At 38.6% G+C, this 1091086-nt stretch overlaps 13 protein-coding genes and 1 long non-coding RNA gene across 43 annotated transcripts; 6 read left to right on the top strand and 8 right to left on the bottom strand.

Annotated features, from left to right (window-relative positions):
- The first annotated feature begins 12883 nt into the window (after window positions 1-12883).
- Window positions 12884-37335, top strand: LOC132072814 (ADP-ribosyl cyclase/cyclic ADP-ribose hydrolase 1-like). Its single transcript, XM_059471327.1, has 8 exons — window positions 12884-13207; window positions 26784-26913; window positions 28205-28340; window positions 29034-29116; window positions 30775-30851; window positions 31476-31568; window positions 33746-33832; window positions 35641-37335. The coding sequence occupies exons 1-8, from the start codon at window positions 12969-12971 to the stop codon at window positions 35720-35722; spliced, it is 927 nt and encodes a 308-aa protein (XP_059327310.1). The 5' UTR covers window positions 12884-12968; the 3' UTR covers window positions 35723-37335.
- A 16741-nt stretch (window positions 37336-54076) lies between these two features.
- On the bottom strand, window positions 54077-62404 carry FGFBP1 (fibroblast growth factor binding protein 1). Of its 2 annotated transcripts, XM_059470597.1 has the most exons (3): window positions 62264-62404; window positions 59828-59908; window positions 54077-55198 (listed from the first exon to the last, which is right to left on the bottom strand). In XM_059470597.1, exon 3 carries the CDS (start codon window positions 55171-55173, stop codon window positions 54457-54459), a length of 717 nt encoding a protein of 238 aa, XP_059326580.1. In that variant the 5' UTR covers window positions 55174-55198; window positions 59828-59908; window positions 62264-62404; the 3' UTR covers window positions 54077-54456. The 2 variants fall into 2 exon arrangements, with proteins under 2 accessions (XP_059326580.1, XP_059326579.1); XM_059470596.1 differs by lacking the exons at window positions 59828-59908; window positions 62264-62404 and adding an exon at window positions 56761-56820.
- Window positions 62405-72420: 10016 nt separating this feature from the next.
- Window positions 72421-74114, bottom strand: FGFBP2 (fibroblast growth factor binding protein 2). Its single transcript, XM_059471156.1, has 2 exons — window positions 73511-74114; window positions 72421-72688 (listed from the first exon to the last, which is right to left on the bottom strand). Exon 1 carries the CDS (start codon window positions 74112-74114, stop codon window positions 73524-73526), a length of 591 nt encoding a protein of 196 aa, XP_059327139.1. The 3' UTR covers window positions 72421-72688; window positions 73511-73523.
- Window positions 74115-76547: 2433 nt separating this feature from the next.
- Window positions 76548-137636, bottom strand: PROM1 (prominin 1). 9 transcript variants are annotated; one of them, XM_059470976.1, is made up of 28 exons: window positions 137538-137636; window positions 130592-131004; window positions 114560-114618; window positions 111685-111711; window positions 109962-110167; window positions 104279-104399; window positions 101535-101598; window positions 99166-99255; window positions 97613-97830; window positions 97101-97175; window positions 95857-95920; window positions 93954-94113; window positions 91826-91978; window positions 90902-91025; window positions 90376-90479; window positions 89858-89942; window positions 88882-89028; window positions 88543-88614; window positions 86191-86283; window positions 85451-85468; window positions 85065-85118; window positions 83563-83643; window positions 83406-83474; window positions 82769-82861; window positions 81484-81599; window positions 80329-80397; window positions 78243-78283; window positions 76548-78022 (listed from the first exon to the last, which is right to left on the bottom strand). In XM_059470976.1, the coding sequence occupies exons 2-27, from the start codon at window positions 130809-130811 to the stop codon at window positions 78265-78267; spliced, it is 2601 nt and encodes an 866-aa protein (XP_059326959.1). In that variant the 5' UTR covers window positions 130812-131004; window positions 137538-137636; the 3' UTR covers window positions 76548-78022; window positions 78243-78264. The 9 variants fall into 9 exon arrangements, with proteins under 9 accessions (XP_059326959.1, XP_059326965.1, XP_059326960.1 ...); XM_059470982.1 differs by lacking the exon at window positions 80329-80397; XM_059470977.1 differs by lacking the exon at window positions 85451-85468.
- Window positions 137637-167497: 29861 nt separating this feature from the next.
- TAPT1 (transmembrane anterior posterior transformation 1) lies at window positions 167498-216672 on the bottom strand. Of its 2 annotated transcripts, XM_059470493.1 has the most exons (15): window positions 216456-216672; window positions 211980-212110; window positions 207775-207893; window positions 202742-202765; window positions 193881-194043; window positions 190009-190144; window positions 189116-189213; window positions 188872-188941; window positions 181066-181146; window positions 180121-180230; window positions 178457-178516; window positions 176923-176991; window positions 175871-175947; window positions 172266-172426; window positions 167498-169610 (listed from the first exon to the last, which is right to left on the bottom strand). In XM_059470493.1, the coding sequence occupies exons 1-15, from the start codon at window positions 216670-216672 to the stop codon at window positions 169381-169383; spliced, it is 1746 nt and encodes a 581-aa protein (XP_059326476.1). In that variant the 3' UTR covers window positions 167498-169380. The 2 variants fall into 2 exon arrangements, with proteins under 2 accessions (XP_059326476.1, XP_059326477.1); XM_059470494.1 differs by lacking the exon at window positions 202742-202765.
- A 63677-nt stretch (window positions 216673-280349) lies between these two features.
- On the bottom strand, window positions 280350-493263 carry LDB2 (LIM domain binding 2). 10 transcript variants are annotated; one of them, XM_059469735.1, is made up of 9 exons: window positions 493103-493187; window positions 492919-492994; window positions 421371-421473; window positions 333530-333702; window positions 328294-328416; window positions 326655-326738; window positions 292289-292412; window positions 291048-291199; window positions 280350-281641 (listed from the first exon to the last, which is right to left on the bottom strand). In XM_059469735.1, exons 2-9 carry the CDS (start codon window positions 492976-492978, stop codon window positions 281411-281413), a joined length of 1050 nt encoding a protein of 349 aa, XP_059325718.1. In that variant the 5' UTR covers window positions 492979-492994; window positions 493103-493187; the 3' UTR covers window positions 280350-281410. The 10 variants fall into 10 exon arrangements, with proteins under 10 accessions (XP_059325718.1, XP_059325714.1, XP_059325716.1 ...); XM_059469736.1 differs by adding an exon at window positions 284710-284852 and having other exon boundaries at window positions 281410-281641; window positions 492919-493263; XM_059469738.1 differs by adding an exon at window positions 284710-284852 and having other exon boundaries at window positions 281410-281641; window positions 291054-291199; window positions 492919-493263.
- On the bottom strand, window positions 300370-684226 carry QDPR (quinoid dihydropteridine reductase). Of its 2 annotated transcripts, XR_009418259.1 has the most exons (9): window positions 684074-684226; window positions 683857-683949; window positions 682238-682334; window positions 681336-681476; window positions 678884-678992; window positions 676972-677055; window positions 674322-675169; window positions 579448-579519; window positions 300370-300616 (listed from the first exon to the last, which is right to left on the bottom strand). XR_009418259.1 is itself a non-coding variant. In XM_059469742.1 (7 exons), exons 1-7 carry the CDS (start codon window positions 684155-684157, stop codon window positions 675061-675063), a joined length of 717 nt encoding a protein of 238 aa, XP_059325725.1. In that variant the 5' UTR covers window positions 684158-684226; the 3' UTR covers window positions 674319-675060. The 2 variants fall into 2 exon arrangements, 1 of the variants encoding a protein (XP_059325725.1); XM_059469742.1 differs by lacking the exons at window positions 300370-300616; window positions 579448-579519 and having other exon boundaries at window positions 674319-675169.
- A 340-nt stretch (window positions 684227-684566) lies between these two features.
- CLRN2 (clarin 2) lies at window positions 684567-691047 on the top strand. Its single transcript, XM_059471149.1, has 3 exons — window positions 684567-685404; window positions 689124-689303; window positions 689716-691047. Exons 1-3 carry the CDS (start codon window positions 685152-685154, stop codon window positions 689979-689981), a joined length of 699 nt encoding a protein of 232 aa, XP_059327132.1. The 5' UTR covers window positions 684567-685151; the 3' UTR covers window positions 689982-691047.
- A 3973-nt stretch (window positions 691048-695020) lies between these two features.
- LAP3 (leucine aminopeptidase 3) lies at window positions 695021-709609 on the top strand. Its single transcript, XM_059470401.1, has 13 exons — window positions 695021-695210; window positions 695644-695759; window positions 696086-696140; window positions 697867-697972; window positions 699119-699278; window positions 701722-701883; window positions 702860-703018; window positions 703752-703876; window positions 705219-705307; window positions 706423-706525; window positions 708112-708191; window positions 708836-708948; window positions 709057-709609. Exons 1-13 carry the CDS (start codon window positions 695088-695090, stop codon window positions 709253-709255), a joined length of 1590 nt encoding a protein of 529 aa, XP_059326384.1. The 5' UTR covers window positions 695021-695087; the 3' UTR covers window positions 709256-709609.
- A 1035-nt stretch (window positions 709610-710644) lies between these two features.
- Window positions 710645-712672, top strand: MED28 (mediator complex subunit 28). Its single transcript, XM_059469743.1, has 4 exons — window positions 710645-710810; window positions 710897-710963; window positions 711782-711894; window positions 712338-712672. The coding sequence occupies exons 1-4, from the start codon at window positions 710661-710663 to the stop codon at window positions 712533-712535; spliced, it is 528 nt and encodes a 175-aa protein (XP_059325726.1). The 5' UTR covers window positions 710645-710660; the 3' UTR covers window positions 712536-712672.
- Window positions 712673-714787: 2115 nt separating this feature from the next.
- FAM184B (family with sequence similarity 184 member B) lies at window positions 714788-751073 on the bottom strand. 3 transcript variants are annotated; one of them, XM_059470777.1, is made up of 12 exons: window positions 750882-751073; window positions 737494-738237; window positions 730295-730405; window positions 725555-725767; window positions 724182-724335; window positions 722941-723053; window positions 722354-722538; window positions 719482-719628; window positions 718008-718125; window positions 717719-717823; window positions 716865-717067; window positions 714788-715512 (listed from the first exon to the last, which is right to left on the bottom strand). In XM_059470777.1, the coding sequence occupies exons 1-12, from the start codon at window positions 751014-751016 to the stop codon at window positions 715407-715409; spliced, it is 2334 nt and encodes a 777-aa protein (XP_059326760.1). In that variant the 5' UTR covers window positions 751017-751073; the 3' UTR covers window positions 714788-715406. The 3 variants fall into 3 exon arrangements, with proteins under 3 accessions (XP_059326760.1, XP_059326761.1, XP_059326763.1); XM_059470778.1 differs by having other exon boundaries at window positions 716865-717064; XM_059470780.1 differs by lacking the exon at window positions 719482-719628.
- Window positions 751074-758201: 7128 nt separating this feature from the next.
- On the top strand, window positions 758202-782857 carry NCAPG (non-SMC condensin I complex subunit G). The gene is made up of 21 exons (XM_059470483.1): window positions 758202-758400; window positions 759019-759228; window positions 760080-760308; window positions 761519-761664; window positions 762575-762659; window positions 765901-766093; window positions 767597-767746; window positions 769885-770025; window positions 771012-771135; window positions 771798-771887; window positions 772039-772218; window positions 772669-772779; window positions 773322-773441; window positions 774958-775191; window positions 775520-775701; window positions 778289-778463; window positions 778904-779065; window positions 779887-780058; window positions 781094-781180; window positions 781590-781665; window positions 782510-782857. Exons 1-21 carry the CDS (start codon window positions 758290-758292, stop codon window positions 782631-782633), a joined length of 3102 nt encoding a protein of 1033 aa, XP_059326466.1. The 5' UTR covers window positions 758202-758289; the 3' UTR covers window positions 782634-782857.
- A 3446-nt stretch (window positions 782858-786303) lies between these two features.
- LCORL (ligand dependent nuclear receptor corepressor like) lies at window positions 786304-866431 on the bottom strand. 8 transcript variants are annotated; one of them, XM_059469770.1, is made up of 8 exons: window positions 866222-866431; window positions 842282-842347; window positions 835569-835648; window positions 835228-835357; window positions 825977-826231; window positions 817055-817145; window positions 803019-807901; window positions 786304-787401 (listed from the first exon to the last, which is right to left on the bottom strand). In XM_059469770.1, the coding sequence occupies exons 1-8, from the start codon at window positions 866367-866369 to the stop codon at window positions 787388-787390; spliced, it is 5667 nt and encodes a 1888-aa protein (XP_059325753.1). In that variant the 5' UTR covers window positions 866370-866431; the 3' UTR covers window positions 786304-787387. The 8 variants fall into 8 exon arrangements, with proteins under 8 accessions (XP_059325753.1, XP_059325751.1, XP_059325756.1 ...); XM_059469768.1 differs by having other exon boundaries at window positions 786304-786838; XM_059469773.1 differs by lacking the exon at window positions 803019-807901 and having other exon boundaries at window positions 786304-786838; window positions 787262-787401.
- Window positions 866432-968788: 102357 nt separating this feature from the next.
- LOC132072842 (uncharacterized) lies at window positions 968789-980391 on the top strand. The gene is made up of 3 exons (XR_009418410.1): window positions 968789-968861; window positions 971464-971580; window positions 979825-980391. It is a non-coding gene; the product is annotated as an uncharacterized LOC132072842 (long non-coding RNA).
- The last annotated feature ends 110695 nt before the right edge of the window (window positions 980392-1091086 follow it).

The following is a 1091086-nucleotide window of genomic DNA, read 5'->3' as shown; positions in this document are numbered from 1 at the left end:
GTTTTGCTTCAACAATAGTGTGAAGTGGAAGAAGAGTGCTTTTAGCAGAGCCAAGAAGTTTGGTTTAAAATAGCTCAGTAAGGGGAGGCACAGTATCTTAATTTAGCCAAATGTCAGGGTGGCTCAAACACTTCACAAGTTCTTTTTGATTTTCAGGTTTTTCCTAATTCCAGCTTCTCCCCGGCCAAAATTTGCATGCAATTTTATGTAAGAGGCAAAGAATATAATCTGTCAGATTTTGTTTACAATCTGCAGGCATCTGATTTCCTAGCTTCCTGAGAATCATGAAGGCAAGCTCAGAGATCCTCACTCCCTGACAGCAGCAGCATTCCCAGTGCAGGCTGGCAGGGAGGCTGGTGCAGGAAATTGGAGCCTGGGAGGGTGGCACCAATGTCCCCTCACCCTGTGCCAGAGGGCCCGTGCTGCTGGCAGCCCCTTCCTCCTACCTTCTCCCTGTCTCTGCAGCTAGGGTGAACCTGATCTCCATTCAGATGAGCTACTTTGTATTTTTAGCAGAATATGTGAGCAGAAAGTGATGCTGTTCCTGTATGAGGAAAACAAAGCTGGAAATTATAGTGTACATTTCCTCCCAGCGGCAGGCAGTGCTGTGGAAGTGATGTAAGTGGTCTCTCACTTGTGCCATTTGACTAGGAATACCTGTGGGCTGTGGGGGCAGTAAATGTGGTAAATTCCATAAGTGCAGACAGAGATGATCGTCCAGAATTCCTCCAGTATGCCTGGAGTATCTTATGCCCTTAGTTACGATACTTAATAAATAATTAACAAAGAATCTAAGTATCATAGGCAGAAATCAGAATTATAAGTCAAGACTGTGGGGAATTCTGAGTTACCAAACTGCAGGAAGATTTTTTATTTTTTCCCTATTTGTGCTGGTAAAGAGTGCTAAAGAAATTACAGGTGTTCTATCTGCTACTCTGTGTCAAGGTACAGATGTGGAAAAGATCCTAGGTTACTTTGTGCCATTCTAAAGAGCAGCAAGCAAAGAAGAAAATTAATAGAAATAAATATCCCATGGAAATTTTAATCTTCTGATACCAAGTTCCAACTGTAGGAAGTGCTGGCCTGTGTTGAGTTCATTTTTACTTATCCCTTTGCTTTGATGAAAGGTACCAGAAGATCCAAAGCTGGTATTTCCACAGCTCAGAATGTATGCTCTGGGCTTTCACCCAGAACTTTCTGTCACTACTGCACATTAGCAGGGGGTTAGATGACATATATCACTTGACATATATCACTTCAAAAGCAGTTAAGGACACTAAGCATAACCAATAGTCTTGTAAAATGCAGCATGAAATCCCAGACAAATATTTCTACACATGTATACAAATACATATTTTAGATAGCTGCTAACTAGACAAGATCTTTGTCAAGTTTTTTGGGTTTTGACCTTTGAGCCATCACATAAAGGCTTTACAAGTGGCCTGCCTACCATGTGTAATTCTTTTAGGAGTAATTGTGCTATTTATGCACTCCTGGAGTTGAAGAGCCTAATTCTGTATCAACTGTGTTTCCTTGGCTGCCTCAGTGAGATGGGAGCCTTATGGGTATTTCTCTTCAGAATGTGTGAGCAGCATAACAATTAGTCCTGGCTAGAAAACAGGCACTCAGTTTCATGAAAGTTGGTAGGATTACTGCATGTGCTTTTCCCCTGCACTAAATTAAACCTTGAAAATGCTTTGCCCAAGAAAAGTACAGCAACCTCACCAGAATCATCAGAGATTCCTCACTGATAGGATGTAGCTTTGGTAAAGCTCTCACTTACTTGCAAACTCAACTATCAGAGCTCTTTAAAATTTTTTATAAATTAAATATGTCTTGAGTAAAAAACACTTTCTTCATATTCTGATTCAAGTAGAATTAATGAGTCATTAAACATGGCCCTCCCACTCTTCAGAGATGGGCTTTAAACAATATAGTTTGGAATGTGTTTTTCTAGTTTGCCGAGGGCATAATTTTCTGAAAGGCATAACAAATAGTGGTGAAGGTGATGCAAAAGAATGAAGCAACCTGTTTCCCCAAACTGTTCTGGAGCTACTCCACATCCCTCCCCATTGGAGCAGTGTGTTGGTGTGTAAGTAATCTCTTGGCATGTTGCCTCATTCCTTGACAAAATCAATGTGCAAACCTCAGCTATGACTTTGTTTTGTTACAAACCCAGCACTTTGGCTAAAGAAAAAAGGAATTGGGAATTGCAAAATACAAGAAGCAGCACTGGTGGCAGCAGGAAATTCTTCAGGAACAGCAAAGCTCAGGATGCACCTGTAGAATTTCCAGGCTCTCCCAGGGAAGGGGAAGGAGCAGATGGGGTGACACTGAAGAGAGCCAGCAGGGGAAACAAGCACAGAAAGGGGAGGAAGACACTTGGTCCAAAGAGGGAGAATTTTTTGGATCCTTTGGGATCTTTGTTTACCATGAAAAAAGAAAGAAATCAGTAATTGGTGTGTGTTGCCCTGTCTGACAGAGAGCAGCACCGTCAGTGCTGTCAGGGCTCCAGCTGGCAGCAAGAGAGCTCACACAGCCAGCACACAGAGAGGCTGAGCTGCTCAGACACACAGGGACAGGAACCAGGCTGTGCTATCTGCATGCAGAATGGTCAAGGACTGGCTGTTTCCAAACAGCCCTGCCTGGACATGAGCTTTGAACGCACATCCAGTCATGTTGTATTAGTTTGTAGGGCAGTCAAAGCTGCAGTGCAATTTGAAACATCAGAGCTGAAGGACAGATGTCACCACTTCTGAGACTGCTCAGGGTATGTCTCTGTTCATGTCAGGGCATCTCACCAGTTGCTTGATTCTGCTGAAATAATATGACTGTTCATATATCACATCCTAGAAAGAAACCATTTAAAAGGTGTCATTCCAGTGCCATTTCAGCAGAGCACAACACCAATGGAAAAAGCAGACAATCAATTCAGGAATCTTAAGCTCTGTTATTGGCCTTGAAAAGCTTTTATTTCTTATGCTGTCTCCATAGCCTAGTGTGAAACAATGTCATATAAAAAATTTGAGTTTATATAAAAAATAAAAAATTTCTACCAGACATACCATGGTTTTCTATGGTATGTCTGGTAGAACTTTCCTGATTGGGAAGATTTTTAGAGAAATTAATATATATAAACACAAAATTTAAAAAGCTTTTCAAAACATCCCATAACCATTAATTGAAGGAGAACTTCACAGGAAAACAGGCAGTAACCATCCATACAAAGACAAACATACCTTACCAGGCAATCAGAAAGATTTTGTAAGTTAATTTACTGATCTCGAAAAGTTACTGCACTTACTGATAAAAGATTTCTTCTCAATGCCATAACACAGTGTTTGAAGAGGGGAAAAGATAGTTTTCTTCCTATCTTCTTTTAGTGATCTCCCATGTGAAAGTAAGCACATTTGGAAAGACACAAATTAGGGGACATGGAAATTGTATTTTAGGACTCAAGGACTCAGAGTCCACAACTTCTGCTTTATGAATTCCCTAATGGAAATAATTTTTTTGGGGAAAAACCCCTAATCTCTGCTGACACAGCCATGCTGAAACTCTTTACCCCAGCTTCCCCTAATCTCATCAATTTCTTCCAAAAATACTGATCTAAGAGGAAGCATTTCTTTAAAATCTTTACAAAGTCATGTGGATGGGAGTCAGAACCCTGTGAAAGGCTGAACACCACAGCTCTCCATGAGACACTTCTGTATGCTACAGCAACGAATCTTCCAAAAGAATATCAGAAAGTTCTCCACAAAGGATAATTTCTTCTGCTATCTAGAGAGCATTGTCCAGATGAAGCTATACTCTTTTTCAGGGGTACACAGTGAAAAGACAAAGGACAAACTGTGCAGCAATGAAATTCTGATTAAATATGAGAGAGGCTTCCCAAAGAAATTCTTGATTCTTCATCCACAGAGATGGAAGAAAAAACTGAAGAACTGAAGAACACCCTGAGTACCCAAATTTAACCTTATAGTTAGCCATGATTTGAGGAATTGCTGGGGCCAGATAATCTGCAGACATCCCTATATCATTCAGTGATATTTTAAGTTTTCTAAGAATGGAAATGATTAAATGTCTTCTTTCTGGAAGAGCCTGTCAAACATAGTATTGTCTCTTTTCTATTTAATGACACTACTGCCTAACTGGAAAGACAGCTTTATTTTTATGGCATCCTTAGCCATACATAGAATTTTAGCAGTCATAATGGATGACTGCTATTTTTATTTTTATTTATTTTAAAACCTGATGCCTAACATGTTTTATCAAGAACACTTAAAATTCTAATTTTGGCAGCACAAGTAATATTCCACAGTATGTTGCATTCACAGTCAACCTTAAGCTACCTGGATGTTTCTCTTACATGTAACTGGCTTCAGCTCTTTTCTTCAAGGAAACATTGGCTAGTTTTCCATCTGTCTTCAATTCCCTAAATCCCAGTATCTTTGGGGATCTGTCTGATAAAGTTCTTTAGTTCCACTAGTTAGTCATTAGAAAAAATTCTGCAAATTATTTTCAGGAAATGATGGTTCCAGAGAGTCACAGCCTGAGGCTCCTCTGAAGGACAAGAGCGGCTTTGCAGTGACATAAGCCCACTTATCCTTATGGCCCTCAGATGTGTCTCCTCTGGGACTTGGATTCAACACGTGTGCTTAAATCAGTCTTTGCTATGGGGGTGTCATTTTCTGCCCCAAACTCCTGTGTGAGTGTTGTAGGCACAAAGAGCCCATGAGACATGAGAACAGACCTTGCCAGTGAAGAGAATGTGAAGTTTGTCAGTCACCTCTGCTTTATCAGTGTTCTTTGAGACTGGGTCACCTACCCTGTTCAGCTGTGGCTCCATCTTTTTCTTCGTGTTTTTTCAGCTTTGTTTGTGGGAGCCATTCCTGGTACCCTTCTACACCTCACCAATTTTAGCTTTGCTTTAAGTTTGGCCTTCTTAATTTCTTCCCTGCTTGTCTGTCACACACACAGGACCAGCTAGGACTCCCCTGGTCCCATAGCTCCTGACTTTAGAGACACCCAGGTGTTGCTTCATCCAGAATGGACCCTTAGAGACACATTCACCCCCTTCTCCCAAGTCATGCCACCTGCTCACCAGCTCACACCATCACTCCCACACCCACATTGACTGCAGGCACCAGCACCAGGGACACAGACCCACTGCTGTACTCACACCCCAGTACATACCTGGGCACACAGACTGGAAAAAACCACCCAGGGAAGGGCTGGGAAGGAGCTGGAGAAGGCAGGACAGACTGGCCCAAGCAGACACAGAGCACTGCCAAGTGAACTGACCAGCCAGTTATTCATATACAGTTGCCCTTTTAAGTCCCTTACCTGTCTATTTTACCACTCTTGCTCCTCACAATCTACCCAAATCCCTCTTGTCCCACCTTTGCTTCCCCTCCTAAATGTCTTAGTACAAGTCTTGTGTGATCATGAACTGCTTTTCTCCTGCACCCCACAATATATCTCAGGAAGAATATTACTTGGTTTCCCCACTCTGCCATTGTTTCTCCAAGGTCCCTTGTGGGTGTGCAGATAAGCTTTGCTACATAATTTAACAGTCTGGGAAATGCTTCTACATTCCTCCCAGACAGTCCATCCCTGCTTCTGCTCTCTCCTTATTCTTTTTTCCAACATTTGAGCTTGGTCAGGAATTCCTGATTTGGCCAAGCTGGACTCCTGCCACAGCTTTGACTTCCTGCCCTTTGGAATAGACTACTCTCATGCTTTGAGATTGTCCTTGAATCAGCTTGTTCTCTTGGCCTCCTTTGATGTTCAGTGGCTCCTAACATCACATCCTGGGTCACACCCACCAGGTCTCTGGAGAAACCACAGTCATTCAGTCACAAATGTTTCTATCACACCAAACTTAGTACATTTACAGTTCTGTATCTGCTCTCCTTCATAAAACCACTTTTCAACATTCCCTAAGCAGTAATTTTTGACTGATAGTCTGTTCTGATCACCAAATTTCCCGTCCTGCTGATTGACATCTAGAAATGGGTCACTGACTCCATCAGTTTTGAGAAAACTACTTCTAGATCATTTCATCCCCCATACAGCACAACTTCCCTAGTGTACCAGATCACTGAAAGACAACCCAGACACAGCTGGTGCCCAGCACCAGAGCACTGACCTGCCCTGAGAGGTTGGCTTTGCACAAACTGCAGGAGTGGGGCTGAGGCAGAGGGCTGCAGAAGATGGCAAAAGAAGCTGCAAGCATGGAGGGGGGACCTTCATGAGCAGCCCAAGCAGGTCCACTGGGCCCCGTGTAAGCTTCTTCCCATTTGCAGATCCGACAGGTGATTGACAGATGGACCAGCTCATCCAGTGACTGACACAAGAATAAAATGGCTTTGTGCTGGTGGCCCTGTGTCACCCCTCACCATGCCCCTCAGCAGTGCACAGGTATTGTATTTGAGAAAGAGGAGGGAAAAGGCATGGGGGAAGGAGACTGATGTGAGCCTGTGCAAATACAGGAGGGTTTGGTTTTGTCTTGAATCAAGAGTTCTCGTTTTAGATGCTGCTTTGTCACGTGCTCTTGTGCTGGCTCTTTCTGGTTCTCCAATTCAAAATGGGTGCATCAGCCTTGGGGTGCAGTCCAGCATTAAGCTCTTTGTGCATGTACTTTTCCACATTAGTAAAACAGAAAGCAGAAGCACTATCATATTTGTTAGATTTGGTTTGTTAGATTGCTACTTCTTTCTTTCCTTATACCCTCAACTTCCTGCCCAAGTTTCAATAAGCAACTACATCCTGTTTAGCTAGGCTTGCATGCGGGATAGTAAAAAGGTCACCAACAAAAGCTACGAGGCACAGTGGTGACATTTGGTCCTCCCACACTGTCCCTGTGTGAGAAGGCATAGGAAAAAGCAGCTGGTTCCAGCTGAGACAGCAGAGTGCATTATTGAGAGGACAGCAGAGTGCATTATTGAGAGGACACAGGCATTGTGCTCATCAGCACAGGCTGATCCAGCACTCTCATTTCCCCACCCAAACACCTCTGAACAAAATGAAACAAATCAACTTCCACATGGAAAACAGGCTGCTTACAAGGGATACTGGTAAAAGACATGGAAAGTCCCTGCAGCCTGTAGTGGGAAAACTACAAATAATGACTCACCAGTTTCCAGAATGAATTTCTGTGCCCTGGGTCCAGTCCAGGTCCTGTTGCTCTGTGGTCATAGAATCACAGAGTCACTTGGGCTGGAAAGGCTTCTAAGATCATTGGGTCCAACCATTAACCCAAGAGGTCAGGTGGGTCTGCTCTTGCTGCAGCACTCCTTGGAGAACTTGTGCATGAAGCAGCCTGGATGAATTCCCAGTTCCAAACCCAGGAACATACCCTCAGTCCCAGCCCCAAAACGTACCCTCAGCATGGAGCAATGTGTGTGCATCCACAACTAGTGCACCAGTAACAGAGATGAGAGCTGGTGCTCTCCTGCCCAAGTGGTGGTGTACAGCTGCAGGTGAAGGCAATGATCTGCCCAAACCTCTCCTTCTTCCTAAGGAAGGGCAATACTCATCATGAAGACCTTACTTGCAGCAAAGATAAGAATAAAGTGGCCATATTGAGAACACTCAGAGAGTGCATGGTCACATTTGTGACTAATATACATATGAGGACTTGGGAAAGTAGTTACATACAATTTTCTATCCAACAATTCTTAAATACAATGATGCTTAAAATCTAATAGTGTTTCTGTTTGCACTGAAAAGTCCTGGGTGCTTAAGCACAAGTGCTTTAGCAAGTGCACAAGTGTCTACTCAGAGGCAGATAGCAATTAAGAAATTACTAATTTTCCCAACAAATTAGTTCAGGAGCACCTCCTCACAAAAATTTAGTAGCAGTGAGATGATGCCCTCACACACACAGAAAGCATTTCTAATTTTTAGGACTGGTACACAACTCATTTCTTTACAATTTTTCAGGATACTTAGAAGAAGAGTTCAGGACTGAAATCTTAGAGATTTGAAAAGCTGCTAGTGTCTTTAAAAAAAAAAAAACAGTGAAAATACAGTTATGTGTCTTTAAACTTAATGGTCAATTTTACGTGTACATTACTGATTGCTCCAGTGAGCTACTTAGACACAGGTCAGGTACAAATTAAATCTCCATTTGAAGGAAATGGATTCAATGTAATAGTCCAAAGTTATAAGGTAAATGCAGCAAGCCCTTAGCTTTAGTTGCTTGGAGGAAGCTGAGTCTATCTCTACACTTACTACAAAGTGTATTAAGTATACAAAATTTGATACTACAGAATTCGATGCAGGGCAGTTGCTGTATGCTAGCAGAGCCCTGGACTTTGTATACAAACCACACAGGAAACACAAAAAGGTTTATGAACTTTCAAACAGCTTCTTCATGCAGCAAGGCACGGACATAAAAGGAGGCAATATCCTTTCAAAGAACTGAGAAAATGCTGAAGAGGTTAAAAAACTTTTCAATATACTATGGAACATTGTAGCATTGGATTAGCTGGCAAAGGTCTGACAGCCAGTTACCTCATCCATCAGGCAGATTTTATATTGCACCTGCAGCAGGTGGTGTCACTTATTTAGCACAGCACAGAACTTTGTGTCACTGCTGTTTGCAGCCTTGCAAGTGGGAAGAGAATTTCCCTTGAGCCTGGTTTACAAAAGAAAGGAGTCCTACACAATCACTTGGTTTGCTTCTCTGTTCCTCTCTGTCAGCCTCTTTCCTCACAAATTCTCGTGCACTAATTAGCCAATTTCAACCAGAATCTTATGTAATGGGCTGTAGAAGCCTTCTTTTTGTTATTTCTGTGAATGGAAGCCACAGTATCCTGTTCTGAAATGAGTAACCCCCCCGATATCTGATACTTAGGGCTGAACATATAATGTCATCAGAAGTATTCTTAAAGAATTTACAGAGAAGCAAGTGTAAATAAAGTCAAAATCTGTGTGGAGTAGCATAAAGTGATCAATATGACAATACTGAAGAAGAAAACTATCTAACATCAACCAGGTGAACAAAAAGGATTTGGGGTTGGAAAGGGAGTGCTGATGCTCCGACCAACCCCAGGCAGCTCATCTGGTGAACAGGAGTATAACATGTCCTGTGTTCCCAGCAGCAGATGAGGCTTTGCAGAGGACACAAATGGAGTGTTTTCCATGTGCTTTAGATGGCCACCAGCACAGGTACAGAGAGAGGGCACCATTGGCTCTCTGCCAGTGGGGGCTGCCACCAGGAAAATAGAGAGCAACTTACAGGTTAAATAATTCCCATATGCTGCAGGTCATGCACTGGGCCCACAGCACAGCTCACCAGGAAAATTTACATTTTAGCAGCATCTGCAGAGGAGGAAAAAGAAAGAAGAGTAAACTGGATGCCCATACACCGAGTTACAAAAGCTTTTTTTGCAGGAGATGATGTTTGTGATTAGATGGCACATATTTCTTCACAGCTGTCTCCTTCTGCTAGCTGGTTTTCTTGTCCCGACCCTGTTATCACTTAATTTTCAGTGTTTCTCTCAAATATTTTCTAAATGTTATGACAGCACTGTGAAATTGGGAAACACTGAGATTACAGTCACTGCTATTCCAACAAAATCCAGGAAAGATATTGCTTTAATTGTTATAACAGCTTCTGCTCTTTTCAGATCATGCTCTCTCATTTGTAAGTTCTGCTGAGGAGTGACAGCCAGAAATTACAGGTGTCCACAGTACTGAGAGTGTTTAGTGGCACTGTGGATATTGTGGTTGTTTGGAAAGACTCAGTCACACCTGCTGCACACCTTTTATCAGCAATTTCCACCATGAAGGATTCTTTCTCTCCTCAGCCATGCTTTGGGTGCCTGAACTATCTACATTTGACATTGATATCTAAAAAAAGAAAAGGACAATCAAAAGCTTGATTGATCAGGCCTTAGGAATAGCTGGAGGGTGGTCTTTTATCCCTAGCTGCCTCAAAAATATCATCCCCAGAAGTCTCGGGTAGCAGTGGGAACCTGCTACTTTTGTCTCACAATGCTCCTATGTTGGATAAACTGGACTTAACACAGAATCATTTTTATCAAGTTCCCTGCTGCAGTACATGGTGTCAAGGCAGAGGCTGGCAATTAGTTTCCTGAAGTATTTCTGTATGCTGGTATTTTACAAACACTTTCTAGTCATCCTGCCTGAAGATTTAGTGTAAAGGCTTTCAAAAAAATGCATACACCTTGAAAAGATTTGTTTAGATTTGATATCTTGGAAATTCACACAGCTCAGAGGACTCCAGAAGTTGGCTATCAGTTAATGAGATACAGTGCTTTCAAAAACTGTGATTTTCCTTATAGAATGGAAAAATAAGCACTAGGAAAACAGTTCAAGAGGAATAGAGATCCATGAGCCCTTAACTGCAATCATGGGGGAAATCCTAAGTTTGGATTTCAGTAGGGTCCTGTTTACAGAACTGAATTCCAGTGGAATAAAATCATTCAGCTTGAGGTCATTGGCATTGGGAAAACTTCTCAGTGAGGAAGTGAAATCCAGCTCACTCCACAGAGCTAAGGGAATGCCAGGCCCTTGCACTGCTTTTCCCCTCCCTTCATCCCTCCTCATTTCACTTTATCTTCTGTTCTTCCTTCCCATCCCACTCAGGGGATACTGTTTCATCTCTTCTTTGCTGAGGCACTTTTATTATCTTAATCACACCTCTCATGGAAATACTAAAGGGCCAGAAAGTTTGCAAGGAGTGATTTCATGCTTGCAATCATGCTGGGAAAGAATCTGCCACCTTCTGAAACACTGGGAGTATGAGCTTTTACTGGTTTTTAGTGCTGCCTGCTCAACTCTGCTTGTCCTATTTATTCACCCTGATGAGGCTGCCTAGGCTTGCTGAAAGGAGGCTTGACATTTACTTGTCTTTGACACTCCTTATGTAGTTTGAGGTGTTACAAAATCAGCAGCAAGGACACCTTCCAGAGCCTCTGAGTCTGCACTCATCTTATTTACTTACTCATTCTTGGTGAATTGTTGTCTTATCTGAAAAGAAAAATTTACACAAATCAGACTACTGAAAAATAGCAATTTTTTTAAGTTTTAAGCCTTTAAATTAATTATTCCATCATTCCACTCTTAAAGTGACTCTTACATTACTGAAGCTATATATTTTCAATACCCAGAACAAGCAGATATTGCAATGTTACTGCATAAACTGCTTAAGATAACTAGCTGGTTTTCCCAACATATTTTCTTAGTTAATGAAACTAAAATCAAAAGTAGAAAACACAGGAAAAAGAAAAAACAATACAGCAAAAATATTAAATTCAAGAACTTCTCTTGTATTTGTATATAATAAAATAGTTCACAGTTCAGCTGTGAATACTTAGCATTCACATTTACAGGATGGTGAAAATAAAGAACAATCAATGGAGCCTGCCAAGGAAAACACACATGCTTATTGAAAGGGATATGGGGAAGAACTTATTTTATGAATTAATTCTTACTGAATGTCTCCTCCAGACCTTCCTGCACTTTGTGCACTCTCAGCAGTGGGGACCACAAGCAGTGCCATAGAGAGAACGCCCTTATGAGGAGATGATATTGTTGTGACTGCCTGACCACTTCAGGTCTGGAGGCCTGATATGTCACTTTAAAAGTGAGGTTTCACTTCTGCAAAGTTCCCATGATTTCTGGGAAAATATAATCAGAAAAATATGCTTAGCAATACCACTTGCCAGTGCAGGCTTTGGTCAGAGCACAGCTTTTCTCAAGTCTTTCAGAACTGCTTAGGACTGGCTGAGATTTGTCACAAATTTCCTTTTTCAAATTTAATCTGTTAAAGACAGATGCTTGGTAAGCAATTATTAAAAATCTATGAACAATTTATAGTTTACATTCTGAATTGCATTGCTTCTTTTGTTAAGATTTAGAGATTTGAGTCTTATTTGGTTTTGACTTTTTGACCAAGGAAGTAGAATTGCCCTGTTTGGAGATTACAGTAAGGAACTAACCCTCTTGCACAGAACACTTAATACTTCCTTAGATGATTTCACACAGCCTCAAACATCCATAATTACACACTTGTCTTAGAAATTCATGTGACAACTAATCCAAGCCTATGGGCAAGGGAGAGAAGTAAAATAACCCATTGTGTGATGATAAACTATGTTTGTATGGCCACTGCAAAGTCTATTCTGCAAAGTTGCCTTAGGTGAAGTCAGATTCAACACCTGTCCTGCCCAAAACGATTAATTTAGAGCAAACAGACACGTGGTGGTTTGAACTCATCTTTTACTGGCACATTAGATGGAGCATGTAGCTGCAATTATATGAACGAGAATTACAAGAACTTTACAAGTTATTTCCTGGGGTTCCCTTGAGTGCTTTACCGCCGATAACTTCCCCGAGATTAACTCGGGGAGGTCACGGCAAAGTGAGGCACAGAGCACAGACAGCACCCAGGCTCTCCCTTCCCGCCCCAGCCCGAAAAGCTCTCGCTGGGCTCCAGAACCGGCGGAGCGGACGGGACCGGCGGAGCGGCACCGGGTCCGGACCTGCCCCTCCGGAGCCCCGGAGAATCTGCCCCTCCGGACCTGCCCCTCCTGGGTCAGCCCGGGATCCAGGGACAGCCCGAGGATCCCGACACAGCCCAGAGATCCCGGCACATCCCGGGGATCCCCGGAGGGCGCAGCGCTGCCCGTTCAGCCCCGCTCTGCGGGCGGCCGCTGACCCGGGGCGGGCGGGGGTCAGCCCGGCCTCCCGAGCATCCGCCGGGGCGGGGGCGGCGCGGCTGCTGCAGGAGCCGCTGTCCCTCTGTCCCGCTGTCCCCGCTGTCCCCGCTGTCCCCGCTGTCCCCGCTGTCCCTCTGTCCCCGCTGTCCCGCTGTCCCTGCTGTCCCTCTGTCCCGCTGTCCCTCTGTCCCGCTGTCCCTCCGTCCCGCTGTCCCTGCTGTCCCTCTGTCCCTCCGTCCCGCTGTCCCGCAGCTGCCGCCGCCGCTCAGCGCGATGCCGCTGCAGCAGGGCTCGGCCCGGGCCCGGCAGCGCACCGTGCTCCTGGTGGGCATCGCCGTGCTGCTGGCCGCCCTGGTCCTCGCCGTGGTGCTGGCCTCTCTGCTGACCCACGGCAGGCACGAGGTCAGTCCCCAAATGCTGAAGTGGAAGGACAGGGGGACCACGAAGAACTTGCAAGAAGTTATTGTGGGAAGATGCTACAACTACATCACGGCGCAGCACCCGGAGCTGGGGTGAGTACAGGTCTGGGTCAGGTGTCGGGTGAACAGAAACTGTCTCGGCTCCACCTGGCTGGGTTGGCAGGGGCAGGGAGAAATCAGAACCCTGTTTTGTAGGAAAATGTACAGACAAACTCGGTGCCCCAGTGGCAGCTTTTGAAAGAAACTACCTGCAGGGGCAATAAAAGTAACACTAATCAAAACATAATTATAAATGGATTTTACAACTTCCCTAAAGCCAGCTGAAATAAAAGCTGGATTCTAGCAGGTTTGAGTACATGGAGGTGAAGCAATTTGCTGTAAAGCTGATCTGCCGAAGTCTGTAATGTGACACTACAGCCCTGTAACCGAGACTACACAGGAGAAAGGACAAGGTTCAACACAGACTTATAGGGCAGGCAAAAATGTTAGGAAAACATGCAGAAGTACCTTGGTGTTATCAAAAGCTGTTTTTAGCATGTGGATATGACTTCTTGATGAGCTCAGAGAGCTTGCATGGAGAAATAGAGGTGGATCACAATACCAGCTCATCAGTCCCTGGAAACCCCTTCCCCCAGAGGTGTCCTTGCTCAGCTCATCACAGCAGGTAGTGCAACACCCCTGGCATCCCGCCCCTCCTCTCCTGCAGAAGAAATTCCATGGGCCCAGGTCTGCCACAGTGTATTAGAGCTGAGAACTGATTTTCTGATCCCCTTTGTTGCAGAGAAAAGCAAAGTATGAAATAAGGAGTGCCCTGGACCCCCAGCAGGTGCTGGGGACACCCAGGATGGTTCCAGAGCAGCCAGGGTCTCTCAGCAGGGACCCATCCATCCCTTCTGTGGCACCACAAAGCTGCCCTGCCCAGTGAGCCTCTGGCAGAATTTTCCATCACCCTGGACTGAGTGCTGTGGGGCTGCCCCATGCCTTGGCCAGGTGACAGAACCATCCTGGTCTTTGTCCTGAAAAAGGCACCCTCTTGTTTTCATGAAATTGAGCTGATGAGAACAAAGCTGTGTATAGTTTGCTTGCATTTGGGTTTCTTTTGGCTTTGGATATCCTGCACTGTATGAAAAAGCTGATCTGCAGTATTTGAAGGGTCATGTGGAAAACCATGGCCTGAGCACACAGAGACTTGTTCACTCTTTATGTCAAATATTTGAGTGGCTTCAGTGAGGGAAAGGAGGATTCTTTTGCAAATAAAATTTAAAAGTTCCTGAAACTTGCAAAATCATATACATGTTTCTAAAAGCATAAATTAATTTATTAATTTAAGATTTATTACACTCAATATTTAAATCTGAAATTGTTTTCAGGCCTAACAGCCTTTGTTACATGGGCTTGTTTCATTCAAATTGAGGTGCTGAAGATGTGAAAACCACTTTTGTGTGAATGTGCTTTCAGCCACGGCCACGTGTGTTGTCACTGACAACACAGTCTGAATCTGGACCACAAATATCTCTAGGAATTATTTGTTTAGGCAATTAAATCAAGGACAGTTTTAAAAAATCACAAATCCATGATCACAAGTTTTCTAAAAAGTTTGTTAGTACAAAGTGCAGTATTTTGGCCTATTTATAATCCAACAGTGCTTAATACCTCTGTGGCTGTGAGCTCACTTTCTTTCAGATTAAATTACTTCTGTATAGTAGGACCCTTTTTTGTTTTATTTTATTGAAGTGACAGATTTTTCTGAAGCATATAGAACAGAAGAAGGAAAACATGATTGTCTGTGTACATCTGAAATGTTCAGAGGTTTCCTGAATGGAGAATTAAATGCAGATGCTTTTCTGGAAATCAAAGCCAAGATTGCTCATTTCTGAGCTCTGTGCAGTTTGTGTAACCAGCCTCTCTGTCACTGGCACTTTCTGATAATGACCTGAGTGCCTTTAGGACACATCAGAGAGTGGGACCTTTCATCATTAATGTAGGCCTTGGATCCTCTGTGGTATGGGGTCTGTGGTGCAGTTAATCAAAGAGAAGAGTAGGGACAGGGAACTGCAGAAACATGGGCAGAGCTGTGGGCTGGGCAAGCTGTGCCCTGCACTCTGCCAGGACTGCTGCTGCCACTGCTTCCCACCATGGCAACTTCGTTATCTTGGTAGGAAATCTTTTCATTTTCTCATAAATTTGTCCATATTTTGTTCTTTCCCTTTTAATCTTACACTGATGTATATGTTTTTTAAAAGATCTGCCTTGGGTAAACTTGTGGACACTTCCATGTATTTTTAATTTTTTTTATATCAGAGTCACTAAGTTCCACCTTTGAGGACATTTTCTGAACATTAAATCTATTCACTGTGGTAGTTAGTGACATTTACTACACTTTGGAGTGTCATATTTCAGATTGGAATAGGTGGCAGGTTTTGAAGAAAAGGGGGATGGTTGACATGACAATGGATATTGTACTGGCTACCACAGGTGGCTTTAACAGAGTTCTACAGCCTCTATTTAGCTCTGCTTTTGCATCTGTGTGCTGTAAATCATTTCAGAAGGCTTCTGACATGGTAGTGTACACCTTCACTACCACAACTCTAACTCTAGAGGATACCTCTTTGCATTCTCCCTCATCTTGCTGGAGCCTTTCACCATGCCCAGTCAGCTCACTCTGGTTGTGCTCTTCTCTTTTCCAATACAATCTTTGGGCTGAACCCAAGCCCACAGAGGCCACTGGAAGGCTCTTGCTGTCTGCAGCAGAGCTTTGTAAACACCTCATGCAATTAGATTTTATCCTGTTGATTTGTTTATTCTTAAAATTCATCAAAAACTCTGCATTGAACTTGCTCACAAAAGGACATTTCTCTGGTGCTGTGTTACAGCATCTGCTAGTAATAATTTTGTTCAACTGCTTGCATGCCATACAATCCTCAGATTTATTTCTGCTGCTGACTGACTCTCAATATTTGTACACATGCAATTTCCTCAGTCTTCCTGCATAAACTTTGTCATGGCAAAGTTCACGAGGAAGAGGAAGAGAAAGAGAGTGCCAAACATTTCAATAAATAAATAAAGCATTTTCAGTATTAGTCCTGTTTTTTAGGAAGAAATGTGAATGGTATAGCAGCAGGCTTTAGGGGGTTTGTTCCCTGCACACAGAGTCACACACCTAAATCATACTGACAGTAAGGAATAATATTTCTCTTTTGACTTCTCTGGAAAATACTGGCTCCAAAGCAAGTTTGTCACAGCTTGGTAGTCTTACCTTTTTTTCATTAACAGAAGCTGGAAGTTCTGATTTCACTAGTCTTGTAAAAATCCCTTGTGGCCCTCAGTATGCATGGTAGTTTGGGCTGAACAAAGCCAAAAGCAGTTTAGTCTGAAGCAACAATTTGACCTCCAATGACTTCCTCCTCTCCTTCCCAGCAATAGGGACTCCCTCTTGTGGCTGCAAACCTCTCGCAAGTCTCACCTCCAGTCTCACACCGCCAAATTTCCAATAGTCTATCCCTGGCACAGCCAGAGCAGGGGGGGCAGCCGGGGCTCAGCGCTTTGGGCTCCCCTGCACAGCTCAGGGAGTTCAGCAGATCCCTGCTGAGACCTGCTGTGGTGACACCATAACTCACCCATCACTCCAAGATGCTGCTTCTGGTGCTGCTTGGGCACCTCTGTACCTGTTGGGGCAGAAAAAGGGGCAGCAGCAGCAGCCTAAGTTAGCTGGGTTAGGTTTCCTCTTCACCACATTTGAATTGGCAGCCTGAGGTCAGGAACCAGCAGCACTTTGTGACCTGGGGAAGGAGTGGAGAAGCCATGCTATCTAAAAGGTCATAGTCACTAATGCCCAAAGCATAAAAGATGCTTTTTTTGCATCTAGAAATAACTGATTTTACATTTGCAGCTCAAGAGGATTTTCATTCTCAGCTAGTGACTGCTCCCCCCTCACAGCTGCAGTCACTCCTTGGTCTTAATTCACAGAACCACAGAATCCCAGAATGGGTCAGGTTTGAAGGGATACAGAGGTCAGCTGGTCCAACCTCCCTGCCCAAGCAGGAACATCCTAGAGCACATTACACAGGGCTGTGTCCAGAGAAGCTGGCAAGGACCTACTATTTATAAATTTAACTATTTAAAAATTGTTTGAAGTCAAACCAGCTTATTTTTTGTCTAACTTCTGACAGGAAGAGGGCACCAAGGACACAGACAGGGAGCAGTTTCAAAAACACATGTAACTGCCAGGCCAAACAATGCCACCGTGCCTGACTAAGCAACACAAAAACCTGATGATGAAGCTGAAAGTGTAAAACTTCAGTACAGCTTTCATGCAATCTTGTATGGACACAGAATATGTTTCCCCCTTAAATATAATTAGATCAACCAATATTGTTTTTATTGTTAGTGGCAAGTTCTGTTGTAACAAATTTTAAGTCTGTAATTCCATTAAATTTAGTAAGAGTTGGTGCATGTCCAGGAGAGCTCTGTCTCCTGACTGCACAATCATGAATGCATTTTGCCTTCCCATTCCTTTGCAGCCTATGGAGATACATTTTGTCAGAAAGAACATATGGATCATGATTTTGTGTGAGATACGATTGCATTCACAGCATAATTCCCTCCTGAAAGAAATCTGGGGTTTGTTGTATGCTTACTTTTGCATTTTGCCTTCATGCTTTACTAGGCATTTTTAATCTAATTTCTTTGTGTTTGTTCACTGATTGTTATTGCTTTCACATCAAGCATGGCACTAAATAACCATGATTTTTGATTCAGTGTCACAAAAATCCTAGCTTTATTTTACAGCCATGAGATTATACTGAAACTTACCTAAGGTTTGTTTTTTCATTGAGAAAATGTGCCTTGCATGAGAGAAACCATTACTGAACCAGTCTTCTGAAAAGCACAAATTACTACCCAGTTGCAATGCATTCAACCCTCTTAGAACGCTCAGCAGATTTCTAGAGCTCCCTAGTTGGATATCCATCAAAAGACTCAGTGTTTGTTTGTAAGACTATGCTTTCTAAAAAAAAATCTGTTGTCATTGCTGTGCCATCTTTTTTGGTCCCAGAGCAAACAAAAGGCTTTATTTGCACTGTCTGTGGAACAGGACACGGGGGCCTGGTGACAAGCTGATGTGAGCCATCAGTGTGCCCTGGTGACAAGGGCCAGCAGTGCCTTGGGTGCCTGAGAAGGAGCATGGGCAGAGGGGGACACAGGGCACCTTTCCCTCTGCTCAGCCCTGGGGAGATGTGGCTGCAGTGCTGGGGCCAGTTCTGGTCCTGTCACTGCAAGGGAGGCAGGCACACACCTGGAGCACATCCAGAGAGGGACCATGATGGTGACTGAAGTGTCTGAGACACAGAGAGGGGTTCAGAGCCTGGGACTGCCCAGCCTGGGGAAGGCTCAAGGTGGTAAATACCAGCTGAGGGGAGTAAAGAAAAGAGAGTCAAGCTTTACTCAGTGGTATTCAGTTGCAGGACAAGAGGCAATGGGCATTAATTACAGTACAGCAAATTCTATATAAACGTAGGGAAAAACCAGGTTTTTTACTATGAGGGAGATCAAAGACTGGAACTTGACTGGAGACTTTGTAGAGGCTCCATCCTTGGAAACATTCAAAACAAGACAGATCCTGGTCCTGAGAAACGTTCTCTGAGACAGAGGTTGGGCTGGATGATCACCAGAAGTGCCTTCCTTCTTCATGCTGCTTCATTTCTTAGGAATTGCCTTTAGACTTGTAAGAAGTCCACTGGGAAACCAGGACAAACAGCAATGAAGAAATGTTTTGGCTCATCTCTAATGAAAATTGTTTTGATATTTTGTTCCTACATCTGGTTTGTCTCTCAGCATTAAGATGGGCACTGTATCATCACCATAGCACACTGCTTATTAAAATACCCAAGTCCTAACATTTGTGTTTGCCTTTAAAGTTCCCCTCCCCTATTTCATGTGCTTGTGTGCTGATTTTAATACCTTCTCTGTGTTTACCTTTATTACATGAAACCTACATTTCTCTGCTTTTTATTTATTCTATCCCTCAATGTTTATAACAAGGTTTTCTTTTACAACTGTTTTTCCCTAAGTTGTATACAAGTGACTTTGACTGTTCTTGTAGTTTATTGGTAGCAAAGATTTCACTGTAAATATTAACAGCTGTTTGAGCCCTACTTAAAATACACTTCTATTGAAATATGCTGTACTGAGCTTTAATGGGGAACTGGAATATAATGTTCAGTGAGCACAAAAAGACAGTGATGAGTACTTGAGGATATAGAGGTGGGGCTACTGGCTCTGGGGTTTGTCCCTCTAAAGAGTCCTCATGCTGCTTAAAGCTAGTTCCATACTGCTCTGGGCTGTGAGGTAGGAGTCCATTTGGGTATTGTTGTCATCTCTTTCTAAAGGAAGCTCATTAGAAAGAATTAACTTTCTTTTAGCAAGAGACAAGTTCATAGGGCAGTGGGTAGCTATCATCTATTTGTTCTTGAGATCATTAATCACCAGCATATTTATTTCTGTTCTTCTGGAGTATAAATGCCACTGCTGGGCTGTGGAAAGCCATCCAGTCCTGTGCAAAGCTCAGGCTCAGTTCTGTGCTGAAAATCTTCCCTGCCAGGCTGTAACTCCACAGAAAACCCAAGGTCTGAGCATCCAGCAAGGGTAACAGGGAGATGTCAAAAGTTACTTTGTCCTTTGTCCCTGGCCAACATCAGTGTACTGCTAAGGGGCAGAAATGTTGTTGAGATCTGAATTTATCTCTCACTTGACAGCCAAATGTCAACTCACCTATCTGTTTTCTATACTGAGTTTTTATCATATAAAATTGTTATTAAATTACTCTATATTTCTCATCTACACAAACTTTTTTACATTAATTTTATAGTTTATAGATGTTTAATGGTTCTTACTGCAAGATTCCATAGGATTTCAAATAATTTTTCACGTTTAGCTTAGTTTACACATATTGTGTCACTATTAAAATATCCTTTGCAATCAAATTCCCCCAGAAACTAGAGAGAATATTATTCTGTCTGTGCTGATCTTCTACATGCTAATCAGAAGTATTTGCTGATGAAAAACTTTTCAGCTTAGTTTTCCACTGTACATCTTTGCAGCTATTTAGTCATGCACAGTCAGTTAGCTGCCTGCTCTTTACATTTTCTCTTGTTTATTGATTTTATAGAATTGACTCTACAGGGCAATGCCTGGTGGCTGCCTAAATTATAGCATCACCCTAGGATTGAAATTATTAAATTTTTTTATGAGCTGATTGCTGTAAAAGGGAATACTGGTCTATCCCACTTTTCCCTGCTTCTGTTCTTCTATAATATCTGTGGAGATGTCAGTGAGAAAACCCCACACTCAGAGGTGATGTAATTCAGCTGTCATTGCTAAGGTATGGTTAAAACTCAATTAACACCTCAGAGAACCATGAAGAAATGTATCTCTGGTTATCCATAAGGATAGGAGGAATAGATTCTTTTTCCCTCTAGGGTCGGATGAAAGTCTGTCTCAAGTGTTCAAGGGAAAAAAAAGCTAAAGATACATTCTGTCTTCCCAGGGATGACCTCAGAATAAGGAATTATCAAGAAGATCACTCACAGATGTACTAAAGCTCCAAGCTGTTCCCTTGTCTGTGTCTTGCTGATAGAGCCCACCCTGGAAGCAGGAACTTCTCCCAAATTACTGAATTTATGCCACATTCCAGCAGCTTTAGTGCTATTAAAAACAAACAAACAAGCAAAACAAAACACAAGAATGTAGTGCAAGTTCCTGTAATGGTTGGGAAAAAGTGAAAGTGCAGTAAGCCATTGAATATTTCCCTGTACATACCTTAATTTAGGTCAGTGTTACAGAATTGTTCTTAGAAGTTTAATATTAACATTGAATCTCTGCTACAAATACCCTTTCTGATCAAAGGGTAACATGCCAGCTAAAATTTATTCCCTCTATATCTGTTGATGACATGGCCCTCACTTGGAAGATTGAACTAAATAGAGCAACTATGATCCTCTGTCAACATGTAGTCCAGGTGAGATTTCTGCCCTTCTGGGGGCTCTGTTCCACTCACAGAGCACCTCTGCACACACCACCTGCTTTAGCAGCTTGTTTTTCACCCAGGAAGGCTGGAATCCAGGCAGCAGAACAGTCTGCTCATGTGGATGAGCCCTTCACTGGTTGCAGCTGCCTCCTCTTGGCTCAGCCCTTCCCAGAAGGGGACAAGGCTCAGTGTTGTCCTGCAGCAGCAATTCCCCACTCACATAAAACACTCCAGGAGCCATAAACCAAAGCCACAAATACTCCTGCCCTTAAAACCTTCTTGTTGCTGCCAAAGGTGAAGGGCTGGTGTGCTGAGGAGCTGGCACTGGCTCCAGGCCCTTCACTGTCCAGGAACACACAAAGCCCTGGGGTGCCTCCAGCAGCAATCTCACTTAGGGCTCCTTTTCCCAGACCTCCAGGCTCCCCCTCTTTGCCCTGCTGAATTTACTTGCTCTGCCTACAGGCAGCCTTTCCAGAAGTGATCTGCCTGTGAGGCAGGGCTCTGGATCTCCCTCTCCAGAGCCCAGTTAGTTCTTCCAATGCTTTGGTTACTGACTTTTGAACTATGTAATCAGCAGAAAGCAATACTTACCAAATCAGGCTGCCAAAAAAATCAAGCATGTCATTTTCATGTTGACAGAAAATCTGTTACCATAAGTGTTCTGGTGGCAGACAATTTGCAGTAATTAAACTGAATGGGAAACGAGAGGCTTGTGCTTATTGGAGACACTGAGCTTGACAGATCTGATTTTCTTATTTCATCGCTTTCCTTGCTAATTTTCTCCCTTTCCATTATCCTAATGCTGAAACCAGCAGGTTAGTGTCATCAAACCCTCAGCAACAACAGTGACTGACCTCTCTTAATTCATATCTGTCTGATTTGTAGGACAAAGATGCCCGATGGGAGGTTTGGGCGCTGCAATGACAAGAAGGGAGCCCATCCATTGTGTGCTCAGCCCCATTTCCAGCTCCGTGCCCTGCAGATGGGTCGGGTTGGAAGAGCCCCACGTCTTTGGAGTTGCTGCTCCCCAGGAGCTCCTCTCCCACCTGATGGCACTGTTCTCCTCGCTTTTAGCTCCCAGCCCAGCTTCACTCCAGGGAGCCTCGGCTGCCTGGGCAGCAGCTCCAAAAAAACTGCTCCAAAGCAGCAGCGAGACACGGCAAGGCTGGAATTAGAGAGGGGAAAGCTGAAGAAATAAAACCCCAGGAATATTTAGGGCAGAAAAGGTAGCTAAAGGATTCTGAGTTACAGAGGGCTTCCTCTCAACACAGGCATAAACATATAATTGTATACCAACTGTATAATTGGTCCTTGTAAAATTTCTGACATAAAGACATAGCTACACATAAGCTCACATTAAAAAAGAGGTTGACTACAGATGTGTAAATTTTACTGCTGTCCACAGCCATCACAGTTTATCAAAATGCAGCAGATAAATTGGCACAGGCAAAGGTAGGGTCTGTTAGATGCAGAAATATTGCTACATCATTTAGTTCATTTGACACACATTCCCCTTCTGAGATATCTGGGTTTTTACACCTGAAACCCGTGCCTTAGATGCCCCGAAGAGTGAAAACTGGCCTTATGTCTTTAAGGATCTATGTTACAACCACAAACATCTTGCTGACTTTTTAAAGAGTCAGATTTCTGAGTGCTTAGGTTCATCACAGCTCTGGCTGGTGATGGTAGCAAATGAGAAGGATTTTCTTACACAAATTGCAGAGATTTGATCACTGCACAGGTTAGGGACATGGGCTCAGGGGAATGTTCCCAGCTGTAACTTTGGAGCTTCACCACAGGGCCACAATTAAAAACTCAGGGTGGCCCAAAGACACTGCAATGTTTTAGAAATGAAATTCTGGACCTTGGAAAATCTGATCTTGATTGCAGGGGAGAACAGGTGTCACCAGCAAAGTGTCTCTGCCTGGCAGGCTGATTTAAAAACATGGACAGAGTTGGTTGAGTTCTCCAGAACAAAGTCTGGAAGTAATTCTTTTCTTATAAATTTGAAATGGGTCCCATACTTTAGGCATCACTCTCAAATTCTTGAGTAGAAAACTGGAGACAACGCTGCCCTTCTTCAGATGTTTTCAGCATTCAGTGTCCATCCAGTGCTGAACTGAAAGCAGACTTTGTTCATGGTGTAACTGAAATCAGAAGGGATGAAACTTATCCTTGGTATTATACTAATTAAATCAGCTTCAATTGGGGATGAATTTGCTCTGTCATGTCCAGTTAAAGAAAAAAAAATTATAAGGCAAAATAAAATCTATAGTGACAGTTATTTATCAGATAATTCAGTGCTATCCCATTCCTTTCAGTCTAAGGATATTCTTTCAAGGTTAGCCAGACCAGTGTATGGATATGCAAGAAATAATGATGCAGAAGCTGTCCATTTTTCTAATATGCACATTAAAATTTGGCTGCTGGGATAGATGCTAATGGAAATATTCTTGGCCCCAGCGTTTGCTTGATAGATTAACGTGATATTCATATACAAGGCAAATGGATAGAAATGCTCAAATTTATTGGAAAATGGGACTTCTACCCCAATGTAAGGACAAATGGAGGATATGCTTTGCAGTATGCATAACATTTGAATTTAATAAGGAAAAGTTTATTTGTATCCCAACCCTTATTGTGTCCTATACTGAGTTCAGGGTAGAATCTCTGGCTCAAAAAGATCCTAAGACAAGTTCTTCAGTCCTTGTTTTCCAGGGGAATGTTGCAGTTTTCAAGTTCACTGAAGATTTCATGTGTTCTTTCTGTTAGCTATTACTTCACATTTACCAGTATTGCCCAAATTCTATTCATAAAAAGAAAACTTGAAAAAATTAAACAGAAACAGAATTTTTTCAAGTTTAATTGAAAAAATTAAACATTAAATATGTTAAATGTAACATATTTATGTTACATACCACTGAATTTGGATTCAATACTTTAAGAGTCTATAGTAGAATAAAATGTTTTAGATATTTCAGCACAAACAAAGGTAGCCTCAAAGGAAGAAGTCCATTATGCCTGAAGAGATAATATGGTATTTGCAGATAGGATGCAGAATTAGTTTGTATGCAACCCAAAATACACAAACAAATGCCAGAGAAAGAGAGAGCCCAAGGCCCACAGCAGTGTGGCACATAAGAGTATTCCCCATGCACTCTGTATTTATCTAATTCAGATAATTCTGATTAACTGGTAGAGTGAGGATCTCTTTTGTGGCCTTTCTTTCTTCTGTAAATCCAGAAGGAACACTAAATCAACACATTCTATGACTTAGGAGCAACTTTAAGGGAAAAGTTTCTTTCTCAGGCATTTGTTTTTTGGGTTCTTTTGGCAAGGCACATGTTCTTGTTTCAACCTGAAGCTGTTCTTGCTGGAATTTTTAGCATACCACATGCCAGCCAACTTCTCATATTGTGTCAGAAGGCCCAGAGCTACAGAAAGTCTCTGTCCTCTCCTCTGCTCAGTGTGAGTTAAATGCTGCACACCAGACAAGTATTTATTTCTGTGCTGGAAAAAGGTCAGGTGAAAATTTATTAACAGAATCTACCTCAACAGTGAGACTGGAAAGAACGGCACATCTTCCTGCAGCTGGGTTTGCAGGTCCTCAAGCCTTCTCACTGCTTATCATCTGTAAGCCAAAATCACAGTTCTATGTGCCTGGTAATCTCTTCAGGGTGTGAGACAAAATTTGTGCTCCATATCCAAGAAATAGCTTTCCAGTGGCAAGCCAATGATTATTATTCATTTGTAAAAAAACCAACAAAACAGGTAAGTGAGGACAGCAAAAAGAAGAGGTTATTTAGCTTTTTATGTATTTTTTTACATTGATGATTTGTATTTTTATTTCTAAAACAATGCTTGAAACTGCCTAGCTTCCACAAAAGCCCATCTTCATGACTGACATTCCTCCCTGTGATGCACCTGGCAGTTCCACAGTGATCAGCAGCTGTAGAAGAGCCTCCCCCACTTGCAGGCTAAGACCTACCCGCTTTATGACATTAAAGATGCAATTTTGCTCAGCTCTGCCAGGACTGTACATACAGACTCTTCTCTCGGGTACTGAGATGTTGACACACATCATGCACTGCTAAGGATGGAACACTGATTCCTTGGGTTACTGACTCAGCAATCTCTCTTGGCATGATCATGAATCACCTGGCTGGTTTCTTTGTGCCTCTCATGGCCATGGCTTGAGTCTAGCAGCAGAAATGTTTTATATTGTGTCTATCTCCTACCTCTCTGCTTTGGAAATAAAAAAACGTGGATTTTTTTAATAGGTTCTTGAAAAATATTTTGTCTTCTGAAATCAAGCATAAAAACTTTGCCATACGAAAGGATATATCACCAGGTACCCTGTTGTCTTATTTATCAAGAGTTCTAACACCATTATAGTGCAAGGATTCTATATCACCAGAGTTTCACACCTTCTGAGTGTTTCTCATAGTCATCTCCTCTAAGCACTGACTCTTCCCAGTCTTTGTAGCAGTCTTCTGACTCCAGAGCCCACCAACCCACTCTTTTATAACACTCTGCTTATTAGCTACAGTTGTGGCCTGTTAAGATCAGCCCTGCTCCTAATCTTTAGTAATTGGTCCAGCTGCAATTCTTTAGGGGATAAGATTACATTCTATACCACCTTCATTTACCCATACTGTATCCCCCTACAGTACCCAGCTGTCACCTGGGGCTGTTAATGCTCTTACATAAAGCAGATCTCAGGAGTAGCTTAAAAAAAGAGAAATAAATAAAGGTCTGCCTGGAGTCATTTGACAAATTAGAAAGTGTGAGCCATATAAATGTTTATGAGATGTGCCTGTGCTTACAGCCAAGCTGTACAAATTGTCTTTATGATAACATTGACTGTGCAGAGCAAAGGGGACAGCTGCCTGTTCTCTAATGTCATCTCTCCATCAGCTGGAGCCTCTCTTTGGGATGATTCAGTGTGTCCATGTTGTAATCCTTAGTGGCAGTGAGAGGTATTTACAACTTCCTAACCTCTAAATAAAGTACCAAAGTTTGGAGTATGGTCTCTGTGGGTTATTTATGCTTTGCAGACAGAGACATGTCCTCCAGGAGAAAATTTAATACACCCAAGTCAACAGCTGAAAATTAGTGCATAAATAAAAATAATCTCAGGTCCCAAAAAGCTAAATCTCTGCTTTTGTTTTAGATAAAATTACAGGGTTTTTTTTCTAAGATCAAACTCTCTGCAGGGACAAGCCATATTTTTGGCTTGCTGTATCTGAGGGGACAGTATTCTTTGACCATACTTTTAAAATGTACAACCTATAGTCTGAGAAGCTATTTGCTTCTTATAATTTGGTGTGAATAATCAAGAAATTTGATCTTTTGGTTATGTAAAATCATCACTGGTTTTTTTTAAGGGGTAAAGATTTAAGGGGTAAAGATTTTTTTTAAGATATTGCAGCGAACTAATTTGAAATGCAGGAAAGAGAGATATTTTGAACTGTTCTTTCCTCAGTATATACTTAATCTGCTGAAGATACTCTGCTTTGGTAATGGATCATGAATTTGGTGCCTGGGCATAGTTGGAATTCTTCTAGTGTTTGACCACCACAGAGAACCTTTCACAGGCACAAATACTCATAAATATTTACTAACTATGTTTTAATCTTTTGGCAGAGATAAGGATTGTCTAAAAATATGGGAATCATTAAAAGATGCCTTCATTTACAAGAACCCCTGTAATATCACACCAGAAGATTACCAGCCTCTGATGGAGCTGGCAAGTCACCCTATACCCTGCAACAAGGTAACACCAGTGCAGGGTGGGCTGCGGTGGGATGCCAGGTCTGGGCAGGGGGATCTCACCATCTCACATTTTACTTTTGCACTTACTGCAAAGACTGGGCCTTCACAGCATTAAGTTGCTGTGCTGTAACACAGCAATGCTTAGGATGAGCGCGAATAGGCCTCCAGCAGATAATAAGCAGAAATTTTACAGTAGAGCTATGAAACGCAAGTAGTACACGGTAAGAAAATGAAAGTTTCTTTCTGAGTCAACAGAGAGGGGAAATTGCTGGGATTCATAAAATTAGAGGGTTTTTAGAAAAGTGGTTGAAAAGGGCAGGCCTCTGAAAGCAGATTTGTGAATATTGCTAATACAGCGAAAAGTTTTCTAAGCAGTAGAGCAGATGTGAGAAATAGCACAACAGACTTCTGTAAACTGACCTTATAGATTGCAACAAGGTTATTTAATGTATATCTTTACAAGGTTAGTATGAATGGATCTTTGTGCTTTGTCTCTCATGAACAAGTCTGTGTTTTAACTACCATTACGTGTGTTTCATATGATTGGATAGAATTCTTGTCAATATGTTTTGCTCTATGTGTGATTGGCTGAAATCTAGGCCAAAATGGTTTTATGCTATGCTGTAATGTCACACCTCCTTGGCATTCCCTGTGGATCAGAGAGCTGTTAACATCCTGTCTCCATTTTCCTAGCAATGTACTGAGACTGATGTGTTGAATGAATAGCTCACGACACTGGTCCGGATCTGCCCCATCTCGTTTGTGAATGTATATAATGGCCAGTGGCACTGCAACAGTCCTGCAGCTGCACCTTTGGGCCCAGTAACCCTGCCCATGTATCACTGGGAATCATCCCAGTGTAAGGCTTGCCTCAAGCCAGGGTCATCCCAGGGAGGTGACAGGGATGTCCCCATTCCCTGAGCATGTGGCTCTCTGTAAGGAGCACGCCACCATGCTGTTAGAGGGACTCTGCTTCCAGAGAGCTGTTCTTCCATGTGCAGCTCAAAAGCAAGCAACAAATTTGGGAACTATCCTATGAAAACTAGCCAAACCTTTCTTTCAAAATCCCTTAAACCATGTTCCTTTACACCCAAAAAAAAAAAAAAAAAAACCAAAACACCCAAAATATTCTGCAAACAACAGTGTTCAAATAAGAACTGACCCACTGAGGTGAACTTGCTGCATTTCAAAACTCCTTCATTGTCATTAACTTTTTGGTTTTCTCCAGAGCAGTTTTCTGGCCAGCTGTGGTATAGCTTATCACTCACCAGACATTGTACCTTATTTCACAGTCACTGTTTTGGAGCAAGACAAACGACCTCGTTCATCGCTATACAAAATCCAATCAGAATTTCCTCACCTTGGAGGACACCTTGCTGGGTTATATGGCTGACAGAGTTTCATGGTGTGGAGACCCCTCTGCCCCAGGTAACCTACACCTAAACACAATCCTTTTCACATCATTTTCTAGTGATTTAATTTAAAATTTTAACTGTCCAATATTTTGGAATTCTGAAAATAACACCTATTTCTCAGGTTAAATTAAAAACCACAGCTTTGGATGTTATTCTAACACCAAGTTGCTGTTTTACCTAATGGCCACATCTAGCCCCCTGTGCTTTGCTTGCTTCTACCCTGTGGTTCCTATGGGACAGACTGCAAAGCAGGAATGTTATTCAGGAAGGACCTGGCCACATCAGAGTGCTGGGGCAGTGTGCAGGTGCCTTGGGGCTATCACTGCTCACCTGACTCCTGGCTTGGGGCTTAATGCTAGGAACCTTTAGACTGGGCTGCGATTACTGAAAATGTTGGGCAAAGTTTAATTTTTCAATGCAATCAGACCATACTTGTCAATAGCCAGCCCGTTTCTCACATTTGGGATTGTGTGTTTTCCCTTCTCTGTTTTCTGAGAATTATTTGTGATATGGTATCTGCAACTGCATCCCTGAAAAGAGTGTGAGCAAACAGGATGGCCTTTGAGCAGATGCAAATTCCTTCTCCTTTCAGAGCCCTCTCCCCATTCAGCCTTCTTGCTTTGACAGAGGGCAAATCTTTTTGCCCACAAAGCCACATAAGCCTTGCAAAAATATTCCCTCTAACTGTAAATGTATTTTTTCTCAGGAATCAACTATGAATCTTGTCCAAAACGAAATGAATGTGAGAGCAACCCTGGCTCTGTGTTCTGGAAAATGGCCTCCAAGATGGTAAGATCTGGACTGCATCTCCCTGAATCTAAAAGTGAGGAAAGGCACTAAGTTCCTGACAATGCCAAGAAATATGATTTTGCAGATCTTGACTTTAAAGATGGAATAGTAGAAGTTGACAAAAGCTTTAGTTCCAGGTGTTAGAAATCATGGTGTAGGATTCCAAGGTCCCATATTTTATGTACAACATTTGATGCCCTTGTAGTTCAGGCGTTCTTTTTGTGGACAGAGGCTGAGTGTCAGTGTCTGGAATAACCCTTGGCAGAGACCTAGAGCTCTGCAAGTGATACAGTTATAGCAATCACCCTAATTAAATCACAGAACGTCAATTGCTGCAGTAAAATCTATTTTAGCCTGCCAATGTGGAAAACAGCACCCAGATTGGCACAGACATTTTCCAAGAGGCTGAGAATCCCCTTGCACTTCCCAGCATAAAGCTGAAGAGCACATCCTCCCACATCAGGGCCTGCCAAGGCTCCTGTGATGTCCCCACCCATGACACATCCAACTCCCATCCCAGGAATGAGATCCTGCTGGTCCCAGCTAAGCATTTAGCCTGCCTTTGTTGAGTCAGCACTGTACAGGAACAAACTGCCAGAGAAACACCTGATGTCCTGGGTTACTTTGATTTTACCTGTCTCTCAAGATTTCACCCTTGGTATGACTATCAGTAGATGACTACCCAGGTGGAAAACCAGCATTCCTGTATGCTCCAGTTCTCTTGTGTGCAAGAAAAAGTCTACTCATCATATAAAAAAAAGGTGTTTTGTGAGTAAACTAGGAGGGAAAATGGTTGAGTTCCAGTATCTGTGAGAGATAGAACCACATACAGACCCAGGTTTGCTCAGCTGCAGGCTTCCTTGCCATGTAAATTCAAGATCTACTAAAACTCATGCTAAATACATTTGAAAGTTACACATAATGAAACTTCCTGAAACTTTGCAGCTCTCAAGATTTGAATTTGAGCCACATTGTTTATGAGGACATGAAAGATTTGATAAGTACAGTCACCTGCATTAAGCTTCTTAAAAATTCTTTGCCTTACCAATGGTGTATGTATTTAGCATAGGTACTTTATAGACCTTAGAAGTCTTTAAATATGGGCATGGGTTTGAAAGACTAAAAAAGCAGCGATTACATGATTTAGTATATTAAAAATCAAGTTAAAAATCCTCAGTGATAATTTTACTAAAACATCAGGAGAGAAAAATCCCAAGCCACAAAAGAACACAGAGCATGAGTCACAAGGAAACAAGTATGTAGTGGTCTGTGTGTCCTTAAACTGGGGATACCTCTGCTCTGGATGGTCCTTGCTTTCTGAGCTAAAGCAGTCTGAGGATTGCTGTGAGTTCCTACAGACAGCTGCAGCTGTAGGGGCTCTGGAAAGCCCTGTAAAAACTGAAACCAGACAAGCTGCTCTACCAGCCCCATGCACCCTGAGACTGCCCGCTCATAGCTGTCTAATGGGGCTTTGTCACAGTTTTGCCATAGCCTTCAGAGACTTTTTTTTTTTTGGCACTGAAATGTTCTGCAAAAATATTGCCCAGATCCTGTTCTTGTGTTAGGCAGTTCTGAGGACATCAGTGAATTCTACCAGCCCCAAGCCTGCCATGCACTGCCTGTAGTGTCAGAGTGTAATGTCCCTTGGTCTGGTTCAGTTTGCAGAAGCAGCTTGTGGTGTGGTTCAAGTGATGCTCAATGGATCAGTGGAAGCTGGAGCTTTCAGGAGCAGCAGGTACTCACCCAACACAAAACCATTCATGTCCCTGTGGGGCTGCATGTGCCTGCCTGCCTGCCTGGGAGTCCCAGTGCAGAAGGGTTTTGGTGAACTCACCCCTGGGTGCTGTAAAGCTGATTCTTTTCACTCCTTCTGTTCAGAGACTGTGACTGAAATCCTCCAGAGGATGTGGGGGTATGCAGGGTGCTCTTACTTCTTATTTAATTATTACAGTTTCTTTGATTTTACTTCACTAGACTTGGCTACCTGGCTGGAAGTGCAGTCATGAATAATTTCAAAAGATGAAGAATATTCTTTCTGGGGGGACAGCCATGGTCACTTCCCTAGCACCAAACCAATAGCCAGGAAATTGAACGGGAGAAGAGGCACTAAAGATGCCAAAACTTCAGCTTGTATCTGTCTGCAGGCAGTTTCAAAAGTTCCCCTGAAAGTGAAATAAGAATGGGGAGGCAACATTTGACCATAAGGCAATTAAATAGTCTGTGACAATCCATTGGCAAGATAATGTTCTCTCACAGGGTGTAACAGCAGCACTAATAAGCACTGGTGTTTGGGGAGCATACTCTCTACACCTTTCTGAGAAAACGAAGAGTTTTGATGTTCTATGTTCCATTCTTACAGCATCTTTGGAAGTATCGAGATCTTTAACCTGGATCCAGATAAAGTCACTGAAGTGCACATTTGGCTCATGCAGAACATTGGTGGCCCTCAAAGGTAAGGCACAGTGATGAGCACTGTGGGGAAGGCACAGGGCACAGCTCAGGTCTGGCAGCAACACTGTCTTAAACTCATGAAATCTGCTTTACACTCACCTTCTAGGTGCTGACTTTGCAGGAAAAATAACATTTGTACTGTTGTTTCCTCTAGTATTTTTGTAGGTACTGCTGAACAGTTACAGGTAAAACACAATGACATTTTCCTTGCTTTCAAGAGGTCCCAAGGCCTTTAAGTTCCTTTCAGCTCCACTGAGGTCCGCAGACCTTTGCTATGGGTGCAGCACTGAAGTCAGAGACCAGGCTATGTCTGCAAGGATAAACATGTCCAGGTATCCATCCAAACATGGATATGTTTGTCCACAGCAGCAGTATAATTATGCTCAGCCATTTTTGAATGACAGATCAGGTTGTGGAGTCTCCATCTATAGACATACTCAAAACCTAACTGGGACCTGAGCAACCTTTTCCAGCTCATATTGGTTTGATCTCAAGCTGTTTCTTCTTGCCTAAATGATTCTGTGATTTTTAATAACAAATCTATAGTAGAAATGCTTACCATGGAATTACTGATACCAGAACAGCAACCTCAAAGCACATCTGAGCCTTTCTGAGTGATGTTTTTCATCCCATTCAGATTCATTTGCAGATCTAACACATTTGAAACACTAAGCATGATGCTCTGTGCCTTTGACCCCTCCTTTCAGAGCCAGTTCTGTGGCCATAATGTCCTGCCACAGTTTAATGATGTCCACGACAGAAAGCGCAGCTGTGGTGCCATGGATCAGGAGGGAGGCTGTGATGGTGCAGTGCAGCTCAGGAAGGAGTGAGGCCCCTGCTCAGCCTGCCTCACTCTCTGACTCAGCTCCAGCTCGTGTTGCAGCCCCTCCCTCAGCCCAGACACCCAGAGGTGTCCCCTGTGCACCTGAGCTGACACCCCTGCCATGGTTCATGGTGTGCCTCTGTGCTGGGGTCTTGTGCTTGTGCTCCTTTGCATAAAGGTTTGCTGGAGAAAAGGAAATTGAGTAATCTTTACATCAGTGTCCCCTCACATGGCACTGGATCCTTTATCCCATGATTTCTTAGCATCAGATATTTTTGTTGTGCTCCCCCTCAGCAGCTCACACAAGGCAGAGCCCTGCCAGACCCCTTGCTGGACACATCCCCCTCCTCCTGTGACAAGTTCATAGCAATTTCCTTTTAATGTTCTACTTGCTGCTAAGGAGAGAGTGGGGGTTAGCCCCAATAGTGTGCATTCCTTGTATCTTCTGATTTGTATTCCATGTTGAATCACTGATAACTTGTCAAGTCTAGTGAACAAAGAAGAGCTGGCAGTGCTCTCTGCTAATGTCATATGTTAGGAACTGGATTTGTCTCCAGTAGTAGAAGTGAGTCCTATACTCTGGATGAGGAGATGATTTTTACCTTGAGGTAACAAGGCTTTTGCTGTGTCTCTGTCTGTGCCTATGACATTTGTGAAACCTCTCACTACATCTTTGGGGCCCTTGGGCTATTTAATTAAATTGAACATAGAGATACAGCTCTTGAAGATATGAGAATGCTACCTGCTTCTTGAAACCTTTATCTGTATGGGAAAGCAATACACAAGTTAGGGCTCCTACCAATGCAAAAGTGGTTGAAACATCCCCTTTCCAAAACAGAGCAGCTGCAGCAGCTGTAAACTGAGTCAGACATACAGGAGGTGCTCAGAGCCTGCTTCATCCCCTGCTTTCTTATCAGTTTCCTCCTATCTCACTTCCTACCTGGGACTTCACTGCTGGCTTTCATGGCCTTTTCTCACCACACAGAGGACTTGACCCTTCTGCCCTTGGACAGATTTAGCAAGCCTAGCATTGTGCTGCTGTGGAAGCACCAGCAGCAATGGAGCAGTTCTGGAGCACCCTGAACTGGGAATGGGACTGAGTGATGTCCCACAGATGTCCCCCTGCACAAAGCTCTCATGGAGATGCACAGCTGGACACCACATGGACATCACAGAGCCTCTACCAGCAAGGGCCAATGGCAGCCAAAGCTCCACAACCCCCATGGCTTCCCAGCACATTGGCAAACAAGCTTCTAAAGCACCTTACCTATAATAAAGCTGTGCCATAGTGTGGAATTTAGGTGAGCATTTTGTACACACAAGGAACACAGGTAACTGAAGTCTTGTCTCCACAGTGAATCCTGCTCAGGTCATTCCATTCAGAGGTTAATAAACATTCTAGAAGAACGAAACTTTAAGATCATCTGTGAAGACAATTACAGGTAATTATCCACTCTTACTGGTGATGACTTTGCTAACATAAAGCTAATATTGCAGGTTTACAGCAGGCTAGAGCAGACCTCCCCCTCACTGCCATGACATCCCTCCAGTGGGGCTGGGTCCTTCTCAGGGGCTCCAGCCCTGGGGCTGGGGCTTGCTCTCCTCCCATTGAGCAGGTTCAGTTGTTTTCAGGAAGGGACCAATCCAGCAATCCAGCCACCAGATTTTCTTCTGACTGGGCTTTTACCTAAAACACTGAACCAAACAGGCAGCTTTCCTCTTTCTGCATACAGATAGCACAGGGTGCCAAGGGTGGTCCTTACATCCTTCACCATGGTTCGAGCATGCTTCCTGTCCTGCTGCTTTGTCAGAGAGTGAGGCATGAGACATGATAAGCATTGCTAATTACTGTAATTTGCCATTGTCAGGAGCAAAAAAAGAGAAGTCTGTGAAACAGCAGCCCAAGTCCTGACTTGCCTGAAATCTCCATCTTCCTGCTGAGGAAATACAAAAGCCACAGACCCTTTATCCCTAGGTGTGGGTTCAGAGACCTTCACATTGAGCAAATTTTTTCTTTAGAGACATTAGAAAAGTGGCAAACATTCAATATTGCTCATATCTTATCTGTCAGGAAGAGCTTTTCAGTGTCAAGGACTCATACTTGGATAAGAACATTTCCAAAGTAAACAAAGATTTCTATGAACTTCTGGGTTTGTGACAATAGTTGAAGTATGGAAAAATTGGTCTGCAAAGGGGGACAAATTATAGGTCTTTAAATCTGAAGGCAGAGCAATATATTTCTGTCTGGGTACTGCTGAACCTGATTAATGGGTGCTCTGATCTTTGTGAAAAAATTAGCTCTGGTGTGGAGCATAAATCTGCCAAATCGTGTGCTAACTTTCTCTTTGGGTAAATGGAACCTTAACCAATACTCCCAGGACCTGTAAATAGGTACAGATTATTTCAGCCTGGGATGAATTAAGCTATGGGGCAAGGCAGGGAGGGGAGATCTATCACAGCTTAGACCCCTTGTGGCCTAGCCCAGGGAGGAACCTGACACTCATTGCTGTGTCTCACAGCTGAAGGTAAGGTGACAAGTAGGGCTGTTTGTCAAAGTTCAACTAACACATATATAAACAACTGGGTTGAGCAACACAGACAATCAATTTTGCTATTTTATATGCAGAATAACAATAAAATAAGAGATGTACAAGTAAAGCCAAAGTTCAGGATAGACTGTGTAAGTGTATTGCAAACAGAACCGTGTGGGTCTGTATCAGCTGAGCATCTGCCTTTTCATGCCATGTAGCAGCTGCTGTTGGTCATTTTATCTGGCTTTTGTCCATCTCAACAGTATCTTCCAGAAGTGACTCTTAAACTGGATTCACTGGATGCATTAGAAAAAAATCTCATCATATCTGACATTCACAGCAACATCTTCCTGTTGTAGCAGTGGGGTTTACCAGTGAGTAACACAGATGGTGAACTTCCAGCATGGTAGGAATTCCACAATTCCACAATCTGTGCAAGAGATCTTTCTTCGTTTTCGTAATTATTTTTTATTTTGCAGAATAGCTGTGAGGTCAGTTCCTACTTTTGTTTGTACTGATTTGCCCTTGTCCCTAAAACCACCAAAGTTACCTTTCTGCAGCAAGATTAAAAAGAATTACCCTAAGAAAATCCATCTGCTTAATAAGCATGGATGTGACATGCGCTTTGACTTTCACATTGCATTCAGTAACTGTGAAGTAATTCTGTTGTACTTGCAAATTGATTATTAAATATTTCTTTGTTTTGTGTCTTATTTCAGGCCTGTTCAGCTCCTTCAGTGTGTGCACAACCCAGACCACACAGACTGCAGGCTTTGCACCAACAGCTCAGCAATTCCCTGAAGCAGAGTTCTCTGTGCCACTGAAGACTTCCCTGACTTGTGTGCAAAGCTGGAGAGGATGTGGCTGCAGAGCTGAGAGTGATAACAGTAGCATGGTGTGTGCTGAGTGCATAACCAGAAATCCTTGCTGTGATACTAACAGCCAGATAGCAGGAGATGGTACCTGAGCTGTGATGCTGTACACACACACACACACACACACACACACACACACAAACACTGTTTCCGATGGCCAGCAGTTGAGGGCAGATGCTTTGCCCTGGTTTGCTCCCCTCTGTACAGCTTGCCACTGGCACAGAGCAGGGATTCCCTGGGACATGCACAGAGAAGAAAGAGACTTTCCAGGATAGGCAGAACTTGCCTAGATCAGTGCTGGAACTTTGCCTGGATCATCTTCCTTCCTGCTGAAAGGTTAGGCAGGAAATGACCAGGGCATGCTACATTTTCCCTGCATCCCAGTGCAAATTTCCCCAGAGGGGAATGTTGCCCATTGGCACATGGTATAAATCATGGCTTTCCCAGGTACTGTGACACTTCTGACCAGGTAAAGCAAGCAATGGAATAGGCACAGCAGTTCTTGCCTTTTAATGGGTATCACAGTAAGCAGCTGGAAGGAAGACAGCTGAGCTGAGCTAAGAAAAAAACAGAACCTGCTCAGAGGGTTGCCTGCACCTGTAAAAGCTGCTTAGTATGCAGCTGGGAGAGAAAATAGTGAGGCTGACTCAGATAGCTCCATTAAAATCCTACTGGATACACCATTGCTGGTCAGATTACATTTTGTTCTTAATATAGCAGTAAACAGCAGCCTTCCAACTTTCATAAAAGGTCCCTCAGGCCACAACTTGGCCATGCACTGGAATAGAAACAAACATCAAACGGTTGCCACAATAAGGAGTCTCTCTTGACCTCAGTTTCTGCAGTGAAAGGTGATGCCTTGGGGTGTAGAATTCACAAGCACTGACGTGCTGTGGTGCACTGAAACAGCAGCTTTCAGTGATGTCCTTTGATTTCCATTTTACCAGTCTCAAGTGCAGTGTTTATAGCAAAACAAGTGTCTGAGGCCAGCTGTGGCCACGGCTGCAGCGCCATTGACAGCAAGAGAGCAGAGCAGGCTTTGCTGCAGACACACTCCCTGGTGCTGAGGTGATAGATGTACTCCTAGTGCTGAGGTGACAGTGTGAGCAGCAGCTGCCAAACCTGCAGGCACACTGGGGTTTCCATGGTCCCACAGGGAGAAGGTTGTATGCCACAAGTTTTAGTGACTGCCCAGAGTGCAAAGCATCGTTATGGACCTGCACAAGCTGGTGTGATTCTGAGCATCTCTACATAAGCCTCATCTCTTCAATAGCAATAGAAGCCTGCACTGAGCCTGGCTGGACCAACCCAAGACCTCACTTATAATGTTTACATTAAGTGAAATTAAGTGAATAAGTATTTTTATTTGCAAGATGTTATGTAACTTCTTAGACGAATCAACATAGACACAAACCAATACTTTCAAATAGGATATTTCTGACTATCACTTACAAGTTTGTCTTCATGCTCACTTTTGTACTTCTGTTGCAATATATTGACTGTAAAATTAAGATCTCTAATAAAATTGCTGATGAGAAATGTTCTTAATTCAGTTTGACATTATACAGAACCTGAGAAAGTTAAGAAAGAAAGATTCTCAGAAGACCAAAATAGGGCACCTCCTAAAAACAACTCAGAAATCTGTTCAAGGTATGAAACACAACATGCAACCACCCAGGGGAGCAGAGAAACAGAGCACATCCTCCCCAGCCTGTGTTCTCCATCTGATACAGAGAAGTCATTGCCTTTGTAGGTGGCTGGAAGTGAAGCATCCTGAATCCTTATCTTGAGCATAGATTGTTCTTGGCCATAACAGTGGAGAAAGATGATTGTTCTTGTCAGTGGTGATGTCGTAAGACGGTAAGAAGCCAACTGTGCTTTTGGAAGCTGAGGTGCACAATTAATATGGGCAACTGTGCTGGGGTAAGTGATGGCTTTGAAATGCAGGTGGCTGGCAAGTCTGGGCTGCCTGGATTACATACATGGCAGAACATGAGCCAGCTCATTTCCAACAAACACTTTTATTATGCATGATCACACATCTGAAATGCTGTGCAGACATGCCCTACCAGAAAAGTACACTTGCAAATCCTATTGCTTTGCTAAAGACTTATCAAGCAAAACACCCTTCTAAACAAATACAAAGTGTTCCAAATCCACAGAAAATAAATAAAAGGAAAAATAACCATGCATTTTCCCCACTCTTTGGAATAAATGTTTTGTAATATGGTTTGGAAAAGGTTGGGTTTTGAAAATATGTTTTTAGTCTGAAAAAGCTAACTCTCATAATTTGCTCAAGGTAAATAGGCTGGCTTGTACCTCACCCCACATCAAACACTGCTACAGTGCAGCCCAGGAACACAAGAGGAATCTGAGTTACTGTGTGATAAGGTGATATCAATGTTATCACTCCCAGAACCACACAGAGCTGCAAAAGCCACTCTCTGACCCTGTCACAACAGCACTGCTGCTCCCCTGGTCTTTGATCAACTTCACTTAGCCAGAGCAAGCAATAAACTTATTAGGAAACAAATTAAATACAGAAAGATCTGTTCTCTTTGCAGCCAGCACCTGGCCTCATGTTTGATTTCATGTAATATGGAATTGTTTAGGTTGGGAGGGGCCCTAAAGTTCACATAGTTCCACCCCATGTCATGGGCAGGAACACCTTCCACCAGACCAGCTTGCTGAAAGCCCCATTCATCCTGGCCTGAGCACTGTAATATGGGGGAAAAATCTTTGAGAGGGGTTTTGATTTGTTTATCTGTGTATTGGCAGCACATTGTGTGGTGGGTCTGGGTCCCCCTGGGCTCTGGCAACAGGGGAGTGGTTTTGGATGGAACCTGATGTCCTGGCAGCACTGCAGTGTCCATCAGTATGAAGCAGAAGTTTCCCCTAAATTTTTTTGGGCTACCCTTCATGCAGGTACCTGGGAAGACTCCCTGATACTCAAAGCAGTGACCCTCAGACATTGTCTTGCATAAAAGAGCTCAGTAGAAAGAAGAGAAAAATGAGATCAGCAAGTGTTCAGGTAGGAAACCTGGTGAACAGGCTGAATCTCAGAAACTTTCTCTTAACAACAATGTCATTTACAGGCTTAAAATGACACTTGAATGGAATAAGTGATCCTTCCTAATAAATAACTGATCCTTCCTATTAAATAACTTGAAAGGAGCAATAGCGGATTCAAATAAAATTTTTGCCTGTAAAATATGGAGGCTGGTGAAAAGAACAAAAACAAGTAGTATGTCTGAGTAGTTATCCCTCTGCTTTGCCAGCAGAAATTTCATTAAATTCCTGATGAACCAAGAAAGGCAAACAGTCTGGGATAACACATTTTTCCTTGCTTAGAAAAAAGATCTTCTATCTATTGGGAAAAAAGTTGTTTAGTTTGAAGAGCATGTTCATTTTGAGCACTGCACTGGGGAGCAGTGGAGGGCAGCTGCCTGCTTGCTGTTCCTCCTCTCCTGTGGGGCAGTGATTGCCCAAATCAGAATAGCCAGGAAGCAAATAGAGCAGCATGTGCTCCACACTAGCATATTCCACAGCAATACAGCTGCTTTACCCCCAGTTCACTTAATTATGAGATTTGGGCATGCATGGAGGGAGAATAGAGCAGAGAGGGTTAAAATCCATGCTAAATATTTTAGATAGGATTTCTATCACTTAAGGTCAGTCACCTGATTGCACAGACTCCCTGTATAAACAAAAGGACAAACCAGGCACCTCCTGAGAGCACTCATCGTGCTCTGCAGCAGGGAGGGCAGCACAGAGGGGATGATGTGCTCTCCAACACAGGATCCTCGTCTCTCTCCACTCCCTGTGAAAGTTGCCTAGATTATCAGCTCAAATTCATAAAATTACCTTCTGGGTGCTTAAAGTTGCATAAAATTAGCCTCAAATATATTTCCCTGTGAGAAACATTATAAATCTGGAAAGGACATCTAAGGATCCTCTCAAACGCAGCAGATAAAAGGCTTTTGCAAAATATTTAAAAATTATAATTTCACAATCCATTTTCTGAGTATCTAAAGCCACAGTCCTAAAATTTGCTGATGATTTCAGGAACTGACTGTGTGATAATGAAGTCTTTTGAGCATATCATATGCAGCCAATTAGAAAATCTGCCTTCTGCTAGAGAAAAATAATTTGTTAATCATCTGTTCACTCTAGGTCATATCTTGTTTTCTGTTTGTTTCTGTTGCCTGAATTTCCAAGACTGAGATCACATTTGCTTGCTTTATGGCTTTCTTTTTCTGCATATGCCATACTTCCTTAGATTTTTGGCCTTTTTCCCCCCCATTTTAGTTACAGGAGCACAGCCAAAATTGCCTGATGGAAATGCCATGGAAAAAATCATACCATTTTTTCCTATGGCCTAGTGGAGTAAAAATGCAACAGCTGTAAATTATATTTACACCTTCAATATCTTAAAGGGTAGCTTAAAAATGGGGGGTGGGGGATGTTTCTTGATGAATCTATAAATTAGTCAACACAAGAGAGTGACAATAATGGTTTGCAGAGGACTGGGAAACTCTGGGGGGAAACATTTTTCCATTCTTAGTCTTTTAGGAATACTAATCAAATCCATAGCTCTCCATTGCAATTAGACCTGGGACGTCTGCAGCTGAGTTCTGAACCCTGAGGGAATGGACAAAAAGGCCTCCTGTGTGAAGGCATCAGCAAAGTTGTGATCCCTGTGGGTCAGACACAGAGGGGTGTGTGACTCACCGAACAGGAGCCACACTGGGATGGGTGATGGACTCCCTGATGGTGAGACCCTACACAGAGCACAGCTCTGTGCTCCAATAGCCTACATCCAGCCCCAGGTGACCAGAAGGAGCCAGCTTTTCCTCCCTGCAGCTGCCTTTCAACAACACCAGTTTGTGGTTACGTGCTTGGGTTACAGCAGGGAAACATTAAGTGGTCTAGACAGAGGTAAATTACAGAAAGAAACACAGTTGTAATTCAGATTACTCATTCCCTGTGTTAAAATGCTACTAAAAATAGGAAGCAGGAAGACAGTTACAGTCTCCATATTTTTTTATGTTCCAAATTTTCTTGAGTGATATCAAACACTGTTAATAGGTGATACATGGGGCTGCTTCATGAGAAGAAGTAAAATAATAATACATGTCTTGAGAAGCTTCAGCAGGTCCTGGTGTGTTTAAATATTTTTTCATTAATCAACTACATTTTTGTGCGAGCTGTAGCTGTACTGAATGTACTGTGTAGCCAGGGATTAATTTCTATGGCTACTATTATGGGACACTGGGCAAACAATCTTCAAATTTGAGATTTCCTGCCTGAATGGATGGCATGATAAGCTGATATTTTGCAATATTTTAAGATCCTAATGGTTATCATAATGTCTAAAGTGTTGTTATGGATATTACAGCTATTTAGTTTCATCCTGCGTCATGCCTCTATTTCATCCTCAAATTGTGCTCCAGCTAACACAAGTTGTGCACAGCAGCTCTGCTCTCATGCTCTCTGATAACATGAGGTAGTGAAGCACTTTTCACCACAGGCTGTTCCACCTTTACTGAAATTAATTTCTAGTTTGCTGTATTGGCCTGGTTGGGCAGGGCTCTGGGCTAGTGAAAGGTGTCCCTGTCCTGGCATGGCAGCTGGAATTAGATGATCATTGAGGTCACTTCCAGTTCAGGCCATTCCATGATTCATTCCGTGATTACACTCAGGTGTTAACAACTTCCTCTTGTATCCTGTGTTAAAGATAATTTCTTCTGTGGGGAAGGGCAGCTTTTTCCTCCTGACAGGAATTCTTAATCCAGGCACTTCTCCTGCTCTTTTCCTGGTGAAATAGAGAGATCAACCTTTGTAAACATTTCAGGATGATACATTTGCTAGAATCTGTCTTTTTTCTTTACCCTCTCCCATTCTTTAATATTCTTTTAGTGCAAAGATTTATCTTGTATTTCCTGTGGCCTGTTGACTGACACAGCTGAACTGAAATGCACACCCTACTTTTACTGTGCTTTATGAGTTATAATAAAATGATTACAGAAAGTGTTCACAAGTTTGCTGGGGCAAAGTTGAGAGGCCATGTGAAACCAGCCCAGTTTAAGTGGTTCTCTGCCGTGTAAAACCAACCCAGTTATTGCCACAATAACCAGCAGGAGTGGGTGGACATTGAAGTTAAAATACTTGGTTTCAGGGATGTTTCAGGGAACCTCTCTTCCAAGTATGTCTTTCATTTGATCTGTTTCACACATTATCATTCATAATGTAACATCATGGCATCAATTAACACATTATAGGAGGCAGGATTTCTTTTTTTCCAACTTACCCCAGAGTACCCTCTTATCATTTGACCATGGTTAATTGATTGCAAAATAACCTTTCTCTTTAATTATTAGCCCAAACATTCTAGTTTAAGAGAACTATAACAAATTGATATTTTTCCTAATCCAGAGCTTTTGTCGCTCCATCTTCCTTGAGAGAATGAATTCTACACAGAAATATACCTGCAAGTACAAATTATATGTATCAAGCTTTACTTCTTAGCTTTCCTTAGAGCCTAAAAGATTTCACTAGCATCAGCATTTCTCTGTCTCAATTTACCAGGAGAAAAACAGTAATGCAGGGAAATTAAAGACCACTTTACCAATGTCTGAGTTAGTTCCTAGTTTGAATACTGAGTTGAAACACAGAAAACCATGGAGACATAGCTGTAGACCTGACGATGCTCTGCAGTCACCTTTAACTTCCCAACCCTGCTCAAGGGCCACACTTGTGTCCTGTAAGTGTTCCCTTTGGCCATAACTCTACACCTTTTTCCCGTTTATGCCATTTTCACTCAGTTCTCCAGTACAACAGAGATGTCCATGAGTAAGCACAGACTGTGGAATATGATTGAACTTTGAAGACAAAAAGAGATGATCTACATTTCAAAGAAAAGGAGCAAAATCGCTTAATATTTGATGTCCTTTTGATTTGGACTGTTTGTGTTCACTGTCTCTCAATATCGTCTCAAAGGAGCTGAGATAATTTATTGGGAGATGATTGGGATGATCTCGGGATGTGCAGCATGACAAATCATACCAGTTTAAATGTAACTGCTTTTTAATTACAATGTCAAAAATGATACAGTCCCACTGCAGAAACATACCAGTGTGCCTCTCTAAAATTGCCTTTCACTCTTTTCCCTGACATAATCTTCAATTAGTTCAGGGAAGGTTACTGTGGTCACGACTTGACATGATGAAGCCTGATGTAGTAAATTAAAAATGAATAGGAAATTATTCACATATCACTGCCTGTGTGGTTTTCAGCAGAGGGTGAGTTGTACTGAATATCAAAGCCTGGGCTGTCCCCTGAGCTCACAGGCACCTGCAGGTCAATGAACCCTGTTCATTGTTGCAAAACATCCCTACCCAGAGATAAGAGTGTTGTGGTTACCTGCGTTCAGTTACAGCCTGGTTAGCACTGACAGGGATATTCCAGTTAATCATTACTGAGCCAGAGCCCAGCCCTTTGAGCTGCTTTGTCCCCAGTTCTGATTCCAGGCAGGAAAGAGCCCAGCCCATGCATGTGAGCCGTGAACACCCTGACTGTCCTACAGTCGCAATCCATGGCATGCCAGGATTGCTGAGGAACACCCCTGCAAAGGGCAGTGCTGACAGTGGGAGACTCCCCAGAGAAGGAGGACATCAGCCATTCCCTGGGCCTGCACAGCAGCCCAAACCTGGGGAAGAGGAAACAAGAACCACTGCAGGGAAAAGCTCCCAGAGGCTGGATAGGAGACCCTGATACTGGAGACCCAGCATTTCCCAGAAAAAAGAGCAGTAGGACAAGGGAAGAAATATGATGCATCATTGGCAGTGGTGAATTTTCATTCCCTGTGTGATTGCCAGGATTCTTGATTGCCCAGAAAAGTCAGCACTTGGTAAAAATATTGTAATGTCTGAGAGGTTTCACCCTGCACCCTGCAGCTGAAGGTGCAGCCAGAGGAGAGGGGGATTGGCCAGCTTCTCTGACCACTTCCACACTTAGCAGCCAGCAAAGCCCTCCAAACACCCACATGTTTTGGGATGCTGAGAAAATGCAGCGAATTTAAATCAAAATCATTGCTTGAATGAAATAATACATATTTATTGGTAATTTACACACATTACTAATAATGATGATGGACTAGCATAGCAAAGAACCTTTAATTTTGTAATTATGTATTTCCCTGTCATGGATATAGTATCTTAACACAGATCTTAACAAAACCACAGCTTTTGTTACCTACTGAAACAGAACAAACTGTTCCGTGTAGAAATATTGTTTCATGTGATGTTCTTGCCTATAAAATACACAAGATAGCCTCAGGTAAAGACTCTTTTCATGGCTATAGAATTAAGCAAGCAAAAGCTGATTAACATTGGATTTTGACATGTCAGCTTCAGTTTTAATTTTTTAAATTTCCTGCAATCAGCAGGTTCTGTGGAAAGTATGCTGCTTGCAAGCCATAGGGTTACTTAGGGTAAGTCTTTCAATGAAATAACACAGCAGTAACAGAAACTCAATCTGTGACCTATAGGACCTTGGACAATGGCACACATCAAAGGTACATGTATAAACTGCAAGAAGCACAGATAAGATTAGCACTGGTGTCACACACTCCTAGAGCTGCTGCAGTTTGTCTCTGCTCTCTCCGTTTCCTCTAAGTAACAACTGTGGTTGCAGGCAGCATGTGAAGTGACACAAGTCTGTCCAAAATACATTCATATACTTGGCATTGCAGTGTCCCTCAGCTATGTTTAAGCTACAAGGTGTCCAGAATCCTGGGTGAATGCTGCAGCCCTTGGAGAAATCCAGGACTACATTTCTTGATGGAAAAACAGGTGAAGTTCAGGCCAGGCCACGCACATTGGTCTTATGGTTTATTTCCCCAAAGGAAAATCATGCTGCAACACGTTTCTCTTTCCCCCATCTTTATAGTTTTTATTGTAACAGGTCCCTGCTGTTACTACCAAAAGAAGTATTCAACATCCTCAGATGGGATGGGAGTGCCTGTGCAGGGCTGCTGGTGAGCTGAGCCCGTGCAACCTGTCCATTGCCTTCTGCAACACTGCTCAGCATAACCATTGCCATTGCTCTGCTGCTGCTCATTATTTCCCATCTCATTCCTCTCCCAGCTCTTGCTCCTGCTGATCCAGAGCACCAACACCTTGCCCTGTTAGAGTACTCTGTACTGCTGCTGGTAACTGAGCACAGCAAATATTTGGTTACACGCAGTCAAACACGTCCCTCATGTCCTGAGGAACTTTCTTCATTAACAGATGACAGAGAATGAAAGAGAAGTGAATAACTGCAGGCTTTTGACTAAACTGAACTCTTAGGTGTGACTGTTTGAATATTTCATTACACATTTGAGCCACCTCTTCCTATGAATGGCCATTAAATGCAATGTCTAGCACCAGGTACCACTGCTCGAGTCTATTGTTTTATTATTACTGCTCTTTGAATTTTCCAAAAATTTGGGTGAAAGCCAATATTTTATATGTACAGCTTTGTGAAAACTGTGGTGTACTACAACAGCATTTAACTTGAATTCTTGTCTTCTGTGCAGTGGAAGCACAGGAAAAGTTCAGCTGTAAGTTGTATGAAAGGGATCAACCTCCATCTCTGGGACCTTCCTTGGAATGTGGGGTTTTGCCTTCAAGGCAGGATGGATACTGCAGAGCTGTTGGTGTAGTCTAGAAATCCAAAGAAACAGTGAGGTCAAGAATGTTATTTCTTGCAAGATACAGATTTCAGTAATTTAAATGTGAATGTAGAAGATATGAAACTTTTTTAATTGTGCAGACAATTGTAGTTTTTGGACAAGCATTTTAAAAGTCGGCACACAGTGGTGACTGGGATCATTGGCTTATTTCATTTGTTGCATCCATTGATCATGGATTTTGAGATGCTGACCACAAAAGAGGCACATGAATTTCCCAAATTTTTCCAAACTGAACTTTACCTACTAGTAATGCTATCTTCATCAGACTTCACTTCCTATTAGCCTCACAGTGAGACATCTCCTTAAATCTCAGCGAAGCAAACTGGATTCTGGAAAGAGCAAAGAAAGCATTGCTCTTGTTGCCAGATAGATGCATATCTAATGTGCAATAAATCAACTGGGCACAAAAGGAGAATTGGTAATGGTTTTTCTACAATGATTTTCAAAAGAAGTTTCTTTTATAACTCCAGTCTGGAGCCCCTGAAGCTCCTGAGTGGTCTGCCCTGTGGTGCACTGCCCAGATTGTGCCTGTTGTTTGTTGTTTGCTGTGCACCAGCAGTATGTCTGTCTGGTGACTTAGTACCATATGACTAAACAGAAAGTGAACTTAACAGCCTCCATCAGAGCTCTGGAACATAATACAGCTCCCTCCAGCTCATCATCTGATGGGTCAAACCCAGAGACTCCCAGATTCCATCAAAATATCTTTTCTTATGGCATTAAGAGTTCAGAGGTCAAGTTTTAGGGCATGTTGATAGACTTCTGAGATCCAGAGGCATTTGTGAAACACCACCACTCCAAATAAAGGAGAGAAAAATAGGACCATGAAATTGGCTAGCCTCAAAGATGCTTCTTACAAACATCAGACATGTTGTGGTCTCTTGCACACCTGTGATTGGTGGATGAAATCTGAGGTGACTCTGATGAGCAGCAGCTTGTCATAGTTGGTTGCAGTAACAAGAACATTTAAACTAGTGAGAACACGCCTAAAGAAAGCCAACATTTCAAGTGTTGCTGCAAACAGTGAAGTTTGTTTCCTCCTGTATTTAAATTAGGAGGAATACTGTGATAGCAGCCACTGGATTAAACTAGCTCACTGCCAATGATTAATTGAAATTTGGGCTGCAGGTGAGTAACACCCTTAAGAACATCCTGTGGCTGCAGCTCTCCTCACAGAGAGCAGCAGGCACAACTTCCCCAGGATTTTTCCTGTTGAAAGCAGTGAGAAAGCTCAGAGAAGAAGAAAAACTATTCTTATCTTCACTCCCTGCATCTGTTGTTTGGCACATTCAGAATCTGTTATGAAAATTGTTTACCAAAAGTAGTTTCTTAATTAGGCACGGGTGACAGATATTTTAGATTGATTGACCAATTAAGTCAAAATTGTGTTGTGACTGTCTGAAAAGGTCACAGGTTTTTCTTTAGTTTTAGTTTTAGTATTAGTATTAGTATTAGTATGGTATAGTATAGTAATGTATTATAACATAGTATAGCTTAATAAAACTTTTGTTCAGCCTTCTGAAACCATAGAGTCAAAGCCCTTTATTCCCCAGCTGGGGTTCACCCAGCATCAATCGTGTCCCATCATCAGGAAACATTGTGAGCCCCCAGCCTAAGAGTGGGAACAACACTCCATTGTAACTGGGTGTCCCAGACACAAAACCAGCCAGAATGAACGCATTTGGATACTTTTGGGCACACAATGGTTCCCTGGGCAGGTACAGTACCTCTAGTGGGGTCATATGGGCTGGAGTGTGGGCTGAACTCCTGCAGCAGCTGTGCCTTGTATTCATGAAAAAGCCTAAAAGACATGGCCTAAAATCCATGACATATGAGAGTGTGAAAAGAGAGCTGTTGAGGGATAGACACTGATTGTGCCTCTGCTATTTTCTCCTTTGATCCTGTTTTCAATTTTTCAATTAATTCTATTTGCAAGCCCCTAATTATTTGGCCTCCTCTGACTTACTCATCCATAGTAAATTACAGTAGCTATTTCAAAAGATAAAATTAATCCTAAATTATACCCAAAGTTACTTCTGAGCTGTGCTTATGCAAGTCCAGAGGATCTTCCTCAGCACTGAATAGACAAATAAATGTCCTTGAAAACAGTGCTCTGGTAAATGGGTGGAGCTCAGCAGGAGAACACAAGGCCACTCAAGGAATAGAAATGCAAAGAGAAGTCAAACTCAGCATTCAGGAGATAGGAAGGGTGATATGCAGACCAGTGCTATAAGGAAAGTAAGAGAGTTTTAATCTCCAGATAACCTTTCTATGCTTCCTGAGGGTGAAGCCAACACACAATGGAAATGTCAGCTGTATTCCAGACCTGTTACAAGAGCAAGTATGGGGTGAATTCAGATGAACCATGCAGCTGGGATCACAAGCTCCTCCATTAGTAATCTCTGCTTTCTGTGAATTACACTTTTATTCCACTAAGAATCACCCCCCCCAGAATCTCATGTGATCATTTCTGAACATTTCTTTTGCAGGTACATTTTTGCTCCTCTATTTTGAAAAGGTCAACTTTACAAATGTCTACTAATTCTGTAATTTCTACTAGTACTGCTGACATTTGATTGCCTGGTATCTCTCTCCTCACAGTGTAAAGCACTCAGAAATTGTGGGTCACCATTATGAAATAAGGTTAGAAAGCAATTTTTAAGGTAATAATAAGTAGGAGGCTCTTTGTATTTGGAGTTTGGCTTTTGAACTGCTAGGGCAGACTCAATTTATGTTTTTAAGCCTTACTCACACTGTGAGGGTAAAGATATTCACATTTTCATAGGATTCTGTGGATTGTAGTATAAATTAAACATTTATATGAAAGAATGTTCAAGATTAAACTACTGGATAAAAAAACTGCGTTTCTAATTGTTAAAATTTATCTGCCTCTCTGAAAACATAAATTTTTCTGCTCTTGTTTTTAAACCATCATTTTTAATTTTTTTTTTTTAAATATCGTCTCTGTAAATAACTGTTGAAAATTGCCTTAATTACTGATTCTCCTTCAGACCTGGGGGACTTATAAATATTCTTCCAGTCCCCTGCCTACGTGAGATGAGCCACACCAGAGCATTGACAGTCAGAGCACAAAGCAGTTTAGGGCAGGGAAGGAAGCTGCATCCGATGGAAATTCCGAGAAGAGCTTGGGCAGCAGAGTGCAATTCCTCTCTGGGCCTTGGCCAGGCCGTCACCAGGCAGAGCCCTCCCTGGCAGGGAGATGGCCTGGGAGCTCTGGAGACCCTCACAGGCAGCAGCTGATCCCTGACCCAGCTGGGGCTGTGCACCCCAAGGCCCCACCTGCACCAGCGCATACAGCCCAAGTGTCCCCGTTCCTTTGGAGACAATATTTCCTCTGGAATTGCACATTGTCCAGCATCCCTAGTGATCCAGCTGCTCTGAGCTTACTCCTTAGCTCTCTTCTGTGCCATTGGCACGTGTAAGTGAGGAATATTCTGCATTTCTGAGTTTAACACCTACCTGGAGGCCTCCCTGCCATCCCTGAGGACTGCAGGCTTTGAGCAAGCAGTGGGAACAGAGCTGCCATGGCATGTGCATCTGTAGGAATTCAGCTGCTGTGGAATAGCCCAAAAGAAGTACAAGATCTTTCAGGGAACCACACCACCTCTAGGGTGACTCTAGAGACCACAGCACCTTCAGGCAAAAGATGTAAAGGTAACTTAAATTATTTAAATGATATTCTATTATTTAAGCACACCTATTACATATAATTAGTGCGCATATTATGGATGTACAGAACACATTCCTGTTACAGATAATAGGGTAATTCCTTCATTTAAAACTAATTTTAACATCAAAGGCTCTGGCTGGCTGGAGCAACTCTCTTCCTTGGCATACACAAAACACCACAGAGTAGTTGTATGTGCACACTGGTGGATGGTTTGAACATGTCACAGGCTCCCATTATACAACAAAGTGCCTTTGATGTGTCTGTTTGTTGCCTGGAAATCAGAGTGAGACCTACATGTTCCACTGGGAGCTTTGGGTTAATTAAGTTTATCATTTCCACGTGGGGCCTGGTATGATCTGGGGCCAAGGCAGGCAGTAACTTTGGCTTGATGGGAACATTTCACTGTTCTTCCACTTACTCAGTATCACTTCTTTAAAAAACCAGGTATTTCCAGGGGGGTTGATGAGCAAATTTGGAAGAAACTGGTGGCTAAATAAAACACATACTTTACGTGGATAACAGTATGTTTCCAAAGAAATCCCTTGTGTGTGAATCCTTGTTTAAGAGATAAGCTAGGCCCTAATGCATCCTTTCGTGTTACAAAGCTCTGCACACAGGTAAAAGCTGTATGACATGGCCAGTGCCCTCTCTTTATCTGTGACCGTATATTGTGTGTCTGTAGTCACAGCAGTGGAAGGAGCAGGAGGGACACACAGGTGCAGTCTGAGCCCTCCGGGTGCCCAGTGCCTGATAACCCTAACCCTCCTAGGAGCCTTGCATGCTGCCTTCTCCTCTCTGGCTCTTTGAAGAGAGGTGATGACTGCAGCCAGGGTTCAGAGTTCCCCTGCTCAGCCAAGGAGGGAGCAGAAAGAAGTTCCAGGATGTTAGGACACAGAAATGCCCTAGGATTTGCAGCATTTATGTGATAACAGGCAGAAGACATGCATGCTCCTGTCAGGAGCATCATCCAAGTGACAAGACCTGCAGGCTGGAACCTGCTGAATTTCCCATCCTTGAAGCTGGATTTTCCCTTTTGATCAATTCCTGTTGTGGCATCATTGTTGGAATAGCCTGGAGGAACAACCTGTATAATATATTGAATTGGAATGCAAACACAGCAAAGGCACGAGCGAGGTGCAGCAGCAACCAGCAAGTGTTGAGCTGCCTTGCTCCAGGCAGCATCAGAAAAAAACAAGGCAAAAGTGGGAAAGGGAGGGGAATTTATCCTCCAGGTTCAGCTCTGTGTGCACAGGGAGCATGGCAGTGTGGAATGTGTCCTGTCTGAGCACAGTCCCCACCAGGGTTGGCCAGCTCCAGGTGAGGTGAGATCAGGTGGAAATACCCATTGGGGGCCTGGGGGAAGAGGAGGGTGGGAACTCCTGGGAGCAGCAAGGCTGAGTCACTCAGTTCCGTTCTCCTTCAAGCAGTCAGGCAGCTTTGGAGATCAGATACACAATCTGACCTGTTCCACAGTGACAAATGAATAAAAGACCTTGCAAAAGGATTGGAAACTCATTCAAATGAAATAGTGCATGAAAGTGGGCATAAAATACGCTGCAGTAAATAGTAATGAATAAAACTTTGAAGGAGCTGCAATTTTACAGATTCTTAAGTAGTGCTGCACTTCCAGAGCTATTTGCCTGACATTAACAATGTCTTCCCATTTCCTAGTGAATACAAAGAAATATGTAACTTTTTCCAGATAAAACCATCATATAGGTTGGTAACTATAGGAGATAACTGTTGGAAAAATTCCAAATTTGCCTCTTCTCTTTTTAAAATAAAATTGATCTTTTGACTCTCCTAATTTTGAGGAGAGTTTAAGAATTTGCAGGAGTATGTGGGGGTTGAGTCTTTCTAAAAAGAACATGCATCATCTAGAAGAGAAACTCCCTGAAGCTTCATCTCTGAAGATAAAATGAGTTTCCTCTCTTCAAAAGCTCTTTCTTCCCAAGTAAATATTCAAATTATAACACCCAGGGTTGTCTGGAAAACAAACTATATTGCAGAGAAAGTAATCTAATTTTTCACCAAGATACTTCTAATTACTTTAAAATATCTAGAAGTTAGCTGGATAGCTTCAAGAGCAAATCCATGCAGTTCTTGTGCAGAATGGTCTAATTATGAAGATGGGAGAAAGGAACCACAGGAACTCCAGACCTCTGTCTGGTAGCTGATCAGCCTCTGATATTCTTCCCATGATTGTCAAGGTCATCCAGCCTTCCTGTACTTTATTTCCTCAGGTGTGAAATAGGGATGATTTTTCCATAAGTCACATTAACACTAAGAATGCTGAGACTGTAGGTTTTCAATATGAGGACTTGGACCATGCACTCAGAATTCAAACCCATTCATTGTTCTCCTTCCCTGCAGTCCTGCCTGCCCTGCTAGAAAACGTGTTAGAAAAGTCACCACCATCAAGTCCTTCAAACATGAAGTTCTGACACAAGGACAGCTGGTGCACCTGGGACAAAGAGTCAGGGAATTGATCTCAGCTGTGAACTTCTGCATAACGAGCAGAGGTTCTAAGGTGAACAATACCAGGAGATGTTTTATGGATGTTAACTAGCTTGACTCCACAATCATCAAAGTCATACTGACTTCAGTCACTCTCTAAACGCCCCAAGAAAAGACTCATATGTGATTGCAGTCAAGTGATTGCTTTGTGGATGTTGCCTGAAAAAACACAGGGCTTGGTAGCTGCAATGAGACCTTAGACCCTCTTAGCCACAGAGTTGTGGTCAGTACAATTATAGAACAGGCTGTGATGAAGTTAGACCCCAGATATATTTGCTTCAGACCCTGAAATGTACCCTTCTGAAAAACATTCAAAACTACACCCTCCTGGAGGTAAAAAATTCCAAATTCCATACTTTGGCTGGGACAGTTTTGAGATGTTCACTCTCACCATAGCCCACCTTCTGAGGAAAAAGGCTGCACAGAGATCTCCTTTTTCTGCTGGTGCTCCACACTGTCCTTGCACAACTGCTTGCATTGAAGGTGAAATGCACCCATTAGCTGCTGAGAATGAGCATGTTTTCCTCCTGCAAAGGGCCACACGTGGAGATAAAAGCTGGCCCTGAATGGAAACGAGAAGATGAGGCAGAAGAAATGTAAAGCATCCCTGGAGAGGAACGTGCAGCTCCAGCATGTGGGTCCAGGTGCTGACAGCCCTGCACATGGAGATGGAGCTCACAGCTCTGGAATCCTGGCTGGAATTTGCTCTGGGATGTGTCAGTGGCCCAGTGTGCCTGGCTGGCTGGCAGCCACGGGGAGAGCAGTGCCTTCTGTGAGCAGAGTGATGTGCTTCAGGCAACAAAGTCCTCACTCAGTGCTGCCCAGAGTAGCAGCAGCTGAGGGGAGGTAGGATTGGGCATTTTCCAAAATATCTGGAGCAAGTAAGCCTCTTAAGTCAGGCCTTCCCAGTGCTCTGGTTATAATCTGGAGCTAATAGAAAGGTGTCTGGATACCAGAGCAGACATTAATAATTAATTATTGTGGTGTGTGATTGCTTGGGCCAAATAAAGCTTCTGATACTTCCTCTGCATTTTTGACTTTCTTATCTCAATCATCTCCTAATGTGAAGGCACAAAGTGTCTAGCAGTGGCAATTTGCCAGCCCTTTCAGCATTTATGTATCTCCTTTAATAATAAAGAGCTGGTAGCTGTTTTCCCACCCTTCTTGGCACCAAAATGGCTTTGTCTTGAGCCTCCCAGGTGTTAGTGTTAATGCCCCTTTTTACTGGAATTTTGCTTTTGGTGGGCACCAGTCCAACCAAATTTATCCTGCATGGCCTGGTAACAGGCAGTGTTTCCACTGGGCATGCAGAGACAACAAGTTTGGTAAGAAGAATCTCTTTTTTTTGTCATTTTTACTTGGTGAAATACATCTGAATCCTTCTCAAATGCAGTTTGTCTGACTAATAGCAGCATCCCACATTCAACTCATTGCTACCCGTCTTAAAACTATGCTAGCAATGACATATTAACAGAAGGAAATTTTCTCAAGAGACAGAAATCCCAGTTTAATTTGCTAGAAATTATCAGGGAAATTGTTTTTCATAAAAATTTCAAGTTTCCTCAAGTGGATCACTAGCAAAGATCATACTTTTGTGCTCAGATCCACAAGAAAAGTGTAAGCTGTATTTAAGAAAAGCATAAGTATCTTACAGTTCTTCCAGCTGAATTTTCAAAAATTAGCAAAGATCAGTTGTCATTATTTAGCTTTACATTTTTTAAAATCTTTGTTCTTGGAATTTTGTGGCGGGTTTTTATGTTGTGGGTTTTTGTTTGTTTGCTTGTTTGGGTTTTTTCATTAGACTTCATCTTCAACACAGATGAAGTTTAATGAACAGATAAATATTAGTGTCCTCCATACAGAAAAAATAAAATAATATATAATTTCAAAAAACCCTGCAGGCAGTGTTGAATATGAGCTCTTTATTTGCTGAGTAAGGGATCCAGTCCTGGGCCTGTGTACAACCTGTATAACTCATTCTAGCCCCGTGCCTCTGTTTACCTACCAGAAAGTTGGTACAATGTGCTTCAGACTATAGGAGAAAAGAGGGAATTGGTGTTGTCAAAGTGTTTTGACATCCTTTGGTGAGATTAAAAACTGAAGATTTGCACACTTATTGACAAGTCAGAAAATTTTGTTGCCCTTCATTACTACAATGATGAAAATCTAACGATAATGTAGCTCGCTATCAAAAGCTGAAGTCTGCAAAGTTGCAGAAGTGTTTTTAAAACTACTTTTAAACAACACTTCACATAGATATTCTGGAAACTCATTCTTTGACTTAGATATATTTCACTTATAGAGAAATCTAGTAAAACACAGAGAGAGGGAGGAAATACTTTTAATGTATTTCGAAGTTTATTTTTCTTAATAATTTTTAGGTCGAAAGCATGGTACATTACCAAGAAGTGCATGGCACTGAATTCATCCCTTTGGCTAGCACAGCTCAAAGAGGGCCAAGGAGATGACTGATAGATACACTTCTGCACAGAGCATGTAACATCCACTGGTAACACATCCATTGGGAAGCAATCTGTGGGCACATAGCATCTATAACATCTTCAAATGTGGTAGTCTGTTGTGTATATACAAAATCAGAAAAATATATTCCTTCTTGCTTATATACACTATAAAACATAAGAATAAAATCTGCAATGGTTTTCAGTAACTTAAAAGAGACCAGACTTTCCTGATTTAGAGCTTTAGAAACACCTCCTCAGCATCGCTTGTCTTGGACCATTGTGATAAAAAAGTTGCAGAAGGAAAGCAAACCTTCTGGACAGTATTCCTCAGCCACCTTTTTCTGGTCAATGTAATCTACATCTTCCACGCAGTCTTGAGGACTCTGTTCAAGCCTTTTTTCAGTCACAGAGGCATCTGCTGGAGCCTGAACAACTTCTTTGGTGTGATGCGTTGTGTTCTCTCTGGCAGGACCCTCTGCTGTTAGCAGGCTTGAGTGAGTCAGCCTGAGGTGAGCACTTCGTGGGCCTTTCCTGCATAATTTGGATTTTAGTACACTTTTGGGGTCTTGACAAATCTGCTTCTGCTTCTTGAGGGATCGGGAGACTTGTCTCCAGTAGGATTTCTGGTTTGCTGCATACTGTGCACAGCCAGAAGGGTCTCCAGAGAACTCACACCAGAACTCACTGTCCCCCTGCCTGCACCGCACCTGCACAGTAACAGCGTTTGTGTCCAGCACTGACCACGTGCACTCAGCATTTTCCTTGGTTTCAAACTTGCCTTTAAGAGATGATTTTCCTCCTTTTGATTTCTGCCCCTTTTCATTTCCTTGTTTAGATTCCTTTTGTTTTTTTCCACCATGTTCTATGCCTTGTCTTCCCTTTTTTCTTTCCTTCTGCCTTTCACAGTTGGCCAGGAGCATCTCGGAGACCAGCATCAACACACAAAGGAGTCCAAAGCTTTTGATCCTCATGGTCTCTGTCCTGCCTGGTATCTTCCTTCAAAAAGAAACAAAACAATAAAAAACCTTTTCACTTAATGCTATATTACATTTGACAGTGGAAGTTTTTCAGACATGGCATTGCACTGCACTTTGGTACCTATTAAAGTGATGTTATCAGCAAAATGATCTGTCCTTTGTGTAAACAATACCTGGTTTAAATACCATTATGAATTACCCTTGTGAGAGGCTGTGGAGTAACTTTCAGTTACTTTATCTATGCAATGGGGAACAGAAGAGTCACTGCCAGGGCATGCTACAGCCCAGTGACTGAAGTACCTTAATTAAAATCTTTTCTGCAGTCAGAGAAGAAATTTGGACTTTGGATTTGTCAATCTCAGATCGATATCTTAAATTATAACAATAAAGCAGTTGTTCCCACAATCTCCCATGTTGTGAAATGACTCATAAGCATTTTTGACTCCAACCTCTGGCTATTCTTCAAAAATATCCCAGACAGAAAGGAAACTGTTGGGTTCAAGTTGAAGCAAACTATTTTGTAGGCATCCTGAAAATCCTTGTAATTCACTGGTTATGTCAGTATTTAAATTTGCTCTGAAAAAAATTGGTTGTCTTCGTTGGTTATGGTTGTCTTTCCAGACAGCAAAAAGTAACTCTTGATGCATTCTTTTCCACCTTGACTGCTAGACAAAGAGAATTACCTTTTTGCTGTTGAAGATAACCTGCAGAGTACTGGGCTGTGCTTAAAGCCACAAAATTGCAGGCATAAATGTGCAACTTCAGTTCTGAAATTTAGCTAGTTAGCAAATTATTGTCAAGGTGATCCCTGCATCTGCACAGAGCATGCTTATTTCTGTAGGTGTTTGCCTTTATAAAACAGCTTTCAGGATGAAAGAAGGGCTTAAACCTGGTATTTTGATGATCAAAATCCTAAATGTATTTTTAAGATGTTTCCATCATAGTTATCTCTGTAGCCAAGATTTTGTGTTAGAAAGCAGAAATGAATGTGCAGCCAGGCTAACAAAGTATCTATTTCAGCATTCAGTTAATGGCAAATATTGAAATAATCTAAATATCTAAATAATCCAAATATCTAAATAATCTAAATTAATGTAAATGAATTTAGAAAGCAGAACACACAGGTAGCAGCTTCTATGAGCAGGCTGTACTTAGTTTTCACTAGACTTGCTTCATGCCCTGTGCCATACCCAAATCTTCCTTCCATGGACCCCTCCTTTGGGGACCTCATGTGGCACTCACGGTTCTGTTGCAAGCACAGCAAACACAGCATTCAGTTATCTGCAAATATTGAAATAATCTAAATACATAAATAATCTAAATTAATGTAAATTAATTTAGAAAGCAGAATGGACAGGTAGCAGCATCTATGAGCAGGCTGTACTTAGTTCTCACTCGATTTGCTTCATGCCCTGTGCCATACCCAAATCTTCCTTCCATGAACCCCTCTTTGGGAACCTCATGTGGCACTCACAGTTCCATTGCAAGCACAGCAAACACAGCATTAAATGGATGAGGAATTCCCAGTGCCCTCCTGCTGCAGGTGGGGCAGTGCACAGGGAAGGTGAGTGCAGTGCATACCTTGCAGGGGGCTGGGACACCCAGGCGCAGCTCCCGGTGCGATTCCCTCCTCCAGAAGAGCCGGAGCTGCTGCAGGAGCAGCGGGTGTTTTTAAAGGCAGGGACACGCCTTCGGGGCTCCAGAGGGATTGTTACAGCACAATAGGACTGTGCAGGGCCATGCTCACCCACCTCTGACACACCTCCCTGGAAAAGTGCCAGTCCTCATTCCCAGCACAGAAAAAGCACCTGGCTATGGGGGCGGCAAGGTGAGCTTGCGTAATTTGGGTGTTCCTTTGGCCAAGTCCTTCCCTGCTCTTGAACAATGATAAGAACTTTATCAGATCATGAGCTTCTCTAAAGTCTCTTTTACCAGCTATTGAGGGATGCGTCCTGCAATGCCCTCAACACGTTGCACTGTCATTGTGCTTAGCAGAATTTGATAATGATAATGAAAACAATTCCACAAAGCATTTCTAAGTTACCTTTTGAACTTTTTGTTACCCCGTGTCACAAAAACTGGCACTGAAGAACTTCAAACACCCAAAATAAGGAACTATTGAGTAGTAAGGAATACCAGTCCAGAGGAGGGCCACTAAGTTTATCAGAGAGCCGCTCTCCTGAGAGCACAGGCTGGGGCAGGAGAGTCAGCTGGAGAAGAGAAGGCTCCAGTGAGATTTTCCAGCAGCCCTTCAGTGTCTAGAGAGGATCTACAAGAGAGCCAGGGAGGCACTTTGTACAGAGCATGTAATAACAGGACAAGGGGTGATGGCTTTAAACTGAAAGAGATTTGGATTAGATAAAATAGGAGGAAGGAAGTTTTTTATAAGGGTGATAAGACACTGGATAGATTAACCTGAGAGGTTGTGGACTTCCCATCCCTGGGAATTTTCAAGGCCAGGCTGGATGGGCTCTGAGCAAACTGGTCCAGGGGAGGTTCCCTGTCCATGGCAGGGGGCTGGAGCTAGATGGTATTTAAAGGTCCCTTCCAATCCAAACCATTCTAGGATTCTCTGATTGTATGACTGCATTTAGGAAAGTGTCCATAAGCATGAAACTCAGAAACAAATTCAAACTCCTGCAGAATTAGTGACAGACAGGTCTAAGGTTCAGCTGCACAGCAATGGTCTATGTTCCCCCCTCTCTGCCAACTTTTGTGTGTGAAAGGTGTGTGTTACATCATTATGGGACCAGATTGAAAGAAAAAGCATTAGATAAATCTAAAAACACATTCAGAGCTGGGGAGAGGAGTCCCTCTTTGTAGCTTCATTGCTTCAGGTTTATTGAAGAAATGTAAGGCATTTGTTGTACATGCTTGGGAAATATCAGAATAAAACAAGAATGCAAGAGAGAAAAGCAGAAACTGGTGTAAGGTATAGACAGGCATTCCTCTTTGGTTCTTTCCCATCCAATGTAAGTGGAATTATATGAAGGGACAGAGCTGTAGGCAAGGTATTGTCTAGACTGGTTTGGCAATGAGGAGACTGTTAACTTTCTTTAAAAAATCACAAACAAAAATTAGGAAGAGAGAGTGCAATTCTGCCACTCATGCAGGACAGAAATGCAGAGAATGGGATGCATTTACTTGAAAACCAAAGAGTTTGATCTGTATATCAGAGCTATCTCCCAAGACATGTCTGCTTTTTGATTGAGTTCAGCTATCAGATGTGCCCCGTGCACTTTTGATAGGCATGAGTACGTATGAAACTATTTGCAAGAGTCCACTAAATGTGAAAGATTTGTAGTTAACACTGGCAAGGGATGATGAATTAGGGGCAGGGATGACTCAGGGATCAGAAAATAAATAATAATGTGTGGTGGAATGGAATCAGAGAAGTAGGACAATGCAAGAGGTAAGTAAGGCAGACATTGTCATGCCCAGGAATCCTAAACCAATACCCCAGAGTAGGCACAGCACCATCTGAAGCATTTAGTATATTGTGGGATCCTCAAAACTGTGCAGCTGCATTAGTGTGGCTGTGTGCTGTAGTTAATGAGCCTCTCATCAGGGCTAGTTACCCTGGGGACAGCATAAAAACAAAGGGCCATGCTAACCTCATGTTCTGGTACTAATTTAGGTGCAGTTTTAACATGCCCGATTACTTGGGCAAACACAAATAAACATATAAATTAAAATATTGGCAGATGAGGGTATAGGTTCAGCTATGAGAGCTTTGAGCAAGCTGCTCTTTTGGCAAGGGACTGCCAAAGCCAAAACCCTCACCAAACTGCCAAAGCCAAAACCCTCAGCAAGCCAAAAACCTCACCAAACCACCTTCCTACTGCAGCTGAACTATGTGTCCAGACAGGTAAGAGAGGGAGGTTACAAGTATTGAAGAACCATGGGAAATGTGACCAAGCACTGATTTACAGGAAGGAGCTATTTGTTCCTGTTCCAGCTCTGTCACACACTTTCTCAGAGATATTCACTAGGAGATGCCAGATGTTCTTCACCTGGAAAGGGAATGTTCTTGCAGGTGATGTTGCAACAATTTTTTTGTCTGCATTTACAAAATGCCATTTATTGGTGAGACTAACCACAAGGTATTGAAAATATTTAAGCATTCCACCATTCATCACTTTCAAAATTCCCTGTTTTGATGGCTTTGACAAGCAAAATAAGTTTCAATGTCAGTGTTAGTTCAGCTGCTCCATGTCAATGGGACATATGAGCCTACTTCACAAAAATGGGGGAGGACAGGCAGAGAAAAGGCTGCAAAAGTGAAAATCTGCTTTCTCTTCCTTTGGTGCTCCCTCCCTGAGGTTGTGGCAAGCTGGACATGTCAGCTCTTCCCATCTGTGGTGTGCAGGAGCTTCTGTAGAGTTCTGCAGTCAGGTGTTTGTTGACATGGGCACCATCATCTTTGAGATAATCTGTCTGAGCCAGCTGGAGCTCTTGCCTGACCTGCTTAGATGATTTAAAAATCTCAGGAAACCAAGATTTACATATTTAGGTGCATAAAAAGCAGCCTCAGCCTATGGAGGTTGGTCTGGACATCAGGGAGTTTTATTGCTATGCCCTCAGAATATCTCTTTTGTTTGGTTGTTATTAGATAATAACAGATGCTTTGTGGATGTCTCCTACCTACCTGGCATGTAGTACACATTCATCCTGTAGCTCAGAAATCCTTCTGGGAGCTGTGCTATCAGGTGATCAGAACAGCCACTTCCTTCAATTTTCATTTTTAAAAGAAAGTACACAAAATTAAATTATGAGCTCAATTTCTTAGATGCTTAATTAGTACCTAATTGCCAACAAAAAAGTTGATGCAAAAACCTGTTTATAATATAATTTCCAAAAAAGCATTTTTTCCTTTCTGTCATGCACATCTTAAAATACCCCTTAATTGTGCCCTTTGCTGGGCTGAAATGCTGTTTGCTTGTAAACTGCATGCACAGATTTGCCCCAGAACAAACAGTGCAGACAATTCATCAAAAGACAATTTGATCCATGCAACAAATGGCAAACCTGAACAGCCAATTTGGCAAGGTAAAACTTATGGAGAGCTGTTTAGTTATTAAAATAAAAAGGCATAGGAAAAAATTGGCAACACTGGCAAATAAATGTAGTCATTGAGAATTACAAACATAGATACTCAAATCCCAGTGTAAATTCTGTATGGAAAATCTCAGACCAGAGATACTCCTGTGCCTTTTGTCTCAAATTTCAGACAGGTAATTAGCATCTTTAGTTTTTCATCAGAACTGTTATAATTAAATCAATAATTAAATTCTGCTGTTTAAGCAAAGAGAAGAAGAGGTTTCATGCTTATTATTATGTTACGATTCATTGGTGTGGAAGAAGCACAGTATTTTCTCAGTTAGTTCTTGTTGCTGCTTAAATATTATCCACATATATGTATTTTTTATATAGGAAATTATTATCATTTATACTATTAGTTGCAGTGGTGCATTATTTGCAAACTGCAGTTTCATGTGGTGTCTTCTCTGTGACATCAAGAGGCTCCTGTTCATTCATAGCTTTTTCCTCACAGAATAAAAACTAAATTTTATAAACAAACAGTAAAACTTTTGTATAAAAAATTTATATTTTTATATTATATATATTATATTATATTATATTATATTATATTATATTATATTATATTATATTATATTATATTATATTATATTATATTATATTATATTATATTATATTATATTATTTATATGTTATTTATAAAATTTATATTTATAATATTTATTTGTGAATAGTAAATGGTTGATTGGACTCCTTTGACCATCTAAAAATAAGGTTCCATAGAATGTCAGCCATTTGTCAGTCATCAGTGTGGCAACAAGATGTTTTTCTCTGTGCAAATGCTCAGGCAGAATGAATTAAAACAAACCCAGGATCAGTGATGTGAAGAGCTGCTTACATTTCAAATTAAGGTCCATCAGTACTGTCAATTCAATTCAATACAAGCACTCAAACAATTTGTGGTGTCTAGGCACACACATCATCAATATGGGATTCTGGCTGTGATTAAAACCAAGCAGCCAGTTCTGGTGCTGTTCACTAACCAAACACAGCAGGCCCAGGCTGTAGGTGCCATCACTTCTGTCGGAACTCCTGCTGAAGGACCAAGTGTGTCCATGGGCAGAAGTGGCGGCCCCAGCTCTGCCCCCGGAGCAGTCACTGTGTGCGGCACTGAGGGCTGCGCTCGGGCACTCCCGTCCCTGCGTGAGCAAGCTTCGGGCAAGGAGCTGAAACTCCATTTCCTGCTCGACTCTGTGAGCTGAGGAGTAACAAAAGGCAGTGAGCTATCAGCCCTGAGCGCTGCAGCCCTTCCACACAGCAATAAAGTGCTTGTCTCACAGGCAGAGACCCCTTCACCAGCTCTCCTGCAGCTCCCTGCCTGTGCCCAACACGTCAGGAAATGATTCCATGGCCTACTGGCCTTCCTCTGGAAGGGGCTGTTTAATTTAAAATGTAGTGATGGTTTCAGTCCACTGAGGTCTGCTAATTAATGATTCTACATGGAGGCACACTTATTTGAAAGAAGTGGAAGCAAACTTATCAGTTAACAATTTTCAGTTACTTCTGACCTGGGATTAAATTCATATTAGTTAAATAAAGATTTTTAAAAGGCATCATTGAGATGCCTCTTTTCATTGAGACTAGCACCATCCAATTATTTCACAAGCTGGCCAAAACTGACAACTGAATTTGGCAGAACAGCACCCACATGAAAATTAATATCATGAAACCCAAATAAAAATAAACAAACACTATTTAATTCAAATAAGTATTAACTGTAAGTTAATCAGAGAACAACAGAAATCAAATGACTGCTTTATATTTTAAGCTAATTAAAAAAGAGCAATTTACAAGATTAAATAGTAAGGTTATTTTATAGCAAACTCCAGTTTATGCAGAGGTTCACATTTAAATTTAAGAACTAAATTCCTCAGACATTAGTAAATTGAGTGAAAGCTGCTGCTTCATATAGTGGTTATCTCTAAGTGAAACTAACAGCTTAATAATTTTATCCATCATTTTTAAGCCCAGTATTACTGTTTACCTTCTTCATCTATGAAGTCAGTAGTTTTTACGTGTGGTGCTTCTTTATTTACGTGATGCATTATCCTGGCAGCATTCTGATTTAGAGATCCTGACATTCGTTGCCACCAAGGTTCTGCTCCCAGCTCCTTGTGCAGTCAGCAGTGGCTGATGTGTCACTGAGCTGCTCTCTGACCGTGCTGGAGCAGGCAGAGCTCACTCCCAGACCTGCAGAGCGCTGCTCTGTCTCTGCAGGCAAGGACAGCGGGGTTTCCGCAAAAACACAGCTGGGTTTGACTCATTCAAGCAGATCCAAGCCCGTGATGGTCATTAGGAATGTTTCTGAAATAGTGAGGAAATTCCTCTTGTTTAATGAGATAATACAGAGAAAAAAAACCTGCACAATAAAGAGAACACCCAAAATTTTGATGCTAAATGGAGCTTACAAAGGGTTTTGCCTTGGCAGGAGGCGGCCTTCTGAATTCAAACAAGGGAAATTTGAGATGTCTCCTCTCCCTTAATTTTATCGTGGAAGTATGTCAGACTGACCTTAAAAAAGTTTGCTTGACATTGAAACAATTCAAAGAAGTATAAATATTTGCCATTAAATAAACATGATTATCCTCTTCTATACAGGACCTTAAATGCTGATGCCATGATAAGAATGATTGTTGCTATACAAGACACAAGAGTTGGTGGTAAACATATTCAAATCTAAGCAGAGCCTAAGATTTTGATTGTTTCTGATAATGTTGCAGGATCACCAAATAAGAGATGGTATTTGATAGGTAAAAAACCCAGAACTGTTTTTTCTTCTTCTGAGGATTTATCTTTCACAGAATACAGGGGATACATTTTATATAGAAAGAAAAAAAATCTCATAATAAAAATAACATGAAATAAAAGGCTATTAGACTGAAATGTGTTTCATAGTGATCTTTCCAATATCTGGAAGGACTCACCTGAAAACCTGAATTTGTATATTTTCATTTACTTTTGGCTCTAATACAAGTTAATCACATCTCTACCTTAAGCACAGCTAAACATTCTCCAAGAACAGTCATTTCAAAGTCCTGTGGTTTTATTTGAGCAGGTTGGCTGCTAGATATATTAACTCAGATTCATGATATTCAGGACAGGCTCAAGTTGGTTTGGCAGCCAGGGGAAAACACTGATTGCTGTCTTGCTCTGCTAAGAGTTCCACAGCTTAGAGCAATGCAAGAGCCTCTGTCTGATCAGAAATACAATCAGACAAAGGATGGAACTCTTACAGAGAGATGAGATGAAGTGAGTAAAATGACAACAAGATGCCACAGTAAATTATCGACTGACTTTAGTCGGCTCAGGGTAATTGCAAGTCATGCACTTATGAGAAGGCAGAAATGGAAACATTGCATGAAATCATCAGACAGCATCAGTAGAACACAAGGCATTGTCCTGCTCCCCCCAAGCCCTGAGCCTGGTGCTGCTGCAGCCTCTTCCAGCTGTGATGAGAGCCTGAGCTCTCTGTAAAGCAGTGAAAAGGTGCCCATATGCTTCCAGCTGAAAAGCAGAAAAACATTTTTGTATTAGGGCAATAATTGTAGAGTTACTTCAGGAGGATGAAGGTAAGAAATGAGATTCAGCCCTCTTCTAGTTATAATCCAGCTTCTCATAAAGGTAAGATTTATTTTTCTTAGCGGGAAATTTAAATTACTTAGGTATTTGTTTTGGGATTTTTTCTGATGTATGCACTGGTCAGTACTGAATTACTTTGTGTAGACACAGCAGGAATACTAATTGATCCTGCCTAGGTGAAGGGAACCAAGATCAGCAAAGGAAGTATGGAACATTTCAAATACTGACTAGATCAGTGGTGAAATTCTTCCACACTGTGAAGTTGTTGCAAAGTGACACAAGGATCAACATTAGTGGAGTTGAAGACAGAGTGTGTACAGGCCAAGATGCGGTAAAACAGAGAGACATTCTTCCATAGCTGCTGACAACTTCTTCTGAGGTTGTGTCTGATCTGTAAACCATATGTGATCTGAACCTTTTACTTTCAGAAATCAAAGGCACTTGGATTTCCTTTCTAGTTTTTCTCTAATGCAGTCCTGGTCACAATACATGGACTTTCAAAAGTCTGGTAATTATATCAGTGATAACTCTGGTCTTCATCTACTCTCATGACCCTTTCCATATAGCTTAAGTCTGTAAATAAATTAAGCTGTATCAATAAATATATATGTGCACATATATAATTAATATAATGTAATGTAATGTAAAGTATAATATGATATGATATAATATAATATAATATAATATAATATAATATAATATAATATAATATAATATAATATAATATAATATAACATAATATAACATAATATAACATAATATAACATAATATAACATAATATAACATAATATAACATAATATAACATAATATAACATAATATAACATAATATAATATCTATAATGTAATAGGCATTGAAAAGAGCAAATTCTATCTTTCTTTTATGGTCATCAATATTAGTGCTTTTATTTGTGAATTTGTTGAAAAGACTGTTGCATATTCTGTGTGGAGAGAGAAGAATGGATGGTTCCACCTTGACTAAGAAACCATACTGCATAAACTCTCTTGAGTTTATCACTGCCTTATAATTTTAGGACTGGTTCCAAGCACAGCAAGATGCTTCTAGCACTTGCTATGGAATAAACATGCATTCCATGCACACTTTTTAAGTACAGTAGGAAAATGGAAACAGGAACCAAGAAATTGTTCCAGGAAAAGGAAACCAGGAAAGAGGAGAGGAAAACCAGGGCCTTGGTGGTGTAGGAGACTGTGCTGGGTCTGGCTGGGATGGATGCAGCTTTTTATAGCAGCCCATATGGTGCTGTGTTTCAGTGAGTGACTAGAGCAGTGCCAGCAGCATGCCCGTGTTTTTGCTGTCACTGAGCAGCACAAGGGCCTTCTCTGTGTCCCACTGTGCCCCCTTTCTCAAGGGGGGTGCCAGGGCCAGGGCAGGAGCAGGGCAGGAGAGCTGACCCCAGGGATGTCCCATGCTGCAGGTCACTGCCCACAGCAGTCAAACTGGGGCTTGTCCCTCCAGAGTAACCCAGCTTGAGACTCAGTGGGCACCAGCCTGCTTGGGGGAGGTGTAAATAAAATGTCTTTGCATCACTTGCTGTTGTTTCTCCCCTTTCCCTTCACTTATTATAATGTATTTACCTCTGCCCACATTCCTCCCTCTCTATTTCTCTCCCAGTTCTCTCCCCCATCCCACTGGAGAAGGAGAGTGAGTGGCTGTGGGAGGCTTCACTGATGCCTGGGCTCACCCATCACAGAGACATAAATCCTGCAAATAAATAACAGGAATTTTTATTTCAGTGGATTCCAGGCGAAAAGGAACCAACACAGGATTCGCTCCCAGAGCTTTTCTGTCACTAAAAAATGCTGATGCCCAAGCTGCATTGACACTGCCTTGGCTCCTAAACCCCAGCATTATCCCAGCAAAGACAACAGGAAGGTGCAGTCACAGTTGTAACAACTATTTGACTGAGTTAGATTATTCCTTCTTCTTTTGAAGAAGCTATTTCAGCTCCATAGAAAATGTGGCCTTGGGCTAACACAAGCTATCCCTCCACAAGGCAGGTCAGTTCCAAAATGTGACCTGACCACTGGCAGGATTAGCCATGAAGTTCATCCTCCATGATCCTTGGGTCATCCCTGAAACCCAGTATAAGCTGCAAGGCTCCAGAGCTCACATCTGGAAGGGGCTCTGAAAACTCCTGCTGGAAGCTCAGCAAGGCAGAATAAAGACCACAGAGTCTGCATTTCCCAGCTGCTGTGTGGGCTGGCAGCTCCCAGCACTTCCACATCTGACACAGCCTCTGAGAGCACAAAGAAAGGACAAGGAAATGGAAAAATCTTATTTGCCATTCTCATTTTAGTGATCTCAGCAGGTTCAGGTATGTGGTGAACAGAAGCCAAAGAAAAAAAGTAAATAAATTTCCTCATCCATCTTTCTGAGTTTTAGCACAACTTGTCAGGGTCAGCAAAAGCTGAAAGGATGCACATACCTTAACATTTATGATAAATTTGGGGGTTGCTCAGTTAGCTTAGAGAAGACATGATGTCTCTGAAGTGTTTTTTCTTGGATCATTTCTAACTCTACAGCTCCTCCATGTGGAGACCATCAACAGACAAGAAATTAATAATCCTAAACATTGGGTATTAATACATTTTTAATGTTTTTGCAGAGAACTAGCAATATTCTAAATATTTAAGACTTTTTTTAGAATAATTCCGTTCTTTTCAGCCACATTTTTTTTGAAAATGGGTGAAAAGCAGTGCATCAGAATATCACTGCTTAAGGTGCAGCATTGCAATTCCAATTCCAATTCCAATGACCACTTTCCCCTCTGATATAACATGAATGCACCAAGTAACCTTTTACTCATTTTTAATTCTATTTGTTCTTCTGTGTAGAGGAATCTCACATCGATGTCCTGCTTCATGCCATCAGGAAATTCAGGGACTTTTCTCCTGCAGTTGGTAAAGAGGACCTGAGTTAACAAACCTGCTGGTTGGGAACAGGGCTGAGGGCTGTACCTGTTAAAGAACAGCATTCCCATAACCACTTCCCACTTTGCCCATCCACAGCCTTCAGAATCTGAGTAATAAACTGTTTAAAACAATCTTTAATTACTAGATAGTGAGTATTATATGTGTATTAGTGATGACACAGGCCAAATGACTGCAGGTTCTGCAGAGGGATCTGGACAGGCTGGATCAGGGGGCTGAGCTCAGTTTTATGAGGTTCAACAGGGCCAGGTGCCAGGTCCTGTCCTTGGTCACAACAACCCCAGGCTGTGCCACAGGCTGGGGCAGAGTGGCCGGAAAGCTGCCTGGTGGAAAAGGACCGGGGGGAGCTGGTGACAGTGACTGAACACGAGCCAGCTGTGCCCAGGTGGCCAAGATGGCCAGTGACACCTGGTTTGTTTCAGAAAATCTGGCCAACAGGACCAGGGCAGTGATTGTCCCCTGTCCTGGGCACTGGTGAGGCCACACCTCAAATCCTGTGCTCAGTTTTGGGCTCCTCACTGCCAGGAAGATGCTGAGGGGTTGGAGCATGTCCAGAGATGAGCAGTGGAGCTGGGGAAGGGTCTGGAGCAGAAGTTCCATGAGGAGCAGCTGAGGAAGGTGGGGGTGTTTAGTGTGGAGGAAAGGAGGCTCAGGGGAGTCCTTATCACTCTTTAGAACTCCCTGAAAGGAGGTGGTAGCCAGGTGAGGGTGGCTTCTGCTTCCAGGTATCAAGTGACAGAACAGGAGGTCATAGCCACAAGTTCTGCCAGAGGTTTAGATTGGATATTAGGAAAAATTTCTTCACTGAAAGGTTGGTCAGGTACAGGTACAGACAGTACAGGTACAGACTGCCCAGGGAAGTGGTGGGATCACCACCCCTGAAAGTGTTCAAAAGCCATGTGGATGTGGCACTTGGGGATGTGGTTTACTGGTGAACAGTGGTGCTAGGTCAGGATTTCACCTCAGATCTGAAAATAAATGGAGCTACCCAATTCCTTTTGACAATGGTATTTTACAGTGTAGTTGAGCTCAGCAAAGTACCCTTAGACCTGCCTCATTTCAGCACCACTAAAAGTCTAAAACTGCTCCAAAGTAGGTCAAGCTGCTGACTGAAGTGTTCTGTATGGTCTACACCTGAACAGGGCTCAATGGCTGACCCACTGCTGTGGTGAGATGGGGTACACCAGACAGGGTCAAGAATAAAAACTGCAACATTTGGACAGCTTCTGAAAAGACAAAAAGAGATTTTTGAAGGTCAACAAAACTAATGAAATTATCTCACAAAATAATTTAAACCATAATTTATTTAAGTATTACATAAAGGGTAAAAGCCACTTTATTCATTGCTGTCTTCTTGCCATATAGACACTTGTAAATTTTAGTTTTGGAATAATCAGTGAAACCTTGGCGTCATCAAAGGCCCTTTCCTGTTAACCCATCATTGTGTTCTCTGTTGAGCCAGCTACTCCAGACTAGCTGCTTAGTATTTGTACAAAGCTTTTTTAAAATATAAAACTACTAGGTTTTAAATATTATTTTTGTTCCTCTACTTATCAGCTTTTTGTTCCTTCTCCAAATCATTATATTCAAGGTAATGAACAGAAAGAAGTGAAGAGTAATGGTTTTAATTAAGTATAAGCTTAACTAAACCAGAGAAACACTGCTGCATTCAGATGGGAGATTTGTACTAAAGCCATTGTAAATTTCTGGAGTGTAAGAAACAGGGGGTCTTCTCAGTGTCTCTCTGAGAGCACCCACGTTGGAGTGGGGTGAGGGGGGGGATGGGGGCAACACTCCTGCCCTCCTGCTGGGCTGTTTGGCAGAGGAAATGGAGAGGTCAGAGCTTGAATTTTTCTCACCATTTCCTTCCTTGTGGAGCTCCTAGCCTAGTCCCTAGGCACATTCCTCACTTCATTACGGCTGCATTTGTTGGAGTGCCCTCATGTTACACCAGTAAGACAAATAAAGGGGCGACCAATGTCAGCACCAGCACATTAATTTTTAGGGGTCACAGCAGCAGTGACAGAGCAATGCAGGGTTTTTACATCTGCAGCCAGCAGAATCTCAAAGGACACCTCTGTTTCCCTGCCTGACTACGGCCATTGTGAGCCCTGGGGCAGCAGGAGCCCCCATGGGAGGGGGCTGTGGTGAGCAGGGGTTACACAAACAGTTCCACAACCTGCTGAGGAGGGCAGGGAGGGGAGCACCAACTTCCTCTCCACATCACACATCTGCCTAATTTATTCTTGCTCTGTACATACAGCAGCATAGCTGCTCTGGAAATCCAGACCTGGCCTCCTGCCTGCCATTCAAGCAGTTTAATTTGTATTCAAGATGGGAAAGCAAACAACATGTCTGTGAGATAATATCAATGTCCTGTCATCTACTGACTGCACCTACTCCACTCTGAGTTCTTACTCCTGTTCTTGTATATACCACTTCTATGTATGCACTACATAACTTTTTGCCACTGTAAAATGATCTGTGAAGTCTGATTAGAACAATTCTCATTTGCAAGAAGAAAAGCAGAGAATTCAAAAAAAATCTGTGGTGTGCCTGGCTTCCAAGAAGAAAGCAGAGACCAGGAAAAGCAACAGCAAGAGAAACAGAAAAGAAGAGACAAACACAAAGCTTCTACAGAAGCAGGAACAGCAGTGGGAAACTTTGGGGAAATTTTAGTTTTTCCCTTGTCCTTTTGTGAGAGGTATCTGTGCCTTAAATCCATGTCATATCAACTATGACATCTACTGAGAAGTCAAAAATGCAAAACCTAATGCTGCATACAATGCAAAAATGACCAGAGAACACACCTAAACAATTCTCTCAGAAAACACCAGAGTGCACTACTGCATAGCTGACATCAACTCAGAGTATGCTGCTTTAAACTTTGTCCAGTTGGTCTTGAAAAGCTCCACAGATGGAGATTTCAGAGCAGCTCTGAGGAATCTGCATTTATCCTCCTTCTGTTGTCCCTTTCACTTAATCAGAACCTCACCTCTATGAATTTTTGACCAGCATCTCTCCTCCTATCACACACATCAGTGAAGAGCCTGGCTCTGTATTCTCTGTAGCTTTCTCACATGGATTGAGGGTTGGCTATTAAGTTCCTCCCCAAGTCTTCAGGCTGAACAAACCCATTCCTTTGGCCTTTTCTCACAGGAGGGTGCTCCAGTCCTGACCATCTTGACAGCTCTCCATTAGACTCACTCCAGTCTTTTTTGGATCTTAACTTAGTGTGTCAAACACACATCCTTGCATACACGGGTTCTCCAAATGCTTGATTTTGCTTTTTTATTTGGAGGCTTCCATTATCAAAGTAGCAAGTACTTGGGATGCTTCCCTGGAAACCTGAACATGAGAACTCTGAGGCAGGTGGATACCTTATATTGCACTGAATTAACAGCAGAAATAGCAGGCCTGGGTATCAATGGTCTCCCTGCCTGCAGGAATCCAGACAAACTTTTTTGCCTCTGCTCCTCTGTCAGGAAAATAAAGACAATTCCACCTCCACTTGGATGGATTTCCTGAGGTACTTACATATACAGGACTAACTAGTTCACATAAAAGGAATGAAACAGCAAGTTTCATGAATTCTTTCATGAGGCACCCAAAGATTGCACTAAACTCACCACAAACACTTCTCAATTAATCCTTTCATTAATGAATAGAACTTTCATACTCAGAAGGAAACTGAAATGTCATGATTATACATTTCTGGTGCTAACACAATTACATGGCAATGTAGACAATACAGTCACAGTGCTGTTACACTGAAGTGGGGTATTTCAGTTAACATCCAATTTTTAAACATTTTGAAACAAGATCATTATATTTAAGTGATTTGCTGAGGCTTGCATAGCATTGTCAATGAAATGCAATCCATGGCATGCATCACCTTCACCTCTTTCTAAAAGGTGGTGCTTAACCATGATCCTGAGTATGTTACAAAAAGCATTTTGTTAAAGGGAAGCTTTTGGTGCAAGACTTGAATTTCTGCTTTCAACAATGAAATTTCAGGTGGTCATTCCAGGCAGCAGAGTACAGGAGCCCTTTGCAGCAGAGCCCTGCTCTACTGAAATGACACACAAGCTCCCTGGGAAACAGTGTGCTGGGGTGTGACATTGTCCTCTGCTGAGCACAATTAGTGATGGCCACAAATTTTAGATTATATCAACAGTTCTACAAAGTGACAGACAACTCTGCTGCCTCCTGAGCTCACTGTGTACACAAAGAGAAGATGGCATGAAGGGGAAAATGTTCTTTTGGTGAACAGATGAAACCTTTTCTTTTCTCCCACTAACAGTATGGTGGGTGACCAGTTGTCCCAAATTTCTCCCAATGCAAGTCACTGTCTCATTTTTGAAGTCATTCCTGCTGTGGATAGTACTGCAAAATACTCACTCTGCAGAGTGGATTTCACATCATAAGTAACAGGAGTTTAAAAATATTTAAAAGCACACCTCAAGAAAACCCTCTCCTCCCCTCAACATTGCAAACAGTTCCCTAGTGTCACTTTGATGCATTGTGCGTGTTTGCAAATCAGACAATTATATTAATTTCTATGACAGAATTAGGTGAGTAGGTGTACTACTACATTTTTTACTCACAGCAAAAGAGCCTGGCAATGGTAACTGAGATCATGAAAGAAAATTAACCACATTGCATTAATGGCAGAGAAAAACACAGCTTACACATTTTAACTGCATTCAAATTATATTTCTGCCTTGTACATACAACCTCCTGCTCTGATCCTGTGTTCATGACTTGCTATTCTTTTCCATATTTGTCAAGAGGTTAGGTGAAAGACATTGATTTCAAGTTTTTGGTACAAGGCATAAAGTTTAATGATTGGACAATCATGATCTGGAATTGTGTAGTGAAAATTACAAATCTGAGTAAAGCTGCAGAAGTACTTCAGTCAACAATACCTTGCAGAAACACTGAAGGCAAACACAGAGCACTGTTAAATTCTACAGTATGAAGAATTTCCAGGCACATCCCTGCTGTCAAACTCACTTGGGAACAAAAGGAATCATTGTTAAATAATAATCTGAACATGACTGCGTTGTAATATGACAAAAGGCCATTAGATCCCATTTTGTTTTTATAGGAGATTTAGGCAAGTGCCCAAGCTGCCAGGTAAGTTACTTTTCAGAATATCTACTGAAACCAAACATTAATAGTACCACTAACAGGTCCTGGTAACACTGAACTCTGCAGATGCATCACTGGTGAACACTTTTCATCTGCTATGTTCAAAAATATATTCTTACATTATTCTCTGATTTCAACAGGTCTTTTTTCCTGCTGGCCACAAATCATTATTGCAATATAAACCTCATAACATTGAAAGTATTAATATTCATGTAAACTTGTTCACAGTGGGAAAGCAGTGACTCAGACCCCTTATTTCTCTTACACATTCTACCAACAATCTCTTAAGAAACAAGTGTGAAATACTGTGACTTTATACAAAAAGCACCTGTTAAAATTTCAAGAAAGCACACCAAGTAACTTTTCAAAAAATCTCATTTTTATTGTTTGCACTAAGTGTATCATCATTAACAGCTTTCATCTCTAACAAACTGAAGCAAGTCAATACACACAAAAACATACACAAGGTCAAGCAGATCCTAGGTTACATAAATGCAGCACACCCAGGTGTGTAACAAACTAAAGGGCAGTTAGTTCATCCTTACGCTTTAAGCACAGTCACTCCAGTTTTGTGAATTTTTCAGAGCTGTTAAAAAGTCTCATTTTTTCTCTAAAAAGGAAACAGCTAGGAGATTTATAGAAATCACTGATTTTTAACCAAAATTCTTATGTCTAAATTATTACAATGCAGCAAGGACCCTTCTTCAGCTGTAATACCACTGCTCTGCAAAACAAAACAAAAAAAAGAAAATTAGTCACTTTTCTGTATTAGGCATAAATTATCATTAGCAGCCTAAACACTTGCCAGCTCACACTGCACATATTCCCATTTCTCACAAGTTTGCCAAGTCCACTTATCAGCTCCTGGCTTTCTCTCTGAGCTGGAACAGAAGTGGATATAAAACCAATCACTTCTGCAATAAAGGGCTTTGCCTTTTTAAATGCTGGCTGAAAACCTGAGACTTCCCAAACAAGAGCCTGCATGTGATCCCCTATTGCTCTACAGTAACAGACTCACAAACTAAGACAGTCCACCTGGGTTTTCTGCAAGGGATTTATGAACTAATATTTTTAGATTAAAATATCTCATTATTAACCAGCAGTTTTGATGAGTAAGCTTTATTCCCTAAGCCTCTGAATGCAGTTTGTTCTAACTGATGCAGTTGGCTGGATATGATGCATTTATTAGTTATTGTACTTCCCTGGTGTAAATCCAGAAGGCAGCACAAGAGGAAAGGAGTAACAGAAGGCAAAAATCAGCACAATTCAAACAGTTAGAACTGAAATACCATTGATTAATAACAGATAGGGCAAATACGTCAGTACATACTGAAGACCTCACAGGAGGTTTTACAGGAATCCTGAACCAATATGGACCACTGGAAATTTAAGCTGTCCAGCCCCCAAAAGCCTTGTAATGCTAGATTTTAGCAAGTGAGCTTACCACCTCGCTGTCCACATCCTGGAGACCCCCAAAATAAATAAAAAAATTATAGAACAGAATTACTCTCAGGGATATTCTGCTGTGCTTCCAGATTAGTTTTACCTGAAGTAAACCCTTAGCCCCTAAGGATGCCAATGATGTAGGAGCAGACACCATGCAGAGATTCCCAGCAGTGTTCCCGTGCCAGCTTCATTGCTTCTGTTTCAATTTCAGACCCTTGACCACGCTGGGCTGGGTCAGAGTTTTGCCCTGCTTCTCTCATAGGAATGGAGGCTTTCTGGACTGATTTTTCCTGGTCTGCTATCTCTTCTGGCTCCATACCAGCAGCTATTTGCCTCATGAGAGCCTCTGGGGGAGCCTTTTGGCACATGGTGGTCTTCAACACTTCCATGGGTTCGCAAGCGTGCGGGACCTTTCTGAGCTCTGCTGCGATCTGATTCCAGTAAATCTTTGGGTTATTTCTGAAAGCACGACAGACTGATGGCTTGCCGCTGAATTCACACCAGTAGGACAAGCCTTGGCTTTTGCATTCAATTCTAAGTTTCATCTCCTCGTCATCGCCACTCGTGGTTATTGTGCAAACATCTTTGGTTTTAGTCCGAAATTTGATTTCTTCACCATTGCTTCTTTTCTTTGGCTTCAGCTTCTGTCCCAGTCCCCCCATGCCACAGATCACAACTAGGAAAAGGAGAGCAAAACTCCTCATGGTGAGAGGAGGGAACCGAGATCCTTGAACAGCACGATCCAAAGAAGTAAAAGCAGTGAGTAAATGGCTGCTCACAATTTAAAGTCTTGGGGCACAAAGAAGCCTCTTTCCAGCTAAACACGGGATGTAAGGGTTGGGCGTTTTTTATGGAAATAATAAATCACACTTCAGTAGGCAAATGCCCATAATTTATAGCCTGAAGGAGTGTGAAATAACCTTGGGAGTGTGAAGTCCCAAGAAGGTAACAAGACAAGTCTTGTAAATGCAGTTAAAACACAGAACAGTTGTATAACTGAGAAGCACATTCCTATGCAGGATGAACATGTCATATTTGATTTTTAACAAGTATTTTCCATTCTCCAGCTGCTTTATAGCCCTCTTCATGCTAGAGCTTGTAAGATGATATCAAAGTAAAAAAAAGATGTAAGTATCAAAGCAATCTCTGCATCTGGATGATTATAAATGTCCTGGTAGTGTAAGTGTCCTGGTAAAATGCTGATTTGTGGGATGGGCTTTCTGCAGATTGTCACAGTAAGGACGCAACTTTAGCTCTTCCTTTTGTCCACACATGACATGCACTGGGGATGCATGGAAGCATCAGCTGCACATTCTTTGAGCCACGTATGTACACACAGAAAAGAAATAAAGCTTAAACAAAATAAGGTATTACCAGTCTAAAAAAATACCAAACATCTGGAAGTTTTATGATCATTTTCACATCACCAGTCGCTTTTAGCCAACATAGCAAGTCAGCAGAATAACTTATCACAGTTCTCAGCAGCAGGGAACAGACTACAGAGCATGTCAGACAGGTATTTGCACTTCATCACTTTCTTTTTTTAAATAGATATTTTCCTGTTTGTAACAAGTGAGCTGTAAAAATGCTGTAAAACAAAGGCAGGACGACAGAAATACTGTAGAGTGTAGAATCCTGTCCTAGCAGTTTCTGCTGCACTAACTAAAAACAGAGCTAAGGAAAAAAAAAATCACTGTAACTCCCTTAGCATTTAGAAGGCCATGAGGAAAAATCCCTCTCCTGCTGTGGCAATCCACAGTACTTTTCTGGGTAGTGAGACCCCCACTAGGCACTTCTTCCAAAGACATCTCTGCTACAGCCAGCCTGACCTGACAGCTCCTGGAAAGGGCTATTGGATTGCTCAGGAATGCTGCAGTAACTGTGGGGTGCTGCAAACCCGAGGTTTGAGACTGGCCATACGTAATGGAACAGAACAGCAGTTTGTGTATTTAGTCACTCACTAGGTAGTGCTAAACAAAATACTGAGGCAAAACCATTCCTTTTAACACAGATGGCAAAGCAGAACATCATCAACAACAACAAAAGCTTCATTAATAGAAGAGGGACAAGAGTGGCAGCCCGGATAACCCGAAAGCTGCCTGCTCGAAGCAGCCACCTGAACAGCCATTCTGGGTATCGTAACCTTGCTCTTCCAGTCAGTGTGCCATCAGCTTCCCATGACTAAATACCATTTGACAGAGAGAATAACCTTGATTTATTTTCATTTCCTCTCTACAGCTATTTTAGTAACATTTTTTAGCAGAAACCTCATCTCTAGCTTCTTTCCATTAGTTCTCCTCTCTCCTTCCAGGCACAGTGGTGTGGCTCCAGCCAAGTCTTAGGACAACAATGGCATTTACCACTCACTCTTCCATTGTTTTCTGGGGAGTCTTCTCACCCTACTGCCAGCCAGCCAGAGGAATTTTGTTACCCACCTCAAATCCCTACTGCATGCACTTGAATGCCTCCTAATATTTGACAAAAAAATGTATTGTTTACACTTTGTTATGCACAACAGCACTGAGAATTTTTAGATTTGCTGAAGAGTCCAAAGCAATTAAAAAGTTAATTTATACCAGTTTCAGATCTCTTGTTCTCAAAGTTTTTCAAGTCTAATCATGAGAACAAATAAACCACAAGGATAAGGAGAAATATCAAAGCTTGGACTCAAATATATTTATGTGCTACAGCTGCTATGTTCCCACCAAGTGTTTGGCTCATTCTAATCTGACAATTCAGTCCTGTCTGCTTGTGCTTCAGATTGAACAGTTTGTGATCTCTCATATCATATCAGTAGAAAACAACTGAGCTTTAACAAGGTAAGTTAGGATGCCAGCAGTGAACTGTGAGAGCTGAAGAACTAGCAAATGTTTAATTCTGCTGCCAGTGCCATACAGAAACAGGTATCCTGCACAGCTCATAGCTTGAATGCTACCACCTTTGCATAATTCACATTCTTGGTGGAAGCTGGAAGCTCCCTCACCCAGAGTCAAAGTTCTTCCAGTCCTTCCTGCTGTAAAAGTCAAATGTAGCAAAGATTTTTAATCAGGGTAAAGAAATTCACTCTCATAAGATTTTTAACTCTGTGCAGCTCTTCTGAGAGATGGCTCTGCAACAAAACAAGGGAGAACCAAGCATAAGGTAGTTAAGCAAGATCTGTTTTATTTAAATGAACTGGGAATATTTTCTCAAATTAAAAATAGAAACTTTTAAAAATCTGCAATTCTGAACATTACATATACACATATGCTACATACTGTCAATTAGAAATGTTTCCATTTATGACATAAAAATGAAAAATTTAAGGTTATTCCAGATTAGAGACTGGTATCATTTTTAAGCATTTCTTTAAAATAATAATAATGATGTACAGGATTATCTCTACTTCAAGACAATGAACCCTGTTTGAAACAAAGTTAACAATACTGATAGATGAAGAGATACTATTTTAGATCAGTATATTGACCACTTCACCTGCCAGAAGGTTTTACACTGGTAACAGTTTTGGCCTTGTTGATAAAGTCTACTGTTAACTAATTCAGCAATTCAACCATTTGCCTAAATTCGGTGAAATAACTCTAACAGTACAAATGTTAACTCCAATTGCTAAAAGACTTGAATTTCAATATTGTAAATCACAGTATAGTATTATTTAGCAAAAATACTACCACTGCCTCCAAAAGAGTCACAGTGATACTATTAAGGACATTACAGAAGTGGGTGTGAAAGAAGAAAAGGAAGTTAGAGAATGTAAAGCATTCCAAAAACTGCCAACATAGGACATCCCTCATGCTCTTTTTGAGTACTACTGAACTCTAGAAAGCTTAGCTTTTTCACTATATTATGCATCCCACACACCCCCAACCCTCCCACCCAAAGTTTGTTTTTAAACTTCTCCAAAAAGTCCCTTTCAGGTCTATACAGCAAAACCCACTAAATATTAAATAATTAGGAAAAGAAAAAAAAATAAAAGAATAGAGGGAGAAAACAAAACTGACAAAACTGCAACTGAGCTTCTCAGACGCACAAAGAGACACTGTGGACCCCATTACAATCCAAATTTAGTCCAATGTAGTCATTCAAGAGCACCAAATAGCAACACTGATCATGCTGGTAAATTCATTTGTGAAGAATATTATACAATATTAAAATCTTAACTAAACACTTAGAAGTTTTAAGAAAAATGTATATACAAAAGTCTCTGGTATACAAAATGTATTTTTATGTAAACGTGTATGTACTGTATTTAACACAAATCAACAATTTAAGATAAGAACTTGAACAATTTAAAGAGAATTACTAGGCAAAGGCTGTTAATCTAATTAATTTACATACTGTGATGTAAGGTAGAAAGCCCAGTGTAAAAAAGTAAAAAACCAAAAAAACATTTTAATCCAAGCCTTGAACAGTGGTATTTGAGAGGCAGTGCTCTGATCACAAAATATTCTGTACAGTAGTTTATGGCATAACATTCAATAGTACATTTGGGATTTACAGTACAGCTGACATAAAGCAAGTGGCTCAGGATCTGTCAGATGAATGGAAATGCCAACACCCTTGGAAGAACAATGATGTACTCCCATGGAAGAGTCTTGAGCCTCATTTATATAGCCTGGAAATAAGAACAAAAAACAATTCAGGAAAAAATTTATAAAGACTGAATTTCTATCTAATTTAAACACAATGAAGGGATATATTTGAATACAAACATCAATATGACTGAATAACTTTTCTTGGGTTTAGACCTTACAGCATACTCCTGTTACAGCAATCAGAGCAGCCTTCCTAAAACAGTAAAGTAGTAATAGGTCTAGAATTGATTTATTACTTACCCCTCAACATTTCCAGTATGTGCTACCACTGTTCCACAGAGCTACACGAGAAAAAGAAGAAAAAACACATTAAATAAACCCATTATTTTCTTTTGTCCACAAATGGAACAGAAATACTGTGTCTAACTTGGGTGAGACAAGCTCAGTTGGCCTAAGATAGTCTCAATGCTTTACTCATTTAATCAAGTATTTTTCAATCAAGAGGAAATAGATTCATGGTTTTCTCCACCAGCCTCTCAGGTTATTTTTCTTTCATTGTAGAAATAAATACTTGGATTGCCCATTCAACACCCCTCTTTTGTAAATTTAATCCAGCCTCACGTTTTGCTCTCACAAAAACGGTGGCTGCATTTGAGGTCATTTGTGTCTTTGACATGTGTCTAAAAATACCTGTGTGAGACATATATACCTCATGTAGCTCTTACTTGTACTTAGATATCTTACTGTTATAAAAATATTTGCATCTCTTTTCAGCAAAATTATCCAGCGGATTTTGAAGGATAAAAAAACCCCAAGCCCAACCCTATGGCACTCCTTAAACCTGCAAAAGTAGAGGTGTACAGAGATCTAATCAAAGTAATGTCTTTCAAAGTATATCCAAAAATAATTTGCAGGAAATGAGAAAAATCAAGGATACCGTAAAAGCAAAGAGTATGCTGAAATTTGATTTTATTCATATGGGAATGCCACACTGAGAAATTCAAAGCATGTATGCCATAATTAGCAGTTTTTCAAATTACCTCAAATTAGCACATCAGAAGACAGCACTGCATCAAACTGAATCTTTAAATTTTATCATTTTATCAAAATAAGTCAGGATTGAACTAGTGGATCTTTGTGTAAAAGATCATTTTATGCTAGTAATTTTGAGGTTGTTCAGCAATGCTGAATTAAACTATTTATCAATGACTGAAATATTTTAAGAAAACATGCTATGAACCTCAAGAATATTAGAAGTCATATTAAAGATGCAAAGATCTTAAAAGGAATTCTAAGGCCTGGGAAATTATTAATTTTCTCTTATGTAAAACATGGAAAGTCCTTAGATATGCCAATGGAGATTTTTTTGGACTTAAACTCCTCATCAGTTAATGTGGGGAGTAGGCTTAAGCTGCAGAGCAGACCATAACAATTGTGATAATAAATATCACTAAAAATGTTCTTATATAAAGACTTCCTTCAGAAGGAGATAGGGAATGCAGATTTGGTCAGTAAATAATGTAAAATACAGTCCCAAATAATAGTAATAGCCATCCTCATTATCATAATCATCATCAGATGTAACCATGAATTCTTCAAGACCCAAACTTTGAGCTCCCTCTATTCACCTGTTATTTAAAGCATAGTGCTATCTTCTCTACAAACACTCAGCCTATACCTTCAGTAATGAAATTGCAAAGGCAGGCACAGTGAGCTACAGATTTTAATAATAAATTTAAACTGTTCTTAAGCAACTTGCAAATTTTGCAAAACTAAATAAGGAAGTTGTGGGATATAGAGTATTATCCTCCTGGAAACTGAGTCTTACAGCTAGCTCATGTTTTACAGCACAGAAGCTGCAGAGGCAGAAATTAACTCCAACATCCTCCTTTTTTTGAACATAACCTGAGCTTCTCCTACATTCTAGTCCTACCCATGCACAAACACCCATTTTCTATGCTCATGCTTCCTGCATACCTGGAACACTTGCCTTTTACACAGGAGATCTCTTCTCACCATTTACAAAATAAAACTACTCAGGATGCATTTCCATCCTATCACTTTCATCTGCTATCAGAGCATTTTAATAGGTTTGTCAATTTAGGACCAACCACTGTGCTGACTAAATACCTGATTACATGGATTTAAAGATCAAATTTACCAATTACTTTGTTAAATTGCAGGAAAGTACTTCTATGCCTGGTGTTAAGTAAAGAATATATGAGAAATATACATTATACTGCATTTGCTATAGTGAATAATCATGCAAAAAAACCCCCAGAGAATTAAGAGAGTCACTTTAAAGCATGGAGAAAATTGGAAATGTGATTAAAAGAGAAGCTGAAGTAAGGACACATGAAGGCATGCAGTTTCAGACTTGGTTTACCTTGTAAAAACAGGATTGTGTATACCATATAAATGCTCTTTATGATAACCATTATTACCATTTTCCATACTGTAATAAAATAAATACACCAAGAAAAACCATGTTAACTATAAGATGCACTATGTACAATATGGCTTCTAAGACATGTACATGGATGATGGTATTAGATGCAAAGATAAACTGTGTCTTTACAATAGAATATAACTTTTTCTTTGTAACATTCAATAGTTATGATATAATTATAATTTTATAGTTTATAGTATTTTCATATTCTCCAAAAATCAATTAAATATTTTTCTATTCTTATTGAGTTGGAGACTCTAATATAACCTATCAAGTCTGGAGAAACAGAACATGTTACCTCTTTTGAAGTAACAAGTTACATTAAAAATATAAACCCTCCCATATTATTAAAATAATTTCAATAAATATCAGCAAAAGTCTTACATTTTCATGGGTATATTTTTGAAACTAAAAAACACAGAAAAGGAGGAGTAATTAACTAGACTCTAATAAGTGAGTAATTTCAGCTGTACATGCCTGTTTTCTGCTCTACTGACTTGTGAATGTGCAATGAAAAACAACCACTGTGAAATGGGAGAAATGCAGTACACAGGCTAACTGAACAATGAGCAAAACAAGGAGTAGAAAAGAAAACAGTAAAAAACTGACAGGAAAATACATAAGAATAGTTATCATAAAGTAAAATGCCAAGTCCCTGAGACAGAGGAACTGCAATTGAAAAAGGAAAGACTGGTTAGGAATAACTAAGACAGCAAGAAAGCAAATAATTAATTAAAGGAGACTACAAATCAGGCACAATTCACTTTAACAGGTTACTTAGCAAAGCTAATAACTTGCACATTTGGAGCTTATTTATATAAATGCTGCTCAGAAAGCTCTAAAGACCTCATTCTGGCATAAGACTCTCAAAGTCAGAGCCAGCACTATCTGCATTCATGGCAAGTCAAGGCTACCAAAGGCCCCCTGCAGGAAGCACTTGGCAGGCACTGACCCAAACCTGCAGCATTACATATGAACATGCAGTTCTAATCTGGGAGCACAGGTTTAACAATTACACAGCCTTCACATGAAACACGAGAAAAAACATTTTAATCCATTTGCCATTTAGTTTGTTTTGGAATATATACTTACTCATCATAAACATCCTCCGTATCCATCCTACGATAGTATTTAGAGAGTTTTACAGCAAAAATTATGGCAGGAATTAGAAACATTGAAGAGCCTCCCAAACCAAACCAGAAGGTATTCTGAAATAAAAGCAATAGAAAAATCAAGGAAAAAAGGTCATGGAGAAAACTAATCTGTAAAGTACCAAACTCCTGCTTGATATTCTAACCATTGTTACCAAAAGAACACAGTAGAAATTAGTTCTTGCAGTTTTTGTCAGGAGTTTCCAGCACTTTTTAAGGTGCTTCATAACTTGCAAACTGCGGCCCTGTTTGTGTAACTAATTTCATTATTATACAGTTGAACTGAGTTATCACCTGGTGTTAAAATGATGATTTTTCAAATTTGATTTGTATTGGCTGGAGGCATTTTTTGACTTCCAAGTGACTCAGCTAAGTTCTATCATCAGGGGAATCATGGTCCATCTCTCACCAGAGGGGTAATGGTTCCACAAAGGAGAACAGAAGCTCTGTAATGTCTGAACTAATCAATGAGTATAACACACACTGGGAGGTTTTCATGGTTAAGCATTGCCAAAACTAAACATTTCATAAGTTAAGCATTATCAAGGCCAGAGTGTTTTGGCTTTGGCTGATTACATATATTGTTGTTAGTGGGATTAGGATCTGATTAAAGTGCCATAAAGCTAAGTAATAGTTTAGGAGGCATTTTAGGTACCTTCCAGGCACGTGGGTCTTACTTTACTTTTAATACATGCTGTCTTCTTTCCAAGTCCTTTTGGCAAGATAAAAAAGGCAGTATTTCCCTTCTATCCTGCTACAAGTCATGCTCAATGTCCCCAACATACAGAAATTAATCAACATCTGTCTGCTACAAGTCTAGTAATAAAAACTTATTCAGGTTTTCTAGATTTCAGGAAAGATACCTGAAAAAGTTTTTCCTTGGTATTTTCTACTTACTTCCTGCCCACACCTCACCTTTGTAAGTTAGCAACATTTCCAAATGAAGCTTCATGTCTTTATGCTTTTCCATTTTCCATTTCAATGTGTTTCAGAGTCAGTTAATTTTACAGAATTCCTGCTAATAGAAGCTTAAGTTTACTGAAAATCCAGAAAGTCCAGCCTTGTGGACTTTGGACTTGATCCAGATCAGAACATTGTCCTTGCATAACTTTTTGTGTGATAATTTATTATCTTCAGAATAGTCGAGCCAGAATAATTAAACACAGATGTATGTTGACAGAGGTTTCCCTTGATGCCCAAATTCTGAGTAAAAAAATGTTTCTTACCACAGAATCAGCTATATAGCTGCATAAAAAAATATCTACTGCTGTATCTATCACATTGGCAATAGGCTTGCATGCTGCTACTTCCATTGAGATCTGAAAAAAATTAAATTACAGTTTTAAGTACCTAACAGAATAAAATAATAATCTCTAAACTTCCTTAAGTTACAGTTTACTAAATTATTATGTCTTACTCTATCCAAATTCAAAATAAATAACAGTAGGATATGCTATCAACTGAAAGTCTTTTAAACATCAGCTTACTTTCTCAAAGGCTGCAGCTGAAGAGAGAAAAACAAAACAAGATGCTAACGACATCAGTTTGAACTATGCAGGGTCAGGTTGAGTGAAGTACTGGCAAAAATGGTAGATTTCAGGCTAGCCCTGAAAATGATACTGTTAAATTTGCACTTCATTCCAACCAACATAACTCATCATTTAATTCTGTAAATGCAACAAAAGTATAGGAGACTGATTTTCCCACTCACAGTAAGGACAAATGTATTAAAACCTGAAACAATAAAACACACTATCAAAATAACATTATTATAATTATAATTATTATTGATTTTATTACTAATACTATTTAGCTTTCTTATTTTTAAACACAGCTTCTCTCAATAAAGTAAACGCGCCTTACCGACTCCTTGACCCACTCAGTGTACTGCTCAAAGTAGCCAATTATGGTATCCATGTACTTTTTTGTCTCCTAGGACAAGATCAAAAAGAACAAAAGCAAATTAACCTCTAGCTCTGTGACATCATAAATTAATGTACTTTGATCAAATAGAGCTTACCTGGACAATAACTTGAGAAGCATTGTTATTTATGAGATCCTGGGCAGCATTAACAGCACTAATGACATTTTTCACCTTAACCTGGACAGGAAGAGATGGTGTTTAATATAAACAAACAAATCCCCTTCAGGCTGTTGCAATGGCTCTATGGCCACTGCCAGGAACCTACTCTCTTGATAAACCAGTGTCACTCTCTTGTCAAAACCTGACAAAATTGCAATTACAGACAGAACATGAGCCTGCCTAAGGACTCATGATCATCTCAATATTGTCTCATTGTGAAAAAGGATGAGTCAGTGGTTATGATGTGGCATCTTTTCCTGGAACCTACATAACTAATTTATATATTAGGATAGGTTTTATCTTCCACTCTCTTTCCTTAAATCAATGTCTGTATATATATATACAGTACAGACACACAAAGTGCACAGGAAGAAAACAGTGGCCCATGTACCATCACAACAACTCTTAATGACTGAACTGGATTTTGCACAGCCAGAATATGCCTCTAACTACCTGAAGGACTGAGATATTTTTTCACACCCCCATAAATTCTCTCACAGAACACACACAAAGGACAGTGTACACAAAGCCTGAACACATAGAGATGTTTCTTAAATATACTTTAGAGTCAAACATCATCCTTTCTTTTCAACACCTTACATCATGGCTTCTTCCCTCCTGACCCAGTTTCAAGTAACAGATTCTAACAGATACCTAGCTGCTCTGCTGCTGTGGATGGCTGAAAACTGTAATGAGAAGCACTAGGGTAGGTATGGCCCATAAAGCTGCTGAGACTGTGACTGTGCTACAGGGGGGCTGTATTCTTGCTACCAGAGCCAAGGCAGGCTGGTGGCTGAAAGGTTTCCTTCCAGGAAAGCAATCATCCTGCTGCTCACTCTCTGGCAGAGTGAAGCCAGCTGGTCTCACTGTGGTGCAGGCATTGCTGAGAGGGGAAATGTGAGCTGCCCTGGAAAAGCCTCTCTACAGATCCAGCACCCCAGAGCAAGGCTGATGGTGCAGAAGCAGGAACACAACGAGTAAAACCTAAAGAAACAGATCCCAGTGGGAGCTGGGCATGGAAGAAAAGCTGGTTAAGGATGTGAATCACACAGCTCTCTTATGTCAGTTGTACTTTTGCATTGTGTTTTGTGGTTGTTCCCTGCAGGTTTTGCTTTCAAGGATTCTAGAAAAGAAATCCCTACATTCTGAGGAAAGTTAATAACACACTATACAGACTGGCACTGAAGCCTATTTTATCACCTGACAGTTCAGGTTACAATTCATAGTCCCAAAACAATCTCAAATTTCCTTTTTTTTTATACTCCTTTACACAGGAGAGAGATCTAAATCCTTATTACTTCCTCAGTGCATTACAATCTCTTGCAATAATGGAACACCTAGAAATAGAAGAAAAACTCTGCTGAAAATATATGCCCTGTATATGTGGCAGAATGATTTAAAACACAAAAATGTTCCTGTTGCCAGAAAGAAAAGCTTACCATAAGTTCAGATGATGTCCTCTTGAGTAACCTAATGCTCTGATTTAAAGTGCTCTATTGGAAAGGAGGGGAGAAAAAAAGCTTCAAGTACTTATTATAGGTAAGAGCCCACCTGTTTTAAGTTTATATTCATGCTTTGATCTTCTACAAATTATTTTGTTATTAGTATTACATATCACAGTGTATACAACAGTAACAACAGCTGCATCAAAATTAATACATTGTGAGTTTAATCATTGAATCAGTACTTCACCAACAGCAGTGATTTAACTAAAGTTAGATGCTATAATAAATTAGGTAAGACTGAAGATGGAACAGTTAAAACTCAGACCCAAACGTTCAGAGAATTCTATACTGTGCAATTTCTGAAGGGAAAAAGCACTTACCCTAGCTTTAACATATTTCTTGACAGTCAGTTTTGTAAAAGAAAAAAGAGATGAGAATAATTAGGAGTTAATTAGGAAAGAACAGCATAGAATCAGAGTGGACCAGAAGACCTAGTATTTTTCTGCAAGTGATACAGACACACAATATCTGATGCTAGGATAAACTAAAAGTCTTCATGATGTGTGCAGGAAAAAGCAACACCTAACATACAGGAGAGTCACAGCTTGTCACTACACAAGGCTGTGTCAAAATCAGGCAGATGCAGCTCTTTTGCATCTTTCACAGCATCAATAAAAAAACTTTGGCTCTACATTCTACTCCCAGCAGTCTCCAATTCCAATACTGTTAGGTGATTGCTAACTCCAAGAAATAGTGTCAAAGTGATAATAGCTTTTATTACTGAAGACCACTGACAAGCAAAAAAAGAAAAAGAGTGGCTATGGGGGCTTTAGGGTTAAGAGTTTTGTAAGGTTCTCCCCTGCTTCTTCTTCTATTCATATATAATCACAAATAGCTATAGAAAAAATAGGAAAAAGGCCATTATTTTCGGCAGCATTATAAAACAGCAGCATTTTAAGTAAAAAAATTTCCTAACTTATTAAACATATACTTCAGACAGACAGATTACTTTTCATTGACACAACCTGTGCTTATAGAAGTCCAGCTTCCTAACCTCTTTAAGATATTTAGAGATTTGCATTTTCTACAAATATGTTTCAGTATTGCTTTAATGTTTTACCATAGCTTGCTCCAGTGGAACAACTTGCTGGTTATGAATCATTCGAATGTTGTTTGCGTGTCCTTTTAAGGCGTTTTCCAGGGCTCCTTTTGGCTGCAAAAATGCAATTATGCACTATTGTTCAATAACCTCAAAGCTTTCCAACAAAGCAAAAAACAATAGAAGTTACACATCCACTCCAGAACAGCTCATGCTAAAAATGGGGTATGACAAACTGAATTCCTCAACACAAGAAGGGGTGGGAAAAAAAAAATCACTGTATTAATAATTCAAACCTCAGCAACCAAACCAAGTATACTACCCTGCTTATCTGGCTATAACATTATCAGGACAGATTTAACTGAAGAGAATTTTCACATGATGCACTAAGTAATTTTAAATACAGAAGAGTGAGCACATCTCCCTTGAACTCACCAGAAACTTGACTGCAAGAACCCTGCAGCACTGCACCCCAGCTGGGACAAGCACCTCCCAGTCATGGCTACTTGCTTTTGTTTTGGAAATGTGGACATCACCCTGAGGCACCCTCTGCTTTGTGAGGGCACAGAACTCTAAGTATTGTCAGCCAATCACTTGGAAAGGCACCTGTGAAGGGTATTTCCTATTTTTGTGGCTCCCACCTTTCAGCCAGAAGATGTGAGTTTCTGCTCTGATTTTCAAGTCCAAATGCTTGTCTGGAGCTCATGCCCATTGCAAAATACGATAAAATTTGGTTTTACTCTTAGATAAAAATTTATTTTCCATTTCCTTTTCGTGGCAAAACCATTTGGTTCCCTGCATACACAGTGAATACACACTGCTAACTCCATTTTGAATGGGGAACAATGGCAGACCTCAGTGCTCAGAGATGTGTTTGCTTCCTGTGAAGTGCTCATGTGAGCACTCAGCTGGGTCACTGAGCAGTTTCACGATGCTTCATCTCCTGTACTGAGTGAATTCCTTTACCTAACACCACATGTTGTTGTATTGCTTCCTCCTCCATACTCTGACCCCTTGGCTTGATCCAGGTTTTATTCAATTTGCTACCTTCAGTCTAAAATGCTACATTCAGTTTTGTGTCAGGTGCCAAAAGATGCAAACTAGACACTCAAAATTAATTAATTCCATAAGTTTTTAGGTTTTTTTTTTATTGGTTCTAAGAGCTATCACTAGTAAAAAACTGAGATCATAAAATATCATTGGACATCAGTACCATTTTTTAAAGTAATCTAACATTGTATTATTGGGGTTTTGGCCTCTTTTTAAAAGACATCTCACAGATTACACAAGATAGCAGCTAAAGGAAGAAATAAAAACATCCACTGTAACAGTGAACACATTTACTTATTTACACAATTCTTTCTTTTATATGAAGAAATTACTCTGTCTGATCTATTCTTAAGTCTGATTCTTCCTTAAGAGTCTTCGACAAAAAACAGTGAAAGCAACCTATCAGCACAATGCACTTTCCTTTATGGAACTATGTTTGAAGAACCCCAGCTCTCACTCAAACCCAGAGCTGTCTAACCTTGACATGAGTGCATGAGTGGCAGGAAAACCCTTCACCCAACAAAAAAACCAGCAACAAGCACGACTGAATGATGCAAGACATAGAGCAAACACAGCAGGAGCCTCCTCCTTGAGGAGGGATGGATATCTGATATATTCCCAACAAGGTGGTCTCACTCTGATCATCCCTCAGTGATCCAAGCAATTGCACATGTGCAACATAAACTCTTCCTCCTGCACTGCAGTGCAGGAAATCTGTCTTGGGCTCACCCAAACCATGACCCTCATTCTGGAAAGTGAGCATGACCTGACCTGGAAGTGCACAACAAACAGATCAACTGAACAGTCACTGCCAACACAGATCTGGGCCACCTGCAGATTCATTGGTGGGCAATGTTGTAGCAATAGCCTCTGACCACTGTCCTGCATTCAAAAAGCCTTTCAGATAAGAGTTTCCTTTGTGCATTTTCCTTCCACAATGGAGCTCCAGTTCTCATTACAGTCCTTAAAAGCTGCCATAGTATTAATTTTGCATCTAACCAATTTTTTTTCCAACTGGGACCCTAAAATGTAATGGGAAATACTGAAATGAAGCATTCCTCTCACTGCCCAAGCAAAGAGTGGAATTTAAGAAAATACATTTTCAAAGCATGAAAGAATACACAAAAATCAATAATTAGCAACATTTAAAATACAGCTCCTGCTGTTCTTCAATATTTTTCCTTACATGACATTGCAGCACGTGAGTAAATGTTTGAAGTACAAAAATTCTCCCACATAAAGTCTACCTTGCTATGTATTTATACTCATAAGTTATATAAATTATATATTTTATGTATTATTATATTGTTGAATTGGACTTACCAGCTGATCTGCTCTTGCTTCTAAATCATTAGCAAATGAGAGAAGATCAACCTTGGTAACACTTTTATTGATCTGAAACAAGATGTGAGCAGTAAGAAAAGGATTATGGTGTTATTTTACTTACAGACAGTTTGCACTTAATGATATCACCTACTCTTGTCTACTCTCTAATTTTTTATTTATTAACTTGAACTTCTTAAGTGCTTTTTTCCCCAGCTTGTATGAACCCTCAAAACAGTGTTTCACACATAAGCAGATTTTTCTGTTTTGTCCATTGGTAAACAAACATTTTATTATATGTTTTGTCCCAGTCATGTCTGTAGTTGAATATAGTCTCACCTCTGTCAAATATGCTGAAAAGTCTATCCCATCTATTCCTGAAGAGCTGAAATTCAGAAGATTCTCCTTCCCAATTTCATCCAGCAGAATGATTTTGCTGAGGTTTATCTGAATATGTTCAATTTTAAGTGCTACATCTTCTGTATACTGAGAAAGAAACAAAAGAAAGTACAAAAGTAGTTTGCAACCAGAACACATTTTCTACAGCCCCTGCCCAAAGCATCCTGTCCTTTTGCTGACTCCTCATTACCATGAAGAAGCACACATTGATTTTTTTGCTCACATCAGTTTAATTCAATGAATTTGAAAAGAATCCACCAGGCCAAGTTCTAACCTGCCTTTGTCTCTTCCATATCAACAGATTACTTGCCTTCTATTCTGCTTAACTAACATCCCTCCAGGAAATGTTATCCTTTAAGAATGTCAAGTTGTACCCCTGGCCCTCAGTAAGGAAACCTAGAGAAGTCAGTATCTCAGCTGTGGCCAGGACAGACACAGGACTGGATGAGACTTCTCTAAATACTATTTTACCCCAACTACTTCCAACCAAACCAGAGTAATTCTTAGAACCAAGGTACACAATATCCTGGATCAACATAAACCTAACTGGAATCAGAGGATAACACACCCACACAGGTGTTTTTTATATAAAAAGAAAACTGTCACTGAGCACCATAAGCAGTCTTTGGAAGATAGCATCCAACCTTCCACACAAGTTTCAAAGTTAAAACAAATGTTATTATCAGCACATTAAAAAGCACATCAGAAAATCTTCCCTGACCCACTGAGACTGGTAAAAAATATCTTATTTGTAAATCAACTTCTTTCCTTCAGATTAGCTTGGGCAGCTCTTCCCTCCCTGTAGGATGTTTTGTATGTAAAACCCAAAATCCCATAAAAAACCCAGACATGCTATTTGGTGTTTCAAGAGCCAACATCCTTCAGAATCATGCACTCATTCAGTTTCTTTACTTACCATACTAATATTTAAAAGCTCATTGACATTAAACAGATATTCTAGGTGAAGGGAAGTATAAATTCCTTTGTTCTCCTTGCAATCACTGAAAGAATACAAATACACAGATCAGCCTAAAAACCACCTTGAAGACCAAGTATTAACAGAACGATTAACAATGTTTTCTTATTCTAAGAAAATCAATCCCTTAGAAAACAAAATACTGACTATATTTTTTGAAGCTCAGTCAACATGAGAAGTGATTAACAATTTCTGAAAGATGCAAAGTATTTTATCAATTAGCTTGACTAATATTGTCATACAGTAGTATGCTGACTATCTCTAGTAACTCATACATAGGAACAAATTGGTTTTGCTTGAGAATCACTAGAATCAGAATGTTTCTGGAACATGTGCAATATTTTGATGTGCTCGAAATACAAAGCACAGAAGATACCACAAAACCAGTATGCATAAATTGAATGAAATAAAAAATAGGTAAATATAACTGAATTAAATCTTAATCATAACTCTAATACCTGTACACTTTTTCAAAAGTCAAGTTAACATTCGGATTTTTAAAGATGATGCCAGCAAGATAGTTTTTCCAGTGCTTATTTAGTAAGTAAGGTGTATCCAAAACCTAGAAGACAAAATTCAGTAATGTTACTATAATTCCAAGTTTCTTTATGTATTTATTCATATGTGGTCTTTTAACACACCTAAGCTTATCACCCACTAAGGAAAATACAAGCAAAACCAGTGAATTCAAACTCTCTGGAGCATAAAATGAGTATTAAAGCTCCCCATCACCAAGGAACAACTGAATCAGAAAAATCTGTCTCCAAAGGAAGACATGCATGCAGTATTAACACTGCAAAGCAAATTTTAATTAAATTAAAATTAAACCAAGAAAGGATGAATGTCTCTATTTGGTTTGTAAGGAAGAAGTAAAACCAGATCCAAATTCACTTCAAGTGAATGATATGCCATACAGAACAAAGGACAAGACCTTTGGGACTCATGGGGATTCTATAAATTGTTTAATAACATGATTAACCTCACCTTGAATAAATTTTTATCTTCAAAGGGCTCACAGACCAATTTTTCTACATTTCCACCTGTGACAAAAGTGAGCACCACTACAATCATCAGCACCCAGGAGAAAAGAAAACTGAATCCAACACCACTGAAAAAAAAGTTGAGTAAGTTTTTGCTTTATAAGAACACATTGTGTACACACACATATATATATACACACATACTTGGAGCAACAGTGAAGCTAACAGCAGCTATACAGAAATATGAAAACTGATGGTTAAAATAGTTCTGTTTTCCAAATATGTTCTTGCCCTCTGAAACATCTTAAATGTTTCAGCCCTGTGAAGTCTTCAGCTAAAATGCATTTGAAACCTCACATTAGCATTGGGCATGCAAACTGTTTTAAGAATTATATTTAAGGGACAAAATACCATACAATTTTCTTTTTTAAATTCAACTCTCTTGTGCTCTCAAAAAAGTTTTAGACTTTCAGATGCAATCTTCTCCTGCACCCAGCAGAAATGACATTAAACCCCTCCTAGGCACTTTTCAACCTAAAACATCCAGAATACTCTCAGAAGGTGAAGTGTTCCCTGTCTCCTAGCATGACTTTTTTTGAAACTGAACAAATGTTCCAAGTCTACTAGAAAGTTATGAATTCTCTCATTTTTTCATTTTCCAAAGGGACTTGCACAGAAATTCACTGGCCACAGAACTTGCCTTATAACGGTCAATTCAGAGGTTTTATCCTTCAGCTGTGATCCTCAATGAAAGACAAACTCCAAATCCCCAAGTCCCCCAATCTGAGTGAGTGAGATCAATATTTATTTCTATTCTCAACACATACACTTAGGTCACAAACCAAATTTTCATATCTACGTCCTTCAAAAACTCAACCAAACCAACTTTCTACCTTTATTTTCTCTTTCCCTGGTAAGTGGAACTTACGCCATAAGAAAGTTTCCTCCAGTGTTGGAGATACAGCCTCTGGTTGTTGGAGAAGCATGTTTATCATACCCACAGGTGCCACACAGCAATCCAAGGTAATAAAAGACCAGAATCAGGACCAACATGCAGCAAAGAATGAGACAACCCAGCCATCTAAGGAATAGAAGATAAATTCTTGGTTATTTTCACATGAAGAACACACTGAGACCTTCAGGAGACATCATGCAATACTATATTCCCCAATGCCCCATTTGTGGCTCTGTCTGAGCAACCAGTGCCAGCAAAGATACACATATCTGCTACACTAGCACATATTTTGGGCCAGCACACAGGCACTGGATTGCACTCAGCTGCTACTGAAGGACTGGGGAACACAGAACAAGGTGTTCCCCAGGTAATGCTGGTGAACTGGACTAAAGTGTCAAAGTGCTCCAAGTGGAGCAAACAATTACTCAAAGCAGATGTTCATCAGCAATTTATTCATTAGTAAATGGAGAAATTTGTGAATGTGGACTAGCCATTGGTCATGAAGTACAAAGTTGCTCTTACTGTGAGACTTATTAACAATTTTGCACATTGTGCTAGGCTTGTAGTAAATAAATATATTTAAGGCTGTAAAAACCTAAGCTTTATGTGTCTGGGCTGGACTGCTTTCAATGTATGGAACAGCTAATGAAACTTGATCAGGAGAAAAATCTTGGATAGGCAATGAACTTTCATTTTTATCAATTACATCATGTAACAGTTTTATCTGTCCAGGTATTTGGAGCATAGCCATTTATTAAACATTACACATCTATCCTTTCTTACTCTCCCAATGCCCTCTGCACTAATTTTTCCCTTCTGTCGTCACTTCTTCAGCTTTTATTTTTAAAGTTCCCTTTTCTCTTCCCTGTACTTTTGTAGAGAAAAATCTGTAAAAGAATTATTGCAATGAACATGTACGGACAATAAAAAGAAAAATATAAATGCTGACAGGCATATTTATAAAAGGATACCTATTAAGAACTACAAATAATGCACCTGTAATTAAGAAAGGAATAGATAGAAAGTAATTTGGGCAACTACAGGCTTTATTGGTGTCATTTGTACTTGAGGAACTGTTAGGTTAGGTTTGACAAACCAGGTTTTTAAATGTCATACAGATGAGATATATTCTCCTGTAGCAGAATAAAACAATATATTTGATTAAATGCAATATGAGCTTCAATGAAAATATCTATAAATTTGTCAAATTAGGACTCACCACAAAAACAGTCAGATAAGAAATGGGCTAAAGGTAAGATTCTAAGCAAGGTTCTAGAAGTTCAGTTTTCTGTTCACTTTTATTTATCACTGCATTAAAGCCAGCAACACACATTCTGTAGTAGTGAAATCAATTATGACACAAACACAGAAACAAATATTGATTATAAAGTCAACCAAAGTATCAAATAAACTGTAGGGAGAATTTAATGAGCTTGTGGACAGAGATGAGTAAATCTGGACAAAGACAGATCGTATGAAATGAAAAGTTTTACAAGTCAAAATATGAGGTTACTCAACTGTAAGAAACAAAAAGTCTCAAGAAGGATGTTTTTCTCAAGGTACATTCAATCACAAAGGCCAGTAGGGAGAAGCACAGGTGCACGAGGATTTACAAGGTGTGAAGCAGAATCCCTCCCACTCCTGCTCTGCAGTACAAAAGGTGCAGTAACAATGGATTGGCTCCAAGGCCTTTCTGATCCTCTGCCCTCACAATTCACCAGAGACTCAATGGGAACAAGATTTAGATAAAAGGTCACCCTGGCATTATGAAATAATCAGTTCATTTGGGTGCTGTGTCTTTGACATCCACCTGTATCTATCCTTCCTGGAAAAGACCTGAAGGGCTGCAGAGCAGAAACCACATCTTGATCTGTGGTGAAACAAGAGGTGGTTTGTGATCCACTAACTGATTATACAATCCAGTTATTGATTAGCTGTGCTTCTTGCTTTTATCAAAATGCCAGTTACAAACAACTGCTTTATACATCTTTCTTTCACTGTGTTCATCGTTACCCATTTACTTTCCTTTACAGAACATTAAAATGATACAAAGTATTAACAACAGGTAGCACTTCAGTCCTGCCTTACTTCTTGTACATACCTGTAGAAATCATACTGCTCCACTAGTGGAAAATAATCTTGAACATATGCCTCACTCTGTGTAAGATGCACCATCAAATCTGCCAAAATCTTCTGAACAGGGAGTGCTCTTGTGAAGGTAGTAATGTTTGAACCAATGGATTCCAGCACACTTTTGATGTCTAAAAGAACAAACATATTTCACTGTTACAGATTCTTAGAGGAAATTCACATTCCATTTATGCATTATAAAATGTTATTAAGCCATTTGCCACATGAAACAAGCAAGCCATGAAGACAAGTGTGAGGAAAACACAAGCAGGCAACAAAAGCATCAAGCTTTGAAGTAGCACAACAGCATTTCAAAATGCACACTGTGTTTTAGCATTCAGTTTAATGATTCAAGATGCAGACATTGAGCCAGAGATCTTCCTCCTTCCTCTCATTATAATGAAAGTGTCACTTTTTATCTAGCCAACCTAAATCTTGCTTTTCATGCAATATTGCAAATTAAACATTAAACACTCAAATTAAACACTGAGCAAGACAATTAACCACCAAGTTTACAAAAGAGAAGAACAGAATCTATTTAAACTCCATATCTTGGGAATACAACACTGTGACAGAAATTGGACTGTCTATATTGAGAATCTATACTAGTTATTTTCAATCTTATTAAAAGAGATTACTTAAATGAACTCATTCCAATTAGTCAGCAACACTCCTGAGGTAACAATCCATTAAGCTATTTTCCCCTCAGATTATGACCTAAAATGCTGCCTTCTACTTACAGTTTAGATAGACATTATTTAGATATACAAAGACATGATTAATTCACTTATTATTCATATTGTCTCTGTGTAAAATGCAGTTCCTCTATGCTCTTCCCTTCCTTCAACTGGAAACATACTTGAAAAAAGCAGGATGTGTAACTACAGGTTCAAATTTTGTGGTAGGCAATACTTTCTTCTTTCTCAAAACACAACTGGACAAGCCTTTGTCTGTTTGATGATTACTCCTCAAATTCAACCATGTAATAAATCACAGCTGTTTTAGAAGTTTACAGATAAATGCAAATTTTAACTCAAATTCAGTTTTTATACAAACAAAGCCCCAACAATTTATAAATAGATAAATTATGATGTTTTGTCTGTGTTTACACATCTCAGATATGGAAAATGAGTAAGGCTGCCCTAGCTTTCCTAATGAAAAGTATAATATCAGTTTTAGAAAACTGGCTCATTACAGGCAAGTTCACACAGTACACTATGCTTGTAGGTACACTGTGCTACATTTTGCCCAGGAGGGGAAGAAAAAAAACCAAACCAGAACAACTTACAAGGAACAGCTGTTTACATATAATGCAGAACAGGTCCACAATGCAAGAATAAAAATTAGAACAGATTAGTAAACATATGCTATACTACCATACAGGTACAGGCAAAGAGCAAAAAGTGTAAAGCCTAAGTAACAAAACAACTGAGACACCATTTCAGTTATCCTAAAGGCGTATTTGACTTTCACTTCACCATCTACCACATCTTAAATCAGCAGCAGGAGGGGGTCAGCTTTCCTAACATCACACTCCTAAGTATGTCACAAACACACTGGTCAAAGAAAATTAGTTTTTCAACCAAATAAAGCATCAGTGTGAAGTGAGGATCACAAGATTTCTCATTACTTGAGCAGTAAAAAGCCTAACAGATGAAACTCCTCAATAAAATACCACATGGTCTATTTTTAGATTTAATTTAGAGTTGTCATCATGACAAAAGTGCTTTCTATGTTTTTTTCCTCTGGCACCAAATTTTAAAAAATTGTAAAATTTCACATTTTCATTTTTCATTATATTTAGCAAAAAAATTATATTACCAATAAAAGAAAATAAAAACATTAAGCAAAGCGAAAAGATAGTTTGTTCTCACCTGATAAAATGTTCCTGGTTTGATTCACTACCAAGTCTGGAGTATCATTAAATGCTGCATAACCCTAAGAAAAACACATTAAAAATTATGGCATATTTCTCCTTGTCAAATTGTTGGCAGGTTTTTTTCCTTTTATTTAAGGATCAAAAGATCAAAAGTACACACATACTAAAATGTACATGGTAATACTAAGAAAAACATGGTTTTATCACTGCATATTAGAAAAGGTAAAAGCAAAACTCTAAATATATTTCAGCTATAGTTTGGTCTCCAGAATATTCCCTGGAGAAAAAAAAAATTCTATATTTAAATACACATGAATCAGTCACAGATCTCATACTTTGCTGCCTGTCAGGTCTTATAGCTCATCTAAAAGCCAAAAACACACATATGAAGATTCACAAAGTGAAAGGAGTTACTCTGCACCAGCCTAACACCTCCTGTTTCCAAGTCCATGCCTTCCAAACACAAAATCCATATTACAAACAATGAAATACAACTGCCTCTAATGAGATTGCAATGCCTTCTTCAGTGAGAAGGGGAAAGAAGGGGCCCACACTATGGGGACCAAGGTCAGCAGCTCACTTGTCAGGAAGGACAAACCATGGCAGTGGGCACAGGAAGCCTTACTCCCTGTAAGCCTGATCATGCAAAGCAGGAAGGGGCCTCAACCCCTACACACAGCCTTTGGTTTCAGAAAGTGCCTTCTACTCCTAGCACATGTTTTCAGATTCCTAGATTTTTCAACCTCTCAAACTAAGCCATTCTTTTCCTAGGTGAAAATCATGGGTTTTTTGTGTAAAGTTTTGCAAAATTACTAATAGCCATTACACTTGGTCCATTGCACCAGATGTATGCACATAAAGAATTTGAAATAAATATTTCAAGATAGCCAGAATACAATAAGACTAATTCAGAGACCATGGATTTTTTTATTTCTTTAGTTTGAACCAAAAAGTAGAGAGCATGCTACTGGATCCACATTTCTGTCTTTTCATTATCAAGGACTGTTCTTTCAAGCAGACAACTTGTGAAAGATTTTAGATTTGTATTATCCTGGAGATTCAAAGCACTGCATTCATACTTTCACATGTTAAATCCTGGCCAAACAATGAGAGATATTCAACCATGAAGCAGGTTGAGGTGGCAACAAAAGAATTCTGATTGAGAAACCAAGGGGAGTCAAGTGATACACATATCCCAGTTTATTCATTAAGAGTTTAAAAATCTGTCAAGAAACATACCTTCTGAACCAGACTAGAAAGGTCTATTTTAAGGACATCATTGATCTTTGCAAGCTGTGAGCTCACACCTGGCAACTGGGAAGGAAAAACATGCCTGAGTCACATAGAAGTAGCAGTTTTGCAAATTCAGTAAATATTTCAAAGTTAGGAGAGAGGGTAAAGAAACTAAAGTGATCTTTAGGAGAATCTTCCTAAACACTTGTGAAACCTTTGCTGTACAAAAGCAAAGCTTAACCCCCAGCATTTCTGGGAGGGCAGATTACTTCACAGCCCAGAGCAGCAATTTAACACAGCTGCTTGACACACATTTTATCCTTTTCTACACAGAAGATTAAAAGAGTGACTGGAATTACCTAGAAACACAGAAAAATGGAAGGTCACTTATCTCACAAGTGACAGCACACACCAAGCCACTGAATGGCAGACATACTACTGGGCTTATTCAATGTCAGACCCACTACTGGGCTTATTCTCACTTTGAGAGTCTGAAAAATATTATTAAAAGATCTTACCCCACTAAAATTGGCATTGATGTTCAGCTGAGCTAATGAATTCCTGATGATGTTGCAGGTTGAGGCAGCCTGAGCCGCATTGCACGCAGAGTCATTGAGGGTGTTGCTCAGGTGCATTTTAACATCTGTCAGGTTTGCATGAAGTCTCTCTGTTCCCTCCTGCAAAACCTCTACAGAGACACTCACATTTTCTAGTGCTTCCTTTGTTTCTCTGATGGCTGCAAGGATGTGAATTTAGAAAAAAAAAAACAACTTTTGTTAGAAAGCAGCCTATAGGTACAGACATGAAGAGAAAGTGTACATGCATAAATCATAGGATCATCTTAAAAATACTGATTTAATTACTGCCTCCTTCCCAGAAAACATCCTAGCACAGAAAATTCTAGCACAGAACATGTACTTCTTGCAAATAAAAATATATCACTTATGCTTTTCTACACAGAGCAAGTAATGTGCTCAGGTTACTTTTATTGGTATTTCATCCACTTCCCTCTTTTCTACTGTTTCCCTACCTCTCCCTTCTCAGTGGATTCAGTAAAGAACTTTAACACTTGGTCACTAGAAACTAAAAGCTCATATCAATCAAATTGTATTCTCAGTATTTTCCTTACAATCCAACTCACAAATCATATGGCTGCAAGCTGAAAGGTAAGGAGATCATGTTGCATCAGCCAAGCATTAGTGAGTGTTCCACGCTGCCTGGCTTTAGAATCCATCCCAATCACACCAACCAAAAGAAAATCAAAATAATCCCAAACACTGAGCAGGTGTTTGGTAAACAAAGAACCACACAGACACAACTAAGAATACACAAAGTTACAAAAACAAAGTGTACTTCACACCACATAAGGTTTTGTTGTGCTTTTTACCTTTGATAGCCCTTTCCACTTTGACTTCAAGAAAAATGAGAAATAAAGCAAAAGAAAAGGAGAATGATGACAAGTGAATGAGAGAGAATTCATGGGTTAAAAAAAAACCAACCAAAACCAAAGTGACTCAAGTCCATAGATGCCTTCCCTTTGCTTTGTAAGCTGTATCTGATTCATGAAAAAAGAAGCCTTAAATGGAAAAATAATAAAGGAATATTTTCTCTAAAAAGAGAAAGAACTAATAATGAGCAATGCCAAACTCAAAGATATAATGAAGAAATGCTGGCTAACACTCTCATAATAATCTTGGCAGTGTACAGGAAAAAATCCCTGACTAATCTGAAAATACTTATGGCTATAATAATAATGCAACTCTAAAAGGACAGTTTTCCTAGTTTCCCTTATATTCAGCAGAAAGGGACAGCAACTTGGAGCAGGAAATTCAGATTTCATCCCTATTCAATGACTGCCAAAACTAAGTATCAACAATAGCACATAAATTTTGATTTAAATTTTAAATGTATTTATCAATCTTAAGATGTGTAAAATCCTCTGTTTAAAAGAAATATCCAGGCATGTAGAAGAATGGTAAGTTGACTCATGGTACTGCACAAAGCTATCCATGCTGTGTCTGTTTTACCATGGCAACAGAATATTATTATACAACAACATGTACATCTTTACCTCCTGCCATTGTCAGAGCTGCATCAAGTGCAGGACGCACTTCTTTTCCCAGCTGTTCTTGAACTCTGCTTCCAAGCACAGGTCCAACATCTGTAATACGGAGAGATAAAGATAACCAACACATCATACACTAGCTCAATTTCAACTGTCTCTTAAACTACCTGCTATCAGACTCTTTACTTAACAAATACATGTATTATGTATATATATATATATATATGTATGCTTATATATAAGTACAATTTCATTCATATATACATATACATCTAAATAAATATACACAAATTTTTGAAATTTTTCTAAGGCCTAACAGTCAGAACTTAAGTGACAGAAGGTAATGCAGAGACACAATTCTGCTTTAGCTAGCTATAGTTCATAAATGAAAGAAGTAAATGAAAATATGGTGGAAAATATTCATGAACACTTGACCACATGGGTAAAGGCACATAAGTTTCAACAAATTCCACAATGTGTATTTCACTGCATTTACTACTTTTTTGGGAAGGATTTTTTCCACGATTTATCTTCAAGTGGTCCAGCATCTGGACAGGAATTTTGTGGCACAGTCTTTCACTACACTCTATGATGTCATATTGCAAGAGAAACTAGGAAGTGGGTTCTTTTCCTTTCCCCTGTTCCTCACGTGTCCAGCAGCATCAAGGTCACCCCCAAGCCAGCCCTGCTGCAATCCCTTAAGCTCATTAAGCCCCTGTACCTCATGCAGAACATCCAGCACGGACACCACAGCCCCAGCTCCTCCAGTGTCCCTGCCCACAAACAAATGAACCTTGCTGCAGCAAAGCAACAGAGAAACACTGAGCAGAGCTGGGTGAAACACTCTGATGTGACACATCCTTTAGGTAATCACCAGGACCTCTCCATTATCAGATCACAGTAAACTGATTTTTCAGTTGTTTTCCTTTTGATGAGATGGGAACACTGGTACAGAAGCATCCCTTCCTGTCAGCACTATCACGTCTGGCTTGGGTTGAGAACTTCTACCAAATATTAAACATTTTTCCACATTTCCTTAAGGTAGGCAAACTGAACTCATCTGCAGTTCTCTGGAGATTCCTACTACTGTTGATTCCCTTAGGAAAAAATCCTTCTGTAGCCAGGCATCACACACTTAATTCTGATATTTCAAGAAAATAAAAGTTATCTTTATTTCATGATTCTCTCATCACAGACCCTGTAGGATCTGTTAACTAACATTATAAATTTGTCTTGAGAACAAATAAACATTTAATTTGAAATTTCAGTTAGGAGTGGCTGGGATGCTTCAAGCTAATACTTGAAATACAAACATCAATTTTTTTATTATTACTGTTATTATTATCATAGACTTAAAGTTTACATCTATTTTTTAGACCAGAGTGCTCCTGCTGAGAATTAAGTAGGAAGACTACTTACCTACTGCTACCACTACTTTTACAGGCATATTCAATGTGCAATAAAGCCTCACATAGACAAGACATATTAACCTTAGGGTATGCAAAGCTGGCTGAATTGAAAACTACTTTTAATATACATTTTAAACCTACACAGAAGCAGAGATTCTGGACATGAGAATCAATTTATTATAAGTGGCACAATGCCACAGCTGCACAGTTTGATCCCAGCAACAATCCCTCAATCCAACAATGAAACCTGTATGCATTTATAAACACCTGGCAAACAATGCACCTTGAATCATTGTGTGTACTGATTATGGTCAGCTCCTTCTAATAGGAATTTTGGAAAGTGAATCTTAAATTACAAAAAAAATCCCAGTCAGTTTTCTGGTTGTTTTTATTTACTGAGAGCTTGAAATATGATGCCTAATATTGTAACTGTGCTGAAGGGGAAAGTGCAGCAGCTCTAATTCAAATTTATCTCCTGCTCTTCAACTGCTTGTTCTGAAATGGCAAATACATTAAGCAGCTTTAGAAAGAAGATAAGCTTATAACTCAACTCCTAGCTGAACAGAGGACAAAGGTAGAACAAGAAAAATAAACAGAGATCTCTCTCACTGGAACTATCACAACTGCTAGTAGCTCTGTTCCTTGATATTTGGCTCCAATTTTAAGACCTGAGGACAAATATTCCAAAATATTACAAAACTGAAAAGGAAAATAAAATATTAGCCTGACTTATTGGATAATAATTTAATAAAATACTTTTATTTTGGGAAATACTATGCATTATACCAGCTCTGAGACATATTATGTGAAAAGGATTTTAGTCTCATTTACCACTGAGAACAGCACTTCTATTTGAAAACTATATTCTCATAAATGAAATTTCACTTTGCACTATGAGCTAATTACATTATCCTATTGAAGCTTTTAAATATACATTGCTAATCCCCTTTAAATAAAAATACTTACTATTTAGGTCAGACAATGCTTTATCCTTAGTTGTGTTGTACTGGTTCACCAAGTAATCAATTTGCTGAGAAGAAAATTATTAAAAAACTATTAAAATAACTGAAAAAAGTAACACTTTTGAATGTGTCAAATAGTCACTCTGAAACAATCAAAGTGTGCAAACCCCTCCAAACACTGGCCTTCTACTGTTTTCAACTAACCAAGTACTTTACTTGCCTAACAGAACTGCACATAAAGGAGGTGTTTGACTGGGATATCTACTTAACTGGAACAGCTCTGTGCTCAACGATTCAGCTCAAAAATATCAACTAGCAGCCACAGTGGCCTTAGGGAGGCTTCAAGTCAGTCAGGCCAATAAGGTTTTCCATGTCTTCAACTCTGTTACTTGATCTTCTCTGGCATGAGTTCCTCCTTCATGGAAAGGCATGGCATTGATGTGGTGGCAATTTTGAAACAATTCACCAAGAGAATGGATTTGTGTTTGGGCAGCCTCTCAGAGCTTCTCTTGTGGAAAGGAGTCAGCTGCTCTGTCTGAACACAAGTAGTTTTCCTCACCTCCAGGTGGATTTGGCCCAGTCTCGACCTGAGCTCTACCAAAACACCATAACAATGTAGAACAGCACCTCAATTACCACCAAGTCCTGGGTTTGGAGAAAAAGCTAGTAAAGAACCATCCCAAGTGGAAAAATGACACTAACTTTGAAAAGAAATTATTGATTTCTGCATGCTTAAAATAATGAATTCTACCCCAATCAAGCTAAAGTGGTGTAATGGTTAAAACACTTGAAAAATGGATTTCCAATTTTAAGCATGATTCAAATGTGTACAAAGTATATCTGGCTTGCAGTCTCAAACTTTCTGTGAAATAAAAAAAGACAAAAAAATCCACCCTCGAAACACTGATCCTATTGATCAGTAAATCTAATTAAATGACAAAGTGAGGAGTGGATCTCCTTCTTCTAACAGGAGAAAAAAATTGAGTTTCTTACTGAGAAGGCTGTAGGTATATTTTTGCTTATTTATTATTTTGGTCTACCTAGGTTAACCAAAGAAATAAAATTTAGCAAGGATGCAGGTCTCAAAGGTTTTGCATTGTCTCCAGCAATGTCCCAGACAAAGGTGATTCTGTATGACTAATGGTGTTATTGCTCAATACTCACAGTCTGCAAATCTCCTGTGACATGAACTCTTAACCCAGGACTTCTTTTTCAAATCCTCTTATGTGCTGTACACACCTCATACTGATGATTCAAGGACATCATTTCAAATTTCAGAGCTTTACAGACAATTAAACTTTAGAACTTTTTTCTAAAAATTGTAGCTCTTCCCCTTTCCTCAAGAAATTCTTACAAATGTGTGTGCATACATGATACTCATGCACCTTGTCTGACAAAATAACTCATGAGATACAGCTGATGACTGCAGTAACACCAAGTCTAAAAAAGAAAAGGTAATAATACCACTCTGAAACTAAAAAACTACTAAGTGAGACTTTGACTAACCTCAGGCAGAAGTGTTCAAGTCCTGACACTTTTAAATTTAATAATTAAGTGTTTTTATTAACATTTTAGCTAGTGTCTATTTTCTTTTCCTCTATTCAAGTAATTACTTCTACATAACAGATTTTCTCCCCTGAAGTTCCTGAGTGTCAGAACACTGTCAAGGGGACCATGGTGGTTTCTGATGTGACTGCACTGATCCTTCTGTGCCCAGCATCAGCTCCAGACTGACCAAAAGCACTCTGTTTCAAGAGGGATTGTTGATTGGCATGATCTCCACTTCTCGCCATATACCTACAGCATCCACTTGTCACAACACCACACACAAAAAAATGTGGGGAAAAACTTCAGGTAGGAAAACATTTGAGGCCTCTCCCAAGATGTCTCCTGTTCTCACACAGCCCTGGTGAGCAGAAAAGCACCCCAGAATTACCGTGACTGGGATGCTACCACACTTGTGGATTCCACATAACTGCATGAATTCCACCTATTTCTAATGTATCAGTCACATGGAAGTAAAACAGATTAATAAAATTGAATTCAAATTATTAAAACTAATGAAAGTAATAGAAATGTCAGACGTTTTGTGCCCCCTGTAAATTCACTAAGAATTGAAATTGCACATTGTCTACAATTCTTCCTATCTAGCTTTTTTTTCCAACACAAAACAAGATATGCAGAGGACTGCTTATGGAACTCTAAGGAAAATTTGAAAGAAAAGACTCTTTCCTGTTCAGTATGATACAGTGTGACTTTGGTTTACAGAAGAAACAGTCCAAAATATTCCTGGAAAAGAAGTTATTGTGGCTCTGTCCCAAAGCCCACAAAACTATGCCCAAAATACAAGGAAACAAGAAAGAGCAACAAGGAATCAAAGTTTTCATGTCATACATTTTTAATGCTTTTCTTTTAAAACCTTTTTTTTTTCCAAATTATTTATCCTCTGCTTGTGATCTACACTAGTTCAGTAGGAGGAAAAGGGCCTACAAGCATCACAGCAGCTAACTCCCAAAATGCAGCTCAGGAGTTGTTCAAGCAATGCTGATCCACCAGGGTAACTCCCAAGCACTGACTGCTGTGTGAAAACATCTTACCTTGCACTATTTATTCTACTTAGTGAGACTGACATACAAAAATAAAGAAAATACTGCTGGTATACAGAAAGAGAGAATTATTTTCTTCCGTATTTCTCATTTACACCTCTTCCCTCCCAGCCTCATTCCCCATAAAGAAAAAGTTCTTTACCGCTGGAGTGTCGTTAAGGAAAATTTTCAGATCTTTAAAATTACTGTTAACCAGTTTCTTTGCTCCTCGGACTTGGTTAGTTAAATGCTGGTTGGCAGCATATGCACAGAGCACTCCAACACTACAAAAAATAGAGATAACAGATATTTGTTTGTGTAAGTGCATATTCTAACATAAGACAGAATCAAAAAATTACAGCAAAAACAAGTCAGTATTATCAAAGGAAAGAAAGGTCTCCCTAAACTATTACAGGTTCTCACATACACCATGAAGCAGACTGTAACACTAAGCCAAAAGGGCCAATATTGCATTACTAATTAATGAAAAAGAAAGGAAAAGTGATGTTACCCACAAAATCTTCTGAAGTTATTAATGTACAACTATTAATCCATTTGCATGGGTGCTGTCAGAAAATGTGTATATAGCCTAAGTAAGTTGTATGAGACTCAGAAACATTGGGTCTTTTACAAGTAGCATTAACCTTGACACAGCTGTAAACAAATGCTTGCCAGTTAACTGTGAAAAGCAGTATTTTTCATTTGATAACTTCAGCAAGGTTTATTCATAATAACACAATTTATTTACATAATTGCATGGATCTTTCAAAAGCACACAAATATTCCATATTAATGCTAAAATAATGCATTTCCTGATACTGAAACAAAAGGTGGAAAATGAGCTAGACTTCTTGTCAGCACTGATGATTATTTTATATTTGATCGCTGTTCATTGTTCATCACTCTGATTTATGATGCTCATCTCCTTCTTCAGTGAATCAATACCAAACCTTCATCTTTATGTTGCTTTTCCAAACAATGTAAAGGCTTGTTCTCCTGATAAAACTGGTCACATATGCAAGGATTTGTTGCTCTGAAAAATACTTTCTGAGGGAAAATTCTAATTTCAATTAGAAAATTCTAATTTCAATTTCAAAGCAGCTCACAGGGAGAAATGGAAGGACTATATGCTACAGGTCAGATGTATTAGGATTCCTGTATTACCATTTCTTTCCATATCCAAAAATATTCATGACAGGACAACAGAGACTGACATAAAGTGGTAGCTTCTCTACTCAAAATTTCACAGTTTTGTCTTCAAAACTGGCTGTTAATTAACCTCCCAGAAGTCACTAAGGAACAAAGGGACACATTTATCCTCCTACTTAACCTACAGCAAATTGCCACTATGACCAACACTCAAGCAGACACTATTACCACCATTCTCAAGGACTGAGAACTCAGAATGCCTAAATACCAAGGAACTGAGTAACTTTCAATTGAAACCATTCTATAATTCTATGACAAGCATAGTAAACAGTTTAATTTTGAATACAGGCAATATATTATTTCTTTTCACTCTGTGATGGCAATTGCTATCAAAATATTTTTAGATTTTCTTTGTTAATCAGAAGACAAACAATCTCAAGGTATTAGGAAAAGCAAACATGTATATTGCTCTGAGGCTCAGAGTTTATGACCACATCCTCATTCTTTAGACAGACAGCATTTTTATCCTTTGGATTCTATGCTCAGAGATCAGAAAGGTCAATTGGAGCTAACAAAACAGTACTTTGTAAGATCTCAGCACATCTTTCTCTTCAGCTTCCTAAATGGGAAGAGTGGGAGGAAACAAGATAGATACTTCAAGCAGCCAAGGTACTCTGACTATACTCTGACTGTAACTAAACAAACACACAACATGAGAGGAAAAATCTATTTATTATGTAACTGAGCCTTCAGTCAACATTCAATAAGCAGCTATGAGGAGAAAGTCATAAAGCAGGAATAAAAAGGACATGCCACTTCTGTAACAGGTTAAGAAAATTGTTTTAACAATTCTTCAGGAGTCCAATATTCCACTCTCAAGTTTCTTGCCAGGTTTCACAGATGCATACAAATGTTACTAAACCAAGTTGCAAGCTTTTCCTTTAGCTGAGCTTGCAAAAAATTTCAAGTCACAAAATAGAAACCTTGAGCTCATTCACACATTGGAAGAATAGCCCCCTTCCTCACTACCAGATAAAGAATTTTAAAAAATAACTGACAGAGACTTCTGTATCAACTTTTCCACCAATTCTTTCAGATTTTATTGACTGAACAATTCAGACACTATAGTACTGAACAATGTGTATTACCAACCCTACAAAGCCAAGAGGACAAATGTGAAGCTGGATGAGGAACCTGCCAAGATGCCAAACACCACTTCCTTCCTCCAGACTTGGCTTTCCTGAACATCCATTACTTCAAAAAAAGAGGTTATAACACAAGCCCTCTTGGAGGCACACAAAACTGACTATGTGTTTTTCTATGCAATAACCAGGAGATTTTCTATCACCAGCAAATTTGGTATCACAATTTATGCTTCCTTAAAAATCAAACATTCCTCCCTTGCCTTTATAATGTACAAAAATGTACTGAAATTATATTTCTTTCCCAGAGAAAGCATCCTTGCCTAAGCTTGCAGATGACTAGTGAGTAAAATCTAATAGCAGGTCTCTGTCCCTAAACTTTCAGTTAACATTTGAAGAAAATAATGTAATTGTTTACGTAAGTCTGGAATACCAAATCTACTTAGCTAGGTACTTGATAGATTATTTCTACATCCTCTGCTCTTTAGCAATAGAATCCTACTTTGTAGGGAAACAGTCATGTATAAAAGCTGTGAACTACCAAAAAAACTGCATGTATTTTTAACTAAATCTATACAGAAATATTTCAAACAGAAAGTGTATGTTCTGGAAAATGACACCCTAAAGGCTTATCAAGATAAACATCTGCATATATAATCACAGGTTTTCTGACTTCTTTCTTATATTCCTCCTTGAGGAAAGTGTACTTCTCACTTAAGCCCCACCTGCAGAAAGCAGATCCAGTTGAAGCCTTTTTTTTAAATTGAAAGAAAAATCCTCAAACTTACACTTCCTGTACACACCACTCCAGTAAGCTTAGTCTAAAATCTCATTCTAATTACCAGAGCACTACATCAGTGGAAAAGTGAGAAGAAATGTTCATCGTGATTAAAATCTACTGGCTGAGATATTCTAAAATCTGCATTAAGAGCACATGTATGTCAGTGTGAACTTGCATCCTGACACACAAGGAAACCCATCCCCACACTCCTGGAGTTTTCTAGAGCTGTTGCCTAGATACACAGTCCATTGCAAGCTCCACAGTCAGCGTCTTTCCCCTACCAATACTCTCCCCACTGGGCATTTAACCTGCCTCTCCCACCCAAGGAAAGACAGTTTGAAACCATTTTTCCTTATCAAGGACAGGAAAAAAAAAAAAAAAGAAGAAAAAGAAAAAGAATGGCTCAATGAGAGAATCCCAGAATATTTGGTGCACTGGGAGAGAGGGAGAAGTTGGAGAACATACACTGAGATGGTAATCCTGAAGAAATCCACCCCCTAGAAATTCTGTCTGTGGGATGCCAGCCTTGCCAAGTGCATCTTCTGAAGCAGCACAGCTCAGGGTAAAGGAGTCTGTAGCATTCCAGTCTCTTGGCAGGGGTTTGGGACACCTATTCCCAAAGAAGGTCTCCCATGCTTCATGAACTTAAATTATACCCAAACTATAACAGGGTCTGCCTTAGTAATTTCATTGCACATCTCGATGTAACCCTGTATTGATAGAGATCATTCAAGTTTTCATTCCTTTGCCTCTGTCTGCAAGTATCCATAAGCATTTTACTCACACAGGACTAAACTCTTCTGGTTATTGTTATTATTACACTATTATCTGGTTGTTATTATTATTACATATTCAGCTCTGGCACAGTCCTTGAGAAGTGTGATTTTGGGAAGAATTACAGGTAAACCTTCCACCTAAGCTGAAATTGCATAGGAACTTTGAAGAAAAGCAGGTAATAAAATTTCCCCAAAAATTCACAAGGATACTTTCTGAGTACAGTACAAGACATGTAGCACCAGTTTTAAGTAAACCTCAGGCTTCCTCCAGTATTTTTTGCTGGGGCAATGGCTAGCAGTAAGACTGTCCTTTTGTGTTACAGCACAGCAGTAAGCAACCTGACAGGGGCTTAAACAGACACAGACACAGCACCTCCTTGTCACTTGTTAAAGAAGATCCAGGAAGGGCAGGAGAACCTCTCTTTGGCACACTGGAGACTTGAGCCCTCAGTCAGTCTGGGATCAGTAATATTAGCCTTATAAAGTTCTATCTTGCCTTGCACATCACTCACAGCATTAGAGACTTAACCAGGGAGTCCTCATATGAGATTATCTCTACTCAACCTTCAGAATGATTTCAGGCAACAACGCCCACTTTGGATAAGCATCTGATATACCATGATGTCTCATAAAGAAAGGGAGGGGGGAAGGAGACACTAAAGAGGCAATTTCCTTGGTTCTGGAGAGCATATAACTAGGGATCACTGATCTGCCAGTGCTGACCTGGGAAGAATCACTTGGGTGTGCTGGCTGTGCTTAATCCCACAAGGATAGCTGGCAGCAAAGGCACAGGTTAGAGAGACCAACAAGGGGCTCAATCTTAGTTTTTCTACTAACAGGCAACATTCCCCAGTCATAATAGCCAGAAAGCAGCATGCTGCAACACAGCATCTGCAATGTGGTGGAAAGACAGCTGGCAAGCTCTGTGACCAACCTCCAGTTTCAACATGTTGAGGGGTAATTTAATAACTTACTGTCTTCAAGGCACACTTGAACCATAAAGGATTTTTGTCCTGTCATCATGGCAGGGATGCACTTATCACCCTACACCATTCAGTTTTTGAGTTTTCAAATTCCTAAGGGTCATGCTTGTTAGTGATGTTGGGGAGAAAAGAGCATGTTCCCATATCTGATATCAGCCCATCCCCTGTTGAAGCATAAGCAAGGTCACCATTTGTCATGATACACAGTAACAGAAAAAAAAACCATTTAGATTACAGCAAAGTGACAAAGTACATCCCATATGACTGAACAGTCACACTGTATAGATCAAAACACCTTTTTTCTTCTTTAATATAATCACAAAATAAGGATAGTAGGCAGGTGAAAACATGAAGAAGTTAAAGGAAAACAGAAAGCCTGAAAACAAACAATGTATTCTGAAAGTAGGAAGAAATCCTGATTGTAGTTCCTCACCACCCATTACATACCCAGCAGAGGAGTATAGTCCTAACACCAACAGTGCAAAAATGTCTCCAAACTCCAGGATTTACAGGGAGTGCTTGCATGGTTTAAACAACACAGGACCCAGAAGAAAACCCATTGTTTTGAACTAGTATCAATATCTGGAGTTTAGCAACTACTGGAGGAAATCACTTACTTGCTTTTTTCACCACCCCAGCACTACCAATAACACAGCAGCATGTGATATCTCAGGTTCTCTATGGGATGGGGGCTGAACACAGGGTACAGTCTCTCATGTTCAAAAGTGTAATGCAACATTCTACAACTACTGTTTTGAGACTGGCAAAAGTGTCATTTGTCCAATACATACATAATTTTTTGTTTGTTTCACACCTATGTTCTGCTCAATTAAGTACCTGTGGATAGCAACAGTGGCAGCATTTTTATAATGCAATTAGATTTTCTTTAATCAGTTAATTTTCTTAAATCAATAATTTCTGCACCTGTAGGCTAACACAGTAATATCATTTGTCATATGACACTGCAAAATAAGTGCTATACCAAGGTTCATATTGTTCTCTTTATCACACTTGCCTTATTATTAAAGAAGCAACAAAAAGAAATGTTGCAAAACAGCTCCTCTGACAGTCAGCATTTTTCTTCTGTCTTTGATGCATTTCCCCACCACAGTTGTCACAGCAACGACACATACAGAAGCAAAGTCCCACAAGAGGCAGTAACAAAATAAATAGCAATCCCAAGGCTGCGGAGACTATAAAACCGATTTCATAGTAGATGGCCTGTAATTCAGACAAAAATATTGGTAACAGCAGGTATCACACAGTAACTGCAATCAACACAGAGCAAAGAATTCAAAATCAAACTACAGACTAAACCATCTACTGAGTTACTGAGGTTATGGAATTGGTATGTTTTGTCAATAAGTGACAACTTTTCTAACAAAAAGATACATATTGTTGTAGATACTGATAGCTAATAATTATTTTCCTAGAGTATTAGCTAGGCAAACTACAAGAGTGAGTGCTAAGAGAGAAGTAGGCTCACAAAAAATAAATATGAATCAGTGCAATGGAAACAGGTTAAAAATGAACACATCTGAATTCCCAGACCATGAATATACTGTTTATCACATCTGTTTCCAAAAAGGCTCCACAAATGTCAGCAAGGCTACCTAGAGCAACACCTTATCGGGGGAAAAGGAGGCTTCATTTTTTCTCCATTTTATTCATCTAAGAGTAGAAAAATTCATCTGAACCCCGAAGGGAAGTATTTCACTGGATGATCGATTACAATGGCAGGGGTTACTCCAAAGGGCTGAATTGAAACCTGCTTAGGGACTGGAAAACATGCAGAAGCAGACAGATTTTAAGATCTCTCAGGTAAAGGCATTTATTCTGCTGCCAAACAGCAAGGCAGCCGCAGCTAAAAGGATGCTTTCCAAAGCTGGCAGGAGTGAAAGGGAACAATGCAAGGCAATACCCTGACTTGCTTTCACATGCAGAGCCCTGGGACCAAGAGGCTGGGCCAGGCAGCCCTGGCAGGGCCCTGCACGAGGCACTGTGGCCCCCAGGGGACACTCTGTGAGCTGGCCTTGCTGTTCCCTCTGCTGGAAACACAACCCAGCCAAAAGCAGGCCAGGGAGGTGAATGTGCACAGAGACAGCACAGCGTGGGCATGCCCCAGGAGTCCTTCTCCCCTGCTAAATCTGTCTTCTCTTTTCCTTTCTCAATCTAAGGAGAACTAATTCTCACACTAGTACTTTGAGTCCTTTGCTGTTTTACAGATCCACCAGCACAAGGGCAACTCGGCAGCAAAAGGATGAAATTGAGGCTGCACAACTGTCCTGTAAAACAAGTTACAATTTCTCACAAAATATCAATCATGCTCTAGTTCCAGCTCTGCTGATGCCCTTCCTCACAATCCCTAATTACCAACTGAGCCAAACACAGCAATTACCACCATAAGCAGAGTTGCAAATTTCTGCCCTAATTAACAATTGTAGGATGGAAACTACTCTTTTAATTATTATTATTAACTGCTTGTTAAAACCTGTGCTTCCTTCTGAAAACTATGAAGTGCAAGTTTAAAAGAAGAATTTGGCTGGATTTTGCAAAAGAATCACTGTTTTCTATGTGTCTGAACACTTCAAAAATTAAATGACAGCATGTTATTTTAAGATAGTTTAGATGGAAAAACAGTATTTAAAGTGACATTAAAATTGGCTATCGGTGTTTAAACAGCAGTGCAGACAAGGTTAGTTTCTTTTCAAAGGGGTACATCTACCATAAGACATTACCTGAAGAGTCAGGACAACATTTTCTGGCTGTGGAAGTCAAAACAAATGGAGAATGTGTATAACACACAGGCAGCATGCACAAAAAACAAATCCCATGAATAATGAATAAATAACCATGACTAGATCATAACAGTTAACAACACAGAAACAATAACAAACAAGCCACTAAAGTAAAATAATGCACAGAAGCACCATTAAATAATTATGGAAAAAATATTTGCAATAAAATACATAGCAGCTATTTTCTGGTTTCCTTGGTGAATGAAAGGAATCTAGGATTTGCCCAACAAATACCTTCATCTTAAAACAATGACAGACCAGATACTTCCACACTGAGCATCTATTCCATATAATTCCCAATATATCTCACAGATGGCCAGAGATGGCATTATTTTTGCTTTGGTGATTTCTTCATGAATTCCACCTGTCATAACTGATATGATATTCTTGACTAACTTTTTCTTCTCAGTGCTTATTTTATTTTAGTAACTCCAGGAGCAAATTGGGATCTTAGCACAGTACACACAAAATTAATTCTCCCTTTCAATTAACCATGTAGATGTTCAATTTAAATTATTCAAAAGAAAAAAAGACATTCAAGAATGACTGAAGAAATCTATTTAACAGTGCTTACCTATTTTCTAATCTGTAGAATAGAAAAACACTGAAAACTAAAAAGTCAATGACAGGATTTCAGAAGAACTCAATTTCCCCTTTGTCTCCCACAATGGAAAATTAATTTCTTTTATTTTCCCCTTCATCTCTGCCTGCCAAATTCACAGCTGACAGTGCTTTCCCCATTCTCCTAACTGGAAGAAAAGCAGACAAGCTGGAGATGGCAAGACCCCCTCAGGCCAAAGTCTGATGTGTGAGAATCAGAAATGTTCAAGTTTGAGCTATTCTTTAATCAGCATCACACACATCCTTCTGAAACCTCTACTGTACAGTACTACTTAAAATGTTCAAAATCATATTTTGAACAGATTACCACATTTTCCCCTGTATCAATGGGAGGATGACTAGTGCTTCCCCTCCCCTACTGATCTGGTACCAAGCATGATTTTGAACATGTCGGGCGTGCAGCTCCCAGCAGAAGCAGAGCAGTGGCAGCAGCAGTGAGCTGGCTCCCCTGAGCAGGCACGGCTCAGCTGCTGGCTGGCCGGGCACACTGCTGCCCCTGGCAGGCCATGGGGAGTGCTCACGGTTAGAGTCCAGCTGGGAGCACTGGGACACACAGCACAGCAGTGGGAAGGGTCTCCTGGGTCACTGACACATTCTATAAATAGGTTCAAAAATTATACAAAGGAACAACAGCAGAAATGTAACAGGATAAGCAGGGGAAGCAGATTTCCTGTTCCTGCTACTGAAGGGCTGTTCTCAGTTCTTGGCTGTTCTGAGTTCTCCTCACACATCCATTTCGGCCCTCATGCTACAGTGCTAGCCCTGTATTTTGCCCAAGAAGCAGAACCTTCTTCCTTGTGCTTCCTCTCCATATATATTTCAACAGAGTAAACACATCCCTTTTCAACTCTTTTCCTAAGCTAAGCAAACTCTTCCTGTTTCACTTGAAGATCCACAAGTTTCCAGATCACCCTAACAGACACTTCCTGAAGTCATCCTAGTCTGAATTCATTCTTCCTGAATTTGAGTGATCAGAACCACAGGAAAACATTTCTAACTACTTATTCACACCCTTCAGCAACATTCACACTTCCCTGTCTCCATTGGAAATTCTTCCAGGGACATATCTACAGGCATGCTGCCTGCTTCTCAGCTGATTCTCACTGATGCTTCTGTCTTCTGAAGCACACTCTTACTTGTCCTGATGTATTTTCATTTTCCTAATTTGTTTCAAGTTTTTGCTGTATATTCAGATCAGAATTTGGACTGATGAATGTCCTGTATCTGTTCTGCTTCTTAAGCACTCTTCTATTTTAACTACCACTCCTTAATCACATCCCCTACACAGGCCTAGTCTCCGGTTTCTCATGACTTATGTACTAGTTACTAAATACTCTGCTTGTGGTCAGGGATACCACCTACAGTGTAATGCTCTTGTTCCCAGACTCTCCCTCCAAGCCCTACCCTTACATTCTTCCCTGGGGATGCAGGAACAATCTGTGCTGCCCCACCAAGCAAGCAGGTGGGATCAGAAAGAGTCACTTGATGCAGCATAACAACAGAACCCACAGACCAGGATCTCATGCAGAGCTTATCAAGCTACTGGAGAAACAGGCATGAGCTGCTGGGAAGACCCAGAAGCACCAGTAAGGCCATCCTGGTCCCAGCAACAGCTCAGTGTCTGAGCTGATGGGCACACCACACTGTGGGCACCAGCAGCAAGTCACTCATATGAATGAACTTGTCCATTGCCTGGGCACATCAATTCCCACTGCAGAAACTCAACTTCTGATTCAGAAGTGGAACACTGCTCCAGAACAGCCCAAACTCAGATGCACATTCCATTCCTTCCTGCTAATATATAAATAGTATATTCAGAATACAAATTCAGCTTTTTGAAAACAATAGGTGAAATTTGCATGAGAGCTAAGCAGCAATGTTTCTCCCTAAGGTTTTTGAAATACAAACTGATTTTTCAATACAAAGAGCCATCAGTCTTTGTGCAACAATCCCATTACAGCTGGAATTTTTAAGTCATCTTTAACTACGAGTAGTCTCTTTACAGTGGCTTGTGGAATTTTCTTTATAACTGGTCTCACATTTTTCAGGAAAACATCCTACTTATTATTAAAAAACATCCATATTTGTATTCTGCTCATATACTTTTAAAGCACTAACTCCTGGTTTAGGAAAAAACCTGAATTTCAAAGTCATAATTTTCATTATTTTATGCAGATACACACAGACAATTTACCTTTTGATAATCGCCCTGTGTATTTCCAAACTGCTGCTGTGCTAGTTTTCTGATGAGATCTGAAAATAAGCAAGAATATTCCACAGTTTTAAACAACATATTTTATAAAAGCGGAGGAAAGAGAATAATATTAATTTTACTGGTAGGTTGGCAAGATGAAATTAGGAACAGCAATCAATAGCATAGGCAAGCATGTAAGTGTCCCCATATATCTGTATAGTAACAACTTTTCTAATCAACTGTGTGTTTTATGAGCTCAGTTGCTACTAAAATACAGTGAAGGTTTGTCTGAGGTCTTCCTCTGTACAATAAAATCATTTAAAGTTTATCACATATGTATCAATTACCTGGACAATGTTTTGGGTATCAGTCTTGCTTCATGTTTATGCCAAGTACATACATGCATAAATACACGTATGATATACACAGCATTAGATACATAATGTGCAAAACAAGCATGCCAATAATGACTTCTTGACTCAAGGGTGCAAAGAAGATCCTTATCTTGCTGACATTATCCCAATCCTTTCCCCACTTTTTATTTCTGTATTTTATTTTTTGATCTCTGGATCAACAGGAAGTATGTAACACCACCAAAACAAATCAGAAAGCCTAACGTGTGCATTTACCATGCATTGATCCAACACTCACTCTAACTTACTCACAATACATAAAATACAGCAATCACAAAAAAAGGCAGGAATTTAACACAACTAGTGCCACCTCCAGTAAACCCTGGCAGCTGCAACAAATGGATGCCCTTTTTGGGACACCACCAGCCTACTGTTACCAAGGTTTTGACAACCCTATGGAAGGTAAGTTGGGAACTGTGGCTCCCAGCCACTTGTGTGTCACCCTGCACTCGAAGGAGAGGGGCAGCACAGCCCTGCAGACCCTCTGCCTCCGAGAAGCACCAGTGGCCCTGGGCATGCTCCATGCCAGGCAGTGTAAAACAACAGTGTTTGCATGTTCAGGAGAAATAACCGACCAAACTTCTGGTCTCTGATGAGGAGGAAGCACGTCAGGAAGGCAAACACTACGCCTCAAACAGCTCAAGGAAGAACTCTACACCCTATGCTCATACAGAGCTGGACTTCATCCTATTACTGTCTTGTTTTTAGTCTCCCCATGTGCAAATTAACAGAGTTAATAAACAACCTCCAGCTGGAGGATAAAAACCTCCAGTAATTACCTAACTGGGGATCCATAAAGGACCTGAAGGTGTAAAACTGACTACCTCCCAAAAGTACAAGGACTCTCAGAATTTATTGTAGCACTCATAAAGTATGTTCAGGGAGTTCACAGGGGTTGTGATCTCACTCCTCTCACCCCACACATGGCTCAGGAAAACAAATCCCTAAGCAAGCAGTGTCCATAGCTCTCCCTCCTCAACACCCCACAGTGGGAACTTGGACTTGACTGATTGAAGAGATCCTGAAGACCTCCTCACAGAAAATTGTCCAAGGAAAGAAAACACACAACAGCAAAGCACCAACTCCTGCTCTAAGGCAGGTAGTCCCAGCAAGGGAGCTGCAGCCAGCAAGACTGCCAATTAAAAAACAAAAATCTGTTAATACATCAGTGAAGTGCCAAGCCACAAATCACTCCTTGCATAGGGAGTAGATTCCAAAACACTCAGAGTGCTGGTGGTATGTGAGCAAGGACTCTATTCTGAGGCAACCTCAGTTTGGAAAGCCCATACATAAAGTACAAGATAAGGCTGAACCCCACAGTAAGATAAATGGAACTAAAACATCCATGGAATAAGCACCTGGGAAGCACAAAAGAGTTATGATCCCTGCAATTCCTTTCACACTCTGCATCTTGGGAGTCATGAGACTGCTGAAAGAAAAGGCACACACCACTGCATGGGCAACACACAACTGATCACTGCTGCAGCTCTGGAACGTCTCTCACACTGGGACCAGCAGAGTCCCCCCTGCATGGCAACCATCCCATGCAGCATCTGTGCTCCTCTGAAAGTTTCAGTAACAAGGAGATGCAAATCTAAGTGAGGCAAAACTTCATAAACCCCAAAGATGTAATTCACACTGGTTGTTAGACAAATTTTTCTTCTTCAGCAGAGGTAACATTTCTTTCTTCCTGCTGACTTCTATGCCACGTAAATAAATTTAAGAAATATGGCTGCATGAAATAATAAACACAATTTTTTTTTTTTTGCAGCTAGATGGCTTTCAGCATACAGGAAAAGGGGTAAAACAACAACTCTTGTTAACATATTGATTCAACTTTAGCATTGTTTGACAGCCACTGATGAGAAACTGTCCAGCTCCAATCAGAATGTGATAGGAAGGAATAAAAAGGAAAAGCTTTTGTGATTCTCCATGAATGAAGCAGCACAGCCTGTGTGCAGGATCAGACGCAGGAGCCAAGTGCCCAAGACTCTGTGGCATCACTCTCCTTGATGCTGCTCTCAAGGCAACCAGAAGAGCCCCCAGCAACCTGCTCTCATTTCCAGGCTACTCCTAACTCTGAGGTTCATCTTGCTTTGTAAAACATTGAACTTGATTATGTCTGAAGGTCCCCTCCAGTGTGAATTATTCCAAAGTTATCCTGCAATCATAATGGCTTTCCATTATAAATTACTTAGTGCAGTAGTGAAAATACTGCCAGGAAGCATGAAAAAAGCAAGATTTTATTATTGACAAAAATGTACTTTGATACATTTCCTACTATTGAGAATTGGTACAAGAAAATATTAAAAATACTAGCTTTTCCTGTTAAATAAAAATTGAAGGCATTTACCCATTCTCCTAGTTGAGTGTCTGTCTCCATAATAAGTCAAACATTAAAAAACCCAAACCCTCAAACATGTTACATGAAGTTTTACATACTTGTATAAACACCCAGCCACACCCACACAGATTTATGGACCTTTGCTGGTACACATGATGCACATGAAAGTAACTACTCCAGAGAAACAGAGCAGCTGAGAACAGAAGGGGGGAGCCCTCAGATCATCCAGTCCAACCTCCCAGCTCAGGACAGAGTGACCCCCACAGGTCACCCAGGGCCATGCCCAGTCAGGTTTGCAAGCAAAAGAGACAATACTTAAAAAATCAACCCAAAACAACCCAAAACGTGCTCTGATTTCTTGTGGTATGCCTAAATTGCTCAGAGTGTTCCTGATTCACAGTTTTATTTATACTGTTTCTGTATTTTATAGCCTGTGAGCAAAAAAATTACACAAGTCTACCTGAATACACTATAACAAACTCATGCAGAAAATAGCACTTCATACCTTTTTTGGAATTTAGAGACTCTCATCACAAAGTAAAACATCTTTAGGTTAATAAACAAGAAAGCCTGAAAATTGTTACAAAAGGTTCCCACATGGTTTGAGTAAATTTAATAGTAGGAACAGCACAGGTTTCATGCACTACTCAAGGGCTGCTACAGACCATTTTTTCCCCTTAATTTTACAGAATGTGAGACTGCCCTGCTGAATAAAGATTCACTACTTAGATTACTTTGCAGTGATTTTTCAGAAGTAACATGATGCTCCAGGGTGTTTTTCTAACCAGGCAGCACACAGTGATTGACCAGTCTTTACCATGAATTTATTATTTCAATAGCTTCCTATATCAACACTGTTAGACATATCCTCATTTGATTCATTTCAAATGAAAAGTGGAAGTTGTATTCCCATAAAAATATTTTGGGCTAGAACTGAATGTGAGATTACCTGCAGCTACTCACATACCTGCAGGCACAAACAGGCCTTGGTGAATTCACAGCACAAAATCCTCCCTGCTCAGATGATCTTTAAAGGTCCCTTGCAACCCAACCATTGTGATTCTGCAGGTTTTATTGCACACTGATGATAATCACAGTTACTACTGCAGAGCTTAAGGGTGAAATGGGGAACATCCTGTGCCGGGTACTGTGTAAACAGGAGCTACATATGGCTACAGTGGTCATGGCAGCACAGTGAAAAGACAGCTCAACTCACATTTTATTCAGCCTGGGATTTTGGTCTGCTTTTATGAAGCATCTTTCCTCCCTAGCTAGAACATCTCATCTCCAGCATTCAAATAAGCTTTTATTTACAACTGAATTCAGGTAACTCCACACAACTCTCTCTCGTGTTATGGCCAAGTGCCATCCTGAGGCCTGTTTCTGTTTCAAACAGAAAATGTTAGGAAGGTGTGATAACAAGCAGTGTCCTGTATTTCCAAATTAACTGGATTACTCCTGAAACCTTGGCTTGACTAGCTGTACACATTGTTTCACAGGACCGGTAATCCACAGCTTTAGCACAAAACACATTTTATCATTGGGGTTAAAGAGATTTACCTTGTGAGGCTCATTTACACAGCTAATTACATTATTGCTTTGCTGAATCCTTCCTGCTCTCATCACACATGCAAAATGCCATCTGCCCTAGTAAATCTAACTAGCCAGATGAACTCTTAATTTACCAATGCAATTTGTGAAGAACCTCTGAGGATCTCCAGTTAAGAAAACATAATCACTAACTCCTGCACTGCGAGAGTGCTGTGTCTATAGACCAAATACCTCATTACTCTGGCAGGAAAATGAGGTTATCACTAAGTGTGCTTTTTAGAACTGCTCTACAGAAAGGGATAGCAAAAATAATAGAGATTTAAAAATAATCTGTCTGGCAATTAAGTACCAACATAAATTAATTACAAATTCTTCTGCCAAGGAAGCTTTTCATATCTAGTGACAGGAAAGTAGCTGGAGTAAAACCTTTGGGAATGCTATGCTTTCACTTCACTCAAAAAATTCCACTGAGCCAGTTCAGATGTAGTGCAACTCCAGCATTAATCAAATTATGCCAGAAATTAATGTCTTTTTGCGCACAAATATAATATATTAGAGAATTATACATTATATAATATATTAGGTTTCTATTCAGAAAGGTCTTCAAACAAGCCAATAAGAAGTATGACTGAAGCATTCATATTGCACTACAATAAGATTTTTTTTCCAAACAACAGGGAGAATTATGTAGATAATACAAACGATCAATTAGTAACTACCTTATTCCTATCTCATTCTATGCATAAAACAGTATTTCAGTCTGTTCCTGTCTATCTGTAACAGATAGAGTCAATGGACTACATACACATTGAACAGTTCAGAACCTCTCTGAATATAGGTCAATTAGTCTGACATTAATGAATTAAATTACTTCAGACTTGTGGTTTTTTCTTAATTATGAGTCACACTAATGAACATCTCCTGCAAAGCCAAGAAAACCAGGAAAGCCTTTCAGACTTATCAGAGACAAAAACCTTCTAGGTATCTTAAAGCAAGTTTTACAGCAAGTTCAGTTTACTGACATTTTAAAATACTTTCTTTGACTTGAATGGGGCTTTGGTTGTTTCCCCAAAGGCTCAAGCCATAGCCTCTACCATGGCCAGATTTGGCTCCCACTGAAGAGGTCTCCTTTTTAGTGTAATCCAAGGTTAGCTGTGGTCCCCTTTACTGTCCCTGCCTCCATGAGGGCTCTGCTCACTCCTGCTGGCCCTAATCCCACAGCATCACTCCCCTCTGGTCCCACTGCAGGGCAAGGTGAGAGCTCAGCAATGCTGATGGCAGTGCAGGATCCATCATGCAAGGCTGGTGACTGCAGAGAGGGAGGTGCTGACACACTCACTCTGCTCACCCCATGTGCTCTGTCCCCTCTGTGCACAGCAGGAAGGAAACTCACTCTGTAGGACAGGTGGGAAGTCTCACAGACAAGGAGATCTTCCCAATTCCCGCACAGTAAGAGATGACTGTGGTGCACAGATAAGGAATCTAATCCAGGCATCCACTCATATAGTCCAGACTATTCCTTTCCAACTTCAGATTGAAAAGCTTCACTCCCCTTTTCACAGTATTTTCCTTAGACAGCCCTGGAACATAGCTCCTGTCCTTAGAAGAGAACTAAGAAAAAAAACCCAACCTCCTTAGACAACTTCTCCCCCTCTTTTTAGGTAAAGTCTCTCTATATACAATTCACTTTTTTTTCTTTCCATTGAGTTACTGGGAACATCAGGTTGGTTCAGCTTCCACCCTCTTGATCCTTTCAAGAGGCAATTCTGACCCTCTTCCTTTTGAGCACAACTCCTGAGCAACACACTGATCTCCCCTTGCTTCAGTAGCCCACACACAACATCACCCATTTCCATCACAGAGGTGGTGAAAGGAGATTCTCTGTTCAACCATCTATTCATGTGCATTAAAGAAATAATGAGCAAAAAATCACCATGTCTTCGGGACAAAAGAAAAAGACAATTAAGAAGGGAACTTCACTGCTGTACTTCATCACTAACGTGCAAAACAAAGCCCTATTACCTGTTATTACACCATGCCCAGAAAAATTTGTTTGAATGGACCTCAAAATCCAACAAGTGCATACTAAATTGCTTAAGTATTTTAACCTGTCATCTGCTATGGCAATCTGCCTTGTCACCCTCCTCATGCCTTCAGCATGCAGTTTCCTCTCATCAACATGACCACTGTCTATTCCCATTCTCTGACTCTGCATTCTTTAATTACATATTGTTGTCCTACAGCACTCTGGCTGTCACAAAATTCAACAACACACAATATGACACAAGCAAAAACACAAAAAATACATTTTTAACGTCTAAGCAGATTTGTAAAGCGCATTCTGCTTTATTCAAAACTGCAAAGACAAGCTACCAGACCTAGAAGTGCACCTTAGATTGCACTGCATGCAGTGCAGGGATATGAGAGACAGCAGAAATGCAATATGAAGGAGGTAATGAGCAGATGAAAAGCTATGAGCAGGGTTGAAGCCTTAGAAATGGCCTAACAGGGAGAGCTTTAGCCAGAGCACAGGTAGGACCAAGCATGGTGGAACTGCTGAAGACAAGGAACTGCATGGCAGCAAAGCTTCCAAGGTAACTGGAATGTGAAATTAAGGAGACTCTCTTTACACCCTTCCTAACAGAAAACAACACTAGTCTATTGAAGAAATAAATTATACAGCAGTGGATCAGATAAAAGTTACAGTTAATGAACTTAGTGCACACACAAGAAAAAGGTCCCCAATTCCCAAAAATGGAAGGTAGGAAGACCAAACTCCACAGGAAACCCTCACACCACACAGCTGCCCCAAACTTGAGGTTACTCTTCAGCACAGTCTCTCACATTTTCTCCTTAGGCACATTCTGCTTTCCATTGACACTCCCAGACAAGGTTAAAGAGCCTGGCCAAGGAAAAGGTTTGAAGAAAAAGGAACAGCCACAGTATCGACCGTTACAGGATGCATGGAATGAAAGATTTCTCCTTTGAAAACAACCTTTGCAGAGGCTTTCCAGTTGTTCCTTGCGACAAAGGAAGTTCTGTTCTTGCTGAAGTTTTGGAAGAAGAAAAAAGAAACAGAAGCCTTTAGAAAAATCCTTCCTTAGGAGGCTGCAATGAATTTGCATGCATCACGCAGACACAAAATGAAGTTGAAAGCTTTGAAGAAGTCTTCCACACAGAAAGTACATTCTCTCTTTTTCTGAAGGCAACAAAACTTCTGTAGCACACTGTTTGTGCCATGACAGCTATTTTCTGCCACTTGCTTTGCTTGCAGTAGCTACCTCAAGTTCTCCCTAGGCACCATCTGCTAAGGATTTACAGCAGATTACAGGCAGAGATTTACTTGGTGCACCGTGTGTCTGTCTGCTTTAGCACACTGCACAGGCTCAGCAACTTCTGCATAGGTTGGGATTGTGCACATAATGGATTTGGTGATCAAAATTGTAAATATTTGGACTGTATGAACAACATTTTTTTCTCTTCCTTTATCTCCTCAGGAGTTGCTGTAAACTGAGGAAAGCACAGAAAATCCTCTCTTGCATAACTTGGATTGTCAGAAATATGAACACAGATAATTAATTGAGAATGACATGCTGGAGACCTGCTGACCAGTTTACTTCAGTGACTGGCATTCTGGCACCTTCCCTGAGACTCCTCAGAATTCCCTTTCTCCACTTCCCCATTTCTGCAAGAGCCACAAATTTCCACATATGTCTGATAACTGGGGCATACATATTGCTTCAAAGCACTACAGAGACCATCACTGCACTCAAAAATCAAAGCAAAAACAAAGATTGCTACTCTGAAGAGAGCTCATTAGGCCTGATGCTCGGATTTATTTGGTACAGGTATCTCTCAGCTGAGTTAAACTGCCAAAGCAATATTTGATAGTAGTAGCAATATTCACATTCACAACTCTAATCACATTTTGAAGTTCACCAAAATAAAATAATTTTGTATATTTTCTGTCAAAAGAAAGATCCTGACTCTGTTATGATGCAATACAAGTCATAACTTAATCACACAAGTGTTTTTAGGTAAGAAATTTATGTGCTTATCGAAAAAAAAGGTAAAAGTAGGTTTGTGGGGCTTTCTTATAACTGGCAGGCTTACACTAAAATGTGTATACTGATAGTTTATTCAGCTTAAACTACACTGACTGACATTTGTGGCACCTGGTTTCTCTTCTAACATAACTCACTTTTGGAAAAAGGAAGAAAAGCATATGTGGAAAATTTCAATACTGTTAAAAGTATAATTCACATTTACACATTTATTTTGCTCCAGCAACTTTTGAATGTTGCATATTCACTTGGAAAAGGCACCACTTTGGTTACAATCTGAAAGTTACACAGACCATCTTGAGAAGCAAAAACAATAATGAGAAAAAGGGAGAGGAAAAAATACTGATTGTCATTTTCAATGCAATGAAAAATGACCAGCAGGACTGTGGAAAGATTCCTTGCACAGATCCATCAAGCTGTCCTTACTTCAGCTGACATCATTCAAGAAAAAGGCATCACTGAACAAGACTTAGGGGTTTATTTTTCTGTGAACAACCACCTAAGCAAATCACCAGAGGAATATAATAGTGCTAGGCTGTGCTATCTTATTATGATGGTCTGTAACAAAGAAAAGAGAGCTCAAATGACTGTCTTTCCAATAGCAGGCAGTCTCTGTACAGTATTTCATATGATTAACTCCAAATGCTTCATAGCAGCCAAGATGATGAAAGAACTGAGAAGTCCCTTGGAAGCTTGTGCAAACATAATTCCAATAAATTCAGTGATGTTCCCCCCTCCCCTTCTCTCCCCATCAGTTCCAGAGCTGTAAGTTAGAAATGAGAATGAGGTTCAGCACTATGTGGATAGCTAAGCCTGTAAAAATTAAATGGAGAGGCAGGATGAACAGCACAGCAGTGGCCACTGCTGAGCTGGGAAAACCATGGTGCCTCGGCAGAGCTGCCTGAAAACCCAGAAGATGTCTGCAGCTGCTGGTGATTTTCCAAGAGGTCCATCCACGGTGCCAGACAATGCGGCTGATCCAAAACCTGTTCTGTCCCACTTCTCACCACAGGAGGTGCTGCAGGTATGCTCTGCAAGTCTCACACAAGCTATCATGCTTTTAGTGGTACTAAAAGTACAACAGTGCTAATTACATAAATAAATGAATTTCCAGAACATAGTACCTCAGCTTAAAAAAAAAAAAATGCAAACCCCACCAATGAAGACTCTACTTAGTATGACAAACAAACAAGGCCATGTCCATTCACAATACCATGCTGTACTCACACCCCTCCCTTCCTTGTAGTCAGCACCCCTGGATTTAGTTGCATCCAGAACATATCCCCTGATATATATATATATATATATATATATACATGTATGTGTATATACATATATGTGTGTGTGTGTGTGTGTGTGTATATGTATGCTGAAGCAGGCAATGCTGATCAGCACTGTGGCTATACCTTGTGTCTCCCAGTAACATCCACAAACAGAACAGGGTCAGAACAGCTTTAAGGATTGTCCATGCTGTAACTATCAGCAGGTTTCCTGAGTTCCTCAGTACTCCATAAAGAACATGCCCAACCCACTGGCCAGAGATGTTCCCACAGACAGAACGCATGTGGCTGCCTCATATGGAATGGGGAGAAGGCAGTTTAGATTGGGGAAGCAGGAGCTGAAGAGCACACAACAAGCCTCTTTAATTTTGATTATTATTGAACTCCACGAGGCATGGCTATTTGAGGTACCCTGCAGGAATTACCACAGCCATCTGTGCTAATGCCACTTTCAAGTACCCTTCCCATGGAAAGTAACCCAATGCCCTCAAGCTCTACCTGAGGTTTGTTTTTTCTAGTTTCTCCCTTCTGTCCTAAGTGTTGAAATTGTAAAGTTGAACTGATGTTTTCCAATTGCTGTCAAAGCATGTTTTTCCTCCTAGGCAGAGCTGGCAGGCAGAATTACACCAGATCAGGGCAAGCAGTGAGGATACTGTAGAGAAAGAATTCCAGCTGGACATAAAGAACAAGAATGTCAAATTATCAACTATGCTATACTGATTAACAAATTACTTCCGTATTTTCCCTAAAATGCCTCTCTGCAAAAGAGATTCCTTGCTTACATAATCCAGAAGAAGTGGGCAGGAAGGCATCACAGAAGCCTTAACCTTTGCAATTTTAGTTTTCTGTGGTAACCTCCAGCAGATCATCTATATAAGCCTCTGCTCCCTAAAAGCCCTGTCTCCTCCCTGCCCACAGAAAGTCCTTTTGACAAGCAATCTGTTACTCTGCCATTCTGAATAAATCAGGGGGGAAAGAATTACTCTTCTGATGCCTAAGAAAATTAAAAAGCCAGCCTTAAATCTGCTTCAGAAATGTTCTCAGACTGCTCCTCACTTACATGGGCATGTCACCAAGCAGAGCAGCTCTTAACTTCCCAACACAAAATGAGCAGTGATTTTTTTTTAAACACTATTTCCTTAAATGCATATGAGTGGGCAGAGAAGAGGCTGAATTATCTCATATCTTCCTGCTGCTCCATCTTCCCCAGTATTTCCAACATTGCATACAAGAAATTTCTTTCAATGTATACCTGTATTTCCAATTGAAGGAACACTGTTATCCCAAATCCCCACCACTGTCACACCTGTCACTGCATTTTGCAGTGCACCTGTCACACCTGCATTTTTCATATTCACATTTAAGGCATTATTCTAAATTCACACCACAGCCCTACTCACAGCTGTGGAAAAACACCAGAGGGATGGAGGGAAGGCACTGACTGTCACTTGACAACAGAACTGAGCCAATCCAACAGCTAACTTACTAATGGGCAGATTGCTCTTCGCAGTTCCTGCACCAGTTCCACCTGTGCTCCCAACCCAGATTCAGGATGTAAGCTTTGAGAAAACTAACCCACCTGCATAAGGGAGTTGCTATCAAACACTAGCTCAAAAAAAGGAGTTTATCACATCCAAACTAAAACTGAGTCTTCACACTACTGGAAAAAAGGATATCCTAAACTATGTTTTTATGAAATGTTATAATGGCTGTAGGTACCTGTGCAAAATCTTGTGGTGCTGGAATGTAGCACCTGCAGAGCCAGAGCCAGACCACAATCCTCTCAAATTCCTCTCACCTTGTGCAGACATGCTCAACATTCCTGGGAAAAATCTTAAGTTTAAAAGGGCACTACCATGTACAAATAACTGGGCTTAGCTCCAACATCCAGACATACACATTTGCTCTTGTAGGGGAGCTGTGGAAGACTTATTATTAACAGGAAACTAAATAAAAATGAGCACTGAAGAATTAGTTCCAGAAGGCAGAGAAGACTGACACAAGCACATACAAAGTAATTCTGCCTTACTAAGTTTAAGTGAGGGGGTGATAAAGTGTTTTGATTACTTGCTTTAGAGCCTCAACACAGCCAATAGATTTACAAATTAGTATTCTAGGAGCTCATCAAACCTACTCAAAACAGAAGGGTTTTGCATATGCATTTTCTGCAACAGCTATACTAGCTACAGATACAGTTTATTTTCACATCAAGTTACAGGTTTCTTCTTTAAAATATCTAGAAATAATTTAATTACTGAATACATTCATATGATTAATTACTGAGATAACACAAGACCAACCTGCTGAACTTCACAATCTGCAGCTGCTTTAAAGGCTGAATAGATGAGGAGGAAAAGACCAAACAGGGTCAGACACAGAACCTGACAAGTTCTGATCATCAGTCCGATAAAACTGTTCAGCAAGCAAGATTCTGCAGTCAGAAGGAACTGAGAGGTTTAGTCCAGGTCTAAAAATCATCTTGGTTATGTTCCCCACAGCAAACAGTACATTTAACTCTTCACACTATCTTTTGCCCAGAATGTACCTGCATTCAACAGTTGACTTTTACATCAAAGCTGAACTCCTGCTTCAGCAGAAATGCTTATCCAGAGGAAAAGTCAGAAGCTGGAGAAAAGCAGTTGTAAGGTAACTGGTAACATTTTTCTGCGGTATGTTCAGCCACGGTAGGGTAAGGTAAACAGGCTTGTAAGTTTCTGTCATATTTCTCCTAAAAATAGGAGCAGGAGCTTTATTCCTGGCTTCTTTCCTTTGTGAAGGCTTCATATTTTTATTACAAGACACAAGTTGAGAAGCCAAAGATTTGCTGGGCACACTCTGCTGGGAACTGGAAGCTGAGATTAACATTCTCTTATTACAACTAACAACTGTTTGCATGGGAACAAAGACAAAACTATAATAATTCACAGCAGCCACAGCATCATACTGACCATGCCCTGTCCATCCCAAGTTCATATCTGATGGTTTCCAGCACAACAGATGACATGAACCATCTCACAACCATGCAGTGACAACTTTATCAACAGATCAATGCTACAGTTTGAGAATTTTTATGTAAGAAAAACAGATTTTCCGTTTTGTTAGACGTCCTCCTTCTTAGCTAAGTGATAGAAGGAGCTTGTAATTTTCCTATTATCATCTCTTTGAGTGGTGTTATTAACAAGAAGGAAAATGATGCCTCTATCCTAAACAGCCCTAAACAAAAGGAGTAGCAGCACAATCATTACCATGGAGGAACAAAGGCACACTGAGATTAAAGTCACCCACTGAGCCTCAGGTAGCAAACCAGTGACCAGTCCTTTCCACTCTAGTGTATCATTAACCAAAGGGGAGGCTGCTTCCCTGAATAAGAGCTAACTCATTCCCATTTACAGCACTGCATCATCTGGTAATGAGTACAAAAATATTTGACTGGTGGAATTGAAAGCAGAATCCATTTAGACTCACTGAAGCACTGCAATCAGATATCCTAATTCACCTCTTCTGAGTTAGGTCCTTGCCATATCCAAAGAGCACAGTGCTGGTCTTAAAGATTCAGCAATTTAAAAAATCCTAAAGGCTTTACAGTTCCTTGCCCTGGTTCTGTTACTGTATTTTACATGAGAACTATAATTAATCTGATTCATAACTTACTTATTAATTCTAAACCTAGATTAAAGTTATATTTCCACAAACTTGATGGCATGAACAAATTTAGAAGGGAATAAATAATTACTTATCTAGACGTAACTAGAAAAAAAACTCACAAAATATTTCTTGACTGATTTTTTCCTTTAAGTGATTCCTTTCAACTGTTGAGTCTTAGCAGCATGCCATTAAGAATAACACTTCCCAAAGACTCTCATCTACTTAAAATCTTTTTTTATCATAGCATAATAATAAAGCATAAAGGCATATAGTATATATATAAATATATACTATATATATTTATACAGCATATATATATAAATATATAGTATATATTTATATAATATAAAGCATAAAAGCATGAAGTATAAAGGCATACTTTGGACTGAAGGACTGTGGCTGTTACCCATCACAGCACTATCAGAAGATGACTTACAAAGGCAGGAGTATCTACATGCAATTAGACAATCCTATCACTTCTCCTCCCAGGTAAGAGTACTAACACATTGGAAAATTGAACATTGAGTACTCCCAAATATTAGGAAAAAATCTAAGACTACCAAGATCAAAGGTCTAAGTGATTGCTGCCAAGGCTTACACACAAATGACACTTCTCTATGTTGTGGTTATATGCAATAGATTGGGACATCAACCTGGAGCTAACTGTTCTGAAGCACCAGTCCCACCAGAACCATGAAGTCTGAAATAGAAACATCAAAAGGCTTGATTTCTGTGCCCATTTGTCATCATGTTTATTTTCACCTCTGAATCAGAATTAACTCTATTTCAATTTTAAAAAACCAAAACAAAACACCCATTTTAAATATGTAACTGCACCATTAATACAGTGAACGTGAAAATAGAACAGCATATGGCAAAAGAGATTATGGGGATTAGCCAATTAAATGGTATGACTCAAACTGATATGATCTGCCAAATCTGTGTTTTGCAGTGCAGCATGTGGGGCCATGGGAACATGACTTCACTTAATGCAAATAGCAAAGGCAAAGTTCTGAAAACACCTGATTTGGCAAAAAGTATCTTCAAGCAAGTAGGGAGAAGTATGAGATGTTGAAAACTTACAAGCTAAGAACAAATTCTTTACTTCTTTAATGCTGGAGGTCACAATACCAACTTGATGTAGAACTTACTACGAGCAGTCCCACCAGAAAATAACCTTGACCATAAAGTCTATACTCACTAATTATTCACATGCTTAGGACATCAGATATTAATTCTGACATACAAGACTACAGACAAATTCTTGGTAATATAAAGGGACAGTAAATGTCTCAGTGAAATCAAGTTTCCACAAGCGTAAGCAGAGCTTCAGGCAGAGTAGAGGCTTGCCTCCAGGAGCTGAATGCAGATGGCAATCCTCACCATCAGGTCTCACAGAGACACAAACAGCTCACCTGATCATTTAACAGAAGGAAAGAGGCAAAAGAAGCAGAGGTATCTGGAAACAGTGCCCCCTAAAAGTGAGATTACTGTCACCTTCATGCAACTGCTCTCATTACACCTTGTGCAAGATCTGCTCAAAACACACATCCTGCAGGAAAACAGGCCATTTTTCTGGCCTGTTTTCACAAAGGCCATTTTTTCTGGCCCATTGCAGAATAATATTCTGTTGGTTAACCTCTCAGATTCTGAGCTTTTGCCTAAATAGAATTCATTCATTCAAGTTCAGCTGAGCTCATTCTTCTACAGTTATGCCAGAGATGCACGAAGAAATGTCAAAAATCCAAGCAAACAGCAGTTCACAGATATCATATAGATATGTGACCCATTAGACTAATTAAAGTTTAAATTTCTAAATTGAAAGCTGTATTACAAAATAATAGAAACACCTTTTATACACAGTTGCAGCTAAATCACCAAAAGGAATCAGTTTCAAACCAAAGCCATTCTTATATCTAATTAAAGGTTCACCTTGATACAATTTTAAATGCCAGTATTATACAGAAGCATTAGCATGTTTAAGAGCTAAGTGAAACAAAAAGCATGTTGAAAAGTTGATAAAACTACCATTTCCAAAAGCACCTTTTAATCAATGCAACCTCAATAAAGTTGCACACACTTCTCCAACATCTTAAGTTTTCCTTTAGAAGGGACAGCTTAGTAAGAAACAAAGGGAAAAAAAAAGTCTTATTAAAACAAGTGCAGTTTCAAGTTTTAACCTGACAGCTTTCAAAGGAACAAGAAACTACACACAGCTGTGTAACGGACCTGCTCTTACATAAAACTTGACCATGGATGCAAATATATGGAAACAAATGAAATTTATTTCAAATTTCCTGGGCTAAATCTTATGATATTATAACCATGTGCCTGTTTATCACAGTGTGAAAAATTCAGCTGTCTCTAATGGATTTAATGGTAAATACAAAGCAGCTTATCCTATACTTCTATCTCATGCTGCTTCAGTTAAGAAAACAAGCCTCAAACCCATCAGTGACAGCTCTGAGATATGTAACCAAAGTTCTGTGAAAGGTCACCAACACTTCATTTTCATTAACAACCTCCTCCCCATTATACTTAGCAGAAAAATATTCTCTTATACACAACTGTACAGATTTCCAAGCTGCAGCACATGCTACATAAAAAGCCCTTCATCTATTTTACCTCCTGATTATAGCCTTGATATCTATGATAGGAGTTATCAATATAACAAATCAATATAACAACATCAATAACAAATCTGTATTTTAAACAGAGGTAGTTTATCCACTTACCTTGAGGAAAAGTATTTGGCTGCACCAAGTACAGGAATGCATGTACTATTTTAAACAAAATTCCTATTGCCCCTGGTTCATGGTATGCACCTGTATCGTAGGTCTTGGCTGGTACAAATCCAAAATCCAAAGTTCCAGGAGGTGGTTTGTATATAGGCTGTACCTCTGAAATTGTACTTCCACAAAGCAGCAGTAGCAGCAAACAGAGTTCCACAGCCATAGCGAGCAGTATTCATAAAACTGGAGGTAGAGGTATTTGTCCAACCAAGTCTAGAAATCTTCAATACATTCACTTGAGGAGTGGCTGTCTAGCCAGGACAGTGCTGGTGCACTCTCACACCTGCAATTCTTCAATGTATTTTTACTTCAGAGTGGAACAGCAGCCTCTCGTGAAAATGACTCGGCGCACATCTCTGGCAAAAAGAAGAAACAGCTCATTAACACGTGTGCAAGCAAATAGCAAAGGGCAAGACAAGCTGCAACCTCCTGTGGAAACTGAACCTATCAACAGCTGCAAAAGTGAGCCTGACAGGACAGGGAAGAAAAGCATTTTGAGGCTTGTGAATAATTTTATACTACATACATTGTACTTGAAAGAGGTGGAAAAAGAATTATGCACAGTTCCAGGTCAGTGAGTTCCCACAAACAAAGAGAACGTTGATACAGCTCCAAGGGAAACAAAACTAAAGGAGCATTGCATGAATTGTGCTTCTGACTAAGTACAATATGTCATGTCACAACAATTACACAATGCATTTAATTACCACCTGATGGTTCTGTAGTTGATGACACTTATTACAAGTCATACCCCGTATTTCTTGAATTTACACCTTTCAGCAAAACCTTCAGTACTAGACACTCTTAACTGTTTTCCAAGAATAAGGAAAAAAATTATACAGCACGGAAAAGTTACCAAAACAGAACTAAAATTTAAAACCAACTAGACATCACCCTCTTGACAGATGACAATGGGCATCAGCAATTACTTTCTATTAATTCAAGCTATCTCAAAGCTCTCCTTAGGAACTGGAGAAGTGAACAATTTTTATTTACAGCTTGCTAAAGCTGAGTGTCATTAAGATGACTTTGGATGGTAAAAAATGTTTAAGAATATTCTGAATCTATGAAATCACATCAGCTTAATCTACCACTACTTAAGAAACATAACAGAAACACTCCTGGCTTCCCAACAAATGAAGTGACCATGTCTTCATCTACAAGAAGCCAGGGAAGACTCCTTGATTTCACTGCAACAGCAGTGTCTGAGGGAACAGACCAAAACCAACCAAATAAAAGGCAACAGAGAGGCTGCTGCCACTCTCTGGTCCTGGAGGCTGCACACACCTGATGGGCGTGCCAGTGAGCACAGCACTGACCTCCCCACCCTCAGCCTGCCTTGTCTTGGGGGCGCCTGGGCCGGGCCCTGTGGAGCTCGCTGCCCCTGGCAGGACATCACTCCCACCCAGAGAGCACCAGCTGCACAGCCTGCTGCCCCTTTCAGCAGCACTGCCCAAGAGAAAAGCTTTCCATCCCCACCTTGGTGTTCAGACCATTCACCAGTGAGAATGACAGCAAAATACACAAACTCTTCATGGCTCCAGTCAGCCCAATGCTGCACCAACACCTTGGCTTCCCAGGTACTTCCAGGTCAAAGAGATGCTGAAGACACTTCAAACCTGTAGTAAGGTGAGACTTAAATCTCTCCCTGCTTTACAGTCTCTGGTTAAATACCAGTTACCTTTCTGAAAACTAGTACTTTGCAAGAGGTCAAAAACACATTTGCAAGCTTGTTTAGTAGTCAGTGCTGCACTCAGAGGATAGGTCAAGAAAAACACGGAACAAAGAAATACAGGATCAGATTAAAGACTAGAGGCAGTTTTGTTTCTCCGCTGTTCAAATGAGTTAGGAGGGAACACTCAAACCTATCTTTCTTCCTCATGGCTTATGAAAACCAAGAAGAATGAATAGTAATAATGCTATGATTAGCACAATTATCCAACCCTTATTGAGAAAGGTTGTGTTAGCAACCCTTCTGAAATATGCTCAACACAAGCACACACTAATTTAGAACACCTATTACCATGGAAAATAATGTTCTCTTAAAGATTAAGGAAAGAAAAAAAAAGCTCAAATCCAAAATATTCATTTTCCTCCTTTAATTTTTTACTGAGACTAGTTTTCTTCAGCCTAGAAGATAGTTTTTAGTGAAGTTTTGCACATCTTGCTATAAGGCTGAACACAGAAATGGTCGAAAAGTGAAAACTGCTTAGGCTGCAGTTTATTATCGAACCTCAAGAGACCTACAGGACAAAATATCACAAGACCACAACTAGGTGAAAAAAATTCATTTTGCTTTATGGCAGAGCAGTGAAAATTGTGCAAGTTTGACACACTACTGTTCTGATGCCAAAATCACCTTTGTTTTTACATGTATTCCTCATACACTTTCATAGCTCTGTGGACTGTTATTGTATAGCTGTATAGTTTCCCAGCTAACTCCAGTGCTTTTCCTATACACAAATTCCTGAAGGCCTGTTCTGATCTTGCTTCTTCTGGCAATCAAGGCTGAGCCACCCTCTCAAGACAATTCCTCATGTTTTAGATACAAAACAAGGTACAGCTAGTAGCAAGGAAGGGAGGGGCTTCAGAAGGGGTCAAACCAAGAGGGGAATTACTTCATTAACTGTATTTCTATTTGGGGCTTCTTGTCAATTATGCTAACTTGCTAAACTTGTAAAAGTGTAAAAGCTCTACGGCACATAAAAGCCCTATATCACATGTACATTTTCAATGTAATTTCAGCATGCATGTCAGTGTGTTGTGCACCTGGAGAGGCCTTCATTAAATGGTAACCACTTTTTATCACCTTAACCTTGTTTGGCTCTTGATTTTAGGGACTCAAAGGCAACAGTTCTTTTTTTTTCCCCTTAAGAAGAGATTTCAACAATTTTTCTAAGTCAGGTTGAGTTTTCTGGAGATTTCTGAAGTACTGAAGTTGCAGCACTTCAGTGAGTCAGGAGAAAAAGCTCACACATGGTGGCTGAACCTCGATTCCAAAAGTTTAGGAAACAGATGCAAAAGCATCCATTTCAGTGAAATGTTAGGTGTGGTTGAGAAAGATGAAAGTGATAAGATGATGACTTCTCTAACTGGTGTCTTAAAGCAAAGCTCTCTGTAGTGTCCTGTTGTATTAGAAAGCGAGGGCAGAAGAAGATAAAGTACACACACAACTGGTTTTTTTGCAAGATTTTAGATTAAAGACAATTTAAAGTCTACCTAATTACACAAACAGGCAAATAAAGTATTTAAAATGTTCTCCCAACACAGGAAAACAATCACTACACCTTCTAGAAGTAAGTAGTCATGCATTAACCAAGTGGGCATTTTTAAGACAAGGACACTATTGAAATGGTAAAGACACTTCCTATACTGTGAAACTAACAATGTTCAGTGGAAAAACCCAAGTTTCCAATTCTACAAGTTTTCAGTCAGGCTTTAATAAAATTCAAGTGAGTTTCCTGCAAATCAATAAATCTGCAGACTTATGACCATGTTCTCTTCCTCTCCCTCTGCTGGCAAATATATCACAGTAAACATGGCGTATACAATCTATACTGGGCAATTCCTCCAGACTGACACCAGTTCTCCTCTATACTACATAAAACACTCATGTTTTCAAGGTTACATTAATAATAATAACCAGGAACTTGCAGAAACACTATTAAACCTGTAACTTAAGATGCCTCTGAGCATCTAATATGTATTCAACCTACCTAAAAATAACTCAGATGTAAAAAGCTCCCAGCATTTCTCCTTTTCTTGATATTGAACAGAAACTTAGCTGGGAGCTCATTAGTAGTTAAATATGCTAGACAAACAGCATTAAAGAGGTAAAATCTATCCCTGAAATCTGTAATTCTGAGAACTTCAGAGAACTTCTGAGAACACAGGAGTGACACAAATACAGAGAAGTGAACAGCAGTTTATGCTAATCTTCATTGCAGCATGTGGGCATCTCATTTCCTCACACACAGTGTGGCATCACTGCAGCCAATGAGTTACAGGAACTGCCAGTACAACCCTCCTCAAGTTAAGTAAACAGTGAATGAAGAGAAGCTGTGTGAAACCTGCAAATGCTTACAGTAATTATCAAACAAGCTACCAATTTCATTACTACACACCCTGTGAAGTACTTAACAAGTTAAAATAAATTAAAATATTTTCATTATTGTGTGTGGTTTGCAAATGTCCATTTGGAAGAGACTCAAGCTTTTGCATTTTATTCTGTGGCTGACACTAATATTCTATATGTGCAAATCACTAAGCATAACTCCTGGGCTTTTAAACACTACCTGTGGAAAAGTCATCACTCAAATATACAGTAGCATTATCATCTCAGATATGAGATGACAATGCTATCCTGTTACTAAAAGTATTTTCCAAAACCAACCTCTGCTTTAAGTTTAACACGAGAAGATGAGAGAGAGCTAGATGCTTTAGTTCAGCAACTGCCCTGATACACCAGCTGTGAGTAACAGAGCTCAGAGGCAGCATGATGTGCAGCTCTTTGTTCCAATGGCACTGGCCTCCTGTTTAGCACCACAATCCATGCAAATCCAGCACTGCAGTGCAGCGATGCAACCATGACTAACCCTGTGAACTGAAATTCAATCAGCCAGGGCTGCACTGCTGAAGCTCAATGGGGGAACCTGCTGGCAGTGAACCAGGCTGGGCTGCGATGGTGGTAGGTGCAGTTGGCCATAGGAAGCCCGCACAAAGGTTCTGAGTACATTTGTTACATTTTTTCAATTACACATTTGAAAATCCAAGTCCATAATCCCTGTCCACCATGCCAGCAACCACCAGAAGTGAAATTAAAACAGCCACAAAACAGAGTTACAGGCAGACTGAAATTCCTAAGTATGGAAAAAGAACCCCAAAAAACAACCAAACCCACACCACCACCTTCCCACTCAAGAGACTCAACACAGCAAGCCAAGTTAGATACTGGCAGGTTAAAAAGGTATAGTTTTCTGTTACAAAATCTGCCTAGGCCTACCAACAATCGCAACCTGTTGCCATAGGAGGACTGAGAAGCAGATAAACATAATAAACACCAGGGACTGCAGAACAGAGCTTGGCAGCACTGAGAGAAACTAAATAAATAGCATCTTCCACACAAGGAAGCCTTGGTACCCATCTGACTTGCCTGCTATATGTTCAAATCAACTAAGTAAATATTGGATTGGGTCAGGAAAATTTGAATATTCAGAATCCAGTTTGCTTTGAACAGCTTCTTACTAATTTCAAAATAATAAACTAAAAAAGCAACATCAAAAAATTCTTCTGTTTTACAAGTCACAGCCACCTGCAAGCCGAAGTAAAAATTCCAGGTGAGATACCTTTCCCCAATTATAAGCAGGTCTGATTTTCAGCTGACTGCATAAATATTTAAAGTACATTTTCACTAACCAAATAATTTATTTAACTTGATTCTAAGTGGTGCATTTACCCCAGAATCCATAGATCATTCTTTGTTAAATTACTTTCCAGCATCACATAGAAAACTGTAAAACACAGTAAGTCCAGCCCATAACAGGTAGTTTTTGGGACGTGTGAACTGATAAGCGCTGTGTACGTGTCCCCACACCAAGGTACCGCAACACGACGCACGTTTCCCACTAGCAGCGGAGACCAAACCTTTCCTTCACGTTCTTTCCAATTACTCAGAGACCTCTTCCTCTAACAGGCTGTCCTTATCTGCAAACTGCAGAGGAGCGCGGGCACCGCAGCTCTGCCTCTGCTGGAATACCGACCGACGTGGTAGTTTCTTCACCGGCGCATCTGCATCTCCGTGCAGAAGACACAGCCCGTGTTTACCACCACACTGCCCCTTCTCTCCAGCTCTCGGACGAGGCCCCCGGCTCACTGCAGAGCTCACCTCGGCCGAGGAGACGCTTGGCCAGCCGGGGTGTGCAGGCGCGATCTGCCCAGATGCACAGCGGGCAGCGGCGGCAGCAGCGCCTCAGGGAGCTGCTCCGAGGCGGGCGGCACCGCCGCAGCGCTGCCGTGCGGAGCGCGGAGCCCGCAGGAGCGCACGGGCCCTCTCCCCGCTCGCATCCACCGCAGAGCCCAGGCGGGGGTCGCCTCCCTGCTCCCCCAGCCCCCGCCCCTGATGAGCCGATTTCGAGGGCAGCACAGCCCTGTCCGCCTCCCCGAGGCGGCTCACATGACCCCACCGCCCGCCTCGCCCCGGGCAGGTGCCCTCCGCCTCCTTTCCGTGGAGCGGCTTCCCCTCCCTCCGGAGATCTCTGGGGCTCTGCCCGCCCAGCTCCCGCCGCTCCTCTCCGTTCATCTGCCGGTAGCTCACAGCTGTCCCCGACCTCTCCCCAGCCGCCGCCGCCTCACACGACCCCCGGGAGCGAATGCGCACCCCGTGCCCGCCGCCCCGCTCGGCGAGCGGACCCGCCCTGGCTCCCCGCGGACCGGCCGCATCCGCCGCCGTGCCGCAGCCCCCTCCTCGCGGCCAAACCCGTCTCTCCCGCCATCCGCTCCCCAGCCCCCCCGCAGCACTGACCTGCCCGCCGGCCGCTCCTCTGTCCCCGCCTCACCCCGCGCTCTCAGGGCGCCTCCATCCCGCGGCTCCCACAGGTCGCTTTCCCAGCCTCTGCTGAGCCCCCTGGGAGCCCTTCCCGCCGGCAGCCCCATTCCCTCGGGCACCCGCCTCCCTCGACGGCCACCCGCCTCCCCCCGTCGCTCGGCTTCACGGAGCTCCCCCGCCCGCCACCGCTCTCCCGCGAAGGAAGGAGCCGCGCTCTGCCGGCCACAACCTCCCGCCCGCAGCGGGAGAAGGCGGAGGAGCCTCATCCCCGCCTGCTGCCCCCCACGGCCCCGCCGGAGCTGCCCGGGACCCCTCCTCACGTACGCGCCCGCCCGCAGCACTCACCGGTCGAAAGGGGCCAGCGAGCCGGAGACGGCGGGGCACGGCCAGCACAACGCAGCCCGCTCCGCCTCAGAGCGCCGCGGCAGCCGTGGTGGCGGTGCCGCCCGCGCATGGATTACGGAGGGCGGGCTCTGCCCCGGGCCGGGGCTGCAGGACCACCCCGACAGGCCGGGATGGATGGTGGGGGGGAGGAAGAGGAGGAGCGTGAGGGGTTTAACCCCGGCGGGATGTGCTGGGCGAGCGGAGTGCAGATTGGGATAGGCTGTGTGCCGGTGCGGCGGAGCCGAGCGGGGCAGGCTGAGCCCGCAGCCTGCGGTCGGGGACCTGTTGCATCCCGGGCCGGCTCCCGCCCTGTTCCGGCCCGCAAGGTGCTGCGCCACTCCCGGACCCCCGGCCGGCTCCGCCGAGGCTCGTCCCGCCTCACCGCCCCGGGCATGGCCGGGCCATCTCCCCTTGGCCAGTGCCTCTGGGGTTCCTTCGAGATCAGACGGGTTTGCTTTCCGCATCAAGATGACTTACTCCGTTAGCTTCTGAAAAAAATAAATCTTGTTTTACTCTTCTCAAGATTTCCTGATGTGTTTAGCATTTCCTTTAGGGCTGTTATCTATGTTCCTAAGTGTTCTCTGTTCCCGAAGGCCAGTGATTTACTGGTAAAATGAGAAGTGTTTTTCTTACAGGTTGCAATACAGTAATATACACTTTCAAAGGCTGTTGTGCTTTCCTTCTGCCTTGTGCAGATTTGTTTGTGCTTTTGATTTTTATTTGCAACTTTGGCGTATTAATGTGGTTCCTCTATTGCAGCAGTAAAACATGAACATGATTCTTGCCTCTGTTACTACAACCTCTGTTATTCAGCATCACAAATACATTGCAAGACAAAGCAAGAATTTTTGCTGGACATCCAAGGTTATGCTGGTTCCTTGGAAATCAGTAAAAAAAACTGATGGAGAAGGCAGTCTCCTTTTTGCAGGCAGAAACAAATCAAGGCTACAGCTATGGCACCACTCTGCCTTGCTAATTGAAACCTGGCTAAACATCGAACATTTTTCCCACAGGCAGTATTCCGTGTTGCTGAATTCTACCTGTATTTCAGCTTAGGGCATTTGCCAGCAATGCACATCAAAGAACAAGTTGCTACACTGGCTGCACACAGAACAGTTATCCCGAACAGAGCTAATCTTAGCTTGTTCAGCAGGAGGATATGTAAAGGCACAGCCCAAAATGGAGTGGTACAGAGCTCAGAGAAAGGCTCTTTTCCAAGTTCTTGTTGTAGTTGTCATAGGCACCCTAAGCCAGATGTCAAAGAGGAACAACAAGGGTCTTGGGGAAAACAGAACACCTTGACTGATGGACAAATGTATTAAATTAGTGAGTCTGACAAAGAGAATTTCAGTGCCTGTCTTAAGGTTTGAATGAATCTTTCTCAAAATAGAAGAAAGTATTCCCTCCAGATAATGGGCTGTGAGTGCCCAACACTGTTAATGAGACAATATGGTGAGTTTGATTCCCTTGCTTCCATTCAGAGTTAAACCAGAAAGGCCAAGTCCCGCTGACCTCAGTGACTCACTGACTGATTTTAAAATGCAGAGTGAAGGCATATGGCTGTAGTGATAGATATCTGCAAGGATGGAATAGTCTGTAGGAGCTCAAAGAGAATGTGGGAATGCAGAGGAGAAGAGCGTGGAATGAAGCTGTAAAAAAATCTTCATTTGCTGGAGCCAAAGATATTTAGATTTTCTCTTGGGTTACTAATTTATACAAGTGATGTGAAACAAGTGATAAAAGTAATTTCTACCATTTATGGTAGGCTACCACAGTACTTCTGGATGAGAAATGTCTGTAGTGTGCATAAACAAGGACATGAAACTAGAGTAACAGGAAAAAGATACTGGCTTTCAGACAAAAATTGAACCTGAATCAAGACCAACACTACTAATGGAGGCATTTCTTCAGCAAACTAGAGCTAAACCAACACCTATTTTATGATTAGTATGATCCATGTATGACTGATCTCCTGTTTATTTTCATGGATGTTGCTATCAATATAAGAAAGCTTTCCAGTCATTTCTGAGTTTCTCGGTGCTATTGGGATCTAGCCTGAAATAAAGGACTTGCCTAAGGTGCCTGGAAGTGATTGAGTTAAGGTAATTTATATCTGAAAGTGTGTTGTCTGAGTAGCACCTAGTTAGGATGTCAGAGCTTGTCACTGTGAGCTGGCAAATGGGAGCATGACCTCCCGCTGCGTTGCTGGCAGCCCCAAGCATGTGTCTGACCTGAAACTGCTCTGAGCAGCTGCTGACCTTTCCTTGATGTTTCTTCTCTGCTAACTGCACGTCAGGTAGAGACAGACAGCTGTAAAGAGGGAAATACTGCACCAGTGTGCAGCCCTTTCCCTGCTGTGTCCCTGCCATCCAAATGCCAGCTGTGCCTGGGCTGGCTCAGCCCACGCTCCTGTGGGCACGGTGAGGGATGTGCTGCCTGCATGTGGAGCAGTCGCATTCAGGAGGCACCATGTGTGAAAACACGATGGAATATTAGCAAGCTCAGAGACATCGAGAAAACTTGTCCTTGAGGGAATGCATCATCTTCTATCTGTGGTCCTTTGTGCCTTTTTAGGGCGATTGGGCTAAATTTAATCAGAATGCCTTCTAGCTCTGTTCTTTGTGGCCAAAACTTTTAAATTATGTCAGCACTCAGAGCTGAGGTCAGGCTCCCGAGGCAGCTGAACCCTAATTGCTCACATAAATAGGAAGCACTCTTTCAAACCACAGCACAGTAGATGATAAGGCCTCTGAAAACCTGCTGGATAAGCATCCAAAACAGTAACAGCTGGAAGAAAAAAACCTGACCCATACGCTGTGGTGAGCGTTTGAAAATCTGGCTGCATATCAATCATCTCTGTTATCTCAGAGGAAAATCCTCAGATAACAGGAAGACACATGAGATTTAGAGCTTAACTATAATGGTTGTATCATGTAATTGATTTTTAAGTAGAGCTTGTGATTAAAGGTCTATTAGATAAATAGCCTTTTTCATTAGTTGGAGTCCAGCTAGGTATAGTATTCCCTGAAGAGACTTGAATCATAACTGCAAACTTTCCACCTCCCAAAAAAGAAAAAGTACAAAGTACAAGGTATAAGGACCTCTTATATTGTGTTGAGTTTCATCTGGATGTTTGTTTAGGGAGAGAAGGGTGCATGGAAGTGTGGGAGAGGAGCAGCATGCCTTCTCTGCACCAGGGCTGTGGAGAAATGTGATTTACATACACCCTTTGCCAAGAACTTGTCAGAGTGACAGCAGCCAGCATTCTGCCAGCATCCCAAAATTGAACCAGCTCTACCCTTTAGCCCAGTGCCTGCCCACTTTGCTCTGCTTTCCGTGGGTCACCACCCCTGAGTCCTTCCCTGTGCTCTGTGTGCCCTGCCTAGCTCTGCCCTTCCTCCTGCCCCTCAATACCACGCTTCCCCTCTGGCCTGGCTCAGCCCTTTGGATTCTGCCAGCCCTGCCAGTTGGCAGACGCTGGCCAGCAGCACTGCCCAGCTACCTGCATGGCCCATGGCCTCCTTCTGCTCAGCTCCCCACACTCACCCTTTCTCTCCTCTCTGACATCCACAGCTGCAGCCTTCCTCATCCTTAATTCTTCTGTGGGATGCAAGGCTTAAAGGATTACAGGCTGGATGAGTTCACAACCCGAACTCCAAGCTATGAGCTCTTCAAGGCTGCAGCCAGCCTCACCCAGGCTCTGCAGGCTCTGAGAGAGAAGAAAAATTGAGTTAGAGCAAGCAGGAGGAACATCTTGCTGTATTAGACACAAAGCATGCAAAATTTGAAAGAATTATTGGAATCCATAAAAATGGTGGGAAACTACAATTGCTGTGTGCTATACTCTGCCATGTACTTGCTTAATTTCTTACTCCCAAGGAAAAATAAAAACATGAAAAGGACAATGTTACTCACATTAATTCTCAAGCTTAGAAAACAGTGTGATATTTCATTGTACACCTTTGATTCATGCCATTTTAGGGTATGATTTCTGTAAGGATTGCCTTCATTTGAATGGAAGATTTATATCACTTTAGGATCCCTTCAGAGAGTTGATGTTTTGTCAGCTACATGTCTTGCCATTACTCTCTGTTGTGCCCCTTTCTTGTGACTGTGATAAATCTGCATGTCAACTCGTCAGGGAACTTAAAAATTATATTTGTTGTTTTTCATCTGAGGAAACAAACCAGTAGTAGTTGCTATAACAGATTTCACAGCTAAAGAAAAATACAAAATGACAGGGATTATATGATGCGTGTACTTGGAGCTTCTATCTTCTTCTATGAGCTCCTCCACACCCCCATACAGACTCACTCTGTTTTTCCATCATTCCATGTTTCATTTCTGCTTGCAAGCTTTGCCTCTTGGCATCCTGGTAAACTACAAAGTCAGGAATGCTTGAAACAAAAATGGAAAAGGCACATGTCTTTTTGACACTAGAACAAAATTAGTAATCCAAAAGAAAACCAAAATGTCTTTGGCTCCAGCAAGTGAAGATTTTCTGCCGTTTCATTCCATGCTCTTCTTGTCTGCATTGTCACATTCTTTTCAAGTTCCTGACTTGGTTCTGATGCTGTTTGGTAACAGGTTGGGCTGAAATGGCCAACTACCACTCCGGGTTTTGGTTCCAGCTCCAGCACCTTACACTTCTCAGGTGACACAAAGGTCCTGGTCAGCATCTCCAAGGTTCTTGCTGTGGGAGCTGGATGTAATGAGTTGTCTGATAGAGGACAACATGGCCATATCAGCAATGGCATTTCAGTTTGCTAGAAAGCAACTTATGGTTTTGGATGAATGCTTTCAGATGAAGTCCTGCAAACCTCCTGCACATGTGTAATTTCACCTGATAAAGAGATTTTAAGTGAGGATGCTCCTGTTTACCAAATATGAACACACAAATTTGGTTCCCTCCCCTTCAGAAGGCGGGGTACTGCCACGGGACATAGGACTGCTCTCAATGCTGGTATTTCCTTGCTTGTTAAGCATTGCTACCAGTACAGCTCTTTCTGTGATATACTGAAATCTTGTGGGGGATATACAGGCTTCAGCTGGGCTGGGTCCCACAGACACAGTCACCAAGCTCAGTCCTGGCTAACAAGTTCATCAGATGGTGCAAGTGGCCAGCAGCTGTATGTGGGACAGCACGAGCCTAGCCACTGACCTCACCTCAGGCTACGGGCATGGGCACCTGGAGATTAGAACTGACAGATTCTTCTCTCTTGTGGCTTACTTATTTTGGGTTTTTTTAATGAATGCATTTATAAATTTCTTCTGAAAGCCAGGATTTGAGATGGACTGCTTGGGCAGGAGCCAGAAAGGCTGTTTACACAAACTATGAATCCAATAAAGGTATCTGTATATCAGTAGGAACAGAACAGTACAAAAATATTTAATCAGCTAAACCAAGTACATACGTGAATGCTATCACAGAAGCAAAGTCATTGATCTGGATAGTCACTTTTCAGGAAAAAGAAGATTGGTTTTCCTCTCCATTTGTGACTCTCTGACAAGCAGGAGCCCCCTCAGCACAGGGTGACTATCCCATGCTTTCCACAATATGTAATCCTACCTCAGGAGCTTAGCTGCTGCAGTGACCTTCTTTTGTCTGCTTGCTCTGTAGTAAATGCTGTCTGACGTGAGTAAAGAAGATTGGAAGAAGGTTATTTTTAATATCAGTATTAAATAATCTGTAGCACAACAAAACACAAGAAAGGAAGGCATTCATTTATTGTTTTCAGGGAGAATGACACCACCACCTACAACATGTTGTAGGAAGCTCATAAACAACACACTTCATAGGATTAACCTGACAGGGCCCCTTCACTCCAGTTTCTATTATTAACTTTACACCTACTGCAAGTCTCCTCAAATGAACTATATGAGGTGTAACGATTTATCTGATACAGACTATATCTCCACTGTAAATTTATTACCAGGATACTAAAGGCTGGGGTTTTAAAAGTCCTTCACAGAGTTGTGCTGAGCACCTGATCCCTAAGGTTTTTCCATTGTGAGTAGAGAGCAATTTTTATCATTGCCCAGGTTTTATGGTCTAGGTGGTGAACTTTTCCCTCCCTCTCCTCGTGTTCAGCTCCACTCTTAAAAATTCCCCCAACATTTCTGTCCCCATCCCAAGATCCCAGTTCCCACTAAACCTCTGGGTTAGCAGCCTACTATCCACAATCTGTTATCACACAAAACAGGAGTGCAGCCTCTCCCCTTTGCCACCTCACAGCTCCATCTCCCTCTTTGGTCTTCTCAAGTTTGATACAAAACCATTCATTATGGCTGAGAAAAGACTCCTGCCTTGATGATAACATGACTCAAGCAAAATGACATTTTTTCCTATATAATAATGAATTTTTTTTTCCTTTCCTAGGAAGATATTTTTAGAATTTTGTGAAGATTGGCTCTTTCTTTCCCTAATGTTCACATTAATTTATTTCCTGTATTTTACCTTCCTGCTGCTAAGCTGTAGACCAAGAAATTGTCGAGAAATAAGCCAAGAAATAAGCTATAGACCAAGAAATTGTCAAGTATTTCAAATGTTGAAGCATGTAAGATATAAAAGAGAAAAGTTGTCCTTTATTCCTGTTTCTTTGTCTTTTTGCATATCAGAACATCAAATGATTTTCATTTTGTAAGTATTTCATGGCAACATTAAACCTTTGAGAACAGAGAACATGTATGTTGGAGGACACCTGAGGTTTTTTGCTTTAAAGTTAATCTGTAATCTTAAAATGTGGCCTGAGTTGAGGTAGCACACAGCTGTATTTGTGCAGGCAGCAGAGCAGGAATCAGCCTCATGCTCCCAGAGCCTCCTGGCTGTGCCCTGCTGCAGCCTCCCTCCCTGCATTGCTCACAGTGGGGCTGGCGGGTGCACCAGGGTGACCCACTCTGTTATCTTGTTTGAGCTGTGCTCAGGTGTCTGGTCTCTGCCTCCGTGGTTCCACGTGAGTCTCCAGACTGGTACAGTTCAAGGAACAGTGCAGTCTGGGGGTGCAGGGCGTTCACCTGAGCACACCCTGCAGGCTGCACCCTGTGGCCTGGGAATGGAGGCCCCCACATACACAGAAAACAGACATTGCACACATAATCCATAACCTGAGCAAAACAGAGCCTGACTTTGATCGAGTTTTCTCATCACCTGCTTTCATAAAAGGGACTGCAGGAAGTCTGGCACTCTTTGGTCTGTGCTGCATCTTGTAAAGAAAGGAATGGTCAGGTGTTTTTTCATAGGCTCCTTAATGCCTATTTTTTTTTCCTTTGAGCCTGATAGGACTGTTCTGATTACCTTGCATGTGATTCATATGTACAACATACACAAATGCATGAAGATTTATACTAGTTTCAATACTAAGCTAGCAGGTGTGGCAGACTCCTGGGAAGAGGTACCTGGGTGTCAGATGAGAGTAGACTTTGGTGTACTGTGAAATGTCTGAACAGACATCTTCTCTCATCATTAAAGACTAAAATTTTAGCCTTCACCTCAGTAGTCTAATTTAATTTTCCTGTTTCTTTTTCACTCTTTTGAACAGCCTCACAATAGTGATGACCAGTGTGTGGGTCCACAGTACCAGGCAATACCAAAGAATTAGGTGTGGTACCACTCAGTGGTGATAGTCAGTCTTCAAGTCTGACCTCTACATCTTGGCCCAACACTTTGTGGTGCCATTTGACCTTTATGAGGTTATTTTAGTCCTGTCTTTTGACAAACTGAAGATATTATGGTAGTGTAGCACCATTCTTGAATCTTGCCAGGTAGAATTTCTATGTTTTTCTCTTTTTTTTTTTTTCTTAATAATGTATTAGGAAAAAACATGTTAAATAATGAAACAAATTTTTAAAAAGAGGGTCTGTTCTTGGAACTCTCAGTGGTCCAAAGTGGACATGACAGATAAAAGATTAGGATTTTGGTGCCAATTCCAACTAGAAAGCAGCAGTATTCCCTTCAGCATATGAAGTCTGCAAATCCTCCACAGCTGCAAAATGCCTTTTGACAAATCTGGAAGCCATTATTTATTATTCTAATGCTTTATCTATAAATCTGACCCTCAATGATACTGGGGCAGTCCTTCTGCTCTTTAATTCCCTGTACATTGAATTACAGATACTTGGGTCTAATAGCTTAGAGCTTAGGTTCCAGACTCCTGTTCCTATTTCTCTCTCTACATGGACACTTCATTAAATTCCTCTGCATTTATTTCTGCCCATTTGATGAGGCAACCACAGAAAGACCTTACAAGGGAATTAGAGTCCAAATAGTAGTAATTTTCACCATGTTTTGTTTAAGCTTCCTCTGTTTATGTTGCACCTTGCTCCTCCTAGCATTTGCCATTTACAGGCTTGAATGTTTGCTTTTTCAGATTTGTAGCTGTTACCCTCTGCTATTTGTAGTACGGAAATAAACAAATTCCCAATTTGTGCTGTAGTTGTAGAAGCAATCATCCTATAAAAAGTAATCCACAATTCACTGCAGTAAAATGTATTAGTTTATATATTGTGTATGAGTTGAGAGTTGGTACAGTAAAGGCATGTAATTAAAAAGTGCACATGAGATGTATTTTGAGCTTTCCTTAGCAGCTGTTTCATATTATGAAACATGCACAGTGCAGTGGTTTTGTAATTGGATTTAAGTAGTTTGCAGAATATCTCAATACACAGAGCAAAATCCAGCAAAATGTTATAAAAAAGTGTGCATAGTAATTCTGCCCAAGAGTTGGCAAAGAAAGAGCAGAGAGATCACATCAAAAATAATTCCTGCCTATGTGAATTTATGAAAATTCCAAGAAATACTAGGAAACATTCCCTTGGATGGGAATGAATACAGTTTACTCTGAACTCAACAAGAAGAGATAAATGTGTGTTCAGCTGTTGGCCAAATTTGAATTCTGGTATACATCAAATGTAATTAGTTTGTACTTAATGACACAGAATACCACATACACTAAAAAGATTCTTCCAGTTGAATTTCCAGCCTAAGTTAGTTTATATTATAGCCATTTTGATATTTATTTTCTGTAAGTACCTTGTATTTTGATTTTTTTTCTGAGAAGTTTAATTTCTTTTTTAACATTGAGGTTCTTCTGTGATGAAGGAGGGGAGATAGTATTTCATAACTGGAAGCCTAAATCACAGAATCCTAGAATACCAGATTGGAAGGAACCTCAAGGATCATCTGGTCTAAAGTTCTTGGCAGAGACACTTAAAGATTTAAAGTATATTATTTCCTCTCTTTCTTTAAGAGGGGAAAAAAATCTAAGATATTTTTGGTGCTGAAGCAGGATTTGCAATACTACCAGGGACTGCTGTTCTATTTGTGAGCTAAGATTATTCTCAGTGAAATGGCTCAGCTCCCTGAGGTTCTCGAAATTCCTCTTATGCCTTTGCCAGATTTACAATAGTCTCACATGTGTTATTTCACTAAAAAGAAAAAAAAAAAAAAAAAGAGAAAGGAAAATTATGAGTTTGACTGAAATAAAAAGGAGAAATGTGCATGGCTGAAAAGCTTCAAAAGCAACTCCATAGAGCACCTGTGTGCTGAAGAGCACTGAGGATCATTTACTGCTTAACCAGGAGCTGTCCACCCCAGGGTGTGGAACAGACATTGAGAATCTGAAACCCCTCATAGGAATGTCAGTCCCACTCATTCTCACCTCGAGGAAACAATTCACTTTACTGCCTGGCAAAATGGTTAAAATAAAATTTGCTTTTTCCACAGCTTTTTGCTAACATATATTTCAGCAGTGCTTCTGGAGCCCTGTTTGAAGGGCAGTGCACGGTGCAGTACGGTGTCTTGGGAAATCAGACAGATAAATGCCATGTTTAGAAATGAATTTTCTGTTAAATGAGATCATAATTGGTTAAATTGGGGGGTAGTCAAGGAATTCTTGCTCTTCTTGTAAGATAAACAGACTTTATTGCAAACAATTCTTGTCTTTCTAAATCAGTTCCAGGAAACCCTATAATGTCAGTCACTATTAGCATTTGGAATAGCATTAAGAGCTTTATACAAGCTCATATTAATCTGTCTAGGTTAACCTTTGTATCCAGGCTGCCTCGGTTGCTGTATTTCAAATCTGCAAAATGTCAGTTCTTTTTGGTGGGCAGGAAGAGGTTTAGCACAGATTTAGCAGTGCTTTGATCATAGTATGAAGTAATTTTGAACTTATTTGTGACCAAAATAATTTGTCTGGAGCACTTTTATTCAGCTTATTAACTGAGTTGTTTAATCAGTTGGAGCAAACTTGTAGCCTCTCCTGCTCCAGAAGCTGCTGTGAAGACCAGGTGACTATTAGGACAGATAGTGGTGTCAAGAATATTACATTTCTTTGGGTCAGTGGATCTCACAACAGGAGAAATGCCACATGGGTAGAGAAACAAAGTGGGAAGGGTCCGCAGTCCCCCCTCCCAGCTGCAAACTCTTCCCAGAACATCCTGAGGCACTTGTCCAACTTGCACTCTAGCACCTCCATTGAAGGCAGTGCCTCACACCACGTCCCTCAGGCAGTCTGGTCCAACACTTCATTATGCTCATAATAAGAAAATTTTCCTAATATTTAACCTAAATATTCTTTGCTGAAAATTAGGTTCATTTCTGCTCATCCTTCCCTCAGTGGACATGGCGAATAATTTATTGTCCTTTTTCTAACAGTATTTGGAATACTGAAACATGCAGTGGAACATGTTAGCATGTCCTTTCTCTGGTCTTCTGGTTTCTGGATCAAAGCCCAGTTCTTCAAAGCTATCCTAAGAGTCATGTTGTCATTTCTGTCTTGTGACCTCTAATTTGCATGCGTCCTTTAAAACATATAGCTCCCCTGTGTAAACATGCTACTCCAGCTGAGAGGAAAGCATCCTAACAACATCCCACATCATAAAGAGCCTTTTCTTCATGCACTGGTGAATCTGCCTTCTTGGTAGGCACATACTCAGTGTGTGTTGGTTCCTGCAATATCCAGAATCTCTTATGCAATACTGCTGGTAAGGCGTGTATTTTCAGGGTTGGGGGGTTTTTTGGGTGTGTGTTTGATTTTTTCCTCCTTTTCACTTTGCCTTATTTGATTTTATATATTTAATTTAGAACTTTCCCAGTTTCTAAGGACTAATTTGAATAATTCTGTCTCCAAAATGCTTGCTGTCGTCTCTCAAATTGGCATCAGTTGCATATTTAATAAGGACACCCCCCACTCCTTTATCTGTATCATTAAGGAAAGTTTTGGAAGGTACAGAATTGGGCCTCCAAAAAATCTACTTGAAACCACCTCAAATATTGTCACTAAGCCATTGATACTAAATGTCCTGTTGTGCACAATGAAAAGAATACTGCACCATCAGTGTTCTTGGCTGCAAGTGGAGCAGGGTTAAACACAGCTTTGTGGGAATAGCACAAAACTAGGAGTCATAGAGGTTTGATTTTGTTGGTTCCCCAGCTGTTAATACATACATGGCAGAAAGTTATTGTAATCTCTTTTTCACCGATTTCCTTGTCTGAAAAGGGAAGCAAAGATGCTTGTGCAGTGCATGGCTCCTCGGGGGGAGATGCTATTGCAGTGCAGGATGTCCTGGCTGTGCTCTGGCCCTGTCATCACACATGCAGCTGAAACAAACCAGGCTGGGCCCAGGGAAGCTGTGGGACATCCAGTGCTGGTGTCAGAGCCCAGGTCTGTGCCATGCCCTGGTCTGCCCAGAACCCTCTGCTTCCATTTCTCCCTCTAGCAGTGGAATGCATGTTTGTGCTGGGCTGGCACTGGTGCAGTGTGAAACGTGTCTGGAAGCAAATTCTAATTGCAATTCCTTGCATGCACCTGGCACAAACCTCAGCACTGCTGAAATGTACCAGTCACCAGTGAAATAGGGGGTGGGATCAGATTGTCTTCACGGTTGTTGCTGTGATTTTGTAATTCATATTAAAACAGTTCTCCTCTTTCCCTTCTGCTTTTAAGCTCCCTGATAGTGATGCAAACCAGGTTTTTAATGCTTATTTGCAGAAAAAGGTTGTGATAATACAACAGCTTGAAGCCAGAGTGAGATTTGGAACCATGGGGGTAAACAAAACTTGTTCTGAATAGAAATGTGCTGGAATGCTTGCTTGGTGCCCCACAGAGCAGCAGGAACTGAGCAAGGGGCTGAGCACAGAGCAGTGGGGAACTGAGCAAGGGGCTGAGCACAGCCCCAGCCCCACAGAGCAGCAGGAACTGAGCAAGGGGCTGAGCACAGCTCCAGCCCTGCAGAGCCCTAGGGAACTGAGCAAGGGGCTGAGCACAGAGCAGTGGGGAACTGAGCAAGGGGCTGAGCACAGCCCCAGCCCCACAGAGCAGCAGGAACTGAGAAAAGGACTGAGCACAGCTCCAGCCCCACAGAGCAGCAGGAATTGTGCAAGGGGCTGAGCACAGCTCCAGCCCTGCAGCCCCACTCAGGGACTGCTCTGCTGTGCCAGGGACCCGGGGCTCAGCCCCAAGGGGGTCCCAGGCTCTGCTCCCACCCCTCTGGCACAGCCCTCAGACCCTGCCTGCCTTCTCCCTGCTCTGTGGCACTGGGCTGGCTGTGATGCTGAGCCTTTGAGGGGCAAAGAAGGAATGTAGATGATCCTGGAGGAATGATAAAAAAAATGTTGATGTTTATGACTGGCTGCCTGCTTGCTCTTTAAACATGCAGGGAGACATTTGATAAATATTTAAGCAGCACCAATTTATCTAGTGCTGTACATGTTTAAAAAGATGAATACTAAAGAGGATAAATAGATTAAGATTTCCAAAATGATTATGCCAAATGTGTCTTTTTACTTTGGGCCTCTGTGTAGCAAGGATGTTTGCACCAGTGTAACTATCTCTTAACATATTAATAAACCATGTGCTTTGAAACCCCAACAAGCATATCCTGCTCCAAGGTAGCAATGCTGAACTAAGCAGTATTTTGTGCCACTGCAATACTTCCATGGTGTATCAACAAAACATCTTCAGGTCAGACCAGGCTGGGGATTCTGTGCCTCTGCTCTGGCTGACCTTGAACATCTTTATTCTTACCTTGAAATGCTTTGCTTTGAAATGAAGATGGTTTTAATGTTTAATATTTCCCTTGCACACATGCACACTTGTCTCAGCAAACTCACATGTAAATATGTGTGTATGTACATGAAATGTGTGACCTCTGTGGGTTTTTCTCTCAGTCACGTGTGGTGAGGAGTAAGTTTGAGTGTGGAAGATTAGCTTGAGTGCTTTGTATGACACATAAAGCCTCTGTGAATCTCTCTTGATTAGCTCTCCTGTCCTGACCCTAATACAGAGGTAAAAATATTTAATGGCCTGTACTAAATTAAGTAACACAAGACTGTGACTCAAGTATGCATGACTAAATCTAGTTTAGTGATTCTTATGCTGGAAGTGTGTCATCAAGCTATCCCCAGCAGAGAATGGCTTAGGTAAATACACGATGGGATCAGCTTGCAAAGGAAGAATCACATCTGAATATTTGTTTATATTACTGAAAACCATTCAAGAGCTCTCTGGCAGTGCTGGGCTTTCGCTTCAGATAGTAGGAAAGCCATGAGAAATGAAATTACAGTGTTGACATTGAGAATTGTTCCCTTTTGTTGTGTTTTGATTGAGAAGAAGCTGCCTTCAGCATGGCACCTGTGCAGCTATCATGGCCACTGACATCAGGGCAGAAGATAACAAATATATTTTGTTCCCTTTTCCATGCTTTTATTTGCTTCCCCCTCCAGATCAGAGAAGCTCAGCTGAGATCAGAGTGTCGTGTTAGAGCACAGCCTCATCCTCCACAGAGGTTCAGTGTTACATGGTCAGGACAGGACAGGACTGGAGCAAGTTTTCCTGGCAGGGCAGAAAGAGCTGAACTTCATTTCCTCGCAGTGGGAGCTGAACCCTCCTGAAGAGCCCCCCTGGAGGATGGGCAGAGCTGCCTCTGCCCCACCAGAGCAGCCCTGCCCACACTGCCAAGCCCCCGGCCCTCACCACAGCAGCAATTCCTCTTCTTGCAGGCAAAGCAGGCAGGGGCTGCCTCATGGGGGGTTTGCTGACCCTGTCAGGCCTCTGCCTTCAGCAGCTGCTTCTTCTGCCCACGTATTAAACTTCCCAAAGGAAGGGGAGAGTTTCCATATGGTCTGGTGAGTTGTCTCTTAAGCAGAACTGGAGCTATAAAATCCTTAAAAACACTTTAGAATATACATCACCATGTATCAGAAATATAGCCTATCTGTCCATATATAAACAAGGATTTCATATTAAATGCATTTATCCTCATTCTGTCACCCATGGAAAGTTATTTTCACCATTAAAATTATGCATGACAACTTGTTTATCCATTCTGAATGCGCTGGACAGGAGTTAGCTTTCCATATTCAGAGACAAAGATACATCACCTTCAAGCACAAATATCACAAATATTTAAGGTGTCTCCTGAAAGATTTAATTCCTTTATCGATTTTTTTTAGACAGCATGTCAGACAGGGGCAAAGCTCTGGGTTCTGTGGAAAAATCTTCCTTTGAGCTTATTAACAAACAGAGAGAGGCTGTTGGGGCTCCCCAAGCAAGGAAGGGACAATTCACAGTGGGGCAATAAAAAGCCCAATGGGAAGCTACCAAAGCCACAGCATGATTTTATTCTGGAGTGACTTGCCAGGACAGCAGGAGTCCTGGTGCCTCAGAGGCTGAAATAAAGACCAAAACAGTGCTGCCAACTGGAGAAACACCCAGGCCTTCAACTTGGTCCCCTCCAGTTAATTTGTGGAAACCAAAGAGAAGGTAAAGGGGGTTTCTTGTCCTCTGTAATTGAAAAAATATGTAGAGGATTTATTTCCTCCAGATTTTAAAAGTTCTGGTTACTTTTAGCATGTAGGACTCCCCAGCATGTGGCCCCTCTTGGAGACAACACAACTTTTCATGTTCCAGCTGGGCAGAGTTACCTGGGGTCCCTGCACTGCCAGCACCAAGGCAGTTACCAGAGCAGAGAGGCAGTAGATAAAATGTCAGGATGTAGAAAACACTAGTTTCTTACTGGCTTCTGTCTTTACAATTGTTTTGCTCCAGATACAAACACTGTGGTCTATTGCAAAGAGCCACTTAGGGATGTGGAAGCAGAGGAAGAGCGCAGGGTAACTTTGTGCTGCTTTTGAATGAAGTTTCAATAGCACACAAACACTGGCAGTGCTCAGCCTCTTGCTGTGAATATCTTTTTCCCTAGTCCTGGGGTGAATTTCAGTATGAGATACAGCCTTTAGAAAAATATTAATTAATATTTCAATCCTCAGCATCTAGCTTGAGCCAGCTGTTCTTTTAGATTCATCTACAGCAGCACATGCCCATTTCTGAAATTTTATAAATAAATTAGACTGTGCATATGCTTGTTTTCAGTTGCACATAGAGAGGACACACATTTTAGGTGAATTTTCCCTCCAGCAACTGAAAAGTTCACTATTTGAACATCCTGCAAAGGAAGCCCTCATCCATGGAATTGCAAGAAGCCCCTTGTGATGAGTGAGGGCAGGAGAGGTGAAGGAATCATCAAAATACATCCCCAAATTGTCATTCTGCCTCTGTAATGGCTGCTGGGAGCTGTGGATGTTCCTGCAGAGACTGATTTTGAGCATTATTGTCAGGCTCTTCCCGGCACATTCTCCTCTGTTTCATCAGTAACAGGTCAGAGTCACTCAGGGATTGTGCATTATTTACACATCAGTGCTGTGCAATTTCCATCATCCACCTACAGAAACTATCCACATTCAGCAGCACACTTACATATTCATTATGCATAACTTCCCAAGTCTCAGATACACACTTCAGGCCATGCTTTCCCACATCATTCTTTTTCCTATTTACTAATTTACAGCTCCTTTGCCCTACAAATATATGTAATTCATTCTGAATATTTTATGCAAAATGTAATACTAATGGGATTTGAGTCTTGCTGATAAAGACTCAGGTTCTCTAACTGATGTTCAGACATAACTTAGTCTCTAGGTTTCAAAAGAGATGTGATCCACAGTGCAAAGCTGCTTAAAGACACAGAAATAACAATGCTTAAAAGAGAGAAAAGAAAAAAAAAATAATAAGTGTCACTCGTGCAATTCCTCAGGATTTCTTCCTGAGCAGGAAGGACTACTTCTTCCCCAAGAAAATGTCAATGCTGAAGCCTCTCCCATTACCTGTTTGGAGAAAGATTTAAAAAAAGGAAAAGTCCATCCTCAAGCTGACAACTGGTTCATGCTGCAATAGTCTTGTTTTTCAGTGTTCGTTGTGCTCACCATCACTTAAAGGCAGAAGATGACACCCTCCCTCCTCTGTGTTGGAGTAACAGGAACACTGAAGCCATTAAACAAAACAAAACAAAACAAAACAAAACAAAACAAAACAAAACAAAAAGCAAACAAACCCTACCAAACAGTTATTTCAATTTCCAGTTGCAAAGAAACATTTTTTTTTTTTTCAGCCTGGAATCTTTTCCCAGTTTTTTCTGGATGAACCCAGTTGTACTTATGCCATGACAAAAAAAAACACCAAAAATTAGCTATTTGGTGTTTCATCTCCTATGGCCACTACTTTCTTACTACCTCAGTTTGGCTGACTGGAGAAATCTGAGTTTTATTTGCACTCATGTGATATTTCTACTCAATGTCATAGTCCATATCATGCTGCCCTCATCACTCAGCATCCCTCTATTCCCCCTGCTGGGTGAATATTGATCCCTTGGGGCATTCATTGATCAGGGAGATCTCCTCCATGCTCTCAGAATCAAACCAACCATTTCTATTTACACAATTGTGTTCTACCTAAAGGTATTTTTTCATACAGTGGGACAAGAACTCCAAGCCTCTGATGCCAATAGCCAAAGCAAAAGTATGGACACCTCTAAAAAAGATTGAAGCAGGGGCTTCCCTTTATTTGCCAGTGGGCATCAAAAAGAAGTTCCACAGGAAGAAGGGATGTCTGATATCCAAAAATTGCAAGCCAAATGCTCCACCTGTGCCTTTGTCAAGCATTTAAGACAGGCAGAGCTGGTGCTGCCTTCACTTGTGCAGGACTGCAGTCCCTGTTACAGAAGGAATCCAAGACTTTAATTCAGGCACTGTGGCTGTGCAGTTACACTGAAATCACCTGTACAGGAATTCTCCTGTACTGTAGCTTGGAAACAGACCAGTTACCAGCCAGGAAATTATACATCCCAGATGCAAAGACTATTTTTTTCTGGACAGAATACTTGCATAAACATTGGGAATTGACTGGGCTTCTTGTCAAAATAATACACAAGAAGTTTAATTTGTGTTCTGAGTAACTTGCCTTATTTTATTTTTTTTTTTTTTTAATAGAGACATCAGAGGAAATGGTGATCCTGCTAGAAGCATTTTTCAGATATTCATCAAAAGAATTTCTGGTGACAATGGTGTTTTTTATTTCTGAGTTGGACATCAAACAACTGCTGGACAGAGCAGCACATAAACCTGGAAAATTTCTCACTGGAGTCTTTTACAGATATCAAATTCCAGCTCAGTCTCTCAATTGTTGACCATCTGTGGGGATTATAGGAACTTGCTTGTGTTTGTGCAAGTGTTCTCCCCGACCACTGGAGCTCTCAGGAATATTACTGAATCTGGGAAAGAGGCAGCAGCAAGTGCAGCAGGACGGGTCCAGAGGAGCCTCCCCTGGCAGAGCTCCAGCGGCTGCACTCTCACTCTGCAGCAGATTGTGCTGCACTGAGCCTGCCTTCAGAGCTCTCATTTCCAACATACGGCGGCCATAAATGGGGACAAACAACTTGCATTAATTGTGCAAGAGATAGCAGTAAAACAGTAAAAAATATTGGAAAATCAAAGATGGAGAACTGATTAGTATCAATACCAGATGTTCTGGAAAAAGCGGTCCTGTCTGGAAATGAGAAATTGTTGACAGCCCGGTCTGCACAGTAATTCACGTTGCCTTTATCTCCTTTATCCCCTTCCCTGGTGCCAGTGAAACAGGGTGTTCTTTGGGAAAGCAGCTGCTCCTTGGAGTGCCAGGGCTCTGTCCTTGTCTCTGATGGCCTCACTCTTCCATGTGGGTCCTTGTGTTAACCCACAGGTTAAACAGGACCCCGTTAGGTTAAATGAGGTTATTCAGGTGTTAGAAAGGTCTTGTAGCAGGAAATAAACAAACTGAGAGGAGGGGCTGGATGTTAAAAAGAGGGTCACAGGCTGGCGAGGAGAATGTGTGTGAAGCCCCGCAGCAAGCGCTGGCAGTCCGGCTCAAACTCCTTGTTTCCATCAGCTGCCGGCACTGAAACCTTGCCCAGCAAGGGAGGAGGACTGCTGTAGTAAAGTGACTACAGTAAAGTGGATGTGTGCCCCCGTTTCGGCCAGGGAAGGGTTAATTTTTTACGGTGGCCGATTCGGTACCATCTCACATCACTGATAGGTACAGGAGTAAGGGATGCCTCACTCTTTCAGGGCAGGGAAAAATGGTGCGGTGGGAAGAGCTGGCTGATACTTCGTCGTGGTTCTTTCTGTGTAAATAGTCTCTTTGTCTTGTAGCTTTTATTATTAATATGGTTGCTGTTATGTGAAAACAGCCAATCACTTGTTTTTAAAATTATAAAAGTTTAATAGTAATAAAATGGTTATAAAAATAGTAACACAATTAGAGTGATAACAATTTGGACAAATTGAATTAAGACAATATGAGACAATAGAAACAAAGAGTTACGGACGTCCGGGTACCTTTTCTGGGCAGCAGGAGCCCGAAAGAGGACACCTGCTAAGGATTAACCCTTAAAAACAATAGCCTCTTGCATATTCATACACTTCATACATGATGCATAAATTCCATTCAAATACAGGATTCTGTCTGGTCATTGTCAACTTCTTCGTTCTAATCCTTACAGTGCCTCCAAGGCAGGAAGAAGTTCGTTTCTTCTGATAAGAAGGCAATAAATTCCCTTTCTCTGAAAGATTTAGGTGTCCTGTGGCTGCTATCTCGCTGCAAGCCCTTTCTCTTAAACAAAGCATCTTACATAGCATAGTTTCTATTTTAACAATTTTTATAACCTAAAACTATATTTAACACAGTACTTAAGAAAATTAATACAGCATTATTTTCTAACACAACACATATAATATTAATTTTAATATTTGACAATCATAAAATACATGCATTTTCCACGTGTTACTTTCGTTTTCTTATCTCGCTGTCCTTTGCAGTAGATTGCTCTCATCTCGCCCTGTAATCTCTGCCCCGAGTCTCGCATCGGATGGGGGGGAAGGGGGCACCGTCTGCCCTGGAGACCCCCAGGAGGCTCAGCGAGCCGCACACCCGGGGCCACTGAGGCTCCCAGCGCACGGCACCGAGTCTGCAGGAGGGCTTTCGATCCTGTTTGCTGCCAGGCTTAGCCACAAAGCTCGCTCGGGTGCTGCTCAGGCAGGCGCAGGTAAGAGCACAAGAGAAAAAAGGAGAACTCAGAGGGGCCGGTGGGGACCGACTGCCGTGGGTACAGCTGCGAAAGCACACGCATAGCAGGGCCCTGAAAGAAAGCCTTTAAAGGCAGGACTGGGGCTGATGAGATGTTAGGAAGGACACCATCCCCTTTGGTCTTTTTCAGGCTCTGCTGAACAATGCCAGTCGTTGCCAGCATCCCATTAAAGATGTTCAGCTCCCTCCTGCAATTAAAACAGCCTGAGACACCTTTCTGATCTCTCACTGTCTTGGTTCACTAGTGCAGCAATCCAGAGTGAGACCTATGAAGATGTTAAGAAATTCCCTGAGGTACAAATTAAATCTGCACAACAATCTTCATGGCTTTAGGGCTTGTCCGTGTGTTACCATGAACAAGAAAATAAAGATGAGCATTATATTTCTTTCTGACTCTTGTAAAAAAGCCTCCTAATAAAGCTCTCTGAAATTAAGGGAATCTTTAGTGTTTGCATTGAGGAATGTGTGAAAAACAGCATTTTTTTCATACAGTGTTAGTACATCTTTGATCAATTCTATAAGCTAGAGATGTATTATGTTTGGATTTTGAGACAGAAGCATTTGATTTGCATTTTGTGATTTTCTTGAAAACAAATAAATTTGAACTACAACTTACTTAAGAGTTTATGGAAGAGATTTGGTTTATTAAAACACGTGGACAGACAAAAACTGCCCTCTTTAACACAAGAGAATTGCTGTGCTGTTATTTTTTTCATGCTCCCATTCAACTTCTGCAGGTGAATATTGCTAGAAGCAAATGGTGCTTGCCCAAACCAAGTTTTCAGATCATCAGTTATGTCCTCAAGTGTTCCCTGAAACTGTAGCATAGTGTTGGCCTCTACTCAGTACAGTTGTAGTCACCAGATGAGAAATGCCCCTGCTAGAGAGGGAAATGCCTTCAGTGCTCATCCCCGAGCATGTGACCAGAGCTGAATTCATTAATGGTAAAGAACCATGCCTAGGATGGCACACACATACACATTGATGTGTTTTGGAGAATGTTGCTCAAATGAAATGAAAATAAAGTAAAAGATGCTTTTTCAGTAGCTACCCAACCTGAATTTTACTCTTTGCTTTCTACCACAGACAATGACACCTGCCAGATGGACAGAGGAGCTGCAGTGGAGCACAGCTGCCAGCCAGAATTTCACTGCTAGGTATGAATAATGTGTACTTTACCTCACCAAAGTGGCACAATCATTTTAATATTGCTATACTAAATTTGGTCTAATTGTACATCAGATCTGGAGCAGAGCTGCCTTCTCACTTCTAATTGTACCATTCAAAGACACAGAGAAACCATAAGGTCAGGACAGAGGAAGATTATTCTTTAAACTTAGATTTCTGAATCCTCAGATATGCATTAAAGAAGGAAAGAGAAAAAGTGTTCTCTGTGTTATCAGATTATTACTAGCTCTAGAGAATTGCATGTGACTGTAAACTCAACAACTTGTGACAACAGTTCAGTCAAAGTAAATTGTTCTGCAAGCCACATGTCAGCTAACCCTGCTCCCAGTTGGGTCTGCTCTAATTGCTGCCTCGAAAGAAAGCTGTGCACAGCCCAGGCAGCTCTGTAACCTGCTCATTACAGACTTGGGAATTAGGAGGTATTCAGTTCTTACCATGATTGCTCTTAATAAGCCCATATAATTATATGATAATATGATGCAAAATTTCTTCTGTGGGTTCTCTGCACTAAAGGAGCATTTCACCCTGGGAGAAAATGTTTAGTTAAGGTGGCAAGGGTTGTTTTTGCACTGCAGTCTCTCAACACTTGTGCTTGCTGTACTTCCTAAGGCTGGAACTCCTGGGGTCATCTGATTGTACAGCAATCTGCAATTTATGTATTTATTTTAGAGAAAAAAATCTCCATTTCTTAGGATTACAGACAAAAGCCTCCAAGTAATTACCACTAATAAAAAAGATGTCCTGGAGGTCCAAGAAAAGAAAGTGGCATTCAAAACTTTTTGTTTTTCAAACCTCACAGTGTGCATCAATCACGGTGCCTCAGCCAGGGGTGAACCTGCCCTGAAGTTTATCCCCAGAGAATGGGTAATCCTGAGACCTGCTCTGAAATGGCCCTGCACATTCCCTTGGTGAAGCCTAACACAATGAGTAAACCCAAAGTAAATAAAGAGTTTCTTTGCCTCAGGCAAGTGCTGTTCTGTAGGATGGACCAGCACTATAAGTCCTTCTGGCCTTGTTCCTTTCTCTGAGTCAGATTTTGGGTCGGTGAGCTGGATTCTCTGTTCTTCAGTCCATGGAGTCCTTAAGCAGAAATGTCTCCCATGTCCCACTGTGGGAGAACGTGCTGCTGTGAGGTTCAATTGAGATTTGTTGGGTTTGAGATTATTGACTGAAATGTGAAAGCATGATATTACATTTGCACAGGGATTTATTGCACATTTCACAAAGCAGAAAGGACTGTGGCTTAGGTGAAAGCTGTTATGGAATTTCAGGTGTAGGTTTTCATAAGTGCATCACTTTCAAGCAGACACAAACTTTTAAGCAGCGACAGTTGTTTGCTAGAGGAGTGTCCCAGGATGATCTGTAGTGTATTTCCTAAATAATTACTTCAGAGTAAAGGGATATTTAAATGTTACTGCACTGAAGGGAAAGCTAAAATGGTGCTTTCAACTTGCAACCTAGAAATTACTAATTGAATTTGTTTTAATTAGGAAAAGTCAGCTACAATTGAGGAGCTGCCCCACATAATTTGGAAGATTTTTGTAAATTGCAATGCCCTTGAAATTAATATCATTTGCCTAGTGTGGGATGGGTTTTGTGGAGTTTTTTGTTTGTTTTGGCTCTTGCTGTTTATGGGGTTTTGTTTGCTTTTTTGTTATCATTTTCTTTTTTTTTTTTTTTTTTGTTTGTGTGGAATTTGTTTCTTATTTTTTTTAACAAGTATTTGCCTTTAGGTTTTTTCATTACGTTTTTTTTTTAATTTTCTTTTTTCCATTTTATTTTATTCACAAGATTGGAGTCTTTACACTAAATTAGCACTGTATAAAAATACATTAAATGCACAGAAAACCTGTCAGGGTGAAGTATGTCTCTGATTCTTTGTGGTCTGCTGGTATTTCACTGAGAATTCAGGCTCAAGGACTTAACTTCATGCCTGAAGTATTTTATTTCAATTCTCATCCAAAAATATAACATCCAGATCTTTGAAACCTCGCTGGAAGTGTAAATGTAAAGATTGTTGAAGTGCAAAGGAAATTGGGCAAAGCTTGCAGCTTTCCTCTCCCCTTCACAGGATCAAGGATTTCATGTCAAGACAGTGGCGTTGTAAGTGGAGCTGATATTGCACCTCAGCTGCCTGCTTCAGGTCTTGGAATAAAGTGATGTTTGATTATCTGTAATCAAGGTGTCAGGGTCCCAAAGCCAAACCATTAATCCATATTTATGGCTATTACACCTTAATAATAAGAAGTGCCAATCTCAACAGAATATACAGGAGATCAGTTTCATGAAACTATTCAGGTGTTTAAATAAAATTAATTACCATCTAAATCTTTTTAAAGTCCAGCTCAGACTTGGTTCAATTTGGCCACGCTGCTACATGAGAAACATCCAAACTTTATGCTGACAGAGACAACTTGATGACAGATTTGCTTTATCAACTATAAGGTATTTCAATAGGAGCAAAACATGGAAAGGAAGAATCCCACTGTTGGTTTTGTTCCAACAGAAGGGTTTTGTGAAGCCTTGGCAGGAGGATGGCTTCCAGTTTTGGGACCAATGCAGATAAATTAGGAAGAGTCTAGAGGAAAGAACTTTAAGCTATTTAGCCTAGGAAAAGAGGTGATGAAGAAGAGTTATTATTACAGTTCTCCACTGAAAATGTAATTTGGAAGAAAGTGATTTGTTGCTCACTCTACCTGCTAGGGTAAAGAGAAAGGAAATTAATGCATCACAGGCTTCCTCTGCTTCCGCTCCTAGCAGGTTTCACCACAAAAAAGATGGTTTGTTGTGCTGCTCTAGTATCCTGCCAGCAAGTAAGAATTCATTCTTTGTTGTAGAAAAGAACAAATGGCTTGCCAAAAAAACAAATTACAGTCACTACTGCAATGCAAAAGCAGCAGGGGCTGGTGAAAGGTTCAGATGGGTGTGATGGAAGGGCTCCTGCCCAGGAGATGTGTTCTCTGCACCCAAGCAGCACAAGGACAGCCAAGTGACACAGGAAGGGATGCTGGCCAACAGAGGGCAGGGGAGAAAACAGTAGGGATGCTGCTCTGGACTTGGGAATCCTGAGCCTTCTGCTCTAGGGTCAGGTGAAGCCAAAAGCTTCCTGCAGGGAAGCACACAGGTGATTTTCCAAGGTGGCTTTGTCACCCTCAGCCAAGGGGTGGCATTGCATGAGCTGTTGAGGAAGATGAGAACCCCCTTGACAAGGGAAGCTTTGTCTGTCGGCTTTCCAGGATGGGGAGGCTTTTAGTCAGATTTGGGAGGAAAAGAATATCAGGAGCCCCTTGGTAAGCAGTAACTGTTCAATCCCAGCTAAAGCCTAAGGATCAGAAAAAATTAGGTAGTTCCTGTAAATCCAAGGCAAGGACAGGTAGGAATGTGCCTCCACTGAACATTTCAGGTGCTTGTGGATACTGCCTGAGCTGCACACCACTCCATCTCCCTGAGACAGCAAAGCACCAGGACAGAGGGAGAGCCACAGCCCTTACCCTGTGTTTGAGGGTCATGGTAGCTGACTTTGACTTGGCTTTCTTGTTTCTCATCACTGGGCACTTAGGACATCACAAAATGCTTCAGAGATTTATCTCATACCTCCTCTACTGCTGGAGGGCCTTTGGAAAACATCAGTTCTGGTGGCACTGTTCTCCTTTTACCCCTAGAGGTAATCAAAGGCACATTAGCAGGGCTTTGCACACCATGAGAGCTTCTTACCTTATTCATATCACCCTTCTTTGTAGAAAGCCCACACTAAGACAGAACACAGCAGTTCAAACCCACCATTCTCCCTACCAAATATACCACCAGCAATCTCATGGGAACTTATGGGGATCTTGACACATCAGTATGGAGGGATGTGAGATTTTTCACTCAGCTTAGGTCTTATCTTTGGCACCAAAACAGAAAACTCTGAAAAGTGGCTAACAAAGTTGGTAGCAGAATTCTTGTGATTTAAAAGAGCAATCTTTGGAAAAGGGAAAAAGGAAATGATAGATCAAACCAACTGCAGTCTTCCACAGTTTTTCTGGGCACATAATCAGATTTGGGTTTTGTTCTTTTCAGCATTTGAAGAGTAATGTGATGATGAATGAAAGCCAGCATAAATTTGTGAGATCATTTCAAACCAGTGCATTTCCCTTCAACACAGCACACCATAAGGTGAGAAGCAGCAGATAATCACATATGTTGACTTTTATGAGGCTTTTGATACTCTTTCATGTGATCTTTCCAAACTAAGGAAACATAGTAGAGATTAAAATTGCTTGGAGCAGCTGATAAAGCTTCTTGTGAAATCCTGCTTGGGGAATATTTATCACCATTTCATCCTCACACAGCAGTAAGCTTTTGCAGGGGTCTCTTCATGCTCCATTGCCACTCAGTGTTTTTAATCAGTAATATTGGGCAGGTGCCAGAGAAAGGTGAAGTGGAGGCTGTAGATACACTACCTGACAGGAGTTCAAAACAAACCTGACTGACCGCAGAAACAGATGGTAAAAAAATTGAACTGAAGCAGCTCTAATACAGGATTTTACATTTTGGCAGCAGTATATACAGCACGAGTGCAGGCTTGGGAATAATCAGGCAGTTCCATTGGAAGCATCTAGTTCCTGCAGCACATTCAAACTCTCCTGGGTCAGAAGTGGCATCCTGTTTTTAAGAGGGAATTTCCATACCAGGATATGGCAGCTAAAAGCTGACTGATGTAATGCTCAGGTTCAGCTCGGCTGTTATGGAAGGTATCAGCTGGATTTCTGTGCTCAGAGTGAGCATGGGACACACTCTCCACACAAACAGAAGCTGAACTCATTGTGGGGGTTCAGCAGGAGCCTGAAGGGAAACACAAAGCAGTCTCAGCTGCCAAGGATGTAAGAAGAAAAGAGAGGGAGAAGCAAAATCTATTCTCCATGCCACAGATGGACAAAAAGTAGGGAGGGTTAAATTTCAGTAAGGAAAACATAAAGCAGATAGTGGGAAGGTAATAACAGCATTTGCAATGTACATATTTACTGTTCAAGAATATTGTAATTTGAGATAGAGAAAGATGTTAATATCAGGATTGGACACTGCATTGGACAGGACCTGAGCTAGAATCAGTAGCTCTATCCAGCTTCTGATACTGTGAAACAGGCTTGATTAACAAGATTAAAAAATTAGGGAAAACGAGTGAGCAGTGAGCCCTGGAACAAAACAAGCAGACACAGCTGAGCAGGGCACAGGACAAACCTCAGCTCTGGCACCAAGCTGCAGGGAACCCAGCCACTGGTGCAGGACTATGTGACAAGCACCAACACACAGCAACAAGGGGGAACAGCAGCAGAATAGAACCACAAAGATCAAAATTTTGACATTGGCTTTCCAGGGCACTCCAGCTGCTCTGGCCTAGTGCACTGGACTCTCTTCCCTGATTCTTTACAAAGCCCAGGCTTTGAAAGGCCCAGCAGTGGAAAGGGTTGGAGCTGATGTTGGGTGACTTCAATGCCTCCTTTGCCTTCTGATGCCATTAACAGAGCATCCATGCAAAGAATCACTACTGGGGCTTTGGTCCTTGCTTTTGAGAAATGAGGGTCTGGCACAAAAACTGGCTGGAGAATTTATTTGTTCCCACATGGAAGCCAAATAGCTCGTGGTCAGTCAGTGAATGGCTGAACATGCAGCACAAAGCATCACCTCAAATGCAGCAGAATTCACTTTACTCCAGTGTTAAAGTAATTTAAAGTGACTAAAGACACTCAGATTTTTTCATCAGCCCAACAGGTGTATCCTCTGCTACTGCATTAGGGACATTGTCTCCCATCAGAGGTTCAACACAAGGTTCATTTTCATTGCAGCTACACCTCAAGAGACTCCAAAGGGCAGAAAGCATCAACCTGAAAAGTGTCCCAGAGCTTCCAGGTTAGATACACATGGTACTTCAGGAATTGTTCCCAGAAGGAACTCACCTATCACAGCTCCTGCTGCCTTGGCTACAGAAAGGTGGCTGGTGGCTGAATTGCTGCTTTTAACAGGAGTGCCAAGCTCAAATCAAACCTACAGGAAAATTTTGGTCTGACATTCAGAGCTGTACCAGGATTGTACTTGGTAGCATCAACTCACACACTTTCCTGTGTTGATTTAGTGTATCAGTCCTAAGAATATGCTGTCCAGTGCTGCATTTTAAGTTTCCTTTCACACTTCTCAATATATCAAATGCATCACTTCCTAAGAATCTGCAATTCCACTTATTTTAAACTGTCAGTATCAAACAAGTAATTCCTGAGCTACCTTGATAATGTATTTTCTGGGACAGCAGACAGGGAGCCTACAAGATGGAGAAACTTTTACAAGGGCATGTAGTGACAGCACAAGGGGGAATGGCTTCAAACTTGGAGTAGGTTTAGATTAGAGATTAGGAGTAGGTTTAGATTAGACATTAGGAAGAAATTATTTACTGTGAGACTGGTGAGACACCGGCACAGGTTGCCCAGAGAAGCTGGAGATGCTCATCCCCAGATGTGTTCAAGGCCGGGTTGGATGGGGCTCTGAGCAACCTGGTCTAGAGAAAAGGTGTCCCTGCCCATGGCACTGGGGTTGGAATTAGATTATATTTAAGGTCTCTTCCAACCCAAACCATTCAGTGACTCTGTGACCTAAGCACCTGTCAGGACTGGGCATCATAGGAACAGGATGCCCAGTCCTGACAGGAGCTTAGATCACAGAGGTACTGAAAACTGTCAATAAAGTTATTGCTCTTGTCCAGCAAACTGAGCATGGATGGAAAGAACAACCAACATAACCTGAGACTTCTTGAACACCAAAAATTGCTCTATTAAAAATATACTGCCTTGTAGCTCTCATACCACCACTCCAAGATTAGTAATTTCTGATATAAAAGTGTGGAAGCAGCAAACACAACATATAATGTATGCAACGTGTTTGCCTTTACAATACGGGGTTTATCTAGCAAAGCTTGTCATAGAACTGCTCAGGTCAACCCAAAAAAACGAGAACCCAAGGCAGTGCTGCTGAACCCAATTCTTCCCACCCACAAAAACTGATTCCTCTGTCTCACTCTCCCCACAATGCTCAATATTTCCTTGCAGTTCATCTGTCAGACAGAACTGCCTCCAGCTGGGAATGAACCTCAGCTTTGCTTGACAGCATCACTCTCGCAGGCAGTGATGAATGGGAGCAATGACAGCCTACACAGCCTAAAGCTGCAGCTGTGAGGCACAGGTGGGCAGCAGAGTTACAACACGGGCATGTTTTAAAAGTTGAGTTTATATCATCACAAGTATGATAAGTGTTTTGGTAAAAATTGAGAAATTTCTTAAAACCTATTGCAACTTTGGATTTTTTTTGTTATTACAACTGTGAATTGAATATTACAACTTATGAATAAATGTTCTTTAGTGTTATATATTTATGATCTTTTACAACTCTGCTGGCAGTGTTTTACTAAATCAGGGTATACTGAAGTTCTAAAAAAAGCCTAACTAGACTCAGGCTTGGTAGGTATGGTTGATGAAAGTTACTACAAAAAAGACTTACAGAAATGATACATAATTTTCTAGCAGCCTTCACAGTCTGAACATTTTATATAATTATATACCATTTCTTTGAGATAAAGGTGGTCCCAACTGCAGCTTGCCCTGACAGCTGCTCAGTATTTACACAAAGCTATTTGCTTCCCTGCATCAGCAAAATTAAGCCAGTCCAAATTTCTAAGAAAGAGCACTTACTATGAAGAAGTTTTAAGAGCAAATTTTGTTAAACATTTGTGAAGAGCATTCTGAAGCTATGACTCCCCAAGACTGAGTTGAACAACACCTAGTTTACTCACAATGAAAGAGCCCAGTTTATAAGACAAAATGTTTCAGAAGCTTCAGAGTCTGATTATATTTATGCTATAATTAAGTTGCATCCATCCTTGCTCACCACCACCACCAAAAAGATTCACATCTCCAGCCCAACAGCTGAACTGGCACAGCAGCCACAGCTGGGCAAACACTGCCTTTAACAACAGTGACCCCATCAATTATGCTGAGTCACAGAAACAGACTTTGGAACAAATTAGTGGACTAAAATTTTGCACCACAAGAAATAAAGACAAAGTTGAAAAGTTTTCACAAACTCACTGTAAATTAAGAGGAGAGTAAATTAACAGCATGGGTATTTGTAAAAACTACTATGCTTGAGGGGAAATTCTGCTTGGCTGATGAGCATCTGAAAGGCTTGAAAAGATTAATTAAATAATCCTGTCAAAACCAGTTGTTTGTTAATGCTCCCATAATGAATACTACCAATTATGAATATACATTGTACTCGATGTGTGCTTTTGGAATTAATTTGGCAACTGTGACTTTCGCTGAAATGTTTCCTAGATTTTGTTTTTGGAGGGATTTATCAATTGAAGAACTTAATTTATTCACTACTTAATTTGTGATGCTCTTATCTGTATCACTGTTAAGACAGGAGCTTTTCAAGAAAACTTAAATAATTTCTTTAGATGAGAAATTTGGTGTTGCTCTTTTTTCTTGTTTGGTGGTTTGTTCCCCCTCAGCCACCTCTACAGTTCTGAGAGGACCACCCAGGGTCAGAAAGCAGCTGTGATTTTTCATCAAAGATACTCTGCTAGAGATCCAAGGAATCCCTATAAATCATGCACACAAAATGAGAACAGTGAGAGAGCTTGCAGCACAGGCAGGAATGCCCAGCAGGGCCCTCACCAGAGCTGGGGAGCTCAGGGGAAGTGCTGTGTTTGCTGTGCCCCCTGCAGAGTGCCTCCAGTCCACCTGGGTGTCACGGGGATGCCAGGGCAAGGAAGCCTCACCTGCAGGGCAGGCAGGGCTGTACCAGCCATAGCCAAAGCCCAGCTGGGCTGCTTCAGAGCAGCAACCACAATTCAAGTGCCAGACCAAGCCCCAGGAGGATTCAGGCCCCAGTGCTCAGCAAGGGCTCTGCCTGTGCTGCTCCTGCACTCACACTTGGCTTTGTGTAAATCCAATTGTAGTAACTGACTACAGAAAGTACAACTCCCTGAGACACGGGATTTTTTCATTCACGTGGTGTGTGCCCTTAAAAACCAAATTAATAATAGGTTGGCATCAATATCTTCTATCTCCAAGTGGCAACAACCAACTGCTACAGAAACACATCTGAAGCCATGATAACCCAGTTCTTACACTCATTCGTGTCCCACATTTGCAAGAATCCTACTTTATGGAAATTGGAAATTAGCACATTAAATACTTGGCAAGATCACCAACTCTGAATTTTAAAAAAGAAATGTTGACGCTGTACTTTTCCTTTTTTAAACAAATATTACAAAATTGAATTTTATTGAGTTTCACACAAGATGCACTTATAAAATTGATACAGAATGTCATTCAACAGAAAAAAAATTAAAGCAATTTCAAGCTTTCTTTAGCAACTGCTAAATAATTATAAAATAAGATACACCAAATTGACAGATAATCTTAATTTCAATGTGTGAACATCTCCAATTAGTATAAAATACATCAAAAATTAAAGATTTTCAAATTTTTCCACAGCACAAGTCCTCTTCTTTTTACTTCATCCCTAAACATAACCACAGATTTTGGCCATTACTCCCACTACTCTTATGGGAGAGGAGAGGCTGCAGCAGGGAGTTCCCACCAGAGCAGCCAACCCCAAACTGTACAGCAGTTCTCTCATTATCAGTCTGCTCAGACACACAACTCTGTCCAACTGCCTCCATCTGCTATATTACTGTAGTCCTGCAAGTCTCAGGGATTAGCAGATACATTAAACTTTCACATGTTCCTACAGCAAAGAAACTTCGGCTTTCCCATTCTGACAAATTATGAAAATTAGCAAAGAGCAAATTGTCTTTATTTGTTCAGTACTGAAGTACTTTTATGATACCTTCCCATTGGTGTTTACTTGAATGTCTGAAAGGCATTTTGGAAGCTAATGCTGTGTTTTAACAACATATGAAGAATTTATCATTAACTAAGGGGTCTCTTCTGATAAAACTCTCCAGCCTATGTTTTGAGCTCAAATTTAATCCACTCTTGGTCTGAGGATTCCAAAACTTCTTTTGTCAACCCTCCCAACTCTGCATCTCACACAGAAATTAAGATGCATTGTAATGCTTAAATGCTCTTTATAGATCTAGTCCATCTACTTAAGTTTGACTACAACCAATCAATTACATTGAATGGATAATTATGGTTTGATTGTCAGTGTGAGCTTTTATAGGCATGTTCTCAGGCAAGTTAATACACAGATGTCATTCTCCTAAGAGTTATATGCAAAATGCAGTGCAATGTTCTTTACTGCTGTGTTAATGCCACACCTACAGTTCCAACACAACACTTGCTTGCTGCAATTAACACTCCTGTTCTTTAACATTAGAAGTGCCCCTTAATATTTTTTCCTACAGCAACAAAAAATCCTCAGCTTTTTAAAAAAAACTCTAAATAATTTGCCTTGCAGGACACACAACACATGAAATGAATATGCTTCATATTTGCCCAGTTAAGCAGAACCTTCATTACTGTGATCTTTCCTTGGTGTTTAGTATTCAGATAAAATACTAAGCAGTAAGTCTTTCACTTAAAGGCAAAATTTTATTCTGATTACAAGATTTTCAAGATACATCTTGAAAATATTTTTGTTGACAAGAATAACTGTCTTGACTTACTGTTTTATGTACCAATGCTTTATGTGTTTGTTGATATAAGCATGAGTTTGGAATTCTGCTTGCAGATGTTTAATAAAACACGGTAACTGGATAGGCAAGCTTCCGGTCAAGTCACCAAACATTTCCAGGAATATCCTTACACTGGAGGAACCTTCATGACAAATAGTGTTCTGGAAGCATGGTTGCATAATGCAGAACAGGGTTATGCTTTTTTCCAGTCTGTGTTCCAGAAAAGTGATACTGCAGCTCTTGCCACCAGGCTAGAGACTCACGATCCACCACATTTTCCAAGAGGCAAGTTAAAGATCACTTACTTGACCTGACCAGATACCAAGCCAAGTTACTTGTAGAAAGAAATTAATAATTTTTTTGCCATTAATAATTTAAGTTTTTAAATAAATATTTATTTGCCTTTTGGCAACTGTCCATTCTGGTAGCATCTGCTGTCCCAACAGCTCAGTATCCTTAGCACATAGATTTAAAAAAAAATAAATTCTTAGTCAATTCTGTTTCCACAAATAGTAAACCTGTCTATCTCCAACAAGTCTTTCTTTGCAGACCTGTGTTTTAATTCTGAGCTGTCTTGGCTTATATCTTTTTCTTCTCCATCAGGAGTTGTCAGAAATTGATCAGAATTGCTTGTTACAAGTAAAGATGGCATATTCTCCTTCTGATGCACTGGTTGATTGGTAACTGATGTAGAACCGTTTTCATCTGTGGAAATTCCTGTGGGAACAGAAGGTAGTTACAAAGATAATAATGAATTTAACACAGACATATCGATACAATGTGCAACTTCCAGATTTGTCCAAAGCTATCCTGAAAAAGTGTGCTGCAGCAAGTCAGCAGAACAGCAGAAAAATGCTTTCTGGAAGCCACTACCTCTTTTTAGCTTTATGGTAAGACATTTCCTTTTTTAATTTAGAAAACATATAGAAAATAAATAGACAGAAAAAACAAATTTTACAGAAGTTTAAATAATCAGCCAGAGAATAAGCAGCAGAAGTTAGGACATACATGCTTATTTTTGTTGGCTTAAGCAAAAAGATTTCTGACAGTCCTTGTGTGAATCACACAAATGTTTGCTACTGAAATGAACAAAAGGAATCTCTGTAGCAGGAAGTAGATGTGCCTAATCCTCTTGATAAGTACAATAAACCTGCCTTCTCCAGGGGTAGCTAATAAATGACTCATGCACTGCTATGCACTGGCTTTTAAAGCAGTGCTATTAAAGATGTCTATTTTTATTCCTGTCTCTTACTTCAGTGGAAATGAACAATGGCTTCATTAACCTAGGATATTGGTCAGTTATATCCATGTATTTTTTTCAAATTTTGTTAAAACACTTAAAGAATTAAAATGCACAAGCAAATCACAAGGAAAGAAGAAAAAAGATAAGAAAAAAAAATATCTCCTCCTCAGTAAAGACTGAGCTATTGTTTCTAAAGGAGTCTGAAAAAATCTGACTGATGTGGAGAGTACTGCAGACCAGCCCAAGGAAATGTTACCTGTCAGAATGGCAGCATTATCCAAATTACTACCAAATTATCTCTGCAGAGCATCTATGCACAGTATGCCATCTACTACTTGGAGGTACATGAGTTACCCTCCACAATCTTACAGAAATTAAAGGTACTAAACTTGCATTGAAAAAGGAGACAAGTAATTTTAATTCTAGAACTTGGTTACAAGCATAAATATTTTCTACCTCAGCAGCTTCCAGATGTAGCTGGTCAGCCTATAAATGATTACCAGTAATTAGAGCTTTCATCCTTCAAGAGCAAGTTTAGAATTTTATTATTCAAAAATTCAACTGGTTTTGTGGACAAAGTGGAAACTCTTTAGGAAATTAACTGACTTAAACTATAATCTGGCAGAAAGGAGACCAGATTAATTAATTCCCTTACCCTCATTCTAAGAAGAGATGGGTTGAGAGACTGTATTGTAAAACCCTGGTAAGTAGGGCACAGAGACTAACACTGCAGAGTCCATCCAGCAGTAATAAGGCAAAAGCTGGGAAAGGTAAAATCATTCTTTTGTGTAATCAAGAATTCTAGTAAAAAAGAGGTGTTAAAAAACATAAAATCCCCAAAAAACTGTAAAATTGAGCTTTTCCCATCACCAGTGGAAGCCAGGAATACTCTCAATAAAATCCATAAAAGCTTTTTGGTTGCTACTTTTTGCTCAAAAGCTTTCTGCTGGAGAAAATAAGCATCCCTGCTACTTCAGCTCAAAAGAGTCTTCAGGATTTATATACTATAAGTTAAAAGCTCAATGTAAGTAAGAACAACTTACAAATGCAGTAATAGAATGTTTAATTAAAACATTATCATCATTATAGTACTCTAATGAAATGCAAAATTGAATGCAAATATTAATTCAGAACAATTCAGATCACATTCTTTCATCATGAATGCAAAGCAGTTGTATGAACCTAAAAGTAAACATTTGCACCAAGTTTGTGCCTGATGTGATCTGACACATATGAGATACAGAGGTTTAAGCCGAACACTGACAGATTCTTAACTCTCCCCTTGCTGGCCAGACACTCTGACGACTAACGAGCACCTTGCATTTCAAGCTGCTCGAGTTGTTGGCAAGCCATGGAGTGAACACAATAAAAGCCCCACTGTTAGGTTCTCTAAGGCTCTCATTGAGCTTTTCCCACAGGAAGATGCAATCCAATTCAGTTGACAGGAACAATGAAGGTTTCTGTTTCCTTCTATAATGTGTCACACAAACACAATACTGCCATATTCCCATTATAAATTAACTGCTGATGCTGAGGACCTGTAAGAGGAAATTGTGCTGCACAGACTGGAAATAGGGTAGAGACCCACTGAAATTCCTATCTGGATTTCATAAAGCTTTCCATTATGTGTTCATGACAACTACAATTAACTACACCTATGCATAAATCTACCATGTTTTACTTTGATTTCCATGAGAAATACAGATTGCTTCCCTACTGAACTTAAGCACTGCCACAGATGATGTGTAAATATTCACTTGCACAGTGACATAGCAAAGGGGGTTGGACTAGGTGGTCTTTAAAGGTTCCTTCCAACCCAAACCAAACCATACCATTCTATGGTTATGATTTTAAAACAAAAGCATGCTTCTATTCCATTGTTTCTATCACCTCCACATATCACAGTGACATCTTATCAGAGATATGAGAATTTATTACCTAAAGAAGATGCATGAACTAAAAGCAAAAAATTCTACTACATTTGCAGACTTGTATTCATAGCTGTGCTATGGCACAATTAGGGTCCAGCAACAGGGTTTGTGCAGCAAATACTGTCATGCATCTGGTTTAATATCAAATTTAGTCTGAAAAATTTTCACTGAAAAACAAATCAAGGCAGCTGGCCTTACCTTGGGTAGATTTAAATGTGCCTTGCTGTTTGCCAGCTGGCTTCCCTGGGGTGGCAGTCAGGATAGGATTGAATAATTTCTCCTCCATTTTTGCTTCCTTTACATATTGACATGATTTCCCCAGCAGTACAATGCTGTTAAGGACCTTGAGAGATATTAACCTGGAAAAAAATAGTTTACATATTTGCATTAGCACATTACAATAATTGCATATTATTCATACTGCAATTATTCATATGAAAATAATTGCATATGGTAAGTGCTGTCTTAGAAGGATTAGCTAACAAGTTAAATCCTTTCAATATCAAGATCAAAAGGTTTCCTAACAATTTGTTTCAGATTCAATGCTTAATTTTCTTTTTCTTCCAGAAAGCATCTAGAAAAAACATCAAGTTTTATTATTTAACTAAAGGACTACAAGGACAATTAAGCAGCCATTTAAGACATTAAATATTTAAACACAAAATTAAAAAGTGCCCTCAACACTGCAAGTCCAAAATAAATGTACCCAAATTAAGTGTGCCCAGCCAAGGATCTCTAGTAGACTAGGAACCACAACACAGCAAACACAGAACCATGGAATCATAAAGGTTGGAAAAGATTTCCAAGCTCATTGAGTCCAGTCATTAACCCAGCACTGCCAAGTCCTATATCTAGCTTTTATAAACTACAGGCTAATCATGAAAAGTCCTTTTTCACATCACAGGAGACAGTCCATAAAACTCAACAAATCCAAAGAGGTAGCACTGCATTACCATCATAGCACAGTCCAAGTGATGGCAGATTCTTTTTCTACTATGACTAAAATGCAGCACAAACATCACTGACTCTCCTTCCCACCTGTCTCCTAGTTTGAAGAAAAGGAAAGCCTCATCTACCATCAAGTGCTTTTTTACCATTCAACTAAGTTTTGCAAAATCTGATTTTCATTACTAGCAACACTTGACTCATAGAGCAATGTCCACTCCAGGGAGTGAAGGCTCATTGCAGAACAACAAGGAGAGAGTGATCTGTTCTCTGCAAGATGAATGAAATATTCTCTATGCAAATGAGTGAACCAAATGCAGACTCTAAATTCATTCTCTACTCTCTGAAGTCTGTTTATCATGTACATCATTAAAAGACTAAAAAGACAGCTTGAAATGAACATTTACAGACCCATGGAGCAGGTCTAACTGTTTCATCATAAAGTGACTCAGGCACACTCCAGCAGCAGCTCCCCTATCTCTCTGTGTAAATGTAATCAGAACTTGTCAAACAAAAAAACAAACTACTCTACACTTTTAAGGGAAAAAGTAAGTTTATTCTATTTCAAAAGAGAAATGGAAGAATGTGCAGAGCACACCACTTTCAGTACTCAGAAGAAAGTGACATTTTAGTATCCAAGCAACCACAAAGAAGACATCATTTTATATCATTTGAAAGCTGTGCTTCTCTTCAATTTATTATATTATTGGGACAGATTTTATTTCAGACAGTTGAGAAGGCTTCCTTCATTTTTAATGTTTTAACGTGTTTTTCTTATGCTTCTTATGTAACATGTTTTTTGTTCTGAGAGAACAGGTTTCCACAGTTTGACTCTAATTTAATGAGATCAGAAGTTGAAAAGGCCATAAATCACCACTTCCCTGTATCAGTTTCAGCTTCTCACGGAAAATTATGCAAGCATTTCTAGCAATTCTCCTTTATTCTTTTCTGCCAGCCTATCTCAGGCTCAAATTTCTAACAATGGAAGTTTGAAGTTGTTCAAAATTCTAGCAAAAGAAAACTCATGGGTTTTTGGCAAGACTCTTTAACTATGATTAAAGTTTAACTAGAGTTTTTAATAGACAATACAAAATTAATCCATCCATAGTATAGGCTCAATTCTTTGCCCAGCTAACTGCTTCAGATTTTATCATGCCATTTCTCACATATCTATGCTATTATGTTTGTATTCTATATATATTCTAACATCTGATGAAAAGCTGAAATTTATGTTCAGAATAAAAATTATTTGAAAGATACAGGAGGTGAGCTAGCTCCAAGTCTGAGATCACAGCAAGAGTAAAATTTCTTCTCACTTTTCAATGAGGACAAAATAGACCAAAATGTATTTATTTTTGTGACCTATGTCTTTAAATAGCAGCATTTAACACTTAATGTTAATCACATTACTTCCTTCTGCCCTCCATTCCCTAAGCCACAGAGAGTGAAAAATCCTAGGTTGCAGCAGTGGAATGGTAGAGGTAGGAAAATATTTACACATACTGGGAAAAAGGAAAAACCACTGAGCAGGATGAAAGTGCTGACCTTGATGTACCACAGCTTGAATGTGATGATCAGGGCAGAGTGCTTTGAATACAAAGCTAGCTTTAGGGAGAACATGGGCACAGCATGTAGTATGCTGGGGAAAAAGTCAAAGTATGGTACAGAGGAATGTGGCTAAAATTTTACTATTTGGCCTATATGCAGTATCTCAAAGTCTTAGTTATGTGACACTGAACAGATGTGTCCCTACACTGATGTAGACAAAACACTCCTGATTGAGCTCCATTTTTTGCAGATTAGTGTCAGATTAGAGATAAGAGTCTACCTATTAATTAAAAATGTAATAGTAATCCTGTAGTAGTAATCCTGTTCTTTTCACAAGGTATTGTAGAACAGTAGCCTCTTCCCTTCCAGCATGGTCTCCTCTCTTCCTGCTGAACCACTGCCTCAGCCTTAGCAGTCTTATGCTTCTCAAGCCTTGCTGCCTTCACTTAAAACACAACTTGGCAGGACACTGGAAGAATCACTCCCACAATACTGCAGGCAGGTTCTTCTGTCAACAACTTGAAACACTTCATTGCTTGTCATCAATTTTGAGAGACAACAAACAATGACAGTGCAGTATACAGCTTTCCTAGAAATTACAGACAGTACACAGCAAGTGTCTCAAGACAGGCAGACTAAACTGGATGTAAAGTACACTTATGCAGTCTAGAAATACCTACCAACTGGTGAGAAGTTAAAGGTAAGGTAAGTATAAACTGACTTGGCAGAGAAGGGATGCGGAAGGAATAATCACACACCTTTGGTATGGGAAATGAACTGCCATTGAACATTGTATTCCTTAACTAAGATTACTTAATGACCCACCCTTCCCAGGAAATGTGAGCCTTGCATTTATTTTTTTTAACAGTAGTTTCCTACACCAAAGTAAACCTTGCATTTAACTACCTGAGAGAAGAATTCATTATCTGCTCAGAGCACTTGAACTGCTTGCTTTTGTTCACTTATTGAATCTTTTGGTCTTTTTACAGAAAACTTCATTCCTTGGAATTCAATTTCCCTTTATACACAGAAGTATGGTGCTTGTCTCTCAGATTGTCTCAGTCTTTTTGCAATGAGTTATTTCCATTACTGAAGTTACTTATTGAGGGCTATAAACTCCCAATGTAGTCACAGTACTCAGGGACAAATCTGCACTGTCAATTTCAGATTATGAGCATAAGGGTTTTACATTTTTGTTCTACTGAATATAAATTCTGTTTATCCTTACATCCAGACATATCAACAGAAACTTCTTGCACATACGTAATGAAATAATAGTGAATACTTTTCAATTGTGTGGATTTACTTACCCACAGTAGAACAGCACAACACAAACATAAGCTAAGACTCCTTGTACTTTTATTGAGCTTGTTACGACTCTGATGAGCTGTTTTAAGGATAAAAGTTAAAATTTAGCACACAATTATTAACAGAACGTTGTAACAGACATTTCTTATTTGGCGAATAAGAAAATTCAAGAAAAATTAGAAACATTTACATTAACAGAAATTTAGTCTAATGCTCCCCTTGGCAGTACTAACTACTCCAGATCTTGATTTGAATGAGTATTATACCAGCACTTAGTTGCAACTTTCCAAAGCCAGAGTTTGACAATGTTTCCTTAACACTGACTTTCAAGTAAAGTAAGAAGTGGAAAAAAACATATTTGCTGACAAAGCATGAACAGATCCCCAGCATTATAACTACTGCTTGTCTGTATGCGTGTATCTTATGTGTGTAGGGGGAAAGTTGGGACAGCTACTTAGAGACAACATCTGCAATAGTTAATTCAGGACAGCACATGGACAGAGTTTCATTAATTAAGTCATTCATTTTATAGCAATGTGCATATGTAACAAAGTCAACTATTTCAGAGTGATATACTCAACAGGAGCTCAGTGCCCCACGTAAAAGAATATTGAGTCATGAAGCATCATTATAGGACCAGTCACAAGGACTGCTATGAAAAACCTCAATAAACTGCTGTACTACTGCTAACCTTCTGGCAACCAGCTGCTTTGACTATTCCAAATGAATGAATAGGATAACTGCCAAAAGGAATACATGTTTAGTAAATGCAGATGTAGTTTAATTCCACTGGTACAATTCAAGTTCCTACAAATTCTACAAAATTAATATATATTTGATTTTCTAAGAAAGGCTGGGAAACACTAATGCATTTGTGAAGCCATGAGTAGTATGTGATACAGGTTATACTGAGTGTTAACTCAACTTTCAGCATAACTTCAGTTACTTCAGATGATAATTTCATCCTCAAAACATCCAGCCAGCTATCTCAGAGGGACACATTCTCAAAGTGAGATTTTATTGACAGAAAACTGATAGGAATGATACTACTTACTAAAACAGCCAGTGGAAGAGGAATGAAACCCATTCTTCTGGAAACTGAATCACTATAATCTGTATATGCCTAGGAAAAGAAGAGGAAGAATAATGAACTATTTATGCAAAGGAATGAGCTTATTTTAGCTTGGTACACCCTCCAGACAAGAATAAAGCTCTGTTAACAAACACTATACTGGTATAAAGTGTACCTATTCACATTTTGGAATTCAAATGGAGATAGCTGCACTCTCAGACAAAAATGTAATAAATACTACCATGACCAGTGAGATTAGCTTCAATGCCCTAAATCAAGAGCAACTGGAGTATAATACAAATGTCTAAACTGAGAGCAACTAGGACACTGAATCCAAAGCCACTATGATATTTTATCTGTACATTATTACCAGCTTAGAGACATTTTGTATTAATTTGACTGATCCTCAAATTCTCTACAGAAAAACCTGTTACAGGGATAAAAGAACAATTATCCACTGCACTAGCAATTTTAAATCATTCTACAAACATCTATAATTAGCCTTAAGATAACTGCGTTAAAATTATTCTGAAAATGTTTTTACATTTGTACTCAAAACACAAGTACTTCACATGACAGTTTGCCTGCAGTATTGAACATCACACCAAAGTCAGTGTCTAAATGATGCTATTTTATTTCTCACAGATGATCCTTAGGAAAAGTAATGGAGTTTTCAAAACTTATGAACTGAGGTTTTTATTACTAAGAAATAATAACAACAACGATAATAATAATAATAATAATAATAATAATAATAATAATAATTATTATTATTATTATTATTATTATTATTATTAGTAGCTGTTGGTGTCTAGCTTCTTTATAAGGTTTAAGTACTGTATTCCTCACAACAGCCCAGGAAACAAGCCCAAGAAAACTACAGAAATCATAGTAAGGAAGTCCATTTATAGTTACAGCACACTTCTAAAGCACCGATGAGTGAAATGCTAACAAGTCAAACCTAGTCCTCATCCATGAAAGGTGTGCAGTAAACAGCTTTCCAAAAAATGGTACTAACTAAAAACAAGTGGTCTGTGTGTTCTATAAATACCCATGCCACGACAGTAATATGCACAGTACAAACATCTCTAAACATCTGTGCACTCACTCTATCTTGTAAAGAAACATAAATTCCTAATGAATACTGTGCTTTAACCCAACACAGTTAAAATACCATGAAAAGAACAGTAATATGAAATTACCCTGTTAAGTTTACTTACTTCCACGTATGTCAAAAATGTGAAGTTGTTACAACTGTCCCCTTACTATAAGTATATTTGGAAGAGACTACTCAGCAGTATATTAAATGAAGCTCAAACTGACCTGAACAACTGGATATAATATAAATCATAAAGAAACATTCCTGTTATCTCTTATTAAAGAAAGCAGAGCAGAGTTTCAGCGCTGCAGGAGTGTAACAGTACTGTATGTATTTCTTTAAGTGTTTGTTCCAACATCCCCCTTGTAACAATTGTCTTAGTTAATACAGGAAAGAGCATTTTATTTTCAGGCTTACATTTTTCTGTCGACTGCTAACAAGGTCAAATGCAAGACTGGCTCTGTATTCACTGTAGACCTGGAAAAAATCCAGCACATCAGATGTGTGATTAATTTGTTATCCCACGTTATAAAAGCAACACAGATATTAATAAAGTATTTCCATAAAGTATTATGAACTTATGCATTTGCTGAAAGACTCAAAGCCAGTTTTTCTGAGGGCTAATGGCACTCTTCAAGAGATGAATCTCTATTTCTGCAGTAAAGTAATTTGCATATATATATATATAGACAACAAACAACACTATGCTATGCTTTAGGAATTGAATGAGACTTCATAAAGTCACTGAATTTTAGGATGATGAGAAACATGAAATAAAAGAAATCACATTAATCACATTTAGTTTTTCCCCCCCACAGTTCACAACTGCTTTTAAGCTACAGGAAAGCTAGCCCTGGTATCAAATCAAACAAATGAGAGAGCTTTCTTATACACTAAGCAAATGATCGCATGCAAAAATCAAACTGCATCTGAAGATGAATTAATTTTTTCCTTCTCTTTAAAACAGTTCAGCATATTAAGAAAGAAAAGCATCTATCTTAAAGATAAGTGGCAGGACAACTTGCACTGCAGGTGTTAAAAATTCTGGAAAAAGTCTGATGTAGCAACCATAAATCTTTAGAGCTTCATACACAAACCCCACAAAGTTTATTTAATAAACCTTGCAAAATTGCCAATGACTACCCCCATCCTCCAGCTGTTTCAGCACTCTGAAGCATGCCACATTTTTGGCTACCATGGCTTCATTACTGCTCTTTTCCATGCTCTCTATACAAAAGTAGGGCATGCATAAATGCCTCTGGCATAAGGGAGCTTATTAAGTGCATCTATTACACTTGTTTCTACACCTCACAGTTACTTTAGAGATGCTGAAAAAGAAAGCACCTCACAAGTCCTGATCTCATTTTCTGAGAAGTGGTTTTAATAGTGAAAAGACACTAGCTCATATCTTCACAAATTTATTGAGTGTGTTTGAATTCACAGTGTGGAACACAAATGGCCCATGTGTAATGCTGCAACACACAAGAAGCAACCTCATCCACTGCTTTAAAAGAAGGACTGGATAATATATGCGGCCTAAGAAATTTCAGGAGTGGGAAACTAACATAACCTACTTCCTATTAGTGCTCTAGGGACAGTGGGGAAAAAAAGATCTCTGATTTCAGATTCCACTTTTAACATACATGCAATAATAGAGGTAAAGCAGCCTAATAAAATGTATTTTTCCAAAAGCCTGAATTTTAACCTACAGTCCACTTTGTTAGGGAAGGCTACAAGCTCTGTCTAGACTATAGAACAAGTAACTTTCTTTCAGTTTAAATCACTTCACAAAATGATCTGCCAGTAATGTGAATTGTAGCTATTATGTGAGTTGTTATACAAAACTTGCAATAATTTATGGATCTGGAGCTACTAATTTAGTAGAGATGTTAGTTACACATTAAAAAGGTCCTCAAAAGTATATTGTATCAGGAAACTAGCAAGCTTTCCCAATTGATATCAAACATATAAAAATAACAATTTTTACATTTTCTTCACTGGAAAAAAATTAATATTAAAAAAAAAAAGCAAAATTATATACAATTTAAAATAGCACCCAGCATTCCAAACAGGATACCTACATCTGCCGTGATGTCATTGAATTTTGTTATAAAGGCATGTTTCACAATATCCACTGCAATTTCTGAAGCAACCACCATGCAAACATCCGGGAATAACACCCAGAAGTGATCTGAAGGTTGTGAAGAAACAAGTTAGGCCATTTAATTTAATGTCAGCATACAAAAAGAATTATAACAATTCTATTCAACAATGAAAAATCCTCATGAGTCTGAAGAATATGTAAGTTGACATATCACTGAGCATGCAGTGTGCAAATTCTTGCTTATTCCATTGCTGTCCTAAAAACTTATCAGTGCTGCACTATCACACCACAGTTAGGATCAGGCTCTAAACTTTTCACTTTGTAAACCTCTACCTCTAGTAGGAAGATAACCTTTGTAAGTACTAGATACAATGTGTTCAGTATGTCTAAGACATAGACAAAGCATCTGCAGTTTTAGATACTTAAGGTAAAATTCAGGTAGACTGGTAAGATTCAGGCAAAATATACTACACAGAGCAGAGGTCAAAATTATTAAAACAATGAAATTGTTATTTTACACAATATTTATTTAATATGTCATTAAAATCTTCAGTATAATCAATGTTAGATTAAGAATTGTATTTTAACAATCTTTATCACATTTCAATCTCACTAGCTACTTTCTGGAGATCCTTCATTCACAGCATACTCAAAGGAAAGGAAAGGGCTGGGAAGAAATTGCTCCAGACACTGCTTGAAAGATAACTACACATGTTTATAGCATAACAATAGATATTTCTAGCAGAAGGAACACTGTCATTCTTGGAAGAATACCAATAATAGAAAAATGAGAATCTAAGGTATTTGATAAAATTAGGATTTGTTAATTAAATGTATTGATTACTCTTCTCTTTCAGATTGGAGGAAGAAGTAAGAAATACAGCTCTTGATAGCACAGAATTTTTTCTTCTAGTTTACTCACCTGGATTCCATGAGAACTGTTCCATATTTCTTAGACATACAATTAGTAGCAGCACGTAATTAGTGAACCTCTCCTTTATATCTGGATTAAAAAAACCACAAAATCTGTCAGCTCCAAAGGAACATTTATTTGCATACAAAGATATCTACTCATTCTGAAGTTCCATCATCTATTAATTCTTGGATTAGATAACATTTTCCACAAATTATTTAATTGGATTTAAGGGGTAGGGGAAATGCTGGGAACCACACCATGGACAGCATTTCCCCAGTAGGTTGTGAACTGGTCTGTCCAATGCTGCCTCACCTCTGAGTTCCCAGCAGCAGAAGGGAATTGTGACTTACTATCACCTCTTCTAATACATTAATAAAATCATCATTCTTCTTGATAAAGTCTGTGCATTCCTTCTGTGATTCAAAAAGAACCAGCACTTCCTGTTACTAAAATGAAGAGAATGTACCAATCTGTCCTTTCAAGCTATTAGCAAGGTACATTTCATTTTCTACAGATCACAGATATCCAAATTGCTGTATATTGGGTTCAGTGAAAGGAAGAAAAAATGTTTGAAGACAACTGTTACATCTTTCACAGTCTTTCACACTGCCCTCTTAAAAGGGAACAGCAGGATATATCAGCAGAATTATCAAAATTGTAAGCACCATAGCACCAGAGCAATCTAATTTGGGACAAAGTCCTATGCCTTGTCCCCCAGACAAGGCAGTTTTTTACTCTACCTTGGTATTCTGTTTCCAGAGATGACACACACAGAGCTTGCTTCAGGAAGCATCACAATTTTTAGCTTACTAAAAAACACCCTCCTGAAACTATATTACTAAAAAGCAGGGTAAAACCTAAAATATAATGTCATCACAATTTAGGAAGTCCAAAAAAGTCTTTTTAGAAGATAGAGCCACTGAGAAAATCTGTGAAGACACTCTTATTGCTTGCCACACCTGCCAATAACCAGAAAAGTAATTTCTTTGTGGGCCCAAGGGTTCATTTTCTTAAGCACCTCCAATATTCTGTGGGGTTCTACCTACTGATTTTGGGAAACAAGAAATAGAAATGTTCAGAAGAACACACAAGGATTAAGCTGGACAAAAAAAAAATTTGACTTTTGTGTCAACAGTTTCCATCATCTATGACTGACTACAGGTCACCAGCAGTGCTTGTGGCTGCAGTTACTAGAGTATAATAATATCCCTCACTTTAGAATAGAAGTTTGGAAATACTGGCAGCTCTGAAAAATTGAGCAAAAATAATAGAAGAAATCCTCCAGGAGAAGGAAAGAAAAAGCACACAGAATTCAAGAAGAATGAGATTTCATGCACAGTATCATAAATTCATTTGTCAGTATGTCCCTTCCTCTCCCTGGGGAAGGGACAGAGGAAGCACAAGCTTTTAAAATAGAATGAATGGCATATATATGGGGAGGGGGGGAGAAAAAGGAAATATTTTAGTACAATAAACTTAGAGCAGACAAAAGTACTTAAGTAAAACCTAATGATAATTTCCTCATTTCCTGCCAATAACACTCCAACAAGTGAAGTGCATTCTTCTATGCTTCTGAATTCACAAAATACTGCCCAAATGACCAGAACAGAGTACTGTCTGAAAAACCTAGTGACAAGGCACCACTTGACACTGTCACAAATGGATGAAAATGCAGTCAAGCACTCATTGATCTACATGCTTTATCATGCCCATTAGTGACTTGGAAATAACCACTGAATTTTCAGACTTTTGCACTGAATTTCAAAATAGTTTTATCTTCTATTTCCCACACTGCCATGACACACCACTGGCCAGCAATGAAGAACAAACACAGATCTCATCTTCATTTTTTCCAGTCCCATGGAGGCCTGTACAGAGAGATATTCTCAAGTGGGAAGCAAGGACATTAATTCAGGCCTAGCATTAAAGCATGTCTCAAGCTAATCCTCCAGACATTTATTATCTGCTTGGTATATGTTAGCTCACCAGTCAACAGAATTAAATTGAGAAAGGACATTTTGGACTTTAAATTTCTTCTTATAATGCTGTAATAATACCAATTTTTCTTCCACTAATTTCTGAGACTGGGTGACAGGCTGATACCTATTTTCCCCCTCTGCTTATTTCCCATGTTCTCAGTGGCCTCCCTTCTAATCTGTTATCTCCTCTGCCACAGCTGTTCAAGGCTGTTAGGAGGGAGAGGAATAACTGTGGCTGCTGCTCTTCATTCTCATCCCTCTCATCAACTGTCAGAGTTGCAAGCAAGGCAGACAGGGCACTTTACAGCAGCTTCAACAGCAAACTCAAACAAATCATAAATTCATTTCATTTCTCACCCTCATGGACAAGGACAAAAAAGGCTTCAGGATATCCAAAACAACCACTGGTAATCAGTCCTAAATATTAATTAAAATTCCAGAATACAAAATATGTACAGTAATGTTTCATCATTTATTATGAACTAATTTGATGTTGTATATGTTCATAATTTTTTTTAAATTGGTGAGGGGATTCTCCTCTACCATGTATTGCCACTTCTTGGATGACGTGGTGAACTACAGAACAAGTGAAGCTACATCCCTGGCTCCACACTTGCTCACGCTCTTAAGAACAACAAAGGTAAAGTATATCAATGCAATTGTTAATTTGGCAAAACAGTGACAAACCACCAGTGTTAGTGATTAGTTACAGATAGCACAGGTACTAGCAGGAGGCAATCATTCTATTCTGCTTCAGCAGAACAAAGAGTAAAGTGGAAACAAAAGTGATCTCTTCATTCTCCATGGTGACAATGCTTAGTAACATTGATATAAGCCATTTCAACTCACTTTTGCATGTATTCCACTAAATATATATGATAAGCATAGCACATAACTGTTTTTCTGTCAGGATACAGTATAGCTTCAATAATCCTTGCCATTATAAGTCAGGGTTAAATGAGAGTCAAAATGTCAGGCCAAAGACATTTTAAATGGTCTTCAGCTACCTCCAGAAGGACATGATTAAGAAGCTTGCTTTCTCAGTGTTTATGAGTCGAAGTGTTAAAAACCTGACATGTAGCACTAATTCAGATGTATCTATTCCCTTGACCAGTCTCTTGTCAGCACATGCCATGCACAGTGCTGATGACATATTGTGCATGAAATCTGGATGGATATCAGTGACAGGTGCTGCTCCTCAAGGGTCCATATTGGGACCAGGGTTATTTAGTATCTTCATTAACAACACATATGAAGGAATTGAGTGCACCCTCAGCAAAACTGCAGATGACTGAGTGCTGAGGTTGCCACACCAGAAGGGTAGGATGTCATCCAGAAGGACCTGGACAAGCTCAAGAACTGGACCCATGGGAGTCTCAAGAGGTGTGATGAGACCAAGTGCAAGGTGCTGCATCTGGGCTGGGGCAGCCCCAGGTACCAACACAGGCTGGGGATGAACAGATCAAACCAGCCCTGTTGAGAAGGACTTGGGGGTTCTGGTGGATGAAAGGCTGGGCAGAAGCTGGCAACGCTGCTCACAGCCCAGAGAGCCAAATGTGTCCTGGGCTGCATCACAGTGAGAGCCCAGGAACACAGATCCTGAAGTAGGGTAAATAGTCTTCAGAACACACAGCTATTTCCTTCCAGATTTCCTGACACATTATGCAGGATTTCCAAACCAGAAAGAAAAAAAAAAAATATCATGCTAATCCCACTGTTTATATGTTTAGATCAAAAGCTAGTTATAAATTGTAGCATGTTAGAAGTGAAAGAAGATCTCTTGGTTTACATCTCAGCAACTCCTAAACAGCCGTAGTGCCAACTACCTCTTAACAAGTGACCAGAGCACAAGAAAGGATCAATCACTGAACAAGGAACCATCAAGGACACACCAATCTCAAACACAGTCCTGCCCCCAAATCCCTCATCCTTAAAATAAACAACTTGATTAGAATAATGGTATTAAAGAAACCCAAAGCCACACAAGAAAGCAGTTCAAATTTCAAAGACCAAAGGTAAAAATAAAGGCTATTCAGTATTGAGATCAAAGTCAGAGACTGATAAATTTGGAACAAAGAAGAAGAGAGAAGAAAAAGTACAGAATTATAAAGAAGAAAACTGAAGTTCCTAAAACTTTAGAATAAATATGTTAAATTTTTGAGACAGGAGATTTAAAAAACAAGGAAGAGTCAGGCCTAATAACGAACTGAAGGAAATAACCTAATGCACTACATCTAATGCACTTCTTTGTATGAGGTACAATTGACTTTTGTGAAAAAATTCAATTTAGAGCACAGCTTGAAATTAAAATAAGACATTTAAAAGCATAAAGGAAGGCAGCACACTGGGCTTTCAACAATGATGAAAGAACTTCTCTTTATAATTTGGTCTCCTTGTTCTCTAATACTGACCCTACAAAATTAGTTTACAGATAACTATTTCAAAAAGAGAATATACTATTTAAATTTAGGGAAATATTTCTTTCTGATACAACAAATAAAAGGCTTTCTGTATAGAAGTGCTTTCCAATGGCTGCAGTGTTTAGATTGCCTGGGTGTACATAAGTTTCCTTGTAAAAGTTAGGGTGACAATGCAAAAGTAGTTTTGCTGCAGCTGACAAATCAAAGCTCTGGGAATAGCATGGTTGAAGTCCCAGATTCTGCAGCTGCAGTGTAAAGCAGCTATAGAAGCCCCAAGGTCTTTGTTGATCTGCCCCTAAAAGATAACAGGTTTAGTTTTATTAGATAACAATTAACTTATGTGTATTTCATGTCCTGTTCAATTTATTTTTATGTAGATGATTCAGAGTTATTTTAATCCTGAAGTTTTAGTGGATTAGCAGTTACAGTAGAATTTCAAATAGCCATACAAAGGTGAGAAGGATCACTGACTCCATTAAGTCCAGAAATGTAAATACTGATAAAAATAATACAGCTACACATCAGCTTGCTATCCACCAACTGGTGCTGAGCACAATGCCAAGTGAAAATGATTTCACAATTTCCAGTAGCTTGGTGGCCCTTCCTATCCTGATGTCATACTATGTAGAAGCTTGAGCCAGGCAGGGCTCTTCAAGGTATTTCAATGTGTGATACAGGGCATTTCTTAGAACGTACAGCTTGCACAGTTCATTTCTGTTCTCACACTTCTATTCACAAGAAAACTTGCTTTTGAGTTTTAGTTGTAGTAACTTCTGTTGAACACAACATCTACTCTTGTGGTCATTGCTTATCTTTTCTGCTATGTCATATTTTTCTTTTGATTAACATGCTAAATAAGAAGAAAGTTTCACCTACTTATGAGAAATTCCTCAGATGCCTCTGTGAGACTCCTGTTATTCCCCTCAAATTATTTACCTACTGTGTATTAATCAGTACATTTACACTGAGTTGAAAACATTTAAATACTGTTCAATAACAGTAATACTTTGAGCTGAGCCCAGAAAAGGTGAATCCATTCAGTGTGTCCAAGCTTCATCAGCTACTGCTGCCACCATTACCCTACAGATGACTGCAGACCTCAGAAAATTACTGAAAGAAGCAGAGAAAGGTGGGGAATATATGGGAGTGCCTAGATTTAGTGTTTCCTTTCAGAAGTTTAGTTCAGCCCAGGCATGCAGTTTGAGCACAGTGTGTCTAGGACACACAAGACACTCCAAAGGCTAACTGGAAGCTCAGCTGACAGGAGCAGACTAGCCTCAGTTCCAGGATAGGATGAAGTACTGGCATACCATGCCACCACCATCATAAAGATACACCATCAAAAGATGCACCACCATTTCAGCTGCATGAAATAAAACATTTAAGGGACACTAAAGTGATCAGAATACATGAATTGAAACAAAACTCTTCCATCCTTACTGAGGCTGTGATGCAGTAAATCTGTTCAAGTTCAAAAGAGGTGAAAAGCTCTACTAAAAATCTGTCAGTTATTTATCTCTGAGAAGAAAACCACTGCTATTTATAACCATACTGAAAGGTGTTCCAGGAAAAGTGATCTGTTTGAAAGGAATAAATTAGCTTGTTTTGTGCACTCTTCTATGTATGAACTCACTGCTTCCATCCCCACACTAATGAATGGCAATACTTCTTCCATCAACTGATAAAGCACGACCTGGTTCTGCTATTATGGGTCTTCAATAATAATGTCCAGCAATAAAATATTGATACCCTTTTCTTTTTATGGAGGAAATTGCTAGCAATTTCTAATATCAGTCCCTAGCTTACTTCAACATGAAAGAGGCCACACCTTTAGGCAGGAGAGCTAGATGCATAGTTGTAACTATTTTCTGCACTAATAATAAACCTTATCTAGGTTTTCTGTCAATAGTTAAGTAAATTTCATTTTTAGCATTCTCACTGTAAAATTAAACATGTCTGATTTTAAAAATATAAGTAACTAGATCTTGGAACTGAAAATAATACTATTATCACAGAATAAACATTATCAACCTATCTGGGAAGATCTTTTTGGGGAGGTTTAAGATTAAAATTAAGTGTTAATTTTCTGTTATATAATTCTCTGTGATATATTTAAGGTTTTACATAAGTAGTCTTTCATCCACAGAATTACAGAACATTTGCACATAATATTGAAGTTTGCAGATGAACTAGACAGAGGTCATATCAATAGTCAGAACTCAAAACCTGATGTAAGCCTATTGAAAATTTAACTTATGATACAAAAATATGAATAATCTGTTTTTAAATAAGTAGCTATTTTTTAACCTATTGCATATTTGAGTTATCTGGTTTAAAAACTTCAGGCTGTAATGAAAAGAATATGTTCTATTTTCTGTGCTCATCTGTATAAATGAAAGTGGGGAAATTACAATCAGATATACTGAAGGAATTCTTCACTGTGAGGGTGCTGAGGCACTGGCACAGGTTGCCCAAAGCAGCTGTGGATGTCCCCCCTCTGGAGGAGGGGACCAGGGTGGATGGGGCTCTGAGCAACCTGGTCTAGTGGAAGGTGACCCTGCCCATGGCTGGGGTTGGAATGAGACAATCTTTGAGATCCCTTCCAGTCCAGGGCATTCTGAGATTCTACAAAACCAGTACAAGCAAAGAAGCTCTAGCACAGCCTTAAAGTGCAACCATTCCTACTGGCTTTAAAATCAAGAATTCAATAAATATTTCAAATGGCTGACATCAGTATTAGGAAGAATCTCCATCAAAGGGTACCTGAACAGCTTTTACTCATGAGACACACTGAGTACAAGTGCCCAAAATTCATCCTAAGCAGCAACAGAGTTAAGAAGTGCCAGAAGCATGCTTCTTAAGTACCTTCTACCTATTATCTTGGGAACACATCACAAATTAGAGTAATCTCTGGTATGCCCCTCATATATCAGCTACTTTGTTGCACTGGTTTTTTGTTGATTTGATGTTTTATTTGTTTGGGATTTTTTTTTGTTTGTTTTAGGGTTGAGGGGAGGTATTTCAAGATCCATCCTCACAGCCACCTAACAATATGCATTCTGAGATCTCTGTGTCAATACAGCACACTATAAAGTCAATTTTTTGAAAACAGAAGGCTTGATCCCTTGGAAGCACGGGCATTTCAGCAAAAAGCCAGTAGGCTGTTTTAGCACCTCAAATAAAAACTTGCCATAAAAGGACTAAGTGTTCCTTGAAGTGGATCTCAGTTTCATCCTACTGAACCAATCAGTAAAATGGATGATGAGGAATGCAAGTCAGAACACGCAAATTCACCAAGGTAAAATGTTTAGAGTAAGAATAATATTAAATACATTGATTATATTAAATACATTAATGAATTAAATAAACAGACTCTGTCCACATTTTGTCCTGATCAGCACTGCTATACATACCACTATTTGACATTTGAAAAAGATTGTTCTTCTCAAACTTCTTGAAAACGCTTCCTTTTATTTCAACGAACTGCAATTTTTAGAAACAGTTAGTTAGTTTTTACTCATCAAAAACTGACATTAAACAAATAATATTATCAAAAAGATGCAATTTTAAAATATTAATATTTAAGACATATGATACACAAAGACATAGGATTCTGAAACAAATGAGGGTAGCTATATGATAAAGCTAGATACTTACATTATTGGACATCATGATGGTAAGCAGTGATTTATTGTGGGAGTTGAAAGCCACATTAAGGGTTGTTGCTTGAACCATTATGAGAATAGCATGCAGGACTGCACAGCAGGGTTAAGGAACAATATCTGAAATAGGTTTTCTGCACAACAGTACTGAAGAGCAGTGAACTACAGATCTCCTATTTTGCTTTCAAAGTTTAACAGGAAAGTTTCCACATTCCTGTAAACCAGACCTACAGCAAGACAATACTTACATGTATGCAATAAATGTACAGTGCTTTGTAGCATGTAATAATGATGCTAATTTTTCTTGCTCTAAAAGAATCCAATGACATTAGTTGTAGAAACATCAATACAATCTGAAGAAAAAAATTCAGGTAAAGATGCAGAATTAGCCTAAAGATTTCACACAAAATAGGGAAAAATTTTAAGAATTTTAAATTCATTACCAAAACTACCGGACTACAGTATCTCTTTAGATTCATAAATTCATTTTAAGATTATTTCACACTGAGAACATTTGCATCCTGAATATGCATTAATTTATCCTTCCACTTCAAGAAAATATATTCATGCTAGATGTATTTAACATACCATTAAATAACAAAACCCCTCTATCTTTAAGGCCCTGTGAGCCAAAATACTCCAAACCAAATAGAAATAAAATTTTCCATGAACTATCCAACTATGGCTTTTCATTTTACTACAGGTACACCATCATGAAGGGATTATTTCTTTTAAAGCAGGTGGTATTGGCAATCTTACTTTTCAAGTAAAGGAAGACTGATTTAGGAATACTATCAATTTTTCAAATGTATTAAAATAAAATAATTCAGAGCAATTACTCTGTAATTTAACTTAGAAAATGTTGTAATTTATCCAAGAAAAGGATACAGACATAGAACACTGCCATGAAGAAGTGAGGAATCACACCTATGTGAGCTCTTTTTCTTTCCTTAGGCTCTGTAGCTGTCCAGTAAAGAGCATCCAAAATATCTTGTCCAAATGAAGAAATCAGACGATCAGCCACCTAAACAAGAACAACTTTACTGCTTTTTTCTCTCCAACACTTGAGTAAGCCCAAGTCAAGAACACTTCAAACTAAAAGTATAGCCCAATCTAAAAAAGGTTTCACGTATATATCACTTTTGATCTCTTACTTATTCCATTTTCTCTCTGGATTTCACAGCAACACCGTTCCTTTTGTTTAAGCAGTTTACTTTCCCTTTCAAATTTATTATCCCCTTTGCAACAGTATTTGGAATAAAAAATAATATATTGTTATCTTAGATGCTTTCTTGAAAGATACTCAAGTAAAACTTAAACCTCAGCCTTTTTTAAAGTAGCATGTATGTTGTATCAAACCATTTAAAATGTTTTCCCCATCCCTCTGGGTTTAATAGAAAAAAACTCAACAATAAAAAAGTGAATTCCAGATGACAGGGAACATTAACTTACAGGTGCAAAAAGCCTGAAATTAGACTTGTCTTTACTGCTTTCTATACACTGAAGTATATACTTAATGCAAATGTCTACATAAAGTAGAATTCAAAATTAAAATACTATAACACAAAAACAAGTGATTAAGAGGGACTTGAAAGTCTGCCAAAAAGGGAAAATATGTTGAAAAAAAACCAAACACCTGGAGTATAGTCCAAAGAATATACACACAGATAGAAAAAAAACCCCTCCAGCAGCAATTCTAAAGATAGAAAACGTATGGACAGCATTTTGAACTTGTAATTTAATACCACAGCAAGAAAGGTCATAGGGAGTTCCACCAGTTCCCAACATTTCATCAGCAACAAACATATAAAACTGAAAATCATCACACAGAACAACATTTTTTTCTGTCTATACACTGCTGTTCAATAATTTTAAGACCAAGCTGCACAGGGCAGCAAAACCAGAACTTCAAAAATTAAACTTGGCATGTCTGGCTAAAAAAAGAGCTATCTCTCATTGCTTACTAATTCAACCAAATGGAAACAGGTAAAGATGATTATCTCTACTTAAGAAAGACAAGGAATATTTTCTCTTAGTGCCTTTCTGTAAAACAACAATTTTGAACATGTTAAATCAACATGCAGCAGTACAGAACCAGGTGCACAATGTCCCTGCAAATACTGATCCTACTAGACAGAAAATAAGTTCTTGGGATAACAGAAACCTAGACTTCAGATAATCTCCCAACTTTTTATACTACATAATTGTCAAGGTAAAGATATTGAAGTGAGGAAAGTCATACTTATTTCTGACACTATTACTGAATGAAGTTTCCTAAAATATGAACATTGAATTAAAACAAAATTTTACAGGATGCCTCAAGCAAATGTACAATGTGCTGTGCTCTAAGAATCACCTATGAAATAAAATAAACAAAGCCATGGGCTGATGAATTATTATAAATCTGAAGTTCCCAACCCCATCAGTTTGAGAGATATTTACAGTGGCATTGTTTTCGGCTTTTAGATTTTGTAAATTGAGATTGTCTGCATTATTTGGTTCCTGCTCATTGTGATGACCCATTGAGTAATTACACCTGGTGTAGTAACACCAGCTACAGAAACTTAAGAGTTTGGTAAGTTTTTGTTCACAATATTGTGAGGGTTTTAATAGATAAAATGGTGGCTTTGCTTTCCTTTCTATTTAAGCAGTCCTTGGTTCTTTGCTGAAAGGATGGAAAATATTAAAACCCAGCACACAATATTGTTGCTTGCTTTTCCAAATGTGACTTACCTAAACCCTACATGCCGGCTCCAGGCTCCAGCAGAATTCCATGGTGAGTGCTGTCACCAGCGTAACGCACACTGGGGCTTCACAAGGAGCAGGAGCCGGTGGGGCTGAATCTACAAAAGAAAAGTGTCATTTAAGCCAAATGTGCTGAATGCTCCCCTTAGCCTGTCACTTGGGAGCATTCAGCACATAATTTGAAGATTTTGCATTCCTCATATCTGTCCAGGACAATACTCCCTGGACTTGCCAACAGCCGAAAACATTAGGACATTGTAAACATCTCTGCTGCTCAGTGATTTACTAGACTGAAAAGATCTTCTTTATTTTGAAAACTTGGGAAAATATGTAAAGCATATTGCTTAAAAAAGAGCATATTAAGAATTCCTTAAAAAAATTGCTTGCATCAGTAGCAAAGACTTTTAATAAAAATCACCAAAGCAGTCTAAGCAAGCCAATATTCAAACTGTTGAAAGCTGACTATCCAAGGCTTTCAGTGGGATACATTTTCTGCCAATACTGCTGCAACCTGTCACGGGAAAAAAGTCCCCTAGAAACACACACTCTGCTTGGCATGCTGGGTTTCATGAGACACCATGGAAATGAAATACTGTTCCCAAATTCAATGTCTAACATAATTTTTCTAATAACCACGAGTAGTAACAAACTTCCCCCTTTCCTAAAAGAAACAATGCAGCACTTTTCTTAGTTAAACACACAATTTGGTTCTGCCAAACATAGCAAAGTAATTCAATTCCTCATTCCAAACAGAATGTCACATGGCTTCCAATTCACAGCAACACTGCAGTATTGCTTCAAATTATGTGGTAAGCACATAAAGCTGAGAAAAGTACAGCACTAAGTGATTTGTAGTCTTGAAATAAAGAGAAAATACTATTTTAAGCACATGGATTTATTTAGTAAGTGATAATCTCTCATCAATTATGAAACTATATATGGATGAGTATTTCTCCACACAACTAAAATCTAGATAGCAACTCAGTGCCAATTTAATATTTGTACATATTTTCCAGCAAACATAAAATCAAAAGCAACAAAAACCCATGAGCAAACAACTGGGGTGGCTTGTATGATATTTATTTCACTTACTATAACAAAGTGTATTCTTTATGCAATATTTTCATATTTTATTAGGAAAGAACAAATTCCTTCAGACAAAATATTCAGATTTTGCAGAATGTCACCCTGTTTCAGCAGTCTTCAAACAAGGGTACAACAGATGTTCAAATAAGGATTAATATATCATTCAGGAATCCCAGATACCTAGCAGAATAACTTTTGTGTACAAAGCTCTGATTGAGTCCGTTTAAGAAGTTGTATTCCTACATGTCCTGTATTTGCAGGATGGAGATAAGATTGTGCCCATGAAAACATTATTTACTTTGTGAACCATTGATCATAGAAGCACATTTAAAAATCATATGCTTTACATTAATAGAAAAACAGAAACTGTTTTTCTTGACAGAATTTCTCTTTATTCTCTATATCTACCTCCCAAAACAGAATTTCATTTTCTACATTCATTCATTCATTCACCTTAAAGGCTTGTGTCTGCTAGCCAGGACTGAGGTAAAGCTGTAACATGTGTCCTTGCATACAATGAAAGCTATATTTCCATAATGATGAATTAAAACCCAAATTCCATGTATTCTATTATCTTCCTTCTCTCCTCTTTCTCAGGATCTTATCATTATTTCAAATCAACAGCTTCTACTTTTCTTGGTGAGTTCAAAACCTCATTCATTAGCTGGCATTTCATAAGACATTTCTTTCATTTCTATTCCTCAAGTTTCTTGCTATGAAATTGATTAATAAGCTCCATAAATTAGGCATTATGAAACAGTATCTAAACCCTGATTTTTCACAAACCTGTTTCACTGCATCTGTGCTTATTATCTATGTGAAGATTTGTGAGAATACCAGATAAGCCACATTCTAAGTCAATACTGGAACACAAAACATTTAATAGTCTGACAAAAGCATGCTTCATATTCTGATGTCAACATCCTTACCTCAAGCATGTTATAGATGATGTAGAGCTTTATGACAGACTGTCCCCTTATCAGATGATACATCATAGAGTAGTCAACATAGTGCATCATGAAGTAGCAGATGACCAGTATCACTCCTTTGAGCATGTCACATACCTGAGCAGGTTGTAGCAAACGTCTGTCACTGAAATACAAAGGGCAGAAAGTTCCACTAAATGTCATATACCCACAAAATACAGATGCTACTAACACATTATGAATTTAGACAGCTGTTATTCATGGATATATTTTAATGTAATTTATTATGCCTCCTCCCCTGCCCCTCACTCCACCACCACATTTATAGATCACACTTACAAACAGGATCACAGTCTCTTACTAGCTACATCCCTGTAATTAAAACATTATATTTGTTTAGAGCTTCCACTTTTCAATAACCTGTATGCATGCCCTTGGTTTCTAATTTAACTTCCCACTTCCACACAATTCTATAATTTTGACTTCCTCAGGCACAGAAATTGTATTCACTATGATCAAAAAGATATGAAACAGTCATCTTCTATTTCAGTATAATGAAGCAGGTGCTGAGGAACGGGTTGTAAATTCTGTATCTTCATTTAGCTCTAAGCTCTCCAGCAGTAAATGCAAATAATTTGACATCAGAGGTGGAAGTTGATTTTGAAACAAATGCAGAAGTTTTCCATGAGTAACCCAGGAGGCTAAAGGAATCATTACACAATTCCTACCTAGCAAAACTACAGGAAGAAAATGGCTTTATCTCAATTGCTACAACAGTATACATAAGCATAGTGAAATAACAAGGCCATATTCACGTGTCTATTTATTTAGTTTAATATTAATAGGATGCAAAGCAGTTAAAAAGCCTATGAATTACATCAAAAGGTTGATAATTAAATATAAAAAAGGAGGAAATAATTTCTATTAAATATATATATTTTTTAAATACACTGAAATGCTTTTAAAGAAGCTAATGTTTCAAAGAAGTTGCAAGCAATTAGCAGAATTCAAGCCATGAATTTTCAGTTTCTGTATTCTTAAATCAGTAAGTCATCCAGACATTAGACAATGTTCCCATGAACTGATAACACATTTAGAAAAAAAATTAAGAGTTATCTTGTAAAGATGTATGCCATTTGTAAAAAACATCCAAACAGCTACTTATGACCTCTGGAGTAATTCTACAGACCCTGCAGAGAAGTCTAAAATCCCTGCTACCTCACTCATTCAATTTAATCACACCTGGAGTGTTATACTTTGGATTTCTTTGTTGTTTTCTATCCAAAAGAAATCACCCTGAAAACAACACTCACACATTATATCACTCCAGGAACCACACAATGACATTCCACAATGGGCAAAGAGGTCCTTGCTCTTGCTGGGAGTACGAGCAAGAAAGCTTCCAGAACTCTCAGATTTACAGTATAGCACTTTGAACAGAGAGCAACTGCTCCTTTTATCATATAATTTTTACTGCATAAACTTTATTAAAAACAATTACATTCTAAATAAATGAATTCAACCTGGTCCAGCATACCAGAACTGCTTGCATAGGCTTTCTCTCCCTAAGAGATATTTTCTTGCCTTCACAAGTGCTCCAGTAACAAACAATATTCACACCATATCTTATTTCAGCCTAAGTCCTTGACAAAACGCCTCAGTGAATTTTCTTCCTTTCTTCAGCCCCCAAACTGAGTTTTAACTGCAAACACCAATTGAAAAAATCAAAGAAAACTGAATGCATACCTTTTGCCCACTGCTTAAAAAGGCTATGATTGTCTTTGCATGACACACAAAAAAATGCACCCTCCTCAACCTGTAGAATCACACTTCGAAAATTTACTGCCTTATTTAATGACATCTGACTTAAATGATTATAGTTATTAAAATAGTATATATTGAAATATTTACAAGACTTAAACAAGTCCATGATTATGATTACTGTTCATAGGCTGAGTAACAGCATATTCCTTTTCCTCCAATCTACTTCCATTTTGGAAGTGCATTCAGTCATTTCTGTGCAAGCTTCTCAGCCAACACTCAAACCCTGAAATACAGATTGGGACACAGTCATAAAGGTTCTATGCCATAACAGTAATGCCAGGCCTTAGCACACGAAAAAGAGAATCAGAATTTATTACTCAGAACATCAGCATCTTCATTCTTCCAGTCAACAACTACCTCATCATTAGAGAAGTAGTGAATACCTGGTAGAGAAAACCTGATGAACAAAAGAGACACCCACCTGAAAATCTCACTCAGAGTCTTTTAAAAGTTTTTTAAGGTACCAGTTTTAACAATAGGATGGTCTCACTGAAATGCACTAGTGAGTAGAATCTGTTTATTATAAAGCTTCTGAAGGAGTCCAGAAAGATTGTCAAAGGAAAATGCTTTGATGACCACAAGTCAATACAGACTGAGAATATCACATCAAAGATTTTCTGGCTTACAAGTTACATCAAGGATGCTCAACCACCAGTCACAAGCTGCAGATGTTCTGTACTGATAACTCTAGCACTCTTCTGTGTTGATGCTCACCTGACTACACTCAAGTAAAACCAACTCAGGAGAAGCCAATGTAAATGCACACAGCAACCATGACAAGGCACTACAAATTCTGACTACATAAAACCAGGAGCACAACTGCTCTTCTAAAGGTGGTCTCAACTCTGAAAACTGTCACAAGAGACTAACTCTTTATCAAGTTGCATACCAACTTGCACACAGCATCCTATAAAAGATTTGGAGAATGTGCTGTGTACAGAACAAACTTGATTATCATTGAAATTCAAAAGCTGCCCTAAAGAGTCAGATGAACTACTCTTGATTGCTGTGCTTTACAGGAATTAAACTTTTGTAGAACAGATCCCATTCAAATATATTTAGAGAATTTCAGAATCATTTAGCTTGGAAAAGACATTTTAGATAATCGAGATAACTGATCACTGCCAAGTCCATCACTAAACAGCAGTCTATTCGTCTTTTAAGTACTTCCAAGGATGGTGATTCTACCATTCCCCCGAGCAGCAGCATGCTCCACTGCTTTACAATCATTTTGGTGAAGAAATTTTTCCTAATATCTGAGCTAAACCTCCCCTGGCAAAACTTGAAGTCCTCTTGTCCCCTTGTCTTAACTTAGATTTAGTTTCTCACTAGTCTGTCTGTGTGACTAGGAAAAAAACCTGCAATAAACAATACTTTTTTTGATATTTTAACTAAAAATACAATCTGTCAATGTTCTATTCGAAGTTCTAAATAACTTCTTGCACTTCTCATTCACACAGGAAGCCGAACCAACACTAATGCTGTGACAACTTCAGAACAAGTGTCCTGGTTTGGGCTGGGACACAGTGCCTGTTATTTTAGTAGCTGGTTTTTGGATTTGGTGTAAGGATGCTGACAACACACTGAATGTTTTGGTTGTCACTAAGAAGTGCTTACCCTGGGTCAAGGATTTTTCAGTGTCATTTGCTCCATTAGTGAGGAGGTGCACAGAAGGCTGGCACAGAGTGTAGCCAGGACAGGATGTCCCAAACTGGCCAAAGGGAAGTTCCACACCACAGAGCATCACATGCAGTATATAAACTGGGACAGTTACCCAGAATGGGGTCTATCACTGTTCAGGGACTGGCTGGTACCAGGCAGTTGGTGGACAACTCTGTCACTTGTTTCTCTTAGGGTTTTGCTAGATTCTCTCTTTCTCCTTTCCATTACTATTATTATTATCATATTTAGTATTATTATTAGCATATTTTGTTTCAATCATTAAATTGTTCTTATCTCAACCCACGAGCTTTACCAAAACTTTCCAATTCCCTTCCCCATGGGTGGAAGACAGAAGGAGTGAGTGGTTGTGTGGTACTTAGTTGCCAGCTGGGACTAAACCACAACATCTTAGTCACAAAAATATCCTCACAGTTTCCTCAGTTTGATGACAGAAGAGCTGCCAGCATCCCTCTACTCAGTACAAGGGATTACTGCAAAGATTAACAACAGATGACTGCTTTCTACAAAGTAAGAAGAGTAAGACAATCCTAGCATTTAAAATATATTCCAGTTTTCTTTCACTGTACACTAGAAAAGACCCTTTCATACTGCCTAAACAAGTAACCTACAGTGTATCACTAACATGTTTCCAATTGAGAGAGATTAACATGTCTCCTCCATAAATCCATAGAAGCATTTTTATTGTAGCAGAATCATCTTCCACTTTGGTTAATAACATTTAAAAAAGGATTTTGAGGTGTGTTTCTGCATATAATAAAGGGATAATTATTTCCTACAAAGACAAGGAAATCAAGTAAATGGATTAAGTCTCATGATGTGTCACCTTTTGGTGAATACACAGAACTGACTGCAAAGCCTGCAGCAATGAAATGATGCAGTCAGTGTTCAGTGAGAGCTGACCACTGCAGTTTTATTGCACCATCAGGCACACAGTTCAATCTGTATTTGTCACAAATCATTCCTCTCCTTTGCATTAAGCTATTTAACACACAGAAACAAACACAGGCTGATGCGATTTCATGCCTGTCAGAGCGTCCCAGCATTCTGCATTCATTTTCCTTAATATGTGTTTTTACTTATTGTCTCCAGTAACTACTCACTGCCAACACTGAAAAGTACTTTCAGGACATCTTAAGCACTAATTAATCAGACCTCATGATTAATATCACACACAAACTCATACTGCTGCAGTCATGCACACCATGAGTACCACAGAATCTCAAATAAACAAAATTAAAAGCTCACATTTGCCAAGCTATGACAATTACAAAAAAGCCAAAAAGCAAACAAGAAAAACATAGCATAGTGCTGGTAATTTCAATACCTCACTAGAAAGTAGGGACCCAAGTTTTAAGAATTAGACATTACTGAGCTGATGAGATAACTCAGAGTGTGATATTGTACAACTTTAGAAACCATTGAATGGAGATATGAGAAGCTGAAGCAGCTTAGCTCACTTCCAACACTTCACATTTTTACAGCTGTGCATGAAGTACGACAGAATACCAACAGGAAGATTTCAGATGAAAATTACATGTGGGTCTTTTTTCTCATGAGTGACAAAATGAGAACAATAATTAAAGAGCACTACAACAATGCAACTTCAATCATTCTGGCAGCAAGGTAACAAAGCAGTGGGCAGTACAATTTTTCTGCAGAAAGCAGTTAGTCTTTTCCTTCAAAGCTATCCCAGGCACACAGTGATGCTGCACAACTGAGTTAAATATTAACACTTGCCTGGCTTTAGTGAACTCTGCTCTTGAAAGACGGTATCATGAGAGCCTGTGTCCAAGATGTAGTTCCTCTAATGTCCTACCAGATTCCAGAAATAATGTTACATGGTTTCAAAATTTAGCTGGATATAATTTACCTCACAACTTTCACACCTCAAACTAGTAAATAAAATGATCCAGAGCATCTGGACTGTCCTTCATAAGCACCTTGTTACGATACATGACTTATATCTTCTCATCTAATTATTTTCTGGATTATTTGAGCAACTTGGTTTAGTGGAAGGTGTCCTTGCCCATGGCAGGGGGGTTGGAACTGGTGATCTTCAAGGTCCCTTCCAACACAAAACATTGAATGATTCTATGATTATTCCATTACTACTTTAAATTTTTTTTTGCTTTAGGTCATGCTCTCTAAGATGCTCTTTACAGAATTTTACAAGTGGTTTCATTATGGTAAGTCTTAAGTTCCCACATTAGCTGTATAGGCTAAACTATCAAAGAATCAAATTTTAAAGCTTCTTCAAACAGCCAAGTATCTTAATAGTAAAGAGTAAGACTTATCCATTCTATTATCCACTATGTTAAATCTTATATTGCTTTACTATTACTAACACTGAATACACCAAAATGTTTAAACATGAGATGATCCTTCAATCTGCATGAATTCAGTGAAAATCCAAGCATTCCTTTAGAGATAAACTCTCTTGCACTGTAATTTAACCAACAAATTATGACAATACAGAAAAAAACTCACACAGAGACTTCACCATTCTACAGCATCTACTTAACAAGATGTTTAAACTCCTCAGCCTCTGGGTATATTTATCTTTACATCTACTAATTGACAGAAAACCTCCACTGAAACAAAGCCTTACTTCTAAAAACACCACAAACAAAGAAATCCATACTTTAGGGGATATACAAGCTTATTATTCATTTGACGTAGTGATACTATGCAAGCCACACTACTATACCTCTCTATTCAGCATGCTTCTGTTTCAGCCCAGTCAGTTGTTAAAAAGCAGAAGCATGCCACACTCAATGCTTACCCCGCAGTATTTACAGCAGCTCACAGTCAGACTATGACAAAATTTCCACAATGCACTGACTGGCAGCAACCAGGAACTGAGCAAATCAGCGTTACAGAACAACCCCACTTTTTACAACACAATAAAAACCAAGGGTTAATACTCATGCTTCAAACTTTCCAATTTATGGTTTGTCAACCATGAGAGAAATTTAGAAAGTGTAAATCCAAGTCTTTCCTCTGTTTAGAAAACCACTGGATCCGTGTATGTCCCCTCCCTTTGGAAAGCTAAAAGCAAGCAAATTGCCTTACAAATATGTAGAATTACTTCTAGAATACTGGTATACTCTATAAAATTAATTTAAAATACTATCTAATTAGAATGTTACCCAATATACTGGCTACCCACAAACTTGGATAAGCTTTAGGAAAAACAGTAATTTTTTTTTCAAGATGACTTGTGACTCTTGTAAAAAATCCCCTCTGTTACAAAATCAAGTCAAACTTATATCACAATTTATGTAAAACACCTACCCAATGAAGAAAATTCTAGTGTGAAAACCAGTGCTCATCATAAGCAAACTCAATTGAAAGTTTAAGGAATTAGTTGAACTAGTTATCCGTCTGTAATTTTCAAGGTATTTCTATTTAACATCATACTCAAAATGCCATGATCCACATCTTATACAGCAGTAAGTCTTCTGTCTCCATCTAGTGGTGGAAAAGCATTAGGTTCCATCAACCACAGGGGCTGTGACTACACAGATGGTCACACTACTGATCCTTTATGTTTGCTAGTTTCTCTTTCATAAATTAAAGAAGCAAAGCAGCTCAAGGTTTTCAAAGCATTGGTATCTATCCCTCCAAACTTGTTTTTGCTCCAAAAGTTGTACAACTGAATTTACTCAGCATCACGCAGTGTTATTAAAGATAAATCACAGTTTACCAATATTTATCTTTAATATGTTCAAAATCACAAGTAGCTAATGAACAAGAATCCTTAAGCAAGTGATTTCCAAGAAAACCAAGATTGTGTGTCGGGTATTTTAATAAGATTTGCTTATTGAATTTAAAGTAGTTAAACCATTTGGAATATGAAATGCAACCTGGACAAAAATAAATTTGTTCTTGCTGTATGCTGTATAAAAAAGCTTAAAAGAAGTGTCATTACAGTTGCTTCTCGTATGTTTTTCAGCAACTAACATTACAAAATGAACAATGCTTTCACTACATTGTGTAATCTGCAGACAAGTACACTTGTCTGAGTACTTAGTTACTTTGGCATCCAACCCATATGCACTCTGAATACATTATTTTAAACTTAACTGCACAGACTGTCACATGATGTCATATGATTCCTTTATTTTTATCTTACAGGCCTCCTGAGGCTCCTCAATTCTTCACTAGCCTGATTACATATGGTTTTCCAATCATCTTTTAGAGTAATTTGGGTTTTGATTGTTTTGTTAAGTTTTTTTTAAATCAACAGGCAGTCAATGTATTTTCTTGTTTATTGATACCATTCACTTCATTTTAATGGATTTCTTTAGTTTAGACTATTTAATCTCATCCAAATAACTCATATTACTCGAAACAATTACTCCTATGAAGTCAACACATACAAAATTTCCAATACTGATGTCATATATACAGTAATTTAAAGATATGAATACAGTGTCACTGCAAAAATGTTTTAGATGGATATTTTCATCTTAATAACATACACAAATACATATTTTAAAGATTTTGTAAGAATAATAATGTTGACATTTTAAAAGTCCTTTTTATTTGGGTTTATTGTTCTGCTAATACACTGAAGAAGACTTTTAGCATTTTACCAGTTTAAGAATGTATTTTACAGCAAACCTCTTCTAACTGTATTATTTATTCAATGCTAACATTTTCAAACAGGCAACCATTGAGGAGTATATATATAATATATTTCAGTTATTGATATTGTGGTCTAGTTAAAATTTTGCTTAGGTATCTTTTCTCTCTCCATTTTACATTGAAGATACTTGGACGGAAACTGAACAATGGGGTTTGTTTTATGTGTAGTTTTTACCAGACTCTCTATTCTTCAAGATATCCTTCATAAAAGAATTGTGGTGTCATAAATTTCTAATTTTACATGAAGCACTAACTAAAATTGTTACATTAACACATAAGGGTATATTTTCCTGTTAGCATAATTAAAGATGTAATGGAAAATAAAATCCAAGTGAGGTTGTCTGAAGTGTATACTTGCCCACATAAATACACACTAAAATTCTTTTAAATTGACTATGCAATCTATTGGAAATGTTTTCCTACAATTATGATCAAGTTTGGCTTCAGGAAAAGAGGCTATTTTGAGAAAATCTAATTTCCAGTTTGAGATTTTAAGAAGCGGTACACCATACACTATGCAGGACTTCACTCATGTACAATTGGGATTCTACAGAATTATATGAAAAATACATCCCAAATGTGGACTTCTAAGAAATTGAGAGCCAAGCTTGCCAAGATTAGGTGGCATTGCATTTCTCAAACAATAAAAAGCTGCTACATGCACACAATACAGCACGAGACCATGCTAAGAAGGAAACAAAACCAACCTTGCTGTTAGGCCCCGATGAGAGCTGCCTCAAAAAAAAAAAAACAAAAAAACAACAAAACGAGGTTTCAAATAAGTGACAGCTAGAATAAGCTTTCATTAGGCTTTTATTTTTTAAATAACAGAATCCAATACAACTGAAGATAGTTAACAAACATATACGAAACTGCTGTATTTTATTACGCATAGAATTATCTATGAGTCTAATACCAAGACACCTGGCAATGAACTTTCTGAACTCCCTAAGATTGAGGTCAAGCATTACAAAAAAACCTGCTTTAAGTACAAACAAAAATATAGCTATGAACCTGACTGACGCAGTACTTAGAAGAAACCTCAAAAAGGTTAAGGCACTATAAACTCAAGTACAGCAGGGGCTATAGTTTTTCCAAGACAGCCTTTTCTATACTGGGCCAACTTGGTCCACAGGCACTCTACTTTAAAACTAAGATTACATCATTGTGGAAATAATTTAAGTTACACAAAAATACACCTACCACAAATTGCACTGAATCAATCTCATGTGTTTGTTATGAAAATTAAGTGTTGGTTCCTCCTTTGAGGTATGTTGGTTAATTTAGCTGTACTACTCATTTGTAACCAGGCTTTTTATTGATTACCTGTAGATGTGCGAATTTGGCTGACCTGACAGCACAGAAATAAAAAGAAAATCAGGATTTACTCACCAAGGAGGAATCCTGTGACACCACATTCCATCCTATAAAGGAAGTGAAAGTGCTCTTCCCTTCGGTCTGATTTACAAGAAAGAAAGAAAGAGAAGGTTGTAATGTTGCTACACTATGCACTGTTATGGAAAGGAGAAAGGAGCACTTGATCTGAGAGTATACTACAGAAAAAAATTGAATGTATCTTCCTTTTTTGGTTGGTAGAAAGCTGAACATTTCTGTGGGCAGATGCACAACTTCCTAAATGAACTTCAGGTGACAAAAGGAAGTTTATGGATTTCATAGTTAAGTTCCTCAAAGAGAAAAAAAGGCTTGGGACTAAGTGTATAACAGAGGTTCAAAATTTTTTAGTAGCTTGATAATATGAACAAATAATGTCCATAAGAAGAATGCCACTGTATTTGTTTGTTTTATTGTTCCAGATATGCCTTATTTCTACAGTTTCTTTCTTAGAATAATGCTGTTCTATTTATTTCTTACGGAAAAACATGAATCTGTAAATTCACAGGAGGCAAATGAGAATTTTAAGATGTACATGCAATATAGCTGAAGTTATTAATGTTATTGCTGACAGGACCTTAAGTCACTTATTTTAGAGAGCAGAGTAAAAGAAAAATACTGAACAGGTATTTATAATCTACCTATATCTACTTCCACATGGAAAAATTCACAGAATATTCTGAGTTGGAAGGGACCCACAAGGATCATTAAGTCCAACTCTTAAATGACTGGCCTGCACAGGGACTGAACTCACAACTGTGGTGTCACTGGCACCAGGCTCCAGTTCCTGGTGGGATTCAGCTCTGGAGGTGCTGAGGCATGTGAGGGGTGGGTGGGTGCTGCTCACACAAAGCAGGGTCTTGTTGGGCTTCCACTATCAAGGTGCTGCCCTCATCCCTGGACCCACTCCTGCCAGTGGGGGGGTGGGGAACCCCTGCAGATGAGGTGTGTGTGGGAGGTCTCTTGTAAAGGTTTTGTCAATCTATCCTTACATGTCAGAAAATATATAATCTCCTACTGTATTTTTTTGAGAAAACTACAATTTGGAGAAAAACCCCTCACTTTCCCTCCCAAATCCTTTCTTGCTTTGTGGAGATGATGGAAAATGCCTTCAAACATAATTAAATTGGGAGTCTTATCAGAGTTTCACTCACGTGTAATTTTAGCTTTCATATCATGGTGCCTCACAAATAATACAGAAGAGATTTTCCACATTCCCATATTGCCCTTTATTGGCATGCAACATATTTTCAGGAAAAATTATAAGTTAGCTCTATGAAAGAGCTTCAAAAGAGGAAGTGATATGAATCTACCCAGAATCTCTGGGTCTGAGGTATTGATAAAAAAATTGTCTGAATTGTAAAATGAAACTTTCAACCTTGGGTAGAGTCAGTTTTAGGAACCTGTCACCAAGGACTCTAATTCAAACAGAACTCCACCAGGTCCACTGCTCTGTCTACCTTGGCACATACTTGGCTGGAACAATGAATCTTTTATGCTGTCAAAGAATGTTTTCATAAGGTGAGAATAGTCTAAAAGATTCAAAGGGAATAATTTAGGAATACATTATAATACAAATACAGTAGAGCTGTTTTTTTCTAATTTCAAAAGATGTTATCTAATTTGGTAAAGTGCTTGTTAATTTTTTTAAAAGCACCCTGTCACTTATAGAGCACAGACTAATGCAATTGCACCTGCCAAAACTACCAAAACCATGCAATGATTCAGCCTTTGCCAGTTTGATCTCAGTAATTAAACAAAGCATTTAGTTCACTCAAAGATAGAATCTTGGATTCTTCTGACTAAAGTTCTTGAAGTTTTTAAAAACATTGCTTTGTCAGCGCCAATATAGCTCTGACAAAAACAGAGAACTAAATTTGCTCAAAAGGAAAGATCAAGTGATGAGGAAGGATGACAGAAGTCAAACAGTGCTTACACTGTCTAGGCAGAAAAAGTAAACTATTTTCTTTGAGATACATTACTCTTTGTTTCCTTTCAGAACTCCGTAGAATGAAATATTCCAACATGTGGAAGAGGCTATAAACCACTTCCCCAATATTTAAGCACTTTGCATAATACACCATAGACAGGAATTAGCCCATTTATATAGAATGTGGTTTCATTGTTAAAAAAAAAGGGTAATATAATCTTTCTCTACACTGAAAAGAGAAGGTAGAATTATGAGGAAATAAATAAGCTGAAGAGTAAACTGGAAGAGAAACAGAACAGTCACTGCTCAATTACTCCACTGAGATGTTGAGAGAAAAGTCAGGATGAAGGGAGGAGCACTTTTATTTACTGCACAGAATGGAATATGATGTGGCAGGTTCAAGTAACAACTAGTCAACATTTATTTGATATTTGCAAGGAAGAACAAGCCAGAAGATAAACAGCCACCTGCTTTGTAAGTACCTTTTATAATTACAAATGTGCTTTACTTATTCAACTCTATTTTGTTACAAATACATAAAACTGTATTTCTTGAGCTGGAAGAAAATCACAAATATTTTTTGCCATAACAAATAAAATCAGCATAACTACAAAAACCCACAAAACCCCCCAAAATTCAAAGTGCAGGCTCTGAATACTTGGAATTAAGAATTATTACTTCTGAAGACGTTCCATTACATGAGTCCTAAAATTTTCAGTAAAAAGCCACAAACTTTAGAACATGAATGAATTAAACAAAGCCTCTACTGAACAAGTAGAGATTCTAGTGAACTAGATTCCAACACATTGGAAGAAATTGCTTCAGGAGTTGTTACAAAAACAAAGACTTCTTCACTCAATCTCAGTTTCACAGCATCTTACTTGATAACACTTTAACACAGTCAAGTTCAACAGATTAAACCACCTTCTATTGTCCCTGACACACAAAATACTGTCAAGCAAGCAGACTAAATATTAGCATTGCAGGTGCATGAATGCATATATACACATAGCACATGCATGTGAGGGCATATGGTGCTTCAAATGTCACTTTTGTCAGCATACTGAGCAACAACTAAAACAGTAATTGGTCTTTGAAATCTTTAATTGTAATTTCAGAAGAGCAGAAAATTTCTTTGCCAAAAGCAAAGCTGAGTTTATAAACAAGGAAGGAAGAACACTTCTAAAACAGAAAAAAGTAAGATTCAAATGATAAACTGAACTCTGTTACATTTACCTGAATTTAGTAATAGCATCTATACAGATATCTACAAATAGGCACAGAATTTGCCTTGTCATCAGGCTAAAACCAAATAACTGTCATTTCTACACAGCTAAGAAAACTCTCTTGACCTACTAACTCTGAAGTTCAGTTCAAAATTAACAGCACAATAAAACACTAGAGACTGCCATCTAGTGCCTATGTTTAACATCACAAACACAAACATTCAGCTTTAGACTGTATTTTACAATATTATATTTTTGCAACTAACTAGCATTTGCTTGTAATCAGAACATACATTTCTAAACTATGCATCTAAAAGATCTTCACATATAAAAGACAATATTGATAATGCAAATACAAACAACATAATTTTAAAAAATTCAGTAACCATAAATCAACTTCAAGTTTTGGCAAATTCAGAATAAAGATCCTGAAGTCTTTATTCATTCTAGAGAAAAAATTACTTCAATACAACTGCTCCTTTCATTTTAGACTACACTTAAGGCTTACACAACCAACTTTACTGTGAAGTAGCAGGTTTTATGAAGGAGATTAATTCTATCCAATCTTTGATGCCTATGCCAGAAAAACTAAAAACTTTATGTATTAGCAACTTCTTAGTATTGACATGAACAGAAAATCAAGGCACGAAGATCTAATATTTCTTAATATTCTGCTTGGTTTTCCTCTCCACATTTCACTCCCTAGGATTCTTCAGATGAAAGAAAAGAACACTTTTTATTGAGGAATCTTTTCAGCAAAGTTTTCCATAAAAATAAGGAAAGCCTTAACTGTTAAAAAATAAACAACTTCTGTTTTGATATCAAAGAGCCTATCAAAACACATGAGCCAAGCCTAAGAAATTTTTTAAAAATGTTCACATAGATGTCAGGTAAAAGAACAAAACTATAAGGGAAGGTTACATCTCTCTCCTTTACTAACTTGGATATGCCTAAGTGGTGCTGTTATCAAACTGTTGTGTCTGAGGGAAGCAATGGTGACAGTGACTGCTGGTAAAGCTTAAAGGTCACACACACACCTTTACTTTGGCTAGCTTAGACTGAGACTTCTATTTTTCAGTGGAAGAAGTCATTAGTAGTTCAAACAGCACTGAAAGGCCATGAAATGAAGCATACACATAAATGGTGAAATATCATTTAAGGGTATCAACACCTTTCTCTTGAATCAACTTACCGTAAGCCATAGCAAGGCAAAGTGATGAACCGGAACATTGCCAGAAAAACTCTCAAAGGAAGCAGGGTGAACACATACAGAAAAGCATCCAGGCACAAAAAGATTCCAAAAAACATCAACTAGATTACAAAAATAAACAGAAGTACGTTAGTAGTTTATAAAATTCACAAGAAGTTTATAAAGAATTATGCTATGAAATATACATTCACATAAGACTAATTAACCAAATAAGCACAATATGCTCACTTGTTCAATCAGCTGAACCATAAAAAAAAATTAACATGTTATGCATTTGAAGACTGTTCAGCAATTCTGCACCACAAGGTCCAAGTAATGAAGGCTTTTGCAGACTTTCACAGCTCACTGAACTTAGTCTTTATTTAATATATAAACTGCAGTTGAATATACCTGCAGCTCATTTTCCAATGGTGACTTTCCTGTAAGGTTAACAAAGTTCATGTTTTAACCTTAGGGGAAAACCAATAGAGTTGTGTGTAAATGTGCACAGCCATTTTCTTCCTATCTCCTTTTTCAACATTATTTCCTCACCCCAAAAAGTTTTCTATTACCTTGTAAATTACAGCTGTGGTGGAATTCCTTCAAAGAATAACTACCTTTTTCATACAAAGAACACACAAAATTCAAATGTCTTATCCTTAATTTACACAAACATTAAAGCCATTCATTGTGGCTACAAGCCAAGCAACTATATGATAATTAAACTAGACATAAACTCCACAATTCCAAAGCTCCCATAGATCAGACTCTGCCCACATGACATTCCTTCTTTAGCTACTCTTTAGATAATTCTGTGTTCTATCAAAATGGAAATCTAGAAATATGGTTTTATGCTTTGGTCAGACTTGAGGCAGTATTTTTTCCTGCAAGGATAATCCCATAGAAGCCAGTTTAACTGGCTACACAATTAAGACTAGCAACATCTAAGCAGACCCACATAACCATGTCAGATATGCATTTACATGTGAAAGTTGTATGTACTGCTGATGGGAAAGGAAGATACTTGGGGTGAGGGTGTAAATCAAAGTACAAGTAAATTACTTATAGTTCTCACAGTCCCTTTGCCTTTCAAAGTACCTTCTTTGTTAGTTGTGCAATGGCCAGTCCCATGTGAGCACTCTTACACCCCATACACTGTAACTCCAAAAGCAATCCTACAGACTGCACCCCAGAACAACTATCTACAGGCCATGTAAAACAACTGACTTAGGCACAACAGCACTGCCATCATTCCTCAATTTTTATTTTCCTTTATAATATTATTTCAACCAATTCTACAGTGGTAGAATACTTCAATACAATCATGATGTTAAGGTCTCTTTCCTGATACTTACTCATTCATCTCTAGTAGTATTTTCTAAAATGTCATCATTTTTAGTTATTATTCAAAGTTATCAGGAGCAGTGGTTACATGAACTGTGGATAAATTTATGCACTGCCTTAATATGTCATTAAGCTATCTACTTATTTTAAAATAACTTTTAAACTAGGTTTTGAATATTCAAGCACTAAAGATGACCAGAAATGAACACTTAGTATTTTTAAACTCCTTTACTCCGACAAAACAGAAAGACAGCCTGTCATTTTGCTTGTGTTCTTTGAGGACATCTTTATAATCTCAAAAACAACACTACTTTTTCTTTTAGATTAAACAGACTTCTTCTCCCCCTGAGTGCAATGACTGTTTTTCACGTTCTATAAGCTTGCATTAATATTTGCAATTATTGCTGAATGTCCTCATTTTCCCAATGTTTTTACTACACACACCCAATGAAATATAATCAGTGCTGAACCTTCTACTCCTTTCTGTAAACATTATTTCTGCTGCTCCATTAGGGAACTAACAGAAAAGCTTACAGAGCTTTTCCATTATCATAAAATATAATTTAACACAGGAGCACAAAGTTTAACTTTGAGATCAAGTAAAAACTGTTCCCTTAAGATGGCAGGAACAGAGACTACCAGATCACCTTATTTAGTATAAGTAACCTACTAAATGAAAAGTTCCCACTGAAACTACACAAAATGCCTGAGTGGAAGTATCACTTACATGGTGAATTATCAAGCTTCTCTAAACAAAGAAAGGGTGCTCAGAACAACAACAAAAATACCACCCTTTGAACATTACTCTCCTGTCTAAAACTATGGATGTTAAATAAGTGCCTATTAAGTAATATCTCCCAAGATTAGGCTTTGATAAATTTACTCCAATTTATTCTGACTCTACCTGATTACAGTTTTCAATCTTATTCTGTAATTACACTATTAGGCAGTAAACAAAACAAACCATCAAGAAAATTCTTCTCTTCCTTTACTAGTGCCACACATGCTTTATTTCAAGTAAGTGGATTTTTGTATCACATTGGTAAGCAGTTTCTGCAACAGGTGATGATCTGTGCACTATTTAGTTGGTTTCTAGGTGCTCAATTTGATAAAGTTAGTATGCATACTAACATGGACTAAGCCAAGGAAAAGAACTAAAAAATTATTTCATCATCTCAGCGTAAAAAGATAACTATCATTTTAAAAATATCTTTATTATTCAGTTTCATAATATTTCATATTCAAAGCACAGACTGAAGTTTGATTTACCATGCAAAACCCATCAGTTGTACCACTTACAGCATTAATCTTATTTATAAAAAGACTACTGGATATTACATGTTCTTACACACAAAAATTTTATTGAAAAGCTATGATGACAATCCTTCAGAATAATTTCTGTGCTTTGGAGACAGCATGTAATAATCTATATAATTAAAAATGGAGATGATGTAAAAACGCTGTGTCATTGAACTGAGTCTCTACCATAAGTGGAATATTCTATCATGAACTGGAATGGGTAAATACTGAGGATGTGAAGACACCATCCCTGGAGATGTCCAAAGCCTTCAATCCTGAACAACCTGTTGTAGGTCACATAGCCTTAGGCAAGGGCATGAACTACTCCATGGGTCCATTCAAATCTCATTCATTCTGTGATTTTCTGCAGTAACTGACTGGGAATTTAATTTGGTAAAGCCAGGCATCACCATGGCCGAAGGATGAATTTAATGATACTGAAGGGGGAACATGAACACACTACTGACCAAGGGAATCCTGCCCACCCTTCCTTCTTCCTCCACTGCTCTTTCATCCTTAGTTATGAAGCTCCCCTTCTGTCCTTGTGCAGACTCTGGATTCTCAAGAATATTGGCTGAGCAAATCAGGGCAGTATTCTAGCAGAGAGCAAACAGAGCAAGGAAAGTATAACATTCTCTGCCAAACTATGAGCGGATTTAACTCCTGAAATGGTCCAACAAGAACCACAGCTCATGCAAAACAGGCAGCATGCATAAAGTAGGAGACTGAAGTGGGAGAAGAACAGTTCAGTTCTTCTTCTTCTCCTTCAGTTTAAATTAAAATGATTTAGCCCTATGTAACTTCATCCCTTCCCTAGAGATTTTGGGAATTTCAGCAGTATTAATTTTAATGTTATCATTACACTGCAGCCTAGCCAACCTTATTACCAATGGTGCCTTACTCATCAATCCTGAGCACACTGCTGCTGCTGCTGCTCCCAAATCAACATGGCTAAGCCAGAACAAAACCTTGGCTCACTGCAGAGCCAGAATATTATCTAAGCTGACATAGAGGAGGTGGCAAGAATCCCTCAGGAAGGGCCATAACACAGGGACAGAGAGGGGAGATGTGGCAAATAGTGGCAAGAAACAAAAGAAAAGAAAAACTACAAAAATTAAGTTAAAAACCGTAGAAAAACTCATCCGTCACCATTATTTTTATAAGACTGAAACCTTCCCATCCTCAGAAAACTTTACATTGGAAAAAAATCTTTGAAAAAAAGATTTTTTTTAATGTAAAACTACATTTTGCTGTAAAAAGTTTTCTTTTTCTTGATTATTCCTTTAAGGATCAGTGACATCTATATATTTGAATTAATTTGTCATCATCTGCACTTGTTTGTCTTTTGTCTCTGCTAATACCATGAGTTGCCAGCAGCAACAAGAAAACAGGCAAAAAAAAAGCTGAAACAAAAATGTTTAAGTTAGTAACATTTAAAAATATCATTATAGAGCTTTACATCTTGTTTTTGTAGCAAAAGTGTTTTAAAAATAAGCAGTTCTTTAAATAATTTAATTCAACATATTTCATCTGTAAATGGAATCAAAAGTTAGAGCATACTTCACCTTTTCCAGCTCTTTAGGTATCCGCATGCACGTGTACACTCGCTCCCGCCGCTCTGTGTATTTCGCCTCATTGTGCTCAAGGAAATAACCTCTCGTCAGCTCGGCACTGATGAACCTCAGCAAGGAAAGATCTATTCACAAACACACACAGACACAAGTCACTTCAGGCACGGCCTCCAAAGGGTGAGAAGCTGCTAACATTTGTTACTTATTACTTGTTACATGTTGCATTTGCATAGCCTCTAACCCAGAAGGTTTTGCTGATGGTTAAATAACTTCGCACGGAAGGAGTTACAGGAGATGCAATCCAATGCTCTCCACTCCATTTCCCCGCTGCCTCCCGACAAACAAGCCACTTTTCCCAGGCAATCAGACATTCACTTCTACAAAACATTACTCAAAGCTGCTACACAAAATGCAACATGCTGGGTGAATCTAATCCTTAATGTATTATCAGACCTCCTAAATTTACTAAACTCTATTTTTGACTTCTTAAAAGCTATTTTCTCACTCAGCAACATTAGCAACTTGTTCTTTATTTTAAAGAATAGCTTTCCACAACAGCAAAGCGTTGACAGACGTGCGATCCCAAGCGGTTCAGTGCACAAACAGCACAAACACACAAAACTCTGGGATCAGGTCTTTCACCACCAAAAAGCCATCAGGCACATACAGATCTCCTCTGCTTTACTGGCTGTAGCTAAATAACCTGAAGGCTGACTGGCCTGTGTTTAAGCAGCTCATATGGCTTCTATAAAAGACTTTGCACAGAAGAGTCTTACAAAATTTATAACATATGAAATTATAATTATGAAATTCAGGCTGTTAGCAAAGAAGGTTGAACTAAAGTTTCAACACTCACAGCCAAGGTCTGACATTACCACCTCCTTGTAACACTTCAGAAGTGACAGAACACTACAATGAAGTTCAACATCTCTGATTACTGGCATTTAAAACTAGAAACTCTGGTTCACACAATACCCAGAAGATGAAAATCACTCATCTAGACAAACAAATGAAAAGCTAGATACACCTACTATGATACACACACATGTTCACAAATGGTAATTTCAAATTTCAGCCAGTCTTAGGGACGAGAGGAGGGAGAAGTAACCTTGCATGGTAGAATGCTCTGCATTTTTCAGGGCAGGAAGAAGTTGTATATACACCCTTAGCAAAACAACTCAGGTAACAGCTGTTAAGAGTGGAATGCAAGTATTGACACTCTGCATGAAGAATTCACCCAAAACTGTCTGAGGCAATGCCTTCTCAATATTCATCACATGGAAGATGAAGCCTTTCACAGTAGCCAGAAGTTTACAAAGAGTTTTAAAGCAAAGAAGGAATCAGCTCAAGCAGGAATATAAAAGAAGCAAAAGAGGGTGTGCTTACAGCCTGCATTACCTTGGGTGGGAGGTGTGATTACAACCTGGAGGCACCTTGTAGTTTGTGGTGCTGCATTAATATTCTCCATATATCTGCTACTGTGGTTTAGCATATTGCTGGTACTGGCTGTAAAACTCACTAACTAGCTGTTGATTATGTATTGTTAATAAATCATGATTTTCTTTAAACTATGAGAACTGACCCATTTTCCAGTGTATGAGCTTGTCACTGGATAGTGATTTTGATGATCCACTTCCACTAAGTAGGCCAAAACCACTCAAAGCCTTAAAGGCATTTAAAAACAAACAAAACAACATGTTGCTTAATGGGTAATAATAAACTAATATTTACATGTGAAGTCTCAAACAAAGTTCAATCTGTGAAATCACTGCTCAGACCTCTTGTAAACTTGTTTTCTGGAGTCTCCCTTTCTAACACTATCACTTTAAACTTTTTTGGTTATGCCAATTCTTCAACATTTAAAAACTTGAAAGTAAAACCAGGCATGTATAAGCACACCAAATAATAACTCTGTTAAATGCCCAGGTGTTTTTTCTTCCACCTTAAATAACCAACCTTCTCTAACTTAAAGATAGACCAATGTCAAACAACTGAAGTTTCCTGCACAGTAAATATATGTATTTGGGTGAGTACCATGGGGTAATTTATGAGTCCCTGCCAACTTCAGATATTCTAAGAATTTAGCTAATGAGCTATTTGTTCCCACCCCTTCTTACCTAACACAAAGTATTTTAGAGGTCTATCACTGAAAACCAAATTATTTTAAGTTTCCAACCCCTTAGACTTTCATGCCCTAGATATTGAGGGATAATCAATCCTCCTGACTGAGCCTGATCAATACACAAGCTCCAGAGTGTGACTGCAAAGTCCCCTCTGCAGTGCCAGGGATGCACTGGAGCACACAGTCAGTCACAGCCACCTCCCTCCCTCCTGCCACCCAGCAGCAGCCTCAGCTCTGTGCCAGCTGTGAAACAGATCAGGGCTGACCCTGTAGGAAAAACACAGTAACCAAAAGAACAGCGTGAGACACCACGGCACAACAAAGTAATAAATCATTCCAAAACCAGCTTAATTCTGCTACCAAAGCATCAAACAACATTTTCTTTTAAAAGTAAACTCTACCTCCCACTTCAAATTCCTTCCCTACTTCAAATGCCCCTCTTTTGCAGTCAAAGTTTTAGACTATGGTCCAAGTTTCATCTGTTCAGACAGATTCATACTCTTAATGCTTACAGTATGCTCATTTACCTCCACACCTCAGGACAGGAGAGCATAACCATCTTCAAAAAACACAAAAGACACAAATTCCTTCAAGGTAAGAAGACAGTGATTTAGCTAAGTTATACTTCAATGCATAGCTGCACAAAGGACAACCATTAACCAGAAAGGAGAGGAAAAGTTGAGGAAATGTGAAATGTACTGCACTTCAGTAAGTTTCTACTCTATAATCATTAATTTAATCCTAACTACAGCAGTTCCAGGCTCACTTCACTCCTGTCAATCCTAAATACACACTTCTTCCATAATTATGCCAATTAATCAAGAAAATATATATTTTAAAAAGTTTTCTTCTCCTCTAGTCAACTTCTCTTTACAGTACTAACGTATTGCTACCCTTAGACGGGTTGGGATTTTTAGTTGCTCAATCAAGAAGCCTGTTCTTATGTTTTCTTGCCATGAAACATCAAAGAGCACTGAAGGTTTTTAACTATTTTAAAATTTCAAATCAATTGCATGGACATAGTAAAGTATTCTCCAGCACCTCCAGTAACAATCCTCTTTTTATAAAGTTATTTGTTCAGTTGTTTTTCAGGCACATGGGTATGTATCTTGATCATTCTTTTTTTTTCACCTCAAAGCAATTCATACTACTGCAATCAAGCTAATTCCTTTACAACCATGAAAATTACATCACCTTTACTTTCTGTAGCGTTCATCAGCACCACAGAACTGCAGTCAATGATGCTGCACGTCTGATGATCTAACACATCAGAAACAGACACTGCACCCATCAAACTCGAAGGAAAGCATTCAATTATTGACACATTGTTAAAGTTAAATCCTAATTCCCATTATTTTATTTTCTTTTTTTTTTTTATAAGATCTGTGTTATCACATTCAAGCCAAGACTGAAAAAGCCTTGAAAGTTTTACACTTCAAGCACTTTCCAGATTTTAAGCAAGGCAATCATTCAAGAATACAGTAGCAATATAGTTATTTATAACCTTACAACATTAAATTAATCCTGACACGGTGACTGACGTTTTTTACAAAAACGGCAGGGGTATTTTAAAAAGTTACTTAGTAGGTACCTGAAATAACCGGTTGAAGTCTGAATGTAAATATAGCTTCATACTGATAACAAAGGCCATGACATTTCCCCTTATTTTTCCTTATAAATCCCCAGCTGGCAAATTTAATTTACTTTAAATAACTTTTAATAATCTGGGTACAACTTCAAAGTTCTAACAGCATCGTCAACGCCAGTAGCACAGGCAAAGACCACTGTAGTCGCAGCTGTGAGCGTGTAACAAGACCTGGTAAGACGACCAAACATTTCTAACACTTCAGCAAGAAACTCGAGCGAGCCCGCAGCCTCCCGGCCCGCGGGGAGCGCTCCGAGCGGCCCCGCTCGCTCCAGGCAGGTACCGAGCCCGACAGCCGGAGTCCCACCTTGGGGCACAGCACCCCTCCAGGGACGGTGCCCGTGGGGCTCGCACCCCTCCCGAGCAGCAGCGGCTGACAAACCGCGTGACAGGGCACGGGGACCCGTCCGCCCGCGCTCCGCACCCCAACACCCGTACGGGGACCGGGGCACGGCCGGCCAGGCGCACCCCGCCTCACGGAGCGACCCCACGGCAGGGCTGAGGGAGAGCTCCCCGGGCCGCCCGCCGCTCCCGGCGCACTTTTCAAGTCGCTCGCCCAAGTTCGCACGGGCGAACCAAGAGCCGCCCGCCCCGGGCAACGCCGCCACGGCCACCCCGGTACCCGGTGCGGGCCACCCTGTCCCGGGGCCCCCTCTGCCGCGAGGAGGAGCCCGCTGGCCCCGCCGCCGCCGCCGCCCCTCACCCGAGAGGCTCCGCTTCTTCTTCCTGCCCCGGTCGCTCTCGTAGAAGCCCAACGTCTCCGTTCGCTGCTGCGGGGACGGCTGCCCCGGGCCGGCGGGAGGCGGTCGCGGCTCGCTGCTCCCCCAGAGAGTTTTCGGCTCCCCGCGGCCGCTGTCCTGCCGCCCTTCCCCGCCGCTGCCCGGCGCGGCGGCGGCGGCGGCGTCGGCAACGCCGGCCATGTTCGCCGCCCGCTGCGCGCCCGCCGCCCCCGCGCCGCGCGCCTGCCGGTGACTCATCACCGCGCGACAGCCGCGGGCCCGGCCGCGCGCCACTGCCCCGCGCGCGGGGTGCGGAGAGGGGCGGGCCGGCGCGCCGCCATCTTGCCGCCGTTAACCCCTCAGGGAACGGGCCCTGGCCCGGCACCTCCCGCTGCCCCGCCCCGAGGCTCCCGCGGCTCTGAGTGTGCTGCGATGGAAGGCAGCAGGTTTGTGTCGGGGGCCGGACTCAGTGGGGCCTCCGCCGTTTTTCGTAAAACGCGTATGACAGTCACGGTTTCACGCCCCCCTCCCCTCCCCGCGGGCCGTGGGACAGCAACTCAAAGCGGTGGCTAACAAGGTGATTAAACCTTGAACCACGCAAATAAAGACCTTGTTCAAAAATGGAAAGCGAGTGGTGAATTATTAACTTTAAAGCCAACAGGGCTTCGGTGAACTGCAGAGCACGAGCTGGCCCGGGCCGGGCGCCGGAGGTCACAGCCCCGCGCTGCCCCCACCCTGGCGGAGCCGCGGCTGCCGGGCCTGCCCTGCCCTGCCCTGCCCCGCCCCGCCCCGCCCCGCCCGGCTCGCCCGGAGCTCAGCGGGCCCCTCAGCGCTCGGACAGCCCGCGAAGCTCAGCGAGCCCCAACAGCCCGAAAAAAGGGCCTGAAATGGCGTGGTTCGAAAGTGCTGGAAATGCCATTCGGTCCTGGCAGCGTGGTACTGGCGGTGATGAGGCTCGCTAGACACCGTCCTAATGAAAAATAATTGTTCCTGCCACAGGCTGTTTGTAATTTACACACAAAGGTGAGTATGAGAAGCAGGCAGCTCAAGGTAACAGTGAAGCACTTGTTTGCAAGGGAATTCACGTGGGCACGAGGACAAAGTACCTGGTCTGAATTTCAAGTACAAGATCTCCTTCACATTCAGTTCTGTTGTTCTTATCACATATTCACAGGCCAGATTCGGTCAGCTTAATATTTAGCCATTCACCCTGGGAAAACAAAGAATGCTTTATTCTTTCTTTGGAAGGCCATAGTAGTCTTCATCTATAACTCTAACTTAATTGTACTGTTGTGTCAAAGAGCATTTTGGTCTTTGGATAGACTGGATATGCCCATTCCCATTACCATTAGTAGTTGTAAATGCCCCAAATCTGGCATTTCAAGCCAAATATTGTATTTTCAATCAAAATTTTGTATCCAAGCCAATTTTGTATTCAATCCAATTTTTGTATCCAAATCCAAATCTTGTGTTTTCAGACAGGGGAGTGCTTCTTGCAGACAGTGATACTGTGTAATAAGAGCATCAGAGAGAGAGCTATCAGTAGTAGCTACTATACTACACATTTTCAGTCTGGAGTTTCTCTTTAGATGTAAAAAGCAGTTGGAAAAATAGGATGCAGAACAAAAGTTTCAAAAAAACCTGAAAAATTCTCTCACCTGAAGGGCTGGTGCAGTCTATGCAAAGTTACATGATGCCCTGAGAGGTGTTCTGCTTCTCTCCTTCCAACTGTATAAACTTTTATCCAACCATAAGATGCATTGCATGATATTTAAGGACAACAAATTGTCAGAACCTTGTGTCAGTCTTTCCAAAAAGAAGGTGCTTGCAGCATCCAGCATCATCTAACATCTTATTCAGGCCCACTGAGAAGCTATCTAATGAGTTGCTGGCACCAGTTGTGACAGCACATACATTTTTGTCTTCAGGGCTTGACCCAAGACAATCTTGCTTCATTTACAAGATCTTCAGTTTTGTGCTTGAAGTAATTCAGCTGAAGGCACGATGATATTATGACTGCAGTATGGTTCAGCTAAGAATTCACTCTACTTTTGACACTTCAAAAGCACTTTGAGCACATATCCTTGAGTTTCTACCCAGTGAGTCTTTCTGCTTTTTCTTTTCTGTTTTTACATACAGTTTATAAACATAATTTGCTAGATGATTAGTATGTTTTTTTCCACTTGCAAATACGTGTATTCCAAATATTACATGTGATATTTTGGCACAGCAGCCATTTCTGGAAGGTCAACCCAACTGCAGCAAAATCCAGTGTTTAGGTATTTGAGGCCTTGAACTAGTCAAGGCAGAGGAGAAAAGTTGCTTGGTGAGAAATGTTAGCAATGCTCATATAGGAAATAGTGGTTAATTATGATATCTGCTGTTGGGAATTATCTGGAACCATCTGCTGTTTGGGCAGGAAAAGCTGATTTTTTTTTGCCTTCCAAAGCTTATCTGCTTTGAGACACCCTATGGAGTGACTCTGCAGCACTGTTCATGAATCTTTTTCCTGAAACGATTTTCTTAGAACAAGACACAGCCCTGTCAATGTTCCTACAGCTGCAGTTCCACCTTTTTCCCCAAGAGATAATTAGCAGGTGGGGAGGAGAGGGAGGATTGTTTCAAAACAATGACTGTCTCCCAGGAGAAAAACCCAGTTTCATTCATAGAACAGCAAAAAACACTAGGATAGTGAATACAGACTGAGAAGTAAGGGCTACTTAAATTTTAGAAGGAATGCCAGCTCTTTTGATCTTTGGGGCTTGCTTTGCACAAACTACTTAAATTTTGCCCTAAATTTTCCATACATACAGTAGACTAATGCTTAAACAACACAAAAAGTATCTTATACATAATCAAAGAGGGATTTTTACCAATTTGATATCAGAAAAGTTTTTCTGGCACTGTTAAGTATTAAAACTTTTATAGTGTATTTAAGTATTAAAACTTTTATCCAGCTCAGCTGTGCTTTAGTCCCTCAGTACTCATTACTCTCTCTGACTGAGGAGAGTTCTTTTACTCTGAAGAACATTTTACATGGTTTAAAACTCCTCCTTTTTTGTAGTGGATTTTCCCCACAAAAGCCACAACAAAAGGTCACTAAGAAGACTTGGAAAATGCATAATAATTTTTTTTGTAAGTGCTTTTTGCTGGCAGAACTTTGTTGTCTTTTCAGACCTTGTCTTGTCAGATCTATGTCATTCACGCCCACCAACTCAGCCCTCTTAAGAAAGATGATATATCAGTGATGTGTGTTCAAAAGAAGTAAACTAAAATCTTCTTTTTAGGTAGTAATAGAAACATGAAAAAAAGATCTATCACCAAAGTTATATTTCATATGAGAGGTAAATTGTGGACATAGGTTAGGAAATGTGAATGAAGTCTAGAGAAACTCAGTGTACTGCCCCAAGCAGAGTTAAGTGAAAAAAAGAATACATTAAGTAACAATAAAGAAGAGGCAGGTGTTGAAATGATGATAATAGCAGTGCAATATGAAACAGTTACAAGTAACTGCAATACTCATAACTATGTCAAAACATCTTTTTTCTTTCCATTGTAAGCTTTTTGCTAGTGGGGCTCAAACTTCTTTAGACTTTGCAATAGCATTCAAAACAGACCAGATAGTAAAAATGTATGGTTTAATTATTTAGTTTCTTGAGTCTCCTGCAAGAATTATCTTGAATTGTGACCTTGAATGTGATTATGAATAATTTTTCATTTTTAAAAGTGTCATTGGTGTGTACACTTTCTCTGAGGAGGTTAGTTAACAAAATTAATGTTGAATTCTAAGTGCAATAATGCTGACTTATTTCCACAATAAAACATTTTAGCCCCTTTTGTAATATAAAATTTATTTTGTGTTGAGTTTGTGACTTTTGGTTCATCTATCTATTTATTATGTGAGTGTGTATTCATTTTTCTACTAAAGGCAGTGCATCTCTTAGCAACAACTGATATTAACTAACTTAGTTCTAAATCTTTCAGAGTTGCAGCTGTCATATATTTGCAAGGTACAAAAGTATTGGTTGGAAATATAATCTAATTCTGTCTCAGTCAGTTGTGTTTGGTAGTTGAAGTTAAAAATATCTGTTTACGCCCACAGGGGAAAAATCCCGTAAAGACTCTTTCTTCCATTTTATCTTCAACATCTAAGCAGCACATTAATTTTGCATGGGATAATCCTCACATATGAAAAATAGTCTGTATAAGCAATTTTCATATGCTGTATCACTTTTAAAAAAAATCTCAATAGAAAATTACAATGCTAAGGTTTACCATATTTGTTACTATGTTGTAGGCAAAAGATTAAGTTGACTCCTAGGTAAGCTAAAGGCATTACTCAACATCAGCATGCCCTTGAATAATGAAAGTACAAATCATGTTATGCAATACTACAGTACCTGAAAGTCGAGTTTGACTTCTCAGTGGTACATTTCCATTGTTTGTTTGCTCTGGATACCTCATTATATACTGCAGTAGCACGGGGGCTACTGCACAGTTAAAAATCAATGGTGCTTTCCAGTGGCATCATGATTGTCCACACCTGCCATCTTTGAAATTTTTGGGGAAATAGATGCTTTTATATGACATTTCATTCTGTGGGACCATTGTTCAAGCAGGACTGAAGGGAAGAGTTGCAGAAAGTTAGTTCAGTATTACAGGTCTTTAAATGCATGCTCACTTATCTTAAGAATAAAATTGATATAATTATTTGATTTTTAAGACTTCTAAGAGTTTCCCAGTGTAATATTTTTATATTTATTTTTCTTTCAAATTTCATGATTCTTTTTTATTAGGGCAATACTTTTTTGGTGATCATCAGAGACAGTGCTTTCCTGCCCATGACCTGATCTCCATTTCTCAGTGCCAAGATTTCTTCAGGTTTTATATCTTGTTTTAGATGCCACAACTAATTCTTAAACTGCTGCCTCTGCTGGAGTGCAAACATCTGAACCACTGACAGTTTTTATGTAAGAAGAGCAACAAAGTGTCTTTTCAACATCAGCATTACTGAACTCTATGATGAGGCATTTCTCCACGAAGTTCAAAGTAAAGTAAAATTTGAAAGTAGAGTAGCACAAAGATTCTTCAATTCCAAGTTACTTTTATCACAACCTTCACCCTGAGATGTTGGAAAAAAGGTTTTGTAATCTCTTCTTTTCTCTTTTTCTCACATTATGCGCCTGTAGCTTCATAACATTCAAAGATGGCTCTATACATGACAAGAGAGTTTAAAGTGTTATAAAATATAAGTGCAGCTGCCTTTGACTCCATCCCCAGCTGCTTCCTCAGGAAAGCTAAGCCAGACATGAAGTGTGAGAGGACTAGGTGGGAGGAAATCGGTGGAGAAAATGCTGATGGAAAAATGGTTATAAAGAGCTCCAAAAGCCAAGGATTGAGGAGAGCACCTGGCAAATAGGGTCTCAGCACCTAAACATGAGTTTCCTGAATGAAACTTCCAGTATCCCACAGAAATTGGCTGGTGTTTTGTTTAGGTGTCAGAAAAAATGTTGCCTCTAAAAATGGGTTTTCTAATGTATAAGTTTCAGTCTACCATTTCTTCATATTTTTCAGGTCCAGGGAGCAGAGATTAAATCCCAAATTTAGAGTGTCCAGAATTTTATGATTGAATTTACAATGAGTTTTCAGTCACGCCAAACCCGAGTGGAGATGGAAATCCCTGTTATAAGAATCATTAGCAATCAGGTTTGCTGTAAATGGTCCTATTGATTTTAACAAGTTGAAGATCTCAATTCAGCAAGAGCATTTCTATTATGATAGTATAAGAAGACATATAGGTATAGAAATGCAGATATGTATAAATATACGCATGTACAAGCTTTGTGCCTAAAATTAAGTTGTGAGATCTCTAGATCTTAAGTCTCTCACTTCTGGGAAACATCTCTGCTCAGAAGAGAATTCAAATGTGTTTTTGATTTGAACATAAAGGTGTTTTCTGACTTTGGGCAGTAAAAACCACAGAATCACAGAATAGGTAAGACGGGGAGGGACCACAGTGGGTCATCTGGTCCAGCCTCCCTTCTCAAGGAGGGCCGTGCCAGAGAATGTGGCACAGGGCTGCATCCAGACACTTCTTCAATATCTCCAGTGTGGGAGACTCCAGAACCTCTCTGGACAACCTGCTCCATGCAGTCACCTGCACAGTGCAGAAATTCCTCCTCATGTTCAGCTGTAAGTACATGGGCCTCAGTTTCTGCCCACTGCTGCTTTTCCTATTGCTTGGCAGCACTGAGCAGAGCCTGGCTCCATCCTCCTGCCACCCTCCCTTCACACACTGACAGACATGGATGAGCTCCCCTCCCAGTTTTCTCTTCTCAAGTCTGAACAGGCCCAGCTCCCTCAGCCTTTTCTCATGAGACAGATGCTCATGTCCCTTCATCATCTTCATTGCCCACTGCTGGGTGTGCTCCACGAGCTCCATGTCTCTCCTGTGCTGAGGAGCCCAGAACTGGCCACAGCACTGCAGATGTGGCTTCAATAGGGCTGGGTAGAGGGGCAGGATCCCATCCCTCCCTGCTGGCAATGCTCTCCATGATGCACCCCAGGGCACCATTGGCCCTCTTGGCCCCCAGGGCACACTCCTGGCTCAGGGACAGCTTGCTGTCCAGCAGGACCCCCAGGTCCTTCTCTGCAGAGCTGGGGTCTCCAGCAGGTCAGCCCCCAGCCGGTGCTGGTGCCCAGGTTCATTCTTTTCCAGTTAAGGACCCTGAATTTGCCTTTGTTGAATTCCAGATGGTTCCTTTCTGCCCATCTCTCCACCCTGCCCAGGGCCTTCTGAAGGGCTGCACAGCACTCAGGGGACCAGCCCAAAGCTCCTTCCAGCTTTGTGTTGTCAGTGAAGCTGCTGAGGAGGCAGCTGGACCTTCATTCCAGTCACTGATGAAGAAGTTAAACAATCCTAAGACCAGTGTTGAACCCTGGGGCACACCCCTTGTGACAGGCCTCCAACTAGATCCTGTGCCCCTGACTACAAACCTGTGGGATCTGCTGTTCAGCCAGGTCCCAATTCACCTCACTGTCCACTCATCCAGTCCACAATTCCTGACCCTATGAGGAGGTTGTGGGAGACAGTGTTGAAAGCCTTGCTGAAGTCAGAGTGGACAATATCTGCTGCTCTCCCCTTATTCCTCCAGGTTTCCCCATAAAAGGCAATCTGGTTGGCTAAGCATGATTTATTTTCAATGAATCCAGGCTGACTATTGCTGATCACCTTCCTGTCATCCACGAGAAGAGATGGCCTCCAGAATGAGACACTCCATTACCTTTCCAGGGACAGAGGTCATGCTGACTGGACAGTAGTTCCTTGGGTCCTCCTTCTTGTCCTTTTTGAAGACCAGGGTGACATTTGCTTTCTTGCAGTCCTCAGCCACCTCTCCTGATCTCCATGACCTTTCAAAGATGATCATGAATGGTGTCACTTCAGTGTCTGCCACTTCTCTTACCACTCATTGATGCATCCCACCAAGGCCCGTGTGTTCTTCACAAACATTGTGCCTCCTGTAGGACTAACTGAATCAATGAAGAGGTTCTGGGACACTAAGCTTAGATTTCTATGTGTGAAAAATTATCATTCATTTTGTAATTATACTTGCATGTGAAAACCATGAACTGTAGCATGCCCAGTAAAGGAAATGTATTGCTTATAAATATAGGATGAATGTCTTTTAGACTAAATATTCAGTCATTGTAAGTCAAAATAAAGTCATGACCTTTACTGTACTCATGCAGTGTTCATGAGGTCAGAACTGGTTTTGAAATATTCAAAGTTTGAAAGAATAAATGTTTTATTGTTTAATTGTTATTTGTTATTTAAACAATGCTAGCATAGGTACACTTAATCCACTTAATCCATATAAGAAGGGTGAGAAACTTTCTACAGAACTGTTCTTCATGAACACACATTGTTTTTTACATATATAGACACAGAAATATTTCTTTACATATATATGATAATGAAATACTGAGATCAAGGTCAGCTTTAGGAGCTGGAGTCAAGGTCAATTTTAAGTATTTTTTTAACATAAAGATCAGCTATTCTCTTTCAGGAAGCGCTTCAGTGTTGTGTTTTTTTTAATAATAATAATCCCTTTAGATAAGCTTTTGCTTTATTTATTGGTTTTGTTATTAACACTTACAGTTCAGTTGCCAAATGTGAGAACAGAATTTGGATCAAATTCAACTCTAAATTAATTTCAGAAACACCAATATAGTCTGTATGATCTTTTTTTTTTTTTAAATGTTAGCATGCAGGTGTAGAGTTTTGATACATTTACAAAGTATATCCATCAATGTATCAAATTGTGTCTATCAACAGCATGGTGAGAGCATCAAGGGAATGATTTCATATGTGCCAAAGACCCTCTGTAGTAGCCTGATGGGATAAGAACACATCATCAACTGAACTCAAAATTTCCTGTCCTTTTTTTGCTCAAGTTGTATATTTTAAACAGGCAATTTTAATTTGGCAGGCTCCTTACAAGTCCAATTATCATTTGGAACTGCAGGAGTTGGAATTGCTCTACCTTGATGAGTAACAAGATCCAGTGGAATGTATTGGGATTGTTGTTTCAGCACTGACAGATCATAAAGAAAGGCACTTGACACTGAAAGTGCTTAATATTCCTTCAGAGTAACCCTACCTGCCCTGTATTTCAATCAACTAGCACAACTATAACTAAACATATTTTTTCCTGTCCATTTTCAAATTATTTTTGTTGTGAGATTCTGTAATTCTCAACAATTTATATGCCCCAGAGTCACATTTTGAGTTAGCAGAACTCCTGGAGAGCCATCAAGTGTAAAACTTGAGATTCTATTTGTCATTTGCTGAGTTCACATTGGAAAACCAGAACATATGTCTTGGGGAAACCATTTGTCCTGGTTTAGGGCAAATCTGGGAGGAAACTTCCAAAGTGGTCCCTCTAGAAAGCAGATTCAAGAGGCCCCTCACCCCACTGGTTCAGGAAAAGGTTAAAAAAATCTAGCAATTTAATTGAAGCAAAATGAAATATATTCATTTTTGGAAAATGAGATCACATTTTCAAACACAGGCAGATGACTAAGTAAAAGTAATGTAAATTATGTATCTAAACACTATTACATTTAAAGTTCTGACAATATTTGAGTTAGCAGGATTTACTTCTATCTCAGGTTTATGAATATATGCTTCTTTACATTCTAATGGCTTGTTCTGGCCTAAAAAACTTGCAGCAATATACATTGATGTTAATGTTTATTTAGAGCACCTGCACACAGAGATGTGTGTTCCCCTGACCAAGTACCAAACATCCCATGGAGGTGTTGGTGAAAACAAGCCTAGACGTGCAATTATCCAACCAGCCTGCACAAAGATAACTCCCATGGATATGGATATTTTTGTGGGCATTAGTCAGTTGCTTGGTTGTGGTAACTTGATCCAAAGTCTGACTCTGGAGTTATTTTAGTGACCAGGGTGCACTATTTTAGTTCTGTATTATAAATCCTATCATTTAATTGCTGACAGAACCTTTATTGCAGCATTGCTAACGGGTCATTTAGGATCGTTATGGTCTGCTAGAAGATCATTTATTCATTCAACCCAGGAATAAAATGCTTGATACATAAATTTTAATAATTGTAGCCCTGCCCAGTCAGGATGACCCTTTCTGAATGACTGGAAGTTATATGACTCATTCCCTCGTTTTTATATTCCCAACTGGTACATTCAGTTCCCTCCCAGTACTCCTATATTTCACAATCCATAACAATCATTCTCCCATTTCCTTAAGTGAGATTGTTTGAAATGAAATCAGGAGATTTATAAATTGAAATAAGAACAGTTGAATGCTTGAGTGCTGCCCCTTGGATGAATGCAAAGCTATCATCTTAATTGAAAGCAGCACACTTTATGGTAATATATAAAGTACACCTTCTGATTATCCACAGAGCAGTAGTGTACATTTAAATTGGAGTCCCTGATATGGACTAAGAGATACCTGAGAATTGGCAGAAAAAAAGTTAATGATGTTCACAGAACTACTGTGCCTTCTTATTTACTCTTTCCTAACTACAGCATGCTCTTGATTTCTGAGGCTGTGACTTCAGATTACTCATGATGTCAAATCACCCTTTTTTTTTTTTCCTACAGTGCCGCCAGGACACTTCTTGTTGTTTTCAACACGTTTTTCTCAGGCCTTCAGCAGCCAAACTTTACTTTGCCTGAACAGCACTGTGGACTTTTCAGACCTCTAGCCCAACTTGAGTGAGCACATTTAATGCCTGGCTGAATCAGCCACATGATGAGCACCCCAGTGGCCAGCAGGCACAGCCAGGAGCTGCGTGTTTCACTCTGGAAAATAACTGGTGTCCTGGGAGAGAGGAGCACCCTCCCATTTGTTTGCAATGGCTGCTCAAACACTGTTGTGCTAGAAGCCTTCTGTTCTGCAGAGCTAAGGAATACCCTGATCCTGGGCCAGCTCTTGCTGTGCAGCAAAGCCCAGTTTCAATGGGCTTTCAGGGATCATTGAGCAGATAACTCAGTGCTGAGAATGTGAGACCGCTGTGTCCTGCTGGGTTAGAGGCAGTTGGGGGTGGCAAGCAGTTTTCCAAGGGAGCCATTTGTATTTCAAATTTTAGATCTGTGTTGTAGAAGATCATTTTAGATACCCAGGTTTAAAAGTTGGAACTTAAATTTAGGTGTGGGTTAATAACTGGACTTTGTCTCTTGTGGGAAATGAATTTCCAGGTTGGGAACTACTCGAACAAGGCAGTTTTCCCATTTGTTAAAGATAGCTATTAATTTTAATTTGCATAAAGAATATGGATATATGAGTCCCCAATTACTTTAAAAGCAATGAGATGATGAAGTAATTAGTTCCATGAGGAAATGATATTACATAGTGGAAAGCTTAGTTTGCCAAGGATCAATTTGTTGACATTTGAGTCCAACTAGAAATGAAATGTGTGGAACAAAAAGTAGAGTATTTTAGTAAAAAGCCATCTCATCAATTTGGATACAAATTAAAAGCATCTCTGCTTCCCAGCCAGAGGGGCTAATAACAGATTTCTCTACAGTAGAAGACTCACAATGACCATTTAAAATAGAAGAAAAATACAACAGTGTATCATTAAGGCATAAGGAATGAACATGTTTCTTTCTCTATTCCAGATGTGGAATCATTACAGCACTTTCCCCCTATGTATAAATGAGGATACTACTACATGTGCCACCTTTTACTAGAGCTGTGGTGCTTGATCCTGGAACACAGAATCATAGAACAATTTGGGTTGGAAGGGATCTTAAAGATCATCTAGTTCCAACCCTGCTGCCATGGGGTGGGGTGTGTGTGTTTGTGTGTGATGTGCATAATGAGTGTTGTATCTGTGAAACCTCTGAAATCCTCAAATAGGAAATAAAAAAGGAAGGGAAATAGCATAGCTTTGGTTTACATCTGGATTTCCTTTGCATGATGGCTATAGTTGTGTATGTAGTCATATAAATTCACTGCATCATCTCCACAACTAAAGCACAACAAAATTTTGTTCCAAGAATTTTCCTGTCTGAACAGGAGATTATAATAAATAGAAATCAAGTGATAACAATGAAAAAGGAGTAAACTACGAGGAAATGAAAAATACAGCTGTGAGAGGTAAAAAAGTAGTTGCCATGATAACACATTTTGCTAGTTTGTTCAAGAAACAGAAGGGAAGGACAAGGTGCTTTTTACAGGCCAGAGGGTTTTCTTTCTGAGTACAAGATAGATGTGAAGCTTGCAGATATAACAGGAAAATGAAGGGTTACATGAATTATCCAAAGTACAATGACTTTTAGTTATTCTTGAAAATAATAGCAGTTTTAAAATCTTTTAATTAACTTAAGCTTGGATTTAAAGTATATAGGCCCCACAAAATTTTACTTTTGCATTATTCATAGAGTTATATAGCTACAATAAATTTACAAAAGGTAATATATAAGATCATTCATGTCAGTGTTGGATAAACACTCAGCAAAAGGATAGCAAGGGTTCACTTTGTCATCTAGTGATTGTGTAATCATGCCTGTCAGAAATAAATGCATATATATATATATATATATATATATATACACACACATATATAAACCCCCACCCTGCGAAAAGCATCCAGAATATCTCCCCAAATGAAATTGGATCAAAATGGGGATAAAGAAAAGCTCTTTTAATAGCATATAGGTATGCTGCTCAACATCTTCAAATAGGAAATGAAGTCATAATATCCAGAATTGAATTGGCAAAAATCCAGTTCTCTCGTAAGAATTAATTTTCACTTTTTTGGACATGAATCAAATTTAACTGATGAGAGTTAGAAAAATCTGCCTATACAACCACTTTTTATTCCAGACTCATATGCTTCAGGATTTCTTGCTCTTTCCTCAGAAGAAAACAATTGAGATTGAAGATAGGCTGCTGGAGACTGGATAGTGCCTCATGGTAAGGAGAAATCCCACCAGCTGTGGCTGGGCTTATCTATTTATCCAAAACACGCACAGATTTTGTGCATTCCAGTGTGACAGGTCTTTTTAGAACTAAACAATGAGCAATTACCAGTAGCAGAAAAGAATTCACCACTTAAAACCAGAAGAGGCCCCCAGGTGGCTGGGTGCTGCCTTTCTGTGGTTGCACTCCTGTGGATGAGCTGGGTCAGGTAGTGGAGTAGCTCTGGCACATCCCATGATTCTGCTGTATTCTGCTCCCACTCCCTTTTGCAGCTTTGGCAGAATTGGCTCAGCAGTGTTTCAGGCTGGCTGGGATCATTCCTGTCTCGTTGGTTGGTGATGCTGACTGGTCTGTGCCTCACACTGCTGCTGTAACCTGGATCTCACTGGAGGCAGGACCAGGGCATCAGAAAGGAAAGATTGCTGCTGGGTCACTCACACGTTCCTCGTTTGTCAGTTGTGAGCTTAAGCCATTTTGGAGGTGAAAAATGTGCAGGGACTGATCATGTGTGTGATGAAGAAATTCCATTGAGTCTGAGTCTGCGTGGATTATATGGGTATTTGGGAAACATTAGTGACATAGTGACTATTGAATCTGCATACCTCTAATAATGGTACAAAGCCCACAGTCTCTGCTGGCATTAAGTGATTAACATTTTTAGTAATAATACAAAGCATTGTGATCTGAGGAAACAATCAGCAATTAATTATATTTTGTATTCTAGAGACTTGCCACAGCTAGGTTAACAAAGAATGACTGCATGGCCAAACCAAGAGGCTCCAGAACACAGCTGTGTGCAGCTGGTGGCACTGACACACCCCTGGCAGAGCCGCTGTGAGATGGGTCTGTTAAAGCCACCTCGGGGGAAAATGTGAAGCAGGAGAAAAATATGCCCTGGCTAGTCTGTCATTCCACCTGGCTTGGCTCTTTATGGGGGGAAAATAAGCAGACAGCACAAATTATGGGAGACATTTAGATTAGGCAAGTGTACTCCTGGGGCTGCTCTCTGTTGATCTTAGAGGCCTTCAACTCAGAACTTTGTTCACTATTCTGTCTTAATGATGTGTAAGTTATTTATGAGTAACTCCTTGAGTTTTAAAAATGCATCTTTCATTGCACTGTAGTTTTTTTCCAGTGTGGACTTAGATCTACATAGCTGCTAGTAAAGAGTTCTTGCCAGGAGTTGAATTATCACTAATTCTCTAATTCTGACATGGATATAAATTTTGTGTGCTTTTCTGCTTATAAGAACAATTTCTCTTTGAGAAAATCACAAAGTAAGCAGATTTTTAAAGAGAGGCCTGAAATTCTTTAGGAAAATGTAAACTAAATATTTAACTAGGCTTCTATAAAATATTTATTAAATTTAGCGCCAAAGAGAAAATTGTTTGGGCACTGCTAAAATATCTCACTGTTTATAGTGTAAATCAACATTAACCAAATCGTATAACTCCAAAAACAAGGTATCAGACATCTTTAATTCTCTGCTGCCATCTTGTGACTGTTCCTGTGACCTGCTGGGGTGTAACAAAATCCGAGATATTTTTTCCCAGGGAAGTGCGCCTGTAGTGAGGTGGAGGAACATCTCTTGGAAGAATTTGTAGCTCCAGTTTGGAAGATTGCATAGGGAAGGGTGGGAAGTTCAGTTAAGAAATCACCATGGTATTGAATTGCTTTCAGTGTTTTCTACTTTCTTTGTTCTCTTTCAGTTTTGATCAAATAGTACATGAATGAATTAACAAATGGTGAATGTACATGGTGAATTAACAAATAATATTTTTGTTGAAAGTATGTGGAGCTGATTTTTTAGCACATGCAGCAAGTCTGGTATGTTGCACTCTGTGTGCAGGATGAAGTACATGTTTTATGTACACAGATGATGCATGTATTACCCATATTTAATCTCACACATTTGCTACACTTCTGTGAATGCAGTGCTGCATTTCATGATGTATCTGAGCTGACATTCTGAGCACATTGTGTGGATGGGCAGAGTGGTAGTTCTTTTCCTGTTGGAAGGTATTTTCAGACAGATGAATAAGGCAGTGGCAGCTAGTTGAGTGGCAGAGATGGAGACTGCATTGAAGATTGACTGTTGAGGAAAGTTGCACAGGGAGCCAGATGTTGCTGTAACAGATATTTTGAAATTATTGAGTTATACCACAGCAATCTTTTGAATATTCCACTGGGTGTAGCAAAGTAAAAGTAAATACACTGTCATTTACGGGTGCTCAGAAAGCACAGCAGGCTGGAGATTGATGAGGGGGGTTAGACAAATTAAGTTCTTGAACCTGTATGTGCCATGATGTTCCTGCTTTCTCACAGTTTGCTTTGACAAATGATAACAGCATAACCTGCTTTTTTTGAAGTGCAATGAGCTAGTGGTGATGCACACGGCTGATATACCAACTACAAAGAGCTACATCCTTTTCTGAACCTACTTTGTGGTCAGAAGGCAAAGCCATGTGGGAAGAAAACTGGGTTGGGTGCTATTTATTAAATCCTCATGGCCATAAACCTTTTGTTCACCCTGTACCATTCCCCAAGGAGCTCTGCACACTTCCTGCATTCTGTACCTTAGGGATACCTCAATAACCCAGCTGAAAGGTGACATGCAAGTTGCAGCCATCTCCAGAACCCAAACTTCTCTGCATGTGCCCCTGCAGATCCCTGCATGTTTGTCTGAACAAGGCTGTGCTGTGTCTGCATGTGCTGCACTTTGGAAGAACTGGGGAGCTTCTACCTTTGCTGCTTCCCTAGCAGCTTGGACTCACAGTAGGAAAGCTGGCCTGTGTTTGACTTATTCAGTGGCACTGCTGGTTTTAGAAAAATAACTAAAATCATATATGGATGATATTTGGCTGTGGGCCTTCCTGACTAATTCAATCACCACAACAGGGCACCCTTGGTTAAAATAATGACTTGTTAAAGTAATATATCTTTTATCAATCAAAAGGTTTCAAATAAATTGAGGGTTTTCTAATGTATTTTGATCTATTGTTTTGCATTGAATGGTTAAATTTATTTCAGTTGTTAAGGATCACAGACAATAGTGATACTGCCTAAGAGCTGACTAGATACTCATAGTTAAGTTTGACAACACTCAGGAAAAAGACCTGATTTGTTTGAGGTCATGCAGTTATTTCAGTATCACTGTTCCCATTCTTTTGACTTTGCAAAATAAATGTCTTTTTTTTTTAAATAACTTTTTCTCTCAAGTTTTCTAAAAGTTTTCAATACTTGCAATACTGACCGGTGACTCATTTAACAGAGGAGGTTGCTGTGCTTTTACCGCTCTCTCAAGTTAAAAACTTGTCAAGATTTGTCTCCCATTTCTGCTTGTGTTTGCCTTTCCATGAAAATTACTTCCATAACCTGAAGTTTTCCTAAAGTCTTCTATTGCTGCTTACTCCAGCTGTCTCCTTCATGTTCAGTATAGGCAGTCTATGTACTTTTTCCCTTTCTAAAGTAATTTTCTAAAGTCAGTTGCCACTTTCCTTTCTCTTTTGCTGCTTTACTCCTGCTTCATTTATGTTCTCCTTATATCAGTTTGCAAGAGGCAAACGCTGTTGTTTTTTTCTACTCCATACAATCCATCAAACACTATCTCCTCTGCTCAGATTCAGAGGGGTCAGCAAATAAATACTTTTTGGTGAGATTTCCATCTTCTGCTCAATGCTATTTTAAATGAAAGAGGTGATGGCCTCAACATTAGGGTTAGGAAGAAGAATATGTGAATATGCATGAAATCCAGGAACTTTTCTCCCATGAGAAAATCACCAAATACAAATGCTCATGTAGTAAACATGTAGATACAGCAATGCTCTATGAACGTGTTCTTCCCTGGTTTAGAGGGAGCATAGGTGGATCATAGGTAATGCAGCAATGTTTCCATAAATCACTTCCAAGCAGTATTCACTATCCTGCACGTGTATAAGAAAAAAGACAAGGTGAGATTTCAGGCACATGATGATTTTTGGAGTGTCCTACATAGGGCCAGGAGTTGGACTCAATGATCCTGATGGCTCCCTTTCAATTCAGCGTATTCTATGATTCCATAACAGCAGAAACCAGGCAGCATGTATGAAAACTAAGCTTTTTTTGTAGGACCTTGAACATGCCATACCTCAAGACTATGCCCCACATTTCTCATCCCTTTGATGGAGCCGGTTTTTTAAACCTGCTTTCAATATGCTCAGTTGCTGTACAGCTGTTCCTCGCAGCCAGCCAAGATCAGGGTGAGCATTCACTCAGCTCTGCCCATTGGAAATACTCTCTCTGCTCCAGATGTGTGGCTACTTGCTTATGCTAGAGGCTAATGACCTCAGGAGGAGTCCTGTCAGCATTTGCTGCGCAACTGGGTTCATCTAAACAGCTGATGACACTGGTTTGCACAAGCAGGGCCAAGGTTGCCAGAAGCAATTTAGCAAATCTAACCAAGAGCCCTTCCAGGAGCAGAGCCTCCAGGATAGTGCTGGATGTGCAAGCAGCTGGGGTGGAATGGTTGAACAGGCATGTGGGACCTTGCAGACAATGTCTGTCCTAACCTGAGACACTGCAAAAACAAAAGCTAGTCACAAGAGCAATGCCAAATAAGGATAGAGGCCAAATCAAGGCTTTGTCTCTCATTTGATTGCCATGGATAGAGTTTTCAACTAGAATTCACTGCTGATGTCCAAATGTCCTCCAACATCACGAGGAGACTTGTCCCTTGTGAAAAATTCTTTAATGCCCCTAAGATTACCTAGAGTACCTGAGTGTCTGACATTTTAACTCAAGTATCCTCTTCTGCTTCATCGTTTCAGAAGACAAAATAAAATGAGAAAAAACAAATAAAATCAATATATATTTAGTAAAAAATCTTCTCTATTGAAGCTCACAAGTACAGCTGTTAGGTTTCAGGCATTATTTCAAGTAGCAATGCCTGTCTCTTACCCTTTCCTCTCAGTAGGGAAATGAAAAACTAAAACCCAACCATTCCTCTTACTTCCCTCCACCCTCATTACTTTAGTCAAGTATGTAATTAAATTCTTGCCACATTTTCATATATTCATCCATATTTTCAGAATTGTGGTATTCCAACCTTCTCTGGGCTGCCTTTTGCCCTTTTCCCCCCCAAATATATTACCTCCTGTGTATTGTGTTGTCTTCTTTTCCACCATATTCCTGGAATGTTGTATGCCTCATGTGCCAGATGTGGACATTATCTGATTCCATAATTATAAATAACTGTTAAGAGATTTAGATCAATGCCAGATTTCATATAATGCTACCTCTACAGCTATGTTTTAAGTGTATAAACACTTGAATGAGAATGGCCTCATCTGGGCTGGTTTTGACTGCCATGGTGCTTTATCCTTCAGAGTGTAAGGGTCCTGTAGCCTGCATCTGAATACAGGATCAAAGACAAAGCATCAAAGACAGAAAAATATAATCAATGAAGCAATAGAAATCAGAAAACTTCACCATGAATCCCTCCACCCCCTTGTTTACACACTTCCTGATAGCCAGGAAAATCCTGCTAGATAAGATATTTTTATGTTATCTCAAATTTGTATTGCATTAGACAGCAAAGTAACATGGTCTGATGTGTTTTTACATGGTCTGATGTGCTTTGCTAGGGATATGTTCACTGCTTATTAACTGGATAAAACCTGATATTAGCTTGGCCTTGTTTAATTTCTAATGTTATTTACTCTGTGATAACTGACTAACCTCAGTTAACATTGTGAATTGTTTGCCCTGTAATGACCAGATATTCCATTACATTATGTAAATTATTTGCATAGTGATCAGGATTTAATGTTATTGGTAATTAGAATTATTTGCTGCTGGTAATGCTGTATAAATGATCTGTCATTAATCACAGGGCACACCTTACCAAGAGCTCTAATGAGGAAAACTGCAGTTTAATGTCATTAAACTATTGGTCTCCTCTGGGCCATTGTTTTACATCACAGGGAAGTGGATTTTTTGTATTTATTGATCAGTTATTGATCATTAACAAAAAGACCTGGGGGTTTGTAAATGTCTTTATTCCTTGATGTAAGATATCACCAGACTTTGAGTCACAATAATTAAAGCATGTAGCTGATAAAACTTGATAGGTTTTCACACTTGCAGTTTTAAACCACATTAGAAGTTCCTCATCTTGAGAAGAAAGGTGTTCCATAATCCACACCTCTCCCACTGATACTGATAGAGCCAAGGACCCATTTTTACCAAAGGAAAATTAAAAAGACAAAGGCTGATGAGGCAGAGCATAATTTATTCAGGAAAAGACACTGCCAAAGGGAAGGGCAAAAAGCCAAATGAGAAATGTTATTGCTCACTTTTATTAGGAACCACTTTGATTTACTGTATATTCTTCTTGCAACAAACTCCTAGTAAACTAGTTTGGGTAAAGAACAATAACAACAGACTCCTTCCTACCCCTGTTTAGACTTTGCCATGCCTGGCAGAGAATCCCATGCTCTTGGAAAGCTGAGTGTCCATTTAAAGCTGGGTGCCAGATGGACAGAGCTCTGAGCCCTGCAGTGATGAACCAGTGTGCAAAAGCAGTGTCCACACTGCAGGGGTGTAGTGACCATTTCTGTGTATAGAAAACAGAATCATTAACTGCCAGGATCTCCAAGGCAGGAATTAGAGCTTAGGGCCCCAAAATCAGGATTTAAGGTACATTTCTATATCCTGGAGCTCCATGCACCTCGGCAGATCATGAACAGGTATGTTGAAGTCATATGAGAAGTCTGAGGAAGACTTTTGTGTACCCACAGTAAGAGTAAGGCCTGAATGTTTTATCTTCTCAGGCTCTGAAGTTACTTAAAATCACACCTATCTGATTAACTACTGTTAGATGATAGAGTAATTCCTAAATGAGACCTTCTAAAATGAGATTCATGCCTAAGAAAGAGCCTTTCCTATGACTTAACTGCAAAGTATTTAGTCTAAATACTTTTCCTGAGTATATGAAAGAGCTGGAACTGTATATGAAAATGCAAATAGTTGTCACACTTCCTGTAATTTTTGTGGAATAAAGAACTATTTACCTATATAGTGATTCATTCAAATTTCAATGCCTGTTTATCATGATAAAGGATTTGAATAGTCTGAAAGAAATATTTGTACGGAAAAGCTTTATTAAGAATCAAAAGGAAAATAGCTGAAACCTACTGAACCAGCAAATGTATGCTAAGAAAGATCAATGTGAATAAGATATGTTTTTTAATGTTTTACCAAGGGAAAAAACAGCATCAATAATGTTATTTTTAATTTTGACCCTCTCTAATGGTCTTGACTTACCTGGTAAAGTTAAACTAAAAACGTAATCAATTGTACAAGGGAGAAATGGATAATAGAGGAGTATGAAGAAGTATGAAGAAGAAATTAGTATATATAAATGGCTAATTGAGGATTGATTGATGCAAATACAGAATATGAATGACTTTGATGAGCTTTTCTCATGAAACCTGTGTGCTTCATAAAAGCTGAACTATTAAAGTCGGTAAAAGATTTGGAAGACAAGTGTTCTTGCCTTTTTAATAAATAAAGGCAAAAAGAAAGGGGTGAATAAATTTCAAAGTATTTGGAATCATTTGCAGCAGTCTGTACCCTTTTCAAGATACCTACTGACAGAATTAAGCAGGCAAACAGTGAGATGTGCACACAGCAATATATTAGAAACATGGCATGTATTCAAAATACAGCAGCTACCTTTCTTGTGAAGCAAAAAAAAAAAAAAAAGCGAACAGTTTGTCCACTAACATTGTGCTTTTATCACATAAGAACATGATGTTTCTCCAAGGTTTTTGATAGACATGGACCAAGGCCTACAATAACAAGAAACTGAGGAAATATGTTCTATGAGTTCTGTGGGCATTTTGCTAAAATAGCTGCAAATGACTTTTTCTATAAATGTAGGGATGGATATGTTTTACATTTTAGTTAATTTCAGTTCACTTACTTTTCATCAACAAATGAAACCACAGAAGAGTACATTTTTAAATTTAGAATTAGATTTTTTTCCTTACCATGATTCACACAAATGTATTTCAATTTAGGTTAGAATACTGCCATCTATCAGACGGTGCCTTCAGCTAAAAACACTGGAATCCCACAGTCATGGGCACAAGGCAGATGCATGGGTAGCAAAAGATCTGCTACATTTTAAAATGTGGAAATCCAGACTCAGATATTACTTTTATCAGTGTCTGTGACTTTTTTCCCCCCAACTCGGTCAGTTAATGAGATTGGGAAATGCCATTGTGGAATCCTCTGAGTCTTTGCACATAGGCAGAGAAAAATAGGAGGAGGCATTTAAAGGGCATTGGAGAGGAGGGGCTCTTACAGATCTTATAGTTTCTTGAGGTTTTTCAAAATGTATTTAATGTGGGAAAACTGTCGTGCTACACCCCTGTATTATTCCCTTCCATGGGCTAGGCTAGTCAGAGTTTACTCGCAGGAGTTTGTAGACAAAAAGCATATGAGAGGAAAGAGCCTTATGGTCTGGAGGGCAGGGAGGATGCAGGACAGCTGTGTGTGCTGTATCCACCACGTCCCAGACCCCTCCTGATCCTCCTGGCAGAGGAAGATCAGTCTCTGTGCAAACTGGGGCACGATGATCCTTCCTTCTGAAAGCCTTCAGACTCTTTTTGCTCATTCTCCCTAAAGAATCTAGAGGATTTCTAGCCATTCCTTTCTTCTCCAGGCTGAAAAGACCAGATGATTTGTAGCTACTAGATTGATGCAACATTGCAGAGACTGAAGAACTGCCTCAGCAAAGGGAATGGAATTAGATATACATATATGCTAAAACACAGCCTGTACAGAAACTTACATAACACAAATAGGGAAATAAGTGCAAGAAAATACTGACAAATTTACTGCATCATCATTCTTGAATTTACTAAAATAAGAAAAAATTATGAAACTATGTGCATGTACAGGCATGTGTGTATGTTATAAAACATATAGCACTCCCCTAACAGTTTAATTCTAAGCAATATTGACCAAACTTTGCTTGGCCTTCAACTGAGAAGTAAAAAAAAAAAGGCAACATCTCAGTATTATTTGTAATACTACCTCAGTGCTTCCCTAATCCACAACAGAAGCATTAATCATCTTGTCTTTGTCATGGCAGTAGGGCAGTCTGCAGTCTTTCTGTGTACTTGATTTATGAACAGCTGATGGCCATTGAACTGCAGAATCCACCTAACAGTACTTCCTCCTGCTTTAGTATAAATGTTACAGAGCACCAACATTTTCTTCTGTCTAGTATATACAAGGTTAAATTTGTAAGCTCCTTAATTTTTGCCTTTCCTCTGGTTTTCATGTCTTGTTTTTTCCTCCTCCATCACAAAAAGCATTGTTGATCTCAGACCTGCAGCTCACCACCTTGCTTCAAAGTCTGTGCTTTGCTGTGCTCAAGAGCAGGATCAGCACTCAGACCTTCCCCTGCTGTCTAGGTGAGCTCCTGCCTCAGCTGAGAAAGAAATGGCATGGTCCTCCAGCCTATTGTCCTTCACCTCTCTGTATGTTTCCACTTGTCCCATACGAAATTTGGAGTTTTGAGATCTGGTGCAGATCCTTTTGGGCATAAGTGCCCAGTATGGCCAAACTACATAATTGCTTTGGAAGGAAAAAGGAAGGAGGCCAGATTTGCATTTTGTTCTTTTGCAGATCCCTAAGAGCTGGGACACCCAGCTAGAGCTAATTTAGAAACACCTGGATGTTCAGAGGGAGACCCCTGCTCAGCCCCAGTAGCAAAGTGTGTGTCCTGAGTCCAAAAACATCTGGCTCCATTCTCAGCAGTGGGTGGGGGAGTGGCTCCTTACCTGTGCTCTTACCTCTGGTGGCACAACAGCTGTGGAAACCACACACTTCATTAATGTGCTTACTCTGGATGTCATTTCTGCTGTGGTCTGCCCTTCAGGAGACTTTGTCCATTTTTGATGAAATATCTGTGTCCTCCCTTTTTTGATATTGTCTCATTCCTTAGGCCTCCTCTGAGCTCTGGTCTGCAGTTTTTAAAAGCCAAGGCTGTGTCCAAATTTCTATTAATTCCAAGACTGACAGAGCAGAGGTTGCTGCATTTGGTAGTGCTTAGGAGGGTATTGCTTTGTAAACTCTGCATTTCTATTCACCATTGCCTGTAACAAAGCACTTTTTGTTGGTTAATAACGACTAGAAAATAATGGTTAAATTTAAAGCCTCTCCAATTCTGTAGAGTGCATTAACAAAAAGAAAAGAAAAAGGCAATCACTAGAAAAGCTTAGGTTTTTAATGCTTTATCTCATGTCTCTTGGTAAGAGAATGAGGAATGTATTCACAAATATTTGAAGAGTGGCTCAAAGAGATAGTGCTGCCCTACAGGAACTCCTGGCATCAAAGGGTATCTATCAAGTCATAATGGGATGAAATTAGGCAATAAAGCTAACCAGATAAGTAGTCTTTCATCCTGGAAGTACATTCCAGATGTTGCATAAATGAAATAGCAATTGCAAACATTTTTGGGGGAGGATTCTTTCCAGCGGAGATCTGCCCGGTGTGGGTGGGGATGGAAGAAGGCAGGGGAGGCTGAGCAGCGCCCTTGTCCTGGCCAGCACAGCTGCCCTGTGCCAATCCTCTGCCACCCCAGAGCGGGTGGAGCTGTGCTCCATGGGGCTCATTCCCCAGTGAGCCCTTCTGGAAGCCCTGCTGTGGCAGGCACCGTGGGCAGCGCTCGGTGGTGCTCACCCCGGGGACACGGGGCACCACAGCACTTCATCTGGGCTGAACCACAGTGCATTCATCTGGGCTGGACCACAGTGCATTCATCTGGGCTGGAACTACAGTGCATTCATCTGGGCTGAACCACAGTGCATTCATCTGGGCTGGAACCACAGCACTTCATCTGGGCTGGAACCACAGCACTTCATCTGGGCTGAACCATAGTGCATTCATCTGGGCTGGAACCACAGCACTTCATCTGGGCTGGAACCACAGTGCATGCATTTGGGCTGGAACCACAGGGCATGCATTTGGGCTGGAACCACAGTGCATTCATTTGGGCTGAACCACAGTGCATTCATCTGGGCTGGAACCACAGTGCATTCATTTGGGCTGGAACCACTAGTGATGGGAACAAATTACTGGTCTGTTTCTAACAAGTGAGTTTGGAAGGAAAGGTGGGATGCAGCAGAGGCATGTCAGGTCATAAGGCTGCACTAGTTTGCTTTACCTCCTTTGATTTGCTGTTATTTTTCAATAGAAAGCTTGTATTATCATAATGATTTATTCAAAATGCCTGAAAATGTAAAGAATAATAGTACTGCGGTAAGCAGAAAACCACTGCATCTCCACCACCCCCACAAGATGGAGCTCGCAGCTCAGGAGCGGGGATGATGTTCTTTGTGTCACCGAAAAATTAAACACGGGGTTTTACTCTCACCCTTTTCTAATTTTTATCTTTTGCTAATATAATGCAGATTGGTTTTATACATTATTTATGGAGCCTAGAACTAGTATAGGGAATGCTGTCACTCATTTTAATGATTTAGATATGTTTTTTATTATTATTATAGTGTATACGCTTTGGAAAACCTTCATTTGGATCCCATTTAGAACACAGGAAGTTGCCCAAAGCTTAATTTACTGAAATCCTTGTAAGGCTGAGAATATTTACTGCTGGCATTTATTGCTCCTGTGAGAGTTAGAGCGAGAGAGAGTTGGGGGGAGAGAAGGAGGAAAGCAAAGACAACAGTAACTTCAGCCAAAAAAGCAAAGAACATATGTTGGAGTTGTGCTCAGCTGTGTGTGTGCAGAGCAGGGTTATCTGCCTCTGAGCTGCTCTGCTGGGACAGGAGGTGCCTTACTGCCTCACAGATTCAGGAGAGCCTCACCAGGGCTTGTCCTTTGAGGAGCTGAATCTGCTTTTTCTGAAGCTTCTCTTTATGAAGTCAGGTTCACAGGCAATTTGGGCACTCAATTTGGTGTACCCCATAAGGGACTGGGTCCTTTTTGTGCTGCAGCAGGAGTCCCTTTGGACTTCCCACTGTGCTCTGCAGATAAAACCCAAAGGGATTTTAGCTGTGCAGAGTTGCAGAGGTTCCAGAGGTGCCCAAGGGAAATATGATGCACAACCCTGGGCAACCTTGGCTGGAGACAGGGGAGAGTTGCAAACTCACCACTGTCTTGCAGGGGGTGGATGGAGAATGTGACCCAGAAACCAGCAGTAATGGAGGAAGGAAAAGATATCTTCATTTTCTTCCTCTTTCCAGTGTGCCTGCATGATAATAAATAAGCCTATTGAAGCTTGGTTGTTACAACTTACAGGGAAAAAAAAATCCTAGGATGGGTCAGTCTTTGTTCAGGTTATGAGTGCAAGAGATTTCATCAGACTCCAGCTTTTCAGAAAATCAGAGTTCTGCACTTCAGGAGAAAGAACAGGTGCCTCAGTAAATCCCACAGCATTTTTTACTTTAAAGAAAAGCAGAACAAAATATTTAACTTTTTTTAAAGGTATTTGCTTTATGCTCCCCTATTCCTCCAGCCCTTTTTCATTCAGCTGCTTAACCTGCCTTTCAACTGATCTCTCTGGTGGCTTGTTTGTCCTGCACCACGACAGCTAAAGCAGCTAATAAAGTAGCTGGCAGGAGGGTGAATGAAGGGACCATGCCAGTTACTGCCCCTATTGTGGAAAAAAACTCAACAATAAAAATTTTATATGTCTACCTTGAAATTTCCTCAAAGACCTGTATGTTACAGAGAGTTCTTAAATGAAAACATTGTTTTGTGAATCTCTAAAGAAATGCAATATATTTTCTGAAGAGCAGCTTAATTTAAAAGATTGCCCATTTACATGAAATACCCACAACTGTTTGTTATTATTACCGAAACAGCTTTTGATGATATACTGTCATTATTTTGAATTTAGTAATGCTTTGTTAGTATTCATTACTGGCACTGCGAAAGGATCCAGGTACTGCTCAACAAGGCATACCAGTGTGTGGTGAGGAGACAGCTTTCCTCCAGGAGCTCACAGCCAGAGTTTAGTCCTGCAAGGAGGCAGGATGGGCTGAGCAGCTGGGATTTGGCAAAAGCAAAGTCAGTCTGTGGAAAGCTGTGCCCCTCTTAAAGGCTCTGTACTGCATGAAACACCTGGGTGGGGCCCAGAGACACGAGATCATTGCCAAGGTCTCAAATAATGGTTCAGGCAGAGAACATGATTCAAAGAGCAAGTACATAAAATTGGGAGATCTGTGTTCATGATACACTATCTAGATTCCTACTGTATCAATTTAATCTTAGCACCAGATTTCTCCTGCATAAACATCTAACATCTCCCTGGCAAAGGCTTCCTGAAGAACCTTGAGGGACATGCAGGTAGTTAAGATATGCAATGCCTGCTCACAGAATTAGGAAAAGGGAAATGAAGAGAAGGAATTTGCAATTGCTTGTAGAGCTGGAAGGTTAGGGGTCATTCTTTATCTCTTGTGTGAGTGAGAGGGCACCCATCATGAACAAACTGCTAGGCACAGTTGTTCATTTTTACATTAAGATGTCATTTCACATTAATTTAAAGGACTCCAGTGCAAGATGTGGTGGCATGGTTTAATTCTCAATAATCTCATAAGAATTGCAATTTTGAGAAGATATTTAAGTGTTGGAATAGATAAGGAAATTATTAAAATTAAATCATTAGAACTCTTTAGAACAAGTTGCACAAATATCTGCCAGGAATGACATAGGTATGGTTGATTCTTCCTTGAGGCAGAGAAATTGACAGGCTGACCTATTTATTCTGTTTTCAAGGACTTGTGTGCAACTAGCTGCAGGTGCTTAAGAGCAGAAAACATTCTGTGTCAAGGAAAAAGACCGACTGCATTGAAATAAAGTTCAATTTCAGCTCAAGCTAAACAAGAGGTTTGTAGAAATCATGTAATTATGCAAAATCCAACATATACAGTATCTAAAATTTCAAAGGAAATTGACCTTTTAAGGAAGTATATGGAAGATAGCATGAGAAATGCTCAGAAACAGCATCCAAGAAAGCTCTGCTGTCTAACATTATCAAATAAAACAAATCATTCTAGTGAGGGGAATTTTGTGTTTTTAGTTCCAGATTCAAATGTTTCTCTAAAAATAGAAATTATCTTTTTTTTTTTTCTTTTCTCTTTGTGTCATCATAGTGTTGTCATTAAGAATATAGCCAGCAGCTACTTTCATTAAGAGAAGCCTGTGATCTCAGCTGCAGGAAGAACAATGGAATCATGCTGTTCTTCTCAAAATGCCTCTGTGGATTTAAGCTTCTTCTGCTCTGCTTTTTCATCATAAGCTCTCTGCACACCAGCGCTGCAAGCCTCAAGGAGGGCAGGGAGGAGCAGGGTCAGGCTGGAAGCCTCTGTCCCTTGCCATGGGCCGGGGCTGTGCTGGTGGTGCCTGCAGGCTGAGCTGCAGCGTGACCAGGCTGCTGCTCTGCATGGCTGGTGCCATGCTGGTGCCATGGGCTGGCCAGCAGCCTGCAGACTGGAATTCTTGGCATCTTTCCTAGGAAGGCACTCCGCCTGTACCTCATGCCATATGCTACAGAGGTAGCTGGGACTGATGGGCAGCCTGAGTGTTTCATTTTTGGGCGCTGGGAGCTCAGCTATAACCAATCCCATAGCCATAAATGTGCCCTCAGGGAGCCAGGGCAGGGAGTCTGGTGGGCTCTATTCTCACTCTGGTTATTTAAGCAGAGTATAGATGCAGCTTCATACCACAAAGTCACTTCCATTAAGGAAAAAGCAACCAATTTGAATGAGAGGTTTTTCACACTGTCCATGAAATTTTCTGCAGAAAAAAATTCTAAAAACCATGTTTAAGGGGGGGAAATAGTTGTTCATCCTACAACACTATGATAGAGGATAGGGCACAGCTTTAAGTACTTCAAGAGTATAAAGAATCTTCTATTATACTGAGATCAGAGGAACAGAGCATTACTTTTATTCAAGACAACCTTTTAAATGAAAATTAACTCCCAAACTGACTGCCCTGGTATATTTATATAACCTTAAAAATGTATAGCTATTTTGTGCTTTCCTTGCTAACAAGGTGGGTTCATTTGGTAAGGCTGTGACCTTCTACTACAATTTTTTTGAGGTCTTCATTGACGGCTTGATGGACCTTTGAGTTGACACTGTTTTACTTCAGGATATCAACTGCTAGAATGACATTGTCTTGTTGGCTTCATTTGATGAATTCTTGCAGGTGGGATTCAATTGAATGTGTAGCAAGCAGTGTACAGTGACCTGATTATTTATCTTGTCAAATGGAGTCCCTGGACATAACTATCAAGCTGCCATTGACACTGGAATATGACCAGCTCTGTATTAAACTGTCCAGCTGTGATGTGAAGAGTGCACCAATTATTTACTTAAGAAGCAAACACAGAGTGCTGAGGTTGTTTGAGAGGCTTGAGAGCCTGTATAGCAATAACTGCTGCCTCAGTAGCCTTTTTGAGGATATCAAATTTTCACAACACTGCTCTAGAAGGTCATGATTATATCATATTTAGCACAAATTCATGGAACGTGCCCACAGTTGGTGGGTTTTTATTTTCAATGGTTTCATCAGTTATTCATTCAATGTAGCAGGGTATGATTAACTAAAGAATCTCTAGATCTTGCCCAGCAACAGCATTCATCAGGGCTCTTTAGCACAGTCATGGTACCACTGCAGCTTGAAGGGAACTGCTATTGGTGCAGCATGTTTGACCTGCCAGGCAGCTGAACCCCACACAGCTGCTTTCTCACCCTCCTCCAGTGAGATCTGGGAAAGAACTGGAAAAAGGGTACGACTCATGGGCTGAGATAATGACAGTTTAATAGGACAGAAAGGCAAGGGAAAATAGCAATAATGATAAAGGGATATACAAAACAAGCTCTGCACAACGCAATTGTGCACCCACTGACCAATACCCACCCAGTCCCCAAGCAGTAGCCACTGCCCCACAGCCAACTTCTCCTCTGGTTTTTGCTCACTGTGATGCCATATGATATTGTATATGAACTTTTGGGTTCATGGGGTCAGCTGTCCTGCCTGTGTCCCCTCCAGCTCCAGGCACCTTCACCCTCCTCACTGACAGGTGGTCTGAATTGAGTTGAGAAGCCACTGAATTAGTGCAGGCACTGGTCATTAACAACTAAAACATCAGTGTGAGGTCAATATTATTGTCATCCTAAGTCCAAAACACTGCACAATACCAGCTAAGAGACCTTTCAGTCATTAATTAATTAACACAGCACAATGCCAGCTAAGAGACCTTTCAGTCATTTAACCAGTAAGACTGGTGCAAGAAGATATACTGGTACTGGAGACTTGGCATGACCTCCCAGAGCTGGATCCCTGTCATATCTAGCAGACTTGTTTGGTGAAGAGCAGCTGTAGAGGAGGATGGTGACCAGCTGCATCACTGAAGTAGCTCCACTTAAGAGTTAACTGTTGACCCGACCCTCCTTGCATCCTGCATATTAAAAACAATTAGATAAAACAATAATTAGCAACATATCTTAACTGCAATCTATTTTTATACAGTACAGCTTGTGCACAAGTTTTTGATTAATTCTAACTCATGGGGAGTTGAGAGAGTCTGTAGTTTTGAGATTATTCAGGTCAAAGAACAGATGTTAAATTTCTTTAAATAACCAGTATAATTTTAGCCCAAATTAACAGATTTGTTTATTAGTGCTCAGAACACTCAACCTGTTTTTAAAGGATGAGAATTGTAAGATTGGAGAGGTGAGCTCATTTTTTGTCCATAATAAAAACGGTAACTCTGTGCTCTGGAAGCAAGAGAGAAGTCTCCCTAAACCATAGGGTTGTGCCCAAGGTCTTAAGACCAGAACTGAGGACCTGTTAACTTTGTGAGCAGTTGGGACAAGTGAGCCTTTTTCAAGGAGATTCTTGAAGTTGAGACATTTTACAAAGGATTTGCTGTGAATTGGGCTCAATGCAGGGAGTCCCTGCAGTTGTGCATTGTCTCTTCTCCATCCTCCTTCATGTGACAGGCAGCCCCAGAGCCAGGGGATTGCACATCCCTCCAGTGCCACACTTCATCCCTGTGGATGAAACCTCCACAGATTGTTTTCTGCTCATCCTTTAAGTACTCTGGTCATCATAAACTGGTGTGTGACCCCAAGCTATGAAACCACGCTTCATTTTAGACACAAGAACCAGCTTTGAGAGGTCCCCTATGTTTGCAGAAAATCTAAGCATCAAAAAATGCTGTATATAAAAACCTATCAAAGTCTGTGGTTCCTGGTATTCATGGGAATTAATTGGCTGTGTGAAATATGAGAATTATACAGGTTCACTGCTAGAAGTAAGTCACAATTAGTGCCAAGTGCTTTTACCAACTAAAAAAGCCCCATGGATTAGGCCTTTCAGAAGAAAGAAAACCTGCTTCTGAACTTTTTGCTGCAGTTGGATACTCAGTCATAGAATAGTCTCCATACTGCCAGTGCATTTACAATGTAAACGCTTTCTTTTCAAGGTCAGGGTTTTAAAGCACTAGACTGCTATTGAAACTGCAGGGGCAGAGCCTGAACAATTCTACTGGTTTTCTAAAAATAAGGAGCTTTATAGCTAAACTGCAGGATGTATTTTAAAAGAGTCTCAACATTTTTCTTTTTACTGCTGCTTGTATCCCATCTCTACCAATTTTTACTGCTTTACACAAAGGCACATTTATCGCAAGGCATGGCATAAAATCAACACTCTTCCATTCTAGCAGTTAAGCCCCATCTTATAATGTTTGTGATGTGCCACAATATTCAAATGCATTAAAACAAAACCTGACCCACCAGAGAGACTATGGATTTATAAATAAAATGACAGAAAAAGAGAATGCCTACTTCATCAGTTCACACTTCTTAGCTGCAACTACTGTGTTGAATTTTGCATTTAAAAATGTCATATTTTCATTTAAAATCTGCATCCCTCAAATACCTCATGAAGTACTGCAGGACTCTGAGGTGTGAATGAAGCAATCAGTTCTTTCATTATAAATGCTTAATTCTAATCTATCAGAGCTTAGTATTCCAAACCTTTGGAGCTCTCTTGTTTAGCTTTATCAGAGCTTGAAAATATTTATTGACCCAAGGATAAAATACTATTTCTTGTTATTGGAAAAGATTTGCTGTTAAAATTTTAGGACTAATCCTGTTAAAATATTGAGGACTAATTTCTGGTCAGTTTGCAGCTAGGTGTACCAGCAGAAAAGCAGTGAGGTCTTGGCACCCACATAAGGTTACCCAAAGATTGTCCAGGGTTGTAAGTAAAAGATGATGTACCTGCTCATATCCATACTTTCCTGGAGGCTGTGACAAATGGTCATGTGCTTTCAAGTGTAGAGGACAGCTCAGTGTGCACTTGGCTGTCCTTGCTTCAGATTTCAGGGTGAGCTGTTGTGCCTGCAGCCCAGCTGACTGATTGCCTGGCCCAGATGCTGAGCACTGTCCCAGTGTAAAGGCCAACTAGTGAATTTAAGTGCCACCAGTCTTTCTTTCCTGGTTGTCACTGGACCAGGAAAAGCAGATACTGATGAAAACCCACCCACATGGATAACAAAGACTCATCTCTCATTTTCTTTTTCAAGACTTTCCCTTTGGCTTTTAGTACTACATTTAAAGCTGAAATACCTAACCTCTGCTTTATAGACATCTGAAGACCTTGTTCTTCAATTCCAAGTAAATCCAATACTGATGCTGTGTTATTTGTCTTTAGCAAATGTGGTAAAAGGATAAGTTTAACACACAAGCTCTTTTTTTTCCTCTATTCTTGTCATTATAAAAAAATTAGAGATACGTATGGAGATACTGTACAAAAATTTTTTGAAGTCAGACAAATGGTGGCAATTTAATTGTCCCAGTCCAAGTATGTTTGAGCTGAATTTGGGTACTGGAATGTAAAACTTCATTTTCATTTTCTAAACATTTTCAGTTGCATCTGTATCTTTCAACCCTCTTTTTTCTCTTTAATTGCTTCTGTTAAAATATGCAAAAATTATAATGAGAAAACTCTACCAATTATTTTAAAAATATCAGAATTGTAGTTGACAAAATTGATACAACGATTAGGACAAGACTCAAGTATGAAATATTTCCATTCTTTAGCATATAGAAACTTACATATGGTTTGCTATCACTGCTGCCCAGCACCAAAGCCAACATCTCAGTCTGTGCAAAGAAACAGGAGGAGAGTCAGTGGGTGGGCTTGAAGCATGAAACAGAAGGAGGGAGAGGGAGTGAGAGGGGGAGAGACTGTGTGCATATGTCCCGAGGAGTTGGGTAGTGAGAGCATCCCTTAGGGAGATGAAGAACCAGGATTCATACTCTTCTTCTCTATGATCCACAGAATGTGCTTAAATTCAGCTCTCCTAGATCCCCCATGGGCAAGTTATTTGATTATTCTATACTTTCCAAATGTGGCTTCTTAGAGATATTTTATTATGAATAAATAAAGGATATCCCTGGGAGCAGGAGCACTCTGTTTATGTTAATGAACAGAATCCTATGTGTTCTCCCTCTCTTTGTTCCTGTGCTAACTATAGCAAGTGAACAGCAGCAGTGGGACAGCTGGGAAGTTCCATCCCAAACTGACCAGGGGATGGATAATGTTGGCTGAGGTTTGGGCTGTGAGCAGGAGCAGAGCGTGGTTGGAGGATGTGTCTCCCTCCTTGGGATCCTGCTGCAGGAGCTCTCCTGATCTGAGCCAGGTGCCCAGATCCAGGTGCCTCAGCCTCTGGACCTCCTGGGGCTGGTCTCCTCCTCTGAACTGCAATTGTGCTGGCAAAGCTGCTCTCTCTTCTCCCACAAGTGCTCTCTGCTGGTTCCTAAATCAGGAAAGGAGGTGGTATTAGATGGCAACCATCTATGAGCAAGATATTTCAGTGGCTAAGTTACTTTGAGGATTTATTCATTGCTTTTACTGAAATCAGGGGGAAATGCTCATCTAGATTCCTCTGCAAGTCAGTCCTTAGGATTTTCAATGGGAAAGGAATGTCTGGGCATCATCTGTGTTATAAAATTTTATTTTTGATGCCTCCATAGATTTTATAGTTTTGCAAAAACACGTAGCAAACATGGAATTTATTGCTTATAGTTCATCCAGGAAATGTGTCATAGTACAAGATGGACTGAACATAAAAGATGGTTAACAAGTATACAGCAAGGGTCTGTAAAACTGTTTAATAGATCAATAAATAATTCCAGTGATAGCATATTGAATTTCAATAGTCAGTGAAAACCCACAGTTTCAAAATGCTGAATTTTGCTTTTCTAATGACTAAGTCTGTGTCACTTTACCATAAATACATGTCAGCAATTATCATCAAGGCCCTATTTAACAAGTTTCTAATTTTAACAAATGTGATTTACTGCAGTGAATTGTTGATATGATACCTATTCTTTATTCCTTGATGAGTTTAACCCATACGTTGATTATATAAGTAAAAAATGTCTGCAGGGACTTTTTTTCAGTGAGTCTAAGGAATAGGATGGGGGAGTAAAGCAGTGTGTTTTATACTCAGGGGATACAGAGCTGAAGGTTCCCTGATGTTTGAGTTAGCTGACATCCAGAAAGCTGGCAGCATCCAGTCTGTAGGGACAAGCTCAGCTCTCCTGGCTTGCCTGGGCAGAAGGATTTGTTCCAGGACCTTTGCTGTGGCTAGGCAGTGTTTGCATGGGGACACCTCCAACACCGTAATGGTGAGAGCTGTAGCAGCACCCTTGCCACGCTCCCATCTCAGAGCTCTGACACACCAGGTGATGAATGGGAGGAGTCAGACACTGGAGAAATGTTCCCAAAGGGGCAGAAGACTTCCATACCTGACTGGAAATCACAGGCAGCTTTCCAGGAAAGAGTCCAAAAAAGTAAAGCATTTCAAAGCACTCATTTTAGAAGAAGTTAACTGGAAATATTAAAACCAGATCTCTGTGAATCTGTGTAACAAAAATACTGAATAAAATATGTAAAAAGCAGCATAATTTTATAAATGTAATAGAAAGAAGCCTAACACCAAAATTCTTTATAAAGAACATAAAATCCAGTAATAGCCAGCTAGTCAGTTTGGCCAAACTCTTGTCCAAGACTGTTAAGGTATGAGGAAGTGAGGACCTCTTTTCCCTGAAGGTGAGGACCTTCAGCTGCACAGGACTGCTGCAGTAAGGCATGTAGATCTTTATTCTCTAGTCAATAGCACTTTATTATACAAACATTAATACAGGCTGCCTTGTTACAAATAAGGCGAATGGATGTATTTCCAGGCAGACTAGATCTACATGCATTGGTGTGTATTCTGGGATTAGCTAAACCAGCCTGATTTCAAACTGTGGTCAGTGCTACCTGCACTATTCCTTTTTTTCACCTTGAGTTTTCTTTTTGTTTTGGCCAGCTCTTCTGACCTAATTTTGGCAAATAGACTTACTTTTTAAAACACTCTATAAGAAAGTCTTATAAAATGTGCAAGCATCTATTAGCATTGCTGCATCTCCTCAGGCATACTCATTCTGCCTAATTCCTTATGCCAGGATCAATCTCCCTTTTTTTTTTTTTTTTTTTTTTTGCTGATGTTTATATAGCACCAAGTCTAATAGGGTTTTGATTTCTCAAGTGCAGCTGCATGGAGCAGGAACTGACCAGGATATATGAAGTAGACACGCATAATTTAAGGCCCTGGCCAATGAAAAATGGAAAGAGAAGCTGAGCACAAGCTGGGGTAGTCAGAATTAGCTATTAGACCAGGCACCAGGCAGGTGGCCAACAGGGACTGTACCCATCAGATATGTTCATATTAGGTGTGAAATATATCCTGACAGTGCCAAGCAGCTTAGAGCTTGGTACCTAAACAGGCACCAGGTTCAGCTTCTGTTAGAAAGGGAGTGCTCACTGTGAGCTCAATGGACTTCCCACACTGGGAAAATATTTATAGGAACAAGTTTATAGTGAAAAAAAAATTTCATTATAGTTTGTTAATCTGAACACAATGCTCAGCACAGCTCCTCTGTTCCATGAGTCTGTTCTTAGGCTAGAAATGAAAGGGTACAATTATAGCCACCCAAAAAGTCCCCCAAAACCAGATATGTCATGCTTTCTTGTCTTCAACACACTCAATAACTTCCACAGGTAACCAGGCTGGCACATGGCCTAACATCTACACTCTCCTATTTGGATTAATTGTCCAATGACAACCGTTTAGAGCTTCCTCTTCTTTCAAAAATTGAATTGATTTGCCATGCAAGTCCTCTTCATACCATGCTGTGTTATTCCTCATTTCTTTGTAATATTTTCTTCTCTGGATAAATAACATACACTAAGGCTATATGGTCTCTGAAATTTGAGGATTTTTCTAGGTTGACTTGGTTGTTCTCGCTCTGGTTCTTCCCATTCCCCACCACCCTTCCCAACCCCCCAGACCTTCTTGAGTTTAAGCCATTAAATAACACTTTAATGGTTTTGTGACCTGCTCAGCATGAACATTGTGGAATGTGTATGGAAGCTGTATTTCACTACCTATATTTTAATCCAAATGCAGTAATTTAATACAACTATCAGGTTCACCTTCTAGATACATAAAGTATTTTGATGTTGTCAATGAATTACTAAAATCACTTCAATCCATAGGGAATTAATTATGTACGGGAAAAGTAGAAAATTCTGGAGGAACCATTTATATGTTGAGAAAAAATATACCAGCCCAATGGCTATTGCAACAACTTTTTCATTATAACAGCAATAAATTTTCTGCATGCATGAGATATGCTGATAAGGCAGAAAGTTTAGTAACTTATACTGCTGAAAGTTGCATGATCACCTGTAATCCCAGTGCTTCCAGTAAGTGCACTAAATACCGACTAGCTCTGAATAAAAGGCCTATGTGGAAAATTACACTGTTATTTTTGTTTGCCTTGCACATTATTTAAACAAGAGTTTTCACATTTATGGCAGCAATTTCTGTCTCTGAAAGCAGTATATGATTATATATGTATGACCTATATATGTTAGGTCTCTAACAATAATAGGAGAAATAGAATTTTTTTTGGTACTTTTAAATAAATGTTTCCACATTATGAAGTATTAATACCTAATTACATGTTTCAGCAAATAATCAAGTTTTGTTTCACAGTACAAATATTTATACTATTTTATTTGTCTACTTAGTTCATCCTCATTTTTGTGTAGATGTACATATATCCTATGGTAGTCAGCACCAAGCAACTTAAATTGGCCTGAAAATATTACCTCATATGTATATTAAACTGATTTATTAGAAGGAATCAGTAAAATAACTCCAAGTAGACTATTTATCACTGAAAGAGATCATAGTATCTGACATTTTATTTACTTCATTTATATATCCTGAGCTGGAGCTTTAACTGAAACTACCTTTTCTTGCTGTCAGCAGAGCTGATCTAGCAGGGACAAATAACGAACCAGATCTTTGGTCTTGATTCTTATTTTGGTGCTAACTGAAACCAGGAGCTGCTTTGTCAGTTGTTCAGCTCCATGCTGAAGCCAGGGCAGACCTTTAGGAAAGTGTGTGGAGGGACAGAATGTAAGGAAATAAAGATAGTACAGAAGGCAGTCTCACACCTGAGGAGTTGCAGCTGTGCTAATCACCAAAGATTAGGAACAGCCCTGCCCTTAACAGGCCACAGCTGTGTACAGTAAACAGAAGAGTGCTACAAAAGAGTGGGTTGGCTGTGTTGGGAGAGAGTTGGAGTTTGTTGGTTGGGCTGTGAAGAGGGATGGAGTCTGTTGGCTGTGCCGTGAGGAGCTGCCCATGCGAAATCACTGAGGAGGTATGGAACTTTTGAAGTATGATGACAACAAATGTGGACTTTGCCCTGGAGAATAAAGTTTTCAGCTCTACTCTGGGCCAGTGGTAGAAACTTAACAAAGGTCTTACAGCTTACTAATGTCATAATTCATGTAAATATATTTATTATTGTAGCTCTTAAAGAGGTCAAGGGCTTCTGTGGTTGGTTTTTTTTTTGTTGTTGTTGTTTTTGCTTGTTTGGGAGTTTGTTTCTTTGGAAGTTTTTTACTTTGTTTTTCTCTGTACTTCTGCTACTGGAAGATCTCATCTTTTTAGGGAATCTAGATTAGAAGATACTAATTCAGAACATGTTGAACTTTTCCTGTGCTACTCAAAAGTATTGATAGCTGTATGAGACCATGCTGTGTTCTGCCACCATACAGAAATTTCTGAACTTGTGAGGGGACATTGATGTGTTTATGGCATGTTCTTCTCACTTCTGATCCTTGGTCTGACACTGATTTGTGCATGGTTTGCACTGGAATTTGCTAAACTCCACAGAAATACTTGTAGCTTGGGATGATCCAAGCCTGGATATAGGCCCAGTCTGATCCCTCCAAGAGTGAAAGTTTTTCCCATGGACCAAACCCTTAGTTTGGGATTGTCTTCTTCATGTTGCAGCCTGGGTGCTGACCCTTTGATGACCATCTATGCAAGAGGACTCTGCACCCCAACGGTCATCTTCACCCAAATCAAATCCTCTCAGCTATACTTCCTGGCCTAGCTCCTATGCTAAAACATCCTCAGAGGCTGTTCTGCCTTTTCTGTGCTTCTCTTTTAGGCATCTGGCTCATCAAATGGAGTCTTTTGGGTCTGTCTTTGCAGGGAAGATTGATGCAAAAAACACAAAGTCATGGACTGAGATTTGAGGGGTTTTGTCACCTGAACTTCCTGTGTTCCCTCTCTGTGAACCTGGCTCTGGCAATTTACTCCAGAGGCACATCCCAAAGGGAAGGCTGTGAATCAAGGGGCAAATCTCAAAGGGAAGGCTGTGAGTCTGTCACACTTGTCCAGTTTGATGTAAGAGAAAAGCAGTGCAGTGTTGCAGGCCCAGGCATTGCCAGATGCAGTGTGGACCTCAGTGGAGTTGGTTCCAATACCTGAATCCAACCTGCACCCCATCTGCAGTGGATTTGCACTCCACCTGGGTGTGTGCTTTGTTTAAGCCATCTTTTGCTCTTTTGTTTGCTTGTCTTCATGTGAGTGTGTGAGGAGGGCTTAGGTAAGGAAAGGAGCAAGTGCCTAGTCCAATCCTGGATGCTGTTTGGATGTGTCTCTGGAAGTGACACTGCTCGTTCCCGTAGGATGCCCCAGATAAGTCAGCAGTGCTCTGCTGTCAGTGGCATTAAAAATCTACGCTGCTGCAGCAGGGGCTCCTGCCCTCCCTCACAGATGAGACAGGCAGTGCAAAAGGCTCAATTCACCATTTTCATCATTAAAGGGTTGCAAACTTTGCCTTCTGTTTTATGTTTTTTTAGAGTTTGTAGGGCATTGCTCACATACACTGATGCTCTCTTCTGCCTTGGGAGCTTCAAGCAGCTTTAAATTCTACCAGCAGATAAATTTTAACTGGGTCCCTTCTGCTCCACACAAACTCTACTGCCCCACTTTGGCCAAGCTGCTGGTTTTATCTACTTTTAGGCACATTTTCACAGTTTGTAATACACTGTAAAAACCCTAAATATCAAATTACACAATCTTCACATTTCCTTTAACTTCTTAAAAATAAAATGCTCTGCATCTTATAGCCCAAACTACCTTTGTGCATGACCTCTGTATTTGCTGTTTATTTAGGAGCAAGCTTGGGGAATATTAGACCATTTCAAATGTTGGTTTTGAAACATACTCTTGGTATAATTTTTGGATTATTCCTTTTTATCACATCTTAACTTTGAATATCAGAAATTCTTCTCCTGTGGATAAGGGTAGTTATTGCCAACCTAATTTCAAATGGACTTTAAAAATCCAATTTTTTTAGCTCTTTAGGTTTGATTGTGCATGGCTTGTGGGATTATAGCTTCTTAGTTTTAATGTCTATTTTTGAATGCTGGTTTGGGGTCAATGGCTAGAAACTCAGTATCATTTTTAGTTCTGAAATATCCTTTTGATTTACATGTCTGAAGCAACAAAACCTCTTATTGTTATCATTTTTGAAAAATTGCCAAGATACAGCCAAATCTTTCACTGCTTGCTGCAGAGAACTGGTTCTTGCCTTCGTGTACTGCAGAATTCATTATTGTAATGCCTTGTTTACTTACATTTCTTTCTGGTGATAATAGGCTTTTCAGCCTTCAGCGTTCAAGGCCTTTGTCCGCAGAGGAAAAGAAAAATCAGGCAAAACATCAGGCTCTTTCATCAAGCTTTTCAAATCTCATTTCAAAAGTTTGCTGTTAACCATTTCAGCATCACAACAGAGGAACAAAAACCTTCATAATAAAAGATCGAGAATCAGAAATAAGTCTGCAGGGAAACAGCTTTTGTTCCTAAAGCTGTTTTGATGCAAAGCATACATTCCAGGATGCCTATTCCCCTTTCAGAAGTAAGGGCTGCCTACCTTCACACACCTTCTCCAGTGTATTGCTTTGGATAGAGTCAGAAAATAATGCAGTAGCATCCTTCCCTTCCTATTGGCATTCTGTTCATGGTAATAAGTCCTGCAAAGTACCAGGTTTAACTACTGGTCTGTACTACCCTAAATGCATGAGTTTTCTTGTTCCTTTAGGAATGGCAGCCAAGACTAATGGTTTCAAGGAGCTGTTGAAGAATTTTCAGCCAATTGTATTTGTTTTTAAACTCAATATATTATAAAAAACAATTATCGACATTATCAATCATGTTTTATGAAAAATGTTTTTTACACTTTTTAAAATAGCAAGTGTTCACAAAATGTTATCTTTTAGCTGTAAACATATTTTTTGTAACTGTTAAAGAAGTAAACTGGGCTTTCCTTAGCATCAACAAACCTGTAAATCTGACAGTGCATGTAAACTTAATAAGTAGGCTTTTGTTTTTCAGGTAATTGTGAGAAATTTTGGTTGGTTGGTTTTCTTTAATACTAACTTCACTGCTGCTACACTTCCACAGGCTTTCTGTTGTACCTTTACCTATTTTTTACCTTCCTCATGATGCCTTTAAGTTTGTGGTACCTTGCTGGTTTGATATCATTGAATGCTTGGCTCAGAAGAATGTTTTAGAAACTTTTTTCATTTCCATGAACAGAAATAAGTGGTTTCAAAGAAGTATGCAAAGTGCAAACTTGTCTTTCTCATACTGAACTCCATTCTCCAGAAAAGATCTGCTCAACAATTGAGCCTTGCTCGTTCTGGGCACTGGAGATGGTGGTGGTTCAATGGGAGGGAGCAAGAGAAATGGGTTATCAAGTGTTTGAAGGTGACATGGGGCAAATTAAAGTTTGGTTTTCTGGCTGCTCAGTGCTTGGCTTGGCACCTGTGAGCTCTCCAGGCCTCTCTCTGTCCTCATCAGTGATTTGCTTGGCCCCTCCTATTGTGAGTTCTTATGGTTTTGTCAAGTCTACAGCAGCTGCTCTGAAGTGTTCTGTGCCATGTGATACTTTTTGGAGAGCTTGGGAATCAGTATTCAGGTGGCTTTTGCAGAATTAGGACAGATTTCCAGCTTTTCCAGAGGTAGAACTCCCTTTCTAGAGTTGAAACACTACTTTTTAAGAAAGTCTCTAACATGCTCATAATTATTGCAGAGTTTGAAATCTGGCCAAGGGTGTTGGTTTGGTGTTAGTGGCACTCCTTTTTTTCAAGCTCATGAAAATTCATGTGTTTGCTTCTTGCCCTGTTGTGACACATCAGAGTTTTGACCAGTTGTCAGTAGATTTCACCTACATCGTGCAGACTCCGTGTTCTTGAAGCTCCTGTTTGCCAGTTTAGACTGTCCTGTGCCTGAACCATCCCCCAGCCTGACCAAAATATGGGCTATGGGCTGCTCAGACTTCCCAGCAAGGCTGCAGCTCTGTGGAAAGCATTTGCCAAGTGATCATTCTGGCACTGTCCATACCAGCAAGGGGCTGCCTCTCAAAGACCCTTTTACAGCAATTGTGCATCTTCCTGTAGACGGATGAGGACTGTCAACTCTGAATCTCTTGAATTTATGGTTACTTTGGGGTTTGTTTACCTGCTGCTTCAGCTCTGGCCAGACACTTTTGAGATACCCAAGCTCTTCATATTAATGCCTGCCCTTCTCCAAACAACACAGTTCATCTGGAAAGATGTCACAGGCCCCATAAACATAGTGGAGGGTATTTTTCCTTTTTCCATCACTTATGTAGTATTTAGTGATGGCTAAACACCATTAGTTGAATGTCAATCTTGTAGAAGCAGAAGCATATTTAAATATGGAATTTGAGCATTTTAATAAATTGCACACATCTGAAAATAAGACATATTCCTATTTTACTGTAAAAAATAAAAAAAGGCTTTGAGTTAAGGTGAGAATTCATGAAAACAAACTGTGCTTTGTAAGCATCTTATCAAAGAATAATAAACTCTTTTATTTCAGGAGTCTTGTAAGAATATAAAGAGTTAAATCTGTTTGGAAATGTATTCTTTAATAAGTGCATGCTGCAAACACATCCATCTGTAAAGCTGAACTTTAGCATTCAGGTAGTAACTGTGCTGTCAGTTTGGCATCTATCTTATGGTCAATACCTTGGCAGTAAAATAATTAAGAAATATTAAGTGTCTTAAGATCCTCCATTTGAAATACTACATTAGAAACAGTTTTCCTAAATTTTTTTCAGTGTTGGCAGTTTCTTTTCCTTTAAGGCTCCTGGAGTTTGGTGAAGTCCCTAAATTCTGTGCATTCCTGTGGGTTTTGAATTCCATTTAATGGGTGAACATATGAATACGCAAAAATGCTTTACCCCCTGCCATAAATTATTCATACCAATAGGCCACTCCTGCTGCTTCTGCACAGCCTGTGGAAGTTGGACACATGGACAGACAGATATTTCTAAGAGCTTTAGCATTTTTCATGTTGGAGAGGTGTTAAGACAGCCAGCAATTCCCTAAAGATGGAGTGTATGTGCTTTCTTCTTGGAGCATGTGCTCATAAGAAACTGTTGACTTATTCCCCAAGTAGAATGCATTAAAAAAAAATCCTTCTGTGTACATTAAGTAAAACACTTCAGCCTTCATTACCAGGTCTAAAAGACAGCAAGAGCATTAAAGATAATACTCACAAACAAGTTGGATATGATCCTGAGCCTGCAACAAGCAGCTTTCAGGAGACATTAAAGCAGGATAGAGAATACAGCCTGTGAAACACCAAATTCATCTGACAAAGAGGGAGAGGGTAAATGAAAATGTGGAGCAAAGGCAGGAAGGTTCATTGGTGGGAGGATACTGCATGCCCATAGTCCAGAGCAGCTAAAGCAGGCTGGCTGGGACAGTATCCTGGAAAATGCAAGCAGAGGTCTACATGCACAGCTGATAGGTTTCTGGTTATATAGGAAAGCCTTGACTATAGGATTTTTTCCACATTTAATTTGTGATGTCAGCAGATCCCTATTTAGCAGAGAGCAATCCTCTCTGGGTGGGATTTGTACATAGACACAAGTACTTTTCTGAATTAGGGCCAATGGCACTGATGATATCAGAATGTGAAACCAGAGAGTAGAAGTGTAATTGAGTCATGAACCAAAACTCAGAAATCTGGTATTAAAAACTGCACAATTATTTAGCATTTTGTCTTGGCCCCCACAAGCAGTGAAAGGCAGATATGAGATTTTAAGCAAGGACTCAAAAGAGGTTTTTAATTGCTTTATTTTTTTAAACTTTTATATTTTGTGTTTGATTCTTTTCTACTAATGTTTTATACTAATAATCGTGTTATTTAAAATAATTTTCACTTACACCAGAAGATATGAAATACTATGACATAAACCCAAAATAATTATTTCTCCCATTAGGAATTATTCCTTGATGAAAAAACACAATATGTTAAAAGAAAAAAGATAGAGTTCTTCAAATCTTCAGTCAGAATCAGAGGAAAAAGCCTCAGAAGTGAATATCCATTACACAGACAAAGTATAACTCATTGTACTTGTGCAGAATTTAAGGATTACTGTAGGATTCAGGATGTTTCATGATTGCTCATCTTAAAATAAAACAGGTTATAATTGATTGAATTTCTTTACATTTATGTAATTAATATATCCTCATTAGAAATCACTTAGCTCTGATAATTCCCGTTGGTGCCATGGCTGATAAACTAAATGCCAATCAGTGTAATAAAAACAGTGAGATATAATTTCTTGTTGTTCCAAGCAATGATCAACTAATCAGCAGTAAATTTAATCAGAACACATTAACATCAATCAGTCATATTAGTGCTTGCACACTGTTATAACCAGCTATGTCTGACAAGTTATGGAAGTTTTTCTATGAACAATTGTAGGCCATGTGCACATTTAAGTATCTGGGATTTTATATATATATGTGCAAGCAGTTTAAATATATAAGAATATAAAACTTCCATGAATTAAGTACTTGGCTCTGTTGTAAATGCCTGTTACTTGAACAGCCTACAGTTTTAAAATCTATACTGAACTTTACTGTTAATGGATCCAAGACACTCTTATAATCAATGCCAGTGTTTCTGCATGTTCTGTAACTGTGTCCATACTGCTTGTTCAGACAGAGAAGCTTTAGTCTGTCCCCCCTTGCTGGTGGGCAGTAGGCAGGGAGAAAAATGGACCTAACTGATGCATTTCCCTGGACTTCCTTTCCTTAATTAAACAGTGAGGAGGACATAAAGTGTGGATCCCCAGCTTTATGGGACCTGCCCATCAGTGGGGACTCAAGCTACAACTGAAATGGCTTTTAGGGCCTTCCTACATTTTTATTGGGTTGTTTCCATCCCAGCCACCAAAATTCAATACATTTAATGAAGAACTTGATGTCAGGCATGTAGGATATGTGGGATATATTAATTTCTACATTGTAAATATAGACACCACCATTCACATCCTGACCATCAAGCTGCACATATTTGCAGTGTTTGATTCTGCACCACACATGGTCATGGTAATGACTGAAGATCTGAAGAAGCATTTTGAAGGGGATTTATTTGATATTAAGAGAAGCATTTTGATTTGTGTTTAAATAGACCACAAGTGTACATCAAAGGAGTGTGCATCTGTTTGGGGTTAGTTTCCATGGTTGAATGATTATTTTGTAGTAAATAACCTAATTAATTGTTTTAACCTTTCTCTGTTTGCATATGTTCTGAAGATGATTTATAATTTTCTTAAATTAGTGGAAATTACTATTTCAATAGGTTCTCTTAATATCACCTGTAGATTGTTTATGTTTGAAAGATTTACTATTCAAAATTTGAAACGCAAGATAATTTTGAACTGCACTTGCTGCACATCATTATTTCTATTTGCAAATTAGGAGAGATTTCTGATGATACTGCTCTGAACTACAAGTTTAAATTCACTTGGTGAATAGTGTCATTATTCTCAAATATTCTTCAACACTCCTGCCTGGGAACTCATCTGCAGGAATAGTCACAGAAAGTAAATGGAAAGAAGACAAACAGCCAAGACACATTCACTGTTTTCCTTGAGTGAACGTTCTTAGAAAATATTTAGAAATATTGGCTCTGTTATTAGTTATATAAATATTCATACAAATCTGTCTATCAGATTGCCTCCCTGAAATTACTCAGGCCTTTTTAGGAACTTGGAGAGAAAAGTCGCTTAAAAATATATTTCTGCACATTTTCCAGACATATAATGGACTGGATATGGCCTTATAAATTACAAGCTTTCCCATACTCATCCAGTCATGGGGCCAAATCTCAAAGTTAACTTTAATGGGATTTTGGCTTAGCAAGGTTGGAGGAAGGGCAGGAAAATTTAGCCTATGATTTATACTGCTTTCAAAAATTGCTCAGTGAAAAAAAAATACAGCAGTGGTACTTAGGTAGTACAGTTGCATGTAATTTATTTTCAACATAACCCACATGAAATTTAATAAGATATAAAAAAGTCACATTTTTGACTGAAGTCTTAAAAATTCTAGCTTCAGTGAAAATAGCTGGCTTCTCAAATGAGTTGATCAAGTAAGGCAAAAAGTGAAAAACATCTATTAATTCAAAAGTGTTTTATTTGATTATTTTTATTAAAAAAAAAAGAACTGCACTTCACAAAATACAGTAACATATGATAGAAATTAGGAAATGTGCTGTAGCTGTGTTCTCAGCAGGGATGAAAAATGAGAATGCTCTGGCAGTGTAGGGAGATAGGGTTCAAACTCCAGGGCCAGGAGCTTTATTAGCCTCTGGGATAAAAAGACTGATTTTCATTAAAGACAGTGGTACCCACTGCCTTAAAAAATAAAATAATAATAATAATAAAAAGTTTTGTATATGTAGGAGCTTCCTTTGTAGACTATCATGGATTGGAAAAATTACCATTAAGAAACTTCAATAAGCTGTCATCTTTGGTAACTTTTCCATGGGTTTTTTTATTCACCTGGGTGTGTCTGATGACCAGATACCAAGATAAGATGGCAGTGATCCTTCATGTAGTCAATTTAAACAGATTTGTGGCAAATAAATGAATTCGGTGAATAATATTGTTTATTGACTTCCAGAGGGAGACCTTAAAGGAAAGGAAACAAGAAAGCAAAGCAGAGAGCTGCCTGCAGCCAGTGGGGATTGCAGCCAGCCTGGCACCCAAAGAGCAGCTGCAGCCACAGAGGCTTTGCTGTGCACCTAAGCAACCGAGCATCCTCTGCAGAAGAAAATGGTACAAAATGTGCCATTATTTATATACTTAGACACAGTGTTAATACTTTTTATGGAACAGAAATATTGATTACAGACCCAGGGACTATAAAAGAGGCCAAATCACACCCAACACAAAAATGCCCCAGATTTTAATTGCTAGCAGTTCAGTAAAACTTGTGCCCTGCAGTCACAGGGCTGATATGTGCCTGTTGTTCTCTGCATCTGAGAGACACTGGGCTTACCTTTGGAGCAAGGAGGACTCAGATTAGACACTGAAACAGGTTTCTGGGGCATCTTCAGTGCAGGAGATCTCTAAGTAGTAATTAGATTAATACTTGTCAGAAAGGTGATGGATATGGCTAATCCTGCCTTGGTGCAGGGGGCTGCCCCTATTGGCTTCCCAGACTTTGGATTTAAAAGACAATGTTATGTATATAAAGCTGCACTTTAGGTGAAAGCTATATATTTAATAAACAATAATTAGAATGTGCTTATTGTTATATTCTTTTGACACGTAAAATTAGTCTTAAATTTGACCTAAAAATTTATTTCTCTAGAGGTAAATACAAGAATAATCACAGATCCTTTTGTTGTTGTTGTAACAGGAATGCTGTTGCTTTATGCTCAAAGGTCTACACTAAACATTTAGAATTCCACTAAGGGCAAAATCTCTCCCTCTCATGCAGTGTTCTCAGGAATGAGGTCAGGCATTTCTCAATCCCTGGCAAGAAAACTTTCTGACTCATTATTCTACCACAATGCATCCATAATTTCCCCTTGGGTCCCAGTCAAATTGTTCAAATGCTTTGGAAAAATTTATCTTTGACATCCCAAGAAAGGGAATATAGAAAAGATGTCCTCCTAGCATGAAAGGATTAGAGTCCTCTTAGATTTGAGGCAGAATTTCTTGCAGTTTCCAAGATATTATTATTTATTAATTCATGCAATGGGCTTCACAAGCACTGAGGTACTTTACAGAATTAGAAATTCTGTTGCAAACACACAGATGCGAAAGTCCTGTTGTTACAGACACTGCTGAACCATGACCAGATCTCTTGTAGGACCCACACATCATCAGAAATCCCCAATAATTTGGCAATGAAATAGCTGAGCTTCTCAGTCTGCTGCTGAGGAATTCCAAATTCCCCAGAGCTGCTTGCCCTGAGTTTAAGACATCAGGTGCTCACTCCAAGCACTTTGAAGGCCTCCTGTATTTCCCTTAAAGATTGAGCCTCTGTGCTTATGTCCTGAAACTAAAGCAGCTCATCCAAGCCTACCCAGCAGTACACAGATTTCTGGGAGGTCTGGGATCCATTTTGAGTCATGAAGCATCACATTCCTTTTCTTATGACTGTCCAAGATCTGAACTGGGCACATCCATTGCAAAAACCTGTTCATGTATTTCCACTCCATCCCTCCATGCACACCCAGACTCCAGCAGCTTTGAAGGGAGCTCTGAAGGTCTTCTGGTCCAGTTCCTGCTCAGGGTAGATCCAACTGTAACTCCTGTCTTCTGTTTTTCCAGGGAGCCTGGCTTCAATACTAGCTTGGTTCCTTTTGCCTATTTCCATTTTTTGTTACCAATAAATTGTTTGCATAAAACTCCTGAAAGAATTCTTGTGGGCAGAAATGGACTTGTGTCTGCCATGGTCACAACCATGCAAATAGCTCAGGTACCTGGCACTGCTACCCAGCTTTGTCTTCAGAGAGCCTAAATACCCTGAGAATGGTTGCACAGGAGGTGTCACTGTGAGCGCTCAGGGTTTCCAGGGAGGAAACACAAAGGACAACACTGAGCTGATCAGGAATTCATATTCCTACATGTATCCCTTTTAAGGAGAGGGGGAAAATGGAGTAAACAAGAGACACTCTCACTGTGTTGGATTTGAGAAAAATTAAAAACCCACCTCTCAATAAAATGGCAATACTGAAAAACATTGGTAAACGTGCAACGTTGCAGTTTGTGAGAAAGCAGGTGAGATGTCCTGCCCTGTTAGGGGCTACAAAGCAGCTGCAAGTCAATAGCAAGAAGCAGCTTTCCTGGGAAGGGAAGGCCTTGTATGTGCTCGGGGCAGACTACCACTTCTCTTCTTCTGTCTCTTCTGAACTGCTCCTATAAACTGTAACACTGCCTTTGGTACTGGAAGAACAAGGATAAAATGTTTGTAGGATGCCCAGGTGGTCCCAGACACCCCACAAGCCTCTTCAAACACATTTGTACACCTACATGGTGGAGGTTTCTGTTTAAGCTTGAAGTAAGCAAACATATATAAAAAATGAGTTAGAATCAGATCAGTTTGTGCTGTCAGAAATGCAGAATTATCCTTCCACCATTAGCTGTTTCTCAATTTAACAAGGCATAAAGCAGAAGAAAGCAGCACTGCTTCACTGCTTGCATAGGACTTGTCCTGGGGCTGGAACCTGAGGGCTGGAGGGCTTCAGGCTGCCTTAACACCATTTCATAGCCTGTCCTCATCCACTGCAAAGGCCAAGTGTCACACGTGGACCCCACTGCTGCCACTTCCAGTAGCCACACCGTGCAGTCCTGTCTGGGAATTCCTCTCTGACAAAACAATAGCTTTTCCACCCCATTGAGTTCTCACTGGAAAGCAGTAACAGAAAATCACTCATTTAGCACATGATTTTGCACCAAGGGCAAGTGGCAACACACAGCTTTAGAGAGGGTGAAGTGTCATGCTAACATTTTATATTCTAATATTAATAATTTGATTTAATATTTAATATGGCTTTTTGGTGTTTAAATAAGAATTCAGCAAGTTTTCTCAGCCATCTCCCACAGTCCAGTTTCTGGAATACTGGATGCCCTGTCCCTCAAGCACTTATTCACACATTAGGAAAATTCTGCCATGGTGTTGTTATCCTATTTGTGCAAAGGTCTCGTCTGCTGCTGGTGCTTTGTTCCTTCAGTCAGCCATGAGAGCACCCATGTGTCACACAATCTCTGTCAGACATTTGCAAACTCAGTCCAGTTGCTCTTCAGCATGCACAGATCCCATTGACTAAAGTGGGACTTTTATATGTGTAAGGGCAGTAGGATTGGAGCAGCTCCAGCAAATGATCCCTGCCTGCATTCACGAGGACAAAAATGAAAACTCTTGACTTTCAAACGTTATCACTGGGGCTCCCTACACCACATTTTTCATCCATTTTGGTTTTATGTAGCCAATAATTATCCCCATCAAGAAGGGCTCAACTTTTTTTCACTCAAGGTGTCACAAAACTTTTTTTTTTCCCTTCAGTCTACTACAGAGGGATTCCTGGGGATTCAGCTCCCCCAAGGTTTCCAGGATGAAGCCCCAGTTGATATTATTTCAGGAACCCTCAAGAGAAGAAAAACTGGCTTTCTACCAGAAAAAATTGTATGCATAGATTTTTTGCTTATACCAAAAGATTAGGCCTACTGTCCAGAGCTTCCTGGTTAGTTAAGGATGTGCCTCTTCAAGGCACTTTTATCCCAAGGTTGCATTAATATTTCCCCCCTTTTTTACTGCTCTGGTTTTGTCATTAAAAAACCTGGCACGTATTTGCTTTCTCTTTCTGAAAGAGCTTTTTTCCTTGTTTAAAAAGTTTAAAAGTGTGTCCATTATCCCTCCCTGACAGAGCTGCAGCCCAGCAGTGTAACCCAGCCAGGAGCTCCTCACAGACAGGCTGGACAAAGCTCTCCCTGTGAGCTGCACTGCTGATGCTTCCAGGAGCCAGGCTTGTGGGGAAAGCCACAAAACCAGCAGCACTGAGCTCTTACACATCCCAGCTGCTTCCCTGCTCTTGCAAAAGTGATTGTTGTAATCCTGGACACTGCAGAGGACACTAGTGATAGTTTGCTGGGCTCACAGCGGTTTTATAGCTATTGAGACTTTTCAGAAATTTGTATGAAAATGAAATTTCACTAATTACTATTCTGGTTTTGCTGCCTCATGATAAATTCATGAGCCATATCACAAGACAGGCATGTTACATGTTGTGTTAAAATGGCAGGGCTATTCCTCCCACCTTAGGCAATAAAGTCAGGTGCTGAAGTTAAAAGCCTCATTTTGTATTTCTTACCTGAGCAATGGATTCAGGGAGATAGATGTCTCTGGGGCACTCAATGGATTTTTGGGTGGGCTGAATCAGCTAATAGAAAAACTTATTTTCCCTATCAAAGACATTATCACCTCCTAACTTATTTCTGATGAAAGACTGAATACTAAAAGCTCTTTCCTCATATCCAGACTGAGTTCAGAAGTTTTGAAAGACTGAAGAAAACTAAGGGAAAAAACAGGGCAGATAACAATGCAGGAGTGGCAAATAACAGCCTTGTGTATACCATTCTGAACGAGGATTTTCTGGAGGCTGTATTTTGTTTTTATGGAGGGTGTGTGTGTGCAATTTAGACTTGGTTTAGCTTTTAAACTGACAGCGAAAGAACAAAACAGGGAGCAACTTAGACACATTAACTTGGGCTCATCTTTCCTGCAGCACTCTTTTGGTGCTGTGTTGCCACATTTTAAGAAGAAAAACTACCATAAGGGCATAAAGCTTTGATGTGGAATTGAAATTTCTCAAAGTGTTCTTCCAAGCCGGTCAAATGTAGACATCAGTTCTCCTCACATCCTGGCATAGCCAGGGATCTGGGTTTGCATTTAACCCTGTACACATCTCTTCAGCTTCTCTCTTCTCTCCTGGGGATGCAAGGAATGGAAGGGTCGAGGGGGAGAGGAGCTTATTTCATTAACAACCAGAGAGATTTCATTACATCTTTCTGAAGCGTCACAAAATTAGGAAATGAATGGAAGGAGCAGCCGCTCTGACATCTTGTCATTCCAGCTCTGCCCTCTCTGCAGCTCCCACAGGCTGCCCGGAGCCTGCTGCTATCTGCAGATCTGTAGGGGATGAATCATCTCACACATCGGAGGTGAAACCTGGCAACTCTTTAACAGCACCGCTGCAACGCTGTGGAACATTTCAAGGCAGGAAATTAAGAATACCTGAGCCAACTAAAACCACAGGGGGAAGTTTAGATGGACAGAATTTAATTACACGTTTTGGAATTTGGCCAGGACACCTAAACTCACACTCCAACCCTCCTGTAAAATGCCATCGGATCTTTCATACTAACAACTGTTCAAAACATCAGCTTTAGATCTGCTCCAAATGAGAACAGCACTAGAAGCCATCCCAGACCTGTTAAGGTGTTCATTTACTGCTGACTGACAGGAAGGCTCCAACATACTGATGCACACAAACAAGCTAAAGTAGAGCACAGCAAGCAAAATATCTCTCATCCAGCACTGGAGGCTTAATGCTTTTAGGAGAATTTTCAGTGTATTTTCAGAAATGCATCCAGTAAAAAAACAAACATATTTTATTATCTCAGCAGTCAAAACATCTTGTGCCCCTCTTGCACAAGCCCCAGATACACCTCAGTGCTCAGCCTCTTGTTTGTTGCCATTTGTAGCATGGAAAAAGGACTCACTGTAGTGAATAACAGCAGTGTCAACTTTAAAGGGAAGATTAAAGCCTGAAAGTCCATACATTTTCACTTCTCACATTGTTTTTCTAAAGCAAGCTGTATACTATTTAATGTTTATTTGTGGCAAAGATGAAAAATCGTCTATGTGGTTTATCTTTTCAAGACGAGTAGGATTTCTACAAATCATGGTTCTTGAAATTCCTTAGGCTGAGGAATTATGTCAGCCCTGAAAAGCATGGGTTCATTATTCACATCGTGTTACTCTGTTGACATAATTCCCTAACAGACTGGGACATGAGGTGTCCCATTTTGATACTTCAACCTACAGCCACTGCTTTTGCCTCCTCTAAATAATAAACACTTCTGTCACTGAGTTCCTGTTTTAAAAATTCTTTTGAGCAGCATATCTATATAAAAAAAGAAAATCTGGGTTAGGTGTGGTGGTCCACCAGCAATTTATCAAGCAGTATTAGTTATGTCTGTGGGATATTTTTCATTATCTGAGGATTATTAATAGAGACACTATATACATAGTGATTATTCCTGGACTAATAATTGAGATAATATCAATATGAAGCCTAGTTTCATTAACACCTTAGTAAAGAGACTATGATGTGAGGTTGGTTTTTTTTTTCTTTGCTTTTTGGGTTTTTTTATTCCCCCCAATTTGTAATCAAAAGTTATTTAATAGTAGAATCAGTCTTTACTTATAAGTGAGGTTGTGGACTTTGGGAGTTGGCAGAGCCAGCTACTGGGCTGCTGGGAGCCAGACTCTTTTTGATCTTCATATTGAATGGTTTCCTTTGATCACCTAGACAATAGATCATAAAAGAACAGAGCTTTTACCCATATCTCCCTAAATTTGCAGGTAAATAATGAGATGGTCTGAACTCAGGCTGGAGTGTAAGATTTTTAACAAACAATTCTCCCCTTTGAAGTAGACTTAGCAAAATTAGCATATAAATGAGCAATGCTGCTACATAAGGACGTGTGGCTGGAGAAGAGGGATAATTGGGCTGAGGGGGCAGTTTCTAAATGAGGTGGTTCGCTGAATGGCCGGCAGTCAGGCTGCAGATGTGCTGGTTTGTGAGTCGGGGGTGAGGGCCGAACGTGGGCTTTGCTCGAGGTGGGCGCCGTGGCTGGTGTTGGAGAGGGCTGGAGCTGTGCAGCTGGGCTGGAGTGCCAGCTGAGGTGGGAGGCAGGGCAGAGACAGAGCTGCCTGTGCAGGAGAGGCATTCTGCTCAGTGCTGTGGAGTTCTGGCTGTGGTCCATCACACTGACATTCACCTCTGTCATCTTCAGCTCTCTGTGATGGCATCCTCCATAAATCCCCTCAGCTTTGCTGTGCCCATGAAGAAGGAACATTGTGCTGAAGTAGCTGCACCAGTTGTGGCTGACAAGAGCTGCATGAGCTGAATTCACCGACCTCAAAAAGCCAGAATAAGAATTTAGTGTGGTGGTAGCAGGTTAACATCAGGAGTTTGAGCTTCAGAGCTTTTTATTTCACCAAAATCAGTGGAAGTGCCTGCCCCAGTGGGAAACTGCCACCTTGTTACATGGTACCTTGGACTCCCTCCTCTGCATGAACAAGGCACCTCCCCTGGGACCAAAACACCCTTGTCCTTCCATGGCAGGGACACATGGCTGGAGATCTCTCAGTAGCAGTACTTTGTAATGTGCTAAATGAAAAAAAAGGTAAATTCAGTATGGATGTTTTGAATCAGCTTTCAACAAAAATTTCTCGGTGTGCTTGAAAGAATCATGCTCACTTCCCTTGGTCCTTTATGTTATGAGTAGAAAAGTTGTCCATTTTTTTAAAGGTTGCAGAGTTCACAAGTTAAACCAATTGCTGCCAAGTTGGAGTTCTAACTATTTGTTATAAATATTTTCATGTTGAAATCCCCTGTTGTTAATAGTTTTCCTTTAATTACCTGTTCTTGATGGTTGGAAATCCCCCTTTCTTGAGCATCACCCTGCTGCTTCCTGGAAGATGGCACCCAGGACTGTGAGGAGGAGGTGACATCGGGGTTGGCATGCAAATGAGGAAGCCCCTCACCAAATCTAGCAGGAAAAACCCCTAAAACAATGCGCCACCATGAAATTTAGAGATTGAAGTGATGTCTAGAGGTGAGGAACAGAACCCAGTATCTGCTAAGACCCATTTTAACTCTCACCCTAACCAAAGATGTCAGCTAGAAAGAAGACCTCAAATGTCAAACTGAAAAACTGGGAATCTCCTGATTCTCTTGTGAGGGTGGAAGCCCCTGCTCTGCCCACAGACCAGTGGACAAAGCTGCACTTTTCTTCCTCCTCCTCCATGCCAGTCCTGGGAGCAGCGGCGGCGTGAGCGCAACCCATCGGTTCTCCCCACCCAAGCGGATTTTTAATAAAGGCATTAAAAAAGAGAAAGATCTCCTGCCCTATTTATTTAACTTTATGCAATTTAAGAAAAATGAAACTTGAGATTTATACATGACAATAAGGTCATGATCACAGTGGCACCTGAATAGCAAACAGGATAGTGTTTTCTGTGAGGTACAAAAGCCAAGCTCACATTCCCTAGAACTTGCTTTGGGGATAGATACAGATACAGACTGAGTTTCTGCAGAAAGCATTGGCACATTCTGGAGGCACTCACTGTCCTCTGGCCCAGATACCACTGAGATCCCCTTCACCCTTCCGCAGGAGATGAGATTGGCCCCTCTTCAGTGTAACCCTCAGGTAACATGGGAGGCTGAATCCAGCTCTTCTACATCTTAAGGGAGTGTTAAGGGCAATATTTTTAAATATATAGGTGACATTTCACTCTGTTGTGAACATATCCTGAAAAAAGAATTTCTGTACATCTGATATTCCCTCATCACAATTCTCTTTTCCAATACTCCTGGGAGACCTGTTAGGATTGGACTTTGTGTTGCTAGTGAGCACAGCACCCCTCTGGAATCCTTGGCTTGCTGCTGGAGCTCTGGCTGAGGCTTTTTCAGGAGGCAAGGGGGGCACAGGGAGCTGCAGCAGCCAGTGGTGCTGGGGAGAGCCAAGTGCCTGCTCTGACACTGAGGAGTGAACCAGGAAGGGGCTTTGGGGAGGGTTTCTGGAGGTGCTTCAATGTGGGGAACTCTTGGTGGGTTTGGACAAGGGGAATTTAATGCAGAGCTTTGGAAATATATGGGGATGGATGGCAGGGGCTGGGGGCTCTCCAGCTGGCACCGGGGCATGTCCATGGAAAGGACCAAGGGATGTGGAAGGTTGAAATGGATAGGTTCAGAAACAGGAGATTTGTCACTGGAGAGGGGGAGACCTGGGGCAAGGGTTGGGGAGGGAGGGTGATGGGCGCCAAAGGAAATGGATTCGTTAAACACCCCTGACTTAGATGTTGTGTCTGGGGCAATCTCCTGCCCTGTTTTCCTTCTCCTCCCTCCCGGCTTTTGTTTTGTTTTGTTTTTTGGTGGTTTTTTTTTGTGTTTTGTTTTGGTTTTGTTTGTTTGTTTGGTTTTTTCCGGCTGGCAACAGGAGTAGCCTAGCCCAACTAAACAGAGCTGATTGGTTCCAGCAAAATTGATATGAGCTTTTCTTGCACTTCTGAAATCTTTCTGTTCTCATCTCTGATATTTATTAGCTCCAAGTTATTCACCAAAAGTTGACCTGAATTTTCAAACTAGTTTTCTTCTGGCAAATAAACTCTTCACTAAAAACATATGTGCCCGTCACTCCCCTAAATGCAGGCAGTCTATTTACTTGCTGTTTGGCTGATAGCTGGCCCCTTCCCAGCAGCACAGAGGAGATGGAAGGCATTAAGAAAAGCTCTGAATATTGCTGGCTGAATAGTCTGCAAAAAAAGGATAAGGATGACAGGAATGAAATCCTAGCACTGTTAAGAGGCACTTGAAAGATTTTGCTGCAGTTTCTATTAAAAAAAATAAGTTAAAAAATCAATGGAAATTACACAAATAAAAACCATGCACAGCGCTTTGAAACCACACCAGTGTGACACCATAAATGCATGGGAATTAAACAAAAATAATATAAAAGGACCTTAGTTGTAGGCAATGCACTTTAATGGCTCTGCTCAGTATGGAATAACCTCAAAAACACATTCCAGAGCTGGTTCCTCCATCACTTGGAAGAAAGGGGCATGTGGAACTGCAGATAGAGAGGCACAGCATCTGCTAAGACTTCACTGCCTGGCCACTGCTCTAGCACTTGCCATCCCTGCTGAGCATTTTCATGGTGGGGCAGAGTCCAGCCTTGGGCTGATGGGTTGCTCTGGAAGCTACAGGCAGAAAAGCTGGGAAATTTGGTCACCTTTGTGAAAGCAGGGGCTGGCAGAGAAGCTGAATGTGGAGCTGGTGTTCAGCAGCCCTGTTGGTACAAGATGCCCTCAGTGATGTTACTGTGTCAGTCAAAATATTTTCAATAGTAAACAAGGGATGAAGAGAGAGAGCTACAACAGCCTCTAACAGGAACTGAACCATTGTCCTGGTTTTGCTGGGACAGAGTTAATTTTTTTCATATGGTACAGTGCTGTGGTTTGGATTCAGTGTGGGAATCATGTTGGTAACATGCTGATGTTCTGGCTTCTGCTCAGTGGTGCTTACTCTAAATCCAGGATGTTTCAGTGTCCTGTGCTCTGCCAGCCAGCAGGTGCACAGGAATCCAGGGGGGACCATGGCCAGGAGAGCTGACCCAGCTGACCAAAGGGCTGGGCTGCTCCTTTCCACAGGACAGGCTGATTATATAAACTGGGGGAGTGGCTGGGGGGCACCAATTGCTGCTCAGGAATGGACAGGGTATGGGGCAGTGAGTGCTGAGCAATTGTAGTGGGCATCACTTGCTTATCTTGGATTTTATTCCTTTCCCCCTCTCATTTCCATTACAATTGTTATCATTGTTATTATTATCATCAGTAATATGAATAAATTTTACTTTTAATTATTAAACCATTCTTATCTCAGTCCAGGAGTTTTATATTTCTTTTCCTTGATTCCCCTCCCCATCTCGCCAGAGAGGAAGGGTGTGTGGAAGGGTAGGTGAGGTGTGAGCAGGGAGATTGGTGGGACTCAGCTTCCAGCTGGGGTTAAGCCACAACAACTGTGCTGTGCCAACAGCTGGATTTGGAGACACCAGCAAGAATTGTGTAAAGGTCTCCTTGTCCTTAGGGCAATGGAGTAGCATTTAAAAAAAGGTGTATATCCTCTAAATAGATTTCCCAGGAGAGAGACCACACTCAGGCAGGTGACACAGAAGAGGGAGTTTCCATTCAGGAGGACATGAGGCTGCTGACACCTGCTCTTTGGGCCTCCACAGGCCCAAAGTTTTTGAATTTGAAAATTGAAAACACATCTTGAGTGTTGATGAAGAGTGGAACAGAAAAAGAGCTTTTTTTTCCCATACAGGGGGATCCATTTGGTGGCATTGGGAGGGAAATACTTCACTAGGAAATAGGAATAGTCATCAAGGAAACATATAGGAAACAGAAAAATCACAGGATGAAGTAGGCTTAGTAGCAAAAGAACTAGGGGGGTTGACAAATTACCAGAAAAGTGATACTCTCAAAAGTACAAGCAATAGCACAGGCTCCACTGAAAATAAGGTTAGTTTTGGAAATTAACATCACATCTGTCTAGTTCCAATAATCCTTGTCCATTTTAAAATAGAGCTCATGACACAAGATATCTACTATAAATAATCAAATCCATTATAACCTGCACATATCCTCTACATCAAATAATCCTGCTATAAAAACTGAGAATAAAGGAATTTGCTGGATGACTAGCACTCAAGAAATTGTTCCCTGGTGGGTTATTTGCAGCCTTTTCTCTACTTCAGTAGTTTATGTTGAATAACTCACAGCTGTGGAAATACCTGCACAATGGAATTTAATACTGCTAATAAAGGGATCCAAACTGGCCCAGCTCCACTCAAGACTCACAAATGTTAAGACACACAAATATCTTGGGTTGTGTAAAAGGCTGAGTGGCCTCAGTGCAGGACTGTGGATGCTCAGGCAGAGGGACTGTGCCTGCTGCCAGGGCTGGGATGGGGTTGGGAATGAACTGGGCACTGTGCTCCTCATCAGGGACCAAGGATGTGCCACAGGGCCAGGTAAGCTCTGAAGCCTTTTGTTTTTGTACAGAAAGTGCAGATTTTTTGTGGTAATTATAGGAAATTGTGTTTTTTAGGAGCTGCTTGCTGTGCTGTATGCACAGAAAGGGCCCCAAAGCCACACGTGTACACAGTGACCACAGTCCAGTCAGGGTTGTCCAGTTCTGGTCATGTAAAGCACCAGCTGACACAACAGCATCCTGAGACCAGCCCTTGTAACTGGAAAGCCAGAGCTGACAAGTCTTTACCAATTTTTAAATTTTTTTTTTAATTGCAAGTCTTCTGGATTAGTCTATTTTCAAATACTGAAGGGGATTGGGGAAGGAAGAGGAGCAGAAAGATGGAATAACTGATACTCTGGGTGATCTCCGTCATTCTATATCATTCATATGTCCTTCAAGCTATCTCTCTGCGATGTTTACAAGCATATTTCTGCAGAGAGCTGGGCAGGACACAATCTGTCACTTAACATTGTTAAATGTTGTGGCTTAGTCAGGAGCCTTGAGAAGGGAACCTTATCAGCCCACCCCTGGCTAGTTCAGAGCTATTTGTATTTGATACTTTACTTCCAGCTCCAGAAAATTTTAACTGTTTGTTTTAAACTGAAAACAAGTTTTTGGTGCTTGTAATTTCATGACAATGACATCTGGAGAGAAAATTATCGAAGTACAACTTAAAATTTCAATACCCAGAAGGAACCAAAAGGAAAAACACATTCCAAACAAATGAAAAGGTTTTGATTGAACAAAAACCCAACCAACCAAGCAAACAAACAAAAAAACCCAAAACAACAAAACAAAATATTAAAGAATCATGATTTTGAGAAATCATTATTTCTGTTCATCTACTCTGAATGTTTCACTACAGCCTGCAGCAATTTAGGCAGACATTTTTAAGTGATAGCCAAATTGCCACAAACCTTCTCCGAAGTAAGGCACTGGTGTGGAGGAGATTGTAGGGTACTTGGCTGGAGGGTGAGGTGCAGGTAGATGAGTATAACAGTCCCAGAAAAGCTGTGTCTGCAGCCAGGCTTTTAGTGTGACACAATGATCCCACTGGTTTTAAGGTAGACTGTCCCTGTGTTTGCTTTCTTCTACCCCAAAGGATATTTCAAATCAATCTGCCTGGTAATCAGTTAAAGGAGGTTGTTGTAGCTAAGAAATCAGAAGTTTTGGCACTGAACAGCATGGTCACAGATTATTAAAAAATAAAACAAATGAATAAAATTAGAAACATATTAAATAAGATCAATTTTCCATTTTCCCCTTTGAGTCCTGACCTTGCAGCTGTGTGCCCATCCTGGTACGTGGCAGTGCCTGCATGAGGCCCACTGCTGGAAGGTTTCCTTCCTTACTGATTGCAGTTTTCTCCCCCTGCATATGGCCTTTCCTTGGAAACTGCTGTCTGGTAGATTGCCACTTTCAGAAGCCTCAGACTGTTTGAAGGCAATTATTATCCAGACCACTCCTTCCTCCCCCAGCAGTTCCCTTCCCCACTTGAGGACTGGCCATGCTGTGGGCCTCACAGAGAAATCATAGGACTCGACAACTCTCTTTCCATTTTAAAAGCCCATATCCTACTATTACGTGGTCTTGAGCTCAAAAATGTTGCCTCCCCGTGGAGTGCCAATGTTCAGCCCCTCATTATAACCTGGCCATTAGTATTTTTTCCTCCCTCTCAGGAATGCAACCGGCATCTACAGTAAAGCCAAATCCTGCTGCTTGAAATTTGAGTTAGGCCCTTCACAAGGAAGTCCTGACTTCTTTGATAAAAGGGTTATATTTAAAAATAATACATGTTCTGGAAGAAAGAAGGCTGATACAGGTTATATTTTTTTAGCTTTTAGGCTGAAATAGCAGCAAAACAAAGCCAACTTGAAGCTCCCCATCCCTGTTGAACAAAGGGCAGCAGAGGAGATTTCTGTGATATGCAAAAATGAAATTGCATTGCTGCTGCAGAGCTCAGGAACCACAATAAAGGTTCCTGATTGCTGTCCAGGGACACCTTAGCAATAAGCCCAGCTCCTGCAGCACTTCCCACCTGATTCACGTTGGAGGAGCTGGTGGTCTAAGCACAGACACAGACGCAGAGCTGCTGACAAACTCACATGAAAAGAAAGCTGTCTCAGTAGCTCACCCTTTGTTATCACCCTTTGGAACATGAGTTCAACCTGGAGGGGAGATTTCAAAGAAAACTGCTGAAAATTCCCTTTCAGAATGGAGTTTGCAGTCAAAGACAGACACAAGCCCCAGTATCGATCACAGTTCCTAAATTTCACACCTTCTGTCTGCTGAATTTGATCTCTCTTGGCAAGGCAGGAGCAACCCACCTTGGTTTTGATGGGTTTGTCTGTGTGGAGCACATGCGAGTCCTCAGTTCTGTTTTGCACATGGCCAGAAGAAGATGGAAAGTTAAAAAACTTTGTGCAAAATGACAAACAAATATTCATAAGCTATCAAAGAGAGATGGAAAAAAATAGAATGGAAAAAAAAAAATCCCCAGCATCTGAAAGCACCAAACACCAGCTCTTAAAAGCTTTTTCAGTACTTAGACCCCCCAGGAGATTACTCAGGGAGGATGAAACTTCATGTGATGAAATGAGAGTCGCAGTTGAATGAGATAAGGAAGTGTTAAATGCCTGCTTTATATCAAGCATTTGCTAAAATGTCTCCTAATGCATTACAAAGGAGATGCTAACCTTATACATTACAGCTGTTCAATAGAAAATTATGCATAGCAACTTAGATGAATTCAGAGTTGTTGAGACAGAGCTATTAATTAAACTGGGGTGATACACAACTTGAGGATCTCCAGAGATCATACAGAGTTTCTTTTAACATAATATAAAATACTGCTACACACACACTAACAAGTGCTGTGCTTGTCACCTTCCAACTGATATGGTCTTGGACATCGGAGAAGTATTTACAGGGCACTGAACAGATAAAAGAAAAAAAAAAGGCCCCAAATATTCCCAAATTAAAAATGCTACGCTCATAAAATCCCCACAACCATACACAGAAAAAAAAAAAAAAAGAACCTGAAGAAATTTGGGCTCCAGTCATGAGCACTGACCTAAAGGATCCTAAATTTGGTTGTCCAACCAAATTGGACATTGCATAGAGGTACACTTGGCATTTATCTGGTTTGGCAGAAGCACATTCCCTTGCTAATGTGCAGTAACCTGTAATATTAATTATCAGGGATGGATTCAGTATTTTATTCAAACTAAAGCTGATCAATCTCATCTTGGTCCCTGTAAAATTGATGGAAGCAGAATTGGGAATTTCTTGGGCAGCTGGAGTGTTTGTGTTCTGTTGTAGATGGATGCTTTTTATAAAGTTTTTGATTCTGTATGCATAAGTGAATTATTTCCTGATATCATCTTTAGTGCATAATGGTGTTTTAAAATGTGCTTATGAATTAAGACTGCCCACAGACCCATTAAAAATTATTTCTTGATGTGAAGGATAAAGTTCTTTTATTTCAGAAGTGATTCCCAGGGTCATGGAAGAAATGCTTTTACAGTTAGATTGCTCCATCACCGTTCCTAATAAAACCTCTCCCCTTTAAAGAATTGATACTAGTTGCTGTCAAAATAACATGGTAAATTAGAAAAGATTTTAATACAGAGAGCATTCAGTGGAAATACATATTTTCTCAAGAAATGTATGAGTATGGTCCATAAATTTAGAGACTTGCATAAGTGACTCTCTATCTAAAGGTGCCATCTGCCATTCTGCAGTGGGGCACCACCAGGCTTCCTAATAGAGCATAATGACATGCTGGAGTAACATCAGTTCTATGGGATGTTAAATATTCAGTAACTCCTCTTACATAGTAGAAGATTCAGGCCTTAGCCTTGTATAAAAATATGCTGTCAAAAAGCTAGAAAAAACATACAAATCACCCAGTCCTGCACAGTAAAACCAGATGCTGGGGTTCTGTGTGCCCCAGGGCAGCTTTAATTTGGACATGCAATATATCACCATAGGGCTACTTGATCAGAGTTGCAGTCTCAGGAAATATTTTCAGGACTATTCAATTTCCATTAGCAGTTTCTCCAGGATATATTAGACACAAACTGGGTTTCCTTCAATATCAATCATTCATGTTTTCTCTTTCATCCTGTCTTTGCTAAAATGGGATTTTCATGGAGGCTGTGAAATTGCAAAATTTAGTCTGTTCTATCATTTAGACTCCTTTAATGGTGTTTTGCAGCCATGGCTGGGTAGGGAGCCTCTCTCCACCCTAGTGTTAGAGAACAACCAGTGGTGTTCAGTATTTTGCCTTTTCCTTTGGAAGTTTCCTCCCCCTCTAACCCCTCTGTCTTCCTGCACACTCTGACTGACCACCCTTGGCTCTCTGGCATGGGGTGCTATTGCTCTGTTCCCCAAGGACACAAGTTGGTTACTTCCCAAATCTCTGAGAGCAGTAACCCCTCCAGGACCAAGGCTAAAAATTAGTCATGATTTTCACAGTGCTGTGATGCTGAGAGAAGGCAAATGTTAGTTATACCCTATAACAAGTTATAGTTATACCCTATAACAAGTTATACCCTATATACAAGGTTCCTTCCAAATTCAATTATCCTACCACATCATTAGACCCATACATATCAATGCAATGATGATGAAACCTGAGAAAGGCTGCTTTCTGAAGAGATTGCAAATTTGCAAATACTGCTTATTTTTGCTTGTTGTGGAAAGAGAGAAAGAAGGAGCTTTAGGAACTGAAATGTTCTCACAAGGGGCAGCTGGTGAGACCAGCTGGTGATTCACAGGAGTTGAAAGTACTCTAAAAAATGGGCTTTGCTCAACAAAGACCCCCCCAAAACTAAAACAATTCCCAAACAAAGCAATTCAAAGAACCATCAAAACCCACCAGTGCTTGTGACTCTTCCATGATTTAAGTTCTTTATAACAGCAACCAGCTTTGTTATTAGTGTTCGTATTTGGTCACTTTACTAATTATGTGATTCAGCTTTTCCAAGTAAACTTCTGGAATTTCCTCCCTCTGATTTGTGCAGGCACTTCTCAGGGCCAGTATTTCCCTCCATTTAGCTAAAACAAACAAGAGCTTTCTTTTTGAAAGTAGTTCAACATCATGAGATAAGTTTCCTTCCTCCTTTTAATAGCTTCAGAGTTCCCCAGGGGGAAGTACCAAAAACATTATTTCCTTCCAAATTCTGAGAGATACAATGTTCTGGTAGGTGGTGAGATTAGATTACAGTAAAATTAACTATTGGTTTCCAGCTTTCATTCTTCAGGCTGCAACCTCAGCCCTTACAAGTCTGTTGCTTCAACTCACCTGTGGCATTTATTCACCTTTCCCACTGCTCTGTGCCAGGCAGTCATGGAGCACATGGAATCCCCAGTGTCATTTATTGACAACCCACAAACAAAAGCCATAAAACCCATAAGTTCATGTGGTCACTGCTCTTTAATCCTCAGCCTGTGGGGAGCATTCCTGAGGACAGGGCATAAGCTCATAGGACCAGAAATGGGATCACAGGCTCTACCATGTCATTTCAAACATGAAATGAAAAGCCCATGCAGCAGCCCAGGCACAGGGCTGGAGGAGGTAGCAGTGAGGAGACTGAGTCCAGCTGCTGCCCATCTCAACCACTTCCTCCAGCTGGTCTGTTTTGGACATTTCTTTTATGAATAAATAAGTGAATAAATAAAATCAGCTAGCTGTATCTGTTGCTCACCCTAACCACAATAGGGTGGATTGATAGCTTGTAGATGAGGGTTTTGAGGAGATATGGAGAAAGTGTCCTTGGAGATTAATTCAAGGACAGCACTCTAAGGACTCTGTTGCCCATTTTTCAAGTGTTCCTGTGTTTATTTACTGAAACAACAGGAGTAATATGACATCATAAATCTTTTAAAAATGGAAATACTAGTGCCAGTCTTGAAAGATTAATAATAAGGAATGCCTTTTAGAGTGTGCTCATGGAGATGTAATATGAATGATTAGTGTTCTTGAACATTAGAATTACAGTGTATAATTGTAATGTTATAGTGGTTATATAGAAGCCAGAGATCCCCTAACGGAACACATTGTGAATTTAATTATTTACATGGAGAAATCAGGGCTGATGTAAACACTGAATGATAAAACTACAGTTTCCTACAATCTGAAAGTGTTATGAAGGAGCAGCATGGCTATCCATGTTTGTTATTTAGCTAGTTTTAAATTCTATAGTTGATATGCTTTGTGCTCTAGCGTTGGAATGTCTTTTAGGCTATCTTCCTGCAAGGAGCACCATAGGTACCAAAATTCATTGAACAAGGATTTTGCTTGCAGGAGCGTGACCCCACATCAGGGGCCAAGGCTGGCTCCTGGGGCAGGGAGGGAGCTGTGTCTCACCAAGAACCAAGTGGCCACACAGGGTGCTTTGCTTTGCACTCCTTCTGCAGCGGTGGCTTCAAACCTGTTTGGTGGAATCACATCCAGCAAAAGCATGAATAAAAAAATATGTATATATGCTAAGGAGACACGTTTCCCTAGGCTGGCTGCTGGGTATACATACAGCCACTCTGAAAAACCCAGGAGTTCTTCAGCTGCTCTTACAATGTCAGCAATATTGAAAGTAGAGTTTCAGGGAAGAACAAACACCACTCCCCTGCACAAAAGGCAGGATTGTGTGGATTCAGCATCTCTGTGCTGACAGTTCTTTCTGTGTTTGCCACTCTCAGGGCACCTTGCAGGGTGCCTGGCTATGTGTGTCTCAGTCCTCCAGCTCAGCCCAGGGCTTTGCAGGCTGGGCTGTGCTCGGGGCACCTGCACAACTCCAGGGGTTTCACTGGTGCCTGTGAACAATTGATATGATAGCAAAGCAAAGAAAGGAGGATTTTTAAAATCCTCTCATCATAAAACTATCAGACAGTATTCAGCAGAGTGGAAATCCCTGCTCTGATAAGCCCTGGCCCTGGAAGGCAAGGGATGCAAAGTTGAGGATGGAGCTTCTCTGGCTGGATGCCCTGCAGTCCCTCACACTTGGCTCTCAGTGCTGTAACTCACCTGTGGTGCTGCACATCCTTGTTAGGAAAAGAGCATCAAACCAAATTGAGCTGCAAGTGATTCACATCTATCCATAGGCTTTCCCTTTAGCTGGAAAAAGACTGCAATTCAGTGAAACACTAATTCCAGAAACCCCTGGTGCATGATCCTGAACACGAGTGTGTTGTTGTGCATACAAGGAACAGTAAATGCTGTATAAGAGCACATTTGTTAACACAGTTTATTGGCACACTTATTGGCAAAGCATACATAAAATACAGTTGTATTATATAACACACTGACTCACTGTGTCTTTACATGATGAGTTGAACATATTAATATGTAAATGAAAAAAAAATTAGTTTCTTTTATAAAGTTTCACATAAATACACCAGAATAAAAAACAAAACAAAATGAAAAAGTAAAACAAAAAAATGAGGGCTTTACAAAAATATTATACAAGAAATATACTATGAAAAGAAATAACAACAAAGCCAACTCAGATACAATAATAAAAACACAAAAGTTTTAGATTTATTAAGCTGCCCACAAAGTTAATGGATTACATGGCTTTAAAATATCTGGATCGACAGCAATTTTACAAAGCATAAACTCTCATAGGACTGGGTGTCTTTTTCCACATAAAAATATTTCTCATGTCTTTGATGAAAAAAAGACATTTCTTGTTTCAGTATTTTTTATTAAATGATGGATAGAATATCTACTGGCATCAGCTAAATGTAAATTAAAAATGCTGGATCCTTTAAATGATTAACTGATGAAAGAAAATTTAAAGAATGAACAAAAGTTACTTTACTTTTCCTTAAAAGCTGATCTTTTTCTGAAACAAGAAATTTCAGGTGCAAGTTGAAAAGCAGAAAATATATTACAATTGTAAAAAGTTTTACATAGTTATGTTAATGAGATCCTGAGCACTGATGACTTGTTAAAATATGGCCATTGTTTGATGAGGAAAAAAACAACCCCTTCCAATAAAATGCACTGTCAGAAATTTGCCATGAGATGCTGTTTAATTTTCAATTATTTTAATTGAGGTCAGTGCCAGTATCTAGTTGTATGACAATACTTCCAAGGAATGTATATGGAAGCTTATACAAGAGTTTTCCCTAACGAAAAAAAGTTGGATAGCTTTAGTTTAGAAATAGATACTGTATCATTTGAAAGGTGTTTCTTTTAAATTTTATTTTGAAGAATGCTGTGAAACAGTAATTAATAACCCACTGAGGTACATTGCAGTGGGCACTGCTGCAGAATGACCTATTGGGAAGCTTGTGGTGTGGGGTTTTCAGATTTAGTCTCCTGGTTAGCAGCAGGTTTGCTGTTCCATGGGCTGTTATTTCCCAGTGCAGGTGAATTGTTGAAATCTTCTTCATCATCCATGCCATTTGCTGCATCATACTGTGTATTCTCTAATCTAGTGATAAGCCTTTCGTCTTCATCCCCGAATTCGCCTCCCATCAGAGTTGGTTCTCCTACCACCATCACATCCTGTGAACAGCACCCAATATTTGTTATATGGAAACCTTGAGAGAGAAAAAATCAACTTAAAAAAATTATGTTAGAGAATTCGCATATTTTTTATTTTGTGACATTTGAACAACAGAGTTAAAAGTTCCCATTTAGTAGGAACAAGGAGAGAGGCTTACATTTTATTTCTAATTTAATTAAAAATTATAACACATCTCTATAGCCGCATGCTCATGGCTCTGGATCTCAGATACCCCAGAACTGAAAAGCAGGTAGGCTGAAAAGTATGCCTGATTTTAGCAAACAAACAGGCTGTGAAACTGCCTTTAAACTTCTCCTTAAAATATTTAGCCTTTATCCAGTAAATCCTTCCTGAGCCATTTTCTTTGGAAAGGCACCAGGGTGTATCTCAGTAGGAACTTGGTGATATGCGTATTTTAAAAGTAGTTTAAAAGAAACCACATTTCTTATCCTCAGACTTCTCAAACGTGGAGCACAGCACTCTACTAAAGATGGTAACTCTCTTATCCATAGCCAGCCAAGCCCTTTTACGCATCCAATATACTTGACATTCTGCTACTTAATTATGGTAATTAATTTAGGTAAAGTTTTCGATAAAAACAATGTTCACACTGATTTGACAATTTGCATAGCTAATTAAGTCATTAGCAAAAACCTGCTGATTGCCAACAAGCCCTGAATTTACCATCTGTTATTTCATGGTGCCTGTCACCTAACTCCATGTAGGCAACCCTGCCGCCAATCTGTGCAGTAAGAGGACCAATCTGTCCAGCTGGTACCGTAAAAGCAAGATGAAGAGTGCTAATTATAATTACACTGATGAAGCTAATACTCATCAGAAACTAAAGCATGCAAGAAAGAAAGAATTCATCTAATCACTGCTTTAAGTACAAATTGTCCTTCCATGAAAACAAGTAAACCGCCTACTGTACTCCAGTGCATCACAGATTTGTTGCAAAAAAACCTAAGCAGCATGGGATAGAAAGGTGCAAACTTGAGATTGGAAAGCAAAGGTGCAAAGCCAGAGAGCTCTCTTGTTCTCTGTGTTTAAGGGAGGATCAGGCTGCTGTGCTAACAGCTAAAGAAATATGTGGGATGCATCTTTTCATGCAGCTCAGGTGTCAGGGCATCAGGTAGTGCTTGGTAGAAGTGCAGTACTTCCAGATGTATAGCTTTGTTCCTGCTGATTTAACAAGCCCTTCCAAGAATTCTGGTGAACAATGGATTCACTTTTTAAAGGATCTGTTCCTCCTTATGAATGTTAATAGCAAACAGAAGACAAATGTTTGCATTTAATAAGGTTTCTTTTTAATCAGATATCTACTTCCTTCACCACAAAACAATACAAATTATTGCCTGCAAGTATTTACACTATTTCTAGATATCCCTCAGCAAAGGCTGGCATGTTACAAAAGAATGTTTGTATCACATTTTCAGCCTGTGCTATGTAAAAAAAAATGTGAATATATGAAAATTGTTACATTATTTCCTGTCCACTTTGTCTGTTTTGTTACTCCATATATCCGTAAAACATTTGGTTAAAAATACCTCACCCACAGCTTTGTGACATAGAAGTTTAAAAGACAAAGGCGTTCATAAGCAAAAGTTTATTCTAATTCATCCCATCCCTCTAAACAACAGGCAATGTGCAGTGTGCCCTGCTGGGCCAGACCTAATGCGTGGCGAGAGCATTAATGACCAAGGAGCCCTGGCAGAGGACAGCGAGCTGGGTGTGAGTGTGCAGGGTTACAGGGCAGGCAAAAAGGACCACAGGGGCTGAAACACAGGGTCACACACCGAGGTGGCAACAGCTCCTTTGACTTTGGCATTCTCAAGGACAGGTGTAGCCATAATATTTTCTGAAAAATCCTTTCCTTGGGATTTTTTCTCCTGAGAAGCTGAGATGCCTCAGGAACAAAATGTGAACAAGGGTTATCTGCTGCTGTGGAATGCAACAGGTGCATCTGTGATTGGTCTCATGTGGTTGTTTCTAATTAATGGCCAATCACAGTCAGCTGGCTCAGACTCTCTGTCTGAGACACAAGCTTTTATTATCATTCTTTCTTTTCTATTCTTAGCTAGCCTTCTGATGAAATCCTTTTTTCTATTCTTTTAGTATAGTTTTAATATAATATATATCACAAAATAATAAATCAAGACTTCTGAAACATGGAGTCAGATCCTCATCTCTTCCCTCATCCTCAGACCCCTGTGAACACGGTCACAGACAGGCCTGAAGCTCTCTCTGTTGCCAGACCAGCAAGAGGTCAGCACCTGGGATGGGACTCAGACAAGCACGTCCAGAGTCACTGTGGGGCTGCAGCAGCTGGCTGGGGAGGCAGTGAGAGAGTAAAATGTGTGTTACATCCACCAAATGATGGCAGGGGGAAATGTGCTCAACAGCTGCGAGTGCTGAAAGGAAGACAATCACTCTAGGCCAATCTGAGGAGATGTAGACTAGGGTACTAAGATGGCGTTAAGTAAACAAAAGTGTAATCCCCACTCCTAAGACAATATTCCTGTTCCTGATAATGGCAGGCTGAGGATTCACCATCCCACAGGAACAGCGCTAGTTTTACTGCTCAGGTCCCCTAGCACTAGGCTGGGAAAAAATCTCAGTCTGTGGAAGGTAACATTTGTGCATCAGTGGGGAGATGTTCAATGACCTTGTGATATTTCCACCTCTGATTTCTCAGGTTCATTTCAAATATTATTCCTTTCATATAATGACTCCCACTGAGAGAACAGTTTGCACTTGTATTTCCCTCTATGCTATTGAGTCCCTCTCTCTCTCTCTGGGAATTGAACTACAATTATATTGAGGTTAGTGGGGTTTTCCCTCACTCTATTTAAAAGATAGATATCACAGCATTCATTACAGGACATCTGGAAAAAAATTCTTGACAATCTTGCCACTTACAGTTACATCAGGCAAAAATAGTGTCTCAGGAAGCGCACATGCTCTTTCCTCCCCAGAGGATTCTGCTCCTCAGACTGAAAGCTGAAGACCCCACCAAGTGCACCCCATTGAACCTCCACTCACTAGATCCCGTGCAATGACCACCAACCTCTGAGGAGGACTGGAAGTGACTCCTTTTAGAGCCCCTCAATGCTTCTCCTTAAATTGGCCAGTGGGGGTCACTGCTGTTGAATGACACAAGGCTCCATCCCTCCCAGGGTTGAGGCTGCAGCTCTGGAGTGCTCCTAGCTCCTGCTCATGGAGTGAGAAGCAGAATCCAAGAATTAAACCCTAGTCTCTTGCATGGCAGCACACACTGCTATGGCCTAGTTATGGTAGCACATATTTGACTAAATTAGTTTAAAAAGATTTAGACTGAAGTCACTCAATCTTAATGATTTACTCTGTGATTAGAAACAACATTTTTGGTCAAGAATGTCTCATGATAGTAAAATATGGCTGTAGTGAAGCACTGTAAATAAAGCAGTGGTTGTTTTACATTATGTGATAGAAATGTAGTATTTTATAATATAACCACAAAAGCAGCTTTCATGTATATCATACCTTTCATCCTGTAATAACCCTAGTTGCCATCCAAGCTTAAATTGATGCATATAAGCTATATAAACAGAGATCACTTCACACAACACTCAAATGCAAGCACTTCTATTTAACAGACTGGTCGTTTCTAGGTTTTATCTTTTTTTCTTTTTTTTTATACCAAGCCTCAAAATTTTACAAAATTTTAGCTCTGCCCTGCCCAGTTAAGTGACTAAACTTTTTAACTTGGGGTCATCCTATGTCTAAACAATGTCCTGGTGAAGTTTGGAGGTAAAAATATCTATTGTAAATGTAAAATTCCCCATGTAAAATTCCCCATCCCCTTGCCTTCCATCTTTGCTGCTGTTAATACATAGCCTCACTCAGTGTGTTACAGGGATCAGTTTGTAGTTCTGTTACAGGGATCAGTTTGTAGCTCTGTTACAGTGGTCAGTTTGTAGCTCTGCTGTCACAGCCCCCAGAAGAAGACAAACAGTGCTTCACAAGCCCAAGGTAATTAAAAATGCCTGGCACTCTAAAGTGTATCATTCAAGCACATCTCATCCTCCAAGGACTGAAAGTTGCACTAGTTTTAGCAGCTGGAGCACCTCTAAGTGCTAAGTCAAAGGAAGAAGGGTTCCTCCTCCTGCTTTCCTTCTTATGGAATTGTGTTAGTGGTAATTATTTTAATAATTGACTTTTTAGCTTCCTGGCACAAAAATTATTAATGACTGAGAGCCCCACTGCTGCCCACAGCCTAATGGTCACTGCTTCCATGAGAAAAACATCAGACTGACTGGTATTGAAATGATCTTTAGAAACAGAACTGACTTTTTAATTAGGTTTCAGAGTAAACACTTTCTAGAGAAAAATCTTTCACATCTCATCATAATTCTCACTGTTAACTTGACATTCTGTTCTTGTTTGGAATGTTTTTCCTAAAGCACAAAAACTGAAAACAAAGTTATTCTCTCTCATCTCTTTACTACTAAATCTTAGACTGATTTGCATGGTTTTGAGACATGAGATAATTTCTGACACTAATCTCTGGCCCTGGCACTGTAGCTCTGGTTCTACAACATCCATTACAAACCTCCTAAACCTACCCTGTTTCTCAAACACATAAGAGACTGCATTGCTCCCTTCCACATTAGCAGGTTTATTTATGGATTTGGTTTCTGAGCTTACAGAGAGCTACAAAGAGAAAGAGAGTTTATTGAAGTATGTAACTTGCTTAAAGAGTGCAAGGAGGTTCTACTTTGGACTCTGGATGTAACAAAGAATGTTTCATTTACTCAGTGGCATGTAGTGATGCTTTATTCTTTCCAACACATGATATTTCACTGGGTTTATGGTTACAGCACTGCACTCAATGGGATCTTCATTAGTAAATGAAAGCAAAATCCACCTATTAATTTCTGTGGTCATGACTAGGAGCAGCATAGAGCAATGGTTCTTAGAGTTTGTGAGAGTTGTGGATTGCTATCAAGTTTCAAATATATGAAAATGGATCAATGTGCCCTTTTAAAATTAAACTTAACAGAGAGTGATATTTAAGTGAAAATAGCTGGATGGACCCTTCTGATGACCTTGCTCATAACTGTAATCCACAGATCACAGTATACAAATCACTGCTCTACAATACAAGGGTTTGGGCTTTCAGGAAAGTTGTATTTGAAACAGAAGAATATGAAAAATTCTAAGTAATACAATTTTAGTCAGTGAGAAGGCTTGAAAACTGAGCAAAGATTTGGGAAAATATTGCAGCCAGCTTCAAATACTAGAGGAAATTATTAGTACTGTGTAAATGGTAAGGCAATGACATACCCAAATTAGGTAACTATTTTCTTTAAAATGATAGGAAGGCCAACATCAGAAAGACAGGTTTTCTGTGAACCTTGCAGAATCTTGCCCATCTTTGCTCTTTGTCTAGAGGAAATTGGTAACTCCATTTTCTGCCCAATGAGCCTTCCAAAGATCAGATATGACTGAGAATATGAACAGATCCAAGTTTAAGTTACTGGCATCTGCTGAGACTAAGGCAGCTTAGCAGACTACAGATTCTGGGTCCCTGTCCTGTCTGTCCCCTTTATGCACTAAAAGCAGCAAATGCACCTGTGGGGAGCACTGGCAGTATTGGGCCTGCATCCAGGAGAGCCTGAGAACAGGAAGCTTCTGGTGAGAAAAATGTTTTTGTATTTGCGCTGACTTTAGCAGCACTCAGCTCTACTTCCACCACACTACACTGTGTTTCCTCAGCACCTACAGGATTTGGGTCAAAAGCATCACTGGACAAGCAGTGGGCCAAGCTAAGAATGAGTTGTGTGGTGCAATCATGTGGCACACTGGCTAACTGCATTTGAGAATGTAGGAAATATGTAGTACATAGGAAAGGTACTAAACAATGGACTTGGGCCAGAAGAGTCATGTTGACAAGAGATCCTGAAGGGATCCTGAAGGTCTGCAATCAGTAGCCTGAGAATGAACAGAATCACAGAAACCACTCTTCATCCCACCATCATAAGAGAAAATGGGTACAACAGAGTGCAAGTGACTGTCAAAAGGACAAAAATTTGTATTTTATTTACCACAGTTGAGAAAGTATAAACATAGTTAGAAATAAGAGGATGGACTGAGAGTGAACATTTTCAAATTCCTGATGAAAGGGAAGATGCCCACCCACTAGCAGACACCCTTCAGATGCTACTATGGATTGTCATTGGAGATGTACCAGAATGTGTCAGCACTGTGGAAATGCTAATAAATTTAGGGCAATGCAAGAAGCACAAATGATACTGATTGATTAGGCTTCAATAACTTCAGGATGCAGTGCCAACCTGACCCATGCATGGAAACCCAATCACATCATTTCACTTTCTGAGCTTGGCTCTGTATTGTCTGCACTGTCCTTGCCTGGACAACTGATCAGAAAATAATGCAGGTGGAGGAAATGGCACAACCTTCTCCATCTACTAGTAGAAGAACGTCTATCTGGCAAGTAACATTCCCTCATTAATCAAGGTTTTCCCAATGTATTTATCTGAAAGCTGGAAGGGGCTGTGGGGAAAATGATAAAACTCTGGAGCTTCAAGATTTTCCATAGTTGATGGTGCTTCTGTTATCTGGACACTATCCTGAACATGGGACATTTGCCTCTCTAGGCATGAAGACCTCATTAAAGAAACAGAAGTTAATGGTGTGAGTGAGAAATGGGGATGAGGTGTGTGGTAAGTTCACATCTTTGCCAGACTGCATGCAGCGTTAATGTAGGAGAAAAATGGAATAATTACTAATGTCCTAAACCAAGAACATCACATAGAATAGAGGCCAAGAAAACACTCTTTAATTAGATTAATTTAATATCAAAGTTAAAACAACACAGAAGCATAAAAGAGACAGGAAATTAGATGTGATTATGATGGAGAGACTGACTTTGCTGGCAGGAAAGAAATCATTGGAGAAAAAGAGAAATTTGGAATACAGGACTTCATATTAATCCAGGGTTGATATAGATTTGAGCTCATTGTGGGGCTCTCCAGAGAGGAGGATGAGAAAAATGGAACTGAAACTAGCTCTGGTTATTTGAGTCATCTGGATAGAAGATGCAGTGATTTCATTCCTCTTCTCTAATAAAGAGAGGGGAAATGCTTTTTACACAGCAAGTGAATGATTTCAGTAGGGTGGGTTTTTTTTCTACTGAGCAGGAAAGTCCCATTCACAGAAAGCTGTACAGCCAAATGAATATTTCAGTGAATTGAAAACTGCCAAATTGTGTTCAAGGATCTCTTTTCTTCTATTGCATGTAAGGGAAACCAAATGATACACTTTAAGGTACAGTTATGGGGAAGAAACAGAAAGCAAGTTGCTGCTACCTGCAGCTATCTTCAGAAAGCAATGGCAACAAGGTCCACTTCAAAGAATGCATAATATTGAAGAAGCGTGGGATAACATCTCTTTATTAAACTGAAAAGCGTTGAATAGTTTTACACCAAAATATCCTCCTGCTAAAATTATTTTGAGTTGTCTACTCTACAGGGTGGCCAAACCATCAATTCCATCTGGTTTGCTATCTTTGCTGTGGGGAAGATGGGAAGAGCTGTTAGTATGTCAAATTGAACAGCTAAGCATTTTCCCCTTTGCAGATGGAAAGGAAAAGTGTCCTAAAAATGGAACCTGATCCTCCATACAAAAGAGTTTGGACCATTTTGTTACTCTGGTACAGAAAGCAAAGAATATTGAAAACTATTGAGTATGCAACATCCTGAAAGCAAAAGAAGGGTAAAAATCCGTTCCTCATACCATAATAAACTTCACCAATAGTTCTCAGATGCTCAACTATCATCTCCATCACAAGAGCAGCCTTGACTGCTTCATGTGTCAGGAGCAGCCTTCAGCACCTGAATTCACTTTCACTATCAGTGGGAGTGACAGGTAAAACTATCAGAGGGATCAACCACATTCAAACAGTCAAGTACACACAGCTACCACTGAATGCCACAAAATCCTCTCTCCAGGGAGGAGCAGGCTGAAGAGAGCCAGGGGGTCAGATTCTGGTCCTGCTGAACTCTGAGCAGGGTGTAGCTGACAGAAAATGACTACTGTCTTTAAAGTTGGAGACAGCAGGGAACTAGCTGGTTGCTTGGTTTTGCACTTCCTTGCAGTTTTTCCTTAAATATGGTTGAATATTGATCCAAAGGTTTTCCTGGCAGATACCATCAGCGGGGCAGAGTGGTGCCTGCCACCAGGAGATCAGGTACTCAGCCTTCTGACTGCTCTGTGCTGCCAGAAAAACACAGAGATGCCTATATTAGGGAAAGAATCTGACTCTGGGGATGCGAGCCAATTTTAATATGACAAGAAGGAAATATGAGTTTAATGTACTGAAGCCCAAAGCTGTAAACTAGTGGGTTGCTAAATCAGTTGCTAAACAAAAATCTTCATTTCATTTCACTGGTGTTAGTCTACTCCTCTTTTTTAAATCTGGATATTCAAGCTTCCTAGGAAGTGTCTGCTTTGTGCTAGCAAAATGCCTATATTCTTTGTCAAGTTTCAGAGGAGACATACCCCTTCCTATCTGGTGATCAAAAATCCAGTAAAAAATACCTGCATGTTATTTCCAGGATATGACTTTATGGTTCCTATAATATCAAATTAATTTCCCAAGCCTTTAAATGCATAAGCTATCTCCTTATTGACTAAGGCACACTTTGTCACAATTTGGGGTCTGAATACCCCTGTACTGTGACTAACACAGTAAATGTGACATTATTGAAGAGCTGATACAGGTGTTACTCTGGAAATGACTTGGTGTGTCCCTATACAATTAGGATGTCAAGAGTTACAGCTAGTAGGGTGGATAAGCTGAGTACCACATTCCAGGGTATCTACTCTGCAAGTGGAGTGATTGGACAAAGAGATAAAATTTGCAGAGAAGTTAAATCATATCCTGTTCCTGTTCAGCATCTGAACCTGGCACCAATTAGAGGTAAGGTACTAACACAGACAGACCAGCAGCTTCCTCAGGTGCAGCTCTCCTGCACCACTGGGACACATCCTTGCTTGGCACCTGGCAGGTGAAGTCTGCAAAGTTCATGCTATGTCTAAAAACACCAGCCCTAATCTGAGTCCCACCACTACTGAAGGGACTCCCCCTGACAAAAAGGGGAACTGGCCCAGGGCTTTAAAAAATCACATCTGATCCTCAGGACACTTCTGTTTGAGTGCATTAAAGCTGCACTGCAGAACAGCTTCTTCCCACCTCTCCACTAATTTCCACTTCCACAGCACTCTGTGCAAGATTGCCTTTTGCATATGATAGTTTGGCTCAAGAATGCACCTTCTTTAAAATGTATGGAAAGAATTAAAGCACCATAAGTGATTCAGGCCTAAAAGGAAAGTGAGACTTACAGGTACCTGACTTGATAGACTCAGGTTTGCAGCAGCTGACTTTTTCTTGCTGTTGGTACTGTTTGCGTTGTTCCCAGCACTGCTGTTGGAAGTGCTGCTGGTAGAGTTTTTCCTTTTCCTCCGTTTGGTTGTTGGTTGTCTTGTGGGTTCTGCTGCAATAAAATGATAAGAAGGAAAGCAAATAGCAGATACTGTTAAGCAAGAACTAAAATGATCCATAGGAAGTGGTGCTGAAATACTTTTTCAATTAGTTTTGAATTGCTAAGTTTAATAGCAGCAGTTGTGTTAGATTTAACATAAAAACCATAGAATGATATTTGTACTCAAACCAATGGAATCTGCTTTCAATTTTTTCTGATGGATTAACAAAGTTTATTTTCCCTGCATTGTCAATACAGGTATTCAAAAGCCTTTTACTGATGGGAGTATCATGACAATGATCATGATGGTCAGAGTTACTGTGGGACTTGCTGAAGGTCACACAGCAAGAAACTGCTAAATGAAAAGGCAGGTCCTGCTGTGATGGAGGGTACAGCCTCAAGCTCTACCCTACTGCTGCCATCCATGCAGCAAGCAACAAGCAACCACCCACCCTCTGAGCTCCTTCTACATCTGTGTGGGCTTCACATTAAAACTGCTGCTCCCAGGAGAACCCATGAATGTGCCAAATGGCACTGCCCTGCAAGCCTGAAAACCTCAGACTGAATCAGGACAATCACACAGCTTTGCTTAAACTGGCAAAGCACAGAGGGACAATTGTTCTTCTCAAAATTTGGCCTGGGCACCCATGTGAACACTCTAAGATATAAAAATCTTTATAATCTGAAAAAAGAGAGAATTATTATTTTGAAGTGTAAGAGGAATGAGATTAGGTCTAGGCCTGTAAATAACTTAATATTAGTCTCAAAAATAATTAATTATGAATTGTAGCTGTAATTTCAGAGTCACAGCAGGAAGCAGGATTACACAAACAATGAATTCTAATGGAGCCAGTAGGCATTTTGCATTCCATCTACACATATTTTTGTACTAAATTATATCCTAGTCATAGTGAAGCCATCTCAGTGTGCACATCTATAAATCAGTTGTGCCAGACTGAAATCATAAAATATCAGAATAATTTTCAGGCTTGCTTTGGGAACATTGCTAATTTTTACTACTTTCCTTTATAAGTAAGCTTTCCCATTTCTTCTCTATTAATTTTACTATAAAATAAGTAGAATTTTGGAAGTGAAACATACCTGGTGGGGCCACCATTCTCTGCCATTTTTGAAATAAGCAAGTCTTCAAGCAGTCTCGAGGACTTAGATTGTAAGTTTTATGTCTTGACATCAGTTCCTGCATTGGCTCCAGTATAACACACAACTAGAAGAAAAAAACAGAATAGAACAATTTCATCCAAGCAAAGCCTCCACTGATCAGTATTTACATAGCTGGAAATTATATTTTTGGATTTTTTTTACTCTTGCTAATGGAGCATGCCTTATACAGTTCAGTTTAATCTGCACTTGGATTGCAAAATAAAAACTCTGAATTGGAAAAACTTCTTGCTATTTATTATCCTAGGTAATTTATGGATATATCAGATAAACTTCAACTCTAGTCTTCCAGGCTACAGAGATTTCAGAAGAGTAGAAAATGTTCATGCTTCATTGCCAAAGCTGCAAAGATTGATAAATAATAAAATGCCCATCATTGCTTAGCATTCACATACAGCAAAACATGTTCTTCTGACCTACTGCACACCACAATGAGAACTTATAAATGGTCATTTATTTTGATGTTTCATGCAAAATAATCCAGGTAATTTTGGGATTTTTTTGTTATGTTGAGGACTATACACTCTCTTCTTATCATATGCATGACCCATATGAGAAAAAAAGAGAAGCACTTTATTTTTCTTGTCTGCTTGAATGCTGAATATATAGGATACAGATTTCTGAAAGTATGGAATTTCAAACCTCTTTTTTAAAACAGAGTCATATATTTTCTACCTCTTCACTTAATAATTAAATATTGTCCACTGCTTTCTACTCCTGTTAGCACAGCAGATCCAGCAGAAAGAGCACCACGCTGCTTTCTAGTCTCTCCTGTTTATACCCACAGAATCATTTCCAGTCATTTAAACCTCACTCAAAGCCATAGAAGGCTACAAAATTGCACACCTGTGACTGAGGGCTTACTCTTGTTTGCCAGAGCCTTGGTTTTTAGACATCCTAAACGAGGAGAAAAACTCCAGGCTGACCTACCGGTGCTGCCTGAAATTTGCAGGGCTGACACATAGGAGGAAATGGTTCCTTACTTGCAAATGCTTCCTTACTGAGCACATATGATAAGGAAGTAGCTGGCACAGAACAAGCATGGAGCCTGCATACCATTTTTAGTCACTTTTCAAAGCAGAACAATTTAGAAGCAGGGGCAGGTTTGGCTTTTTTTTCCAACAGAAGTAGGGCAACAAGTTGATCAAATTATTGGAAGTTGGAATGGCAACTGAAGAAAGGTGTAACTTAAACCAAATCTTGTTTTGAATTATTTACTTAATTTTAGAAAGTTTTGCTGAAGGTGTGTCCTGGATTTCTTCAGCAGGAGATGTTTTCCCTTTGTTCTTTGACAAATATATAAGACAGGAGACAAATTCCTCTCTCTGGGCTGCAGAGCTGAATAACGCTTGCTCCATTCTCCCTAAGTGCACCCTTTTCTCATTCCTATCAATGGAGATCCAAAGTATGCAGGGAAAATAGTTGAAAGGGTGAGGACTGCCATGAGGACTGAGTCTAATTCAGCATTTAAATATTACTATGTATTGGCACTGCTGTTTGATGAGCCTTCCATTAACAGCAGTTAAAACAGAGATAACATAAAGCAGCAGGGAGAATGAAGAGCTTGACTATGGGAAATTATTTTTTTCCAACTGCAGAAATCGAATCTGCAGTTGCCTCATTGATATTTTTCTTACATAGTTTTTACATATTTTTGTAAATAAATATTTGCAAGAAAATCTAATAGACAGAAAGCTACTATCACATAGTGCACTCTGGGTTTGAATTTTCATCTAGTTCAGTATTCAACAAAAATTAAGATCATCAGGTCCTAAAGTATATGCAGGATCCAGTTTATGCTGTGAAAAAGGTGTTGTACTTTGAGTTGATATTCAATTTATTCTGAAACCTGCAGGTGCTTGCTCAGGTTTTGTGTGTGTGTCTGAGTGAGAAAGAGATTTGTGATCATAATGGACACCATTGTTCTAAATCTGGGTTTCTGGCATGGCTGGCTAAATTTTTCTCATTATGAACTGACAGCAGCAAGCAAGAAAAAATACTTGTGATATATCTGGGCAAACTAGTTACCCTGAGCAGAGCACTAGACTCACACAGCTCTACTGCTGCTGGGACTAAAAATACAGAAATATATATGTAGGTTCTTCCAACATTTCCTTAAGGACACTTTATTCATTATATACTTACTCTTCCCTAGATATTTATTATTGGCAACAAAGAGAATGTTTCTTCTTTATCATCTTGGCAAAGATGTTTGCTATTGTGCTCTAACCGTAACGTGCACTGAGAACTATGCTGTCCTTGCTGCCTGTGGATATCTTGACTGCTAATCCTGTGTATAACCTCTTTCACTTCACACACAAGATTAAAATGGAATACAGACCCAATGTGTAGAAATGCTTGACTGATCTCACTTGCATAGAGAAAAATATATGGGCATTGAGGGCCCTACTCCAGGGCATGGGAAAATCTCATCTTCTGAATACTTGGGAGCTGTACCCACTCACATGAATTCTTCTTCTGGTTTTTGGGGAATTCACAACCATTTATTTCCTCTAAAATGGTAAGGTCAGTTTTGGATACTTGAGTAATAGTGGGGCATTGAACTCTATAGTTTTGGCATAAGTGTTAAATGAACTGGATTATAAATGATTGATGTCAAATCTCACAGTCTTTTTTGGTGACCTTTGAGACCTACTTGAAATCTAAAGTAACTCAAAATCAAATCCTTGAAAGAGGAAATGATTGTGCTCCAATTATCTTAAGTCCAAAGAACTTGTCATTGACAATCAGTAACTTGTTTTTTTTTTTTTTTTTCCAAAAGAGCCAGTTTAAAAATGTGGGGACAAGATGCATTTAAAAGCTTGATTGGCCAAAACCACCTGCTGTCTTTAAACAATGGTGAGCAGGTAACCTGGCAGGCTGGGTTGACAGAGTGAGTTCTTAAAACAAAGCTAATGGAATGTTTTATTCTCCTTCATTCATTGGCTTGTAGAAGCCTGAGGCCTAAACTGTCTATTCCCCACAGATCATCTAGTCTCCCTCTGTGAGATTTTTTCACAACATCCATTTTAACATTTTTTCAAGCACCGGATAATACCAAAATGTACAAGTTTTTACTACAGTACTATATTAATAATATTTGGGATGCCAACAAAACCAATCTCTTCTACAAGCAGTTTCTTCACAGCTTGAAATCAGTCACCCAAGAAAATAGCCTAAAGACTTCAAGAATTTACTGCAGTGACGATGTATGATTGCAGAAATAATTTCTACATTCCTAGGAATACAGAACCTTTAATGGCAATGCTTGACAAGAGAGATATTTCTGAGTTCCACACTTAGGCAGCACGAGAGGTGGGATCCATATGCCTGTGCACAGGTGTCTAGTGCCAGCTGAAATGCCCCAGATGATGCTGGATCTGATCCACCAGATCGCCTTGCTGTCCCAGAAGGACACAAAGCTCCTTGTGGATGTCACAGGCACTAGAATGTCTTAATTGTGTGTGCAGTTGAACAAAGCCTAAAGTTCAAAGAAAAAAACTATGTTTGTTTTAGCTTTTAAAATGTATTTGGAAAAATGTGTATCATAATAGATTATGTACTTTCCCTCTGCAGTACTAAAACCCACTGAAAGAACTCCACATCATGCCTAGTAACCTAATATAATTAAAATTAGTTTCTAGCTATCTTGAGCTTGTTGTGTTGATGTCTGACCATTGCTCAGAGCCATTGCTGTTTCACTGTCAGAGCTGTGAGGTGGAGGCAGCTCTGGGGATGAGCACAGTGCTTCACTCTGAGGGATCACTGGCATGAGCAGCCTGCATTTGTGGGTGTCCAGTGCACACCCATGCACATGGTTTGGTACTATATACACTGTCAGGGACTTTCCTGGACTTCCATATGGATCCTATGGATAATTCATCAGCTAGAGGGCTTGGGTCCAACTTGACAAAGTGGTAATGCTATACCCTTGGGGCTGAGGGAAATGAAAATAGGGAACATAATAATGTTTGCTTTTGAGTTGGTTTTTTTTTTTGTTTGTTTTTGGGGGGTTTTTTGTGTTAGTAAAACACATCTGAAAGATTTGGATTTATTTTTAATGAATTTTTTTGGAGGAGAAAACTAGCATTTACAGGTTTCAAACCCCAGTGTTTTTCAAGAAGGGAGTTATATGAGGAGATAGTGGTGGCACTGCAGACAGAGTTAAAGGGTTCTGAGAATATGGATCCACACATAATTTCCTGTAATACCTCAGATATCAGCAGAGCCCAAACTGGCCTTCATCAGTAAGGGGTCATATTCAGCTCTGAGATCAGTCCAGTCACACCAAGAATAGTTTTAGCCTTATGATCCTTATGATTTTTGTTCTAATGCTGGGTTTTTATACTATTCGGAGAACAGATGCTCTTTCTGGAAGCAGCGAATATAGCAAGAAGCACCGATGTGAAAGCTCTCTTTTACCTTTCGCATACCATGAGCTCAGGCATTACATTCCCAATGCCAGTAGCGGTTCCCTGCTCCTGCAGCCCTTGCTCGGGAGCGTTTTCGGTCGGGGCTGCGGCGCTGCCGGCGCTGAGCTGCAGGTGGCAGAGCCGCCCCAGCCAACGCGCTCCGCCGCGCAAAGGAGCGGCAGCCCTTCGCTTCTCAGCGCTTTTTGCATTTTAAAGAGAAATCGGTGAGCCTCCAGCCTTGCCGTATTTAGTTGGTGACACTACATAATCGCCCAGGCAGCTTCTTTAAATCAGGAAACATATCTGGTCAGTAAGGCGGGTGGCCAACAAGTCCCACGGTCTACCAAAACAAGCAAGTTTTAACTCTCTTCCTATGGCTGCCTATTTTGTCTGGATTACATAAAAGTTTCACTAACTACAATTTAAAAAATGGAAATAGCTAAAATTTTTCATGTAGATGACATTTAAGAATGTAAATGTATAATGTAACATTAGTTTTTCTGAATGAGCCAGCAAGGAACCAGGCAGCAATGAGAGTGTTCCCTGAAGTTCTACTGAAATGTAGTTTTAACTCTTTGATGCTTGAAACTTCTCCTGGTCAAATGCCTGTATTAATCACTTGAAAATTATAGAAACTGTTGCATATTCAGAGCTCATGTTGATTTACAGCCCTTCCTAAAAGTGAGAAAACCCCCATTTGAATGGGAGTATTAATCATTGGCTAATATTCAGGTAGGATGTTGACAGTGAAGGTATACCTGGAATACAATGTGCAGCCTTGAAGAGGTTCAGTGTTCTTTTAGAGCTCATTTTTTATCCTCCACAAAGGCTCTGAGTTATCAACCAACAAATCTAAACAAAACAACATTTTATTTGTACACTGAAATGCAGTCTTCCCTCTGGACACCCTCTATGTGCTCTAGAGAAAACAACTCCCGTTCATGCTGCTAGAGAAATTCTGGCCCCAGGGCATTTCCCTGGGAAAAGTCCCATTTCTTCAGAGGGGCAGGATTTCTGAAAAGAACTGAAATGTCTCTGCACATCCACATCCACTGTTTTATGTCCATCCACAGGTACACATGTCCACAATATGTTACTGACACACCTGCAGTGAGGAAGGGGACACACTAGGGATGTTTTTTCTTGTAAAAGAGCTATACCTGGAAGTTTGTCTTCCTTGAATGGTTTCAAACCCCTCTATGAGTTCCCTGTACCCCTAGCAGCATGGCACTGAAACAGGAAAGCATTGCTGCAGTCCTCAATACAGTTCATTTCTGGAGTTAGAAACAGAGAAAGCTGATGGCTGATTTTAAATTTCTCTGCTCATGCTTGTTTTTCAGAATTAATGTAAGTTTCATTCCCCTGCAGAACAGAGGGAGGAATGAAAATTTCCTAGGAACATATTGCTGCTTCTTTCACTGGCCGGCTTGCAATTCACTGCTCAAAATAGCATGTGTTTTTTAAGGATCACATGTGAATACAGAACATTTTCATCTTAAAAACCATCTTTGTTTTCCACTAAAAACATGAAGATATAAATGAGAAATGTTTTGGGGTTTTTATGAACTGAAAGAAATTAGGTGGTTTTTTACATACTTGTTTTGTAAGGGGGGGGAATGCTTTGGCTTTGTTTTAAGCTCTTGCCCAAGTCAAATACAGGTCTCTCCCATCAATGCATTTCAGTGGATCAGCTATATCCATGGTCCTTCCCTGAAAGGCAAACTTTAAGCCAAAAGAAGAGGTTTTGAGATTGCCATCACTCAACCTTACTATTCTTGCTGCCTGCTTTCCCTTTTTGAAGAGCCACTGTGCACTCCTGCTGAGATGTGGAACTAATAAATGTTCATTGTACACCCCATGTAATGACATACATGGAATAAATAAATGTTCAATTTTTACAGTAGTTAGTGTAGCAAGCAGCAAATACAGTAAATGCTTCAACTTAAATTATAAACCCAGTCATTTTAACCTGTATATTCAAAATCCAGTCTGCACGGGGTCATTTATTTTAGTGAAACCTTAGATGATCTTTGGGACAGAATGAAAAGCCAGCTCTTAACCTCAATAGCTTAAGTAGTCCAATACCACAGAGTAATCCCTAGCTTGTTTACTGTGACTACTGTTCTCTCTATATTTCCAATTCCTTCTGTGCCAAAGATTTTTTAAATTGGCTGTGTATAAACAGACTGAAGTCCTTGGGTTTGCTACATAGGTAGGAAACAATAGGAATTTTGAAATCTACAAGGAGGTGGGAAACTGCTTGGAATTATGGTATAGGCATGTTTACTGTATTTACTCCTAAATTAAAGACATTTTATTTAAACAGATAGTAATGAAAATGTTTCAAAGCTGTTACTAAAAATACTTTCTTTAGGCTTTGACTTAAAATCTCATAGACATGAATGGGATCACACCTCTGAAAGAAATTGCTTTAGATTAGCTCAGGGCTCAGCAAGACAGCACTGCATCAGGTTGAACTTGGCTCATATTTTAAGTACAGCTCCAAAACCATATGGAATGGATATTTTATGTTAGCTTTAAAAAATACAGGATGAATTTCTGCAGCACAATACCATTGCAAAAGCAGATTCTGGGACGAATTCCATAACCTGAGATTTACAGGGTCTAGGATATACTTAATAACCCCCACTCAGCATGGGAGAAGGTTCCATGTTTTGTGACACCATGCTGAGTCAAGAAACATTTGTACTTGCAATCACCTAAGAACTAGGGATTAGAATTCCTAGCTCACAATATTAGTGATCATTTGCATCTACAGCTTATTATTTGTACAATGACAGATATATATATATATATATTTTACAAAATACCGAGCACCTTGTTCTAAAGAGATTCCTATCTTAACTAGATAGGAGGTAAAATACTATGCCAGGAATAATTTGGCAATATACAGGTATGCACATAAAAATAACAGTTTCATGCACCTATCTACAAGTCCCTTGAGGACTACTGATATATATTTAAATGGTTCTCACACACTGACACTTGAAAATATGGCTGTTTTGCCTGCTGCACATGATATAAAATGTTTCATTAATTTCATTGATAACTTGGTTTTTTAGGAAACAATCCTGCCACAAGGGTCCTGGCATTCACTGTTCCTTTTGTGTGTGTTGCCAGCCCTGGAGGAAGCAGTGGGATGACACACACAACTGCTGAAGCTCCATGCTGGATTCACTAGCAAATACTCAGCACTCAGCAATGTTTATTCATCCTATGCTATGCCCTGAATGCCAGTCTAGGACTCTCCAGTTTCTCACTAACACCCAGAGGTAGCGAATGATTTCTCAATAATGCAGTATTCAGCTGCTCAATTGCTCCCAAGCTACATAGCTCATCATGTTTTTACACTGTTCTGTATCTGCAGCCATTTCAATTCCCAGCAACAGTGATAATGGAAAGAAGCAGCATTCATTTCAGGTAAGACTAAGCTTGAAAAACATGTTTTTTTTCAGGCAAATAACTATGAGTGGATATGAAACAGATCTTAACACAGCACAGCCATCACCAGCACTGCAGCTAATTCCAGTTAGAGTGTTGCACCCCAATTTAATCTCTTCCTCCCCTCCATTTTCTTTCTTTTCTTTTCTTTTCTTTTCTTTTTTTTTTCTTTTTTCTTTTCTTTTTTTTCTTTTTTTTTCTTTTCTTTTCTTTTCTTTTCTTTTTTCTTTTCTTTTCTTTTCTTTTCTTTTCTTTTCTTTTCTTTTCTTTTCTTTTCTTTTCTTTTCTTTTCTTTTCTTTTCTTTTCTTTTCTTTTCTTTTCTTTTCTTTTCTTTTCTTTTCTTTTCTTTTCTTTTCTTTTCTTTTCTTTTCTTTTCTTTTCTTTTCTTTTCTTTTCTTTTCTTTTCTTTTCCTCTCCTCTCCTCTCCTCTCCTCTCCTCTCCTCTCCTCTCCTCTCCTCTCCTCTCCTCTCCTCTCCTCTCCTCTCCTCTCCTCTCCTCTCCTCTCCTCTCCTCTCCTCTCCTCTCCTCTCCTCTCCTCTCCTCTCCTCTCCTCTCCTCTCCTCTCCTCTCCTCTCCTCTCCTCTCCTCTCCTCTCCTCTCCTCTCCTCTCCTCTCCTCTCCTCTCCTCTCCTCTCCTCTCCTCTCCTCTCCTCTCCTCTCCTCTCCTCTCCTCTCCTCTCCTCTCCTCTCTCTCCTTTGCATATCAGCTAGATAACAACTTCCACCACTGTCCTCTCCTCCATGCACTCTGGAGCAATTCAGGCGGCGATGGAAACTTTGTTAGATCTTGTGGCTATTAATTCTGCCTTTCCTTGTGGTGGCACCATCAAAACTGTGCACCTGGTCAGCAGGGAACCCAACCTCCTTTACAGCAGAGAAAGTTCCTGCCTCCCTCCTTGCACCCCCGCAAGGACTGCAGGTTCCTCACTCCCTGCAGCGTGCCCAGGCTGGCAGAAGGGCTCTGCCTTCAGCAGTCCCAGAACCATTGCTGTCCATGTCCCTGCTCCTGCAGAGCTGCTGCTGAACTGCAGGTAGCTGAGCCCATTCTTCCCTGAAAAGAACCAAATTTGAGGGCCTACTTAGCATCACATCATACTGAACGAAGCATTTCTTACAGTGGAGATGATCAGTTTTAGTGACATCTTCAGTTTCTAAGTAATGAGTGGTGTGAATCACCTTCAAGATGCCACATAATGAATGTTGAACTGGACAGATGTGCTCTCCTTTCCTTGTCCAAGGGGAAGCTGAGTGCATTTATGGAGATGACTTTGACATACCCCTGATTTAGTTATCACTTTAGTCAGTATGCTTATCATTACAGCATGTGCTGGAAGGAATTCTGCTTCAGAATACTCTTAAGCATTAAAAAAATTATTTTAGGGCTCTCAGTCATTGCTGCAACTATTTGATAACCCTTTTCTCTCAAACTCTGAAAGGTTTTTCCTTGTGATTTTGCTTAATCTTTTTATTTAAGATCCATTGTTTAGAAAGGGCTTAGAAAGGAGGTCCACTGTTTGTAGTTTTGCTTCTCTTTGAAGTTTTTAAAAATTATTTCTATTATTTCTATTTTTTTTTGATTCTGTGCAAGAACTTTGCAACTTTAAACTCTTCCTGTCATTACCCAGACATTAAAAGAATGTCCTCTCAGCAAATGCTCTTTTTCCTATTCACCTCCTGTACAATGGGGAGATGTTTTGAAAATCCCTTCCTTCAACAGCATCACACAAGGCTTATGGACTTTTAATTTTGTTTCCACCAGCTGAGCTCACAGTTCTTCCTACACCAAAGTGAATAGTGAAGGTTATCTGCCTCCTTTCCCTTCCCTTGATGACAAATGAAAGTAAGGGCACTTGGTTTTAATAACATAAGTAGATATTCCTGGAATCCCAGTGGCAGGGGCAAACTGCATCCAGTTGCTGTAGGTATTTTCAGCTAATGAAAATTAGGATGAGTCTCATCTTCCTCCTAATGGGCTTAGTTCTGAGGGCTGTGAAAATCTACAATCTGAATCTTCCAAATCTAGTTTAACATTGTCTAAATCTTCTTTATTATGCAATTTGGCCTCATCCAAACTGTACAGATCAGTGTTTTCTTCAATGAGGACAACCTGCTTGAGCCTTTTCCTTCAGCAGAGGTCCTAGTTGCAATAAAGGACTAACACATCAAATAACAAGTCTGTATCATAAAGAAAAGCCTTGGACAACCCATCATATTTTGTGATTATTCTCTCACAATTATCTGTATAGTCAGTGATCAATAGGAAAGATTTGTGCCTTACACATCTCAGATAAGAATTAAGCTCTTAAATGATTTTAAGAGAGACCATAAAATTTATCTTTGTAATTTAATTTAACATTAGTGTTAAATTACATTGCAAAGTGCATCATGTTGACTGCATGATATGATCTTTTATACTGCACTCTATTGCAGTGAGTATCAATTTCAGAGAGCTTGTCAGGACAAAATTAAATTTTAATGTAAATTGGAGCAGATTCAATAATTTCAGTCTATACTAGATTTGGATGGAGTTCCACTGTTAGGTAAGGTTTAAGGCTGGTCTGTAGTAATTAAGAGGAGGAACTAAGCACTTTGCACCAAATTTTTTTACTTAAGCTTTGTCCTGTGAACTAATACGTCCTTTTTTAAGTCCAATTATAGGTTATGAATTGACAGAGAAACACAGTAGCTATTGCTTTATCTCACTATGTTTCAGTGGCCTGGTGAAAAGCACATGGCATTTGAAAACTTTCTTAATTTCATTTTCTCTAGATAGTTCAAAAATCACACAGCTTACAATTTGTTCTCATTTCAATATTATTGCCTCTGCTTCTAACAGGATCACCAATTTTATTTCTTACACAGAACCAAGAAAAGAACAAAACAAGGGTGACTTTGGAGACTGTCATGCACTTAAGAGAGGTTTATTGCTCTCTTATTCTTTGCCAAGCACAGATATTTAATAATCAGAATTCCTTAATGATGCACCATCCCAGCCAGCCCAAGCAGTATCTGTCGGAAGCAGCATGGGAAAGGTCTATTTCCTTGTTTGCCATCTCCCACCACTACCACGTGTCAGGTTGCTGCATGACATTTCCTTCCTTTCTATTTCTCCAAAGGCAAACAAGCTCCTATTCAGCAGTTCTCAGTCAAATCCTAACACCTGATATTTCTGATATGCAAACTGTTAGCTTTTTCTGTTTGTGCAACAATGAGACCTTATCAGTTTTGCCACTTTTCATTTTGACTATGAAATACATCCACTATCACTCTTCACCTGTGTCCCTGGCAGCTGCCTTAGGTTCAGATGGAATCTGGGATGTTGTTTGTCTTGTTCAAACTACTGTTGATTCAAAACAAATCACAGCATTATAAAAAAGATCAAGAGTGTAAGGACTGCATTTGAATGCTGACAATTTTTAGTGTGCAGCTGTATTACAGCTTGGAAATAAGTTTGGAAATGTTTTTGTGGTGGTCTGTAGACAGCAAATGCTGACTAAAAGTTACTGAAAGCAGAACAATAGGAGAAGCTATGCCTGGCCAAAATGCAAGTCCAAACATTTAGTGGCGAGGTTGAAGTTTTTCATTTGCATATAATTTTTTTGGCTACTTCAAAACACGTGCCACAGACGAAGACAGTCTCTATACTGAAAAACAAAACATCACATTCACCTTTGATTTTGCAAATTCTCTTCCATACATTTCTCTATTTTCAGGTTTCCGTGTACAAGAAATCATCTCCCTTTCATACAAAAGATACACATAAAGATTCATACAGACTGAGGCAATACAACAACTGTGATTCATCCCTCAGACTAACGTGTACATAGCAACTCTAATTTTATTTACAACCATGAAAAAAGAAAGCTTTTTCCAGAATATAACCAGCTAGCTCTTCTGTGTCATGAATCTCTTCCCCCATCCATATAAAATCCTCTTGTTTCTATACTGCAGCTCAAGCACAAATGCAGTGTTTTTCACATAACCAGTTCTATTTTTAGCATGAATTGTAGGAAGTCTGCAGCATTAATAAATGGAAGAGAAGTACAGAAGTACACTGCATGGTAATGTGCCAGTGCAAAAGCTACCTTGGCCTTTAGCCAGTGAACTGTGGTTAGATGTTAGGGCAATGAAAGTAAAAACACCACTTGTAATGGAATGTTTAATAAGCTGACAAACTTCTGTGCATTTATTTCATACTTTTTGAATGCCAACCTTATTAATACCAACATATTTTCTTTTTATTAGTGATATCTCTCAGTCTGAAGCATAGAGAAGATAGATATATCTCTATATGTATCTATAGATAGATAGATATAGATATATAGATATAGATATAGATATAGATATAGATATACATACATATGTGCATTTTTATACATGCAGTTGAAGTTTGCTTAATTCTGTGTTCAACTGGAAAGGAGGACACTTTGCAGTGCAAACCTTGACATAGAAAAGAAAAAGGAATAAGGAAGGAGCTTTTTTATAAAGTAATATTGCAACTCCAGTAGGCATAAACCCATTGTTTCATGATTTTCTCTGCTATTGAGTCTGCAGTTCCTTGTTTGGCACCAAAATTCTGAAAGCAAAAATGATCCAAAGCTGTTACACAGAGGACAAAAGTTCACAGTTCTTACAGGGACACAGAGTCTTCTGTAATCTCTTCACTTCTCACCCAATCCACAAAACTTGTCCCAGCACTGCTATGCTGTGGACAGATGGATGTTTATATAAAAGACCTTGTGCCTAAATAAAATTCCATTTTGGGGTTATATAAAAACAGCAATTACTGGGAAATGGAACTTTTTAATTAAATGTATTCGAAGAAAGTAGGGATTAATGACTTTAAAGTAGGGAGTATTTAATGCTTGCAGTCATAGATCATCCACTAGTGAAGCTGTATTATCATCATCAGGCAATGATGCTTTTAAGTATTGATGGTGTGTGCATTAATAAGGCTTCAAATGTTTTCATGACAATATAATTAGCAACACAACTAATGTATACTATACCTACTATTAAAATAATGCCTTAATAACCTTGATTCACAGCAACATCTTCAAAACAAATAAGGATACACTTCAGATCAGGCTAGTTGTCCTTTGACTCAGTGAAGTGCAAATAAACTACACATTTTAACTTTTAGGCAATGCTGGTGTGGAAGGGTATGGTTCTTCATAATTACACCAGAAAAATGTAATAGCTGTCTATCTGATTCGCTGATTTGTCGGTGGGAAGGAAATTATTGCTTTGCACTTCAGTTAAATACAGGCAATAAAACATAGACAAAATTATTTACTGGCTCTGAAATTGTGCCTGCACAGATCAGAGCCTGGGTCGTGCACATCTTAAAAATCAGGGTCTGACTGTGCACCTTGCATGGATCAAATGCTATATGGTGAGAACAGAAACCCACGCACAGAAGTCAAAAGAGAGGAACACTGAAACACCAACATTAGCTTTGTTTTTCTGTTAAGAATTTTATTCAGGTACAGCAAAATCAATACTTGTCCTCTGACTGTACACAGTGTACTTGAGCTGTTCTGTCAGGATCTATATAGAAAACAGAGATGGAATTTTAGGTGGGTGGATATGATGATCAGGTGGAGGTAAAACACAATAGCACGTGTGGCCTCTGCTTGCCAGAACGGCTGCTTCTTGCAGTGCTGTGGGGACATTGTGGGGGACATTGTGGGGGATATTGTGGGGGACATTGTGTGGGGACGCTGGCACTGCCTTACACCACCTGCTCAGGGTGCTCGTGGTCTGAGTGTCTGTGCTGGGAAAATCAGCCCCAGGGAAACACATCCCCAGGGAAAGTGCCAGGACATGGCAACTGCATCTGAATGGGGAGAGTCCAGCCTCTTCCCACCCACCCCACCCTGCAGCACAGCATAAACAGAAAGATAAAGTACTAACAGTAGCAACAAACTGAGTTCCTACACACATAGAAAAATCAGGATGTCCAATCTGCTGGTCACTTAATAAATTAGATACCAGATCCTTCTGCTGTGTTATAATACATGATGCTGTACCTCAATCTGACCTCCCTGCACTAATCTTCCCAGACATGAAATAACTAAAATCTGTGCTCCCTCTTTGTCCGTGTCCAGAGAGATTTATGCCAAGAACTGAGCTAATAAGCAAATAGGAAAAAACAACATTCTTAACCCTTTCCCTGTTTCTGGTTTTCCCTCCCTGGTTTGTGAACCCATTTATGGGCTCTGTAGTGGCTACCAGAACCATCACACACTACTTGGGGTGGCTGCTGGCTGGTCCTGGCGTGTGCCTGAAATATCTGTGTTGAAATTCTGGGTTAGTTGTACAGGTGAGATGGAAAAAGGAGAGAGCAAATAACACACAATTGTTTCACAAAAGAAATGTGTCAAATTACTTAATCCACAGACTACTTAGATGAATAACTGAGCTGCCAGCTGAAAAGGAAATGTATTTTCTGGGAAGTCTTTCAAATGCATCCATTCATTTAAAGTTCTCAGTAACAGCAATATTGAGAAAGGTCTTCTGTGTGTGTATCAGTGCTACCAATTGCACTGCAGCACTGCTCTCAAAGCTGTTAAAGTGTGTGACTAAGGTTGTGCTTCAGCAGCACAGCAGCCCTGGTGTTAAACTCCTGGGTATCAGTAATGCAGAGGGATGTGCTGGCAGAAATTAATTTGACCAGTTCAATATTTTTCAAGAAATTTTGACAATTACTTTTGTATCAGCATGTTTCACAGCATACAAGGGATCATCTGCCAGCTCCATTCCAGCATCAGATCAGGTATTGCCCAACATAGACAACAAAGTCAGCCCCAGTTCCACAATGGATGCTTTGTTAATATAACAGAAATATAATTTTGCTCTACTCTGAGCCGTTCTAAATTTATATGGCTTGATGATCCAATGCACAAGGATACATTGCTAATGGGTATGGAACCACTTATGGATACATTACAAAGTGCAATATTCCCAAATGGAGCAGGTGAGGCCCATTCTCCAGCCCCAGGGAGGGTGCCAGTGCAGCACTTGTGTGCACACAGCTCAGCCCTGACTCTCCCAGCTGAGGGTGGCCCCAGTCACACTTACCAAAAACCACCCTCACCAGGTTGCTCTGCCAAAGGCACCAAGACAGTTTGGGAGACAGTGAGGTGGGATGGGATGAATTGGGAATATGTGCCAACTGCTCATATATGGGCAGACACTTACATGCCAGCTCTCAGTGCCATAGATCAATCTCATTTGTCAGTGGAAATGCAGGGAGGGCACATCATCTACCCAGTGACAGCCACAGCTCTGGTGACTGGAATGTCCTGCTTGTTTTCCATAATGAAGAGGAACTGGACTAATTGGACAGACTGGATGAGGAAGCCAATATCTGTGGTCTCTTGCAAATAGCACTGTCCGTGTATTACTGATGCATGTAGAGAGTGTGCAGTGGTCTCACTGCTGCTGGGGTCAGTGCAACTCATTTCAGAGTGGTCACATTGTCTTCAGAATCTCACAAGACATGGTGCCTGTCACTGGAAACTCTGACCACAAAAACAACTACAATTTGGCTTTTTAAACTTTATTTATATGAAAAAATACAATTTACACTTTCTTATGTGAGCAAGGCAATGTGAATTTCAATTCTGGCACTAGGTTTGGGTAATTTTGCCTGTGCTAACACATCTATTTTCTTCAGGCAGTTCAGTACTTTTAGAGACCAAGGAGAGATTTTTGAACATTTTTTGCTAGTGTGATCACAGTAATGTATCCTCTGTCTTCAAAACAGCTTTTTAATGTGTTCCAGCCAGGAACAAAAATATCTCACAAGTCACAGAACAATCGTCAAATTCTCATTATCACCCTTAGCGTCAGGAGAAGTCAGTTTTATGGAGAAGGAGTTAGTGAGACCTCAAGATTCCTGTGGTGTTTTGGTTTTTTTTTTCCATGAGAAAATAGCCTCTTGGTAGAGCATATAGCATCCAGAAAGACCTTTCAATGGTTCCCCAAACTACTCTGTGTCCCATCTATATAATAAGGAAACTAATAATTCCATAATTTGAAATGGGTACTCTGAGGATACTTTCTGCTCTTGCCAAACACCAGTTATGTCTCAGTGAAATTGAAGCCACTAGGCTCAATTTGGCCGTAATTCAGTGAGGTATAACAGCCTGTGATATACATAAAATCAGACTAAACTCTATTCTGATGCCTTATGTCCTTTAACACCATCTCTATGAATCAATGATGCTTTCATGAGTATTTTTGGAGCGTTCTGACACTATAAGAGCTGAAATTTAAAATAAACAATTACTTTTTACTGCATTTTAAAGGAACCTTTCTAATTTTTACAATCATCTTCCAGAATACTGTCCTATTCAACACCAAAAGAAGAGACACAGAATTTTTTTTTTTTTCTGGCAGTTAAACTAGAATTTTCCAAGTCTTTAAAGATGGGACTGTATTTGCAGCTCTTATGTGCCATCGCACAAAAGGAAGCCATTCATCACCAAGTTAAAGTTCTGTGCAAATGCCTTTTGACTTTTACAGCCATTACCTTTTGCAGCACAGATTGTTAAGTGTAATTATTATCAATTAAATAAGTAACAATTAATTTACATTTCTTGTAGCAATTTATATTACAAGGCAAAAACTGTAACTTCCAATATTTAAGCAGTCTTGATGAAGAGAAATAAACACATATTTTCAGGGTTTGAAATGGGTTGGTTTATGCTAATACACCATATGACACTTCAGAGAGATCCACCAGCACTTCCCAGACTTCTGGAATATTGGGATCTTTTTCCCTATTTTAGTGTTCCTGTGTTTGGCAATGCAGAAATCCAATATCATCTTTTGACTAATACACATATTTTACAACAGTAACTGAACAAAGTAATTTCTCAGCTTTTGATCACATTTTCTAGGACAGCATTCTCAGTAATATTATTGATCTGAGGATCAGCTGAAAGGTTCCAAATGTCTCTCACATGCTCTGGTGAACACAGAAGATTCTTAGCAAGGGGCTGCAATGTCCAAACCATCTAAACACAGTCTGGGGCTGTATCCTGGGGGCTCTGTCCAAGCCCCAGCTTTGCACATTCTCACTCACAGCACCCATGCACATTGGAAAAAGTTGTGCTTCATGTTCTCTGCATAATAGGAATCATGCTTGTGATTCCTACAGTTCCTACAGTTAAATAGCAATTCCTGTCTGAACTGGGCTCCAGAGTAGATTATATCAAGCTCCACAACCTTCCCCACTTCTAAAAAATGGTAAGCAACAAAATGCAAATCTCTGAGGTCTGCAAAGTGACATCATTCTTTCTTCCCTATCCTGGCTGCAGATTTGTAAGCGCCCAGGTTTTTGTTTTCATAGCTTTCTGAAACAATTTTCTTTTTCCAAATCTATTTCAACCACAGCCCCATGTGTCTATTATCCTTTCACCTTCTGATATGTGGTTCAGCAGATGGTGCAAATGAACTGGCATATAGAGTATTTGGTTAATCCTATGCTCCTCTGAATTGCTGCTTTGAGACTAATGCAGATACTTTGTTATTGTGAATTGTCTGCATTATGTCCTTGCCTATATTGCTTGATTTGTCTTGCTCTTCCTAAGCGAGTTCGCTCTGGGAGGTGCTGCTGAAGAATCATACAACTTGAAGTGCCCCTTAGTTAGCTCCAATGAAAGGTGGAAACTCTTGCTAAGAAATTTCCTGAAATCTATAAAATGGCACAGGGTATAAAGCACAGCCAGAGACAGAGATTTCCAATCATTAAAAACATTCTGAGTTTGAATGGGAAAAGGATGAGATCATTATGGTATGAGTGAATTGATCAAGAAGTGAGGAAAAATTACTCTGCAGATATCACTGACCAGTAAAGGTTTAGCAGGAATATGCTCTTTCAGACCACTTGTTTTTAAGCTTTTAATTGGTTTTGCAGACTGCAAAAGAACCCTAGTCTGGGTATTCTGGAAAGCAATATGGATTGTGCACCATGAAGTGAACATTTATGGTGTGGAGAACATAAAAAATTATGGCAATATTTTTATGTTCTCTAAGTATGCCCCAGTGTCCCCAGCCCTTCATTAATCTGGGGCTTAGTGGAGAAATGAGTTAAACTTTTATTCTAAAAAGAGTGCAAGTACTTGCATCCAGCCTGTGATTGAATGGTCCATCACATGTTGAATAAACTGCTACGTAGAAAAAACCTTAATTCAGAGATGTTAGTACTCATAGACTGTTTTCTCCTCCTTCTCTCTGTCTCCTGGAAAGCAAGGCCAGAAGATATCCCGTGGAAGGTTTGGGAAGGGACAGGATCCAAAGCACACTGCACTAAGGCTGGTGTTTCTTAGGTGGCAATGCCAGCTAAAGCAGCACCATGCTGTCCCACTGCTGTGCAAACACTGCTATTTGTGTGGCTGTACAGCAAGACAGGTGGGGCAAGAGATCTGTCCAAGAAATAACTAAGGAAATAGGCAGCATGTGGGCAGAAATGTGTGGCTGAAACCGGGACCAATGCTGCTTGAGAAACGGTACAGACGGACAGTCCGTATGTGGTTTCTGAGAGCAACTGGAGACAGTTTTCTGCTTGCTGATAGACAAAGGCATCTTCAGGATTGTGTTCTGAGCCAGATTCTTGCTGGCTTCTCTAAGGAAAGCTATCTTGTTTTAGCTGTTATTACTGCTGATTGTCACAGCTCCCCAGAAAGGGTCATCCTGGCACAGAGGATGATGTTGCTGTGGAGGCTTGTGGCTCTCAGGTCCAGGCTTGGATGAGCTCTTGGGGATCACCCTTACACATCCATGAGCAAGATGACATAACAGCTGGGTACCACATCTCTTTGGCCACTAGTCAAGAGAGATGACAATAGAAAGAACTACATTTAGTTCTATATTACATTTAAATTACTTTTGATCTGTGTATGACTCTTCTGGTTTTCCCAGCAGTCAAGTATGGTGAAGAGAAGAAAGTGTTTTTTGGAAGAACCCTTTTCCTGATGGAAATACAAAGAATGGTCATTTAACTGCCAGGCTGAGCCAAAGCAGTTTTTCTGCCTACTGTTATAGAAGCTGTCCTCTGATCCTGGCAGAGTAGCAACACTGGGTATTCACCATCTAGGGTTTGGTACTAGAGTACCATGTAAAGTATGGGGGACATGCAAAAATGCCATGGTTGTTCAGCCATTTAGGATTCAAGAGAGTCTATCAGACTATTCCCTGAGCTTTGATACTCTACAAGCTCATATTTTGTATTCAGAATTTAACACATCACTGGGTTCATGCTAGGCTAGAAAGAGGCTGCACCTGGGCACAGATGAGGTTAAATACTTACCTTTCATGGCTTTACTTTTTGTGCTGAAAGTTTTTAACCTCAGGTTTCACCCGCACTTCTTTAGTACCAAGAAGGCAAATTAAAACAGGCTGGCCATGTGTGCAGCATGGGCATATCTGAGGACACACAGGCTTCTCTCCCAGTCACTGGATTTTACTGCGAGCACAACTCTGCATCCAGTGCAGAGAGGATCAATCCCTGTGCCAATACCACTGACCAGTGGAGTAACAGGTTTGCACAGTCCCTTATGTCTGGTAAAGTCCATCTCCTGGGAATGACCATGCCCAAAGGTCCCTGGGGGAATTCCTGGAACCCTTCCTAAGGAAAAAAGGTCAGGTTGTGTCCCAGGCAGCAACATGCAGTTGATTTCCAGTCCTACTGAGCATTGGGTCAGCAGGCAGGGCCACAGTGCTGCCTCTCTCCTCTGCACAGCAGGGCCCTTAAACTGGAAGGCCACTGTGTGCTTGTTACAAGATGTGTAAGAGGTCTAATTCAAACATTCAGAGAAGAACCTAAATTACAAATTTTATTTGGGAAGATCAAGAACACTCTCTGCTGCTCACAAAAGAAAAAAAATTATATAGAAACATTGCACAGTCTCTAGGCAAGAGTTTGAGCCATCTAACAGCCTAGCTGTAAAGAGAAGCCCTATTTTTCCCCCTCTTATTGACTACAAAATAGCCCAAGGTCACCAATAAGCAAAATGAAGGCTCAAAATACCAACTCCATGTGCAGGTTTGCAACAAAAGTTAAAATTATACCAAATCAACAATTACTCATTCTCATGGTGTTCCACCTGCCCTCATTAGGTTATAAAGAACAAATGTCAGAGATAACATTCAGGAAAAAGGTGTTCTTCTGATAAGGAAAATAGCTTTGTAGCAGTTCCTCTGGGGGGAAATAAATAGTCTTCCTTCCCTCCTTTTAAAAACAGACTAGCTGATCTGTTACCAGATTTGTACAAAGTTTCACACAACAGTGTCCTTACACTGCTGTGTCTTGGTAAAGGAAACATCATAAGGTCCCAAGATTATTAACTCAGTGATTTCCAGATAAGACTTGCAGTTTACATGTACAAATATCTTTTTCCTAATTGCTAGTACTGCAAGCTCTTGCTTGGAGTTTGAAAGTCAAGCTGTGTTCCTTCTGTTTCATGCATCAACCCTGCACTTGGCCCTTACCTGTTCTGCTGTAAAATGTGACTCAGAAAGGGAGAGCCCCTCTAATCTGTGCGAGCTGCCTGACTTTGCAGCATGAACTGAAGACATCAAAAGGTAAATTCTTACTTCGCTCAGACAGAAATGCAAAGACCAGAGGTATTCAAGAAAGAGCTGCTAATCTTTTTTCTTTCAATTTTTAGCCCTATTTTGTGTACCAGATACACATTTCCAAGGGTTATAGGTTCTCCATGGCATTCAGGACTTGTTCTCATATCCTGGACTGTGTTCTGTTGAACACATTCTCACCAGCTGGCCACTCTGCTTGGCTGCTACATGCCTGCCTTGAGTCCAGGCAGCAGGCCTCTTCCAGTGAGACAAGTTTCTTTCACTTCTAGAAGTGTATATGGGAATGGAGTAAAAAGAGAATGCCATTTCTCCTGCTAGCTGACAGGGAAAATTGTTATTACCTACTGTGATCTCACTACACAGGAGAACAATAGTAGCATTTTCCAGTGGCAGAAATAAAAGATACACACAGGCATGTGTTTCTGTTAATACAGAAGAAATAGCTGAATGAAATGGTGATGAAGATATCTGAAAAAAAATTAGGAGAGCTGATCTTAAAACTCATTCTTGGTCTGTGACCTCAGTTGTAGCACTAAATCAAATATCAGAAAAAAGGGATCCCAAAGTACCTACATTTAAGCATTTGACTCCAAGAGTATGAGCCACAAAAGTCCTGTGTTTCACCTACTTTGGTGGAGGTGAGCCTGGTACATACTCAAACAATTCAGAATTCAAAAACCATCATGTTTAAGACTGTTAAGACATAGCAACTCTAGTAAATGAAATGTGCCAGCACTGTTCTCTGGCAGTGAGGCCAACTGGCAGAGACTGTCCTACCTTCACAAGACAGGAGCCTACATACAAATTCCCCTCCAGCAGGGGACTGACTGTCATGCCAACTCCTGAACTCTGCCCAGGAATTCTTTGGGAGTGAGCAAAGTAGGCAGCTCTAAAAGAGTATAGATAGTGCATTCAGGTACTCAAGAACACCACTAGATGCTGTTTAATATACAAAGATGGACAAAACCTGAGGGTCTTGAAAAGTCAAATGAGCTTTAAGTCTGACAGACGTGGCAGGCCTAAGCACACAGAAGTACAAGTTGTGTACATGTAGAGAAGAGCAACCACTAGCACATTCACTCCTACCTGCTGTTCAATTTCAATTGTACCTTTCAATTTAAAAAAAAAATGAATCTTCAGAGCAGACTGGAGAAGATAACTCCTTATTTTTAGTCAGCTATACTCTCCAGCAGCTGAATCAGCCTGGCTCCTTTTTTGACCCATGGAGTCCTGCCCTCCTGGTTGCATCATGGCCCTGCTTTAATAAGTTGCTCACAGCACCCAATATATTTTTTTAGCCTGTTCCTGGTGTGTATGCACACGAGGCTTTTGTCTCCCTCAGGTTAAGCAAAATGCTGACCCATATGTCAAGACTTTGGGGCAAGGGCTCTGGAATACCAGAAAATGCCAGGCATCTCCTCCCACCATTCATGTTTTGCTGTAAAAATAAACACAGTGAATGGCTGAAACTAGGGTGGCACAGATGTCTGTGGTGTCCCAAGCAATGAAATCCAAAAAGATAAGCCTCTAGCTGGAGGCTGCAGTGAAGCCACTATGTCAGAGTGTGGCTTTATGTCCTTTTAAGCATCCTCAGCTCCTCAGCTGTGCAATGGATATAATAGCTTTTACAACAATATTGATAAAATAAAAATGCAAACCCATGAGATACTATGATGATGGGAGTCCAGGTAGATCTAGATTTTCAGAGTCCACAGAAAATGAGAAGGCATAACAAAATTCATTATATGAAATGGCTTTACTATGCTAGAACTTTCAGGCACATTTTAAATGATGACACGGACATATGCTTTAGTAAATGTACACGGCTGAACTTTTTCCCCCTCTCCATAATTATTTCTATTTTATAATAGTTGCAAGAGGCTGCAGGCGATGCATTTTCTTGTATTTTTGGATGGCTGAAGTCATCTGGTTTTCCTGATGCTATGCTATTTATTCAAGGTGTTTAAGACTGATAACCAAGGAGAGATGCACTCTCTAGACTTTCCCATTGCTGCAGTAACACACTGCCTAAAATGGCCAAAAAATATAGGGGCGGCTTTTTTCAACTAAATTGAGGGAAACACAATATTTAATATTCATATAAAAATATCTATGTGATAAGCAAAAACCCAAAAATGTCATGACAGATTAACCCCTTCGGGGTTTTGTTTAAGTTTTTGAGCGCTCCCAAGTGGGAAGTTGAATTGTTCATCACCAAAAGTGTTTTCTGCATAATCACAATTCCTATGTTATTCTAGATTCATAACACCCTATTTATTAAAGTGCAGAAAGTTGAATGTCATTAAATGGATGATTCTAACAGCCCTTGCAGATAGGAATAAAGTGGCTAATGACATCTGTCCATATTGCCTTATTCCTAAGGCACAGACCATCTTTATGCTAGATGCAATGCAAAATGGTTGTTTCCACCTTTCTATACCTCACCTTCCATGATCACACATATAGATGAATAAATCACCTTTTGGACTGCATCTATAACTAACCTCAGACACTGTTTCAAGAACTGGATTCCAGCCTTACCAGTATGAAGCTGAGCAAAGATGAACTGTACTAATTGTTTGGAAAAGCATCCATTTATGAACCTAAAAGAAATGAGGGTGAGCAAAATGCAAGCAGATCACCTTTCAAAAGCTTTGTCAAAGCAAGCTTGAAGAATATTAAATGCATATACTTCTATAAGTTTTTTCCCTGTTTTGACCTGATTTTTTTATAACCTGGTATAATTCCACTGAAATCAACAAGCCTCTTGCAGCTGATATCCTTTGAAGTTCTTTCTAATCTAATTTTTGTTCAGAAAGAAACTACGAAAAAAAGGAATAAAACTTTGAACAATGAAATCAAACACTGGAAGTTAAAAATGTAAGCTCCCTTTAGGTTTGCTTGAGAATATAAATTAGGAATAAAAGCAGTATGATACATCCATTTTGAGAAGTACTAAACAATCATAACTTCTACTTACACAAAGACATTATCAATGGCCAGTAACAGCCTTCATAGCAGGTATCAAAAAAGCTGTTTTCCTCTTTAATTTCACTTAAAGGAAAAGGCAAGAAAAAAGCCTAAATATCTTCCCAAACCACTCAGCATTTAAGAAGTATGCTTTATATTATGACCCTTTCAATGATTTCTCTGGTATCCTTTGCTCTTTAAGGAAGTGGTCTTCAGCAGAATTTGATGCAAGAAATGATGGAGGACAGTGAAAGCAGAAAGTGAGAGCACCTCTATAGACAACATCCTTCTCAGTTCCCCTGGGGGGCTACAGAGCTTTGGTTTATGTGGGTAGATTTTGTTTCTGCTGTTTCCCCTTGCTTCATATATTTCTAATCTCTGCTCTAGCAGTCAATGAAAAAGACAGTTCTTGAAGCCTCTGGGGTGGGTTTTTTGGTCTATATGGAAGGCAGCCTTTTCCCTTTAAACAGGGTTTGTACTCAGAAGAGCCTTGAGAAATGCTCAACTGGGCCCTGTGTCCTCAGCAGAAGTGGGCTGATAGCAAAGACTTTGGAGCAAGCCTTGGAGGTCAGACCATGACAGTGTCCATGTGTCCTTCACTGCTGTGATTAATCTGATGGTCTTCATACCTTGTATTTCTACAGGTAATTAAACATGTAACTATGACACGAGATGCTTTGCACCCACTGATGTCACGCTGGAGAAAGGTCACTGCTTTCCAAGATGTTGTTCTAGTTTGTATATGTGTGTGATTAAAAGTAGAAGCTTTCCTTATCATTTATTACAGTAACAGTAAGGTTACTTAGGCAGTAATGTGGCCCATAGTAGGAATCTAAATATTAGAATAAGACTATAGGAATCAACCTATCCTTATACTAAACTAGAAAAAACTCAAAGAAACTGAGAAAGAAAGATACCAGATTAGCCTTCAAAATACAATTAGACTCTAAGAAGGTGTGTAAAAGAAACAAAAAGTATCATGAATATGGTATTTGGTGATAATATTGAAAGACTTCAAGAATATAAGTTTTGTTCTGAATAATTTGTCATTCTTACACAGTTAACTATCATAAAGAGCAAGCTATATTTCATGTTCTGGTTTTTACTGCAATAATTTTACTAAAATTAACTAATTTTTTAAGTTACATTGTTCAAGAGCGCTTAGCAATAGAATATATGATATACTGTCCTTTGTATGGCTGAAAATCTCATCTCACACACTGCTAAAGAAAATCAGTAAGGTACCCAAGATACGCTAGAATACCACCATGATGTTGGGATAGTTATAAAATACAGACTTGCTATTAAATAGACCAAAATATTTCAAATGACACCATAGCTCTAATATACCACATCAAAAGTTAATCAGTGAAAAGGTCTGGTGTAGTGTTTAGAAGATGGAAATTTACTTCCTTCCTTTGCATATCACTATTAAAAAATTATTTCCTTTTCTATTTCCTTACTTGGATTGGAAAGTCTCTAGAAAGAAACCTCTGCCATCTTGTAGATATGGGACCTATATTCCATTGTGGAACGCAGCAGTATTACTGAACAGCTGGACTAGCAAAGTAGCAGAATGAGACAAGGTCTGCTCCAGAGTACTGTGATCTCTGCCTAATCACCTTTTGTTTAGACAAAATGGTGCTGCTTGTGTTTTCTTTGAAGGTTTTGATCCAGCATGACTGAGTCCAATTCTGCTTTATAAAAGAAATGCTATGAAATCTTAGCTAGGGAATACAGCTGTGGAGTTTTTTTTTCATGTGACTCATACTCACTTTATGGAAAACCATCTTATCATGGATAGAAATGGTGCCCAGGCCTTTAATTAAATCAGCTCTAAGTTTTGCCTGAATGATTAATAAAATGAGAAGATTCTCTGTCTTGCTATGAAAGCTCTATTTTTCTGTATTCCTCCATTCTTTTCTATGCTTAAAATCTTTCTTCAAATCAGATCCCCAAGCTGATATTTGTTCCTTTGGGCTCACCTCAGAACTATAATCTGTGGTTAATAAAGCTAATTTTTTTTTGTCACAAAATTTGAAAAGAAAAGAAAAACAAAAAAGCAATACAAATAACCATTTGTTGTGGCTGTTCACAAAGCGTGACATTTTCATGGCTAAAACTGCCTAAAGGAATAGAGAAATTAATTTCAATAAATTGGATTTTATGTGCATAAAATACCTCCAAACAAATGAAAAACCATGAGATGACATTTGGATCAAAGGAGATATACCCATTGACTCTAATGGATGTTGAACTGGATCCTTGATTAACAAACTTCCTTATGAGAAATCGTGAGGCAGCAACACCAAGCAGAAAAGGTAACAAGGCACAAGGCTGGGGAAGCAACTCAGAGTAGGAGGAATATTTACCACAGCACAGCTTTCTGGCCATGCAGAACACAGCACTAGGAATGACACAGCTCTTGTGTCAAGTCTCAATGTCCTCTGGCCCCTGTGCTCACAAGCCTTATGTGGGCATCAGTACAGGTGGGGTTCAGCACTTTTTCTCATTAGTGCTGCCTGTAAATCCTCCATATTACGTCCCATGGGTCTGCCTGAAGCAGGGTAAACACAAAATCATGGACTTCCATTTATGAATTTGATACACCTGTTGATATTTCCTTTAATATCAAGAAAAGGTGTGCTTAGAGATCAAAAGGAATGCACAGATCTACACATTCATGGTGGACACTAATATTCATGCATGTGTGCATACAGGAAGGAAAAATTTAACTGAAGGTTTCCAGTAGGAGAATAGTGACAATTAATTGCAAAGATAGTGAACAGTATGGTTCACAGCATAACTACAGAAATGGGTGTTCCATTTATATAGATACATGTGTGTATACAGATAGAATTTTGCTTTTCATTCAGAAGTAGTGCAAAAAAATCAACCTTTTCTCTTTATGCTTATTTTGTTTTCAATTCAAGTTTTGTAAATTATGGTAATCTGTTTTGAGCAAGTGCCTGCTCTAAAATCTATGGCTGAAAGTCAGTGGTCACTCTAATGAAATGAACATATTTAAAACAGTTATACATGAGACACCAGCAGTATAATGTTCCAGATCCAGAAGAATAAAAGAGAAATTTACACCTCTATGGAATCCTTCTTAATCTGTAGGATTCCCTGGCTCTTTCTTGTAATCTTCTATCAGCGTTGGCACATTTGGAGATGAGGTCCAGCTTTGTCAGGAGCCAGCTGATATGAATCCATCCTGCTTCTCTCTTCTCTGCCCAGCCCAAGTAGCACTTGGGGAGCTATTAAGGGTGGTCATAATTTAGGTGAAAAGGATTAGATTAGCTCTTTCATCAGATCAGTCACCTGACCTGACTCCAACAGTGCTTGCACCAGCACAAGGGTGCACAAGACAAATTTACCTTTCTGTGTGCCAGCATCTAACCCAGACTAATAGTCTCTAAAGTACTTAACTGCTTAGAGTCAGATTTTGGTATTTAGGGGTTCTGTTGTGAATATAAAATGGAGAGATTACAGAGAGAGATTTAAATAGACAGATTATAAAATGGAAGTATACAGACAGAATCAAGTGACAAAGTGGGTAGGTATCCTCCATAAGCACAAGGATCAGGACATCACACAAGAAAGGGCTTTTCAGAAATTTCCTAGAAGTAGGATCAAACTCAATAGGCCAAGGAAAACCTTCTATTGAACAGTCAAATTTTAGCTCGAGCTGCATGAAAGATCTCTCCAGCAGAGATGAATAAACAGTAATGCTGTTTTTCCCATCCAAAGAGTGGCAGGGGAAGGGAAGGGGCTAAGCAGCCTAACCAGTAACTATGTATAGAAAACTACTTTACAAGGTTATATGAGCTAGTTGCTTGTCATATCACAATGGACAGACAAGAAATTATCTTCATGAAGATAAAACATGACTGGGTAGGCTACAGGATTCCCTTTCCAGATGAATATCAGACCTTAGGGTGGCCATAAGCTTTCCATAATAAATATTTTAAGTTCTAAAACAACTCCTTCCAAGAACAAAGGTTTGAACCACCAGCTTTGCATTAAAGCCCATTTCTTGACCGCTTTGGAGCATTCACTCCTCCCTGCATACTAATTCATACCAAATACTGATGGATATTCAATATTAAACAACTAATTAAAATTTTTTGCTGTTTTCATTGCTTTGAACAAGAAGCTGGTTTGGGCATTTTCAGGTCTTCATACAAATTGTACCTCTGCAGGTCTCATTCCTAAACTTAATTAATAGTTATTATTATTTATGACTGTACTGCATACTAGTCCAAATTGGTCTTCTAAAAAGAGAGCCTGTGGCTGTGTTCTTGGATTTTTTTTCATCATTTTTCTTTTGTGAAATAACATTATTAGTTCAAATCTTGTAGCTTGTTTTTATATCACTAGTGCTTTGTCTTTCTTTTTCTCCCTTTTACCCTTCTGACATTTTTAATTTTAAACTGCTCCAACCTAACTTCATTCTGATTTCTTACTCATGGATGCTTCAAGGACTCACATTGCTGATTATCATCCTTCCATTAGCCCAGACCTTAATTTTATTTCAAAGGTTATATGGTCTGTATGTCCAGGGAGCACAGTAACTGGCTTGTGCTCATACACACACATCTTTCTCCTTAACTGATACTCATGAGCCTGTTAGTGCTCTTTGTGTGAAAACTTGCCATTACCATCTCCAGAACACTGATAAGATCTGCCATCTCTGCTGAAATACCAATTTGTATTCTGCTGTCTGTTGTCTCTTGTTCTTTGTTCCCATTGCCCACTTTTCACTGAATTCTGAAATTTCTGATACTCAGACACTAAAATCTGTTTCTAAGTCATAAGGAGCAGAAGAGGACACTACTACACCAGCTCACTGTACTCTCCAGTCTGGTTTAAAACTGTCATCTGACTTTTTTAAATGCTATTGGGCTTGCTCCATAATTTTTTGTTTCTCATATGCTGCAATTTTCCCATTTGTTTTAGCAAAATACTTAGAAATCAAGGGATGAAAAGCACACCAGTATTATTTCTAACAATATGAATATTATCTTTCCAATCCATGTCCTATCCAGTGATTGCTTCAGATTCCATTTTTGCTTTATAAAATTCTAAGTTGGTGCAGCCCCATCTTCTGCAACTATCCCATCCCTGTTCTCTCTGATATTCCATGCTTATGATGAATTAACTCCTGATATACAGATTCTGTGGTGTTCTGTCTTTATTAAAAGTGAAAAGCTAACATTTGACTGTATGAGCAAATACATTTCTTCTCAATTATTATTCTGAAAGTAACATATAACACTATCCCTAAAGCATTAGATGCATGAAAGAGAGGAACAGAAACCACTGTGATCATTACTAAAATAAATGCTAAGAAATTACATTACCAGAAAACCTTGGCAGAATCAGCTAATTATAGTTGGCACAGATAGATTATGGATAGCCAGCTACAGTAATCTGAATCCTTCTGTGAGAATCCTCTGGGTTTGCCTGTATTTTACTGTGGAGAGCTACCCCAAGATCAATTGGTTTAGATTGAAAAATTCCATTTTTTACATGAATTAAGACTACAAAATATTGTAGTCTGCTTTCACCATCTACAGCACATATGATTCTTTAAAATTTTGGCAGCTTTCATATGAAAGTCACCAAGAGGATTAAATGATCTAAAACTCCTCCTTTGGGTGCTTGAGAGCCCTTAATAGAAGTTGTCATTCACATTCAGTAGGGTACAGCACCTGAACCCATCCTCTGTTTCCCTAGCACACCCCATTCAGTGCACAGCACAAACAAATGAAGTTCCTTTGTGTAGGGCTTCACTTGTAGCTTCACTTGTATTTCCATGAAGACATGGAAATATGGCAGAAGCAGGGACTGCAGAACAAGAAAGGGTAGGCTTTAGAGTAGCCCAGAGCTTCTTTAACAAACTGCCCTTGTTCCCAAGTTTCACTGTGATACTCAGTTATGGGAAAAGAATTTACACTAGTGTGTTTCCAGAAATGCCATCTACTTTTTCAAATACATAGCCAGCCTTAGACAATAGACTGCATCCAACAGCAATAGTTTTATTGTTAGTATATGGGGCAAGATGAAATCCCAAGTGTTGTGCAAAATCAAGCCCTTGCTTTCTCAGAAAGGGCACTTCCCTTCAGTTGTCCCCTCAGACTGCCCCAGTGCCCATCCATGTGCCCCAATGCCACATGTGCACACTGGAGTGCAGACCATGCCTGCTTAGCTGGTAGAAGCCATGCAGCCATTAAGGTTTGCAGCTCAGATGAAATCAGAGAGTTGTTTAGGTTAGGAAACACTTCTAAGACCATTGAGTCCAGCCACTAACCCAGCACTGCAAGGCCACCACTAAGCCATGTCCCTAAGTGCCACCTCCACAGGTCTTTTAAATACCTCCAGGAATTGTGACTCCACACTTCCCTGGGCAGCAGAATGATACTGGGGAAGACCCTACAAGAAAATGAGTAGCACTAGAGCACTTGCTGTTGAGTGAGGGCTGGTTAGCCCATGCACTGCCTGCACTGCCTGATGCCATTTGATGATGACACAACATAACTCACAAAGGGAAATGAGTTCATACTGCACATATGACTATACTTACAGCATTTATTCTCCCCCAAGCACCTGACTTTGCATCCTGAACATATATGCATGTAAACTTTCTTTTTCTTCATGAAGATACACCAAGAGCCATAAAATATTGGCCAGATAGCTGCCACAAACTGTTATGGATTAGGAGCAAAACAGCTCCAAAATGATTTCAGCTCTTATCTTTCCCGTGCTTGAAACCATATTTAGAAAATCAAATTTCACTGCCCATTAAAGGAAAGTGTTGCATGTGTGTCTGTTTTGCATGTGGAAAAGAAAATTTTGTGTGCACACTGGGTATACATACAAATGGCTTTTGATTACAGTGTAAGTAGTGCCTTTAGAAAATTGCGTCCCATTAAAGAATTTACATTATCCTCCCAGCAGCAGAAATCCAAAAATGTCTAGTGAGGAACTAAATTACTGAAAGAGAGGACTTAGAAAATATTGTCCTCTGTGTAGCAATAGTAACACCTCGTTATTGTCTTTTATGGAGAACAAACAAATTGGATAATTTGTAGCTCAGATAAGCAAGCCCTGGTGAATGGAGCCGTACAGGATGTGAGGGGCAATGGGAGTGTGCATTCCCCTGCCCGGGCTCCTCTCCTGACGCAGAGCGGGAGCGCTCTGCCGCGCTGACTCTGGCTTTGCAAGGGGCACGTGCAGATTTAGCTCCACCAACATCAATAAACTGGCCACCAGAGCAGGCCACAGTGTGGGCAGGATGCAACATCCACATCTGGGGAAGAGCTCTAAGAAATCACTCCAGCCAGCCAGTGCAAGAAAGCAGAGGCAAATTTTGAAAACCAGCTGGGCAAGGCACAATTATCTTTCAAGGCTCAGGCCAGGTAGTCCTGCTTAATTGACAGTAGGGAATGACTTTTTAATAATGTCAGAAATTTAAGAGAATGAATCATTTTATAGATGGCAACAAGATATAGCCGAGTTCCAAATTTTCAATAATGCTGCTAGTATAGAGCTATTGTTTTTAGAGTACATTCAAATCCATTATGCATTGAAGATATAGATAAAATAGCTCAGCAACTAAAAAATTAGGAAAAAAAATAAGGTACTGTGGGGACTAAATTATTGTAGCTTGGTGGAAACTGTTCTTCTGAATGTTATCTTCACCTCCAAATTCTGTACAGGATTCCTGTTTGTTCCTGGAGTCATACTGACTGAGACTAGGTCTTGGCCTTATTATCTGGTAGTTCCTAATATCTACTTCTTGATGACTTGATAAGAAATTACATTTTAAAAAGCTTGATATTAATTTAAAACCCACAAGGTTTTGCTTATTATTTCTGAGACAGCCCATTCAACTTCTAGTCAGCAGCTACAGCAAAGTACGCTGACCCTATTGATGAGGTAATCAATTATGCTGGAACAAAACAAACTCGTAACTAGAGAGAAAGTAACCCTATGGTTTTATACAGAGTCAGAGAAAACAGAGAGAAAACCCATTTGGCAATTGACATAGGACAAAACATTTCATTTCCAGGTTCCAAGAAGATACATTTTAAATTTGTATTATATATGATTTAAAAAAATCAATGTTATTCTATGCTTCATTCTACTTGCAGTGAATGAAGACAAACCAGGGCACACATCCAAAGCTGTGGCTCTACAAGCATGTGGCACTCAGGAATGGAGGTTTACATGCCAGCAACTGCAATTATCCCAACTAGCAATGATTTAGCATTCTGTGATATCTAGAGCCCAAAAACCACAGGCTATGCCTTTATATCACAACCATCTGAAATCCAGGTTTAAATTCTGCCTTTAAAGAAACTGCAGCACAGCTTGCTGCTGTGTGCACGCTGGAGAATAAAAATGATTAATTCCGCCCATCACTGAAGTTTTTGCTTATGAGTATCACAAGCCTTTGCTGTGTGCAGCAGAAAAAAAAAAAGAAAATAATTTTTTTGCTTAGTTTCTGATCCTTATTCAAAATCATGCAACAGTGCTAATTACTAAACACTGGGAAGACAATAAAATATCATAAAATGCTGACTTTAAAACAGACAAAAGAGAACACCTTAAATCTAAGTACATTTACCACATTATTTTAGTACATGATTTCTAGTGCATGAGCTCAGAAAACATTTTCAAGTTAAAATTAACAGAGGAAAGTAACTGGACAAGAAGCAAATCAAAATGGAAATACACCATGTAATACACGCTGCCATGATGAGCCAAACATCTGGAAAAAAGAGCAGAATGATCAATCCCTCACAACAAGAAAAAGAGACATGTAAAGATTGGCTTGAGGAAAAAAGATTTCCTCTTGGAATCACCACAGCAGGAGCCAGAGGAAGCTTTGCACCCAGAGACCTAATGTCGTCTGTTAAGCTAACAAAACTAGTCTGGAAGAAGAAAAAAAGTAAGACTTTATCTTTTCATCCCCTCCCACTTCACTGCTCATCTCCCTAGTGCTTATCTTGATCCCATTTTTCTTTTTCTGAGTTTTTTTTCCCTCCCTCTCCCTCTTCCTTTCTCACTTTTTTTTTTATGCTAACAGAGGGAGCAGCATGGGTACCTGATGGCAGCTGCCTCCTAACCAGAGCCCTGCCTTTGTCATTGGCACTGTCACATCGAGCAGTCACACAGAGGAACAGAAGGGGTCCGTGACAGAGGCGATGCTGGAGGCTGCTGGGGCCAGCCCAGGCGTGTGACACCACATCCCATCACTCCCAGGGGAGCAAACACCCCAGATGTGGCCAATGCCTGGTGCCACTGCACAGTTTGCAAAGAAACCACGGAAATTCCTGTGAAAAGTCAGCCACTTTCTGCCCAGTTTGCCACAAGCATGTAATGCAAAACTTGCCATGACTGAGGAGGAATCCCCAGTGGGATTTCCTCGAGGACATGCTCTAGGATGCCCCACCACAAAGCACTGACAGCATGGCTGCAGGGTTGCCAGAGCCCAAGAGCTTCTCTCTGTACCAAATCACAAACTAAAGTAACCATGAGAGTACAACGTGCATTACATGGACATGTTAATCTTACATTTACACATGGAAAAATCCCAATGCAGTGCATTATTCCTCTGAGGTTTTACGCCGTATTCTTCTTTCATTTACAAACAACCAGACCTGCCCTGCACAACTCAGGCTGTAATTTGAACAGTATTCTTTACATTAACACCACATAAGCAACAATCAGCAATGGCTTATGCTGTTGGGAAGGTAAGTAAAACTACAGGCTATCAATAACCTGTAAGGACACAGTGAGAGAGATCACAACAGCATTTTGGTTCTGCACACTTTCCCTGGAGTTCAAAACACTCTGGGGACAGGACTCCATCTATCCATAGGGAAGGCATTACAAGGTTCATAGAACTGAATGAAGTACATCTAAATTGCACACTTAGGTACAGCTCTACATTAGTCTGAAAATAGCTGCATTTTCTAGTGTTTATGTTATCTTAAAAAAAGTACCTTGAATAATTACTCATAAAATTAAAAAGAATAAAACCAGATAGTCCTGGCCAAGTTAGCTTGATGTATCATTGTGAAATTTGCCTCATTTTATCCACTAATGGCACATCTAGAAATAGGAAAAATCTGAATTTTAAGCTTGAAATGCAAACTCTACAAATCTGTATTTCTGTGTATGTACTGTAAGCCCACACCAGGGAACACTTTCAAAAATAAAAATAAACATCTAAACTTTGAATGCACTTTGAGGGTCAAAAAGCAATGGGAACAAATGCATTATTTAATCGCAAAAACCACACTCGATTCAGGGCAAGGCTAAGGAGGAAGCTCAGGCTCCCAGAGGCATGTGAAGTGAGGACTGCTTTGAGGGGCTGCTGCAAACAGAGCTGGAGCTGAACCTTCCCTCAGCCCTGCCTCTGCCCGGGAGAGGTGGCAAGGTTGAAAATCTGGAGGAGATAGGCAGCTTTTAATAAGAATTAGCTGCCATTTTCTCAGGCACAGTGAAACAGAGAGGAAAAATACTGGGAATTCCTTGCTTACAATAAAATAAAGGCATTGCTCAAAACTAAAAAGAAAGACTGTTAAAAAGAGGGGCTACTCACACGAGGCTTGGAGTGAATTATAAAATTCCTGGCTTTTTTAGCAGCCCATTGTTATCAGCTACATCTCCACTGCAGTGTCTTTGTTTTTCCTCCACCCTCATTAAGGGTTAGGTCAATTTCTTACCTGATCAACACAGGCTCTGCTGTCATTATCTTGACTCAAAGGCAGCGGTACCTTTTAAAAAATGCTCACAAAAATGCAGCTATGGCATGCTTACCCTGAGGTAGTTGAGGGTGAAGTTTGTCAGACCCATTCGAGTGATGTTTTTGGACAGCTGCTCCAGCACCTGAGGGTCTTGTGCCTAAACAACAAAGGAAAAAAGAATTTTCACTTTGCTTTTCACTGGGGTATTTTTTCTATGTGCTTTGTGAAATGCAGGGAGGGTTCCCTGAAAAGCAGTGCCACTGCTATGGAGAAATTACACATTGATGCTAAATTTATGTAATAAGCTGGAGTTCCATATGCAAGGGAAAATGTAAAGCATGATGATATTGGAGCAGACTAAAGACTGTTTTCCAATATGTTCCTTTGATCCCTGACCACTCATTCAAAAGATAGACCTAAGAGAGCAAGTGACCAAAAAGCTTCCTGAGGGACTGCAGAACAGTTTCAGCTTCTATTTGTTGGCCGTGAGTCCCAGGGGACTAGACAGAAAAAGGCAGGAATAAAGAACATATCACTTTCTTTTTGTGGGAAAGAAACTACAGCAGAAAGACCTCATCAAATATGTGACATTAAGCACAGTCTGGAGAACCCTTCTGATCCAAGTTATTTTCCCAGAACGGAGAAAAATGCAAGTATAGCCCTTCCCTGACCCTAGCCAGGAGCTTTACCTGTGAGACCAGCCTTCTCTTTAAAATGAGATCAATCTCATTACTAAATTAATACCTGCTGGTTGCTGTCTAACCTGCTTCCACTCTGAATTTAGCAGCCCCCTCCCTAAATGCATAATGTCAATCATGGCCATCCTCATTGTCCCTTAATGGGATACTGTTGAAGAGCTCAGTTGATCAGTTCCCTAAAAGAGCAGATAATCCTGGGACAGAAATGGTGGGGTGGGTTTTCAAAGGTGTTTTCTTCAGGCTTGTAATAACACTTTGGAAAAGGTCCAGTTTAAGCTATATAAAATTCCTCACTATTAATATATTTTTATCTGAGGATGTCTAACTAACTTGATGTCAAAATATAGGAAAATCTATGTGTCTGTGTTCTTACCCTTTATAAAACCACAGTCCTGCAATTGATTTTGTATATCAGGGCTCTACTAGCAGGAGGGGGTCTATGGTGAAGAAATGAAAGTGTCAATAAAAGTATGTTCTTTGTTTCTCTACAATTTACCTTATTATATTTTGACTTTAACTTGCAGAATATTTAATACTTTAATGTTTCATTGTGTGTATTTTCATTAAATAACAAAAGAAAGTTGTGAAATGTGAAACAAAAAGAAGGTCTGCATTGAAATTCTAAAGGTTTCTAAGTAAATATATGGCAATTTCTTCTGTCTATGCAAGGGTAGCATCAGTTTGCTTCATTTCAGACTTATAATTGGTACAACAACGAAAATTCACAGACTTTGGTGTAGTTCAGGTCAATAAGAAGAGATTTTGGACTCAAATCATACAGAGCACCAAGTGGGATTAAAAAGAAAATTACGTGCTAAAATACAATGAAAACATAGCAACAGTGGCAATAATAGAGCCCTGAAAAACAAGGGAGAAAGAACTTGTGAATAGATGTAGTTGCAGGCAAACCAAAATATTTACAGTTAATTGCCTTGGGTGTGAAATTTGCCAGAGTTCTTCATAAACCTAATCTCATCTCTTTGCATTAGGTCAAATGAATAAAGGATTACTTACATGCATGGCTAGAATGCTGCGTGGGACTAATTCTCTGTATTGTCTAATAGTAAAGTGCCATGTTTTTATTCTCATAAGGTCATCAAAAGTAAACTCCAAGATAAGACGTCCTTCTGTGCATACCTAGAATACATAAAATGCATGAAATAAATTCCCAGGAATTTTGTTTTCATTGGTATTGTATCATCGATTAAACAACATTCAAAAATATCAGAGCAGTATTCTATTGTTCATCTCTGCTAGATTAATTGTTTTTCATCCTCTTGGGGAGAGAAAAAACGAATGTGGGAAAATTACTTCATAGGCCTTACCTCAGAGACAGTAACTTATAATGCTATAGATTTTATAGCATTTTACAAACATAGAATATTGTGTCCTAAATCTTATTTATTGCATCAATTCTCTTTTCCTCATGGTTTGCTACTGCTAATTAATGACTGAACCTCGCAGTGGAGGTGACTGTGGTGCAAATGAGTGCACTTGATGGCAAGTTGCTGAACCAGTCATTCCCAACCTGTTTTAGACTTACTACAGCTTGGCATATAAACCTTTCTCTCACGTCCATTTGGAGTAGGCAGTGCCCTGAATGCCTGTGGCCAACCCCGGGTTTTTTTCATAATTTTTCATAACTTTTAAAATATTTTTTTTTATTTTCCAAGCATTTTCTTCTGTTTGGTTTGCTTTTTATGGTGAGGGTTTTTGTTGTTGTTGTTGTTTTTTTTTTGGTTTTTTTGTTGTTTTGTTTTTGTGGGTTTTTATTGTGGTTTTTTTGTGTTTTTTTTTTCCTCTTATCTAATTTTATTAACCCCCTTTTGCAAGGAAAACTAGGTGGGTGCCTGCCATGGGGGCCTATGAGCTGCATTTCTCACAGGTTTGAGAGTGAGGGGAGCAGAGGAGAGCCAGGCAATGGAGCTACTTCCACAGAAAGTGGCTCACACAGCTTTGTGAGAAATCTTGTCTAAGAAAGGACAGAAAATATAGGAGGAATAAATGCAGCAAGTGAAAAGTGCCCAGTAATTTAAATAAATAAATTACTGGGCACTTTTAAACAACTCTCCACAATTTTTTGTGGAAAAGTAACATGATTGTGGTCTTCTTTAAGGTGAAAAATACAAGCCCAACATGGTATCTTGATTGAGAATACTGTGGAGTATCGAAAATTATGTCTGATTTGAAAATTAACTACCACTGTTGATTTTTTTTTAAATGGTAGATTTAGACTTACAATCCCTGTTCCTAGCAAACTTGCAAGTGCAGGGTACAGAGATATTGTGGAAACAGGGTGTAATGGCTTTCAAAAGAGAGGGCTTCTGCAACCTTAATTTTAATACAGTATTCGATTGAAAAATAACCATCCCAGATTCAGCTGAGTCTGTTGAGCCTTTTTAAAAGCTCCAACTCAGACTTGGCCAGCTCTCACTTGGTCAGTGTGTGGCTTTTCTGGTTAACAGTCTACTTAATGTCCTTACAATTTTTCCTCTTTATTATTTCTGCTAAAACACACAGGTAATTTTAACAGGCATAGTATATGGACAAATTCCTGTAGATCTGGGAAGGAGAACCTTGCAACAGGTTCTCATCTGCCCTTTTCAGCACACCTTAGTGATGCCTTCAGATATTTAATGTGCCTTATGTTTCACCTCTGATTTTCACATCACCTGCACTATGATGAGAAATTACACAATACACATGCACACACATAAGGAGTCATAGTAGGAAAATATTTTGTATTAATGGTGCTGTGTTGAGGCCAAAGATCCTGGTTACTGATCGGTTAACGTGAAAATATTTCAGGTTTAAAGCAATTTTTTTCATAATAATACCAGTGGCTTCTCAAATGTTTCTTTTGTTAAGCTCACACCACCAAAGCTCTTAGCAGATTTTTAGGCACTGGCATTAACAAATCTTAATAGAAAAACACATTCTTCATATTACAGTGGTAAAAATTTATGCATCTTATAAAGAAATTTAATTTCCTCATGTAAAGTAGAATTTTACACATTGTTTTTAATCAATAAAACTGGCACAGTTCTTATTTTAAAAGGGCTATTTTTTCTCCTGAAAGCTGCCTTTTACATAGAATCCAAAAAATCAAAAGGGTCTCCAATTAAGAAAACATTTTCTGTTGTGCTGAATTCATGTTACCGTACTGTGAGCTCTGACATTTTGTTTCTGTGGTAACCAAAATCAGCTGATTAGTTGGCATGGCAACAGAAAAGATGTAATCCCAGCAGACACACTCTAATCAATGCCCCCAGCACAGATGGTCTCCGGAGGATCAACAAGAAAGAGGCTGGCAGGCATTCAGTGCATCACGTGGTTGCTCTAGACTAGGCCAGGAAAAAACTAAAAAAGAACATTTCTCAAACTAACCAATAGCTTTTTAACCCCTTAACTGCACTTATTAATTGTAGGAATTTCAACTGCTTGTGCCTATGAAAACCAACTTTGGTCCTGCGCCTCCTTGCTCACAGTCTCATTCTCCTAACACCTGGCAGATTTAAAAGTGTTCCCCCTTTATTAACTACCGCTTCTCAAACATGAGTTGTTCCTTTAAAAGAAACCTAAAGCTATTACAAATCTGGGCAATGCCTGATATTATTAGTAGGGATTAGATTCACTGCTTTTAAGGGCTTCACCAATAAAATCCAGCTGATGGCTGCACTCCTGGGAGATGGAAGTGAGTAGTGAGCACATGGGGCACTCACTGCCTTAGTGGTGAGGGCAATGCCCACCCCTGCCACTCCACTGGGACACATAATCATTGATCACTGTAGAAAAACAATTTGCCTACACATAAAGTGGGAGTGCCGGAGCTGGAGTAAACACAGTGAAAACAGGGACTTAGGCGGACTCCTAAAACTTTCTTCTGCCTGAAGAAAACAGTGGAGCATCTCCCAGGTAAAAAAACATAGTGGTCTTGGCTCCAGTATTTCACAACATTTTATTTATGCCACTGAACTCTTATAAATTCTTTATACTATTTATTTACATCTTGATAAAACAATTTTTAAGTGTGTGGCATTTTACAAGGACCTTTTAGCCTCAAAAGACAATCTGGGCTATTCATATTCTTACTGCTAGGCATGTTCTGGCCATTTTTGTTTCAAAAGAACTGGAAATGCCATTTTATATATTCATCCAATACTGCTGTATGCAGTGAGTTGCTCTAACTAGCAAAATGTTCAAATGAATAAAATGCATTTGATTCTTGATTCTGTGGATTCTTGATTCAATACACAATGAAAAGTGGTTTAGTCTGTTGTATTAGAAGTTAGTGAATTTGTAGCATGGAATTTGCTTGTGAAATTGAAACAGCTTGTATTTTTGCATTAACTCCTCCCCTCCAGAATAGTTCCAGAGGGTCAAATTCAGATATGATCCAAGGAGCTACACAGCCCATTGCAGTGGTGCTCATTATGGGATGTATGCTTTGTTCCATCACTGATGCTGTGAGAGTAGGAATTTACCTTTGGGTACAAGATCTGTGCCCTTGGTATCTCTGCTAGAAGTTAAATAAGCACAGCTGAGACAACATTCAGCTCTAACTTATTTCTGAGAGAGTATTATTTCTTCTCCCCTATTCCATCAACTACTGTGCTTTATTTCAGATTTGCTCTTACTAAAAAGTTGTATTTTCAACACGCAGGCATTAAACTTCCTAATTTTTCTCCCAGAATCCAAATTAATTCCCATCCTGAATCTTCCTAGCAGTTCACAGGTTTCTATTGGAATCTGCCAGAAAAATGTGAAGGCTGAGGCAAACTGTGTGCTGCAGACAGGGACTCACTGCACACAACAGGACAGGGCCATGGGAGGCAATCGTGGCCCCCTCACACAAGGGGGCACCCGGCCCAGCCCATACTGCTAACCTCCTGTCCAAAATAACAACACTGTCATGTCCTGCCATGATAAGTAAAATAATCTAATTGAATTGAGAAAAGCATTATGTATTTAATGGTTAAAAAACCCCACACCAATTCCCTTTCATTTGCTATTGCATTAAAGCCAACACAAAGGGGAAGGACACAGAAATCGCTGTGCGGAGCTCAGCAATGAAGCAGCCACTGTGGAACTTTGGCACATCTCCTGCACCTGGCCAGGACTCACAGCTCCCCGTGAGCAGTGAGGTAGCAAAGAGGCGCCAATCTGGTCTCTGTCTGCCTGTGTCTGTGTGGGCCTCAGGGGCTGGATGGGCTCTCTTGTCCTGGCTCCCCAGTGCACCACACACCAGCAGCTTCTCCTCCCTCTGAGCCCCACCCAGGGCAGATGGCAGAGCAGGACCTGCAGAGGGATGGGACTCCCACACATGCCAAAACAGCAAAAGCCGTGTAAGCCTGGTCATGATGCTGTCAATAGCCAGGGACTTAAAATTAAAACCTCCGTGGTCCTGCAATTCAAGGGCAACACAGATTAGCTACCTTCTCCTGTTGCCCCTTCTCCCTTTGTTCTTTTCTTTTTGAAAAAGTTAAAGATGAACAAGTACAAGATGGAAAATCAGCATTTCCTGTTATCATTATTTACTGTTAATGTATTAAAATGTAACCACTTTAAAACAAGTTTACTGATTTTTTTTTTTTAATAGAAGAAAAATTTTGTTTTAATTTTTATTTTTCACCCTTTTGGTACTGCTTTTTTATACATATATGTGGCACCCGTTTTAATTACAGGACAGGATGTGCCCAATGCATGAAGATAATTCACTATCAATTACAAATATTGAATATTCACTAACTGTTTTATCCAGAGTGTGTTTCAATTGATTCCTTCCATTGACTTCATAGACCTTTGGACTGGCATCCTACTGTATTAAATCAGTATTTTTCTAGAGATTTATAGTACTTGTACTAGGTAAGTATCAAATGTAATGCATACCATCCCAAATGGTAGGTACCAGCAATGTGAAATCTCATTGTTGCTTTAAAATCAAACCCAGAGAAAAGGAAATGGTCAGACTGAATTTAATTCACATAGAACTGATAGTTCTGGCAACCTGGCATTATGTGCTTCTCTTGCAATCTTTCTGGGAGAATTACAGGAGATACCCACAGAATCTTCCAGTCACATAATGAATATAGAAAACAGTAATTAAATGGCTCCAAGGGTTTTCAGTATTAGAAATAATCTCAGTCTACCAGAAAAATTCAACAGCCAATATTCTTCACCCTTATACACACTGTAAAGGAAAAAGAAAACCAAAAACCAACAACATGCTTTATTGAGTCTTCCCTGTTACCTTGGTAAACATGGGTTTTCCATGCTGAGTGACCATGGTGCATTGATCACAGTCCACTGTGATGGATGAGTTGTGGTATGACTCTTTTGAGTGCTTGAGAATGTAATACAGGTCTGTTACACCTCCTTCAAAGACAGTGCTAAAATAACGAGGAATGAGGGTTCTTCCAATTGCTGTGAGGAAAATACAAAGCAGAATTCAGCAAATGCTCTAGGTTATAAAATTTCAAACCATTTGCTAACAGCACATGAATAATTTTAAGTGCAATGAAATCAAACTTTCATTTTGAATACAATACCTGTTCTCTCCCTTTTGTATAGACAAAGTTGTGCCTGGTCCCACTAAAATCCATGAAAATGGCTGACTCCATTCAGAGGGAGTGGGCTCATCCTATATAATCTTTTTACACTGATGGCAAGTTAGAGTCACTCTTGAAACCATCTGCAAGGGTTTTTTGTCCCAAAGTAATTAGTACACAGAAACCCACATGATATCAATTACTACTGAAAGCTGAATATTACCCATAAGTGTATAAATACAAGTGGTGAGTATTGACAGAAATATACTTCTACACCCAAAAAAGCAAAGCACTTTTATATAAGGGGGTTGTGTACACATATATGGTTTTTGTGTGTGGGCATGTATATATTTATATATACCCACCCATACATGTGCACACACACACATGCACATGCACTCTGGATTCAACAGGAGGGCTGCTACTCAGAAATCAGAGTACTGGGGGTTGAAGGAGGACTGAGAATGGAAAACCAGAATGTTATACAATATAGGACTACTCACAGATCTCTCTGAGATCTCTCTTTAGACCAATAATAGGCTCGAAAGTCTGAGCAGACACCGGGACTCCCTTACAGGCACCACTTAAGCCCCTAACTATGGACTGAAGGTACCCAATTCAGAATTATTTAGTCAGGCAAAACTCACTTCAGTAGTAGTTTTAGGTAAGTTTTCCAAGGTCTAATTACAAAAACATAGTAGTGAGAGTGAGCTTCTGAGTGTGCACAAACCAGCAGCAGCACTGACATCAAAGGCAATTATCTCATATGCAACTGATGCTTTCCATCTCCTTCTTTACAGATAAATTTGAATGTAACCACAAGCCTGGTATAAGAGAACATTTCAGTTTATAATAGATAGATACTTCCATACCAAATGACTCATTGTTTTGCAAGCATTAATCAATCCACAGTAATTTTGAGTGTGGATACATAAAAATTGCGTTCATTTTACAGGGAAAAACCAAGCAATCTAAATGGTCTCTTGGAAGAATGAGGTACAAAAGTCACCATCCACAGGCAAGATTAGAGTTTATTAGTTCCTAATTCTAATTTTTCTATTAGGACTATGTGGTGACTCATGCCTCCCTCATTTGCTGTATACTTTTGAGAGTGATTTCTAAAAAAACTATTTTCATAGAAATTTTGCCAGCATATGAACAAAGGCTCCTGAACCTAAAAATGCATTTGCAAATGGTTGTTGCAAATTAAAAAATAGGGAATTTTCACAGTAGTTCTGTGAATACTGTTTTTGTTCTGTGCATTGCAATGTGAAATATTGAATAGGCAGTCATAATGCATATTGTGTAATGAAAATATGCAAATAGAGAAAATTAGGACTTGTAAAAGCTTTTTCTGTAATATCACATATCAATGTAGTTTAATGTACAAAATATACCACACTCTCTGGAAGTACCTGACAATTCAGTGGATATATTTAAAGTTGTACAACTAGATCCTAAAAAACCCCACCCAGTAACCATGCATAGAATAATTTTTACAGTCTTTTAATTTAATTTAGAAAAACTGAAGTCCAGTGTATTAGCATAGGATTTAATTCATGGTTCAACTCAAATTTCTTCATGTTGGTGTGGTATACAGTAAAAAGTGAAATTTACCCATCAAGTTAATTTCTTGCTCCCCTAAGGCTAATTAGTGCAAATTAAATTTCCTGCTAATCATCTTAAGCAGCAAATGGGTGATGTGAAAATCCAGCATTCCTACTGATTGTGATAAACCTCTATTCCTGTGACTTATGCACTGCATAAATATCTTGAAACTATTAAACTGCAGTTTATAGACTGTTCCCAAAGTAGCATGGTCATGTGGTGCTGTTTTTTGCCCTGTATTTACAGCTACAACACATTTAAAAAGGCTAGAAATACATTAAATAATTTATTTTTATTAATAGTAAGCATTTTTAATAAAGTTATTTCCTGGTAAGTGTTATCTATGCTTGCCACAGGGATATGCTGCTGTTGAGAACAAAGTGGGAGACCAAAGGGATGAAGATGAATGGAGGTGCACACAAGGATGTGCTCCATGGAACCTCATTTTCCATGACAGATGCACATGCAAACCCTGTCAGTCTGCAGAACTGAAAATAACTGATGCAAATATCCAGTGTAAATGTTTATAGATAAATATTCAGCTCCAGGAAAAAGAGTAATGGAAACCTGTGTTAATGAGCAGGTTTTAATGAGCAGCTGAGGTATCTCCTCAGCTTTGCCACCAAGGACTGAAGCATGTTCAAGGTTTTGGTTCTCTTCCCGAAGCACTCAGTGGCTTAAAATGATCATTTCATTTCTAGGATAAACATGAAACTCTACAGCAGTAACAAGGCGTTTTGTGCAGGAAATGGAATTTCCAAGAACAACAAAGGACTGTGGGATAACTCTTATGAGGCCTAGAGATCATCCCAATCCTTGGGCACTTTTTAGTGCAAAGGACTATTCCTCGAATTTTTCTCTTCCAAGACATAATTGTGTAGATGAACATGCAAGCACATATGTGTGTGCACTCCCTGCTCTGCTTCATGCATACATACAATCCTTTCCTGAGAAAAAGAATAGGAACATGGCAATGGTGCTCTCCTCTCCCTGCTTGCAGTAGATGGATGCACTCACATGTGGACGCACACACTCCACTTGTGCCTGCAACTGTACATGTCAACAAGATTTCAGCAGCACCACATATCTTCTGCTGGAGACAGCAGAATTCTTTCTAGGAGGACCCCAAACAATGTGAAGGCAGAACTATGGAACAACTGGATGATTGTGGCCATTTCAGGATGTGGTCCAGCCATCCTTATGCCACTGAAATGAACTCACCCCTTGCAGAGCACGGAGCAAGCCTGGCCTTGGGTTTGCAATTCCCCAGTGCCACTCACAGCAATAATGGAAAGTATAGTCTCTAGCACGTCCAATTGCTGAATGAAGCTTTATGGGCTTTATTGGCATTCTTTCATATTTTAGAGGTTGGCTTTTACTCCACAGAATCCATGTTGAAGAATGCGCGTCTGTGCATGGTTTTGTAGGGCTCCTCCCTACCACACTCTTCCTTAAAGGAGCATGACATGGAGCCTTCAGAGCTAGCATATAGATCTTAGCCACAGGAGCTCTAAACTGAGCATTTGCAGAGCAGTTTGAATAGGGAGAAGTTATTTTAATTTCCTTTCTTAATAGCAAGGCTTTATTCTTTCTCCAGTCTTTGTCCCCACCCACCCCCATGGTCCAGTCCTCTGTTTTCTCAGCTTATGGTTGGTTGCTTATCTTCCAAGCTCACTGCTCAACTCCCAGTACCTCCTTGTCTTCTTCCTCTCCTCAAATGATGCCTCTTCGTCTCAAGGAAACTCAATAACCTACCCTAAATCTACATGATTTTTTCCATTCTTCTTAACTAAGAAGGCCCAGTTATTTAGTCTCAGTTTCCTCATTTTCCTCACCACTGCCCAAAATACCAGCTTCACACACACTTTTTCAGTGCCCTTCCTACCCAGCCAGGCTTCCACAGCTGCTTTTCCCAGCCTCCCTGCCTTGGCAGCCTAAGCTCTCCTTCTGGATCTGGATTTTATGAGTTACCCCCGCCACATTCTCTCTGCACGTTTTCCCACTCTGTCTCCTTGTAACAGCAGATTATTTCTCCAAATTAATCCCATCTTCCCTTGCTTCCTTCAGCTTCTCATCAGCCAGAGACCCGTCAAGAGGACCTCTTTCCTCTGTGTACCCTCACCCAGCCAAACATATCCCCATTCCCTGTATTTCTCTCATTGATTTCAAACTCTCCCTTACTCAATCATCCTCCATCTTCTCCTTTCATCTCCCAGTTACTACTTCTCTCTCCTCTATCATATCAATGGCATCTGCTCCTGATTTTTACCCTCCTTTTTCACCCCCTCCTCTTCCCTTTCCCTTCCTCTACATTCAGGCCAAGTTCCTTCTTCCTTAAGGCCACCTGGATCCCAGGCACATCTGCCAGCAGTGTAGGAGAAAGTGTTTCCTGCTCTTGCATGCACCTGGCTGAGCCTGCAAAACCTGTGGGTTTTGTAATGGAAATGACCATGATTCCACATAGCCCTGACCTGCAAAATATCAAGTAACTCTGTGTAGTTGGCATGTGGATGCCCCACTGAGCTATGTTCCTGGGCAGGGAGACCTTGGAAATTGTAGCTGCCAAATTTTAGTAAAGCTTGCACTGAATACCTGAGAATGGGTACCTTTCTTTTCCCAAAAAAATATTTAGAAATCTGTTAAATTCAGTCAGATTTCCACAAAGAGGACAAAGGGATACCCCTACCACAAAGGTGAGCAACCCTACTCCAAAGCATACAGATTTTTAGACATTTTAAAACAAACTTGCAATACTTTCATAACATGGAAAAAACACCTTCATCTATACAAATAATAACAGGCTTTTATGTCCCATTACTCAGAAAAGACCATTTAATGGTGTGAAATGCGACACCCCACGTTGCAAGGTACTGTATATACCAGAAGGAAAAATCACCTGCTCCTCAGCATTCAGGCATTAAGTCCAGATCACTGGAATGCTGCTTTAAATCATCATTTTGTCCTGGGCAGCATCCTTCCCTGGCTGAAGGAGGATTTCTTATGAGATGTGGGCACTGCCACTTAATCTTTGCTTGATTTTGCTAGCAGTTGCCCAGATAGCAAAGCAAAGTGACAAAGATCAGCTGGATTTAGCAACAAGAAATATTTTTTTACATGAAAATGTCTCTAAGAAAGGCATATCAGAAATGAATATTTTGCACAAATAAAGAATTATGTCATCCAATGGCATTATGTAACATTAGCCTATGTTGCAGTGTGACAGCTTGGCTAAATGTGATTCCATGTAATTTTCCATGAATAAGAGACCAAAAAGCAATTTTAGAATTGAAGTAAAACAGATTTTTGACCTTCCCCCCCCCCCCCAAATATGAATGGTCCAGATATCAATTAATTCAATCTATGAACATAGGTGAAAAGCTTTATAGGTCAGTAACAGTTATATTCTATATAATTCCTCAAGTATCACCCATGGGGAATTCCAAAGAATAGAATGAAACCGTCTGATACATAAACAGGCCAAGGCCTGCCTCTCAAGGAGGGATGACTGAGTTCACACTCCTGCTTTTTGGCCTGGCCACGCAACAATGATGATTAGGATGTCCCTCTCTCACCCTGTTCCTTTAGTTTATTTTCCCTTCTAGATACGTTTGCCTGAGCATAAAACACATAGTTCTGTTAGGAACATGTTTAACTCTAGAATTATTATTCCATCCCAAACTGAGCCAAAAAGTCCAATGATTTCCAGATGGGATTATCCATAACTTGTGAAGTTCAGGGTTTTTCCAAGCCTCAGATGAGCTATGGGTAGAAAGCCAGCTGAAAAAATAGTTTACAATATAATTTTGGTACCACCACAGAGTGTGGTGGTGATGGTACTGTTGAATGGTTGGGGTTTTTTTCCCCCAAGGAAGATTTGAGTAAATTAGAAAGTAAACATGTTTTTCTAGTTCACAGGAAACTGGTATTATTTGTGGGATAGGAATAGTAGAACATTTCCTCCCTTTGTGTGCCAAATATAGGCTGTCAAAATCTCAGTGCCCCCTCTACAGAAGGAAGGGTCATGGCCTCTTTGCAGAAGCAGGGCCTGATAGCAAACCCCTCCCTGCTCACAGAACTACTCATGTGTTGCATTTACAGTAGAAGCTCTCAGGATCAGACATTTGGATTTAGCATATATACCATGTAAAATAACTGCCAAGTTGGTGTAGCAAAGAACAATGGAAGTGTTAATCAGTGAAACAAAAATATTGGTTTTATTGCTTTCAGGCTGGTGTTTTGCAGCTTGAATCCTGTCAAGTCGTCTGTCTTTAATTAAAGCTGGGTTATAAAATAAGTAATAAAACAAATAAACCCCAAAAATATAAAAGATAAAAAGCCCTTAAAAGTTCCACAGAATCAGCAACAGAATGAAAAAAACCCCTCTGCCTATAGCTCAAAGGAGCTCTGGCGCAGCCTGCAGCTGATTATCTCATCAACACACTATAGATGGGCTTGAGGAACTCTGCTGGTTGGGGCTGTGGGGTTTTTTTTTGGCTCCCAACACAAAATGTTGAGCTGTCCCATAAAGCTCTAGGCAGACTATGAGAGTCTCTTGCTTGAGAGATTATCACAGTTGGATCTCAGTAATTAAATGGAGATGTAACTAACTCTCCTCAGCCAGATGCAGGGACTAGGGAAGCCAGGAGACAACAGACCACTGATGGCAAATGAACCTTTCTGGGCACTGCAAAAGAGAGCATGAGCTTTCTGTTAATTGTTAATTGACATCTGTGGGCACAGCCAATTAACATCTGCGTGGGCCAGGGCTTGGCATGTTCATTTACACATGTTTCTGAACATATGTAACTGAAGTAAACACACCAGTACACACAGAGCAAAACTCCATGGAGTTACATAGTGGTGTCACTGTTGGTGCTCTGCCTACACTTCTGTTTGCCCAAAATTGTCCCAGTGAAAGAGCCCATCAGCTGTGTTCTCTTCCAGACACAGTCCATCTGGCTGGGATGTGCAGGGAGGAATCCCTCTCTGAAGCTGGACAACAGCAAATCTGCAGCTCTGGAGGAGCTGCAAGGCAGGATGCTCATGGGACTGCTCCTCCACCTCTGTAACACCTTATCTGCTGAGTGAATTCAGACCCAAACAGCACAAATCTGTGAATTCCTAGGAAAAGCTACAGTCAGATTTGATAGTGTGGCACAGAAGGCAGTGAAAAGGCAGTCTAATAAGTCCAAATTCTGTCTCAGAGACATGTGGGCCATGTTGATTAAACCACCCACATGTATCCAAGGCAGAATCTGGCACACACAGACCTGTCCTTTTTAAATCCCTATCTAGAGTGTGAGATTGGCCTTCTATCATGTAGATTACTTTTAGAATAAAATTAGAAGGTACGAATAATTTCCACTAATAGAAATTTCAGGTTATTTACACTAATTAAATATTAAGTGAAAGTATGATGTAAAATCTATACAATAGTAATAAGGATAATACTATATTAGAGTACACTAGTGTGCTTTTAAAAGTATTATACTAGTAATATGCTACATTGTATTTGCACATTCCAAAAACATCTGCATAATCTACACACATTTCAATTTTAAACACCATGAAATTTGGAAGAGAGTAGAAATAATACCTCCATATTGCAGAAGCACATCTATTGAGGAGTAAAATTAGCATATTACATATATATTTTCCCATGTACTTAAAATTACATTTTTATTTTTAATTATCTACACAGCACTTTCTGGATATTGTGGAAATCCAATGTTTCTAACCAATTTGCCTTTGTTCTCAATTTTGTGTCAAAATTACAAAGTGGGAAGTGTAACATGGATTCAGTATTGTTACTGAGTGAATTGAATCCTTCCCACAGCCAGAACCCAAAATGGTTTTGTTTAGATCCATTTCATTTTCATGGGATCTGTCTGCAGTATCTTATTTATTTTATACCAACAACATTGCCTACAGTTAAAGGCTATAAACTAAAATATTAAAGCTTATAAAGTTGCAAATGTATAGATTTTTGCTTTCCAATTCCTTCTAGCCTGTGTAATTCAATCATTATGTTAGATCTGACTGTGCCTCTTCTGCAGTATTTTCTAACAACATTTTACCCTGGTGAGGATTTGTGTGTAAATTTTGATTCACTTGACAATGTATTTCCTTTTCTCGAAAGAGTGTAACCAGCACTTCAATCCTCTAAAACACACTTGAGTCAAGAGCAAGTAAGAGAAACTATGACAATGAGACCTCAGCTTTACTCCCTGCACCTTATGACCCTTATTCTCAATAGACACATAATCTGCAACTCAGTATTAAATCCTTCATTCCTCTGGAGAAAATATTTCACTATAATTCATTTTGGTAAAAACATTGAGAAAAGAACTATAAAATCCCCTATATGTCTCAGCACAAAGCTAAACTGCATGAAAGTAATTTTTAATTAAGGTTTGTTGTAGGCCACCCTACAATAAAATCTCCTCCCAACCTTTTTCTTATTACACTGGTAGCTGACCACCAGTCTTTAAAGACCTGCTCAGTACAAAATTCATTTAGCACATCTCAAGTATTTCAGCCTCAGGCTAAGAGAATCTAGACCAGGGAATGTAGAGAGCAAGCAGCAGAGTCCAAGATCCCTTTCACAGGACAGCACCTGGACTAGGAGAGCACCTCTGGAAATCATCCCACCCTCCACTCAGAGAAGGAGCATCTGCAGTGGCTTGTCTAGGGCTGTGTCCAGTTGGGTTTTGAGTGCCTCCAAAGATGAAGCCTTCACAACTTCTCTGGGTAACTTCTGCAAGTGTTTGACCACCTTTGAAAGAAAACAGTTTTTGTTGTGTTTAAATGGAATTTTCTGCGTTGCACTTTGTGCTCACTGCCTCTTGCACTACACTCCACAACACTGAAAAGTCTGATTCTATATTGCTTACTCTGTCCCCATCACATATTTACACACATTATGAGCTTCTCCAGGCTGCAGAGTCTCAACTCTCTCAGCCACTTCTCACATTGCAAATCCTCCAAGCCCTTACTCATATTCACATCTCGTTTCTGGACTCACTCCAGTATATCCATGTCTTGCTTCTAAATGGTGAGTCCAAACTGACTATCCTACACCAGACCTGTCTCTCCAGTGCTGAGGGAAAGATCACCTCCACCACCTCCCTCCAACTCTGCCTATGCAGCCCAGGAGGCTGTTGATTTCTCTGCTGCAGTGGCACATTGCTGGCTCACAGTCATCTTCAACTCTCGGCTCCTTTCCTGCAGGTCTCATAACCAGTGTCTCAAGCTGAAGCACAAATAGCAGAGCACCAGCCCTGCACAGTCCTGTACCAGCTTCAAGCTTTAATTATTTTTCTCTGTATCCATTGACGACAGTAATAACTGAGGGAGCCTGCTACTCGATCCTAAAATGAAAACTCAGAGCCCACACAATTTATTGCTTAAACAACTGAATTAGATTTCTAATAGTACAGAGCAGGCCAGACCCTTATACATCATTTAAAAATTCAGAATTTGTCATGGTAGGCAGCTTTATCAGGAAGCATACAGTCTAAGTTGAATTTTTTAGGCTGGAAGTGAGAAATGGGTGGGTTTCCCATATTCTTGTTCCACAGACAAAAAGATATACCTTAGATGAGGAAACTCCAGTTTTAATTCTAAAACTTTCATGTCTTATAAATCAAAACCATCACTCCCATGATGAAAATTTAGAAAAGAGAGTATTTGTGTTTGCATAAAAATGCTACACTCTGAATGCAAATAAAGCCAGAACAAATGGTTTGCCTGCTTGCAGTACACAGCCACTCATACTTCTGTCTGTGCTAATCATTCAGCTTGAAGAAAGAGTAGTTCAGTTAACTTTGTTCAGCAACTGCAAAGAAGAAAGTTTTAAAAGCAAACCAAAGAGGTTATTCACACCTGTATGACAAACCACTGTCAAAACATAACAAACCACAACCAAACTCAAGCAGAAAATGACAAAATGCAAGACTGTAAAAATGATGTAAATTGTGCAGGACAGGCATTTTAGATGAACAAATGCAATCTGTACCAGCATAAAGGACCAACACAGCAGAGAAAATGATACCCAGAAAAGTTGTCTCAAAAAATAAAGACAAAACCATAAAATTCAAATGACAGGACACCAAAAGGAAGGGACAAAAACCAGGGAAACCATCCAGTTGTATTAAATCAAGCATATCCCTGACCCCTGACTTCATCTGACCTAGCAGAATGCTAAACATGGCATGAGAAAAAAAAAAAAAAAGAATTATGTAAAAACTTTAGCAAAATGATGTTAAGATAAAGTGATATTGGCCATACCCTCACAATCTGCCACCAATCCTTTTAGGCAGGCACCTAAGCTGTTCTGAACCTAGACAGAAACCTCAAAACCAAAGATTGGGTGCTGCAGAACAAAGGTGTCTGCCTTTCTGTGGTGTGTGGTGCTGGTGGTGAGTTAAGTGACCAACCCACATATTTCACAGCCATTGACTTGATTCATCTTTTATTGGTCTAAACCAAACAGTTCAATGAAAATTAGGCAATTCACTAGAGCCACACCAATTACCACTTGCTAAGAACTTGGTTGTTATGCTGGGGATCTCCCTTCCATTTCCCCTTCCTACCCCCAAGTTGTATAAATATTCCAATTATTGCTACGAAAGCACATGGGAAGATCTGTTGTGCTATATTTTCTGGAGTGAAATTTTCCAGGAAACAGATGTCTACAAATATAATTCTACCGGTTTCTCATGTCCAGTGTCTCCTCTGAGCCACATTGAGATGGGAAGCTGAGGCAGGAAAAAAAGCCTTACATGTATTTAAGAAATACTGTTAAACATGTCCAGTCTATATAAGGGAAGACTGAACAACTGAGAAAGTACTGATCTGAAAAATGCACTTTCACCCTTAGAAATGTTGGAAGAGAAGCTGTGAGTGACTGAGACAGAGTACCATGTGTACCATGTGTAGTGGAGGACTTTTCCACTTCTAAAGTTCTTGATTTTCATCCAGGCAAAATCAGCAACATCAGGCACCTTCAATTAGCTGCAACTATGATAAATTATATTTTTGGTTTCAGTCCAGTTTGTATCTGCCAGAATAGCACCTCATGTCATCACCACCATGCCCGATGAAAAGCCTGGGGACACCGCTCATGATGTGAAGTCTGAGGACAAGCGCAGGCTGCTGGGACCTCAGAGGGTTTAGCTCAAACACAATTTACTTTTCTTCTTGGATGCTTTCTGCAGCTCTCCACAAGCTCCCTTCTACTGAGGGATAGCAATACCAGTACTTTTGGCAGCTAGACTAAGCACTCAAAGCTGTTCCTTCACTGTGGTTGGTGCAGTGCAAACATAGCCATGGATATTTCTGTAAGTATATTGTAGGCAGACACCAACACAGAGTAACCCCAAAGCTACATGTTTGTATAGCTCAGCATCATGTCTGAGGAAGCCATTCCCATGCAGAAGGAGCTCTGAGACATGGAAATGACCACACAGCATCTGGTCAGCTTGGTGTGTGGGGGAAAACAGGCTCATACAGGCATTTGCCCCACAGGTGCAGCTGACCTCCTCAACACTGTAAGAATTATTTCCCTGGCAAGACTGAAACCCACAGGCTGGCCATATGAAGGAAAAAGATATCCTTTCCCCTAACACAGGACTTAGTGCTCAACCACTGTCAGTCAAGCATCACAGCATGGTCCACATTCAGGTGAAAAATATCAGAGGTGAAATGGGTTGATATGTGCATCAAAGAGGAGATAACATGGTGGGGAGTGTGTCTGGAGAACTGGTGGGAGGTGAGGGGTTACAGTAACACGATAAAAGATATACATGGCATTCTCAAAATCCTCAAACTGCATTGAGCACATGTGGATTGATAACCAGCATGATTTTTCTGGTAATGTTATGCTGTAGATGTATGAACAATATCTCACCAGTGGATAATATCAGCTGTCGGTTATATACATGTTTTATAACAACCAGAACACTCTTTTTCAAAAAGCTGTTGGAGGTTGGCTTTGATTTTTTTTTCAGCAGCAAAGCTTGCTTTCTCACTCTCTTTCTCTTTCAAGCTCATGGAAGCTAACTGCAGAGAAAGTAAAAATGGGATTGAACACAGTGGACAAGATAATTAGAAAAATAGTCTACTATTTTAAAATGTTTTGTTGGTTTTAAAAGTGTGTCTTGTTTATTACCCTTAAAATGAAGGTAAGTGCCCTATGTTCACTTATACAAATCAGATGTCAGACAAAATAACATGAAATAATAAAGCAGCAGTTTCAGAGAAGGACAAGCAATGTAGCAGGTTTATAAGCTTCAGTCAGAACACACATTATATGTAGTTTTTAATAAAATTTTATGCAAGCAATGCAAAATCCTCTTAACTTGAAAAAGGTAACATCAGTAATAAGTACTATAAAAAATCTGTGCTGAAGTTGAAACAACCACCTTTTAGCTGTATGATACATTTTTTCACATTTCTTAGAAAGTCATTATATTATCTTCTTGGAACAGTTTTTCTGCAATGACTCACTGTGCTTTCTGGAACTACCATAGGTAAGATACAGTTCCCATGACAGTCTTGAACTGCCACTGTTCAGACAATTTCAGGGACTGCCTGACCACAACCACTGCACAGGATGAACCCAAATGTCCACCCAGAACATCATCATTGCTTAACAGCAGACAAATTAGAAACCTAAGAAAAAAAATGTTAAAAAAAAAATAGTTGTGGCACAACCCTTGTCCTGGTCCCTCACACCTACTTCCAGAAATAAATAACTGGAAAGTCACAGAAGTGATGGCTGCCTACAGTTAGACATGGAAGTCAGAGCTACTAAGAGCTACTGACATCCAAGCACGGTGACAGAGCAGGGAACCCCACTCTCCAGGTGCCACCCTAAAACCTCTTAATTTACTTATGGGAAAATATATACAGACTTTATTATCCTAGGCTGAAAGCATAAAAAAATTCTCTTGGAACATGTTGTCCTGCAGAATTCTGAGAGAAATTCAAAGTGGGAAGCTCTTTTCTAAAGGTTTAGCAACAACTTTTATCTATCAGCAGTACTTGACAGGGTTACAGTAGAAGTTTCCCAATAAGAATCCCTGTTGAAATCCAAGAGAATGATCCCAGATAAATAACTTTATGTTCTGATATCCTAATATGTACATGACCATGCAATTCAAAGTGCTTCTTTGAAAAATTAAATGTATTTTTCAAAATCTACCAAATTTTAAAAATGTTCAGAAACACCTAATGTGAGAAAACTAATTTAATTTGGTACACTTCAGACTCATTAAGTCAAAGACTCTGCATAAAAAAATAAGATACCTCACCTTGCAGTGTGAACATGCAAACATACTACTGTATTCATATGTATTTGAAATATCTCCCTGACTTTTAAATAATTTGTACATATCTCACAACCAAGAATATATTTTTTTTTAACTTCAGCATTGCAAACTCAACTCAGGATCTGGAAACAGAGTTGTGTGCCAGTTACTGCAGTGAATAGAGAGCTGACTTATTTGTTTACAAAACCTAACACCATGTTAGACTAAGCTTGGTGGAAACCAATTCATACTTTTATTATATGACAAATATAAAAGGTGCTGGAATAAAATGCAGAAAACACCAGTCCAAAATTGTTCTGTTGTGATCATCCATTACAGAGAAGAGTAATAGAAAAGAACAATCCTACAAAGTTGGTTATTCACAAACATTGGCCTCTCATGGATCTCCACTTAAAGAGCAGAAATTTTGTTTGCATAATGATGAGGAGAATTAAAGAAAAGAATTTTCATTTATGTGAAGTTAGTCAGCTAAGAGGTGAGGGCAGAGGAGCAGTGCTGTACTCTGATGCAGGCCAGGTGGCTGCACTGTTTCTGCTCCCCATGCTTCTGGATTATGCCAATAAAGCACGCTGAGCACAACCTGAAAACATGGGCTCTACTCTGCAGCTTTCTTTCTAATACAAAGTGAAGATTGCATATTTTTTTTCAGCAAAATTGTGGATTAATTCAAAACTAAAATGTCATTTTGCTATAGAAAAAAGAAAAAAAAAAGAGAGAAATGGAGAAAAATTTGCCCACAGTGAAGCATAAAGCAATTTAGATAAATAGGAGTTGTTCCCAGACCTCTGCACAAGCCTTGGACTGAACATGACATTTAAAATTTTTTTGGATCAGCAGTCTTGTATTTCATACAGTACTTTAACCACATCACTCCTATCCTCCTGCTCCTAGAATCAGCACAACTACAATTATAAATTAAAAGGCTGTTCTTGCATACCTCACGTCTGGTTAGAGTTAGGAAGTGCAAAAAATCATGTGAGGAAGTTTATTCTTTCAGGCTGTTGAGCCTGAAATTCTTGTTGTTTCCTGCTTTTGCAAGAACCTCAGAGGCAAGAGGGCCTTAAAAAGGGATGGCAATTTTCCTTGCCACTGCAAGAGACTGAAATTACTTTGATGGGCTGAGCTGTGGCTTTGAACTTAGAAATAACCCATTAAATATTTGAATGCATGCAAGATAACATAGAAAACAATTCACAGCAACTGGTGTGATATAAAACATCTCCTGCCCAGGCTTTGTACCCAGAAGGTGCCCACCCTGCACAATGCTCCACAGAGCACGTCACACAGCTGCAGACAAGACTCAGGGGTGGTTTGGTTTTGCCACACCACACAGCTGAGTCTGCCCTGGCACTGCCCTGACACTGGCACAGGGCATAGGGCCCCACATTTCTGAAAGAAGAAAATACCAACCCTCTCTTACAGCAGTGCTTTGTGTCCACAATGTGTCCACTTCAGGAGCACTACACATTTAGCAAAGTAATGTGAATTTCTCCAGGAAAATCATCTATGCCTACACACTCATGCAGTATCCTGCTGGGGTGGAGCAGGAGCTCCCAACCACACACGCATTTTGTCAGCGAAGCAGCAGGAGTCTGATTTCCCAGAGCTATTCCCATGAGGTGGTGTGCAGCATAGTCCCAAACAGTGGCTCTGAATGACTTTTGTCACCTTTAATGTCTCCTAAAAATCCACCACTTCCAAGGCAGATGGCAGGCTACACCCCCAAAGAGCAACTTCACAGGAAGCCTTTGCTCTGCGTGGGGATGCTGCCTAGGGAAGCTGAACTTTTGCTCCTCCTCTTCTATTTCCACCTGCTTTTTTCCCCTTGAGTTTCATCACTTGAATGTCATCCCATTCACATTTTACTGTCCCATGTTGTAAGCTGTCTGCTCCATTCAATGTCCTTCAAAGGGGTACTCACGTGGAAGTCACTCACAGGACCACCCAAAGCATTTCATTGAAGAATTTGTGTTTGCTGCTTGTTTGTTATTGCGCTCTCTGTGTTCTGAGTAGTGATAAATGCACCCAAACCTTCAGAATCATAAGAAAGGTGATGAGAATGATTGAATTTCAAAACACAGGTTTTCATGCAAGTGTGAGAAGATTTAAGAGCAAATGGTAGTTTTAACAAAACAACATTTTTGTTTACTGCATCAGTTACAAGTTACACTTGAGGAATGACACTCTTAACAGTGTCAAGAAGAAGTGGCGTTTACTTTATAAGGAGTAAATTTTAACCCAAATAGGATCAGAAACCAGGAAAAATTCTTACTTTTTTCTTTTTCTTCAGAGAAATATCTATGTTTACGCTCCAGTGTCATTGAAAAAATTTATAGTATCTATGCTGTAGGTGTCTTTGTCTCCCCAGTGATTCTGGATATTAAGAATATTTTGATATATTGTACAGTAATCTATTTTAAATAAAAACTTCTTTATATAACCAGCCAACTGCTGTTGAATAATCATCTCCTTTCTGTTCACCATGCTGTCTGTACTGACTGTGGTACATTGGGGTGACACATCCTAGGCCAAATGCAGCATTCCCCCTGCTGCATTTGCAAACTAGTTCCAAGACTGTGGCTACCAATAGATGTTCCTTAAAGGGCACAGTGAGATGATAATTATAGGGGATTCTTCCAACTACCTGCCCATCTATGAATAATTTCTTAGATTTACCAGGAATTTCTACTTTGCCTTTATTAAATGTAATTCTAAGCTGAAGTCTCACTGAAATATGAAATAAAAACTGTACTGCCAGTGACATTAGATATGCCAAAGGGAAGAGCCATTGGCCACTTGTCCGCTAACCACAGGAAAACACTACTGCAAGATGGATGAGACATATTATTGATATCACAATGGTGTCACTGTGATGGAAAATTGTACAGGTTTTCTTTTTGTCTTTTTCACTATTTTTTCAGAATGCATCACTGACAGTAGTAATATGAAACTGCCTTTATTTGAAATGTAGTGGCCTAGAAAATACATAAACTGATGCCAGTGTGTCTGCTACAGAGCAGAAGAATCCCAGGGGACTCCTGTTACAAGATTATTCCAATACAGGTCAACTGTTGCAATATTCAGCAACCCAAATATCATTAAAGTAGTTATTTCCTACTATGTCATTTCCTATCTAACACCTTTTTGAGCAAAAACTTTGATGTCTCCTCCAATAGATGTTTTTCAATATGCTGATCTGTCTTGTTCTTGCAAAACACATGGGTGATCTGCAGAAATGAATCTCGTGTTTTCAGTGCTACAAAGTGGTGGGTTCATGTGGTTCACTCTGCACCACAGCTCTGCTTCCTGACTCCTCTGCATGGGTACAAGAGGTAGCTAGTTCATGTATTATCTAACTGGTAAAATTAGGATCTTCTTTCCCCCCAAAAGTTCTAGAAATGTAGGCTCACTTTAAGAGCAGTTTTCTATTTGATCTGGCACAAAGTTTACTGACAGCAGGGAATAATTCCCTTCCAAAGTTGCAAGATGTGTTTTAAAACCAGGAGATCAACCATTGTGTTTATTCATTTACACTTTTGAAGTGTGCAGTACAGAGCCCTCCCCATCCTCAGCACCACTGGGGACAATCAGTGGTAGCTCAGTCTTTCCTGAGCCTTTGAGCAAACTTTCCTGTAACTCTTACAACTCAGGCTGACTACATGCAATAGCACTTGCTGCTGCAATGACTGTCAATTAACATATGCAAATGACAAATTAAAATATGCAAACCATATGTAGATTACACTTATTTTTAAAAGGCTCACCTAAAGAGGGGGATGTAGCTGTCACTTTTAACAATAGCAAACACCTAATAGCAAACGCCTACATGTAAAACTGCTCAAAAGGCACATCCGTGGTGCAGCACTGGAGCACATCTGAACTTACATCCTTTTTCACGACACAAAATAAGTTTTTATGTGATTTTTTTGGCATTTGTTCATGAAGTATTGCATACATATGGCTACCAGCACATGCTTTAAAACAGGATATCTAGAAATATTACAACAGATAAGCCTGCACAGAACAACCTTTCCACCCAATATGTAAGTGAGCATATAATGCTCTGTGAGACACACAGCAAGTACTAAAACCCCTTGTACCATGAATAGAAAGGAATTACTTGGCTTGGATTATTAAGTCACTGCTTTTCTCTGGAATGGAATCACAAAATCATGAGGAGGTCCAAATTCTTAATTTATCATCATTTTCCCTTGGAAACCTTGAGAGCAAATTTCAAAGCCTCTCTCATGTCCTCTGTAATGTCCTATGGCACACAGTAAACTGGGGGGCAATTATTTAATCAAGAAGCAATTAATTATTTTCACTCATTTCATGAAGATGGGTACTGAACGTGGGGAATTGAAACAGAAAGCCTCAAATATTTTCCCTGAAAATACTGCTCTTACAGCCTAGTTCCTAAGCTAGGCACAATTGGACAGAAGTGCAATTGCAGGACAATAAATATTACTGTAGTACTTAGAACGTTCCAGGAGCAGTCACAGTGGCACTGGGCAAACACATATTATTGGGTAATCCCTCTTTGCAAGCAGGCATGGAAGATGACATTACAAATGTCTAATCCTGAAAGGGGTTAAGGACAAATTCTTCACGTGAGCAATCCCCAGGCTCACAGGCAAACCCCCTGGAGGCAGAGTGGGAGCAGGGCAGGAGGTGACCAGCCCTGGCTGATTGCTGTCACCATGCTGGGAGCTACAAACCCAGCAGGAGACACCACAGGGGCTTGGGAAGGCTCCTGCCCATACCAGGGACTGGTGGTGGCCAAAGCTGCCTGAGCAGGCAGGGCATGATAGAAGCCCCTTCTGATGTCTGTGACCTCCAGAGGAAGAGCAGTAAAAAACAGCAGGGATGGTCATTTCTAAAATAACTACAGCTGTTTCCATGTGTGACTGTGCTCTAACAGTGTGGTTTGCAACCATTATTTAATTGTAATTTCAGCTAACCATTTTGCAGTAATTGATGGCTGAATAAGAAATCCAACAACTGCCTATATGTCTGAACAAATTATACTCTGCTTATAGTACCTTCTTAATTCAGCCACCCACTATGGCTGAAATATTTGATTGCTAAATTGATTTTTCATTAATTAAATCTTCAAGGATGATTATTATTCTGAAGCTGGACCACACACAATAAAAATAGGCATTTTATTAGTCATATAGTCACAGGGCAGATAGGGAAAAAGGCATGAGCCCTGGCTGATGTATAATTTGTTGTTCCGATGCCAACTTGCAGAACACCATTACCTCATCACAGTTGGTCTGATAGAAGGAAAAAGAAATTTGGGTCCCATAAGTCCTTTTAAAAATTCTTGACCTTGAAAATATGAAAGGACTTGGAAGAGATTATTAAATAGCTGTAATAATGAAAATTAATCTCAACACTGAAATTTTAAATTAAGGAAAGCTCTTTTTCATTTTGGAAGAGATTTGTTATCAGGAAGACACTGTGTCCTGAAAGTACTCAGTAACAGTTTCACAGTAAATAAATGTTTTTAAAACCATGGAATGTCACCACCATAAAATACATCCTTGCAAAAATTGTAAGCAATTATCAAAGGTCTTTAATGCACTCTACAAATACATGTCACTGAAATTACTCACACAAATGTTTCTGGGAGAGCAAGACGGAGACTGTAACTCTTTACCCATGAAAACTTGCTAGGAAGAAGCTACCCCTACTCCAGTGAATAAAAGATATGGCAAACAACATAAAGTAGGGGTCAGTGCAAACCATCTCAAAATTCCTACTTGCTAATGTTTTCTAATTACCTCTTTATTTCTGGCAGTCAACATTTTGTAGATCTTAACTATTCCAGCAGAACACTGCTGACCTCCTCATGGTCTAGAGAGGCCAGTTTTATTTCTAAGGTTAATATTCTCCCTTTTGGCAAGATTTTCACTTTATTTCTGGAAGTATCCCAGACCCAAAAGGCTTCACTACAGGATGCCCATCAGCTAATGAATTAATCATCCACCAAAAATGCCTAAAGCCTTGAACTGACCTGAAACTAGTAATGTCTCAACCAGATTAGACCACCAAGGACTTCTTTTTAATACAGGATCTTTATAAAAGGGAAATAGAGAAGAAATGAGGAAAAACTAGCTTCTATGTAATTTCTCTCCATATTATGGGAACATAAGAACCATAACAGCTTGTGTGATGAAGGTGTGAGGAAGGGAAGTGTACTAATACAAAAGATATGGATGGTTCTTGACATATGCTGCTTAGCAACATGTCAGTGTAATGCATTCTTTTTCTGTTTCAACTTTCTGCAAAGAGGATGTTTATACTGGAGGAATTGATTCTTTGCAGAACATATGCACAATCTCCTGCAGACTCTGCAATGGTAAAGCAGGGGATACTGTACTCTGCAAAGAGCCCAGAGGGCTCTGTAATTGAAATACTAAAATATTTTTCAAACAAGACAAGTACTCTGCAGCAGTGTGAGCCAGGCAAATCCAAGATGCTCATGTCCCTAAGAATTTTCTTCTCCTTCCTCTTAATAGCAACTCTTGTCATTTAAAGTGCTCTATTAAGACATACTGTTTCCCCTCCCCACCCTCAATCCATGACTATAAAGGAGTAAAGTGAAGAAACACTTCATGGTTGAAATTAGGTAACCTTTGCTTGACAGAGCCCCTGTCTTTTCTTGTATATATTTTAAAAATTATTTTTATTTCCTAAGGTTGGAATAGCCAACTACAAGTACTTTTAATGGGAGTATTTTCCTAATTTTTTAATTGTTACTGAAAAGACTGTTGATCTGAGGATCAACATTTTTATCTAACCAGAATATTTGCATCCTGATAGAAATTATTATCCTGATAGAATTTCTACTCATGGAATTCACATTACAAGGATCTTAACATCCAAGAGGTTCCTTTCATATTCTATGCCAAATTTAATCTCTTACTTCAGTAAAACTTACTACTACACTTTTCCAGTGAAGTAGCTGAAGAATGTATGCAATAGGGAGAACAGACACTACTGGCTTTTGGGTTTTTTTTAAGATTTGCATTTGTGTCAGAAAAGAAGTAAGTAATATCACTAATTTTTACTGATATTAAAGGTGTTTTACTTTCTCTTAGAAGCCCAGAACTTTTGTTTGCACCCACATTCTGTTTCCTTTGCCAAAATTATGAAATGTGGGTTTCAGATAAATAATTACATATTTTTTTAGACTGTAATGTGGCCTTTTTAAAGTCTATAGTAAGTATAAAGAAATAACTATTCTGAGTACTTTTGAGCACTGCTGCAGTTATGAATGAGTACTTTTGAGTAATGTAGTTATGAATAAGGAGCCTCTTTCCATACCTCTCATAGAGAATTTGTCTTGCTGTTGAATATCAATTTGAGGATGAGTAAGTTGACACAGTCTAAGCAAGCTGCATGCATCACATATGATGCACACACAGGTGATTAAGCAATGAAGAATGCAAGACTTCATAAATCTACAGATTTAGTTCCCAACTGACTCAGCAAATCACATCTAATGAAATCACATCATACCATATAAACCTTTCCACGAGTTTACTGAGCTCTGGCTTAAAACCAGTCCATTCCCCTCTTCACTGCTGCTGCTGATTCTGACCCTATTGATCTGATCACTAGAAATGTTCTTTTAATTTCCAGCCTGTATTCATTTATGTCCACTTGTTTTTAGTCTCAAGTGCCACTTTTCTCCAACCCTGCTGTTTCCCCCCCAAAGACCACGTGCACAGCAATCTAGTCTCCTCTCACCCACATATTACTACCCTAAACAAGCCACAGACTGTTATTTTGTTTGCTTCTGTATCATTCTAATCATCCCTATAACCCTTCCTATCACTTGCATCACTTGGCTTTAACCTTCCTTAAAAGCAGGTGTATACAGTTTTCAAAAAGCAAGCTCCCCAGTGCTGCTGCAACATTAAGATTTCCCCATCTCCACAGGAAATATCTCATTTGATATTTTCTAGAATCACATTGCTTTCCTCACAGCTGTATCATATTGGTGACTCATAGCTGTTCTATGACTGGTTGTTACACACAGGTCTTTTGCCTCCTCTCTTTTCAACTGATAAGTCTCTAGTAGAAATTCTTTCCAGCAGCTCTTAAGTGCCATCAGTATTCTTAAATTTAATCTTAGTTCTATTACTTTAGTCCTCAAGGTCAGAAAATTTCTTCTGCATAATATTCTGGCCATCTTTTAATCCTTTACATCAATGATGCCTCACAATATATTTGCCACACCAAATTCCATTCCTCCAGTTCTACATTTTGTGCCAAAACCATTAATTAAAATGCTAAGTAAGTCAAGTAGTCTAGTTTGTTTCTTGAAAAATTCTACTGAAATGCTCCTTCTAGTGTGACAGCTCTCCATTTAACATAACCTGTTGTGATGGCTTTTTTACTCATTCTACAATGCTGCTACTTACATTCACCTTGTTCAGCTGGACTAATAATTTCCCATGTGTGATCCTGTATCAGATGTTGAACTTTGACTATATCAGGCATACCACATTTTCTGAATATCTAGTTCCTCAATGTAGACTGGGATAATAACTTTGATAAATCTATGTTGCATTTGCTTGAATGTTCTAATACTGTGGTTGTATAAAACTAATTTAAAGGTCAGACAAAATGAGACTGTAGTAAATCACCTCTTAGGAAAATTGTCATTAAAGAAATTTTATTTCACAGCAACCTATGAAATAAAGACAACTTATATGCAAAAAATAACTAAAGCACTTTAAAATTGGCTATTAACCAGCAGTGATCTAAAACAATTGTAAGAAAAAGTATAATTTATGCTGCAGATTTTATAGACAGCCTTACAATACAATGTGTGGCAAGAAATAAACATTCTTTTACGAACCTTTGTTTAAAACATAACTGTCCTCCTATAGCTATTAACAAACTAAGCATTCAGCATATTCACATTACAGGAAAGGAATTGGAAAGCACAGATTTGTGACGATCTATCCAGCATCTTTCTAATTGACTATGGAGCATAGCAAGCTAGGCAGAAAAATTAAAAATTACAAATACATGAATTTTTGCTCTTCAAACAATACATTTCCCAGGCTGGTTAGAGACTTCAGTAGCGACTGATTAGCATTGGGCTCTAGCAAGGGTTTTGAGTTTGCTATTGCTAGAAAGTGAACATAGCTGTTAGCCTAAATTCAGTAGTTATTATGGGGCTGTGAAAAGAGTTTTTGGAAAATGTGCGCCACTAGACCCATTTTTTCCTGGAGCTTTTCAGATCTTTACTGGGGAGCTGTACTTGCCCAGAAGGCAACCACTAAGCACTGATAACAAGGATGTTTCTGAGAGCATGTAACTAAATTGACACGCCTATCCACAGCTGAAAGGAAGGTCTGACCGGGCTCTAACACTGCAGCTCGCCTGAGCTTTAAACACCACATTGACAGGTGCCACAAATAGTGAATATGGCAGTATTCTATCTCATTTGAAAGGATATTCTGAATGAAAGACTGCTCAGGCCCAGACCAGAGGCCAGCTGTTCCTCCTGGGATTGCCTCAGTGCCTTCTCCTGCTTTCTGGAATTCCACAATGTCCCATCTGGGACATGCTGGGGGTGCTCCTGCCCTTCCTGATGTGATGGAGGCTGCTGAAATGACCCAGCATCACCCAGGAGGTGAATATGACAGCTGTGTGGCTGCCATGTGGCTCAGTCCTGATTTACCTGGATCACAGGACAATCCCCTCTGTAGTCAGACAATGAAATGGGGGTTACCAAACACTTCCCAAAGGAAAGCCTGTAGGTACTTCAGCCATAAATTTGGAAATACTGCCAAGAATATGTCAAATCACCAGTTCCCTCCAGAATATTACATTAAGATCAGTTCTGCAGCCTTAAATCCAAGTGACCTAAAGTCTGGGTGTGGGATGTTTAAAATCCTGTTTAAAGCTCAGGAGTGATGACCCTTTTCCTCTGGTGCAGTGTCTGTCATCTGAATAAAGTTAGTTTCTGTAAGAGCCTTCTTCTCTCACTTACATGCTTTGAAGAACAGGTTTTGAATTTATTTTCTTCACCCTGGAATTCATGAATATAAACCTGTAATGTAAAACGTTTCTTCAATTTAAATATGGTCTATCCATGATAGTGAATGGGTTCCTGTCATCATTGCACCAAATTTAATCCTGTTTCCCAAAATTGTTACAGAACACTAAGAAATGCTGCTGCCAGCCACCTTGGAGATTGTTTGGTTATTGAAATGAGTAAGACCTTTTGGTACATGCTGTAGCATACATGAAGGCAAAGTTAGAGCTAAGAGGAGGAATGATGGGAAGAAGCAATCTAGCCACACATTCTTCCAAGAAGGAAAAATAAAAAAATTGATTGCACACAGAAAGAGAAGTATGACAAAAAAAGTGGTCTGAAGGCTGAATCGATGATGTTAATGAAAAGATGAAACTTATTGTTTCCTGAATGAAGTTATTAGTGAGGAGTATCAGCCAGAATCCATTTTCCTCTACACTTTCAATACCAGAAATGAAAGTTTAAAGGTATAGTACCAAGTACATTGGTAAGGAACAGCTGAAAAAACTGAGGAAGATTAGCCATTTCCTATATTACCACAGTACTTTCTCTACTTTATGTTAAAATGTTATATATGTATTACCACAGATACAGCTGAATATAATAATAACTTATGTTTTTCTATGTGATGAGCTGGCCTGTGCATCATTTTCTAGAGCAGCAACTTCCATGATGTGGTATTGAATTTCTCCACCAGCATGGAGAAGTGGAACTACAGCAGTCTGAGCAGGAAAGTCAGCAAGGATGGGCCCCAATATTTCACATTATGGAAAGCAGCAACAAAACATATTAAAAAAACAGAGTTCACTACTGCGTGAGCTGCTTCTATTACTACAAGAACTGCAGGTGCCACAATAGTTTCTCATCTGCTGTACACATATCACTGGAACTTGCACCATCTCTAATGACAAAGCTGTCTTTGTAACCCATCATGTGAGCACACATATTTTACTGATCTGTCTCATGGACAGTAGTGCATGTTTGCTCACTCCTATTTAAAATTCCTTTCCTAAAAGAAAACTCAAGCAAACAGAGGGAGTTTATTTGCCTGAGTTTTCTTTAGGAAAGAAAACTCAAGCAAACCTGCTCTAGCATCTTAAGAAAGGCTCCAAACAAAAAAAGGAATCTGTTCTGTAAAACGTTGCCTTCATTTCTGTGACTTCATGAATGAGAGAGTCTTTCCCCTGGCCGCTCCTCAGTGACTGCAGGGTTTCTGTTCCCAGCACTGCACATCCCCACACCAGAGCAAGGCAAGGTGGCACAAGGTACTGCTGACCTGGGTCCTCATGAAGCACCTCAGCTGGCCTCAACTTACGCATCTCACATCTGCCAGAGCAGATTCTCTATCTCTACCAACAAACAAGGGGTGCCCTTGGTGGTATGGGGTCTCCTGTATAGCTTCTAAAGGCTGCCTTGGTATGTTCAAGCATGCACAGATGCAACACAATATACTGGAAAAAATCCTGTGTTTAGATTAGTTGAAAGCCATAACAACTGCTTGCTTGCAGGTATAGGGTAGGAAAAGGTCTGCATGAAATTCCTCCACGCTTCTGCGCAGTGGAGAGGATATTAAGTAAATAAAATTTAACTCATCAGAGTGAGCTTCTGGTTAACTACTACTTTAACTTTTAATTGTTTTAATTATTTTAGTAAAACAGGCTTAGTTTTCTTTGGAAGAAGAATAATTCATGGTTTATTCATACAGATATAATGATGTCAAAGAGCATAATGAATCTGTAACCAAAGTTTAAGCTTAAATAACTCACTATTGTACGAATGGTTACCTCACTATTTTATACTTATGTCTAAGGGTATATGTCTGTGCACATCTACACAAACATATTCCAAATATAATAACAAATCTTGATTACAAAATAAAGGGAAAGCTTAAAAAAATCTAACAAGTATTATCATGTAAATTTTAGAAAAATTACATAAAACAGGCCAACATACCAAATAGCTGTCTTAACAGTTTATATTTGGCACTCAGATGAGTTCTTTGTACTTAATAGTCAAAGATGTCACCTAAACAGAATGCTCTTCAGACATTTCAAACTCTTGTAAAACTTGACATGCCTTTCTAATTTAGAGCTTATTTCCAAGCTATGTGACAAATGTCTACACACTTTAAATAAAATAAATCTCTGCATCTAATTTGCTGACTCACCATACACAAAGCTCTTATGAAAATTCTTACACACTGCTTTTGCCTAGATACCTAATATGTGAACATACATATTGCAACTGCCACCAAAAATATTTCTACAGGATTTCTATCCCTCCCAAAGGACTTTTCAAATTCAGGATCAGAGTTTTACATCCTCACTTTGAAAAATCTAAAGTTCCTTGCTATTTATGAGCTTATAATTTAAATAATCAAGAAATACATTAGTCAATAATCATATGTGGAAGAATAGCAACATGAACCTAGACATGACCTACAGGACAAATTAAAGTAAAAGCTGAAGTATAATCAACACTCTGCACATTTTGGTAAGTCAGTGTTAGATTTCTCTCTCTGAGAGAAGAGGTTCCTACAGGGATGTTATTTAATATGGTAGAACAGATTCTAACCAGCTGCTCCTTTTATATCCAGGGAAACAGAAAAAACAGACTGGAGATGTCTTACTATTACTTTTGCAAGCTGTTACTTTGAACAAGCTACTTACAATACAGAAAACAGCTATTGATTCCTTAATGAGTGGAGTACATAGCACAGTATTTGATCTTGCACACAAGGCATTTCTTCTAATGGAAAGTTATTCGACAAGAGAGTACAAAATTAATAAACTATTAACAGGAAAAATCAACAGTACACAGATGCAAAGGTAAATACCAAAAGATAAATAAAGGGATAATACCATTGCTGGTATATTTGTGAAGAACCTTACCTGTGTTATTACATTAACTGCATTAGTAATGTAAATCATAGCTAGGTGAAAGAACAACTTTGGATTTTTTTATAGAGTGATAGTCTTTGTATTAAACCATCTAAAATTCAAACTCCTTTAAATGGAACAGTAAACAACATGCTGATCCATAACAGCAAAACTTGATTTCCAAGGCTAATAAAGTTTCAATTGTAAATATTCAAAATGTACTTGGATATCATAATTTTCCAAGCATCAAAGATTATTAATTTTATTATTACATTACCTCTTACAACCTTACATTCTCAATTTTATCAACCCAATACAGAATTTGACTCTGAGAGTTAGAAGCTGAATATTGACATAAGTATCCAGTGTCTCTGCTGACCACTCACTTGGCAGTTGACCAAAAAGTTTCCAAGGAAACCCAAACCCTTCCAGTTTTAATTAGCAGACTGTATTTAGCATTCTTCCTGACCAAGGGTGTGAAGAATCATGTTAAATAGCTACAGCAATCAGATAAAAAAATGGATGCATTGACACTGTTTTCTCTCTTAAAATATCTCTGTTAACAGCAAAACGGTCTCACCTGGAGAAGAGCTAGAAAACCATCTGATAGAGCAGTAATTCCCAATACTTTTATGCACTTACAAGATATCAAATGGTATTAAAAATGGCCAACTACTACACTAATGTACCTCCTCCTGGAAAGACTAAGGCATTTATTTCCACTTTTCTATCACAGTGGATCTCATGGAGAGTGCTACATGCTTCAGTGCTGGATACACATTAGCCCTGTGGCAATTTTCCTGCAACTGGATGTTTGAGAGACTCATATAGCCTAGAGACAGACTTGTGATTAACTGATATTTCTTATAAAATCCTAGGCTGGACTGCTTAAATGTTGACAGCAAACAGATTTCTACCTAATGCAATGGAGGAGATATTATTTAAATATTTAAACTGTAGTTTGCACTGTGCTTTTCATCTGCAAAACATTTAGTAATTTAGGTTTCCTTTAGGAGATTATGAGATGTTCATTGGCATATCAGGTACAAACCAGAAAGGCCAAATTGCTGAATGACATATTTGTCTTGTTTCTCAGGGACAGCTCTTACTGTCAGAGGGTTTTGTGCAAAAAGCTAAGTTTAGCATGTTTTTGGGGCACATTGCTCCAGTTCAGTGTGTGCAAATATACCATCTCCCTTCTTCTCTGGTTTCACAGAAAAGTGACATGAGGTTAGTGTGTGTTTACAGATGTTATCACAGTAAAAGTTGTTTGGAAGAAAATATTCAGCTTTTCAAGAAGGTTACATGTAAGTGTGTACTACCTGGTATTAAGTACAAACCCCAACAATAGCAGCACACAATTCCTGTTCAATTATGAGGTATCAGATATCATTCAAAGGACAAGATCCAGGGTAGAACATGACAAGTTGAATGTGTTGGGATATTCTAGTGAAAAGCTGGGTATATCAATTTGATTTCAGCTCAGGGATGATGAAGGTACTTTCTAATGCTTTTGTGCAGGGGTGAAAAATGAGTTAGTAAATGATGGCAAGAAACCCTTCTCCAAGCACAAAAACATGGTGTTAGGTACTAAGGATCTTGTTCTCTTAGTAATAAGATTTTATGACCACTTCAGTGGTTTGTGACTGCTTTACCTTTCATGAGACTTTAAAATTAAATGTAATTTCAAAAAGTTAAATACTCTACTGTGAGTTTCCATTCTGTGTACATCCAAAACAGCTGTCCTGTACATTCCCTCATTAAGCACCTAGGGAATGCTAATATTAAATACAAAACAGACACGTTTTCTTTCTCTTTCAACAGTGAGAAGTTCAAAAGAATAAACATTTTCTATTATTAAACAATATATACAGATATTATTCAGAACCATTTTCAAAACACATTGGCTAACTAGAGAACTGCATAGCTGAGTCACACACATCAAGACAGAAGTCAGTAAAAATTACAGCTGTCCCTTGCAGCTGTGGTATCCATTATGCTGGGATTTAACAAAAAATAGAAATCCCACTGGAGGCCAGAAAGCTAGAGAGGAGACTGGACTATAAATGAAGCAAATACATCACTGTTGCACTTTTAAATTACATTCATCCATTTGAGATACCTAAGTAATGGATAGGAAAATTATCAATATTATCACAAAATTCTTAAAACACACCACTGAAAGTCATTGCTGTTTTTAAGGATATGGTTAACAAGAATATCACATTCATGTGACTTTTTGTGCATGTCTAATTTTAACACAGAGATGCTGGGCTGGATTTTCATTCTGATACTTATCATGTTTGAGATGCACAGTGCCAATAGGTGTCTTAACAAGGGCTGGAACTGTGTCTTGTTACATGAAACTGAAGAGGCTGGTGGGTGTATATGGCCCATGTGTCACCCATCAGGCAGAGAAGGGTGGAACAAGAATATGTCCCTTAAGGATATAGTAAGAGAAGGTTTTTCAGTTTTGTTGGATGGGATATGCATGTTCCCAGGGATAAACCTACAAATAGAAGCACCCCTAAAAGAAAGGTGATGCATAGATGAAAAGTTTTATGCCTGCAGTTTAACTGAATCTTAGTTGGCTATTTTTGTGAATCGGTATATGCTAAAACTAAAAACATCTAATGTATTGGCAGAAATTTTCCCAGTAGGAAATTAGGGTGTAACCTAAGTGCTGTCTTCAGTTTTAAGCTCCCTAAGAGACAGAAGTTCACTTGACCCAGCCAGAGAGGTACTTCTAATTTTAGGGGCCTAATCAGACCCTTTTGATCCCCATAATCTGTTGGAGATTCTTCGATTCCCAGTTCACCAACAAAACTGACCTTTAAGTTAAAAAAAAAGCCACAAGTCTCCCAAAATTCTCCTTCAACCATTACAAAATACAACTTGAAGACTGGAGGAATTCAGAAAGAGCACTGGGTTTCCTGTGTTGTCGCAGTCTTTGGGCTCTGGCTGAACTCCCAGTGAGACCCACTGGATTAGCAAGCCCTGGCTGTCAGCTGTACATCACACACCTTCACAACTGGGACTTCACAACAGCTCCTCTGTGGGCTGATCAGCACAGGGAGTGCAGACACCAGGAAAAAGAAAACTACAAATGGCTAACAGTTGAATGGAAGTCAGTTTTCCCTACCAAATCTCTGGGTCTGTGTCAGGTCCTTAAGGTTACATTCATGTATATGGCTGATTCCACAAGCTCTCAGCCTGTCCTCTGACTAATCCCAGCTGGACTGTGCCTGAAACATCCAGTGATGACTCCAGCAGTGTGGACTGGCCAAACAAGCCACAACTTTCCTTTCAGCTGCCAGCTGCCTGGGCAAGGGCTCAGCCCTGAAGGACTATGCCATAGGGGAAACTGGATCCCCAAACAAACAGTCCTTAGTTTAGTGAGGTGGTATTTCTTGGGATTTACTTCAAGTGCATCTTCCAGCACCAGCTCTGGTGATTAATTCTGCCTGCAGGCTGCAATTTCTCCTCAGCAGATTCTGTTATTTACCTCCTAAGGCCCTAGCCAAAGGTTGTTTTGTGTTATTTTATTGTGGGTAGTGGCTCTGCTTCACATGACTCAACACAGCCACATGAGACAGGACATGCTAGGATGCTTTCCCACCTTTCTAAGAGTGGCCTAGTCAGTGTAATCGATTCAATTACTCATCAGAGTCAGCTAGCAACTGCCTGGCTGAGTGAGAGATCATAACTACTTTCTATTTAAAAAAAAATAAAAATATAAAATACCTCGAGTTATTCTAGTTGTTTTTTGTTGTCAAAATATCTAGGAAATACCTAAATGTTAAGAAAACTACTTCCATTGAGGAACAGATGTATAAATATTTCCATCTCAAAAAAAACTTCACAGCTTAAAGACCTGCAGTTTGTCCCTATTTTTATGTAATTTCTCATTTCTCTTTTCAAAAACCATAATATGATTTCAGCATAACTGCAAAACCTCAAAAATTGTATTTTTGTTTCCATGGAACAAAAACTTTTCCCAGTACTCACCTTTTTCAATTTATCTGAAAATGCATTGTACAGAGAATTCAGAGTCACTACGAACTGCAGCATAATACAGCTCTTCTGTATTATAATACAGTTTCTTTTGAAAAGGACCTGAAACTTGTAACTTTCTGAAAATAAGTTTCCTGTTGTATTCTGTACAATTTCAGCACCAAATCCCAGTCCAGGTGGCGCATCCATGCCCAGAGTTGAGTTTTTTCTTTAACTTAAAAGCTGAGAGAGTTCAAACAGACCAGAATCTTGGTCACAAAATAGATTCTCAGAGCATCTGCTCATGGAAGGCTCTTTATGCAAGTAGAGCTAGGTCAACACATGCCCCAAACGAGCCTCTTCAACATCTGCACCTCATCACAGCAGCAACTGGGACTTCCCCCCACCCTTGCCAGTAGAGAACCCAATGCACCCAAATACTCCCTAAACAAGCAAAATGTTCAATCTGTGTTTGCATGTATATTCCCTTCCCCTTCCAGGGAAAGAAAAAATAATGACAAAAAAACCTATAAACCACAATAAATTTACAAGAAAAAAACCAATCCAGGAGTTACATGTTGTCTTCTTTTTTCAATATATGCAACTGTTTTACACACCAAAAAACCATGAAAATGTAGAATGCTAGGACTTCTAATTTTATTGTCAGTGTGTGTGCAGCCGTATTTTTAAAAAGTCTGGATTTTCAGGCAGGCAAATTCATAATGTGAATACCACATTAATATTGTAGGATATGATTCTGCAAAAGAGTTATGCATGTATTAAACTTTACATATACAATAAGCTCCATTGAATTCAGGAGCTGGTTTGAAAGAGTACTGCAAATGATACAGTTCCAAAAATAATGAACTGCATTATTCATTACATGTATAAGAAAATAGCACAGTATATACATATGTATGCTTGCGTACATTTTTATTATAGACAAGAGCTCTGGCTAAGTTTGCCTAATATTTTTTATTATAATACATTGGTTTCAGTTGCTTACGTCTTTGCCAAGCTGTAATTTTTTCATTGAAATGTTCCAGGCTAGATGTTTGCCTCAGATGAAATTTTATCTTTTAACTTTCAACAAAAGCAGCTTCTGTCTCTCCAAAAGAAGAAAATATGTTAGAAAAACATGTTGTTTGCTTGTGTTAAAAAAAAAAAATTTAAAAAGTCATACTCTTTTTCTTTACTGGGAAGCTTACATATCTTGATCTGCGAAGCAAGAATGGGAAGTACGGAAGGATAAAGAGAAAGGGTGAAATACACAAGTTTCCCTAATATCTACAATATGATTGTATTGTGATTGAAAAAATCACTTCTCAAAATTCTAATTACTAAAGTAATTCACAGATATGCTATGCCTGTCCTTTTTTATCTCTGTCTATATTTCTCTCTGTGCCTGTATATTACAAACACATGGTCCCTTCCTCTGCTTTGCACCAACTCTACTTCATGTGCAGTCAGGTGGTGAGTTTAGGGAGCTGCTATGGCAGGACAATAACCAGCATTTAAAGTAATTAAGCTTTTATGGATGTGAACTTTGAAAGATGTGATGCAAATGAAGCTGGAAGAGGAAATGTGGGAGAAGCAAAAGAGCTACTTAATGTAAAAGAGAACGTTGGTATGACCAAAAAGAATACCTGTAAGCAATCATGAAGAAATGTAAGCTAGAAATTATAAAAAGAGTTTTTAAACATTACCACCTTGTATTCTAAAATAATTTTCTGACAGCCACACAGAGAAAACAATTCTAAATAATTGAGCTTGACCGATTTAATAAAGTGATTATATGGCCTGTGGTACCACACTACTGGACTTACTGCACTTCTCTGTTATAACCCTTTAGTAAAGGCATTCAGAACCAAACTCCCTGGTCACCATAGCAGAGGCCCTTGATGAGCACCAGTGTGATCTGTGGATGCCCTCTAGAGCACAGGAGAGCCTGTGTGGGCTCAGCACAACGTGCACCTGAGTCTGCTGCCAGCTGCCCTGGGAGCCGGTGACTGCAGACACTGTCACCCACCACACGAGGCTCTCCTGCTGAAAAAGTCACAGGTTACTGAGCAGGTGATACTTCTGCCCTTCTTGCACTTACCACTCAAGTGCCTGCAATTGCTGCTAGTGATGCAGGAGGACTGTCTCAGCATCACATCAGAAACTTAAAAGTTAGAAAACAACTGTGTTACTGTTGGTTTTTCAACTCTAAATTGGGATCTTGTCCTTGTGTGCAACTTTTAATTGCAAGAGCTCTGGTTATTTTTGCCACTGGCATGGGAAAGGGTCATTTAAAAACCTTCTGCTAATATACTAAATATGTCCTGACTTACATGTGAAAGTGGTTACAACCTATGAAATTCATTTCAACACACTTCTTAGGCCGCCACCAAGGTAACTCTCTACTTCAGTTCCTCATTTTACTGCATGCTATAGTTCATGCATTCCCTTAGGACACAATTTTTATTTTTAGAGAAGCCTCTATTTGCTGACTGTTGTGAAAGGAACACTCAGGAGATGCGATTAGCAGTCACTTGTTTCAGTAAACATTGAATGTAACATATGCCTCTCAAGTAATGTGTATCCAAACATACAATTTACAAATAATTAACATCATGTTAATTAGTCACATTAATTTATGCCACTTTGTGGAATTATTTCCTCAGAGTCTTTAGGAATGCTGCCAGCAGTTTGAGCCAAAGAGTGTGAAAATTTGCTTGAAGTAACTGTTGTGACTGGCTGTGACACACAGCTTGAACAACAAGCGACGAGGGGCCACAAAGCCTGACTGAAGAGCGGGGAGGCGCCGAGGTGGATTGGTGCTGACAGCGCCGGGCAGCGCTCCCCGGGCAGGGCTGGTGCTTCCCCGCCTCCTGCCCCACGCCCTTCTCCAAAAATACACACAGGAGTGTGTGCTGAACAACATCCTGACTGATTCTTGTAATTACTGAGGGTTATTTCAAACGATGCATCATAGAAAAAAAAAAAAGGCTGTTGAAACCGAACATAACTTCATAAGTGATAAATGCCAAAATTCAGCTTTAACTTCTCTAAAACAAAAGAGAAGCCATTTGGAATACTGGCACAATCTCAAAAAAATCAGGCATGGCTATTCTTAAATGTGTGAGAATGAAGCTACTAAACACAGCTGTACATTTCAGTAATACAATATGAAATGTGCCTTTCATAGAAGAAGGAAAAGAGTTGCTGTCTGAGAATTGAGATGGTGAGGCCAAACACAGTAAGAAACAAAAGAAGCTATCTGCCATCACTTATGTTTTGTAATCAATAGTTCTGCTTGCATAAGTAATGATACATTAAAACCATCTAACATTTGTATTAAGATTGCAACTGTTCAATTTTTAGGAAAAACAAAATGACTCCAGATCAGTAATTGACTGGGCAAAGAATAGCATCACCAGTTTCTCCTAATGCACCTGAATTCCAGATTATGGGGATATTAGAAACATCCCAGCTCGCACTATGAATTCATTACTTTTCTACAAGAAAAAGAGCAGACTGAAAAAACACCTCCAATGATAAATATGTGCAGCATTCTAGGAAGGCCATGCTATGACTGATAATTAGACACCCAGAGAGTCAGGGAGACATGGGCCCTGAGAAATGTATTAAGAATCTTTTTTTATTAATCCTTCTTCCTGTGCCAAGGACCATGAGCTATGATGGTAATACAAACTGACTTATGCAGAGTTTAAAAAAAACTACAGTGTTGTCCCAGTCTTGGGGTTTCAGTGCAGGCAAAATCCCCAATGGTGCCTATCTTGCCTTACTGCAGCACAAGCACTTTTGTTCTTCCTCAGACAGACACAATACTTCAGTGAAAGACTTTAACTAGTTGCTGAGAAATAAAGATTTTCTGCTGCTGCTGTTTGCACACCTCTTCAGAAGCAGCTGCTGGGACTTTAAACAGAAATTATGATGAATGGTATGGGCCTGATCTGTTGCCCACTGAAATCACTGGACAAAATCCTCTTTTCAAATGATCCACATTTCAGTTTGCACTGTGTACTCCTGCACAGTACTTGTATATATGAGCATATTAGCAAACCACTGCTTCTGCTTCTTAACAAGCTGTATGGAGAGCGACAGATAAGAGCACCATATACAGTGCACATTAAATGCCAGCTGAGATGACACATTAAGTTTTGAAGCTTTCTATCATCTTTTACACACTTGTCCCACATTCAGCTATAGACAAAAGTATCCATATACATACCATTGCATGTATTACAAGTAAAGAATTAGTTTCCCCAGTCCATCATGTGTACTTTCCCAGAAATACAGGAATCATTTTAAGTTATCTAGCACAACCAATTCTGCTAGCTACAGAAATAAACAAATAAGTAAATAAATACTATATAATACACATTATAAATAATTCTATATGTATGTATATATGCATGAAACCCACTATGTTCCAAGTGCTACAAGTTGTTTTGAGGGATGTTTATCTGGCTTATTTTTTCTTTTGTTTCTTTATACTTTAAAGATAATTAACCAGACTCTTACAGAACAGTATCTGAACAAGTGAAATATACCTGTAAAGCACAGAGTTTAAAAGCAGGGTATCTTTCACAGTTTACCAGGTTCACTCTGCCCTTCCAAGTGATCAGGAAGAAAGCAGTACAACACTTCTTAATCTAAAAGTTCACTCAGTACATGCATTCTTACTGCAGCTCCATTTATTTTAAATGCTAGGAGACGCATACTGTCTTTTATTTGAGCCAATGATAAAACATTCTTCACTGCTCAGATACTTTTGGAAGAAGATGTCACAGAACAGAAGTATATGTTTCAAAGATTTCAAGGAATAACTTTAATGACTCAACTCAGCTTCTCTAAGGATGCCAACATCCTCTAAAACAAGGATATTGCAAATATTTATATAGGCCTAGATTCAGTGCAGCTGCTCTCTGTATTTGCAGGGTTGTGGTACCTTCCACTGTTGATTTAGCTTTTTTTGACAATTCATCAAAATTTCCCCCTAGTCATTTTTAATGCTAATTGTGAGTCTTTTGCTAGAGCAGCCGGTCTTGCTGAAAAGCCCCAAGAACACATTCATGCATGCCTGACCATATGGCACCTTCTTGTACTTAATAGAAACCCTTCAGTTCCACCAAGTATTGTACCACCCCTCAGCCCCCTTCAATGGGACTATTTTGCCCACCTGTTGTCTCCAATGCTTTCTTTTGAGAATAAGTTCTTTTACAGTCCTTTTTTATATATAATTCATTATATGTGCATATACATCAGCCCCACAAAAGGAACCTAAGTACAAGATGGCCACTAAACAGACCACATTAGAAACTTGTGCCATTAATTAATAAAAAAATCAATGGAAGTTATGCTGGAGACATTATAAGAGAGAAGTGTCTAATGCAGGAGACAGTAAATTAGTTTCTAGTTTGGGTTGAAACATAATTTTTTTAATTAGTTTCAGTTTAATTTATAATTTATATATGCTGTGAATGAAAAGAACTGCACTAATAATGTAGTCTGACCTGGTTTATACACAGAATAGAATTTTCCTGAGATACAACTCTTCTAAGAGTTATCTCATTTCATTTTAGTCTCCAAGCGATGAGACTGCCACCTTCCTTGGTGAACTGTTCCCATGCTAAATTACCTTAATACATGGAAAAATCTATCTCCTTTGAGGCCAAATTTGTTCAAGTCCAATGTTTACTCAGCGGACCCTCATGTGCTTTTGTTTGTGATATCTAAGCTTCCAACAAGCCTGTCTTACACAGGTAATTATCCATGTCCAGTCCTAGAGTTATGTCTCAATCACACACTGACTCAGCTCTTTCTGCTCTTTGGATAATTCCTCTAAGATTTTAATTGCACTTCTCTGTGCCTCTTGATTCTATGGCATTTAATTATAACAGATACTGTTTCACATTTGCTTTCACTGCAGATGGTAAACTTCTCATTTCATCCACCATTTCATCTCTTACTTCTCTTCAAACATTGAACAGAATTATTAACTGAATGTTTCTGTATTTTTTAATTTTTTGTATTATTTGATTTCATATCCTTTATCTTGGATAAAGGTGATTTTTATTCCTCCTTTCTTACTATCTTTAATTCTATTTCTATTTATATCTCATTGATTTCTTTAGCTCCTCTTCTTTGCTCCCTGCATTTTAAACCTGTAATTTAAATTCAATGCTTCTACTTCCACTTTTCCCCATTATTTCTATATTTATTTGTATTGCTTTTTAAAGATGATTCTATATATCATCTGTGAGGGATTTTTCAGAATGCTTTTCATGTTTGTAAAGCCATGGCTTTTGGATCCCCCAGAATTATCTCTTTCAACAATATCAAAGACTTACAATTCCAAATTTAATATAATATTGCCATCATTTATTCCAGGGGACACTTCAGCTGTGGTTGATATATGGGGTTTTTTAAGTATGAAGTGTAGACATTACTGTCCAGTGCAACAATTTTTATTCATATATATAATTATCATGAGTTGCATATGCAACAAATGCTTTTCAGATATTCGGTGTTAACTCCTGGTCCATCTCTAGAAATCCCTTTCCTGAGCAGTATTTCCTGTGCTAATGAACAAGGACCTTTGCTTCAGGAATTCAAAGGCACCTCTGATTCTGCTCACATCGAAATCCTCCATCATGCTGCAACTTGGGAATCCTTATGTTCACTAGGATTTATGTGCCTGATGGGGAAGGCCTTTTCTTAAGAGTGGATCAGGTTTAACAATGAGTGCCTTAGTTGGAGAGAAAAAGAGAATCTGGGATTTCATTTCTGCTATCTATATACACTGAAAAATGATGAGCCATGTGCCTCTTCAGAGACCTGGAGAGCTTTTGGCTCATATTAAGATGAATAACTGAGATAAGAATGAAGGTATTATTTGGTCATTTCCTGAAACCATGTAAAATCATTCCCTGAGGTACACTTCTCTGCCTTTTCTCAACTTCTTATTTACCTAAATTTTAATCCAGCTCAACTGTTTTATTTAACCATTCCACAGTGGAGAGCACTGTTGGGCCCATATGACATTTTCCCATTGCATTCAGCCTAAACCTGCTCTTTCTCATTTATCTCCCTTTCAAACAAATGGACTTGAGCTTTCTTTTCAAGCAATGCTGGTCAGTCCATAGCCACTCAATCACAATGCTCTTGAAAAGTCTCCCAGAAGCAGATTCCTTCTTTGTTAAGCAGCTTTATGGTTATGCTGCGGCAAAGAGGAGTTGGGGTAATGAATATCGGGGCAAAGACACAATGTTTCTAAATACTTTGATAATCTAACATCTAATGATCTGAACAGCTAAGAGCAAAAAATATGCTCTTGGAGAGAAAAGCATGCTTCCTTTGTGGTGTGTAGAGCTAAATGTGTTTCTCAATGTTTACATACAGATGCAGAAAAGGTAGCCTTTAAATTCTTATGTAAGCAGAAACATAAATAAAGCCAGGCACATGCAAGGAATTCTTAAGAGAAAGGATTCAAAACAGAGATGTGAAATTTCTCATGGGTGTGGGTTTTCATTGTTGATGTGGTAATCTTTCCATCTGATTATCACAGAAACAGGCAGATGCATGCACAATCACAGTTACAAAATAAATTTAATTTACACAGTCAATCCTCAGAGCTGTATGTTTGCAAGTGCAACATGCACTATTTGCCTGGTAGTCAATCACAACTAAACCACCTGTAAGTCCCTATTAAATATATTAAAAATACAATATCTAAAAGCTTCTTCAGTGCCTTGGTGCAGATGCTCTATAGTCTATGCTGATGAGTTACTAACTATATTAAAGTCCATACTGAATTGAGAGCACAAATTTGTTGTAGACATCATATATTTATTCGTTTTCAAGAAAAATTATAGTCTAAAAACAAAATATATTTTTGTGTTCCTAGAATCCTTATGTGTATCCTCATGCAAGTTTTTATGAAATTTTTGTTTTGTTCCATTTCAGAGAGTTGTTATAAAAATGAAAATTGGATCCAGTTTATTTTAAACACTAACAGACTCAAAAAATCTATATAGCAGGGTGAGACTGGATTCCATGCAGGGGGGTACTAACCAAAAGGATTCATTGATTTAACAAGGGACTGTGTGTCTCTGTGGACAACATCCATCTAGAATTTGAAACAGCCTAAACTTACTTTAGATCTTAGGGTATCAAGCTATCTTTGTACCAACTTACAGTCAAGCATAAATTGTAGAAAATAATTTATAAGAAAGCCACAGGCAGTGGCTGAAAGCATAACCAAAGTGGGCAAGGGTGATCAGCAGTGAACAAAGCAAGCAAAAACATACAGCCAGATTCTGCCCTACTGATGTGGAACCATACAACTTGGAATCCAAGGTTACTTTTTAAAAAATGCCAATATGCAATTAAAGAGGTACTTTAAAAGGCATTTATGCTGTATTTTCATATCTTCATACTGTTTTATCTGTACATGAAAAATATATAGTCAATGGTGTAAAGACAAGGGTCTAAAGGAAACTTGGGTTTTTTCAGCTTTTTCATCTGCTTTGAAATCCTCCTTAGACATATGTTTTTCCTTAAAACAAACAGAGGTGAATAAATCAGTTGATCAGCATTCCCCCAGAGCTGCCTGCATTAACTTTCTTGGCATGAGTTCATCACTTTAGTCAATATGACTTAAGAGTTTCTCTAACAGTTTATTTGCCTCTAATTCTATACTGTTCCTGAATCTAAATTTCAGTCTACTAAATAGAAAAAAATGGATAGGCCAGAGATTTACTATCACAAGAAGCAGAAGTTTCCCTTGCAGACCTGAAATAGGGAGTTGCTTTTTAGTCAGACACAGAAAGTTCTCCATATGGTCAACTTTGTGTTTAGGAGTAAATCAGAAGTATTCCAGAAGGAATGTAATCTTTGTACCTGCACCTCAGTATTCCATATTGCTAAATCAAATACATCCATCTTCCTTCTCTCCAGACTTCACTACATATCATTTGGCTGAAAAAGCCAGACAGTCTATTTGAAAAACTGTATTGTGGGTAAATGCCACGTGGACTTGTTTGGAGACACTGGCTCTTTTTCTCACCACTTGTGAACACATTCAGGGAACAAGGAGATGCAAATCACCAATTTGTTCACTCAGATGTTTACTTATTGACTTATTTTCCTAAGCGACTACATACTTACAGCCAATAATGAGGCCTCCTTTTTCACCTAACAAAGGCGCATTTGGAAAAGAACAGATGTAGGATGCAATTTGGCAGCCACTGCCTTGTCCTCAGTAGCGAGTTTTACAAGCAGGCAGAGAGAAAAGAAGAAGAAATGCGCTCCTACTTTAATCCTTGCATTGCCCAAGTGGGGGGCTGGGGGCACCCACACGAGTGGATCAGCTTTTGTGGAGACACAGCAGTGCCGTGCCTGTAAAGCGGTGGGGTCGCGCTGTGCAGCGCTGCCAAGGGTGGGCATTGTGGTGGTGCCAGCAGCAGGGCCGGCAGCCAGGGCCGTGCTGAGCCCCAGCACAGCCCCACGGATGGAGGCTGTGCGCCCCGGGCAATGCTGAACCCCAGCACAGCCCCACGGATGGAGGCTGTGTGCCCCGGGCAATGCTGAACCCCAGCACAGCCCCACGGACGGAGGCCGTGTCCCCCAGGCCATGCCTGCAGCCAGCAGACCCCACAGACAGAGGCCGTGTCCCCCAGGCCATGCCCGCGGCCAGCAGACCCCACAGACAGAGGCCGTGTCCCCCAGGCCATGCCCACGGCCAGCAGACCCCACAGACAGAGGCCGTGTCCCCCGGGCCATGCCCGCGGCCAGCAGACCCCACGGACAAAGGCCGTGTCCCCCGGGCCATGCCCGCAGGCAGGCACGCTGCACCGGGAGTCACAGCCGGGCGACATGGGGACACGCAGCAGGCTCCTGGTGGTGCCCCAGCTGCCGCAGAAGGAGCCTACAGCCACTCTGGGAAACAAAACTGAACGAGCCGGGGGCACTTCGCACAAGAAAAGACTTTCTGCATCAGTGAACAGATTCTTTTTCCCCAGAACACTCCTGGCAAAGGCTAAGCTTTCTCCCAGGCCTCCCTCAGCCTGCTGCTAACTAAGCATGAGCAGGTAGCAGCACAGCCTGGCGTGCAGTCTCCAAGGGGCCCTTCCTTCCCACAAAAACTGGCCATCAGCGAAACAGACAGCAACAAATATTTTTGCTCTAAATCAGAAGTGTTTGATGAGATGCCTGGTGAAAAGCATTTGCACCGAAGTGGCGCAGCAGTGGGAGCTCACCGGGGCCCCTCAGCCCCAGCAGCAGCACATGGTCCTGCACCCACCTCCCCTCCCGGGAGCCCCAGCAAGCTCAGCCAGCAGGGATGGCATTCACACATCTGAAAAGTACCTGAAGCCATAGTAAAACACATTTTAGCATTCATTCAAAGAAGCTAATAGCTTGATTCTCTCCCTTTGATCAACACTGAATTTTATAAACCAGCAACATTTCCGATCTACACACAGAAATTTAGCTTTCTAGGCACACACCATTATCCTCTTCTCATATAAATAGAAGTACTTCTAATTTTTTTTTATCTTGGGTTCTGGGTTTTGTTGTTTTGTTTGGGTTTTTTTTGCTGTTTGACTTACTTTCCTCCTGTTCTCTTCTAATTCACATGTGTTACTCCTGAACACTCCAGTTTTCTTACAAGAAATAAATCTAAGGTCCTGACCACTGGAGACATTGGAAATCTTATAAAAAAAATTGAGGGTAAAGTGTTAGTTTTGCCCAGTTTGCCAAAATCTAATTTGGGTTGTCACATTATGTCTTTGTAACCTTTCCTTGTAATTTCAGCTGGATAGAGCTGCTCACTATTACCATCCTTTGTGTAAAAGCTGCCTTCTGTGCCAGCATTTCTGGTGCAAGCAATTTCAGCCTTTTATAGATTGTGTCAGACCTTCAAATTTCCTTTTTGTTCTAGTGAATTCTTTCTGAGACAGAATATCCACTGACATCAACAACAGTGTTATCAAAATAGTGAACAAAATCTGAAAAGAACAGTACACACTTGAGCAAAGTAAGCATGCACAGGCTTAAATTTAAGCATCTCTGTGTTGAATTGCTGTACTGAGCAGAACTGATAAAATGTGAATATACAGAAAAGTATTATTGTCTTAGTTTGTCTCATCAACTTCTAACTCATATATAAGAAATAAACCTATTAAGACATAAACAATAGTAAGAAAATGTATCAGACTACTAGCTAAACAAAATAGAAGCACAGTCTCTTGATATTCTATCTAGCACAAAAAGCAACCTGTCTAGAGCAGAGTATTTGATCTCTTGGGGAAGAATTAAGAACAGCTTTGAATTTTGTACAAGCATTTGTAAAGAAGGATTACATATAGTTGATTATTTTAACTTTAATATTTCTGAGCAAATTCCCCATTTTCCACCAAGAAAAAGAAAAAAAGCCCACAGCATTTATCTACTTCAGTGGTTCTTTACTCCAGATTTAACAGAACCAAGATACATATTCCAGACCAATACTCCTTTTGATATTTAGTCTACTTAGCTACAAATACAGGAGTGTTTGGTGAAAGACTGCTACCAGTTGTTCTCTGGTGCATTTTTTGGGGAAAGAGCTGCACTTTGGAGGAGCCTTTCATGAGCTACCTGCCGTAATTAAGCTTTAATCTACAAATCCCATTATGTAGATCAGTATGTATAGCTACAGTTGCATTTAAAATTATTCTTCACTCTGTATTGGAATAAGTATAGGACAGGAAAATATATTTTCAGATTGGTTTGCAAAGTTTTAAGACTTGCATTTTCCAGACTAAATTGCACAAGAGTCACATAGTTACAGTTGTTACCACACGGAGATTTACCAACACTCTGCTTAGAATCAAGTTGATCTCACATCTTTCAGTAGAAATTTTTTACATTTTTTTTAATCACTACTTTGTTAATAGACTTCATATAGCCAGCAAGACACATTCTTTCAATTTTAAGTGGTTAGAATACATTGCATCTGAAACATTATTTTTTTTAGGTCAGAAGAGACTGCAGGAGTGGATGGGTCAGCAATGAATCAGTACAACAGGAAAACAAAAATAAAAATGGACACTGCTTCCCAACAGCTTGTTTGACTAAATCTATTGCCGAAACAGAAACCACACAGTTCCTCTGCCCATCTTCTAAATATTTCCAAACACTTCACAGTAACAGTTTACAGTGTGTATATTATACAATTCTTGCAAACTGTTGAAAGCACTGATGAAAACTACCTCCATTTAATATTGTACAGTGGTAATTGCACAGGAATGCAGGCCCAGGACAGAAGCATGAATTGCATGAGGTGTCAGCACACTTCCTCTTGATTGGTATGGAATTAGTAGCCAAGCAGTAGAAGTCATTGGAACCACTTTTCACCTACATGTGCTTTCAGTCTATACAAAAAGAGATTTATAGTCAGATGAGTGACTGAAATACATTTGTGCTGGAGAGAGTGGTGCTGTAACTTCACCTGTAACAGAGGCATGGGAGATAACACTTTGCATCATGGAAGTCAGGCAAAAGAGCTGCACTTTTTACAGCAGTTTCCTCTATCTGCCTTCTTCTAGTTGAGCCAATCCAGACCACTTCTTCAATCACACTCAAAGGTATAATGAGTGACAAAAACAATGATAGCTCCTATAGGTGTCAGATACACCTATATGGACTTCTCATACAGTATATCCTCAGTTTATTTTCCTATAAATCACATTTAAACATCACAGGCAGCACCAGCATCTGGGCAGGAAACCTGCAAGGGAGCCTAAAGTTGGCAGGAGAGAGACTGCAAATTCAGCAGAGGCCACTTCTCCCCAGGAACCTGGACTGCAAGCCTGTTTTCCTCCTGCAGTGCTTTGGGACATCAAGCTGTTGGACAGACTTTTTCAGGAAATGCAGAAGTCACAACTTCTTGAAAAGCCACTCCAGAGAGATCAGGACCCCTTACACACAGATTTTTTTCCATGGGATTCTAATGCTACTGCTTTTACTGAATCACTCCAAAAGTTTCTGTGTAAAGAGGGACCTTCCCCAGATGTGCTGGATCCTGCATTGTGCTGCTTTTCCAAGCACATTTTAACAGCTGTTGTAGCTCATTCATGAGCTGGCCACTATGATTCAGTTTTTATTCTACAAAAACAAAGAATTCTACCTATTCTCCAATAACAGCCCAGATCACTTCGGTAGCACTAACGCAATCTGTAGCGTTTCAGACCATTACTCTGAAAACAGCAATTGTGTTCTGTTTTATAAGTGCCATCTATGTAACAATTTAAGTTTTTAAATCACCTCTGAATCCTTTGTGATGGAAGGCGCTATATAAACTCAAGCTATTATCATTCCTACATTTCACTGCTCCATAAATGAGATGCTACAGCTCCTTCCAGCAATATGTCTGTGATCACATAACCCTCCATCCCCAATATTTCATTTTTACTGGAATTAGTGATTAACATGAACATCACACCCTTTCCTATATCCCACTTCTCTTTGGCGTTTTGATGTTATGCCTGGCAACAGTGCACTGTCTTTCTGCAAGTGGTTTCATTGGAATCAGAGAAGAGCAATTAAATTGGCTATTAGGATGCAAAGTGTGCAGGTCGGTGCAGCTTCTGGCAGGCAAACACACCTTAAAAACACAGCCCTTAGATTCCCACCTGTTTCTGAAAGATTCAGGAGACTATGGCAAAGCACTTCCTGAACAAATTGCAGAAAATAGCTCCTTTTAACATGATAGGATTATTTCCATTATAATTGCTTTAAATGGCCAAAATTTAAGGAAAACAACTGGTGATTTCTATAAAAAATTTAAAATAGAAGGCAGTCACTGTCCTGGTCTTCATCCTCCTCTGCTTTCCCCATGAGGTTTGTTTTTTGTTTTTTTTTTTTTTTTTTTGTTTCTACAGGTTTTCTCTCACCAGGCCCCTGCTGAACAGACCCCATTTGAACAGAACAGTTTGTTATTTCTCCTCCTCCTTTTTGACGTGCCACATCAACCTGAGGGAGCCAATACTCAAAAGAGATAACAAGCTATGACAAGTAATGCAATAAAAAATGGCAAGTAAAAGTCATTTGACAGCATCCAATTGATATTTCTCGGCAGTGAGGGAGAATGAGGTGCACCAGACACACTGCCAAAATCTCTGTCACCAGTGTAAATTAAGCAATGTGGCAAAAGCAATCAGAGAGTTAAAAGAATCTTCTCTTTGCCCTTGTTTGCCTCATTTCTTGTTTTTCTCTTAAACTGCACCACTGGGATGAACCACAAGACTTCCCCTCTCCTTATTAAAAAGGCAAAAACTGCTTATGCAGCAACTGCAGCAGGGCTCTGTTGTTAGCAGATAGAAGGGATGCATGGAGATGAGCTACAAACAGTATCCATATCAGCCAAGACACTTATGGGGAAAAATTGTTCTGTGAACATTACAAATTCTGGCTCTAATTAAACATTCATCTCTCACTCTTCTGGGGGTGGAGAAGGAAATCATTGTCCTTTTATACTGCAGTTAAAAGTGGAAAACATTGCATCCAGAAATACAAAGAAGAAATATTTTTCTATTCTGTGACAGCAATGAACGCTGAGGGTTATGCTGACTGAAGGTAATTACTACAGCTCTTTGCTTGTTCTTTAAAAAAGTAGAAAGAACTGTTCATGCCTTAAAATACTGCTTTTTAGAAAAATCTGAATATCATTCTGTGATATAATTTCTTTAAACAGTTGCTACAAGTGCAGACATGATTCTCCCTTTGTTGAGCTTCCTGGCCTTAAAAAATACATTTCAAGATACTTCATATATATGAAGTTGAAAAAAAAGAAAAACAGATAGAGAAGGAGAGGTATTTCCAGCTGAGATCAGGTTCACTGAGGGAATTAGACACTCCTCCTTCCCAGATCTCTGATGAGGTAAATGAAATTTATTACAAGTTTCTTAAGTGTGGAAAGAAAAATAATCCAAACATTAGATAGGGAATGACCAAGGAATCAAAAATTACCAGTTTCACTTGAGACTCCTTCTTGCTTTCTCTCACAAAAACATTGGATGAAGAGTGCCAAAACAGAGAGCTAAGCTGCTTTATGAGAATAACTTAGCGACATTTTGGAAAGGCTTATACACTGATTTGGGAACTTCTCCAGTTTTTTTTTTTTTTTTTTTTGTTGTTGTTTTTTTTTTTTTTTTTCCTCTTGCCTGTTTAAATTATTTTTCTATTATCTGTGCTTTCTTCCTTTTTTCAGATGGTGAATCCTCTAGGGATGCACTGAAGCCTGAAGTTCTTTCTTGTGGAGGAAAGAGGGATGAGGGGGAGTGGATTTGTATCTATCTATAGTAATAAAACATTCCACATGATTGATATCAAGGTTTCTGTTTTTTCACATGCACTTGGGAAAGGCCTCAACTGCCCAAGCCCGTTGTCCACGTTATGCTCCCATTTGGCTTCAAGACACAGGGAAGGGGAAGCCTTGCTCCAGTGTTTTCGAAGATCTGATGTCAATGCACTGCAGATCACTTCTACAGAAACATGTGGCACCATCCAAAGCAGAAGAGAAGGAGGAGAAGCAGTCAGTGCAGAAGCAAAGAATCATAGAAGATCCTGAGTTGGCAGGAACTCACAAGGATCATAGAAGTCCAGCTCCTGACTCTGAACAGGGCAGGCCCAAGAACACCATGTACCTGAGAGTGTTGCCAAACACTTCTTGAACTATGTCAGGTTGGTGCTGGCACCACTGCCATGGGCTCCTGTTGTCGGGGAGTGCATTCAGTGCAGTAGCTCAGTGTGCTGCTGCAGTCTGACTCTGGGGTTGGAGTCCTGGGCAAGAAGCCATGAACTGCCAACCCTCTGCGTGACAAAGGGCACAGGGGTCTGTGGAACAGACACTCAGAGACACAGCAGGAGCTGACTACCCAAGTTTTTCACCTGATTGAACTCCAAGAGTATAAAAGCACTAATTTTTTAAAGGCCCCTCCTTGGAGGCACTCAGCTTGAACTATTTTCTTTTTGCATCCAACTGTTGTAAGGATCAAGACGTCTGAGACTCTGCTGTGGGAAACCTGGGGTTGAGCTGGTAACAAAACTTGTGGGAGTGTGGGGTGTGTAGCAAAGGGGCTTCACTCCTGGCTCAGGTGGGGTGAGAGACTGCCAGAGTGGCTTTTGGATTGTTAGACAGAGAAGTTTCCTGAACACTGTTTCAGTGCCCAACCACACTCTAGGTGAAGAATCTTTTTCTGGTATCCAACTTAAACCTCCCCTGACTCTGTTTCATCCCATTCCTTCAGGTCCTGTCACTGGTCACCAGAGAGAAGAGATCAGTTGCTGCCGCCCCTCTTGCCCTCATGGGAATGTTGAAGACCACAATGAGGTCTCCCCTCTGTCTCCTCCAGTCTGAACAAGCCAAGTGACGGCCCCTGGTATGGCTTCCCCTCAAGGCCCCTTCACCATCTTTGTTGCCCTCCTTTGGATGATCACTAACAGCTTCATGTTTTTGTATATTGTGGCACCCAAAACTGCCCCCAGCACTCGAGGTGAGGCTGTCCCAGCCCAGAGCAGAGCAGGACAATCCCTTCCCTTGCCCAGCTGGCCATGCTGTGCCTGATGGCCCTCCTGGCTGCCAGGGCACTGCTGACTTAACCTGCCATCAACCAGGACCCCAAGGTCCCTTTCCACAGCACTGCTTTCCAGCATCTCATTGCCCAGCCTGAACCTACATCCAGAATTAACCCATCCAAGGTGCAGAATCTGGCATTTGTCTGTGTTAAATTTCATATGGTTGGTATGAAGTGTGCAGTAAGGAAAACTGGTGTCCAGGTCCCTGAGAACCAAAATTTCTGTGGTTTCAAATCAGCGGCATGGACTCTATCTCCCTTGGTATTTTTGGATGGCTCTGCAAAAGTTAATCAATATAAAACAGTACAAAATGACCATTGAGTCCAAAAGATAGGAGTAACTGCTTTCACAGCTTCTCACATCTACAGTGACACTGAGGAGAAACACAGAAATCCAGGTCTGAGAAATCAAAGTCTGAGAAATACGTCTACTGAATTGTATAATTTCAGATGAAAGACTGAGAAAAAACTTTACTGCAAAACATTGGTGTTCATTGCAGATGATTTGTTCATTGTGCCAAATCACTACATTCCATTTGATTTCTTTTTCAGATGTTTTGTCCAGTCAAAAACTTGGTCATCTTGTTTCTTACGTGCACTCTAAATTTCTGACCATGGAATTGTAATGCCCAACAACTCATATAGCTTCTGTATGGACTAAGACCTAGATGGAAAAATCACCAATTTTCTGCTGTTACAGTTACTAGATGGTATTGAAGCCATCTAGTTTGGAGGAACTAGAAGGAAACAGAAACCTACATTTTATTTCTAGCTATGTGAGAATTATGTATTTTAGTGCATATGGGGAGGACAGCTGAACAGAAAGAACGCGGGTTTTCCAAACAAGTGGATAAAAGTTGGGTGTCTCGTCTCGATTCATATCTCTGACTGCTCTGACTGGAGGAATCTCCTGCAGCCTTTCAGATTATTTATCTATAAAATGAAAAGGAACAGTTTGTTTTCGTTCTAGTTCTTTTAGCATTTGTAACAAGCTGAAGTGTTAATCATACCACTAGTCTAGCAAATTATGCATAAAAAATGATGGGATTTCACTGAGCTAAAACTGCTGTAATCCAGATTGTGTTATAAAATACAGAAATCTGTGCTTTAAAGACCCACTATTTAATTTCTGGAAGAACTGCAGTTATTTTCCTTTTTAAAGGAAAATGAAAGTAAAAACATTAAAAAATAATATTAATAATGAATAGGTTATTTTGTCACTGAGCAGATCCTAGATATGCATCTTTCAGAATACCTTTGAACTTTTTGCCCTGCTTTGAGAAAAAGCACTGAGCAGATGGCCTTCAAACACCTCCAGCAACCTAAATATTTCTGTGATTCACTTGACTGACTAATTTTGGTTTGAAAGGGTAGAAAGCCTATGCCATTTTTCCTTACCTAAAGATGACAATCCTCAGAGTTTGTAAACTGAGCTATTAATTGAAGCACGGGAATTATAAACTCATCATTCTTAAAGTTCATACCATAATAGGAGGTTAAATTAGCTCCCCAAAATTGACAAAAGTGAATTTTGTATGTTAATGAATCAGAAAAATGCTCAAAAAATATTTCTATAAATAACCAAATTCCATCTAAACATGAAATCAAAGATGAAAAAAATCTGGTTTTAGTTTAAGGTACAGGATAAAATGATATGAGCTCAAACATTTATTGGTATTACTAAATTGTAAAGAAACTGCATGTGAGGTGGTGGAGTTCACCATAAGCAAATAAAAAACAAATTTCATTTGTTTTTACCTAAGAAAAATAAAAGAGAGTAAGATTTACTAAATAAAATGTCGTTCCGTAACACAGAATTCTGTGTGGCTCTTTACCACATTACTAATTTTTCCTGTTAGATAACCAACATCACTTGAGTATGAAACACCAAGAGACAGCTATAATCTTCTTCACTTTCTAACTCAGGTCAAATGTTTGTGGAAGGAACGCGTCTTCAAATTATAAAAATACATTTGCATTATAGTTTTCTGTCAGTTTGACAGTAGAATGAAGAAAATGCTAACCTGATCACTAAAATTATGCTTTTATTCAAAATGTTACCAGAAAAGTTAATTTATCTATCTGTATCTTCTGACATGATAAGCAATTAAGTAAAAAAAATATAACTTATAATTTGAATTATTATTTAATTTCAGGGCTAAATATTCAGATAAAGCTTTTCATTATGTAACTTCTACTACTATTTCAATTGTTTTGATGGAGAGGAATTTGCAAATACAACCCTAACTTTGTGAAAATCTTCAAGGAGAACTACCGCCATGAATAAAGATGTAAATGTGGAGACTCTCATAGAATAAGACTAGGAATTTTTGAAAAACCTAAAAATTAATCATGACAGAAAAAGATTCTCCAGGTATTATCTTTAATAATAGTCTCAAAGTTACAAAAGCTTAAATCTAGGTCTTAGCTCAAATCTAAAATTCAGTTACAATAAAGTAAGAGTTTAGTTCCTGATCAATGTTTTAATTTGTAAATTACTCCACCTAACTTTGATATGTATGCAGTAAGTACAGTGTTGCTCAGATTTCTAGTAAAATTCATCCTCTGCATGACTGCATCTGGAAAAGAAAGTTCATTAAATTGATTTTTTTTGGAGCTCAAAACCCCAGTGTTTTGTATTCTTTATATATTGGCTGAGATCTGTGGTATTGCTTTCACTCTCAAAAATAATCCCACTCTGACAGATTGTCTTAATTTCAAAAAACAATGCAATAATAAGATCACTGTTGGTATAACATTCACATATATTCCCTTCCACCTTTTTTCATCAATAATGCCCAAATTCTTAGATCTTGGGGTTTCATGTTTCATAATTTTGTTGTTGCTGCTATTTGGGGGTTTTGTTTGTTCCTTTGTTTTAGTCTTTCACCAGTAATCTGACAGGTCTGCATCAACAGCCCTCAGAACCTCGTTACAGCTTTCTTGTTTCACTGGCAAAAATGTCAGATGGACACTGACCATGCTGCTGCTTTCTGTGTGGAGCAGCTCAGGCAAAGATATGAAAATACAGACATTGCTACTTGTAGGCTACACAAATACTTTTAAGGCAACCAAGAGCCATGTACTAGGGTGACCCCTTCTCCCTGCAAGGCATTGCACCAGTAATTACTTGCCAACAGTTTAGTTGTGCCTAAGCCCTGTCACCTGCCTGAGCTACATCAGGAACTAAAATTTTTTTAGCCAGAGGACCAACACAGAAATATCAGAAGAGTTCTAATTAAGCTGTGATATAAACAAAGCACATAACCATACAGGCAATACCATTTGCCCTAAACATGACAAAATGATTGATGAAATGTGGCATTGAGATCTGTTCCACAAGAAACCTGAATTGGAATGTCTGCTCTTTCTGAGGTGACTTTGCAATAGTCTCACTGACTTCTATCCAAGAACAATGCATGTATACTGACCAGAGAGGGTTGCCACAGTCTGCATGTCAAGCAGCAACCCAGAGATGTGAAAATCAAATTGAAGTTTGGTTGAACAACTTAATAATTTTTCAACACTCCTTGCTGTCCCAAATTTATCATGTAGGAGGAATATACTTCTCACACGTGGACTGTATTGTATGCGTGAGCAGTCCATTTCTATTAATGCCTTTCTGTAGTCCCTTATTCTCTAAGAGTCCTTTATGAGACAAACATAATTGTCATTATTATATATACTGTACTGTTTCATTGAACATACTGTTATTGCTATATTATTGTTATATTGACAAAATGATTGATAAACCACATTAGAGCAGTATTTATGGCTTAGCATTCTAACCATTTCTTTCTCCTGAAATCTGCTGGAAAAAATAATGGCAGGGAAGCTCCATTGAAGACTCAAATCCCTTTCAGACCATCAGGATCTTTACTGGAGGACTGAAAATAAGATTACTGTCATAAGTATATTTAGCACCTGTGAATTTCTCATCAGATAGTGGTCAGAGGGAAAATCAGCTTTGAAGCAAGTCAATAGTTTAAAGAGACAGACATGTTGGAGAATGTTTAAGAAATGCCACATAAATGAAATACAAAGCTTAATATATTTTCATATTGCTGGCCTGCCTGTGATACAATTATTAAAGATGTATAAGTTTATCCATAATGGTAGACTTTTCTCAAATATCACTGATTTCTTCTGCAGGAGAGAGAGAGAAGTCAGTTTAAGACTCAAAATATGTAATTCTCAATACAAAAATGATTCACTCCTGAAACACTAATGCACAAAAGAATAATTACATTAGGGATGTCCCGTCTGTGTTAATATCTGACAATCTAATTAATATGTTTATTTATTTCAGTAGGGTAACATTTCTCAAAGTTATGGGAACATCAACCAGCCCAAAGACAGCTAAAGATTATGAAGAAAATGAAACAACATCATTATTACTGGCTATAAGCAGCTTGCAAAATGAAGACTGGAGGCAGGCACAAAGGTGCTAGTGTGGCTGAGGTATTATGCTGAAAAGGAAAAACAGAGTTTGATCCAATGAGTAAACTGACTGGAGTAAATGAAGAAGCAGAAGTGAAGCAGCTTTTAAAAATTATTCAGAGTATCACAGAAAAAAAAATACAAGAAATTGAATGGTACTCTTTTTGACTTTGGCTTAAGGTGGAAGTTCTTCTTTATCATTGTCATCTGGACAGTATAGGTTAAATTACAGACAGATTTTATGTAGGAAGATGTTGCAAATGGAATAATTAAGGACATAGAGAGCCTGTCTGTTGCTTATACAAGACCCAGCAGAAAGCTACAAGTGTGCTTCACCCACAGAGGAAGGATATCTGGGATTATCTCATCCCCTGCAAGAGCAGTACTTAGCTAAAGTGAAGGTCATGACCGAGTGAATTCCAGGCAACCTCCAAGCCTGAGTGCCAGTGCCCTGCACAGCGCGTCTCTTGGCCGGATCAGCGGGAGACTCTGCTTTCCTGCACCTCCATTCCTGCTTGTGTGGATCCTTCAGACTGAGGACATCTCAGCCAAGAAATCTGGCTGCTCCGATTTCCTTCCATTTTATATTACTCTTCCCAAAAGACCCGTCAGAAGTTCTTCTTAAATGTGTCAGTGAAACAAGACAGCATATTTGTCGCTGTTTTTGAGAAATTTGGTAAAAGTTCACCATCTTCTAAATCCTGAATTCTGCTGCTGCTGGATGTATTTAATATAAAACCAACATTTATGTTGACTAATCTCTAATATTCAGTAAAACTGAAAGAATTAAAAAACATGAGAGAATCTGGAATGAAGATATTGGATTCCATTTCTTTCTTCATCTCTGGCTTGTCAGGGAAATTTGGACAAGTCATTACTTCTCTCAATGCCCTACAGTCCACTTCTACAAAAGAGATGTGCAAACAACATATATACAAATACCACAAACCTTTAGGATAGGATACTTTCTCCTTAACAGTGTAACATTTGCCTAAGAATGAATCCTTTCCTCCCAACAGCCAGTATCTATAAAAGGGTTAATTCCAAAACACCCTCAGAAACCAGAGAACTACAGGTACTCTTGATACCCTGAACATGTAATATTTATAACAGTCATACAACTTTAATTTTACTTCTTTGCCTTAGAAAAAAAAAAAGAGTGCAATTTTTCTGAGCACAGCACTGCAGAAAAAAAAAATGAAGCGCTCGTTAGTTTGGAATTTTCCATTCCTTTTTGCTTCTGCCTGAAAGGCAGAGGACTGTGGGGGTTTCATAGTGGAAAGAATTTAGGCCTGTCTCCCTTTGACTTGCAAATTTTAGAAACAGTGCTCTATCCATCTAACTGGTTTGCAAGGATTTAATATCCCTAAAGCCAGTCATGAAGTATTGTCCTCCCTCCCTCACCCTTCAACTTGTGTATAAAAGCTCAATGCATGCAGAATTTACACTCATAACAGTGGTGGTCATTAGTATCACTATGAAGTGATACTAATCAGGGTAACAGCAGTTAGAGGTCTGGCAGTGATATTGCCATAAACTCTGCATTCCCTTGGGCAAAATGATGTCTCACCTGTTAAAACTCACACTGGTTGAAAATATGGTGCTTATGCATAAATACCACAATTAAAAAATTATATTTTCACAATATGAACTACCAAGTGGTAAGATATTTTCCCATCACATACTCAGCACTGTATCAGTATGCATTTATATGTCCTTTTTTTATATTTTAGTTTAGAGTAGGTAGTAAAATAAGAGACCTAAAATACTAAATAAAAATATGATCAAAAGTGTACTATCATTGAATTCACTTAAAAAGCTCTTTAGAAAAAAAAAATCAGAAGCAATTCCATCTGTTGTCCTCAAACCATACAGGAGTTCTTCTATTGTGCTCATCACAGCAATTATATATAAAAAAACCACTTGTCCAGTTTATGCTTGTGGAGTTTTTTTGCTCTTTTGACTGACTTGTGTCTTGAAAAGCAGACTTTTCTGGTGAAGGATCTAATTAAAGAGACAAGCATGTCTAAGCTAAATTGTGTACATTTTTAAAATAGCTTGATTAGTCAGAGGAACAGGTAGGACTGAAGGTAAACCTGCATATTTATTGTGTCACAACCCCTCTGTACTTTCAGGGGCAAAAGGTAGTGTGTACCTAAAATCCCATTTGTACATGTTGCTCTCTCAACTGGACATGACCTCTGAATGTAAAAAGGCAGGTTAGTGCAGACATTCTCTCCCACAGGGGGAAACGTGGGCTGCTTATCATCCCATCAACCTCAAAGCCCAAGTCACATTTGACATCAAACCAATGTCTCTGAAATGAATGACATTCACCTACTAGATGGTACTCAGAACCAGATAAACTGGGAAACTAAGGAAGGAAGATGGAGCCATAGAGGAAATATTGACACTTTGTTTAATGGCTACTGTGCTCACTTCAGTCCATGTAACTGAAGGAAAATAATATTAATACTGCAAAATTAATGCATCATTTCATCAAAATCCATATAAAGGCAATAGGATAGTTAAAGACTTGGTCTTTTTCTATTTCATCACTTGTATTTATGCACTGCTAGGGTTTTGTATACACCCAGTTGTTCCAAAATAAAACAAGATTTTTAGCACACTGATTAGAAGACCATCTGAAATGCACAGCATGTTTTGTGCAAAAACACACTGTGGCTTCATATTAAGTGTCACAAGTTCTCTCTTACAAAGTATCAGATATGCTGCTTTCAGTTTTTTTCAGAGGATGAAATAAAAGTCCTTTAGCAGAATCAAACCACCCTCACAGTCCCATTTTGCAGCCATGTTAATGGACAAGGTATAGCAAATCAGCAACAAATGGATCAGCAGAGCAACCTTATCAGTAAATGACTTGCTACACTCTAAACAGTTGCCTTTCAAAATGTTGCTTGCATTACTTGAAGAGCTATATTGATTTTATATCTATCCCTGAACTTGTCTGTGTTTAAGTTTAGCGTCTGGAAATAACAGTTAGCTTTTAATAAAGTGCTATTTATACAATCATACTGCAAACAAGGCTGAATTTCACACATACACAAGCGATAACCTGCCTTCCTCCCTTCCAAAGCAAGGAGAGTACTGACAGCTATGAAAAGATATGTATTTTTTGTTTTCCATTTTGGTGATATTGCCTATGTTTTTATTTCCTGCTATGGATCAAAGAAGGAACACCTCATGGCTTTGTTTCTTCTCTTCTATTAGCAGAAAAGAGTAATCTTTACATAACAATTAATTTATTTACTAACATTTTCAAGCTCTGGGGCTAAAATGAGGTGGGCAATTTAATTATGCTTTATTTCTTTGCAGCACATTTCTGGAGATGTTTTGCTTTTGGAAATTTTTCCAGTTTTCTTTTCTCTTTCTATTTTTTTTTTTATGCTTGCAGTGGCATCCTGTCCTTTTACTAGAACAGGACTCAAGGCAATGGTAAGATAGCCAGTTAAGCATAAAAAAGTGAAGAGATAGCAGAACTACTTACACTCAGTCCTAAAGTGTCTGTGATTTGATTCTAGAGAATGCTGTATATTCAAATAACATTAGCAACACTTTACAACATTTCACTGTATATCATCTTCCAACATTTGACTCTGAAAACATCTCATTGTCATAATCTGTGCATCTCCATTGCCCAGCTCCATCCGTTCTTGCCAACAAACACATATTAAACATTTTTTCCATACATTCTGCCCTAGGTTAATCAATTAACAACATAATTAATTTAGTAGTGAATAAAATGGCTTTGATATTGTGTTGCTCTGTACTGGGGAAGCCTGCTAGCTAGCTGAAGGCCTAAGGAAAAAATGTATCCCTTCTCTGAAATCTCCAGGGATCAAGTCCTGTGGGGTCAGGAGCGTTACTGCTCTGACAGAGCGGGACACGCCAACAGGCAGCAACAGCCTGAGCAAGCGTGAATGATGTGTCTATTTGGCAGCTATTCTGGAGAAAAGAGCTTTGTAATAAAGACAGTGGAAATATGAAAATCACTGCATCCTTCTACAACAGGTAGATCTTTGATGGATTTGCCCTTGCTCTATCTCTCTGGTCTCCACCAACATCCTTTGGTGAGGAAGCTCTGGTGAAGGAAGGTTCTTCAGGGAGGTTTTGTACACCTCTTTGCACACCAGAGAGAAGTTGCCTTGCTCCCCAAGCACTGACCTGATTTCAGAACCCAGGCCTGTGGGCAGGGAGTCAAGCCAGAGCTGCTGGAGGGAAGTTTTAGGGAGACTGGATCTGACCCTGTTGGAAGGGATGTGTCTATCACTGTCTGTCAGAGGAGTTACATTGGGTAGGGCTTTAGACAGTAAAATTGCACAGTGTGAAGTGCTTGGACCTGCCACAGAGCTGGCCTTTTAAGTACATCTTGGGTTCAACAAGATATGGATTCATGGATGACGGGATTGAAGATCTACTTCTGAAGTGACAGCCAGGCGACACAGCTGCACATGAAAGGAAGCCCAGGGCCCAGTCAGGGAGAAAGGCAGGAGGTGCTCAGGAGCTGGAGCCACGGTAGAACCTTTCACAGCTCAGCAGACCTGCTTTCTGTCCAAGAAATAAAAGCTGTTCTTGAAGGAACATGCCACAGATTCCTTCTGTCCTATGTCATCTTATCCTGAGGACCAGTTTGAACATTATAGAAGAGAAGAATGTAGAGACCCTATTGGAAAGCTAGCTAAATTAATAAAAAAATAAACTTAAGCTTTGGTAAAGAACTGGGTGTACTATATCAACCTTGGAAAGATGGCTGGGAAAAACCCTACTATTCTTTAATGTGAGGAAAATTAAAAATATGGAAGATACCCAAAGATGGATTTCAAATACTTAAATGGAGGATTGATGTTATCTAGAAGTGAAGAAACAGAGGCAGAAGATGTGGCAAATGGTAGATTGCATACAGACCCTGCTACCTGGGTCATGGTGTATACGGCAGGATAGATCTGCTGGATTTTCTGTAGTGAACCATAATGTCATTTTAATTCCAAAGGAGTCTAAAAAAACTTCTTTGAAGTCTCTTCCTTCTTTTGCTTTTCTGGGACAGAGTAATATGACTGTGTGTAGGAGAGCCTTGTTGCTTGTGCTAGGAGCATCAGTAAGATCTCTGAGAGCAGAGGAGCAGTAGGTGCCTTTGCCTTAGCTCCTGTAAATTGAAAGTTCTTTCAACATGTCCCTTGTACCTTATAAAGTTCCAGCCTCAGGTGCCTCCTCCCATTTTCAGAAGCATGTTGCACTATACTCTGCCCTTTCACTACATTAACCATATGCACAGTCTTTCCTCCACTTACATCCTGTAAGCTCAGAGAATAAAATTTTGTTCTCTTTCCCAAAGGCTTACAGCTCAGTCAAATCAAAAGCAATTTTCTCTAGAAACACTAATAGCATTCTCCTTCATGAGAGCTATTTCCATGCCAATTTCAAGTTTTTACCTACAGCTGAACAAGCTGTCAGAGTCTACAAATATTCTCTGTAAAAGTAGAAAAGTATGTTTTTTCTTGGCCCATACCAGGAAATGGTTCAGCCCATGCTCAGGCGCAGGGGATTCCCAGGTAGGTGTGCAGCAGGAGTATTTTTAGCCTCCAAGTGAACACTTTGGCAAGTTTTAATTGACTGAAACCAAGTTCATATGAAAACTACTATGTCAGTTCAACATGCAGTGCAATCCATAAGAGCATCTGAAAATTTGGTAGTGTTTCTTGCTTCAAATAAAGCAAACAAAAGGCATTTGAGAAAATGAGCTTTGTTTTCATGTTTGTTTTGCATGCACAGCAGAAGTTGCAAATCCTCAGTTTTACTCTGCCCTGTGCACAGGCATTCACTTGCTCAGCTCCTATTTGTTCAGGCATTGCAGGCAGTAACCAGGAGGAAAGATCACTTTAAAGGTTCAGGACAAAACAATTTAAAGCCACAAAATGCAGCAGTAAAATGGGTGAATTTTAAAAATCCTGCAGTACTCGTGGGCCTTGGATTGCCATTGCTTGCTCTGCAGTATTGAAATCAGGCCACCTACTTATGTCCTAAAGAGAATTAAAACCTAATTGAGGCATCTTCTTTGCAAAATCTTTGCCATCACCTTTAAGCCTATGATTCTACACCTTAAAAAGTGAATCAAATCAACAAAAATGCCTAACCTAGTACATCTTGCCTTTTCAGAGACTGCTTGCACTGAAGTCCTGTCTGACATTTATCTCATGTGATGTGGTCTAAGGTGAAGAAAGGAACTTTATTCCCTCCCTCACAATTTCAATTTTTCATTTTGTGTGGAAAAAAAAGTTATAACTACATTTCTGTTTCCATCGAGTGTTATACAAGGCTTTGAGTGAGAAACCAAAGGAGTTAATTTACATCTAAAACCAAATCATCAAACACAGGAACTAAAGCATGTGAGAAGTCCTAAGATACTTGTTTGTTTATGATAATAATTTTATTTATTTACGTAGTCTGTATGCTTCCTCTGGTAGACAGAGCCAAGACACCATTTATAAATGATGCACCATGATAGAGTCCATCTATCCTTCTCTGATAAAACACTAGTAAAGCTACATACAACCTTTTCTGCTTTCATTTTCATTATTTCTGAGGATACTGAAAGCCTAAACTAATATTACCTTCTGTATTATGTACAGTTATTCCTAATATGGTATATTATGCAACCTTATAAAAACCTCTGAGAACTATAAGCCAAAAATAATTTAAAAACAATGTAAAATAACCTGAGCATTGTTCTGGATTAAGCTGTTTTCTTATATTCAAATATTTAAAATTCTAATATCTAACAGGAATATGCACAACTTTAAGAAAATGCATGTGTACATATGTGTATATATAATTAAAAAATTAAATTTACATTTCTAAAATTTATAAATCAATCTTATTAGTGGCAGTTTACAGAATTTGCTGGACTTGTTCCTTTCAATGGCAAAGCTGAACACACTTTCAGAGTGATAATTTCTAGGGTTAATTGTCATAGTTTCCTTGACGCAATCTTCTCCACCAGCTTTATTTTATCTGCCAGAGTACCAATATGCTGTGATTAGCATAAATTAAACTAAATAAATTCAGTGGGTTACTATATTATTTTATGCTAATCCATTTATTTATTTATTTATTTTTAAACATTTCAAGGTTAGGGATGGGTGAGCACTGCGATGGTGAATTCCTAAGCCAGCTTGTTCAAATTCAGCTCAGAAGTGCTTAAAAACTGCATGATTTTTTTTCAGAAATGTTAAGGAGAAAAAATTCAGTGTGAAAAATGTCGCCAAGTACAAACTGCTCTATCATTATATACTGACCTTTTAGGGCTGCACTGATGGCACACTACTGGGAGGCAAGGAACTCAATACATGCAACTCAACAGCACCGAGCAAAGGAAAAAGAAATTCCGAGTAAATTTGCTTGCATTACTCAAATGAGAGGCTTTCCTGCTGGTAATAGGTATATCCTGACCTCCTCTTACCCCAGGTAATGGTCTTTCAGATTTTGGAAAGGCGTTCACGCTGGCTCACACCAGCTGCCCGCAGCGTTACTCACAAAGGTGCTCCTTGTGAATCTGCTGACAGCAGGCAAACTGCAGACCGCTGGGGAATGGGCCAGTGGGGCACATGATCAATCAGCTGAACATTCATTCAGCTGCCTTGGTGCCTCTGGGGTCGGACAGGAAATTCTCTCAGAACACGTCTGAAGAGCCCATGTAGCATGTTTATCACAGAGTGACTCTCTTCAGGGGAAGATATAACTCAAAACCACAGCCAACCAATGTTTGAAAAGACCAGTTGTTCAAGGTCAGTATACAATATTCCATTCTATCTGCCAGCACAACTTGTGCAAACACACTGTAGAACCACATCATGTAGAAATGAAACCAGCAGTGAGATTCACAAAACACTTCTTGGATGTGACAGCACAGTAAAGACGTACCCTATTCTGGTTTGTCAAGTGTGCCTCAATGTAAGAGGTGATGGGTACAGAAGCAGACCTTAAAGGAAATGGAAAGACAGGATGAGATTTTCACCAGAGAGTTTTAATGAGGTTGGTGGGTAGAATAGCCGAAGTAGAAAAAATATGGTGAAATTGTAATTGCTCCAATTGCTCTTGCACAAGCAATTCAGCTTGTCATTTATTGAAGATGTTAAAATTATCTTTGTTCTCTATTTTCAAATTTAAAAGTATCTTCTTGTTTGTCCAGTTATATGTAAGACAAATTTTGACTCTTACTTCTGTTCCAAAGAAAATGAAGAAAGGGTATGACAGGACAGATAAAGAAGAGACACACTCCCTGTGTAAGCAGGGACAGAATTAAATACAGGGGTTCATCCACTGCAGAAAAAATGAAGGTCATGTCCAGAATGCACATTTAAGATAGGAAAATGCAAATTTTAAGTTCATGGGATAGAGAATGGACAAATTGATCACTTAAAGTATGTCTTTATAGTCTCTGCCAAATTAACTGACAGCCATAGGCATCTTTGCTTAAATTAAGTGCCAAAGTGGCAAATGATCTGTATGTGCTCTGAGCATTTCACAGTAACAGAAAACAGACAAAGAAAACATCAAATCAGAACCACGTTCCACTAATAACTTAAAATTTCTACTAACCATTAAAAAACCAGGGTTGCAAACTAACTAGTCCTGCTGGTGGACTGGCTAATCTTACCATATGTTTCCTTTTTATATATCACAAGAGCTTATGTTTATAGGGCAGGAAAAATACAGCACCTTCTGCCATCCAGAAGTGTATGCCAGCAAGAATGCGAACTGAAAGCCTTCAGTTTGGAAGTCAGAATGGACAGCAAGGAAGGGTTCGAGCCTTTACTGGAACCTTCTTCATTTTTAGGGCTCACATGCTGTGGATGCCAATTCTCAGACAGGTCTCTTGTTTTGCTGTCCACGAGGCTGCTCCTTCCCCAAATCCAGCAGCCAGGTCTGAGCCCTCCTACTGCCAAGGCAGTGGGCAAATGAGATGAAAGCTCTGGATAAAGCTGAGGGAACCCTTGTGAGACCAGCACCACAGCAGTCAACACCTTGTAGGACCCAGACCTCCATGAATTATAGGAAAACTCTTGTCAGTAGTAACTGTTGACTACAGAAAGCAATTTAGAAATATGTATGAGTTTAAAGCACTTGAAAAAAGGGCAGCTAAAAAAAAAAAAGCACGAAAGCAGATACTGGATGCATTGTATCACATAAATCATAGTAGCTTTCCTTCACAATGATTTTCAAGATGATATCTGAAAGGATCAAAACCTATAAGCATTAAGAAGGGTGTTAGATGCTGAAAGCCATCAGAATCCCTTGTTCTATCACTCTGAATACATTATTGCATCTCCCTTTCTAATGCTGAAAATGGTTAGATTTTCAGATAAAAATTAGGAGAAGCTCAATTGAACTCCCTGTCTGGATTCTTGTAACGTATGAATTTTCATAATGTTTTGTGTAAAGCATTCGGAAAAAAAATTGCATATATTTATGGTCAAATTACTGGCAGCTTAGCTTTGCAAATGCTGTAATTTAACTGTTTAACAGTAAATTAAATTTACAGTTTGTAATGTAAATAAATTCTTTTTAATTCAAATAATAGTAAACAATATGTGTATAATAGAAATTCTGTTTAACAATGACAGACTATTTTCTCAACAGATAAAATTTACTTATTTCAGCTTGTATTTATTACTAAACAGTCTCACGATAACAGAGATTGTTTCCAACTATAAGTGTGTATTAAAAAATTTAAGTTTAATAGCGGAATCTTGTCATATTTATGCACAGTAATAGAATGTCATAAATCCTATTCCAAATTGCAAACTCAAGCATAAAAATTAACTTTATATACTAAGGAAGACAGGTTGAAATTACTGCTATGTGGTCAGAAAGTAACGTACTGGTTAAAATTTTGATTCTGCTTAATATATTTTAAAAAAGAAAACCTAAATTTTTTTTGATATTTCTAGAAGAATCAGAAAGAATTTAGGCTTCAGTTCTGCCAGGATGATCTCTGCTAACAAATGTTGCTGCTCTATCAAGCTGTTCTGACTTTAGTCCTCTAGGGTGTGCAGATGCAGACAAGCTTGTAAGATAGGGGCCCTTATGTTAAAAATTCATTGGAAAGGTCATGTTTCTACCATTTCTGAAGTGCTGAGCAGATCAATGGAATGCACAAAACAAGACAGGAAGACACAGAAATTGTTTCCTGCAGACTGGCACTCCTGGAAGAAGCACTTGGGAAACACAGAGGGTTAAGTATTGCCACCACTACTCAATTTTGAGGCATTCTTTGCTTCCAGCTTGCTGACGATTTGGAAGTGACATCTGGAGACAGAGAGTCCCTGTTCCACTTGCAGAAGAAGCACATGGATACCTTCAAAGGCCCCTATTGAAGTCAACATGCCCAACTGAGATAACCCACTTCTTAAAAAACAGGACACAGTTTTGTGGGAGCCTTCTAGTGAGCAAGCAAGGGTAAATCTCTGGTAATTAATTCCCTCTGGTGCTGGCCAAAAGCCTTTATGCCACAGGGAGGGCATGCCCAGAGCAAGGGGCTCCTCACCAGGCATGGTGGGCACAGTTCAAAAGCCCTTGGTGGCCAACACAAAAGAAAACACTGGGCTGTGCAACACTGCTCTGCTTCAGGTCCCATGGCATGAATGTGGCCATAGTAACCCTGCTTAGTCTTGGGCTGCAGCCAGTCCCACTGGAAGCTTTTCCCTTTGGATTAAGTCCTCAGTGCATACCTTTTTGTATCCAGCACAACCTGACCCTGAAATCCAACAGCCAGCAGTAAGAAAGTCACTGCAACACAGGGTTTATCTCACACAATCACAATTACTCTTTTGATAATCTTCTTTCATTTATACAGGAGACTCTTAGCTTGCTTTCTATTTCATCTGCTTCCCAGAGACCAAATTTACCTCCCTTAGCAATGTTTTGCCCCATAAATGAACACTTCATGATAGATGCACTGCTATACCTTACACGTGACATTTCCTGTAGAGCAAAAAAGGCTCTTAAAGGGACTTTGTGACTTTACCCTACTGAAGCTGAAGAGGCCCAGATATAATTAAGGATGGCAGTTGGCTGGCAGTCCCTCAACAGCAGCCGCACCACGTCAGTCCTTTTAAAATCAGCAAAATAAAAAGAAGGTCACTCAGAGCTCTGTTTTGGGGCCAGGCACTTGCAAGAGAACTGAAAATGATCTAAACTATCAGCCTGGTACCATGCAGAAGTACACTACAAAATAAAGCATGCGTATTGATGATTTGGAAGTAGAGGTCACAATAGTTGTATTTCTGAAAGCTCTGAATATTATTTTCTGAGATTCTCCTCTTCCCATATAGGCAATGGTTTTATAAAGGCATTTTGTTTAAACCATATCTATTATATACCCATATGTATTCTTTGGAGGATTATGTGATCTACCTTAACTCATGTTGAATAATACTGCATTCAACACACATCCCCACTGAAGCTGATACAGGCTTAGGTACTAGCTAACATGAGGACTAGAACCCAAAATGCTTTACAGACCGAATATGCAGCAATTGATCACTCAGGCTGAGGTGTCCTCAGGAATCTCTCATCAATTGTACATGAGGTGTGCTAAGAGTACATCTAAGATGACACATTTTCAAACATAAGCTGACAATATGTAGAAGTCTTCTAAAACGAGGGACAGTCTAGCTATTAAGAGCAAAATCAGCTCTCATCTTTTAGCTGTTTAAAGCCACTGACAGCTGGTTCAGTCTTCCCACAAGTAGCTCTAGCTTATTTAAGACTGCTTCATTTTTCCTGTACCACCACTTTCCATTTGCTATTTCCTGCTTTTAAAAGAAAAAGAAAAAAAGGTAGCTCATTGAAAATGTAAATTATATAAATCATATATCTGAAAAAATTAAAACATGAAAGTCAAAAGCATTGCTTTACTTGTTTTACAAATTACAGGAGTTGAGACCTCTGTCTCCACATGCTGCCCCAGAGGTGTGCCAGAGCTCTGCCCACTATATCACAATGCCAGCAAGAATGCTGCCAAGTTACTCCTTGGAGTTTTCTCTGCAATGGAAATATTCCTTGCAGATTCTCTTTCGTTTAGTCAATTTTTAGTCAATTGAATTTCCAAGTGGTCATGTTCTGGTGGATGAAAAAGCTGTTTTCCAAGTGCTGCAGGGAAACATGATTTTATTTCTATATTTGTTTCCCTTGGAATTTAAAAATAAATGTGACCAGCATCTCTATCACAGGTTCTGAAAGAAGCTAAATTTTAGACCAAGCTAAAAATGAATTTTAAAAACATCCATTTCTTCCAACAGTGAAAACAACAACTTTGACAAAATAAGAAAGTGAGCAGTACCACTAAAGTGATGTGTTGTCCTGCCACTCCGCCTTGCGCTTGCCTGGCTTTCTTCTATGCATTTAAAAATAACACAGATGCTTTCACACAGAGCATCTCTGTGATGCTTTTCATTTATCTGCTCCTTTGCACTTGCAGCTAACATCTAATGCAGGAGGCCCCAGCTCTGTTGTGAAGGCATCTGGTTCAGCTTCACAAGAGAGCAAGCTGTGAACTGCAGTTTGTGCAGGAGCCACACTGCTGGACTTTAACAGCAATTTTCACTTAGCTCTCAGCCTCCAGAAGCCACTTTGCATTCAAGTGATCCTAACTTAAGCAAAAGGTATACATTGCACAAAAGAAATAAAATGAAAAAAAGGAAATGCTATTTTCCCCCAGACAAAATGTAAACTTTGCCTGTTGTTCACATTTTTTAGACATAGTGCTCCCATAAACAAAGGGGAAAAAAGGAAAAAAGGGAAAAAAAAGGAAATTCTGCCTGGACTGAAAAATCTGTTGGCAGGGTTGTGCCTTCCAGTCCTGTACAAGAGACAATGTATTATGATTTTCATTAAGCTTTCTAACTGTGTCACAGCAAAACTGGAGCCATGCCACTGACTTATATTCCCCTTCCAGTAAAGACGGCAGCTTACTCCACATCTTGTTTGACTTCAAAGATTTTATCCAGAACAGTGGCAATTTTGAGAACTGTGAGAACTGTGCCTGCTAATGTCATTGTGGTCTAAGTTCAAGCCCTGTTTATGACAAAAGCGAGAGTGTCTAATTATGACACATTCCTAAATACAGTGAATCAGCCACAATCAAGGAGCAGGATTTGATAAAGTTCTGACACAAACTCTGCTTCAAAACTCCACGTTTTCATTTGGAGTGGACACATGAAAATCAGGCTCTGTGAGGGAAAAATTAGCAAATCTTTGAAAAAAACCAAAGCTGCATAATCTGTGGTATTTCAGTTGGTCTTTATCCGCAAAATCCCAGATCTTTGTTTAAGCTACAAACAGACTATAAAAATCAGCTTGCTGGCCTCTCTCCCTATTATCCACATCCCTGCACAAATCAAATGAAGCTTTTGCTGTAAAGCTGATAAAAAACACCACACACATGAGCAAGCTGATGTATTTAAAAAGTGGTTATCATTTCTAATCCTTTCCTCTCTCTCCAGGGAATATCATATTTCCAAGGAACACACAAAACTCCACCACTGAGCACACATCAGCACTTATACTTGTTTTGATTAGGGATTTTCTAAAATAACAATGAATGAAGTAGTCTGGCATTATCGTTGATTTTTAGCACCTAGGGAAGCAGTATGACAGTCATCCAGTTGTTTAAAATCAGTGAATAGCCAGGACCAGTTCTGACAAATATTTGTACTCACATAATCTATTTCAAAACCTCACAAAATGAACTACAGTGCCTGGTTTGATATCAGGCTGATGCCTTTGCCATTTCTTTGTAGATAACCTTTGTAGAACCCCACATGTAACCCAGAACAAGAGAAGTGGTCACAGATGCTAAACTTATGCCTGTACTCTCCTAGAAGGCACTGGGATTTTTTGAGATTCAGGTTATTGACTGAGATGCTCTACAGTTCCACTTCCTTGCCAAACAGAGCAAATTTTATTATCCAATGCAGACATATCCAAATGATATATCTAGATCCACTCTAGACAAAGAAGTCTAGATTCATGAAAGGTCTAATGCTCATTTCACACAGATGTAAGTCTTGCAACTTGCTGCAAGCCAAGGAGTGACAACACTGGGAAACCAAGGTGGTGTAAGATTGAGGTGCCACCTCCTAGAATTCAGTTTTTCAAACTGATTTGTTACAGACTTGAGCCAAGTCTGACTTACAACTTGTGCAGAGAGGTTTAAATGTCTCTCTTCATGTTGTGCACTGTAGAACTTCGTCCGCACAAAGACTGTCTTGCAAATAAAACTGTAGCCATGAGTTATGACTTTTAGACTCTTGAAAATATACAAAAACACACACACATACACACACACACAAAGAATATAGAACAGAAACAAGCACTTAATTTGACACATTTCTGATGGCTTCAGAACAGAGAAGGAGTTTCTTCAATGTGGGCTTGACAGTGAGTCTTACATTCACGACAGAGGTTTCTGTGTCAAACACCATTAACATTTCATGTTGTATGTGATTTTTAACTTGTGTAACACACTGCATGCATTATGCTACTTAGATTCTATCAATTTAGCCATGTCCTAAGAGCCTCACCTTTTACATGAAGGCAGTAGGCCATTTACATTTACAAGCATCATAGGGAGCAGGGTGAGGTAACAGCCTGCTCCCTACCAGGCAGTGGGTGACCTTGAAAACAGCAAAGGACAAGGAAATGGAGATGAATCTACTAATGTAATAAATCTCTGCTCTTAAATTTTTAAGTGTTGGTAAACAGCAGGAACGGCACTTCAGAAGTAGCCAGAGAAATTTGGGAATTATAAAATATCAAAATAAAATTTACTTACTGGATTTAAGCCAGTAACATCTGTAGAATTTTCTCCTGTAAATAAGGTCCTTCTGTTTCCATTTTCTCTGATACTTCCTGTCTTTTTTTTTACATTAAAATATATAAAACAAAACCTCAAGTCTAATTTGCTTCAGAAGAAGCACAGACAAATAGCTGTTTGAGAAACCTAAATTTAATTGAACATGGATATGTAATTTAAAGAAATGGAAACAAAACTGACATTAGAGAAGGAGTAAGCATGTATTCCAGCAAATTCTCTTCTCTTTAGCTAAAGGAAGTTGTCAGGGTTGTTTTGTTGGTTTTTTTTTTTTTTTTTAATTTGGCAATTTCTGTTAAACGAATAATCAGATAAAACAAATAAAAACAGAAGTAACACCTGTTTAGTCTGACATGAGCACAGACTTAAATCGGATTCAACTTTTAAAAGCCGCCCTCAGGTGCCTGTGGAATCATAGCAAGGTAATTCAAACACTGTTAGGCCAGTTTTCAATGGACTTCTGTCAGCTGAACAGCTGATAAAAGCCATCTGGACAATCAAGTACTGCATAGTTCAAGATACAGAAAGTGGTGAATATATGTAAGCCCAATCAGTCTGAATGACAGATCTGCCTCCTCACTGCCTTGTTTTTTGTTACTGTTTTTGACAGCTATATATATTCCATTTTCAAGAGAGTTCAGAAGTCCAGGCCCTATCTATATGGCATTTTTAATTCACATCTACACAAATGTCATGGTATTTCTCTAGGGGGGAAAAAGTGTAGAAGCTGATTTTTGTGTCAGCTAATAAAATTATTGTATAGTTCATTCAATTATATTTTTTTAGCCGTGTATCTATAGGAATACCTAACAGTTACAAGACCAATGACAAAGATAAGATGATGCAGTCTACACAAGCTGTCACTGCTGCCTGAAAAGATATAACTGAAGAAGTGGCATAAGAGAGGCTTGGTCTTTCCCAAGGACATAGCAGGTTACTTCTCCTACCCCAAATGAGAAAGCTATGAATCACTAACAGTTTAGCCACACAAATCCAATGTACAGCTGCCTTGTGATTTCAATAAGTATTGCCCTTTTCTATCAGATATTTAATAACAGAGAGAGAACAGAATTTATCTTCTGCCTCTAAGATGCTTTCTCACCTATGAGAAACTTGGAATTACAGACTGACAAAAAACTTCAGAGATGAAAATGCTGGCTATTTGCAGGACCAGCTTTTTCCATGGCGCAGATTTGCTCTTTAAATGTGCTTTGATATGCAGGTCTGCATTTTCAACTGCACTAGTAATATCAGCCACCTAATCTTACAGCGGCTTGCCACACACAGGAGGCATTTATGTCCTCTGCATGCCTTGACCATCCTCCTCTCAACCATGCGAGTAACTTCCACTGATTTTGTGGAAAATTAGATGTGTTGGAATTTTAAAATTGAGGCAAATTTTTATAGCCTTAGACACATGTTTTAGAACATATTCAGGAGCCTGTTGTGGACATAAATTGTCCATGTTCACCATCCTCACAATTGTCAAATGCTGTCTTGGTAATAAGGAATGGAGGTACAAGGACACATCTACGTAGAACTGGTGTGTGTTGCAAGCAAAGACAAACACTTTATTGCAAGCGTCATGTCCAAAATTCACACCATCTAATTCCATCTAAGACTTCTGGACTTCTATTTGCAAGAAGGTCAACTGGAAAGTCTTTGCAGTTATTTGTGCAGAAGGTAACCCTGATGAGCCTGGAGGCTCCCAGAACCTGTGCATGTGGATAGTTTGAGCTGCCTGATGTCCATCTCCCATGTGTAGAAGTGTTTAGGATAGGCAATCAAAAAAGCATCTCGACTTTTCCAACAAAAAAAATCTTTCCTGAATTAACTGTCACAATCTGAATAGACAAGATTTTGACCTTGTTAGCTGCATGGCTTAGACCTACGCTTGTTGAGGGGTAACTTCAGTCACAAATCACAGCAGAAGGCAGCAGCTTTATTTAGCACATACAATATATGTGCTAATACATTGTTTGCACAGTGTTGTCTACAGGTTTTGGTTCTGAATTAAAGAAGAAAAAAGTTTGCAAAAGCACAAATTTTCAGGACAGCTACTGGACAGGAATCACAGTGTATAGAATTTTTTAACCTCCAGGACAATAAAAATGTCAGAGACAAAATAAATGAAAGCATGGTAATTTTCCTCATAAAAAATAGAAGTTATATTAAAAAAAAAAAATAAAGCAGAAAAAGACTGTGCTCAAATGAAAACTGTCTCTTCTCCATGGATAATATGATGCAGCCAGACATACCACAGATTAGAGGTAACCTGCAAGGCTTTATTACCTTTGATTTTTAGCTCTATGCTACATAAAATTAATTTGTATTTTGCTCTAGAAAATGCATGGCATAGGATTAATGATGGCAGTGTGGAAGAGAGAATTTTTGTTCCTCCTGTGGAAGATCTGTGAATTCTTCTCAGACCTCAAACAGTACTTACAGCAAGAGAAAAATATTTGCTTTTCAATTTATGGTGCTATACAACTCACAAGAGGCCCACTTTAGATCATGTATGCTTTTAAACTTCTGGTTACATAGCTAGAACTCACTGAGCCTGATTTCAGAACCAGATTTGATCTCTTGCAATAATAAACAACTTAGCACAGGATTTGGCAATTTTCCAGATCCTGAGAAAACAGCAGTTCCCATGCTATTTCAGCACCTTCTATCTAAAATGAGGCCAAATGTGCCAAAGGTGACAATACCAGAAAAATAAGAGCAATAAGTAATAGTAAAAGAAGAGGTTAACTAAAGAAATAATTTTCTAACTACACAGCATCTTGTTTAAAACTTCAAAAAGGGTGATCTAAAGAAAAAGTCTGATTTTTTAGTGAAATTTCAGGAATTACAACTCAGAGGATTTGTGTTCTCTTCCTATCATCTATATGTAACTAGAGTAAGACAATTCATATTGCACTCATTATTTCCAGAACTTTTAGAATACTACTTATCCTGGTCATGTGTTGTCTTCCAGAAGAGATCAAACCTCAGAACACTGAAAAATGAGAGGGAAAAAATACCCCAAAAACAAACGCATCTTGATCTCTGCTTTAAACAATGTTAAACAACACTATGTTGTTCAGGTGCTGGGTTTCCCTGCATGGCTTTTACCTGCTGTAAGCCAAATTCTGACCCTCAATTACATTTTAGCAATAAACTCACTGAAAAGAGTATTTGTGGTCTTTTTCCTACCTCTGTCTGCTGGCTTTACCACCCCAGCAGCTACAATAAACTTTTACAAACCCTCATTTTCCCCTGTTCCAGACACCCATCAAGGTCCAGGTCCCATCTCAGCTGTGACCTTCTGTCTCCAGCTAGAAGACTTTGGTCCTGTGGCAGGGCCCCTGCTGTCTCTTTTCATGCACTGAAGAGGAGGGGACGAAGGAAGTGGCAGGTAATAGCAGCTTGGAGCAGCTCCCATGTCCAAATTCTACAGAAATAAGAATAATAAAACTGTTCCCAACTGTGTTAAATTTGTACACTGTGACACTTTCTGAGATTCTGAAGTGTGGTACTCTTTTAATTCCAAAAGACACTTGTCTGGCCACAGAGATGTAGTACTAATGAACACTTGTGTCCCAATAAACTTAATAGAAATAGCAGAATCTGATCAAACTTCAGATGAAAGGTAGGTGGTATTCAGTAGAATTCTGCATGGCAGTGTATTGCTGCGTGAACAGGAAAAGGGCCGGACTGAATCTTGCAGTTTCTTACTTTAACAAAAATTTAAAAAAGAAGAATCCTAAAACTCTAAACCAGACAAATCCAGATATCTTCTAACAGATGGCTCAGTGAGGTGGGATGAATCACTCAAGTCCTAGTTTCAAAGCATTTCAAGGAACATAGAATCATATAACAGCTACAGTTAGAAGGGACCTTAAAGATCATCTAGGGATCCTCGCAGCTATGAGCCTGAGTGCCTGGTGAGGGAAAGTAGGCTCAACACCTGGAATGTGAACATTCCCAAAGAGGATAAACAGATGGTTCTTTCTACTAAGAGGCAGGGAGCAGCTCCTGGAGCCAATTCAGCTTCCAAGCACGTGGGAATTGGGGTCACTCTGGAGGCTGCAGGGAGGCGCTCCTGGGTGTCACACAGCGCAGTGCTGTGCCCTGGCAGCTCAGGGGCTGGCCAGGGGAACGAGTCCTTCTCAGAGGGCATCCGACCAGCCAGAGCCCCCTCCTGCCCTCTCCCACTTTTATGTTCTCAGATTATGCAGGTCAGGGTGTGAAAGTCTGTGGGGGAACTGGGCACTCAACTGCTATCCAGAAAGAACTGTCAAAAAAGAACTGACTACTTAAGACGTCATGTTAACTAAAAGCAAAGGAGGACTTTGAAACATCACTACCTGTCCTCCCTTACCTTTTTATTTTTATTAGACAGAAAATTGGACTATTCTACTCTACAGCATGCCTAGAGCACTGGCTGGAGGACTCTGATATATATATATATATATATATATATATATATATATATATATATATATATATATATATATATATGACCTTTCCACCATCCTGAACTAATTTTCATTGCACTTTTAGCAATGGATAAAATTGGTTTAATTTCAAATAAAAGGATCTTCTCATGTGGTCTATAGGAAAACAAATAAGATCTTGAGTCACTTGTGACACACCCTGAGGAATTCAAGGCATCAGATTTAATTGTCTTTATGAAATATATTATCTCTGAAATAACTTCTTGCAGTTTTGAAACACCTGAGAAAATACTGTGGATTGGAAACTTGAGGAGGATCATCTTTAGTGCCACTGCAATTGTAAATAGCAATGACAGCAGACAGATGAAAGATTATCTGCTGTTTTGAAAGATAAATACATTCCAGAAATCATAAAAGCATCTTTAGTGACAGCAAAGGAATCTTTACAAAAGCTCTGTAAGAATAAACAGGATATTAGCTGAGATTCATTAGTGCCACCTTTGTAGATGTCTGTATTTAAGACAGTTCAGCAACAGGAAAAACCTGATTGCTGCTATTCTCAGTGAGCACAAGGCATCTGAGATGTGAAACAGGAAGTTAGATTTCTTTTGGAAAAAAAAAAAAAAGAAGAAAATGTAACTTTTAAGAAAGGTTTCCACTGATCTAAGTCTGTTAATGGTTCTCAGCAATCACACTTAAGAAGTCTGAACTACATTTGAAACAGGAAAAAACCCGAAAATTCCCTTTGAGGATTTGTAGACATTTTCACATCATCCAAGGAAACATTTGCATGTTTTGTTAAATGATTTTTGTGTTATCTGTCATCCCTGTAACATGATCCTTGTCTATCATTAGTCTGAAAAATAAGCAATGAGTTAAAAAGTTGGTACATGTTTTCCCATTTTTAAAATTGTACCAACCAGAGTTAGAGAGAAAAAAAAAATCACACTCTTTGGCTTGTACTGAGACAGGGAATTCTTGCTATTTGTGTAGGGCTGCTAGCACTGGGCAGAACTCAGCCAGACACAGACACTGTGATTGACAATGTTGGTGAGGAGAGAAGAGGGACTGATGCCACCTACCTGGACTTGTGCAAAGCATTTGACATTGTACAACACAACAACCTTGTCTCTAAACTGGAGAGACATGGATTAGGTGGATGAAGCACTCAGAGGACAAGGAGTTGTCAGGATGGTTGTACTCAAAGAGTTGTGGACAAGTGGCATTCCTCAGAGTTTGCACTGGGACCAGGGCTGTTGAACACCTTTATCAGGACAGTGGGATCAGGAGCGCCCTCAGCACAGCTGCAGATGACACCAACCTGTGTGATGCAGCAAGGCTGGAGGGAAGGGATGCCATCCAGAGGGACCTGGGCAAACTCCAAAAGATGATCTGGGAGCTGGAGCAGTTCTGCTATAAAGACAGGCTGAGAGAGATGTGCTGTTTCACCTGAAGAAGAGAAGGCTCCAGAGAGACCTTATAGCACCTCCAGTACTTAAAGGGCGCTACAAGAGAGCTGGGGAGGGACTTTTTAAAAGGTGATGTAGTGATAGAACAAGGGGTAATGGCTCTAAGAGGGTGGGTTTGGATGAGCTACTAGGAAGAAATTCTTTACAATGAAGGTGGTAAGATGCTGGAAAAGGTTGCCCAAAAAAAACCTGTGGATGTCCCATCCTGGAAGCGTTCAAGCCCCCACCCCAGGCTGGGTGGGGCTTTGAGCAACCTGGTCTAGTGAAAGATGGTCCTGATCATGGCAGGGGGTTGGAACCAGATGAACTTTAAGGTCACTTTAAAAAAAAAACACACTGTGACTCTATAACTTAATACGGTGTAATTTGAAGTATAATAGTAGAAATAAATAATGGAAAAATAGAGTGGAAAATGATGAAGAGGAAATCTAAGAAGGAGCTGCTTAATTCAGTTCAGAAAATCAAAAACTAAGTCAAAAATTCAGACCAATATTTTGATGAAGAGTGCTGGATCTCTGCCATGAATTAACAAGAAAATTATTTTTGTTTAAAATATACAGAGGTAGCCGGACACTAGCTTAAAAAGGTAATTATCAAATGAAAGAGAACTGTTGTATTGCATAAACACTTTTATAATTACTGATGTTTTGGCCTATCTTTGTTTCAGAAAACCATGCATTTTAATATTTTTGCATAAAATATGTTCAGCTACATTGTCTGGAATAGGAAGTTTACTCATAAGCAGTCAATCAAATGTTATCTTTCCTAGACTGCTTTTCAAATAGGAAGGCTATATATGCACAACATTTTACCAAGATTGTTGTGCCAGAAAACTGGGTACACTAATAATTATTTTACAAAAAAGCAAAAGTAAAAGTTTCATAACTGATGGTGAGATTCTAAACATATAAACCGATATTTTTAATAATGATTTTTCTTTTCATCAGATGGCTATATATAATGGCAAGCATGGATATATTAATAAGAGGTTTACATGAACACTTGTAAAAATGACTTGTAAGAATTAGTGACCTCTGAAAATTTTGCTCTCTGTCCTTTTGCTTCATCATTGCATAGGTAAGGCACAAGAATATATATCAAAAGCTGGAGGTTTTTTTCCAAACACTGCTGACTGGAATATAATTAGTAGAGTAGGATGCTTTTAATTGTCGCTTCCTTCCTTAATAACTAAACTAGCTAGACATATCAAACATCATTTCATAAATTAACAGTGACAAAAATAGTATAACTATGATGGTATAACGAAGGAGAAAACTAAGATGTAAGCAGTTGAAAATCTTCCAAAAAAATTTTTTTTTCAGTGAGAATGAAAATCATATAGTAATGTGCATTTGAAACACTGTATTGTGCTATTGTAACACAGCTGTCTGATGCAGGCTTCCAGCTCTTTTCCTCTCATATTAAAACTGTTCCAAAATTTCATGGTAAATGACTCATGGTTGTCCCTTTCAATCCTGCTGACTTTTGCTTTCAAATTGAAAGCACAAAGAAGAAGTACAGTTTAGATCCTACCAACAGGTCTAGAGAAATGTGTCATGGTCTGGTGAGTAAATGTATCAGTTTCATAAAGACAAATTATATATATGCTGTGCAATTCCAATAAACCTTACTTTAAAACAGAAGTGACAGAAGGGGAATACTCAATTGGCAAGACATGCAAACCAGAAAATTCTCATGTGCCAATATTATCTCATTAAAGCATTGCTTAAAAATGGTTTTAACATGCTCCCTGTAAACAATATCTTTTGTTTGCTGTCTCTGCTATTAACTAGCTCTTTCAGTAGATACTAAGATGTCTTTAAACAATCATTCAACTTAAACAGACTTTATTGACTATCTCATAATACCCTATACAAACAAGCAAAAATAAAATAATGACATTCTTCTCCTTTCTAGTAGGGCATCTAGAAGTTGGTTAAGGATGAGTGCTTGTCCTTGCTAACTCTAGCAGGCCACTTCATTACTTTCTTGTAACAAGATGCACTTGTGGTGGCCCAGTCCATGGAAAGCTCTGCTCTGTAGACTGTGCCACAGTTCTCAGTGACTGCTTCTGCTGAGAAGCTACCCTGTGCCTTTTCTGTCCTAGCTAATGCTCCCCATGAACATTACCCTCATTTCTATTACTTCTTTTGTGTGCTGCTGATGAGCAGTGCACTGATCAGAATGACCAGGTAACCACACCTGTGCTCTGGATAGCAGAAACTTGCCAAAGAGAAGCAGGCATTGATCCTAATTCCAGCAGCTGCAGCAAAAGCCACACCAAAAGCTAATGTTCCACTGCAGTGTTCTCAGATGCCAGGGGTTATTCAAATTGAAGCTGACAGCACAATCTTAATCCTGCTTCCCTGTGCATCTGTATCACAATAATGCAGAGTGTAATTACATGATCACATATATTTGCACAAATGAATTTGATAGTATACAAATTTACTGCAAAGTAAATATATATGTGTGCACCTTCCTACAATCCACAGACATATCAAGGTATATTAATACTTATTTGAAATCATGCAGTTCACAATATATCTACTGACATATTGGTTACATTCTGTTGAAAGTTATTGCTAGGAGCAGCCAAAGTTATATTTATTATATCTGAGCCCTCTATTGCAGAATCACATCATCAGATCCTAAATAGGTCTTTTGTCTTTGTTACTATTAAAGAGACCTGATGGGGGGAAAGAAGCTTTAGAAGAAAGCATTTTGGGATTTAAGACTGGCTTTCAAAGTTTGCCAAGAGCATGCATGATGACCTTATCCATGGGATGTGGTTCCTACACAGCACTCTAGGGCTGTCAGATGGGGCTGATTCCTCAACCCCCACATGGGGGAAGGAGATTCAAGCAGCAAAACAAGTTGCTGCCAAGCACTGGAGGGGCTGAGACACAGCTGTAGAGCAAGGCTGCAGAACTCACAAAGACTAAAATAAACAAAAAAAGGGTGGGAGATTGTGTGCTGAACAGTCTACCTTTTCCACAGCTCTATAGCAAAGAAAAACAAAACAAAAGAACCAGGTGTTTTAGGAAGAGGAATTGTCATCAGACCAGAGAAGAGCATTGTCACAGGAACATGACTGGTAATGAGTATATAGAAGAGATTCCTCCAGGACTTGGATGCTTTTCACAGAAATAATGGAGAACAGCAGAGGGTTATTAGGTCTATGGTATAAATGATATCAAAAGTAAAATTAAATAAACTTTTTATCCCAGGATGGCACAGATGGCATCTGGCAGGGTGCCTAATGAAGGCATTATCACAAAGGAATTCCTACTCCATACCTAATTCACACTCACTTTTTTGCTCAGTTAAGGAACACTTTTCTGAAGTCAGTGGCTGAATCCCCTTGCTTTAGTCCATGATGTGGAGAGGTCTCCAAGCTCACAGACTCTAAAGCCTTCATAAGAAAGGAGTCAGATGGACTCCAGGAATCACTTAATGCATGCCAGCCAACAGACAGATAGTTCACTAGACTGGGCTGGACCTAGTCTGAAATAAACCTCTGCCAAACATGAGCTGTGTGTAAATCCAAGCCCTCAATACTGCAATTCTGACTGCACTGTGCTGCCTGCTGATGTCAGTGTAGCATCCAGCTGCCAGCACAACAGATTATAAATTCAATCAACAAGCTGGCCTTGAGAGTACTAACAGTACAAACTCTACCTTTCTGAAGGTGGCTGGAATGTATTGTCCAGACTTTCTCTTTAGTCAAGAACCTTCTCCCTACCATAATACAACTCCCAAGTTGTACACAAATTCACACTACAGGCTGTGCATGTTTCACTAAGCTAAATCTAACCCTTCTCAGTATAAGATACCCTCTGTTTCATTTGCATTTTAAAACTATTAACTAATTCCATTAATTGTGCATGCATAATGTAGAAAAGAAGAATACTGAACAGAAAGTCTGGAAAGGAAAGACATTCCTTTGTTTTCCAGCTTGATATATCTTTTCTTGCTGCAAGTCCATGTTGTGGTTCAAAATCTCTTTGCCTGGACATTTTTTTTTCTTTTTCTTTTCTTTTTTTTTTTTTTTTTTTAAGACCATGACCTGGAGCATCCCTTTGGTTTACAGAATTTGATGCACAGCCAGCCATGCATGTGCAACTGTCCCTAAGAGCCAAGCCTCAGTAAAGCTGGTGTGCCTACAATCTTGAAACAAAAATAGCTGTCAAATCAAAGCTAATTTGCCACAAAAGAAAGCACAGATCCACAGTTAGAGAATACCAAACTAGTTTGAGTTCAAAATTGCTTAAAAAATAGGGACTTGCATTTATAAAAGAGAAGTATATTTTTTAATCTCTCTAATATAATTTAATAATTAATGAATTGATTTTCCTTAATGCTAAAGATGGGGGTAGGGTTGGGGGGAAGAAGAAATAGAGGTAATATAAATTCTTGAGAGGGAAAAAGGTTTTAAAGTCTGTCAGCAACTAAAAGAGGGGAAGGAAACACAACCATTTATACAGCAGACTGCTGCTATCACGTGTGACACAAAAAAATATGTTAGTTTAATGTTCCCTGGACCAGGGTTTCATTTTACCTTATTTTAGTGAATTAAATAATGTACTACAAAGGAATTTGGATCTGAATGAAAGGAACAAGATTGATATCAGGATGAAAAGTAATGCTGTATTAATTCAAGTACAGACATTAAAGACAAAAATAAAACTGAATTACATAGTGTTCTAATATTTCTGGACTAGATAAAATTGTATATATAAACCTTTATCACAGTCCAATGGAGTTGGGAGTAATGGATTTTCAAGAGATACAACAAAATGGTCAACATCTACTTTCAGGTAGTGGTGAAATGCATCAATGGATTTGACTCAGAAGTAGCCATTCCTGTGCACTGGTGCATCTCCGCACATGTACCTGTACTATATTCAAAATGGGAAGCTAAGATTAGCCCAAGTCACAGATAAAAAGCAGATGTTTGAAGCTGAATGGTGTGCAAAAGGTGACACTGATAAGGAAGGAATAGCACTTTCCTCACCCTGGAGTCAAGGCACAAGCCTCTTTGGCTGAAGGAACACTTACATGTGCAGTTTGTTCTGGAGCAGAGCTATGGAAGAGAACACCCAGACTCTGCATGTGATAGTGCTCTTCAGCAACAAAATTTTCTCAACCAGTGACTGTTGATTCATGTCTTGGCTGGGTGGCAGCAAGGGAACAGCCCTACACAGTGTCACCACAAGGGTAACGCCATGTGCTGTGGCAGCATCTCCTCAGCAGCACAGAGCTTGCTTGCAATCCTTCTCTTGGCTTTCTCATACAATATAAAACCAAGACACCAACACTTTCAATGACCTGAAACAAGATCCTTCAAAGAAGAGCATATCTGGAGCAATGGACCTGCACTAGCACTTTTTCCTGCACAGGCAGGGCTGGACACCAGTGTCCTTCAGGGGCCAGGATATTCCCAGCAGTTCAGTAGAAAAGTAGTTCAAACTCTACAAAAACAAAGGAATATTATAAATCTTAATAATTCTGTTCCAAATCCTATACATACACCTATAAACTGTCCTCTCTGATGTAAACCTTTATAAGTATCTATGTATTGAGTTAATTTGTCTTAAAAAATCCCAAGCAAATATTTCACAGAGACCACTTTCTGTGAGAATAAGGGGAGAAGAAACAAGAAATGCAAGGTAATGCTTACACTGCTATATGCACCAGAATGAACTTAAAATCTTATGGTATAAAACCTATATGGATCAGAAGAGTGGAACAGCAAAATGTCAGCAACATTTTAAAGGTAATATAATTTGGAGTGCAGAATTCAATATGATAAAGAATGATAGTCACTGTATAATATCTGAGCCTTCCCATACACAGCAGACTTATAAAAAAAAAATCATGACTGCATTAATTCAAGGAAACTTTCAATATGGAATTGGGAATAGTATCTCAGTGTCCAGAATCAGCTTTTGGGTCTATTTCTACTAATCATGGAGTTGCAGCTGACCCAGTTTAAATGTATTTCTATAAAGATTCTATAATTTTTGGTGATGCTGCATGTTGTGTTCTCCTAAGCCATTTAAAATATTGCACTACAGTAAATACCTGGTGCCTAAAAATAAGGTACATCATGTGGAACAGCTCTACTGCATCATAGAAATACAATGTAAAAGTCTTAATAAAGTTTTATTGGTACATTAAACACAAGCATGCACATTTTGTGTAATAGAACCTACACTATATTAGGATGTATGTTTGTGTATTTGACTATGTTCTATTTGGGCATGCATACAGGTCTGCAAGATTAAATTTGAGGGTAGAGGAGCAAATATTTTATTATCTGAACTTACAAAAGATCATCTGCACCTACAAGTCCTGTCCTGACAGTGTGCTAAAGCCATGAAGTATTCAACACCACTAACTGCACTGGTAAGAGTAAATTCACAATACAGAATTTATAAATAATTATAAAGTCATCCCAATATGCATAACTTCCCAGAATAATTAGGAATTTTGTGCTGGATCACCTATACCTGCAGATTCAAAAAGGGAAGAAAAAATCTGGCCCATAGTTTAGTTATTCCTATGCTCTATAAAAGGAAATTTATTTCTAATACCTTCAGGCAATGCATGTGCTCAGAAGTGTTATAGTTTATACCAATTGTGGATAAAACTACTATACTAATTAAATGCCTTTCTGTTTTAGAAATGAGACAATATGAAAATATCCTCTGCCACAAAACTTCTGTATTTTTAATGGTGTTGCTTAGGTAATTCATAAAGTGAGGTGTTTTACTTCTGAAAAAGAAAGAACATGAATGTAACAAAACAAAAGGAAAATAATGAAAAATGCAGGAAAAAAATTCTCAGCTACTAAGGGAAACATGAATATTCTCATTCAGTCTTGTTTCTTACAGGAACTCTCTAACTATATTAGGACATTTTTCTGAAAGAACATAACATATATTAACTCAGCATTTTAAAAATCACTTGATAACATTAAAAGTTGAAGCACTAACCACTGGATATTTTCAACTTCATGGAAAAAGAAATCTAAAATACCTCTAGTACAGCAAAACTTTTCTTTCTTAATAAAAGAAAATTAATTTAATGTACTGACAACATTTGAAGCCAAATACAGTTATTCAGCAAAACAGAAAAAGTACTGACCAATTCCTCACAATTGCCATTACACCAGGCACACAAAACAGTTAAGAAATTATTTAACATGAATTTTTAAATAGTGTAAAATTAGTTAATATTTTGATGTAAAAAGCTATATTTCTATTATTTGGCATGAGATTCCATCATTTTATTAACATCACCTCCTGCAGAAAGAACTGAATGCTACATAATTTGGACCAATTGGGTAAACAAAAGCCAACCACAACAAAGGCATTATTTGTATTTAGCAGGGGAAAAGCCCATAAATCACTGTGATTCTCTCATGTTAATTTTGCCTTTACTCTTTCTCCTTCTGAACGGACCCAAGATACCTTTAATGTGTCATGTCCTGTGATATTAAGATTTCTCCCAAAGAGGGCTTATCACTTAAATTGTTTCTACAACAGCAGAACCAATCTGATTGACTGGAGTTCAGAAACTGCAATTAGAGGCTCCATATAATTGCACAGTATGCACATTTGGAGTTAGTAGCCCCCATTACATGAGCAGCCCTTTTCCATGTACCACTTCACAGACATAGGGTCTCCCATGTTGATTTGTACAACATGCTCAGTAACAAGAAGAAGAAATCTGAGCTCTCCCTTTGCAAGGTATCTGAAATCTTACATGATTTGTTAGGATAGTTGAGAAAGAGGCTGATGAAACATTTTTCATGATAAACTTTTCCACCTAACTGATGTTGTGTGTGTGCACACAGGCAACGCCCACACACGTTGCACGTGGTTGGCACTTTGCAGTGAAGCCTTCTTCTGTATTTTGGAGGTATTGATAACTCAGAGGTGCAGGAACACTAAGCTAGCTAACAAGACTGCAGCTGGCAGAAGCAAAAGTCTAATTCATACCTGCTAATTGCAAATCAGGAACTGGCAGGAACTATTCTTTAACACCTGTCAAGAATATGGAGAAAAAGAAAAATGCTCTTTCGAAGGAAATTGGTGGAAGATGCATGTGCTAAGTATTGCTTAGCCAGCAGTATTAGAAAAACATTATTTCTCCTGCTCAAAATTAGAAACAGTAAGGTGTTTTTAATCACAAAAAGTTTGGCATCCAAGATGTGTAAGTTGTTCCAGAACTTGTCATGATGGCTGAGGCTGAACTGACCAGGGGACTGAAACTGGCACCAGCTCTGGGATTGGTGACTTCAGGGAAACAGAGGTGAAGGTCAGACAGCCCCCTGAGTACAAGAGGCTCCACAGCCTCCTGGGGAATCTCTCCAAGCACTCCCTTTTTTTTTCACTTGTAAGAGTGAACCCCTCTTTTTTATTTTTCATATATATATATATATTTTTTTTTTAATGCAATTTAAGGCCTGCATCTCTTCTTCTGCTCATCATGGCTATGGAAACAGACCACATGCCTTTTCTTGCTATGTCCTGTTATTATGTCCCATTCTCCTCTTTCCTTTTTTCCATGTCTTCTCTTCTGCAGACTGACTGACTCAAATTCTTCACTTTTTCTTAGAAAGTTTATTTCAAGACTTTTGCTTTGCCCTATACACTCTCCAATCAGATCACATATTTCTGTACAAATGACATCCAAAACATGCACTCAGTACAGACAAAGAAAAGGCAATCCCAGTCAGTAGGAGAAATACAGCTGGTGCTTCAGAATACTGGATTCACCACAGCTCCATTGATGGGGAGAAAATACAGAACAGAACTATGCATGAAAATTAAGAATCTGTTAAAGAGACTTCCTAAGATATCTAAAAGATGAAGCTATAAGGTGAAAAAGAAAACAATTTTGGCAAAAAAAGTAAGTAGGAAAACAAAGGCAATAATTAGAAGGGACAAAATCCTGATAATTATGATGACTGTAAAAAATAAAAACAAAGATAAAAAAGGGGGAAATGTTCTGTAAAAACATACGATGAAATATAAAATATTAGAATGAGATTCTGAAATTGGCAGTGAAAAATTCATACCCATAAAAACTAGCAAAAATAAGATCTTGAAATTTATCAAAACTTTATTTTAGGGACAGAAAAGCTTTCAAACATATAAGAAGCTTTTTTGTTCTACTTTTGGAAAGAATGTTGCTCTTGAGTGAAAAGTGCTTTCTAGTCCATTGACAACTAAGATGGATCTTAAACAGTAACTATGAGAAGTAAATGTTTTGAAATTATCAGTTCTAAGGGGTTTTTTTCCCATTTCTATCTGGTATTATAAAATATTAATTAAAGAAATAAAAGAACTACTGAGGGAATTTTAAAAATCCGCTACTGCTGAGCTGATATTTAAGGGATACTATAGAGTCAGGGAACAGCATAACATAATACACTTGCTTGATATCAATCCAGACAAAATAGTGAAAAAAATTATACAGGATTTAACTGACAAATATTGAAGTGAAAGGGATGTAATTAATGCCAGTCAACATGGGTTTATGCAAAATAGCTCTTGTCAAACAAATCTCATTTTATTCTTTGATGAGCTTACAAAAGTTTGGGTGATAAAGATAAGTGCAGGGCTGTAATACACTTAGACACCTGTAAAGCATTCAATTTTCTAATGCATTGCTTATATTCTTACTAAAGTTTATTACTATACAATTTTCACAGAGCATATGTAAAATTGATTGAGAACTCTTTAAAACATCAATTTTAGAAAGTAATTGTTAATTAGAAATCATTAGCTGGAGGATGGAGGGGCTAATGTGATTCAGGCAATTGTGGACCTTTTACATCTGATTTTGATGAAATTTTTACCTATGTTCTGAAATTAAATTCAAAACTATTACAAAGAAACTTTGAAAAACCCCAGAACTGGAATAGTGGTATATAAGGGTGAACCAGGGAGTCGCACAGAATAAGCTGTCTCACAAAGCTAGGCCAATTTACTGTGTTGTACCTGAGTGCTCAAATGATATTTAATGACTGTGATTTCTTGTGAAAAAAAAATAAAGGGAAAAATAAAGATGTTCCTGGAAATAAAACAATCTCTTTCTCAAGGCAAATTTAATTTTCTCTCTTATACTTATAGGAGAGAAGCTAGATGAGAGTTTTAGAAACCTGGGGTGATAATGCAGCATGCTGGCCCCTCAAACCATCTTTTTGAAAATAGTTATTCACGTGGGTAATGTGTAATGAACTTTCCCTGTTTGTTCCCAAAATATGCTTATAAGAAATACCCACTAGATGTAGCTTCTCACCATTAACCCCTGCAAGTTTTTTTCAATAAAGGGCTTTAAAGTTACCTGCATTGCACTGGTTATAAAAACAGGAACCAATTCACAATGAATCTGTTGCAGCTTCCTTGCTGTGTATTAATTGAATAATTTGTAGTAAAATCTGAAATACACTTATGCAATATATTCTAAAGGCACACATAAAAACTTAGATAAGCACTTTGAAATTGATGATTTTGCAGCTTGGTCCAAAGTTCACTCTGAAACTATTGCCCAGTAAACCAACCCACCCTCCTTTTTCCTTTCCTTTCCTTTCCTTTCCTTTCCTTTCCTTTCCTTTCCTTTCCTTTCCTTTCCTTTCCTTTCCTTTCCTTTCCTTTCCTTTCCTTTCCTTTCCTTTCCTTTCCTTTCCTTTCCTTTCCTTTCCTTTCCTTTCCTTTCCTTTCCTTTCTCTTTCTCTTTCTTTCTTTCTTGAAATGAAAAGAAAAAAATCAAACTCGGTTCATGAGCCAAGTAGAGAGAATGAAAAAAAAGAGGCATAAAATGCAAAGCCTGGTATAGTTACCTTGTACATTCCACACACAAACTGCAGTAGAAATTATAACAGAAAATACATATTCAATTATCAGCTACAGATTCAGAGCAACAATAAAACTGAAATCACTATATTTTCCTAAGGATAGGGAGAGCAAAGAGATCAAATTGTTCCTTTTGAAATTTCTACTGTGTAACATTATGCAATGCCATATAAAATTGGGTGATGAAAGCCTATAAAAAGTGCCTGAAATTCTCAATATATTCTACATCTATAAGCTTAAATAAATCCATTCTGAGGACTCCATCATATCTACCACACATGAAATTTTTTTACAGCTACAAATGTAATAGCTCATGCTTTTGCTTCCTCACAGCATTATACTTCCTCCATGGACAGAAATCATTTAGTGAACAGAAGAGAAACGTAGAGAAGCTCTAATTTTCTGTACAGTGGCAACTGCATTCATTATGTGTTAGAAAATCACTTTCCCTGAAAGAGTTAACTTTCTAGCTCCTATTCTCTGCAGTGCTGCATAAACACTGCACATTATTCTTACTGAGCATGCTTCATCTTTCCTGTCTCCCCAGTCTTGGGCTGTCAATCACCTGTCAGTCCCCACCACATCAGCACAGTGCGCATCACCAGGCTGTCAGCACAGCAGCTGATGAGACTCTGCTAAGAGCTGTCAATCAAACTTGTTTCTCTTATCTGTTCGGGAAATATTTTGTCTTTGAGAAACAAAGAACCTGGGCAACAATGGATCAGAGTCTAGTATTTACTCTTTTACAGGGATAGAAGCCTCTTAACAGGAAATGAATGCTTTATCCACAACAAGGAAACAAAAATTCTGCTTCATTAGGCATATTTTCTTTCTTTGATTTTGTTTAAATCCTATTTATTTCTTGAACAATCAAATCAGGGCATAATATATTAGAGCAAATTTCTTTTTGCTCTCACTGTAGAATGAACTTCATGTGTTTACATCCTAGTTTCTGTTGACTATAATTCAGTGCAGTGTAAGACAGGTAGCATCTCTACTTTTGGGAATCTTTCCTTGTTTTTAAGCATTGGAATGTGTGAGGTTTCTCTCCATCTCAGGATAGCCATGCTACCCTGAAAAGCCAGACAAGAGAAATGCATAACTTACACCTTTGTTAACTTAAAATATATCTTTATTTTCTGCAGCATTTTCATTAAAATCTCAACATAGAATTCAGTAACATAAGTAGGGTTCATAGATAATAGCAGACCAAAAGAATAGCTGAGGGGTATAAGCAAGTAGGAGAAAAACATATTTTCAGTGTCTCTTTGAAAGAAGATAGTATCTTCTTTCTGGAACACTGTGCCAGGGAGAAAGGATTGCAGAAGGTAAAGTTCTTGCATGTACAGAAATCAAATACTGAAGAAAGACAAAAGGAGCTGCAAAGATGGGCACAGCAGCTATTTCTGGTCTGACACAGAATCTCTGCATGAAAAAGTTAAGCTGGGCTTTCAAGTCACATCTATCCAAGGCAGAATATTGTTCTGCACAGATAACTAGGTCCAGGTCTAACAAACCTGGCAATCAAATTAATTAACACAGGTGCATCACTGAAGTAACAAACCTCTGCTCTTCCCAGGGCATAAGTAAGTACCTTTACATGCTGTGCCATGCAGATACAGGGACATTTAGAGCTGGCTCAAGTATCAGTACATAGTGTTGCCAGACGTGAATCAAAGTAAACATAACCCAGTGACTTAAAACCACCATTTTAACCACATCTTCTTTTTCCCTACAAATGAAAGAATCTCAGAGCTGACAGTTGACGAGAAACATTGAGAACAGCAAAGGGAAGAAAACTGCTTTTCTCAGTATAGAGAGGAGTGCTCTAAAACATGGTAACATGAGTGAAACACCTAAAAATATTTTGTTTTCTTCAGAAAGCTTCAGTTTTGGGCCACGAAAGTAAATAACCAACTTTGTTTTCTGAGACAACAAAAAAAAAAGGTGAGTTCACAACCCTTATAATTTCTTGGACAAAACTGTATATTAAAGTTTAACCAAAGAGGGAGGCAAATAAAAGTAATTTTTAAAAAAAAAAATCTTGTACCATTTACGCAAACACTGATTCACAGGCCTGCTCTGAACATTTGCATTGGCTGTGGAATTGGACTGTTCAGGTAAGAGCAGAGGGCAGAGAGAGCCAGATGGGAAACAGGCTATGATACCAAACTCACAGAAAGGAAAAGTCTACAGCAACCAAGAGAAAAAAGTCCCAAATAAATTTGGGAACTGCACTCGAGATTAGTTCCCAGCAGCCTCCCACAACATTCTCGAGGGGCTTTGAAGAAGGAACCTGGGGCAAAACTGAGTGCTAAATAGCCCCTGAGAAGGAGGAGGGAAATGGGCAGGGAATTGCCATAACCCAGAGAAAAACGAGGCCCTGGACAGCAAAAAAGTTTTTGTCCTTTCCACACACGCACACGTGCAATGGGTTTCTTTGAATTTGTTTGCTCCAAAAAAGAATATTTTAGTTCTCAGAAGAGGGAAAACATTGCCCAAAGGAAAAAAAAAATTGGTGGTGGCCACAACCAATGTCAGAGATGTAAGCAGAGCTTTCACAGGCTGAAGCAAGACAAAGGCAGGCAATTTTGACCTGAATCCTAGAGCAAAGGCAAGAGTTGGCATCTTTCATCACTTTCAGCTTTATAAACAGCTTCTCAAAGGATGCCTTTTTCTCCTTTCCTGGGCCTTATCTTGGTTCCCTCCATTACTATCTGTGCCTACAAGAATGAGAGCAAACAATTTGTCTTTTCTCTTTCCTCTCTGCCAGTTCCAATGTTTTTAATGCCCTCTCCACCCTAAAGAGCACACTCTCTAGGCAAGGAGGCAGGCGTCCTGCTGGAGACAGCACAGATGAAGAAGAGGACAATTTTGTTTCACCCCTTTCAGAACCTCATGTTTGGTGCTGCAACCACGAGCTGTACTCACCTAACAGGAGCCACAGCCCCTGGTCAGCAATTCCAGCAGCTTGGAATAGAAGTTCTGGGTGCCATTGTGGTTCTTGGGCAATGCCAAGAGCACCCATAAGAGAACAGCAGAGCATGGGCGTGGCTTGGGCAAGTAAAACGGAGAGCTGTAAGGGGAGCAGACTTCTCTGTTCTCAACTCCTGGATGTGGTTTTGGACACAAAGTTCCCAGCTAGGAAGAGAAAGCTACTCTGAGCATGCAGCCTCCACCCTGCAGCCACCACAAGCAATGCCAAAGGTGTCCCCAGGCAGGGACTTGGTCAGCACAGAGGCCTCTGAACTGCTCCCAAAGCCTTGTCAGAAAGCAATGGAAGTCTCAAACTGGAACAGCCACGAGCATGCTCTTCAGAGTTTCCCTGAGTTGGAATACTGCTCATGTCAAAAATCATCACTAATACCGTAGTCAGTAACTATTGATTTACTATTAACTATTCACTAGTAAAAATTAACTAACAAAGGAAAGGAAATATTAATTACCAGCAAAGAGCCTTAAGTGCTGAGCTTCAATTCCAGATGTTGAGAATAAACCAATCAGTTTGTTCAGAGGCCAGAAATTAAAACCAGAGGAAAAATTCTGTGTACTAGTCACTTTTAAAACCATGACTACAGTAAATTGATCTTTCAATCATTCTTATCAGCAACAATGCTAAGAAACCCAGTATTACCTCATGCCAAAGTGTCCCAGTTACAGACAATACAACCATTATCAAGCATTTGTGACAACAGGAGTATTTTACACGTTGACAAATTCTTTCATATGCAGCACCGTTTTCCAGAATCACAACTTCCTCTGATCTAACTGGACATTAATTGCTTTTTTGCTGATGTATCTGTGCCTTCTGGACTGATAACACAACTAGCAAATCTGATATCTGACAAGTTGACTCAACCTAATCAGGACAGATCAGCTGTTCCCAACGTTGCTATAGGCTGTAATTTGAGGACCTTTAGAGAGTTATCACTTGCTTTGAAAGGCAAGAAACTGTAATTCTGTCAACACTAATCCCAGAAACGTGCATTCAAAGTGGTTGTTATTTTTTCTTCAGAAGAAGGTAACACTTGTCAAATAAATACCTGAGATAACTGATAATAGGAATTAGAAGTATGTGAGTGATAGGCTGACAGTCACTCATGAAAAAGAAGAACCTCAAAAGATTCAGAACATTAAGTAGAGAGCACAATCTGTCACCATTAAGCAGGGGTCACTCTGAATGGAGTCAAACAATCGGTAATGCAGTTTGTCAATGTTTACTTCTCTCTGTTGCTTGGTGTTAAAGCTGAGTGAATTATTCACTTCAAACAATTTGTTCAATGAATTTTATCCCTTTTTGCTGCTCAGTGTGTGCAGGCAATGGATTCCAATGCCATCAGATTTATTCACCGCTTCACTTTTATTCAAGCTTTCACTTAGTGTTCAATTGAGAGTATTCTACACTTCCACTGCTGCTTAGACAGCATCCAAGGCTGGTCCTTGATGTGGGCAAGCAGCACAGATCCACACTGTTGATGGAATAACACTTATCTTCATCAGCAAAGATATAGATTTTAATTTGTTGTTTTTCTGATCCCTCTAATTTTGGAGGCCCTTCCAGCCATAATACTGAAATTTGCTATAAAGTTCCCTTTCTGTGAACAATTTTGCCCACAAGACTCAACACTTGAATTTTGCAGAAGACAAATTACCAAAGAGTGCAAGAACAGCCACATTAATTAAAAAAAAAATCCAAAAATTATTTCCACTAGGAAATAATTTATTTTCATGTAATAAAACTCAGAGGAATTCCATAAAAAACGGATTCCCAATTCATGGAATTCTTTAATGTAACTTAATAGTCATTGACAATACACAAGTGACTTTGTCATTGCCAGGGTTGCATCTGTCTTGTACAGATAAACTGTTTACTATTTTTCAAAACTCATACTTAACATTAGAACAAAAAATATACATTTCTTACTGTATCGCTTTGGTCCATCTTCCAAACAAAATGAAAGTGTTAAGGTTGCATCATCTTCAAAAAATTCAGTTGCAAAGGCATCCCACCAGAGGTTGTCACTATCCTAGGAAGCAACAGATCATTCACTTAACAGGAGGTAAAATGAAAATATGTTCATCTGTTGTAAAAGAAATTCAGCAGGATCACACCTACTTTGGCTTCTTCACCTATGGTTTTGGGGTACAGATGTCTATATGACATTTCAAACTAACTTTTCCTAGATAAAGTTCTATTTTAGGAAAAAAACTGAAGTGTTTAACTTACTGTATAATAAATTTTAATTTTATCCAGCATACTAAATATGTAAAAACTTTCTTTTCCATAACATTTTTTCTCCAAATGTTAGATATAGTTTTATACATCAGTTGCAAATAAAGCAATTATGAGTTTTCCCTCCTTTTCTGGGCAGTGTGTCTCAAATGCTTGGTCCTGGTAATGAAAAATCCCTTCATACTTAATTCTATAATGTTACATAACCTCATCATCAGCACAAGATGACAAGAAAGTTATTTAGAAACTAAATATAATGGCCATTCTACTCCAATGCATTTAATATAAATACAGTACTTCAGGTTGATTAAATACCAGCTAGTTACTTAAATGTAATTGTTGTGAGAAATCTTTACTTTTAAGTGTGATACAAAAAGTGAAAAAAAGAAGTTAAGATGACTTGTGCATACTTAGACTCACAGTAATACACATAGCTGGGACAGGGCAATTATTAAAATAGTGAACAATGTAAAACACATACTAACACAGCATTACAGGAGATTTCTTGACTTTATCAATTGAACCAGGCATTTTCAGACCGGGATGATCAACAACAGGCACCCAAACTTCAATGTCTAGCACCTGAGCAAGTTGCCCAGCTTGCAAGGGTTTTACACAAGTTGGGCAACACAAAACCCATAAACTGTTTCATTTGAAAGCTATTGTTATATTTAATAGCTGGATTCTAAATTTTTGGTTCAGTCTTTTCTGCTCCTTTGAGGCCCCAAGACTTGCAGCACACAAGGTCAGTGCTGCACTCCTCAGAGCCACTGGATCCCACTCACAGCACCTTTCTTTCCAGAGAGCAAGGCCAGGTTCACTGAGCAGTGAGGTCTGAGCACCTCTTAATGCCTGAGCACCTCTTAATGCCTGAGCAATTTAGATTTAAGCCAGATATGAAGCAAACAAATGTTTGCTTCACAGGAAAAGATCCTGAGATGAAATGCCAATTTAAAAGAAAATATGCACCTATCATATTCATTATGTACACATGCAGAGCAATCTGGGGATTTTAGTTCTTCTGCTGTATTTCCTGATGATGTTACTTTTGGATTTCACTCCAAAATGTGAAGCAAGGTATATATTCCTCTCAATTTCACTTTGATTTTTTGTCAAGCATCCAATGGAGAAATGGTAAGGACAGGTTTTAACAATCTGGTTCCTTCCAGAGACCCTAGAGAGACTTCTTGTCTGAGTCAGAGCCTGTTATACACTTTCCCTGCCAAGGCTCATCCAACCTGGCAGTGACAGGATCATACAGCCCTGCCATTCAGTCACACAAAGAGGTATCAAAGCTGTCCCCACATCTCAGAAATCTGCTGTCACAGAGAGCTGTTGTTCTTTCCTGGTGTAAACCTGATGAGTGTTCCCACGTGCAAACGCTGCTGTGTTGAGTAGCCAAGCAGCCACAACAGTGAGCATGAAACACACGGTGGTCAGCATGAAACACACAGTGGTCAGCATGAAACACACGGTGGTCAGCATGAAACACACGGTGGTCAGCATGAAATACACAGTGGTCAGCATGAAACACACGGTGGTCAGCATGAAACACACGGTGGTCAGCATGTAACACACAGTGGTCAGCATGAAACACTCACAGGTGTCCAACACACCCCTGCACAGGGCCCTGCACTCAGCACAGCCTGGGGGCTGCATTAAAAGCCCATACAAGGGTGTATTGTCCAACAAGTAGCTGTGAGCTCCCCCTCTGCCATTTGGCTAAAGAGAGGCTGCAGTACCATTGAACCTTTTGGACATACTCGTCATAGGGAAGGAAGAGTGGAGGGAAGGATTTCAGCAATGCCACACACCACATTTGCAGCTCTTGTTAATGCAGTAGTTGGGTATCACTGGAGCTACTCCTGTAGCATCCAATGACAGGGGAACAAAAAGGACAGCATGGCATAGCCAGGAGCAGGGAAAGTGCAGGGCCTCACCTCAAAACCACACAGATCTGCTCTCATGCGGGTTCCCAAGAAGTCTTGAAAGCAAGAAAAATGTGGATTTCCTCCCTGGTTAGATGAAATATCCAGACTTTCTCATAGTTTGAACATGGTCTGAAGTCTTTATATTAAGCTTTTGCATATTAGGTGAGGAAAAAAGAAGAATATAAAATGCAACACCCTACCCCCAGACAGAAAACCCAACCTTAAAAAAGGGTATATAAATCCTGTCAACCTTTGAAATGCTCTGCTGATTAATTTTCTGTCCCACCCTTGTCACAGGTGAGCCCACCTACTCTCAAAGACAAATGTGAACAAAACCCAATGAGGTGTCCCCAGCCAAACCAAAACAGGATCCAGTTATTAAAAAAAACCCTTTTTTTTCTTCTTTTTTTCTTTTTCTTTTTTTCTCTTTTTTTGTAAAAAAGGGGATGGTGAAGGCAAGGCTGCCCTCAGGCATCTTTAACTTATGCTTTGACAGGTTATGGGGGATTTTGCCAGAGTAATTATTTTTCTATTCAACAATAATGAGAAATTACCATGGCAACCTCCCTTTCACGTAGTGCACTCACATGCTCAAACACTGAAATAATGGCCTAAACATAACCAAAAAAATATTAATTCTCTAAAAATATTTTGGATTAAAATAAACTTAAGGAATAGGTCACAGGAGAGAAGGGGGCAGACACAGCCAGGAAGTTGGGTCAAAGTGAAGATGCTGTGCTGCTGTGGCCAGGTACCCAAGCAGCAAAACGACTTCTTCCACAACTGTCATTGTTCCCTCTGATCCCCTCCACCCCTGGTATTATTTGTAATTTGAAGCATGGCACAAGTCTGAATAGGGTCTCTGAGTAAATGGAATCCTACTGTTTCAATATTTTTCCCCTACTCTGATTTTCTTTGGCAAGGGTAATCAGATTTTAAGTACAATGATGTTCTTTTTCCCCCTCCATCTAAAAGTCCCGTACGTTCACTGTGTGATCTGAGAGTCAAGCTGGGTTCTTCTTTACACCTTACACACTTACATGATTAAGAGTCTGCAAGCTAAATGAGGCTTTTCCACTTGCCTGTGATAGATCTTGCAACTGGAATATGAGGCCAACTGAGACTATGGCATTTTCTTCAAATTCCTTTATTTTTAATAACTTGGAAGGCAGAATGGACTGATGTAAAAAGTCAGTACATGAAATCACACTTTAAAGGATGCAGATATCTTGCAGGACAGAAGTGGAATTCAAAATTATTTTGATAGATTGGAGAAATTATCTGAAATGAAGATGAAATTCAATAAAGCCAAGTGACAAAAGTACAAAACCAAAATGAGGAAAACTGACTAAACCATTTTCTATTGTAGAAAATGGTCCAGATCACAAAGCAAATATGTCGGCAATCAATTGCTCTTGGGAATAAAGGAAATGTCTTAGATACAATATCCTTCCACTCCAGCAAACACATCTCTAGAAAGACTTCAACTGGAATAGCTTGTCCACTTCTGAAGTACTACGGCGAAGTCTGGGCCACCCACTCTTAAAGGAATTAGCTGAGAACCACAGCAATCAATGAGTTTAAAGACACATGCAACCAACCCCAAAAGACTCAAAGGAAGAAAGGTAGAAGGTAGTAGGATCTAGCTGTATTTTGTATAAAACAGAAGAAACTCAGGGGGAACACTTGGTGGCTAACACAGACAGAAGAAGCAGTAATTGGTTCAGTTTGCTGCCAGTGCAGGTTAAGTGGATTAATGCCCTGTTACGGATTCCTAGGCTAGTGTTTTGCACAGGGGAAAGAGGTGCAGAGCACAAGTGCTGTGTTCCCAAGGGGAGTGGGTACAGAGATCCTGCTGCCCACCAGCCTCAGGCAGAGCTGCCCCTGTGCAGCAGCTCCACAGCTCATGCCTAGTGAGAACCTGGATTTGGTTTCTCGCTCACACTGCTTTTGGCTGCACATGTCTAAGAGGTGAAAATATCATATTCAAGCAGAGTTACAGAAACAAATAAATACAATTCTGAACACACACAGGAAACACATCTGTTCTGAAGTCAGACTTTTTTTTAATAATCACTTTTTAGAGAAAACCTGAATTTTTAATGTCAGTCTTGGCATTGGACAAGGCAAAAATAAAAAGAGAGTGTGCACTTGGGAGCTTACATTTTTCTTCTGGCATCTGCAACCCTTCCCTATTGACACTTACTATTTTCAGAACTCTATACATCTACATTCCTGTTGGCAACATATATGTGTCTCATATTCTTTTAAGTTAATGTTGCACAAGGAACTGCTGTCTCCCTAAGGAAAGAACAGCATTCCTTCCCTCCTCCTGTTGCCAGCAAATTAAACTACACTTGAGCTTTCATTTCAAAATGCAGTTCAAGATAAGATTATGCCATTAAATACACCTGGAAAGACTCCACAGCCATTACAGATTACAAAACTCACAGGTTAAAAAAAATCTGACATTGATGTTTATACTCAAAGCAAATGGAAAAACCATGATAAATAAAATGTCCAAATACAAGAAACCAATTATTTTCCCCATTAGTTTTAAATTAGACCAATATTGTCTCTACCCAATATATTTAAGATTCTGATACAAATTGCAAATGAGTAACAAATTAATAGGGATCTATATATCTTAATTGCGTAGATTTGGAAATTTGAGTACTCATCTGTAGGTCTGGCCCTGCAAAGCACAATGCTTTTAAAATCTGGCATAGGGCTTTCTGCTATTTGTATACATTCAGTATGGACCACAGATACTGAGTCCTAAGTTGGTTTTCCTGGAAACAGTATGAACAGAGGGAAAGAGTGGAATGCTCATATGTATGTAGGTGGGAAACCCATATATGGCTGTCTGTTATACAAGAACATGCACACCTTCCCTATTTTTCTGGTATCCTTGCTAAGAATATTGGTACCCTATAGTTAGTAAGACTACTTGAGAAAGAGGACCAATCTGGTTACTCAGGGCTAGTTTTTAAGAACCTCTTTGATTGCTTTTCCATTTGTTATTCTATCTCATTTCTTTTATTTCAAACATAGAGCATATTTTACACAGAATTAAATATACCTTTAATCTTGCACCTAGTGATATCTTACAGAATCTCCATCTTCCTTTCCCTGCCAGGAATGCCCCACTCTATTCCTTCCATTTGTTATTTCACACATATTCACAGTTTTAATGGCATTGCTTTCTTTTATTTCACTTACTACTGTGGCTGGAGTCCATCTCTCAAACAATGTGTAGTAAAACTGGCTAAAAGATTTTAAGACTTGGCTTTGGTCATAAGTAGTTTTCTGTTCCATTATACACTTGCAACGTCTTGCCAAAACTCTGCTCAATGCCCAAAACATATCAGCCTCTTCAGCTCACTTAATAATTAATTGAACTATTGTTTACATTCCACTTAGGAACTTATCTTCAATTACAGTAAGGAAAAAACACCAAGTTTCTGTTTTATTGAAAAGGCAAAATATAATCATGCAACAGATCCCCACAGCAATACCTCCTCAGAGAGACTGTCTGGGGTGCAAAATGGGGGCAACATCTCTGCTTCTCATGTAAATCTGGAGTAGGTTTAAAAATCCAAAGGAATTCCAGGGAAAGGCCCATAATAGGGACTTACTCTTACACATTCACTAGAAATGCCTAATATATCAAGGATCCTATTTTTATTGCCTATAAATCAGTACACTATCAGACAACAGAAAATCAAACATGAATTATTTGATTTCAGAAACAAATGAGAGGGAAAAAATAATAGAAAAAGAGAGAGGCTTTGCAAAATACACAAATTGATCCATGCCATTTTCTTGTTGTACTCTGAACCCAGGCAGGTGAGAATCAGCATCATTTTAGCAAAAACACTGTGCTGTAATGACACTGCCATACAACTCATCTTTGCAGATACAGTGCTTTGAGATAATGTCAATTCTATGTCACAAATAGCAAGTCCTCACTGGGAAATTTTACCAGGGGTTTAGATTAACTGAAGCATGCTGACACTGAAATAAGGACAACTAATATTTTTCTTGTGTTCAGAAGGATGGTTGACCCTTTCCACTAACATATGCCCAAATTAGATACCTTTTGTTAGAGTATTTGTGGGAAATACTCACTAGCCTGGCAAATAGCAAGACCAGTCTACGCACAGCTATAAAAGAACAGTAATTCCACTACATCTCAGCCACCTGATTTTTCCATCTACACAGGTGCCACATGTATAACAATTTGGATATCCTTTTAAAATTGTAGTGCTTAAAATTACAGAGATTTTTAACTTAAGTTGGCAGGAAAGGATAATACAGAGACATACCTGATTCAGTCTAATAACAGAATCAGAGAAGAATGCCTGGTCTAAAACCTATTATTTGTCAGTCTTTAAATTTTACTGAAGCTTGTGGACAAAAGAGAAATGAATTCTTAAATATCCACTCTCTCATGTTTGACTATTCCCCTGCAGCAGACAGGAGACTGCAGTTTAATACTTGTCTGTAAGCACTACAGAGCAGAAGGAGTTAACTTGTGAAATGTGTTATTTCACTGGCTTCTTTAATTTGAATTCATTATTTCCATTCCTGAAACTTGTGCACAAGAATGGATAGGAGAAAGAAAGAGGGGAAAAGAGCAGTGAAGCTGGGCTCAAGACACACTCCACTGCCAATTCCTTGCTGCCAATGTGGCATCATCCTTGAGATTTCACAGCAATATCAGCACTGACCAGCAGAAGATGCTCTTTTGTCCTTTTAAAATATAAGGAATAGATTGCACTTGGTCTCTAGGGAGAAGACCTATATTCTGGCTGTGAGAACAAAAAGACTGGGCATTAACAACCAAATTGTGCAGTTTTTACAGAGCTATACACTTCCACCCACAGCAGATTATCTGTTAGTACTTGGAATATATATGGTGCATACTAAATCCATACTCAAAATTGTTTTAAATTTGAGCCCTTTTTTCAATAGGCATGAAAATATCTCTGGCTGGCTGGAAACAGTAATAGATTTTCTTAGTAGTATTCTCAATCCATGATCACTCCAGACAAATCACAGACCTGAGTTTTGTGTTTATCACAAATGAACCACAGTTACATTTCTCTATTCTGCCAGAGAATACCCCACAGCCTCTGCCTTTGAGAATAGTTTATAGAGTTGGAATATTAAGTGTGTCTATTATCTAATGTACTACTGTCAGCCATACAAATGTTCTTATTTTATTCTGACATTTTGACCTGGTTTCTTTTTTACCTTGTTTACTTCCATCTCTATGAGCAAATGGAAGCTGCTACGCCATCTATCCCAATGAAAAGGCAATAACTAGTATTGCCATGAGTGAATATAGAGCATCAAATATTATGTGTCACTAGGGCACAGAAAAAAACCTGATATTCCCAGCAAGATTACTAAATGAGTCTCTCTAGGTCTATCTATTCAACTGCACCAACTCCCAAGGCTCTAAAATTTAGTGAACACAAATCCCTTTATCATTTATTACAGTGAAAAAAATTATTACTGACAGCTTCTAAATACTATATTGGAACATGGTGGAGAGTCTTTGAGACCTGCATTCCACAGTGGACTCTCCCCACCCCTTTGATTACTGCAGTCTCACAGAAGCACCACGTGCGTTGGAGACCCGTACAAAGCTGGGACCTCCAGAGGCCTCTGATTCTGAAAAACTGCAGTCTAAACTATGATCCAGCAGACTGTTCTTTGAGAGGTCATAAATGCCTCTTCAGCTGAGTTAAAAGACTTACTCTGCTATGTATTTTTCCTTATTCTTGTGTGAATCTGGCAATCTAGGTAGGAAAGGGAAACACAGGTAAGACAATCCATCCTCCTAGTTACAATGTGGAGTCTTGCAGAAGTATCAAATAGTGAAAGGGCTGGGTAATGCAGCTACAAATAGTTGATTTCATCATAAGGAAAGATTATATGGATTGAAAAGACATATAGATGAGGAGATACATATCTCTACATACAGAAAGAAAGCCTGAGAGGGATTATTGGCAAGGGCATGTAGTGATAGGACAAGGGGAAATGGCTCTAAAGCGAAAGCCAGCAGGTTTTAACTAGCACTGTGAGGGTGGTGAGGCACTGGCACAGGCTGGCCAGAGCAGCTGTGGATGCCCCATCCCTGGCAGTGTCCAAGGCTGGGCTGGCTGGAGCTCTGTGCAATGTGGTCTAGTAAAAGGTGCAGAGGATCTGGAAGCAATGATCTTTAGGGTCCCCTCCAGCCCAGCCCATTACACACAACTCTAGCACAACTTTACCCTACAGGACTTGGAGAAAACTCTTGCTAAGACTCATCAAGAGACTTTTAAAATTAAGGATATGCTTAAATGTTTTGCTGAGCTGAGATCCATCTATGCTTTTGCTAGTCTGCAAGTCTAATTAACTCAAAATTATGACTTCTATTAAGCTTTGCAACCAGGTAAGATCATATCAAAATAATGGACAGCTCTAGCCGAAGAGCTCTTATATCTTGGGATGGTACAGGAAGTGGAAAAGATCAAGTGTATTTTATGTTCCATCTCTTATGAAGGACAGGTAATGCACAAAAATTTAATTTAGCAACTAGTCAGAAAAAGAGAAAACAAGAAAGAAGTATTGAAGAAACCACTAATTTTAAAATTTACAACTATATCTACACTTTAAATTATATATTGCTGCATTTAATTGTTTAATAATATGACTGTGGTTTTGGGTGTCCAGGTATCACCCAAAGAAATTGTAAAAGCACTGTATAATTCCAGACAGTACAGAGAAGTAAACATTATGGCACCTTACAAAAATTTTGGCAAGAAGCAATGGTAAGGCACAAATATGAGTTCTTTGTTATGTATAGGTAATAGAACAATCCCTCTATATCTTTGCTTCATAACCAGTGCATATTCTTTAAGCAAAAACCTCCACTGTGGTAATAAAAAAATAATTTCATAAAAGAGTTACAGTGACCTGCAAATTATGTCCCTTAAAAGCTCATTCACATTTTTTATTTAACCCATATCAGAAGCCCCACTCTTGTAAAAATTTTTAAAGGATTAATACTTTTTTATAGCAAAACTACACTGTAAATTAATTCCTGTGTGCATTCTGTACTTATTAGGACTGGTAATCACAGTCATTTTTGTCAGCTGGTGATGTCACTCTATCCACAAATATTATCTATGTTAAATGTGTTTCAGAATCTAAATTCTACTTAAGAGAGAGATAAGAAAAAAGATAGTGTTGAGGTATTAAGTTATTAAGTCTATATTTTAGACTCTATTTACTTGTTCCAGTTTTCAACAATGCAGCATGGTTTCATCTGCAGTGGCCATTTGAAGCACTGGTCAGCTGCAGTGATCAGATGCTCAGGTATTTGAAAATAATACAGCTACATTTATTGTTTGCAATTTTTAAATATACAAACACATGTGCATTCAAACTTAATCAAACATTAAGGCAGAGATTTTCAAAGCTAATTAAAAGACTTATGCATTCATTTTCCACTAAATTAAGTGGAAATCAGATGTTGGAATATTCTATACAAGGCTCCAAATCCCAGCATGGAAATGGAACTTGTTACATTTGCTGAATCAAAGCTAGAGGGTGACAACAGGGCTGGGATTCATCTCACCCCAAGACAGTTGTCTAAATTCATGTGAGATAAAAAGCCTCCTGCAGATCTCTGTCTCTTCACTGTCTGTAGAGGGAGCCTAGAGAATGGTTCAGTCTAGCCATGTAACTTTTTTAGGGATAAAGGTAGGTAAGAGAAATCCTATTCTATATATCTACTAAGAATTTAAAAGTCAGAAAGAAAACTGGTTGAGGCTTTGAGAGCTTAGTGAAGGACAAAAATACGTGAAAAGCTGGATGAAACAACTGTATCTACTTTGTCTAGATTTTTACAGTCTTGGCAGGAAAACCAATAAATGATGTTCAAGTTTTCTGCTCACAATTCTCAAAGATCTCCAGGCTGCCAGGTTCCTGCTGTTTCATATAAAAAGCTCCAAGTGGCAGACAGAAGTTGGAGAACTGGTTAAAGACTTCTGCCAGTATGAAATACTTTAAATGAAGAAGATGTGATTATTTGCCTGGCTTCCTAACTTTACTCCCCAGCTAGCCACAGTTGCAAATAAAGGCACTTAAGCCCTTTTTTTTTAGTCTCATACTGTATTTGGATACAAAATTCCTGCCCAAAATACAATTAAGCTAGAGACAGAATTGCTTATGTATATCTTCCTATGTCCTGGGTAATCTGAAATATAAGGAAATCCCAGGTCAAGACAACACAAATCAAATAGTGACATTTCTCATGAGTTATCCTGTGACCCTCAGACCACTCCTGCGCTCTGTTTCTGCGGGGTAGCACTACCCTTCCCAGCACAAAACACTCACTGCTGGGCAGGTACAGCCACATCTGACTAACAAAGGAACAAATCAGCAGTTCAGGTGGCTTTGACAAAGTGAGGATGAGCTGGGCTCCAGACACTTGCATATTCTCAGTGTACACAACAGTTTTCAAGTTTTGGTGGTGAGAAGCACAAGGAAGTGCACTTTTTAAACTGACATTTGCATTTACAAATTAAAATTCTGATTCAAATGGAGATGTCTGAATTGCCTGCTCACCATGAAAAATCTACTTAGAACCAAAACTTTTACTGTTATTGCCGCTATAATATTGTAGAACAGTGTAACAGATCACTGACAAGGCTGTTACGGTTGCTAAATCAAAGGGTACACTCCACTGAAAGGCACTGAAAGAAATATAGAGAGAATGAAGCACAGAGGTTGTGATAACAGAGTGGGTTTGTGTGTTTGTTTTAATTATTAACTTTAAATTTTCACTTCAAAAGAAATGGGAGAATTTATGCATACCAAGAAGTGCTCCCTTTCAAAACTCAGTCTTCACTGAGGAAAGTAAGTAAAGCTTTCTTCTAAATGGCATCTCTTATCTTGTCAACCTCATTTAAAGTAAAAAGGCATCAATAGTAATAATAAAATTGCAGCTTGGTGAACAATTCCTTTACAGAAGCCAGCTACTACATCCTGTAACAAATTAAAAACTCCAAAAGTCTATGCAGGTCCCCAGAGAAATGCTATTTAATAAAGCAAACACTGATATTGAATGTGACAGAATTCCATTTGCTTCAGAATCCCATCCAACTGAGTTTGGCTGCAGCTGAAGCAATTAGAGAAAGCTGTGATTTAATGATTATGCTAAAACCCTAGACAAACAAAGCTTTCACCTACCAAGTGGCCACTTAGCTGTATCACTACCACAAGTATGTATAAAAATCCTTGTAGGATTTTCATTTGCTGTCAGTCAACTACTAACAACATGAGCAATTACTTACAAAAAATGTCTATTTACTAGCTACCCTACTGCTTAAACATGAAAAATGTATAAATCTAAATTTAAACAAAGTAAGCAAAATCAAGTGTGAGCTACATATGTCAAGGAAATCACCCACTAAGGTCATCCTTGAAGCTGAGTCCTGATACAATCCAGTTCAAAGCTCATAACAGGTAGTAGGTTTTTTTTTAATATGCCTTTATGTTGTATATGATAATCTACTGGGGCCTCACCTCTGGGTCTGTAAACATTTAATGAAATTTTAAACATCTTTTCATTACAACAGTGGCCTCCTATGAACTACAACCAATCACTTCAGACTCTGTGGACCTGTTAAATCAGTAAAACTGATTCAGTTAAGATTTCTTAGATTGCCAGAAGTGGTATTTGGCCTTTCCTGTTTTCTAATGCTGTCAAAATTTTTCTGTGTAAGGTTGCAGTACATAAAGAAGTGCAAAAAAGTGACAATTCAGAAAACTTGCTTACAGAAAACGTGAATTTGCTTTGAAACTCGGGTCTTTCTTGGTGTGTTCCTGCCAGCCAGCAAACTACGATGTGAAAAAAGGACTGATGTGTCTTTCTGATTTTCATTTTCACATTAGTCAAAGAGCCAAGTGACACCTTGGACTTCTGATGTAGATTTTTACCCTCAGTGCCTGCCAGGTGAAGGCAACTCTTGACAAAGAGCAAGCAAAGCTTTTGAAAAAGCAGTTTCCTTCCTCCCCAGCTAAGGAATAGGATCTAGAGACATATGTGTACCTACAGCCTAAAAAAACCTACCAGTGTTGATACGAAATGTTTAAAACCAGAAAGAATATAAATCTGTGAGAAAGCTCAAACACACAGAAAACTATTTTAAGAAAGAAAACAGTTTTGCATAACATGGATAAGTATGGACAAAGTTGCTGCAGAGGAGACTGAAATAACTTCAAGAGCTCACAGAAGTGTCCCTATCGAGCAGCTCAGACCTATTTTCAAAAATCTAAATCCTCATATATTAACAATAAAATATACTTTGAGCACACCATTGTTTGTCTGTTTCATTACAGTTGCATATTTCTAACTAAAATATACAATGGTCATGTTCAGAACCCTATTTTTTTTTCCTAATTACACTGTGTTTCCCTAGAGTGCCATAAACCCAGAGCATCCACAGTTTCAGAGCTTTCCTAAAAGATTTGTGTTCATAGTACCAAGAAGCCTGAGACAGCAGCAATAGCATTGACAAAGCCAAGAAACTACACAGTCCCATTTCTGGGAATGTGTTAACTGCCAGAGGAGCTGTCATCTGAAAGTGAGACAGAAAATCAGAAAGGATTCAGTGCTAATGCCTTCTTAGACTAGGAGAACCTTATATCAAGCTCAGCCCAGAATATATAGATCCACATCAAGCAGCTTGTTTTCTACTCGTGCAATGACAACCACTATGAGATGTTATCATATTTCTTTGCCCTATGTTTTGTCAGAACCTACAAAATTGTAGCTGGATCACTCTATAGGTCCTCAATGAAATATTATATCAAAATAGCACAGATGGTCTTTGGAGGCTGCTGGTTTCAGGTGCTGAATGTTCTTAGGATTCTCCTCCTCTAAATGAGCTCTTACCCAGTCACTTGAATTTTACACCTGATTTCTATCTGGCACACTGAAGGATCACCTCTCAGCTCTAGAAACAAAATTACTAAGTCTTTTTTTCTCACCTCTTCCTCTCTTAGTTCTACTTTCTGATTTGTAAAGTTTTTTTTCTAAAATCAGATGCACAGACACACATTTTTGTTGATGCTCTCAGCTTCAGTAGTAGTATATCCTGGATTAGGCAATCTGTTTCTTAAAATCACATATCAAGTTATCCCTGGCCTGAGGCATTCTAGAATGAATGTGAACTTTTTATAACCTCCACATGTGAGATTTGAAAGCTGCAAGAAGCCCATCAGTAGCTGCCAGGTCAGCAGAGAGCCCACCATGTATCTCATGGCATACCAGCAAGGGCAAAGGAGTGTACTGAGGATCAAATATATTTTGAATTAAGCAAGCAGTTCCTTGTTCAGACTCCTGTAAATGTACTTGTTCAGAAAGGCTCAGCATCTGGCAGGAGTCAGGACTGGACTGAGTTCCTTCTGACTTGATTCAACCCTCCCCAGTACAGCTGACAATCACAGGCCTTCACGTCCTGAAGTCTCAATAGACTTGCAGAACAGGGACAGAATCAAAGCAGCTTCCCTGTCTCTCCCTGCAAACACTCGTGCACCTTGATCTGAAGGGACCACAAGCAGCATTACACTGTCAGTACTCTCCTCATTCCTCTGCCAATATTCCAAGCACTCATTAGAATCAGTCAAAGAGGTGACACCAAACTGCCCAGGGCACATGGCCTAGAAACTGCAGAGATACTGAATATTTTCAGCTGTATTATGTAGTATGCAGCAGATAAAAGATACTATGGTTTGTGAGCTGATACACATTTATATACATATAGATGATAAAGATGATAAAGATATAGATATAAATGATATCGATGATATAGATAGATATAGAGATATAGATATATAGAGATAGAGATATAGATAGAGATATAGATAGATAGATAGATAGATAGATAGATAGATAGATAGATAGATAGATAGATAGATAGATATTAACTGAATGCAGTGGTCAAGATGGGATGTAAATACAGAAGTGTATGTTGTACATGATGAGTCTCACAATAAAGAATGTCCTAGGGAAATATCTAACCTATCAGACCATCAGCAGCAGTGCCTTGGAAACATAAAAGGAACCATGGTGTTCCACAATGTTCCTGTGATAATAGGCACAGCAGTCAGGGATAATAAATGTCTCCTTAGGAGATGTAGGGTGAAAAGGTGATACAGTATGAAGTAACCATTGCTCTAAGAACTTATGTTTCCTACTTGAAAAGACCTTTTTGCACTACTAGAAAATGTCCACTTGCCAGGTATACTTCATAGATTTAATCAAGTAATGCTTTTTGTACTTCCAAGGTGTCCATGTTTTAGATTTTAAAAGGGAAAAAAACACAAAAGTAACTTAAACTCATGATAAAATAAAGAGAAACAAACTACAGTTTTTTTCCACATTGACTACTACTATCGTAAACAGCTCTAAGGAATATGCATTATATAGATACATATGCATTTTCATTATAAAAATGAAAATATTTTTTTCCATCCAGACAATGATCAAAATAATCCTGGATGCCTTCCTGATCTACAGGGTCTACCTGAGGTGAGATGCAGCAGTGCCTGTTCTGCATGGTGTGGTGCTTGGAGCACATAGATAGAATTGCAGATCTCTGAAATTGTAAGTCTTTAGTATCTGGTTTCTTGCTACAAGCTCAGAATATCTCAGTCCTCTATTCTTCTGCTGTAGACTTTGCAAGCTGTAGCTCATCCTATCAAAAAATAACTTGAAATCAAAGCTGTCAGGCCCTCTAGATAGACAATAAAGTTTGTTTTCTTATAAGAACAGAAGTCTGACCTAATTGTAGCCATGGCTGCAGAGAGAAGTTAGAGTGTCCTTAAATGCATTTAAAAATGAGCAATGGAAGAAAGGGAATTCCAAACTCTTTTCTTCTTCAATAGGACTAATTTCAGCCAATGGCACAATCTTCAGAGCCTGGCTATGCTCTGAGTAGAAGCACAGAATGGTTTACATATTTTAATTGTGCATGTTCATTCTCATGGCCATCAATGTCAAATAACTGGAAGCTCACTTGGAGGCAGGGTGTTGAACAGAGTATAAATTTCTCATATGGAGAAAAAAACATTATCATCATTGATATTCTCTTATCTCATTCAGCTTCTTTGATTTGAGTGTTACGATCAAAAGGAAGTCACCCAAACATATTAAAGGTGATGCAAGTTTCACAATTCCCTGTTGTGTGTAACTTAAAAAATTAACAGTTCATTAAAATCCAAAGAGATATGCTTAGGGGAGACCTGACCAGAATTCAAGACTAGATTCACAAGCATCTGAAAGTACTGCCCATGTGTTTTTAAAAAGGCCCAGAAGCAGCATGTATTCTACACTTCCATTGCCTTCACCTGCAAAAGTGGTATCTCTGCTTCAATAACTAAATAGCTAGACAGAAATTTAATTGTTTTTTCCTCTAGTTCTCAAAGGGACCATGTTTTGCACCAATATAAGAAAAAATCAGGTTATTTTATCTAATTCATGACATACTACCCAGTGGTAGGAAGAGAAAGATGGCAGTTCCCATTTCCTTCATGCTTTGATAGAGAGTCAACAGAGAAGTAATACAAACTGACAGGTTTTTATGACTGACCTCCTGATACCTACTGGTGCATAAACATGTAGTTGTTAGAACTTATCACTAGGGCCAGGGTTATCCCCTCCTGACTAGGAGTCTGCCAAGTCGTAAATAAAGAAGCTAAAAATAGAGTTTCAAAATAATGTGTTCTATTTAGTGGATTCTGCCCCTGAAATATCATGTCCCAGAAAACCCCTAAACAGGAAAGCTGAGATTTCAGCATTTCTTGTCTTCAGTTTCCAGATGTTGCACAAAGCTTGGTAGGTAGGAAGGGCACCTAAGTGTGTCTCCAGTGCTGAGCAGTGTCCCTGAGGGACAGACAGCACTGGGACCAGGGCTGGTCCATCTCCATCAGTGACACAGACAACGTGAAGCTGAGTGGGGCAGCTGACACACCTGAGGGGTGAGACAGAATTCAGAGGGACCTGGACAAACTCTAGAAGTGTGCCATGAGCTTCCACACAACCAAATCACATGAAGTTCCATACAGCCAAATGCAAGGTCCTGCACCTGATCCAATGTTCACAATATATGGGTTTGTAGGGCAAAGGAGGAGGAAGAAATGGTTACATTTCAATGAGCTTGAGACCAATCTCATGGGCTGAATGGCAAAGAGTGGTCAGAGACTTCAAAGTCCAATTCACACACACCGAGACTGCTTTGCAACATGCTCTGACATCCAGTAAGTTGAGACATTCACATGATTTACCTCTAAAGTGGCAATCCAAATACAAATTAAAACATTGGCAGGGGTGAAGAACATCCCCTCTTACCTTCCCCAGACAAAATTAAGAGGAAAAATAGAGCTCATTTCTGTGCCTGCTTTTTGAGAAGAAAATTTTAGGTCCCTACCCTCAGGGATTTAGATAGACAGCTTTCTCTGGGTGAATCCCAGCTTTGATAGGATGCTGAACTTCTGCAAAAAAACCCAGAAAATAATCCCCTTTTCTAAAGACCACACCATCAAGAGTTTAGTGCTCACCTTAGCAAAGGGCTAGTTCGAAACTCTGCTCTGAGGTGCCTGGCTCTCACACTACACTTCACATGGAAGCAGCCTGTGGTTTCATTCCATTCTGAGGGCCATGCACCTTGCTGTGAGATTACCAAACTTTACCTTTTTTTCAAACTTAACTGGTTTTAGCTAACATCTAATCCTCTCTGCGCATGAGAAATAATCACCAAAATCAGCAAGAGCTTTTAACTTTGAGTTTATGAGAGAGGAGTATACCAAATGTACAATACACCCACTCCTAAGAGAGATTTGTGGATGATCTGAGGACAATTAAACGAAAGAAAACCCCGCTGACTTTGGAGGATCCCTTTCCTTCCTGTGACAGAATCTCTGTGACAGAAATCAGAATTTGGCACTTTGGGCAAATTTGGAGCTGACATGGCTCAGGAGTGCTTGACAGGTGCTGTCTGTGAGGGGGGGACTTTCTATTAGTCCCTTCCAGGAGAGAGCAACAAAATCTCTCTGCTGCCTTAGCTCTAGAATCTCCTTTCCAGGCACCTGCCATACGCCTAAAGGCATTAGAGAAACATGGTTACATTTATTACCATGAGACTAGCTGGCTTTGTTAGAATATCTGACACAAAACCCGCATTTTTTAATGGCCTGATTTGTTTTTGCAGAAAGCTGAATCTTGGTATATGAGCTGTCATATCAGATTCTATTTTATTCTTTTATGTTTACAAAGTATTGCATAAACAGGAACAGCTGGTGTTGATTTATAAACACAAGAGTTGTCTTAAGAATTTAGGTAATATTTTGCCAACATTTAAGTCTAATCATTTGCAAGCAATTGTTTTTTACCATAGTGGACAATGGTTCTTCTGCTGCCTAAAGACAAGGATATTTTCTTATAATACTAATAATGAAATTCTGAATTAGACTTAGAAGAAGGATCTTATGTACATAAGTCCATCTATTTATATATCTGAGTATGTGTCTTTGTTCATCCAGAATTTCTTAGAGAATGCCATGCCACAACATTTGGGTTTTTTTTTTTTTTTGTGAAATGCAGACAGTTTTTATCTTATTCTAAGTTTCAATGAAGGGAAGGCTAAGATCTGGTTAATAAATCATTAAAAGATAGCAAACAAAGGGTAGAAATAACTGGCAAGATTTTGCAGCAGAGGAAAGCTGCCTACCCAACTCCCAAGGACCTGAGATGTTAGGTAGAGTCTTGTAGGACTTTGAAAGAAGACGGATAACAGCAGGAAAAAAATTACCAGGCATGGAGAGTCACTCTGGCTAGCTGATCTGAATGCAAAGAGTTGTGGGGAGCTTAAAATACTAAACAACAATAAAACAGCAGAGGGTATTGATGAATGCAAAGTAATGCATATGAGGGAAAAAAATCCTAATTAGATCTAAACCACAATGGACCTTAGCTATTATCATGCGGCACAAAAATCTCTGAACCATTATGGATAATTCCATGGAAATGTTGGTTTAATGATATGTAGTAATAAAAGAGGCCAACCACATGCTTTCAGATCAGGAAAAAAAGGTAACTGGGGATGGGTACAATGGAGGTTTGCAAGTCATGAAAGTTCTGGACTTTCTGTGTGTAGAGAATGATTATTCAGTCCAAAAATCATCATTGTAATAAATAAATTACAAAAAAAAATCTGAGGACACAATAAAATTAGCTCACAGTTTTAAACCCAGTAAGAAGAAATAATTTTTCATGCAATGCACAAGCTGTAGAATTCATTGCTGCTGGGCTTCAAGTTACAAGCATAAACAAATTTTAAAACATATTAGGTGTATTAGCAGAGGCAGAATACACTGGCAATTCCAGAATGTAGTGCTCCAGGCACAATCTCCCATTTGGGATGAGCTGAGATATCAGTAAAAAATGTTTGATCATTTCCCATTTTTGCTCACTTATCCTTTCCCAATCCATCTGCTACTGGTGGCAGGATAGTTGACATCTGACCCTCCTTCCCCACAAATCTTCCCTTCTGAAAAGCCTGTTTCCAAGGCCTGATCTTCTGTGTAGTAAATATTAAATCCTGTAACTCCCTTTGACTTCCAGGTTCATATCACTGTCTCATCCTCAATTAACTGTTTCTCTGCTCATATCCCTTTCCCCCTTGCTTTCCACCAATACTTCCAAAGATAGAGCAATTTATTTTCTCAGCTGATTCCGCTTTCCCACCTGCCTTCATTACACTTTCTCAAAGATTTTTAAGTTCACGCAATGTGATGCTTTTCATAAGAATTTTGTAAGACAAAGAGCATCCTCCTGCCAAATTTCAAATCTGTATTCCCAAACAATAGGATGGGCAGCAGAGGGAGGGAGGGAGGGGAAGCTACAGCTATTCAGAGCAAGGTTTGCCAGGACTTTTCAGTGTGGTCAAAAAATATATATATTCCCATTGCCTAATGCCTGGAAATGTTTGAATCATTTTTTCTGAAATTTTCCAAAACAGATTCAATTAAGAAGAAAAGCAGTGTGAAAAGCTTCACCTCACAGAGAAGCCAAACAGTTAAAGTCTGGCAAAGCTATCAGCAACTGCAAACTGGGTGCTATCATGGATAACATTATGCAACCTTAGTAAAACCTTATCTGTTGTAGCACCAAAGAGAAAAAAACGTAGCACAAAATATGTGATTACTGACGCTTTTGATATAATGAAAGCATAGATTTCAGTGATAGATTTTGGTAGCAATTTCATTGCACATTATTTTAAGAGTGCATTATTTTATTTTGCAAGTTGTCATCAAATTTAAAAAATCCTTTTTGTCATGCGTCAAGGGGACTTTTAAAATTTGAAGTAATTGTCACACCAGCCCTGGCAATGACTGCAACAAATAATCCCCTGCAATTTTCTTTGTTTGCAAGTATCCACAATTTTTTAAAATGATGATTGATTTTCAAAAATGGGAAACTAGCCGTATTTAAATGAGCTATACTAACTGAAGAAAATCCAGTTTTAAATGCAGATAAATAAGGGGATTCACAGCTAGGGCTGAGGCTGGAGGCAGTAACTTACAGAGGCAGTAACAAACTCTGAGGCCCCAGAGTCAGCAGCTCCTCTAACCCAGGACATGACACCAGCTCAGAGGGGAACCAGCTGCAAGGACCTGGACACAGTCCCTCCCTTTTCTCTGGCCTCTCATATGTGAATATCAAGAGGTGCTGTGTAGATATAACTCTAATTGAAAGACAGATTTGCATATGTGCCTTCTGGTTTCCTGGCTTTTCCATGCTTTTTTTTAAATAACAGTCCATTAGGACTGATCTTTATTAATTATATCTAAGGTGATAATTACACTCCTAAACTAACTAACAATGGCCAAGTCCTTAGCTCCTTGGAAAGTGGTTAAAGGGTCTTGTTTATGGCTCTGTAGATCAGAAGAACTTCATTTTTCATTGATCAAGAAGCTTTGATTGAACATACTTGTTTTTTTAATATGAATAGAAACAGTTTCCAGCTGAGAAAAAAGCTACTACCAGTTTACAAGATCTGACCATTAACAAATCTGCTGTTTTCAATCCAGAATTCTTACAGGTCATGTTCACATCAGGGCCTGTGATGGGCCTCCCTTTATTATGACACTATTTCAGAACTTCTCTGTCACCAGCCTAAAGGTAAAAGCAAGCTATGCAGCATGTGCATCTTTTCCCAACAAAAGCTTCCAAAGGAAATTCCACAGTAAACTTCACTGAATTTTACAGAGATAAAATATTTAAATCTTCATGGGTTTCACTCCGACTGGACTAATACAGGGGTGATTTTGGTTATTGTAAGAAAATGCAGTGGAAAGCAGGTTTGTGCCTTGCATTTGAAACATAAGAATTTGTTCTGCAGGAAGAATAAATGACATTGGAAAGCAGGTGACAAAAATATTTCTCAGAGGAAACCCCAGGTCCTGCCCCACTATTTACAGTCCTGCCTTCCCTATGAACCAGCCAATATACTAGCATTTAAAAATAACCTTGCACTGTGAATTTGCTGTCAAGTTGCTTCATTTTTTTCATCTAAAAGAATTTTAAGTTCAAACACAGCAGAGCCATTCTCAGCTGGGTCTGATTCATTTCACCAGAAGAGATTCTGATTCTCAGATTGAGGAGAGAGAATTCAGGTTGTCTGCTCAAAGAAGGCATCTGATGGACAGGTAATCAGAAATTTTATTTCTTCTTTTGTTGCTTTTTTTCTTCCCCTTTTGAAACAGATCAAATTTCATACAGAGAATCATGGAGAAACGATAAACATGGAAGCCTAGAATAGCATTTTTGCAGAAACAAGTTTCAGGATAGAATAACACTTTAATTTTTTCCAGGCTTCCCACAGTATTGCTGGCAAGCCTTGAAAGCTGTGGAAGAGCAAGCAAACAGATTCTAAATATCTACCACAGGCCAGAGTGTATTCAGCCCTGCATGGGACTGCAAGAAGCGAGCCCAAGGGGAGAGAAAACAAAGAACCTCCTCCTGTGCTGAGGCATAAAACAGCAGGGAAACATGAGCACTGTCTCATGCAAAGATGAATCATGACATCAGTTTCTCCCAAAATGGGCTGGGAAGAGTTCAGGAGTGACTGGCAGTTGTCCCTCCTTGGCAGTGGCCACCAGAGCTGTTCAAACATGCGAAAACATCTTTTCAAAGGACTGCTGCATTTCACCTGCCAAATTTCTTTACAACTCCTGAAAAGACCTCAGCCAAAATGCACAGAGATATCTTTAAAAGTAAGCCCTTCCTCTTTTAAGGTGAGTCCAGCACAGGCCCATGTATCAGTCAGTTTATTCCGACGGCCCAAGGGACGTCGGAATCCCAGGAAACAAGAAATTCCCAGGAACAAGTATATAATGTGAGGACTGACTACACACACTAGGCTTGCAAGAGATTTTTGGTGGGTTTTTTTTGGTTTTGGTTTTTTATTCAAAGTATTTTACATCAGTGATCCTAGAAGCTGAGGAAATATTATTTCTAGGAGAAAAAAAAAAATCTTTTGAGTTTTTTAGAACCTAGGATCTTATACTTGGAAAGAAGTAAAATATTCTGTCATCTCTGTGCAAGGCACAAAATGAAGAATGGGTGGTTTGGTTTTGTCAGACAACAGTTGAAGGTGAAACCAAAATATGCTTGTTGCTCCCCCATCTAGAAGCCTGGTGTGTATTTACACCTCATCCTTATTTCAGGTAAACATTTATGCATCATTTTCAGGACTTCTGAATTCAGCATCTCTACAAGCAGATTTACAAACTAACTAAAGCAATTGATACAGACTTTCTACTGAAATAGAACCTCTTTTTGACAAAACACTGCTAGGCATTTAGCACACATGCTTTATCACTGTTCACATAAAACTACAAAATAATTAAAGCAAAGAAAATGGGTCAGATTGGAGGGTGGAAATAAAGCCATTTTGATGACCACCAAACAAATCCTTGCCTCTGAAATTCCAGGATTCTCTTGTTTCTTCCCATTTGTTTGTTTGATCATTCAAACCTCTAAATTCACTCCTAACCCAAATTGTCAACTACGGAGGATAGCTGACATGATAAGGTAATAAGGAATAATAAGGAAAAATAATTTCTTGAAGGGACCTCATGGTCATGCAGCAATATCATATTTTTTTTTCACAGCTTTCTTCCCCTGCACCTCCTTTGCAGGAAAATCTGATGAAGATGGGTGTAATCAGAAGACCTGCAAAATTTTTCCCTACTTTTGAAAACAGCAAACCATGTTCCATGTAATAACTTATCAATATACTCTAATGATAGAAGTTTCCTTTTTAATTATAGGAGCACAAGACCCCTTTATTTTTTTCAACACCATTAAAAATTAACAGTATTTTTACTAGTGTGCTTTTAAATTATAGGACTCTTTCTTTTAAAAATAAACACATTGGAAATTAGTTCATCAGCATCAAATGAAGATATGCACAAAATGATTCAAACAATAGAAATGTTCCTTCTGCCATGATCAACTGAAATTTGCAATTCGCTCTCTTAAATTATATTAATATTTAAAATGGCTAAAACATCAAAACACCATGGTAACACATTTTTATCCTGTACAGCTTAGTTCACAAGTGTTTGACTCTTGTTCATATGTTGCGATTTTAAAGCACAGGTGCATAGGGTACATGGTAGCCTGTAACAGAAACACCACAAAGCAATCTTCCTCTCTCAGCTGAATATATGTAGTTTCATTCATATACACCAGCTGTGGATGCAGTGGCATGATCATTTGTTATAGCCAAAGAAATGCCAAAATTCTTATTTGATATAAAACCATGCAGCCCTTACAATTTTAAAACAGGATGCATTGATGCATCCTTCACAAACAAACAAACAAATTCTTGGCAACACAGAACTCTTGACAGTTTTTAGCTTACATCTCTCAGTGAATACTCCTTTCTTTCCCTTACACTGGCCCCTGGCACATTTTATATGAGGATATTTAATAGACCCCATCAGCTCATAGCACACAAGGCTCAGAATTGGTTGCCCGTACTGAATAGGCTGGGAAAGCTGCCCCAACAAATCTGTTCATGCTTAAGGTCTGGTCACTGCCAAGTGACGTGCTCAAGACAGCTGCCTTTCCATCCTCTGCTGTTAGTTTAACTCCACACTCACAGCAGAATGGACAAAAGATACCCTCTACAACTATGCCAAAATGAGAAGCAAGACTGCTCTTGGGCCCAAAATTCAACCCTACTGGTGCAGAGCTGGTGTCTGATTTTCTCTGGCTCAAGAGATTTGAAACAAAGAAAAGAGTCCTGAATTTCATCAGTCCTCAGGAGTCTGAGAGACTTGAGAAAGCTCAAGCTTACTTAGGGATCTTCCTTCTATTAGTCATAGCAAATATATTTAAGCAATAAATACATGCGAGCAGAGAAAAAAAAGAAAATATGTAAAATAACGCAAGTGTGACAGTGGGGCCAAACTGATGAAATTGCTGGAGGATTCTGTCCTTATGTAGAGACCCAGTCATGCTGCCAAGGTCAGCTGGAGCTTGGGTTATCTGTTGCCCGAGGCTATTCTACCTTGTTTTTCATTCTGGGATCATTGTTCTTCACTTGTTTACGTGGATTTTATTCCACCCTTTTCTTCATACTGTCTTCCCTTTTCAGCTTGCAGTCCCTGAGGGACACACCAGAACCCCATCCTGGTTGTGCACCAAGAAATCCAGACTACTCTAATGGGAAAGAGCAGCATTAGGTGAGAACAGTTTTCTCTTTAAAGAAGATAAAGAGACAGAGAGAAGGTATTTAACAAATCCTTTGTGAAAAGTGACAAATTCACTAATTATTTTTAAGGGTGGTTCATGTATCTAACTGAAGAGGGGATATTAATTAAATATCTTTATTACCATAAACAAGGTAGTTAAACAAAACAAGTTTTTCATGTATTTTAATGCCATTTAATACATTACATTTATCCATACTTAAGAGATTCATCAGAGGGAACATGATAAAGGAGAAATGATGGAGGGGAGGAAAATAAAGGGGAGAAAGAAAGGCAGATAACAAGGTGCACATTATATCATACACATAGCAGCATAACTGAGATTTTAGAGTGGATTTTAGGTAAGATTTTTATAGTGAAATGTTGTATAGAGTTGGGCAGGGAAAGACCAAGAGACCTGAATCTCCATCATGAGTGTTACACTTAGCTTTTGCATCCCTAAAAACAGCATAAGCCAAAGCTTTCTTATTCCTTCCTTTAGGTTCAGTATCTGTAGAAAACTTTCCAGGAAACACATTCAGTACTCTGAACTTTCACAGGAAAAATTACACCAAGGAGCAGAACCAAACCCTGCCATTAGCAGTGCCAGCTCCCATTGACTGAAGAGGGAATTGGATTTTCTTCTATCAAAACTGACTTTGGCAGAGGTAGCCCCATAAAGCCATGTATTAAGCTTCCTTATATTTTCCTCTCTGTGGAATTTGGGATCTTTTTAAGCTGCTGCATGACTTACCTGAATGCAAGATACAGAACTAATTTAATATTTTGCCAACCTTGGAATTAAAATTTTTTAATTTTTTGTGCAAGAACGGGGTAAAATATTTAAATTAAAAAGAATAACAATTAGTGTCATTAATGCAGCCATTATTTTCTGTTTCAGTTTTGTTTCAGCTATATTTCTGTATTTTAGGGGCATTTCTTTTTATTCTTTACTTTGGCTCTGAAAGTTTTTACATCCTCCAGGCCAATTAGAACTTCCTGATGAAATTAGCAATGTATAAAACTTCAGGATAAAACCACTGCATCCATTTGGAGGACAGTATGCATAGAAGGAATCCCTACAGGAATCTAAATAATCTGTTACTTACACATGAAAGATAACCACCACTGGAAGCCTAAGGTGCCTAGATTTTTAAAAGATTTCTTGACACTTGAAGTCAGATAGGATCAGTTCAAAGTTCCTCAAACACTTCAGAAGAACCAACTAATAAAATGGTTCTGCTCTGCCTAAACTGTATACTTTCCATTATAAATATATGCATTGAACCTATTTTTATAATGCAATAAAGTTTGTATAGCAGAATAAGTACATAGCACAGCCTTTGGCAATGTGTTGTAGAAAATAATTTAGTGAAACAGAAACATCTGGCAATTTTTTATCAACAGAAAAAAACCTTCTCTTTGAGAAAAAAAAAACACCCATCATGGTCTGTGTGCATACAAAGTTAATTCACTTTCCAAAAAAACCAGAAAAAAATCATTACAAGATTTGAAAAGCATTTTCCAAACAGTTACCCTCATCAGAAATGGTTGTATGTCCTTTATATGGGATTTAAAAGTTTTTTTGTGTGAACAGCATTAATCAAGGTCATTATTTGATTCAAGATCTGTCCCTACACCGTGTCAGTTGTACAGCTTTGGGAAAAGATCTTTAAACCCCTGTAGAAAAGACTACATGGAAATTGCTGATAAACTGGTATTGATTTTCACATATCGCCCTTGTCAAAAGGATTTATTGATGTGTCAATGCATGTTGTGGCAAGGATCATAGCAGGATAGCTTTAAAGGATTTATGGTGAATCTACAGGCTTTAATACACTCTGTGGTAAATAACTAACAAGTACTGTGTGTATTGATTCCTGTCGCGTGGTCAATGGAATCTTTAGCCCACTAATTGTTCGTATTGACAAAGGTTCATGATCTAAATGAGCAACAGAACATCACTCCAAACCAACACTGCTCCAAAGATGCTTCTCTTCACCATGCACCCACCAGGAACAATGCTGAAACACAGAAGTCTTCATCAGGACTCTGCCTCACTCACTTAACTGGAGCCTGGGTAGTGTTTAGATCCCTGCTCTCCCCCCTGCAGTGGTTCCATGCACCTTTAAGCATTTGTAACTCAATTTAAAATTTGCAGGACAGCTAACTGTAGTTACAACTTTATTCCTCATTAAGACTTCTAAGTGGACATCCTAATCTGACTTCAGACACTTGGATTCAGAACTATTAGTGGTTTATTATTTTCAACATTTAAAAAAATTAATATTTAAATATATGTGGGTACAAAGATCAGAAAACAGTTTGATAGCTGCAAAGAATTTTCTGAGAAAAATATTATTTATGTGTTTCTATAGGTGTCTGTTTATTCTTGGCACTGCAGTGTCTCAGCTGGGACTTCTAATTTTATTATCTACAAACAAAGAAATAATAAATAGTTATAAAAAGATCTATCAAATTTACTGCTAGTGTAAAATCAATACTCAGAACTAACATAGCTGGTAAAATAATTGTTAGTTAAACAATAAGTAAAATTTCCATTCAGACTTAAGCAGAACTAGGTAAATACAGCATGTGGATATAGAGCACTCTCAATTTGTTCCATTAGCCTTCTGTCTTCCACTGAGTAATAAATACAGATTACAAGGTTTTTGAATGTCTGTCAGATCAGCCTGTCTCTCACGGAAAAATAAAAATAAAACCGCCATAAAAACCCCAACACTCCAAGACAAAACAAACAAAAAAAGTAAGCAAGCACTAAAGCTTGCTCTCTAAGACCTGAAAACTGGTTTGTACTCCTCTTCCTCTTCAACCACTTGAAAAAAACATAACATTAAGTTTATCAGAGTTGGATTCATTTGTGCCAAAGACAAGAATAAATGAAAACTTAAGATTCCGAAGAGCAAAAGTAGGATTTTTTCTTCTAGAAACCAATCTGTAGGATTTAAGATAGAGATGGGATTTCAAACTTAAGTTTAAATACTGATAGACCATTCTGAAATTTAACATTACCTTCTTTGTCCTTTTTTTTAAAATTATTATTTATTTGAAGTTTTAATTGCTTTTGTATCTTTCTACAGCAATATTTGCAAGCCCATCTAAAAAGTGCTTTTGCCTGAGCAGTGCAGATTATTATTGCCTTAAGGTTGCTTTGCTTTCCTAAAAGGGCAATTTGTGGTTTGTGGGGAGCAAGTTTGTGGTAAAACAGATGGAGTCAGTGTCTGGCCTACTTTGAGGAGGGCTGACTTGAGATGGAACTTCTCTTCACATCAGATCTATACCAGCCACTCCTCAGCTTGATAGCTACAGAAAAACCAACAACTTCCTATGTAAATATTTACCAGTTCAAAGCGTGCAGCCAACCTGATATTCATACATACATCTAAAGTATGGGCAGAGAAACTGTTTCTAGCACATTGCAACAAATGCTAAATCAAGTAATTCTTAGTAAAATGCCTAAAAGTTAAATCTATAAATGTATTTAGTATTTGTGCTGTCTTGAGAACTTGAGCCAGTCTATGTTACTGAACACCCTTGGACGCTTTTTTCCCAATAAATTTTAGATAAAATGATGTGATTGAAAACACAGCTTACTGAGTCCACAAGAAGTCAGGAAAAAGGTGCTCATATGTTTTATCTTGACTGAATTAAAAAATTTTCTGATCCTGATAAATAACACTGGGGTGTGTGTTTATGTATATGCCTAAATGCCATTTACTTTAGCAGGTATTAACAGCTCTGCTGTACAGGATCCTTTCCTCAAACAGAACCTTCATTATGGGGTAGCTACTGGCCTCATTTCCTTTTCTTATAATTTCTTACCATTATATAATAAAATTATCTTTTTGCCACATTCAGGTCACATGTCTTAGAAGCAGTGGATATGAATATAACATACAGCCTGAAAACCTTATATCTAGGGTAACAACATCAGCAAAAGGACAGTAAAGGAAGTTCTTAAATCTTTACAGCATTCATTAATCCAAGGTCTCATTTCAAAAAAACCCTATCTATTCAATCATACACACTAAGATGCTGAGCAATGATTTAGTTATGAATAAATAAATTTTAACCTGTTCATTCAAATTGTGTTCTTCAATTCACATAATACATTCATTAAGATGCAGCAATCCTTCTTACATCATAATAGATCAGTAAAATAGGAAGTAATTAATAAAGTATACTATGAAGGGTAATATAACCAATATGTCCTGGTTTACAGGGTTAGAAGGTATGACTAATTACTGGTATTGTTCTTTACAACCTCCTGATGAGATTAATAATAAAATACCACATGGGACTTCACCATCTACTGCTCAATTCAATATTTAGCTGGCAATTTAGCTTCATCTGAATAGAATCTTCAGCAGCTCCTTAGACAGCCAAATGTTACAACTAAGCAATACAAGCATCCATTGCAGGCAGTGTTGTGCATGCTTTGCAAGAAGTAGGAAAGGGTCTAGTTAAAAGTGCTGAAAAGACAGCACAGACCAAGGAGATAAGTATCCTGCATCTAAGATGTGGCACTCAAGCATGTAAAAAAACCCCAGTTCTTATAAGTCATTTGACAGGCAGAAGTGTAGTTGGAAAAGTCAGGATGATAGATGACCTTTTGCTGGGATTTCTGCAATTATATCATAGCTGTGTACAGTGCCCAAATTCCCCCCCCCCCCCATAATTTCTCAAAAGCACAACCTAAATAACAAGGAAGTTGCAATAAATTATATTTAAAAGCAATGCAAAAGAAAAGGTTCTAATTAAGGAACTTTGGGGGACTTTTTGACACCCAGATTCTCAGTTAGGTGTGATAATTCACTCTTCAAATAAGTAATTTTCTTCTTCATCTTGTTCCACTCCATCAGAGCAACATTGAGTCCTATGGCACAGGACAGCAACAGGGCAGCTAAAAGGGGAAGATTAGCAATATAATGCTGATCAAGGGGAGCAAGGTTCAGAAAACAGGTTTATACCTGGTAGACAACTCATGTGCCTAGCTTCCAGGCCAGAGCCATCACAGCCAAAAGCAACACTGGAAGGATGGGTTTATCCATGCCCCTTACACTTCTCCAATTTCATTAATATTCTGTAAATTGTAATATGTAGAGTTGTAGAATATTTAAAAGACCAAGAAAGGGATTGAAGTGAGAGTATTTCGATAAAATGCAGTTGGCAATGATGCATATGGTGTTTGCGGGGGACATTGCCTGGGCTGATGACAGAGAAGACACTGAAGCTCCACCATGAGATATTTTATGTTTTCAGTAGCTATCAGCACTGTCACTAAAGGCTGATCTGCAAGTGTCTCCTGTGTCCAATTATCACTACCCATTTTGGTCAATGACAAGCTATCAGGACAAATCTGTCTTCCAGACTCCTTCTGGGTATTTAAACATAGCACATTTCCCTGTTACAAGCTAAATCTGTGGGCATAAGCACTATAAAAGCAGTTTACCAAATTTATGGCAAGACTGCCTTTCTTCTTTTGAAGAAACCAAAAACCTTTCTATGGTTTGAGTACAGTTTCTCTCTTTTCTTTTTTTTAAATATAGAGATGGTTTGGTTCTTTCTACACCACATCAAGTCAGAGAATGAAAGGAGGACTTCAGAGGAACCAGGTAAATCAATCCACTTTCAAAGTGACTGTAATTTGGAGCAATAAATAGGATTCTACTAAATATGCATTTCTACCTAAATACTCATTTTCCCTGCAAATCAGCCCAACATGATAACCCAGTCTATTCAAACTACACTGTGTGCCACTCTTTGCTGGCACAATTTGGGCTCAGCTTCAGATTAGTTTCTTTGGGCAGGACTGTGAGCTATTTCTTAGGTCTAATAGAAGAAAAACAACAGATTTCCCAAAGAATCCCTAAACCTGGATGCTGTAATGCTGTCTCCACTGGAAAGAGAGGTTTTTCCTCTACCATACCCTAGATTTTCCCTGTTCACCCACTACTATTCCTACATGGGAGAAGAGGGAAATAGCAATGTAAGATTTACCTTCTTAAAGGCTTCCCTACTGATGACAAATGTCTGTTTTTAAACATTCCCAATGTTAGAATCTTAACTGCAATCTGTAATGCATTCATAATTAGAGGTGCCCTTAAAGATGTGAGTGAAATTCAAGTGTGCAATTAATCTTACTCCAGCCAGTGGAACACACCGCCCTGAGGTGGCTGCCAAGAGCTGTAGGGCTGGTTCCAGGAGCTCTCTCACTGCTGCTTTCTGCAGTGGCCATGCTGGGGAGAGATGGGGCAAAGGAAGGCATTTCTGTACAAGCCTGACTGTTCTCAGTTACATGCTCCTGTGTCACCCAACCAACAGTGCACAGAAGACAAGCAGCATCCTAGAAAGAGTCCCCATCTGTGTCCTCAGGCAAGCCTTCTCTGTAAACAGCAAGGCAGGCATCTCAGCTACCTTCTCAGGCTCCTCAAAACCAGCAAGGATCATTTCACACTCAGACTTCAGTCACATGTTTGCTGTGTAACTACAGTCAAGAGACTCCAGTCAAAGGCACAGCTCTAGGCAGCATTATCACAAGTAAAGCTGCAAATTTAGGTACCAAAAAATACTCAAGAGGCCACAGAATATCCCCAAAAGGTTATAAAAGTATTTGAGAGCCTTTAATCCCCAGAACCTCTGGGATACCAAGTTCTGTGCCATTCTTGCTTAACTATCCAAGCAGATTGCAATGTTTATTTTTCTTGAAGTACATTTCCAACTGTTTTCAACTTGAAAATATTTTCCAGAACCCTCTGGCCCTGCCAGGAGCAAACGTTTTGGTGCCTGTCAGGATTGGGGCTCAGTGCTCAGCTCCTCTCATTTGCTGGTACTTCCCCTGTGAAATGGGGAGTTACTGCTTCTTCCCAGCCCTGTTAACCTTGTTTATTTAGATGGAAAACTTGTTGGGAGAGAAACTGTCTCTCACCATATGTATGTAGACTACTCCAAACAATAAGGCCTTTGCCTCTCCAGGCACTATCAGTATTTAAGTAAGTAAGCCAAGTGATGATAATTCTTAGAGAAAAATGCAGGAAAAATAACCTAAAAATCACCAGAATTGACATAAAACTCTCCAGCAGATGGGGGCCTAGCACTCCCTGAGGGCCCTGCTTATGTGAAGACCAGTTACTTGTAAACATTTATAAATTCTGGCAAATACGTACAGACTTCCACAGAAGCAATTGCATTCCCCTTCTCTTCCATCAGAGGCAGCTGGTGCTGTCTGGAATACACCCCATCTTTAGCTACATACACATATATGTCTATAAAATGAGTTCTTGTATGTGCTGAAGTGTTGAGGGCAAGGAAAAACTACCATGAAAAGATGGTTCTAAGAATCATTATTCTTGATTAAAGTATCACCCATGCAAGACACACAAAGGAATGTTTTTGTCTTACTCAAGTTGCATCAGATCTCCCAGCCAAGTTAAGTTACACTGTTCATTTACAGGTAGGGGAGTTTTATCTGAAAATTTATTTGCTTGACAAAATAATGAAAATTTGTTTTCCAAAATACAAAATGACAAGTTATAATGTCTTCTCAAGTGTTTCAAGTAATAAGTCATTTATATTTATAAAATATAGTGGCTATTGAATAATGTAATAAATTTAGAAAAATCAGACTCAAATTAACAGACTGCAATAAAATCGAATAGCAAATATAACCCAGTCAGGGTGCAAAATTAAGATGTTATAGGAAGATAATTACTAAAATTATCTTTATTCATAACAATAATCACTAAACAAAATCAGTACTTTAACTTGCATATAACAACTTTACTAGCAAAAAGGACACCCAACAGGATCACAGTTGCAATACCACAAAAGCCAAAGAAATCCAACTGGAATGAGACACCTGGCTCCCATCTGCTGCTCTGAATGGCTCCTGACCTGAGAGAAACCTGTGGCAATGAGGGTTTCATTAGGGAAAAAGCACCTGAATAAATATGACTTACCTGTAATGACATATTTCTAGAGAATACAGATAGAATACAGCGAATACAGATGGTGCACAAAAGTCACCACACAGTCTGAGGACAAAAATTCTGCCTTCATATATTTGGGAATACATGTAATTAGGACAGTGGATAAAAGCAGTCAAGTATTTCCCTTACGCTGCCTAGTGGTGTCTGTCTGTCTGCAGGATTGGAATCCCTGTCCCATGGCTCCCAGAAAAGCCCTCAGCAGTTTGCAGGGCTGCTCCATTGAAGCTGCAGAGCTGCTCTCAGGATCGAGCCCCTCCTGAGCAAGCAGCAGCTCAGCCCTCTCTGGCACAGCTAAAAACAAACCTTCCAGCACCCCTCTGATTTTCATTCACCAGCCCCTGCACAACTCACAACAATCCATCAGAACAACAGGTTGTTATTTCCATGTTTGCATTCCCAGTCCTTGCAGAGCACTGAAGGCTGATAAAGATTTCCCAAAGCATCAACTGTGATCTGAAGAGAAGTACCTTGATTAGAGAGGCACTGAAGAGCAGCTACAGAGTCATACAACTCTGTCACTCTAAAGAGTGAGGCTTGATGGCTGTTACCTCTTTTCCCACCAAGATGAAGAGGAAACTCACTTGGTATTTCTAAAGTACAGTTTTGCTTAATTATGCCGTCTGATCACTTTAAAGCCCTATTTGCACACAAACACTGTACAAATTAACTGTAGGAGAACAAGCTAACTGATAAGGGTGACTATGCAGATAGGTTTGAATCCCTTGCAAGACAGAAGTTATTTATATCTTTTTGAAACACTGGAAGCACCTGAAGCTGTGCTGTATCCTTGCCTCCTGTCTGGATCTAACCTGGACAGTCCCGAATTCAGGCTTTGCATGGAACTCCACTCATCTCAGACTGCTCAGAGAACAGCCACGCTGTTCAGAGAAAACAGCCCCCTCAGAGCCAGGAGAGCCCCTAGTGCTGCCCTGCTTTGTGCCCAGATCAGTCCAGGGGGACCTCCCTAGGGAAAAGCAGCCAGTGCAGCTGTAAATGCAGTGTGCTAAAATGTGCAAGTAACTCTTGGGTGTTATTTAACCTGCCGAGGTAATGAGCTGACTGAGAGCAAAGGCAGCAGAGGAGGGTGAGGAAGAGGAGGCGAACAACCATGGCCCTCCAGGTACTGCTGGTACCAGAGGCTGCTGCTTTCCTGAAAAAGATGAAGCCCGTGAAAACTTGAGGTGAGAGCGGGAAGGGCTGGGGGAGAGCACAGGTAGGAAGGACGGTGTGAGAAGCAAGGGAACAGCTATGAAGGCAGGACTAGCCAGAGCAGGGAACACTGCCAGCAATCATGCTGATTACTTATTTTTAAGCAAGTCTATGGTTCACAGTTACAAGCCGTGCTTCTACAGACAGGCAGTGATGGCTATTGGAAAGTTTGTACTTCAGATATACAAAAAGCAGAATCCTTGAATGGATTCATGTATAACATACGGAATTTGTTTTCTGTGTGATAGTTCTCTCCTGCACGCTAGAATGTATTTCTTCTAATGCAGGTTATTCCTAGTTTGCTTTCTGGGCTACAAATATGGTCTGCCCAGGGTCCAGAGAAGCTCACTCTCTCCCTTCCCCCCACCTTCACTCTTATTCCAAGCCAAGCCAGTGTAAGGGATTTTACAAAAACAGGCAGTTATAATGGGGTCAATATCACATTACGTTTACATTTTAAGGAGTTTTGGGAGAGGTATACAAAAGTATTGTTCATCTCAGCTTGTTCTGTTTAGGGAGGCTTAGAATAACATTGCAAATGACATGTCTACTCCGATAAAACACTAGAGGGCTTGGATGCCATCTCGCACTTCGGCAGAACAGTAAATACAAAGAGCCTTACTATGGGAATATGAATATTCACTAGCAACAGAGAGAGGTGAATTGTTATGCAAGTGGCAATATCTACTGCATACACTGAAATTCCTCTTGCTTCACTCTACTGCACAATGTTCCTCTGCTTTTAGATGGATGTATCTGAATATATTTTGTGCCGTTAGCATTTTTATAAAATCTGACATGAACTGATTTAGTTTAAAAAAACCCCAAACAACTGAGTACCACATTATTTGTAACACATTACATTAATCAGCTCGTTATAAACAGCTCAGAGAAGACATGTTCCTCAAAAAGCTTAAATACTTTTCTCTGCAGAAAGTAATAGATGAGTTAAATACAAATAGAAAAGCTTAGTGAGGTGTAAAGTCTCACATTAGAACTTCAAGTGATGTAATTTTAAACTGACCTAATACTATCTTAAGTCTGATTATTTGAAAATCTAAATCATAATATTTGTTGAAGTATCTTATAATATTAAATATCAGAAAATGGCGTTAGAAATTCTCTGAAATGTGTAAGGGAGGGCCAAGATCCATATTCACCTTCAGCTTTGATACTCAGCACAGCCATTACCAAGCCTCCAGGAAGAATTTCAGTAAAATATCAGTAAAACCCTCTTGTGGATCTGCTGGATAAGTGTCCACAAAAGACATTACTTCATCACTTGGACATAGTAGGAAAGCCAAGTTTGAAGTCAGCCTATAACCATTGGATGGACTTTACAAACAAATAAACCACTGAGAATGGGCTAATGGAAGAGAATAGTCTGGACAGAGGAAGTAACACAGGAAAAAACCCCAATCCATTACTAAAACACATTATATTATTAACTGTTACCACATAGTATGACAAGGCAAATAAGGAATAATTTAACTGAAGCATTTAGCCATTTCTCCTGCTTGCAACTGTCTTCAAATAGGCTCCTATTATTATTATTATTATTACTCTTACTGTTCAGAGTTGCTCAATGAACAGTGTATTGAACACATCCCAGCATATAATGTTTGCAACTGCTCACAGGGCATATTCCTTATATAATTTGTTAGATGCAGTTCAACATTTGCACTATAGAACAGTCTGTGTAAAGCACAAAATAAAGTTTATGTTCCCTGACTAGCTAATATAAGCTTATAAACAATTTTTACCTGCAACCCATTGCAAAAAGAATTTTTAAAAATTTAATCTTGGCTCTAACTTAAATAATAGAATTTTGCAAACCTTCACTTCAGCAATTCCTTGGCAACAGAATTTTCCATTGAAAATCATCACAACGTCTAGAGTTGAAAGAAAAAAAAGCCTGCAGGTGCATTGTGATGGACTTTGGTCTCTTTAGATTTAAATCAGGAATAAAGAAAAGCCCCAAGTAAAGGCTTCAAGTGTCTTTTTGTTGTGTTAAGAGACGGCAAGGAAAAACACTTGCATAAGTGCATTGAGCCCCAAAAGCCACTTATGTGCCATGTTCTGCACATGGCAGCAAAGCATTCAGGAGTGAGGCAGATAATATTCTACAGAGATGCATTAGAATACTTCTCAATTTAAATTTCTCAAGACCTCCATTACAGCAATAAAGCTCACTCCAGTAATTTTACCCTTCTGAATCGGCTGAACATTAACTAAATCAGAATCAAACCACTGTGTGAAGCTTAGAAAATAAAAAAATAAAAAAGCTAAACCAAAGCTTCTATGAAGGAACAACTTCTAATAACGAACACAACTTTTCTGTTATTCTTTCCCAAAACTATAGCTCAAATACAGGGAAAATTAATGTTTGAAGTTTAATTTATTGAATTACTGTAGTTTTTACCTGTTGCTTCATTAAGATTGCTACCACAGTCACTATAAAGCAACTGTCATTTGATTTAAAGGTACTGCAATACTCTTAGTTATATAAATACAGAATACTTAAATTTGATTAGTTTTCTCTAATTCACTTTATCTGATGATTTAAATAATGGATAATTTCTTTCTTAAAACTTCCAGCCCATTTTTGCTGAAATACTACTGTTTCAATGAAAAATGCAAATGTTGATTTTAAACCTAAATTCTGACTTGGAGAATAATATTGACAGGAAAATATCACAGTAAGGCCACTGTTTGTCACAGCCCATGGACAGGCAGTGGAGGATAGGGAAGTCTTTATTTGCCATTGGTATTTGGTCCTGTGTAGACTTTATTCCTATGCCACAGTCCCTGACACCAACCTGTCTGGATCAAATATCCTGTTATATGGATATGTATATGTTTTTAAGACATTTGGATGTGAAAATCATTATATTCTGGGACAGAAAGGGTCTATCCTGTAAGGTATCATGACCTAGTTCCACTAAATTGCTTAGAAGCTGGTAGGAAAATTCAGACAATAGAATTTGAAAGTGTTCTCAAAATACTCCTGAATTCCTCAGTTACCTTTTGCAACATTTATGTCAACCAGGCTCCTTTGGTGCAGTCATCTACATGTGGGCTGCTTTTCTAAATTCCTTGTAGTTTGAGAGAAGGAGATGCTCTGAAGCTGCAATTCATCATGTCTGTTTCAAACCTCCACACTGGAAGGAGATCTGTTTTCTATGCAAACACGTTTCTCTCCAGTACCTGGAGTCTAGAAAAGGTACTCAGAGGTCACCATCCACATTTGGTCAGGTGAATCCCCCTCCTCCTATTTGCAGAAGTCACCTCTTTGCACACAATCAGAGCTGTGGTCAGCCTGCTGGGAACAGGGCTGAATCCCAGATTTCCCCATTTCAGGTGAGTGCCCTGCTCCCTAACCTGTGGTCTAGAGTCTCTTCTCCAGCCCCACCCTGCTCAGTAAGCACAGATGCAGCTCTCTGGGACCATTAGCTCAGCATGAGCAAGACAGCTGAGGAACCTCTTCACCAACACCTTAAGCAAAGAAATAAATCTGGGCCAGAAAGGGATCAATGGCTGCTTCAGGAAGCATTTGAGCCAACAGCCCTAATGAAGTGTTTCCCTGAAGACCAAAGCAAAGACAAGATTTACAGCTCCTGGATTTCCTCCTGTCTTTCTTGGTGGCTAGGGTGGCAGGTTCCCTGCAGAGTGTCCTGGATGCCATAAATCTGTTTTGAGAGTGTGGATAAGCAGCACAGAGGAGCTGGTCCAACAGCACCTTGTGTCAAAATGTGCAGCCTTTCAGCCTCCCTCTCTTTCTCTAATGGCTCTGCAGGCCCTCCACCTCCTGCTTTGGGTTCATCTAGCTCCTCTGTGGGCCAGGCAAGCCATTCACCTGGCAAAACACACCAGGGATTTCACTGTTGGTTTGCTGTGGTAGCTTTCTGTTTCTTCAGCAAGACAAATCAATCCATGGAGGGGCTCAAGATGTGCCATTGCAACTAAAAGAAAGGGCATGGCTGGAGGGAGACCACTGTGACAAGAACCAGGAGCTTAAGAGGTCATTGATGGAACAGCCCAGCCAGGAACAGGGCTCAGTGAGCTCCATCATTCACCCCTCCCTCATTCCTTCACATTCCCCCCAGCCTGCACTCAGCCCCTCTCTCTTTCCCTTCCTGTGCTGCAGAAGCACCACACAACCATTGCAGCTGGCTGGTATTTGTTCACTCCAACCCATTTCTGTGAATTGATTCCAGTTAAAACTAAAAGCCATCCTTTTTATAAGAGGAAATGGATTCTCAGAAAGGACTTGGAGAACAAACACAGAGTTAAATGGATATAATCTCCATCTGGGGCAAAGGAGTGTTCCATTTGCTCTGGATCTACAATTGCAGTCCCAACTAGGACAAAAAGAAAATGAGCATCACTGGCTCTCCCTCCTGGCTGTCTTTCTTCCACAAGGAAGCAGGAATGATGGAGATACTCAGTGCTATCTATGTAGGACTGAGCTCAAAATAGTATTACCTAGCCTGACCAATTTTGGCATATTTTTCCATTTTTACCACTAGAAACTACAAGATGTCCTCCAACAATTAAATACAGTTAGCATGGGAAATTACATATTTCTTGGCAGAGCAAGTACCCTGGAAAGTTACACTGAATTTTATTTCACAGAAACATGCCATCCATACACTTGTTAAAATTCAACTGAACTATAACTAGCTCTTGCATTAGCATTTAGGAGCTGACTTAAATTTACAGGAAAGCACCCCTAAACAGAGAAGAATATTATGTGCTGTTTCAAATGTTTTAAGATCTGTTGAATTACAAAAACTGTGATGACAGCTATAAATATCTATTATGTCAGAATTCTGAAATGGGCAGTTATGCAGCTTTGAACAAAATATGGTCACCTCAGCTTTTTTGGATGATTTATTTTAGCTTATTACACTACTTATGCCCTGCTCTACTGGGTGTTTTTTCATCTAGCAGAAAAACATATTGTTAGCTATATTTATGAAACAGTGTGTACATATGCATAAATACATATATATATACACACATGCATGCATGTGAGTATATATATTGGTCAATCAAAATCTGAAATAATAACTTTTTGGACCCTTATTTTTATCTGTACCAACTGTAAGTTTTCTGCATAACAATTAAACACTGAATACATGAAACTACATCAGATACACAATTATTAAAACACAATATAGAAATTTAAGTCAAATAAGGAGACTAGTTTGGATTTAGATGGAAACAAACATGACAACTTTAATCCTGTGTTCTAAATTATTCTTAAAACTACATTGTTAGCTACAGTTGCTGATATAATGCTCTGAACACACCAAGTTTCTCATCTTCCACTTACAACTGAAATACTTTGCAAACAGAAACCTTCTGCATGATAGTAACTTTTGTTTCTTAAATGGTGTGGTAAAAGAAAAAAAAGAAAATTATTATTTTCTTTTTTATATAAATTTGTAGCTGATGTGAGATTTCATTGGAGACCTGGGAAATTCCCTTTGAATCCACAGTTTTGGCAGGTCTCTGGCTACAAACAGGAAAACCTGAACAGATGTATAATGTAAAATTTTGGACATTTTCTCTGGCAGTGCACACAGCATTTAAGTAGTCTTTATCATCACAGAATCCATGAAAACAAACATTGGGGACCATTAATCAAAATTCCTTAAAAAGAAGGAAAAAAATCAAGCCAAAAATATTTTCATTTGACGCACACAATCAAATTAGTCCTTCATTTTCCCCAGTTGCTCTAACTGAAATCTTGTCCTGATCTGGGAGATTTACACAAATGCTTTTTCTGGCATAAGGAAAAAAGGCAGGGCAGGCAACAGGGATAAGCCCAGAGAAGAAGAAGTCACCATGTTCAGTGAGAGCAGGAGCTGATGCCTGCTAACAGGGTTTCCTGGGAGCTGCAGCTTCTCCCTGCTCCTCGAGCTTTGCAGGCACTAATTTTGTACGCTGTGAGTCACAGAGATGGAAAGTGTGGGCACTGCTCTGTAGCAGAGAGCATGCAGAGGAGCCAGGATTTTATTCTTCCCAGGAATTAAACTGGGATGGGGGAAGAGAAAGGCATCCCAAAATTGGAATTTGGAAAGACACAGGCTGTTCATACAGAGGGGGAAAAAAGGTGAGAACTGGCAGACAAATTACAGTCAGAAGCTTGAAGATTTAAATCTCTGTGTGAGTGTAGGTGCAAACTACTGCAATTTTTTTGGCTTGGCTTAGAAAAGCAGTGAGTTGATGGATGAAAAATCATAACTGAAAAGACAACAAAAAGATATACACAGGCAACAAGAACAAAAAAACATCAAAGGAAACCAGAGTGGAAGCAGTCAAGAAGACGAAAAGCAGAGAAAGGAGGTGACTTGGAGTGGTGCTACAAATAACTTAGGGCAAGCTAATATGATAGTAGCAATTGCTCTCATGGATCCTTTCTCAGGAATCATTTGCCAAACAAACAACTGAAGATCATTTCTGGGGATTAAAAAAAAAAAAGGGAAATGAGGATACTAGCTGTTTCTCACATATTTGAAGAAAAATAGAATGACCAGCAGAGGAGGCCACTTCCCTCAAGAAAGATGTGCAGGTACAAAGGAAGAACACAATCCCTAGGTCAAGGAAAGCAACCCACCCAAATCAGCTGAAAGCAGCTCCTTCCTCGAAATCCACATTGGTGAGCTCAAACACTTATGGTCAGAAAAAGAAACCAGTCAATACAGCCCAGGACACAGCTGCCACAAACATACAAGCCATTTTCAAAGAACCTGGGCCACAGCATTAAAAATCTTTCCACTTAGTCAAAATAGCTTGTATTATTGCCTTGCAGGACAAAATTTATCTGCATACACTTATTTTCAGTAATTCTCCAGCATCTCCTTAATGGTATAAATAGCCTCCTTCAAACTTGCTTAATCCAATGTTCATGCTGCAGGCAATGCTAGTTGTGTCCAGTATGCTGATACCTGTGATTCCCTGAACAGCCATCCTTACATGAGGGAATTGTGTCATGGAATTGCCTGTACCACAAACAGTTGCTCTGAAATAATGTAGTATTTCAGACAGAACTGAATTACTATTTAGCCACCCTGAAACTAAATGGTGAAATAACAAAAAAACTTCTGTTTTGAAGTAAAGTTGACCAAACGTTCTGCAATTTTATAGCAAACAAAGACTTTTAAAAAGGGTATTTCCTTAGTAGGATTGCTTTATAATACTGATGAGTGGATGTTTGCTAGACAAAAATAGCATCTGTGTCTGAGAGAATGAGCAAAAAAGCAACAAACTTCCCTCCCCCGCCCCTTTGTTATCAATTTCTAGATCTACAGCCACTGCAAGCACAGCATCTCCTGTACCCTCCTATACCTTCCTGACTCCACACAGGATATCCACTCCAAGGCAGTCTGCTTTCCTAAAACAAAATGTTTCAAGATTCTTGTATTTATTTTATCTGTCCATAAAATGCCTTTCTGCAAAACAATGTGCTCTCCCAAAGCTGGGACAATGGCCAGGGCATATATTTGGAACCAGAAAAACACATGTACAGAAACCTACCTTTAAACAAATAGCAGACTATGTAAGTGAAGCTGAAAAGAGTATATATGTATCTATATTTATATATATAGAATATATATAAATATAGATACATATATATATATATATGTTTCTATATTTATATATATTCTAAAATTTTGTTTTCTTCTTGATCTGCTTCATATACATGAGAAGTTCTCTGTTCCCTAATGACAAAACAGGAAATTATAGTCCTAAATCTGGTGCCTAAAATTAGTCAGTACAACCACCCCTGTAGCCATCAAGAAACTACACTATTACTCTTTCAACCAGTTTAAACTGCTCACCTCTTGCAGACTTTTCTGTTTGCCCAGGGCCACCCTGCCAGCTCTCTAGAGAAGTTTTCCAGCCACGCTGAGCATGGGCATTTCCATCTCCAGCAGGACATTCCAGGGCAGGATTATGCAAGGAGCAACACCAGCATCCATACTGGGATAAACTGCAACTAATCACTTAGTGCTCACAGATGGATTATGAGAATTAAATAGTTAAGGCTTTCATAGCATTTCCAACATATCTATGGCACTACAGCACTGCACTGAACATCACAGAAATGCCTTTTCCAATAAAAAGCAATCATGCTGCATGTTTACAAGAAGTCCCCACAAGGCATTCCTCTCATCTTCCTACTTTAATGTATTCAGCATCTCCAGTAACACTGCAAGGCAACACCTTCTTTCTGGATTTAAAAAAAAAAAAAAAAAAAAAAAAAAAAAAAGCCAAGAGGAAAAAGCCATTTTGGACATCTGCGGTTATACCTACTGCCTCAAACAGTTCTTTCTGTCTAAGGTGAGGTATGCTGGATTATGGGTGATGAAAAGCCTTTTGTAAAAAGGCTAAAATATGTAACAGAATCAACTGCATTTTCCTCTGTCTCTATATAATTCAGTAGTATTAAATGCAAGGAAACAATATCACTCAAAGTACAGAATCACAGAATCACAGAAGGGGTAAGACTGGGAGGGACCACAGTGGGTGATCTGATCCAACCTCCCTGCTCAATCAGGGCCATCCCAGAGCACATGGCACAGAGCTGCATCCAGACACTTCTTGAATATCTCCAGTGTGGGAGACTCCACAACCTCCGGCCAAACTTTTCCGTGTGTGCTTACCTGCACAGTAAAGTTCTTTCTCATATTCAAGTGGAACTTCCTGGGCATCAATTTCTGCCCCTTGCCTCTTTGCCTGTTGCTTGTCACTACTGAGCAGAGCCTGGCTCCATCCTCTTAACACCCTCCCTTCAGATGCTGACATGATTACTGTATTCTCTTCATCTGCTTGAAAAGAGGTTTTGATAGATTACCTAAGCTCTGTGAGTCTATCAAAAATACAAAGTCTTAAAATCACTATCCATTAACCTCGAGGACAGAACAATTAAGAGTGCTGGAAGGAGCAGGAATACAAAGTCTGCATTTCTAGTTTGCTTAACTTGTAAATATATCTTCTTAAAGTCATGACATTTTGTACAAGTAGATACAAAAACATTTGTAAAAATAATCCTTTGTATTAAGATATTAAAAACATATCATCCAGACAATAGAAATCGTGGCTAGGAAACAACCTTCTGTCAAAAGAAAAAAAACAATCAGTTTATTCTGACAGTTTCTGCAGATCTTTGATATCAAAGTCTTTTTATAAGACACTGACAGTCATCAAGTGGATGTTTGTCAAAGTACATTTTCCAGATGTCTAAATAAAACTGGTTTACTTTGATGAGTTTTATACTGATAGCTAAAGGTAGAACACAGCCATTGCTTCTATTTGCAGCTCCTTACTTCAATGGCTTGCAAATTTGCTTTAATGCTCCATCTATTTTTGTTGTGTTTTTTTTGACAATTAATTATTAAAAACATTGTACGATGCTGAAATCCCTCACTTTACACTTCAGAAAAAACCCCAAAACTCTGCTCTGGCTTGCACACCTACAACAGCAGAAGTAGCAATTGTGAGGATGAGATGGCACAAGGTGGTCACAGCAGAGGAAAACCCCAGGGCATGTAATGAAGAGTTTAACCCTGTTCATGTGAAATACAGGGAGGCCCTGCATTGATTTCAACAGGAGCAGGATCAGCCCCTCTGAGAGAGGCTTTGGTGGAGACAATGAGGTGCCTCATTGCCCACAGCCCCACGTGCTGAGGGGCAGGGAGCTGACCTGCACACCTACACTGACACTCTTTGCTTCCTGCACATGTTTTGGGTGCACAGAACATCTCCACTCATTCCATGAAGTTCCTCCTGTCTGTCTCCTTCAATTCCATTTGGTACGAGGACAAGGTTTGGCCTGATAGTAAGACATTTTCTATTTTAAAATCCCAATATACACAATAAAAATTAACCATCTTCTGACAGCTTTTCTTTTTTTGGTGGTTCACACATTCTTTTCTTACACAGCTCAAATAAAACACAACATTTATTTTAAAACTTAATGGAAGACATTGCTGTACAAAGTAAATCTACTTACAAAGGTACCAAACTGTGTTATCAATAGTTACATCTCACAAGCTAATCCAAATAGTTTTAAAAAGAGGGTTACTGTGGCCAGCATTTTTTATAAATATTTATCTCAGTTTACATAAACCAGGATTTAGGGAATGGAAAAAAGCAAAGCCATCTCCATGTGGTGACATTTTTACTCTGTTTTCTCTGTATTTATAATTTAACTGATGAGGATAAATTGACTTATTCTTCATTAGTAGCCAGTCAGAAAAAAAAAAAAATAACTTGGCTGCTAAGTACAGGCTGAAGCATAAATAACCCTGCAAAACGCCTGTGGAAATTAACTGAGTGAGCTGAGCTGAAAACAAGGGACTAGAAAGAATTCCCTATCTGTAAGGAGAGCATGAAGTACCTCTGTGTGTGTGCTGATGGGAAGCACAGCGAGGCCCTGTGGATCCCATCATCACTCACACACACCAGATCACTCCTGCCCAGCAAGAGTTCATTTGTACCATGATGGCACAGCCAGCTCCTAATCCACGCTGCACCTCCCACAGACACGCTTGCAGGGCACTGCAGTGATGGGGTGTTTTATCTGGATACCACTCCTAAGGAGATAAAAGGGGCCTCATTCTAGGCAAGACCCCAAGGACCTCTAAAGCCACAGCTCCTGCACTGCTGCAGCCTCGGCTGCAGAGCTGCTCCAGCTCCTCCCTACCCAGAGAACAGAGGGGACAGTAAAACACACCCATGGATGCACAGAGAATGGGAGGATGTCCATAAAAGTACACAACCCCAAAGGTTCACATGTAGGGGACTACATCTGCTTTTCAAACTGTGAGAGGTTTCCCTGAGTCATATCCACCTTAATAAGCATTATTGACAAATTGAGCTCTTTCATGAATATTCAAGTCCTAGAGAATGATAAAAACTAAGTTCAAGTAGTTTTTTCTTAAGCAGAAACAGAGATGAACAACCTTCTTATTTAATCACAGTTAGTTTATGAAATATGAATTTACAAAATGAAGTAATTTTTCATCCTTATCCTGCTGGAGTAACACTCACACTAAGAAATTAGGCAATTTTAAGATTACAAAGGCATATTTTAGGTGAAGAGCTGTAAAACTGAATGCCAAAAAAAAAAAGTGTTGTTAAGATTCATTTTTAATCAGATATAAATTTAACAAAAAAATTACTTTATTTTCATTTGGCACAGGATCCAGTCTGCAGCAGTCAGTTATCTCTGTCGCCTGGAAGGAACTCTGGGTAGGCCACAGGAAAAAGGTGGGAGCATTGTAGTGGTTTCCTGATGGCCAGAACACTGCAGTATTGTTTTGCTTTGCTTTTAGACTTGTTTTTTGTTTTTTTTTTTAGGAAGGGGTTATCGCATCATGTCATAATTATTTCTGCAACATCCTCTTCCCATACAGGAGCTGAAGCACTATTTATGGGCTTTGAAAACTGCATCAATATATATGTGCAACTCAGTACTGTTAACTCTAAAAACAAAGTCTAATCACCCAGTAATGTTGCTTTTTAAAGTTACTTCTTGCACAGTTTTGTCTGCTGTTTCACTAAAAATTCTATTTTAGATGGTTTTATTTTTTTTTTAAGTAGTATCCTAAAGTTCCAGCTATTTCACTTTTTGTTTAGATGTGTTATTACCTCAGTTTTACTGAAGCACAGAATTCAATCATTTACCTATAAAAGAGCTGAGGTATTTCTCAGTAAATTAAATGTCTCCTGAAGAGGTCCAGGAGACCATATAAACAGAGTTTACAGAAAGCTAACAGGCATATTGGTTTTACACAAGCTCAGAGCAGAGACACAGACAGTGCCATGCACCAAACCTGAAAAGATGCAGGGAAGGAATAGGCAGTACATGTTATACACAATTGCTGTGGGTCGTGCTGGCTGCTTCTCTCCCCTAATATTTGCAGAGGACATATAAAGCTAAAAGTTAATATAGTACTTTAAGGGCCTTTTTCTTTTAACAGTGTCAATGAAATTTTGTCTCAGGCTCTAGGGGTTAATTGAGCTTTGTTTTTTTGATTTTTCTTTTAAGAACTGAAGCATGGGGAGAATCCATGTGATTCAATAGAATTTCAATATTTTACTGTTGAATTACAATCTGTGATGAGGACTGCTGTTCTGGGTAGGGGAGAGATCCAACACTTGAGGAGTACAACAGATTCAACATTCGACATATTCCTTTAATGTGTGAAAAACTGCCTTGTTAGCGAGAACAGATTCAATATTTCAGTGCAGTATGAACATTATGGCCAAGATATTTAAATCTCACAGCTGAAACTTACAACTAAGTCTGAATTAGGCACTTCAAATTAAAGTAGCCAGATTTAAGAAAAAAATAAATCAACTAAACAAAAACTCAAATATAAACACAACAGAACACTAACAAAACCAATTAACATGATCCAGAGGTGGCCTAGGGAAGGAGGGTAAAGGCCCAGAGGCGTGTAGTGTAACAGATCTTCAAACATGACCAACAGGCTGAAGGTTTAAGAAGGGATGCCTAAGAGGGATAAGACTTCTAAAAAGTTTCCTCTTACTTTTTCTTTATCACTTTGGATTGTTTAATGAAGGATCATAGCAGGATTACATGGGTGATGCTATCTTCCCCCTTCATCGTCAGTCATCCAGCCCTAAAGGAGGAAGCTGAATTTAAAATGCTCCTGTATGGCAGGTGCCTTTCTTGTTTCTGTTGGTCAGATATGTATTCCCCAATTAATCTGGTCACTGTAGCTTCAGCATTTATCAACTCTTATCAATATAAAAAGACAAGCATGTTTAATAGAATTATACACCCAGAATTTTCCTCAGTTCTTTGTATGTTTTAGAAGACTAATTTCAAAGCTAACAAAACATTATTTATTGTAACAGGAATGGTTTCACTGCATATTCCCCATGTCCAAATGAACAGGTGTTGTTCCACCTGGGGAATGCTGAGTGCTGATTAGTGATCAGGCTTGTTTATCATGATATTTATGGGTTTACCCTAATACTTATGGCATTACAACCAATCTCAGGAGAGGAAAAACTCCTGTGGGAATTGGGTGTAGGAATAGTCCACCACAGGGAGAAGGGTTCACCTGAATCATGCACAAGAAAAAAAGCATGGACCAGCATTTCTATCTAGTGTTATTTTAAACACACACACACACACATAAATTCTAATAGACTGTAGAAAACATGTGGCATGTGAGGGAATTATATTTATTATTTGAAAGAATTTCAGACTGCATGCAGTTTAAATGAACATAAATAAATGCTTGCTGAAATGACTAAGGCAGGAGAGCTATTTTCTGGATCACCCTCCTGAACTATTAAGCCAAAGCTAACATGTAGATAGGGTGAAAATGTCTAGATTGTGTTATTCAGTGTAGCAAATAACTGCCTGTAACGGAGTCATGTTAAGCCTTTGGTACTTTTTTTCTTAGTTTCTGAGGCCAAAAGGATCAAGGCAGCATCTCAGTCAACAAGTAATGGCCAACATTGTTTTCAACCCCATGAAAATAGAAGTGGTCAGGAAACACTTCTTTTTCCCACCTTCAGCAGTTTTGCCCCAAATACTGCACAGGTTACTTCACACTCCCATAAGAATTCTCTGCTATCACAGCACACAGAGATGTCTGTACAAAGAGAAATTGTTCTTGGGCTGTATAAATCAGCTTTCCATTTCTTTCATGCTATCACTTAAAAATATGGAGTTGGAAGATGGGCTGGCTTAAAACTTTCTATTCCAAGTCTCATCCTGCACCAGGGAGTTTCAAGTTTGAATGGTGCAGAGTTCAACAGAAAATAGAGACAGGATAATATACCCACAATGTAGAGGATATAACCAAAGTTTGGGTGTGTGAAAACTGTTTAGAGAGTTGCAGTAACATTAAACAAATACATACAATTATCAGATGAGGGGCTTTGCCAGCCAGTCAGGCTGTTCTAGTCATGGAGGGGACGCTAACACAGGGAGTGATGTGCAAAGAATTGCCTCTGATACCATGTTCCACTTTATGGAAGAACAAATATATGAACCAAATCCAAATTCAAAAGGAAAATGGGAGAAAAAAGACAAGTCTTGGTTGCAAAAACCTCAGCAAAGGCAAGAGATGACACCACTGAAAACCAGGAAGGCTTTTAATTCTCTGACAGAGGAAGTGTAGTAAGAGGTGGACACCTGCTATTTTCTTTTTTTTTTTTTTTTTTTTAATTGGATGAACTTTTTTTTTGCAGTCTGAATCCCAAGATGAAGATTATAGGAGATATTCTGACTGTTGCATTCATAGTACAGGTGAATAGTTGTGCAAGTTCCCAGGGTCTAAGTTCAAGACAGCCTGGCAAAGCTGTTCCTTGTGAAAGTTGCTCTTTCCCATGGGAAATTGTCTTGGGAATTCAAGGAAATTCAAACTCCATCAGAAAATAAGAGGAAGACAAAAGCCCTCTACCATTCTTTCTCCCATTTCCAGAGCTCCCAAAATATCTAAATTTGAAGTATTTTTAAAGCCACAGCAGAGCCAAAGACATTCAGTTTGGAAACCACTGTGTTGTCGAGGGGAAAAGGAAATGAAACACAGGGAGGGAAAGGGATGAAGAAAGACAACAAGGTTCAGTACAGGACCTATCAATCACCAGCTAGCACTGGAAAATCCTGTGCATTGATGGCTTCTCGAGACATCAGCTTTTCTGAACCAAAGGTGAGCAAAACCAAGGAAGGGTTAAAAAATAGAGGAAGAAAAATATAAAAAGAAAAGTAAATAGAGAGGGAAAGAGAATTCTCAAATGCCAGGCACTTTGCTTCCAAAAAGACATTAAGCAGATATGGACAAATCCTGTACTACAAAAACTGAGAAAGCAAAGAGCTTGTATGGCCAGATATCAAGCAACATATGTGGCAAATTGGTCATGCATGAGGAAGTCCCTCAAAACTAAAGCAGTTCTCAGATTTATTCCAACAGTAAATTTTGACCCCTGGTATTTTTAGCTCTCTGCTGTTTGCTGTTCTAGCAACAATGTGCCTGTAGTTCTGGCAGCAATTCATACTGCAAATACTCCCTGCATTAAGAATCCTGTCAGAATTACTGAGCACAGTGGAAATATCATGTGAAATGCTGCATTGTTACACTTAGTTGTGTCACTCCTGCTGTTTGTACAGAGGGTTGGAGTGGACATACAGTGCACAGACATTTTATCTTCTCAAAGAAGAATGCAAACCCTCTGCATTTCACACACTCTGGAATGCCCAACAAACCCCAGTGTGTGAGGATGCAGCGTTTCTTTGATCTGACCAAGCAGCCAGCAGATCTGACATGTTTGAGCCAGTGCTGTCTCCTGCCTTAATGAGGCAGAATGGTCCTACACTCCACAGTCCCCTGGCTCTGAGCTTCTCAGCACCACCCTGTCTTTCCTGTTCTACTTCCCTTCTTCCATCCAAACTGTCTCAGAAGATTAAAGGATGAAATCTCTCACAGCTGTCATGCAGAGGTTACATGGACACTGCTAAAATATTTTTGAGATAAAAAAATATTTATTGTCAGCAATGGATTTTTAATTTTTTATTTCTCTCAAAAATACTTTCAGTCACTTTCTGGTACACAAGTATTCTACTAGAAGGATCCTGTAATGTCATTGCCTTTGGGAGAAGGAGGTACTAAACAGCACCCAACTACAGCAAAGCTGAGGCCTGCCCCCAGCTATCCAACTTCCAGCTTGCATATTTACCCATACAATTCAGTGTATGACTTCCTCTCCACTGGTTTGTGAGAGAAAACTAGCTCATCTTCCTTTACTATTAGGCCTGTCACATCGTTCTCTGCACTCTAGTCCATTCCTGTGGGGTTTCACAAGAGAAAAATACATGACCTCTTTCTACTGCAATAAATCTTCCTCAGCAGGTCTGACTTTAGCCTTCTAAAGCTCCTCTATCTGATCATGTCATCAAGCCTCTTATCAGTCTGTTTCATACAACATCTCACCTCTTCCCAGCCTCAGTTCTGCACCCAGCCACTTAGAGCCCTCCTTTCCTCCTTTGAGCTGTGCCAATGACCAGGAAGGGAAGCTGGCAAGTGAGCATGCAACCACCACAAAGCAGGAAGAAAGCAACAATGGGGATGAAATCCACCCAGGCTGCTAAGTTACAAAACCATATTGTTAACCATCCTGCCTCCCTGACCCTTTCTGAGCTCCCTGATGACGAAAGAACAAACCAACTGTTTCCATCCCTGCTGGGGAAGGAAGAGAGAGATATCATTGTTGTTCTGACACTTGGGAAGTACTTGCACACAATGCAATGAGTATTAATACAAGATTCTAGGCAGGCAGATTAGGAAAAAAATTCAAAAATTGTTTCACTGTAAGAGAGTGATATGCCAGCCCAGCTCTTATCAGGTGCACAAGAGTAGTTAGATGGGCTGAAGGATGAAGCATGTAATTCATATGTTAAACTTTCACTGCCAGCATTGAGAGCTTCACTCCTTCCATTCATTCAGTGATCCAACTTATTTCTTAAAATTTCATGCAATGAAGAAGGCTTGCATGCTTGTGCTAGCTTGTGACACCCTAAAAAACAAAACTGCAAAGCCTTTTCTGACATGCCAGCCTGTGAGAGCACTGACATGTGAGAAAGTGTTCAGTCTATAGATGCTCTTTCTGAGTTTCTATGCAGATTTCACTCACTCTCTTTGAGAATTTAAACAGATAATGTCTGGCAGTTCAAGCCAAGCATCCAGCCCTTTCTTGCCTTTTTTTTTGTTGTTGTTGTGTGCGTGGGTAAGGATGATCATTTTAAGTCTTTGTTTACTATTTTTATCAATTAGCAGACAAACTTGGGAGCTATAGTCAGAACTAAAGAAGTTCAATGGATCTGTGTTGAGATCTCTAAGCCTGCAAATCAGGTCAGAAGTAGAAGAAAATGAACTGGTTTATTTGTAATCCAGATACTGCACAATGGAGGCAGTATTTAAAATATGACAATGAAACCACCAAATGCATCAGTTTTCATTTTTGTATATGCAGACACCTACAAATTTTAAGCAGAAGATTTGCTAGCATCTGTAAGGTAAATAAAGGCTTCCAACAAGGAGTTTTTCTTCTTGGTTACCTTCTATGAAATCCTTATCAGCAGTCCTGCCAACCAGTCAACTAGTTCCAGAAAATCCCTCCAAAAAATCCACCACAACCAGGAATTTAAAAAAAAGAAAAAATTATATATTTTCACTACCAGGTAGAAAACACTATGCAAATTTGAAGAGTATGCAATAAATGGTGCGAGGTACAGCAGACCTGTTCAAAAAATGTTCTGTTTATGGCACTCTGGCAAGGGATTCTGGTGTCTTGTTTTTTAGATAAAGCTGACAGTATTATTTTTAACTAAAATTTCAGATATGAATCTTAAGCAAAGTCAAATGGGGACTTTGGATGAAAAAGCAACAACAGAATTTTCTAGGGGTTTGACTCGTGTGTTTTCAAGGGCTCTACATTTTCCTAAGTGATATTAGACTCAACTGTGAGAAATTCACAGGACCTGAACCCATACATTTTATAGAGAATTTATTCATTTGTTCCTTTTGACAATATTCTCATCTTGAGAACACAAAACCTATCTTATTTTGGTAAGCAGAACTGCCACTTTTTGGCTGAAGATAATGCTAGGAGTTCACATTGTTTTGCTTTCTTTCAGGCACACACATTCTTTTCTTACATACAGGGGGCTAGAAGAGGATCCTGCAGTATCATCTCCTTTTACAGCTCCTTACATCTATAAGATATCAGATATATTTGTAGACTCTGTCCTTCACCTTCTCTTCTCTGTATTAAATCTCACAGAAAATTGTCAAGTAACATATTTCAAGCTATTTACCAGTTTTGTCCTTTGCATAAACATGATGGTTACAGGCAAATTGTGCACACTCATCTCACTGATGAAAAACAAGTTACTCTATTGATCACCACTAGGTGACCCTTCTTAACACTTCTGTTAAGTCCAGAGGAATATTCTTACATGAATAAAAAGAAATGAAATTTATTTAAAGCAATCCTTAGTAATAGAAAGAGAGCATCAAAGCTGACTAATCTAAATAGCATCTATCAACTATCTTTCCTCTTACTGACTCACAAAAATAAGAGCCTCCAGGCTGTTCTAAACCCTGTTCTAAAGCTGTTACTTTGCCAATATTTTCCTTACTCTGCTAGCCAGCCCCCAGTACTATTGAGTTTGAATCTGTTTTATCATGGTGTTCACAGGAACTGAGCAAGAGGGCTTATGCCAATCTGTCTTTTCCTGATCTCTCTTTCCAGGCAGTCTGGCCAAGCAACACAGAAGAGATGGCACCATATCTTCGTGTTTGTGCCCACACAGCCAGGACAATCAGTTAGCTTTAGCATCTACTTTAGTTTTCAGAGCTTTGCTGGCATTCCTGTAAGTGCATTGCTCTAGCTAGTTTATACACCTATCATGTGTGATGCCTGAAGTTTAAAAATGTGCTCATTTACTAAACTGACAGTCATGTAAATGGCTTCCAAAGAGACAAAAAAAAAAGGAGAAAAAATTCAGGAAACTGCACAGTTATTTTGATGTTCCATTTTTGTTCACAGTTTGCAAATAAAAGCCTAGACTGGTTGCTACTATAAAAGCAAACAGACTGCTGAGTAAATATTTTGTGTTTTCCACTTCTTTTTTATTAGTGCATATTATTGATTACTAAGTAGTATCAGTTCTGTGGGCACAAATATTACCTATTGGTGAAGCAGTTAGTCTGGATGGCATTATCTTTTTTTCCCCCCCTCTTTCCTATTTTTTTTCCTCTCCACTTAAGCAGCTTTTCTCTTCTGAAGATCACCAGATAGCAATCCACTCGTAAGCAGTCAAAAGATGCCCTAGATAAAAGATTTGGGTTATGATTCACAATGTGTGCAAGGACTATGCTATTCAGGACATTCTTCACTGAGACCACTGGATTGCATATTCATTTTGCAGTGCAGGTATATGATGAATATGACAATTATCAGAAACACAGTGAATGAGATTTCTTATTTGCCCATCATGCAAAACAAAAAAAAATCTACAAAAAAACTAACATCAAAGTTGGAAAATTTAGAATTGGTTGGTTTATTGGTTTGGTTTATTTGGTTTATTGGTTGGTTGGGTGCTGCTCCAGAAAGGCTCGAAAAATGATGCAGAGAAGTTCAATATTCATTACTGAAATTCACTAGTAAAACCATGGCACGGTATTATTAACAATCTTCCCAAGGCAAGAGAAGAGAGTTAGACCAGAACATGGCACTGAGGTGGTCTAGGTCTGGGTCTGAAAGCAAGTTGGGGAAGAAACAGTCCTGCTTAATAAAGGAAAGACAACCAGCATGGCTTACACAAAAACAGCAGTAACCAAGAGGGACTCACATGAGTCAGACATATTTTTAATAGCTGAATAGTAAAATAGGCGAGAAGTGAACAAATGAATCTTCTGGTCATGGCCATATTGGCTGCAGTGGCTCCAAGGTCCATTCAACTCTAATATGGTCTGTGGTGGAGCACAGCACATTACAGGTACTGCTTCAATCTCCATGAGTCAAACTACTGACAGCAGTAGTAAGCAGGTAATTATCTATTATTGTTTTATTCACATGTACAAATGGATTGCCAGTTCAAAGCAAGAGAAGAAACGTAATGGTGACCTTTCAAGCAGGCACTCTGAGTAAGGGGTAATTAAGTTTGCCTCCATCACATAACTTACTAAAATATAGTACAAGACTCATGATTATTAAAGTGTTTATTGAGTCTGCATTAGAACTACAGGAATTACTTATATAAGTAATAGAAGTCTTGTAGATATAGACTATAAACTAACAACTGGATAAGAGAATATATGTATCTTTAAATTAAGACTATGTATCTTTAAATAAATATTGCAACTATAACTTTGGACTTTCTTTTTCATTACAGATGCAAAATAACACCTCTGCTCTGCAAATAAATTCTTATAAATTGAGAATCAGTCAAAGTGATTCCATAAATCACTTTGGGATGACATGCTGTAGCAATAACCAGAAACAAAGGGAATGTCACAGAGCAAGAACAGTCACTACAGTCTTTTTCTTAACTCACAAGCAGAATTTTAACAAGGAGATTGTACAATTCATCAGTACCTCTTTCCTAGACTATAGACAGCTGATCAGGTCTGTGGTACCATTTTTCAGGGCTTTTGTTTTTATTATTATTACTACTACTACTACTATAATACAATTACATTGTGATATGAAAGTACAATGTTTTCAAAGCATAATAAGAATCTGAAACATATGTTGATGAAGATGTACTAGCGTGTTTTCAACATTTAATTTAAAAATGTCAACCATCCAAAATGGGGTTAGTTAATGGCACAGATTGATTGCTAAAAGTACAACCTCAAACCCAAGAATTTTTAAACCAGACTAATCATGGAAGTTAATGATTTCCCCAAATTTTCCTTGAAAAGTTGTGGGAACTCCATTTGAGAAAGAAGTCATGCCAAAAAACATCTATACACTAAAAATTTATGTATACCAAAAAAACATTACCAATTATTACACACAAGGTTATGTATAGTGGTGATAGTAACAACAATATTTAAGAAGAATGATTCTAAAATGGGAACTTAGAAAGGGACTATGACAGGTATAAAACATTACATGAAATTTGATACTTGATTTTAGAAGAGAAGTCCTTCCAAACACAGATCAACCAAGGCCAAGTAATGAAAAGTGAAAATATTATGCTCTGAAAATATACCACTATTCAGATGTATTTTTTATGTATTTTTGATGCTTTTATATCTATTTCATTAGCTGTATTCCAGTAGAATAAAATTTATATAAAAAGCTTTGCCATGGTTTTTTTTTTTTTTGATTATGTGAATTCCTTCAGATCCCCTGCAGCAGCATTAAAATTTAACCATTTCTTTTTAATAATCTAAAGAGAAGTTGGCCTAATTAATATTGGTAATTGATTGTAATTAACACAACATAGCATAGTTAATATGACACTGGCACTGATGCTCGCTCCTTACTCAAAAGACTTCTTAAAAAACTAAACACAATGCATGAATGATAGATGGGATTTTCTAAGACATTTGTTCTGTTTTATTGTTTTTCTGTTGTGAATCACTTCCCTTAAAATATGCAAGATGTCTAATGGAAGAACAACTTTACAGACAAAATATGACAGGACTGGGGAGAGAGATGTAATGTACTCTGTAAGATGTGGTGCATGTTCCTCTCAGTATCTGGAACAACTTGGGGAGGCAACATGATGGAGGAGAGAGGAGGGCACCAAAGGAGAGATGAAGCCAGAGAACTTGCAAAAGCTGAACATTAACTGAAGGCACTATTTGGAGTTACTTCAAAGCAAGTCTATGAGACTCTGCAGACATCACCATCTGTCACACACTTCTAAAGATTTGAACTCTCAAGGGGCTACTTCCTGCAAGACACGAACATCTTCACAGAAGAGATTAGAGATACATCATGAACCATCTCATCCTGACTATTTATCATGATAAACCTGCCAAGTGCATTAAATTTGCATAAAAGGATGTGGTCACCTTTAATAAGCCACCTATTTCTTGATTTCTCAGTGACAAAAACTGAATTGAAACACATTTAGTAGGAGTGCTGCAACTAATCATTGAGCAGGCAATCTTTCACAGAGCTGCCACGCTATGATCTAGCTCCAAGATTTTCTAAATGTGCTTTTCATTCATAGCCTAAGTTTAAGCTGCTAGGTATTACAACACAGTGTATCTCTCTAAATGAATGAGAAATGCCAATTTAAACTTGTAAAACAATAAATCTCTCTTACAATGTCACTTATAGGGGAAAACCCACAGCACTGGTATTCTGAATAATAATCATCAGTGGAATCATCTGTATTCATTGCAGTTCTCTGTATCAGCAATGCAAGTTCTGGGTGAAATTTCAACAAATTTCATTTTTCTTTAAATTTTCTGCTGATATATCTAACATTTTTATGTGTACTTGTAAAAAGACCCAAAGGGAAATCCTGAAGGGTATTCAAATCTGTGCAACCTAGTTAACATTTGTTGATAAATAATATATTAGCTTTCTATGAGTTACTGCTTCAGTATAGTTTTTGACATACATCCTAAGCAAGTTTTAAATGTAGTTCATCAAGACAATACAACTAAACTATGTCCCCTTTGCTACAGGTTATTATCCAATCACGAAATTTCACGTCAGGTCGCAAGAAATTTCAAAATGTCTTTTTAAAGACACTGTATGCTACACCAGGAAACCCTTGTGCTTTTATTGTTCCCTTTAGATTAGTAATGTCTATAAAAATGGTATTTAAACATTTGCCTGTTCGTGGTCAGTCAGAACAGGCTGAGTGACTAATATATATTTGGAAAAATATAAACTAATATATTTGTTGGAAAGTCACTTCTGAAATCCTATCTCTTCCTAAGGATAACACTATTTACTGCATCATTCTCCCATTTCCATGAATCCAAAAGTAAAGAATGGAATATTCTGGTAAAACTCACTATGGGAAGCATACCTTGAATGCACCTGTTCTCTGAAAAAATGCATATTTTTTCCTGCCTCTTCCCCAAACTCACATGGTTTCCAGGTAATTCTTTCCAGATGCTATTTTCAGAGTCTTCAGTGAAATCAGCAAGCCACAGACAAAATCCCAAATATATTTTACAGGAGTGTTTCTGCAGGATGGGGGAGGCTTGGCCTCAGCTGAGGGATCACTACCTGGTACTGCACTTCTCTTTCCACCAGCCACTATAAATAGGATTTACAATCTTCCACCAAAATTCCTGTGATGTTCCAGGTTTGTTAACCCAGATTACAAGATCTCCTCCCTCTAGTGACTGGTTCAGGTGAGGATGGTACACAGTTTCTCACTGGTGCCTACCTGGAGCCCCACTGCAGCCCTGCTGGCAGTGCAGAGCACTCCGGCTGCTGTACATGCAGCCATGCTGCATTCTGTCCTCTGCCAGCTCGTCATCAACGAGAGCAGCCCAGGCCATTCTGCAGCTCAGCAATCACATGCACTGGCTGAAGGAGGAGCAAGGCACAAAGGTGTGTTTAGAAAGCATCAGGTGCCTGCAGGCCCAGCTGTTTTAGCCCCAACACAACACGTCTCATTCAGGCAGAGATGCTGCCTTGGAGGTGCAGGGCTGTCCTGGGGAAAACCTGACTGCATTCCCACTCAGGCCTTTCCTTACCTGAGCTCTAAAACCCAGTAGCTGCACTGCCTCAGTCTTTAACTATATATTTACAATCTGTAGGTATTATGGTGACAGAGTATCTCAGAGGCTGCAACCCCAACCCCTATCCTGCACCCCAGGACTCCAGAGGAACGCAGGAGAGTGGAGCAGATTTAGCAGAGTTTGTGGAAACAGCCTGAGCCCCTGGCCTAACAGCCTCCTTCCCAGGGCAAAAGCAAGCTAATAACATTGTCCTTTGGTGAGGGTGCAGGCAGGGGCTTATTTGACAGCAACAAAACTTCATGCTATCACCTACAACCGCAGATGCAGCAAGGCTGCATCTCAAATGTACAGCATACAGAAGGGAGATAACTGCAAAGGTGAAGCATTTTCTGCAAGAAGCCTTGAGAAAATTGAAGAGTTATCTTTGGGAAGAACTTTTTTGTCACCACAATAAATAGACAAACCTACGTTCACCACAGTCATCGCCTTCCCTGAGATTCCTCTGCAATTACATGGTGGGGTCCCAGCTTTCCAGACCAAATCACTTCTCCTTGCAACTCTTTGTGCTGTGAGAGCTTTCTTAAATGGATTCATGCTCAAAGTGTAAAAGCCAAGCAGTCATGCACACTTCAATATTTAAAAGCATAAATAAAAATCTTAATAGATCCCAGATGTTTCATTTCCTCCAGCCCTTGTCAGTGATTGAGTTGGTGCTGATGTAGATGATTTTCTAAGATCAGTGGTCAGTTTGATGCTGAAAAAGCTTTAGATGTCTGGGAATTTCAAATGCAATTCCTAGAAATAAATAAATCATTAAGTACAACTGTGAATACAAGCGGCTGTTATTTTGTAAACTTATTTTATGGCCTGAAATGCACCCACAGGTTTTAAATACAACTGAGTGTGAAACAGACAGTAACATTTTGTCAAGATATATAAAACCTCGTAGATACATAATTATTTCAATCTCATTTTCTTAGCAAAAGAGCTCAAAAGTTCATACAAATAGCAACCTAAGGAATCCATTATATATATAATGGATATATCCACTTTATATAGTGCTGGTGATATTGAAGCTAATGAAGAACTTGCTATTTATTTGAGCAGAGCTCAGATTTGCTAGCTGCATCCATTTTTCACTTATTAAACCAGCAAGTTACCCTTTACCATACCAAGCAAATAAAGCATTATACAGAAAGCATCTCTACAAAAACAGGCTGCTGAGCCCAGTAACTCAGGTCACGCTGCCACACACAAGTCTGAGCGTGCAGGGAGCAGCTCAGTTCTCTCTCTCTTACTTTTACTGAGAGAAGTCCTTAGCCTCCCAAATGAAAACAAATGGGGGTGGGGGACATAGAGGGGAGGCTGAAGCTCGTATTTAGCTTGTACAGACCCATGAAGAGTGCACTTGACGTCATAAAAATGCTGTAAGTCTGCCAGGTCAGCAGCCACAAACCCCAAACGCTGCCAGTTGCAGGCTGAACAGACACTAAAAGGCTGTGAATTTCATTTTATCATCCTTCCCCTTCCTGGTAAAGCAGCAGAAGCTAGCTGTTCCTGGAGAAAAACACTGGAAAATATTAACTATGTACATCCAGGATTTGGTTTTGATCAGCATTAGAATAACCACAATGACAAATCTTGCAAAATTTGTTTTTATTAATACAGCTAATAATGTGAGCTTTGTAGTCCACTTTCAAAGTGTTGATAAACTCAGCTAAATTATGCACTTCATTCAGCCTGCCAGATCTATCTACTATTCTGCTAATTTATGAGCCATACATTTCTCTCCAGCTAAATTTCTGATTGAGAAAAACTTCACTCAGTTTCTGTTATTTGTTTTGCTACACAATACTCCTTAATAATGACTGCTGCTTGTTCTTAACCATGCTTTCTATTAGACCTTTTGCATTTTGTGAAATTTTAAGTGCAAACATAATCTAAGTCCCTGAACGTGCAATTTTATTGCAGAGTCAAGTATGGACAACACTAAAAAGCAGAATATTTCCAGTCCTTTTGCTAAATCCATTAGAATAGGTAGGTTCCACAAAACCAAGTTTTTGCTGTTCCAGTTGCTGCACCTTGTTCTAATACCTTCATATACAGGACCAAATGTTCATTTCATTGACTTAAAGAAGAAATCTTTGCATGGGATGAGGAGCTGCAGTTACAAGACCAAACTGAAGCAAACCTAGGACGCTTCTGACAGAGAAACAGATTTTTTTCCTTTTTTCACCCTTTTTTTTCCTTTTTTTTTTTTTTATCACAACAGCACTGCTGGCCTACAAATTATGTTATTTGCAATTGTGCATCTGTGTGCCATCAATCTCCAAGGAAGGGAAAGACTGCTGGGCTGAGCTCTCAATTTATGTTTCTCAGTTGACTCTTATAATCACACACAGTGTTCTCAACCTTAGTGCAGTTATTCTGGTAACAAAATTTGCACACCAGGTGGGTTTATCCAAGTTCCCATGGTCCTAATAGTTTCATGTATTTCCTAATAATAATCTTGAAAATTATATAGGTAATTGTGTTTCTAAAAAGCCACCTTCAGCAAAATTGGGAGAATTGTTTCCTCTCAACAGGAAAAATATTTTAATAAAGTAGCTAGTGTATTCCTATAAAAATGGCAAGAAAAAATGCAATTTAAAAATTTCTCCCTTTTTTGATGCTTTTAAATGTGGCATTAAACAAAGCTAAGGGAATTCAAATTCTGGTGATAAAAGGTGCCAAAATAGCATGGTGCCAGAGCAGGACCCACTGACAAGGATGCCTGGGCCCTGCAGCACTGCAGTCTGGGTAAGGCATTAATATTCACACTCCAGGCTGTGATTAGAAAGAAGGCTGGAGCTCTGTGCAAGGGTGGGCCTAACCCAGCAGAGGTGCAGCAAACTGCTTCACTGCCTTACTGAAATCCAGTCCATCTAATTGATACTGCAGAAGGCAGCAGCATAATGAAACAGAGCAGAGATCACTTCAGTAGTTCTATCAATCTATGCTCTCCTGCTCCTGACCAATATATAACCCCACACAGGACTTCACTCTTTCCAACTTCAAGCAGCTCTAGGAATTATTTAAGTTTCTATAATATGGTAACCATTAAGATATTTCTATTAGATCACCATTCAGAAATGTATCAAGACTGACTTCATTTGTATAACACTAAAAATGCATTGGTTTTGCTTAAGGTAGCCCAGTTCCTTTCAAAATGATATTTCAAGCACGTTTTCCTCAGACCCAGAATAAAATACTTATAACTACCTCATTTATTTGTGAGCAAATACAGGTAATGTCTGTTAAAAAGCAAAATCCATTAGACTCTGGGTAGTTCTGGTACTGTAAGTAGTCTCCAAAAGGCAACAGATGTGGGGACGGGGGAGGGGGAAGTTGATTTTGTCTTTTTAATATTCAAAGTGGGTCTGTTCTCACTGGCTAATTAAATCAGTAGAGTGCAAACAATAAAAGAAAAAATAAGTGTTGCCTTTCTTCCCTAGAACAACCTCCCTGCTTCATCTGTACTTATTACAAGAACTTAATTTATTACCAGACTTTACAATATTCCCTCCCCAAATCATCATGAAATAAGATACATATTCCACAGCGCCAGTTCCCATCAAAAATAATATGCTTGCCCTGTAGAATTTAAGATAAGATGGTTTTTCCACTATTAAGAAAATGTGGAATTAGAATGGGCTACTTTGATTGACATGAATCTACTGAAGAATCACACTTAAAAAGCAAAAGATATTATTATTTAATAACAATATCAGATGTACTGATATTGTTATTAATATTGTTATTAATATTGTTATTACTGGCTTAAATATATTTGTGGTTCCTTGGCAAAACCAATAGATTTGCACGGGTGTGCTGAATTACTTGAGAAGTAACAAAAAGTGTTAATAACATTAAACAGTCATCTTCCAAGAACTTAGACTATTACGGTACTTTCTATTGTGGACAATCCTTTTTAGTGCATAAATACATATAATGTTAATTAAAATGTTTTATTTATGACATCAAAATGGCAATGGTATATATAGATTTGGATTCGAAAGTATTTCAAATACTACTACCAAATACTACTACTTTTAGCCTTTAGTTAGTTACAATACACAGCACAATAATAAAAACATGCTGCAGATACAGACCTGAGCTCTATTGTTCTAGCACTGCACAAGAAGAGAGAAGGTGGTTCCAGCCCCAAGAATCTTATAGTAAAGGTGCACATTGTGAAGACAAGGTAGTATGAGCATCAGTAACCACCTAATTTTACAAGCATAAAGCTCAGCAAAGGATCAATATATCTGTGCATGAAATAAGGCAGATTGCACACCCTGAGTCCTGGGCTGCTATCTTTCCCACACCATCAAGTTAAATGAAAGTTTGGGGATGTTTGTCTATGTATGATGCTTAAGTGACAGCACCGTGGACACACCTGAAGATAAGGGACAAAAGAGGGATGCAGACCCTTTGCATCATAAGGGTGTATTCAGGAATAGGGTGGTGTTTGGCAACAGAAGGCAACTATTTCAGCCCAGTTGTTGCCTAGTTTTTGCAAACATCAGAGCCAAGGAAATTGTTACGGGACATAATGCATGCACTTACAGGCAACTCCCCTCAGATGCTCAGGATGATGGTGGAAGAAAACACAGACATGCTCATTTGAAGATGTAACAAGTGGCAATCAAAATAACGTGTAGTCCTGAGCATTTATAGATGCAGGGTTCTTTCTAAGCTCTTGGCCAAATTTTAAGTTTAATGGTAATTTCTCAGCAAAATACAACTTCATTGTAGTTAATGAACCATCCACAGCTAAAATTTCAATCTATTTAACCCCAGAGTCATGGTTGTATGGAGTTACTTGCTCATTGTCAAACACTAACTATAACTTAGTTGAAGCTGCTGTTTAGCTACCATTTAAAACATACTCAGTGTCAAAAAGTACTCTTCACCCTTCAAGCATTGTTTTGGTTCACCAAATTAGTGGTCTCAAACAAATACGGTATTTACTCTGTACTGCATCCAAAACCAGTGTTTCTTTATGTAATCTGACTGACGAGCAAACACCAAAGCCATGGAGATAATAGCAGCAGGTCAGACTTAGCAAAATGATGCCTCAGCTTTTGCCACTTAGCAGTAAAATAGATGCTATAAAAGACACAAACAGAAATGAGCCCACTAACACCTAATTTAACTGCATCTTGAAAACACAGTATAGCAACCCAGCAAAGAGATTTCTATTGGTATTTGTATGAAAGGACATTTGTCAATACCCATTAACCTCTGGATTTTTCCTGTTTTCTAAAAGATGCCTGTGTTGCTTCACAAGCCACAAGGTGTCACAGTGGCTCAAGTGGTAGGATTCTTGTCAGTCTGGACACGCAGGTTGTGGCTTCAGGTTACAAACCAGTGCTAACACTGCTCCCTACGAGGAAGTCTGTGCCACACTGCATATTTAGAAGTGCAGCTCTTTGGATGCAACGATCAGCCAAGGTGCAACTCGGTTGCCTAAGGATGTTTTTTATATGGGCATTAAGTAATCTTACAGCACTGTTGGAGAAGAGAAGGACTTGGTGCACTGGCATCTTGGCCAGTCTTTTCACTTTGCATTATTAATCCTGCCAGTGTTAGGAAGTACTGAAAAGAGTTGAGCTAATCATTCATATCAAATAAAAAATTTTATGAAAACCACTTCGTTCTACCAAGAGTTTCTAGGAATTAGTAACAATTTATTTGAATGCACTAATTATTCAAATTTATGACATATTTCTGCTCGTTCTTCATAAGAAGCAATGTGCTCTAAGCATGTAATATTCTGCTAAGACTATATATTGTAGTTGGTCATATATCGTGTGTTACTGTTTGGCATCTTTGACTGGATGAGCACAGATGGAGTTAGAGCTTAAAATGCCAGGAAGCTTAGAAAATTTTTACCATTTTTCTAATGTAACTGCACACTAAGCAGCATTCCGTTCCATGAAAAAATTATGCACATACATCATATTTACTGACTTGTAATTTTCCCATTGCAACCAGCCATTGTTATTAATTTGCTTTACATTCATACACCAGTCAGTCCTCACTGCAAAGCAATCAGAGATTTTTCTCTGGTGTATTTAATTTCTAAGTATCATGGTTCTATCTGGGAGGTAAGCTCAAAACAGGAAACACTGCCTCTCAGCTTAGCCTGTATAAAATAAGCAAATTCTTTCAGTAATGGCTAATAAATTGAAATTTGCATTCTGCAATTATTTGTAAGAATAAAACTCCACTGATCAAACATTCACAGAAAAGCATAAAGAGCACGAACATAGCCAAAGCAAATTCACAGCTAAACTCAAGTGAATTGTCACGGAAATTTTTCATGTAGTATTTGTTGCACTCAGGTAATGAACATTTACCCAGTGTGTTGGCTTTTCATGTCCCATTATTCATGCCAACACATTCATTAAAATGGGCCTATGCTATTTAACATAATCAGCAGTGTGCATAGGTGTGGCCTTCAAAGAGTTATTACCACAGTTTACAGGCATGCTGTTCATAAATACAAGCAGAACCCCAGTCACTGCAAAATGCCAAGCTTCCCAAAAAACATATGGTAATTTTTGCTGTGTAAAATGGATAGATGCACTATATAATGCATAACTGCATCACATTATATCTGAACTTCTAATTGCTTGAAATGATACTTCAAATCACATCATCAACATTATTACCTAATTACCCTAAGGGTTAACTGATATTCCAGTGATTAAGTCTAGGTAGAAGCAATAGAGCTATTGTATTGTCTCCATCCACTCCAGCAAAAGGTATGATTGCAACTGCACATCTCAAGTCCATCAGAGATTCTGTGAAATTCTGTGAAATTGAGTTTCTGTGAAGATTCTGTGAATGTTTTCAACATCTTGGTATGGAGAAAAAAGGTGGAGAAATGAGTGCCAAAAGGAAGGAGGTCCCTCTTGCAACATACTGAACAACAAGAATTATTTTCATTTTCTCTAAAGGAATTATTATATAGTAGTTATTTTCTTTTCACATCATTGTGATGCAAGATAGAGTAACATAGTAACATTTTTGGTACTTAAACCAGCTACAAGAACTATGGAAGATGGTGAGTGGCATTAATGTGAAAAGGCCTTCTCCAGTGTCAAATGACCCATGCATGAGACTTTTGTAAACTGCAGAAGAAAAACATAGCATTCTAGGTGTGAGGTATTTCATCTTCCCTTTTTCCACTTATTAAGGGCTGTCCTGGTTGCAAACCTAGAGGCAAAGCAGCTGCCACATGTGTTTTGCCCACCTCACCCTGGAGCATGTCTAGTCCACAGAAGATGGTTAGAAATGCTGGTGCTGCTGACTGCCTTCCTAAGGGATGATGTATGCTGAAGGTGCTTCAGTATAACAAGAAATAAAATGAAAAAGTTTCACTCTATTTGCTTTCCTGTTTTCTGAGCATTTTTCTCTGTTCACGTAACTATTGTATTTAAAGACTTAGAATATTTCTTTTTTTGTATAATGTAGTTATTAATATTTCGGAAATCTATTTGTAACCTGCTCTAGGACAGATGGCAGCTATTTGTCTGATAAAATTTTCTGCTAATGGCTGAGGCAAAACTACACAACTGGAACAAAAATCACAATAAGGTACATAAAATACTTCAAATGCACATGTGCTCAAAGTCATCATTTTCTCAATTTACTACTTTAGAAAATCACCTAGTACAAATGTAGTTAGGAAAAAAACCAAATGTTTGAAAGTCCAAAAGGAAAGTCAAAATAGTCCACTGCACATGTAATGTAAGACTACACATATTAATACTCAAACATGGTCAATTGTTTTTTCCAGGTATTTAGTTTTTCAAGAATAAGCAAAGTGGATCTATGATTCAATCTACTCTTGAGTCTGCTTTAATCAGGGGGTTCCAAATATGATGACTTTTTTACACACATAATGTGTCTTTGCACTTTGAATGCAACAGATAAAGTCATTTAGCCAGGCAATTCTTTTTGGATGTTATAGTCTGCAGCTAGCAGTTGGGTAAAATGCATGGGATCTAGACAGATCTAGTAATCTGATGTCAAAACTATACTGAGATTGGATTTCTCCCTCCCCTTTTTAATACACATACAAATGATGCTTCTGCTCAGGTAACTAGGCTTGGCAAGCCTAGAACCAGGGAAGAAGGATATCAACAGGTACTGCAGATCATGTATGTCAGATTTGCAGTAACCTTCCAGTTCATTAACTGCTCCAAAGGATGCAAACTATTTGGTTTGCAGCTGACCCAGCAGTAGATTTAAGCACATTTAGAAACCTACATAAAGCTGTGGGCTTTAATACATCAGTTCTGAGTTTGCCATTCTGCTCTGAATAAGCACCTGAATGTGAATATTGACAAGAGAAAGACCTCAGGGAGAAGTTCCAGTGTGATACTTTTATTCTGGCTCTAATTCAACCCCACAAAACCACTACAACCCAAACCACTCTGTGAGTCTGTGATTCAAGTCTGTATGCTGAGGATGGGTACAGCCCCTGGCCAGAAGCTTCACCACGGGCATGCCTCCTTGACAATACTGCAGAAACACCAAGGTGATGCCAAGATGATCTAAGTCTCATGGAGAGGACAGCCTGTGGCTGTAACATTTATGGCCAAAGACTCCTCAGGACCAACACCTCTTGAATCCTGAAGAGGTGACAGGTTTAGAAACACACTGAGTTCTACTTCATGTCTAGTTCTGAAAAGGTCTCATTTTTCCAGAGCAGTTGGTTTTTCAATAATCTTTTAAGGCATTCAAGTACTGGAGCTGTTTCCAGAGGTATCAGCTGTTCCCAAACTGAGGTTCAAGTTCTGCAGATGGTCTAGCTGATTCCCTGTTACCTCAGAAGTACCCAAGTGGACTACTCAACCTAGATCGATAATTTTCAGGTTTTAGTTGAGTAGGGCATGGCTGTCAACCACAATGTGATAGAAACAGTATTCTGACCATAAATTGCCTTCTCTCTGAAATTCTGACAGAAACCAAACACAGAAAGAATGTACCAGGGAAAAGAAAGGTGCAGGCTTAGGGGAGAAGATTTTTAGCCAGGGATTTGGTGATGTTTCTTTCACTACTAATTTTGTGTAATAAATAGGACCACTGAGAACTGGCCAACATGTCCTGCCCTACCACAGGCTTTTTGGGAGACTATTCATCAGCCTCTTTGGGGCAACCTTGTTCATGCCACAATCACCCTTCTAAGGCATCAAGTGGCTCAGCAACAACTTCTGGAAAAGAGTACCTGGCAAAAGTGGGGCTCTATCCTGACCTGTTTACACAGCATAGTGCAGGGAAGAAGGCTCTTCTCATGGAGGAAACAACTGAACAAAGAACCAGCATGGCTGAAATGCGTGTTTATAGTAGATATGCAACTTCTGGCAAAGAGATGCAAAAAAAATACCATTTGAAGTGAGAAGTCCAGCTAAAAAATACTGCAAAGAGTTTAGCAATCTTATCCCTTTTTAAACAAAGAAAATGCATATACAAAACCCAAATTATTTTCTTTTTTATCTGGTCTTGCAATCTTACTGCAGGCGAAACTCCAGCTTAAATAATAGCACAGGACTGGCTCCTTGTTATGATCTCTATTTTGTTCTTTCTCACTAACCAATAGCTTCTATTTTTGAGACTGGATCTGCAGAGTAAATCTTGTTTACATCAGGGAAAGACAAAGTTTAGGGGTTTTTCTAAGTGGATTTATGGCATAACGAGTAAAGAAAAAAAAAAAGAAGAGTTGAAAAGGTTTCTTAATAGAAAATTATCTAGTAAGCATCGGAATGATTGCAGACAAGACCCATTCTTACACTTTTGCAGTGACTCTTTCTCCACCCTCACCAGCCCCTACCCCCAAATGCAGCATGCTTGCAGTTTCCCTTCTATTATATGACTTTTTTGGGGGGAAGGGTGGGCAGGAGTAGCAAGATATCCCTGATCGTAAGCTAAGGATCAACATGTAAAGGAAGTGGAGTCTTTTTTTTCTCCCCTGGCCTCATAAGAATTGTTAGTTTGCAACAATTTTAATTGAAAGCAGCTGCAACTGAAATTTTTTTAGCGGATAGAAAACATGTATGAAATAAAAGAAAATCAGTAAAAAGAGCCTTGAATCCATTCTGAAGTCAGAGTCTGCCTAAAGGCATTCAAGGGTTTTCTTTTAACACTGACCTTTTAGTTTCAGCAAAGCATGGTTCATAAGTACTCTCAAAATACTTTACTCATGTTCCTAGAATTGCTAAGTATTAGTATATTTGTGGGTGAAAGAATATTTTCTCAAAATTACCTTAAACAGAAGTTTGTGTGTTTTCCCCTCAACAAAACAAACTCATTGGACAAACTCAGACTTATGTACCCAATATGAGAGATCTGTTTGCCATATTAAGTTGCTAGGCGAACAAATGTGATGTCACAACATAGATTTTTATGACTAATCTATTAAAAATGCATCAGGAAGAAGAAGATTATTTCATCAGATAGCAATGTGAGAAAGAAAAATAAGAGACTTTCATTAAACTGCAGAAAATTTGTTTTGCTTTGATTTGCATTAAATATTTGGTTGCGTATGAATGTCTGTGTAAGCTTCCAGTTCATTTAGCAGCTTTTAAATAATCATAACACCCTCCTTTATTTTCCTTTAATTTTCTTTATACATTTTTCCATCATGAAATCTTTGTTAAATTCACTATACAGTTTAATAGAAGTTTAATATCATTTGATTAAGCTGATTGTCTTTAAAATAAATATGCTACTAATCAAGGTCTCTAGTCACCCTTAAAAACACTGCTCCCTCAGCCAGAGGGAAAGCTGCGTGTTGCATCCAATGGTGATGTAAAGCATAATCTCTTGTAGTGACAGAGAGAGATACAGGTGAATTTAATGTATTGTGATACACAAAACTTCTAACAATACAGGGGACTAAATAAACAAGTGAAAGGCTTGATACATTTCTTTGATTACTGACAATAAAGCAACGCCTCAAACTTTAAACTGTCAGCAACTTTAAGTAATCTATTCACAGCACTCTGTAATGTTACTGAATAATTATATACAAGATATAATCACCTTTTTTTCTTTTAAGTGTAAGCAGTTTCAAATGATTAAAAATTAGAACAGAAAAGGATTTACAACATCAAAGAGGTAAAGAGGTGCCTTTTTAAACATCAGGTTTTATGAAAAACAGAGACATTTACTTGTGTATTGCTACCTAGAACTTCAGAAAGTGCTGATTATGCCACAACAGGATTCCTTTCTTGAAATGTTAAACTAACACAGATATAAAAAAAATAAGATAAACCATGTATGAGTGAATGGGAATGAAATCCTGAAAACCACACACAGAGCAAGGAAACAGCTGCATTTTGTTTAACCAGAAGTTAATCAACTATGAGAGAAGTAAGCAAGATTTATCTTTATATCTGCCAGAGATTATTAAACATTTAAATATTCATTTTACTTCTTTAAATAGGGATTGTTGGCGCATTACAACATGGCACTGGATGCTCCCAGAGTATTATTAAGAAAGCATGTATTAATTTAGAAAAAAGTATTACCATATTAGATTTCTTTGAACAACTTTTAAGGAAGGTTCAGTTTTCCTGTAGACTGTTTAGTAACTCAGACTCCCTAATTTACTTTAGATCACATAAGAATTAGCTAGGTGGTGGACTTTTGCCAGTACTTACATCATAAAACCACCCCCTGCCTGGGTGTGATTGGAATTCCTCGCCTAAGACTGACCCCGAATTTAAAAAGGCAGTTGTAGGTTCTGTCTGAGGAGCCCATAAAGTTATAAGAAGTTTGGAGAGCAAAAGTTTGCACGTCTAGCACAGGATAAAGCTGCTAATTCTTTACTTTCATGACTTCCATTTCTTCCTAAAGAAAACAGTAACAACAAAGATAGCTATGCTGCATCTAAATGACCTTTCTTTATCGCTGTGTACTTTGTCTGCTTAATACACCGAGCACATCCCTCACACTGACTGTTATTCCCTTCCACCAGTGCTGACAGAAACTGGAGTGGAAGCAGTGGATTTCTCAGGAAGGGTCCCCAAGCCCTGAGCCCTTTTGAGAACACTTCTACCTCCCCCAACCATCAATCCTGCTGCTGGGAGAGCAGGAGTGGGAATGGCTTGTGGTGGATTCCCCAATGGTGCTTCTACCAGCTCATTGCTTTTTTTTTTTTTTTTTTTAAATAATTTCTCACCTACCTGCAAGCTTTGGAGCACTACAATGGGAAAGGAGAGGAGAAAACAGACAGACATGACATACAGATGCTCCTTCCATAGGCTCCCCATCCATCCCCTGTACAACTTTATTACAAAATATATGTTTTGCTCTGCCTTGGAACTTCCACCTCTGCAAGGGACAGTAGAGAATCTGGCTCTACAGGGTTATTAAGAACATTTTCATGTTTTATGCAACCAGTAAAATCCCAAAGGCTTTCCATGGATATATTTGGGATAAAGGCTGTAGTTTCCCATTTTTTAATGCATCCTCATTTGCCACTGTCCGTCTGCACAAGTTGGGTCCATGTGGAATCTGCCAGCTTGCTACCCCCAGTCTTTTGGAGAGTTTCTTTGTAATTCCTTTCGCCTTAAGCTGCTTTGCCTGTGCTCACCTACCCCCTGGGGCTCACAGAGCACAAGCAGCCTCCTTCAGAGACCAGGGCCTACATTATTCCAAAGACTGCCTGAAGAGAGACGTTCATGCGGCAATCCTGTATCACCCACAGCACAAGCACATTCCTTCCATGACATACCAGGCTCTGGATTCAAAAAATATAGAGCTAGTTATACAGGCTCCAGAAGCCTTCACCTACCAATCCCAAACATGCTTGGAAGTGTGTAAAATTAATGTGAAACTTCCAGTTTCTGACCTGCCCAAAAAGCCAGAATTATTCTTTACAGACTGTCTACATGTAGTCACTCTAGTGTCCCAGGAAATTAGTTTAATATTTTTGTTTGTTTATTATGGAGAAGTTTTCATAGGAAGATGAATGAGATTAAATGAAGTTAGCTAAAAAACACATTTCAATGAACAACAATGCTACAGCACTGAGCTCATAAACTGAAAAAACAGAGAACCAGAATGTAAACACTGAACAATCACAAAGCAAAAGAATTTTTATTCTGAGCAAATAAAAGAAATGCTGGAGCATAAGGCCTTCATTAACTCAATACTGACTGTCAAAGTAAAATGCTGCTGAAACCTAGCAAGGCATTCCTAGCAAGAAAGAGTGGGCTATTGCTTTTTGCCCACAACAATCCATCTGAATTTGTGCAGCAAAAATTGCAATTTAAGGTGCTGAAGTTTAATTCAGCACACCTCAGCAACGAAGGAGGGGAAAGTTGTTTCACAAGTCCTTCAAAAACTTTTCTAGTGTAACATCCAAAAAGGAGCTACAATCAGGAACTGGTCAAATATTAAAAGTACCACTAAAATAATATGTAAAAAGGCTAAGTTAGCACTGACAGCTTTTAGAGCAGGTCGTATATAAAACCCTGAAGAAATCACTCAGTGATACATATTTGCTCTTCTCACTTGAAAAAGTCTATAAATTATTACATGGATATGTACAGGAATGTAAGGAACACAGTTGCAAGACAGTAACAAACAAGCAGCAGCAAACAAACCCTCATTATAAATGGCAGCAACCCTCTGCAGCCAACAACTTAGGGCAAAACTGACAAACACTTGCCGTGATTTTGGGAGCAAAGAGCTGCTTGGAGTTTTTAGGCAGCACAAAGTGAATCACCAATTGCTCCCCAGCAACGTTCCAAGGCTGGCAGTGGTAACAGTGATGGAAAAGCAGTTACCCCGTGGCGGTGCCCAATCAGAAAGCAGGTCACATCTCGTTAGCTGTATCATATACATTAAACGTCACAGATTCTCCATGGCTTAGCTGACAATTCAGGCATGTGTGTTTTATTTTATGATAACCTCATGTTATCTTAAAGAATCACAATACAACAAACAGACGAACATGAGATCCTTCACCATGCTGCGTGTCACAAACCTGGCAGATATTTGGCACTACATAAAGCCGTTTACTATAAAAGATTCGTACTTTTAAAAAGTCTTTTCAGGGCACCACTATTAGACTACTATGAAAAATTGCAGCACCAAGAATGTTTGCTGCACAAACACAGACACATGGACAGAAATGCAGCCTGATTCACTTTCACTTCATTAGACTTGAAAAGTGTGCTTTCCTTAACCATGTAAATAACAAGACGCAGCCCCCAGTATTTCTTTCTTCTTTTATTTTTTTTTAATGACAAAAGCATTCTCCCTCCCATTCAGTACGTTCTTTGCAGTGGCTGATCTGGATTTTGAAGCCAGGGTATATAAACCACTAACAGATTTTACAAAGCATAACCAACAGTGAATGTAGTTTACATTACTAGGTACTTTTGACAGCTATATGATAAAGTAGTGAACTGAGCATCTCTCTTGCTAAAAGCAACAGCATTCTAAACGTAAACACAAATTTCTCTTGTCGGTTGTCCCAAACATGTGTTCTTTAAGAGTAGCCTAGGAATAAGTTTTTAAAACTCTGCTCCCCTTTTAAGTTATCATCCATTTTTCATTTTAATGAGTTCATAGAACAGAACCAAAATGTTCGTCTCTCCCCCTAAACCTGCAACATTCCAGAATTAATTTTGTGCAAAAGCAGAAGCAATTCTTCACAATATTATAGCTGCAAATGCCAGCAGGACGGATCCTGAACAAACAACACACTAAGGCAAAGAAATTTCCTTAGACCAGCATTATAATCAACGCTGAAGTGCTGTACTGTAATTTCATGATTTCAGCCTAAGCTGGTATCTCCTCAAAGAGTTGGTCTGCGTGGAAACATAATGAGGGATTACCCAATTAAACTACTAAATTAATTAGGGTTCATGCCTGCATATACTGTACTGTCTAGTGGGACGCTTCAGCTGGAATTCGGGCTGAAACCAACCACGGTCCATGCACAGGAAAACAAGGCTGGGGGACTTACCTCCGTCCGCGACTGCAGCCTCTTGTTCATTTCATATATTCGGTACTCTGGTTGCACCATGTATGGTGTGTGTCTCCTATAAAATGGGCCAAAAGGAGAAGAATAGAAAGGGTCATGTGGTGTGCTGGACATCTTGCCTGCTTGCAGAGATTCAAGCTACACAGAGTATCATCAACATCCATACAGAGCACATGGGCTGTGTGTTCTTCACAGTACAAAGTAGCGGCGCGCACACACACACACACATCCAGGCTGCACGCACTGGCTGGGGACTGCTGTGGGAGCCCGCTCCGGCGGAGACGGGCGGGGGGGTGGGGGGAGCGGGAGCGCTCAGGCTCCAGACACGGAGAGGGAGGCTGGATAGCTTCAGGCACCGCCGCTCGGTTTTAAAGCAGCAGTTTCTGGAGGGGTCATTTCCTGTCCGCGCTGCCGACTAGTTCAGAAATGCCATCCCCCCCCCGTCCCTCCCCGCCTGGCAGAGGTGCGGGTTGGGGTTCGCTGTCCCCCCGCAGGCCCCCGCCGGAGCCGCGGCGGGCTCGTTAGCATATAGGTGGTTTAAAAGCTGCCTGAGCCAATCACCCCGCGGGTAATGTCAGAAATGCGATTACTACAAAATACATAAACACAGGCCACGGCCATCCCGCCGCGGGCAGCGCCGCTTCCCCCGCGCCCGACGGCGCCCGCAGCGCCCGCTGCCCGCCCGGGGCGGCCGCTCCGCTCCGCGCTGCCCGGGCCGGGGCCGCACCCGGGGCACGGCACAAAGAATAGCCCGCACGCCACACTTCACACAATGGAGAGCACTCGGATGCCAGCCGCAGAAACCTCCCGGAAAATGGGAGAGCACAAAGGGGCGGGTGGCAGAGCGGCACCCCCGGACGAGCAGCGGCAGTGCCCTTCGGCGGGGGTCAGCCCAACACAAATGGGGCGCTCTGGACGCCGCTGTCCGGCGCGGAGGCGTCGGCAGCTAGGTGGGAGAGTACTCCCGGATTTTGGGATCATTGTTGGGCATCAATCCAGCAGCGGTTAGAGAGCGTTGCCAGTGAATAGCTAACATTGGGGAGGGGGTCCCGAGGGAGGAGGGGAGGGCAAGGGGAGGAGATCACCCCTCGGAGGTGAGGGATGAACTTTATCTGTTGAATCATACTTGCAGGAAAGTGCTGGGAGCGGACACCACGTGAACGAAAAGTCCTAAAAATATAGAATAAACAAAATGGGCTCATGTGCTCCATGGGAAAGTGCCAGGTCTAGAAGGGGAGCCTTCAAATTACCTGTACGAAAAAGTCCTCGAAGCACAGACTGTGTCCTCATACACAGCTGTAAAGTATCAGGCATTATTTACAGTACTGAATAAATGTAAAAACAACAATAAACAGCGCTGAATTAATCTCTCATGTAAATTCATTCAAGCAAATGGAACCACTCTAGGAACAGATTTAGTTAACTAATATGATTAAGAGAATAACAATGAGCTGCAGCCACAACGGTTCTCAGTCGGAGTGCTCTGCATGAGCGCTGCGGGATCGCCCATTTCACAGATGGGGAAATCAAGGCACACGCCATTACTTTTTCTAAATTTTTGTAATAATCCCAAAAAATATTTGAGCATGGTATGGCTTTACCCACTGTCAAAAATTTAATTCAAATCTGACTGTAGGAATATTTTAAGAGATATTTGAAAAATTCTAGTTTTCATTGGCATCTGGCTAATTCTGGAAAGTCTGACCTCTTTTTTCAGGATAAAATATGAAATTTCATACTTCATATTCTACTGGCCACTGATCGGAATCATAATTTATCTTTCCCCTAACAGTAGTTGTTTAGCAAAACTATTTCTGAATGTTCTTATGGAATAACAGTTTCCATAAGAAGTGACGTATTGAGCTGTTTTTATAGACTTCCCACAGCTTCTGTCACTAAACACAGAGACAACAGATAATACATGAGGAATGTCACTTCTCTCTTTTAGAGCACCCCAGCTATGTAGCAATACTACACTGCCACTCCAGTACCATTACTGGAGGTGCTGAGTTTAATAAATAGCATGTGCAATGTTTGGCTCAGCAGTGCTGCAGGGACTGTGGCAGTGTTCTGCCAGGGCTTGCTGACCCCATGAAAACCCTGTAGCATGGCTACACACCTACAAGGAAACTTCTCTGCATCTACCTTGTTCCCTAAAAATATCCCAACAAAGCTACCTTAAAACTTAAACCCAAAATGACCAGAAAAAATAGAGTTACAGCACTAATAAACACAGTATTTATAGCCAAAGTACGACATACTTTTAAAAATGTCAAAAAAACCCAACCAGAAATCTGCCAAGTTATGGATTTTACCTTCTTTGCAAAGCAAATCCAAAATATAATGTGTTTGTCTAAGAAAGGACACACTGCTCTCTGTAATTAAAATGGTGGAATTTTGCATAGCTTGTAAGATATTTCTGTTTTAAGGGCTTTTTGATTAAGCTAAAATTCACTATTTCACTGAAGTTAAACATGGCAATTATATTATTATTTTTATTTTGGCTGAGGAGGTGGGAAAGGAAGGAACAGTAGAATTTGCTTTCATGAGTAGAAACCCCAGATATTCCCCTCAACCCCCTTATAAGAGCTTCTGTGTATGGGTCTAGCAGAAAGCAAAAATATGCAGTGATATTTTAATAATTCCCATTGATTAACTGGCAAATTATCCCACACCTACAGCCCACCAGCAAGAACCAAGTCCCAGGGTAGGAGCCTGCTAATTACAGGCTCCGGCAGCTCTTCCAGTTGCCTGTTATCATCTAGACTAGTGTGATGTGCAGAACAGTAAAACAGAAGGCAGAATCAAAGGAACATAAAGTTACAGGGATCCTGACAGTGTCATCTCGATTCCCACTTGGATCTGCTGCCTTTTAAGTTTTGTGTGTGCTCTGGGGGCGTGGGTTAGGGGGCATGCAGCCAGCCCCACTGCCTGGGCTGCTGCAAACCCCCTGCACCACTGGCATCAAGCTGCTACCCAAAGCGGCCCAGGGGTCAAAGGCAAATATCTGGCCCAAGATTTAAATAAAATAAACTCAATAAACTCCTTAATCAAGAAAACAAGTTTAATGTGAGCAGAGGAAAAAAAGAGGTGGAGGAAAACAAGAGGAAGAGACTAGTCTTCCCAAATCTGAAAATGAGTCTATTCCTGTGCATAGGCATGGCTACCAACGGATAAGGAAACCATGTGCAGAGTTGTCTTTAGGTGGGCATATGCACATGCAAATCCTGCTGCACCTCAGAGTGGTGAGACTTATACCAGCACCTGGAGGCCAGGAAGGAGGTACTGGGACACATCCTTGGTTCCCCAGTCCCCAAACCTGCACAGTGCATTGGCTTACCCTAACCCTGCCTGGATGCTACACATGAACACAAAACAAGGCACCAGAGCAGAGAGGGACCAGGACACAGGCTTGTGATTCCCACCTGGCTGGAAGTGTGCCATTAGACCCCACCAGCCATCACAGCGACGTGTTTTGTGTCCCTCTGGCAAGGCACTCACCACCACATCGTCCCTCAGCACCCAGAGGAGGGCTGGGATGATCTGGCTGCTGCCTGGGTGCTGGATTGCCCTCTCCTGGGCAGAAACAGAAGGACCCATGCGAGTCAAGGACACCTGGCAGCTCAGGAGGATAATTTCCCTTCATTTCGGGGGAAAGCATGGGTCTGGTGGAGCAGAAGGGTGCATGCCCTCTGCCTCTGCATCCACCTCGGCGATGCCTGTAGCACCTCTGAGTAGCCACGTTCACTATGGTAGAAGAACAAAAAACCAAGAGCAGAAACTTCCAGAACAAAAGCAGGGAGCAAGAAAGGATGAATGATGAAAGATGAGCAATCTGTCCATGCTGGAGCAGCTGGCACAGGGGGTCCTGCACTGGGAGGGCTCCTGTGCTGCCACTGCCCCAGCACACCAGGGCCAGCCCTGGAACACAGCCCTACCACAGGCACAGCCCTAGAACACAGCCCTGCCACAGGCAAAAAGGCACAGCCCTGCCACCGGCACAGCCCTGGAGCACAGCCCTGCCAAAGGCACAGCCCTGGAACACAGGCCTGGAACACAGCCCTGCCACAGGCACAGCCCTGCCACAGCTCTGCCAAAGGCACAGCTCTGCAACAGGCACAGCCCAGGAACACAGCCCTGCCACCGGCACAGGCCTGGAGCACAGCCCTGCGAAAGGCACAGCCCAGGAACACAGCCCTGCCCTGGAACACAGTCCTGCCATGGGCACAGCCCTGGAACACAGCCCTGCCCTGGAACACAGTTCTGCCATGGGCACAGCCCTGGAACACAGCCCTGCCACCGGCACAGCCCTGGAGCACAGCCCTGCCACAAGCACAGCCCAGGAACACAGCCCTGGAATGCAGCCCTGGAACGCAGCCCTGCCACGGGCACAGCCCAGGACACAGCCCAGGACCCAGCCCTGGAACACAGCCCAGGAACACAGCCCTGCCACAGGCACAGCCCAGGAACACCGTCCTGGAGCACAGCCCTGCCACGGACACAGCCCTGTCATGGGCACAGCCCTCGCCCTGCCAGGCTGACAATGGAAGCAGCTCTGAAGGCAGCTCTATTTTTAATAACTGCTTAGTAATAATAATCATAATAATGTAGAAAAGCAATACAGCTGAAAATAGGTGTAATTGCTGTATTTATCCCTAGTATGTGTTGACTGTTCAGTCTCTGTCAGAAATCAGGTTTACAAGGATACATTTAAGGTGGTTTGAAGCTGTTGAAAGACAGTAAAGGAGAGACTGATCTTAGTTAAAGACACATAGCATATGAAGACATAGAAACTACAAGTACTTGAATATTGAGAATGCTCAAGTAAACAAGATTGTTTTTTTAAAAACTAACAACACTACATTTTCATATCCTTTGTTTATACAAAAGCCAAATAGTACTGAAGAGTTCTGATGGAGTGGCCTTAGGTAAAAGAACAAAACTGTTTTCCTGTGAATGCTCAAGAGTGACTACATGAAATATGCTTATCAAAAGCTGGGATGCACAATGAAGAACCACCAGCAATACCCAACCATCTGTAACATATACTCAACTGCACAGCTCAGACACAGATTTTGACAGGCTTCAGGTTACTTCCATTCATTTCTACAGCTATAGAATAGAGTGTACCAGATGCTTGCAATTTATAGCAAAAGTAGAACCTGTAATTTGTTTGCATTAAATATTAGTACATTGAAATAAAAATATATTCCAGAAAACATTGCCCTTTCACAGATAATTTGTGGACAGGAAACCAAATAAATCTGTTCAATCCATTGTTAGAAAAATTACTGAGCTCAGTGTACACTTCCAGAATTTTTCTATGTAGATTACCTTTTATTTTTGTTGTAATAATTTTCATTTTCTGTCATTAATGAATGACATGATTGTTTTTATCAGAAGGGTTTTTAAAAAATCCGTAAGTAGGACCACCAAAACTACTGTATTTCGGAGTGTGGCAAGAAGGGTTCACATCTTTTAAATGCTTCAGGCTTTTTGCAGACTCAAGCCTACCTTGCATAAATTACATGTAATTATAACTCAATACAAATGAAAATTCTAAGAATTCTCTTTCCCTATTTAATCCTAGTAAATTAGAGTTACAGCTCCAGCACTCACTAGTGATGCTAGAAGTACTTCTAAATTGATGATAACACAGAAGGGATTTTGAATGTTTTTGAGTTCTTCAGTGTACACAACGTTTTTTTCCTCAATCAAAATGGATATTTAATTTTGTCTGGAAACTTTATGAATGCTCAGCTGAAAGCAGTCTTTGAGGAGCCTGCCCATGCCTGACTGAGCAGTCTGTCTGCTTTACTCATCCAGGTCCTGCACAGTACCTGAAGGAGACAGAGCAGGGGATGTAAAGGAACAAACTTGGTGTGGTGAAAATCTTACCTTGATGTTACATGGATTGGCCTTTTAAACCCACCAAGATAGAGCAGACAAACTGACTTTCCATCTCTCTGATTAAGCTGTGGTAAGCCAGCGCTGTGTGTTTAAGTGTCCTCCCTTTGTGGCATTGCAGAGGGATGCTGGTCTGTAGGAGCTCCCAGCTGCAGTCCAGTTCCTCACCTCACAGGAGACTCTTGCTTTAAGCCTAAGTGGCTTCATTTTGCTCCTCATCATGCTGTCAGTGCAGCTCCTGAGTGGACTTGGGCAGCCTCCACCCATCCTGCATCACACTTGGGTGCTGTAACTACAAAGTACTTTGTGACCATGTGAGGGGGACTACTGTTAGGAGAAATAGGTGCTGGGAGGAGAGTAAGAGGTCTAAAGTGTGATATTATTAAGCCCTTGACCTCTAGGGAAGCTTCTCTGGGCTGCAGCAGCTTCAGGAGACCAAGGAATATCTGTCCATTGACAGCATCTTCCAGACTAGTAAAACAGCAAAGAGATTTAATATACCTTGGTTTTGTTGAATCTCTGAGGACACAATGAAGGCTGCTTTTGAGAATCCAGCAGCTTCAAGAGCACTTCTGTCTTGTTTTGTTCCATCTCCCCTTTTCCTTCATATTGCTCAGACCTGCCCATAGCTCCTTTTGGAGCAGAATTCCTTTTCCATGAGTCATACCTGCCTTGGTAGCTTCCCACTCTACAAACTGGGTTTTCCCTCCCACACCCCCTGCATGGAGCTGCATGCTGCTGAAGTTTGGGGTGGATTTTCACTGGAGACTGATGCTGGGAAGGACTGTTGGAAACAACTGAGATTCTCCACTCAAAGTGCTCAGCAAGTTTGGCTGGGAGTGTTTCCCCTGAAGAAAGTATGAAGAAGTGGTGCTGAGGATGGTGAATCTAGAGCAGTCAAACAGGGGAAAGAAAGGATGAAATTCCTGTAATTTGCCTTTTGCAGCCATCTCCCAGCGGCTGAGGAAGAAAACAGCCTTCAGCAGCAGAGAAGACAGTGCTGCGGTTTATAGCATTGGCAGACAGCCAAAGAAAAATCTCCAAAGAAGTGGGGGAGGCTGCAGGAGCAGACTATGGTCTGGCAGACTGACCCTCCAGCAAAAAATCAGACAGGTCAGGAGAGAGGAAAGGGCCTGAAGCATCTGAGCCGCTTTCTGATATTCCAGTTTCCCTTACAGACAAGCTAAATAAGAATTAAATGCAGGTGGCACAGTCACTCAGCTTTAATGTATTAGGCAATGTTTTATTTCAAATTTCTTTAGTCTCAGTCCAAAGCAAGAATCATGATAACTGCCCTTTAATATGGTAAGAAATAAACAACACTAGGCTTCAACACACTCTCCAAGCAACCTTTCCTCCCTAACCTGGGTCTTAGAACAGATATGTTAAATATGAAAAAGAGATTCTTGCTTTGGCTGGTGATTACCAGAGATGTTCATTTTGGCTGGCTTTTCCTACCTAGAAAAGCTTAGTATTCCTTCTACATAACCAGCTCCACCATTCCAATTTACCTGTTACACACCTCACCCACTGCTCAACTTCCAGCATATTTCAATTAGTTGAAAGATTACTTTTTAAAGGACTCAACTGGGAGCACTCAGCTTTGGAGGCATTTCAGTTGAGTGCTAATTAGCAACTAGCTGACTGTCAACTTTTCTTCTTCGAAGAGAGAAGAAATTGGTGATTCCCTTCTGAATTACCTGGCAATCAAATACATGTTGAAATTTATTCATTAACTTATAATAATCATCCCTAGCTTATTTGGCAATTTTAATCTTCAAAGCACTTTATAAACATTCACAGAGACACTGTGGTGATTAGCACTATGAGAAAACTCCTGCATATAGGTCTGTGTCCCTATTTTACAGACATGGAAGGTACGGGAGGGCTGAATGACTGAGGAGGTCAATGGCAGAAATGTAGTTATACCTCAAGAAAGTATGACTTAAGGATTTGCATTTGGATCTTGCACAGCAGAGATATACATACTAAGCAGAACAAGCCAGGGATGGACAGGAGAACTGGTGTGAAAGGGAATGATGCAAGGAGAAATTCTGTGCCTGGTACCAAGGTGGGATTAATTTCAGACCAATCTAGAACTAGTTACTATGTCTTTACCATGTAACTGAAACAAGGTCCCACCAAAACCTGGGCTGCATCCACCATGTTGTTTTGAATCAACTGCTATACTTTACTACAAAATATGCAGTGCCACTCTTATTTATTTATTTAATTATTTTAACAGAAAGTTCCAACCAATTGCATAAAGAAATTTATATTGAAAAAATATTATTTATTACACAGATTTTTTTTGTCTTTTATTTCATGTTTATAATTCATACTCCATTTTTTTGGTAAAGACTAATCATAAGCATTTTGCGCTTAATTTGATCTTAGACCTTTGTGCTTGCAAAACTCAAGCCCAAACTTGCCAGGAAATGAAAGCATGCAGGATACAATCCATTGAGATTCTGGATATCACTGTTTCAGGTACTCTTTCCACTGCTTTAGACTGCATACTTATTACATGAAAAATGCAATCAGTTACCTGTATGCATATTTTGTAGACACAACATAATTTTTTTAATTTGGTCTTTAAAATTTAAGTACATGTTATCATATTAAGTTTTATAATTTGAAATGTTACCATGCTCTGCAGTGCTTGAATTTTGCCAAGGCCTCGTAGGGCTGCATAAATGTGAGTGAAATAACCAGGAGTTTTGCTTGGAAAATCTGATTATGCTGCAAGAGCAAAATGTTCCAGCTCATGAAGACGAAAGACTGGCTGTGCCTCTCCTTTAAGTGAATAATGAGTTTGCAGAGAAAAATAGAGGCTAAGGAAAATATATACTAAATACATCTTTATCCACTCCATCTCATAGATTCTGTTCTTCTCACATCTCATGTCTTCCTGGTGTGCTACTCAGTGACCTATATATATGCAAACAATGACCAAAAAAATGAACATGGATCTAATTCAGCATTTAAAACACAACAGATGCATTTTAAACAAGTCTGGCATGCACATATTGCAGGGAGCATGGAAAGATATTGACATCTCCGGAGAAGCATTAGATCTGAGCTCCCTCTGACTTGAAACTTGGCCCACATCAGGAGCCACCACCAGCCAGCTGATCAATGGCAGCAGCTGCATCTCCCACCTTCAACCCTCATTGCTAGCTTTGATTTCTGATTCTAAGAGTGCATTCTGCTCTCTGCTGTCTTCCCATCATCATCCCATTGCGTGTACTCTCCAGCCACGCCATGGTGGATTTTATAGTGGTGCACTAAAATCCCACCATTTTAACAAAAACACGTTTTATGCATGCAGTACAACATCTTGTGGAATTCTGGTGCATTTTCCCATTTCTCTTTGCTTGTAGAAGTTTGAAGTTTGAAAGTTATTGATTAGAAAGTTTGGTTCTAATTAGACAAACAGAAAAAACCTTTGGAACACTTCATTTTTCTTGACACCCAGAGAACTGGCACAACTCTGTAGCATGCCTTCTTCAGTGCAAATATCTTAGTAAACATTGCCTTGATTTCAACATCTGGTTCACATTAAATAAAACTACAGATGTGAATCCAATAAAGATAGAAATTTTGGAGGGAAGATAAAAGCCTCTAAATTAACCAGCAAGACATTTGTGTTAATTTGCAAAAGCCAAAAAAGCAAGTACAATTATCACAGGACCTGCATGTCTTAGCTAGAAAGGGAGGCCCAACAATGCCCGTTATTTTAAAAACAACTTTGTAATTGTTTTAACAACATCCTTAACATGATATGAAATTCTGGACTGAATTCAGGCATTGAGACTCTAAGTCACAGTATTCTAGTTTTTTGCATTTTGAAACTGGTCATCTTAAGATTTGAGGAGAAGAATAAATGAAAGTGTGTGAGAAGGGTCATTTAGTCAGCTAAAGAATTATGAACATAACAAGGACAATTACAGGACATTTTTGCAATAGCAGCATGAGCACTGCAAATTTTCTAAGTCTTCATACAACTTTTGTATTTCATGTATATACATATATTATAATCACACCCTACTTAGTAATATGCATTGCATAGAGATCAAAACCAAGGAGGTGTTCACAGAAGAGGAGTTCGTTCTACACTGAAACATGCCATTGAAAAAACCCCAACATTTAAACCATTTCACATTTTGATGAACAGTCCAATGTTCTGAAGCTCTTTGCATTATGGGCCAGACCACAGAGTTTGCCAGACACAGCTAAGCTCACTGAGGGTGTTTTAGTGAAGTAATTAAAAGAACAGTGGGATGGGGGTGTCAGGATGAGCACATGACCAGTGTGTGTAGTCAAGTTCATGGAAGGATATATCCATCAGTTGAGTTCTTGCTGCTACTATTCCCTCTGCAAGGAAATGGCAGCTAGTTTGTATATGATCTTCAGTCACACTTCCATTTGGTGGCTCAGGATTCTCTATATAGTTTTAGGGAGCACATCTGATGGCAAATAAGTCAAAAGCAGTAATAGTTGTTTTAAGTATTCAATACTTAAGCTTCATTTTTATTAACTTGTACAGAGGAAATATTTGAAAATAAAGTCCTATTGTTGATAACTTGCCCAGACTAATTTCTGTATGTTTACTTCTTTTACCTCATTCTTTCTTCCCAGGTCTTAGTTGTAAATATATGTGCTTTGGCACAATTTTAAGCCTTTGACACTTTGGAAATCCTAAAATTCAAATTCAAATTAATGTCCTTGACTCAAAACAATCAAATTGAGTCACTGGAAAAATCTTTAGGGAAAAGCAGGCTTTTATGTAGGCAGAGATTACACTTGTCATAGCCTCAGTGAGGCAATGAAGCTGTAATATAAAAAGGAGAGACCCCTTTGCCTCATCTTCCAAAATTTTTGTTTACATGTATTTCGGGTTGTCATGCATCTCCCACGACCATTCTTCAAAGAAACTGCTCATTATGATAAAGAGTTAAGAGGTGAGACTGAGAGGGGAGAATGGAATAGTGAGCTGAGTGACTGTATTAGCAGCCTTGAATTTTTACAGGGTACAATGGTGCTAAATGAAGTTTAACAACCTAAAATTTAAGTTAATGGTGTTTCTTGTAAGAAACTGGGAGCATATATCATGCATACAGCTTGACATAATTTATTGCTAATTTCAGAATGGCATTTCTGTAGGCATATTGTGTGCAAATCCTATTCCTACACACCATGAGAGCATGGGATCAGTGGAACCCAGTGGTGAGTATCAAGGCAGACACACTCTCCAGTGTGCTTGTGACACTGATTGCCCAGCTGTTCAGACTGATGTCTCTCCAGTTACATGTCCGTTCATGAAGCCAGGTCTTCTTCTGCTGGCAGTGAGGTAAAGGGGCAGGCAGCATATCCCATTGTTCTCCCAACACATGGTAAGAGCATCACTGCAAGGTTCACCCATGGGATCCTCTCCTGCCATGTAGACATAATCCTCATCATGCATTGGTTCACACTCATTCAGTGATGGACCACAGCAAGGGACAGGCTATTTCACAAAGGCTGGAAAGTAGAGTTCTGTTCAGCCAAAGGCATAGACACAAAACTGCTAAATCCTAATGAAGCTTCTTCTTCATCATCATCATCCCATGCTATGTGGAGCATCATCATTCTCCCCATACAAGCTCAACTTTTTCATCTATTCTGTTTAACTCCCAATTTTTGTTTCCCTCTCAAAGTCCATTCCTTACAACTTATCCCGTACCAGAATACTTCTATTTCCCCTTCAATTTCAGATATTTCTTAAACACCTACTAACTCTTCCCCCTGCCACTGTTTTTAGACCTCTCCTCCTACCCAACATCTACTCTGTTTCAACACTATTCCTCCATCCCTCGTCAACATTTACTCATCTTTCTTCATCCCCTTGACAGGTCTCAGCACTTCTGGCAAAATGCTGGGGGAAGCTGCAGCACACAAACCTTGTTTGGTCACAGCAGCCCAGTGATGTATTGCGTGTCATCAGTCCCACAGAAAACCCTGAAGGACATAAATATGGTAATGGCAGCCAGCCCAGAAGAAGCTATCAGATCTGCTGGTATTCTGCCAAGGTTTTGTGGGAGATCAGGAAAGGTAAGGGGGAGTACATGAGAAACCAGAGATGAGAAACTTGGAATTATATGGAAATCAGTGGAAAGGGGGGGGAAAGTTGGCCTTTATGGTTTTGTTTAGGTTTCTGAAAAGGAGGTGATTTAAGATGGAATATTTTTATTTTATAGGAAAGCAAAGTGCTGCAGGTTAAAGTTTGATACCAGGTTCACTGCCAATGTGAAGATATACTGAAAGTTTACTCTACTGCTACTGTGATCAATCATCTGAATTTAGGTCTCAGTTCCTTGAAATATGTATTAAAGACTTGGATATAGCCAGAGGAAAGAGAGGAGGCAGTGGTGTTCACAACAGGATGTATGTGGTTCGTGGGCATCCCCACTTAACCCAGAGTTATGCCCTTTCAGGTGTTCAACCAGCTCCAGCTCTACTCTTAAGCCAAGTGGGTTGCAGGCTTCTGTTTCTCCTGAATACAAAAGCTTAGTGGTATTGTGGGGGATGTGTCCTATCTTGTATATTGCTCCTTCATGAGAATTGATCCTAATTTTAGAACCCTTTAATAATTCACAAGTAACAATGACTTAATCTTACATCAATGACTGATGATCTTACATTCAAAAAATTCATTTAACAATATTGCCCAAACTAAGGTGGAGACACACATGCAGACAGCTCAGATGAGTTTCAGACAAACACCAAACGTCTGGAATTGTGATTTGAGTTTAAAATCTTGCCTTTGCATATTTTCTATTCTTGGTGAAAACTGGACAAAGAAATACCAAAATAAAATGGGAACAATTACGTCAAGTAATTAAAACCACATGAGATCACATAGTTAAGAAAAATACACGGCATAAGAAGGTTTTCTGTTGACTGTTGCAGGGCATCAGTTACTTCTGATTCCAGGTACGTGTCTCACTGTCCTAAGCACACTTTAAGACTGAGGTGTTTAAGGGATGTTTCTTATGGCCAGGCTGCAAGGTCCTGCTTCATCTGCATGAGATCAAATGCCAGTTGATTGAAAGCAGGAGAGGACAGGCCACAACATGGTTTCAGTTTGCTCTGATCCAGGCTAGCTGATGCACAGGACAGGTTCTTCTGGTCAGCTTAGACACACTGTATTTACAACTGTCCTTTATTTACAGGTAATCATTAATTTTACACCATCAGTCACTAATTTTCACAATTCTGTGTCTTTTATTTTCCCTTTTTTTATATTTTCTGCAGCAAATGATGTGTGTATTTTACAGACAGTAGTTGGTATTTTAACTATTCATTATTCAATTTTGAGGGTTATGAACCTTTAATAAATCACATCTTTTTGAGCAATGTTCAAATTCAGACATTCAAACATTCAACCTCATGTTATTGAAAGTTACACTGGGCAGTATATTCCAGGCAAATGTACCATGTATTGATTGCCTGATTGACTTTAGCAAGTCTGTATAAGATCATGTTTAAAAATCAGGCCAGGAATACCTTAGACTAGATCTGTCCTTCTACATTACTTGGGGGTGCTTTGGGGGTTTTTTTCAGTGGTGTTGGTTTCAGATTTTCTTTTTTTTTTTTTTTTTCTTTAATTTGACCAGGAGAAACCTGGTGTCCTCATCTCAGCCAGCCATCATTGTCCCTTGGACATTGAATTCTGCTGCCTCTTCAATGTTCTATATTTGACTCTGCAACTTTTCCTGAGGGAAGGGCAGAGCAATGTCCTCTTAAATATTGAGCTATAACCTAGTGTTTATGGCATGCCTCTAGGAGCTGTGAACCCCCTAAACAGAAGAGGGAAAAAAGTTGGGTTTCTTGCTTTGTAACCCAGAGCAATTGAATAAACAACGGGTGGAGGCAGCACCACTCCATATTTATGTGGAGACAGTGGGACAGTGAAACACATACCAAGAGAGTGTTGAATGTAATAATCAAAACCAACAGTGGCATACAATAGACCACCCAAAACACAGCTGTAACAGTTTTTCAGCTCTGCCATGGAAACAGTGAATAAAAACAACAAGCAGAATTGTTTTGAAAATAACATTTCTACGTTTCAAAGGAGAATCTTAAACCTTGAACTAACCAGAATGGTAGTTAGAATCTTTTTGCAGATATAATTCTTGGTGCATGAGGTCAGCTGTTCTAACAGCACTGGAGAGGCGCAGACCCTAACAAAGTGATAGGTTACAGTGCTGTGTAGGATGTAGTTATGTTGTTTTAGCTGGATGTATACTGGTGTTTAAAGAATTGCATTCACAGGTAATTGCTATCAATGCTTAATCAGAACAACCATTATTTTATATCATACAGACATTATTAAATAAAATATATATATATATATATATATATTTAAATAGTTTTGAAGTCTTTCCCGTTTTCATTCTGCTCAAGAAATTATGATTTACCTGGTAGCAAAAACACTTCGTTCCAAATCTGTGAAATTATGACCAGAGTAATTTAGTAGAATTTCCCTAGCAGGCCTTTGGTGTGCCAGCCTTTAGTGCACCAACCTATAGATTCAGCAGATGTGCACTAAGAAAAGGTCCAGTTAATCTGCACCCTGGAGTGATCATAGTTGAGATTCCAGAGAACTTCTGCAAGACTGACCATGATCCTGTGGGTGACTTGTGGGGCCACCTCCTTTCTACTGGTGCTGAGTGCCAGTGCTCAGGATTTTCTTATCATAGAGGAAGGTTCTTCAGTCCATGTGGGAATTTTGCCAGCCCTGTCATATAATATTCACTACACTTCACTCCACAAAGCTGCCCAAATAAGAAATTATCTATTTTCTCACAATCTCTTCTAGAAACTTCACCATTATAATATACCTCCAAAATGGAGGCACCTCTTTCTATACTGACAAATTCCTCTGCTATATAATAGGGCATAGCTGCTTCTGGTTTTGCATATAAACTCCAAAACATAGCAAGATTCAGGCTAAAATTTGTAAATTCCTCAAGTTTGAAGTGCCTCAGTGATTAGTTGCCCAGCATTAAATACGTAGGCTTTGATTTTCCTGGGCTGTTGGTCATCTATCTACTGGTCCTTCAGATTTCATCTGCAGTGAGAACTGTCAGTGCTTCAGATGTCCATACCTGATTTTAAGAGGCATAGCCACAGAATTATATTAAATCTTAATAAAATAAAGTTTTTCCTTTGTCCAAGTTGGAGGAAATATTTGGAAGCATCAGGCAGAAAGACTATCACTATGGGAAATGACTGGGTGATGAAATCCTTCAACACAGTGTAAAGGCCTGAGGTGCAAGTTTCTTCTCTAAAGCAAATGGTTTAAACCCAGATCTTCTCAGTATTGGTAGCATAGGGTAGTAGCATACCTTTCTCTTACTTAAAAAAAAAAACAAAAAAAAACAAAACCAAAAAATTCCCAGTTGAAGTGAGACTTTCAAAGCAAGGGTGAATCTAATTGTATTTTTAAAAGTTTTGGCATGGCAGCACTTTCCACTGACCCCTTTTTTTCTCTCCTACTCTACCCAAAATATTTGACAAAAATAATCAAAATCTAAACTAATTCTTACCCTAAGCTTGACAGATGAAAAAGTACTTTCAGAAGGTAGTTAGCACACAGGAAGAGAAACAAGTTCACTTAAGTTTTGGTGAGCCTTACAACCAGTAAAGACTATGAGCCATCTTTCTGCGGTCCTTTTGCTCTGCAAGAACAGACCACTGCATACCTATTGACTCTGGTAAGTCATAATGCTGGGAGAGGGGCTCCTAATGCCAGCTTTATTTATTAAAGCCAACATTCTTTCTTCAGAAATCTTCTAGCCTCAGCCCCACATGAGGTAGACTTGAGGGAAAACTAGGCTGCAGAGAAGGATCTTGAATCCCAGCCTTATGGAGGTACTGTGGAAACCGGCAGAGTTTAACAACTCAAGGGTGTTCAAGCTGTTTTCCACATTTGAAGACATTTAATGGTGTTCTAATGGAAAAAAAAGTAAAATTTTGGCATGTGATAAATGGCCTATGTGTGGCACTATGACATTTAGGGACAACAGTGCTGAAGAAAAGAAAAAAGTATATGGTAAGTTAGGCTTATTTCTATAGTAATAGAAATCTATAGCAACAGTGACACAAAGAAGCACATTTATCCACAAATTCCAGATTTGATAAAAACGGAAGGGTTGCTTCCCCTGTAAGTAGAGGGGGGGGGAAAAAAAAGGAAACTTTCTCCTAAACTTCTGTGCTCTCTCACCACCACCATCTCAATCTCCAGTGTGCACACATAGATCATGTCTGCCTCAGAACATAAATACACAGCAGTGCAACATAAGAATTAAAATTAACAGATTAATCTAAGGAGTGAAACCAGCTAACAAATGTAGCTTGTTAGACTTCTGTCAGGGAACAAGATTTTTATCAGAAATGCTGTTTTTCAGAGGACACCAGGACAATTTCCTCCTAATAAATTTCCATCTTACTGAGAGCAGCTAAAATTCTGCCAGTCAGAGGGAATCTCCCAAGGGTGGGTCTTACGCAGCTCTCCTACCACTGGATTAGATGTATGGACACGTTTTAAAATACAGTGAGCCCAGAGAACCCCTGAAAGTGTGTTTAAGTATTAAAAACATACAACAGTGGTAGAAGTTAGTCTCATTTTAAAAAAGATTCACTACTTTGTTTATTGCAGTCTTTCCCCCAGAATTCAGAGGAAATGAATGTGCATAATTCCACATTCCCTGGAAGGCACAAGGCAAACATTGGTCTAAATAGTTTGTGGTGGTGTTTTTTAATTTTCATGAATCAAAGCTTATTTTTTACCACATCTTCTATAATTTTTTATAAATCTCTTTCCTTTCCCTTTAAAAATATTTAGAGAAAAAAGAACCGTGTGTCATAGGGTATTAGTTCATTCAAACAGTGCTAATTATAGGTTTAATTGCTTAAATGTGAAAGTCATTTATTTAAATTAGCTGCATCAAACATACAGTATGCTCAAAACCTGAAACATTTTGGTGGTGGGAACCAGGGTTATATTCTGTAAACAGAACATGCAAAATATAAGATGAGAAACAATGTGCCTCTATGTACTGATCGGCAAACTCATTTAAGCCCCAAACTCCCTCCTCCCCTGCCTCTGGGGTCAGAAAACAGCCTCATTTGAACAATGACTAATGGAATGCACTGAAATGTGTGAGGGTTGAAAGGAGAAATACTATTCAAGCCAACAAACTCATTTCATTTGTGATTTAGAGGGGCGCTGCACCTTTCCCCTGAACTCCTCCTGAGAAAGAATGAATAGGCATCTCAAGGTTATGTAAAAAATGGGTATTTTGGGTGGAAAACGGTATTGGTTTTTAAAATAATAAATGAAGAAATAAATAAAGGTTTGTTATGTCATAAACATACTGCAGGGAAAAGATGTTTACACCACAACAAAAAGGTAGTCAGAGCTATAGCAATGACAGAAAGAGTATGTTTGTGAATTAAAAAATATGCTGTGTTAAATACACAGCATGAGAACTATGATCAGAGTGCAAGAGAAGGGCTGAGCCTTTTAATCAGAGAAGAAATAAAGGAAGAAAAACAAGATAATTTTAAAGAACAGAAAACATTAGATAATTACCAAATTGAAGAATGCCTAGCTGCCAATCCCTCCATCTTCCTGTGTTGACAAAGGAATGCATGTAGACATACACATTTATTTTTTAAGAAATAATTTTTTTTAAAGGAACAAAGAGATTCAGAAGAGCTAGATTCCTGAGACATATCAGTTTTCGTGCTCTGTATCTCTGTTTGGTCTGTAATCAAGTTGTATCTGAATGTTATTGCATTTTTCTAAACCTTCAAGTTGATATTAAGCCCGAGTTTTCTCAACAACATTATGGAAGTACAAACAGCAGCAGCAGCAAAGGCTGGGGGATGCAGAAAGCTCCTCTTAATTTAATAAGGGTTTTTAAACCGAACGCTATGCACCATTGACTATGCAGGAAAGCTATTTTTTGCTGCAAAATTTCCCAGCTCATGAATATCCTTGTATGCTTCTCTGTGCACAGCCTCTCTCCGTGCCCCCTTTTCCTGCTGAGAGGGTCATATGGCCACAGGAGAGCCTGACCCCCTGTTTACATTTCACTGTGCAGATTACACAGTGAAGAATAATACTACAGCTGGTTACTGCTTACAATTATTTAATTTTAAAAAACCCCAACCAACCACTACTTTAAAAGCTGAATTTATATAAATCCATCTGTCTCTGTGTCTCTTTCTCTTTCCCCACATGCGACTTGCTATTTATTTTTTACTTGTAAATTTGCTGTACTCATTCATTACAAGCTTCCTTTTGGGTGGGGACAATATTTGTACTTTTGCTCCATGCAATGCAGAGTCTTAGGTTAAAAAAAATTAGGAAGTTAAAAACGTTTGGAAAACATTATTGTCATATTTTATATAAGAAAAGTAAGGCAGAAAGAATCCTAACATCATGTAGCAGTCAGTGACAAAGGAAGCAATATGCTCCCATGCATGAGGCTGAGCCAAGTTTCATCTCTAATTTTTAGAGACCCCCACCCTCCTGGCACACACTGGTAGCCCCACAGAGAAGCAGGCTTGAGGATGGCTAAGGGAAAATGCAGTTAAGCATAATAACTGAAGCAAAAAAAAAGCACCAAAAAGACAGTATTTCAAATTTAGAAAGCAAGTCCTGGGTAGATTTTGCTGAGATTAAATCTAAATTGAGTGGATTTCCAGTGTGATCAGGGAACAGCATGTTGAGAGAGTTGGAGACATATCCTCGGGGGATTTATGTGGTTATACCTCCAGATGATCCCAGGGCAGTTGGAAAATGAGATACAAAGGGCTCTCTTCTGCCCTCATTTGCACAGCACTTAACTCTGATTTTCATGCCGTTTAAACAAGAATGTCATGTAAAGTGTCTTGATCATTGAAAATGGTGCCAAATACGTATTCTCCCCTCAAGATTACTGCATGCAGTTCAGATCATGGGACATTTACATTAGTCGAGCTGGCCTTTAGAAAAGAGGTACAGACATTAAAGTAGAGGTTGTGAGGAAACTGATCTGAATTGGCCTGTTTCTCAATTACTTAGCCAATATAACCACGTAAATTAATTTCTTTAGCAGTTTTACATTTGTATTTGCAAGAGCAAACTGTGTTTATATACTAGTCTAGCAAACTAGTGTTTATATACTAGACATAGTTCATATAAATTTCAAGGACACAAAAGAAATGCTCATCATGCCACTGTTTAAGACTATCATCTACTTTGCTAACATATGTAGATCATAGTATTGCCAGTGAGATGCAGGAAAAGGAAGTGTCACATCTTCCATACATTATATGATATCATGGAAATATGTCTCCTCATTTTTAGGTGTTTTAACAGCTTAGGATTTCCCAGTTACAGAGAGTTATGTTGCCCTCTGGATAAAAGATGGAGAAATACATGGCAATGCAGACTTTTAGAATGAAAATTATTACACAATGTAATAAATACATGGTATGTTAGTCCCAATTAGCTCTGCTTTTATGTGCTATGAACAGGCCTGTTTTATTTTATTGCCACTGCCATAATCCTCAGCCGCTGCAGAGATCATGGCACAGCCAGCTCAAAGGTGTTATGGTGTGTTGTTATACTCATGGGCACATTTCAGTCATTAGCTAATCTCCTCCTTCAACACCATGTGTAAATCAAGGTGTGGCACCAGCAGGTATGGTCCCATTCTGGACAGGGCTGTACTTTAAAATTAAAGCCCATTGGATTCTGTGAAGGCACATGCTTGAAAATCATAGGCAGCTATGGGTGCAAAAGGCAAGAGACAGACACAAGCCTCTTTTTCACCTTTTATTGACTCTTCCTCAGACCCAGTTGTATTAAATTTAAGGTGCCAGGTAAAAGAGCCCAGCAAAACTATCCAGCCAGTTCCCTTGTCCAGCTTTGTGCATTTGCATTACTGACCTTAGATACTGTAAACTAACCTGAGGGATGGGCATTGCTCTGAAGTTGGCTCAGGCTCAAGTGGAAATATAGCAAAAGCCCTCATTTACAAAGTATGAATAAGAAGCAGTTTCAAGGCTCAAACTCATGCTCAGAACATGAGGAAGAGCCTTTATTCACGAACTTCTTCAACACATACTTTAGTGCATTTCAGTTTATGACTAGATTTTTAAGTATTTCATTGCATATTTGGTGACCAGAATCATGCTCTGTTTGGGAAATATAAGAGGATAATGCAACAGAACTCAAAACTATGTGTTACAGCATCAGAGAAGTATTTTTGTGCCCCTCCATTTTCAATCTCTATGAGTAATGCAGCAAATAGATTGTATGATGCATTATAAATTACATGATCCATCATAGTAATCACCATCACTAACCAAATGATATAGAACATAACAAGAAATACTGGTAGATATTCAGGGAAAGCCAACTTTGAAATTTTGAGTCAGCCTTTTCTAGGAGTTAGACCTAAAATAAAAGAAGAGAAAAAAGTATCATGTAGTCTACCTATAATCAAAACTAAACACAGCATTTCTATTACATAAGGACTAAAATTGAACTACAAAAGATCTATTTTATTACTAGATATTGATCAGTGTTCATACCTAAGAAACTCAAAATATATTTGAAATAATTTATAGAGAGTGTGTAAAAAAAGAAAAATTACTACACTGTTTATTCTCTAGCCCATGGAATGAACTTTGTGGGAATGTTCAGTGAACACCCTTTGCTCCTAAGAATTCTCAATGCTCTTCAGACTATAAAAATGCAGTTATGTGTCAAAGTAAAAATAATGTCCACTGAGAAGAGATCAGGCATTAGCTTTTCTTCACCAATCTCAATTAATTTTCAATTTGGATCTGCTGTGAGTTCTGTGGGAAGGATATGGGGGATTCCAGCTGGAGTAATTTTCCCTACAAGACACCCTGTGTGCTATAGAATGACTAAAAGATGGTGCAAGTTTGGAGTGAACAGTCTTTTCCAAATATTTTCTAAGAATTTTGTAAAGATAACATATGTCTCAATTTTTAAAAGCTTTATCTTTTATAGAAATAGAAAACTTGGTAAAAACCAAGGCTAGCAAGAGAGTCTAGTACTACTTGCTTAGTCAGTGAGCACTGACTTGATTTTTATATCTCTAAACATTATTAACTTTACTGACATCAAAGAAGGCTCATACCCTTAACACAATATGAATAGAAAAGGTATCTGGTTGCACTGGCCTCATGTTTCATTGTACATACATCACAGGCTGCTGCCCTGATAGAAGAAATCACATATCCTCTACAAAAGAGAGAAGATAAATGTATATATAACAGTCTTTAGAAGATGTGTAAATGCATGTCAGGTGCTGACTGCATTTTGCTGGCACACACATGCCACTCTGACAGCGCAGGCACAAAGTCATGTGTCTTTAGCAAAGACAATAGAGAATACAGGATTTAAAGTTGCCATTAGGGAGCACAAGTGAATAAGGAGTAGTGCTTCTGATGGGATTCCTCTTTGAATTTTTAAAGCATGATAATGTAACCAGAGTAACAGCTGTTCTCTTCAGCCACACTGAGTGTGAGACCACAGGTAGAGTGGTCATTCCTAAAAATATAGAATCCTAGAATCATTAATAGCATGCCTAACTCAATTCTTATTTCAAATACTTGCGAAAGGAAAAAAAAAACCCAAACAATTGAACATTAAAATAACTCTTGCCACTTAAACAGAATTGCACCGTGATAAGACTGTTGCTGTCACCAGAAAAACACAGTTTTTTGCTCCCATAGTATTGTTATAGAAGTCGATTTCTGCAGCTGTATAATCCTTTGGGCAGAGAGAAACACAAACCTTTCTGCTTCTGCCTGCAGCCAGATGCTGGAGCTCGGGGTGGGTTTCAAACAGCCAGCTTCAGACAAGAAAAGGCTGCTCCATTCAGCTTTTTAGCAAGCTGCATGAGACCTTAATATGCACATTTTCTCTCTCAAGATGGGACAGAAAACATGGACAGAAGATAATTATTTGCATCTAAAATGTGCCTGTAATGATAGGAAGTGGTGGGGTGTGGGACATGCACACACCCATGGTGAAAAGGGAGATGAGGCTTGGGTTTTTTTCCCCTAAATGGGACACAGGTCACACATTATTAAACAAAATCTTAGGTGTTGTGATTGCTTTAGTTATGTATGTAGATATATCTATATATATATATATATATATATATATATAGATATAGATAGATAGATAGATAGATAGATAGATAGATAGATAGATGATAGATAGATATGATAACCAGTGGTCCCTCTAACCCTAACAGTTCTGTGATTTTGTGATATATTTTATTGAACAGGGGACATTAGAAGCCATATCATTACTTAAGGTCTCTGTGTTCCCATGAATACAACTAAAAAGCACGATCCCAGGGTTATGCAATATATTTCAAGTACCCTAGGTGCATATGTGCTATTTCAAAAATTCTATTAGCTTTATTGCTGGGTATAACCTTTCACAAACACTGGACAAACCTGTGTATGTAGGTAGAAGGATCTCAGTGGTATTGGTAGATTTCAGGTAATCTAATAGTGTAACTTGATAAGTCTTTTGTATTCAATGTGTTGTGAAAAAATCTAAACACAGTTAAGATTTTTATTTTATTACTTTCCTTTTGCCTTTCTTCCAGTGTTTTCAGTAGCATGAGCACTGAGAGCTGAACAATGCCCACAATGTGATGTTTAAAACAGTTTCCAGAACTATTCTTTAGGAGGTGGTAGAGATTAAGAGATTTTTTTCCAAATTAAGAGTCCAAGATTTATGGGCAATTTGAGTGGTACCTGAAAAATCAAAAGGGGTGGGAAGGATAGAAAGAAGTAATGGTGTTGTATTCCAAGGAAGAAATAAAAAGCTTTCGTTGTCAAATTCTTATTACCTGGATTTAGTACTTTTGATTATTTATTTGAGCAAATACCTTAACTTGTTCATCTCAGTCTTGAAATACAGTTGGAAAAAGACTAGGTCAGGGTATCAGCTTGACCATTAGTCCCTGATGAAGTTACAAGTGAAATAAATGCCATTTTCCTTGAGTGCTGCACTCGGATACCTGACATTTTGCCATTAGCAGGGAGTGGCATGGCATAATTGTTAAAACACAGGTCTTACAACCTCAGTATAAAGGTGAAATAAATATCTTACAGAATCCAAGGGAATATGGACACAAGGTCCAGGCTGCCTGTACCTCCCATCTCCCTGAATCATCTCCAACTCCTCATACAAATTGAAAGGAGTCTGGGCTGGCAGCTGACTGCAGGGCTAGACCTTTTTCTCCCAAAAGTAACCTAGAGCTGCTCTAATGTCTTACAGAGGTTTCTGTGGAACAGTCAGTGCTTCTTGCTGTGTATGGAGAAGCAAAGTCATACAGGAAGCACCATCAGTAATACTGTGTCCCCATGGGAAAAGCTTGTGCTTTGCTTGGTAGAGTTTCAGAGTTGTGGCCACTGTTGCTTTTGACATATGTATATTGTTAAATATTTACATTAGAGAGGAGAGGGTCAAAGAAGAGTGCCTTGCAACTGGAGCAGAAGGCAGTGAGGTCTGTGGGGATTTTTTAAATTTCCGGAGTTCATTCCAGTGTGAGATCAGCTCTGGAGAAAGTTATCCCTTCCACAGGGATGAGATTCCCTCTTAATATAGAGCACTCCATTTTTCATAGAAGTGTGGTGAGCAACAAATCCCTTCTACATCTCTGTATATATCTTGGGCAAGGCAATGAAGTATGCCTTTGTTGGTGTATCAGGCAATGAGGTACACAGCTAAATCTAAGCAACAGCTCCCTGATTCTGATTTAAAATCTAAGGGGAAGCCAGTGAAAGCATCTGAGGGTGTTTCTTACGTGCTCTCAGTAAGTTGCCTTGTTGAAAATACAATTTTTTAAAAAGCCTCTGTTCTCCAAGGCTCATATGTGTTGAAGACAGCATGATAGGTTTCCTACATGTTCAAAATTCATACAGGAATGTACAAGTATCCGCGTGTGGATCCTCAGTAGGAGACAACAATGAGAATTCAATGCATAAACTGCATTCTGGAAGTCCAGCATCTGCAAGGGATTCAATATTGGTGTCCACCTGCAGCCCAAACTTACCAGGGCTGTGATGTAAACATTGGTGCCCACAGGAAAGCAGAGAGGACACAGGAAAATAGAGTAGAGGGAAGTGTGGATGATGGGTGTGGGCTTGGCACGACACAAGAACAACACCCTGCCTTACCCACCCTGTGGGTCTGGGCTGTTTTCTGCCCTCCTGGGAGGCAGGTGAAGCAGAGCACCTTGGGAACATACTGCATCATAAAAGCAAACCAACATTTACATTTCTTTCAAAAATGCATGCATGACATTCTTTTTCAAAATTACAGGTTTAGTAGTGTGGAATAGATGCCTTCAGGATGCTATTATTGCTTGGCCAAAGTTACTGATAATCACTCACTCAGCAGGACCCCACTCCTGCTACAAATGAATCCCTTCCAAAATTCTGTTTTTGTCCTTCTTTCCCATGTAATTATTTCTGAAAATAGTCTCTCATTAAATAAGTAAAACATGAGCAGGGCCACTCAAATTCCATGAAAATTAATATAGCATTTTCTGAAATAAACTATTTCCTTATATTTTCATGCTTCAATTTTCAACTTTCCTTCATATTCAAATTCCATGCCCAGTGCATTTTAAATCAAAGACTTTATATTTAATAGATTATCTCTAGCAATCTTGTTATTTGTTCAGAAGTTGTCAAAAAATTACTTAGCTATTTCTTCAGGAAGAAAAACTAAAGTTTATTTCTTCTAAGACATAAAAACTCCAGGAATTTTAAACCATACTTCATATTTCATACTCATGCTACACAGAATACACCTCTTTTTGTAGGGTTTTAAGTGTAAACATCTAATTTTAACCAAGTTTAAATAGTTTATTTTACTTCACATCCATATATTTGAGAATTTAAATACAAAATATTGAATTTTTATTTATGCAGTGTCCGGAGGGAATAAACAGTGTATGAAATGCTTATAGTTGCATCCTAGTAAGAAATCTTCAAAAATCCCCTCATATTTTCAGATTTTTAAGAGAACATTTCTTATGAAGAGTTTAATCTGATATTTTACAAAGGATCCCAGAAACTAGCCTAGAGAAGAGAGTTCATCTGCAATATATAAAATAATGCTAAAAACCAATTACATGAGACCAATTTATTACTTATCCCCATGTTTGGGCAAATAAACTCAGCTGCATTTGACTTGTGAAGTGCAGAGTGTAATTTGTATTTAGCACAGCTTCATGCCTAGTTGGTGTAGAGCAAAGGCGTTGCAGTGGTGCCATTTGACAGTGTTACAGCACAGACAACACGGACAAACAAGCTCCAAGCAGTTGCTCTCTTTTCCTGTCAGTTTTAGAAATGCATTTCATGGCAGCAGCAACCGCTGTCTATTTCTTTTGGCTGATTGAAGTAGTGCATTACTGGCTAATTACAGAAGACATCCTTACAATCTTGAGATATAGTTTACTAAACAGTTTCATTTACTGTTCAGTATTGTTAAAATTTTAGTACTCCTGATACAGTACCAAATAGGCTTAAACAACTGTGACAGCTGGAAAGAGGCAGACATTTTTTGTTTGACTATTTTGCAAGCTTCAATTAAATGTCTGCAGTTAAGGCACTCTCATAAAAAGTCATAAATTTCTTCTACAGTAGAAAATTGAGCCCAAATAATGTCATTTTTTCAAGAATAGGTTGCAGGAATGTTTAGACAAATTAAAAACAATCCAAAATACCCTCTCTTTTATAGCTACAGGTATTGTGGTAGGTGGTGTGGAGACTGGGTGATGGGAAATAGCCACTTATGTGCACACATGGACACACCACACACCTGCTGCTACAAATCCTAGCTGCAGAGAAACACACTTACTGACATCAGGGCCACAGGTATATCTCAAAGCCTTTACTGAAACCCTATAAGCAGTCCACTGTGTTGGAACAAACAAGAAGATGGGTGCCAGTTCCTGTGGGGAAGTGGATTAAGCTGGAACATTTACAGGAATTCTTGCTCTGTACTCTGTGTCCCACATCTCTCAGTAGTTGGTGTCCCCAGAGCCAGGGCACACAGAGGTTCCGTAAACTTCAACCAACCTTTTAATCTGAACCATAGTAGGAGAATTTTTTAAACAAGATATTTCCCCACAACTAGATTAAATCAGCCAACATGAAGGCTAATACTAGAATTAAAATAGGTTTAAACCTGTGAAAGATAGCTGGCTTTGCTTGTGCCAAAAGAAGTGTGCTTTTCTTGGAGCTTCATCTTCTAAAGAGAACTGTAAAATGTCTGTGCTTACATAGCCAGTGAAAACTGGTTTGGAACACCTAGATTAAGAAGATTGGATATCAGAAGAGATTGATAAATTATCTTTAGGTCCAAGCACAAAGTTGGTGGTCTGAGTTTGTGTTTGACAAGTCCAGAGAGCAGGAACTGTTACAAGGTGGAAACTGCCTACTTTTCTTCCTGTACCTAAACTGGTAAAGTTTTCTTACTTTATATAATGCATGAGAAATTTATTTGCAGAGCAGACATTTTAAATTTTAGCTCCATGTCGTTGCTAATGCTTGTCTTTTCTGAAGTTTCTGCTGGTCAGGCAGAATGATGGAAAAGGGTGTTCTCAGTAAATAGTAAACTTGCTTCAGAATGCACTGCAGTAGGGAAACAAATAGCTCACAATCATCAGAGAAAAATGTTTGTGTCTAAAACTGTTGATTATTCATTTTCAAAATAGTTCTTTTGCTTTGACATGTCTTTTAAAAGGAGTCAATTCAAAAGTAAATGAAGTGTTTTATCTTAAGTTCATCTGTCAATTTTAATTATTTGTTTCCCCCAAAACAGACAAATTCTTTTTTGAATTCTGGAACAGACTTCAGTTTCTTTCCTAGCCCAGTTAAAATCTTACAGTCATTTGCATTGGGAAGAAATCTAGCAGCCTAACTAAGAGTGCAAAGAAAATCTATAACTAGACTGCAAAAGAGCATGTAGACAAATAACTCTGTGTTTTCCCAACGCTGTTGTGTTGCTGCTAGAGGTATCAAGCACAAGACAAGAAATCAAAGAGCAGGGAGCATGGATCACAGTACCTTACTGAGGAAAGACACCCCTCATTCATCTCTGCCATAAAAGACCAACGAAAACTGAGCATTCAAAGATATGAATGGGGAGATTTGTAGGAAGGCAGCAAAATGCAAAATACTTCTGTTGTAAAAGAAGTGACACTCATCCACTAGTAAATTCCCAACATGTCATTCTTAATTTACTATATAGTTTTCTACTACATGTATGTCAGACCTCTTTCACTGATATATGTTGAACCTAGGACAAAAGTACTATTAAATACAGAAGATGTGAATTTGAAATTCAATTTCTGTTCCTGCTCAGTTTACCTGCTCAGTTGTGCTTGGGGAACTTTATGATTGATTGAAATATTATCTTCAAGCTCAAGGTTGCTGTAAAGTCTCCAAAATCTTAGAACTTATCAAAAACTCTAATGTGCATCTTTTTAGGATTCTCTTTGGCAAGCATCAACACAAAGTTAACTTAATTTCAATTTGTGCATGCATCTTCTGTAGAGCAAAATCAAACCTGCAGTGACCAAAGGGTTGTGAGTAACTTGAGAGAGTCAGCTCTAAAATACATGATGGAAATGCAAATGAAAGTATTAAAACTGTATAATGAAAGGATGTTGTTAAATGTCCATTAGATTTAGGAGTGTTTACTTTCATTATGTCTCTGATACCGGTTTAAAATGGGCCAAATCCAAATGTAGAGGTATATGCCTTCAAGAGAATTCTCTGTCTTCAGAGAATTTGCTAATGGAAAAGCTTTAAGAGCCATTGAGTTAGTCTTTGGATTTGGCATTGATGCATCTGCCCTTTGCATCTTTAAGATGCTGCACAAACTACCTTAATTACTAAATAAAACAGTTCAGATCTCAGAGGAGAAGTACTATGTATTTGGCGAGAAGAAAGGGAATCTTATGAAGCAATCCAAATGCCTCCAGGTATTGCAAGTACAATTGCCAGTGAGGTATGTGCATGCAATTCAGAGCATATTTGGGCCCATTTGATGCAATTAAGTATTAATTATTTCATTTTTATCCCTAATAGATCAGTACAGGGAAAAAATAAATAAGAAAAAAAGGCAGCACAAATATGCAGAATTATATAGAACCTCTCCATCGGTCCCAAAATGAATGGAACTATGGTTAGTCAAGCATAGTCTATTCTGCTTCCCTTAAATAGCATGAACTAGAAAATTATCATGGCCAGAATATTTCTCAACAAACTTTTGCAAAATACATTGTCATGAGCACTTCATATACACTGTTAAAATTGTCAGTGGGACAGAAAGCCCATAACTACTTTCAGAAAGAGCCCTGTAAAGAAGGATGGCAATGAGCCATGATGGATTCTTTTGTAGCAAGTACTTTCAGGCCTCCCCTGTGAAGACAGATGCCTTGAAAGAAGCAGACTGCAAAGTCCTCCTGCTCAGGAGTTCTGTAGATCAGCAAACAAGTGTCCATGAGCAATGCTGTGGCATCAGTGATGAAGGCAACAAATGTACCTAACAATAACAGACTCCAGTCAATCAGCAATACTGTTGTGTGTTTATGGAAAAACAATCAGAAATTGAAGCTTTGCCACCTCTTACTGGGGGATATTTATCCCAATGTGAAGAATGTAAAATGGCACAAAGCCACAAGGCTTCCTTTCCACCTGCCTTTTCTACAGAAAGTGAATGGGAGACGAATGTCTGTTTAATCATAAAATGAGCTTCAGCAAAGCAAATGAAATTAGTATTTCAAAAGCAAAAGAAGCCTAAATTAACTCCTAAACTCCTTACACTCAAACTTCCAGGACAGTTGCATGCTTTTCTTTCTTCCAGAAGAGCCTTTTTAATTCCTCAATGCTGTCAGTTTCCTTTTATTTCAGGAGTGAAGCTGTGACAGGGCGTGGGAGCCGTGCAGCAGGAGGATGTGCAGGCACAGCGATTGCTGCTGGCACACCAAAATACCTGTGGCCACTGGAGCAGCCTCGTGGTCACCTGGCCACTGCAGGCACTGCTCACCCACATACCTTCCCTCTGCATGCTGAGCAGAAACACTCCAAAGCAGCCAAGTCTCACTTTCACCCCCAATCTCACTTTCCCCCTCTCCCCAGAATTGGTAAGGAACGTGCAGTATCTGTTTTTAAAATGCAAATTTACCTAGTTTTTTTTTTTAGCCATGGGCATTTCTTAAAAAGATGAAGAAAAAAGAAATCATACATTATTAAGGACACCATTTAATGTCTAAAGTAAATATTTTCTCTGTTCTTATTATGCCAGTTTGTTCGTTGGCCTGAAGAGTTGCCAAGCTGTGTGACAAAGGAAGATGAAGCACAGTGGGGTCTGCAGGGACAGTCAGCACAGGGCAGCATGATGCTGTCGAGGAGAGGGAGCAAGCAAGGGCAGGATTTTCCTTTTTTAGGTCAGTATCTGGAACTTCATTCATCCTAAGGTAGGCTGGTTTGTTTGCTTGTTTATTTATTGAATGCATCTTAGTCTAGTGAAAAACCACCATGATGCTCCCAAAGCTGCCCCTCTGGGTTCTGCAGGAATCCATCCTGGCAGACAGATCTGCAGACTTGGAGGAAGTTCAAGTATTTTCCAGTATATCAACAAATATGACAAGAAATCCCACTATATTCTGAGTGATGCCATAATAATAAGTGAGGAAGAAAGTAGTAACATTAGATAATCCCCATAGAAGACTAACTCTTTGATCTCCAGCATTTACATGCATGCCTTTACACTTGGTACATTGTAAGCATTTGATTTCTTACCAATAAAATACAGCTACAAACTCCTCTTGAATGTTCCAGAAATAAAATTCTCCTTGATCCACTTACATGCCTTCTAAGCAGTGAGGGAGAAAACTGAGGCCTCAGATGACCATGATGAGTAAATGAACAAGTTATCATACAAATGCCAAGAACTAATAATGTCTATTTAGTTTAGCTTCTTCTAAATATTAAATCAATTATGGTTCTGCTTTTTCTACAAGTCAGTTATCACAATTTTAATTCTTTATCTCCCAACACATAGGCAAGCCTGATACCAGGGCTTGTGTAGATAGGGAGCATTAATAAAAATGTTTTTATAGCCCCATTTTTGTCTCTGATGGTAACTAAACCTAATTTTGCAAACAAATTTTGCATCAATTCGTGTGAATAAAATCCATACACCCTTGTGTCCTTGACCTCCCTAGGCCTAGAACCTTTTGATTTTATTCTGTCCTGGAAACATTCACATACTTGAGCAAATGTGAAATAATGAGCTATGACCTCTCGCGATACTGCTTGTCTGGTTACATCAGTGAATTTTCAGCAAGGGAGCTGTTTCAATGGGTGTCAGTGTAAAGGAAATGACTCACTAGGCTTGCTTATAGCTGCTTGTGACTACAGAGACTGTTAACTAAATCCTAAATATATAGCAATAAATAATGGAAAATAAATCATGTTTCCTTGCTAGCATTAAAATCCAGTACACATCTTATTAAAATTAAGTGGATGAAAATAGTCAAAAATCTCTGAGAAGCTTTTTTTTTTTTTAATGAAAGAACTGAAATTTTTGATGACTATCAACAAGAGAGAGGAAGAAACAAAGAGAGAGGAAAATCTAAAAGGAAGACATTTTCCAGGCTGTAGTGCTAGAGTCATTCTTTCACAGGCTTTACATTGCAGAAAGCTCAGATTCAGATGCTGAAAATGTATATCTCCAAAATACACCCATCACGTTTCAAGATTTCAAGCAGGGTTTATTCATGGCTGGGAGCAGCAGTGGTAAAAGGAAGCAGTTAAAATCAGGACACATTCCTGGGACATTATAATGCATATTATGCATTGTCTCAGCTTGACTGTGAACAACGCACTTGAAAATGAACATCAGCTAATTAGTTGCATACCATAGAGGAAGCTTGAGCCTATTTCATTTACTGCACAAACGATTTCAGACTTTGTTCTTCAGCTCAGAAGATGCATAGCCCTCCACTGCTTTCTTGGACATGGAATTTTACATGTGACATGGCGATGCAATCTGGAAGAAAACAGAAACCCTGGAAAGCCACAGTCATAAAAATAGAGATAGGAGAATTTTAGCTTCCTTTCTGCTTAAGCAAGTGTTTGAGAAACTGAAATCTGGATCTTGCTAAAGAAGTTTGCATCCACACCACAAATGGCACGGCAATGTAGATATACCCTAGGCAGCTGAAAGAAAAAAGAAAGGCAGCTCACTCTAGTACCACATACTATTTAATTATAACATCATGCAGCTTAGCTGCTCATCCATATGGATACTCCACACTGAATTCTGTGCTGCTGTGGGTAGTCATTCTGAGCAACCTCACTTAAAACCCATTTAGTACCTTTGCTTTCCAGTGAAGTCTGCAATAGATGTATCTTAAGCTTGTGCTTCTCTATGCTATACTCCTGTCAACCCCATGCAAATGATATCACCACTTTTGAAATATAAGTACCCCAGTTCCCCCTCTGACAGACTACAAAAAGTCCAAATTTGAAGTCTAAGTTGGTGAGAGCAGCAGCAGTCTTCTGCTAGCTCTGTGCAATAGCTCACCTAAGAGGCAGTTGGCTACTGGGAGCTCTGTGAGCATTACAATATAAATGTAATGAAATGACAAGGTTCTGCCATTTCTCATCCTTGTCACTAATTGCATACTTTCACAGCTCTCTCCAAGCCTAAAACTCTCTAAACAGCAGAAATGTGAAAGTTTTAGAAGATGACTAACAGCCTGAGAAAAGTTGGAGTTACAGGCTGGGAAGGCACAAAATGGAAATAACTTGTGACTGCAGAAGAGGCCTTTTTTAGTTACTCTTACCACTACCAACAACTTCAGCAAAGTGCACAGTGAGGTTAAGCTCAGTGGACACAAGCTAACTGGTTGTTAGCAAGGCTGAGCCAAAAGCCCCCACATTCTTTGGTCACCATCCTGTGGTGAACACCTAGACCACTCATCTCACTCCTAAACAAGAAACAAAAACATCTCTCCACATCCTAGAGTGTGAGATGTGTACCAAAATTTGGCTACTGAAGCAGGTCACTTGTTCTCACGTGCATACTCAGAACTTTTAAACAAACAGTGCTGACCATCACAGTAATTGTATCAAAAGACCCAGCATTTAAGTCCTTTCATGATTTCAGATGTTTAGGAAGTGATACAACTAACAAAAGCAGTTCAACAAGGCCACTGTGTAACTGTATGTCAGATTAGAACTTCAAGCACATGACAGCATCAGCTTCATAGGCGATCTCGTGACTTTGCTCTTGAAATTTCTCTTTTTTTTCCCCATTTCATTCATGGAATAACAATACAAGACTTAAAGTCAGGGAAAAAAATTAACTATTGTTGAAATTTGACTACATGAACCAAATATGACCACCACATTTATGTCACTGATCATCATCTATGAAAAGGCTGAATTAAGTCATAGATGTTACTGACAGCTGTGGAGGTGTCTCTAGGGAAGAGGGCTTCCAAATAGAGGGAGATGCCTCCTTTGCTGAAGTGAGTTCCTATCCAATTCTTGGGTAAACTCCTTGGACAATTATGCTGCTTTTGCCTCAAAAGCAGCTTTCTGTCATATCAGGATTGTGTTTCCTCACGAGTACTTGTACAACAAATACATTGTAAACTGTTTCTAGCTTTATTTGTCATTTATGTATTTGATGGGGAAAAATGCTTATATTCAATGAATTTCAAAATTCTCTTCCTACTCCTAAAACTATGGCACACTTTAACATCAGAGCTATGTCACTATTTTTTCCCCTCAGGAATAAAAATACATTGTAGTTTTCAATCCGAATTCTTTTGTAGTTCTCTAAAATAAATTCTTTCAAAGATAGAAAATAACCTTTGATTTCTCTCCCTTTACTAGTGTTCTCAGTTTTGTTGTCATGAGAACATTTAAACAGTAAATCCTCTAGACTGAACCTTCCTTCTAACTTTTTTGATACATAGATTGGGTATTTCTTATTTTATCATTCAATATTTGAAACAGTTTGTTAAATTTTCCTCCAAATGAATGTTTATATTGATTGCTTATATGGCTGTGAAACATATTTTCTGCATTATAGAAATGTTTGCATTTTGTAAGTTCAGAGGTAGAACTCTAGTAACAGAATTTTATTTTTTCTTCCATCTAATATCTATATTAAGGCTCTCCTAACCTTTAAGGCAAGCAGTATCAAATCAGTTATGTTGTTTTTCAAGAGGGATGCTATGGGGGAATTGAGATTTCAAGTTAAATTCTATTTATCTTTCACAAACACTGACACATTTACAAGTGATCAGCTAGGAACAGGCTGAACAGAGAGACTGAGTATTGTAACTGAGTCTGCATCAGAAAAAAAATAAATTAGAGACATTGTATAAGAATCATGATAACTTCTAATGGTGATTTTGCTGTTGTAGTAGTGTTGTAGTGTACATGGAAATAATGCATAAGTATCTAATAAAATTCAAAAGTGATAGAAATAGTACACCAACAATATTATCTGTTGCATACTAATGGAATGAGAGAACTAGAAAGTAAAATATTGAGTATTTTTCTGTACTGTTTATGTTGGATAGGAAGTTAGGAAAGGTCTCAAAAAGAATTTTTCCCATATAAAGAAGTCTCAAGGATTTCAGCATTTTATGGTTGCCTGTGACTTTGTAATCACTAGGGATTAAATGTACTGATATTCATTAAGGAAAATTCAAATAAGTTTCCTGGGGATAAGGAATGAAGGACTGGACTCATGATCAATCTTTTGAAAACGCCCCAACAGAAAAGCAGTTCATGTTGATAAGCTGTGATTTTTGCTTCCTCTGTAATTGTGTCCAGCAGAACATACCTTATTTGAGATTTGCACATGCATAAATGTCATCAGAACTTGGCTTAATACTGTTACTAAATCTTTTCTAAGGACAAGACAAAAGAAAAGTGAAAAAGCAACACTTTTGCAATGTTTCTTTGTCAGTTATAAAGTGACTTAGATGAAATCAGTTCTTTTCAGAGTGAGAGACACAGTTAAGGATTTGGTGGGTGAGATCCAAAATGACAGTGGTCACTCCTCCACAACTGGGGAATAAGTCAGGTGAACCAGAGCAGTGAGAAATATTCCTCAGCTGGTCCCCAAGATGTAAACCAGAAGGCAAACCCTCTGTTGAATACCTGCTGAGAACTAAAAAGGCATTGCTGGGGTGTACAGAGATGCAGCTAGACAAGCAAAATCTCAGCTTGAATTGAAATTGCCCAGAGATGTCAAAAACCACAAGAATGAGTTCTTCAGATACATTCAGAAACAACAGTCAGAAACAGAAGGAAAACACAATGTTGTAGAGATGAATTAATGTCACCAACCATGCTGAAATGGCAGAAGTTCTTAAAGCTTTCTTCACCTCGCTCTTTGCCAGTAGTCTTGAGCTCAGGGCTTGGGAATATAAATCCAGGTTGGTGCAAACATAAAGCCACAATCAGTGAAGGAAGGCTTGGTGTGAACTATTCCAAGGGCTTGGCCTCTAGGAATTGCTGGTCCCTGACAACACTCTCCTAAGGTGTTACAGATCTGGCTGGTGCTGTCCTGAGGCCCTTCTCAGGCAGTGGGAGCCACTTTGACAAGAATTACAAGAGCAATATGCATAATTCTGTGTATTCTGCTCATGAATGGAAGGGAAGGTTGATCCAGACCTGGGTATTAGACAACAGTTTCAGGTAATCTTAGATGAGCATACAGAAGTCTGTGGTATCTTCACGGGACAGAGAGATTTTCAGAAGAATTGTTTACTTCAGGCTTAGACTTTGATAGCACAATATTCTATAAAAGTAAAAATCCATAGCATGCACATCTGACCCACATAAAGTCAGAAAAAAAACAACCCCAAAACCCAGAAGAAAGCAGAAATAGAGCAAAGATTTTAAAAATATTTTTTCCACCAAGGAAACTCAGAAAATCACTGGAGACATGAAGTGCATTTGAGCCCCCTCCAAGTACAAGTTGCCTTTATAATAATTTCAAAAAAATAAAAACTTGTTTTGTGGTAGGAATGAGGGCTCCCTAGTGAGAGTTTTAAAGACATGAAGACATTAGAAACATTTGCAGCCACTTCATTGATTTTTAAAAGAAACCTAAACAATGCAATTCTGTCAGCTAATTAAAATAGTTCTCTCCAGTTGCACTGAATTTCTTTTGGAGGATCATTACTTTCCTTGCAGCAAATTTTGGTGGCTTCAGATTAATGGAAGGAAAGTTGAGGGGAGACAATAAAGCCATAGAGCAGCACCAGGTACGCAGGAGCACAGACCTTTTGGCAGGGCTGGTTAAAGCAAATATCACCGATTGAGCCAGGACCCAAATGCTTTCTGATTAAAAAGTCTTATAGTCTAGTATTTCCAGAAAGAATAATATCATAAACTATACAAATAAAGGAAGTGATATTTATCTTTCTTCTTATGTCACATATTAAAAAGAAATAGTTATGAAGGACAAAGTTTACTGTTCCTCTTACCCACTCGACAGGGGACAGCTTCTGACCCTGTCATCATGCAGTACTTGTTAGTGTTATTTCTTACTGGTATTCCCTGGGCACAGATGTGATTAAAAAGACTTCTCAAAGGTCACTGGGCAGAACGGCTATTATCTGTCCTAAGACATGAATTACAGAAAAATACAGCAGCAAAAAAGATGACTGACCCAGTGACTAAGCAGAAGTAAAGGACTTTGCAGACCTGACCTCCAGACCCTTCTCTCCTCTGGCAAGACAGGCAGATGGACATAAATGTCTTCAGTAAGTCTTCAACATACCTAAGCATTTCAGCTTTTTTTTCTAGTCCCATTTGATATTCCTCTGCTTTCTCAAGTGTCTAGACATCTCTGAAAACCTGTTACCTATTCTCCTGAAGGGATAGTGTTACTACCTTATTTAGATGCTTAGTCTTCTGAGTAGTCTTTGCAGAGACCAGGGTACAAGCCAGCCAGGCTGAGTTAACAGCCTGACCTTTTTTATAGCCTGTACTGGAATCAAAGGCAACAAAGTGAGGCCTAACTTAGACAATTAAAGCTGGATGGTATGAATTACATTCAGTTTTCAAAATGTAGCTAATGTACTCACTTATTCAGAGAGGCCTGGGGCAGATTCACACATTAAAGGATATGAAACTCATATATTATGGTAATGGGAACCATGAAAATAGATGAAGATAAATAACCACATTTGAAGAGTGCACCCCATGAATCTCCTGAACATAAAGGCAATTATTATATTACAATATCTTTAAAATATATATTAAAAAGTTAACCTTATAAATAGCATCAAAAATTCTGGTATTTTAGGTTATTGAGATGAGACCCATAGATTGGAACTGAATTAATTAATACAATAACAATCAGAAGAATCAAATTTCTGTTATTCCTAAGCACTGGGGCTGAACAAATAAACTCACTAATAGTTAACACCATTCCCCAGTGCTCCCTCATTTCATGCAGAGTTTTTCATGAGTCTCTACCTGGCGCTCCTGGGTCAGGCTCTGCTAAGGTTGTGTAGTGGCAAGGAGTCTGTGCCCACACCTCTGCCAGTGCTCATCCTCCAACCAGATCATCTTCCTACTGGTAATAGACAGTTGGCTATAATTGCTCGGATTTTTATAAGTGTATAAACCAGAGACAGCTCAAATGAGACAAAGGGAATGTCTCAGATGAAATCAGATGTGACCTTTTCAAAATGAGGAGCATTTCAGTGATTTTAATTAGAAGCCTAGGAACAAGAGTTAAGTAAACTTGAAGTTGTCTGCTCTTTCAACTGAGCCTGGTGGGCTGGTAGGAAACTTTGTCTGTCTGCTTTACAGCACATAGATTTTATAGCCTCTCACTCCATTAAAAAAAATAAATAAATTAGAAGCCCCAAGGCAGCCACATATTTAGAAGCTAAATGAAAACCCAACCTGTCTACCTCTAAAGCATTTAAATGGAAATGCATTTGTGCTTACAACCCAGGAATGAAAGCATAGCAGAATGAATTGAAACATTGTGACTTCTCTGTAATCTACATTGCTGCTCATGGCACAAGTATGAAGATACCAAATTCATTCTGTTTCTTAATATTTTATAGAAATAAAGAAACTCAATGCTAACAAAATTAGCATTGTGAACAAACATATCTCATTACAATGTCAAACCATGTAAAACCACAATGGACAATTCCAGGGGAGTCAAAACCAATTAGTTGTATCAGAAAATCTACCAGACTACAAAACAGAGGGGCCTGTGAACTTCTGCAACTGCTTCAGAGATTAAAGAAACTGCAACACAGCATGGGGACGAGAGATAAAGTGAGTGGGTTCAGAAAGACTCCAAGGGAACTGAGAAGTTCATGCCCAGTTTCAAAACATACCAAAGTTTAGAAATTACTTTCTGAGCAATTTTAGACTATTTCTCTTTTTAGAACTAAAATCATTCTCCCAACCCATAACATATAGCTCATTTCCCTAAATTGACCACCAATACCGGACTCTGCCAGGAGAGTGATCTCTTCTTTCACCCCTTTATGTCCCTGTTCATACTTTTATTCCCCTTGTGAATCCTGAAATGGAAAGATGATAATCTATTCTGAAAGCATAGCGATTTCTGGCCTTAATTGTAGCTTGAACCACTCATTTAAAAAAAAAAAAAAAAAGAAAAAAAAAGACAAAAAAAAAGTAAAAAGAAAAAATCCTAAAAAGAACCAACCAAAAGGAAAATAAAAACCATAAAAACCCAACAACCAAGTCAAAACAAAAATACCTATAAGTATTTCTCTACCTCTTTGTTTCCATGACCATTCCCAGCTGAGCAGATAGGTCTCAAGCTGCAAGTCAGACAAGAGAAAGGTACTGTTTTTTAGTATGCTCATAATATAAAGCACAAGACATGGATGATCACAAAGTAAACTTGGCTATAGACATTTTTAATAAACACTAATTGGAGAAATGTGTCAACCCAGGACTGTATGCAGTCTTGAGCTCACGCAGTGCAACTTGAATCACTTTCATCATAGAAATACTACATGAATGAAAGATTAAGCTAAAACAAGGTAGATCACTAATAAACTCAAAGTATAGAAGCTTTATGTACCTGTCTCCCCACGTGCATTTTTAAAGTGGATTTATGTATGTATTAGTTGCTGCCTTTCACTGCTGGCAAGCATCCAGCATTGGCTGGCTGTAGGAAATGTTAAGCAGCCCCCACCCCTGAATAACTACTTGGCATAGAAGGATTGCTTGTAACTTGTGCAACATGCTTCATATTAAGGACTCCTCAGCTTCAAAGATACTCTTGAAACAGGGAATTAAGCACTTACATTGCATGCTTTGCAAGTTTAGCTCTGTGCCTCTTGATCATCATCAAAGTTGCCCTACAGAAATATTCCTCCCTCTATTTAATACCAGTATTTGAATTAAAAAAGATTCTGTACAGTATTTTAAACACATTAAAGGGAGCACTTCCTAGCGTAAAATCTGGCTCACTATCATACTGGTTTTGTGGTCTGCAATTCTAATAATAATCATAAGCCTGTTTACTGAGGATGAGGAAAGAAAACATTGTGGGGCAATATAGCTTACCATGCCCTTTATGGGCAGTCTTTTGGATCCTCTTTGCTAACTTTTTTGAGATAAGCATCTCATCTAATCAAAATATTAAATCTGCTCCACTGCTTCACAAATGAAATAGTTTCTTGTGTCTTGTGCTTGTCATTTTCACCCTTGTCCAATTTGTTATCAAATGAAACTTCCACATCAAAGAACAAATTTTGTGGAGGTTCAGTTTTGGATTTCTCCCTCCCTCTTCTTTCTACTGTCTCTTATATGAAAAGGAGAGGGGGCAATGTGAGGAGGTGTCTAAACTACATTAGAAATACTGAAGAATTAAAAGACTTTTTAATCTCAATTAAAATATGAAGGAACTCAGCTTTCCAAGGTAGCATTTTCCCACAATACTTGTGTTCTAAATGATGCATTTTCTATAGCTTAGTGCAGAAATTAGTGTTTCCATTAAATTTAAGAGAAAAAATCCCTGCTTTTTGGGGTCTTGACATAAGGAGGTATTTACTTGGATCATGTATGCCAAACATAATTGAAAGATAGCTACTGGTGTATAAAAAATAGATTTGCAAGGATGGCTAATTAAGAGAAAATAAAGGCATATACTTTGTGGGATTTACCAGAAGAGATTGTGTCCAGTATCCAGTGGAGTCAGAGTTTGACATCAAGCCTGGTTTTATTAATCTCATTTTAGTACTCCTTGCTAGGTTTTATCAAAAAACACATTGCCCTACATTTTTGAAAGAAAATCCTTGGGGTTTATTTTCCAAATTTAGGGTGAATTTTGCCTCAGTAGTTTGCAGGATTATGAATATCTACTAAATGATATTGTCTCTATTTTCAGCAATGGAATTCAGTAAAATACATATTCTTCATTAGCTGCAAATTTATGGAAAGGGATATAGAAGAAAGCCAGAAATGTCACATTAAAACTCTTTTAAGCTAATATCTAATCTGTGCAACTTTCCAAAAAAATGCATCTGAAAAAAAAATGTCAGTGTTATTTAGCTTAAGATAGGAAACTGAACAGAAATTTAAATGACAGGGGTCTTTTTACAAAGAGATAGTGCCATTTTTGAGCAGAGACATTTCTCTTCACAGGTTTTTCAAATTATATGTTCTTGTGAAGGATGTTAAATGTCTGGGTTGTAAATTTCAAATTGTCACTGCATGATGAACTCCAAGATGAGAAAGAAAGGAAAAAATTACTTGTTTTTAATTCAAGCTGAACATAAGCTATTGAAAATTCATATTTCATTTGTGGATTTTGCCCAACATTCACAGGAGCTGGAAGTGCTACTTCAAGGCTAGCTAGCAGAAATTAATCAGAAAAAATATCTGAGTTGTGCTGCTGTTATTTCACTATATTGAGGTAAAAAATTAGAGCTAGATGACACCAGAATTTTCACTTTTAAAGAAATTTTTAATAAATTTTTTATATCTTCTTATCATTAAAAATATTCTTTAGTGATAACTTCAGCTATTTAGTTTAGTTTGACTTTTGCACTGTGCATAGTATCCAAGCAAATTACTTGTGTTCTAACCCAAGGAGTTATACACATTCTGCTGTGATTCCATCAAAAACTTTTAAGATTAGACTTCATCAGAAATGGCTGATTTCCCATGCAATGTTTTATTCTGAGAAAACATTCATTTCCAAGAGAAACTCTCTTGGCCAGCTCTGGAAAGGATGCTATGCAGCCATACTGACAAAACACAGTAAGGCTCTGCCTAAAGTTTTATGTCTGTAAGGAACATAAAGAGCACATAACATTAGTATCTCAAGGATTGTCTTCAAAATTCTGAGTCTTGCTTGGTTCTGCAATAGTTTAAATTGCAGATATTTGAGTGGGAAATTAGGAGGACAGAATTTTCTCCAAGGATCATGAAGATCTACTTGGTTAAAATGGATGTTGGGATCTTGCATCAACAGGATCAAACTTGAAATTGTCCCGAGAGCTGTGATCCTCTGCACCACTAAGTCAACTCACACAGCTCTGGGCAGACACAATCTTTTGTATCTCAAGCTACTCACAAGCTGTTCCTTCTAGGGCTGCTGCAAAGCTCATTTAGCTCTTCTAAAAGACTGAATCTCCTGAAAAAAAAACCCATGTAAGCTATTGCATGCTGTCCAAATCAGTCTTGGCTCAAGAGCTGTTTGTCTTGGAAACAGTGAAGTGTCCAGGCATGTTACTGCAAAAGCTCCATTTTTCGCAAGAGATTCAAAACAAAGTGCTGCAGTAATATGGAGAAAGCAGCTAGTTTAGCCCTTGATTGTCTTGATAAGAGGATTTGTAATTATTGTGCCAATAGCAGGAGCGGATAGAATAGAGAAAAAAAATATTTGCCCTCAACAAGAGAAATAAATCCCAATTTACCACCATAGGAGAAGGTAGTGGAAAGGCTACTGATGGATTAACCAATGCCTCTTTCCTCTCACTCTTCTTAGACAAAACACACACACTGATGTGGGTTTATATATTTTTAAACTGAACTGTTATGGATCTTTTATATAGTGGAAGTGTTGTGTACTCTGATTCAAAAGGGATTTAAGGAAACCAAGTAAAACTGAACAACTGAGGTGGGGAGGGAGGGAAAATAAACTTGAACAAGTATTTCTGTGTACATCAGATTCCAAAGAGCATAGCAAGTAGTTTTCTGCTGAAGTGAAATACAATTTTTATTTGTAGATGTGTTCCCCGTGTGCTCACCTGTGGAATACATTCCAATGTACCAGGAAAAAATATTGTAGTGGCTTCACAGCCACCATTTGCTGCACACTCCTGGCAGTTTCCAAAATGTCTCGAAAGAGAATGCATTCCAGCTGTCTCCTGCACTCATCCTCTGCCTGAGATGCAAGCATAACAATGCAAAGAGAACAAAGCTACTCCCCTATCAAAGGCAGCATTAAATACTGGCAAAGAAATAAGAAAGAAAATATTCTTTTCAAACATAGGGAAAGCACACAAGTTCACATTTTTTTCTTCTGCTTGTTTCCTTAGTAAGGGTTTGTGTATCTTGGAGATTAAAAATGTAACACATACTTGCTTCAGTTGCTATGGTAATTCTGTGGGGTTTGGGGTTTTTTTTATTATTATTATTATTTAACTGAATAGCACTGTAAATAGCTATATAAATGTCCAGAACACAAAACACAGCTTTGCCCCAGGCATCTCCTATTTACACACCCCTCTTTTTCGGCAAAACTTCATTATTGTTGCTTTTAATGAATATGCACACTCAATGCATTGAAGCAAATCTGAAGCAGAGAGGTGCAGGAAATTGAATCCCCACTAATGAACAGCCTGGTATTTGAGACTGTTTCAGAACCCAAATGTCACAGGTGTTCAGGTGGAAATTATTTGTCATCTTACAAATTCAGAAAAGGAAGGTTATGAACAGGACTTTGGGAGCGATCATCTTTTTTATATCACCAACTCACCACTAGTGGAAAGGAACCTCTGTGGTGGATGTTCTGGAGAAAGTTGGGACAGACTGAAAGGTATGAAACCAGCATTTGCTGCTATGTCTCTCTGAGGGGAAGAAAGGGATATTCCCATGCATCAGAAAACTTTGCAAATTGAAACTATGCACAATCTTAAGCATGCTAGCAGTTTTATGACCCAAATTATCTAACTTAATAGGACACTGACAGTACCTGCCAAGCATCATTAATAGCAGCAGATGTGCTTTACTGAGGGACTGGAGAAATGCAATTGGAAAAAAAAAAAATAAAATAAGAGTCAGACAAGACATGTGTCTGATGAGGAAGGAACATCTCTCCAAAAGTGGTTTTGATAGCAAGACATGTTCAAGCACAGTCATAGAAATGCAGAAGCATCACTGCTGGTCCAGCTCCATGTTGTACCTGAGTGGGGAAGTGTCAGTGCTGTGTGCAGGCAGTGTTTGCAGAGAGCAGGGAGAGGTAACTTGGAAACACCAATCCATCAAAGTGTGGGTGGAGCAGTGCTCTGGAGAGCAATTTTAGCATGCAGAAAGATGCAGAGGACTAAAGCCGCAGGTTATGGAAGAGCTGATTAAAATGAATTGTTGGGGCTATGCAAGGAGAAAAGTAGAACATGAGACAGAAAACAGCAGAAAAAAAGGAAAACGAAAGCAAAGAGGCAATAAAGACATATAACATCTTTCTTAAAGGACATGTAGGATTTGTTAGAGGGACACTGTACTTTTTCACCCTTTTCTGATAAGTGTTATCCTAGGCCTTGTACATCTGCCTTTTCTGAAGAAGCTTCAAATAAATTTGCTCTTCTCAGAACAGTCCCTAGACCACAGTATTTTGACCATGTTCTGAGTCTTATGCAGACTGGTTCCCTGGTGCCATCCGCCACAACTCTGCACCAAGTGGGATAAATAACAGCCTCCTTAGCAAAAAAATAAAGTTATATTTAACAGAAGGAATGATTCCCTTAAGGAAAATGAGGGTGGGGTGGGGGGGAGGGGGTTAAATATCAGTCTATATGTAGATGTATTTATGTGCCTTATCTAAAGGCATACCACTTCCTGAAAAAATTGGTATGTCAATTTTATTTATCCATCCACCTCATGGACTCTCAAAAAAATAATCCACCTCTCTCCTCAAAAAGTCAAATTGCCAGGTTATCCTTCTGCCTTTTTGAGTTGTCCTACCTGTTTTCGTTTCTGAAGTTGAGTGAAACAAAAGGTAGAATTGACCAGCTTGTATAACCAGAACTGTCCCTGAAGGCTAAGGGTTTAAGAAGTGGTTTAGATGTGGCTCAGGCTTTTCATTCCTCTCTCTTTTCACTTTTGCTCTACTATGCTAAACACATAAATCTTTATTACAAATACTCTATAGCTAGTATTCCATTTAACACAAATATATAAATTCAGATTAGCAGTATAGTGTGCTCTTTGAATAAAAGCAATGGGTAGATATTTTCAGAGCAGTTAAAAGATATAAACAAAAAGCAGTTTACTTTCTCCCTTCTCATGAAGTAATGCAGAGTTTCTCCATCTCTCAAGCTCTATCAAACTGTAAAAGAATTAAAACACACTTCTTTATTGCTTCCTCTTCAAGTGTTAGTTATTCAGTTGCCAGGGTAACGTGGAAAGCAACTACATAGCTCCAAAGTACCAAGGTTCACACTGCCTGATAGGAGTGATATAGGAAACCAACATGCTGAACAATGGAAATGCATTCCAAGGCAAATAAAAAGTAAAAAAGTAACTATTCTATATATGAAAGAAACCCAAGACTTTAAAAGTTATTACAGACCCTCTTGAGCAGTGGTGCTGTTTCTATTAATTACTAATTTTCTGTATCCTTCCCTTTGCATCGCTTCTTCCTCTCCACTCAGGACCACTTTGGAAGACCTGCGCTGATCAGATGCAAGGAACTGACCCAGCTGTGCTCAGAACCTGCACACTCTGATCCCAGCTTCCCATGATTGCAGCTTTATTGATTACATGCTACACCCTCAGGCATTAGCCCTGATCTGATCTCTGAGATACCTCCTCTCAGCCTGGCTGCTGTCTCATCAGTAACTGCAGTTAGAGCTCCCCTAGCTGGGTGCAGTTTTACGCCTCTCCAGCCCTGTGGAATGCAAGACAGAGTAGATGAACTTAGACTTACTAGCCAAACTCTAAATATGAACTACTGTTTGGTTTTGAAAATTAAATTTACTGCACTTCAAATATCGGTTAGTCTTCAGGCCAGGAATACTGCTGCTTGAAAGGCAGTGTGAGCAAGGACGAGTTTTTCAAGGCAGAATGGAAGAAAAATATGGAGGACTTGCATCTGTGTGCTCCAAACTTGATTTTAGTACAATACCTATTTGTTATTTGGCCATGTGGTCAGCTAAGTGGAAGACACAAAAAGACTGAAGTTAAAAAGGTCTCAGACAAATAGCCCATATGCTTGTTCACGCCACTACAAAAAAATGATCCAGACTTTTGATTGTATGCACATATGCTCATAGGAGGGATGCTGATGGCTTATTATTGATGTTTATTGCTTTGGGTCTCTTAAAAGCATGAAGACTTCAGGAGAAATTTAAAACTGTGTTCCTAACAAGTATCCCAAGAGCTAGAAATACCAATGGCAAGGGCAGGCTAGCTGAAGAACAATTACTGTCTTCAATATATTTATTTGTGGTTGAGATTAAATGAAAGGAACTTAATATGTACCTGTGTCTGTTCTTTCTTAATTGAGAACTGGGCAAACAAAGTAAATCTTATCTGTATAAATCTTATTAATTCTTCACCAAATTAATGTATTTTACATTTTTTGCTCCATTTGTTTTTTACTTTTATTTATCTGATGTTGAGAAAACCTTCTTGAATATGGATTTTTTTTCAATGTACAAGAATTCAAACATTTGCTAAAAAATTTGTAGGTATGTCAGTTAGAGCTCCTATGGCACTACCAGCCTCTCTTTGTCTTTCAGGATTTCAGTCTTTTTAAGAAGGATTACTATTGCTGAGTATAAATACATTGAGTTGTTAATTTGAAAATTAAACATAAAATTTCTTATTATATGCTTAGCAGGAATTTTCCTTTGATTTTTTCTTCATAAAAAAGTTCATGTCCTCTCAATCAGAAAGAAAACAAGAGAAATATTCATGGCTGTACCTTAAGGAAGCAATAGTTTAACAGTCAATTAATCCATCCATAATATTTAGATGAAGTAAAACATATAAAGTGATGTTAAGGCAATACGTAATTCATAAAAATACTGTTATGAAATAATTTTTATAATTCTGTTTTACAATATTTATGCTCTTATGACATTAATTTCTAAATTAGTTTTGGTGTTAATTACAAAAGAGTAAATTTATACATGTGTGATAAGCAAAATTTTATATTGATCTTATCCATATAAAGGCATATTTTCCAATTAGCAGACTTTCTTAAAAAGCTTATGCACACCCACAGTCTTCCTAGTCTGTTGGTTTGGGGTGTTTTTGTTGAGGTTTCTTGTGTTTTACACTGGGATTTTTTTTGGCTTTGAAATCATTACTGAGGTAAAGTTTCCAGTACAATAACCCAAGTTAATGTCTGACGCTTTCACTTTCCTTTTACATCTCTGTTGTTCAAATGTCAGTGATTTTAGCATTGAATTTAACCTTTACACATTTTTCTCTTGCTCCTGAAACCTTTCTAGTTCTTCCCTCTGCTGGGTTTGGCTGACAGTAGACCAGAATGCATCATGCACATCCTCACATTGCTCTGCAGATTCCTCCAGGCATTTCATGGCCAGTCTCTTGGCTGGCGCTGCTCTCTCAGAGCAGGCACGCAGAACCTCAGATCTGAGAGCCTCTTGGATCCCTCAGAGGAATGCTCCAAACAAGGCTGAAGCCCACCTTTGCAGACTGTGATGACCTGGAAGGTCCTCAAACATTTTGCTGTTTCTTCACATGAGTTTCACTCTTTCACAAGAGTGAAGTGAAGAACTTTTAACCCTTCTGGTGCAAAAAGCTGCATTCGTTACCAACCTAACATCAAAACAGGTTTTTAGAAGCTAACTCTTGTGAATCATTCCTCCACTGGATTACCCCAAGCAAATTCTAAGATGAAATACAAATCTATATTCCCTGTATTAAAAAAGAAAGTTTTCTTTACTTAATAAAAGACTATTCTGCGGTCTAGTATGTTATTTATTATGTCCATCTTAGCCTGGGTAAAGCTGAACTTTTTTAGGGACAGCTTTAGGAAAGTAGGAACCAAACATAGATTGAAGTATTCTACAAAACATGAAACAGTTTTCATGTTTTCAGTAGATTCATGTTTTCAGTAAATGTTAAGTAGAGATAACAAGAAGACATTTGTGATTAATTTCTAGTTAACCATGGAACAATTGTTCTTTTTCAACACCTTTTTCATCCTCATAGCCTAATGAATCTCACATGAATGTTCATTCTGTTTTGTGATAGAGAAAATGAGACAAAGATAAGGAAGTTAAATGGCCTCAAAAATTAGAGATGCACTGTAGTAATGCAGTGCAACTGTTCTTATCTGTTATTGTGACAGTGGTCACAGGGGTTCTTGGATGAGGGAAGACACAAGAATGTTGACTCCATGTTTCAGAAGGCTTGATTTATTATTTTATGATAGATAGATATATATTACATTATAACTATACTAAAGAACAGAAGGAAAAGCTTCATCTCAGAAGGCTAGCTAAGCTAAGAATAGAATAGAAAAGAATGATAACAAAAGGCAGCTCTCTCAGACTCTGTCTGAGATAGTTCGGCCTCGATTGGCCATTAATTATAAACATCCACGATGGGCCAATCAAAAATCCACCTGATGCATTCCACAGCAGCAGATAACCAGTGTTTACATTTTGCTTCTGAGGCCTCAGCTCCTCAGAAGGGAAAAAAATCCTAAGAAAGAATTTTCCCGAAAAGATGTCTACGACATGTTGTTTTACCCATTGAGTCATGTTGTTTCCTTCAAGAGTTGAAATATTAATTATTGACCACGCATGGTAGGGTGAGTGTACTGTTCCTGATCTCTGCCTATATGGTTGAATTTGCTTTTCTTGAATAAAATTACATATCACTACCTCTCTCCAATAGGGAGCTGGTTTCTGAGTTTCTCTGTTCTCTCTGCTACAGAATTCTGATTAAAACCTCAATAAAAATTGCAATTTATCAGCTGATGCATCCCATAGTGTTAGCAAACATCATAATGCTTGGTGGTAAATAGTTAGCATGAATGTTTATTTAAACCTGGCCATGCCTCTCTGGTTCTGGAAGCTGTAAAACTCCTAAGGCTAGGCTTATGAAAAAATTGTGTGTTAAGAGGATGAGCATAAATTCCAGACAATAGAAAGGAACTTTGCTTAATGTAAAAGACACAGACAAGTTACAAGCCTGGGTCCAGTCTAAAAATGAAATAGTTTGAAAGGGGATTTTCTTACAGTGCTGCCATCTATGAGTTTGGCTAGGTCCCAGAAAAACCAAAAATACTCTTATTCACATTTTGATTATTTCCGCTGTTAGTTTTCTTCCACTTCTAGGAGGCAAGACCACAAAATCCCACTTTTATCACTCATGGAACACAGTGTAAGCCACTAAAAATGAAAAAAGAAAAATGCAGGTGATCAAGAGTATCCTCTTTTTTTTTTTCCCCCTGGCTTCTTACTCATTATAGCCACACATTTCAATGCTTTGGTACCTCATCCAACCAGGTGCCATCAGCAGGTATATGAGAATTTCTTGGAATGTGCATCACCAGGGAACACTTACTTTGGAGCTAAACTCTAAAAAAGACATGATGTTGGTAAAGTTTTAGTTCTCTCAGACTTTCTCAAACAGTAGGTTTTCAGTGATATTGCTTAACTGACAGAACTGTATTAACATTATCTATTTATATATACATATATATATCTGCACATATGTATGCATGGCACACATTTAGAATTCATCTAAACTTCCACTGAAATATATCAAGTCTCTTCTGAAGTTAATGCAAGGGGGCTCAGGCCTTTCATATACTTATTCTGCAGTTGGCATTTACATGCCTTCATCCTGTTCCTGATCCAAGCCTAGAGAAATCAATAGAAAATGACATCACTTGACTTCAGCATAAGAACAGTTGGTCATTTAGTCAAAACTGGTAGCTTGAGATCATTTCAACAAATCATCAAAAACCAGGGTGGGAGAAGTGAGAAGCCATCGAGTCTATTCTCTGCTTCAGCAGAGTATCAAATATAACTACCATATTCCTGACAGATGTTTACCCAATCTGCTCCTGAAATCCCCAGCGACAGTAATTCCATTATACTGTTAGGCAATTTCTTCCCAAACTAAAATATTCTGATAAGAATCCCTAATATCTAGCCTGAATCTTCCTCTCTGCAGTTTATGACCAATATTTTCTCTACCTACAGAAGGAAGAGCGTTTCTCCACTTGATACACATCTTTCTCAAAGTGTTTTGCTTGTAAATAGACTCATTTCTCCAGCTGAGGCAACATCTGTCCTGAGTAGATGAAAAAGATGGACCAGACAATAGTCATGTCTCCATCCCAGTAAAACAGCTGACCTTTCCCCAGCAGTGTGCCACTGCTGATATGTGCACTGATGAATGTTCAGCTTCCAATGTGCTGTGCCTCCCTCACCTCCAAGACCATATCTGAGTCCTTTGTCCCTTATCTTATCTTATCCTTGTACAGTTGTTCATGCCTATTCCTCTACTTCTCTTCCTTGAACTCCATGCATTTTTTCAGATGGTTTCTTAAGATTTTTGAATTGGATCTCTTCCTTCCCAGGACTTTTGGGGTTTTTTTCCCCAGCTAGGCACTGTGAATGTAGTACATATTCTCTTTCTCCTGCAATCCCCTCCATTGCTGACACCATGCAATTCACCACACCCATGAGAGAGTCTTGCAGAGCCCTGCTCAGTATCTGCTCCTGGCTCAGCACATAACCTGCTAGAGCTCAAGAAACATTTGGACAATGTTCTCAGGCACATGGTGTGACCACTGCAGGGCTAAGGGTTGGACTAGATTATCCTTGTGGGTCCCTTCCATTCAGCATACTCTGTGATGCTACCATACACACTGCTTTCCAACCAGCATTTTATTCAGTTTATAGGGATTTGATCCAGACTGTGCCATCAGACAATGACAAAAGCCTGGGTACAAGCTAGATGTATGACATTTATCTACTTAATATTTATGCTGTTTTGTTACCTTATTAAGCAAAGAAATTAAACCAGTTTGACGCATTCAGTTTATAAATCCATGTTAGATCTTTTTCTTTTCCTTGTTACACAGTTGTTAACAAATCTTCATTATCTGTTCCAGTGCTTTTCCAGTGACTGTTGCTAAGCTGGGGGGTGTGTAAGTCCCCAGCATTGCTGTTGCTGTGTTTCACTGGCAGACAGTGCTTTTTTCTGCCTCCTGTCACCACATCCATGAATGAACTGCTTGCTCAGGGCTTGACACTGCTGACACCTATTCTTGAAGTACTGCAAACTTCATCAGGTCCAACCCAATTAAAATGGACATACATTCCTTTCAAATTCATTCATTTATTATTGTTGTGTCTTCCCAATGTTTGTATAGTTGGTTTTGTTGATTTTTTTTTAAATTCTAAACTAATCTTCAAAACATTTTATCTTGTCTTACCAGGATACCAAATACAATATGAAATGCCTAATGCATGCTCTGATTATTCCCTGCAGCACTGTCAACATTACACTGACTGACACATCAGCAATAAAATGCTATGCAGTAAAATAAGTCACTAAAAATCTAACATGTTAATTACAGAGCCACTTCTTTGCAATAACCCTGAATAGAAGACAGATTGTGAAAGAAGCTACTAAAATGAATGTAAAATTTAGAGTATTTATTCTTTGTCTTTTTTAAATTTTCTTTAATTGAAAAAGGGTTTTCTTCAGTAATTATGTGTGAAAAATTAAATATTCTAAGTCTACTTATTTTGGTATTTTTCTGTTTTGCTGATAGTAATCTAAATCTCTAAGACAATTATAAAAACATGAGTGGTAAAGAAACACAAAAATATTTTTTGTGCCATGATATTAATTCTTTTAGTGGTTACTTGCTTAAAAAATTTGTATATAATTGTCTTTAGTTCCAGAGACTGCTCTTTATTATAGATTTTATTTCCTTCAATTATTCATGAGATATGCCCCGATGATGTAAAATACATTCCAAAACCTACAATTTTTTTTAAAATACCATGGACTACAAGTAAATTGGTAGCCCATAGTAACAACATATGTTTATAATTATGATTACCATCAGGGAATTCAACCTTACCGAAGGATAGAAAAGAGGCCCAAGCAGGGAAGCCTCAAAAAATCTATGGAAAAAAAAGAAGGGAAGGAGAAAGTTGAAATGGGAAAACCACTCTTGAATAATGGAAAAGACTCAGTTGTAAAAACAAGCACAACTTTCAACTGACTCTGCTGCAGAAAGTCCAATGTTTTAGTGAGCAAAAAATATTTAGTAAGTAATTATTTTCACTATTCAACTGATCTGTGCAATGTTCTCCTTCTAAGCCCGAAGCATAAATCCTCTGAATTTGTCACAAAAAACCTGCTAACTGCTCAGCTACCTGACAGCAAGAATAAAATGCTGCAAAATGCTGCTTTATGTTATTAATATGTATGCATACATTTAAAAGTGCCATGGCTAATGCTGAATTGTTTCCATTACAAAACTCATTTTATGACTGTTCAATAACTCAGCTGTTTGAAATCACACTGAGCTGGAGTTGGCAAGCTTCACTTGTGTGTGCACAGAAGATATGACTTTTACAGCACATAAGTGAAAATCTCTAAGTTGTGGATGAATCCTGGAAGATTCACATTTAGAGTTTAGGCTGACTGAGAAAAGCCCTCAAACCTCTTGGATCTAATGCAATAAAGGGAAAATATTCCAGAATTGTCACTGTTCTATTAAATTCAGGTTCAAAATATAAAAGTTCCTCAGGGTTACTGGTCCACACTTATCAAGATACTTTTTAATTTAAAAAAAATCTAATTCAGTAAATGGATAAGATATATTACTTTTACTAAGAGGTGACAAATAATGAAAAAATAATTAAAAGTCTTTCAGATAAATCCCATTTTTTTTTTTATTTTTGAGATTTTATTTACTTTGTTCCTTAGATAAATGATTTTCTAAAGAAATTTCAGTCTAGGTAAATTTTACCATTTTAAAAATAGATAAAATTTAAATAACAAGTATCTTACATGATCAAACCTTTTGAGGTAACTTCAAAATGGTGCTAGACTTAATTCACAGTGACTTTTTTTATGCACCTTTTTTTATGTAATTGAAAATCTCTTTTCATGTTGAAAAATGACTGAAGCTGTGGTATTTCTGCACCTCTTCACACTGTTAGGGTGAATTAGAACATGAAGTTCATGCAACATTGTTGGAAGCATCACTCTTACCTGGCTCCAGCCTTATTCAAAAGAGGCCACACTGGCCTGAAAAAAGCTCATCAGAGCTAAGGGAAGGAGAACCATTTGAGTTCAGTTGTACCACAAAAACAAAATAACCTGAAATTCATTATACCTGTAGGGCAGTGCCAACTCACAGGGCTTTAAAGGTGTGTATCTTCTAGCCCCAGCTTCAGGATTCACATGGTTATGACTGAATCTCAACTTTCTTTCTTTCTTTCTTTTATTTTTCTCTTTCATCATTTTTACGAACTGTATTTCCACACTTCATGGTTGTAGGAAAAAATGTCTGATAAGGAAATTGTTTGAAAGCTAGTGAACAGTAAGAATTCAGTTCAGAAACTGGAAAAAACTGAAAAGAGGCAGATCTTCAATAACATAGTGCACATGTCCTCTGGAGTGTTAGGTATTAGAAGCTCTAAATTAAGTTAGTTTCTAGTTGAACTAATGGTGATTTCTGACGCTTAATTGGAATGCAAAAAGATTAAATAATAATAAATAACAAACCTCATTGGAAGCAGTGTCATGCACTATTGGTCAAACATGTTCATTAATTCTCATACCCCAGGGTTTACACTGAAAAGGAAAAGCTATGGGCTGAAGTTTTAGGTTTTGTATTAAATGGTCACGTTCTCCTCTGAAGTGTTTCTGAAACACAGTAACCTATCTACAAATTTATAACTTCATCTAGAAATATTATTGCTACATTCAGCCAAAATAGTCATTGCTCTTTGAGTCATCCAAAGCTTTGGAAGGCCCTGGACACTGGTTCTCTAGCAGGCAATGATTTAACAGAAGGACCCCTACAGGAAGGAGTCACATTGATCCAAAAACTGACTGCACTTAGAAGGAGGTGTAAGACACAACTTTGTGACAGAGCCAGGAACAGCACCTGTAAATAATTTTCTGTTAAAAGAAACTTTTGACCACATGAATTTCCTGGAAAAGAGGAAACTGGTACAGAAAAAAAAATCCTCCCTTTGAATTCTTATTTCTTGATTTTGCTTGAGACCTGAGTCCTCAAACTTATCACTGTGGTAATTACTGGCTACTTCTGGCAAGTGAGAGGCTTTCTTTAGACTTTATAACCCAGCTTTCAAGTTTTTCCTTTAGTCTCACAACAAAGGTAACATTCCATTACTACATAATAAATAGTAAAGCCAGTCTTAGGCCCTAAAAATCTATTCCCAGTAGAAATGACTGACGGGAGGGCCCCATGTTTCTTTGAAATGTCTTTACATAATAGTTACATGGGAAAATCTTATGAAGATCTTTCATTCTGGCCTATATAATGCTGACTTTATCCCTGCACCTTGGATCTGAACTAGCATTACATGATCACTAACAAGATGAAAGCAAATGGCCCTTCAGGCTTTGAGAAGTGGGAACTGATCACAGTTCCAGTTGACTTCAATGCTTCTTTGTGTGCCTCACATCCCTGTGAACCACATCCTGAAATACTGAGCAGGTATGTCTTACCGAGGATTAATAATCTTAGCAACACATTTTTATTTCTGAAATCAGCTCTCAGAAGATAAAATGCTCAAAGTTGTTCTTGTATGGGAAAAATTATGTATGTGGCTGAGGAATGTATGGCTTATAGCCTTTATATCTAAGAACCGACTGGCTTGTTTCCAAAATATGTGATAGATTGATTGATTGACTTGAAAATAAATCTGAAAGATCTTTTTACAAAGTATTTAATAAACTGTAAGTATTTTATGCCCATGCCAATTATAATTGGCATGTTTACAAAATTAAAATATGGTTATACGTATAAAAAAATCTTTACTGTTTCAGATTCAAAAACCTTTGGGAATTTAGTGATTGGAAACTGTGACCAAAATCATAAGCACTGTTTAAGAATTTAAATAACTAGTATTTGAAAGCCATTTTATCCAGACCCCTTATATTGCTGCTGAGTGATGAAACAATTTTCAGACTTGAAAACTTACTTCAGACTTACAGTTTTCAGACTTGAAAACTGTAGTAATCACATAGTAAGGAAACAGTTTGGAATAGGAATATTGCAGGGAATAATACTTCATCTGGGGGTAGAAATCATTATGCAAATGATAGGAAGACATTGCAAAGGTCCCCAAGACTTTAAATGACCTCAAGATCTTAACATTATTTCAGGTTTGAAAGCATGAATGCATTCCAAGAACTGACTTCCACTACCTGCTTGTTGTTTGATACTTGTGATTTATAACAACTGAAACTTTTTGCATTCTTTTGGCTGGTTCAAGCTTTTTATGACTTGCTGTGCCATAGAGTTGGGACAAGATTTTATTTGAGTTCATTAGCCCATGGACCCCTGATGACAGAGGATTTGGGTCTGCTTCCTGACATAAGGGTACACCTTTTATTTGATATGGGGAGAAAGATATTTTGTACTTCTGTTTCTTCTGACATATATACAATAAATTTATGTTTAAAGTATGAATTACAGATGTCAAACAAAAAAATGAGAAGTATTTAGAAGTGCTTTTGTTTAAGAATTCAAGTTCTTTATATTCAAATACTTCAAAATTATATTGCTTCCACTTCATCTTGAGAAAATTGTGGGCAGCCACTGAAACCTGGGATAGTGTGAGTGACTGCAGTATTGAAGTATGATTTTACACCAGGTGCATGGGTGGCAGTGGAGGGGCACTTATCCCTCTGCAAATAAAATCACAGGGTGACACTCTGTGCTGAAAACAATATTAATTTTAGAGCTCAAAGGCAAAGGATCTCAAATGGAAGCAGACTGATGTGCTATGTGACAAAGCCCACAACAAGGTTCTGATTTAAAAAACCAAACATACACCCACAAAATATAAAACAATAAATTAAACCAAAACCAGGATAAAGTACTTCTTAACTTTCAAAAGTGTGGAGGAGAGATATATTACGGGGTACTTCCATTTGGAAGGCAGATGTGGAAACACTCACCTAACAAATAACAAACTCCTTTCCTGCAGTTCAGTCAATAGCAGCAGTAAAATAACTTAAAAGAAATTGAACTCAATATGAGATAACTATTTTCGATTGTTCTTTATATTAAGTAAGGTCAAAATATAAAGTATAGATAGGATGTAGAAGCATGATCTGTTGATTTCATATAGACAGAATTTGAAATTACTAAGAACAGATGCATTTAAGATTTTTGAACAGCTAGTTTCCCAAACATGCAGAAAGCTGTAAGAAAGACTGAATGAGCAGGGAAGTTAAAGACAATAAATAAATAGAAATAAGAGCTTTTTAAAAGCTTACTCTCTAGGAAAAAAAGCACAGTTCTTTACTCAAAATCCAAGGAAGGACTGAGAAGAAAGAGGTATTTGGGAATATCCAGGGCTGTCAGGGCTCCTGTTTTTTTTTGTTTATTTCATTGGGGGGTTTTTTGGGTTTTTTGCTAAGCATATTATTATACAAAATTGGATTTTTAGCAATGCATTGACTATTTCAAGAGGACAAATTGCTAAGACATAGAAAAACTTGACGTATTCTTTAGCTATGACAAAAGGTAACATACACTGGGATGATATTTTTTAATGCATTAGTGACAGAGTTGGGTGTTTAAAAAGTGACTTGGTATAAATATTCAGAAGTCAGTGGATCTCAGTAATCTTCACCCAGGTATATTAAAGGAATGGCCAATAAAATGTTTGTCATACTGATGCTAATCCATAATAAATCTTGTTCCATTAAGGAAATTCTAGATGATTTGCAGAGTGCCACTGTGTAAATACTCAAAAAGTACCAAGTGATAAAATCAGATAGCTATTGCCCTAGGTTTAATCTAGTGATTAAACCAATGGGATATCACATACAGTAGTAACCTGAATAAAAATTAACATTAAAACATATCAATAATGCCAGTTAATCAGTTTTACTGATAATAAATTTAATCAAATCTGACTTATTTTTAGTAGATTGCAAGTCTGGCAAAAGTTGAAAAATTGATAAATATAATTTAATCAAATGCAATATACTTAACCTTTTAATAAGGCACAAATTTGTAATGTGTAACAATCCAGTTGAAACACGAGCACTCCACAATGTCAAGAGTAGGCCATATTACATTAATTAAGTCCTGAACAACTGACCAGTTGCTAGCACAAGGAGTTTGCAAGGAATCCCTAAATGGAGATATTTATATATCCCACCCTATTTTGTTTGTCTTTGAACTACTCAATTTTTTTTTTCTTTAATGATATTTTGGAAATAGTAATAAGGTCACAACTTGCCATATTTCAAGTTAAAACTAAAACTAAGGTGTAGGAAAGATCTAGAATAAAGGAGGATGATGACCATTCTGGGTGCCAATGCTCGTATCTTTTGGAGAGCAGATGTCTCACATTTAATTATCTGCACCCTGTGACTAGCACCTGCACTCCAGTATCCATGGACATGTTCCACCTATTCCAGCGTTCAATCCTCTCCTCCATTCTTTTTCAGTAACTGATGAGGTCTGCATGGTGTGTCCATGCAGGGCAGGGAAGTTCAGAGGTGGAGGGACATGCTGGGATGAGAACAGCCAATGCCATTTGGGACCATCAGCAAGGCTGGACTGACACACGAGTGCCAAGGCTGGACTGCACAGTGCTGTGCCACACAGCACTGGGAATTACCTGATCCTCTTACTCATTTAGGGAATTCCCTGCCATGCTCCCCTGGGCATCAGAGGCACACCCATAGAGCCTCAGAGCTCAGGCCAACCCACAGGTAGTGATTTAATCCCAGCTCCCATATACTGAAAAACGTGGAATGATGTAGTTTTTCTGCTACAGAATGCAAACAACAATCCTTATTTATACAGAGACAGAAAATGAGACAAAGAATTTGCAGAACTGCAATGAAAGTCATAAAAATCATCTTATAGTAACCACTACTTTTGCCCAAAATAAGCTACTTTGTGCATTGAACTATGTAACTGTTAAAACCACCTCACCTTCTTTTGTTCCATAATTCACCACTCTTTCTAATGTATGAATTTCCTTTCTCAATTCTTCTTTTAGCAAATGTCCCCTCACCGTTTTTCAAACGAAGGACTCAATATCTGTATTTCTAATATTTTTGGGTTTATTTTTGCAAGAAACTTTTAAATGGGTAAATAATGAACAGAAGATAATTCAACCTGCAAATAATGGTAAAATGAAAGAGACAATAATTTACCAATGAATACCATTCAGCAATGTCTGTAGTTGTGACACTGATTGGTTAGTGTATTTGTATCCTGGTAATTTATCTAGGAAGGAAAAGGAGTAGACAGCAGAGACCACATTACTAAATTATCCTATTACACTTTTATTTAGAAATGTAAAATTCATGCAGACAGACTTTGAATAGACTGGATTTTAACAGCAAAGTAGTGCAATTCAAGCTCAGGCACCAGCTAGCAGCAAAGATATTTTTCACCATCTGCTTTTGGAAAATCCAGATTCTTGTTCCCAGTACAGCTCCCACACATTTTCTCTATGAGTGTTCATCTTCCATCCTAAAAGATTTTTAACCTGGTAATACTTCTGAATTCAAAACCCTGTGCAAATTCATGTCCCTTCCTGAAATCAATGGCAAAGCTCACTTAGACTTCAATAAGCCAAATAAATTGCCCTTTAAATTTTAGAAGTCTGAAGTTGGCCATCTGGCTCCAGATGGTCTGAAACTACTCTTTCAGGACTGATTCTCCACAGATATCTTAGAGAGCAGATTCCATTCCTGCTGGGATTGGAGCCATCAAGTCTAGGGTCACTTCACCAGCACAAATGCAAAGCCACTTCTACCAGTGAAAGCCCACCTGGTTTTCAGTACTCAGGGTACTCCTTAGCCTCCCTTGCAGCAAACTGCTGACATTTCTTTTACCAACAATTACACATGCCCTCTCCCATCAAATAGCAGTGCCCTAAGCTAGACACAAATAACATTACTGGCCATTCTAGTTTTGTGTATCTCTGCATCGTTATTAGTGTATATTCTGAATTATATTGGTATATATTCTGTATATTTTATATACATATTATATATGCATCAGGCAAGGAAGACAGGAGCCAGCATGGCTGATTAGGAACCTGCTGGTTAAACAAAAGAGAAAGACAGCTGAAGCAAGGACAAGGAAGTGGCCAGGAAGAGTATGGAAACAAAGGTTGGTCGTGTTGTCAACCAAGATGAGGCTGGAACTGAACATGACAAAGGAAGCAAAGCTTCTAAAGGAAGAAGTATGATACATTTATCACACTTATAAAAGTATGATAACCAGAAAAGGAAGGTCAGAGGAGGTAACCCTAATAAGCAGTGCTGGAAAAGTAGTAGCAATGATGACGATAATGCTGAGGCACTCAACAATTTTTTCACCTCAGTCTATAATGACAATCTCTCTTTCCACACATCTCACACAGATGGACAGTAGGATGGGGACTGGGGAAGAAGCAAAGTATTCTCCATTGTAAGAGAAGATTGGGTTTGTGACCACCTGAGGAAACTGAATGTACATCAGTGTACGGGACCCAATAAAATTAATCCCAGAGTCCTGAGGGAATTGGCTGATGTAGTTGCCAATCCATGATATCTCCATGATATTTGAAAAGTCACAAGAAATAGGTGAAGTCCCAGGTGACTGGAAAAAGGGAAATATTGCACCTGTCTTTAAAAAGAGGGTAGAAAAAAGGATCCTGGGAACTACCAACCTGTCAGTCTCACCACTGTGATTGGGAAGATAATGGAACACATCCTCCTAGAAGCTGTTCTCCATGGAGAAGCTGTCCATGGAGGACAGGGAGGTGATTAAAGATGGCCAGCAGAGCTCCACCAAGGGCAAGTCCTACCTGACCAACCCAGTGGCCTTCTCTGATGGAGTGACTGCATCAGTAGACAAGGGAAGGACTACAGATGTCTTTTGTCTGAACTTCTATCCTGACTTCTACAAAGTCCCCCACAACACCCTTCACTCTACCTGTGAGAGAGGCGGATTTGATGAGTGGGCTGCAAGATGGATAACAAAGAGGTTGGACACATCCAGAAGGTAGTGGTCAATAGCTCAGAGTCCTGATGGCCACCAATGACAAATGGTGTCCCTCCCTAATCCGTACTGGGATCAGTGTTACTTAATATCTTCATTAACAACACAGATGAAGGAATTGAGTGCACCCTCAGCAAAACTGCAGATGACTGAGTGCTGAGGTTGCCACACCAGAAGGGTAGGATGTCATCCAGAAGGACCTGGACAAGCTCAAGAACTGGACCCATGGGAGTCTCAAGAGGTGTGATGAGACCAAGTGCAAGGTGCTGCATCTGGGCTGGGGCAGCCCCAGGTACCAACACAGGCTGGGGATGAACAGATCAAACCAGCCCTGTTGAGAAGGACTTGGGGGTTCTGGGCTGGGCAGAAGCTGGCAACGCTGCTCACAGCCCTGAGAGCCAAATGTGTCCTGGGCTGCATCCAAAGCACTGAGGGCACCAGAGCAAAAAAGGAGATTCTGCTCCACTCTGTTCACTCCAGTGAGATCCCACCTGCAGGGCTGCATCCAGCTCTGGGACCCAGCACAGGAAGGACAGGGACCTGCTGGGGCAAGTTCAGAGGAAGCCACCAAGATGATCAGAAGGATGGAACACCTCTCCTATAAGAATAGACTGAGACATTTGTCATTGGACCTAAGTGTGGACTTCCACTACCTGAAGAGAGCCTACAGAAAAGATGGAGAGGGCTTTTTAAAGGACACATAGTGACAGGACAGGGGGGATGGCTTCAAAATGGAAGAGAGTAGGTTAAGATTAGACATTAGGAAAATATTCTTTTCTATGAGGGTGGTGAGGCCCTGGCAAAGGTTGCCCAGAGAAGCTGTGGGTGCCCTGTCCCTGGAAGTGTTCAAGGCCAGTCTGGATGGAGTTCTGAGCAATCTGATCTGGTGAAAGCTGGTTCTGTCCATGGCAGAGGAGGTGGATGATCTTTCAGATCTCATCAAACTTATGCCATTCTATGATTCTACGGCTCTATGGAATATTCATAAATGCATACCTATATTCAGTATATATTTATCAGCATATATTCCAAATTATTTCCTGTTAATACATTTGCTACCACAATAGCAAATATTAACATATTTTATATTTTTCAAAACAGTTTACAATCCAGATGGCCTGCTGTACTCCTACAGAGGGGCTGCTGTACTCCAGTTTAGCCTCAGTTCAGAAAAAATAGGTTTTTATGTGAGCATGAGTAAATGCAAACAAACCAAGCTTTCAGTCTTGTATACATGTATCAGTCCATTTTAGTCCCTGTAATTCTCTTCACTTGGCAATTATGTTTGCAAGTGATTTATTTACCATGTATGAAAGACTTCATTCTTTTGTGTAGTGTGATTCAATGGTCATTTTTTTGCCAAAATTTCTTTTAAAAATTCATGTATATTCATAGCAATGTATTTTTAATGCAAAATGCAACAAAGGCAGAAGTCCTTTGCTTTTCTCCAGAAAAAAATGCTGTTACCCAGCCCCTAATTTTCACCACATAACCTCATCAGTTCTGCAAAGGCCTCTTGAAATGCATTCTGTGGAATTAAAAAGAAATTACAGGTATACCACTGATGGTGTTTTAATGGAAATAATAGAATTGTGGAGGTACTGGATTGAAGAAAAGCAAATGAAGGAACAAAATATTCATGAAAAATAAAGAAGAAGAGTTATGAAATTTACTCTTGCATAAGTTTGACTTCTATTCCCAAGAAATGAATTGGAGTTTAAAAATTGCAACAATATTTCAGGATAATAGTAGAGCTGACTGAATAACAAGAAAAATATTTCATAGAAAAATAATTTCAACATTGTTTCTATTCCACAGTGTACTAGAAGTCAGACCCATTTTCTGTTAAAAATAAAAAAGAATTTTCACGTTTTTAGATCAATATGAGAATTAGCACTGAAACCTCAGCTGAAGCTAAGCAAATTCAAGCTAGGGAAAAGATTTCTGCAGTGAACACAATTAACCCCAGAGCAATTTAACAAGGTTTTTAGTGGATTTTCTATTATTAGAAATGCTTAAACCAAGACTGGAATGAGGTTTTGGTTTTTTTCTGTCTGGTTTTTTTCACCCTGAAAAGATAATCTATCATTCAAGGAGAACCACTGGACTTGAGGTAAGTTCTAAACTGGTTTAGATTGGACAATGACCATATGAAGGCCCATCTGCCTTTGAAATTCATTAGCCAAACTCTACAGAGGAATAGTTAATGACATTAGGAAGAAATAGCTTGGGATTTCATTTTTGTCAAGAATTACACAAATGTGATCATGAGGTACAGATTTAAAAACTTTTTTGAAACTGCTTTACAAATACCAATAATTGGAGATGTGCCTAAATCTAGTTAAAACAGCTGATCCCAAGTGATCAGGAAGAAGATAAGGAGTTTCTCTCCAATCGCTTTGAATATTGCTAATATTTTGCATATTCTGTTATCTATAAAGCTGTTTGGAAAGGTGCAAAATCATTGTTTTCCATTTTTTTTATAGGGGCATGAATTGAAGCCCTGATAAATAAGATTACTTCCCTAAGGTCAGAAATAATATTATAGCCTTCATGTCAAATTTGCTTCTGCAGCCACTAAACAATGTGAGCACTGCAGCCCTCTTGCTGTATGGGTAGCACAGTAATGCAGGAAAACTGGGATTGGAACCCTGTGCCTGAGCCTCACTTTTACTCTCATGTGTAGACATCGTGTGTTTCCCAAGCCAAATGTTTCTTTTTCAGCATTCACCAGCCTGGATAAAAGTGGTCATTCGTCATCTTTCATGTGAGCTATGAGGGAGCACAGGTGAAGAAAAAATAATGACATTACTGCCAGTCAGAACATCTGGATCACCCAGTACATTTACTCCTTTAAATATCTACTGTCTTGTAATTTCCTTGGAGCCAAACTGAGTTTTATTCTGTTCTTTGTATCGCAATAATGCACTTTTGGTACTAATAAATGAATAATGATTTTCAACAGTATTCAGGAAAAAATATCACATTTCAAGGCACTGTTTGACAACTGTGACATTGACTGCAACACTTATCAGACAGTCTTTGGAGTCACCATCACAAACCATCAGAAAAGTTTCCTAAGTGCAAAGGTTGAGTAAATGTTCACTAACCATTAACCATTCACAGAACCATTATAACTCAGTATGCAAACAAAAACACTCTTTACCCTGAAAAATCTCATTGTGAAAGATGCTCTATAGTCTTAAATATGTTAATTCAGTGAAGTGATGCTCAAGTTTATACATAGCCATCTCCCCTCCTGCACACACAAACCTCTCCTCGTAAAAGTGAAGGTCAGGCTACAGTCAGAGAAACCACTCTCTTTGAGAGGCTAAACATCTATTTGGAAACCCAAATGGATGCTAACCACTGAAACCACCACAGCTCAGGCACTCCTCTCAAAACCATTTCTTAATCCCTCATTTTTACTCCAAAAAGATCCAGAACACATCTCCCGCAAGTCTGCAGGAAAGCATCGTTGAGCTCGCCACAGCCTTGGTAACCAGGCAGGAGAACACAAAGTCCTGGTGCCTTTGTTAGGGGCAGCTCTTGCCACAGGAACAGCAGCTAGACACACTACAGTCCTGTCTTCCAAAGTAGATTCTCCTACCAAGTCCCTGTCTATATCCCAAGACAACTCTACGGTAAAGGAAGAGCCCAACAAAAAAATCAAGTAGCATTAATATTAACACTGGTGAAAGCCAAACTAGGTATAGTGCACAACCATTTACATAATTCAAGTGAATTAAAAAATTATATCAACCAAGGTAAAGAGATCTTTTAATGGACTTTCAAAAGTATTCTGAACAGATGTATAGAAAATAAATATCTTTACCTGTTGATAAATACTGTGGATTGGCAAGAAACTGCAACCCTTTGCAATCAACACTAAGTAATTTATGCATTCGGGGAAGAAAATCCTATTTTATATGGATTTATGAAGAAAGATGGAACTCACCAAGTGCACATTTCCAGTTCAGATTGTTTTCCTAGACATGTGCCCTGAGAGCATTTGGGAAAATGATAGAATCATACAATGGTTTGGATTGGAAGGAACTTAAAGATAATCTCTTCCCAGCCCCCTGCCATGAGCAAGGAACACCTTCCACTAACAGGTGAAGTGAAAACAGGGATTTACCCGTTCACTTACTACAAATATTCAGTGTCAAGGGGAAACAGCACAGCAACCCTGCATTCTGTACCCACCTTCATAAAAAGTCAATATTGCTGTCACATATAACAATGTTGACCTAAAGAAAATCTCTCTTTTCTACTAGCAAGTCACTGGAGAGCTACACTTGTATAATGATTATTTATATTATAGTTGTTATATATTTTAAAAAGTGGTGCCTCTTCTTATATTAAACCCTTGCCACAACCTCTTCGAGTCACATCCAAAGGAAAAAAATACTTTTAAATAATTTAGATATCCATCCACCAGAAAAAGATTCAAGGTCTGTGCAGGGCAGTTATTCTGTCATTTCCACAAGTGGTTTAAAGGCTTATCTGAAATAGAGCTGAAAAACTATTATTTTTTTTCTGCTGCCTAATAAATCTAGATTAGGATGAAAAAGAAATAAATTGCACTTAAAAAAAAGGTAAAGCTCCATCACAGTGCAAAAAAGATTTCAGAATTGAAAACATACCTCTTGGCAGCTCCTAGGACTTCAATTCCATGTTCATTCTCTTTGACTTTTAAGTATTCACTACTCCAGCAAGCTCCTTTATTACTTAACTTTAAGATTCCTTTTTTCATGGTCATACTTTTGTCCTTTGCTTCTTGAGTGTGTCAGTGGAAATGTGGTATGATCTGTCCTTGAATTAATTAGAGTAAACAGCTCATTGGAAATTATTTTCTAGTCCTCTGACTGAGTTGAACCTCTAGATTAGCTGCTACCATAGAGTTTGCCGCTGGACTGAACCACAACAAACAGCATTTTTGGTTATGTGTTTTTGTAAGGAACTTCTGCTTCAAGCTGAGAAAAACCGCCACATTTTGATCTAATAAAAGGGTAAGACACTAACAAAACTATCAGGATCTGTATTACCTACATAATACATTGAAGGAGTGGTCTGGGGCACATGAAATTCAATAGCAGTGAGTTGCTTGATTGCTTTTTTCTTCCAAAACCCTGAAATACTGTATGGCATCAATGTGCCTTACATAATATCTCCATTCTCCTTGGGTAGATTGATAGCTATAGTTATAATTATGTTAGGAAAAAATATTTCTGCTAATTCCTCTGTCTTTGCGCATTTACAATTATAAAAGCTATTGAGGCTGACATACAAACAGGAAAATTTACCTAACTTTTGGTAAGTTGAATATCTAACCTTATACATGTCTGTGTTTTGGTGAATATATGCAGCTACAACAAACATAATTTGCAGTTGTATTTGTTGTCCCTTAGATGATCACAAGTTACAGGACTAAGCCAGTCACTGATACATTGCTATGGCTTATGACTTGGTTGGAAAATTCTGAGGTCTTTCAGTTTGCTGCTACACAGGCCCTATGGCTGACTGGCTCATAACTTCTGCTTAACAAAATGCCTTGTAGAACTTCACAATGAACTATTGCATAAATCTCTTACCTTACAGAGTCCCCATCCCCGCTTTCATTCTGATAACAATATGAATATCAAATTCCTCCTGCTGCCCTGCATGGATGATTTCCCTCAGACTGGCTTGGCCTGCAGAGAGAACCCCTCCACCAAACTTTTAAAATGCCATTACTTTAGCCTTTAAACCTGTTCTTAACTTTACTTCTGCAATGGTATTTACAAATCTCTTCCATCTGGTATTGATTAGGAATTATAAGCTCTGCTTTAAAATTCCACTGTGTTCATTTAGCCCTTTCCCACTATAACCTCATTTCCCTGTTTACATCCTGGCACACATACTGGAGGCATCATGGGACCCAGGGATGGAGGTTGTGCCTAAAATTGTAATTTAAATGTGCCTGAGACTATACTATGGCACTGAGATAAGCAAGAAGAGAATGGTGTGCAGCCATATTATGAACCATTTTGAGCATCCAAGAAAAGAACAATTTCTGCCAACAGCCCTACCAGGAAGAGTTCTCCCAAACTATCAGCAGAATGGCAATGCTTTGGAACATCCTGGATGCTGCTTGATTTACAAATACAGCCTCAGCAAAGTATCTTGCTTCTTAGTTGTCCATATGGGGCTGAAAACAAACCAGTAAAGGTGTTTGATTCGGTCCCAGGTTATTCTGTAATATGTAACAAATATAACTGTGTAGAACCTACTTTTCTATAGGAAACAGTTGTTTTATGTAACTTCCCAAACTGAAAACAATACACCTGTAGAGTGCAGTGCCTTGTTCTTGTGGCCATCTGAAAAGATCATTTTCATCAGGAGCTGATAAGAGATCAGACACTGAAGCTGATTTTAAGCGCTTCGAAACTGAAGGCACACAAAGGATAGATCTGGCTGTGTCTCAGCTGCTGCAATGAAGTACAAATCATGAGAGATATTATTTTATTTAATTTGAATGAATGTTGCCAACAGGTCCAGGGAGGGGATCCTTCCCCTCTGTTCTGCACTGGTGAGGCCACACCTGGAATACTGTTTCCAGTCCAGGGCTCCCAGTAGAAGAGAGGCATGGATACAGCAGAGAAAGTCTGACCAAGGGCCATGGATGATGGAGGCCCAGGAGAGACTCACTTGGGATGGCTCAGCCTGGAGAGGACAAGGCTCGGGGGATCTCTTCTGTTTATATCAATGCCTGCTTCTTTGAGGACAGAGTCAGGCTCTTCTCAGTGATGCCCAGTGACAAACAGGAGCCAATGGGCAAAAGCTGAAACACAGGAGGCTCCCTCTGAGCACCAGGAAATGCTTTTTTACTCTGGAGGTCACTGGCATTTCAGGTTATTCAAAAAGGTTTTGAAATCTCCAATTCTTTCAGATATCTGTCTTAGGGAGAAGGTCCTAAACCACCTGCCTTAGGCATCTTGGCTTGAGCAGCTTTGGACAAAGTGACCATCAGAGGTCCCTTCCAACTTCAGCCATTTTGTGCTTCTGTGATTATCAAATTTCCCACCCAACCAAATTTGAAACTTCAAGTGAAGTTCAGCATAATGCTATTTCTCTCATATTTATGTATTAATTTAGATGCAAACAGAAAATCTGTGTGCTGAGGAGCTCCACAGGGAAAATTATTCACCAAGAACTGCTGACACACGTGATCAAGTCCTTGTCTCTGTACTGTACAGGCTTTTTTCTTTTTTTTTTTTCTTTTTTTTTTTTTTTTTTTTTTTTTTTTGAGGGGGATAAATACCATTGCAATGGTAATAAAAGCAGTTTCCATATCTATGTTCTGACATGCCAGTTACACATACAGAATTTCCGAATTTCTTCAGGCATCTACAATAGGAATGTGTAACATTGCATACTATTAAAGATAGCAAAATGCTTTAAGTTCTAAGGTTCAGAATCTTGGCCACAATTTAAATAACTTGGATAACAGAGAACATAAAAAATTCAGTGGCAAGATATGAATATACATTCTAGCTTTTGACATGTTACTTACAATTGCAAACAGAAATTAATAGAATGAAAAGAAGAAAATGTCATGGAGTAGAGACTGGGGTGCACTTGAACTTTTTCTATTTGTACTTTGATCGAGTGGTCCATTTTTTGTCCCCTAAATTAATCATATTTTATCTTACATGCTTTACTGATGGCATCAATACAGGAAATATTGTTCTTAAAGTAGTTTCATTTCACCTTAATGACACTGACATCACTACAATTCCTAATGGATTCCTTGGTTCTTTATAAGTTCATGTATATTCAGGTATGCTCCTTAGCACCCTTAAGAAACCTACTACATAGAAAACTACTGTGTTTTGTTTGTTTTTCTGAGTAAGGTTAATATTCATAAAAAGACTATGACAGCAGACATTTAACTCTGTCATCGAAATCAGAAGAAATGCAGTTCTCCAAGATTCTTCACAAGTATGTCTCAGTCCCACATGTTAGAGCTGCATAGAAATCTCTGTGTCTAACAGTTTTCACCAGAAGGATGTAAAAGAACATCATCAGAGATTACATAAAATGGGTGCCCCTTTCATGAACCTGGATAAGACCAATGGGCTGTTTCAAACTGGACAAGACCATCGTGCATCAGGCTTCACAGCAGCACACAACTCTACATCTCATTACACAGCCCTGGATGTGTGTTTCAGGGTTTCCAGGAGTTGAAGTCAGTAGCTCGCTTGCTGGCAAATATAAATATATTGTATCTGAAAGAGACAGTGTTATGTATTTGTCAACATTTTCCTTTCAGTTTGGCAGCATAAATTCTGAGGATGAGTGAGTGAGCGGATGGGAAAAGAGCCCAAGTGACACAAGGGAATTGACATGTCAGTGCCCATTGTTGACTAGAAGCTCCTTAGCATGCTGCTATGAATCAACAGACATTTCTACTTTCACACTTACAGAGATCTGTTATAAAAGACATCCCAGAGCTCCGTTTCATCTTGCTTGCCTTACAATGTTTATATGCTGCCACTGGGACAGAGAACAGATGTGATGGATTAACTAGCAATAAATCATATGTCAGTGAACACACAGCATTATCATTCTGAAAAGGTAGTATTAAGTATTGCTCTAGAAAAAATGATAACATTTCCCTGTAAATAAATGGTTCTTTGTCCCATACATGACCATCCCAGCCTGAGTCCCACTCTCCAAACAGTAGTGCTTTACTTCCCTCTTTAAAACTGAATTAAGTATTAGTTCAGGTTCAATGAAAATGAAGATTAATCAAGCAGTCTTCAAAGCTGTAATACCGAGCACCATGTCCCACTATTTTCTCTATCATTAAAGCTAATGAAGAAAAAGTTTCTTACAACTGGTAGAACTCCCACCAAGAAAGCAGCAACACAAATGAAGCCCTGCCAGTCCAGTCACATCCTCCCCAGGGAGCACTTCTACTCCCCCGGCATCTATTTTCTGATGGCAAGATGCCGACTCCTACAACCTCCACAAGGAACCCAAGAGTCATAACATCCCTCATTAGTATTTGCACACCATCTGGTGACTATTACTGAATTAACTTCTCACAGAAAATAAGTTTTTTGAATATAAGCATAAAATTAAGACTTTGATATGAAATATTACTCTTCTCCTCCCTCTCCCCAACCCAAAAAATTGCAGAATTTTTAAAAGAGAAGAAAGAGTGTGAGAAAGATAAAATAAAAAAAACCAAAGAGTTTTTCAAGTGCCTACATTGTCCTTCTTCCCAATTTGTGATGGTATAATTTAGTGCATACATGGGCTGTTTGGGTACAGGTCTTACTCTATTTGCTTTAGTTAAATAGCATGCACACTTGTTGAGCGCTGGAAAAAAATAAGTGATAATTTTATAGTTGTTTTACTCCAATCTACCATTTTTTCTGTGAAGATCCTCATAAGATTAAAACCCTGTGTGTTTCATTTGTCTCTGCAAGTCCCCAGGTGCTACAAGGGCCTTTGGATGGTGAAGTTCATTTCCCCTGTAGTACTACCCTGGGAGAAGAGAATAAGGTAAATCTTCAGGTTTGAAGTACCAGTTAAGGGAATTTTTTTCCTTTGGGAAGGCAAGGGGGAAAGCAAGAATGTTTTTGTAGTTTGATTTCTTTGCATTTCTTTTAGTGCTATTTTTTTCAGAGGGAAGAAAGTCCTGGCAACACATATTAACCAACTATTTGATTTCACTGATTGCAATTAGAAATTAATCACCAACTACAATTTAGAGCGAAGCTGTGACAATGCAATATAACTGACATGGTATTTATTAGTTAAAATGTTAAAAAGTTCTCCTCAAACAAACCAGTGATATAACTGCCTATTCAGATAAACCACCAGGTTTCAAAGAAGCAAAAGTTTTGATGCTATTGCAATTTTAGGAAAAACAGCTGTTCAGGTTACATGCAGCAGTTATCTTTTAAATTAAATACATTGGTAATATTAAAGGAATTTTAATGCAACTGCAAAAAATTAAAAATAAAATACCAAGGACCATATGGTACTGCCATAAAACATTTATGTCCAAATATTTGCTCTCATTCTCATCCAATGAAAACAAAGTCCCAACTAGGAAGCAGAACTCATTTCTCTCTAACAACCAGTAAAATATCCCCCTGCCAAATTACAAACTACAGCAAGCAAATTCCTCCTTGCCAGTCATAACTGAAATCAAACTTTGTCAGGGAAGGCAGGATGTGTTACAAAAGTTGGACCAAAACATTTTACGATTCACCAAAAGACCCCACAGTATCACAGTCCTTGTAAAAAACTGCAGTGAGAATGATTTTTCTCTCCAAAACACTCAAAGTCTTTACATGTTAACACTGGAAATATATGGGTTAGTGATGTCCAGCATATGTGCAGCTGTTTGCCAGATCAGAATCTGAGCACAACTGATGATTTGTTTCTTAATCAATACTTTAGCCAAGAGAGATTGAATGTTATTTGAATTGCTGGTCCTGGAAATGTTAGATTTCTGATTTCAAGTTTAAGGGATCCAGATTCCACAGGTTAAACCTCTTCAGTTATAATGCTGAACATTCTGGCCCAAATCCAACAAAACACTTAAACACATGTTTGACCTAAAACACAGAGACAGCTGCAGAGAACTTAGAAGTAAGAATTTACAGGACCAAGGAAAGAATGCTTAATACCATTCAGGATCAAGCCTAAATACCATCAATCTCTTTAAAAGACTTTGATTTCTGAAGGTTCTTCCTTCTATAATTTAACATAGAGCTATATGACAATCTGACTAGTCTGTTCAAACCTGACTGGTTTAATATATTAATATAGATTAACCTGGCATCAGGTTAATCTATATTAATCCTTCATAAAGAAAAAAAAAGAAACCCTGATGAGTTTTCTGTAATTTTAGAAGGGGGCAGATGTAAGCACTGTCTCAATCTAAGGTAGGAGCATTGGGTACAAAAAGTGACAACAAAGCATGCTGGTCTTTGACCTCTGTACAACCTAGTCCTTAATTTAAGCTATGCCATAACAGACCAAGATGGCAAAGTAATTAAAAGAAATTCACACCAATTCAAAAACATAAATAAATATCAAACAGACTTTTGAAAATCAAGTAGAAGCTTTTCACTTGTAGTTTTGAACAGACATTTTGCTTTGTATAAAATGCTCACCAAGAACATCTGATGGTCAGACTCAACTGAGTCACAAATAGCACTGCTGATGCAATCACTCTCACCAGAGACTCTGCTGCTCTGGTGGCACTGCCCAGAGCAGCCAGCTCAGGCCATGCTGAGCTTGCCCTGATGATACATTTGGACCAGAGCTCAGCACCCACATCCTCAAAGAACAATTCACGGGGCACCAGCACTGAATTTTCACTGATTAAAAGTCCCTGCAGCTGTGCTTTCATGGTGCAGTTCTGAAAGGATTCACAGAATCACAGAATCACAGAAATTCTAGGTTGGAAGAGACCTTTAAGATCATTGAGTCCAATCCATGTTCTAACACCTCAACTAGATCATGTCACCAAGTGCCACATCCAGTCTTTTATTAAACACTTCGAGGGATGGTGACTCCACCACCTCCCTGGGTAGATGATTCCAGTATTTGACCACTCTTTCTGTGAAAAACTTCCTCCTTAATTCTAGCCTGTATCTCCCTTGGCGCAGCTTGAGACTGTGTCCTCTTGTTCTGTCTGTTGTTGCCTGGAGAAAGAGACCGACCCCCAGCTCACCACAGCCACCCTTCAGGAAGTTGAAGAGAGTGATAAGGTCACCCCCGAGTCTCCTTTTCTCCAGGCTGAAGGAGGATTCATCCCTTTTGGAAACATATTCCTGCTTTACAGTGCTGGAGCATTGCTGCTCTGTGAGCTGAGCCTCTCTCGCTCCTGAGCAGCGCCACCAGGCTGGGTGCTCAGTCCCAGGGGAGGGGACAGCTCCACCCAAAACCCTCACCAGTGAAAATCACACTCAAGTCCCACAGGCTTTTCAGCTAGTTCAGCATTCTGTCTGGTTAATATGAGGCTTTAGGCCTGCATTTCTCTGCTGTGTTGTTTTGACTTCTAAAAGCAAAGAGTCTTTGAATCATAAAATAGTTTGTGTTGAAAGCTCATCTAGTTTCAAGCCCTCTGCTGTGGGCAGGGTCACCTTCCACTAGACCAGGCTGATCAAAGCTCCATCCAGCCTGGCCCTGAACACTGCCAGGGATGGGGCATCCACAGCTTCTCTGGGCATCCTGTGCCAGTGCCTCACCACCCTCACAGTAAAGAATTTCTTTCTCATATCCAATCTAAACCTACTCAGCCTCAAGCCAAAGTGTCCACTCTCCCATAATTTTCAGTATTTTTTCCTCATGCATATGCAGCATATTATAATTTTCAGAGCTACTTTAGTGTAAAGGTAACACAGACTTTAAGAGAGGAGGATCTATAGTTTTTGTGAAGGCATTATTAATTTCTCCAAATAGAAAACTAGTTTGGGGTTTTTTTCCTCTTAAAAGAGGAAACTAAGCTGCTTCCTACAGATTCTTATCAGAAAAAGATAAGGCTGAAGAGGGATTGCTGTCACGAAAACTGACCCTTATGTGTAACTCAGAATGCAGATGATTTTTTTAAAATTTGTTTTGAACAGGAGCACAGACTTTTAACAGAAAAGCCTATTTATGTTTTCTGCAGTAAGGAATCATAGGGTTAAAAACCCTATGTAATTGTTCCACTGATTTTGAAACATGTATTACAATGATCCATTTAAGAAAGTGCCCTCAATCTCCAGCTTCAGAATGTTGCTTTGTTTTGTCTGTAACCTTCTAGAATTTTCTTCTCTATTTTAGTTCCTGTGTACCAGGACTAAGTAACCTCCTCTGATAAGAAAACAGATGGAGATCTCAGAATCTCTCATTGCAAAGCATATTTTCAAAAAAATATTGTAACCATTTTTTTCCCTACAACACTCTCCAAAGTATTACCTTTCTTAAAAAGTGTGTGCCAAAATTGAACTCAAGGCCCCATTAGATTTTCATCAGACTCCCAAAATAATATAATTTTCCTATCCTTTACTTGAGATTTCTACATCTGATATATTGAAGCTTCACATTATCTTCCCTACTGTGTCAGCTGGCAGCTCACCTTTAGCTGATTATTTCCCAGAACTCAAAAGCCTTTTAAAGCCACAGCCTTCCAGAACAAGGGTCTCCATCTCCCAAACACTGGCTTTGTCCCAAGTTTGTCTCCATTTGGCCATACTACAGCACACACTGCACACCTCCACTTACCTAAACAAGCAATCTGAGATCACTGTTTATCAATGGTCTGTCGTGCTCATCTTCAGCCACTTTTCCCTATCTGTAATACTTATGAGTAATACAAATTCTGAATCCAGAACAGTGTCATTGAATAACAAGTTAACTTTATATAAAAGTCTGTCAGGTGACTATAAAGCAGATCCAGTAAAGCTCTTGGCACATGCTTAAACCTTAAGCACTTTACTCACACTGATGTTAAGTACCTTGTTGTCTGCACACCCAGGACTGTGCTGCAGAAGAGAAATAAAATTCACTAGCACAATCGATCTGTACAGCCAGGATTCCAGGTCTGGCACGTCATTCTGAGATTTCATGGTAGCCAGCAATAACGTTTAATGCAAACATAAAAACTGAGCTCAGACTGAGAAATTATTCACTAAAACAGTGAATCCTTTCTATAGAAAGTGTTAGCATTCTTTTATCTCATTCTTGTATTTTGTGTAACACCTGTACATGAAAAGCTGGGGTTTAGACAATAAATACTTCTTGCTACGGACAATTTTTTTTTTTCCCATTCACTCTACTTACACAGGAAAGGTCACAGTCACTCTGCTTCTACTGTGCTTGGGACAATTAATCCCCATACCTGGTTTTGTATTTGATGATACAATTTTGGCTTAGAAGAGAACATTGTTTGGAAAATCTGTACTTCTATGCACCCACATCTCCCCCCATCCCAGCTCACAGTTTTTATTATTACTGTTGATTGGGTTTTAAAAGAAAGACCATTGTTATGAGTTCATAACACTCCCTCTGAAAGAAAACAGAAAAAAATGGAAAAAGTGTACAAATTTAGCATAGTTATCCTGTTTCAACTCTTGACATGCTGGATGCTATCTTAAAGGATACTGCTTCACTTTGCCTTCAAACTTGTCTTTTCATAAACAGATGGACAAATTTATTTAAAACCTGTCATAACTTAAACCATCAAATCCATTGTATACACACAATAGATTTTTCTCTTGTCTCTATCAGAGGCATTGGTCAAGCTATGGCTGGAGTACTGTAGAGATATTGATTAGCTCTCTCTTGTTCTCTGAATTAAAAATTGGAGTTCACAGATAGAGAATCAACAGTTCATCCAGACTAAATCCAAGATATTTTTGTATTTGTCATCACATCCTCTAGATATTTTTAGTCTTATTCAAGTTCCTCTGAAGGGAGGTACAACGTAAGTGCTGCTTTCTATGGGCCACCTTTAAAGCAAGGGCATAGAGCATTACTTCATCTTTCATTATGTATATCACACATTTCTAAATGTGATATCAATGTAGTGTAAGCTGCTAAATACATCCTCATTTGCATATATGTAGAGTGAGATTTGCTGCTACTTCCACAGCTAGCTAATGCCGCATCTTAGTGGTATTACACAGAAAATGTAAATTGGGGAATCCCTGATTTATCTTGTACAGAAGAAGAAAACCCTGATTTACAGTTATTTAGGTTTTGAAATCTGTAATATGGGAATAATGGCAGGGAAAAAATGGGCTGGGTGCATTTTTTCAAATGACTCGTGTGAGATAAAATAAATTCCCATGTTATTTTATGTATTTGGGGTATTAATTTTACTCAGGTCACAGGAAAACAGCTACACTTTCATTAATGAAATGCTCTTAGGCTAATTTCCATTTGTATGCAAGCAACATCACCAGGTTTAGTACATGCACACAGTCATACATACTTATTCCGATATCTGCATGAGAAGAAAGCGAACAGGCTGTTGATTTATTACACACAAATTGAATGAATAAGATAACATTTTATTAGCAAGATACCATTATAAAAATGACTATAAATGGATACAATACAATACAAGTAGTATATTGCCTTATCAGTAAATCTACTGTATGCTAGGACCTGGTACATGTTGTAATAAAAAGATAATTAAAAGTATTGAATCACAGAACCATACCAAGAAGTAGCCCAGTAACAACAAGATCCATTAGTGAAACAGTATGTACTGCCAACCAGGTTCGAAAAAGACTAAAGTGAAGTCAATTTTAAGGAAGAAGAATATAAATCTGAAGTCCAGGCAGGAAAATACTAAAGAAGGGAAGTATTTTGCCAACTTTCTCTAAAATAGACAAGAAAATGACTGAGCACAAGGATTTCTTGTTTGAGGATTTTATCTCATACCTTTTTAGTGAGTGTGGTTTTGGGAAGGTGGCATTCACATACTTCAACAAATAATATAATAGTAATGATATACCTGTAGAAATATTTCAGAAGGCTTTTTTTCTGTAGTGTGGGGTTTTTTCATAGTGTTTAGTTTTGGTTCGGGGGATTTTGGGGGTTGATTTTTTTGTTTGTTTGTTTGTTTTTATGAACAGTGCTGTCTAGTTTTGGAAATAAACACCATCTTCTGGTCCTCAGCCCTCAGCCTTTCCCCTTTAGGTTAACTGCTTCCCCTCCCTCCCTCTGGTCAGTTTAATATGGAGATGCTGCCTGAGCCTTGTTGTACAGAATAAGCACACAACATTCTCTCCTGGGAGTTGGTTCATGCAAAACACTGCCCTGCTGAGAGAGTGGAAATTTACCCATAAGACATTCTTCCAGCAGCAAGACTCCAGAGGAAACCTGATCAGAATTTTTAAAGACGTGCCGTGATTTTTTTGTATAATTCGTACGAAGTTTCAGGGAGAAAAAATATAAACCAAATGTTTAAGGTTTGTTATGCTTGGTCTTGACCAGAAACAGATTGAGATATAGTCTCATTTGGGGATAGAAACTGAGAAGAAGACAGCAGTGGATCATTTTCCACAGATTTTCTGCTGCTATGTGTTCTCCTGTGATTTGTTTTAGGGTTTTTTTTTTCCTCCTTCTGGCTATCAGTTTATAGTCTCTGCAGCACTTCAGCTGATCAATACACCAGATCTCCCCCTTCCACACACAGGCAGAATCTTACTTGCTTTAAGACATGCTGGTGGTATTTGCAAAATAAAAAAAAAACATTTATTTTTACTACCTAAGTTTGTATCACTGATTAATTAAGAAAATATACCTCCAAGCAACATAGAACATAAGAAAGGTGATAATTTTAAAGTAATTGTTTCTTAAATACCCCTGAAAAATTTTGTAGGAGAATAATGAATATAAAATCTCTTTTAAGAAAGGAGCCTTTAATGTTGGGCCTGATCCAAAGTCCGATGAATGCTCCTCCTTACTGGTGAGTTCGACTCAAACCAGATTTTATTGTTTAATCTTATCCTGATCGATTTCAGCAGCACAGCTCCCACAAACTTTTATTATCACAATAAATTTAACTTTTAGATTTTCATAGTATCTAAAAGTTGCAAGTAGGGTAGGATCCAGTATGCCAAGTACTGTTTTGAAACTCCTTTTTAAATGGTACCCTTTTCTTCCTTCAGAGGTTTCAGTTGTTCTGTCAGTTTGCAGACACAGCCCACAGCTGCACATCAGGCAATGGTGGCAAAATCAGAGCTGATGAAACAGTGAAGTTTACCACATGAATAAGGACTTTGCAGAACTCAACTTTTACATGCCAACATCTTTAGGAGAGTAAACACTTCTCACTTTTAATCTTAAGCAAACTAGCAACCCTTAATAAGATGCAATACCAGAAACTTTTTTTCTCTCCTCACTTCCTCCAGTGTTAGGGAGATTGCTTTACCCTTCTCTGCAGCACACTGAGATGCTTGCATACATTCTGGTGAACAGATTTTTAAAAGTATATTAAAAGTGGATTGCAACAATTATGTGAGGGAAGGAGAATTTAACAATCAGAGTTCAAATTTGGTGTGTGTAGATTAAGAAAAGAAGACTGAGATGTGATTACAACACTTAAGAGCCTTAAAAGAAGAAATCAACAAGCTGTAAATGGCTTCTAAATTCTGCAGAAACAGATGGAACAGGGAACCATGACTGGAATTTATATAGCGATAAAATAAATATGAAAAGGAATGTACAACTGTATCAATGGCAGCAAAAGACTCTTGGAAGTACCGAGAGAAGTGGTGGATTCCCCATGTCCAGATAAATTTGAATCAAAATCAACGAGAAAATCAACTCAACCAAAATAAAGCAACTAGTATAATTGAAGAGATAATAAGTGAAATTCTGTAGCCTAGACAAAAGATGTCTAACTATAGTACTGTTAAATGTAAATATCAGAAGAAGTACTTTTCAGATTAAAATAGGGACTTTTATTTCATTTTGATTCTAAGAAACTTACGTTTCTGCTAAAGAAGCTTCTACTTTGGAGAAACACACTCCTAGGGCACTGTATATATCAGCTCCTGTAGGGTACTTGGTACTTCACTCCAAACTCCATTCTTTGAACTCATCATTATTAGTCTTCCTCCATATCTTCTGAAAATTCAGGTAGTGCAGACCTTTCTAGACCGTGTCACATAGAAACCATGAACCTACAACAATTCAAGCTTCCCTTTTGCTGTAAAATGTCTGATGCTAGGCACAAAAACCACACATAACAGTGCAAGTTTCAAATCAATAACATAAAGTAAACAAGTCACTCCTAAAACAAATGTCAATATTGAAGGGTATGCCTCTTCTGCCCCATTCAATTGGAGGAGAAATAGGTGTCTCTCAGTGCCAGAAAGCTTGCATGCCAAATGAGCAGCTAACACAGCTTAAACAACAAGGAATGCTTGGCAAAGGCATGTGTTGCAGTTCATGCACTTCTTGGGAGTGAATAGTTGCTCAGCAAAACACTTTCAATACATCTACTTTTTCCCTAGACTTTAAAATTTTCTCTTGTGCATTGAAGAATCTGCCTCTTTTTCCTTTTTTTTTCATTTTTAAAGTGGGAACAGTGGTTTTAACGTTATGTCTGTAAGTGGGAACCAGGACAGTGATTTGGGAGGGGAATATACAGCATCTTCTTTGAAACTAGTGTACAGCATTTTACTCTACTGTGCTTATCCATGAACCTGCTTTTCAACAACACCACGGTGAGTAAGAATATGTAACCTTGTGAAGAGCAAATGATCACAGGTTTTTTTCTAGGGCTAAAACAACTTGCATACGGACAGGAACTACTACTTTGCCTAAATCCAAATGTCACACCTGTTACAGCTTTGGAAAAATGTCCCAAAATAAGGAATACAGTGGCCTCAAATTCATTAAACATTTCTATGTATGAAGATACATAGAAATCTTGGACCAGAAGATTTGTTGAGTTCCAAACACTGTTTTAGTGAGCAAGGAAATTCACTGCTCATTAATTACTATGCACATATAGTATGGATCACAATAGTGTACTGATTTGAAAGTGTAAACCTGAGTATGGAGCCTGAACTTTTTAGGTTGTATACATTGGACAGCAGCCATGCCTTGGCAGTGAGCAGTGTGCATTGCATGTAAGAGAGTAAAGCGCAGGGATCATGTAACCATAATCATATGGAAAACATTTGTTTTATTTGCATTACAAAAGCAAGATTTGCCATGAATCTACTGGCTTAAAAGCTCTTTAGGAGATAGTGGAAGGCAAAGGAAATAAGAAGCTTGGTTAGCAATTCCTTCAAGATACATCTATTTCCATATAAGCTAATTTTAATAGGGAAAAATATGTATCGATCATGTATATCTATGCCTCTCTATAACACAAGATATCACAAGTTATTTGATTATTACTATCAGATCATTTCCTTTAAAAATTTCCTAACAAATTCCTGCTTACATTAAAATTTTACACCAAGCCATACAGCCCAATATAAAATGCATCAATTAGCTAAGGTGTTTGTATGCCACACTAATAGTTAGAATATGAAAATACCTGTAATGCATGAATTATACAGATAACAGAGATATAAATTTAGACAGAAACTTGCCCAAAATTTGCAAGTAAAAAAAAAAACTTATTTAGTTTCCATTAATGAGAATGAGAAAATATGCTATTGGAAAAAGATCTTTCTAAAAGCAAAGAGCAATTATGCTTCATGCTCAAAAGACCACAGATTCCACATAAAACTCACAATGCGCTGCCAATTATTTGGAGTTCAAATTCTCTTATTGTAGCAATTGAAACAATCTCAAAGAGTGCAAAAATTACCGAGTTGAAAAATCTATTCTTTAAAGTTTATGTGCATTCATTTTGCACATAAACGATCTTAAAATATTTCAGAAGGTGCTGTACTTTTTAGTTTTAAAAGTAAAAATAACATCTATCACTTTAGTAACACTGTTAGACATCTTTTAAATAGATATTTAACAGAATTACAGACGTGTTGGAGAAGATAGCTTATATTCACTGAAAAGGCTACTGTAGTGCATTAGTCTTTAGATAAAGTAATAGGATCTTTTCCATGTATTAACGATCCTTCATACAAAAGATTTCTTAAAAATTTTTAAACAGCTTTATCAAGTAAAGGTTACAAAGAACAAGTGGGTAGCTAAATGATACATGGTTAGTAAGAAAGGTATTGCCTGAATCCATTTTGATTGCTTTAGGAAAAAGAGGAATTTGCAGGGTTTGCTTCTTTAAAACTAAAGTACATTTTTAAATTTACAATAGCATAACAAAGTGATATTCCTGTAGTGCAGATTTTTTTTACTATCTCACTTGCTTCTAAGGAATCTTTAGCAGACCGATATAATTTAAGCTGCAATGCATTGATTTGTTCCTTCTAACATGATCACAGAGACCAGCACCCCACTAAAACCTCCAGAATTTGTTGGTGACTTTCCATTTGCAGCTCTGGTAATTGCAAAGTCTAGCAAAGGCAATGCTAATTTAATGCTATAAATAACTGTTTTAAAAGCAGTTTTTACTTAAAATGTAGAGATATATTCCATTCCAGTCAAATTCATGTTGATACAAATAACAGCTGTATATTTAAGAAGGTGGCAAAATATATGTATTCTAGCATTTGTACATCCATGTGCACATTTATCTACCCAACATCCATCATCCCACCAATGATTCAAGTACTGATAAATGTGTATTTGCCTCTGGTTCCTGCTTCTTTGTCTTGATCAAAAGTGTCCAAAAAGACTTGTACACCTACACCTACAATTTGTCTATTTTTCTGGTTCAAATTTCAAATCACTCAGGATCAGGAAATATAAACCTAGGCATTTGGCAAAGCACCCAAAAGTAATAGGAAAAAATACGTTGTGTGCAACAAACGATGAATCAGTCTTTTATTCATTTTTCTGCAAGGTTTGTAGCAAATAAATGAGCCTTTCTTTTTGGTGCTACCACAGCATAAAAAGAGAATCACTGGAACATGCTGGAATAGCCATAAAAAGTGAATAAAAAATAGCAAGAATGACTCTCAAATGCCTACATAAAGCTAAGTCAGGGCTATAAAAACTGCTGCATCTAATTCCATAATTTCTTTCTGCGTTTTCATGCAGTCAGCCATTCTGAATTGTCCTGGAGTTTGCTGTCCAAGGATATTGAAAAAAAGCTTATCTAATCCATAATAAAATTATTTATTTATTATCATTATTTCCTACTGATGTCATCATTGCTAAAACAGGGGCTAAACTTCAAACCTAATAATTGCCAGAAGAAGGTGTTCACCCTTTTACTTCCCTCCTCCAAGATTTTTTCATAGACATATTTCATTTCATTTTCTGTACACCCCTTAACAGTTTGTGAATTTTCATTTCCCTCTAAGATATGAATATATTATACTAAGGGATATTATATAAATGAGACCATTATTCAAAATGAGAATCTTCTCTACTAACAGCATCACTATTTGCAGAGTATGGGACAAAATAAATGTCTCCCATGAGTGACTAAATGCAAAATAAAAAGTAACCACTCAACTTTAATAGTTTAAAAATGCTATTAAACATAATGGCTCTTCAACATTCAAGCAGCACTATGTTTTTAGTGATCTTCATTTTTAAATAACTATTTTATTTACATTTGAAATATTGATGGTGCATAAAGTTCTGTTCATGTAGTAATGATAGTTGAAAGTATTTAAAATAATGGACACAAGACCGAAGCAGTAAGTTTGTTCTGTCCCTAGGATGAGACTCCAGTACTAAAAATGTAAACATCTGAAAAACCAATAAGGAATGCCTACTCTTCTTTGCACAATTCTTGAGAAAGCATCTGTAGCTTTCTTAGTAACTGAAAGGAAAAATATCAAAGCAAAACCTACCAGTTTATTAAGCAATAAACTAGTAATTCAATCTGGTTTGTTACTGGTCAAGAGAATTCTGTCTCTGGGTATATGTTCGCAGAAATTAACTCTTTAGGTAGCAACCATATCACTAAAAACTATGGATGTAAAGGACCTGTTTCAAAATAGCAAAAAAGATCATGCTTACATTTAAATAGGTAAAAAGATAAAGAGATTCTTTTTAATTTGTGATACCATCTTTTAAAATAAATTCACATTGCTATTTCTTGTGCTCCCCAGGACTGAAAGCCTAATCTTCAGGAGCCAATACAAGTGATCTCCTGTACTAATTTGTTGCTTGATATCAAGCTTGGTGGCCATGCCAGCACAGTGTCCATATGTGCTCTGAGCAGCAGCATTATTTGAGGGAAACCAAAGGAACACACATGTCCCTTTACGGGAAAACAAAAAAGGACTACAGGTCAGATTTATGATTCCATAGTTACTGGTGTGCCAGCAGCATACAAAGCTGTATGTGCCTTGAGTAGGCTAGCAAATGATGTGAGTTGGTCAGATCCACAGGATCTGTCTCTCCACTGAAATGTGGAACTAGAAAGAAAGCAGGGCACACTCATAGGCCACAGCTGGCATGTTTTGCAAGCATAAACTGGAAATTATTTAGCCTTAATCTCTCTTTTACTCAGTTGAATTTATCCACAATTTCTGTAGAGTTCCATGTCTTCCTGAAAAGCACTCCAGCTTATTGCTTTTTGTGTAGACAATTAAACAAAGAGAATGGTTACATCCACCTACCAGAGATGTAACCAACTATAAGCACTGCAGGCTTTGTAACACACCAATGGAATGCATAACCTCAGAAAAATTCTCAAAGTTATACCAGCCTGGATTGGAAGGAAGGAGACCAAATAAACAGCCTGCCCCCCAAAAATTAATCAAGAATCAGATCAAGAAGTAAACAAGAGAATTGTCATTCATTGGCTTTCATTCATTAGTAGCTTTACTTTGTATTTTGTAATCAGGAAAATCTGAGATCATCTAGAATAAATGTATATTTATATACATATATATTTTTTATTTTAAATGAATGTTTATTGTAGAACAAACAGAAAAATTTTCTTTTTCAAACAATGTTTTACATTATTGTAAGTACAATAACTCTGGAATGGTTTTACACTCAAGAATCAAACAGACTTGGAGTCAATCATTTTAGAAGCAGGCAACCTCAACACCATTAGGACTTGCAGGAGTGCTCTATAGAATACCAAAACCAATTTGGGGAGCTGGTAATCCAGACACTCAGGTTGAAGGAAAAGTTCACTATGTAATGAGTATAAGCAGTAAAGAGGCAGTAACTTACTGGGACTTTGGGATACTCTGCACTGCTCCTCAGACTTTTTTACATCTACTTGGTTTTCATTTCTAGATTCCTTAAGAAAGCATTTAAAAGACCAAACTGAAAGTGAGACCAATTGTGGTAAACTTTTCACATAAAGATAGTTAAAAACCCCCCAGGCATACTTTTCATGGATTTTTGTGAATTATATAAAGTCACAGGACCGGATAAGAAACAGATTTAAATTACTTGCCCAATATCACACAGAAAGTCAGGGACAGGGCTTAGAGATAATCCATATATATATATATATACACAGATATTTATTTCCTGCTTTTTTGCTTTTCTTACACCCTGCCTGGGCAGGTACAGCGATTGACATGCTTCAGCTGCCAGCATTTTGCTGAGAGCTCAGTTGTGTATCCACACTCGCCTCTGATTTCTGTCCAACCAAAACCATGTCTGGCATTTCCAACCGGAATAATTCAAAATTAAAACATGGACACCCCTAATTTCCATTCCCAACTGTCTTTTTCTTCCTAGTGTCACAGTCAACATTGCAGTATTCTTTGCAGATATGATAGATACCTCTCTTTGCACTGAAACCCTATCACCTGACATTCTTCTTCTTCCAAATCATTTCTACATCTGTTTTTTCTTTCTTTTATAGGTGACAACCTCCTCTTATTTCATAAAAGTATCCATATACCATTCACAAGCACAGCATGTTGGAAAATGCAACTGCGCTTTTTCTGATCAAACTCCTCTATACCAGCAACCAGCTCCACTTTTTTTTCTGAGGATCTGGCCTTTTCTTCAAGGCCCTGCACTGCTCTGTTTCTGAGTGCCTGCCTCATTCACATCTCCTCTGTATTGGTTGTCATGGCTACAACACCAGCCTCACATCCAGGCTTCCTTTTCCCACTGGAAATTTAGCATCACAGAAACACAGAATCATTAAGGTTGGAAAAGACCATTGAAATCATCAAGTCCCACCTTTGACTGAACACCACCTTGTCAACTCAACCATGGCACAAAGTGCCATATCCAGTCATTTCTTGAAAACTTTTTGGAATTATGACTCCACCACCACCAGGCACAGCCCATTCCTATGTCTGACCACTCTTTCAGTGAAGAAATGCTTCGTGAGGTCAAACCTAAACCTTCTCTGATGCAGCTTGTGGGTATGTGCAGTTACAATTATCTGGGAGAGGAGACCCCACCTGGCTACAACCACCTTCCAGGCAGTTGTAGAGAGCAATAAGGTCCCTGCTGAGCTCCCTCTTCTCCAGGAAAAGCAACAGCAGCTCCCTCAGCTGCTTCTCACAGGACTTGGGCTCCAGAGCCTTCCCCAGCTCTGTTGCCCTTCTCTGGACTTGCTTCAGCTCCTCAATGTCATTGCTGAAGTGAGGGGCCCAGAACAGGACACAATTCTTGAGGTAGCCTTACTACTCCTTCCCAGCTTAGTGTTCTTGGTGAATTTACTGAGGATGCACCTGATTCCCTTGCCCAAGGTGTCATGGACTGCCAGTATATTTCTTACAGTAGCCTTGGAATGAAATTTGGAAAATGGATGGAGGGGTGTGTGTATCTTACTTTCACAGGACTATTTCCAGATCAGTGTGACACAAGAGGCAGGCTTCAGGCTATGTTCTAACCACAAAACACACCCATTCAGGCTATAGCATAGTATCTAGTGCAGAGCAGCTACTTGGACAGCAACTACCTGCTTCGGGGCTCCTGAAAATTATACATTTCTATGAAATTCTCTGAGAAAAGAGAGGCAGCACCTCCTCCTTTGTACAGCCTGCAGACTCTTGTAACTACTGCCATTTTTGAAGCAGGAAGGCAGGGACACTCCAACATGAGATCTATTGTCTTTTGTTGGAGAAGAATTAATGGAACAAGTATCTCCAGAAAGCCATAGCTGGTGTTGAATTTTAGATACTGGAAGAGATGGCATGGCCAAGAAGGACAGAGGAAGGTGAGGGAAGGTGAGGAAGGGAGGAAACTTCATAAGGAAGAGTGAGACATAGCCTCTTTATGCTACAGCAGCACAATCCCACAGAAACATCACAGAGCTGAGGCTGCAGAATTTGGTTCAGCTGTAATCACATGAAGTGATTAATTTTAAGTATCTTCCATGTCTACTTTTTATCTCCAACTCTCTCTCATGTAATGTTTCTGGAGCAGATACCACACTTTCCTTTGTTCCTGCAGAAAAAATAATACACTGTATGTGTACAAAACAGCTGCTGAGCTGCAGTCAGTACCTCCAGGGATCGGGCTATTTTATGGCATGAAAGTTTTAGATTACCGAGAAAGTTATGAACCTATACCACCAATTGGAAGTTTCATCACAGGCATAATGTTCTTTATGTTGCTTCTCAGAGATTTGCAGTAATGTCTCTAGTTTTTCTTACAGCCCCAATACCACAAAATATTAATAATTTCAAAAGAGATACGATGAAGACAAACAAGTTGGAGAGTGGTAAATTTTATTTACAGATAAATGCTCAATTTGCTTTAGTCATTGATTTGGTAGAGAAAACATGAAACAATAATTTCATGCTGAATGTACTTGTTCCAATGTACTTGTTTATCCAATGCTGCTGCCAAAGTGACATCAGCTACTGGCCTTCACCTTTTAACTGCGTTCACTGGAGGGAGTGAGAAGAAAGGAGCACCCATCCATTGGCATCAGTGGCATTTTTCAGCACCATGACAGGTTCTCACTTGCATGGTGGCAGCTGCACTGAAAATAGGTTGGTTTACACCTGTTTTTTTCTTGAGGGAGAATAACCCAGTGACACTGGACAGAGCACAGCTCGCTGCAGGAGTGGCAGCCTGTCCCTCATGCAGGCGTGGTTGATGAACCAGAAGAACTGCCTAAGGCAGTGACCCTTAAAAGATGCAGTGGCCAATTAAGTCTAGGGCTTTTTATAGATTTTATTTTCTTCAACATTTTTTCAAGGCTAAGCTTTGGTGCTTAGGGGAATGGCAAACCAAGTCTTTCCTTATCTGTCATATAAAGACATGGAACAATGGCTTTCTGGCCACTTACTGGTTCAGCACATGGGCATGTAGGCACAGAACAAAAATACCTGCCAGTCTTGGGGGGGGGTCAGATCTGGAGCTCTCTTGCTGGGGGTCATCTCTACCTTGTTGTGAAAGTAATGTGAAATGACAACACTTTCCAAAGAAACAGAGAGTCTTTTCTTTTTTAACTTCAGTGTAGCAGATTAAAGGATGAACCAGAATCCTTATGCATTGTGGTTGCTTTTCTCTCTATTTTGGTGAAAACCAAGGTACCTTCCATGTTCTGTCAACCCAGACAGTGAAATAATAATTTCATAATTTACATATGCCACAAGTCCACTGTTGTTGGCACAGTTAGAGGCATGTCCCATCACATTGCACTCATGGAATTTGATTTTCTCTTTAGGGTTCATTAGTGGCTTTCTTTGTCTTTCCAAGATATTTTGCTTATAGATTTTGTAGTTTAAACAAAACTTTATTCCTTTTGTTTATGTTTTTCATGTCAGGGATATCAAAAATATAAATGTATAATTCATATCTCTTCTAAATCACATAAGCCTGCTTTGGTTGTGATATGTCCATTCAAGCTTATCTCTGCCCATCTCACCCTCCAACACTTGAGAAGTTACTTTTCATTTCCTTTGACCACACTTGATCAGGAACAGCTGGCATTTCTCATCAGATAACTATTTTTTTAAGCAACAGCCCCATCAGTTATTTTCTGTTTATATTTACAGGGTTGTTGCTATGTCACTGTTAGTCTTTGAGTTCTGGCCCATTGTAAAGATGACTAAATGAAAGTAAATAGACTTGCAATCAAAAAGAAACTGCTTGTTTCTGGACAGCTTCTGTACGGGAAACAGTAGCACCAAGCAAAGTCCAAAAGCTGTTCCTGGGACATTGGCAAATGTCACTGCATGCCATGTGGCTCTCTGTCCTAGACATCTAGGGATGGCAATTAGATTTTACATAACGCATTTCTACCTCATGTAATGTATTTTTTTTGTAAGAATGAGACACTGGTGTCCCTAGCTCCTTCCCTGGTGGCTCTGCTCTCAGGGTTCAGATGCTGTTCTGTTCTCTCTCATGGAACAGAAGCCATGAATAAATACTGCTAAATTCATTCCTACTTTTACAGACCTTGGTGGTCTTTATAAAGAGGTGTCATGGTTTTAAGGACAGTTATGGACATAGTTGGAAACAAACAACAAAAGTAGAAAATGCTAACCAGATAAGCAGCCAGGATTTCATAGGCATCAGGGCTCACTTATCTGCTCTGAACTTCAAAATTCCACAGAACCTGTTGCTGCTCTTGTTCCCATCAAATTGATCCTCCTTTGTATGAGAAATTGGAGTCTGATCAAGATAAAATCTGTTATTTTTCTAATTGTGATTCATTACATCTTCTCTAAATTGATAACTCTAAAAATAAAGACTAACCTTTTCAAACCTCTCATCTGAAAATATTACAAAAATGAGCAATGCCTGAGCTTCCCAGAGAATGCCTGCAATATTAACTATATAATTGAAGACAGATCATTTATAAATCAAAAAGGTTGCTTCCAGATAAGACACCTTTAAGGAAGTGCTTAGCCCTCTTTTAAATTAACAATTCAGACTTATTTCTTATTTTAAGACATTACCAGAAGACCATCTAGATGCCAACTTTTGCTTTAGTAATGATACACTACTATTTAACTTGGAAAATAGATGCCTATTTTTACTCCAATCTACATAATATTTTTACAGGAATATTAAAAAATTAACCTTCCCAAAATGAAATACACTTCATTGTTATGTGAGGAGTGAATGAAAATGAAATAAAATTCATTCCTGTGTGAGGAGTGTTTGTGGAAAACTGCAAACCAAAGCCTATTTAATCTAGTGCAATTCATATGAATGATCTCATAGCCACAAAATAAGTCCATGTTCAAATATTTCTGTGTTAGATATCCACCAAGTATGCAAATGGCATTTGTGCAATGCACATGGATGTTGATGTTACAGAACAGCAGACACTCTGCTGTGAGGTATTTTGGAAAAGAGAATTTACAAACATTTATTTTAGGAGGTCAATAGTGCATTCTCTCTCTTATCCAAGCTATTTTTGATGCTATTAGGCAGGGTTGTTTGTCTACAACTATGCTTATTAAAGATTTTAAAAAGTAAACTTTAGTTTGAATTTTACCTCACCATGGTACAATTTTTTTTTTTTTTTTTTTTTTTTTTTTTTTTTTTTTTTTTTTTTTTTTTTTTTACTTTTAGAATGAAGTCTTCTAGTCAGTTATCCCATAATGTCTGCACAGTGTCATTTTATGGCACTCATGTTCCAGCACTCTAAAGCACTTAGACAGTACTGTTAATTCCAGTGCAACAATTTGCAAAGTTAAAGTACATATTTTTTGGGACCTGGGCCTAATACTTCCTTTCATTGTTTGTATGTAGTGCAAATGCTTTCTGTTTCCTCCTGGATGCAGGATAGCTAATTATGTTTCAGTCCCTGGGCATCCAGCAAGCATAAAACAAAACCACAAGCTTATGGCTGTTCCATGCTGCAGTTTTGTCCCAGTGCAGGCTGGCTCAAAGTGCAGCTCCAGCCTCCCACTCCAGAGCAGCTTTTCCCCAATATCCAGGGAAAGTAATCTCCTGGCTATGCTAACAGCCATCCAAAAACCTACCATATAATCTAATTGAACTATTGATTCCCAAGCCAGGGCTCCTATTTAGCATTCCAGAGAGAAAAAACTGAGAGAGAAAAAGGTTTTACAGACAGCGCTGCACAAGCCTTCCTTAGCTTTGTTTGCTTTATGTTCTTTTTTCATAAAGATTATGTAAAAAATGTCGTTAAAATGCTATTGACAGAATCCTACTCCTTATCTGAAATGTGTTCTCCTTTTTATTTCAAACCACAATTTCTGAAGCAGGGAATAGACATTTTTCCTTAATAAGAAAGAGTCTAACTGCAAGGAGGAATAGGAGAATGGAAAGCGCACCATCACAGCACCACCTCACATTACTTTTGTGCCTAGACAGCTGGTAGCACTCTCAGTATGACAGAATCTTTCTCATATGGTTTGTGAGCTTTGGGGTTTTTTTTATTTGTTTGTTTGGGGGTCTTTTGGGGGATGGGGTTGTGTATTTTGTTTGTGGGTGTTTTGTTTTGTTTTAATTTAAGAGGAGAAAAAAAGGAAAATTGCAACAGAAATCTACTTTGACTTTCATTCAGATTGAAAGATCAACAAGCTCCCTTGACAATTATTTCTATGCATATGAATTAAGTTACTACTGCATTGTGTTAATAATCTTTTAGAAATAACACAAGCATTATGGGGACTAGATATTAGTGCCATGAAACTAAAAAAATAATTTTAACATTTGACCAACAATAGACATGCTATTCTAATAATTCTGCATAGCTGCTTTACAGAAAGCTATACATGCTGATAGCGATGTGTGATACTCCTCCATATTTTTGATAAAGCAGGTCAGGGTTATTTATACCAATATCAAAGGTATTTACTTACAAAAGTATTCTATACTGGCAGCTGATACTAGAATGTTTAATTAATATAAGTGAAATAAATAAGAAATTGTCTTCATTTATCTAAATGGCATTATGAGATTTGTTCTTCCTAGTCAAAACATTTCCTTCTATCATAACTTTTTTTAAGTGAGGGGTTCAAAGCACTTCTCAATTGTTTCTTGGGTAGATTTATTTGTGTGGAGATCTTTTAAGACATTAATTTAGCAATTTAGGAAAGTGGGTTCTTCAAAGAATAATTTAAAATCAGCTCCAAAAGAGTTTCTTATCTGATTTTTTAAATCTAGCTTAGATGTAAAATCTAGATTTTGTCAGAAAATAACACTGGGGGTTCTACATAGCTATTCATGGCACTTATTCACAGTTTGCAGGTTATAACAAACAACTTCCTATCTGCCAGCTCCTGAAACTTCCCTAAATAGTTATATATGTTGGTAGTTAAGAACATTTAAGAGCTACAGTTTACTCTAGTCTTGTACTTTTGGTTTCAGGCAATGAAGCTGAAAAAGACAACAACAGAAAATACCCTAAACTGGCATTGTCCCTGCTTGTTTTCCACTGGGATTATAAGAGTGGAAATTTTAATCTTATCTAGGACAGAAAATCTTCAAGGGAAAATTTCTTTTTACTGGTGAGATCCATATACTTGTAAGGGGAATGGAGTGACATAAAGCCCTAGAAGAGATTCCCCCAGAGAAGGAATTACTTCCTTGAGGTCCCTTCGCAAATCGTGGTGAGGGAGCAGTTGAGTGGAGACAGCCAAAGGGATCTGTCAGGACAAATTTTGCAGTTTGAATGTTGCTTTAACTGCAAGAGGGGTGATCTTAACTTCCAGAGTAGTCAAGCATTAGATAAGAGGAGCCAAATTAAATACCACAATGCAATTTCATCCTAAGAGTTCTGAAAAATCTTAGCCTGCATTCGCAGTGAGGACTGTGTGGCATACACTTTGTACAGCTTAAAAGAAATGCTTGCTTCAGCAGAGGAAGCCTTGGGGCAGGAGGAGCCTGGGGGAAAGAACAGCCCCGACACAGTTGCCCCAACACCAGCCTACATCATCCAGAGGAGATGGGGCAACATGATCCATCCAGGGAGAGAGAGGATAGCTGAGGAAGCAGTGTGGGAGCACAGATATACAGCATCAAGGAATCAGTCAAATACAGGAACACATATTACTGGAAACATCACCAACTCTACTGTTATTTGAATATTTACCTAAAACCGAGATTAAACAGGTACTCGTGTCTCTTCAGAAAGGACAGCAGGATCATTACTGGTATTGTTAATGCAAAAAGGGTCTTTTCTGATTAATTTTCTTCCATGTTTTCTCATGAATAATAATCAGCTCTTGACATTTTGTTTAAGTTCTAAAACTAGTTATATGTAGAAAACTGTTGAGGTCTGTCTCTTGTTTCATCACATTTTGTATTTATTTACTCAAAATAAAACCCTATTCAAATCACTCTTACTCTGTTGGCAAGAGTTCTGTCTAATGTAATGAATACTTCTTCTCTGTGAGAACTGTCCATAATATGCACAATGAAGAGGACCATGTGCACTCTATTTAGTATTTGTTCACTGTTAGGAATGGTGACCCTGTGCTGATGCCCAGGAATGTGTCTAATTTCTCTTGATTTATCCAGTTTTCATTCTCTGCAATGGCTAACAAAAATCATGAGATAATCATCTAACAGCTCTTCCATTAACTGTGCATTTCCATTCTTCTTTATTATAATTATTTTTACCTTCTATTATGGAATCAAGAGGATCTCCTTATCACTTCTGTCATAAATCTTCTAAAATACATTAATCCAACATCATCCTCTCTGTACCTCAAATTTTGAGGACTTCACCATAACTGCCAGCACTATTCCTATTGATATTGAAATCACAAATACCTTGAATGTTTTTGGTTGTAAGGGATCTTAAAAATCATCCAGTCCCTACTCCCCTGCCAAGACCCTTCAATAAGACCAGGTTGCTCAAAAAAATTAATGAAATATGTAAATCCTGAACAGCTCAATAGAGCCTTGCCCTATGTAATAGAAAGACCTAGAACTTTCATTCAGGAATTCAACTAAAATAAAACTGTATCCTGTTCAGTGGAGTACACACAGTTGTCTGTAATGTTTCTCCCATGTTTCAGCAATACAGAAATTTCTTGGCCTAGACATGTTCCTTTACTGTGTTGTTCTACCAAAGTTTATTGAAATGGGTTCTGGCATGAAATGCTTTTGCCCAGATAGGCCATTTACTAACAAGTGCAGCTTCATCTCATGACTACTGATAAGGTATGGGTTTTGCCAGGCATGCTGAAAAGCATCCTTAAAAACACTTTGGAAAGGACTTAGGCTGCAAGGTCAGACAATGAAAAAAAATATTTTAGCCATCCACAATCTTGTAATTCACTCCTTCCTCCTTTACAGGGCATTATACTTCGCTGAAAAACCCAATATTAAAGATCAAAAATAATAATAATTTTGAAGTGCAGGTTTTCCTCAGCACACCTGCAGCAGTTACACTCACTTTGCCATGGGCCAGCACCACTGTGGGTCATTTAATGAGGACATTCGTGATGGCCACTGTCCCAGAGGTGCCAGGCTCCTTTCTCCAATCTGACCACATAAACCAGCTCCTCCTTCTGAGGCAGCCTCACTCCTCTGCCTGATTTCTGCACTTGCTCCAGAAGGTGAAAACAAAGATTTTCAGAGCTATTAAAATCTTGGAGATTACCAGTTACAGAAAGTATTGGTTCCAGTGGTGATAGCACAGCTCAGTGAACTGTTTCCTGTTAAATAGTACATAATTATGTTTCCATTTATTCTTTTTCTCCACAATTGCATAAATTCAGAAATCCTTTGCAAGCGTAGATTGTTTTGAAAGGAATTGTGCATTTAAGGGGTTAAAATGACAATATTCTATTAAATCCTCTTTTCACAAATTGAAAAGTGTTATAGACTATGTGGTAACAATGCTTCTAATCAAACCAGTGAATTCTTTCCAAGCAATCATCTGAATGAGAAGTAGAGAAATTCCAGCTTTTAAAAAGCCTCGTATTGTCATACTTATTTATTCTGATTTTTTTTTTTTTTGAAAAGGTGGAAAGTTGAGCTGCCTAACACAATCACATCAATCAACAAACATAGGATTTTGACTGTATCTCCCACTACAATCCTAGAACTCAGTCTTTTCTTGCTTATTTTTCTTTTCTTCTTCCAGAGTTCTTTGTGACACCGTGAGTATGAAAGCAGCCAACTAAAATCTGCCTATTCTTTGCAGTCTTCTGAAACTAACCAAATTATAGGGAAAGAGGATGATAAAACTTCCAGAGGTTCATTACATTGTCTATAAGTGCTTTTTACTTGCTTCTATTAATTTGGCTTTACAGTGTGCAGAGGCAGCCTGGCAACTATAATTTGCCCCTGCAAAATCATTGTTTCAGCACTGAAGTAATCCTTTCAGCCACCCATCCAGCAAGCACATGAATCATTAAATTTTTAGTCAAAAAAGATACCTGACTTTGTGAGATGGCAAAGTGCAGAAGTTCTTAGTAGCAAGAAGACTGTTTTCTATATTTGAATTTAAAAAGGAACAAATTTTGTTTGCAAGCAGCTCCAGAGGAACAAGGAACATTTTGCCCTACATGCAGGTTTCTTGAGCAGTGAATGTTATGTCCCTTTCTAATGGAAAAGTCAGTGACATACTTCCCTTTATACATGCACACAAAAAGAATGTTCACTAACAATGTGCATATGCTCAAAGATCTCCAGTACTTTTTTAAATCTGATTTTCCTGAGAGTTCAGCTCAGAGGGTAGCAAAGCAGTGTTTGAGCTGTAAATAGAGAAGGGCCAATGACAGCCAGAGAGCCACGAGGCCCTTCCATCCATCAGTCAAGCTGTCGCTGCTCCTTCAACAGAGGTGAAGAAATGTCAAACAGTATTTGCAGCAAGTTAAGCATTCCTACAAGTGTTAGTGGGAGTGTATTGGCTTCAGACATCTGTTTAAACTTTTTTTCTTCAGTAAGAAAAATCTTGGAAGGCACAAAGCTTGCATGACTTTTTTTTCCTTTAGATGACCAGCTTCCATCAGGACCTGAGGTAGAGTATGCAGTATTAGGGGACGTTTGTGAGACCAGAGGTGTCACACACAAATAGGCAGCCAGTGCAGAGGTGTCAGTGAAGATAGCAATGAGGCACGAGAAATAGTAGTAGTAAGTAATTGAAGCAAGGAAAAGATGTGTCAGATGAGACAGCTGAATTGGCATGTGAGTCTCCCACGAGATGCAAAGAGACATTGGTTTGGAGAGTCAGACTCTCTTCTGCCATCATTTACAGTTTCTTTCTCCTCCTCTTAAAGATAAAAGAATCAGACAGGAACTACCATGTCTAGTATCACTTGTATTTAATCTTGGTGATCTGCAGGTACTCAAGCCCACTATCTTTAGGGCAGGTACCAGGCGAGTGAAGGGGAGTTTTAACTCCAGTGCCTAGCTTGAGCTAAATATTGACAGCAAATTATTGATTGCTTCTGGTAATTCTTTTTCTTTGCTAACACATACAATTTACACTATTACTTTGTTTACGGTAGCAGTTTAGTATATTCAAGAAATACATTTTATATATTTATTTGTTTGTTTATATTCCTTTGCACAAATAACCCCCCAGTCTCCCCCTGGGGAGGTGTTCAGCAAGGAAAGTGAGAGAAGGCCCTTTTTCTCTCAGCACCCCTTGCTGCCAGCCTGCAGTACCTCTGTGAAGCTGATCTCCTGTCACCACCAGCTCTGGGACAGTCTCCTTTGAGAGGACACCATTTCTAAATCATTTCCTTCACAGCAATGTGCCATCATGCTGTACATAGACAATTAAATTCTACACTGCCTCCTCAAAGCCAGTTCTTGGACTAAAATGTCCCAAAAATACATAGGTTTCATGGCAGGCAGCACACTGTATAGCATGAAAAAAAAAATGTAAAATTATGTCCACAAGGGAAAACCTGCAAGGGAGGGAACCCAGGAGGTTATTTTGGGTATCCAGCTATAAGGTACTTTTAAAATAAAAAAAGAAAAAACAAAAAAGAATACCTAGTATATACACATGACTGAGGGAAAATAAATATTCAGACAGGTTCGGCTGCTTCATTATTTCCCCTGATGCTTTTCAGACATCTCCTCTCTCAAGCACTTAAAACACATACCAAAAATATTTGTTACTCCCTTAAGCCATTTTTAGCCTACCTGTCTAGTGCTCAAATAGAATTCCTTGCAACTGCAAGCTGTAGTATTGTGTTAATAATTTTCCCCCAATTCCACTGAGGTACCAAAAGAAACTTGAAAAGAAAATCAAAAATTAAAAAGGCAAAGGGATCTTTTAATATATACTGTCAAACAGCTGTGAGGCCTTAATCCTAGAGGCCTTTTATTATCCTTCCATAACACCTACTCAAGATTTTTCTCTTCAGCAACAAAAAGATGCTAAATCCAAAAGAATGGATTTTCAAAACGTGCTTTTTAAAAACATGGTTATTTAAGCAAAAGTTCTCTTACGGACTTCTTGACAATGCCCAGAAATTGTACACAAATTTGATGAGGAAGTGACTTTAGCCTGTTACCACTTAACCCTATCCCCCATCACCATTTCCTTGCTGCAGGGCACTCTGGCCCAACATGCAAATTCAGAGTTGTTGCCAACAGATGGTTGAAGACACATTTTCACTTAATCACACAGACACAAGCTGGAAGGATCCTTGAGTAAGAAGCACATCACTGATGTTTGTAAAATCCGTATGTTCTTATTCCACTACAAATACAAGCTGAAAGGCAAGGACTCAGTTCTTTGGCCTGTTAGATACCCATGCACCCTGAAACAGACAGGGACCAAAAGCTCCCAGTTTGCTGAACACAGTTCAGAGGATGGAGACTCTGTGTGCCCATTTTGAATCTGCTTGTCTCTGTGCAAGCACATGCCCTTCAGCAGCTTGACATACAGCAGTGCAATCCAGGTAAAATGACAGAAAACAAAAGATGTCCATGGCCTGATTTTCATCATTTTTTCCTTTTGTAATTAAGAGGTGGGGAGAAACATGTCTTACGTGATATTTCTATTAGCTCTTTTCATTAATTTATCATTAACCCCAGTAAATACCAGTACTGTTCTTATCTGTATAGGGATAGCTAAAAAAGATAAATCAAATGAGCATCTAATAGGAATAATTAAGCTAAGTTTAAACAGTTTATGTGAAAATCATAATTTAAAAAGAAATGTTTTCATTTAAAAAATAAACTGACTTTAAATTTCAAGTTATGACAATCTCTGTGAAATGTCCAAGAGCAGTGTGAAGGTGTCTCATTAAAACCTTAATACTCCAGATTTTTTTTTCAAGCTGAATTTACTGCAATAGCTTCTGAAGACCAGGGAGAGGGAATATTCTCTTCACTACTACTTATCCAGCTAGAAAACTCAGTGAGTAGATAATGAAAAACAGAGCAACCACCTGAAAAAAAAATCCCAGCTTTTTCCCCCTCCATGACTAGAGCTGGAATTCAGCCTTAATGAATGACTTCTACAATTTCTAAATCCTGGCAGACTGAGTCCCCAAAAAGGTAATACATCAGTTCCTTCATTGGAGAAAACATTAATTTTGTGAAATAATTTTTTGTGTGTGTGTGAAATATATTTCATAAACTTATTTACTTATACATTCAGCGTATTCAAATTAACTGAAGTTTAAATTCATTGGAACTTTTTATATCTATTAACTAAATTTCAATTTCTTCCAAAGGTGTTCAGAATATAGATCACTAGAATAGTAGAACATTAAATCCTTGAATCTACTTCAGATAGTAATCCAAACATATGCTTCTTTCTTTATGAATACCTTAAATAGTGTGTATGGGATAACCATCAAGTGTTTCTTTTATTGTAAAGGCAAAATTTTGTGGCAAATCAACAGTCAATGGCAGCTACAGCTTTCAAAGTAAAAATGCATTGGCACAAACTAACTCCTCTTTCAGAAAGTGGTGGGAGGAAAAGCCTTTTAAAAGTCTATTACTTGAGACAATTTTTTCCAGCTTCAGGCTTTAAATCAGTAATAAAAATGACTATTTAAATTACTTTCATGTCAATCCATCCACCATGATCTGCAGAGAGCTATTTAAGGAGACAGAGACAGACTGAAGAATATCTTCACTTGTGTTACTGTCAAACCTGGTAAGGCTCGTATTGATCATGTCACTTTAATATTTCTCAAAACTCATATTTTCCTGCATTCAGGATTTCAATGGAGAAAGATATATACATTATCATAAACACAGACAATTGGCTAGAATAAAGGGAAAACTTATTTATTTGAAAAATCATATTAAGGAGATGATACATGACTAAGAGCCTCCATTGTGGTAAAAAGATAGCAGCACCAATTGTCACCAAGCAGAAGCACAATGAATATGTGATTACTCCTTGTTTCTCTAATACAGACAGCAAGACAGAAAATAACATGAAAGAAAAAATATATTCTGTAAATCAGTTAAAAACCCCAAACCATCATTACCATGTACCTTGTATTGTATAAAGTAAAACTTAATTTAAAAGCTCTATAAAGGAACCACTACAGTGTTGTCAAAGTTTTGACACTGGCACAAGGCCAAATGCCCCCACGAAAATACACTTTCTCTGGTGTCTGCTGTGAGATTTTGACCAGGAATAAACAAAGCAGGCTCCCACTTGAAAAAAAGAAAAAATTATTAACTAAACTACAAAAACAATTACTAAACTACACACAAAAGAAAAGAAAACACAAGGAAAATGAAAACCTCACAAAAACACTGTCCTCCTCCTCCCCCCTAAATTCCCAATACAATACGTCTTCCAAAATCACCAGTTCTGGGTCCAACACCACCCTTTAGAATGCTCAACTTTCAGTTCCTCAAGAGGAGAGGGAGTCCTTCCGTGTGTCGTGGTGGCCTTTTCCGTCCTTGTTCCGGTGCTCTCACCACCGAACAAGAATCAGGGCTGCTTCCAGGGTTGTCTTTTTAAGGATGCTTTGTCCAGTTCCAGAAAAGCACAGTATCTCACCTTTGGGACATCTGTCCCCCCCATATTTTATATACCCCCTGGGGCCGAGGGGTACCCACACTGAATCTTCTTTGGCTCTGGGACATTTCTCCCCCTGGACTCAGTCTCTGTATCACACGGAAACATGGCTCTGTCCATGGCTACACAAAAGAGTCCAGCATAAAATGCCACTCCATCTTCTCCATTCTTCCAACATCTCTCACTCTCTCTCTCCCTGGTCCAGACCTCCATCACTCGTCTAGGAAGGGTTAATGTTCTGTGAAGTTTTCATTGTCCAAGAAGGGTTAAAAACTCCTCCAGGCGGCTGGACTCCTGGCTGCACCCTCCCCCCATATCCTCAGCCGGGCTGCCTGCTGCCAGCACATGTTTACTAAATTTCAAGGTAACGGCCACAAACACAGGCTGCACTCTCTCTCTCTGTCTGTCTCCAAGGGGGGGAACAGGCTGCCCATTGCTTCCCGGCATTTCTTTACTTCTTCCTTCCACCCTTGGGGGGGCCAGGCCTACCTCTCCCGGGCCGGGCCGCATGGCTTTTCCCCTGCCCCCGCCCAGCCAGCAACTGGGCCGGGGGAGAGACCCAACTCCTTCCCGCCGGAAACCCAAAGAGAAACTGCCAGGGGAGAGCCCTGCTTTTACCCTGTGTTCTCAGAGGTGGATCCAATGCCCAGTGGTTGGGCCAGATGGCAATATTCAAATCTGAGCACTCATTGGCCCTATCTACAGCACCCCAGAAATCCTGCTTCCGGGTCAAACCATGACAAGCGTCTTTAAAAATAATTTTCAGTGAGATCAAGAGTCTGAAATCCTTTCAGAAAGTACTTCAAGGCCCAGAATGTGATGTGCACTGCTAATCCTTCAGACTTTCCCCTCCATCCTTCCTCCATTTTTAAAAATCCCCTCATAGTAAAGGACCTGTAGAGAATTTTATGGAATATCCATCAGACAGCCCCACTCATTTCTTACTTAATTTGGAACTATCTAGCAAGTCCAACATATCTTGCAAAAAACCTGCCAGCAATGATGAAGAGCTATGTTTGCCTACACTGGATGCTTACACTTGACCAAATTACCAGGAGGACACATACCCTCTGCTGCCTTCCTGTGGAGTAAATTGGACATTAGCAGTCTTCCCAGAAAGGAGAAGCCACTCTGGTACTCCTAGGTGCCTTTGATGGAGCTGTTACTGTGAAAGCACCTAACAAATCAGCTAACCAGCCTTAGTTAATGTGGAGATAGGGTTGCTCCAGTCACTTCCTGGCAACACAACTGAAAAACCAAGTAAAATCACTATTCAATTATCTCAGAAACCACTCATGTCACTGTCTGGGGTTCTTACCCCCACGTATCCACCCAGGCTGGCTCTGTATCAGAAACTTCCTTATCCTTTCAAAATACATTTGCCAGCAGCACAGAATTCAGTCAGATCACAAAGATGTAGGTCTGTTCTTCCCTCCCAAAAGAATTATGTGGAACATCATTAATAACAGGTCAGGCTGTCAGCAATATGTGGATAGTACCTGTTACAGTGCACTATTGAAAATAATTACAAATACAAAAAATAGCCATGTAGCAACACCTACAGCAATCAGGAATTAATCTTAAACTTGCTCATCCTATAAATCAAACATTTTGAGGCAGACACAAACCAGTTCATTTAAAAAAAATACGAAGGTGTAATGTATTTTGGTTTTACGAGAGCTGCTGCCTCTCTCTACAACTGAGAGGTGACAACAGAATGAGATCTATTTGGTCTGAAGTCTTAGAGGAGGGTTTTCTCTATTTTTAGCAGCAGTAACAATAGCAAGTGGATGAAGAACTGCATATTTATATTAGACCACAGAACAAACTTGCCACATCTTGCAGTGAATTGCCTAGTCTTTCTTCCATCTGGTGATGCCTTGCCATGTGAATTAGCTCACCTCTATAAACCTAACTCCACCTTAAATGCTTTATATTCAAATAAGAATACATATTTCTAGGCACTGAAACACAGTAGGGCAAAAGTAGAATCAATCACAACTGAGTACCTAAATATGTAGTTGGGACTTAAGTTTGTAAATCTGACTAAATACATCCATTTATTTTGACATATCCATTGTTTTATGACAAATTAAAGAAATAGTTCATACCTTACATGGCTTACATCACCAAGTTTCAACATACACACCTATCCAAGAGTCTCAGAATCACAGATACACATACAAAGAAGAACCAGCTTGGAGAAAGCTGGCATATTTGGAAAAGGTGCAGACATGGAAAGGAGCAGACATGGAAAAAAAAACACACAAAAATAATGGAATGCTTAAACAAAATAGCAATGACTAATCTGTGTGTGAAGCCTGGAAATTAACTCCAGGACAATGGATGAAAAGTAGGGGATGGATAGAGGAACCATTTCAGGCCAGGGCAACAACTGCCCTGACTCTTGGGCCACTGCAGACTGAGTGAGGGAGCAAAGCACAGTGCTGCAGTCACATTATCCTGCCCAAAAATCTGCACAGCTACTCATCACCTCCAAACCATAGTAGGACATGTGCTTGAAGGGGTTGGCAAGGAGAGTGTGTGCTGTACCCTCTGCTTTTTCACTTGAAATAAAGTCAAGTTCCATTTCAGAGAATCAAATTCTTCTCAACTGATGTAAAAAATCTGCTGCTAAGATAGGGGACTCTGTCGATAATCAAATTAGACATGAATAGGGGGAGGGACATTTCCTTCTGCTATACCCAGATTTGCCAAATTTAGGTATATTTGTGACATTTGAGACAGTTAAAGCCATCCATCAGCATCTCTGTCACTAGCTTTAGGTTTGCAAAAATGGAAACAAGATGTTGCCTTGGAATGAAGCTTTGTAAAATTTTGCAAATTAAAAAACACCTCACTAAAAGTTTCTATATACAACTAGAAGCTACCACTGTAATGTGACAGGTGCAAGCAAGATAGGTGCTATCATACGAATGGTCATTTAATAAAATGTTAATAGTAGGATCCTGAACTTACTCAGATTAACTTTCCTATTATTTACGCAGAACATCATTAGGCTAGCAAAACAGACCACACTCTAACCCAGAAAAACAAGCAGTGTGCTGGGGGGGTGGAAGGAATCAGTATTCTGGTGCAGTAATAAAGGTTTCTTTCTCCAATGATAATCAACTCTGCATAATTAAAATAGCTCAGACTGTTGAACTAATTTTCAGACTGGAGGTTTCTTCCTGTAGCAACACTTACACACAAAGTTTCTACTGCGACTGAATTTAATCGTGAGCCTAATTACAATTTTAATGAATATCTTCAACACTGCATGTAAACTTGCACTTCACAGTCTTGCTATCAGAGCATTCTTAGAAGCTTGCTGCAGTTAATAAAAAGGATTATTCCATGATGCTCATGGTATGGCAGTATTTTTTAAAAGACAGCTTAAACTATATTTGGCCAAATTGAAATAATGTTTAAATTAGGGTTGTAATAACTATAAGTTTTAATATGCATATTTCAGAACATTTTTATTATACATTTAATTAAGATTGAGAAATTTGTGTCTTTGTAATCAAGTTCTAACTTCAGAACAATCCAAATGGTATCTGTTAAGTTTTCCTTTTTGTGAATACTTGAGGTTTACTTGCAGATTTTCTCACCAGAGGACAAAAAACAATACAGGAAATCCTCTGTTCACAGGAAAGAAGACAGTTTTAATAGCCAATGCCTAAAAATTGTACCAAGCTGTTCTACCTAATTTGGCTGGTTTTTTTGTGATTCTTGTGCAGTGAACTAAAAATTCTGTAGCAGCCCCACATAAATAAGATGATTTTTAATTAAGCATGAAAACTCACAATTTACCATGGAGTTTCTTCTATATACAGTTTATTTTATTTTACACTCCCCTCCAATTTGCAGTGGCCAGACTGACAGACCATTTGCATTACTGCATCACAAGTTTCTGGTAAAATAAAAGCAACCTGGTTTTGCAGTTTGCAGATAATTTTTCTAGGTCCTAGGAGGATGTGAAGATTCAAGATGACAGGATATCAGCATTCTATAGCAGTTACTGATGTACCCATCAGTACAGAAGTCATCAATACAGAATAAGCATTTTGGTGTTCTAGGGTTACATTTCTGTTCAGGTTTCTGCGCCAAAACCTTTTCAGATGTGCTGAAGGTTTCCACAGTGAAACCATTCCACCTATATATTTCAATTGAGAAAATGTCCTTCTTATTTGCTTTAGACTTTAATGCTAGTAGAAACATCATTAATCAGAGAGCACTATTCCCTGTTTTTATACAACAGTATAAAATCACTTCTGTACATTTACAAAACTCCATGTTGGAACCAGTTAGCTTTCTTGTCACACTAGTTCTTGTGGGAGGCTGTCCTAGAATCCCACTGATTTACTGGTAAGGAACCTCCCTTCACTGTTGTGTGTTAAGAGTCTGTGCAGGAGGATTCCTCCTCCAGAGCCATCTTGCTGTCCCTGCTGTGATGCTGGCAACTTCTGCATTCCCAGCTCAGCACAGGGGGCTCCTCTGCAGCCCCAGGGACCCCCCGTGCCAGACACCACCACTGAGCCCTCCAGCCAGCTGTGCCTCACATGTGGCCCCAGAAACAGGCAGTGGTGCTACAAAGCAGATGGGGTGCTTTGCTCAGGGGAGTCTCATGAAAAATGCTGCTATTCCCAGCTGCAGCTCTGAGTGTGGATCTCAGCTCTTCCCACCATGCTCTGGATATCAACAACGTTGAGAGAGCTGCTATTTAAGGTTAAGGAGGAAAGCAGTTCAGTACAAAAACACTTTTCACTTGTTTTGCTCTTCTTGCTTCATTTCCAATGCCCATCTATAAACACCAGGTTTGTTCTTTTTTTCTTTTCCCATGTGCAGTTAGTTTCATGAAGAAAATTAAAATAGAAAAACAAAAGAACTGCTTTTTAAAATTTAAAATTCTAGTGAGTGGTGGAACTCTTTAATCTGTGCATTTCATGTATAAATTCAGCCATATTTCAGTAGAAATGTGACTGTTATAATAAAAGTTGTTATTTAATTTATTTTTCTTTACTCTGGAAAACATCACCTCAATTCTGGGTAATTTCTGCTGTGCTGAAAGGACCAGGCAGAGCAAAGGGGAAGATTTTGGTTTTCTGTGAGTCTTTTACTCCTAAACATGCTCTAGCTGATAAACATCTCTAAGCTAAGAGATATAAAGCTAAATATAATTTGCCATACTCTCAGTGTGGAGGCCATTTTTCTACTTGAATAAATACTAGTACAATACTACTGTCCAGCATTTGGGAAAAAAATAAATAAAAGAGCTTAAACCCAAGAAAACTAAAGCTTGTCAGGGATTTGCCAATCTTTAACCATGCTTAAGCTTGTAACATAGTCCAGAGGTACTCAGTGAAGAGGTGATGAGGAATGAGAGGCACAGACAGGCAGTTTGTTGTACCTACAACATCACATGTGTGACACAGAAGGAAAACGGGGTGATGCATGTCTGCAGGTGTGATTTCAGGGTTTGTCTAACCTGATCTGACTGCAAACCAATGCAAAGGGTGTAGCTGGATCCCTCTTGCTCCTCCCCAGGTGGATGCTGCCCCCTCACATGGACAAGCTCAGCGTTCGGCGCGGCCGCTCTGGCTGCAGCTGCACTCTGCAGTTCAGCAGCAGGGCTGCACTGCCCAGCTCCAGGGACAAGGACTAACACTTCTCTGAAGGTGGCAACATCTGCTCACAACACACGGATTATCTGCACTCTGCACAGAAACTTGACTCTGATTTCAGGTTAGCAACTGATGCAGTAATGACATTTTGGTTCTTTTAACTGTGCGCACTGTGGAAGAATGAGGGAACTAAAGGCACGAAGAAAGCTGGAAACATCTACAAAAAGGAAAAATATAAGGAGGTTCACAGGACTTCAGATGTACTTGCAAAGAATAGGAGCCAAAAAATGAGAAGATACATGGGAGGTGGTCTGATTTTTCACATAGCACTGGCTGACTCAGAGCAAAATGTTTAATAGTTTCAGCTATCTTAGAGAAGTGTGAGTATGAAGCAGTACCAGAAATTCAAGGAGCACTGCATTCCTTGTAGGAATGAAACACATGATGTATGTGCTTTTAATCAGGGCACAAAAGAATGTGAAATTACAGAAGGGGTTGTGATCAATCTAAGCCAATTTTACAAGTCTGACTAGAACCAGATACGAGATAACCTTGTGACTGAGATATGATCATTTTGGAAAAAAAATTGAGTGTTCACTGAAAAATGCAGAAAAAACCCTGAAGCATGCAATTTTAACTTAGAGCACAACCGTAGTTGTCCAGTACACAATAAAGATGGGAGATTATGAAAGTTAAGCAATTCTCTGATGTTGAAGTTACGATTAAGAAGAACACTGGCATAAGGTTACAGAACAGAAGAACACTGGCATAAGGTTATGGGTGAGTTTAAAGTTTGCAGCCATTATGGCAATGTAAGCTGCCACAACAGAAAGAAGTAAGGAGTTAAATTACATGGATGAAATTGATTCTATCACTTCACAGTAGTTTGTTTGCAAGCTCCAGCAATGCGGGCTGGTGACAAGAACCACCACCTCTGTCAGCTCACTGCTCCAATCCAGGTGAGCAGTCTATAACTTGACTAGACCAAGCAGGACGTGGCTTTCTTGTGCATCAACCCTGCCCATGCTCCAGGGAGTAGTTAGGAACAGGTAATGGAACATAAATGGGTGAAAACACAACTCACAGGAATGACTGTTCCCTCTGGGGAGAGAACTAAGCACATGGGTGAGAAAGAAAATGCCCTATCAGCAGAGGAAAGGAATAATTGTTACTGTGTTAAAAATTCATCCTACATTCAGTCTCATAAAGCAGATAAACAGAAATTATTAAAGGGGAGTTTGAATCAGTCTTCTGTGGACAAAGTTCACCCCAGAAATCAAAATATAGCTAATTCCATTGCCTGTAGAAATGTTGTTCTTACCTTATGCCAAAAGAGGAGCCCAGGAGACACATTGTTCTGGGCATAAAGAGAGAAACAGATAACAGAGCACACACACTGTGCATCATTTTTAAAAGAGAAGAAATAAAAGAGATAGAGAGATCAAGACCATACTTTATTTACAGCTAAGTTACACAGCAAGGAGCAGGTGTGTAAAATGCAGGCATTTTTGTACCTGATAAACAAAAAGTACTGATAGAAGTGAAGGAATATAATGTAATTAAAATATTTTTCATGTATCATGTGAGAGGTTGTCATAGTAAACAAGGTTTGATTAAAAAAATCATATCCATGTATAACAAAAAAAAAGGCCAACCATTTTTTCATAGTCATATGGGAATTCCAGTCAATACTCAGTTATATCTGACAACACAGTTAATTATATAAATATAATTATATATATATGTAGTTAATCATATAAATACACCTAGGGATTTTTAGATAATCTGTTAACTGCAGACAAACAATAGAAAAGCATTTTTGGAAACTCTAGGCAATTTTGGGAAGAGCTACAAGTTAAGACAAAACAAAATGACAAAAATATAAATCTCACTTCAAAATTACAGAAATGTAAATCCTGTATAAGGAAAAAAGGCCCAAAACCAAACCAAACAAAAAACCACTGAAAAAAACAAACAAAAAACCCAACAAACAAACAAAAACAAATAGGAAAATCTTTAACTTAGCAAGGCATTTAAGCAAATTAGACTAAGGTGAATAATCCATAGGGAAAACTGTTTCATGAATTACTCTTAAATGTTGGGACAAAAATTCTGACACTTCCTTTTATTTCTTCCAAATCTCCTTGCTAGTTTTTTTTCTGGAAGGCATTAAGAAGTACATCTGATTCTGGCTCAGGTTTTTGGGATAGATCACTGGAGGTTTTCTAAATTGGTCGGCAGTAGATTTTGCCAGCATTCATCTCAAACTTCCCTAGCTTTCTTCAGGGTGCAGAGTAAGCTGGATCAGGTTTCATGTTTAAATTAATTTGGAATTGCTTGTTCCAAAAGTGAATTGGAGTTTGCAAGTTTTTCCACTTTCCCTTGCTGGAGATGAAATATTACTTTCTGCCATTGTACAGTCAGAGTCTCCAGCCTTTCAGCCTACTTACATGACCAGCTCTTTCTTGCCTTCTACCACAATTCATTTGTGTTCCCTACTAAATTTTTCTCAACCAAGTACAGTTCTATTCCTGTCAGATTTACCCAGCTCTGAGATCCCATCTGCTTGGCTATATATTCTTTAGCAGATTCTGTTTGCTATATGCTGACCTAGTTCAAAGTTACATTTGTTCATTGACTGTTCTGTACTCTACCTTCTCCCATGTTTATTTCACAGAAAACTGTATGGGTTTGCAGTCAGGTTTTTCATCTAGGGCATTTTTATAGATTAGAAACAGTACAAATTCAAGTAATGATCCCCAGGGACCCCATTTAATGCTTTACCTAAATTGAAATAGCTTCACTTACAATCACTTTTTATTCTATATGGGTAACCACTGTGCTATTCATCTAATTTCATATTACTGGATCTCTTAAGTCCTTGAAGCTCTTTGCTGTGAGCGGTCTTGTGACAATGCTTGCTGCTTAAATACACCCCATTATACCCCTGTGGTGTATATCTGAAATATACTGTGTGTACAAGTATAACATTACACATGTTGGGCCACCTAATGATTTTTCTTTTGCTTATGCCTGCTTTGGTGAATAGAAAAGAAAAGAATTTCTGCTCTTGCAGTCATAACGTTGCTGGTTTTACACATAGGAAAAATGCAGTGATGAGACTGACTGCCATTTTTTGGCTCTTCCCTCTAACAAGTGGGTTTGGTTGTTCTAATTTGTATTCACAAAAGCATTCTCATTACAAGAAACCATAGATCTTCAGCTCCTCCTGAGCTGCATCTTCTTTTTGAAAGCTTTACCATTCCCCATAAAACTGAGATGTGTTACTGGGCATTAACGCAGAGCCCACTTGAGGAAGCAGATCTCACACCATATAAAGGCTCCAAAATACAATGATTTTGGTACCAGCTCAAGTAGAGACAAGCTAATTTAGCAACAAAAACAAAATCTCCAAACCAAGCAAAAATTTTCATGCTGACTGGAGGGGTGGAAGGGAATTTATGACAAGCCAAGCAGAGAAGCAGGTCTGACACACCAGGTTACTGTAGCTCCCATCCCCAGCCAAGCTTCCAGAGGCTGCCACTTTTCTGTTTGGAGGGAAAACTACAAGTCAACAGAAACAGTTCAGCCATTCTAATGTTCTTTTCCCATCTTCATCCAGTTCTTAGAATAAGAGAGGCATAGAATCATTAATGTTGGAAAAAGACGTCTAAGATCGAGCCCACCTGAAAACCTAGCTCGACCTTGTTCACCACTAAACTGTCCCCAGGCGCCACATCCACACAGCTTCCAAACACTTCCAGGGATGGTGATTCCACCACTTCCCTAGGCAGAGTGTTTCAATGCTTGGCCACACTTTCAGTGAAGAAATTTTCCTAATATTCATCTAAATGTCCTGTGGAACAACTTGAAGCCATTTCCTCTTATCCTGTCATTTGCTACCTAGGAGAAGAGACCAAGTCCCAACTTGCTGCAATCTCCTTTCAGATATTATATAATTCTTTAATTTTTTTTCTATCTCTACTCGATACAGCATCTGATGCATAACACCCATCAGCACTTAAAAATTCTTCTCTCCATAGCTGAGAGGACAACCAGACTTGACCCAATAGATCAGCCTATCCTACCCTCTTCATTTTTTATCAAATAAAACCTGTACATTTTTCCATGCTACTGCCCATGCTTGGAGCAGTGGGCAGTAAGCATCTCCAAAATTGCCTCATTATCCTGCTTTGAACTTTCTTTGCATCAAATCTTGTGCTGGGGTGGGATGGGGAGGAGAGGATAACAAGAGCTAAAAGCAGGTCCAATGCAGGTTACCTCTGCAGAGCTACAGCAAAAGGGCGAAATAACAAGTAAAGAATAATTTTGTTGCTCTTCTGTTAATGGAATGATTTTTTTTTACCAGAATCCATGAAATAATTGTACATTAAGTTTAGCTATAAAGGCATGACCCTGGAAAAAGGACATGCCTCTAAAGAAAATGTTTTTTCATATTCAGTTTCACTTTCCTGGTATAAAATACTTAAGAAAAGATAATTCTAATTAAAATAATTCTATAAAAAAGTCACCACATTCTTGTCTTTTATATATATCACAGTCAGACATTTCAAAATTATTTCATCCAGCACAAGGCTTCCACGTCCCTTATGTTGTAAGTGATCAGTACTTGTGAAAGCCTACAGAAATTACACTGAAAGGCAAGACAATGAAAAAAATAAACTTTCTTACTGTATTAAAACCCTTCTTCCTCTTATCTGAGTGTTTCTACTGTCACCAGCTTTGGAGAATGTGGATGTTTCTACATAAAAATTATTAGCGCTAATGAAATCTCTAGTAAAGCATGTGGAATTTCTGCCCCTTCTGTCAGTTTGGGCTGTAAAAATACTCTGTTCTTAGTGATATTTTAGAGAATTGTAACTATTAAAAAAAGACGAGCGAGTGCTTGGTGTTGCAAGTGACATTGCAGTTTTGATGGGAGGACTTTATCAGACACAGAGGTTTTAAAACCTTTCTTAAAGAAGGTCAGTTTCAATTCACCTAATGTCCTCACAAAGTTCATTCCACACCCAAGACCTTTTGTCCTCAGACTTTACATGTACTTCTGCATCAGGTTTGTTGAGAGAGGAGAGGAGAGGAGAGGAGAGGAGAGGAGAGGAGAGGAGAGGAGAGGAGAGGAGAGGAGAGGAGAGGAGAGGAGAGGAGAGGAGAGGAGAGGAGAGGAGAGGAGAGGAGAGGAGAGGAGAGGAGAGGAGAGGAGAGAAGAGAAGAGAAGAGAAGAGAAGAGAAGAGAAGAGAAGAGAAGAGAAGAGAAGAGAAGAGAAGAGAAGAGAAGAGAAGAGAAGAGAAGAGAAGAGAAGAGAAGAGAAGAGAAGAGAAGAGAAGAGAAGAGAAGAGAAGAGAAGAGAAGAGAAGAGAAGAGAAGAGAAGAGAAGAGAAGAGAAGAGAAGAGAAGAGAAGAGAAGAGAAGAGAAGAGAAGAGAAGAGAAGAGAAGAGAAGAGAAGAGAAGAGAAGAGAAGAGAAGAGAAGAGAAGAGAAGAGAAGAGAAGAGAAGAGAAGAGAAGAGAAGAGAAGAGAGAAGAGGATATAATTCTGAATCTCTATAAAGTAAAAAATGGTTTAGCTAAGAACTAAACATTGCAAGTTTTATAGTTCAAGAAATTGGTCTTGTTAACCAGTACAATTGAGGAATTTCATTTGCATTTTTAAATAAAGGTTTTATATAACCCAAGTTTTAGAGAACCTATGTTTTGGCCTAAATAGGTTTAATAATAATTGCATCCTGAATAGTTAGGCACATTGGATCCTTCTTTTGAAACTGATATTTTTGAAATGTGTAAGATAAATATAGCAAGGAAGAAAATTATGTCCATATTAATTCTGATCTTTAATGCTGCTGTCCTGAATACACAGAGGTGGAGGATGCCAAGAATGAGGAAGCTTTTCCTTTAGTAGCAGTCCCACTGCCTGGGCCTTTCCCAAAACTGGTACTTAAATTTCCGCCACAGGGTTGCCCAGCTGGGCAAAGTCTGTGAAACTTGATGTATGGCATAGAGTGGTGTTTGGGTTGTGTTTGTTTGTCTGGGTTTTTTTGGTTTTTGTTTTTTTTGTTGCACTGCCAAGGAGAATGATTGATTTTCCACAGAGTGGCTGCAGCAGAGCCAGTTTTCTTCTGCTCAATCTGCTTTGTGGAGGTCACTGAAAGCACCTGATGTCTGATATAAACAGGGAAGGAGAAAAAACATTTGAAGAGGATCCTAGGCCAAATACCACCTTCTTTACAGCGTGAACAGGAACCAAAGAAATCCTGAATCACTCATCTCCTGATGTCATCAATATCTCCTTTCTATGATGTGAAGTCAGAATATTTAGCAACTAAACTTAATAGAACAAAAGTTCCCTTTTGTTTCCAGGAAGAGAGCATGAGTCATCAATCCCTAAAAAAACAGCCACAAAGAAACTCCCTCATTCCCAGAGATATTCTTGAAAAATCAGTACCCTAACATGATATACAAAGACAAGGAAGCAGGTACTGTGGGGAAGTGCAGCATCTCCTCACAGAGTGCTCTGCTGGTGGTCTTCTTTCCCCTTCCTTTCTTCTCAGAACACACCAGTCTGTGTTGTGCCAGATAAAACTGTCCCACACAGCCTCCAGCTACACCTGTCTGATTCTTGAGGGCCAAAACACCCACATCCATTCAGAGACTGGTCTCATGGCTGTCTTCTTTATGAAGCTTCTAATTTTTAGAACTGTTGGGAATATAACAAACCAAAACAATAAAAACAAGCCTAATTCATTCTTTGAAAGTAATTAACTTTCAGTGGAATAGTCATGCTGCATTTCAGAAGGTCAGCAGTTAGAGGACGAGCGCCTTGTCTTCAGCTCTCCAAGCAACACATGCTCCCTTTGAGGCCACAGGGTAGGGAGTCAAGCCTTGGGTCAGATTTAGTGACTTTCCAGCACAGTTCACTTTGGTGCAAAGTGCAGTTTTGTTGGGTTTTTAAGTACAGTACATTATAGGGTCAAGCAGAAAAAATGTTTGTGTATGACAAGGTATTTGGTACTGTTAACATGTGCCAAGACCATCATTCAGCATTTCTCATTTGGTCTGCCAAGGCATGTAAGCAGATGCTCATGTTATGGTTAGGAGTGTGTAGCTTATATGCATGCAACAGAGTCTTTGAGTTTCAAATAAGAACTAAAGATGTATCTCTGTACTGGAATTTTATGAAGGGTTACTCTTTTATATATTTTTCTGTTTGGAGAGTTTTTGTCTCTTACAGGACAAAGACACCCAGCATTACTAAATATTACAGACATACTAACTTCAATTACTTCTGCCTTTTTATTTTGGTTTCTCTTTTTCTTAGGGAAAAAATCCAAACCTACAAACTGTTATTTTGGGTTTTTTATACAGTGTCTTTTCTTGTTCTATTTTTAATGTATTGGCAATCACAACAACAATCATTCACTGAATCTGTTCCTGGCATCTTACAACCAACAGCTGAGTTGTTGACAGTGTACTGAGAAGGTTTTTTTTTTTTAACTGGGGACACTGGGAATTCCTTTAAAAAATGAAGCTTTATCTGTCCAGTTCAATTACTTGGGGATTTTTTTTTCTCAACCTGTTTAAATGTTAGAATACCATTTCCAGGAAAAGCTACTCTACTTGTGCCCCAAAAGGAGGCTGTCTCCTGGTGTTAACCACCATAATGGCAATCCCTACATTTATTCATTTGAATCTTAGTTAAACTGAGGTTTATCTCCTCTTGTTCTTGATCAGATTATTAACCCCACCCTCACCTCGACTCAATCCCATTTATTTCGATGTCTTTATCTTCACAGAAAGGCAAAACTTATGAAGTACAAGCGATCTGAAAGCTGTTGATTTAGCAGCAAGGTTATTAGCATACCTAGCACTGACAGTTCTGTTTTCTGCATTATTTTGGATTTTTATTATTTTCTTTCTTTCATTCCATTTTAGCTCTTTAATCAGTCTTCAGCCGTGGAACATTTTCTTCTCTTAAGATTTGCTTGATAGAGTAGCTTTGGAAGAAATTTTTTTATTAGCATTTCACAGCAATTTTGTTTTATCTTTAGTTTATGGTTCAGACTAAATTAATCCTTGGTTAAGGCACTGCATGGCTCCATGGGGCATTTGACATGCCTAACATATTAATGGTTCAAAATCACCCGTCATTTCCTTTCTCTCTCCCTTGGTTTATCTCTCTGTGTCACATTTTAAGTAAAAAAAGGCTCTTTTGGGATGAAGTCTATGCCTGTGCTAAGAACAGGGTCCAAGGCATCAGAAGCATTTACAGATGTTACACTACATTCCAGTAGGTTCTGTGTGGGAACCTTTTGAAATTAACAGGTTACATTTCATTACTGTTTGTTGGATATTATTGTGTTTTTCCAGCAAGCTATTTAGCACAACAAATTTATATACAACACTTCTTATTCAGCAGGACCAATCACCAAAAATATGGTTCAAATATTTTAAATTTCAAACTGCATAGTAGGCACTTGAGAGGAAAATCATTCAGCAGTGACTAGATTCTGAATTACTTCCTCAAGTTAACTATATGTATAACAAATTCTGTCTACAAAGTACCATGCAGGCTTATGTACCTGATGAATATTATTTTAGAGGTGGAAAATACAAATTACTTAGATTCAGATTTTCATATCACCTGTTTTCTTTCTATTTTAAAAGGAGGGGGTGAAAAAATGGAGTTACATTTTCTTCCCTATTCCAAACAAGCAAATATCTTGAAACTCTCTTATATTGTAGAATTTTCCATTTCACTATTCATAAGAAAAGAATGTGTTCACTGAAATATACTGGTCTTGGCTTAATTTCCATCCACTGGGAGGGGGGGGTTATATTTTGTGTTCTAGAGCAAGGATGCCAGCACTTGCAGCACAGGTCCATCTAGTCCTGTCCTGCTCTGGCTGCAGCCAGCAGCAGCAGAACACAGTGCTACTTTCCCAGGCACCCTCGAGCCTCCCTGTATTTGCTACTGAGGGACAGAGACCGCTGAACACATGGTGGATTCGTGTGGGTTTTGCCATTCATTTCTCCAGTCTTTATTTAAACCCATTAAGTACACATTTCTTTAGATATGCTTAATAAATAACATCCACAGACAACACATTGCTTTGAAAATTTGAGGCAAGGCATTTCACAGATACTGTGCATCACTTTTACTTCAATTTTAATGGTCTCCATAAAATGAAGAATCAAAGCCTAAAGGTTTACTTAGTAGCATTCTGAATTCCTTAAAAGCCAGATATCAAATTGAGTTTTTTTCATAATCATATTCAAAAATACAAATTTATCACATTTTAATTTCCAATTATAAAAATATTTTTGAAGTGAATTTTTTTATATTCTAATAGTATGGTAATCAACAGACATACTGAGAGGCTGCACAGCATAACCAGACAGTTGTTATTTTGTAATAGCACTCTAAAACTTCCTTCAGCTAATAAAAGTTACCCCATGTTGAGCAGAGAAGAACTTTTGCTCTACACAGCATTGTACTACTGATGGGTGAGATCTTCACATCTGAAGTAATATTAATGGTGCCTGGATATTTTCATGTCATATTAAAGATTTCTTCTTGTGGAAAGTTCTAGCTACAAACATGCAACAAAAATGTAGCAGTAAAATCTGATAAATGAATGCACAAGGTACTTCACCAATAAGTAGGTTCCATCCCCAAGGGTGAAAGCCATGTCTGAAGGCAACTTCACTATAAATGGGAGGGCAGCAGAAGGGAAAAGCATTGAAGCTGGTCTTGCCTTGGAGCTACACTGAGCACTGGATCAATAGCTATCATTAGTAGAGGTCCCTCAGAGGAAGCTGGCTGCCACAATGCTGACATTTAACCTGGGTCATGTGGCACCATGTGCACACATAGAGAACTTCAAATTTAGAACCTGAAGACAGAAAATGAAAGGAGATTCCTAAGCTGAATAGCAACTCTTTTTTGGAATTTGAGTAATTATTGCATTTCAAGAAAAAGCAACCTCTTGTTACCAGAGATCAGGGAAGTTACAGCTAGTTTTAATACAGCACTGCACACATTTCAGCTAGTTATGTGCCCTTGGAATCACTGGAACAGAGAAAGCAGTGCACATCTGCACAAACCTCATTATCAGTTGAAGGCATGCCATATTCATTTGATTAATCTCAATTTGCCACTGAATCTCATTTCATTCCAAATGTGTTGTCATTTCACTTAATTTAACTAAAACTCCCTCCAAATAATGATATTGCCAAGCTTGATAAAAACACTATTTGTGTTGTTTATACTGCCTGCCTCTACTGACAGTCCTCTCTACAACAGTCTGTATTTTTAATATTTTAGCATGATCACAAAACATTGAACATTGAGACAGCATACACATGTCCACAGAATCAATAACAAGATCCAAAAAATTTCAAAGTACTTTTATCTGCATATAGATACAAAATGCTTTTGTCTCCTAAGGCACTGAAGAAGTAAAACCAGACTGCTTCTGAATGCTGGATGCCTTCACATATGGCAGCACTGTCTAGAAAAGCCTCTGAAGGAACAGATTTCTCATAGTTTCATCCTTGTCTTTTATTATGATGATTGCACAATCCCTAATTCCAAGAAAGTTATAGTCTGAATAGACAAAAGGGGAAGAATGGAATGAGCCACAAAAGCAAAGTGACAAATCCAGGAATATAGGACAGGATCTGTCAAATGCTATTCTAACACCAAAGTCATCAATACTCAGACAACACTACTGACACATAAGCAGTGTACTAACACATATTGCTGCTGATTCTTGTTTAAGGATCATCTTCTCCCATCCAAGCAACTACATTTAAGAATGCCATGCTTGAAAGTGCACAATTACTGAAGATAATTCTCGCTGTAACTTCATCCCTTCTGCTCTAACAGAATGCCAAATACAAAAAATCTTGACTTCCAAATTTCCTCTCAGAATTTTTTAGACAGTAGTCCTTTGCTATATGAGGCATAACTGAAAATGTTTGCTGTGACCAAAACAATTATAAAAGTAAACTCTCATTGAAGTCTACAGAGGAAATAGAAGACAGAGTAATTTCAAGCAAATTACAGATCTGTGGTATTTTCCAACAGGAATAAACTAAAAAGATCTTTAGATGCATTTTGCAATTTATTTCTGTTGGAAAAGTAGGCAAGATATCTTTGTCTTGAGGAAATGAATATAAATTTCCTCATAAATACCATGAAAGTTCATAAACTTGTAAAATTATCTTCATACCATGCTATGCCTGATGAAAATAGGGTAATAAAGAGTCCTAAATCTGTATTCAGAGAGGAGATCCTCCATAGTTAGGATGCTTTTCACCTTCTCCTTGGTTTATATTCTCCACCTGCACCCACCTTGCCACCATTGAACACCTCACCTTCAGCTTTCACATCATTTCTCCTCATTGCCTTGGAGCCTCACAGGAAATAGGCCCAGAAACTTTCAGTAATCCTGGCAAATCAGTTAGCAAGCTACAAACCCATTTTTTAATTCCAATTTGAGGATGGGTTTGCTTTGATCTATTCTAGTGCACACTAAGATTTTTCCAAGAGCAACAACCACAGAGCTAACAGCAATGTCTTCTTGCTTGTACAGCTGATGAAATATTCCTTTTTAGCAGTAAATCATAAAAGAAACTGATGATTCATTACTGAGGTTTTTTAATTCTCTCATCCCCATCAGAATTTTTTCACGGTCTAACTTTGTACTTCTGGTGACTGCTAAACAGTTCAGAAAAAAGCAATGCAACATTTGAGAAATATCTGCTGCATCCAGAGAGAGAGGATTTTAACCTTGTCCTTCCTCTCCCCATTTCCCTTTTCCTCCACCTCTCTCATGAGGTTTCATGCCCCAGAGGTTAAAGGCCTGGAAACAAACACAGAGTTCCCTTTTGTGCTTAGTTGTACATCCACTTGAAAAGGCTTTAACCACACCTTGAGGGGCTCTTAGGTGAAACTACTCTGACAAATCTTGCTTTCACAAAATCTTTCCTGCTTCCCAGACTACATCCTCCATGTACCCAACTCTCACAAATCTCAGGTGGCAGAGCCTGAGGAGCCCAAATAAACACAGCCAAGAACTGGTGTAGAAGCAAAGCCAGGAAAAATTGGATTGGTGAACAGTTTGTCATACCCAAGGAAGCAATGCCACTCTGGGAAGAATTCATGCAATACAGAAAAAATTGTCAATATTTCTCTAGAACAGAACTCTTTTCCTAAGTGGCTTTAAAGTTTTGTTCCTGAAATCTTTCAGTATGTTTGAACCAACATTTCTGAAGCAATAATGAGGAAGCAGCAACAATAAGTCCCATGATGCAAGGAATTTAAGTTAAAATTCATAGAATGACATTAATTTAAAATCTGCTGGTGCTGAAAAAACTGGAAGAGTAAACCAGAAACTTGGAGGGAAGTCGACTTGAAAGTAGCCATAAGTTATGTGAATTCAAATTTTGAGAATGTGAGAAATAAATACTTTTCATTTTTAAAATAAACCTGAAAAATATAATAAAGACTAATTTTCTATTTCATAATTTTTAGCTGTAAATGATAGTAAACTGCTGATTGTAGGCTACAAGCTAAGAATATCTTTATCAAGCCATTTGGAGGTAAGAATGAGTATCATCTTTCATTTGTACTCTTCCCCCATCCCTTCATTTTCTTTTACATCCTTCCTTTTGGACACACAGAAGAAATTTTCATTGTGTGGGGAAAAGAGAAAAAAGGAAAGCCTTAAAATATAAAAATTAATTTTACTAGAAAGTTAATGACTGCACCATAACCCAGATTTTCTATGGCTATTGCATTAAGGAGAAAGAGTTATGAAACTTCATGCTTTTATAAATTTTGTTGAGCTTGCAGTCCTGGCTGAAGGAGAGAGCAAATTCTCAGGTGCTAAACATCAAATTGCTTATTGGAACAGCTGCTGCACTGAGCTGAGTAAGCAGGACAAGCAGGGAGTGGCTTTTCTAGGCTAATCTTTGACCAGCATCAGTGCTAACACAAATTAAAAGGAATATTTTACAATTAGAATACTATTATTGTTATTTCCAATAAATGTACAGATGCAAGTGTTCTTTTTGCTTTTGGTTCCACTGTTTTTGTCTCACATTGGCTAGGCTCTGAAATTAGGAATTTTATGTTTTCTATTCTCCAAGCTGTAAAATCTAGGCTGTTTTTTTCTTCTTGTTGTCGGGTTTGTTTTGTGATAGTTTCTGTTTTAGAGGGGTAGGGTGGTGTTCTTGAACAAATATTGCTTGAACTGGGGAACTGGAAAAGCAGATCTTTTTCCCTCTTGAGGAACAGTGAAATGCACTGGAATAAAGATTACATTATAAAACTACATACTGGTTTTCTTCTTCCAAAGAAAAAAATTCTTATAATGTCACTAGCTCACTAAACCCTTTAGGGTATAGATTTTTTTTTTTCTTTACAGTACAAAGAAAATGTTCCTTGATTTTATGACAAATGGGCAGAAAATGTTAAATATCAGGGACTGATACAGATTAGAATGTAGATTATTCAGTATTCAGATTCTTTAGCTTCCAGATATGAGTTTGGGTGCAGTTAGGGTTGAGCAAGTATTAGTTTCTCTGGGATGGAAATAAGATTAATAATATAGATTAATAAGATTAAAATTAATATTATTATAATTAATACTATTGACAACCTATTTTGGCTGTAAGGTAGGAAGCCATGGACAACTTTCACTGCAGACCCTCTACACTGACAAGCTCTGCAAGCAGAGTAAAAGGTATGATCCTGAAGAGCAGGCTCCATCAGACTTGCATTAATACCTCTATACAACCCCCTTCCTAAACTTTTCATTTCACTCTTAATGTTTCTGCATATTTTCTTTTTTTTTTTTCCTCCAGTGAAGTAGGGGTTCCACTCCTGCTGAGGAATAAAAAGAGCCACTCCTGAGATCTCCTGCTCACTTTGAACAGTGAATTACCAGGAAAGTCAGCTTCTGTTTCCAGCAGGTTCCAATTCATGTTAGGAGCCTGCAGGAAATGGGCACATTGCAGCATCTGATTAAAGTCTTTCATAGCTTAGATTAATGCAGGGTCAGATGGTGAAAATTCTTTCTGTAATAGAGAGCAAGCTGAAACAAAGCTAAAAAGCCTATTCACTTAAAACTCTAGCACAAGGGGGAAAAAAAAGTAATCCTAATAATTATATGGATGCTTTTGAAAACTCTCCTAGCATGTACTTTTCCCCTCAACTGCTAAAGAGTGTCCACAAACCTTCACATTTCAATAATTAGTGGGAGATAATTATCTGGAGAGCAGAAAGCAACTTCCATAGGTTTTCATCACAATTAACAATAAACAAGCAAAAAACCACAAGAAGCTTGATTTATGAAAGTCTAACAATGCATTCTAGGGCACATCCAGGATGTAGTCAGGCCTTCCTTCTTCAAAAGCAGAGACAGAACTTTCACATTTTCTGAATCACTACTTCCCACTAATTTTCATCTAAATCCTCTAGTCGAGCAAGAATCCTGCCAATCACTAGCTTGATCCATAATTCTGATACTTCATCTGGTCTCAGTGTATCAGCAGTTGCCTTCTCAGGGTCTCAGATTTCTTGCCCTTTTAACAACCCACGCTGAGATTTAATCTCCCAGGTGCTTCCTGTTTGCAGATTGTGCAGCAATAAACAACATCAGTAAGTGCAGGTTTGCTGTGTACTGCCAGTTGTGAATCTGAAAGTAGAGAAGGGGTCTGAGAGAAGCAAAATTATATTTTTGAACATTGTTTTGAGAACTTAGTAAAAAAATACAATTATATTTTATTTCAGTAGAAAGTACCTTTACAGACCCTTCATTTACAGAGATTTGTAAATACTCCCAAACTAAAGTTTTCTCAAAAAACATTCAGTAATTCTGTTGACCATGGCAAAAGTTGCTCTTGGGCCATTTAACTTCCAAAGGACCTACAGAAAAAATATAGGGGAGTCTGATTAAATGTTTCCTGAGCAGACAGTTTTTTAAATGCCCAACTTACAAGTGTCTGTAAAATAAGTCTCTTGTCAAAGTGTATGCTTACATTCCTGCATAATTAATGTATTAAAAAATATTTCTAGATCAGACGGGGGTCAGGGTCTATTTTGCAGCCAAAAGATACTTGGTGTCTTACAGTTTAAGAAATGCTAACTGAAATGGTGGGAAAATGTTAGGTTTTGGAAGTTCACATCAGCTACTTTTTTTCTCAGTCTTTGTAAAGTTTAACCTAAGCGTCTCTCAATTATTATATTTTCCTCTCTTTGAATTCTATGGCCTTTGTTATGTTTTTTAAAAAATAATCTTACAAGTCTTGGATGCTCTGACTGTCCCCAAAACATTCTGTGTTTCATTTTACACATGACAATTACAGGCAATTTCCCAATCTTGGTGTGGACAAACAGGTGGCAGCCTCAAACAGACTCTTAAATAAGCCTCTTATTCTTACTTGCCATTTTCCTGATTACTTACCCTCTAAAGTCAGTCCATCTTTGCCTGCAATATTTTCTATATGTAGGTAAAACTCAAGTACATAATGTTAAAATTTGTATGTGCAAAATAGTGTCACGTTTTAATTTCCTACATAATCCATCTCCTCTTTTTTTAAGAACACCATCCAACAGTGGCTCTTCCTACATACAGAAGGACCTAAAGCATATCCTTTGCCTAGACATCTTTGTATTAAAAAGATTTTTTTCCATCCTTTTTGTTTCCAAGGTATTGGAAAGAAATAAATACAGAAATGAGAAAATAAAACAGGCTGTCTTTCTGAATCTTTCTGCAAGATGTTGTGGCAATCACATACTGCTATTACTCAGCATATTCCTCATGGAAAAGGGGACAACTTCAAAACTGATTAAGGTCTCTGCTATGAAAAGGCCATAGACCTCATCTGAGAATCCAACCAGAATTTCAAAAATTGTCCCTACAGCAGCTTAATGCATAAACAGCAGAAGCAGACACAAGAGTTATTGACATTATAAAATGACTCAGATAAAGATTGACATAGCGATCAGAGGGGTTGTGTGGCACCCCTCCAGTAGTTTTGGCATTGCATGAGGAAAATGGCATTTCTCTTTTCCCCCTTAAAATGTGCATGTGAGGTGGGGTGGGGAGTGATGAAGCAAACTATCACCATCAAGAATTTGACACAAGGTATTCATCCTTTTTCTAGTTGTTATGAGCATGATTTCACATTGCAATAAAGAGATGAATTGCTATAGTTCAAACATACATAAGTCAGCACAGAGGCCAAAAAACTGAAGATAACTTAGTTAAGCTACAAGGTTGATGGCATGAGCTTGCCTATAAGAAATCTACTGCAAAGTGAGCTAGAACACAAATTTATAGTATGTTACTCCTTTCCAACAACTTTCCTGCAATGGTGAAAAGTAGCTTTCTCCAAAAAGAGCAGACTCGATGCCCCACCAAAGTCTGAGAAGACTGCATTGCACTCATTCCTCCAGTAAGTGTCTGGATGATTTGATAGCAGAAACCAGCAAATGTACTGTGGAACCACACCCTGGCTAACCTCATAAGTCTACTCTGTATAAGACATCCTCTGCTTAAACAGAAGATAGAGAAATTAGTTGAAACTCTAGAGTATCCAACCATATCATACAAAAAGGATAAAGTTTAGATTTGTTCAAGCATTATCAATTCACTTAAGCTGCTTCATTGTTACATGACATTTCATTTTTCATTATCAAAGCCCAGGGTGTTTAAAAGGTCTACAAGAACTCTTCTCTCAATTTGTTTGCTGCTGTAGTTCAGCAATATTTAGCACCAATATGTGCTGGCCCTTTGGCACTTTTCTTCATCTTTAACATAATTTATCAAAGGAGGTAGCAAAATACAAGTTGATCAGTCTCTCTGGTTTAATTTAACAAGGCAGGTCATAAAGGCTTTGTTCCTTGACCAGCCATGCCAAAGTGCTGCTTTCACATATTAATGTGACATGACTTGTACAGTCATAATTACTATGACAAGATAAAGGGAATTAGTTAAAACTTAATTAAAACTACATGCCTTACAACTGTGACCCTGTACACGTTTTGTAACTTTACTTCTTTGTTTCTGGTTTATCAAAAGGGGAAGAGGTCCACATGAAATTCCCCAGTATTACAAGTACATCAATTAAGAAAGAAAATTAAACACTGATCATAAATAACCAGATAAGAAACAAACCTGAAACAAGACAAGTACTCTGATTCATGGTTAGCAATTAATTTCTTTGCTTATACCTATGTACTAAAGCACCAATGCCTCTTCTACTGGTATGAAAAAATTGATCAGTGCAGAGGTGGGGCACAGAGATGGAAATCTGCAGTGACTCTGTGTTGCGTTATTGGTAGCCTTTTCAAAACAGACATTACTGAACAGCACTATGAAGAATAAAAATAAGGCTTGTCTTTTCACATTACAAATTAGGGTGATCAAAAGGAAACAACAGCTTTCTCTGGTTTATCATCACACTGTACAGCTCTGTAGAAAGCATAGAGGGAAAGTAGATAAGCCATCCTGGACTAGGCTAAAAGTTTAACCCTGTGCAGTGTATTAGAAATAAGCATAGTCAGTCTAGTAATATATGCTTTGCTGTAGCAGCTACACTATTTTCCTACAAAATATTCATAGGATGCCCTGCTGTCATTTGTTGTCACCTCTTTTTTGTTAGGCACTTCCCCAAGGGCAAGACCATGTTATTGTGGTACAACCCATTGGCAGCATCAGAGCAAAGCATCCTCCTTTCCAGGTTTCGGCTGCAGGATAATCTATCTCTTCTTCAACTATTGCAGAAGTCATGTGCTGCTCTTAGTGCAGACATTCTCAATATGATCTGAGCTCCATGGTGACAAGCTCCCATCACTTGGGTTTGACTGTTTCAATCAGCTTTATGGGCTTCTCATTTTCAACAGCTCAAAAAACTCTGCATGTGTCAATGTGTTTCTTAACCCTTGCTCATCAGAAGAAAATAATGGCAACAACTACAGGGAAACAGAACACAGGAGTGGGAAAACTTTTTGTCCCAATGTGACAATTGGCTCTTTCTTGACTGAGGTAAAGAGGTGGCTCATTTCTGACTCTAGTACTACTGGTACCAAATGAGCTCTGGCTTGTAGGTTTTGCAGCTGTTTCTAATCCTTCTCCAAAATGCTTCTGCTGAGCAGTGAAACAGTTAATAGCACATTAATTTACAGCATAACTAAGTATCAGCATTAATAGTGCTGAAATGAATGAGCCTGTCACATCTGTCAGAGCTATTGTTTCAGGGCTGGCAGGCAGTGCCCACTCCAAGCTGGGGGCTGACTTGTGTGAAAAGCATTCCAGCACAGAGCACTGGGTGTCTGCACCAAAGAAGCATCTTGGTGTTGTTGCACCTGCACAATGAGACCTTCAGCACTATAACCTGAAGCTGGAAGGGTGTGTACTGTCTCAAGATATAGGAATTTAAGGAAATTATTAAGCAAAATTTATGCAAACACCTTTCTGGTTTTCTTTGTAAAGGACCACTGCAAAAGCAGAGAGTTCACCAGACTTTTGGACCTCCAACTGAATTTGACCCAAGGTCTGACTGCTTCATAGCTCCTATATGCTGCATTGAAATTAATTCAGGTGGCCAGTGGTCACCCAAGCTGCACCAACACAGAATGTGACACCACATACCTGCTAGTTTAGTCAGCATCTCAAGGATGAGCCTTGGTGTGAGCTGCCATGGCCATGCCTTTCTGCAGAAGGCTAAAGCAGGTCTGTAATCTGTTCACATTACATGAAGCAGAAAAGCCTCACAAGAATCAGAAAAGGATGCAACAAGGTTTTGCTTCTACTCAGTATTTTGATGCTTTCTCTCAGACTTTTTGGTGTATAAGAGCATTTAATGAACACCTTTTAAAGGAGAATCCATTTTTTTCTGGTTGCTGGATGAAAGGGAATTATGTGAAATACAGTTATTAGGTTTTGAAGCAGAATTAGCAGCTTGAAACTTTTAAAAGTAAGAATAATGAAAGTGAGAAATAGTCCAATCAATAAAGTACAATCCCTGTTCTTCCATCCTGGGTGACCCCACTGCAGCTAATTCGATCAGAGCATATCTACACAACAATTAGACCATAGCTATGTTAGTAGCACATTACTGTTATATAAAAAGATTATGTGAGCTTGCATACTATGAAGTATAACACACTCTATATCACTGGAAAGCTTCTAAAGCAGATGTTGCTGTATTTTCAGATTGAATCTAGCGCAGCCTCATTCTTACAAGAGTTAGAAAAGCAGCACTACTAAAGATCCAATTTTTTTTAGATATAACAGACTCAGGCAAAGGAAACTGAAGCAATGATTTAAGACATTATTGCCTGCAGTCCTTCACCTCGCCCGCCTGGCAGAGGAAACAGCCCCCACAGCAGAGACAACAAAAGCAAACTAAAGTTCACAGATTAGCACAAGCCTGTCTTCATTAGCAATTTAAGCAAATATAGGAGAATGTGAACTGGAGCACCCATAAGAAAGACCTGTGTTCCTCTATGCTCCCTCTGCTCACTTGTAGCAATGAGGCAATGAGAAAAATTAAAGCCAGTAACATCTTGTCTCATTTCAGAGAAATCCAGACTTGTGAATTGGAGTAGGATCAGCCAGCAGAGCACAATTTACCTGGCTAACTGAGCTATGCCAGTGAAAATCCACAATATAAACATGCATTCAACCAATTTTAAACATTTCTTAATTACAGCTCCATTAACAGTAAAAGTGATGATGCAAGTTGCACAAAAACAGAGTGGAAAAAAAATGAGGCATGGTCTAACTTTCAAGGTAGATGTCCCTTAGTGACTACCAAAATCATCAATATCTTGAATCAAATGGAAATGTTAATAAGCTGAAATGCACACTTTTCTTCAACCCTGTGACAACCATTGGGATCTGCACATTTATAAAATAGTGAAACTCTTTTGGCAGCAAATCATCTGCAAATGTGTGGAAGATGTGAAAATATCTTTTTTTGCCCCTGCAGTAACGCATGAAGTGTAGCACTAAAGAGAATGTTCCAGACAGCAACATTATTTGAAAGGCAAAAATATAAAGAACAGAAAGGAAGATTTATGGCTGTAGCAAGGCATGGCTTCTCTGAAGACTGATATAAATAAAATTCCAAATTAAATCTTATATTTTTAATTTACAAAATGCTCTAATTTTGAGCCACCTTGTATGGTGTCATTTACTTAGTAAAAGCCACAGTAGCAAAGTAGACATTCACAGCAACAAAATCCAGACCCGAAATTATTCAGGAAAGTTCATCTATGCAGCACAAATCAGAACAGATACTAAATACTTTCTGAATAGAAACATGATAATTGTAGTGAACACACAAGAGATGGAAATATGTATATAAACCATATAAACAAGGGAAATATTTTTGCTTTGAGCTTTAAAACCTACCAAGTTTAAAGAACTCACTGGAACTACTTGCCTGCCGTTTTACAACTAGAGTCACTCTGATCTTTGCACTGCTGAAACAGTGTGCAAAGAAACACACTGTGTTCCTTCTTGCTGCATCTACCCAAATTCAGTCACTCTAACCTGTGCAGCACTGCATCCCATGTGTGTGCAGCTGGAGAACAACGACAACCCTGCCCTATGTGGGTTGCAGCCAGAGCAAAACCCCAAAGAGTCATCAGGAGAAACCTCCCTTTCACCCACATCTAACAGAAAAGCACAGGATGGGTTCTGCTGGCTCAGACCTAATGGTCAGCTGATCTCTTCAGCCACATCAGAGACTGTTCCTAGCACAGGAGGTCACATCAGGCTGGCCACTGCCTGCACTGCATTCCTCTCTAGCTCTCCCAGCAGATGCTATCTTTGGATTAGGGATTTCAGAGGTTCATCCCTGTCTCTGTCTTTAGCATCTGCCATGGCCTTGTTTTCTCCAAGCCTGTTTTCTACCTGATGCTTCTGTCTGTCTCCTCTATACAACCTCCTATGGCAACAGTTTTAATGAGTTCACCATCCACAATGTAAAAAAATTCCTTTTTCCCCAGCTTTTACCTGTTGTTACTTTCAGTGAGCATCCCTCAATCAGCTCTTGCTGCATTTGTTCAATACTAATGCATGCCTTGCAAACACCAGGTGTAAGTTTTTACCTCTCCTAGTTGTAAGGTCCTTGTCTTTTTAGTCCGTCCTTGCAATACAACAGCTGTCAGCCCCTCAGTAATTTCAGTTGCCCTCTTCCATAAATGTTCTGTGTCCTCCAGAGAGCTCAGGATGATCTACTGCACTTCAGTTGAGGGTTCTTTAGGCTTTACATAGCAGTAAAATGATACCCTGTCTTGATCTCAGAACTCCTTCTGATCATGTCTGACAATTTTTCGCTTTTCTAGCCAACATTTTGCATTGAACCAATTGCCTCTGAGAACTGAAATTGGTGATAACTCTCAAGTTTTCTTTGCTATGCTGCAATTACAAGATCAGCAGTATGTATATTGGAATTCAGCTTCCTGCAGTTGCGTTACTGTACATTTATCTGTAATGAAGTTCATCTGACACATTTTTGGCCCTCACTCAATTTTGCAGGGTGTTTTAAGAGTTCTTCACCAGAGTGCCATTTGAAATCCCTAAAGTCCATGAACTTGGAGCTTTCATTGCAAACTTTCTTCTCCAGGTGATTAATGAAGGTGTTGAACAGGAATGGTACTAGCACTGACCTCTGGGAGTCTCCACTAGTGACTCTTATCCCCTCTGAAGTGACCTCAAAACTCACCTTTCTGGTTCCTAACATTTAATCAGATTGGAGTCCTCAAAAAGACCTTTCCTCTTGTTTCTTCAATAATCCCAACTCTCTTCCTCCAGGGCTCTAGCCTGTACCAACAAAAAGTAATGTGGAAATAGTCTCAAGCAAGAAATAACACCTATGATTTCCTCACCCACATCCTTTGTGTGCTGAAAGATGCTTTTCTTAAAGGTCTCTTGCTACAATGCTAAAAATTTTCTGGCCCCTCCTTTCACCTCTTATTTTTTGTCTTCTAAACAGTTCCACAGCTACTTATACCAACTCCCATCTTTCCCCTCAAATAGTCTTTCCTTATTTCACCACATAATTTGCTTTACCAGTGTTCAGTGGATTACAGGGAGTGCATTTCCTGTGATTAAGAGGTATACTATTTTCTCAAAGAAAAAATGGCTTCCTTAAATCTTCTTCTATATGTTTTCCTTTAAACAAAATGTTTATATCAACATTTTAAGGAGTATTTAGCACAAGAGAAAGCTGGGTAATTATTTCATAACCAACACAAATGTCTAAGAAATTATCTGCCAATTTGTGACTTGGTTACATTTTCTTTACATAAATGATTTACACATGAAGTACTAAACAGAACCCATTAAAGGGTTTTTTAATCTAGCTAGCAACTTGCTGCTAGCTAATCTGGTACAGCAGGAATCATGTCAGAGGGGAATGATCAAAGTATTGAACTACAAAATAAAGTAAAAAGGATTGGGTGACAACATTTTGATGTCTTATTGAGGAGAGAGTAAGGCTTGAAAACAACTTTTAACATTTGCTTGTACATTCAAAACTCAGTTCCTGTGTAGCATACACCAATTAAGGAAGGAAGGGTTTTTTGTTAATACTATTTAAACTCTAGGTGCTTTTCTGGTTCTTATTAGCACCTACTTGCCTCCAATGACAAGTGAATATTTTTGATAAACAAAGTCTTTGTTTAATTTTCAATACTTCACTTCTGGCTACCTCCTTCATGATAAACAGATGCCAGTCAGATAAGACAGGGAAGGCTCTCCCCTGATCCAGCCCACTCAGCTGTGACCATCTCATCATTTGGGCCAGGAATTAGGAGTTGCTGTCTGATGGCTGATGATGATATTGGTAGTCTCACATGATGTTGAAAAGCTCTGTGCTGCTAGCTACAGGAGGTCACATATCCACCAGTTTATAGCAGGAGTATTTCAAGATTCACAATCCATCAGGCCTTGCTATAGATATTTCTATAAAACTGAGGAAGGTCAAACACTTCTAAAAAAAGGGCAAAAGAAAAAAAATAAAATAAAATAAAAAAACCCCACCTTCTCTCCCTTAAATGATCAAAGGGTGGAGCCAAAGGCCTACTCTAAGTTAGAAATGAGAAACAGAGTAAGAAATGAGATAAACAGATGAAACATGAGAAATTTTGGGACGTCCTGTACAGACCTAAACCTTTGCTATCTGGAAATAAAAGAGATAAAACCAGCACAAAATTATCTGACAACTAATTCTCACTAATAAGGCATTCTGTATAGTCTATCAACTCCTTTCCAGTGCCTTGTTTTCTCAGTAATTTCACTCTGTAGAGTGTTCTACAGAGGCAGGTTTACACCTTTGCTTTTCTTACAACAAAATCAAATATTGATAGCAAGGTAGATTTTATTTCATTGTAGTTATCATATGATTAGGTTAACACAAAGAGGTAACAATAAGCATGAACCATTTCCCTTGTGCTTCACTCAGCTAGATTTTGTCAGATTTTGTCTTCTGATTCCATGTCAACATGACAAGAATCAGATCCAGTCTAACTAATAATGATGAAATAAAGCAAAATAGTTAGAAGATGAAAAATTAATGTTGAGACTGCTTTTTTCCCCCTCTGCTTTTCCTGAGTTGTAAGGAGGGAAAATCCAATTCCTACGAAACTTTTTGTTGTCAGCTGCAACGCTGAAAAAAAGAAAATAAGATTTTGGATCTTGATTTATGCTTTTGGAAAGTTATCTGATGTGGGTTTGTTACATAGATTGAACTGGGGGTTGAGGCAAGGATGGGAGTTAGAGAACAAGCTGGAACTCGAGTTCCAGGGAGGTTTTTTCACTTAGAACATTCATTTCAGGTTAAATGAAACATAGAGGGGTACCTATCCATGACAATTCAAGCGGCATTTTTAGTACATGGTGAGAACATGGAACTAAGGAGACCTGCTTATGGCTTGAAGTCCAGAGTTGAGGCAAATTCGTTTGGGTTGATTTTCCTGGAAGAAATAGACCTGGGTACTGCCTATCTTTCTACAGTCTAACACTAAGCAGAGAAGATTTTAATCTTCAATGTCTTAGTCCCCAGCAACAGGAGCTATTAAGAATCACTAACCTTTTCTCAAAGATAAAATGCAAAAAAAAAAATAGTCAACTGAAAGTTTAAAGCATTAACTCACACTTTCATATTAACTACCTCTTATTCCTCTGCCCTTTACTTGTAAAGGCATTTTTAAAGGAAATCAGTCCAGGTAATCTTTCAGGTGATATTAAAGATGGTAAGAATTGTCCTTTTAGCAACAGTTGATACAGATGGGAATTGTTGTAAAATTTTAGTGTTGCTTCCTTGAAAACAAAACCAGACAAACACATACCTAAATGTGAGGCCAAAGAACGAGAGGCAGAAAATGCAGGTTTTCTGACAACCTCCCTGGTGACAAAGGCAGACACTGCACAAGGGACTACTACTGCTACCATGGGACTTGAGTGACCTATACCAACATCAGACTGCTTAAGACATTGCTCTTTTTGTTGCTTTCCAAGTTATGAGTACATGGAAGTGTCACAAAAGAGACCTTTTTAGCCACAAAAGTCAAAACAGAAGGCAGAGAAGAAAGGGCAGAGGTATGAGGCTAAACCAGACAGGTTTAGCCTCATAAATACCACAGCTAAGGTGTTTCTTCTGGTTCAGACATTTTTTACAACCTAGATAAATGCTCTTTGGAGTAAGGCATCTTAGTAGTAAGTATTCTTAGTAGCCAGGTGCAGTTATTGTGGCTGAGCCCTCTTAGCTCAGTCTGGCCATTGCAGTAAACCCTCAGTACTAGCTGGGATGCTGTGTTGAGTTTTTTATCTGCATACCCTTCATCCAGTTTTGTGAACAGGACAGGCAGAAAGGCACCAAGGGATGGTACCTTCTTTTTACCAGATATGCACATGATACAACTGATAGGTCTGTTAAGACCTTTGTTTTGGAAACACATCTACAGTAATTATATGACACAATATATGTAACTTGGGGATTCCTAAGTGAACAGATTTAAAAACCTGTATTTACAGACCTTTTATATAATAGCTGATACTCACTCTGGTGGTTCATATTAAAAAAAAATCTGCACTGGAAGGCTTTATTATGGATCAAATATTGCCCGCCTTTCTACAATCATCAGAAAAATTAGTGTAAAAAGTAAGAAAGCTGGCACAAACCTAATATCATGTTCTGATTAAATAGCCAGAAATGCAAGTGTGTGCTTGTGACTGATCCAGATCTAATTTGTCTTACTGGATGTTTGTCCAGAACATAGATATGGTGTTAATGATCATGCAACCACAACCATAGACTCTTTTTCTTGCTTTGGCCTTTGCAAGAAATTTGATAGAAAAACTGGATTGGATTTTTGTTACCTCTAACAAGTCTAGGTCTCTGCTAAGCAATAACACAGATTCAAATTCTCACTGTCTGTTTTAACCTGAGGATTCCTATGAAAATCTCCAAGCTGATTGTACTACAACATTCTTCCACTCTTCTCACATTGCATTGTCTTTGCAAAGCCCTGTTTTGTGCTGTTTGCAAAAGACCACTCACATTTCTGTGTCATGACCTACTTCATTAGTTTTCCTTCTCTTGTGCTTTCTTTTAGTCCTGGGCAAAGTTTCTCTACTTGACAACTGGGTTAAAGACACTCTCACCTTGTTCCTGTTGTCTGCATTGTAAAACCACACATGGCATTCTTAGGCCCAAGATTCAAGATACAGTGGGAACATCTGCCAAGTAACTTATCTGGAAAAGGTAAAAGCCCTCTGATCTTTCACCATTCTATAGGCTACCAAGGCAAGTAAAGATCTGCCTCCAATGATGGAGGCATTTTATCAAAGGTAGGTGCCTTGATGAAAGAATTACAGCTCGCTCCTGCAGAGCCACAGAATAAGGGTAGGTGGTGTCAGTGCTGTGCCTCTCTCAGGCACGGGCTGTATGACAGTATAAATGGACTGATGAGAACTCAGGTGTTCCAGCAGAGCTCTCTCAGCTGGAGATACACCAGGACATGCCAGGAGCCAACTGCCTGGATGGCAACTTTGCAGAAAAGGAATCCTGGTGGACACCAAGTTAAACAAGAAGCAGCACTGTGCCCTTGCATTGTCCTTCGCTGCATTAGGAGCAATGTTACCAGAAGGTGCAGGGAGGTGATCCTTCCACCCTGTTCTGCACTGGAGAGGTCACATCTGAGTGCTGTGCCTGTTTCTGTGCTCCTCAGTACAAGAAAGACATGGAGCTACTGGAGAGATCCACAAAGATGACAAAGGCACTGGAGCATTTCTCATATGAGGAAAGGCAAAGACAGCTGGAACTGTTTAGTCTATGAAAGAGAAGGCTCCAAGGGGATTTCATCGATGTCTACAATTATCTAAAATGAGACTATAAAGAAGAAAGAGCCATTGGTGAAGAGTGGCAAGACAAAAACAATGGGTAAAAACACAGAAAGTTCCCTTTGAATATCAGCTTTTTATTGTGAGGGTGACTGAGCACTGGAACAGGTTGCCCAAGTAGGTTGTAGAGTCTCCATTCTTGGAGATATTCAAAAGTCATCTGGGCATAACCCTGGCAGCCTGTTCTAGCTGACTGTCCTTTTGCAACAGGGCTGTACAAGATGGTTTTGGATTCTGCATACCTGCAAGTCATGCTTTCCCACCTTTAAAACTGTCCAACCCTTGGTTTGCAGTGGCATTTTGGAACAGCCCATGGTGCAAACCCCATTGCAGCAGTTTTTTTAATGGTGTAACCTTTCCTCCCAGCAGATTTCCTAGTGCCGTGCATTTGTGTCAGGATTTATGCCAAAGGAAGTTGGCAGAACCCCAAGCAGAATCTCACATGGTGTTCTAAGGAGCCTCAGAGGTAGCATGTGAAAAACAAATTTTCTCAACTACTACTTGTTATGGTGGCACAGCATTTCTAACCCTAAACAGGCCCAAATTTTAACTTCATGGAGGTAAGGAATTACAACACCAAGTTCCTCCCCATCTGAAAAGGACTTATATTGGCATAGTTAATGAAACTGAAATATACTCGTTTTCTCCTTCATCCTGGCCTCTTTGAATCATTGCTCTTATTTTACATTCCAGCCTCTCATTTCTAAACCAATCACCACATCTGCCCATTTCACCCCATGGATGCTCCTGTTCCCATTCTGAGAAATATAGTTTTGGCATCTATTGTCCCTTCTGACAACTGAAAAAAAGCAAAGGCCAAGTGATACAGAAAATGCTTAGAATTCTGTAGCAAGTAACATACTCAATTATCTGCTTATTTAGGGATTTTTTGTTTCAGTTCTTTAACAGTTGTTATTTTGAGAAAATCTGAACCTCCATTAAAAATAAAAAAGGGTTTTCTTTTTGGCAGAGAAAATTTTGAAATTATCTGATTTTATCCACTTCTGAAAATCTAAAAGATTACTATAAATATGTCACCATTGTTGATTTAATCTAACCCAGCAGGTTTGGTTGAGGCAGGGGATAGGAAAGGCCAGTACTTCTCTAGCCAGAGAAGACAGGAATACTGCCTTTTCAGGCTTCTCAGCACATGACTGCTGTTCTGAGCTGAACCCCAGACAATGTGTGTCTTCCTTTTCCAGGTAGAAGCACTGGGCTTGGAGAGAGTTATACAAAAGTTTATTTCCTGTAAATTGAGTTCTGCCCACACAGTTCACATTCTACTCCAAGAAATAGGAGGAGGATCCAATTGGAATAAGGAAATCTTCAATTATTAACCCTTCCATGATACTTCGATGCAGTAAATTTAGATTGTATTTATTACAGGCCAAAGAATTTTGATGTATCTCTGAGCATGAAATACAGTCTCTTGGTGAAACACCATTGAAAAAGCAGTTTGTGTTCAAGTATTCTTTGGTGAGATTTCACCCAAATCAAAGTATCTCAAGTTTCCCCAAGCTGAATCCCATAATCAGAGAGTAAAATCTTCCTAACCTCTGAAGTGGAAGAGGACAGCAGGCTAGCAATGGTGCTTACTACAGCTTTAATTACTTTCCTGGTCTGTGGAGACAGAGTTGATAGAAGCCTTTTAAAAGTTGCCTATGAAAATACAGGGGCCAGTAGTTTGGAGCAGTTTGGCAGAAGAAACCAGTATGGAAAAACAATGCACTGGGGACTTTGCTCCTGAAAAGCTGCAGTCAGAGCTAAGGGCCTGTAGAAACATTTAACAAGAGCAAAGGTGACCAACAGAAATGGAGAAGATTATAGTAGATTAAGTTTCTGTTTATTTCTTAGTCCTCTATTACTGTTCATTTCTTAGTCTCTTACATCTATACTGTCTGATTACTGTTAAATATTTTGTGTTTCTTTCTTAGTCATCCATACACCTCTATTATGAGGGATATCAGACTAACAAATGGATTTCTGGTCTCATATAGTGAATTTTTGCTTTCATCCTTGGGGACAGAGAGGTGAAAAGCTCTACAGCTCATTAGTAGTGTCCTGTGATATAAGCACTAACTTTAAGCTGAAAAAGACCTTACTCTCTGCTAAGAGAAACCATTTAAATATTAAGTATTTAATTTTTTCTTGCTTTTACAGAGTTCAAAGAGGCAAGATTGTCCATTCTTTTTGTGAACTGACAAAACTTCACCTTCTATACTGCTCTGCTTTTTGAAACTATGAAGCCTGCAGCACCCAGGCTGTGTACTTTTTAAACTATAAACATTAAACAAAATAGAAATAGTTTTGAAAAAATGCATTACAAACCAAATATAACTGCAAGGGCTAAATTCTCTTTTAAGTAGAACATCCAACAATAGAAAGCCATTCAAAAAATAATTCCAATGATCTTTTCAATGACTCTTCTGTAGCATGCTGTTACTGTTTTTCATGCTTCATCCCCTGTGGCCATAATAAAAGCAAGGTATTTAGCTCAAAAACTTATTAATCACAACTACCCACCTCTTTCATTCCAGGGGAAAAAAAAAAGCATACATAAAAATGAGTTCTCATCTATGTGAACCAGCTTATATAGAGGAGATTGATCCCTGTATCTTCAGGTCCCCTGTGCTGGTGGATTGTATGATAAAGCAGCAGTGCTAGACACTGCAGCTGCTCAGTAGCTATTTATTAGAGTCCTATTCTTTTTAGGAAGAAACTGCAGTATAGTATTTACAGACATTAGAAGAAAAATAAAACAATATTTGTGTTTGGATCACAAAACACAGAACCCGAGGTCCCTAGATAGAAAAACCACTTGGTTTCTCCACTTGGTTAAAGCAGCATTGTAAGCTCCTACACCTATGGCTGAGAAGGACAAAGCTCTCCCCACTTCCCCAGCAGCAGAATCAGAAACCTCCATGCAGGTTCAGACACTGTCAAGTGACAGGAACATAAAATGGCAATGCAGACAAACACTGATCAGCTTTTTGGACAGCTGGGTCCTGCCCTTTATTCAGCCAACCATTCCCAGATTCTCACTACTAAGGTATGTGTCCAGGTATAATGCCTAGAGGCACACAGGAATGGTGAGGTTTTCAGATATTTTAACATAACTTCATGGGAAACCTATTGCTAGGAATGTTAGTGCCTAATATGTTCCACTTTATAACACACCAGAAGGTAAAGATGCAGGGGTAGAGCTAATTCCTCTCAAGCTGTGCTAAGGCTGCTGGCTCTCACACTGCCCACAAAAGGGCAAACAATAGCAAAGTTTTTGAGAGAAGAAACATTCCTGAAGATTGACCAATGGATATATCAGTTTTGTAGCACAAGAGCATCCCAGGACAAGTAAGAGAAAACTGAGGTGCAGTCACATACTTCCACAGTTTGACTGTATTATACCTCTCTCCATCCAAACAGCAATGACTTAGCGTATGGGAATAAATGGAAATCATCCTGGTGCCTGAGTGCTAGGAGTGCAGTGTGGAGCAAAACATCTAAGCAAAGGAAACAATACACAGACATCTGAATGACAACCCCTAAAAAGAAGTCCTGCAATGCTTTGGTAGCACTGCCTTTGCCCTCTCAAAAATATTTTTAATTGTTTTCTTAATTGCTGGACTTTTTAAAGGAAAATATTTGAAATAGTTACTTTTAAAATGCTGCAGTGAGCATTTCAATGACTATTACCCACTTCCTCCTGTGTCATGCTCAGGGACTGATAACAATCAGAGAGCCCAGATGCCAGTCTGTATATTATTGTCCCAGACAGGGTATTTGGCTCCTTGGTGAGATCCACAGGCAGCTATTCTGGCAGCTCTCAAATTGTCCCTGCCTAGAAAATGATTAAGGCTGTCGACTGACTGCTCAGACTACCCTGTTCTGGACATCTGGGATCTTCTCCCCTTCCCTAACTTATAACAGAACAGCTGTTCTGTTCATGTACTGCACTTGTGCAAGTGTGCATCCATTCATTTATTAGCAAGGAATTGAAAAAAGCATGTTTATATAGGTCCCTTTTAAGTCACAAAACATATGGTTATCACCTAGTCTAGCATGACTTCCCATAAACTGGAGAGGAAGTTTCAAAAAAAATAGACAGAGAAATAATCATGGAAAGCCATGTCTGAGAAAAGGTCTCTACACACATGTAGGTGTGTAGCAGGTGATGCATATTGCCTGTTGGTTTCCTCTGGAATCTGAAAAACACTTGTTTTAACATGTGCCTAAGAAAGCTACCAGATACTCTGTAAACACCAGCTCTGACCTTAACCAACTCTTTGACTTCCTGAGTAGAATTTCCTCTGCATCAAATGGGCCAGAAACACTCCATATGTGGTTGATCTCTCAGCAGCATTGCCCTTAAATTGTTTATTATTTCTTGAATGCCATCAAAGTTTCTGAGGTTGTGTGACACAAAGGGACAAGCATTGTCCCTGTCTTGTAAGACTTTATCTAAATAAGACAGAACTCTTAGTGCAGACATTCAAAGTAATACCACACAGCAGAAACAGATGAAAGGCCAGGCTCAACATTTCATCACTCAACTCTGCTATTATCTAACGTTATTGCAGAACATGTGTGCTTTCAGTAAAGCCAGGTGTGCATGTAAAGATTTCCTTATATTACTCACATCAAGAGAGAAAGTGACAAAAATCAGACCTGTTTGACATAATCATTTTGTCCAAAATCTTAGCATAGATGAAACAAAACCAACAGATGCTATACTGGAGGTTGTGGCTAAATGTTTTGAAGAAAGCTTGGACTAAATGCACATGGAAGTTACTGTAAGGTTACACATAGATAGGTATCTAGCATTCTGTAACTATTTCTGTGCCTGGCTCAGTAGTCCACACACTTAAAAGGGTAAGAATTTGGAGGAAAATTGCTTGTGTTTACAGCCAGGAGGAGAATGTAGTTAGGTAGTTATTGGGGCACAGATGACACTGTAGGTTTCCAGCCTAGCCTGCTTCATGGCAATGTGTGTATATACCCACATGCTTTGAGAAGCAACTTTACTCCAGCAAATGGGCACAATGATGTGGAAAGAAGTGAGCAGAATTCCAGGCACAGCTGGAATCACTCAGTTATGATTGCAAGGAAGCTGGAAATGAAACTGATATGGGAAAGTCATTAAAAGGATTCAAAAGCAAAAATACGGTCTAAAGAGTATTTTTCCAGAGAAAATGGATTGGATTGGTAGGAATTAATTGAAAAATCTGAATATTGAGATGTGTGAAGTATCTGAGCTCCATTTATGTCAGATGTGTTGTCCTAAACTTGCTTACCAAGAGAATGGTCCCTCTGCAACAGGGTAAGGATACCTAGCTCAGATGTAAACCAAAGGATAACCTACCCGGGCATTTTGCTTTTTATGCTTCATGGTATTTCAAATCCTAGTCTAAATTCCCATAAATGAAGAACAAACATGACTACTTACTGCCTACACATGCCCATCTGCTCAGATGGCACAGCTCCCACTAACAATTTAGTTGGGCAGTTTCACTAAAGTCTAGGTGCCAAACCAGCATACGTTTCACAAAGATAAGTCTGTATGACACTACAAGCACCATTTCCTCTGCAAGATTCCCTTGTCTGGGACAGGTCTGAAGATTATCTAATGCTTCCCTGTTACCTGAGTTTCATAGGAAACAAGATAATGCAATCACAGTCTGACTCCTGATCTCTCAGTCTGCCCTCTTCTTTCATACAGAAGTTTGGCAAATCTCAAACAGATTTGACAAAATGGTTTCAAAGTCATTATTTTTCTATACATTTTGTTAAAATGAATGTCTGGTTAGACAAGACCAGTATTCAATTGTGTAAACGAAATCCTTACCAGACAAGAGAAAATCTCCACAAGTGATTCTTGTCTTACCTGTGGGACAAGCTACTGCCAGAACCTCACTGGTATTAGACAGAAGGGAATCCAATCATTAGACACAGTCCATAATAAAGAGAACAGATGCTCACAGAACAACTAGGTTTTGACCACAGTTCCCATCAAAGTATCTATTTACCTGAAGGCAAATACTGAAGAATCCCAAAGAGTTTACAAGCACTTCTTATTTACAAGTGTCTTTTCACCACTCAAACACTCCATGTGTGTAGTAGAATAAATTGGCAGCACTCTCATCTTGCACAGGGCAAGCACAGTGCCATCCACCTACATGTAGCAAGAGTGCATCAGAATATCTGTTGGATTTTTCAGATTTTGCAAGTTCCTCAGTAATTTCCTAATGAATGCTACAGAACTTGGAAAACTCAGCAAGCTCTCTCACACTTTTCTGCATGTTCAGTGTCAAACACTTGGCCACAGGAGAAAACCCATTCAATGAATGAGGTATGAACTTCTACAGTGCAGAAGAAGGGTCTATATGACAGCTTCTCCTGGCTGGTACAGGGAAGTACCCTGTCCAAGTACCCTGAGCCTGCTAAGAGGCTACTTGCAAAATTACACAGAAACTCTCAGTCAAAGACACACTGAACTCTAAAGAGCAGTGGCAGCAAACTGAGCTGGTTTTCAGCCTCAACAAATGGCAGTGCAGAGTAGAATGAGGAAATACAGGCTGGTTTCCAACCACAGTGATAACAAAATCCATGGCCAGGAGAGAGGGCAGTCATTTATTTTTTCAGCTTCAAAAGAAAGCCAAATCCACAAAACTCTCAGCATAGACAGGTGAGCTCTGCAAAGCAGCTGTTGTGGAAAGGGATAGGAAGAACTATCACATTTGTGCTTGCAGTGTTGATGCAACCATACAAAAATCAGTCCCAGCTGTCCTGGCTAAAACAAGGAGGAAAAGGACATGAAGAGAACTAGATTAACAGTACTGAGGGAGATGGCCAGCACACACAGCATGCAATTAATATCATCCTGGCAAGAAGAAAGAGCGTCATCCCATTTCCTTTCAAATGCACTATGGCCACAGATAATTCACCTCTACCAAGAAGGAGCAAAATTTAATCTGGGTGTCTGAACTGCATTGGTATTCCCACCATGAGATCTGCCCTAAAGTGGAACCATCCCAAATTAGTATGTTGCTGTCAGAAAAGGCAGACCATCCTTACAATACAGAACTCATTGAGAGAAATAATTTTTAACTGATTTGAAATTGACATTTTGTACAATAGTATTTTGATTTCATTGTGTGTTTTGTTTGGCAGTGGAGGGGATTTAAGTAATAAATATTTTATTTGGCAAAACTAACTTTAAGATTAGAATTATCATCACTGATATTCTATCCTGGGAAGAGCATTCCCATTATAAATAGGGAATTTTCCAGGTATATTAGTTCTTTTTACCTTGTTGGATCAAATACAGCACTGTTTCTATTTCAGGTAGTTGATATTCTACAGAATAGCTTCACTGGAGTTCTGCATGTGAACAGTGTCACTGGGCAGTGAAAAACAGGCAAATACAAAACAGACCAACAAGTTATAATTTTGATTTTTCTAACACATTCCTTGTGTTTTCTGAGAACCTTTTACTCTGTTAGATAACATTGGAGATTTTTGAAGGATCCAGTTTTGCTGGCAGCTACTCCTCAAACCAAATCAATAACTAACAATTTTTCATAGCAAAGCTCTTTCAATCTGAATGGCTGCAGTGCATGTGCATAAACTGCAGTAATGTTTATTGTATACTAAGATGGAAAAGCCAGACTTTAGATTGTGCAACTTTCCATAACACAGTTTTCCTGCGGGCTCTTCAGCTCAGCAAGCAGCCAAGGAAAGGGAGGGAGTGAATGCAGCAGATCTGTTTCTTTCCAGCTTCAGATGCAGATGAGGCCCCACCCAGCAAACCAAACCTTTGGCTGTTGTCCACAAGATCCTCCAGGCTAAGGAAAGAGGAGCCATGGAACAATATAGCAGCACAAACCCTCCCCAGCCTTTCATTCTGGTGCTTGCTTTCTCACAGAAATAAACTGCCCTACATGGCAAACGGGGCTGTTGGGCTTGTGGTGCTCCATAACTGTAAAGTTGCCATGCAAACCTGGATTCTAACATGATAGCTTTCCCTCTGTTCAATATGGCAGAAGCTACAGACTTTTCTTCTCCATTCCTCACTGCGTCCATTGTTCTGGGCACACACAGGGTAGACTCTTCCACACAGACAGAAAAATATTCTCTTTCCAAACCTAATTCTCAGTCAAGCAACAGGAAGACTCTCATCTGAAATTCAAGTAATCAGAATTCCCTCAAATGACAAGTTTTTTACTGCAAGATCAATGTGAAATAATTTGGTAGAACATCACCATCTGGTGGATACACCCACTGACAATTTGGCTTAGATTTTTTCTTTATCTCCTTAGTAGTTCTTCAGTACACTGAAGAATATTACATCAAAGTTACAGAAAAAAATACATTCAGTCAATCCATTGGCAATCTGTAACTTCTTCTTAGGACAGAAGTCTGCAAAAATGAAGAGGGGTGTGGAGAATTCCTATCTTCATATACCATTGTAGGAGGCAGACCTGTAAATAGAGGCCAGACAGGTGAGGCTACTCAACTCTTCCAGGCTGCTGTGGAAAGATCTTAGCCTTTGTGAAAAATAGCATACACCTCCTCCAAAGTCAGAGAGAAAATAGTACTCTGTTACCAGTTGGTTAAACAGCACATTCCACACCAAAGCTGAGATTTCTTTTTCCTTTTACTCTCAGAACTGAGCAATTAGTCTCACTGTTGATAGAAATCGTCTGCTTTGCACAGTCCCTACTCCCCAGCATGTCAGCAAAGTGCAAGATGCCACCCTTTTCACAAACTCTAACTGGATAGTGGAGAAAAAGGGGAGGAAGGGAAGAAAAAAGGTCTATACTGTCTATGAAGCAATTCTGTCAGCTGAAAATTGCCTTCCCTACAAACACCATCTACCCTTAGACCTTGCATCTCCTATCACAGAATCACAGAATGGGTAAGGCTGGAAGGGACCACAGTGAATCATCTGGTCCAACCTCCCTGCTCAAGCAGGGCCATGCCAGAGCACATGGCACAGAATTGCATTCAGATGACTCTTGAATATCTTCAATGTGGGAGATTCCACAACCTCCCTGAGCAACCTGCTCCAGTGTTTAGTCACCCACATAGTAAAGAAATTCTTAGTCATATTCAGGTGGAATTTCCTGGGCATCAGTCCCTGCCCATTACCTCTTGTCCTATTGCTTGGCACCATGGAGAAGAGCCTGGCTCCATCCTCCTGGCACTCTCCCTTCAGGTGCTCACACACATCGATGAACTCCCCTCTGAGTCATCTCCTCTTGAGGCTGAACAGGCCCAGCTCCTTCAACCTGTCCTCATAACAGAGCAGAGCTGCCAGGTCAGCCCTCAGCCTGTGCTGGTGCCCAGGGTTACTCTTCTCCAGGTACAGGCTCTGCATTTGCCTTCGTTGAATTTCAAATGGTTCTTCTCTGCCCATCTCTCTAACCTGTCTGAAACATGTTGCTGAATATGGTATTTTCTGTCTACTTTATTTTCCTGTTGTTATTTTGTTTTAACCAAAAGACCTACCAAATAAAATGTATATATGTCTGTCTAGACAACTTTTGCATAGGATTATAAAACTCAATGATGAATGATTGGTTTCTTTGGGCTGTTTCCCATTTGTAGGAACTCTCATCCTACAGTGTCATGTAAGACCTGTAGAAATGGGCCTTGTGTGATCATTCTCTCTGTCTAGGTGTTTGTCTGAATGTCAACCTGCAGCTTTCAGCCAAAACCCGAGAAAAGGTAGTGGTCTCTGCATCCATTATATTGTGGCAAGTTCCATTTCACTATGATGCCATTTGGGTTTTGCCTTCTTTTCTATGCTATGTTCTTCACACATGTATTTGTAACTCTGTCACTGGTTGTATTAGTGACTGTTTTCCCAGTACTTTTCCATGGCCTTTCACTAAGCAGAAAGACAACAAATCCAGAGCTCCAAGGGAACAAGGCCCTTACCCTATCTTGGTTCTCCCTGGGAGCCAAGGCTGAGAACAACACTTTGAGATCCATTCTCATGGACAAAGTACAGCCAGTGCTGAAGGGGGGGCTCCAGAGAAGGGGCTTGACCTAGGGGGAATTGCTTGTCCTCCTCATTGGTGCCTTTTATCAATTATGCTAATTTCCTAAAACCTATAAAAATGTACTCACCTCTGGGGATGGTGGGCTTTTGAGGACACCTTTCCATAACTGCCTCAGAAGGTCTTCAAACGAAGATCCCCTTCTATATCACCTCCTTCCTAAAATTATCTTGAGTTTCATTTCCAGGTTGGGAAAAAGGCAACACTATGCTGATGCATAAATAATGGGACTGAACTTCGACCATCAGGGAGACTTGCACAGCACAGAGACTGCAGAGTGTGGAGCTCAGACTACCAGAGACCAAAGTGCTCCAGTCACTGAAGAAAATCTTAGACAAGGTATTGTAAGACAATTAAGGCTAAATACTACGCCTCATGGCCTCCCATTGCAAATTACCCCAATGCCTTTATACTCTATGTAACTTACACCCTTGTTTCACAAATCCTGTAGCCTGGCATGTTTAAGCACTACATTATACTGAAAACTGAGCAAAGAAAAAGCAAAAATCACATTGATTTCATTAGAAATGTATTTTGGGCAATTTGTATCGTTAATGTTGCACAATATTAAAGCAGAGTTAAGAGTAATGCAAGAAAATTCTTTGGATGAGATGTTACATAATGAAATAAAACCACACAGCTGCATCATACTGTGGTTGTCAGAAGTTTGTACCATAAAGTTTCCATGAAAGGCTCTGATGAGCAGTGACAAGGTGAAGTAAGGCTCTACAACCACTCAAATAAAACTTGAGACACTGACAAATAATGGATTTTAAAATAAGGATTTTCAGGCACTACCAGGAAAAAAAAAATCAAAAAAAAATAAAAAACCACACAAACAACCTTTTTTAAAAAACATAAAACAGTACCAAGAAATTGATAAAAACTAGCACAGAAAATCAAGAGTTAAAAACAAAACATTGATTCTTACTGAGTGTGTGGGAGGTCCCAGGATATGACCTGAGAGACAAACCTGTATGCTGAAAGATTGCAAAGTCTCAAGGAGAATCAAAACACCTGAGCAGTGTTTGAAATAGCTGAAGTTTTATTATATATTTTAAACAAAAGATCTTCTAAAGACAGCCAAAATGCATACACAGAAGATGACAGGAAAACAGGATCAATAGCAGATCAGAGATAAAGACATCCTTAAGACACTGTCAATAAGTACTGTTTTTATTCATTGTTGTAGCAAGAGCCACTTTGAAAAAAATTGTTTAAAAGCAATTAAGCAATTTTACAGAAATAGTCTGGGATTTTGTGCAAAGCGAGAGAGACTCCACGCTTGCCTCATCTCCTAGAAGCATCCCATATTCTTAGATGTGACGTTGCCATGACAACCACAACTTGGTGACCTCGTTATTTCAACCTAATCCTGCTTTGAAATTATAGTTGCTCCACCCTTTTGCCTGGCTAGCCTGATAACATAATCATTGTAAATGAGGATGGAAAAACACAGCAGGATACCATTCCCCTAGTGACATGGGACTGATCTCACCTTATCAGGGAAACAGAGCAACAATTAAACTGCCCAAATCTAGAAGCCCAAAAGTAGATTTTTATTTTGGTTGTTGTCATTGTTTTGTTTGCTATTCTTTTTTGAAAAAAAAAAAAAAATCTAATAGCTCATCAGTACAGGGATTTGGTTTTAATGGGGGCTTTTCAGGAAATTCCTTTTAATTTAATTTAATGTCTTTATCAGGAAATTAAACAGTAATAAGGGGTAGTTCTTCTTAATTATGCATTTGTTTTGACTAACAGCTGGAGGAAGATTTAAGATATAGACGAAGAGTCAGGACAGAACTTGTTTAGCAAATCAGATTTGGGGTTTTAAGTTCAAGCTTGCCTTGCTCTATTTAAACTGGTTAAAGAAGTGAGTACTAGAAAATCCCAGTTGCAGACATTGTGGAAATACTTACTACTTAATACTTTACTTACTATTATACTATTACTTACTACTGTAATACTTTCTATGTTTGCTCACATGTCACAGGTACATTACTGCACTTACTGCACACATGGGCAACAACCATACCAGTGCTGTAGCAGATCTAAAGGAAACACTTTCTTGGCTCCTTGGGGAGGTAATTCAGAGTTTTGTATGTACATAGGACATATGAAAGCTAGTTGAGGAAGATGGGGAGGAAATAACTTTAAAAGAACATAAACTGGGAGGTGTTAGCATATGATCCAACAGAAGCTCCACAGATTTTAGTTCACAAAATCATTTTGGGGCTGTTCTTACATACCTGTGTATGTAAGAACATACATACCAGTTTCTGTCAGAGAAGTCTAATTTTCCTTTCTTGGTGTTTGCATATTTTAATCTGTGTAGGGACACATTTTACTTAGAGGTTGTGATATAGCTAGAAACTTCTTGAAGGAACATCCTGCACAAGAGGCAACTAAATTTGTAAATGATGGTCATTATTAGAAGAAGATGTCAAAAAGGAAGAAGGACAAGCATTTTGACAGAGAAGTACTAAGAACTATTAGCTTACTTGGTAGGGATACAAGACTTCTGTTATTATGGTTACTTTCAGAAGAGTAAGAAAGATTTCCTCAATCCTAACCTTATGTTCCTCTGCCAGCAAAGGGGCTGAGTCAGCCTCTAAGGATATGAACTCATGATTCTAGAAAGAAACTCTACATTTTAACATTTGGAAAGTTGTACCGCTAAATTGTTCTTTCCAGCTTTCATGTCACAATAGAGAAGTTGGGTGATGCCCTCTAAAATCAATCACCAAGGACTCCATGCACAAGCAAAAGTACCTATGAGGCACCCACGGATTCAGTGGCCAGCCAGGAAAACCTTTATCCAGAAAGTGCTTTATTAACAGTATAATCACAAGGCTGAGGTAGCTGATGAAGTAGTAAGGCAAATAAAGTGATGATTTCTGGTAAGGCACAAAAAAATTTTTGAATCCTACTGCAGCAGTGCTTGGGGATAATTTTCCTGAAAAACTAATACAAAAATCCCAAAGCACTATAGCCATGCATTGCAGGTACAACATGATGAGCTGAAGGGTGAGCTCCTCTCTCTGTGCCTTGAAAACATCTTTCTTTTCAAGAACATCTGCAACAGGCAGGGCTAAACCACCGCTTGCCTCTGTTTGAAATCTTGCCACTCCCAGCACAGAAAATGAAACCACTGACACTTTACACAGTCACCTTCACATAGGATCAGCACAAGGTGTCTCAGGCACAGAGAATTCAGCTTTCCTCCACAAACCAAACAAAAACCACAAACAAAAATACAAAAAATGGAAAGAGAAAGAAAAAACCCACCCAAAAAAAACCGCCAACAAAGAGAAAAAAGGGAGACACATCACCAAAACACACCATTTCCTCCATGAAGGGACCCCTTAACATACCCTTGGCCTTCCTTCCCCTTCAAGTGAGGCACTTTGCTGCCAGTATCTAACCATTAAATGATTAGAGAAGAAGAAATGTGAACATAATCATTAGACATTTTTTTCTTGAGTTGTTCAGCAGGGGTTAGAAATCAGTCTCCATTAAAATATTTTTCTTAAGCTCTGTTGAATCCCAAGTGCAGAGAATAGACATGAGTAGGAGATGTTTTCACAGCACTGCAGCAAAGGAAGCAGGTTTTCCTTCACTAAAAGGCCAAAGTTCATTTTCTTAGAATAGCAGCATACATTCCAAAATGGTGCCTCACATTTACCAAGAGCTATCAGGGAACAAGTGAACAAGATTTATGTCCAGATTCAAATTTAGTTCTCCTACATACAATAGTAAAAGGCCAGACCATTCAATACTTAATCAGGTTTGGGGTCTGATTTTTCCAGCCTTGCTTGAGATCACCATATATCTTTTGTGCAGGCTGATTAATCCCTCTAACTACTGATTCTAACACATGAACAGGAATCTAGAAGCCCCAAATGAAATTCTAAGCAGGAAGTGTACTTTGACAATTGATTTTTGCATCTACAATCTGACTTATTAACCTATTACAACCTAGTTTGCTGTACTCATTTCAGAAAAAGGAATATATTCTCCCTGTTAAATTTCTGATCCTGGATTTGAACAGCAGCTAAAATCATTCTGTATTCAAAACAGCTAACATACAGGGGGAAAAGAGTTGTGAACCCTTCCCTGTGCAGTTAAAAGGGGACTGTCTAGCAGACCTCTTGCTGAATTTGGGGGACACGACTCCTTACTGACCCTGCTATGGAATCCGTAGGTATGAGGTTTATAGGCAATACAAAAATTGTTATGTAGAAATGTTTTTCTGCCTCGCACGAATTTAAAACTGAAATAAGAACAAAGCTCTGCCTCTCTCCCAGTTCATTAGTGACACCTAGTGACCAAAGACTAAAGGAACCGCGCTCCAGAGGAGCCCAATTGCACTGGCCTGGATTACACTACTAAAACTGTAGGGTGTGGCAGGACAGAAACCAAATAAAACACGACATTAGCTGTGGGGTGATTTAAACTTATACGCTATATCTTTAAACTTATACGCTATAAACTTTAAACGCTATATCTCCTTTAAAGAACAATGCTCTTCAAATCAAAAAGAAAGGAAGGGATGTTTCCATAAGCAGGAAAGAAACCACTTGGACAAGTAGAATGCAATTATTGAGACCCATGAAGGCTCTGGGACAGAGCATTCCTACACATTAACGATGTGCACAGTACAGGGAACAATCCATTGCCCTAAAAATCTAATTTTTATATCTCATTGAGAAAGGATAACTACCAGAAGACAGTGCAACTGCTCCTTGTTACGGTCCAAGTCCTTGTTGATACAGAAAAGTCTCACCAACGCAGCTGTAGTGCAATATGTTATTCCACTAAACCTACACTGTGGTGGTGTTCACAGGGGTCCCAGGAAGAGGCAAGAGACGAGGATCTGACTCCATGTTTCACAAGGCTTGATTTATTGTTTTATGGAATATATTATATTAAAACTATACTAAAAGAGTAGAAGAAATTATTTCATCAGAAGGCTAGCAAGCAGGAAGAAAGAATGGAATGACAACAAAAGCTTGTGTCTCTCAGACACGCTGAGACAGCTGGACTGTGATTGGCCATTAATTAGAAACAACCACATGAGACCAATCACAGATGCACCTGCTGCATTCCACAGCAGCAGATAACCATTGTTTGCATTTTGCTCCTGGGGCCTCTCAGCTTCTCAGGAGAAAAAAATCCTAGCAAAAGGATTTTTCATAAAATGTGACACTAACCCAAGTAGATCTCTCTATATCTGGCCATACTAGTATAATAAAAATCACTCAGTTACTGATCATTACCTGGATCAATGACTTGTGGTTGCAGAGCAATGCTGAAAAGACCACAGTTTCTTCAAAAGGCTTGTCCTGTATTGTTAAACATTTTATATTATATGGCTTGGAAGTGCTATGGATATGTTCCCCATTTAGGTGGCTGGCCCCAGCCCCTAAGTCACCTTTACTTTGTGCCATGCTGTCCACATGGATACCATGTGATGGAAACACAGAAGCTGCAGCAATGCTTATCACTCTTATGGAAACAGGCTTTGCTCCTCATGGAAAGGATGCAACTTTCTGCCTGAAAATCACTTTTTTTCCCCCCAGTTTTTCACTAGGTTTAAGATTTGTAAAATGCTCTGCACTGCACTTAAAATAGAAAAAGTTTAAAAGATGCCCAAGAATAATGTTAGGAGACATTCCAAAGGAACAGATTAGTCAAAAAATTGAAAAAAATTGAGTTTAAGGAAGAAAAACCTGGGCAAACTCCAAAGCAGAAGAGATTAGTAGAAAATGCACACTCTAGATCAAAAGACAAATGTACAGTTCAAAAGTGGAGCCAATACCTTATGCAATATATATCACACTATACTTATAGTGGAAGAAATATTTTTTTAGTCTTATAGGAACAAGTGGAAATTGAAGCCTTCATCAGTCTCCTTTATCTTCACTTTGTGCTCATTTCTCAGAAAAAATGACTCCAAGTTGCAACACAGTAGAGATGCAGGCTTGTAATGTCCAAACTGGAGGAACCATGCAAGGATGTTGCACAAAACAGTTAAAAAATCACAGATGACTAAAGCAGATGAAAAATAGCTCGGGTGAAAGGAGACACATCCACAGCCAGCAGCAAAGACATCATGAACCACACAGCCAGAAAACCTATACGATTCTGGGAGTTTTCAAGACAGATACACTAGAAAAAATGTTCAGAAACACAAAAGAATGCTGCATGTTTTTTAAATTTCTGAGATAAGGAGTAGTGGGGACTGATGACAGAGAAGGTTTAAGAATTTTGTGTTACCAAAAGAGGACAGCTGCAGCCTTGACCAATTAAGAAAAAAACCACAACAACCCACACAATGACTGGCAGTGTCAGAAATACATGTCTTGTTACAAAAATAATCTGCTCACTGCAAACAATTTGCCCCATATCCCTTTAAAATTCATTTCGGCTCCTATCTGTACCAGAACCTAGTACAAGACCCCCTCAAAGAAGGAGGAAAAAATTTCAGCAGAGACCAATTGATTATCCCGATCTTATAGCCCTGGAAAAGTCCTCAAAACAAGCACGGAGATCAGAGAAAGGCCCCATGTTTCACTCATTGTCTTTTTCACACTGCCTGCAAGATAACTAGACACTCACCAGTTACCTTGGCCTGTTTTGTACAGAATATAGGTAAGTTTGAAGAGGAATAAAAGTTTTTGTTGATTCAGTCTGCTAGCAAGACAGTGGTTACTTTTAAATGGAGAAGCAGCATAGACTTCTGAACTGAGGAAAACTGCTCTCAGTGTGGCTGGTCTCTGACAAGCAGCTTTCACCCTGGCCCTCAGTCTCTGTACTATAGCTAGGGGATCCATGGGAAGGGAAATATAGCCATTGTTTGACCTTTATGAAATTTCTAGGAGTCAGAATCACTACTGGAAAACCTTCAGGGGTCCACAAAAGCAAAAAACCTTATTATGGTCCAAGTTCTTGTTGATACAGAATGACAGTCATTGCCTTAAATTGGCAGGTCTTTAGTTTTATTCCTGCCTTCAATGTGGGCTGGCTGTGACCTTACAGAAAGTTCACTGGGATTTGTTTGAGGTTAAAATGATCAGCTGTATATTGTAATATCTCCTATTTATACCTTAAGTTGAAGTGAACTGTATCTTGCTTTAAGATTTGCAGCTTTCTTCATGTGGTATCTTTATAAATAGTGAAAGAATTGTCAATATCTATTCACAGCATAATTATGTATTTGCTAATTGCTCTAGATTACATCTGAAGTGAGGTGATCACATACTTGTTAGCTCCAATTACAGAAAAATCATTCATCAGAGCTTTATAGTACAGAATAGGTATAGTAGGTATTAAATAGATGTTTGGCTTATTGCTGTACAACTCCTATTATATCAGTGTGTGTACCTTAAATATCCATAGCCTCTGCTATTTTTCAGTTTTGTGATCTGAACTGCTGAATTGCAAAAAAACCCCAGGTGCACATGCACTAGGATGATGAGGGAAAGAGATTATCTTGATGTTTCATAAAATGATATGTACATAGTTCAATAAGAAAGCCCTTTACCTTCTGTGTAAAAATTCAGCTTTTCCCCAAATGAAACAGAACATTAAGATTCAAGAACATAACCTTGTAATCAAATCTATTATTTCTTTGCATCAACCCTTAGATTCTTTCCTGTGTGTCTTTTGTCTAATGATCTTATCATTAAGTTCAACAAAATTGAGTGTAATGTACTGAAAATACACTCAGCTGATATTGAACTTGTTGATGAGGAGTGTAGGCCTGTTAAAATTGACAAAACTGACAAGTTCTCTATTCCCCCTTACTTTATTGTTCTTTGGTTCAACATGAAGCTTTGCAAGCAAAAAATCTTTATTGCTTGCTGGCTGAAAAGAAAGGTCATACTCAGGAATACATTTCATTAGTCACAATTCAGACTCTTTTATCAGTTTTCCTCTTTGATATAAATTCCAATTTGTTAATGATGTGTAGGTACAAAGGCAAAAATAGAAATATTTCATAGAGTTCTAGAGACTATCACTGAAAAACTAAGGTCATAATTCTATTTCTGTATCAGGGAGATGATATTTTCTTTAAAATATTTTCTTGGAGATACAGGAGCAGCAAAGACATCAGCAAAAATTTACGCTTAGATTTTAGTGGTGCAACCGCTACCAGCTTGAGTGCTAAATGCACAGGTTGCTGCCCAGACTGTTTTTGCTGAAAAACCACTGAAAGATCTAGCTCACCACATGACCCCAAACCAGCTGCACTCATGCATCAGAGGGTAGACATGCAGAACTGTGAGCAAAAAGCCAGGAAGAAGAATGGTACATGGCCTAAAAACAGAATTTCAAGACCATATTTCTAAGCAACAAAATTCTACCAAGAAAGTCTGTGCTAACTTTAATTCTTGTGACCATCTCAACACTTTATGGAACTAGACTGAGAGCCACACTATCCACAAAGATAATGGGTGATCAGGTTCAACAAATAGGCCTGTAAGTCGCCATAAAAGCACAAGCAAGGGAGGCAAATTAGTGCAGAAATGACTATATAGATCAATGGAAAGAAGTGTTCAAAATAATACAATAACTAACAGAACTGCCAAAATTATTCTGCCCTTCCTGATGCTGTTTCCAGGGCCAAATCAAGTTATAGCCAACACAGTCTGTGCCAACCCTCAGAAAAAAATTTGAAAGAACTTCACTCATTTTAAAAAAATCTTAAATATTAATTATCCAATAAATATGCCAGAAAATACAATATAACTAATGCATAAATATCTACACATTAATTTAGGCTCCTAGTTCACAATAACCAAGGCTTTGCCATTACATATTACACAAGTCAAAAGAATATTTTACCAATCACAAAACAAAGAACCTCAAAATGAACAAAGTTGCTTCATACATTGTCATTATCATGGAAATATGAAATCCTATTCATGTACTCTTTTTAATATCTGATTCCCCTCAGCCCCTTTCCAGTCCAACCAGATCCAGGACTACCTAACTTTATCTCCCAACTAGAATCCTTGCACTTGCTCTAAAAGGAGTCACAGATGGATTCTTCACTCAAAGTCATCAGTATAATGCATACTAAAATCTTCAAGAGAGAAGTACTGTAGCAGCCAAAAGTTTTATTTAGGAGTACCTTTCCAGCCCCACTCCAACATGATCTCAAGGCCTGATGGATTGATTCTGCCCAGCTTCAAATGGGGACTTCCATGACTGGCACTAATACCTCTATCTGACAAAATCTGAATATTTAATATATCCTTACAGAAAAGCAGGGTACCAAGATCTCAGATAATTTGGGATTTTCTCACAGATCTTCCCTTAGCATTGACACAGTCTTTGATTTTGTAGGGGGAAAAGAAGAATTATCAGAAATTTTCAGACCTTTAGAATAACTTACCATGTGCCTCAGTGAATCCTGGCCGGATCCTGTGAATTGCAGTGACACCACCACTTTTGAGCAAACTACACTACACCTGTAAATCCACCAGAAAAGTTTCAGAATGAACTGCTACCAGCTTGCCAGTCACTCTGCTTTCCACAGAATTAAACCAAAGCACCTGGGCCTAGTTAACCACTGACAAACAAACCTTGAACAAGGTCTAAGTTTCTGCTTTCTATTAATATCATTTGTAAGTAGTATTTTTGCCTACAGGAAACGTTACAAAGTTGCCTCCAATTTCAAATTAGGAACTACTTCTGCATTTAATTAAAATTGTTTCACATGACTGAAGTGTAGTCAGATGAAGTGTAGTCATGCTGTCTACAGGTAACAGAAGATGAGCAAACTTTTTCCTCCTCTGCTTGCTTTGCAAAGTAAAGGCATCTCCTTCTAGCTGTGCTTCAGACTGATGTAATCCATTCCTTCTTTCTCCAAAAACAGTTTACAACAAGCTACCCTTCTCCACTCAAAACTTCAGCTTCTGCAGGTCCTCTCCTCAATAAATCTCATGTGCAGCAAAAGGTACTCGTGCTTCTCACGTCTGCTGTGATCTTGGATTTGTTTGGATTAATAAAAGCTCTGATTTTATGGATAACAGTTAATTATATCACTGTGATCCACTCAAGTAGCTGAGAAAAGAGGGAGTTCTCTGGCTTGCAACCCTCTGATGTAAATACTTCCAGATCAAGCATAAATTTGGCTCCTGATCCCGCACTTTCTTCTGATTTTTGGAGAGTAGGACACCCAGTGAACTCCAAAACATAGACTTTTGTATGTCTGCTTCTACTACTGTTTTGAAGTCCTACTTCATTCCCCAAGTATTTTTGACAAATTCTAGTTCTTGTGATTTTCATAAATCATGTCCATCCAAACTACAATCAAGTACATTGAGAGAAATATGTGATTAAAAAAATAGAGAAAACTGAAATAAAAAGTATTATTAAAGAGCAAAGGCAGATGAAAAACTGAAATTAACAGCTTATTTTTGAAAATAATACAGTATTTTCCATTTAAATTGTTGTTTCGCTTCTTTTACATTTTTCAATTCCCCTTTCAAGTGAAAGTATAATGAATAAAGATTCGTTGCAGAGAAGTACTCCCATAATGACACTACATTTAATTTTATTCGGCTTGCTTTGCTAAAACTTTTTGTATTCTTAAGTCTTTTCTTATTTTTGACAGCTGAGGGGAGGGGAGACACTGACACACATGAAATAGGAAGTCCTCCTTTTGCTATTTGTACACTATGGAACATAAGTGCCTCCTAACACTGAAGCTGTGTGACTGACAAGCAATATAATTGTTTAATGCAATTTAGTCAAGAACAGCTAAAGAAGGAAAAACTTAACTTTGGAAAAATCAGAGACAGATTCCTATTTTGCTCATTGAGGTTTAAAGAAAAGTGCTTTATATGGCTGAATGACTGCCTTGGCACAGTATACTCCTTTCCAAGTCCTGAATTTCATGTCTTTTTTTCTTTCTAAAGCTGATTTCAATTTTGGACAGCATCCACCTAGAGTTACTTGTATGTTTTTAATTTCTCCTTTGACTACAGAACTTAAACAAACAGGTTTGGCTGGGTGGATTTAATCAGAAACAGATAAAGAGTTTTGAAAATGAAAAGTAAGTACGCAAAATGCACCAAAGTCAGCTTTCATTCATTTACTCTTCCTTTATTTCTGTTATTAGATAGTTTAATGCTCAGGTTTCTCAAAGACCTGAAGTAAAATGAAATAATGAGCACCAAAGATATTGAACTTATGTATCAAATTTTTTCCAGAAATCTTATATTAAAAGCGAGTCAAATGGAGTTTGTTGTCTGCAGCTAATGAACCAGATAAAGTTGAAAATGAGTCCAGGGTAAATTGGAGATAAGTAAAGTATCAGATTTCAAGAACAGGAGCTTGACAGCTCTGGTATTATCTAAGGGTCTTTTAATGCCCTAAATTGTTCTTTGCTCTTTACCACCACAAGACAAGACTGATTTATTACAACAGTGTTAACACCACTTTAGAATTTCAATTTATTGCGATAGAACAAGGTAAGTTGTTTGAAAAAAATTTAACTCTGCAGACAAAAACATTGAGATCTTTCAATTTGATATTGGGGTCCTCTAGTTTCTAAAATCCTGAGTTCTTGGTTTTACCATTGAAATAAAACTCCTTGACCAGACTCAACTGACATGAAAAGCAGGATTATGTCTGCAGTGAAAATAAGTTATGAATTCAGTAAGTCCATGTCCCGGGTTGACTATATGATGCTTTTATCCCCAATCATGTCATTCTGTTTATGTTGAATAATAAGTTTTGCACCTTTAGGAGTGTTCCAGAGAGTGAAGGTGGGGAAGAGAAGAAGCGTGCAGTTTGTTTTCAGACACTGCACTCCTCCTCCACATTCCTCCTCCTGGACTGTGTTGTCTGTGGATGGACAGACAGCGGGACAGAGCTTTTTTTGTGCTTTTAGTTAGTGTTAGCTAGCTGAGGCAAAGAAGTTCCCTGGACTTTTGGGGTTTTTTTCCTTTTATTTGGACCTCTTGAAACTGCTCTGGACTGAACACCCAGGGGAGCACTCACAGCTGCATCTGTGGCCCACCAGGCCTGCGACATTTCCAGCACTGGAGGGACTGACCAGGGACTGAGTGAGCTGAGCTGCAACCCAGGGATGGACTTTCTCAGTTTGTCATCTCTTTTAGAGCGGCAAGGGATTTTATTGTTTGATATTGTTTCGGTTTTATTGTTTAATAAACAGCTTTTTTCCACCTTTCTCCAAGGAGGTATTTTTCTCCCAGACCAGTTGGGGGGAGGGGCCGAGCTGGATCTGTTTTCCCACTGGAGCTCCTGTGGGGAATTCTTCCCCAAATTTGCTCTAAATCTGGACAGTCCATCTCAGTAAAACAACTCAGTCATGTAAAAATTAAGGACATGTTATACTTCTGAATAGTTGTCTTATACATCAAGACTTCTGTTATAATTATAGTGCAAGGATTTCATATCGCCCGAGCTTCATACCTCCTCGATGTTTCTCACTGGCAACACCTCTAAGCACTGACTCTTCCTGGTCCTCACAGTAGTCATCATGTGACTCCAGTTCCCACCAACCCACTCTTTTATACTGCTGCTCTTATTAGCTACAGGTGTGGCCTGTTAAGATCAGCCCTGCTCCTAATCTTTAGTAATTGGTTCAGCTGCAACTCTTTAGGGGATAAGATTACATTCCATACCACCTTTGTTTACCCTACACTGAATATGTGCAATAAACAAGCATATACAGCTTTCCATTTTGGGGGTCCTTATTTAAATATACCTGTGCCTAAAACTGGTCATTAAGTGTGTTAGAAATTGAAGCCTCATTGAATTCCCAGCTTTGCCATTGTCAATTGGCACTCTACTGTTGACTTTTGAAGAATCAGGATTTCATCCAAGACACTACAATCTAAAACTAGTTCTGAGAAGTTTCAGCTGCTGTATTTATCAAAAGAGGGGTTTATCTTGAAGTTATAAAAAGTGAGATTATACAATTTACATTCTTTTTCACTGCTAATAACTTTTATTATTGTGCATATATATAACCATTGAATCAAACAAGAATTATACAAGTAGAGACTTCAGGCTTGCAGACTGTCACACATTTATTTAATACTCAAAGTTCACATTAGGTTAATTAGAAAAGTGGACAGAAAGAAAATAAAAAGTAAAAAACTCTTCTGTTTCTTCTAGTGTGCTTAGAACAAAGGAATAACTTCCTCTCCATCATCCAAATAGGAACCACCAAATAAGAGTAAATAGCCTCCAACAATTTTCCAAGAGCCAAAAGCATCCATTATTCCACAACCAGATGTCTAATCCTTCTTCTCTACTTGTAACAATTTCTACAATACAGTTATGTGTTAGTCAAAAAAACAGACACAACAATACAAAACCTCAGGCATAGCATGGAAATGGAAAGGAGAATGTGGAATAACTAGTGAATACATCATAGTACAGCCTTTGCATCCAAAGACTTGCCTATATTTCACCCACATCCCTGTAGAGATATCAGTATGTGTAATGGAATATATTATCTTTCCTTATAAACCTTTCCTATGGTAGTCAATATTGAACAGAAATTGTCCCTTTATAAAATGGTAGAAGGACTTCAGAAGACATACTAACTGAAATATCTGCATGCTACATGAACTGTCCCGTAAACCAGAGAGGGGAAAATCAAGGTACAGCTGGAGAGTTCAGTTTCAGTAAAGTCATAGCTCAAATACTGAGTGTAACAGAAATTCTCAGGCCAATCACAAAAATATCAGCTGATACAACTATTAGGATGTCTCAGATTGCTGGATTGTAATTTTCACATAGCAAAAAATGTAGAGGCAAAGACAACAGATGACCAGCAGTCATGACTGTCCTTGACTTCCTCTTTGTCTTAGTTTACAGGAATTCTTACAGTAAAATCACTGCAAAAGAAATCCCATGATCCTGAACAGATATGCCCATAGTGTTTTGTGTAGTATGGGGCACAGCACATCTCTCATTACTGACTACTGAAATAGCCAGTGATTTCTTCTTTTTGTGTCCGTTCTCAGCATATTTCCACTGATTTATGTGTTAAGTCAAAACTTTTCCAATCTTCCCTCAGAAATATTTTGTGGATAAGTATTGATGTCCATATTTCCCTTTACACTGTCACACACAAATGAACATTTAACAGTTCACATACAGATGTTTATTTTGCTCAGCCATCTGTTCCATCTGAAACAAAAGAGATCACAGAAAATGAACTCCCACTGTAACTCTCCTTCTGAATGCATAAACAACAGGATTCTCAACAAAAAGTCTATTGGTTTTCACAGTGTGTTGGGAAAGACTGCACTTTATGGATCACTCTGAAAGTCAGATCCCTGTTCTGAATTGTGTGGAATATTGGTAAGATAATAATGTAAAAATGATGAGTGATCATTTTTGATAGAGCTATGAGCAATAGCATAGAGATCACTCTAAAATTTTTACTTGAAAGATGGTGTTCTGTGGTTTTAGATTTTTTGTCTTTATAGTTATAGGGTTTTGGTTTTTTTCTTTTCAGACAAACCCAAAACTGAGAACTGGATTGGACATAAGCAGATGCAGTGAAGGGCAATAAATCTGTTTCTCTGAGAGGAACAGATTTAATGAGAGACTTGAAGAGGGAATGTGGTGGGCAGTGCCAAAATATAAGAGTCTATTTTCAACTGCAGGGATGAGTTGGCCCATAAAGACTGGGCCACAAAGCAGTGGTCAGGTAAGAGGTACATGTAGAGGGGGCATGAAATGGGAATAATAAAGTTTGCAAGAGGTATACACAATAGTATGCAAAACAATAACAAGAAAGAATTCTAATTTGGGAAAGCCATTAAGAAGTATTTGCATTTGAGTCAACGAGAGGAAAGGGAGAGAACCATAAGATAGTAAATTTGTATAGAAATCTGTTAACTAAAATGAAAGTTCAGTTACTTAGTGTGACGGGAAGACAGTAGGGGAAAGGGAAAAGAAGATACAGCTGCTAAAGTACTGTCAGAGAACTGGTTCTCATGAATATGGAGAGATTTTTTCCACCTGGAAATAGTTCTTATCCATTCCTGCCTCCTGATCATATATCTGCATGGAAATTGTACCTTTATTTGTTTCCTGGCCTCAGCTGTCCAAGGCTGTTCCAAACTTTGGTCCTGAAAGTTTTCGAATGCCCTCAACCTAAAAACTGGGCAGGTATAAATAGCTAACCTGGGGTATGATCTGACCCCCAAATAAATGAACATTAAGTAGATTCAAATCTCACTGAAGAACACAACAGTAACACCTTGAGCCAAGCAGGTTCACTATAACTACTGGCCCTGTTTACACTGACCTATATCAAGTGAAATTTCTTCACACCAGCCCAGTTCTCACTACGGGTTTCACTTGGGTCTTAGCACATTAGCTCATGCACTCCTGCATTGCAATGGGTATAGCTGTACCATAATACCTGACTTCAGGATGAAAATTTTCCTTATTTTTATACTCTCTGAAAATAAACAACGCGACAAAGCGTGAAATTTCATATAATTGAGCCAATGAAATTCATGTCCTGATACCTGAAGTCAGGCTTTAAACCAGAATTGTACTTGGGGACTAAAATCCAGGCCTAGAAGAAATCAAGTAATGCAACCTTGCCTCCTATTTAACAAGTTAAGAAAACTAAAGCAAAAAAAATCCCAGCAATGACAATACTTAAACCTGGAGTTTCTGTGGAGGTATTCCTAACTTAAGTTTCCAAACATGAATATCTACCTGCCACAACAGCCTACCTGATGTCCCTGTTATTAAGTGGCAAGTAGTCACTAAATGAGGTCATTTTTTTTTGTTTCTTTTTTATTTCTCAAGGGACACTGTCTGGTATTACAGAAGTAAATATTTTTTATGAGAAATTATGATTTTGAAAAATATATCCATAAAATATTTGCACAATAAAGCAAAGAGTAAAACCACTTTATCTGTAATATTACATTTGAAAAATATTTTGGCATATTTGATGCACACACAAGTTTGGAAAGTAAAAGTTGACACTAATAAGGTAATAATTTATAAATCTGTTTAAACTTCCCACATATACAGCCATTTAGAATTACATTTCTAGATACCCAAAGAAGCACTAGCCAAAGATGATCAGACCCAGGAAGCAGTTCAGTGATGCTGTTTGGGTATAAACCTACAAAAGCTGACTCATCTTGTGTTGACACAGCAGCTGTAGCACAGGAAGAAAGCTGAGTTAGCCCAAGAGGGTTAAGCCACACCAGACTGCAGTAGGAATTGCAATACAGCACCTCATTTATGTCTGCCTCATAAGCCCATGCACTGCACTGCCCTGCCCAGCCCTACACAGAAAAACAGAAACAGCCAAGACAAAGAAGGAGCTTTTGAATATCTTAGATTTTATATTCAGTCCTATTTGCGTGTGGGTGAGTTTTCTATGTGACCTCCTGCACTATAAAAAGTGTTTGTCTTTAACATGTGAAGCTTTCAGTTTCTAGAATGGCCATGTTTTACCACAGTGAACAAGGTTTTATGGAGCAACACCCGTGAAGTGGGACACCCAAGCCAAAGCAACTCAGATTCATTCAAGTTCATGTTAAAGGGAAACTGCAGCACCTCTCCTCTAGTCCATTTATTAGGTCACATTATTGATGATGTGCTTTTTCTGATGAGGTCTTAGGCACGAAATAATAATGTTACACCACATATCCAAAGCAAAAAGAATAGACACTCTTAAACAGGAGAAAAGATACATCCACAGCTGCTTTTACTGGGTGCTGGTCTTATATAGTCTATAACACCTGATCTCATGGCATAGAAAAACTCAAATAGATTGAACTTCAAATCATCCTTGCTGATTCTCTTATTCAGGTACTTCAACATCTTAGACATTAATCACTAGGAGTTTACACACAGACTAGTCAGAAACACCCTTATTTTAGAAACACTTGTTCAGTCACTGCCATCTTGCTTTCAGTTTGCTTCATTCAAAAGAAAGCCACTCTCACTGCTAGCTTTGATTTGATATACAACCCTTTCAGACTCATTTCTGTTGTTCTTGATGCATTTTGTACTAGTCTCTACCTGGATATAAGCACACAAATTAATGCTGATGCTGTTCTCAGTACAGTGACAGCATTAATAGAGCACTATTTTGTTGTCCACAATAAGCTCCCTCTTGTGCCTCTGGTGTTCTGTAATTAGGCCCCTTCAGACACACAGTTTGGTTATTGTGGTTCATCAGCTTATAATCCATTACTCTAAATAGCTTCATTTTCATTCTTTTTTTTTCCCTTTTCCTTTTTTTGCTGTTAAATTAAAAAACAAAAACAGGTAATGGAAGTAAAAAAGAATTACTCACCCTTCATCTCGATCTAACATAATGTTTATGGGCAGCAGGGAGAGCAGGAAGATGTTCTTGTGAAGAGAGGAACTTGAACAGCTTTATAGGACAACAACCTAGGAAGAAATGACAAGCCAATACCCACATTTACTGTTTGTAAATCTGAGCATTGATTCTGCTTTCACAAGTGGCTTTCATCAAATGCAAATCAGAAGCCTGGCATCTGCTTGAGTAACCAGGCAGCCCTGTCCCCCTTTCAAGGGAACAAAAGCCATACAATCAAAGGATTTGAAGAGGATGGCAAACTTATTGTAAGCTAGAAAAGGTTAAAAGTCTGCCAGGGCTTAAATATACCTCTCAGAACTCCCAAGTATGGAAGCACTTCTGACCTTTATGTTTTTTCCCTGTGAAATGTTTTGGTATATTTGAAATATGATAAAAAGTGACCAAACAGAAGAGAGACAAACTAGTCATGTTTCTTACTTCCCAACTGATTTTAAAGCTCCAGAAAGTAAACTCATACAGTTTTATTTGTCCTCAGATTCCAAAAATCCAGTTCTGATCAACACCAGTCTGGCTGTTGTACAGGACCTACCTGTGCTCCCCTGCACAAGTGACAGATCTTCTTCTGTACAGATGGGTAACAACAGGAATTCAGTCCAGACATGCTTATTCCTCTCTCAGAAATCTTCACTAACAGTGGCACACCCTGGAAAATGGCTGAATAACATCTGGGTAGAGAAAAACATATTTTTAATAATATTTTTATTTTAAATTAATATTTTAATGATATATAACCCTTTCAGATACATTGTCGTTGTTCTGCTTTGAATTAACTGAAATTTCACTACTTCTACTTGTTCAGTCAAAAGCACACTTTCCCAGCAACAAAGAAAACCAGGTTACTGTTTCTACTGAAAATCTCTGAAAAATGTCTAATATTTCACATGCATATTTATTGTGAAAATAAAGCCTTATGCTGTATGATAGCAGCATAAGATGGAATTTTTAAAAAATATATTAAGACCTAATGAATTCATCAGAGTGTGTCTAATTGTCTTATTTCTCATTCACAAAGCTTATCCCAATGATTATGAAGTTAGAAACCAACATTCAAAGATTTGTAATAAGCCTAAAGTGTCAGTTTGGTAAATTTTCAACTTTTTATTTAGTGATTGGTTCTAGATTCCAAAACAGAATGTCATCTCACACACAAGTTTTAGCTTTATAAGAACAGGATTTGTCAATGCTATTAATGACTAGATGGATAATAATTCGCTCTGAGTAATGTCTGAAGGACCCTGCCACTGTGAGGCTTCTCTGAAATTGTAAGCAGTTTAATTTAAAGCAGATCTTGGTTTTAATGTTCTGAATGATCTAACAGAGCAACCTGTGCTTTCTTCTGAAGGAATCACAACTCTCTCAGGTGTTTAGAGACAACTGTGAAGCAAAGTTTGACAATTCACTAAGGCAAAACCAGAACAAAAGAACAGCAATAGGAAGGAGGTTTGTGTTTGGGTTTTTAATATGCAGTAGGAACTAGATAGATCAGATTATGAAACTCAGTGTCACAATGTGGTATCCACGTGCCCTCTGAACAGAGAGAAGCTGTGGGAGAAGGAGAGAAAAGAATTATCAAAACAATTCTTATCTCATTTGCTGCGCCTGTGTTTGTGCCCATGTGGAATGTGTTCTGGAGATTGTTTACCTGAGGTGATTGCTTGATTGGAATCTGGTGATGGTGTTTTGGATTCACTGACCAATTGGATCCACTTGTGTGTGGGGGGACTCTCGGGCAGAAAGTCATGGGTTTTCTAGTAGTTAGTGATAGTTCTTGTTAGTGTAATATAGTGTAATATAGTTATAGTGTAATATAGGTATAATATAATTTAGTATAACAAAGTAATTAATTAGCCTTCTGATATCCATGGAGTCCTCCTCAACATTTCCTGCCTTCACAGGGTTGCCCTGAGTTTTGATATCACAAAATGTCATAGAGCCCAAAAATATAGATAGTACTGAAATTAAATTACATAAGCCAAAGGAAAAATCTATTGATACCTATCGGTCCTGCTGGTACAAGTGTACATCTGACCTTCAGGCCAGAAGGACGTACTAAAACCCACCAGGCTTACCCTATACTTTGTCTCTTTTTAATTCTATGTTTTCAGCACCTCATGTTGGCACGTATCTTTGTTGAATTACCCAAGGAGTAAGCTTGAAACACACAGCCTTCTCTCTGAAACACAGAATCTGGGTTTCAAGTAATGCAGATACAAGTGATGAAAATAAAAAAAAAACAACCACCAAACACAAATCAAACCAGAAACATTAAGAAGAGGAAACAGATTCTGTTATCCATGTAAATATACAGGTAGAAGACTACTTCAAGGAGGAAATAATACATGGAAACAAAGAGTGAATGGTAATTCTGGATTAAGCATCCTGCATTCTGCCCATCACATCTCAAATACTCTTCCCTGTTTGCTGTCAGTGAGGATTTCTCCAAGACTCAAACCCCTTACAGAGAGCAAGACAGCCACAGAAAACAAACTAGAAAAACCAAATGAGCCCAGACTACAAAAATTGAACTAAAGGAAGAGGTCAGAGCATCAAAAGTGCAAGAGCAAGGGAACTGGTGAGGGATGTAAAACAGAGCATTCCTGACAGCAGCCCAAATAGCTGATGGATGCTGCCAAGTGATGCCCAGGAACACAGCCATCGCTGTCAGAAGGGAAGTACTGAGCTGAACCTAACATCTGATATTGAGCTGACACTTCCATCCGACTTCTTAAGGCAACACAATCAGGAAAAGACCAACAGAAGTTACATGATGCTGTCTTTTAATACAATGTCTTGTGTTCAGAGATGATTTGCACCCACAGCAAGGCTTTCCCCACAAAGACCTTGTTGTTGAGTAATATTGCAAGACCTTTCTCCTCCTAAAAGCAACATCTGGATTTAGAGTATCTATTCAAATCAGACCCAGAAAACAAAGAAAATCTGTGCTAAGTCATGCTCAGAATAATTCTTACCTTCTCTGTGGTTCCTTTCAGCTGCAGATATTAGACAATGTTTCGCAAGAAAGAATACAAATAAAGTACTTCATCATTAGTCCTGCAAATAAGTCACTTTCACAATACCAGCATTGCATAACTTGTTTTCATGTAATACAGTCATCTGCATAATAATTGGTCTTCCAAAATCTTTTGACAGAACCACAAAATGTAAGAAGAAGTGTTGGGGTGGCATGGTATGTTTGCTTAAGATGGCTATTCTAGAATGTCTGCAGCAATGCAAAATAAAGGTGATAAATTTTACCAGTGCTATCCAAAATGCTGATGGCCTAATGTTAAGTACAGTATCCTTTTTTATTATGCTTACATAAGATAGACCTATGTAATATGAGCTTGACACAGTGATAAAAATTAAATCATACAGACATTAAACTACCATATCATTGTTTTCCCCGAGAATCCTATGGTTTTAGCCAGATCCCACTGCACGATTATCAGATAATACATGCTAATTATTTCTTGAAATATGAGTCAGAATTTTTTGAATTGTTAGTTTCTACATCTCATTAAATCAATGGGACACTACATAGGATAACACAGATTAAAGGTTAAAATCTTTCTAGTCTCTTTGATATTTTTGATGTTGTCTCTTATTTTAAAATCAGAGCAGTGATAGTCCTAACTGTAAGATTTTCAAAGGCACTTCAAACAAAAACATCAAATATTGAAATTGCTTTAACTTCTTCACCTTCTCTCCTGTCATTGTGTTCACTTCTTTCTCCTCCCATACACACAAACACATTCTCACACACACCGAAAAACCACTGAAAATTAGAAAGAGTCAACATTTTTTTAGTGTGAAAATATAGAAATACTCTCTCATAAATGTGAAGCTACCATGGCTTGAAGTCTAAACATTCAGCACACAATTTGTAACTTTAATCAACACATCTCATTTTGCTAATGCGTACTGACTGGCTGCCTGAGTGCTAATGAGCGTCCCTGAATGCTAATGGCTCTGTGAAACTAGATGGCCTCCGAGCATCACGTGGATTATCTGAAACTTATTTGCATCTCAGATTCCCAGCACCATTCAGCTTCACCTCTCTTTGACCTTCACATTTTATAAACTAGGGAGAACAGTTGTGTTATGAAAGAAAAGCCAAAACTGAACCAAAAAATGCAGGCAGGCATATATCCATCTAGACCACCTTAGGAACAATTTAATGAGTTGAATATTCTCACACTAGAATATGGTCACTGTAAGTCATTATACATCTTGTCTTCCTTTCCTTTGAACTTTAATCCTTACAAGACATATGCCTAGGAATACAGTGTGTGAAATAGTAAGAGGATTGTGAGAAGAATTAATACCTTTTAGAAGCAATTGATTTTCCAGCAATAAAACATATTGAATATATTATACATTACTGCATGTACTACTGTGAGGAAATAACATATATATATATATCTCATAAATTCAGTACAGCTGGAAAAAAAGACAAGAATTCAAGTACACAAGACTTCCTTCAAATCCCATCCCATGTATTAAAATTATATATTCCCTTTTGTCCAACATATAACATTTCTTTGGTGATGGTCAGATGTGTTCTGCAACTTCACAAAAGCTCCACTATCCTGTTCCAGTGAGTAGATATTGCATCAATGCCCTGCTTTAAAGGGAAACCTATACTCAAGGTAATATTTCACTGCCTACTGCATGTCATAGGACTCTATAAAAAGTCAGAAATATTTTCCCTGAAAGATTTTTTTCTTTTTGAATTGTCTTTCAAAAAGACAATTGTTGTTTTGGTATTTTTGTGAAGAAATCCATAGATACAAATATATACACATGTACATATACAATTATATATTTTCAGGAAAAGAAACTTTCTTGTCTGTAAAGAGACATGAAAATTATAATTGAAGAATATGATGTAAATATTCTTTTAAAATAAACTGTCTTTTTCCTTTTTACTACGGTCAGAGTAAACTGATATTCAGATCTGTTTCCCAGCTTGTAATACAGCGGAAGCACTTGACATATTGTTAAAGTCAAAACCCAGGAGATGCCATTAGATCATCTGGTTTGATCTCTGCAATGTTCACTCCATTTGACCACCAAATTTAATACGGAATCCTTAAGATGTGGTTGACTCAAACATACCTCCCAAAAAGGTGTCTAACTTTGAACTTTGAGTCATGGCATATCCACACGTTCTCTGTGTGTTTGGTTTGCAGCAGCTTAATCACTTCTTCTTTTAAATTTACTATGATAAAAGCTTTTGATACATGGAGAAAATTAAAACTAAAGACTGTAGGCTTCTGTATCTGCTTTATCATCCATCTGAATACATTAACATTGGCTACCTTATCCAACAAGTTCTTTTTCTTTCACTATTTACATTTTCTCTCCTCCACTCTTCTGAATTTTTTCTAGTATTTCAAGATTTATTAAAAATTACCAGCATGCCAGATGTCTTTTTAATTCTTTAAAGACTGTTTGGTACAAATTATCTGCAACTCTGAAAGTGTTTATCCTTTAATGTCTATCTATGCCCTGAAAACCACTTCCTTATCCTCATGGAATGCAAACACATGGCTTTCCAAGTACAGAACAGAAAGTCTTACTGAATATTTCATCTTCTTTATAACCATTAAGTATTAATTTATTTCCCGTTGGTAATGGATCTATAGCACCTCTAGGATTTCTCTGACTCCTCATTATGATTAGCTTTTAGTTTCTCCCCTATTGTCCTTGGATTCCTTAAAAGTTTTCTGGATTTTTTGTCTTCCAAATTATGCACGCTGCTACTTATTTACCAAAAGTACTTTTGTTTAACTATAAAAAATGGCATGTCCTACAAGAAGACAGCTGACATCATGAAACCATCTCCAGAGACAGCTGCATAAAAATCAGGTTTGTACAAGACCGAAGACAAGTTTTTAAAAGACAAAGCTCTGGGGACCATGGATTTTTTGGGAAGAATGCAAATTAGTGTCTAAAACAAATCATGTCACTGCACAATCAGGAAGCCTAAGACGCCTGCAATAAAAAGGTTATGATTTAACCTTTGTAAAACACAAGTAAAATAAAAATTTGGTGAAACAATTAGATTTGACATTGTAAGGAATTTTAGCCCATCCTAACAAGGATGAGTGCGATATTTGTTATAATCATACATGGTAGGGTATCAGCATCGGCCACAATCACAACAAGAATTTATAAAGAAAAAACTGCAATGTAAAAAAAAAGCTAACATTTTAGCAGACTAAAGCCTATGTGAGTAACTTTATTGGAGAAGTTAATTGTTCTCGGTGCATGCCTAACATTTTTCATAGCTAATTTTCAAGTACAAAACTATACATTACAAGTTGGATGAAAAATTAATAAAAATTAAAGCATCATAATTTATAAACACATTTTATCAGTAATAGTCAAACAAACACAAGAGCATCTTGGACTGATAAGATTTATTCAGAAGATTCCCATCAATACCACTGGGACTTTATTAGAGTAAACCTTCTAAGCAGTAATGTTAGAATAATATTCCATAATAAACTATATCAGATGATGCTAATTAATTTTGGAGTCTAAAATTGTTGCACTTCTATTCTTTGCCTTCTTATATTAGCAAAAACAATATTAAGGATCTGAAAAAAAATTAATCTAAAAATGATTCATTTTTGGTCTTCAAATAATTTGTAACTGAGTTAATATGACATATACAAAAACAGTCCTATCAGATATTTAAAGAATTTTGTGAAGTTTTAATTAGCCTGACAATTTTCAGCAGCTTGTCATCTAATACCATAGTGTACTCCTCACTGTTTCCCACTTCCCTGTAAACTGCCTGAGTTTCTCTCACATCAGACAAGAGCCCACACTGTAGGTTGGCTTTTGCAACCAGTTATGAGTTGTTGTGGTGGGTTATGTAAGGTGAACAAAGGACCTTGCCAGATATTTAAATCCCCACTGTTTCTGACAACATTCTCAAGGCAGGCAAAAGTCAATTCTTCATGCCATGTTACCTGTGCTGTGTTACTCCAGCACAGGGACACATGAAAGAATCCCGGTAGGACAGTGAAGCTCCTCCAGGCAGAGCCCACAGGGAGGGACATGGGGCAATTCACTCTTCTCAGAGTTGTTATTCCAGGCTTTCTGCAGACCTCTATTTAACTTCAGCTCAATTCAAATAAATGTTTGGAGTTTTTCCCTACACGCGTACAGCAGGTAACAATTTTACATGTTAAAAGAGGAAAAGAATTAGGGAAGCCAGTGGTATATCATCAGATTATTCAGTCACTGTGGGAGTGTGGGAGAAGAGAGGCAATGATTGCCTGTTTGAGTTTAATCTGTGCCTTGATCAACCTTTGCATTTGCCACTAACATTTCTGCCACCTCCAGGCTCAAGCAGCCAATGTCAAACACTACCTGCTGGAGGTGTTTGCAGCAATGTGAACAGGGCTACTCTGAACCTGAGCTGCAAAAAAATTCTCAATTTCAGTAAGAGACCCTGTACTGATTATCATGGAAAGCATTTATTGTTATAAATATTGTGTTATTCAGAAAACAGAGGAGCAGCAATGACTTTAAATAGTCTTGTCCTGCATTCTGGCATATGGACCATGTCAGTTTGACCTGCACACCTTCTGTGGGACGCATTTGGAGCTAGATCAGGAAACTGATGCAGGCCGAATTAAATTTAAAAAACAAACAAATCAAATACTAAAGCTAGATCAGGCCTAAAAATTCTCCTTTTGCCATATTTGCAGAAAGGGTACATCCTACATCAGAGCTAACTTTCAATACTCTTACAAAAAAACAAACAACCTTTCCTCAATTTTCCTTTTTCTTTAATAACTTTTATATTCTGTGCATTGTATATGTAAGAAAGGTACTTTGAAAGTTTTCTGTTCTTTAAAAATCTTTCCCTTTATTTTCTAAGAACATTTTTCCTGCATAGGCAACCCCCAGGGATGAGTAAATTCAGACAGTTTCTGAACTATATTCTACCAGGTTAGATACCTCTGGAGCTTTGGGGCTGTATATGTACTGCTCATTACAGTAGCCATGTAAATGCTGGTTTATAATCTCTGAAACATTTGTCTAATTCTCATGAAAACACATGAAGACCAGCTACACCTTGTATGACTGACAAAGTGAAGCTTATCCTTTTATGATTAATCTTATTATCTCTAATAATGACTTTAAAAGCTGCTGCACAAATAAAAGATATAGCAATAAATTAACTCCATACAGCACATCTTAATCCCAGTTTAACCCTTCTGGTAGGAAAAGAAATCCTATTAATTTGTGAAAACTTTGTGATAGACAGAGCAAGGTGTTTTCATTCAAATCCTTCTCCTTCTCCACTCAAGACCTAAGGAGCAATAGAGAACACAGCAGATCAGCAATGCAGTAATCCACTGGCCCACCGAGCACTTCTGTGAAATGTTACCCCAAAACACAAACTTTGCATTTGCTGTGTTAAGTTGTCTGAGACTTTCTGAGCATTGATGCCACGTCTGCACCCCTAGTGTCACTGTGTTACAGGTTTACACAGCTAAAACTATTTCTTTGGCTGTTTAGTCTGTGAATCATAAAAGCTTTATTGCTACCAACTGCATAATTTTGTGCACATTTATTTTGCAGATTAGTAAAATTATAGATTAAATGAATCTTTGGAGACTTTGATCTGGTTTTGATTTTAACCTAGCATTTTAATTTTCAGTCAGGTCGTCTTATAACAGCAGGAAATTGATTGGCAAATTTCTATATTTTAGCACTTTATTTTTTATCATTGATAGAAGTTATTATAACTTCCCATAAATTCACAAAAATGAAAAATATTGAGATGTAATCTTTTTCTGAGAAAATTTGAAAGTTTTAAAATCACATTTCCATTTCTTGAAATCTTTTCATTGCATTCCTACTTTGTAACCTAAATTACCTAAAAATGATGACAGGGTTTCTTCTTAGCAGGAATGAAAGGGGACAAGTTACTCTCTTCTACATACAAACAAGTCAATTTCTTTTTTATACAAACAAACAAAAATCCAGATCCAAATAAAACTCTCTCAGCTACAGTTCTTAGAAACAACAAGTAATTTTGTTGGTTTTCCCCTGCCTCCCTCCAAGGAAACAGGGAGATCATTAATTCTACAGTCAGCAGCTGAAAACAGTTATTCTGACTTCAGACCCTACTGATCACATCCCTTGTGCTCAGTAAACCCCAGACTACAAAAGATATATCACTTTTTCTTTCTTACTAGGACTCAGCAATCAGGCCAGAACATTATTCCTAACACAAACATGCATTTTTAGTCTGACCATGCACCTCTGTGAGTATTTTGATTGAAAATGCATGGCTTTATAAGGAAGGAAAGACAGAACATAGAGTCAGTAATGAAAGCTATGTATTATTTTAACTCATATAACTTTATACATTCAAATTTCAGTGCCATGGATTTAACCAGTCACACCTCACAGCATTGCAAAATTCCAAAACAGGAACAATCCTCGCTGTTATTTAATTTAAAAGAAGCATGGGGGAAAAAAAAGCTTTAGAAAATGTTGGTTGTCCTGGCCAAAATCATGAGTACAAACTGGAAAAAGCAGTCCTGCTTCTCTGAAACAGTTAAACACTAAACAACTAAACAACTGCTAATCTAGAGCCTTTAGAGCACACTGATTCACCAGCTCTCAGTCAGATTAAGAATGATTCTAATGACAACCACTCGAATTGTAGGATCTGTGATCATTCTGGGCTAATGCTGTAGAGGACAAGAAGAAAGAGAGGGAAGAAAAGCAAGAACATCCCTAATAAATAATATTCACAAGAGATTGACCATGCAATGTGTTGTCATGATGAATCAAACCCATCTATCATGTGGTCACTCTGCAGCTTTCTATAAAGATTTTTATAAAGAATGCATCTTTTGACTTGCAGTTTATTTGAAACAGTGCATTTCTGTGGATCCAATCTTGACGCTGATTTGTCAGCAACCTATGTGATGTGAAAAGCCACTTCAGCTACAATATTGTAAAATGGTATTTTGTCACATGGTATTTTACAAAATTCTCATGGAAGAATGTGTGAGAGCTCTTTAAAATGCAAGATTCACCACAGGGGAAACAGCGGTTAGCTCTGCAAAGGAAAGAATGTCACATGGCTGAACACATTCTCTCATTATTCCCAGAAGCTAAAAGAGTAGCTAGAGGCAGAAAACTGACAATAATTATATTGCCTAGAAACTGACAGCATACATAAATCTACTGTATTAAGCCTTTACTCGTTGATTTACTTTCCAAAGCTCATTTCAGCATCAGCCCAGAAGTAACACTGTGCAAGGCACTGCTCTTCAGTTCAAGGGAAATTTGGGTAAATTTTTCTTCCACACACTGTGATAATTAAGGTTTTGTATGGTTGCTCTCTCTATCTTGTGGCAACCTGAATTGCCATGATTTTTGACTGCAATTTTCCTCCTTAGTAGATTGTCAGTAATACATGACACAGAAAGCAGACATGCTTAAAGGAAGAGTAATTCAGCCCTTGTTGAAATTGTTGTATTTACGGAAAAAGCCTGGAGTGATGGCAAGACAGCAATTCAGTCCTGATGTCTGTTTATGTCAAATCAGAAGAGCACAGTGCAATCAATCTAGACCCGGGAGGACCTTTTACTGAACTAATTTTGACATAACGCTGGAAAATCCAAAATCAAATGTGTAACTAGGAGGGAAAAATAAAGGCTGGTGATGCTACATAAAAAGCGTTAACACGGTGCTGTCAGAATGGCCCAAACATGTTCCTCAAAATTACCTCAAAGGCCAGTAAATTTAAAGAAAATAACTTCCCTTTAGCACCCTGCACTATTGCTGCTCCTTCAGACACTTGCTGTAGAACATCACTAACTGGTGGGTCCCCTGATGGAGCAGGGAAGCAGACAAGCTCAAGTGGCAGCCAAGGGAAAAAAAAACCAAACAAATAAGTTTTAAACTTCCCATGTTTATGAAATCAGCATTGCTATTTTACTGCCATTGCTTGAGTAAACATCATACCTTTGGTATAAACAGATGGACGAATGCAATTAGAAGTCTGAAAAGATGTTCTATCAAATCACCTTATTACTTATGATGATTCTATTATTCTCAGATTTTTGTACTTATTTTCAGGCATTTGTTTCATTTTGGGTGTCTAATTATTAATATGGTACCATATCACTTAATGATATTTAAAATTCAGAAAGAATGTTCAGAATATTGAGACTTCTATAGCAACATCTACTGTACAATACATTACCAAGTAAAATGTGCAGTTTTTGGAGCGATGAGTATTTTTTCCTCCATAAGTTTTGTGCTATACTGTCTCCTTAAAGTAATGTTAACAGGTTTGCATATTTCTGATTGCACAGGTATTTAGTGTTATTTGACCTCATAATCAAGATGAAATAAAAATTGAAGTAATTTCAGTACCAGATATTTTTATGGGTTTTTTGTGAATAGAAAGTGATAATAGCATTGTGGATTGAATTAATCTACCCTGTTAAACACTTTAAAAAACCCTTGTTTTTGCACCAATTAAACTAACTTTTATAGACCATTCACTGATAAACTCTACTGTTTCAACATTTTCTAATATACTGTCAATTAAATATTTGGTTGGGTATGTCATGCATAGTGCCTACAGGTTGTGAGGAATAAGAAAGTGTCATAAATATTTTGGTTTACCTTTCTTAAAATAAGTTATTCTACTTAAGTATTTCAAGAAATTATTTTCTCCTTATCCTACATGGAAAACCTTTAAAATTAATTGACTAAGGAACAAGATTTTTGTGGGTTGTGCACGTACAGACTCCCAGCAAAGCCAGTCAAACTCAACTTTCTAGCCCCATCAAATACAATGTCCAAACATGATCCTTGGCAACATACACCTCTCACTCTAGAAGTACAGAAGTACTGTTCATATTTACATGAAGGGTAGTGGGGAAGAATTCAGGTGAAGAATCAGGATGCCCCTTGCTCCTCTCACTTGTTCTGTGATCATGTGCTAGACAGGCACAGCCTTGTTCTGATTCTGAGCAACCTCTTGTTGGCTGAATGGTGCCTGTTAATTCTGGCTAAAACTCCCCCTTCCTGTTCCAATGCTTCTTGAAAATTAGTATAAAATAAATCTGTCTATAACAAGGAAAGCAAAAAAAAAAACATCCAAAACATTCCTTTCTTAAGAATATTGAAGGAAGATTCACCAAGTGGAGAGGTGGAGGGTGAGGATAAATTCATGTGGTGTGATATGTTTGAATCCTTTTTGTCTAGGGAGATTCTACAAGTTTTACTCCATTAATCCCTTCTACTAGAAAAACCACTCCCTAATATCCGCTCTTATGCATTCTTTCCTCACTCATCCTTTAGTCAGATTCCTTAGTCCTCACTCTGCATAGTCAGAAAGAAAACAAATCAATGAGAGGACAAGTGGGTTTAGAATCAGTGAAATGAAAGCCCTATCCTGTGAAAAGCTGCAGCAACCATCTGCAATCTCCATTGGATTATGCTGACAGCACTGAACAGTAAATTATGTGTATTCAGAGAATACAAGGAGCCCCCTGCTAACCACACTGACCCTGCTGCCACTGGAACAACGTCAGTGATGTTGGAAAAGGTTCTCAGTGATAGAGGAAAACCTTCACATAAACACTGGCAGGAGGACAAAGTATTGAAAAGGAATGAGGAGAGTTGGAACACAAATTGATAGATCTTCAAACAGAGATTATATAGCATTTTGCCACTGGGTGAGTGTAGGAAAAATATTTGTTTTATCTGGTGTGACTAAATGATTTTCTCAAGTTGGTTGTAATTTTGCACAATACAGCTATGTTATGTAAACAGAAATGTTTATTCAGTGTTTTTGTTCTTCTGTTTTATACTTAGCAGATTATAAATGCACATTATCTTAATATTTCATGCAATCCTTGCCAACATTCAGATGAAGAGTTCTTTTCAAAGACACAGTGGACTGGAAGGGAATTTGCATCCTATGTATTGACATTAATCAGTCTTCCTCCTACTCCATAAAGGGGGATGCCACATCCTAAATATGATTAATCTTTTGAAATAAAAAAGAACATAATTTTTTCAACTGCTTGTGAATCAGTAACTAACTCAAAAGACAAGTTTCAGCATTTCTTGGTAAAACAGATGGGATTTTTTTCCATCTGTTTCTTATAGAAAACCAAATTTGATTTAGTCACAATTAAATTTCCTGTTAAATATTTACAGTTTTTACTGCATTTCCCCCATTTCCTTCTTTTTTAAGGAGGAAGAAAAGGGGGTACCCAAAAATTTCCTCAAGTGTACATTCCCACTGTTTCCTGCATTTTATATATTTTACACACCAAAAACATTATGTAGAAGTAAAGGAAGAGGACAAGTTTTTCCCTTTTGAAAAACAACTTTTAAAAGCTGTTTGAAAGTTTAATGTAATATACATAAAAATAAAGTATCTTTTCTCCAATTTCACAAAGTGCACTTATAATCTATTTACTACTTTCAGTCAACTTGAATCTCCTCATTACAGACTTAGCTCTAAAAAAATAGGAAAATTTCATTCCATTAGTGCTAAAATAATCTAAACTGGCTAGTAATTTTGCCTTAAATCAAGCCTTTCAGACATTACAAAGTATTAAATTACCTTTTCTTTTCCCTAAATGAGCTTTTAAAAAGGATCTGATCCTCCTCATGACTTTTCTTTCTCTCTTTCTTAAAATAGACTGCATTTCAATTCCTCTGAAAAGAGAACTTGTTTTGGTAGATCAAGTTAACTACTGAACATAATTGTAGAAAAGAGCTGTCCAAACCAGAATATCCATTGTGCATTTGAGATAAACAACCAAATCTTCAAAATAAAACTTGAAACTTTTTCTGTCAATTTGTGTGCATGGATTCATCTCCCTTTTGATATCTTTCAGCACACATAGGATTCGGCCATTACATTTAAATTATTTAGAGAATAGCTGCTAATATGAAAATTAATGATTTTATTTTTGTAATGATACCAGAACCACCATCTAAAGAATTTGATTAAATCCTTGTCAAAGGCTTCTTTCTTAGGCTTGGATTCTTAAGAAACCTTTTACAGAAAGTTTCTTGCTTTGACTTTTGTATAGAAAACCAGTGAACCTGCAGTCATGAATTATTGCTTTGAAATACAGTATCTTCATCATAGTGTATGTAAATTCAGTTGCCACTTACCCCTGATCATCCTTTGTTTGCCTCCCAGTAAAATTATTTTTACTGCCAGAATATATAAATTCATGTCTTGTGGCTTTAATTGATATATAAATAACTATAGAGTGACATCTGATAATTAGCAGATTAAATCCATAGTTTTCTTTTGCTACCTGGTGGTTTCTGGCCATGGCCGGGAGACTGCAACTAGATGTTCTTTAAGGTTCCTTCCAACCCAAACTATTGTACTGAAAGTTCATTTATTCACCAGTAACAAGCATCCCTAGAGAAATCCTGTGGGTTATGGCTCTAGAAGGTAAGGGGAGGCCAAGACAGCTGGTCAGCATTGAAGCATCACTTCCAGTGAGCAAGAAATCAAGTAAAGTGGGCAGGAGATCTGCATGAATGAGAAGAAAGCTTCTAGCAAATCTCAAACAGAAGAATGAAATTTCTGGGATGTGGAGAAAGGGGTAGGCCAAATGGAAGAGCTACAGGAGCCTGGTATGCAGGGTTCCGATGAGGAAGGCGCACTTGGAACTGAGATTGGCAAGGGATATCAAGAAGGACTTCTGCCAGGACATCACCAGCAAAAGGAAGACTAGGGAAAATATGGGGCTGCTGTGGAATCAGATGGGTGTCAGATGCTGCTGGAATCAGATGGGTGTCCTGGTGATGGAAGACACAGAGAAGGTGGAATTACTGAATGCCTTCTTTGCCTCAGTCTTTACTGCTGAGGCTGGCCCTCAGGAGCCCCTGTCCTGGTAAAAGAGGAATGCTGGAGAAAGGAAGACTTCCCTTTAGTCATAGACAGTTGAATTAGAGATCAGCTAAACAGATTTAACACCCATAAATCCATGGGCCCTGATGGGATGCACCGATGGGTGCTGTTGGAGCTGGCAGATGTTGTTAAGACACTCTCCATCATCTTTGAAAACATCACGGAGAATGGGAGAAGTGCCTGATGACTGGAGGAATGCCAATGTTACTCCCATCTTCAAAAGGAAAAGAAGGACCTGGAAAACTACCATCCAGTAAGCCTCACCTCCATCCCAAAGCATACAGGCTTAGAGGGCAATGCAAGGCTCACAGAATAGGCTGTAATTTACATTTACCTTTGTCTGACAAGGCTGTGCATGGTAGGGGCAAGAAAACATTGCTGCCTTTCTCTCAGGGTATTAATAATAGGAGGGATGGCTAAAAAAACTACCAATAAAGTAACAGAGCAGTGCCTGGCTTTATTAATAATAGGAGGGATGGCTAAAAAAACTACCAATAAAGTAACAGAGCAGTGCCTGGCTTTAAGGACTAGAGGCAGGAACTTAGATACACTTCAGCTGTGATAGAAGTGGAACAGTTCTCTTCATGACTGTAAACCATCATTCAAAACATCAGCAACAGCAGAAATATTTCATGGAGAAATGCAAGTAAATAATGGATTTTTCTAACTATTGAAGTTTTTTGTTGTTTATTTTTTTTCTTTCTGAATCCTATCTCCTGACTTTAGAAAAACCAGTGTCCTTGTTGAGCACAAGATATACTACCCAAATACAGTACTGCTGCTTACTCCAGGGGCAGAGCAGACACGCTGGTAGAATCAGATACTGCATGACCAGCAATAACCCACTGCAGCAATAGGAATAACACAGACATTTCTTAGAGCAGTGGTCTGTGAGTTCTCCCACGGATATCTTCAACACACCAGCTGTCTGTGCTCCCAGCCCTGAAGTGCCTGCCCACACACCAATGGCTACTCCCCCCCATTCTTGGACACAGAGCAGTTTTCCTTTTAAAAAAGAAAAACAGTACTGATTGCACATCAGACACGATGCTTCATCACATCAGAATTTCCCTCTCCTCAGCAGAGAGAGCCAGAAACACATTTCCAAGCTGATGGTTCCCTCTCTCTGTGCAAGTTTGCTCAGCACTCCACAAGGCAAGAATGAAACCACAGGAGGGAAGACACTACAGGGACAGCATTGATCCACTCATCATGTAGTTTGTAGTGGCTGAGCAGAGTCAGCAAGAAGAACCTCAAGTAGTTTAAAGACTGAAAAGACACTAATTACAAAATAATTGCAGTTTCTCAAGGGCCAGAGCTGGTTCTCCTGCCTTAGCTCAGAGTTAACCTCTGTTTGAGTTGACAGTCTATAGGCAATTACAATATTGTGCTCCCCTGTATGTGGTACTTATTTTTAAACTGTGCTTTTCATATCTGCACTTTTTTTTTCCTTCAGAGGAAGTGAAAAAAAAAGTGAACCTTTCCTATATAAACAGTTTGCAATTAAATTGGTAGTGTGAGTGGGAATTCCCCACTTTCAAGTTAAAACCTGAAAAAAAATTCAGTGATGCCAATTTATTTTGCTTTTTTCCTTCCTCTGTAATGTGTGTCTAACACACTACATTTTTAGTCCTTGCTGCAGCCAGCTACAAATCATGTGGCTGACAGTTAAATGGCCACTCTGAAGATGTTGTCTGATGTTGCTGAGGCTTTGGTATGCCCCAGGATGTAGGTCACTGTTAGCGCACAGCCTTTCTCGTATTCTTTGCTCCCATGATGCATTTATATGATGGTGCTTTAATGTGACACTCTTTCAAAATAGAAGTCAAGAGATGTAAAATATGTTTCCTACATAAATTATTTTTAATCTGTAATTTCCATGACTTGACATCTGCCATCAAACAAATATATCTTGTTGTTTTATTCTCAAGAGAAAGGCAGATTGTTGCTCTCTTTACTGCCAGCACTCATCTCATCATCTCTAAACAGCCTTATTCCTGGTTTCCAGAGGTGCAAAAGAGACTCGTAAGGAGCAGAGGCTTGTGGGGGTTTTACATAAAAAACATTGGAGTGAAGAAAGCTCCTAGGATTAGCAAGGCTTGCCCCTCCTGTCACACGTGGTCACATCACAAAATACTTCCAAATATAACAAACTCCACCTAGTAGACAGGACAGTATTTTACCTCTCTCTAATCCCACTGAAAAAGCTCATCCAAAACCTCATAGATCTAATGACTGGAACCTTATTCTAATTTCTAGATTCACCCTGTCTGTTTAGTAGTGAGATAAAAAATACTAAAAAACTAAGAACAGGTATATTACACCACAGCCAAAGTCCATCTGTCTTGGCATTCTGTTTCCAACCATGAGCAGTATAGGCCACTTTTGGAAAGAATTTTAGAATCAAGCACTAGAAGAGCAAGAAAGAGATGAAGTTGTGTCAGAAACAAGCATGCTAATTGAGACATTAATTTACAACTGCAACCAAACTAAAAATGAACTGACTATGCATATTTTCTTTGGTCCTGTTCCTTTCTGAACACACTGAGCCTCCGAGAGGCATTTCAGATAAGATTACAGGTGATTTGTGATAAATTTTTTTAAAGTATTTTTAAGTAGAGTAAATAGCTCAGGCTGAACCTTGACCTATGATGCCTGCACTTTTGCCATATCTGGGTTAATCTAAAACTACTCTCTATTCCAGTTGGAAACATCTGGCTTGTCTGGGTGACAATGGATGTCACTAAACCAAGTTCAGGGTCTGTAGGGACTTCATGACTTTGTACAGGTAGAAGTGTATGGTTTTGAATATGTTTGACTTTGGCATGCCTAAAGTTAATGCCACTGGCTAAAAAGGATCACAGATGGGACTGTAATACTGCTAGAATCTGATTTGAAACTTGTAAGATCAACTTTTTCTATCTTACACCTCTTCACTTGACAAAAACCATCCGATTAGCCAAAATACAAGTGAAATGTTTGATTTACCAGTGCTCATTTTTCAGTGAATGAAAGACAAGTTGGCTTTTGAATACTGGCTCCAAAGAACTTCATAGATGAGGCTCTTGACGGGGTAAGATCGATTGTGAGTAGCAACCTAGTGGACATTTTGTAGTTTCATTTTCACTTCACTTGCCATGAAACATTTTATAACTTCAGGTTATTAAGTTAGAAGCAGTGGGGAACATTCAGTTCTCAGGGCACTGAGAACTCTAAATGCCAGTTTCATGACCAATGCAAGCACTGAAGCATTGATAGCTACATTCAGTCTTACCCTGTGATATTTCATACTGGTTATGACAAGTTATCTGAATGTCTTCCAAAAAATGGAAAGAACTGAAAGACTGAACTTCATCTCTTACACTCCTTAAAATAAAATGTCCCAAACTTGGGCATTATGTTCTCTGTCAATTATTGTAAGGGAGACTTTTAGTAATTTTAAGTTTTTGGAGTGAGAAGATGCTGACAGTGAAAAGAACCACATTTTTAATTTCTGCAGTGGTATTCCAAGCATTCCATCTCCTGATACAAGCAGAAGGATTTAGAATGGAAACCTATTTGTTTCCCTGGGTTCAGTCAAACCACATTATATATTTTATTCCAAAACACAACTTGTGCCACCATAAATACTTGATAGTCTTTTAATATTAATTTTGTATGGTTGGAGAAGGCTCCCATCAGAACAGCGGGCTGTTCTGGAAAACAGACAGTGTAATTCATGACACTGTGGGAGCTCTGCATTACCACAAAGAGAACCATAGAATGGCCAGGATTAGAAGAGGCTTTTAAGACCACAAAGGTGTAACCCCCCTGCCATGGGCAGGGATACCCTCCACTAGACCAAGCAGATCAGAGCTTCGTCCAATCTGGCCTTGAACATTCCAAGGATGGGGCACCCACAGCTTCTCTGGGTGACCTGTTGCAGTACTTCAGCATCTACATCCTAAAGAATTTCCATTAATACCAAAGCCTACTCTTAAAGTTTGAAACCATTCAGCCTTGCCCTATCCTCACATGCTCTTGTAAATAGTCTCTCTGCACCTTTTTTGTAGACTCCCTTTAGGTGCCAGAAGGGCACAATTAGCTGAAAATGCCTTCTCTTTTCCCTCTGGATGTGACCATACAACCACTTTCTTATCCACCTAACACTCTTGCAGAGGGTTTTTCCCTGAGAGTAGCAATACAGGATAATCTTGTTTGTTCAGGAAATACAGATCAGGAGTTAAAATTTCATCTTTTCTGCTGGAACAGGTGCATTTTTTCTATCAACTGGCTAATAATTTGAACTGTATTGGACATAGACCAAGTTAGTTGATATTTTTAATGACTGCATAAAGAACAAACATGGAGTCTTGGTTCCCTGGAAACAGAAAGAATCAAAAAACAGAAGAAAATACTTTGCTAAAATTGATGTGTATTTTAGCTAATTCTTAACTCAAATTCACCTCTCTCATGTATTTTTTCCCCTCTTGGACATATATCCATGATTTCCCTCTGTACCTAGAACATTGGTCCTTCAGTATGATGTTGATATCTTCACATAGAACCCTCAAAACTAATGCTAGTACAACCTTAGGTTTATTTTCTTATTCAACATGAAAACAGGGGCATTGCACAGGTCCACTTCTTGCCATATACTGGTGTTCTGGGCTTTTATTCTTACCTTCAATTTGAAGAGTAACCCCTTCTTTCTCATGTCCATGTTCGTTCTTATTTCACTTATCCATTTTATCCCACTCTTCAGTATCACCATCATGTTCCAGTGCTGTTCCCACTTGTTCTCCATCAGAACAGACTGTGCTCTAAAGCTCTAGTGTAACTTCACCCACATCAGAGACCCTCTCTTGTTAACACTTCCACTTTGCTCAGCAATCCAAAGAAACCTATAATCACAGTGGCTGGAATCATGCCTCACATAAAGTGGTTTTGATTGAGATCTCAAAAAAACGAATAGAACAAAGAATAATAAGTTTAACAACGAGTAAGTGGAACAAAACTACTTAAGATCAATCCTTCTTTTTTCCTGCTGAACTTCAAAATTACCATGTAAATGCCACCCTCAGTGAAAAAGTATTACAGGAAAAAACCCTAACATTAGGAATTTTCTTAATTATGACAGGTTCAGCTGCAGTCAGAGTCTCTGCATGAAATCCACATAAGGCAGTCATACACAAAGGAGTTGCTCTGTCTTCATTGGTTCCCTGTTGACTATAGTTAAGGTGAAATTAATGCATCAAATGGAATGTAACTCAAATTTGCTACAGCTTTTACAAGTCTTAATACTGAAGGTATTTTGTTGTAGCAGATGTATGCAACAGCACATGCATCTAATATATTTTCCTGAACAGAAAGTATTGGCTTTAACCATTTAACAATTGTGAAACAGAAGTTAGACAAACCAGAAGTGTATCCCCTTATCTGAAATCCAGTGGTTTTGGCAAGTAAAAGTAAAAGCCCAAGAGTTAAGGAGAAAATGTTAATTTGAAAACTCAGCCCCCACTGGAAATGACCAGTGGACACTTCAAGAGTGACAATTCCTGTTTTGTTCCAATTTTAAACAGTCTTTCAAAAGGTATCATATCCTCATGAAAAAGTTAACTATTACATTGTCTGAAAATTCAACTCTTGCTCTCTACTGTTATCCACCTCTCTTACTTTGAGTACACCTATTAGTTTAGCCCTGGTGTACCAGGGGCTGCAGAAGCCACATGCCTGGGCACGCTGCTGTGCTGCCCAGGGGTCTCCTGCACCCAGTGCCCAGCAAGCAGCCTACAGCTGGGAAATTGTCCTTGCCCCTTCAAACAGCATTTCGTACCATCTTCTGTCTATACAGGCAGACACCACTTGGCCCTTCCTAATAACCAGCAAGATAAAATGTTTAAGTGCATACATGACTGCGTGCCAGCTAAACAGCTCCTGCATCATTAATAACCTGTCCTCCCCACTCCATTTATGCTGTACATGATGTCCATGTCTTTATCTACAGCACTCAAGACATGTATATGCTAAGCATGACTTATGCCCTTCTGCTCCACCAGCAGGGTGAAGACAAACCCCCTCTACAGCAGGAACATGGTGTGTGGCTGTGATCCCATCAGATGAGCCTTCAGCCGACGTGGTGAGAGCAGGGGCACCAGGGCACAGAGCAGCAGGAAAACCAGCAGGCAAAGTGGAGGAGAAAACCATTAGAAGCACAGAACCTCAACTTCCTACACTGCCTGACACCTCTCAGAACAAATTTGGTCTGAGAGACTACTTCACAGGGGAAGCTGAGACTGGGGAAGGGGGAGGATGCATGTTTTTACACATTTGTGTGGCCTCATGTTGCTAATAGCATGGTTTCCTACATGCTAACTATACAGATGGTGTAAAGGCTTGCAGGGTAACACTTTGGTAAAGGAGAGACCTGAATTTGCAAACAGGAAGTTTTTGGGGGGCTGTAAAAAAAAAATGTTATTCACAAAATATAGTCATGTTAAAGCTATTTATCAGGTAATGTGGATAAAGTAGGTCATTAATCCCTGCTGGATTATGGACTGATTTTTTTGATTAGTGCAAGTAGGCATGAGGCACTTAGGGCATGCATAGCTATGCTCTGCTGCCCAGGATATGATTCAGGATACAGACTTTGAAAACTAGAAGCTGGCAGTTTAGGAGTTCTGGTCATTGTTCTAATGGAGGGTAGAAAAAAATCTGGACATCTGAGCATAAGGATGTTGAGGACCTCAACAACTGGGAAAAAATATCTTCCTGGGACCCCAAGAAACCCTTTTCTTTCAGGTGATATTTGTGTATGGTCTTAAACAAACAAGCTAAACAACACACTAACTCATATTAATCCAGAATTTACTATGAGGCCCATTTCTTTATTATCTCAGCTGCGTCTCACTGAGATATAAGGATACATTGACAGAAAGAGTAATTGGTTTGTCCAAATTAAAATGAAAAGGTATTTTTAAATTCCAGCTGTGATAGTCATGAAAAATTAATGCCTGTTGTACTGGAGAGAAAACATCACTACATACCACCACATACACAGGTAAGTGACGTCCAAACTACCAGGCTGAGGCAGTCTTTGACACTGCACTTCTTTTGCAAATCACCAAATATGACTGGTGGTAACAAAGGGATATGACTGCTGCTTGTGGTCACAATTTTACATTAAGTTCAATGAACAAAAAAAGCACTTTGAGCTTTTATTATTGTACCCATGAGATAACTGTTTTCTTCATATGTTCTGATGCATCAATAGATCTCAACACACTATAAAATGGTCTTATATATATTTGGGATGTGAGGTACGGGTGTACATTCGTATTCAAAATCTTCCACCAGACAAGTAGCCAAAAAAGGAGCAGAAACCAGGGGCTTCAATCTTAAGGTTTCCTTCCATTTGTAAGAACATCCTACTTAGAAAGTGCTTAAGAGGACGTTCAAAGAAAATTCTAAGAATAGTAGTGTAGTTCATATCTACAGAAGGCACTGGATAATGAATATTAAACTATAGAAACCACTGTGTGACTTGCTAATTTTTGTTCCCTCCTAAATAGTTTTAAAAAAAATATTATACATTCCTTCATTTCACAGGCAAAGAAGTTAAAACTTTAATACTCAAAACCCCATAGTAATTAATTTTTTTGTTAATACCAGTCCAGTCTGAACAGTTACAGGCTTTTTTGCTTGGGTTGGGAAATTCTTATACTCTTATGTGCAGTACAACAGTTAAACAACCTGTTTCTATTCACACCATGTCCAAGCCCTTAAAGCTTTGTTGCAGAATATTGATTGTCATTCCATTTGCTGATAACATGCCAACAGCAATGGTACACCCGGATGTGGGACTCCTTTCACAGCCTTGGTTTCTTTTTTTGTTGTTTTGGGGGGTTTTTGTGCGTGTGTGCCTGTGTATTGGTGGTGGTAGTGGTGTTTGTTGGGGTTTGTGGCTGTTTTTTGGTTTGTTCTGCTTGAAGCTGATGGAGTGGTTTCTAAAACTGGTATACAGAGTTGGCTGTATGTGCTTGGCATAGGAAAGACCAGAAAGGTCAGACTGTGGGCAATAAAGCAAAAGAAGGGGATGAGTCTCTCAGCAGAGGCTGTGGCATGGTTAAAATCCTCGCTGATAAAAAGCTATTCCTTAGCAGAAATCTCCCCAATCGGTGGAAGCCTCTGCCCTCTACTGGCATTGCCGAGGATCAGCCTTGCTCAGCCGTGGGAGGCTGCGATCAGACCCCGAGAGCCCCCACAGACCCTGCTGAGACCGGCCGTATTTATAGAGCAGATCCTTCAGAACATGGTGTTTCAGGAAGTGCAAGAATAACCGGGATCTAAATCTCAAGTGACATTTGCTATTGACTTCTGCAATGCCTTTCAGATGTCTGCCTACTTCTCACCTTGTTCAACACTGCAAGGGTTAGTCTGAAGCATCTCCACATGCTATTACAGTCCCCATCTGTTTTCTTCCAGTGAGCCAATACAGGGAAGAAGAAAGATAAATGTTACTTCTTGTTGTGGTAGTAATTTTCATTCTACCATTAAGAAAAAAAAAAAAAAAAAAAACACAACAACACATTTGTTTACCATGTTTCAACAAAAGATTTCAAAGTGCAATTTTGGGTTACAATGGAACTGGACATGCTGAATGACTGCTATTACTGTACTTGAAAACTTCTGTTTTCCTTAGAAGCAGGGCATGATCATAAATGTTTATTTTGTGGCAATTTTTACTACTACTACTAATAATAGGTAGAAAACTGATTTTCTCATGAAAATATAACTAAACAAATTAAATATCTTGGTAAAATATGTGAATTTCACTTCCCAGTGAACTCTGAAAACATTTTGGACTCAGTCCTGCAATGATCAAAAGGTTCTGCAAAGCAAGGGGCCTGGAACCAGTCAGGGTCTGCAGAACAGCAGCCACAGTCCACACAGCAGCCCAGGCTCCCACCCACTTCACACTTGGAATGTCAAAAACAGGCTCTTGCCCAGTGTCCAGAGGTCTTTGGATTTATAATACCACTGATATTCTACTGTACAAGGCTCTTTTGTTTGTGCTCTATTAAAATCTACTTTCTCTAAATCTGTAAGAACAAATCCCCTTCATACAGAGCAGGCCTGTCCCAGCTCCTGGCCTTCTGACAAAGCCATGTTTTGTCTCTGCACCTTTGTATCAGATGCCACCTGCAAGAGCCATCCCTATTTGGGGAGACTGGAACTGTGTGTATGCAATTGCATCATCTTCTCTAAGGTGCATTGGCTCTGCTCTAGAAAAGTTTATTTTCAAACAACATTACACCTGTGAAACCCAGAATGCTGAGTGCAACTGGGCTGCAGTGTAAGCAGGACTGATCTGGCATGATTTGGGTTTTATTTTTCACCAGACTCCACTTGACTTCCCTCCTAGTAAACAGTAGCATGCATCTTTGAAGGAAGATTGCATAGAAAAATGTCCTACTAAACAGGCTCTGTGCATATGAATTCTGTAGTGTGACAACATCTGTACAGCCCCAAGTAAAACACACGATAGATTCAGCTGCTTAATATATATAAGAAATTAATAAATATTGCATTCCTTAAATTAAAGGAAGGTAAGGTCCTAACTTCTGTAGTACAGTGCTGGTAATCATGACATATTTAACATTTGTAAAATATGAGCAATTCAGAAGTTCTCATCAACACTGGAGTGGAAATTCATCATGTACCTATTTCTGTAATAAGCAGTGAGACATCCCTGCCTAATGGGGGGGGTTGGACTAGATTTTCAGAGCTCTCTTGCAGCCCAAACCATGCCATAATTCTGTAAAAATCTTTTCAACAGGACTACAATCTCCATTAGTAGTGTGGGGGCACTGTAGAGAGCTCATCCATATGGAATACCCCTACACAAAGACACATCTCTGCTCCTCATTGCAGCACCACCAGATCTCTGGGCCAGCTGAAGGAAATAAAGTTTGGAAAGATACAAGATGAAACTGGTCACAAAAAGCCTCTTTAACATCAAACTCCTCAGGTTAAATCTCTCACCTTAGCAGCAATTTGTCAGACAGCTGGCTCATTGTCATACACTCACCTCTATCGTCACTCTCCAGATTCAATAATATCATTTTTGTATCTTTCTGCTCGTACCTGCGAACTGATGAGAGTTAATCCAGAAGTCTTGCACTCACAATTATACTTTAAAACTATTCACTGCCTCAGCTAGCTTGGCAAAGGGAAGCCTTCAAATCCTGTTAGTTTGTAGTATGACAGCTACACCCTATTCAAGAATAACTGAGTAGCACTCTAGTTTCATTCCCAACCAGTCCCTTGCAGTTTTTGTCTGTACTCTGAGCCTGTATAGACTGCTGGTGCAGCAGCATCATTGCAAGCTTTTCACTGAAAAGCAGATTTACAAATGACAGTCCTGGTTTGACAAGACAGAAAAATTCCCCTCTATCTTTGCATCCTGCAAAACAAAACAAGTAAAGACAGTCATAGCAAAACAGACAATCATTCTATGTTAAAATTAACATGGGCACATGTGAGATTTTCCAGTGGGAAGAGGGGAAAGGTTTCCTGACTCATGGCAATAAATCCTTCCCCAACACAACCCTGAAGTTAATAAAAACAGGAAAGTTTCGAAGGAGAACATACACACAACTTTGCATGTTTAATTGCTTTCAAGATGTTCCCAAAAATCCAATAGAACTGATTTCCTGTGAGTCCATGCTCAGAACAGGTAATGCTTGCACTCTTTATCTGAACTGTACTCCCATGTAACAAGGCTGGATTTAAGAAAACATTTGCCCCAGCTGAAGGCCTGCCTCTGTGCATGGCTAATAGATCTTCAGCACACACAGAAATGTATTTTATGCACCATCAGAATTAAATAAGTAAAAAGATTAAGTCCTTTACCACAACTGAACTGTATGTTCAATTAAACCGAATAAAATGTTATCAAGGTATTTGGATTACAGTAATGGAGACAGCCCAGTACATAAAACAATATATATTTATTTGCACAAAAAGTTCCATTTTCAAGTGCATGTATGCTTTTTCTACTACTTTACAGCACTTTGCTTTTAGAAAAAGTCAAGAACAATCATGACCAAGAGAAAGACCACTATTCATTTGACAGAATGACTCTTATCCTACAACGAAAGGCCTGAGAGCAGCTTATGAACTGTAAGGCAAATTAGGAATTCCTTCTCAAGTGAGTAATCTCAGTTTCATTAACTCAAGTGGAACATTCACAAGAAAAGTGTTACATGACTAGGACATGATACATGACTGTGGTGTTCCCTATGGCTATAGCCAACACAATAGGCAGGTTATATTCTCAGACAGAAAAAGACAGAAAGCTAAAAGATGCACAGTAAGTTGCCAGAAACACTTACGGACAGAGAAAAAAAATCCAACTATTATGTATGCAATCACATGACATAGTTAAGCACAATTCCCATTTCAGAGAAAACAGGTAAATTGCCATAAAATGCTCAGAATTAGGACACCTACAGACTTTAAAGCCTGCAACCTTCATTTAGAGACAAGTTGGTATTATTTGGTAAACAAATGCTGATAGCTCACAACTGACAGCACAAACATTACTTGAAATCTGGTTCCATTAATGGAATAACTACAAACACTGGATACAGAAGACCATTGAAATTATACTGGTGGACAGATTTTCCACATCTTCTCCTTTGTTGAAGTTTCATCACTTCAAGTGACTGAAATCAAAGATGTGCTGCTGAAACTAATTCAGTCTTCCCACCTGTAGTTATCACCTGGATTAGACTGCCAGAGCTGGGTCGATCCTTTCCTGTTATCCAGTCATAAAAGGTTCTGTTTTAAAATAAATGGATAAAATAGGGTGAGGGAGAACAAAAAAATTACAACTATTATCAGGTATATTGACAGGAGGAATAAAATACAAGCCTATTACTTTTCCTACTGCTCTCTCTAGAGATGTCAATGTGATGTGATCACTGGATTCAGACCCTCAGAACTGTACAGAGGGCCCAGAGAAATCCAAGGGACACAGGATTTCCAAAATATCTCAAAAGAAAAGGCCAGGAGCTTAAAATGTCAGTCACTAGGTTTTTTCCTATTTAAAAGAAGTTAGAAAAGGGGAAGGAGGAGCTACTTTAGTTGCCTTTATAGCACATAAATAAACGAATTTCAGTTTTATGACTAGAATAGAGTTGCTAAATTCATTACTCTGCCACTGGCCATTATAACATTATGATATGTAACTGTGAAAGTGGTCTCAGTGGGAGGGAAAAAAGCCTTAAGACATCCAAAACAGTGCTGAGTAAGATGGACACCTTCTAGGTAGCAGACCAGGAGACTTCTTATCAAAAGACAACATAATCTCCTTCCTCAAAATAGATTAGAGAGAGTGAAGTGTATTTTACAGGTCCTTCAGCCTTCCCAATAATGCACACATTGCAACTATCATGTTGGAACATCCCACAATTCAACAAGAGCTCCCAGGGCATAAAATCCAAGTGCCATATGGGAAAGGATTTCCTGCATTGTTCCCAAGATGCAGATGTTGCTCAGTGAGATTTTCAGTTTTCCAAGCACTGGGGTTAAACTTTAGGGAATTAGAAACAAAACAGACCAATCAACTGAATTCTCCTGTAAGGATAAATTATTTAAAAGTTCAACTTAAAAAACGAATTTGCAACACTGCAACATCTAGCTAAGCTATCCCTGGAGCACAGTAAATTAGGGATCTTTTTCTGAACATTTCCAGGCCAGCTAAACTCAATTGATGGGGCCTGTTTTAAAGAGCCTCATCAGACAACTGCAGAGGCTTAAACTAAACAGATGCAACTGAAACCATTTCCATCTCTGGCATCCACCTTAAAAAAATTACAGAAAAGGAAATCTGATGTCAGAACTAAACTACTCTCTGAACAATTAGCAATAGGTAAATTAAATTCCACTGTCAGTTCTAAAAGAGTTTTAAAATGTGAGTTCACACTCAACAGAAACTCTGCTACTCCCCATCACATGGCAGAAAGCAATAGTCATGCTGCACCTTCTCCAACCCTGAGGAATGAGAACAGTAAGGCAGATAATCTCACCCTGCCCTTACATAAACTACAGTGAAGTTTCAGCATTTTGCAGCACCATTCAGGACAAGTTTTTGTAGATAGTAAAAAAAAAAAATCTGTACTAAATTCTTCTGAACAAGAGCAGAAATGTTGCCAGTTGATAGAACTGAACTAACGTGCCATAAACTGGGCAGTAAAATGTGTTTAGAAGAAAAAGAATCCCACCCAAGTTGAAATGCTTATTTGCAGTTTATCTTTAAGCCAGGTGTCTCCTGCACCTGCTGTCTGCAATTTAATTTGTCTACAGACTTTAGGAAATTCTCCAGCTTCCAGCTGCTTAAGGCTATTTTTCTTGCTGGAATCACTCATGCAGAGAAGCTAAAGTTGATGGAGTTAGGCTAATTTTCTCCAGTTAGGAAGCCTATGCAATTAAACCTGGTGTGATTTAGAAAGATACCCAATAAGATGATAGAGGAAAAAAATCCACCCAAATCCAAGACAGCCATTTAAACAGAACAGGCACTGAGATGCAGCAGCAAGAGCGACAGGGAACAACTGTTTAGTTATCCCACAGATACTCACTCTGCAATGAAATCTAAAGGTGTCCAGGAGCTGAAATCTGCATCAGGCATTGATTTCCTGTTTGCTGGTGTATCTAAGGTAACCCTGTGATTAAAGAAGATAAGCAAGCCTTTTATTTATATATCATGTTTCTGATGAGCACCACCTACTTCAACTCATTTCTGTAATACGTCCTTGACTTTTACACCAGGTGATATGGATCCCTTGCATCCTCTCCATGTGTTAACAGTCTATAGTCATTAGTTTCAATGTATATCCAAGGCTCCAACTAAGACTGCCCCCAGTGTCCTGGCTAGCTGAAGAAGTGCCCATTGGAGCCATCACTCAGCCTGCAGTTCCCCTCCCATCCCTCCTATGCAGATGGGGAATGGCAGCAATAATAAGCCTGTTCACATGTACTGCCCAGCACACCTGCACTACTTCCATGCTTTTGAGAGACCAAGTGCATAAATATAGGAAGCAGTGAGTTTGACAATACATATTTACACTAGATACAATGATATGAAAGGGTTAACTTTCCAGAACTCCCTCACTGAAATGCTGTTGACAATCCAAGGTGTATTTATCCTCTCAAAAATTCAGTTAAGAACAGCAGTTTGCATGAGAACTACACAAGAGCAGCAGGCACAAAAATCCAGTGATCTCGGTGTATGCCTGGCTGTAAAGCTCTCTAGAAGGTGCTGTCAGTTATCCAAACACATTTAATGCCATTCCTGTCTGACCTGAAGAAGTGTCTTAAGAGTTTGTGTGAGGAAACCAAAAGTAGAGAATTCAGGTAGTAGATCAAATCTCTGTACAGAACTCTCTAGTCTTACATTTTGGGTCTTGAACTAGATATGGACCTGGCAAGAAACATACTTTCAATTTTTGCAACAGAATTGATAAAATTAAACATAGTGAAGACCTACTAGGCCATCCACTTTTCACTAGTTTTCCTAACCAAAAATGAAAGCAGGTAAATACAAGCTAAATTTTTTGGTTTACAGGTCCTCAAAGTACCCTAATTTTACCGTCCAGGCATGCAGCATCTTATGAAGAAGCATCTTTAATCAAGTGAAAGCCTGTCAAGTAATCCTGTGCTTACTTGTTGAAAGCGAAGGGAGACGACCCATCTTTGTTGATCAGCATCGACTCCGATTTATTGATCAAATCAGTCACCCTTTATAATCGTGTTAATTAACTTCATGCATATTGCAAAATCCAAGCTCACGATAGGTTACAGAGAAAACTCTAACCCCTCCTTTTGTTTACAATACCCGTGGTTTATTGAAACCAAAATTAGTGTTCTCACTGTGATATGAAAAGTTCTCAAAACCTTCATATCTGTTCCCAGAGCAGCCAAGGACTGTCATGAGAAGACTCTCTGAGAATCCTGCTGTTTATGAAAAGGTGCCTGAGAACCTAGTTATTTACAAAATCAAGCCTGGGAACTGCTGCTCTACAGCTGCCCCTCACCTTCCCATCAGCTGTATACCTTCATGGCCTCTTTCTTTAAGCCATGCTTGAACCAGGCTCTCCACACTTACTATTATCACAGAGCTAAGTCTAAAACTTTGCTGAACAGTTCATCTCATTTTTACAGTTCATCTCATTTTTACAGTTCTGTCTATCCTGAAATAAAGAAATCACATGTTAATGCATGGCTACAGTTAAACTGGTTAAAAGTAAACAAAATTTTAATCCTAACATCCATGACTGTTTTGCAAAGACAAAGAAAAGAATGCAATCATTTTTAGGGTGACTTGTGTAATTCTTTGTTCATCCAGTGAAGATGCATCTTTTCCCTGTGAGTAGGTCTGAGAGGCTGTTTGTGTGCTGTGAATAGGACACTGCAAACATATCTGTTTGGCTCTAGGCTGCAGCAGTAATTAAATTAAACAACACAGGCAAAGACAACTAAGCAACCACTTACGGTAAAATGGCAACTGCAGCAGAGCCAGATGGCAGCCCACTGTTGGCACCAGCCAGACTCTGACAAAGCTGGTGCACTGCTCCTTTGGCCATGCCATAGGCAATCATCCCTAAAAATTAAAAACAGGCAAATCAGAGCACTATCAGAACAGCCCTCAACATCAGCAGTAACATGACAGAAACTAAAGACTGATAAATATTAGGACCACTTACCACAGCCAGAAAAGAATCAGACTTTCAAAACATATTAAAGCATACATATTAAAAGAAAAATTATAATATTAATAAAAAGGCTTTAGAAGACATCCAGAAACTACCACAGAACTCAGTTAACTCAGCACTACAGAAATAAACAGCTTACCAAGTCAAGCATGTTTAGTCAAAGTATCCAAATGCACCCTGAAGGATGTGACCTACAGGGCTACGTTTACAAATTTAACAGAGTAAGATGCTCACAGACTTCAATAAGGCACTCTTCTATTAATTTTCATCATATAACTACAGTATTTGTGAATTTGGACCCAAAGAGACACTTCTCTCTCAAATCTGGAATTCACTTGGTCAGCATCCCAGGTCTGACAGGCCCTGTGGAGAAAGCTACAAAAAAACCCAAGGCTCATGGTAGAAAATTAATAAATAATGTGCAAGAAAAGAAGCCTTTTCCTAAAAACTGCTGCTTTCTAGGCAAGACAGCATTTAGCAGTGTAAGAGCAGCAAGAACTAGAGCATAAGGCACACTGGTCAGGAACAAGATCTGGACAATCAGAAGTCTCAGATGTCTCAAGGCGTGTATCTGTCAAGAAGTCCAGACACAGACAAAGTACCTAAGAAAACAGGTCTACTACAACTGAATGTCTTCCTTCCTAGCCATCTATACAGCCATTTAGGCCCTATCCAATGCTCCTAAGGAAGTATTCTGAACATAGTAGAAATACTTCTACAATGTAATTAAACATATTATATAACATCCATTTTTATTAGGAAGAATCATGGACAGCCCTAGCTAACTTATTTTATTGTTATGATAAAAATATTCACATGTGTATCACATTCCTCTCTCGTCTTGCCTAAACCAAACATTCTAATTCTTCTTAGAAACCTTTTCATGCCTGACACATTTCTCAAATATCACACTCACCCTGCTTCTGTCACTGTTCATGTAATTTTCAATGTTCTTTGGTTTGCATTATGTGAGGCAAGATTTTCTCATAGGAAAAGAAAAATCTCATTAACAGCAAACAAGAAAAAGATTCTTTCTTCCAGAACAGCCAGTCATAAAAAGGCTAATAAGGCATATTTGCAAAAGTTGAGTAACAACTCTTTCCCAATTCTTCCTGATGTTAATAAGTTGCATGTGTTTGCCCAAAGCACTGCTGTGACTTTTTGAAAAATCCAGACCAGCTGAAACCAGCTAGTTCAAAACAGGAAGGCTCATCACTTTGATTACTGTGTTGTGGTCTCTACCTCCCAAGACCACCCAAACAAAAACTGTGAAAATCTGCCAGAATTCACTTTATTTCATTTGTGTACAGTCAGTCAGCCGTTCACTGTAAATTATTCATCTGCTTATTCTCAAAAATAAACCTTTTATCTTTGACTATAATGGATGCCACTATAAAAACAAAAGACTAATCATTAACTAGAAAATATATAGAATATTTTTGCCTGAAGAGTTTTAGACAAAGCTTTCAGGAATATTCATAAATTGTATATGTTTTAATATCTTAGTATCTGTGTATTAAAAATATTGTTAAAATGACACTAATAAAAGCTTGGGAAATAGGAGTATTTGTCTCAAACTTTCCTTTTGCTGCCTGTGGGCTTGTGTGTCAGTGCCTATTTTTTTTTTTTCCATTTTAAATTTCTCCCAGATTTCTTCCTCCATGCAGATCAACATGGTTGAGGGGTAAGATTAAAAATGCAATAAAGTTCCTATTAAATAGCTAGCTAAGGACAAAGCCAACAGTCAACAAGCTTATCTATGTTTGAAGCAAAGATAGACTGGAATCAGAACATGAACAGGACAAGCTTGGTTATCAGAATCAGCTGAGTCATCACCAACAGAAAGATTGGTCAATTAAGGACTCTGCCTTTCAGAACACAAATAGGAAATTTAACTTTGTCTAAGCACTGTACTTCTATTGCTCTGTGCTTCTAGTCTTCATTGTCTTCCAAACATTTTTCTGTATCATATACTAGCCAAGTATATTTCACCAATGCATGTCAAATACTATTTAAATACTGATTCTACATGCTTGCACTACAGCTTCGAGAGATTCAATACTGTTACCTGTAAAATTACATTTTCCTTACACATTTCAGCAGCAGGATCCCATCTGTGCTAGATGACAAGAACTAGGGTGTGAAGCTATTGCCTCACAAACAAGAATGCTCAGACAAACAACTGTCTCTGCCTGCTGGTGTCCCTGCAGCTGTCGTGCACAGCATTTTACCTGGGGTTCCAGACAAAGCAGCTTGAGCTCCTGTCAGAGTCAAGAGGCCACCTTCTTTCAGATGTTTTGCGGCAAGGTGGCTGGAAATAGTCGATGTCCAAACACTCTGCTTCCACATCAGATCACAGTTTTTGTATAAAGCTGATTAGGAGGAGAATTAATGAAATTAGCCAAAGGAAGACGACAAACTCTGATTTCCTCACTGTTACACAGAGTGCAATAGCACTATGAAAACATGCTTTCTGTAATTTTCTACCTCTACATTGTAAAATATTCATTTATGTCTTTTTATCTCCTTTCTCTTTGAGCCTGTAACAGCCAAACCAGAAGGGGGAAGAAAGGGACACATTTCACCAGATTTATTCCAAACAGAAAACAAGGCTATTTTTATTCTTGTATCTCTACAGTAGTGGGCAAAGTACAAATTTCATTATGAATGTTACATGTTTAAAAGCCTTTTTTCAATCTGAAGTGTTTTTTTCTGTGGCATGAATAGGCAGTGCCTTCCAATATCATATTGCACAGTAACAGCTCAGAGAGCTGCAGAAGCAACTGAGGTTTTATGCATAAAGCAATGACTTAGGAAACAACATCAATGTGTCCTTCATAACTTGCCTGACACAGGTAATCTCAGCAAAAAGATTGTTATCACAGATAACAATGCTGAGCTCCTTCAGAAAGCACATCAAAACTTTCTAATAAAAATTAGTGCATCAACAAACATTACTGAAGAAATGAAGTGCTGTGCAAATTTAACAGAAAGCAAAAATTCAGAGCACTGTGACTAAGCTATTTTGTGCTTCTATGCTTTTGTACTCTCATGGAAGAGGAAGAAATATTTTTAAGGACTTCTCTCAGGTATCATTCATGTTTTCACCAGCATGTCTATACCAAAGGCTTACACTTGGCTTTGGCACTGCCTCCAGCCCATCCTCCTGCCACACACAGGATTGCATCCACCTTCTCTTCACCAAGAAGCTTTCCAACTTCTGCTGTCACCTTCAACACACAGAACAAGAACATACTGAAAACACCGGACTGATAAGGTAAAGAGGTAAACACCGTGAATGCCATAAAGCTACTTTTTCCTACTTATGTATCTGAGTAACACAGGACACAGCAATTTAAACAGCTATAGAAAATTCATATTTATGATTCATGAACTCAAAACAACTGTGTTTAAAAATAACTATAGATGAAAGTCAGACAAATGAAAGCCATAGAGTGTGTGATGTCACTGGAAATAAATGATCATCAGGGCTGAAACACCTGACCCTTACCTCTACTGCTAACAAAAATTATTACTGACTTGCTTTTGACAAGTTCTTTTCAGAGTATGGTGTTGTTTAAGATAGGAAATGAAACTCTAGGTCTGACAAGGACTACTACTGTCACTTTTGATGACAGTGCAAGAAAAACAACTAAAGATTAGCCCTCTTTAATGCTTCTGTCTAGACCACAACCATCAGTTTGAGTCTGATCACAAAATTTGAGCTTGTATACTTTAAGATATCTATAATTTCTTCTCTTTCAAATATAAGACCTCGCAATTGGTAATGAATTTGCTGGCTACAAATTTTCTCTGTCAAAGCAAATAGCAAACAATCTATCTCCCAAGAAGTGAAGAAAAACCAACAGCTTTTACAAAACCATATACTGAAAATTGTATTGTAAACATTCTATGTTACTCTTCCAAGCTTTAGGAGTTGTGCATATATAAAAAACCCCTACTGGCTAGGTATTCAGTACATCAGGAACAGAAATTGGCTTGAAACTTAAAATGTAAAAATGAATGCTATCTGTAGAGAATAAAGCAAAATACTTTTTTCAGCTGGCTTAGATCCTCTCACATTCCCATCTGTGGAAACCAGTGCATTACCCTAGGGATCCCTTGGGGCTTAGGTTCATATGCTTTGAGCATGCCATCTACTTACACACAACACATCTTTAAGTTAGGGTATTTGCTTCATTTTAAGGTGTCCTTACCATCTTGATTACAACTCACCAGGTTCAGTCTATAACTCTCAAAAGTCAAGACAAAAACAAAGCAAAACTGCCTTATATGCTGAGCCTTCAATATCCCGGATCAAGCTCTTTCTGCATATTCAGTTAAAAGGAATTACAAAACATTAAAAAGAAGGGACGAGCAGAAGCTGAAGGACCTTGAGATTCGCGGTACGGCTGCTGCTCCCTGCGTGGAGCCGGACCCATCCCTGCAGCCACCTTGGTACCGCGGGCAGCAGCGAAAGAGATGCACAAACCTGCGGGGAAGCTGCGTGCACCGCTCGGTCGAAGGGACGCGCACCCCCGGGGGAGGCTGGCTGGTGCACCGCTCGGCCGAAGGGATGCGCACCCCGGGGGAGGCTGGCTGGTGCACCGCTCGGCCGAAGGGATGCGCACTCCCGGGGGAGGCTGCGGGCACCGCTCGGCCGAAGGGACGCGCACCCCGGGGGAGATGGGCAGCTGCACCGCCCCACCGCCTCACCCGGCACTGGCCGCCCCGCGCCCGCCGCCGACCCACCTGCTCGGCCTGCTCGGGGAAGGAGTCGGTCGCTTTCACCACCACGTTGGCGCTGGCGTCCGCGTTCTCCGCCAGGTCGATGCTGGCCACCCACTGTCACGGCGAGAGGAACGGCGCGTTAGCGGCCCGCGCCCCGGAGCGCCCAGCACAGCCCGGCAGGGCACGGCTGCTCCCCCGCGAGGCTCCCCGCCTCGCCACCTCCCGGCCCGGCGCTTACCCAGTTCTTGGACTTGAAGTACCGCACGCACTGGGAGCCCAGCGCCCCTCTGCCGCCGTACACCAGCACCCTGCGCGCCGCCATGCCCGCCGCTCCGGCGCTGCTCTCAGGGCGCGGACTGAGCCGCCTCACGGGGCGGGAGAGAGGCGGCAGCGCCCGGCTGTGGGCGGGGCGGGGCGAGGGGCGGGGCTGCCCGCCCGGGCCGTGCGGAGCGGGGGCAGCGAGGGAGGAGAAATCCCAATGCCTCGGCCCAGCCGCGTCAGGGGCCTTGTCCCTAGTCCCCAGGGCTCCTGCTGCTGTTAGTTGGTTAATTAATTAATTAATTAGCGGCTCTGAAGGTCCTGCCAGGGCTCGGGTAGCAGTAACCGTAGAAGTGCGGACAATTACGGCCGGTTTTCTTTAGCGCTCATGGATCGCAGCTGTCGCTTGTTACCCCCCATGAGTGCCCCGATCTCCGGCACGGCTGGCCAGGCCGCCCCCGCTGCCAGGGGCTTCGTGCGCCCCGCTGTAATTCAGGAGATTGCAGACCCATCCTTTCTGTCCCTCTGATATCTCTGCCCGCAGTGACATTTACAGGCTGGGTGGGAGCAGGCGCCGGGAAGCTCAGCACGGCTCAGGCGACTGCAGAATCCTTCAGACAAATTATGCTGTTTTGATCCTTTATCCCTTGCACACAGATGTTTACCCACTTTTTAAAATAATCCAATAAACTGGATTCTTCTCCAAGTTTTCTTCACATGAGGTTGCAGTAAGAAACTTGATGTCATTTGAGCAGGACAATTAAACCCCTGAAGAAATATTAGACTGGCCATAGAGATAGGATTACTTGCTACAAAGAAGCATCACCGCACTATGTAATGAAGCCCTTACTTGCAACCATTTCAGGATGTTGTTGCAGCAAAATGTATTTTTTGCCTTGATTTTTAACCATACGGGTTAATTGCTGGACCTCAAATACAAAGACAAGTATCTTGAAATGCCTGGTATTCAGCTGTGGATTTTGGAGCGTGATGAAAAATGGGAAATACGTCTGACTGCTGCAGAGAGGGCTTGGAGATGATCCCTTGAAGGCACTAGGATGCCTGGCTGCTTTAAAAAGACATTATTTGCCTTGGCTTCCCTAATAAGTTTTGTGTCTTTTATCTTGATTGTTGTTGCAATGGGGATCCCAAAGTGGATGACTGGAAAGATCCTTTGCAAAACAGGGGCTGATTTGGTCAATGCCACAGATCCAGAGCTGGTCAAGTTCATTGGAGAAATTTACTACGGACTCTTTCGGGGCGGCAAAATACGCCAATGTGGCTTGGGCGGGCGGCGTTCCAAATTCACAAGTAAGTACAATTTTGGTTGAATATTTAGTCTAATATCTAGTTCAAATTTAACTTTCTATAATTTTTGTTTACAGAATTTGTAGAATGCAAATTTGTATTATTAAATAAATATGTAGTCTTTATGGTTTGACATTTGGAGTGTGAATATAAATTTTCTATAATTTCAATAACACTTTCTGCTATAGTTATATTCTGTAATCCTGGAATCAAGCTGGGGACAAAAAATCCCTAGGGCTAGATGGAGAGTTTCCTTTTAGCCTTGTGAAGGGGGTGAAAGTCATTTGGAGATGACCCTGTAAATCATGCTTTCCCTTGACTGACTTTTTCCTATGTCACGTTTTGCTCTGCCACCCCTCTGCAACTGTTCTTGCCTTCTCTCTTGAACTCTTCTGAGGATTTTTCCCTTTAAGAAGCACAGATTTATTTAGCTGGACACATTTCTGTATTTCTCTGGCTGTCCTAATGCAAATGTCTACCATAGCACATATCGCTAACTTTATTTAACATGTTGAAGAAATTCTTACCTTCTTTTCTATTAACTTGGGAGACAAAAAATTGCTGAACTTTTAACAAACATAGAAACTATTGCTTTTAACATAAAAGATTTTCATTGAAGTCTTGAAAGCACTGAGCTGTACTCTGGATGATTTCCAAATTTCACTCTTCCTGTTCTGTAGTGAAAATGGCAATTTGCATTGAAGATTTTTATTTCAGTGTACACATTTACTGAAACTTAAACCAATACAAGTTGAAGCTGTTGCAGTCTCACCATCTGCCTGGCCCACAGCAATGCTGTCCTGTCCCATCCTTTGCAATGGCTCTGGTAGCTGAGGTGAGGTATTCCAGAAGTTAAATGGGCCAAAAATTTAGCCTACAAAAATAAATACTTGTTTTCCCATAGGATCGTGTCTGACTACATAACTACACAAGCACTTCTATAAAAATTGAAGGCAAGTGTGACTGTGGGACTTCAGGGGGAATGTAGAAAAGCACCAGAGCAATCTCAACTTAGATCAGCATGACCAGTTGTTAAACTGGATGAATTTGGACTGGTAACCAAATTATTGCTCAAGCTCTGCCTGCAACTGCAATCATGACATGGACACAGCAGTCATGCTCATCCAGCCCCAGTTCTTTCAGGCCATCCTGACAGACAGAATGAGAAAAACTCTGTACAACTTTTTGGACTATTTAATGAACCTTCTGATTTTTTACTGTGCAACCTGAGAGGTAGGCATAATGTTCCACAGTCACTCTGGAGTACATCAATATGCAACTGGAGGACATGAGCCGGCACTCCCTAAACAGAGCTCTCACTGAAGCTAGTAATAATTCTCTGGTAGAACTGTAAAACATTAAGTGCAGTAGGCACAAATATGCATTTTGTTCAACAAGTGTTCCAGAGATTTTCCCTTTTAAATATTTTAATAATTCTACTGAATTTGATATTTTCACAATACTGCTTTCAAACAGCAATACACAATAAAGCTGATACATTAGCACAATGGTAAGCAGGGCTGGGGGTTCTGGGTTTGACTTGACTTTCTTGGTTTGAATGTCCCCCTTCATCTCCAAGCATTCTGCATTTACTGGGGTGCAAGAACTTTGAGACTTTTCGTGAGGATTGTGATAATATAAATGGACTTCACTGGCACCATAGATGAAGACAAAGCTAACATATATGGTGCAGTATTGCAGTACTTCTGGCACTTCAGAATTTCAAATTGCAATAATTTGCTGTTATTGGTTCATCACCTCTCACTTTGTTAGCATCCACTAAAGTAGACTTATGGCTGGAACACTCTTTTTTAGCTGGGACAGTGACTCTGTTGCCATAACAGGTGTCTACTGCTCTTTTGTACTCCTCAAGATGTATCATCTGGCCTCCAGCTGCAGCTTCTGGAAGTGTCCCATCCTAAGTGCAGCATGTATGTTAGACCTCAGGCTTGTTATGATGGTCCTAAAGCACCTAAGCTGGCATGAGATGCTTCTGTTTTGACAATTAATTCAAGCCCTGGAACAAGCTGGGGAAGCCACGTGTTTTGCCTGTGCATAGCAAACACTGCTGGATTGTGTCTGGAGTCTCCATGGCAATATCCTTTTCATGGATTCTTATTTCTGTGTACTAACCCAGACGCCCTGGGCAGGTCATCAGGACTTGGCTGCAAGACTCAGAAAAGAGACCAAATAATCCTTACAACTACCCTAAAATCTCTGATTGTTTGTAAGGAGCCTTAATTCCACGTGCTTTGTTGTTACACTGCCAGTTATTTTCCAGTCAGAAAGCAACCTTGTTTTTAGATTCCCATTTCACAGATGTATTTCTGATCCTCATTACTCCCCTCATTTCTTATTGTCAGAGTCTTCTGTAGGTCTTCTGTGCACCAAGCCCAACTACAACCCCAGAATGAGCTACTGAAAGGGCAGACCTGTTGAATCACATCATTTTTGTGTGGGATTTGTACAGTACAATTTTTTTCTACAGGATCTACTGTAATTTTGTCCTGTCATGATCAAATTATATGCCTGAAGTTCATAGTGACATCTACAAACTGTTGCTGCCTACTTTTTAGGTGGTTTGTTTGAACTTTGTGGGGTTTTTTATCAGTTATACAGCACAGGTAGGAATCTATTTATTTGTTTATAACATAGTATACCTTCTTTGTAGTAACTTTTTAGTAATTGGGCAGTGAGTTTTTCAGAACATGTATGAGTGTGCAGTGCTATGCTAGCTGGAGGTCTCTTCTTGATCACCTTGTATTTTAGACTTCCTCTCAATCAGCTTCTCTCTTTCCTGTCAGTCAACATCACCTACAATTCCCTACTCACATTTCTTCTGATTCTGTTACTAGAGGGCTGCAGGATAAACTAAACACTCAGGTGTACATTTCCTGCTGCTCCTGCCAATCTGGCCCTCCAACAAAGGAACTGTGTCTGTGAAGATAGAACCAAGAAAATTGCTGCTCTCAAGAGACAAGTGAGTGTCGGGCTGCTGAGGGAGAGCTTGTGTCTATAGCAAACCATGCGAGTGCTTCAGCTAAAGCCCACCTTGCAACACTTTACAAGCTTCCTACATCTGTGGCTAAAACACTGCCAGATGCCCAGAAAAGCATGAAGGGACCATAAACACTAGATGAGAAACCAAGAAGGGAATCTTAAAGGGCAAACCTGTGGGATTAGGATGTATGAAATCAGGGCAGATCTCACTGGAGCCAACAGTAAAGAGAGGATTAGAAAAAGAAGAAGAAGAACATGAGAAAATAAACAGAGAAAAAGGTGATACTATTTTAGGCAGCAAGGGAACAAGGAAACTGGGACTATCAGACTTCAAAAGGATGAGATAAAAAGCATGAGACAGGAATGTGAAGCTCCAAGCCAGGAGTTTAACAGAGGTGAAAAAGAGACAGGAAGGTCTCTTTTGCAGCAGACAATACAGCACCAGAGATAAAGACATTAACATGCTAGATAAATAAACAGGACTTCAACCTGAATTCACAGATCCTGTTTAAAGGATTATTCCTGTAGCAGAAAATCCCTGGCTTGATGCACTGAAAAATAAAGCATCAGGAACTGAGATGTGTGCAGCTAGCTGAATTCCACATCTCCATAAAAAAACAATCCTTAAATATAAGTTGAATTTGAAGTACCAGCACAGTGCGATGTTTGCCATCATCAAGAAATCCAATACACTGAATAGACAATTTATTTTTTCTTGACAGTTTTCCCACACATGGTGAAAAAGTTGAATACAGGCCTGCATGTGATGATCATAATGTTCCTCTGTGTGGCCATTTTCTTTTCTCTGGTCAGTTTTGGATTCTGCATTCTTAACGCAATAAAAGTTCCTTACCGGGCTATTAACGGTCCAGCAGGAGCATGCCTTTGGAACTTCCTTGCAGGTAAAGTAATTTTCCAGTGTTTTTCTCTAGTCACATTCATAGAAAATGGTACAAGTTCCTTCTTTTGCCTTACTGAATACCTCCTTGATTTAAATATTGTGAATACAATGAAGTTGGTGGTGAATTCACACCTATCAAAACAGAACTTCCAGGTGGTATCTTGGCTTACTGTGTCTAGTTAACATTTAACAGGAGCTGTGAATGCCAGCCTTGAGTTTTTATGTCATGGATAAAAGTATGTTTGCCCACACAATACAGCCTAAGCATTTTGAAGGTGTTTAAGCCATGCCTTTGTCTGTCCCCACTCTGCATAGTGCTCAGTGGTGTATTCAGTAAGTCTTTTGAAGCATGACCAAAATATCTGTCTTGTTTTGATTTGATAATGGTGAGTACTCATTTAATTTCGTTGCAGGTGGATTTGTGGTACTTGGAGTCACCAGCTTCATGGCTGCTGTGAAACTTCATCACCTCACAGAAAGAATTGCCAATTTTCGGGAAAATATCTTTCGGTTCGTTATCTTAGAAGAACGCTTTGAAGACTGTTTTTGGATTTGTGTGGCAAGTGCCACAGCACATGCAGTGAATTTACTGCTAATAGCCATTAGTGAGATTCATTTCCCTAAAATTAAGACTAAAACAGAAGAAGTCAATGTTACAGCAGAGGATATCATGTACTAACAAATCTACACAAAACTATTTTGCTCACGTGAACTGTTGTGACAGGAACAGCTTTTTGGCTCTTCATCCTTTGTTTTGGATAGATGATTTGTGTACAAACCTTTGTAAACATGTCAGTCTACAATACCAGCAACTAACATGTCTGTGAAAAAAAATTTAAAAACCAAATGCTATAAATATCATTATTCTCAAAACAAACTGATATCTGCAGTGAGTATATACTGTTTCCATTTTAAGAAACTTTGCTCTTTGGGGTATTTTAGAAAGCTAAGGTAAAATATTCATCAAACCAAATGTCTTCTTTATTTAGAAAGACAACATGTTTATCACATATCTTTGAAACTATAAGGTTATTTCAAAAGAGAAAGAATGTATATTTGGCATTTACTTTCACAGAATTATCTAGAGCATATTAAGAAGGACATATATCTTTCATGATGTTATACAGCATGGAAAAAGAGAACTTCATCAACTGTGAGGCTAAAGTTAAGGGGTAGCAAAGGCTAAGTGTGTGTGTGTGAAATGTTTTTAAAACAGAAATTGTCCAATACCACAAGGCAAAGAAGTGAGAAATGTAAAGTATATGGGATTCTATTAGTCTGTGAAGCAAAAATTATTAGCTGCTAGATGAACATTTTATTGCAGCTTCTGGAAGTAAACAGATTAAGGGTAATAATGCTTTTAGATAACCTGGAAAATATTAATCTGACAGATTAATTTTCTTCATAACTGTTAAGTCTATCTGAAATCAAGTAAAAGTGATGTATGATGAAACAGTATTGAAATGAATAGAACTGGCTAAATGGATGGAAAAGTTACTTTCTTAGGAAGGGCCATAATTTTGACAAAGTTTCGACCAGTTCATGCGTCCTGAGGAGTGAGTATTTTTGAGAAAAGGATATGGAATATACCATTAAGAATGGAGACAGTGGCCTCTACCATCTCTGGGTTTGGCTCTACAAGGTTAGTAGGATTATGAGTGAAGCAGAAATTTGTGAGGGTGTCTCTGCAATAGGCCCTACTCACCTATCTTCTTCAAGACACCATGAGCCACTTTTGTTTTGCAGGAGCACTACAATTATTCTAAAAAATTTAAAAGATAGATGGAAAATTATGATGATGAGTTGTAGAACTGTTACAATTTTAGTATAAAGGAGACTTAATAAAGCAGAAAAAGTTCCTATTTCATACCACCCTCTTGCTTCATTGTTCTTCTAAATTTACTGGTGCTTTGACTCAGACTGTGCCCTGGGCCACAACTCCAGGAAGATGGTGCAATAGCCTGCACATGGATAGGCAGCAAACAAACCCAGGCTACAAAGGTGTCTTAGATGGTGACAATACTATGGCCCTGAAAACTGTCCAGAGGGGCCTCTGTGGTACCACCACCTTCTCCTTCCAGAAAATTCTGAATGGCTTTGAGATAGAAAAACTTGAAGTGCAGCATAATTACACAAGTAGAAAATGTAATACTTGTCATTTGTAATTGTTCTATGAACATGTATAATTTAGACAGTTACTGTCTAAATTCTAAAGAATTATATTGTGGCATGTAACTTAGCTTTTACTAAATATAATTCTCTTCTGGAGGTGAGAAGGAAGCAGATTCTTAAATCTTCCATATTGAGTGATTGCTGTGAAAATGCTTTTCAGTAGCATTGATATGCATGTGTTGCAACACATTTTCATACTGATAATGAACTGCTTGATGGCCCACAAATTTTGAACCCCTCCAAAAATATTACTGAATAAGAATCATGGGACCATTTAGGTAAGGACAAGATTAAAGATTTGTTGGAGTGGATTACTAGGGAAGTCACAGTAGCTCTGAAAGAACCTGTAGAATGCACTGTATACATGAAGTTAAAGGGGATGACTGGGCTGATTAGTGTTGTAATTTCTTGGTTTGAATCAATTCAAGAATGGAACATACTCTGCAGTAAAGGTCCAAAAGAAGATTTCTCTCACAGCAGACCTATGAACCATCCTTGTGGGATACTGTAGTTGCACAAGTTGAATGACCAAATAACATTCTCACCAATGACTGTGCTGTGACCTGTGAGAAAATAGAATTTTCAGTTCAGAGTGAACAGAAGTATCCTCATGCATGAACTAAACTTAATGAAACAGATGTGAGGCTAAATTAAACTTTCAGCTGCACAGGTTGTCTGAGTATAGGCACTGCTAAGATACACTGATAGGTCAATGCATGGAATATTTGCCCTGGGATATTTTGTCTGGAGAAAAAAAGGTTAAATGCAGGTATACATATTTGAAATGTGCAATTATAAAGCCCACCTTGGAGTTAACAATAAGTAAGTTTATCACTTAGACCTTTTCAGCTTTCCCTTGAAGCTCATAGACTAATTTCAAAAATGTGCAACTTGATATATGTGGTCTACTTTATTTACACATTTTTATTATGCTTCACATAGTGTATCTGATCATATGCATGCTCAACATGTAAAAATGAGCATTCTCTGGGGGCATTTCTTACCTTGGAAGATTTGAAATCCCAGATGAGAATATTTATGAGTAATATCTACCCAGAACTTTGAAGATATTTTGGGCCCAATCCTGTCTTTCCATAAAATTCAAGACAACTTCATATATCTGAGAAATACCCACTTAATTTGTATGTACAGAATAATATCTAGAAACTACATGAATGTGGAGAAGCTATGGAGCTATGGAGTTCAAAGAACTAAAAAACTGTTAATTCAAGAGCCTTGCCAAAATAAATGAAGCTGAAAATTAATTGCCACTTTGACTCTTTAAATAATATTGTGGTTTAATGTTAGAAATATGTATTTTTACAAGATAAATCAAATTGGGTCCTCAGTCATTGTTTCTGAGTGCTGCTGTCCTTAATAAAACATGTTATTTGTCTCTCTACCACTTCATGGGAAAAGCTGTGAGGTGGGAACAGGCCCAGCTCCTTCTACATCATGTTCTGCTTATCTAACAGTCTAACTCCACTTAAGGATGTATGGAAAAGCAAACATTGTTATATATATATTCATAAGGTGTCTTATTCTTACATATTTAAATGAAATACTTAAAATCTATGCTTTACACTTCAGGGCAGGGAAAGAAACAAAAAATGTCTCAATCACCTGAAATTAAAATCCAGTGCATGTTCAGTGCTCTTCAGACTGACAATACAATTGTCAGCAAACTCTAACCAGTTCTTTTCCGTGCAGTACTTTTGCTCACCATAAATCTACTTCTGATATTACAGCGATGACCCTGTATTCTGCTCTGAACTTTCCTGACAGAATGTAACCACAGTCATTGTCATTGTTTTGTGTTTTTCATTTGCCATATTTTTATTTCTTTCCGTAATTTCAGCCTGAAATTGTTACAGTAACATGCGTTTGCAATAAAGTTTTATTTTTCCTAAATAATTCACATTTTAATCTTCAATATGCAAATTAAGTACACGGACTAGGGCTGCCTAAATCTGTGATAAACCCCCGAGAGAAGTACGACCACCTATCTAGAACATGCCACGAGAGGGGAAAAATCCACTGTGAAGCTGAGCCGCCCCCTCGCACGAATGATGCCTGTGAAAAACGCCAATCACTTGTTTTTAAAATTTTAAAAGTTTAATAGTAATAAAATGGTTATAAAAACAGTAATGCAATTAGAGTAATAATAATTTGGACAATTTGAATTAGGACAATATGAGACAATAGAGACAAAGAGTTACGGACGTCCGGGTACCTTTTTCTGGGCAGCACGGGCCCGAAAAAGGACCCCCATTAACAAAGGATTAACCCTTAAAAGCAATAGCCTGTTGCATATTCATACACTTCATACATGATGCAAAAATTCCATTCAAACACAGGATTCTGTCTGGTCATCGTCAGCTTCTTCCTCTGAATCCTAACAGCGCCTTTGATGTGGGAAGAAGTTCGTTTCTTCTGATAAGAGGGCAATAAATTTTTTTGCTCTGAAAGATGTAGGTGTCCTGTGGCTGCTATCTCGCTGTGAGTCTTTTAAAAAAGTATCCTACATAGCATAGTTTCTATTTTAACATGTTTTGTAACCTAAAACTGTATTTAACACACTACTTAAGATAATTAACACAGCATTACTTTCTAACACAACACATATAATATTCATTTTAATATTTGCGAAAAGCCAATCATAAAATACATGCATTTTTCACAGTGCCGGACCGTGAGGAAACCCTAGCCCCCGTCCCGCGGGATGCCCGCTCGGGAGCGCCCCGGGGCCCGCTCTCCATCCCCATCTCTCCATCCCCGCTCGGGAGCGCCCCGGGGCCCCGCTCTCCATCCCCATCTCTCCATCCCCGCTCGGGAGCGCCCCGGGGCCCGCTCTCCATTCCCATCTCTCCATCCCCGCTCGGGAGCGCCCCGGGGCCCGCTCTCCATCCCCGCTCTCCATCCCCATCTCTCCATCCCCGCTCGGGAGCGCCCCGGGGCCCGCTCTCCATCCCCGCTCTCCATCCCCATCTCTCCATCCCCGCTCGGGAGCGCCCCGGGGCCCGCTCTCCATCCCCGCTCTCCATCCCCATCTCTCCATCCCCGCTCGGGAGCGCCCCGGGGCCCGCTCTCCATCCCCGCTCTCCATCCCCGCTCGGGAGCGCTCCGGGGCCCGCTCTCCATCCCCGCTCTCCATCCCCATCTCTCCATCCCCGCTCGGAAGCGCCCCGGGGCCCGCTCTCCATCCCCGCTCTCCATCCCCGCTCGGGAGCGCTCCGGGGCCCGCTCTCCATCCCCGCTCTCCATCCCCGCTCGGGAGCGCTCCGGGGCCCGCTCTCCATCCCCGCTCTCCATCCCCATCTCTCCATCCCCGCTCGGGAGCGCCCCGGGGCCCGCTCTCCGGCCCCGCTCTCCGGCCCCGCTCTCCGGCCCCGCTCTCCGGCCCCGCTCTCCGGCCCCGCTCTCCGGCCCCGCTCTCCGGCCCCGCTCTCCGGCCCGGCCCTCCCCCGCGGCCGCCGCGCACCGCCCCTCGCGGCGCCGGCTGATGAGGCGCTGTGCGCGCCGGGCCCGGCCCCGCTGCTCCTTTCCCCTCCCCTGCCCTCCCCGCCGTGCTGCCTTGCCTGCCGCTGCCGCGCTCGGTGCCGCGCTCGGTGCCATGCTGCTGCCCTGCGTGCGGAGCGGGGCTGCGCGCCGCCTCGCCCGGGACGTGCCGCGGGCCTGCAGCTGCTCGGCGCAGGGCCCCTCGCCGCGGGGCTACAGCCGTGACACGGCCGGGAAGGTGAGCGGGGAGCCGGGGTTGTGTGTCCCTTCCTCCGCTGGGCTCTCGGCTGAGCCCCCCGTGTGCCCCCCGGAGCTGAGGCAGGAGCGGTGCGGCTCCCCCCGCTGCTCTTGGGGGTGCCAGACTGGGCGTCTGCGCTGGCGGGGAGAAGCTCTTTTGTACTTAAAATTACTGATTGAAAGAGTTTTTGCCTTTTTGTGATCGGCAAAATTATTGTAAGTTCACTTATGCTGTATCTGACTTCTTTTTCACACTTTAAAGTAGTTGTAGTTGATCTTGGTTTACAGAAGTGTTATTCTATGCATCATGTTAGATAAATTCAAAAACTGAGATAAATACATAGAGAATTAGCAATAGTTTGAAAGCTGTGCTCGCTGACTCTGATGGGCCTCTAAATTTCGTGTTGTTTACATTAACGCGTGTTCTTTTCTAGGGTCTTGTTCTGGGAGTCTACTCTAGTGAAAAGGGCGATGGTGCTGCCCAGTTCACTAGTGCGGGAGATGCTTTTGATAGGCTTGTGTCTGGAAAGCTGAGAGCACTTCTCTCCCTGTAAGTGTGTGATAAGCTCCTGAAAAGGACTCAAGTACCTACAAATACCAGTAGGAATGATATTTTTTTCATTATTACTGTGTGTGTCCATATCACCATCAGGCTGGTGTTTGCTTCCACAAACAATTGGAGGGGAGCTCCCATGATAAAACCAATCACTGAGCAAACATGCAAAAATTTCATGGGAGCCATCCCCTGCCTTGAATGAGCACAGAGCCAAGCATCCGAGTACATGTGTGGCACACTGTGTGGTTGTGGAGTAAATGCAGTACTGTAAGGTTGATCACAAGTAAGGCCTTCTTCAAAAATAATCTGTTTTTTCCTAGATGTGGGCCACCTTTGAAGAAAGGCAAAACACGTATATTTCATGGTTTGCATCAGGTATGAACTTTGTGGTTTTGTATGCTAGTTGATTGATGTGTGAAGTTTGTCCTTACATCTAATTTTATGCTGAGTTCACTGCTGTGCTTGTATAAGTGGCTGGCTCTTCTTCCCTCTTCTTGACTGTTTCAACTCCTGTTCTGCACTGCCCATGTTTGCACAGCCTTTTGCACATTCCTGCACTCCCTCCATGGTGCTGCAAATGGAGAGGATGTGAACAAGTCTGCCCCAAAGGTGCTGTGCTCTGAATAGCTGCTTCCTGAATGAGCTAAAGCATGGCAGTTTTGGATCTGACTTCCATGCCTCCTGTGTCCAGGAGGGGTGAGTCTGTGAGGAGTTACTGATAGGTGCAAAGACCTTCCAGACCTGACAGTTCTCAGACAAGGTAGTCCCTTCATAGGCTTTTGTCAGAGGTTTTAAGTCAGGTGCTTGAAACCTCTGAAAACAAGTTATGGGACTGTTCTTCAAGCAGGACTTTTTCCTGCACTGGCATGATAGAACATAAGGCTATGAGATGAGGATTCATCTGCTCAAAGTCAGGCTTTTAGTTCCACTTGAGAAGCTGGGATAGAACTAATGCACATATGTGAAGCTGACCAATATGGCATGATCTGTGCCTTTTTGGAGTCCTAGTAAGGCATGTGATGTGACATTAGGTGTTCCTCTCTAAGTAACTGAATCTTACATTAAAGCTATTTCAATAATCTGAAATAAATCCATTTGTAGTGAGAATTGCCTACCATGTATAAATTCCTGTGAGGACACCCCACGCAGGTGAACTGGACTTGGTAAAAGGCTCTCAGAAATTTCATGGAAGTTGAGTGCACTGAAGGTCCCAGTTCTGCATACAGGATGGGCTCTGAAGTGAGTAGCAAATCTCTGCAATAGAAGACAGGAGAATGTTAACTGATATCACTGATTTTCCAGAAAGCTAACACAAGCTTCAGCATTTTGCAGACTAAAGGGCTTTACTACAGTGTAGCAGTTTGACAGCTGATTGTTAGAGGCTGACAGAAATGGGAAAGCCTAACATTAACTTAATTTTTTCTTAAGAGTTATAGGAACATTATATATGTTCATGTATATAGCTTGGAGCTTTATACAAATTTGACTTCACTATTAAAAGGCTCCTTTAGTACTCATTCCTTCTTTCCTTTCCCTTGCAGCTTACAAGGCAAGCATGTAGTCTGCTGTGCTACATTGTTTTCCTGAGCTCTGGAGAGGTCTACCCTTGTGCAGCTTAGGTTTGCTACCTGGCAAATCCTGCCAGCAGAACTCCCGAGATGAGCTACCACACTGAGCTTTTGAAGTGATTTTATTTTCTTGAATATAGCACTGTGCCAGAAAGGGTTACAATTCTCCAGATAAGTTCTGTCTTTCTTACAGCTTGGAGGCTGGATGTGCTTTCCAAGGACTCTTAGGCTTGCCCTTGGGTGCCCAGATTTACCAGGTGTTGAGCATAAAGCCCTGCCTGCCATGTGCAATGCACATGATTCTGGACTGGACAACAGAATAATAGACTTGCATGCCTGTGGCAAATTTTTGGGAGCACAGCACAGCGGCACCATGCAGGCACTCTTAATGGAAAGTGCCTGATATAGAAAAAGTACTGCATCTATTTTAATGCTTTGCTTGATTTGATTTGGAAAGTAAAGTCTTTTTAACAACTCTGCTGTGGCTGTAACAATGAGGAAAATTAATCCATTTTTGTGTTGGCTTCATCTAGGACTTTCCAAGTGTGGTGGTAGTTGGCTTGGGTAAGAAGAATGCTGGAATAAACGAACAAGAAAACTGGAATGAAGGCAAAGAAAACATCCGTACGGCTGTTGCAGGTTAAATATCTTTAAAAATTTTTAAGCATTTTGTCTGTAAAGCAATTGCAGTTCTGCAGCATGTTCCACTTTTGAAGACCAAGTCTAGGTATGCCTTTGTTTTGAAACGCACAACTTACTGTATGGTTTGGTAAATGCATTTACTTGTCACTGATACTGATGGAAATTCTTCCTTAGTGAGCAAGGAGTTATCAGGAATGTAAATCAAATCTGAAGACAGGTAACAGCAGTGATTTATATCAAATAACTTTCCTAAACAGTGTGATATTGAAAAGGCTCTTGTCTAATTAGTATTTTGGAGCCCAGGATCATCACCAATTGACTTTATGGTCACTCTGTACTTAAGTACGTACATATATTATATCTATTTTATATAAATATCTATATTTAAGTATGCACACTTATATAATAACTAAGATATTTGTGTTATAAATTAATATCTTTCACAACATCAGTACTATGATTCAGTATGTTATCTGTTGAAGACAGAGAGGGCTTATCTTAATCAAGGATGATTGCTGCATCTAAGTGTGTAAAATAAGAATTAGGAGTTCTCACTGAAGACTTTATAGTCTGATTGGATGACAGCTGTTTGTCCAAAGTGCTAGCCTGTAGCTGCCATTAACATTTTTAATTAATGTTCACTTTGTAGCTGACATAAAACATTGTTAAATTATTTGGGAACAAAATAGAATTTATGGAATACATTGTTTATGAAAGGGTATATAAACTCATCTGGAAGAAAAGAATAGTCATATTCTTAGCAAAAATCTAAATTATGGCAAATTTCTGATACCTGTAGATAGCTATAATTCATAGCACTCCAGAATGATAGAGCCTGACTTTGCTATGGAATGAGCTTTAAGGAGTCAGAACATCTGTGATCTTTGCTTTTTTTTATTCTTGTGAAACATTTTAATAATTATAATTCATCAACTGATATTTTTAGTAAAAATTTGCCAGTATATGGTCATTAGCATTTTTCATTCTTCTGCTACATGGTCTCTTTGACTGACTTACTTATAAACTCAGTTATCTCTAGTTAAAATTATTTTTTCCTTGCAATGTCCCATTGATCACCTCAGACAGCTGTTTTGCTGTTCTGTATTTTTTATTTGGCCTTCAGTTCTGTGCTGTATTTTTTAGTTGGCTGCAGGCAGATCCAGGACCTGGAGATCCCTTGTGTGGAAGTTGACCCCTGTGGAGATGCACAAGCAGCTGCAGAAGGTGCTGTCCTTGGATTGCATGAATATAACGAGCTGAAGCAAAAAAAGAAACCTGTAGTTACTCCTCAGCTTCATGGAAGGTGATGGCAAAGGAGAGCTTGCCTATTTATTCTTCTGTTTGTTTGCTTGTTTATAAAACTGTATGCATGGCATGCTTGTGCATGAGAAAAACAAAACTGAAAGAATAGGGGTAGCAACAGTACTCTTCTTAACTCCCGCTCATTTGAATTTCCTGAAGTATCTTACATCTCAGGTATATTCATCGTGTTTGTTCCATGTGTTTTGGTGCCATATTCAGAGGTTAAGGATAAATAAATGCTGCTTCATAGAAAAGAACCAGGATAAAAGTAAAAAGTAAAAGCTACCCAAAGAAAAGTTGTGATATACTAGGACTTCTGTTGGTATTGTGTACCAGAATTGTGGAGAAGAGGTATTTCAAATTCCATAAATGGATAAATCCTTTGGAGAATCAGGAAATGCTAACTGACACCAGACCAATGTGCTATGGATATATTTTACATAGTTCATTTGTTATATTTTCATTCACAGAGTTTAATGCAAGAAGAGAAGCCTGGGTTCTTCTGCTCTCTAAACAGACATCACTTACTGAGAGCAGAAAGTAGAACCAGGGCTTTTGGTCTCAGAACAATTTTTGTAGTGGACTTTGGATATTTGGTATAGGATATTCTGTCCTGCAGGGGAGAGGAATTCCCTGTATGTACTTTAAGCAGGAACAAGTTCTTCCTTACAAAAAAGTTAGTGAAATAAAGTGGAAGCCTCTTGATTAAGCATGTTTTGATAAGTTATATGTAAAATAAACACTCTTCCTATTTTGTAGCACTGCAGATAGTTTAGAAACTGATAAAATTTGTATTAAATAAACATTTCCTGAAAACATAGATGGTCCTATGACCGGTTATGGAAGTAACTTTTTTTATATAGTAATTTAGGTTGGAAAAGACTTCTGGAGGTCATTCAGTCCAACTCCAGCTTGGATTAGGGATAACGTGGACATTACTTACAACATTAAAGCCTGGCCTTTGTTTAGTCAACATTTAAATATCTCCTGAGTTGAAAATTCCACAACCTCACTGGAACATCTGTTCTAGTGCTTAACTACACTCACAGTCAATTTTTTTCTTTGTGTCCTATTGCAGTTTTCCGTGTTGAATCTTGAGATTGTTGTCTGTTACTGTCTTACTGTCCAGCTCTGAGATGTGTCCGTGTTCAGACACACTCCTGCTTCAATTCATGTTTTCTCAATTTGTCTGCAAGGACTCTGTCTGAAAACCTAGCTAAAGTCAAGAAAAATCACAGAGTTGTTAAGGCTGGAAAAGACCTTTAAGATCAATTACATCCATTGTGGTCCTCTGTGACAAACTCTGTCATCACAGAATTCATTTAAGTTGGTCAGGAATTTGCTGCAAATCTAAAATTATGGTTCCCAGTGTCCATCTTGTCCTTCATATACCTAGAACTGGCTTTCAAAATTACTTTCTCTACAAACTTCCAAGGAATTAGTCTAGGATAACTGGCTTGTAGTTCCCCATATTCTCCTTGGCATTTTTAAAGATGCATATTTGTCCTTTTCAGGGACCTCAGGGTCATCAGGGACCACATTCAGTTTTACCTTTCAAACTGAAAGAGCCTAGGTTTGCAGTGATGCCAGCCAGCTCCCTCAGAACCCTCAGATATGTTCTGCCTGCTGCCAAGGAGTTGTGTATGTCCATCATCCTTGAGCTAAGTCCTGAGTCTCTCTTCCTGTCATGAGGAGTGCCCCTCTTCCTTAAACTCTATTGCTGAGCACAAAGAACTGGGGAATCTGGAAGCAGATCCTTCCATATCCAGGCAATATTTGTATATTCCTCCTGCATTCCTCTATCACTGTCCTGCTCTTTTTAGAGGCAAAATCCTGTTCAATGCCTTGCTTTGTGATAACTTATAAAGTAAATTGTCTCAGTAAAATGAAAGGTTTTGTACTGGTCGTCTGTCAAAGTAACCAGAGAGACTTCCCCATTTCCTACACAGGCAGCTCTGTGAATGTTTGCTCTGTCATTTCTTAGTGAAGTGCCTTGAATGCACTGAGAAATGAGATCCAAGTTCCATTCTTACCACATAACCATATTTCAGTAAAGGGAGAAACAGAATTGGAGACTTTATATGGTAAATAAAAACTTTCAAGGCTGTTAAAAGTAATGTGATTACAAACTTCAGAAGGGGTATTAAACCTTGTGTTTAAGGATTTAAGGCAACCTTTGATTAGTAAGGATTAGGATAAGACCTAATGAATTGGATAGATAATTTTCCATCTGTCTACTCTTGGATTCTCCTAGCTTTCTCTGAAGTATTTGGCACTGACTAGAACCACAGCTGAGTTACTATACTAGAGTCCTTGTACCAAGATAACTGATAGTCTTAATTTCTCCAAATTAATGACACTGCATTTTAAGAAAGAAAATATGTGAATGCTTTTCTTACTTTTGCAAATGTCTATAATCCTGATCATTGTGTGTTGCTGTTCAGTGCTGAAAGTCAAGCCTGGCAAAAAGGTGTTACCTACGCTGAGGGGCAGAACCTCGCTCGCTACCTCATGGAGGCTCCAGCTAATTATATAACTCCAATCAAATTTGCTGAACATATTGAACAGAAGCTCAGAACTTTCAGCAATGTGAAGGTCCACATAAGGTAAATTCCATGGAAATGATTCCTTTGTAGGGTAGAGGACCATAATAGTGAGATAAGATACCTTCCAGGGTATTCAAATCTGAAGTTATTCAAATCTCATTTTCCCTTTGCTACTTCAAATGACAAAAGAGGGTGAAGTGTTTGGGGAAAAGGTGTGAGGGGTGCCCAGACTGCAGGCTGTTGTCGAGGGTTAAATGAACTGCTAGTTTGCAGAGGAAGCAAGATACTGTGTTGCAGTAAAATCATTAACTGTCAATTAGCCATGCAGTCAATTATTGCTTAATTAACACATGTGCTGTGAAAAGAAGAAGCCTCAGTGAATAGAGGGCTAATATTAAGTACCTTTTGTTTTCTTCCCAAGTGGGTTTTTTACATACCTTTGCTTTTTTGTGTGGATATGGTGATAAAACATCTTCTATTTATTGCTGTTACTGTTGGGATTTTTTTAATAGTTTTTAAAAATGTGAGATGGAGCCATAAAAGCCCTTGCAAGAGAATTTGCACAGCTGGTGCTTCTTGCCCCTGAATTTCTACTTTCTGCTCTATAGTAGAAATGGGCATACTGGTTGTGCAAGTGTTGGAGACTATTTTGTTGAAAGCAAAAGACTGGGGGAAATCTTGCTAGCAGAAAGCTAAATGTAACCTGCTGCAATATTGTTACTTCATATACCTTTAGCATCTACAGCCTCACAGGAAGTGAAAGATCAGTATTTCTGATGCAGAAACTGTAGACAAGCTGTTGTTTTGTTGGGTTTTTTAAAGCAAAACAAAAATCAAAGAGCAACTTTGGAAGTATTTTTCTGATTCACCAGAAAAGGTAGTAGTAGTTGGATTTGAACTACAGTTTCCAAAATAACTAACTAAAATGAAATAGTTTGTGTACAAACCATCAAGAATCATATCTTTAAAAAAAATCACCTTGGTCAAAGTGTCCAGTTGGGAAAAATAATAAAACTAATACATGTTTCTATTCCAGACCAGAGTCTTGGATAACAACACAAGAGATGGGAGCATTCCTGAGTGTAGCTAAGGGTTCAGCTGAACCTCCCATCTTTCTGGAGATTCACTATTTAGGGAGTGCCAATACAGATGACTCCCCATTGGTATTTGTAGGAAAAGGAGTTACATTTGACAGGTATGTATGCTCGCATGCCAGTATTTTAATTACTAGAGGGAGAAAATGCTTTCTTGCTATTCATGTTCAACAGGGAGATGCTTTTTCTTTGCTCAGCACATCTTCCAATGCCATTCCACTGAACTTGCATTATATAGCAGCTTGTGCTCCCTTTTCTGGCAGTAAGATAACATCAGTTGACCAAAGTAGGAATTAATATGCCATCATCTTGTAAGGGGAAGAAAGAAATTCAGAGGGAAAGAAAATAAAGAAGGTGCTATTTCTTTTCTTGTCCTGAACAAACCTGTGGATGAAGGATTTGCATGTTAAGAATTGCAGTATGTCACTGGACATTAGATGATGCTTAAAGAAATAGAAAATAGTTCATTCTTCACAGCAGTTCCTTATAACTACTTTCCATGTCACATACTGCTGAAGAATTTATCAGTCAGTTCCCCATCCATATGTTGATTTTTACCAAGTGTATTATTTTGTTCATTATGTGCACTGCCATTACGAAGATCAAGGAGTTACTCCACTGCAGTTACCTGGATTTTTATCGTCTCCTGATTAGGAGGAGGTAATATTTTATCTGAAATGAAAACCCAGATACCTTGCTTCCAGTTTATTTACTAGGGTTGTAGAGGTACTTGGAGCCCCAGGTTTAGCATTTACTGCTATTTGGTGTTAACACACACTGAGGGACAGAACATCACCAGTGTATGTGACATGGAACTTGAGCTGTTTGTTCCAGCGGTGGCATTTCACTGAAGCCGTCGTCGGGCATGGATGCGATGAGAGCAGACATGGGAGGGGCAGCAACTGTCTGCTCAGCCATTGTGACAGCAGCAGCTCTAAATCTGCCTTTGAACATAATTGGTAAGTGTTTTTGTGTGGAGAACCCAAAAACCTTAGTTCTACAACATTTTGTGAGAGAGCGTTTTTCTAGTGTTAGCAATGGTAAAAGCCATGTACAAACATCATGGACTCTTGCACATCCTCTTCTCTCATTCCCTTGCTCAATCTCTCTTCCATTTTTACTGGCATATCAAAAAATTACTGTTCTTGAATAAAATATTAGAACACCAAATCAAGATTTTTAAGGTATGATTTTTACATCTTAAGCAAGAAATATTTGTCAATAAAGATACTTCCAATGAGTCTTTGGAAAGTCCTGATCCTTCATTACAAGAAGGAATGTGCATCTCTGTATAAGCAGTTAGACTGAAAAGGAGTCAGGAGTGCCAAGCTACCTCCATAAGTGCATGAACAGGAGGAGGGATCAGCTCTAGTTTCCTTAGGTGAATACCCCAGCAGAAAACTAAACCAAACCAGTCTGCTGATGCCTTTATGCATGTGCAATGATTTTTTTCTTTCCTGAAAAAAAGAAGTTTATTTTTTCTACAGTGGTAAAATTAAATGAGCTGATTCAGACGCTGTGGCAAGACCGGTTGGCAATGACATGGAACATGGTGTGCAATAGTTTTTAGTTTGAGAAGCTCGACTTTGAGTTAACCTGGTACTTTAGTCACTTCTGTGCTTCAGCCAGGAGAGGGCAGCGGTGCCCACGGACATCCTCACGGAGTTCCTCACCAAGCGTGCGATGGCAGTGGAGCCCGTCTGTACATCATGAAAAGTGGGCTCCACTTGTGCACCTTGTGCCAGGTGCAGGCTTTCCCTATGAGTGAAATTCCTCGTTCATTCCACGATCCCAGTCATAGTTGCAGTTTTGACACTGAGCCTGTGTTTTGCTCATTTCTAGTTGTTCTTGGTGTGGCTGAAGTTATGTGACAACTCCTTGGACCACTCTAGACATTATACAGCGAGCACAGCTTGAATGGCTCAGTGTTTATTTGAGAAGTTTTTAATTTCAGAAAGAAACAAGTTCCTTTACATGTGAATAATTATACATGGGAGACAAAAAATAGTATTTTTTGCTCCTCTGATATCACTTGTCTGAAAAAAATGTAGAAGAAAACCTTAGTGGTAAAGTACTGTAGGTGAGAGAGCCTGGTGGTGCATCATGCAGAGGAGTTTCCCTGATTGAAAACTGGACCATGTGTCTTCCATTAACTGGGAAAACTTGAATTTTTACTTTAATTTCAAAATTAGACTTGTACTATTTTCTTAAGGAGGTGTTTGGCATTTATCTAAGTAGGTTTTTTCTACAGCTTTTCTGAGAAGGAAACAAGTAGTTCACTTTTCTTTTTCTCTCTCTGAGGTTTGGCACCCCTCTGTGAAAATATGCCCAGTGGTAAGGCAAACAAGCCTGGAGATGTAGTTAGAGCCAAGAATGGAAAAACAATACAGGTATGCATGTGAAACTTGAAATTTGGGTACTTTTAGTGAGCTGGTTTCATCAACCAAGTTGACTGCAGTCAGAGTACATTTAAAAAACCCTTCTAGATTAGCAGTGCAAATGTACTGTTTTTAAAATTGTAAGAAGCATGTTACTAACTAGAAATTGCTATGGTAGGGTTTTTCAAATATAGATTGAAGAGATGGGACATGTCTTATAAATTGCTAGGAAAAGCTGCACAGTAAAGTCATTTATTGAGCATGCTGGAAAAGCTCATTTGGCACAAGAGGTTGTTACAATGCTCATAAATAAAGGCTCTAAGTCCAAATAAATAACTATAAGTGCTTCCAGCAGACTCTTGAGGCAAATTCTTTGCTATCTGGAGTAAGACATCAGAGAAAGACTGATGTTTCCTGCTGATGTAACACGGTCTTTACATTGCCAAAATGCTCAGTACAATCAGAACTCTGAGTCATAGGGGCTGTTGGTCCAAAGAAGCCTGCCAAATCAGTACCCAAGATACATATTTCATATTTATTACAAATTGTTCCATACTCATCTAAGAGATTAAATTGTACTGAAGGTCCTTGTGCTGTAGATAACTGATTTAATGCAGAAGTAGATGGCTTTCTTTTTGTCTGAATTTCTGTGATTCTGCCACTTTTGACTCGCTGAACCTTCCTCTTTTTTGACATTCATCTCTGCAAACTGAGCTCAGTCACCCTCTGCTTTGAGGGAAAAAGACTGGGTGGGTATTCCCCCACCAAGAAGAAATCTGCAAGTAAGTGCTGGTAGCTCCAGGCACATGCTGCAGCCTCTGTGCTCCCCTGAGACACCTCTCCAGTCTCCAGGCTCTTCTGAGGAGCCATCAGTACAGAGGCCCAGCATGCAAGGAGGTTTAGTGCTGAAGGATGACTTACATCAGCTACAGATACACTTTTACCTTATACACATAACTGTGTATCAATGCTGTATTTTTTCTTTCTTCTTTTCAATGTAGTTTGAGTAAATTTTCATTACCTGAAGTTTCTAGGGTCTCTATCCAGCAGCTATTTAAGATAATATGTGAGAAATACATCAGTGAAAGAGGTGTATTATCTGTTTTTTACTGATTTTGCCTTTGAAGGTAGATAACACAGATGCAGAAGGAAGACTGCTGTTAGCTGATGCTCTCTGTTATGCCCACAATTTTAATGCAAGGGCTATTGTGAATGCTGCAACATTAACAGGTAAGCAGTGTTCCTTCCCTGCTCACTTTGAGGTCAGTTTTGCCTTACTCATTAGTTGGGCTGTGGATTACTTGTGCTGTGTATATACACCCCCCTTTAATTCAAAGGCAATGAGATGATTTTACATGTTTCAGGACAGCAGCCTGTGTGACTCTGGAGTGGGGAGGGGACATGCAGGGTACATGCTCAGCAGTGGAGATGAAGTTGGGTTGGCTCGGCCCAGCTGGAGCCCGGAGCAGGAAAACCTACACAGATGTCAGTGTTGGTGCACAGTGTTTCCCTGTGCTTCTTCCATCTCTGAGCTGAACCCTCTCAGCTCCCAGGCCTGTGTGATGCAGAGGTGGTGCCATGTTCATGGAGCAGTCCTGCCCAGTCCCTCTGGCACAGAGCCCAGGCAGGTTCCTGAAGGCCTTGCAGGGTGCCTGAGCTCTGACCCTGCCAGTGCCAGTTCTCCCACCCTGGGAGCTGGCTCAGGCCTCCGTGATGTCATCATTCCCCAGGAATTTGTTTGACTGAAGTATTTTTTGTGTAATTTGCATACTTTTAGGCATTATGAAGTGTGTTTTAATTGCTTCATCTCTACAGTTGTATAATAATGAAGTTGTAAATTTAAATTTAAAACCAGCAATTTTGTATGCATGAACTCACTAACAGGCTGTCACGGGTGAGGTGACTGTAGCTGAAATAAAAGCAAACATGGAAGAGTAATTCAGACAGAACTCTACTCTGTTGCTTAATTAATATGTTAAGCAAAATAATTATGCTTATATAGATTCTCTGCTAATGCCTTAAATTATGTTCCATCAGTTTTACCAGTTCAAATGCTGTGGAAAATTTCAATAGACAGAAGGGAAACTGGTTTTAAGATTGTTGGCTTGTATAAAAGTATTCCTATCTGGGATCCTTGGGCACCAAGCAGGAAGAAGGAGGGCTCCCATAGAAATTTCTTTGACATATTTTGCTAAACTACTTTTTTTTTTATTTTCATCTCACTAAGGATTAAGTGTTGCTATTAGAGAAGCAGTTCTGAGGCACGAAATAGATAAATATCTAATCATATGGTTTAATATTTTGATAATGATTATCTTAATAAATTAAATATTTAATCAAATAAATTTACACATGATGTGCAAAAATCTATGTAAGTGAAATTCACAAAAGAGAAAGTATCAGCTCAAAAATTGTAGAGGTCTATAAACTGGAAAAAGCCCATTCACTTGTATTTTCTATATGAAAATAATAATATCTAGGGTTTTTTTAGAGGATAATGTTATTGTTTAACACATGATCTTAGAACTATTTTTAAGAAACATCAATCTGAAATCAGAAAATTTAGTTTCATGGAAAACAGAATATTATAATTTTTATGATTTCTTGCGTTTTTTGGAATATATAAATTAAATAAAAATGTTCAGAATTTCAAAAATGTCAGTATACTAAAGTCTTCAAGTTTTGCAGTCTGATAAATTCCTGTTACTGATACTGGGAATTAAAAATGGAAAGTTCTGTGAGGAGTCAGGATGCAAGGAATAGCTCAGTTCTACCTTTGCCTTATTTCATATAAACTTGAAGGTGTGTTCCTTTAGGTGCCATGGATGTTGCCTTGGGATCTGCTGCGACTGGAGTGTTCACAAACTCATCTTGGCTTTGGACTCACCTCTATGAGGTAGATCACCTGCATTATTGTTAAATCATAATAGTAATAAATCAGTGATATGTCTTATTGAAAAGTTAGCACACTACTGAAAGTCTTTATGCAAATCTGAATGATGTTACTATGTTTTGAAATTTTAGAGGAATGATGTCAGTACTATATTTAGTTGAAAATAATGTTGACTATTAATTACTAGCTCTTCAGTGAGATGTAGTATCATACACCAAACATCTCATGGATCTGCATGTTCTGATAACTCACTACATTTGGATAAACTCTGGACTACTGGCATTAATTAGTCTATGTTAAAAAGATAATTAACAACAGAGGTACAGAAATTCAGAGAGGCCTTGTGAGTGGCTGAGGTGCGATGGATCAAGGAAGCCTCTGAGGGGAAGGATTTCTGTTGTCAGGGAAAAGGAAAACAGATAAAAATTGTGGTCTTTTGATGTTGCCTTTTGGCTGACACCACAGTGCCTAAAAAGCAGGACTGCCTGTTTTGTTTTGCAAACAATGTATTTCCAAAAACCTAATATCTTGGGCTGCAGATTTTTAGACTGGTAAAACCTAAACAAAAAGAAGCATGCATGAAAACAGGACTTGCAAGTACAGTTAGAAAAAGAAATTCCCAAAACATTGTTTTTTTTTTTTTTCAGGCCAGCATTTTGACAGGGGACAGAGTTTGGAGGATGCCTCTTTTTGAGCATTACACAAAACAAGTCACAGACTGTCCTCTTGCAGATGTGAGCAACATTGGAAAGTACAGCAGGTAAGATGAACCAACACCTTCTATGTGCCCCTTTCTTTCAACCCATTTGTTTAATATGTGTGCTGTTGGAATTGCTTTGGGAGCAATACATCTTTCTGTTTCCTACAGGGCTGGAGGAGCATGCACAGCTGCTGCATTCCTGAAGGAGTTTGTGACTGCCTCCCACTGGGCTCATTTGGATATAGCTGGGGTCATGTCCAACAAGGATGAGGTGCCGTACCTGCGCAAGGGCATGGCGGGGCGGCCCACCAGAACGCTCGTTGAGTTTGCAGCTCGATTAAGTCAAGACACTCACAGTGCCAAATAAAAATACTTGTTCTAAAATCATCCACTCTGCCTTAAGAAACAAAATCTTAAAAGGTATCATTGATAAATGAATGCCCCAAGCATATTTTCACTTTGGCAATTAACTTTATAAATTATTACTTGGGTAAGAATATCTCAACTTTGAGATTTTTCATCCCATACCATATTATGCAGCAAAATAAAAATTATTCTGTTTGAACTACTGAAATATTTAATACCAAAACATCACAATGAGAACTATTGAGACACCTATTTTATATGCAAAGTATGCATAACTATCGTAAACAATAAATACTTTATTTGGATGTGAGTTTTGATTGAGAGAGAATAAACAATCAATGATAGATGTACCTCAGTTTTGAGTGAACTGTAGGTGGTGTCAATGGGAACTCTGCAAAGATTTTCATAGAAACACCATTCTGGCATTTTTTCCTTAGAAAAACTAAACTGCTTTTGGTATGTACTGAGGCAGAAATGATGCTGTGTGATTAGCATTAGCATGGCTTCAGCATAGAATTATGTAGTAAGTTATAAACATGTCAAAAACTGTATATTGTAACTTTTTTTCAGAAAACTACTGGGTGTAAGTTAGTGCTTGTGTGTTTTTACGGGAACCTGCCCTTATCTCACATGGTTTTTGTCATCCTGCTAGTTCCCCGCTTTCCTGGTGTGAGCTGGCCACCCTCCAAGCAGGGATGTTATTCCCAGACTCAGTTCAAACATCAAACAGACCTGACACATAAAACGTGAGGTGATGTTTTCTTGACAATTTGGGGGATCCAAGCCCATGAGGTGGGGATTTATTTTGGTTTAGGGTGGGTTTTTGGGGTTTTTGTTAAATGCTGTTGTGGACCAAGTGATGCTGAAACAGTGCTTAGCCAGGCTCGCACCTGTGAGACAGAAGCAGGGCAAAGGCTGGAGGAGGAGGAGGGTCCCTCTGGGGAGGACGGCTTTGCTGTCTGTGCTTGCCTTGTCCCAGCAGGGCCAGTGCTATCCTGGGCTGGAGTGGAAGGAGTGTGGCCACGGCTTGGGGAGGAGATCCTCCCACCTCCTCTGCCCTACCGAGGCCACTTCTGGAGTGCCCTGTCCGGTTCTGCGCTGGTCAGTGCAAGAAACGGGTGGAGCTACAGGAGAGGGCAGTGAGGATGGACGGTGTGGAACATCTCTTATGAGAAGAGACTGCAGGAGCTGGCTGTGTTTAGTCTGGAGAAGTCTAAGAAGGGATCTCGATACATTACAGTATCTCTGACATGCGCCAGGAGAATGGTGCCAGACGGTGCCCAGTGACAGTGCCAGGAGCGATGCACCGCCCCACACGCCGCGGCCGCCCGAGGCTCCGGCCCTCAGCGGGCGGGGCCGCCCGGGCCCGCCCCGCTCCCGCCGCATGCGCGGCCGCCGCTCCCGCTATGGCGGGCGCGCTGGGCGGAATGTTCGGGTCCCAGGCCCCGGGGCCGCCGCCGCCGGGCCCGCCCGGCCCGCCCGGCCTCATCCCGCCGCCCGCGGGGCCGCGCAACCCCAACAGCACGCTGGTGGACGAGCTGGAAGCGTCCTTTGAGGTGAGGAGGGGCAGCCGCGGGCGGGCGGGCGCTGCCTGCCTGCGCCGGCCCCGCAGCCGCTCAGCGCGGTGCTTCCCTGTCCGCAGGCCTGCTTCGCCTCGCTGGTGAGCCAGGACTACGTGAACGGCACGGACCAGGAGGAGATCCGCACCGGTGAGCCCGGGCGGGAGCAGGGCGCCGCCCCTTGCCGCTGCTGGGAGCGGTGGCAGGAGAGAAGCGGAGCCGGGAATGCCCCGGGTGCGGTGGGAGGGTCGGAGTGTGCCAGGTGTCTCCTGAGGTTAGGTTGGCGTGCAGTGAAACGCGTTTCGAGCACCAGGGAGGTGATGTGATGCATTGAGAAGCTGAATGAAGCAGTTCCAGGGAACGGGAAAGGCCAGGCAGCTCAGCAGCGCTGCTTTAAGGTTTGGGTGGCCACCTCCGTGGAGGTGGAATAAATATTGTGTGAACAGGAGTTTAAAAAGTGGGCCTTAGAAGTGCCGTTGTCCCTGAAAATTTTCTGAAACTTCATTCAAATGGCGTTTCAATGATTTCGGCATAAATGCTTTTCAAAACTCCTTTCTGGTTATTTGATCATATTCATGTGCTGGCATGGAACAACTTTTATTACCAAAATAGTAGTGTGTAGTCTATGAGGGCAGAATATTCTCCTCAATAAATGCATGTTTTAGAATCCTACACTGAGCATGTTGCTTAGGCATGCAACCAGGTTCCATGAATTACTTTATTACTCCTTGTCAGAAATAAAATAAAACATGGGAGGAAGTGTTGCACTTCTAAAATAACTTGTCCATTTGCAAAGCAGTGTCTTATACAAGGACTTACTGGTTTATAAATATATTATTTTAGATAATCTGACGATTTTCGTTCTAGAAGGTACTGTGAAAAGTGTTTTTAATAGACCACTACCATTACCCGCCCGAAATCCTATTTTTTTGGAAGCTGTTCTTTCAATACTGTTATTATATGTTTAGGTGTTGATCAGTGCATCCAAAAGTTTTTGGATGTTGCAAGACAAACTGAATGCTTTTTTCTACAAAAAAGACTGCAGCTATCAGTCCAGAAACCAGAACAAGTAATTAAAGAGGTATGTTAATTTACCTATCCTGTGCTAGATCAGATAAGCTATGTACCTTCATCACCATGTTCATAATTTTGGATTTTTCAACATGATGCTGTACCTTAAGTTGGTAGAACTTGGCTGTTGTCATAAGTCTCATCATGAACCTGGAGAGGCTGGATACCTGCTATGTGGAGTATTGGAACACAGCTGATAATTCATTGGAAGAGACAAACTAGTTAGTCAGATTTTGCTGGGGATGGTGATCTCTGCAATATGTGACATAGGTGAATGGCACTAGTGCATTCACAGTGCTTTCCCTCTGTATCATTAGACACTTTTCCATTATTCTCTTTTTCCACTGTAAGTTCAGCTTGAAAACTCAAGGTCTAAAAAAGTTACATACTCTTTATGTGGGGTGGTTATCCTTTTGAATGCTATTTACTAATATACCATTTTTTCATCCATAGGATGTTTCAGAATTAAGAAATGAATTGCAGAGAAAAGAAGCATTAATTCAGAAGCATCTGAGTAAACTGCGACACTGGCAGCAGGTCCTGGAAGACATCAGTGTACAGCACAAAAAGCCTGCAGAAATGCCTCAAGGTCCATTAGCTTACCTAGAACAAGCATCTGCAAACATTCCTGCTCCAATGAAGCAAACATAATCTTCAGTTTTACACAGCTCAGTATTTTAAAAGCAATGGTGTTCTTTGTATGCTTTTTGTATAATGTAATTTCTACTGCAAATATAGTTAAAACAATTAAGCCAAATAAATTTTCTTGTTTTCTTTTGTTACAGAAATATGGATTGGTTTTATGTTTTAATGGAAAATATTCAGAGTTACACTTCTACCAGAAAGCACCCTGAACAGCATCTCCCAGAATGCATCCTTGTTCCTTTTAGAGAGGGTGGCCCTTGCTTTCCCCTCTTTTTTGATATGATCAAAATATTTGCAAAGATTAGTTTTTGATTTTTCTGGAATATTTAAATGTTTTGTGATCCAGTAATTATCCATGAGTACCACTGCAGAAACATTCTTTAAAATTGTCTGTATGTAGGTCAGATCACTTTTTTTTGAAGTGAATTGTCACTCTCCATTATACTGGCTCACCTCATGGAAGGTGTCTTGGGATATTCAAATTTGGTTCTTATGGGATGAATTGAAATGGAAAAACACACACAAAAGAGAGGGATATGTAATGCAGGCCTATGCTACTGATGTTCTGACTCTCAGGCTACTGAAGAGGTGTTCCAAAATACCTACCCCAAAATACAGACCACTCATTGTGGAGGTAGAATCACCCCCACTGACCAGTATACAGAATTACCTTCTATTGCAGTGCTCTATTTAGTAAGTTAAATGTAGCCAAAAAAACTTTTGGAGGTAGAAATAGCAAAACACTCCTGTGTATTTCTAAGCAACAAATTAAATTCATCCATATAACCACTTTTCTACATATACTTATTTAGGGGGGGAGAGTTGAATAATTAATTGTTGTAACCCTGGACGTAAGAATTGCTAATTGTGTATTGAAATTTCTAGTGTTCTTGGGGCAGCATGGATGAAAAGTAATGAGAACAGCACTGTACATTTCCATCCTCACAGGTGCCAAGGTACCCATCAGAGTTTCTGTACGCTATTTAATCTCTTTCTTGATTACAAGTATACAAAGTGCCTTTTTGCCAAATCACTTTTCCAACCAACCAGTTCCTCTTGGAAAAAATACTAGATAACTGGGATGAAAGCTTTGGCATGTAGAAGTGTGTGGGATCTCAGCACCTCAGGATGGAGGCGCAGAGTGGCCAAGAACACCCTTGGGGGGCTCGGGAGTCCTGGAATGCTGCCAGAAGTGTCTGGTGGCTGGACTTTGAGCCGACACAGGAGACGACACCTGTATGAGGACTGGGAAGGTTTCACTGGGTGAATTGTGAAGGGATAAGTTAGTTAGAGTGTAAAACACAGGGTTTAGGATTTCGGTACAGGGGGGTCTAAAGAAGTAAGATGGAGGAATTGGGGCGTGTCCTGTCCTTCTTCTTCTTCTTCTTCTTGGCCTCCATCTTCTGTGGTGATGGACACTTTGGGATTGGTTATTACTAAAAGTGCACCGGTTAATAAGGGTAGAAGGTATTGGGGAAAAATGATAAATATTGTACACGTAACTTCGAGTATAAAGATAAGTGACCGCCCGGGGGCTTGCAGAGTGTGCCCATGGCTGACTTGCTGTGCAGACCTCTGTCGGGCTGAAAGAAAATCTTTTAGATAAACAATTAATAAACACCGAGACCGAGACAAGATCAGAAGTCTCTCCTCGTCCTTTGAAGCGTCGGCTCTTCAAGGCCATCCCTGGGCCTTTCCAGGCCACCTAAACAGCACAGAGAAATCTACAGAAGTGTTCTGCCCTTCCTTCCACCTTTGCACCACCAGTGAGATGCAGTGGCTGTTTTGTCTGAAATGATTGCATCTGTTGGTGTAGCTCTTGCTGGCTGTTGGATGTGAGCACAGGTTAGGCTGGAGGTACATCTCTTTGCATGTACAACATTTTTTTAGGTAGCTGGGCCCTGTTAGTTGAAATGAAATGGGGATTCAAAGCAACCGAAGAGAACTGTCCTGTCTTAATAGCAGGCTGCTGGTTGCACATTTTCCTGCCTTTTACACTTCATGGGTTATAACCCAAGAGTCAACTTCTACATGGGTTCTTTCCTGCCAGCAATGAATTAGCATGATCTGATAAATGTGGTCATTCCCCCACTTGACTTTTATGTGGGCATAAAACTAGTATGGAGTTAAAAGGTACCAGGGTGCAGTTGTCATCACTGGAACTCAGTGTACAAGTCTGACTTCAGCATTAACAGAGAATTATTTTGAAAAACACAGAAATTGGATCATTTACAAGCTTTAATGTTCATACTTACATATCACCCTAATTTATCAGGCTGATACATATATTGAAATTCAATGGGAATATTACATAGCAAATAGCTATAAATATACAAAACAGTTTATGAAGAAAACCAGAAATTATTTCTGAATCAGCCTGCTATAAACATGCTAGCATATTTTTGAAGGTGTACTACATGCTGTGCAGCTTAAAATTAATTTAACAAAAAGCATTAAAAACTTTTAAAATTACATTATTATATGCAGAACTTACATAAACAGCTGATGAAGCAAACATAAATGTACAGAAGGAAGATTTTTTTTCAGCTGGTGCCAAATTGACAGAACATATTAGAGTCCAAATTCCACATTTAATGAAATAGTGGAGTGATATAGTCTCTTCATTAAAAAGTCTTTTCACATAACTGTATCCAAACTTTTCCTTAATTTTTTATAGAAGTTGTTTTAAAAAAAGCATTTTCCTTAACTTCATGCCTGTAACTCCATAGTTACTAGATGAAAGAGAATGCAGGTACTTCCTTACTTAGAAATTACTTTTTTTTTCTTCCCTTAAAACAACTATTGGATTATCATTCCTAAAAAGGAAACAGGAATAGACTTTTATAGTAATTTTGAGAAGTATGGCAGTAGTTTGCTTTAAAATGAAAAATACTTAGTAAGCCATTCTTGATGCTGAGGGTCTTGTTTTTGGTCATCTTTGGTTTGTTCATTGTTCATTTGTTCATGTTCATTGCCATGTGTCCTGTGCAAACAAATAAGCATTAGCATCACCAACCTACTTACAATCCAGCAGCACTGATTGTAACATGAAGAAAAGCATGAAGCCGAGCTTAACAGCTATACAGAAACATTTGAACATAGTTCTTAACTTGACACTCCCAAAAAATTAAACAAAAGGATGCATCAGGATATGAAGTCTTGAAAATCAGAGAATGGCAGCTGCAATTCACTCTTTAAAATACCAAATACAATTTATGCATTAAAAATGTTGGGTAAAAGTTCTATTTGAAATGGAAAGATTTATCTGAACACTACCTGGCATTCATAATCAATCCTATTACATAATCCCCGATTTTCCATAATTCAGGATTTTTTTAACATATGGTAACAAATAGGACTTAACTTATGATTGACTGATTTAAAAGAATTAAGGCAGCAGCAGCCAAGCTCAGTCTCCTTGCACGGTTGTTTCCCTCTAAAACAGAAATTTGCCTTGGCAGTCATCTGGGATGACACTGCATGTTTGTATCTTAAAGAAGTGGGAATTTACAAAGAGGATCTAAGCCTGTGTCCCAGGTTGTTTTTGTCAGCAGTCAGCACCATCTGCCCCCAAGGAAAGAATTCTCTTGCACATAATTTACAGGATAACTAAATCTCCTCCAGGAGATTGCTGAGAAGGCCAGATTTTGCCCTGAAATACAGTGCTAAAGTTTGGGGATTTTTTAACTGTATAGTAGCTACATACATTTTTAACTATTTCTTGAAGAGAGAGTTTATGTTATAAAACACTGAACATCATTTACCTAACTCAAAAATTTGAAGAATTTAAGCTCCTCAAAGAGAAAAAAACCAAAGACGTTAAGTATCTGCTAATCAGTTTTCAAATCCCTAACCTTTGCTAAATGATCAGCCTAGGTTCATTCAAATACATCTTAAAATAAAAACATGACATCCACATCTACCAAGTGCAAGGTGAGGCAATAAAAATAAGGAAGACACACAGGACACACATCCTTAACAGAACCATTAAAAGATGCCATGTTACTAATTAATTACATTCTTAGTAAAATACTTGCAGCTCCTTTTGCTTTTTTTGTGTGTATGTGTGTGTCTGTGTGTGTGTTTTGTTTGGTTGGTTTGTATTGTTTTTTATTTCCCCTACCAGGAGGGGTTACAAGCAAAAGGTCAGCTGGGCAGGGATTATAGCCCACTTTTGCAGTAAAGTTCTGGATCTGTCTGCAGAAAATGAAACACACAGAGTTCATTGCACAGTAGGAACCTTACATCGTTGTGTATTTCGTGTCAAATGTGTTTGAATTGCCTACAAGATTCTAAATATGAATTCATTTATCATCATACAAAATGGACAAATACCTTGTGGCAGCAGTGCTGTCTGAGGACTGTGTTGATGGAGAGCCCACCCTGAGGCAACCAGAACTCCGGTCTAAGCTTGTAGATTTTGTTATTTGAGGAGCACTTCTTTTTGATCTCAAGTCACAGCTCAAAAAGCTCTTTGCGTAGGAAGCTAAATTCGGAACACTGACAACACGACTGGGCACCTCAACCTTTTTCTTCTGCTTTTTATTGCAACAGAAAACTTCATTACATACACATTTTTTACATTTTATTCTATGAAACCTTAACAATACCTCATTCCCAAATACCTCACAAGGAACACCCAAATAGGAAGATTTCTGTATTTTTCTATAGGCATTTAAATTGAATTTCCATGGTATGCTGTATCCATGCATTTTGCCATCCAATTAAAACAACATGTATTTGACCCTGAGATTTTAGACACATGAAGGTGCTTTCCACCAACTTGACCTCCCTTCTTTCTATGGATATTTGTAGAAATATCATGCAGAGGGACTGGAATGACAAAGGGCAGATAACAAGCTACTCAAACAGATGCATAATTTGCCTTGATGCATGCAATATCCCAATTAGCACATCCCAAATCTGCAAGCAATTGCCATGCTTATCCCAATGGAAGACTGATGTCAGAGTTCTGTTGTTTTATATTGGCTTAAACACCAGTTATCTACGTTGCATATATACTTCTGAAGAATTTCTCCTCTGCTCAACAACTGACTCTAGATTGGCACTGGAAAGAATTCTACTGAATATCATCATAGACCATGGATAGCATTTTTGTTGTCCTGATATGATTCAAATAGTAATAAAACAATCACAATGTGTGATTTTAATTGCATTGTTCATCTTACCTTCATGGAGGGAGTCAGGCATGCTGTATTGGGGTTGAAAGAAAATGACCGATTCCTGTAAGAGTCAGTGTTGGCTGCAAGTGAATGCTGACATTTTCTTCCTTCCTGAAGGGAAACAAAGTTACATGTATGGAAACCTGTATTTGTTGGAAGCTGGTATGGAAAGACACATTTGTCAAAGTATTCCAGAACAGAAAGAAACAACCAGGGTGAAGCAATGTGTGAAACACTGAATAGAGCCTTACAATAGATTCCAAAATACATATGTCCATATAAAAAAGAGTCTTACCACCAGCTGCTTGATAATCTCTTCTCTCTCACTTAATTTGTCTTGCAGGCAGTTTATAAGGTGTGTGTCTTCAGGCCTGGACTCCCACTTTTTTGACTTTTCTTCTAATTCTTTAAGTCTGTACCAAAGAAAATACAGACCCGAAAAAAACTTCCTCAGATTAGGTTCAAGAGAAACCTTGGATGTACTCTGCCCTATGTTCCAAGCCTAAAATACAGGGACATAGCCAGGCCTTTCCAATAAAACAGGATTTTTATAAAATGGACACCTGTACATGGTTTATGTAGAAGTATAGAATCTTCTGGAGCTCCAAAATAAATTTCCAGGGTTAATCCACAACACCTGTCCAGTGTAAAATCCAGCCCCTTATGTAAAATAGTAACAAGCTTGCACATCATATTGCTAGTCTAGTTTCCTAAAGAAAAAAATCAGTGTCAGAGGATCTATACATATCTATAATCATCTACTTGTTCTCTTTTCTGACCCAGTAACTTTGGAATCCTCAGAATTATTCAATTCCTGTAACTTTCATGAAGATAAACATAGATATGCATGCTGCTTTAGTAACCCTGCTAAGTCAAAACCTGTAGTCTGAGTTCAGCTTTTTAAATTCCTTAAATTTCCTGGTTTTTATGTGTGGGTAAACATTTTTGAGAGGACCACCCCTGACTCTTATTATCTTGGAGTTATCTCTGAGTTAAAATAAAAAGATGAATCTTTACATCTGAAAGGTTTAAAGGTTAGAGGCCTGCTTACATGCCAAGTCTCTCTTCTGGACTTCTGCTGCTTCTGAGCAGTTAGGATAAGAGAAAAGGAGGAGGGATATATATATATATATATCTATATAAGGGATTATTTCTGGGGGGACTCAATCTGAAGCACCACAGGACTTCTTAAATCCACAGGGGGCTGCAAACTGCATTTATTTAAACGAGCATCTTTTTCCTTGGAAATTTTTAAGGGAGTGAGAATGAGGTTAAGAAGTTTTACTTAACGATGCTACTCTGCTGAACAAAATTAAGTACACGATTATAATCAAGGCCTCTGGTGTTATCTGTAACACAGATGATTTTACACTTTATAGAATTTCTAGATTCTACATGCAAGTTTTAATTTAGCATAGTAAAACTTCATGTATAGTGCTTTAGATTAAGCAATATCCAGAATTTATTACAATGTGGCTGGGTATTTTTGGTTTCCAAAGACAATACCTATACACTTCTATTTTGACACATGCAAGTTTTAATTTAGCATTGTAAAACTTCATGTATAGTGCTTTAGATTAAGCAATATCCAGAATTTATTACAATGTGTCTGGATCTTTTGGTTTGCAAAGATAATACCTATGCACTTCTATTTTGATCCTTATAGTATTTTACTTATGATTAATAAAAAAACTGTACGTACTAAGGATAATAAATAGAAACAGAACTCAGTGCCAGCATGAGCCAGAGTTTATTGTTAAATTACTTACGCAGTTTCTAAGGAGAAAATCTTTGCTTGGAGATGTGCCTGAGTGCTGCTGAAATCAGACACTATGGTTTCAATTTCCTTCCGGTGATCTCCTTTCAGTATGTCCAGTTCTTTTTTATGCTTGATATTGAGGTCTTCTACCAGTAGCCTTTCATTGGTATTAAAATATGTCTGAATTCTCAGGTTTCAATATTAGTTTATTATCATTGATCAAAGCATGCTGTTTTGAGGAGTTTTATTGACTGCAAGGGTAATTAACTGGGCAAAGATCTGGCTTCTGCCTACAGATTTGATATTTTGGTTGCAATCTGAGAAGAAATATTTTAACACTGAGGAAGAGAAAAATTATTTTGAAAAGTACTTGGCCTTCACCCTTCAGGAAATTCAAGGTCTATTCCATATAATGGTACTATTGATGTTCTGTCGAGGATTAGTTTGTACATCAATCTTAATGACAAAATATGACAACAAAGTACCATAGGAACTTATTTGTATTAGGCAAAATCATGTTGAAATATCTGGCATTTTAACATGAGGCTCTCATGATATATGTCACTACATCATGACACCAGAAACATTTAATACTGCCTATCATCATCCTAAAACTAAAAAACAATTTTAAAAATCTAAAAAAAAAATCTAGTTTCTCCCCTTGAAATTAGAGCACAGCCATGGAAGTGACTAATTTGGCACTTAGCATAAAATAAGCAGCAGAAGAATAAGGGTAAAAAAGGGAGAAGGATCCCTTGAAATGAATATTCAGGAGTAGAATATTTTCCTTCAGAAGACCCACTTGGGGGACTTGTTCTCTCTTCCCATAAAAACACCTTTGTCTGCTCTTATCCTCATCCTTGTAAAAGCTTTCTGTACTGGAGGTGGAAATCACACAGTTCAAGAGAACGGAAAGAGGAATTATTACTTCAAGCAGATTATGGGTTTCACTTACTTTGCAAGAGTAGGACTAGTAATTTTAAGTAGTTTGTTATAAAAATTTGTCACATGCAAGTAACAAGCCCCTATCAGCTTTCAAATCAGAAAAGAAACTGGCATAAGACAGGGGCACTGTTGTTAAAAGTAAAAATAGCAATTACTTATATGCACCAATTTAACTACTCCCCTACACAAATTATTAGTCTGGCAAAAAACAAACAAACAAACAAACAAAACCAACCAAACAAAAAAAAACCCCAAAACCCAAGAGCTGCAAGTTAGTTTTTCAAGTCTTACATGGGTTAATTTCAGAGCAGCCTGTATCAGAGGCCTAGGTCCACTCCAGTGCTTTGGTCCTATCTCCAGTTATTTGAAGGATTTCTCCTTATATAATTTCCATTAATGCTTCCTTCCCAAATGCTTACTGTAGTAGAGCTACACCATCCATTCCCTGTAATGCAAATCCTCCAGCCCAGCAGCCTTAGCATTTGAGGCCTTTTAGACCTCAGCGCTGACACGTGAATAATTCTTCTCTTCATGAACAGAGGCTCTAAATTCCTTCAATGTAGCTTGAGGGCATTAATGAAACCCTCTGGTTTGCAATTCTCTCTATTGATCTTGCTTCTTGCTTCAAAAGCTTGAAACGAAATTCACTTGGAAGTAACTCTCCAAAGAGTGCAATGGCAAAAAAAAAAAAAAAAAAAAATTACTCATTCTTTAAATATCTACTGACTGGTAGACAGGAATGGAATTACTCTGGCCACTCTGACAGTCTGCAGAGAGACATTCTATCCATTGAATGCTTTTTTCTGGACTATATATGCCATAATTTTAAAGATTCCTTTAAGGGCACACTCTTCAGAAATCCTTTTATATACATGCTTGTGTAGTTAGGGGCATATATCCTGCACCACTGCAAAAATGAATTGAAAGATACCCACACACCACATCCCTCAGTCTCTCTACAAAGAGAATGTGTTATGTTCATCCATAAATTTCAAAGGATTCAACACCCATACAAATGCAGTGGGCAGTGAACCCAGTCTTGTCTCCTTTGTAAATCATGCCAGGGGAGCTTTAGGTTGGACAGTAGAAAGAATTTCTTCAAAGGAAGGTGATTAGACATTGGAATGGGCTGCCCAGATGTGTTTAAGGAAAGACTGGATGTGGCACCCAGTGCCATGGTCTAGCTGACATGGTGGTCACAGACTGGACTCAAGGATCTCAGAGGTCTTCTCCAAACTAATTGATCCTGGCATTCTGCACTTTTTCTGAACAGAAATGGAAAGACCCTTTTGCACCATGTGTGCTGAGCCTCTGGCTACACTAAGACATGGCTTACCTTCTACAAGATGGCCAAGACTCAAGTCACCTTGCCCCTCTTGTGCCCTAACAGCCCCTCACAGTGCCAGGCTCACCATCAGCCCAGGGGCACTGTCAGTATCCACTGGCACTGCCCTTACTACCCCTGTGCAAATCTGGCTGCTACAGCCAAAGCAAACTCTTACAGGAGTATATAGCATTCTCAAACATCCCCTTTGGAATTAACAGTCCATTGGTTTCACCTACAGAGTATGTATAAAAACCTGATATTTATTCTCAGAAACTTCCATATTCCTTTTAATAGCTCTTTGGTGAGTTTGGGATCTATGTCTCCCAGTGCCTTTGAAAGGCTGACATCATGCACATTTTCTCAGGTCACTCCTGGGGGGATACACTAGACATACTTTTCTGTAACATATAATGAGCAATTAGTTCAAATGCATCTATTATGGCTGGAGGAAAATGTGAAATGAATTACTGCTTTTGCAAAATTCCTAGCTTCTAAAATTAGTACTTTAGGAAGGAAAGATTCTGACATGCGTCGCGCTTAGAACACCACTCACTCTGGCATAATTATTGAATCTCTAGATCGCACTGCCAAGTGTGAATTCAAGGCAAACCTTCTATGCTGTTTATCTCTATCCTGAAGCTGTGCAGCTTCTTGCTTCTGTGTCTCCAACTCAGCACTGAGCAGCTCCATTGTGTCCTTCAAAAGTAAATTCTCTCTCTTGAGTTCAGAAATTTCACTCTGACATTTTTCCAGTTCATCATGAAGAGATCTGATCTGGCTTTGGCTACTTCCTTCCTAAGAAAAAGGCCAAATTTAGTTATTCACAGCCTCTTACTTTTAATGTTAACATCTTCCTGGATTTGTGTGCATTGCATTTTTGTGATCTGATTTTTCAATTATATGTGCAAGACAAAATCAGGATCAAAAGTTTCTGAATATAATCTACAGTCTCTACACAATTTATTTTATTGTAACATTCTTTCATTTACTTCTTTTGTAGATTCTGATCTTTAATTGGAAAGAAAAAGCCTGCCCACAGGGAAAAAATTATAAACATTTAAAGTGAGATTTAAAGGCAGAAAACCCATTGCATTTCTGGAAGAGACCATATACTTTTATTATCACTGGAGAGAGAAATGTGATATTATTGCTTTTGCTGAACCCAACACAGCAATGAAGTACAAACTGGTCCCTTGCCTGTTGCTTCTTCAGTGTCCTCACACTCCTCAGCTCCATTTGTAGTTCTTCTATTTGCTTCTTTAGGTTTGTGCATGATGTCTGCTGCTCAGAGAGTTCCATCCTTAGAGATCCTAGTAACAATCAGACAGTCATTTAGGCAGTCAGAGGCCAGCTGGATGGGGAAGGCAGATACAGGGAATGTAGATGAAAACATTAATTCATTATATTTTGCTTTGTTCCTCGACTCCTTCCCCATTAAGCATAATGGCCTCCTATTACTAGAGAGGTAACTCAGCTGAGTAATAATAAACTGATATGGAGCTACAAAAGCAATGAGTCCACATCAGACTCAGAGAGATAATTCTGTGGCAGTTGTATTGCAGACCACATCATCACCATTGTTTCTTCTAATCTTGAACTTTAGTGTTAATTCAGCTGGTGTTCTACAGAGGGCCACAGGGCAGACTGAGGAAAGCTCTGGTTGTGTTAGAGAAGTACAGTGCTTATGCAAGCTCATCTGTCATATACTGCAACTTTCAGGTATTTTAGGTACAAGTTTTTCAAGTACAAGAAGAAAAAAGTTTTTATCTCTGTTGTCTCCCTACAATCTTTCTTGAAGAAGATAATCTATCTATTTAAAGTCTAAACTTCAGAAAGGAAGAAATCTTTCGAGAAAATTTTAATTACTAGTGGAAAAAATCCAAGACTAAAATTCAGTTTGTATGTAAAATACTTTCAAATTATTTTTTATTTAATTAAAAAACATTTTATAGATGAGCTTTAATAACCTGAGATTAAACCTGAAGATATTACACATCTTGCTAGTGCAGTGTTCTGTTGAGTTCTAAACAGTTTTGGGCACTTTTGAAACTGACTAAACAGCACATAGGGAGCAACTCATCTCCACTGCTGAACTCAACAGAGCAGACTTGAAGCACATATAAAAATTCAATATAGAAAAAGAAGAGTAAAGTCATATGAACTAATTATAATTTTCCAATCTAATATGCCTGATAATGCATACTTGAATGCTGTACACCATACTACTCTCTCTGCAACATTTTGCTGCTGACAATTGAGAGCTTGGTTAACAAAGAATATTAAGACTATATTGTTGAAATTGAAGGGTATGACAAAAGAGATTAAGAAAGATCTGAGTTCCCAGAAAATGGGAAAGAAATGAATGGAATGAAAGTCAGTGGTTCTCAGCATATATATAATCAAGCAATAGGAACTGTGCATGACATGAGACACTATACCTAGCAAGAGGGCTTGCTGCTTTTGTATCTGCTCAAGTTCATCATGTAATTCTTTCTTTGCTTTCTCTTCCAAGGTTTGTATTTCCAGCCTATGAGACTGATGTTGGATCTTGAAAGTCTCATTAAATTCCTTTTTCAAACGTTCTTCTGCCTCCTGTAAGCAAAAGTTCCCCCAAAAACAAAGTAGTTGGAGCCTGTTTATCAGCTTGTTGTTTTACTTGTAATGCTAGGATGAATGTGGCCTTTCATGGTGGAACTTAAATTTTCATCACCACTTTACAAGACATTTTATCAATGCAAGCATAAAAATGAGCTGAAGATAAAAAGTAACACTTAAGAGGTACAAGATAAATTATCAGTGTATCACCTCTTAGACCTTTTGAGCAGGATAAAATAACACGGATATCTTTGCACTATTTGACATTAGAAAGAAAGTTTTATTATTCATCATACAAAGGCCCCAGATTTGACCTGTTTGTCATTACTTATCACAGTGTGTCAGACAAAGGCATCTGTCTTTCCTTGAATCCCTCTTGGGTCATGCTTCCACTGTCATTAGAAGTAAAGCTGGTACACTGCAAGGGATGGAGCAGCTGCTCTGTAGTGGCTCTGAAAGCAAGCTCCTGTCCTCAGTTTTATTCTTACCAACTCACTGCCTTCAGCTTGGTTTTATCAAAACTGGAATTTTATTTGGAATATATAAACAGGATATTAAATTCTACTTACAGTAGTTTTATTACCTAGGTTTTATAAAGTTCTCTAAGCTGTGGGAACCAACAGGGACATCTGAACTCCATGTCACAATCACATGTACATTTTTCAAGTTGATTTTTTCTTGGACAGCAACAGTCTTTGGGACTTCAGTATATTGCATTAACATTTTGTCACTGAAATCAATTCACTTGAACCTTTAAAAGCCTTGGCTATCACTTACTGAATTGATTTCTTGAAGGTATATAAGGCAATACACATCACTATATGTGTCTATTATACTTCTTAAGTATTTATGTATAAATTAATAATGGATGAAACATAATAAAACTGAGTCCTGTTATTAATACTCTCAGAAATTCCCTTGTATTTCTGAAGTAGGTGCACAGATTAAGGAGCTTATATTCATGGCAGCCTATACAACAGCAGCCTAAATGTAGGATATATTATATTCACACTGTGGTCTAAGTTAAAATGTTAAAATTATTAAAAAACAAAAGTCCCATGATGAGGAAGTTTCAAAATCCCAGAATAATTTATTATGTGCAATAATAGCAACCCATCATTAAGCTAATTGGAGGTAACTGAGTTTTGGCTCTCACTTAGATGGTTTATCCCATAAATATATATATATTTTTAACATTAGTATGTAGTAAACTGACCTTGAGTTCCTGATTCTTGCTTTTCTCCAACATTTTTAAGACTTTTTGATGTGATGCCTCCAACTGCAGTTTAACATTTTGGTTTTCTTTAATGGTGTTTTGAAGATCCTGCAAAAGCTTCTCTTTTTCTTTGTTGGACTGTAGATTATGTTTCTTCAGTGACTCCTTGAAATTATTTGCTTGTTGTTCTAATATTTGCTTCAGCTGAGCCACCTTCCAGAAAAGCAAATCAGCAGGACAGGATTATTAGCTGCATTTACAATGCAGAGGAATTATGTAAAGTTGAATATACTTTATGAGCTTGTCTTGCTCTATGAAAAAATAGCAAGATGCTTGTTTTGTGCAAGAAAATAACACTTTTTTCAGTGAAGAATGACAACCTTTTTGCATATACTGTCTGTTGCTCATCAAGTACTTTTTAAGAATTTCAAATCATCTTCATCTCATATGTGCAATCCACAGTTCAATTTGCACAATAATATGGCAAAAACCAGAAGGCAGGCCTAAGGCTCTGCTGAAGCTATCCAACAAAACTGATATATTTAATTTGAAGCAGCACCTAGCTTCGCCTGCCTCAGACTGAGTTTAAATTCACTATTCATCCAGTTTTTTCTTGGCTTCTTCCACTGTGTCATCAAATGAAACCAATTTCCCTGATCAAACTAGTGAAGAGTAATTGCCAAATACTATTTGTAATGAAAAACATTAATTGCCTTTAATATATCTGTGTAATAGGATCTGTCTGTAGCCTGGATACACTCCAAGAATAGGCAGATGCCAAAGCTACTTGCCAAGCATACTTTTGCTTCAAGAGGTTATGATTTTTTTTTTTATTACTTTTTAAAGAAATATGTGGTAAATCATAAGATTTAATCAAAGGGGTGCTTTGGTTTCTGGTTACAGGCAAAAAAACCCCTACTTTGTCTGCACACCTATTGAACTCAAGCCAATATTTTCCCATATAAAGAAAAGAAACACTGCAGTTTTAGGTACTGCAGTTCCTCATAAAACTAACCTTTGATGTGAAAGACTTAATGCTGTACTGTGCCTCCTATCAGCTGACACAATATGCATTAGCATCACTACACTCAAGTATGCATTTTTTTATGGGCTTCCTGAAAATAAAGAGACTGAAAAAAAATGTGTCAGAAAATAGGCTGTATATTTTATAATAGAAAAATCTGAAAGAGGAAAAATGTTACTTGGAATACTTCTTAAGCAAATTAGTCACCTAGGCAGGAAAGATTATTAGAGGCCTATATAAACTTAATCTGTGGTCACAACATTATAAACTTCCCCAACTCTTCAGAGACAATTATTGGCCCAAAGGACTTCAAACACGAAACAAAAGATCATACTAACTAGAAATAGGCTGAGCTGGGAACACAGTGTAGTAAGAAATCATATGGAAAAGTAGTTTTAAAACCATTGTTTTTCAGTGATTAAGGGGAAAATCCTACAGGGAGGTATCAGACATACAAACATGTTCTTTCTCATGAATCCTGTTGCTTCTAACATATCAGAAGTTAAGAAACAAACATGTCCATCCTATCAGGTTTCCTCCTCCTCTTTTGCAGTTAAAGAGGTTTTCAAATCCACCAGTGAAAATCTTCTCTGGAGTGTTTTGCAGTGCCCAAATAATTTTTTGCACTTCCTGACTTCTAAACAGATAGCCAGACCCTCAATTTGCTGAAGTTGGTAAAGCAGCATTTAAACCAATGAAACTGTCAACTCACATCAGTCCAGAATCTATTTGGATGTTTTCATTATTAACAAAGAAACAACACTCTGGAATTTTGTTTTATAATGTCCTCCTGCTGCAAAACAAAAGTTCTTTAAAAAACTGTACTTTAATTCCATTACTAATTCACTTTTATCTACCAGAATTGCACAAAGTAATCTCAGAGATGCAAACATTATTTCACTGGTGGATTTGAAAACCTCTTTAACTGCAAAAGAGGAGGAGGAAACCTGATAGGATGGACATGTTTGTTTCTTAACTTCTGATATGTTAGAAGCAACAGGATTCATGAGAAAGAACATGTTTGTATGTCTGATACCTCCCTGTAGGATTTTCCCCTTAATCACTGAAAAACAATGGTTTTAAATATAACATAAACAGTAATATGGCATAAGAAGTAAAAACAAAATAAATTGCATTTTACTGGGTTTTTTAGGCTTATTTCAGAGTTACTTCAATTAAGTTCTCAGTAAACAATATTCCTAAACTTGTGGCAATTCCTGACCAGAGGAATTTCTGACTGTTAGTTGGTGGAATCTTCAAGATCCATAAAAACTCTGGGCGTTGCTGTGTTGTACATTGTACAAAGATATATCATGACAAGCTGATGTTTGTACTGCCATTTTATGCATCTTCTAATTCCAGAATAGAACAGAATCATAGAATATTTGGAGCTGGAAGGGACCCACAGGGGTCATAGAAGTCCAACTCCTGGCTCTGCACAGCCCCATCCCCAGGAGTCACACCATGCCTGAGAACAATGCCCAAACACTCTTTGAATTCTGCCAGGTTTGATGCTGTGACCACTGCACTGGAGAGCCTGTTCCAGTGCCCAGCCACCCTCTAGGAGAAAAACCTGTCTCTAATATCCAACCTAAATCTCCCCTGAGAGCTTCAGGCCATTCCTCTGTGTCTTGTCACTGGTCACCAGAGAGAAGAAATCAGTGTCTGCCCCTCCTCTTCCCTCATAAGGAAGTTCTGGACTGCAGTGAGGCCTTCCCTCAGTATCCTCTTCTCCAGGCTGAACAGACCCAGTGACCTCAGCTGCTCCTTATACAGCTTTTCCTCAAGACCCTTCACCATCCCTGTAGCCATCCTTTGGACACTTTCTGATAGTTTCATATTTTTCTTATATTGTGGCACCAAGATCCTTTAACACATGCTGAAGAGATCCTGTAGTTCAAAACCAAGGAACTGGAGGGCCCTAATGAATTAGCATTCAATCCACACAGGATCTCACATCTTTCCTTCCAAATGACCAAACAGATACAAGTCTGATTTCTTTATCCATAAAAGTCTTATTAGAACAGAAATACTGACACTTTGAAGTGCAACCCCAGAGAGATGAAATTATCATTCTTCTCTCTACTCTGGACAGTGCTCCAGCTATGTCAGACCAACCAAAACCAGGTCTTAGGCAGCCAAGGAAGCTATTTTTAGGTCTGAAATTGTATCCAGGTTAGAACTGGATTAGTAACAGCACATTGCCTCACCTTTGAGGCAGAAGCTCTGGGCTGAGCCATTGTGAAGGTTTCCAGATGGGAAACATGCCCTCACTGAAACATAACATTATACAGTGAATGGTGCTTTCTTGGCTGTGAATATTCATGTCCCTATAGCAGGAAACTATTACAAGCTGAAATGACTTCACTACCCTGGCAATATTGCCAAGTAATTAGTTAAGAAAGTAACTTCTGGAGTAATCAAGAAAAATGCAAAATTTCTCTTCAAATGGAGCATTTGCTCCTTTTTCAGAGCAGTCAGATTCTAAGATACAATAAAATGTTTTTTAGTGTATCTGTTCATATTTACCATGGCTCTGTGGACATAACATATGGCATGCAATGTACTATTTAATACTATTTATGCTTATAGTTGCAATAATTTTCCACCACTCTTTGCTAATTTACCGTGATCTTGTGATGCAAGTGGATGAGCAGTTAGAAAACATAAGTTTCCTTCATATTTTACTGTCCTGAACATTTCAAGAAAAGTAATTTGATTACCCACAACCTTATTTTTTGCATCTGCAAAACCTGAGGAATAAACCTGAATGTCATAAACCTTTCACTCTGAATAGGCCAACATAGGTTGGATTGACCCAAAAATCTCTCAGAGAAGAATCTGTAGGAAACAGTGGCATGAAGAAATATGTAATGAAACTCAAAAACAGCCAGAAATTTCAGAACATTAAACTACAATTAAATTCTGTATTTGTAAGACTGGGAAATAGACAGAATGTCACTGTTTGATAACAGAATGTATAAATATGTTTTGGAGGAGAAATTAAAAAGAAACACCCATGCTGCACTCATAACTAGTACAGCTAGTGTAGCACAGATGGGAGAAAAACCAGGTGTGGCTTACCAGAAATGAGCACAGCCCATGGCCTGATTGCTGGAACATGCACACCAAGGGGTAGTAATGGCATGTGGGAAGGTGGAGGCAGGAAAGGGAGGACAGGGTTTTGCTTAGCCTCCTCATGACCCTATCTGTCCTTTCTCTGTCTTTAACCACTCAGCAAGAGCTAATTATGACCACTGAGAGGCTAGAAATGTCAACTAAAGATCTATGTCTTCATTTTTTGCAGAGTTGTTGCCACACAAATTCCCACTGAACTTGAGGGAAGTGAAACTGGTTAGAATCAGTGAAGATACATCTCTATGAATTACAAAAAAATCAGAAAGTTAACAGGATTTGTAAGGAAGAGTCTTATCTCACTTTGTCCTGTAAACAAACAAACAATCAGAGTCACTCTGCAACCTTGATATGGCCAAACTCCTCATCTTAGAACATCTGCACAGCGTAATATATGAAACAAATAGGTTTGTCAAAATCTTCATAGATATTTAGAAGCTGTTATTTCTACCTGGAGTCCTTACATATTTTATTGAGTGATAGACACAACAAATATTATTAAAATCTAATCCAGAATCTCACAGATGGGATGAAAAATGAAGAGACTTTTTATTACTGCATTACATTTATGCCCAGTTTACCTCCAGTGAAGAGTTTTGAAGTTTCCCAGTAAGAACTTCTTTCTCTTTCTCTAGTTGCTTTAGTTCACACTCAGATTTTCTTTTAAATTCATCTAGCTGTGTCTGGAGCTCCTAAAAAAATAAAAGAAGAAAAGACAAGAGCATGCAACAGATGGGACAAAACATGCAGCATGAAAAAGAACACTCTTCTTCTACATTAACCTAGATAATACAGCAGTGTGCACAACAGTACATGCTACGGTCAATTAATGTCAGTTGTGTTATTTAATTTAAAATATATAAACAGTTTGGTTTGCTTCCTTCTAATATTACTGTGAGACAATACAGCTCACATTATCCTAATCTTCTACTGAAAGCTTCCCTAAGGTGTAAAACTGTACAGCATGAAGAGTCAGACTGTTTTGCCTAGAGTAGCATGAATCTTCAAAAAGAATTTAGTATGCAAGAGTCACTCACAAGACCTGAAAAACTGTAACTATACATTGGCCATATAAATAACAAGATGACTAATGGGCAATTAGTGCAAAGAGAATCAATAGGAAGCAATATCTGACAGCATCCATAAAGAAAAAAATGATAAGTAAAAAAAAAAAAAAAAAAAAAAAAAAAAAAAAAAAAAAAGAGGATTATATAATCACCATGTTGCTGGAAATAGTTAAAAAAATCAATGAGAGCATAAGTTGCAAGACAGTGACCAAGAGCTTGTAGCAATTGTTTGTAGTAAGTGTTAGCAATTACTTGTTGAAAGACTGAATGTGCAACCTCTAGAAACTTCCTGAACTGATACACACAACAAATTCATTAGTGTGCTTGCTCTTCCTATCTGTGCAAATTTGCTAACTCAAAAAACATTCTAAAGTGTCTTCATGCACTACAAATGAAGGAAACAGAAAAAAATAACTACTTAACACCTCCTCCATCCTGTACAGCTCCCTCTCACACCCCTTCGTGTAAAACCTAGGTAACAATTAAAGGATGGAATTAAACAGATACATGAATATTGCAAGGGAGGAATTAGCTTTAGTTTTGCCTGTACAAAAAGGAGCAGATGTGTCTTTTTGATTAAAATGTGAAGATCAGGTGCAACATTCCCACTTCAACTCTGTCAACTGACTTTCTTCTCTGTATCCTAATTTTTCTATCTGGGAAAATAGATACAACACTTCCTTAACAGCTGTTACAGGACTTCGTTGAATAAGAGGATATAAACAGCATCAATAATGAGAAAAATTGTAATTTTGTTCGTTTTACTAACTCAATATTTTCCCGATTAAATTAATATTATTATCTAAAAAGATATTATTATAAGTAATAATATTTATTGCCTATAAAAGATAAATATCTACTAGTATGCCTTTTTCTAAAGTATGAAGTGTTTGATACTTAAATTCAATCTGACTCACATGAAGACCTTCAGCCTGGCATAATTTTAAGAATACATGTACAAGATAATAATAAGTAGAATACACTATATAAAAGGCAAAGCAATTTCCATGAGGCTTCACTAGTTTAACTGCACCTTGAAAAATTGCATCTTCAGATACTGATCAAAAGTGAGCCATTCCACAAGCAGATAAAATAATTTACTCACCCAGGTTCAATTTTGAGAATTGAGAAATAAGATTGTATAAACGTATAAACTCCAGCAGTTTCATGGACTTTAATTCTTTTGGCAAGCACTAAATACAATTCCTAGTCTCCAAGACTGGGCAGGTACTATGCAGCTCAACATTTAGGGACAGCAGCTGCTCAAATAAACACTCAACTCAGAAAGTTATAGCAGTGTTAACTACAGAAAATGGGTGGAAGTTCATTCTTAGCACCAAGAAGGATCTAAAAACCACTTGACCAGTAGCCTTATTATCCCATTCTACAAACTGCTGAAATTAACCTTCTTTTTCTGTCGAGAAGACCTTTGATGAACATCAAAGTCCATTAGGAGTCAGAACCTAACTTCCCCCTTAGCTTATGCTCAAATTTGGCAAATCACAGACATGCACTGACTTGGGAGCTCCACGAATCATTAAAACATATGTTTCAAAGTTATCCTCCCTTTGAACAGAATTCAGCTCACACTTAGGTTCCTACTGCACAAAAACATTAGAGACTGCAAATTTCCTAAAGCCAAAGGATTCAGTCACAGACAGCAGCTCTGATGAAAGTGAAATTCTCTGAAGAATCTCTTAAGTCAACTGCTGCTAATGCATATCAACAACAAAAAATAACAGCTTCCCCACTTAAAACACACTGGAAAAAAAGTATTGCTCAGGTAAGCTGTTTGGATATGCAAGGAGATGAGCCTTCTTTCTGACTAAAGTTAAAGAGACACACATATTTATATGTATGTATGTTCGCATGCATGCATTGTAAATAGTTGCAATTTCACTGGTAGCACATGCACTCTGAATTAATTTAACAACACTTTGCAGAACTAGATTCTCTGCCTCATTAATGAAAAATTCTGATTAAATAAATTTATCTGAGTGTTTCACAGCAGCAGCCCATGAAAATTTAACTCAGGAATTGGAACAACATGCCCAATACAATCTTCTTCAGGAAGAATCTTCTATAAAACACTCCAACTTCCACATGCAAAAAAATGCAAGGATAAGTATTGCTAAGAAGGCCAGTTATCCCATCAAGGATAAATTCACCTGTCTTCAGAGCTTTTCACAGAAATAAATCAGTCTGACCTTTTTTTTCCTTTTTCTGATTTTTTTTTCTGTAGCAAGACAGTGAGCATAATTCAAATGATGTTGCTGTGACCAATAAGATTAAAACCAGATGAATTAAAGCATCTATAAATAGAAGAAATTCCTACCTTCTGGTTTTTGGTTTTTTCATATTCCATGAAGTTTTAGACTGGCCTGATTTCCTTTGTAGCCTTTATTACATGATCTACCATTCCTTTTACCAGCTATTCCTTCAGATAAATCTTTTCCTTATAGGACTTATGCTTGATTTTACAAAGAAGGTTCTCTCTTTTATTCATACCCTCCTTGTAAACAGCTACAGTTTCCATAGCCTATAAAAGACACTAGATATATTGTACAAAAAACCCCTCAGGGTAGAACTCTGGGATCACAGTAGTCTATTTTGTAGTGAAAATGCTATTTAGGTAGCAATACTGTATTGAAAAATATTAGCTTTATTTTAGTTAAAAATGTAGAACTGTACTGATTCAAGATGGTAAGCCTTTTCTGCAGTCTAGGAATGATTTGGGATTTTTTGCAGTTCTGGTTTGAGCTTGGGTGTGTAACTCACTTCCAACCACGCAGGCTCCCTCAAGGACATCCTTAGTCCTGTGAAAAAGTACAGTAGATGATTTGCTGACTGTGATGCCAAGTCTAATTTTCCTAAATGGTAGCTTAACAATAGTTAAAGAGAACTAAAAAGTGTAGAAAAGATTCAGGGCTGAACAGTTGCTTAAGGGGAGATATTGTACAGAGGGTACTCTCAGGATACACACATTGCTCATTTTACTGAGTTTATTCCTGCTATCATTTCTGCACAGCTTTTCAGAATAACCATTTCCTATATTTAAAAATAAATAAATCAGTATTCCAGCTTGACCTCAGCAGAGATAGTATGCCTTAGACATTGTTCTCTTTAAGGATTTGGTTACAGAAGCAGTTGAACACTATGCCCTGCTTTAGCCCAAGGACTCCTTTGCTGTCTTTGCAGGAGCTCAGGTACTTCAGGTTATGAACACAAGTCAATGTTCCACTGAATGAGCTCAGGGATCTGGGAATCTCACAGGACTGACTCCTGTACAATAAAGCCATCAATTGTAAAAAAACCTGCATTGATTTCAGTACTTTTGGTATGCCATGTCTTTGAATATTTGAGAGCAAATCACCTGCTAAAGCTCTTGCACATCTTCAGAGTTGCTCTCTTCCTGACTTTCTGTGGTACAAGTCATTTGCTACAGCTGCGTTATTTGATGTTTCAGTTCATCTACTTTTTAACAGCTTTGCTTTGGGAATTCAATACAGCTTCCATATCTTCTGTGGTACCAAAATTTACATTTCAAGTAGCATAAGTAACTTGCAGAATTTCCAATATCAGTGACTACTAACATGGGAAATACTTTAGAATGACATTAATGAGCATCTTACCTGCTTTATGCAGGATTTCCTTTTCTTGATGTGAATTTCTCTCTTTGACTACACTTAGATCTTCTTCCTCTTTTTTCACTATACATTTTGATCCCAGAATTTCTTGCTGTGTTCGCTTAAGCTACACTTCCAAATCCTAAAATATGCATGACATTACTTTCACATTTATTACATATGTAATTCTCTTGTAATAAGAAATAAATGGTCATTTTCTCTCCTGGTGTTCCATGATATAAATCATCTACAGAACTGATTTAAATGCTTTTTTTTTGCTCTTCTATACCCTTAAACTGTCTCTGCTGCCAGAATATTTGTGATGTGGAGCCCTTCCCTCACATATAGTTGGCATCATTGTAAAATGAATACCCATCAATAGTTACCATCTAAAAGATGTCTGAGATTATCCTAAACTTGAAATAGGCTATACTTCAAATAATTTGAATAATGACAACTTCTAATAATGAAAGCTTATGCCAAAAGCTAATGAATATTAATTAAGGTTTTTTCAGTTGCTGAAATACAAAAGTTTGTAACATAATCCATATACAGATGCCTAAACTCAGAAAAAATTGTGCCCTACTTTGCTGGGACTTCTTGTCCCCAGACTTTGCTGGGAGCTGTCTTTCCATTATTAATGGAAAAAAAATTGAATCATACTGAATGTGCTATTTCTGAAGGTTCTAGTTGCAGTTTCAGATGTCTAGCATAATACTGCAATACTCACTCAGATAAAACTGCCATTTTTTCCTATATGAATGTCAAGTAAAACCTCAGGGTTAAAACTAACTTGTATTTAACACTCTCTGAAGCTCAAAACTTCAAGGTAAGCTTGTTACTTTTACCTCTGGTATATATGCCAGAATTCTTCCAAAACTAGACTGAACAGATCAGACTTAATGATTTGTCAACCTTTGTATTCTCCCTTCTACAGCAGTAAAAATAAATGTGTACTAATGCAATGCCTTTCATCGAAAGGTCTCAAACCTCTTGGCATACTCTAAGGAGAAAACAGGAAAATTCATCTTATTGAATCAACTGTCCTTTCACCTTTCAAGCCTTATAATAGCTTTTCCTGCTAGTATTTACTAATGCACAAAGGTATTTCTGATTAGAGTGATGTTTCTACTTCCCTGCCTGCCATCGTCCATAGAAGTCTGAAAAACTGTATTTAATGGTGGCATAAAAAATAGTCAATTTAGAAAGGAGAAACTTTACAATTTTTTGTTCAAACTGTGAAAGAAACAGAAAACAACATCATGTCTAACTCTTTCCCTCCTTCCAGATTTATCCTAGTCTGAGAGTATCTTTTCAAAGATTCAAGGCAACATGCTCCAGTGGTATGTAAATCAGCCTCATTCCACAGATTTAGAGGATTTGAAATGTACGAGTTGAGCATATGTCCTTCAGAAAATATTTCAGTTTTATCCAGCTGAAACTGAATTTAGAAAATAAATTGCTAATGACATCACATTGTTACTTCCACTTCCTATCATATTTTACATTATTTGTTCCTGAATTACTGCATTACTTATACAATAAATCAGAAGAGTTAACCACGTGCATAAATTTTCATGTGTTTATTCTTAATTTTCCCTGAATGTCACCACATTATCCACAGACAAAAAATCAAAATCTTCCTTTCTCTCTTCCCCTCTAATGCTTCCAATTTCTAAAGAACCCAGGATACTTTTTAGTATTTAAACAGATATTAAAGATTGACTCAATTTAAAAAAGGGCTTATCTGCATCTTTGTATCCTCTACACTTTGTATCCTCTATCTTTTCTGTAAAAGATAGAGGTTGTTCTGCTACAGATCTACACGCTGAGACAATGAAATCTGAATGATGTTGGGGAAGGTGTGTTCAATTCATCCTCTGATCTTGTAGGGAGTGTATTGAAGGCTGAACTCCCTGTAAGAACATCCTAAAAGAAGTAGCTCAGAACTCTACATTGTCAGCAAAACAATAGTGGCAAGCAAGATGTGAGGGCAGATGGTGGAAAGGGTGAAGAACTGCCTTGGAAGAACACAGCTGACTGGGCTGACCCTGCTCCCTGCAGAATTCTGGGGCTCTCTTCCTCTAAAGGAAGAAAATCTTCTTTCCTATTAGGGAACCATTTTTGTTATTTTGTAATACTTCAAATCTAGACCTTCAAGCTGTTTTCTTACCTAATATACAAGATTTCTGTCATAGGGCTGGGGGCATGTCTGGTAGGTGAGTTTATCTGATGTAAAGGATCAAAATAATCAGAAGGAAGTTGAACTGATGAGAGCATGGCTGGGTGCTTCAATTTCAGCATGGACCATCAGCATCTCTCCTGCACTCTGACCTTATGTACCAAAAGCAGCTGTTTGGCAGATTTCCCATGACATGCCAACCTCTGAAACTGCATCTGACACATGATGCAACCAGGAAGGGTCTGCTGAGCTGTGCTGCAAATGTGTGAGATACACAACAGTGAGCAGGCAAAGTGCAAGGTGAGAACCAATGGCCAAAGTCTCATGGCTCAGCACATAAAACTTCACAAGTGTAAAGGACACTTCAATAAATGGCACCTGGTACAAGCCACTGCTGCAAGAGTCACACAAAAAACTTGATTCCTAAACTGCCAGCTCAGGTCTCATATCTAACCCTCTTTGTATCCATGCACTGAGCTATTGGCAACCTGTCTTAGTTTGGAAAGACAGTGGCAATCCAGGACACAATCACAAGGGAAAAGGAGAATGTACTCTCTCAACAAACATACATAGGTAGCAGGAGTGCCTGCTTGCTGCTCTTGTCACATTTCTGGGCAAAAGAAGTAAAACTCTCTTCCGCCAACAGATAAATTTGACTTCACTCCTCTCTCAAGGAATACAAATTATAGTGTTCAAAGTGTTCTCCTAATGAGTTACTAATCATCTTAACTCTTTCTTTAAAGCTGCTAGCATTATATCACTCCTATTTCCATTCTAAGCTGTTAAAACTGCTTTACTACTTAAAAAGCATTTGAATCAACATGATCTTTAAAAGACCATCCTCTCCCAAATTTTAAAGGATTGTAATTTTCACTTTCTCAGGCAGAGATAGGGATTAACTCTACCTGTATTCGCTCCTTCAGCTTCTGGGAATGCTTCTTCTTCTCATTTATCTTCTGGCTTTTCTCCTCTAAGTCTGCTTCCAGCTTCTTTACCTGCTGCAGCAAAAAGCCTTCCTCAGTCTCTGAGCTCTTCTTTTGCTCTGTTTCTCCTTGTTGACAGTTTGTTTCTATCACAGATTGCTGCATGGCTATTTTCAAAGTTTCTTTTTCCATCTCACAAGGGGCTTGCAGTTTTCTTGTTTTCTGAATATATTCTTCAGTTGTTTTCTGGTTCTCGCTCTTCAGGTTTTCAATCTCATTCATTGCAGTGTGCCTTTTCATACTACATTTTTCATCTAAATTTACTTTTTTATCTAGATTTTCTCCTCTAAATGCTTTACAGTCATTTAGCAGTCCATCAGACTCCTGATTTAAATGTGAAAGTTTGTTTTCAAAGCCTGCAGTGGTGTCTGCTGCTGTCTGTGCTTGTTTCTCTTCTGTTCTTGACTCCTTCTCTTCTGCTTGTCTTTTACACAATATTAACTCTGCTAAGGCTTCTTCCTTCAATCTCTTGTGGTGTGCTACTGCAATTTCAAGGGCCTGAATATGCTTTCTCAGTAACTGTTCTTCTTCAGCTTTGCTTTTACACTGGAGAATTGTTTCTCTTGTCTCAGCAAGAATATTCTGAATTTCTTCTTCATGAGCCTCTCTCAAAGCCTGTATACTGTCCTCATGTTCATCATTCTTAGTGTTCAGAGCATATATCACCTATTGAACAAGAAAAACAGAAAAGTAAAGTATCTTGTCAGCAATAACCTTTAATCCAGTACCTCTATTTATCAAGGTGTTAAACACTAAAAGTGAATTACTGCTACAGATTAATATTTTTCTGGTGGTGCTGGCTCTTTGTGTTGTTTAGGGGGTTTTTTCTCACTAGGAACAGAAGGGACAATTATCAACTGAAAAACCTTATAAAAAAGGCGTCAAAGTATTTTTTTAACTTTTTGACAGAAATTTCTTTTTTATTTTATTTTTTGTCAGAAATTTCTCTTTTATTCTAGGCAAGTTGTCACTTCACATCGCTAGTTTGATCTCTAATACAAAGAAGGAAGTTGGGCTCCTTCTCTAGCTAACTGACTCCTTATTTGAAGTCCAGTCCATCTGCCCTTCAGTGCAGCAGGAGTACTAAAGGCCACATTGCCTTTAGCATGACCAGGTGCTGGGGACCAGTAGTGGCAAATCTGAACAGTGAAACCTGAGCTCCTGACATGCTGTTCATGTGGACCAAAATCACTTATTGATGTAAATGAAAGTATGAAAAGCAGATTAAATTTTCCACTCCTGTCAAAACACCATGGAAGATGCACTTCTGGAATCACATTCCTGACAAGTCAGTTTGGTCAGCATTTCAGGGTAGGTATTGCAGGGTAGGTAACTCCAAGCATCTTTGGACTTAATTCTGAGAAGTGTTCAGGCAACGTTTCAGGGTCTTTCCCCCCCATAATTTCAGTAACAGCTATAAATCTCAAAACTGCTTTTAGCAGATTCAAGCAAATCTCTAATAACGATAAGCAATTTTTCCAAAAAACTGATTTAAACCCTTTAATGCTTTATTTCTTTTATAAAATGCAGAATAAGAATTCTCATGACTGTAAGACCATATTACCCTAAGCAGGCTTCATCTGTTACCATAACATACACCAGCTATCTCTCACAGAAGCTGTTGTACAAGCACTCTACTGCTGCTTCAAAAAGAAAACACTTTTAGAAGCCCACAGTAGCCTGAAAGGAAGAATAAATGCCCAACTTAAATTCACAGCTACATACTGCATAAATTTACAGCTATAACTGCACAACAAAATAGCTGCCTTGAAAAGACACGTGCTTGTCTTTTCAGACCTCCACTAGGACATGTGGGAGCTAATCCAGTTTCTACTAGATAAAGTTATCTAACTTAAGGAGAACAACACATTATGTAGGAAGGCTTTTGACTTGCTTGGTTGGTTGGTTAGGGTTTTTTAGGGATAAATTACTGCTCTAAAAAAGTACGTTTGGAATTTGTACACAAGTTTTGACAGATATTTTCAGTCTGGCCTGAGCCCACAGAAGTTAATGAAAAGATTCTTAGACAATGTTTGAGAAAATCATAGCCTTAAGTAAGTAGATAAATAAATATAAAAACAATGAGACAATCAATTCTTTAACTATGCTAGAGTTGTGGCCCTATAATTTTCAAGCCTTTACCAGGGCAAGTCTCAATTTAGAGTTCAGAAGTGTCTTGACCAGAATAAATGTCACAAGCCTGTAATTGTTATGTAAGTCCAAATTCTGAAGATATCTTCAGAATTATTGAATTTGCTTATCTATGTCCAACCATTTTTTGTGCTATTTGTATATGAATAACACATTGCATTTCAGTCAACCATAAATTAAAGCAAATTCACAAATAAATCTTGTGTATAGTCAGATTCCTCCCTGGCAGTAATGAATTAGGTACAGAAGCCTTTAAAAGTCACAATTGGAAAACACAATCTGAATATATTTCTTGATAAATATTTGACAAAACAGAATAACAGCATCCTATTTCAGAAGAACACCAGACAAGAAGTTGTCTACATTTAGATAAGTATATTTTGGGGCCTAAGATTACAAGTCATTAATTCCTCTCAGTTATTTTTAAGCATTTCCCTTTGAAATGGAAAGAGTTACAGCATACTGAGGAGATTTCTTCATCTCACTAGCTAAAATCATCTATGAACAGTTCTTATCCATTCAGGAGACAGACATAAAAACTCCAAGAAGATTATTCTTGCCCACATTTTCCACACTGAATGACCAGTAATTAGGTTGGGTAACTCTTCAGTTAACTAGGTCAGATGCTGATGATCACATTTCTGTATTTCATTCCACCACTAAAACGGAAATGAACATCCAACCTTTGTGACTCAAACTTTCACTCAATGATAAAGTTATCTAGTAAGTCACCATGGCCTGTCTCATGCTATGTTGTGTTCAGGATTCCTCTAAAATCTGACTTAATCACACAGATTTCCCAAATTCCACTAAGCATTCGACTACCACCAGCACCTTAGGTGAGTTATCTAAAACCATGGAAGAACCTGGCCTCCCTGCCCCATCTATGAATCCTACACTTCTGTTCAATACTGGCTAGAACCACAGTGAAGCATTTTGATTTGCATGCCCTTAAATTTAATCTTCAAGCTTGAGTGCTGAAATTGACTTCTCCATATCTTAACCTTCTTAAAAGATTTAATTTTGAGACGGCTGCTGCTCTCTACTTTATGAAATTTAAACCCTTCCCTTTCACTCCCTACTGAATATAGCTCCTATATTCCTATTCCAGATACCTCATTTTGAAGACTGGAGTTATATGAGATGAATCCGGTGCTTTATGTGCTGAAAGGAAAAATACTGAAAAATTATTTCAGACCTGTACATTGTGAGTGTACACTAATGTGGTATAAATCCCTTAACAGCTATGTTGATAAACAGCTTTTAAAATGCAGCTCTAAAACTGATCATTTGACAGTACAGGCAGAACAGCTTTCAAGTGAAAAGAGCACATCACTGCTCTGGGAGGCACTACCATAATACCAATGGCTTCTGCCTCCTCACAGCTCTCCAAAACCAAACAGATTGGGAAACAGTGTACTGAATTTATAGCACCTGGGTGTTGTATGGCAGGTTGGTAAAACAATTATTACACATATACACTTGAATATTAACAGTGCAGTGTGAATCCATCTTATTTGCCCTATTTAATCCTCCAAATGCTGTAAATCTAAATAGCATTTCCTTTATCATTTTTCTTATGGTGATATAAAATAACAAACAAACAAAACAAAACAAATTGAAAAAGAAAACTTTCAACTGCACCTTAACAGCGAAGGCAGAGTTAAAGCATTCAAACCAAAAATTGGTCTCTTCCCACAGTAGTGTTAAATACCATTCTTAGAGGAACCTGACTGTCATAATGAAAAAAATGGTTCTAGCAGGTTGCTTTTCTAGCTGAATAAGACAATTAGACAATTTGGTTTGGTAGGTGGAGTGATGATATTAAGATGAATCTAAGAAAAGCAAAAGATCATAAATATTCTTCCTTCAGGCCCAAGCTACTAGACACAAAACCTCCCTGACAAAAAAAAAAAAAAAAAAAAAAAAAAAAAAAAAAAAGAGTTAAAAGCAAAAAAGAAAAAAAAACACCAAAAAATCCCAAAAGAATGAGAAGAGGCCCTGGATGAAGGTGTCAAACAGGGTACTCCCAGCATCACTCTACACAAAGCAGGGAAGGAGACAAGCTTCTATTTCTAAGGAAGAAGTTTGCTAGTTTGCTAGATGCTCACTGATGCCAGGTAGGTGACTCCATGCATCACCTCCTTTTCACTTTGAATTCATCCTGTCTACTTGCTGAGCAGGGCAGTGTGAGGTACTGATAAACACATCAGCCTTAAATGGTCTCTTTAAAAGCAAAGGACAGAGAAATTATCAAAAATAACTTCAGTTATTTAAACAAATGGCTTCTTTATCCCTTAGCCTCCATTGTCACCAACTCCACAGGTTTTCTAGAAAATAAACCCGCCTCCCACAATTCATTAATTAATATTCTAATCAGTCTATCATGTTCTAACACTGAAGAATAATGTCTTTTAATTAAGGTACAGGCCTAGGCTATGATTACCTACAATGCTGATCCCATTTTACATCTGTGCTGATTTCATACATAGGTGGTAAATGATAAATGATACTGCTCTAAGGCATGACCTGGGACCTAAAGAATGAAGTCTCAGCTCTCTCCTTGCATTCTTAGTAGTTCCCTGGAAGCACAGGAATAATTCCATGCATCCAAATACTTGCACCAAATGTTCATAACATAAACACATATGTAGTGTTGTGTAGAATGAGAGAAGCTTTAAACAAATTGTCACTCCAAACATCCCAAAGAGGTGCATGGCTTGTATCCTACACCAGAATGAATCCTAACTACGATAATAAAAAAGGATTTTGCTCCAGAAAGTTTCCTTTTATTTCAGGGTGAATCTATAGCCTTTCATCCATGATAATAAAGCCCTTGAGACCCTGGAAGAGTCTCCTAGCTACCTTGTGCTGCAGAACCCTGGAAGAGGCAGTGCAGCACAAGGGCAGCCAATGGCTCTGTATGAAATCCACCTGTGTTTACAAGATCTGATGTCTCTGGGGCAGAAGCTCATGGTGCAATGTCTCACCCTCCTGGAACTGTCTCAGGCTTGCCTTATCTAGAGATTCACAGTAAAAGAGGGCAAGTTGATCTTACATTCTTCAAATTTGAATATATCACCCCTTTTCCTACACATACCATGTGTTACAATCAGTCCAAAAATACAATGAAATACTAAAATGTATCAAGAAAGCATAAGCATAAAATGTCTACAGGTTTCCAATATATTTTGGCACACTTTTGACTCTTTCTGCTACTCCCTTTGTTTCCTCCTCCCTTTAGTTTAGTTTATTTGGTCCCATCTTTTACCGGTTTTTTTTCTGCTTGATGTAGTGTAATACTGAACATAGAAAATGGTACTTTAGTGGTTTATGTATTGCACCTAATCTCTCAAGTGTGATCTAACACAAAATGAGCTCTGGCCTAAATTTTACTAAAGAGGCATCCAGTTGTCCCTCATTTCTATTTTACAGCTTCTAATAAGCCACAAGAACAGCTGCCAGGCAATTTAAGAATTAGGAAGGTAAAACTATATTGCAAGAATATTTCCACAAGCAGAGCAGGTGCTAAAAAAGACATTAATAATTTCAGCACAGAAAAAAATATGCTGTAGAACCACAAAAGTTAATTGGGAGTCCAGGAAGTTTCTTGACTGCAGTAACTGTCATAAGACTAATCTGTGTTGTATAAACCACAAAAATGTCTCCAGAATGACTGAATTTGTTTGCCTATGTCTAACCACTCTGTCAGATGTATAATGTGCAAGAAGTAGAGGATCAGTCTGACAAATTTATGTCCTCTGTCCATTGTTGTCACTGTAAATTAGGTGGATTTTTAATACACAACTGAAGTAATCAATTCTGTGTCAATTCAAGAATTAAAGAAAGACCTTATTTGCATGAAATTCACTGATAATTTAGCACTGGTTTTTGTTACATGTCAAGCTCTTCTAGGATTTAAACCTATCTAAAACTCATAGAAGTTTGATCTCAATTATGCTTCAAAAATATGAGCTAATGCATTTCATCAAACAGATTTAAACACAGTACTGACAGAATTCATTTGCCAGACTAACACTGTATTTTGTGAAATGTTTCATTCCATCCCAGACTTTTAAAGAACTTCAAAGAGTCTAAATTGCAGACACCTGTTCAGTGCTTTCAAGAGTTTTGTTTGGCTGGATTTTTTAAATTATTCTAGATATTTACCTGAAATTTTATGCCTCCAAAATATCTTCTGATTTGCCAATTACAATAAAGCAACATTGTTCAATTTTACAATAAGTACAGTACTCAAAGAGAGTTGTCAAGTAAGCTCTCACTTGATTCCCATCTTTCAAAGTATTTACTTTAAATATAATATGATTTGAAAGTCTTGCAAATGTAAGTTGCAGAACTGTTGATTTAATTACAGCTCGAAGTGGAAGAGTTTTTCCCAAACAAATACAAATACATGGTTTTGTAGAAACAAATATTATAATTCATTTAAAACACAATATTTATTGCAAGTTTTTGCCCTTTATGTAGATCTATGAGAAGCATAGATAAAATGAGTCCTGTTTCTTCCTAATCCAAACTAAAGCATTATACAGATTGGACCAAATTCTTACTCTCCTGTAGTTTGCATTCTCAGAGAGGATTTTTTAAAATTTAAAATATTTCTTTACACATTCTAGATACTTTGCTAGTTAAGAAAAAAACCCATCAGAACCCTCAGGTATCTATGAATTTATAATACCAGTTTCTGCTATTACAGGCACCAAAATTTAAATTCTTGCTGCTGTAAGCAAATTCAACTAAAAGATCACAGGGATTCAAGAAGTGATTGTAAAATGTATTGAATAAAAATCCAGTTACGGCAAGGAAGTATTAAAATACTCTGCCAGTCTGGAAAATCTCACAGATCAATGAAGGCAATGAAACTTTTGACAAGAACACCAGATGCATGTCATATTCCTGTAACTCTCTGGGCACAATCAGAATCAGGCTATTGTCCCAGACAGACCTCAGCATAGTGTTTTTTAAAAGATATTTTTCTTTCAGTTTCTGTCCTCATTTTCAAAGCAGCATCATTAGACCCCAAGTCAAAATAGTGTTATGAAGGGCTACATAATAACACACATCATAATACTACACCATCACTGATGTACCCAGGACATTTTTACACAAACATCTGTAACAGTAAAATGGAGATAGATTGAATACAGCCATTACATTCCCATTTCGAAGATACTCTTATTAAGCATATGCTGGACACATTCTGGGATTGCACCAATGATCATAAAACCAAGAAAGCTTAACCATTATTTATCATCAGAAAAAGTGGAAGCAGTCTGCAAAGAGTGTAGCAGCAATGCTTTTTTGCATTGGTAAGTCCTGTAGTCTACAGAAAATTCATTATTTTTATTAAATACTAAGGCATATCAGTATCTTAGCAAAAATATTTCAACATTGTAAAATATGTAAAAGTATTAGCTATAGTTCTTAACAGCCTTGTTGTTAAATTCTAGTAGTTCTCTCTTGCTGAATGAAAAAAAGTAAAATAATCAACTGCATGCTCATATTTACATTTAAAGGTAGCACTTCTATAACCCTCTAAGAGAGTTATATAGTTTCAACCAGTCAGTGCTACAGCTACAGTGCTGTAGCTTCCAAAGATAATTAAAACAGAAGACTTTGCTGGTAGTAACCTGTTATAAGTTAAAACTGTGTTTAAGTGCCTAAAAACAAAGTCAGACAAAGTTCTGAATGACAACCACATTAAAAAAATATCATCTTCCTTCAGAAGATTTTCAGCCAGTTCATTAACTTAAGGGAAAAAATCCCTATTTGAAAGCAGTCAGTTTGTAGTTTCTTTTTGAAATAAAGGTAATATTTCCTCAGTAACAGAGTTGTGTCTGTTCTGCTGTCACCAAGCTTTGAAAGACAAATGAATACACATGAAATAAAATGCCAAGTTTGAGCCAGCACAGAGAAGTTTGAGTGATTGTGCCCACTGGGGGTTTGGATAAATTAATTCAGACTTGGTACTGCTCTAAATACATTCACAGATTTCCTTCCAGCTTTAAGCACAAGCCAAAAAAAAACCCATCCAAAACTCATATGTCTATCAGCCTCTACTTAAAAACACAGGTTAAGTAGTTTTCAGAACCAGACTAAAGACAATCTGGTAAAACAGTGAGACACTTAACATGTTTAAAATATGACTGTAGAGGTGGCAACAGAGGGAGTTCTACCTCAGTGTTACAGCTGTTTTAATAAAACATAGAAAATCTTTTAACTAATGAGGATGTGATTGCTGAGGGGGTGGGGCAGGAAGAACATGATACTTGATGGAAAAAAAGGTATTTTATATACAATATTCAACGGTGGAGTGTTCAATAGCCTAAAATACACAGCTCAAAATATTTACATGAGAATGTCTTCAACTGACTTGGCACTGACTTCTAATTTGGGTATAATTGTCACAATTGTATCACATTGCATATATAGGGTGGTTAAAAGAAATATTAGGAGAGAGGCACTATTATAGTGTCACTGAAAAAGGGACTTTTAAATATTACCATAAAAAAAAAGACAGAACATGAAAAAGAAAAAGCTATAAGCTTGCAACTTTCCTTTGTGCAATTAATGGATCATTAGATATTTTATTCCCTATTGTCTGTAATTTGCATATTAATAATATCCAAAACATGTTGTATAAAAACATTAACCAGTATTCATTGATAAAGAGACTTGAATTCATTATGTACTCTCCATTATAAAGAGAAAAAGTCAAGGGGGAAAAGTCAAGGAGGAAGACAAAACTTGGAGGGGAAGATATGAGGGACATGGCATGGATACTTAAAAAAAAAAAAAAAAAGTCTTGAGTTGTCAGTTAATAAGACCATCAGATTTTCTGCAAACTTGATATAATTAGTGCCAAATTTCTAAGGTATGGAAGTAATTCCATACATAGATGTCATTCTTATCCCTTGAATTAATTTAAACAATTTCTAGCTATCCAAATAAGATACTAGGTTTTTCCTAATGGAAGTATGGGTTTAATACTGCTTTTGACTAGCTGATCAACACAATTTTATTTCATTGCACATGCATTTAATAATACAGTTCCTTTTTGGGGAGGAACTTTCTGTAAGGAGAAACATAGTAATGACAAGTTAAGAAACCAGCCTGCACATTCTTATCAGCTCATAAGCAAAAATAATGCTAGCTTTGGTAGCAAATTGTACAAAAATTTAATGAAAACAAATACATCAGAGAGTACTTAGGGATAGGGATGGCTTATTTCATTGGTCTTCTTGGCACATAATTTAAGCAGTTTTATAAATAGATTCTCTCTATTTGCCTACATGGAAATAATTTTTTATATTACTTGCCCAAAGGAAAAATACTGTTACTCCAAAAGCATGATCCTAGTTTTTATTCTATTCTATTTTCCTTCATTTTTGTAGAATATTGAATACATCCCAGGAGAGTTGAGATCAAAAAGCCTCAAGCACACAGGAGAGCTCTGGTAGCATAACAACTAACTGCACAGCAGCTGAACCTCTGCAAGCACTGGTTACTGAGAACAGCAAACAAGGTCAGTAAACTTAAACTATGTGAAAAAGGCCACATTTTTCAACAGGAATATGAGTAGACCACAGAAGTGGGTAGCTCTTTTAGAGTTACCCAGCTCTTAGGTGCTTCCAGAATAAACCATTAAAATTTTATCATATTTCACATCTGAAACCAAGAAATGTCTGATAGCTTTATGGCAAATAAAGCAGGAAAGGTTAAAAGATCTAATATATAGCTCTGCTACAAGACACTATAGTGGTGTACACAGTTTATGCCCTCACACACGTGCCAGGTCACTTGTTAATACTTCAGTAAATTTCTACCCACAAGAGTGAAGCCAACAGAACTAAATATGAGCATATTAGTGCAGCAGTCAGCCATCCCTCCCTTAATCAATGAAGGAAAGAGGGTTTTGCTTTTCTAGCTGATTTTCCACTGAAGCTTATTAAATAATGGTCATATTTTCTACCTTGCTGACTGAGCTGAGGGGCTGAACCTCCTAGTGACTGCTGGTGAAAGGCAGTCAGAACATGTAACACTTTGAACTGCTCCACACAGAGTCATTAAGGAACATCTGCCTACGTTGCTGCTTCTGGAAGAGGAACACACTTGCTTCCCTTTGACATTTCTTTCCCCTAAAGGGAAAAAAGGGTTTGCAAGTGTATTTTACCAGCAATTAACTTCTCCTTGCATCAGCACTCTCTTCCTCTGTTACAACTCACAGTATCCATACATACACAAACTTTTTGCCAGGCTACTTGACTTTATTTTTTAGTAACAACCTACTTGACCAGTAATACTGCAATTTAAAATGTGTTTCTTACAACAAGGCTCCCAGATTTGCAATGGACAGTCAGATGAACCCTGAGGGAAAAAAAGTACTTGAGAATAATTGTTTTCTCTCGTTAAAAAATACCCCTCCATTGGTACCCAGGAATTTGTTTCTAAGAAGGAAACAGAACTATTTTGTGGCTTAGGTAGCTCTCTGACCACCAGGTAATGTCACCTTTCTAGGTATTGATATTGGGCTTGGTTTCAGAACTGCAGTCCGGAACAGGAGGTTTGGTTTGAGCAGAGGCTTGCAAAGAAGCCTGAATAGCATGGATATCTGTAGTGTAGCTAGTTCCTGTCAGCCCTGTCCAAACTGCCTCTGTTAATGAAAGCTGATCCTCAACACTCTTCTTCAAGAGCTCATTTGAATTTCTCATCCTATTTCAATTAAAAAGGACGATGCTGAGAAACCATAAGCACATGAAAATTCCTTAATAGCCAGTAGATGTTACAAATCCATAACCTGAGCCAGCAGGGAGTGACACCCCAAGTCTTATAAAAGTCACCATGCATCTTAAACTCCACATCATTGCTAACCAGATACAGAAGTACAATGAACTGGAAAGCCTGAAACAGCATGCCATGAGTCCAATGGCTGACAGAGCAGTTTGAACGTCACTATTGGTATTCCTTAATAACTACTACAAAGCCATGCATTCTGCTACAATCAAATACAATGTATATACACCCATTTCAAGAGCAGGGAGCTACAAAAAACTAGTGGTCTGTGGCTCAAAGCAAGCAAAATATTGCTAAAGGTTTGTATTTTTTGTGGCTACAGCCAAAAATGTGCAGAACAAAAAAATGCATGACTGAAGTGATGACAACTTGCTATATTCTACCTCTACAAAACCAGAAATAGCAGAGCAGTAGAATGGGAGCAGCTCTGACTCTCTGCCCAAATTACCTGTTGGGATTCCCTGGATCCCTGTGTTCCCCTAACCAACACTTTAAGGCATAATCAGCACTACAGGCAAGGACAGAAACTCATCACCTCAGCCAGTTCGGTTCCTGTTGACACCTTTATGTACTTTGCCTTTGAGAGTATGAGGAGGCCCCTAGTAACTATGTAACAAAGAGAAAGGAAGTCAAGATATAGATCTTATGCCTAATTTACATATTTTGCATTCATCTCACCTGGCACAACACTGAGTAGATGAATAATGAGATCATTATCTCCTCATCAGTGAAAATCTACAGTCACTGAGACAGGAAGTTGCAGCTGTGCAGCAACACACAGCAGTATTGCATATGGGTTGGAAACAAAAAGGAAAGTACTATGGGTCATTTAAATTTAGAAGGGATTTTATTATAATCATTCAGACTGTAATATAACCAAGAAAACAGTGCTTTAAATGGGAACTCTCAAAATTCCTAGGCCAAAAATTGCTATAACAAATTTCCCATATAGCCATTTTTCAGTTGATCTGGTGTCAAATTTTGCTTCTTACATGCCTGCTGTTGGTACTGCATTAGTCTACACAGAATTCAGAAGGGAAAGCATGTAATTTAAATTCCAGTTGTGTCATGAATTCTCTGTAAGTGTAGCATTATTGCAGAGAACATTGCTTCTTAAAAGCCACATTCCAAACCAGAATTATTTGCTTTCCAGAAGTATTTTTTGAGCTTCAGGTATAAATTATCTTTATTTCAGATAACTGAAAAGCATCCAGAGGGGAAATTCTATCAAAACTAAAGAAATCAACCCCTACACACTTTAAAAGTAGAAATTTAACAAAAGACATCTGAAAAAAATACTGCAATAAAATTATGCAATGTGTGGGCAAAAGTAAGGATTATATTGTGCACAAATTCTATTAAAACATACAATCAAAGAACCTGTAAAGGAAGTATTGGTATAGCACAGAAGGTGTCATATAGGAAGTATATGTAATTAGAGGCAGCTCTTGTTTATGCATCGATGCACATGATGTACATTATCCTGTACAGTTATCATGAGAATGATAGCACTGTAACTAGTAAGCCATTCTAACCTGAACATCTAAATGACTTATTCTTTTACCTGTATTTTCAATTTTTTTTTATTGCTAATAAGTTTCTATCAATTGCAGCGAGGTTACAGACCATGTAAAAGCTGCATTAGTAAACAAGGGTAGTAAATAGGTTTTCCTCACTGAAAAAGACGCAGCATAAGAATAGGTTAATAGATAACTGCCATTTCCTACATACTTTCACTTACTTCTTATCACGGTGTGGAAAATATCGAATAGTTCAGTATTGACTATAAGTTTTAAGTACAATAAACGACGTATATTAGTCCTGTCTCTTCTCCAACTCCTTTTACAAACGTCATTTAAAGTAGCTCTTTTTGCGCACATCAGGAACAATTAGCCGCGAGTCAGAGTACCATTGTACTGTAGCACCACGCGTTGGCTGCAGCTTTGCAACAATATTACTTGAGAACATAGAAAAGTCAAATTACTTGCAGTCTTCGTAATTCTAGAAGCAAAGCGGATACTGTCAATCCGTCTCAACAGCTCCCAGACAAGCCCCGCGTTTTCGCGGAGCTGTTGCTCTTCCCGTTATGGTCGCACTAATTAGAGCAGCTCAGTGCGAGGCGTCCATGGGCTGCCACAAAGGCAACCCCTAAGGATGGGCTGCAGCGCCCCGGGGAACTGTGCGCAGGGAAGTTTGTGCACGGCGATGCTCTGGCAACAGCCTAAGAAGAGAGGAGCCGCTTCCCTTCCCTCCTCTCACACAGGGGGACCAGAGGAGACAGTTCCCTGACACCCCCGGCCAGGGCAGCCTCACCTCCCTGGAAAAACTGCAACAGCGAGACCTACCTTAGTGAGCTGGGCAATCTTCTTGCACATTTTCACGTGCATTTCCCGATTGCATTCCTCTGCCGAGCTGCTGCGAGCGGCTTTAGATCCATTGCAAGTCCCGGGCTGATGAATGTTGTTTATGCCAGAGGCCATTAGGCTTGAATTTTAATCACGTCTGTGTGCGTGCGCTGCGGGGAGCGCGATCCCGGCCCCGCTGCTGGCCCCCCACCCACAGCGCACCCACCGCCCCCGGCGCCGCAGGAACTCCAGCCCCGAGCAGGGCACGCTCCGGCCCCGCCGCTCCCCCTGCTCTGCAGATGTCCCAGTCCTTCAGCAGAACACCCAGGCGAGCGAGCCGAGAACAGCATGTGCAAGCGTCCTGATTGGGATATTTTTTTCCCTCCCCTTCTCTTCAAATGGTTGAGCTTCCGCCAGGAGAAGACGCCAGCGGCTGGGTGCTACAAATTCCCCGCTGGAGACGCTGAGCCAGCCTAGAGACAGTAGCGCAGACACTGCTGGGGATCTGCTGTAGGAGAGATTGCCTGAAGATCAGATCATGCTGCCTTGTTAAGTGTCAAAGGACTGAAGGGGTCATCTGAGAAGAGAGTGTTGGCACATTTCACAAGCTCTGTTATTTTGGCAATCCTCTCTAAACCAGGATGAGCCCAGAGGTGATGAAGAAAACCTTTGCTTAGCTTTTGCTGCTGTGCTGAAAGCAGAATGGGAGCCAAGGGGCCCATGAGCACAGCAGAGCCCAGGAGCTGTGTCCTACCTTATCCAAGGAGATTCCGTTCCCTTTGCTTATACTAAATGCACTAGAAAGGTGCCTGAAGAAAACTGACAGTATTACAGGTCTTTCTTTCTTTCTTCCTTTTTTTTTATTGTGCATTGTTTCAAAGAGATCAGGTTTGGACATGTAAAATAAATAAAGGGACAGAAAAGGCAGAAAAATACACACAAGAAAGGCAAGCTATTAAGATAATGGGATTTTTAAAGAGAATGCTTCAGTGAAGTGTTATACAAGAAGAAAACTGTTGGTGAACACGTTTAAACAAGTCTAGAAGAGAAGAAGTAGGAGAAGGCCAAGTAGAGTGGAGTAAGAGAGGTAGTAAAGAGGAAAAGGGAGAAAGAATAGATGAGGGAAACCAAGAGCTGCCCAACACCCCTCTGATGTGTCACTGCAGGCAGTGCAAGAGACCCCATGGAAATGCCAAGGGCTCCAGCTCAGGCCCTACTCACTTGCAGCCACCCAGAGGGGTCATGAGGCTGTTTCTGCCCTGCTGCCCCTACCTGGAAAGGCAGGCAGCTTTCCAGTCTCAGCTCCTGGCAGTTCTGACCATCCTTCTTGGGTGACAAGCTTCCACTTTGCTAGTGGTGGGTTTAAAAAAAGAGCTTCCTGAGGACTATCAGAATTGAGGAGGAAGATTATCAGGTGTCAGTTAATGGTAGGGCAGAAGAGGAACAGAAAAAACTTGGTGAGAGCAAAAGAGACAAAGAACTGTTAAGAATAACACTCCTAAATGGAAAAGATCAGGGCAGAGTAATACCTACAAGGCAGTGGGGAGAAGGAACACTGTAAAGATGTAAGAAGATAACTTGGGACAGGGAATCCAAACCCTTGATTGCCAGGAGAAAAGGAGAGACTCTAAATCTCCAGAGGCTGAAAGTCTGCACTCCAGGAATGAGAGGAAATGAAGACTGAGAAATGCAATGTATAAATGAAAATGATCACAGTTGCTGAGACATGCTAAGCAGAGAAATGATGATTAGCCCAGAAAGAACATGAATAAGAAAAGGTGAGAAAGAGATCCTTGCACAAAGGAATGCCAAAACAGTTTCTTTGTCCACTGGCACTAGTGTCCAAGATGTTGCTGGAACTTCTTCTGTGACTAGGACATAGGGACATGCCACTGCTAATTGTCTGATATCTGCTAAGACATGTCCTCACACATAAGTTTAACTCAGTTAATATTTTGTAGTACCTTATCTATCTGGTCATCAATTTCAGAAAAAGCCTAGGAATTTAATTATATGTAAGATTTTGATTAAATTGACAAGCTTATTAGGAGAATTAAGAGAAGAGCAAGGGCTAGAGCAAAGTCCTAACACATTGTTTCCTCAGAAAAAAAAAAAAAATAGAACAAACTAAGTGAAAATAGAAAGCAAATTAAGAAAATTGCAATAGGTTTTACAAGTACTGACAAGAAGTTACCTGTGTTATCACACAGGTGGACAGCAACATTTATGGTTGTTCTATTAAACACTGGACCTGAATGCTGGGGTGGATAGAGACTTGAGACACCTGTATGGGCATAGCAGAACAGAGAAAAACAGACCTTCAGATACATTGGAAAAGGAATAAACTACTGAGATATCTTCAAGCAGGCTGTTTATGAATTTTGGGGCAATAGAAGGAAAGAACTTGAGACTTTGGTACAAGATGGTGTTTTAGCAGAACACAATTTGTCACTGGTGAAGTATTCTCAGTCCAGACTTCTCAGACAATACTTCAAACCCTGGAAAAGTTTCAGTCAGATCTCATGCACCAGAAAATGCAACAACAGAAAATAAATTCACAGATGACTCAGGTCCATTAGTTTCATTACTCAAAAAACCCAACTTAGTATCAAGAACAGAATTTCAGCAGATAATGCCAAAATGTTCCAATGAGCATTTAGCTTTTTTTTCCTTGTAACTAATCTAGGAATCATCTATGAGATGAATGCCATAAGATGACAAAACAAGGATGTCACAAAGCCTAATCTAAATGTGTACAACACAAATATAGATTTTGTGAGAATCACATGGAACACAAGTAAATTACAGAATGTGTCTGAACTTGGGGCAGTAGATGACAAAATAATTTTAAAATAAAAATCAAAAAATCTAACAGAAAATGCTTCTGCTTGAATTATTATTGCTCCATTAATTTTAGTAAAAAGAAATTGTGAGAGAAGGTGGTCATGTCACTACAGTTTTTATACGTCTTTGATTAACTGCACACAGGTTTGTAGCTTTGCTGTTCAGATATATGAACTAATTTCCTTTCCATAAAAAAACCAAAAACATACATGAGCAAAAGACTATAAGCCTTCCATTTTTACCTCCTGCTTATTGAACTCAGACCACATAACTTCTGCAATCTCCTGACTAGCTACTAGTTACTATTAAAAGAGACATACCCTGAAATTCCAAGACGTTAAAAACCCATATTTCTGTTGCAAATGTTTAATACATAAGTTTGCACCTTTGTTTAACACATTGCAGACAGCTTTCCTAAAACACAATCAATACAGCCCATTCTTTCACTCGTTGTCTGAACATCAGTGCTCAGTGAGAGCACTGGTATATTTTTTTTTAAATATACAACAGCAAAGTTACACTGATTCCCTGGATTACATTCTACTGCTGTTTTGCAGTCCAACAAAGTTTGCCTGTGAACATGGTAGAACAAGCTTTAGTCATTAAGTGTCATGTTATGTCAAGGCTGGCAGCAGGGGATCCTGGGCACCCTGAGATAGTGGTGGCATCCCTGCCCACAGCAGCACTGGGGTGGCAGAAGGAATTAGATGATCTTCAAGGTCCCTGCCAACCCAAACCTTCCTGTGATTCCATGTTTCAAATGAAAAAGCTGTAGTACTAAAACTGACATAAAATCTCTCAACTTAGTGTGTAAGTAAAGGAAGATACAGCCCCGAGATTCTAATTCAATTCCTAAATCCCTATCCTCATTTTTGATCTCCACTTACATTCACTTTGGTCCTACAGTAGCTTTGTGATCCCAGAACAGAGAATCCAGGAACCATTTTCTCTTTTTTTGACAAGAGGAAAAAAAGGGAAATAAGGATCAAAATAACAGTCAGAAGACTCATAAAAGTTATGCTGTTCACCTAATTCACTAATCCATTTCCAATAAAACTTGTTTTGGGATTAAGTACAAGAAAAATAACAAATATAAAGTGTTGCCACTGATACATCTTGGGTAATTACCCATATTATACATAATTACATATAAAAATATTATATATAACTACTTTATATTTTTCATTTCTCCCACCTCATAAAACAGGATTCCAAACAGAGCAGAAGAACTACTGATTTCCTCTTTGACTGAAAACATTACCCATTCAAAAATGTATATACAATTTTATAGCTGACTTACATATATACAAGTTTTGGAGCAATGTGATGGACATAAGCTCAGACTCTGTTGCATAATGATGACTTAATTATGGATGAAACATTATTATGTTTATGTTTTAAATATGGACACTGGAACCAACTAGACACATCAGATATAAAAGCCCTTGGATACCTAGCAGGATAGCATCAACTTCCATTTTTTGCTACTTCCATTTTTTATCCAATGACCTACATTTAATATTACCACAAAGTAATTGGCATGCAGCAAGTTTGGCTTACCCTGTGGCACTGTATTTGCTCCCATAACAGGACCAACAAAGGAAGAGAAAGGATCTAGAACAGTGAGTTATGAGAATTAGATCATGGCAGATAAGGTCACTATTTCAAAGGATAAGGAAAAAAGCTGGAATTAATAGAGTGCATTACCCTCTAGGGCTCAGAGCACCATTCAAGGTTCAGAATTTCATCATTCTTTTCAGGATAGAACTGTGGAATCCCACTGGCTATGACCTTTGGGGCTTCCTTGTCCTCCTGGTCAGTCATTATACCCACCCCTCAGGGAGCAGCTGGTCCCCCGTGAGCCCCACAGTCAGCTCAGCAAGGAACTGAAGGTGCAGGGCAGAGCTGGAATGGATTCCTGGGCCCACAGGCAAAGGCTGTGGCTCCAGGCCTCACGTGAGGCAGGTTGGGACTCATTAAAGCTGATCAGTGCAGTCAAGGCTGCATTAAAGTAAGCTTTAGTAAAAATTATGGTGGCAACATTTCTATCTGTTGAACAAGGTATCTGTACCACAGAAACGTGACCAGCATTTGTGATCCTGCTTCAGCATGCTATTTACCTACATATGAAATATCTGTTGTACTAAGAATTTTCTATTTCTACCTGTAAATGCAAAGCCTAGCAGAAATATTTAAAGCAGCCTGTACAAAATAAATCTCACATCCTAGATGAAATCCATGGTAAGGGACTATGAGATATTCTCCAGGGAAGGTCTTCTGTAGACCTGAGATGCAGGTAGGCACAACTGGGATGGTAAACATGTGAATAAAAAATAATTCAGTTTGCATTATCATTTCACTTAAAATAACTGTCCTGTGTTTTTAATGCCACAAGAATCACAAAGGTTTGTCTGCTCATCTTTCTCTTTGCATCTTGTGTACAGAGAGGAGTTCCATTGCAGAAAAAAAGCTATATGAAGGTAATTATCTAGTAAAAATACATTAAACAGAAAGATTGTTACACATTGTATTTCCCCACAAAATTTAATCGTAAAAAAAGTTCAAGTCATTGATGATTTGCAGTTGATTATAGTGGTTTTGTAGAGTGATTATTTCTCCAACATAAAATGAAAACTTTTAGAAAAAATGTTAACATGTAAGATTCTATGTTACTATTGTATTTGTACATATAGAATCAATTTCCTACTCTCTAGGAGCAGAAGGTGATTAGGCCTGATCTGTATATTTTAGAAGTTAATAAAAATATAAAACTCACCTTTGAAATGGAGGTATCTTTTTTAAACATGTATGGTAGAATAATATGTCAGGGGGAAAAAACCCTCTGCCACATATTTAAATTATTTTAGAATTTATTTAAGTCTATAAAAGAAGATACTTTGTCTCCAGCTGCTGCCCTCCATTCTTCACATACAGCTCATATATATCCCATAATCCTTGACGCCATTGTAAGGAGAAAATAATTCCAATTATTTGGTTGATTAAAATCTGCCTCTTAAGTAAAACGCTAGGAAGATTCAGATCTAGAACAAGACTGACCCCTAGTGTTTTTCTTTTTTATCTTTTTTCTTTATTTCTTTTTTTTCCTTACACAAAAATGACCCTTCTTCAAGCCAGGTCCTGCCTGTTTGACCTATAGTCATTTGATGGTTTGTCACCTGTCCTTACTAAATAGCTGTCATCCCTTGAGGTCTATTAGGCACTTTTTTTTTTTTTAAGCCCAAACATATATGGACATCAAACACTGTAAGTTCCTGCTGTCCACGGCTCGTGTTCACTTCTTTGCATGTTGTGTGTAACTCTGTAATTGACAGATGCTCAGAATGCTTCCCCTCAGCTAATGACCCTCGGCTTGGTTCGTTAATTGTGTCATTAAATGCTCACCGCACGTTCCGTAACAGTAACGCAGCTCTGGGCTTTGAGCTGAGTTATTTTTCCTGCTTTTAATGAGATACTGAGATAATGAGGCTTATTACTCTTCTCAAGTTAAAGGATTTCTGGGAAAGCATTAGGTTCACAACAAACGCTTGCAAACTTGGGGGGAATTTCCACTAGAAAGGGAATCAGCGTGGAAGGAGCACAAATGGGTATTGCCTCCGTATGTCAATGAGCTTCCATTGCTTACACAGCGGCTGAGCTCTCTCAGGTCGCCGCCGCACATGCTTCAGTTTACGGAACCCGTCTGTATTTACTTTCCCTGGTGCTCACGTCCGGAGAGGACTCTGGAGAGCGGCTCCGGGCGGGTTTAAATCTTTTAGCGAATGTAATTCTGGAGGCCCTCAGCCGCAGGCGGGCTGGTACCGGGAATGGGCTTTGGAACAGCCACAGGGCCACCGCAGCCCCGCACGGCCCCAGCCCATCCCTCTCCCTCCCAGCCCGCCCTGAAGGGCTCGGAGCACACACCCCATGAGGAGCAGCTGCGGGATTTGGGGATGTAAGGCCTGGAGGAGGTTCAGGGGGACCTTATCACTCAACTACCTGAAAGGAGGCTATAGCCAGATGGGGTCGGCATTTGCTCACAGGCAACCCGACACAGGACCAGGGGAACATAGTGCGCCACCTTAAGGCTGGCGTTAGGACGAATTTCTTCACAGAAAAGGCGATTAGACAGGGCGAGTCTTCACAGAAAGGTGAGTGGGCCGTCCAGGGAGATGGCAAAGTCGCCATCCCTAGAAGTCTTCAAGAAATGACTGGACGTGGCACTCAGTGCCATGGTCCAGTTGACACGGCAGTGTTCGCCCACAGCTTGGACTGAAATACCTCAAAGCTCTACCCCCACCCGTTCCGTTCTATGATTGTGTAGAAATGGCGACGCTCCGCGAGCGCTCCCGGCCAACGGCCGCCATTAGCCGCCCGCCATCGCCCGCCCCGGCCCGGCCCCCGCCCCGCCTGCAGAGCGCGGGCACAGGCGCGCGCCCGCCCGGCCTTCTCGCGAGATCGGGAGCGGCTCCCGCGCCCGGTTTGAAGCTGCGCGCGCGGACGCCGCGGCCGTTGCTGGCGCGCGCGCGGGGCTGTGAGGGGTCGGTGCCGCAGCCGCTCCTCCGCCATGGGAGCCAGAAAGAAGCTGCTGCAGGTCCAGGAGGCCTTTCAGCTGGCCCAGAAGCCTCACCAGAACCACGCGAAGCTCGTGGTGGCTCTGAAGAGCACTTATGCTCAGGTACGGCTGCCCTCGGGCGGCCCGGCGCGGCGGGAGCTGAGGGCCCCAGCGGCTGCTCCTCTGGTCCCCCGGGGGCAGGGGCCGCCCCCGCAGTGTTCCCCTAAACCGAGCACCAGTGTGCCTAAGGACAGCCCGCGACTTAAAAACAAGCAAACAAACAAAAAGAACCCCCCAACCCTCTCTCAAAACCGCCACCCAAATGCCGCAAAGCCAGGCTGCTGAACTATTCTGCCCAGTTGTCTCCTGCGAGCGCGGCGGTGAGAGCTGCCCGCGGGTGCTGGTGATGCCGCGGGAAGGTGTGAGGGTGTTGGGATGCCCGAGGTGTGGCTGTGACACAGGATATAATGCACGCGGTGTGATCGATGTCCTGGAATCTGTCGGCCGGGTGGAACCCCCCATTGCAATGTACCTGCTGTGTAATTAATTTATAGCAAAATACTCACTGAGAGGGGCACGATAGCGGGCGTGCCCCGACCGCTGGCTGTAGCCCTTTAAAAATTTAAATTCAATTGGAAGCTGTCAATTGTAAGCCCACTTACTTTATTTTTCTGTGGTACAGCTTTGAAAGATGAACCGGATAGTTATCTTTTGTTGTGGTTTGATTTTTTTTTTTCCCAGTTGGATGATAAAGGAAGCTTTAATGAAAAATTCATTCACTTCCTCAAGTATGCTATGATAATCTACAGGCGGGAACCAGCAGTGGAGCGAGTGATCAATTTTGCAGCTACATTTGTTACTTCATTCTATGAGACGGAGAAAGAAGATGGTAGTGAGGAGGGAGAAGAAGATAATTTACTTCTGAATTATGTGTTTAAATTTCTGCTTGAGGTACAGTTAACATTTAGTCTTAAATGTCTAACGTTTCTAACATAGAAAATGGAAACTTTTTGCAGTGGGAAAAACTTGCTGCTACCTGACAAAACTTAAAAATTAGAACTTAAAAAGTGAAAGCAAAACAAAGCTAGTGCTTGACACGTTACACCATCCCCATTCCCCCAACACAAAAAGATCCACCACATCACACACAATAATCCAACAACTGGATTTCAAAATTTGAGCCTTTGAGAAAAATGAAAGTTCTCCTATATGGCTATCAGGTATATGTATAAGCATGAAAGTGTGGGAGTGCTGTGGAAATTAATTTATACCCTTCCTTTGATAACAAAAATATTAGAAGATCTTCTATACAACTGTGGTTGGCATGTGTATTTCTTTCTGCTTACTGCAAGTGTTACATAGAAACAGAAACAGTTCCAACAGCATGAACACAGATAGAATTACATTTTCCTAAACTATTGATTTTCCATGGTAAGATTATGGATCAGGATAAATAACCATAATTGCTAATGTGTTTTTTTCCTTCTAATGTTTTGTGGAGGCAGAGCAGTAAGCTGGCTAATGCACTGCAGGCTGCATGCAGTGGTCAGCGTGCTGCTTCCTTTGGGAAGGCACTGCTGATTTTCCTGTCACTGGTCCAAGCAATGGGCTGTAATTGCTTTTCAGTTCTGTGACTTTTTGAGATGAAAAGTCAAATTAAATTGGAAAAGCTTTTGAAACATAGAAGTGCATATTTAATTTATTGTGTAGAATATTAGGCAGTTAGATGTGCATATTAATAGCCTTATGATGGAAATGAGAAAAATGTGATTATAAAAATACCTTTTTTTTCTTTCCCCAAGTCTCACAATGCCAACAGCCATGCAGTGAGGTTTCGAACCTGTCAGCTTGTTAATAAGATTTTGGGAAATATGCCAGAGAATGCTGAGATTGATGATGACTTATTTGATAAAATTAATGGAGCTATGCTGATTAGACTTAAAGATAAATTTCCAAGTGTTAGAATTCAAGCTGTCTTGGCCCTGTCAAGACTTCAAGATCCTAAGGATGAAGCCTGCCCTGTTGTTAATAGTAAGTAGTATTGGTCTTTCTCTTTTGTCTAATTTACATTGCTTTAAAGTATTTCAAAGCTGTTTTTTTTTTTTTTTTATCATTGACGAAGTGGATGTTTGAGGGTAATCTTGTAATAATACATAAACTGTGAAACTTTGCTAGAGGAGTTGGAGGATGCAAGATGTGTGTTCAAGGGGAAGGGACAACTGTTAGGAGAGATCTGCTGGACAGTCATACTGGGCTCAGGCTGCTCTGGGCTGAATGTAGAAGTAGGCTTGTGAAAATGTGTTGGATACTAGAGTGGAGGTACAATACATGTTTGTTCAGCTCTTGCCCTCTAAGGAGCCTTTGGTACTGTTAATTGAATTAGCACAAAACTCTTAGTAGAAATGATAGAGAAAAACTATTGTTGTCTCAAATTATGATCACTTTTCTAGAAGAGATCAGCATCTCTGCAAGGCAGGGGTCTTGATGATGTTTGAGGGTTTCTTTGTGTATTGTATCATTCTTGCCTAAGTTTCCATTTCCTTTGCCTCAAGGTAGACAGAGTGTACGTAAATTGTGCCTTGATTAATCTTTACATATTGCCTTTTATGAAGAATTACTGAATTAGGGGTTTCTGTTAAGGGAGCTTCTTTTAAATTTTATTTTCTATGTGATGTTTATAGGTTACTTATTTAGAAGCACATAAATTTCATAGTAAGTCATTGTCTCACAGAGCAAGAGGAATTTGTGTATACTGTGATTAAACTAAGTTTATAGTTGCCTTGAATTTTGAATAAGGTTCAAGAACATAATAAAAGAGCTTGAGCAATGTGAGGGATTTACTGTAAGAGTTTTGGTAGGCTTAATGGAGATTGCAGTTTTCCATTCATAGGAAAAATTGAGGATCTACTTCAAAAGATAATGAAAAGGTACAACTAGTGAATAGAGGTCTTACAGAGCCAATGTTTGGAAATGTTTTATTTTTCTGCTAGTAAATGACAAAGTGGTTATTTACGGGTGGGATCTAGAGCAGATATTTTTGGAGTTATTACCTGAAGATCTTACTTATGATTGCAAATATTGTTTCTTTTGACATCATAGCTCAGCATGTAGTTATCTTAAAATCTTGCAGGGGAGGGGTTTTGGTAACAGCTGCTGGTTTGTTAGTTTTTTTTTTAATATTTTCTGGTTTTCTATGTTTCAAACTCATATGAAAGCATAATGATGACTGTTTTATTTTTAGTTTATAGCACATTGCTGGAAAATGATTCCAACTCGGATGTGAGACGCGCTGTGCTGTCGTGTATCGCTCCCTCGGAGAGGACTCTGCCGATAATTGTAGGCCGCACCATGGATGTAAAGGAGGCTGTCAGAAAGCTGGCATATGAGGTAACTGGGGTCACTTACCATTCATTTCAAAGGCTGACTTAGGAAAAAGGCTTGACATCTTTTATTATATTTCACTTACCACTAAGATCAGTTAAATACTTCATTGACCAAAATTTTGAGGGGGGTGATTTAATGCAAGTTTTCTAGTTAAAACTGCTGAACTTGACTGTAGAACTTTCTTGATGGAATTTACTTGTGTGGTAGAATTTGTCTGTTGAAGATCAGGTAGTAACAGTATCAATTATGTATGCAGTCAGTTGTTTTTCCTCTATGCATTTTGTCATTGAAGCAAATTTGCTTCTCTGGTATTATGTAGTGGATGTTAGGACCATGGCAGTAGTGAAAAATGGCATGGTTGTGGCATTGCAATTTTGGGAAGTATCAACCGTTATTCATGTTTGCATGCAGAGGTAAGAAATATGCTAACCTGTCTGTTTCTTATGCAGGCATCTTATGGGAGATCTTGAAACAAAGTGTTCAATTTTTTCACACAGAACTGTCTTCTGCTTTTTAAATCTTAGGTTAGATTGGTTTTTTCAACTGAATCTCTGTGTTAGTGGCTTTTTAAGAAAAGTACTTAGTTCTGTAATTTATTGTAGGTATTCATCACCTTGCTCACATTAAAGAGAGAGGATAATTTTCACGTCCAGATGTTGCATTCAAGCAGAGCTGATGAGCTTCTAAGCCATGTGTTAATTTTCTTGTTTATTTTACTTTACATTTTCTTCCATGCACAAGGATCTGATAGTTAATTGTTGGTACAGTACTGTTGGTATAGGTATTAGAGGTTTCTATTGATTTAGGATTTATGTGGATGGTTAAAACTCTTAAGTGTAAAACCATAGGTAGGTAATGGGATCATTTGTTACCAAATGTGGAAATGTATTTTAATGTCTTAATATTTTTCAAGGTTTTGGCTGAAAAAGTTCACATGAGAGCTCTGACAATAGCACAGAGAGTTAAATTGTTGCAACAAGGACTTAATGACAGATCTGGTAAGAGATCATAAGTTTCTTAACATCTTAATACTAATGTTTAAGAGAGAATACTTTCTGATTGTAAAATGTTGGGGTGCTGTGTGCAGAAGCTGTGATGGCAATAATAAGGAGCCCAAAGGGATTAATGAGGTACCAGGAAGTGTTTAGACACATGAAATCTGTTTGCTGCTTTGTTTTTCCAGGCCCTTTATAGTAAACAAACCAGAAAGGAATTGCACTTTCAAAAAACCTGAAAGCCAGTGAGTTTTAAAATGGGACCAAATGCTATTAAAATTAAAAAAAAAAATTAAACACAGAATTAGAAAAAATCAATTATTTTGGTGTATTCAGAAATGTTACATTACAGATATTTTTGTAACTAATAAATGCATTAAATAATTTAAATATGAACATTAATATCAGTTTGAAAATATTTCCTATGTGCTGTCAGAGAGAAATCTTCTCAGCTGGTTAATTTTTTGTTTAACTAGCTTGAGGGTTTTTTTTAATGAATCTTTGACCCTATGCATTTCACCATGGGGCAGCTTTATTCTTTTTAATGTCTTTTGTACTGTATCACTCTACAGACAGAGCCATTCAGAATGTGCCCATAATTGTGTCATGGTGTTGCCATAAGATGAAAACATCACCTGCATCTGAGCAAGACAATTTTGGCCTGCCTATGTAGAACTCCCTTTTGGTTTTTTTGTTTCCCCCAACTGCAGCAATTGTAGGCATGAATTTCACAATAGAAGCTAACCCGTTTTACTGAGTGCTGATGTGTAGTCCCCCTGCTTTGATTGAAAAGCCTGCACTAAGTTGAATTTTACTCTGAGAATTTCCCTTGCTGAATGATGTGCTGCTTGGGAATTGTGAGAATTATGATCTATGTGGATATTCACTCACAAAACAAGATTGAAGTACTGGGTACTAGAGCTCTTTAAGGTGTGTTTTGCATGAATGTGTTTTTATTGATCTGCTGTTATTTTTGGCTATTTTTGGGGATCATATTCTGTTCTTGACAGGAAAGGAAGAGACAATCAGCTGACTCCTTTTTTATGCTGTATAGAACTACACTTAAAAAGACCAGCTCCTTCTGTAGAGGAGGTTTTAGTCACTTTGCCCCACCCATGCTGAATTGGTCTCTAGTAGCTTACAGAAGTTTGCCATGTTCTGTTTCTGAAGTCCAGCACTGAAAAACCCATGTTCTGAATTACTGTTTCTTATTGATGCACTAGTTTTCTGTTTTATCTAACTAGTTGCTGCTTGTCTGCTGGCTGCCCCCACTCCCCCAGTAATCCTTGGTTGTCAGAGATACTTAGGATGAATGCATTTCTTTTAGTAATCTCTCCAAACTGGGGAGGAAATTACTTTCCCTAACTTTTCATGTGATCCTTCACTTGTCAGGAACAAATATTTGTTGTATTCCTTTAAAGGAAAAGTACAGCCTTTCTATGTGACCTATTTTTTGGTGACAGTGATGAATTCAACATAAAGAAGTGTCTTCTTTTATGATTCAGGACAGATACTTTCTTAGTGTCTGTCTCCACCTTAGGATGGTTTTACATCCCAGCTGTTGAGGACTTTTTCTTGACATCTAGAATCACAGGGTATGTAACATCTGCCAGGGTGTGTAGTTTGACTGATGTCACATGTTCCTGGCCAGGTAGGATTGTATTCCACATTGGCAATTCTGTATTGCAAATCCTGTAACTCTGAAGGATACATATATCTTTATTGTGAAGGATATATGTATCTATTGAATTTGCTTATCTGGGTAACTCCTGAGGTAACAAGTGAGGAACCTGCTCATTCAAGGTACCAACACTGAAATTTTGGATGTTTTTCCATATTGGCTTTAGAACAAGGACTTATAATTAGATAAGATGTAGAGTACATAATGCACATTCTGCTTAGTTATGCTTTTCAGGGTGAGTTCAGCTCTCATTGTACTTTATTCTACTAGTTTATGCTTTTCACCTTCTTGGAGAGGTTTCTTATCCTTAGGATCGTAATTTAGCTTTTTCAAGGCCTTTTTACAGTCCTTTTTGAACTGTAAACTATATTTAACTGCAGCATTTATTATCATGAGTTACATATAAGAGGAGAGATGGATGTTGTCAGTGTGTGTGGATTTTGTTTCTCTTATACTGGATATTGTTTTCTGAAAGAGCCTAAGAGCAAAATTGTTTTGCTCCTTAGTTATGTTTTTATCTCCACCAGACACTTAGCCTTTCAACTTCCCTGCTTAATTCTAGGTGAATGCATTAAAGATGTATACATCCTGGATGTTCCCATAAATTTTTTTTCATTGATTAAATAGCACTCTCTTGATCCAGGAATTGTTTCTCGTGGCAGTGGTGAGTAGGGAGTTAATGTATCATATGTAAACTTCATAATCCATTCACATAATTGAAATAGCATGAGAATTCTGTATGGCAATTCTCATGTAGTATCCTGCCTCCAAAAGTGGTGACTCCTGAAACAGAGCAAGTATGTAACAATGCTTACCCAGAATGTTTGGGACTGGAGCATCTCTGTTGCAAGGACAGGCTGAGGGAGCTGGGCCTGTTCAGCCTCCAGAAAACTGGGAGGGGAGCTCATCCATGTCTGTCAGTGTGTGAAGGGAGGGTGGCAGGAGGATGGAGCCAGGCTCTGCTCAGTGCTGCCAAGCAATAGGAAAAGACACAACGAGCAGAGAGTGATGCACGCACTGTTCTGCCTGAACACAAGGAGGAATTTCTGCACTGTGCAGGGGACCTTGCACTGGAACAGGTTGCCCAGAGAGGTTGTGGAGTCTCCCACACTGGAGATGTTCATGAAGTGTCTGGATGCAGCCCTGTGCCATGTGCTCTGGGATGGCCCTGCTTGTGCAGGGAAGTTGGACCAGATGACCCACTGTGGTCCCTCCCAGTCTTACCCATTCTGTGATTCTGATTTTGGATATTTCTTCTACAGGAGTTTGTGGTTTGTAGGTTTTCTGGGTTGAGATGCTGTCTTTAAATGTAAAAGTTTATTGGATAGAGGTTTTTTTTTTAATTCCTTGTGAGGGGAAAATTACATTGCCTCAAAAAAAGGGTGTACCCCAGGTAGTTCTTGCTCAACAGAGTTTTTCTTTATTTAAGGTAATCTTAAGTTTAACTGTATAATAGCTTCTTTTGCAAAAAGACTTCTATAGAAAAATGTTTTATGAAAGTATGTTTAAAATTTGATATTTTTTAAACTTTGTTTTAAACTGTTTGAATTCTTGTATTATTAGATGCTGTTAAGGAGGTAATGAAGAAGAAGCTACTTCAAGCCTGGTTACAGTTCACTGAAGGAGATGTTTTAGAATTGCTTCATAGACTGGATGTAGAAAACTGCCCAGAAGTGGCCATCCCAGTACTAAATGCTATGTTTTCATTATCTCCACTTCATGACATCGTTCAGAGCTGTAAAAACCTTGATAGCAGGTATGCAGAGCATTCTTCATTTCCAAAAGATGAGTGTTTTCTATGAGAATATAAAACTAAATTACTTTTAACCTCTGAAGATACTGGCACGTTTCCTCTGTAAGAAAGTTATTTCACTATTATTGATGCTCTTTAAAGCCAGACAGGCCCACATCTATAGCTTTGGAGTGCAGTGCATGTAGCATCTACTGATTTCAAAACATCTCTCCTGCTACTAACCAGAATGCAAGGCACTTCAGGTGATACTGTGCATTTTCTCCCATAATAACAGACTAAGATTTTGCTATTGCTTTTTAATCAGTGACAATTTGTCACTTAATTTCATCATCTGAGATTAGACTCCTACCACACTTCAAAATCTTTTTGTTCTGATTGATCTGACTTTGGTCCTGAGCAAAATGAAGCTTCCATTCTGAAAAACTGGGCTGAGAATTTTTTAAGTACCAGATGTCTTAGACTAATGACATTTTGAAAAGTAAGTCAAATTAGTCAGTTTATACTGAGGCTTACATTAATTTAATTTATGGAAAACACTAGGATTGTTTTTGTATGAAGTTTCTGAGTACAGCTTGAATGATGGAGTATCAGAATGATAAATGGTTAGATTGTTTAAGTCTGTGATTTCTGTTTGTTAAATTTACTTTTAAATAAAGACCTGTCAGATTAATGAGAATCTGTCAAAAGGTCAGTTTTCATTTACATGTTGCCTTGGGTGTTTTTGGCTGGGTTTTTTGTTTGTTTTGTATGTGAGCAATCTAAAGCAAAACCAAAATTGTTGATAGTTTATAAGTAAAATGGGATTCAAGGGAGTAAAAAGTACCACTGCAGAGTCTTTTCTGTTTTGAGGTAGAATTAATGCAGAACTTAATGTTCTGCTTCAAAAACAAAGATTAATTTCCATGCTTGGCATGAAAAATACTATGGATCTAAAAAGGAGTGGGGGTCTCATGATGGATGATCTGTGTATGAAGGCAGGTGGATGAGGAGCTTACAGAGTTGCTGAGAAAACGTTGTATTAGATTTTGTATTTGGCATACTGTGATTGCTACTCCACTGTTTTCTCCAGATCTTCTATTAAGAATGAAAGAAACAATTCAGAGAAGCTGAAAAAATATTTTAATGCTGTTTTGCATTTCTGTGGATTAGTGGTGTTCAGTTTTCCAGACTTGTGCAGGGATAACAATGTTTCATAAAGTACCTGCCTGGTTGCTCTAGGAGGTCTGAAGGGTTGGGCACAAAGTTTCTGCAGGCTGCTGTGAGCAGCCTTGAGTTACAACACTGAGAAGGGCAGTGTAGTGAAGGGCTTGGGGAGCTCTGTGTCCTCAAGACAGGGAGTTATTTTTCTCAATCTCTAACTATTTCTGTGGGGAATACCTTTGATGGAGTTTTATTTGCATTTTAGGAAATAATATTTATTTCTTATTTTCTAATACTTGTGTGTATTTATTGTTTTAGACTCTTTTATTCATCTCTTCATATTGCTTTTTTTAAATTTTTGTTTAGAAAGCTGATTCCAGTGGAGGATTTAACAGCTGAGAATGTGTTATATTGGAGATGTCTTTGTGAATATCTAAAATCAAAAGGTGAAGAAGGTGAAGTTTTATTGGAAGACGTGCTGCCAGAACCAGCTATATATGCAGATTATTTATTGAGGTACATTGCAATTAAAAATGAATCTCTTACCACTAAAGTAGATTTTTATTTTTAAATTAGAGAATATTTATTTTATTCAAATGTTCAGGTATCCTTCAAACCCAAAGCTGTGCTTGAACAGGGATTTTAGCATTTCTTTGCTTTTTTGAAAAGATTTTTGAGAGATTTTTTCAAGCTTGCAGAAACTGACACTTCTTCCAGTGTTGTCATTTGTGAAAATAAAGTAAAATTTTGCTGCTGTCCCTAAGAGAAGCATTTTTGAATTGAAACTTCCCTCTCTTTTGCCTGCTTAGGCAGGCGTGCTTCCTAAAAACTTGTTTGAAGGCAGTGACAGAGCTGCCAAATGAGCAGTTACAGAACAGTTATTTAACTGGAGGGCACAGGAGGATGGAAATGAATGTTTTGTTCATGCAATGTTTTTACTCAAGCAAAGAATGGCAATTGGTTTTTTATTGATGGTGTGTTAGTGTAATAGTTTTGGTTGGTTTTTTTGTTTTGTTTGTTTGTGGGCTTTCTTGGCTTTTTTTTTTTTTTCTTCATGGGATTCTTTAGTCTTAACGTAAATTTTGAACAGAGTTTGCTTCTGAGCATGGATAATGCTGGGAAATCTTAACTGAGGTGCTGTACCTGTAAAACAGTGTACCTTCCTGAAATGATAATAAATCAGATCTGCTGAAAAATGCATTGTATTGATGGATATTTCCAATTAAAAATATGCATATTCTTTTCTCACTGTACTGGGTGTAGCATACTGGTAGTGATTACAGAAGCCATTGCTACTTTTCAGTGTGGAATGTGTTAACATGTTTCATAAACATTTAATAAAAGAAGCATCTGTGCTTCCTTAGTTTGGAAATGTATATCCAGTCTGGTGGATATAAATTTATTCATTCATTATTCATTTTACAGTCCATGAAACATTTATTTTCCAAAAAATCTGTTCTTTCAGAGAACATTTGTTCTGTTTTCATCTAGTCTTATTCAAAGTGCCTTCAGTTACACTACTCTTCAGGGCGAGGCTAAAATTAATCAGGTTTACTAGTAATTGTTTATGGTATCAACTGTTAAACCCTCACTGCTGAGCTGTTTCAGGCATGATTTTCAGTTCTCAGTTTCTGGTGCACAGTGCACAGTTGTGCAGTGCCCTGTGAGGGTGTTGGTCAGGAGGAGCAGCAACATGCCGGTCACCGGCACTTCAGGAAAAAGCAGATTGTGAGCTGCATTTCCATATGCACTGTTACCTGCTGCAGGTTATTATTCAGTGATCAGAAACAATTTTCATTTCAGATCTTCTTAAATAGTAGTTACATGTGAAGTTTTTTGTCCTAAATTTGAAGAAATTGTAAAAATTTGCTAAAAATAACAAGCTCTTACTGAAAAGTATCTACAAAGCTGAGGTAGAAAAAAGTGTATTTTTCACAGCTTATGTCAGTATTTGAATTGTATTTTATGATATTGAATTTTGTACTTGATGTTTCACTTCAGATTTTCTGAACATGCAAACTCCCACTGATAGAAAAAAATTTGATAAAAAACCAATTGAGTCTAGAAAAAAAGAAATGGAACAAACTGATTGCACTTTCCATGCTATATGGCTGAATGTATCTGATAACAGATTATTATTCTGTGATGATATATTTAATCAGATTAAGACATCACTGTACACTTCCATGATTTTCTTGTATTTTGTCTTGTAGGCAATATAGCAATTCTGAAATTGTAAAAGATACATTGTACCTAAATATGCAGAAAATAGTAAGAAAAATGGTGTATCTATACATTTGTTCCTAAGATGTTACCTTTATGCATTTTTACAGAACTGAAATCACATGTTTCCTATTGCATTGCATTCACAAAAGGGATTTCTTTATTTAAAGTGCATTATTTTGAAACTGTACATTATTTGGTATAAATAACTTCATGAAAAATAATCCATGAAAAGAACACAATCATTAATTTTTAAGGTTTGTACTAACGTAACCACTTGTTTTTACAGGACACAGAAGTGGTGGGATTTTTATTGGGGTGGAGCAGGAGTGGATATTTGGATTTGTTTGGAGTGTATTTATTTATTTACTTATTTATTACTGTCCAACAGTGAACCTGAATGTAATTATATCTCTTCTGTTTGGATTCAGTTATCTTCAAAATATGCCAATTCTCAGTGAAGAACAAAAAGAAGACTTTAATTGTTTTGAAAACCTGATGACAAAAGAATTCATAGGCCAGCAACTGATTCTAATCATAGGCTGCATGGATACCATGGAAGAGGGAGGAAGGTAAACTTAAATATCAAATTTGTGTTACTGAGCTTAAGACACTCATGCCTGAGGACAGGTATAGAAGCTCTGCTTGGAAAAGAACCTGATCAAGCAGACAAAATACATTTCTAATGCTAGCTGGAATAGAAAGCAGTCTCCTTAGTGGAATTGGTCCCAACATTGTGCCACATATTGTCTGCTTACTTTTATGGAAATGTAAGTTCTAATTCTGATTCAGCATTGTTAGGGGAAAGAAATTCAGTTGTTTTTGTAATATATCATTGAGATTATGAAATTACAAAACTGCTTATTTGGAGTATAGTATGTAAAAAATAAAGGGAGAAAAACGTATTGCTTCACAACAGATGACTTGTAGCAAGTAACATGTTTGTTTCTTATGTTTTTAAGCTATAATCTGCTAAGGCCTAAAAGGCTACAAATGTCTTAGATGCCAGGCTAAATTGTGTTAACTGAGTCATTCTTATAATTTTAACAGTCTTTTGGTGTGAATTAAGAAGAGCAAATGAATTTGAAAATTCATACCATCTCAGGTATTTTGTGAAAACTTACAGTTATGATACTATAAACACAGCAGTAATTTCAAACTCTCACTGGAATGTGTCAGTGTGTGCCAGACTGGCAGGGTAGTTTAAGTTGTATTTTTCTTTCTTTTTTTTTTTTTTTTAAGTTTTCAGTCAGATATTTTCCATGAAAGCATTCTGCAGTATTGATACTGTTTCTGCTGGTATGACTTTTCTTTGGACGGTAGAGACATATGATTAAAAAATTCAGCATTTTCTAATCAAAAGAAAACAGGTAAAATCAGTAAAAGACAAACATTGCTAAGTAAGAAGATCCATTTGGCAGTTAATGTAGCTATGGAGAAAAGTTTCATACTGTATTATGAAATCTTCATCACAATATCTCCAAGTTGGTAGGATAGTAACTCTTATGTCTTCCATTTGCTTGAATAAGAAATCACTGTTTTTTTTTCTCTAATCCAGAAAGCATCTGCTAGTTATTTTACAAAAGATTCTCATTTTACCTTCAACTTCAGCAGCACTTATCCCTCTGCTTGTTGAAAGATTGCTCAGTATTGTTAAGGATGAGGACAGAAGGATTCAAATTGTAAGTAACTGTAAGAGCTTGTTTTCTAGTCTCTATCTTCCCCATAAATCAAACATTGTAAAAGAAATATCAGTATTTAAATATTGTCTATATTGTCTCCTTCTCTCTTCGGTTTTTTTGGCTTGTTGGGGTGTTTTTTTTTTGTTTTGTTTTTTGTGGGTTTTTTTTTGTTGTTGTTGTTTGTCATTTCGGTTTTAGGCATAGCTGCATTTTGTGGTTTTCTAGAGAGCTTTATGTTTAAAGATGTGACTGGTGTTGTAAATGCAGTCCTCACACTAGGAACGTGTTACACTTCAGTGGCCTGTTCCAGAATATTTTATTGTATTAGATGCAAAATGTTTTGACAAAAACATTCAAAGTGAGGATGATGTAGATTTCTGGGTTTCATATTTCTCTTCTTTCCTGTTAACTCAGATAGGTGCTTAAGGTCTTTTTGTTCCTTGCTTACCCAGCTGGATGGGAAAAAATGGGATTGAAATGTGCTCATGGAAACATTGTGTTTTCAAATTGAGGATTATTTACAGGGAACCAGCTGATAAGAGAAACTGCATGGATGTGGAATACTTTTTCAAAAAGATAACATTTTAAATTTGGAAAAGTGAAATGCTTAGTATATATCTGAACTGCAATTAATGGCACTAATATACTGTTTGTGACAATAGATTGCAGAAATTATATCAGAAGTTCGTGAGCCAATTGTTGCAATTGACCAGCCTATTGATGCTGCTGAAATAAGAAAGCGGGAGCTTAAGGTGAGATTTTAGTTAATAATAAAAATATTTTTTTAAACTTAATCATCCAGAGTTTTACATAGTAGGTTAACATTGGCTAGTGTCAATAGGGTGTCACTGGCTAATACTACAGAGGTTACTATGTTCATTTTCTTTTTACTTTGTATTTCAGCTGGCTGAAATAAAAGTGAAGCTTTTCGAAGCAAAACAAGCTTTGGAAGAATGCATTACTCTTCAGGATTTTAACAGAGCATCAATATTAAAAGAGAAAATAACTGAGTTGGAACAGACAAAAAATGATCTTATAAAAGCAGCAGAGCAACCTGAAATTAAAGAAATGCGTGTGGAGAAGGTCTCTTCCCTTCCTGTATTCCTAAGTGCTGGTTATGTTTTAAAATTTATTCTTAATTTTAAAAGAAAGTGTAGCTTGGCCTTGTCTAAAATACATTTTAAAAATTGAAATCAAACATTGATGGTATTAGTATTCTTCTTCTGCAATTATAGAAGCCAATAGTATGTTCTGACAAAAGATAAATTGTATAGAAGCTGATGGTATGTTCCAGAAAAAACGAATTTCAGTCTTGTTCTTACTCTTTTTACTCTTAACTAACTGAAAATATAAAAAGGAATTAATTTTGATCATAGCTTACAGACAGATGATGACTAATACTCTTGCACAACACATGTGTAGTGGACAGGAAAAGTTTGTTTGGGTAGGGTCAAATTGATGAGTGGCCCCATTCTTATCATAGCCACCATTTGTATTCATAGTGTTTTTCTCTTTTCCCTGACCAACTTGAAGAATGATCCTGAAACCCTGTTGAAGTGTCTGATGATGTGCTACGAGGTTCTGAAGATCATGTCTCTTTCTAAAGGCATCAGTCCAACCATTAATGAAATCATTCAATCTCTGGTATGTAGGAATGCAAAATAACTTGAACTCCTTAGTAAATGCAAAAATATTAAATGATGCCATTGCATTGTTCATACTGTATCTAGTCTGGTTTTTTGTGTGGATTTTTACAATTGTGTCCTCAAAACTATTTCAAGTACATTGAAGTGGCATCTGTATTTCATAACTTGGAACTGTGCATTGTTTCTCTGAAAGAATATTCATGTCTTTTATGAAGAGATGTTTAGGCTTGTTGTTGTGTGTTGGTTTTTTTGTTTCCCAGAGTAATCAACTCAATTTTGTTTGAAAACAAGTGTTTTTTAAAAACAAATACAAAGCAAAACACTCATGTGACTTTTGCCATTATTTTCTTGCTGATTTCAAACAACATATTCAATCTGCTTCTGTTTATATCTAGATAAACAGAGTATTTGATAGTTGCCATTTTCTAATACTGTATCAAAATAAATTATTTCTAATTTCAGGATAATATATTTTAGTAATCAGAGTTTTATTTTCAGTTTATGTATTTTGTCTATAAAGTTTAATGTTATTCTTTTCAGATACTTCCCGGTGTAATTAATGTCCACCCAGCTGTGAGAAATATGGCAGTTCTGTGTTTGGGCTGCTGTACTCTTCAGAACAAAGAATTTGCCCAACAACAGCTTCCATTGCTGTTACAGGTAAAATATCTGATAAGAAGTGAAATTATAGTCTTTGTGACTTAGTAAATAAATCTAGTCTTGTATCTTTAACAAGCTGTCATACATAGTAATGTTCTCTGAGAACCCGTAATTCCTCATTTTCTGAAGATCTGGAGAGTATGGTTTCCCGTAGATATTTCTGACGTCTGATAAAATTCAGTTTATCTTGGTAGTAGCATGTTTTACCTTTGTGAAGTCACCTGTTGTCCTAAAATTTTCTAAGAATTCCTTATCCTTAAGGTCTCACTTTCTCTTTCAAATCTGGGTGAAATCCGTCCTGAATTTGTTACTCAATACAGCAAAGAGAAGCTGTAGGATTCTCTAAGCTTTCCTTGGGAAACCAAACTAAAAATGAGTCTGGTTTTCACACTTCTGTTGCATACTTCCTGTGATACTGGGTGTCTGATTTAAATCCTGAGTAATTAATATGTTTATATTAAGGATTGAGGAAGAGTTGTTAACTAGAGGATAAAGCAATATTCAAACCAACAAAACAATAGCATGGCCAAACATCTTTGAATATGGAGCGTGTTGGATGCTGTAATATCCACAGTTCCCAACCTTGTGGTTGTTGTGATACCAAGCTAATTATATCCAATATGACACTTGTTAACCCTGGTTTTTGACCCTGGATTTGAGGGAAGTGTGGGTGGCAACTGTGCTTTTCTAAGAGTGTGTTCAGGCAGACATTGGAGAAAGGACAACAGGAGTTGAACTGATGTGCTTGGCTCAGACAAGATAGTAGAGTTGTAGTCATAGTGGGAGAACTTTGGGTTCCTAAAAAAGTAACATTTACTATTGTTTTTAATTTGGCTTTGAGTATGTCACATTAAAAAAAAAGTTTGTTTGGAGAGGATTTCAGTTACTTAAGTAACTTAAATTTTTGAGTTAAGCAATCTTTCTGCAGATTGTAAATCCCTCAATCTCTGTGTGGGCTGCAATCAGAAGCAGGGTGTTGGACTAAACAGATGTAGAATCTCTGGGCTAACCCAAGAGGCATGGTTTGACTTGCATGTAACTTGGACTATAATACATATAGTAACCTCTGTAACTTTGACTTTTATCACTCTCTTGGTCCCTGTTGTCTTTTTACATACCATGATTTTAATTAAGCTGTTCTTTTGTTTAGCTATATTTCTGTAATGCCTAACACTCTGCAGCAACCACAGGCAAATAGACTTTGTTTGTCTAGTGTCTGTCTATGGGTTGAACAATAAAATTACATCTCATACATGGATGTTCACTCCATGAGTGAAATTAATTTGATTGTATGTAGTGCAAATTGCATAGGTGACTTAATAAATTATTTCTCAGATTGTATTATAAATTTGGGTTTAAATTTGTATCACACCTTCCTAAAGTTGGAAAATTGGTTCAAATATTATAAAAAGTTTCCCAAAATAACCAATCTTATTAAAGGAAAGATCTTACTATGCCTCATTTCAATTGGTGGTCTACTGGAAGATGATATGTTTATTTTCCTTATTAAACCTAGGTGTTGCAAATAGATAACATAAAGATAAAGCTCAGTGCTTTAAAGGCAATCTTTGATCTACTAATACTGTTTGGAATTGAGCCTTTTAAAACCAGAAGAGGCAATGACTTTCAAAGTGAAAGTGCACACATTAGAACTGAAAATGGTGAGGATGAAAGTGAAACAATAGAGGAAGAAGAGACTGCCACAGTTCACAGCCTTCTGAAGCTTCTCTCTGGCTTCTTAGACAGCACGGTAAGGAATATTATAAAATTTGCCTTAGCTTTGTTTTAAAATTATTTTTGCAGATGGCTTATCATCCCATTAGGCTGCCTGGGAATGTTATGTGATGCAAATTGAAATTAATGGTCTATTATTAAAATACCTGTCCTAGAAAATGGCTACAAGTTTGTCACTGGTTCAGGCTAAGATTACCCTTGAGCAGCTTTGCATTCTGTTTGCAGGTGGAAATATGTGAATGTAGAGAAGTGATTGGTAAGACAGGGTACAGGCTTTTGCAGTGAAGTTCTAGTGAAAACCGTGCTGGTTGGTGTATGGTGTCTGTGATGAGCTCTTTGTTCAGTTCTCAGAGCTGAGGACGGAGGCTGCAGAGGGCATTGCCAAGCTGATGTTCTCTGGGCGGCTGAGCAGTGCCAAGCTCCTCTCGCGTCTCGTTCTGCTGTGGTACAATCCCGTCACTGAGGAGGACACTCGGCTCCGACACTGCCTGGGAGTGTTCTTCCCTTTGTTTGCTTATGCAAATAGGTAATGCTCTGTGTATTTGTTTGATGACAATATACATTCATCTAGCAGCTTTAGGAACCTCTTTTGGTCTTGCACTAGTAGAAATGGCACAAATGCAAATTAGATTTAGACATCTAATTCACTCTCCTATGCCTATTGCTTTGAAAGTACATAATCTCAACCTGTGACCATTCTGAAGACTTTCCATTAATGGCTTTCCATGGGGCTTCCCCTTTTGTTTTTCTTTCCTAAGCCTACAATTGAAACTCTTCTCAAAGAGATTGAATAAAATTAATTTAAAAATATGTGCTTTACTTATTTATGGTGTTGAGCACTACAGGTAGGCTTTGAAGTGTCACTAAAAAGTAGCTAGCAGGAATGCTTCAAAAGAAAAGCAGTTACCAAAGCAGCAGGCTGCTGGGTTGTGGTTTGGGGTTTGGTTTTGGTTTGTTTTTGAACCAAGGAATACTCCAATTTATATTCACAGCATATTCAAATCTCCTGTTTATTTTGGTGGTGGACAAAGGAGGTAGAGAGCTTATGTAAGGGAATAAGAGCTTAAATAGCAATTCTCATCTCCTTTTACCTGCTACTGAAAGCTTACTTTTTAGTAGCTGCTAGTGGTTTTATTAAGTTAGAACAAACAAAGTATTTATCTGCTTTTTTATAGTTAGGTTTTAATTTAGGTGTATTATGACACCTAAATTAACTTATCTTACCTATTTTTCAAAACAAATGAAATTAAATTTTTGTGGTCTATACGTTGCCACATTAAGAGGAGTAATACAAAGGGGAGTTTTCTTGAAGAGGCAAAAAAACCCTAAGCAATGTGGTATTTGCTGTTGTCAGAAAAAAAATGAAGAAAATTCCCAATTTCTCATAGAATGGGGGTTTCCCTACTCAAAATTCTTATGAAAGTAACAGAAAAATTGATTTAATATCTTTCCACTATCTCTGATAATGAGTAATCAATTTAAGCTTTTAACATTGATAATCTTTTATTTGTGAATTTCATTCTCTTTTTATGAGAGTTCTAGTCCCATGTATTTCCACGTCATTTGTAAATGAAGCAATTTCTTGTGGCATCTCATAGATGATTGTGTTCTTGAAAAAATAACATGGTGTATGTGTTAAGCAAAAATCAGAAAAATCTGTGGAAAAAATTCCTATGTCTTAGTCTGGCTCATTGATTAGAATCTCTGTTTAGTTAGGAAATCTTATTTCTTTTCTGTCTCAAAACATTGTCTGCGTCCTGGATCACAAATGGTCCATTTTAAGTTGAGTTATTTACTTTCTTCAGTGACAGATACTGTATTATTAGAAGTGAATTATTAAATACCAAGTGTAATTCAGAACTTGTCTGCAAAGTTGCCATTCAGTAAAGGAGAATTTGGGTAATAAATGAGATTTGGTGGAGGCTCATACCTAAATTTGGTACTGATCTCTCACAGAATTTTAAAGTACCATTTTTTTTTCTGGGTGCTGTTCTGTTAATCTTTCCACCTGGTCACAGATTTAATCAAGAGGCTTACTTTTTGAAATGAAATATTTGAACTCTGAGGAAGAAATTTTGATCCTGACTGTTTAAATTATCTGTTGTGTTGGAAGTGTGATGTGAGATGCTAGAATAGGGACAATTCTTACTCATGGAATGTCTTTATAGTGTATTAAACTTGCAGGCAGCATAAGAGGAGAAGCTTCTGCCTTGTGCCTGTGTGTTATTGGAGATGTTGGGGTTTTTTCCATTTGCAGGGAATAATCTGAATGATACTTCAGTAATGCTTGAGCCAATATAAAGCCTTAAAGCTGCTGAAAGGGGGAGTTCTTGCTTTGGTTCTTTTGTAGCCAATTGTAGTGCTCAAAAGGATTTTTTGTCAGCTGGTTTTGCTCCATAATCCAGCAGCAAATAATCTGCTTTTTAAAAAATTACTTGCTTTCTTGGTTTTCTCCTGTAGTTATTTGGGTTCAAATAGGAAGTTAATAGAAATATCAGCAAGAGTAAAGGCTTCACTTCAACTGTACCTTGTACTTTTTGACATCTTACTTGTTAAATTGTTTTGACAAGTCTTGTGGAACCACACTTCTAGACAACTTGCTGCACGACCAAGTGAAACATGGTTTTTAGGTTTGCTTGGCAGGAGTTATGAACTCTTCTGAGAAAAAAATCACAGGTATTTCTTCCAAAAATCCTGTTAACCACTGCATACTTTTTTTGCTAAGTTTCCTTGCTTTCTTACACAATGAGAAGTACCCCCAAAGAAATATGCTAGCAGAAAGGAGGAATGAGCAAAAACCAAGGTTAATCTATGAAAATGAATTAGAGAAATGTATTTATGGAAATTTTTTCTCTTGTCCTTCAAGACAGAACATGTCTGTATATATCAGTTTCAGTAGTCAGGATGAATATTCAAATTCTTCAGAGGAAGGAAGTGTTAAAATTTCAAATGGTACTATGAAGCAGTTTTGATATCTTGATCTTGCTGGCTGTTGCTTCCAAGATTGGCTGCTCCCACTTTGATTGATGTACCAGGTCAGTGAACTTTCATCATGGAAGAAAAAACTTAATTTTGTCTTATTATGCTACTAATATTTGACTTCATTGAAACAGGTCCAACCAGGAGTGCTTTGAAGAAGCTTATCTTCCAACTCTGCAAACTCTGTTAAATGCTCCTGCAACATCACCTTTGGCTGAAATAGATGTCAGTAATGTTTCTGAACTGTTAGTGGATCTGACCAGACCAAGTGGACTGAGATGTCAGTCCAAGAAGTCCCAGGACTCTCAGGTACAATGCATTAAACTGTCAGAAAGTAGCACTTGTGTCAGATTAAGAACTACTCCCCCTTAGTTTACTGCTACCTGTCAGGGCCTCTGTGGGATTCCCAGTGCCAGCAGTTGGATTAAATGAGTGTCTGCTCAGGTAATGAAGTCTTTTAGCTTGACACTTTTTTCCTCCTTTTCCTTCCCTTTTCTTCCCCCCTGTCCCAAATTTCCTGTCCCTCTTACAATTAAAAAAATGTTAGTAGGAACTTGCACATGGCTAATTGTTTATGTTGTGGAAGATATTTATAAGAATTAGGTGGTGAATGTACTGAAAATAGTGCATTTTAGGAAGATGTTTGCTGTGTAAAATTAGCCAACTGTTTAAATGAGATTGTTCTCACTGTTGTCTCTAGTAAATAGTTCCCAGCAAAATTTCTGATACCTAATTTCTTTCCTTTGCAGGAGTTAACAGTGCATGATAGTTTAGCCATGAAAATTTGCAATGAAATCCTGGCAGACCCAACTGCACCAGATGTCCGTATTTATGCAAGAGCTTTAAATTTTCTAGAACTCAGTAGTTCTTCTACAGAGAATCTGCTGGTGCTGCTCGATGAGATTCAGGAGGTAGTACATAAAAAGCATGGTTCTTACTTTTTTAATCATTAGTAGGCTAATATTCTGATACCCCTAAAAATGGGCCTTTTGTTTACTTTGACCATATGACTGGAATTTATCTTCTAAACCGTTTTGAAAATTAATTTTTGAATAATTTATAATAATCTGAGCTGATATCACTGCATAAACCATAGACAGTACAAACAGCTTGAAACAGTGTTCCTGACTTGATACATTGCAGTACAGTAAGTTCTTTTGTTAACTGTGGTGTAGTTATTACTTTTAAGTTAAAATAAATTTCAGCATTGAGTCTTGCAGTTTTGCAATTTATCTTTAGTTAATTATTAATGACTGAAATTTTACACCTAAACTTATGGTATAATGGGAAGATCATTAGCCAACATGAAAATGATGCTTGATTTAAGATGAAGTAGGAAAGGATTACAACAGTTTTACTTTGGTGCTTTTATTATTATTTAAAAAATTGAAATTTGGAAGTGTGGCACAGGAACACAATGGTATATAGAAATGTTGGTAAGAATGCTGAATCCACGATGGGCATATCATCCAGTGATAGCTGTACTCTGTACCAGTTGCTTTAATTTTTTTCAGGTTTTCTTTAAGACAAATTATGAAAAAAATATGGTATTTTAGTGCTTAGTATTGATGGAGAAAGTTTTTCTTCTTTTAGCTTGACTGGTCACTTTCATATCACACAATGTATCCTTTGTGCAGTAATTTCACCTAATCCTATTAGTAAGCAAATTTTATAGATAAAAGAAATAGTTGTAAGTTCAAGTAGTGTTTAACATGGAATGTCTGCCCTCCAGAAAGTGGAAGATAAACCTTGTCAAAGAGCTATTGAGAAGCTCCATATGAAACTAACCAAGGGTCCCAATGTGGGCAAAAACCACTCTGGAAGAACTGAGGAAACAGGTCTGTCTGAAAGGACACAGGAAAGAGACATCGCATTGTGTGAAAATACTGTTCACAATGAAGAAGGTAATTCAGGAGGGGTGTAGCACGTGTACAATTCAATGAATTCTTTAGATATTATGGAAATAAGAAGTAATGGGACTTGGGAGGCAATTCCAGCTACTCCCCATATCACTTGTGCTCCAGCCCCTTCCCCAGCTCCACTGCCCTTCTCCAGACTCACTCCAGCAGCTCCATGTCTGTCTTGCAGTGAGAGGCCCAGAACTGAGCATGGGGTTTGAGGCCTCATCAGTGCTGAGTGCAGGGAATGGTCACTGCCCTGGACAAAGTCTCTGGTGCCACCCACGATGCCACTGCTGGCTCATGCTCAGCTTACAGACATTCAGCTCTTGGAGCTGCTCCCTTATCAGTGTCCTCAAATGGAAAATCACTGTTCCCATGCTCATGATCCTCTGATTCAGGGGACTGGGCAGCCTGAGCTCCATCAGTAATATTAAAGAATCCAGCAAATCAAGCACTGAATGGCTCTGCTGTTTTCTCTAGCTCTGCTAGTTAGGTGACTAACCATCTTCAGCAAGTGTTCATCCAGTGTTTTGTTTGGATTTTCTCCTGTTTTTACTGTACTGTCAAAAGTCCTTCTTTATTATCTCACAAAACACTGACCACGTTCAGCTGTAATTGAACTTTGGCCTTTGGTGCCTTCTCCCCACGTGTATGAACACAGCTCTGTCATCTTCCTGCAAAGCCTGACCTGCTGAACTTGCAGAGATCCTGCAGTTCCTTTTTCCTCTTGAGCTCCACAAAGAGGTCCCTGTTCACACAAGCTGATCCTCTGTCCTGCTTGCTCAGCTTCCAACACAGTGGAAGGAGCTAAACAGTCATCAAGAATAGTTTATGTATTATTGACCTTTGTTGGGGTGGAGTTACAGCTGAGTGACATTTTAAATTTCCTGTTAGCTTTATTAGCTAGTTTCTGGTTTAAAGAAAAAGTGAGGTTCAATTGTGTGGCTTTTTAATGTAGCAGCCAAAATTTAAAATCCTGGTATTTAAGATAATCAAGTTTTAATTTATGAGTTCTGCGTTTGTTATTCTGTTTAACAGAAAATAATGAAGATGCTCTTCATACTCCAGTTAATGAAGTTAAAGAAACTGCAAAATTAAGATCCACAAGAAGCAAAACTGGCAGAGGTACAGTGGCTACAATATTAGTTGTTTTTAATAAAATAATTTCATACTAACTTTTTGTGAATGCATAGATGGGAAAGCCATTCATACTCTGTTGTAGATTTATAGTTGTATTTGTTAAAATATTAAAGTTGTTTGTTCTTTGGAAATTTTTGTGCTGTTAGCCTCTCCCAATAACAGAGATTTCAGAAAAGAAAAAAAGACTGACTACAGGCTTGCAGATAACCCAGCCACAGCCACTGACAGTAACATACAGCTGTTTCTGTAAGGAGAAAATTGTGGGGTTTTGGTTGCAGACTGCATGTTTCTATGTTTAGATGCAATTTCAAACACTGAAGAAAAGTAGATACAGAACTAGTTTAAGAAAATAAATGATATCAAGATATGAAAAAAGACTTTTGCTTATACTTAGGACAGCGGAAAGCGTCAGAAGTGAGGTCTGTGAGCAGAAGAAAAACTGGTGCAAGTGTAAAACGTGGTCTTGAAAGGTAAATCCTTGTCTCCCCACCATCAAAACTATGATGTCTGTTCTAGCAAGGAAATTTAATTCAAATGTTTTTCTTTCCCAAACATATGTGATTTGATATTCTCTGCTCCAAAAACACTGATAATATTTTAAGGAAAAAAATTTCTTTGAACTGGTACTTTTGAAACAGTGGCAGGTTCTGCCAAAGGAGCTTGTGATATTTTTTGAATGTACCTTTTGTGTGTTAATAGATATTCTAGCTGAAAAAATTCAGATTTTTGGTTTACATTATTGCTCTTCTTCCAGTTAAATTTTTTCTGCCTTTTTAAATTTGTTCTGTGGAAGTATAAATGTTTTAAATTTAAATCCTTTTTCCCCTCACAGTTTCATTGCTTGTTGTCCAACACGTAGTTGACAAGCATCTAGAAATGACTGAAAAGTGAATATAGACAAGGGATCTGTTCCCTTATGATTTTGCAGGATATAATCATTACAACAACATTATCTTTGTACTTTTCAGCTGTGTTCTAATCTTTCTTAAGCAAGTAATCCATTTACTGTGGACTATATTGTGACCAGGGTCAGTCTCTCCCATTTGCCTATTTCATGTGTTTGCTTTGATTCCATCTAATTTTGGGGGAATTTGATTCCATCTAATTTTGCTGATTTTGCAACTCCTTATCATGTGGTTATCTTTACTGATACTGCTATATCACTTGAAAATAGCAATATATTCTCAAAAAATAAAAAGTCTTTAATTGGTAAGAAGTATTTTTGCTCTTTATGACCATGTTTCAACTTTGTTCCTACAAAAGCTCTTCAGTTTTAGTCTTTTTTACCTAACTCTTAAACAATCTGTGTTTCAGTGAACAAATTCCAGAACCAGTCCCAGTGTCAAGTTCAAGGCCTCAAAGACGAGCAAAAACTTTGGCACTGGAGAAAACCCGAATGAACCTTTCCAGACTGTTGAATGAGGAAACAGATGAGTGAAGACAGGAGAAGAAAGTGCCTTTGTCAACACTGGTAGTTAACATCAGACTTGAAAATAAGACTTTTTTCTTGCTAGTCATATTTACTCCTTTTATATGAATCATTTATAATTCTACATTTATATATTAATTTTTTTAAAACAGATGCTTGTACTTCTTGTAATTCCTGATATAAAGTCCCTCATTCATGTAATAAAAATGGATTAAAATATTACCTGAACAAAACTTGGATTTTTTTTTTTTTACTTTATAGAGAAGAATGCATCTTACCTGAAAATAGAAATTGCTGTTGGTGCTAAATATTCCATAGTTAAAGCTGTTTTGATATTTAACAGTAGCAGAGTGGTTGCTTGTGATGGCAGCAATTTTGAATGTACCTACTTTTACAGCATCCGCTTTCTTCATTTTCATAAGGTTTCATAACAGTAAAGCCTGGTCAGCAGATAGATACTTACTTACCATTCATGTTAATGTAAAAGAATAGGTGATCTTAACTGGGAATTCTGCTTTCTGCAGGTGTGCGTCCACTTAATTAAACAATGTCAAAGTGGTAGAACTGAGTAACTGATTTTACAAACCATACTGAAATCTACTGATGCTGACTTTGTTATATAGAATCAGGGATGTGCTTTTAGAAAAGCATAAAAATATTTGTGGTACAAAATAAGATCTGGTAAGGAAAGGAGTATTTCAATAGGGAAGGGGGAAAAATGAAATCTTCTAAGGTCAGTGTTGTGTCTTTTTTCAGCAGTATCCAGTTCTTATTTCTTTGTAGCTCTGAAGTTCAGAAGGGGGGAATGGCCAGGACTGCAGAGGACAGCAGACGAAGCCGTGATCACTCCGCAGTCACTGTGGCTGAGCAGGGTCACTGGTGCTGGAAACGCCACAGCAGCCACGTCCGTGTCACGGTGGGGCCACTTGAGAGCAGTGGCAGCAAGCTCACTCCATTCCTCCACATGGACGTCTCAGCTATTGATGCCCAATGCAGACTTTAGGGAACTTGCATTTGAAACTGCTAAATATGCTATAAATGATCTTTGGTCATTCTTAGGAACGACTTAGGGACACAAGTGACATTTAGTATTCCCAAAGTGTAATGCCCAAACTATTCTGCTGTTTCCAAGCTTGCATATAGGAAATAGAGGGATTGGAGACTTGTCAAACTGCAAACAGCCGCAGCACACTTTTCTGCTGGTATTTGCTCTGTTTAGAAGCTTCTGTAACTATGAGGAATTGATTTTGTCATTTTAAACACAATATTGACGTCTTGATCTCCCTCCTTTGGTAACTCTTTAAATCCCCAAATTGTGTTGTAGTATGAGTTTGTGTTCATGCAGCCACTTCAGATCAGAGATGCTCTGTCCCCTTGAATGCTGCCTGAACACAGTTGAAATGGGCAAAGTGTACAGTTGTTTTTCTAAGTTATAAGAGCTTTCTTGGGGCTTTAGTTGTTGGGTTTTTTTTAAATTGAGGTTCTGTCTCATCCTTCCTCTCTTGAGGGGTTTGTTTTTTAAGCACTACTACACTGAGCAACTGGTACTAGTCCACCCTTATTTTTTCTTAAAATGAATTTTGAGGTAAAGCAGGAGCAATAAAAATCCATAAAAGCTTCTGGGCATGCCTTCCTGAATAAGACTTTAGTTTTGCCTTCTTGCTGTTCTGTTGTGCCTTGCCACATATACAGGTTCTGTCTCTGGCATCTCTTGGGAATGCTGGACTGAAAAGATGAGGTGTCCCTCAAGTCACCTCCCAGTCTGTGGATGCCTCTGCTGTGGATGTGGCTTCACTGGGGTGTGTTAATAGAAAATACTTTGTCTAACTAGAGGCCCCTGGGGCTGGTGTGGGGCTGGAATTCCCAGTGGGAGAGGCCAAGCAAGCTGGGCTTGTTGAGCCTTTGAATGTTGGGAGCATCCCCAGTTACCTGCAAGGAGTCCAGTAAAAAGATAAAATTGGGCTTTTTGTTGCATATGATGAGAGGATAAAAAAAACCTGGGTATAGATTGAAACTCAGACCAGAAGGTGAAACAAGTTAAAAACTGCTGGAACAGGTTGCCTGTGCAGGTTCTGTCCTGGGAGTTATTAAGACAGGACGAGGTGTGAACTCCTCACAGCTGGCTGCCTTTGAGCAGGGTGTACAATTATGGACCTTCCTAATGTCCTTTATGCCAGACTTACCCTGTGATCCTTTCAGGCCAGAAACCTGAGCAGTAACTGGCACTGCATTTCCAGCCCCTCTGGGTACATTGCCTGCCCAATTCCCTGTAAAGGGAAAGGTTTTCTGTGTAATATAAAATTTGATGTGTTCTTGAAAATTACCTTTTAGGAGGGGTGGCTGCATCATTGCAGGGTGGGACAATAAGGTGTGTGCTGTCTCTCAAAGTTCACCATCACTGATGATCAAGGTTTCAATGGATACAGCTGACTTCCTGAGAAAGGCACATGGTGGCAAGAATTCATCCAAAGGTGACAAGGAGCCAAGCTTGGAATTGTCATCCTTGCAATGAAAAACATCTTTTCTTGGTATGCATTACTCCTTCTAGCTAAAATAATGCTGTGTTTTACTTTAATTCTATGTCTTAAAAGTACCTAACTTCCCAGCTTCTTAATTAAGGAATAAAATTTTATTCCTTGAATTTTATTCCTAAAATATTTTAATTTATTTAAAAGCAGTCTGCTGCTATGGACCAATTAGTGTGTCCTTCCTCTTTTTGCTGGCTAAACACAAGTGTCAAACACAAACTAGATCTAGATCTACTTGACTGCCTATTAAATAACAGTAAAATAGCAGTGCTTACTCATCAAACTTAGATCCCATGTTTATTCCCACACTAGTTTTTGTTTCTTTAATCCAATGTTGTGATGTTTGTTTGCCTGTGTATTCCGTCTCTTCAGCCTATGCACTAAAGCAGCTTCTCTTGAGAACAGGCCTTTGGTTGGTTGCTCTCCAGGCTGAAGGACAGCAGGGGCTGGTGAGCTTGGGTTACACCTGAAAACTCAAAGGAATAATAATTAATAATAATAATAATTTGTTAACAAAAACCAGGCTTCTGCTGGGAGCTGAGGGAGAGCTGTCCAAAGCAGCGGGGTGCTGGTGTTTACTGGGTGTTTGGAATCAGAACCTCCGTGTGGCGTCTCCTCGCCCGGGCACACAAACACAGCTCCTGTGTCCTGCCTGCCTCCTGCCCGACCCTTGGGCTTGGGGGCTCCACTGAAGGCAGCTTCAGTTCCTCTCCCCTGCAAAGTGCAATTCTTCTTTTGGCTTTCTTACCCCGCTGGGTCCACGTGCATGTAACAGTTGAGATATATAAAGACCTGCTAAACAGCTCAAAACATGATGAATGTTTATTGTTTAAATCACATTCTTTTAATCACGTCCAATGCTTCAGTGACTCAATACTCTCTTGGGATCTTGTGCCACCAGAATTCATAACAATCTCTTTATTTCAGTGACTGGATTGCACCTGCAAACCAACAAACCTCTGTAAAGAGGAAATATGCAGCTTCATTTTTGTAAGGTGAATCCTTAAAACCTTTGTTTTATAAAATACAGTGTCTTCCAAGGAAATTTCCTTCTGGGAAATTAGTTTTTGTCAAGTAAAGGACAGACAACTCATCATGAATTAAGAAACCTCTACTCTAGCTACTGAATGTATGACTCCAGAAAAGAGAAGTATATTATATGGTTTTATTCTAACACTTTTTTTATAGCTGTATCAATAATAAAGTTTTGATGAACAAAGTACATGAACCTTGCTAAGATCATTTAAGCATGGAATGTCTACAATGTAGTCAGCTACAACCATTTACTACTTCTTTGAGTAGAGATAAAATTTCGATTTTACATTGAATTTCCAAAGTACACGGAAAAAATGAAATAGGAAGAGCATTTACATCCATTTTAATTGGTGGCAGGCATAAATTCATTAAAACAAATGGGGAAGAAAGACCATTTAGCAGAAACCTCAAAAAGTGCAGTTACAGATTTGTTGAATGACAATCTTTCACGAGATTCTCCAGCAGGCTTGGTCTTTCTTTTAGACATTAGGGTCATTAAACACTGTGACACAGAAGTTCTCAAGGTCAGTGAAGATGAAAACATACTGCAGAAACAAACTGGTGCTTCCATACATTTCATCCATTGGTGAAGGAGATCTCCTCAGGTCATTTAGCTTTGTACTGCTTTGCTTCGAGGTAGTCGGTCTCCACCTGTTACAGATTTGTTTGAATTATTACCATAAACCTTTACATGGTGACCTATGCCACAAATTACATAATATATTAACTTTCGTGCAGAAAAATAAAATTGGGAAACCAGAGTTAAATTTAAAGAACATAGAAAAATCACAATACTATTAAAGGGGAACATCCGATTCTGATATAAATTTGAACTGCAAGAATTTCATGATGGTCAGATGTGAAACTTCATATTTAGAAAAGAAAAGTACATCAAACTGAATAATGCTAATAGTATATAAAGCCAAATCACACAAGATCATTTCAAGATCAATGTAATAAATGCTTATTATTTAGCAGAAAAAAAAATCAGGAACAATGTACAAAATAATAGTGCAAGAACAGCTGCAATCTATTTGTTCTCATCAGTTTTGAGATTTTGGTTAAAAACTTTACAGCTGGCGAGAGATGCTGCTGAAAAACTCAGATTCCACTCAGTGGGCTGATTAAGGCACATCTTTATGGACTTCAAATGTTCATTTTCTGTGTTCATGTCTATTGAATTCTGCGGCTCCGAGACTTTCACTTGTAGCGTGCTGTGAGAAAAGAAGGGGTGGTAGGAGAGGGAAAAAAATGAGAAAAAGTTTAGTACACTTTCCTCTTGCCCTGCAAACAAGCTGATAAGAGGCAAGATGAGGTGCTGGCAGATGCTGTGTTCTGCTGGATTTTTGTTGTTGTTTTAGTGCACGATGTTCCAGAAACATCGAGATTAGAACCCTGCTGTGCTGTGCTGTGCTGTGCTGTGCAGCAGATTGGGCTGGGCTGTGTGGGGATGCCTGAGCCCTTCCATTGGCAGTGTCAGTGCCAGGGCAGTCTCCTGCTCGTGCTGCTCCTTTGCAGGAGGTGCAGGAACAGCTGCTCTTGCTCCAATCATCTCCAGCTGACTGCTGTAAAGGCACAGAGCAGGAACTGGGCAAGAATTTGGGGCTTGTTTTTATTGCTGACTGTAAATTTAGTGCAGCCATGGAAGGACTCATATAGATGGTATTTTGTTTTAAATTTAGGGGAAGAAGTAACACAGGAAGAGAAAGAAACCCAGTCCTTTGTGGGGGTCACTAAGCAGACTAGGACAGAAGTGTGGATTGAATTATCAGACAGTTTGGGTTGGAAGACACCTTTCAAGGTCATCTGCTCCAATCCCCCTGCAATGACAGGGACATCTTCAACTAGATCAGGTTGCTCAGAGCCCCATCCAGCCTGATCCTGAATGTTTCCAGGGATAGACATAAAGCATCTATCTGGACAACCTGTTTCAGTGTTTCACCATCCTCATCATCAAAAATGTCTTCCTTAATATATAAAGCACTCAGAAGTGATTTAAGATATAAAACATACTCAGAAACAATTTCAATCCTCATGTCAAACCTCTTCATCCCCTTTATTTTACTGCCTACCTCCTGCAGTGATTTGTCACTCTGTGTGTGATACAGTGTTTCTCACCATCCTTTTCAAAGTTTTTGACAACTTCTAGAATGACAAAGTTGAAAATATTTCTGAGGTACTAAAAATAATGTTCTAAGTATTGTAATTAAGGGTAGGAGGTAATCACCATGCTAAAACCTATCTGAACACAGTTTCCATCCAAGGGGTATTTAGGCAGCAGAAACAGCTTTTACTTGCATTGCAGGCAAAGGGGTTCATTACAGAACTCATTCTGAAGGATGGAATGTGCTGCAGTGTAGTGCTTACATGCACAGAGTGGCTGAGGCCAGTCAGTCAGTGTAGGACTACAGCCTAAAACACTGGCTTGTGCTACTGAAATACCAATGACTGACTTTGATTAAAACATTTCCTATGTCACAGCAAAAGGGAAAGACCTTAGGCAACAGCTAGAATGACAATTCACTGTTGTTTGTCACAGATATCAGACACGGTTTTAATTATTTCATATTTTAATATCTGCACCCCTCAAGGCTGTGTGCCTTGCTGACATGGCAGCGAAACAGAAATTTCACATTTCCTAACACTTGCTCCCAACTCTCCAACTAGTGCACTGCCCCCATGCTCTGCATGTCCTTGTGTCATTATTCAGCCTCTGTCTTTTGTCTTGTTTTGCCTTGTGCCCTTTTCCTCTGGTTGCTCTGATCTTTTCCTTCCTGCAGGAAAAGGAGTGCAGGTGTAGATGATGGACAGGACTTCAGTCAGCAAGGTTACTTTCTTGAGTTTACAACCTCTTCAGACTTGGATCTTTGCCCTCAGGAAGTGAAAGGCTTTTCTTATGACATGGGATTAAGTGCAGATGGAAGATGGTGTTAAGGATTCAGTTAGCAGCTCTCCTCACCCCTACTGACTTTGTGCTTTTCAGGCAGGGCCATGTAGCAAAACAGAACTTCTAACTTCCCAACAGCTAAATGAAGGATAGGGCAGGAATGTTTTGGTCTGGTTTTTTTTTTTTTTTAAGAGTTGGGGTGGTTTGGGTTTTGTTGTTTTTTTTTTTTTTTTTTTTTTTGGTGGTGCAGGTATACACCTGCAAAATACTTTAAATCCCAGCATTTCTACTGTCATTACAGCAGTGTAGACAGATAAACTGTGTTGAATGCTGGGCAAGGGCCAGACAGAAAAAGCCAAAGGTTTTCTGTTCATTGTATGACCTGGCACCTTCCTTCTGTAGATCAACTGGGAATTGCACCAAGCTGCCAAGGGCCATTTTCCAAACTACACTGCTGGTGCTAACAGTGTATCCTAGATTTGGTGCAACTGTGGCCATCATTCCTTCTCATTTGCTTGGACTATAAATGAAAATGCTGAGTGCTAGTATAGCATCCAACAGCCCTTTCCAAGGACTCTGCTCTGTCAGGAACTGTCCTACTCTTCATATTTTAGGTTTGTACAGGTTTCTGTACAAAGTGCAATGGGCAGGACTGAAGTTGCAAAGCTAGAACTGGAGTATGTGTTGATAATTTTCATGTGGTGATCTATTTACCTCTCAGAGAACTCTAGGAAACTCAATACTTTGCTTTTTAAATAAATGCATAAAAACAGGAATAGAAAGTGTTAATTTTTTCCCCAGTTCCTCAGTATGGGTAACATCAACACAAAAAGTGAAAGTACTTTAGAAAATTTTACTTTAATAAAAAGTAAGTGGAAAATAATATGGTTAGAGATCTGCTTTAATATATTTGTTAACCAAGAAGAACCTAGTCTTTCATCTTGCTTTTCATTCCTTTACTTGTAGTGATTTCTTTTCCAGCTGTTGATGTAACAAGGTAAAAAACCTGTGTATTTAAATATTTTTAAATCAGAGAATGTAATTAAAGGGACAAAGTCAAGCTCCAGAAGCCATGGAGCCTATTTCAGGAGAGCCTGGAAGAGTATCCCCACTTTACAGCCCCTGGAGCTCTGCACTACCAACACACACCAGTAAGAAGATGGCATTTAATTCCCTAAACACCAGGCATATACTGACCTTACACAATGGTCTCTAAAAAGGTCAGAATTCCCAGTTCTGATGCCCTGTGTTTACCATGCCTGCAATCATCATCAGTTTTGTTTTTATTCACCTGGGACTCAGTTAATCAGTTTCCATGCATGTGATTTGTGGAAGTCAGCTACAGGAGTTTCTGTGACATGGAACATCATAAACTCAAGCCATGGCATATCCAATAGCTCTCTTTTCACTGGGGAATTTGAAGACAGGACAACAGTGCTGAAATCCCAGTGAAAAAGGTGAAAACCATCTTTATTTTTTTCACAATTTGTACAACAAATTAGTGAGATATCTTGAAAACTCACCATTTTTTCTTCATCTTAAATTAAGCTACCCTTTCCTAGCCCTTTTCTCTAAATAGTCTTGAAGCGCTGGTAACATATTTACTGCTTAATTGAAAAGATTTTATATTTCACCATGTATAATAACTGATCCATATAATTCTTGTCTCTTCTTAGAAAGTAAACAGAAAAAAAAGGCACATGGAAATGTGACTATACTTTTTGATCTGAAACAAGAGCAATCTGAAAAAATGCCTTGAGGAGGCAAATTCAGCAGCCCCTTAGCAGGTGCTCTGCCACGGTTCAGTGCAAGGGGCCTGCTCAGTCTCAGAGGCCGGACCTTCCCCAGAGCCACGTGAAGCCCAGGGGTGGCACTGAGGCCATGGCACAGCACACTGTGCACGGGGACAGGAGCAGGACACGCTGCTGGCTCCTGGGAACGGCCTCCCCTGCTCCAGGCTGCCTTTGGAAGCTGCTGCACGCCAAACCAGCGGGGCTGGAGCAGTCAGCGAGGGCTTCAGGGTGGTTCTGCGTGTGCTGGAACTCCCAGCTCCCCCACCACCATTACTGAATTTACCATCTTTGAACAGTGCTGCAGAAGGGGTGGATTGCCTGTGCTGTTCTAACAAATTACCCCTGTGTGACTCTAACTCAGCAGCCACATCACAGTAACACCGATGGACTCTCAGGTGCTCTCTGGTCTCCTTGGCTAAGCAGAGAACCCTGTGTATGGTTAAGTTTCCAGACCTGCTATAAGGATCCCTAAAGGGATCATCCCTCCCCACAAAAATCTCCTCCTATCATTAAATAAAAAGGAATAAATAGAAACGTTTGAATTCAACCCTCTACTAAAGTAAGCAGTGAGAGGCCTCCCCATGCTCCTAAGTGCTAAAGAAAAGCTTGTTCTTTTCCACACTTCCTGTTAAAACTGCCTCAATACAACTTTTTTTTTACTTTTTTTTTTAATTCAAATTTCTTTCTTTAGTTTTACCCAAATCATCATTATACTGTTATAAATACTGCTTTTTAATGGCAGGATGGGAGAGCAACACCAGAAAATTTGAGGCTGCCAAGTACAAAAGGAAAATAATATTCTTTCAAGTGCTTATTTTCTCTGCAGTTTGGAGCCACATTCTTCTAGAAAAACAGGATATTTGACACCTGTTGTTGTTGTATGAAAATGATAAAAAATATCTGGCTAGCTCAACTCCATATATTTGCTGAGTTAATCTGTCACAACAGGTTGAAAAAAAGTAGAAAAAAGAAAAAATAGGAATGGGTAAAAATATCTCTTATCTGTTAGGTCAGTCCTCAGCATTTCCCAGAGACTGCCATCAATGCTGTGTGCTTGTGTGCTGTAAAACAGCTATGAAAGCATCACTGCAGGGCTGTGTTTCTCTAAGTCTTTTGCAACACCTACAGATAAAAACATCTCCTTCCCCACTATTTAGGAGCAAGGTCAAACTGGCTCTTACCCTCCTGTCTGACAGAAATTCTGCAAAGTGCACTTGTTAAACACTGCCAGCAGAGATTGCAGACTGGCAGCTTGGAAAGCATAAGAGCATCTGTGACACACAGCACTGACTCGGGGCTTTTACAGAAAGGTTTCAAAAACACTGAGTTGAAACAGTAAAACTTCAGCAGAATTAAAAAAAAATGTTCTCTGTACAAACCCTGCTCAAACAACTTCTCAAAAAAGGAACTGGTGGAATACACTAGATTAAAATCTACAATGAATGCAGCAGCCTCAATATGACTTCCAGCAGAGACTGATTTGGTAATGTAATATATATTGAAAAGACAGCAAACCAAGCATGCACAGTCTGACTGATTGTGTCTAAAATTTAAACTCATTTTTTCCACAATGCCAAAACCCAGCAGCAAAGAAATCTACGAAGAAAATTTTAATGTCTCATTTACCAACAGGACTCTCATTGCAGTATGAAATAACATATTTCAGATGAGAGGATGGAATCTCATTTGGGAATCAGAGAAAAAAATGCGCTGGAAATCAATCAAAGCAAGATGGGGAGATAAGCAATATTCAGGGAGTCTTGAAAGTCAGATATAAGGGCTGAGTGCTAAGACAAACAAAACAGCACAGAACACCAAGACAGGAGGTGAACTGAAAGGAGACAAAAAAACAGAGTGAGAAGTCAGTACCAGCCAGAATCCCAGACTGAAATTATAGTGGAAAATTTATTTTGCTCTTCAGACTAACTCAGAGTTGAGTCTTGGTTTGAGAAGGAAAAAAACAAACAAAAAAAAAGGAAATATGAGTGAAATACATACAAAATATATGTGAAAGACAGCAAGAAGAGGCAAGTAGGATTTTGTGAGCACTCTTGGCCTGTCAGTGAAAGAGCATCACTAACTGGTAGCTTTTTTCTGAATTTCTATATTGAGATACCAACACACTGTTCAAGCTTTAACTTGCACAGAGCAAAATTACACAGCAGCACCGGTCATTGGTACTTCATCTTCAAAGACCAAGCACAACAGTAGCACTGAACAGCAGGTGGTTACATTTTCAGGTAAACATTTGGCAAGTGAAATGGATGGCAACAGTTTGAGAGTGCAGGTAGAGAAATAACACAACTTGCTCCCCAAAACCAGTCAGCCTCAGAAAACTACACACATCAGATCATAGGCAACATAAAAGGTTTAAATTGCAATTTCATTCAAGAATTCAGGAACTACAGCTCTTTTTAAAAATAAATTAATCAGGCTTGCACAGCCATGGAAGTACAGAGCTCCATTCTAATGGCTCCCCAAAATACAAGGCAGACTTGAATATATGTTGTCTAAATAGCAACAACATTCCTTTCCCAATTATTTAAAGCAGCCTGACTGAGAAGGTTTTGTAGAACAGTGATCTTTTTGACAGGAACCACCATGTTTTGTGGTGTTACAGACTCTAGCAGTCCACAGAAGACAAGAACAAGGAAGTAGAATATTAATGTAAGCTGTCATGAAGAACTCATTAAATTTTGGGGTGTAATTTCCTAGTGATGATAGTACATAACCAGTTAAAGAGAAAAAAAATAATCCTATGATCTCAAACTGTTCATAGCATACTGTCTTAAAAGATCTTGGTACCAAAAAGCAGCTAAGATTCTAACAGTTGAAAGGCAGCATCATTAATGTGATGATGAACATAATGAACTCTTAGCTTCTAGGCACCACCCCAAAACAAGCCTCCTCCTGATCACCAATCCCCTGAAAGAAAACTAATTTCTAGTTATGACTAGAAGCTAGCAGCATGTAAATAAATAAAACCCCTCAACACCTGTTGTGAAGATGAGCACTGTTGTATTTGACTTACAAATATACTATAACAGAAGAAAAGCTTTTGTTATTTTTTTCTATCTGATCCTAATGAAGAAAGGTTTGGAAGGAGGCTGGGGGCTCAGAACAGTGTGTGCTGCTGGTTCGGGCTGTTCTGAGGAAGCACAATGTCCCCATCTCAGTGCTGGGATGAATGCAGCTGTGGAAGTCCTGCCACTTGAGCTCAAACCTTTAATCCATAACAGGTTTTTTACATTATAAATGCAATTATGTTATGGAGAGAGATCATCTCAGAAACATGATGAGACAGTCCCTGGGTGGTTTAAAACCCACCAGACTTCTGAATTCAGGAAGGTCAAACAGCAATTTGCAAATAAGTAATTTCCTTTTCTGAGATTTCTACTACTTAAATGTAATTTAAAACCAGCTGTAAGTAGTAAACTGATAAATAGGAAATGTCAGCAACAAATACGATACACAAGAGGATTTATTCAAGCACACATCACAAGAACTTTAAACTAGAAAGACAGGTAGCAACAACAACCAAATTTAAAGAACTGATACCTCAAGTATAGCTCTTAAATATTTACTTGCGGTGTAAATATATTTCTTACATTTTAAAAATAAATTATTATTATTGAATGTTTTGAAAATTATGCTAATTGCCCCAGTAAAAACACTAAGCCTAACTTTAAGTAGTTTTTTTCCCCCTAAAATTTACCCTGCATTCAAAATGAAAGAATTTACACATAGGCAAAAGAGCACAATTCAACTGAGAATAAAAATTTATTTTTCAAGAAAAATATTTTAAGTCATTCTTACAGCTTTTAGACAAGATTTTTTCTGGTAGGTTTCCATTTCATGTACAGGGAAATAATCCATTGTTTGGAGCAAGATTTCAATAGTTTGAAATAAGACAGCTTTGAGGGCAGGCCTGGGTCAGTAAAATATCAGGTATAATCTCTGAGTATATGCGAAATTCACACCTTAGGTAACAGGAACCTGTGACAAGATCTATCTGAAAAGACTGACTTCCCTGAATATCTTAATTTTCATGTATGCATGCAGTTTAATATGAAATGTGAAAGCCTCATTATTCTAATTCCTAGCAGAATCATAACTTAGAAATATTCTACCCTGAGCTACAAAATGAAAACAAAGAGTAAGACCTGCTTGGAAAAACCTGATTGTATCACATTACTCACTTATGGCTTGACAGTTGATATAAAACATCCCAAACCAAGCAGAAATTCAGACTTATGCTTTTAAAAGTTTTTTAAGTCCTAAGTTAATTTTAAGGCCATTTCTACTGGTATACATGAAGTAAGAAAAGTAGGTCTAAAGTTGATTTAACTGAAGGAAGAGCTGCAATCAAGTTAAGATACCTGCCCCACTTACAGATAAACCATGATGAAAGAGAGAAGCAGATTCCTCCTATGGATGCCCAGAAGTGACAGAAGTGAGTGGGGGATGGAGAGCAGGGGAGTGCACAGCCACTGAAAGAAAGTGTGAAACTCCTGCCTAAATTTAATTTGTGGTAAGGAACCAATACAGCTGAAAGCAGATATAAGTCAGGTGAGTTTCTGCTGTTGAAAAGACAAATCAAACAGTAAAACCTGGACAGACTGAAATCAAAGAATAGAATACAGAAAAGGGCACATTGCCTCCATAAATCATGAAGTTTCTCACTAAAGGTTTACAACCTCTTGACACAGCAAGAGATAACATTATCTGTGCTCCAAAGAAATGGAAGAATAATCTAAACAGCCTTTACTGATGTCTAGAACATGAGAAGAATCAGCATTAAAAAATGGTCCCCTTTTAGTTTTGAAAAAATGCAAAGAAACAAAAATTGTCTGACCTGTCCCACAAGGACAGAATGTGCAACTTGCCATGAATAGGGCAGCAGAAATGAATTTGTCTAGAGTTATAAAGCATCCAGAGCTATTGGCCCAAAAGCATGGAGATAGGAAGATGAAATTATTTAAATATCTTGATCTTGGAAAAGACATATCTCTACACTGTAGGAAAAAATTAAATTACCTGGTCTTCAATATGAAAAACCGGATTAAAAATCTGGTATGGCTTTTTACAAAAGAATTTCTGTACCTGGGTTTGAAGAAATCTATGACAAAAACTGATATTTTGCTCATGGTATTAAAAATCTCTTGGCAAGTGTATGGACCAGACAGAATGGACCAGCCAAAGTACACAATGAGAAACATGCAGTAAAAAATCAAAACAGGAATAAAACTGGGCTGCACTCATCTTCTGGAGAAAATCCTTTGGCACTCACAAACACACAGCTTGGCATAAAATGAAAGCTGATGCATGATCTGAGGATCAGTTTGGTGCTAAAGGAGAGCAAAGCATGAAAGCAGCACGCAGAGAAATGTGGAATACCCAGAGTGCAATGGCCTGGCTGCTCTGAACCGTGGCTCAGACACGGCTCTGAATGAACAAGAGGAGCACAGCAAAGGTGTGCAATGAACAGCAGCTCAGCAGGACAGGACAGGCACTGCTGGGACAAAGGCACAGGCAGCCATCCCTGAGCACAGAGGAAGCACAGGTCAATGCTGTACTGCAACACCACAAACAAGTGTCGTGAGACACAGAAAGGAGCAGTTCAGCCAACACAGGAAGAGACAGCCAATGGCAAAGGTGCAATTTTCTCTACAGGACCAGAGCTGATGTGCAATGATTTGACATCTCAATTGAGCTCATCACACTCCTTGAAAAAGTATGTACATCTTTCTACAAAAAAGTACAAAATTGCAGGGAAAACATAGACAATCTGATTTATTAAGTGAGTAATTAATATAAAAAAGTTCATGAAGAATCACACACCGAGAATGAAATATAAAGTGAGCATTTAGATGAGAAAACAAGTCAGTCTGCTGAAAGCTGGCAATGCAACAGTGGTAAAAAAGAAATAACAGATGAAGGAGATACGGTTTTCAAGATGGTATCTCATGCATTGAAAGGAGACAATGGAGGAAGATGTGTCTCAAGAACAGCATTATTTTATAAAGTTACAATGCAACCAATCAAAACATTGAGTCCTCACCTGGTTAGGACTGTGGAGTATGTATTAATTATTACTCAGTGACAATAATTTCAATCTTCTATTTGACTAGCGGTGAAATAAGATTTACTTTTCTAGCTTTTTATAAAGCTCTACTGAAAAAAACCCTTGTGAGCAACAGAGGAAAAAATTCTAAATAACTTCCCAATTGGCATCTAAATCAAGGTTCTACTTGCAGTTTTTCAAAGAAGTGATTTTCTCTTAAAGTCATACCTTAGAAAGGTTCACAGGTAGGACATATCCCTATATAAATATATTCAGGCACAGGTCTATATATCACACATTTCTATATAATTGTATTTGGTAAAACCCATAATTCTGATTTCCAAATGTTTTCCTCTGATTTTTTTCAAAATACCTAATAATAAAAATCCTTAAATAACTATGAAGTAAACATGGCTAATGAGGACTCCATAAACTTTTTTTTTATTGAGATGACACACCCAGAAGCACCATCACATTTGAGATGACACTGAGTACAGGAAGCAGGACTCTGCCCCAAGTGCCACCAAGGGCAAACCCACCAAGCTGAAATGCTGTGGTGGGGTGTGCACAGCAATATTGGCAAAATGCTGATCTTAAAATATTAGACTTCTTGTAGACAGCAATTTCCTTTCAGATACATCCATCCAATTAGTTGCTGATCATTGTAAAAATATCTGTCTTAATTAGAACCTGAAGGTTGCCAACAGCTTTCAGAAACACACAGCATTCTCAGTGACACCCAAGATTCAAGGACATTTTACAGAACCTTTCTTTTCCATGCTGACCACAGGAAATATTGGAGAAACAAAGCCTTTTGCTAAGGAAATACTGTCCTTAAAATATGGCAAAATTACTATTTCTATTAAATTAATATCCAGTTACCAAATAACAAAAACATTTCTATTAGTCTCAAAGGTTGTTTAAACAATATCTTTAAGGCACAGCTATTTTAGCAAAATTCAATGACACTGCAAGCAAAAGAATGAACAGTGAATAAAAGTGGCATCATATTTGGCTTACAAGTCTGAAAATTATTTCAAACCATCAAGGGTCTGACTAAAACTATTCTTTTAGGAGTGAAAGATGAATTAGAAAGGGAAAATCTACCCAAGAATACATGCAAACAACAACCCAGTCATGTCACACCATTTAAAATTTCCTCCCTTGACTATGGAACCAGAATCTGCACTTTTTGAATGTAATTAACTGAAGATTCCATGTAAGACACTTTCCAAAGATGTGGTGAAAATAGAAAAGCAGCACTAGCTTTAGCATATCAACAATAGAGAAATGCCAAGAGGCACAGTACAGAGGTTTCTATGAATTTCTACAGCATCTCTCTTGAACTATTTTCAACACCAAAATATGGAATTGTCTCAGCAAAATTAATGTGCTCTGGTCATGGTCAGACTACATGAATACTTAATTTACAGGTTACCTCTTCACAGGCTCTGTTAATTGACTTCCCTCCTTTTCTATCTAACAGCAACAGAAGCTCTGCTTTAAGGCCATGAACTCTCAACAGAAGAGAGGATTTTAAAAAGGATATGTACTTGTCAGATTTTCAAAAGCACTGTGCAGGCCTTGGAAAAATGCTATTTTCTCTTCTAGTAAAAGGCTTTCAAAGGAAGACAGAAGATTGTCTATATTTATTTAGTATTACCAGTTCCCTAAAGAAAGCTGAAAAATCTAGCCATTTCCTCAGGACCAAGGACAAATAGGAAAATATGACTATGAGTTTCTCAGTTTTTGAAGAGGTAAAATTAAAAACAGACAGCAAAGCCATACTGAATAAAATGATGAAAAAATCACCCCAGCTTAGGTATAAAACTGGGTATATAAATTCTACACAAAGGCCTAATGATCTAAACTACAGAACACTAAGCTACAGAAAACTACATATCGTAGCAGGTAAAGAAATTTGAAGACCCCAGAGCCAAGTTCTTTAAAAAAGTCCATTATTCAAAGAAGCAAGAATAAAAATCCTTAGCTCAGAACCCTCAAAAGAAGATGAGTAAAAGCATACTCTAAGACAATATGCAAATCAAAAATAAAACTGAACAGCACCCAAAACCTACACACCCCACATTAGATCACCTGATGTGAGAAAAAGAAAAGGAAAGAAGAATATGTAATTTGGCAAGTAGAATCCCAGAGTGTGAAACAAAATGGAGCATTAGAATGTGGCATGGGAGCTGCTGCTGTTCCATCATGGGGAATGAGGCAGAGACCATTAAGTTCATTAAATGAGTAAGGATTTACTACACATGTACAGTCATCTACATATCAAGTTACCTTTCTGCTTTTACACTTCTGCATTAAAACTGGCCCACTTACTGTGAACAGACATGCAATTCATATTCTTCTTATATTTCTATTAGTGCTCTTACTTTGGTTTATGTCTGCCTGTGAAAAGGTAACTTCTTGTCTGAACAGCTACAGGCATGAAAATTTCTATCTGCTTACTCTGCATCACAGGTAAAATTTATTTTAGAGCAAGTAACCCTCTGATGAAAAGATTTTGTGAAAAGAGCCTTCTTAAAATCAACAGATTTAATGACTGTTACTCAATGTCTCCTCTGCACTTTTCCTAACCCAATATTTTAAATTTGTCACTGATTAGGGGTATAGAATGTGGTCCTTGATGAAAGCTGACCAGCCTGCTAAAACCAATCTTGTCTGCCACCAGGTCATTCACAGTAGAAGGGAAGTGATCCCCATTTGTAGCTTTATTATTACTGGATATCACTACCATGACACAAATAAGCAACAACACTGGAATATTAAATCCATTCTAACACAGATGTGTAAAAAAGAATTCACAAAAATTTCCCTTCCATTTTTTTGCAAACTTATAGTAATGGAAGCTAAGTTTAAGAAAATGCTTGTCTGTGATATTAACACAGATGTTATTCTATGTGCAGAATGAAGAGACCAATTAGACACAACACCGAAGTTTTCATAGTTATGATTCTTCACTCTTGCAGCCAACTTTGAAATTACCACAAAAAATTAGCAAATTCTCTTTTCAAGAACTGCACAAACTTGATTTAATTAAGGTAAAATATAAAAACCATATCCAAACTTAATACAAAATTAAAATTGAAAAGTCATATTCTCTCCTGAAAAATCCAATAGATCTGTTCTAAAACTCCACACCACTTGAAGAAAAGTGAAAATATAAAGGTGAAAATTTTATTAAAAGTTCATGTTAGATGAAAATATCCTAACTTTAAGTGACAGCAATCTATTTTGAAAATGCAAACTGCCACCCTGATATGAAGGCCAAGAGCACAGGTCTGTGATGTCAGCTCTCCCTGCTACCATAGAAGATTCACAGTCTCTTTTCCATCTGTATGAAGTCCACACCCTTTGAAGCAGATTTTTAAAACATTTAGTACATTGTAAGATTGTAAAATGGAGTATTTTACACATCCCAGTTTTATTGTTGGATTAATAGTTTTTTTGTATTTTAGCTTGGCTTTCTTGACACCTTTTGCCCAAGTCCAAAGCATGTTAATGTGACCTTCAATGTTACAAGTGAAGTACTCTTGTGAAAAGAAAACAAGTGCTTTCCTAAAAACAAGCTTATGTAATTTTCTTTGCACAATGGAGAATAATAGCATTTCAGTGTTGCTAAAGAAATTAAAATTGCCAGAAGATGGATTTAGAGTAAAAGGGAACTGCCCCTCAACACATCAAATGCATTGTGGAAGCAACAGTTCAGAAGTATAAACAAACATCAAATGGACCCATGTGTCTACCAGCCACCTTATCTTGAATACAACAGGCAATGAGAAAAAGCAATTAACTCTTTTCTGTTGCTGCAATGAGTGCATGGCTAGCTCTGGTTGTTGGACACTACCTTGAGCTGTAAGAATTCAATTGTTTATTCCTGCTTGCACATGCTAATAAAAAAACCAAGAGTACATAAAAAGTTTGGTAACAACATTCTGCCCACCTGCCACAATGGTTCACAATAAAACAGCACCACATCTCTCTCTTTAAGAACATTTGGTAAGACCCCATGTTTAAGAAAAACTTCAAATACTGACCATAAATGTGTCTATAGCAACATTTCAAGCATGACAACAGAACAATGATATAGTTTATGATACCACATAAACAAAAATACAATCCAAAGAACACATGAACGAAACATGTTTTCATGTGCATTTAACTCCCAGATGCAGGAATTATGTTTGAAGTCACATGCATGCCCAGCTAGAAATCATGTTGCTTCTTTTTAGGGAGTAGCTATGTTAGACTAAAAATATTTGTATGATTTCCTTGGCTGGTGCAGAAAGTACACAATGTTGAGTCAACACAGCAAAACAAGACATCCTTCCAATATCAGACAATCCTCTGACAGTGCAATAGTACCCCTAAGAAAGATCTGGGGTTACAAGTGTGGAGACAATTCCAGAATCATCATTCTTTGTCTTTTAACATTTCCTTTTTCAATTAATTTCCTATCATAGTTTTTCTGAAGACAATGACTGATATGAGAAACCATGAGTAAAAGGGAAAACAACAAAAACTGTAAATGAAGTAATGTAAAATATCAAAATAGTTATCAGATTTCCTGAAAATCCAAAACTAAAGGATGAAAGTTATCAGGTAGATAAAATTGAGTCCCAATTAAAACTAACATGAGACCGGATCACAGTAATAGGTCTTGCATTACCATAGAAACAAAACATTTACAGATAAATATAATTGGAATGTAACATTTTCTCAACAAGTTACAAGTATGAGAGAGCTCTTTCTTCATTTGCAATATAGAAATGGGTATATTCTATCCTTTCCTAGTTTGTCTTTTTTCTTTTTTTAACAGCAATTTTGTGTCAAAGTTTGAACTTCTTAAAAACAAGTTATTTATGTTGAGCTTGGCTGCAGATCAATGAATCAAAATACAAAAGAGCAATCCATAGATAAAAAAATGCTGTATATTGGAAAAAGCAGGGTTATACTGAATGAGCTTAATAGGAAGAATTCTATATATCACATGAAGTACAAAAGAAATAAAGCATACAAGAGCCATTATATTGTTTATATTACAACTTAAATTAACCTTTCCCTTTATTATCAGAGATCCTTTTCTAAAACATAGAATACAAAAGAGGACCTAAAGTTTTTACCTGATATTTTGAATAGGGTTATGATATTTGGCCAATATCAGATTAGCTAATACAATATTGTTTCTACAAAGGTAGCAACTTAAATCACATTGCAGGAGTTGTGAGAGGATTTCACACCTTAGCAATTTTGTTGAAATGAGTTAAGACTTCTGTTTAAGGATATCTCTTCACCCAACAGAAGAAATAATTACAAAACAGATGTGCCCTCTTTCTAAGTAATATAATGGCCTTTTTGAGATCACAGTTGTATTACAATGTATTTATAAATACCTATCTTTAAAAAATGATTTAATTTCACACTAGCCTAAAAGATTCCAAGCCAAAGTATTAAGCAGAGTAACTGTATATTGTTCTTGTGAAAAATAATTTTGCATTTTAAATTGTTGTATAAGGATTCAATGTGCAAACCCCTTAGAGTCGGCAGATTTCACTTGGCATGGGAAGGATACTAAAATGGGTCTCTGACTAAATAATTTTCAGAAGTACAAAATACTATCTTTTACTGTAAAATTACAAAAATATGACTGATTTGTAACAGTAATCATCCAATGAGAATTTTTTAAAACCAGCTATATGCTAATGCATTGAATTTATGCTTTATTTTATAGCTTATTCCTCCTCACACTATGAGAAACTACACAATGTAATGAAATTCTGTTCCTTTTGAACTCAATAGCCAGTTGTGACTGACTACAGAATGCCAGAACTTCTTGTCTGTCTAAACTATATTGGTTAGCTTATCAGAGCTGAAAGAATGGTGCAAAACATTATAAACATTTTAAAATTGCACTTTCTGAATTATTCTGATGTTATGCAATGTTTGATTTCATGACTTGTCTGAAATTAAAATGAGTAACATGCAATAAACAAAAAAGTGCCTAGTTGTTTGACTTCTCCAATTCTTTAGGATTTCAATTTTAAGATGAAGTGGGGAACAAGAACTTACCTACTTGGTACTTTGGGTAATAAGGTGCCATTTGTCCACTACTGCATGATTGTCTCTTATGCCTTTTTCTTAAATTTGTATCAGTGGTCTCCCATTGTGGACTTTTCCTTTTGTTTATTCTAGTAAGACCTTCAGAACTACCAGCAGGATTATCGTCCTGGTTTACACCACTACTTAATTTTCTGCTGTGAAACTGGCCATCCAGCTTTTCAATCACTTTAGAAGAATTAGATCCTTTAGATGTTTCCACTTCATTTTCTTGTTTCTTTAATGTATTTTGTTTAGTAGAATGGGACCTTAAAAGAGGACGTCTTTTTTCTTCCATAAAGGCCTGAGTGCTTTTACTGTCGACAGCTTCAGGAGAATAAATGACATTATTTAAATTAAATGAATTGTGCTGCTCAATATGGTTGATTTTTCTCAGAAATATCCTACAGTCTTTAAAGGTTTTGGCTTTCCAAGTATTTTGAAACAGTTTATCTTGGCTTTGTTCTTTTCTAACATTTTGCTGGCAATGAATTGTTCCATTTGCCTCTGAATGTGACTTAAGTATATTTGCTAAACCAGGATGTGGGTTAAAGTCAGACGATCCCATCATCTGTTCAACAAATGCATCTCTGGTTTCATTTTCAGTTGGCAAGAGGCTATTCTGAGACTCTACCAAAGTCTGAGTGGGCTGGATTTCTACTGTATTTTTCTCCTGCAGCTTGGGTGTTTCATTCTTGGTTTCCCCACTTGTACTCTTAAACAATTGGCTTTGGCAAAATAACTGCAGATTTTTCTTTTTTGATTTCCAGCCTCCAGGAGCCTGATTATAGAGCTTTTTTGTTTGTCCCCACCTATCACGCTGCAACTTCTTAAATTCATTTCTTTTTAATCTGGCTAAAGTGAAATTACTTTTCATGCTTAAGACTGGAGACCTCACCATGTTATGTAACATTTGCAATTTCCCTGCTGGTTTTGAAGGAGAGGATAGTGCAAACTTTTTAAAGTGCTTTCTGAAAGGGCAAGTGCTAGGATCAGATTGTTTCGTTTCCATCTTTATCTCTTTAGTACTAACTACCTCTAAGGGATTGCGAGCATTTGCCTTTCTCACAAGAGAGAGAGACTGTGTTTCTGTAGTTTGCATAAACCAGGTGCAGAGTTCATTCATATTACACTTTTTCTGGAACAGCATTTTTATAGGTGATGTTTCAAGTCCTACAAGGCAGGAGTCTAAAGGGTCTGACATTTCAGTATTATAGTCTTGTTCAATGGGATCCCTTTTCTCACACACACATTTGTCAAACTCACTTCCCCCCACTCTCAACCAGGTATTAGTCATCTGTTCAAATCTATTGTTTAGTTCTTCCAACAAGGTGTCACTTGAAGTGGAAGTAGGCCACCACCTGAGAGAGGGATTTGACGAAAAAATGGGATCTGATGATACCTCATTAATGGGCCCAAATCCACCATCCTTAAGATCCTTTTTAGCATTTCCTGGATTTCTCTGTTCTGAGGTATCTCTGGATGCTGTGCACTGATTGGATTGTGTAAGTTTTTCCTTTCGCTCTTTAGCTTTTTTCAAATGGAGTTTGTAAGATTTATGTAGTAAGGCACTTCTACAAGTAAATGGACTAGAAGATGCTAATGAATGCAAAAAATGCAGTGAAGGTTTTCTGTCTCTAGCAGAGTGTCTCGATGGAATTTCACGTTTTCTTGACACTGTTGTAGTAACACTGTGTGACCCATCCTCTCTAGAATCTTTCTGCATGTTCTTTACTTGACCCATATTATTGCACAGTTGATTTTTTCTTTCCTGTGGTATGTTTTTTTCTAACACATTCTGCTGTTGTAAAGGAGGCAAACCATTGCTGATGCTCACTTTTCTTTCCTGAGGTGAAAGTCTGCTGACAGTCACTGATATGCCGGAAATTTTTACTTTTGCTGGCCTGCCAGGTTTTCGAACAGTGGTTAATGGTTTCTTAATCTGCCGTATAACATTGCTGCAAGGATGTGCTGATGCCAGATTGCCCTTGATAGGCCTCACATAGTCATAACCAGAGACCTCCTTTTCAGCAGAAGGATTCTGGAAGGCTTTTACTGTTTCAGTCAAAGCATTTCCAGTTTCTGCATTGTGCCTTGCTTTGCTGGGATCATTGGCAAAATTAGAATCAATATGTTGTGTGGGCAGAATGCTGATGAGATTTAGATTACCTTCAGAAACGTGTCTCTTAGTTCTTCTTGACCTTCCAAAAACAACTGTTACAGTAATATTTTTGTTGCTGTTAACTTCTTCCATTGCTGCTGCATCAGACTTGATGCTTTTACCACCACAGCTAAGTTCAGGTCTAAGTTCTGGTTTTGTGCTTCCACTCGTGTCTACTTTTGGTTTAGGAGGCCGTCCAATGGGTCTCTTAACCTGCTTAACTACCTGAGGACCTATTTTCTTTGGTCTACCAGGTTTTCTTTTGAAAACTAATTCACTGCTACTGCTTGATTTCTCCACAACTTCATCATTTTTTTTTGAGTCATTTATGTTGATTTGACCAACTGGACAAGAGCTTGTAGCAGCTTCTGCAAAAATGCAGCTTGACCTCTCCTTAGTATCATTTTCACTGCAATCACAACCCTTGACACAGACTGCATGGGAAAGGTCACCTGTGGCCTGTTTATCTAACAAAGCGCTTGTGTGCCCCTGAAACAAACAAAGATCTGTGCTTCCCTTAGAAGATGCAGCTGCAGATGTTAATGTGTATTTGACTCCTTCATGACTGTTAACTTCTGAGACAAACATAAGCTTAATAGGACTAGAGTAGTTTAAGGGAGATGGGATCTCCCCAGCTTCAGAAGTGACATGCAAGTCCCCATTACTGGAAGTTGAACTGCTTGAATTAAAGGTCAGAGATTTCAAAAGGCTGTCTTTAATTTCTTGATCTAGAACAGTTTCTTGTGTGTTGGATGCAACACAAATTGCTTTGATTTTACTGCTGCTTGGCACCTGTGAATGTGGAAGGAAGGTTTGTCCTGTGCATCCCATTTCGCTCAGAGTGAAAGGTAAGCCCCTTCTAGTAGCTGGGTTTATAACCTGTTCATAAGCATTATCTTTTAATTTTTGGCTTATTTTGTAACTATCCAACAATGAGTTGCTAGTCTTTCTGGATAAGCTTATTGTATCTTCTAAACGCTCCACAACAACTTGCAGATTTGTGTCTCTCACAATTTTGCTTATATTTATGTCACTGCATCTTTCAGCATGAAGATTTTTATTTATTCTCATTTTTTCCAAACTTTTCAACGACTTTTTTGTACTGGATGACTTTCTAAACATGATATTGTTTGTTACATACACAGAGTACCACCCAGGAGGCACAATGTTACGTTTAGTTCTACCCAAGATTTCATTATTCTCATCCTTCAGAGGAATCGGACCAGTCTCTTTTAAGGTTGCACAATCTCCTTGTGCATTTGGGAGTTTTGCCTGGCTGGCTGCAATAGCACTGTTTTCTGAAAGAACTAAAAAGCTGGAGCTGGTCTGAAAATTAGTAAGAGGTAGATTGAAAGACTCTGTTTGGTGTGCTGGAAAGCACATTGGTTTGGTTTGGCAGTTCACACATGGGTTACTTCCAAGGTGTTGCAAAGTCTCATCTTCTATGACAGTAAAAGTATGTCTTTTATTTGGATGCATTTTATCAATTTTTTTTGTAGATTTTTTTGCATTTCTCTCAGAAATTGACTTTTTTCGTACAAGAGTTTCATCAAGGCTTGCAAGCTCCCTCTTGATTTGCAAGGTCTGTCGTCGAATGACTGGTGAGTCAGGAGAATTATACGTTGCAAATAAAGTTTCCTGACGCTTGCGAAATCTTGTCTGAATAATTTTATTTTCCACTTGTTTATCATGTTGGCGAAGTAATTCCATAAAGCTGTAATCGCTTGCCTTAGCATTATGCAAAAGAGAAGTTATGAAGTCTCCTAACTTGACATCATTTTCTGGTGCCCTGTCACTGCTAGAAAGTTTTACAAGATTTGTGGCTAGATCTGTAGTGTCTATTGATTTCAACTTCTCATTAATGCGGTCCATTAAATCTTGAAAAATGGCAGAATGTTCACCTTTCTCAGAGTTCATACAACCATCATTGCTTTCTTGGTCTGCTGATCCCAGCGCTCCATCTGAATAATCAATCTCTTTTCCTTTGCACATTTTACCTTCATACTCAAACTCTCCCTTGCTTCCTTCAGCTGGCAAGAGGGATGGAGGCTGGTTGATGGATATTTCAAGCTTGTTGTTGTCTAAAGTTGGAAAGTCCATAACCATTCCTTCCGACAATTCAAATTCTTTACTGTGTACAGGTGATAGTGGAGGTGGCGATGGACTGCGGGATCTGTTTGAATTTTTAATGCTGCTTAAGAGGTCACAGTCCTTAGCTGAATATGTACATGCTGCTGCTTTCACAGAATGCCTGTTATAATTTTGCAACTGGTCAGCACAATACTTAGGAGAACTACATGCTTTGTTCACCATTGTCTTAATACATCCAATTGCTACAGCTTGGCATGACAAAGAATGGAAATCTTTAATACAAACAGACAGAGGTGGTAAACAAGTGTTTGGCCTTTGATTTTGTAAACAGCACCTTTTTGTCAGCATGTGTCCATTGCAACTGCAAAATGGAACGTGAACATCCTCTTCAGTAAGGGAACTGGGAGTTTCAGAGTGGACCAAATGTGTTTGCTTGCAACTGCAAGCTATAGGAACATTTTCATCCTGTAATAGGAATTTTAACATAGCCAAAGTCTGTTGCCAGTGATATGAACAAAAAGACTCCAAAACTTTGTTTAATGCTGATTTTCCTTTTTCCAAATTAGCTGTTTCCTCTGAATTTGCATCAGCTGTTGAGCTTGAACTGAAAATGAAAACAAATCAAAACAAAATATAAATTACAGTAAAACACCACATCTAATGTTTGTTATAATGGTTAAACTCAACCCTATAAACCTGACATTTACAAAACAGTTCTGGTCTATTTGCAGTATTCAATCATACTTGCAAGTCACTAGCAATGATGTGCATCTTATCAGTGACAGCACTAAACTACCATTAAGAAAAATAATCATGAGAAAAAATAAAGGCAAAAAGAATAATTTGCAATACAGCTTCTTGAACCTAATTACAATTACAACAACGTTAACTTTCTGGTATTTCCAACTATTTTAACTATTAATGAAAGAAAATCTCACCAAGAACCTGGCAAGCTTGATATTACTCTCATTTCACTAACTGGGGCACAGAGAAGGTAAATGAGTGAGGTTCAAGGTTGCGGCAGAGGAAAGAATGGATCCATCTCTCCTGAATCCCACTCTTTGATATTTAAATACTCAAGTGTACTGAGTGCTCTTCAGGATACACTTTAAGGTATTTCTAAAGACATTTTTATTTCTATATTTAAAGAACACTTAACAAGCTAACAGAAAATGGAAAAAATAGCCTAGTGCTCTTTGCAGGTAAAATATTCCCTTTCAGTTTTAAAAAAAATTGCAATGGTGCATCACAAGCTCTTCATTGCAATATATTAAACACACACGTGTGTGCACACACAGATTCCTTAAACAGAAAAAGAGATAATCACCACTGAAATAACTAATTTCCAAGATAAAAGCTAATATTCTTTAAATATCCTTAAAACAGGGTAGGCCTATATTGAAGGATTGCTGAGCAGTTGTTCTCAAATGTATTAACTAAAAAAAAAAACAACTTAGAAATACTACTTTAACTATTTAATCAATTTCTTATAAATTATTAAAACTAATGTCACTACTTACCTAATCAATCATTTATACTGAAAAGCTGAAACTTTTCCATGGTAGAAATTAATACAGGTATTTCTTCAATTAAATACAAAATCCTTATGCTGGATAGCAACTATCAAGAGATAGTTAACACCTAATTCAAATGTTTTACTGAAACCAATTGCATGAGCAGAAAATGTTGGAAGAATTCTGTTTTAGAAAAGTATGTATAGTTTAAACATATCACCAAACTCTGAACATGACACTAACTTTTTTCCCTGTTATTATCCCCTGTAATTTTTTTGTATTTAAGCCTGTACTTCAAAAAATTTTCATGCTGATTTTTTTACAACTGTACTGATCAATGAACAAACATATTTAAAATTTAATGTGCTATATTTAAATAGTTACCTATTCATTAATTGAGTCATACCCAAAATTATAAGCATCAATAATAACTTCTAGCTTTGAGTTTCTTACTGGATGCAAACTTGTATTTTTATTGTCCTAGACATACTTTAAAGCTTAGAGCTTAAAACCAGCCAACTGTGCATAATAATTCTTCATGTTTTTTCCTTCTCCTGTAATATTCCATAAGAAATGGTATACATTCAAAATCAGGCATCTAGATGATACTAACTCATAAAGGTGTAAGATAATTGTGATGGTATTAGTTGAAGTTGAGATAATATTTAATCTGAAATGATTAAGTCTTAAAAAGAAAAAAACCAAAACCTCTTTGCACTTGCAATCTAAAATAAAACCCACATTATTCAAGGGAATGTCAGTGTCAGGATTTGACTCTTTTTGAAATGCCACTACACTGAGAAAAGTCTGTTACTCCAACAAATTCAGGAGTCACAAGGTATCAAAATCACTGCACTTGTGAGAAGAAAGCTCATTCTAATAGTACAATTAAGGATAAAAGGTAATTGCCCTCCCCACCACCATGATTTTAATTAATGTTTTGAAAGGCCAGACTAAAAAAAAAAAAATTCAACATGCCACTAGGCCTCCATCTTCCATATTCTGTTTGTAAACCAGAGTAAATTTGTTAAGCACTAATTTGCTAAAAAGATAGCTATAGCAGAATCTCTTTTTAGACTGATTTTTTAAACTAGCACCTTTCTATCTGTCCAGACTTGCAAGGTGTGTCTATAGCTTCACTGGAGAGCTTGAACTATAGAGGACCTGTATCCATAACTGCTATTTAAAGTCTGTTCACTGGTGGAAGAAACTTCTGGAGCCTTACAACCTTCTCAGAAGGAGTGACCAAATCATCCACAGGCCTCAGAACTTTTGAATTTGCTATGTGGAGATCAATTTTTGTATAAAGCAATATTCTGATTATCACAGGCATTCTTCTAAAACAATTTATTTCCTGATTACCTACCCTTGTGTGACATCTATAATCTGCTTTCCCCTAACATGAGTTAGTTTCTAAAGCTGACAAACAACAGACAACTTTCATCTATTCTATTGTGATCAATCTTCTGAGTTCCTACAGACACATGGAGCCCTCACTCAGCCACCACTTGGGAGCAGAGCTTACTACACAAACAAATTCAAGCATTAAAGCAACGTATTTTCCTTGAAGCGTCTCCCTGTAGAGATATCAATACATTTAAACATACTAATTTTGAGTAGCTTTTCCATACAACTATTATAATTATACTTCGGTTTCCTGTAATACCTTCCTATATCTCTTTAAATTTGTGTTGTCACACTGTAGTTCAGCCTATCCTCAGGATAAAAGGCTTAAGCAATCATTTCCTAGAAGGAAGACCTATCACTTTGACAAACTGCACACTTCCTCCAAACCATACACAGAAAGATGGCAGGAGAGAGCGGGCAGGAAACTGAGGGGTTGAGAGGTGAGAGGATCAATATGCTGCTACCCTGGCACCTTCTGTATCGCTCAGGACCAAGGTTAAGCATGGAATGATGCTTCCCTTCTGGCAGATAGGGGCACTTAATAACATGGAGTGGGGATTGACTAGAGTCCAAAAATGGCACAAAGGCAACAATGTGATAAGGTTAATTCCCAGACTTTCAGTGTATTAAGTTACATATAAAGAAGTAAAACTTGGCCTCCTCCACATCTAAAAACTATCAGGGAAAAGCTCTATGAGAGGACTCCCAAAAGAGAACCTTCCCTTGTTGTCTCAGCCAGAGAGAAGATAGAGCACTCTAGCAAGATCTGTACAGACCAGCAACAGCAACAAAACTGGAACAGAACATAGTTTCAAGTACTCATACAAACAGAATGGAACTACTATAGAAATACAAATCTGTCTTACAGAAATGTTTGTTTTCTGACTTTATTAAGTAAATAAGTATCTCAAAAAAACCATATACTATTTGTAATTTTTAGCTGCTAACTAAGGGGCGTGTTAGAACAATAATTTTCTGATTTTGTTCTCATTAGTAATTAATCAATTCAGAGAAAAGAAAACATCCTTCCTTAAAGCTACTTTCTGATAAAATTCTCATAGCAAATTAGTCATTATGAGCTTAATTTGTACAGTTCTTGGTCTTATGCCACTGCTAATCAACTTGTGCCTCAAGAATAAGTCAAATAAGTCAGTGTACAGGTTTTTGTTTCTTTCTTTTTTTTTACTGAATGAGCAAATCAATCACACATCAGTGTTGTAAATTTATGTGCAAAAGCATTGAAGTGCTTTACTACAAATTACAACGTAGAAACACGTTAACTAAACAATTAAATTCATACAATCAGATTTAGGAATATAACAACACAAAGAAGAAACAGAATTACAGTACATTTACAACACAAGACAAATACATGGAATTCATTAGAAAATATTGTAATAAATAATTCATGAATTATAGTGCAATTGATTTATGCATAAATATAACTAATTGCCTAAAAATCAGTTGTTAACAAAAATCTGTCAAAAATCAAGGCAGCCACAGAGTTTTACTAAATTACTGCGACAATGGAAATACTGCAATTAAAAAACAAATACAAGTATTTGTACTGTAAACAACTAAAAAAATCAGTCTCACTAAAGTTAATATACAATTTAATATAAAATTGTCATTAGCTACCAGAAATGGTTTAAACAACTTTACTGAGCAGTAGTTCTAAAAACAGAGGCACTGTTTTTTAATATAAAATACTTGAGAAACATTCAAATAAGTAGAAAGCATGTAGGGCTTGCTTTCGCCTTCATTTAAAATTCTGCTGAAACAGGAATTTTCAGAAATTCTCAATTACTAAGTAGTGACTGGTAACTGAATTTATAAAACAGTTCAAGATGTATAATTTAAATGACATTAATGAAATACATAGGGGTTGGGGGAGGAGAATTTACACATTTCCCTGCCTTTCCTTAGTTGTGTAATTAAAATGTTAGCCTAATAATTAGAAACAAATAATTCTGTTCTTTAAACACTTACAGGTTGAGTATCATCTATAAACTATCAAAAAATATTTTAATTACTATTTCTGACCAAAAAATAAATACAAGTACTAAAACATTGAAAATTAATTATAATATTACATACAAAACTACTGAGTACTGTTAAGTCAATAGTAAAATGATCCCTGATTTTATGAATCCTGTTAAATTTTTGGTCAGGTCATCTTTTAAATGATATAAAAAGAGTACTGTCACTTGCCTTCAATATAAAGTTCTGACTCAAATTTCTAACAATGTCTGAGGAGTAGAAAACATCAGTATGGTACAAATATTAGGCAATGTATTGAAGCCCCAGATTTTTGCAAGTAAAACTGTATAAAGACAGATGTTGAAACTTTTAATGCAGTTTTTTTAGCTGCATTTTTCACTGGGGATTTATTCACAAATCAATCCTTCTGGCCCTCACAAAATATGGCTTAATTCTTTTAAAATGAAAGATGACCCTGACATCTGCTGTTCTGCGAACTCCTTACCAGGTACAGTTCTGCTAAAAATCATAGAATCACAGATTAAGCTGAGTTGGAAGGGACCCACCAGGATCACTGAGTCCAACTCCTGACCCTGCACAGGACACCCCAAGAATCATCATGTGCCTGAGAGATTCATTCTGTAATATGCAAGTAAACCTTAATGACTGAAGAAGATTCAGTATAGATCTGAGAGACCAAGGAACTGAGATAGTGGTTGTGCAGTTTCAGAGGATTATTCTGTTCTAAAGTGGATGTTGCCATTTTTTAGTAGTGTTAATAGATGCGGGTTGGATTTTGCCACCAGTATTGCAGTATGTTCTCCACTGAATTTAATGGCAAGTCTATATAGAAATGAAATTACCTGATGGGGCCTATATGTATCTAAAGTCCTATTTAATTTCTACAATTAACCCATACATATGGAAATTTAAGTGGGGGAAAAAGCATGTGCATGTACACCATGTGCATAAAAGTTGGAGTCTTTTTTTATGCCAAATTAGATACATAGAGAAAAAATTACATGCTGAGAGGAAAAGGGCATTGATGTTCAGTAATGAATATATGAAGCAAGCCCCCATTCATATAATTTTCATATTACATAAAAAAATTAAGTGTGATAAAAAGTCCAATGTGAATACTTTGAAAGTCATGTAAAAACTGCAATATGAAGGTAATTGGTCTCCCTTAAATTCTATTAAAAGTTATGTATTTAAAATGAACTGTCTAACTTATAACTACCAAATTTATAAAGAATTTATATTATTGAAAGTTCAAAACAGCTTCACTGTTTTATATTTGTATTTCTATCAAGACCCTGAACTGCAAATTTGGTTATTAGCAAGATGATAATGTAACTTGGTATTCATTTTGATAAACTGAAAATGTTTTGAAATGTCACAGCAGCAAATACATTACAGTTACAGTGAGGTTTTTCAATAGGAGTGTGACACAATCCTTAAATAAATTTTAAGTAGTCATAACATCAACTAACCAGCACGTTTAAACAAAAAAACAAACAAATCCAAACCATTCTCAAGCTCATTCTGTGCACAGTATGAACATGCTCTAAGTTGCATTCCAACTTTCTTTTTAAACCTTACAAGTTACCTTAATTGTCAAACTAAAAAGGTAAATTATGTTAAAGTTTAAATTATTTTATGCTCTTAGTATTCCATCTTATTTCATATTTAATAATTCTATAACTACAGTAGTTTCTCAGATTTCATAACTGTACACTTTGTAAACACCAATTTCTTTCTAAACCAACAACAAAATTTTCTTAAAATGATAAAAAATGCAGTTTATGCCTGCTAAACACACATTTTTGTAATGAAATGTTTTTCTTACTTGTATTGGATATTTAAATAACGAACTTTTTTTCTTTCACAGAATGTACTATATCCTACTAATACTTCACAAATTCACTTCCTTGTGAGGAACTATCTTTTTTTTTTTAAATCCCTTGCTGTGTATAATCTGAGTTACTTACAATTTATTGCAAGTATTCTGTGAACTATAAAAGTCTGCTAACCCTTGGTTGTGTATTTCCATAATAAGATGGATAATTGAATGGGTAAAGTGGTTCTCCACCAATTAAAAATTATGCTTCACATGACAAATACTTGTTTTCCCAAAACATCTTTATGCTAGTGACTACTAAATAAAACCTGAATCTTTTCACCTATTTATACATGGATTATATTAAATACACACTATCAGAATTAAGTGAGCAACTCTATAATTCTGTCCACAGTGAAAACCCTGAATATAACTATTTTTCAAAAGGCATGTATGTGGTTTTTGAACTGTATAATTTCATGTCTTCTGTCAGAGTGAGCATATGTATTTCTCACATAGTGTGTGTATACAGACATACATACACACACACAAAACAATTCGCTAACAATTATTCTACACAGGCTTGCTACTATTTTTGCAGCTGCCAGTCCCTGAATCTGTCATATTAAATAAGCCAGTATCTGGTAAACGGAGTTTCTTCTTCGGTGGAGTCTTCAAAGTTCCAGATCTTTCTTTTACTTTATATTCTAAAGTGCTGTGAGGTACCCCATAAATTCCTTGTGCTTTGGAAACACTCATTTTCCCACTCATTACCATTGCAATTGCTTCTTCCATTATTTCATGGTCATATTGCCGATAGCGGCCACGTTTTTTCCTTGGTTGCTTATTATCTTTACGATCCAAACTATCTTCTGTATTTTCTGAGGTTCCATCTACTGTCCCATTCTTAGCATTAAGACACAAAGGAGAGAGGTCCCCATGCAGAAAGTAGGAGTCAACACTTGAGTGAGTTACAGGTCCAGAACATTCAATTTTGTTCTGTTTAGGGAGGATATTTTTCAATTTTTGAAGAGCTGATCCTTCTAAGACTGAGGAGGTTTTAGAAACGTGGTACATAACATCCAGAAGACCAGCAGTATCAGACTGTGGTTTGGACACAGAACTTATTCTTAGCTGAGGAATTTTTAATTGTACAGTGGGACTTGAAGTTTCATATTGTAGATTTTCACTTTTTTCTTTAAACTGAGTGACCATTCTCTGTAGAGTTAACTGGTGGAGGTAACTGGAAGCTGTTGGGAATTTTAATTCTGAGGTTTCAAGTAGACTGAGTTTACTTTTTTCTGTGCGCTCTGCTTGAGCTCTTGCCCACAAGGCTACTTTTTGTAGGACTGCACAAGTTTCTTTACTGTCTTTAAATGAATAACTATCATTGAAATCTCGAGTTTTATTTTTAAAAGGTGCAGGCTTTCCTGCTGGTAAGGCTTCTAAGTGGAGAAGTAAAGTTTTTTGAGGTATGCCATAAAGTATGCCTGCTTTATTTATGTCCAGTGCTCCAGACTGAATGTCTTTCAAAGCTTTTGAGAGCAAACCATCTGCAAACTCAGCACTTCTTTCCACATAGTCCTCTCTGTTTCTGTGTAGTCTCCTGGATGGATGGAATGAAACGATGGTAAACTGATGTATGAGAGACTCTCACACAGCTATGGAAGGGAAGGGTCCACTCCTTTATTATACTCCTTGCTTCGGTAACATCACTGCTTCTGATACTTTTTAGCCTTTGAGATGTGGTAGTTAAATGATTATCCTAGCAAAATGTTACAGTTCTGGTAGGACAGTGTGTCAAAAATCATACCGTGGCTTCTACAGCAGCCCTTCCAAGAACTTTATATCCTAGCTCAGTATTTGGTAATAGTCTCATGGTCTTGCTATATCCCCTTGTTCACATGCTTGCAGAGCAACACTGTTATAATTTTAATTATACAATTAACGTTCTGTTAAATACCCAAATCCTGAAGGAGTTTTTGTTAGTAGAAACGTGACGTTACCGCTAAACAAGTAATAAAAGAGTCAACCCCCTTATAGAAAATTTGAGCAATAAGTACATAACTACACACAAACATCCCAGACTTACACAAAACTAGGCTTTCTACAACAAGAAGATAAAGTGCTGTAGTTAACAATCAAGTCCATTTTTCGCAAAATAAGGCAAAATTTTAAAAACTTCTACTCACTATTTACAGCTCACTATTACAAAGCCATCAATTTTCAAACTTTTTCATATCAGCAAATTAATAAAATGCACTTTTACATCATTCAACAAATGCTGCTACTGTAGTCCTATTTGTAATAAGTTATTTGTAAGACGTACAGGTGACAAAAAGGGTCCTGCTATGGCTAGTGGATGGGAGGATGCCAAGATCATAAAATCCAACAAAACAAAGCAATTCACTACTTTTGTGGTAGCTTTCAGCAGATGCAATAATATTTTCCTTGCTGAATAAAGAAATTTAACCATTTGCCACCACACACCATAGTCAGAACCATGATGCAAATATAAGTATGACGATTAAGAGCTCTCTCTCACACGCTTGCTCTCTCTCTCTATTAATGAATATTATAGGTAATAGTCATTTAACTTGTTCATGTTAGTTGAAGAAGATTTTGCATCTAATTATTAACATGGTCATTTTTGTCAAGAATTGAAATTCCCTACATAAATTCTAAAAGAATTATTTGCATTTTCTTCTACTAGTCTCTTACTTCTACTGTGTTATGTAATCAATTTTCATGTAATTTTTAGTAACATGAACTAAAGTTTGGTGATTGTTCTGATAACTTTTCTTTAAACAGAAAAAAAAGGAAAAAAGACAAATGAAACATATGATATATACATAGACACACACTTATGAGTGACAAAAATTCTTTTGAAAGCAAAATAGGAACCACATGTGTGTGCCAGTATATACAGGTATGTTATGAACATAAAACCTGACCAAAGAAGAGAAACCTGGATTGTCTTTTTGATAAGCCAAAGAGAGTCCTAAACATTGCTTACCCAGACACTGAGTTTTCAGAACACAAGGGATCATATTTTGGTTCTTCCAACCTTGCGCTTTTCTTTGTAGAGAGATCTAGCACTCCATCCCCTGCAAAGAACGAGTAGTGATGATAACAGTGGCTTTAAGGAAGACTCAGATTTTGTCAGAAAATGTAGTTTCACCTATGGCACAGTTTTCAAGCAGCTACTTTAGCCTGTAAAATTTCTGACACCTTATTCCATTAACAGTATCAGCCATCACTAAATGATTTTGTGTATTTGATTTGTCACCAAACTTTAGAAATTTGAGAAAACATAAAAAGTAAACCCATTCAGAAATAATAAAATTTAAAAGAACCTGTATTAACCAAACATGACTGCTTTCCTAAAAAGCACATGTGTCTATATTGCACATTTTACTTCAAGGCAACCAAAAGAATGCACTTGATATTACAATTATTATTTATATTTACTTACTGCAAACAAACACACAATTCTGATGCTGAAGTTCAACTTGACATAAATCCTATGCTTACAGGATAATTCAAGCTAATAAGGATCTCAGGAGGCCCCCAGACCAACCACCTGCTCCGAGCAGGGTCAGCAATGACACCAGACCAGGTTACTGGATGAGCAGGTACCAGTAACTGGATAACTTCCCAGTAACTTCCCCATGACTGGGAAAAGAGCTTGAGCCTAATACAGAGTTCTAACACTTTAACTATACATACTCCTGCTGCCTCCACATATATGCAATAATATTAGAAATTAGAAAAAAGAAAAACCTAAAGTGGGGTGGGAGTCTGCTCTGTCAAGTCACTAGTAAATGTTAAAATTCAAGATTTATACTTGGCTGTTAAATCTATGAAGTATTGAAATAGAAAAACATACTTTTAAAAAAATCAGTACTTAAAAACATTAACAGTTAAAATACTCCTTTTAATTAAAAAAAATCAATGACATTTAAATTATAGTTAAATCCCCTAAATATATATTTAATTTCATACCTTTCTTCCTTGGTTCTCTGTTTCAAACTTGGGCTGTTTTGTGTGCCTGAGCTCTGCGAATTCAATTTTGAGTTTCAACATGTAGCTCAACATTCAACTCTATAATCAGCTTTATACTACCCCTTATTGCATTTGCAGTGTCATTTCCATGTTTCAGTACCTATTATTTCAGTACCTATTTCTATTATTTAAGCATCTATTATTTCTAAAATATCAATCAATTTCACATACTTTCCCACAGTCTCAGAAGCATACAATGGTTGAAGCATCCAAATGCCAACAGTGAAACAAGAAGTCAAGAAAATGGTTTGGGTAGCTCTCCTTTATACCAATAAAGCAAAGAAATAGATTTCTGTATAATAATCAAATCCAGATTTTTGTTTTTGGACTGCTTTTTGACTGTTCTTCCACAGCTCTTTTGTACTATTTGAAGGAGGTCAAAGAGAGAAAAGGTAACATCATAACTCAGCAATAGGGGACAAATATATATAAGTATGCCCCTTGTCAAGGGTGCTTCTTTTCACCTGAATACATTCCTTTCAAAATCTTAAAGTCAGAGAAAGGACTAATGCTAATCAGCCTTCCTGATGCACTGATATTGCAGAAGAAAAAGCCAATTAAGAACACTACAGACAAATTCTACATGGACATTTTGGCCTACCCAGGAATATCCAAGCTGAACCCAAAGTCCCTGAGTCCTGTGGAACAGATTTCACCTGCTGTGCTCTGTCAGTTGCACAAAGTAAATCTCCCTCTCTTAAGTGCTTGTGCGCTCTCCCTTTCTCCATCTTCAGCTGGCACTCATAGGCATCACAGAAAAGTTTAGAAGACATCACTGGGAAAAAAACTACTACAAAGTTGACAACATATCAAGCAACAGAAAGCTAACTGTCTCTTCACCAATCTACCAAAAAAAAACCCCAAAAAACCACCAAAAACCAAAAACCTAGGCAAAGTTAGCAGCTAGCAAGATTTTTAGTAAAAGAAAGAGCCCCAACAAATCGACAAAATCCAAAGGCTCTTGTAAGATTTCATAATGAAAACAATTTTTGTTCTCAATCTTTCAGAACTGGCTTTGACAACACCAGGCTAGCAATCAGTTGAAAAATTACTAAAAGAACACAGTAGTGAAAATTCAGCCTCCTGAATAAAAAAATTAAATATATTTTCAGCCTCTAAAGGATGCGCAGAACTGATGGAATTTGAGGTTCAAGACATTTGGTTCTTCCAACACAGCAAATTCAAATTCATTAAGTAGGTAACACCTCCCTGAAAACAATGCTTTATGGGAAGATGATACCCAGTAAAGAGAATCATAGAAGAAATTTGATATACATGCAAAATACCAGATAGAGGATAGAGTCACTGGACCACAGATTTTTTTTTTTTTAGTAATTTCAGTTGAACTTTTAAAAAAAGCAAACCAACCAATCAAAAAAACAAAACAAACAAACAAAAAAAAAAACGCTAAAAAAACCCCACCAAATCCAACAATAAACAACCCTCACAAAAACCCACCTCAAACTGGTAAGAAAATGAGAGCATTTGCTGTAAAGCTCTAAGACATAGTGAAATCCCACGTAATAAAATGAATGCATATACACAGCTGAGATGTTCACTTTGGAACATCAGGTACAAAAAGTTTGCAAAGAGGCATCCTACAGGTGGACTATGAATCTTGGAAGGTTGTTACTTGCAAGATAGGGATAGTCTTCTCTAAACTGAGCCAGAACTTTCTATTGTTTCTTACAAATCCATCAAAACAGGTATTACAGCAAGAATTCTGGACAGGAACTGAATTGTATCAGGAACAGAAAAACCACTCTGTAAGGTGGTTTTAATAAAAGCTATGAAATTACTTCCACTCTTTAGGTGAAGCCATGACTACTAAGAAATGATTCTTCATTAAAAAAAGTGTAAAACATTGGATAATATAGAAAAATACATTAGATGTTTTTCAGGTTTGCTACTCATGGTCTTCTAATGCAGCTATTTCTATGCAAATTGAATTATTCTTATCTTCAAAGGAATGGCTCAACCTCCGGCCTTTGATTCTCAGGATAAGATCATCAGGTGCACCAATACCAAGATGAAACTAAGTGTGATCAAAGTTCATTTCCAAAATAATCAGGACCACAATCCCTTGAAACTCCTCCAGACTAGTGATTTCAGGGAAGGAGGGAGGGGAAGGGGAAGCAGCAGAAACCAGGTCAGCCTTGAGTTCCCACAACTGGTATTTGATTTCTCAACTGATTTTTTTTCTGGGTTTCAGGAAATCTCTCAGTAGCTATTATGAACTGTCTTAGTAGATCAGATAACCCACACTACTCAGTCCTCAGCCTCCAAGGCAGGGGAGCACTCCACTCCTACTCTGGAAGAGCACATCAGCCTGGCTACTACCTGCGGCTCTTTGCTCCCCTAGCAGCTGCTGTTGTTGGCTTAGGGATCTCAGGGATTTATCCCTGCCTACTCTAGCTTTAGTTTCTGGCCTTGTTTCTGTTAGCTGTGAAATCTAAGGCCCTTTGTGAACCCAGTGACCCATGACCTCCTGTCACAGCAGTTCCCATGTTTAAGAACAGTTGAGCAAAACCTGCCCATTACCTGTCTCTTCCTCTAAGAATTTTCAGAGAGTTTTACCTAGTTTTAATACAGTGAGATTTAGTAAATAACAATTCTCCCTTTACCTTATCCATCCACAGGACAATAGGTTTTGTAGCAACAAGACAACATTCTTGTTTTCAGCACTTTTCCTGATGGTGCCTTGCCTTTTGATGGCTATTTTCTGTGCTTCTGAACACAGAGTTTTCAGGAAACTGTCAATAGGAACACCAAAGCCTTTTATTAATTCTTAACTACCACTTTGAGTAGCCCTTTTTGACTTGAAGTGCTATTTAGTAACATAAAAGAATGCCAGATGAAAAGTATATGGCCATACCTAGGGCGATCAGGGCCCAGTCCTGGCAGTATCTGTGAGGACAAGCCAGGGGCTGCCCTGTGCTGGACACCAATAGCTGGCTCCCAGATCTGCTGCAGGACTCAGCTGAGTCCAGCCGCCACTTGGGCAGAAACTCTGGAGAACTATATTTAAGAAAGGGGGAAAAGTGCCAGATGGACACAAAAAATGGGAATAAAAAGAATAAGAAAATATCAGAGGTAAGTCCAGCAGCAGGTACAGACTGTGGACAGCCCACACCCAATCCCCTTGAACTACAGGGATGGTGGTGGTGGTCGTGGTCACAAGTGGACCTGGAGCAAAGCTGAGCCTGGCAAAAGAGGGAGGAAAGGCAGTGTTTTAATGACTCTTTTTTGTTTCTACTGCCTGAATTAGTAATGAAAAAAATATATTTTAAGAAATATTCAAATTATTTTCCCCAAACTCTGTTTAGCACATGATGGCAACTGGCAGCAAGCAGTAACCATATCCTTAACTCATAAGCTCTCCCTTCTGCACTTCCCATTTTCTCCCCTGTGCTATCGTGAGAGAAGTAAGCAAGCAAGCATCTGACAAGGAGCTTGGCTGTCACCATAGCAGCCAGCAAAGAAAAACACCTACTCCCCCTCAAAAATGTAGCTTTTCAGGGGGACTTTCTCATGCAAAAGTATTAAAACTGTTTCTTGAATATATTTACAGCTCATACAATTTTTCTTGGGAACATACCATGTGTATCTTCAAAATGCATAGTATTTTCACCAATACATATAGTTAAACCAGGATATTAAGAAAAAGAAGTGAATTTTCAGTAAAGTTTGGAATTCTTTCAATACACTGCCAGCTATCTTTTGATGTCTTCCAGTCTATGATGGCTCAATGAAACAAGGGAATTATGAAAGTTTTCTTGCATGTTTTGGCTACGTTTACACATTATCGGTGTGTGGTTCTGGATATCTCGGTTCCAGAAAATCCAGAAACAAGAAAAAGCTTGTGCAGCTAAACCTTCAGATTATATATTGGTACTGCTTCTACTTCTGACTCTTAAAGTCACTTTGCTTAGAAGCTTGAGAACTATCAAGCAAGTGAAAGAAGCCTCTGCATCAAACTTTGCTGTTGCTAGGAATATTCCTGAAAGAGCTCAGCCCCGTGACTGCACAAGGAAATAAGTTGCTGCAGGATATTCCAACACTGTTTCTTACTCACCATTTCATTCTGCAAGGATGCTGCTTCTTCATTAGCTTAGTTTAGAGGAAAAGCAATATTGCAGAAGCACACAGCAACACCTCACTTTTGCTAGATGCAGTGCATGGAAAATAGATTTTGTTTCACTTTACAGAGTACTCATTATCAAGGCCTGGACAGTAAGTTACATGGATTAGAAAAGGGAGCAAGATTTTTGGATTTTTGGAGACAGCTGCTGTTAATTGACTGACAGTGAAATGATTGCTCATTACCAGCAAGATACACAGGAATGAAAGCACCCTGCTAAATTACCACACTTCCATCTGCAGAGCAAAGTAGAGGATGCTCTGGGACTCCATTACCAGTTAGGGGTCAACTGGACATACCTGGATGCCAGTGCTAAACTCATACTCAGGACCAAATGCTGCAGTTCCAGAGGTGCAATGGGTTCACCTTGGCCAGTAGTTAAACCCCAACTCGGCCCCTCTACCACTCCCCATCCTCAGTGGGGGGCAGGAAGAAATAAGATGAAGATCATCAAGATAAAAACAGGGAAAACACTTGTCAATTACCATTACAGGCAAAACAGACTTGAGGAAAATTAATTTATTGCAATTTAAAATAGATTTGGATAATGAGAAAAAGATAAAAATTAAAGCACTTCCCCACTCCTACCTCTTCCCAGGCTCTCAACTTTATTCCCAATCACTCTATTTTCCCCCATCCCCAGATGGCATAGGCAAGATTGAAAATGAGGGCTAAAGTCAGTACAATTCTTCTTTACAGCTCTTTCTCCACAGGCCATAGACCCTTCAGGAAGCACCCAGATGCTTCAATGTAGAGTGTTCCACAAGCTACAACATGAATAAGTATTTACTCCAGAGGCTGCAATGGAACACATGTTCCACCATGGTCCTTTCCATGTGCTCCATGGAAATATCTACTCTGGTGCCTGGAGCACCTCCCTTCCCCTTTCCCTCACCTCATTGCTCCCAGTGCTGTTTCTGACCCCTCCCTCTGCCTGTCCAGCATTTTTGCACTTTCTTAACCAGCAGCACAATAAGCCCAGCTCCTGTGCCCCCCTTCAGCCTGGCGTGGGTCTGTGGCAGAGCTGCCTGAGCCTCGCACAGGGAATCCACACAAGCTTCTCACAGGTGCCACCCTACAGCCCTCCCCAGCTACAAAACTCCTGCCATGTAAGCCCAAAATATCAGGGCTATCAGGTGTGGAAGTGCCAGACCTAAGGATTTTTTGGCTTCAGAGATGGCCTCCAGAGCAAAGTAGGAAGCTTTCTTCAATGCAGAACTTCAGTGGCAGAATCTGCTTTCAGTTCTGAGCTAGTACTTAGCTTGGATCTGCTCACTGCTTCTACTAATGTGGAAAATGAAGCTTACTCCTGCCTCTCAAGCCCAAGAATCACTCTCATAGTAAAGGAGTAAGATTGTCTATTTAACTAGTTAGATCATTCATTTCAAAGATTACTATTGTAAATACAAACGATGCAGAAAGTGAACCCAAACAATTTATACTTGAATCATTATCTGCTTAACAGGGTTTGAATTAAAGATTTCAACTCTGAGGATCCATCAAAGCAATCTGAACTTCCTCCTGCTACTGCCACTTCATTTGGAAATTTTAACAGGAATTACAAATAGCAAAAACCAAAGAGAGTTGCATGACATTTAAAAATATTATTAAGAATGGAACTATGGTACAGCTTTTAGAAGTCTCCATACCAAAGAAGTACACTATGTTAGAGAATTTACATTTCAAAAAATAATCCAATTAAAAAACCTTCATAATTCCCTACCATAAGCACATACACTTTATTATAACCAAGCTGTCTTCAGGAAAAGCATAGAACTGAGAGATGAGTGCAATAATATACAGTCCTTGACAAAAGCTGATTGAAATAACTCTTTCATTAATCTTTGCATTTAGAACACAATGCAAATAAAAAGAGCAGGCTGACATTTTAAATCTTGAACTTATTTGCTTGTGTTGCCATCACTACAATAAAAAGTTAAAATAGCTCAAAATTAACATATTCATGGAAAACAGAAAGCACAATACAAATTCCCTGGTAGGTAAGATGTTTAAGCCACCTTTCTCCAACTACAGTCTTATTCCACTATTATTTCTCAATTCAGCATCTCTGAATTTCATCTCTGAACAGCAAGATCATCTAAAGAGCACTCTTGCAAACACAGCAGTCAAAGTCCTGAGACTCTGCAGTGTCTTACATAGTTCAATGTGTAACTTGTACACTGTGTGTGCTGAGCAACTATTTTAGATTTAGGTGTTTCACCCAAGGTGCACAATTCTAAACTTGCTATTTAGCCTTACTACAAGAAAAAATCCAATGACATAAAAAGATTATTTAAATAACTCCATTTCTCTGTATTTTCGATTTTTCTTAGAGAAAGGACCAGTGTATTTCAAGATAAGGGTGGCAGCACAATTTTCCTCCTGTCCCTGTCCTGCCCACCTCCTGCCTTCCCTTTCATTCCTCGAAGATTTATTTGGGCTCAGCAATGACCAGAACCTGCCTTTGGGGACTTTGTTCCTTCATGAACATTTAAGACTAGTTATAAATAATCAGCTGCTGAAGTAAGCAACATGCTATAGTCCTGATATCAGGAAAGTATTTTTTATTGCTCTTGCAAAAGAAATGTGCTTCAACCTGGCCAATTATAAACCTTTAAAATCTGTAATTCATCTGTAGAAAAATTATATCCAACCACAATAGGTATTTTCTCAGGATTTAAACCACTAAGGATTTACTAAAACCTGGCATGAACTGGTTTCCACTGACCATACAGAATAAAAGCAAGAATTCGAGTATTTCTTAAATCTTTTCTGTCAAAGAGAAAAGATGCTTAAAATTTAACCTAGAATAGGCATATTTGTCATGAGGAATCTATCAGAGCTCCCTGCCCCCAAGGATCTCCAATTAAAGACTGAATCATTAGGTACATAGATACCAAATGTACTAATGCACATTAAAATAAACAAACAAACAAAAAACCCAAACAAACTTAGTTCTGGCTTCTTTCAACTTTTTTAGTATGGTACCATACTTTTTAGTATGGTGCATACAGGTCAACTTTTCCCTTTGGTCTGCAATACTACAGGATAAACACAGACCCTGATATCTGTAAAAGACAAAAGCTGCTTTTGCCACTGCTTTCAGTTGCGCATGACAGTCACAACCCTTCCTAAAAACTGCTGCTAATCCAAATCTAGTTGAAAGTCCAAATCATTCTTGTGATTATACTGTTACCAGTTTTGGATAGCAATATTCCTTGAGGCAAAGAAATTATTTCCTTTTTGTAAGTGATAGTGAGACAGACTATTTTTCTAGCTTTACTTCAGTTAAGAAAGCCGCACTGATCTGTAATGATTAAGGTATGAAGTAAGGAAATTTTCTCCCAGATCAATCTTCTCTTCCCATCATTCTAACCAGATCGTATTTAAAGAATCAAAGTGCTCAAGAGCTGAGAGGGACTGAGTGACATTTGCTCCATGAAATTCCAGCATCTTTTTCTCTTTTCTCAGACAGCCATTTCTTCAACAAAATTTTGAACCACTGTCACCTGTGACAGCACAGGTGAGAGGACTTAAATTCAGTATTCCAAAACTGAAAAATTCCAATGCCACTTGTTTAACACGGGCACTAAGAAATCAGAATGCTTATCCGCTAACACACAATATGAAAAATATTTTTATTTGACATGGACATTTACTTTTCAAGGGAATAAGACACCATAAAATAAATAAATGACAGCAAAACACAGATTATCAGATATAGAAATTTACCTTGCTGAGTATTCTGTTCTTGAGTTCGATTCACAGTGAGGTCTAGAGGGCTATCCTGTTCTTCCTGAAGGGAGTTTTCCGTTTGGTTCATTTGGATACTTTTACACATCAGACTTGGTTCAAATGATGAACCATTTCTGTTCTCTTGAATTTTGCTACTTTTTGAAATGTACTCAATCGCAAACTGACGGATCATTTTTTTCATTAATTCCTGAGCAACTAGGGGAATGTTAGGATCACAGTTCTGAGGAAGATCTAGAAATAAAAAACAGAGGCATCAGATATATTAAGAACCAAAATTATCTACTTTTCTTATAATAAATACTTCATATAAGCACACAAATGTTAAACAAGTACATGTGTAACAAACATATTAATTCAGATCTCTATCAGTTTTTTTTTAATGAGCATTCCTAACTGAAACTCACTTGAAAGAACATTTAGCATAGATCATTAATTCTTACCTTACTCCTCTATCATAGTATGCAAGTAAGAGTATGTGGGGTTGCATTACTTAGGGGACTCAGAATCTGTACTAATGGCAAATGAGCTGAATTTTCATTTACAGACTGCTCATTTTCAGTTTTGAAAATAAAGCATTTTGAAAACAAACCATGGAAGTAAAATAAAATATGGATTAATACAGAAAGAAGTTACTTTCAAAGAACAACAACAAAAATAATTTTAGACTAGTTCTCTTCATTACATAGAACAGTTAGACTTTTGAGGAACTGGTCTTAAAAAAAAAAAAAAAGCAAAAAGATTGTGTTCCACTCTTGAGATTATAATCCTTATTGTAGGTTCAGGATTGAAATGTCAGAACTGATATGATGCTACTTGAAATGTCCCATACAATTTGTAGTAATACAAGCAATTGAATACAAACAAAGTTTAAAGCTTTTATTGTAAAATCTTACAGGATTTTCAGGACATTTTCAAAGTGCGAGAAATAAAACACTTGGAAGAAAAGCTTTATTTCCCATTCTAAACTAACTATATTCTACTTCTGCTTGTGTATGTAACATTTCAATGGAAAAAAGTATCTCATTTTAGAAACAAAACAAAGAAAAAAAGATCAAATGTGATATATATTACTTTATTTTAATGCTACCTATCAGCTAGAAAAAAGTTAAACCTCTTACTAAAAAGCACAGCTGAAACCATAACTATGAATCACCAAAAAGAATCCTAACAGAAGCAACAGAAAAAATATAACTTAGCATAAATAATGTAATTAAGAAAGTTAAAGTAAGCTGTGCTACTGCACTGATGACTGCAACACACCATTTCACAGGACAAGTACAACTGGCCATACTCGGAGATCTGTGTTTTCCCTTAAACTGGCAGCAGTAGTACTTACTTCATTACCTCACTCCTCCCTTCAACTCTACACATCTCCACACAAATATCCTTTTCAATATACTAACCACTGCCCATAGTTCATAGGTAGTGAGTGAAACAGTTTTCAATCAAGAAAGGAGAGGGATTTAAAGCAAGTGTGAAAGCAATGAACATGAATTAGCTTTTAGGTGAGCCTGATTGCCTGGAGGAAATACCAAAGGACATGGCTCCGTAGTTACTGGGATAATAAAGTTAATCTGAAACAAATAAAACAGATGATAAACTGAAGGGTTTTTTCATGGAAGTGAAGAAACTGGAAGGGCTGGGTTGGGTAGATGTTTGCATGCAAAGGGTACATGGGGTACATGTCCGAACAGGAAGTTTGGAGGATCACACAGCATACTTGCTCAAGTGCTTTATGCCAATGAAGCTTTATCCATCAACTATCAAGAGAGTGACTGCCAGCACTGATCAAGGAATGCTGCTCAGGTTTAGGATGAATGCACAGAAGATTTTTTTGCTTGCTTGTTTCAGGTTTATTTAAAACATATTCCATTTTGAGAAATCATTTTCACCAACAGAGCACTGCAAGGAATTACAAACCTGCACCTATGAGATCTCTGTCTATAGCACACGAGAGGGCAGCTGACTCACTGCTCAGCTGCTTCCTGTCAAGACCTTTTGGCCAGCCTCTCCACAGTGCTTGATGAGGTACAGTGAAGCTCCAGCATTTTAAAAACATCTTGGCTTCAAGAGAACTTACCCGAGGCATGACAAACCAAATCTGCTTATGGTTAAAGCTCTAGCTTCCAACAATCTTTCAACCAGATCTCTACCAAAATACCTAAAATTGACAGGTGTTTCTTGAAGAGAGATATGAGGTAAAATTCTAAATGATGGAGGATACCTACAAAGATCTTTCCCCACCATGTAACCTCCAGGCAAAGCAATATAAACAGAGCATACCTATTCCTGATTCCTAAATAATGAACTCAATAAATGTTCAACTGGAGTTTACCATCCTAGAGACACACTTAGAAGTAAAGAAAAAAAATTCAACAACAGATACTGGAACAGTAAGACAATAGATGTACAGTACTGATGCACATGCAAAATACAAGAAAAGAATACAGAAAGTTAAGAGATGAAATTAAATAATTGAATTATCTAGGAACAAAATTGTTTGCATGACAGGGAAATGGTAGTTCCAGACAATGGAATCTACTGATCAACAGCTTAAGCTTGAAAATGCAAAAATTTGACTGCCTATAATCAGAAACTCATAGAAAATGAATTCTACAAAATATTATCAAGACTGAGCAGGGTCTGGAATGACCCTACTTATACGGAGCAATTAGTTTGTTGCATGCACACAAGAAAAACTTCTTGGATAACTTCTGGGTAACAGGTGATCATCAATGCAAATGGGAGATTTTACATCCTGGTGTGATCTGTGCCTTTTAGGAGCAAAAGACCAGCAAGTACAAGGGACCTTCCATCAGCAGGAAAACACAACAGCCTGGAACAGATTTCTCCTTATTAATCATCATCCTCTGCATTAATTATTACAAAACTGCAAGCCAAAACTAATTCAGTCAAGTTTTTACTGCCTTTCTATTCCACTTTAGACTCTTTGCACTGGTAACAGTCAAGCATGTATTGCTTTCAGACACTTGCAGGAGAAGTCAGCTTTTCCCTTAGGAGCAAAGTCATCTTTCACCTAGTCAGAATAATAAAGGATTTGTTTTTTTGTTCTTATAATAATTTCTTTAGAATTATACTAATTTTTTTGCAATGATTTCCAAAAACTCCCTATGAAGAATAAATGCAGCAGAATTTCTTATATATTCAACTGCTGCAGCTATTGGTAGTTCACAGATTTTAAGTTATTTTACTCTAAAAAAGTAACATGATGAGGGGGTGATGTGTGTCTATCTAAGAGCATATACTCTGAAAGGTGTGCTCCTGGGTTGGGGTTGCATTTGAAGTCCTCTTGCTGCTAAATGCATATTCAATCAAAAGGGTTTGAAAAGACTCAGGTAGACGAATCTGCCAAAAATACAAATAGTGCTGCTATCACATTGACTGCTCTGTATTGCAAATCATTAACCTGTAAATCATGGTGGAAGTACCTTGGGAAGTCTCTAGTAAAACTGCTTATTCAAAGTAGTCATCTTTGAGGTCAAAGTGAATTCCTCTGGATTTTACCTAGTTAGGTAAGGAATACTTCCATGGATGGAAGACTCTACAACCTCTGGGTGACATGTTCTACTGCTTGCCTGTCCTCATTTTTCCTTACATTAAAAAAACTTTTCATTTCAACTTGTTTACAGTCTGTCATTATCCTGCTATGCACCACTGTAAAGACTTTGACCCTGTCTTAAAATTAGAATATCCTGAGATGAAAGGGACCCACAAGGATCATCAAAGTCCAGCTCCTGGCCCCACACAGGACATCTCCGAGAGTCACACCATGTGCCTGAGATTATTGTCCAAATGCTTCTTGAACTCTGTCAGGCTTGGTGCTGTGACCACTTCCTTGGGGAGCCTGTTCCAGTGCCCAACCACCCTCTGGTGAAGAATGTTTTCCTAATGTCCAAGCTGAACTTTCTCTGGCACAGCTTTGGGACTGAGGTTGACCTCAGGTCTTGTCACTGGTCACCAGGGAGAAGAGATCAGTGCTTGCCCCCTCCACTTCCTCTCAAGGGAAAGTTGTAAGTGCAATGAGGTCTCCCCTCAGTCTCCTCCAGGCTGAAAAAGGCAAGTGACTTTCAGCCACTCCCTGTATGGCTTCCCCTTAAAACCCCTCACCATCTTTGTTGCCCTCCTTTGGACACTCTCTAATGCTTGATGTCTTTCTTATACTGTGGCACCCCAAACTGCCCCAGCACTCGAGGTGAGGCTGTCCCAGCCCAGAGCAGAGCAGGACAATCCCTTCCCTTGCCCAGCTGGCCATGCTGTGCCTGATGCCCCAGGACAGGGCTGGTCCTCCTGGCTGCCAGGGCACTGCTGGCTCATGTTCAACTTTCCACCAACCAGGACCCCCAAGTCGCTTTCTGCAGTGCTGCTCTCCAGCATCTCATTGGCCAGTCTGTTCCCCACAACATGGGAAAATACTTCACCCATCCTGTGATTCATAGCAGTAATTTTCCATTACACATGAGAAATTAGTAATTAGTCATATAAAATTTTAAAATCCAATGAAACATATTTTGGGCAAGAAAGGTGTTAGAACTCTGAACTTACTATCACTACCAAATATTTCTTAATTGTTATCAGCAGATGGCACCAGATATACTTGGTATGACCTGAATAGGTTTTTTTTCGAAGATGTCTTATTACGAGTTGTGACTATAGGAAAAATTTGCAAAGTTTTAAATTTGCATGCCTACATCTGTTTAAAACTCTGGTTTTGACAGTCGTTATAAAATACAAGGCAGCTGTATTTAGTCCATGTATAACCTATAATTTGAATCCAGTAGAACAGTCTCTAAAGGTCTGCAGACCTGATGTTATTAGGATAAAAGAGGACTGAATTTGTGTGATGGAATCTGATATTTTCTGCTTTTGATTGTGAAGGTAACAGTCTGAATACAAGAGAAAAGAGTAATCATGTAATATAATTATGACTAATTGCAATGATTTATTTTAATTCAAAGATCATATTTAGGATTAATAATTCCTCAGTTTACGTGCTGCACGAGCTTGTAACTATTCAAACCTATACTGTTAACTATTCTGCACATTAACATTATGTGGGATCACTAGACTGCAATGCCTATGGTGACAGATTTGTCCGTCAGGACAATGAACAATGAGTTAAAAGCTCCCAAAATAGTGTTGAACAACAGTATTCCATTAATCAAAAACCAGTATATTTTCACTACAAGCTCAACCTTTTAACGGAATTTGTCTTCTGACACAATGCCAAAAGGCAGTGAAAAGCAGCAGGGAATCACAATCCCCCTTGTACCTGCAATTCAGTTGTGTGAGGAGAAGGACTAAGAACACACGATTGCTTCTCAGTGTGCTTCATGAATTCACTCCATAAATTCACCCTTTTCACAAAAAGTCCACATTTTATTTTAACAACCCCACCTCAACAGCCACCCAACTGTCCCAGTGAAGTTCTTAGTTCTACTTGCAAAATTGCTCAGGTTACAACAGGAATACAATTATTTATTCTGAGGCATGTATCATGATTAGTTCAGCTAACTTGACCAACCAACAAACAGAAGGAGTAAGTTAACTCTTCTGTTCTCATAAACATTTCACCTTTTTTCTTCCTCTACTCAGGCTGCAATGTTCACTATTGTATATCCAGTCATATTTCTATGAATCCTAGTAAATGCAATAGAAATTATCAAGAAAAGTAGAATCAGTGAAGAAAGTAACAATGCCAGGTAGGTGGTCAACACAAAAAGTATCTCCTTAAGAAAGGAGCGCAAACCCCACTAAACATTCTTTCCTGATGAAATTTAAGAGGGGCAGCAAAGCTGTCTGTCACAGAAGTTTATTGTACAAACTGTGTCAGTGATTACAGAAAATCATCCAGATTTTGAAAGGACAAATTAGATTTCTTAAGATTGATAATCAAAAGAAACTGCAGCTAGTTTTGGATGAAGTAGAGTGGGCAACTCAAAACTACACCTCAGAACGTAACACTTTTTTTTAGTCTGAGATAATGTGTGCATGGTTACATTTAGTCTGAGATAATGTGTGCACATGTCATAGGTTTGCTAAATTAAATATACATTGTACAAGATGCATAAGCAGCTTGTGACAGTTGCACAACCCAAAGGAAACTACTAAAAGAACAGAAGAACTCAAAGTTAAATTCAGGTATATGGTATGGTATAACAAAGCCATATTTGTGAAAGGAAATATTTTAGAACATAACAAGGATATCTAGAAATAGTAAAGAGATTTAAAAAGCTTACAGGAAAATTACTTTGGGATGGGAAACATGGCATTGAAGATACTTGACACAGCAGCCCAGAGAATCTGAAAAGATTCAAGTAATCTCAAACATTCCCTCTATAATTCTGTGCCTAAATTCCTTAAATTCTACATGAGCTTCTCATGTCTCAGTTGTCTCTTGGTGGATCATCTCTCCTGAAGATAGAACCTGATTCACAACTCTTTTTCTTTGGTTTTGTTTAAAGAGGTCACATTAATATTGCATGGAAAAATAAGCTTCCAAGAACACACAATGGTATTACAAGAAATACAGAAAATTAAGTCCATGAACAAAATGTCTGATCAAGCTTTTAAACAACTGTGATTCTATGATATAACAATGATCATATGTCACACTCTATAATACTCATATCAAAAAAGGACCTATATGTATTTTTAAAGCATACTGTGTTTTTCCCTTAACAAAACAGAACAGCTGAACTTCAGCATTGTGGAAGTGGAAAAGCACCAATCTAAGTTTACTCTGCTTACACCACCAAAAGGGTAGAGAGATGCCATACTTGGGAAGAAAGCATTTGGGTTTCACACATATTGTTTAATGGCAACAATCAGTGTTTGATGACAAGAACTTTGGATTTGCTGACGTGTCTGCTGAGCACAGGACTTTCCTACAGACAACTGACTACAAAACTGGTCTCTCACTAATACCTAGTGAAGTTGGGTTCCTAATGGGAAGACCTTAGCTGTTTACAGCATTTCAAGAGTTTGCCCATTTTGGCAGGAGTTTATCATCTTTTGTCCTAGATTCTACAAATAGGCACGTTTTGCGATCTTCTGAACAAGCTTCCTGATACAAAAAAAACCAAACAAAATAACAAACAAAAAAAAACAACAACAACAAAAAAAACAAACACAAAAACAAACCAAACCCAAACCCACAATCAAATCCCCTCAAACTAGTCTGCAAATTAAAAAAGCCATATATAAATTTCTTCAAAATAAAAGATTAATGGGACCAAGAAATGAACTCTAATCTGCTCAATGGTCTTTAGAGGCCTAAATTAGCTACAATACCAAGAGAGTAGATCATCTTGAGGAGTTTGCAATCCTAACAAGTGTTACTCCATTTTAAATACAGCCAGCCAAGAACTCCACAATTTTCTAACAACAAAAGAACATCTGGTTTGGGACCAGGTATAAGATCTATTCCTTAGCTAACCATTCCTTAGCTAAACAATTACTGGAAATTTTTTTTATTCCTTTCTTCATAAGTTGATACTTGAACTCAAAAACCTATAAAAATTCAGAAAGCAGACTTGGGACTTTCTTAGTAAAACTCTTCATCTTCGTCCTAAAATCCAAACCAGTTACTTGAATACCTCATAAATTGGTTTCACGTGCCCTTTACTATTTTTTTCCTTTTCACTTCCTGTAATTTGAACAACTTTAAAGACTGCTAAAACCTGAACTGAAGCAATATTCTTAGTAAATTCTTACCCAAGAATACAGAAGTACTTCAGAGAATCACAAAAACAACTGGAAGTTTCATTTTTCAATAGACAAAACCTCTTTAACCTAGCATTACTGATCTGGCAGATCAAACCGAAAGAAAATGCTGAAAGCCAAATGTTCTTTGTGAGAAGCTTCACTTAGAAGTCGTTCACACCACTAAGGTGAGGTCATGCCAAGTTTCACTTCTCCCATGATAGAAGTTCCTCTCAAGGAGTATCAAAAGAGATCATCTGCAGCAGGAGCATAAAGCAGGCAAACACTAAATAACATTGTACACATCAAGACCAAGAAGAGATCTGACAAAGTAGAAATTTGAAGGAATTAAAATATCTGCCTAGGTAGATGCCACACAATTGGGCCTGTGAGGAAAATATAATAAGACTTTAAGAAGTAATGAGGTGCCAACTTCATTGGACATTTTATTTCAAATGGAAAATAGCTAGCTTGAAAGAAAGCCAAGAGTCCAAAGGATGCACTCAAAATGCTGTTGCACTCCCTTTCAGTTCTTTAAAATGGGAAAAAGTAAAACATAGACTGAGTAGACAAGTCTGTACAGAAGAAGATTTTACATACCCCAGGTTCAAGGGCATAATAATCTCTCCTGCTACAGCAATTTAAAAGGGAGAAAACTAACTTTGCTTTTTTCTCCCACTTATGAAGAAGAGACAGTGTCTGACTCTAACTCTGTCAAAAGCAAGAGAGCTGTCACCCTAGCCATACTCAGCTATTCTGACACACATACTAAACTCAAGAAAAATCTATTAAAAATGTAGTTACCGCATTCACAGTAACTTGATTCACATTTCTTCATTCACAAGAACTTAAGGAAGAAAATTACTATTTCTGCTTTTGTGGACAGCGAGTAAACCAAGTAACATTCATGAAATAAGCTGATTTAGCATTCACTCATATACTGCTCTAACTTGATGATAGAGGAAAGAATAAGAACAGTCAAAGAATTAATGACCTACTAAATACTGCATTTTGAGAAGAAGTTTTAACCTCCAATTTGGATGTATTTGAAGTTTGCATGCAAGAAGATCCCAAATTCTATTTTGCAATCTGCAAAGCACATTCTGTTGCCTAAAATGTGTTTCCCATTGAAAACCAGAAGTGAGAATTTAGGAACAGAAAATGTTTAAATGCTTCGGATTCCAGAGAATGACACCTGAGGTTGGCATGAAAACAAAGTAGCAGCTCATGGTAAAAAGAAAAATCCAATGCAACTTATGAACAAGGATTCAAAAGAATGACACATACTGCAAGAGGACGAAGAGGAATGGCAAGTAGGAAGGGTAGCACTTCATTTGATGATTCAAGTGAGAAAAAGATTAAGAAAAACCAAAGGAATAAAAAAGAGAAACAGCAGAAACATCTGTTTCAGTAGATTAAAAAAAAATTACTGAGGAAACAAAATTAACCCTGTATAATTTGATTCTTCCAGATTTTTCATAATACAAAAGACATGCTTTTATTACCTTTCTTTCGAAAGAGTGCATTTAGATAGTTTTCTGCTTGGCATTCAATCTTATCAGTGTTGGACTGGCCCTGAGATGACAGTTCCTCTGTAGGCGTTGACTGTGAAGAGCCGAAAACTGATGCACGATCCTGGAAAACATAGCAAGATCATTACATCTTTCAGAAGTTAGTCAGCTGGCAGTAAAATATACAATTAAATTACTGAGCTTTGAATGGAATAGAACCACTAAAATCAAACTACCTTGAGTCAAAATGTGGAATTAACTTATTTGCAAAATTCAATTCTCTGAACTGAAAATTAGTGTTGGGGAGTAATATTTAATATAATGCTCATACTTACACTGGCTGTTTCTTTGTGTAAATTACAAAAGGAACATTTCTCATCCATAGACCAGTCAGTTAGCTCTTCTGGCTCACAGTCTTAAAGGAAGAAAAGAAAGCTAGATGTTTTAAACAAGCAAAAATGGATTTTGAGAACAACACACATTTCCTAAAATTCTCTTAAATAAATTCCATTACTAATATGATATATATTTATTGGTACAGTGCATTCAGTAATATTCAATACTTCAGATATTTTCAAATTCTTGTCTGGCTTTTACAGCTCAATTTAATAATAGCAGAGAGTGCTTTCCTTAGAAGAAAAGGTAAACTCGTGTCATTCAGTTAAATATCTGTCATAATTACTAGAGGCATCTGAATACTGCAAAGAAAGCTCTGAATTGCAGGCATCATTCTTTTTAACTCAAGTCTGCAAACTTGTGGTAAACTAAGCTAAGAATTAGGATACAGACTCCTTACCATGTGAGCTACATGCATTATTCTTACAGTATTTTAATTGATTTCATATAATCACTACATGTAAATCCAAGCCTTATACTGGCTTGTAGCACTTGATTCATCTAGAAATGTACCTTTATATGCTTTATCAGAAAAGGTTCTCTGGTCTAGAGGGAATGCAGGACTTAAACTTAACATTGCCTATATCAAGTCCCATCTTCTACTGAATGGAGACACATATCTACCTTCTTTAAATTAAGCTCCATTTCAAAAATTAAGAGTTTTCAGTGAATACCCTTCTCTTCACAAACACCAGTTACTTTAAAACTTTTCCCAAATCAACTGTGCTAGTAGTTAAAATAAAGCTTCTAATTTCTTGTTTAAAAATTGCATATGGCAACTTATTCCAGTTTGCTTCTGTGGCAATTTTATTCTTGTACCCATGAACAATAACTAGGTATTTAGCACCTTGATGCATTTACAGAGACCTTCATTATCCCCTTAACACTTCATTTTGTGACTAATTTAGTCCACCTGCTCTTCCTCACGAGATTCAACTCCATCTCTTCTGCACAAGTCTCAGCTGAACACCTGTTTCCTGAACACAGGGAGCAAGATCTCAAGATGATGTCTTTTACCTATACACCAGACTTCCTTACACTGCAGGCAGTACTTTTCCTACAGTATCCTAGCTATGCAGCAGCCTTTATTATAGCTGCAGTGCTTTGGCAAGTGAATCTAAATATGACTAACTACAACACCAAGGTCTTCTCCATCCTGTTCCTGTGCTTACAACCTAAAGAACTTTTTCACTCCCATTATTAGTTACCAGGTATGTTTCCTCCTTTTCTCCATACCACTAAATTACAGTCAGTTCTGTTTAGGGAGGTTCTTGAGATTATCTGCTTTCAATAGCACATGATAGTAGCCTGATCTTGGCTGGCTGCCAATCTCCCAATCCACTGATGCTCTCAATCCACTGCCCCTCTTCAATAGGGCAGGGGTGAGGAAATAAGAGGGTAGGGGAGAAAATCAGGGGGAGAAACTTGAGGGTCAAGATGAAGACAGGGAGATCACTTACCAATTACTGTGACAGGGAAGTCAGACTCAACTTGGAGAGAATCAATTTCATTTATAGCCAATAAAAACAGATTTGCATAATAAGAAAGGGAAAACACTAAACCACCTTACCACCCCTTCTTCCCAGGCTTCAGCTTCACTCCTTCATTCCTGACTCTTCTACCTCCTCCCCCACCCCAAGAGTGCATGGAGGAAGGGAAACAGGCTACTCTCAGTTCATAACAGTTCCTCTCTGCCACTTCCCTCTCTTTTTTCCCTGCTTCCAGCTTGGGGTCTCTCCCATGGGCTACAGGCCTTCACAAACTGCTCCAGTGTTCTTCCCACAACTGCAGCTCTTCATGCACTGCTCTAATACATGTCTTTTCCACAGGGCACAGTCCTTCAGGAACAGACCGTTCCACAGACCCACAGCTCCTGCCAGAAAAGCTGCTCCTGCATGGGCTCCTCTCTAGAGCTGCAGTTCCTGCCAGAGGCCTGCTCCAGCATGGCATCTCCACAGGCTGGAGCTTCCTTCAGGGCATCTCCACCTGCTCCAGTGGGTCCTCCAAGGGCTGCACTGTGGATATCTGTTCCCACACGGTCCTCTGTGGGCTGCAGGTTCTACAGGCTTCACCATGCTCTTCTCCAAGGGCTGCAGGGGAATCTCTGCTCCAGTAACTGGAGCACCTCTCCCCTCTTCCTTCTCTGACCTTGCTGTCTGCAGGGTTGTTTCCCACTGCCCACTGTCCTCCACCCTCTTCCCACAACTGCTGACCTCTTACTTCTTCTCAAAGATATTATTAAAAAGGCAAAATAAGAATAAAATTACTCTGAAAAATAAAGGTTCTTCAGTTGAGCACAAACATAATGTAAGTAACTCCTTATTATTACTTAAATCTAGTTTGCTCAGCTCTAAAATATTGATTTAGAACAGAATTCTGTATTATTGTATTATATGCTTTCAGGGATGCAAAAGAGCAATTTTTACAGATTGGACAGCTGATGTTTAAAAACAGACATGGTATTTTTCTTGGCTGGACAGTACCAAGAGATAATGAGTCATTTTTGCTGAATTAATCTACCTGTCCCAGCCCATTAGAGCTATTCCTTTAGGATGTCCACAGCATAAAAACAACACTATTCCCTCACAACAAGTTCATTGTTTTTCTTGCAACCATGAAAACTCTATTTATGAACCTTGAGATTCTACACCTAACTTTAGGACAGGCTTTATACTTTCAGAGAAGTTCTTCTGCCTTGGAATCCTGAATTTCCACTGGTAAAAGTCAAACTAGAGAGCAATCCTTGTGTGTTGCCAAAAAAAAGATCAAACCTTGAGACACTTCAGCTCTACATAACACTAAACCCTTTATTTAAAGCAATATAAATCATGTACAAGACTTATTAAGTCTGCCAGTGAGCTAAGCAAAAGTGATATCAGGTATATACAAGATATATCAAATGTCAGACAGTCTCAGGTCACCCCCACAGGAAACATCCTGATATCAGTATTAAGTTTTTAACTACAGATAGGCAGCCATACTTGCAGAAAAATCAGAGGCACAGACAGCACTTTAAGCTGAACAAAGTTTCCTCCAGCTGCACTGAATTTAGGATGAGGATCATCTTCCCTCCCCATTTTATCATGCTTGGGGTCACATGATGAAAGATTTGCAGACAACCTGTAATGCTTGCTAGATCATGAGAAAAGTTGCTAAAACTGTGAAAACAGCATTTTAATACTAATCACAGTACAGATCACTACTTGAAACCAAACCTGTTTAGCACAAAGGTGTTAAACTTATTTCCATTTATTAAGAATAAATTGGTGAACTTTGACAAAAAATAATTTTTTTCATTTCTTAATAGGCTCGCATTTGTGTTTCCCAAAACCACTTTTCCCAAGAAGTAATGCAAAATTAAGTAAATTAATTCAGACATCTGTAGTACTAAACAGATTCCATGTTTGTATCTTAAAATATGAAATAATTGTCTAGTAAATCTAAATACAAAATAAAATTTAAAAATTAATCAAAATCAAAATTAAGAATTCATCTCTTACTTACCAGTATTTTCTCATTATAATAATGTCCCAAAAGATTTTCCAGCTATTTGTGACAATTTTGAACATATCACTGCCTTCCTTTTTATACAGCACTACTGCTTCCTAATAAGTACATTAAAACAGTTGAAGTATTTATCAAATCCTTCATATTTTTAACTTCATAAAACCTCCAATTCTATTAGATTTGTGTTTCAAATAAAAGTTTTCACTACTAGAAATAGTCCAAAAGAACATAAGGAAAAATAAAAGCTTTTGTCCTGTATAAAGATGATTTTTTCCTGGCAGAGAAAGAGCATTGGGAGCTGCTTTTTTCCAACAAGACAAAGCTTTTCCTCACTGGTTAAGAGAACAGAACTCCAGCACAAAATCCCCCCCAAAAGAAAGTACACACATACCACCTGATTAGAGGAGCAGCTTTTTAACAGTTTAGCTAATTATCCATAAGTAGAATGTAAAGAACAACAATTTATATGTGAATTTACTTAGCTGAAAATGGGTGTGAGGAAAGGATTAGAAAACCCTAAAGATTCAATGACATAGTCTCAGTTCAGAGTTTGAACCAAGGTCAGATGCCAAGAAACAGAACTTGACCCCTCTGCAAGCAGAAGCTGCAGAACCCAAGCAGTCAGGAAAACAAACTGGTGCTGAATAACAGTGACAAGAACCACTTTAGCAATTACAGAGTAAATCCTACATATAAAAGAATTTCAAGACACAAAAAAATGTTTAAAAGGTATTTTCTTGGAAAAGTGTAGTAGTCTAGTAAAAGTGAAGTGTACCTTTTAGCATTTAGATTTGCCATTGCAATTTATTATTCACTCAAGTAACTTAATACAATACAATATTTTAATCTATAAATCAAATACTATTTCAAGAAAGAACTAAGGAGGAAATATATCAATCATGTTAAATTTTATGCACATTATTGATCTTTTTCATGTCACAATAGATAAAGCCAACAACACAAGAGAATAAAATGCTATTGTATCTAAGCAGAAAACATTTCAGCCAATTCTCACACATTTCTGCACAAGAAAGCTACATAATGTCTTGAGGGATGTTTGAGGAAACACACTCTTGCTGCTAATGAGCCATAATATTGCATATTGACAGTATTAGTTCAGTGGTTATGATGAGGAAAATAAACAGCCTAAAAGATGCAGTAATTCAGTCACATTGCTTAGAGTGTGAAAACCTGAGTTCTAATTCCACCAGCCATATTTTTTAAGTAAGGCAAATTATTTACTTTGTATCTTGGTTTCATTACCTGTGAAATGAAATGTGACACTTAGGACACTGGAAAATTTTGTACAAATTTTACTTGAGAGTTCTGTATTAATCTTTAAAACAAAATTCAGACTTCAAATCAGAAATAGCCCTGCATACTATACTAATGATAGAACTGACCTCTACTGTACCAAATATAAACTATTTCACATGGCATTACTGAATTTTACAGATATTATATCTATAAAAATGAACCAAAAATAAGAGTAAGGTAAGGTGGGAATCCCAACCTACCAGCAGTTCTGCAGCAGTTGGCTCCAGAACTAAAATCAATTTTACAGATGCCTCAGACATGGAAATAGGCATTAATTGTTGAAGAACTCTTGCACATTACTGACAAAAATTTTCAGAAATTGAAAAAAAATTAGCTCTGAGATGTTGCATTTTAGATAAACACAAATTTAATTTTCAAGACAAAGTCAAAAGGGCATCAAATAGCAAAGATATGCAAGCAATGGAAATATTAGATTTTAAGTAGGTAAGAAATCTTCAACAGCATGAGGCAAAGAAGTTAAAACTTTACCCCTAAGCTCAAATACCTGCACACATGAACTCTAAAGGAGCAATATAAACTTTATGGCGTAGGGTATCATGCCCTTTAACTTAGCTTAGACTTTGGCCACTACCTCATAGCTAATCAGTGTAAAGCTCAATGCATACAACGTATTGGAATTAAAACTCAAAAAAACCAAAAGAGATACTGCACACATAACAATATCCTGTTTCCTTTGCAAATGTGCTTATCACAGCAGTTGAAAATACTAGTCATGAAAACAAGCTTTAATCCAACTGTACATATTTCTTAAGTGTTTTTATGTCTTATTAGCTGCACGTCTAGCTTGAGAAAGGAAAAAATATTCTGAAAGCATCAAAGTAGTATTCCAAGTTCCTCCCCTTCCCCCTGAAAATACTGTGTTATGCATATAATACAGGCCAAGGAACTTGCACATTATGAAGGGCACAAAACCATAACCAAGTTAAAGCAATTGTTCTAAAAGTATTCTAAGCAGTACATGCCAGTCTGCCTCATGTGCTAGCACTAAGTAAGTGATATGCTTTACAAATGACACTATCAGAAAATGAATTATGAAGAAATGAGATGGAACATTTTTACAGTTTCATAGCAGAAGAAACATTTCTTTAAGTCATAAAATGAACTTGGCAAAACAATTCTTTCAATACTTTAAAGTAAATTTTTGATTTGTAGTCCCCATGTTGTGAAAGATGAATCATTCCACACTTAACTAAGGACTTATATGTTACTGACAGCTATTCCAGCAAAACCAAACATTGGGAATAATGCTGGGCTTTACAAGGCTGATGGGAAAGGTGTCTATATACATACACGCCTGAACGTACTGTGACTTTACATATATATATATACACACATAACGTACTATAAAAACTAAAAGTTTGGTGTACATATAATAAAGATGTAAAAAACCATGATTATATAAAAAGCATAAACTTTCTTGACAACTACAAGACCCAACTAGCATCCATTACCTTCCTTTTACCAATTAATGTCAATGGGAAGCTGATCAGCTTGTCTGCCCTTTCTAATGGATATTCAGAAACAAAGTAGGAGATGCAGTATTCCAGAAGAGTAAGTCTTTTTCATGAGAGCTTTGCAGAAAAGCTTAGCTAATCCAAATTCCCCTGTATGGGAACAAACCTATGTATCACTCTCCCTAGTGCTTTGCTTAGGCACAGTATTGACAAGAAAATTAATAAATGAACATAAGAAAGAAAAGCACTAGAAGATTTCCTTTTTCAAATTCAAGATATATACTTGAAACTACTTTTAGCTAAAAGAAAAAACAGTACGTTAAAGTCATTGCACTAAATGCTGGCTCATTTACCTTCAAATAAACTGAGGTCTCTTCGTAGCCTTGGTCCATAAAGCCCTTCTAAAATACTTTCAAAACCTGGAGACAAAAGAAACATTTAAAATGGTAAATCAAAAGTTTCTTAAAAGAAAGCAAATTCTAGAAAACTGGCAACAAGTATCGTCAAATTATAAGAGCAGTTCCAAAAATTGTTACATTTATCAAACAAATATTTACTCCTTCCACTATAGTACTACTCAATAGCATTAGAAGATAAAAATAAGACAAGGCAACTGCCATCTGCCCACAATCAGCCTATTAAGCCATGCCCCAACAACCTCATTAGACTTAAAATAACTACCACAGAATCCTAAAGGTGCTAGGATTAGCCTCATAGCCCTAAGCAAGTGAAGGAGTTTCTCTCTTAGCCTGAGAATCAGTGTCATGGACAGAGAGAGGAAAAAATTAAAAGAAGAAAAAATTAAAAGAAAAAAAAAAAGAAAAATTTACAGATCAGAAACTTCTCATGATCTCCTGAAACTACATAATCTGAGCAGGCTAATATTACAACAAATAGAAAAAAAGCAATCTTCTTTTGCTTCTGATACCAGGACAGTGCTCTCTAGTCCTCTGTATCCGCACAAAAACGTTTTAAAATGGAGGATTAGATAAATCCAATTATTTTACAGATTTACCAGCTAGTCTGTTTAGGTATTTGGTAAAAATTAAATACTTCAGTAAGGGTGATGAGACACAGAGCAAATCACATGATTGATAAATAAATAATGTTTGAAACCCCAAACCCACAAAAAAACACATGACAACTGATGAAATATGGTGACAATTTAGAGCATCAATATAAAAGAAGTTTTGTTCAATGCAGAAGCAGTTTCCAAGTGCTCCCCTTTCTCCTTCCAAATAATAAGCTTATTTGAAAATAAGAGGATAATTCAAAGCAGCATTTGAAGGTTCTCATTCTTTAGTATTAAAGGCCTGCCCGTAGCTATTTTGCTAGACCAGAACTTTGCACGACTATTTCATCATCATACACATAAAAGACACCAAAATCTTCAGGAAACAACTTCTATCAACAAAGAACATTCAGAATCGCAAAATTTGTTTGTCATGTGATGTCTTTTAAGACAACACAACATCCTGTTCCCTCCCCAAAAGTTATATTTACTTTTTGGTTTAGATTGTATGTACACTAGTATAAGGAAGAATAAATATGTACCATATTTGAAGCAGACAAGGGAAGCTGTCTTAACACATAGGAGCTGTATGGTTTGACAAGTCAGATTTTGTTAAAATTTCCATTGCAAAGTAATTTTAATATATGGACTATACTGTGAAACAATTACAACCTCTACAAATCTGGTATTTGAGCTATAAATGGATTTATATATTGAACTATATGGATTTCATTTTCCACTTTTCTTTGTATTACATATAATACCACAAGACAACACAAATTAAATGACAAAACCACTGTCCTCTAACATATACATATACACACATCTTTTAAACAGCCTACAAAAACTAGAAAGCAAAAAGCCCAAAGCCCGGGCACACACTAAAATTTACTTTAAAGCATCATCCAGCAACTCTTAGATTCAATGTAATATAAATTCACATCCTATCAGCACTGCACAAATTCCCTGTTCTTCTGGCTTCAAAGGGTTACGGACAAAAGAGGCAAGAGAGATGAAGGCTGAAGCTAAGATAGCAATCCTCCAAACACAAGAGAGTGGAAATACAAACCACACCATGAGCATTGCCATTCATGTTACACACTGTAAGCCATTTTAGGTCAGCAGCTAGTTCCGTTCTGCCAAGTTACTGTCCCTGGGTAAAGAAATGAATGAAGCAGCACTTGGAGACAACCCTGCCTATTTCAAAAGGGCAAACAGCAACTCCTATTTTTCAGGACTTATCAGTCAAACAACAGGAAGCTCATTTACCGTCCCAGTCAGCACCCAAAACCTCCTTGGTCTTTGGATCCCTACCACCCTTCCCACCCTGTGGAGGGTGGCACTTGTTTCTGACTTTACTTTTGTCCTTTCCTGCCTGCCCTACTGCCTGCTCCTGCCTATGGAAAACCACGAGTGCAGAAACCCAGCTCTGTAAACAGCAGCTAGGCACAGAAAAATGCAAACCCCAAACAGATTTCCATACAGCTTGTATTAAAGATAGCAATTAGCACACTGTGGGAGTTGTTGGGTTTTTTTTCTTTTCTTACTCTGAGGAAAAGATACACCAGCCTGCTTCTTCGCTAATTCACCAAACTTAATTCCATCCTACCCATCCAGAGGGCTCTTCTCTTCCTGAAGTATTACAGAACTTCTCCAAGGAACCACCAGACTTACCCTGCCCCATCACTTGCTTCCTCACCTCTGGACACTGGATGCCATCTTTTAAAAGAACACTTGTACAACCTAAGACCATCAAGAGAATATTTTTCCAGACCTTAGGCTAAAATTTTCCCAGAAAGCACCTGTGGTGCTTCCATGCTCCACAAAGCGCTATTACCTTTCAGCAGAATTGATACAATTTTAGTTTAACCTAAACAAGAAGATGTATCTTAGTTTCCAGAACTGACAAATGAATGCTGGCAAACGCCAACAAATGAATGCTGACGAATGAATACTGCGGAATGAACCTTTTCCTAAAATGTAACCATCTGGACACAAGCAGTTCAATAATCTTTGTTTTCCTTCTTGAGTACGTATGCTTAAGCAAACAGTAGTAGCAGCTTTGGAACTCTCCAGAACCTGAAGAGCCTACATAAACCAGTCAGAAATACACTTTGCTTATACTTTTTATGATTCACTAATGGAAAAACTTTGCTTCAAAAAAGTTTGACAGAATTTGCTGTCTCATGGTGTTTGATTGCCTATTTGATTCCAAACCTGATCTTTCAAAATTGTTACTTGAGATCTGACACTTTCTAGCTCCAAACTGAAAAGCAATACTTGGCTCTAGCAACTTGCAGTACCCCAAACCATCAAACTCCCTCTTTCTCTAATAAATTTATTGTATTTTCATGTAGAAAGAATCACCTTTCTTTACTGTCTGACACCTTTTAAAATCCAAGATAGGTTCCTCCAACAGTCTTCATAAGCAGAAATTTGTGATAGAGTGAGTCTCTTAACCCAGTTACAAGCTTTTACAGTTTGTATTTCTGAATAAAGCTGTGAACAGGTTTTTTTCCCTCCCACCTTTCCCCCACCACGGATGCTGCTTTCCTCACTCGGGGCTGGGATGGGACAGGAGGAGGGAGGCTGAAGCTGTGACCTCCAGCAACAGGAAGGGGGCTCTTTTCCATCGGTCCCTATTTGGGTACCGAAAAGGCAAAGAGCCCAGGAACAAGTTCTGTCAGGTCTGCCATATGATCACAGCAAAGGCCACCAAAAGGAAGCCAGAGGGGACAGTAACTGCAGCTCCCATGGGGCTCCTGCCCAGCAGCTAGACTGGCTGCCACAGAATTCAGCTCTTACCTCCGCTCCAAACCCAGAATGTTACAGAGAACTCTTATGGCTTATCTGGCTGCGGAAAATATCATCTGTTACCCATCTACCTGGCCACCACGATACTGCCAGAAGTGACCTGCAGCAGCCAGAGCTAACTACAGGAGCACAGGGGCAATGCTGAACAACACCAGGTGTCAATGGAATAAATAAGAGCCCAGGTGTTGATCCAAGGTGAAGGCTTTCACAGGGCAAACAAACATCCTGTGGGATCAACAGGTGACTACATGGCTGCAGGCAGGACTTCAGCTCTTATGACACTAGGATCCTTTAAGGAACAGAGTGCTGATCTATTTGGTAATGCAAATCAGCACTGCCACAGCCTGCAGCTGTGGGAGCAATGGATAGTCTATGCTGCACTAAGCCCAGAGAAAATCATCAGGTGAAGATTTACAGAAATTTTAAGGCAAAGTTGGTCTAGGTTAATTCTAGGCAGATATAGTAATTGAACAGTTATACAACACAAATTGAGCTTGGACAGGTTTAGCTATACATTGGCTATTGTTATTTCAAAGGCTATTTATCTCCATAATTTCTAAGAAAAAACTTTAGTTACTTTAGCCTCAGAGTTGAATTCAACAGCCATCTCCTCCTTCCCTCCCACATCTTCAAAGTGAATGGAGACTGCAAGTATGTCTTCAAAAAATTTGAATGACTCAGACTATGTGTTAGAAAAATAGCCAAAAAAAGAAAAATATCATGTAATAAATGGAAGCTGACATTTGACTACCACCTTGAAATGAACCACTTGGTGGGTCTGAAGATAGGAGTAGTACTAACTCTACACTTGGGAAAGGGAACAGAAATATATGCAGGTTATATTAAAATGTATATGCAGGTTGTATTAAAAAGTTATTGATAGGTTTGGTGCACTCCACATCACATGAATTTCTTGATTCCCCTAACCTTGTATAAGGCCATATTACCTCCTAAATTTGTATGTTCTTTTCAAATGAAAGTCCCTTTCATAAAAGCAGATATATTTCCTTTCCCCTTTGTCTTTTGGTTTCTTTACTAGTTTTACTTCTTTTGTTTCTTTTTTCTCTTCCCCTTTCCATGTTTCTGTTTAAGAAGCAATCCATTTCTAGAGCTTTAGCTACAAGGCTTTTTTTAAGCATATATTTGGGACACTTTACTAAAATATAATAATTTTTAGTTAAAATTTTAACAAAACATTTTTGTTTGTTCTTTTACTCAGCACTAGAACACAATAATACTAAATCTCAAGAGGTGCTAACCAAAACTTGTACAAACTATAATAGTGACACTAATGACCTCACAGTCAGCCACCTAAAAAAACCTTTTGCTTATACTTGCTCTCCCCTCCTCTGATCTGCCGCAGCTTTTCCAGTTTAGGAAAGTGTAAGCTTTTTATCAGTTCATCTGCTTAAAGATAAAAGCACAAATACTTCTAAACAAATTCACTTCTGGTCTGATATTTTTCTAAGCCATACAAGAAACAGCAGATTAATGCTCCTTACAGAGACAGAAAATATTTAAATGAAGGAGGGAGATGCTTATCAAGATTGCTCATCTGATTCATAGTTACTGCTGTACTTTCCATCTGATGTGAAAGGTCCCCTTTAGATGAGATCCTATTGTCCTCTCTAAGTTGCTCTATGTGTTAAGGAATTTGGAAGATTTTGGGTGCATGCAAATGAAGTTCTGCTTCCTCCCTTCTTTTCCAGCATATCATCAGCTAGGCACAGGGTGAGCCTGCTGCACACTGCTTTGAAGGACAGGGCACGCATGTGTATTTTTACTCCAATGAAATGAGACTTTCAGCTTTAAGCACTATGGCCTCTGGAGGCCCTGTAGTAAAAGAAAGAACCTTGAGGCTCTGTAAAACACAATTTTGTTAACCCACCCAAGAAAGTCAGCAGCAGTGTATGTTGAAATCTTCCCAAATTCTGTGTGCCTAAAAGTTTACTTCCATCACCCTTCATTTTGTGGCTTACTACACCAAGAATCACATTTGAATTATGGTAGTTCAAGTTGTTTTACTGAAGTCCAAAACACTTGTTATTTAACTTCTCACATAAAATTAGGCCTCACCCCTGTTAAGTAACAAACATCAGTGAGGAAGATTCATGTATTCTCCTTATTTACTGAATTTAATATTCTCAGCAGAGAAAACAAAAGTTGAAGAAAAAAAATTGCACATTTTAAACAGTGTGGAGTTTAGCCCATTAATTTTGCTTTTAAATCAAAACTAATGTGGAAGTAGGTTCAGAACTGCTGATTTCAATTCTTAAAAGTTGCAGAATTTAATAAATGATCTTTAAAATGTAATTAGGAAAATCCAAAGAATAAGATTATATTTAATGAGATTGAGCACTGTATTGCCACACACAGCATTACGATTAAACTACCTTCTTTTATTTTTTATTGTGGGAACAGCTACTGTTACTTTACCCAGTCGTTAAAGGGACCTGGTAAGAACTCATGAGTTCAGTTTCTGCATTTGCCTCTAAGCACTTATCTAGCTGACACATGAGTTCTAATCCCATTCTGAAGTCATACAACCTATATTTTGAGCTGATATTTCTTGATCTATGAGGACTATTACATAATTTGTACGAGGAATCTCAGAATCTAAAGTCACATTGGAAGAAATTATGGACAAGTAAGGACTGAAAGACAGATCCTGCACACTGGTTTGTGTCCCAACCAACAAGCCAACCTCCTCTATTACCTGCCCCCTCCACCCCACACACACTTGAATTTCAGTAGCAGCAGCTTCATGCCAAGGTATAACATACAAACAAAGTTCTGAGCTAAAACTCACTGACATGACTGACATTACCACGAGAAAAATAAATTTATTTCCCCCCACTGTCCTTGTAACTTTGCCCTGTTTCATGCACCTGAAAACAGCATGCAATTCAAAACAATACTACATCTAAATAAAAAATTTCACTTCTTCTTCTCCCCATTCTGTACATTTTCATGACTGCACTATTTAGCTCGGCCCAGTACAGGAGTATACATGGGGGAAGTTTTGTGGTTTGTCTTACAAATACAGCTACCTTGGATTAAAACAATCATACCACAGACAGAATTCAGCTTGATTGGTTTTGTCAAGTATTAGAACTGCCTTTAATTTTTTTCTTTTTAAATGTACCAAGGCAGACAAAGCACCAGTTGCATCTTCCCTGAAAGAAAATCTTTCACTTGCCAAATTCTCTCTCAATAGTGCTTCAATATTTACTGATAAATATTATTTATCATTAATTCAGGTGCAAGAGTAGGAAGCAGTATTTTGTTTTGGCTTAGTTAAAAAAGTCATCTGCCTTTCTTACAAGTTATCCCTTTCACAGGAAAGGGGCTTGGAGCTCATGTTGAGTCATCTTTTAGCTTCTAATCATGTTAACTTACAGCTTTCTGAAGTACACATTGTATTTTCCAGGTGCAGCTTGCACTCTGGTGCCCACCATTATTTGCCACTACAGAAGGGAATGGGTTTACCTGAAAAATGGTTATCTGCTCCAAACTCTTGCACCTTTTTTGTCTCCAACTGACAGGAAAATAAAATTAATTACATCAGAAACTCAAATCCTTCAAGAGTATGTGTCTATTACTCAGCCATCACCAAGTTTCTTTGATATATCAGACCACTCTGAATCATGCAGAAAATATTTTATGAGCTTTCTGTAGCTTGAATTCAAAATTTTGAAAAAACCCATAAATTAATTACATCCATTTTTAAATTCTATCTAGTTATCTTTATCCCACCATTAGGATATAAGCAGAAATTCCCTTACAACTTGTTAAAGGAGAATACTCTGTAAAGAAGAGAGTTATTTTAATATTTCATAGAAGAGGAGCAGAGTGTTTAACAGAGAAATTGAAATTAAGCATTAACATCTGTGTCTGCTTCTTTTGCCTCTCCCTTCCTTCCACAGGGCAGCAGCTGTCCTTTTTGCCCACTGTTCCCCCCTAACCATAGAAGGATTAATAATCTTAGTCTTGCTTATATATTGACATAAATCTCAAAGTCACATGGTTTTTATTGTTGATTATGGCTTGTTTTAGTTTGGTTTTACTTATATATTAGTTTTTAAATCTACTACTACAACAATCTGGAAAGGATTGACTATTGTATGAAACAACTGAAGCATTGAAATAAAAAAAGAGGAAAAAACCTCCAAAAATACAAACACACAAACCAGTAATCAAACACTCAATCACCTTTTTGCCATTTATACAAACGGCAAGAAAAAACAAAAAAAAAAGTAATTTGCTAGACAAAATATTCAAGACAGAAAGCATGACAACAGAAGCAAAAATTATTATACCTCTATTCAAACATTAAGACATATTCTGCATAGGAATGGAGCAGGGTGGGGGCTTCTGTTGAATGTGCTGTCTAGCTTGAATCCATTTCTTGCTTACAGCACTAAAAAAGTTCTCTTATAATAGAAAGTCCTAACATTTAACTTAAAACACTCATTTTCTTTACCATATTGATTCAGTTCCCTGAGCAAACAGGAACCAACATACCAGAGATTCCAAAATGAAAGGGAGGAAATCCTCTATTTAGACTCCAATACAAATTCCAAACCATAGCTAAAATGATGCTTTTCCTTCTGTGCAGATCCTGACTCTAAGAACTAATGCAGCTGAGGACACTGCTGCTGCCAGCAAGACAGGGGGACCAAAGCTTGAAATGAGCCCCCAGAACCACGTCAGTTCTAACTGCTCACTTTTCACTTAGGATAAAAATCCTTGCTTTCAACTCTCTGTGCTGGGCTTTATTGTGGGGATGGAGGCAGTGATGAAATATAGTTTCAGAAAAATATTACATACATCAAAAAGAACTTGCTGTAACATGAAGCAGTTACAAACATTAAGTTGAATACAAAGAAGGAGACTGACATTGGCCATACCTCAGAAGCAGAACAAAAAGAGGAAATGTCCTGCCTCCCCCCAATTGTTCACAATTTTAAAGAAAAGGGTGGCAGCCAACTGGGGTGGGAGGGGGAAGTTTTTGTAGGTTAAATAAAGACTGCAATTAGCATCAACTTAGAGTTCAGATATTTATAAATCACAGCAAGAAAAATGAGGCTCAATAAAAAGAGAAGCAGTTTCATTCTCCCAAGTAATCTTCTACGCCAATGTGTCCTTGCAGACTTGTAAACAGGAGAGCCCAACATGACACCTTGTACTATACCTTCAGGCATTGCCAAGGTTAAAAGTAAATTTAATTTCTAATGTAGCAGCCAGATATTCTGAGAGAATTGTGTTATTTATAATTTAAAAGGCATAAGGAAGACACTTCAGAAGTGACTATGCTGCTCTGTGGATAGGGAGAGAGAAAAATGCCTCCAAATGACAGTTACTAAAACTTCATTTCTGTTCTCTCTAAAAACTCTCTTGGAACAGTAATCTAATTCCAGCTGCTGCACTGGGACATTTAAATATAGAATTGGTGTGAATATTGGTGTTCAGCCTGAAGCTTATCCTGCCTTTCTCTTTCCAAGACCCTACATCAGAGCTACCTAGATACCAACTGCTACCCAGAACAGTGCTGGCAATCATTTCATCAGTTCACAGCTTGTATCCTTAATGAAGAAAATTCAGAGGGAGGAAGAGACTGTAAAAGATACCACTTCCTCGTTTGGCATCAATTTAAGTGTTTTACAACGTGAGGAGAACAATGCCCAAGAGTAAGACATAGAAACAACTGTCACTTTCAGAAAATCCTGTGCCTAAAGCATGTGTCTGTTTCTTAATAATAATTTTAAGATTTACAAGAGGACTAAAAAGTTTGACTATTTTCCCTAACAAGTTTAGAATTGTTGGAGAAACTCTCTTCTTCTCCTTGAAGGCCTAGTCAGATGTTCACTACACCACAGAAAAAAGTCAAGTGCACAGCGAGTCTGTAACAATGAATAGGTCACAATGTTGTTTTACTGCTATGCAGTACCACACATCCAAGCAGCATCTGGGAGAAAGTCTAGGAGGCAACTAACAAATAAACAGGTCTTGCACACTTCCTGGATTGTAAGAATCAAAGAACATTCAGCTTTCCACTAAGAAAACCTATTAGAAAAAAACAAGTTATCGGAAAAGTTATCTACAACTTCCTGAAGGGTGGCTGTAGTGAGCTGGGGGTCGGCCTCTTTCTCCGGGCGACAACGGATAGAACAAGAGGACACAGTCTCAAGTTGCGTCAAGCTAGATGTAAGTTAGAAGTAAGAAGGAAATACTTCACAGAAAGAGTGGTCAGAAACTGGAATCATTTACACAGTGAGGTGGTAGAGGCATCATCCCTTGAAGAATTTAAAAAAAGACTGGATGTGGCACTTGCTGCCATGATCTAGCTGAACAGTTAGAACATCGGCTGGACTAGATGATCTTATAGGTCTCTTCCAGTCTTGAAAATTCTGTGATTCTGTGATTCTGTGAAAACCCCAGTACACTGAGCCAAAAAAAAATAAAAAATAAAAAAAATCCGACCAACCCCAACCCCCCCCCCCAAAACCAACCAACCAAAAAAAAAAAAAAAACCAAAAAATCAGACCATTCCTAGCCTGATAGGCTTTTGAGAAACTGAAGCTTAGGATTCTGTGTTACATCATGTGTCTACTGCAAGCTAATGAAGTTACAAGCCTTCAGAGCATTCCAGGAAACTGCTGCCTGACACTAAGTCTTACAAGGAAGAGGAATTTCAAAAGAGATTCAGTTTCAAGGGAATTTTCAGGTTTCTTTTCAATTATAATTTCTGTGTCACTCAAACAAACTATTTCCCACAAATAGCTTTGAAATTATCAACTGGAAAAGTCATTCATCTCTCCCAACAAATTAATGTTCCTCCTATTCAGAAACTATTTGTTATTGAGAAACTATTTCCCAGTTTCTATTATTTAGAAAGTTTGAAATTGACTGAAATCCTGCAACTAGATTGCACTGAAATCAATTGACACTTTTCTAACCTGCTGAAGCTCCACAAGGAACAGCTCTTGTATCAAGCTACCAAGCTGTAACACAGTGAGTGAACTATCAACTCTGTAAATCTCAGTGTTGAATTCTCCAAAATATATATTTTCAAACATATCATTAACACAAATGCTGAAACCAGATCATTAAAAAACATTCTAGTAATTCTAGAAGTACCACAATGTTGGCATGAAATGAGTAAAACATACCTTTTAAATAATGGTTAATTTCTTAAATTTGTCTTAAATTCACTTTCCTGCGTTTTATAACACTTACACCATGTAGTTTCACCTTTAATTTACAGCCTATTTTTACAAATACCTAGTTTAAAAAAAATAAACCAGCAATTCCCCCAAGCCCCTCCAATAGCCATCATTTTTAAATCCAGGCAGAATCTGGCTTTGCAAATTAAGACAAAATTTAGAGCCAGCAACATGTTAACAAGAAACCAACTTCTAGCTATTGAAAAACTGCACTTCAAATAAAAATTTTCAACTATGCTTACTTTCTCTAAAAAATATGTTCTGGTGCTCAAGCCTTAAAATGCAAGTGCCTCTGATGCTCCTGTGAGATTGAAAGAACTTAGCTAAACTGTGATTTCAAACCAGTTCTTAAACATGCTCAGTGAATAGAAGAAAAGATGTCACTGCTCAAGGCACGTAGGCACTGTGTCCCAGCTTACAGCTATGGACAGCCAGCCTGGAATCTGCATCATTCAACCCAACAGCTGCTGAACTTGCAGAACATGCTGAAATGAATAGACAAAAGTTTTCAGCTGTTGAACTTTTGATTAAGAAGGCTGAATAATTTCATTTCCCCCTGGAGATCAGAAAAGCAGAAATACAGAAATAAAGACTTCGAACACAAATTTTAGCTTCACATTGGGCATTTTCATCACATAAAAGGTGTCACGTGTAAGAAGAGAACAGGGAAAAGTCTCTAGGATTTGCTTTTAGTATTCAACACAATTCAAAGGTTAAGCAGGTGTGACTGGGGTTTGGTTTTTTTGGTTCTTATTTTTTGGTCTGGCTTTTTTTTCTTAAAGTAGTTAGGATGCATCTGTAAAAACTTATTATAAACTTCCTCCCAATCACTAAATGGCACAAGATAAAGGAGAAAATGGTAAGCTTCAAAGTGTGGGACTTGAACCCATCTGCACTGAAATTCAACCACATACTAGATATGAGAATTTACTGGGAGGTTTTTGAAATGGTTTTGTATTAAATTTCTGATTAGATTCTATAAAATTCACATTAACAACTGTCCAACCTGAGTTAGGGAGCAGGGAGAACACCGCAAAGGAAAACTAGATACATTTTCAAGTACCTAGTGGCAAGATTCTGCATACTTGAATCAGGTTGGGAACAGACAAGAGCTCTTACACAAGGCAGATGGGTTTAAACAGCAGCTATCCTGTCTTAGAAACACTCTGCTCCTTCTCTATTCCTGCACTGTCTTTTCCTTAGCAAAAGCAAATATTCATTATTTCCACACACAGTAATTCTTACTACTAAATTTGTTAGTCTGCTTTAAAAACAAAGAGATACCTCTTCACAGTATACTGTGCAAAAAAAAGGAAAAAAGTGGATGTTCCTATTTTATTCCTTAAAAAAAACAACTCAGCACAAATTCTGCACTAAGATCAAGCTGAAAAAAAAAAAAAAGGATTCAAATCAGTTGGTTTGGGGTTTACTTCTTGTTCTCCATAAGAACCATAAATTGTAAGATAAATGGAAAAGGCAGAATCTTTAGCAGAGTCCGTTATTCCACTCACAGTTTACTGAGTTTCTTTGACCAAGACAGCCATAACCCATCGCTTCCCACAAGTCTCAAGCAAGACAAAACAAGAAACTTCAGTACTGTGAGCTGATCTGTAAGTAGAGCACTTTTCCCTCCTAATGAAACAATTTGGAAAAACTGCAATCATTCAGGGAAGCCAAGTGAACTGCTAGGTTAAGAATACATTAATAGGATTTCTTAAATGAAAGGTGTGATCAGAGTCTGCATTTCCAGCAAGAGGGAAACTTGTGCAGGAAACAGATCAATCTCAGTACCAGCATTCAGGAAAACTTACTATAAAGTTACTTATCTGATACCAAATTTCTTAAATCAGTCTCATAGGTCAAGATCACTCATATCACTCACAAAGTGCAAAACAGCATTTATTACTTATCAGAAAGGTTGAGAATGAAAGAGGAGAAAATGCCTGATTGCCACTTGAGATGCTGAATGCATAAAGCTGTCGAGTATCCAGTTTGCAACTGCCCTGAATGCCACTTAACCAGGACAGTTAAAGGCAGTGCAGCACCACACAGAGCAAAGCAGAGCTACCAGCTCTTCAAACACACCACCCAAATCACTACCAAGGAACTGCTCTCACAAACAACAGCACAAGAGGCTGTTTTGGCTCTTTGTGGTTTGTGATGCTGGTGGCTGAATGAGGCAGACAAGGTGAATGACTCGATTCCTCAGTCTGAAAAGATGTCAGGATCTCCTCAGACAACATGAAGGAGTGGGAAATTACCTCAAGTTACACCAAGTAGCAGCTGTCAAACTACTACTGTATGTGACAGCCTGTTGTAAAGGCCTTATAAAGCCACGTCTGGGCCAACAAAACTCCTTCCTGAACCACTGGTCAAGTATTCTTAGTCACCAATTAAGAGACACATGCAGCAAGGAATATCACAGACTTCAACAACCTAAATTCATCATGCAAGTTTCCTCAGGTCATACTACAGTGTGTTTCTCTCACAGCTTTTTCTCCTGCAGTGTAACTGCAGAAAGCATTGACCCCTTAAATAAGAAATCCATGATACATTAAATTATCAGTTCACTCTTTGAAGGTTTGTGGGACAAGGAGCTCTTGCCAGAGGTGACAAAAGTCATTTAGACAGGACTTATCTACAGACGAACACTTGCTCAAAACCTTTGCTATTTTAAGCCTTACTAAGCAGTTTATCTCTAAAATGAATTCTCCAGTGAAACCCTGATGTTTTGTGGAGAAGCTCTAGCTCTAAGAAAAAGCTCTGTTCTGTGCAAGTGACAAAGTGAGGTACAAAGGACACAGGGCTCACCTACCATTGCTCCTGAGGGCTGTGCACAAAGCTGATCTAGGGTCAGTACTGAAGTGCAGTTTTTCACATCAGTGCCAAGCTCAGAGCCCTCTGGGCAATTCCAACGTTTCAAGATAAGAACTGACACCACAAGTTCCAAATGGACCATTTCCTTAATAAATCCTATTTCACTAGGGCAGAACCCATGTTCTGGAGTCAGTAGACTTCAGAAAGGATGCAGATGAGAAATAAAGGTACTTTCCAATATATCTCAACCAGTCTGATGGTCTTGTTGAAGAAATTCTTTCTGAGAAGGTATAACATCTGGCATTTCAAAAGGGAGGCCAGTATGAGTTGAAGGGAAAGTTTGTTGCTGGTTTTGAAAAAGCAGTAAGGAATTAATGCAAACTGCAGTAAGGCACCTAAGAAAAACAAGAAAGGCCAAAAACCAAGAGCCACCTCCCATTCCTGAGGTCCTTAGAGAGCTGGGAGGGCTGGGTGACATGGAAGAGGAGTGCATGGTTTTGGACACCACTAGAGCAGACTGGTACTAAGTGCTTATGGCACATACATCAGTTAGAGTTAGGACAGATGTGTTGCCATGGTTTAACCAATTTCAACATCCCTGGCATCTCAACACAAAACTTTGTCATGCCTGCAAGGCATTGTGCATGTAAAATAGGCACAGAACTGACAAAAAATGGGGAAGACAAGAACAAGTAATGCTGAAGGAGATGGTTTAGCCTCAAGAAGATAATTTCCTTTAGAGTAAGTTTTACCTTGCTAAATACATTTAATCAACAATTAAAAGAAGCAAGTACATCAGAAGTTCTGACTCATTGCATCAGCAGAGAGTATGATGCAAGCCTCAAAGACAAACAAATGACATTTCATTGCACATCTAATTAATTAAATGATGTGCAGGAACATACCTGCAATGAAGCAAAGAACCCAACAGGAGCTGCACAGTTGAAATTACTCTGACCAAAGGATCTCACTTCCTGATAGATCACAGGACAGCTATAACTGAACAAGATTTAGGCATCAACAGAAAGAGGTGTGGCAGGACTTCAATCAGGACAGCTTTGAAACTCTCTAAATATCACAGGAAGATCTCTGAGCTCAAAAGCCACAACAGAGAGGAACACACAACAGGGGGCAAAATTCCCAAGTAAATAGGGATCATAGAACAGGCTTGGAAGGGACCTTAAAGCTCCTCTAGTTCCAGCTCCCTGCTGTGGGTAGGGACACCTTTCAAAATGGCAGAAGTGACTTTATAAACCTTATTTCCCCAACAGCCATTGTACTGTACCACTTTCAAGTTTGTTTTAGTCAAACAGTACTCATGAAAGTTGAAGGATGGAAGAAGGACAGAAATGGTCCAGGAAGAATAAGAAAATTGAAGGAGCATGTACCAGAATCCCAGGTAACTCCACAATCACTGCATTATTTAGCTGATAGCACAATAAACTTTTGAAACAGCTTGTCACAGCTAGCACTCAAGCCCATACACAGAACAGTCTAAGGCAGCAGTAAAACTCAGATTTTATTTTTCTTCCCCCCATCAATGGCTAACACCAGAATGACCTAGATCTGAACTAAGGTCACAAAACAGTAGCCATTTGCTAATCCTCCCCCATTTTCAGATTAGGGGGCTTAACAGCCACCCTAAGTGAAGTCAGATCTTCCCATTTAGCTGGGCCTTGCTGTGGCACACTGTCCTGTGAGCCAAACTGCCAGCTGTGATCATAAGGAGGCTCCTTTAAAGCAGTCCTCTACACTCTACATTATATATGGCAGCAACACTAATTCATTATCAATCTAAAGATGTCCAGCAGTTTTACAGCAGTAGCATTTTAACCTGGCATTACTAACTGGTGTAGTGCTTTTCAAATTGAAAATAAAACTTTAAAATAAGATACACAAAGCTTTTTGACAATAGTTATGAAAAAGAGGAGCATATTCAACCCTAGATCAATTACACTTCCCTCTGATCTATTACTGGATCATCAGACTAGAAATGCACTAAAGCTAGTTTATAAAGCTAAATATTCCATAAAATTCCATGGAAGTGGAATTATGACAGAGAACTATTACTCACATGTACAACTAACTAGCCTTTAATTAAGATGGTTTGAAGAAGCTGGGAACCATGGAAGGAGGAAGACAAATACTTTAAATCTGAAAATTTAGCATTTTTAAAGTAAATTAGCAACATTTTACAATAAAACACACTGAAAACCAGTAATTTTTCCCCCTGAACAGCACTTTGAACATGAGTAATCAATCCCCAGGTGCCACAAAAGCTAGGATGTCTCATAATTGCATATCAAAACTCTAGTAAGTTATAGAAAAAGTGAAAGCAAGGAACAGACTTAATGAGGTCAAAAATTCAGTGAGCTTTCATTTACCAACAAAAAAAAAAACAAACCAACAATTAAAACAGGAAAAAAAATTACATCTAGTGACATTTACCCAAAAATTTACCCAACTCACACTCCTGCAATACAACACTTGCTGCTATGGAGATACAAGCCTGGGTGGATGTTGAGAACCAAACACAAAGCAGTAACTGAGATGCTAGAAGGATTTTGCCAATAGGATGTTTATCTAAGAAGGGGTTAATCCAGCTTCTCAAGATACTACAGAGGAACCTGGACTGTGCCAGAAGAGGAAACCAGAAAAACGCCTGACACGGGGCTCTTTGATCTGCAGAGTGACACGCTGCTGGCCACGCCCCTAAAAAGGAATTCAGCCTCCACAGCTCAGTGCATTTCTGCAGATTCAGAGTTCTCTGCTCTTTGCAATGCACCTTCTGTGCCCTCACATGCTCAAACAGATAAGCCACTACCATCCATCTTCCCTACTCTTCCTTCAATTCTTCCTGGCTTCCTTATGCCTGTAGTAAGTGGAAGGATTAAGTGGTAGATTAGCAGTGGAAAAAGAAGAAATGTATCACGTAACTTTATATCCTCAAACAAGGTTGTGTTTGATTTTGATTTTGTTTGGTTTTGTGCTCTGTGGATTTTTTTCCTAATGTATGATAGCCACATGTAGAATGTAATCTTACTTTTCAGAAGTTTGATACTATACATGTGAACCACAGTAATTCAGTTCTGTTCCAACCTCTATTAATGTTCCAACTTATCTTATCAAAGTTCCCACCAAGCACATTGAAGAGAGCAAAGTTCAAGAATAACATAAAAGACAGTAGTTCTAACTGGGACAAAGAATTTTAAGTTAGTAAAGTCCATAATGCTCTGCCTGACCTCTACATAAACACACTGAACTTAAAGGTTAGAACAACAACTTACTTTGAAGCCCTGATACTTGAGTCATAGTCAAGAAAAAGGGATCCATTGTAAGCATCTACTCAAAACACCCATATAATGTAGCTGAAAAATAAAACAGGCAAGGGTGGAAAAGAGGCACTAATTTTTCCCATTTTAGCTGTAGGCAGCACAAGCCCCAGCTGTTTGAGGGTAGCTGGAGCAGAGCTCCCCAGCAGCACACCCGGATCTGGTAACTGATCAGCACAACACATGCCTATTATTACTTCCCTCACACAGCAAGGCAGTTCAGGAGACCCAGCTAACAGAAAAGCAACCCAGAGCAACAACAACAACAACATTTACAGTAGGCTTCCAGGCTAACTTAAAACAGAAGGGCAGTTCACTGTTACACCAGACAAGTTCTACTACAAAGGGAGAACAACTGGAAAGATCCTATTGTTAGTGGTATTGTATTCTCTCTCATCAACAGTCTTGTTGGTTAGGAACACTTTCCAGCCTACTTACACTCTCTTCTAACACCCAAAAATGTTGATAAAATAAACAGTAGCTAAAAATCAGAAGCCTTGTTCTCCCCATTAAAGCTATTTACACTTAACTCAGGGGAAAAAAACAGGTACACTGTAAACCTGATTGGAAAACTGATCCAAGTTAAACTAGATCTGACCTTTTCCTCCCTCTTCTTCCTCCTGCCACGTTTCTCCTCCTGTTTGCTAGGTTAGTGTTAAGCTAGATTAGTTTTACAGTCTAGTTTGTTGAACTGTTTAATTAATGAATGGTAACACCAGTCAACATAAATCATGAAGGTAGGTACAGTGAGTTCAGAAAGAACAACAATACTGTGTCATGCATCAACCAAAAAAAATCCCCTGAAAGTTACCAACCTCAAGCATTAGAGTGCACAGTTACTAAATGCCAAACCAAGGGAAGAACTGAGAGGGAGCTGCAGTGACTTTATTTGCACTCCATGGTTTTGGTTTACACAAGCTCCAGCTTAGGAAATTCTCAGTGCCTATAAAGTAGAAAATCAGAGTTTAAATTTCTCAGCTCTCTATCAGCACATAAAAAGTAAACAGCTACCATATAAGAACATACAATAAGAAAGTTCAAGCTATGCCTAGAAACACTGACAAAGATTACAGTAGTTCCTGGAACACTTAAAAATTGAACTGCTTCCACATACCAGTATCTAGACATAGGGAGCACCAAAAACAATCACAGGTTTTATCACACTACTGCAGATATGTGTATCTGCCTGCATGCCCAGCAACACATTTCTGTTCCATGTGCAAAGAATTCAAACCAAGCACTGCATGCATGCCACACAATCCATGGATTAGTCTATGTAGCAGGAACAGTTTCATCTTTCATAAAAATTATGCTCCACAGATCCTTCCAATTGCAGGTTCTCAAGGGATCAGTGAACTAGTACTGCATCTACAGCTGAACACACAGAACTCCTTCCCTCTGTCTTTTCAACTACATCTCTGGGTATCATTAATCTAACTTGTCTTGTACTGTTTTCACCACAGAGACATTTCTCTCAAGAGTCAATCATAAGATAACCCTTCAAAAACATTTGACAGCAATGGGCAGTTACTTCTTTCTAAGAGAAAAGCTGATGAGTTGAAACAGATTGTGACAAGATACAGAAAAGAAGCTGATTTAACATTGCATATTTGAAACAAAGGTAGTCCAACACAAAACAAACCCCATGTGTTTTCTCTTATTTCAGTCTAAAGACAGTTAATTCAATACATGCACTGCAGCAACTTCCAATGGCCTATATACACACACCGACCATTTCTTCCTCTTTTGCTAACCTGTTTTGTTCAGGGGAAACTGAGATGGTAGTTCAGGACTGTGTTCCATTCCTGTCAGCTACACCAATCCAGTGGCTCCTTTTTGTTATTACCCATTCTGCTTCTGTTGCAAAGGCTCATCCCTATCCTTGTGTTAGCAGCAGGAGCTATCAATTTTTTTTTTTTTTTCTTTTGCAAACCCCCCCAACTCTGCAACAGCCAGTTGACCAGATACTGAGTTAAAACAGATCAGACAGGGGTCCAATGAGTGCTGATGCAAGCATCCAAGAGGCATGAACATGTAGTCAGAACTGCAATTACTCCATCCTAGTAACAGTTCCATGGGAACTGCTGACAATGCAAAAATGGCACTTTATTACATTCCTAAACTGTGGTTCACAATAAGTGCTCAATGCTAGTGCCCACTTACACACCTGACTCTGTAATGCTAGTCTGAGCTGTTCCCTTAGATGATCCCATCTTCCCTCACAGCATCAAAACTGCCTGTGAACCTGTGCTGTGATTGAGATCTAGATTTAATTCCTGTTCTTCTTCTGACATTTGCAGTAACAGTGAGATTACTTCCTTGATCTGCTTCACGCTGGAATCACACCAAGGGTTTCACATCACAGCTCAAAGCACAACAGATCCACAGGAACACCTCACCCCAGTAATACTGCCCATCACACTGGGTGATGGCACTGTGGCCATAGCAGCCTTGTGGGCTGTTTAAAGGTGCTGGAGTGCCAAGGAAGCAAAAGAGTTCAAAGCAGGTATCATACTGCAGTCATGCATGCCATCTGTTAGTGGCCTGACAGGTGACAGAGCACTGAGCCACCATAACTATCATTAACAGATACACAAGAACATTACAGATGCTAGTAAAATAACTGGTTCTCCCACTACTACAATGGCAACCACAGAAAATCACCTAAAACCATGGCAGTATTACAAATAAAAACTGCCACTATCCTGCTGCAAAGTACTTACACCCACATGGAAAGAGAGAACACTGCTGCATATTGTGGGAATAAAGACATGAGGTATTTAATGCAGGAGTGGTGCAAGTGTGGGGACACCAGCAAATGAAGCAGATAGAAATCTTTTGTTTGGGGGGAATTCCTCTCCCTGGAAAGTACACTTTTGAGACAGCTTGTTCAAAAATAGTAAACTGGAGCAGAAGTTCAAATACTAAAACAAAATAAAAATTGAAAGTCTAGATCTATAAAAACAGAATTAGATGCATTAATGTATCCTAGTTTTGAAGGAAAAAAGGCTGGATAAATTTAACAAGAGTAAAAGAGTATTTGTATGCTAGATATCACAGGCATACAAAAATGGATTTTCACTTTGATCAAATTTCAGTTTTCATAAGAAAGCAATACCAAGGCTATTTCCTGTCAAATGCATGCCCTTGAGCTGCAGAAGAGGAACAGTAAAACTTCTGCCCTTCCCCCAAACAGCAATGTTTTTTTTTTTTTTAGAAAAAGTAGCAATAATATTTTAATCTTTCACTGAAAATGAAAAGTTTTACTTAGACCCTCTTGTATTTTCACAACACACTGCAGGGTCCTAGCAAGATTCCAACATCCATGTTTGGAATTACTGGCACTTTCCATTAAAAAGCCCCATATTACTGCTCCAACCTCACCCACAGGCTACTGAGGTAATACAGCAAAAAGCCCAACCCTGTGCCTGAACCCTTCCTGCATCCCAGCCATCACCTGGTCTCTCCTCTGTGCCTAACCATGACAGTAATGGCAACTCAAAGTACTTGTCAGCACTCTACCTATGAAGTTAAGTGAAATGGGGCAGTGGGATCAATTACTGCTTGAAAAAACCTGCAGAAATCCTGGTTTTTAAGGCTAATCACAAAGCTAGGCTTACGGGCCATACTGCCAAAGCCTCCCAATCCAATGGAATAGACTTAATCAATTCACATGACAAAGTTCTAATCAAGGAGCACCAGAGAGCACCTTTAAATCCTTGTGATATTCACCTCTATAAAATACCTTGCAATTTAAACCACCACTGAACTCAGTTTCTGGCCAACTCTTTACAGATATTTCAACCCTGAGCTTTCTGGCACTTTTCTATAAATACACCATTTACAATGAGGGTATTTTGTGTTAGTTATGCCACAAAGACTGTACCTAAGCCAAAACACACCAGTGAGCACTGCTGACAAGAATAAGCAATACTTGTTAGCACACACTATACAGCTGTAAGGACACAACAGAACTGACATCTCCAGGTGCTTTTTAAGAACATCTAGATTTGAACTCTGATCGAGTCATGCAAGAGTTAGGAACACCCAATAAGCACAAGTCTAAGCATCTTAGGAATGTCAGTGCTCAACATAACACACAAAGATTTCCAGCTGAACAGACATTTTGTACTGAACACCTATTTCAAATTTCCCTTAATATATTGCAGTCATTTACCATGTGGAGTCTTTTGTACCTTCAAGTATGTTTAGATACCAAACAAACAAATTTTCAGTAATGTCAGTGAAATTTTATCACTGATTTGCTTTTCAAATTCTTTAAGTATTTGACCATTTTGACGTGAGGCTTTAAATCACATTCTGGGCGTCACAAATTAACACATCAGGCTGGCAAACCCCAAGCTTTTACACATATGCATGGGCTTTAGAGCTAAATCTGCTCAATCTCCCAGGCTTTGATCAATGAACAGTTCAGCAACTGAGCCCTGCAAGCAGAAGTTCCTAACTATCCCTAGCCCTCCACTGAATATTATTTCAGTCTCACTGTTGTAAACAAGAACAGTGCTCACTGTGAGCCTCAACCACTGTCTTGGAGTTATCTCTGGCTCACTTCCATGGAGAAAGTAAGTGAGGAATCCTTGACAGCTAAATGATGTTGCTGTTCAGTTAATTATACTACAGAAATGCCAATATCAAATTGAGTATCAATACAGTAAATGACACAAGACATCAAAATAAAGTTGTTCATCCAAAAAGTTCAAGAACTGGGGGACTACTGCCTTACCATATTGTTTTTCTCATTTTACTATAAACATACAATCCTTGAGAAGAGTGCCAAATCCAAACTCCCTCCTCCACCATGCTGCCATTTCAGCCATCAAGACCTTCCAGGTAACACTAACTTTGTTAGACTCTTTAAATCCTTAGGAATATTTTGGCAAGTGAGAACCATGAACCATTTTGACTTTAGAAGTTATTTTTAGCTATTGTAGGAGGTTATTTTACAGAATTTAATGCAACAGAATTTCAAAGGAGTAAAGGGGAACAAAAACCCCACACAAAAACCCCCAGCCCAAACCTGTTAAGCATACTCTACCTCCATTATCCTGACTACTCACTTTCTTGCCACTTTGTTTACACTCTCTCTGATAAGGGCTGCTCAATAGGCCTGCCAGGTAACAGTTCTTAACTGAGATAGCTCTTGACTAACTATTAAACCATAACCTATGTCCTTTCTCCTTAGCAGTTGCTACTAATCTCGGGGCTCCTTTCTTTTAACTGAATTTCTCATCATGAACATACAAAGAAATCATATACTTAACTTTTTAAATTCCAAATAAGACAAAGCTGAATGTGAAGCACAACCATAGTGCACTCAGTGTAAAATGTAAGTAACTATATGACAGCTCTGCACTTTGCAATTCTCAAAGAAAGGCCAACCCAAAAGGCAACTCTGAAAGAAGTTTCCTAAACCCAGGAGATCTGCCCAGTAGAGGACTCACTCAACTTCTTGTCTTTCTTTACACTTCTCAGTGTGGGTTGTGCAGCGCAACTGTTTCTCAAACACGCCTGACAGTATACAATTACCACCAGGAGACTTCTGCAGTCATCCACTGTCAAGCAGACTTCTGGATTTCAGTTTAAATTTCTAAGTGAAATGCCATTAAATAACAGAGAGCCACAGAAAGTGCCACTTGTGAGAGATATCCATCCTCGGATTTATCACAGCATCTATGCAAATGAACTGGCTCTCCTCTATATTCTAATTAAACTGCATTCTTTCTATTAGAAGCGCTTTATAGTGTAGTAGTGTTTAGAACGCACCATACTATACTTGGAGGAATAAAAAGCCACTGCAAGCATACAGAGACATGTTCACATATATACAGGTGTTATAACAGGTGTTTATAAGTGCTCTTGGGGCAACACAGCAAGATCAAGAAGCTTGCGTGTAACAGGCAATTATCAGGTTACTGAAAAACGTAAAAAACCCACGGACAGTGGATTAGTCCTAATTGCCGGTAAATACAGGTATGCCAGCTCGTTAGGTATTCACTGCTTACTCTGCTCCTGTCTCAAGCGCCCGCAGAAACCCTGAGTGAAGCGCGGCTCACCCTCCCAGCCACACTGAATGTGTTTCCCCGCTCAGCCATCGGGGAGGATCGGCACCGACTCTAACGCTCTACTTGAAGATCAAGGATTCTATTTCCCCACGAAGGGAAGCGACTGTTGAAACAATACAAACAGGCAGTTCCCGGCCTCAGCGTTCACACCCCACTTCCACAAACAAATAAACAAAAAAAAAAAAACCCCAAGCGAGGCGCCCGCCGCCCCGAGGCGGCACACGTGCCGAGTGCCAGCGCTTACAGGGACGGGGCCGGGAGGGGAGGCTGCGCTTGCCCGGGCGGAGCGCAGCGGGAGCAGCGCCGGTCCCGGGGCTCCTCCGGGCGGGAACGCCGCCGGTGCCCGCGCGCCCCCGCCAACCGGACACGCGCGCGGGAGTCACGTGACCCGGGAAACCTCCCGGCACGAGAGCCACCGGGGCAGCCCCGGGGGCGGGAGGGGGGAGAGCTGCCGTCGCCATGACAACTTCCAGGGGGAGGGAAAACTTCAAATCCCAACCGTCAGTGCAGGAGCGGCTCCCTCTTAAAGGCGCACGCACACACAGACACACACACACACAGAGGCGGGCTCCCTTCCCCCCTCCGCCCCCCAGGCACTGGCGATGGAGGAGGAGAGGAGGGGGGCAGCCACCGGCGCTCAAGGCGCGAACGACGAGGAGCCGAGACAAAAGGACCCGAGCCGAGAAAGGCTCTCGGTCGGCGATGACGGGAGGGAGCCAGCGGCCCCAGGCAAAGCCGTAACACCCACCCTCTGGTGGCCGGAGGCGGCTTAGGACCTTCGCTCTCCCTTACAGACCCCGTCCCCGCTCCCACCCTCCAGGAAAGCCGCTGGAGCTGCTCCTCCATCCCCGCTCCCCCCCCTCCGCCCACTCGACAGATCTGGGCTCGGAGAGCCTCGCCCGCCCCGCTGCCCGCTCCCCTCACAGACCCCGCTCGCCGCCCCGTCCCCCGCCCCTCGGTGCCCCCCGCTGCAGCCGGGACACGCCGCCGCCGCCACCCCCTCTCTTACCCACACAGTGCATGAGCCGGTGCCGCCAGGAGTCGAGTTCTCGGCGGACTCCCCTTCGCTCCGCCGTGCAGCGGGGGCTCCGGCACTGGGAGGCGGCGGCAGGAGGAGCGGGAGCCGCGGCGGCCATTCCTTCTGTTCCCTTTTCCATCTGCCTCTGACCTCACGCCCGCTCATTTACATACGAGCGCGCGCTCCCCCGGCTCCTCTCCCTCCCCCCCACCCCCCTTTGCCTCGTCGAGCGCGCGCCCGCGCACCCCCTTCTCCCCCTCAGCATCCGGCGCGGGGAGCGCGCGCGCCGCCTGGCGGGGTGACTGACGCGCGTCCCCGCTCCCCACGGTTCCCCCGCCCCGCCGCCCTCCCTGCCTGGGGCTCGGTTCTCCCCCACAGACCGCGGGCCGGGCCGAGAACCGGGTCGAGAACCGAAAACCCTTCCCTGCCCGCCACTGTCCCGCTGCCCATCGATTTCCCCCGGCCTACAGCTCCCGCAGGGCAGCGCGCCACCTGCTCCGGCCCGGCCAGGGCAGGCGGCAGCAAGGCACGTCGGGAGCTGTAGTTCGTGAGGGAGGGAGCGGCACCGCCCCCGAGGTTTCTCCCCGGGTGGGCAGCGCAGCCGGCCCTGCCAGCGGCCCCACAGCCCCGCGCCTCACAGTGCCGAGCTCAGAACACCTCAAAAACCGGCGCGGTTCTCGCCTTCATCCCACGGTCTGTCCTGGGCGCTGCTTGGAGCGGGGCTCCTGGCTCAGGTGCCTCTTCCAGCCCCTCGCCCACACCTGCCCTGAGGCTGCCGCCAGCTCGCCCCGGCCCTGGCAGCACCGCACGGACGCGGCTGTCACACAGCGCTGTGCCTTACGAGCCAGCTCGCCAGAGTCACTCCGTAGGGAGATTTTCAAAGTTCTCTGAACTGCTGCCCGGTTCAGCAGTCTGTTTTCAACGGCTTTGCTTTCAGTCCAGTTTTTATGGGGCTATTAGTGTCATGTAGAGCCGGACGGGGAGGTTTGCTCCCTGGCGTCGCACGGCGTTATCTCCCACCACCCATTTGGAAAAGACTACCGTGAAAACTAGGAACCTAATCAGTTCAGTGTCTGGGAGCACGCCTGAGAAGGCTTACTATCAACCTACAAACTGAAGTCAGATTAAGGTAACTGCAAGAAAGTTAACACACAAATGTCAGATTGGATTACTTGGAGCGCTTGACAGCCCCTTGGATGGGCGGTTGCGCTGCTCTGTGCAGTCACCCCCGTGTTGTGCCTCCAGCACAAGACACACATCCCTCCGCACCCGTCTAATGTGACAGTCGCTACCCTTGTCTTGCAAGACAGCAATTAGCAGTCCTTAATTCCCTAGACAGAAGAATCAAGATCTGCAGTTTTCTCAGATCCTGGTTCTTCTTTGAGAGCCTCCTCCTCCCCCATGTTCTCCTTCTCATACCAGGTTTTGTAAGCAGTGTCACTTCAGCAAGAAATTACATTTTCTGTGCCTATTTGGAGGTTGTAATAGAAAACAGGATTTAATAAGGTCATAGAAAAGACAAGGCACCATTTCTTCTCCCCTTACTCCCCTATATGGGTTGAAGGTGCAAGGCTGGAAAGAACCAAATCACTCTATCTATACCAAATTTTCTTTTTGTTCTCGAGTATGAGGAGAGTTAACAGCAGCAATACTGTGTTGAAACTGCAGAAGAGCTTCAACTTTGAACAATAAGAGGAAATTATTCCCCACATTGATCCCTATACAGATCTGTGTAGACTGTAAGAAGAAACGCTATGTAGGAGCGAAGCACCCTCACCACATTTTAGTGGAGCATATCAGGAGAATGGCAAGACTGGAAGTGCAGGCAGCCTGTTGCTTCCTCTAACTTTTCATCATGGCAACCAGCAATAAATAAGCAGCAACTTAGGAGTCTCCTTCTTCACCTCAGATCTATTGCAAGTACTTTGGTTCTCATACTGGCCTTCCAAACAGCAGCAAAATTTTTCAGTCCTACCTCAAAGAAATGGCAAAAGCCAAGGTAACTCAGAGAAGACAAAACCCACACAAAGTAAAATGTAACCTTATTTGGATAATGCAAAAGTTTCAAACTAATAGTATCCTTCCTGTATTTTTTTTTTTTTTTTTTTGCCATAAGACTGGTTAAAAACAAATCTTTCATGAATTGGCTTCTACTGCAGACCTGATGGATATTTTCTTCTGAGCTTCATAAAGATGTTCTTTTTTTGTGGGTGAAGGACACATTCAGGGGTTGTTTGTAGAGATCCCTGAAGTTCTATTCTGCTTCTGCTGGGACAAACAAAACTTTGGGAACAGATTGCAGATCACATAATTTTTTTGTAAAGAAATTTCATAAAAATAAACTTTGTCACTTCTGTAAAGCAGGTAATTGAGCTTAGGGAATTCAACACAGAAGAATTTTAAATGAATGGTGTTTAACTGAACCCCTGAGCTTACGTGATGTGAATCAGTGTCATAGGGACACAAATGTCCCACATCTGAAGAGTTTTATTTTGAGGTTTCTATGATTAAATAATGAATATGGAAGGAATTACACCCCCCTTTCATTTTGTGAAATTAACATTATTTTTCTTGCAGTTTCAAGGTTTCTCCTGCTTGAGAGACTTCTCCAGGCATGAAAGGAAAAAGTAACAAAACTGAAAACCTTGGTGGGCAGATTTCAGAGAGAAGAAGAAAAGGACAAATAAAGCATTTCCCACTGAATTTTTGTAGTTATCTAGGTTTTGAACTCTTCCTCCTTCTGAAAATACTGCCTAGAAATCAGATATGCTACAGAGACCAGCTTTGGACCACTCCCTCCCTTGGAGATGTTTAATTGTTCCAAACAAAACTGAACCAGGTAAGCCAAGGATCCTGCTTCATCAAACCTTCAGGGATGGTTTTTTTTACATTAGGAGTACTGGTTTTTCTTATCTATGAAAATTACTTTCCAGCCAAGAGATTACTTCTTATGTGGATTTGTACTTGATTTTATAGAAATATTTCCAGTTTTCTGAACAAGGATTGGATTAAAACTCCAAGGCTGATTGAGGGCAGAAGCTGAAGCAGTGAGGGGTAGTTTCAATTTAGTTAATTTTAGCTGCCTGTCCTAGCTAATTTTTATGGGATCAGAGTGCCAGTTACTTAGAAATTACTCTGGAGACAAAATCCAGTACAATTTTTTTGAAGATGCAAGAATTACTACTGCTGTTCTTCCTGTTTCATCTCATGTTAATTTGGGGGTAAAGAGAAATTAAAACACTCAAAGATGCTTACAGTTTGATACCACAACCCCATTAAAATCTAACATTTTGAATTAATTTTTTTTAATGTATTGGGGAGATTTACCTATCTTATTGAAACATTTGCAAAATTGTTCATCACCAAAAACTCTTTATAATTAGTCCCCAAAGGTGAAATTTACTCCTTACAGACAACTTTGCATGGCTCTTTGTCACATAAGTGCTGCTTTATGGAAACTGGGGACAATGATGCAGTGTAATTAAAAGAACCTAACTTGGACAGTCAAAACCTTGCAGCAAGCCTTCTGCAGATGCAATCAGTGGTGAGCTCCTCTCTCACGTGAATGCAATTAGTAAACCTTGGAATTGTCAGTGTCTTGGTAAAACAAGGGGTGAAATGATGAATTGTGTGATAGCTTTATGAATGAATATTGCAGATAATCATTGATACTTGAAAGATATGCCACAACAGAAAAAAGAAGGGTGGAAATAATGACACTAGAGGATATTTCACCATAAACACTGACATGATCATTGTTTTTCCTTCAGCAGAGGCAGCTCTACCAGCAGCTGTAGAGCAGTACAGCAAGGATGCAGTGAGAGAGGGGCCAGCCCATTATTTATCACTTCCATGTCTGTGGTGGCAAGCAGAACAGCCCAAATAAAATCTAGTAGTTTAGACTTGGAATTTTCAAGACAACCTCAATCAGTGTGAAGATACACAAAAATATGTTCATAATCCAGATCTTGCTGATATTTGGGTTAGGGGCCCTGTGAGTCTTGAAAGTTAAACTCTGAACATTTCTTTGCATTGTCATCATTTCTAAATGAAAATGAAGGGAAAGGAAGGGAAAATGAAATAACAAACTCTAATAGGAACAATTGGAAAAGTTTCCATTTCACACACAAGTGGAAGAATGAGCTTTTTAACAGAGCTGAAGAGTCAGGCAACTTCAGGTCTCCTCATTGATTTTTGGATCACCAGGAAGAAGTATGATTTGTAAGCATTTCAGGTTTAAATCTTTTGTATCTCTATGCTCATATAAAGTTCAAAATAGTTTACAAATGGTGATGGGTGGATAGCCTATAATTTAATATCAAATATCTTAAATATGATGAAAGAAATTATCTGTTTACACCTGAAAATTCAGGGTATGTAGAATGTTGTGAGTGGGAAGGGATCCGTGTGGCTCATTGAGTCCAGCTCCTGGCCCTGCACAGGAAAAGCCCCCCAGTCACATCACATATTCAGTATATCTCAGGATATATATTTAGTGTTCAAAGACTGTGTATTTCAGTAGAATATACAATTAACAATACTGCTGTCTCCTCATTACAGGGTCTGTGTTTGTGATTCTCATTGGCATCAGCTGATTCCAGTGCCTGCATTTCTGTTGCTGTTATTGACCTAAGTACATGAAACATGAATATTCAGGCAGATGACCATTTTAAAAAAATCTTTGTCCTTTGGATAGGAAGGTAAAAAATGGGAATATGATTCTTGTGGTCCAGCAGTAGTCCTCTTAAGTCTGTGAGCATCTAACTAGGTGTATGGTTTAGGGCAACCAAAAAACAAAGTTTGTATCTGAGCGGATGTGCTCTTATCACATCATCTAATTAGCTCAGTGAAAAGCAGGCAGGCTTTCAAGAACACCAATATTCTTCATGTCCTGTTTACTTATATCAGCTATTTTAGTTAAATAGAGATGTCACTTCCATATATCAAACTTGCCTTTTTTGTAGCAAGCAAACATTATAATGAAACTCTACAGTAAATGTTTATAAAATAGATGCACTTGGTTTTATGTGGGTAACTAAAACATGAATAGAACTCTCCATTATGTACCATTTTAGAATATACAGTGAAGTTTTCATAGGTTATTTTCAGGTCTTGGTTTATTGTTATTGTTTAGAGACCAAGGATCTGGAGGTACAGGGGCCATGGTCCCATCACATGCATGTTCTGCTACACAAGAGAATGCATGTATGGAGGCTGCATTGTATTTAGACAAACTCTTAGAACTAGAAAAACAATCACACAACTTTTATGGTGAGCTGAGCACACTTGATCATAGTAAAATCATGTTACTTTATGGAACTGTTCCTCAAAGTGGTCAGCAAGGTCAAAAATAAGGGACTTTAAACAATGCAGGCTTGTAAGGTGAAATAAAATATTAATATGCAACTATATGAAAGATTCCATGATGTTATATTACACAAAACAAATAGAAGAGAAACTTTTGTTTGGTACTATTTTAAAACATTTATTATTCTCAGAGGGTTCTTCTGAGGATGATATATCTTGTTTCAGTACCAGTCTGGTAGAAAAGGTGTGTTAGTGAAAGCAGTCAGCCTGAAATGCCATAAAATAACAAATTACTGTAGATTGGGCTGCTGTTTTAATGTGTCATTATTTGGCCATTAAAATGAAATTTGGAGGGAAGGTAAAATCCGATATATACTCCTAAGTGATGTCTCCATAGCACTATCTATCAAATATGGCTGATTTTCCTTCCATTTAAACATTATCCTAGGTTCCTCACAGCCCAGTAATGTCACTCACTCTCTCTAAAGTTTCCCTTGTGGCCAAGCAATTTAAGTATGCCATCACCAGAGCAACTCTGCAGCTGAAAATATACTGCTATTAAATCCAGAGAGAATAGATCACTAATTGCAGCTTAATATTAGAGATGGACATGAAATACTGAGCCAGCCATCAGAGAATGCCCTGGTAATCCAAACTTGTGTTATAATTGAAAAGACCAAGGACTGTTTATGTCTTCATGAATGACTTGTACAATTACAGTAGCTAAGAACTTGCTAAAGCTAAGTAAGACAAGGACTGCTACATCTGTTGCAGACTACAGCTCAATTATTATTTAAGCTAAGAAAGATTTTTCCCCAAAACCTTCTTTGTATGGAATGTCACACGGGGTAGGTTTCCCTGTATGAAAGTTGAACCAACAGAGCATGTGAAAAGATACAGCATATGTGGAGCATCACAGGAGGTGGTTCCTTCCCCCTGAAGGATTGCAATATAAATGAGGGATTGCATGAGCAACACCCAGTTCTCAAGCTGCCTGCTCCACGAGAGCCATTGCCCAGGAAGCAGAGCATAGGGTGTCACCTCTAGGTCTCTACCATCTCCCCAGGAGTGTGAGTCAGTGATGAGGAAGGTGTAGGCATGTTTTGGATCTTATGTTGGCCGTGCACCTATTCAGCTATTTGATTTTGCTTTTCTCTTTTGCACTTCACAGTGACCCTGCATACAGAATATGTTGTTCTATCCAACATGGCAATTGGCTATACCATCCACAGCTAGTATTTACTCTGGAAAGCACATCTGTGCTCTGACCAGAGCAGAGAAAATGAGGAAGTAGGTTTATCAAAAGATAGAAACTTAAACAGTGGTGGAAATTGTTGGGAAACTGGGAAAATGGTCACCCTTTTGATCACCTCTTAGTTACAGAGGTAATCAGCCAAGAAATAACATGCAGAAATTCATGTTTTGCAGTCCTTTGCACATCTTTCCAGCTCAGTTTCCAGAGTAGGCTGCAATTTTATAACCAACCTAACCAGCATCCACCCCGAGTGGTAGTCACTTGGGTAAGGCAGTTTATTTCCTGTAATATCACTTGCAAAATTATCACCTCTTGAAGTAGAACTATTAATGGATTGATTTAGAACAATTATTTTTATTACATCTTTAGGCTTCTTCCTATCAATTTTATGTATGGCCTTTCTTTCCGCTGAATTGTGTGTGGTTTAAGCTATATTCTGAATCCCTCACTGATCTCCCCTTTTCCTCTTTTCCTACCAATTCTCTATCTTCATTTTCAGGCTAAACTCATTGAATTGAAAAAAAAAGAGAAGAAGGAATACTGTGTATGGAATTCACTCTCCTTTTAGCAAAACAGGGGGAGTAACATGACTTCTCAAATCCAAAATAAGGTGAAAAAAAAAGTTATTACTGTAATGCAACTCTTTCAGTAGCTAGATCAGTCTTGTGGGGTTTAGTTTGCTGTGACCTTAGATTTCTTCACATAACTGCATTCTTGAAATATTTGGATTTTTATCTTCTAGTTCTCAATAAGTATCTTTTTATGTGGTTATAGTCAATCTCAGTAGTGCTGCAGAGGTACTGAAAATAACATTTCTATTTTGTAAAGGCAGTTAATTCAACATAATCAAGATGGTATCTTATTTTCCCTTTTTTCATACTGAGATTTTAAAATCAAACATGGAATTTTTTTTTTCATTCATGTTATTTCTCAATCAGTTTTTCATTATTATTTTCTTCCATTTACCATTTTCACATTAATTTTAAAGACTGTTTTTATATTAGGCTAATTCAAACAAAGTAACAGAACAAGTATAGATTCATATTAAGTATTCCTTTTTAGGACTACATTAAGTAATCCCCTCAGCTAATAAAAAAATGAAGTCATGGTAGGCTGAATAGCTTGTTGGATTCCTGCTGAGAAAAGTAGACAGCAGAGGTGATCTACTGCAGATCATCATGAGAAAAAGTGTGATATTTCTGTTGTTCTTTCCCATAATTTGATCATCCTTGAAAAAACCTTTTCATTTCAAGTATTCATGGATTGAGATGCAAAGAGAAGTAATCCTTTCCTTCTCTGTCTTAGGCAAGGCAACTTCCTCATAAAACCCATACATTTTGAGGGTTTCTTCCTTTTCCTCCCCTGGTTTAAAATGTGTTTAATTTCCCACCATTTGCCATGAAGGATGTTTTCCCAGCTAGATATCTATATTCCCTGGCAATTCCTCCCCACAGTGCAGAGCAAGTTGGTGAGAAGCTGGTGTGCAGTGCTTCAAAACAATGCTGGGATCCCTCTCCTTCAATTATGGGCCCAGTGCCACAGCAATTCAGATCTCTTCCTTCTCCCTTCTCTCTAGTCTATTGCATTCCATTTTGCATTTTTTTTTTCTTGCCTGTCTGCTTAGGGTTGAATCAAGGTATATTTTCAACCTTTTCTGCACTGAAATGTATTAAGTTTCTTTCAAAGGAAAGCCAAGAGGCCCCTGTCTTCTTATCCTAGTCTTGGGCTTAAAGAAACAATAGAATTTGTAATGCTAGTGTTAGACCTGACAATGTTTTGTTCTTTAAGGTAGAAACTCTGTCTTAACTGTAGAGCTTTACTGTTAAAAATTAAAATTGCCCACTTAAATATTACACAAATATTTTTACATGCCAAGGCTGTACCATCACTTCATCAGATTTGGCTGACAAGGTTTCATAGTGAGTACTTTTCATACCCTTTAATAAGCCCTTCCTATTTAGATTATTTCTCATATTCTTGGGCTTTTATGCATTCTCACAGTCAGCTTTTTCTCAGCATTCATCAGTCAGGTGTTGCTGCCTTACTATAGATTCTAGTGAGATACTCCATCAGACTGGAGAGTCAAAGGGAATGCTTGGAATGTCTTAAGCCATGGCATTTGTTGCTGATAATTTAAGTGGACTCTAGTCTTTCACTATTGTATCTACAGGTCTGTGAAAGTGGAAGAAATTTAACAGAAAACTAATTATAGAAATTGCATAAGCTTTTAAAATCCAAAGTAATTTTGAATTCTGTGCCCAGTGAAAGGATAACAGTAACAAGTTTCCTACCTCTGTGCAGTTACAAAATGTTTCTTAAATTTAACCAAACACGCCAATTCTCATCTTGCTGTTTCTTATCTCTGCAGAGCTAAATACAATCACAGAATTCTGAGGCTTTTTTTCCTTAGGCCAACACTTCCTGGTTATTTTCAGCTTCACAAAGCATTTGGTTAGAACAGCCATACTTTGTCTTGTTAAAGATATCTAAGAGGACTGTGATTAATGTTTAAAGAGCTCCATGTGTACCCAATTATGAAACCAATTAATTTAGTCAAAGACTAGCTTAACTGCCATCTGTGGCCTGATTGTTTCTTAAATTTGAGTACTTCTGATCAAAGTTGTCATAAACAGTCTTACACAGCATGTAACAAATCAATGTTGTCCAAGGATACCTCGATAGGAAGAGAGTTCATCATTAAGTGTTCAATATTTTTATACTACTTCTATCACCATTCTTTTCAGCATATATTTTTTGGGATACATTTTATTTGTTTCACTAGAACTGAAACCTTGTAGCTTGCTAATAAAATGCTGCTGTTACTTATGTAACAGGTAATACAAGAACCATATCTAGGATGAGATGATAAATATACACACAGTAGAGGACAAAAGCCAAGGGGAAGGCATGAAAAAAAAGCAAGCTGGAGAAACAAATGAAGCAGAAACTTGTACTCAGATTGGCCCTCATGATAAGACCTTGCATGGATATACAGCTGGTCACCAAACAGGCCATGCACCTATTCAGCTATTTGATTTTGCTTTTCTCTTTTGCACTTCACAGTGACCCTGCATACAGTATATGATGTTCAGCTGTTCTATCCAACATGGCAATTGGCTATACCATCCACAGCTAGTATTTACTCTGGAAAGCACATCTGTGCTCTGACCAGAGCAGAGAAAATGAGGAAGTAGGTTTATCAAAAGACAGAAACTTAAACAGTGGTGGAAATTGTTGGGAAACTGGGAAAATGGTCACCCTTTTGATCACCTGGAAAGATATTTCCTCTTAGTTACAGAGGTAATCAGCCAAGCAATAGCATGCCATGGACTAAATCCTTCAGAAGCACTATGCTTCCTTAAAATGCCAGTTTGTAACATAGAAAACAACAAAAGCACCTTAAAGGTGAAGAAACAGTTCAATTCCGTGCAGAATTCAGATCACCTGCAGCAGCTAAGCAGGTATTCCTCTTTCAGAAGCAAAACAACAAAAATGTATACACACACACAAATATCACTTTTATATTACACATACAAAATCCAGTAGCAATTCCTTGCCATGCAAGCAAAGCTCAGGATGAAAGCTGAAGTCAAAAGAAAGGAATGTTGAAACATACTCTTGCATATTTTTTTCCTTCACATTCCTTCTTATAAATATGAAAAAAATTAGACATGGATGAGTGGGGCCTTACCAGTGCAGCAAAAGTTTGCAAAAAAAAGGGTCATTATGACAGTTTTTCCTACTGCCTACTGAGAAGAAATACAGTTTCTTTGTATAAGCAATAGGCAAAAGTAGCCAGAGAAAGAGGTTGTAAGGGAATCCTTTTGGAACAAGGTGTACAAATCTCTAAGGACCATAAGAAGTTTCATTTGAGAGAGCTTTCTTTTAATTTTGGTATAACTTGCTTAAGAAATGACGATTATAAACCTTCTTTCCTCAAAATATAAGTGATCTGGTCCTCTTGTATCTTTCACTGAGGAGGAGTGGGGATCCTGGAGTTTAAGGAAAGGTTGTTTGAAGATTTGCTCACTTGCCCCTAATGCTCTTATCTCCAGCACATACTGTGGGCTTTTAGGCAATATCAGAAGATTTATTATTAAAAAACAACCCAACAAGCAACAAAACAATGAAGCAAACCCAAAACAGAATACCCTCCCCTCCCCGTAATATGCTAACTTCAAAAGAATCAGAGAAATCAGAGAAAATATATTCAAAAATTACCCAGTACAAGAGCTGAGAAATACAAAACACAAGCTCATCACTCCCTAATTTAGGGCTCGTGGTTATTTCTCCCCAGCCAGCAACCAATGACAAAAACATCTCTACATTATCAACTCTATGTTCAGAACAAATCCAAAACCTAGCCCCATACCAGCCATTGGAAAAAAATTACCCCAGATGAAACCAACATAGCTACAATCAATATCTGTTTCCTTTTCTTTCCTTTCTTCTAAAAGAGATGCATTTCAGATTAGAAAATAGAGCACAAAGCCTATTTTTATCTAACCTGATTACCCGAGCTGAGAGCTGGAACCAGGCCTGCTATGATAGTCAATGGAACTTTTTGTACACAGCTTACTCTATGGTATTCTTTGTTAATAAATCAATGGCTGGCTACAGAGAGAACAGCTCTGGGTGTTGCACTCTGCTCAGGTGAAGTCCATAGGCAGAAGGGGGAAATTCCCCTGGGAGCAGTTAACCATATTCACTTGGGAGAAAGTGTTGGTGTGAAATAATAGGGTTATTGTAATAAAGTGATTTCTTTACTACTTGATGTGGACAACTCCTGCCTTTTTAGGAGGGTGAGAAAGCATCTGAGGAAGAGAGTACAGTGAATTTCTACAGGAAACAAATTTGTAAAAGACTTAGGGTTAAGTTGCAGTAACATTAGTACTCAAATTTTAAGTCATAGAGGAAACAGAATTTTTCTTTGTTGAGGCATTTGTACAGACTGTATTTAGTTTGGGGAATTTCTGAGTTAGAAAAATTAACTTCAACGAAGGTTTTAGACCCTAGGGTCTTAGCAGGTAGGGGACAGATTAGTTCTCAGACTATTTTTTAAATATGTCTCAATATTTCTGAATATACACTTGTTGCAGATATAGTTTGTTCTTCTTTTTAGGGGTTATAAATCTGTCATATTTTGGGGTGACTTTAAGAAAAGGAGAAACTGAGCTAATGGCTGAATTTGGGTGGGGTTTTTTTGTATAACTTAAGCCTTGGTCCTGCCAAAATATTTATGTGGACAAGTCCTTGCTGTCTTCCAATAATTCCATCATAACTTACTTGACTGCAGGTAAAAAAAACCCTTTGTGTTCTTATTTCATTACTCAGCTCTATATCTGCAAAATAATTGGGGTTTTTTTGTCATCCTTTAACCATTTTTGTCACTTTTTCCAAGAGAAGTATTTAGTAAAGCTTTGTTTAAACTGTGCAAGACTGAGGTTATGTGTGGTATCTTTTTTTTCTGCAGAAAAGTGTCATAGCAAACTTGCAATATCCTTTTGCACAGGGATAGCTCTCTCCCCTGAAATGAAAAGCAGTGAGTACTTAACAACCTGAACAACAATTTTTAGGGAGCAAAGATCAAACTATGCATTAATAGGTGCCCTTGCTGATGCTGTAATTGTTGTAACTACATCTGTCCCAGGTCTGGTGTGAGCAGGGCAAACTACATTTGTGGAAACCTGGGAGGTTTTTAGAACAATTAACAATGTTATTTCCACTTCTTATGATATTTTGGAGAATGTTTAGTAGACACAAAGGTGTGGAAATGTTTTTGCATGAATTCAGTGAACATAGAATATTGCATCCATGCTGAATGATCAGTTTCAGAAATAAATATCCCGTTGTTTATAATGAGCACTAGGATTATACTAATTCTAGCTCATGTTTTCTTATTTATTATGATTTTAAAATATGCTTTAATAATATCAACTGTATGTATTTACAGTTCTTTGAAAATCAACATTTTAATTAAACTGCACTGAAATTATGTCCTTGTAAATATTTACTCAGAAAGCTTCTCACTGGGGTGAGGGACAGGAAACATATACACTGCACAATTATGGTTGGAATTACTGCAAACCTAACAACCGTATCTGTTTAGCAATAGAGGTAAGAAATGGTACAAATTGTTATAATATGAAGGAAAACAAAAAGCAAAAGGGAAATGAAATGTTTTTGTATAAATAGGTTATTGCTAAGAAACATATCAATCTCAAGTTACAAAAATCAAACAGATTTCTAAATTAAGTTCAACTGGTGTGACAGCACTGAAAAAAGCTAACAAAATAAGCAGGAATTGAATTTACTCAGCTTCATTTCACTTCCTTTAACATGAGTAGTTTCTTTCCCTGTTTCTGTGTAGAATTATAAAATGGAGTCTACGTAAAGATATAGTTATCAGTTATACCAATGTATGGCTCTAATTCAGGAAAGCACTTAAGCAGGTGATTAACTTCAAGCATCCACTTACCCACTTTCCTAATTATAACCTTAAGTGCATACCAAAAGTTCTTTCCTGCCCTGGTTTCGTGCTAGGCCCGCTGACCGCAGAGAGCGCAGCGCTGTCTGAGCCCGTGCTCAGGGGCTGGACGTGGTCTGTGAGCACAGCTGCCTGGCACTGGGCTGAGTTCACTGACTGCCTGCCAGGGCTCAGACTGCCTTGGTAAAGCCTGATGGCTTATGCAGCTTGCAGTATGTGCTTCCTTCTCTTTGTCTCCTCTATTTTCCCAATATACTGCTATTTCTTTTGGAGGGAGAGTACTACTACACCTCAAAATCAGAGGAATTGTACAGTGGCTCAAATAAAGGGCTTATGAAGCATTAAGTATGATCCCAAAAGACCTTCATTAGTAGCTGTTTGCTACTTCCTTTGCTTCTTTTCCTTTTAATGTGTATATGTGTCCAGATACCTGGTTTTGTGCATGTCCTGCTTGGAGTTTTCCTATCTTCTGCCTTAGTCTGGCAGCAATCTGGGAACCATTTCTCTACCAAATCCTCTAAGCAGCTTCATCTGGGAGGTAGTCTCAGAGCATACCTAATACTTACTAGAGGATTAGGCCCTGCAGAGAATGCAGTTGTAGTGTTTCCTAAATCACTTTCTGTAATGGCAGCTACAACAACCTGCAGACTGATTGAGTATTCCTGCCTTTAATAGAAATGTTTCAATCAATAAGTTAAAGTTCAGTTCTCCCTTTCCAATTCAATTTATGATGAATTCCTTTCTGCATGGTTTCACAATGTCAGTAGTATGGAGAGAGGGCACATTCTCATCACCCAGAGGTTCATGGTTACAGATATTTCTTGAGGGAGAGAGGTTTAAATCCCTGCAGTTGGAACCAAGAGTGGAGTCTGGATCACCTTGTTGAGTTTATTTAAGAGGTGAAGATGCATTGTCAAGAAGGATTTGTCAGAGATAACCTGGAAGCTTAAGTCTCAAGGCTGGCTTAGCATAGGTATTTTGGGAAACCCATGGAGTTAGAAGGTGAACCATTGGCAGTGGAGCACTTGGTGTTCCACGAAATTATTATATACCTCATAAAAAGAGAGAAACTTCCTGCCATCTGTTTCATTCGCCATATTTTTTATAATTGCTCTTAAAAATCTTGGGTATAAATGGTTTGTATTTTTAAACATCAAAACTCCTATAACATTGTTCTCGAGAGAAGTGCTCTCTATGTTCATTTCAGCAAGAGAATTTCCTCATTGAACCTGTAGAGTTTTGAACTGGTGATTATATCTTATGTTCATTTATATTTTTATTTTATTATTTTATTTTTTGTGTTGTTTATATTTTTTGAGGTTTGCTTTGGACTTGCAGTAATCTGTCCCCTGGCCTAGATGTCTGGCCAGGAGTGGACACTATTACACATGCTTCTGGTACATATTTTATACCTTATTTTTATCAGAAAAGAATGCAGATTTTGGACTCCAAACCAGTTCCATGATGTGAAGTGTAACATAGTAGGTAGCAGTGAGTGGGAAACATGCTTGAGAACAGTAATCTTTGAACTAAAATGCTCATGTAATATAATATTCCTTCAGTAAAGATAATGATCCAATTTATTAATAGCAATTACCTTGCTGATGGTGTTGAAAAATGAGCTTTATTTTACTCAGGACTTTGATCTTTGACCCTTTGAAGAACTATGTTGAGTAAATACATGACAGTAACTCCCTACTATCTCAGAGCAAGTAATGAATTCAATGGCTAGAGCTATGAGGTTTTTTGTTAAATGGGTGCTTATTTTCTAACAAAGTGAGGAGATGGTCTTTTAGCATCTTTCAACATATAAACACAGACATATTTATTGGATATTCCTGCAATAAAAAAATCCCATTAAACTTTTAGAAAATCTTTTCTAAGTCTTGTATCTGGAATTAAGCAGCACTTTTGCTCTGCTGGCCATGCTGCTTTTGATGCAGCTCAGGATGCTGTTGGCTTTCTGGGCTGTGAGTGGACATTGCTGGGTCATGTTGAGCTTCTCATCAGCCAACATCCCCAAGTCTTCCTCCTCAGGCTGTTCTCAATCTGTTCTCCTGCCAGCCTGTGCTTGTTCTGGGGGTTGCCCTGACTTTGAACTTGGTCTCATTGAATTTCATGGTCTTATAACATATTGAAAAGTGGTTCAATATAAGACTAAAATAACACTAGTGGTTATCTGCTCCTGGCTATAAATGCAAATACAGTCTTTTTGGGCCTAATTTTAACCATATTATTATTAATCTCTAATTACTTGGTTCCATATCTTTGCAAATTTCACTTAAGTTAACAGGATATTTGCTCAGATACCCTGTTGGTGCAAACCCTATGACTTTTAAACCCCACATCTGCTATTTGGAATTGTAATTAACTCATTGAAATTGTTTTACAGACATATAAAAAGTGAAGATGTGATATGAACAGAAAAAGACTCAAGCCTGTGTAGAAACCTGATGTGTGGACAGTGAGTCAGCATAAATGCCAGTTAGGTTATTGAAGATTTTGATCATCCAATTGTGATTGTTTCAGTGAATTATATTGTAGGAAGTACACTAGGGGATACTCAAGTCAATATGAATCTTCAGAAAAATATGAAGTAAATAAGTACTCACCTAAGTGATAACTCAGAAGAAACAGGCAATTGTGTACATATAAGTAACATCCTTGCTTCAAATTTGTCCCCTGGTTGTATCTCCACTATCTCTCTCTGCAGGTTCTCACTAAAGTTACAATGAACATTAATTTTGCACACACTGTGCTCTGTAATATTGCCATCTTCATCACTTATAGCAGATAATTGATTTGATTTAGAGGATTTTTTTTCTGTATTCTGCCTAAGAAAGAGAAAGAATTTCACTTCCTATATTGTTGCTATCAAATTGATGCCAATGTAGTACAGTGCTGTTTACAGTTGCTTCCTCACTTCTAGTTTCTGTTCTGGTTCTCTACCAATTACTGTATTTCCACACAAACTATAAAGTCTTTCCATGCATCTTGCATGGACCTTGGTTACTCAGTAGCCCAATATATTTTTAGTTAAAACATACATACTTACATTCAAAACTTGTGGGACATTAATTCAGTGTTACAGAAATGCATTTCTTTTAAAACTGTATCAGGACAATGCAGGCAATCTTTCAAAATTTAAATGATTAATGTCATACACTAGCTAAATTTGCCATTAAGATAAAAAGAAATAATTATTTTGTCCTTAAAATGTGAGAATATGAATTGAGGATTTCATTTGAGTTTTTGGGGAATCACAGGTAAGTATAAATGAAACCTTAGGTATATTAAAACATTGACTTGTGCAATTTGTGTCTCTAGAACCATTCTCTCATCTATGCAGTTTAAGGGGCAGGTTATGCCTGGTTTTCCAGTGGGGCTGTAGCACAATTCAGTACAGTGCTGTGCAGAAGGCAGCATGTGAGAGTTTGGGGACCAGGTGCAATCTGGAGATAGCCAGTGTGCAGTAACCCCCTCCCTCAGTCTCCCAAGTTCCCTTTCTATCCCTGGTGAAATTACACATTTTTGTAGCAGCGTTGGTAGAGACAGAGGGGCTGGACTGAAGGGCTGTGTCGAGCTCAAAACCTCTCCTATGCTGTCCTGGCACATACCAGGACACACCATTCTAAACTGTTTGCAAAAACAAGACTGAAAAAACCAAGACAGGGTAATGGCTGTTGGTTTTTTTAATGTATCTTAAGGATTCTCATGCATTGTTAGAAACTAATTCGCAACATTTTATTGTACATATGTCATTCTCATTGTTTAACCCATTAAATAATTAATGTTTGCAGAAATGAAGTCTAATCTGAAAGTCAAAGCATTTTATGTTCTGTCATGAACTATTTTGTGGCAAGTAAAAGAATTTTTAAAGATGTACAGTATTTCACAGCTATTATGAAAAAAGAATCAGAAGAAATGATTTATTTTATTCTTTAAAATACTTGTGATATTATGCTGTGAAAATTCACCAAAACCTGAGCTTTGTAGATAGGATTTCTTATGTAATATTCTTTGAAAGCTACTTTAAAAAAAGAAAAATAAAATACAAATTAAGGTGATATTTTGAGCTCCACAGTTGCTCATTATATGGTAATAACATTTTAAAGTTTTAAAGATGAAAACTGACATACGATATAAACTGTTAAGCATTTTAATTTTATCTGCATTTTTTGTGTCAAAAATAATTTTAATATTAAAGGACAACTGTAGACTCCTAATGACTTGAATACAGTTTGACTGTTTTCATGAAGTGCTCTGTGGGATGTCAGAATATTTAATTCAGGATGTTAAAAACATCCCAAAATGTCACAATAATTATATCACAGCAGGCAATTAAAACACTGGAAAATGCCAACTGACTAAGTGTGTTCTCTGTTATTTAGGAACCTAATGAGTGAGTGACACATAAGGCAGAAAACACAAATTATAGCCACAAAAACCAATATACATTATAATTGATTTTAATATAAATGTGTATTAAAATAAAGCAACCTGTGTTAACAAAACCAGAAGGAAATATTTATTTAAAGCTGGTATTTCAGCTATAAGCTCTATAACTCCCCAGGCATTAGAAACTGTTTTTGTTTCCCCTTCATTATGTAGTTAATTAGTTTTATATTTATGTTATGACACTGTAATATGGGCTTGTTCATGAAGCCCTTACGAACTACAGTGGCTCCATTCACTGCACTGCAATAGTCTCTGCCAAATTCTCCATGTGCTTTTAAATTGGTCTAAGGGCAGCTGGGGGAGATCTGTGTGTGTGGAGTGGGTGGAAAATACAACTCCCTTCACAGCAGGTCAGAGAAACTCTAAAATCTGTATGCACTGGGGGAAGTTAGAGCACAAGTAAGGATGCTGGTTCCCAGACAGAAAGAAATGGAGGTTTGGAGGTCTTCTAGCAGAGTTCCTGCATTTGAAGGCAATGGGTTAATTGAAGCGGCAATTCAATAAGAGAGATGACTTTGATTTAATTTGTACAGGGATTTAATCCATAATTATTAAAGCAGCATCCTATGCTAGCAGACACTATGGAAATAAACTCATCCTATTCAACTTACAGGAAAGAAGTACTGAAAAAAGCATAACTATTCAAAGACAAAGGAAAAGGAGGGATTTAATAAAGATGACAATAGGCAATTATGCTCATTAGTTAATGATGCTCAAATAACTATTATTATAAGCAGCTGTATTGCTTAAATAACAGAAAAATACATGAATTGCCAGGCAGAAAAAGATATTGTGAGAGATAACTGAGGAATCACTGTCATTGCTCCTATGCAAGGCTACAGTAGGCAACAGTCTGTTTGCCCCATTTTTAGGGTTTTCCCATGACCTGGGAATCCAACAGCAGTCAGCAGAGTTGTAGCTATTTTTTCTTGCCCCTTCCCTTGAGCAGAACTGAACATTCATCAAATTCCAAGGTGAATTATATATGGCAATGATCTGGTTAAAAAAACCTAAAAAAATCCCCCTAAAACTAAAAAACCAAAACCCCTAACTGTAATTTTCATGGATGTGAGATCTGTTTGCTGCACCATGTGTTTTCCTGAGTGCTAGTGCTAGCACCAGAGAGGGGAGAGGAAAGAGGAAAGGGGAAGACAAGCCCAACCCCCTGAGCAGTAGTGTGGATTTATACTGAAATAAACTAATTGGAGAATCATGACATAAAGCATTGTGTTATACTCATAATTGCAACAGTTCAGACAGAATGAATTATTGCTGCATTGACTTGAGCACTGGAAAGTCAGCATTTAGCACTCTTTTAAAATTACTACTCTCCAGTTCCTTCCAGACATTTTTTGACATGAAATAATCCTCAGATTTCTGTAACAGAGCTGAGTGCACTGAATGCCTCAAAGGCATCTAGGAAAAAGAGGAAGAGTTACTCTGAGTAGAGTGGGGTTTTCTTGGGTTTTTTTAGTGGGTTTTTTTTTTGTGGTTTTTTGTTTGTTTGGTTTGGTTTGGTTTTTTTAAGATCTCATTGCTTGAATTTAAAACTTAAGCTGTATTTTGCACTTCTTTGGGTTTTCTTTACATGTCCAGAGTTTTATCTGTGGTTCTGGATGGTCCATTTGTTGCTGAGTTTCTTTTCTGTATCTGGCATCATGTGGTGGTCAGTAATTACTCAGCCCTTACAATGCTTGCATTTTGTGTTGAGATGTGTTATCTTGTTTCTGGCTCTATTTTCATGTTATTCTTTGGTCAGGTTGTTGAAGCTGATATCTGGCTTATTACACAGCCTTTGAACACTACTTATTGCTAGTAGATCTTCAAAAGGAAGAATTTTGGGTCAACTGATTAGGAATTGAGTGTTAACCTGTGTTACTACTTCTGGGGAAAAAAGCTGCAAAAGATCCTCTACTCTTCTGTGTAGTTTTGAGTCATACTGAAGGGAAGACATTGAAATCTTTCCTCATTTGGTTGCTGTTGAATAACTGTGCATCTCATACTCATCTGACGGGTGATTCCTGTTCTCAGAGAAGTCCAGCTTAGTGCCATGAGAGAGACCCTGATATCCTGGGGATCTAAAGTCTGGGTACTTGAGGAATAAGAAACTATGTTCTTCCATGGCTTGACACACTTTCAGTTCACTTTGCAATGATGCCAGAAGCTCCTTTCAAACAGGTCTATTTTTTCTCCTTTGCTATGACAGGATGAACATTGCAGCGTACCTGCAAACAAGAGAGTTAGAGAAAACAATTTAATAAGTAGAAATTACCAAACTGTGATTTCCTTGAAAAAGACAATCTAGACAAAGATTACACTCATTTCTAGGGAACTTTTTTCAGTCACATAGCTGACCTTTGAAGGTTCATAATTCCTTTCAGTAGAGATCTATAGAATTTTGTATCAAATTATTCCATTACATTCTTATAAAAAGCATGTGTCATTTTAAACTATAAAAGAAGTTCTAAAACACTTTTCAGAAGACCATTGAAGCAATATCACAGTATATGAAAAATTTCTGTTGTTTAAAAAGGTCCTCTGACAATATTTTTAGTCCATATAAGACAGAAGGCAAAATATTACAAGTAAATAAGTAAATAAATATCATAAATTTTTGAGCTTGAACCATGTAGATTTACATGACAAATTTCTTTCTCTTATCCTGGGGGAAGAAATTTTTTCCATTTCTTACAAAAGTATGGCTTCAAAGGTTTAAAAAAAAAGGATGGAAGCAGAAAACGATAAAATAATCATTGTTTCTGAATAACAGCAAAAACAAAATCCTCTTTGGTTTAAAAAATACTATGAAAGACTACTTTTTCAAAGGTGAACTTTCTTTTATATGTGTTTCATATTCCTCTCTATTTGAACCTGCTTTTCTAAAAGCACCATGTTGCAGGCTGCTATTCTGCAAATCCATATGAACAACTGTGCTCACAGTAACTAACCCCCTTTCAGTATGAGCTGGTTACTCAACATAGATAAAATTACAGTCATTAGGCTATGTAATATTTTATTAACATCCCACATACATTTACCTCATAGTTCAGGTTAAAAAAAAAAAGCAAATATCACATTAGATTTACTAGGTGCCTTGGGAAGTTTCACTGTCTAAATGATTGGTACATTACTATCTCTTTAGGTATATTAATCTTCTATGGTATAAAGAAATAGTTTTTAAAAGCATTAAAACATTTATAGTAAAGTGTTCACTTCCTGGCAATTATTTTACTGTTACCCAAAAGTATTTCCAGGTACTATATTTTCTGACAAAATGTCTATTACAGAGAAAATCTACAGCAATGTTATGCACAAAGAATGGCTCCAGCTCTTGAAAGAAATACTCTTCATTAGCAGCCCTGAAACTGAAAGTTGCAGTGAAATCACTTGCCTGTTCTCTGTTCCTGTTCTCTGTGTGGCCAGAACACTGCAGAATACAGCATCTGTCTTTTAAAGTTATTGATTAAACACATGTCTGGCTCAAAAATCATATGTCTGGCTCTGTCATTTTTTGAAGAATTACTATTTTCAAATTGTGAAATTGTGAAGCCTAGCATATTTAGTCTAGCTGAAGGTGTAGTGGATCATACAGCCTTAACCATGGAGCTGCACAACCTCTGTATTTTTACCTTATTTTTCATCATCTGGAATTGGCAGAAAATTCATCATCATCATAGTGTTTTCCAAATGGAAAAAAATAATTTCATTGAAATTAGTAATTTTTTCTTCTACTGATTTATTCACATTTTTGAGGTGATTTTGTTCACTTGTTTGGAATTTTTTTTTCCCCTAGGGGATTTTAAAAGCAATATAACAAATGAGAGAATGGCATTTTGGAAAGATTTTTAATTTCCAATATTAATGGCTTTCTGAAAGGGAAATTTGAAGGCAAGAACAAACAAGTAAAAATTAAATTCAGTGAAATTATAAAAATGAAAATACAGATGCTGTTATTTCATGGTGGTGAGGAGCACACAGCTCTCCTAGAAAACAGCATAAGAGAGTAAAGTTTTGGACTGTTGATTGAAACTTGCCCTGTATGTTTCTGTGATCATAACTGAAGCCACAAAATCCAGTTAGCTCTTTAAGGCTGAAAAAAATCAATGCATTCTTTAAAATAGGATTACAGCAGTGTATACACAACATGGGACTGGGAAGATAGCTGCTTGTTCTTTGGAAGACTCGACACTCCTGCCACTTTAATGTCTCTTTCAGTCCAGATACAGTTTTCAATGATGAATGAACTGTTCATCTCAAAAAGGCACTTAATCCTAGTGGAAAGCACAAAAAGGCATGATGGTTGCCTTTAGGAACTGTAGACATGGATCAGTGTGGATGGTGGCCTGTTTTACAGTTGAGCCAAGGTCAGACAATGCAGATCCTCAGAATCAAGGACTTGTTACTGGTGTCAGGTATCTCTCTTTGAACCTTCCTAAAATCTGAAGTTTACCTACCCAATCTCTTTCATGCAGCTTTTACCACCAGTTTATTAACATTTAATTAGGAGTGAGCAAATAATTACTAGTTCATTTTGGGAGCTATACTGAAAAATTTGAGGGGGAGAAGGAACCACAGGGATGGTACTAGTAGAAAAAAGCTTTCAACCTATCAGTGTCTTAATTCTCTCTTTCTCATCTCACAGAACATGCTGATGTGCTATTACTCCAGTCCTCTCCCCCCTGTTTTTCTTCTGACTCCTAAATCACTCCCATGTTTGGCTGGGCACGTAGCAGCTCACGCAGAGGCTGGCTTAGTCCATGTATACTCTGCCTGTAAAACAGGAAACTGCTGGAGTTACACAGTCTTGCTTTAAATGGGGACATGCAATTTAGTCTGCTTTCTTCAAACAGCTCTCAATTAGCAGACACATTTGTAGAAACTAATATCTTTAAATTTGTATTTTAATGTAGTCATGGGATGAAAAGCTATCAGAAGATCTGGAGTACAGATGTCAATTGACAGTACTGTTACCTAAACCTAATTTACTCAGAAAATCAGAGTAAAATTAATGTGGGAGGACTCAGAATAGAAATTGGGACATATGAAAAGTTTCTTAGGGAGAAAGAGCAAAATTCAATTAGCTTGAAAAGCATTCTTTTATGTTGTTCAGGCCAAGTGAAGTAGTTGAATTGAAACAAAAAGTATGATTTCTGGGTTTATAAGATGGTTTCACATCCTATAATTGTTTATGTTTTAAGGCAGATACATAGTTCTCAAACAAAAATAACAATAATTCTTGTAGCAAATGTCTGAAGTACTCAGTTTGCCCTCTAAATTCTGATGTTTCTTTTTTTGTCTTTAACAGATCTACTATTATTCAATTTCCTTGTTTAACTTCTTTTAGCATTTAGATTTGAAATATAAGTGGTATAATCATTTCAGGCATGGCATTATCCTGGCACAGATCATTTACATGAACTCTTTTTGGTGATTTCTGAGACATATTATATTTGTGATAATAACATCTTTTGACTTCATCCTAATAAGAATAATTGTCTGCTTATTTTGGGAGTAGCTCTCTGAAAACTTCCACTCTCTTGCTTGTAATGATTTGTCTTGATCTGTCCTCTTAACCCAAGCTGCCTCTTCTGTTCTTCCACTGCTCATCTGTCTGTTGGCAGAGACAGAGATATGAAAGGCAAGAAGATCGAATTAGCCATGGCCATGGAAAGTAGGTCAGAAAGCAGTGATAGATTTCTAGTGTTTTTTGGTCTGAAAGTTATCCAACTGTAAAAACCTTTCAATATTAGGTTTTGGGCTAATTAATTTTTTAGTCAAAAATCAACCCCCTAGTTTAATTGCTGATTCTTTCACATTTTGATGTTCATTTGTTTCATTTTACTAAGAGAAATCATCAAAGCTGTACATAAACAGGGGAAAATACATATAGCTGGGATTTCCCCTCCTGTGCACCAGTGACGTTATTCCTGCTGATTGTTGTGAGTTCGTTACCTGTTAAACCAAATCCCTTCCTGTCTCTTCTCCTTAAGTGATTTTAAATATAAAAGAGTAATATTTTTCCTGTTTCTGAACTCCTATTACAACAGATGATTATACAAAATTGAAAGGCACTCATTTAATGTGGAAAGGTGAAGATATTAATCTAGCCTTGAGTGGTTTCAATTACCCTTTTCTTTCTTAATGTCCTCTCTTTTGCACTGAAAGACTTCAGCCATGTTCGATAGCCCCTTGCTTATGCATGATCTTTCAGCAGGGAATTAGCTGTTGCTTAGGAAAACAGCACAAATGAATATCTCTCACAGTTGGAAGATGAGTAGCACACAGGGAATAATCATTAGAAAAAATTCAGCATCAAGTTAATAACTGCTAGAAGCAATATAACAATAATCCATAACTTCTGGTTATTTGAAGGGACTGGTGTCCCAGACTTGCCAACAAATCTATTTAGGACTGGGTATCTACAACTTTATTCAAGCAGTGAAATAAATTCCATGATTTTCAGTGTTAGAAGAAGTAGCTCATGTTTGCTGTGCTGAATTACCAGTTCAGGCTTGATTTGTTTCCACTGTCACAAGTGGTATTTCCTTGGCACTGCAAACTGTAAAACGGGTAAATTGCTGTCATTAAGTAATTGTACTCCCTTGGTGACCAAGGCAGCCAGTTTCTAACATGCTCCAGTCCTGTGCCCACTCCCAGCTCTGTGTGACCTGCCCTGCCAGGTTCAGCAGTGGGAGATTTGTCTGCTAGAATTTGAAAAAAACATCACTCGCTTTGCTCAGAATAAATAATCATTGATCTGCCCTGGATTCAAAAGGAGAGTGCACACACACGGCAATTTCTGTCTCTTTCAAGCTGCCTTTTGAGACAGTGTATGCTTATGAGATATTTTAAAGTGACAGAGCAGCAAAAAAGTGGAAAGGATCCTGCGTGGTTCCTGGCCGATTTGTGTTCTATTCCTGAGCCTGTGTACTCATTATCCAGGGAAGCAAGGCACAAGGGATCTCTGCTGGGCACCTGCTTGGACTGTCAGATTGCTAGCAGAATTTTGGGTGCTGTCTTTTACAGTGATTGAAAAGTTACATTATGTATTTATTTCCTTATTTTTGATTTTTGAAAGAGATTAAATGATTCCCTGTTGAAACAGTTTATGTTCAAAGAGTATTTTTAGTGTGGTTAGAGCAGATAGTCATGTACTTTGGGTTGGGGCACTCACTGCAAGTGCTCTGAAGCATACCAAATCTTTCCCAAATGCTGAAAAAAAAATTTAAATCAAAATGCAAAAATAGCAATGTAGGAGTAACTGCAGTCTTTAAGTTGTTGTGGAATGTACAGAAATATTCCTCACATTTACAATCTTAAATGTAGCTTTGAGAAAAAGCAATAGTCTCTGTTGATGGGTGGGCTTTGTTGGGCTGGCTCTGTGTGACTGAGTGCCCTTTGCTTGTGGCACTCACTCTGCAGCCATTATTAATATTTACCGAAGGCGGCACCTATACCTTTCAGACTTTATAGGAGGCAAAGTCTTTGTCTCAATGAGTTACCTCAGAGGAATTCAGCAGTACCACACGTAATCTAACAGTGTAACTAAAAAATCCTGTTTCAGCTTTTTTCCAGTTTTGTTAATTTGTAGCACTAGATAGCACTTTTGTATTTTTCACTGGTGAAATGATAGTATTTTATCAATGTAATGAACAACAGAATGTATATACTGGAATTAACATGGTGGATCAAACCCACTTTGGATCAAACCCAAACAAAGCCAGACTTTGCTAATAGCCTGTGACAGGTAGCATAGACTGAAGAACACAGTTCCAAAAACTCTAACAAGCAGCTGCAGTAATTTTTTTCCTCCATACATTAAATGCCATCCTAACTTTTTATACAGAGGAAGTGGTTTGACTCAAAAGTTTAGTTTTTTGCCTGGATCTTTAGTCAAATGCCTTGGAGTATCTTTAATTGATATATGTCAGAAGCACTATCCCTCAATATCTAATCCTCTTTTGGATTTTGTTAATATGTACCTGCTATTGTAATAAGCTCCATGGAAATGTTTGGAAGCATCCTGTCAGTTTTGGTTTTGTTATTTTTCTGATCAAGAAACTCCCTTTAAATTTTGTGACTTTTATTTCCTCTTGGGGCAGGGTTGGTCGGGAGAGAAAGAAAAAAGCACTTAGCCTGTAAAGCTGAAGTTCTTTGTGAAAGAGAGAAACCATGGTTCATTATTCCAGAGGAAGATAGAATGTGACAGAAATCTGCTTGTCTGCTCTGACCCAAGGAATCCACACAAATTCTGCAGAACCGTTTGCTGTTTATGTTCTGCCTTACTAGATCATCCTGTGCTCTCTGTTGTGAAATGCAAGGCTTCAAAATAGATTAAAAAGATTATCTCTAAAAATGCTTGTTTTGATTATATGACTGATGACTGTCTAACTGGGAGGTTTATTGCAAATGCTTTAAAAATTTTGGGAGAGACTGGAATCCTAGTAGTTTGAAATAATAATCCACAAGTTTCCAGTTATGCTCTTTTACAAGACAGTATGTTTAGAAAAGCATGACTTAGCAGTGAATCTTTCCAGATCTGACCTAAAAATATTTTAAAACTGTTTTTTCTGATACCTAAAAAAAAGGGTAGGATAAAGAAGTAATTTGCATATATTTATATACGTATATGAAGTCGTCAAAAGGCTCACACAGATAAAGAATTGTGAATAAACTAGGTGAATGACAAACAGGCTCCAAATCTGAATATGTAATAAAGTGTGTTTTTCCAACAGATAGCATAAAAATTTGTGCCTCTGTGTGTTGATGAGAAAGGGTGAGAAAGGAGAGGAATAAAGATTTTATTGTCACTTCTAAGAATGAGTTGCATAACTTCTTTGTGAGGAACACACTCTTCCCAGAATCATGGTCATAAAACCTTTTATTATTACTTGTCCTGTACCTATTTGATGGTCTTTTCATGCCACTCTCTTTAATTGCATGGAATACAAAAAGGTGGATGCAAAATAGGATGATGTAACTGTTCTACATGTTATACAAGTGAATAGTTATACACTAGTTATAGAAGCTCTACATTAACAGCTTTATACAATTCATTGCTGGACCCTGATTTGGCTTTCAGGAAAAGTCAATCTCAAATCATCCTACAATGTATTCCTTCAGAAGAGCAACTGACAACTTGTCAGCTTAGCTGAAGAGCTGAGAAAACTCAAACCAACTTTGGCCAATACTTTTCAAAGGAACTTGAATGGGCAAGGAAGTCCCCATCTGCCCTGTCCTGCAGGGCTTGTCTTTGGAAAGGGAGTCTGGGGCTTCCCAAAAATCAAAAAAGACTTGGTTGATTTCAAGCTGGGTTCCTGAAAATAAAGTACAGTCAACCAGCTCTGGAACTTGATTTTTTTTTCTGAATATTCTCTTAGTTTTCTAAGCTTCTAGTATTTGTTCTGTTTGCTCTACCTATTGCCTTTTAGTCAGGATGAAAAAGATGTGTGTTCCATGAAGTGTCAAAGCTGTTATTTTGCATTAGTGCATTCCACATCTCTGAGGAAAAGGATTTATCAGTATTCCAAATATCTATCAACATTTTGACTTTGAATTGCCATATGTTTAAGGTGTTGATTGTTAGTTTAGAGAAAATATAGATTATAAGGTATCAGATGTTCATACTGGATATCCAAGTACTCTTCCCTGCTCTGAACACAGTTCTGGAGAAAACATTGTGCTTCAGAAGGGTGTGAGGATATTTAACATAAGCATGAACTTGGAATTACTATAATAGCTTTTCTGTTTCAATGTTTACAGAGTAACAAAAGTTCTCTGAGAGGTCATTGACTATTCAAGGTGCTGTGAAGTCTTACTACAGGCAACTGGAAGCCAAGAAGTGAGGTGTTTATTATGGAATGTAGTAGTGACAACAGTGACAACTTTTCTTCTATCCTCTTTTTCTATGAAAAAAACAACAGCCAGACTTTTCCTCCTGGGCCAAACTTTTTAGAAATGAAGCATAGAACTGGTACTGAGCTAGGTCTGCAAGGCTGAAAAGATGTGATTTGGCAATATCTGTGCAGGGTGAGAGTTTCAGTGAAAATGCCCCACACAGGGAACATCTCAGCTAAATCAAGATGATGTGTGTTACTGAACTAGGGACTCAACCCTTTTATGAGTTTGAAACACTTTAGGTGTCAGATTAAGGGTATGAAAGGAATTATTCCTTTCCTACAGTGAACAGTGAGAAGAAATGCCCTTAAATATTGTGTTAGTGCTCTGTTGGAGTTTAGCATGTTGGATTCACAGATGTTGTCTTCTGTTGCTGCCACTCTGGGGCTCTCTGGAGGGCTGTTCTGCTGAATTTATCACACAGTGTTCAGTTTTCAGTGACCATCGAGAAAACTATCTTTTCATGTGCAGAGTGGTCTGTACATATGTATTTATTTTTGTGCCTGGCTTAAAGTGTTTACATGCACACAGGTTATGAGCAAAAGTCTTATCCCAAACATTGGAAAGCATGTTTCCCTTAATCTGCTTTCAGAACACCCCATTTGCTTGAAATAGGTAAAAAGAAAGCTATAATTCTAATTCTATTTGAGAAGATGTTACCTTTAAGGACCAAATAGAGGCAGGCTAGGAATTTAGGCAATGACTTATGTGTTTTCATAATGTGCTGATTACCATGAAGTAACATTTTCTGTGAGTAGTTTGCCATACATTATTCTTCTTAAGAACCTTTACAGGTGTACAGACTAAATATACCATCTAAAATTTAGACAAGTGCCATCCAATGCTAAATATACATTTAGTAACTAGAAATAGAAATTAAACATCTACATAAAGCAGTACACCACTTTTGAACACAAAAATGAGTGCCATTAGCAGATGGAATTTGCATAGAATCTTTTAAATATAGAACTGCTTTTGCTGTGCTCAGAAACTGGCAATATATCATGGTGAAACAGAATCAGGCTACACTTAGTACTCTATGGCAGGTGTAAAACAAAATTTTTACATGAAAGAGAAGGGGCATTTTCTTGATGCCATAACCTGAAATTTTTGGCTTTTTTCAGAAGTGAAATGCTTGCAAGTTTGTCTTTTGCCTAGTAATATTCCTTCACAAGCAGAGAAAGCCTGGGGTGGTGCAGAGCTCAAGTTTTGCCTACAAGTTTTAACTATGCTGTTACTAAAGGTAGTTCAAAAGTTCTACATTACCAAAAGCATTAAATGGCCCTTGTAAGTATAATAGAGGAAAGAAAGTGAATTTAAAAAATTATAACTTTAAAAAAAATGTAGGCTAGCATGACTTAAATGTATAATTCAGTAGGTGAATACTGTGGAAAATCAAAGACTAGGTATGGAATAATTTTTCTTTACTGGGGACAAAATCCTGTCTTGTAGCAGAATTGAGTGGAATGTTCTGGTTCCTTCTAGACACTGGACTTGGTGGGCTTAGTCTGAACAGTAAGGAATTCATTATTTTAGGGCTGGATCAAGGTGCTATTAAGAATTCAGACCGAAGTTTTATCTAATAAGGGGCAGGGAAAGGTGTTCAGGTGTATGACACTGGCACTAGGGTAGGCAGAGCTGCAGATAACTGGTCTGCATTTTGGTTTATAAACACACAAGGTGTGGACAAGTCATGCATTCAGAAATATGTTTGCAGCTATGACACTGAAATCCTTATTTAGATTACTTGAAAGCTGCAAGTCTCATGTCATAGCATCAGTTTGAGAGCTAAGGCCTTACAAAATCCTTTTGTAATGAAAATTTGCAACTTGTGGCAAAATTGGCTGTGAGATTGTCAGCAATTAAGTCCCTGTGCAAGCAGTGTGTTGTGATTTGTATGTTAATGGTGGGTTGCACTATTGAATCTGACAGGGTTTTTTCATGTTTTTCAGATAGTCCTGAATAGGATTCTTCAACTGAGAGGGAAAACTCTGCTAGCCTGAGAAGTAGTGCCTCTTAATTTCTTTGGGAACTAGTGGCTATTTGCAATGTATAGGTTTGAGCACTCTATTCATTGTGAAAACTGTGAAAAATAAAGGCTCCAACCCCCCCTGCCCCAACATGCAATATAGAATATTAAAGTTTTTCTTATAGAAATTCCATGTGTTTGATGAAGGATGGGTGAGTACCCTGACCTGCAAGGTGCTACAGGGCTCATGGGCTCTCCCAGAGGGTACCTCTCACTATCCTAGTGTCTGCCTTGAATCCTAACTTTCATAGGAACCAGATTTGCTCCACCTTGCCCAGCCACAAAGACTGACTGAAGCAGCTCCTGGTTCACCCCCTGGATTTCTTAATTAAGGCTGTATAGCCACTGAAAAGCACTGAGAGCTCTGCTGCTTAATCATCACCAGCATCAGTTTCTGCTGTCCAGCAGGTCAAGTCAAGCTTACACCTCTCTTTGATAGATGTCTAATCAGTTCCTTAAACAAAACCCTGTAGGCTATCATTTTCACCATGTGCCTTTAAAATGGTTAATTAATTTATTGACATGCAAAACATGTACACAAAATGTAGTCATTAGCAGCACCACATGTTCAGTACAAGCTATATATGTTTAAAGCTATTTCTGGCATTGTTCAGACTGCATCCACACAGTGCCCCAAGCAGACTTTCACTTGTCCTTCAACAGGCTATGGACATCTTTCCTGTCAGTCCACAGTAGCATAGATGTGATAATTAGACTTTGAATTTTTCATATCTTCATATCATTGTGTTTATGACCTTTACCCTGTGTCACTTGAGTATTGATCTGGTCAACATGACTCTTTTTCTGCATTGGAGTAGGTTGGTAGAGACAGGGACGTTTTGTTATGTTACAGTGCTCAGCATAGTCTTCATTCTGGGGCCACCAGAACTCTACTCCCAAAGTGTTTCAAAGCATCTGAAACTGGCAGCAGAATTTAACACTCCCACTTTGTATCCAGTTGGCATTATCAATCTGTTTCAGTATGTGCCTGAGTGCTGTTTAAAGATCTGTAGTAATCAACAAATTTCTATCATTAGAGAGCTGGGACTCAGGCATTTAATTGCAAAATAGTAGCACGAACACACAATTTAAACAGGAATCACATAGAAATAAGAACAGGGTATCTGATCCCTTTCCTAGAATATGCCCACTATTATGATTTGCTTTAAAAATTGATTATTTTTAAGCTATGGATTCTTTAAATTATAATACCAGTTAGTGTCATGTATTCGCTGTGAGCAATTAAAAGTTTAGAGTGACATAACATGACCAGAAATAAACACTAGAAATAAATAAAAATGCAGCTTTGCACAAAAAATTACTCAGTCCTACACTGCAAGTCACACAACACCTCACTTCTGTGAATTCGGCATTTCTCTGCTTGTACATCACAGTGAAAATCAGGGTCCTAATGACAACTAATTATTATTGTATGTGTGTCGGGAGTTTAGTTCAAGCATGGCTTAAAGAAAAAGGCCACGAAGCCATGCAGCTGAGAGAAAAGTAACAGGTAGCTGTGAAGCAGTTTCAAAGCAGTTTCCAGCCTGACTTCTATAAACAATTAGTCTCTCTCAGGCATCCTTGCATAAACAATAAAGTTCTCAGGCAGTCTTCCCATAACAAAGGTAACATCCTCTCTGGGAAAAGATGGCACCCTGGGAACAGTTATGGAAGTTTTGAGAACCGTTCGTATCACAGTGAGAACACTGATTTTGTTTGATGTAAACAATCAACGGTATTGTAAAACAAAAGGAGTGGTTAGAGTTTTCTCTGTTAGCCTATCATAAAGCTGTATTTTGGAATATGCATGAAGTTCATTAACACTATTACTTAAACTGACTGATCGATCAATAAAGTCGGAGTTCGATGCATTATAGGATGGTTGTTCTCCCCCTCACTTCAACATATGTGCTATGATTAAATTATAGACAGCTTCCATTTTCTACTTGACTGTCACTGCACATGGGAATAGAGATGCATTTAATAATTCAAGCATCAATTTTTGAAAAATGCGTGCCCTGCTCCTTTTTTTTTCTATTATCACAAAAAGAGCTCAGGTCACAAAATGATCTGTAGTTAAAAAAGAAAAAAATGTTAAAGTAGGAAAAAATCAAAGATAATGCACATGGCTGAATAAGGATGGCTCTAATAAGGTACCTGGGATAAGGGTAATTTATGATATACATATGGGAGGAAAAAGGAGATGAAAATAGAAAAGATATACTACAATGAATTACAGCATTTAAAGACAGTCCTGATTACTAAAATATCTTACAAACCTGATGATATTCAGGACATGGGAATGAACTCTGCAGGGATTTTAAAAGGCAGTATTTTTAAGAAGGATACATTTACTGGTCCAACCACAGTATGATAGAAAGAAGAGAGCCGTTAGGTGCATATCTTTTCTATAAGACTATCAACACCTTTCTCTGTTTCAAAGCATTATTTCCCAAAAGAGTTGACTCTTTTCCATCCATTTTGAATCTTTTCTTGTCAAAATATTCCAAAAAGCAAATGATCTGACTTTGTGAGGAGCTATATATTTGTCTGAAAATCAAGTGCTACTAGTAACTTTCAATCCACAATTGGATTTAATTTGGATCAGCTTCTATCACAGGAATATTAAAAATATACAAATCTTCACAAATCATAAAATCATGGACTATCCTGAGTTGGAAGGGACCACAAGGATCATCAAAGTCCAACTCAACCCTGCACAGGATTGCTCCAAGGATCACACCATGCTCATTGTTCAAATACTTCTTGAGCTCTTGTCAGGATTGCTGCTGTGATCACGTCCCTGGGGTGCCTGTTCCAGCCATCCTCTGGGTGAAGAATGCTTTCCTAACTCCTGACTTAAACCTCCCCTGACTCAGCTCTGTGCCATTCCCTTTAGAGAGCAGAGATCACTGTCTGCCCCTCCTCTTCCCCTCATGAGGAAGTTGCAGGCTCCAATGAGGTCTCCCCTCAGTCTCCTCCTCCATGCTTGAGAGCATTTTGTAATTATCTCCAAAGGTAAAACAAGAGGCTTTCCTTGTGACAGTCAATGTTCTTTCATATTTTAGTTTAGTCATGTTTCTGTACCAAATACTCTGTTGGGTTTGCTTGACTAAGTGCCTCTGTGAGGAGGACACAGCCCATCCCATCTGCCTCCATCAGGCTCATAGCAGAGAAGAGCTGAGTCTCTTAGCCAGGGATAGGGAGCCTCTAGATAAACATATTTAAGAAGGATGGGATGGTTGTTTAAATTTTTGTCTTTGTTTCTCTAACCAAGTCTATTTTAATTGATATTAAAATAAATTAATTTTTCCCAAGTCAAGTCCTTTTTGCTCATGTTGCAAACTGTTAAACAATGTCCCTGGCTTACTGCTAGACCAGGAACACTACTTATTTTCACCCCCTGGACTGTTGAAAAGGAGTGACAGAGCTGCTGGGAGGGAATTTGGTCCAGGGCCAAGGGTAATACACTACAAAAACATTTATTTTCCTGAAGATAAGTGCACTGAAATTCAATTTTCCAGAAACTAGAATAAAAGTGTACATAAAATTCCTAATTTTCTGATTTTCTACATTTTTGCCTTTTAGTAAGAGAAATCCATCATAAGGCACTTTGTTACTGTATTTTATGTTTTTTTCTAGAGTGGGAGCTCAGAAAGAGCTGAGCAAACATGTCTTCACATTGAGTCATCCAGCTCTTAAAAATGTTTTCATCCTAGTCCTGTTTTTTTTTTTTTTTTCTATTTGCTGCACTGCAGAGTTCAGTATCTATGTATAAACAGAATATTTGATCTACCTTTTTTATTTACAATCTATCATTATTTTATTAACATCCTATTTTTCAAAGAACCTAAGTAGGAACAACAGAAAAAAAAAAACCCCAAACCCCAAAAAGACAAAACTGTGTTCTGAGGATTGCAAACACCTGCAAGATGGCACAGCTATTTCCTGAGGAGCAATTAGCCACTATCCATGACTCAGTATGGCCAGTGCAAGATACCTTCCTCGCTTCTTAATTGTTGAAAGTCTTTAAAAGGCTTTCCCCTTGCACCTTTTTCATTATTCTAACCACTACTAAATGTGATCACTTGAAATAAATGTGTGGCTCCTCAGCAGCCCTTTGGCATGGGAGCGTGGCCGATGCAGTGCCGGGCGCAGGCTCCGGGAGGCACGGCCAGCCTGCAGCCCTCTCTCCAGCCCCTAAAGCTTGGCTGCTTTCCCAGAGCACCCTCCATTCACTTCTGAGCTCTGAATGGTTTTCAATTAATGTAACAAGACTAATTAACTGTATAAGAGTAGGGGTTTTCATAGCATTACTGACAATGCATCTATTTAATAGTACCTTAGAATTTCAGTGCTTCTCATTGTAAAAGAGAAGAACACAAAGCCAGTGGGTTATTGGGGGTCAAAATAAGGAACATGAATTTCTTTCTTTGTCTCTGAACCTGAACAAAGTACAAAGTTACTAGAATAAAGTAGTCTAATCAAAATGAGACACATTTTTAACTGGTTCTCCAACAATGTCACCAGACAGACTCTGCTGAAAGTGGTGTCATATAGCCTTGCTGTTTTAATTCCATAGCTGAGGATTATCCCTGTACTTGTACCTAGCACTCAAGAATAACTGCTAAAAGTAGCCATCATGTATAAAAACCCACTATCCCCTAAGCTCTTTTTCCTTGCAATGAAGTATCTTTGTGATCAAGTTTCAATACCAGGCAGTGTTAATGAAAAGTTTCCTGTATCATTTTACCTAAACTGTTTTAGAGTAGCACCCTGTATGTTCAGAGATCATTTAAGCCTCTGTCACTCAAGCCTTAAGTTGAAATTGTCACCCAGTGTGCTGGATAAAGTCTCTCTTTATTGGGGGTTCACATTACTTGTAGCACTTGTGGCAAAGAAAATGAAGTGTGATATGGATTATATGAGCTATTAAAGACTATCAGATGGAAACAATATGATAACAATATATGGCATTGTAATGAGTTTGTGACCCAATTCATGACTTCCTGCTATCTTATTTATGCATGCTGCTGGGTTAGGAAAGACTTATTTTTATTATGGCAGCTGGTTGGTAACAGGTGAACTGAGCTTCAGTGATTTTTTTGTCTATTATAAGAATGCTCATTTTTTTCATATGAAACTTGAATGCAGTAGTAGAAGAAGGAGTGAGGATGAAAGAAAATAGTTGTTTGTCTCCTCAAATTGAATATTAAACATCAACATCTGGAAGAGACCCACTTTACCAAGAAGAAAATTTATTAATGTGGAATAATTTGCATCTTTCTAAAAATACTCATCTTAACTGTAGCATTAATATGTTATACTACTCTTTTATGGTGAAAGAATTCTACTTAACACATGAGCATTTTCAGTCTGCAAACCAAGAATGATACCCAAATTATAAGTATCCCCTACAGTCCAGACTTTTTTAATTGTGAAGAGGGATCTGGACACACACAAGCCATAGTCCTTACTGTAGTTTATTTGCTTTGGGCTTTGTTTTTTTTTCAGTTGAGCTGAATCTTAAATCTTGTGGTCAGCAGCTAAGAAGTAAAGTGTGGTAATGGTATTTTCAATTGTTTCTTTGGTATTATGCAGTCTCCTCTTGACAGTTTTCTACTTTTCAGAAACAGCATTAGAAGTCACTAGGGAGTCTCTTCAGCCTCTTAGAGGAGAGAGATGTCTTTGACTCTAATATAAAGGCAGGGCTATTCAGGATCTGATCTGAAGTTTATGAAATTAAATAGAAAGATTTCCTCTGATTTTACTGAGGTTTGAGTCAGACCTTTAAGTGGTGCTCTGTAATACCATGTGGTTTTAGTGGTATTTATCTGAAGGAAAAGGCCCTGACTGTTTCTTGATGGGAATTATAGGTACAAAACAGGCACAAAACATTACTGTTCTGGTTCTCCTCTTTGTGCTGAAGTAAATATTTTGCAAGATCCAAAGCAATGAAATGCTGAACAAATGAGAGATGGTTTAAGGACAATAAACTGACCAGTATCTACCAAAGGGCATGATAATCAATGATCAATCAAAGCCAATCAATAAATCACCTCTGAAGTGTAGCAAATAGCTTATTAGAAGCCACCTACTGAAACTATTTATCTGATTAAAGATGTATATGCAATGTATTGTATATAGAACAAGGCTGTTAGTGATGCTTCTTTCACAAACAATATATTAAAATTTCAATTTCCTTTCAAAGAAACTCATAGGGAAAAAATCTAAACCATTCATTGCTGACCTAAGTAATTATTTTTTATTTTTGTTTCAGAAAATCAGACAAATATCAACAAACGTATTTTGCAATCTGTTACTATAAGTTAAAAAGCATTGGCACAGGAGCCAACAATTAGAAAAGTACTAACAGCAGCTTTGCCATAAGTGCCTTCAAAAACACAGCAGGCCATCAACAGCACAAGGGAATGACAGTTAAAGGACAAGAATGGAAAAGATGAACAAAAAAATGGGATAAATATTTATGCTCTTTTCTTCTTAAAACCATTCATTTTTCCATATCACTCTTGTCTATGTACTTGTTTTCTATCTTTCTCCCATTTGTATGTAAAAGGAGCTGTACCTTTTTTTTTTTCATATAAAAAGGAAATCCTCCCAGCTCTGGCTTCAAATTTTGCTAAATTTCCCAAATGAAAAATCCTATAATTACCAAATTTTTTTTTAGGATATTTGCTATACTTAATACCAATGCTATAGTTACTACTATCTTTCCTGCCTGCCTTACTGCCTCCCTTTCTATATCCTCAGTCACTTACATTTTAAGGTTTCCAATACTATATAAATATTTAGAAAAGTATTAAATTTGTGAAACAGCATGTGCTTCCTTGCATGAACCACAGACTTTCTCTAGATCTCTCAGTAATGTGCATTTAGGCAGTTTTCCAGTCATTACACACTTCACAGAATCTTGGAATTACAGCAGAGCAGAAGTTGGAAAGGACTTCTGGAGATCTAATGCAACTCCCTTGCCCAGATCAGGCTGAGTTTTGAATATCTCCAAGGATGGAAACCCTGCAGTCTCTTTGGGCAACCTCTTCCACTGTATAACCACCCTCACAGTAAAAATGTGTTTTCTTATATTCATTATTTATCCTAAGACCTACCTTACTTCAGTGTCTGCACAGTTCCAAACACAGGAGGGCTCTGACAGATGTACAATAATAAAGATCACTGAAGGCTACTAGTAAAGAGTAGTCTTCTATAAACATAAATAAATTTCTATATTTAAATAGAAATTTAAACTCTCAAGTATTTAGGTGTCATAACAAATATTTCAGACTAAGAAAAAAGGCAAGATCAAGCCATTAGCTCATAAACCACTTAATTTTTGTATTTAGTGTCTATTGCATGAGGGGTAGAGGAAATGCTTTGCAAAATATTACTGGTTATATTCTTATTAAAGTATTTCCATTATAATTACACAAAGATACTGTCTGACCGATAAGTCTTACTGGCCTTGTTTTTGTTTGCTAACATTATGCCTCAAATGGGTAACTGCTTTCTTTGTAACTGCCATGCAACAAAACTCTAGACAGGAAGCATCCTTGCAAGTGACAGTTCATAATTCCAGATTCCTATCCCAGGAACAGTAACTGCATGTCCTCTGTTCAAATTCCAAGTTTCCCTGAAGATCCCTCTGACTTGAGAACAAACTCATCCTTTCCTCACATTGTGATTTAAATCATACCCAGTCATAGTTATTTCACTTGATTTCCAGTGAGACTTTTTTGCTTTAAGTTTTGGAGTTTTTTGTTGGTTGAGGAGAAAATTTGGATTTTTTTTCACTCAAATCAAATTTGATAGGTTTGTACTCCATTTTAGACCCACTCACACTCTTGCTTACTGACACAAACACATGAATGCTCTCAGAAGGGTGGGTTACTAAGGAAACCAGAAACTATGGTAACCTAGACTAGAAACACTCTTATTTTTCCAAGGAGATGGGAAGGAAAATTCAGGCAATGCACACTGCAGTTACACTGAAGGTCCTGATCTTTCCTTTTCTCTTCAGCTGCTGCAGACCTTCTGTTTCTCATATTTCCCTTCTAGTAAGAGTACCAAACCAGAATTTTGACTTAGATAAAAGGAGAGAAAATCACTACAGTAATGTAGATGGGTATAAATAAGGGTAAATGGATGTAGTATTACTACACAAAGCTGGTAATGTTTTTCCTTTTACCATTAGGTCAAAAATCCCTCTTAACTTCAATCATTCTTCTATTATTAACATAGCAGCTTGGCCAGCAGTGCACCACATTGCCTGCCTTTGCTCTGAGGAATAAGGTGTTGTGTTAGCAATACTCTTCACAGAACCTCTTGTCAAAGCTGTCACTCTGCAGATGCTTATATTCACTTTTAGTTCTGCTGTCATAAATAGTCTCACTGGAGTAAGAGCTACTGAGGGCTAGCAAATGCCTTATGATTGCTTAGTAATGGTGCTTCATTAGAAGTGAAAGGATCTCAGAAGCTCATTGAACTGGTCTGGAGATATTTCATTTGTGCCTTTTAGAAACAATCCTTTTTACTGCTGAACTAAGCAACAAAACATTCTCTAATTGTAGGGCATGCAACAAAATTTAGAAATGGATAATGGAAAAATAACAGATGTCATAATAAAGAGATTAATCTTGACTGTGTTCATTCCTTTAAAATTTTGAGAAAAATAAGTGCTGTTTATACTGCAGGATAAGTCCATTTATTTAGAAACAGGGGAGTGCAAGTTGCCTAGGCTGAATATATTTGTCTGTCTTAGCTAATGATCTGATTCAGCAAGCTGACAGGATGTTGAACAGCACAAACTCAAATAGGTTTACTGAAACAAGTGATATTATTCCCATGAAGTCATTTGAATCAGGGTTACAGGACTGAACCAGGATTGAACTCTGTGTTAGCAAAAAGTATAAATTCCATCAGAAAAAATTTGCTACAATGTTCAACAAAAATGCTTAGTGTATTGGTGCAAGACGTTGCTAGCCACGAGTATTTTTCTAAGTGAAGCATCCAGAGAAGAATGTGGCTTTCTTATTTAAACAAAACCAGCAAGTAGATTTGTAAATGCTAATGTTCTTTATATATTTGTAAAGAATGTGTGTCTATACCATACATCATGAAACAGACTAATTCTGTTTTTGATATATTTTTGTTACTGTGTAGATGCGTTCATCAATAGCAAACTGATTAATATCATATGCAGAATGGTTGCTGAAAAACATCTTCTGAGCAGAACTGTGGCATTTTGTGCATGTAAGCTAGAAAGAAAACAGATGATGTGAAATCCCTCCCATTTAGCATATCCTCTTCAGAGGTAGCCAGGATTTTGTTGCTATGAGAGAGGGAGGAAGCCAACCTGTGCTGTCTGAACGGCACACAGAGCTTTTTAGTCACACAGGCAGAAACATGTGAGCTAGGGAAAAGAAATCTGATATTAATAGTTTAAAGGAGTTAATTAAATGGAGGAGTCACATCATAAAATGGCACGAAGTCCTCTTTGCTATCTGCATGAGTTATGACCTAATGCTGGTATTACACGTATTGTTAGATTAGCAAATACTTACAAAGTAAAGTATGATTTAGGGCATGTGAAATTCTTAAATTAAATATTAAAAACGTACCTGAAATTTTACTGCTATCATTTCCTAATTAATATTTTAATAGAAAGGTTGACCGTATTAGATGTGAAACTATCTTCCATAATCACAATTTAGATTGATGTTATTTTTCCTTTGACAAATACTTTGTTTTCAGAAAAGAAACAAAAAGTTAATGTAAATAGTGGTTAGGACAAATGATTTTATGCTAGATCTAGTTGTATTCTGTATGATTTGCTAATGTGGACCATTTGAATCTACAGGATCATCCCATTTGCATTTGCAGGTTAAAACTCTTATTTATGCGACTCTGAGGCACAGATTACAAAGACATTGCTTCGTCTTTGGGCTGGAAGCACTACAGAAACCCCACAGAAACACCACAAAGCCCATGGGTCTTAATGGAAGCAACATTACAGGCAGAGAGCAGAAAGTGGAGAAAGAAAATTAAAAGGAAGGGCAATTCTCTCCTTCAGAATCCAAATAGACCAAAGAAGGAAGGAGGTCTCTTTTGAGAGCACCAGAGTGGTAGAAAATCTCCTTTGCCATGCAGCAAATCTGAGAGGGTGAGATATGAGGAATGGAAGCACAAAGGGAAATAAAGTGCGCTTTCCCTACCTGTTCATAAACCTGCAGAGAAAATTGTGGGAAAGTGCTAATGGTCTGCTTGGTGACTTGTCAGGCTGGACTTATCTGTCCTCTTCCCTGGAAGTGGAAGGGAAGAAACAAGATACAGATACAGATACAGATACAGATACAGATACAGATACAGATACAGATACAGATACAAACACAGATACAGATACAGATACAGCTACATACAGATACAGATAGATACAGATACAGATACAGATACAGATACAGATACAAACACAGATACAGATACAGATACAGACACAGACACAGATACAGATACAGATACAGATACAGATACAGATACAGACACAGATACAGATACAGATACAGATACAGATACAGATACAGACACAGACACAGATACAGATACAGATACAGATACAGATACAGACACAGACACAGATACAGATACAGATACAGATACAGATACAGATACAGATACAGATACAGCTACAGATACAGCTACAGCTACAGATACAAACACAGATACAGATACAGATACATACAGATACAGATAGATACAGATACAGATACAGATACAGATACAGATAGATACAGATAGATACAGATACCTGGACTTCCTTCTTTATTGAGACCCTGCACTGTTACCCTCTATGTCTTCTGCACAGCATGACAGGACCTGCAAGTGTGGCCTCAGGTTTTTTACTGATTGTGACCAAAGTTAACTGAACCTCCTGGTTCTGACACTCTCAGTGTTTGTCCTACTGTGCTTTTGCTCTGTCACATATAGTAGTTGTATTTCTCAGGGCAATTTGTTAGAGTAGCTAATAAGAAAAACAGAGGGATCATAACTTTCTGCTGGAGACTCCCTTTTGTTGCCTTGTGAGAACTCTAAACTTTCATGAGCAGTGGAGAATGATTGCTTTTAGGGACACATTATATCCTTGAAAAGAAAGGCATTGCTCTTTTGATCTAATCCAGCCTATTATAATGGCATTACCTCATTTTCACAAGAATTCTGGCTCTATGAGCAGAAATAAATCCATGCCAAGAACCACCCAAAAATATTTGATTTCTTGTTTTGACCGTATCAGTCCAGTTTAATTCCATGTTCTTTATGTCTGATTGATTTATATCAATATTTAAACTAGGTCTATTCCCCAACTAATTGACTTAATTTAGGCAGCCCCTTGCAGTTTTTCAATGCATGGATTTCATCTTCTAAATTTAGCTATTTGATTTTCAATATGAAACTCCAAACTAAGGGAAATAAAAACTGTTGTTGAGGATGTTGACACCTTTTCTATTTCTAGCATACAGAAAATCTTGTCTCTTTTCTGACAAAAAGTGGGACAATTAAAAATTCAAACAGTTTATGGCTGTAGAAAGGAATTTTGATAACAATTAATATTCATATGTCCAAACACATTTTTCATTTTAAATTTCTATTGCTTCTGGCTACAGCTACAGACCGTGATGATTCTACTGGCTAGTCAACTGTCAATAACTCAAATTTCTACACCATCTAAAATTTTTGCCTATTTTCAGGCAGATGAATTCTTCTTAATATGCTTTCTATACAGAATAAAGCTTATCTGTTGAATTGGATTATCTCTTGAATATCTGCTGCTAGTGATCTAGTCATCTGTGAAATTCATTCTAGGAACACACATTCTTCATCTGAGCCCAGGAATCCATCTCTGCTGGGTCAAGTCTGTGTCTGTTCCTTTAAGCAGAAAATATGCAAGTCCAAGTTTTTAGCAGATCTGCTTGCCAAAGAATTCCATTTAATCAACTAGTGTGACTTTCTGTGTGTCAAAGGCTGTTGTGTCACATACTTATCTCCCCCATAATCCAAATACTTCCGTTAGTGAAAATCATTCCAAATGTCAGGAGACTAAACAGTGGCATGTTGGTTGTCCTGGCTGATCTGTTGCAAAAGCAGAAGTTTACACTTTCCAAATCTAGTGATAGAGATATAATCCTTTGAGCTGAATACTTCATTCATACTTGGTAAGAAAGGGGGCTGTAAAGCTGATTGACCTGTCCTGTTGACCTCTCTGGGTAAACTTCTCTGTTTAAGTATTAAAAAAAAAAAAAAAAAAAAAATCTCTCCTTCTGAATGCATCTCGGCTCTGTGTTGCTGAATAAAGGAAGAGATTTTTTCCTAATGTAATTAAGGGACTCACTGAATCCCTGAAGCATGAGTTTTGATAAATTAAATACTACATGAATGCCAGAACAACATTACTGCTGCCCAGTCCTTTTAAAACTTGTCTGTGAGGATTTACCAGGGGCTAAAGTGCTCCCAACCCCTCATTCAGGTCCCTCTCCCTCCTGATTGTTCTCACCACAAGTCCATGCACAGTGCTTTGGGGGGCAGTCTGTACTGCAAACCCCTGCTCCCACATTCCTGAAAATGGGAGGGATTGTCCAGCTGGGCATGGGAGCCCTTCTGTGCCCAGGGGCTGACTGGCAGCCTGCAGCCCCTGATTCAGCCTTTAGCTTGCTCATGTCTGACATTTGAAGAGTACCCTAGTCCTTAGAATAACCCTAGGCTATTCCAGTGAGCTTTCCAGCTAGTTGCCGTGGGGATCTTGGATATAAGATGTTCAGCTTTAACTGCAATCATTAATTTTAGCAAAATCTCCTTCACATCTTTACCATCAACAGATGGTAAATTTTACTGCATCCTTTAACATCATATGGGATGTAACATCTCCTTCTGCTTCATTATAAATACAGAAATAAATAGTGATAGTTTTGGCAAATACATATCACTACTTGTAACTTTAATATATGTATTTAGCAACAAACATAGTAATGGACTTTGCTTTTTTGCTATTTTGGCCATTGTCAGCTCTGGATTATTTTGGAAAAATATAGCTAGGAAGCTCTAGGCTAGTGTAAAAATCTCAGTGTTGTGAATATTGTGAATATGGCTGACAAGGAAAATTTTTTTGTAGTTACTTGGAACATACTTTGGGCTCTATAAGTCTTGTTAAACCCCAAAGGTCAACACTGGCTTTTCCAGGTACATTGGATGTCTTTTGATCACATCCCTGGGTAACTTGGATTCTGGGCTTAAACCTGCTCAAATTCTGCCATTCACATGCTGCTGTGTCCATCTAAAGCTCTCCTGGAACTGGGGTGCTTCAAAGTGCAGTCCTGAGGCACTGAGATTATTCTCCAGGAGCAAATTAAGGCTGCTGAATTTACAGCCTTTGTCTTTGTATCACATGAAAGAAGTTGAATTGTTTCTGGATGAGTTTTCCTGGGATTAGTGCATCTCTGTTTTGTTGTTTCTGAGATTAGGCCAGCAAGCAAGCAACAAAGTTCTGCATCAATAGCAACAACAGTTCACAATCTGTGTAAATGTCTGTTGACTGTGGGCTTAAATAAATAGTTCTATGAGGAGGGGAACTGTAGAAGTCTGGTTGGTTTAGCATTTGTATCTTGCAGTTAATTGACATTTTAACCTTATTTTCCCAAACCACAGCATGGATCTCACCCTTCTTTGACATCAAATGACATAAGTAGAATTTGTATAATAATTATTATAATGTGAAGTACAGGAGTTTATAATTGTTGGTAATTCTCAGTGTGAAGTCAGCCTTTTTGACAGCTGCAATCTTTATTATGCTTACTAGGATCTATAATCTGAGAAGGCTGAGAAAATGTCCAGAAAATACAACAACAAAACTAATTTTTATTGTTACCAACATCCTCATAGCAATAGAGTTTGGAATGGGAATGATTAAAAGAGTTTGCAGATGGAGGAAAGCACAGCATAATTAGGCTTAGATTTTTTTTCCCTGATTGCCTGGTGTGAGAGGAGAAGACGTCATTTATTTATAAATCTAAATAACTAATTGAAATAAAATAAGTCTGCAAGAGCAGAGAAGCATTAGAACAAGACCTTTCAGTTTAATTGTGTGTTACACTTGCCAAAGTCACGCCGTTCCTTTGAGATCTAATTGATAGCTGGAATCAAGCAGGTGAAAACAAACACGTGTGGGGCCTTCACCATACCTTCTATTAGATCATCCAGTTTTTATTAAACATGTAGGAAGAAAACTGGGTACAATGTCCAATTTTATTAAAAGAAAAATAATAATTGACTTTCCATGAGATTATAATTTTTGGCATAGGCCAACAGGTGAAGAAAGAATAAAAAGTCTATACTGTCCTGCAAGTGATGAACAAGCTCTTACCTCAGTATGAGCTCTCAGAAAGATGCCTTAAAAATAGAAACAAGAAATAAAATGATAATGAACACCAGTATATTCTGGTTTTGTATAAGATTTTTTAATAGAGTGTCTGAGTCTCCTTACACTTGTTGTAAATCAGTTTCACAGCCTGTGGCGTGACACCAAACTTTTTCTTGCTTTTCTCTGGCTAAGAAGGAACATAATTCTTGTGAGTTACTATTCTGCACAAATTTTGTTACCTAAGTTGTATTTAAAATTTAAGAAAAATAACCATTGGATAGATGCAAGCTGTATTAAAATGTATTTTAAAATATGGAACAACTTCCTCCACTCCACTGATGTAAGGAAGGGGAATTACCCAGCTAAAGCCATATTTACCTCTTTTCTCAGTACAGATATTTTCCCCTTTAAAATTGCTTCAGCACTCCATAGAAGTAAATTCTCCCTCCATTAAGGAACAGAAATCATTAGAGCTGAGGTCAAAACCTGCCAAAGTCAATGCTTTTGAGAAGGATGTGGGACAATGTGTGGGAGGATGTGGGATTTTTAGTCCATCAACATGATGAATTTTAATTTTCCCTTGGAAAACAATGTGAAATATTTACAAGCCCTTGTCAAATTTTAGAGACTGGAACTGAATGTCTTAATAATGCTCCTTTACAGTTTTTAATATAATATTAAAAAAAAATAAGCATAACCCATTTTCAGGCACCTGAAAAAAATAAAACCCCTGTTACTGATCAGTGCCTCCAAGAAAACAATCTCATTGCTGTTCGAATTATTTTACATCTTTTATTCTGATGCTGAATTTAGTCATCCATGTCAGAAAGCTGTGGTATCATAACAGAACTTTCAGTAATAGACACTGAGAATGTCTGCTGAGTTCAGCACACATCCTCTTTTCCTCTGCCTTCCACTTGAATTACTGTTTAAATTCACGTAAGCCACTCCATGTAAGCACAAATACAGGCACAAAAGGGAATCTATTAAAGACCATTTAATAAAAATGGAAACCATCTGACTATAAAGTGTGTAGAGGAAAAACTGTAGTTACATGTTAAAGCAAATGTAAGAGGATGTGTGGAGCAAGACACTCTAAGCACTGATAGAGGTTTTAAAATCAAATGCAATAGCATGAATTCACCATGGAACAACAATATTTGAACATTATTATAGTGGATAAACCTGACTGAATTTTAATAATTTGGATTCTTTAAGAAAAGAATTATTAAAAAATAACTTTTTGATTAAGTCTAGAGAATTATCAGAAAATCTTCAGTTATGATTCTGCATCAGGTAAGAGAATGATTTTCTTAGAAGCTTGCCCTTTATCAGTGATGCAATGGAGATGATGGAAATCGAGAAACAGCCTGTGAAATCCAAGAAGAGAAAAGGAGAGAGAGAAAAATGAGTTTCAATCTAGAGCATAGAAAATTGTTACTAAAACAAGAATTGAAGAAAAGCCATGCCTGCCAGTAAAAAGGCTAATAGAAATTTAGTTTTTTAAAAACTACATTGGGAACAAAGGAGATTCTACTAATGGGATAGGCCATTATGAAATTGGAGGTAGCTGAAATGAAGATAATGTCACAGGAAATGTTCAACAGATACATAAGAACAAAGAAGAACTTCCTAGCCTGCTCACAGAAAAAGAGCTGATACCGCTGCTGATGTCAGTAACTGGAGTAGAGAGTTTGAATAGAGCTGGCTAAGGTGTCTGGTCTGCTATTGCTGAACTTGTTAAACATGTGAATACTAAGCAAGTTCCATAGAGTTGAGAACCAAACCCACGTGTACCAGTAATTCCAAAGGGTAAAAGAGGTTCCAGTTATCCTGGAAACAAAAAGAAGTGAAATAATGTGCAAAGTGCTATCTGATAAAACAATAAAAAATAAGAATACAATTTATCAGCACTGATGTGACTTAAAGGAAGTAGATAATTTCAAACAGGCCTGACAGATAACAGGTCCTTGCTAATACTGCATCATCCTCACATGGTGGGTTTCCTAGGGAGGTACTGCTCAGATTCTTATTAGGGTCAATGTTTTTTCAGCATTGCATCAATGATGTGAGGAAGCAAATATGAAATCTGAGATGGTAAATTGTGCAGATGGAAAGGTAAATAATCCTGAAGGTTTGATAGTCATTTAGAGAAATCTGGATTGCTTGATTATCTGGAACTATGCAAGGAATTCTCCTATTCAGGTGTACTGCTTGGAATAGTGTTCATCAGTGAACTGAGACTTCAGGCAGGACTTTGGGAGACTTAAGCCTCTAAATGGTGAATTTAGGTGACAGTTTCAGTCTTGTGTCTTTTGCTGTGTTTTTTGACCCTAACACAGTCTACATTTACATATTTGTAAGTTTAGCCCAATAACTTTTGTCCTTTTCATAGATGTTCTGATCTTTTGGCCATGCTTTTCTTTCACTTCTGTGCATGTAAATACTTCTAGTAAGGATCCTAGGAATATCTGTATGATGAAATGTACATGCATGCACACACACACACCTGTGTGTCTCTTCAAATTTCAGCACGTTGACTATGGAATGTGGTGGGAACAGCAGTGCAAGGGTCACCCAAAAGGTGAATTGAACCTACACAGGTCTACATGGTATTTTTGAAGTGTGCCTATGAGCTTATATGCAATGTATTTCTTACATTAGGAAAAATGACCTTACTCTTCTTTCAGAAAATATCCCAGATTTGCATATTTTATATTCAATATAAACATGGCATTATTTATTCTTTGTTTCTCAAAGTGATGAACCTCTTTTGATACTCATCCTTTCCCTTGGAATAAGGTGAAAAATTGGTCTCCATTAGCTATATTCTATAATCTGATGAGAAAAATATCCACCTAGAAAGCCACCTCAAACTGTTCCTCAGTTGTTTTATCTTCCTTTTCCTTCCTTGTTCATTCCAATATATATACTAATATACACTTTCCCCTGAGAACTGCTGCAAATTCCATCTTCAATTTATTTTCTTTCAGATTAAGTTCACATTTTTGGTAACTTGGACTGTATTTTTACTACCCTAAATGATATCATCAATATAAATTTTAAACCACGAGGCTTTATTTTTTATTTTTTTTAATGATACAACTGCTTTTGGCACTACACTGTCAAGACAGTGATTGAGAACTAACACATTTTGGGACAAGGCTCTGAGTTTGCTGTTGCAGTTCTGTGCCTTGTGCCTATGAAGTGATCTTTGTGCCAAGGGGTTTTCTTCTCTTTGCCTTTTCTGCCTTACATATTCTTTCAAGAATTGGATCATGATTTGGTTTGTATTGTTTGGATGCAGTAGCTTTAGTGCAGCTGTTGAAGACTCATTTGAAGGGTGTCTTTGCTTCCATGTTCATTGCTTGCAGGAAATTGTGTTCTCCATAACACAAGGATATCATCTAGCTTTCATAAACTTTATTTTGGTTTAGATGACTTTGATTGGCAAGTTCTAATTACTATTTTAGGATAACTCATTCCACGGATTTTAATTCCCAGATCACAATTCTTTTTTTTTTTTTCTTTTGCTTTAGCAGAAGCTCAATCTCTCACAATTGCAATATTAGATTTTCACGTTTACATAAACAATTAAAAAATACTTCCCTTATTCTTTGAACTGCTACATAAAACATAAAAATTTTATTTTATTTTTAATTTGATAGTGCAGATCTTCTCACATTTCAAAATCACAACTTCATAGTTTTGCTCATCTGCCTTCATTAAATGAAATCTGTTAAAAACAAGTATATTAGAAAATTGCTCATCAAATTACAGCTGCTCCGTATTATTCCTGTTAGCTGGTCATTGTCTAATAGTTTGAGAATTTTTTGGAAAAGCACTATGTTAGTTTAAGACACTCTCAGAAGGTAGTTGAGGTTATTTCCTTCGAATTCTGTAGCAGTAAATGTGAACTACAAAAAGTTTGACCTTTATATTTATAAATATCAAATATGTGCAAGTACAGGCAAATTAAAAAAACCCATCAGTGGACAATTCAAATATTGAAAGATGAATGACTCAATTTTTTCCAAATGTTGAATATTAGGAGAAAATTAGCATGAGATCCATGCTCATAAAGATAAACTCTTTATCAGGTTACCGAAAACAATGTTTGCATTGATTTATGATAAACGCAGAATCTCAGTTTTAACTGAAAAGCAATCTGTGTTTTTCAAAACTGGGTTTTTTTTCAACTGTCAAAGTAGATGTAACAGAAGACACATCCTTGCTTCACTTCAATTGACTGCATCCTCCATACTGGCCATTTGTAGCATTTCCATGTTAGAAGATACTGTGGCAGAAACTGGCACTGAGGCAGTGTGCAGGTCTTGAGAGAAAAATAGATGTTATAGGCTGGGGCAGAGTAGGGCAGGGTAGTGTTGGGCTCTGAGTGGTTTCCCTTCTTGCTGCAAGGGATTCTCAGCTGCAGGCAGGCTGGTTAGTGAGGGTATGGATCTCTGAAGGATTCCCCACATGGCCCTAAAGCCTTGATAATTTCCAGTGAGGGAGAATAACCATGAAATTATAGCATTGGTACAGCAGGGTGGCTTTTAGCTTCTGTGATGTTTTAGACGACTGAAAAGTGAGACATTGCTCTGCTGCAGATTGTATATACAATCACTATTATTAATTGTTCAGAGTCTATGGAGATTCAGTGCAGATGAACTTGTGTGTTCCACCTTGAAATACTGCCAAATTCATCTCTGAGTTCACAGTAATTGTAATGTTGCCCAAGGCTCATATGGGAATGTGAGCTGTGTGTCAGGCTGTGTAATTAGTGGTCTTATCACTTCAGTAAGTCTTTATGTGAGTGATGTTCCACAAAATATGAGGTGGAGGTAAAGAATTGAAAGAATCCATGAATATCAGAGAAAAGACTGACCTGATCCTGCATTGAAGATGTGGATAAAATTCAAAGAGTTCCTGTTGAGGACATTGTCTGATACATTTTACAAAACAGTAGCTGCAGAATTCAGGGGATGAAGGATATTACCTCATCTTTTTTTATGACCCTGAGATGGAAAAGTTAGAAACTATTCATTTGCTCTCCGCCAATTACAAAAAAAAAAAAAAAAAAAAAAAGACAATTTCAGATTCTTAAGATGGAGACAAACCAGTTTTTCAGCTCCAAACACTCAGTCTTGGTTTGTGATACAACTGCAAACATGTGCCTGTAACCCCTCACCACATGGACTTCAGACAATTAGGAAAATCATTGCTCAAAGAATTATTCAGAGCTCTGCATCTCTGGGGTTTAAACTAATCCGAATTAATTGTCTAAAGTCAGGGAAGGTGGAAAAAAACAATCTCTGATGTGTATTTTTGTTAGGAGGAGTTCAAAACCTACTGAACACTAGTTAACTTGTGGAGTTATCAGTGGAAAAAAAATCTCAAAATAGGTGGCCATAGGTCAAAATGGGCATGATGATGAGAGACCAGCACACAAGTGCCTCTTGATGAATGGTAAAGGTGATGATTTCTTTGGATCTGTAATGTAGTAATGACTAATTTTATTAAAAAACTGTATTTGTGGTAAAAATGAGTAGGCAAAGGTGTGAAAAGATATGTATTTTCTGTAAAAGACAAGTAGGAGGAGAAAAAGAAAAAAAAATTATACAGAGCTTAACAGAAAAGGTGAGAGAAGGTAATTAGACAGTGGTGTTTTCTGAGGTTAGTAAGTTTGTTCAAAGTTTTTATAATAGTTAGAAGAAAATTCCCATGAAGTAATTTTCCACCTGAAACAGGACAGTTGGTTGCTTTAATTTGTTGCTATGTATTCATGTCTACAGAAATAATGGCTTTTGTGAATACTTGACTAAGCAAAATGTGACTGTTTCAGGATGCTTTGGAAATCAGATTTGTGTGAAGGACTTTCAAGGTATTGACTTTAAAGGACTTGACTTAAAAAAAAAGAAAAAATGTATTAGATATTTTTACAGTTGCATTTTAAGGAACATTTAATACCAAATTATTGAGTGTCTATATTATCAGACATACTTTCTTTATCAAAAGTCATTTACAAGTGAAGGTTTCTGAAACTACATAGATATTGCTGTCATTTCACTTAGGGTGGATTTCTCTATCCTCAAGAATTACTCACGTTTATGCAAAGGATTTTTCCCTTTAAAGGCATTATAATTTTTATGCCATATGCTTACACTTATTTTTCCCTTATATATTTTGCCTTACAATTGAGCCAAACATGAAACCTGCAGTACCAAATTCCATGTATTTCTGTCACAAGTAATTCTCTTAAGGATGACATGAATTATTTGCAAAGATATTTCATAGGTAGGAAGCAATTTCCATCTTCAAGGACTCTCATCATACTGTTTATACTAGAAACTTTACATGGTGATACAAATCTTTGGGAATACACCAAACAAAATATCTTGCCAGACATTGATAACATTTGCTCTAGTCATGCATGTATACCTTTTGCTAGTTTTTGATCAGCACTGTAAATAATGCATATACACCTTTTGCTAGTTTTGATCAGCATTCTAGCACATTTCCTACATTCCCAAACAAACTGCAAAGCATGAAGTTCACACAAATTTGGGTTAAGAGGTCAAAAAAGATGAAACTTCTCTAGGGGGGTTTCATGTTTCTCTAGAAACATCTCTACATCTCTGTAGGATGTGGCAGAAGCTTTCTCTGTGTAGAGGTAGCACAAACTTTTTTCATTTGATGGATAGAAGAGATTGTGTGCCCTGGAAGAAGTGCTACATCACCAAAGGCTTGCCTGGAGTGTCAGCACATTTTCCCTGATACTTGCATATTCTGTACAAAAACCTTACCAAGCTATCCTGCACGGGACAGCATACTATCAGTTCCCATCTATATTTAGGGAAGATGTTACAAAATGAAAAAGAATCAGAAATGAATTGTTAAAATGCATTTTGACCAGTAGTTTTCTATTTTGCCAAGAATTAGGTGAAACAGCTACATATGTAGCAGGTAAATATGCTTCACATGTGTATGCATGTTATATATGTATATATAATGTGGATACATAGATATATATACACAGCACATTTATGTGTGTATATATACATATGCATGTTACATTTATATGTATGCTATTTTAAATAGATTTTTTTTCATTTCCAGAAGACTAAAAATCTGAAAAAACAGAGGACATAATTTAATAGAGTTCAGCATATACAAAATCCAGTAGGTCTTGAATTCCAAGGCTGAGTTTTAATTGTTTAAGTAAATAAATTTTTTCTTGCTTTCTTTTTATTAATCCACCAGATTAGTGATTGGTTTGCCATGATCAACTAAAGATTTATAGATCAGTGCTTAAATGAGCGCTACAGGCTTTTATCATGCAACACACAAATTCTCAGTAGATTATGTAGCTCTCACTAAAGTAAATTTACCATAGTTTATATTCATACTCAAAGAAAAGCTTTCTTTGAAGTCTGTAATTATTATTATGTTTGAGGTTAAGCAGTTATTTGTATAAATTACTGGATAAGGGCTGGCCTGTTCAACATTTTGGAGAATCAAATTTGAATGTCCTGGATCAACTCCCACTGATTCAATTTCCATGGCTGTGAAATCTGTTCCTGTGGACTGCAGGAAAAGGCAACAAAAAAAGGAGCAGCTGTGATAATAGTAATGAAGATTTCTTTCATTGATGAATGCTTTAGCCCTAAAACTGAGTTCTGTACAAGGAGCCACCTCTTCCACAAAAGTAAGACTTGTGAGAAGGTACAGGACAAAAGAGAAAGTGCACAGAAATATAGGTCTGGAAACAGTCTCCTGCATCATCAGATCTAATGATTTGTAATACTCAGCAATCGCACCAATTTTGAAGTTTCCACAGTATCATCTGTCCCACATGCTATTTAACCATCTCATGAAATATTTCTGCATTCTATTAAAAACATAAGCTCTATAATAAAAGTCTTAGCTAAAATTTTCCCCTGGAAGAGATCAAAAGACAGTGTAGCCATTGTCAATGCACTATCAGGATGTTTGTTAAATAACCTTTCCAGATCATTCCAGGAAAAAACATGTCATATGAACAAATATCCTAGTGACTCTTGACTCTCTGATACATGAAAACTCTTTCTCAGTACTACTTCTAGTGACCTTTCTAAGATGAATAGTAACTGTAAATACTGCATTTATTATTTTAACTTCACAAAGTGGATTCAAGGCAGCTTGCAGTTTCACACATTGCACTGATGGATGTATTTTTATCTCTGTGAGCCTGTTGTTTTGCGCCATGTAATACTTATCCTTACTTAGCATTTTCATTAGCATGTTCACAAGACAAAGACATAAATCACCAGAAGGCTGGGGTCCACTGAGGTACTCACACAGGTGGTATGAGTACCAGTCAATTGTACTTCTAAGTCTAGGGATGTTGCATTTACTTCAGCAAGCTGCATCCTTTCAGAAAGAACTAGCAGATCAATTGTTTCCAGAGCTGTGGAGCAGCAAGGTCTGGCCTTTTGCTTAGCATCTGTGTTAAAAAAATATAGTTATTGCAATCTCTGTTGACTGAAGAATATTTGAAAAATAAAAAATAGTATTCTTTATAATTGCTTTTGTTAAGTAGTCATACAAAGAAACTGGAGAGCTTTACATGGTGAAGGCAGAACAATGAGAGTCAGGGAAAGCTGAACTGTTCTGAGCACTGCAGCACAATGGAATTTCCCAGAGTGTTTTGGTAGTCCTTCACCAGGCCAAGGAGTCAGAACTACCAGATTTTTCTCTGAAGTAAGGATTTTCATTTAGAGTAGGAACAATTTTTTTTGGTGCAAATTTTGGAGTGTGAAATGTGTTTTATTCAATTAAGGAATGCAATATGGAAATCTCAAAGAATTTTCACAATCAAAAATGAGGAAAATAGTCAGCTCAAGTCAATTGAAATGCTTTATTTAATATCTTCTAATATTTTGTCTCTATTTGGCTGTGGTTTTTGTTAAACATTTTGTTTTGTTATTATCTAAACTTATTTTTAGTTCAGAAAAAGTAATTTTAAAATTTCAAAGCGTCCTGATGAAATGTTTTGGTATTTTCTGAACTCATTTTACAGGTGTTCCAAGGTCAGTTCTTTCCTGATTCAAATGAATGGGCATTTTATGATTAAGTATATATAACTGAAAGATTACAATTACTAATTTTAAAGGTTCTTTTTACAACAAGGCCAAAACTACAACTCTTTGATACATTATTGCTTGTATTCTTGTATCTGTTAATAAAGCAGAATATTTTTGTCAGTTGAATTTTGAGACCTTCTAATCAATGTATTTTGTTTCTTGGAAAGCTTCCTTTTGTTTTCATGTTTCTAGTAGGATTTAGTATAGGTTTTCTGTGTTTTCTGCAGACCACTAATGCAGCCACTGGTTACGAATTTAGTGTCTGCAGTGTTTTCACTATAGAATAAAAGAAGTATATAAGAAAAAATCCTTGAAACTGCTTAGGCAGTGGGCTGTTATTGAAGTGTTCCAGAGCCACTGTTGCTGATACTTGTGTTTTTTTATTCTTAGGAAGGAGTCACAGCTTAGTAGCAGAAAGACTGAGGGTAAGTTATTCCATCACTTAAATGCTTTAGGCATTCCAGCAGCTAAATGGTTCCCACTACTGCTCTGGCATCCTAAAGCAGTTCTGCTATGACTCACAGAGTTCCTAACGAGATTATCTGGGTGCTTTGCTCATGAGCCACTGTCCCTGCAAGTCCCTGGCAGTTCCTGCCCTGCAGGACCCAGCCCGCAGTGTCCAGGGTGGTGTCAGCTGAGACAGGGCAGCTGGGGACAGCACAAATGGGAGCCAACACCCACAGCTCAGTGCCTGCAGGTTTATCTTCCTCGGCCTGAGAACAGATTTTGGCTCACATTCTCCAGGATAATATATTAGGGTGAGAGATGAAGGCAGAGCAAAAGTGAAAGGCCAGCAGCACTTGCAGAGCATTAAGACTTAGGCCTGCACATTCATGTTGTGGGTGGGAAGATGTGATCAGAAGAGAGGGAGGAAATGGCAATGAAATACAGCAGGAACTGTAAGGTAGCTCTACTTTTTTTATTCTCAGTTAATACAGAGAGTTAATATAGCAAAGCGAAGGAATTTATTTTAAGTTCAGATTTAAGAGAGTTGTGATGGTCTCTTACTATACCAAAGTTCTTAGTAAAATATGAGAAAATGCTTCAGTTTTGAAACTCAATGAATCCTTCTGGTGAAGAAAGTCCTATTTGAGTAAAAGAAATACAGCTTGAAATAGTGCAAATATTATCATCCCTAAATGCAATTTTTAACGCTAAAATCAGCTAACAGATCTTGGTGGGATTTTTCAGGCAGTGTACCAAAGGACGAGTTGTGGTAACAATCATATCATGCCCTCAAACTGAGGCTGTATCTCAAAGAGTTCCAGTATCACTAGGTGACATGATGCTGAACATCCTTGTCCTTTGCTATATCAGCTGCAGAATCAGCATTATATTGCAACTGTTAAAAATGGAATAGGATGAAAATGTCCTGTGTAAGCAGGACTCTTAAGTTACAGTGTAAATAAAGAGCTTTTATTACTACTTTACTGTACTCTCACACATAATGGAAAAACTGTTACAATATCCACATTTAGCTCACTTTTCTAAAATAATTTTGAAATATCATGTGAGACATGTTAACAATTCTGCTTTTGGCTTTGCTCTCGAATGAAAGAATATATAAAAAATGACCAAGAAATTATAATTCCTTTGTCCATTTCTTAAGAAATATTCTGTCAGATTTTCCTGTCCTGCCCATAAAGACTTAAAGAATAAACACATTCATAAGGCTGAGTCTTTCATATTCACACTTTACTAACTTCTACATTAAAAAAAGTAGCTTCCTCCTTCTTTGTGAATATTTAATAACAAACACTACACAGCAGTTAAATTTTAGATTGTGAAGAAATAAATTGTGCATGGAAAATATTTTAGAGGTCATTTAATGAAAGAGTATTAAGGAACTAACTATGAACTCAAATGAATTTATGTTTTTTCCCCTCTAAATGCTAATGAAATGGTTTGGGAAATATTTATGTAATTTTTGGAGCATACAAAAGTATTTTAAGTTGGTTTCAGTACACTGAGCAATGGAAATTCATTAATAGCAGTGAGATCTCCTCCAAACAAAATTGAACGAGACTTATTTTAATCTATGATAACATATCATAAAATCCATAAAAATGAATATAAAGGCTTGGTTTTTAAAAGTAAGTGGTAAATCTTAGTGACCCAATTTCTAATGACATCAAAAAAGCCCATCATCAAGAAGTACTTGCTTTACAAAATCAGAATAAATATTTCATCCCATTAAAATCTGTTCAAGACCATAGGAATCACAGCATTAACACCATAATCAACAATCTGGCTCAGGAATTTTTCCCTTTTCTTTTTCTCACACTCTTTAAGCTCCAGCTGTCTTTACTTTTCCTCCTCTTCCCAAAGGGGAGAACCATAGCTGCTCATTCCTTCTTATATGTGAAGACCCTCATGCTGCTCCACCATCTCTCAGCAGCCTTTTTATCTTTTATGTCTTCTGCTCCCAGTTTCAAAATAGGACTGGTCTAACTCTTCTAATGCTGCTCTCAGTACTGAGATAACTCAACAGGCAACGTTTTTTTTTACCTCATAGCTCAAGATTTCCCTCCCCCCTATTTTTTTTTTTGTCCACGTTTGATGTTCCAGTTCTGTACTTGTGGTGTTTGTTTAGGCCCCTCTGAATAGATGCAAATAGCTGGTTATGGTCCTCCTGATTCAAAAGCAGGACAGCAGCACAGAAGCAGTTCATTTGCCTGTACACATCATTACTGGCACCCCCCATCAGTCATGCTTTAGCATAGAGAGGTGGTATCTTAATGTATTCTAGGAGTTTCTGCTCCTCAAGCAGCTATTCAGGCTCCCTCTATGATCTTTATTTTAGGGAGCTGTCAGGGTGTTTTACATGTATGTTGAGTTTAGCTGTGGCTCTGTGGATGTCCCACCTGATAGACACTTTCCCATGTTCCATTACAGCAGGGAAGAAGAATCTATAAGAGATCATGTGTGGTGAACTTCCTCCTCAGCCAGGGAGCAGAGCAGGGATAACCCATGTAGACTTCCAGACTGTAACAACAAAGAAATGAGCTACTGCAGTACTCAATGTTTTGATGTTAAAGCAATTGATCCCTGCCAGGATTTCAGTGTCTTATTCCTCTTCCTAGGGCCAACCTCCTCTGCAGTACTCACATCAGGCACTGATGCCTTAGGCACTGCCTGATCACTCTCATCACTTCCCCGGGAGTTTGCCAAATTGCCCACATTGTCTGTGTTCATACTGGAAGTCATGTCCAGTCACTTTGAAGTCCTTGGGAACAGTTTGACTCCCCTGATGTGCTGTGGTGACCCTCTTTTCTCTATCAGCACAACTGTTCTGTGTCTGCACAAGCAGTCAATGTGCTGCTGCTTCACCTTCCACCCCCATCCCCCCCAGCTTCCACAAAGCACCCTGCAGATCTGCAGGCAGTGAGTTCTCCAAGTCAGAATCAGTGGTGGGTGTTCTGAGGCTGAACCCTGTGAGGCACTCACAAGCAGGAGAGGAAAGTTAAGAAGGAAGGTACCTGCAGCTTAGTCAGGCTGTCTGCCAGTGTTAATATGCAAAAGCAGGACTTAAACTGAAAGGTCCAAGGGCTGCCACTTTTCTTGTTCCAGGGTGTTATCCTTGTTCAAAACAAGACCTAAAAGTAAATTTAATCATTTTTCACAGGAGTCTGTACTCCAGATAACTCCAGATATTCAGGAGTAAGCCTTCTCTGGGTGTGTGTGAACACAAAGGAGCTTTTGTGTGACTCCTCTACATCACATCACCTTTGAGGCTCTGTTCTTCCCTTACACTCAGTGTCATGACTGAAGTCTTCCCAGCTTCAGCCTGATAATTCATAAGGCTTTTAGGATTTCCATGTCCTCTTTGGGATCATCTGCCAATAAGAGCAGATCTATCAAAGCTTAGCAAAGCAATGGGGTTGAGCTAGACTAAACTCAAGTGAGAGTGTGAGCACCCTTCAAAATTATAGCATTCTTAAACTGTGTCTATCTTTAACAGCCCCTCATCAGCACTGAGATGACTCCAAGAAAAGCAAGGGAGGATTTCAAAAGTGTTCTTGTAGCTCTAACATTTAATGAGACTGATCCAGTGATTTTTTGAGAGGGATCAACAGATGCTGTGAGATGGATGTGACAGGGCCTGCAGAATTCAGGAGATACAGTATGAGGGTAGATGCTGGGTGTAAGGCAGGCTCCTGGTCAGAGGCACATCTGCTTTCCTAAGTGCCTACAATGGTGAGCTGTGAATGTCATCAGTCAAGTGAAGATTCTCTTATAGATGGTATTTTTCTTGAACCTGAGAGACACCAAAGGCCTATAATCTGGTAGGGTGTGTGTTTGTGGGTGTGTGTGTGTGTGTCTGTTACCAGGTTTGCCACTTCCAAGTATGGACACAAGAAAATTAACATCCCTGAGTTAATTTTCCTTCAGCCTACTATAATCAACAGAAATGATGGGAAACTTGAATTCACTTATTGGACCAGAGGGAAGGAAAGGTATAGCAGCCCTCTACTCCTGAGCATAACGTGGCCCAGCATGGATCTTCAGGTTTAGGACTAGTTTGACTCTCTGAAGAAGTTGATGTGGCCTCAAAAAGAAGAATAATAAGGAAGATGAAGAGCAAGAACAGTGAATGACTACTCTGACTCCTTCATATAGCTTATACCTGCAACTGTTTCCAGTCCTCTGCCTGCAAGCTGCAATTGGCCGTGAGAACTGGGCTTTAAGGCTCTGCTCTTTAAGGCTTTGCTATTCTGGTTTAAAACTTAACAATAAATAATTCCATTTATTGATTAATTTAGTTAATTAATAAATCTATTTTATTAATCTTACAATGTATTTAATAAGTATTGTATTATTTCTTAGCTCTATGCCTTAATCATAAACTGTAGCCTTCATAAGGACTGCCCCAAAATTTTGGTTTAAATCTCCATTTTGCATACATATTTTCAGAATTAGGAAGGTAGGAATTCATAAGGCAGGAATAATTTTAAGTTTATTTGAAAAAATATAATTGTACATAACTAATTTTAAATTAATTTTATAGGGCACTTTTGAGTGTTATGTTGTCTCCCTTTTAAAATGTTTGTCTTGAAAGAAAATCACAGTATTCTCTTGAAGGTGTTTTTGGGTTTTATTTTTGTTATTTTGCTTTTTTGTGATTGACATGTACAACATTAGAAGTATCTTAGCAGTTTTATTAACAGGGATCCCTGTCAGCATGTGCCCCTATATTGAGATATTGAGTGTTTAGCTTCAGAACATCTATAATTTCTGCTTTCAAGAATTAAATAACTTCATTTCATTCTTTTCTTTTTGGTTTCTTTTGAAAAAAAAAGGAATTATTGTAATGGTCCAAGTTCAGAGTGATAGAGACCAGAGGACATTATTTTCCTCCTTTGGATAACTTTTTGACAGCCTTTCTGGTTTTTCCAGATTGTTCAATATATCATTTTCCTCACATGAGAGAAAGCAGTTATTAAGTTTTACTTGCCAATGGTGCAGAAAATGACACAAATGTTTTGCTTACTGAGCATTCTTAAAATTCTTCCCAAGCATTAGGCATCCATAAAAACAACATATTACTTTTGATAACACCAAGAGTTAACTTTTTTTTCTCATTAAAATGCATCTATTTCAGCTATAAGTAATTTAGAACAGTATCTTTAGTAAAATAGATGAGAGATACTATTGATCAGAGAGTCACATGCATTAAGCATTCTGGTGACAATAGGAGCCTAAGCTTGTTGCAGATTCTTGTTGGCAAGCTCATTTTTAAAAAGTCATTATTACAAATTGCTTCAACTAGTCAGATCATACAAAATCTACTTGTACTGTAATATTCCAGATGCTTGATTACTGTTCTTTAGTGTAGTGAGTTGCCAATTTCTTCCTCCTGAGAATGTGTGACAGATTGCAGTACAATCTGTTGATGGTCTTGATTGTAGCTAAAGTACATCATTGTCACCCATGCTAAAAAGCTGGTACATTTACTGTAAATATATAATTTTAGGAAATGTATGATAGTGTTTTGTGTTCCAGCAATTGCAAATGTTATATGACAATATACTTGATCTGGTAAGGAGGAAAATCAGAGGCAGAGGAAATCAAAGCAGATAATGAGAGCAGCAAAATGTAGTGGGCACACTAATTCTATGAACAATATAGCTTGAATTGTCTTTGGTGTGCGTGCTGGTGTTTGGGTGTTTGCGGAAAAGGACAGAAAAAGAAAGAGGAACTTGTTTCAGTCCTACTCTCCATTTTCTGCTCTGAAAAGATTGGCATAACAGCCATCCCAGCACTAGGTTGTGAATGCTACATGTTACAGCTGACTCAATTGCTGGCAATAAATCAGGAAATATGGAAAAGAGGGAATCCTCTTTTCCCCTGTGGAAAAAGATCAGGGATAGAAAGAGGCTTTAAAATTTTTATTTTATTTTATTTTTTATTCTGCTGACATCATAACTTCTTTGTGCATCTTGCTCTCTCAACTTCCATTTCCAGCATAGCCAGTCTTCTTTGAAGTTCACTAAGCTTTCACTAAGGTTCCAGCTCAGGGAAGCATTTAAATGTTAGGCACATTCCCACTCAGCAAATGACCAAGGTACTGAAAACACAGATGGCCTGGCCTGGTTCTCTCACCCTCTCACAACTATGTGTGTTGTTGTTTCTTCTACAAGCACTTAGGTCATGAGGCTGGAGACCTAGAGCTGTCCCAGCTGTCCCACACCCTGGTAGCTCATATCTTAGCAGAGGTTTCACATCAAAAGGGACTGGCTCTGAAAGCAGCAGTCCCTCTCCCCTGCCTGTCTTTGGCCCCTTCCCCTTGACTGGAAATTGCTGTCACACTGCTGCAGGGTCAGTTGGCTTCAGCTCACTCACCAGAACGCCGCCCTACAAAATTATGTCTTATTTTTGTTGGCTCCATCACATGCCAAGATCCAAGAGAATTTTTGGGAACATACCCCTGCAGACAGGCAGAGGTTTTGGGAGTGGGACTGCTTACTCCAGGATTGCCAGTTCACATAGGCTCCACAGAACTGCAAAACAAAATTGTGCCATCAGATAGGGAGATAGTGGTACTTCCTCTTGCACACTGTTCTTCTGTGTTCATGGATACAACATGACCCAAAATCATGAGAGGCTGACACAGTAAGTGAAGCCCTTCAGTGGGAACAAGATCAACCTTTAGGTAAGCATGTTGCTCATGTCTATCTTCCCTTGTGCTGAATAATACAACCTACTGCGAAGCCAAGCATTTCCATGTTGTGAAACAAGTAAAACCAGTAATTGAAAAGTAGCAAAATTGGTAGGTTACTGTATTGGCAAATATTATTTACATGATATTTTCAGGAGGACTAGGAGTGCTTTTAGTTTTAGGAGGATGGGTATAGTTTCCTGGCTAGAATTCTAGAATACTACATAGTTAAATTGGTGATGTAAAATATTGCCTCTATTTCAGCAAATAGCTGTTTATTTACTACCAGCAAATATTCAAATATATCAATGAATTCACTGCCTTTCTCCTTTTTGAACAGGACCTGAAAATGAACAAGCCCTATCTGTGGACTGGTACCACAGATACCAGTACCAAGATAAAGTATTTGCTGCATATGAAAATTGGAAAAATTATAGATGGATATAGATAGATATAGATAGATAGATATAGATATGATTTACTTGTTCTGGTACCAGATGGTGTTGAAAGGAGTTCAAAGAGGTCCTTATACGATAATGTGGAGATCAAGAAACAGATTTATGTCTAAAGATAAGTAGTGCTCAGTAGCACAGATTCTTGCTTTGGGGTAGTATATTGATGATAGTTTAAATACTATTTAGTTAATATTCTGTGATGCCCAATACTCATGTATACAGTCCTGTTGATATCAAAATTTTAGCTTAACGGCCTTTGTCTATTTTTTAGTTTTATAACAGCTATTTGCTCTGAGTTCCTCACAAGATGAGCTAGTGATAGTGTTTTTAAGACTGCACAGGAGGAAAAGAGAAAGCTGAGGTACAGTAAAACCATTTTCTTCATTGTATCCATAGGAGGGTATCTCTAATACTCCAAGAAATTAGTGGAATGACTTTCCCTTGGATTCTTTTCAAAGCTTGGTCTATTCTGACACCATGCTTAGAACCAGCTGGCTTCTATGCATGCATTTCTTTCAGACTGTGGGGAGTTTGGAGGCCCTTGCTGATTTTTGTGGGAAGCAGCCCCTCTTTTGGCTGCATCTGCTCATGGGGTTTTCCTGTAAGAGAGCTCACACAACTCATTAATATATTTCTCTCTAGAAGATAATGTCAGAATGCAAAAATTTTAAAATGATCTGAACCTCCATGGGAAGACTTTGAGGAATTCTCCCAGCTGGATGCTGTTGAGCTGGGCCAACCCATTTTTGGTTCCTTTTTCTGTAGGTTGCTGGCCTGCAATAGATGATCTCTGTGGCAATGTGGAATTGAGCCATGGCAAAATGGCTCAATGGCTGCTTAGAAGTGAGATGAACCCTGAGAATTACAGTGGCAAAGCTCCCACAATGATGATAAAATGTAATGCTGAGTAAAGAGTGTCTGCAGTTACCCTTTATGTGGTCATGTAACATCACTTACAAAATTGGAAAGATTGCTTCTCTTGGATGAAACATTCATTTAAAACCCCTGCATAGAAATATCTTGGCTCTGTTATGATTTTTTCATTATTTTCAAGTAACGAAAAAAATTTAAAATGACAGATTTTCTATATGTGCATATTCATGTGTATGAAGAATTTTCTGTAATATAAACCATATTTTACTGTGTGTTAACGTTTGCCATATTCTCTTATACCAAGTATACCAAGTACATTCTTTTGTCCTACAACAAATAGATGTTTTCCTGTAAAGGTGAAGAAATGAGAGCCATGGTAGTAGGTCACTGAGTAATATACACCTGCTCTCATTTGTTTAAATTACATTTTCTCTGTACACTGTGGCTCAGCAGTATCAGGAGACTATTGTTCCCTGGGCTAATGCAATCTTTCCATGTGAAAAGCTCTTGATCTGTTTATTTTCTGCACTCCAGTTGCTTGCACCAGTGTTTCATCTGTTTGGTGTTAAAATGCACAGAAAGCAAATGCACACAGTTTCAGTGCTGAGGTGTCCTTCCTCTAGAATCTTTAGCTTGGTTTATTTTCATTAAGCAAAGCTTTCCCTGTCAGCAGTATGCATGCCCTCATGTCCTTCACCTGAGAGAGTAAGAAATTAAGAATGGGACATGGTCTATGCAGATTCAAAAGCAAAAATGTTAGAAACCCTTTCAAACGAAGATAATGAGATTTTCTTAGTGCATGTAAGCACATACAAAACTGATACATCTTTATTATTCACATTGTTACACAGATGCATCACAAACATTCACTCATTTCACTTGCAACATGACAGCTTTTAATAAGGGTGTTTAAAATCAATAAGAATAGACGTGATGCTGTTTGATGCTAAAACCTTTCTTCTGCTATTAGTACCAATGAAAGTCCATGCTGCTAGTTAGCTAACAAAATTACTTCAATTTCTTTTTATTCTTGAGCTTTTATGAGGTTTTTATGGACGTTCATTTCAAAATGCACATCCGCATAATATATTGATTTTTTTTCCCAGAATAAACAATATCTGGTCTGGTCTTTTTAACCCAAACTGGTATGATGTGGGATCCAACATTTCTGAAAATCAGATTCACATCAATTATTACACTTTAACTTGTAGTATGACATTCTGAAATCTGGATTGCCTCTTAGGTCTCACACAGATAAACTCCAAGATTATTTTATGACTATTAAAAATAAACATTGTCAAAATAAATACTCTATTAAAAGCAGATTTTGTCATATTTAAATTATTTTTCCCAGTAAAACTCTACCAATCTCTCCCCATCAGAGATGATTAAAAAAATGTAAAAATACAGAGGTGATGGTCTACCACAACACCTCTGCTATGCACATACACAAACTACTGAATTAACAGGTTACCAATATAATTGAGCACTGTAAATCAAAATGTTGGAAAATTTCAGTTACTTGCCACAAGAAAGGTACTGTATCAGTCAGAACAAAGAATGCAAGAAGGTACCAAAAGTAAATTTCATAACTTACTCATCATGCACTAAAAAATTAAATACTTTTGTATCAAATTATAAGCTTTTATATTAATAATTTAATGAAAGAAAGATGGAGCTTATAGGAACACAATTTTAATAAAATAATAGGTCTGGGTTGCCATATATCTCTTTTTATTCCAGATTCTTGTTAATGATTGATATAAATACTTTGAAGTACTGCCACATGTAGTATTTAATTGTCAGTAATTTGTAATTTATTATCTTTGCAAAGATACTCTGTATTGGTATTATAGTTACTTGTTTTTAATTAAAATTAATGCAAAATATGGCATATGTAAAAACTTTAGCATTATATAAAGATGATTATGTATATAAAAAGCTAAATTTCTCCTTACTGTGTGAGATAAAAGGGCCTTTAACAGTAGGAATGTTATCAGCCACTAGTGACCAACTGTCTTCTCAATAATTAAAGCAGCAAGTAAATGTACCCAAATTTAGCCTTTTTAACCTTTGCATTTTTGCAGACTCTGTACTGACTGTAGACACTAGTGAAAGATACTGGCAATATGCCAGGGACATTTCTCTCAGTCTTAAATAAATACATAGAATTGTAATCAACATATTTTGTGAAGATCCTGCTGAGCTATATTTATTTTCATAATGAGCATTTTTAAGCATTTGAAATAGAAATCAAAATTATAAATCATTTTTATAAAGGATCAAAACCAACTGAAACAGTCCAGCATTTGCCTTTGAAGGTTTGCTTTTGTAAACAACTATGGTCCAAATGAGCTTTCAAGATAAAGTTATTAATTCTTTCAGTCTGCTGAATCTTCATGGGGTTTTGAATCAGTGGTGTAGTGACTAATGGTTCCAATTGCCTGAACTATTTCACTGTCTCTTTTACACTAGGAGACAGCCTTTGCAGCACCAGTCCCTGGGAAATGGGCACGAACTGAGTTTTAGGCTTATTCTCTGAAGACAATTCAGACTTATTTATGCCTGGGTGGGGCTCCCATTTACAACTGCTCTGGAGCCAAGTGATATACTGGGCTGCAAGGAGGTTTGTGGGATTAAGCTACTGTAGTGGTTATATGTCTTCATTTTCAAAACATGTCCTGTTTGTATCAGTTTTGAAAGGCTGGTGAATATGTAGAACAACTTGAAGTGAGACTGACTGACCAGCTGGCCTAAAAGATTTATCACCAGGAGGTTCATTATCATCTCCATTTCAGGTTTGCATCCAGTTCTCTCATATTGTTGCAGCTACAAAAAAAACCACAGCCCACTTGAGACTTAATTCCTCAAAAAGAGCTCACTGTGTGGCATTAAGTGACCTCACAAGCATATAGTCCAGATTTTTAAACAAATGTATAGGTCTCAAGATAATGAAAAACTTCATGCTTTCTAGCAGACATTGGCAATTACCTGCGTAAGTACCCTGGAAAATTCTTTAAAGCATTTATCTATGTTGCAAAACACCTAAATATCTCTTCACTTAAGTAAAAACTTATCATACCCATATGAGCTACTATAAACTCCTGAAAATCAAAGGCAAAAGAAGCATTAAGGGCAGCATTTGAACAGGCTGCAAATTAGAGACGCCTCTGCAAATCCAAGGGGTATAGAGCTGAGATACTCAGCAGAAGAGATTAGAACATGGTGGCATAGTGATATCTGGTATATCTCCCTGCTTTCATCAGCTCATGGCTGGCTGTTCTCCCTGGGGCAGACAGCTTGTCACCTCAATTTAGGAGACAGCAAGATGTCAGTAAGATTTGGCTCACTGAGACTTGCCCTTGTCAATTCAGTTCTTGCTTTGGGGACTCTGTGTTTAAATGCTCATTAAGAAGATTTTACACATTTCTTTTCTCTGCTTCAGATCTATTTCAAAATTACAATTCTGTTTGGGATTTAGTTCACTAAGTTAGTTATCATTTGTGGAGCTCTCCCTCCCCCCACCCACACTTTCTTTCTACAGCTATTTAGACATGCCATTTTACTTCATTGACAGCAGACATTCTAAGATCCCAAATTATTAGCATTTAAAATGTTTTGTCATCTCACATATCTCTGTGAGTTTCTTTTAGTCAGTTGTTGACAGAATTGGTTAGAATTGGTTAAACCCTCGTTTCCTGATGTCATGTTTATTAGATGATAATAGGGGTAGTTGGTGGTTTTGAACAGAGACTGCTGGAATCAGCAGAAAGGATTCAATCCCTCTGAGAAAATGAATTTTCAGAAAATGGTGTCTTACCAAAGATGCATCGTTAATTTGCCAGAAGTGGAGTCAACATGCATTATCTGCTGTACGTAGGCCAAAACTGCTGTTTGAAACGTACCTGAGCAACAAAGGGAAGAAGATCTACCTAGGAAATTAAATCATTGAAAGTATTAGAGTGGAAAGATTTCTACCCAAGCTATCTAAACATTTTTCCCTAAATAAATATTGGAAATTTCCAGGAAAAAAACTGAGCAGTTATTTCAATCACAGCAAGCTATGGAAACAATGGTAAAAATTTATTCCATCTACAAGTCTGCACTGCTACTTTCCTTGGTTTTGGGTGAGACAGTTGTTACCTGTAATAGACACTGTGCAGTATTGGTAAGGAAAGTCTCCCTCCCCAGAAGGGCTGTGATGGAAATGAGTTTGGGCCCTCTCTGCTGACAGACATGGTTTTATAATCCAGTTATTAATATTTTTAGAGTGATGCCTCTGCCTGGATTAAGGTGCAAATGAGACCATATGCCAAAGTCAGTAGTATGGTTTTTATTTAACAGTAAATGAGAGAGGGAGAGAGACAGAGAGAGAAAGACACAGAAAAGAGGTAAGGGGAGAGAAAGACAGTAACAGAGACAGATTACATAGAAAATTATCACTGCTCTGGGGATCTCAGTGCCATCCTGACTGATTCTCTCCATGTGGCCTTCTTACTGGTGAGGGTCTCCCCCAAAAGAATAAAGTCTTATGGATTAGTATGTGTTCAAACCCGGTGGGAACACCCAAGTACCTCCCCTGGAGTGGGGGCAAGTTTGACACAATCTCTTGCAACAGCCTCTGCATCTGTTGCATCACTGTGCATCACATGCAGTACCCTGGTGCAAGCTCTCAGGAAGGAGTCTGGGGAGTGCTTTGGGGGTCTTTGATGGTTTATGACACCCCCTCAGCTGCCCCTCACATGAGTGTCCCATGGATGTGGCCTTTTGGGGGTGGGGTTTTACAGCTGAGCCAGTTTGTGTAATGAAGGAGGGGTTATGCCACACACCCCAAACTCTCCTCCTTCCCCCTTGGCTGGAGGAGGGGGGAGTCTGTGCAAACCCAGCCTCAGCAGATGAGCCTGTGGGCCTTGGCCTGCCCCACCCTGAACCCATCCAGAGCTGATTTTCACAGCAGCTGTTGGGTTTGGCTTGTGGATACATTCTTCTCCCTCAGCCTTGCTTATTTCTCCCTAGACCTGAGATAATTGAACAGTGATCTCCCCTTTCTCTCAGGTTCCCTTCACCTTAACTCACAGCCCAAAGCTCTAGTCAGGAGGGATCTTCAGGGAGGGATGGGTTTTGGTGGTTGCAGTTTCTTTATACAGTTTTGCCATCATGGGCAAAAGGACCTTCCTAACATTGATTAGCAATTAACCATAGTATTTCAGTCTCTGACATTCTGACAGCAGCCCCAGCCACATGGCACTGGCTCTCTGGAGGAAGCCCATCTCTGTCCTTCTCCTTCATATCTCACACCTGCCTATATAATGTGTGCTCCTTTCCCTGCCTGGACAGAGACAAGCCTTTATGCAGGAATGTTCCTCTCCAAATCCCTGGGGGTACTGATGGTGCAATGGTGTGTCACTCTGTGTGCCACACACCTCTGTCCCTTTGGTTAGGAGGGTGGAGAGAGGTAACTCCTGGTCCTTTTTGCCGCTGCTGAGACACAGCAGATACTCTAAGTCCTATGTGGGCAAAATCTGCCCCGTGCCTTGCCTTTGCCTGGGATGAGGTATCAGTGGGGTTCACACTAGTCCTTTGCAAGTACCTGCACAAAGCCATTTTCTTGGGGAAAAAAGGATTGTGTGGGAGATGGAAGAATTTCTCAGGATGAATTTCACTTGTAGCAACATATTGGTTCAATCCTGACTAAGCAAACAGTAAAAAAGCAGATCCAAAGAAATCCAAAGCAAGGGAACAACTTATTTCAAAGTCTGAAGTTCAGTCCCTATTTAAATGGAGATTTATTTTTCTTCAGGTGAAGATGACTGACTGTGGGATCATCTAATAACAAAGTCATGCATTCTCCATTACCTATAGTTTCAAAATCAGGATTTGATGTCTTTCTAAAACACATTCTAGCTATGTAAATTACACAGACATTGAATCTATAATCAAATTTGGAAGATTATTACAAAACCTCTCTATGGGGTTCTCAAAAACTACAGGTCTGTTATTTATGCAGTGTTGCACAGACACAATTTTGAAGAAGAGAACAAACTTCACTTTGAATATCAAATCTATCTCATATCCTTAGTGCTAATCTACATATCCTGATGGGATCACTTGTATTTTACAAAAGGACACCCTGAAAGAAATTACTAAAAGCACTCCCAGAGGACAAGTTCTGTAAGTTAAACATGTAGCCACATACACCAAATAAGTTTTTCATATTAGTGCATTTTTCCTATCCTAAAAGTACCCGTTTATGACAATATGTTCTGATTTAATTTAGTAAAATAAGGCATTTATCAAAAATCCAGAAATATGTTTGTCTTTCTAGGTGAAAATAATGATGACAGCTTTTGAATTATATACAGTATATATAGCACATTCTTTAGACCTCAGGAATAGAAAGGAGCAGCAGCTTTGTGTGTGGGCACAAAAGCTGACATTCCACTCTCAGGTTTGATTGAAATTGCTAATGTTGCTCAAAATTGCTAAAATGTTGATGTTTCAGTTTGTTGAATATTATTTTGTTTTTTAAGTATTTTATAGGAATTATGAGAACTCTCTGAAGAACAAAACAATATTCATTGTGAAAAGAATGAATATTTGTTTTCTTCCAAAACCTAATTTTGAACTTTAGATCTCTAACCTTGATCTACCTAGCCATGATCTATCCCCAAATTTACTAGTGCTGTAGGATTTATTCCTGGTAAAGTTTTGAAGCAGAATCTCTTAATTATTATAATTACTTAATGTTAAAATTATTTCCATTTTGGCATAATCAAACGCCTCCATTCTATTGACTTAATTTGTATTTTTATATAACTAAAATATCTTTTTTCCCCCCAGAATACTTACTGCTTCACTTTTTCAGAAATTCCCCAGGAGTACCTCTTGGCAATTGATATGTACACTGTTTTTCTGATGATTTTTTTGACAGTTTTATTGCTGTTGAAAACAAACCATCGGCTATATGCAGGTTGAAGAGGTCTCATCTCTTTTAAAGTTTCACTTTTACTGTAGCATTTACAAATCCAGGCTCCTATCACAGAGACAGGTTTAAAATTATTACATGTTTACTAGTTTTTCCATCGTTTAAAATACTAATATTTATTTCATCTATTCATGTGCTGCAGTCCCACATGAATTAGTTTAACTGAGCTAATGTATAATTAGTGTTTCTCTCCATTCCCATGTTTTCTACCTTAATCAGATGGGAATTCTGCTCATACTTTATGTTCCAGAGAAAGAAGAGATTATTATTATTTGAACTATTTTATGACTTTATGTATTCTTAAGTAATTCCACTCATTTTTAAATCAGAATTACAGACTCTCTTTTGGTTTTTAAATAATTTAATTACTAACTTTTCCACAGTCAAAAGTATTTTGGTAAACTGTAATAGTCTTTCCTAAGCATAGGATATCTTCCTGGAGCAGAGCACTTTCTTTCAGTAGCTATATGGTTTCGTGTTTCTAAGGCATTCATGTGTGTTACTAGTTCAAAGCTGGAATTTTGTCTGCCTAAGAGTTTGCAAGGAGAAGAAGGCAAATGGCAGATATATGACTGAAATGTGTCTGCTAAGGGGATTTTCAAGAAAGGTAAATTCATTGCAAACATGAATTTTTGCCTGGTGAACCTACATACTTATTCTGTGGACAAAACCACTTGCTTATATACAGACAAATTAGGATCTTCATAGGAACCTGTGGTGCTACTTTATAATTTTTACAAAAGTTTGATACCACAAAATGTTGGTTTATTTTTGACATTTTGCAACTTTTTAGCTTTTAGCTAAACTGTCCTTGTACTGCCCCTGAGTTCACAGCAGCTTGATTTCCCTTAGGATGGGAGAGTGAGAGCTGGCTGTAATGACTGATCTTGTTCCCTCTATTTTTTACTTCCTCTACCTCAAGTATCTAAACTGCGATCAACAATTACAGGGAATTTGCAATTCCCTGGATAATGGAAACATTTGTAGTTAGTAATTACAGAGACTTTTCACTCTCCTGGTCCTGATGAAAATAAGCTGCTGAGAACTAACAAATGTTGTGTCTAGTGCCTTGTGGTATCCTTCCAAGTGCCAATTGCCTTTTAACTGCTTTTCTGATACTTCCCCACAATGACAATCTACAAAATATCAATAGTGTTAGTGTCAGTGAAGTGAGGTTTCTCTGTCAAACCAATTGTTCTCTCTTAATAAACAAAAGGAGCATAATTCACAGACCTCAGGGAGTGGGACAGCAGAGAGGCAGAGACATATTTGTTATTCCTGCCTTGGAATCCTTCAAGGGTCATTCTAAGTCTTCATACATCTCAGAGTATCTTACTCTAAACAAATTACCAGCCAGTGAAAGCAGCTTCAGTGCCTGAAGCAGCAGCCAAGCAAGACAAAGGCACTGCATTGAAGGCAGAGATAGGACCCATAATTCCTGGCTTTGTGTCAAAACACAGAGTTCTAATTTATTCAGTGATTAATCCCCACCTTCAGGAGAAATCAACTGCTGCAGCTGAGCATGACCACTGGTTATTAGGGCAGACCAGCAGACATCACAATTCACATCTGAATACTCACATCCATGCCTCCAGAACTAAAAAAATGTCTGAGTTCCCTCTTGTAGGGCCACTGTTATCTTTGGAAAGTGAATTCCCAATGCCCTGCATGGTCTCATGTGCCACCTTTGGGAGTCCAGAGGCAAAGCTGCACTTACAATGACTCCAGTGGTCCCTTTCCATAGATGTAAATATGCTGCAGAGGGCAGAGTGGAAACCTTTTAGCAGCTGATGAGAGATAGTGCTTACTGAAGCAATTGCTTTAAAATATTCCCAGATGGGAACATTCTCAGAGCTGCAACACACACCTGGTAGGAGTCAGGGCTGAAGGTGGAAAAGCTTCTCTGGCATTAGGAGCAGGGGCTGTGTGACTACAAGGTTTTGCAGTGTGTGGGGGCCTAAGTAAATAATGACGATGAACAAAGGACCTGTGAGAAATCACCAAACTCTCAACAAAGGTAAAATTCTATTACTTTTGAATGTGTGAAATGTATTGCATTCTTGAGAGTTTGAAAAGAGCTTAAAACAATTGTTCTTTGATGTATACTCCTCTTCACATCTCAAAATCTGTTATCACAGAAGTCAAGCAATATTTTTTTTGAAATTATGTTTATTGGAATGAACTATACAATATTTTTTCAGACTAGTTGCTGTGATTGGGGTTTTGGGATGAAGTATTCCAACTTGCAATAGAGAAATAACCCTCTTATAAAAAAATTTTATTTTATATATTTTTCTTCAAAATAAAGCAAAATCAGCAGGTATTTATTTCAGGGAAGTGAAAAAAATCAAATTACAAGCTGGTGTGTTAATTAAGGCCTTCATTGTGGGAAGGGGGAGAAGTGGATCAGAATCTTTGTTGATTGCAAGGACCTGTGGGGAGTTTCAATCCCCGTTGCCTCAAATGTGGTTCATGCAGTTGTGACTGAACTTTTGTTCATACTGAGAGCATTTATAATGCCTTATTTTGTTTGACACTTAACTGAATTTTAGGATATTTACTTTTAATTGGTTCTTCCAAGGCTTTTAGCCTCAGTAGTATGAAAAACTACTTACTAAGGTGTTAGTCATCATCTGTGAGTACATCCATCCACCACTTCAGCTCTATCCAGAACTTGATTTTTAATTACCTACTTGATCTTGATAAACTTACTTCTCTTCTGGTTGAATATAATTAATTTTGTTAATTGCCCATTTATGCAGGTCAAGATCTCTAGGCTTATCACAAAAATTTCAGTTTTAACACAGACTCATTAGCTCACAGCTTGCACTGAGAACACGGTGACCCATTGGTGTATTTTCACATGTTGACCAGATATCACACTGGAATATTGACAGCTTTTTACTCATTAAATCCAAATAAAGGGAGAGAAAGAATCTAGTGATTAAGAGAGAGAAAATCTTCTAAGTGTGATGGCTCATATTAACTAAAAAAATCCTAGTAAAGGTTTCATTTAACTAACTAGTAGGCCACCATATTACACCCAGTTTGGGGCATATATTTTTCAAGAAAGAGGCAAAACCTCTGAAATAATAATATATTCAGACTTTCTAAGGTATTGTTGAGGGATGTGGCAGGTTGATCCTGGCTGGACATTGAGTTCCTTCCAAACTACTCTGTCACTCCCCTTCTTAGATGGGCAGCAGTTAGAAGTATGAGAGATTCATGGGCAGTCAAGGAGACCAATTACTGTAATGGGCAGAACAGACTCAGCTTGGAAAAATTAGCTGAATTTCTCACTAATACAATCAGAGTAGGATGATGAGAAATAAAACCAGATCTTTAAACACTTTACTCTTGTCCCTCCCTTCTTCCAGGGGTTGACTTTGCTTTGGATTTCTCTATCTCATCCCCGTGAGTTGCACAGGGGAGCAGGGGTTGCAGTCACTTCATCAAACATTGTCTCTGCTGCTCCTTCCTCTTTAATTTCTTACCCTGGAACCCCTTTGGCTTCCATCCACAGGAGACAGTCCTCCTTGAACTTTTCTACTATGGGACCTTTCTATAGGCTGCAGATCTTTATGAAAAGGTTTATAGGTTCTTTCTATGGGCTGTAGGCCTTTACTACTGCATCAGTGTGGATCTTCTGTGGGGTCACAAGCCTGGCCAGCAAAACTGCTCCAGCAGGGGCTTCTTTCTCCATGGGTCCACAGTTTCTGCTAGAATCGTGTTCCAACTTCCCATGGTGGGAGGGTAGGTTTCCTGTACTTCCCAGTGCAGCATCATTCAGCTATATCCCCCTGCTCATCAGAGCAGGCCTTCTGCAGGTCACAGGTGCTGCAGAGGTACCGCTACTACACCATGGTCTTCACTATGGGCTGCAGGGGAATCCCAGCTTGGGCACCTGGGCCATCTCCTCCCTTCTGTCCTTCTGCACTGACCTTGGTGCCTGCAGGCCCTTCCTCTCACACATTTTCACTCCTTGCTGCAGCTGTGCAGTCATTTCCCTCCCCCCATTATCCTGAGGTGCTGCCCTCATTGCTGATGGGCTCAGCCTTGGTGAGCAACAGATCTGTCTTGGAGGCTGATGGCACTGACTGTTGGACAGGGAGCAGCTTCTGGCATCTCACAGAAGCCGCCCAGCAGCACCACCTGTGCCTCCCCAGCCCCCTATCTGCCCACGCCCACCGCTGTTATCATTATAGTACAAAGGTTCCATATCGCCAGAGTTTTGTACCACCTTGATGTTTCTCACAGTCATCTCCTCTAGACACAGCCTCTTCCTTGTCCTCACAGCAGCCACTGACTCCAGCTCCCCTCAACCAACCAATCCACTCTTTTATCACACTCTTCTTAATGGCTACAGCTGTGGCCTGGTAAAGTCAGGCCTGCTCCCAATCTCTAATAATTGGCTCAGCTGTAACTCCGTAAGGGGTAAGATTACTTTCTATACTACCTTTATTTTCTTATATTGTATCCCCCTACACACCACTACTAAAACCTTGGCATACAAGTGCAATATGTGGGGGAAGAGTCAATAATAATATGGGGATGCTTAGCCTGTTGAAAGGAGGACTGTGGAGTGATGTGGTAACAAACTTCCATATGTAAGGGCTGCTGTAAAGAAGGGGTTTTCTGTGCTCTCTCCCCATGGTGGCAGAAACAAGATGAATCTCAAGAGAGGTTCAGATGAGGTATTAGAATAAACGTGCCAAGGCTCTGAAATACTAGAATGGAAGTAAGTATGAGTCTTTATCACTAGAATATTTTAAGAGCAGGCTTGACAAACTGGTCAGGTGTGATAATTGATTCTGTCTGAGGTCATAGACACTTTCTAAATGTCTGAGACTTCTATCAACTCTATGATTAGATGTTTCTATCACAACTGATGCTGTACTGTTCCTTTCCTTGGGATTTCATACATGAAGGGAAAATTTACCTTAAGAGCTGGCCCTGGTCTGGGCTGCCTTTTCTACTTAGTAGCTGGTACAGTGCTGGGTTTCCTGGATTTATGAGAGTAATGTTGATAAACAATGATGTTTTGGTTGTTGCCTAGAAATGTTTACCCTGAGTCAAGGATTTTTCAGTGTCATTTGCTCCACTAGTGAGGAGGTGCACAGAAGGCTGGCACAGAGTGTAGCGGGACAGGAGGTCCCAAACTGGCCAAAGGGAAGTTCCACACCACAGAGCATCACACCCAGTATATGGGTATTGGCTGGAAGAGGCTAATTGCTGTTCAAGGATGGGCTGGGTCAGTGAGTGGTGGGCAACTGTGTTGTGTATCACTTGTTTCTGTCAGAGTCTCGTGCTCTCTCTCAGTTTTTTTATAATTACAGTCTTACTAATTATAGTATTATTGGCATATCATTATTAACAATAACAACAATATTTTGTTTCAATTATTAAATTGCTCTAATCTTAATCCATAAGGTTTTCCTTTTCTTTCTAATTCTTCTCCCCACAAGGCTGGGGGAAATGAGTAAATGGGTGTGTGGTACTTAATTGCTAATTTATTCCACTGAACCTTTAAAACTAGGACTTACTTTATAGGTATTGAATGCCCAACAATTAACCTTATTGGCTTCGGTGAAAACAAAACAGGAACATTTCTTAAAGAGAAATTGTTATTAATAGAATATTAGCTACAGAATCTAAGTCAAATCACAGCACTGTTTGGCCTTCTAATTAATTTGACTGCCTTGCAGGAGGATCATTTTTTTTCCCAAGGCTCTTACATTATTCTAATTCTTATGATAAATCCTCAATTACAATTGTAATTATAGGATAATTTACATTTCACTTAAGCAAATCATTTAAGTGCGATCAATGTAAGTATAGGCAATTCAGAAGTTCAAGTAATTATTTAAGATGCCAGTGTGTTAAATAAGCATCTGTCTTGATTTGGGCAGTGTGTCAATTAAAATGTAGCCCAAGTATTACTGAGTAAAAATTACAGCATTGGTTTTAATTCTGTCAGATGTGGTAAGTAAAGGGAATGTAAGTTCATTTCTGCTTTAAGCTTTCAGAAACCTGAATGGCTCAGGAGTGGAGATAGATGAATGTATGCTCCTCAGACTGAAAGTAAAGATACCATTCTGTGCCATGACTGAGGGAAGGGGTGGCAGTGGAAATGAAATCTGTCGTCATAAGATGATTTATTTCTCAATGGAGCAGGAGAGCTTCCTGGCCCACAGAACTGCCATTCAATTTGCACCCGATTGAGCCAGCAAGGATGAAGCCAGCCAAAAATCACTAAAATGTGTTTGCATAAGAAGAAAGAACTAAAAAGTGCCTCCAATACTTGAGTGAAACCTTAAAACTACTAGTAATAAGCACTGTTTGTCTATTGCTATGGCAATACAATGACATTCCAACCTCTGTGCTGTCATTTTCCATTATGGCAACTGTAATGTGACAAACACCCTTTTATTTTGCAGGTAAAGTAGAAAAAGGAAAGGAAGTAAAACCTATAGCACTACTGTTCACATGCTTCAATGCTAAAGAGATGTGCAAAAATATGCATTGCATCTTCATTTTGGCTCTGTAAATAAACTGTAAAGCTGTTCTCTATAAACAGAGAAAATGAAATAGGTGAAAAAAAATTGAAGAAAAAGATCTCTTACTCCATTAAAAAAAAAAAGTGAGAGAGAGAGAAAAAAAAAAAAGAGAAATTAAGAAAACACTCAGTTTCCTCTTGGCTCTTGTGGCCTATTTGAGGTACTGGCATACAAGTTTCCTTGGAAATTCTCAGAAGTGCAGATTCTAGAGGTGGAAAGGACTTATGAGATCACCTAAAGCATTACCTCATCTGCACAAAAAAGGTTTTGTGTTGTCAGCATTTTTTCCTAGAGGAAATTTTTTTCACAGTTAGCTTTCTTCCTTCCTTGGGTTAGACCTGAAGTTAATTTCTAAACAGGTGTTTATTTCCTTGAAGTTGCTGAAGTTGAAGAGGACACCTTCTCTCCAAAGCTAAGGTGTACTCCAGACACTTCTTATAAAGATGATTTTCTGATTTCAGAAATATATATTTGCTCAGACTTAAGGACCTATAAAAATATATTTGAACAAAACTTCCTCTTGAGAACAGGTAGATTTTGTGGGAGAATTTTTCTTTTTTGTAAAGAAACTACATAGTAGTAAATTTTGTAACTAATCATCACATTAATGATGTTATCCACTTTTATGTATAACACACTGTTATACACTTTTTGTGTATGTATAACAATTGAAATCATTTATGTAAACTAATGCAAGTTCACTAAACTCAATCAATCAATTTCTATCTGCAGCACTGGAATATGATGGAAACTGCCTGTTTACTAAAATCATTCAACGACTTTTTTTTTCTCCAGTGGGCTTCCAGCAGCTTTCAAGTTGCTAGCCTAACAGAAAATGTATGCATGATAACTAAGGAGGTGAGGTTTCTTCTCCTGTTCTCATCCTTAGAGAATATCTCCATCCCAAATATTTTTGTTTCCTGTATGTAAAATGCAGATAATGGTAATCCTTTGTAAGGAGCTTTGAAATCTGTATTTGAAACATGCTGTTCATAGCAGTAGCCTGCAGGCTATTGCCACTTTCAAACCACTGCCACCCTGATAGGGTAGAGGAGGTGGTGTTAATCCTCAGGGCTGTAGAACAAGGCATCATTCAGCCTTGGCTCCCCCAACCAACAGCCTTTCAGGCATGTGCAAAGATCATCTCTTTTTCTTTGAGAAGGCATGGTCTGAGATACTGAGCAGTGGGAGGACCAATCTGGTTCTCAGTTTAGTGGTGCTAACAGTAAATATTGTGATTGTTTTCAAAATAATTGTACTGACCTTTAAGAGGGCTGCCAAAATCTGGGCTGGGCTTTTTCAATAAATGTATTTAATAAATTACAAAAAGGTTGCATTTTCTCTCTACCCACAACCTAAATATAAAATGATTATACATTAAAGGCAAAAATAATGTCATTTAGCATCAATGCAATCATACAATTACATTGTGCACTCAAAATAAATTTGCCCACTTTTATTGTAATTTTACAGTAATTTTACTGTAATTGCCAAGAATACTGTGGCTCTTGTCTCTAAAAGTCATTGTCTTTTTTTCTCTTGTTAATGTTTCTGAGGGAGGCATGCAGGGGGTCCTTAAATCTGAGCGAGATATTGATGTTATTCCACAAGCCTCTGAATAAACAGCAGTGATTCTTTGCTGCATGAGTGTTTACAATTTCATTTGATTATTTTTTCAGTGGGAAAATGATTTCATCTGTCCCTAAGTTGAACACATCTGAGGTTCCAGACTCTTTATCATTCATTTGGACATCAGAAAAGCTGGAGGAAGAATTAAACATTCACTTGGGTGCCTTTTCTTTTGCCTCTGTTACTCTCTGAGGACCACTGACTACAGTGGCTGCCTGTGAGTTGCCATTTTAGAGGGTTGTAATGGATTGAAACAGGCTCACTTAGCCTTCCATAGGCTTTCTCTTTTTCTTACTGATGGGATATTAGGGAGAGATTGCTGCAGAAATTGCTGTTTGAGTCTTTCTGCTTTTGATATTCCTTCCCTGCAAAGTAGAACTGCGCAGCAGTGCTGCAGAAAGAGGACGATGGTGCCCAGCAGGCCTGATGTGAATTTAAAAATATACATGAAAGCTTGAAGTAGATCCTTCTTCTGCCCTGCCCATCAATCTCTGTTTTAATTGTGTTCTTTAGATGACTGGAGAACTGGTTGCAGATGGAGAGGACTGGGCACACAAGGGTTATGGTGCTGCCTCTCAGATTTTCTAGGTTCTCCCTGGATGTCAGTAGTCCAGGAAAAGCTAATGTAATGGCAGAAAGCTGGTAGGGGTGGAATAGTATGAAATTCTAGAAAGGAGGGGTTGACTCTTATCCTGCAATTTTTGAAAAGGCTTAAAAACCTCCTCTGCCTAGCCAAAATGTAAACTAGCAGTGTGCTTTGTTTCTGAGGTCTGGACTCATGCTTTGTGACAGTTCAACACTTCTGACTATGAAATATAATTATTGGTCATAAAACCTAGTGGAAAACAGAAAAGGACTGCTTGCTATAAATAGCTGTGTCACTTTCCATGTGCAGAGATGTATTGATAAAATGCAGCTTAGGCTATTTTGTTTTCATTTATTCTCATCTCTGTGAATGCTATTCACTTGGTAGTTGATTTGGAGTTTTTCCCCCCCTTTTTCTTGCTTCTACTTCTGGCCTGCAAGTTAAGGAAAAGAAGTTCTCCTTCTATTGAATTTCATACGACACCACTTTTCACTAGTGATTTATTTGAGACCAGTTTTTCTTCATCCATATAGGATGTAAGAAAATTATGTGTACAATGGTTGTGTTTAGATAAAAAACACAAGTCCAAAAACACAGACATATACAAAGTGGAGCAGAACTCTAAAAAAAATATATCCTGAAATTTGCAGGGAGAGAAACTGAATATATGATATTTTATGCTGAACCTAACTTGAAGCATTGTTTTCCTTTACTGGGAAGCAAAGCACACAGGGTCAAAAGGTAATGTTACTTTGTTTTAATGAAAAAACATTTTTCTGCTTTAAGATCCATTTCTGAATATAAACATATGGAATTGCAACATCTCTCATATATCCATACCAAACTGTCAGGCAAAATTTATCGGAACAGAATGACAGATTTTGGGACTGAGTTTTCCTTCTGCCTTCTGATGCTGTATTTTTGTACTGTGAAATTGCATGGAAAGAAAAATTCTTATAGAAAATGTTCATAGTTTCAATTTTTAATTGTATACTCAGTGGTGGTGGAGATTTTGGGCTCCAATGTAATCCTGACCTTTTTTCTGAAACCTGTAAAAGTTGTAGAGTTTTGAAAGGTGAAATCTGTAAGAGTGCTGTACATTTATAGATTACTCTTTAAAGTAAAGGGACTGAAAAGATAAGGTTCTCATACCTTCATTTTAATGTAAAAAGCCACAAAGATGATCAGAAGACTGCAGCCTCTGATCTCTTTTTTCTATGGAGACTGGCTGAGAGAGCTGGGCTGTTCAGTCTGGAGAAGAAAATGTTCCATGGAGACTTCATTGCCATCTTTCAGAACAAAAAGGGGGTTTATTAAAGAGAAAGAGCAACCTTTTCCATGGGCAGATGTTGGGACAACAAGGGGGATGTTTTTAAACTAAAAGAGGGTAGATTCAGGTTAGATATTAGGCAGAAATTCTTTCCTGTGAGACTGGTGAGGCACAGGCACAAGTTGCCCAGAGAAGCTGTGGATGCCCCATGCTGGAACTGCTCAAGGTTTGAGTGACACGCTCTAGTGGAAGGTACCTGTGCTCATGGTGGAGGGGCTGGAACTAGGTAATCTTTAAGGTCCCTTCCAATCCAAGCCATTCTAATTTTTGAAAAAAATTTAAAGGATGGCTTTTCACTTAGTCAAAATAATTTGTCATCCTGATCTCCTGTGCCCTTTTGTTAAATCAACCAGCTGTTTGTAGAGTCAGACATCCTTGGTGTTCTAAATGATGCCCTATGGAGACCTTATTCAAATTTATCTTACACTCTCAGTGGAGAGCCAACAGTATTTTTTACAAAGTCTGAACAGCAGAATGAAAGTTTACAGTTTGGGAGATTCTGATGTAAACATTTTACATCTTGAGATAAAAAATACCAGCAACATATCTACACAGAAACAAAAGATCACTCTTTCTATGGACCCCACACTTTTGTAACAGAACAAATTACATAGGATTGATTGCAAAGAAATTTAAAAAATGCATAAACCAGCACTGATTTTAATGGGCTTCACCCAGAGTTTCAAATTTTGACTAAGTTTCTGTACATACACATGTGCCCACATATACAAAAGATTGCAAACTCTTATTTTTTTAGTGTTTCTTACAGAACTTATTATGCTTTTCAAAAGCAGAATGAAACATGGATAAACATTTGGAGAACTGAGGAAATCAGTCCCAATTCTCGCGCAAGTTAATTGATGTAACATGACAGTAACAGTAGAGATGTTCTTTCCTATTAAGCAAGAATACCACTTATGTCAATTAAATAATTGACCAGGTGCCTCTAAGAAACAGGTATATATCAGGGGAAATGTCATGTCAAGACCATTCAGTTTGAATTAGTAAAAGGTTAGAAACAACTAAGGTAACAGAAAACACAATGGTATTAAAATGAAGTTATTACTGCTCTAGAAAACACCTTTAATTGCTCAGATTCAATTTTGCATTATCCAAGGGAACAGAAGAGCATGTGCTGATATTTATGAAGAGCCAAGAGCACTAAACTGCTCAACCTAAAATAAAGTGCATTCAGATGTAAGATTTTGCATTAGTCAATTGTAAGGAGAGGATACAACTGGGACTTTCAGATTACAGCTCAGATTCTCTTCTAAAATGCAGCTCCTCTCTTATTCCCTCAGTCATAAGGCAGCTGTTTCTGAAACAGAGATTTGTTCTACTGCTAAATTTTATTTTAAATTTTATAGGCAAACCCTTTAGATGAAATTTTTAATAATACATTCAGGAATCATTCCTTTGTTTTCTGCTGGTCCTTCTGAATCAGATTCCTATTTACTTTCCTGAATAACTCACATTAATTTTCCAGGAATACAAATATTCAACAGCAGAACGATAAATTGACTTATATTTTCCTCTAAACAAGGTCATAATTTAAAAAATAATTGCCAGAGAGTCAATTGATTTGAACATGAGGCTATCCTAAGCCTCTTTAGAAATGTGGATTTTAAGATTGTAGACTTTACATCTGCAAACACATTTGGTTATTGATCTGGGATGCTCTTGCTGCCACTTCAAGTACTAAGCACCACTCTGAGTTGGAAGCAAGCGAGGAAATGACACTTCAGGAATAGCCTGAACTTTTCTCCTTCTCCTTCATCTGAAACAGAACAAAACAAAATAATTAAAAAAAAAACCCAAAAAATAAAAACCCCAAACCCAAATGAATAAATAAACAAACGACATTGTTTTGGAAAGTTCCTGCAGCTGAGACAGGCCTGGATAGTGTGGCACAGACAAGTACTTCATGCTTGGCTCTGACTTGCTGAGTTATGGCAAAGGGCAATTCATGTTGCTCCTTATTGCAGCAGCACATTTCTGTTACACATCATTCTGTCTTTAGCTTAACGTCTGATGACAACTGGCAACAAGGCAATTAGGAAGAAGCTACTGCTGACTTGAATTATAGATACTCTATTAAATGCAAAAAATATTCTGTTTCCCATTGAACTGTACTATTGCTGCATTGTGCACTCAAAGCCCAGAAATGTCCAAGTTAAGTGGCCTTTGCTCTGCCCTCTGGTGTATATGCATTACAATGGTCTTTAAACACATGGTTTCAACAATTTTTCATGTAACAGAATACAAAAAATCCCATAGTTAAGAATTTTAGCTACAAAAATAAAGCTTTCTGCAGTAATCCTCTTTTTCCTTCTGTAGAAATTCAATGGTCATGACATTTCTAGTGGTCTAAATACTGTTAAAAAAACTTCAGTAGAAAAATATGATTAAATCAATTATTTGTAGCAAATTCACATATATATGTGAAATAAATGTCTTATCAGAGTAAATTATCCTTTTGTGATTTATATTTTCAACAGATTTTATTTGATTTTTAACAAACACGCGTAGGAATGGGAAAAAAACCTTGTTTTCTCAAAGTGTCTCTCTATATAAAACGTAATAAAATTGAAATGGAGGATTTTTTTTGAGCTTTATTACCATCATGTTATTACTGTAATGACTGCATTTCAAAATGTAAATTTTTTTTTACATTTTGTATTCAGAACATGCATTAAAGAAGGGGAGTCCTACTCTCCTTTTGTGAGGTGGAGAGATAAAGCACAAAGACCTAGGTTCCTAAGTGTCTTTAATGCTCACTAAAGTACCTTCTGCACTGCTGTTGCTGACAGAGTGCCTGTGCACACTGCCTTCAAGAACCAGACATGGTGGGCACAGGTAGTGGGGCAAGCAGCCTGGGCTGTGAAGCTGCCAGGGAAGAATTCTCTCTCAGGTGCCAGTCCACACTGAGGTCACTGCCACACTCTGCTCTCTGACAGCTCATCCACTCTGTGCTGCTGGAGAGCCACCAGGAGTGCCCACCTTGTCTGGTGGCTTGATCGCTGAGCTTAGATAAATCTATTTTACCTGACACAAGCTATTCAAAGCTCAGAAAAATCCTAAACTTCCACCTTCATTTGCAGCCAGTTGGTATCAGTGCAGGCATCAGAACAAAATAAATCTCTAAATCTCTGGAGATGCGCACCATTTTTGCACTGTTGGAAAAGAATCTTGATATCAGATATAGACTGGACACTTTTAAGCATCTGAAGTTAAACAAGATGACTCTATTTCAAAGGGTCTTGCCCCAAATTGTGTTGTGAACCTACAGATGATCAGGATGCAAGACCAGGGACATCTAATCCAGCTTAGCAGTGGGACACTCTTCTTTCATGTGCTGCAAAGCTGAAACACTGAGCATTAAACACTAAAGAACCAGCTTCATCCTTTGTGGCCTACTAAAAATCCCTGGAACGAGAATTGAACAGTTCAATTCTTGTGCCCTTTTCAACTAAATAAAATATGATTCAGTAACATCCAACTGAATTACCTATAATGCTGGCCAGCGTGCTTGACGGAAGGTTATAGTGCATTGGCCAAGGATGTGAGATGGGAAGATGGGACTGCATAAATCTTGCCCATAGAGATGTTCAACAGCTACTAAACTTGCATGTAGTCTTTAAATTATGAGATACCATTTTAGGGGCTACAATGGAATTTCAAAGTTGAATTCAGTATTTGCCATCCTTTTGAACACTGACTGTTTCTTTGTTATAGCTAGAAGATGCTAAAATAAAAGGCTCAAAGAGTAGAAAACTTATTTAGAGCTTGAAAAAGATGATGAAGTTGTTCATAAAATTCCCATAGAATTTTTCATTCCAAAAGTCTTCTCTACAATATTTACATGATTAGATGTCTTACTGAGAAGAACAAACTTGCTAAAGAAACTCGTTACAGAAGTTGAATCAGAGTTGACTGGGAGTCAGAGATAGTTTTAATTCTGTTGTGCTGTAGTAATTTTATGCAATACTTTTTGATTTCCTGCCACAAAATATCTTGCTTGTGTACTGAAGTATCTGCTCTGTTGAGGGAAAATTCCTTGTTCTTGTGATAAAGCTTTCCTTGTCTGGTGAAAATGAATTAAAATATACTTAGTGTGCTTACAGCCCTTGAGAATTCTGTTTATTTTTCCTTTTGCCATCTGTGTTAATCACAAAAGGAAAGTCTAGCTTGTAGCGTTAGTACAGCACACACAATGCTTTTGAATAATGATGATGATGTGAAATAAAAAAAAAAGAAAGGAAAACTAATTTTACCTCTGGAAACAAAAAGACATTCTTAAGGGCAAGCTATTATTCTCATCTACTTGTTCTAATTCCAGCATGCTTCTGCTAAATTAATTTCCACCTAAGAAACCTTGGTCAAGGGTCACAATTCTAAATATAGACAAAACTCCATCTACTGCTCTTCCTGGAGAATACTGAAAACCTCCTCCAGGCTCCATTTTGTGTTTACGCCTCTTCCTGATTCTCTGGCCACATAGATATTAATGATGTGTACAAATCAAATAAATCTAGATCAAATGCATATTTATTAATCCCTTTAAAATATTTTCTTGGTGGAATTTTTAGGTTCTGTTGATATTGGAATTGCAGAGCCAATGTTAAACCCAACAAAATCAGTCTGTTATGAAAAAAGACCTTTTACATCATTGTCATCGAGAACTGAAAGTAGAAAAGAAACTTTTGCCTTTTTTCTAATTCCACAGGTTCTCATATTTTTATGACAACACAAACCCAAAATGCTGTAAACATGTTGAAGTGCTGTGGCCTTTACAGTTTTCCCAGCCTGAGGTAACAAAATGAGTTATTTAATCTCTTGTCTGGATCAGCCTCATTAGGAAGGACTGACATGTCTTCCTGATTCAAAAATGGCAAGCAGAGACCCAATGTCTTGTTTCTCAAGAGCTCTGATTTGTGTGGCATATTGGTTTTTTTTTCCTCAGAATAATTTCTGCCTTGATTACTTGTGCAATGTCAAACTCTTTTCCTTCTGAACACATACATTATTACCTTTACTTTCGTTGGCTCATGTATACTGGATGAAGCCACCTGCGAAGATTACTCAGCTTCTGATCACATAAAGTCAAGCTGCTTGATACAGTTTTTGGTGACATACTGGATTTCTTTATTGAGAGGCTTAAAAACAGCTTCCTTGAAAGTAAGATGTATCTGAACGGCAGGCTTTTCTCTTCAGTTTAGGATCATTAAATATAGTCAGTCATACAATGCTCAGATCTTCAGATTATACAAATTTGTACCTTTCTCTCTGAAAAAGAATCTTAGACTTTGGTTATTACAAAATAAACAAAGATAGAGGCTGGTATTGAACAAGGTATCCGATAAAGTGTCTTAAGAAACAAAACATCATCTGTCTTTTAGAATGTGAGTTAATAACACAGGTCAAATCCCTAGCAGTGATAGATCTTGACATGCCTTTCCTGCAAATTTATAATCTCAGAAAAACTGGCACCTCTAAACTGAAATTATTAAGCAGAATACCCCACAACTCTGGATAACTGGAACACACACATGCACATGTGCATGTGTGTGTCCATTAAACTTAATACACTCTGTGAAAATGCCACAGGAAAATCAGCCCTGCTTCCCAAATTTGTGATGAGTGTTAGCCAGATTTGTGGTTTGTTTTATTGGGGTAGATCATGGAGTAAATTATTACTCAGTGTGAGTAAGAATACCAGAAGGAGTCCCTAACTAATTATGTAGATGTATTACGATTAATAAATAATAACTGCAATTATTGAGGAATGGCTTAACCAATAAGGTCTTCAATAAATGTTTAATAGTTAAAATACGTGATAAACAAAACCAGATGGCAATATAGCATATTGCCAAGTCCCACTTGTGCAGCACAGGGTATGCTGCTTTATTAGTTTTGAAAGCCCAAATGAAATACACCTCGAATGTAAAGAAAAAGTAATTGGAATATATATTCATTCTTTGTGACTTTGTGTGACTATGTAGTGCCCACACATCTCTAGAGCAAAAGTGGTTTTTTTTGTGTTATTGATTGGTTTACTGAAATTATCCATATGCTTTAGCTAAGCTACTTTCCCTATTTCTTTTGTGCGCTAGATTCAGAATAAAACTAGCAGAATAGGAATGAATATGGCTTACCCTTATACTGAAACTTTTAATCACCCTTATCTTTTAGATGAAGTCCATAGCTATCCTACTACTCACTGTTCCTGTACAAAATAGAAAGATCTATTTTGTTTTCATTGGAGCTATGATTAATCTGGCCCTGTGCAGTTGATCTTGGTCTGGATTCCATGTTTTCAATGCACCACATTGAACGAGATTTGGGACGTTTTCAAATGAGATAGAAACAGTCCATACTTGGATCAACCTCTCGAGTCGTACTTAAAGTTGTGATCCATAAATGACTGTAATTAGCAGATGACTTTCCATTGACCAAATGGCTTTGAGATTACCTTTCTCCCTAGAATGTCCTGTGATCACAACATGGCTGATCACTGAGAGCTTGGTAGCAGGGTTCTCAGTGTTCTTTCCAAATTAACCTAATTAACTCCTGCTCCAGGTCTTACTGACATTATTTTCCCTTTTTTGTGTTTGTTAGGTTCAGACCAACATTTCTGTCAGTTATAAGGTTGGCATTTAATCTATGAGAGTAATGTTTGACCTTTATGATAAAGGAATAAAAGGAGATTTAGTTTTATACAGAGTATTACCTGTCCTTTCCATATAACATATGAAAATAGATTCAGAATTTTGCTTCTGAGGCAGCAAATAATTAGAATGTATATGATTTAAAGAATATCTATGCATTGACACAACTTCAATAGCCCAGTTACTAGGGTCTTAGGCCCAGATTTCAGTCTAACTACTGATTCACATAAGCTAGATTTTGCTTTTAGGAAAACAGAAGAGGGGTACCTTTAACTTGAATTTACTTTTAGCCAAGATCTGAATAAAACCAAGGCAGTCTGTAATTATTATGTTTTAAAAAATTTGTGGTATAGGCTGGCCTTGCTTCCTGCTAGCCAGCTCACTAAATAATAGAGCTTTTGATGTTTATAATTGAAAAATTTATCTTTCCAGCAAAAGAGAGGAATGGAGTAACTCAGCTCTGCTCTGTTAACTCAGCAAAAGCAAGGAACTTGATGTGACTCCAGCCAAAGCACTTAAAGCTCTTCTGAAGGAAGTAGCTGTTCTTGCTTCAACCACTCAGCCTTCCTATACTGGGAGGCTTTTAAACCAGGGATAAAGGAATAACACCCTCCCTTTCTCCTTGTTTCCCAGCCAATTCTGTTGCTTGCACCCATTTTAGCAATTACATCCAGCTGAACTTTGCTGTTTCTTGCAGGGCTCCTGCCTCTCATCTTTAGAGAAAGCCAGACCTTAACAACAGCAACAGATTCCTTTTAACCCTATGTTCTCTCATTTTACCTTTCTTGCATTGGTAGTCTTGGATAAAATCCTGTCCTTCTGTCTAGGTAAAGACCAGAACCCATTCTCTTAACCTAATCCTGTATTAGCAAAATTTGGACAGGCCAGGGCCAAAAAAATTATAATTTAACTCATGGCAGTGTTCAAGTCTTCCCTGTTGTGCTTTTGTTTTGGGCTAACTGGCAGCTTTCTAAACAGCTCTGAGGTTTGGCTTGGGAGCAAGTACAGGCAGAGGACCATTTCTAAAAACCAGCTTTTGTGGGACCTCTGTTTAGAAATACAAGCACAAATTGTTTTGGTCTACAAGTCTGCACTGCCAGAGAATGGTTGCAAATTTGTTCAGCTTCCTGACATGGATTCACATGCTGAGGACATAAACTTGGTTCTGCTTTTGTAGAGATAAAAGTACTTCCACACATAACACTTCCAGAAGCTAACAGAAAATACTATAAGGATGATGAAGCATTAATTTATGAATCTGCCCATAGTGACATAAATATCTCAATTAGAGGCCACAAATTATATTTATATAACAGTATGGATTAGTATTGCTATGCAGAGCATAGCATTGTAATAGAACAAAAAAGGAACATTCAGGGACAATAAAAAAGACTATAAAAATAAGCCTGATAGAAAATAGCTATTTGTATGGCATAAAATTAGCTCATGGAACTAATTATCAGAAATTTAATAAGACATTTTTCTCAGTACAATTCAAACATGATTAGAATTTATATGTATAAATAACTAACTGGAACTAGTCTACCTTGGTTAAAATGAGGCTTTAAATCATCCCAGAGTTAATAAGTAAGTTTATAAATAGTCCCTAAGGGCTTCTTACATCTTGTGCCACTGAATGTTTGCAGCTGATATGAGATCAAGTGCCTTAGAAGGAGATGTGGACACCCAAACTAAGAAAACCCCAAACAATCAACAGGATATTTTTTGGATCTCTTAATCTCAGCTCTCATCAGTACAAAAAAGGATGTAACCATTTTTGTGCTGTCTTGTGGAAAACTGTGGAAGACAGGCAAATGCCTAATTGTGTTGTACCTCTGAGTTGCAGACAGAGTGGGTGAGAGGTGAAGAAGAATGAAATGGGAAGAGGGTGATGTCCAAATGCAAATCCTCAGAGACCTGAGTTGCTTTGAAAATAATTTCCTGAATCAATAAGTGCAGGGTTTAAGTACTGAATACTAATCATAAGTACTATATACTAAAATTAAGACCTAATTTAAATACAAAATAAGTTATTTGCATTTCCTTCCTAGCTAGAAATGAATATTGTTCAACATTTTCTATGTATTTTGCAGAAAATGTTTATGATTCGAAGGAAATGTTTTCAAAGCAGAATTTTCTAGTATGATTAGTGATATCCTATTCTTTTTGCAGCTTCCTAACTAAATGTAAAAAAATTAAAAATCTGAATTAGCTGAGAATGGACAGGAATTTCTTTCCAGCAACTAGAAGTCTGGCTAAATGTTTGATTAATAGAATTAAAGAGAGAGTACAGAACATGGAAAATGACAGAAAAGATATCTTCCCTTCTTCCCTTCTTTCTTAACTTGTTTTTTAGTGTAATTTTCCAACTATTATATTTGCTGCATTATATTTTCCTTTTTTAAATCTAATTTTTCTCCTTTTATTTTTTAAATTTTTCTTCCTTTTATTTTTTTCTGTCACAATCCATATTTATGCTCACTGGTCCTCCCATACCTAACCCTTGCTCCTTTTACTCCCAGTCTGAATTTTTCTCTCTCTCTCTCTTTTTTTTTTTTTTTTTTTTCTGAATTTTCCCACTTCTCTCACATGGAAAAAAAATAGTTTTTCTGTAACTCAGACATTTTCTTGCCTGGGGAGGTGACAGTGAAGCAGGACTGACCTTAGCAATGCAGCTAAGGTCACATTTCTTCTGAGTAATTCCAGACAGACTAATTTGGCACAGTGAAATCCTCATGGGTTAAGGGAGAAGGTGGTATCTCAGTCCACTACACTAAGAGGATTTCGACTTGCAGAACAGATGGCAGGTACAAACAGCCTCTCTTACTTCCATTTATGAGGCCCTGGGTGGAAATGTGCAGAAATATTTCTTGTGCTGCTTAGAGAAGCATTAAAATCTTGAGTGAAGTGGCAGAGTAATAAAATGCTGCCCAATAGATGATTTCTTTTCTGTAAAACATTTATCATTCTAATTCTTAAGAGATGATTAAACTACAGCTCAAATACATAGAATCAAACAGCAAATGATAATCTTACAATGAGAATGGATTATAAATGTATTCTGATAAGTGCTCTGGAAAGGTAATTCATGCTGTAACAGGTGGATTTAAACTGTCAGTATTTGTCTGAGATTTTTACAAACTATGCTGCATTTTACTAATGATGCTTACCAATTGATACTTTTGGAACTGTATCTGCACCACATAATTGTAGAAATAGCAGCAAGAAACTAAAAACACAGGCAGATATATTCATTCCTGTTGCCATTTTATTCTTTGCGTTACATTGTGACTTTATGGAAGATGTTCTGTTTTCTGAGAGCAGTTTGTTGTCAGTACATGACCTAAGGCGAAATCAATTAGTCTTACTGTCCTCACTACTGAGCTTTTTTAAGGTTTGCTATAGGATAATCCTTTCTGATAGGAATTGAGAAATCTATAAGAATGCAAAGAGTTGTCATAACCTTTTATACTATTTCAGAACATTTAGAATGGGAAAAAATGCCCAAACCCCCCCATATAATTAAATATTGTGGCACTAAAACATTTTAAAAGAAAATTTTGTATTTTTGTTGAATGTCTCCCTGTTTAGAATAAGAATGAAATGTGACTTCTCAAAAGTAGGATTTTGTGAAATTAAAAGAACTCCAAAAAGTAGATGTTTATTTCATAAGAAGCTATCCTATCACTGTATCAATCAGTGGTCTATGTCAAAAGAAACCTTTCATGGGTTTTGCATAAAGTCTCCTAGGCATGCAAAATACTGCATAAAAAAAACCATAAACACAGTCTGTACCCCAAATAGTTTATCTTCTAGTCACGACGCAGCATGCCTAAAACTGGGAATGATGATACAGAATGTAATTCTAAACAGAGTATTATAACTACCTTTTCCCCCTCAATCTTATTTTAAACACCTCTAGTATAAATGAGGGGATTTCTGGAGAGGTCTGGAGAGGTCTGAAGAACAGATTTTGAGAATTCCAGATGTGAGGGCAGAGTGGATGGTGGGCAGAGCCAAAGGCAGTTTGGCAGGGTTGTAATGTCGAGGTGCTGCTCTCCTTCCCTGCAGGCTGGGGTGTACTCCTTAGCACACTCCCCTGAAAATGAAATCCCACCCCCCCCTTTTCTGTACATCTCTTGGCTCTTCAGATGCATCTTCATGGGTGTCAAATAAGAGGGGCTTGAAATAAAATCTAATATCACACTCACACCCCAGCCCCCACCACACCCACACCAGTTGTAAAAAGCAGTATAGAGGCACAAATGTGTCTGCCATGGAGCCATCCAAAACAGCCTCTGTGTTTCAGCACCTTTTATCTTCCACAGTGTTACCACATTAGTCCTGTTTTCAAGGTCACTGTGACATTTTTACAGCTGTCACTCAAAGAAATAACAGAAACTAGCTGTGGTTACAACAGCTATGGTAGCAATTCAGTCGCTTAAAAGAGCTAAAATAACCAGAAAGTTCAATTGCTGAATTTATCTTGTGATTCAGACATCATTTAAAGATAATGTTTCCTGGAATTGATGTGTATCTGCATATGTGCAGAATCCAGGAGAGACCTTTTACCTTGACTAAGATGGCAGTCAACTAAGCACTTCACTTTCTCTATCTGATCTGTTACCTTAGGCACTAAGTTAAGAGTTGGGAATGTTTTGAGAGGTAGTTTTTAAAATGCAAAACATTCTGGGGAATAAAATAAGTTGCTTTTCTTTTTCATTTGCTTTCCAAAATCTTATGAATTAAGTAGCTGACATTCCATTGCTTGTCATTCATGAGTCTTCAGTTAGTAAGGACTTCTCCTTATGGTTTCTACAGGAGTAGTATTTATTCACATGTAAATGTGTATATCATTAATAAACTTCAGTATTTTAGTTCCCAAAGCTGATGCAACACTTCACTGAAGCCAGTCAGTCCAGGGCAAAATCATGAAAAACTGCACATGCCACAAATACTATCATGACACTATTTCAGATTCCCTTTTTATACTTCTGTGAATGACTTAATGAAGTGCAAAGGGAGAGGGGATCATTAATGAAATGGGAAATAGGTTTCCCCACCTGTAAAATGGGGATAATCATTCTTACTTTTCCTGGAGAGTATTAATAGCAGCTAGAAAAATGTGCTCTGGTTTTGTAATTATTACTGCTAGAAGACAAGCAAAATGAAATGATTTATGATATGCTTTTAAATGGATGCCCAGACTATGGAACAAATACTTTTTAGGGCTGTCTGAGCATAGTTTGCACATTAATTAACTGGATTAGGATCTAATTTAATTAAATTCTCTTTGTATGGAAAATGTCTTTTGGATGAATAATACTCTATTCATTTGTTTTTTTGGTGATTTTTATTTAGTGGTTAAACAAAACTGAAAAGAGGAATACTGAATTCAAAGTAAGAATGTTTGTGGGAGGAATACATAAAGTTAAATTAAATTGGTCTCTGAACTAATTCAAGCTGTAAAAATAAGGTCATTTAGATCTGTTACCCAGGTGTTATCTGAACTGTGAATGTTTATGTGCATATATCCATGCAGAAAACAGAGTGGACTCCTCATCCTAGGTTACTGTCAATCTCTTCTTTAAACTCTGAGTTGTTAAAATAAGGAAGATTTTGAGAAGAATGAAGATCCTAACTTCGGTAAATTGTAGAGGATTGTTCACACACTGGGAAAAGCTAGAGGATCTCTACCTTAATCTTTATGTAATAAAATCTATATTGTCTACCTTGATCATGCAAATAATGTAATGTCTTTACTTGGCCCGTGCTTCAACACAGTACACTTTGGCCTTGGAATCTGTTTAACCATGGTGTACCCAAAAAAGTAACTCCCCTGAGAGGCAGAAGGTCTCACGTGGTTCAGATTGTGGCTGCATCCCCTTGGAGACCAGGCACTCTGAGGAGGCTGGTGGGTCACCTCTGCCTCAGGCAACCCCACATCCACATAAATTTCAACTGACTCTCTAGTGATGTTTAGATGAGGTGTGCTCTTAAGTGTTTCATGACCAAAAATCATGCAGGGCAACTGCGCACATTCATCATGGTATTTGCCATGTGTTATTTACAACCTACTATTAAAAAGAAAATCTGAGCATTTTTCAGGGTCCTAAAAACTCTCCCAAAACATCTTAAAACAATTTCAGTTTTCTCTATTCCTTTCTAATATTTGAAGCAATTCTATGCACAAAAAACTGATGTGAATCTTCATGTTCTCTGACTGCAGTAGTCTTCAAAGTGTTCACATTCTCCTCTGAAATGTGTAAGTTCCCTCCTCCACTGACTTCCCCTGCAGCTGAAAATACTCTTCATCTTCAGTGCCCTAAGACCTTATACTTTTAGGACCTACCTATTCACTCATTTGTGCCAGCTTAGGTATTTAAATAGCTTTCAAGAGTTTTGCATGAGTATGAATCTATGTGTATTTGTATGTACACCTGCAGTCATGTTCTATTTCTTAATTTGGTATTTTGAAAAATATTTTTAAATTGTTTTTTGTTTTGGACACATCCAGAAAATAAAATGATAGTGCATATGATCTAAAGAATAACAGAGGCATTTGGAAGAGCTGTTTTTACCATATCAGATCTGTGATTTACAGTGTTCTAGTCACAAAGTGCATTTTCTAATTATAGAAGGCTTTAGGGAGAGATGAGAGAGATTGAAATAAAAATGAGGCTGCAAAAATACAGTGTTTTACTTGTTTAGGTAATTTCCCTGTGTGTTTGAAATATATTTTGATGTTCAAATCCAAATACCATTTGTGAATGTTATGTATTAATTCACCTCATAGTTGTTTGTGTAATTATATTTACCAGTTTTGTCATAAATTAAATTTGGAGCAATCTAGCGATTAAAATATACTTCCTGAAAATCACTGTTCATTAAGCTTAGTAAATATTCTGGATGTGCTGACTTTAACTGATTAACTAGTCACCTGTATCACAGGAGAAAGGACTTTTATTTGAAACTGCTTACAGAACTCTCAGCTTGTGGCATACTAACCATTGACCCATAAGAAACACCTGTAGTAATAATATTTTTAAAAGACATGAATAATGATGAAACATCTTATATCATCTAGCTATAAGTAGAGATATTCCCCTTGCTTTATGTAAAATTACAATACTCTGAACATTATAATTTGTGCTACAGGGCTCTTTTACTGCATGTCTTCATTTATAGAAAACCAGGTGTGGCTGAGTTTGCCATCTGGTAGTCATACTGAATTAAGTGAAAACTCTGGAATTGTGTAGTAGAGGTAAAAGGGACAGGGTAACAGTGAACCTTAGTGAGGAAGAGTATGGTGCATCTGTATGGCTGTGGGCCCCACTGTAAGCACAATGGCCTGGTTCCAGGCTACTCTCATGAAACCTTCCATGGAAGTTCCTGTGGTTTGAGTCCTTGGGAATGGATATCCTGGGGAACCCAGGGACCCCAGCCAAGAGCTTGGGCCTGGGATTCTGAAGAACCTTGTGCTCAGAGGAAGAAAGAAAAGTCCTCCAGGAGAGCTGGCACTGTGCAATGGTCAGAGTGACTGGGCTGGCTCAGTGCAACCACCTGCCATGGCAACCTTCTGCTTTGGGTGGCCACCACCTGCCACGACAACCTTCTGCTTTGGGTGTCAACCACCTGCCATGGCAACCTTCTGCTTTGGGTGGCAACCATGTGCCATGGCAACCTTCTGCTTTGGGTGGCCACCACCTGCCATGGCAACCTTCTGCTTTGGGTGGCCACCACCTGCCATGGCAACCTTCTGCTTTGGGTGGCAACCATGTGCCATGGCAACCTTCTGCTTTGGGTGGCCACCACCTGCCATGGCAACCTTCTGCTTTGGGAGGCCACCACCTGCCATGGCAACCTTCTGCTTTGAGTGGCCTCAAAGCCCACATCTGTATGAGCAAATGAAGCCCTGTATCTGGTGGCCAAGGGAAGAGGGAAAGCCTTCATCCCTGTAGATTAACACCTCCATGATGCCATCTGGGAATGGCTCTGGGAAAGCTCTGCCTCTTGAACTGTGCCGAAAACTCTTTGGGAAATAGCTGGCAAAGAAGTAGTATGCCAAGGACATTTATTAGTATGTATTTGCAATTTATTAGCACATGTAATTGTGTTTCTGTGACTGGGAAATGATCTGGAGTTGATGAGCTGATTAGCATAGACACAGTTTACTTAGCAAAGGTGCTGCTTCCCAGGAGTTGCTAAGTAGAGAAAAGGAGGTGCTTTTGCTCATTTTATGTACCTGCGCTCAAATACAAGGTAGATCATGGATATTTTTAATTAAGCTTTTGCAAATACTGTCTTTTGTGGGACTGTTTTCTGAGAACATAATTCAATTCTGATTCAAAAGCAATGCAGACATACTAACTGAGCCACTGGATCCAGATTAATAAATTCTACTTATTGGGAGTAATGTCTATAGATCATGGAGGTGTTGAGGTAATGAGCTTTATTAAGATGTGTTGGTCCGATGCTCATAGCAAAAGTTTGGTCCCTTTGAAGCCATTTTAACTCCAATGGAAGTGGGGTTTGTTCCTGCCTCAACTTACTATGATTAAACCTCTAATCTTCTACTGAAAGTGGTTAAAGACAAAGGCTTTTATGTAAAGTGATTTTTTTTTTCTTGTAACTGTATTTTATTGCTGTGAGGGTTCTACAATTTAATTTAAGCATGAACTACCTCAACCCTTTCTGAAATAGCAGTTTTTCTACAGTTTAGCTCTGGAATCCCGGCAGATAAGGGTCCCATGAGAAAAGCCCTGAAATATCTTGAGGAATGATTAAAAGCTTCAGTAATGTTCTATTAAACCTTGCTGCTTTTAAGATAAATGGACACTTCATTGCTGTAAGACATTTTACCTGTAGACATTCATTTGGTGCCTCATGTTTTTAAATGACTTTGCCCCCATATTGCAGTCAAACCTCAAGATATTACAGGAAAGAAGGATTAAGGAGAAATACCTATAATGACTGGTAGATTAGTGATGATAAGCAGAATGACTCAAGCTCAAATTTTAATTTCATATGATGCTTGATGGGTTTCAGGATGTTATTGTTGCTGCTCGTAGTATCAATTCATTAAAATAAGTAAATGTGGCCTGGAAACTAAAAAGATCCCACCTATGTCTTTCAGAGATGGTCAGATTAAAGTATGTGGTTTTTTTAATAAGCACAAATGGATATGTGCTAAGTATTTTAATGGAAACCTGAAACCACAAACCTTTTTCCTGTCTTTATGTCTTATAAACAAACTCGAAGTGAGAATAGATTTAAAATTCTCAGATCTTTTGTTCAAACTTGATTGCTATTTTAAATTAATATAGAGCTTTCACCTAGGAATAAGTCTGCTACAGTAACCCACAGTTCAATCAATACTTGTGATGATTATTAGCAGTTTGTACCTGTATAAGAAAGGGTGAGAACTGCTCTGCAAAATGCAGAATTATGTTGGTTAGCATTTTTAACAGTGGAACTTACTTATTATGGAAAATAAGTAAGTTATTTCCATAAGTTATGGAAAATAAAGTCCACTTCAACTGTTGCTCTGAAGCTTTGGACTCATGTCATCCTGAGACTGAGGAACAGAGATATTTCAAATCACAACAGAAATTTTGCAGATTATTATAGTATGCACCTGCATTAATGACTGTGTAGGCTCTCTTACAAAGGCTCATATATTTGAGTCACTCAAGGAATCGTCAGGAGTAATTTTTTTCTCTCTATCTATATTGCTGTTTCCACAGACAATGATCAGTTATTTTTTTAAGTTTAATATGACTTATTTTGGGAAATGTGGAAGGTATAATTATTTCTGAAAGCAGCTGAGGTTCTGCGTTTTCTTTAATTTTCTGCAGAAATTATTTCAAAAATCTTATCCAGAATTCAAAAAAAATCTTGTTCTCATTGTGGCAATTTTGTGTTTCACTTGTGCTCCCAGTGGGAAGAAGCAGCTACAGAAATCAGGAGGCGTGGACAGAGAGGTGATCTCAGATTCTAAAGGTCAGTCCTGTGACAGAGTCCAATTAATGGGATAGCAGCATGCACTTGCCTATTTTTAGTGGGGAATCAATGCAGAGATTGGAGCCATGCTGTGATATTCTCATGGTGCCTCAGCTGGTGGGAAGCTGCACTTGCATCAAATGGAGGTTTCTCAGGAACACGCAATTTCTCTCTTTGCTTACATGTTGCAGTAATTCAGCACAAGAATCAAGTACTGGCTATTCACATCAGTCAAACTACTTCAAAAACTGACCAGCAAAGAGCTCTGGTCAGCCCACAAATGGGAAAGAGCCACGTGTTTGGATATCCAGTTACAAATGGACTTTAAAAGCTTTTAGGAGAAGCTCTTAACAGGAAGGGGCATTGTGCAGAATGTAGCTGGAACTAGGTGTTTTCCAATTTTTTTGTTCCCTTTGCTGATCCAGCTGCTGACCCCTGCTAAGCACTGAGCAACTTGAGAGATGGCTCTGCTTGTATGTGATAAGAAAGCTGCTGTCCACAGGTGGGTATGGACACTCAGTGATAAGAGAAAAAATATTTTTGCTGGTTAAGATGAACCTGCCTCCAGATATGTGGTGAAAGTTCAGAGGTGAATAACTGGTCTGATAAAATCTTAATAGGAATAACTGATGGAGTCTTCCAGAGCTCTGTGGGTAGGTGTTATATCTAAAATTTTACACATATCTGTACTAATTTTAATTTTTACTTTTTAAATTTTAGTTTTATCTTTATTTTGATAAATTTTTAATGTTTTATTTAGACTAGGGATGTAAAATAGACTCATAGTAACCTTTCCAAAGTCAGCTTTTTATTTAGCTTTTCATTTTCCTATGTTCTTCTTTTCTCCTGAAACTAAGACAAAATGTCGGAAGTGGTATTATTTATGAGAGCCATTTAGAAATATAAAAGAATTCAGCTGAAATGAGTTGTGATTGAATAGTCTTTGCAATTGTTGTAGCCGGGAAACTTAATATAGAGTTGCCATGGAGACTGGTTCTTTGGCCACTGGTCTAACACATTAAAGCCTTTTAGTTCAGCAATATATTTGCAGTTGATGCCACACGTGATATTAACAAGTGGTTTGCCTGCATTAAGAGGAAAATAGCTCTAAAATTACTGCACTTCTCATTAAAACAGAAATATGCAAAACGCCTTGAAGTTATTTGAATAATCAGTGATGTGAATGATACCAGTTCATATAAGAGCAAAACACGTTTATTGCATCAAAACTTGGGCAGACTGCTAGTCAGAGCTATTGAAATGTGAGTTTTAATGGAGGCTGTCATGTCAAGGTGACATGGAGGCAAACCAACTTCTTCCAAGTGCACACTGTGGCCAGTTTTGGGGTGAGGTTACCTTTTCTCTCATTAGCCTTTTTCAAAGGAAGTCTCTTGAGTGCAGGGTTGTTTTGGCTACCAGACTTGCCCTGTAGAAGACACCAGTTCCTTTTGCCTTGAAAGGTTTATATTTATTACTGTTTAATGACATACTGCTTTTGTTAATGGCATGGTATTTTTACCGTGTGGCCATTGCACTGAGTTCTGTAGAGTACATTTAATGGGATAAATGGAAGCACACATTTAACAGACTGCAGAAACTCAAGCAGAGGTAAACCACTTAATAGCAGTGTTTGTAATGAATTTCCTAACTAACTGGCCCATTTCATAAACTGATAACATAGATAGAGACTTAGCTTTAAAGGCCCTTGATCCAGCAATGGACAGAAACAAAATGAGAGAGCTGTAGCTATCAGAATCCATTCTGGTTGGATGAGACCCTGGGGCACTCCCTGTAATGACCTGTTTGCTGGCTAAGTCAATATTTCATATCTGCTGTCCAGCTGGACTGGAATGCTAAAATACTGAGTTCCTCAGTCCACCACTGCTGTGTCAAATAGAGCCTGAAAAACATTGGGATCCTGAAATTCCAACAGAGATTTAACTTTCTGCAGAGCAGCTGTCAGGCACAGAGGTGACCCAGAGAGGCCAGGGGCTGGATCAGGACACAGCATTGTGACATTATGCCATCATTTCACTGCTATCTTGTACAGCCATTTCTGCCAGGGTGCAACAGCATCCACACATCACACATAGTTTGTAATTTTTTTTGTGTAACATCCAAGCTTGTTTGCAATTTTTTTGGGGAAGATGATTTATCCTCCTTGCAAAATTGGCTGTTTGAACGCTACTATTTTGATATTTTTAGAAATGCCCTGTGATTCCCAGCACAGATATTATGTTCAAGAGTTTGGGAAAGCATATCAGTATCACTGTGAAATTCACATATATTCCAGCATCCACAGACCTTGCTACTGTTACAGGACAAAATTCATAATGCAGTAGATGATCCAGCTATATGCTCTGGTTTGGTCAGTCAGTTTATTATGGTCGTGTTTGGTACAAGAAGTCTTTGGATTAAGGATGTATAGGAATGCCTTTGGAACTTCTCTTTGCAGAAGAACATCATCTTCCCTGTCTGGGAGAAATGTGGATTACCTCACCCTTCTTTCCACTATGCAGAGTGCCCCATTTTAGTTTCTATTATTTTGAATTTTTCTGCAGTTCCGTTAAAACTCAGCAAAATCAAAATGTTCATTTTAATTGGTCCTGCACTGCACTGATTAATAGAACTAGTTGATACATTTTCAGTTTGTCAGAATATGTCATTTTTCTGAAGTCAAACAAGTATGGGGGTCTGAGAATGCCCTGCATGAGCATTAACAAATTAATAATATGAGACACCTGTACTCAAACCTAGAGGTTAGGAGTGATGTGGGGTGTACAATTCTGATAAAAAATTAACATAGCATCTATAGATTATTTTTAATAAATGTGAAAAATATAATTTTTTCCAGACATAATTTATTCTTACTATTGTCTGTTTTCGAAGAACAGAAAACTTTAAAAATCTACATATCTGGGGAAAAACTCCAGAACTCTCACATTCTACTCCTCTCTAGTAATCAGCTATGAATTCCTTTGCCATACTGAATTTTATTCTCCTGTTTGCATGAACTTTGAAGTTCTCAGAAATTTTCCTTCAAGTTCCATAATATAAACATAATTTATATCTACAGGGATATATTCTCAGTAAGCAAAATATACTGCTACTCTGGGCCTTAACTGGGGCCTCAAAATGTGGATAGGGATAACTTTTTTCAGTGACTCCTGCCCCTAAACAGTTTCCAGAAAAATGATCTGTTACTGTTACTGTGAGACACAAATAGAAAAAAAGACACTATACCTGTGACACTCTGGTTCTTGTCTGAAATCTCTGATTCTAATAAAGGTAATACACTCATACTCAGTTAAATATTACTGCATTAGACACAATTTTTAAAAGAGATTATACTTTGCATTTGTTAGCCTTTTAGAGCTGTGCCGCAAAGCTTGCTGGATCAGCAAAGATTTTAGTAACGTGAAGATAAATGAATTTTGTGGTTGTAATTTGCCATGAAGTGAGCAGAAAAAATGCCTGGATGGTGGGTGGGCAAGGTGAGAGCAAGATCAGAAGCAATGTATTGCTGGTCCTGGAGAAGGGTGGGGAGCCTCCCCTGGCTGCAGAATTGCCCCAGATGTTCCCAGGACCTCAGGGCAGGGAAGATTTTGTCTAATTGGTGAACACAGAGCAAAGGGAACTTCTGCTTCCCAGTGTCACCCCAACTGACACCTGAAAAGGAGGGTGGGCTTCAAAACTGGTGATTAGCTTTGGCTGCTTCCTATAGAGCACTTATTGCTGCCAGTATCTGTGAGAGTCAGGAGGGACATCTCTGGTGTCTTAATCAAAGAGATACGACACAAGCACCAACCCTTTGGGTATTTGGGGCCAATCCTGCAAATTGCTGTGCACTTCCTTGGAAGCATTCAGCACTTCCCTGACAACTCAATGGCAGTCAGGACAGATGGACCTCAGGAACCAAAGGACCTTGGTAGCCCCAGGAGGTGCTAAGCACCTGGCTGCATGGCTACCTCAGTCTGCAGGCCCAAGAAGGTATTGAACAGTTCCAGCTACTGCAGGGAAGAACAAAACCTTTGGACAGAGTAGGAGAAATTATTCATCTCTGTCGGAAAAAAGACAACCTTGAATGATTAAGAACCGTGTGAGAGATATTAATAATCACATGACTGAGCTTAGTATGCAATAAAATACATAATTCATGAACTCACAGCAAAGAATGAATGATTCACATTGCCTTGAAAATTAATTAAGAAAGATGCCTGGTAATGCTAAGGATTTACCAGGGTCCATAATTCTGAAAAAGAAAGAAAACAGGCCCGTGTTTGTATTCCACTAAAGCATCACAAAATTCTGATAGGGAAGAAAGGGAATGAAATATGATGTTTCAAATAATTATCAGACTTCTATGTAATCATCAGAAAATCAGTTTCCAAAAAATCTGAAATAAGCATCAAGAGGAACAATACAGCCATAAAACAACACAGAAATCAGACAAGAAAAATTCGCCAAATTTTCATGAAATAAAACTTAGAATTTTTGTTTTTAAAAAGCAGCTTCAGAGTTTCCATTTCCTGTCAGGAATTGTTAGCTAGTTCTCTGTTCTTTGTACTGAATTGCTTTGCCTCTTTTCTGAAAGACAGGAAACTTGTTTCCTTAATAGGATATAAAACAATACTGGAAAATTTGCAATTGAAATTAGTTGTTGCTGAGGTCAGCAGTATGAAAAGCTAAATTTGTGAGGTGTTCAAAGCATTTTGCAATTCACTTGCCCCAATTTTTTTTGTTCCCTTTAACAAAATTAATCTGTGAGAAGTCTCTCCAGGTGCTGAATGAAATAACTAATTTGGAAATGTAAGGGATAAACCACACCATTTTTCTTCTTAGCTAAAACATTTCTTCTGTCCTGAACTTCAGTGTAAAGCACACACTATTTCAGAAAGCAAAATGTACCAGTGCAATTCCATGGTGTTTACAAGGGCCACCCAAAAGAGAATTGTGCAGAGCAGTCCAAATCACCCAGTCCTGGAGAAGAGTCTTCATCTGCTTTCTTTGTAAGCCATAATTCCTACCAGTGGGAATCCTGTGGCATTTTGCACCTGGTCAGGATTGTGTTACTTGGAAGGCAGCGATTGTCAGTGCACCTCAGTCAGGGCAATCCAAGTGGGGCTGTGCTGGGAGTGCAGCAGTCACCATCTGTAGGATGATGTTCTGAGAGGTGCCCTTAAAGGCTTATACAAGCTTACGAAGTTACTGTATGGGGGAAGTCCTTCCACAGAGAGTGAGATATCTCCCTACAGCTCTGGAGGCACGCTTATTCAGTGGCAAGAAAGCTTTCATGTAATTTGCTCTTTTCTCAGCAGTTATCATCATAGGGGACAGGAGATTAAATGCAGTGTATTCTTTGGGTAAGGGACAGATCATTGTACTTGCACAAAATTAAAATTTCCCTGGGATTTTTTTTTTGCTAATATTTGTTCCATATAAGATTGTTTGTATGATTTTGTGCATGTGTGTTACTATTATTTCACAGTAATCGTGGAGACTTGGTAATAGCACTCACCCAATTTATTTCATGTGGTACCAGATTAAATAACTGATTCATTAAGAATCAACAGATGAAGATCCCCTTATCAATATCATGCAGATGAGATACTTAGGTGCATATAGATAATACTCGCAGAGGCACTGTGCTAGAAAGCAGATGTTTTTCTTCAAATTTATGGTTAATGAGAGACATCAAACATATGATATTTGCCCTGCTAAGCATGGTTTGCCAAGAAAGAAAAGGTTTCTAAGCATTCACACATGCTCTAGCCTATCTGTGTGAACACACGGGAGTCAAGACTGTTGTCTTAACAAAAGAGCACATCTCTTCTGAAGAGCCAAGACCAGCTCTAGCATTGTTGTATTTTTTTTTTTGATAATGGTAATTACTTTGCTTTGTCCACCTTGCATTGCTTTTATGAATTAACTAGATGAAAGCCTCCAGCCAGTAATGATAGCCAGCTTTCCTTTGGATCTCTGCCAGCAACCTATAATTAAAGTGTTTTCTTGAGAGAAGACCACTATATAGTACCTATTGTGCATGATGTCCTTGGAACTTGACTGCAGTAATTAAAAAAAAAAAAAATCTCTAATTTATCTCATGGCATATTTCCATGGCATACAGAAAAGAGGGAACTGATTAGTGATGGCCAACACGGCTTCACTGAGGACAAATTGTGCCTGACAAATTTGGTGGCCTTCTATGATGATGTTACAGCATTGCTGATTGAGAGATGAGAGACTGGTGTCATCTACTGGACTTGTGCAAAGCATTTGACGCTGTTCTAAAAGGCATCCTTCTCTCTAAACCAGACAGACATGGATTTGATGGATAGATCTCTTGCTGCATAAGGAATTGGCTGGATGTTTGCACTCAAAAGAATTGTGGTCAATGGCTCAATATCCACGTAGAGCCCACTGACAAGTGGAGTTCCTCTGGGTTTGGTATTGGGACTGGCACTATTTGACACCTTTTTGGTGACACGGACAGTGGGACTGAGTGCAGCCTTAGCAAGGTCACTGATGACACTGAGCTGAGTGGTGTGGTCAAAATGCTGCCTGGAAGGGATGCTAGCCAGAGGGACCTTGAGGGCTGGGCCCATGTGTACCTCATGAAATCCAGCAAGGCCAAATGCAGGGTCCTGCACCTTGGCCAGGGCAATCCCAAGCATAAATAGGCTGGGCAGAGAATGCACTGACAGCAGCCTGGGGAGGAAAAGCTTGGGGATGTTGGTTAAAAACAAGCGCAGCGTGACCTGGCAATGTGCACTTGCAGCCCAGAAAGCCAACTTTGACCTGGGCTTCATCAAAAACAGAGTGGTTAGCGTGTTAAGGGAGGAGATCCTGCCCCTCTGCTCTGGTGAGACCCCACCTGGAGTGCTGTGTCTGACTCTGGGGCCCCAGCACAAGAAAAACATGAACCTATTGGAATGAGTCCAGAGAAGGGCCATGAAGATGATCAGAGGGATGGAGCACCTCTCCTGTGAAGATGGGCAGAAGGAGTTGGGGCTGTTCAGCCTGGAGGTGAGAAGGTTCTGGGGAGGTGTTATAACAGCCTTCCAAAAGGGGAAGCCAAAAGGGGAATCCTAAAGGAAACCTCTAAAAAGGCTGGAAAAGTGCTTTCTACAAGGGCCTGTTGTGACATGAAAAGAGGTAGGTGTGGAAGAATAGAATGTAAGAAAATAGTGCAGAAGGCAGTCTCACACCTGAGGAGTTGCAGCTGTACCAATCACCAAAGATTAGGAGCAGGCCTGCCCTTAATAGGCCACAGCTGTGTCCAATGAGGAGATGAGTGCTATAAAAGAGTGGGTTAGCTGGGTGAGGAGAGGGGTGGAGTTTGTTGTCTGTGCTGTGAAGAGAGATGGTGTCAGTGCTGTGAGGAGCTACCCCTGAGAAATCACTGAAAAGGTATGGAACTTTTGAAATATGATGACAACAGGTAGGTGTTTTAAACAGACAGAGGATAGGTTTGGATTAGAATCTGTAAATAAATTCTTTACTGTGAGGATGGTGAGACACTGGAAGAGGTTGATTTGGGAAGTTGTAGATTCCTCATTCTTGTAATTATTCAAGGCCAGGTTGGAAGTTTGAGCAGCCTGATCTAGTGGAAGATGTCCCTGGCAAGTGAGTTAGGACTACAATATCCTTAATGTCCCTTCCCAGCCACATCATTGCATGATCATATTGCCTCTTTCTGTAGCTAGTTACATCTGGAGACTGTTGCAAGTGAAGCTGTATTTCATGGTAATGTAAAAACCATACAATCACAGAGCAATATGGATGCACTAAAATTGGATATACAAATAAAATATCTTACAGTGAATTAAGCTAGTTAAAATGAAGGGATGGTCCCAGAAGTTTGGTGTTTGCAGAGTGAAATACTGGGAGTATCTACTGAATTTAAATACACACCAACACTACTCTTAATTTTCTGACATAGAGAAGATCCAAAAGTTCAAGTCTTGTTTGCCACATAAGCTAATATTGCTAAACAAAAGGATTTTGTCCTGGCTTTAGCAAGAGACCTTTGAGAAGCTGCTTTATATACTTAGAGCTATCAGGCAGATGGAAAGGCTTTTTGTTTATTGAGAGACAAACCAGAAGGAGCCATTATCTGAGCCTGGGCCATCATGGTAAAGACAGGAAGATTTCTATGGTTGGCATTGTGTGTAGGTTTTTAGAACCTCCATGTTCTGCCTAAATGAGATAATAATTGGAAGTCAAGAACCAGCCAGCAGAAATCATTATTATTTGTCCTTAAATAGAACAAAACCAGTGCATCTCAGATACACTGGTTAAAAAAAATAAAGTGAAGACTATGAATAAGAAATTTGTCTTTTACATCAGCAGTTGTACTGTTGCTATTTTAAATTTTGCATATGTGAAACAACACTGTTTGTGTAGTTTAAGGGTACATGGGTTGGTTTACCCTATTTTTGCCAAAAAATACCTGTGTTATTAGTAACAACAGTCAAGTTAAAATCCCTACTTGAAAAATTTTCAGCAAGTTCTGAACATTCTCTAAATTGCTAAGGTCAAGAGCCAAAAATATCTGTAGAATATTGCTTCACACTTGGTATGCTTCAGTAGAGATGCAGCTATAATTAACTGCTATTGAAGCAAAAACTACTAAGTATTCCTGATTTAGTTCTTTTCCGAGTAAAAGCTGGGAAATTTGATGATGGCTTTGTTAAAAGACTTCAATTTTTGTTGCTTGTTTTGTATTTAAAGGAAGAAACTTGAAACAAATCGATCAAGTTACAGGATGTGTGCTCTTGATTTACGTTTGTGTTATGTCAGTCAAATATCTCTGTTAAAACAGATTAAACACCTTGTTCCTGGTGGCTTTTCCTTCATATCAAAGGCACCTGCAGAAATATGAAGTCAGACTGTTCTTTAGAAACTGCAAGGAAACAAATTACTTTTTAAATGGACAGGAGTATTCAGAAGCTTTCTAAATGTTTTCTAAAGTCATCAAGATTTTGAAAGAAGCAAATTTTGATAATGTTCTTGGAAAAAAAAAAATCTGGCTCTATTTGGATTAACAAAGTTCAGCTTTTTATATGCAATTTAAAAACTGTTCCTTGCACTGTGTCTTGCTGTGTTATTACTGAAATGAACCTCAGTGTACTGACCATCTACATAAAGTTTATACAATTAGTTTTTTGGGAATTTCTTAATATATACATAGAAACTGTGCTGCAAATACCATGCTTGTCTCAATTTGCTTAATTTCTTCGTTGTATTTTCATTCAAATTCCAAATGATGGTGATATAGAAATTTTAAACTCTGGGGACCTTTTATTCACATGGAAGCTGCTTTAAAAATTGATTATTCTCTTGAGTAAATCAGGATTTCAAGTGTCATTGTGCTGGAAGCATCTGTTTATATACAGGATCTGCCAGCATCCCATTTCTTTCCAGCAGCAATGCCAAATAATCATAAATAATGGCAGAACTCTCCAGTCTATAAAGAAAAAAAGTATCCAGAAATTAGTTTAAGACCTATGTAATTAATATCTTTTGCCTAATCCTCAGTAGGATGTTGTGCATTCCAGATTATGTGGTGATCTAAGGAATTGCTAGATCCAATAGTCTGGTTCCTTTGCCCAGAAGAAAAATGGATCCAGGAAACTAAAATCTTGGAAGGAAAGCAGGAGAAGAAAGACATTTTGGAATCTGTTTTTTAAACCCCCAAACACAAAAAACTTCAGTTGTTTATACAGTTTGGAGTACATTATGAACTTGTTCCTTCCATGTACCCAAACATGATAGATGACTTGCAGACAGCTAAAGACTTTGGATATATGAGGCCTCTAAGACCAGTAAATTTAGTTTTACAGGAGACTTTTCCTTGAGATTCTCCCCTTTCCCAATTAGAAATTCTGCAAGGCCAACCTGTTCAATACACCACAATCAGATGAGCTCACTGTCTTACTGTCCAACACTGTCCAAAACACAGCAGACTGCTGCCAGGTACAGGCAGATCTGAAAGAACCTTTCTCCTCAGGCAGGACAGGGGCCTCCTGGATGGATTCTTTAAGTGTAAATATTCATCTTCTTATCAAGCGCCATCCCCTTTAGTATTACTGGTACAATGGGAGAAGACCAGAGACCTCAGCTGCAGGTGAGTGGTTTAGGTTGAGAGGATCTCTCCCAGCTTTTTGAAGACTCATGGGTTGTGCCTTTCCCACTGGCTGAGCTAAATGCAATTCAATTTTGTATTTTAACCAGCTACTTATAGATTTCTATTGTGTTTATCAGTTTTAGAATTCTACGTTATAGCGACAGTAGCTATTTCAGATAGATTTTTGGTGCACTTTTTCCAGCTAATACTTACCTGTGTCTGTTTCTTACTCACTTTTTCCCTGTGTTTGTTTTACAGTCCATTTGACTGATTTCTTTTTCCTATTGTCTGCAGTCAGGTGCAGTTTGGAATGCTTACATAGGTTTTGCCCTCAGGAAAAAAAAATCCAAACAATTTCTTGGCAATCAGACATCAATACAAAGGTTTCTTTAACCCAGAGATATTAAAGATACACAAGTTAAAGTAAGCAAGTTGGAAGTCAACGATTCTTTCCTAGATGTCTATTTCAAAGACATCTTTCTAAGATGTCCATTTCAAAATTTTTCTAACTTCATATTACTGATCCATTGGAACTTGGAATTGAAGTTTTAAAATTCTTTATTTGTAGATTCAAATGAAAGTAATACAAGAATGAGAACATTTGCAAAATGTAATTTTGATCTAGTTCCAAGCAGAATATCTTGTGCTACAGATGTGCCTCAATACTAATTGATTATTTCTTTAGCAGAAAAGCTGTTTAGAAGTGTTTCAAGATACAAACTGACACTGCAACTGTCTGTATGGCAGCAAGTTATACTGTGTTTTCACTTCTTTCATCTTCCTAAAATTGAATATGGCCAGAAGGAGTGATGCAGCTTCACTGAATCTTATGCTAATGCTTTCCCAGAAAATGTTTTCTTTTCTCCCTAAATTATTCATTGAGCTATTAGAGGTCTGAAATAAAACTTTAATTAGTTGTTAGAGGCTTCACAAAGTATGACCTGCTGGAACGTATGAATGGAGTTGAAAGGGAGCCATCTGACTACAGGAATTGCAGCCAGGGGAACAGGACATGGGCAGAAACTTAACATCTGTTGCAGATTTCTAGTCTTTTGGGCAATGTGATTTTTAGCTGGAAGCTGAATGATAGCTTTTAGTTGACTGCATTATGGAGTACAATAAGATATATAAAATGCTGTCTTAAATAATGTGTGCTGTCGTTTTCAACTGGTGATTTCACATTGGAATGCACTTGCCTGTCCAGAAGCCAAAATTCATCAGTCTGAGGGCATATATCATGTTATCCAGTGCTCAGCATTATCTGCTCCTGAGACTGTAATTTTCAGCTGCCCTCCACTCTGTTCTGTAGCTTTTTGTTTGAGACAGAGAGGGAAAAGCGGACTGGAGTATTGAAAGCCACAGGAGGAACTTATGTACCTGCCTGTCACTAAAAACAACCCTTTAATATACTTGAAATAGAAAAAAAATCCTACTTATATGAATTCAGATGACAGTGAGGCTCAATAATTCAAAGATTTCTTTTCTTGGATGTCTGCTTAGACAGAAACAGCTCTTTACCTTTATTCTATTTAAGTTTGCCATAGTTACATGCCCATCTCAGGCTGCAGCATTGTTCTGGTGACTTCATTTCAGGATAAAATCATGGAGTTAAGTATAGGTATAAATTTTTCAGGAAAAATGACTTTCAGCAAATTGGAAAGTAACAGCATTAGCATTTATCATTTTATTGAAGGATTGGTAAGGTTTAAGAAGGTTTATTAGCAATGCTGAAGTCAGATATATTGTCATATCTAAAACATCCACCACATTGTTATTGTCATTGGGGCTTAATATTTCCTCAGGTAGTTACAGGAATTTAAAAAAAAATATAAACCTGTGAAATGCTGAGAGCATGAAATTCTGTGTAATAGTAATAAACTTTATGACAAGTGAGTAAGGGCTTCTGTGACACTTCAGTAAAGGGTGGTGTGGGCTGCTTTTCTCTACAGGTAAAAGATGGCAGATGAAAATAAAGCAATCCTCACTAATGATCTTGCAGTCCTCTTCTGCCCAGTGAAGTTGAGGTTGATTTACCAAATACACGACACCAACAAAGAATAAGGGCAGGAGGGAGTGGTTAAAGGACTAGAAAACTGCCTAATACAAAACTTCAAGAGCATTAAGAGGGGGAAAGTCTTGTTGAATGAAACAGGAAGGGAAAGAAAGAATAGAAATCAGACCATGGTGTCACCAGAATGTTTGGAGAAAAGCGGTTCTCCACAGCACTAGGACTGGCTGAATAACCGGCTTCACAGTTCACAGATTTGTAGATGTTTTTCTTTTTAATTTGGCTTAGTTTCAAATTGGAACAATTCCATTTTTTTAAGAAAAATTTCTTCAGAAAAAAAAAAAATTCCAGGAAAATGTTTTGGAAACACTGACATACTGTGTTTCCAAAACCACACATTTCTCCCTGACCCTACAGCTGCCTAATGGAACTGGCATTCAGAGAGCAGCTCCATGGGAAGGCGAGGTCTGGGGTTTGACTTTGGGCTTTCTGTTTTCAGGTCAGCCACCATGGGCAGGCAACAAGTAATGGGTTTAAACTGAACTATGAGATAATTTTTCATATATACACAATAGCTATATAAACACATATGAAATACATACAACAATTTTAAAAAATTATCTTTTCTGTTAAAGTGTCCAGAAGGAATTGTGGAACTGCTTGTAAAATGTTTGTCTATGGTTTTTGAACTTTTCACATCCCTACATAGCAAATCTAAGCATAACAGCTGATTTTCATTTCTTCTTTTGCTTTTCAGAATCCATTTTAAAAGAAATCCGTAGGTGATCAAACATTTTCAATCCTAAATTTAATAGAACTGAAGTAGATAATGAAGAACTGTAATCTCTTCCATTCATATTTATTATGATTATTTCAACTGCATGTGGTATGCAAATGTAACCTGGAAAGATAACAGTTAATATTCTTTGGAATATTCCCTGCATCCCAATTTTTTTCCCAATCTTTTGCTAAATAATTCCTTCTCCAAAAAGTCTGGCTTCTTCAAGCCAGTGCATTTTCATACTTTTAAGATCCAAGAATAGAAACAAAAGCCTTTTTCTTTCTTTCCTGTGGCATAGCAACACAGTTTGAATTTTGAAATGTTAAGTGTCCAATGCTCACATTTGTGTGAGCTACTTGTATTGAAAAAAAAAAATCCCTGAAAACTGAAAAATGCAACTTGCAAAAACATGGTTATTTTAAAATGACAAATTACAGTATTTTGGTGCATACCAGCATGCAGCAGAAGTATGAATAGCTCATGTCATTTGTAATGAATCATCCACTTGAACTAACAGTGTGGAAAAAAAAGAGTAAAAGAACGGAGTGAGGAAACCACAGAAATTAATGAAAATACCGAAGACCTAGATTCTTGTCTAGATAGGCAATTATTTAGAGCTCATATATATAGTCATGCCTATTTTGATCAAAAACTTTCCTGGGATCCACTATCTGAAAAACTATCTGAATGTCTTTTACTTTATCTAGCAAAGATCTTGTTGCACACAAAATTTGCTGTTCTTAGCTGTTCTTAGCATTTCCAGAACATCTTTTAACACTTTCACATCACATTCAGTGTATTTGTTTTGTGATCTGAACTGTTAAAAATGATTGGGAACGATAAAAAGTTAAAATTCTGATATGAATTGGTGTATTTAGGAAAACTTTACCAAAACTTTATGTTCTCTGTGATTAATAAGGCTCTTTCTGGGTATTTCATTGATTAGATGAGGTAACTGAAATAAATATCAGCTTTTCCAAGGAGTTAGCTGGAATGTGCACTCTTATAGTGACTGAGATATATTTCCCTTGACCAGTGATGTATTTGCCTGCAGTGGAGACCCAAATGCAAATGAAAGGTGTTTCACAGTTCTCCCTGAAATGGGACAAAGATTTTTTTGTAATTAAATAATTACCACATGGAGATGAATTCCAAATTACTACAGAAACTTGAACACACAATTTGAACATAGTTGAACCCATATTTTAGAGGCTTTAGATATTTATGCTTGTATTTATGTTTAGAAAGAGAACATATCTTAATATAAATTTTCTAGATTTAAAATGTTCCTGCAGACAAATTTCTGATGTGAACATGCATGCCATTGCACATAGGATTCAATCTCCCATTTTTAAAATGTGTGAACAGTAATTTTTTTGTAATTGTGTTCTTTACATTTATATATATATGTATATTTAATAATTGTTTCTCAAAGTTTCAGTAATTTTGGCTTACTGCTTGAAATTCTAGGTCTGTGTTTTCATTGCAGGACTGGTCATGACAGTCACAACTTTTTTGATTTAGATGTCTGGTGAAATAAATGTAAATCTTATAGTCCACTTTATGCTGAGTAAGTTCATAGTAAAAGAAGAGTATATTTATTTTACAGCTTTGTGAATCCATGGAATGAAAATTTACTATTCTTGAGTTTATACTGAGAACTCATGAAAATTTTTGAAAGCAGGCCTGTAAGAAATTAAAATGTATTTGACACAAATAATCTAAGATATCAACTAAAAGAATTCCTTTGCTTTTAGCAGAAAGTTGGTAATATAACTGGGAGCAGAACTCTGGTGATTTAGGGTTATTCCAAGTTTATATGAATACTTAATGCCAAATACCAAAAATAATTGTATTAAAATAACTTAAATTAGCAGATTCAAGATTTCTTGTACTTATGTGCATTTATAAAAATATGTAAATATATTATCAAGGAACTGAATATAGATTAACTTTCTGGGTTTGATTCTACTTTTAACTCACCTTAATTTTCACTACTTCTCTACTTGGAGAGCTCACTACAGTTTCGAGGTTTACAAACTCAGAATCACAGAGTCATAGAATGGTTTGGGTTGGGAGGGAGCTTAAAATCTCTCTCCAATCCTCCTGATATGAGCAAGAATACCTTTTGAGAGACCAGGTTGCTCAGAGCAACATTCCAGCTTTAACCCTTCCAGGGATGGGACTTCCATAACTTTTTGGACAACCTGTTCCAGGGCCTTACCATCCTCACAGTAAAGAATTTCTGACTAATATCTAATCAAAACCTGCTCTCTTTCAGTTTGAAGCCATTTCCCCTTGTTGTGCCACTGGAGGTTTATGTAAATGCTCTTCTACAGCCCCATTTGCCTTGTGTTCTGAGACACATTTTCAGCAGTTGGCCCTTTGCAGTCTTTGCTTTCTGAAATATAAAACTGAACAGTTAATCTTGTATAAATATTTGTAGATAATAGAGCTGGCATATAATTTAATACTTTTCTCAATTTGAAGGAAAATGTTTCAACCCTTGGTTATATTAATTGTGAGTAACCTGGAAATGTTCCCATTTTTAAGGTGTCAGTTTACAGCTGCATTGTAACATAATCTTATCTGAACCCTGTACAATCTGTTCCAAGGCTAGGGACATTAAAAAACAAAAAAGAAAAGGACAAATGTGTTTTTAATCAATAGCTAATATATGTGTGCAAGAGAGATTTTAGTTTGAAATGTGTGTTGTTATATTTGGAAATACTTATTTTAAAATGAAATGGTAGAGTGTAAGAACACAGAAAGGTATCTCTTATTAAACAGAAATACTGTTCAAAAGTGTAATTTTCAGTGGTTGACTTTTCTATATTTTCTCTCATCCTGTTTTGAAAAGTCTCTTGGTAGTACCTACTATTAACTATTGTAATAAGCTGGATTTTTGAGAATGCATCCAAGAAATTCTAAATGGGTTATTTTACCCTAATACTCCAAAATACTATGTATTAAAACAAGCACCAGTGTGATTAGGAGATGGTTGTAAGGCTTGTGTTGTAATGAAGATCACCAGTAATCTTACCAGTCTCTCCCTCTCAGAGATCCATGGCCTGGGACACAGTGATAAAACCAGGAAAGAGCCTTCAAATTCAATTGATGGCTGAAATTCTGAGATACTTAATAGATTAAAAAAAATCTTAGTTATTTAATTTAGTTTTCTTAGTTTTAATTTTTAGGATGCCTTGTCTAGATACCTACATATTTTCAAATATTTGATTTTCTTTTAAGTGTAGTCTTAACTCAGATTTTCCTGGTATTAGCAAACAAATGTGGGAAGAAACCTTCCATTTTATATAGATGGAGAAATCAAGTTGCATCTCAAGCTTTGTATTGCTTGAGTCTCAGAATAGTAATCCCTTTGAAAATCAATATTGAGTTGGTAATATCAATGAAATATAATTTTGTTAATGGTCTTTTGAATTTCTGCCTTTGTGTACAGCTTTACAGTACTAGCTCTATCAAACCTATAACATATTGTGTTAAAGCAAATACTGACCTTCCTTTCCCCCCTGAGCTCCTCCCAAGGCTTCAGGTAGCTAGAAGCTGATAAATCTAGTTTCTAGGTTACCAGTGAACCAGATGGTAACACACAGGAAAAAAAACCAAAGAGAAAACCATGTTTTTTCTCCACTTATTTAATTATGTTTTCATATAGTTCATTAGCCAAGTTAACTTCTGCTAAAATCACATTTTGTTCCAGGAAAAAGATTCTGCTTTTCAAAATGTGACTAAAATAACGAAGAGTTCTGAGATATAAGTTCCTAACTGTTAAAACATGCTGTCATGCAATATAACAACATTTAATACATGCAACCATGTAATTATGCATAATAACTAGTGATCATTGTGTATGCTGATAGGAAGGATAAGGGGGGGAGCTGGTCCTCTGCACCTGCAGAAAGCAGACAACTCTTCTCACTGTGGAGGAAACAAGATAATGACAGCATGATATAAAATACAAACATTTATTTTTTGCAATAAAATACTAGGAAGAAGTCTATCAATTAAGGTTTGTTATTGGGAACAGCAAAATTATGTTGTTTGTCAGCCTAAAGACAAACAAAAGACTTGTGGAATGAGATCCTTAATTCTGTTTACCACGTAGCTGCTGAATCCATTATTACTATTTTGAAGAAGATTTATATTGGTTATTTAAGCTTCTGTTTGGGATAAACTCCCTGTATACATATTAAACTCTTCATTATTTACTTCACGACTGAAGTAAATAATGAAATCGTCAGCCCATGTGATCTGATATTTTACTAAAAGAAAACAAGCTGCTGTGAAAACAGAATTGTACTAATGCTAGGGCTCTCAGCAGGCCTTATTAGCTCAGGCACAGTCCTGCATTAATGTAGCTAATGGCTTTTGGGCAGGCAGTGCCTCCCTTCCTGACGATTTGGAGTGGGGCCTGCCCACGGCTCTCTGCATCCAACAGCAGAAGCACACACTGAGCTGATCTGTTATTTGTGAAAAGCAACTGAATGTGTTTGGGAAAGATTAAATTCTGCCGAAATATTCGTGCTAGCGTAGGAACGTGGCTACCTGCCATCTGGGGCTGATGAAAGTGGGTAAAACTGCTCCTGGAGATAAAACCCAGTGCTTTCAGAGAGTGAAGCACCCCATAGCGCTGAAGCTGTCAGAAAACCAGTACATATTATCATGTTTTCTCCATGACTTTCCACAAGAAAAGTCTTTGGAAGAAGAGCTGATGGACACTATTTTCTCTCATTAACAAGATTTATCAAATCTTTAAATTTTTAAGAGTGTTGTGTCACATCCTTTATGTTCTGAGCCTTGGACCAGGATGTTAACTAGAAATGGTTCAGCAGTACTGGTGGGCAGGTTCCTTGTGGCATCTCAGATGTCACTTCTGTTGACTTCACAAGGAGAGCTGTCAAATGGTGATATTAATATATAGCAGGTACAAACATGAGAAAGCCAGTCCTCCTAGTTATACTTCAGTCAGTCATGATGTCTAATCTTTCCTGTTGGAGGGAAACATCTACCCGTATTTGTTAACAAATAATGGACTCTCAGTGGTTAGTTTGTGCTCCTTATATGTCAAAATTGTTTTTAAAGTAAAACCTGCACTGTAGCACTGGCAATGGATAGTGCTGGTAAGTATTTGCAGTGGTTTGTAGGAGAACTCTCACTCAAAAGGCACAGTGACTATCTGAGCAGTCTTTCATTTTGGCACAGTCCAGATAAGGAGACAATGAACTTAAGTGCACAGGTTAAATACACATTTTGAAAATAAGGTCAGATTAAACTGGCTCCAGAAAAACATTGATACTATAATGGTAGATTGGAGCAGCAGGTCTCACTGTAGTTACTGTTTAACTTTTAGACTGCTGAACATATAGCAATAAACGCATCAATAACATAATTTCTTGTTTGCTCTTCAATTCTTGGAACGTTCTCGCAAATCCAGAATTCCCCAACTGCAGCCAGCTACATTTCACTGGATTGAACTCAGTAACTACGTGCAGAGCCTCAACAATGCGATCCTAACTTGTCATAGTCTGGATGACAGTGACACAGCGCAGGCTGTGCAGGGACACAGCACAAAGCTGCTTCTATTGAACAGCCCATCTGCTTGTAATAAAGCTTATACTAACAATAATTAAATATAGTAGAATCAAGAGAGAGAACACAACTCCTTCATATCCTACTAGAAGAACATTACTATATACTTAGTGCTAATGTGCAATAATCACGTTCACAAACTGACAATTCCAATCAGCACTGTAGAACTATACAATTAAAGCAGCAGCATAATTAAGAGCACAGCTTTCTGATAGCCCACATTACTAACAAATGACTATAAATTTGAATAATGTTCTCATCATGAAATTGGCCATTAATCAGATCATAATCAGCATTATTGCCAATCATAAAAGAAATGGATTATCTGGTTTAAGAGCAAGACAGTGTCCTTCAGCTAATCTACAACTCCAGGTTGCATATGTGTGTCACATATTTTATCTCAAAATCCTTGTTTTCTAAGCTTCTGATTTCCTCTGTCTAGAGTTTTGTGCGTTTTGTGTGTTTTGTGTGCAGTTCAGGTAATACATGTCAGAATGGATAAATGGAAGTGAGAAACAAGTCAGCCCCTCTGAATTAATCAAAATGAAGGAAATGTAAAGAAGTAAAACTGAAGGCTATTGACACTGCTTATTTCTTTGGGAAAGCTGTACTCAACTGTGCAGATTTCTATTAGCATAAACAGAGTTATGTGTGAGATTAATTTCAAGCTTATTGTTAAGAGAATATTTTCACAAATATCTTGAGAGACATAAGCGTTAGAGAAGACTTCTAAACCTGTATTACCCCTAAGATAAGCGTGGACACACTTGCCTACTTTTTTCTTGGCGTTGCCTTCAGGAGTTTTCTTTTTTGACCAGACTGGAAGCTGATCTTAACAGCAAAATGTTTTCCTTTGGCCAAATCAGGTGAACTGATTAATGCCAGAACCATCACAGCCCAAGCAGTGCACCCAGGCAGGGAGACAAGGTGGGGTCAGAGGTTTAGAGAAGTTTAAGCAAACCTGCAAACTTTGCAGGTGGTCATTCTGACTTGCACCAAAGCCTCAGAAAACAATGGGCTTTGGATGGAACTAAACACAGGTAGTTTCTCTGAGAGCATTTAGTTATGAGTATAGAAGAAGGTTGAAACGCTTGCAACTCCAAATGCTATTTTCTTACAAATAAATGAAATATTATTGATATAATAATTATAATGATGGCAGAGTTTGCCTATTTATAACTAATAACCTAAAGACTTGTTGACAATTTGGAAACAAATCCTCTTAGCTTCAAACTGTGAATTAGTGGTTTTTTGTATGTATCTATTAATAATATTTTTTTACACTTGTGATAATTTAAGAAAATCATTAATTTTGTAAAACAATGATATGTCTTTATTAGACCCACTTAATACAGTTGTAAAAGACTTTATTAGTCATGTAAATCTTTCTTCTAAGTCTGAATTTGAAGCAAAACTGCTCCAGTTAAAAATAGTTGGAGAATAAGTGTATTAATTTAATGTAATTCCATTAAATAATTAGACAATATGAGAGAAAAAAATGATTGGATTGGTATCTGTAGAGCAAAGGGTGGTATTTTCAAGCAGAAAAGTGATAAGACTTTTGGATGGATGGACTAAGATAGTAACCCAATTGGTGAAGGTTACAGCAATTCTGAAGCCCTACAAAAATCATTCCCTGGGAAAATCATGCAATTATTGGAATTCAGTCCCAAGCACCTAAAGGGCAATGACATAATCCAGAAACTCAACACAGATTTGCCAGGGCATAATTTACTTGACCAAGTTCATTGTCTTCTCTATTTATATGACTGGTTCTTTGCAGGAGAGGAGAGTGGGGAGTGTGATACAGTTTGACTTTCACAAGGTTTTGGACACCATGTCCTGCAGCATTTTTTCTTTGTAAGCTGAGAAGTGAAACCTCAAGAATGGGACTGTTAGAAGAATATTAGCTGGACCAACAAGTTTGAAATGCAATAATCCATGGTTTGAGATCTGCTGGGTAGTCAGCTGTGGTGGTGTTCACAGGGGTCCCAGGACCAGGGAAGAGACGAGGATCTGACTCCATGTTTCAGAAGGCTGGTTTATTATTTTATGATATATATCATAAAGATATATATCATAAGATAGGGGTAAACTCAGTTGCCCAGATGAAGTGCATGTATACAAATGCACGCAGTTTGGGCAATAAACAAGAAGAGCTGGAGGCCATGGTACAACTGCAAAGTTATGATGTAGTTGCCATCATGGAAACGTGGTGGGATGACTCATATAACTGGAGTACTACATTGGCTGGATACAGACTCTTCAGGAGGGATAGAAAAGGAAGAAGAGGAGGTGGCGTAGCTCTTTATGTTAAGCAAACCTTCGATGCCATTGAAATTGAAACGAAGAAGGGGTCGAATGTTTATGGATAAGAATCAAGGGGAAGGACAACTATGCCGACATCATATTGGGAGTCTGTTATCGTCCACCCGATCAAGAAGAAGAAGTAGACGATTTATTCTATAAGCAGTTGTGCAACGTTTCAAGAGCATCAACCCTTGTTCTTGTTGGTGACTTTAATCTACCAGACATCTGCTGGGAATTTAACACAGCAGTAAAGAGGCAATCAAGAAAATTCTTAGAAACTATGGAAGATAACTTTTTGTTACAGCTGGTAGATCAACCTACCAGGGAAGGGACTACATTAGATTTGTTATTTACAAACAGGGATGGGCTGGTGGGGGATGTGATGGTTGGAGGTCGTTTGGGGCAGAGTGACCATGAATTAATAGAGTTTTCAATACTTGGCGATATTAGGAGGAGCACGAGTAAAACTCGTACATTGGACTTCCGGAGGGCGGACTTTGGCCTGTTTAAGAGATTAATTCAGAGTGTCCCTTGGGAAGCCGCCCTTAAAAATAAAGGAGTTCAGGAAGGGTGGGCTTACTTCAAGGCAGAGATCTTGAAGGCGCAGGAACAAACCATTCCTGTATCCCGAAAGATCAGTCAACGGGCCAAACGTCCAGCCTGGCTGGGTAAGGAGATCTTGGAAGAGCTCTTGGAATAAAAAGAGGACGTATCAGAGTTGGAAAAAGGGTCAGGTCTCCAAGGATGTATTCAAGAGGGCTGCTAGAGTATGCAGGAAAAAAATTAGGGAGGCCAAAGCCCAGTATGAACTCAGGATAGCGACTGCTGTTAAGGATAACAAAAAATGTTTTTATAAATATATTAATAGTAGGAAAAAAGGTATGACCAGCCTTTGTTCCTTAATGGACACAGGTGGTAAATTTAGTATTTACAGATGAGGAGAAGGCAGAAGTGTTCAATGCCTATTTTACCTCGGTTTTTAATGAGAAGATAATTTGCCCTCAAGACTCCCGTCCGTCTGGACTGGTAGATGGTTTTAGGGAACAGAATGGTCCCCACATTATCCAGGAAGAGGCAGTTATAGAACTATTGAAATGCCTGGACATTCACAAATCTATGGGACCAGACGGGATCCACCCCAGGGTGATGAGAGAGTTGGCGAGTGAGATTGCAAAGCCACTCTCTATCATTTACCAATAGTCGTGGATTACTGGTGAGATTCCGGATGACTGGAAGCTGGCCAATGTGATACCTATTCACAAAAAGGGCGCAAAGGATGATCCTGGCAATTATAGACCAGTCAGTCTGACATCTATACCTGGCAAAATAATGGAACAGTTCATATTACGTGCCATCATGCAAGACTTGCAGGACGGCCAGGGTATCAGACCTAGCCAGCACGGATTTAGGAGGGGTAGATCATGTCTAACTAACCTGATCACTTTTTATGATCAGGTAACCCGGCTAGTGGATGCAGGGAAGGCTGTAGATGTTGTTTTTCTGGATTTCAGAAAGGCCTTCGACACTGTTTCCCATAGCATACTCCTACACAAGCTAGCTGGCCATGGTCTGGATAGGAATACCCTTTGCTGGGTTCAAAACTGGCTGGATGGCCGGGCCCAAAGAGTGCTGGTGAATGGTGTCACATCTGGCTGGCGACCAGTCACCAGTGGTGTCCCTCAGGGTTCTGTGTTGGGACCAGTTTTGTTCAATATTTTTATTGACGATATGGATGAGGGCTTAGAGTCTTTTATTAGTAGTTTCGCTGATGATACCAAATTGGGTATGTGTAGATCAACTAGAGGGGTGTAGGGCTCTGCAGAGAGACTTGGAACGGCTGGACAAATGGACAGAATCAAATGGGATGAACTTCAATAAGTCCAAGTGCCGAGTATTGCACTTCGGCCATAATAATCCCCTGTACCGATACAAGCTGGGGACGGAATGGCTGGATAGTGCCCAGGTGGAAAGGGACCTGGGGGTGCTGGTTGACAGTCGATTGAATATGAGCCAGCAGTGTGCCCAGGTAGCCAAGAGGGCCAATGCCATCCTGGCCAGTATCAGAAATGGCATGGCCAGCAGGAACAGAGAGGTCATTCTTCCCCTGTACTCGGCACTGGTGAGGCCTCACTTGGAGTATTGTATCCAGTTCTGGGCCCCTCACTTTAAGAGGGACGTTGAGTTACTTGAGCGTGTCCAGAGGAGAGCAACGAAACTAATAAGGGGCTTGGAACACAAGCCATACGAAGAGCGACTGAGGGAGCTGGGGTTGTTCAGCCTGGAGAAAAGGAGACTCAGGGGTGACCTCATCACTCTCTACAACTTCCTGAAGGGTGGCTGTAGTGAGCTGGGGGTCGGCCTCTTTCTCCGGGCGACAACAGATAGAACAAGAGGACACAGTCTCAAGTTGCGTCAAGCTAGATGTAAGTTAGAAGTAAGAAGGAAATACTTCACAGAAAGAGTGGTCATAAACTGGAATCATTTACCCAGTGAGGTGGTAGAGGCATCATCCCTTGAAGAATTTAAAAAAAGACTGGATGTGGCACTTGCTGCCATGATCTAGCTGAACAGTTAGAACATCGGCTGGACTAGATGATCTTATAGGTCTCTTCCAGTCTTGAAAATTCTGTGATTCTGTGATATTAAAACTATACTAAAAAGAATAGAAGAAAGGATTTCATGAGAAGGCTAGCAAGGAAAGGAAAGAATGGAATGATGTTAAAATCTTGTGACTGACCACACAGTCTGAGACAGCTGGACTGTGATTGGCCATTAATTAGAAACAACCACATGAGACCAATCAAAGATGCACCTGTTGCATTCCACAGCAGCACATAATTATTGCTTACATTTCGTTCCTGAGGCCTCTCAGCTTTTCAGAAGAAAAAAATACTAAGGAAAGGATTTTTATAAAACATGTCTGTGACAGTCAGCAATGACTGTAATACCCTGGGCTTGATATCAGACTCGTATTGTTCAATGACCTTCAGTGGTGTTATGAATGGTGACACAGTGTACCCTCAGCATGTCAGTAAAGGGATAGCAGCTGACTGAGTTAGCAACACCTGAGTCTGGAGACATTGAATAAATCTGAGGATTGTGCCAGCAGAAATCCTGCAAGGTTCAACATAGAAAATTGGGAAGTTCTTTTTCCCTATGCAGAATTACCCTGTGTAGACTGGGATGTGACTGGCTGAGAGATCTGCAGAATAGGGCTGGGATCTTACAGGTGATATCAGGCTGAATGAGCAGACAACATGCTCTCGCTGGGAATAAATTCTGCAGTAGACCAGGCTGAATTTTGAGGAGATGGACCCCAGTCCAAAAAACTTGCTATCCTCTTTACTTGTCACTGGAAAGGCCACTCAGGAAAAGTTCATTCAATTTGGGGCTCTGACGTTCAAAACATACATAATGAAATTGGAGAGGATCCATCTGGGCTAGCAGGATGCTCTGGTGCCTGCAGAACATCTCCAAAGAGAGGCTGAAGGACCTGGGCTGGTTATTCTGGTGGAAAGGAGAATGATGGCCCACCCAACATCTGCTTACAACTATTTAAAGGGCAGCTGGGAAGATGACAGGGTCAGGTTCTTCTTGGTTGGACAGATTATGTAGTAAGGGCAATGGGCACATGTATCTCAGACATTATGAAGTTTTCACTAGCAGGGAGATGAAGGACTGGAACATGTTCACCACACCAGTTATGGGACCTCTGTCTCCAGATGTATTTGAGGTTTGGCTACAGCAAGCCTTGACCTACCTGACCAAGTGCTGGCTGTAGTCCTGCTTGAAGCAGGATGTTGTATTAGATGGTAATCAGAACCCCTTCCCACTGAGATAGTCCTGGGTTTTTCAGCTTTGTAGGCTGGTACTTCCATTTCAGACTTAAAGAAAGAAGTCTGAGTAAGACTTTATTTCTTAACCAGTCAGGTGAGCAAATATAAAATACCAATTTCACAGTCTTTCCTTTAGTGATAAACTTAGCTTGTGCCTGCTGTCATCAGTATCATGGAACACTCTTTCAACAGTTTTATTTTTGATTGCTGTCTTCCTTTGGACCTCAAATCAGTCAGACTGTTGTAAATGGATATGACACTCCACTGGTTTCCTCTAGTGGTTTATTCAGTTGCTTCTGGTTTATACTGATAGATGATAACTGTAGAGATTTGCCCCACAATGATGAGAACTCAGTGGATATAAAATCAGTACTAATGTGTCAACTGCTACATAGATTTTATGATTGTTCTTTCTATTACATAGGATTGCACGGTTATCCTAAGGCCAGAATTCAACATTTTTGCTTTTCATACTCTTGTGATAAAGACCAACTGCTATTTTAGAAATGCTGGTGGAAATAGTTTCCCCATATGAGAAATAGATGTATTTCTTCTTAAATTTGGACAGTCAACATATATTTAGAACTCTTGTTTGAAAGAGAAGATGAGCTCTCACCCTGTGCTCCTGTTCTACTGAATACCTATTCTAAATAATTAAATTGTTTTGTAGAGACTGTAAATCATACATATGAGACATAATGTATGTTAAATTAAACAGGCAATCATTGTAAGTGACAGAAATATACACTATAATAACACAAGGAAAAGAGTATTTGAATGATCTGTTCTGAAAACTTTTTTTAAAAGAATGTATATTTAATATAATTTTGGGAAATAGCAAGCTTTTTTTCTTCCTAGTTAGTTGTGTACTTTGACGGCAATAAAAAGAAGCATAATAAGAACATATGGAATATGGACTTTCAAAAAGAAACAGTTGGCAAATCTGTGCTTCAGATTGCTGTCAGAATATCAGCCTTTCGGCAAGCTTGGAGTAGAACAGATGGGAAAAGTCAAAACTGGTAATAGTTTTCCACAGTTAGCACAGGAGAGCAAGTTAGCAGTCTAATTCATCCTTGGCATAATATAATTGCCTTTTAATCTTTTATTTTAATGGTATTTATGTCTAGGGTCTTATTTTTTATATTTCTATGCTAAGGCCAGAGAGTCGCTTTAGAATGCACACACGGGCTGGGGCTGATGTACCAGATTGTGATGACTGAGGGAGGACATGAGGTTTACCTGTCACCAGAGCACTGGGCTCCATTTCATCCACCCTGTCTGAAATGAAAAGCCATGTGATGTATGGGAATGGGATGAATGGCTGTGCCAGGTCCTGTTTCCACAGGGTGCCTAGCTGTGACAGGCATCATTGTAGCAATTTGGATTTCAGAAGTCTTTTTTCTCAGAACTTCAATGAGACTTCCTATGGACTTAAAGACTCTGCACATGCATCAGTTCCTTGAGGCTTGTGCATTGCTGGAATGATGATGCATCTCTGTATTGAAGTGACTTTACAGGTTTCCAGCATTCTACAAATACAACTTGAATAGATTTGACCTTAAAAATGGTGATAATAATACAGTTTTTACTTGCTGAAGTATAGTTAATATCATCCCATGTATATTTAGGACTAGGTTCCTGGTTCTTGGAGTATGGGGAGGAATCTATGCACACATTACATGTTAAAACAAAGGGATACCTTTATAGCAATGTGAATGGAAGCTTGGGATAATAAATATTATATAAAATTAGGTGTTCTTGAATAGATGGAAGCTTTCTGGATTAGAGATACCTTTGAGGATGGGGTATTATGATAATCAATGAGCAATCAGGGTAATTCTCGAACTTCATGCAAGAGCTCTGTATGCTGTGTAATTTTAACTATTAAAACATCAAATTTGAACTAGTAATAGTTATAGTATAGTAATAGGACAGTTCAACGCATCACATCTTCTGCTTTGCCCCTGCTTATGTTCTTTTCTGAAATGTCTGTGGAATCAGCAGACATGCTGTTCTTGCTACAAATATTATGGTGCAACTTGGAAGAATACAGTGTATCTTCTTCCTTCTCCACCTTTCTCTGGTGCTGTCCATCATGGCTTTGAAAGTTTTCGTATCACAGTGATGCTATGCTGCCAATTATGAATGCATTTCCCAGGAAAAACAGCAGACTAGGCTTTATTTCAGTCTATATATTTTTCAGAGTAATTTCTGCTAGATAGGTTAAATTTCAGAAATGCCACTAGGAGGTAAATATCAGAAGATTTTATGATAAATCTATGATTTTAAAAACATCAATAATTGCAATGTCATCACATAGAAATAAGATTGTGTGGCAATAAGTGAATTGAAGAATGAAACTCAGAAGCTCATAGCTTTGTGAAATAGCTAAGAACATATTACAGCATGCTCTTAGGGAGGATTCATAATTTGAGCTTGACCATGAAAAAAGTAATTCAAATTGTTTCCACATTTCTAAAAGACATAAGAGGAAATCACAGATCAGTAAAAGGCAAAATAGGCTTCAATATCAAAGTTTCTAATGCTAAATTTATTTAATATTTTATATTATGCTTGGTCTTTCTGGGAAATTACTGTTCTATGTAGACTATTTTAAAAATAATTTATTTAACTGAGAATCTCTTACAAAGTACATGAGAAATAATTTACTAGACAGTCCCAGAAAAATAATTCTCAAAATATTTCAGTATCCAAAGTGCTATTGCTGAAATGCATGGTGGAACAAACGTAATTCTCTGATTTTAGACATCAAAGTCAGGCGTGAGTTGTGGAAAAAAAAAATCTAAATTCTCTGCATGACTACCTAAATGATAGGAATTTTTCTTCCTTTTGCAATCTGAAGATAAAAATACCTTTAATTTCTACTGAAAGCAACTATAATAACAACTGTGCACATAGCCTAGTTCATACATTTATACCTTCCTATTACATTTCAAGCCCTTGCATTTTAACTCAGTTTCTTGAACACATTGAAATGAACAGATCTCAAAGGAAATGAAATATGAATGGAAAAAGTAGATCCCTGCCAAAATCTGGTAAAACTGCAAAATTGGCTCAAGCAATGATCTGGGATGGTCAGCTGAGTTCAGACATTGGAGCTGGGAGCTTTCTGTCTCTGCTGTAAAGCAGCTCAGGGTAGCTCCTTGATTTTTATTTGCTTGAGAGAAAAGACCTGATGGGAAAAGGTGATGAGGGCAAGGAGCTTAATGACACTGAAAGGAGAGGCAGAAATGAGAGCAAGCCTGAAAATCAATTAGCTGCCCATGTGGGGCTGGGGCTGGAACAGTCCGGGGACAAGAGGGAGTGACATGTTTTCTGGTCCCTTCAGAGTGGTGTGCTGAGGAAGGAGTAGGGAGGAATAATATATTATCAAGTACTTAAAACTCTCTATTAATGCCTACTGAAAAGGGAGGTGAAATTATTTTTTCGGATTAATCTAATTCTGCAATTTCTAGTTGTTTGCTCAATGTCACTTTGTTTTTCTTTTAATATATTTTATTACATGTTTCATGTGAATTATTTTTCAATATATGGAAAGGTTGTTTTAAATTAAAATTACACCAGGGCTGGGTTGACTGTCTGGTTTCAGTTGAAGGGAATTAAAAGACAGTAAACAGATCAAACTTAAATATACATTTTAGTGGAATAGCTTTTGTAGTAAGGTTTATTTCACACGTTACCATTCCCCTGAACTTTTTAAAACAGCATAAACAGACAAGCCACACAGTAAGGGAATTTTGCCCTTAAAAATAAGCAAAAAAGGCTCCTCAGCAGGCTTGCAAAAATGACATTTAAAAACCTCACTTCTTCCCTGTTATTTTAAAGGCTAAAACACCAGGCATGGATTTGATTCTGATCATTTATGAGCTAATTACTGCACTTTGTACTGAAATAGCTCTCTGGGATTAAAATTTCTGGTTGCAGCTGTGGAAAGAGAAATTCAGAATATTAATGAAGAAAAGATTTTTGTTATATTGAGTATTTTTATTCAGTTTTTTGTGTTCTATCCTTTTCCACTATAAACTGCAAGAGAAAGAGAGAATGACAACAAAAATTGAGAATTTCTATTTGATTGTTTTTTAAACTTATTTCTTAACACAGAGGACAAAAATATTATTGTTAAGATAATTAACAAAAATATTAAATACATTATTATTATTACACATTAAATGCAACTTCACCAGTTTGATATAATTGAAATAAATGGAAGATATAAGTGGAGAACAGCAGAAGATAAAAGCTCTGCAAAGCTGAGACCAGCTTCTCATACGGGGTATTCTGTTCTTTTAAAGTACAATATGTAATACAAATTAAGCAAATTATTTGGAAAGATAAGCAAAGGATGTTATTTTCCTTTTGTCCTGCGAAGTATTTCTTGGTCAATACTGCTTACCTAAAATTTCTGGAGCACTGTATGGGTTATTTTCTGTGTGTGTGTGCCTGAGCAGGGACTTCAGGCTTCCAGTGCTAGAGTTCAGCCTCGGCAGCCATCCATGTGCAAAGTATCCATCTGCCTTCAACTGGAAATGCTGCTGCTGCTAAGGACATTTTGATTTAAACTCATGGAACTGGCTAAGCTAACTTGGAGGAAGAAGAAAATCTCTGAAATCTAGTATTTCTTCTTAACCTTTTTCTTGTGACAGGAGAAATTCTTCCTCTCAGCACCATGACTTGTCCCTGAGTATTTGATTTACAGTTGATTTATCAATCTGCAGGTTATTACATGTACAGTGTGACCAGCCACTTCTCCAAGGTGCTCCTCACATCCATGCAGGAGAAACCAGGAGCAGACTCCTCTACCTCTCTAGGCCCTACCAGAGACAAAAAGTTTTCCTAGAGCCTCCTCATATCAGGGCAGGAGCAGGCTCTGGATGACAGACCTTGCTATGCTGTATCTTGCAGACAGCATCCTACTTCCTAAAATATTTTTCCCTTAAAAGTGGAATGAAATTGCCACTGGTACACTTTTTATTTCTGTCACTTGACTTAAAAGAAAGCTTTCTGAAAACATACTTTTCAAAGGATAAAAATGAAAAGGAACAGTATTTCAAAATTGTGACTCAGTGTTATCAGTGTGAGACTTAAATTGCCAATAAACAGACTGACAAAATAGTTTTGCATGTATTGGTAGTTAACAGAGCTGTAAAATATTCCATGAGTAAATAAACATCTGAAAGGAATATTTTTTCTCTTAATTTTTGTCTTAAACAAAAAATGAAGAAATACCTAAGTGGTATTAACCATAATAGTTTTGCTTGGGAATCACAGCTTTTCCTGTAGGAAGAGGCTTCCATGAGGCACAGTGATTTGTCTGCTGAAGTGCATGTGATTTCTCTGGATCTCTTTGGGTGTTTGATATTGACAGAAATGAGTTTGGCTGAGCCAGGGCTGTGTAATGGAATACAACAGAATATCAGACCAGCTCACAAAAAGTGTGGTGGGCAGCTGGGCCACATGCCTGCAGAGAGATTCCCCATTGTGCAGTGGCCGAGTGCTGCACACCAAAAGTTATAAAATAGAGGCCTTGTCTGTGCACACAGTTATTAGAAAAGTCACAGAAACAGTGTATCCACAGCACTTGATTCATGAATTAAGCAAAATGGTTTAAATCTACTTTGGAATGCCATTTTTTTCTGTAGTAAAGCACTTTTTGCATGCATTTAATTTTACTATGAATACTCCCATTGATTCCAATGGGACTCGCAGATGCAAAAGCTTGCAAAATTTTGCAAGATTAGCCCTTTCCCAGTAGAATTATTTTTGGATATGTATTGGCTCAGTAAGGATGGGAGTGAGACTAATTTATCCAAAAATATTTATCAGAGAAGGTGATATATAGAAACATATTTCTAAACATACTGTTCTGAGACTCTAAATTTCAGCCTAAATTTGGAATAAGTGTGTGCCACACTGTACCTCAAAGGCTCTACAGGTCTGGTTGTCTGAATGTAATAATGATCCACATCCTAAATGATTTAAGATGCAGTGATGTTTGCCTTGGAAACAATGCTCTTTTAGGGAAGATCTGCCTCTCTACATCATATCAGTGTGTGTATATGCATGGGATCTCTCTGTCTCTATATAAATATAGATTAATAGACAGATTCATGGATTAATTAATTTTTTTTTTGACTCAGTAAGTATCTCTCTCTTCTAATAGTGGTACTGGCACAACATAGATGTGCTATGGTGGGAATTTCTTAAGACAAAAGTGCAATCATAGCTCTCCATTACAAAAACCACTGCTTTGGTTTCACCATGCCTATCTTTGAGGGACCTTTGGCCAGGGGTGATACTCTAATTTAGTGAAGAGCCTCAAGTCTTGCAAAGGCAAAAGAGTTGGATGGTTAGGACTGTCATGTGTGACCCCCACTGATGACATCAGATCATAGCAAGGTCACCCTCTGGGAAATGGAAACAGAAGTGTTTCTACATTTTGTTGGAGGCAAGCACGAAACAACAGTAGCAGAATGTGCAATGCCGAAAGAGAAAATAAATTGGTTTGGGGCAGAATGATTAATAGCTGAACCCAGAGCAGATTATCAAGTAAAAATAAATTATTTTTAATTTTAATAATTAACTTTAAAATAGAAGTAAGTAGAAGAGAAAAACTGAATATGATTTCAAGTGTTTTATGGAAATACACCAAAGGATATTAGAAAGAAAATGAACAAGCAGAAGAAAAATATTCCTACACTTTGCGATTGGCTTTTAAGAAGAAAAGCAAAAGTGGCATGGCAGTAGCTAAAATATATTTTATCATCTTTCTCTGTGAAGCATTGTCATCAGTTGTGAAAGTCTGTTATAGGGATCAGTGACAATTTGTAACTAACTTTTGAGGAACAAAGAATATCCATTTAAATATTCCATTGCTGCTGATAGAAATCAGGTAAGGAGATCCTGGGGAATTAGTACCTGTTCTCTTTCCTTGCAGACAGAGAGGCAGAATTTCTCATACCTCTGTGCTGTCAGTTTGATTGATATAACTGTGGAGAGGGAGTTCATGCTTAGTTTGCTTAGCAGTTTTTGTTTATTAAGAATTGATAATGGTACTCCATGACAGGTCTAGCTCTACTGTGGTAGCTGCAGTTCTTTTTAAAGAGCTGGCATTTACAGAGTAAGAAATAACTATAAACAATCAACAACTATTGTATGGCAGAAACCTGAAGAATGTTGACTGCTTGCTTCTTCCCTGGAATGTCTCAGTGCTTTTGCGCTTGTGACTTTCCCAGGTATGACATTTTGCACTTATTTCGAAGAAACTGTTTCAAGACAGCAGCTGCTTGAAAGCCACTGTGCTGCTACCTAAGGAAACTGCATCTTCAAAATATTATTAAACTGTTGTTTTCAGTCATTGATTTAGCTTGGTCCTGTCTTCAGCTTGCTGTTATTAACAAATTAGAATTACAAAAGGCGATGTTTGGCCAAAATTGACAACCTGAGTGGATTTCTGAATAACATTTTTTCCCTGTTGCTAATCTAAACTTAAAAAAATTGTAAGCTGCAACATAAAACAAAAGGAATCAAATATTCTACAATGTATTTTACTGTACAGCACAAGCATTAAAAGAAAGGATGACAAATAGCAAATAGATATTCACTATTGCATATGTAACAAATCTAGCATGGAGAAATGACTGATCATACTCTCACACACGCTTTCCCTCTCACCCATACTTGTTCACATTATAAATTAATGTGGAAGCCTTTCTCTGGTGAAATGGGAGAGCCAGTTGTTTCCAAGCACAGGCACAAGCGAAGGCATGGGTGTAACTAATTATGCAGTCGCTTGTGTCTCAGATGGAAAACAGATTAACTCTCCATGTGCTGCCTTTTTCCTCTCCAGTAGGGTCAACTAACACTTTAAGACTTGAGATACATAATAAAGGACTTTTAAAATAGAAATGTGAAAGAAAAGGCCTGTGAGATGTTATTTTTTAATGTGGATACAGAATGAATGGATTTCTTTGTTGTAAATTGAAGAAATCAGCTGGATTAAATTAATGCAAAAAGAAGCATTTTAGAATGCTTTGTAAATATCAGAATAGTTATATGAATTTGTATAATCATAAACTTGATCTTGGAAAAGTTGTTTGTGTGGCTTGTTGTATGTGGTTTCCTTAGCAATGTATAAACATTACAAATGAAAATCTGAGCTCTCTTTTCTTCTTTCAGCGTGACTTCAGTTTTGGAATGAGTAGAAAACATTATTTCAATGTGTGGGGATATTTTTCATATTTAGTAAGGCTTTATTTAATAGGCATTTGCATTTCAATTTAAATAGTAATTTATTTTAAATATCAGTTCAACCATAATTTAATTTGCTTCAATATATCTTAATTGGTTTCTATACTATAGCAATATTTATATAAAAGAATAGATAATGAAATTATTTTGTACAAGTAATTAAATATGGTGTGGAGATTTTCTGTGAAATTATTGTATTCAAATCAAACAATTTCTATTTATTTGAATGGTCATGACTTAAAAAAGCACACATATCCTCTATGGTATATGCATATATACATTTAAATAAAGAGATTGGAATTTTGTTTTGTATCAAATGTTGTATTTGCCAAAATGTAATATTTTTTTAGATAAACTGCTAAGAAAAACAAATTAAACTCCAGTTAACACAGATTATATTGGTTACTCCCATTTAGCATCTCCATAATTTTGAGAAAGTATGTGTAAATTGGAAGTGAATTTGAATGTGTTTTCTCATGTAAGTGCTGCAGTTGCTGGGCTACAGTGTGATTCCTCAAGCCTCTCCTTTGTGGTACTTTGTCATTTTGCAATATTTTCATGTGCCTTAAAGCAGACATTGTGAGATGTGAATAACACTTCAGTCTGTGGGTTAAGACACCTGGTTCCAGTCCCTGGTATGGAAAATGTTTAATAAAGTATGCAAAAGGAGCAGTTTCTAAATGAAACACTGAGAAAAGTCATTGAAGGGGCTTCTCAGCTTCTGATTCCACAGTGAACAAATATCTCTGTATGGACATTTTGTGTGGCAGCTGTGAGTACAACTTGCTCCTGAAAATCAGGTCTCTAGAGCTGTGAGAAATTCTCCAGAAATTCATAGAGAGTTAGGACAGTTACTGAAGCTCTTCAGTCTTGATCTAAGAGGAACAAAGAGTTTATGCTGTTCATGCTTATGCACTTTGCAAGATAACTGTCCTCTCTGTTTTTTTTTTTTTTTTTTTTTTTTTTTTTTTAAATACTAAAGGAAAGAAGAGATACTTACTCTAAAGTTATCTGGAATGGAAATCTAAAGCAGATGCACTGATTTTTCTTGTGGGATCTACCCGTCTCTATTAAATATCAAGTTGTGGCAAGCAGGCAAGCAGCCTTTCCAATGCTCAGTTGTGGAGTGGGAAGGGGTTGCATATTTAGTTCTGTAAGAACTGAGCAGAATTAATGCCCAATGGGCACACACAGTATGTACAGGATGCTCTCACACTTTTGAAAAGTATCTCCTATTAAGCTCTTTTTTCCTCCTTGCCCTAAGAAAATCTTTAACTCCTCTTTGCATGAAATATTTAAAAAAAAATTCCTGACAAAAAAAATTTCAGTCAACAACAACAGCAATGAAAAAAAAAAAAAAAAGAGACAGAAGAGAAGGAGAAAGAGAGTGAGAGTGATCACCTTTCTATATTCCTGAGTCTGTGTTGGAAATCCACAGGGCTATTTACTGATAACTTTGATCTCTTGGTTACAGTAAAATGTTTCTGGTATTTTTATTTCTATGATTTTTTTTTTAAACCAGGTTTTGTGACTGAGCTTTTCAGAGAAATCATGAATATAAGACTGAAAAAGAGCTGAAAGAACATGGGAGAGGACAAAATATTTCACGGCAAGTGTGTTTCTCTAACATTATTTTCAAAGTATTCCAGGAAAGATTTTCCTTTTTAGCCACTTATCTGCTACAATGAACTATGAATAAAGTTCTATGATAGATACCAAATCATGTTTAGAGGGTTAGAACAAGGCAGAGGTTGTATGAATAGCACCACTCCCATATCCCATGCCTATTCCCTCGGAAGAGCCCGGCCGCTCTCCAATGGCCATTGGTGCGGCCTCGCTGCAGTGTTTATTTCAGGAATAGTTGGAAAACATCGCTATCTTGTGGTCGAAGGGCGAACCACAACTGGAAAAAGGCTTATTTCCTTGCCTGCCTGTTAGGCCAGGCTTTGTATCAAAAATACTAATAAAAATATCTTGCATGAAAACTGGAATCTTAAAAGAATGGGATTGAAAAAATCTGATTAGACCTGGGATGACTGAAGAACTTCTCCAGAAAAGCTGAGTTTTCCTCTGGGTGTGACTTTTATGTTGCAATCCTGAATTCAAAATATCAATCAAGTTTTTGAATTTGGAGTTTAAACACCCATCCAGCTTCATACAGTTTAAGCATGCTGAATAGACACAAGTAATGCCACTCGGTCACATTATTTGGAATTTCCTGAGAATATTTGTGAGTGCTAGTTCATTGCATGTTTTGGCTAAGACAAACAGGCACTTTAGATTTTTAGAACTTTGCAATTTATTTTAGAAAGTTCGGGCCTTTGGTGTCAGGTTTCTAGTGCCAAGGGACCAGATTATTGTGGTTGGTCTTAGCTGACAACTTTTACCTTTGATTTACCCTGTGCTCTCCTGCTAACTGATCTTGTACCTGCCTGAAAATGTAACTTCAGCTGACTGTAATAATACATGACTGAGGTCTTTGTGATGCATGTCAACTGACCTCAGTGGAGTCCAGTGCAGTTCGGTAGAATCCAGCAATGTAGGTGTTCATTTTGTTTGTTAGTTACCAGAACAATCTCTTATCAAGGAAAAATGTGCAATCAATTTCTGGTGTTAGCTATGAGTTTTATTTCATAGAATCCTGGAATGGTTTGGGTTGGAAGAGACCTTACAGGTCAGCTAGTTTCCAACTTCCCTGCTGTGGGCTGGGACATATTTCACCAGAACACATTGCCCAGAGTTTCAGCCAACCTGGCCTTGGATACTTCCAGGGATGGGACAACCTGTTTGAGTGCCTCCCTGTAGGTGCACAGGTTGTGGTGATTGGGAGTGGGGCTGTGGCCCAGCCTCATCCCCAGCGGGCACAGCTGAGAGCAGCACTGAAGGCAATGAGCCATGGAGTGCCCAGGGGCACTGACCAGCCACCAAAGGGAACAGAGGGCACACAGGTGCAGTGCATCAGCAGGAGGGGATAAAAGGCTGGGCTAAAGAACAGGGAGGGCAGGTGCTTGAAGCCTTCTGAAGTGGTGTGGTGTTTTTTGTATGGGTTGAAATGGTCTGAAATTGTATGGTGCTACTCTGTGTCTGACTGTCCCAACTGTGGTGTATGCTGCCACACCTCACCCTCCCTGACAGTAAAGAATTCACCTAAGGTAAGGAGCTTCTTCTTAAGTAAAGAATGATTCTGTCATAATTATGCCTGTAGTTGTTCTCTGTCATATCTGTCTTCTGTGACTGATAATCTATTCTCTGTCTGAATCCCAGTAAAGGCTTCAATCTGCAAAATTACTTGCTTAGTTCATTAATATCTTGGTCTGAGAAGAAAAATAGAGATGTTGATGACAGTGATGTATTTCAAAATAAGGTATTCTAATTTACTAAAATAATCATAATTTGTTTGGGGGTACACTTACTGTCATTAGTTGTAGTAACTAATACTTAAAGATAAATATTTTTTTTTCTTCCCATATATCTGATGTACTTTTTTTCCCCTCCTTAGATATAAAATTTCAAATCAAGTAAGACAACTTTTTTTTACATATACTAGACACACTAATCCACAAAATATAGAATTAATGACACAAGAATTCCCATCATCAAGGATTAAAACTTTCAAGTTGTAGGGCACAGATCAAACTTTAAAGCTCCAACATAAATTTGAAATATTATTCTCAGAATTTAGATAATATCAAGTTAAAAATACAAGGGCTGCATTGCCAGAAAGGACATAGTTGGCCAGGGAGTAAGGAGTGCCTGCTTTGCATTAAATCCTTTAGCATGGGATGGCTTGACAGAATTTGTGTTGGCAAGGTTAATTGCATGAGATTTCTAGTGTTGTATGGTTGAGAAGTTACTGTAATCCTTAAATGCCAATGAAAGGAAAAACTAATAGAAGAAATAGAAAAACATGTGGCCGTGTGCTACATTGTTAAAGGAGGCTGGATAGGAGTTCTGGCAACTGAATTTTTCTTGGAAATAGGTCAGGAGGGGTTTGGAACACTCTTACTCAAGGCTGAAGAATCCCTTCTGTTTGTGTACATTTCTTCACTTTGATTGCCCCCAGCTCCACATTTTATCAACTCAGAATGTGACACTTGTGTTAGCAATGAATGGTGTTCTCTCTTAAAATACCAAAATGGGTTGCATGTTTTTAGCTGTAACATTTTTATACTGGAGAGCCCCCTAGGCGCTTAGGACTAGTTGTGCACGTGTCCTGTACTCAAGTACTTCACGGCAGAGCTCTTGGTTGAAGTTGGTCTGCTTGTCTAAAAGTCATCCAACTGCTTTGCTTTCTTCCTTTTCCCCCAGTATCTAAAATATACTATAGCTTACCTCCCGATCTTAATTTCTTTCATATCCCTTAATTCTTAACAACTTTTCCAAGCACTAGTCATCCTGGGCGCTGGACATTGCTATGTGGATGACTCAGATGTTGAGCAAAATGAGTTAATGACAGGTTTTGGCCAAGGTTAGTGTACTAGGTGAGGATGTGAAACTTCAGAATATGATTTAGTGGTGGACAGGGCAGTGTTGGGTTAACAGCTGGACCAGATGATCCTAGGGGTGCTTCCCACCCTTACTGATTCTATGATTATGAACTATGCAATGTATCACAACAGGTACAAACAACCTTTCCTGACAGAGATGTTGGCAATTCTTTCTTATTAGTTATCCTTGTACTCTATTTTAATGGAAGTCCTATAAAATAGGACTTACTAAGGGCTGAATTTGCTCTTTAAAATAGTCCAACATGTTCTCTTGGCCTGTTTAATCTTTGTAAAAGTGAAAAATATATATTAAATTGTTGCTTCTGGACTATTAGTTAGAAAGTAATGTCAGGCCTCTATCTTCTAAATCTTAGCTGCCACAACATACTGCATTTTAGATTAAGTCTTCTCTAAACTTGTCTATCCAAAGGAACAAATCTAAAGTACCAAGTCACTGTTACAGTACTTTCTAAAAATTTGAGATTTCTAGGTAACATGTACTGCCTGTGGTACTGTTTCTATGGTAGCAGCCTCTTGGCTGTTTCATTGCTGCTTTCCAGACTAGATCTGTATGAAGCAGATGGCAAGTGGGTTGACATTTCAGTTTGAATCATGCCAATTGGAATTGACAACCTCATGTTAAGTATGTTAATCCTTAATTGGAAAGTATATCCCTTTTGGACTACTGAATTTGCTGAGCTTTCATTGAAGAAAACTCTGTTCTAATCTCTTAGGATAAAGCAGACTCCAGAAACTGGGCAAATTTTATATCAAGAAAGATTCATTGGAGGGACTGCTATGATGCTTAAGATCAGAAAGGAGTTGTTCTGTGTTTTGTTGGGTGGTATTTGTTGTGTAAGGTTCTTTTGTAGGGATTTAATTTTTTTTTTTTTTTGTTTAAGGAAGAATGCCTTTTTGGACTTGTTGACGGTGTTTAATGAGGCCATAGGCATGCTGGACAAACTTCAAAATCTTGAAAGTTTGGCTTATGTTGACACCTTGAGTGTTTGAAAGTGGGCTCAAAGCCATGCATCCTGTAGGGGCTACTGCTGCTGCTCAGAGAACTGATAATTCCAAGTAGTAGGCTGCAACCTGTCTTCACATATTGTCAGTAAGGAAATTAAATACTTGTTTAGCTTGAAGACACTGAATCCTATGCTCTTGTAGCTGTTAGAAACAAAAAAATATATAGCAGGATTTCCCCCCTTTTTCCTATGAAGATTCTTGAAGGACAGATACAATACATTGACTTAAATGCTTGGGAAGGATAGAAAAATTCATTGTAATGAAATTTTTTTGCAGTATGAATGGGAAATTGAAACAGAAGTTGTGTTATTTTTTTAAAATTACTAACCTTAAAGGATCAGCTGATATTCTACACTTTAATCTTCTTAAATTCTTCTCCTTTACTCTTCACACTTAGCAACTTTTCCAAATGAGAGACTGGAGAAGATAAGGGCATACTTTCAAAGCACTTGAATTTTCTCATTTGAAATCAGCATTCAGTTTTCTACAGATCTCTGCTAACCCAGCTACAGGGTGGCATGTAACTGACATGCCTAAGGGATAAAAACTGTTAAAATACTGTGGCAAAATTTGACTTGTTGCTTGTGCAGACCTAGCAAAATATTTAAAAGGTCTACCACCCTTCACTTACACTTTCTGCTCTGGAGTGTGTATTTTCTGATTTTTGTGATGCTGTGATTACTGCATGTCTGGCAAATTTCTCATCCATACTTTGGCTGAATCTGTGCTGGCTCTGCATAGTGTTTCTTTTCTGTGGCTAGAGTAAGCCATATGGATTAAAGTCTGTGGCTTGGCAGATAAAACCTATGAAATCCTATGTCTTTTGCCAATGCAATATAATACATCTATTAAATAGTCCTGGTGTGAGGTAAAAGGACAGTGTAATACCCCTTTCATCTCAGACTGTGTAATGAAGGTACACTTCGAGTTTTCTCTGGTTCCTGTAGCTGATACATGGAAGCCAGGAGTCAGAGAAGTCCTGATGTCCCACAGGGGCTATTTGAATTCACATTTTTCATTTGATTTCCCATTTCTCAAATTAATTCTCACTTTTCAAGCAGTCCAGCAGCTGATGGGTCTGTAGATAAAAGGTTAGGAGGGTTAGATGCCTCTTGTCATTTATCCTAAGGTGTCTGCAACTGTAGGTAGCCTTGAAGATTATGACTAGTTTATTTACAGACCTCAGCCTGCCATAGTCTGGCTAATGGATAAGAATGTCTGAGAGTGGACAGGGGCACCTGATAGTTTGGTGAGAAACACCCGAGATGCAAATCAAGGGATGTGCATTTTTTATTAGGCAAATGAGGCTTGGGCCTCTGTGACTATCTTTCTTGAGTTCAATCTCTACACTTAACCATCCACAAAAGAGAATTAAATTATGTATATGCTATGCATAACTTACAGATGAGCAGAATGAGTTCTATACAAAAGTATTTACCATTGTGACTGCAGCTGTAGAATTGGGCACATTTTCAGCTTTCAGATGAGAAGAAACATGACTGGAAAAAGAAATGAAACCTGGCTAAAGCCCTTTGCAGAGGAATGCTTCAGTAAGCTGGTTTATATTTTTCTACTTTGTTCTACTCCAGGCACTTGCTGGATAAGAACCTAACAATTCCATATTCATTGAGAGATTGATATCATATTTCAGTCTGTTTTATTAGTTTTTAATGCAATCTCGTTCTACAGGTGCTATGTGAACAGAAATGATAGATAAGTATTAAGAAATAATATGAATAATCAGTATTAAGTATAATAGTATTAAGAAAGTCCCTGAAAATGGTGAACTCTAATCTTGTTGCATAACAAAGAATTAAATTATTTAACTATTTTAATTGATGCAGCTTAATAGATCAGACAATATTTCAGTTTTCAGAGGATTTATATTTTGATGGATTGGTATTATATGTTTTGAGTTCTGAATACAAGTTGTTTCAATAAAAACATAGCAGCTACATAATTTGTAGCTTGTGGAAGTGTTAGGGATCTGAAGGAATCATGGAATCTCAGGGAGTCTCATTACTTATTTTAAATTTCATCCCCGCCTTTGATCATATTTTTAATCTTTTTATTGCTATTTAGGTTAAAATCCAGTAGATTCTAAGAAATATTCAGTGTGTTAAATATTATGTAGGTGCATAATTTTACCTCTCCTCAACAAGTCTGGAAACAGAACAATGACTTCTATGCAGTAAGGAACTGGAATCTGAAGTTGTCATTTGCACCTGCTAGCAGAACCATAAAAGACCTAAGCAGCACATGTCAGATTATTTTAAAACACTGTATACACATGATGTGATTTACTCATTTTGTTCAGTAAGGGTTACTGTTACATTTTAAAATATTCAGTAAAGGCATATTTTATATACCCTAAGGTGTGATTTAGAAATTAAGGCACACATCTTAGTTTAGAGGTGCAAGTCCATAAAGACCTTAGTATATGGAAGCTGCACCTAGAGCATGACAAGTGCCCAGTGGATGTGATGACAGATTTGTGCAAAGGATAGCCAAAACTATAGAAGATGGCAAGAACAAAAGTTCAAGGATAGCTTTGAGCTTCTTAACATTTTGGACTTAAAGGAACTGGTTCTTCGTGGTCTCTGAAGAGGCCAGAGCTCTCAGAGCATGGACTGGTGGGATTCTGTTATAGCACACCACTGCTCAGAATTCCCTAGCTGTATATGTACTTAGCAAAACTCACCTGATAGTAGATAGCTTATGGTCTTAGTAATCTTCCTTGCTGAATATTTACTTGTCCTATACCCTGATGTAGGACTTTGGCTCTAGCCAGAAGTCTGTTCCACTTTTTATTTAAAGTAAGTATGTTAAAAGAAATTGAATACAGGTATCTGAAATTCAAGGGTGAAATATCTTATATGAAAGACAGGTTGAAAAAGTTTAAAAAGAAGGTCTTGAAAACAGATCCCTGCTCTACTCTGCTCAATCCTGGTAGCATAATTTTTCCCCCTTCACGTCTGAATTCATTGGTGAGGAACTTTCTCTGATGTCTGTGGTTGCAGCAAACTACATAGAGCCCAGTCTCTGATCTTGGGAAGATTTCCTTTTTTCTGTTTTCTTTTGACTCTGGATTGTGTCTCTTTACAAGGAGATTGCCTGGTTTCCCTCAGAGGAAATACGAGTTTTGCCCTAAGCCTTTCTTCTGTCTGCTGACAAGGAAGATTTTCTCACCTCTAGTGTATTTAGTAGGGCTAGAACCCTCTTAAGGGTCTGGCTGACTTCTGATGAAGTGATCAGAGTAACTCCTTCCTTGCTGTCCTATTGTGGCATTTTTTAACAAAACATAAAGTATTAACTGCAAATAAACTAAGGCACCAGGTTTTGCACCCCTCAGTATTTACTGCCAGACACACAGGTTTGAACTGAGGAGCAACTGGCATCATTCAGTCAAGTTCCAGTCAGGGAGCATGTGTTTCCTTCTTGCAGTGTATTGTGTAATTATAAATGCAAATATATTTATAACTTTTGAACAACTGTAACCTCTGAAAAGCCACTATTTGTGTCAGTCTGCTCAACAACAGCACCTGGAATTTAATCACTCAGTGATTAAATGCATGGCTTGCCACTGCTGCACTCTTGTGTGATCCTGCTGAGGGGAGGTATAGGCTCTCCACATGGGTACTGTGGCTGAAAAGGACAGTGTTATTTAGAAAGGCTTAGTTTAGCATGCTTCAAAATACTGTCATGGTTCTTTTTTTCACCTGTTATCCCACGTTTCAAAAACTGGCACATTTTTGTAGATGTGTGGGACTTTCTGCAGTCCGCCCACGGCCCAGGATTCCATTTCAGACCCCTGCATCTGACAGTCCTTGCCCAGTGACGCTACAAGAGGGTTGATCTCCAGTCCCCCCCTGCCCTGGAATCCTGCTGAACCCCAGTGCCATGGCCATGGGCTTGTCCAAGCCTGGGTCACAGCCTCCAGGCTGCCCAGCTTCCTGGGCTGCAGCAGGATGGGCGCTGGGCAGGAACATGCCAGGCTGACAGGCACACTGTGGATTGCTTTGCAGAGTTTGTGCAAGTTACTTAGTTTGTTTAATGACTAGGCTTAACTTTCATAAAAGTGCACAAGAATTATTCACAGCTAATGATATCTTGAGTATATGATATTATTTTGTGTGCTTTTGTATGTGCATGTGTATAAAATACACGTTATTTTTAGGCATTTTGTAGTGGCCATTATATTTTTAACCAACTCATTTGTAAGGGACATGTTTAAACAGCAGTAAACCCTACTATAGAATATTAATGGATGTTATTTCCACATGCAACTCAAATACTGGGACATTCTTCTATACTTTTGTGAGTGAGCACATGGAACAATACTCCTAAGAAGATTTATTGTCTTGTCAAAAGCCACAGTTAAAACAATTAAAACTGAATAGCAATTAAGGCAATTTATTCTGGAAACATTTTGGACTGTATTTACAGCATTTTACAAATGCTTCTTTAATACTTTGTCAGTTCCTGCCATGCAGAAGTTGGATAACTCCACCAGAAATGTACTGGAATTAAAATCCATATGGAAGAAACATTGCCTTGTATGGGAAAAAGAGTTCTGACAGGAAAAAAAAGTAAATTGTTTTTTTTCTAGACAGGAAGTTGGTTTCATACTAGGGAGATTCGCTGTGTGCCAATTACTTTTAAAGAAATGTCTTGTCTCCTGCTGCTTCATTGTCATTCTTGGGTTGAATTAAACTTATGCAAATGAAGGTGTCATGGATTAATATATCAGCAGCAAAACAATACAATCATGTCAAAGATCTTTTGGAATGGATGGAAATCAAAGAGACTATGAAACAGAACATGAACTAGGGGAAAAAGTCATAATAGAGATTGCAGAAAATATATGAGGAATCTAACTGGAAAAAACTTGTCACCAGGAAAAAATGCTCACCATAACAAATTTTGCTATGCCTGTTTATATTTTCAAGGTTATTTCCTTAGTCCATTGTTCAGGTTTCTGTCAGTAAACATTATTTTCTTTCATATCCATTTATCTTTAACATCTGAAGAAAGGTTTATTTAAATAACAGGCCTGCTATTGAAATTGTATGGGTATGTACACTTCACATAGAAGACATGGAACAAGATGACCCCTGATCTTTCAAATGTTTTATTTCCATAAGCTTTCAAGCAGAATATGGGGTAAAGGGAATATGCTTAGATTGAAAAATTTACTTAAAATTGAAAATATAATTCAGAGTAAAATATATTATAGTACATTTGGCTTTATATTGGACTAAGATAATAAATCTAAAAACTTCAGAGCAGAGTTTTGAAATTCTGAATATCTTCAAGACTGATGTTTTAGTTTCAATTTCTTCCATTATTAAAGTTGAGTTATGACAAAGCCAAGCATTGCTGCAAAATACATTTGCCATTTTGGATAAACTGTTTCCTAAAAAAAATCTAAATTCTGATTGTCCCCTAAAACTTGTACTGTTATTAGTGTGAACACTGACTGTACTTTATCATAATAAGGGTTTAACTCTGCAGTTAGTGAAACAATGGAACATGTATGGCAGGTTTCTAGAGCACTTCCTCTTTAATCCCCTTCCCTGTGTCCTTCAGGTGAAGTTTTCAGGAGAAAGTGGGGATTTTTTTTACATGTTTTTTGAGGAGTCTGTATTTGAGTATATGAGTAGAGTTTATGAACATGAGTAGAATGTTCTCTCTATTGTTTGGACTGTCTCTAGGATTGAATCTTCACCTAAAAGGAGATTTGGTCCCTAGTGAAGCAGTTGAGTTCTGTATCAGTATAAAGGACTGCTTTAGTTTTCTCTTTCATTGGGTTTTCAGAATTTTAAGTAGGAAAAAGCATTCTCATTCTGAACTAAGCTTGTCCACAAATAGAAATTATATATTTACCATTATCTATTTGACTGTGCTGGCATTTTTAGTGGCAGTAATGTCCATTGTAAGTAAGAGCTATTCAACATAAACTTGAAGAGTGAGGGTTGCCCGGCAGTATTGGAGTAATTTTTTATTCTCCACCCAGATATATGGATGGTTCTTACAGGATAGGCTTCCAAAGGAAATCAGTAGTTTGGTTTCCAGATTGCCTCCACTGAGATTTTGGAATTTGAAGTGTTTCTCCAGGTCTCACTGTGGCTCATTCTTCCCTTGGCAGCTGCCAAGGCTCTGTGTGTGTAGAGCTCAGGAGCTGTCGTGGCTTTCCTCCAGCACCCCAGCCTGAAGTTACTGGCCAGCAAGCACCCTTGTGTCTCATGATGCCATGGAGTTAAAATAGCTCCAAGCTGTTGAGGACCCCTCTTGCTGTCCGTGTCCAAGCCATCTGGCTAGGCAAGACTGAAAGATCAGGAGGTCAGCATAGATGTTCAAATTACTCTTACTTAGTCTATGGAGGCTCTCAGGTCCCAGCTGTCTGGGATCTCAGCCAGCGCAAAACTCCTGTGGGAATTTTCTGCCCAGTGTGTAAGCCAAAGGTAGAAACATTGTGTCCTGAATGAGCTCCTGATAAATCAAAAGGTAGATGAAAACACCAAATTAATTATATATATATAAATGAGAAAAAAACACTGGTTTCTAGATTAGTCATTGCTCATGGGAGGTCTGAGTCATGAACACTTAAGGCTTGGGGATATAACACTGCAGTATGCATTCTGTTTCATACATAAAACTTGTATTCATGCAAAGTAACCATTGAAAAGTTATCCAGCTTGAAGTCCAAATTCAGAGTCAGAGTTGAAAGCTCAGATTGAGCATTGGCAATTGTGTTATGATTTTAAATTAAGTGTTAGAGATTACAGGGTAACAAACTCTATTTCCCTGCTCAGAAAATGACAATCTGGTTAATCTCTGTAGTTCCCATCTAAAGTTTCTCAAAAGTGGAGGAGAGAGTGCAGTGCTATGAGACTGCAAAATGGAGTGGATGTCTTGTACAGTGAATGGCCCAGAGGGATATGAGCCAGCACTGCAATGCCAGGTGTTAAATAGTGCTGCACAGACTAGGGTGAGCCTGTTAGCGTGACTTTGAGCTGCCAAAAACTGGCTCTCAGCCTTGTCATACTTGCCCTTCTCTATGGCCTGTGTGACCTTTGCAATGCCCAGCACACCCACACTGTCTTCCATTGTACAATATTGGGGTAGGCAGGCTCTCTCCTCCAAAGCTGCTTGCTGGAGTCTTGCTGTGTGAGGCTGTGTGGAAAGAACCAAGAGGTTGGACAGCAGTTTTCCTGGTTTTAAAGCCTTTCAGTCTCCCCCTGAGTTCTCTTGGCATCAGTTTATCTATCTGAGGCTGTCCACAGTTTGCAATATGGTGCCATTTAAACACAAAGTTGTCTCAATAGCTGAGGTCTGGAACTGTGAGTGACTCACCCTGTTTGGAGGAGTTCTCCAAATGGAAACCTGAGAGAATTGCTCTGATGATGCATTTCACCATTTCCAAGACCCTTTTTCATTTTCACAGCTGGACCTGGGATCTTGCTGTTTGCCACATCTATTGTTGCTCTTCACCCTTTTGGCTTTAAGTGATAGAGCCCTAGAGCCTAAGACAACAGGTCTTGTTGTCAGCTTGTTCGAGGAGAATTGCCCCACCTATGCTCTTAAATATACTCAAAGGTATTTGACTATAGTGTTTGTGAATATGCTCAATTAAAAACATGCTTGCACAACAGTTGGGGTGTATTTAACAACTTTCTTAGTATGATACAGGGTGTCTTTTAGAAACTCTCTTTTTTACCTTCAGAGGTAAGATTATTAGCTGTGAGTAACTGTCTCAACTTTGGTAAAAAAGCTGAAACCAGACCTGAACTGGGAGATGTAAAGTAGTGAAAGCATGTGATATTTCTAAATAAAAAGTCCTCACATTCCACCATAAAACTAAAGTGTGCAAAACTGTGAATGATGCCCACAGCAGATTGTTTTCTGGCCATGTAGATCATCCAAGTGATATTGAACTGCTAGAATAGCTAGGCAAACGACAGCTTGAATATCCAGTTAGCCTAGTGGAATGTCTTTTGTCTTGGTTTGGGGGGTTTTTAGGTCCTGTGTTCCTCCTCACTTTGTGAGTAGAGACAGTGACTCTATGAACAATGTGAAAGCAAGAAGGAAAACTGCTGGTACAAGGGAGCATGAACCATTGATCCATACAGGTAATTAGTCTTGACATTTGTTTGATTGCTTTCCTTATGCAAATTCACTGCAACTTGATAAATTACTTATAAGTTATTCAGGAAGGTAGGAGCCTAACTGAAATATATGTGGTATTGCAATATGCCTGGTTACTTAAGCTGTTGTTTCTTAAAAAAAGAATCCCTAGATATTAATAATCATTAGAGTACAACCATTGTTCGCCTAATATCTGGGGGGTTATTTTTCTTTTTTTCTTTTTTTTCCATTTTATTTTTTCCCAAGTACCAAATATTTCCATTTATTTAGTGCTGTGAAAAGAATTAAGGACCTGTATTATCTCAGTACTAAAATATTTGAGCTACAGAAAAGACTGATGCTAACCTTAAACTGTAACTATTTTTAATTAATGGCGTTGTTTTCTAATGCTTGTAAAATTTATTCTATTGTTTAAAAAAGAGCACTGTATTTTGGGTACAACACAATGCAATTTTAAAATAAATCCCAAAGTCTGAATTTCTTCTTTAGTTGATGAGTAGCATTTTAGACTGGGCTGCTCCAAAGCACAGTCAGTGTAATGAGAAGTAATGAAACAGTAGATGGCGCTCAATTATCTGCAGGATTTTTAATCCCTTTCTAGAAACTGTAAAATCTGTTTTCTTCAAAGCAAAGTAAGAGTAAATTTGTGGCATGAATACTCTAAATACCAAAAGAAAACCTCCAAAAACCCCACCAAGCAAGGTGACATTATACATTTTATTTTAATTCATAGTGACATTTTCCAAATAACATAAAACAGTTTTGTTTTATCTGCAGATTAAATGTAGCAAAGGAGTGTATACTAATGTAATTTAGATGCAGGAGAAAAAAATTAAAAGGCACTCAAAAAGAACTGTAAGAAACCTCACACTTTATATTATAGAGTATATTGTCATTATTTCTTTATTATTGTCATTATTTCTTCATAATTACATCATTCTAATATTCAGTGAAGAGGTCTGCTAAACAAGTAGCAGGCTGATTAGATATTAGAAGCCCACTAAAACTGTGAATTTTTCTTTTTTTTTTCCAGTGCGAATACTGTTGGAAAGTACGCTTGTCACTTTACTGTAAAACATCTTCACTTATATCCTTGTTTGTTAATTTGTTCAGTTTTGGAATTACTTACTGTTCTTTGGTTTTGTTATCAAAAATAATGATAGTCTCAACTACTAAAGTTTTCTAATAAAGAGATAAAATATTTGACTTGACCACAAAATTTCTTTAATTTTGATTTACTGTGTTTTAATGAGGAAACAATTTTTAAGATGTAAAAAAAAAATTTCTTGTTAAAAATAATTTTCTGCTATGAGCAGAAAATTATTATGCTATAATTTTCTGTTCAATCTATAGTATGGGCTGTTTCTATAAAATGAAATTAGGGGAGATGAAATCTATCTCTCCCAGTATTTTCCAGTGACAAAAGAATTCTCACCTATGGTCTAATGTGGTCCTGTAGAGAAATTCCCTTTTGAGTGATGGAGAATTCTGAGCTACTCTGCTTTACAATTCTTAATGTAAAGTTCTGAGCCAAAAGTAATGTCTTAAGAGGGAAGATGGATGAAATTTAAGGATTCTAGCCTGAACTTCAGAAATTCAAGTTCAGTTCTTTTCTGCCCTTAAAGATGACCTGTGTGTCCTTGGATAGCTTTTAAATACTCAGAGAATGCAGTGCCAATGGCCAGATGTCTCAGCCTGTGCTGCAGAAAGGTACCTTAATCCCTCTGTGCCCAAATCCTCCATTTGTAAGATGGGAAAACTAAGGCAGCTCTGCTTGCAAGGATGAATGTTACACAGTACAGCTGTGACTGTACTGAGGGGTAGGAGGCAGAACAAAGCACCTAAAATTGATACTTAATCCATTTGAGGGACTGGTGATGGGAGGGAAGCTCTGTCCTGTAGAGCACAGTGATTGCACTTCTATGTGTATTCTAATAAATCTCCATAAAATAAAAAGAACTGACAAAAATATTGAGTTTTCTCTTCTCTAAGAGTTTTTCTTTGAAAGAGACTATGCAAAGTCATAGCTTACTGAAATTCAGTGGGAACTAAATTCTTCTACTCTGCTTTGAAAATTCTCTGAACACATGAAGAATCACCAAAAACCCCAGCAATCAGAATTTGATTTTATGCATTCCTATATTTTTATTTTTTCAAAAACTTATTTATTGTAAAATAAATTTTTGTTGCATTTTCAATGAAAAGCAACCCTGATAAAATCTGTATTGGAATACTGATGGCTACTTATACAGCTGTGCATCCAGGCTAATGTTTGCAATAGCTTTTCTGGCTGTTCTAATTTCTACTTAAGACTATCCCATTTCCCTTTCTGTTTTAATGTTCCACCTAATCTTCAGCTTCATTGCACAATTCTAGATGTCTACCAAATTTGGAATGATTTCACCTTTTGCGTTGTTGATGCCAGTTGTTCCTCCTCTGAGATACCATGAATCACCATTTTCTGTAATGGTGTCATTTTCTGAGTTATTTCTCATGTGAGGTGTTTGCTTTCCAGGCTCCTGTTAATGTCCAAGATGTCTGTTTTCTTTCTTCAATCAATGTTTTCATTGCAAAAACATCTGAGCTGGCCCACTGGTTTAGCTTCTAACTAGAAGCACTGGAAACATGACTGTCAGACCTGTCATAAACTGGAAATGCTCCTGTCTTTCTGTTGACATTGGCACTGGGACTGCTGCACTGAAACAATAAAAACTGAACCCAAAGGAAACAGGAAGTAAAATCAAGTTTTAGAGGAAAATGAGAAAAACTTGATTCTAAGAAACAGAATTTGTTATAACATGTCCACAGTTGTGATTTTTTGGGGGGAAGAAAGAAAGCCTTATATGAAAGTGTTCTCTTAGTGGAAAGCCTTGCCAACCTTGGCAGAGAACAGAATATCAAAATGTCTGGTGAGTTTTTCTTCTCTAAAAGTCAAACCATTGTGCCTCTAACACTGAATTACCACAGCAGGCCCTGTCACCTCTGGGACTGCTCTGTACCTCCTTTCTTCCCTCAGGTTTGTCTTGTCCTTTTTAGATTAGGAATATTTTTTCTTTTTGCACATTTCTGATGCCTAACTCCCTCTGGGTAGTACTGCAAACCAATAGCACAAAATGTTGTGACATAAAAAAAAGGGAAAATTCTGTTGTAGTGGCAGTATCAGTTGAGAAAAGTAAAGTGGTACTCCCTTGGTGCAACTCAGTAAAATGAAACAAGTAATGTTTTGACAAATACACAGGAGCAAGTTTGGACAGTTTTCCTTGTAGCTCTGAGGGTATATTTTGCAGAAAAAACAAGACAAGCATGGCTGAAATATTTTCAAACCTATTCATAGGGGAATATTAATCTCCAGGAAGCACAATAAACACAGACTTTGATTTCCTTTTCCTTCCTTTTATAGACAACCCAAGAAATGCTGCAGAAAATGAGGAAACCAGAAGCCAGACAGGAAGCAATATACAGAAACTGAAGCACTGCAGGTCTTGTTAGCATTAGATAACCATATGGCCCTACAGAAACCATAGAATAACAGCCATCCTAATTATAGATAAGTGATGAAAGGAAACTTAACATTAACATTAACCCCATTAAAACAGCAGCTGAGGCAATCTCACCACAGTGGAAAAATGCAGCAGGAGTTGAAAGGATGTCCTAGGAATTATAGCTAAAGACCACAGAAACCTGTGTTTGGTCTTACAATGGTCCTGCTGGCTTGATTTGATTTGAATGTACACTAGTTTTGTTGCAACTCTGGTCATGGTAATGGAGATCCTGGTTCCTTGCCATGGATAGCATTTTTCAAACAGCTGCAAGTTTTTCTGCTTGCTGTTCATGTCTGATGGTGTGTGCTATATGTTTGGGGTTTTTCTGCAATTATGACATTAGTCAGCTTATTGAAATGCTAAATATTTCAGTGTTAAGCTGTGCATACTTTTATGTGGGAGGCAATTCCTTTCCCTTTAGGCTATTTCCTGGGGCTAGGCACCATTTCAGGGTCTGCAGTAACCCAACTCCTGATGTCTTTGCTGGCAGTATTCTGATATTGTGGCCTATCATTGTTTCACAGGGCTGAGGACCTTTCGTTTCAAAGTAGCTGGGGAAAAGTACTGGTAGAAACTATCAAGTGCTTTCAGTGCCTTCCATGTCTTGACTTTTACCCTTTACTAATCTATTCTGCCTTGACTTTCTCTGAGGGAAAAACCTCTGGCCCACAATACAGACCAAAGTTACACTTGAAATTTCTGGCATATAATTTTTTCCAGTAGAAGAAGCTTGAAATCTTATCCAAGAAGTAATAACTCATGATGATTTTGTTTCTTTTCTGCTATAAAACTGGAAAATGGATGAATTTGCCTGCTAGTGTACATCTACTGTGTGAAGATCTGTATGGTTACCCCAGTTTATATTCATAAAAACTGGAAACTAACAAAGTCCTCTGTCTCTGACTGTTTATAAATGTAATTCCTGATTTGCCAGCACTGCAGTCATATTCCTTATAGCTCTTTTCATATTCTGTGTTTTGTGTAGGCAGCAAAAGAATTACCAGCTATCACATGCTTTTACTGTACTCTAAATTTATTTTTCTAAAAAGCATGTTCTTTTCTGATTTCATTTTTGTCAGTACTCAACAGACCATCCAGTCATGTTGTTGAAATACAAACTGGAGTTACCCTGATGAGATTTTGTTTGGATCTAGATCAGGTCAGCAATAAATTGTTATTTGTGCTGTATTAGAGAATGAGTCTGTACTTTGGATTTGACAGGATTAGTTCCCTAAGCAGTTTTAGATTTTGGCTGTAAAATACCTAGAAAAAAAATCTGAAAGTCTTTTGTGAATACTATCTAGAATCAGTGGTCATGAAAGATGTAGATTCACTTGTCATGAAGTTTAAGGAAAGAGATTTTAAGCAGGTCCATTTCTCCTCTAATCAAATCCTGTAATGAAATATCTTCAAGTTTTGAAGTAAGTCCAAGCTTGATTAGCTAATGACATTTTCGATTCAGGAAAAGGAAGTGGGCCAGAGTATCTGGGTGATGTCACTGCAGATTTCTGATTTCAGAGAGATATATTAGGCCTTGTAAACTGGAATATGCTTATGTGAGCTAATTCCTAAAGTCACACTTAAGTGGGTATTTCAGTACTTCAGGGAATTACTACAGTGTTTAGACTTTTTCCAGGAGTACAGAGACTAGCCAACTACTCTGGTGCAAGAATTATCTCAAAGAAATATTCCAGTCTATATTTGTGTGCCAAAATGTAAAATAATGAGCCAGTTCCCAGGAACTAAGGAAATTGCTGAAGGTAATATAGTTCTAAATTGCTGCCTGATGGAATCTAACAGAGGTGGACTCTTGCACAGGTTTTCCTCCAGGAATTTTCCATCCAATGTACCTACAACAAGAAGGCTCACTTTGAGACAACTCAAGAAAATAGCTCCCTCAGTATTCTTATGCCCCTTGCAGTCATACAAAAGCAAGTAACCAAAATGAGTGGGTTAATATACTCTGAGCTACATCACATGAGGACTCAATGCATTTCAGTGGAATTACACTTGACCTTTTAAATAATTCCATAAACAGTGCTTGTATAATGTTAGCAGATGTTCTGTAACAGAAAAAAGTAAAGTTCATGAAAGGTTTGTAAACCAGTTTGGATGTATAAAACAAGTGAGCAACTGCTTGGTTGTGGTCATGTCAATCCGTCTGGTTTTCACAGACCTCATGTGACTGTGCAGCACTGGTTACATTGAGTTAGAGTTAACATGGAGCTCCTTCTCTTTGTGGTTTTTGTTTTGGTTTGTTTTTTGATTTCTATAGTGTAATTGATATTGTGAGTCTGAATGACTTACAGTTGTTGTGACTACTCTGTGGGACTAATGGCTCCTTATGGCCCCATCATCTGCACAGGAGACCTTTATCCACACCCACTGCTTATGGGCCCAGAGACTCCTTTTCAACTCCACCTTTGCTGAGAGGAGATTAGACATTTCTTTTTGGGAGGACCTAATCTATTATATGGAATAAAACTAAGCTAAATTAAAATATCCATCAAGCTTCAAAATAATCTTTGAGAAATGTTTGGGAACTTGAGAAGCTTTTGATGATTCCAGGCTCATAGAACACCTCAAGCTGGAAGGGACCCATAAGAATCACAGAGTCCAACTCCTTGCTCCTCACATGACTGCCTAAAGCACAGAATACGGCTTCAGTGTACGCTCAGCTCTGCTGCTGCATTCAGACACTGCATCTGTATCAGATTCCAGTGTTCTTAGCTCATTTGTACTCGGCCTATGTTTCTGGTCAGATAATCATGACTTTTCTCAACTGAACCACGAGGGTAGTTTGGAAGATATCATGAAGAGTTACCTGAATTTCACTGGAAGTTTTTCATTAAGCACTCCAACTAAGAAAAAAAGAAATTATGTCATCACTACTACCAAAATTTTCTCTGTGAAAATCTTGTTGTCTGTATTTCAGGGGTTTTCACAACTTTCATACCAAAGCATTTTGGAGTACTTAGTAAATATTAAATATTCTTTGAATATCTTATTTCATTACCCATACCAAGACTCAACGCAAAACTTAGGAGCAGAGTGCCCCACAACAGCTACATACAAAGGAGAAGCCCATGTGTTTCCATAACTCATGACCAAGCAGCAAGATATAAGGAATTTGCACAGGGTTTTCTGGAGTTATATCACAGGTTGGCAACTTCTAAAGAGGTCAGTATAGAGTGCTTGCATCAGGTGTCCTCAACATTAGAAAAGTAAGTATCCTGCTCCTGCTATATTTTCTCACTGCTGTATATGACCCTTCCTCTGCAGATTTTCCTCCTGGAAATAAAAGTGGAATTTATTTATTATTTACAGATATACCCAAGAGTTTATATCCAAACTCTTAATAAAAGTGCAAGACAAACCTCCCACAATTCATTGCTCCATTGCCATTTCTGTCATTCAGCGTGAGTACAAGACATTGATTCAATTACAATGTATCTTTCCAATTTTCTTCATATACAGTTGTCATCAGAACTCTACCTAGACTGTGAGAATGGGCTGCACAAAAACTTTCACAGTCCAGAATGGTTCATTAAGTGCACTTAGGTACTGTTACAGTTTACCATCTTCATTAATCAAAGATTGGATTTCATGTGACTTGCCCTAAATTTCTGAATGGTTATAAGATTCTAAAGTATTCTAAAACTTTATTTTCTTCCCAGATAGGGATGGTGAGTTGAAATTTTGACATATATAAAAGTTTAACAAAAGCCATTCAGAAATATCACAATGAATCCTTAAGAAGTAGGAAGGTAAAAAAGTATTATGTCAAGGAATTCTTATTTATATGCCCCTGGTTATGTGTCAGGTATAGTTCTTCTCTCTGCAGTCCTTTTTCATAGTATTATACTTTCCTATCCTGTTAAGAACTATTTTCCTTAGTATTCCACTGTGTTGTATGCGTTTTGGCATATGGATTTTGATTTGTCATTTAAACTTTACTACATTTTGTCCATTATACTGGTAATATTATGAAACACATCATTATACGCATACTGAGTGTCACAACTTCATGAGATCAAATCTCACCAGTCTTGTGTCTGAAAATCAGTTCTGAATGAATCAACACAAAGAGTATTTCTCCTAGTGCCCTGCCCTTCCCCTGACTGCCACAAAAGATGCTAATATGGTTCTGCTCTTTTTTCCATTCTTTTGTGCATGGGAGAACTTTGATATTTGTTTTCTACATTTGTCTGCGGAATTCTTTCCTGTGGCACACGGCTCAGGAAATTATGACTTCCATCCCTCTCTGGATTCTGCTTATCTCAAAAGCAAACAGACAAACCCAAAGCATCTTAGTCTTCACAATTGCTAAATTTCAGCTCAATACAAGATTTCCCTTAATTATCACATAAATATTTATGTATAATTTTGATAAATACTGAAGTGAGCACTTATACTTTTCATAGTATTTTTGTGAAGGAAAATTCTGCTATACCATTTTTGTTTTCTATTGAACACATTGTAGGACTTAGGATTGTTATTATATTTTAATTGTTGTTTTGAAATCGTGCCCTTAAAACCCGTTTTTATCCATTCTGTGTTTGCATTGTCCCTCTAAAATATAGTCATGCTGCCAGTGAGTTATGAGAATTGCTATTGATGATACTTACATACTATGTAAGTACTTATTTACTTACTATGTTAATAGTACTGTGCTGTTAACACACTGTCACATCATTAGAGAGAAGCTGGTGCTCCAATAGTATCTCATTTCACCTGACAAAGTGAGGAGTGTGGATTTTTTTTTTTTTGCAACTATATGAATTTTATGTTACCTTTTATAGTTATACCTCTGTTAGAGTGACTACAACTCCTCTTTCCTGAACAATCCTTACATAACCTGCTGGGACAAACGTGACAGTGCAACACAGAGCAGTTGGATGCTCAGTGCAGGTCAGCCATCCAGATTTATACTAAAGATATTAAGTGTTTCTTACAGTCAAAATGCGTTCAATGCTTCTGCCGGCTCACACTTTTGTTGTATCAGCAGAATTGATACCCAATTGATACCACTTGTAAAGGTGAGCTGCATGGTCTGTGGAGTCTTTCAGGAACATTTCAGAGCCTTTCAGGGTCTTTCTTCACTATATGACTACCACCATGTGCAAAGAGTGGGTTGATGTCATTGAATCTCAAATTATTAAACTATTTGAAAAGTCTTGAAATTTGAAAAAGAATGCCTCCTGAGGCTTTCTTTTTTTTGTAGAGGAGGGATTGTTCCATTTCACTGCAGTCTGCAGTCCTACAGTTTTCTGTAGGAGGAAATAACAGCAGAAACTCACAGCCAAACTTAGGAATAACTGACAAAATTGAATAAGTGTGTGGAGTAAGGGAATGAAAAGAAACATACAGTCCCTCCCTCAAACTAAATAAAAGTCTGACAGTCCTGTTGTAAGTATTGGAAGCAAGAATAGTGCAAGACAGAAAGAGAGGGAAATGTTAAAGGAGAAAGCTTCAGTGACATATTAACCTGGTGACCTCCATGAAATAGCAATCACCTCAGAATTTAACCTCCATCCCAGAAAGTTTTTCTGGAGAGATGGAAAGCCCATTTGTTTTCCTTGTGGTTAAAACTCAGGAAGAAGCAAGAACAGATCAAAATTCTGAGACATCATGTCAGCTGTCTCGTTTGGGTCAGTTCTTCCCCTTGCCTGTGCAGGTGGATGGCTGCTGCTTAGCTGGTACTGAAAGCTGGTGGAATGAATGACAGTGTGGAAGGAGCGGCACCTCCTGTGCTGGCCATCAGATGGACTGAGAAACCTTGGGAGGCTTCATTTGGAATTGTTTCCCAGATGCTTAGCCCAGTCTACAGGAAGGACGCAATGATGGAAGAGAAAGGCAGGAATTAACTTTCTCTGTGCAAAATATGTTAGGGTGGACCTTCTCTGACCTGCTGCTCCTTTCTTGACCGTACATCTTTCACAAGGTGGAGACCTGAGAAGCAAGACCTTTATATGTAGCAATTGTTTTAAGTTGTCTTTATAGATCCATATGTAAAGATTACTTATTGTGAGAACACATAGTATTTTAAATTTAATTTGTGAAAAATGTTGCAATTGACTTTATTTCAGTATCCCTGACATTCTTACAAGCAATATTGAATAGGACTTTGTGCAGACAAGTCGAGAGAAAACATGTGGTCTAACCAGAACAAACTCTCCTTCTGCAAACAACTCCAGGAGTCATTTCACTTGCTGTGCTTCAGCTTTTAGTAAACTGAGTTGAAAATGCTCAGCCCTACTCAGGGTTATGGCCAATAACTGAAGAATAATCATGTGAAGATGCATATCGCTATATTCATCCCATAATTAATAACATTCACATGACCTCAGTTACTTCCTTTAATGAATGATTTTACATCCCAAGCACTCACAACTATTTAGCATTTGAAATATGTTAATGTTCTGAACATTTGATGGTAGAAGAACATTTTAATAATTTACCATAAATATTTTTCAAACATTTTATTGTTGTTACCAAACCTGGCGTGGCCCATTTTCTGCATCGTATTGCCGAAAACTGCAGCTGCATATCACAAACAAAAGAGGATTAAATCCAGAGTAGCACATTTCTGGATTTGCATACAATCTGTTTTACTTGCTGTCAGACACTAAGCAGCTGGTGTGTCATTTAGGAAAGGTGTACAGTTTCCTTTTAAACAAACATGCAGACTAAAGTGCTAGAAATTATTTTTTTAAAAACTTATGTTGGCACCTTGACACTACAGTGCTTACTGTGTGTCTGAAAAACAAGCTAGTGATGAAACCTGTAGACCCCCTGTGTGTTAAGTATTATTTCCAGTTTCATACCCCTTATAATGATGCTCTTATGGACTGCCGGCAGAAGCCTTGGCCAGCCTTGTAAAAACATCTGCCTTGTAAAATACTTTGTCAGAAACTTTGAAAATTGAAGCCTAAATTTGCAAGGGTGCTACTATAGGAGATAAAAGAGGTAGTGAGCTTGCACATAAATGCATTTCTTTTAACAACAAAAAGAGTGAGAAATTACACATCTAGACTAGGAGGATATAGTTGCAGTCTTCAGGCACACAAAATGGAAGATACCTGAATATCTTCTGGCAGTCTCAGGATGATATGTTACTTATGCAATGTGGCATTCAACCACACTGCAAAATGCCAGCAAGATAAAACTAAGAAATTATTTTTCTTTAGTGATTCCTTACATTTATTGAATTAAATCACTAAACATCTCAAGCTCCTTAAAGAAAGGAAAACAAGTCTGTCATAGAATCATAGAATAAAAACTATTTAATGGCTTGGATTGGAAGGAACCTTAAAGATCATCTAGTTCCAACCTTCATGCTGTGGGCAAGGACACACTAGACCACATTGCCCTGAGCCTCATTCAATGTGTTCTTGAACACTTGCAGGGCTGGGAAATCCACACCTTCTCTGGGTGACCTTTTCCATTGCCTTACCACCTTTGCAGTAAAAGATTTCTTCCTGAAACCTACTCTCAGTTTAAATCCATTTCCCATTGTCCTGTCATTATGTGCTCTTGTAAAATGACTCTCCCATCTTTCTCAAAGCCCCCCTTCAGGTACTGGCAGGCCACAATTAGGCCATCCCAAGGCCTTTACTACTCCAGGGTGAGCAATCCCACTTTTTCTTGCCTTTCCTCATAGGAGAGATCCTCCATACCTCTGATCATCTTCATGGCTGTCTTCTGAAGTCACTCCAGCAGGTCTGTGTCCTTCCTGTGCTGGGGACCCAAGGCTGGATGCAGCACTGCAGTTCAGGTCTCACCAGAGTGGAGCAGAGAGACAGAATCACCTCCCTCAACCTGCTGGCCACTCTGCTTTGGATGAGCCCAGCACAGGTCCTTAAAGAAAGAAAAACAATATAGAAATTGATATTCTGGAAAGCTGAACTTAAGTATGTTTTGGTAGAAGAATATTGCAACTCCTTTTGGGGAAAATTCGTGGCACAGATAGAGATTTTCCATTTTGTGTGCTGAAATATTTTTGTTTTAAATTATTCAGGTGCTTAAAACTGAGAATAGACTGAACAAAGATGACCTGTATTGTGAAAATTAGTGTTTGAAGGTGCTCTCTTAATTTTCCTGAATTTCTGTATATACCAGGCCATGTTTAGCTCATGAATGGGTCCGTGAGGGAGTACTGGACAGAAGAAGGGAGGCAGTGGAAATCTGTATAATTTCTGAATACTTTAGAGGCATTTTACTTGTTCAGTCTGTCCTGTTACATAGCAGGCTGTAAAGTTACAGTCATTGTTTACATCCAAAATGTGAATTGAATATTTTCTTTGATTCTTGGTACTTTTCAGAATTGAATCCTACTGTTGTTGAAAATCCTAACCAATGGCAGTTCTTTTGCAGTCACTTGATAATATTTTCCAGGATCTAGATTGGGAATTTTAAAATCTATTGATTTTAACTAATTATTGAAATATTTTTGGGTGTTTGGAAGATTCAGATATTCTCAAATATTAATATGATCAGCATGCCAAGTATCCCATGATAAAGGCATTTTTCCCTAAAGAGTTTCCCTGATAAAACAGGCCAGTTCTAATGTGCCTTTACACCTACAGTGGTATAGCAATGTTTGAAGATGAAAAAAAAAAAAGAATCTGTGTCTCCTGCCACTTCTTCCCATTTTAGATAGCGAAAGGATAAGGACCAGAATCTTACCTCTTTAAGCAGGCAGTAGATTTTAAGGAGTTGACTCTTACAAAATGCAGCTTTTTTTCTCTACTATTTTGACAGTAAGAGTGTGATGTGGGCATTTTTGCTGATGGATGAATATGTAGGCCTATCACACTACAAGTCTGCTGATTGTTCACACAAAATAAACATTTGTTAAGGGACAAATTCAAATAGAGTTGAAATTGAGTATCAGAATCTGGCAGGGAATGAGGATATTGTGGGCAGAAAAGAAAGGTTTCATGATTCTCTGCTTAGATGAGTCTGTGAAGAGAGAGCTTTATTTTGGCAAAAATCCCCCACCAAAATCATCTAGCCAACCACCCAAAAAAATCCCACAAAGACAAGCCAATCCAAACCACCACACAATCCCAGAAAATTTCCTATTTTTTTTATAGTACTTGCCTATTACCGCGCCTGAGTGGGTGCAGCTGGTGAGAGAGAGAACGTGAATCTTGTTTCTTGAATCAGAAGGCTTGATTTATTAATATATGATATAATACATTATAGTTATACTAATAAGAATATGGAGAGAGGTTTTGCAGAGCAGATAGGCTAGCTAGGAAGAGATAGAAAAGAATCCACAACAAAGCTGTGGCCAAGGACTCAGTCCCCTGGCTTGCACTGGTGATTGGCCCTTAATTATAAACATAAAACATGAACCAATCACCAATCAAAATAGGTGCCCCTGTTGCATTCCCCAGCAGCTGATAATAATTGTTTACCTTGTCTTCGGAGGCCTCTGGCCTCCCGAAGACACAGAAATCCAAAAGAAAGGATTTCTGTGGAGAAATGTCTGCGACACTTGCCCAACATTTCCTTTCTGATCCTAACTATAACCAAACAAATTTGGGTGCTCTACTGCAATGAAATAAGATTCAGTGCCTGAAAGTGAGATTTAAGATTTCTGTGTTTCTAACAGACTTTGTCTTAGAAATTAGTAAGACAGGTTTGTTTTAATTTAAAATAATTTTATTTTTCTTCTTTTTTCATCTTGTGTCATTCATGTGTGTCCTAAAAACTCTTACAAAAAAAGAGACAATATTTTATCATCATATGGCTGCTCTCTGAATATAAAACATTGCACAGAAGACAAGTAAACTAGATAAGAAACAGAAACTGTTTCACTTCAAAATGTTGCAGGTGAAGTTGCAAATTGAATGAGAAGTCTAACTATATGATTATATTCAGATGCTAAGCAAGTAGATTTAAAGTGCTTTGTATTGCATTTGAAAGCTCCCTAAACTTGTTTCCCAGATCCCTATGCAAAGATGTATGGTATATATCCAAGAGTGTGACTTTGCTGGCAGTAAAAATACTAATAGTGAAGTTCTTGCACATGGTAAATTCAAGATCACCAGAGATGCTTTCAGCTTACTTTTCTGTGTGCTGAAGATGTGTAATGAAGCACACAGAAAAAATAATCCTGCTTTAATCACTGAATTTCAACTACCCATATGAAAAGTGCCAAATGCTTTCACCACTGGAGAATGTCTTTGATTTGTCTACTGGATGATGTAGATTTAGCAGTGTCAGCTCAATACTTTAAACAGCAAATGTACTTGGATCTGACCACCTGGAACATCTCTTTGGAAAGGAAAATCTATTTGGCTATTGCACTTCTCAGACCCTCTTTTACAAATCTAGATTTGATTAACAGATGATAGATATTCTATTCTGAAGCAGATATTTCTTCAAAATATAGTGTCAGCCTGAAAGGGAGATCCATGATTAAGGCTGTTATCTCATCCTTGTGTTGTTATGCTCTGCAGAAGGATAAATAAGGTTTGAGAAGAACATCTATAGATGATATTAAGCATATCCTGTGAGATACGTCCCACAGAAATACTCCTGAAAGCTGAGAATATTCCCCAGGATATTTGATTGTGCGTTTGCAGTAGACACAAGGCCCTCCAAAGGCTCCATGTTTTGGCTTATGACGGTACATGAGGGGGCAGTTTCTGAAGTGTTTGAATGTGACATGAATCAAATATTCAGTTGTGGGGTTACTCACACATGCACTGGAAACAAAGACTAGCCAATAGTCCTTCCCTTTTTTACAAGTAATTGCTTTAAATAGTAATTCAGGATTAAAACAAACAAGAAAAAACTCAAACAAACTATAGCTCAGCCTGCACTAGCAAATTACCTTATTGTCATGCAATGTATGAACATGCTGTGATCTGACCCCACCATTTACCCCATGTACTGGTTTCACTGTGCCCAAAATGTCAGGGAAGCATTTCCTCTGAAGGGTTGTCTTGTTTTCTTATGTGTGTGCATGAGAGCAGTTCTTGAGAGAGAGAGTGAACTTAAGGCATTATCTACAAGTACGTCAGGATTTCTGCAGCTATGGTGGTGGTTCTGCATAAATGAAACAGCAATTTTCAGTTGTCATCTGCATTTTTTTTGGGGAAAAAATAAGTTTCTTTTCAAGTTGAGGATTTTCATGTTTGTTTTCTGGTTGAAAGAGAATTTTTTAAAAGTCTGATGTTTCATAAATTAATGTGGTATGACATCTACCATTATATTTTGTGCTGGTAAATGTTTCCCATTACTCTTGTTGTTCAGCCAGAAAGCTTCATTTCTTCATCCATCATGAGGGCAGAGTTGAGGTTAGGTCAAACAGTGCATGCAAAGTTTTTTTCAGCTGTTGTTTAAGCAAGCTTTAGCTATTTCTGCAGCTGATTTAGAGTTCTTTGATCTGTCTCATTCACTATAAATATAGAGAAGATGTAACCATGATCAAGGCTGCAAACAAAATATGCTGACCTTAGTTACCTCTGGGCTAAAATAATGATGGGAGGCAGAAAGGGAAAGAAAGCAGGAACAATGAATTAAAGTATAAAGAATCTGATTCTTCACTTACTTATACAAGCTTGTTCCAGAGAATTCCACCTAATTCAGTGAATTTACTTCTGATTTACAGTACTGTGTGAGACAGTAAAAGCAAGCTTCATATAATTGCAAAGAAAACTAAGAGGAAACATGACTAATGTTCTGCATTTCTCTTGTTGCACAAATGATTTAGATTAAATACATTACAATAGATTTTTCCAAGAAAACATTTGGATAAAAATATTCTTCATGGAACCTAGAGTTTATACAATAATGTGTGATTTAGTGAAAAATACTCTTGTGTGAACACTGAGCCTCTGCACTGTTCTCTGCAGTGTTCATTGCCTTTCACTGTCAGAGGATTGTTCAGCATCATGGTAAATTTTTAACATGACAATTTTGCTTTCTTCTGTTTCTCCTGTAGTTTTTCATTCCTGAAATTAATTTGCTAACACTACTCTGTTTCACCAAAGATGAAAATTTTCATTGATTGGAAAAGCACTTTTTCTACCTTTGGGGTATCTGCCAATTAACATTGGGAAAGAAGTTGGATTAAAGATCCAGTCTCCTTTTGGAAAATGGAAAAAGCCCAACAACTAAATGTTGAAAAGATCAGAAACATTTGAAATTCAGCAGGCTCCATTAGTATAGAAATCAATGATCTGCAATCAAGCAACTTCTAATGCAGTTGACTTTTTTCACACTGTACATGACCAATTCTGGTCTTTTGGGAAGGTTCAAGGCTCGCAATTTGCTATTCAGTCCATTTCATGCTGTCCAGTCACTGGTATGGCTCTTTCAGTTTCCTTCCCTTTGAATCTCATTCTAGATGAGGCACATTCCTCCTCCTTGAATGCGAACAGTTTTACTAGAACTGTTTTCCCTTTGTGTTCACTTCTCCAGGACTTTCTCCTTTATATTCCCAAGACTGCTCCACTCTGCAGTATTGTGGCCTATCTTGAGTCCAGTGTGCGGTTTGGGGCACAACGATAAAAGAAGGACATAAACCTTTTAGAGATTGCCCAAAGGAACACAAGGATGGTGAAGGCTCTGGAGGAGAAGCCGTATGAGGAGCAGCTGAGGTCTCTTGGTCACCCAGCCAGGGGAAGAGGAGACTGAGGGGAGACCTCACTGCAGTTACAACTTTCTCCTGAGGGGAAGAGGAGGGACAGGCACTGATCTCTGCTCTGCCAGTGACAGAACCCAAGGGAATGACCTGCAGTTGTGCAGGGGAGGTTTAGGTTGGATATTAAGAAAAGGTTTTTCATCAGGAGGGTAGCTGGGCACTGGAACAGGCTCCATGGGAAAGGGATCACATCAGCAAGCCTGGCAGAGTTCAAGAAGCATTTGGACAATGCTCTCAGGCACATGGTGTGACTCTTGGAGCTGTCCTGTGCAGGGTCAAGATCTGGAATTCCTGGGTATCTTGGGTCAGATGGGGTTGGCTGTCCCAGCTGGATCCCTTCCCACTGTGCAACTCCAGACTCCTTACTGGTGAGGTTGGAACAGAAAATAAGATGGACTGGGAGATGATGTTTATAATCTGATTCATAACAACACTCTGATAAGCAAGCCCAAGATGCATTTCAAGTATGATGGTAATTACCACATAAAAAAACTGACATGCAGTAAATGGAAAGGGGAGAGGACAAGTTTGTGGTGTAGATATTTCCTGAGCATTTTTTTCTCTCCACGTGCAGGTTCAAAATATTTAAGTAGCAGAGTCTTGAATGTGCATGTAACATAGGCCTTGAGCAATGATTACAACAGCTTGGTTTGTTAAGTGGTTAAGTGTAGTGTACAAAATGACAATTTTTATTTCAGCCAGTTAATAATTCTTTCAGGTTCCAAAAAACCACAGTGTTGTGCACAAAAGCTGCTTGTAGGATCAAAGTTCTGGGACCACATTGCATTCTGCAGAGTTTAGTGTCATGGAAAGAAAAGGAAATGAGAGAAACTGAAATTTTGACCATGGTCACTGCTGAGTGTCCACAGTTCTTGGAGACATTCTTCATACCATTGCAAACCTGGAGCCAAAGGGGCTTGTGCAATAACACTGCCTTGACATGGTGTTACTCAGATGAGAAACTCCTCCTGTAAACATCAAATGCAACTCTATCAGCTTATCTTTGGGAAAGATGTTTATAATTGAGAAAAGGCTGTCAGGTGATAAAGAAATTATTACTTTCCTATGTAACCCATTCCAAAGGACAAATACCACTGAGAATTTTTAAAAAAGAAACACTTTAACACACACTTCCAATATACCTTGTTCTACAAGGTCAAAGCTGGTTGCTGTGATCTCCTCCTGGTACATATCCTTGGGAATGCTTTGCAAAGCTTTGCAAATTTGAGTGGAAATAAAAGAATTATGTTTATTTTCAGAAAGTGCTGATATTGGCTCTGTCTAGACTGTCAAGCAAGTAATTTCTGAACTTAGGCTGTGTTCCAAATGCAAAGAGCAAAGTTGTGTGTATAGCCAAAGAGAAAACTACAGTGTGCTTCAATACATCCTCCAGACTGGATCAATCAAAACTAAGACTTCTGGGCACACTGAACAGCATATTTGCCCTGTGGAATGTTAGCAATCAATAAATCCTGAATGTTGTATTTAGTATTCATTGGGGAGGAATGACTTAAGAACACTAATTTGTTCCTTCATGGAATATTAGAGTTGCATGATGAAAAAACCACTGAGATGTTTACTTCTGGAATCTATCAGCATTGTTGCAGTTGAAATGCTTTTGTTTTCATTATTGAAGTGTTCCAGCTCACATGTACTATGTACCTATCAAGCCTTGTTTCTGAACAGAGTGATGTCTACTTGTTATATTCCATATCTCTTATCTTATGATGGCAGATTTACATCCTTAAAGAATCTGTAAATTCAGCTGTAAGTTCTCTAGCTATATTTGTCTGGGGAAGATTCTGATATGTTATTGTAATTTTAAGGGATTTTATGCCAATCTGCCTGGAAGATGCATTTAATGTGTTTAATAGAATCTACAGTTTGCTTATCATGATAAATAAAAAAATATTTTCTGAAATAAATTATAAAGATTAAATATTTTTAGCAGAGGGAATGCAACTTTAGGATATAGACAGATGAAACAATTGTTTTGTCTGAAGATTGGACGAGAAACATAACTCAAAAGATCTAGAAGTCTAAACATGGTCTGATTCCATATAGCCTCTTAAGTGCTGATTTACTTTCTGTGAAAGTTACAAAATATTTTCAGAAGTAATACCTTGGTCCAGAACAAGTACATACCCTTCAGCTTTTCTGAAAATAGGATCCTTATTTCATGTTTTGGTTAGTTATTGTTTGGTTAGTTCATATTTTGGCTAGTTTATTGTTTGGTAATATGGGAAATTTTTATTTTCCTGAGGCAATATTAATGCTTTAAGCCTGAGCATCCAACACCTTAAGTGTCATAAAAGCTGAATTCTGAGCTGACAACCAGTGTATTTGTTTGACAACTCCCTAGGATGGTAGTGGTCTAAAACATTCACCTTTTTATGCATCAATAGTCAATTAAAAGGTTATATTGCTAATGACTTTCAGGGCACACCTACAGTCTAGGCTGCTGCTTTCTTCATTCTTCTCAGGTGAAAAAGCAAGAAAATAATCACACTTATCAGCTTCCCTTTATCCTTCATCATGGCTTGCTTTTACACAGGAATGTCACATGGCTATGCCGTGAATTAAATTTCGTTTTTATCTCGTGCTCCAAAAGAACAAGTGTATTCAAAGTGTTCATATTCCTAAGCCCTGTTGATCAACATTATTTATTTTCCATATCTGCACACTTTTGTGGGGGCAAATAAGTTTGGATGATACTTCTAACTAGTTATTTCCCTGCAAGTAGCTTAAAGATTTTACCTGAGTAAATATTAAATGTAGTATTTAATAACTGATGCCACAACAGTGATGCAATTTATGGATGAAATGTTTTTGTCTTGGGCAAAATATAGCCATGAGCAACAAAGTAGATGGTTGGAAGTAGTTAAAAAGAAGAAATAATTGTATTTGAATTAGGCCAGGACACAGGGACTATTACAATATGTTTGTGAGGAGAGGTATTTAGAAAACTAAATGCCTCTAAAATTCCTGGCCTCAGTTAAATATTGCATTGAAAGATGGCAGACAGTGGCTAATTTACTTAGCCAGAAATACTACAGACATTGCCCAGGCTAAAAGAAATTTAGTTGTTTCCTATTCATTTACAAAGTGAAAAGAATGTGACTTTGATGCTAATGCAGTGCAATAAAAATCAAATCTGTGACAGTTTCCTGCTGCCAATGGACTACTCCGCAAACAGTATGGAACCATCTACCAGGGTAAGAAAAAAACCAATCATTTTCTTAGCTTTAATAAAAATACACTGACCTTGCTAAATCTTTGTAACAATTAAATGACGCAAAAGAAAGTTGATAGTGTGGAGACGGAACATGCACAATGCATCCACCTCTTATTTGTGGTAATATTGTCCTCAAAAGTGGCTACAAAACCTATCAAGCATGGAAATGGAGGGATGGACAACATGTATGAGGAAATTGGATTGGAAATAGTATAAAAGTCTTTTGCTTCTATTTTATTTCCTACTACTCAGAGTCGCCAGACTCCTCAACAAGATTATGTAATAAGTTTGAAGGGTAATTAAAAGGGCTTTGAAAAATCTTGATGAAGTAAACAAGGATACCACTGTGTTTAACATCTGCTGAAATCCTTGTTAAAGTAGGAAACCTCTCTTTTAAAATAAAATATTACCAAATTAAAGTATTTGTCTATATTTTGTATAGGACTAGGAGAAGTCAAAAAAATTGAAGGTCTCAGGAAAGGTGAGCATTCCAGTTAGGGAACTGTTTTGGATGCTTTGAAGCAGCAAGATTCTGGGATCAGACAGAAATAGGTAGGAGTAACCTGCTAGGTGTATATGTGGCCCCACACAGAGATGGACTTGGAAGGCAGAAGTAATCATCTGGAAAGATAATTAAAAAACAAGGAGCTGGACAGAAACAGGAAAAAAACCCCACAGCAAATCAGGATGAGGGCCCTGATCCGGCAATATTCTGTGCATGTTTAACTTTACCCTGGGGACTTGTTGGATTTATAGGAAGTATTCACATAAATAAGGTGAACCGTCTGCAATGTTGAGGCAAAGGGCCAAAGCATCTGTCCTCAATCTTATAATACAGTGATGCAAAATAAATTACCTGAAAAATAATGGAACCTTTAATTCCAGTACTCTGAGCCTTTAATTCCTCAGTGTATTATATGTGGATTCATTACAGTATATGCACTGAGTCTATTTAAACAGCTAATACAGCATGTAAAATAAACTTTTCTGATGTAGGAAATACATTCTCATCTAAGTGAAAGCTGAACTCATTTTGTTTCATAATCTGGTTTATGTCTTCCACATGACCCAAGTGATTAAGGCCAAGTGGAATATACCTTTTAATAATACTTGCTGTAATAGTCGTGGGTTTAGTTTGAATAAACCTGAAATGCCATTACTAATGAAGGAAAAGGATTTTGTTTTTAGGCAGAAATTGTCCTTTTAAGTTAAAGTTGAAGAAACACTAACAATTCTTGCATGATGATAGCAACTAATCTTGTTTTTTCTTGTTGGTCAGTATGTTTCATACATAAAACATTAGGGATCACATCTATGGCTGACAAAGATGATGTAGTTTATTATAGTTTATTAGCCTAGAGATAATATCTCGTATAAGGTGCAAATCTACTCAAAGGTCAAACCTGGAACAAAATTTGAAGGAGGCTATCAGTGAAAAATCCATCAGTTAGCTTTTGATTAGCTATTTAGGGAGGATTTGAAACACGTTTCCTGGAAAAAAGCAAAAGCTGAATGCTAGACAGATATCTCAGGTACTTACATTAATGCATACTGTGACTGACTGACTTTCTCAATGAAGCTGAGAATTATAGAAGTCAGAACAATGGTCAGAAAAATGATATTCCTTTTCCTGGAACAGCAGCTGCAAAAAGGGCTTGAGCTGCCTGGATATGAGTTGCCTGGATTTAAAGTGGGCTAAACTCCAAATTTTAGCCAGAAGGAGTTTGAAAAATCAGAAGATAATTGCAATGTATGTGCCATTCCATTGTTTTTAAATACAATGGAAAAATCTAGTCCAGGGAGAAACTGCAGTATAGTAAACTGAGCTAATAGCATTTGTTTACATTAAATCATAATTTGAAAGAGTTGCTGACAATGTAATATTCAATGTCCAGACTTGAACCCCTTCAATAGTATCAGACATACAAGTGTATGCATTTCCATTGTCTTTACGCTTTTACAGTTTCTAAACATTGGAGGCTTCCATTTTCTGCTGGCTTCTTTATTTTTATTGCATTTTAAAATGTGTATTAGGTTAGATTTATTGCTGGTTTACTCTCTCACCTCATTGCTCACCTAAGGCCTTTGCAATCCTTAGAGTATTTTAATATTTTATTTCTATTTTCATCGGGTGCTGGCTCCTCTCCATACTCTGGCACTTCAGCTATTCAGAGATGCATATTTTGAGCCAGCTTAATAGTTTCTGCCACAGCTTGATATTCAGAGCCTGCAAGGACATGAACTGTTTACATTAATTTTTAGCAAATTCTGATGGTTAATATGTGCTCTTCTGTTAAATGGTGAGAAAGTTGAGGTTACATTTCCCTTCCTAATTTTTATCTTGAATCCTGAAGGCTCTGATTTATGTTCTGGGTTAATAGCCTGTGCTGGATCAATAGCCCTTCAAAATTTTAATTTAGAAATCACCTGGGCATTTGAAAGAAAGCTGGTATAATTCATTCTGAGGTGGCATGCAGTGGCCTAGAAGCATCCTGCAAGACAGTCTACCTGGCCCCACAGTTGGGAAGATGGTCTTGGTCAGCACAGATGAAGGAATAGGAGATAGTCTAACACATGGAAACTCCCATAAAGATACTTTTGAAGTCTTGAGGCACATCAGGTACCACTTTAGCTTTGTGAAGATAGTGGAAAAAAGCATCTGGGGCACAGATGGGTTTGACCTCAGTCGTGGATAAACCCTAGTTGCTACTCAAGCTTCACACATCCACTCACTATCTCTCCCCTGGTGGGAGGGGAAAGAGAATGAGTGGGAAGGTTAAAAATGGGAAAACTCATGTATTCATGTAAGGACAGTTTAACATACAAAGCAAAATCTGCAAACAACCAAAACAATTATTTCATTCACCACTTCCCATGGGCAGGCAGGTGTTCAGCTGTCCCCCTGAAAACAGTGCTTCACCATGAGTAACAGTGGCTTGGAAAGGCAAACGCTTCCACTCCGAGTGGGATGCCCCTCTCCCTTTTCCTCCTGGTTTATATGCTGAGTGTGACACCCTGTGGAATGTAGTATCCTTTGGATCAATGGGGTCAGCTGTCTTGACTGTGTCCTCTTGCAACTCCTCCTTACAACTTCAGTCTCATTGCTGGTGGAGTGATGTGAAAGCAGAAAAGGCCTTGATGCTGTGTGAGTGCTGTTCAGGAATAGCTAAAACATCTCTCTGTTATGAAGTCCAAACCATAGCCCTGAATGCCTTACTGTGAAGAAAATCACCTCTGTCCCAGCCAAGACCAGTACAACCTATTATTAGCAGACTTAGCATGAATATTAAATTAATTAGATGGAGCATGTGGCTATGGTGTATGATAGCCTCACAACCATTTACTTGACACACATCAACCTTGTAAGAGAAGAAATGCTGTTTTCCTTATTTAACATACTAGAACAGAAACACCAGTTAGAGTTCACTCTGACATGTGGTTTGTAGCTGGCTTTGGGACAGTCACTAATGTTGTGCTCTGAAAGGCACATTCAGGGGTGTTTTTTTCCTCACTTAGGGATCAGAGTGCTGACTTCACTGTGGGATTGTGCCCCAGGGAATTCAAGCTCATTTGGCTTGAGGTTGTTCTTTCTAAGTTAGGTTTTGATATGCAAACAAATCCTAGACTTTTGACCAATGTCATTCACCAATTCCCTGGCAAATCAAAACTTAATTCTAAGCCCTATCATTCTTCTCACTTATTACTGAAAAAAGCAACACTGAGTTTCTTATTTGAATAGTTCACAAATTAAGTGCAACGTGTTTTTTCCCCTTTCTAATAAGGCTAAGAGGAAAAGAGAGTGTTATCTCAGTATTAGGTGTTAGGGTTTTGATTTTGTACTATGAAAAGATATGTCTGTGAGATACTATTTTATAAAATCCCTGAAGCTTTGATAAACCCTGAAAATTAACATCTGAATTCCAGTAAACTTCACTACTACTGTCAAGCAGTTTAAAAACATTGTTGATACAGAGACTTATTAATTACCAGTATAGTCTTTGTAATTGCCTAGTCTAGAAATTGATGAACAAAGTCATTCCAGAAAGCAATCAATTTGGAATCTAATTTGTTGGTGAAATGAACCATATAAACAAAATGCCACTTGCAGTTTGACTAAAATGAGATGTGCTTAACGAGCCTATCATCACCTGTAATATTCATCACGATGGGTCACAGTTACATAAAATGTCATCAATCTCAACCAATGCACATAAAGATGAAATATAAAATTGTATTCGGAAAAGAATAAAACATAAAACAGATGGCTGCCCCATGGAAACACCCTTAAATTTCTCATTTCTATTAACTGACCTTTGGGCAAATCAACTGAAACTCTGGGTGTCAGGGGGGAGGGCAGGTATTTTTTTCAGAATGCATTTTACCTTATCCTCTTGGAACTTGAGAGTGATTGGGTACACAGAGGTTTTAGATTTCAGTGACCAAATACAATCCCACTTAGAATAAAGTGATCAACAATCTCCTTATCTTTATTTTAAACTGCACCAGAGAAAACTATTCCAGGCAAAGAATAGAGTATTGAAGGCAGCATGGTGAAAGCTTGAGGACTTGGCAGAATGTGTTGGATTTTTTCTTCTTTTTGTAATCAGTGGTGATGACTAAGAGCTCCAAGCAAGGTTGCAAGTAAAAATTATGAAGTGGTTGGATATTAAAAAGACACTAGGGGCTAAAGGACTGACCTGCCTTAGATAATATGAATTCTAATTTCTATTTCTTCAATGCTTAGCTAACCATACAGCATGTCTTCTCCCTTCTGACTAATAAACCTATTTTTCTTTGTAATGTCTAAACCAAAAAATCTGCAGTTACAAATTTAACATTTAGTATTTGATAATTGCATATTACCCAGAAATCCCCCTTTAAAAGAATTTTAAATAGCTTTTTATTAAAAGCTATTTAAAAGTCTAGAAAAATAGGGGATTTGCTTGAATACAAAATGCTTTATTCTAAATAGTGAAGGAGAAAAGTACAGAGAAAATTGTAAAGTTTCCATATGGCTCCAGAACAGGGAAAAAAAGAATTAAAAAGATGAAAGGAAAGAAAAATAATTGCTGCCTATTCATTGTATTCTATGACAGATATATATATTTAAAAGTTTAGATTGTTTATCTATGGATGTGTGCTCACAGAGATGTGTATTTGTGTTCTGTGAATGTGTGTAGATGTATCTGCATAGGTGTAGAAATTTATATACTTACAAATATATATATATATATGTATATACGTGTGCTGAAAGAGAAAGAGGTGTGAGTACTCTGCTGAAACCCTTTGCTCTGTGAAAAGATGTGTTCTTTTGGTGTACAAACAGCAAATAACACATTTGCAATGTTGTTGAAGAATTTTTTTCCCTTTTTCTTATTATAGGATTGTGAAGCAAGGGAAAACATCTTAGGTAGTGGGCTGGATTGTGATCTTACAGGAATATAAATTCATTGGTTTCAGTTCAGTTGCTCCAGATGACAACAGCACAACAGAATCAATCTCTTAATCGCTGAAGTGTTACCTGATGGTTTTTAAGATATGAAGAGTCTATTGATTTCTGCTGTCAGAGGACAGTGTTTTACAGCAGTGTGTTTATGTAAGTGAGAGAGAGAAAATAGCAAATTAAAATCACCGCTGCAAAAATATCTTTCTTTTTGCCCAGATAAATGTTTTTCAAAGAGAAAATAAATATCAAAATACAGGGGAAAAGTTCTTTTGGCTGGAATTATTCTTTTCTCCTGTCTGCACTGTTGAAAAGACCTGTTTTTCAGGAATACACTGACCAGTATGTGGTTACACAGCAGAGAAAGAGCAACCCCTGCCAAGATAGCTCTGGCAGAAAGCTGCCACCATGCCTGGTGCAAGGGTGAGCCAAAGGGCCCCCCAGGTATCTTGTTCCACTTGGGGCTCCATGGGGTGAAGGCTTGAATCTTGTCCATTTAGGAGATGGATTTGGTACAGTCCTGGTGAGTGTCCCTGGGCCAGGCAGTTGATATCAGCTAGGACCTGTTTGCCAGAGACAGTCCTTGGTAACAAACAGTGTGGGCACTGCAGCAGGGCTTTCGTAGCTGACCCATGAACAAACCCCTGCTGTGTCCTGTCAGCAGAAAACACTACTTTTCTAACATGCAAAGGGCACTGCTAGCCTTCCATAGCCAGGTTTATTTGAAGGAACTGGTGTAATCAGCTGTTTAATTTTGAGGAGAGTTCTTGAGTAGATAGTTTTCAAATTGTTGAATCAATTAAATTTTCATAGGAAAACTGAGCTTTGTAAATTTAATGAAATCAATGGGCAGCTGTAATGATTTTTTTCAAAAGTATTTTCTTCTAATTAAAAGCAAATTTTTAAAAAACATGATGCCTGCTTAATATTCCAATAAGAGCTCTGCTGACATGTACCCAGTGTTTGAAATCGACCTGTTTGCCTCTTGGCTACTTTATCACCTAGTGAAGTACTGGGAAAGATATTTCTTTGCTTTCCTTAGGGTGTCTGATTCACATATTTTGAAATAGACTCAGAAACTAGGCAGAAATTTGTATTCCACTGAAAACTCAAAAGAATGTAATACTCTGCCTAGTAGAATTGGAGCCAAAGAAGATCCTGCTTGAAAAGCTTGGTTAATATTATCTTAGACAGGAAAGTTTAAAAGTGAATTGACAGAAATAATCTGTGTTTAAAACTCTCATCCTTCACTATCACATCCCTAAAATCTGTGTGTTTTCTGCAGGTACAGCTCACTTCTCAGATGCAAATCCTCCAGGAAGCTGGCAGGCAGCTGAGGGCTCAGCTGAAGCCCAACCATAAATAAGCAGTGCTTTAAATGGTTCCAGCAGCATTGTGTCTCCTGTTGTGTTTATTGCAGTGTAAGCTGTGCTGTGTGGCTAAGATTGAAAACGCTAAAGGAAAAAACTGACAACTCTAGACTTGTGTATTTTCTGTTTCTTTTTCTGCCATTTCTCTGTTTTCTGCTGAAACTGAGAAGACAGCAATGGAACAGTGGAGAAGAATTGTTCATTTTGTATTCCTCAAAAGATTCTACTAAGTGAAGACTAAAAAAATAATTTCCTGTCTCAAGAGCAGGAATTTGATTAGTATCATTGCTGTACCTAGCAATGAGTCCTTGAGTTCTCCAATTTTTGAGTAAAAAGCATGTTGAAATGATTTCTTGCATGGGCTAATTTGTAAATATAATAACTATGGGAATAAACAATTCTGTTGAATTTATGCTAAGAGTAAAGGCATCAGTGGCAGATAGATGGATATCAGAAATACACCATCAATCTGGTAGAAACAATTAAAGATTTTCCTAAAGAACACAAGAGCAATTTATGTGTATTAGTCTGTCATTTCCTAATTTAAGGTTTATGATCCTTGTAACATCAAGATATATGAATTGCAAGGATTATGCATGTCCATAGAAAAAATTTCTCAATAGTCAATAAAGTGTAACAGTTAATTATAATAAATAATACAAGTAGACAAGAACTTATGACAAAAGGCTGGGTCAGTAACTGAATAAAATGGACAAGGTTTCTACTCAGTTTATTTATTATGCAGAAATATAAGAACGAGGAATTTACTACAAAGAATTATAGGTCCATCTTACATGAGAAAGAGAAAAAGAAACTGATTTGCGGAAGGAAGAGTGCCCTTCCTTAAGGAAAAGGTGTATTTTAGTTGGAGTAGACTTAATTTTCTTCATAGTGGCTGCCTTGAGGCCATGTTTTGGAATTGCACTGAAAACAGTGTTGATAATATAGAGATATTTTTGTTACTGCTGGGCAGTTCTTGCGCAGAGTTCTTGCCTTTTCTACTTTTTATGAGTAGGCTGGGGTGCACAATGAGTTGGGAGGAGACACAGCTGGGGCAGCTGATGTGGACTGTCCCAAGGGATATTCCATATCCTATGGGATCAGGCTCAGCATATACAGCTGAGGGGGGAGAAGAAGAGGGAAGGGCGTATTCAGAATGATGGCATTTGTCTTCTCATGCCACTGTTACATGTGATGAAGCCCTGCTCTCCTAGAGCTGTGGGAACAGCTGCCTGTGGAATGTGGTGAATTAATTCCTTTTTTTGCTTTGCTTCTGCACATGGATTTTGCTTTACCTGTTAAAACGTCTGTATCTCAACCCATGAGTTTTCTTTTGACCTTCTAATTCTCTTCCCAGTCCCAGGAGGTGAAGAGTACAAGTGGCTCTGTAGTGCTTGGTTGCTATCTAAGCTTAAACCATAACAGAAGACCATAGATAATTGAGATAATTTTGTCCTTAGACTCAGTCTGCCTCCAGCATGTCTTGCATCAAATGATGTCATAAGCCTTGCTTTGCTGCTTGGTGGCACTGGTTATAAAATGAACTTCAATATCTTCTCATACCATCTGATCTGTATATATCTGTATCTGAAGCCCTGAGGTTCACTTTCCCTGGATATTTAGCTTGCATTCAAATGATGATGATGATGGGGCTTGTCATATTAGAATGTGTGTGTTCATAATAGAATGACTCTGCACATCGTTCATAATGGCAAAAAATTCAAACTTCCTCTCATTTTTTGCCAATCACCTCCTGATTTGCATGGAATAGTTAAAAACTCTGGTCAATTAAAGTGCCTGACCCATCTGTGCATGCTAAAAAGGCTCACAGTGCTGCAGCATTACAATGTCAATAGCAGTGTGAACAGGAAAGATAGCTCACACCATTGTCTACACACTTTATTTAAAACAAAGCCTCAAGATACCTGTCCAGAATTTCTTGTGCTGTGAACAATAATAATGATGTTTTTTATATACATATACATGCATACACACCTATATATATACCAATGGCAACAGATGACACACCTGATATATCAGAGCTGAAGGGAGAATCCCTGGATGAAGACACTACTGAAGCCTATGAATTATAGAGTTGGTACCTAGGTGAAATAATATTTGCCATTATTTTTAGTATTCTGGTTGATCCCAAACCTAACTTTAGATTGTCTCCTTCTGTATGGTAATAACGAATTTCAAGTAAGTAAATCTGGGTGGAAAGTCAGCACAGATTTTCTACATATCAGAGGGTGTTTTTCTAACTCATAAGTAATGTTTCCAACCCATGTAGCCTTATGCCCTTTTACTTGCATACTGTAACTACAATAGAAATGCTATCATAGCCATCAAAAACTTGAAATTTTGAGACGCTAAGTGTGCTTTAGTACACCTGTCAATTCATGGGAGTCATAGATGCCTTTTTATTATTTTATTTATTTTCTAGTAGCTTTAAGCAGCCTTAATAAAGATTTAAATTCTCTTATCTCTTGCTTTTCACTGAGGGAGCCATGAACCACATCACACCAAGAATAACACATTTGGAGGCAAAATCACCTAGTACAGTAATATAAAAGTATTATGTCACCTTCCTTCTCCAAGTTCTATGCTCTAAGGAGTTCACAGTGGAACTTTGCATTAAGACTAACATCATGAAAGTCCTTGTGCACTGGCCATATTAGACAGATTGGGAAATTTATCTCCTTTTTAATGGAGAAGGTTTTTTGGCCTGTGGTGCCCTGGAAAGAAGGTTGGACACTTCTCTCACACAGAAGTGCTGTGTGGCAGGCAGAGTTTGCACCTAGCACCTGGAATTGGCAGATTAATTTAATTAATTCAGAATTAATTAAATTCTGTTTTATCAATGAGAACTGGTTGAATCATGATTATTTCTCTTCTCCCTTTGTCAATTGTTTAATAGATGTTATACTACTCCCTGTTTCAATGCCGTGTAGTTCATGGCAATTTATATTTTTATGGAATTTTGTTTTCTAGGTATGTGAAATCATCTGTATTATTTCACTGAAGAGCATAACTGACATTTTCCTAATCCATACAGATAGACATTAATGCTTTTAAAGCTGGCAGTATCATGTATATGCATAAATATTTTAGGTATGAAGAAAGTAAAACTTGGGAGTTCCATCTAAAGATATATATTGGCCTTCTGGGACTAATATTCCAGGCTTCATCTACAAAATAGCAGTCTATTGATCTTGAGTCCTTCTTGAAATCTGATTTTTCACTTGCCAAAGCAGAACCACTGTTCTGTTTTATTTATAGACTCCTGGGAAGGCTGCAAAAATATAAGTGGGGGAAAAAAAGAAAAGAACGTAAAACCTTTCTACTTGCAAGTTCCATTTAGTTAGCATTCCTAATTTCCTCCTGTTCAGATGCAAACCAGTGTCACTATTTGTTTACTAAAAATATAAGCAACAAATCACTGTGTTTTGAAACATGGATTTCAAAGTAAAGTTTCTGCGTGTCTTCTGGAAATACACATGCATAGATATGATACTTTCTAAATTGAAAATAAATGAATAAATTTTCATTTTTGAGAGGAAAGAGTAGCCAAAAGTGACCTGAGTTTAAAGTTCTTCATATCTATAACTTTTGTATGAAAAACAAGAAATGTGAGAGCTTTCATCCTAGTGAGATACATATCTTTCACTTCCTTGCATACTTCCTTGTGAATAAATCTAGCTGTGTTGTCTTCAGTTCACATCCAATCTATTATTTTCTTGCTGCATACGGGTATTCTGGATTAATGAAATATTTGTGAGTCAGATAAATTAGTTTCTCCGAGGCTCTTTCAGAATTTGAGTGGTAAGTAGTGTCTTGTATTTCTTGAAATACTTTGTTTTGGGATCTATGTTGAAAGGGTTTAAAAAGATCATTCAGCATTTTCATTTTGCACACTTTGTATTTGCATTTTGTAAATGTATATATGGGTCTGAATCTGCTGTCATTTATATACATATACATATACATATACATATACATATACATATACATATACATATACATATACATATACATATATACATATATACATATACATGTAATTTATTTGCTAAAGATCCTAAATTGAATTGATAGCACAGCCAAGCAAAGAACTAGTGATTCCTAGTTTCAATGGCATTTCTCTTTTCACTGAACTACACATGATAACCTCTGACTTAGGTTCAATTTTTGTTATTAAACAGATAGTATTGAACAAGATTACTCGATCTAAATTAGATCAGACTCCCTGACATGTCCTGTCATTAGATACTATTGCATAAGTAGCTAGTTGGACTTTTACCCACAAAAACGATTGCAAGTGAACAGATATTAAACACTCATGAATGTTTCATAATGGAAAGAAGGGAGAAGTCTTCTTTTCAAAAAATTATTGTGGTAAAGAGGTGATTTAAAAAAAATAATTCCTTAATCATTCTTAATCCAGTATGTATCTGGCTTGATTTAATATTAAGCAAATCATAGATTCAATGTTTTAGCTCATAGATTCTGCTAGCTCTCTATTTGCTTTCAAAACATGTTCCAAGGTTTCTGAAGTGCTATGACTGATATAGCTTTACTGTTATTTTTAAATCTTTACCCCACCACAACATCTAAAGCATGTAAGTGAATACATTTACTCTAATAGGCACTTTTAGCAGATAATAGGCTTGACATGATGTCCTTAAGTAGAAAATGTTCAGAGTTGGTTATTCAACAACATGACCTCATGAGACACAATTTAAAAGCAACATTTTTACCCCAGTTAAACATGCATTCATAATTTAGCTTGTCTTTTTCCTACAAATGCTAATGCTATTCTTTAACTATCTGACACAGTAAAATTATTTGGTCTGAATTGTTCTGCATATGTATTAGAGCTAACCCACAGGTTAGGTTGCTTGGGATGTCTAATACTCCTTATGGGAAAAATTTATAAATATTAGTTTTAGAAAACTGATTTTATCATAGAATCTTTTGGGTTGGAAGGGGTCTTAGAAAGCTTTTTTTTTCCAACCCCTCTGCCATGAGTAGCTTCTGCTAGATCAGGTTTCTCAAAGGTCCATCCTGCCTGGCCTTGTACACTTCCAGGGATGCTGCATCCACAGCTTCCCTGGGTAATTTGTTCCGGTATATCACCACCCTGACAAAAAAGGATTTGTAATAACATTAATATAAACCTACCCTCTGTCAGTTTGAAGATGCTACCCCGTTTCCTGCTACTCCATGTCCTTCAATTTCAGGTTAAAACCCTCTTTGCCAGCTTGGCAAGCCAGTGGCTCAAGATACACTTTCCCTTCTCTTACAGATGGATCCCATCAAGCTCCAGCAGAACACTGCTCTCAAAGTGAGTCCCATGCTCTAAGCAGTCTAACTGAGAAAGTAAGTAAAAGTTTTCCACCAATTTTTTATGACTACATTGTGCTAGGGATTGCTCTTCACTTACACATAGGCAAAGTGCTGCTTTTCCCATTTTTCTTTAATTTTAGTTTAGAGGTAGAAATTTCTGCCAGTTCACCCATTGCCAATACAGAGCTTTCATTGAATAATTTGTCTATCCATATGTTAAATAGATTAGAAATCCATCATCACCTGTAGAAGGCTAGAAGCACTGTAATCTAAGCTTATTAATTCAGTATTTGTCTTAACATACAGTTGAAATAATCATTTTGTTAAATTATTTGCCTTTCTTAAAAGGGATTTTGTTTTTAAAGAAACCTAGAAATTGTGTCCTTGTCCTAGGCATACAGTAATTGCAGTATGTGCAGAAGATGTCTAAATTTGCTTATTCATAGCTAGTGTGAGAAATGACGACAGAAGAGCTACACAGATATTGAATAATTACCCAAAGGTCATGGGCAGGATTGTGCAGACTGTTTTGAAGACTACACCACTTTGTTATGATGATACCATTATTGGACATAACTGGTCATGACCTATGGTAACAAAGATGAGAAAGTCACCAGATTTTCTCTGTGTGTGTGAGTCTGTGGATATACATCCAAATCTATCCAATAGTTCATAATTATTTAGTGAGGGGAAAAAATAGTGCTAACTTTATAGTGTTTGCTGCTTCTTTTCACAGAAAAATGTACAAAAAAAAAAAAAAAAAAAAGAAATAGAACATATCAGTTTCTTTTCATGTCAGTTTAAAGCCCAGGAAAAATTGTCCTTTTAATAATGGCCTTAAGAGCAATAGAAAAACAAGAAAATAAAGATTCAAGAACAGCATCTACCTAACAGAAAAATTGCTTATTTTTTCTAAAATTTAAGAAAGATCAAATTCCAAGGAATTTCCCCCCAAAAATGGTGCTTGTGGGGTTAAAAGATCAGTACCAAACATGAAGCGAGCAGGTTTTCAAAGGAATAATGAAGATACATGCCAAGAATGGACTTGGTCTGTGGTGTAGGATTTATCTGGAGGTAGATAGATAGACTAATGTGGAGGGGTACAAGAAGATGAGATATGACATGAGGAATGTAAGGGTTTCTCTCATCACCTTCCCCAACCAAATCCGCATTTCCCTTCAGTTTCCCTTCAGTTTAATATTGAAAAAAACCTATTTTAATGAAAGGGGTAAACATTCACTAGATTTTCCAGATTCCTTTTTTTTTTTTCATTTTTTTAAAACCTTCTATTTATATGATTTGTATTCCTGTAGTATTTCCTAGTTCAAAGTCTTTGCTGTTATTTTTTATTTGAGCTCAGTGGCTTTATTTTTGTCCAGTTTTTATTCAAGTTACTTTGAATTCCCTCTCCTACTTTTTCCAAGTTTTCCATCAAAACCTTTCTGAGTAGGTTTGTTTCTCTGTTCTTTTTCCTCACAGTATTCCTTAATTGTTCTTTGCTCCTCTTCAGCTTAGCTATGATTGCTCATTCCTCATCCACCCACTTACTTGATTTACTTTTCTCCTCATGCTAACAATCACCAACATAGGTAGCTTTATTTCATTCACCATTCTGTCTCCTTCCTCTTTGCCTCAGCCACCCATTAATTCATGCCTTATTCTGCCTTACACTTGCAGTTACTTATTCAATCCGTTTTAGGAATCTGGTGGAAATTCAAAAAGAGTAAATGTAAAAAGTAGGCATAAATAGCAAGAGGGAAGCTGTAGGCTGTGAAAAGCGTGGAAGTGAACTGCTGGGAAAGTGGTGGTCAAAGAGGCAGGAAAGGAAATCTGGGTTGAGACATTCCCAGGGTGTCAGGAAAGCTGTTACTATCTGGGGGAGTTTGTTTGGGGGAACAGATGGGGAAAGAAGAGTTTTGGAAAATGGATAGATGGAGTGGAAAATTGCTGTTCTCAAGAAACTCAGTGTTCTCTTGTATGACCCTGATGTGTGATCTCCGTGTGAACTGAGCAGGTTCAAAAGCCTTTATTTTAATAGTTATTGAATTCTGACTTTTACCTCTGAACTTTTTAAGTGTTCATTTTTAGCAAACTGCCACAAGACTGCCATGGGGCATACCAGGAGAGCCACCATCCTGTTCATCATCCCATGCAGAGATCATTTATGAGTGCATGTTCCCTTGGAGTGGAACAAGAGCAGGTATTATTCTACATCACAGCAGTGAATCAAGATTTACAAAACTTACTGCAATTTAAGCTCATAATCTATAATCACCATCACTTATTGCATCTTAAAAGAGTCCCTTTTCTCAGTGAAATTGGCTTGGAAATTTGCATCTTGCATGATAGCAAATTATATATAACAGCCAAATATACATAAAAAAAGGCAATTAACATGGAGAAAGACTCTGAATTAGCGAATATTAAATAGATAAAAATTACATATATCATCTAAATGTATAGAATAAACAGTCAAGAAACAGAAAATTATCTTTATAGGTAACATGTTGTGCAAAATTTCACTGAGCTAAATAGTATTAGTATGAATAGGTAATATTTAAACTTTATAAAAAAATCCTAAAGTTGCTAAAGAATAAATTTATTTTTAACGAGTCTGTACAAAAGCTGTGCTGTATTCCCATTCAGCATTAATTTGTCGAATGGAGCCTTGTAGAGAAATCCGTGCCCACAAGATGGCAGGATTCCCATTCAAACCTGACCACAGACCTGCAGAGAATTGAAAAAGTTTGCTATGAACTTTGCTTTTTTTCTGTAGCTATAGTATAACATTCCTGCTACAAATTTGCCTTTAATTTTGCAAAAAACAGGAACTTATGAGAAGGCTGGTTTTGTGTATCATCTTTTTTATATATTTTTGAGCCATGTTACTCTCCCTCATGGTTTATACTGCCATTTTTTTAAAATGCATCTATTACCCTTCTGGAAATTATGTTTTAAAAAAATAAATACCATTTTTCAAAATCAGTGCTATCAGTCCATGTTGTTTCAGTAGACTGAGAAATATCAGGAAGACATATAAATTTCCTGAAATTTGTGCAAAGTATTATCAAAATATTTCCATGACTGCTGTGCTGCAGACAGTTCGATGAGTATTGAAGAACTTCCATTTCCATGTGCTGACAAACCTGTTCTCTCCAATGGAGAATTAAAGATATTTTTGTTTGACACTTTTCAAAACTTCTCTTTTAAAGCGCAGTCCATCAAGGCGGGATTTTTAAGAAAGCTTGGTGTTGGCTGACCTCTCCACTTAGGGAAACAAATTCTACAGTTTTTGGGATGAGGATTATGGTGTTGTGTCTTTCTGTTGTGGCTTACATCCATGTTTGATACAAATATCCAGGAATACCAATTTTCATTTAAAATAAATTTTTCTAGGTCTGAGAAATATGATGGAAAACACTTGGAAAATAGATTGATAAATGACCTAAGGCACAAACCAAAAAGATTCACATATTTTTTATTTTAAAAAATATTTATCCTAAATTCAGTCAATTTTTTTTTGTGGCCTAACTAAAAAGCATTTACCATAAGGTGTTATAGATGTCAATGAATGCCAGTAATATCCAATGAGTTTAGATCAAAGCTGGGGGTTTTTAAAACATTTCCAAGAACATTTTTAGAACACACAGAAATTTTTCTGCCTTAAATTTAAAAACAACTGCACTTCAAAAAGAACTACAAATGCTAATGCAAGGATTGTAGGCAGGAAGAAAAACCCTTATTCATATGATTACAAGTATATTCCTCTTAAAAGAAGAAAATTCACTCAATTGCACATTAAAAAATACAGATAAAATTGCTTTGAAAATTCATTGTGGGGTGAGATCTAAAATAATGAACTTTAAGAATTTACACTAAATTTTTTGACTTATGAAATGAAAATGTTGATGTTATTCTTTCTTTTATTTAGATTGTGGACATTTATATTACTGTATGTAATAACTATAATAATAAGAGGAATTCTGAGTTCTTTGAGCAGTGTGTGACTGTCTTTAGTATCATCCATAAAATGTAAAACACAACTCTAATCTGAGATATTCCAAGTTGATATCTTGATACATTGTTTTAATGTGAGTGCATGATTATTTCATAATACCAACAGATTTTAATAAACTACAGTGAAAGAGAATAAAATGCCAGGTCGATTAGGATAAATGACACACCAATACTTTTATAAAGAAAAATCCCCCAGTGCAAATTATTCCAGCTGAATATAATGAATAAAATTAATATAACGTCCTTTGGTGTGCTGCAGAACAATTCCACTAGGTTAATATTTTTAATACAATTTTTTGGTATTAGTAATATGGCAATATCTGCTTTAGGTGCTGCCTTTTCCAGGTAATTTTATTTTATGCTACACATGTGCAAAACTTGATGAATTTTTAAAGATGCAAAAAGCAACTTAGAAACAAGCTGTGCTTTAATACCACCTTCAGGGTTCTGATTAATCATTGGAAGAAGAATCCAGCCCAACCATACTATAATTTTGCCTCAGATTTTGAGCCAGGCTGTGATACTGGACTCAGAATTTCAGTAAACAAGTGTTACAATCTTGTCCTTTACTTCTTCCCATGAAAATGGGTTTTCCATTAACATTTTGGTTCCACATGAGTGCCAAGGAGCAAAACACACAGCTGAGCTTTCTTGTAGCCACTGCTGAGGATTCTTTGTTCCCACACTGTAAAATCATCATTAGTTTCCATTGCTTGTCAGTGACAGTGTTAGTTCCTGTATAGATGCCAGTGTTTACTACAGTAGTATCTAAGATACTGTTTTTTTTCAAAGTACTAAAAGGGCAAAATAAGTTATTTTTCCCAGACAGGTCTCATAAAAACTCCCTCAGTGTCTGGATGCAATCAGAACAACAAACTCATTGGGCTGTGACTGATTAATTCATCTTCAAAATTTTTCATGGTTTTTAAAAACTGTATTGTTGGAATATTTACCAGAGGCTCATTTCAGTAATTGACATGTATGTTAAGAATCCTCATTAAACTGGGAACTGAACTGCAACAGGTAAGAAAATAGTTTGGCTTAATATCTGTTATCAGATATGATTTTCTTTGATGTAGGCCTATTTCTTTTGGTCACAGAAACTGCATTCAGAAACACTCATAGGTATTAAGGTACATCTATCTATGTACGTGTTTATGTATCTGTACAGGCTACTTTTGAATTGCAGTTTTCTTAACAGTACTTCTTAGTATTTCCAGGTAAATCACAATCAGTATAGAGTAGGGATGTGACTTTTAGAGGTACATAAATATCTTTGTCATCTTTTACACTATGTGATTTCAGTGATTAGTATGTGATACTATGTGATTAGTATCTCTCTTTTTCTGCATGCTAATGTGAGATGTTCCTCAAGGAATAGGTCATGCATGAGGAAACTAATGGTATGGACAACTGCTTTAAAAGAATGTTAATTCTTGATTCAGGTATCTGCTGAAGAAATTTGTACTTTAACTCAAAATGTGAAAATCAAAATTTTTTGAGGCTGTGTGTAGGTAATTCTTGTTAATCTTGTTTACTTACTATTCTCTCGATGGAAGAAATCTTTACATAACGTCTTCTTTCTGGGAACAGTAAAAATTCCAGGAACACTTGGGAGATGAACCTCAAATTCAATTTCATTATTTATTACACTATTTCCAAAAGTTGGGCTGGAGGAATACCTGGAGTTTCCATATGATATCTAAGATGAATTATGATTCTCTGCAATGGCTGTTACTGTTTTACAACCAAATTATGCAAAGATAAGAGAAAGATTTTGCTAATTAACTGGAAATAAGTGCAAAGTTATCTGTATTGCCTCTTTTAAAATGCAGGGAAAACGTACAGGCAGATCAGGGACAAAAGCTTTAGTGTACCAGAGAAGCCATTCCAGATCAGACTAACAGCTTGCTTATGCTATTATTCCCTCTGACAATGGCCGTTACCAGATGCTTCAGAGGAAAGTGCAAGAATCCCTGCAGTGAGCACTTATAAAATGCTCTGCCCGTAGAGGAAATGTCTTGTTAATCTCTGTCAGCGATGATTGGTTTATATCCTAGAGCATGGTGGCTTGAAGGTTAAGTGTAAAATAACTGTAGGACAAGTACGACTCGTACTACTGTAAAAGAGGCTGTGCTTCCCTGAGATACTTCAGTTTTATAATGTGATAACAGGCACTGGCCAAATGATGTTAAGCAACTTCCTCAGAATGTTTCAGCATTTATTGTAGAGACCGGATAATGAAGGGGATCTGGGATAAACACAAGGGATTAAGTCTGTGTGATTTACAAAGAATTAGTGAAAACAGACATGTTTTCTTTTTCTTTTATTACTTTTTGTAGTCTTGCATACATTTAGTGGTAATATGGAAAATCTCGCCTAGTTTTGGTAGAATAATCATATTTAAATAGTAGATTTTGCATTAATAATATTTTCTGTTTTCTGGTCACATTTGTGACTTCTTGAAATGATTTGTGAAACGACTTCATGAAATGATTCTTTTGCTTCTAATATACAGGCAAAGACTGAATTTTCTCATTTTAAAAGAAGAGTAAAAAAAAAAAGTTTTCAAGATTCCTTTGCATATCATGAAGGGACATGAAGGCATACATCCAAACGTCCTTCTCCTACCCCCCTCTTTATATGTGACTTGGTGCTAAAAAAAAGCTAAGCTTCTAAAAAATTTTGAATGTCTAATCTCCCTAGGGTCACAAGAAGATGTCTTCCAGTGATGAATGAGGATGTTAAGTGTGCTCAGCTCTCCATACCTATAATCTGCCAGCTGGAAGCTGCCATTCCCACATTGCCATTCCTATTCTCTGCTGGACAAAGGAGTCTGAGAGCTTTGCCTTATCCACTTCAGGCAAAGTCAGTTCTCTTTTCAGACTGCCTTCATCAGCTGTTTATAACTGCTGTGACTCCTTATGGGGTTCTCATATGATCCATTATGCCCAGAAGCTGCAGAACTGGCAGGCCCTCAGGAACAGACAGGAGGAAACTCTTAGGGTTGCTCATAACTTAGTTGTCACAGTTCTTTGCTAGATGAACATCTGTCTGCAGCCTACAAATGAGCTCTGCATAATCACTCTGCTAAGAACACAGCTATTTTTATCCTTGTGTTTTTGTGCACTGCTCGTGAACTTTTCATCTCCTTCCTAGCCTGGCTATCTTAATGTTGCTGGTTATCTTCAACCTGACCCATTTTTGTATAGTTCAGATTTTGTATAACTACACTGGAGGTTTCAGCTCCGTCCAACATTTAGGAGCTCTGGGTGTTACTCAAGCAAGGCCTTTTATAATATTCTTCTGGGAAGAAATAGCCTCAAAGCATCTGGATATAAATACCTCTATTAATCATGTGGTTGAATATAAAAGTAAGAATTTTAACTTTAATTGTAAGGCAAATGACTGAGTTACATCCTCTCTAAGTGGCAATGGTGTAGTTTTATAATGTGGATTATTCCTGTAGCAACTGAATATTGCCCTACATTGTGTAATGTTACTCTGATATAGGATAACTCTGGTCTAACATATGGGTAAAACCTTAAAATCACACTTTTCCCCAATGTTTGGTGATAAACAGGTACTGGTAAAATGTCTAGAAATTCATATCAACCAAGTTTTTTGTGAAATGTGAAGAAATTTCAGTAACATTTCTCAGAAAACCTCTGTAAGCCTAACAATATCAGATGACATGAACTGATTTCTTAAAGGCCAAGCATAGAGTTTTATGGCTTTATTTTTAAATGCCAAAATGATAATTCATTGTACTCAAGAGAGAAATGCCCAATAAGATCCTGATAATTCCCAACTGTTTGCTGCCAGCTCAGGGAGCATGTGAACCCATGTACTCATCGAAGTTCTTCAGGAGCTGGGGGCTGATCCCTCAGAGAAGCTGTATTAATTGAAACTCAAGCTTGCCAGCTGAAGTTTCTACACTGATCCAAACTATTTTGTTGAAAAACAGAATCAATGCTTGGAGATGCACTTAGAAATCGACTGCAGAAAAGCATAGGTCACAAGGTGCATGAGCAGTGACCCCTGTTTGGTACAGATTGTCAGATAAAGCTGCCTGGAGACTGCCACAAATGATAAGGGTGTTCCCTGTGAATTAGGATAGATATTTAATTTGGGTAGATGATGGCTTCACCAAGTATCTCTAGCAAAAATACCTTTGCAGAGTAATCACTGCTCTTATTTTAGTGAGTTTACTTCTTATCAAGTCATCTTGAAGATCAAAGGAAAACCCTTTGTGGAACAAAGTGATGAGCATGAAAATACGGTAATAAATACAAAGATTTATGTACACCAGCATTCTGGCAGTGGTCAATAGATAAAGCTTTGAGGGAGAATAACAGAACAGGCCAAGTAGAAAATAAAATTTTCCCGCTACTGTTTCTGACTTTTGTCATAACTCCAAGGCTTTGTGAGTGAGAAATTGGCTTTTTTGATGTGTATTATAGAATAGCCTTGGATGAATTTTTTCTTCCATATGATTTTTTCTAATTATTTCTTAACCCACCTAAGCTCTTGACATTTCCAACATCCTGTAGTTATGAGTTCTACAGTTTAATTATGTGCTTTTTGAAAAGTGTTTCCTTTTGTTTGCTTTAAGCCTGACACTTGATAACTAAGTCATCTAAGTTCCCTCATGATGGGAACCTGAGAACAGTTCTCAGTATACTTTATTCAAGTCAATATTTTATATGTATTCATCATATTAATCTCATGGGTATTTCTTTTCTATCTAGTAGTCTTCATCTCTCTGCTTTAAATAACAACTTTTTATTCTCCTAGGTACACTTTCTGTATCTTTTTAGTTCTCCAAAGTCCATTTTCAGGTGTGGGTTAGTAGGACTACATTCAATATTCAGCAGCATTTCTTTGGGATTCCTTATCGAACTATGTCTACCATTCTGCTGCTTCCATGATCTCTCATGAGTATTGAGCAGAAGCTTGTATAGATGTGTTAAAGACTCCCAAAACTCTGTTTTGAGTGAACATGGCTAATTTAGGCTCACCATAGTAATAGCTGATTTGTATTAGTGGCTGTTGATATTCCTTGGATATTTTCCAATACCAAACAGTCTTTATGATAACCTTCTGTAGTTTGTTGCAGCTGGATTTTGTTTTGATAATGCTAAATAATTCAACATTGTCAGCAAAGTTGGTCATCTTTTCATCAGTATCCCCACAGCTTGCTGTAAAGTCTGAATAAAACAAATATCCATATGCTTGTTGATGTTTTCTAGAAAATTCTCTTCACAGAGGAATTTTTGTAAAACTTGGTATTCTTAAAAAATCAAGTATCGTGCAAAATATCTTTCCTATTATTCCAAGTGCCTTATTATCTTTACTGCCTTGCTGAGAAATTTTGATAAAACCTTTATGAAAATTCAAGTAAATAATGTCAGCCACATCTCTCATGCTATTCAATTTCTCAAAGAGCTCCTATAAATTTGTGAGGCACAATAATATACTACAAAAGCTGAGTTAATTCTTCTCATTATACCATATCTATTTGTTTGTCTACTCCTTTTGTACGTTTAGTTTCCTTTCTTTATAAAGTGGTCAGATTAAGACATGCATGTTTTCTTCTGCTCCAACTGAAATTTATCAGTAGAACTGACTTCTTTAACCATTAACTCTCTCAGCACTGAGATCACTTTCAGTAGTATTATCCATCTAACAATTTCATATCTGATATTTTTAGCTCAAGGGTGAATATCACCTTGTAGTGGCAATTTGTTACTATTCATTTTATTGAGTTGTTCTAAGAATTTTTTCACTAAGAGTCCAATTGTAAATAATTCTTATAATTTTCTCTCTGCAAAAAAGTTTCCCCTGTGGAAAGCAGTCTGACATCATCTGTAGAGAACATCAATATAAAGAATTAATTTAACCATTCCGCTTTGACCTCACCTTCTTTTACAGCTTCTTAATCACCTGTTGGTCCTATAGAGTCAGACTGCCAATTTTTAGATATTCATAAATAGTTTCTTCAATATTTTTAGATGTGTTTATGATTTCACATTTCATTTTCTGGACTTACATTCTTTTTACTTTCCACACTTCCACAAAAATTTACAATTCTGAAAATTTCCTTTATACTAGCAACCATTTTGTAAAAAACCTGGGTTGTCTTGTTTTTGTTTTTTTTTTTTTTTTTTAATTGGTATAATCTGTTGTTCGTATGAACACATTATTTATTTGTAATTTCACTTTCTTATGAAAAAAGGCATTCTTTTGTGTCATGGCAAATATTGTTCCAAATATACACATGGTGTATATATAGTTGTACCAACAGCCCTTAACATCAATAACAGTGTATTTGAATTTAGATTTTATTTTGCTTCTGCTGGAACTACGGAGCGTTATTTCTGCATTTTCTCCAAATCTTTAGAGGTATAAAATTAAGATCTGAGGTAGGAGGCCAGAACAGTTGATTTAGAGATAAGACCCAATTTCATAATAATTGTTGCAATCCTACAAAAAGCTAGATTTATTTTATAGGAAATGTGCTTCTAAGTTTTTGTATTTATTTAACCAGTTGCCAAGTGAATGTTCTTCGTTTCAGGGTGCCATTTTAGTCTAATGAAGTAAAATCAAGGATACGATTTAAAAGGTTTGGAGACCTGCTTCTGTCCTGTACTCTGTTCCCTTGTTCTGTAGGAAAGGTCAGTACTAACATAAGCAAGTCAGGACAGTACACAGAGAAACTAAATATTCTGGTGCATTATGGCAAACCTCAGTGTATTCCAGTATACCTAGGACCTCAAGGACCAAACCATGTGTCTTATGTTGAGTGATTATATGTTTGAGAAATCTTTTTCCCAGTTTTGAGTGAGATAGAATTGATTTTTATTTTTCCCCCCACAATTATTTACTTCATTTGCTTGGAATCATGCAGATACTATATGTGACTGACTTTACTTCTTAAGCTGATTTAGTTTCTCTCCTGGAGAAAAACATTTTAAAGAATTCAGGATTTTGACATAAAGTTTTCTGCTTGCTAATCTCTCAGGTGTTATTAATGAAATCTCTGGTAAGATGGAAAGGAGAGGACTTTGCCACAGCCATAGTGATGAATATCTTCAAATGTTCTGCCTAATTTCCTATTCCTTATTTAAATGAAATCATATTTACATAGTGAGCTCTTGTTCCACTGATGCTCAGACTGTTTCTCAACACCACCACAGCCGCATCACCCACCCACAGATAATCCTAATAATATATTATATTATATAAAAAGTACCTGCATTCCTAATTGCAGGTACTTTTCCAATTACATGTTGGGGACTTCCCATATACCAGGTCTGTACATATGGAAAGTCTCCCACCTCTTGGAGATGAAGAAAACCTCACTTTTTGTTATTGAAATAGTCATTCAATTTCAGAGAAATCTGTGATGATTTAAGTGTCAAGCACTGCCCAGGGGGAGGCAGGCACTGCACCAAGATTGTGCAAGCTTTTCTATTACTATGAACTAGGACAAAGGCAATTATTCATGTTGTGTTTTAGTAACCTAACTCAGAAAAATAGCAGAATTTGTTTGATAAGAACACAGTTCACTGGAATTTAAATGGGCAGTTATTTTCAATCTGCAGAACTAAATCCAATTTGAGATGTGGAGAATTTATCTGTGCAGCCAAATTGAGGACGTGAACATGCAGCTAGATACTTAAGCTCCAGAGTGCTGTCTACTTACTGCAAAATTCTCTTCTATCTTTACTCTCCCCTGCTTTCCCACATAAATGTACTGAAAGCCAGGGTGGCTTTGAAGAATAAAAGGTTGGAGGTTTGCAAATGGCAGGCACAGGGCAATTAAAAAGGTTTGCAAATGGCAGGCATAGGGCAATTAAACAAGGGTGGTGCCAGTGCCATTTGCTCTCAGGGTGCCCACTCAGGGCCAATGTTAACAGGGCTATTACTACAGTATGGATGAGGATTTTTTTGCTTTTAGAGTGTCTGCTGTGGTAGCTGCGCAGTGCAAAGCATGATCTGCTTTTTATATCCAAATTATTGAAGCTTACTTGCTGGGGCATTTTCCTTTTCTCTTTCTTGCTGTCTGCATTTGTTCATGGAATCTCAGTTTCCTACCTGCCTATTCTTATATTTATTATCAGCATCTGCCTTTTTCATAGCAGATCCCTTCTCTATTCAGATAAGAGAATACCAATTTTTTTAATTAAACTTTTAATGTCCACTAGATTAATGCTCCACTGGGAGGAGGGAGATGGGTGGGGGTGGTGTTACTCCATTCTTGCTCCCTTTCCATCCATTATAAAAAAGAAGAGGATGTCTTTAGCTGTCTTACCTAAATATCTTGGGGAATTTGAAAAGAAAATGAATTTTGAGCTTGAGGTCAGATGATAATGAATCTAAAACCTGACTATTGATGATCCACTTTGAACATATTTCAGGTCCCTCCCACACTATTTACAATCTGCCTAACCTATCTGGGTTACTTCAGTCTTGAAGAGAAAGATATATAGTGGTGCTTAAATCAAACAGTCCATGCAGCAACATTATTATTTAAAATGTACCATAAATTTCTAAAAAATATTTAAAGCATTGGTATATGTCATTGTATTATCGTACCTATATCATTCCAGTTATGGGCCCTAGAGACATTCAGTTCAGTTAGAAGAAGAAGAAAGTGAGAAGCTTGTGGATAATGAGAAATAAAGTGTTTTATATTTGTGTGATCAATAAACATTCCTAACCATGATTCAGAGGAGTTCAGGTTGTTGGCATATCTGTAATGGGGCTCTGTGCAGGTTGTTTGATCCACACTCTTGCCTAAACTGAAGTGTGACCCAAACTTATTTTTTCTAGGCCTTAAAGCCCTAACTTTAAAGATGAGTTCTGTGGGTCTGTATTTTCTGCTTTTTCCAAATTATCAACTGTCCTACAACTGCTCCTGATCAGGAGAACTGGTTTCTTCCATAGGCAGGAATATACGGTGAAGATTTATAAGAAAACCTGAACTGACTAAAAAAGCAGATATTGTTTTAAAATTTGGTACTTCTCTTGGACTTTTCATCAGTGTTTTGATTAAGGTTCTCAGTGCCACCACAATACTTTACTGCAATATTCAATTTCTTTTGTCCTTATGCTCTTTTGGATTGACCTTTCCTCCAGACCGACAAGAAATGATCATATTCCAATGTCTCTTTAAGGCATTATTTCTTGTGTGGTTTCATTGGAAGCTTGGAAAAAACTTTTCCATACCACAGCATTTCTCTTTCACATTAGTAAGCTGTTGTGAGTAGTAAGTAGGAGATTTTGGGTAGGCATAATGGTAGTGGGTATGTTTAAAATATCAGAGCAGAGATTTATAACCTGCCTTGAAAGTTTGTCTTTTTATTTATAGTTTCATCAGTCAGTGAAATAATGAGGAAATTCTCTTTGGAAAAATAGGTTTCCTCTTTGGAAAATATTATATTTAATTTATTTTATATTAAAAATATATATTTTATTTATTGTCTTATAAGGCTTAACAATGCCTTCTATTGATATCAATTTCAGTACAGAATTCAGGTTCTCTGACAGCACTGCAAGCTTTATACAAGATATTGGATTGTCCTGACCAAGAGCCACATAAACATATTTTCTTTCAGTCTTATTTGGAGATTATGAATATAGGCTTGGAGATGACTTGCAGTTTGTGGGGTGACAAATGAAAAGAGCTGAGTATGAACACTTTCCAGAATAAGCTGACCAACAGGAGAAAAAGGCTGTTTAAGGTCTTTATAGAAAGTCTTGAGGGAAATGAACTGATCCTTCAAATTTTATGTCTTTTAGACACAGGATTAAAGCAGAAGAGCTGGAGCACAGAGGAGGAGATCTATAGATAATTCTGAGCTATACAATGACAATGACCAGGCAGGCTGGAAGGTCTGGGCCAGTGCATTAACCAATATTTCTTCAGGGTGTTGTTTTTTGGTCATAAATGGAAGTCATAAATAATCATTAGTAAAATAATGTGACTGTTGTATATCAGTCTCTCACTTAATGAATTGAGAATAAGATCTGATAGATTCTTGCAGAGATCGATGCCTTAGATATTTTATTTACACAAAGTATTTTATAAATATAGAAGTTGTTTATTGTTACTGATGTCTTGGGAATCTATAAGCTTCTGCAAATATTTTTCCAAATAGAATGGTTTTAAATGTACATTTATAGTAAATCATATGATAGGACCTTTGATTCCATACTATAGAATGTGCTTATGTAGTTTTGCCAAAATGCCACAGGTAGTTTTTCTTTAGAATATTGAATGTTTATTATGTCTTGAAAACATAATGTTTCTCCTTCTTTCATGTACAGTTAGAGTAATAAGTCTTTATAGAAGACAAACTAATTTAAAACTTTGGGGACCCTCATCTACCTTTCTGAATATAATTTTTCTAAAAATTTTGGTTTTGATATCTGATTATGCAGTAGCATCTCACAGACATGATTTTTGTGTTTATTGTACATGTAGCTTACTTTTAATGCTCACTAGATTTTTAATGCCAAATCTTTTCTATCAGGGTTTTCTGTTTCAAACTTTTAAGGTCTGTAAATGGATCATATCTGAATATTTGTTTCATTTTGGTGGTGTTAGTGGATTTACTATCTCTGAGAAGCAAATGTGACATAAAGTTATTATATGCTGGCATAATACATTTACTAATATTACTGTCTATTGATATTTTCCATGATTGTTGGATTAAATTTGAAAAATAAAGCTCTTTGCAAGCAGAACAAGCTTAATACAGCTGTGACTGTGTTAAGTGTTTCTAAAAATAGTCACAGTGCAGAGTGCACTGTTATTTTTTGTGCTTAAAATTGTGTTAGTACTATAAAAACCAGTATGTCAAATTTGTCATGAAATAATTTGGAACGTAAGGGGCTGTGTGGCTCAGGATTATGTGCTATAGAAATGAGAATTTTATTAACATTGGAAGATGGCCTCACTCCTTTAGAAGTCTTTCTCAATTTGAAATAACTTAAAATATTTTGCTAGCATTCCACTTCAAATTGTTCAGAATGGCATGCAACCGCTGTGAGTGTGGGCACAAGCAGAAGAATATCTGGCTGCAAAGATTATGGTCCTGGATGTCTGTGTATTTTCTTGGCGCTCTGGAACTTAAAAATATTGATTAGAGTGAAGATAACGTTTCAAAGAAGTGAAGTTCACTTAATGTTTTTCCAGTTTTTTTAATGTATAAGGGCTTATACGTGATTATTAGAATAGTGAATGCACCTTGTGGTATTTTATCTATCTGTATGTATTTTATCTATCTATCACATAAGATACTAGGAACTCCAGAGCTCCTAGTTAATGGATTTAACTGAGTAACTTTTATTATAATTGCTACAGACATGCTTACAACAGGCAGCATACAAAGCCTAAATCAATATCTACTACAAACTGATATAAAAAAGATAAAAAATGCCTCATATTTTCATGGAAATGGACTACGCCATGACATTACCAAGGGCATGGCAATGAAGAAGTCAAAAACATACTTCTCCTAATTATATTTATTTGAGAAATTTTAGCAAATACCAATCGAATTCCTGATCTGGAAGAGTCTTTTTATGCAGTCTTATTTGTTTCTAGGCGCAGAAAATATTTAAATATGTTTTGACTTACCACTATTGAGAGGTTTTATTTAGGAGGATTTCTGCAGATTTGTGCAAAGGTGTGTGTAAAATGCTCATTGCATGGTCTCCTGCTTAGGGTGTGTTCAGCTGTTCTCCTCTGGCTTTCCTGCTCGGGTCTCATCCCAAACCAGGACAGGAATGTGGCTGAGTGTGCACCTTGGCTGGAAGTTTAGTAGCAATATTGGATCCTGTAGGATTGGCATGCTCCAATCTGCTACATTTTTGATCACTTTAATTTTAAAATATATTCTAAAGAGCAGCTTTAAATTAATTTTTTTATTTAATTATGGCTCGAGATTGCTTCAGGTTAAAGTGGTTTAATGTTCCAGCAAGATACAAGCAAATAATGCTGATGGAGTTAGCAAAAAGCTGTTCTAAGCCTAGGCTGGTACCTTCTCCTGGTAGAGCTCAGGTGTAGTTTGCTCTCATCCACAATGGCTTGTTAAGCATTGTAACACTCATTTTCTCCTGAAGACACCTCTTGTAGCATGTTCTAATTTGCGGATGTTCGGCCTACAGTATTGGTCAGAAAGCAACTGCTGCTGGCATTTATTTCATTTCTAATGTGCAGTAACCCAGCAGAAGCAATTCAGTGAATCACAGAAGTAGCTTCAGGGAACCCATAGGCCATAGAACTAATTTCAGGCTGTGAATAAATAAAAGATGTGAAAGCACAATTCTTTGTGGAATCAGAATGACAAGGTCAATAGACAGAGATGAGTGAAATGTACACATTTAAAACGTAGGTATTTGTGTACCACATAAACTATAAATATACAAATCCTTCCCACCCTGTCAATATAATGAGAATTATCTTATTTACAAAACAGTATGCAATAATTCAGAGAAAATGAACATTATTTTCTTTTATTCTAATATGCAAATAGTTTTCATTATTCAAATGAACTAAGTTTGGAACATATTTTGGTAAAGGCCATAGAATTTGTTTTCTGATTCAGCCTGAGAAATACCAGGATTTTTGGTAAAGTTGCCAGTATTAAACTAAGAAATGTAATATTCTATCATTTTTCCCATTTTTGCTATGTTTCAGTGGTTGCTGATATATCAAAAAAAGGCTGACAAATTTAAAAAAGTGAAAAAAAGTCCAAAATATTAAATGGCAAACTCAGTTTTGTGGAGTTCCGATCCCAGTGGCTGTCTAACTGATAAGGACTAGCTCGTATTTGTAGTAATATTTTCTTTGTGGGCCATTTTCCAGGTAAAAGAGATTAGAATAACTTTATTTTCTGGTAATCTAAGAATGATAATATTTCTAGTATGTAGTTTGTAATAGTGCATCTAGTATAACACAGATGGAGCCACAGGGTTTGCAGTTGGGCTGGATTTTGTATTGGTTTATTATTTTATTCCATTCCTACACCAATGAGTCTATTCTCCTCGGTGAGAGAACAATTCTTTCCTCTTCTTCACTACTCCTGAACAAAGAGAAAGTCTTTCTGTGCAGCAAAAAGAAACACAAAAGTCACCCAGAAAAATAATCTCATGCAACCCCTACATATTTACTTGTAGTGATTTCTGTTCATAATTTTTCTGGGAAACGAACAGACACAACCTGCTGTGTCCTCCCTTGCCCTCTTACCTTGCTATCTGTGTAGACACTGTAACCTGTGCAGTCAAACAACAATGAATTCAAGAAATTAGATTGTAGTAAATTACAACCTCTATACTTGACCTATATTGCCTTAGTGTTTGATAAAGTCATTTAACTGCTTTTCTCTGATGAAATCTTGTGCAGGACAGCTGATTAGCATTGACTATTTTGGAAATCAATCCTTAGAGCTAATGAGACACCTTTTGATGGAACTGAAATTAATATCTATGTCACTACAGTGCCTATCATATGGAAAACACCTCCAACTGTCCAGACTTTTATATATGTTACACACTTTGTCTCATCACCAATTGACTTCATTAATATTTTCCCCCTGTTTCACTGGATAAAGACAGCTTGGTTAGAGAGGAGCTATTGTCTGTGTACAGTCTGTCTTGTTTGCTGCAGAAATGGGTAGATTTGCCATGGCTGGAGGAGAAATCCTTCTGGAACAAAAAGGAAACCTTCACAGTTGAAGGAAATTAATATGCTGCTGTGAAAAAAAATAATTCTAACTATCTCTGATTTTTTACAATGGCAAGTGAGCCTATTAATCCATATTAATTATCTTTTTCTAGAACATATAATTTTTGGTTTGAAAACATTTAATTTTGTGCTCTTAACTACAGCTAAGTCCAACAACTTCTACCTTAAAAGTGTATATAATTCTATCTAAAGTCCAGTACTGTGAGAAAAATGGATATAACTATGCTAGGAAGGCATTTGGTGTAATGGAGGCTTTTACCTTACATTTTCTCATTTCCCTATTTGTTAATTGGACAGTATAATCCTCTTTTCTCACAGGACTCTGCAACAATGCATTAATTAAGGTTTGGAAAGCATTCAGATTCTAGAGTACTGAGACCCTGACTGAAGAGCCCCTGAGAAAATGAGTGATTGGGCCCACAAGGAGGTTTTGAATACGGTCCAATAAATAAGGCCCATAGATACATATTCAAAAGCACAGAGAAAGTATTGAAAAACTGCATCTCAAGAAACCATTGCCTCCCTCTCCTTCTGAGCAAAATTACAGTATGTGATTTCAATCCATACACTACACAGTGGATTTCCAAACTGGGATCTGTAAGGATGAGTTTATGTGACAATGTGAACTCATAATAGTTGGATTACTGCTTTAAAGAACTTTTTGAAAACAAGCAAACAAAGAAGCAGAAACTTTAACTGAACTTTTAGAGCTAGAAAGGCAGAAGCCAACTGAAATAGTTTCAGTAACAAACTGTGAATAAAAAGCCCCCTGCAAAACAGACAAACTCAAACTGAATTTCTATAGTTCCTAGATTTCTATGGTTATATGATGATGATTACTTTCTGCTTTTGTTGGGGGGGTGGGGGTGGTTTTTTATTTTTTTTTTTATTTATTTTTTTAATGTTCTTTTGTATCTGTGTGGAAGACCATCAGATATAAAAAAAGCAAATGGATTGTATTTGCTTCCCACAAATGAAGCTGTTAGACAGTTACTTAAGTTTAAATGTGAGTGATTTGGAAGGCTTAATCAGAACAACATGCATGTTTAAGGTTAAAGGTACATTTTTGTGTTTAGTATTGCCCTGTAGATGACATCCAGGAAAACCCATATGCTCAGGCAAAGAATGATTTAAGCTAATAAGGTATTCCACAAAGTGGTGTGAGTTTCTGTCTGTGGCTTTTATGGAGGACAAGAGACTCTTACTGTGTTTGTGAGAGCTGCACTGTGCAGGTGGACTAAAGCAGTTCCCAAACAGGACTATTTTGCTTGTGCAATGCCATAAGATTCCTCTCAGTTTCCATTGCAGCCCAGGGAAAGTCACTTGGATTTCACACACAAATAGGATTGCTTTATGTCTGTGTATGTGTATTTAAAACAATAGACACCAATACACGAGACATTGGAGTAATTAATTTATTCGTTAAGTTAGTATGTGATCCACAAGTAATCAGGTATATGCTGCGAGCTGATATTACTATTTTTCAGCATATTAGAAATGTTATCTTTTAAAAATATTGGACTTGATTATTTTGCCACTGATTTTCATAGAAAAGCTTCCAAATATTAAGATTACAAAGCATCAGATAGGATACATCAAATGCAGTTATGGAGTGTGTTCAACTGTATCTAATTCAATCCTCCATTGATTATTATGGGGAGTGATAGGAGCTCTATTATTATTGGTCATTTATAATTATTTGAGAAATGATAGGATATAGGATTTGTAAGGAAGGCAATTGCCTAATAGTAGTCATTTGAGTAATTCAGTAAACATAACCTTCTAGCTTGAATAAGTCACACGTGAAATCAAGGCTTGTAAGATGATCATGAGCATTATTTTGTTATTTGCCTATGGTGTACACTAGACAGAAAAGACACAGAACAGAGAAAATTAATAGTGCTTTGTTCAAGTGTTCCTGAAATCTTTAGAGGGAATGGTGGTGTTTCCTTTATTGGAATTACAGGATGGATTTTCAATGCAGCATAGCTAAAAATGAAAGCATATATACATTGTAGATAGAGATATATTAAAAGTCCTGCAAAGCTTCCCCAAGATGATGGGATAAAAAAGAAGAAAAAAGGTGGGGGTGTCGTCTGCCCTTAAGCATATATGGAGTGAAGATGTCAGCTTACATTCTGCCTTGGCTATGACTCCAGATACAGAACAACAGCACTGTGGCTAGGCTTTCAGTTTCTGTTTTTATAAAAGTGTCAAATTTTGTTTCAAATGCACCAGTTCCTATTTTTCCTTTCCCATTCACCCGTGATAGTTCACCAGTCAGTTTAAGAAAAAACAGTTTTAAGAATTCATGCCTTGGTGATATGAACACCTGAGCTCCCTTGTGTGTTTCAGCGCAGGAGCTAACGAGTGAAGACGGGTGATTTGTAGTGGAGATAATACACAGTTGGGTACCCCAGACTGTGTCTATTCCTTTGTCAATGATGTTAACAAAAGGCAGGCATGCTGAGTAGTCAACCAGTGAGACAAAATATTTGTTGAATGGAGAGGTTTATTAGAAATAAATTCCTGTTTTTGCTCTTCTGATGTATTAGCGAAATGAACAGATCCATAAAAATTACAGATAAATTGCACATTTTCGATGAAATTCAAAAATTAATTGTTTGTAATTGAAAATGAAAGGCCTAATTTTTCTTTCATTCATTTTATGTTAACTTTCTCTGGAAATGTCTGTGGACCTAAATTGGTCATGGCTTTATTTGCCTTTTTAATGTGAGTGAGAACTAAGCCCCAAATTGTGGAGATTAGTAGATTCATATGGGATGAATGGAAAAAGTTTTTGTATCAGTTTTGATGTGAGGATCATTTCTCAGTTACAGCACAAGGAAAGCATTAATATGTTTGACTTGTAAATCAGAAGTAAAAAGAATTAAAGATGTTAAAGACTTAATTTCAAATTACTTCTACTCCATCTGTCCTCCCTTTTTAAGCTTAAGAAATTATCTGTAATACAAATGCAATGTTCCATCAAAGCCCACAGAGGAGAGAACAAAGGAAAAGTAAGAAATGACTGCAAACATGCTACTGTAAGAAGAACTAACCCCATGTATTCCACATATGCTGACACATAGTGTACTACACATGTATAATCCAAAGGCAGTGATGCTCAAAAAGCAATTCAAAAGATAAAAAACCCATCCCTGTTCCAAATCTTGGTATTCACAGAAGAAATTTATAAAATATGCTTTCAGATTGAATACTTTGTTTGCATTTTTTCCATCTCTTTATCATTCAGGCAGCATTTGTTTCCTTGTGTTTCTAATAAAATGAAAGTCCATGGAAACCAGAAACATCGCTGTGTCAGACTAAAAATTGTTGAATAAAAGAGTGTATGCCTTTCATGAGATAAGAACCAGGAGTAAATCAGCTAAGAGCAGGTGAGACTTAAACTGCCATAAATTAATCTTCTAAAATTTTCCTTATTTTTAATATTTGGAATAATATTTTTCCTCCAGTTTTCAATAGATTATTTGTTTAACACAAAACATGATTCATTACTCATACTGCATTTCCAGTCATACACTAATTATAATCACCATGTGATTAGAGTGCATGGCTTGTTAGGCTCTTGTGAGGATAGAGGAAAGAAAACAAACTGTTATAACAAACAATTTAGAAGCCTAATAGGACTAGCTCTCTAGGTAGGAATAATTTTCTGCTCAATACACAGTTGGGACATATATGCAAAGAAGGGATAGTGGGAAAAAAAAAAAAAGTCTGACAATGCCAGAGAAAATTTTAGTGCATCTATCATCACTGTTTCATTCTTTGTGGTTCAGGAGAAGCACACTTTAGGAGGCTGAAAAGGAAAGACTTTATTACCAATATTCTGAAAGCCAAACTCATCATTACAGGGCTAACTACCTTTAGCAGCAGTTACAAAACAGAGATTGATCACTGAGCAACATGCTGGCAGTATTTACACATGCCTTTAAGAGATGAATGCATTGTCCATGAATGGATATGGCTATGCTAGAGAATTCCTAATGATGAGTTGTTTAAACCACATTAAAAGTGGCTTCAGATTGAAGATAGTTAATGCAAGTAAGACAAAGGGGCATTGGAAATGGAATGGAATGACTTGAATAGAAATATAGTAATTCTACTAGAGAATGGTTACTGGTAGCACCAGATTATTTTATTTAAGGAAACTCACATTTTACATTTTCTGCAAAATCCCTGTGCCTTCAGAGTTGCACATTGCATATGGACTCCCATCAGATAAACAAAAATACCCACTCATGAAATCAGTTCCCCAAGGTGGAAAATACTAAGAACTACTTCCTGTACTCTACTGGCAGCCCCCAGATTTTTTAAAGCTGTACCTTTAGGGAGGGGGACTAGCCACAGATCCTGATTCACATTGGCTCTGAAAGACAGGATTCTTGACACCACCTTTGCACCATGCAATGGAATCTTCAGCTCAGCTGAGGCTTGGCGGCAAGCAAATCAATTACTGAGTCGCCAGCACCACCTCCTGTACTGTCTGCTTTTGCTTTGAAGAGGCCTCTTCTCCAATGCCTGCTATTGCTCACCTTATGAAATCTGACAGCCTAAGACAGTGCAGCCACAGGCCTGTTTTGCATTACTAAAATGGTGCATGGGACATAAAGTTTCCAGCCTCAGTGGGGGATTTTCAAATGTAATTTGAACTCAGCTTTCATGGAAAAATTGAGAAGACTGATCAGATAAATTTTGTATTTTAACTTACATAAGGCCAGTAATTGCTATTTCTGTGAGTAGATGTGTTCTTCAAATAATATCAGAGAGTTTTCTTTTGGAAAACTTTGCCTACATCAATGCTGTCCCATTAGGGAAAATAGGCAAATCTCTCAAACTACTGTCTGGTTATGACTTAGCTGGATTAACTCCATTCCTTGTTGTTCTTTTGATTCAGATTTCTCTTGAGATAACATCTAATCTCAAAGCTTTATTGTCCAAGACAATAAAACTTCCCAAATTAATCTTCTTCTGTGTCATAGCGTTGCTATGCAAACAATTTTGTCAGCATGTTCATGTCTCATCAGAGAGTACAGTCCTTTAAACAACAATATAATACTGTCCAAAAGAATGCAAAGTAATGCATGTAGATTATTGTAGGCCATTTGATCCAAGAAAAGGTCAAGAAGAAACATTTTAAAATATAAAATTCCACTTGCACTAGTGGCTCAGTATTCATGTATTATTTCAACAGCCAGCATGGCACACTGCTAATGATTGCAATATCTCTTTTGGAGTGCTAAGCTTTGATTTTGAAATATGCAAGGCCTAAAAGATTAAATTCATAAGTTTTCTTGTTATTTCTCCTTTGCTAGTTAGTAAACTCACAAAGCTCTGCATTGCTGGTCACAGCTGTACAGAGAATTTCATTAGAAGCCAGTGAAATACACAAAATTGGAAGGTCAAAAAGTACATTTGTGCCACAGCTGCATGTTTAAGATGTATAAATGCACATATGGTAATGTACATTTGCAAAAAGGCTATGTTTAAAATAGAAGAAAGTGTAACTTTGAACCCTTTCGTCTCAGTATCTGTAGTTCCACTCTGTTCTCATTGATGCTGAAGATGCTCTGCTGCTCAGTCAAGCCAGAGGTTGTGAGGCATGCCTTCAGTTTGAATTTCTAGGAGTAGCACTTCAGTGTGACAAGTCTGCTGAATAGAATAATATATTTTTACCAATTTTCTGAACACTGTTATGTGGGTTTATGTTAAAGATGTCTTATTCAGTACAAGTACTGACAAGTGGCAGCTCTAGGTCAATGCTGAGGGAAGGGGCAATGTTACCTGCCTTAGTTGTACTATTGAAGTAAATAGCAGGCAGAGCACATCTAAAACTGGTCCTTCCGTACTGTATTTGTTTTTATATGATTATAGAGAATTATAGAACTGCCATGCAATTTCACCTTTGCTATAATTTTAGGTTCTTTATTCAGCAGCCTGTGTTTAGCTAAATTTTTTTGTGCTCTGTCTGACATTTTGTTTGACATTGTGTTTCCCTGCTTCACCTGTCAGATCTAGATACTTGTCTATTTACTGCAAATATTCACTAATCTGAACCACGATTTTCTAGGTGCAATCATGGTTCCTGCAGGAAGTAAGAAAGGTAGTGAGAGACATTATCACCACACTTTATTCTAAATTTCACCTTTATTTTGCCACTCTAAACACACAGATTTTTGCAAAGAAATAGGATTAATGTGTATTTTAATTTTCTAGACCAATAAGGTTGCCATTTCACCAGGAGCACAGCAGAATTCCCAAATTATACACTGTGCAGTGATTTTTTTCTTTTCTGTCTTCTAGTTAGCTTCTATTTGAATTCTTTTTCCTTCTCCTTTTTATTTTTTTTTCCCTGGTATCATTCTCTGTAGGTGTAGAGCACATTAAAATATGGGTTGTCTCCAAATCTTAGTTCCTGAGTACATATTCCTGTCCTTTAGAGAATGATCATGTCAGTACATGTCTGACTGCCCACAGCTTGGAGTCCAAAATATGCAAATTTTTATAGTCTTAAATATTAGTGAAATATTGATCTCTGTGGAATATCTGTCTGATGTCTGCCTGTTCCAAAAGCACTAGGCAAATTTAATTCTCAGAAAATTTCAGTAAATTTGGTCAAGTTAGCACCAATCTAATTTAGCTAACACTGTGCATATTAAAGACCCAAGATTTTCCTTCTATATTTTCAGGAATGAGTCTAGAATGTAATTTTGCCTATCGTCATGTTACAATAACTTCATAAACCCTGCTATGAAGTGCTTGTTTTCTCTTAGTTTTCCTGGCCTCTCCTCCTCATGGACCTTTCAATGAAGTTTTCCACATCCTCCTTCAAATGTGGACCACTGTAGTATTTGCTGGGTCCCCAGGATGAAGGAGGAATTGAGAATCCGACTCCATGTTCTTAGAAGGCTTATTTATTATTTTATGATATGATATTATATTAAAGAATGCTATACTAAAACTATACTAAAGAATATAAAGGATACTTACAGAAGGCTTAACAAGATACTAATTAAAAACTTGTGACTGATTCTTCAGAGTCCCGTCACAGCTCGACGGTGATTGGTCATTAAGTAAAAAAAATTCACATGAAACCAATCAAACAACCACCTTTTGGAGAAACAATCTCCAAACACTTTCCAAAGCAGCAAAACACAGGGGAAGCAGTCAGATAATTCTTGTTTTCATTCTTCTCTGAGGCTTCACAGCTTCCCAGGAGAAGAAATCCTGGTGAAGGGATTTTTCAGAAAATATGACAGTGACAGACCACAAAACTAAGCACAAAGGTAGTCTGGTTTGCTAAACTGTATCAGGGGTAAACCTCCCCTGATCCTACTTGATGTTCTTCAGTTATGCTCATAAGTGCTCCAAGAGCTCTCTTTGCTGCAGATTGGTGACAGCTGTGCTGATGTCACTATCCACCTGACCCATATGTCACTGCTTTCCAAGCATCTGAGTGTCCGGCATCACTTCCCTGTGTCTGAACTGAGGAGCCAGGGCTTTGGTGGATTGACCAGTCAGTGGATACAGACCTGGCTGCTGGGTGGCTGAACTCCAGGAGCTGTGGCAGTGTGTGAGTGGGGACCAGTGAGCAGGGCTGGGACCAGCTGTTTAACGCCCCTGTCAGTGGCAAAGGGGGAAAAACTGCAGGGAGATGTACATGTAGAGACAGGACAAGGGGGGAGGGCTTTAAACTGGAAGAAATCAGGTTTATATCAGATATTAGGAAGAAATTCTTTACTGTGAGGGCGGTGAGGTGCTGGAACAGGTTGTCCAGAGAAGTTGTGGCGACTCATTCCTGGAGGGGTTCAAGGCCAGTTTGAATGTAGCCCTGAGCAAGCTGGGGTAGTGAAAGGTGTTTGTGCTCATGGCTGGGGATTGGAACTACATTTTAAGGTCCCTGAAATACAATAATAAAGCCATGTGCATTGTTAACAATTGTGTGTCAATGGAACCTGAATAATTATAATATAGTGTTACACAGTAAAGCTAATAGCTTTTAAGAGTATATTCTTGTGGCAAATTCAAAATTTGTGTGTGAATAGTTAGCTGGAAAATAAAGAGCTGATTTTGGTCAAGTTTCAACAATGTTACAATAAAGAAGTGATGTTAGTATAAAATTAGTGAATAGAAACTATTCATTACATGCATTATATTTAATGTCTACAGGCATGATATATGATAAAAAACTTTCCACATGTGACAACAAGGGTGATTCAAATTATTAATAATTCTATAACTGAACTACACGAATTTTAGATTTGTTTGATACACACAAAATATTCTCACCTATGTGGTCCATTGTACTTTTAATGCAAAAAGCACAGTATTATGTCTTATTATCTGTACTGTATCACTCACTAGTTAATCTCTGCCAGTGTACTTTACTTTTGGCATTCTCTCTTCCAAGTTAACTTGTCCAGACCACTTCATCTTCCTTTGTTCAGAATGTTTAAAGCTCAGGAATGTGTGCACATCCAGGTATGCCATTTAGATGTTTAAGGAATTTTCAGACAGGTGCCAACTGACTTCTAAGTTTTCCTGACTGGTGGTCACAGAAATAGGAACTTCTGGGGTCATTTGCTTAGACTTAGTTAAAGAACATCCAGTTGGGTTTGAAATTGGCATAGACATTCCATGTTTTAAGACAAAAAGCAATTAGAAGGGGCTGATATTTTATGCCTGATGTTAGTCTTGTGTAAAATTAATCTTTTTCTTTTGAGTTTTGTCAGTTTATTTCCCTGAAGTTTTCACTAAGGGCTTCAAACAAAAACTAGAATGGTTGTTCACTGTTCTAATTCTGGGGGGGTTGGGGTGGGGAGTGGTTACTGCCCTGCAGTTTTCTTCACATTGTCTAAAGATCTTTTTCTCCCTTTTTGTTTTTCACCTAACTATTTTTATCCTTTGCTACTGCTGCAAGTTCTTCAATATGCACTTTAAATCTCTTTTCCTTCTACAGTGCTCCTTTTGTTATGTTATATATAATGGGTCAAAATGATCTTGGGCACAGAGCCACAATATTAAAGTAGGAATTAATATGGACCAGTACTCTTAGACTGAAAAAATGCTTACAGTCACTTGAAAACCAAAGATAAGAGAGAGAAAGAGTGATATTTCTAAATTCTTTGCAGATGAAAGAGACAGGATTGCTGTTTAAGGGAGTTTCAACTGAGCACAGAAACAGACTGAATGCAATCAATCAAAAAAGATTTATTCAAGAGTCATAAATTAGGCTCTACCTTAGATTCCTTCTGTCCTCCTTTCTTATATATCATCTCTTGTCCTGACATTGAGTCTGAAGTATTTCCTCCAGCCAGTAAAGAAAGATTTTCCAAACTCAAGAGTCCAATTAGGAAAAATGTTCCCCTGCCTTTCAGCATTGCATTATCTGAACCAGTTCCCTCCAGAGCACCATCTACAATGGAGGCATTTATAACTGAAAGTATCTCAGTAGGAAGGGGTACTCACTTATTGTATGAAAAATTGAAAACTACAGACTGAAAACAGGCACAGCTTGAGTGCTGCAGTGTACCTGCTTTGTGTCTGTTTTATGACTGAGGCAGTATTCAGCAATTGTGAAAGAAAGACACGGTAAAGATGGCCTGAAAAGTTTGATAAAAAGTAAGAAAAGTGGTTCCAGGCCAGCTGCTATGAGAAGGGTCCACAGTTACAAGTGCTCATTCCAATTTTCAGCAAGGAATTATTTCAGCAGCTTTTGTTTTAAGAATTCCCTTGGCTTTTGAAACTGCCTCCTTCACTGGCACTTCCAGTTCCTGCAACAGCCCCTGTCCTGTGAGTTAGCTGGCATCTCCTCATCTAGTAAGGGAAAGATTTAAAAAATAACAAACTTGAGCCTCTTTCCCTCCATTGTGAAGGTTTTGTCAACAATCACAAGAGGTAGAAACATTCTCAATTGCTAGTTCATCGTGCCGTGATGAATGGGTCTCTTAGCTGTGCTGGCACAAAGGTCTGTGCACCCACAGTCAGCTTCCAGTGAACTGATTTGGCTCTGAAACACTTTTCTCTCTCTCCCCCTCTTCTCTTTCCCCCAAGTATAATTTAAGCCAGAGCAGTTGCCCAGATTTGCTCTCAGCAGAGGCATAAAAGTGGTTTTGCTGTAAGAACTGAAAGGCTAATATAGCACACAGAGAGGAGTGGGTAACATCAGAGGAGCCTCTGTTGAAACAGCCTGAAGAACTGGTGCTTTATTAATGTCAGCAGGGGCTGGGAACACAGACCCCACGTGTTTTAATTACATTACATATAATTTAAATGTATGTTGGATGTTAGTGGATGATGGAGAGATATCACTGAGTATTTACTCTGTTTCAGAAACAGTTTTCTATGCTATGGTTGCTCCTGAGTGCCTTATATGTTCTTTCTTAAGCACAGTATTTCTGTCTAATTATCAATTAAAACAAGCAGGCAAGATCTGACTCTGTTATTTCCTTTCAATTTGTCTGTGCTATTGGTATTCTCCAGCTTTTCCATCACTGTGAGTTCATTTGTTTTCCTTGTGACAGCTGATGTCAAGCTGATCTGTATTTATCATCTCACCTTCAATATTAACTGGGATGTGCCACAATTAGAGCAGCTGACATTTTGCTGTAGGCAGAACCAGAATTATACTGTGTGTGTTTTCTGTGGGTCACTCATCTGGCTACCCTTTACAAAAACACAGTTATTTAGATTCATTGTTAGGCAGTTCTGTTCTGTGTTTACACAATATGCCACTCATTTTGGATCCTGGGCTGGGTTCCTGCTCCTCTGTATTGCAAGGAGTTAATGTTCAGTAGAGAGAGAGAGCAGGGGTGGAAGTTAGAATGGTCAAGATGATGGAAATCTAAATCAGAAACTTAGCAATGACTGAGGTAATTTCTGGCTCACCACAATGTAGTGATTTTGAATTGTCTCTGAATCAGTGAGAGGTTGATGGTTGGAGCAGTATCTGAAAAATACATCCCTGACCTAAGCAGACCCCAAAGATATGAGTACAGTATTTGGCTTACATTGTTGAAGACAGAGCAGAGGAGGAGCGTATCAGCAAACTGTGGTTCAGAGAAGGAAAAATGCCTTGTAAAAGGGTGAAATAGGTGAAGATTCAAATTTGTTTTCATTTCACAGAAATGACTTACAAGTTCTTTCTATGGCTTCAGGGTAAGAATTTGACTATTTTGAAGACTAATTTAAATGAAATATTGCTGGCCTGTGATCTGGAGAAGGAGAACATAACCAAAATCACACTTGTGTGACTTTCAAGTAGCTTTGGACAAGCATCTGAAGTCAAAATTCACCTAAAATGTTAGTGTTAACCTTTCATTGGTTGAAAAGGATTGTCATTGTATTTGCAACATTGTCAGAGCCAGTGACAATGTCAGCTGGCTGTCCAGTTACATTGTGTCACATGGAGTTTCGGCCATCAGACATGATAGATAGAGCTATGCCACATCACTGCCTGATGGGAGCTGGCAGAATGTGGGACAGTGATAAGAAAAATACTCAGCGACTTTGCAAACCTAGTAAAAATCAAGATGCAGATGCCCAAGTTTCTTACATGAAATATTCTGGTGAAGAAAGCAAGTGTCTTTTCATGTTTCATTTCTTTACAACATTTGGATACATCTTGGCTTTGTTTGAACTGCTACACTGGTTATCTAATGATGATTTAGTGATGTAGTAGGGCATCAGTTGACACCATGGCTGCTAATAAAGCGGCAGTCAACAAAGTCAGCCTCTCAGCAGGTTAGAGAATGGAGAACACAGCTTCAACTACCAAAAATTGGTTACTGTAATAACTTCAGCCTTCAGGGTGAATGCTCTGGACAATCTTCTCACCTTTCAGTTGCTTTTATTCATTTAGCTTGGCTAAGCACTTAGTCACAATTTCTTCCTTGATTGCTTTTCCAGTGTTTGTAACATATCATCTTCCTTGAAAGCATAAAAAGACTCCAAATTTTGCTTCAGGCTGTTTTCAAGCAAAATTGTGTTCTCTCCATAAAATGACTCAATTCAAGTATTTAGTCTCTGTATATACTATGCAGGAAAGATAAAAGTTACACATAAAACCTCTTTATGTATATGGGCAACTTCTTTCAAGAAGCAGGCTAAAATCTTGAGCTCTGGCTGTCTGAGTTAGACACAAATATTTGTCCTCTGAAATTATATCTCCAGGTTGCTCTGAAAAGGGAAAATTTGGTACAAAGCAAAAATTCTCTAAAGCTATTTCTGGCCACACCTAGGGAGAAATTAGGACTAGACAATGAAGTCAGTGGTTGGATGTAACACTGCTCATTTTCATCTATCTCCTAACATTTAGAATTTTTTACAGGTTTTATTCTATTTTATTTTTCTTTTACTTTTTAAGCAAGTAGTGGCAAGCAAGTCATTAATAGTGAGAAAAAATATAATTTGTTGGAAAAATTGTTAGAATATTTCTCAGATCACAGTGTGGCCTGGGAGGAGGGGAGAATGCTCCACCGTAATTATGCACAGAAGTACGTCACATCTGCAGCAGAGGCAGCAAATTTAAAATGAGCACAGGCTGAGAAAAACTGCTCCAAATTTAACTTAATTATGATAATTCACTGCTTTGTTCATGTTTCGTGCTTAAGGTGACATGCAAAGGCTTTTTAAATGGCAAAGAAACGCAGGTAAACCAGAAAGTGCCTTGTGCCGTTGAGGAAGAGAACAAGTCAAGAATCATGCATTCTTCAAATACTCCAGAAAGAGGTTAGACAAACTAGACTATCCAAGGTTAGTTATTTCAACTGCATTCTCACTGCACGTAGACTCAGTCTTAACCTCATCACCCCACTTTATTTGCTCTAGAGGAGGCAGGAAGGCTTCAGTGGGTTCAAGCGGACTTAAACTCCGGGTTTGGACATAAGCTTAACTTTAGGGCAAACATCATTATTAAGTCTTCTAGTGCTTTTTAACCTAAACCAAGAAATAAATTCCTGCTTTCCTTTCCCATTGCACATGTTTAATTGACTTCTAATTAATCATCTTCAACATGTAACTCCTTGTACTTTTACCTTTTCATTTTGGTGGCTTTGCTAGTTGTCTTGTTAATTTTCCACTCCATCAATCAACAAAAATTGGTTTTATTTTCTGACTATTTCAGATTTATTGGTACATGTTCAGAAAATGAGAATTTCATTCCTGAAAAAAAAGTAAGATTTCAAGAATTGGTTCATTCATTATCAAGACAAAAACTAGATTTCTTGAGAAAATGAACCACTCTGTGATTGCCAAGGTGTTAATGCCTAGCAATATATTCTGAAAATATACTGGAGACTCAAAACAGTTACATGGTCTAAAGATAAACATGGGGAAAGGTTTTTCAGGAGAACTATTATCTTGTATTAAGTCAGCTGATTTATTTTCAGTAGCACAGCATCACTGTTGTTGGGCTACTGCCTAACCCCAGTCTGTAAATTCTTGCTGGATTGTCATTGTCCCTGTGCAGGCAAGTGCCCATCCTGGCCTGTTTATCCTTATCTCACTCCAGCTGTGTGAGCTGTCCTGCCATGTGTCTGTGATCCTAATGAGCCTGGAGCTCTGCAAGGGCAAGCAGACCTCTGATTCCCCCTGCTCACTCACCATTCTGTGAGTGCATTATTGGACAAGCACTTCAGATGGTCATTTCCCAGGGAAGGGGGAGCAATTCCCCATCAAGCCCTTATTTGTGTGCAAGCTTTTAGGGATACCCTTCTTTCAGCCCTGGTTTCTTGATTATGAGGTCTCTTATGTCTACAGCACCTTGGACACTCTTCTTGCCAAACTATGTATTTTCCTGTGTGTTTTTATTGAATTATTTTATGAATCCTGGTCATTTTAGGTGCAAACTGACAGCAAGACTAAAATTGATATTCATTTATGCAGTGCATATCTTGAGTATTGGCAAAACACATATGCTTATATTATTAGACAGACAATATAGGATCTTAAAGACTAACTGATCATCTTTCAAGGCTGTCTTGGATATTTTAAAAAAGCTCTGTGTTACTTTATATTGCTTGATCTAACAGTACATGAGAAACAACAATATTTCTAAATAGGAAAATCTATTAATTTATTCCATGTGAACTTATAGTGAGAGTTACTGTATGTTTGGTTTAAGTAATCATGTAGCTTAATTTAATTTTCATATTGCAGTCTTAGTTCAGAGAACAAGTGTTTGTCTCATGTCTTTATTTATGCCTCACACAATTCACTACTTTTTAATTCATTTCCTGAGAGGTTTAAGATATTGGGCAATGACACTTTAAATTTTTGGGTCCTTATCTTAGATAGAATGTTTTTCCCTACAGTTCAGGCATGGAGTGATCTGGAATAGCAACAATTAAACCTGCCTTCAAGGTAGATACTCATGAAATGCTATGCAATTCATCATAGCTGAATATGCATATGCAGGTCCATTCAAAGAAGTTATCTTAGTTCCACATAATATACCTGTCAGCAACAGTGATGAAAGAGATAAGCCACTCCCTAGTCTGTTCATTTTTTTAAAATAGCCAGCTGGCAATTCCTGGATTTTAAGTCTTCAAGAGATCTTGTAAGACAGTTGATGGTTAATATCAGATGCCCAGTGAAATGATAGTTTTTGTTTGAAAAATGTTCTATATGTACATTTTCATTATTCAGTACTCTGACAATAAAAAGGGATACTGGTTAAGTTTAGTTCTATTGTGGACATTTTTTGCCATACATTTTCCCACTTGCACCATTTTGAAGCAGAATGTGTCATAAAAGGTAGTCAAGATAATTTTAAGAAAGCTGCTGAGAGTCTGAAAGAACATCAAAGTCTATTAAATATTTCCTTTCATATCTTCAAAGCATATTTTACATATATATAACATTTGTATTGTTCTCTTGCAGCTAATGGGCATCTGACAGCTTAATTAAATCCCCAAATTACTGGTTATTTAAACCAAGAAAGAGCAAACAAGAAAAGTAGTTTCCTCAGAGCAGCATGATGCTTCCAAGGAACCAGAAAAATTTACCATGGCAACTTTGAAGGGATGCTTTTTTATTTTCAAAAAGGCTTGAGAGGTATGGTGTCTTGGTGATACTCCCTAGAACAGGAAATTTGCCGGCTAATTATTTTCTTTGTTCCCAAGAAGAAGAATAAAAGTGCCCTTTTTCAGTGGTACATGAATTGCAGTATTTGACAGTGTCATTTTTAGAGTTTGACAAGTATCTAAGCAGTGATGAGGCTGGATATTGAGGAGGCCAAAGGCTGATCTGAGAGCTTACAGCTGCTTAGAAGGCAGTCACAAAGCTGACACACTTGGTAGCACCAGATGACACAAAGAGCAGCAGCTGCACACTGCACTTGGGGACATTTAGGTTGCCTTCCTGTGACAAACACAGTTACCATAGGTCACTTCCAACTAATGTTTCTGGCTTCTAAGACAAAATGAATGATACTAAATTAATACTTATAAATTTTAATTAAATACAGTTTTACCTTCTTATATTTTATCAGATGGCTACATTAAATATCTGAACATGCTGATGATAAGTTTCTTATTCTCCCAACATTCCACATAGTAATGTCATAATATAAGGACAAAACTTCTCATTTGTTGTCAACTGCAGCTCTACAATGGGAAAAAATAAATGCATTAGATTAAGAGATTCATAGATTGTGATTCTGCAAAAAACAACCGTCAGCACCTAATCTAACCTCCTGACTGCAGGGCCTTTCCAAGTTATTACTTGTGTAACTAGACACATCATTTAGGAAAAAAACCTTGCAAATGTGAGATGACATTTTCAGTGAACTTGTAAGCCTGGTAATTGCAATAGTGCCTATGTCTCTTCAGTCCTTGCACTTTCTCACTCATTATTTTTTTTCAGACGTCATCAACAGCGATGTGATGTTTCTCTTTATTGTTCATTGATAAACACATCAACCAAGATAAATCTGAGAGGCTTTACCATACATCCCTCAATGGAAAAATATTTTTTTATGATTATTTAGTGCTCATATCCCTGTGTAGACCTATTCACCAATCTTTTAAAATATTAGTGTTTGCTTTTAAATTTTTTTTTACTTAGTTAAGGAATTCATTTTCACATCTCAGTTTAAAAAAGAGCAATTAGTTTTTTCCATGTATCTTTCTCATTTTCTTTCTTTTGATGAGGTTTCCCACAAATATTATATGTGGGGAATTCTTTTTGATTTTCCTAAAAAAGAGAGGACGTTAGCTCAGGGTCAGCCACGAGCTCATCTGCTCATGTCTCCCCAAACTGATGAGCATTGTTAAATCTGATGTCCTTTGAACACACATCAAATATCAGGCTAATTATATCTGAAATTTTTTCAATATATCTCATTTTATCTAAAATAGATAATTCAATATCTATTTCTACCAACAAAAAAGAGACCAACTCCTCCCTCTCCCCAATATATAGGTTTAAAAACTATACAGAAGTTTGAGGGGAATGTAAATAAATAAAGACAAATTTCACTAGCATTATAAGAAATGAGGTTAGCTATGAACAAAATTAGTGAAGAACCAGCTTAACAGGCTGCCTTCAGATAATTGTGTGAATAAGATTCTTCTTCCTTCCTTTAAGTAATATTGGACTTTCTCCTAAAACACAGCTTCTAGTTTCTACTTGAAACATATAATCTGGTTGTCTCCAGCTCTATTTTCTTCACTGTAATGGAAAGTTTTCTGTTTATCACTTTACCTTCAGAAGGGCACCCAAATCACGGGAGGTGAATTTTAAAAAAGAGGTCCTGAATGTACCACAGTTTCATTAAGAGGTGAAACTTCTCCTTAAAGACATCTCAAGTTATTTGGTTACATAGATTTAGCTTAATATTTCCAAGCTTCTTTCTTTTAATAGAGAAAAAGAGTATTTTCATCTATTCCTAGAAAAAGAGTATTTTCATCTATTCCTAATTGTTTTTTGCATAAATATTCTAATACATTCCTTCTAGAAATATGGGGGGAAAGTACAGGTAATGATCTCAACTGTATTGTGTAAGGCAAACAAATTAATGCAATTAGTGGTTTCATTCTGTGCTTGTATTTCTCAGCTAAGAACAGAGTGTACAGTTCTTATTGTTCTTATTATTCTTAAAATCATGCACAGCTATTTATTGTGTCATTTTTTCTTGAAGTTTGAGATCTGTAGTGAAGTGATTTAGAAAACGGTGTGTGAGGGAAGCATCGTGTGCTCATTCTTTATTGCTGCATCCTATAATGCCAGGTCGTTAATCATCAGTAGAAAGAGTAAAGGTCCCAATTTAGTGCCTGGGGGAGACATCTCCATTAATGGCTTGCCAATTGGAGGGGACACAATTGACTTTAACCTGCTGGCTATGGTCCATAGGAAAAGCTCTGACCCATTTAATCAGCCTGGAATGTGTTCCCTAACCTTTCAAGTTGGATCATCGAATGTCAAGTTCTGTCGAAGGCTTTATTTAGTCAACCATGACTGGTAACCTCCTTATCTTTTGCTTTTTGTGTCAGAGATACAATAGTTTTATCAACACATGTGGAGTTATTTTGTTTTAAAGTTGCCAGACTCTGTTCTGTCCAAATGGTTTAGAAAGATTTACCCTGACTGTGATGGCATCATATGTTATGCACAGACTGAATGAAAAAGTGAAATTTGTAATTGCTTTCTTTTCCTGTCATTTAGTTTGTGAATAGTAACCATATTTAGAGAGCTTCAGTTCCCAGTACATTCATCAGAGACCTGAGAAATATTAACAAAAGATTCACCTAGGTTTTGATATTCAACAAATTTTTTCCTTTTTTTCTATCAACCATAGTATATGTTATCAAGCTACCATTATTACTGTGTCATTGTTAGGAATGGATAAATTCAAAAGTTCTGATGACACTGAATGATGCAGTGAATCAAGATGTCTCTCTCATCAGTTGGATTTATTTCTTTTATTTCTGTGCACTTGCTTCATCTGCAAGTTCAGGTTCCCTAAATTATTTTTTTTTATGTTTTATGAAGTTATCCAGTGATATCTGCTCTTCTGGAAAGAGTGAATCACAGTCCCTTCTGAGAGAAGTATTCACTTTATATTTTCCATCTTTTCAGAACTAGAAAATCAAGTAAATCTGCAAAACAGTGGTAGTCTCAACAATAAACCCCTGTGATTATTCTGCCTGATGAAATGGCTATCTGACATCTACAGCTACCTCATAAAATGGGACCAGATTGATGAGCTTAAGTTATTCAACGTTTCTCAGTTCTGTGAACGTTTTGATGTTTACAGCTGTGTAGGCAGTTTTCTTTTTCTCTTTTGCTGTTTCTCTCATTCTCCATTTTTGCTGGGAAGGAATGCTTAATGTTTTCAACCTTTTCATTTTACAAATTGGTCTTTAAAATGCCTAGCTGCCTGGATGATAATAACAGGGAAATCATTTCTGTCTAACTGTAGGTGCATTCATGAACCTGGCAAAGTGAGTGCAAGGAATAAACTGTACATTTAATTAATGGCATTTCATTTCATTTTCTAAGTTAAGTTCAGCATCAGTCTGTCATTAGGACTAAAAGGATGTATTTAAGAAACAGTATTGCATTTCCTTTAAAAGATTCTTACCAGTTTTGAATAATAACAGCCTACAAATGTATTAATGATAATGAGCATGCAAAATGTTCTGTACAAAAAAAGATCTGACAAGCATGAATGGTGAAAGATGATGACCAGAATTTTCAAAAATTTATGATCATTACAATGTGAAAAGTAATTATGAATAATAAAAATCTGTTTCAATAATTAGCTGTAATGAATGCTCATAGCAAGGTAAATGAACTGGAACAATTTAGGCAATAACACACAATTTGCATTTTATACTTTGTCAGAACATTTTATCATCAGCAATACACTCTTCTATTACCACAATTTTCAACATTTAGCCATGCACCTCATGTTCATTTAGTCTTTGGCTAAGCTGTGATCTGTACATAAATACAAAATGGTAATAACAATTAATTACTTTAGTAAGGCAAGATTTGTTACATTTAAAATAAATACTTTCATGCAAGTGTTGGTTTTGTACATATGCTAATAAATCTGTATTTTAGGACCTCTCTATATAATATGAAAACATTTACAGTGTGGGAAAGGCTCTGTCTAAGGTGTCAGTGCTCATTTTGTACAAACCTGGACACATCTGTGATGGCCTTGTGGAATCTTCTGTGCATTCATTCACACTGTTTATCCCAGAAGCAAGACCTCTTTAAAACAGCCAGGTTCCACTTCTCTGAAACTGGGTTTTAGCACGTGAGAATATGCAAGTGCTCAGGGAACCCAGAGCCAGGGGACAGATTTGGAACTACTTTAAAGTTTGCAGATCTGTCTCTTTCAAATTCTTCCCAGCAGTGAGTCCTGAATTTCAGGGTGATAAAAGTTACAACTGACTGACTCCTGTTGTTGGACCAGAGCAGTCACTCCTGGCTGGATTGTCATCACTACTGTACAAAATCACTTTTTTTCATTATAGTGAACCTTTCCAAAGGGCTGTAATTCATCATCCCTTGGATGTGATGAATCAGATCTAGTGGCATCTCCGTGATTTACTTCACTTCAAAGTCTTTTTCACTTGTATCATCATTCTGCCAAAGACACAATTGGAGAGCTTGTTGAAGCCCAAGAGATAATCTGGATCTTCTTTTATGCTATTTTAAGAAAATTATTCTGAAACTATTGAACTGGTAATACTTAGCCATGGCTAATTGCTGGTTTGCCAAAAATGCTGCTCACTCTTGCATAGCCGAACTATTTTTCTGAAAAGTTTATTGCAAGCTCCCTGCTATGAATCTAGTTGCTGCCAGTTTTATCCTCAAATTTCTGAGTTTTGCTGCACTTTGCTCTAACCTTCATGCTCTCTCATTCCTGAAGAAATTTATGGCAGTCAACAAGTGCCATTTCTAAATAAAATTGTGACCCAACTTATGTTGAAGTCTGTGGAAGTCTGTCTACTAGCTATGAGGAGGACTTAATAAGAACTTCCATAAACATGTGGCAAAGAACTCTTCTTCTTAACCTCTTTTAGGACACAGAAGCTGTCCTGGAAGCTGCACTCAAGTTTGTTTTAGATCTATCTGTGTTTTCAACAAATACTCTGAAGCCGAGGGAAGCATTTCTCAGCTTGCATTTTATAAGATGTCTTTGGAACAAACATATCCACCAAAGACATAAGAGTAATTTAAAATTTTATTTTATTAAAAGTAGAAATAATACTTTTTATTTAACCTCAGAGAATTAATAGATAGTATCATATAAGCTTAGGGAGGCTAGTGTAATAGCATTTGGTGCAACCATTTTTTTCCTATTATCTGAAGCGTGTCTTAGAGGCTATGTTTTCATACCAAGGAAGTGTAGGCTGATCCTACCCTCAGACCACTTTTACACTCCATTGGAAAAGGTTTTCCAGGTATACTGTCACCTGGGAAGGTTGTGAATGAATGAAACCTCAGGTGGAGACCTGAAGAAACTCATTCCAAACATCTGGGAGTCAGAATCATTTGCTGTGGGTTTGGGATTTTTTTGTTGCAGAAATGTTTGGACAGTAGTACAGGCCCAATGGGACACAATTTAATTACTTGTTACTCTCTCTTCTTAATCTACTTCAAACAGAGTGAAGTGTAATAGTGATTGTACCACAGTCCCTGCCTTGTTCTGTGTGTGGGGCTTTTTTCCCTGTTAACTCTGAACAATTTGTTTTTCTGGGTCAAATGGATTTCTAGATAGACCAAATACTTTCATGTATGACAAGGACAGTAGGACATCAAAACATATATACCCCAGGGAATGGCTTTAAACTTCTCCTTTTGATAATACTCTTCTTGACATGTTCAATGCATACATCACATCAAAGCTTTAACTTTTTTTTAAAGAGGCTGCTTAAGTATGTTTTTCTTAGAGAATGCATGGAGGATGTTTAAATAATAATAATAATAATAAAAAGAATTATACACTTTCAGAACAGGAATTGCAATCTGCCTGAGCAGATACATCTGTTATTTTTTTACAATGTCCCTGGAATAGAAGTTTGTTGTGGACAATGGTAATTTAATGTGAAAGTCTTCAGAATAGTAAACATTTAAAACCAGTGGGTGTAGATATATTAGAAACTGATTTGGGCCTGGAGCTCATTCTGGATTAAAGCATGGAAGAACCTGAACAAGTTTACCCAGAACTAAACTTTGAAGTGGTGCTTACTTGGGTGTCCTATCTGTGCTGGGCATGACCCTAGCCACACTTCTCCCTTCTCATATCTTTGTTATGAAGTAGAAATCCTTGCTTATGATTGAATAGAGCTTATGAGTTTATACACTGCTCAATTTGAGAACAAGGATTGCAGATTAGGGATAATTACTTTTTAAAGAAACCTATAACTTCCTCAGGATTGCCCTTTTTATACTCTGAGTTGCACACACTTCCTTTTGCAAACTGGTGAACAACCAATGAACGCACTGAGAGGCTCCTGCACAGCTGTAGAAACTGTAATGTCTTTAAGCACTTGCAAAAGCAAATGCATGGAGAAACTTTTTACATGGAATAATGACTCTTTTTTTTCTGATTTGCAATGTTTTAAAAATTACCAGGCTCATCTTTGTATAGTCTTATTTTAATGAGTTACTTACACTGGTTCTTATTTTGTTCTCTTACACCTCTGATGCCTTTTACTGTAACTGCATGTAGCTGTTAAGAGAGACAAATAAATAAAGATTTTAGTGAGGTTTGTAAAGTTCTGGTGGGAATGGACCCCTCTGTTCTCCAGGTGAGAGTGAACCCTGCCTACAAGAAAGTCGGTATTGACTGCTCAGCTTGTTCAGCTGAGTCACACAGCCATTTCCACTGGGCGTGTCTGGCACCAGCCCTTGAGCTTTTCCAGGCATGAAGGGAGTGCTGCCTGCTCGGAGGAGCAGTAGGACCTGTACCACAGCTCTGACCTCAGAACCAGGACAGACATCTGCCCATTCAGGGATGTGGGGCTGTCTGCCTGTGCACACTGGGGTCCCTCAGGTTCTGCTCCACTGAGCACCCAGCAGGAGTGAAGAAGCAGGTTGTCTTGCCTCTCATGGGAGGAATTGCATGACCTTCGTGAGAAGCAGCTGCTGCTGGATCCCAGTCCCTGCCAAGTTTGGCAGTAGCTCCTAATTCAGGGCTGAGAATTGCACGCCCACGCTTTCCCATGCTCCACGCTGAACACGGTCAGGGGCGTGTTGCTGGCTGGAAAAGAGGCCAAAGCACATTGCAAATAGTGGTTTGCTCTGCAGGTTTTCCACAGCATTGATTACAAGGGACCAGTGACTGTGACAAAATTAGAAAAGTCAAGTTCAATGCTATAAATAAATGATCTCTCTTGAGTAATTTATGTTGATAACACTTGCTACTTACGAATGTCTCCATTGAATCTATGCTGCAATATTTGCAAACACTTTTTGAATAGTTGAATAAAATAGGATTTCAATAGCTTCATTTAGATTCAGAAATGCAGATTTTAGTCCTCTTCAGTCTAATATTTTTAAGTTGTTGCCTACAGAATCACAGTGCTTTGACCAGCATTTCTCTTTACACTAAAGACTTGTGTTGCTTAGATGTACAAGAATATTGAAGCTATTGAAGACAAATTGCATATTGTTTAGAGTAGAAATGCAGCTTGAATAAACAAAGGAGTTCTGTGACATTTATCTCTGTGGTGTTTTGTTGTGCTTATTGCCTTTTTAGTTTTGTTGTTTTAGCTCTGTGACTGGTCTGAAAAGACATACAAACTTCGCAAGATACTTTAAATGCAAACCATCAGTTTAGAGGCAGTCCTTAGGTCTATATGATGACTCTATGGTTCATGCAATCATTTTTGCTTCTGTCACCCCTTCTTTTCAGTAATATTCCATATACTGTGTTTTGAAGGTGACGGGATGATTGCTGATTTGATGCACATTATGGCATTATGCTATGCAACTGCTCTATAAACACTGATATATTAAGACTCACAGTCTCAAATCTTACCTAACTGACAGATATGATATTTTTTATTTTATTGAATTATTTGACACAACATTTAAAGCTCTAGTTAATCAGTTTAAGTGAAGTAAGCAGCTATTCAAGCTGCTTGGTGTTAAGAAAGAGAGGAAGGTAGGGATGAGAACTGACTCAGCACCAGCAGTCTGTCTAGGAGAGTATATAAAACAGCAACTTACTGTCACTCACTTTTTAAAGTGAGAATTCTGAGTCCCTGCAGACCAATGTGGGATTTACTACCTCCTGCACAGGAAAGGAAAATCATCTGCTTCTTGCAGGACTGTGATTCATGCTGACTTTGGTGGGAACAGCTGAAAAGCAACACTTTTCCTCTGTAGCTGGCAGGAATGCCCACCTTCCTCTTCTCGGTCTGCACTAAAAGTTGTATTTTTTATTTATATGAATTAAGATACTTTTGGATGCCTAATCTTTGTTTCTGCCTGCACTGACACGACTAAAATATTTTCCAATTATAAATATAAAAAGCTTACAGCTCCCAGAGAACATAATATCTATTTTATCCTCTGACTGACCCAAATAATAAATGTGGAGAGATAGTGAGAAAGAGAAGTATATAAATATTTTAGCCAGTATCTAATGCCTCTTTGCAGTGCTGTGGATAGAAGGGCTGTTGAAACCAACCTGGTCATAAGTACATTCTGCAAAACTTTCTGGTAATTGACTCATCTTTTCAAAATGTCTTACAGTGCTTTCTCTCTCTTCCTGCCTTAGACCTACACAAATGTTTTAGAATGGATGTAACTTTTCATTCCCATGCACAAAAAATTGAAAATACATAAGAGAGGAGGAAAAAAGGAAACACACACTGCTAATGTTATACTTCATGAACACTGGAAATGTATTTGACACTGAAGCACTCTCTGTGAGCTTTCAAGCTAACTCCTCATTCCTGCAGGCCTGGAGCCCACAGGCTCTGGGAGAGCCTGGAGCCTGAGTGCACACAACATGTGCATGGGACTTTCTGCTCCCTCTGTGTCATTCATTGCTACATCTATGGGAAGCCAAAGAGATCCAGAATCCCATTGGCACAAAAGCACTGTATTTCCTGATTTAACCTGAGCTTTAATCCATATAGCACCTCATTAGTCAGGCTTTATGGGTGTAATCCAGAGCCCATTGATCTCAGGGGAAAACTGCCCATCAGTTCCACTGGGCTTTTGATCACTACCAGTACACACGATGATAATTTCACCTCTAAATCTTCTGCAAACTGAGTTTGTGATCAGGCTAATTTTTCAAGGTTATATGTAACCAAAAGTTAAGTGAAAAATATGTTTTCCCTGAGTGCCTGAGACAAAATCCTGCCAAATCCAGCACAAAGTGGGAAGAAAAGCAGGAAAACCAGGATGTGAATCTTCCCCCTGCCCTGCCCCACTTCTGAGTCTGGAGGAGCACTGTGCCATGGAGGTACACAGACTCAGCTTCAACACCTGGCTGTGTTTTCTAGCTCCAAACTTGGCCTGGCCTCAGAAGTGTTTTTCCTCAGAACCATGGGTGCCTCCCACAGAGAGCTGAAGGGGATGGAAAGCTTAAGCAGTCCCACAGGGAACTTAAATCCTAATTCAGGACTAACAAAAATTGATTCTTTGCAGCTGTGGAACAATTTTCTCTCCTGAACTGAGGGAAGAAAAACTCAAGGAGTTCCAATATATTTCTAGGAGCCAAAGTTTTTATTGTACTTGGAAATTTTTATTTGATCAGCAGCCTTGAGATATGAAGGGGATTATTCACCTCCCTTCCTTGTTTTGAGAACTAGCATAAATAATCCATTTAGCAATAATGCTGTGCCTCCCAGTGTTCTTGTTTATTGTTAGACTTCTCCAGCTTTCAGTGGGCTAGTGCACTCCGATTCTTGGCTGGATTTATGATGCAAATGTCAGACAAGAACTCTGTCCCTCTGTTTCCAAGCCAAATCTCTTTATTTTGTCATTGGATTTGAGTTATACATTTATGGAATCATTGGGAAATATTTGAAAATAATAAAAATCTCTTGACAGTTAAAATCGGGTTGTAGGTTAACTCCAACCTGAAAGTTAACTGTAAGTCCATCGGAATGCCATTCATGAATTGTTACTTTGACTGAATTTTCTCTAAGGATCATCATGTGGGTTTTGGCATGCATTTCAAACACACAGTCGTTCTTTCCACCCTCTGTAATGTCTTTTCACTTATTTTGTTCATATATTGTATCTTTCTTGAGAAGAATCTGGGAATTTTTAAGGATTCTTTGTAGATAACAAGACCCTCTTACAGGAATGAGTACATTGAAACAAGGAACCCGAGTGGAAAAGACTGCAGGAACCAGAAGAAAAAAGCCTGTCATCAATAAGACCTATAGGAATAAATATAGAATGAACTTGCCCCAAAATCTTTCGCACATTGCTCAGTGTAATCCAATTCACCTGATCAAAATTAATATGTCAGACACTGAACAGGTTACAAACTGACAGATAAGTCTTTGAATGCAGTTATTGCTGGGGGTTCAATAGTAGCTGTGTGATTTCAGGACTACAGTGAAGTGCAGACTTCTAGTACAGGGTGACAGCTGAAGAGGAGGTGCCATCCTTGGAAGCAGTTTATTAGCTTAAATGATTGAAACAAACCATTTCATTTAACCTACTACTTGCTATTGTTTACATGTAAATTCAATGCTTTTAAAAAGAAATATATTAAGTAGGGCTGTATTGTTTCTATATTCACACTGAGATACAACCTCTCCCACAGTTATTGTCCCAGGTCATAAGAGAACAATAAAAGTCTTTTGAAGGTAGAGAGCTTTCAGATAAGATCTACAAAAATGACGTAAGATTTAGAAAATGTACTTGGCAGTGAGAACTGTGAGAATCTAGACCTGTTGAGTTCAGACAGTGACACTAAAGTAGGACCCTCATGGTGATTGGGGTAGGGGTATCTGCAGTCCAAGTGCAGGAGGTGCATAGAAAAAATCACATTGGAGGAGATAGATCTGTGCAGTGGTAATGTAGGAGATAAAGTTGTGCATCTTGTCCAGTAAAGGAGAGCACAAGCTTGATAGAAGGAGCTGTGTGGTCTAACAATGAAGATAAAAAGAATTTGGTTGTTGAAAAGAACAACCATTGCAACTAACAGACCAGAAAGTGGATATTGGAGGGTAGCCCACTGAAATAATTCACCAGATCTTGATGTGAATTTTCCCTTATTTCAGGTCTTTTTGTTTTGTTTTGTTACCTACCTCCGCCCTCTGGCCAACCAATTTGGATATTTTTAAGAGCTATCCTCCACATCACAAGACTACTTAAAAAAAGTGCAGTATTCAAGACATCATACTGGGGGAGTGCAACAGACATTCTGGATTTATTGTTTGTGAAAACATGCTAGTCATGTTTCTTGCATTTCTGTTTTCATGAGTCCTTGACTTAATGACCATTTTAATATCTGTCAGATATAAACATTTGTGCCTAAAATGCATATGTACAGATAGGAAACAAATTCATAGTTTTAATTTTTATATGTCAGATTGATATTTCACAGGTAGAATATCAGCTTTTATGTGGGCAGGGTGTTCCCAAGTACCATTAATTTCAATGAGGGTTGTAACTGTTCAGTGCTGCTAAATTTGAAGTGAGGGTGGATTTATCTTTTGTATCATGAGAAATGAATCATTGCACCTGAATAATAATGAATAATAATGTTGTACAAGAAAGTGAATGCAGCAGTTCCAAGACAAGAAGGGGCCAGGCTCAGGACATATCTTGTGACCCCTTATTTTTAGAAGGAATTGCCCACTTGCTATATGTACATCTCAGTAAAAAGATTAGAATTTAAGAAAGGTATCTGAGCAGCAAAATATAAAATTATCTTTGACTTGAGAAATGTCAAAGTTTTTGAATGTTATGCAAAGTAAAAATACATTTTAGGATGAGGTAGGATAAATTGAGTCATTGGAAGACTTTTTGTGAAACACTGCATAGTTTGGAGATAAAATACTATTTTTTTGTACTAATCTTATGCTTGGTACTGCTGTATTTTCTAGTTTGTCATTTATGTGACAGAAACATTATGAAATATCTCTGGAGAAGACTGTTCAAATGATATTTCAAGGTGGAGAAAAAGTGGGAAAGTGAAATCCTCTCAGTAAAGATTGAATGAATATTTTCTACCTGATTGTGTAAAATTACAGGGGTTTAAAAATAAAAATCAAGGTTTGTGTCCAAAGTCAAATTGCTATAATCATGTGCACCTAAATCTGTTTCCAGTTACCACGATGAAATCTATATTCAGAATTACATAGCAACATCTGAATGGGTCCTTTCTATAAGTAAAAATGTTCCTGAATACTTCTGAAAATGAAAACTTGAAATCTTTATTTTATTTCAGCCTTTGTCTTTCAATCTTTTGACTTTTAAGAATCACCAAAAAAACTACAGAGATGGAATTATAAATGTGACATTTAAATTCACACTTAGATAGGCACTTATTAAGAACAGGTGTAGTCTTTGTAAATAACACCTGGGGACAGATAACTACCAGTTACACTGGTTTCCTTTCCCAGGAATTTAGTCACTGACATTACTCAGAGATTTATAAAGGAATAAACAGTTCTGTATCAATAGATTTTATAGAATTTTATACAAAAGTTTAATTTCAGAATAAAGAGAGCTTTAGACTGCATTGTGCTGCTACGTGCTTTGCATGAAATCTTTACATATGTTGCTCATTTCAATCCTGAGGCAAATGACAAATGATCTTCAAGCACTAGATCACTTTTCTGTTTTCTTTCCAAGTACAGACTGAAAGTTTCTCGGGTGATTTGGTCTCTGCAGATCTCCACTTACTATTTTTTTATCATGGAGATCCAAATCCTGTGGTACTTATAGCACTTCCACACATGTATGTATGTAGTTACAGTTAGACAATTGGTCCTGACTTCCATTGAAAAGGAACAGGGAATGGTTTGAGAAACTGCTCCCACAGTGAGCTCAGCAGAGCTGTATTCGAGGCTCCAAGGAGTGCATGCTTTGTACTGCCCTCTGTATTCCATAGCTTAGAGGAGTCTAGATAAATTCAGGAGCTTCTTTCAAGAATGGGATTTCAACCTATGTCTCCTTTGAGGCCAAAATTCACTGTTGGAGGACAACATGATGTTATAAAACTGTATTACTTGTTAGGTGACACTACAGCTGCACATTTCAGTGCAGGAAATGGCATTCATACTCAGGGCTAAGACAAGAAAAGGTCAAGAACTTTGTAATGTCCCTACCCTGTGGGACATTAGCAGTGCCACCAAGAACCTTCCTTCCTTCCTGCCTCCCTCCCTCCCTCCCTCCCTCCCTAAATCTGCAGAAGTTTATCTTTGAGGGCTTTAGTTTTGGGGCTTTGGAATCTGCCTTTTGCAGACTGAAGTCTACAGTGTTTGACCTTCACCAAAATATAAGCCACTTTTAGCATTATAATTGTATCTCAATTAATTTTATTTATCAGAGGATGCCTCTCATTGAAGGACAAGTCACAGCCCTTTGTTGTGGTTTAACCTGAGCTGGCAACTCAGTACAACAGGGCTCAGACCCTGACCCTCACTGTGATGGTGGGGAGAATCAGAAAAAGGTAAAACTCATGTGCTAAGAAAAATTTAATAGTCAAATAAATAAAATAAAATATGATGATGATGATGATGAAAAGGAAAAAGAAGGAAAAGAAAAAGAAGAGAGGAATAAACCTAAGAGAAACAAGTGATGCACACTACAACTGCTCACCACCCACTGACCAGTACACAGCTTGTCCCCAGGTAGTGAGTAACCTCTCTTGGCCAGCTTTCCCCAGTTTATATATACTGGGTATGACATCCTGTGGAATGGAATTCACCTTTTCCCAGTTGGGTCAGCTCTCCTGGCCATGCTCTCCCAGCTTCTTGTGCATCTGCTTTCTGGCAGAGCATGAAAAATGGACAAGCACTTAGACTAAGCAGCACTGAGCAACATCCAGAGCATCAGTGTGTTATCAAACTGATTCACACACTGAATCCAAACCACAGCACTGTACCAGTTACTAGGTAGAAAATTAACTCTATCCCTGCCAAATCCAGGATACCCTTCTCTAATACAAGCTGTAATTCAAGCATAGCTTTGATGCAACCTTAAATTCCTGTAAAGTCAATATTTCATGGCATCATCAAAATAAGAACAGACACTGAGTTGGAATGACATTGTCTTTTTTTATATGAGGTTCGTCAAAAAAGAATCAGCAAAACCTGTAAAAATAGAAAACATTTTTCTTAAGTCAGAAGTTAATTTTTTAAAACATTATTTTTTCAAGATATAAGATTAATTACAAATACATTAAATTGATATGATGACTAATCAACTGACATCCACAATACATTGTTGGATTCACATAATCCAGTGAAAGTCTGTAATACTTTTTCTACATGGTGCATCCAGTGAACTGAAACACAGATTGTTGCCTGACCACAGCATCTTCAGCTACTGGAGGATTTTAAGGAGCATATAAGAAAATGGTTTTAAGTATTTAATTAACTCTTCTTAACTTTCTGTTGAAATACTATGATGGAGATCATGGGATAAAAACTTGCTTTTTATTAAGTTAGGATATTTGAGGACCTCAGGACAAGGAATAATTACTGGGAATGGTTAATTTTTTTTCCATCCTTAGTTTAATTGCTCTTACTTGATTGAAGTATATTGTAGTCTCAAATTTCCCATATATATATATGGAATTTTTGTATTTAAGGGACTTTTATGTGGACTAGCATTACAGCTCTGGAGTAACATGAAAAGATGAGGTAGGGTATAGCACCAAGAAATATTAGCCTTACTACAAAGGCTTACCATGCCACACAAATTGACACATCTTACATGTCCTAAAGAAGAACTTAATAGGATGAAGCAGTGCAGCTAAGCAAAACTATGAAATAATATAATTACACCACTGCTTTTCCTTTTCATCATACCTGTCTGCCATGGTTATTGACTTGTTCCTTATGTAGCTAAGCTTTTGTTTTACAAGAAAATAAAGGAAGTAAGAAAATTGATTTTATAACCAACAAATGTATATTTTTATACATTTCTTATAATATATACTGGAAAGATACATAGGGTCTGTGATATAAACGTACCTGCAAAAATGCTAACACAGTGCATGCATGTGGAATAGAACTTTATGAACAGGTTTTTCCACTGCATCAAGAAGTTCATCAGTTTAAACCACAAACTGAAGTGACATCTGTTGACATTCAGTTTTGTCCATAATAGAATTACTTCATCAATGCCATTTTCAATGTTAATTTTTAAACGGATGAATATTTTCAATGAGAATGACATCCAGATAGAATAGCAATGAAACAGGTAATCTAATTCTTTTGAAGAACTATTCTATTAAAGTAATGGCCCCAAGGCAGTGAGAGATGAAGAGCACAGGTTAGGAAGAAAAGATAGCATGATTCCATAGTAATGCATAATTTTCCTTTCCAGAAGGAAAAATAAAAAAGGAATTATATTGACAATAAGGTGCAGAAAAGAAAGCTACACACTACAATACCATGCAGGCACAACAAACCACACGACAAGTTGTAAGTAAAATAAAAATATTGAACTATGCCATGGGAAATACCTATGTACAACTCATATTAAATGCATAGCCAGACTGTTAAGTGCAGTTTTCCCATTTTGAATCGTTGCAAAGGATGAGCTACAGAGATTAACTGATCTTTTATTACTTTTGCCAAAGTGAGGAATTAAAAGGGCAATGTATTCTTTCATAAGAAGCATCTGGACTCTTAAATTAGAAAAGATGCCTCTGCAGAATGCTGGTGATATGCTGTGTCAGAGCAATCATGAGAAAAACTACCAGCAGAGGTTGTTTTCTCTTTTGCCCTTGCAGTGTAGATCACAATAGCCTCCAGCTGTTTTCCTCGGGATACAGCCCTATGGCTCTGGGGCATCCAACCTCTAGGGTACGAAGTGTAGTAATTTTTAATTTCAATCTCCAACACCTGCATGAGGGAGGGAGCTCTGGTCCTTGATATAATTTAGTCATTGGCTTTCCTAAAAATAGGGTTGAGCCCTAATATATCCCTGGGCAGATAGAAGACATTAGGGGCTAATAAGTCTTATGATGTATGCACACTATTGATTTACCATGCTAGATTTTAGAATCTGAATACCAATTGCATTTACCCAGGGGTACATGTTAAGCAGGTCCATATGGAAATATTTTCTGTGCATCAAAACCATGCACTCAGAGCTTTTGCATTACATACTTTGTCTAAATCACTCAGATTGTTCTCAGAACTTGTATATAAATAAACAGATACAAAGACATATTGGACTAAAAAGCTTTAAATAAAAATCAAGTGTTCATAACTCTTTGCCTTTGGTAAACTCTCAAAGTGAACTTTCATTTGGTAATAAAAAAATAGGTTTAGCAGAAAAGGGAGCTGAAGATCTGATCTGGAGACAAGACAAATGCCTCCTTTATGCTACACTTGAAAAGACAGGCCTGTCATCATGCAGACACTTAACCTTGTGAGGAAAGATTTGCAGGAACATGAAATCTAGAAGTTTCTGTTGGGTTTGTACACATTATGCTATCCCAGTAGAGCTGTTCTGTTAACTATTACAGCCAAGGCATGCAGCGCACTATTTCCTAAAGTGCATTTTCATTTCCGTTGAATGTTCCTGCTGTCCCATCCTTTCAGATGTATGCATTTTACTTGTGTAAAAGCTTTGCTTTAATTTCCAAATGTGCCTTACAACAGCAGAAAATTACATTAAGGTGTTCTCTTCTGGAACATTGAAGCCATAAGGAGTCAGGAGTATGTCTGAAGATAATACCTTTTAGTGAAAAGGCTCTCCAACATATGGGCACTGATCCAGCTGAAGAAAGGACACACCCTGTTCCATGTAATGCTGCTTCTGCTGGTATCAAGGATTTTCTTTGACTGTAAAACAAATGTGCCAGTAGAGAATACCTAACTAAGCATCTAACATTAGGAAAAATAATTTTTTATATGATCAGATTAGTTAAACAGATTTTTCTGCAAGGGGAAGAACTATTAAAAGACATAATTTTTATGACTGACAATGAGAAGAATGAGTGCTTCATATGAAACGTATTTTCCTTTTGGGACACAATTTATTCCTGATATTCCTTCTTAGCAGATCTGTTTCTGAGGAGGCCAAAAAGAAATAGTTTCCTTTAAAAACAAAATGGTGACTGAGTTAGTATGCTTCTGTGGAACAGCAATTATTTCTGACAGGTGAAAAGGCCATTAGACATGAATTGATTTTCAGAGGTACATTGAACTCTTGGTCAACAGGAGCCGTGTCTGCTCAGCACCTCTGAACATCAGGGTCAGTCTCACAAGGTGCTGAATGACCTCAACCCACAGAAAAGTTTTCTACACATTTCAGAAACTGGCCTTTAGAAATGAGACAAGAAATCTGTAAGCCCAAATACACACTGTGGAAATGCTGAAATGCAGTCCCTGAGCTGTCACGTTGTCCACCTTAAACAACATTGAACTTGGCACCATGAGATCCTGAGAAAGACACTCACCTTCCTGGTACTCTTTCCACCTTTATTCCTTCTGTGTCTTGTCCTTCTAAACTGTACCAAGACCTGAAATATCTTCTGCTCATGAATACACTAACACTAATTTGGCTCAGTACCAGTTGTAAACCCTTATTGCTGTGAAATGGCTGTTTCTAAATATGAGAAGAATGAATTATAATTGTTTAGAAAAGGTGTTTTAACTTAGCTAATGCTATGCTGTATCTCCCTGGAAATCCATGACTGAGAATAGGCAAACACAAATGCACTGTGCTCTTAGTCCTCTATATCCTTCTAGAGTAAAAATTAATTCTGAAACTATGATCCACTCAGAATGTTTACATCTAAGTAGTGTAAATATTTACATCTGAGTAATGTTACATCTAAGTAACATTTTCATCAAAAAGCCAATACAAAGTAGGAAAAAGCCAATACAGAGTAGGAAAACAGCAATTTGAGAGAGAATGGGTAAGTACTAACACAGATGAGATATCCAGAGTAATATACTGAAGAATGTATAGTTGATATGCAGCTTCTTGTAATGTTTTAGATTTTTTTTTTGTCTTTGTGCAGAATCATGCTAGATCTGCTTTTCAAAGATCAGTGACCACTTGAGTCCAAGTAAATCTGAATTTTGGGTAAGATAATACTGAGGCATGATTTCAGAGCTTTGCAATGTGAGCGTCTCTCATCTTGTCATGATTGCCTTTTCTTTCATCCTTTCTATACATCTTATATTTCATAGATGCTACATCCAGTCAATTTTATAATAAGAGAAAACCCCACATGGAATTAATATAAATATGCTGGATATATTCATAGATCATGTTTTCCACTTAAAAAGGTTTAGAAAATTGACTCTGTTCTGGATGATTGCAAAGATTCTCTAGTTAAATCCTCCATTTGTCCTTCATTTCCTGACTGTATAAAGGGAGGCTAACAGCATTTGATTAAAAAAACAGCAAAAAACAAACCAAACCACCAAAATCTGAAAATTGAAAACCAAACCAAATGAAAAAAAAAAAACAAAACAAACCCAAAACCCTCTCAACCT

The sequence above is a fragment of the Ammospiza nelsoni genome, chromosome 4 (assembly GCF_027579445.1).
Source record: "Ammospiza nelsoni isolate bAmmNel1 chromosome 4, bAmmNel1.pri, whole genome shotgun sequence".
Lineage (NCBI taxonomy): Eukaryota > Metazoa > Chordata > Aves > Passeriformes > Passerellidae > Ammospiza > Ammospiza nelsoni.
This window is presented reverse-complemented; position numbering and strand designations above follow the sequence as displayed.

What these genes read in the sequence shown, in the direction of transcription:
- TAPT1 (XM_059470493.1), bottom strand. Translation starts at nt 216,672, where the DNA reads ATGGCCGGCGTTGCCGACGCCGCCGCCGCCGCCGCGCCGGGCAGCGGC. An exon ending in GAAGAAGCGGAGCCTCTCGG is followed by an intron (nt 212,111 to 216,455) that starts GTGAGGGGCGGC and finishes GTTTGTGAATAG; the next exon opens with ATCTTTCCTTGCTGAGGTTC. An exon ending in CACATTTAAATCTACCCAAG is followed by an intron (nt 169,611 to 172,265) that starts GTAAGGCCAGCT and finishes CTGTTCCCACAG; the next exon opens with GAATTTCCACAGATGAAAAC.
- CLRN2 (XM_059471149.1), top strand. Translation starts at nt 685,152, where the DNA reads ATGCCTGGCTGCTTTAAAAAGACATTATTTGCCTTGGCTTCCCTAATA. An exon ending in GCGGCGTTCCAAATTCACAA is followed by an intron (nt 685,405 to 689,123) that starts GTAAGTACAATT and finishes TTTTCTTGACAG; the next exon opens with TTTTCCCACACATGGTGAAA. An exon ending in CCTTTGGAACTTCCTTGCAG is followed by an intron (nt 689,304 to 689,715) that starts GTAAAGTAATTT and finishes ATTTCGTTGCAG; the next exon opens with GTGGATTTGTGGTACTTGGA.
- LCORL (XM_059469768.1), bottom strand. Translation starts at nt 866,369, where the DNA reads ATGGAAAAGGGAACAGAAGGAATGGCCGCCGCGGCTCCCGCTCCTCCT. An exon ending in AGACCTCAGTTTATTTGAAG is followed by an intron (nt 835,649 to 842,281) that starts GTAAATGAGCCA and finishes TCTTCCTTTAAG; the next exon opens with ACTGTGAGCCAGAAGAGCTA. An exon ending in TCTGAAAACTCAGTGTCTGG is followed by an intron (nt 807,902 to 817,054) that starts GTAAGCAATGTT and finishes TTTCATTTTCAG; the next exon opens with TTCAAGCTCAACAGCTGATG.
- FAM184B (XM_059470777.1), bottom strand. Translation starts at nt 751,016, where the DNA reads ATGGCCTCTGGCATAAACAACATTCATCAGCCCGGGACTTGCAATGGA. An exon ending in AGATTGCCCAGCTCACTAAG is followed by an intron (nt 738,238 to 750,881) that starts GTAGGTCTCGCT and finishes CTTGTTCAATAG; the next exon opens with GTGATATATGCTCTGAACAC. An exon ending in TTCAAAACTCTTCACTGGAG is followed by an intron (nt 725,768 to 730,294) that starts GTAAACTGGGCA and finishes CTTTTCTGGAAG; the next exon opens with GTGGCTCAGCTGAAGCAAAT.
- MED28 (XM_059469743.1), top strand. Translation starts at nt 710,661, where the DNA reads ATGGCGGGCGCGCTGGGCGGAATGTTCGGGTCCCAGGCCCCGGGGCCG. An exon ending in CCAGGAGGAGATCCGCACCG is followed by an intron (nt 710,964 to 711,781) that starts GTGAGCCCGGGC and finishes TTATATGTTTAG; the next exon opens with GTGTTGATCAGTGCATCCAA. An exon ending in CAGAACAAGTAATTAAAGAG is followed by an intron (nt 711,895 to 712,337) that starts GTATGTTAATTT and finishes TTTCATCCATAG; the next exon opens with GATGTTTCAGAATTAAGAAA.
- LAP3 (XM_059470401.1), top strand. Translation starts at nt 695,088, where the DNA reads ATGCTGCTGCCCTGCGTGCGGAGCGGGGCTGCGCGCCGCCTCGCCCGG. An exon ending in GCCGTGACACGGCCGGGAAG is followed by an intron (nt 695,211 to 695,643) that starts GTGAGCGGGGAG and finishes GTTCTTTTCTAG; the next exon opens with GGTCTTGTTCTGGGAGTCTA. An exon ending in TCTGCCTTTGAACATAATTG is followed by an intron (nt 703,877 to 705,218) that starts GTAAGTGTTTTT and finishes TCTCTCTCTGAG; the next exon opens with GTTTGGCACCCCTCTGTGAA.
- QDPR (XM_059469742.1), bottom strand. Translation starts at nt 684,157, where the DNA reads ATGGCGGCGCGCAGGGTGCTGGTGTACGGCGGCAGAGGGGCGCTGGGC. An exon ending in TCCCCGAGCAGGCCGAGCAG is followed by an intron (nt 682,335 to 683,856) that starts GTGGGTCGGCGG and finishes TGTGTGTTGAAG; the next exon opens with GTGACAGCAGAAGTTGGAAA. An exon ending in AGGCAGTGCCAAAGCCAAGT is followed by an intron (nt 681,477 to 682,237) that starts GTAAGCCTTTGG and finishes CCTCCTAATCAG; the next exon opens with CTTTATACAAAAACTGTGAT.
- FGFBP1 (XM_059470597.1), bottom strand. Translation starts at nt 55,173, where the DNA reads ATGAGGATCAAAAGCTTTGGACTCCTTTGTGTGTTGATGCTGGTCTCC.
- LDB2 (XM_059469731.1), bottom strand. Translation starts at nt 493,050, where the DNA reads ATGTCCAGCACACCACATGACCCTTTCTATTCTTCTCCTTTTGGCCCA. An exon ending in AGATGGACCAAAGCGATACA is followed by an intron (nt 333,703 to 421,370) that starts GTAAGAAATGTA and finishes TTTTCCTCACAG; the next exon opens with CAATTGGAAGAACCCTCATT. An exon ending in GTCTATCAAGTCAGGTACCT is followed by an intron (nt 281,642 to 291,047) that starts GTAAGTCTCACT and finishes TGCTGTTCACAG; the next exon opens with GATGTGATGGTGGTAGGAGA.
- PROM1 (XM_059470976.1), bottom strand. Translation starts at nt 130,811, where the DNA reads ATGGCTGTGGAACTCTGTTTGCTGCTACTGCTGCTTTGTGGAAGTACA. An exon ending in AGCATTGTCTGACCTAAATA is followed by an intron (nt 99,256 to 101,534) that starts GTAAGTATTTTT and finishes TCCGTATTACAG; the next exon opens with ATGTTGGACCTGTGCTTGGA. An exon ending in ACTTTTGAAAAAGTGTACAG is followed by an intron (nt 89,943 to 90,375) that starts GTATTAGAGTTA and finishes GTATTCTTTCAG; the next exon opens with TGATTGCAAGGAGAACAAAG.
- FGFBP2 (XM_059471156.1), bottom strand. Translation starts at nt 74,114, where the DNA reads ATGAGGAGTTTTGCTCTCCTTTTCCTAGTTGTGATCTGTGGCATGGGG.
- LOC132072814 (XM_059471327.1), top strand. Translation starts at nt 12,969, where the DNA reads ATGCCGCTGCAGCAGGGCTCGGCCCGGGCCCGGCAGCGCACCGTGCTC. An exon ending in GCGCAGCACCCGGAGCTGGG is followed by an intron (nt 13,208 to 26,783) that starts GTGAGTACAGGT and finishes ATCTTTTGGCAG; the next exon opens with AGATAAGGATTGTCTAAAAA. An exon ending in ATCTGTGAAGACAATTACAG is followed by an intron (nt 33,833 to 35,640) that starts GTAATTATCCAC and finishes GTCTTATTTCAG; the next exon opens with GCCTGTTCAGCTCCTTCAGT.
- NCAPG (XM_059470483.1), top strand. Translation starts at nt 758,290, where the DNA reads ATGGGAGCCAGAAAGAAGCTGCTGCAGGTCCAGGAGGCCTTTCAGCTG. An exon ending in TCAGAAAGCTGGCATATGAG is followed by an intron (nt 761,665 to 762,574) that starts GTAACTGGGGTC and finishes ATATTTTTCAAG; the next exon opens with GTTTTGGCTGAAAAAGTTCA. An exon ending in TAAGAAAGCGGGAGCTTAAG is followed by an intron (nt 771,888 to 772,038) that starts GTGAGATTTTAG and finishes TTTGTATTTCAG; the next exon opens with CTGGCTGAAATAAAAGTGAA.